At 35.0% G+C, this 824,649-nt stretch overlaps 3 protein-coding genes, 1 long non-coding RNA gene and 1 other non-coding gene across 10 annotated transcripts; 2 read left to right on the top strand and 3 right to left on the bottom strand.

The window, feature by feature from the left end:
* Positions 1–79,068: 79,068 nt before the first annotated feature.
* On the top strand, positions 79,069–79,173 carry LOC127546001 (U6 spliceosomal RNA). Its single transcript, XR_007949875.1, has one exon. It is a non-coding gene; the product is annotated as a U6 spliceosomal RNA (small nuclear RNA).
* Positions 79,174–98,767: 19,594 nt separating this feature from the next.
* On the bottom strand, positions 98,768–108,331 carry OSR2 (odd-skipped related transciption factor 2). Of its 2 annotated transcripts, none has more exons than XM_051970916.1 (4): positions 107,618–108,331; positions 101,586–102,350; positions 100,290–100,389; positions 98,768–99,301 (listed from the first exon to the last, which is right to left on the bottom strand). In XM_051970916.1, the coding sequence occupies exons 2-4, from the start codon at positions 102,236–102,238 to the stop codon at positions 99,227–99,229; spliced, it is 828 nt and encodes a 275-aa protein (XP_051826876.1). In that variant the 5' UTR covers positions 102,239–102,350; positions 107,618–108,331; the 3' UTR covers positions 98,768–99,226. The 2 variants fall into 2 exon arrangements, with proteins under 2 accessions (XP_051826876.1, XP_051826875.1); XM_051970915.1 differs by having other exon boundaries at positions 98,768–99,383; positions 107,618–108,328.
* A 2,974-nt stretch (positions 108,332–111,305) lies between these two features.
* Positions 111,306–113,579, bottom strand: LOC127544327 (uncharacterized). The gene is made up of 2 exons (XR_007949423.1): positions 112,564–113,579; positions 111,306–112,148 (listed from the first exon to the last, which is right to left on the bottom strand). It is a non-coding gene; the product is annotated as an uncharacterized LOC127544327 (long non-coding RNA).
* A 110,216-nt stretch (positions 113,580–223,795) lies between these two features.
* Positions 223,796–763,118, top strand: STK3 (serine/threonine kinase 3). 5 transcript variants are annotated; one of them, XM_051970911.1, is made up of 14 exons: positions 223,800–223,867; positions 225,833–225,970; positions 245,376–245,557; positions 278,137–278,217; positions 290,048–290,176; positions 326,227–326,341; positions 393,437–393,601; positions 394,845–395,012; positions 516,924–517,061; positions 528,936–529,061; positions 573,083–573,133; positions 609,642–609,834; positions 637,673–637,848; positions 761,682–763,118. In XM_051970911.1, exons 3-14 carry the CDS (start codon positions 245,460–245,462, stop codon positions 761,838–761,840), a joined length of 1,599 nt encoding a protein of 532 aa, XP_051826871.1. In that variant the 5' UTR covers positions 223,800–223,867; positions 225,833–225,970; positions 245,376–245,459; the 3' UTR covers positions 761,841–763,118. The 5 variants fall into 5 exon arrangements, with proteins under 5 accessions (XP_051826872.1, XP_051826871.1, XP_051826870.1 ...); XM_051970910.1 differs by lacking the exon at positions 761,682–763,118 and adding an exon at positions 759,201–759,428; XM_051970912.1 differs by lacking the exons at positions 225,833–225,970; positions 761,682–763,118 and adding an exon at positions 759,201–759,428 and having other exon boundaries at positions 223,796–223,867.
* A 29,854-nt stretch (positions 763,119–792,972) lies between these two features.
* On the bottom strand, positions 792,973–800,980 carry KCNS2 (potassium voltage-gated channel modifier subfamily S member 2). Its single transcript, XM_051970909.1, has 2 exons — positions 799,276–800,980; positions 792,973–798,358 (listed from the first exon to the last, which is right to left on the bottom strand). Exon 2 carries the CDS (start codon positions 798,320–798,322, stop codon positions 796,889–796,891), a length of 1,434 nt encoding a protein of 477 aa, XP_051826869.1. The 5' UTR covers positions 798,323–798,358; positions 799,276–800,980; the 3' UTR covers positions 792,973–796,888.
* Positions 800,981–824,649: the final 23,669 nt, after the last annotated feature.

Below are 824,649 nucleotides of genomic sequence, written 5' to 3'. Positions count from 1 at the left end.
ATTATTAAATTACTTTTACCCACAGTGATGCTGTTGCAGCAAGGCAGAGCTGTTAATTTGTCACCAACATTGTCTTGGATAAAGAAGTTTTGAGAAACTTATTATGCCTAATGACAATTTCTTTGTAGCATTTTCTTTGACTTACTTTGTGCTGAAAAACCCTCTCCCAAACTTCAGCCAGCTTTGGACTATCATCTTCCCCATGTCTTCTCTTAACCTCTTATATTTGGTATCCTATGAAGTAAAAAGTTATCTAAGGATAGCATTCTGTCTTCTCAGAAAATAACTTGGACCATATTTTCCACACAGTGGTTTTCTCTTTTAGGCCCAGTTAATTGTGCCCTGATCATCTAGGTGATATGGTGAACAGAAAGCTGGGCCTGGGTCAGAAAGCTTCATCTTCCTGAATTCAAATCTGGTCTCAGACAATTCCTAACTGTAAGATCCTGGGAAAGTCACTTAACTCTAAATTCCTCATTTGTAAAATGAGCTGGAAAAAGAAATGGCAAAAACACTCCTAATATCTTTGCCAAGAAAATCCTATGCAATTTTGGGGAGAGTCAGCTATCACTGAAACAACTGAATAACAACGTCCCTTAATTAATAGCACATGCCTGCTCTGGCCTCCTACGAGGAAGAATATGAGGCTAGGGATCTTTCATTACTTAGGTAACAGCCAACAACTATGAACCCATTCTCCTTGACCATTGGAAAGCTAATGGAACCTCTAGTTTCAGTGCCCCCATGATGCTTTTTCATTTCACCTTCTGTTCACCTCTTTCTCTTCCCCCAACTCCTTCCATTAAGCTGAAAATTTAAGTAGGACATAAAAACTTTGCCCACCTTTCTTCCATAATTGGAATTATTCCTAGAATTTTAGGATATGGACTTCTTCATAGTGCACTCATGAACACACTATTAAGACGTAGGGATAAGGGAATTAAAAGGCAGAGAAGTGTATATGGAGGAAAAAAAATTATTGCCATTGCTCATGAATGGTAATTATTCCTCAGGCTAAGAGTATCAAGATATTCCCTTAGGCTTGCTCATCATTGGTTAGGCTGACAATTACAAATTGCTCCTTGATGGGGAAAGTGGATTGTGGGAATGACTGAGCTGATACAGAAATTAGTGTTATGTACAAGAGAGGAGAGAATAGTGGGAGTCAATGAAAGTCAGTAAAGATATATTTGATTTAAGAATGGGGAGAGAGCGGAATGATTAATTTGAGAAGCATTAAAAATAGAGAAGTGGGAAAGGATTCAGACACTGGAGTCCTAATATTTCTTGATAGGACCTTGATTCAGGGATAGTGGAGAGAGTAAGCAAGGGGACAATAAAGAGATTATCATTCCCAGGTGGTGCTCTGAGCTGAGATTCTATAAATTTCAGAGATTTTTTAGTGTTTCCTCTTGCAGTAGCTAAAGTATTTTGGGAGCAAATGTTGTTTTGTGTGTGTGTGTGTGTTTTAAATATATGCATATATATGTAGGAGCAAATGCTGCTATATTCAGATATAATTTATCTAACTCTAAGGACAGTTAGGTAGAACAGTACATAGAGCACTGGGTTTGGAATGAGAAAAACTCATCTTCCTGAGTTCAAATCTAGCCTCAAACACTTAGCTATGTGACCCTAGGCAAGTCATTTAAACCTGTTAGCCTTAGTTTTTGCATATTTAAAATGAGCTAGAAAAGGAAATGACAAACTGCTCCAGCACCTTTGCCAAGAAAACCAAAGTTAGTTATAACTGAAACAACTGAACAACTACAAAATACCCTGGAGCCTCTGCATAGGAAGAGTGGTCAAAGGAAACACAAATGAACTTGGAGCCTAGATAGTGATTTGAGATAGACTTAAATAGGAGGGGATCTATAACATCAATGTCATTTACTTTATCAATACCAGGAGTTTAATATGTAACTCAAAAGGGTCTTTAAAAACTTCCTAGAGGAAAGATTCTGCTAAATGACAGATAATAGAGGTTTCAGCAAATATAGTAAAGCCAGTTTTTTCTATTTGGTATATAATTGGTATGGTGTGTATGACATTGACATATAAGTGACATGATACTTGTGTGTTATTAGTCTGTAATTACTGGCGTGATACTTGTGTGGTGTTCATGTTTATTTGTGTGGGTTATCGTGACACTGGCATGTAATTGACGGGATGTTTACATGAGGTGAACGTACAATTACTGAGGATTGGCTAGCATTGATGTGATTGACATATTTGTGATATTGGTGATGTTTAATATTGATGTGATGTTTTGTAGTGTTAGCATGAAACTGGTTTTGATGTGTGTTTGGCATGCAATTGGTGAGCTGTTTGTATGGCTTGGGGGGGGCACTGGTATGATGACTGCTGCCATTGTCATGATATTGATGTGATATTGGCACGTAATTGTGTGCTGTTGGGCATGTCTTTTGGTGTGATACTGGTGTGGTGCTGACAAGCAATTAGCTTGAGGTTTTGTGATGTTGATAATTGCATAGTATGAGTATTTCCCATGATGTTTGTGTAACATTGGCATATAATTTACAATATTGATATGGTAGCTAATATTGAGCTGAAGAGTGTAACTGGCATGATATTGGCATGCATGTAACTGGCGTGATATCCATGTGACAGAGCGACAGTGTGGTATTTCTGTGACATTGGAATGATATTGAGTGTGTGTTTGCATTATATTGACATGACGATGACATGATGTGATGATGTGTGATGATAGCATGATATTGTCCAGAAAGCAATAACAGCCCCTGAAGGATTTTGAAAAAGGTGTGTTTGTTAGGCAGTGGTATGGAGGACGGATTGAAGGACCTTGGGTCACACTATGTGAGCATCAGTTAAAACACCTGGGGATGTTTGATCTAGAGAAAGAAAACTCTATGGCAGCTAGATAGCGCAGTGGATAGAGTGCTGGAATGGAGTCTGTACTTTCTAAGGAAAAGTCCAGCTTCAGACACTTACTAGCTATGTGACCCTGGGCAAGCAAGTCACTTAGCCCTATTTGCCTCATTCCTCATCTGTATAATGAACTGGAGGAGGAAATGGCAAACCACTCCTCTCTTTGCTAAGAAAACCCCACACAGGGTCATAAAGAGTCAAACAGGAATAAAAGGACAAAGCAACAATTTGGGACTCTTTTGTAAGGGGGTTGGGGGCAGGGAAAGGTTTAGAGTTTTTCTTTTTGGCCCCTACAACTTTTGGACTGAATTTTTTTTTTTTTTTTTTTTTTTTTTTTTGCTGAGGCAATTGAGGTTAAGTGACTTGCCCAGAGTCATATAGCTAGGAAGTGTGAAGTGTCGGAGGCCACATTTGAACTCAGGTCCTCCTGACTTCAAGGATGGTGCTCTCTATTCACTGAGCTACCTAGCTGCCTCTTGGACTGACATTTTAAAAAAGCAAATTGGGTTTAGGGTCACAAAAAGCTGGCTAATAATAATTTGAGTTCTCCCAAAGTAGGATGAATTGCTTAGAAAGGTAGTACATTTTACCTTGTTAGAGATCTTTTTTTAAAAAATTATATATTATTCTCTACTGAATATGTTGTCCACTGAGCTTCCTTGAAATTTGTATTTTTTTCAAGGCAGGATAAGTTAAATGGATCTAAAAATACCTAGGCCTTGCCCAAAAGAGACTAGTAGTTCCAGTACCAAATGCTCAAATAGTTTTACCCTCAGGGTCTTTATAAATTGATTTGGCCACTGTTTGATAAAATAAAAGTTTTTTCAATAACACTTTCTATACCAAATATGCCTTCTAAAACCTGGAAATGCTACCCTAAGAATTAATACCACTACACCCTAGATAAACCTACACCTTCCTCGGGCAAGAGACTTTAGGAAATTTTAGAACTCTTTGTGAAAGCTTGGGAGATAAATTCTAGTGATTGTTTTGTAGGGTGTGTGTGTGTGTGTGTGTGTGTGTGTGTGTGTGTGTGTGTGTGTGTGTGTGTTTAAAATCTAGATCTGTTTCATCTCCTCTTTTCCCTCCTCTTTCCCAACATCTGACCTGCTGCTTGCCTTTAGACTTTGGGTGAATAGTGTACATTAGATAAAAATGTTTGTTTTCTTATTCAATTCTGGTGTTAATGGGCTCTAGAACAACTCCCTCAGGTCTATTTTTGCCTGAAAGGTCAAGGTTATGATAACCTTACAATCTGAATTGTATAAGAGTATTCATCATTTTGTTGGTTATTTGATGTGAGTGTGAGCCATGCTAACTTTTCTTTCAAGTCTTAGCTGGTTACAAGGTACACAAAATCTTTATAGCTACTTAACAGCTATAATAGCATAATCAAACTTTTACAAAGTCTTACACAATTATATACAATTACAATCATTTTAATCAGCTTCTTTAACATGATGAATTCCAAACAAATAAGATAAGAATAATAATAATTAGCATTTATCTAAGTAGTTTAAGATTTACAAAGAACTTTTCCTATGTTATCTCATTTTATTCTTACAACCCACTACAATATATATTTTCTAATTATAACCATCTTACAGATGAGGAAACTGAGACTGAAAGAGATTAAAGTGACCTACCAATGATTTACCTCAGCTTATGAGTGTCTGAGATAGTACTTGAACTCATATCTTCCTGATTCTAAGTACCACTTAGCTGATTCTAAGTACCACTTAGCTGCCTCTAATATCAACTCATACTTGGGGAGGAGGGGAGGGAGGAAGAAAGGGAGAATTTGCTAACACATTTCATTGAGACTAAAAATATAAATACTCTTCCTTCTCTAGCTTCTAATAAAGTGAATCAAAAAGGAAATTAAATGATACCTTTCTTATTTCCTAAAAGATAGTGTTTATGTATTATATTTATTCTGTACAACCTTTGTATTCTGTAAAAGTTCAATAAATATTCATTACTAATATTGTCACTGAATATTTTTCTGAAAATTTAAACTAATATTATCTTTCAAGTAATGGGTAATGTTTTCCACCAGATTTTCATCAGTATAATATTCTTGTTTTCTCCTCCCTTCCCCAGTAGAAAATAAACTCCTCAAAAGCAGAGACTAGTTTTTGTTTTAGTCTTCATAATCCCAATGTGAACATCATAGCTACTTAATAAATGATTCTTGAACTAAAGTTGAATTAAATGATTAATATTTAGGGTAATAATTTGATGATTGCTAATGTAATCAATGATATTTTGGTGATCTAAAGAGATTCTGATGATTACTTTTTGCTTGTTGTTAAACCTTGCAAAATTTTTCACACTTGTGCCTATACAAATGCCAGCTAGCTGTTATCCTATGGGACACTGTGTGATGTAGTAGATTGAATGGGGGACTGGCTCCTGGGCAGGAACACCTGAATTTAAATCCTGTCCTAGACACTAGCTTCTAAGCCTATTTCCTCATCTGTAAAATGGGGGTAATAATAGCATCGATTTTACAGGATTACTCCAAGGATCAAATAAGGTTATATATGTAAATGCTGGGGGGAGGGAGAAGCAATTGATAAGAGTTAGGGTTCAAGTCCTGCCTGTGATACATATTGTTTATGTGGCCCAGGGAAAATCACCTTAATCATCAGATCTACAGAGAGAAGACTGAAATTGTTGACTAGGAGAGTTTCCTCAATGAGAAAGCCCTATACTGTGGTAATCATAGGTCCAGTCTTTAAAAAAAAAAATTATTTCATTGGTTGTGTCACGTTTGTATTTTTTCTCTTTTAATAAACAGGAAGGAAGAAAGGAAGGAAGGAAAGAAGGAAGAGAAGAAAAATTAGAAAAGGAGGAGGAAAAAGAAAAAAAGGAGGAAGGGAGGGAGAAGCAAAAAAAAGGGAGGAAAAGAGGAGGGAAGAGACAGAAAGAAGGAAGGAATAAAAGTAGGAAAGGAAGGGAAGGAGGAAGAAAAGGAAAGAATGAAAAGAAGCAAGAAAGAATAAGTAAAAGGGGAAGGAAGGAACAAAAATTTAAAAAGATATATATATGCTATATACTTAAATTATCTATTTCTTTAATCTACTTAAATTTTTGTCATGGTAATTATCTAAAATACAGGTTTACCTAGAAAAAAAAAATAGTGGTAAATCAACAGTCTCTGACACCCTTCGAATGTACTTTGTACTTTGTTGGTTTAGTGTCAGTTATTGACAGCTTGAGGTAAAAAGAACACTGACCCTATCAACCACAACAGCTCAAAACTCTATCGTATCCTTAACATAAAAAAGTGCCAAGAATGCTATCAGGGTTTGATGATGGGGGAGGAGATTATGTGAAGAGATGATGTCCTTTAACCAGGAGGAGGTTGGAGGTGAGGCAGTACTGAAGGGAGGGAAGGTTAGCTGTGGAAGGATAATAAAAATTCCAAACAACAATCAATAGCAAAGCTGAAAACTGACTCTTTCGAAGGAAGTTTTGCTTTCCAAATGATGTTCCCAACTTTCATAATCCTTCCATCATTACAAAATTTGATCTTTAAAAGTTAAAAAATCTGATTTCCCTTTTTGTTTTATCTTACCCCAACATAGTAGTTTAAAATGGCTTCTTTACCTTCTTCTAGATTTAATATGACACCTACATTTGTTTTGTTTTATTTTTTTCTCTTAAGACACAAATTCAACTTCAGGAGCAAAATTCCACCTTTCTCTTTCTGCCACACAAGTAGTAAATAATATTGCCCAATAAATTTTAGCATTTTCCCAAATGTATAAGATATAATCCCCCCCCAAAAAAAATATTCATTCTTGTGAGATATAAAAATGTACACTCACACTTCTGAAATCAGCAGCCAATCATTTCACACTTGTGCCAAAGGCAAACAAACATAATTCTCCCTGGCAGACGGACAACATTCCAGGCGGCCACCACATTAATTAACTCACCTCAGTCAGATTCCATTTTGACTTGCACAGCTTGCTGTCAGGAAGCCGAGCAATAAATTGTGAGGTGAAATCCTGAACAAGGTAGGGAAGTACCATCTGGTGTGCTGTGAGAGAAGGTGAGATAGTTGTGTTTAACACTAGTAGCAAAGGCTTGTCCAATTTCTTTTTATTGTTTTCTCCGTTCTCTGATTTGAGAAGACGCTGGTGTGCTATTCCTATTAACAAAGCATCTCACTTCGAGAGTTCACATTTTCATATTGAAGGAAAGGTCCCATGGCAGGTTTCTTTTGTGAATGGTTTCCGGAGTTGATGTTGCCTACATTTCAAAAGAACCAAAACTCAAAACAGCAGTGAATCTAATGTGTGTGAGAGCTCAATAAATTGTAAATAAATGATAATGGGGAACACAGAACTCAAAAAAGTTCACTATTTTATTAAATTCTGCTGTGCTTTAACAGATGAATATTAACTATTTACTAACCCACAGCATATGGGATACAAGAATTAGGGAAGGCAAGAAAATAAGCATTTATATATTGCCTCTTATGTGCCAGGCAATGTGTTAAGCACTTTTTTTACATATGTTATCTCATTTGATCTTCATAACAGTCTGGTGAAGTGAATTCTGTTATTATTCCCCATTTTGCATTTGAGGAAACTGAGGCAAACAGGTTGTGACTTGCTCAAAGTGACACAGCTAATAAGTACCTAAGCCTGGTTTCGAATTCAGAACTCCCGGTCTTCTGCTCTTTCTACTTATGATCAGCTGCCTATATGGGGGAATTCCATTATTAAACCATTTAGAGAGAGGTATAGTTGATAAACTTAATTTATGAAAAAGGAGATCAAACTCCTGGTAGTGACAATTATGACAGTAATAATAACTCTCATTTATAGAGCAGTTTCAAAGTCCTTATTACTCCTATGTGAGATAAATATTATGTTCATTTTACAAATGAGGAAAATGAGTCTCAAATAAAGGACTTGCCTCAGTCACACAGCTGAGTGGAGAAGTCAGGATTCAAACTCTTCTAACTACAATTTCCCTGCTTTTTCCACCACACCCTATTTTCCTGAATAGAAGACTAGCAATATTGGACTATCTCACTCTCAGTCCCCGGTTGGTACTTTTTTCTTAGGTATATGGAAATATCATAGCCTGCCATCTGTGGAATTATGTCCCATAGGTTGGCACCATTAGTGGCCAGATAGGTAGAAAAAGAAGCAGGAGAAGTATTAAGAGCTAGATGCAATTTAGGATTTTGAAATAAAAAAGATCTTCCCTCAAAAAATTTCAAGAATTTGATAGGAAAAGGGATAAAGATGAATACATAAGGAAACAATGCAATGTAAATGTGCTTGGTGGAATATTACAAGATTTAGTTATACTACTTGACGTATTTAGCAATTTAAGATCAAATAGGTGGTACATTGGATAGACTATTTGGCCAGGAGTCAGGAATACTCATCTTCCTGAGGTCAGTTGTGGCCTCAGACATTTACTAACTGTGTGATCCTGGACAAGTCATTTAACTCTGTTTACCTCAGTTTCCTCATCTGTAAAATAAACCGGAGAAGGACCACTCCACTGCCTTTGCCAAGAAAACCCCAAATGGTGTCACAAAGAGTCAGAATCAACAGGACAACAGAGTACCAATTTAAGGTCTGCAAAACACTTTACATGCATTATTTCATTTGAACTTCACAGAAACCCTGCAAGGTATATTTGAGAAGTATTATTAATACCTTTTTCCAGAATAGCAAATGGAAATCTGAGAGATTAAATGACTACTCCATGGCAACTCTCCTAAGTATCAAGGAGTGGATTTCCTATCCAGGTCTTCCTCATTCTATCTAGCAGCTTATCCACTTTGCCACACCTATAGATAACACAAAGTACCATGGGAAACCTTCTTGTAGTTACTATTGTTTAATCATTTCAATCATGTCCTACCCTCCCTGACCGTATTTGAGGTTCTCTGGGCAGAGATACTGGTTTGACACTTATTCTCAGACTCATTTTACCTATGAGAAAATTGAGGCAAACAGGATTAAGTGACTTGCCCCAGGGTCATACAGCTAGTAAGTATCTGAAGCTAAATTTGAACTCAAGAAGATGAATCATTCTGACTCAAGACCTCTATCCACAGTGCAACCCAGATGTCTCCATGGGACCCTTGAGGAGGTGAAGATGACTTCTCTCTAGAATAATGAGGTCATCCTTAATGAAAGTAACACAGGAAAAGTATAGGATTTCCATAAGAATTTTTCCCTACATATAGGAGGAAAGGCATTCTAGACATAAGGAACAGCAGAAACAAAGACAATGGTAGTAAAACTTGTGATATGCTTAAGGAATGACACATAGGTCTGGATGACTACCAAGTAGAGTCACCATGGTATAGTGATTGAAAGCTGGATTTGATATCAGGATGACCTCCCTCTAAAACTTGCTAGTTATGTGACCATCAGAAAGTATCAACCAAAAAAACTCCTCTATTGCCTCAGCTATAAAATGTGTATGTAGGTAAGGGAGGGAGATACTCAGAAAGAGAGACAGACAGACAGAGACACAGAGAGGGGGGAAGGAAAAGAGAGGAAGAAGGAAGAAAGCCAAAGAGGAGATGGAGGAAAGGAGGAAGAGAAGTTGGGAGAAAGGAAGGGGAGTAGAAGAGAGAAACGGGGATTGAGGGGGAGAAAGGGAGAAAAAGAAGAAAGGGAGTTGGAAAAAGGGGAGGAGGAAGAGAGAGAGGGAAAAAGAGAGGGAAAAAGGGAGAAAGCGCAATTGAGAGAGAAATACCTATACTATACACTTCACAGGGTTGTTATAAAATTCAAAAAGATAATTATAGAAAATACTATATAATTTTAAATTATTATAAAGGGGGAGAGGGGGCTGGTAAAAGACAAGACAGAGAAGCTAAGTTTGGACCAGATATTGATGGCCTTTTAAAAGGAGTTTATTATTTTGGGCGCTGCAGATTTTTGAGTAGAGAAGTAGTATGATCAAATATGTATTTTTGGAAAATTGCTCTGGTTGTAGTATATAGCATTCACTGAAGGGAGAAGGGACTGATGGTTGACATACCAGTTAATGAACTATTTTAACAACCTACATAAAAAAAAAAAAAAAAAAAACTAGGGCTCTGAACTAGAGTGTTGGCAAGTGGAAATGGAAAAGAGGATGCATGCAAAAGAAATTTTGAAAATAAAATTGACAAGACTCTTGGCAACTGATTGGATTTGCTGAAGCTTAGGAGAGAGAAGAATCAAAAATGACTTCAAGATTTCTAGTGATAGTGATATCATTAATAAATAGGGAAATTATGAGCAGGGAGAACTGGTTTAGAAAGAATGGGCATGGGTTCAGCTAATAATTCTTCCAGACTTCTCAGGCCTTCACTAAGTTCTTATCTTTCCTGACCTCTCTGGAGCATTTAGCATTGTTGATATTCTTGGATATTTTCTACTTCCCTAGGCTTTTGTGATACTGCTTTTTTCTCAGTTCTCTTCCAAACAGTCTAAGTGGTCTGTCTTTTTTGGATGGTTCACCATTTATTTCATGTCTAGGTGTCCCACATAGAATCTGTCCTGGGCCTCTTCTATTCTTCACTTATGACCCTCTATCTCCCATCTCCCATCTTTGCCCTGGCTATCCCTCTTGCTTGGAATGCACCCCCACCTCATCTCCACCTTTTAGAATCTCATTTCTTTCAAAAAAATGCCATTCCTGATTCCATCCATCCATCCCATTACAAATGTTCTCCCTTCCAAAATATTGCCATGTGCATATATATATATATATAATTTATATATATTTATATAACATATATAATATATTTTTATTACATATTATATATAGTATAATATATTATTATTATTATATATTTTATATATCTATTTATTATCTTCCCCAAATGAATGTAAACTTAACTACTTCACTTTTTATCACCACTGAATATAATACATGGCAAATAACAGGAATTTAATAAGTTCTTGATGATTGAATTCACTGCCTTTTGAATAGAAATATGATGTTACTATCATCAGTATTATTGTTATTATTATAACAGTGTTGCTGTTCAGTCATTTTGGTCATGTCTGATTCTTCATGACTCTACTTGGGATTTTCTTGGCAAAGATAGTTGGAGGAGTTGGTCATTTCCTTCTCCAACTCATTTTACAAATGAGGAAACTGAAGCAAAGTAGAATGACTACCCAGGGTCACGAAACCAGTAAATATGTAAATCTAAGCTATAACTCAAGTCTTCCTGACTCTAGACCCAGTGCTCTATCTACTGAGCCACCTAGCTGCCCCTATTATGTAAGTATTATTTTTCTATTATAATCAGTATAGTAAGCCTTGGAGTCAGGAAGACATGAATTAAAATCTTGTCTCAGATATTAACTGTGTGATCCTCACTAAACCTCTCTCAGTCTTAGTTTCCTTCTCTGTAAAATGGGGATAATAATTGCCTCACAGGATTTGTGTGAGGATCAAATGAGATAGAATACCTAAAGAGCTTTGTAAACCTAGGTGGTGCAGTGGATAGAGCACTGGTGGCTTGGAATGAGGAAGATTCATCCTCATGAGTTAAAATCCAGCCTGTTACTTACTAGTTGCAAACAACTCAACAAACATTAAAAAAAAAAACCCTTAAAATATCATATAAGTACTAACATATATAATAATAAATTTAATCTTTATTATACTATAAAGCAAAGCTTCTTAAACTGTGAGTTGACACCCCATAAGGGATCATGTAATTGAATGTGGGGGGGCATCACAAAATTATGGTTTATTATCAGTAAATGTTTGATTTATAAATGTATCTTATATACCAATGTACCTGGGATCATGCAAAAGAATTTTGGGGTGAAAAGGATCATAAGTGGAAAAAGTTTAAGAAGCCCTGCTATAAAATATAAAATGATAAATTATTGTCATTATTATTAAATACTTTACATGTATCCATTTCTTTAATTATATCCCTTTTGTGATAAACAGCAAACATAAGATAACTGACTCTGGGCAGCCCATAGTTGTGAAGCAGAGCTAAATTTATGGACTTCTACAGAAAACCAGGGTTAAACTGAGTCACAAGTCACTCTCATTTTCAGACTACTATTTCACTTTTCTGAGTGAAATCTTTGTTCTTAATGTCTAAACTTGAAGTAATACAGTATTACTCTGTGGGAACAGTTGCTCAAAAGAACCCTAATTTTCTTGTCCAAAAATAGGTGATCCTCCTAAGAAATTCACACCCACAAGCCAATGATCACTCTGTCGTACAACTGGAATTTATCAAGTACCTATGATATGTCAGGAAGGAGGCAGCTAAATGACTCAATGGATAAATGGAACAAGTTTATTATATTAAAGTCACCGTAAGTTAAGGAAGAGGTGACCCTGAGCAAGTCACAGCCTGTTTGCCTATACTATACAAAAAGTGAAATCACTTTTTGTTCTTAGTGCCTAAATTTGGTAATCCAGTGTTATTCTATTGATCCAGTTGCTAAAAGAGTCCCAATTCTCCTCTTGTCCAAAAATCCACTGGAAAATGAAATAGCAAATTATTCCCAGTATCTTTGCCAAGAAAATCCATAAACAGTATGGGCACTAAATACTGAAAAATCAGACATGATTGAACAATAATAACAACATGTGTCACTTAGCTTGCTGTGTGGTGATGGATACAAGGACAAAATGAAGCAAAAATCTATCCTCAAGCAGCTTATATTCTATAGGCAGAGAAACAGCATTTACAGATCTTTAAATATTTAATGATCATATCCAAATATAAATATTTACATAATTAAAGGTTGGTCTTTCTTGAGTTGAGGAGGAAGCACTATTGCTTGAGGGAATCAGGCAATACCTCACATAGGGGTGCCATTTGTGAGGAGATTTGTAAAAGTTTGGGATTCTGATGGACAGAGGTGAGGAAGGGATGCCTTCTAGGTGTAAGGGGAATATCCTTTGGGAAGGTATGGAGATAAGAGATAGAATGTTGTGTGTGAAGAACATGTTGAGGCACAGAAAAAAAAAAGGCCCTGAATCTTTGTGCAGACTTCTTCCTCCCCTGCAGGTGGTGCTGAGAGACAGGTTCCTTATTTACACATTCCTTTTGTAGATATATTTATTTAGCCATGATGTATGAGGGTGTGAGAAGGTATATCCAGTACGTGGATTACTGTTGCGATAATCTTTTGATTTCTTTCTCCACTATTCCCAAGACCTGAGACACAACAGAATAAAGAAAGCTCATGAAAAGATCTGAGAGGAGAAAATAGCTGAGACAGTGAACTCGGCTGGTCCATGATTTTGATTGCCTTGCAATCCTGTCAAGGAAATGTCTTTTTAAGATGTCAGGGAAAAGGGACCTTAAAAACTTTCATTTTCCTGAAGGAAAGGAAGTCTGAGCAAAATGAACAGTCCTGTGATACTCCCCACCCATCTCTACCACAGGAATTCCAACGGACCTTTAGCACATCTTTCCCGTATTTTCCAACCACAATTGAGGCACAAAGTGTCTATCATCATGCCATTCCTTACTACTGTGGTTGCCATAGTGGTGGACTTGGACTGAGAGTAGTGATGGAGGATATGAGCAAAAGTGTTTATGGCTAAGACATTGGTGATGCTCTGGGCCCAGGTATAGATTCTCTCCTCTAGAAATCCTCCTCTCATCACTTGATAAATATAGAAATGGGGCTTCAACAACAACAGTCGTATGTAGAGATACCATAAATAAATCTCAAGCTTTCAGGAGCACAAACAGCAGCAGTTTGACCCTAGTCTAGCTTTTCCAATCTTTCTATCACAGTTTCTCCTATATAAACCCTTTGTTTTATATTGGAATCTTTGCCGATCCCTTCACACACACCTTCATTCCTCATTGCTAGTCTCTTCCGTTTATGCTAAATATATAATTTTCACGTATATAATTATTTATATACAGTTGGTCTTTCTCCATTACATCCTGAATCCCTTCAGAGCAGGAGCTTTTTTGCTTCTCTTTGTAACCCTAATGTTTTGCACAATGGTTGCACATATTAAGCACTACCCACTGACTCCTTGTATTCCCTATGTTTTCTCTATCTTTAGCTTTGCACTGATCCTGTCCCTTCTATCGCTCTAACTCCTCAAACTTCTAGTCCCATCCCAGTTCATGCTTCCTTCACCTCATCAAGAAGCTTTCACTGAGGACTCTCAGCAAGATAAGATTTCTCCCTCTGCTGAGCTCTGAACAGGTTTCAGCTTACTGCCTCTACTACTCTTGGCATTTATTTGCTCCCTAAAAAATGTTAATTACCTTTTTAGTGTCTTATTCTCCACCCTCAACGAGACTGGAAACTCCTAGGGTCAGGGACTAGATGCTCAATAAATTATCTATCAAATGATGTAGTAAGAGTCACTTTGGGCACTAAGTGTTTGGTGGTGAACTGCAAGCAATCTCCGCACTTTTAACCAACTCTCATGGTGGTCTTGTCAATCTGAAAGGAGGGAGGTTGTTATTGTTTTGTTGATTAATCGTGTCTGACTTCATGACCCTATTCGGAATTTTCTTGGCAAAAATACCGGAGTGGTTTGCCATTTCCTCCTCGATTATTTTACAAATGAAGAAACTGAAGCAGAGTTAAATGTTTTATCCAGGGTCACACAGCTAGTAAGTGACTGAGGTCTGATTTGAATACAGGCCCAGTAGTGACTTCAGACCTTAGCCAATTAGTTAGGAGGGAGGATTGTCTTTTAAAATTTTCATATATAAGCCTTTGAAAATAAAATTGCTTATTATATTCTTTACCTTTTCTCAGAAATTAAAAAAAAATTGAGTAAATGGGATAAAAGGGAGAGTGAAAGAAACTTGTGCAGAACAGATATTGGTGCCTAGAGTGAGAGGTGAGAGAGAAAAGATGGCATAGTGAATTACAAAGTGTAAAACATCTTGTCTGAGAGTCAAGGAGGACCTGGTTCTATACAGAATAAATAGTGTTCAGAGAGAATGGAATTAGATCCAGAAGGAGAAACAAAGGAATAAAATAAGAAATGAACAGGAGGGATAAGGCAGAAATTTTTTTCCCCTGAGGCAATTGGGGTTAAATGACTTGCCTAGGGTCACACAGCTAGGAAACATTAAGTGTCTGAGGTCAAATTTGAACTCAGGTCCTCCTGACTTCAGGGCTGCATCATCTAGCTGCCTCCAAGGTGTTTTTTTTTTTTGTTGTTGTTGTTGTTTTTTTTTTTTAATGGATGTGAGACAGCAGAATTTACCATATGAATTGGAGGAGGAAAGGAATTCATTTCATAGATTGATGTTACTGAATGAAGGGATGATGTAACCCAAATGAAGGTGTAGTAACAGGATTGAGGAGAGAAAACAGCCTTACACAAGTCTGGGATGCAAACAGATGCAACTGTGTTCCTTGTCAGGCAGATGAAATTCAGGTCATGGGAGGAGAAAGGTAGATTAGGAGAGGCTGAGGTGTGGAGACAAAGAGGAGCCTGGTCCTAAATAGAGGGTGTTGAGCATGTCAGTCTAAATATTTGTTTAGGATTTTTTTTTTTTTTGATTCAATGTTTCTGCTTGGTCAAATCCTTGAAGTTTATAGACAGAAGGAACAGGAAAGATGCTCCCTCAGCAACTGTTAAATAGAAAGCAAAGACTATAATATTACTGAAGTAGCTTTATTTATTTTTCTCTTTAAACTTTGTTAAAAGAAGGGGTAATTTAAGACACCGAGCAAATTAACACCAAATAATAAAGAATGCTTATGGTTTTAACCATTTGTCCTGAAGCCAGCGCTGGCTCCTTCATCCTTTCTCTTTCTGTTGTTTGGTATTTTTGTTTGTTTGTTTGTTTTTTAAGTTATACTACTGAAGCAGACAGAAGTGACATCATCCTTGTTACTGCTTCACTTTCAATAATTCATTTAACCTCTGGCCTGAGGTTTCTCTTCTATGTAACAAGGACAATAACAGGAGTTTGATTCTCCTGTAACTTTCTTGAATTTCCATAGCTGGACCAGAAACCTTGAGAAAACAGGTTTTCTTTTTCTCATGAAGATTTTTGGCATTTTATGCCCCCAGCTCTGCCAAGAATGTCTTGAGAACAACCTAACTCTCAGTATTTTATTTGGCATTTCCACTTGCAATTCCAAACAGAACCTGCATGCCCAGAGGTGCACATCACTGCAAACCTAACATGATTAAGGGAAAAAGTTAATCAAATCTTAAATATATTTGATTTGAATTTAGGGTGAAGGCTTAGGTCAGTTTTTATTTGTTTTTAGATAATTTGTATGTTCCTACTGGCGTTTTTTTGTTGTTGTTTTTTTTTTTTTTTGTTCCTACCATTTTTTTTTTCTTAAAAGTCTAAGTTTGTCAGGGCTATCATCTCTATTAACAAAAGAAAATTCACTCTGATTAGCTTCATAATTGACTCCCCTAAACTTTTGGAGGTTACTGAAGAGAGTTTGTCATATTGCCCAGATTCTTGGAGAACCAATGAAGTGATAGAGAAAATACCATATTACAAACTTCATGCTTTATGTTTTAGCTGGGAAAAGAAAGATTTTACACAACAGGGTGATGAAGAACTGGTTAAAATAGAAAGCAGGTGGTGCTGGGAAGGGAATTTTTTATTTTGCTCTGGCAGAAGCTTTATGTGGGGTTAGACCACACTCCTGATTTATCCTGGATTCTCTGACTGCCCATTAATCTCATCTCTGTCTTTCATGTAACAATGACTTCTGGGTAATATTTCTTCCTCCTTCTCTTCACCGCCCAGGTGCCCATCTTCTCTGACCTCTGCATCAGTGGGATCACAGTAGAAGCTGGAAAAGATTCAGCACATATTCTCTTTAGTTCCACATTTTACAAATTGAATTATCTTTATTTACCTGAAGTCTTCCAATGCTGCTTTGACACATCTTCTATTTCTTTCCTCCCTTCTACTCCTAACCCACATACCTAACCTTGTATTTAACAAGACTGCCTGATTTTTGTTTGAAAGCCTGAATAAAGCCCATAAATTGGTGGCAGACAGTCATAGTATTTATAGAGTCAATGCACTTTGCAGATGTTAACTCATTTAGTCAGTACAAAAAGAATATACTTTTTTTAATTGGTATTTAATTTTTAAATGGAGGATCCACTTCCCAATTTTCCAGAGCTTACAACTGGGTCCTAGAAATTCTGGACAAGAATATAAGCAGGATAAAAATCTGAGCACTTAAGAGACAGTGCCAGATTGTGTGTAATAAAATCATAATACAGGTCAAATACCATGTACTATCTCCTCCTTACCCTGAATTGTAGACTCCTTGGAGAACAAGGGTCATATCTTTTTAAGAAGCCCAAGTTACTCCCTGGTAGTAAGTTAGCCACTGATTGTATTGACTCATGCTATTAAAGGACTATTTGGTGTGAGAGGGTAAGTCTGGCTTAATGAAGGCAACAAGGACAATGGTGCCCATTATGTATTAACTGCCTGAACCTTGTATTTTGCTTTTCTTGTATGTATTAGGTAATTCATTAAAACAGATTTGATGATCCTGATGATATCTTACAGACCTACTGTTTTAGGTCTTAGTCTGAATTAGGATTCAACAAACATTTAACTCAATTCAACAATAATCAATATAATAATTAACCAGCTAGTGATCCATTTGAATGATAACTGAAAAGTAATACTGTATTTCCATTTTGTGATGAAAGTAGTAAGAAACACATGCTTTTTATGCTTTCAGGAATAACTAAAGAGATAGGACAAAGACAATTAAACAAAATTAAAATAAAAGAAATGATCTGAGATATTTGGTTTCATGTGCCTAACGTCTGTAAAATCCAGTTCATTAAATGTTCTTTGAATTACTATAAGACATTCCTCACTTTCACCCTTGCTCTTAAAAAAAATTGACAACTGCATATGGGCTCTTCAGAGCCCATCTGGGCCTGATTACTGATTAAATAATTTACTCCCCATCACTATTTTAGAGGAATTCTTCCCCAGAATTAAATGGGGAGTAAAACTCAGCCTTAGGAGAGTAAGTGGGAGTAGATATTTAACATTCATGTGCTCATCTAAAGTGCTTTGAGATTTTATTGTTATCCTCTCAATTTTGTGGGAGGTTAAAAATCCATGTCCCAGAAATGTAAAAAGTTGTTTTAGTGGGAAAAACTTTTTCTCCCACAGTTTCCTTCCTTTTCAAAATCTATGCACAGTCAGTACATTCTAATCTACTCCTTGCCAAAACTTTTTTGGAGAAAGCACTGGGGCGACTAGGGAACAAGACATTGGTCACAGTTTTTTATGTAATTACCAAAGTTTAAGAAATATACTTGAGGTATAGTTCTGATTATTTCTAAAATGATCTATGAGTTTGTAATTTATATACTATTATATACATGTATACATTAGATAAAGAGATAGATGTACATATACATCTATGTGTGTATACATATATACATTTATATACATGTATGTATACAATACATGCCATACCAAGATTGAATTATGTCTATAAAGCAAATGAAATTTCCTTTATACAGGATAATTAAGCAGGGATTATAGGAGCGTAAGATTGGCAGAGTAATAACTTACAACACCTGGGGCAAAATAATTTGGGGGAGTAGAAGAGAGGCTACAAGACAGACCTAGGCCATCATATGTTGTCATCACTACTAATCTCTTGACATGTTGCATGGTACAGGTTCCCAGGAAGACCTGCAATTGATTCATCCCAATTAAATGGGAGATTTTATGATAGAACTGAGATCATGAGGATCTCTATTGTACCAACACCCATTACTGCCACCAGTCCTGGAACACATTCTCTCCTTACCGTAGCCTATTTTAGAATCCCTATCTTCCTTCAAATCTCAGCACATATTTTCTGATTACCCATACCTCTTAGGGCCAGCCTTGAAATTACTTTGCATATAATAACAGACGTATATGCTGTTTCTCCCAATAAAATGTAAGTCCTTTGAGGACAGGAACTATTTCATCTTTATTTTTTATCTCTAGCATCTACCTAGAACATTGCAGGCATTTGATAAATGTTTGGATCGACACTTGGTTGATAAGAATCTGAGACTAGAAGAGGGGACATAATTCCTCCCTTAGAGTGCCAAGGGAAGGGGAAAGAGTATACTTCCTCTACATTTTCTGCCAGCCCTGCAGATTCAATCTTGAATGTGCTGCAGGAAAAAGTAGGGCACCTCTCCCAGATCTGGGTTAATTGGTCCTTTGCTAGTAGGCCAGTGCTAATGGTTCTGGCAGCTGATTTCCGTATCATGGATGTGCAAAAAGGAGAAATATCAAAAAAGCTCTGACCACCAGGCAAATGCCCAGCTGTCCTTTGTAGTAATCCAACCTATCATTCAATCTTGTGGTCTAAAACTACAAGTATATAGGAGAGTACCGAAAGTCTTAGTGCAGTTTTAAGCTTTAACAGCTTAAAATTGTGCTGAGTCTTGTTGGCACATCTTGTATTTGGCTTTAGTTGTCCCTTTGCTCCATCCCACTTCTTGATTGTCTGAAGCTTTTGGACTTTTCCCTTAACTGATCCCTCTTGGCCATAATAGCAACTGCATTATTCTGTGCTGAGAAAAATCTTCAGCACAAGGTGATACAAAGGAATGACAGAGCTGAGCTGCTACTGGATGCTTTTGCTGTCTCCCCCATGCCCTGAAGCAAGTCATCACAGTGGGGTAGGAAAGCCCGGAATAGACTTGGATAGATCACAGAATTCCCTGGACCAATACATGGGAAGCAATTCCCTCTTCGGCAGAAATATATATATGCCCCAAGACAACATTTTACACCTGCTTTCCAGTCTCTCAATAGAAGTGAGAATGGGAGGACTTCTTCCCAATTGTTCAGTTGTTTTTCAGAAGTGTCTGATTCTCCATGTCCCTATTTGGGGGTTTTCTTGGTCATTTTCTTCTCCAGCTCATTTTATGGATGAGGAAACTGAGGTAAGTGAGACTAAGTGACTTGCATAGGGTCACACATCTAATAAGTGACTGAGACCAGATTTGAACTCAAGAAGATGAGTTTTCCTGATTCACGCCCCTCCCCTCCTCCCATCCACTGCTCCACTTAGCTATCCTGCTTTACACACAGAAGAATATAATTGTGTTTCACAGTATATGCGGTTTTCTTTTATCTTTAAAATTTTCCCCAAAGCTAATTTGTCAGAAAACTCTGATAAGGCTAGACCAGGTTATAAACAAAGTGGAGTTTATCTGAAAAACTTGGAATGGGAGAGTCTAGGTAGAGACAAATAACAAACAAAAAATATACTGTAATTCACTTCTGCAAAATTGTGGTGGTAGTGGTTTTAACTAGTTCTTGCTAAACGCGATTCTAATTCAATGGATAACTGCTAACTCTCCATTTTCACATATCCTTAATTTTTCTCCCGAGGCAATTGTGGTTAAGTGACTTGCCCAGAGTCATACAGGTAGGAAGTGTTAAGTGCTTGAGATCAAATTTGAACTCAGGTCCTCCTGACTTCAGGGCTGGTGCTCTATCCACTACCCTAGATTTAGTCTTAAAAGGGAGTAAGGGGGGGTAAAAAAAAGAACAGAATTAATCTAGGCAAATAAATGTTTTAAAGTTGAGGAAATGCTCAACTCAGAAGCCAATGATAAAATTAGTAACTTAGTAGTAAAAGATAAAAAGTATCAGAAGGCAATAAGATTGTTTAAAGAATTCTACCTGTGAAAGTAAAAATGTCCAGAGAAAGAAAATATGGTCACAATTTGAGGGAAGTTTAAAGAAGAAAATATAAGAAAAAAAAACACTAGAGTATAACCTTCACAGTCAGTTTGAACAATCCAGGGATCATGTACCAACGTGTACCAGGGGAACCCTATTTATTGTCAAAGATCATCTTTGGTGATATAGAGCTGAGAGCTGCCATGAAATTCTCCTAGCTGAGCAGCACAATGTAATAATATAACAAAGCAGAAAAGCAGATCAGCGCATATGTTTATCTCACAAACACTTATTAAAAGGTGTACTAGATGCAGTACTATAATGGACAGGGAAACAATGGTAAAGACAAATGGGGTAAGGTCTTCTTCCTAGAGACCCCTCCGGTCTAATGGATAGAGAGTGTTTGTAGAATCTACAAGAAGTACAAAGTGCTAGGAGATAGGATAGAAAATAAATACATTCTTTAAAAGGTTAGGAAACAGGGAGATATCTCTGTAACCCCCAAATCCAGGCTCAATTAGAAGTCTACATTAGCAACAATGTCAAACAGTCTATCAAGTTAAGAAACATTTTATTTCTCAAATCCAGGAAATGATAAAATATAAATCCTCATAAAAGGTCTCCTCTTAGGCAGGTATTTCCTTTTCTTAAAAAATGAGTGTTTGTTTAAATGTTTCACAGATCACAACAAACTAGTTAAATTCCCCCCAAAGACACAATTCCCCTATGGTTGGGGATTGTGTAAAAGAATATAATGAACCTTATATGTTCATAGTTAACCATTTGTTAAAAACAGGGAATAAAGTGTATGCTTTAACTTTAAAATGTTAGTGAACTAATAAGGTGTCGGGGAGTGCTCAGGGAGGATGAGCATCTCTGAAGTGAGGATTTGCTGAGGCCTTCTCAGGGTTGCTCTATATGCCTTTGGAGTCCACCTGTTACCCAATTCTCACCTGTAGTGTGAAGAAACTGTAGCATGTGGGGCAGCTAAATGACAGAGTGGATAGAGTACCTACCCTGGAGTCAGAAGGACCAGAGTTCAAATTTGATCACATTTACTAGTTTTGTGACGCTAGGCAAGTCCCTTAACCCCAAGTGCCTCACAGAAAAAGAAAAAAGACCATGTAGCATGTGCAGTGATCACACACCAGTAAAACCTTCTTGGCAGACAGGCTGAACCAGGTAGAGGGTAATCAGAAGTGAGTTAAGGGGACGTCTACCTCGAGCATGTGAAGACTTCTCCCAGCATGCTGTGGAGTGCTTAGAGCTTAGTCAGACATCTAAGACGCCACTGTATCCCAGGCCATAGCAAGTCTCCCGACTTTTGCTTTGCTGTAAGACTTTGATGAAACTGGAAGAATGAGGCAACTCTACTTTACTTAAATCCAATTCATAAGCAAGTCAAGGCATCATCCCATGATGTCACTGGTCCTCTTTGAAAATGAAGAATAAACAATAATAACAATAAAACAGTATGTAAACACATTTTTTCCTTAAGTTGTTGCAATTAATAAAATTGCAATCCTTATGTGTATATATAGACATATATGCATACACACATATGTATGCATATATATATAAACACACACATATGTTTGGGTCTTACATTCTTTTCATTCTGGCAAGTTCCTTTAGAGGAGTATGTAGGATACTGGGATGTTGCTTTTTTGGCTTCTTTAAGAAAATGAGTTTTTAGAAGTATAAATGTTTTGCTTTCTGGACTTCAAAATATACATGACACCTCCTTCATTGTTGGCTTGAACAGACATTTTTATTGGATTTGTAGGCATTCCAGTGAAATATCACAAATAAAACTTGTAAGAACTGTTCTAATCAGTTACTTATCCATCCAAAACGAACAAATTAATGACCAAAGGAATGAAAGGGAAGTGGTGTTGAATGGGAAATCCAACCAACCAATAAAAAGTAATGACTAAAGAGTTGGAAGCAGAAATGCCTTCCAACTCCTGTAAAAGCATAGCCAAGAAAATTCAAGTTGTTATTGGATTATTATGCACAAACAGTTCCTTAATCATTCACCAAGGCCAACAAAAATTACAAATGTTTGTCTACCCTTCTTCTAACATTTTACCCCCAAACAAAAGCCTCTTAATTAAATCACCAAAACAGGCAGGATGTATTTTTCCTTGTTACTAAATGTGAAATATCAATCTTATTTTCAATATCCCTAGCTTTCATCTTTAAAAGCACAATTTTTTTTTTAACAAGTAAAAGAATTGGAATCCAGTTGAAGGAATGGAATCATTCTAATAGATAGTTAACTTTGTTTTTTTAACCTAGAAACAGCAGCACTAAATAATAGCTTAAAATAAAATACAAAAAAAGTTAGTGTACCTCACTCAACCATAAAGAGAATTTAGGCAAGTAAAATGTAATTGTCTAAATTGGATTTAGCTGTTGAAACTTAGTGTGGCATTGTTATGATGTGATTACAATCTACTTAGCAAAATTTAAAGTAGGATCTCTTTTTGTTAATGAAAAAGCTTTAATGATTAAAATACCTTTATGTTTGTTTTTTTTTTTTAATAATAGACCAATTTCATTTAGTGGATGTAAACTTAAATCTCACCAAAGTAAATGTATAAATACTAAACAATCCAACAAAACTAACTAGAAATATGCACTTGAATGAATGGTCCATAAAACCATCATATTTAATTCAACAAACATTACAGTGCCTGTAAGGCACTCTATTAGATTGATAGAGGTGCAAATTTTTTTTCAATGAGTAATTTACTCTCAAAGAGCTTATATTCTATTTGAGTAGATAATATACTATAAATATATTATGTGTATGTTTATATATACACACAAATATGTTTTCTCTCAAGGAACTTATATTCTACTTACAGAAATGGTGATGTGACAGGTACACAAATAAATATAACAGTAGGTAGACATGAGATTAAATTCTCTAAGAAAATTTCAACTGGAGAATAAGGGAAAAATTCATGGGAGAGGCTGCTCTTGAGCATAGTCACAAAATGATGTACTCAAAATGTATCAGATATATTTTGAGATGATGTGATGTCTGTTTACAGTAGGATATACTGGGGGAGGATCCCTCTATAACAATTTGATCCCCATGACAATGAATCTTCTTAAACACAACCTCTAATCACAGGGACATATGTAGATCAATTAGAAGTTACTATGTCATCTCATCAAGGTTGTATACTTCAGCAGAAAGCTAACATACATACCCAAAGTCAGAGCACATGCTCCATGGACTCATACACAGACACACAGATAGATATGCACATGCATGTACACACAAAAAAATTTAAATGCATTTAGCCTTCTCAAAGGTTTTTCACATCTAGTATTCATTTAATCATTAATTAACCCAATAAATTGTGTTTTGAGATGATTCTCAAGATCAATATATCCAGCCTCAGTCTCTCTTTTGAGCTTCAAAACCACATCATCAATTTAATTGCATTTTAAAATTTCAAACTGGATGTTCTGAAGATACCTCAAACTCAATATATCCATAACAGAATGTATCTGTTCCCCCAAGCCCAGTCCTCTTCAAAACTTTCCTTTTTCTATCTAAGGAACCATTTTCTTGTCTTCTTAAAGCTATTTTGATTCCTTATTCTCCTTCACTCTATATGCCCAATCACTTTTGCCAAATCTTGCCATTTTAAACTCTACAACATTTCTCATATCCAACCAGTTTTCTCTGATTACAAAGCTACCATCTTAGAGCAGGTCCTCTACCTCTTGTTTAGATTATTACAATAGCCTAATTGCTTTTAATGCCTCAAGTCTCTCCAGTCCTTCTTTTGTACTGCTGCCAAAATGATTTGCCTTAAGCACAGATCTGAATATCAACCAGCCAACTCCAATAGTATCCTATTGCTCTAGAACAAAATATAAACTTTTCTGTTTAATATTGAAAACCCTTCACAAACTATCTTCTCACCTTTGTGCATTTCTATCCCTCCTGTATTCCAAAATCCAGCCAAAATGAATTTTATCTCCTGTCTTTGAATTAACCATCCTTCGTTTGAAATGCATCCATTTTTTACCTCTGCCTTTTATAAATCTATTTTCTTTCTTCAAGCCTTAGATCGAGCAGTCCCTTCTATATGAAATCTTTCCTAATTGCTTGTATCCTTCCTCCTAAACTGTCTTATATTTAACAATATTATATGTATTTGCATGTATTCTCTTTATATTTATTTGGCACAGTACTATTTGTCTTCTCTACTAGAATGCAAATTCTTTGCAAGTAGGATTGTTTCATTTTTTACATACAGGTATGTATTTCTGGTACCTATCATAATGCCTGACACAAAGTAGGTGACTAATAAATATTCTTTGAATGATTAACAAATATTTTAAATCATCTATCGTATTCTATGCACTGGGTTAAGCACTGGGACTACAAAAAGAGAAAAGGAATAGTGCCCACTTTCAAAGAGTTTACTAGGAGAGGGAAACCTCATGCACACAAGTAAGAAAATTCAAAAAATTATTGTATATAAAGGAACACAAAATAATTTTATGACAATGCCAATAATTTAGGCAAGGCCTTGAATTGGGAGCTGGCACCAGAGCTATGCTTTGAAAGAATCAAGGGATTCTACAAGGTGGAAACGATGAGACAGTGCATTCCAGACATGGATTATTTGTGCAAAAACAGAGAAAGAAGGTGAAATGTTGTCTACCGGGAATAGCTAGCTAGCCAGTTTAACCTGAATGAAGAGTATTTATAAAAATATGAAAGATCTGTTGGAGCCAGAATGTGGAGGAATTTAAATATCAGGCTGAGTATTTATTTTATCCAAAAGAAAATAGGGGGCCACTAAAGATTGCTAAGTAGAAGAATAGTGTGCTCAAACTAATGCTTTAAGAAGATTGTTTTGGCAATTCTGTGGTGAATGGATTGGAGAGAAAGATTGAGGGCAGACAGATTAATTAGGAGGCTATTGCAGTAATCCAGGTAAGAGGTGATGAGAGCCTGACCTCTTGTGAAGGCTATATGAATGCAGAGAAAGGGATGCATTCTGAAGAGGTAGAGTTAGAATTAGAAAGATTTGGCATCTGAATGGACATGAAGGAAAATAAAAAGAAGAAAGGGCTAAGAATGGCACCAAAGGCATGTATCTGGATATCCTATAGGCATCAGCATGTCCAAAATAAAACTTGTTAGCTTCTTCCCCTTCCCCAATCCACACCTTCTCTGAACTTTGCTATGAATTTTAAGGGCACCACCATCCTTCCAATCATCCAGACTTAGAAACTTAATGCTATACTTGTTTCCCTCATTCTTGCTCACCCCACATATTCAGTTGTTAAATTTAGTTGTTTCTATCTCTAAAGTATCTTTCATATCTATCTGTTTTTCTCTACCCACAGAGTGAACCACCCCCCTCCAGTTTAGGTCCTTGTATTATAAGAGATTTCTAATTGGTCTCCCTATCTCCTTTCTTTTTACTCCAATCCATCTTTCACAAATATTGCCAAAGTGATTTTCCCAAAGAACAAATCTGATCATGTAATTCCTCTATTCAATAAAGTTCAGTGGTTCCTCATTATCATCAGCATTAAAAATAAAGCTCTTTCCCATTTGCCTTAATTATTTTTCCAGTCTTGCTACCCTTTCCCTCCAGAAATACTACCATGCATCTGAGCAAACCAACCTTCTTAATGCTCTTCATACATGGCACTACATCTCCAAACTCCGTGTCTTTTCACTGGCTGCCCCTTCTCATTTCCATACCTTATGATCTCTAACTTCCTCCAACACTCAGCTCAAGGACTACATTCCATATGATGACTTTCCAAATCCCTTCATCCCAATTACTAGTGCCCAACTCCAAACAAAGCAACTTTTATCTATTCTATTTATAGCCTTTGGCTACAGTTTTTAAAAAATGTGCCCATTGCGTTCTACTTTCAAAACTCTCATTGGAACTAGGAGGAAAAATAACTACATCAGAGTTCTAGGAATAACATAATAATCACTCACCACTTTCCACTTGCTCTTCAATATCAATCAACCCATTGACATCAATTAACTTTTTTAAAAGGACATTTAATAAGAAGTTATATCAGGGGCGAAGTTACAAAAACAGCTCTAAAACTGGAGATGTATTCTCCTCATGCATACATAAAGTCCCTAGGAAATTATGGATCATAAGAACATCAACTTAGAGCTAGAAGGGATCTGAGATGTCATCAATCCCAATATCTTCCTTTTTACATATAAGGAAGTTGTGTCTTTTTCTAGGCTCACATAGCTGGTATGATTTTGACATGAGATTTGAACCCAGCTCTTCCTGACTCCACACTGCCGATACATCTGTAAGTGGGTTCAAACCTAAAATATTAAGTAATATTTAGTACTCTCTCTCTTCACACACATGAGTTCCCAGAGAAGAATGGGCTCATACTTAGAGGACAAAGGTATTAAGATACATATCTAGGTAACACATGAGGTTGAGAGATACTTTGAAAATTGTGTCTCTGGGAGTCTTTTTATCCCTCTATGGATTCCACCAAGTTTATATCTGGTGAATAGCGCTGGTGATGGGTGAGTTACTTCCTTGTTGAATTAGATTGGCTTTTTGCAAAATATGGTTCCTCCACTGATGGCTTCATCAGTCCATTGGTGTAATATGTCAAAAAGATCATTTAACTGCTCTTTTCACTGCATTCAACTTCTATAGCTACAGGCTCTGTTTGTCAACCAGATCTCTGATAGCTTTTATGGGTTTCTTGGTCTTTTTTTTTTTTTTTCCCTGAGGCAATTGAGGTTAAGTGAGTTGCCCAGAATCACACAACTAGGAAGTGTTAAGTGTCTGAGACCAGATTTGAACTCAGGTCTTCCTAACTTCAGGGCTGGTGCTCTATCTACTGCACCACATAGCTGCCCTTTTCCTAGGCATTCTTATATCTAGATACTCATTAACCTAAGATCAAGAAAGAATAAATTCCAAAGAAATATGGGCTCCATATGCTGAGCGGGAGCCCCCTCCTGGAAGTTTTAAGCAATCTTCTTCCTGAAAAACCATCAGGCCAGAGGAAGGAACATATAATTTCTAATGTATGGAAGGCAATTCAGCTTAAGCTCAGCATCTCCTGAGTTATCTGATCTTCCAACTTTTCAGGCAATAAGACTTGGTAGAATTTTTGTCATCCAAGCTCCTCAGTCAGTCATGGCCAAAAAATGGCTTATAAAACATTTTACATGCTCTAAGTCACTATTAATCAGAGAAATGCAAATTAAGACAACTCTGAGATACCACTACAGACCTGTCAGATTGCCTAAGATGACAGAACAAGACAATGTTAAAGGAGTAGATGTGGGGAAAACTGGGACACTAATACATTGTTGGTGGATTTGTGAATGGATATAACCATTCTGGAAAACAATTTGGAGCTATGCCCAAAGGACTATTAAACTGTAGTTACCTTTTGATCTCTACTGGGTCTGCATCCTGAAGAAATCATAAAAAAGGGAAAAGGATCCACATGTGCAAAAATGTTTATAGCAGCCCTTTTTGTAGTGACAAGAAACTAGAAACTGAATCCATGAGTTGGGAAATGGATGAATAAATTATGTATGGTATAGGAATGCTTTGAGATATTATTGTTATATAAGAAATGATCAGCAGAATGATTTCAGAAAGACCTAGGGAGACTTACATGAACTGATGCTAAGTAAGTGAGTAGAACCAAAAGAACATTGTAGAAAGCAACAGGATTATGTGATGATAAATTCTGATGAAGTTGGGTATTTTCAATAGTTAGATGATTCTGGCCAATTCCAATAGTGATGAAGAGAGTCATCTCATCCAGGAAGAGAACTGTGGGGACTGAATGCGGATCACAGCATGGTAGTTTTACCTTTTTTGTTGTTTGCTTACTTTTTTCTCTCTTTTTTCCCCTTTTTGATTTGATTTTTCTTGTGCAGCATGATAAATGAGGAAATATGTTTAGAAGAATTTCACACGTTTAACATATATTGGATTACTTACTGTCCAAGGAAGGGGGGAAGGGGAAGGAAGGAAGAAAATTTTGGAACACAAGGTTTTGTAAAAGTGAATGTTAAAAACTATCTTTACATATATTTTGAAAATAAAAAATGATTATTTTAAAAAAATAAATAAAACTAAACACATTACACAAACATGGGATAAGTTTACCAGGAAGGGCAAATTTGAGCTTGCTCTGAAGACTGGGCTCTCATTGCCTTGTCCTTCCATTAAATATATATAGTTGCTATATACCTCAATATGTACATGTTTGTCTTCCCCAGTAGAACATAAGCTTATTAAGGGAAAGGACTATTTCAATTATGTTTTCTTACCTTTGAGGTTTAGCACTCCAAAGATGAGCTTAATACAGTTTTTTTAAAACAATAATTGAATGTTCTCAACAGAAATAGGGAAATTTGGAAGAAAGATGAGTTGAGAGAGCCAGATTGTGAGCGTCCTCCTTGGCATGTTGAAGATTTCTAAGCTGGAAGATGACATGGTCATAACTGTGTGTTAACTCGTCATTTTGATAGCTGTGTGGAGGTTGGATTGGCTAGGCAGGGAGATCAATTTGAAGATGATTTCAATACACTAGGTGAGAGGTGATGAGAACCTGAATTAAAGTACAGGATATGTGGGTGGAGAGAAAAAGACAAATGCAAGAATGTTGTAGAGGCAAGAGCAACAAGACTTGGTGGGAGATATTGCCTGTTATTCCCATACTACAGATGATCAAACTGAGGCATAGATAAATTAAATGACTGGTTCAAAGTTTTAATGCTAACTATTGACATAATTCAATTCTTTCTGACTTCTGGTACCAGGGATTATCTACCAGATCGTATTAGAAAACTAATGACTCTAAATCATTCCAGAGTGTTTAAGAAATAACTTAGATTAGAATTAGTTTTTAAAGCATTTAATGCATGAGTATTATATGTAGAACACTGTAGTAGCCCTGTAGGAATTACACAAGACATAAAAGATCCAAGCGTCCTCAAACAATTAATAAAGGGAAAAACACTATTTAAATAGATCTAGAATAGTCTAGCTGGGATAACTAGGTGGCACAGTACACAGAGCACTAGGCATAAATCAGGAAGATTTATCTTCCTAAACTCAAATTTGCAGACAGATATTTACTAAACTGTGTGACCTTGGGCAATTCACTTAACCCTGTTTGCTTCAGTACCCCATCTCTAAAATGAAATAGAGAAAGAAATGGTAACTATCTCTCCCAACAACTACTTCCCCAAGTTCTCTTCTTTGGAGCTAAACTTATTTGCAATTTTGTAACATTAATTTTCAGTTATTTTATGGTTATTTTTTATTCTATTTACCTTGTAGTAATTCTGTATATTATTTTCTTGTCTTTATGTACTTTACTTTGTATCAGTTCATGTATTTCCAAGCTTTTCTCTATTTATCATATCTACTGTTTCTTATAGCCCAATAATTTCTGATTACATTTATATACCATAGTTTGTTCAGCCATTCTCTAATTGATGGTCATCTACTTTGTTTCCTTTTTTTTTTTTTTTGCTACCATAAAAATGTCGCATTAAATATTTTGCTGTATCTGGAATCTTTTTCTTTGTTAATTAATCAGTCAATAAATATTTTAAGCACCTAATGTTATATGCCAGACACCTTACTAAGAGCTAGGTATACAAAGGTAAAAGAGATTTCTTGTATTCAAGAAATTTACAATCTAATGGAGGAGTCAACATGCAAACAAATATGTACAAATAAACTATATACAGGATGAAGTGGAAATAATCAACAACAAAAAAAAAGCTTTAGATTTAAGGAGAATTAAAACGATTTTGTATAAAAGGTAGAATTTTGTCTGGAATTTAAAGGAAATCAGGGAAAGCCAGGAGGTAAAGATAAGGAAAGAGAACATTTCAAACATGAGGACAGACTGTTAAAATATATGTAGCCTTCTGTGAAGAACAGTCACTGGATGAAAATGCAAAAAAAGCAAAAAAAAAAAAATACTGGAGGTGGGGGAGTATGAAGGGCTTAGAATTCCAGACAATTTTATATTTGATTCTGAAGATGATAGAGAGCAACTAGGGTTTATTAAGTAGGGAAGTGATATAATCAGATCTCTGTACTTTAGAAGGATCACTTTGATAGTTGAGTAGAGGATACTCTAGAGTAAGGAGAGACCACTCCATCAGTGAGGAGATCAGTCATCAGGCTATTTCAATAGTTCAGGCCTGAGGTGATGAAGGCTTGTACCAAGGTGATAGTCATCTCAGAAGAGAGGAAGAAATATATGTGAGAGATACTACAAAAGTAGAAATAACAGCACTTGAAAATTAGATATGGAGGATAAAAAAGACTGAGAAATCTAGGATGATACCTAGATTTCAAACCTAAGTGAGAGAACGGTGTAATTTTTTTCAATTGCCATCTTATAGTATATACCTAACATTGTAATACGTACATCAAAGGTCATGGATATTTTGGATATTTTATTTGTATAATTATAAATTACTTTCCAGAATAGTTGTATGACTTCACAGTTACACCAGTCATGCATTAATGTGCTTGCCTTGCCACAAGCCCTCCAAAACTGACTGTTCTCATCTTTTGTAATCTTCAAGATCTCTTATAACAAGTGTGTTTCAAGTAGATTGTTATTAGTTGTATGCTGAAACCTAATTATACCCATCATACATCTCTCCATTACCCTTTTGGTGACTTATAATTTTTATTTTCCAGATATTATATTGTTCCCCTGATGCTGGGGCAGAGGGGTTGGAGAATGTACAATGTAGTTACTTAAAGTATTTCACTAGTTCTAAAATCTAAAATAACCTACTCTCTTTCTTTTCATGTTTTCACCCAGCTCATTGAGTATCTATCTATAATGTCTTCATGACATAGATATATTGATGAATGAGCTCAATGAGCTGTCCATTCAATGGTATACCTTAGCCTGGACATGAACATTTTCATCCAATTGATTCATTTTATAGAGGACGGTAATGGAAACTAAACTCTGTTAAAAATTATCTGTGAATCTCATTTAGAAGGCTCTGTAATGTTTTGCATCTAATGCAATCAAGACAATGTCATATATAGAGAGAAATATCTGAAGGACCTTATCATATGTATAGGGCATCATTCCCTCTTCCATTTGGATTTGGACTCTATGCTCAACATCTTCTATGATGGTGGCAAACACTTGTGGAGAACATATAACTTCTTGTTTTGCACTTCATGTAATTCTAACAATCAGAAGTTTATTGTAAAGTTATCTTTGTTGTTGCATGTAACAATGATGCTATCATATGGGTGGAAAATAACTTGGTGGAATGAGTTTTTTAAGAGTACATTTTACATGAGCAGAACTAGGAGATCATTATACACTTCAACAACGATATTGTATGAGGACATATTTTGATGGAAGTGGATTTCTTTGACAAAGAGACCTGAGTTTCAATTGATAAATGACGGACAGAAGTAGCTACACCCAAAGAAAGAACACTGGGAAACGAATGTGAACTATCTACATTTTTGTTTTTCTTCCTGGGTTATTTATACCTTCTGAATCCAATTCTCCCTGTGCAACAAGAGAACTGTTCGGTTCTGCAAACATATATTGTATCTAGGATATACTGCAATATATCCAACATATATAGGACTGCTTGCCATCTAGGGGAGGGGGTGGAGGGAGGGAGGGGAAAAATCGGAACAGAAATGAGTGCAAGGGATAATGTTGTAAAAAAATTACCCTGGCATGGATTCTGTCAATATAAAGTAATTATTAAATAAAAATTTAAAATAAAAAAAAGAGTACATTTTACATTAGTGAATCAATAAACACATATATTCCTTATATCTTTGGTCAATTTTATAACTAGAAATGTATTCTGCTATTCAATATTATTTGCAAATGCCTACCTGTTCACTTTCATTAGGATACTTTTGATATACCAGCAGATTATTCTTTTAAATATTTTGTAGAGATGAGAAAGTAGGTGCATGAAACAAAAGTTTTTTTATGTTCTTTTAGGTGCCCTTTTTAGATTTATAGGTGAATAAATCAACTAGCACTTTTAAAATATTGTTTGACTTTCCAGTAACAATTCTGTTTGTAATTTTTCCTATTGCTTAGTATTTTTCTATCCTTTTAGTTATCTTCAAAAACATACACTTGATGTCCTGAAAATTGTGTTGGCCTTAGCATGAGATTCTTGTGTACAATTGGATTGGTCCAAGTTGTCTTCACAACTTTATGGCCATTTATGGCTTTATTTTCCTTGGAGATATGCTGTTGGAGTATAAATATGACAGCTTTATTGTCATTAATGAAGAAAATAGTTTGTTAGTGTAATCTTGATATATCTTTCCCAACTTTTCTCTGTTTGTGAAATTCTTTCACAGTTTCATTTATCATTTCTTTTTGGCAAAATCTGGATTCATTGACACACCAAGATATCTACACACCAATTTTTCCCTTCATTATTTCACCATTATATGAACTGCTAAATCTTATAATTTTCCACCATTGTCCAAGACATTTAGCAAATAAATTTATATTTTAAACTAGTATTGACCTCTGCTTTGATGTCTCTCTATTTGACAAGATCAAATGTTTGCCATTTATGATAGTTTCTATTATTTCTATTCTTTTGCCCCTCTTTAAGGCAATTGCTTTATCATTTATGCAAAATCTGTAAGAAATAGCGATAGAGTGTCAATGTCTTTCCCTTTTCCATTTCCCTGCTTTGTCATCAGTAGCTTTCATGATTATAGTGAGTTGGCGTTAATTGCATACCATATCTTTTTGTCTTTTTTTTTCCTGTCCAATTTGCTGTTGATTTTTGTTTTGGTGCTAACAAATGATGGTATAGCAGATTTAGAAATTTCTTTCATAGTGGTAACCTAGTTTTCCTTCTCTGTTAAAATATAATCAATTTGTTTTGTTATATTCTTCAATGTTTGCTATATCTAGCACCTTCTGACTGTTTTGACTAAAATATTCATGATATATAAGCATGAAGCTTTTATATAACCTACAAGTTTTTGAATTCTTTTGTTTTTTGATCCTAAACTATATTTTTCAACTTTTTTTTCACCATCCTGCTTTACCATTACCTTTGCATTGAAACTGCAAAGTATTAAAATATATATTGATTTCATTTGGAGAACAATGTCAAATTTTTCATAGAATTTTATTACCTTTCATATGTTGACATGTAATCTATAATTATCATTTGCTTATGCTTATAATAAGCAATGAAAGGCAAGACGACCATGTATGTATGAAATTGTGTTTTTCTTGCCTTTAGAAATAAATGAAACCAACAGTTTGGACTCATTTATTTGTTTCTTCAAAGAGAATCTATGATTTCTACTTCTATTTAGTTATAACTTCTTTATATTTCCTGCTTTTATTACAAGAATATCAATATTGATGTGATTCAATTCTTCTAGTGGTATGATGAATCACTGATGAACAGGAAAAGATCTCACATTTAAATTATTTACAGTTAATATTTATAGAATGCCTTAAAAATAGAAGTAGCTCAGTGGATAGATAACTGGACTAGCAGTCAGCAAAACTTGAGTTCAAAGCTGGTCTCAGATATCCATTAGCCACCTGATCCTGGGCAAGTCACTTAATCTCTATCTTTATCCATTGGAGAAGGAAATGACACTCCAATATATTTGCCAAGAAAAGCTCCAAAAGGGTCACAATGAATCAGATGTGACTGAATAATTGAACAATAAACCTAAAAAATGTGATTCTTAGAGTTTTCCTCCCTTTTATTTCTCAACCATTATAACTGAAGAAGCAAGAAAGGAAATCACAAAGGACTAAAAAGAATCATACTTTTTTTTAATTCATAGGTTATAATGAAGAAAGCATTCATCCTCTAGGGACCATCCTACTAGTGATGATACTCTCTATCCTTAGCAAAGATATTTTCCTGACAAATTTTTGCCAATATTGTACTTGAACCCTTACCTGTGTGGTAAAACCTTCTGGTGCTCATCCTCTCCTGGAAGAGCCTTTGAGAATCAAGATTTACCCCTGTATCATAATGAAATATCAGAGTAAGATTTTTGGGGAAGGGAAAAAAACCAAATACACATAAATAAAATTATTTTAGAACAATTATATTCAAATACTATAATGGCTCTATGGTCTCATCAGAGGGAATACTACTGCCAATCATAGAATGAAATCTATGTAGATTTACTCTTGCTGTATGACTTTAATTCATGCCATTCTACATCATGAAGTATCTACCCATTGTTCTGGATGCCTTCCATGATTGCATTTGATGTTGCAAAAGTACTTACAGGCACACAAACTATCAGTTATTACTCAATTTCAACACACACTCAATCCATTTTTACTGCTCATACCATACATTTCTTTGATGGCATCTATCATACAACTTTTCCTTCATAATTCTTTGTTTGCAATATTTTGTAGCCTACTCATACACCAATTATGGACCTGTGTATTACCCTTTGGTTGAGCCTTAATTTCAATTCTTCAAAGACTGCAGTGTACCATGACTCATAATAATACAATAATACTGGAAACATGTTGGCATTAAAAAGATGAATCTTTGTTTCAGAGAGAAGTTCGGGTTCCTTAAAAGAACTCTGGGATTTTTTTTTAAAGACAATCCTCCTAGTCAGTTCTAGGCACAAATCACTATTCTTTTGAGTCTACCAAATAAATAAATACATCTATATATTACATGAATAGTTTTGCATTTTCCCATAAATACATGTATACATATTTCTGAGCTTTATAAGTTGCCTATTCAACTGCATGCTATTGTCCAGATAAAAGATATTTTTCATCCACTTAGTTTTTTCATGTGGATAGTTAGAAAAAATTCTTTAGTGTCACTATGGAACTTATTTAGGAAACTCTGTGGCTTGATGCAATCATAACAATGTCATAGTAAATCTGAGCTGCCTCTCTATCGATGGAAAATTCCTTCTCATCTTGCACTCTGTTCTAGATTTCTTCTATGATAAAAGGGAACACTTTTGGTGAAGAATCATCAAATAAGTTTCTCTCTTTTTTTTTTATATCTTTCAAGGAAACTTATATATGCTATCTGCAACCAGAATGATGGACTAGAGTAGGATTGTGGGAGGAGTCTAATCGCAAAACAAAGAGGTTAGAATTTTTCTCACACTTTCTGGCTCATTGGCCTTTAGGAACAATCTTCTTAAGTAAAACCTGGATATGGCTCATATATAAGATCCTTCCAAGGGGAATTAAGGAATTTTCATTCTAGAAAAATTATTCAATGTATTAAATAATAGTTATCAGGCATAGGATAGCTATTTTTTCTTCCACCACAAAATAATGCTTAAAACATAAAAGACTTATCAACATGCATTGACAAATGCTTATTCATCACTGCTATTATACTTTCTCAGGAGGTAGCTGAACAGGTATTTCATATTCACCTCTGATCTTTATTGTCTGAGGAAATCACTGACCAAAAAAATTATGGACTTTCTGTCAAGGTACGGAATGACTTGGATCTTAGTCTTTTGGCTAGTGGATCCTCCTAGTGGTAGAATTCTTCTTCCTAGAAGTTGTAGAAATCACTTTCTCCAAAAATCAGACTGCGAATCAATAGAATTCACGAAGTAGCTACTAAGGCTGAAAATACCTGAGATTTATAGTCTGTACCTGAGCGCAGAGAGAATGCTACAAAATAGAAGAGGCAATCAAAGACTTAATATCTAGTCTTAGACTTGTCAAAACAAGCACAAATACTTACTGCTGTGTGTGCAGTTGCCATTGCTGCTAGAGGGTGGGGTGAAATTCTCCCTGCCCCTTGCTGGAAATCTAAGAGGAAGTTGGCATTACTTGTTTCCCCACAAAAAAAAAAAAAAAAAAAAAAAGTTGCCTTGAAAGAGAGTGAAAACCTTTTAATCTTACTTGTCACGATTCATAGATAGAGTGGCTTTTCCTATTCTAATAGCCAGCTCTTAAACTCCCCCTACCCTCTGCTATCACCTTCTGGTTAAACAGAAGACTTTGGTTATATATGTTCTTCAGCAAAAGACCAAAGCATACATCTCTCCTTATGGAGTCCTCATGTATTAGCAGTTTCATGGGAACTCCAATTTATATATAATGTATTCCACATATATGACATAGGAGAAAAAACTTATTGGAGGAGAACCTTGAAAATAGCATTTTGCAGATCTAATCATTTTGGAGAGCAATCTAGAATTATGACCAAAGAGTTATAAAACTGTGAATATCCTTTGACCCAGCAATACTACTATTAGGCTATTTCCTAAGGTGATTAAGGAAAAAGGGAAAGAATTTATATGTTCTAAAATATTTATAGAAATTCTCTTTGTGGTGGCAAAGAAGTGGAAGTTGAGGGGGTGCCCATCAACTGAGAAATGGCTAAATATGTCATGGTGTGTATGTAAATGATTGTTATAGAATACTACTGGTTTATAAGAAATAATGAACATGTTGATTTTAGAAAAACATGGAAAGACTTGCATGAAATAATGAAGAGTGAAATGAGCAGAAGAGAATGTTGTATACAGTAATAGCATTATTATTCTAAAAACAAATGTAAATGATTAAGGTAATTTGAGTATTGTAAATACTCAAATCAACTACAAAGGACCCATGAAGAAAGATGTTATCCACATGTAGAGAAAGAACTGATAAAGAGAATTGTATATATAGTATGGTTTTACATATTTATGTCTAATGGTAGCCTTCTCTAGAGCAAAGTGAAGTGGGAGGAAGAAAAAAAAATAAAACAAACAGCAGAGAGCAAAAGAAATTTACAAGGAAGCACAGAAAAGCAGGTTGGCTTTGCAAATGACATGAAGTATTTATTACATAGCTTTTTTTTTTTAAGTAAACAGTGCAAAATTGATATTCATGGCTTTATACTGAATCCTGTTTTTATATTATGTTATATACGTTGAAATGTTCTTTTTGGGGAAAGTTGTATTGAAGTTCAAAATGAATAAAATAATTTAATGATATTTTGTTTTACTGAGTCAAATGCTTTTTCATAGTCAAACAATAAAAACAAAAACATCTTGTATACTTTACCTCTTTCAATCAATTTTGCAAAGCTAAAGATATATTCTACTGTGGAATGTCATTAATGAACTTTTTTTTTCTTTTCTTCCAACTCATTAAGGAAGTTTTCATGTCTTTGTAGATTATTTTCATAAAAGGTATTTCATAGATTCTCACATAGATGGCAAGTAGATATGTAAGTTCGACAATACTTTATTCAAAGAGGAACAGTAGTCTAAATCTATATCCAGTTAGATTATGATCTTAATAATATATTAATCAAATATTTTAATTTATAAACTGAGTTCTAGGTGTTATGATTTAACAACTCTAGAGGCATTTGAGCATTTAACCAAGTGCCCCAGGGATAGCATACAGAAATGTGGGAGAATTGGCCACAGTATTATGCTTTCACCTTTGCCTTGTATTAATGTCACTCAAGATTTCCTTGATCTCAGAACATCCTAGCCCTAGCATCTTCTATTTCCCAGTGTTCTGCCAAGCAAGGAAATGTAACCCTCTTTTAGACTAATGATAACAACTAATGATTATTTTTTTTTTTAGTGTTTTCCTACTTGCTTAGGCAAAGCAGATCCTATGGCAATGATCTCCAAGGAATTACAAAAGTTCTTTTGCTCTATTGAAATTGTGCTGTATTGCTTGAAAAGCTCATCAGGTAAGATTTGCTTAGAAATCCTTTTTATTAAACATATCAGTTTGTTTTATTAAGATATGAAATGAATCAAATTTCTTAAAATATCCTGTTCTCAAAAGCAAGAATTATGTTAGTAAGTCACATAGAAATAGAAATGAGTCAGGGTTTTCAAGATTATTACTAGATCAAAGGTTAAATTCAATTCTCTGTGTTTCATTTCCTCATCTCTAAAATAACCAAATAACCCCAAGGACTCTTCCTACTGTAACATTCTAGGATCATATGATAATAAAATTATAAATAATCACACTCTAAGGAGGTAAAGCAGAAAATTCAGTATTATGTGATTTTTAATGTAATTTTTTCTTTTGCTAAGTATTTATTTTCTCTTCCTCCTATCATACCATCATTGAACAACAACAACTTAAAGCCCTTGTAGAAATATATACAGTCAAACAAAGCAATTCTTCAGTTAGCCATGTTTAAAACTGTATGAATCATTTTGCATTTTGAGTCTATTTCCCTCTGTCAGGAGATGAATATTAAGGCTCATCTTTTTGTCTTCTAAAACTATGGTTTGTTTTGTCATTGATCAGAGTTCTTAAATCTTCCAAGCTATTTTTTTCTTCTTTCATTTCCTCTCCTCTTTCTCCTTTTCTCTCATTTCCTCTCCTAATAATTGTCAAATGTCTGAGGCTGTATTTGAATTCAGGTCCTCCTTATTCTAGGGCACTATGCCACCTAGTTGCTTCACTAATTTTGGGGGTTTTTTTCCCCTTTTTAAAAAAAATTAATGTTATTGTATAAATTGTTCTGTTCTCTTGGATTTGCTCATTTTGCATAGCCCTGCATCAATTCATCTAAGTCTTCCAACTTTTCTCTGAAACCACCCATTTTGTCATTTCTTATGGCACAGTAATATGCCAGTGTATGCATGTGAGTGTGTGTCTATGTGTATGTATGTTTGTGTGTGTGTGTGTGTACCATATGTTTAGTAATTTCTTAACTGAGCAGTACTACCTTAATTTCCAGGGTTTTATTTTTTTCTACAAAGGGAGCTTCTATAAATATTTTTGTACATGAATCTTTTTCTCTTCATTTGATCTCCGTAGGATATAGGCTTGCAAGTGATATAGTCAGGTCACAGATTATACATAGTTTAGTGACTTGTAGAATGATTGTAAATTGCTTTCCAGAATAGTTCAATCAGTTTGTAGAACCAACAGTGCATTGATGTATCTGTATTCCTCCATTCCCTCCAACAATCATCATATTCCCTTTTTTGTCATCTTTGATATGGGTATAAAGTGAACTCATGGAATTATTTTAATTCCCATATTTATAATTATTAGTGATTGGAATACTTTCCAAGTAGGTGTTGATATTCTGATTTTTTTTTCCTTTTGAAAACTGCCTGGTCAAATCTTTTGACCATTTATATTTGGGACAATTTTTTTTCAAGGCTCTTATTTTTATAAATTTGAATCTGTTCTTATATCTCTTAGACATGACACTTGTATCACATAAATTTGATTTAAAAATTTCCTGTTTACCTTTAAATTTTGTCTGCATTGTTTTTATTTATGCAAAAATTTTAAATTTTGTATAATGTCTATTTTATCTTCTGGTGATATTCTCTATCTCTATGTGTGATCACAAACTTCTTCTTTCCATATATCTGAAAAGTAATTTTTCCTTTGTTTTCTCTAATTTGTTTGTGATGTCTACTTTTATGTTTAAGTTATAGAAAGCATCTTTTAAAACTTATCTTATGAAACAATGGGAAATGTTAATCTATTCTTAATTTCTGCCTGTTTTCCAGTTTCCCAGCAATTTTTGTTTATTAGTGAGTCCTTCCTCTAGTAGTTGGGGTTCTTTGTAATTTCTTCACAAATACTTTCGCGATTAGGATAGTACCTTTATATGTAAGTAAAATTATGAAATGTTACTTAAGCAAGCAGGCTTAAAGTCATGTAAATATATTTTGTACAAGAACATAAAATATAATCAAACCTCACAAAAGTCACTAAGTTACATCTAAAATCTCTCCCAAATACACTTACACAAGCACATTCTGAAATAAAAATCATTATACAGCAGCAGAATGATGCTTCTAGATACATTAATGGAGGAGTCAGATTTGATCTCAGAATTGGAAAGAAAATACATACCCATTTTATTTCAGTATACAAATTAACACTGACTATGTACTTTTTTTATTGAATAATACATTGTTATTTTTCAACAATATACTAAAATTTGCTTTACCCTATGTATATATATGTAATTTTTATTGAAGTTTTTTCTAAACATATGCAAGAATAATTTTTCAACATTGACCCTTGAAAAACCCTGTGTTCCAAATTTTTCCTTTTCTCCCACCCCCCATCCTCATATAATCCAATAATATTTTTGATACAACAATATTATACTGCTGTTCAGTCATGTCTGCTGTTCCCCAATCAATCATAATTCTGTGCTGTTTCAGTTGTCTATGAATCTTCATGACTCCATTTATGTTTTTACAAAGATACTGGACTGTCTGGAGTGGTTTGCCATTTCCTTCATGTCATTTTACAAATTCAGGAAGTGAGGTAAATAGGGTTAATTTTAGTGACTTGTCCAAATTTGAGGCCAGATTTGAACTCTTTTTTTTTTTTTCCAGATTTGAACTCTTGAAGAGAAGCCTTCCTGACTCCAGACTCAAACTACATTCACTATGCCATTTGGTTGCTGTTAATATGATATAAATATATTAAAGACAATACTGATAACTAATATTTATAAAGCTCTTCCAGATTTGCAAAACACTTTACATAAATAATCTCATTTGAACCTGAGGTCAACCCTGTTATTATTGTTGTTGTTACTGTTATTATTCCTACCTTACAGATAAAGAAACTGAGGTTCAGAAGTCAATCACTTGCCCCTAGTTATGCAATTAGCAAATGTGAGAGATAAAATTTGAACTCAGATTTCTCTGATTCCTGCATTCTCTCACTTTGTAGGAATGTAGATTGTGTGGAGTATATTAATATGAAATAATGTTGGAGATGTGTGGAGAAATGATACACTTTTAAGTGCAAAGCTGAGGAGATTTCATTTTATTCTAAAGACAAAAGAGAGTCACTGATAGAGTTAAGAATGGAGCATTTTATGCAAATTGAGACAATTTTTAGGTACCACTACAACACCTCTTAGATTGGCTAAGATGACATGAAAAGATAATGACACATGTTGGAGGGGATGTGGGAAAACTGGGACACTAATACATTGTTGGTGGAATTGTGAACTGATCCAACCATTCTGGAGAGCAATTTGGAATTATGCTCAAAAGCTTATCAAACTGTGCATACCCTTTGATCCAGCAGTGTTTCTACTGGGCTTATATCCCAAAGAGATCTTAAAGGAGGGAAAGGGAGCCACATGTGCAAAAATGTTTGCGGCAGCCCTTTTTGTAGTGTCAAGAAACTTGATGCTGAGTGGATGTCCATCAGGTGGGAGAATGGCTGAAGGTTATGGTATATTGATTTATGGAATATTATTGTTTTATAAGAAATGACCAGCAGGATGATTTCAGAAAGCCCTTGAGAGACTTACATGAACTAATGCTTAGTGAAATGAGGAGAACCAGGAGATCATTATACATGGCAATAGCAAGATTATACAATGATCAATTCTGGTAGACATGGCTCTTCTCAACAGTGAAACAATTCAGGCCAGTTCCAATGATCTTATCATGATAAGAGTGATCTACATCCAGAGAGAGGACTGTGAGAACTGAATGTGGATCACATCATAGCATTTTTACTCTTTTTGTTTTGTTTTAGTTGAATTTTATTTTCTTTCTCATTTTTTTTCCTTTTTAATCTGATTTTTCTTGTGTAGCAAGAAAATTATATAAATATATATGCATACATATTTTACATAATTTTTTACCAAGTTTAACATATATTGGATTACTTGCCATCCAAGGGAGGAGATAGGGAGAAGGAGGAGGGAATTGAAACACAAGATTTTGCAAGGGTCAATGGTGAAAAATTATCCTTGCATATCTTTTGAAAAGAAAAAAGCTTCAAAAAAAAATGGTGAGCATTTTGGTTTGGATTATCATAATATGGTCAGATCAAGGCTTTAAGAAAATTATTTTGGCAGCAGACAGAAGGCCAGTTAGTTGGTTCCTAATAATCTTTTCCCATTATCTCTCCATACTGTCTCTTTTAGTCTTTCCAGAAAAACCTCATTGATGCAGTAGAATCTCTGAGACTGGATTAAGGGCAGTCAAATAACCATGACTTCAGAGGAAAAGGTTAAGGTAAGTAAGCTCAAACAAAGAAGGGATTTTCACCAATGGCTCATTATATAGTAAGGGACACACACTGGCAATTTCAGCTCCCTTCTAAGGTAACTGACAAGTCTGAATAAACGCCTCACAGAACAGGTAATCAAGCACCAGCAACGTCCTTCTTTTTAAAAAATGTTATCTCTATTTGGAATCTCCTTTGTTAGAATGTTCACCAGTCAATCATAATTCTGTGCTGTTCCAACCAAATATTTTTACCATTAGTCAATATGACAAAAAGTAAACTAGATGTAAGACCCTTGGCACACTTACGGACTAAGAAGCAGAAGGACTTGAAAGTAATAGATAAGGGGTGGCCTAACAAATGCCCTTCAATCATTCCTGGAGTTTGGCTCCAAATGGCCCTGCTCTGGAAGCTCCTAGGCTCCCTCCCATTATGGTGGATCACTTTCAGAGTAGCTGGGAAGTACAGCTGAAATATTACAAATGTTTACGTTATGAAACACTAAGAAATTTTGCTGCCCCAACAAGAGGTTGAATAGCCAGTCATACCACGCTTTTAGAAGCTGATTCATGCCAGTGAAATATAACTGAGCTTCCTGAAGCTTGTTAGTTCTATTTACTTGTTTGTCATTCTAACTCTTTCAAGATTTTTTTTTAAAACATTAATATTGATTAAAGAAAGGAAAGGGGTCTGTATATGCAAAAATGTTTGTGGTAGCCCTCTTTGTAGTGGCCAGAAACTGGAAAATGAATGGATGTCCATCAATTAGAGAATGGTTGGGTAAATTGTGGTATATGAATGTTATGAAATATTATTGTTCTGTAAGAAATGACCAGCAGGGTGAATACAGAGAGGCTTGGAGAGACTTACATGAACTGATGCTGAATGAAATGAGCAGGACCAGGAGATCATTATATACTGCAACAACAATACTATATGAGGATGTATTTTTTAAAATTACTTTTTATTGATAGAACCCATGCCAGGGTAATTTTTTACAACATTGTCCCTTGCATTCACTTCTGTTCCGATTTTTCCCCTCCCTCCCTCCACCCCCTCCCCCAGATGGCAAGCAGTCCTTTACATGTTAAATATGTCACAGTATAGATACAATATATGTTTGCAGAACCGAACAGTTCTCTTGTTGCGCAGAGAGAATTGGATTCAGAAGGTATAAATAATCCGAGAAGAAAAACAGAAATGCAAACAGTTTATAGTCATTTCCCAGTGTTCTTTCTTTGGGTGTAGCTGCTTCTGTCCATCTTTGATCAATTGAAACTGAATTAGATCTCTTTATCGAAGAGATTCACTTCCATCAGAATATGAGGATGTATTCTGATGGAAGTGGCTGTCTTCAACAATGAGAGGATCCAAATGATCAATAATGTTCCAATTGATCAGTAATGAACAGAACCAGCCACACCCAGCAAAAGAACACTGGGAAATGAGTGAGGACCACAACATAGCATTTATATTCTTTCTGTTATTGTTTGCTTGCATTTTTGTTTTTCTTCCCAGGTTATTTTTACCTTCTCTCTAAATCCTATTTTTCTTGTGTAGCAAGATAACTGTATAAATATGTATACACATATTGTATTTTAACATATTTAACATGTATGGGACTACCTGCCATCTAGGGAAGGGGGTGGAGGGAAGGAGGGGAAAAGTTGGAACAGAAATTTTTGCAAGGTATATGTTTAAAAATTACCCGTGCATATGTTTTGTATATAAAAATCATCTGTTCTTGTGGTCTACTCTTTTTCTTTTTTTCATGTCACAAAAATTTTTATCACAAATTTTTTGAGCTTTTATCTCCAATATTAAAACATCTTTTGATTTATAAATAATATAACACATGGTATTAATAATGATGTACATTACAAACCTTATATAAAAAATAGAAATTAAAAAATGAGAGTTTAGGCATGCTAGTGAATGCCTATAACTCTAACTATCTCAAAGGCTGAACCTGGTAAATTTCTTGAGCTTGGGAATTCTAAGCTTTGGTACTTTGGTATTTGCACTAAGTTTGGCATTAACAACATGGTGATCCCTGGAAGCTTGGGAACATCAGGTTACCTAAGAGGAAAATACTCAGAAATGGAGCAGGTCAAAGGTTGTATGTCAGTAATGGAATCGGGAACTTCTGCTTCCAGCCTGGGTTAGAAGAAGACCCAGGTTTTTTGTTGTTTTATTTTGTTTTGTTTAAAGGATAAGAGAAAGATGAAATAACAGTTGATCTTAGAGTAGATAGGTGCTACTGGAGTTTAGTGAGTAGGGTATTTACATGTTCAATCTGAGCTTAAGGGAAATCATTTTCAAAAGCATGTGGAAGATGAATTGGAAAGGGGAGAAAATGGGGACAAGGAGACCAATGAGGAAACTATTCCAATAATCCAAATGAGAAGGGGTGAAGAAATGAAGTAGTGACCGTATACATATAGAAGAGATGGATATGATTATAGCAATACCCAAAGCATAAGAACCTTCCAAACTGGTAGTATACTATCCTCTACTACCACTGGGTCCTTAGTGATGGTGGTCTTTAATTTAAGGGGACAATTATTAAACATTTTCCCCTAACACACAGTTGATGAAGGCTTTCAGGACATAGGACCTATGTTGCTGAGTCAGTCCATTGATGGACTACTTCAAGCATATTGCTTCACAAGGCAGGATCTTTATAGAGTGTGGTTGCTATAATCAGCAGATTCTCCTATGAATTTCCATTATTGACTCTTCTAACTTTTCAGAGCTTACAGATAATGATCAATATTAATTTTCCCCAAATTGAGAAAGAATAAATATAGAGCTTTATAACTTTCCTTTCTCCTTATCCAAAAAGCTCAAGATAAATTTTGTATGAACATTTTGCATGCACATTCACTTCTACCTTAGTAGCCAATTAAAAGGCTGTTCATCATCAGTCAATAAACCAACAGGAAACAGTATTTTGAATACTCTGAATCATGTACCCATTTTGACCTTATGTTGGTATATACAATATGAGATGTTAATCAATACCTAGTTTGTGCCACACTGTTTTTCACTTTTCCCAGTAATTTGTCAAATAGTGAGTTCTTTTTCCAAAGCTTGGATCTTTTGGTTTATCAAACACTAAATTCCTATAGTCATTTACTGCTATGTATTGTGTGCCTAATCTATTCCATTGATCCACCACTGTATTTTTTAACCAATACCAGCTTCTTTTTATGAATACTGTTTTGTAATATAGTTTGAGCTCTGCAGAGCTGGCCACCTCCACTAACTTTTTTTTTTTTTTGGATCAATTTCCTTGATATTCTTGACTTTTTGTTCTTCTAGATGAATTTTATTATTATTTTATCTATTTCTATAAAATAATTTTGATAGTTTGATTTCTACAGCACTGAATAAGTAGATTAATTTAGGTTAAATTGTCATTTTTATTATATTGGCTTGGCCCATCCAAGATCTATTAATATTTTTTCAATTGTTTGGACCTAACTTTATATCTGTGAAATATATTTTATAATTGTGTTCATATAGCAACTAGGCCAGTAGACTCCAAATATTTTATGTTGTCTGAAGTTGTCGTAAATAGAAATTCCCTTTCTATCTCTTACCACTAAACTTTATTGATAATATATATAAATGCTGAAAATTTGTGTTGGTTTATTTTATATTCTGTAACTTTGCTAAAGTTGTTAATTTTTCAACTAGTATTTTAGTTGAGTCTTTAGGATCTTCTAAGTAAACCATCATATCATATGTAAAGACTGATAGATTTGTTTCTTCATTGACTATAATGAGTCTTTCTTTTCTTTTACTTATTGATATAGCTAGCATATTGAATAATATTGAACACTAGTGGTGATAAATGAATACCCTTGCTTCACTGGCTCTGATGGAAAGACTTCTAGCTTATCCCTATTACAGATAATGTAACATTGTTTTAGATTAATACTACCATTTATTCCTATGCTTTTTGGTTGGTTTGTTTGTTTTTTTTAAAGTAGGAATATTTTGATAAAAGCTTTTTCTGAACCTATTGAGATAACCATATGGTTTTGTTATTGATATGGTTAACTATGCTAATAGTTTTTCTTATATTGAATCAGCCATGCATTCCTGGTTTAAATCTCACCTAATAATAGTTTTTGATGCTTATGACATATTGTTATAATCTCCTTGCTAGCATATTATTTAAAACTTTTAAAAATCAATATTAAGGAAGTTGGTCTATAGTTTTTTCTCTGTTTTTGCTTTTCCTGATTTAAATATTAGCATCATATTTGTGTCATAAAAAGAATTTGATAGGACTCATTCAACTATTTTTCCAAATAGTTCATATAGTATTAAGATTTATTTTTCTTTAGATGTTTGTTAGATATTTTAGAAAGGGAGGGGAAAAGGGAGGAAGGGAGAAAATTTGGAACTCAAGTTTTTTTTTTTAAAGTATTAAAAACTGTCTTTATATATAAATGGAAAAAATAAAATACTATTTTAAAAAAGACACCAGCAAAAACAACAAAATAGATACTTGATGTTTGGGCAGGGAGAGAGAAATGGTAGAATTTGCTTGTGAATGTATCTGACTCTGGGAGTATTTTCTTAGGGAATTCAATGATAGCTTGTTCATTTTCATTTTCTACATTTATATTATTTAAGTACTTTATATCCTTTTCTGTTAATCTAGGCAATTTATATTTTTGTAAATATTCATGCATTTCACTTAGATTGTCAGATTTATTGGCATATAATTGGGCAGAATAGCTTCTAATAATTGCTTTAATTTCCTCTTCATTTCTGGTGAATGAATCTTTTTCATTTTTGAAACTGGAAATTTGTTTTTCTTTCTTTTTAAATCAAATTAATCAATGATTTCTTTCTTTCTTTCTTTTTTTTTTTCCTGAGGCAATTGGGGTTGTGACTTGCCCAGGACACACAGCCAAGAAGTGTTAAATGTCTGAGATCAGATCTGAACTCAGGTCCTCCTGACTTCAGGGCTGGTGCTCTATCCACTATACCAATTAGCTGCCGCAATTTTTTTTTCACATAACCAGCTTCTGATTTTATTTTTTAGCTCAATGAATTTGTTACTTTGAATTTTATTGATTTGTCTTTTCATTTTCAGGATTTCCAATTTAATGTTTAATTGAGGATAACCAATTTGTTCTTTATCTACTTTTTTTTTTTTTTGTATCATCAATTCATTGATTTGCTTTTCCTTTATTTCAGTGATATAAGCATTTAGAGATCGAAATTTTCCTTTAAATAGTGCTTTGGCTGCCATCCATAAATTTTAATATATTGTTTCATTGTCATTTTCTTTAGTGAAATTATTGGATTTTTTAAATGATATGTTCTTTGGCTCACTTATTCTTTAGAATTAGATTATTTAGTTTCCAATTAATTGTCTACATTTCCACAGCATTTTATTATCTGTGATTTTTATTACATTATTATTTTAAAAGGATGCATTAAATATTTCTGCTTTTCTGCATTTTGTTGTGAGATTTTTAATGCCCTATTATGTAATCAATTTTTATGTAGGTGCCATATGCCACTGAGAAAAATATATTCCTTTCCATTTCCCTTCAAATTAATCCAGAGGTCTATCTTGTCTACCTTTTCTAAAATTCTATTTAACTTCTTTCTTGTTTTTTTTTTTTTTCATTAGACTTATCTAATTCGAAAAGGGGAAAATTGAGTTCCCCTTTCCTCCCTTCTCTCCCCACCTCCTCCCCCACATACACTGGTATTGTTTTATTGTCTATTTTCCTCCTGTAACTCATTTAACTTTTCCTTTAAAAATTTAGATGTTATTGTATTTGGTGCATAAACGTTTAGTATTGATATTATTTCATTGTTCTATGTAATTTTTCAGCAAGACATAATATTCTGCGTTTATCTTTTTTTAGTTAGGTCCATTTTTGCTTTTTCTTTATCTGACACCATAATTGCCATCCCTATTTTTGTTTTTGTTTTTTCCTCCAGCTGAAACATACTAGATTCTACTTCAACCTCTTATCTTTATTCTCTGTGTATCTTTCTGATTCAATTGTATTTCTTGTTTAAAATATATATATATAATAAAATTCTTGTAATGATCCATTCTGCTATTCGTTTTTGTTTTATGCATTAGTTCATTCCATTTGCAATCACAATTATAATTACTGTTAATGATTACTGGTATTCAATCTATTTTCCTCTTATTTTTCTTTCTCCTTTCATCCTTCCTCACAAGTATTTTGCTTTTGGCCATTGCCTCCTCCAATCTTCCCTCCCTTCTATTAGTCCTTCTTTTTCTTATTCCTCAACTCCAACTTTTCCATAGTGCCCCTGAAATTCTTAATGATGCCTGTGAGTTCATATTTATCTTTTGGTAAAATCTTAAGATCATTTTACCTATCCTCTGTGCATTTATATATAGTAACAACTAAGGCCATGTGGTTTCTAACTGCCTTCTGGGCCCTCTTCTGCTATTATTCTGCTTTCTGTCTGGTATATGATGGTCTTTGTTTTATTTTGTTTTTGAGTTTTACCCAAGTATTTTTGTCCCTTACCCTCCATTTTCAGCTTAAAGTCCTAGTGATCAGATTGGCAAGTTCTTAGCTAAATATATTCTTCCAGATCCAGGGAGACATACTCTATCCCTAGTCAGGACCCTTTCATTTCAGTATCACAAGCTATATTCCTTTAAAAAAAAAATCCCTTTTTTTTTTTTAACACCATCAGGGTAGACAGCTGTTTCTTTCTTATATTTTCTTTCTTTTCCAAAGTCTCAAATTTCAGTTGGAGGAAAAGATTAAAAACATCACCTGTGGCTCAATTCCAACAGTTCCTTATTCTGAACTGGAGATATTTTCCAGGTGTTTTGGTGGTAGTATCATTCCCACATGATTTTGAAATGGTGGATAGAAGTGAGCAGGTCTAATGAGTCTCAGTGCTCTCCCCATTATATCCTAGAAACACTTTCCACATCAGGAAACTGTCTCTGTGCCCCTTCAGCTGAGAATCACTGATTATTATGACATCTTCTTTCCTCCTAGGTCAATACAGTTTTTCCCCATATCATTTACCATCTTTGGACCTTTATTATTGTTCCTTTGAGCATGGGATGTTATTTCTTTGTGAGAAAGTCCGGATCCAATACTCATACCTACTATATAGTTGCACTGCTTCTTTTCCTATATGCTATGTTTTTATGGTAATTTGTCAACCTGTTGACACAGATTTTTTTTTGTTTTTGTTTTTTTTAAATTTTCCTTCACTCCCTCAGAATATTTTCTTCCTAGAGTATTTCTTAAAGGATTTCTTCCATATTGTATAAAAAATGTTTCATCTTTTCTAATAAAGTGAAATAAAGATATTCCTCTTCTCATTTTGGACAAAATATACAAAAATGAAAGTTATCAGTGGTACAAATTATAATTAAAGGATAAAATGAGACAAATAACCAAAGGAAGTCAGAATAGGGAACTCATCAATATAAATGGAGAAAGTGCAACTCTGTTGAGTGTCTTGGAATTGCTGAAGTTAGCACAGTAATGTGAAACTTGAATAGATATTAGTGTATAATTTGTTACTCTAGTAGATATAAAAGAATGCATTGTACAGCTTTCTGTTTACTCTAAATATAACTTTCCACATGTCACAACTGAGAGTTTTAGCTCTAGATCCAATTGATTTTTACTTAAACTTTAAGATAACTTCTAAAGGCAATCACTTATATGATTCATACTCCAAGTCCTCAACCAAGATAACACTCTATTAAAAGACCATGTATAAGAACACTAATCCAATAATGAAGGCATTAAAACATAAACGCAACATAAACAAGGGGAGTTCAAGCAAAAAAATTATACTTCCCATCCTCACACACATACACATAAATGAGTGAAATCATCTAAATGTCTAGGTGGTGGATGGGATAGAAATCTTTTGGGGACAACTGACAAGGAGGTAGGTAAAACTGTCTGATCATGGCTGAATAGGAAAAGAAAGCTGCCAACAATTCCTCTATCTCTTACCATAATCTCAGTAACCAGTATGGAGCTCTACTATTGTTTGGGGCAGCATATAAAAATCTATTGAAGTCTCTTGTATTACCTCTAGGTTCCCATATTCCTAAGCATTAATGCTCTCTCTTGATTTCATTGACTAAAAAATTATCACCAGTTTTGACAAGATCCTTGATTATGCTTCTGCAAGATGATCTTTGCAATATGATGCCTCTGAAGAGGCAGCAGATCCAGCCACAGATGTAGTGTGGGTTGACAAGCATTGTCAGAAAAATTATTTTATTACCTTATACCAGGAATGGAAGACTTTTTTAATCAGTTGAGTTTTTTTTTTAAAGGGGGAGTAGAGTGAGAGTGGGAGAACAGCACAGCTGTCTAAAGGGAAAGAACAACCTGGCAAAGGCTATTATTGCAAGAGATGAAAGGAAACATGTAAGTGATATCAGATGATGTCTACTCCAGGGATGACTTGATGAATATAGTTTGCAATGTGTGAAGTTTTCTTAATAAGAGGATGAGGAAGTTGTGCTGAAGGAGCCTTACATAATATATTGTTGCCTAAAGAGCATATGGATGGAGAGAGACTAGAGAAATGTACGTATCACTCTTAAATTACTAAATGAAGGTTAAACATAAACAGCTGGTTTCAGGGGACAATGAGAAAGAAAGAACAGTAGACTGTTTTTTTTAGTCTAAAAAAACCTTATCCCTTTTCTTTTTTCTTCTTTCTCACTTGACCAAATTATTAAGCATTCCAAAAATCAAGAAAATCAGCTGTAAAATATTAATTTCATTGAATTTGATAAAATCATTGTTAGTGATCAACTATTTATTTAGCCCCAACTGTATGCTGGCAAGTCACTGTGCTAAGTGCTAAAGGTCTAAAGAAAGGTTAAAACTCCCTGCTTTGAGGAGCTCACATTCTAATGTGATATATCAATAAACCATGTGTATTTAAGATATATAAAAGGAATTTACATAAGGTAATTTCATAGGAAAATAATTGTTATGGAAGAAGGAGACATGGGGAAAGACTGCCTGCTGAAGGTGGGGTTTGAGCTGGGTGTTGAAGGAAGCCAAGAGGCTGAAGTCAGGAGGAAAAGCATTCCGTTCATGGAGGATAGCCATTGAAAAGGCATGAAGTTGGGAGATTGAGAGTTGCACACAAGGAACAGCAAGAAAGCAGATGTTGCTAGATCTTAATGTATGTAGAAGGGAGTAAAGTGTAAAAAGACTAAAAAAATTGGAAGGGACAAGGTTGTGAACAGCTTTAAATATCAAACAGAGCATTTTGTATTTGATCTTGGAGGTTATAGGAAGTCACTGAAATTATTTAATATTCTTCTGGATGTAGTATACAAGCAGTATTGTTTAACCCATGTATCAATTATAATAATGTTTTGGTTTTTTACCATATAAAATTTTTCATTGAAATTATGCCTGGACCTAAGTACTTGCCCAGTCCCTCCCTTCCCAAATTTGGAACTTTGCATTATTAGTTACTAAATTAAAACCCACAATCTATTTATTGGTTCAGAGACATGGAATCCTTTAGGGAATTTGAAAAATGCATACAACTTCCACATTTGCTGGATTTTGCAATTATATATCAGAATTAGCAGAATAGTACCTGCTCACAGTCAATTTACTATTGAGTGTCCCTCTGGGAAGTCTTGTATCCAGTAGAGGCGTGAAATAAATTTCTGTTGATAGATTTATCCCTTCTTTCCTTCTCCAGATGGTAGTACTATCTACCATATATAACTGACTACCATACAAATGAGACAAAAATCTCCTACAGGGTAAGAACAAACCATATCCTATTTTGGGAGTTTTAAGAATACATGAGATAAAAGAATCTTCTTTGTCTTTCCAGATTTTTTCAGTTGTTAGTGGGAGGAGCCCTTCCTAAAATTACTTTGAAAATATTTTGTATGTGCTGATTTATGTATATAGTAGTAGAATGTTGTTTTTGGTCATTTCATAACCCTATTTTGGGTTTTCTAAGCCAAAATAGTGGAGTAGCTTGCTATTTATTTCTCCAGCTCATTTTACAGACAAGGAAACTGAAGCAGAGTTGAATGACTTTCCCAGAGTCACAGAACTGGAAGGTGTCTGAGGACAAATTCAGGAAGATGAATCTTTCTGGTTCCAAGCCCAGTATTCTATCCAATGTGCCACCTTGCTTTCCCTTTCCTAAGATGAAGAACCATCTCACTTTTGTATTTTTGTACTTGTATTACCAGTACCTAGAGCAGTACCTGGAATATAAGAGATGCTTAATAAATGTTTGTGAAATTGAATTAAAAGTTAGAAAACTTTATTAGACATTTTTCCCAATTGCATCGCCAAGAAACTTTGTCCTTGAACAAGCCATTGATCTTTTCTTGTTTCTCTATCTGCAAAATGGTCATAATCCCACCAACTTCAGCTCTTCTAAGAAAAAAATTAGCCACAGTTTTAATTTGCCAAGGTTTTCAATCTTTTACATCAGACTATAAAGTGTACAAATAACACAATTCAGTTTTACTGTGCATACCCTTTGATCCAGCAGTGCTACTACTGGGCTTATATCCCAAAGAAATACTAAAGAAGGGAAAAGGACCTATATGTGCCAAAATGGCAGCCCTGTTTGTGGTGGCTAGAAACTGGAAAATGAATGGATGCCCATCAATTGGGTAAATTGTGGTATATGAATGTTATGGAATATTATTGTTCTGTAAGAAATGACCAGCAGGATGAATACAGAGAGGCTTGGAGAGACTTACATGAATTGATGCTAAGTGAAATGAGCAGAACCAGGAGATCATTATACACTTCAACAACGATACTGTATGAGGATGTATTCTGATGGAAGTAGATTTCTTTGACAAAGAGAGCTAATTCAGTTTCAATTAATCAAGGACGGACAGAAGCAGCTACACCCAAAGAAAGAACACTGGGAAATGAATGTAATCTGCTTGCATTTTTGTTTTTCTTCCCAGGTTATTTTTACCTTCTGAATCCAATTCTTCCTGTGCAACAAGAGGACTGTTGGGTTCTGCACACATATATTGTATCTAGGATATACTGTGACATATTTAACATGTATAGGACTGCCTGCCATCTGGGGGAGGGAGTGGAGGGAGAGAAGGGAAAAATCGGAACAGAAATGAGTGCAAGGGATAATGTTGTAAAAAATTACCCAGGCACATGTACTGCCAATAAAAAGTTATAATAATTAAAAAAAAAGAAAAGAAAAAAGAATTTGGTTTTAGTATAGTTTTTCTCTTTGTTCCATGAAGCTGGAGTTCAAAGTGAGTAGAAAATCTAAAATACATTTGACCCTCTCCTAGATAAATTTTTTTGACTAGGTAAAAGAGGCCATTCTCTGCCTCATTTCTTACCTATCCTTAATCACTGATTGGGGCATTGCTTTTGGGATGTCTTGTATCCAGTAGAGGTGTGAAATAAATTTCTGTTGATAGATTTATTCCTTCTTTCCTTCTACCAAACTGTAGTGCTGTCTACCTATAAACTGAGACCTGTTAAAGACCTGAGTTTTTTTAAAGAGTCCAAGATCTCCCACTGCATCCAGGGCCATCTCCAGTCATCCTGATCTATATCTGGCCACCAAACCCAGATGCCTCTGAGGAGAAAGTGAGGCTGGTTTCTTTGCACAGCCCTGTCTTACTCAAATCTGATTACTTGCATATCATACTATAGCATGATATACCTCCCTGATGTCATGATCCTCTTTGAGAATGAAGAATAATAACCAGAAAATGTAGCATTGAGTGAAATGAGAAGACATTTTGTATATGGAAATATATGTGTGTATACATCTATTTCTATATGTATATATGATGTAGGGATGGGGACAGTTAAGTGGTACAATGGATAAAGTTCTGAGCTAGAATCATGAAGGTCTGAGTTCAAATTCAGCCTCAGACACTTACTAGTTGTGTGACCCTAGGAAAGTCACTTATCCCTATTTGCTTCAGTTCCTCATCTTTACAATCAGCTGGAGAAGGAAACAGTAAGCCACTTCATTAATTTTGCCAAGAAAACCCCCAATGGGGTCATGAAGAATTAGAAACTACTGAAACATGTGAACAGCATAGGTATGTATATGTACACAAACATATATCCAAGTCATAGATATATTTTCTTTTGAACTAAAAATATGAATCTATAAAACCTTCTTGCCATTCTAGGATTATTTCTAACAATTGTAGCAATGTGAGAAAACAAATTTCTCAAGATACTGTTACTTTTCCCAGTCCAACTACTACCCTGTCACCCACTTGCTGCCCCAAGTAGGTGGGATGGGTTTTTGTTAATTAAGCAGTATGCTATTAATTGACTATTAAGCATCAGTACAATCAATTAAGCTAAATAATTATTCAATATAAATTAACTCATTTCAATGAGTTAATAGAACTTTCCAGACATTCTAATTCTCACTCAGGCGTAACTAAGTGGCACAGAGTAGAGAGCTGGGAGTGAAGTCAGGAATACCTGTGTTCAAACATGCCTCAGATTTACTAGTTGTATGAACGTAGGTAAGTCATTTTTAACTTTATTTGCTTGTTTCCTCATCTATAATGAACTGGGGAGGAAACGACAAAACATTCTAGTATCTTTGCCAAAAAAACAAACAATTAAAAACCCAGATGGGGTCCCAACGAATAGGACCCGACTAAAACATCAGAACAATCAAATTTTCTATCAAAGATCTTTATCCATTACTGATAATTGATTTTTTCCCCTTTAATGTGGTTATGGTCACTGTATTCTATGGTTTTTGGCCGTGGCTTTTTTGATGTTAGATTATTTCATAAAAGTCTTTCCATATTTCTCCATAGTTATCTACCTTAATTGAGGCAGCTACATGGTAATTCATCCAGCCTAGAGTCAGGAAGAAATGAGTTCAAATTCCTCTTCAGACATTCATTAGCTCTGTGACCCTGTCCAAATCATTTAGCCCCTGTTTTTTCATTTGTGAAATGGAAATAAAACAGCACCTACCTCTCAGGATTGTTTTGAGGATCAAATAAAGTAGTATTAGCAAAGTGTTTAGAGTAGTATCTGGTGATAATATATATGCTTATGCCCTTCCGCTCTTTCCTCTTTACTGAATCTCATTACATTAATGTGTCAAAAATTATTTATAGGTTGTTTATATTTTTATTCGTTGGTTAAGCACCTTCTTTGTGCAAAACCTGAAGCTTGGTGCCTTTGGTACTGAAAATTATAAATAAAATACTGTCCTCAAGGAGCTTGCAGTAATAATATGTATATTTATATAACAGTTTAAGGTTTGCAAAGGGCTTTTCTCACAAAAAAACCTCTATGGCATGGGTAGTAAAAATGTCATTTTACAGATAAAGAACCTGAAGCTGACACCTATTATCACAGAGCTAATAAGTGGCAAAGACAGTATAAGAATCTGGCTCTGCTCCTTCTTTCCACCATATCATGCTACTTTTCGGTCTAGTAAGGGAGATTAGTCATGTACAAAAATAATACAAGATGATGGACTTGGCTCTTTTCAATAATGAGGTGATTCAAGGCAATTCCAATAGACTTGTGATGGAAAGAGCCATGCAAATACAGAAGGAGAATTATGGAGACTGAATGTGGATCATGGCATAGTATTTTCTCCTTTTTTATTATTGTTGTTTGTTTGCTTGGTTTTTTTCTTTCTTTCTCATTTTTCCTCCTTTTGATCTTATTTTTCTTGTACAGCATGATAAATATAGAAATATGTTTAGAGGAGTTGCATGTGTTTGATCTATATTGTATTGTTTGCTGTTTAGGGGAGAGGTGGAGGGAGTGAGGAAAATTTAGAACACAAGGTTCTACCAGGGGTGAATGTTGAAAATTATCTTTGAATGTATTTTGAACAATAAAAATATTATTATTATTATTAAAACAAAAAATAAAAAATACAAGGTAAAATTTGTTAGGTATACTAAAATAAATATAAACAAAGAGTTAAAGGAACTCAGAGAAAGTAGAGGAAAAGTACTATGATGACAAGGGCACCAGATTTGCCCTCAAAAGGCCTGACTTCAAAATAATTATGCTACTTACTACCCAGTTGCCTTGAGACAAGCATTCAACCTCTCCAGGACCTGTAAGTTGTTTTGTTGTTGTTGTTGTTGTTGTTGTTGTAATGTTTTTTTTGTTTGTTTTATAAAATGAGGAGATAATAAAATTAATTGAAACAATAATTTCAGCAAATGTGTAAACTATAGAATAAATCCACATAAATTATCAGCATTTCTCTGTGTCACCACTAAATCTAGTAAGAAAAAGTAGAAATTATAATTTGATTCAAAGGAACTAGAAAATGTATAAAATATTTAGGAGCCTACTCAAAAAGATATACAGGAATTCTATGAATACAACTAAAAACACCCTTTACAGAAATAAAGACAGACTGAAATAACTGGAGAAATATTAATTGTCCATGATTAGTCCATTCCACAATATTATTGAAATTAATTGACAGTGCTGAATTAATAAAATTTCCTAAGGATTGCTTTAAAATGATAGAAAGGACAATAACAAAATTAATCTGAAGGAACAAAAGGTCAAGAATCTAAAGGGAAATAATAATAATTTTTTTAAAGTAGGTTTGAACATGCCCTAGCAATACCAAATATCAAAGTATTACTTCAAAGCAGTAATCATCAGAACTATTTGACACTGGTTAAAAAAACAATAGAAAGTCAATCAATAGCATTATTTGCTGTTATGCACACAGAAGCAAAATCTAATGCACTATAAACCCAGAGATCTAGTTGTTTCACTAATGACTTACTTTCAACAAAAATTACTGGGAAATCTGGGTGGTCAAGGAAGATCAGCACCCCTAGCAAGAGGGGCTTGTCAAGCCTTTTTCAAGGCAGCTTATCCACTTTGGGGATCCACTTGTCACACAACTTTTACCTGTGGCTCCAAGAAACTGTAGCCTATGCAGTGACCCACATCCTCGTAAAACCATCTTGGAAGATGAACTAAACCAGGTTGAGGATAGCTGAAAGGCTTTAAACTAGTTGGAGTGCTAGGAGATGTCTACCCCAAATATGTAAAGAATTCTCCTAGCAGAATAGACAGATGAGAACAATTTATTCTAACAACCATAAAGGAGATGGAAGCAAACATAGTGGAGCACTTAGAGCTTGGTAAGATATCCAAGATACCAAGGTCATCTATTTATCCAGACCTTTGTCAGTTGTCCTGACTTTTGTCTTGCTACTGGACTTTGATGACTCTGAAAGGAAAAGACTGAAAATTTATGCAACTCCATCTCACTTAAATACAATTCACACTCAAGTCAAAACTCATTTATTCTTCATGTCATTGATGTTCTTTGAACAACAAATAAAGTGGGGAAAGTAAGAAAACAGTCTGGCAGAAATTAGATATGGATAACCATCTTATACCATAAATCAAGAAAAAAATTCCTTTTACAACTATGGAAAAAGGAGGAGTTAATGACCAAATAAAGGATAGAGAGGATTACAAGAATAAATAACCTAAAATTTAAAAGTTAAAAGTATATTTTAAAGTATATACTTCTAATTTATTGCAAATTAAATTGCAAAATTAAATTGATTATTTAATCAATTGGGAGGAAAAACCATGCAGGAAGTTTCCTTCATATATCCAAGATATGAAAAACTATTTCGAATATATAAGAATAAGAACCATTCCCTAAAAGATAGTCAAAGGATAGAGATTGACAGTTCTCAACATAAGAAAATCAATCTGTCAAGTCAAATAAAAAATGCTTGAAGATACTATTAATTAGAGAATTGAAAATTAATATAGCTCTAAAGTTCCACTTCATAAGGTTAGCACCCATAAGTTTGGCAAAGATAACAAAAAAAAAGGAAAATAATAGTTGTTGAAGGGGTTATAAGAAAATAGATCCTTCCCCCCAAAAAAAGAAAAGAAAAGAAACTAATAATTTATAAATAAAAAACAAAAACAAAATCTGAAAATTCATCCAGCTATTCTGAAAAGCAATTTGGAAACTATAGCTCATTCCCCTCCAAATCACTCAATTGCCTATACCCTTTGACTAACTCTACCACTGGGTGGTATACCACCAACAGAAAATAAAGAAGAAATAGATGTACAAAAAAGTTTTTACATATATACAAAAATATTTTAAACTAAATTTTGATTTTTTATTTTTATGTCATAAATATCCTTTTCCCTCTCCTTCCTAGAAAACCATTCTATATAACTACTTAAAAAAAAAAAAGAAAAAATAACACAAATTATCAGTATATTGAGAAAGTCCAAAAATGTATGCAACCTGTTAAAGCATGGTTTTCCCCACACCTGGAATTCTCTTCCTCCTCAGTTCTAACTACTGACCTCCCTGGCTTCCTTAAGTCCCCCCACTTTCCATAGGAAGTCTTCCCTAACACATCTTAATTCTCATTTCATCTCAATCTCATTTCAACAAAGGGGAGCATTAGGAATTGTGCAAAAATATTTATAGCAACAGGGAAAAGAGCTAGCAATAAGACTGTCAAGAAAAATAAAAAAGGATCTTTGAAGTTTTTTTTTTTTTTTTTTTTTTTTTTTAATGGATAAAGAGAACAAAAGGAAAGCCAGAAGGAAACAGAGAGAAGCAGAACAGTTTTGAAAGTTACATGATGAATTTATTAAATAGTTCAAAGGTAAAACAAGTTGAACTAAAAAGCTTATTTTAGTTGACATTTGTTAAGTTCAAATTTTTAAAATCATAAACAAACAAACAAATAAATAAAGGAAGGGTCTCCATTGGTTTACCTTCAAGATCCTTTACCAGCTCTACATCTTATGACTCTATAACTTCCAGCAGGAAAGATCAGAGGAGATTTCCAAGAAGTGTCAGGATTTGATATGAGCCTCAAAAATAGACATTATATTTTTTATAGTAGAAGCAAAAAAAATTATCCTTAGTTAAACAAGTTCAGACTCCTAAAAATCTATTAAGGAAGCATAGGCAGCATCTCGGGAGAATTGGCTATTATCTTATCTAAGGTTCCCTTAAGATAAAGAGTGAATGAAAATCATTTATTAAGCATTTATTATGTGTCTAGCACTAATCTAAGCATTGAGATTCAAAAACAAAATCAAGAGAAGCTTACATTTTAATGGGAGGAAGACAACATATAATAGGGAATGGTTTTTCCCACACTTGGAATTCTCTTCCTCTTCAGTTCTAATTACTGATCTTCCTGGCTTCCTTAAGTCCCAACTAAAATCCCACTTTCCATAGGAAGTCTTCCCTAACACATCTCAATTCCAGTGCTTTCTCTTTTTTAATTACTTTCTATTTATTCTGTATATAGTTGGCTTTGTATATATTTGTTTGCATGTTTTCACCCCCATTCGATTGTAAGACTCCCTTTAGAGCAAGGACTGTTTTTTACCTCTTTTTGTATTTCCAGTGCTTAATACAGTGCCTGGTACGTAGTAGGTGTGCTTAAGAAATGTTTATTGAATTGGATTAGATTGATGTCAGGGAAGGAAATGGAAATCTGCACAATCACCGAGAGTGAATGATACAATAGGGCAGTCCATTCATTGACATCCCCTTTCCAGAGAGACAATGACTGGGTCAATTTGGTCAGTTAAAAAAAAAGTGGAAGATCAGAGAGCTTGTAGACACTGGGTGAATGGCCAATGTGAAGATGAACTACGAAGGTCCCTCCAGAATAGATAATCCAGAGATAATACTGAGGCTTCCGTTTTAAAAGGTTTGATGCAAATTGTGTCTCCCTAGACTTTTAGGGATGAGCTCAGAAACTCTACTCTGACAGAGACCCACCTTTCAGAGCAGTTAAATGGTTTCATTTTGTTGGAAATCTTATTGGGCTAATAACTACACCCTCTATTGAATTGAAGATTAGCTCCAAACCACTCCCACTAGCTTGAACTTAAGTGGTCTCATTCAGTTGGAAATCTAGGCCTGGGGGCATTGAATAGAAGCCCCAGCCTCAGACTTCTTATAAAAAGACAATTTTGAATTCCAAATCTCTGCAGAAGTCCAAAGTAGGAAAATGCTTTGCCAAGGAACCTCTCTTCTTGGCATAGCTGCCTGCCAGGACTCTTGCCTGCTGTGAAGCATTCTCTTCTCAGTGATAACCTTTGTTATTTCTCTGACAGGACCCCTTGCCACTGAGGAGTCCATCTTCCTAGCAAAACTGATTTCTCAGTGTCAATAAAAATCCCTTTTGCCATTTAGACTTTTTGGGTTCATGAATTCTTTCATGTTGGACCTGTGCGGACCAGAGGGGATTTTCACACCTCAATTCTCTACCACTAGAATTGCATCAAATTCAGGATGGAAAAATGATATGGGGAGAACAAATTACATTTTTTTTTGTCTCACAGTAAAGGATTCTTACTACAGAGTCTGTGATTTCAAAGAGTCTCTGAACTTGGATGGGGGAAAATAATATATCTTTATTTTAATGTTTCTCCTAATCTCACACATTTCAAACATTTTGAGAAGAGAGCTAACAATATCATCAGATTGCCAAAGAAATCTAAGATACAAAAGTTAAGAGCTCCTGTGGTGTGGATATTTGCAAAGAGCTCAATGAATTTTTCATATTATACTTCTCATAGTCAATGCTCCTCAGTCTGCATTGCATCCAGTGGAGGAAAAAGGTAGATTGTCCAGTAAACTAAATCAGATAATTTAAAAAGAATTCTGATGAGGAAATTTCAACACAAGCAAGACCAAAGCAAGTACTATTTAAAAAACAAATATAGAAATTTAGACTCCACCTACACCTGTCATTTTATTCACAGCTCTATTCAGCAAAACAGTAGTATGCCCTGCCTTCTAATCCAGTCCTTACCTAGCTAAAACTCCTGGAGAGTGTATTGTATTTGAAAGAATGTCTGTGCTTGACCAGGATATAACACACACCTGCATTTGGAGTTCAGTGCTTTTCAAAGAAAGGGCAGCATTCAGCTGTCAAAAACTTCTAGCCCTGCAGAAACATGTCATACTGATGCTTTGTACTTGAAATCAATTGAGAGGGAATGTCCAATCCAGTGAACATCCAAGGACAAACTTCCTTATCTTTAGCTGATCCAATTCTAAGAAACAATTACTGACTGCCCTGAAATATTGTTGGATCCATGGAAATGGCATCATTGCAGACTTTCTATAGACTAAAGAAAAAGTTTTCTTTAAGATGTAGCTTTGTTGTTTTAAAAATATTTATTCTATAGTATTTTTAGGCAAAATGTTAGCAGAACATAAAATATTTCTTTAAGAAATGAAAATATTCCATATAACACTGTCCATTCTACATTTATAATGAGTTCTGAAGAAATTTCCAAAGTGGCGTATAGTTCTTCTGGAAGAAAAAAAAAAAACCCACCCCAAACCAAAGAATGCCAACCTTTACCACAACCTCAATCTCTGAGGCTGGTGACTGGCGGCTGACAAACCACAGATAGAGTTCAGATCTATCTCACCCCTCAGAACTACAGTCACTGATGCCAAACTCAAAAGATACATTGGCCAGCTGTATGGTGGGTTCAGCCCAACTCAGAGATTTCCCCTGATTTCTGATCAGCATTTTCAGCAGAATCCTCAATGGTATGATTTAGCATTCACTTAAGCATGAAAATACTGTAAATAATACCTTTCATTTTTTGCATGACCCCTTTAGTCCCAGTGGCTCCTGCAGTGATTCATAGGCTACCACAGATTCATAAATTATAGGATGGTTTTCACCCCACTAAGCACAATGAGATAGGCTGATAAAAACTGTCATACAGGCAATATTATCCTGATTATATCCTGGAATCACAGCATGAGTTGGAATCGCTTCATCCTCATTCTGTCACTGAGATGTAGTCTTCACCAAGATGATACAAAGCAGAAGTAGCTCTATGTAGACTCATTTTCATGAGAGAATCTGGATCAAAAGTCCTGAGAATGATGGTGGTATGGAGTGGATTTGGGAGGGGGAAAGGGAGTAAGATGTGGCATAGGATCATTAATAAGAGAAAGTGATAAGTACTTAATACTGAAGATTCAAAATTTCTGCCATTTCCTTCAAACTCAAGGACACACGTTTACAAAAATGTAATTGTTTTATACCATTTATTTGCTACAAGGGAGGGCTTCTTTGAGTGCTGGGTTAATGAATACTGATAGAAATGCAAAAAGGAAGAAAAAAATGAGCATCGGTAAAGGATTAAAAATTCACAGAAGAAAATGAAAAGAAGTTCAGAAGGTGACTTGTGGGACAAATTTGTTATTACTTTATTAGATTTAATTTCCATTTTAAAAAAGCAAACCATATGTAAGAAAAGTCCTTAGTTTCACAAGAAATTCTCTTTTTTCCCTTGTTTTATATATTGAATTGTTCGTTTGTTGGAAACTGCTAAATTTAGAACAAAAAGACTTACTAAGTAGCTTTTATATAGCGTTTTAAGGTTTATGAAGTATCATAATAAAACCGTAAGAATAATAGCTAACATTTATATGGCCCTTACGGTGTGCCAGAGATTATGCTAAGGATTTGATAATTACTATGTCATTTTATCCTCACAACTCTGGGAGATAAATGCTACTATTTTAAGAATGAAGAAACTGAGGCAAATAGATATTAAGTGACTTCTCTAGAGTCACACAGCAAATTAAATGCCTATGGCTAGATTGGAACTTCCTGCCTCCTAGTCCAGTACTCTTATCCACTTGACACTTAGCTGTGTACATCCTACATTCATATAAATGTGAGCTGTTGCTTTTATTGTAGTATTGTGAATGAGTTGGAGAAAAAAATGGCAAACTATTCTAGTATATTTGATGGGGGTGAACCATGAAACTGTCCAAATGATGGGGATGATCTCTAAAACGCTCCTCTGACAGAGACTCACCCTTCAGGGCAGGTAAGTGATTTCATTAAGATTAGCCCAGGACCACTCCCAGTAGCTTGAACTCCCTGTTATTGAGTGGCTTGAAATTCCCAAGCTCATGTAAGCTATCTCAGATGAGAATGGACAAGAATCATGCAGGTTGAGGAGATGGTCCTAAAGTACTCACCTGATGAGGTGATGAACTCTTTGAAATATCATTTTTACCTGAATTCCCTACTAAACACAAAAATATAAAGAAAGTCATATATTAAAAGATTCAAAAATCCCTCTGAGGATTAGAGGCTTTCTACTACATTCAGTTGAAAGGTCAATTTTATGGCATCCACAGATGAAAAGAAATTATTGATCACCTAGATCTAGTAGATAGACAATGTTTGATTGAAAGCCAATTACTAGTTGAGTGACCTTGGGCAAGTCACTTAACCTGTTTGCCTCAGTTTTCTTATCTATAATATCAGATGCAATAACATTTGTAAAGTGCTTGGCATTGTGCTTGATTCAATGAGTTAAATAAACCTTAATTATTGTTACCATCATCATCTAGTCCAACCATCTCTTTTTAACAGATTAGGAAACTGAGGTTCAAAGAAGAGAAGTGACTTGTTTGAGTCATATAGAGAGTAAATAGCAGATCTGAGAGTGGAAGCCTGGTGTTTTGACTCTAAATCTAATGATCTCTCTCTTTCACCACACAGTTTGTCCTACAAAGAACCAAAATTAACTTGAAATCATTGAATGAAGGTAAATAATAGGCAGTTAATTCTTTCCAGTTTGGGTGGGCAGTACTGCTTGTGCACTGTTGGGTTTTTATTTTGTTTTATTTTGTTTTGGTGGAGTGGGGAGTTGTCTTTGTTTTTGTATCCACAAGCACCTTTTTAATCCTTTTAACCAGACCCACATTTTCATCAATATTCTACTCTGGGAAAGAACCTTTTTTCCCCTTTCTTAAAAATGTAAATTCTCTACAATTTGTAGTTTTAGGGAGTTGCAGAGGCATTGAGAGGTTAAGACTGTCTCTGGAACTCATAGACAATATGTGTCAGAGATTAAACTTGAATTTTGAGAGTAACTCCCAGGCCACCTAAATAAGGCTGCCTCTTGTTTTGAGCATAGAGTAAATTTTAGAAATATTTATTGAATCGGATAAGATTAGATGATCCTGAGGGTCCCTTCCAACTCTGAGGCTCTGTGTTTCTCTGGTTAATTTTAGGAAGACCAGAAACCTTTGACTTGGAAGCCTGGTGGGAAACACACTCTCAGATTTGTGTACTGGGAAGCCATCTTGATGAATGAGTGACAGGGAAGAGTGCTTCTGTTTAGTCCTAGTTCTAGGTCCAAGCATTCAACTGTAGGTGGTTTCCTCTAACAACAAAGCCTTGGCTCTTCCCTGTGGGCTAAACAGTCAATAAACATATATTAAGTGCTTACTGTGTGCCTGCACAACAATAGAGCATTAGATTTGGAACCAAGAATATTCATCTTCATGAGTTTAAATCTAGCCTCAGACATTTACTATCTGTGTGATGATGGATAAGTCAATTCCTCATCTGTACAATGAGTTGGAGAAGAAAATGGCAAACTATTCTAGTATATTTGACCGGGGTGAACCATGAAACTGTCCAAATGATGGGGATGATCTCTGAAACTCTCCTCTGACAGAGACTGACCCTTCAGGGCAATTAAGTGGTTTCATTAAGATTACCCCAGGACCACTCCCAGTAGCTTGAACTCCCTGTTATTGAGTGGCTTGAAACTCCCAAGTTAAGTACTTTTTTTTTTCAACTGGAAATCTAGGCCTGGGGGCAATGACAATAGAAGCCCCATTCTCAAATTTCCTATAAAATGACCATTTTGAACTCCAGATCTTTGCAGAAGTCCGAAGTAGGAATTATGCTTTGCCAATGAAGCTCTCTTCTTAGCAAAGCCACCTTCCAGGTCTCCTGAAGAGACCTTCTTCTCAGTGATAACCTTTTGTTATTTCTCTGCCAGGACCTCTTACCACTGAAGAGTCTGTCTTCCTAGCAAAGCTGGATTCTCAGTGCCAATAAACTTCCCTTTTGCCATTCAGACTTTTTGGATTTATGAATTCTTTCACATTGAATCTGTTTCGACTAGAGGGGATTCCCACAACTCTCTGCACTGCCACTAACTGCATCATATTTACCCAGAAGATGACAAAATATGGTCACAAAGAGCTTAAATAAAGTTTTGAGCTTTGATAGCTTAAATCCACAGTGAGATTCTTGGGATAACATATATGTGTATGGACAGGTAAATGCAAGAGATATAGAAAGTGAATAAGTAATTTCTGGAGGGAAATAAGCTGATTTGGAAGAAGACCTACAGGAATCTAATGTAATAACTAAATTCAGGATACATGAATGAGCACTCCCATTCCAATCCAAGTGCCTGAATCAATACTCTAAGTCTGATTCAGCTTTACTTTTCACTTTTGAAAGGAAACTCTCCAAGGGCTTTATTACCCACCAAGGAATGGAGTCTGCCATACTGCCCATTCCAAATACTTTCTTCCCTCCATTCCCTTTTCAGCTTTCTTTTGTGTTTTTTCTTCCCCCATCTTATTTGTATTTCCAGTGCTTGTCACATAGATGCTTAATCAATGTCTATCAATGACTATAAGAGCAAAAGTTGCACCACTTTTGAGCCTATGCTTATCTCTGTAGAATTGATCCTCTCATTTCTTCAGTTTTCCCTTCAGATGAGATTTTCTCCTTCTCTATATAGTAATGTCTGCAGATTGCACACCTAGGAGCTCTGGGAATTGGTCTGAGGAAGATTATTACAGTGGTCTCTTTGTAAACTGTAAAACACTACAAGTATGAAGTACTATTGTTGTTGTTATTATATAAGATCTCAATTTCCCCCTAGCAGCAAATGAGCAATGTAATTCAGGGACTAAATCTTTTTGCATATTCTAAACCTACTCTACTAATAACTTTATGCATTATAAGTTTAATTTATTAGTTTCACTAGTAAATTTGTTGTTCTTCTTGTTGTTTAGGAGTAGTAGTTAAACCCATTTTATGGAGTTAGATTTTTGTTTTGTTTTGTTTTAGGCAGATACTGCAGTAGTTTGTCATTTCCTCTTCAGCTCATTTTTTCAGATAAGGAAATTGAAGCAAACAGGGGTTAAATGACTTGTACTAGGTCACACAGCTAACAAATGCCTGGGTCTGGATTTAAACTCAGATCTGCCTGACTTCATGCCTGATACTCTGTCTACTGCATCATCTAGATGCCCATCACTAGTAAATTACTAGTATTAATTTATCAGTAAATTACTCACTAGTTTAGTTAAGCTAAATCAAATTTAGTAATTTAAATTAGTTTACTTACTAGTTTTAATTTACAATAGCACATACCTGGTAGAGAGTGAGATTAACTCTCAGCTTTGCAGATTATCAGAGGAATTGTAACTCAGATCAACTCTCTTACATCTGGAATAGAGAGAACTTAAAGAACCAGAAGGCTACTCTATCTTCTCTGACCAGTGAAGGCTTTTATACTCATAACTTTCTTATATATTAAAAAAAAAAACAAATGCAGAATTCCTTCTGATTTATATCTCCAACTCCTGATCACATTAGTGTTCTTGTTTCCCAGAGAGTAACTGAATTCTACTTCCTTCAAAGAACTAGGTATAGTCCTAAGAAGCTCTGGTTTCTGATTTCTGTTACTATTTCTCAAGGGCCCTTACCAATGTTTTTCCCATTCGTTCTCTGCTAGTATTCTCATTTAGATTTTTAGCAAAGGCATTTATTTACTAAGATGTTAAAACTTGAACAGTAGTTATAAAAATACTTCTTCCATACTGGAAGAAAGACTATGCTCTTCTCCTTGCATACACAAAGTTCTTGCTAGGAGTAGGCGCAAACTCAAGTATGATGAGAGTGAGGCACATTGTAGAGAAAAATCCATTTATTTCTTCACAGAATCTGTAAGTTTCCCCTTAAGTGGAGCTCTCTGTTGAGCTTCAAAGGTCAGTGCCTCCTTAGAGTCCATAACCATAAAGCTCTCTGGTATAAGGAATCATACTTTTCCAAGCTGTTTCTTCCCTCAGATTAACTATCTCTGTGCCCATCTGTAACTATATTTGTCCTCATTGTGTCTTTCTCTATTCCCAGATGGATGTATTATTTGGTACCGTTTTAGTCAGTCTAGTAAAACAAAACAAAACAAAACACACACACAAGAAAAAACAAAAAACAAAAACCTTCATGATCAATGAGGTTGAAGAACTAAATTCTGGGCTAAATCTGCCCTTGTTCTCTTTGCTACCCTCTATTACAAACACAATTCTGTCTGTATCTACTCAAGGGTGAGTCTTAAGTTGTCTACCACTTGACTGGTCCATAGGTATAACTTGCCTTTTACTGAACTTTTCCCCCCAAAGCGGGAAGTAAGCTTTTTATTAGGCAATCAATTATTTGACTCAAAGAGTCAAGGTTCACATCTTGTAAAGAGATCACCAGGAGAGTACATGCCTAAGATTTCATTCATTCTGACCCATTAAAGGGGGGGTATGTAGAACATCCTTTTCTGGCCAGAAACTTTAAGGGTCTTCCCCCTCAGACTGATATTTTTGTGACAGAAAATTAGGCTATCTTTTGCCTCTGTTTTATCCCTTAGTCATTAAATAGGTGTTGCCTCCAACAAGTTGAGACCCGGCAAAGACCCTCTTTTAGAAAGATCAAGGTCACCTACTGAATTGTGGGCCTCTGCCAGTCATCATGACTTTTGTCTTGCCCCTGGATTTGGATGACTCTAAAGGAAAGAGTAAGGTTGATGACTATATAGCTCTGCTTTATTGAAATCCAGTTCACTCAAAAGTCAAAATATCACCCTTCTAATATCATTGGTGGAGGATGAACAACAGCACAATAGTATTCTATTGTATTCCTACACAGGCACATCTTAATTTAGTTTTATTGCATTTCATTTTTTTGTCCTTCACTGACTGAATATTTGTGGCAACTCTGAGTTGAATAAGTCTCTTGGTACCATTTTTCCAACAATATGTGCTTTTATCATATCTCTTTGTCACATTTTGGTTATTCTTGCAATATTTCAGACTTTTTCATCATTATTATAATTGTTATGGTGATCTATGATTGGTGATCTTTGATGTCACTGTAGTAATTGTTTTAGTATGCTACAAACTTAGCCTTTATTAGATGAAGAACTTAACTGATAAAAATGATGTGTTTTCTGACTCCACCAATTGGCTATTCTGTGTCTCTCTCCCTCTCCTCAGGCCAATTAATATGACCTGTAAATGTTCAAGTGAAAGGAATGATCAATTAGTGGGGTAAACTTTAATGCTGTCTTATCTTAAGAAATTGCTACAGTCTCGTAACCTTCGGCAAACACCATTCTGATCACTTAGCAGTCCTCAAGATCAAGGCAAGGCCCTCCACCAGCAAAAAGATTCCAACTCACTGAAGGCTCAGATGATGAATAGCATATTTTAATAGTATTTTATTTTTCCAAATACATGCAAAGATAGTTTTCAATATTCACCTTTGCAAAACTTTGTGTTCCAATTTTTCTCCCTCTCTCTCACCTTTTCCCCTCCCCAAGACAGCAAGCAAGCTGATACTGCTTAAACATGTACAATTCTTCTAAACATATTTCCATATTTGTCATGCTGCCCAAGAAAAATCAGATCAAAAGGGGAAAAAACATGAGAAAGAAAAAAACCAAGTAAACAAATACCACCAACAATAACCAAAAAGATGATCCACATTCAGTCCCATAGTTCTCTCTCTGGATGCAGATGGCATTTTCCATCCTGTCTACTGAAATTGCCTTGAATCATCTCATTGCTGAAAAGAGCCAAGTCCATTACAATTGATCATCACATAATCTTGCTGTTGCTGTGTACAATGTTCTCTTGGTTCTACTCACTTCACTTAGCATCGGTTTATGTAAATCTCTCCAGGCTTCTCTGAAAACAATCTGTACATCATGAATAACATTCCATTACAGTCATATACCATAATTTATTCATCCATTCCCCAATTGATGGGCATCCATTCAATTGCCAGTATGGATAGCATTTTTTAGTAATAAAATATTTTTTAAATTAGGGTATGTACATTGGATTTTTTTAAAGACATAATATTACTGTGCACTTAATAGAATACAATATAGTGTAAACACAACTTTTATATGCATTGGGAAACCAAAAAATTTGTGTGACTTGTTTTATGGTAATATTTGTTTTATTGCAGTAGTCTGGAACCAAACCCACAATATCACTGAGGTATATCTGTATCTTAATTTGTTTATCCATTATTAAATTGATGGGCAAACCCTTAGTTATTGCCACAAAAAGAACTGTCAAGGAAGGAGAGGGAAGTTGGAGGAGATGGTTTTGTAAGGGTCAATGTTGAAAAATTACCCATGTATATGTTTTGTAAATTAAAAGCTATAATAATTTTAAAAAAGAAAGAAAATTAAAATTTAAAAAAGAACTTCCATAAATTTTTAAATATAAAAAATCTTTTAATTTTTTTCCCTATTCCTCTAGGAGTATAGGCTTAGTGGTAGTAATTAGCTCAACTTTTACAAATGAGAAAGTTAAGGCACAGAACAGTTAAGTGATTTACTCAAAGTTGTACAAGTACAAACAAGAAATAATATGTGCTAGGTACTATGCTGGGTGCTGAGAATATAAAGACAAAGGTGAAACTGTTCCTGCCTTCATGAAACATATTCTTTATTATTATTATTATAGCTTTTTATTTACAAGATATATGCATGGGTAATTTTTCAGCATTGACAATTGTAAAACCTTCTGTTCCAACTTTTCCCTTCCTTCCCCCTACCACCTCCACCAGATGGCAGGTAGACGAATACATGTTAAATATGTTAAATACAATATATGTATACATATCCATGCAGTTATTTTGCTGCACAAGAAAAAATGGACTTAGAAATAAGATAAAATTAACTTAGAAGGAAATCAAAAATGCAAGCAGACAAAAACAGAGGGATTGGAAATGCTATATAGTGGTTCACACTCATTTCCCAGAGTTCTTTCACTGAGTGTAGCTGGTTCTATTCATTATTGAAAAAATGGAACTGATTTGGTTCATCTCATTGTTGAAGAGAGCCACAGCCATCAGAATTGATCATCATATAGTATTGTTGTTGAAGCATATAATGATCTCCTGGTCCTGCTCTTTTCACTCAGCAACAATTTATGTAAGTCTCTCCAGGCCTCTCTGAAATCATCCTGCTGGTCATTTCTTACAGAACAACAATATTCCATAACATTCATATACCATAATTTATTCAGCCATTTTACAATTGATGGGCATCCCCTCAGTTTCCAGTTTCTAGCCACTACAAAAAGGTCTGCCATAAACATTCTTGCACATGTGGGTCTCTTTCCCTTCTTTAAGATCTCTTGGGCATATAAGCCCAGTAGTAATGCTGCTGGATCAAAGAGTATGCACAGTTTGATAACTTTTTGAGCATAGTTCCAGATTGCTCTTCAGAATGGCTGGATGTATTCACAATTCCACCAACAATGTATCAGTGTCCCAGTTTTCCCACATCCCCTCCAACATTCATCATTATCTTTTCCTGTCATCCTAGCCAATCTGAGAGTTGTGTATGAAACATATATCTTCCTAGGAGAAGCAATGAGTGCATACATAAGTGCAGAATCCGTTATTTCTTTCCATTTTAAATACAAGGTTGTTTTTATAAATTTACTTTGTACCCGATAGATTTTAAGCAAATTATTTCACCTCTTTGGAGTTTTGTCATCTGCAAAAATGAAAGTTTTTGACTGGATTGACTCTAAAATCTTGTCTAACTATATTCTACAAGTTATCAGGAGAAAGCAAGGAAAGGAAGGAGAAGAATGGAGTGGTAACCATGTTGTCACTGCATTGAGAAGGTTGGGGATGACCTGAGTATCTGATATTCAAGAAGATACTCAGCAAGACCTAAGTACCTCAGAAAACTATGTTTGGCATCTCCTCCAAATCCAAACAATCATAGATAGCCCCTGGAAATAGAAAGCGTAGGGCAGTATGATATGAAAAGAGAGAGTACACAGTGCTAAGACACCAGAAAGCATTAGTCTTGCAAGTCAACACAGAGAAATGGGAAGGGAGTGTATGTTTTTTGGTTTTGTTTTGTTTTCATTAAGAGAAAACTGTCTAGAGATGAGTCTGATGAAACTGACAGAGGTGATGAAAACTTGACTGTCACAAATTAGGTTTGGAGAAGAAAGAAGGGAAATTTTTTAGAGCCTTTGAAAGAAAAGAAAATAGAGTCTTTCCACAACTAATAGACTTCCCTGGCTCCATTTTTAAAAGGTAATTAATCATTCTTCATAGAAGAAAGAATTCTGGGTTTAGAGATGGGAGTCCTGTATTTGAATCTCAGTCCTGACACTTAGAGCCTGTTTAACCTTGAGTGAATTTTTTTTTCCTGAGGCAATTGGGGTTAAGTGACTTGCCCAGGGTCACAATAGCTAGAAAGTATGAGGTGTCTGAGGCCAGACTTGAATTCAGGTCCTCTGACTTCAGGGGTGGTGTTCTATCCACTGTACTACCCAGCTACCCCTACTTTGGGTGAATTATTTAAACTCTGTAAACCTGTTTTCTTACTCATAAAATTTGATGATTAGGCTAAATGACTCTAGGTTTTCTTTTGACTCTGAATCTATAATTCAAAAATTACTTATTAGGGGTGATACACAAAGGACAAAAAGGAACACAACGCATATACCTAGGAGGTGAGAAGTGGGGGAAAGAGTAGGGAATAGCTCTAAAATGCATAATTTTTTTTCCAAGAGCTTGTTCTTATTGCAGTCCAGCTGCCTTTGCCTTGACAAAAGCTATTTGGTGATCTCCAACTACAACTTACAGAGGTTTTGTGTGTGTGTGTGTGTGTACAATAAAAGGTTCCATCCTCCCTGTCAGAAATGAGTAAAGGGTTATTCTCTTGTTCTTTGACCCATAACTGTCAAAACCAAGTTATCTGTTGCAGATAGGATGAAAACAGTCTTGCAGATTCCACATACAATCTCTTCAAACTTTTTGGAAAGTCACACTCTCAGGAATTACAGGCAATGACCACACCACCTCCTTTCCTATCTTAATCTCTCTTTCTCCAACAATATATTGCCAAAACATGGCTCTGATTTTACATTAGACTAAGCTGGTAAGCTCTGAACCAACCTGTAAAGATGTGCTTTCTTTAAAGCCCTCCACAATCTGATTGCAATCTGTCCAATAAGGATATTACCTTTCTCCTTTTGAATATACTACTACTACTCTACATAGGTTTGTTATATGACCATTATAGACAAATTCTAACCTGGTTCCTGAAGAGGTTGTGTTTATTTTACTCTCCCCACTCTCAATAACCCATCACCCATCCAGAGAAATAAAAAATGAGAAACTAGGGGAGTGATTGTTACACTGCCACATGAGTAAGTAAGACTTAACATGCCAATTTGTCTACTACTCTACATATCCCTTCTTGCCCTCATCTCATCATCATTCCTTTGCTCATTTCATCCTCCATGCTTAGAATAAATTCCCTTTCCTTCCCTCCCTCTCCCCCCCCCCATGTCTATTGAAGTTCTTTCCTCTCATCAAGATTTGTCCACATTCTCCAGGAATCCTTTCTTGGAACTGCTTCCCTCAAGCTCCTAACCCTCTTCACCTGAAAGTGATTTCTCTCTTCTCAGACTTCTCATAGGACTTTAGCTCTCTTTTCCCCCATATTGAATTCTCTCCTACATTGTATTCCTTTTAAAATATATGGTATTTCTTCCTTCACTCTCACCCTTCCAGTTAGACTATAAGCTCCTTAAAGACAAGGACTGTGTTTTTATTTTCACCTTTACATCTATAGTACCTAGTCCTACACGTAATAAGCTCTTTACCAAAATTTGTGGAGTTGAATTTGATTGGTGAACGAGCAGTGTCACAATAATCATGTGATCTTAGACTACAACCTTTCTAAACTTCAATTTCTTCATTTCAAAAATGGGAAAAGTAATATTTCCAATGTCTTCTTCACATGAGCTATTACATGTACTTATAAAATCCTAAATAATAATAAACAATAATAATTTTACATGTATTCACATGTTCACAGAATACTTCCCCTAGAACACTACTATGAAGAAAATAGTACAAGTGCTATTATCCCAGTTTTGCAGATGAGGCAACTGAGTCCCAGAGAGATTAAGTGATTTGCCTTTGTGGTCACACAGTTTGTTAAGTGTCAAGAGTTGACTGGAAACCAAGTCTAACTTCAAGTTAAGCTCTTTGATTTTTACTACTTTTAAACCCTAGCTAAAAGTTAGCCGTCATTACCTCAGGGCAGAATGTTTGTAATACCTTCAAGGCATAGCATTTAGGCAAGTCTTTCCTTTCCATTCACTCTCTTCTCTTTGGTAGCAAAAGAAGGAAAAGAAATAGCCAAGAAACCCCGAGGATTTAAGAAACTCCAAAGAAATCTTCTAATTAGAAGCATCCATACCATCCAGCTTATAGTTCTTTGAAGCTCCAAGTCTTGTCCTGATCTTCTTAATGCATAGGTTTGACTGCGGTTCTTTCAGTGGCTCCCTATTGTCTCTGGATAAATTGCAAACTCCTCAATCCATCTCAGCCTGCTTTACTAGTCATGCTACTACCTTTCTGGTCAGGATAAATTAGATTGAAATACAATATTGTTAACTATCTCCTTCACTTTAGGAGAGAATGCACTGCAGTATAAAAACTACAAGACAACATTGTAACCTCCCCCAAGGTGATTATAAGACTTCTGATGACTGGAGGTGTTTCTTTTATTTTTGTTTTCCTTTTTACATACCCAGTGCTTAGTTCAGGATCTTCCTCATTGTAGGGGCTTGATAGATGCTTGTTAAATTAAATTTAGTTGATATCCTTGATCAATTGTGGGATGGCATAAATTGCTACTGATGAACTGTGGTGATTTTTCTTCTCAGTTTTTTTTTTTTTTTAAAACAGTATCATTGAGTCCTTGAGTTTGCACTAATATAATTGTAGTAACAGTAAGCCAAAGTTAAAGAAATGAAGTTTTCGCCTAAGTAAAGCAAATCTTGATTCAGGTACCTGTTTCTTTTTCTTTTACAAACAAAAAGAAAGTATTTATTAGGAAATGCAATTCTTTTGTTGTTGAGTCCTATCCCTCTCCTTTCCTCGTCCCTCTTCTTTTCCCTCCCTTCCTCCCATCCCCTCTTTTCTCCTCTCCTTTTCCTTCTTTATTCTTTCTTCTCTTTCTCTTCCTCCTTTCTTATCTCTCCTCCTCTTCCCCCAGAAAAGAGGAAAAGAAAGTTATAAATGGATAAACAGGAAGGAGAACAGGGAATTCAGCAGTTCAATTGAACATTGTTGGTGTTCTTCCTTTGGTTCTCATAGAGGACCAATGACATCATCAGGGTGATGCATTGAATATGAGTGGAGCAGAGCTTTGAAAAGGCAAAATTACCGGTCTCACTCTCTTCTAGAATCTTAGAAATCCAATGGCAAGATTGGTGATAGATAACTTAGGATGCTTCAAAGAAGCATACTTTTATTTCAGTGCCTATTGTGTTCAGGGCACCATTCTCGTCCTGTGTGAGAGACACAAAGTTTAGATTGAGAGTCTCTGAACTCCAGGAGGTTATAACAAGAAAATAAGATATCAGCATAGATAATTATGACACTAAAATTTACATTGCAAATAGATAGAGGCGTGTAAAACTGATTGTTAATGTGACAGTTAAGGGAGAGATTGTTACAGACCTGGAGAATTGTGGATTGGAGGTGTGTGGAAGACTGTGAAGAATTCACGAAGTAGATGATTTTTAAATGGGACTTTTAAAGAATTTTAAGGTCGGAACTCAAAGGCAAAGAGAAAAATAAAAGACAGTCTGAACAAAGGGAACAGTTTAAACAATGGCATGGAAGCAGGAAAGCACAGGAGAAATTGGGGACAAAAGTAATAGTTTGAATGTAGCATAGAGTACAAGGAGGGAAAATGATATACAATAAAAGCTAGAAAGGTAGAGGGATGTCAGATTGTAGAAAGTCTTGGATGATAGCCAAAGGAATTTGACCCTTGTTGGATAGGCAGCAGTTAGCCACTGAAGATTTTTGAGGGGAGGAACAATATTACCAGATCTATGGATAAGGAAGATTTGTTTTGACAAGGGTGTGAAGGCTATATTAGAGGGTGGAGCAAGTAGAGGTAGGAAATCTGCTGGGAGCCTATTTCAATAGTGCAGTGGAGTAATCAAATCTGTACTAGGGTGGTGGATGTGAGAATAGAGAAGGAGCAGATGCAAGAGATGTTGCAGAGGCAGAATAAACAAAACTTAACAATTTAGTGGATGGGAGAAAGCAGGCTGAGGGAAAAATAATAGATAACACTAAGATTTCTAACATGGGAGGCTGGATAAATAGTGGTACCACTGACAGATAGAGTGAAGTCAGAGGGAGGAGCAGATTTAAGGAGAAAGATAACAGACTCAGGTTTTGACATGTCAAGGCTGAGATGCTGATGAGACATTTGAATAGTTCTGTCCATGGACAATTGGAGATTCAGGTCTGGAGCTCTGAAAAGAGCAAGATTGAAATGTGGAATCATTAGCAAATTGAGTTAATAACCCTCAGTAAGTATAACCAATTTATTATGTCATACTCCGTTAAGCTCTGGGAGTCCCAATGCAAAAGAGAGGTAGGTAGTCCTTGCTTTCTGGGAGCTTAAATTCTAACAGAGGGAGGGAGACTAACTATAGGTAAGTGACGGCCAAAAAAGGGAATTCTAATCTGGGGAATGAAAGGGATGTTGAACTGATCCATAGAACAACGAATGAACATAGCTTCGCATACAAAAATAGTAGCTTTTATTTGATTACTGTGCTCATAGGGAATATGAATGTCTCGACTGGGAGATGTCAGTGAGGTATGGTTGATAGCTGGGTCCAGCTAGATATTATGAACCCCCCACCAATAAGGACATTATAGCCCTATGGCAGAAGCTTGAGATCTATTTGAGAGCATGCAGAATCTGCAGTGTCAGAGTGGCTTGGCACAAAGATGTTGTGAAGCAAGGGTGATAATGTGGATAAAGATGAGAAAAGATCCAAGGATAAAACTTTGGGAAATACTCATTTTAAGGGATCAGAAAGAGATAAGGAACTAGTAGGGTAAAAAAAGGATGTTTGGTTAAAGAATTAGGAGAGCCAGGAGAATAAGATCTAAAACCAAAGGAAGAAAGAATATCCAGTAGTGTGAACAATTTTTATCAAATACTATAAAAAGATCAAAGATGAGAATTGAAACAAAAGTTGTTAGAAAGACCAATTAACAGATCATTAGTGATTTTTGAGATAGTAGTTCCAGTAAAGCAGTGAGATAGAAGTTAGATTACAAGAGACTGAGGAGAGGTGAAGGCATTTAGTATAGCCATCTGCTTTAAGAAGTTTAGTAGTGACAAATATGGAAATATGTTTAGAAGAATTGTACATGTCTAACTTATATTGGATTGCTTCCTGTTTATGGGAGGGGGTGAGGGAGAAGAAAGGAGAAAATTTGGAACCCAAGATTATGCAAAAGAGAATGTTGAAAACTATCTTTGCATGTATTTGAAAAAAGTTATTAAATAAATTTTAAAAAGAAAAAAGTTTAGCAGTGAAAGAAAAGAGATGAAATAGTTGCTGAATTGGATACAAAGTTGAGAGAAGTTTTCCTCAGGAGCTGAGCATATGTATGAGGAAAGGTCCATTTCAGAAGAAGAGATTGAAGAGAATTGTAACTGACTATATTATTATTCAATCAAAAGCTCAGGAGATAAGAGGGTATTGAATCAAGAGTTCAAGTATAGACATTTAGTAACAATATCTCCTCTTTGGTGAGAGGAAGGAAAAAAGCAGGGAATAAATCTGACAATCCTTTAGAAATGGAGGAGAGGACTTGAAGGCACTTATGCTGAAGGATTTCAGTCTTCTCGGTAAAATTTGATGTGAATTAAGAGTAAATAAGTGTGAGCCCTGTGGGTAAGTGGGTGGGTGGAAGAAGCCAGAAAAGTTTTGGAAATTATAGTGAGAAGTGAGATGAATTGTGAAAAAGAGTAAAGCAGAAAGATGGTCAAGTAATCGAATGGGTCTAGCTGAGGTTATGTACTATGGGAAAGAAACAATTGATGAAGCCAGTGCAGAGAAAGTAAAACAAAAAAATAGATTCCTACAGAAAAAATAAATTTGAACCCAATGATGGCCAAATATGCTACTATCACTGGCCCAAATCTATATCTAGAACTCTATCCTTAGAATTTCAAAGGGATGGAGTAGGTGTCCTTGATGTAGGACCTAATCACCCCATTTCATCTCCTGCTGCCAGATGGGATTCATTCCTTGTCTTAATTGCTGATTCTTCTGGGTGTGCCCCAAAGCTGTTCTATCTTAATGCTTCTAGGGTGTTGTAACTTAGCAATAGAACTGTGAAAGGAGGGAGTGGGTAAGAGAGAACTGAGGTTTAAGGAACCTTCCAACCCCTAGCAATGTACTATGGCCCCTTTGGCAAAACTCCTCCCTGCACTGTAGTTTATCACTTCCATTTATAGATAGGCGGACTTTTGTGTGATCTTCTAAGATTAACCTATAAGCCAACTTGCCCACTCCCTCATTTTTCCAGCTCTTAGCACAGAGTCTGGCACGTAGTAGGAGCTTAATAGATGCTAGTTGACTGATATGGAGAGAAAATACAGAGATAAGGATTCTTTGAATTCTATCTGTGACTGTTACCAGCCTCAGGAATGCAGAGCAGTTGAGCTGTAGGGATGAAAAGGCAGCAGTTGCTGCAAATAGCCCTGACTACAGCACCAATCTCTCTGTGATGTTGGAAAGGCTTGCAAGCAAATATGTAAAATTTGGAAGAAGCAGGATTTCTTTATTCTGATTAAAGGTCAGCCAAAGATATTGCTGTGGCCAAGTTGGATGCCGCTGAAGGAGGGAGGGTATATGCCAGGTAATCACTCTGTGGCAGAGTAGCATAGTTACAGAAGTTTAGTGCTCTTGGGTGTGTGACTGTATTTATGTTCCTGGTATTAAGCATATTCCAGGGGAAATTATGTATGCTGGATTGGGCTGCAAGCTGCCTGAAGGTCTTGGGCACAGATGTCACCAAAATGATTAATCTATATCACAAGGTCAGTATTCTTGAAGTTTCCAAAGCCCTAAAAACCTATTCTTTCAGGGAAGTCTCTATTAGAAATAAACTTTCTCTGAAATACATTATTTATGCATTTCAAAGTAAAGCGATGTTATTTTAAATTATGATGCAAAAGGAGGTAGTATAGAGGTGACCCTGGAATCTTCAAACTAAACTAGTATAATAGGCGCTCTGGCAAATCTGACCAAATGAGAGGACTTTATCTAGAGTCCTAGAAATATTTATATATGTGATCTAAGAACTATCCTTACTAATTTCAGATGGTCCTATCACGTCTGAAAAAGCTTCTACTACTGTTCACTTCGGTAGCACATATACTAAAATAGGAATGATCCAGAGAAGATTGGCATGGCCCCTATGCAAGGATGACATGGAAATTTGTGAAACGTTCCATATTTTTAATGGATCAGAGAAGGAAAATGACGTTTCCTCGTTTACATGAGGAAAATGAGACATTCACATATTGTTGGTGGAATAGTGAACTGATTCTGTAGAGCAATTTGGAATTATGCCCAAAAGCCTATAAAATTTTGCATATCCTTTGACCCCCTCTAAGTATATATCCCTAGAGAGAGATTTTTTTTTTAAAAAAGAAAAGGATCCATGTGTATAAAAATATTTATAGCAGCTCTTTTCTCAGGGCAAAGAGTTGGAAATTGAGGGATGCCCATCAATTGGGAATGGCTGAATACATGATGGTATGTAGTTATGATGGAATACTATTGTCCTATGGGAAATGATGAGCAGGATGCTCTCAGAAAAAGCTGGAAAGTCCTCCATGAACTCATACAAAATGAAATATATTGTGTACAAAGTAATAACAAAGTTGTGAGATGATCAACTGTGGATGACTTTACTATCATCAACAATACAATGATCTAAGACTATTCTGAAGGACTTATGATGAAAAATACTATCCAGAGAAAGAATTGATTATGTCTGAATTCAGATTGAAGCATCCTTTCTAAAACAAACAAACAAACAAACAAAACTTTTTCTTGAGGATTTTTTGGAGGGAATTTATGTTTTCCCCCCCACAATATGGCTTTTATGGAAATGTTTTTTCATTACTTCACATGTACCTGCTATCTCAGGATGGGGGAGGAGGGAGGAGAGAGGAAGGGAGAGAATCTGGAACTCCAAGTTTTAAAAACAGATGTTAAAAATTATTTTACACGTAATTGGGGGGAAAGGGGAATGAAATATCAATGTGCGTAGTAGGGAAAAAAACCAAACCTTCTATTAAATTATAATACCCTTACAGTCTGCACTGGCAGGGAAATGTCCGTGTTAACACAGTGAGAAACTCTTGAACTATTATCTGGGGTAGTAATAGTAATATTTTTTATTTACAGTTATTATTAATTTTTCCAAGTGAAAATTTTTATATTTTATTTTTTCCAAGTTGATGTAAAATCAATTTTTAACATTTGTTTTTAAATTTTAAGTTCCAAATTCTCTCATTTCCTTACTTCTCCTCCCTCTTAGAAAAGGCAAGTAAGTTGATATACATTATCAATGTATTCACATTTATTTTAAGGGACACACCTAAAGTTCTGAAGACCTACATTCAGTGCTTAGCATAGTGCCTGGTACATAGTAGGTGCTTAATAAATGCTTATTGCTGTGATCATAGGTTGGACCTTTGAATTATATGGATATAAGCTCTTTGAGGACAGAGACTATCTCATGGTATCTCAGCACCTAGCACAGTGACTGGCACATAGCAGGTATTCACTAAATACTTACTCCTAAAGACCCATGGAGATCCTCTCAAGACACAGGCACAAGAATAGCAGTTATGGAATTCCCACTTTTGCTTATTCTTTCTTTAGCTGTTTCCTCTAGGTTTTGATATGTTGTCCGATTGTTATAATTCATTTTGATATGCTCATTTTTCATTCAAAATGTTATTTGAACTATTTGTTCTTTAGTTGTATATTATTTAGTCTTCATTTAAATAAATCCCTTCTTCAAATTTATCTTGTTGATTATTATTTCTATTATCTTATCTATAAAGAATGTTTAATATTCCCCCCTCCCTCCCTCCCTCCTTCCTTTTCTTTCTTTCTTTCTTCTTTCTTTTTTTTTTCTTTCTAGCATTACTGTTGGTCAATTTTTATGAAGATAATTGTAAAGGTGCATTTTCCTTATTATTCCCATTCAATAATTTCCAGTGTATCATATCTAATTTTTCTAAAATTTCATTCATCAAAATTCTGTCAAATTTGTCTAGTTTTGAAAGGACTATATTAAAGTCCTGAAAAATTGTTTTACTCTTTAATTCTCTTCATAGTTGTACTATTTGTTCCTTTAAATATGTTGTTCTTAAAGCCTTACTTAAATGGTGTACCATTTAATATATATTTCATATTTTTATATATTTAGTATTGTTATTGTTTTATTGTCTTTAGTATCTGTAGGTACTATGTAGTTTCCTTATTTTCTTTTCTTAAACATGATTATTTTTACTGTTGGATTGTCTAAAATTATTATTACCACCACTACTTTTTAATCTTTGTATTTCTTGTAAACAACATCTTGTTTTTCTGATTTATCCCATTCTTCTCTTTTGCAAGTGAGTCCACCCCATTCACATTCATGGTTATGACTATTGAAATTATATATATATATATGTATATATATATATATATATATATGCTATGTATATCTTTTGAGGGCCCAATCTTGCCATTTTATTTATTTGTTTGTTTGTTTATTCATTCATTAGTTCGTTAGTTCATTCATTAATTTATTTAGGCTAACTTCGTTCTCTGGCTCAAAAATCTTCCTTGACTCTCCTTTGCCCACATGAAACACTTCAAATTTCTTAACTTAGTATTCAAGAACTACAATCTGGCTCTGATATACTTTATCTCACAATACTTCCTTTCACATATCAATATTCTTGCCAAACTAGATTATTCCATTCCATATCTTGTCCTTTGTCAATACCTGAAATGGTCTACCATATATAAATCTTTCTTTTTTATTTATTGAAAATCTTCCATTAGACAGTGAAATGTAATGGAAAAAAGCACATAAAGATGAGAAACTTGGTTGAACTTCTTTTGCCTATCACTTGTACTATCTATTTGACTTTGGGAATCATCGTGCCCAAACTGAACTCAGGAATGAGGTTTTTGTAAAAAAAAAATCATTTGTAAATCATAAACATTATATAAATGTGTATAGAAACATATTATTATAACTCATCCTTCAAATCTTATTTCAAAAGCCAATTCTTTCACAAAACCTCTGATTCAGCTAGGTGACACAGTATTGCGCCTGGAGACAGGAAGACAGGCATTAAAATCTCAATGGTATGACCCTGAGGCAATAAATAAATAAATTCTCCAATTTGAAAAATTATAATTTTTACTGGTTTGATATAATTTTTCTTGTGCAACATAATAATTGTATAAATATGTATGCATGCATTAGATTTAACATATATTTCTACCATGTTTAACATATATTGGACTACTTGTCATTTAGGGGAGGGTATGAGGGAAAGGAAGCCAAATTGGAACACAAGGTTTTGCAAGGGCTAATGTTGAAGAATTGTCTACACTTGTAGACAATTGAAAAATAAAAAGCTTTAATAAAAGAAAAGAAAAGAAATTCAATGACAGAGGACACTACATTTAGTTCTCCACTAATCTAATATATCTTTTCTGTCTTCTATCTCTATACCACCACTCTACTCTCCATCCCACCCACCCCCATCCCTTTTCAAATCACCCTTCCCAATAACAAGGAGTAATGTTAGATGGGAACTGCCAGGAGAATGGAGGGGAAAAAAGAAATCTAGCCTAAGAGCCTTTCCCATTTATAGAGAATTATTTTCTAAGATAATGTCCAACCACTCTTCATCTTTATGAAGAACTTTAGTGAGTGGAACAGTAGCTGTGTAATTCTTTTGGATTGTTTCCATAAGGTTTTAGTTCAAAAGGGAAAATACCATGGTGAAAGCAATGCTTCATTATATCTTTAAATTATGATAAAAACCAAGATTTTAGTAAAGTATTTTCAGGGAAGAATTGAAGATGACATATGGGTTATAAAAATGAATTTTTTTAAACCTCACTGCATTTGATCAAAATTGATATGGGTTATCTAAGGTGTGTCATCAGCATTATTCATTTTTTTATGTTTTAAACATTCAATTTTTAAAAAAAAAATGATTATTTGAAGGACTTAACATGAGAAAACTCAATGGAAAGATGCAGAAAGTGTTCATTTGCCAGGTTAAAGCATATATGGATATAGACAGTGTTCCTATATGAACTCTGACGAAGATCACTCTTTTTTATTTCTTTATTTATTTGTTTATTTTTTTTAATTACACCTATTACATAAGGAAGCTTTGTTCTGTGGGAGCTCAAGGTCCTGGTATGTGACACATGACTTTCTAATCAAGATGAGAACATTGCATGCTGGGACTTGAGGGAGGAGAACTCTGGTTCTCTTTCCATATGAAAGGTGGAGGTGGTTGCAATCACAATCCTTTGTTATTATGCAAAGACTATGATACTTATACTTTGTGGACACAGAACTAGATTCTGTCCATTGATATGGTTGGAGATAGAAGGGATTGGTAGGCAACCAAAACTTCATTTCAACTCAATGAATCCTCCCTGTTACCACACCACTAGATCAGGAAATGGAACCGTCAAAGCTCAGGCTTTTAATTCCTTCTTCAAGGTGTGAGATCAATGATTCATTGGTAGTTCTTGGCAGAACCCCTGGGAATACTGAATTAAAGCCAAACTCAATGGCAAATTACACAAGAGACAAAATCTTCTTGGGGATCTGAGTGAATAAAGAGCAAGGGGGGCATTTTTCTGAGGCTGTCAGATTCCACCACTAAAAAGGAATATTTAATTTAAAGAACTATGACTTCACTTACTTTGTATATGACCTAGTTCTCTGTTGTTTTATAAAGGAGAAAGTTCCTCTCTTCCCCACTTCCATTTTACAGATGGAAAAAAGAGAGGATTGAATCGGTGGAAATTATAGGAGGTCCAAGTTTGGCTCAACATAAGGGATAACTTTCTATCATTTCTATCAGTGCTTTGAAATTCTCTTGGGAAGTAATAGTAGCAATATTAGTAGGAAGTAATAGTAATGGTGGTAGTAGTTATAGTTGTAGTGGTAGTTGCAGTAGTAGTAATAATGGTAGTAGTGCTGGTGTAGATGGTAGTGGTAGTAGTAGTAGAGGTAATAAGGATAATGATGATGATAACTGACATATATACAGTTTTAAGATTTGCAAAGCACTATTCACATATTTTCTCATTTGATCCTCATAACCCCATGGACTAAGTACTATTATTATCACCATTTTACAAATTAAGTACAGAGGTTAAGAGCTTAAATGACTTGCTCAGGGTCACACATCTAAAAAAATGGGAGATGGGATCTGAGCTGCAGTGTTCCTGATTTGATACTAAGTCTAGAAAGCTATGTACTGTGTGACCTTACCTTTTTCTATAATTTTAAGTACTATAGGAAAAACCGTATGACCATTTACTAGGAATGCTCTCAAAGGGACTCTGCATTGGGTTGGGAGATTGAGCTAGATAACTCTGTTCCTTGCAACTCTGCATTTCTGTAATTGTAACAATTAAATGAAGAAGCAATTTGCTCACAGTTAAACTAGTCTGAGGGCAGAGCCAGAAAAAAAAAAAAAAAAACAACCCTAGATCTCCTGGACTGGTAATCAATCCAGTGCTCTATCAACCTTATCAGCTATTCACTCTGGACCTCACCTTCTTCAATACATAACATTCCACGGCTCAGTGGCCCTGAGAAATTGAGAGGGAGGGAGTATTGAGGGGCAGGGGAAAAAAAAAACAACAAACAACAAGCTTATGCTGAAATGAAACCTCTTCAGAAACTAAAACATATTTTGGAGATTCATCTCCCAGAATTACAGCCACATTTTTACTCTAGCTTATTTTTATCAGAAGCAGAAAGCTATCTGTTTCCTTGTGTGGAAAATGCACCAGAACATTTCTCTGTTACATGTCACGGTTTGCTCATCAAGGCTACAAGGCCATGATGACAGGATTTGGTCATGAATCAGTAGAAGCACAACACAGTCTTACATTCCTCTTCCTTAAAGTTTCCCTTAGAGCAGCTACAAAGGAAGAGGTAGGCTTTCTTCTCCTCAATCTGATCAGTTTCCTTTAAAAGTTTTCATCTGCTTCTCATGTTTACCAATGCCAAAACATTATTACATCTAATGTCAAGGAGTACATATAGGACCAATACCTTGCCCTTTTAAATTTATTACTTAGCTTGCCCCAATTTATTTTAGGCACAGATTATTTTCTTTGAGACATCTGGACCCACTTTAATTCATTTGCACCTCTAGTAGGTCTTAATCATGAATTACTTAAATTATAATAAGTTATATTATAAAAAGGCTAGTCAAGATTAAATAATAAGATTCCATATTTAAGGCAGAAGGATCTACCTTGCAAGTAATAATAAACACCTGATACTTGCATACTATATATTTTACACAATACTACATATGCATATATATCTGTATATATACATATATTTATAATGTATCTATATAACTCTCATGTATATGCATATATATATATATATATATATATATATATATATATACATATACATAATGTGTGTATTTGTTATATTTCTCATTTGCTCCCCCAAATCAATTTTGCTTCAGGATGATAAAAATGAAAATAATAATAATGTCATTTATATCAGTTTTAAGGTTTGTAGAGCACTTTACCTCCATTATCACATTTGATCCCTAAAAGAACCCTATGAGATTGACATCTATCTCATTATCCCCATTTTACAAATGGGAAAACTGAAGTGGAGAGAGATTAATTTGACTTGTCCAAGGTCATACAAACAGTAAATGTCAGAATCAAGACTATGAGAAGGAGATTAGAAGCTTGGGAGATAATGGGACCTTGAACAAATTCCCTAGAGCAACAGTCTACTTTTTCCTAAGTTATTTCTTTGACTAAGCTTTCAAGAGTTAGGTTGTGGGAAACAAGAAAAAAATCAGTGGGAGAGTGAGAGAAGCCCAAATACCAAAGGGGTTTGAGACCAGGGTAGATTGTAAAGCATATGAAAGAGCACAAAAGAGAAAAGTCGGTGATTATGTCAGAAGGTAATAAAACAAAATGAGAATTAACTGTTCGAATTTGATGAACATCAAGAGGGGAAGTTCAGGAGATCTGGAAGTGAATGGAGAAGACTGGGAAAATAGCCAAGATCAAATGGATAACAGTAGAGAGCACAGACAAAAGACAGAAGGAACTGCCTTCAAGCAAAAGCAACTGGATGAGGAGGACTATGAAAAAAGCAAGGCCAAATTAAAGTTTGAAGTTTAACTCAAAGAATAACCCACACATATTGCTGGGATATAAAACAAAGGTGAATGGCAGATAAGCCTATTAATGAAAGATTCATGGTAGGTTTCTGCGTTTTATGTTTTGATGCTAATCTTAAGTTGATGATTCACCAGAAAACCACAATGAAAAAAAAATGTACTTATTCAACATATAGAAAAATTAATCTTTTTGAACTCAATGAAAACATTTTCCTGTTCAAAAGGCTCACTTTTTGTCACTTGCAATAGGTAAATTGCTGAGTTCTATAGCTATTTCTGATTTGATATGCAAAATTTTATGTTTTGCAAAACGGTTCCAATGCAAGGTGAGAAAGGAAAGTGAATAAGCATTTAAATGGTTCTATGTACCAGTCACTAAACCCTTTACAAATGTTTCATTTGATTCTCACAACAATTTTGTGAAGTAGGTGCTGTTATTATCCCATTTTATAATTGAGGAAACTGAGTTTAACAACAGTGAGTTGTCCAAAGTCACATAGTTAGTTAGAGATTTAGGCCAAATTTGAACTCAGGTTCTTTGGGCAGTCTCTATATCCATTATACTATTTAGCTGCCTATAGCTACATTTAATGGCATATGATCACTTTGAATTATTTCCATAAGTTGTTTAAATTATGTTAAGAACATAGTTTTAACTATCTGGTGGTTTCTCCCCAGCCTTTCAATTTTATTTCTCATCTTTTTCAAATAAAGCTGCATTTAAATCAAGGTGGGTTTGAGGGACTAAATAAATTAATCCATTCTAGTGTATCATACTTAAATCATAATTGTATAACTGAATGAATATAGCATTTCCTATAGGTAACTAAAATACAATGCGAAATTCCCAACACCACTCTCCACTCTCTACCTCCCAGGATCCCTATTTCATTATAACTCCAAAATTACACATTTTTATTTTTCAACAAGACAACTTTTTTATGCTATCCCCCTCTGAATTAACTTTTTCTTGAGTGTTTCAACATCTTAAAATTGTCATAATCCCTTTTCATTTGTCCCCATAAAATAGATATAGTCTATATTACTATGTTTTACGTTATATTCTGAGCTGATTTTTAAATTCAACATCCTTGGCGATTTCATTGGGATGCCCTAAGCAAGTAAAAAATTGAACTCAACTGATCTTTTTTCCTCCAGTTGACTACATGAAAAAATTGTACCTGTCGCTAGAAATTTATAGGATTTAAGTTCATTCTTCTTGGGTGGATCTTCTAAAGCATCTTGACCCTCCTGAAATGAAGATCTTGATGTAACATCAATTCCTTTGGGTCAAACTCCCAATTTTGGTGTCCTGACTTTCTGTGCTTGATAGGGATGGACACTTTAATGAAATCCAACTGGATGAAATTTCACAGTCCAACTTGATTACTCTTTCCAGGTGTTCTTAATAAGAATAGTGAGTGAAGAAGGAGTTAGAAACCTCCCTCTACATATTAACTAAGGGTGCGAAGAAAGGACTCTACTGGAAGGGTAACAAAAACAAAAACCTTTTAAGTTCCTTCCCCTAATTGTATGATACAGTGATTCCAGGATTAAGGTTGGGGTTGACCAGTTAAGATCTTTTGAGCACTATAACTGAGACTTGTAATTGAGCTTACTTAACTCAGAAGTGAGGACTAATTGCTTCTGTGGCCCTAGATGGCACCAATGCCAAGAGTTATTTTGTTATCCTTCTGTCCAGCATATCATTCTCCAGCCCGAATGGAGCTTTTCTGTCACGATTTGTAACGTTTATTTAAAATTCAGGTTTTCTTTTGTCTTGATGGAACAAAGGAGAAGGAGCCCCTTCAACTGTATAGTATCAAACAGTGGGTCAAAAGCTGAGTTGAGGCTCTGTAATAGTAACATAGATGTCACAGCTCACCTTCTGAATGTAATTGTTAACAAAATCATTTATTTTCCCTCTTCCTCAGATAAAGCTAGATTCCATTTTACTCTATTCTCCTTCACTCTTTCTCTTTCCAGGGATATTGTTCCTTCTCATCTGAACTCAGGAACCACTTCACGGAGCCTTCCCTGATTCCCCCAACTGGAAAGAATTGTTATTTTCTCCAATTTCTTATACTTTGGACCATTCTCTTAATTTATTGTAATCGGAATTAAATTTGTTGTATTATAAATTTTAAACTGTAGGAATTTTAAGGGAGAGAGTGTTTTTGTCTTTTGATCTCAAGTGCCTAGGTCAGTGCCTTGGGCATAAGTGGAGCTTAATAAGTGCTTCTCGCATTCTATTGAATTGAATTCTATTCAAAATTTAACATTTATTTTCAGGCTGTATTTAGGCTAGGGAGATATCTTTGAGTAAAACTTTTCTGAACCATCTGGGAAGGAATATAACCTCCCACTAACCTGCAGTAATGCTAAATTTCAACAGGGCATCCTTTGCACACCTAAATGGGCACATCTGCTTACATCAAACATTTATCAATGTATTTACAACTTTGAAGCTCAAAGGCTTGCTTGACAGGATATCAATGCCCAGGGGCCCCCTCTGCCATAATTTTCAAGGAAAAGAGGGGAGTTGGATTCCAGGAATGTGCAGAAGAGGAACACTCTAAACTGAGAGGGTAGATCTGTGAGAAGGCAATCAAGATTCTCCATTAGATTAGTTAGAAGTTCTGAATTTTGACCGGAGCCCTGTCATTCTTACTCTTGAAGTACCCTTAGGCAGTTTACTTGATCTATGTGTCTCTTTCTTCCCTTATAAAATTAAAATAATATTGACCTCTCAAGTAGGTTATATGGATTGGATAAATCATATTTAGAAAGTGTCTCGGGTGTTCAAAAATACACATTTGTTTGTTTTGAGTGAATTTGTACCTTGCATGTCAGACCATTGTCCCTTTTAAAATGGATTATAAAAAATTCATTGAACTAATTTGCATTTGTGTATGTGGACCTAAATGTAGATTCTAGTCTATAGCTAGGTTCTATGACGTGAATTAAAATGAAATCTCAAGTACATCATTCAAACTCTCAGTTTCCTAATCTAGAAAATGGGGAGGGGGGCGGGGGAGGGGGTGAAGGAGGGCTGGATTAAATGATCAAAAAAATCCCTATCACATTCTACAAGTCTTTGAGCTCATTTACCTAAACTCACAGTGAACTAGATGACAGGATATAAGATAATTCCCTTTTCCTTTTCTGGCTAGGAAAAGAGATGCTGAACTAGTGGGCCATAGGTTCAGAAGATTTAAAGCCCAAAGGAGTCTCTGAGATCCTTTATTCAACCTTCTCAAATGAGGAGATACAGAACAAAAGAATTGAGGATACTTGCCCAAGATCACATGGGTAGGAAGTGGCAGAGTTAGGTTTCAAAATTTAGTCTTCTTTCCATTACCCATATCATTAAATTTCCACTTCTAAGTAGAGAAAGATAGGGGAAGGATAGAGAAATAGCCTATATTTCTTTTTACATGCTAATAAAAATAGAAATAACTTAAGGGTTCCCCAAAAGGCAATCATAAATATGGCAGTTTTGTCATTTCATCATCCTATTGCATCAATATGAGATGTTACAAAAACAGTGCCACATGGTATATATCACCGAGGCATGTGAGAGTGTCCTTCTGTGATCTTATGACTTTGTGAGTCCATCTACTAATGAAGGAACTTTCAAGATTGAGAACTACTGACCTTTAGGTCACGGTGAAAGAATGAAAAATGTACAATTCTTAGTAATAATGTCAATTGAACTACTGTTTTGCAGAGGTCTGTGAAAAGGCAAAATGTTCATTAATTCAGTTAGTATTTGGACATCACACAAAACTTGTAGGATGAGGGACTTATTGTGCATAACCTTGAACAATTCATTTGTTCTTATATCTTGAGGGATCTATTTGGAAAGCTAATTTAAGGAAAACGTTTTTTGGTCTTAGTAAAAACTCAAGTGTCACATTTCAAAGGAATATTTCCTACTTAAACAAATGACAAAAGAATAGTTAAATGAAATAACATTGGCTTTCCTATTCAATGTAATTTCTTTTTCATACATTGATATTTTTGTTCAGGCAAAAAAGAAATGTAGGAGAAAATAGTAGAATTTTATGGGCAAGCTCACTGTGGTTAAAAAAAAAAAAAAAAGACAGGCATGATTGCATTCTATCATGTCAGTGATCCATGCATAATGGGTCACTGAGGGATTTAAGAACTGTATCTTTCAGTTCATGCCAGAGAAGTATATCAATGTGCAATGATGTGAGCTGGGTTATGACACACCTTGAAGCATCTTCCAAATCCTTCGGGCGATCTTCAGACAGATGGTTATGAGACTAAAGGTTGTCAGTTGACAATGATAGCGTCTTGTAAACAATTTCAGTAACAGAATTACTTCCTTATTTTTCTCATCAATTAATCCTTGGGGTCATTAAATACCTTTTTCTTTTCATTTCAGTAATTGTCATGATGGTGAGTGAGAATAGCAGTGAGGGAAAGCTGGAAATACATTGATTTTTATGATGAAAGCAATAATTAACAGACATTCTTCTATAAGTTCCTTAAAATTTCAAATGTCTTTGAACCACAGATGATGGGATAAGACTGAGTAGAACTTACTTCTAAATGCTTAATTCAAATAAATTGAGTTAGTATATCTTTATTTTGTAAAAGATAAGAAAAGCAATATCTAACTTTGGATTTATTAATTAAACCAGATATTATTAAAGGCATAAATGTGATACAAAAGGAAAAAAAAACAACAAAACATATAATTTCTGTATTCTCTGATATATTCATAGAAAAATTAAAAGTTCAATTATAATAGAGATACCCCATATAAGAACTTGTAGTATGATTACATTCTTTTTTGTATGTCATTCTCTAATCTTTATTTTATAAGAAACCTGATTAAATAATTTCAACAATAGGGTACTTCCTACTACTTAACAACATATACCAATAAGCAACAACACAGAACTACTTCTCACAATGAACCAGGACATAATGATAATCCATAAAAATTTTAATAATAATTTTAAACAGATGATACCATAATGAAATTTTATTCTCCAAATTTATGGAATTACAGAACAAAATATAGTCACCTAATTGAAGAAAAAAGATCACATGAGGATAGGATAGAATATATATCATTCCTGTTACTCTGTTGACTATTAGAGTTCTAATGATGCTTCGTGTGAGAATACAAGTTCACATCCAAATACAATTAAACAAAGTTCTATAGAATATTAAATATAAAAGGAAAATCTCAAGACAGCTACTTGTACTTTTGGTCATTTCTGCCTGAACTATATGAAATTATGAGATAAATAAGACAACAACAATACAAATTGGATCAAACAAGAATCAGTCATCTTGATCACAACTAATATGATAAGTTACAGAAGAATTACAAGAGCATAAGGGGAAAAGCCCTCTAGCTTTTCTATAAAACTGGAAGTGGTAGATAATGGTAAGATCCATGTTCATTGACTTAAATGTTTCATAGTGGCATGTGAATTATTATCAATAATTACATTCTTAAAGACAAAATAAAATTGTACACATTTTCTTATTCATATAATCTGAATGTTCTTTTCTCAGAATTCTACTAAGGAGCCATTTGGTGACATACATTTCAAATAACAAACAACAAAGAGATTCTTTTAACCTTTTGATGATTTTCTCATCTTAAATCTTCACATTCTTCTTCTCTTGCTGTCTTAAATTAGTAGATGGTATAGGGTTAAGAGAGAACAAAGGAACAAAGAAAGGAGAATAAAGATCTTTGCAATTAGCAAGAGAAAAATTAAAATGTGGAACAATGGTACTGTTAGAAAGATATACATGGAAGAGATAAAGGAAGGGAAGCAGAGACAGAAGAAAAGTCAATTTCACATGCTTTGAGAATAGTGAGTATAGAGAAGTTGAGGTAAAGTGCTTCAAGAATAGTGAGTATATATAAACTGAGGTAAAGTGTATATAGATTTCTTTTAGTTACACATTGATTGCATGATAGATGATGTATAATGAATGAACAAATGACTAGAAAAATGGCAAAGTCTAAAGACTTATTGAAACACTGAAAGAAGAGAAAAAATAGAATAAAAATAAGAATTGATATGATGAATTTAGAAAAGGATAGGAAAACAGGGCTTGGGGAGGGAGCAAATTTAAATGACCAATAAGGCAGAAAAGGAAAACTAGACAATCAAGGTGAAAATAAAGGACTTATATGCAAAGAAGCAGCAGAAAAGAGAAGAAATAGATTATGAGAAGACTTGATGAAAGAGTAGGAAACAAAAGCATTGAGTAAAGCAAGCAGTAGTATTGGATATTCTGGGGGTAGGGGTGGGGCATGGGGATGGGGGAGTGTGTGTGAAAAGGCATAGGAGAATAAGACTATATAAGCAGACTAAAAGACAAATAATAATGTGATCAATAAGGAAAAAAAGTAGGGGAAAATGAGAAAGTTCCAGATCACCAAAGATGCATCACTCTGATCCTCCCTTCATTATTTCCCATTGTTTCTATATGTAATAAAAAGGAATAAGCAATACTTCTGAAGGGAAGGTTGAGAAACTCTCTAAATCTAAACTAAATTCTCCACCATACCCACCAATTAATTATATAAGTAGAGGTATAAATGATGCAAAGTATGAAATAGTAAAAGCATTATTCATGTTTGGCTTGCATTATATAATTTTCTCCTCTTCTCCAATTTACTTTGTTTTAGCCAATATTAAAACTAGCTTCTATTCCTGGTCAGTAACCCAATTTAAAAAAAAGTTTGTAGATATATATGGCCTATAAAGGGAAGAAGCCAAATGCAATAAGTTTGAGAATTGATTTTATTCCACAACTAGTATCTCCAAAGGAAATTTGAGGGGTTTGCTCTAGCTCTAAGATCAAGATAAAACTACCTATATTCATCAGTTAAGGAAGGAAAAGATCTCCCACTAGTCTATGTTAACATCTATCAAATGAATTACAGAAGGCACTCTTAGTAAGTGCTCTGGATTTTCTCCATGATGAGAGTTTGGCCATTCATCAACTGTAGTGAGGTTTAGGTTAGGAAGTGTTCAACTGGTTGGTTGGTTGTTTCTGTTTTTTCTTGAGTGAAATATGTGCTACTTTTACTTTAGAATTTCTTAAATCATTAGTTCTTTTTAACTCTTCTGAGTGTCAGATTTTGCAAAATACTGCAAATCAACCAATTGGCAAGCAGGAATTAAGTGCTGATTATGTGCCAGACACTGAAAATAAAAAAATATAAAAAATAAAACTATCTAGTTGCATGAAGCTTACATTCTAATGGAAGAAACAAAATACATACATAAATATATACAGACTAAATATGAAAAAGAGCAATTATTAATAAATTTAAGGTAGAGGGAATGAATCAAGAAAGATTTCATGTAGAAAATGGTGTTTGAGTTGCACTTTGAAAGAATAAATCCCATTTGGTCATAATGTACCCTTGTAATTTATTGTAATCTTTTAGTTAGTATTTTTATTTAGGACTTTGCATTTGTATTCATTCATGAACTTGGTCCATAATTTTCTTTGTTCTTACTCTTCTTGGTTTAGATATAAGTATCATATTTGTTAAAAGAAGGGATTACATCCCTTCTTTGTCTATAATTCCAAATATTTTATTTACAATCACTATTTTTCCTATTCTATCATGCTATGGAAATGGTTGTTTTATTTATTAAGATCAGAATAGAATTAATTTAATTTAATTTTTAAAAAAGAAAGAAGAGGAAGATTTTATGAGGTGGAATGGTGAGGAGAGAGTTGCATACTATGGAGGACAGCCAATGAAAAGATACAGAAATGGGAGATTGAAGTGTTCTATTTGAGAAACAGAGAGAGCCATTTTGACTGGCTAATTTTTAATGGAAATGATCGTTGCATTCACAACAAGGAGGGAAAATGACATATTGGACCAAAAAAATGGCCTTGGAATCAGCAAGATGGGGGTTCAAGTTCTTTCTATGGTATACTCTGATAGTATGGCTCTAGACCAACTCTCTTAGACTTTAAACTGGAAAGAAGGTGACATTCTACCTTAGTAAAGGACCTTCTTTTTTAAATTTAGAAGTCTCTACATCAAAGAAATAATAGGTAAAGCCCCAAAAAGGGCCTGAAGGGTCTCATTGACTCATTTTTAAAAAGTAGTATTGAATAAATGCATTAAGGTACATTGAAAAATACATATTAACAGCATTTGTTTCATCAAGAAGGTTTCTGATCTTTTAAAATGACATCATTTGCAATCATATGGAATCTGAATTCACAGGTCAGGAATGTTAACAAACAATGAACATTAGGATGTATATGGAGTATGATTCCCATATATTTGTAGCTGGTATAACACCAAGAGAATTGACTCATGACTTAACTATGGTAGGGGGTATATATAAAATAATTCAGTCACCATAAGTTCAAAACTTGGAGTTAAGTATGACTCTTTCTTTTCCATCATATTCTATCAGCTAATCTTGTTGAATCTCTTACTACAGAAATTTTCACTGTCTTTGCTTTCCATTTATTTAGTTGAAGTCTTCATAAATTCTTCCTGTAAAAACTTCCTAATCAACCTCCTTGCATTCAAATTCTCCCTTCTCCAATAGTCCATGCAGTTTACAAAATAATCTTTCTAAGGCACAGGTACTCAAAAAATTGATAATACAAAACAGATAATTTATATAATTTTAAATTAACTTTTTTTCTGGTATAAATAAAAGCAATGGAGCCAAGAATAGAAGGAATGAAGAAAATTGAGGGAAAAACTTTCATGATCTCTCAAATAAGATGTGATTGGGTTGGAATAGTGCTCCAATATAAGGAATGATGAGCTGATTGATTTAGAAAAAACATAGAAAGATTTGGACTTATGAAGAAAGATGCTATCAATCTTCAGAAAAAAAGAGATGACAAGCAGAAATATCCATAGCACAATTTTTTATATATGTGTATGAGTGTATACATATATATATATTTGCAGATATTTCTCTCTTTGTGTGAATTTAATTGTAGCTTTCTAGAGATGGGAAGTGGAAAGAAAGGGAAAAAATAAAGTAAAAAGTGCCCCGCAGAGAACAAAACAACCTACAAGGAAGCAAAGAAAAGCTGGGTAGCTTTGAAAACAATGTGGAGTATTTATGAAACAAGTTTTCTTGAAATGGAAATTTGTTGTTTTATATTGAATCCTCCCATGTTCTGCTGTGCACATGGCACTATTTTTTTTTATTTTTCTTTCCTCATTTCATGTTTAAGTTTAACATAGACAAGAAATTTTTATTGTTTACCGTTGCCTATAGGATATATATTTTTAAATTTCCCTAGCTAAATGTCAGGGAATTTACTTCTACCTACATTTCCAGCTTTATATCTTATTATTCCCTTTTACTAAGTCTATATTCTAATTAAACAAGGCTACTAGTTGTTCCCTAAAATCTTAGTTTTCATCCTCTGGCTTTCCTGAGTTTGCTTAGAATATTTCCCATGTTTAAGATGCTTCTCAGAATCCTTGTTTTCCTTCAAGGCTTAAGACAAGTGCCACCTGTTCCATGAAATCTTAGATCTCCCTTCTTACCTCCACCAGTTAGTACTCTCTCCCTTCTCAATTTTCCCTGTGAAGCATTTTCTATAGTTACAGATTTCTTACCATGTAGAAAATAAGCTTCTTCAGGGTAAGAATCATTTCAGTTTTGTCTTTGCATCCCTTTGCACCCCACAATGTATAGTATCATGTCTTCCATGTAGTAGACTCTTCATAAATGTTAATTGAATTGAACTGAACTGAACTTTTTTTTTCCTGTTTTGTTGAAGGAAATATAGAGAAAGACCAAAAGCTTTTTTTTTTCTTCATTGAAACAAGAGAACAATAATTTCATTTTCTTAAGATGGAACATTATAGAAAAGGACTTTAGAATACATTTATTTCAAATGCCTTATTCAGCAAAGGAAACTGAGGGCCAGTTTTTTTTTTTTTTTTCTTTTTGTTCCCTTAAGACCAAGGAGATAGTTACTAGAAGAACTGAAACTAGAAATTTGTTTTTTTTATCCCCAATCCAATGTGATTTTTCTCTATAACTTTATGCCTTCCCTGTACTGTATTATGCAAGGGTCTAAGAAAGTATTGTTTTTCCCTGTTCTTGATGACTAGGGAGCAGGAACACTGAAATAATAACAAGAATCTGGGAGGGAGCCATGCTACAAAGATGATGGAATACTAAGGTAAGGTAAGGTAAGACTATGCAGAAGGTATACCAAATATGGGCTCAAATATCAGACAATAACTTTCAAAGTTTTATTTTTAAATACAGTTTTTAGAGAGAATTCCTCAGGGATGCTAGGAGCTTAGGAGACTGAGAATTATGATGGAGAGTGTCTGAGGAATTCAGTCTGTCTCAGGAATATTTAAATAGAATCCTGAGTATTGAATACTCCAGGTCCCCAAGAAAGTATCCCTGGAGGTAGAAAGGCAGAAAAGCTCATGAAAATAGAAATCAGTTTTTGCTAGAAATGCTCATCTTTAAGCTGAGAGTTACAGGACCCTTAACTTTTCTCCCCCAGTTTGCCTTCCCCTTTTACTCCCACTTCCTGTCACTACTGTTGTGCTGAATTAAAAAGAGTTGGTCTGACTAGATATCCTTGAGCTAGGAAAGGATCTTAGGGAATCTGCCTGTAGTTGATAGAGGTCAAGGGACATTCTCTGATAATCTGAACAGTGGAGTTGTGCACACAAGGCCAGAGTCAGGGGTAGGTGGGACAGTGGGCTCTGGACGACAAGTGAAGGGAACTGGAGGGGCAGTTCTTTTCATAGTATTCCTCAACTTTGCTCACTAAAGGGCTGCAGTTTCTACATTCAGAAGGAGAGTGTTCTGAGTGGTCAATGCAGATAAAACCAACTAAACACTTGTTCCATTCCACAAAAAATGGAAACACACACACAAAAAATGGCAAACATAGAAACCGTGTATTTATCTAAATAATGGAGCCTTTTATGTATGCCTCATGCTAGAGTTTGTGTAGCTTGTCTGTGAGTCTATCTACACATTCTGTGGAATGGAAAAAGAATTGATATTCAATAAATCGCATGGTTTTCCTGCAGAAGAAAGGAACAGCTTCAACTGTGTATACTCAAGTCTCACAAAACGAGATAAAGAGTGATCTAGCATTTATCTCACTGTGCATAGTTCTTATTCCAGAGTCTGAGGATAAACAAGGAATACTAAAAGAATGGAAGAAAAAATGGCAATTTCTGTCTCTGAGAAATTTACATCCTAGTTTCTATTCCCTAGTCCCATAAGCTATCATATCCCTTCTCTAAAGGGAGGGAAGGACACACCAAAAGAAAGCACACCATCAGAAAGAAGCAGGGAATATTTTTCCCCCCATCTCATTTCTCAGTTTTAAGGACTACACCAAAATCCAGCTCCTGAGCCCAGAACTCAATCTTTGGTGAATGCCAGGTACTTCTGAGGTTTCTTCTCACAGATGCTAGTCATTTCCCTGTAGTATCCCCATAATATCTTCCTGTCCTTCTAATACTTTCTATCCAAATTTATACCTTGTGTGTTGTCATCATACTAGTATCTCCCCAAGAAACCTAGAAGAAGGAATGAACTACCTAGGAAGGAAATAAGGTGATTTGCCCTTTGGTTTACATGGAGTAACCAGAACTTGCTATATTTTCCCAGTTGCCTAAGAAGAAGCAAGAGCAGCTTGCTACTGCTCCTAGACTCTCTGTCTAATGACTTGGCATCTTGGAAATGTACAATCTTCTTTGTGGAGAGAACCCAAATCTATGTTAGAGAGATTGTGCCCAATTTGGAAGGAGCTGTTAAAAATTTGGCTAAATCCTTTACTTTTTTTCCCCTTTAACCTTCCTCACCTTTCTGGAGGCTGTATATCATTTCTCCCTTCCTTGGCAGTTGATTTGAGGGGAAGGACTTCTTCATTAAAAGCAGAATAAAGTCCCTGGCTACAGTGATAAATGACAGCAAGCGTTCAAAGTCTAGTCTTTTAGAGAAACTGCCCATCAGAGACTTTGACTTTGGGCCAAGGACTTTTGGAAGAGCTGTACTTACCTCCTGTCTTCATATTTTTCTCTTCTTCCTTCCTCCCCACCACCCCCATCTCAAAAACAACAGACTTGCTGGGGAAGGAGAAAAAGTTGGTTCTTGTGGAAAGAGCCCCAGTTGAAAAATATCACCTTGCCTGGGGCCTAGGGACAGGCCCCAGAATTACTGCCTGTCATCATTAACAAGAATAACAATATTACCATGGAAGAAACAACATGCTAGATACAGACAGGACCAAAGTTTGTGTATGTATGTGTCTGTATTTAGAGGGAAGGGAGACTCGGTGCCATTTTCCTTTTAGTATCTTCAGGAAAACAAAAACAAATTCTAATACATTCACATAATTCTCCAAAGCCACAAGACTATATAAAAAGAGAAAATCTGCTTCCAATAGGGGAAGAAGTTAATATCCATCCAAGAAATGGAGAGGCAATGGGTTCATTCTCTTCAGTATGGAAACATTTGGGTTGTGGTCATCACTACCATCACCACCCCTTCACCCCAACCCACAAGGAAAGTGCAAGAGAATTACAAGGCATACTACAGAAGAGTTGGAAAAAAATGTTTTATTTTGAAATACAGTTTTTAAAGATAAATTTGACTTCTATTTTCCTTGTCCAGGTGCATTTGACAAGATACCACCAAAGAAACAAAAAACGAAAAAACCCAAAAACACAACTGCACAAACAAAAACCCCAGAAACAATAAAACAACCCCCCTCACAACATTATGTACAGAGCTCTAAAATGAGCTGTGAATATCTACAAGAGACTAGCATACGCTCTTTGTATAGCTGTGTAATGGCGGTATGTGTGTGTGTTTCTATTATAGTTTGAGTCCGCCAGAAGAGTTATTAAGCTCATAAGCTGCAGGTGCAGCTGCAGGGGGCGAGTTGGGGTCGGTCGGGGACAGTTCGGGCCCGAGGAGGGCCTGGCTGGGGGAGGCAGGCAAGGGTGGGGAGAGGGGGCCAGATGCTTGGCTGCTCTAGAAGTCCTGCCGCGGGGTGTGGGTCAGACTGTGCCTCCGCAGATCACAGTTTCTCCTGAACACTTTGCCGCACTGCTCGCAGTTGTAGGGCTTGATGTCTGTATGGGTGAGAAGGTGAGTTTTCAGATTACTTCTCTGATTAAAGGTTCTTCCACATGTGGGGCATTTGTGTGGAGATTCCTGTTCAGATGTGAAGCAAGCAAAGGATTAATCCTTCACACCACCACTGTGCCCTTCTCTTATCTGCAGTACTAACATTACACAACCACTCACAATACCTTCCCCTCCACCCCACTCCCTTCTCTACCTCCCACCCTCCAGCAACTGAGGTGGGTTAGGGGGAGCCTGCAAAGACAGATCTGCACTACTCAGTGCTCCATCCGGGAACACACACAGGCGACCTCCCGGTACACGCCTGACACAACTGGCAGCGTTGATAACTGTACGGGCACATCCCTGCAAATTCGAATTTATGATTTCTAACTCTTTACATGTCATCGCCGTGTCAAACACAGAAAGAAAAGGGCCAGGGGCTGAAAGGGTGGGTTTGGAGTATTCCTCTCTTCAGGGTAGCAGGCATCTAGCAGGTACTAGATAGCTCAACCACTATTGGTGGTCAGTGCTAGAGGTTTTATAAGGGAAATAGTGAGTGGGAGAGCCAGTGTAGACAGGACTGCTCTGTTGATGCTTTTCCAGAAATTATTGTGCATTGCTTCCCAATCATAAATACCATCCTTAAATTCAAAGTAGAAGGGAGTTTGATGGGAAAGGGATGTGGAGAACGAATACGGCTTTTTAATTTTTTTAAACTGCTGCTAATTAAGAGGACTAAATTATGAATGGGACTTCATTCCCGTAGAAGTCCTACGGCTGTTTCTTAGAACCAGAAATATTTCCAAAATAAAAAGAGGAGGAAGGACAATCATTTTCCCCATTAAAAACTAGTAGAGGAAAAATATAGAACCTCTCCAGTCAAACAGAGAACAAATATGAATTCACAGTTTAAAAGCGGGTCCTTGGCTACTTCTCGGAAAACAGACATTAGAAAACGAAATAAAAGTTTCTTAGATAAGGAAAGGCGCTTACCTGCATGTGTAAAGTTTTGTGAACCGCCAGAGTTCTAGACTGACAAAATCCTTTCCCACATTCCTGACATTTGAAGGGTTTTTCTTTGGAATGGATATACCTGCAAGTTGATATAACAATCAGTTAAATGGCTTGGGTGCACGTTGTCACCTTCCAGAAACATTTATGTCTGAGGACTTAAAGGAGAACTTAAAGGAAATTGGCTTTTCTTTCTGTCTTTGAATTTTTTCTCTCCCTTGTGTAATTCTGTTTATGGTTAACCTCATGTAACAGACTTTCAAACCAGGCACAGCGCCGGCTTATCTACACTTGATCGCCCTCTCTGGTGGGTGCTTTGGAGCGAGATCTCGAAAAAATCGGGAGGAATAAGCAGTTCTCTGGTCTCTATTTTTTTTTTTTTAAACCAGGGAATTAAACTGGCCAAATCAGGATGTAATGCAAGGGCTAAATTAGCGGGGAACAGACTTCAGCAAATCCCTTAACGGGCCGGGAGAAGAGATTTTGCAACCTCCCAGCTGTGATTTTGAGAGAATCCTCATGGAATTCTGATCTCTCTTCTGGAGGACTGTGAGGGTGGGGGGAGAAGGAGGTAGGGGAAAAACCTTGAACCAGGATCAGGCCAGAGTATAGTCTATTGGGAGATATAACAATAATAGTAGTAATGCGGGATCTGATGCAGGGGTGCAGAGGTAACCAGATTTTTCTTTCTCTCTAGCTTCATAACCCGGGAAACAAACAGCGCTGCGACAGCCAGGGAGGTGTTGGGGCCCCGGTATGAAAAAAATTGCCTTCGGAATGGGTGGTGAGTGGGAGGAGTGAGGAATTTAGGGACCCTGGGGCTGGCAAACAGAGATGTCTTGGAAGACCGATTTGAGAGTCTAAGGCAAGGGAAAGGCAACTCCGGGAAAATGAGTCTCAGGCAGCTGAACATAAGAAAAGGTGCCCAAATCCCTCCATCTGATCTTGAAACCTAGACTGAGAAACAAGAGCGCCAAGGAACCTCAGAACACCTGGCTCTCCATACACTGGGATGAGGAACCTGAATTACTTTTTCTCGACAAATAATTTTGTACTTCTTTAGGCAGGAGAGATATAGATTTTGAGGTGGGGAGAGTTATTTGTAATTTCTTCAACCTTCTTTGGCTGGAGGCAAGCATACAGTCACAAGTTCTCCAGCAATAGATCCGGTCTGGCTTGGTGAAGGGGGCTCTTGGATTTCAGGCACTTTCTCTGTTCTTTCTTGGGCCACTTTTCTGTCCACCCCCTAACCTACCAGTATCGAATTAGGAAGCTCACCTGTGATCCCTCAAGTGATCTTGCCTCCGGAAGGCCTTGTGGCAGATATCACAAGTGTAAGGCCTCTCGTCCGTATGGGTCCTCTCGTGAATGAGCAAGTTGTAGGATTTGGTAAAGTGCCTGCCACAGAACTTGCAGATAAACTCTTTTTTCGTTTTGGAAGGCAACCTCCCCCGAGAGGGTTTTCTGTCTGGAGTCAATTTGCTGATGCCTGAGATGGGGCTGCCTAAGCCCGGGCTCAGCTTGGTTAGGTCCATTTTGGGGGGGTCTTCCTGCGTGGCGGCCACGGCTAGGTTGGCAAAGTCAAATCGGGGCCGGTCTTTGTGTAGGGCCGGGAGGACGTGAGCAATGGCCCCCTGTTTGGGGTGGAAGAGGTGGGTAGCGAAGGGCAAGGCCGGGAAGGGGAAGCGGGCGTCCACCAGGCCCTGAGCCGCAGCCATCTCCGTGATGGTGGAACGAGTAATTTCGTGCATGTTGGGGTAGCCCAGCGTCCAGTGGTTCATGTGCATGGTCTGCACTGCGCTGAGCCCGTACAGGCCCTGCAAGTGGTCCACGGCGGCCGGAAAGGTGTTCACAGCCTGGAGGAAGGAGTAGTTGGTGAGCTGCAGCGAGGGGTGGAGAGGGATGGGTGCGGGCAGAGCCTTGCTTCCCATCTTCCGGGCTCGGTGGGTGCAGAGGATTCTGCCCCTTTCTTCCAGGACTGGGAACTCGTGGAGATACTCGGAGGCAAATCCAAAAAAAGGCTGACGCCAAAGCTATAAGACGCTATAAGGGGAGGGAAGGAGAGAAGGAAGAACAGAAAGAACACATGAATGTTCATCCAGACAGGTTTGGGGCTCACGTTGGGCTCAGCGCTGGGATCAGCGCTGGCTCTAGACCTTTCCCTCGGTTCATCGTTCCCCACTAACCTCCCAGGAAGAGATCCCAGGGGAAATGTGCATAACACCGGCTCAATTACTGAGTTCGATTCCCAAACTGATTAATCTAAGAAAAACAAAAACGCCACCAAGGAAATGAGGAAGAGGGTAGTTCGGGCTACTTACTAATCCAGGGAGCCTACAGAAAGGTCGGCCCTAGTGCTGGGAAGCAAAGGAGCACCGGCTCACCGAAAAAAAAAAAAGTCCTTACCCATCCCCTCCACCCCGGCTCCCTTCCACTAGCTAAGATTTGCAAGTCAAAACGATATTTTCCTGTCAACAAAATCTATCAAACTTTCTGAACAAGGGTGCTTGCCTTGTAAGCTCTGCACCCGGATCCATCGGAGCGCGGGGTGGGTAGAATCTCTGCCACCGCGGCTGTCTCTTCTATGGGCCTCTGGATAATCAGGCCAAGCCTAGGATCCAGTAGACTAGGGTCCTGGACCTATAGTACCTTAGGGTTTTCTTCTTCCCTTCCCCTAATCGCACCCATCTCAGTCAATTCCTCGGACCCAAAAGGAGGCCACCACCGATCTCCTGCCAGACCCAGAGAGCAGTGTGTGTGGCGGGTAGAGCGAAGTGTGGCAAATGCAGGAGCAATGAACTCTATAGGTTTTTCGAGTGGGTGGTAGGATCTTTTCTCCTTTCACCCAGGTCAGAGGCTTAGAACATTTCTCTTCTGATCTCGGAGCCTTAATTTTTTCTTCTCTTCACATTAACCCCATTGATCAGGGAGGAGGTGCTGAAGGAAGGAAGAAGGGAAGAAGACACCTCGCCCCAAGTTTCTGAGTTTGGCCCCCAACTTCTCCCCTTCCCCCGCCGCTGCCATCTTCCACTACTCATTTCTCCCTCCCCCACCCCAGATCCCTTCCAGATGGTCGAATAGTAGCGGGGAAGAGAAGAGGATGGAGTAGTCTAAAAGTCTTCCGCCTTCCCCCAGATGGGACAGCCGACCTCCCAGTTTTTCCTAAGCCTTGAGGGATTCCTTCAGCTAACACTTCCTAGTTCTTCGGAAGAAACATCATTCTAAGTGGTTTAGAACTCGACCCTTGGGGAGAGGACTTCTCTCCCCCCCCCTTCCTTTTCTGAGTCTCCACGTCTTTTTTCTGACCCCAACAGAACTAGAGAAGTCTGATCTCGAGGGAGGAAAACTAGAAGATACTTTTAGTTCATTCAAAAGGATGGAGAGTGCTTTGAACAGGTTCTAAGAGAGAAGTTTTAATGTATTTATTTGTTCCAAGCCTGGCAGCTTTAAGACCAGAAGAAGGAAGTGTCTGTCAGCTATCCAGGTATGAAATCTGCAATGATGTAGAGCTCAGAGAATTTTATTTCTCCATTTCTTCTAATTGCCACACTTCCATCTCACCCCACTCGCTTTTTCTTCAGATCTTTTAAAAGGTTAGTGAAAGTCAAATGGCCTTTCAGGCTTTCTAAGGGCATCCCTCAAAGCCTTACTTGCAATTTTTGTGATATATATTCTTCTATACCATTTGTATTCAGCTAGGGTTTTCTAGTTCCTAAGTAAATTGCTAGCCCATGCTAAAATCAGAGATGGGGGAGGGGAAAACAGACAGACAGACAGACAGAGACAGAGACAGAGAGAAAGAAAGAATGTGGTGTTATCAGCAGCTAAGAGATTTTTCTCATAGAAATAGGCCTTTAAAAAAAATCAACTTCCACCCATAGCACTCTCCTCTTTTGAGTTTCTACTCTCCTTAAGAAGCTAGGAGTCTTCTCCCATTCAGTTGCCTTTTCTTCCTCCTTCCTAATGGGGGCCTGGTTTTTCATCCTTCCAATCTGTGAACAGTTACCCTTTGGCATGTATTTGAGTGCAAAGTGTGTAGGGGTGGGGGGAGAGTTAATACATAAAAATAAAAACCCTCTTAGGGGAGGAGGATTTGGCTTCCTCATCTAGGCCCACACTTTCTCTGCCTCCTTTTCCTTCCCTGAGACAGGGATTTATTAATGAACCAGCGTCTGCCTAGTGGTATGTGAGCTGGGAGTGCAGGCAGGGAGTTAATGAGAGGTGTGTGACAGTCAGAGGATTTCACTCAGACCATTCAACCGAAACTATAAACCTCCCTTTTATAATAAACTTTCCCACCACTAATCACTCTCCATTTTTGATCAGGGACAATCCTTGAGCCCACCCCCATAGCTCTAGGAGTATTTCTCCTGCAAACAATCCTGGAAATCTATTCCTTATGGACCCAATGTTCGTTGTTTATTTATTTCTTTGTCTTTGGTCATTTAAAATTTTACACTTCAATCTCCTTAATAACTGAGGATTTCATTGCTTTTAGATTAATTAAAGTGATTTCCTCTCTTTTATTACTGAACCACAGATATTTTATCCAAAGAGAAGGAACAGAAATTGGGTATTTCAGTTTATTTCCTGATTTCTTTTCTTAGAAATAAACACAGGAGGCAAAGTACAACCACCACCATATCCCAGGATTGGGGGCGAAGGGCGAGGAAGGGAAATCCAGGACCTAGGATCTCGTTTCCTAAAGCGTGAAACCAACGTCTGCTTTAAAGGTTAAATGTTAATTCTCTAGTCAAAAAAGCTAAGTGCACAGTTCCTCCCCGCTCTCCTAAAGGCTTAGAACGCAAAAATTCCTGACCGTGTATTACAGTTAAATCTAAAAGTCGCACAGAAGGACCTGCTTTTTTCGAGTGATGTGTGTGCTCTCAACTACATTGAAGAGACGATTTCTCCCTTTACAGGGGAATAAGTCAAATTGGATCCCTGTGGAAAATCTTTTGGAAAACACAAAACAAAACACCTTCCAAAATATCTCCCAACATTGTAAAAAGTGTCCTCCATAAATAGCTGGGGATTTCGGGCTTCCAGTAACCAGCTGAGCTACTGGATATATATGTCAAAAGATATTTTCGTTCAATGCCCAGATCTGAGGGTAGTTTCGTTTTGTCCTGTCTCTTTCACGGCATTTACAACTCCCTGCCTTGGTCAAGAACACCAGCGATCAAAGCCATTTTGAAGTCTCCTCCACCTAGCTCTGGATAAGCTGTTATTTTTTAATTTTACAGTTGAAGTGAAAAATTATGGAAGAGAAAAGAAAAAAAAAAGTCCTGACAAACTTCAGTGGCAAGGGGACCAGCCCTCTCGCACCAGCCTACTTTACAGGAATTTCCAGTTATGTCTAGAAGTTTTTAAAACTTCGTCCTGTGTCTGTCAACAAGTGAAATGTTTACTTATTAATTGAAGTTTCAGTGAAGCTTTCGCAACATTTGAGTAAACCCCTCTCCCCAACCACAACAAACATCTCAACGAAACAAAACAAAGCAAAAATAAAAAATAAAAAAGCTACAGTGACCAGAGGTGATTTGATGAGGAATTTGGTGTACACTAAGATCGATAATCTTAAGAATGATACACATGCAGCCCAATATTCTTCTCTAAAGAATCCGCATTCGACATTGAAATTCAGCCTAACAGGGTTTCCCATAAATCAGATAGCTGTGGTCGAATTGCACCTGATGCGACTTTTTGTTTGAAATTTAAAACAGCTAGAATAGACGCGAAGAAAAAAAAGAATTAGATGAAAGTTTGATTTTTATTTTTAAAGTCGCCTCCTCGCAAGCAGGTGGGAATCACCGCCAGCCACGCTGTAGCTCCCGCTGCCACTCCTAACCGCCTCTACTTCCCGAGGAGTTAATTAAATTAAGATGCTTTCCGCATACTCCGTGTTCTGTTACTCTTTGCTCTCACTCGCTGGCCCTGTTCCTGAGCGAGAAGAGTGACTTTCTTGTTCCTCTTAGGGTGGCAGTTACTTTAGTGGAATGGGGGGTGGGGGTGGGGGGAGAGAAGGAGAAAAAGCAAGCTAACTGCCTGAGATCTTTCGCATGGGGGAAGTGCCAGGAGTCTTCTGTTCTCCAAGAAACAGGTAGGCAGATTCATCCTATCTCGGGTCTTTACATTGACACTCCCCCGGCATTCCCCCTCACCCCACCCCACCCCCCAACCATCATTCTTCTGGAAACCCACTTCATGTCCTTCGACCTGGCGATTTATTGCTTATCCAGACACAACACTCTGGGTTTCTTTCTTCTTTTCCCTCACCCCCACTACGGGCACTGCAGGCATCAAGCACATGGTTGTAGATTTAATCAAGGTTTGCCTAACATCATTATTTCATCCTTAAAACATTCCTAGCCTGAAGTTTAAAAAAAAAAAAAAAAAAAAGAGTGGGTATTCTGAATCAAAATCTCCACTCCGGGCTCTACTAGAGATTCTGGAAGTGTAAAGTGATTTAGGATTTCTAGCCCTGAGGTAAAAAGCATTTGGGGATTTAGAAGAAAGAGAGGGAAATAGTGGAAAATAAAGAGCAGAAAAGAGAGAGAGAAAAGGGAAGGATGAAAGAATAAAGAAGAGGGAGAGTGGGAAACGCATCAGAGAGAATCAGAGAGAAGGAAAGAGAGAGAGAAAAGGATTGGAAAATAGAGGAAGGCGGAAAAAAAAGTGATGGGAGAAATGGCAAGAAGGAGAGAGAAAACAGAAGGGACGGTAAACTTTGAAGAACTCAAGAAAAACTCTTATCCTTGCTCAAGTTACTAGATCAGTTTAAGAAACTACAGTGCTGAGATCTTGGGTACCTCGTGGTTGAGATAAAATGCCCGGAAACAAATTGCAAAAACATTCTTCTCTCTCTCTCTCTCTCTCTCTCTCTCTCTCTCTCTCTCTCTCTCTCTCTCTCTCTCTCTCTCTCTCTCTGTGTGTGTGTGTGTGTGTGTGTGTGTGTTGTGTGTGTGTGTGTGTGTGTGTGTGTGTGTGAGAGAGAGAGAGAGAGAGAGAGAGAGAGAGAGAGAGAGAGAGAGAGAAAGAGAGAGAGAGAGAGAGAAAGCTAGGGATTAGGGAAAGGGGTCTCCTGGGAAGCAGACACGGTCGGGTCACTGAGTATATCTACAATTCATCGATTTTCATTTCTTTTCAAAGGGGTAACACTCCCGGGGCAATACAATGTGTGAAACAATGGCACGCTGGACAGAGAATCGGCATTTTTATTGCCGTCTCTGCCGAATCTCTTTAAGCGAGACTGTACTTTTTGAAAGCGCCGGCTGCAGCCTACTCCCAGAAACTAGAGACTTACTTACCTCGGCAGAAAGGGTCTCCCACAGAAAGGGCCGCCCCTCCTACTGCAAAGTTCTAGCCGCGAGCCGCGCGTATCTTTGCGTTGTCATTAGATCCACAGTGGACTGGCGGAGCAGTCCGTCCGTCAGAAGTTCAACTCAGCAAGCTCTTTCCCAGTTGAGTCCCGGGAGCCTTGGACATGATATAGACGAAGAGGAGCCGTTCCGGGGATGGCGGGTCTAGGAGGATCCTTGTCTTTGGGACTCCCGAAGCGAAAGCGTAAAACAGAAGAAAAAAAAAGTGCTGATTGGCTTTAGTCACTCCGAGATCTCGCTTCAATCACGCTCCTCTTTGGAGCCTCTGAGCCTTCAACTCTTGCGAAGTTGGATGAAGTCTGAGCCTTCCCCTCCCAGGTCCATCACATTTCAGCAGTTAAGTGGCGTAGAACTCGCAGTCCCCGCCCGCTGTCCCACCCAGAGCTGCACACATTCGAATGTTCGCTGCCTGAGCGTTCCGCCCCGCCTACCCCCCGAACGTTCTGGGGTTGTCAAGTTCGGAGTCCGCCTCCAGCTCCTCCTCCTCCTCCTTTTTCTCGCTAATGGTCCGCTCTGTTTACTTGTGTTTGGATAGCAACTGCATCTTAAAGGCACAGGTCTTCTTGACGTTTTCCTTGTTACTTTACCTAAGGTGACTCGGTTAAAAAAAAAACAAATACAACCTTTATTCCCCCCCTACCCCACCCCCGCCATCCTCCTTTTTTTGTGTCATTAACTCCTTTGTAAGAAATTCAATAACTGCTTCCGTACCACACCAATGACCCTACATAGCACTAGAAAGGGCACGGGGCAGTAGTTCCAACGTAGGGCTTAAGTCTGCTTTATTTTCAGTTCTTAACACAGTCAACAGAAGCCTCTTTGGATAGCTATGATATACAGATGGTGGAAATTGATTCTGGTCATTTAAATGATTATAATCAAACCTACTAACAATGATTTTCTCGCCTTCCACTACTCCTCCTCCACCTCCCCAATTTAAAATATAACATAGTACATTAATATTGCCAATTTTATAGACGTCTGCAATTAAATGTTCTGTTTTCGGCTACTGTTTTCCCCCAAACATTACTTTTTCGTGCATGTTTGGTACAGTGGTGATATTGTGGACAGTTCTGTAGTTATGAAATTATGTTTAGAATGTGGCATTAAATTCCCCCCCCCCACACACACACACATTTACAGCTGCACTTCCTACCTTCAGAGGACATTTCTCAATCAGCAGTCAATTGGTCAAAGATATGGGGAATCTACAATCGCCCCCACAAACTACAAAGCATAGTAGTAACCCCATGATTTTGGGAGAAGCACTTAAAAAGTTTTATTTCGTAAACGCCTTCACCTCCCTACCGGGCCGAGCATGGATTTCATTTGTCCGCTGCAGTCGTAACTGAATCGAATTCAAGATGTAATGATAAATTCGAAAAGTTTTTTTCCTTCTCCCCAGAGGTTTTTGGCTCTTTTGGAATAGTTACTGTATATAACTTAGGAGGCTTTGGTGTCGGATTTGATAATGACCAAGCTAGTGACAATGTTTTCGTGCCCTTTTTTTTTTTTTTTTTTTTTTTGGATTGACAGCATCAATGAGACGATAATGGAGCAAAAACTTTGTCTGAAATGACCCTAATGAGGAGAAGATGCTTTTTGGCTGATTCTATTATTCCAGCCAAGAGTTGAATGGTTCCCCCAACTCACCCACCAAAAAAGTTGATTTTAAATGAACTATGCAGAACAACACTGAAAAATAATCTGAATCGTGTTACTGGCCGTGGAAATGCAAGCACGACAGGCAGGAATAGACGCTTGGAAAGGTCAAGGCTCTGGTGGAGGGTCAAGCAAAATCTTTGTTTCCTTTCCAGATTTGTATAAGATAAACTATCTCTTACTTTGGCCAAAGGGGAGAAAAGTTTTCGTTTCTTTTGTAAGGGATAGCAGATCATTTCCCTTTTCCATGTTATATTCGATGTGATAATAAATGATCTTGGAACAGAGAATAGAACTTTTGCTAATTCTCTATTTAGTGCTACATGTAAAAGACGTATTGAATTGCTACCATACATACCATTTCTGCTGAAGCAACTTGGGAGAGGAAGGATGCTTGTAGGCTGAAGGTTTTCGAGAGAAAAAATACTTCCAAATGTTGAGTTAAATAAGATACTTTCTTTTCAGTGCCGTGAGGAGATCATTATGCCTCGCTCCATTTGCCTTTTTTTTTTTTTTTTTTTAAACGGCAACTTCTTTCAGATGCTCTTCCTCTCAATCCCCACTGTCTCTGACCACCGAATGACCGGCAATTATCCATCCCTAAGAAAACGTCTGGATCATCCAGTCATTTCTCTCCGTAGTAAGGTAAATTCAAAGTATTATTTTATATTTTTCTAGGGGTATATGAGTGTCGATGTTTGTTCCTCATGGTGTTTCTCCCACTGTAATGACAGGACTGAGAATCTTCCCAGGAGATAAGCTTTCTTTCCGAAAGAAAACTGAACATTGGATGCCTTATTTAACCGAATTAAACCTTGCCAGAAATTAAGCCCCCTTTCCCCTTCATCTCGCGCTCTCATAATTGATTGCTGCGACCAGAAAGATAGGAGAAAAATCTTCCTCCGAAGTGGGACATAGACGGCCCGGAGTTGTCTGTCCATTCCTTCTTCGGAGACTTTTAGGTGCAGGTGTTTGAGATAAGTCTAGAAGGTGTGGGAAGAACTGAGGAGCGCTCTGGAAAGTGTCTGCTCTTTCCCTTACTTGCCTTTACTGGGGTACCCCTTGAAATATACACTGCAGTTCAATTTTACAATACGAGTTGTTGCTGGAGAGTGATTTGGGGTGCTTAGTGGGGGGGGCACACATACAAGTACGCTCACACACTCCAACATACATACATACACAAGCAGCAGTCAAGTCCATCCAGTGTTCTCCTACCCTACCCCCACCTTACACGTACTCATTCTCATTCAAGGATGTATGGTGCATGGGACTGTCAGCATGGTGCAGAAAAGCATCTGGAACCTGTGGGTGGGTGGCAGGGAGCCCTGGGGATGCAGAAAGAGGGAGGTCTGGCAGGCTCAGATACCCTTAATAGTCCTCTAGTTCAGGCAGCTGAGAACTGAACCCCTTCCCTCCCTCGTTTCCTTTTCACTACTCCTGGTCTTTGGGGAACATCGAAGTGCAAGTCAGCCTGACACTTCCGCCGAGGGGGTTTATCTGCTGTCCTCGCCAGCTTTAGGTTTTCGACACCAAGGACACTTCCAAAGAAATTACGAAAAGGAAAGAAAAAAAAAAGGGGGGGGACGGTTGAGGCTTTAAGCCCTCAAAGCTCCATCAAGGTGAGGGAGGAAGGAAACGGGGAAGGGTAAAGAGGGGAGAGCGGCCTCGGTGCAAGGGACCATATGCAGGCTCCCTTCCCCTGGGGCCCACCCAGATTGCTACTCCTGCAGGTCTAAGCACCGATCGGGTGTCAGGCTGCGGGGCCTCCCCTTCTCACAGTGCAGAAATTGTTTTTTGTCTTGAAAATTACCACCCAAATAAATCATGAAAATTCCACCTGTCTCCAGGGATTCAGGGATTTCTCCCCTTCGCCTCTCAACTTTGGTCCTTTTGTCTCCAGCCTTTTTCCCACCCCAGCTCCGGCTCTGAGTTTTCTTGGAAAACACCATGCTTGTGTTCACGGCTTTATTTTTGAGCTCCAAGTGTGGCCTTGGGGGGCTGCTCTTCACCCCTCCAAACGCCCTCTCCCCCCATTTGGACTAACCCAGTTTGAGGAGACGTACAGTACGAGGAAAGATGAGGGGGTTGGTACACGGAGTGGAAGGCAGCGAAGTTCGGGGTATTAGATTTCAAATAGGGGTACACTGAGGATGAAGTTGGGAGGGAAATTAAGAGCCAATTTATCGGTCAGGGATGGGGAGAAAGAGTAGACACTTGCGTTAGGGTAAAGCGGAATTGTTCGACCCCGAGACTCAGCGGGCGGGCTAGCGGGTGGAAGAGCTGCAGCTCCCCCTGGAGGCCCAGACCCGGCACAGCATGCGGCTTGGCGCTTATTCCTGGCTCTCCGCTCCCGGACGCGAAACCACCAGCAAATGAGCTTCTTTTGGTTTGGCGTCCGCGAGTTCGCGGAGCAGTGTACACAGGCGCTCCGTGTATGCGCGTGTGCAGGGGTGTGCATTTTTGAAATACGGGTATTTTCATCCCCTCTCCCTGCCCTCTTTCCCCTTGCCCATCCCATCCCGGCTAGGTAGGAGCCCAAGGCTCGGATCTCCTTTTGAATGTGTCCCGCTTTTCAAACTCTCTCCGCAGCCGGAGACCCCTTGTCTACAAAGCTCTTGGACTAGCAGGTTTTCCCTTCCTCCACTGATTTCGTGGGCGAAAGAGGAGCCTTCACCTAGACTCTCTGGACGAACCCCAGGTGCCTTCAAACTATTCGAGCTCGTTCAGTGCGGAGCTCGGGAAGCCAAGTGGTAGTCGCAGTCCTGCGGAAGTCCGGCATCAACTGACACCTGCGCTGCAGGAACGAGAAGGTCACATTTAGAAAAGGACCAGACCAGCCCCTCCGCCTCGCAAAGCCCTTTCCTGGTCTCCACTTCAGTTGAGGACACAGCTGCATAAATGCAGGGTTAGCGCGCAGTTGCGGACGCCTAGGAGCCGATACTTAGAGCTAGTGTTCCGGCCTTGAACCGATCCAGGATGAGTACATGGTAAATGGAGACACTAGCTTCGCCTAGGCATTTGAGATAGAGAGTGATGATGGCTGGCTGCCTAAAGATTACTCCCTTTTGAGCTTCAGCTTTTCTTAGTGTTTTCCATCTCCTAGTTTAGGCCCTCATAGGAACAGGAGCTAAAATTCCCATCCCTCCAAACATTCCTCCAACCTCGGCCGCCCCAATCTTCCCTAATTCCTTAAAGAAATTCGTTTTTACCTCTTTCGAGTTCAGATCCATTTCTTCCGTGTTCAGTTTCTCTGGGATGGGTAAAGGGAATGTTTCGAAGATTTCTTACCCCTTCCTTCGCTCATCTCTCTTTTCATCACCTCGGCTTCTTCTTTCCTGCTTTCCTAAACCTCTTAACCCTAATTCTGTCTCTTTCTTATCTAGGAGGCTTCGCTGCAAGGAGCATAGGGAGATGATTGCTTCTGGAAGAACTGGTTGGGGAGTTCCTGGGGAAAAGATTAAGGTGTAAAGACCAGTCGGGGGGCCCTATGTGAGCATTAGCTTCCACGAGACAGTTTCTATCGTGAATTAGTGGGTTCTTTCACTGGAGGGGAAGGAGGGGCTCATCCTATGAAAAATAGGGAGGAGTGAGCCAGGTTTAAATTTTTCGGGGGATACTGAAGCCTGAGAAGCAGTAGAAGTCCAAAGTGACTTAAAAGCAACCTCCAGGTTAAGAACTTCGGCCATTGGGAGCAGCTGGAAATCGGCTGGAGGGAGCGTCCTGGTCAGCACACTCAGGGGCCTCCCTGTTTACTCGTGATAGAACTTCGGGGGGCTTGGCGGTCACCCAGGCCACTGCTTGTGTCCTCTTGGCTTGGGAGTAGCCTCGCGACCCCGGCACTGCGGGTCAGCAACGGTTGCAGCTGCCTGGCAGCGAATGAACGAACGAACGGCCCCCAAGGGTGGAGAGAGGTGACAAGTGGGCTGAGGGTGGGGTGCTGAGCTGAGGAGCAGCTCCTCGGACTTATTTCATCTGCTCTGCTCCCGGCAGCTCGTGTGAGGGTGTGGGGTGCGTGCATACATAGGCAGCAAGCCTCTGTCCTCAGATACACTCAGACACACATCAATACACCAACACACATGTGCACAGTTTGTACACACGTGCCCCCGCGCAAGCCCTGAGGAAAACTTTCTGGCTCTTAATCAAGTTCAAGAGGAGGAGAGCTGCCTCATATGTTCACCAAGAGAGAAACAGCTTCGATTTCATGGTGACTTCCTTCTTTTTCCTTTTTGGAGCCTGATTCTGTGAAGAGAAAAAAGCCCCAGATAGGGGAAAAAAGGAACAAAGACTTCAAGCTAACACAATTGGAAAAAGAAATGAGTGATTCTCCCTCTTTACATTTCCCCAGTAAACCGTGCCAGGAGTGGAGAGATACTTTCCCTATGCACACACACACACACACACACACACACACACACACACACACTCAGCCTTCCCTTAATAACTTTAAAACAATTGCACTAACCAAGATCTCTCAAATGAGGGAGGAAATAGTGCAAGAAAAGTTTTACTCAGCATCCTGTGAGTAAGGTTTTAGATTAGATGGAAGGGGAGGGGGACGGTTTATAAAGAAAAATATATAAATAAGACAATGTCTGCACTAGAAAAACATGTACATTGATAGAACACATAAGACAAAGCAGGACACTGTGCTAAGAGCACAAGCACAGTTCTTGGGGTATGATCACCTCATCATTAGTTCAGTGAGGTGTGTACTGCATACTGTACACATACATACTCCACCATCACAAACACCATCATCACCACTACAGCCTCTTACCTTATTTCCCCACCCCATCCCTTTCCAAACTGTAGTTAAATTTAGGTCTACCAATTCTTGGTGAATCCTCTTAAAAGCCCGTTCATCCTCTGATTTGCTCTTCCTTCCGTATGTGATCCTGGAAGCCTGCCTGAGTGTGAACACCCCCTCTCGCCTCCCAATCTCAAGCCAAATAATGTAACTCGGAGTTCTCCAAATAGGTCCTAGGGATTCTTCCTCTCTCTCTTACTTAATTCTTTTGACTGGCTACTGGTTGCTACTTCAGGTCCATTCGACCCTAATTCAGCTAAACTTCCATTCTGCCCCTCTCCTCCTTTTGCTACCCCCACCCCTTTCAACAACCTTCTTTACTCAACTCCTTTGGTACTGGGAGTGGTATTGGGGAGGGGGGGGGCGATGATGGTGTAAGGAAATGGGGAGGTAGAAGGATTCTCCCTCCGGCTAAAAGAGCGGTGTAAATCTCTCGCCTTCCTTCCCTCACAGTCTCCAGAGCCTCGTCTTGAAGAAACCTTTTGTCAGTTTGGAACAGCGGGATTTTGTTTTAAAATTATTTCAACTCTGGATTTGATTTAGCGAAATTGCCATGTTAGGAACTGATACTTCCCGCCTCTCCTCCTCTCTGTCTCTTCTCTCCTCAGATTCACTCATTTCACCCTAGTCCTATGGCTTTTGAGTTGCTTTATGTGGGCGTGGGAGTGGGTGTCCTTAGTAGGGACTGCCAGACCTTGCTAAACCGGCTTGAAAACGGCAACCTTTGGCTCTTCCGAGTGGAAGCCTCTTCCACTTTCAAGTCTTCAAGACTAGAGGAGTAGCTCGCTAAACTGGAGGTCTTGGGGTCCGTTAAGTAGCCGACCTTGGCTGTGGAGACTGCTGCTGCACTAAGCGGCCTCGGTTATTCCAGACTGGAATCATTGCCTTCGGGGCTCCAGGTGAGAAGTACAAGTTCCACTAATAGCTTCCCGCTCCCCCCAGCCCCCAACTTTAGTCGCTGCTCCCCTTAACCCTGCCCTGCCTTAAGGCTTCATTTCGCATCACGTTTCAATCCTTCAATTCGCATCTGTTGCCTAGAAAATAGGCACGAAAGAAAGTGTCTTCTTTAGCCCAGAGGCTAAAGCACTATCGGGATCTAATCGCTCCCATGAAAGGGATTTCAGCTTCCCTTTTACACGTGTTTTCGTTTAAAATCTTGGATCGAACTGGAAGTTGGAGGTTGGGGATTTGGGGGAAGAAGGTCTCTGGGGAGGAGGACGGAGGAGGTAATGTGTTCCCAATTCCTGTTGGATGTGCTCACCCTAGGGTCATTGGGACAATCGAGCTAGCTGGCTGTGAGGAATATGAAGCGTCTCCAATAGGCCGGCGGTTCTGAATTCCACATAGTAAACCCTTAATAAATGTTTATTCTTGCTAAGACATATTTGACACTGATGAGGAATGAAATGAGCATAACAACGACCACAATAATGTTAAAGGAAAACAAAAAAAGTCAGAACTCATGTCGACGAAATAATCATTATTGACTATGGGACTTTAGAGGTATCCTACTGTTGTAGGATGATATTTATTAAGCATTTACTATGTGCCAGACATATACTGTCGAATATAGCCAATGTATCAGATTTTTTTTTGCTTAACGGTTGTTTGTTATAAGTAAGGATTTTGGGGGCAGAGCTCAGCTACTGGAAAGTGACAACGATGGGTATTTTTTAAAAAGCATCAGCTGAACATTTTGAAATGTTTAATTTATTTGAAATAGAATTAATAATACACTCAATATAAGGAAAACCATTGAAGGTTGAGTGTTGTGCACTCCCCTAAATTCTTCAAAAGATTCATTTATTCTTTACTCAGAAACTTTTATTAAATGCAAAATCTACCATTTACATAGCCATTTAAAGTTTGTAAAGTGCTTTTTCATATGTTGTCTCCTTTGATCCTTATCACAACCCTGTGAGGTAGTTGCTGCTCTTATTCCCAGTTTACAGATGAAGAAACTGAGGATGAGATAGTTAACACAGTTGGGTCAGTTAACACAGCTAACTGGCTAGGACCATATTTGAACTCAGCTCTTCCTGACTCCAAATCCAACATCATATCCACTGCACCACCTATGTGCCTAAGCTTTGGAGGATATACAGTGTTTTAAAAATACCTGAATACTACTTTCATAGAATTAAGTCTAATAGGTGACTACTCTCTGCAAGTCAGCCAAGCTGAAGCTGCAAGGGTACCCTGAGGGAGTGAGTGGACCATCGATCTGTTTCCAGCCAGTACAGTATTTCCAGCCAGAAATTCAATTTTTCAGAAAAGTGAACTTTATTTTCAGAGGACTGTTTTTTTTTTTTTTTAATGGAGATGCTCAACATGTGTAACACCTAACAGACTCTGATTCTTTTTGAATAATGATTATACTTCTGAACAGACTGGCCAGGCCGGTGTAGTGGAATAGACACTGGATAGGGCTTCAAGAAAAGTAGCTTCTGCTCTTCACTACAGTTAACATGTGACTTTGGGCAAGCTGTTTCACTTCCCTGGGGCTTCTTGGGGTGTTGGTCAGAATGATCTCTAAGGTCTCTTCCAGTTCTAGCACTTTATGATCCGTAATTCAAATATTTATCTTTCTAGTACAGATAATTAATTTGACATAGTAAGTAGAATTAAAGTTAGCCTGTGGATTATTTAAAAGATAGACTCTAACATTTAGTGCCACAGTTTTCAGTGGGGAAAAATATACTCCCTGTTCATCTATGAACATTCTACAGAAGATGAATACTCTATCTCTGCACCTAATCCTAATATGTGAGTCTCTAAAAATGTCATTCATTTACTTAACAAATATATATAGATTGCCATATGTATGTGTATAGATATAGATACAGATATATATGTACATGTTGTTCTTGAATCTTGGCAAAAATATTGGAATGGCTTACCATTTCCTTCTCCAGCATATTTTACAGATGTGGGGTTAAGTGACTTGTCCAGGGTCACAAAATTATAAAGTGTCTGTGACCAGATTTGAACTCAGGAAAATCAGTCTGCCTGGTATACCACCTAGCTAAACTAGGTAACTAGTAACTGTTAGTATTATTTTAATATCTTTCGAAGGAAACTCTTGCTTTTGAAAGATATTACTTTCTAGCTTTGTAGGCGATCCAGAGTTCTCATTGTATAAAAAATGGGTACAAAAAGACTCTGAAGCTTGACCTAATGCTTCTAGTATAATTTAACAGATCAGAACAGGAAGATCTGGGCTCAAATGCCTGGTCAGATGCTATCTGTGTGAACCTAACAGATCATTTAATCTTGCTGAACCTCAGTTTCATATGTAAAACTCTCTAATCTTGTAGGCAATCCAGAATTCTCATTGCTATAAAAAATGGGTACAAGAAGACTCTGAAGCTTGACCTAATGCTTCTAATATAATTTAACAGATCAGAACAGGAAGATCTGGGCTCAAATGCCTGGTCAGATGCTATTTGTGTGAACCTAAGCAGATCATTGAATCTTGCTGAACCTCAGTTTCATATGTGAAAAAATGGGAATAAGAGTACCCACCATTTAAGAATCAAATTTAGATAGTACCTTTATACTCCTTTATGAACCTTCAAGCATTATACAAATGTGTTGTTGTATCTTCTCTTCTGCCTTAAAAATTATTTTGCATATTTTTGTAATTACTTATTTTCATATATATACATTTATATTATCTCCTCTTACAAGAATATAAGTTCCTTGAAGGTAGAAGATGTCTCATTTTTGTTTCCCTAATGTCTACAGTACAGTGTCTGTTAAATAGTTGGTATTTAATAGATGTTTGATGAATGTGGGTTAATAATAATACTAAAGAAAACCTAACCTTCTTTAAATTCCAAGTGGATTTGCACTTAATGGCAATTCTTTAGTTATTGAAGTCTCGACTTATTTTTTTTTTTTTAAGAAACAAAGTTTTTTCAAGTAGAGGAGAGAAAAATGGTGTTTGAGCCAGTTCATTTATTGGAAAGTAAATGCCAGAACAGAGCTTACATTTTCACTTTCTGTTTGGAATATGCTACTATCGTAACAACATTTTACATAAATTCTCCTATGAAGCCAAGTGATAATTTGCAGATGAGTCTCATTGCCTGATGACCTGTAGTATTAGTGCCATAATGAGATTATCCCTCACTCAACCCAGTTCTCATTTTTGGCTGTAGGAAGCAAGGGTGGGGTGGAGGGAAAGAGGGAGGGAGAAGAAATAGAAGGGAAGAGGGATGCCCCTTGGAGTTAGGGGGAAAAGACATTTCTCCTGGCATTCTGTCAGAGGAGAAAGAGCCAAGGGAGTGAGTGGAAGATAACAGGATTTAATCAGTCTGAAATAAAGGACCTTAAAGGTCTTTCCTGCTTGGTTTATGACAATTCTTTCTAGAATTTAAGGTCAGAGGATTAGATTCAGGGGCATGCTGGAGTCAGCTCCTACCAGCTCCTCAGAATCCACAAATCCTACAAATCAAGGCTTGATTTATGTTTTGTTGATTCCCAATCTTAAGAAAGTGATAAAGAAAATGTTACTAATGCAGATTAAACCTAACAACCCAACTAATGTTTTTTTGAGATCTGGTTGTTAAATATTCACCAGCATATCCTTGATTAGACTGCATCATTTCACAAAGAATCAGTGATATTGAGGAGACCTCATGGTCTATATTTTCTCTGCACAGAGGAGACCTCTCTCTGTTCTCCTGTTATTGATCTAGCAGATATGTCAAAAGATGGCTCAATTACTTTCAGCCATGTTCCCCATCTTACTGCATTTTTCAGTCATGTCTGACTCTTCATGACCCCATCTTGAGTTTTCTTGGTAGAGATATTGGAGTGCATTGCCAAGGTCACACAGCTAGTCTTAGACTAGTCTCCTTGAACTAAGGAGATGAGTCTTTCTGATTCCAGGCCTGGAATTCTATCCATTGTGCTACCTACCTGATCCTTCTTGTAGCTTACACATACAAATAAACACGCACGTCCCTAAAAAGTGTCTGTTGGGCAAGTTAGACTATTACCATAAAGCAATCTGGGAAAACTACTTAATTTATAGTAAGCATTATATAAGCATTTATAATAAGGTTAATAAGATGGTAGGCTCTGTTCCTTTTGCTCCTTAGAAAAGTTTAAAAAGTGCAGGTAACGGTTCTACAGGACCAACAGAGAAATCTCTGGATGTCTAATGTCCAGGAGTGATCAAGGATACATAATTAAGGGATGTAGTATTATGGCATCTATATATATATATATATTATGTCACTATTGAGCAGACTGTGTAGTTACAATATCCTATTTTCTAATCTTTATTTAGTGGATTCTTGATGTCAAATAGAGTTGGTGAGGAGGGAATTGGGCAGGGAGGAAATTAGGCTCAGTGACAAACTTTTTTCCCCTGAGGCAATTGGGGTTAAGTGACTTGCTCAGGGTCACACAGCCAAGAAGTATTAAAAGTCTGAGGCCAAATTTGAACTCAGTCCTCCCTTCAGGGCTAGTGTACTATGGACTACAGCAACTAGCTGTCCCATGACAAACTTTTAATTATGTGATGGGCCTCATTTGCAACTTTGATAAACTAAATGACTCGTACAAGTATTTATATGGTAGAAGATATACAGTACCCCTCATTTCTCAGACCTCTTCTCTTTTTTTCTCTTCCCCCTTCCTCTCCCTTCTTCTCTTCTCTTCCCACCTTTCCTCTCTTCTCTCCTCCTTTTTTCTACTCTCTTTTTCTCTTTCCTCTTCTTTTCTCTCCTGTCCTTTCCTCTTCTCTTCTATGCTTTCCCTTCCACTTTCTTCTCTTCTTTCTTTTTTCTTTTTTGATGGGGGTTAGGGAGGAGAGGGAAAAGTTGAAGCATTGTTTCCATTGTCATTGTCTGCTGAAAAGTAGGGAACTTGTGTTGTGCATTAGATTTCATTGTACTCAGTAAAAAAAGAAAACTTCTTTCCTCTCCTGTTTTATAAGAATCAGGGAAAGGCATACAATGATCCTGTAATGCAAGGATGTTGTAACAGCCAATTACTCTCCCAAGTGTTTACTTTGGGTGTTACTCTCTCACAAAGATGATGAATGGTGTCCATATGTCAGTTACTCAGTTAATATTCACGAGAGGATTGTAGCTGATGGAGGAAGCTTCAGGGTGGGCAGTGCCTCTACTCACAGGGGTTGAGTTCCTGTAGGTTTTAAGTGGCCCCATTGCAGTTCTCTGTGGGAGTTAAGTATCTCCTGGGGTGGCAGGATTGGGAAGGGCTTGGAACCTGGCTGCTAATAGAAAGGGAACTATTTTTAAAATAAAGGGATAATGGAACCCTTTGCTTCTGGGAAAAATGGGTTCTTCCAGGAAAGCAGTGGGAAATCCTCTCTTCCACCCTCTATTCTCATTTTCCATGAAGTTATCTTCCTTAGTGACTACTGTTTTTGCAGCTTCCTTATATAGTGTCTGAAAAAGGCTAAGGCAGTGTTTTATTATAAAGAGAAAAGTGGGAGTGGAAACATGTTCATGAGAGTCCCCACTTAGGGGTTCTCTTGTATTTACCCTCCCCCAAGCTTAACTAGTTGTCTGCCATACTGCCTTTTCTGATGTTATTGTTCCATAGTTGCATGAGGAGAAGTGGAGGGAAGTAGAAGATACATGGTCAATTTCTTTTCTTTTCTTTTTTTTTTATTCTTTAAATAACTTTTATTGACAGAACCCATGCCAGGGTAATTTTTTTTGCAGCATTATCCCTTGCATTCACTTCTGTTCCGATTTTCCCCCTCCTTCCCTCCACCTCCTCCCCCGGATGGCAAGCAGTCCTTTACATGTTAAATAGGTTACAGTATATCCTAGATACAATATATGTGTGCAGAACTGAACAGTTTTCTTGTTGCACAGGGAGAATTGGATTCAGATATAAATAACCCAGGAAGAAAAACAAAAATGCAAGCAGTTTATATTCATTTCCCAGTGGTTCTTTCTTTGGGTGTAGCTGCTTCTGTCCATCCTTGATCAATTGAAACTGAATTAGCTCTCTTTATCGAAGAGATCCACTTCCATCAGAATACATCCTCAAACAGTATCGTTGTTGAGGTATATAATGATCTCCTGGTTCTGCTCATTTCATTTAGCATCAGTTCATATAAGTCTCTCCAAGCCTCTCTGTATTCATCCTGCTGGTCATTCCTTACAGAACAATAATATTCCATAACATTCATATACCACAATTTACTCGACCATTCTCCAATTGATGGGCATCCATTCATTTTCTAGCTTCTAGCCACTACAAACAGGGCTGCCACAAACATTGGTCAATTTCAATGATATATGAAGAAAAAGGGAAAAGAGAAGGAAAAAAAGAAGGCATGGTTCAATAAAAGATCCTGCACTTATAGGGGAAAGGAATAAGCATATATTAAGTGCCTACTATGTGCTAAGAACTTTATAAATGTTATTTCATTTAATCTTGGGAAGTAAGCATTCTTATGATTTCCATTTTACAATTGAGGCAGAGATTAAATGACTTGTCCAGGACCATATAGCTAGTTAATATCTGAGACTGGATTTGAACTTCCATATTTTTTACTCAAAGTCCAGCTCTCTATTTCCTTCATCATCTAGCTGTGTAGTCTTAGTTGTAAAGAAATATAGTTTCTAAGTTTTTATAGAATGGGTGACCTTGGTAAAGTCATTTTACCTTTATAAGCCTTCATTTCTTTCTTTCTTAATTGGGATTAAGTGACTTACCTGGGATCAAACAGCTAGAACATGTTAAGTGTCTGAGGCCAGATTTGAATTCAGGTCCTCCTGACTTCAGGGCTGGTGCTCTATCCACTATGCCACTTAGCTGCCCCTAAAACCTTCATTTCTTTAACTGTAAAACAGGGATAATAATCCCTACCCTTACTACTCATTATTTTAAGAATCAATGTTTTTTCCAGCATAGGATGTTTCTCCACTTGATCAATATGACAATTCCCCTAGGACTTATTGGAGTGGCATTTGGCGGCAAATTATGGCTAACAAATTCATCATACTGCAGTTAATTTGGTGATGAATCTTTTTAAACTTTACTAGGCCAGTTTCCCAGATGACAAAAATATCAGTTCATTTCAGTGTAGTAGGATGACCAGAGGTGATGTTCTATTGTCATAGCCTTTGAGAACCAGATCACTATAAATTGTCAGGGTAAAAATTCAGTGCAAGAAAATTTAGATTTAGATCTTGAAAAGACCTTGGAACACATCTAATCAAATCCTCCCATTTGACCAATGAGGAAACAGAAGTCCAGAGCAGGGGGGAAATAACTTGGTCAAGGTCTCATGACCATTGGGCTCAGTTGGACTTCTATCTCATGTCTTCTAACTCTAAATCCAGTATTCTTTCTTGCTGTCTACTTGCTATGGCCCCACTTTCCCTTCTTTCATTTTTAAAGTCCCTTGGAAACTTGGACTCTACTGGATCTCTTTACTCTGAGAGGTGAGCTTTGGGCCTCATCTAGCTAGGGTCTTGTCCTGCATGCAACCTCCTGCTACCTATTTATTATGACTTTTTTTTACTAGAACCTTTCCCTCCCTATTCCCTTTTCCTTCATTTTCCACCCCCTCCCCCTTATTTGTTGTCTTTCTTCATCTTAACAAAAGCTCTGTGAATGCAGTACTATCTAGATTGCTTGTATTTATATCTCTAGCACATAGGACAGTGCTTGATACATAAATGCTTAATAAATGTGCTCTCTCTCTCTCTCTCTCTCTCTGGTTTTTCTCTGCTTTTCTGTCTCTGTCTCTCTGTGTATGTCTGAATCTGTCTCTCTTTATCTCTGTATCTCTGTGTCTATCTGTCTTTTCTTTGTCTGTCAGTCTTTCTCTCTCCTTCTCTCTCTCTCTGTCTCTTCCTCTTTCTCTTTCTCTCATCTCTCTCCTTTCCTCCCTCCCTGACATTCTGTCTTATATCTATGTATCTATATTTCTGCCTATGTCTTTAATTCTCTCTTGCACCTTCCTTTGAGTTTGATCAATGGATAGGGCCTGGAACTGAAGTCAGGAAGACCTGAAGTCAAATCTGATGTTAGATAATTACTAGTTATATGACACTGAGCAAGTCCTTCTGAAATGGAGAGTTAGAGTGGAAATATGTTGAAAAGTAGAAAACTGTATGGAAAAAGGTTTCCATTTTGTCTTTACAGATTGATTGTATATTACTTTCTGCTCTCATTCTATATTCTGTCCAAACCAGCTTGATTGCTTATTTGGGAGGGTACCAATGGGAGAGTAAAGGCTACTAGATTTAGAATCAGAGGACAAAAGTTCAAATTCTGATAGCCATTTTCTACCTTTAACTTTAGCGAAGTTACAAGTTTTCTAAACCTAATTTTCTTCATCTGAGGAGGTTGAATATGCTGCCTATCAGACCCCTTTTCAACCTCATTGATGACCATATCAGCTTTGTATGCAACATGCCATTTCCTGCTTCTTTGTCTTTGCAAACAAGAGACTGCTCTCTATTTCTGACAAGTTCTTCCTTTTCATTTCTCACTCTTGGTTTTAGCTCTCTCAGAGCTCTACTCAAATGCTGCTTTCTTCAAAAGGTCTTTTCTAATTCTCCCACATGTTAGTATTCTGGACCCCCCTGCCTTCAAGTTGCTGTGTATTTATTTTGCAAATATCTTGCATTTACTAGCATATATTTTTCCATATGTTGGGTCCACCCAATGGAATGTAAGCTATTTTAAAGGAGAGGGAGTGTCTCACTTTCCTACTATATGCATTTGCATATAGAGCAGTGGACATAGTGCCAGTCATAAAGTGAGCATTGCATAAATGCTTATTGGTTGATTGGTTAATGAATTTCCTAGGAAATCATTAGTAAATTCATCATCATATTTATGTGATTCAATCCCTATGCTCTAGAGGGAGTTTAATTCGTCTCTATTAAGTTAAAGGATATTTTTCTCTCACCTGTATGTCAAATTGAAGTCTCCTTGCTCTAAATCTATGATGCTAGCAGAGTTCTGGCAACATGTCTTCCTCAGGATGTAAAAGCCCATCTTTCCAACTCATTCTCTCCAACTCTCACCAAGGCCAGGTCCCCTAAAGTAGTCCATTGTAGCATGCTACTGAAAAGTGATAACTCATGAGGAGAGTCATTCTTTTCTGGATGACAAAGACACAGACTGTACATTCATACCAACCCAGGCTGGTTCTGCTGCCTAGGAGATCAGGGGCCCATGGTTCCTGTTATAGGTTTGTTTCCTAAAGGAGCTCTTGTATATTCTTCCATGTAACTTAATTCCTTTGGCTCTCCATCCTGTGAAAAATGAAAAGAACATATAGTCCAAACAATTAAAAGGAAACAAACCACACATCATCCAAGTCTTCTCTCCAAATAGTAAATGTGCAGAACTCTTACAGATTTTATACACATCTGTAAGTTATGATTTGTTTATACCAGCTCTTATGATATTTTAAAAAATCAGATATTGTTTTTCAATATGTATACACTATCATTTCCTTTTATCAACCCCCCATAGTTCCTCTTCTCAGAGTACAATTACATGTGTAAATATGAATGTATTCCATCTATATACATCAGTTAAGTTTTGTAGTAAAAATGATCACAGTGCATCAAATGAAATAACATAAATCAAGCACTTTTAAAGGGCTAGTTTATTTTTTTAAATGGACCTGCTTCTTCCCAATGTGCCAACACTTAGGCTCCCAGCATGTGAAATCTTGAAATGTATTTACAGGCAGCCTAACCCAGTCCTTTTATTGGTAAAGGAAAGGGGAGAAATGGAAGTCTAGGGAAGTTAAATGAGTGCAGCCTAGTTAATGACAGAGCTAGATTAGAACTTGTCTCCTAAGTATTTATCCAACACTATCTATTACAGCACACTGCTTGATATAATCATATTAGTTTCAGAATACTGCTTCAGAACAGAACTGCTAATTAAGTGGAAAAAATAGTATCTTACAACTCAAGGGGACCTTCATGGGGGAGGTTGAGTCCTGTCTCTTCCACCCAATGATTCCAATAAACTGGCATCAAGAAGGCCTGTATTCAAATCCAGCTTCAGATACTAGCTGTGGAAGCCTGAGAAAGCTTCTTCCTGCCTCAGTTATCTCAACTGTAAATGGAAACACTTCTTTCCCAGAGTTGTTGTGAAGATCAGATGAGATATTTATAAAATGCTTAGAATATTGGAACACTGAGGTTCAGTCTTTTTCATTCATATCTGACTCTTGGTGATCCTATTTAGGATTTTCTTGGCAAAGATGCAGGAGTGATTTGCTGTTTCCTTCTCCAACTTATTTTACAGATGAGAAAAACTAAGGCAAACAAGGTTAAGTGATTTCCCCAGGATCACATGGCTAGCAAGTATCTGAAGTTAACTTTGAACTCAGGAAGATGAGCCTAGAAGTCTAAACTCTATATCCACATTACCACCTAACTGTCCTATCTGGCATATAGTAAATTCTTAAAAAATTTTGTTCCCTTTCCCCTCTTTACAAAAACTGCCATCATGGCACCAGGATAATTATTACTCATTTCTAACTTTGTAAAAAATTGATTGCTGATTTCTCTTCTCATTTGTGATTTAAATTTTTTATTTTAAAATTCAGTTTTATTTAATTTTCATTTCCTAATTTGGCTGCCCCTAGATAGAACTTCAAACAAAAGAGACACTGAACTTCTACTTTCAGGGTCAGATTAGTTCCTTAGAATGGGATAAAACTTTAAAGAGCAGAACTTTCAGGTGAAATTTCCAGAGGTTGGAATTTAACATTTAAATCCAAATTACAGTAAATTGTTTATCTGAAGTCCATTTAGTCCTTACTATGATCAATACCCATGTGTTCCTCAAATATTTCTCAGCATTGAAATTATAGATATTAATCAATAAACCATCAATTTATCAATAAGAATTTATTATGTGCTTACTCTGTGTCAAGCTCTCTGTGTTAAGTGCTGTAGATACAAAAAAAAAAAAAAAAAATGGCCCAGTCTCTTAAGAAAGTTCCTTAAGGAATTTGCATTCTACTGGGACTTTTGCTCTCTGTTTATGACATATTCCATCATGCCTACTGTCTTCAATTTATTTTTTCTTGTTCTTTTTATCATCCCCCCCCCCAATAAAATCAAATGCAAGATACTAGAAGCAGCATGATATAGCAGAACAGCCTTATCCATCACAACTGTTGCTGTGTCTATCAATTCATTTGCTTTTGTGTTTCTCTCACACTTTCTTAGACAATCAGCAAACATTTATTAAATACCACTAAGTGCCAGGTGCTGTGATTGGTGCTGGCAGTAGGACTACAATAAGTAAAACCTGAAAAAAGTTTGCATTCTCATATTTCTTTTCTTTTCTACCAAAATGTAAGGAAGACTTCCTCTGCCTAATTTTCTCCAGAAGTGGGAAAAAGAATGGGAGAAGTGAAATTTGGTTAGCAACAAAAGCAAAAAAAACTGAAGACCTGATAAAAGCACCTAAAGAATTAACTTTTTTTAATTGTTTTTTTCCCAGTCAATTAGACTCAAACTTTCCCCCCTCCTCTTCTACCTTGCGCCATTCCTGTCAACATTGAGAAAAAAACAAAACCATTGCTGCAAATATGTATAGTCAATCAAAACAAATTTCTATACTACTCAAATCAAAAGAAAAATCTGAGTCTTTCATCTTTCTATAAGGACTTGGATAGCATGTTTCATCATCTGGAATCCTGGCTGATCCTTATGACAATTGAAAATCTTAAGTTTTTCAAAGTTATTTGACTTTATACTATTGTTGTTTTTGTATACCTGTGTTCTTTTGATCCTGCTTACTTCAATCTCAATTAGTTCATAAAAGTCTTTCTAAGTTTCTCAGAAATCATCTTCTTTATTAATAGTATCCCATAGTATTCACTTTTATAACAATTCCCTAATTGATAGGTACTCTTTCTGTTCCAATCCTTTTGTCTCAAAAAGAGCTATCAGGATTTTTACATTCCCAAAGTTTGTTTTTTGTTCAGAACGGATCCCTCTCTATTTAGTTCACTCTTAGCCTTTTTTCCTTTCCTTCCAATATCTGTATTGAGTGAAAAGTATTTCTGTACCCACCTCTATATGTGTGCATTTTTTTTCTTATTTAACCAGTTCAGATGGGAATGAGGTTCAAATGTCTCCTACTCCCCCTTACCTCTTCTTCTTTGTCTGTATAGACTTCTACTTGGACTCTCCAATTACGTGAGATAATTTCCCCTTACCTTTTTTCCCCCATTTCCTTTCCCTCACTGTATTTCTTTCCTCCTTCCTTTCCAGTCATCCTTTAAGATCATCAAGAAATAACAGAACCACTCCCAAGACTTCTGTCTCTCTCCATGACCCCTAATGATGATAGCATTTGAGGGGACAGGACATAATGGATTATTTTCCCATATTAGGGTACGAGTAGTTCATCCTCGTCTAATCTTTTATGATTATTCATATTTATCTTCCTTGATTTCCTGTGTCTGGATGTCCTCTTTCACTAAAAGTCTGTTTTTCTCCTGCTTGGTTGGGCATTATTTTTTGTTGAAAATCCGTATCATTTGCCTTCTGAAATACTATTCCAGGCTCTCCACAACTTTATAGTGGTGGTGGTTAATTTTTATGTGATTCTGACTATGATTTCTTTTTAAAATTCATTTATTCTTTCTTTGTATTTTTTTTCTTTCTGCCCTTTTTATGTGGTTTGTGATTTTTTTTTTCTTCAAACTGGAAGCTCTGGTTTTTGATTATTATGTTTTTTGGAGTTTTCATTTGGGAGTTTCTTTCAGGAGGACTGGTACAGTCTATTTCCATTTTGTTTCCATTTTGTCCATTGGTTCTAAGAGGTCTGTTCAGTTTTTTAAAAAATGATTTCTTGAAATATGATGTCTAAATTTTTTTCTAAAGTTCTACAAGTTCAGAGTGACAGAATTATAGGCTTCTTTTTGTTCTGATATTCTTGCCTTAGTTATTCTTCTACAGGTTTCAAACCAGACTAGAAGTTGCAACTGAGATCCTGTTTTACTTGTAATCTGAGCCACACAGCTACTGATTGCTTCTGAATTTGCTCCTGAGTACATATATAGGGCTTGAGAATATAGACTACCAAAAAAAATTAACTGAGAATATATACTACCTTGGAATACCCTGGAGACACATGTCGTCTCTTTAGTCTGCCTTGGATCTATGATCTACATCTGGATGGTGAACAACAAAGCTGCCAATTGGCCCCTATTCCCAAACTTTGCGTCACTGCCTTCCACTCCCATCGTGGGTCCAGGATCTCCTCTCACGGGAATATTAAAGTTGGATCTGCTTTTAATCTCTGAGTTCTAGAGTGTTCCATACTATAATCACCAAACCCTATTCCAGAGTCCACACACATCTCTATCTCTTTATGTAGACCTGGGCAGAAAAAAAAAAATGATTCATAGTGACTTTTTCTTGGATTTCTCATCAGAATTTATTTTGGTGTGTTTTCTAATCTGTTTAGAATAATGTTTTTTCATCAAAAGATTAGGGAGAACTCAATATACTTCTTCCTGCTACTCCAGCATCTTGGTTCTGCATCTTAAATAGTAAATCTTCAATTGCCCTTATCATATCTTTGTAGAAATAGTGCTGATAATCCTCTGAAAAATGTCTATAGAATTCCCACTGAGGACTGAATAGCTAAGTATACCTTTGTACATAGCTGAGCACTATATTTAACACCTACTAACCATGTTACCCTGTACAAATTATTTAATCCCATTCAGTCTTAGGTTTCACATCTATAAAATGTAGATAATAATGGAACCTACCTCACAGGATTGGTTTAGGGATCAAATTAGATAATATAGGGTCTCCAAAAAGTTTTAGGGTAATTTAAAGTCATACTGTACTAAGACTTTTGTAATATTCTTAATATGTAAAGGATTGTGTTAACCTTAAAATGCCATATAAAAGGTGCTGCTACTACTACTACTACTACTATTATTATTATTTTTATTTAGATAATTTACATTTCCCCCTTGTTTTATTAATAAAATATACGCCAAAAAAGGGAGAAATAGCAATGCACAATTTGCTTTTTCATAAAGGATTATAGATACTATGAACTATGTGCTTGCATCCCTGCTGTCTGTTATTTCCTAGCCTATTATTCTATTTCTTTGATTATTGTTTCATTCAAATATTTGTTCCAATATCCTCTCTTTTGCCAGATTCAGAGATTTCCAGACAAAATCCTGTCCAGGGACCCTTGCTGGCTAGCAGAACCTTCTCTGATCCCTTCCATGCTTTCTCCAAGGACAAAGCCTTGACTTGGCTTTCTTTGAACATCCCTTCTCTCTCTTTAGCAAGGAAAGTCCAAAGGGAAAGGTTGGGAGGCACTCAGAGATCTAATCAACAACAGAAAAATGGATTGAGCAGAAGCCCAGTGGGACCCAAATGTAGGTTAGGAATCTGATCTGGGTGTTAAGAAAGAAAGTACAGACATGTGCCCATCAGTTCCATTCTTCTTGACTAGATTTGTTCCTCTAGGCATTATCTGGCCATATTCTCCCTACCATGAAATTCAAATTCCACTTGGGCAATCTGGCTTTTTCATTCTCTGGCAGTAGGTGAGCATGGAGGCCACTGTCTCAGACAATTAAGCTTTAAAGTTAATTCTCAAGTAAACAAGGCAAATCCACACCCCTTCAGTTAAGGGATTTTTTGGTTTTGGGTTTTTTTTTTTGTTTTTTGTTTTGGCTTTTTGAACTGCAAAGGCCATCCATCAGCTAAAGTGGGCCATCTAGAAACTTGGGTATTGCTTTGTCCTTTTTAAATGGAAAATTTTGTAAAGTCAGAAACAACTGAATCCACATAAGGGTCTTAACCCCACAGTTCCATCTAAATCTCTAAGAAGACAGAGGATCATTGTTCCACTTGTAATCACATAAGTAGTGGTTTCCTTCTGAGCTGGAGTGATAAAGGACTGTAATCTTTTCAATTCAGATGTGCCACAGAAATGCTGGGATTAGTTGGTGAACTATGATATTTAGTAACTTACTCCTGCACTGAGCTAGGAAAGTAAATATCAGAATTGTACAAATTATAATTATAACTGGGGGAAAAAAGGTGAAGTTGCAGCTCAAAGCATGGAGTTCAGTGGCTTAGGAGCCCAGTAAGAATTTCTAGCTGTGACCTCACAAGGTGCTGTCAATAGTCCAAGGTAAGTGGGGTGGTAGAGAAGGAGCCATGTGGTAGTTTCCTTATTCTTTAACCAGAGAGATAAATAGGTATGAGAAACCAGGAATAAGGAAAGCTTAGGGGCATGTGAAAACATGGCCAATTCCCCTAAGCTAAATTTTGTATCAGCCCAAAAGATCGCTTGGCACATATAACAAGTACTCTTAAATATTATTTTATTTTAAATTTATGGAATAAAACAAGCATTTTCATAACATAGCATAATAAAAAAGATGTTTGCATATGAAACTGCAAATCTATTCTGTCTAGCTTGTTATTCTTTTTAAATATAACAAAGTTATCATGTAAATTTTTTCCCTTCTCATCCCTCAGATGGCTACCATTAAACTCAGATAGGTATATATGTAAAATTATTCTACACATACTTCGATCATTTCTTTCTCTGAATACAGATAGAATCTTTCTTCATATGTCCTTTGAAATTAATTTGTGTATTTATAACACTCAAAATAACTTATTCTTTTAAAATTGTTCTTAAAATACTATTGTTACACCAAGTACTTTTAAATAGTGAGCATTATTATAGAAATCTAAGTTGTGCAAAGGGCTTCATTATGTGTTATCTAATTTGATCCTCACAACAACCCTGTGAAGTAGGCACTTGTTATTATCCCCACTTTATCCTTGAAAAGACTAAGACTGAAAGAACTGCATTACTAATAATAGACAAGTATAAGAATTTATATTGTACATAATATAAGACACATTATACTAATATATAATAATTATAAAAACATTTTATAAATATAAAATATAATTATAGCCAGAATAATCCATTACTAAGTATTTGAAGCAGATTTGTATTCGTCTTTCTGAGTCCAACTAGCACAGTTTCCCTAAACCATTTTTTTTGTTGTTGTTGTTGTTAAATTGTTTTCAACTTTTCAGGACCTCTTTTGGAGTTTTTTTGTGCAAAGACCTGCTATTTCCTTCTCCTCATTTTACAGATGAGGAAATTGAGGCAAACAGGGTTAATGACTTGCCCAAAGTCACACAGCCAGTAAATGCTGGAGGCTGGATTTAAACTCAGGTTTTTCTGACTCCAGGCTTGATATTCCATACACTGAGTCACCTAACTGCCCTAAATCAAATTATGCTTGGAAGGAAGTAAAAATATGCTGTCATTTTTTTTATTATTACTCAATGCCTAAATAAGTATTTGTTGCTTTGTTTTATTAGGATTAGTTATCATAATTAGAATATTTATAGCTATATACTATTTTCACTTTTTAATTTGTTTTTTTTTTATTTCTCATGATTTTTTCCTTTTGTTTTGATTCTTCTTTCACAGCAATACTAATATGGAAATATGTTTAAAGTGACTGTGCAGGCATAAACTATATGAATTACTTGTTGTCTTAGGGAGGGGAAAGGCAAAGGAGGGAGGAAAAAAACTTGGAACTCAAAATCTTACAAAAATGAATGTTGAAAACTCATCATTACATATAATTGGAAAAAATACTAGTAAGTACAAAAAAAAGAATATTTATAGCTAGAATGATAATGAATATTAGAGACCATTTAGTCCAGGGGTTCTTAACTTTTTTTTTCTTCATGGATCCTTTTGTTAGTCTAGGGAAGCCTATTATCCCATCCTCAGGAGAATATTTTAAAATGTACAAAATAAAAATAAATTAAAATACAAAGAAAACCAAGTATATTGAAATTCAGTCGTGTGTGTGTGTGTGTGTGTGTGTGTGTGTGTGTGTGTGTGTGTGAAGTTGTGGATCCCCTAGGTAAAGTACTTCAGTCTAATTCAACTCCCTCATATTATGGATGAGAAAATGATCTAAGAGTTCCACAGCCCTGAATCAAAAACTATTCTCCACTATGCAATGCTGTCTTTCTATAGAATTTTAAAGCTATAAAGGAACTTAGACGTAATCATAACACTACTACAGAAGATGATACTGAGGTTCCAGAAAAAGGAGAAATTTGTCTAAAGTTAGATAGATGATTAGTGGAAGAAATGTCACTAGAATTTAGTTTCCTGACTCCCCATATATTTTACACTGTTCAATATCAAACTAGGAATAGTAAAAGGGTACAGTTCAAACTAATTACATTTATGGGGCTACTACTATCTGTCAGGTACTATACTAAGTATTGAGGATACAAAGACAAACATGAAACAGTCCCTCCCCTCAAGGAATTTTATAAGTGATTCACAAATTTTAAAGAACTCTATAAATAAACTAGTCTTTGTTATCATCACCATGATCGGTATTTGCATTCTGTCAAAGGCTGGTGAAGGCAGAAGTGATCCCCAACTCACAGGTCTTTATTATCTCTCTATATAGGCAAAAGCACTTTGAGCAGCATAAAGTTGATGTAAGTCCTAGAATTCGTATTATTTCAATACTTGAAGGATCTTTGATTTCACTGTTATGGCTATTCCCTTTACAAATCCAGGTAGTGATACTGTTGTTCCTGCTGTGTAGTATCAAATTCTTTGTAACACTGTTTAGGATTTTTCTTGGCAGAGATATTGGAGTGGTTTGCCATTTTCTTCTCCAGCTCATTTTTACAAGTGGGGAAACCAAGGCAAACAGGGTTAAGTAACTTGCCTAAGATTATATAGCCAGTAAGTATCTGAGGCAGATTTGTACACAGGAAGATGGATCTTCCCAATTCCCAGCCCATGAGTCTATCCAGTCTGTCCCCTAGCTATCCCCATGAAGACTACTAGTGATGGGCAACTTTCTGAGTCAATCCACCCTATTATTGGATAATTCTACTTTTTAGGGGTTTTTTTCATTTCTGATAGGAAACACCACGAACTTTCTTCCTAGGGCATTTGATATATAGAAATTCTTTCATTAAAAGACATTGGGTAGGGAGGAGTAGTGGGGAGAAGATCTATATAGTAGAAGCTCTTCCTCTGCCTGTGTGTTAAAACTATTCTTTTTTCCTTCCTTTCACCTACCATTGTGGAAGTAAATCCATTTTGTTAGGTTTGCTAATAGCTTGTTGTAAATTTAATACATAGTTGAAAAAATTTATAAAAAAAGTAAAGTTTAATGGTCTAAAGAAGAGAAAAGAAATGATATTACTTTCTTGAGTTGAAGGATTATGGGTATGGAACATAGACTCATTTGATTTTGGGGAGAGATATATTTGGGGGAAAAGATGATATAAAAAGAAAGGATATCAATACAAAATTTTCAGAATGCTAGAAAAGAAAGTTTATTGGCCCATTAATCGAATCTGCTATCACTCTACAATCCCAGTAGAAAACCACTATCAGGATAACAATGATTCATGGTTCATTTTAAGGCAGTAGACAATTTTTGCATTCCAAGACTAAAAAATCTTTATGACAACACTGGTAGACTTAAGGTATGGACATTGTTGAGGAACATAAAAGACAGGAAGAAGAATGTAGAAGGAAGGATGGAAAATCAAGAAAGGGGAAGTTTTTGCCCTTGGAGAATCTCTGTAGAAAACATGGAACTCAAATGCCAATAGGTGACCCACCAAAGGATCTCTATGCCATAGTTTGCCTTGTCCTGCCTTAGTAAAAGATTCAAGAATCAAGAAAATTCTCTTCCACTCATAGTGTGTTCCCTGCCTCTGGATGTTCTTCAAGAGAGTTCTGGTGGCTATTCCATGGATCCATCTCTGATTCAGTTACTTTTAATTTTGATGAAGATCTATAGAAAGATAGATGATAGATGCATAGACCAATAGAGAAAAATAGATGATAAATTTATAGATAGATATATCAACAAAGGTAGATATTTGGCAAGAAAGATAGATGATAGACAGAAAAAGACAGACCAAAAGAGAAAAGTAGATAGAAGAAAGATAGAAAGAAAGACAGCCATCAGACAGATGGACCACCAGATACTAAGCTAAGCAGCTGGGGATTTACATACAAGAAAGTAAGACAATCTATCTTCAAGAAACTTGCCTTCTAAAGGTAAAAAACAACATATAAAGGGGAAGAAGAAAAGCTACTAAGGATTGCCCAGTGACTAATGGTAGCCGAGGCCTGGTTAAAATAAAGCTAAAATGTCACCTATCAGAACTCAGAATCCCAGGGTCAGAGTTCAAGGTTCCCGTGGAAGCAGAATAAGAATCAACACAGAATCAATCCATAAATATTTTTAATCCCTCACTATGTGTCAGACGTTCACTGGAGATACAAATGCAAAAAAAAAAATTCTTGCCTCAAGGAGGTTAGATTTATTCAAGGGACACAACATATTCATGTATAAATTAGAGATAGCTAAGATTGTGCCAAAGAAATGGAGGAAAAGAGTAACTTTGCCCCTTTTTCTAAGAGAAAGCACTGTTCCTGGGTGGGGGGGTTGTTGAATAGGGGTGTTGAGACAATTGGTCTATAGATAATCCAAATTTAAAAAGTATAATATCCATATTTGGGTAGAGGGGATAATCCAAATTAAAATAGTGTAATATCCATTCTTGGGTAGAGGGGATACTGAATTGTTTCCAAATCAGGACTTGCACATTAACAGACATCTGGTGCAGCAACAGGCTAATAAATTACTTTTCTTGTCAGCAAGTAGGTATTTATTTTGCATTTAATGATTCACCTCTCCACCCCCCATTCCTACCCCCCAACAATCCTCAGGAACTTCTAGAAGAGAGATAAAAGCAGCTGCAAATGTGATCTAGGAATAAACAGCAAGCTTGGGCTCACGCAGCAACCCATGTTCCAGCTGCTTTCCACTTAGCTCTTATCAGCATTCTTTGTAATCAAGCACATTCTGAAGTCAAAGGCATCCTTCCAACAGCTCTCATCCTTCTGCATGTCCCTTGAAATATTGCAGAAGTTCTGCTTTGTATCAAAATAGTAGTCACGGTCACCAAGGCTATTAATTTCCTTCTCATCCCCCTTTCTTTCTGCAGGCCCCTCTTTGGCCTCTAGCTTCCCTGTACTGGTTCCCAAGATGACAAATCCCGATAACCATGACATTGGGCCAGGACAGAGTCTGACACAGCAAAGCTGAGCCAAGGTTAGCCATTGATTTATGTGGTGCATTCTCTTCTAGGCGCAAACAGGCCTTTGTGAGCCTCTTACCTTTCATCCTTGCCTCCTCCAAACTAGTTGAATTTCTATCTTATTGTTGCAGCTGCAATTTCCTTGAAATCAGGCTGGAGTTTTCCAGTTGGGGTAACTCCATCTTCTTGAGTTGATTCAAAGATTAAACACTCAGAGTACTTTGGAGATTGCATTCTCAGCAAGTAGTGAGCACCACACAGCCCAAAGAATGGTCATTGAGCCAACAACAATACAAACTGAAGATGTAGAGATTATACTGAAAAAACTTTGAAAAATAGAGATTTCAAAAAGGTTCAACTTTTCAACAGGCAAACTGTGCTGGTCTGCAATGGCTACAATTTAAAAGAGGAGGAGGAGGTGTGAAAGCCAGCATAATTATAGCAGATAGAGAACCCTGGGTTCAAATTCTCCTGACACATACAGACAAGTTACTAAGCTTTTCAGGCAACTCTTTAAGGAAGAGTTTTAAAGTGCTCATCTGTTTTAGTAGAAGGAAGTTCCTATTATAGGAGTTCCCCATCAATTAACAAGTATTTATTACATTCTTATACCAATGAAATCACAAACCTGTACTCCTTCCTTTTTCTTTAGTATCTGGATTTCTCCATGGACATGAGTTCAATTCCCAGCTCTGCCATCTTGGGAATATTATTTAATTTCCTTATGCCTTAGTTTTCTCATACATAAAATTATGCTATAGGATTTCTAGATCTAAGGCTATGCTTCTATGATTCATCACTTATTATATGTACCAATGTACAGATCATGTTACTAGACTATCTTACAAGAACAAACTGTCTTCTATACAAATTACTAATGTCTTAACAAGAATGAAAGTTTCTTCTCAAGTTAGGATTCTTTCTCACACACTCTGATTTCATAATTTTTTTTATCAGAATGAAAAACAATCACTATTACTGAAAATCCTTCTCCCTCCCCACCCTCCAATCAGATTATTTTTGCCTGAGAAGGGATGTATAGTCTGTCTCATTTCAGACAGAGATTTTCTGGAATTTTCTGATGGCAGATCACAAAATTCCAGAGATAGGTACTAAAACTGATGGGCTAAACTGAACTGAAAAAAGTAAGGCATGTTTTTGAGACTCTTCTTATTCATCCAATTTTCTTCTGGTTAGATATCAGAAGTCTGTTTTTTTTAAAATAACTTTTTATTGATAGAACCCATGCCAGGGTAATTTTTTACAGCATTATCCCTTGCATTCACTTCTGTTCTGATTTTTCCCCTCCCTCCCTCTACCCCCTCCCCCAGATGGCAAGCAGTCCTTTACATGTTGAATAGGTTACAGTATATCCTAGATACAATATATGTGTGCAGAACCGAACAGTTCTCTTGTTGCACAGGGAGAATTGGATTCAGAAGGTATAAATAATTCGGGAAGAAAAACAAAAATGCAAGAGTTTATATTCATTTCCCAGTGGTCTTTCTTTGGGTGTAGCTGCTTCTATCCATCTTTGATCAATTAAAGCTCTCTTTATCGAAGAGATACCAGAAGTCTATTAACTGTAACTGTATTTTTCTTAGCTGCAGGGTAAAAGGGACCCAAATTCAATAATCAATTAATAAACCAGTACTTATTAAGAATCTATTTTCCAAGCAATGTGCTAGATGCTAAAGGTACAAATACCAAAGTGAAACAGATCCTCAAGGAGGTTACTTTTCTAGTAGTAGGGCTAATATATGGTTAAGAGATATGTATAAACAGATTATAGGATAACTAGAGTCCTGGTCTTAGAGACAGGAAGCTCTCTCAAGTTCATAAGCTGTCTCAGGTCCTTAATAGTCAGATAATTCACTTGACCTTCCTCAATTTTAGTTTCCTCATTGGTGAAATAAGGATAATTATAGGTTCTCCCTTACCAGGACGATTTGTGTGTGTGTGTGTGTGTGTGTGTGTGTGTGTATGTGTATGTTTGTGTATGTAGTAAGTATCCTCTGACCTTTTTTCTCAGAACCAGGCCTGCTATATCACCTTGTCTGGATTCCAGGGTACTTTGAAGAGTTTGAATGGGCTCTCTTACTACTGCCACTGCTTGACATCCCACCTCCCCCAACTGTCTTCTCTCTATTGCTAGAGTAACTAGCATGTTCAGTTGTATTTAATCACTAAGCATTGACTGGTTTTTTTTACAAAGCAATGTTATTTCAAAGACAGCAATAATAAATATGCAAATATTTTCTCCAGTATCTTTCAGAGTATATCCACTATCTGCATTTCTGGGGTTGTAGATTCAAAACTTAGCTCAGTTCCCTTATAGCATTTGGTTCTACCAAAGTCATGTCCATAGTTAATATGATTGCTAGACAAGCACTCATTCAGCTTTTTCCGGCATGGGTCCAGAAGGTTACTCCTGAAGATTGATTTAATGGGACATTGATCTTGGGCTGGCTGAACATCTGGTCTAGATTCTGACTCCCAAATTCCTATGGCTCTTTCTTTTAACCTTTGAAACTTTCTTCATCCAGAAAAGAAAATAATGGACAAAAAAGCCAAGTAGTCCCTGTTTCTTGGGGGCCATATGGTCGCAGAGAAGGAAGATCCTAAGGCCCTTGTCCTTATAACATAGTTTCTCCCTGAATGTCCTGAGAGAAAAAGTCTTTGAGCTTCCCCAGTTGAATGGAGCAGAGAGGAGGCCAAACTTAAATCTTTTTGAAGATGATGTTCTGGCTATATATCCTACTGACAAAGTCTCTTCCTGATCATACATTTAATCACCTGGAACTAGTTGCACAGTGCCTCCCCATGCATTTCTATTACATGTCAATACAACCATCCCAGGAGCAAGATACCCAGGAAATCGAAAGGAAGGAAACAAACATTTATTAAAAGTCTACAATGTGCCAAGTTCTGTGCTAAGCACTTCACAAATATAAATATTCTAACTGGAGAGTTTGTTAATGAGGCCTAAGCATATCTATTATATATATGTGTGTATGTATTTCAGTATATATGAAGTGCTTTGCAAACCTTCAAGCTCTAATGTTTTATTATTATTGCTTACAAAATGTGGTAAGGTCTTAAAGAAAGGGAAAATTGGGAAAGGCTTCCTGAAGGAGGCTATCCTTGGGTTAAAAGTTGAAGGAAGCCAGAGGATCCAAGAGGTAAAAGTGACAAGAGAGCATTGCAGCCCGAGGGACAGTATAGTAAACTTATAGAGGGAGGTGATGAAAAGTTATATACTATCTCAATCTGGCTGAGACCTAGAGTTTGTGAGGAGGTAGAATGTGTAATGAACTAAGAAAGATAGGCAAAAGTTAGAATGATAAGACCTATAAATGCCAACACAGGAGGAATTTATACTCTCACACATTTTAGGTTTCTATAGCCTTTGTTAAGTGTTCTAAGATGTCACAGGGAGGAAGGACTCTGTCTAATTTTGCCTGTTCCCTTAAGCTAAGAAAATGAATGGGTATACTGTCCACGTTTTAGGAGGCTGTTCCAGAATATTCATACAGTTTTGTAGACTGATTTCAGTTGGATATAAGAAAGTACTTATTTTTAAAAATTATTATAGCTTTTTATTTGCAAAACATATGCATGGGTAATTTTTCAACATTGATCCTTGCAAAACCTTCTGTTCCAACTTTTCCCCTCCTTCCCCCCACCCCCTCGCCTAGATGGCAGGTAGTCCAAAAATACATGTTAAATATGTTAAAGTATATGTTATATGTATACATATTTATACAGTTATAAGAAAGTACTTCTTAAAAAGTTTAAGATATTCCTAAATTGAATGAGTTTCAGATACCTAGTATATTTTCCTTCATTTGAAACCTTCAAATACAGATTGGATGATCAATTCTCACAGATGCTGGAGAGGGAGTTCATATTTCAGAAAGGAGATGAACTAGATAACTTTTGAGATATTACTCACCTCTGAGATTCTATAACATAATGTTCACCAGGTGTAATTCCTTATTATGTAGCAGGTGGTTGGGGAACCACAGGGAAAGAAAAATTGAGTTAGGTAAGTTAGTGGTATAATTAAACCCAGATGCCCAAGGCACAGATGTCTATATTGTCTTGCACTATCTCTTTGTATAAATGAATGGAAAAGCATTTACTAAACTCTTGCTATGTGCCAAGCACTAAGGATATAAATAGAAAAAAAAAATAGGACAATCCTTGCTCTCACTCTGACTGAGACAGGGCTCACATAAATAAGAATTCAAATGTAAGGCAAATGGCAGAGAAAGGGAGTTTGTAAGGCTTTCTTATCAGGCCAGATAATGGTGCCATGATCCTGGAGAACATATAGGAAGAGAAGATGGTAAGACTTGATGGTCCTTCCTCATACTTGATGGAATGCTAATTTCCAGGTTAGCCAGTGTCAACAATCATGTTACTTCCCCATTTGGCCTTATGGAGTCTGGAGACTAGAAGGCAAAGCTCAACTAGAGAGTTGATTCTCCCCAAAGGAGATTGAAAGGAAGGAAAGGGGAAAGGAAACTTAGAGAGATCATTAATTCAACTTTCTCATATTAGAGACTGAAAAAACTGAAGCCCCCCAAAATTGAATGGTCCAAAGTCATTTAACTAATTGGTAACAGGGCATTGATTTAGAACTCAGGACCTTAGATTGAATTGTCCAGTGCTGTTCCTTCTACAGTAATGGTACTCACCAATTCATTCCATTCTATTCCTAATACAGTGTTAAAAGGAGTTAAGATGAATTTCTAAGCAGTGGGAAATGGTCTCTATAACATATAAAGATACAAGTCAGATTATATGGATTACACAGTATATTAGCTTGCATTTAGGAAGACTTTTGATCCAATACAATTTTAGTTACTTGTAGGAGTTATTGTTTTGCCATTTCAGTTATGTCCTCGTCTTCATGACCCCATTTGTTATTTTCTTGGCAAAGAGTGCTTTGTAATTTTTTCTCCATTTCATTTTACAAATGAGGAAGCTGAGATAAACATGATCATATAGCTAGTAAGGGTGTGAGACCAGATTTGAACTCAGGAAGATGACAGAATGCAACTTACTCACTTTACTTAAGTAACCTCTGAGTAAATCATTGCATACTACTGACACAGCAGAGAAAAGGCAAGAAGGGAAAAAGGCATGTGGGAGAGGACTGTGTGGGAGCTACAAGTTGACTGAGTCGGACTCTGATAATCCTGGAAAAAATTTATTATTATTATTTTAATGCACAGGAGTAGCCCTTCCTTAATGGCTTCTTGTGGGTGTTTGTCAGTTATTTTCCTAAGTATGAGGAAAGTTTGAGCTTCCAAAGAGCACTGCATCCTGGCAGAGAAAGAAGTGAGGAGGAGAGATAAGGTAGAATAGCCCTGAATTTGGAGTCTGGAAAAACATAGGTTCAAAGCCCATCACTCAGAGCCTTCTCTCTTCTGTAAAATAAGAGCAATAATACTTAGAACAACTTACCTCATTGGGTTGTAATGAAGATCAAATGATATACTGTAGCCAAGGAGTTTGGCAAACCTGAGTGCTTGGATAAATGTTGGCATATTATTATTATTATTATTAAAGAAATGGGAAGGGTCTGTAAGGGAAGCGTCCCTCAGGTTCCAGTTTTGCCCTGGGCTGGTCCTGTTTGTACTAAATACTGTGTTGGTCCTCTTTACATGTATGTTCATCCTTTAAACCACAGCTGTGGTCAATGGAAACAATGTACCAGAGGAATAGAAGCAGTTCATGTTTATCAACAAGGGAAACCATAAGCTTTTGTTCACAAAATTAATAAACAGAGTCAGGTTTCTCAGTTACTTTAAAGTACTGAGCTAATTGAATCATAAAGCCTTACAGGAAAAATAGAACAAGTAGGCTCACTGAAAGGGTCAGGCTATCTCTGCAAAATTTCCAGGGACAGGAGGCTATTTGTTCTCCATGCTCTGTTGCCATCTGAGATGGGTCAACCTATCCTCAGATCTCTAAGACCTGGACTCTTTCCAGTGCATGAGGATTTTAGGGACTTAAGTCAGTATGTTAACTCTTGTCAAGGTTTTTCAAATAATCTTCCTGAGAACCTTAGACTGGGGAGAGGATTATTGGGCTTCTCTTTATTGGTGAAGAAGTGCATCTTGATACATTTCCCAAATACCGCTGAAACCTTTTAAGTGGAGTTAGACTTTAGGATTTTGGGGAAAATTACAGACCTTCCTAAACTTACTAATGAGTCAATTCAACAAAATTCATTTGTATGTTGGTTGTTTGGAACTGGGAAAGAATTTTTTCCCATAGAAACAGAGCTATAAATAGTAGTTAGGTTCTTAAGCTAGTCCATGAAAATCTTCTAAAAACAATGAAAATAGTCATAATAATAATTATAATTGACATTTATAGAGTGCTCTAAGATTTGATTGTGCTTTACATATATTAATTCGAGTTTCACAACAACCCTGTGAAATAGGTACAATATAATTAAAAGATATTTTATTACTTTATTAATATTAGTATATTGGGGCAGCTAGTGGCACAGTGGACAGTGCATTGGGCTTGGAATCAGGAAGACCCATTTTCATGAGTTCAAATCCAGTCTCAGACACTACCTATGTAATTCTGGACAAGTCACTTAATGCTGTTTGCCTCTGTTTTTTCATCTGTAAAATAAGCTGGAGGAGGAAATGTTGAACCACCTAGTATCTTTGCCAAAAACAACAAAACCAAATCAAACCAAAACCCAAATGGGGTCACAAAAGTCAAATAACTGAAATAAATCGACATCAAAATATTAATATAGCAATAGCCTTCTGATGATTCTACCTTTCTCCAGTCTCTCCCTCTCTAATCCATCTTATATTCAGCCACTAAAGTGATTTTCCTAAAGTTCATTTACAATCACGTCACTCCTACCCGCTCAATAAACTCTAGTGTCTTCCTTTTGCTTCCAAGACCAAAAACAAAATGTTCTGTTTATCATTTAAAGCCCTTCCAGTCTTTTTACACCTTGCTCTCCAGCATGTAAGGACATTGTCTCCTAAATGTTACTCAAACAAGCCATTTCATCTCTCAGCTTGGGGCATTCTTTCTGGCTGTCCTCCATGCCTGGACAAAATCAGACATGACTAGATTAATCAATTTATTAACTAAAACAACAATAACAACAAAGAAGTAGGCAGGGAATAGAGTGAGAATTTGTACTGAACTTCCAATAATAAAAAATATGGCATTAAGGAAAGTGAGGGTTTACCTACTTAAGTTACCTAAGAGGGAGATTTCTCAGGGTAGAAGGGTGAGGATGTATCTCTCTCTGCCTGTCTCTATCTCTGTCTCTTACACTTTACTCTCCCTTCCCCCGTTCTCTGACACATCTCTCTCTCTTTCACCTCTCATACACACATCTCTTTCTTACACCTTTCAATCTCTCTTATTCTCTCTCTTGCACATATCTCTCTCTTACTCTGTCTCTCTCATACATACATACATACACACACACACACACACACAAATTATGAATGATATCTCCTTTCTCTTTTTCTATAGATATATAGATGGGTCTATCTATCTAAATGTGACCTCTATATATCTATAGATATATTTATATATCTATATATCCACATATATTTATATCTATTATATCATATACATTTATATATGTTATAGAGATGTCTTTTATGTAGATATTTTACATAAAATTATTACATATAACAATATAGAATTGATAATACTTTTCTATCCCCAGCTGAGTTATTCTAATCACAGCCAGTAAAGGACAGATAATAGAGGTAATTTAGTGTTAATATGTTACTGGATTATAGCATCTATTCTCTATTATCCTTTCAAAAAGTGTGGGAAAGTTTCTTGGACTGAGTTTTATGTAGAGTTTGGCATTGGTATTAGAGTTGAAGTATGACACTTCCAAAATCCCTGATGGAGACAACATTATCTTAAATTTAAAAAAAAATCTACAAATTTTGCTACTTAAACAAAGTTTCTCTTTTTCCATAAAAAGAAAAAGTAAAAGATTTCATGACTTCAGAAAGCTTGAAAGCTCCTGATTTGGCTCATTATTTGGATAGTCCACTAAATGGCACTTTGGTGACCACAAAGAATTAATGTTTAACAATTCTACAGTATAACTCACTTCAGTAATTGGGAGAAAAAAAGAAAGAGAGACAGGGACAGAGACAGACAGACAGAGACAGAGAAACAGATAGACAGAGACAGATAGACAGACAAAGAGACACAGAGACAGACAGAGACAGAGACACAGAGAGAGACAGACAGACACACAGAGAGAGAGACAGAGAGATGAAGAGAGAGAGAGTGAGAGAAAGAGAGACAGACACAGAGAGAGAGAGAGAGAAAGAGAGAGAGAGAGAGAGAGAGAGAGAGAGAGAGAGAGAGAGAGAGAGAAAGAGAGAGACTGAGAGAGAGAGACAGAGACAGAGAGAAAGACAGAGAGAAGGAGGAAAGGAGAGAAGGGGAAAGGGAGAAGGAGAGGAGGAAAGACAGACAAACAGATAGACAGAGAAGGAGAGGAACAGGGAAAGGGAGAGGGAGAGAAATCTTTTCTCCATTGAATGGGAAAGAGTCCATTAAGAAATATGAATGTTTCATATTTAACATATATTGATCTACCTGCCATTTAGGGGAGGGGGTGGGGAAAGGAGGGGAAAAATTGGAACAAAAGGTTTTGCAACTGTCAATGCTGGAAAATCATCCATGCATATATCTTGTAAATAAAAAGCTATAATAAAAAATATGAATGTTTCAATTTGTTCTTTAGGGCTCAAAGGGCATAAGAGTGTGCAGCCAGAATATCAATTATAGTTGACATGAAAATGGCAAATCAATGAAAAAAATTTAATGAGGAGCAGAGTGTCAAGTTTTTGTTAAATTAATTAATTAAATTTTAATACACATTGCTTTATGAATCATGTTGGGAGAGAAAAATTGGAACAAAAGGGAAAAACCATGGGAAAGAAAAAAAAAACAGAAAAAAAGAAGTAAACATAGCATGTGTTGATTTACATTCAATCTTCATAGTTCTTTTTCTGAATGCAGATGGCATTTTCTGTCCAAAGACTATTAGGATTGCTTTGGATCACTGAACCACTGAAAAGAACCAAGTCTTTTATAGTTGATCATTGCATATTCTTGCTGTTATTGTGTACAATGTATTCCTGGTTCTGTTTGTTTTGCTCAGCATCAGTTCATGTAAATTTTTCCAGGTCTTTCTTAAATCAGCTTATTCATATATATTATAGAACAATAATATTCTGTTTACCTTCATATGCCACAGTTTATTCAGCCATTCCCCATTTTCCAATTCTTTGTTACTAGAAGAGTTGCTACAAACATTTTTGCACATGTGGGTCCTTTTTCCTCCTTAATGATTTCCTTGGGATATAGATCCTGGGATTTCCCTGGGAACAGCAGTAGCACTGCTGGGTCAAAGGGTATGCACAGTTTTATAGCCCTTTGGGCATAGTTTCAAATTGCTCTCCAGAATGGTTGGATCATTTCACAATTCCTCTAACAATGTATTATGTTCCAGTTTTCCCACATCCCCTACAATATTTGTCGTTATTTTTTCCTGTCATCTTAGCCAATCTGAGAGGTGTGAGGTGATACCTCAGAGTTGTTTTAATTGGCATTTCTTTAATCAATAGTGATTTAGAACATTTTTTCTTATGACTATAGGTAGTTTTACTTTTATAATCTGAAAATTGTCTTCACATCCTTTGTCCATTTATCAATTGGGGAATGACTTGTGTTTTTATAGGGGTGTCAGGTTTTAAGCTGTATAGTGGAAAAGGCATTGGACAGGGAAGAATGAGTCCTCAATTGTAAATTTGATTGTCTTGGCTCATTAATTCTTTTTTAGGTTTCTAACAAGGAAAGGACTGAGTACCTACATAAAGTGCCTGGAATACAGTGCTTAATAAATGCTTGTTGACTGACTGACATTCACTTATAATATTTATTTATTGGAGACTCAAAATTGTAGGATATACATACATATTCACATATGAACTCCCTAAAAAGGGGTTCAATGTATATATATTCCCTTAAGTTCTAAATGTTATGACTAATATGGAAATATTTTAAAAAATGATTGTACACATACAACCTCTATCAAATTGTTTACTATCTTGGAGAGGGAGAGAAATAAGGGAAGAAGAAAAAAAGAAAATTTAGAACTCAAAATTTTACAAAAATGAATATTGAAATTTATCTTTACATATAATTGGAAAACTAAAATACTATTGAATAAAAATGTTCTAAATGTTAGAGACTTTAGAATAAACATATAATCTCAAATATTATATATTTACATACACATATATAATATACATATAAGCATCCACATATGTATTGAAGTGCATCTGTAAATTCATTGGTTTAGGTAGGACTATGCTTATAAATGTTTAGCAACTGATTTTGAAGGTGGTAGTTTTTCATAACACACTTTCAAATTTAATCTGAATTATTAACATTTTTTATCACTTTATTAAATCTAGAAAATCAGCAAAACAACATATCAAGTCCAATTTATGGTTTATGGGGTATAAATGCTCATACTGAAAATTTAACAATGTACTTCTAAACCACCCTGCATATTGTCTGTCTAATGAGGAAACAACATACACCAATGCAGTTCAGGAATTATAAATAACAAGTATTCTAACCTCATTCTCCCATAATGAAGTCTGCTATATTTCTCCTTCAGAATTCTAGGGATACTCCTGTGGGATTGGGGTATCTCATCTCTAACCGTCTTTCAGCCTGAAAAGAGAAGCTGGATTCATAGTAGCAGATGAGGCAATAAAAACAGGTGGAATAGTCAGAGTACCATTAATAGGATGTCCTGCACAGCTTGGGTCCTTTCTGAGGCATGCTGGCATGGAGTGGTGGTAGACTTTTCTGGGAAGTCAAACAGTGGAGGAGTGTCTTTCTCCCCTCCATTCTTCCATATGGAGAGTTAACCTAACCCTTATTGTACATTAACATTTTACTGTTCAAATTTTAAGCCAGATTCATTTTAAGATAAAATAATTCCCATTGCTCCCCCAACCCTTTTGCTGAGTATGTCTAATTTGCTAAGTGGGGAAGTGGGAATGGGAGAGGTTTATGTTATCTCATAGAATAAAAAAGTTAGAATTTCTATTTTAGCCTTGGAAGATAAGATAATGTCTGGGAGCTAATTTGATTATCACTTTCATAACCCTCAACTCCCCAAATGGAGAGGATTCCGTTAAAATATGAGACCATTTACTCCTATGACCAAAGAAACTCAGACTTCCTTTGTGATTGTAGCTAAGGGTAGAGAGCACTAGAAGAGCTGGTGGCGTTGAATGGGTCCTGAGACTAAACTATCTTCAGCCATCAAAGGGACAGAAAGGAGGAGTATGTGGTGACTCTGAGGAAAAGCCCCACCCAGAGTTTGCCTCACTTGGCTGAGTTCACCTGTTAGCTATGCCCCTATTTTATTGAGGAAAAAGTGAAGTATACAAAGACAACCACGCTCCACTTTAACATCAACATATATACAAAAATACATGAACACATAAAGACACATATTTGAGTTCCAGAGATCATATATTTTTTCATCTGGGCTCATGATTTCACTGATATAGGGAACTTCTAGTGAGGAAACCTCTCCGGCAGAATGGCAATTTTATCGCAATCTTAAAGATTTGTTTAGAGCAATGAGATATTAAGTGATTTGTTCAAGATCGCCATTATTCATCAAGTATAGAATCGAACCCAGTTCTTTCTATTTATATATCATTTCTCTTATTTTGGGAAAACTATCAATATAAAAAAGTTGGACTTACAGTAAGCAGCAAGTATATTGTCCATGTGTGCTTGGAAAAGTTTGTTTTTTTGTGGTGGATGCTCTTGAATCCATACTATTGGCATCTCTCATTTGGTTCTCAGCTGAAATTACTGTACAGTCAATCTGGATTTTTATCTAACTCTTGGGGCATAGTCAGCTCTGATCAGTCAAGTCTACAGTCCAGATGGTATGAAGGCCAGTGACCACTAGCTGTATTTCTTCACTGGGCTATCTTGGTGCTCAGTTCTTATGATTTTTCAGCTTTTAAAAACACACAACTGGTCTTTTCAAATATATGATTTACCCTTTTGTTATATTTTACCCTAGTTGTTTTTGTTTTGTTGTTTTTAGAGGTGGGGAGGTGGGAAAGCTACAATGAAGACCAGGCTGCTACTAATTCTCAGAGTTCTAGACACAACTCAAGTATGGAAGTATATATTGCAATAGTGGCTGTGAGCCCCCCCAGTGGTATATTTCCCATTCACAAAGATTAGTCACAATGACACCATTAATTCTAGTAAGAGTAATAATAACAATGTTTACTCAATAGAAAGCAAAAGAAGATTGTCATTAAAATGTTAGATTCCCTTGTAAATCTGGGTCACCCCCCCCTCCCCATTAATAATAAGAAAGAGTGGATATATACCTAATAGAATTCTGGCAGTGAAGCAAACGAGTAGGGAAATCCACAACTTTAGCCTGTAGGCCATGATGTCCTTGGTCATTTCATAGAACAGTTGACATCATGAGATGTCCATTAGGCAGGCCCACTCCCTTTTTGGTCCATCCAGTCTCCTGGTTCTCTACTTTTCTTAGGCTGCCGAAGTTGAATTAAGCTCTTTTAGTAACCTCGAGCCAGGGTCTTTGGTTTCCAGCTCGGTTCCTTTGGCTGGAGGTTGAAACAATGTTAAGCTTTAGTAACAAACAGTTCCTTTAAGCTCGAGAACTACAAAGTTTCTCAGATCTGTTTTTCTGGGCTCTGTAGACCTTCCCCCTCTCAAGCTGTAGATGGCACCAAAGAGCAGCACAGACAAGCCCAGCCAGGTCTTCACACAGCAGGAGGATTTTGCTCTCTGCAGTGAACTCCCAGTAGCTATCAAAAGAATTGCAGAGGAGCTTCAAGACTGGTTTGTCCTTAGTCAGCTATCAAACTGTAGATGACAGCAAATATCAATATCGACAAGCCCAGTAACCTTTCCGGTAGTAGGATTCTGCTTTCTCCAATCAGCTCCCAGCAACTACATAGCTCTCCTCAAATCAGTTCCCAGTGGCAACTGCAAAGCCAGTCTGGTTTCAATCACCTCTCTCATAGCTAAAACAGCCAGAGGCAGTGTCTTTTATCTTTGGTTTCTGCCTTGTTCTGTTTTTGTTTTTGTTTTTTTCAAAGAGTAGGGAATGATGTTTATTCTCTGTCATCTTCAAGTGGACTTTTCTTTTTTGGTCACTAATTATCTGTCACCAGGCTTCTGATGTATCCAAAGTATCCTCATGAATTGACCATGTATAAGATAAAAGATTATTATAAGTAGCCCCAAAAGAATTCTTTGATTTGTAATTTCTCAGTTATAATCTTCAAATTCTTGAAAATAATCATATTAAAATAGTAGTTCTTCTCCTTTGAATAGATATTTTCACTCAGCTTCTCACAAGCCGTCTGTACTTCTTTTCAGGCACTATTATTGGCAAGACTAATTTTTTATAAAGTTGCTTTCTCAAGGATCACATATGCTGAGTTTCCCCATTCATTTCTCTGTCCTTAATCTAGCTTCAGAATGCATTACTCAATGGAAATTTTCCCAAGTTACTACTGATCTTTTAACTGATATAGACAATGTTCTTTTCTCAGTTCTTATTTTAATTCCTTATAGTTTTAAACATTGCTGACCACATTTCTACTTGGATATTTTCTCTTCCTTTGGCTTTTGTAAAAATTTCTCCCTTTATTTTTCTTCCAACTAATCTCTTAGTTTTCATTCTCCTTTGCTGGATCATCAATGCATACCTCTCCTCAGGTCTCTGGCTTGAGCCCTCTTCTTTTTGCTTTCTGTTCTCTCTCATTGGGTAATCATGTTTGATTCTCAAATCTATTTATCCCTAAGCCATCTCACTAAACCAGTTTTCTGTTATTATTTGTCTATCTATTACCTACATCTGGAGGTCCCATCAATATCTAAAATTCAATATGTCCAAAACAGAGTTATTTTAAAAAATCATGTTTGAATCCTTGGAGCCATTTGAATCTTGACTCCTTCACCCATAACATACAATTAGTTGCCAAATCTCATTGATTCTACCTTTGCTAGCCTCTTACATCTTTCACTTCCTTATACTCTTATACTTTTACTCATATACTTCTTTTTTTTTTTTTGTGCCATATTGTGAATTTTAATAATGATTTGGACACAAAGGAGGAAAAACCTTTATATAGCTATACAGGCTCTCAGTTCTACTATATGGCAATAAACTGTACATTTTCCAAATAATGTATGTCTATGATTTTACATGATCACTTATATACTTCTCTAGTTTTGGCCTTCTTCATTCCTTACCAGATTAGTCTCTTGTTATGTCTCTCTGCATTTCAAGTTTCCCCTCTCCTATCTATATTCCAAACAGTTAGCAAACTGATGTTCACAAAATACAGAGAATTACTCCTTCGATTCAAAAATTTTCATAAATTCATTATCACCCCTATAGGACATAATACAAAATCCTGAGCCTGATATTTAAGACCCTCCAAAGTCTGGCTTTTACCTGTCTTTCCCATTATTTCATTTTAATCCATGCTTCAATCTAACTACCAAAAATAAGTGATTGCACACTTAATTATGAGGAGATGGGGTTAGTGCTGCCTCTAGCTCCTCTGCCATTGCAGCATTATAGGGAGATGAGATTAGCACTAAGGAGATTCAATTAGTGTACATGTGGATATCCTCTCCTGCAGTATCATCTTCTCCTGCAGGTTGGCTACATAGAATCCAAAAGCCAATCAAGATAAAAACATGCAGTAACTCAGAATGATTCTGCAGAAACTGACTACACACATCTTCAAGGCAGGAGGGATGGAATGACATTCTTGCAATTTGGTTACTCTGGGAAATTTTAATAGAATTAAAGGTATCTGTTTACTCAGGGCAAACCAGCCAACTAAAGTAAAAGGGAGAAATATTCTTTGTATGTAGTAGGTGTTTAATAAATGTTTGTTGGAATACATTTTTAAAAGAGAATCAAAGAATATGCACAGTTTGTTTGCTTTTTGTGCATCGTTCCAAATTGTTCTCCAGAATGGTTAGATTGGTTTACAATTCTACCAATCATACATCAGTGTCCTGATTTTCTCACATTTTCTCTAACATTTAGCAATTTCCTTTTCTGTCATGTTAGCCAACCTGATAAATGTGAGGTAGTATTTCAGAATTGTTTTTATTTGCATTTCTCTGGTCAACAGCAATTGGGGGGGGGAGTATGGGGGAGAAAGGGAGCAGGAAGGAAGCTAGATGATATAGTGGATAGAGCACTAGTCCTGGAGTCAGAGTATTCAAATCCAGCTTCAGACACTTAACACTTATTAGTTATGTGGCCCTGGGCAAGTCACTTAACCCCAATTGCCTCTCAAAAACAAAAACAAAAACAAAACAACAGTGATTTAGAACATTTTCATATGACTACAGGTAGATTTGATTTTTTAATTTGAACACTTCCTGTTCATATCGTTTGACCATTTATCAGACTGACTTGTAGTCTTATAAATTACTCAATTCTCTATATATTTAAGAAATCAGAGACATTTGCTATAAAAATTGTTTCCCAGCTTTCTTCTTTCCTTTTGATCTTCGTTGCATTGGTTTTGTTTGTGCAAAAACTTTATAGTTTATTATAATCAAACATCCATTTTATATCTTGTAATGTTCTTTATCTCATGTTTGGCCATAAATTCTTTTCTTCTCAATAGATCTGAGAGTCCATACTTTCTAATCTTATTTTGTTATGCCACAGTTCTCTTTTATTGTCCTGACTCAGTTTCCCTAATTATCCTGACTCAATCCTGCCTCGGTTTCCCTGCTTCTTAGTTCTGCAAAACCTTCCCTCCCTCTTTATCAGAATACTTGATAAGGATAAAAGATCTTATGTTTTAGAATATCAGAATGCCTCTCCCTATTCCAAGCTATTGCAATGTCAGATACTGTCTTATCAAGATACTTCTCCCCATGTCTGTGGTGCCCCCCCCCCCCGTCCCCCCTCTTCCCCCCCCCCCCCCCGATTATGTCATCCCATCTCCGGTGGCTCATCCCACTCTGTCAGAATCCCGTTCCCGCTTTCAGTACCCTGAGTACCCTCTGCGTCTGAGCCACGTGTATACATGTCATTGAAAACTCTGATTGTTGACTGGATTCTTGGAGATGATAGTCTCATTCAGCCCTGGGACCAAACCATGGATCCACTTTGGTCTCAGCATATCTCTCCATTTAATAAATTATTAAGTACTCTCTAATCTCTATCTTGTTCATTTTCTCCAGCATTACAATTTCACATTATTATTCTCCAAATACCATATACTTCTGCAATTTCAATATATTTTCTATCCCTTGAAAATGTCCTCTGGTACCTTTGCTTAGTCAGTTCCCTCTGCCTAGACTGAAAAAGAAAGAAAGAAAGGGGGGAAGGAAGGAAGAAAGAAGGAAGAAGGAAGGAAGGAAGGAAGGAAGGAAGAAAGAAAGAAAGGAAGGAACATTTATTAAATAGTTACTGTTAGGCATTGTGCTAAGGACTAGTGATACAAATATGGAATTAATACAGTTTCTGCCTCAAAGAAATTATATTATAAAAGGAGGAAACATTACATATAGAGGAAGGATGGCCAGAGAACAATATTTTGATTTGGGAGGTCACAGGGATAATGAGTAGAATAATAAAACAGTTAATTAAGTATTGCATCCTTTCCTTTCCTTCCCTCCTTCCTCCTTCCCTCCCTCTTCCCTCCCTCCTTCCCTTCTTTATATGCTATAGCAAATAGCATAACTGAAATGGTATATATATATACATACACACATGTATTGGATTTGGTTCTCTTTCAGTTATTGCTAGAGAGGTATCATATTTAACTTGTCTATCTATTCTGGTCTGTGATAGGACCAAAATCTACTAGATTTACTCCCTTTGCCTTTCCAAACATGAGTTAGGCCCTAGTGTATTCCTTTTTCCCTCCCTTATTATCCCTCTTTTTAAATCCACAATATGCAACAAAAACACTCCTAAACTCCAAGTATGATGTTCTTTACTCCTTCTGTGATCCTCATAAACAATGAGATTCTGAAGCAGTACTTTTCTTTCCCTATTTGAATGTAACCACTATATTATCATTTAGAATCTTCCAGTGTTTAAATATACTTACCTTTCTAAGTTTTTCTTGTCTTCTATATTTGCATTTTAAAAAATTATGCCTAGCTTTGGTCTTTTCATTAGGAATGTTTGAAAGTCTTTTACTTTCCCTTTAGAAATATACTAAGTTTTACAAGGGAAATTGTTCTTAGTTGTGTGTCTTTCTTCCTCCCTCCTTCCCCTCTCCTTCCCTTTCTTCCTCTCTTCCTCCTTTCCTTCCTTTCCTCCTTTCCTTCTAGTTATAAAATAGCTAGGAAGCTTTCTCTTATGATTTTTAAAAAATGTGGTATCTAATGTTTTTATACAGTCATAGTTTTCAAGAAACCTTATGATTCTTAAATTTTCTTCTCTAGACATATTATCCAAGTCAGTTTTTCTTTTTTTAATACTAGATAGCTTACGTCTTCTTATTTTTCAGTTTTTTGGGTAATATAATAATTTTTGTCACTTAGTCAACTGCATCATTGAACTGTGAAATTCTTGAGAGCATGGACTATCTTTTGACTTAGTACAATTCCTGGCACCTAGTAGGTGCTTTTAAAATATGTATCTCTTGATTATTATTGGGTTTTCAGATCCATTCTATTTTTCAGGGTGTCCATTACTTGAATAACATTTTTCAACTTATGTTTTAGGCTACATTATTCCCCTAATATTTTTTTTCTCAAGAACTCCGGTTTACAGTTCCACATGTTCAGTGATGAAAAGAGCCATCTACATCCAGAGAAAGGACAATGGGCCTCAATATAGCATTTTCACTCTCTTTGTTGTTGTTTGCTTGCATTTTGTTTTCTTTCACAGTTTTTTTTTTTGTCCTTCTTAATCTGATTTTTCTTATTTAGCAAGATAACTGTATAAATATGTATACTTATATTGGATTTAACATATATTTTAATATATTTAATGTATTGAACTACCTGCCAGTAGTGGGAGGTGAAAGGAAGGAGGGGAAAATTTGAAACAGAAGATTTTGCAAGGGTCAATGTTGAAAAATTATCCATGGATATGTTTTATAAATAAAAAGCTTTAGCTAATAAAAAAAAGTAAAATAAAAGTACAATAAAACATGGGCAATATTAATATGTGGTTTTCTAAATAAATATGCAGCCTGAAAAGTTCCTAAAAAAAAAAAAGAACTCCAGTTTAATTTTTTTTAATCTCTTGCTTCATTTCTTCCGGCAACCTTTGGAGTCCTGGTGACTACACCATTATTTTCTCTGAAGCTCTATTTGTACTTATAATAGATTTACTCTCTTCTGGGTTTGTCTCTTGAATATCTTTTGACCTATAGTATTTCTTCATTTTATTCAGAGTTTTCTTCTGCTTACTCAAATATACAATCTTCTATTCATATGTGCATCCTTATTTTGATTAGTATTTTGTTTCCAAGCCAGACCCCATCAATTTCACACTCTAAGATGGAATAGGAAAGCCCACTGTGGTCCTAACTCCTTTGTGATCTGGATAACACAATTACCATAATGCTGGATGGTATTACTGGTCCTAGATTCTAATCTCTTCACCATTCTTAGCTTTTACTTTTGTGTCCTGGTAGCCCAACTTGTGTGCTAGTCTTGGTGCCATATCTGTCTCTTTTCCCCTTGCATATTCATTAATTGGGAGTTAATTCCTTTCTTTGATATGCCCTTGACAGACCTCCATGGGTTGTCAGAAATCATGCAAGTTTCATGTCCCTTAGCATATACACCTCATTGTTAAGTTAGTTTTATTTCCTACTGTGGTTTCCATCAGCACTCTGGCATCAGTACTCTTGGAGTGCCCCAAATGCTCTCCAAAAACAATGGAAGTGGTGATTTAATTACAGCCACAGAACCAGTAGGAGAAGGGGCAAGAATAGGCATGTGTGATGTAGATCAGAAAGTGGCCAGAGTGATGGTATGGTGGTTAGAATGCCCTGTCCCTCTTTTCAATTGTTGAATTCCTACTCATCCATCTCAGACAGCATTTTCTTTTAGAAGCTTTTTTTTCCTTCTGACTTCACATAGTTGGTTTGGAACTCCATATTGCATTTACCATATTATCTAGTCCATAATGGAATAATAGGATTTAGAACTGGAAGAAATCTTTGATAGTGTCCCACACAACCTTTTCATTTTACCAATGAGGTAACTGAAGCCAGAGAAGAGATGTTATAGATGGTGGTGTGTGTATGTGTCTTATGCCTTTACTAGACTAAAAACTATATTGTTGGGGGTTTTTTGCAAGGCAATTGGGGTTAAGTGACTTGTCCAGAAAGGAAGTGTTAAGTGTCTGAAGCAGGATTTGAACTTAAGTCCTCTTGACTCCAGAGCCAGTGTTCTATCTACTGTTCCATCTAACCGTCCCAAGACTCTCTCTTATAGAAACTTAGATGTTTTCTAGTACCTAGTACACAGTAAACACTTAAAAAGTAAAATAATGTCAAACATCTGATAAATATATATTCTGCTAATGAAGTGAAATTGTAACTGCTCTCAGTCCCTGGGAAGGTCTGAGGCAGCCAGCACCTGTCCTTCTTCTACACACAGTTCTTGTCCTTTCTCTCCTTGGTTCGATGCCCTGCTGCTGGTTGTCTGGCTGCTGCCCAGATCATGGATCCCCAAGCTCTCCAGTCTTGCTGAATGGTAACATAGGGATCTGTCAAATGCTGGAAAATCACCCTGGGGAGCTGGAGGTCACTGAAAAGTTGTCAGTGGGCTCAGCAGCACTCCCAAACAACGCCCCGGATGCTTGTGGCAACATAAAAGGCAAACCTTCTAGCTGTGAGTAATGTTCTATTGGCAGACGTTGAAAGCACCCCAAACCCCCAGTGACTGCCTGTGACAGCAGTCAAGGCCAGGTGCTGTCTGACAGGAGGGCAGTGTTGATGCTAAAGGCCAGGGATGTTATTTTGAGGTTTGACTGTTTATGTCTCATTACTGCTTATTTCCATGAGTTTAGAGGTCTAATTCTATCAACCACATCCCCCACTGCCACCCCCATCCCACCATGGACATTAATCTAAAGGCAAAGGAAAGCTTTTTTCTTCTTTGTCAATTTTTGTTCCACGAGATTTGTTTCTTTCTGGAAATACAAAAGTTTACATGGAACTCTCTTAAATGCTGTTGGCTTCATTCTGTGAAGTTACTCTGAAGTATTTCATCTTGCCAAGAACAGAACTGGCTCTGGACAAAATCGTTAAGAAGAAGACGTTTACTTTTAGTGCCCTTCCCCTGCTCTTGGCTTTGGCCCCCATCTAAAGAACCTAGTGCCTTTCCTCATGTTTCTTTCTGGTGCCAAGTCCCCTCCCTCCCTTGCCATCACCTCCATGGACTTGGCAGCAATGGTGCACTGAATCTAGAGGCAAAAGACCAGGCAAATCGTTCATGTCTCTGGTCCTCAGTTTCTTCCTCTGTTAAATGAGAAAAGTTAGATAAGAAATCATTTTAATGTTCTTCCCAGCCCTCCTTTCCCTGGCTGATGTCCCATGTCTTAAATGGTCCATTTCACTGTTTCATGGCTAAAAGGAAGTGAATACCAAAAATAATTAAGAAAATAACAAGAAAACACCAAACTGTCCTTTTTTGAATTTAATTCATCTGGCCCAAATGAATAATGTCCTGGCAATACTGGAAAAAAAACCTTGGAATTTTGAAAAGATTGTGGAAAATGGGAAATTTATTATGGGTAATTATATTAAAGGTAATTAAGAATAAATGTGCTGATTTAAAAAAAAAGGTGCAGGGGAAGCAAAACTATCTCTAGATTGTGGATCAAAGAGTTTGATTTTAAGTCCTAACAAAGTTGAGGTATTACTAAGGGATATTAGTGAAGATTTGGGAAAGTAAGCAGTGATTGTAAAGAGCTAGCATGGCTTCATCAAGAACACATCTTAGTAACTGTTTGGATATGTATACTTATATTGTATTTAATTTATACTTTAACATATTTAACATGTATTGGTCAATCTGCCATCTGGGGAAGGGGGTGGAGGGAAGGAGGGGGAAAAATTGGAACAAAAGGTTTGGCAATTGTCAATGCTGTAAAATTACTCATGCATATAACTTGTAAATAAAAAGCTATTAAAAAAAAAAAAGAACACATTTTACCAGGCTAATATTATTTCCTTTTTGGACACTTGATCAAACTGGTAGATTAGGGGAATGTTTATATGTTTTACTTAGATTTTAGCTGAGCATTGGACAAAGTTAAGGGTAGTGAGGTGGTGCAATGGATAGAGCCTTGGGCCTAGAGTCAAAAAAATCTGAGTTCAAATTCAGCTTCTCACAATTATAAGCAGTAAAATCCTGAGCAAGTCACTTATGTACTATGTAAAATGCAGATAATAATAGCACCCAATAATAATTGGGAGTTTTGAAAGGATAAATGAAATAATAAATGTAAAACACTCAGATTTACACATAGTGAATACTATGTAAAAGTTAAAAAAAAAAAAACCTACCAAAAACTCTTTGGCTATTCTTGGAGCAAAGATGGAGATGTGTGCTAGACATCACTACAGATCTGTGGATTCAGAACTGGTTTTATTGGCTGGATCCAAAGAATTGTCCTAAATAGTTCCATTTTTCAACTATGAAGGGTATTTACAGGATCATGAATTTTGAGCTGGAAAGACCTTAGAAATAATTTAGTTCAACTGGGGAAACTGAAGATTGGAGAGGTTAAATGACTTTCCCAGGATCACACAGCTAGTAAATGCCAGAGTGGTATTCAAAACCAAATCCTTTGATTTGTGGGATTGAAAGACTCATTCCCTCCTCTAGAGTACCCTAGGAATCTGTGTCTATTGCTGGGCTGCTTAATAATTTTATATGAAAACTAGATTAAAGATACACATAGCATATTTATCAAATTTGTATGTAATATGAAGCCGGAGGGAGAACTAACACAATGAATTACAGTCAGGATTTGAAAGATTCTTAGAAGCTTAGAGGTTATAATTAGAGGTCACCTTAATATTTGATGACATTTTATATTGAGAAATCAATCAATCATCGAGTATTTATTAAATGCTTGGTCCATGCCAGACACTACACTGGGATGCAAATACAACACTGAGACTATTCCTGTTCTCAAAGAACATATTCTACTAGAGAAATCCATCACATTTTAGGGAATTGTAGCCAGAGAAGGAAACTTTGAATTAAGTAGTGATGGAAAATTGTGAATACAGACATAAGACAATAGATTATGATACCCTTCCCAGTAAGAATGATAGTATAGAAGGGGAAAGGGGAAGAGAATAAGCATTTATTAAGCACCTATTATGTACTAGGCACTACACTAAATACTTCACAATTGCCAACTCATTTCATCCTCATAACAATACTATGATATAAATATTATTATTATTATTCCAATTCTACAGTTGAGGAAACTGAGGGTGATGTCCTAGTAGATGACAAGATGGGAAGGAGAAATTCCTAGAGATGACTAGAAAACTTTCCACAGAGTGAGCATGACAAATGCAGAAACTAAAGGAAGAAAGGATTATAATGACAGTATAGGAAGCTTTCTGAAGAAAGACTTTGTTGGAACTCGGTTTGTTTTCATTTCTATAATACTTTGGTGGTGTAGTATAATCCACCCATGGAAATGACTCATTGTTCTACCCAAAAAGTGGTTTTTTTGATGGATGATTTTTGAAGAAATTGCTTTTTTTCCACTTGCCTTTCATGTCACCTGCTGATACATTTATTCCCTAACCAGCATATGAGATACAACTGGAAATGTTAACTATTAAATATTTCAGTGGTTCTCAACTTGAGGATGGGGGATCCTAGGGACTTCACATAATTATTGAAGAGGTCATCTGACTGAATAACAGTCATCTTTTTGTTAAGTGATTCATTATAAGAAACAAGCAAACATTCCTTCTGTAGGCTGAATAAGTAATAAGTATTTTTTTTATTATTATCAATAAATAATTCACAGCTCCATTAGCAAATGATTAGCACACCTGTTTTCCAACATCTTTAACAATAATGAATTTTTCTGTCTTTTGTCATCCTTGCCAATTTATGGGCATCCATTTTAAGTTTGAATGTCTGTGATTATCAACCAATTAGAGCATTTTTTCAAATGCTGTGGATAAAATATCCCTTCTTTTGAAAACTTTTCCCACATTCTGGGCAGTATGAACTGCACAGCTTCAGAAACCAGCAGTTCTTAGCAGATTACAGAAAGTATCATCACTGGCTAGGTAGAATCACAGGAGCACAGATTAAGAGCTGGAAGCAAACATGGAGGTCATCTAGTCAATGAACCTTGTTTACTTCTAATACCATGATCAATAAACTATTGTAGAGCAGTGATTCTGTTCTCCTAAAGCCACTGTACATCTTCTTTTAAGACTAGCCAGTCTTAGTAACCACAAGCTACTAAGCCACAGCTTGTAGCCACAAGCATCTAGGGATAGATCATGGGACCCACAATCATGTTTGGTTGGCCAAGAGATGCTCTGTTCACTTTGGTGGAATTCTTTCTTGTCCTGAAGCAGAAATTTGGGTTTAAACCTTTAAAAGGGGTTGGTTTTCCTATAGGTGAAAATGCATTACCCCAACTCTCAAAGATATTTAATTTGGTGTCTGATTGAACAGATAAAGCACAAAGTTTCTTGAACTTTCTGAAATACTTGTTTAAAGGGGCTCCTTACCTGAGAAAAACAGGGCACTATCTCCCAAGGGAGTTGGTTCAGTGAATTTAATCTACATTTCTGGTTAGGATACTAGTGATCCTTCCCTTAAAGATTATGCAATTCCCTTCAAGAGCCTGAGTTTTCATTACCAGTTTTGTGCACAGAATTAGCTTAAATTAGGACAAAAAGAATAGGTTTCTTTCTTCACTTACAGAAACATTTTAATTTCCTTGGATCATTGTGATGGCATATAGGAAGAAGTATAGATCTTCCAATTCAACAAACACCTATTAAGTACTTGTGGTGAGCCAGGTTTTGAGCTGGGTTTTGGGGATACAAAGAGGAAAACCCTAAAACAGTACCTGACCTCAAGGAGACTACACTCTTATTTTTATTAGACTTTTTAGAAAACTTTTGTATTTAAATTATGAATATAATCTTCTTTTGTAGAAAAAATACAATAAAGGTAAATGTTAGGATGAAGAGAAACATTAAACAACTCTACATCTTTTCTCAAAAATAGAAATTTGTTCCCATTTTGATACATTTCTCTTATTTTAGGCTACATTTGAACCTAGAAATTCAGTGAATTCATGGAAAAAACTGACAAAACTGTTGCTTGGGATTTAGACAGTATTGTTGTTGTTTAAGACAGAATGCCCAAGTAAATAAATGTTTTCCCTTTTTTTCTAACAGTGGTATTTATAGGCACATTTATGTCTTGGTCACAATCAACCAGATAAATATTTATTAAGCACCTATTATGTGCCAACCATTACACTAAGTACTAGGGTCACAAAGCAAAAGGTAGCTTTTATCCTTAAGGAGTTCATAGTCGAATAAGGGAAGAAAACAAATAAAAAGAAGATGATAGGGGAGAGAAGGAAGGAAAAAAGTACCCCATTTAAGGATATGCTGAAGACCAGAAGAATGCAGCTAGATGGGGGTTGAGTGGGAAATGGATGCCCTAGGTTTTGTTGTTGTTTAGTCACTTAGTTGCATCTGAGTCTGTAACCACATCTGGGTTTTTCTTGGCAAAGATACTAGACTGGTTTTCCATTTTCTTCTCTAGCTCATTTTATAGATAAGGAAACTGAGATAAACAGGGTTAAGTGACTAGTCCAGAGCAAGACATCTAATAAGTGTCTGGCCAGACTTGAAATCACGTCCTTTTGACTCCAGAGTTGGTCCACTATCTATTGCTCCACTTAGTACCCTCCTTAAATTAAGAATCTAGGGGAAGTTCTTCAATATCTACTTCCATCCTCTCCAATTAGATGGAAGAAGGAACCTCAGGGGTAGGGAGGTTAGAGTTGCAGAAGTAATGTGGCCTTGCAGGATGATGGATTTTTGGAGATTACGATGAAAATTACGTCTTCAGGTCATATACTATGAATGAACAAATGAACTAAGCCCAAAACTGAGCAAGAAGAGATGCATTGTATTTGAAAAACTATGCAACACTTTCATTGTCCCTAAATTGTTCACCTCTATGAGACCATATATCGTTAAAATCCATATTCTCCCAGTAATGTTATATGGCTATGAATTAAGATCATTTAAGAATCCAAATTGTAGGGAAGCAAAGAGTGCCAGAAATACGTTAAAGAGGAAAAAGCTGCCTGAAATACCCGGAGGGATGTATTACACAAATTATAATATGAAAGGTAACATCAAGAACAGCATGATTAGAAAAGGAAGTACATTATATAGGTTATGTAGCAAAGATAAGAGACTGCTGGACAGCTTCAATGTAACACTGACGAACAGAGAGAATCAAAGAAGCCATTTCAGGTCATGTTGATCCTTGAAGACTAATGAAAAAATATAAACAGTTACAATGCAAGATGAAAGGTGATAGGAATGAAAAAGCATGATGTGACATATCATTAGAAGGTAATTCACACAGGTGAGAACACATCAATTAAAGTATAAATGTATTTCATGGATAGATAAGGTTATCCATCATAAGAGAGAGGATCCTGGGATCAGACTAATTCTAAATAACCAAGTGTTTAGGATAATTTACAGGCAATAAAAGATCTCTAAATCGAGTGACCTCCCCCAAATGTCTCCCTTTTCAGCCCCTGAAATCTGAGTAGTCAATTATTCATTTTTTCTAATTGAAAATTATTATTTGTTCTTTCTTTTTGAAGAAAACCAGTGACATCACAGGGTGATATCTTCACTTGCAAATGAATTGGATTTAAATGAGGTAAAACTGATCAAAGTTGTCAGCCTTCTATTCCTCCCTGTAGAAATTGTGGTTGGAGATGTCGCTTTTGTATATCACTCATCAGAGTGTATATGTCTACATGACTGCAACTGGCCCCATTGAAATTTAGTTTTATGCTTATAGCTATGGGGGGATTATGACCAAATAAGGTATAAAGAAATAAGAGAAAGGAGGCACTGAAATGTGAGGAATGAATGATATAAATAGTGGTGTAGACTCATGTGGGGGGTTTAGCCTCTTAGGGTAGCTTGTAAACCATGTGGTACCCAGCCAATGAGGAAACATAGGAAGGAAATACAAATTGAGAATAGGCAATACAACAGCATGTATTTATTTTTAACAGTTGTACCTATTTTTTTTTTACCTCCTCTTTTGCAAGAATGTTAATAAAAATTCTGGCTCACCAACATATGCCTGGAGTTTTTGGCAAGATGTTTCTTTCTTATATTCTCTGAATATCCCACACAACCCATAATAGGAATTAATGTTTAATGAGGTAACCAGTCAGCCAATCACAAGCATCTATTATACTAGGCACTGTGCTAAATGCTGAGGATACAAAGAAAGGCAAAATACCTCAAGGAGTTCAGTCTGATTGAGAATATAATGTTAAAATGAGATGATTCAAACCAGTTCCACTTGCTTAGTGTTGAAGAGAACCATCTACATCCAGAGAGAGGACAGTGAGAACTGAGTGTGGACCACAACATAGCATTCTCACTCTCTCTGTTGTTTTTTGCTTGCATTTTGTTTTCCTTTGCAGCTTTTTAAAATTCCTTCTTGATATGATTTTTCTTGTGCAGCAAGACAACTGAATAAATATGTCTATATATATTGGATTTAACATATTTAATGTATTGAACTACCTGCCATCTAGGGGTGAGGGTGGAGGGAAGGAGGGAAAAATTTAGAACAGAAGGTTTTGCAAGGGTCAATGTTGAAAAATTACCCATTCATATGTTTTGTAAATAAAAAGCTTTAATGAATAAAAAAGTATTTTCTTTAATGTTAAAATAATTATGTACAAGCAAGATAAATACATGTATGCATATATGGGTTACATGTGTGTGTGTGTGTGTGTGTGTGTGTATAATGAATTAGAGATAATAAATGGAAGGCATTAGTATCCAGGGACATGATGGACCAGTTAGATATAGTCACTTGTGGTTAATTCTGCTTAAGAAAAATGTAATTCACACCTGAGAGTCTTGGGTATAGTTATACTTGCAAATTTCCTAATATGAACTGAGCCAGTCTGCTATTCTCAAGGTATGCCAGGGTCATAGAAAAATGAACACACACACACACACACACACACACACACACACATTCTCTCTCTCTCTCTCTCTCTCTCTCTCTCTCTCTCTCTCGTCTATATATTGAGAGGCGGTTTGAAGTAATAGGAACTATTACTAACTTGAATTAGAAAAATGTGGGTTCAATCTCATTTCTAATGAAATTCTAATTTTAAGCTGTGTGAGCATGAGTAAGTCATCTGAACTCTATGAAATTCACTTTCATTTTACTTTTTTTAAGGTGTATTTTTTATTTGTTGTATTTTAATAGCTTTTTATTTTTTAATATATACAAAAATAGTTTTCAACATTCACTCTTGCAAAATCTTGTGTTTTAAATTTTTCTCCCTCCTTCCCTAGATAGCTAATAATTCTATATAGGTTTAACATGTTTAGAAGAACATTTCTACATTTATCATGCTGCACAAGAAAAACCAGATCAAAAAGGAAAAAAAATGAGAAAAAACAAGCAAGCAAACAGCAACAAAGACAAAAATGCTATGTTATGATCCACATTCAGTTCCCATAGTTCTCTCTCTGAAAGCAGATGACTCTCTATCACAAGTCTATCGGAACTGTTCTGAATCACCTCATTGTTGAAATGTCTATCATAGCTGATCATCAAATAATCTTCTTGTTGCTGTATACAATGTTTTCTTGCTTCTATTCACTTTGTTTCATCAGTTTATGTAAGCCTCTTCAGGCTTTTCTGAAATATCCTGCTAATCATTTCTTATAGAACAGTAATATTCCATCACATTCATACACCATAACTTATTAAACTATTTCCCAACTATTGGGCATCCATACAGCTTCCAGTTCCTTGCCAGTACAAAATGGGATGCTACAAACATTTTTTGCATGTGTGGATCCTCCCCTGCACACTTTTAAAAATATCTCTTTGGGATACAAAGAGGGGATTTACTGGGATCTACTGATCAAAGGGCATGTATAGTTTGATAGCCCTTTTGGCATAGTTCCAAATTGCTCTCCACAATGGTTAGATTAGTTCACAACTCCACCATCACTAATGTATTGGTGTCCTATAAACTTACCTCATTCATAAAAGAAATAATATGTTTAGCATCAGAAGGGACCTTAAATTACATCCAATACAGGGTACTTAATCTTTTTTGTGTTATCAACACTGATGGCAGGCTGATGAAGCCTATGGTGTTCTTCTCAGAATAAAGCTTTTAAATTAGAAAAATAAAATACATAGAATTATCAAGAAAACCAATTATATTGAAATGCAGTTATCAACATACACATGTACATGAATACATATGCATACACATACAAAACCAGTTCACAGACCCCAAATTAAGATTCTAGACTAACCTGCTTTATTTTAGTGAAAAGCCCAGAGGTAAAATGATTTATCCAAAATCCTACAAATTCTTCAAATTTTCTGTTATTTTGCACTCTACCATAATTGCTTCCTTTATTTGTCTTTCTGACAATGTTGTTGTGAGATTAAAATGAGAAAATCCATATAAATCCCTTTGCAAAATTTTAAAGTGCTAAATAAATATCAATAATTACCATAATTATATTTACCTCACTCTCTGCCTTTTGACTGTTTTCCTTAGGAACATTATTTGCAAATGTTATTTTACTAAAAATTTTGGAAAACTGAAATTTCAGGTAAGCAGAATGTGAATACTGAAGAACTTCCTATAGAATATTTTATGAATGCAGTGTTTTTGTCTCTATTTTTGAAATCACGGTTGAAAAACTGTTAAGTTTTGTTTATTTTTTTCTATTTATACAACAGTGTCCATTGCCAAAGGCCTTAGGCACATGGGCAACAAACAAGTACTTTGTATATATTCGTGTGTTTATCTATATGTGTAACTATAGATTCATGGGTACACACACATACAAAGTTTTCTGGAAGCATTGTACTCAAAAGAGTGGAGGATTTACTGGCTGAGCCATCCAAATGTGTCTGCAGCCCATCAGACACTTGGTAGTGGGGATCAGACATCTGGGGTTGGGGGAGGCAGGAGAGGGTTTCAGGTTGCTTCTGTGAGCTGAATTGCATGGAGTTAGGCAGCTTTTTGTCCTTCCAATCTTTGGCTGCTGTTGAGTACAGCCCTGCGGGCCATGTTTGAATTATATGCTACTATGTCAAAATTTTCTGAAGTACTTTCATCTCCTGTTTCCTCTTTAAAGATTTTTTTTCTTTTATATACTGAATGAATACTGCCTTATGCTTGTGATCTAAACTTGGAAAGCTAATTTTATATAACTCTATAGTCTGACTTTATTTCAGGTCTGCTGCTTATGTCCCTTTTACTATGCAGAAAGATTAAATTACTATAATGTACCTAGTATAACAATTTAATTCCTAATGCTTGTTAACAGCAACAACAACAATTGGTGGCACAAATGACAATAACGTGTTCTAATAAGCTGGCATAAGTGTATGGGCATATTTTGGAAAAATGAAGGACCCAGAAGTAGACACAACCTCTGCCCACCAGAAACTTATTATCTGAGGATACAAGACAGGGCAGTAAAAATAATATTGGACCTGGCCAGAGATCAGAATTCTGCTATTTGTTACCTGAAGATAATCCCTCTGCTGATCAAATTTGGGTAATTCATCCTGAAGGGAAACACATCTTACATCTGCTGTCTGAGGGCTACTTCCTCTTGATCATTCAAAGTCTACACTTAGCTGTCTCAACTGCTTCTCTCAAAATCTTTCAATTATCTGAGGAAGCCCCTTACTCATTTATGTAGCAGCTGGACTCAGCATTCTTTTAGCCAATCAAGAGTTATGTTCCTCTCTGCTTCCCTCCACTCCTCTGCAAATAGCCCTTGCATACCACCCCAGCAAAGGTCTTCAAGGCAAACTTTCCAACCCATTTGGATGTAAGTGATACGTGTATATGTTGTTTTCCCTTGTAGAATATAAATTATTTGAAGGAAGGGATTCCTAATCTTTGGAACTGTATCTCACATATATTAGGTACTTAATAAATATTTTTTGGACTGATATTCTAGTCAACTTTTCTCATTCTTCACATGAGATAGCTGAGGAGCTAGTGAAGTGACTTAACTAGATCATACAATCAACAAGAATTTACTGTGTTTATTATGTAATAGGCATTGTTTAGGTACTAAGGGATACAAAGAAAAAGCAAAAATAATTTTTGTCTAAAGGAGAGTCATCCATTCAGAGAATCTCCTAAAAGGGATTCTAATGAGGCAGAAAATTTATATGAATTAAAGTACACGAAATAAATATAAAGTCCACAGAAGTTAACTTTAGGAATGATCTTAGACTTCAGGGCTGGTGTTCTATCCACTGCACCACCTAGCTGCCCCATCAAAATATATTTCAAGGATTAATAACTGACTGGTTATGGAGGATGAAATAAAGAGATGTTAAAAATGACTTAGAGATTTTTTAACTTGGGAAACTCTGAAAATAGTACAAAAACAAAAGGGGAAATTGGGATGGGAACCTTGCAGGGAGAAGGCTATGATGATTTCAGTTTTAAATGATCCTGTTCAATAAATATTTGAGCACTAACTAAGCACAGCACTAGGGTAATCACTGAAGGAAGACATAAAGATTTTTGTAACAGATCTTTTTCTTTCCTGGTGGGAAACTGGAAGAATTATTCTTGCCTTTGAAGAAAACCAGCTAGCAGCACATCTTGGGGTAAAACATTACAGAGGGACTCTAGAGCCATAATATTCCAAATTCTATTTCTTTTCCTGGAGTAGACATACTTGTCAAGTCTTCTGCTGGTGGAACATGTTGCAGCATGTTCCTGATTCTTAAGCTCTCCTACCTATCCTGATTAGGCCTGCTCCTGCCAGTTTGGTTCATCCATTTCACAGCTCATTTCACTGTGTGTTCTGAAACACTTGCTCCATCATCAACCAATGCTCTTATAGCCTTAAACTTCAACCAATATTGCTCTGGTTTCTCTTTACTACCTTCCATTCTAGGAAGAGGGAAGTTTTCATATTTAATCATTTTATGTGTTGACTTCCCCAACACTTTCCCAATATTTCAGTAACTTAGTTTTGTTTTGTTTTGTTTTGTTTTCTCTTCCCTACTATCACATATAGGAGTTTTATTAATAACTTGACCTAAGAGTTCTTTAATTTCTTAAATTCTATGGCTCTTTGTCTCTTATTAATCTCATAACATCCTGATCATAGATTAGATTTCAGTATCTTTTGGAAATGTGTCATCTCTAATCTCTGGAATTTTGAAACCCATTCTTAGACACAGTTATCTGTTATTCCTATTCTCCCATTCTTTCTCTCACACTAAATCTACTTTTTGTCTTATTTCAGTTTCTAGTCCCTTGAACTGTCCTTATTTTAAAAAATCATCTCATTCTTTCTGCTTTCACTGGCTATGATCATGTTCAGATGCTTCAATGTTTTCCCTACATAACAATCCTAAATCTCTTGCTCTCCAACCTTTCCTCATTCATCCCTGACCTAGGAATTTTTATCCCTGAGTAGCTTCTAGTCTCCAGTTTCCATAAATTCATAGAAATTCTAAGCATTGATGAAGAACATGACAAAAACCTTTATAAATCTAAAAATCACAGAATTCTGTCTTGCAGATTACCTCAGTGGCCTTAGTGGACCTTAGATTAGTCCAATCTAAACAGGAGAAGAATCCACACTTTATTATACCTGGTGAGTGAGTACTCATTCCACCTTTACTTGAAGACCTCCACTGAGAAGGGATCTACTACTTCCTGAGGCAGTCTATTCCACTTTTGGATAGTGCTAAATATTAAGAATTTCCCTTACAAGCTTAAATTTGCCTCTTCTCACTTTTCACCCTTTGTTCCTAATTCTGCCTTCTGGTACAAAGCAGAAAACATTTAATCCCTCTTTCATGTGAAAGTCTTTCAAATACTTGAAAACAGGTATCATGGAGCTCCTGTGTGTCCTATTCACCAGAAAAATATCCTTTTGGCTGTGCCTTATATGGCATTCTCATCTCCAGGTTCTTTCCCATTCTGGTTGTTTTCTTCTGGATTTCTATAGCTGATCAATTTTCTTTCTATGATATGATGCCTAAGACTGAATCCAATCTACTACATTACCTGAGTTGGGCTCTTCTTGATGCTTGAACAACTTTCTATTCTATTATTATTAACTATTTTTCTTATTTTTTCATATCTTTCTTATCTCTCCCAACCCTGATACAATGGAGAAGATATTCAATTTGTGTTCAAAAGATTTGAGTTCAAATCCTGGCTCTACTATTTAATAAGCTTGCTATTTCTAAAGCATTTGGCAAAAAAATTAAGTCTTCTCAAGCTCAATTTCCTCATCTATAAAATGAGACTGAACTTATTGATCTCTAAGATTCCTTCCTGCTCTAAATCTATTGTAATAAGGGCACTTGCCAGTAAGAGTTTCATCCTCCAAGGATATATAACATATTTTGCTTGCTGCCAATTCTGCAATTGCTGCCTGCTGGCTTAGTGAACTAGCTTACGGGGATTTCCATCTTTTTAATTCAAAGCAAATATAAGTATTTTCTGTCTATTCTTGGTTTGCTTTAAAAAAATCTTTAGGAAAAGAACCCACATGTGCAAAAATGTTTGTAGTAGCCCTTTTTATAGTGTCAAGGAACTGGAAAGTGAGTAGTTGTCGCTCAGTTGGGGAATGGTTGAAAAAGTTATGATATATGAATGCTATGGAACATTATTGTTGTATAAGAAAGAAAGATCAGCAGAATGATTTCAGAAAGACCTGGAGAAACTTACATGAACTGACACTATGTGAAGTGAGCAGAATCAAGAGATCATTGTACACAGCAACAACAAGATTACATGATGATAACTGTGATGGACTTGGCTTTTTTCAACAATGAGGTAATTCAGGCCAATTGCAACAGAGTTGTGATAGAGAGAACCATTTGCATGCAGAGAGAGAACTGTGGAAACTGAGCATGGATCACAATATTAGTATTTTCATCTTTTTTGTTGCTGTCTGCTTTTTTTCTTTCTCATTTTTTTTCCTTTTTGATCTGATGATTCTTCTTGTGTAGCATGATAAATGTGGAATTGCCTATGTTTAATCTATTTTGAATTACTTACTGTCTGGGGAGAGAATGGGGATATAGGAGGGAGAAAAATTTGGAACACAGTTTTGCAAGATGAATGTTAAAAACTATCATTGTGTGTATTTCAAAAATAAAAAGCTATTATATATGTATATATGTATATATAAAACCTTTAATTGACTTCTGAGCAAGAACTAAGTCTGCATTTAAAAGGTTTGAAAAGGTAAAAATCCTTATCTCCCCTGAATCTGAGACAAAAACTGCTATTCCTCTGGGTTTTCAGTACATTTTTCATTTTAGAGAATTGCACATCTCTGAGCTAAATCTGATGAATCAAATTGTAACTTTTTGAGCTTTGAAAGGTTAAAAGAGACATGAAAGGTCTAGTAATGATAGTTGGTAACTGAATCCACTGATAGCAGCAGCAACCAAGTCTAATAAGAAGGAAGCACAAAGGAGCAATTTGCTTGATTGGGTCCATTAGTGAATCAACTCATTGACAGAGATACCAATGACTTGAAAGCAAGGGAGCAACTCATCCATTAGTGTTGCAATAGTTGCAATAGTCAAAAGATCAACTTAATTGGGATTATGCTTTGTTAGTGTTGCTGTTGTTGTTCAGTCCTGTCTGACTCTTCATAAACCTATTTGGGGTTTTCTTGACAAAGATATCAAAGTAGGTTGCTATTCTCTTCTTCAACTCAGTTTGCAGATGAGAAAATTGAGGCAAACAGGATTAACTGATTTATCCAGAGTAACACAGTTAGTATCTGAGGCTGGATTTGAATTTAGGGGGATAAATCTTCCAGCTTCTAAACCCAGTGCTCTATCCACTGCACCACCAGCTATATTTGTAGCAACTACTTTGAGTTTGAGCCTACTCTCCCCAGGAATTGAGGTAGTGGAAGACAACATCCTTTCAGTATGAGAGGTTATTAAACTTCATTCCCTGCTAAACTTTCTCAGTAAATATCCCATTCATTGTAAAAGCTGATTATGTTAATTGGCTAAATAATATTAAAGAGCTATTAAATGATGAGAAATATTGGGGAAATACATAGAATGGGAATTTGTGAGAGAGGGTATTAGAAAATTACCACTGTTTTCTCAGATTTACTTCTATATTCTCAAGAATAGCAGCAGACTTGTTCTGGAAACCTAACTTCTAATAAAAGTATGAGTTGGGAGAAAAAACCCAGATTCTATAAATTTACTATACCATGATGTCATGGTTATACGACCCCAAAGTCTTTCCCCATGCCTCAGATAACCTATCTTCTCACTTTTTAAAGAATATTTTTAAATAATAGTTTTTTATTTTTCAAAATATATATAAAGATAGTCTTCAACATTCACCCTTGCAAAACCTGTATTCCATATTTTTCTCCCTTCCTCCCCACTTCCCCCTTTCTGTGGTGTGGTGTTTTTCTTCTTCAAAACAATAATGGTTCTCTCAGGGAGCAGGTTTCTCGGGGAGGTTTTCTGGAGGCAACCTTAGTATCAGTTCAGATCAATAATTACCTCAAATGCAGCCAGGTGTTAAAAGTTCAGATCTTTTATTGCTTCCTCCAAAATAGCCCAGTTAATTTTTCTTAGAGGGCTCTCTCTCTCCTTGGTTCTAAGAGCTCTTGCAGCTTTGTCCTTTGCTTCTGCCTCTGCTTTCTTCAGCCTCCAGCCAGCACAAAGGTGAATCTGTCTTGCCTCTGAGAGAAGGCTTCTGGCTCCCAATCTCCCAGAGTGCTCTGTGTCTGTCCCAGAGTGCTCCTCTCCAACTCCTGGGAATGTTCCAAAGTAAAACTCTTTTGACTGGCTCCCTGAAGCTCTATTTATGCTCTTTCTCCAAGAGTGCGATTGTGGGATACGAGAGAGTGGGACTATGGGTTTCCTCCCAGAGTGCTCTCTGGTCCTAAGAACTTCTTGCTTATATGAGCTCTCTAAAAGTGTGAACACAAGCATTGTTTCTCAGTTCCACTTAGTACCTTGTTTCTTCTGGCCCATAACATCTCCTTGCAAGATCAAATCAATCATACCGAACCATTCTAAATTAGATAATTATTGTCTCTATCAACTCTAATGACTTAACAGTTTGTAAAGATTCCAATAGTACTCCAATCTATGTTGGAGCACTTCTTCTAAACATATTTCCACATTTATCATGCTGCACAAGAAAAATCAGATCCAAAAAGAAAAAACGAGAGGAAAAAACAAGTAAGCAAACAACAACAAAAAAGGTGAAAATATTATATTGTGTCTATCTTCTCACTTTAAGGAGACTTTAATTGAGAGACTAATAACTGAGAGGTCATTCTTCAGGATTCTCTCATCTTTCCTTCTCCATTCATCAAAATTTCTTAGTACCTTCATCCAATTTCTCTTCCTTTCTTCTGGGTTTAGAAAAAAGAGGTATCTCTGCTTCTCATTAGGGCTAACCTTCTATATGAAGCCTTGACATAATTTTTACCTATACTCACTAGCATAAATGAATGAGTGAATGAATGAAAAAGCATTTATTAAGCCTTTACTGTATTCTAGGCTATGTGCTAGGTGTCAGTGAATAAAATGTTAGACCAGGAGTCAGGAAGGGATAATAATAACAGCACTCACCTTCCAAGGTTGTTGTGAGAATAATATGAAATATTTGAAAAATCTTTTAAATTTAAATTGCTATGTAAATGCTAGCTGTCATATGAAAAGGGAGACATTCCTTGCCAAAGAGAGACATTCTAATGGGGGAGGGCTTCACAAACAGGGGAGTGATGAATAGAGAAGAGAGTTTTGACCTAGAGAATAGCAAAAGTAGAAAGTTTATGTGTAGGGAGGTGAATTGACAATAGTTTTTCAGAAGTAATGGCACTATTTGATTACACTGCCCAGATGGCACAGGTAGACAGATGGTAAGATGGCCTGGGAGGATGGCAGGATGTGATACAATGGGGAAGCATTGGACCAGCTAGATCTCTTGGGCTGTTACCTTATTTGCATTCTGTCATCAACAAACTGAAGCTACACTCCAGGGCTGAATAGGGGAAACCTACACATGGATAGAATAACTTCCCCAGTGACTGGGACTGTGTATTCTAGATATCCAAGGTGCTGAAGTCTAAGTTCTGAAGTTCATGAAATGTGAAGAATGCTCATACAGAGGGGAAGAAGCAAGACATGGACATCAGAAAGATGCAAGATAGAGTTTAAGGATAGATGTAAAGATAAAAAATGGTGTGGAGTCTAGGACCAGCTAACCAATATAGTGGGCTTAGGCAGACCATGTCTTAAGAGTCATTCCTTCTTTCATGGATCTTCAGGTTTTTGCCACCTAGAAATATGCTCACAGAGGATTATAATCCTATACAATTCCTTTCCCTATCTACTGATCTAGCTAGTTCTTTCCATTTTTCCTATCCATTTTGCTAAGCCTATTGAAAAATTTGATTATGCCTGATACTCTCATTTATTAACTATTCTCTTCTTGAATTCTGACTTCTATCCTTTTCTTCAGATCTTCTCTTCCTCTTCCATGATCTCTCTACTACATTTCACATGTTTGACCCTCCTGGACTTTTTCTCCTTCATTGGCTTTATTTAAAGACAATATATTCTTATACTTCTTCCTCCCTGAGGGTCCCCCTCTTTTCCTTTTTCTGTTTCTTCATCTTTTTTCTGACATCATAACATGAGTGTCTTCAAGCTTTGCCATTCTGTTTCTATTTTTATGCTCTCACCCTTCTCAATCTTGTTCACCCCTATAACTTGAGAATACCAGCAACTTTTAAATTTCTATGATTTTTCTTTTGATTAACAGACTCTCCTGCTGCCTTCTGAAATCTCTTCTGTGTATTCTGCAAGCATTTCAAATACAATATGACATTATTTTTCCTTGTAATTTAGAGGTGTTAAATATTCTATGGGCCAGATTTGCCACAAATGTAGCCACCTGAGAATTCAGGTTTGAATGAAATTTAAATAAAGCTAAGAAATATTTAACAAAATAAATAAAAATACAATAGAACATAGATAATATTAATATGTGGTTTGAGTTCGACCTTACTGCTATAAAACTGCTTTTTTCTGACTTACTATTTCCATGGATGGCATTCATTCATTCAGTCTCCCCTATTGGAAACTTTGGAATTATCTTTGATCCTTCTTTATTTCTATTATTCAATCTTTTGTGAAGTTCTAATTTCTACTTTCTTGCATCCCCTCCTCTCCACTACATTTTCTTCATTGCTTCTTGTGTAAAGTGTTGCATAACTTCCTAGCACAGAGTGCATGGCATAGTGCCTGGCACATAATTGGTAGTTAATACCAACTTGTTTTCTCTCTTTCCCTTTCCACTTTTTTTTGCATCTCCCATTCTAATCTGTCCTTCATACCACTACAAGAATTATTCTTATGCACAAATCTAGTCACACATTCTTTTGCTCTATAACTTCTACTCACCTTCTGAATACAATTCCTTTATTTGGGATTCAAATGCTTTCACAGTCTAGCATCCTTTTACTTTACATTCTACCTGTTGAACTGGCTTAATTTATCCCATGAATATGCCTTGTACTCTTCTGTTTCCATTTTTTGTTCACGTTTCTTGTGCATCCTTTAAAGCCTAATTCAAGTGACATCTTCCTCAAGAAGTCTTCCATGATTAATACTAGTGTGTAGTCGGTAAAGATCTTTTCCTTTGGATAGCCCTTTAATATAAATCTTCAATATAATTATAATGCATTGTCATATATTACCATTACCTGTGTCTGTGTCTTATCACTACACTACTATAAGCATCCCCAGGTAGCTAGCAATTGCACTTTATCTAAGTTGTTGGTATGGTCTTTAGAGCCTAGCACACTGCTCTATATACAACTAGCATTTAAAAAATGTTTGTTGAATGAATGAACGAGCACTGTCTCTGAATTCTTGGAACTTACAAAGCTTTTAGTTTCAGATGATTGTGGGAAATATGAATTGATCAGACTAGAATCTTTGTGAGAGATCAGATATGGATTTGGAAACTATTGGCAAAGAGGGAGGGATGTCCTGGAGTGGAGGAAGGACTGTTAAACTTTCAATCTATACATTTCCATCTAAGAAATCCAGCAAATGTTACAAATCAAGGCTGGATTGATTGTTTTGATGATTGTCTAGACTTAATAAAGTGATGGAAAAATGTTAATAATGCAAATTAAACTTAAAAGTGTGTGTTGTGCATTTTTGCCCCCTGGAAAGCTAGTTCTTAAATATTTACCAGCACACTCCTGCATAGAAGTGATAATTGAAGCCATGAGACAATGTTAGTTCATGGAAGTAAGGAGTGTTCTGACAACAGAAGAGAGAGCCAGGATCAAGTCTTGTGTAATACAGTTGGAGACAGAAAGAGAAAGAGGAGCCAGCAAAATTATATTGCAAGACTAGGACAATAAAGTGGTAAAGAATGAAGATTTTATTTATTTTCCCTCCTGTAAAGAAAGTTTGTTTCCATGCCATGGAAAGGATAAAGAAAATGTTAGTTGATAAGATCTTTAGGCTGAGGATCTGATCAGCAGCATTTTAGTCACTCCCTTCAATCTTTAGGATGTCCGTGAAAGTTGAGTCAATTGGACAGAACTAAAATAGTGTGTCTGCATGATAGGTTGTGGCTTGCATATGCAAGTGTCTTAATGTGGTATGGTTTTAGAAATATAATAGCTCTTAGCCACTATGACAGCTTGAGGTAAATTAAAAGGATCTGAATTTTTAAGTTCTGTGACCAATTTGCTCAAGCCACATGAATTTACCTTTCTTTTCCAGCATGGTAGATAGCAACCATAGGGGTAAATACCATCTAAAATTTCAATATATATTTGTCTTCTTTTCCTTTACTTTAACATTTCTCTTTCCCGATGTTACCCTGCTTCTCATACCTTCATAGTATTTATTCCCAACTGAGCCAATCTGACTGCCTTACCAAGACAGTTCTGGACCCTATTCTCTGAAACTATCTTCATTTCTAACACCCACCCAATCAAAACCTGCACTCAGAAAGCTGTTGAACTCCTTAAAGGGAGTTGATAAATCAGTTCTCACTAAGATGAAAAAGAGTGATACCCATTTAATGGGTTATTTACATTTTGTCAAGAAATGTTTTAATTTAGGATTGGAATTTCAGGCTGCAATGAAAATTTAAGAGAGATATTTGAGATGCTTTCATTGCATTTGGCATTTTATTTGGGTTGTAGATAAAAGGAAAAGATTCTTCCCTCTCTGACTGGGAGGCTTTATTTCTTGAGCCTTTCAAAGCCATTAGGGAGAAATCAGATTTAATGTTGCCCATCTTTCACAATCAGTGAAGCTTATTGAAATGTTTGACTGATACAATGGGATCCAGTCCTTCCTTGAGTTCCATTTCTTTCCTTTCTATGTAGGTGGCACACTCTGCCAATTGGAAATCTTTTAATAGCATAGCATACCATTCTGCACTTGCTTATTTTTTCTGCAGTTTATGTTTAAAAGTCTTGGGGGCTAGGGAAATATACTATATGAATGCAGATTTTATCTATTCATATAAACACACACATATACCCATATCTTATATCTATGTCTCTGTTTATATCTATATCTACCTTTCATAAAAAAGGCAAACCAAATAAAAGAGAGAAGAGACATAATAACACTATCATCCTCTGGCCAGAGTACACTAATGTTGAGTTGTACATGAAACATAGGATCTCCAGAAACTATTAAACCTCAATAAATGTTGATTTGTAAGAAATATAGACATAAAATGGTTAGCATGGTATATATAGAATATTATGGATGTAGACTAGAATTTAGTGCCATAAGATTAAAAAAATAAAATAAACAACCAAAGGTACCTATTTTTTTCTTAAATCTCCCCTCCCCCCTCTTCTTTTCCTTTTTCAGGGAATTCTTCTGAAGTGAATGCAATCTCTGTTTCTCTTGGGGGCTGTACTTTCTCTGGCTTGGACAACAGCTGCACCCTGTGGTGATGAATTGCAAAGAGCTGGACAGCACATGTGTTGGTAACTGTACCAGCTTTGAATGATAGTCAGCAGTCATTCGAAAATGGAACCTTTAAGAACTTTAGGGAACATTCTGTTTGATCAGAATTTGGTCAAAACCTCAGCTCAATGCTTAAGAAATGATGGAAAAATAATAATGCAAATTAAATTTAAAAGTGTGTGCTGTGTATTTTTGCCCCCTGGAAAGCTTTACACATGATCATTTGATAAGATGAAAGAACCTGGGTGAAATCATTTGCAAACTAACTTGGGGGCGGAGGGAGAAATTACTAGAGTTAATAACTCAAACTCAAGGCTAAGACCATAAAGCTAGAGGATTCTAGAATTCAAAGACAAAGTAAATGCAGACCTGACTTAAATTGGAAAGACGTTAAAATTTGATACATGCTCTCCAAAATGATATCTTAAAAAAAGTGTTAGGAAATTTAACTTGCCCATGTTGAAACAGCAGTGGTCGTGTTTATAAAGGATTTCCCCTCATTCTCCATTAATTCTACCTACTAGTTTAGGTCCTATTTTAGGAAAAGCCATGGCCATAAAAAGGGTTTTAAAAGGTGGGATATATATATTGGAAAGAAGTGGTTGTAGGAAACAAAGTATTTAAGGCTTACTTTCCCCACAACCAGCCTGAGTAGATAGAATAAATATCAAAGATGTATATGTACAGATTTACAAAGGAGGAAACGAGGCTTTGAGAATGAATCAAGCCAACATGATTTTGCAAGACACCTACGATATATCAACTCTCTAGCTGAGGCAATAATTTTGAAAAATAGTTAAAGCACTACAATCAAGTGAAACAGTAATGGTTCTCAAAGAGCTTATGTTTTTAAAGATATAAAAACTATGTATTGCTACAGGTCTATATAAAATATAGGTCTATATTTGTAGCTATGAAGTAGCTACAAATTAATCATAGAGAAAAAACTTTAGCAGCTCATGGAAGCTAGAAAAGACCTCTTGCAGAGGGTAACCCTTGAAATGAAAGGAAAATGGGGATTTCAAGAGGCAGAGGTAAGGAGAGAGCATCCCAAGAATGTAGAGAAGAGAATCTTCAACTGTGAAGTGTTCTTCACAATGGTAGCACAATGGGGTGTGGAGGAGGAGGGAGAGAGAAAGCAAGTCAGTATTGGACTATAGAGTATGTGAAGGGGAATAATGTATAAAAATATTAGAAAAGCAACAATATGGATCCAGATTGTTTAAAAAAAAACTTAACTTGACAAAGAATTACTTTAGAGGAATTTGTTGAATTTATTGAATAAGGGCTTGACATTGTTAGTCTTGTGTTTTAGGAAAATCACTTTGGTGGCTGGTGAAGGATGTTTGGGAGCAGACAGAAACTGGAGGCAGGGAGATCAATTAGGAAGCTATTGCAGTATCCCAGGCAACAGGTGATAAAGGCTTAAACAAGTTCTATTAGTAGAAAAAGAGGACAAAAACATTGTGGAAATAGAAATTATAATATCTAGAAACTCTTGGATATGTGAGGGTAAATGAAATCTGGATGACATTAAATTGGTCATAATAAGTACTGGAGCTAAGGAAGGAAATAAGCATTTATTAAAGGTCTAAAATGCTATTTGCCTCAGTTTTTCATCTGTAAAAATGGGGATAAACTGAAGAAGAAAATGACAAACTATTCTAGTATTTTTGTCAAGAAAATACCATAGATAAAGTACATGGGGTCATGTAGAATCTGAATGACAGTACAAGAAGTACTAAGTATTGTGCCCAACATATTGTCCTTTATAAATATGAGGTAGGTATTATTATTATCTCCTTTTTACAACTGAGGAAACTGAGAGAAGTTAGATGAATTGCGAGTAAGTGTCTAAGGAAGTGTTTAAGAAATTCTATGGAACTCTTCCATAAAGCAGAGGTAGATAGAAGACTGGATTAAAAGCCAGAATCCCACAATATGTTGTTTACAGGAAACACATTTAAAGCAGGGAGATGCATACAGAGTAAAGGTAAAAGGATGGAGTAGAATCTAATATGCTTCAGGTGAAGTAAAAAAAAAGAAGGGGTAGGCCATTCTGATTTCAGATCAAGCAAAAGTAAAAATTGATCTAATTAAAAGAGATAAGGAAGGAAACTATATTTTGTTAAAAGGTACCATAGATAATGAAACAATATCAATACTAAATACATATGCACCAAGTGGTATAGCATCTAAATTCCTGAAGAAGAAATTAAGAGAGCTGCAAAAAGATATAGACAGCAAAACTATAATAGTGGGAGATCTCAACCTTGCACTCTCAGAACTAGACAAATCTAATCACAAAATAAATAAGAAAGAAATTAAAGAACTAAATAGAATACTAGAAAAGTTAGGTATGATAGATCCTTGGATAAAACTGAATGGAGTACACTTTCTTCTCAACAGTTCATGGAACCTTTACAAAAACTGACCATATATTAGCACATAAAGACCTCAAAATCAAATGCAGAAAGGCAGAAATAGTAAATGCATTCTTTTCAGATCACAATGCAATGAAAACTACATTTAATAAAATGAAAGAGGAAAATAGACCAAAAATAATTGGAAACTAAATAATCTCATCCTAAAGAATGAATGGGTGAAACAGCAAATCATAGACACAATTAACAATTTCATCCAAGAGAATGACAATAATGAAACAACATACCAACATTTGTGGGATGCAGTCAAAGCAATAATAAGGGGAAATTTTATATATCTAGAGGCTTACTTGCATAAAATAGAGAAAGAGAAGATCAATGAATTGGGCTTGCAACTAAAAAAGCTAAAAAAAGAGCAAATTAAAAAACCCAATAAAATACTAAATTTGAAATTCTAAAAAATAAAGGAGAGATTTCTAAAATTGAAAGAAAAAAAAACTATTGAATTAATAACTAAAACTAAGAGTTGGTTTTATGAAAAAACCATAAATAGTAAATAGTAATACTTTGATAAATTTGATTAGAAAAAAGAAAGAAGAAAATCAAATTGTTAGTCTTAAAAATGAAAAGGAAGAACTTTCCACTAATGAAGAGGAAATTAGAGCAATAATTAGGAATTACTTTGCCTACTTTATTCTAATAAATTTGATAACCTAAGTGAAGTGGATGAACACCTAATAAAATATAGATTGCCCAGATTAATAGAAGAGGAAGTAAATTGCTTACATAGTTCCATTTTAGAAAAAGAAATAGAACAAGCTATTAATCAGCTCCCTAAGAAAAAAATGCCCAGGACCAGATGGATTTACATATGAATTTTACCAAACATTTAAAGAACAATTAACCCCAATACTATATAAACTATGTGAAAAAATAGGAAATGACACAGACAGGGTTCTGATATCTAAACCAGGTAGGATGAAAACAGAGAAAGAAAATTATGGACCAATCTCCCTAGTGAATATTGATACAAAAATCTTAAATAAAATATTAGCAAAGAGATTACAAAAAATTACCCCCAGAATAATGTACCATGACCAAGTAGGATTTATACCAGGAATGCAGAGCTGGTTCAATATTAGGAAAACTATTAGCATAATTTACTATATCAATAACCAAATTAACAAAAATCAAATGATCATCTCAATAGATGCAGAAAAAGCATTTGATAAAACCCAATACCTATTCCTATTAAAAACTCTAGATAGAAATAAATGGATTTTTCCTTAAATTAGTCAGTAGCATCTATTTAAAACCGTCAGTAAGCATCATATGTAACAGGGATAAACTGGAACCATTCCCAATAAGGGGTGAAACAAGGTTGCCCACTATCACCATTACTATTCAATATTGTATTAGAAATGCTAGCTTTGGCAATAAGAGATGAAAAAGAGATTAAAGGAATTAGAGTAGGTAATGAGGAAGCCAAATTATCACTCTTTGTATATGATATGATGGTATACTTAGAGAACTCTGGAGATTCTATTAAAAAGCTATTAGAAATAACCCACAACTTTAGAAAAGTTGCGAGATAAAAAATAAATCCACATAAATCATCAGCAATTTTATACATCACTAACCAAATCCAACAGCAAGAGATACAAAGAGAAATTCCATTTAAAATAACTGCCAATAGTAGAAAATATTTGGAAATCTATCTGCCAACAGAAAGTCAGGAACTATATAAGAAAAACTACAAAACACTTTCCACACAAATAAAGTCAGATCTAAACAATTGGAAAAATATTAAGTGCTCTTGGATAGGTTGAGCGAATATAATAAAGATGACAATACTACTTAAACTAATCTATTTATTTAGTGCTATGCCAATCAGACTCCCAAGAAACTATTTTACTGACCTAGAAAAAATAACAAAAAAAATTCAAAAAGTCAAGAATTTCAAGGGAATTAATGAAAAAAAAATTAAATGAAGGTGACCTAGCTGTACAAGATCTAAAACTATATTATAAAGCATTGGTCATTAAAACCATTTGGTACTGGCTAAGAAATAGTCTAGTTGATCAGTGGAATAGGTTAGGTTCACAGGATAAAATAATTAATAAATACAGCAATCTAGTGTTGACAAACCCAAAGACCCCAGCTTTTGGGATAAGAATTCACTATTTAACAAAAACTGCTGCGAAAATTGGAAACTAGTATGACAGAAACTAGGCATTGATCCATACTTAACACTATATACCAAGATAGGGTCAAAATGGGTTCATGAATTAGACATAAAGAATGAGATTATAAATAAATTAGAAGAACATAGGATAGTGTACTTCTCAGCCCTGTGGAGGAGGAAGGAATTTGTGACCAAAGAAGAACTAGAGATCATTATTGATCACAAAATAGAAAATTTTCATTATATTAAGTTAAAAAGGTTTTGTACAAACAAAACTAATGCAGACAAGATTAAAAGGGAAGCAATAAATTGGGAAAACATTTTTACATTCAAAGGTTCTGATAAAGGCCTCATTTCCAAAATATATAGATAATTAACTTAAATTTATAAGAAATCAAGCCATTCTCCAATTGATAAATGGTCAAAGGATATGAACAATTTTCAGATGAAGAAATTGAAACTATTTTTAGTCATATGAAAAGGTGCTCCAAATCATTATTGATCAGAAAAATGCAAATTAAGACAACTCTGAGATACCACTACACAACTCTCAGATTGACTAGGATAACAGGAAAAGATAATGATCAATATTGGAGGGGATATGGGAAAACTGAGACACTGATAACATTGTTGGTGGAATTGTAAACTAATCCAACCATTCTGGAGAGTAATTTGGAACTGTGCTGAAAAAGTTACCAAACTGTGTATATCCTTTGATCCAGCAGTGTTACTACTGGGTTTATATCTCAAAGAGATCTTAAAGAAGGGAAAGGGACCCACATGTGCAAAAATGTTTGTGGCAGCCCTTTTTGTAGTGTCTAGGAACTGGAAATTGAATGGATGCCCATCAATTGGAGAATGGCTGAATAAATTGTGGTATATGAATGTTATGGAATATTATTGTTCTATAAAAAATGACCAGCAGCATGATTTCAGACAGGCTAGGAGAGATTTACATGAATTGATGCTAAGTGAAATGAGCAGAACCAGGAGATCATTATACAAAGCAAGAAGAAGATTATACAATGATCAACTCTGATGCATGTGGCTCTCTTCAACAATGAGATGATTCAAACCAGTTCCAATTGTTCAGTAATGAAGAGAATCAGCTACACCCAGAGAGAGAACTATGGGAACTGAGTGTGGACCACAACATAACATTTCCACTCTTTCTGTTATTGTTTGCTTGCATTTTTGTTTTCCTTTTCAGGTGTTTTTCTTTCTTTCTTTCTAGATCCATTTTTTCTTGTGCAGCAAGATAATTGTATAAATGTATATATATATATATGATTTAACATATACTTTAACATATTTAACATGTATTGGACTAACTGCCATCTAGGGGAGAAGGGTAGGGAGGAAGAGGGGAAAAGTTGAAACACAAGGTTTTGCAAGGGTCAATGTTGAAAAATTATCCATGCATATGTTTTGTAAATCAAAAATAAACAAAATGAAAGAATTGTATAATACTTTTTTAAATAGCAAAGTAATAGTTGGGTAATTTGAGCATTGCTGATGGCTTTTAAACAGCAGAAATTCATTTTGAATATTTTGCAGCAATCCGTTTTCACTTACTACCAAACAGAAAAAGTTTGGAAGTATCAGTTCTTAGTTATAACAAATCAGCCTAAATTTTACAGGAAGCCAAGGGAGGCCAATATAAGGCACAAACATCTGAGATTAAATCTGAAAAGAGGCAATACAAAGAAAAGGGCAAAGTGAGAGACAGAAGATAATAAGAAGACATCATCCAGATGAATCAAAAGTAGGAACCCTTGATTCTCTTCAGTTTTAATTACTAAAAGAAGTAGTGAAATTGGGAAAGAGCAGTGAATCTGGGAATGGTAGACCTGGATACACATCTTCTCTGCTACTGGTTAGCTGGATGACTTTGAATAGGTTATTTTTCCTTTCTGACTCCCCGTCTTCATCCATAAAATTAGGAAGTGTGAATTCAAATACCTTGTTTCTTCAAAATTTAGCTAAGATTCTACCTTCTACATGAAATCTTTTTGACCCTCATCTCTGGACACATCCCCTGCATTTGTGGTTGCTGTTAATGGATCTTGTCATGACCCCAAGGTTTTTGTGGTTGTTATTATTTGCTTTTAAAGTGGAATAGATGGGAAGAAAGAAAAGCTTAGGAGGAGAACACCAATTTAGTTAATGAGGAAATTCTACCAATGCAAATAATCAACTGTTCCAAAATTTAAAGGGTTTAGAGAGTTTTCTGTGGGTGCTGAGGGGTTTAGATACTTGCTCAGGGTCACATAGATAAAAGATGACAGAAACAGGGCTTGAAGTACCTCGGATTCCATTAAGCTGTACTGCCTCTCAGAATTCTAAGTTAATTTACCTACTGAATCTTCCCTTTTTCATGATATACTCTGATTAAAAAGGCCTCCTGTCTGTCTATAATCCAGGCTATTTAAATTACTGATCTTGCTAGGTGATTTAGTTGGTTTGTTAGGCACTAAAATAATTATATGAGGGAAGTTGATCTGGGGAGTCCAGAATAATATTGAGTTTTTAAATTAATTTGATGAGATTATGAATTGTCAAATACTTATGATTGATTGTCGGAGATTGGGAGTGTTTCCAAGATGATTGGTGATTGAGCTACATTCTTTGAGGCATTAAAAGAAGAAATCCTGAGAGTGGACTTCCTCAGCTCTGGGTATAACCTATATGAGCAATCCTAAATTTTAGTGATCCCAAAGGATAGAATTTCAGCAATGGCATCCTGGAGAGAGATTTCCTAGATTGTGCTCTTCTTGGGGAAGGAAAAGGATCAGTAATGTGGTCTTTGCAGTTGCAGGATGAGAGTCATGTTGGGGAGGGGAGTGGTGGTGATATGGAGATATGGAGATGGAAATCTGGACCTTGCAAATCCTCCTTGCTATTGCTATAAGTTGCTTAGGCATTAAGGTAATGGGAAGGAAACTGCTTGTCCAATAACATTCCCTCTTCCCAAATGAGAAAATATTTGTAAAGTGTGTGCACATTTGTCATTGTTATTCAGTTGTTTCAGTCTTGCTTACCTTTGCAAAACCTTGTATTCCAAAATTTTTCCCTTCCTCTCCTCCACCCCCTCCCTTAGACATCAAGTAATCTAATATATGTCAAACATGTTCAGTATTTCCACATTTATCATGCTGTACAAGAAAAATAAGATCAAAAGGGGAAAAAATTAAAAAGAAAATAAAATGCAAGCAAAAAAGTGAAAATACTATGTTGTGGATCACACTCAATTCCACAATCCTCTCTCTGGGTGCAGAAGGCTCTCCTCTTCACAAGACCATTGGAACTGGCCTGAATTATCATTATTGAAAAGAGCCACGTTCATCAGAATTGATCATTGTATAACTTGCTGTTGCTGTGAACAACATTATCTTGGTTCAACTCACTTCACTTAACATCAGTTCCTGTAAGTCTCTCCAGGCCTTTCTGAAATTATCCTACTGATCGTTTCTTATAGAATGATAACATTCATATATCACAATTCATTCAGCCATTCTCCAACTGATAGGCATCCACTCAGTTTCCAGTTTCTAGTCACTACGAAAAGGGCTGCCACAAACATTTTTGCACATAACGGGTCCCTTTCCGTCCTTTAATATCTCTTTGGAATATAAAGCCCAGTAGTAATACTGCTGGATCAAAGGGTATGCACAATTTGATAACTCTTTGGACATAGTTTTAAATTGCTCTCCAGAATAGTTGGATCAGTTCACAGCTCCCCCAACAATGTATCAATAAATGTCCCAGTTTTCCCACATACCCTCCAACATTCATCATTATCTTTTTCTGCCATCTTAGTCAGTCTGAGAGGTATGTAGTGGTACCTCACAGCTGTCTTAATTTGCATTTCTCGGATCAATAATGATTTAAAGCACCTTTCCATATGACTAGAAATGGTTTTAACTTCTTCATCTGAAAATTGTCTGTTCATATCCTTTGACCACTTATCAATTTGAGAATGGCTTGTATTTTTATATATAGATAATCAATTCTCTATTTTACAAATAAGTTCTTTATCAGAAACCTTGGAACAGCTATTAAATAAATACTTACTAAGTGACTAATTTGTCAACATTTGTAAAACAGTATAAAACTGTCACTAAAAACTTGATTTTATTTAAAAATTGAACTTCATTGAAGGTCATTCTGGGAAATGTAGTTTCTTCCCCTCCTTTCCATAAATACTTTAAAAAAGGAGGGCATTCTGGGAACTGTCTTGCTGGAGGGGATCTGAAGTTTTCCAGGGCTCCCTATGTCTTGGCGTGACTGCTGAAAGGGAGCTGTTCATGCTATAGCCAGAAGCAGAGGCTCTGCCTGAACAGCTGAAGGCTGCTGCCGATTGTTGCTTCTGCGTTTTATCTCCATTTGTTTGTTTGTTCTACTTGCTGAGCCCTGGCTTTCAAAGGCTCTTGTTCTCTAATTCGAGACTGACTTTATAATTAAACCTGAAAAGGAGCCATTCCCAGGCAATCAATCCCTTTATGTAATTGTGACAGATTATGCCGTGCTCATGTCCTGTTTGGGTGAATGCTTCTGAGAGCGCCGCCACACTCAGGCTCTGTTTTCAGTTATGTGGGGCTGGTCTTTCTCAGAGTAGGGGCAAAGACAGGCTGAATTCTGCCCCTGGGAACCATGTGTGGATGAGCAGAAGATGCTGGCAAATCACTCTTCTCTTCTCCAGGCAGTAAAATTCCAGGCTGGTTTATGTGGTTAAATCCACCTGGCCCAAGTTTTCCTATCCTGCCTAAAGAAAAGGTTTAACTAGTGGCATAAAGCATATGGTAGTTCCCAAAAGCTCTGCATGAAGATTACATTAAAAATTTTTTTTAATTGTGTTAATATAGAATTCTCCCTTCTGGACTCTATATAATGAATGCCTCAGAAATTCCAGCATATATTGAAAAGTTAACATCAGAAAAGTTTCATTTTAATTAGGAAGTTAATCACTTTGTTTGCAACCTGCTCTAGTCAGAATATTCCCAAGAGTCTGTAGGGTTTATAAACAGAAGGGACCTTAGAGGGAGGTTGAGAGGGAGGGAGAAAAATTTGGAACACAAGGTTTTGAAAGAGTAAATGTTGAAAATTATCTCTGCATGTGTTTTGAAAAATAAAAAGCTATTATTATATTTAAAAAGGGACTTTAGAGATTATGTAGTTGAGCTTTCTTATTTTGTTTATGTTTTTTTAACTTTACAGTATTTTTCCAATATACGTAAAGATAGCTTCCAAAATTCATCTTTGTAATATTTTGAGCTCCAAATTTTTCCTTCCTTCCATTCTATTCCCATCCCTCAAGACAGGAAACAATTTAATATGAACTATACATGTACAATCATATTAAACATATTTTCAAATTGTATTATAAAAGAAGACTCAGAACAAAAGAGAAAAACCAAAATAAAGAAAAAACAACCAAAAAAGTGAAAATACAACGCTTCAATAAGCATTCAGACTCCATAGTTCTTTTTCTATATGTAGTCAGCGTTTTCCATCCTGAATCCCTTGAATTGAATTGGATTATTGCATTTCTGAGAAGAGTTAAATCTATCATAGTTGACCATTTGTTGATTATTTGATCATCTATGTACAATGTTCTCCTGGTTCTGCTTATTTTACTCAGCATCAGTTTATGTAAGTCTCTCCAGTTTTTTCTGAAATCCACCCGCTCATCATTTCTTACACTAAAATGGTATTTCATTATATTCATATATCACAACTTGTTCAACCATTCCCCCATTGGTAGGCATCCCCTCAGTTTCTAATTCTTTGCCACCACTTTTTTTGTGGCAAAAATATATTTTTGTATATGGGCATATTTTCCCCTTTTTTTCTCTCTTTGGAAGATGTATATCTCTCTTTGTATATGGGGATCTCTTTCCCCTTTGATCTTTTTGGGATACAGACTTAGTAGTGGATTGTTGGATCATAAGGTATGCACAGTTTTATAACCCTTTGAGCATAGTTCTGCATTGTTCTCCAGAATGGTTGAATCAGTTCACAAGTCCACCAACAATGCTTAAGTGTTCCAATTTTCCCATATCTTCTCTATCATTTATCATTTTCTGTCATTTTAGCCAATCTGATAGGTGTGAAGTGGCACCTCAGAGTTATTTTAATTTGTATTTCTCTAATAGTGATTTAGAACATTTTTCAAATGACTGTGAGAACTGCTTATTCATATTCTTTGACCATTTTTCAACTGGAGCCCTCTCATTTATAGATGAAGAAAGCAAAACCTATAGAGATGAGATGGCTTGCTCAAACAGTGTAAATATTCAGTCTCAAATAATGGAGTTAACATTTGAAATCAGATTCTCTGACTGTAACCCCAATGCTCTTTCCTTTATGCTGTGCTATGTTAGGGGTCATATTTGGTGACTCACCAATGGAGGAGAAAGCATGAAGGATATTAACAAGGATATTAAAAGGTGTTGATGGAAGAGAATATGTAAAGTCATATTTAGAAAGCCAGTATTTGAACTTGTGACTTGTCCTGACAGCAAAACTGAGGCATTACGTTAGTCTAATAATTAAAACCATACAGAAATGGGATAGACTGCCTCAAAAGATGGTGAGTTCTTTTTCCTCAGAGGTTTTAAAGGAGAAAGGCATGGTGGTCACTAGTTGAATACTCGGATAGTGAGGATTACAATGCTATATAATAATATTATAGTAAAAATTCCTTTGAAACATGGATTGGGCTAGATGGACATTGATGTCTTTTTCAGCTCTGAAATTCTGTGATTACAAATGATTTAAAATCAAATGTAGGAAACAAGGGAAGCTTAAGTAGCTTATATAAATTTTGTTAACATTTTGTCCTTTGGCAAAGGTGAATCACAGCAAAAAAACTGAGATAAAAAACTCATCAACTTTAATATTTATTTAGTACCTACTAGATATACAGAATATAATGATTAAAACTATTTGTTTTAAATGCTTTATGTGGATAAGCCTTATTTCCTATTGAAATAGGCATTATCTCGAAGTTCAACAATTAGTGATGTTTTTTGAACATGAACTTCTGAATTTATGGTTTATTGGGGGCAGTGAAGATTTTTGATATTCTGTTGATATTAAATCATCTGGTAATCATCTTGCCTTGGAGGTCCTATTTTTGTTGAATGTGAATGTTTAGCTAGGAGAAGCTGAGTCTATGATTGGTCCAGCACTCTGAATCACATATTTTTCTTTCACTTTCATCTCCTCTCTCTTTCTTTTCTTTACAATGACATAGTCTATTAAATGCCAATATTTACTGGGAAGGTGCATACATGAAGTTTTATTGTGTTTAGTTAAATGGAAAACAGTGTTGGTGATGAGAAGGTCATGCAAGGCAAAAGTCTTTAATAGTAAGTGCCTCATATTTAACTATATTGGATTACTTGCTGTCTAGGAGAGAGGGATGGGGGAGGGGAAGGAGAAAAATTTGGAATACAAGATTTTGCAAGGGTGAACGTTGAAAACTATCTTTGCATGTATTCTGAAAATAAAAAGCTTTTATAAAAAAATAGTAAGTTTGTGTTTGCTATTTCTGACTTTTCAATGACTCCCTGCTATGTTTGAGAATTTGTGCTTACTCTAGCATTAAAGAATTGCAAACCTGTCTTCTTTTGGCACATTATTGATGAGAATATCCAATTTTTTTTTTTACTTCATCAGAGTTCATCATTATGGAAACATATACATTGATGATGGTGGTATGATGTTTTCCTGAAAGTGACAATTACATTGTAATGAACCTATCCACCATCACTGTGGTTACTCCAGAAAAGTATATATGTAGCTTCAATTTTAATAAGCTGGTCTTTATTTTCCAGTTTTGTTTCACTCAGAGCTGATATTTGGATGTAATACTTGCTGAGTTCCTTTGCAACAAGAACTGTTCATTTCTCAGATCTACTGGATCTCAAGTGTGCAAAAAAAAAATTGTACTTTTTTTGTGTGTTTCAACTGTGGGATGGGATCCCTGCCTGTCTCCATAAACAAGTCAAGGTTGAATGAAGCAGATATTTTTTAGAGTACTTTAGGGCATTCTAACCTTTCCTCATACCACAAAGTGACCCGGTCCCTAAGAAGACTGATCCTTCAGGGATCTGCCCCTTCCAAATGCCAGTGAGAAGATAATCCTATGGCCTAGGCCACCTGTGTTCAGGATTGTGACTGTAGTGGAGCTCCCATTGGATATATACCTGCTGTTTCATCACTTGCTCACTGCCATAGGACTTTGAGATAGGTAAAACAGTAAAAGTGGTATGGATGAAATCTTTTAACTAGTGTAAATTGGATTTAAGCAAGGCAGAGTTGCAGGAAGTTGTCAGCCTCATTCTCTCTTTCAGAATCATCAGAGTCCAGTGGCAAGATAATAGTCAAAACAACTTGCAATGGGCCCGGGAAATTAGACGTCTGACCAAGCTTTAAGCTTCCCAGAGCCCTTGCCTCAGGTGCCTTCGTTGCTTATTGGAACAAATTATTCATACCCACCTATTCCTTTAAGGGAAACCTTTATATGCTTGGGATAGACACCTCCCCTTTCCCCCCCAACTCACCATCAAGTTTGAATTGCTCTATGGTTACTCTGGACCTGGTTTAGCTTATCTGCCAAAACAGTTTATCTGTGGCCATTGCACATGCTACAGCTTCATGGAGCTACATACAAAATTTGGGTAGCAAGTGAACCAAAGGTGAACAAGTAGCCCTCAAAATTTTTTTAAAAGAATGTTAATTTTTGCTTAATTGTAACTGAAAAATGATAAAATAAAAACTAAATGTTAAAAAAAATAGAATAGTCACTGAGGCGGTTGAGATAGCAAATTTATTAAGGGGAAGTAGAAGGATTACCGCAGTCATAGACTACATATTTTAAATTTGCAGAGGTTCCAATCAGTACACTTTTATGATATTTTTTAGTTATGTTCAATAGCATATGAATAGGAACAAAGATGATGGGAGTAATCTAGGACTGGGATTTGACTAGGTATTATTGAGGATAGGACAAAGATAAAGGGAATTGGTGGATCAAGATAATTTAGAAAGGAACTAGTCTACCATGAGGTTGAGATAGGAAAGGGTAGAGAGTGGGTAGAAGGAATGAAGGTCATGACAATGAAAAACAGGGATAGTGGTTATAAGGCTTAGGAGAAAGAAATAAGACAACATTCCACAAGGCTTTTCATTTAGTACATCATATACTGGAATGTTTTGCATCTATGAGATTCATTAGTATGTAACCACCAAGGACTGGAATAGTCTTTAGAACAGAGAGCTTATGGAGAATTGTTGGTCTATTAGAAAAATAAAAATAGAATCTAAACTACATATTTCAGAAAATCATATGAAAAATTCACAGAGCTTTGGAAACAGAGTCAGAGCTCTAATCAGAAGAATTGGCAAGATACCAACAAAAAGAAACTTACTTAGAAATTCAGTTGCCAATTCCAGAGCTTCATGTCTTGCAAACAATCTAAATATCAAAACGCACCAATTTTCCAAGAGGGGATAAAATTATGTATTGATACCAAAATATTTTACCTAGAAAACCCCTAGAATCAGAAAAGAAATAATTGAGATAATTAATAATGGCAATAAAGTAACAGGTTACAAAACAAAGTCACAAAAACCAGTAGCATTTCTATATAGACATTTTTTTAAACTAGGAAAAAATAAAACAGAAAATCTTGTTTGAAGTTATTACAAAATTCATAAAATATTTGGAAGTCAATCTAAAAGCACATTTAATAGATACAAGTCCAAAATGCTTTCAAAAGAAATAATGACAAATAATTGGAGGAATATTCAGCACTTAGGGAAATCCTCCCCATCCCCACCCAGTAAAATAAAAAATGATGATACTATTTAAATTAATTTACAGATTGTATCATACAAATTACATTATCAAAAGCAGAGAAATCATTATAGAACTAGATGAAATAATTAAATATTCATCTAGAGGACAAAAAGTCTACAGTTCCAGGGGAAATGATGAAAAAAAAAATGTAGGAGTAAAAGGGGAACAGCACTTTTTTTTCTTTCTTTTTTTATAGTATTTTATTTTTCCAAATACATTCAGAGATAATTTTCACCATTCACTTTTGCAAAACCTTGTGTTCCAATTTTTTTTCTCCCTCCTTCCCCCTTACTTCTTCCTCTAGACAGCAAATAGGTTAAACATGTGCAATTTTTCAAAACATTTTTCCATATTCATCATGCTGCACAAGTAAAATTGGCTCAAAAGTAAAAAAAAAAAAAAAAGGCAAACAAACTACAGCAACATAAAAGTGAAACCACTATGTTTCAATCCCCCATCAGTCTCCATAGTTTTTTCTCTGGATGTGCATGGTACTTTCTATTGCAAGTCTATTGGAATTGCCCTGAATCACCTCATTGTTGAAAACAGCCAAATCCATCATAGTTCATCATCACATAATCCTATTGTTACAGTGTAGAATGCTCTCTTGATTCTGCTCACTTCTATTAGCCTCATTCCACGTAAATCTTTCCAGGATTTTCTCAAATCAGCCTACTGATAGTTTCTTATGAAACAATAATATTCCATAACATACTTATTCAGTCATTTCTCATCTTATGGGCATCCACTCAATTTCCAGTTCCTTGCCCCTACAAAAAGGGTCTGCTACAAACATTTTTGCACATGAGGGTCTTTTCCCCTTTTTTATGATCTCTTTGGGATATGGACCCAGTAGAGACACTGCTGCATCAAAGAGTATGCACAGTTTGATAGCCCTTTGGAAAAAGAACAGTATTTTCAAATCTCAAATTAAACTTATAAATCAGTAATCATTAAAAATAATTTAAAAGTTGAACAGTCGAACAGTACAAACAATTGAACTCAACAATCCAATATTCAGTGATCCTTAAAACATGAAAGTACTTTTTATATTATCTTATATAGAAGTATAATATTTATCTATTTGACAAGAACTATTAGGGAAAATGAAAAAAAGTCTGGCAGAAAATAAATTAAAGCCAACATTTTATGCTATATAAGACAATCAAATTGAGTGGATATGGATATCCAATCTCACTATTAAAGATCTGACCATAACTGACAACAACAACAAAAATCAGAGAATTAGGTCAGGTACTTTTCACAACTATGAGTAGGGAGAGAATTCGTAAGTAATCAAAGGCTAAAGGGAATAACAAAAGATTGAACTTTGATTATGCAAAGTTGAAAAACTTTTAGCCTCTCAATCCACTTGATGAAAATTACAGGATCTATAAGACAAAGGAATATGAGAATTTTCCTTGTTTGAAGTTCTAGGTTATAAGGATGAATTCCTTTCATAATTGTATTAGCCGATTTGCATATGAAAGGATCTGAACTCAGAACTGACAATGGCTTAGGCAAGACTCAGTTAACTGAACTTGAGAAATTATAGAGAAGATTGTACCAGAGCACAGTAGATTATTGTTGCTTTTGTTATTGTCACTATCATTATCTTCATCATTGTTGTTGTTATAATGTTTTGCTTCTCTTTGGAAAAACATTTTAAAATACCACATGAAAACTATAAAACTAACATATTATAACTTAGTTTCAGTTATAATAATGATATTCCTTTTCAAGATAGACACCTCTCCCCTCATAATTTGAAAATATGTTCCCTTTCCTTGAGAAATGCAATTTTGCAAAGAAAATAAATACTGAGGAAAACATGCCTCAGATCAGATTGAAAAAGTTCTGGTTTGTTTTCTAAGCAGTTTCATTTTCTTAGGTTTGCCATTAATATCTAGGTATTTTAAAAGCACGCTGTCTTGCCTCCAATTTGGGTAGCCAATGCTATGCAAAGTTTGGTCTCACTATAACTCAAATGGTTAATCTGAAGAATCCTTATAATGCATTATAAGGACCATCCTCAGTCTCCTTCACTGCATGTCACAGGCAATAAACTCATTGCCTAAACTATTTAGCTTTCATTTCATTGATTTTATAAAGTTATCTGCCCAGATCCAAGCATAGCATATAGCAATGATTATGTCCTTATGACTTCAATAATATATTGAAATAAACAGGCCATCATTATACATCACAGAGTCACTAAGACCATAAGCTAGAGCAAAGAGATATCTAGAGATCATCCAGAAAGATTTATTTCCTCTGGCGAGGTTAAGGAAATGTGTAACAAGCCAAACAGATAACATTACAAGGCTACATGCTTTAAACCAGATAGGGGAGGATCTGTTGTTCTGGGCTGTAGTTAAGGACACCCAGAAGGAAGATTTTATTTTATTTTGGTAAACATTTAGTTATTTACTCAAGGACATTTTCTCAATTTCAATTCAAATTCAAATGTGCAATTAAGGACACCAGTTGCCTTTTTGGTTTTAAAGCAGGCAGGTTCTCATTGGATCCTCACAATAATCTCATGAGATAAATATTTGGTTTCCCAGGAGATGTGTGATTTTATTGATGTTAAGGAACTTCCAGGGAGGAAACCCCCTTTACCAAAACAAGTATATCTATTCCTACCCTGAAGTTTAGAATCTTAGTTTTGGGGGAATAGTGAAAGATTATGGTACAAGATCACACAGTCAGGAGGTGTCAAAGGAGGCAGACTTAAATACATACTTTGAATTTGGCTCTTTAGAATCTGACCATTTAGTCAATCAATCAATAAGCATTTATTAAGTATCTATCATGTATTAGGCAATGTTCTAAGTACTGGGGATATAAAGAAAGGCAAAAGACAGTTCCTGTCCTATAGAAGCTTACAATTTAAGAGGGGAAACAACAGGACAACAGCTATGTACAAACAAGGTCTATATGGGGTAAGTAGGAAATAATAATCAACAGAATGAAGACACAAGAATTAAAAAGAATTGGAAATGGTTTCCTGTTGAAGGTGGAACTTGAAGGAAGTCAGAGAAGGCAGTAGACAGAGATGAGGAAGAACATTTCAGGCATGAGGAACAGCCAGCAAAAATTGTCTGGAGCCAAGAGGTGGAGGGTCTTCATGGAATGTTGCTGGAGCAAAGACTAGAGATGGAGGTTCATTTAAGGTGTAAGAAGACTGGAAAGATATAGAAGACACTAAATTATAAACCTCTTTGAAAGCCAAACAGAAAAATTAGGGTTAGGGTGTTAAGTTGCTTTTCTTTTGAGATATGAAGTACAGTTATAATTACCATGGTTTACAACAGAGGAAATTGTATTAAATTTGAACATCATTTGTTAAATACCTAGTTATCGTGTACAGTACACTGGGAGTCAGTCATCTCATACCTCAACTCATTTACTTTAGGAGGACATGTACATATTTGTTGTTCAGCTGTTGTCCAACTCTTCATGACCCCATTTTAAGATTTTCTTGGTAGAGATAATGGAATGGTTTACCATTTTTTCTCTAGTTCATTTTATAATTGAGGGACTGAAGCAAACAGGGAGTAAGTGATATGCTCAGGGTCATATAGCTGGTAAGTATCTGAGTCTTCCTGATTTCAGAACCAGCATCCTATCCACTATGCTACATATATATATATATAACTGTAATGCAAACTAGAGCATGTTGTATACATATAAAGTAGGTAAATTAGGTCAACTTGTTCATAGTTACATATTTTCTCAATAGGAACTCAGATGGCAAGTTATTTTTAAGCATCTTTGCAAGATATAGCTTTTTTGACCCTATTCCTCTTTCCTATCTGGGAAATCTATGGTCTTTCAGGCAATGAGTACTTAAGAAGTGATGAATTATGGTGGAATTCTCATTCTTTGACAATTCCCATTCTCCTCCACCACCCAACCTTTTCTCTACTGTTCATGTCTTAGGTTTTGAGTTGGCTTCCTCATTCTTTACTTTGCCTTACTCAGCTGTGCTGGTGCAACTTTATTTTAGTGGCAATTGTTGTGAAATTTTTAAAAAATTACATTTCATTTGGTACTACTACTTCTAAATATCAAGCGAGAGAGAAAGGATGCAGGAAGGGCTGAAGGGCTCAATAATCAGGAACTATACCTTTTGGGGAAGCATCCTGACATGGTAGCTAGAGCCCTAGATCTCCAGTGATGAAGACTTGGGTAGGAATCATTCCTTAATATTTATTAGCTAGGTGACTTTGGGTAAGTCAATTTACTTCTCTGTATCTAGATTTCTCCATCTGTTAAATGTGGGCAATAATAGCACTTACCTCACTGGACTGTTGTCAGGAACAGATGAGATAATGTATGTAAAACACTTTGCAAATTGTAAAGTGCTATATAAAGGTAAGCTGTTGTTATTCTTGGGTCTGCATAGGCTTGGGTAACAAAATGTTAATGATAAAACCCATTGAGTCATCAGTTAAGTTTTGAAGGGCCTTTTATTCATGCCCTGCAAAGCTCAGTCTTTGAAGTCTCTGAGAGGCTCCAAAGGGGTCTGGAGCAATGAGAAACTGGCCCAGAGCCTGAGCCATACATAGGGCGTTTTACTCCAGAGGAAGTGGTGGTAGAATTGTAGGAATATGGCTAATTATCTGTCTGCCCAGGCCACAAGATTTGGATGACAGAGCTGAAATGAAGCCTCTTGGAGGCTTGCACTAGACTCCACCAACCAGGCAGCCAGTATTTCTAAGGAGCTGACTTCAGCTGAAGATATTTTGTTTGGCAGTCAAAAAAAAAAAAAAAAAAAAAAGGATCAATTTTAAAGCTCTGCTTTTACTTGCTGTGTCTAAGATGGTAAAACTCAAAGCCGAAGAGAGCATGGAGAAAGAGGCAGAATGACCTGCTTAACAGAACAGGTCTCTCAGTATCATGAAGATCTGGGTTGAAGTCTTGCCTCTGAAAGCTAGCTATATTAATCTAGGAGAATCATTTAATCTCTGTACTAAACCAAGGCTTCTTAAGCTTTTTCTACTTGGGAGCTCTTTTAACCTGAGAAATTTTTACGCAACCCCATGTATTATAAATATATAAATTAGATATATAAATCAAACATTTACTGATAATAAATCATAATTTTGCAACCTCTTCATTCAATTCCATAACCCCAATATTAGGTCGTGATTCACAGTTTAAGAAGCTTTTTTTCTAAATAATTTTTAAAGATGTTGGCTTATAATGGTAGAAAGATAATTCCTTTGACTAATGAAAGCACAGGGCCAGTCCCTTCTGCCATAGAATAATTGATTAACGTTGTTGTTTGTTCTTCGTCTTCGAAGAAGACTAGTGACATCGTGGAGGGATGTTTTGATTCTCCAGTGAATTGAATTTAAGTGAGGCAGAGTTGCACAAAGTCATTAGCCTCACTTTCTGTTCCAGGGTCATAGAAATTTAATGGCAAGACAAAAGTCAAATGACTCTCAATAGTCCAGGATGTAGTGGATGACCTTGACTAAGTTCTTAGAGTTCCACAGCATCTGCTTAAACTTCCTTCATGACCTGTGGAACAAATTGTTCTCATCCCATCTATTCTTCCAGGAGAAGTTTTCATATACTTAGGATAAATATTTCCCTAATTCGCTGATAGCTTTGGGGCCTGTTAGTTACCCTTAACCTGATTTAACCCATCTGTCAAGACAGATTAGCGGGGTGTACCACTCCACATGTTACAGTTTTTTCTAGCCACAACTGAGTTGGATGAATCACGTGGATTCCAAAGATGGATGGAAAGAGCTGGGCAAGCTCTTATACAAGAGATCCTCTTGAATACCCCAATTACACCCCAAGTAATTAATTAAAAAGTATTTGTTGACTGACTAATGGCATCTACCTCCCAGAGTTGTAAGGATCAAATGAAATGATATATGTAAACTACTTTGCAAACCTTAAAGTGCAAACCTTTAAACTGCTTAAAGTGCTTGCTATGTGAATGTTAACTATTATCAGTTTTTATTATCCTATGATTCTAACATTTCCAGGGAATGTTATATCCCCATATTTACTACTCTATATTTATTACCTTTGGGTACTTGCTCAGCTCACTTTCACTTACAGTACTGGGGAGATAAGTGCTGGGAGCTACCAACCCTAGCAGGGGTTTTCAAAGTTATCCCCCTCACCCAGGGCTATGAAGTTTCTTTATTTAAAGTCCCACAAAACAAAATTTTTGTTTTTACTATAGTCTGGCCCTCCAACAGTCTGAGGAACAGTGAACTGGTCCCTGGCCCTCCAACAATCTGAGGGACAGTGAACTGACCCCCTATTTAAAAAGTTTGAGGACCTGCACAGATAATATAGCATAAGAATCAGAAAGGTAAAATGTTCCTAGGAATTCCTGAACTATGGAAACTTATGTAGACAGTGGTTTTAAGGATATTAAAGCACAAGAAGATGTAAAACCAGTTACAGAGATTTTAATGGCAGAATCCAAATAAAGACCTCAAGGAGCGATTCTAATGGTATGCATTTTAGGCACTGTGTCAGGCTGGTTGGACTTTCTGCCTTTCATCTTAAATCTTTTATATTGGAAGACATCCCACAAATCAAACCATGTAGGCTGAGACTGTAAGCATTAGAAGTAGCCCCTAGTTGCTGTTTGATGATGCTTTTCAGAGAGCTTAGAAGTCTTGGAACAAAGGTTGGGTGACCACTTGTCAAGTACATTGAAGAAAAGTCTCATTGGGCAGTAGTCCTTTACTTACCATCAATCCCCACAACAATGGATAATGGCTAGTGTGAAAAATGGTTCAGATTTATGCAGTTACACTTGATAGTCAAATTTCCTAGACTCCGTATACTGTAAATGTATACAGTATATAGTTAGAAGTTGTCATCCATTTCACTCTACTATTAAAATGGACATATATTCCATATGTATATCCAGTTAATTTGGAAAAGGGACAATAGAGAGTCATTTCAAAGGATTATGGATATGATGAGTTGAAGTTCAAAATGAAATTGCTTTTATTTCCAGTGATGTTCTGCATATTGAAAGTCATAATTTGGGGAGCAAATTAATGCATATCTGTCATACTGGAATAAAAAGCACATGTATGTATGTCCTCATATAGGAAATTCCCTGTAAGAAAATTCCATGTACCAATGCAAATTGCATTTCAGCATAATTTATGATTTTAGAGAGTTACCTGGGGATCCTGAGAGATTAAACAATTTACCTATTTCTTCTGTTGTGTTTTGCTACCAAGAAAGCACAGAAAAAAATTGAAAGGAACATAGCAGGGACCTTCTAGACCATCACAAATGCTGGGAAGGTCAACTGGCCCATTAACCCTACTAACCTGATGATAATAGCTAATATGAATATAACATTTTAAAGTTTACATAATACTTTTCAGGTATTAGTTCATTTGATACTTAAAATTACTCCACGAGGCAAGTGCTATTGTATACCCCTATTTTAGAGATGAGGAAACTGAGAGAAGTTAAATGATTTACCTAAAAAAATAAAGAAATATCTAAGGTAGGAATAGAATCCAAGTCTTCCTGACTCCAAGTCAACCAACACTCTCTATCCACTATGCCACATACGTGCCTAGAATGAACAAGATATTTGTGAGTATGATGAAGAGGAAAGAAAAGCATCCCATTCAGTATGGAACTCAGAAATACACTGAGCGAGGAAAACCATAGATTCATGTCTCTCATCTCATGTTCCCTCTGGATCTTCTTTGAATGAAATGGAATGGAGTTTGGGGCATTATTTAGATTGTTATTCTCTCTTGTCTCTGTTTCTCTCAAGAAATATAGTTTTCTGATAGAAGTCTCATTTCTAAAATATATAGAGAACTGACTCAAATTTATAAGAATACAAGTCATTCCTTAGTTGATAAATGGTCAAAGATTGTGAACAATTTTCAGATGAAGAAATTAAAGCTATTTCTAGTCATTTAAAAATGCTCTAAGTCATTATTGATTAGAAAAAAACTTTGATATACTACTATACAGCTCTCAGATTGAATAAGATGACAGGAAAACATAATGATAAATGTTGAAGGGGATATGGGAAAACTGGGACCCTAATGTGGTTGTGGATTGATCCAACCATTCTGGAGAGCAATCTGGAACTATGCCCAAAGGGCTATAAAACTGTTCATTCTCTTTGATCCAGCAATCTCACTATTGGGTCTGTATCTTAAAGAGATAATAAAAGAGGGGAAAGGAACCCACATGTGCAAAAATGTTTGTAACGATTCTTTTTGTGATGCAAAGAATTGTAAAGTAAGTGGATGCCCATCAGTGGTGGAATAAGTTATGGTATATTAAGGTAATGGAATGTTATTGTTCTATAAGAAATGATGAGCAGGCTGATTTCAGAAACGCCTGGAAAGACCTACAAGAACTGATGTTAAGTGAAGTGAACAGAACCAAGAGAACATTGTACACAGTAATAACAAGATTTTGTGATGATCCACTGTGATGATCAAAATGGATTTGATTCTCTCCAACAATAAAATGATCAAGGCAATTCCAATAGTCTTGGGATTGAAAATGCCAATCACATTCAGAGAAAGAACTAAGGAGACTGAATGTGGATGAAAACCACAGTATTTTCACTTTTTTTGTTTTTTGTTTGTTATCTTTCTTGTGTTTTCCCCCTTTTGGTCTGATTTTTCTTGTATAACCTGTACAACATGAAAAATAAATATGTTTAAAAGGATTACTATATCAGATTGCTCGCTTTTTTGGGAAGGAGGTAAGAAAGGAAGGGGGGAAATTGAAAATACAAAATTTTACAAAAATGAATACTGAAAACTATCTTTACATATATTTGGAAAAACAAAATACTATTAAAAAATATATATATATATAGCTAGTTGAGTTCCAGTAAGTCATCTATTCTAACCCCTACCTGAAAAAATATTTACACTAAGACATACTGACAAATGGTTAATTAGCCTTTGTTTGAAGATATCTAAAGAACCCAGCCTCTCTTCAAGCAGCCTATTCCACTTTTGGACAGATCTACTTGTTAGGAAATTTTTCCTGACAAGTTCAAATTGGCCTACCTAAAATGTTCTCTCTTTGCTCCTGGTTCTGTAGTCTGGAGCTAATTAATACAAGATGGACTTCTGAATGTCTCTTGGGCTGATAAGCATCCAAATAGACCTTGAAAGAGGCTGGATTTCAAGGAAGGAAGGAAATAAGCATTTATGAACACCTTCTATGTGCCAGGAATCATGTTAAGTACATTTGATCTTTGCAATGTGAGAATCAAATGAGATTTTTAATATATATATATATAATTTTTTTTTCTTAAAAGTGTTTAGCACGATGCTTGGTACATAGTGGCTACTAAATAAATACTTATCCCCTCTCTACAACAACCATGTGAAGTAGGAGCTATTCTTATCCATATTTTACAGTTGAAGAAAGTAACTTGCCCAGAGTTATATCACTAGTAAGTATCTGAGTCTGGATGCAAACTCAGCTTTTTCTGACTCCAGGCTTGACATTCTACCCACTGTGACTACTGGCTGTTTTTAAGATTAACTAACTCTTCTCCTTTCCTTTTTAGATCTGCTTGGACACTCACCTTCACTCACCGGGAGGCAGGAACTATCCATAAAGACTAGAAGATAGGCCCCTGTTGCCATGTATGATAAAACTAGACCTATATGACCCTAATAGTGGAGAGGGAGGGCATTTTATGGACATAGCTTAGGCTGAAAATAGCAATACAGGAACTGTCACCATTCCTTTGGACACTGTCTGTCACCTAGACCCTCCCCTAGAACTTTCCAAAGGATCATAGACCTATAGATTTCCTTTTGGATTGACTATCAGATCACACTATTTCCTGCTTCACTTCTGTATTTCTCATATATTGCATTCCAGGCAACTAGTTAGTCTAGGAGCTAGAATATTGGTCTTTTTTATTTAATATTTCTTCCAATTACGTGTAAAAACAATTTTTAACGTTGTTTTTTTTAATTTTTGAGTTCTAAATTCTCTCTTCCCTTTTCCCCTTTCCCTGAAATAAGTAAGCAATTTGATATAGATTACACATGTGTAGTCATGCAAAACATTTTTCCATATTAGTCATGTTATGAGAGAAAACATAGACCAAAAAAAAAAAAAAACCCATGAAAAAAATAAAGTAAAAAATAGTATGCTTTGATCTGCATTCAGACTCCCCAAGTTTTTTGTCTGGAGGTTGGATAACATTTTTCATCATGAATCCTTTAGAATTGTCTTGGATCACTATATTGCTGAGAATAGCTAAGTCATTAAATTTGATCATTGTATAGTATTGCTGTTATAATGCTCCAATTCTGCCTACTTCAGTCTGCATCAGTTCATGTAAGTCTTTTCAGGTTTTTCTGAAAGTATCTTGCTTGTCATTTCTCAAAGCACAATAGTATAGCTGATTTTAGAATCAGGAAGACCCAATTCTGGGCCCTGCTCAGATTTTTAGAAGCTGGATGACCCTGCACAGATCACTTAACCTCCTAAGTCTCAATTTCCTCATCCACCAATCAATAAATAATTATCAAATGATGACTATATGCTAGGTATGGTTTGAGGAGCGGGAGATACAAGTACAAAGATTAAAACAATTCCTATTTAAAAGGAGTTTACATTTTAATCTACAGAATGGGAATGATAATGATAGTATCTACTTCATAAGGCTCAAATAAGACAGTAGATATAAAAAATTTTGCAAATCTTAAGGAACAATATGAATGTTTGCTATTATTATTATTATTAGATTCATGTTTAAACATGTCTCAAGAAATGCATGTCTCAGGAGACTGAAAGTTTCTTCTTGGGGGTGGGGAATCTGTTCTTCATTATCTATTCCCTTTAGTACCTTCCTCAACACATTCACTGAATGAATGAATGAGTCAGTTAGCAAACTGCACCAACTCTATTTTTGTAATGACGCTGAAATTTGCTACTTTCCATTTCCTGCCCTCCTCTTAATCCAGGCCCTCATCATCTCACACCTGCTTTACTACAGCAGTTTCCTGGTTCCAGTCTCCCTTTGCTTCCATCCAACCTAACCCATCAAAAGTTGCCAGGATAGTTTCCTCAAATGTTATTTCTATCCAATCACTTCCTGCTCCAGCTTTTACAGTAGGTTATGTAGAGATTCAAGTACTTCCATAATAACAGAAATAATCCTTTCATGATTATAATGGCTCTGGTTATATGATTTTCATGCATATATAGTGTTTTGAAATTTACAAAATAACTTCCTCATAACACTTCATGAATAAATCAAAAGGTTTATTTTGAAGTTGATATTTAATAAAAATAGAAAGATGATAAGGGAGCACTGAGTTGCCCTTGATGAGTTAAAGTTACTGAGCATACCTGAGTTGAATTACATAACTATTTTATTATATATTTATATATTTTACCTCCCTGGGCCTTAGTTTTCCTGTCTATAAAATGAGGAGATTGGATTTGAAAACCTCTATGTTTCCTTTTAAACCCAGGATTCTATAATGTGTTTGGTGATTTGCTATATAGCTCATCTTTTTGAAGATTGGGGCAAAAGAAAGAAATCCTGCAGGAACAGAAAAGGCAAAATTTGCCCTGGTTTTCAAAAAAGACAAAGGCACATTTTATCATCTGTCCATGTTGTTGTTCATCGTTCATTTTTGAATGACTCCAGAGCTGGTGCTTTATCCACTGTACCACTTAGCTGTCCCATTGGAGAAGTAACTTAAACCTTCAGTTTTCTGAGTTATAAAATGGGGATAACTATAAAACCTAATCCTCAGGGTTTTTGTGAGTATCAAGTGAGCTGATATTTGTAAAGCACTTAACATAATGTGTAGTACCTAGTAGAATTCAATAAATGATTGATCCCTCCCTTCTCTTTTTTCTGTCTCATTTTCCTCATCTCTAATACACAGATAATAACACCTACATTGCAGATTATTGTGAAGACCAAATGAGATAATATTTGTAAGACACTATATAAACCTTAACATGCTACATAAAGATCGTCCATCATCATCATCATCATCAATATCTCTAATGGAATTCTCCAAAGATCTCTGTCCAGTCATTTATTCAATATCTCTTAGATGTATACACCAAACCCTAGTCTCTCTCGTAAGCTCCAATCTTTTATCACCAATTGCCCATTGGACATCTTTATCATAGACATCTCAAACTTGCAAAATATAACCTAATATATCCTAAATCTTTCTTTCTTCCCACCATTCCCTATTTCCATCACCTCAAAAAATTCAAGTCTCCTAGGTTTGAAACTTTGGAGTCATTCCTAACTCTTCCCTTTCACTCTCTCTCTTTGAAATTACTATATATTAGGATGTCAGAATCATAAACCTAAGACTGGAAGAGACCATTGAGTCTAATCCCAATATTTTATAAATGAGAAAATTGGGACTAGGGCAGGAAAAATGACTTATCTGACTGTTAAGAGCTGGTACTCTTTCCATTATTCCACAGTGCTTCCCATTTAGTGTCTAAACTTTGTATTGGGCACTAGGTGATGAAGTGGATAGACACACCAGGTCTCTGAATCAAGAGGGACCTGTGTTCAAATCCGATCTCAGTAAGTGTCTGTGTGAACCTGGGAAAATCACTTCACTCTGTTTGCCTCAGATCCCCCATCTATAAAGAGAACTGGAAAAGGAAAAGCCAAGTTAATTCCAATATCTTTGCCAAGAAAAACCCAAATGGGGTCATGAGAGTTGGATGTGACTGAAACAACTTGACAACAACAAAATTTTGTATTTACTTATTTACGCTTTTGTATTATTTTCCCAGTGGAATGCAGGCTCCTTCTTCTTTTTGTCTTAATACTTCCAGTCTAATACAGTGTTTGGCAAAGAATAGATATTTAATAAGTTATGAGTGAAATGAATTCAATTTTCATAAAATGTCACTCAAGAATCATCAAGTTAATGGGCATTAGTAATTATGAATTCACTTCCAAGGAATTTGGTCTATGGGCAAGGAAATGTTCCCTCTACAAACTGTCCACTGGGCAAATATCTGAAAGCTCACCAGGTTAGCTGTGTTTCAATTTTAAAAAATAAATATACCTGGAGTTCTGAGATTTATTCAATTAAAGTTTTCATTCAGCTATTAATAGAAGCAAGCTTTCAACATTGGCCTCTGTGAGAATGATTTTACTTACTAGATTACTATCTCCATAACATGAGTATTCTCATTTCTGTTTTCTACTTTCCTTAAATCTTTAATATCCATAAAAAGTGATTGAACCTAAACGACATTGTCTGTGACTAGCTTTATTTGTTGGTTCCAATTCCCCCCAAGAGCCCAGCTCTGTTTGGCATTACTCCATCCCCAAATGGGGACCCATGTTAAAGTCTATTTTCCTGGCAAGAAATAATGAGTGTGAGCCTAGACAGAGACATTAAAGAGGCCTCTGAATTTGTACAGCTGAAGAATGTTTGCTATAATCTGAAGCCAGGCTGCATAAAAGCTGGGTGAGTTTCTTTTTTTTTTTTTTTTTTTTTTTTTTTTTTTTCCTTTTTGGCTGGGCTGTGGATTCGCCTGAGGTTAACTCAGTTTCAACTCTGGCAAATGAAGTTGGTGGTTCTTTTGTTTGAATTCTGTTACCAAAATCCCCACAATAAATGATTTTAAGTTCTCTCATGCTTTAACACCCTTAAAACCAATGTCTATATTAGCTTCCAGAGTTAGGGAAGAGAAACTTATGTTGTCAGTGGTTCCAGTTTTTCTACCCAGAACCCCCTCAAGCAGAAGAATATATTTTATTTTTTTAACCAATTTTTTTCTTCTTTCAGTACCCAAGAAAAAGTCTTATTTTTAAAGAATATTTAGTTTGGTGCATTCCTATCTGCTCTTGATTGTCTGGTAACTCCTATAATACTGACCTGTATTTTTTGTGGATTTCAGTAGTGCCTCCCACCCCAACCCCATTTCCTTGAATATTTATTAATGGCTTTTACTCTAAATCTAGTTCTCCACATTTCCCTCATCATTCTTAGGAGTTTGGTTCTATTCTCAGTTAGCTAATGGACTGGAAAGCATCCTAGTGTTCTAATTCATTCCAAGATGTTAATAGCCAATAAAAGGTGGATTTTTTAATATTAATAATAATAACTCCTAAAAACCTTTAACCCAAAAATCCTAATAATAGGATTTTTAGACTGTTATTAGGCAAAATTATGAAGTGGACAGTTTGTGTTCAGTGTTTCACTTTCATTTCAGTATCTTTTCCTGTTTTGGCCAGGTCTTTTTCCATCACCCAAATTGTTGTATATTCTTTGTGGTTGTTTTTAATATGAAACTATGAACTATTACATTGTTTTGAAAATTACATCATATTTGTGATAAGATTAACTCACACCCATCCCTATTGTATACTTTAAACACAGCATGTTCAATAGCTAAAGACAGGATTCTGGAATTATAAAGACCAACATAATGAAAGTTGATGTCCAGCTGTTGGCACTGTAACAACAGAATTTTTTTTTAATGAAAGCTTTTTATTTTCAAAACATATGCATAGATAATTTTTAACATTCACCCTTGAAAACCTTGGGTTCCAAATATTTTTCTCCCTTCTTTCTCCCTACTCCCTTTCTTAGATGGCAAGTAATCTAATATGTTAAACCTGTAACAACAAAAATTATAAGGACAATAGATGATGGGATCTTACAGGTCTTAGGGAAAAACTGTCTGTGACCCAAAGGTTCTACTGGTAAATGTGCTGCATCCTACTGAGATCAGGACCATAAAATATGAGATGGAAAGATGAAACTTTGTGATCCCGCAGTTTCTCTACTGGGTCTGTATCCCAAAGAGATCATAAAAGATCTTTGCCTCATAGGCAAAAATGTTTATAGCAGCCCTTTTTTGCAGTGGCAAGGAACTAGAAATTGAGTAGATGGATGCCCAATTGAAGGACAACAATATATGATTATCAACTGATGGACTTGTTTGTTTGTTTGTTTTGTTTTGTTTTGTTTTGTTTTCAACAATGAAGTGATTCAAGGTAATTCCAATAGATTTGGGATGAAAAATGCTATCCACATCCAGAGAGAAAATTATGGAGACTGAATGTGGATCAAAACATAGTATTTTCACCTTTTAGTTGTTGTTCTTTGCTATTTTTTTTCTTTCTCGTGTTTTTTCCCTTTTGATCTGATTTGTCTTGTGCAGCATAATGAATATGGAAATATGTTTAGAAAAATTGCACATATTTAAGCTATATCAGATTGCCTGCTGTCTTGGAGGGAAGAGAAAAATTTAGAACATAAGGTTTTGCAAAGATGATTGTTGAAAACTATCTTTGTATGTATTTGGAAAAATAAAATACTATTAAAAATTTTTAAAAAGAAAGATGAAGCTTGGTAATGGGTGGTAAGAAAATCCCAGGCTTATCCTAATATGCTCCCTCTCCCCTTCGGGGATTTCCTTTACAGTGGAAGGAGAGGGTTGACAGGCTTTCACCGCCGAGGAATTGGGGAAGTTTGCAAGAGAAGTCTAAACAGCAGCATCCTGATGAGACTTTAGAGTGATTGCTGCTGAGGACATAGATCAATGGAATCAATGAATCCATTCAGCACAGCAGATTCATCAACTTAGAGAGCTCTTGAGGGTTTTACTTTCACAGAGACAGTTGAATCAGACATCTCACATGGACCTCTCTCTTTTTTCCTTTCCTAGGCAACGAACATGGGGATCAGTGTTTACCTGGGCCCATAGAAATGAATTCCTATGCAGTTGGTTCTCAGTGAGCATCTGCAAGGGAAGCAAGGGGTTTGATAAATTGTATTTAAGCATGGGGTGGGGATGGAGTCCCCAAGGACCCTCATCCAATGATCAGTTTACAGCACAGTAATTAGATCCTGCCTTATGGATAGAGCCCTTCCCAAATGGCTTCTGGTTTTAACTTTGCATCTCCTTTCCATATCCCCACCCCAGCAAAGCTAAACTAAATTTAAAATTACCCAAGTGTGGGCAATTGATTAGTAAAAATTTGAGGGGGAGTTTGGAATAGTAGCTGGGGCAAATGCTGCTGTCAGAATGTATGGGTACTCTGAAAATGGAGTAAGGAGACATCTCAGAATAATGCTTCCTCCGATTGAGGTTTAGGCATATTCCAGAAAGTCAGGGTTTATGAAAAGTAATTCTGAGTTAGCCTAAATGGGTGCTGGTAAAACTTTATGGTGAACCTCCATAGGGCAGTAGGGATCTTTGGTCCTACCAAAGCAAAAGGTATTCCCTAAAGCAGGGCTTCTTAAATTTTTTCCACTCATGACCCCTTTTCACCGGAGAAATTTTCACATGACCCTGGGTATATAGTTACATAAAATAGATATACAAGTTAAACATTTATTGATAATAAATCATTTTGTAATTCCTCTCCTCCCCCCCTCCATTCAGTTATAAGACCCCATATGGGACAGAGTTTAAGAAACTGGCCCTAAAGCACTTGTCCCATTTGGATACAAAGGATTGTGGATAGGAGTACAAGGGATTCATTGGCATATGGAGTGAATTTATTTTTTTCCCTTTTTGTCTGTGTTGCAGATTGGGACCTTCAGTGAGTCCTTGGGACACAATAGTTTCTATAGGGGAGGAGTAGTTATAGAGGGCAGAATACTTAAGGAAAGGGTATCATGAGCTCTTTAGAATAATTATGTATAGGGCACTTTTCAGCAACCTTTATCTAAGTTAAGGTAGGTGAGGCCAAATGGAAACTTTTTAAAATTACCGAACTATTAATTAATGCCAGACAATATTGCTTCTTTAGTGATGGTAATGAAAGAACCCAGAATAGCTGATCTTATCAGTTCTCTTTACAACAACCTTGTCTTGCCCATGAGGTTTCTGAAAATTAATAGGAGGCTATGGGAAACTAAATTAAATCATCATTCCTGACAAAACAAATCGTCACTTGACTCATTTCATTCTAATATTGAAGCTGAACTACCAGGAGATGGACCTGTCAGCCCCAGCCTGAAATAAAATTAAATTTAACAAAGTAGTATCTAAATTTTCCTAATTGCTTTTGTCCTCTTATGTACTTGTTTTGCCTGTTTATTTTTAAAGGTTTTTTTTTTTTTTCTTGGAGAGCTTTTCTTTATTTCCCCCAGTCTCTACAACCACTTATTCTTAACCATTCCTCCAAATAGAAGCCTTCTTTTATAATAAGTATAGTCAAGCAAAACAAATAAATTGATTATATTTTTAAAATGTATGCTTCATTCTGTACTTCTAATCCATTACTTTTCTGCCAAGAAATGGAAAGTTTGTTTCATCATCAATTTTCTGAAGTCATGGTCTTGCCACTGCACTAATCAGAATTCCGAAATCTTTCAAAGTTATTTCCCTTTTCCATGATTATGGTCTGGTACATCATTCTCCTGGTTCTGCTCATATCACTGTAATGGACTGAAGCTCAAGTTGATGCACTGAGATCCCAAGCATGTGAGGCTAAATAGTAATTGGACCATACTCTATTAATATATATGCTTAGAGAAAAAATGGCCCCCGCCCACTCTTTGTGCAAGTCTTGATGTGTTGTATAGGAAATGACGATTTTGCGAGTGGAGGCTGAGAGGCAGGGAGGGACTGCTGGCTGGCTTCTTGTAGCATCTGCTCACATTACTAGCACATCCCCCTTAACCTTTGATCCCCCTTTACCTCCAACCCGTCTTCACCTCTACTGAGAATAAAGATTGAAGATTTTCCCTTAACCTGAATTCCTGACTCCTGCTGATTTTAAAATACATGGTCATCACACTTGGCACCCAAGCGTGGGAACCAAGGACCCTACTTTCACTGAAGAAGTTTCCAGTGACCAGGAACTTAAGTGAGTATAATAGACAAACAGAGAACTTATTTTCTTAAAGACTAAACTAGTAACCTTTTTTGGCTGAAATGGGACAGATGCTAGCTAAAGATTCTCCATCCCCCCTGCCCCCCCAATTCCCCACCCCCACCCAGGAGTGGTGCTATAGAAAGCCTGCTTAAGCTGATAGAAGGACAAGGGCTACTTATAACTTGGGAACGGACAGCTAGACTTCTGGGTACATTAAAACGCACCTCCCCTTGGTTCTTAGAGGAAGAGCAAATCTCTCCAGATAATTGGACATTAATTGGGCAACAACCCTCTGCATATATCAACGAAAACGGTCCTCATTCAATTTCCATCGAGGCATTCTATTTATACAATATAATACAATTGGCCTTAAAAAATCGTATAAGTTATAGTAAAAAGAAAAAGAGCTCTAGGAATAGCCAAATGGGGAAGCCTGAGATAAAGAAGGTAGACAATGAATAGATTAATGACCATATCCCCACAGGGCATGGAGACTTAAGTGAGGCTCAAGGGTGGGGTGACTTTCCACTTCAGGAGGCAGCTTTAGCCCTACCTAAGTAGCAGGTAATTGACTCTCCTCTGTCAATTCCATCCTCTGGGATGGAAGGGTGAGGAGTAGTGGGGGGGGGGGGAAGGGCAGTGACAACACCAGCACCGCCCCCCCCAGCATGCAGCCACTCCTATGACTAGATTGCAAAAGGGACTAATTAAAGTCAAGGCAGAAGGGAGAGATGTAATGGAACTTCAACATCACATTTTTTTCCTGTAATTCAACAGTTTAATTCTTCAGGTCAAGAAAGTAGAAAATACGCTCCTTTTAATATAGAAATCCTCAAAAACCTGAAAAAGGTTTGCATTCTTTATGGAGCTACATCAGCTTATGTTAAGATATTATTACAGAATTTGGCTTTTGAAATCTTAACCCCTAATGACTGGAAATCTATAACAAGGGTATGCTTAGAACCTGGACAAAACTACTTGAGGCTTTCTGAATATAGTGAGCTCTGTAGGATACAAGCCCAACAAAATAGTCAGAGTGGAGTTCATACTGCAATCACTTGTGACCTACTAACAGGTGTAGGTTCCTATGTAGATGTTGCAGTACAGATTAATTATTCCATAGCAGCATATGAACAAATTGCTGCTAATGCTATCAAAGCATAGGTTTCTCTCCACAATAAAGGTGACAAGGGTGAGGCCTTCACAAAAATAACACAAGGGCCAAATGAACCCTTTGCTGACTTTGTGGAATGTTTGCACACCGCTATCACAAGAACTAATGGGGAAAATGCAGACATTTTGATAAGGCAACTTGCTAAGGAAAATGCTAATGAGGTTTGCAGAATTATACTAGGACTGCACAAGGATGCTCCTTTAGAGGAGCTCATAAGACGCTGTGCCACAGTGGGCATAAATGCCTTTTATAGCCAGGCTATGATGCAGACTTTCCAAGATTCCAACATGGGAAGACAGGATCCCTTCTGGCAAGGGACTTCCAGAGAGACTCATCAATGCTTTCAGTGTGGTAAAGTAGCGCATCTGAAAGCTTAATGTTGGTATAGAGACAGAATGAGAAAACAGGGTGGGAGAACAAGACCCAATACCCCATGTCCAAAATGCAATAGAGGATTCCATTAGGTCTCAGAATGTAGACAGATTCAGGGAAATGGGATGAGGGGCCCAAGGCAAAAAACACTTGGGGCATGATGGCAGCCAATGGTGCACCCAGAGAGTGCCTAGAAGTCCAGTACCCAGACATGACCAATTAGCCAGGAAGCCATATGATGGGAGAAAGGGATTACACAATCAATCAGCCAGGAAACAACCTAATGGAAGAAAGGGATTACAATTGGGGAGAATAGAGCTGTATGCAGCTGGGACAACTGAGATACCCCCTGGAGAGGTGAAATCTGTTCCACTCCAGCTTCTGGATCCCTTGCCTCCAGGCACAGTAGGCTTAACCATTTCACCTTCTTTTTGTACGTACAAAACAGTGCCCATCCACACACTGATGTGGGAAACTGGGGTATGTGTAGATAATATCCCAGTCAATAATACAGGTAGACAATGTGTGACTTATCACCCAGGAGAAGTAGTAGCATCAGGTTTACTCATACAGAATCCTAATAAGCAATCTGGTGATAGTCACCCAGATTCTGACTCCAAGCCACAAAATCCAGGAATATACTAGACAGCAGCTGTAACAGCTGAGCTACCTATGCTCACGATCTATATAAATGGCCTATCATTAGAAGGATTGGTAGACACAGGTGCAGATCATACAGTCATTAGAGGTGCTAATTGTCCCAATCACTGGCCAAAGATTAAAGCAGACACCTACATGTCTGGTGTAGGAGGATCAATAGCAGCTGAAGTTAGTGCTGCCCTATGAGATGTACTTTTGAAGGCAAAACAGGAGTTTTTACTCCTTTTATAGTTGAAAAAATCCCCATCAATCTGTGGGGAAGAGACATTTTACAGCAATTAGGGTTAAAAATGAGTACTTTGGTTTTTTTAAGCAGGGCTGCTGTTGAAGGCCTGCCAACACTTTCACCTGTTCCTATCCAATGGAAAACTGACACACCAGTGTGGATAGAACAGTGGCCCTTAGGTAGCAATAAAATTCAGGCCTTATTAGATATGGTACAAGAGCAGCTCGACCAAGGACACTTACCACCTTCTCTAAGTCCTTGGAATTCCCCAGTGTTTATTGTAAAAAAGAAATCTGGAAAATGGAGGATGTTGATTGATTTAAGAAAGGTGAATGAACAGATGTAAACTATGGGAACTCTTCAGCCTGGAGGTCTATCTCCTACCCAGTTGCTTAGAGAATGGCCTCTTTGGGTCATAGATATTAAGGATTGTTTCTATTTTATCCCTCTGGATAAGGAGGATATGAAAAGATTTGCCTTTTCAGTGCCCAGCATTAACTTAGCTGAGCCTTATAAAAGATATGAATGGACAGTTTTGCCACAGGGAATGAAAAACAGCCCCACTATGTATCAAATGTATGTTGCTGCTGCTCTTGCTCCTGTGAGAAAAGCATTTCCAAAAGTTATACTATTACATTATATGGATGATATATTGGGATGTGCACCTGAGGAACAAATGTTAGAAGCATGTCTACAAAAGACCATAGAAACACTAAGGAATTACAAATTGTACATAGCTGAAGAGAAAATTCAAAGACATGCTCCTTTTCAATATTTAGAATATGAAGTACACTCTAAGGTGCTTACAGTACAAAAACTGTCCTTAAGAATAGAGAAGCTAAACACCTTAAATGATTTCCAGAAATTGATAGGAGATATCCAATGGATGCAACCAGTGTTAGGCTTGACTACCTATCAATTGCAACCGTTATATGATATTTTAAGGGGAGACAGTGCTTTAAATTCACCACGCCAGCTTACAAAAGAAGCTCAAGAGGCTTTGAGAGAAGTTGAACTAGCTTTATCCAATGTGGTTGAAAGAGTCACTCAAAAACCCTTGGAAATATCAGTTTTTGCTACACAAGAGGCACCCACAGCAGTCCTTCATCAAGGAGACAGTGTGATAGAGTGGGTGAACCTCCCGGCACAACCAGAACAAAGCCTTACTCCTTACCCAGTGCTTGTGCCTAATATTTTATTAAAGACCATTAAGCGAGCAGTACAAGTATCTGGGACAAGACCTGACAAAATATACACCTTTTATACCAATACACAAATTAATGTGTGCTGTGAGATCATCCCAGAGTGGCAAATTTTATTAGCCTTGGCTCCAAATTTTACACATGGGTCTCCATTAAAGATAACCAGACTATTACATAATTGGCATGGATTCTTGAAGAAAAAGTTTCTAAAGTTCCTCTTAAAAGACCAACTATCTTTACAGGTGCATCCAAACATAATATTTGTGCTGTATACTCTCATGACTTAGCTATAAAGAGAGTAGTCAGTCCACTCAGCAGAATGAATTGTATGCAGTCATTCTTGCTCTTACTTATTATCCAGGAGATATAAATATAATATCTGATTCAGCCTATTCAGTAGGTGTGGTACAAAGAATTGCCACAGCTCAAATAAAATTTGCAGCCTCTAATATATATCAGCTAAGTGAAATGAGCAGAACCAGGAGATCATTATACACTTCAACAACGACATTGTATGAGGATGTATTCTGTTGGAAGTGGATTTCTTTGACAAAGAGACCTAACTCAGTTTCAATTGATAAATGATGGACAGAAGCAGCTACACCCAAAGAAAGAACACTGGGAAACAAATGTGAACTATCTGCATTTTTGTTTTTCTTCCCGGGTTATTTATACCTTCTGAATCCAATTCTCCCTGTGCAACAAGAGAACTGTTCGGTTCTGCAAACATATATTGTGTTGGAATCCTTACTAACTGCTAAGTAATTAGAGTTGATCTAATCTTACAAGAAGATGTTTTGGCCAGAACCTGAAACAAGGTACTAAGTAGAACTAATTAAGACAAGGCTTGTGTTCACACCTTTACTCATTGGAGTCCACAAGTATGCTAGCTTCACAAAGTACACTTTCTAACTTCAAGGGAGTTCACACCTCCCTTAAAGTCATTGGGCCAGAGAGCACTATGGGAGAAAACCCATAATCCCATTCTCTCAGAAGAGGCAGGTAAAAAGCCAGCGATGAGGGATCTATGGCAGAATACATTTTTTCCTCTTGGCTGGCTGATCGTGCTGGACTCGAGAGGAACGACTCTGGTGCAGAGAATACTTTTGACGGATTTCAGTGGAGCTACGCCAGAAACCCTCTCTCCGCGGCAAGTTGGTGGCTGGGCTCCCCAGAAGGAGATAAGAGAGACCTTCCATCTCTGTCTTGGTTGGAGGCAGAAGAAAGCAGAGGCAGAGGCTGAAGGACAGAACCTTTGGATTTGGAGACATCCGAAGGGCTCTACGCCTCTAAACCGGCTGTGCTCTGAGAAGAACAAACTCCAACATTTGAACTCTAACAATATTGTATCTAGGATATACTGCAACATATCTAACATATATAGGACTGCTTGGCATCTAGGGGTGGGGATAGAAGGAGGAAGGGGAAAAATCGGAACAGAAGTGAGTGCAAGGGATAATATTGTAAAAAAAATTACCCTGGCATGGATTCTGTCAATATAAAGTTATTATAAAATAAAATAAAATAAAATAAAATATATAATAAAAAAAGAAACTTCAAGAGCAAGTGAGAAAGCATCCAGGTAAGATTTATATTTTGCAAGTTCACTCTCATAGTGGACTTCCAGGTTCTATTTTTGATGGTAATTCAAAGGCAGATAGCCTTTTAACTATCTTGATCAATAATCCTTTATTCCAAGAAGCCCAGGCATCTCATTCTAAATACCATCAGGCTGCTCAAGCTTTATGTTTACAATTTGGAATAACAAGAGAGGAAGTTAGGAGCATAGTAAAAGCCTGTACAGTTTGCCTTCCTTTCCATGCTCCTACACTGCCTCCAGGGAAGAACCTCGTGATTTGAGACCCAATGAAATCTGGCAAATGGATGTTACCCATTATAAATCTTTTGGTCGTCTGTCTTTTATCCACGTTGTGGTAGACATCTTTTCAGGATTCACTTTTGCAATACCAGCAGCAAAAGAGACAGCCCGAGTGGTCACTGAATTCCTCACACAAGCATTTGCCATTATGGGTGTGCCACAAGCAATAAAAACAGACAATGGTCCTGCATACACCTCCAAACATTTTGCACACTTTTGTGCAGAGTATAAGATTTTACACACCACTGGCATACCCTTTAATCCTCAAGGACAGGCTATAATAGTAGAGAGGAGAAACAGAGACATTAAGATGCTCCTCCAAAAACAAAAGAAAGGAGGAGCCACAGGTAACCCTAGAGAACTACTAAATCTAGCACTTTATACTATTAACTTCTTGATTTTTGCAAAGATGCACTGGCTCTGGCAGACAGGTTTTATAACCCACTGGAAGGGCAGTGTCCAGTGCGAGCAGCTCCACTATCTTTAGATAATCGCCAAGTGATGTGGAGAGACCCAGAAAGTGGTGAATGGAAGGGAGCAGATAGGCTAACGTCTTGGGGGAGAGGGTTTGCTTGCATCTCTACAGGTGGAGAAGGAATCAGATAGGTGCCAACAAGCCGTATTCACCTTGTCCATCGCAGAGAAACGGAGCAGACCCTTGAAACGAAGGAGAAGACCCAACAAACATCGGGTGGTTCTGTTGCTGATTGTGCTCACCATTGAAAGAGTGTGGCAATTATGGCATTTGACTCATGGACATCGAAAATTGTTGGACTTCAAAGCCCTCAGGAATCATTGGATTCTCTGAGACATGATAAGATTGTTGTAGGACTTGAAAACCCTCAGGAATCATTGGATTCTCTGAGACATAAGATTGTTGTAGGACTTGAAAACCCTCAGGAATCATTGGATTCTCTGAGACATAAGACTTGAAAGCCTTCAGGAATCATTGGATTTTCTGAGAAATGATAAGACTGTTACAGGACTTCAAAATCTACTGGAATCATTGGATTCCCTAACACATAAAAAGACTTGCAGGACTTCAAAAACTTGGGGGGATCATTGGATTTCCCGACATGTGAAGCAATGGACAATAGATTGGTTTTGGACTATCTCTTGGCTGCTGAAGAAGGCATATGTGTTTGCTGTTTACATACTCTCCTTCTTGGACTTCTGGCAATCTTTTACAACACAATGTTGATTTATATTGTTTGTTATACTGCTACTTGCGTTTACAATTCATGTTTGTTACACCACATCGAACCTGCACTGACTGAGGGGAGGGTCATCACTAATAGCCTCTGCGTTATTGCTATGTGCTTCTGTGATACCTCCCATGCTGATGGGTTTGTGCATAATAAGACCCTTCAGCCCAGAAACCCGCTAGCAACCCCCACTTCCCTTTGGTGCTTTTCATCTCCCTTCCTGAGATGTCAGGGAGGGCGTGATCAGCTCCTTTTTAGTGCTTTCACCTCCCTTCCTGAAAAGTCAGCGGGATCGTGATCACCTCCTTTTCGGTGCTTTCACTTCCTTTCCTGAGAAATCAGGGAGGGTGTGATCACCTCCCCTTGGGGGCTCTCACCTCCCTGAGTCGTCAGGGATGGCATGACCACCTGTGTTCTAAAACAAAAGAAAGCAGGAGATGTAATGGACTAAGGCTCGAGTTGATGCACTGAGGTCCCAAGCACATGAGGCTAAATAGTAATTGGACCATACTCTATTAATATATAAGCTTGGAGAAAGAATGGCCCCCACCCACTCTTTGTGCAAGTCCTGATGTATTGTATAGGAAATGATGATATTGGTGGGTAGAGGCTGAGAGGCAGGGAGGGACTGCTGGCTGGCTTCTTGTAGCAGCTGCTCACATTACTAGCACCACCCTCCTTCACCTCCGATCCCCCTTTACCTCCAATCCTTCTTCACCTCTACTGAGAATAAAGATTGAAGATTTTCCCTTAAGCTGAATTCCTGACTCTGGCTGATTTTAAAATACACCGTCATCACATATCACTCTGCATTAGTTTAGATGATTCTTCTCAAATTTGTCTGTATTCTGCATGTTTCATTTCTCATAGTCCCATCATTTTCCCATTGTTTTCATATATCGTAATTTGATCAGCCTTCTCCAATTGATCAATAGGCATCCGTTCTTTCTAGTTTTTTCCTACAAAAACAAAGTGTTAGTATAAATTTGATGTGTATATGTGTGTGTGTGTGTGTGTGTGTGTGTGTGTGTGTGTGTGTGTCTATAAAGAGAGACCATATATATATATAAACTCTTCTTCCTATGTCTTTAACCTCTTTGGACTACATGCCTAGTAGGAGTATCACTAAGCTAGAGAATATATATAGTATAGTTCTTCACCCTCCTCTTCTCCTGTGTCCAAACCTACCCTATAAGGATATTCATGATGTAAATGAGCGATTGAGCTTAATTGTTAGGTTACTTTGGTTTTCCCCAAATAAATTTACTTGAAAGTGGAAAAAAAGGGAGTTTCTTGATATAATCTGACACAGTTTAGTTGTCTTATTCTGGTGCTTCAATTTGTTCTCAGCTCCCTCTTTTAAAGCAACATAATTTGGGGGGCAGCTAGTTGGTGTAGTGGATAGAGCACTAGCCTTGAAGTTAGGAGGATCTGAGTTTAAATCTGACCTTAGACACTTAATACTTAGCTGTATGACCCTGGGCAAGTCATTTAACCCCAATTGCCTCAACAACAAAAAAAAAAAAAAAGAAAGAAAGAAAGAAAAAAAGCAATATAATTTATGACAGAAAGTAGTTTCTTCCTGCTGCAGATGTCCCACTAGTTTCTTTGTTCACCCAACAGCACTGCCCAGAACACCAGTTCATGGTGTCAATTACCTCTATAGAACTCCTACTTTGGAGTGGGGAAAGTGGTGATTGGGGGAATAAAAATCACTCTTGAGAGTATCACCTAGTAATTTTGGCATCATAATTAACCAGGCAACTTAAGGAAAGACTGAAACAACAAAAAGCTACAAGTGTTATTTAAAAATGAATGCCATCATTCTATAGCCTCAGGGTAAGGAGTAATTTTGTGATGACTTGTGTCTGTCTGAAATGAAATTAGAGGGTATCTTCTATGTAAGGAGATATCATTGTCATAGACATCCTGATATCCTGGATTCTTTTCCTTTGACGTTCTTTTTACTTTGCTCTGATTCTTGACTCTGTTTTGCAATGACTCTTGACTAGAGAAAATATGAATGTTAGTGAGGAACTGTTTAGTGCATTTGTTTTGCTGGATTGCTGGGGTATGGTTTGTCTTAAAGAACATAGGGATTTGGGGGATTAGATACTGTAATACATAAATACATATTGTAATGCAATAAAATGATTATCTTTAGGCCTTGAGACCCCCTGTTAAATGGAAGTCATTGATATAATTCACTCATAGTGATTGTCTGCTTTAGAATAATTTATTTTGATATGAAATCAAAACCATTAGAGACAGCTCAAGGAAGGGACAAAACATCAAGAAGGAAAAGAGTTTTCAAACTTGTGCAGCTAAAGAAATCCTTGAAGGCATCATCAATGTTCCTAGGGCAAGGTGCCTTACCACCAAGAATAGATTGCAATATGATTTTTATAGTTTAAGCTTCCTGCCTTCAGTGTGACACACTCCCTTTATACTATCCCTCCTTTACACACCAGGGATTTTTTCTTATTGAATCTTATTTCCATTTTTTTCTCTGGTAGCTTACTGATCTCTACATACACAAGGGTGATTATCCAGCAGCAGGATCTTTGTAGTGGAGCAGGACAAAACCTGTGAAGATATAATACTCTCCTTTGTTACTGATAAGAATTATATGCTCTTTGGGATGTGTGCAGCAACTATGGGCTTACAAATTGAAAGAGGTAAATACTTCTCTTGTGAAGGGTATAAGCCATAAACTCAGTTTGAACCTGAGGACTTGATAGGGTCACAGAGGGATGCTTGGAAATGGAAGGAGGCCAAGTTGTAGGACTAAGTGCAGCTGGTGGTGTGATTAGGATGTATGATGTGCCCCTTTAAAAATGAACAAAAGTTCGATTCTTCCTCCTTCTCTGTCCCTGACCCTTTGGATAGTTTTTAGATCCATTGTCTTCCAGATTATTTTGCCCATAGACGTTTTCATTTTTTGTAGTAGTAGTAGTAGTAGTAGTAGTAGTAGTAGTAGTAGTAGTAGATTAAAATATAGGGTTAGTTACCCCTTGGAATTTAATGCCAACTTCTATGATTATATTAGGGGTATGCACAAAATTCTGTTACTTAAAGCAAATTACAGAACATAGAATTACAATTTTATCTCTTTTCCTTAAATGTTATCAAAAGTCTTTTGGAAAAACCCCAATTTCTGTCTTTAGTTAGCTAAAGGAAAGAAAGGGACTTTCCATAACTAGAGTAGGAGAATTGAGAAAAATAAGAATATTTGGGGGGACTTAGTGAGTATTGGGGGCAGCAATAGAGAAATTCATAAGAGAAATATCACTCCAGGAGTTTTGGAATGAAAGTCAGGAGTTTAGAATGAAGCAGAGACTAAAAGAAAAAGACTAGATAGGATTGGATCTGGTTGCTCTCCTTTCTACCTAGGGTTAAATGAACATATCTCACCTCATTTTGAATTCCATCTCTAGACTATTTCTCCTTTAAAGTTTATATCTATCTTGTTATTGTTCAGGGAAGAGGCAGATAGAGGGCATGGTTATGTATGATATAACTATGCTTTACTCCAATTTGATTGTGTCCTTAAAAAAACAGATGTGTCCTTTCCCAAGGGATCACAACTTATCTCTTCCAGGTTCTTTCCAAACCACCTTTGTCTTGTCCTTAGTTCACTTCCATAAAACATTAGGGTTCATTATTCAAATTAAGCATATGCAAAGAGCCACTTGTGAGTTGTTTCTATCAAACTGCAATATCTTTCCCTTTCAGAGGCATTAACTTCTTTCTATTAGTCATTTGTATAAGTTAATGTATAAAGCCAGGACTTCAAATTCTGGGTTTTTTTTTTCTGATTAAGTTAAAACATGGGAAAATTAAGCCAAAGAAATGTTCATAGTTGATTAACCTTAATTCTTTTGTTCCAAATAGTGGACACATATGTAGTCCCCTTAGAATACCATAATTCAATTCAATATAATAAGAAAATAAGTGCCTTTTATGTACAGAACAGTGTGCCAGGTTCCGAGAGAGCTACTAAATTTATAGAAAACTTCTTGACCTCAAGGACGTTGTAATTTAGTACAGATATATGCTGCATACATAAATAACCAGAAGAATTTAAGTTCTATGATATCTGGAATTATTTTGGCCTTTCCTGGCATAATTAGGTGTTGAAAAATTTTCTTATATGCTAACATAAGATGTGAATAAATTCTTAATTTATTAGAGAAGATTCTAATAACTCAGTTAGCTATGATTATTATTAGATGAAGGTAGATATCTAAGACACAAGAACCGTCTTGTGATTGGCTAAAAGAATCAGATACATCTTTGGACTTAAGTTCTTGAGTGAGCTCAATCTATCAATGGAGGATTTCAAATTCTGGGATTAGAATCCTCAGCACAAGAATTTGAAGTCCTCTATTTCTAGACTAATTCGCCACTCATCGGACTAACTAATGGGCTGACTGCTATTTTTACAGATAATGTAAAACAGCACTTTTCTCTGTTTTGAAGTATCATATTCCCTGAAATTTGCCTTCTGGTGACTTCTTTCTTGTCAGTTTGTTTTTGGTATATTCTCATTCCCAAAGGAGGAGCAGCCAAAGCTGCTTTCACTCTGGTGGTCATTGCTATTACAGTCTTTCAGTTCTTTCTGCCAGTGGAATCTTTGCTTCTCCTGAACTTTCAAGATTGCATGCACATTTCTATCTTATTTGTCTATAAAGCGAAAAAAACAAATATAAGAGACCAAGGTAGCCACATGTTCCCAGATGCTGCCGAGACTCTTGGGGGGCAGCTCAAAGCAGCGCTATTTCCTTCCAACTGAATAGGAAAGAGATGCAGTAGGTCGCCCTATTTCCCTATTTACTCACAATTCAGGCAAGCAACCCTTGAGTCATTCATCTGTCTTCTTCTTGTAGTTAGCTCCCCTCCAGGTTGGTTAAACTCCATGGATCCATCTGGAGAATCTTCCTACGTGCTTTGATCAAGTATTGTGTGAGCTCCAATAGTTTCATCAATCTCTATTACACATAAGTATACAAGAAAAACAAACAATACAGGGAAATTGTAAATTTGAGGTGTTATCTTCCAAGACTTTAATATGTAACTTTCTTTTGTTCATTTTTCCTCTTTTAACAAACTACCCTAGTATTTAAATTTTTACTAAATCTCATTTCCTTTTTTGTGATATTATTTCTAATTATTAAATTTTTTAATTTTCAAAATATATGTATGGATAATTTTCAACATTCACTCGAACTTTTCCCTCCCTTGCCTCCATTCCCCTCCTTTAGATGGCAAGTAATCCAATATATGTTAAATATGTACAATTCTTCTATGTATATTTCCACAATTGTCTTGTTGCACAAGAAAAATCAGATCAAAAAGGAAAAAAATGAGAAAGAAAACAAAATGCAACAACAAAAAGAGTGAAAATGCTATGTTGTGATCTACACTGAGTTCCCACAGTCTTCTCCCTAGATACAGATGGTTCTCTTCATCACAAAACCATTGGAACTGGCCTCAATCATCCAATTGTTGAAGAGCTACGTCCATTACAACTGATCATTGAGATCAATATTATTAAAAATCCAAAACAGCAAAGAAAAATCTTGATGATCCCCACTTCCTCCCTCTGTTTCATATGATTGGCCCCAGGTTTTCTGATGCAATTTACATGATGAGGGGCATAAAAAAGTCCCAGGACTATAAGTCCCTTGACTTATAGTCAAGACCTTTCAGATTTATTTGGTAGGTGCTTGAGATGATGCAATGATTTATTGATGATTTCTTGACCAGACCTCTTCCCAGATGGAGACAAAGAAAACCACATGCAGAGAAGCAAAGTACCATTGTATCCTTGTTGTATACTTTTGCTATGTTAGGGCAAAATAAATTTCTTGATTAAATAAATGTTCAGTGACTTGTGAGTGCCTGATGATGTCATCCTAACATTGAACTTGAACTTAAAATGGTGCTGGCTGGTGTTAGAACTGGACCTCCAGCAGTGAGTGCCATTGCTACCACTCTAATGCAGGTCCTCATCATATCACAAATGGGTTATTATTTCGGGTTAGTTTCCCTACCATAAGTTTCTCCTCAGTCCAATCCATCCTTTACTTAATTGATTAAAGTGATCTTCCTTAAGTCCAAATTTGATCATGTCACTACCCCTTCTCTCTGACCCTCATCCCTCAATAATCTCCAGTGGTTTCCCATTACCTCCAGCATTAGATAAAAAATCCTCTGTTTTATATTCATATTCCTTCATAAGCTGCCCTGCCCCACCTTCCCCATCTTTCCAGTACTCATGGAGATCCAGTGCTCCTTGCTATTTCTCAAACACACTCTATCTTCAGACTATGGATGTTTTCATTGACATTCTCTATGCCTGACATGTTCTTTCCATCATCTCCATCTCTTGGCTTCCTTCAAATCCCACCTTCTACAGGAAGCCTTTCTTGATCCTCAATTCCAGTTTCTTCACTCTGTTGATTATTTCCAATTTATCCAACATCTAACTTGTTTGTAAGTTATATCTCCCATTAGGTTTTGGATTGTTGGAAGGAAGAGTTGATTTTTGCCTCTCTTTGTATCTTCAATATTGATAGTGTAGGCACATAGTAGGTGCTTAATAATTGTCTATTGATTGAAATATCACAGTCCTTATTCTATTATACACACATTGTTGTTCCCTCTTCCCTGCAAGAACATAAGAGAACATAAGAATATGAGAGCAGGGACTGTTTCATTTACCTATTTCTATTTCCAAGGCCTGGTACATAAGAAACATTTACTGTTTGTTGAATTGAATAGAATACGCTAACTCCTGGCTTTGTGTATTTGATTAGAGGTTCTCTGGTGCCTAGAAGGCACCATCTCTTCATCTCTATCTTTCAGAATACTTTTCTTCCTTCAAAACTCCAGTGACCGCATCTCCATAAAGTCAAACTTTATTCCTTAGCCTTCTCCCAATTGTGTTCTCTCCTATCTATTCCCAGAGTATCCTTAGATTATGATAGCAGTCTTATAATACAATTATACCATCCAGAATACACTAAGGTCTTTAGTACCAGGACCACTTACTTGGTTTTTGTAACTTTGGAACTTAGCACTGTTGTTATTGAATTGTTTCAGTCATGTCCAACTCTTTGTGACCTCATTTGGGGTTTTCTTGGCAAAGATAGTGTAGTTGTTTATCATTTTGTTTTCCAGCTCTTTTTACAAATAATGAAATTGAAGCAAATTGGGTTAAGTGACTTGTCCAGGGTCAAATCTGAACACAGGAAAATGTGTCTTCCAGATTCTAGGCTAGGAACTCTATCCACTACACCATCTAGCTTAGCATATTATATTGCAATAGGTTATCAAGAATGTCACAATCTTCCAGTAGGAACTACATGGGAATTATTTTTAAAGAGATGAAAAATTGTTCAATCAACTATAATACATTTTTCATTGCCAATGTAAATATTTTCCATATTTTTGTTTCCTTTTATCCCTCTTCAATTTGGTCTTTTAGTTAATCCTTGCTCTTCCTTAGTTTTTATAGTTTTTTTTTTTTTAATTTCCCCCCACTTAATTACATTCAATTCGGTTTTTATTAAAGTTCAACTCCTGGTTCCCTTAGCAATTAATTTTAAACTTTAAAAACTTTATTTAGTCTCTATTTCAAGTATAGCTATTATAATGTCATTTCTATATATTATAATTGGGACTAAAACACTCATGATTCCTTTTCTAAAGAACTTCAAATATTAATAATCTTCCAAGAAGGTTGAGTTCATTCTATTATCCATTAGCATACTTAAGCAAACAGTCTGATTAAATAAAGCATTTAATTTTTTTTTTTTACTTGTTTAGAATTCCTTTCACCCCTACCCTCCCTGTTAGAAACTCAGCCCTCTTGATTTCTTAATAGTGTAAATCAATCCTACCTTAAAAGAAGGGGTGGAAGCTTTATTTTGTTCCCAGAGGCATAGTTAGAAATTATGGGCTAAAACTTCAGAAAGTGTTTCTTTATTCTTTGTTAATTACAAAATAAACATATCCTTAGTCTCTTTCAATATAGAATTTTTTTTGATGGGGGGGGGGGAAGAGGAGTAATTTATGGCTGAGAGAGAAAAGGGAAGCAATTAGTTGGGGCTGGCATCCTTGCTTGCCTCTAGTATACTGTCTATCCATTGTCTTTTGCACATTTCTCATACAGATGGGAGGGGGAATAATGGGAGATGAAAGGAGGAAGAGAAAGGGAAATAAAAAGACAGAGAAAAACAGATACAGAGAGACAAACACACATACACATAGAGATTAAGTTAATCCTCAATAATTTGAAACATTGATCTTCAGTTAGAGGATTCCCAAAGGATTTAATTATAATAACTATTCTATATAAATATGTCATAGAAATAGTTGTCTTAGAGAAAACATGCAGTTTTGGTTGGATGGGCATAAGCTTAAAATAGGTAGAAGAATATTGTTAATTTCACAAACCTTGTAAGGGATTTTTATCTGGCAGTTTTACCTAAATTTATCCTCCTTTTTTCTTAAGAGAAAAGTACTGTGATGAACACAATTTGATATTGTTAGTGACTCAATTTGGGGTTTTCTTGGCAAAGATACCGGAATGCTTTGCTGTTTCCTCCACCAGCTCATTTTACAGAGTAGAAAATGGAGACAAACAGGATTAAGTGATTTGCTCAAGGTCACACATCTAGTGAGTGTCTGAGGCCAGATTTGAATTCAAGGGGAGGTGATTTTTCCTTACTCCAGGCCCAGCACCCACCTAGCTAGCCTGGAGTTCCTTAGATGATGATAACAAATACCTGTGTAGGATCAAGTGATTTTCCTATCACTTTCTTCCCTCAATTCTAAAGATTTGTTCTCCCCTCACTTCTACAATTCCTTTTGCTAACATAGCACACAGTCTTAAATTTTCTTTTCTGCCACGCTAACAATACTGTTATAGACTGACTTGAATTGTTGATTGTGAACCAATAGAAATGGGTTGCTAAGGGTGACTATAGAGCTTCCCTCCCTGGAGTTCTTTAAAGCTAAGAGAAACATCTGTCCCTTGGAACAACTTAAGTTGTCACCTGCTCTAAGGTAGGAAAGAGTTAATTATTTCAAAAGGGCCTATAAATCTTATAGATTCTAGATTTTAAAATCAGATGTTCCTTCTAATCATTGTGGGGTCCCATACTTAAAACATTTCTAACTTTCGGATAGCTGTTTGGCAGAAAGTGGGCATAGATCAATACTCACACCTTATAAGGCCAAAATGGGTACATAATTTAAACATAAATGGTAATATCATAAACAAATTAGGGGAGCATGGGAAAATACACCTGTCAGATCTATGGATAAGGAAAGAATTTATGACCAGACAAGAGATATCATGGGAAATAAAATGGATAATTTTAATTACATGAAATTAAAATGTTTTGTACAAACAAAATCAATGTAGCCTAAATTAGAAGAAAAGCAGTAAGCAGGGGTGGGGTGGGCTGGGTGGGAGGGGAATACAGCAAGTTTCTCTGATAGGGTCTCATTTCTCCAACAAAAAGAGAACAGAGCCAAATTTATAAAAACTTTTTAAAAAAGATAAGTCATTTCCCAGTCAATAAATAGCCAAAGGCTATGTACAGGCAGTTTTCAGAAAAAAGAAATCATTGCTGTTGATAATTATGTAAAAATGTTTAAATCACTATTGGTTAAAGAAATGCTGAAGTACTCTGAGGTACTACCTTATACCTACTAGTTTGGCTGATATAATAGAAAAGGAAAATAACAAATGCTGGAGTGGTTGTGGAAATATAGGTACACTAATGAACTGATCTGACCATTCTAGAAGTCAATTTGAAATTATGCGCAAAGGACTATAAAAAACTATGCATATCCTTTGACTCAACAATACTACTACTACTAAATCTGTATCCCAAAGTGATTAAAGAAAAAAGGAAAGACATATATACAAAAATAAATAAATAAATAAAATAAGCAGCTCTTCTTTGTGAGAGAGAGAGAGAGAGAGAGAGAGAGAGAGAGAGAGAGAGAGAGAGAGAGAGAGAGAGAGAGAGAGAGAGAATGTGGTGGCAAAGAATTAAAAACTGAAGGAATATTCAGCACTGGGGAAATGATTGAACAAGTTGTGGTATATGATTGTGATGAAACACTATTATAAAGGAAACAGTTTTTAGAAAAACTTGGAAAGATTTATTTAAACTGATGCAAAGTGAAGTAAGCAGAACTAGGAGAACACTGTACACAGTGAAAGCAATATTGTAATGATGATAATTTATGAAAACTTAGTTACTTCATTTAATACAATGATCCAAAATAATTCTAGAGAGCTCATGAAGAAAAAAAATCCTATTTACATCCCCATAGAGAACTGAGTACAGATTGAAATATGCTTTTTTATTTACTTTATTTTTCTTATTTCCTTTTCTTTTTGCAGCATGGCTACTACAGAAATAGGTTTTGCTTTCCTTTTCAATGGGTGGGGGAGGAACTAGAAGGAGGGAGAGAATTGAGAACTAAAAATTTAAATAATGTTTAAAATAAAGTATACTTATTTTTAAAAAGAAATCATGTTAAAAGCCTATTAGTAAAAAAATATTTCCTGACTTAAAAAAAACAAAAACCCACTAATGTTTGAAGGATTTGCCCGAGCTGAAATTGTCAGGAAAGCCTTCAAGAATCCAGGCTACCCCCACATTATTATAAGTATTAAAATAGAACTTTATCATAATGATCCAATACATCTCTTGTTCAAGTAATAGTAAACTAAATTCTTAGGGACTAGTTAGCATTTTGACTGTAAATTATGGAGGGCTTATTATTATCATTATTATTATTTTTGCCACAATAACACTCAAAGACTAGTAAATTGTATAGAGTTGTAATGAGTCAGTGAAGAGAATAATTTCATCAACACAATAATAGATCCTTGAAGTATCAAACCAAATATTCCTAATGTAAGAAAACAACAAGAGTTTTCCCTGGCCAAAATACAGCACCAAGACCAGAATTTGTCATGGAATTATTAATTCATTCAATCTATCACAGAATCTGACAGTTGCAAAAAACCTCAATGGCCATCTAATCCAATCCACACAGAAAAGGAATCCTCATTATAACATCCCTTACGATGGGTCATCTTGATTCTACTCGAACACCTCCAAGGATGGGGAATCCCGCCTCAAGGTAGGGCATTCCACTTTTGGACCCTTCTAAATATTAGGATGTTTATCTTGACTTCTAGCCTAACTTTATTTCTTCAAAACTCCCACCCCACCCGTTGCTCCTGCTTCTTTCTCTTTCAAATACTATAAAACAGCTACTATGTCCCTAGGGTAAACATTCCAAGTAATTTAAACCAATCCTCTAATTTTTGTAGACATTAATCTGGTTGTCCTCTGGATTCTCTCCCATTTATTAATGCCCTTCTTAAACTTTTGTGCCTAGAATTTAATTCAAGAGTCTAGATGAGGTCTGACCAGGGCATAGTACAGTGGGACTCTCACCTCTTTATTCCTGGAAGTTAGGCTCCTAAGATTGCATAAGTTTTTTTGGCTTCTGTATCATATTATTAATTCATATTTAGCTTTCATCCCACTAAAATGCCCAGAACTTTTTCAGAACAACTTGTGTCTATCCATGACTCCCTCATTTTTTCTTTTAATAATATTTTATTTTTCCAATTCCCTTTTGTAAGATTTTGAGTTCTGAATTTTTTTTTCTCTATCTCTTTTCTCTTTCCTCTTCCCAAGACAGCAAAGAATATGATATAGGTTATACACGTACAATCATTTTAAACATATTTCCATATTAGTCATGTTGTGAAAGAAAAACCAGACAAAACAAAAGGAAGAAATTATGAGAAAGAAAAAGTAAAGAAACAAACAAAAAACAAAACAAAACAAAAAAAGCAAAAAAACCAGGTGAAAAATGGTATACTTCAATCCATATTCAGTCTCCATATTTCTTTCTCTGGATGTGGATGACATTTTCCATCCCAAGCGTGGTTCCCCCATTTTATACAATGTTCTTGTTTTTGTTACTAACAGACATATATAATGAGGTTTAGAATGAAGGCCATGAGATTGGAGGAGAATGAACTAACCTCCTTTTTTTTTAGTTTTTGTCCTGGTTCAAATTAAATTTCTTGGAAGACCCAGAGGATTTGAGAGACTAAGGGAAACCAAGGTACTTTACATCTTTTTAATTTCAATTGGGCTTTCTTCGTCTGAGCCTCCTAGGGGAGTGAATCCATATAAATTAAGTGAGAGTTGTAAGGAATTTCTAATCTTGAATCAGGTAACTCTCTGGGACAAAAGACAATAATTCAAAACCACAAATAGTTCAAAGAAAGGATTTTAATCTTAGCCTGAGGATATTATGGCCTTTTAGATGGATGTGATGGTTTATTGTTTCAGTAAAGACTAAAGGTAAGTCTGTAAAATCAAGTTAAGAAGCTTTTATTTTGTTCCTTTTATTTGCTAAGGGAATAAAAAACCCCAAACAAACAAACAAGCAAAAAACCACCCAGTCCTCAAGAAGCTCACTACCTAATAGGGGAGATAAAAATATCATAATGCCCAGCTTCTTAAATTTCATATGGTATCTCATGACTGAAGGTAAGGGTCATGAAATTATGATTTATTATCAGTAAATATTTGATTTTAAAGCCTATTTTATATAGCTACATACTCGGGGACGCGTAAAAATTTCTCGGATGAAAAGGAACAAGTGGAAAAAGTTTAAGAAGCACCGCCATGATGGAAGGGGAACCAAGATGGTCACAGATCCTGAAGAGATAAAGCCCTAGAAATTGGCAGCTGAAATGTTTGGGAACAACCTAGGGAAAGTACACATCACAGAGCAATACTCACTAGAACACAATTTGATGGCACAGTGATCTGAGTGCTGGGCTTAGAGTCAAGAAGAATGTAGTTCAAATCCAGGCTCCCTTACCAGCTTTGTGACCTTGTGCAAGCTGTTTAACTTATTTCAGTTTCTCCAACCATAAAATGGGAATAATAATACCACCTCCTTCCAAGGATTATTGTGAGGATCCAAAGAGAAAATATTTGTAAAGTACTTTACACAGTGCCTGGTACATAATAGGTACTATATAAATGATGTTGTTGTTATTATTATTAATGATATTACCAAAGGACATCAATAGCCCTGTGATGTTGGAAGTCTGAGGAGGTTTAGCCATATGTGTTCCCTGTCTGTTTCTCTTTGCATCCTGATCACATGGATTCCTAGTATTCATTTCTCCATTCATATTCCTTATCCACAAGTATTCCTATTTTATTCCGTAATCATACATAATTTCAAGGTAGGTGTCTTCTCTCACTAGGGAGAGTGGTTTGGTATCTGAATCCCTTGTATACATGTGGGGAATCTTCTATTGTCACTTTATTCACTGTTTGAATAAATATCTTTGGATGAATGTGTTTGCTGGCTGGCTGATGAAAGAAACTACTACGGAGGGTGTGTGAATTATGGATTTGAATGGGTTCTGATGCACAGAGTGCCTTAAATCTGGGGTAGCTTTTTAGGAAGACTGTACTTCTTGTAACTCCATCCTAATTTCTTATTATTCATCGACAGAGATGTACTTTTCTATTCTCAAATCCCAGTGATGAGCACAGTTTCAATTAAGCATGTTGAAATAATAACAATTAGGGGAAAAAAGGAAACATGTTTTCAGCTCAAAGGAGACTCTGATCAACTCTAAACCTGAAGGAGAATGCCTCTCTTAATGAGTGTGTTCTGATGAAAAGCAGAAGAGACCACAGTAAAGAGTCATCAATTCCCTTCTACATTTTTTTACAATGGATGGTGGGACTCGTGGTTACTTTTATGCCAAAATCAATTTCTCTCCCAATTTCTCTCCCAGTAATAGTGGGAGGAGATCCTTTATCTCATAGTCTTTCCAAACAATAAAGATGTAAATCTAGGGAGAGCAATTAAAGCAGAGACTGGCTGAAGGTTTTAGCTTTGCAACAATGTCTAGAGTTAGATGCACTGACAGTCTTACCCTTATGGGCAGACTGTGGATGGATGCCCACTCTCCAGAGTTAGCAAGAGGAGATTTCTGAGACTTACTAATAGTTGTGTAACTTTGGGCAATTCACTCTCTGAACCTTAGTTTTGTTATCTGTAAAATGAAGTTGTGAGAGATGAGATCTCAAAGAACTCTTTCTGCTTTCCTATGAGGCCTTTTTTTTCATGGGTACTATTAGTCTTTTAAAGATTTCCTAATTTTGTTCAAGTAATCAGACATAAGTACCTTGTGTTTGAGAAATTGGGAAGGACTGTCTTGGGAAGGAAGAGAATCTACTACATTTTGTAGTAGAACTGTGGAATTATGATGAGGTACCTGCATAGGGCATAGGACATTACAATTTAAGTTATGGGCCGAACTATCTCTTGAATACATTTATAAATTCTATAGGTTAAGATCCATTTTGAGCTGGAGGTGGACAGCCTGGTGAGATGTAAAATAGAACTTAAGATACCTTTAGCAGGGCACCTTGTGCCAGTAGAGATGGGCTTGTGCTCTGGCCCTTTGCAAAAGGATATGTTCATTACCACCTGATCTATCCTTCTGTATGGGGGTTAAATTAAAGGGGATAGGTAACTGAAAGGGATGGGCAAGTTGTGAAAAAGCTCTTGCTTTTAAACAGAATGATATGGGGATTCATAGTTTTATTTTTTTTTTTAATTTTAATTTTAATTTTTGCTATTTTGCTTTTCTGCTGAAATATTTTTTAAATTGACATTTAAATACAAAATACAAAATAAAATTATTTTTAAAAAGAAAAAGAAAAATTTTTCCCCTTCTTTTTTTGGGGAGAACATATCTAGGCTAACTTTGCTTTATACTTACAGTAAGGGAGGACGGGAAGAAATACCAGTGAGTGAGAACACAGCAATGGTGATCAATATGTGCTGATAGACTGGCAACAGAGTCTGGTAACTAAGAACTGGGAGCCAACTGGAAATAGCAAGACTCTTAGGGAGATGAAAATATAGTACAAGCCATTGGTCTAGCTTCTAATCTACTCAACTGAACTATTGCCTAGTTCACATTTTCCCATCTTTTGTAGTTGAAATAGTTAATTAAATACTAAAATCTAGATAAATTATATCTATAATACTCCTCTCTTCTACCAGTTTAGTAATCTTGTCAAAAAAGGAAGTAATTTTTGCCTGGTACAACATGTTCTAGATGAAACCATCCTAGATATTTGTGATCTATGCCTCTTATCTTAGTTGTTAACTAACCATTCTTTTAGTAATACATTTTAGAGTTTTTTTCTAAGAATTGAAGTTAAATTCATGGTACTGCAGATCACCATTATGTCCTCCCCAACCCCCACTTCCCCTTAAAAAAAATCTAGACAATGGCCTTCTCTAGGACTTTTCTGATTTTCCAGCATCTTTCTAAGATCTTTGACACTGGCTTGGAAACAATAACTTCCAGTTCCTTTAGTACTCTCTGCCCATCTGGGCTTGGTCCATGAATTCATTCAGGCAGCTGTCTTCCTAACACATTACTTGGTAATATTATCTAATCCATGCTAGCCATTTTTGTTTTGTCTTTCCTAGGACAAAGATAATGTTCTTTGATAGAGAAAATAGCTGAAAAAAAAAATTGAACAGTTCTACCTTCTCTTTAGTAAATACTATCTGTTAACTGTTCTTCAGCTTCTCTTCACACTCTGGTGATTGAAAATTACCAAGTGAAAGACCTTCTATAATCCAAGCTAGGCCTTTTCATGAGAATTAGGGAGTAAGGAGAGAGGGAAGAGACATGTCTCCTCAAGAGGCATCTCCAGTTTGTACTAGAAATCAATGTTCCTGATCATCAAATATATCTCACCTTTCTTTGATCTTTTAGTCTGATGAAGATTGAAATATATATGTATGCACACATACACATGTGTATATGTACATAAAGTTAAAGTTGAGATATAATATATTATCACACAACTAACTACGTCTTCAATATTTCAAGGAGTTTATTAATTAGAGAGATGAGTTGTTCTTCATTTACTTTTCAGACATGTCTGACTCCTTAGGACCCTTACAAACTATGGAGTTTTCTTGGCATAGATACTGAAGTGGTTTGCTATTTCCTTCTCCAGCTCATTTTACAAATGAGGAACTGAGGCAAGTATAGTTAAGTGACTTGCCTATGGTCACTCAGCTAGTAAGTATCTGAGGCCAGATTTGAACTCATGAAGAGAGTTTTCAAGGTCCAGCTCTCTACTTACTAGGCCACTTAGCTTCCAAGGAGATGCAACTATCCATCCATCCATCCATCCATCCATCCAACCAAATATATATTTTGGCTGAGACAATTTGGGTTAAATGACTTGCCCAGGGTCACACAGCTAGGAAGTGTTTAGTGTCTGAAGCCAGATTTGAACTCAGGTCCTCCTGACTTCAGGGCTGATGCTCTATCTACTGCACCATCTAGCTGCCCCTATAAATTATTTATTACATGTACATATGTAATTATAATATAAATAATACATATTATTACACACAACATAATAACTATAATATGTAATAATATCAGAATATTATTATATTGTTTAACATATAATTATATAATGTTTATAATATATAATATAAACAAAAAGGAAGCAAGTATGGAAATAAATAATAGAGATATAAAAAAATGAGCCTTGAGAATTTAAAGGGGGACAAAGAAAGCTTAAAAAAAAAAAGTGACACACACAAGTCTCAGTGAAGTTACAAAGATATTAAATAAGGAGGAACCAGACTTGCAGTTACTATACTAAGGGAAAACTATGTAAGGCTGCTAGTGGAAATAGCTGTCAAGACAAGATCACATGCCTTCTCAGAATGTCCTTGTACTCATGCAAAATTTACAGTATAATCAACCAGTGATAAAATAATGAGGATGGACAATAAATGTGCTAGTGTCACCAGGAAAGAGGAAGAATATGAGATTGGTGATTTATCGATGAGTAGTAAAATCCAGAATAGGGTGAGAAGAAAGGACTAAGAAGAAAGATTGAACAAGGGGCCACGGGCTCAGGCAAAAATACCAGGCAAGAAAAGATCAAGGGTTTAGGTGGAATTTGGATAACTGAGTTAGCAGCCATTCAAGGAATTTAAATAACAGGTATGGAAGCATTTATCCTAGGAAAGGAGCTTGATATTGGGTGTATGGTGGTATAGTTTCTTAGTTATTGATACTGGTAGAGGCTAAGCCCGAATCCCTCAGGATTGCCTGAGCTTGGGAGTTGAGAGCTACAGAGGGTTAGAGCCAACTGGGTGTTCATACTAATTCTGGTACCATATATGCTAAGATTTTGTGATTAGAGAGATAACAGGCTGCCTAAGGATTAATTAAGGACTAACTTAGATTGGTAATGGAACATGTTAAAGATTTTATGTGGATCAACAGCAGGATTGGGCCTATGAGTGACTGTTGGTAGCACTTCCAATCTGAGAAAGGACAGACACTGAAGAAAGGGAGAAAAATAAGAAAGGAAGGAGAAAAAAAAGGAAAGAAAATTAGAAGAAAAGAAAGAGAAGGAAGAAAGAAAAGGAAAGGGAAAAAAAAGAAAAGATCTTGACACTGAGGGAATATCAGCCCATCAGTTTTTATCTGCCCCTTCCCTAAATGTTACTTGACTAGGACTTGGAAATGAAGTGAGAACACCTGGATTCAGAAGGGAAGGGAGAAAAAAGATAATACTGGTAATTTATGGTCAATGGAAACAACACTGTCTTTGGGGTCAAAGGACTTAGATTCATATTCCATCACTGAAACTTATTTCTTGTGTCACCGTGAGCAAGCTGTTTAACCTCTCTGTGTCTCCATTTCCTCTTCTGGAAAATGAAAGGCTAGATTAGAAAGGCTCTATAAAGTCTTTCAGCCTTTCCTATGATCCCTTTAGAAACTAAACAACTTCTTCAGGATATAATGAAAAACCTTAACCTCTTGGGAAACAAAGGCACAAAGAGGAGAGTTCACTTCAAGTGTACTTTTAAAATGATCACATACTATTAAAAATTAGTTTTTAAGCTTTAACTGTGCAATGCTCTGTATAAATAGATTAAAATTTCAAAAGCCAGAAGACCAAGAAATTATTCTCATTTTTCATTGTCTTTATTTAAAATGTGTCTCCTTCCAAAAAAGACTGTGTAAAATGAATCCATTAAATAAATAAAAGAACTGAAATGGAAAATATTTTTGATCACATATTTGATTAAAATATTTATTATGCAAAATACCATTATGTGTATATGGAAAAAGATTTCCTTGAGGAAATATAAATTCCAAGTAAAATGGGATTTATTTTAAAGAGAGAAAGCCACAACTATGTTAATAATCCCTTTTAAGATTCTGAGGATAACAAGCAATCCACAGTAATATCTAGCATAAAAACATAAGGGAACTTAAGCAGAATAACAAAAATAAACTCTAATTAAAAAGCACTACTAATAATGGTTTTTTAAAAAATTGGTTTTTTGAATCTTTAAACATCCAAGAGAAAAGGAGAAGAAAAAACCAAAGGAAATAGGAAAAAATAAGTTAGATAAGTGAAATCATTTTTTGAAGATTATAATAGCCTTTTATTTTTAAAATACATGCAAAGATAGTTTTCAACATTCACTCTTTTTTTTTAATTTTAATTTTATTTTATTTAATAATAACTTTGTATTGACAGAATCCATGCCAGGGTAATTTTTTACAACATTATCCCTTGCACTCGCTTATGTTTCGATTTTTTCCCTCCCTTCCTTCACCCCCCCCCCCCCCCGCCCCCAAAGATGGCAAGCAGTCCTATATACAACATTCACTCTTACAAAACCTTGTGTTCCAAATTTTTTCTCCTTCCTTCCTTCTTCCTTCCCTAGACAGCAAATAATCCAATATAGGTTAAATATGTGCAATCCTTCTAAACATATTTCCACATTTATCATGCTACACAAGAAAAATCAGATCAAAAAGGAAGAAAAATTAGAAAAAAAACAATCAAGCAAGCAACATAACAAAAAAGTTGTGATCCACATTGAGTCTTTATAGTCTTCTCTCTGGATTCAAATGGCTCTCTCCGTCACAAATCTATTGGAATTGTCTTGAATCACCTTATTATTGAAAAGAGTCACATCCATCAGAGCTGATCATCATATAATCTTGTATTTTCTGTATATCATGGTCTTTTGGTTCTACTCATTTCACTCAACATCGGTTCATGTAAGTCTCTCCAGGGCTTTCTGAAACCATTCTGCTGATCGTTTCTTATGAAACAATAATATTCCATAACGTACTTATTCAGCCATTTCCCAACTGATAGGCATCCACTCAATTTCCAGTTCCTTGCCACTACAAAAAGATTTGCTAAAAACTTTTTGCACATGTGGGTCCTTTTCCCTTTTTAATAATATCCTTAAGATACAGACCCCATAGTGAGACTGCTGGATGATAGAATATGCATGGTTTTATAACTCTTTGGATCTAGTTCCAAACTGTTCTCCAAAATGGTTGGATCAGTTCACAACTCCACCAGCAACGTATTAGTGTCCTAGTTTTCTACTCCAACATTTATCATTATCTTTTCCTATCATCTTAGTCAATCTGAGAGGTATATAGTGGTAGCTCAGAGTTGTCTTAATTTGCATTTCTCTAATCAATAGTGATTTAGAGCAGTTTTTCATGGCTTTTATTTGTCTGAAAATTGTTCATATTTGTCAACTATTTATCAATTGGAGAAAGGCTTGTACTCTTATAAATGAGTCAATGTTCCCTATGTTTTAGAAATAAGGCCTTTATCAGAACCCTTGGATGTAAAACTTTTCCCCCAGTTTTTTTTTTTTGTTTTTGTTTTTGTTTTTTTTTTTTGTTTAAGAAATGAGGGCTTATCTGAGAAACTTGCTTCACAATTCTCTTTACAATTATTATTGCTAACTGTATTTCCCCCCATTTATTTAATTCTCTCTCTCCTTTCACTCTGTCCCTCCTCAAAAGTGTTTTGCCATTGACCACTTCTTTCCCCAATATGCCCTCTCTTCCATTCTCCCCACTTACCATATTCCATTCCCTCCTACTTTCCTGCAGGGTAAGATAGATTTCTTTACCTATATCAAGTGTGTATGTTATTTCCTCTTTGAACCAATTCTGACGAGAGTAAGGTTTATTCACTCTCAATCTCCTCCTCCTTTTTCCTCCAATTAAGACTTTTTTCTTGCCTCTTTTTATGGCAGATAATTTATATCATTCCACTTCTCCCTTTTCCTTTCTCCTAGTATGTTCCTCTAATTCCTTGATTTCATTTTTTTTTCTTGGTTATTATCTCTTCACATTCAATTCACACCTATGTCCATTGTGTATATACTCCTTCTAACTGCCACAATAATGAGAAAGTTCTCATGAGTTACAAATATCATCCTCCCATGTAGGAATGTAAACAAATAAACTTATTAAGTCCTTTCTGATATCATGTCCCTGATTACCTGCTTATGTGTCAATTGAGACCTGTATTTGAAAATCAGATTTCCTCTTCAGTTCTAGTCTTTTCATCATGAATGCTTGAAAATCCTCCATTTCATTGAATTTCCACCATTTTCCCTGAAGGATTATACTCATGAACTGCAATTTTCAAGCCAGAAAAGGATCCCTCCACAAATGGGACAACCCAGACAATGAGGGAAGTGGGACACTCGTTGGAAAACATGGATTGGACTACCTATCTCATTTATCCACAAACTTAGACACTAGTCCATTTTTTCAATTCCCTCATGGTATACCTGAAAGGTTATTTCAGCACTCTCTGGAGGAGATGATGAATACTTTTATGAATACTTCGCTCCGTTTTGTGGATATAAACTTGTGCTCATCATGCCTCTTTTTTTTTTTTTTTTTTCTTTATAGTGCATAGCTGGGAATGTGTTCAGTTGCCAAAACAAAAATGAAAATGAGGTTAATAAAAATTCCATGAATTTTTGAAGTTAGGAAAGTTAAATGCAGGAATGTTGAGGATTAACTATATTGTTTATACATCTTGGATTTGTTGTTATTGTTTATTGTTTTTTTTTTTTTTAGTGGTCTCCAATTCTTTTTGATCCCATTTGAGGCTTTCTTGGCAAAGATAATGCAGTGGTTTGCCAACTTTCCTTCTCCAGTTCATTTTACAGGTGAGAAAAATGAGGTAAACGGGTTTAAGTGATCTTCCAAGAGCAACACAGCTAGTAAGTGTCTGAGACCAGATTTGAACTCAGGAAGATGAGTCTTCTTCACCTGTACTTTATTCACTATTCCCCCACCTGCCTCTTCATCTTGGATACCAAACCTTTATCAGTGGAATTTTATAGGATTTCTCCCCTATTTGACTACTTCCTTTCTTCTTCTAGATACTGTCTATGCCCAAGCTTTTCAGTTTTCATGTAAAGTCATTCATTTTATCTTCTGTAATTGTTTTTATCTCTTATTTGGTTAAGAATATATCTTTGTGAGAGTATATGATTTGCTTCTCTTCTAATTTTGCTCTAGTATCATCTTTTGTGGGCCTGCTCTACCCATAGAGGTTGTTGTTAGTCCTTTTTCTAGAAGAGGACCATGACATCAGGGAGATGATGCCATGATATGCAAGTGAGTTGGATTTAAGTGAGGGAGCTCTGTTCAAGGTCATCTGCATCACTTTCCCCTCCAGAGCCATTTGGATCCAGTGGCCAGATACATATCAGGACTACTAGAGATGAGGTCATATATCCATTTAGAATGTATTACAGAATAATCTGTAAGATGTTGATCTAATCCTAATTTTTATTAGATGGCTTTCCAGTTTTTCTAGCAGTTTTTGTCAAATAAGGAGTTTTCTCCTGGTTAATTTTTGATTTCTAATTTATCAAATACTGAGTTAATGAGTTTTATTGTTTTTTATTCTCTTTTGTCTAGTTTGTTTCATTGATCTATTTCTATTTGTAAACCAATACCAGACTTTTTGAAGTTTGCTTTGAAGTTTCGAAGACTGCTGCTTTGTAATAGAATTTGAGATCTAAAAGTTATTTCCCCTTTATTCCTATTTTTTATCATTTCTCTTGGTGTTCTATCTCTTTTGTTTTTCCAAATGAATTTTGTTATTTTATGAAACTCTATAATTGATTGGTATAATTAACATAAATCTTGATAGTATTGTCATTTTTATTATACTAGCATAGTTTTGTCATGAGAACTGAATATTTCTCCAGCTATTTTAATTTGTTTTTTATTTATTTAAGAAGCACTTTGTATACAAATCTTTTGTATTCTTAGGTAGATCAATCCTCAGATATTCTATGCATTTTGTAATTATTTGGAATGGTATTTCCCTTTGTGTTAATGCTTCTTGGGTTATTATTATAAGTGCAATGCTGTTGATTTTTGAGGATTTATTTTGTGGCCTATTTTCAGAAGCTATTAATAGTCTCAATTAGCAACTTTGCTGCTTCCCTAAGTTTTTCAAGTATATGGAAATATCATCAGCAACTGGTTTTATTTTATCTTTACCTATTTTTGTGCCTTCAACTTCTTGCTAGCTTTTTTATCTTGCTAGCTTTTGCAATAATACACCAAATAATAATAGGGAGAATAGATACCCTTGCTTCACTCCCATATTTATTGGAAAAGACTCTAGAGCATTCCCATTGCATATGATGCTTACTTTTGGTTTTTATGATATTAAAAAATATCTCCCTATGTCTATAGTTTAGTTTTTTTTAAAAAAATAAAAATAGTGCTGTCCTTTGATTTCATAGGCTTTTCCTGCTTCTGTTGAGATGATCATACAGTTTTGGATGTTTTGGTTTTCAATATGATTGATTGTATTGATTGCTTTCCTAATGCTGAAGTGGGTATAAATCTTATTTATAATGAATGATTTCTTGGATAAAACATTGTAATCTGCTTAATCAGATTTTGTTTAAAATTCTCAAATAAGTGTTCATTAATTATATTAGCCATTAGTTTTCTTTCTGTGTATTATCTTTTCTTTATTTAGGTATTGATTATATTTGTCTCATAAAAGAATTCTGATAGGCTGTTTTTTTTCTCAAGTTTTGGAAATAATTTGTGAAGTATGTATTGACCCTAATTGACCCTAATAGGAACATCTTAAAGACCGTGGTCTTTAAAGCTGAAAAGAATAAATCACGGGTGGAATTTTTAGTACTACACCCTGGAACTCAGAGAGATATTTGGAGAGTTTAGGGTCTGTAAACTGATTTTTAAAATATTTGAATAATTGTATTAGAGTATAAATAGTTTCCCTTTCAATCTCAGGTGTTTTATTTTATGTATCATTTAAAAATATGATTCTGAGGAGTTCATAGACTTTTAACAAATTGCCAAAGGGGTCTATGCATAAAAAAAATTTAAGAGCCCCTGATCTGGGGCAATTCATAATCTCAGATTAACATGATGAGTAAGAAGAGATCTTGGAGATTAGGGTTGTAAAGTCTCTGAAAGGCCTTTTAATTCAATCCTTTTATTTTACAGATGAATAAATTGAGGCCTAAAGGGGTTAAAGAATTAGCAGTAAAATGTAGAGTTTACATTGGAACCCAGATCCTTAAAATCTGGTCGGTTGTGTTCCTGATTTAGAATTTCCTCAATAATTTCTCCACTATAGGTATCTAGACCCTAGTTACAACCATATAATGACAGGGAACACTATTCCATTTTGAGTTGGTTTTAATGTATGTTTCGGTTTTGGTTTTGTTTTGTTTTTTTCAAATGATTCTTGTATGAGGCAGCTGAAGACTTATAGACTTTTCTCAAGTGCGACCATAATCTCATAGTTTCTGGATTTTAGAGGCCTACTATCTCTTCTATTACCTTCATTTTTTCCCCTTTTTTACATGAATCAATGGCTAGGTTTCTAGGGTTTTATATTAAAGAGTAGATTCTCTATTCATAGATGTTATTTAAGAATATTTGCCTATTTGTGTTAAGTTAAAATTTCCTTAAAGTTGTTGAGTATTGATCTTGGAGTCAAAGGATCTGGGTTCAATCCTGCCTCTGATACTAGTTATGTGATGATGTTGGGCAAATCCTTAACTCTTTAGGCCTCAGGCCTCAGTTTCCTCATGTATAAAATGAAGTTGGATCATACTGAATGATTTCTTTTTTATATGTATTAATATTATTATTATAATAGCTTTTTATTTACAAAACATATGCATGGGTAATTTTTCAACATTGACCCTTGCAAAACCTTTTGTTCCAACTTTCCTCCTCCTTCCCCACCCCCTACCATGTTAAATATGCTAAAGTATATGTTAAATACAATATATGTATACATATTTATACAGTTATCTTACTATACCAAAAAAATCGGATCTAAAAAGAAAGAAAAAACCTGAGAAGGAAAACAAAAATGCAAGTAAATAACAGAAAGAGTGAAAAAGCTATGTGGTGGTCTACACACATTTCCCACAGTCCTCTCTCTCAGAGTAGATGACTCTCTTCATCACTGAACAACTGGAACTGATTTGGTTCATCTCATTGTTGAAGAGAGCCCCGTCTATCTGAGTTGATCATCTTACAGTATCGTAGTTGAAATGTATAATGATCTCCTATTCCTGCTCATGTAGGTCTCTCCTCTCTGCATTCATCCTGCTGGCCATTTCTTATAGAAAAATAACATTCATGTACCATAATTTACTCAGCCATTCTCTAACTGATGGGCATCCATTCAGTTTCCAGTTTCTAGCCACTACAAAGTGGGATGCCACAAACATTCTTGCACATACAGGTCCCTTTCCCTTCTTTAGTATCTCTTTGGGGTATAAGCCCAGTAGAAACACTGCTGGATCAAAGGGTATGCAGTTTGATAACTTTTTGAGCATAGTTTCAAATTGCTCTCCAGAATGGTTGGATGTATTCACAATTCCACCAACAATGCATCAGTGTCCCAGTTTTCCCACATCCCCTCCAACATTCGTCATTATCTTTTCCTGTCATCTTAGCCAATCTAAGAGGTGTGCAGTGGTGTATCAGAGTTATCTTAATTTGCATTTCTCTGATCAATAGTGATTTGGAGCACCTTTTCATATGACTAGAAATAGTTTCAATTTTTTCATCTGAAAATTGTTCATATCTCTTAACCATTATCAATTGGAGAATGGCTTGATTTCTTATCATTTGAGTTAATTTTCTATATATTTTGAAAATAAGACCTTTATCAGAACCTTTGAATGTGAAAATGTTTTCCCAGTTTATTGCTTCCCCTCTAATCTCATCTGTATTAGTTTTGTTTATATAAAAACTTTTTAACTTAATATAATCAAAATTATCTATTTTGATCAAAAATGATCTCTAGTTCTTCTTTGGTTACAAATTCCTTCCTCCTCCACAAGTCTGAGAGGTAAACTATCCTATGTTCTTCTAATTTATTTATAATCTCATTCTTTATATCTAGATCATGAACCCATTTTGACCTTATCTTGATATACAGTGTTAAGTGTAGGTCAATGCCTAGTTTCTGCCACACTAATTTCCAATTTTCCCAGGAGTTTTTGTCAAATAGTGAATTCCTATCCTAAAAGCTTGAGTCCTTGGGTTTGTCAAACACTAGATTGCTATAGTTATTGACTATTTGTCCTGTGAACCTAACCTATTCCACTGATCAACTACTCTTTTTCTTAGCCAGTACCAAATGGTTTTGATGACTGCTGCTTTATAATATAGTTTTAGATCAGGTACAGCTAAGTCACCTTCATTTGACTTTTTTTTTTTTCATTAGTTCCCTTGAAATTCTTGACCTTTTGTTCTTCCAGGTGAATTTTGTTGTTATTTTTTCTAGGTCAGTAAAATAGTTTTTTTGAGGAGTTTGATTGGTATAGCATTAAATAAATAGGTTAGTCAGACTAAATGATTTTTGAGGTTACTTCCAGTTCTAATGCTATGATCCAGTGATCTATATTTCAGTAAGGAATTGCAGAATCTCAAGATTGGAAGGATGGTGGAACTCATTGTTCAAAATCTGTTTGAACCAAAATACCTTCTATATCTTTAACACATGGTCATCTGGTTTCCATCTGAAAACCTCAGGTTTGGAGTATTCTGTTCAGGTATTTGTTGGCATGCACTAACTCTGAAGCTGTGTTGTTGTTAATGTTTATTTATTTATTTATTTATTTACATTGAATTGTAAAGGGCTGAAACTCTTGAGTTGATGTACTGAAATTGGACAATCGAGTACTTAAGGCTAATTACTGATTAGACAATATTCTATTAGCATATGCTTGGAAAATAGCCCTTCCCACTATTTTTTGCTGGCTAGATCTGTTGGTATATACAGGGAATTGTAGGAGGAATTAGAGGGTGGAGGAAGACAAGCCAGAGTGACGTTGGGTGGGAAAGGAAGAGAAAGAAGGTGTGGAGATTCCTGTGTCCATTCCCTTCATTTCTACCCCTAAAGACCAAGAATAAAAACCAAGGACTTCTGCTTATCCTTACTCCAGCAGATTCTAAGGTATCCAGGGTGCTAACTTGGTCTTCATATTGAACCATCTGCCTGCAAATTTCATCCATGGCTCCTAATTCTCCTTTCCAGCCTCAATCAGAATAAATTCAATAATCTTCAAGTTAGCATGAAGGGCAAGGAGAATTCTGCAGTGACCTGCAGAGGGCATGCAATGTTTATGTTTTTGTCAGTACCAAGTAACACCTTCACATGTACAAAGAATGATCTCATCTCATCTCCTAGCTCAAAAGCTGAAAATGCTCCAGGAAGGAATACATCTCTACTCTCCAAGGAAAATGAATTTTTTTTTTTGAAAGGAAGAAGTGCTTTAAAGAGAAAAGAAAGGAAGAAAAAAGATATGAAGAAACAGAAGAAACTTCCAAACTACAATAGGTGGTTGGAGAGAAGAAGAATGGGATACAGAAAAAGAAGGGAATATTTGGAATTAAGTGGTCAATTGGGTCACACAGTGGATTGAATGCTGGCCCTGGAGTCAAGACACTGAGCAAGTCACTTCACCCTGTTTGCCTCAGTTTCCTCCTCTGCAAAATGAAACAGAGAAGGAAATGGCAAACCACTTCTATATTCTGACAAGAAAAATTCAAAAGGGGTCATGGAGAGTCAGATGTGGCTGAAAAATGATCAAACTAAAAAACAAGCAAACAAACATTGGAACTACACAATATTTATGAATCTGTTCTCCTATGAGGAAGTTGAACCATCTCAGAGGAAAGTATCTCCTTCTTTACCTAGAAATGATATCTTCAGTTACCTGTAGATAAGAAGTCATTCAGGAATGACCTGAGGAGGAAGAGACATACAGTGATGATGGATAACTCTCTCTGACTAATAAGGCAACTGTTTGTTGATTCCACAAAAATAATAGAAAAATCTTTCTTCTTTGTAGAACACATATTTGGGTCCTGAAGCAGAGCTTCCTGAGATTTGTCAGGCTTCAACCAGGTTAGACACTACCACAAATCTGGTGATTTTCATGGGAAGCGATGATACTGTTAGCACTTAGAAAACATTGATAAAGATTATGAGGAGAAAGGCAAATTTAGGAAATAAGCTTGTTAAGAAGAAAGGAACTAAGAATAAAAATTGGATTTAATAAGAAATTACCATGATGTCAAAAAGCAAGAAAAATAAAGAAAACAAAAAAAGATGCTTCTATATGCAAAGTTCATCAGTTCTTTCTCTCTATAGGAGAAAAACATTTTTCATCATGAGTCCTTTAGAATTGTCATTGCATCGATCATTGTTTTGATCAGAGCAGCTAAATCTTTCTTAGTTGATCATTATTACAATATTACTTTTATAATGTACAATATTCTCTTGATTCTATTCATTTCATTTTGCAAAAGTTCATATGACTCCAGGTTCTTCTGAAGCTGTCTCTCTTGTCATTTCTTATAGAATAATCATATACCATAACTTGTTCAGTCATTCCCCACTAATGGGTATCCCCTCAATTTCCAGTTCATTGCCACCATTAAAAGAGCTGCTTAAATATTTTTGTATACATAGCTCCTTTTCCTTTGATCTCTTTGGAAGACAGATCTAGTAGTGGTATTACTGAGTCAAAGGGTATGCACAGTTTTGTATGTAACACTTTGTGTATAATTCTAGATTGTTCTCCAGAATGAATGGATCAATTTACAACTTCTTCAAAAGTTCATTAGTATTACCCATTTTCCCACAATAGATCTAGCATTTTTCATTTTTCTTTTCTGTCATGTTAGCCAATCTCATAGGGGTAGTAATAACTCAGAACTTTTAAAATATGTATTTCTCTACTTACTAGTTGTTTAGAGCATTTTTATATGACTTTTGATAGTTTTAATTTCTTCTCCTGAAAACTGCCTTCAATAGAACAATTCTAAATACAAGAGATTTCAAAAACCATATATTGTCATTTTATAAACTATAATTATATCCATACTCAGCCTTTCTCTTTTCAAAATGGAGTTCACCCAAAGAAATCTCTATATTCCAGGCATCATTTTTGTTTTACCTTTTAGACAATTTCCACATTTTCTTAAAGTGACCAAGAGTTATAGCTTCAGAGTTCCTGCATCTTTCCATTCACCTGTTTGAAACCTAGGAGTAGTCCAGGATGCTTCACACTCTCTCACTCCACATATCAAATTAGTTGCTGCTTTTCTACTCTACAATGTCTTTTGAACCCAATTCCTTTTCTTAACTCACAAAGTCACTAACGTAGTTCAAGCCTTCATCATCCCAAGACTACCGTATTGTGATTGCCTTCTAATGGGTCTCTTTACTGCCATTCTCTCCCCTCCAATCCTCATCTTTCACACAGCTGTCAAAACAATATGTTAAAGCACAAGTCTGATCATGGCAGTCCCATATTTCAGAAATTCCACAGGCTCTCTGTAGTCTCTTAAGAACAAATTCAGACTCTTCTGTTTGTTCATCATTTAAACTTCTCCACAATCTGGCTCTAGCCTACCTTTCAGCTCAATAAAATTTAAGCATGTATTCAGCATCTGCTATGTACATTATGCTGAGTACTTGGAACAACAACAAACAAACAAAAAACCCAGTCCCCATAAGAAAAGAAATTTTATTTTATTAGAAAACAATTTGCACATAAAAAATTTAGTCCAGAGTATGTACAAATTAAAGACATAGCACCTTGACATTCATGATAATAGGATACATTATATATAGAAGGAAGCACTTGTGTTGGTTGACCTTAAAGGAACTAGAGATTTTATTCTTACTTATTTTTTCATTTATTTTATTTTGAAAATAGTTATTTTTCATAAAATGTTTTATGCTAACATGTAATGGGTTTGTTACTGTTGTCTTTAAATGAATTAATGAAGAAATATTTTTAAATTATCACTTTTAATTTGTAGCAAAGTAAATATTGATAGCTATTAAACCACACAAACAAAAGCTCTTTGGAGCTTTCAATAATGTTTGGCTTGGCTTTTAAAATTTTGCTATTGGGTCATTATAGTTTGGGAAGACATAAAACCAAACTAAATGTTATACCATCTATAATAAATTACATTACTGAATTCAAACATACTAATCATTATATCTTCTTGGTGTGAAAAGAAATTGGTGATGGAGAATGATATGAGAGAGAAATTTTATAATGAGGTCAAGGCAGCAAAAAAAAAAAAAGGGTTATTCCTCCTTTTCTCATGTTACTCTGTAATCTAAAGTTTAACACAATTGCATATGCAAAACTTGTGGTATGTTCATCGGTATCAATCATATTTATCAACAATTCTTCAGTCAACAAGCACCAAATAGATAATGTGTGCCAGGCACTGTGCTCAAGTGCTTTTTCAATGAGTTCAGTTTCTGGAAGCTAGAGATTTTAAAAGGCAGAAATGAGCACAGGAGGAAATCCATAACAAGGCATGGAGATGGGAGGTGCAAGATGGAATGCTGTGTGTGGAGAACAGGAAGTAGACCATTTGGGCTGGGCTGTGTAAAGCTTTAAAAAGCAAGCTGGAGTTAGATCGTGGTGAGTTTCGAGGTCAAACTGGGGAATTTACATTTTATCCTAGAAGCCAGAGGGAACCATTGGTATTTCCTTTATTATGATACATTACTGTCCTTTTCATGTACCCTAGGCTACAGTTACATTGGCTACTTGCTGTTTCTTGCACACAGCATTCCATGTCCTGTTTCTGTGATTCTGCCCAGTCTGTCCCCAATACCCCACATGTACTGTTTCCACCTCTAATTTTTAGAATTACTAGATATCCACAGATTAGCTTAAGTACCAACCTCTGACCTGAGCTCTTTCCTGATATCTGCAGGTACTAATGACTCACCTATATTATCTAGTTTTTAGATAGTGTGGGATAGTAAGAGAGCTGTCTTTGGATTGGGAAAACCTGGGTTAAATTCTTTTCTCTGATATTCATTATATGACCATGGACAAATCACTTAAGCTTTCAATGCCTGAAAAAATTCACTAAGATTTTAGACTATAAAGTTGTTGATCTGCTTTGGTAGAAGATTCCTCAGTGTGAGTTCTTCACAATGAAAACAGCTCCAGGCGTAAAGAAAATGTTTACTTATATATGTCTATGTTGCTTCCTTCCCTAAAGAATGCAAGATGCTTGCTGAAGGGACTTCGTGGTTTTGGTCTTTTCCCTCCTGGTTTTGCTTCTGACTTTTTGGATTTTGCCACCATGCCTCATCTTAATTTTGACACTGCAACTTCCCTTCGCGCCTGGGGCCTCTTCACCTTGGACAATCCTTGCACCATCCCAGTCTCCCTCTTCCACTGGTAAGTTTCTCTAGGGGCCTCTTTTTTGGGGAGAGACCTTAGCTATTCTTCATTCCCTTCTAGGTTCTGACTCTTCAGATTTCCAAATCATGCTCCTGCAGGGCTTTCTCTCTTTTTCTCTACCCCTGTCTCCCTCTCCCTTTTGTGTGTGGTTCCCTGTCCTTTCCTGCCTTCTTTGAGGGCAGAGACTGTCATTTCCCTTCTATTTATATCTCTAGCTCTTAGCATAGTGCCTGGCATATAGTAAGTGTAACGCCAGAGAAACTGAGGCAAGATAGAGATTAGAGAGTTTTTAACATTTTATTTGAAAGGGAGAGATTTACTGGGACCAAATGGATCCATGGTTTGGTCCCAGGGCTGAATGAGACTATCGTCTCCAAGAATCCAGCAAACAATGTGAGTTCTCAATGATATATATATACACATGGCTCAGATACAGGGGTAGACAGAGGCAGGGTGGAGTCAGAGCACTGAGAGTGGGAACACAGGACTAACAATCTGCTTCTGACAGGGTGGGGGGAGGGATGGGGGACATCTGATAATTGGGATTACATAATGGGGAGAAGCACCCAACATTCTGATGATGTCTAAGATAGAAGGTCTTTCTCTTTATCTGGATCATATGATTAGGAGGAAGGGGTGGTGTTGCAGTATTGACCAGAACAATTAGGAACTGAGGCAGAACAATTTAGGGAAACTGAGTAGGACAATTAGGGAAACTGAGTCAGGACAATAAAAGAGCACTGTGGCACAACATTTCACACTCACTCTCTTCAGAATATTCAAATCATTGAATTACCTTCCTCTTGGTACCTGGAAGAATGAGCACCATAATTTTGACCAACCCTATGTGAAGCAAATAAACCAAAATAAAACTGGAAAAATGCAAGGACTTATGGCAAGGACAAGTCTCTCCCTGATAACCCCAGAGTTTATCAGCAATACAAAGGATCCCTGTTTCAAGCACATCAGGTCCTTTGCAGTTGCACCATCTCAGCCAGAGAATGCAGTTTGAGATGGACAGTTCACTGTGAGTGAAGTGGTCTGCAGTCATTTGTGCATTTAACTCAGCCTCTGCTTATAGAGCAGCAGGGTTCAAGGGCTCAAGGCCCATTAAGAGGGGCACCCCTCTCCAGGGGAGAAGGATGAGGTTTGGAGTAGCTCCACCTGTCCCCACCCAGAGGAACAGACAGGTCTGCTACTAGGATATAGATTTCTGAGCAGATTATGCACAGTTAAACCAGGGCAGGCAACCTTGAACTTTTAGAGGCATGATACAAAACTGCAAGGTCCTTTGAGAATGCTGAAATACTAATTAAGGAACTGGAGTTACAGGAGTAGTGAAACAAATCAGAGAGACTGCCAGTCCCAAGACAAGTATCTGATTTCTGGTTGTTTCCAAAAAAATTATCCCCCAAACTGAGTCTGCCAGGGCAATTCCAACAGAATAAGGGATTTCAGAGTTAAAGCATAACCAGCAAATCATAGTCCAGTAAATTTAAGGACTTTCAATTCAATCTGAACTAGTGAGATAGGGGGTGTGGCAGAAGTGCCTAAGGTAAAGTTCCCATTCTTTCAGGTATTTTGAGAAAAATTCACCAATTTCCCTCAATTTCCTATCTATTTCTCCCTTTTTTGTCATGGAAAGGAATTATCAAATAACTATCCCACATATAAATCCCAAGAGTGAATCAAAATTCTGCTACATAACAGATTAGTAAAGTAGGTTTTCCTAAAAATCCCTCAAACATACAGTAATAGTTCCATCCCAAATCTTAAACACAGTAATACAGTTAAAATTTTAACAATTCATCAACCACTTTCCTACTCCCCCATATCAGTCCATCAGGGGTAAGGAACCTTAAAGCATCATTCAAAACTCTTTTAGGCTGGGCATGGGCACAGACTCTCAGTCCATGCAGGGGATGGGTGTGGTATGGCATGCTGACAATCAAGACTGATCTAGGTCCCAGAAACAAGTCATTATCTGTAATTTGACCAAAATCTAAAATTAAAAAACCCCACAAATCTAAAAAAATAAAGGTTAGAACAATCTGAGATAGAAAGACTTGGTGCACAAGACTGCTGCAAAATGTGAAGAGCAGCAGCTTTTTATAAGAGATGAGTTTGTTTCACAGAAGAGGCAAATGGCTGTCAGCTATAGTCTCAAATAAATACCAGTTAGATCTCATTGTGCTTATTGTTTTCTCACTATTTAGAAACCTTTTAAAACCTGAATATACACAGACACAAATATTCAGTAACAGATAGATGACTAGGGTAAATATTCATTTGCCTAAGTATTTAGGATATAATGATTACACACACAATCAGACTAAAAATAGCAAGGTATGACATAATTGAATTGCATTAACAGTTCTTATTGACCATTGTCTCTGATCAGTCACAGGAGGAAAAAATGCAGGGATATAACTATAACATAACATAAGCAGTTGAAACTCAACTTTCAGTACATACAGGATAAAATAGCTTTAATTCATTTTTACTCCAGTTAATTGTCCCGTTAACTGTCAGAGGATGGAGCTTTAAAACTCCCAAACAGCATTGACTATAAGCCCAAGAAATTTTACTTCCAATAATAAATCTCATTAACCAAAGTTTCAGATAAATCCTAAACAGGTAAACAAACAGTAAGAAATTTGTCCCAGTAAGTTCACATCTTTCATATCTAAGTAGACAATTTCATAAGTGAACATTATATATACAAATAAGTTTGCTTTTAAAACACCCAATACATAGACAAATATCCCAAACTGCATATTGTCCATAACAGAAACATTTTCAAAAGGTCAAAGAAAAAAAATATTATTTTCAGAAGCCCTATAAATGATGGGCATAACCTCAGGATACAATCAATACGATCAAGTAAAACTTATACAGAATCTCCTAATTCCACATAAAAAAATGCAAGAAGTTCTTAAAAATATTAAACTTTTAGAAATAATGCTACCAAAGTATGGTTCATATTTATGACCATATTCCTTAACCAAGGAATCCATTATGTATCAAAAGAAAACAAATATTCAGTCAATTAACTTAAAAGTGGGCCTATCTCTTGAAATCATTTGCCAAAGCCAAACTGGAATAAAATACTTAGTGGAGGGGAGGGAGGAAGGAGAGAATTCCATGGGCCACCCTTCCATATCAGGCTTAACTGGGGGAAGGGGATTTCACATGGCCTTACTTCTCCCCTTCTCCTATTCCATGTGGCATCCGTCCCCACCCCTGAACTGCTAAATCCTATGGACATTTCTGAGTCCTTATTCTAAGTCTCTTTATTAGTACTCTATTTTATATACATTTAGCATTTCGTTATCTGATTTGCTATTGTTTTTGTAGATGGTAAGCTCCTTGGGGTTAGGAGATTTCACTTCCATGTGCCCCAAAATTCTAGTACAAAGCCTGGACAATGTTGTTCAGTCATGTCCAACTCTTAGTGGCCTGGTGGACCATATCAAGCCAAATAATGTCCATGGGATTTTCCCAGAAAAGATAACTGGGGTGATCTGACATATCCTTCTCCAATTGGATTAAGGCAAACTGACCTGTCCAAGATCACATACCTAGTAAATGTCTAAAATCACATTTGAATTCAGATCTTCCTGACTCCAAGCCCAGTACTGTATCTACTGAACCACTTAGCTGCCTTCCTGAAGGTAACAGGCATTTAATAAATATTCATTGATTTAAAAGAGGTAATCAGGTGGTCCTGTACTAGAACCAAATCAGGAAGACCAAACATTGAGTCTTTCCTTAGAAATTTAAAAGCTGTGTGACCATGGGAAGTCACTTCAATCCAGTTTCCTCAACAGTAAAATGAGGGACAATAATAACAGTACCCACTTCACTCTGTAATTGTGAGGATCAAATTAAGATATATAAATCTTAAAGTGCTATATAAATGTTAACTATTATAATTATATTTACATACTTTATTATATAACTGTATATTTATAAAAATATAACATTATTAATTTAACTTCTCTATACCGATTGACTAACCCTTTCTCATACTAAAAAAAAAAAATCTTTTATTTTTTTTTGGCTTTCTTCTGGTTCTATCTTTCCCAATTTTTTATACTGGATGATCATCTATGTTCATCCCCCTGTGCAGCCAATGGATTTTGTCTTGGCTTTTCTTTTTTCTATGTACTGTTTCTGTAACAAATTTCATCTCTGGGCAGATGGCTTCCATATATGCATATTTGGTTCTCAACTCTCTTCTGAACACTAGCTCTGTATTATTAATTGTCTGATGGACATTTCTAATTGGATGTGCCATGGGCATCTCATATTCTGAAGGATGGAACTCATCATTCTCACTAAACCCATCCTTCCTCCTAACTTTCTTTTGCTATTGAAGAATTACTATTTCAGTCACTTAAGATTACAACCTAATAATCATCCTCTATATCACATATGTGACAACTTCCAATGGTTGTTTTGTTGACTTAATCTCTACAATATTTCACTTCTTTCTCTGTGTTCACAGGGACCCTACCTTAATTTGTACCAGTAATTTATTGTCTGGACTACTTTAATAGCTTAATTGGTTTCCTTAATGCCAATCTTTCCCTTCTCCAATCCTTTTTGCCAAACCATCTAAAAGCACAGGTTGATCAAGTCCTTCTGCTACACACAAAGGATCAGTAGTTTGTCTTCAAGATAACATAAACTTCTGAATTTGGTATTTAAGGACCATCTCAAAGTACCTCCATTCTTCCTTTCCAGATTAATTTCTCTTTACTCCTCATTCATACTTTTCTGACTCATTAGCTTACTTGCTATCTCTTTTTCTCATAGGTCTATTCATTGCCCACTTATATGCTTTTGAACAGTCTGTTACCTATATTTATTGTTTTTCTGCCTCCCAAACTTTTTTTGCTTCCCACAAAGTTTAACTCAGATATCATCTTCTACACAGGGGCCTTTCCTGATTCTCTCAGTTGTTAATACTCACCTTCTTAGGAGAGAAGTTTTTTTAGTATATGCTTATATCTATGTTATATCTCTCCAGTTAGATTGCAAGCTCTTTGGGAATTGACTATAGACCTATAAGGCCTAGCATAATGCCTTGAACGTGTGTCAAATTTACTATTGTAGATTTTTACTATGTCCTCTTTGTCTAGTATGAAAGAGAGTGTCACTAAATTGTGGGACTTGTCTCTGACACTCAAAAGACATCTTTGAGGGGATTTTTTTGGGTAGATAGAAGCAGGAGTCTGCTGGTAAATGTTTAACAGTGGGTTCTCTGAGGGGAAAACCATATTTGACACAAATTTGATTTGCATATTCATATTTCTCCATCACTTTCTTAAATCTAGGCAATCAACAAAACAATAAATTAAGCCCTGATTTATAGTATCTGGTTATTTTTAAAGTATAAATGCTCTTACTGAAAATATGACATTCAGTTCTCCTAAGCTATCAAGCTAGGTAGAAGTTAAATTGGTCATCCACTATTTCTTTGGCAGTAGCCATTTATAATAACTGATTATATAATTGGCTAGCTGTTCCACAATTTCACCTTTGAATTCTCCCAGAACTCTTGGGTGACTGAAACTGAATCTCAGTGATTTATTAACATTTAGTTTGTCAAGAAGGTCTAAAATATTCTATGTCCTTAACTGCAATTTGATCTAATTTCTTTAATCCCTTTGTTTCAAAAAGAAAACTTAAAAGAATCTCTTTATAATTTTCTTAAGCAAAGGCTAAAACAAGGAATTCACAAGTAGTTACTCACATTCATATAGTATAAATACTAATTGAATCTTATTGAAAATTGAATTCATATCTCTGTATTAATCTTGTTTTCTGAGTTTACTGAGAAGTATGATTTTTTTTTTTGCCACTTTCCATTTTATTATTCTGTAAGATGTTGGTATGCCAACATTAGATAAGTATGTCCACACATGAGTTGTTTAAATATACAAATTGAAGTTGAAGGCAGTATGGATAAATATTATCTAAGGAATGACTTGCTTCTTCATAGAAGAGAGCCCTGGGTAATAGATACACCACCATTAGCACAGTAGTTGGTGACTAGACAAGCCCCAGGAACACCTTTAGGCTGGGAACTTTTTTCTCCCCCCCCCCCCCCCCCCCCCAGTTTTTGATTAATCAGACTAGAATTATGTCTATATACCTTCCTTAAATTTCTCTAGTTTGGGATATGGCTTTTAGGGATTCAAAATAAAAATGCTCCCCTGATTACTTTTAAGGAGGAAGGTAGCCCTAAGTATATACTTTGTCTTTTATACTGTTGCTTGGCTCCTTCCTACTAAAAGTTGGTCATACGATATACTATCACAAATAGGGAACAGTGTATAAATCCATTTATCTAAGCAAACAGAAATTGGAGATGTTACAGATTATATTACATCAGAAAATACATGTGAAACAGACTTTTTAAAGAAAAGAATAAGATCTTAGTTTACTAGGAGAGAAGCCCAATTTTAGCTCCAGCAAACTCAGAATCAAGAGATATGAGGAGCCAGCTTTTACTACCTGTCTGAAATCTTTCCATAATTTTTACATCTGTTTTTTTTCAGAGTGTCTGGAACTATGGGCATCTTTCCCTTCCCTCCTCACTCCGAAAGAGTTCGATATCAATTCTACCCCTTATGTAGCCATACAGCATTTAGTATTCTCCCTGCTCAAACAGAGCTGCATCTGCTTCCATATTCAGCACCAACACAGCACTATCTCCCCTCCTCCCCCAATCTACTTGGGTCAGAGCCAGGGTAACAACTTTAATATGTAATTTGGATTTGGCATCTTAAAATTCTTTTTAAATATGTAATTTGGATTTGGCATCTTAAAATTCTCTTTGAGTTTTCCTTACATGCATCATAAGATTTAAAAGATAAGAAATTCAACTATTATATGCTATACAAGATAAACTATTCCTAGATTAAATACTTATATGCAAACTGCTGTGTGAAGGCAGAGAAAAAGAAAAAGGGAAACTACTTTTAAAAGTCATATCTTAAAAGGAAAACACCATCTTTTCTCTGTTATGCAGTATGTTTGATCATAGCTTGCCATCTGCCAATAGCTCTGCTTGGAAATAGCACAGAGAACAAAGATTAACTAACACCTGTTGGGGAAAAAATGAAAAACAAACAAAATTATCTTAAATGCTAGCTACTTTATTCAAGAAACAGAATAGCAGTATAAATATTTCTTATTTTTCCCTACAGTCAAACGACGGTAATTTCTGACAGTGGCAAATAAACTACCTATTTTTATAGGTGGGCCCCAAATTACAAGATTCCTTCATATTTGTGTGTGTCTATTTTAAGCTATGGTTGAGCTGGGAATGCTAGTCAGCTGACTGTCAGCATAACTGAAGTACAAGTTTAACCTTAACCCCAAAAGGAACAATTGGAAGCAGATTAACTTCTTACTGTTTACATGCATAAATGAAACTGACTGAACCCTATCTCAGTCTTATACTTTGCTTTAGGTTTCATTTATGCATGAATGTTGTTGTTTTTTACTTGCAGATTGGACAACACTATATTTCCACAGTCTCCATTGTAGAACTACTCTTCCTCTAGCTTTTCCGCAACCAGAGGAAAGTAGAGAGTTGAAGCATTAAAAAAAAAAAAAAATTAGTCATAAACATGCAGACATAAAACAAAAACCCTCTGCTTTTGTTTTAATTGGGGATGGCCCTTTTAAAATTCCCAAACACAATTCCAATGCTTCCAAGAATTCCGAGTATACTAAAGTCAAGGTCCATCTCCAGAAAGAAGTCCATTTGCAAATGGACCTGTCCAAGTACTGATTCAGGGTTTCAAAAATGAATAAAAAATATAAAATCCCACTCTTTCATTCAAAAATAATGAATTTAAAGGGTCATTTTTATTTTAAAAAAGTAAAAATATTTTGAGTTTAAAATGTTCTCTGTCTCTCTCTTCTTTCTAATTCAGTGAGATTGTCTTTTAACTTATTTCCAACTTCAAAAAATGAAATGTCAGGGTCAAAGAATTAATCTACTAGTTAGCTACTGGTAATGGTACTAATGAGAATGATCTTTGTACTTAGTTCGGCTTAGGGGACTTCACTTTCCTTCAGCATGTATTCTACAGATACTTTAATCTAGTTTGGGGTAAGGCCTCTTTGTGATTTCCCATTACCAAGACTAGATCTTCCATTTTTGTGCCTTGGTTCTGGCTATCCCCCATTCCTGGAATATACTTTCCCTTCACTTCTAAGACTTTTCAGTTTCCTTCAAAGCTCAGTTTGTCTTACCTTATTGAGGAAGGCTCTCCTGACCCTCCAGTTGCTATTGCTATTCCTTTGGAAGTTACTACTTATTCCTTGAACCAGTAAATTTTTCAAAGATAGGAGTTCAAAGTTAAGTGGCTTAAAGGGGGAAATATGATTGTGAAGAGAAGTCCTATACCATTCATATAAAGAGTTATGGTATGGCAGATGGTCATCCTGAATAGTCATATGAAAGTATTTTAAATCCAGAAGAAAATAGTTTTAGATTTGTTATTATATTTAAAAAACAAAGTTTTTAGTCTTAGAGCTATTAATTCTAGAAATCTTTCATTCTATTCAATGCCTAGAGCTTTTATTAAGCTCTAGAAATTCTCAAGAATATTTGATGTCTTTTGTTCCATTTCTGAAATGTCTCTATACCAATGAAATCAGGTGTATTCTCCTTATTATAATACAAATCAGGAAACTTAGTTACATTTCCCAAGGTAACTGTAACCTAGTAACATGAATAACAGCTATATATTGAGAGCTTGATATTAAACATTGTAGATACAAAATCACAGAACACATAATAAGGATGAGAAAAGGGCAAATGACTCTTAAATGTAAGAACCATGTGTTTGAGGTTCCTTTTTGTAGTGCCAAGTACTGACATTCTCTTCCAATACTAAATTAATGATTCTCTACAAAGAGAGTTGATGGTTGCTTGATTATTGTCTTAGAGCGACAGGACTCAGTGCTGGAAGGGACCTTAGCTATCAAGTAGTTTAAACTGCCTCATTTGACACATAATGTAACCTAAACCTTGAGAATTTAAATGATTTGCTCAAGATGGTAAATGGTAGAACCATTTGTACTCCAATTAGGTGTTCTTTCTACTGCACCACCATTTTGTAAAGTAGGACAGTAAAAGCAAGCATTTCCAATTACCCATTAAATGCATGAAAAGAGTTTCATCAAACTTGATACCAATCCATGAATTCACACTTAAGGGACAGATCCCCTGGCTGGAGAATATGGGGTGTCCCCAAAGATCATTGTGTTGGACTGCACCAAGACTCCCCTTCCCTTTCCCCTCCCCCTCTCCCCCAAGCTAAGAGTTGAGACCATATAAAATGTAACTTCTTTGAGAATGTGCCTGTACTGTGCCTGTAGCGCCCCATATCCTGGCACTTGGCTCATAAGATGAATAATGAATACTTGATGAACGATCACCAAAGTGGTCTCCAATTGTCTATATCACACCAGCCATGACCCATGCATTTTCCTATCCACCAAAGGGTCTCGTACTCCCCTGATGAAACTCTTACTATAATATAGGCTAATATAAGCCCCTAATAATATTATAGTAATAACTCTAAAGCAGCACATGGAACAGCACATCGAGTATTGTAGGCACTCCGTCTATTACCTAATTTGATCTTCATGACAACCCTGCCAGATAGGTGCCAATATTGTCCCCATCTTGCAGATCGGGAAACTGAGGATGAGTTTAAAAAAAAAAAATTGACTTGCTCAGGATTACACCAAAGGGGCTAAACCATTCTTATTTTCTGGATGGAGAAAATGAGACTGAGTCATTTCTTTTTACGGGACTTGCTTGCTCAGGGTCACCACACAGCTCGTCAGCGACTTAGGCAAGGTTAGAACTCGCCTCTACTAGACTGCCTGTCCCGAGTTACATCCCCAGAGCCTATATGCCCGCCCTCCCACCAGGGGGAAGACCGCAGGGGCGGGGGTGGGGTAGCTACCGCTTGGTCGGGGGCGCGAGAGAGGCCGGGAGCGCCCTGGTGGGGGAGGGCATGGACTGTAGGGAAAAGGGAGCGCGCGGCCCGGCACGTGCTGCTCCCGCGGGTTTCCTGGAGGGCCTCGGCGATCTCTGGGGAGCTCCCCGGCACGCCTTGGGCTGCTCGGGATCGGGGAACTCTGTCTTCCCGGTCCTCGTCCTCCCACCACCAGTGGGGCCGGCCTGGCTGCGTTGGGCGGCGGCGGCGGCGGCGGCGGCGGCGGCGCTCTGCGGCGTCCCAGACCAGAGAGAGGGCGGCCCCGGGGGCGGGGCTGAGGGCGGGGCAGATCGCGGGAGCCGCCTGCGGGGCAGGAGGAGGTGGAGGATCCGCCGCGGAGTGACGGCAAAGTTGGTCCGAGTTTCTCGGAGTTTCCCTGCAGAGGTTCCCTGTAGCCCGGGACGATCGCCGGCCCGGCTTCCCCCTTCCCTCCCCCTGCGCCCCGGGCCATGGAGCAGCCGCCGGCGCCCAAGAGGTGAGGAGCGGCCCGCGTGCCCGGCGCCGCCGGCCCGGGCTAGAAGGCGCGGGCTGGGGCCGGCGCGGGGGAGGGCCGGGGGCAGCTAGGCCCGGCCCGTCGAGCCTGGCCTGAGCTGTGTCAATTCCGGGGTGTGTGTGTGTGTGTCTATGGGGGTGGGGTTACGGGGGCCTGCAGGGGTCTGGAGGTGGTGTGTGTGTGTGTGTGTGTGTGTGTACGTACATGTGTGTATGTGTGACTCAGTTTCCCGTCGGGAAGTCGATCCGCCTCCCCATAAGCAGCATCTCCCCTCCCCCCCTCTCCTTTCTAAAGCAAGAAATGAGCGCACACACCACTCTTGGACTCCCCAATCCAGGATCTGGACCACAGCAGCAGAAGCAAAAAGTTATATAGGGGTGATGGCTTTGGCTATTTGAAAAATCTTTGGCAGCTTCACCTCTTCGTTAGGAAGGTGAGGCTTAAACTGGCTTGTTCGTGCCCAGTTTAAAGAATTAAATATTAATAGAGCCAGACCTCCAAAAGCCCTCCTATGGAAATGCTTCATTGACAGGTGTTCTTGATGAACTCATGGGTACTTCTGGCTCCTAGACAGACCGAATCCAAAATTAGAATCAGGAGGGTTTTTTTTTTTTTTTTTTTGTTTTTTTTGTTTTTTAATCTCTGTCTCCTTCTAGGTTTTGAGTTTTTCTTTGAGCATGTCAAGCCTGTTGCCTGACTACTTTTTATTTGTGATCCAACTCTTGGAATATACACGCTGGTATTTATATTGCAAATATAGCAATGTGTATTGTAAGTGGCTTTGAATTCATATATGATTAAAGTGGATCCACTGGTTATAAGCATCTGTTTCAAAGGAGAGTGAAGAAATTTGCTAGTCAGTGTTAAACTTGTAACTTGCTCTTAATTTTGGGGGAAAGAATATAAAGAATTTAATCTCCCTCACCAAAAGTGGCATTTGGAAGATCAAAGAGTTCATGTTTTTAGATACTTAGAGATCATTCAGATAAAAGGTGTTTTATTCAAGTGCACAGGCTAATTAAAGAAGGTTGAAGTTTTAGGAGCTGTTTTGACTTGTATATATTAGATATGTGAGCCTTGAGGCCTGGAAACCATCTGTTCAGGTAAAAAAAAAAAAAAAGATTCCCAAAAGGGACCTAATATCAGTTCACTTGAAACAGAAGCCATTAGATAGATTTCCTTCTAGCATTTTGAAAAGTACAAGTTTTCTAATTACTTTATAGAGTGGTAAACCAGTTGTAATGCTAACTAGAGAAAGCTGGTTAATATTTTTTTCCCATTTGTAATAAAGAATAAGATAACAATTCCGAAATAATCTGATAAGCTCATCCTGAAAAACTGAATCGGACAATTTTTCTATTTCTGTTTTAGCAGTAAACGCTGCTATCCCAGATAAGAGTAGAATATGTTATCAGAAGTACATAGATGTAAATAGGTAGGGAGAAAGGTGAAGCCTCTGTCCAGTGGAATTTTAGGCTAAATTACAGAAAGAGCCTCAGGAGAAGACAGTTTATAATGAAGAGATGGGGGAATGGAGAGAGTATAAAAGTAATTTTTATGATGGTTTGTACTATTCACAGTAGTCTTTGCATTTGTTTAGCAGCTTTTGTTTTTACTTATCTTGAGGGACAAATTGTCTTGAGAAAAAAATGATAATAAATATTGCCCATTTTCCCCATCATGATATACTTTTTAAAGCTTACATCCATTATCTTATTTGGTTGTTAAATTAGTTTTTTGAGGAAAGGTAGGTAAGTAGCAAAATTTCCATAAAGCTGAATGGGAGATTAATTTATCCAGGATCATGCAGCTAATTAGTGATAGAGATTGGATTAGAACTGGAATCTTTAGATCTTTAATTTTAAAGTTCTGTTAGACCTTGCCAATACTTACTGGATGTAGTGGAGGAAATTCTTGTACATCTATGGATTTTGCTGGCTTATAGGTCTCTTTCCAATTCTTGGATTACATGGTGGCAGATGTATAGGAGTAGACTGTAACTAATAAAAGAACAAATGTACATTCTCTCACATAAATCAGAATAGGAAGAAACAAATGTTTAAAATGAAGAGCAAGTGAGGGGTGATGGAAGGCAGAAAAATGATAGAGCAAGATGTAGTTAATTTGAAGTTGATTTTGGAAGAACAAAATAACTACTTTGAAGGTGAGTGGTAGGAAGGCAACCAAAAATAGATTACAAAAATAATAACAAAAAGTATCAGTGAGTGAAGGAATTATAAGTACTGTGGGAAAAAGTATTAATCCTTAGTTTAAGTGAAATCAGGAGATACTTCAGTCTGTTCCACTGATACAGAGTTTATCCTGAGTCAAAATCTTCATCATCTTGTACTTAACATTTTGGGGATAACATTTTCTGAATTTAATCTGTCTAAAAAGGCCCATATTTCTGAAATTTTTGCATCTTGGTAAGCCCTTACAAAATTTACCCTGTATTGGAATGTAAGGTATGAATAACCAGTGTCCCTTTCTAGCCAGAGTACTGCACCTGAGTAAGACTTTAGTTTTTGCAGCTATTATTATTGAATGATGATGATTTTTTATAGTTAATTAAAGAGCAGTCTGAAGAGAAGTATTGTAGACTAGTTTAATTCTCTTAGTCTGTTTTTTCCTGTATATGTGTGTATATGTGTGTGTGTGTGTGTGTGTGTGTGTGTCCTGTCAGTTAAAATTTTTTAATGATCTACAAAGCACGAGGTGGTGATGCTTGTTATTATTATTATTTTTTTGCAATAAATTAAAATTGATTTCTTTCCCTTGAGCCCATCCTAGTTCAGTCCCAACTTATCCATATCAATATTACTTCAGTAGCTTTCCTGTCAAATGTACCTAACTTGGATTTGGGAAACAGATTCCAACCTTGTTATAGATCTTGTCAGTAATGTGCTTCAGTGAGGCAAATCACTAGTGTTCTTTTGACCACAGTTTCCTCATTTGTAAATTTGAAAGGGTTAGATTACATGTTCTCTAAAGATATTTTCTTGTTCTAACTTCTTCTGCTAATATAGGTCCTACCTTTAAGGAACTTAGATTTTATTGGAGAATACACACACACACACACACACACACACACACACACACACACATATATACACACATATAGTGATGTGCAGGGTGAGGTGAGGAGGGAGAGTGTTAGCAGGAGATATTAGAAAGGCTTCACAGAGGAAGTAGTACCTGAGCTGAATCCTCTTTTTTCAGCTTCCGCACAGATGCCAGGTTATTTGTGCCTTCCCCTATCCTCATTGCTTTTTACTGGCATGAATTCCATTTCTGACTCTACTCTGACATAACTGTGTAACTTCTTGAAATTGCTTTTTGTCTCTATTCTCTTGTATGTGAAGTGAAGTAGATGGAATAGACCATTTTTTGAGTTCCTTTCTAGCTCTAGAATTCTGAGATTTGGAATCTCCTATTACAGACCACAGATACTCTGTCAGTGGTCTTTGAGAATTTTTTCCCACAGGTCTTTGTTAATAAAAAATTTATCACTGTATTGCCAACTGGCAGTGAACCTCATTGAATTTAATTAGCAGGGTTGGTTCTTGGACAGCAAATCTACCTGTACGTCAATCATAGAGTTTGTTCTTGAAGCTTTTGCAGCTTAGTAGGACCTGCCAGAGCTGATGTAGCTTTTGAAAACTCATTCACTTTTGTGGTATTCAAATAGTTTAATAGCTCAGGCTTGAGGTGATGAAAGCCTGCATCAGAGTGGTGGCAATATTAGAGAAGGGGGAATATTTGGGAGATAAAGCAAAGGTGAAACCAACAGGCCTTGGCAATAGTCTAGGTATGAGGGAGACTGAGAAATAGTGAGAAATTTAGGATGACTTCTTGGTTGTGAGCCTAGGAACTGGGAGGATAGTGTTGCCCTCAACAGCAGTAATGAAATTAGGAGGAGGCAGGGGGTTAGCAGAAAAGCTAATGAGTTCAGTTTTGGAAATGCTGAGTTTGGAAATGTCTCCTGAACATCCAATTTGAGATGTGAAATGGAAAAAAGCATTTGGAGATGTGAGATTGGAGATCAGGAGAGAGGTTGGATAGAATAGGAAGATTTAAGATTGATTAGGCATGGAAATGATGATTAAATTCTTGGGAAGGGATGGAGATTACCAAGTGAAGTAGTATAGAGGGAGAAGTATGCCTAGAATAGAATCTTGAGGACCACTTTTAGTTAAAGGGCACAATCTGGATAAGAATCCAGCAATGGTGACAGAGAAGTGGTCAGATAGATTGGAGAAGAACCAGGAGAAAGTGATGTCCTGAAAACTTAGAAAAAAGAGAGTATCAAGAAGGAGGTAGTAATCGACAATGTTAAAGATTGCAGAGGTGTTGAGGAGAATGAGGATTGAAAGTAGATTATTAGATCTGGCATTCAGTTCCAAAAGAAACATTCATCCATTTTTGAAGAAGCAGTTGAGATTAAGTGGTAAATTTAAGAGCCTATTATCATTGAATGTTTTAGGTATCTTTTAAGTAATTTTCCCATTGCTCATTTTAGATATTTACATGACTTACTGGTAAAGATTAAATTATTAAGACTTAAATCAATTTATAAACTAGAGCCATTGGGGAAACAAACAAACAAAAAGCTGGCTAGAGTTATAACGACTTGTATTTTCTAGTATTCTCTATCACTTGTTTGCTTTGCAATTTTAAAGTCATGGTACTTTCTCTTTAGGTCACCAGATTTTACATTTTCTTGTGCATGGAATATTGAGAATCAGGAAACTTAGGCTTTCTGTTTTCTGGTTTGTTTTCAGTCCTTATTTGAATTTAAGTAAATCATTTAAAACCTAATAGCCTCATTTTATTTTTTATTGTGTCCCCTATCTCCTCCACCCCAAATATCACCTTAAAGACTTGTGTTTTACCATCAAATTTGAGGCATAAAAAGAATTATAGGTCATGCCAAAAGCCAGTGTTGCTACTTTTAACTTTGTGTTTGCTGTGGGCCTGGATTACCTAGAAGGAGGCAGAACAAATTTCTTTATTGATAGGGTAGAGTTTATCAAATCAAAATATAATCAGGTTGTATGTCACTTGCCTTCCAAGATAATTTCTGACCCTTAGGGGGCTGGAAGCAACTATGAGATTAGCTTCATCTTTTGCTGCCTCCCTGTTTGGTTTGGTGGTCCTTCTAACCAGCTTGATAGAAAGTCCCATATTAATTTTTTTCCCAATTCACTATTTTTTCTTTTTATTTTGAATTAGCCTTTATATAGTTCATCTTTCATTAAGGGGCCAAAGATAAAATTAGTGATATCACATCTTTGGGAAGAAAAATGTTGAACCTTAAGTGCAATAGTACAGATGATTTGTTTCCCCTGACTACATCCATTTTTGTGTGTTATATGTGCCTATGCTACTGGTAATAGAAATAAAAAGGTCACTATATCCGTACTATGAATATTCAAGGATGTGTTATGTTCAACTTTTCCTAGTTGTATCAAAAGAAAGAGCAGTTTATCTTGTCAGACCACTTTGCAGGAATAGAAGAACAGAGAGTACTTAACAATAATGGTTTTATTAATTAGGGTACATACATCAAAGAGGGAAGGTTTCCGGTAAACTCTGAGGCTATGTGATACCAGATAAATGACTAAAAAGTGAAAGATTAAATTAATCAAATAAATATTTTTGTTATTGAAAGTTTGCAGTTACACAGAAACAGCTTACTCTCCATAGACATTGTTTCTATTCTGTTCAACACACATTTATTATTAAAATTTGGGTAATTGATAATCTTTCATTTCTGTGGATTTGTGAATCTTGGACTGGGAGATTTTCTGTGTTCAAGATTCGATTTTCCATTGCCTACCCTAATTTTTAATCTTTTTTTGGGGGGAGGGAGGAGCTCTGGGGATGGTAGGGTTGGTATTTCAACTTCATATCTATCCACATCATTTATCATCTTCATGCCATTACTGACTTCTTCCTGCCCACTTAGACAAGCATCCTTAACATTGTATTTGACGTCTGGACTCTCATATCATGGTCTTATTGAATTCATGTCTGCAGGAGAAAGTCAGTCCATTCACCTATACAGAATTTACCCTAGGATTCCACCATGATCATGCTTCAGCTTCATATTGAATTTAGCTATTCATTCAGGCCATCTCCAGAGGAAAACTCCTTTCCTTGTTTTTTTCTCCTCTTTATGTCAAGTTTTCCTTTATTAGAATTCAAATTTCTTGAAGGTCTGCACTTTCTCTTTCTGTAGATTAGCACCACAATTAGCATTTAATAAGACATCTCAATAAATTCCTTCTCATTCTGTATGTGATTTTGTATATATTTATTGGCATATTGTCTCTTCCCATGTGATTGTAAGCTCCTTGAGGGGAGGAGCTGGCTTTTGTCTCTATATCTTTAGCACTTAAGAACTGTGCCTCATACTTAGTAAGTACATAATAACTGTTTATTGATGGTTAGAAATGCATTTATATATATAAAATATATATTAGTAATTTATCCATGTTATTTTTGAATTTGAGAAGATGTAAACTGATATAGGTTAAATATGTGTAATCCTTTTTTAACATATTTCTATATTTCTTATGTTGTGCAAGAAAAATAAGACCAAAAAGAAAAAGAAACCCCAGGAGAAAGAAACAGATAAACAAACAAAAAGATGAAAATATTATCCTTTCATCCACGTTGTTTCCATCATTATATGCCTGGGTGACATTAGCATCCTAAGTCTACAAGAATTGTCTTGAATCACTGCATTGCTTAGAAGAGCCAACTCTATCACAATTGATTGTCACATAATCTTGTCATTACCATGTACAGTATTCTTTTGGTTCTACTCACTTCACTTAGCATCAATTCAAAAGTCTTTACAGGATTTTGTGAAATCCACCTGCTCATCATTTCTTACAGAATAATAATAATCCATTACCTTCGTATTCCATAACTTATTCAGCCATTCTTCAACAGATGGGCATCCATTCAATTTCCATTACAAAAAGAGTTGCTACAAACTTTTTTTGCACCTATAGGTCCTTTTCCCTCTGCTATTATCTCTTTGGGATATAGACACAGTAAAAACACTACTAGCTTAAAGGGTATTCAGAGTTTGATAGCCCTTTCGGCATAGTTCCAAATTACTCTTCAGAATGGTTGGATCAGTTCACAACTCCACTAATAATGCATTGGTGTCCTAGTTTTCCTGTATTTCCTCCAACATTAATCATTATCTTTTCCTGTCATCCTAGCCAATTTGAGAGGTGAGATGGTACCTCAGAATTGTCTTAATTTGTGTTTTTGTAATCAATAGTGATACAGAGCATCTTTTCATATGACTAGAAATGGCTTTAATTTTTTCATCTGAAAATTGTTCATATTCTTTGATCATTGATTAATTGAGGAATAACTTGTATTATATATATATGTGTGTGTATATATATATATATATATACACACACATAAATTTTTTTTTCTAGCTTTCTGTTTCTCTTCGAATCATGGCTGCATTGGTTTTGTTTGCATGCACTTTTTTTTTTTTAAAGTATTTTATTTTTGCAACTACAAAGACAGTTTTCAACATTTACTTTTGCAAAATTTTGTGTTGCACATTTTGCACTCTCTCTCCATCTCATTACTCCCCAAGAGAGCAATCAGATATAGGTTAAATATGTGCAATTCTTCTAAACATATACATATTTGTCATGCTGTGCAAGAAAAATCAGATCAAAAGGCAAAAGGGGAAAAAAAAACCATGAGAAAGAAAAAACCAAGCAAACCACCACCAACAAAGGTGAAAATACTATGCTTAGATCCATATTCAGTCTCTATAGTTCTTTCTCTGGATGCCTTTGGCATTTTCCATCCCAAATTTACTGGAATTGTCTCTTGAATCATCACATTGCTGAAAAGAGCCAAGTCTATCACACTTGATCATCACATAATCTTGTTGCTATGTATAATGTTCCTTTGATTCTACTCACTTCACTTAACATCAGTTTATATAATTCTCTCCAGGCTTTTCTGAAATCAGACTGCTCATAATTTCTTATAGAATGATAATATTCCATTACCTTCATATACCATAAATTATTCAGCCATTCTCCAACTGATGGGCATCCACTCAGTTTCCAGTTCCTTGCCACTACAAAAAGGGCTGTTACAAAACATTTTTGCATGTGTCAGTCCTTTTCCCTCTTTTATGATCTCTCTGGGATACAGAGCCAGTAGTGAGACTAGATTGCTGGATCAAAGAGGATGCAGTTTGATAGCCCTTTGGACATAGTTCCAAATTGCTCTCCAGAATTGTTGGATCATTTCACAATTCTACCAAAATGCTTTAGTGTTCCAGTTTTCCCATATCTCTTCCAACATTTATCATTATCATCTTCTTCCATCTTAGCCAATAAGAGAGGTATAGATTGGGGATTTTCATGTCCACAAAACAGTTTATATCACTAATTTGACACCTACAAAATAATTTATAATGACAAACATTGGTAGGAAGTATTTTTTCTTTTTCTCCCTTTTCATTTGTCAGGGATGGTATATTTTTTCTCATTGCAAAATTCTATTTGTAAAGCTTAAGCCCTGTCCTGTAGTGTATCTTACAGCTGTCTTCTGGAAGAAATGATGTGAGAAAGGACAAATGGACATTGTTCTCTGCCTGTTTTCTTAATGCAAAGGGGAATGAAGGGTGATTACTGGATTACAAAACTGTGTGTTTTAAGAATGCTTTTTTTGGGCCTTCCAAGTAAGTTTTTACAAATTTGCCTCTTGGGCCTCTGGTATAAAGGTTTCCAGTTAGTGATCTTTATGTAGTCTCCCAATCTCGAGGAAGGCCAAGTAATAGTGTACCTGAATAAGATGTATTTGCCTAATGAAGAAAGGTCATGACTGTGCAGAAGCTAAAACTATTTTTAGCTTATTTTCTATCATATATGGCTGCAGGTTGATAGGGAAGTTGGTATTAGGGGAAGGTAAGGGCAAGATAAGCTAGTCTCTACCTCTTTCTGCAGGAGAATGGTTTCAAAAATTGCCTGTGAATTTATATAGAAGGAGCAATCAATGAAGTCCTTGGGATTGTATGATTTCTTTATGGAGAACACAACAGAAAGGAAGAGAACTATCTCAAAAATTTTCAACTTGTATTAACTTTTTAGTCCTTTATAATAAACTCTCCCTGTTTCCCACTTCTTTTGCTGTTTTCTTTTAGTACATTTCAAGTTTAGATCAGAGTTTGAGTAGTTAAACATTAACTGAAATTGCTTGTTTCCATTCTCTTAGGAACTTATTTTGGGTAACCTTTAACCCATAAGTGTCCTATCATTCTCTTCCTTCTATTTAAATGTCTCAACTGGCCTACTTTCTGGTTTCTTTAAATTAGAAAGATAGAAAAAAGGAAAGCATCTTGGATAGGTAACACTATTAGTGATAAAATGTTGAGCTATCAGATTTCAGGTTTTTTTTTCTCTCGTTTACCTCTTGCCTGTCTTGTCTTTCATATTTAAAAAAAAAAAAAAACTGATTTAAGAGATCAGGTTCTTTGCGCTAGCATAATTCTAATATATAAAATAAAGAAAAGAGGTATTTTAGATGAAATATTGTAATGGCTTTCTAGAAAGTTCTATATTCAAAAAGTGAATGCTTTGAATATCTGGGAGTTGAATATAGGCTGCAGTTTTCATTTATTTCCTTTGGGAAACAATAGTTAAAAAAAAAAAAGGAACCATAGAAGCAATCTCATACTCCATTTGGTCCAAAGGAAGAGAAATTGGGGGAAAAAGTAATGAAAGACTTTAAGTATGAGGGAAGATGAGAAAAATCCCAGTTTCCTTTCTGTGAAGACATTTTGCCAGGAAATTACAATCTTAGGGAATTTCTGGGCAAAAGGCCCATCCTTAGAAAAAAAGGGTTATGACAGAATGGAAAAGACAAGACTTTCATTATTTCTGAAAAAATCCTTATCTTCAACACAGTGTTTGTTTTCTGAGATGGGCTCTCTGTATATTAACTATACTAATAATTAAATGCATCCGGGAGATTTGGAAATTAATTTATAATTGCAAATTAAGGATAGGGTGGTAAGATTATTTTTCTTTCACCACTTAAAGTCTGAAAGAAGATAAAAATAGCAGAAGTTCAGAGAGTAATAAAATACATGATTGGAGGAGACAGTTTATTTGATGAATTGGATAGAATGTGATATGGAGAAATTTTTCCATTTTTTTTATCTTATTTTCCAAATTTTTATCACTAAGGTGACTAAAATGAGTTAGATATTTAATTTTGTGCTTTTTAAAATTTACTCATTCACCAGTAATCTGTTGGGATAGGTGGCAGGAAGGGCCAGTTTATTGTCACACTTATATTGTCCTGAATTCCTATTTAGAAATCCAAGAATTTTATAGAAATGGAAGGGAATTCATTTTATGAAAAACAACAGCAACAACGGAGGCTTACTTAAAAGGTAAGGAATTTTTCCAAGGTTACTCAGATCTTAAGTAGCAGAGCTAGGATTGGAATGTAAGAATTTAGAATTTCAAATTCAGTATTTAACATGCTTATGCTATTATAAAGCCTTTTTTCTTAATAGGTATGATGGCTACCAAATATCAGTAAGAAAGTTAATTATATGAATTAGGTGGACAGTATTTAATATTGATTAGATTAGTAAGGCACCTATCAAACAAATGAGTATTCTTTCCTGTTTCATCCAAAAAAGCATAATAAATGCTTTAAGAGCCTAGTAAGTATTGGGTTGGACCCTGGAGATATGAAATGGTTCCTTCTCTAAAGTAGGTTATCTTCTATTGGGAAAGATATAGTGTGTATCTATGTTGGTAGCTAATAAGTACATAGAAAATTAAATATAAATATATACAAAGATAATACAAAGTAGTTTTTTTGAGGGAATAGAACCACTACAATAAGGGAAATGGAATATTTCTAGGCTCATTTTAAGAGGTAGCTAGTATTTGCACGGAGCTTTGAAAGAAAAGAATATATGGTAAAAGATAGAGGTGAGGAGGGAGGGCATTTCAAGAACTGAATGACATATGCAAAGGCATAAGATAGAATGTTTTCTGTAAGGAACAAGAAAGGTCAGTTTGGCAAGTGCATGTATTAAAGCTTGCAAAGATTAATTGAAGTCAGATTGTGAAGAACTTTAAATGCCAAACAAGGGAATTTTTATCTTGACTTAGAAGCAAGAAGAGGTCCTCTGAACTCAAGGTCTTTGGAGCTTCTTGAACAGGAGAGTGTCATGGCCAGACCTATGCCTAGGAATATTAATTTGGCAATGCAGAACATATATTGGAGAGGGAGAGACTGTAGGAAGATGTATTGAGAAAGAAGGAAAGAAATAAGTATTTACTGAATATCTATGAAGCAAGGAAATAAGTATTTACTGAATATCTATATGTGTCTGGCATTATGCTTTACAAACTTCATCTCATTTGATCCTTAAGAGAGGTGCTATTATGACTTCCATTTTACAGTTGAGAATACTGAGGCAGACAAAAAAAAGTTCAGTGTCCTGCCCAAAATTACACAGTTAATAAGTGTCTGAGACAGATTTGAACTGAGGTCTTTCTGACACAAGACCTATACCTCCATCCACTATGCTACCTAGATGACTTTTAAGGCAAAAGGATGTTTTATTAATCCTAATGAGAAGTGATGACTTGGATTAGAGTGGGGCCTTGTGAGTGGAGGGAAAAGGGACACTTACAAGAGATGTGGAGGTAGGCATTCCAAGATTTGATACCTGATCAGATGTGAGAAGAGGGAGAGAAATAAGTGGTAGATGATTCTGAGGTTGTGAACCTAAATATTTGGAAAGACTGAGATACTCTTAGCAGAAACATAATTTAGGAAGAGGGGACATTTAGAGCAAAGACTGAGTTTTGGATGTTTTGAGTCTGAGATGCCTATGAGATATATGACAGAAATGTTGAGTAGGTAGGTAATGATGTAGCATTGTAGTACAGCTATTAGGATTAGATATTACAGTTGTCAGTTTAGAGTGTTAACATGGAAGCTGATGAGATCTTTGAGTTAGTAATAGCAGGAAAGAAGGTTATTTGTCTAGTTTCAACATAGCTTCATTTTGATTGTCTTTAGGACTTCTCCTCCTGAAAGTAAGGGTATGGATATAAACTAGGAAAAAGGATTAGTGTTGAGAAATTCTGAATCTATAGAAAAAGAAATCTGTCAAAACTGGGGCTTGCTTTATTACTTCTGGATCTGTTAAATCTGTTTCTTCTTTTTCTTCCTGAAACACCTCTTAACATCTTAAGCCTACACCCACAGAGTGAGGATATGTGTTAGTCTTTGTTTTAGCCCTCATTATCAGCATAGGGTAAAGATTAAGGAACTAAAAAATGCAGATGTGGAAGAGGGCTTAGTCTAGACTGTGTGTTATACATTTCCCTGACATAGTCTATGTTATGGGAAAACTTTGTTAATGATAGTTCTTGCCACCAGAATTTCTGCCTTAATATTTAAGAGAACAAAGTGTCAGAAAACATGATTAAATATCAGTTTTTTTTGTAAGGTACTCTTCTAGGCTCTAGGGATAGAAAGTTGAAACTCTTTGCCATGTGTCATTGTCATGGTGTGTGGAGATTTGTTGGGTGGTTCAAGATTTGTGACTCATATTGCTTTAGAGTCTACTCACATAGCATACAGCAGAACTGGGGATTAAGTGATGATTAAGTTTTGTTCCAGATTGTCTAGTGCTTATTTTTTGGATTATACAAATTGATCTTTTCCTCAAGGTAGGTTTTCCATCTTTAGAGAATGGTGCTTAGTGGTGCATTTTGGGTGTCCCAGGTAAAGATATTAAGGCTTCATTCAGGCTTCAAATGTCTTTTTAGTATTCCTTACATGTCATTGAATTTTTAAAAACAATTATGATATAACTGACCAGTTGCTGCCACCCTAATTATTTCCTAGTTTAATCAGATTAGGAAACACATTTTTATTATCTAGGGCTATAACTCAGAGAGGTTACCACTAGAATTCTTTTTGGAATCATTGCAGGAATAAATTTCTAAGATTACTTGTTCTAAATTTTATTGCAATCACTTTTCTATTACCTAGGATTATAGTGAGTAGAATTTTCATCTTACAGATGTAGAAATTAAAATACAGAGAGACTGTTAAATGTGACTTTCCTAAAGATTATATGGTTATTCAGGAACTAATATTCATCGGACTTTGGCATTTCCTATTCCATATCTCCCTATCAAGGGCCACCTAAATCCTTGGAAGAAAAGGTAGATTTACTTACTTCAGAGAAAATGTAGTGTCATTAAGAGCAGAGCAGACTGTTCAGACAACCTTAGTTCCTTTTTTTTTTCTTGAGAAAATTGTGGAAACACTGCAGATACGGTTTACCTAGATTTTAAAAATTAAGTCTTATTTTGAGATCTGTATTCTCCTCTTCTCACCTTCTTTCCCCAATTGAGAAGAGAAGAAAAACTACTATAAACACACACACACACACACACACACACACACACACACACGTAAAACAGTTGTCCACTAACTTTGATAGGCCAGAGAATATTAGGAGAAAGGCATCCAAAAGGAACTGGGTATTTTAAGTATGGAGAAGAGAAGACTTGGGCCAGATAGGGGAGATGGGACATGATAACTGTCTAAGGGTGTGAAGGACTACTATATGAAAGCAGATTAGATATTTCTGTTTTTCTTCAGAAGACTAGGAGTGCTATGTGAAAGTTGTAAATTGGTCTGCCTTGGGAAGTGGTATGTTATCTTTCAAGTAGAAGTTGGGTGATCACTTTTCAGGTTTGTTGTATGGAGTATTCTTTGGTTAATAAAGATTGGACAGATGATTACTAAGGATTCTTTCAGATCTGAAATTGTGTGATTCTGTGATGCTAATGGCTATGTTACCTTAATTTTTTACTCAGTGAGACTGCCTTAGCAAAGTGAATATTACTTAATAAGATCAGTCAGCAATATTCCTGTGCAGGGCATGAAAGAATACAGAAAGAGGGAGAAAGGAAAAAGAAAACATACATACATACATATATATACACATATGTGTGTGTGTGTATATGTGTATGTGTAGTGTGTACATATATATTTATATATATGTGCAGTGGGAATCAAGAAAGACTATCATCATATTCATCATACTTCCCTTCTAGTTGTGAGTCTCAAAGGACAAAACATATAAATCACTTTAAACTTGAATGTCTATAGAATGTCAGTGATTTAAGATGCAAACAATTTGAATTTTATTTTTAGCACTGTATATATTTCCATAGAAGTCTGTTATCATTCATTTGGTTTGTTAATATATATATTATTGTGCTTATACTTTTATTGGTTGAAAAGATGATGGATTCTTAATGTCCTATGAAAATATAGAAAAATTCATATTCAACATTTTACTCATACTCAACAGTTCTGAAACATATATTGCTAAGTACATTAAGCATTCTATGATTGTACAACATTTTAAGTTAGGTACTCTTTTCATTATTATTTGTATAATTCATATATAATTATAAATCATATAACTTATAATAATAATTTATAATCTTGTTCTCTGTGATCCAGTCAAAATGATCTTCTCTTTGTTATTCATACACTATACCTCTTCATACCTATGTAATAGCCATCCCACATGCCTAGAATTCCCTCCCTCTTTACCTTCATCTTAAGAGAATCACTCTCTTCCTTTAGGATGCATTTTAAGCCCTGTTTTCTGCTTGATGCATTTCCTTATTTCTCTCCCAGCAGTGTCCTTCCTACCAAACTATTTTATACTTAACTGCTTTCTTTGTATTTCTATTTATTAACTTCATATTTATGCTACATCTATGTATAGTTACATATATAAAATGTCTATAAACATATACACATATGCATATACTTCTTTCTCCTGTCCTTATTTCCTCTATTAGAATGTAAACTCACTGCAACTAGGGATTGTTTTGTTCTTTGTACTTGTATTTCAGTGGGTAGCATAATGCCTGGTATATAGTAGATGCTTAATAAATCAGTATTTATTATTTTATTGATTAAGATATCTTTTCTTTTTTTTTTTGTTTGTATGTTTTGTTTTGTTTTATTTTTTATTTTATTTTTTTAAAATTTTAATATCTTTTTATTGATAGAACGCATGCCAGGGTAATTTTTTACAGCATTATCCCTTGCATTCATTTCTGTTCCGATTTTTCCCCTCCCTCCCTCCACCCCTTCCCCCAGATGGCAAGCAGTCCTTTACATGTTGAATAGGTTACAGTATAACCTGGATACAATATATTTGTGCAGAACCGGACAGTTTTCTTGTTGTACAGGGAGAATTGAATTCAGAAGGTATAAATAACCCGGGAAGAAAAACAAAAATGCAAGCAGTTTATATTCATTTCCCAGTCTTCTTTCTCTGGGTGTAGCTGCTTCTGTCCATCTTTGATCAATTAAGGCTCTCTTTATCGAAGAGATCCACTTCCATCAGAATATATAAGATATCTTTTCTAATCACCATTTTGGTTTTGCTGGGGGACATCAAGGGAAAGAAATTGTGAACTTCAGAATGGCTTCTTTGCACAAGGATCACTATTTTAATAATTGCATAAGTTTATGTTGTGTTCCCACATATATTCAGATTTTGATTTCTTTCATTTTCTTGATCCACTTGCATTATATATTACATCTGATGTCAGTGATGACAGAATGAAGGAATTGCTTTATGGGAAGGTAATGAGGATGTAGTAGATGCCCAGTCTTGTAGGTAGCAACTTAATCCTTATATTTTTCAGGTTCTCTGAATTAGATTGCATCTTTGAACTCTGTCTACTCATACCTGAACATACTATTTATTTGCAATTACATGCTTATTATTACTATTCTACCTTTCATTTCATTTTGTGTTCTTTATGTCTTTCCAAACACAATATTAGTTTTCTTTACATGCTGGACAGCTCTCATCATACACCGTATTTTACGTTCAGCTTTAAGCTCCTCTTTTCCCATAATCACTAGCATCAAAGTAATATTTTAATGATATCCAAATGGCTGGAGAATTTGTGAAGAGTTCATAGAAGCAACAGTATAATGTATTATCTACCTCACATGGCTTGCTTTTCAGCTTCTATGTTTCTATGCTTAATCTTGCTAAGATGTGAAATTGTGTAATATAGTCTCAGAAGATTTTTATTTATTGGCATTGTGACATTGTGATTCAGACATTGAAAACTGTATTTTATTGATGACTTTTGAAACTACTGTTTTTGCTGACTTTTTCTTCTGTTTTACAGTCATTTCTGGGAAAAAACAATCCCCGCCTTGCCTTTTATTAGATGACAATTAAGTAAAACTCTCAATATAGCCGACCCATGTATGCAACATTCTATTATACCTGAAAGAGTTTACAAGTAAATATTTTGAAATATGAAAAATTACCTGCACTTATTGGAGAATTTTTGCATTATGTGTCCTAATTTGGTTGACTATTTACTGAACCATGTATAAAATCACCTTATTAACACACTAAAAAGTAAAAATACATACAGATTTGTACATATTTATAAATTGTGAATAGGCAAATAGAATAAATGTTCTTTTTTTTAGAAGGTCAATCACATTTTTTATTAACAGACCAGAAAATCCAAAATAGTAATCCTTTTGCCTCAATTCAGTTGATAAAGCAGCACTTTACTTATTCAACTTGTTGGATAAAGGGAACATTTTGGTTTACACAATTTTCCATTTAATTTAGAGTTAATTATGAAGTGATACAATATTCTTGAAGGCTTTATCACTGTAGAACGAGGTCTGCTGTGTTGCCAAAAAGGCTGAATGCAGGCTAGGGGACAGTTGTTACTAGAGAACTACTCTTCTTTATTGTAACAGAGGTTTATTACAATAAGATTGACCACTGAGTGGTGATTTTGGGGGGACCATGGTGATTAATGAAACATTAAAAAATTTCAAAGGGCTGTGGGTTTTGTGTGACCATTTCTGCTTCTGTGGTGACAGTAGTAGTGGTGGAAAAAGGGAAAGTAAAGATGAAGGCAGTCACTGGGGTGGTGTAGTGGCTAGCGTTTGGGCTTGGGCTCTGGGAAACTTGTGTTCAGATGTGGTCCAAGATATTTACCAATTATGTGACTTTGGTTAAGTTAAGTGACCTCTGCCTTAGTTTCCTTAAATAGAGAATGGAGATAGTAACACCTACCTTCCATCATTCTTGTGAGGATCAAATGAGATACTTTTAAACTGCTTTAACATTGTGCTTGGCACATCATAGGTACATATAAATGTTATTTTTTTTTTTTTCCTTTTCTTTCCTTATGAATCGGTGTTCAGTTCATTTACAAATGTTTATTTTCATTAATTTTAAAATTTATTTTGTCATTATAGATATTTCCCAACAAGTATACATTCAGAACCCCATTAGAGAGTATCTTTCTTAAAAACCAGTATCCAGTTTGTTAACTGAAATAGGGAATGTATCCTTTAACTGGGATAGTCTAACACTAACAGACCAAAAAAAAACACTAAAGAACAGTTGTCAATGTTGACTTTATTTAAATTTTTGTAGTCATTATGTACATAGTATCAAAATTAATTTAACTGTTGGCTCTTTTAATGTGCAATCTTTGACCAGATCAAATGTGTTGACACTTCTAAAAGAAATGAATTGTATCCATATTGACATTCTTGCTTTAAATGAAACCCAAATATAAAGTAGTTGTAGCTGAATAGTCAAGAGTTCCCAGATTCTTCTAGGGAATGCAAATAATGGAATTGATTTCCTTGTGTGGATAAAGCATTAGATTTGATATCAGGAAGTCTGAAATGTCTCCTTTTGTGAACCTAGGCTAATCACTTTTCCTCTCAGCCTCAGTTTCATCTGTAAAATGAAAATAACAGTGGCACATATCTCATGGGATTATTGTGAAGTTCAAATGGCACACCATTTATAAAATGCTTTGTTAACCTTAAAGTATAATAAAAACATTATCTCTTCTTCTTCTTCTTCTTCTTCATACAATTAGAAAAATCATTTTTTAAGGACATTTGGTCATCTCATTGAGCAGTACTCATGATGAGCCTAAGTAAAAATGCAAACATGAAGATCAGGATAGATTGTATGCTAACTCATATTGTAAAGGATGAATAAAGAAATTCTTGATAGAATCTGACAGAGGCCTTCAGATTAAACCAAGATATACCATGAGACTTAGTAACTTCAAAAAAAAAAAAAAAAAGATGGGCTTTTGGAGGTTGGTAAAAAACCTATATTGGAAAAATATTGTTTGAGATCTTGATGTCAAAGTTTTATAGATTACTTAGAAACTTTTTGCTTCATACAGCATGATTACTTTTTTTTTTTTTTTTTTGCTGAGGCAATTGGGGCTAAGTGACTTTGCCCAGCGTCACACAGCTAGGAAATGTTAAGTATCTGAGGTCAGATTTGAACTCAAGTCTTCCTGAGTTCAGGGCTGGTGTTCTATCCATTGTATCACCTAGCTGCTCCCATGATTACTTTTTAAAGAAGAGAATGGAAAAGGATTGAATGTAGCAGTTATGAAACCATATCATCAAAAATGAAATTTGATTGTATCTAGAGAGACAGGAAATGGCTGGTCATAGATGCAATAGCCATTTCAGAATCAACCATTTATCAGAGCAGTTGGATCATAGACTAGTTAGAGCAAATGATACTGTAAATGCCAAGGTAAAAGAAAGAATAAAGATGAGAAGACATTTCATTCAATTACAATAGTTCAAACAAGCTTTTGGTGCTGAATAATAATAATAGCTTTGGGCTAAGGGCATTGACTTTATCATAATCATTTCTTTTTTTTTAATAATAGTTTTTTTATTTTAAAAAAATACATGTAAAGATAGTTTTCAGCATTCACCCTTGCACAACTTTGTGTTCCATATTTTTCTCCCTTTCTCTCTTCTACCGCTCTCCCTTAGATATTAAGTAATCCAATATAGGTTAAACATGTGCATTTCCTTTAAATATATTTTGACATTTATTATGCTGCATAAGAAAAGTAAGATCAAAAAGAAAAAAAAGAGGGGAAAAAAGCAAGCAAACAACAACAAAAAAGGTAAAAACACCATGCTGTAATCCACATTCAGTCCTCAAGGTCCTCTCTCTGGATGTAGATGGCTTTCTCCATCACAAGTCTATTGGAATTGGCCTGAACCATCTCATTGTTGAAAAGAGCCAAGTCCATCACAGTTGATCATCACATAATCCTTTTGTTACTGTGTATAATGTTCTTTTGCTACTACTCACTTCACTTAGCATTAGTTCATACAAATCTCTCCAACATTTTCTGAAATCATCCTGCTGATCATTTCTTATACAATAATAATATTCCATTACATTTATATACTCATGTAGCCATTCCCCAACTGATAGGTATCCACTTAGTTTCCAGTTCCTTGCCACTACAGAAAGGGCTGCTATAAACATTTTTTGCACATGTGGGTCTTTTTCTCTTTTTTATGATTTCTTTGTGATACAGATCCAGTGGAGACACTATTGCATCACAGTTTGATAGCCCTTTGGGCATAGTTCCTTATTGCTCTCCAGAATGGTTGGATCACTTCACAACTCCACCAACGTTTTAGTGTCTTAATCTTCCTACATCTTCTCCATTATTTGTCATTATCTTTTTCTGTCAATTCAATCAATCTGAGAGGTGTGAAATGGTGTCTCAAGAGTTGTCTTATTTTGCATTTTTCTAATCAGTAGTGAACAATCAACTCTTACAGTAGTTGAACCATTGTAAATAAGTTGCCACAATCAAATCAAAATAATTTAGAAATTGTTCCAGCCTGCCAGCCTCAAATTTCCTGGTCAGGTCACTAGTGTAGTAATTTATAAAGTTTGCTCATTTGTAAAACTTTACAGAATATGATAGTGAATAATTATGAGCAGTATTGCTTCATACAGTAGCAAAAGGCAGTGGAGGCAGAAAGATTTATGTGAATACTACTAAATATTATTAGCCAAAAGCATTTATAATGAAACTGGAAAGAAGAACATCAAATATACATAAAAATAAAATCTAAATTTAGCTCTAATTGATCAAAGTGACATGAAGAAGAAGAAAAAGTAGGATAAAACTAGGATGAGTGGCTAGATCAGATCATATCTATAGGAATTGATTCTGGAGGAAACAATTGTAAAATCCTGCAAAGATAGATTTTTAAGATGAAAGAGAAGAAGAAATGAAATGATTGCAAAAAGAATGTGTAGTATTACCCAAAAAGATTATTGGGCAGTAATTTACAAAACCAATACATATGTTTATTTTCTCATCCTTATAAAATCTACAAGGCTGCTCTAATTTATTTCATTTTATGGAAAAACTTTGTTTGGTTTCATATTGTCTTTTATATACTCTAGTGTCTGGCTTCAGACTAGCTTTCTAGCATATTCATATACTAATTCTTCTCCTTTATATGTTGTACATGCTAGACACATTATATTATTCTATCAGTGGTTTGCGTTTTACCCTTTACTTTTGTGGGCCATATTCTCATCCTTTCATCTCTTGATGCTTCATAGCACATTTCTTGTTCTGGTGTCATGATTACTTTCTGTACATGTCTTTCATATCATATTATAAGCTTCTTAAGAAGCACCATCTCTTGTAATTTCTGTATTTCCAACATCTGGTGTAGTGCCTCATATATTATAAATGTATGATCTGGACCTGTGATTTTGCAAGTAGAGGCAATTATTGGTATAGAAACTCATTTGTAATTTACAATCTTGGAAAGCTTTCTGAGAGCTCTGAGAAGCTCAGTGACTTGCTTATGATCATATAGCTAGACCCAGTACCTGAACCCTGGTCTTTTCATTCAAAAGTTGGCCTTTTTTTTATCAACTGTTCCATACTGCTTTTTCTATGTACATAGTAGGTGCTTTATAAATATTTGTTCTTAAGCTCCAACTGTAAATGCTTTCCTTCTCAAATTTTCTTAGAGCACTAGATTTTACTTTGCCTTATATTTGTTTACATTATATCCCCTGTTAGATTAGGGGCATCTTGAGGACAGAGCTGTATTGTCTTCATCTTTGTGACTCCATTCTTAGCACAATGTCTTATACATAAGTAATATTTAATATTTTTGAATTTAATTTTTATTAAAAATAAAATCTAAAATTCATTAGAGTACCTTGACAATTAGGTTCTAGGTCTGAATGTTAGTCATCATTAAGTCCTTAGTCTACTTCTGTTCCTCTATCCCAAGAATCCTAAATGAGGAAGGCAAGATTGGGGAACTAGAGTCTAGAGTCCAGTATCTTCTGTGCCACCATTTCTGGTCTGGTTCTTCCTCAAAGTCTTCCAAAAATCATCCTTTTTGCCCACTCTCCCCAGATCCAAGATAGCTCCTAAAGACTAATAGTTTGGAATTTTAGTTTTTTTAATCCCTTTAGCACCCAAAGATGTGATCTGCTTAAGTATAGCAAGATCCTTCAGATTGTGGGTAGGTAGACAATAACTGAAGACTAATAGAAATGTGAAACATTTTCACGTGGAAATGAAATAGGAACTTCATTGGTGGAGCATATAAGCTAATAGCTGGTTTGTAACTGAATTCTACCTATTGGAAAATCAGGTGAAGGACACGTTTGTGGTTAGTTTTCTTGTAAGTTTTTCTTGAATAGACTAGTAAATCACATATTTTCATAGTCATAGAGTTGCAAAGTTGAAAGACCTCTGAGGTTATCTATTTCATCTCATGCCTGAGTTTGAAATTCTGTTTTTGCTTATGGATATTGATTGTCTGCTTATAACTTAAAAATAATAGATAGAATATTAAAAAAAAAAACACTAAAGAACTTAGAATTTTAAAAAACTAAATTCAGTTTTCTGTCCTTGTTCCCTAACTACAAAGCACTTTAATAGGGTACATATTCTTGTTTTTGGCATTCAAGATTTTTGATTTTTTTAACTCACTAAATTACTTTTCATTTGGAATTAACATATTATAAATTTAAAAAGTGATTTAACATAAAATATTATTTCTTATTTTATTAGCAAGCTAAAAAAGCTGAGTGAAGACAGTTTGACTAAGCAGCCTGAAGAAGTCTTTGATGTCTTAGAGAAGCTTGGTGAGGGGTAAGTACACACAACTGTAAAAATTATTTTCAGGAAAAGAACAAGATGAGTATTGAGAAATAGTCATCCAATATTAATATTTATACAGTTGTACATTGCTTGAATTGAAAATGTATTAAAGTTAAGATATTATGTTAACATCCATGCAAATACAGGATGGGGAATGACTAAATAGGCAAAAGATGGAGGAGGGGGTAAGTATGGTTGGCAGAATGGTGAAGTTAAATTTTACCACAAGTTGAATATGAGTCAGCAATGTCCTGCTGTTATGAAAAATGCCAACCAAAATAATCCTTCCACTATACTCTGTGTTTATAACATCATTAATAAAAATTTTCAAAATACACTTTAAATGGGATGTGGAGAAACTAAAGCAGGATATAATAATAGTAACAAGAATAATTAAAATGGAAAATAGATCTTAAGAGTACAGTTTAAAGAAATTGGTATTGTTTCAGTCTAGAAAAGAGAAACTGAGGTGTGGCTTTGATTGAAGTAAGTGAGATTTTTGTTCTGTTTTAAGTATAGGAATATTGATTTTTCTATGTCTTTGGAAAATGAAATAAATGGAAATTGACAAATCAAAATGACAGAGATTATGATTAGACAATAAAGAAGGATTATTAGGATAATAAAATCCTGGAATGACTCTTGATTGAGCTGTCTTGGATATTCTGAAGGATGAAACATGGAAACAAATGAAACCCCTTTTTGCTATTTGCAGGTTTTTATGCTTGGTGATGTGAAAAAATATAAAGATTATGAGATATTCACTATGATTATTTTTTCCAAATTGCCTCATCCTTTTTCAAACCTCCTACCATTTCCTTCTTTATCCTTTCAGAGGAGAACCTACATTCATTTGACTGAGAAAAAAAATTGTTTACTGAAAGCTTGCTTTTTCTTCTCATCTTCATCCAGTATTACCCAGATGTTTTCTGTCATATCTCCTCCTTCACTCCTGTCTTACATGAAGACATATGTTCCTTCTACTTATCAAGACTACAGGCGCAAGTTCCATCCTATATTATGTAGCAGATTGATTCCTCCATCTTAACTATTTTCTCACCTAACTTCATTCTCTCTGTTTCCTGGCTGTCTATAAACATGCTCATATTACCTTATCATGAAAAAATCTTTTGATCCGTCTTCCCCCACTAATTATTATTCTTTATCTCTTCTCCCTTTTGTATCTAAGCTTGACAAGATCATTTACAATCTCTGCTGCCCCATCTTTTCTTTACTTTCTTTTAAACTCTGTAATTTAGCTTATAACCTCCTCATTCAGTTGAAACTGCTTTTCTAATATTACCTGTGATCTATTAATTACCAAATCTAATGACCTTTTATCATTCCTCATCTTTATCTCCCTACAGCCTTTTACACTGTTGATCACCCTCTTCTCTTTGATATCCTCTTCTCTCTAGGTTTCTAAGACATTTATAGTAATAACAATAATTATTATAGCATTTATGTAGTGTTTTTAAGATTTACAAATGGATTTCTGTAAGTTAATTCATTGAGTACAGTTAAGGACATTGAGACACATATAGGTTAGGTGACTTGCCTAGGTCATGTAGCTAGTGGGTGTTTGATACTGGATTAAGACTCAAATCTTCATCTCATCCTCTTTCCTAACTTCAAGAATTATATCTCTACCCAAATGTTCCATATATATACATTTTAAGTTCAGTTTGTCCAAAATTGAACTCATTATCTTTTCTATCAAATTCTTAATTCTTATGAACTTCCCTGTTGCTGATGACAGTAGCATCGTCATCTAAGCCATCTAGATTCACAGTCTAGGTGTAATACTCGACTTCCCACTCTCTTACTTCACTTTTCCTTGTCCAATTTGTCGCTAAGTCCTATTGAGTTTACCTTCATAACATTTCAAGTCTCTCCCTATTATAGTCTATCATCTGATTAGCGTCAAGTATACGTTCTAAAAGTATAATTTTGACCATGCTATCACCCTATTTGGTGAACTCCTGTGACTCTGTTTGACATTTAAAGTCCTTCACAGCCTAGCCCCTTCCAATCTTTAATGTCCCTTCCCTTATTCATTTCCATGTACTTTTTAAATCATATGACATTGGCCTCCTTATTGTTCCTTACACAAGATGTTTGATCTCCTCCTAACTACATTTTCATTGGCTGTCCTCCATATTTAGATTCTCTCCCTCATCTTGAATTTTAGGCTAAGTCAAGTTTATTTGCTTCATTATTAGATAAAAAGGAACTATTGAAAGGTTTTGAATAAAGGAACAAATTGATTAGAGCATTTTGAAAAGAAGATCAACCTTTTTTTGCAGAAGCTACTTTGGTGTAATAGAAAGAGAGTATTTGACTTGGCATTAGAAGACTAGAGTTCAAGCTATGGCTCTCAGCATTTATTAGCTAAGCTTTGTGAAAGATCTGTCATGAAATAGGGACAATAATATCTATTCTATTGCATTAAATTGAAAGGAAAATACTTTATTGCTAAAAAATGCTAATCACCCTAGTCTTTAGCAAATTGTAATCTTTTTGCTGGGGTAAAGTCTTGCCTCCATGTTGATGTCTTCTGACTGATCAGGGTGGTGGTTGCCGAAGTGAGTGGCTGTGGCAATTTCCTAAAATAAGACAACAGTAAGGTTTGTTCTATCAATTGACTTTTCCTTTCACTTGCATACTTAGAGGACATGGTAGAGCTATTAACTGGTCTAATTTCATTACTGATGTATTAGGGAATAGGGAGGCTCAAGGAGGAGAGGGAGTGGGAGTGGGAACAGCAGTTTGGTGAAGTAGTCAGAACACAAAACATTTATCAATAAAGTTTTTTGTCTTAAATGGGCATGATTTGTTACACCCCAAACCAATTATAGTTATAACATCAAAGATTACTGATCAGAGGCAACCATAACAGATATAACAATAATAGAAAAAGTCTGAAATATTGCAAAAATTATGAAATGTAACACAAAGGCATGATGTGAACACATGCTGTTGGAAAAATGGTGCAGTAAACTTGCTTTACCCAGGGTTGTTACAAAACTTCAATTTGTAAAATATGCATCATCTGTGAAGTGCAGTAAAGCAAAGTGCAATAAAATGAGCTGTACCTGTATTTTTTAACAGGCTTTATAAGTTGTCCACTACAATAAGAAGTATGTATTAAGTCCCTGCCTTCAAAAAGTTTACATTCTAATATCAACTCTGTAAAAGGAAGCTGAAAAGTACTGTAGGAGAAAGCAAGAAAATTACCAGGCTTAGAAGTATAATGGAGGAATCAGATTGTAGCTTGGTAAAAAGCTGGGCACTTTTCTTAAATGGAAGTTCTGGAGCCATTGAAATAGAGGGAGGGGCTAAGGGTGCTCCCGAGTTGTGAATTCCAGGACTGAAGTTATTTTCTAGGATTAAGACTTTGCTGATATATGATGGAAGAGACCTGATTGTATTCTGGAGAGAACTTATCATCTGACTGAGGCTTCCTATTGCCTATAGAGTAAAACCCAAGCTCTTTTGCTATGATTCAATGCTTCTAGAAATGGTACCATTCTACATCTTCATTTTCACCTGCTTTATGTTTTGCCAAACTGATCTACTCTTATTTCCCTGGGCTTGCTTTCTTTTCTTTTCTTTTTCCCCACCTGAGGCAATTGGGGTTAAGTGACTTGCCTAGAATCCACACCTAGGAAGCCTTGTGTCTGAGATCACACATTTGAACTCATGTGGTCCTCCTGACTTCAGGGCTGTGCTACCTAGCTGCCCCAGTCTGTGCTTTCTTGACCCTTCCTTTGCTCAAGCTATTCCTGCGATGCCTTTCTTTCCTTCTTTGCCTATTAGATTTCTTATGATTCTTTTGTTTTTTATGTCATCATTTCTGAATATATCCTCACTCCTCTCCAGCATTTGTAACAAAGACTATATAAAGAGAAAAAAGTACTTTATCGAAAACAAGCAAATATGCACTATTCCATACCTATTGACTTCCAGGTCTGCAAAGAAAGAAGGGAAGTGCATTTTCCCACTTCTCAATTTCATATTGTTGACCAACTTTTCTTTGGATCCTGATTAGCTACTGCCAATAAATAAGCTAGCACAGGATACAGTCAAAAAAAAAAAAAAAACTGCAGGTTTTTTTCCCCCTCAAAAGTGTGACCCTTGATTTATATGTCTGAAAATTCCATAAGTGACATTTGTTTTCTCCTCCAACCTAAGTGAGGCAGAGAGAGTAATAAAGGAGAAGTTGCATTACTTACTGCTGTTTGATCTGAGCAAATAAAGCAATGGGAAAAAACTACTTATTACAACAAAAGAATGTGCTCTTGTTAGCATGGCCATTTACATTAGAGCAAAGAAAATAGTGGGCTGCTAGGTGTTGTGGTATAGAGTTCTAGGCTTAGTCGCTAAGACCCGAGTTCACATTTGACCTGTAGACACTTACTAGCTGTGTGGCAATTCTCTTAATCTCTGTTTGCCTTAACCTAGTAGAAAAGGTAATGGCAAACCATTCCAAATCTGACCAAGAAAACCTCAAATAGGATCACAAAGAATTGAACATGACTGAACTACAACAAAAATAACACTCAGTATGCATTTATCAAGATTACTATGGGCTATATCATCTAAAATAAAGAGAATGGGACAACTTTCTTGAACAATCAAAATCCATTTATTAATAGTGCCTAAAATGTCTAGGCCCTGAGTTAAGCTCTTGGGAATATAAATATAGTTCTTGTCTTCAAGAAGCTTATATTCTAAGCTAAAGAAAAATTAGCCTGAGAAAACTACCCAACTTGGGGATATAATAGAGTAATCAGTCAGAACAGTCAGATGAGAAATGAGTTCTCTTTTGAATCATAAAAGATCAAGAGGAAGGGAAAACTTGAAAAAGAAGTTTGCTTATCTATACAACATAGTAGTGCCATTTAAAAGTGGCAGATACAGGACAAAATAGTTATGCCAACTCTTAACGGATTACTTTTAGTTCTTAAAAATCTTTCAACAAAATTTTTCTTTTCATTTGCATTGTTTTGTCATTATCCATATTATTTTCCTGGTTCTGCTTATTTCATTCTCTATTAATTTATAAGTACTATTTGAATTCTTCCTATTTTTATGGCATAAGACTCCATTATTTTCCATGCAGAGCAGTTGAATTAGTTATTCCCCATTTGAACAAATACTTTGTTTCCAGTTTTTTGTCACTGCAAAAACTGCTGCTATAAATATTTTGGTTTATTTGCCCCTTTTCTTTTTGTCTTTCATCTCCTAGTAGTAGAATCTCTGGGTCAAAGTCTCTCCTTTTATTTAAAAAAAAATTATGAATACAACCATTTCCATAACAAACAATATGATTGTATATGAAAGTGCCAATCTGTTCTGTAAAGCCTGTTCCTCCATGAAATCTCCCCTCATTCCTTCTGTTGGAAACTACTCTGGGTCTCATAGAGCATTTGTATAAATTTTAACTTGCCCTTGGTACTTTAAATGTGAGCTCTTTGGTCAGTGACCAGCTTGTGAACCTACTAATGGAAGAGCTGAATCCTTTTTATCTTTACATTCTTTCTATAAATGAAACCAGTAAAAAGAAGTTAAAACTAAGTGGAAGATTAATTTACAAGTTCTTATTGTAGAGACAAAGGAATTGAAGGAGTTGATTTTATCGTGTGCCCAAAGGCAAAGAAAAATATTATTTTCAGTATTCTGACAAGTAAAGCCCTTCCAGTTTTTTCAGTTTTCTCATACTTTGCCTCCTTCCATGTGCCCCATAATCTAGCTACACTGGCCTTTTAGCTATTTCTCACACACAACATGCTTTTTCATTCACTATTCCCTAAATACCTTTCCTTTCCCCATCTATCTGCTGGTTTCTTTTAACTCAACTCAAATTCTGCCTTCTTTAAGAAGATTTTCCCTTTTGTATTTTAGTGCCTTTCCAGTGAATTTGCTTTCCTTCTATTCTGTATATATCTTGATAATACAACATGCAAACAACTATGTATAGACAAATAGAGTGTGAGTTTCTTTTACTTAAAGACTGTATTTTTGCCTTTTTTTTTGTATTCTCAGCACATTGTACAATGCTGACACATAGTAAACACTTGACAGATATTTGTTGACTGATTTTTACTCATCTCTTATTGAAAAACTCACAATAAATAGGTCTTAAAAAAATAAACCCTCCATGAAAAACAATTGCAGATTGTTGGTTATAAAGAATGAATAGGTACAGAAATACTATGAAAAGCTCAGTAATGTCCCCTAAATTAAATCAGTATAGACTTTGTTGTTTTGTGATTTGAAGGCGAGACTGATAAGAAATAAAATAGAAAAACATGAATTAGGGAAAAGCAATAAGAGACATCAAAATCTATATAATAGATCAGAATCTATTTTGAAGAAGCCTCATGGTTATACCTTGTGAATACTTTCAAGAAAATAATTGATAAATTCATTTGCAGTTTTCATGGACAAGGATGATGGAAGATTGAATAGTATTGTCTTATAAAACAGAGAAGTGGTAGAGAGAAATGTAAAGAAAGTATGGCAAAGATGCAACTAAGGAAAATAATTTTCAAGGCTCTTTAGGATAAATCTGTTATGATGACAACAAGCAAGAAAAAACGAAAAGATCTGCTGAGATTTTTCTAATTGGTCATTTTCATTATCAAGGACATTAGAGGCATCACACTTGTACTTTAATGTAATGTTTGAAAAAAATTCATCAAAAATATTTAAAAATTAAGAGATGAGTAGGAAATTGGTAAGGAAATAAGAAGAATGAAATCAGGAAAAGCAGCTGGATTAGACCAGATATATGAAGAGTAGATATATGATGTAGGTGACTTAATTGTGAGAGTGTAGAGAGGGACTGATCCATAAGTTATCCAAAGGAAGTGAAGTACCAAAGGTTTGAAAAAAATCCTCAGATTTCAATAGTACTAAAATAAGTGATCAAGACAATGTCAACAACCTTTTACTTACATACTTTTCATTTCTATAGAATTTTTATGAGAATCATCTACACATGCATTGAGGATATTAATAGAAAAAAGCAGATTTTCATAAATGATAGGCCACAGGGGACTACTTTACTATCACATAACTGACTGCAAATGGTGAAAAAGGCAAAGTTCCACTGTTTATTGTTGATTATGAAAAATTCTTTGAGTCAGGAGAACAAAATTCTCTCTTAATTTTTTTTTTCTCTAAAAATATATTTCCCATCCCATCAGAATTTTTCAAGATTCTTCGAAAGATAAAAGTAGTAATATATACACATAATTAGCTTTTTCTCTGTCAAAGGTATTTGCTACCATAGAGGATGAGATCTAGTGTAGAGTCCACATCAAAGAGGAATTTCCCATGTATATCAAAGTTCTCTAATTGTTCCTGATTGAGGAAGACCACATTTGAGCTCCTGAACACTGCAGCAACTCATGGAAGATGGTATAGTTGGCAAAGCATTAGACGTGGAGTCTACTCTCGGAAAAAGGAAACAATTTAGAACTTGCTTTGGATATTTAGTAGCTTTGCAGTTGAACTCATTTTCATCTGAAAAGAGGATTGGACTTGACTTCTAAAGTGTCTTTCTGCTCCAAATCTATGAGGCCATGAAGAAATCCATGGCTCTTAAAAATAATTTAACCATCTGTATCCTCTACCAAGTAGATCAAGAGTGTTTGTTACATGCCCACATTATTACATATATTAAAAAGATAACCCATAGTACTTGTTCGTCAATACAAATATCTGGGACAAACAGTATAAAAGAACAATGAATTGGGCTTGGACTTAAATTGGAGGAAGAAGATTGCCAATTTGATTGCCTTAAGGAAATTTTAGAGGTCCTTTGATGATCTCAAAATTTTAAAAGATCCATCCTTTTAATATCACTATATTGTCAGTACTCCAAGTCATGAAATTCTACAAAGGATTAAAAATAAGTATCAGAGAGCAAGAGAAACATGTGGTGGGTTCAAGCAGGTTGCAACATATAATAAATAAAAAAATGAGGAATTTCAAAGAACTATGGTAAAAGATATCATTCAGAAAATGTATGAGCCAAAAGGTATGAATGAAAAAGTACTTATTCAGGGATTCCTATGTAAATCATAAGAAGTTGGATTGCTCACCTGGCAACAATGAGATAACAAAGAGAGCGTCTGAATACCCTACTGCTATCCTTGTAGTTATTAGTCTAAGGCAAAGGTTCCTTGTACATTGGGTGAATGAAACTTCTGAGAGGATGTGGACAAGAGTCATACAGGATGGGTAGTTGTGGATAGATTGTAATCTTCATTCTTGGAGGAAATATTCAAATTGATGAGAATTTGATTCCTTTGAGTAGAATCTTCTCCAGAACTTCTTACAAATTCTGTATACAGAAAGTTTGGTGAGAAAGTTTGTTGAATAAATCTTGCTGAAGTAATTGGTTAGAAGGGTGTGAACTTGACTTTTTATTTGCTTTATTTGAGGAAGTCATTCCCTACATCTATCCAAAACTAGGGATTGGAATAAACAGGGTTTTATCAGATAACTTAGCTAGGTATTAAACATTTAAATTATAAAATTGAGTTCAATCAGTACTTCAATTCAGTAAACATTTATTTTTAAAAATTAAATTTAGAGAGTATTGGCTAAGCTTCTTTTTATTAAAAAACTAGCACTTGAACTTATGTTAAGTTTCTGTTATAATGGGCTTTTAAATTCATCTTTAATTTATGCTCAACTTTCTTCTCAAAGATTTAGGGTTACTTGTTATAGAATTGTTAAATGAGGAAAAAATTGATTTGCCTAATGATTTCATTTGCTAAAGAATCCAAGTAAGGCCACTTGTGATTGAAATACAATGGATAACCAGGGGAAAGCTATAAACATTAAGGATGGAAATAATTGGCAATTTAAAAACAAAAAATAAATGAGTGATAGGAAGAGGGAGTGTCAGCCCAAGGAAAGAGAATAGATATAGTAGAGAAAAGAAGGTATGGTAGTGCCATCTCCGTTGGAATCTTTATTTGGTCTAATAGCATTTTGATGATGTAAATACAGAATAATAAGAAAATAGGAAAACAAAATGTTATGGAGAGAAAATGTTTATTTTTTTTCTCAAAATTAGAAGGAAAAATAGGTGATAGGAAAAATTATGTAAGTAAAACATATTGGTTTTTTAATACCCTGAGTTAAATTCAGGAAATAGGCTTTTTTTTTTTTTTTTAAGACTTCAGAAATAAAAAATTAAAAAAAAATGTTTGTTGATGAAAGGGTAGTTTTTTTTTTTTTTTAGTCTTTTTAAGTTTATAATCACACCAATGACAGATTAAAGTTCTCTTTATTTTATTTGAAATATCTACTAAAAAAATTGGTAAAACTGAATTAAGTGGATATTTCATTTTGTCTTCTGTTTTGTCCTGACAGTTTTAGGACAGTTAGGATAAGTTATCAGTCTGTTCCTTGTTAGCTATCTTCCATTAAATCTATTTAAGTTGTTGTCCTCTAAATGGATATGGCCAAATCATAGCTTTGAGTCTTCAAAAAAAAAAAAAAAAAGAATCTGATAATTCTCTAAAGCATCAATGTCCTACTTATTTGTAAAGGGATGCATGCTTCAATTTAAATGCTTTTTCAGTTTTCTAAATATACTGAGCATTATGGTCCTTGTCTGATTTCACCACTGGGAGGAGATGGGATATACTTACTATCATCTGACCAGAGTATATGCTACCAGGGAAGGGGTAGTTGATTTGGATAAATAATAAAATGGTAGTTTGAAAAGAAAAATCTGCAGACTAACGGAGAACAAAAACTTAAATCTTGATCTTTCATGTATAACAGAACCATCCAACAGCAACTGCTTTGGATATATGTTAATACTGTGTTTGAATTGATTTGGATAAATAATAAAATGGTAGTTTGAAAAGAAAAATCTGCAGACTAACGGAGAACAAAAACTTAAATCTTGATCTTTCATGTATAACAGAACCATCCAACAGCAACTGCTTTGGATATGTGTTTATACTGTGTTTGAATTGAAGAATTGAATTGAATGAGTTTCTTCATGCTTAATAAAATTGTGAGAAAGTGTCATTATTAGCTTTTGCTTATTCAGTTCAGCTTAAATTAAAGCAGTAATACCAAGAATGCATACTTCATAGTCTTATAAATTTTCATTTTTATCAACTTAATTTAATTACTCTTTCAGTGTTTTTTCAAAGCACATTCATCTGCTGAGTTTTTTTAAATGAAAAATTCTAATAAGACAAACTTAAAAATTGAAATTTTATTTTATTTTATTTTATTTTTTTTATAAATTTTATTTTATTTAATAATAACTTCGCATTGACAGAATCCATGCCAGGATAATTTCTACACGACATTATCCCTTGCAATCACTTATGTTTCATTTTTTCCCCTCCCTCCCTCCTTCCCCCCCCCCCCCCCCCCCAGGATGGCAAGCAGTCCTATATATGCTAAACATGTTGCAGTATATCCTAGATACAATACATATTTGCAGAACCGAACAGTTCTCTTGTTGCACAGGGAGAATTGGATTCAGAAGGTAAAAATAACTCGGGAAGAAAATCAAAAATGCAAATAGTTCACATTCATTTCCCAGTATTCCTTCTTTGGGTGTAGCTGTTTCTGTCCATCATTTCTCCAATGAAACTCAGTTAAGTCTCTTTGTCAGAGAAATCCACTTCCATCAGAATACATCCTCATACAATATCGTTGTCGAAGTGTATAATGATCTCCTGGTTCTGCTCATCTCACTTAGCATCAGTCTATGTAGGTCTCTCCAAGCCTCTCTGTATTCATCCTGCTGGTCATTCCTTACAGAGCAATAATATTCCATAACATTCATATACCACAATTTACCCAGCCATTCTCCAATTGATGGGCATCCATTCATTTTCCAGTTTCTGGCCACTACAAACAGGGCTGCTACAAACATTTTGGCACATACAGGTCCCCTTCTCTTTTTTAGTATCTCTTTGGGGTATAAGCCCAATAGAAACACTGCTGGATCAAAGGGTATGCACAGTTTGATAACTTTTTGGGCATAATTCCAGATCGCTCTCCAGAATGGCTGGATTCGTTCACAACTCCACCAACAATGCATCAATGTCCCCGTTTTCCGCATCCCCTCCAACATTCATCATTGTTTTTTCCTGTCATCTTAGCCAATCTGACAGGTGTGTAGTGATATCTCAGAGTTGTCTTAATTTGCATTTCTCTGATCAATAATGATTTGGAACACTCTTTCATGTGAGTGGTAATAGTTTCAATTTCTTCATCTGAAAATTGTCTGTTCATATCCTTTGACCATTTATCAATTGGAGAATGGCTTGATTTTTTATAAATTTGAGTCAGTTCTCTATATATTTTGGAAATGAGGCCTTTATCAGAACCTTTAATTGTAAAGATGTTTTCCCAGTTTGTTACTTCCCTACTAATCTTGTTTGCATTCGTTCTGTTTGTACAAAGGCTTTTTAATTTGATATAATCAAAATTTTCTATTTTGTGATTGGTAATGGTCTCTAGTTCATCTTTGGTCACAAATTTCTTTCTCCTCCACAAGTCTGAGAGATAAACTATCCTATGTTCCTCTAATTTATTTATAATCTCGTTCTTTATGCCTAGGTCATGGACCCATTTTGATCTTATCTTGGTATGTGGTGTTAAGTGTGGGTCCTTGCCTAATTTCTGCCATACTAATTTCCAGTTATCCCAGCAGTTTTTATCAAAAAATGAAATCTTATCCCGAAATTTTATTTTTTGATAAATATAGTTACTACAAAGGAGGAAAAATATAATCTAGAAATTTTTTGTATTTTCTTTTTAGATCTTATGGAAGTGTATTTAAAGCAATACATAAGGAATCTGGTCAAGTGGTGGCAATTAAACAAGTTCCTGTTGAATCAGATCTTCAAGAAATCATCAAAGAAATTTCTATAATGCAGCAATGTGACAGGTATGATTAGAATTAAGTTTATATTTTTTTATTCTCATGATGGACAGCATGCATGTGAATAACTGACATTTGCATTATTGCATGTATGTATTTATCTTGTTAGATTCCTTGCTCTGTGAATTGTTTGGAAATAGGAGTTAAAAAAAGCATCAAAATAAAAAATCAAGAGGGGATAGGTATTTGAAGTTGATTTTAGAACACTTGAGTCTCTTTTAAAAATAGAAATGGCATCTCACATAAGGGTCTTTGGTGATGGAAATTTTTCATTCGTAAGAGGCATGTTTTTTGTTATTTGCTAAGCTCTTTTGTTTTGGGAATATACATTTTACATTAACTTTTATCTATAAGGGAATGAAAACAGAAGACAAATGAAAGAATGGTGTTGCCTTTGATAGAAATAGGAAAGTTTGGAAAAGGATGGGTTTGGGGAAAGGGAAAAGATAATTTGTTCAATTCTAAATATATCAAATTTGAGATCTTTGGTTATCTATTTTGAAATGTCTAATAGCTAGGTGATACTGCTGAAGCTCAGAGGGAGTATTAGTTATATTAAATCCTAGTTTCTCCTCTGAGATTTAATGGAGCTCTGTGAATATCTAAACCCATGCTATCCAATGAAGTCATCAAGAGAAGTAGGCCCCAGAATAGAACTTTGAGAAACATTTCAGAGAACACACACAGAGGTGTGATACTGATGATGAGTTATAAAAAGAAATTGAAAAAGAGGGGTCAGGCAAGCAGAAAGAGAAAGAGCAAAGGAGAGCACAAAATTATGAAAATCCAGAAAGGAGAGTCTATTTAGGAAGAGAGAATGTCATCAGTGTCACATGTAGCAGAGAGATCAGATAGGATGAAGACTGATAACTGACCATTAGATTTGGCAATTAAGATATCACTGGCAATTGGAAAAAACAATTTTAGTTGTTTGATGATAGTAGAAGCCAGATTGTAAAGGATTAAGAAGTAATTAAGAGAGAAGTAGTCTAGGTAATGAGTAGAGGAAATTTTTCCTAGGATTTTGCCAGGAAAGGGAGGAGCGATACGAAGTGATGATTTGAAGGGATGTTAGGGAAAGTTTTTTTTTTTTTTCCTCCTGGATGGGGGAGACTTGGGTAGAAAGAGCCAGTAGAGAAAGAAAAATTGAAGGTTGGGGAGAGAGGAAGGATAATTGAAGACACAGTATACTAGAGAAGATAAGAAAGAAAGGCTGGAATTGAGTGAGTCTATGAAGCCTTGGCAAAGAGAAGTACCACCTTATTATCAAATACTGGGAGAGAACAGGAGAGAGTGAGGGATGTCAAGATGTTTGAGATGAAGAGAAGTGGAAGAGAGGAATTTACTGGAAATTTTTATTTTGGAGAAAATAATGAGGGAAAACTCCTTTTATTTTGTACCCGATTCTGACTGACAAGAAAAAATTTGGTTGTTAAATCAAAAATGGGAGAACTTTTGGAGGAAGTTTTAATTCCATCTTAGAGTTCATGACATAATGATAAAATCTTTGTACCTCTGATTATAGGAAAACTGATTTCAGTGAACTCAGAGAAAGGATAAATAGGAATGTGTAACTTAAAAAGTCAACAGAGGGGGCAACTAGGTGGTGCAGTCGGGGTAGAGCACCAACCCTGAAGTCAGGAGGACCTGAGTTCATATCTGGTCTCGGACATGTGATACCTCCTAGCTGTGTGACCCTGGGCAAGTCACTTAACCCCAATTGCCTCAGGGAAAAAAAAAGTTGTCAACAGAGGAAGTTATCTGGTCAATACCAGGTTACTTTCAAGAACAAAATTTTCATGCCCTAAAGTTAATAATTCCAATGAAGAAAATTCAGGGAAATGGTGTATGGTACTAGTAATGTTTAAAAAGTATTCAGGAGTTATAAGTTAGGACAACTAAAATGAATGCAAAAGATTTGGAAAGTCCTATGTGAATAATGCTAAAAGAAATGCTATATTGAAGCTAGTATTGTAAAAAGTGCTAATTTTGTTTCTTTATCTATTCTTATATCTTCAATTTATTTATCTTGGCTAATTGCAACAGCTAACATTTCTAGAGTAAGGTAATAATATGACAGTGAATATTATCCTTGATCTTACTGTGAAGATGTCTAGCATTTCTCCACTAGAGTAATGGTAAATTATTATTATTATTAAAAAATTATTAGATTGTTATTAATAGTGATCCATAAATGACCATATAGTGACATATGTATGTATGTATGTATGTATGTGTATATATGTGTGTGTATGTGTGTGTGGGTGTGTGTGTGTGTATGTGTGTGTGAATGACTCACACAGATCCAATTATCATCTCTAAGTGATTCCTAGACCTGTAAGTCTCAGAATCTTCTGAGGTTACATCTTGCATTACCAACTGACTATTAGACATTTTAAATTTGATATTTTATAGGCATCTTAAACCCAGCATGGCTAAAATTGAACTCACTTCAAACCTTAATGAATCTTCTTGTTTGTGTTGAAAGCACTATCCCTTCAGAATCATACTAGACTTCTTCTTCATTGTAGTCAGTCCATTCCCCATTTCCAAATTTTATTGATTTTGCCTCCAGAACATCTTTTTGCATTCATCCTGGTCTCAACACCCTTACAATCACTACTCTTTTAGTTCCTCATCATCTGGATTACCGGAATGGCTTCCTAATTGATTTCTCTATCCCAAGTTTTTTTTTTTTTTTTTTTTTTTTGGTTCCAATATGTCTTCCACACAGCTGCCCTAATATTCCCAAAGCACATGATTAAGCATGTATTGCACCTAGTCAGTAAACTGATTCTCTTTTATCTTTAGGATGAAGTACACACTCCTTTATCATTTAAAGTCTTTTATAACTTTGCTTCCCCTTAATTTTCCAGCCTTATTATGCATTATTCTCTTTGCTCTACTCGTCATTGCAGCTAAGTGGTTCTTGCTGTTTCTCATGCATATTCCATCTATCTCTTCTACCTCTTCCTTGGGTCTGGAATGCATTCATTCCTTCCTTTACCTCTTGAAATCCCCAAGCTGTTTTGACCCAGACACTTCCTTTTCATGAAGTCTTTCCTGATATCCCTGATTCTAGTGTCTTCCAACCTTTCCAATTGCATTGTATTTATCCTATTTATAGTTATATGTTTTTATGATATCTTTCCCAATAGAAAGGGTAAGAACTATTCATTTTTTAACTTGATATATTCAGCTCTAGCATAGCATCTGTGGCATAGTAATAGAGAATAAACCTATAATTTCATTGGTATTGGAAACTTTCAGAAAAGAAACTTCTTTTACAATACAGGTTTTTTCCTTTCACTGCAATATTTAGTTTTAAATTTGCTTAGAACATTTAAGAGCTAATTTTTCAGGTTATACAGCCAAAATGAGTCAGGAATGGAAAGGGAACCTTTAATCTAGATCTTCCTTCCCTTTGAAAGCGTGGAATAGATGCCCTTAAAATCTGCAAGTGGAGAGGCACACACATAGGGAATAAAATACATGTGGCCAGCTCATATCTCTGAAGCTGTAGGGTTACAAGGCTGCCGATTTTCATGCACAGTTCCTGCCTTTTATGTCACATTGTAACAGAATAGGTGCTTAATAAATAATTGTTGAATGAGTGAAACTGACTTGACCAGAGTAAGATAGTTATTTTATCTCTCCAGGGAGCCAATAACATTAAAGTACAGTGAAGTGCATAGTAATGTGAAATGTTTGATGACCCTCTGGAAAAAAAGTACATAAAATGCATATTGTTTAAATTATGACATGTAAATAAACAAATGTCTTGTTCAGTTAGACTATATCTCTATTTTGGACAGGGATTGGATATAGTCAGCGCGCATTTATTACATACCTACTCTGTTCCAGATAAGTGTGCTAAATATCAGGATGCAAAAAAAGCAACCGGTCTTTAACCAGAAATTAGAAGAGATTGGATTAGATTGTCTTTGGGAAAGTTTGCAGTGCTTTTAGTGATATCAGACTGCTTGATGTGACAGAAGTTCAGCTTTATAACACATAGTCCCTGGTAATGTTAATTAAATAATAAATTAAGGAAGATGTTATTATAATAATTAAAATTAACTCTATAGGGCAGTGGAAGGATACATTATGGGTACAAGTAAGCTTCAGTGATGCCCTGGGAACTAAAAGTGCCATAAAAAATATTAAGAATATGTGTGACAAGAAAAAGAGGCAGAGTAAGAATAGGAAATGGCATCAGTTGACCAAGTGTTGCATTGGCACCTCAAAAATTTTAAATATGCTGCAAGAATTCCTTTAATTAACTTGTTGCATAGGTCTTCTACAGAAGATTTATAGAAAAAAAATGGATAAGAATTGTGATGACATTTAACTTTTCTTTTAAAAATTTAGATGCTATGGTATTTGATGCATATAGGTTCAATGTTAATATTGCTTAATTGACTATGGTATTTTTTATCAAAATGTAGTTACCCTATTTGTTTCCTTTAATTAAATCTATTTTAGCAACAACTCAGATAAAAATTGCCTTTTGCATCATCTGAAGCATAATAAATTCTACTTGAACCCTTCATTTTAATTCTTTGTGTAGCTCACATTCTTAAATGTGTTTCTTATAAAGAACATTTTGTTGGATTGTGATTTTTAGTCTATTTTGCTTTTTGTTAAAGTAAATCCAGGAACCACACAGAAAAAAAAAACTTTTTATATGAATAAAATCAGATTTAAATGAATGGAGAAATATTAATTGCTCATGGATAGGCAGGGCCAATATAATAAAAATGATAATTTTGCCTAAAATAATTTACATATTCAATGCTATCCCAATTAAATTACAAAAAATTATTTTACTGAATTATTAAAAAAAAAACAATTCATTTGAAGAGCAAAAAGTCAAGAATATCAAAGGAATTCATGAAAAAAATATAAAGGAAAAAAGATTTAGCAGAGCCAGATCTTAAACTATATTAAAATATATAAATTTTATAAACTATCTGGTACTGGGTAAAAAATAGAAGATAGATTAATGGAACATAGTAGACATAATTTATAGCAGCAAATAAATATGGTAAAATTGTATTTGACAACAAAAAGTGTAAAGACTTAAGATTTTAGAATAAGAATTTCTTATTTTGTAAAAAAAAAATTGAGAAAACTGGAAAGCAGTATTGCAGAAATTGGTTATAAACCAATGTCTTATACCATTTACTAAGATAAATTATAAAGAGATCTATTACAAGAAAGTTTGAGGAACATGAATATATTACTCATCAGAATTATGGATAGGCAAACAACTAGGAATAAACAAGAGATAACAGAATGAAGTGTAGAATGGGTAATTTCAGTTACCTTAAAGTAAAATATTTTTGTACAAATAAAACAAATATGATCAAGATCAGAAGGAAAAAAAATTGGAACAAGATTTTACAGAGATGAATGTTGAAAATAAACAGCTTTAATAAAAAAAATTAAATCCTATAATTTTCACAAAGTCATCATGGAAATGGTGAAGTAGAGAAAAGTTAGCTCTTGATTTTCTGAATAGAGCTTGTCAGCCAGGAGACTGAATAATAAGATACCTGCATCTGTAAATAGATAGCTATAGGAAATTTTTGAACATTAACTAAAATATTACATTTCTTCCTATTTGTAGTTTTAATAATATACAGCATCTTTTATTGCATTGATTTGCCTGATCATTAAAAACAAAAGGGAAAAAAAAGTAAGTCCAGAGGAGCAGTGTGGAAATAAGTAATTTGGGGGCAGCTAGGTGGCACAATGGATAGAGCACCACCCTTGAAGTTAGGAAAACCTGAGTTCAAATTTTGCCTAAAATAATTTACATATTCAATGCTATCCCAATTAAATTACAAAAAAATTATTTTACTGAATTATTAAAAAAAAAACAATTCATTTGAAGAGCAAAAAGTAAAGAATATCAAAGGAATTCATGAAAAAAATATAAAGGAAAAAAGATTTAGCAGAGCCAGATCTTAAACTATATTAAAATATATAAATTTTATAAACTATCTGGTACTGGGTAAAAAATAGAAGATAGATTAATGGAACATAGTAGACATAATTTATAGCAGCAAATAAATATGGTAAAATTGTATTTGACAACAAAAAGTGTAAAGACTTAAGATTTTGGAATAAGAATTTCTTATTTTGTAAAAATAAAATTGAGAAAACTGGAAAGCAGTATTGCAGAAATTGGTTATAAACCAATGTCTTATACCATTTACTAAGATAAATTATAAAGAGATCTATTACAAGAAAGTTTGAGGAACATGAATATATTACTCATCAGAATTATGGATAGGCAAACAACTAGGAATAAACAAGAGATAACAGAATGAAGTGTAGAATGGGTAATTTCAGTTACCTTAAAGTAAAATATTTTTGCACAAATAAAACAAATATGATCAAGATCAGAAGGAAAAAAAATTGGAACAAGATTTTACAGAGATGAATGTTGAAAATAAACAGCTTTAATAAAAAAAATTAAATCCTATAATTTTCACAAAGTCATCATGGAAATGATGAAGTAGAGAAAAGTTAGCTCTTGATTTTCTGAATAGAGCTTGTCAGCCAGGAGACTGAATAATAAGATACCTGCATCTGTAAATAGATATCTATAGGAAATTTTTGAACATTAACTAAAATATTACATTTCTTCCTATTTGTAGTTTTAATAATATACAGCATCTTTTATTGCATTGATTTGCCTGATCATTAAAAACAAAAGGGAAAAAAAAGTAAGTCCAGAGGAGCAGTGTGGAAATAAGTAATTTGGGGGCAGCTAGGTGGCACAATGGATAGAGCACCACCCTTGAAGTTAGGAAAACCTGAGTTCAAATCTGGCCTCAGACATTTAACACTTCCTAGCTGTGTTACACCTAGGCAAGTCATTTAACCCCAATTGCCTCAGCAGAAAAAAAAAAAAAAATTGTTTATCTGATAAGTATAAATAATTTGTTTACCTGAGTACTTGAATCACTGGAAATTGATGAATATTTTGAGAAAAATCCAAGTTCAAAAAGTTGATTCCTTTGAATAGAAAATTCCTAATCCTTACCTTAGCTGTGAAAATACTGTGAAAGAATTTTGATTAGGAAAGAATTGTAATTGTCCTTAGAAGAAGCAAAGTTTCCAGGGTTACGTGGTAGCATACATGATAGTTACTGAAATTTGAGGAGATCAAGTTGTTTTAGGTAAAGGAAAAACATTTTAATTATTATCCCTTGCAGTCTGTATTTACAGGTTTTAAAGAACATAGTATTGGTATAACTTTATTTAAGAAAATCCAGTTTAAATAGAATGCATGTTTCTTAAGTCTGAGTTATTCAAGAGCATTACTTTAAAAGTTATTAATTTTCTCCTAGGCAACTGGATTTGGGGTAATTGCACCTGGATTATGTTGTGGGATATAGAATTGTGGACCCACTGGGGAGACTTTTCTTAGAGAGTAAATGATATAGCACTTGATCCAATCAGTTGTGACTTTTCTACGACTATATCAATTAAAATAATTGGCATGACTCTCCTACTAATCAGTAATTATGAACAGCAAATTAAAACCTAATTTTTCTACTTGGCATTATTTATTTCCCATTAGGAGGATGAAATTCTGCTAAGGAATTAAGAACAGAACATTTTTATAAGAAGGTGAATTAATACAAGAATAATTCATTTAAAAGTTGCCATGTTATTCACATAAACCATCAACATTTTTATATGTTACCAACAAAGCCCAGCAAGAAGAGATAGAAAGAGAAATCCTATTTAGAATAACTGTAGATAATATAAAATATTTGAGTCTGTCTGCCAAGACAGAGCCAGGAACTATAGAAACAATTACAAAACATTTTTCACACAAATACAATTAGATCTAAACAGCTGGAAAAATATCAATCACTCTTGGGTAGGCTGAACCAATATAATAGAAATGACAATTCTGTCCAAATTAATGAATTAATTATTCAGTGCCATACCAAACTGCCAAAAAATTTAACTTTTTATAAAGCTAGACAAAATTCATTTGGAAGAACAAAAGGTCAAAAATATCAAGGGGATTAATGGAGAGGTGGGAGTGGAAATGCAATGGAAGGTGGTCTAGTTGTACCAGACATAAAACTAGATTAAAAAGTGGCAGTCATCAATTACCATTTAGTACAGGTTAGGAAAGATCAGTGGAATAGGTTAGCTACACAAAATGGAATAGTCAGTGTTTGAAAAATCCACACTCCAAGTTTATGGGATTAAAAACTTACTATTTGACAAAAATTGTTGGGAAAATTGGAAAATGGTATAGTAGAAACTAGACACTGGCCAACATCTTTTTTTTTTTTTAAATAACTTTTTATTGATAGAACCCATGCCAGGGTAATTTTTTACAGCATTATCCCTTGCATTCATTTCTGTTCCGATTTTTCCCCTCCTTCCCTCCACCCCCTCCCCCAGATGGCAAGCAGTCCTTTACATGTTGAATAGGTTACAGTATATCCTAGAGACAATATATGTGTGCAGAACCGAACAGTTTTCTTGTTGCACAGGGAGAATTGAATTCAGAAGGTATAAATAACCCGGGAAGAAAAACAAAAATGCAAGCAGTTTATATTCATTTCCCAGTGTTCTTTCTTTGGGTGTAGCTGCTTCTGTCCATCTTTGATCAATGGAAACTGAATTAGCTCTCTTTATTGAAGAGATCCACTTCCATCAGAATACATCCTCAAACAGTACCGTTGTTGAGGTATATAATGATCTCCTGGTTCTGCTCATTTCACTTAGCATCAGTTCATGTAAGTTTCGCCAGTCCTCTCTGTATTCATCCTGCTGGTCATTCCTTACAGAACAATAATATTCCATAACGTTCATATACCACAATTTACTCAACCATTCTCCAATTGATGGGCATCCATTCATTTTCCAGCTTCTAGCCACTACAAACAGGGCTGCCACAAACATTTTGGCACATACAGGTCCCTTTCCCTTCTTTAGTATCTTTTTGGGGTATATAAGCCCAGTAGAAACACTGCTGGATCAAAAGGTATGCACAGTTTGATAACTTTTTGAGCATAGTTCCAAATTGCTCTCCAGAATGCTCTCCACAATTCCACCAACAATGTATCATTGTCCCTGTTTTCCCACATCCCCTCCAACATTCCCCATTATCTTTCCCTGTCACTCTAGCCAATCTGACAGGTGTGTGGTGGTATCTCAGAGTTGTCTTAATTTGCATTTCTCTGATAATAATGATTTGGAGACTGACCAACATCTGACACTCTATACCACAATAAGGTCAAAAAGGGTTAATGATTTAGTTATAAAGGGTGATGCTATAAGCAAATTAGTGGAGCATGGGATAGTCTACTTGTCATATCTGTGGAGAAGGGAGGAATTTTTGTCCAAAGAAGAATTAGAGAACATTAAATTAAAAACCAATGTAGCCAAGATTAGAAGGGAAGCAGAAAGCTAAGAAACAATTTTTATAGCCAGTGTTTTGGATAAAAGCCTCATTTCTATACTATATAGAAAACTGAGTCAAATCGATAATACAAGTAATTTCCCAATTGATAGATATATGGTCAAAGGATATGAAAAAAAAATTTCAGATAAAGAAATTAAAGGTGTTTCTAGTTATATGAAAAAACCCCCCAAATCACTATTGATTAGACATATGCAAATTAAGATAACTTTGAGGTATTACTTCACATCTCTCAGATTGGCTAAGATGACAGTAAAAGATAATAATCAATGTTGGAGGGGATGTGGAAAAGCTGGGACACATACACTTGGAGTTTTGAACTGATTCAACCATTTTGGGAGCAATTTGCAACTCGGCCTAAAGGGTTATAAAACTCTGCATATCCTTTGATCCAGCAGTATGACATGTCTGTATCCCAAAGAGATCATAAAAGAGGGGAAAGAACCCACATGTGCAAAAACGTTTGTAGCACTTCTTTTTCTAGTGGCAAGAAACTAGAAATTGAATGGATGCCCATCAGTTGGGGAATAGCTAAATAAATTAGGGTATATGAATGTAATTGAATATTATTGTTCTATAAGAAATGATAACAGGCTGGTTTCAGAAAATACTGGAAAGACTTATATGAACAGATGCAGAGTAAATTAAGTAGAATCAGGAGAACATTATACACAATAACAACAAGGTTATAGGATGATCAACTGTGATGGATTTGACTCTTTTCAACAATGTGGTGATTCAAGGCAGTTCCATTAGACTTGGGACTGGAAAATGCCAATCACATCTGAGGAAGGAACTATGGAGCCTGAATATGGATTGAAGCACAATATTTTCACCTTAATTTTTTTTTTTCTCATGGCTTTTTTTTTTTTTTTTTGGTCTGATTTTTTCTTGCACAATATGACAAATATGGAAATGTTTAAAAGAATTATACATATTTAACCTATATCAGATTGCTTGCTGATATAGCAGTTGGGGGGAAATAAGGAAGAGAGAAAATCTGGAGTATAAAGTCTTAACAAAAATGAATGTTGAATATCTTTACATGTATTTGAAAAAATAAAATACTATAGAGAAAAAAAAAATTGCCAGGTTAACTTAAATTGTAATAAAAGGTTCCAGGAGAGGATATATAATTATGAGTAATTATTTTTAAAACAATTTATATACATAACTTATTTGATATACAACATTTTCAACTTCTAGCCCTACTAAATGTGGATCACTTAAAATCATTTATAAGATGAGCCACAAACCATTCTTCTTTTAAACACATCTAATTGTGCTGTTATTCTTTTTATACAGTTATGATAGTTAACATGACTATTAGAATTATATATTCTTTTCACAAGTCTGTGCATCATTTACCTGATTATCCCCATACCATTGTAATAAATTAAAGGACTTAATACAGGAATATATAACTAGTTACAGACAGGTGGTAAGGCTAGTTCTTTGGAATCTAGAAAGGACTAAAATTCCAGGTCAAATTGCTTATACTTGTATCTCACTATAGTAACTCTGATATAGTTCAGTGTTAACTCAAAAATAATATTTTAGTTTGTTTATACTGAGCATGTAATCTGATTTTAAGAAATTTGCAATAGAAGAAGAATCAGGGACATAATTACACAGTAACTTGATGTCAATTCCAGGCAAAAGTTTTACAAATAGCCAGTTGCGTTGACCCAGGCTTAAAATTACCTAGGTGAGATATTTTCCATTTAAGAGGAAATAGCATGTTAGAGATATTGAGTCAGGAAAATACTACCTCAGCCTATGCCAAGAGGAGTTCTCCCAATCTTTCCCATGAGAATTCTACTTGCAGTTCATAGATGTCAAACTCATAAGATTATTGGCTTAATAGCATTCCTTGATGATTATATTCAGAAAAGTATCAGTTACAGTCTCCTACCTTCTTAAATAATGAGTTCCAAAATCAGTTTCAGCTCTAAATGATCACATATCCTATATAACAAGTATTGTCTCTCACATTGGTAACAGTAAGAGATTCATCATGAAAAAGTACAGTTTATCTTGCTAAAACTAGTACTCATGGTAAGTAGATGTTTTTTCATCCCTATGTTCAACATCACACAAATGATTTTGCTTTAAGATACTTAGTAGCAAATAACAAGACTTGAGATAGAATGTATAAATATAATAACCCCAAATAATATACAGAGAATAATGTATAGGAAACATTGTGTATAGTAAAACAGGTTCAGTTATTAATCATGTTCAAGTGAACATAAACAGATTACTGTTCTCAGAATCCCTTTAAACAATGGGAACAACTTTAAGGTGACTCTTAAGTAGTTTGCATGCATTTCAGGAAGTGTGCTACACACAGATTCTAATCCCAAATTAAATAGCAAACATAAGAAAAATCAGATTTCTCATTAAAATAACACATTAGCTATTAATTTATTACTATTCATTAACATAACTGAACTGAAATTATATACCTTAAAACAAACAAAAAAGGTTCCTGACTAACCTCACAACTTAATAAAATATCTTTGTTTCACAAGCTTCTCTACTTTTGTCTAATTTTGCTTCTATCATTTTGAAAGGATGGACTACTTTAGGAACTGCATCTTATACATACGACAATTTGAAGAATTAATTTAACATTTGCATGGACCATGAAATGACTATAAATTTGGATCAGAAGATCAAGATCTTTCCTACTTACAGTTTATTACAGTAATTCAGATGCCTTAGATGTCTATTATTATTATTATGTCTAATAAGGAATACTACTTTTTTTCTACCCATAATAGAAATTTGCTTTGACAGTTACAAGCAGGGACATGGTTCTAAAGCATCAAAACTAGTCCTCAGTGGCTATACCATTACTGAGGAGCTTAGCATATGGAATCAGGTGGACAGATTTCTTTTATGGGAAAATAAATTAGAGTCTAACTTTAGTCTTCCCAAGGGTAACCTCTACTTTTCCCCAAGGGATAGATATTCATTAATCTTGGGTTTCAGATATCATTTCCATTTTGCTTTTGACTACTGCTGTTTTTCTTAAAGCACTCATTTAAAGTTGATCCAAGGACACAACAAACCTAAAAATGAAACTCAGAAACAATATTCAGGGTCTCACAAAAGCTCTCTCCTCAAACAATAAAATCTTACTAATCACAGTGGGACTGGATACAATTGTTATCTATACCTCAACTTCTTGAATTATAGTTTGTAATCCTGTATGGGATCTTGAAACTGAATATGGGAGTCATAAAATTATGATTTATTATCAGTAAATGTTTGATTTGTATACTTATTCTATACCCAGGATCACATAAAAATTTCTTTGGTGAAAAGGGGTACAAGTGAAAATGTTTAAGAAGCTCTGATCGATATCATTAAATTATTGAAACAAATTGGCTCACAAAATTTATCGGGCCTTCTAAACATTTCACAAAAGATATTTACTTAAACAGGCATACAAAAGATTTTTTTTTACTTAAACATTCCTTTCTAAAAGTATTTTTCTTTCTTAAAAAGAGCTTTAAAATTTATTGGGATGTTAAAAAAATCAGCATCCAGTAAAAAAAAGGAAGTCATTAGAATCTGATGAAGTAAATTAGTTGGAAATCTCTTAAGTTTACAGATATCTCTTATTCAACCTCAAATCAAAAATAAAAAAATGGAATTTATCAAAATTTAGTTGGTATAAAATATCTCTAAGTATCATAAATAAATCCTGAAAGTACTGTAGCAGTTTATTAATTACCACTCTTTTCTAGTCAAAAACTGTTTTTGATGGGGAGGAGATTCAGTTTTTCTGAGTGAAGCAATATCTATATACATATGTATATACACATACATACATATCCAACTAAAGTAGCCTTATAACAATAACAATTTAGCAGGCCTTTAAAAATTTATTCAATATCTTTTTCTTCCTTTTGTCTTCTCCTAAAGTATGAATTCATCCTGGTATAAAATATATCACTAGAAATCAAGAAAATAATTATATTCTGAAATCCCACATAAATAGTGAAGATGTGATAGTTCACTTAAACCACTAGAAAAACAGTATTGCCAATTGCTATAATTTTTTTTTGTTATTTTCAATAACAGTTAATATTAAATAATATTTGCCCTTTATAATCTTGTGATCCTCAACAATGACTCAAAGAGGCCATTATCCCTTTACAGAATAGACACAAGGTAACTTGCTTGGCATCATACAGCTAATTTCTTAATGCCAGGTAACAAATGTTTTATTTTAGGTTCAAATTTACCATAATTGTTGATTAGAAAACATACTGAAAACACATTGGGATCTCCTTCAGGATAGATTTTGGCTTATATCAAATCAAATCCAGATTTATAATCTCTAATGGTAACATTTTAACTTCTAAGACTCAATACTCAACATTTCAAAAGGAAAAAAAAATGCCTCAGTATGTATAATAGGTGTTGACAGTTCCCAGGTCTCATATAACCTTTCTCCCTACTTTGTTGAAGAGCTATATATATTATCAGTCCTCTGCCTCTTTATCTGTTTTTGAGACTCATCATATAAGGGGCTGGCCTAAGTATTCAGCCTTCATTTTCCAGTCTAGTTACATACTTAGAAATTTTTTACAATTTACAAAGATTTTAGGTTACCTTATGCTGGTGTAAAACATAAGATTCTAGGCTGCTTTTGGCTCAGGCAGATAGCGCTAACAGTTTCTTGCAAAGTGTGGCTAATTTTCCCAGGCAGAGAAGCTTTGACAGAAAGAATTAATTAAATGATTCCCAGTTTGAACAGTATCATAGGGGTCCTCAAACTACTGCCCACAGGCCAGATACGGCAGCTGAGGACGATTATCCTCCTCACCCAGGGCTATGAAGTTTCTTTATTTAAAGGCCCACAAAACAAAGTTTTTGTTTTTACTATAGTCCGGCCTTCCAACAGTCTGAGGGACAGTGAACTGATCCTCTATTTAAAAAGTTTGAGGACCCCTGGTAGGGAAACATCTAAGATCCTATATAATAATCACAGATCACAATGACCAGTATCTTTCCCCCCATATTCAATATTTGTGTAGTGATAGATTTAGTATGGGCTTCTTTCAGATTTCTCCTGTTTATTAATCAGCTGTTTATTTGATTTCACTCTTAGACAAAATGGCTAAATACTAATTTTTTTCTTTATAACATGTTTACTTCAGTCTTTTAACAATTAGATCCATAACCTAAAGGAAATTAAAGAGCAATTTTTCCTAACACAATGAATAATCAAATTAATGTTAGGCACTTAAAAAAAATAACATATTAAATCATATAGCTGGACTAACTTAGTTTACAAATAAACTTCTTGAATCATATAGTATAATAATAACAGTAATGATGATGATGATAAAATAACTTCACTTAAAATGAAGCCTCAACTAATTCCATCACATCTAGACCTATTTTCCAAATAATATAATGGAGCACCTTAATTTGTAATTTGAAAAATTTTGCATTATACTTTAATCTTTATTCCAAGCACTTCATATTATGGATTCACTATTTTCAGCTGACCCACTGTCAAAGACTTTAAAAGTGAGGTATATAAGAAATTTTAATTTTACACTCAAGAACACATTGCTCAGTGTTACAAAATTTTTCATTCTAAATCTATCTGCTTTCAGAAAATCAAACTTATCTATACCTGTTTAGTAAGTTTCAACCATCTGGAACAAGAGGGACCTGGAGCATGTGGCCTTTGTCCTCCATTTTTATTCTCAAGCCTGTTAATAGCTTACTTAATGCATTATGCTGCATAAAAATTTTTTTTCCAAGTAAAATGTCATATTCACCCTCCTTTCTATCCTGCTACTCTTCATCTTTTAGAATCTTAATTGTTAACATTTAATATAAAAATCAAGAGAACTGTTATTTCTTTTACATCTTTCAACAATATTATAAAAACAGCTTTTGGGCAGCTACCTGGCTCAGTGGATAGAGCATCAGCCCTGAAGTCAGAAGGACCCGAGTTCAAATCTGTTCTCAGATACTTAACACTTCCTAGCTGTGTGACTCATTTAGCTGGGCAAGTCACTTAAACCCAATTGCCTCAGCCAAAAAAAAAAAAATTTCTAAAAACAGTTTTTACAATGGTAATATACATTTAAAACATAAATTATTGAAATTTAAAGTTATTGCTTTTAAGGCTATGGTAGAAAAGCCCTAAATTTAAGTGTCTTGAAGGAAAAAAAAATACCTTATTTTTGCAGTTTTAAACTGAAGAAAAAACAGTCCCCTAGATTTAATTTAAACAATCTACAAACATTAGCTTTGGAATCTAAACTTGGAAGTGACCAAAAAATTCCCTATTGCCCAAGTGACTTTGAGTGGGTACTTAATTAACCTCATTTGACTTTCAGACTTTGACTTTTATATACTGGGGAAAGTTTCCCCTTCCCTTTCTGTCTTCTGATTTTCTCTTTCAAACTCTAAACACAGATAGCCTGGGAGAGTCTCTGTTTTTTCATTCTCTCCCCTTCACCTTAGTAAATATGTGCCATATTCTAAAGACAGACAAAATAGATAAGATAAAAATATACAGAAACTAAAGTGAAGATGTTAAAAATTACATTCCTAGTCTAGAAACCCTTCTATTCTGCTCAAGGCAATTTTTTTACTTTTTTAGATCTAGGTACCTGAAAAATTGCTCCCCAGGACTAGTAGATTTTATGAGAGCTGGTCCTTTCAGCTGACTTGTTTTCTTTATGAAACTACCTGTAAGAAGCTTATAGTCATTCCTACTTCATATAATAGGGTTGAGGTCCCCAGGCCATGGACCCCAAAATGAACTCTGGACTTCCCAACAACTATTTATTCCTTCCAGAGATCATCTAGGGAAAAACCCAACAAAGCCCTCTCTGCAGTCTTTCCACAATTTTCGGGCATCTCAGTTTACCCTTCCCCCAAGCCTGATTTGACAAGGCTCATAGACCTTACCTAATTCTATTTTCTGTATTGAGTTGATGAGAGCAAATGTTCAGAGAGCTGTTGAAGCATCAAAAACAGATTGATATAGAATGTATAATTTATTTAACTAAATGTTTTTTTTTTTTTTTTTTTTTACTGGCAATTAGATCATAGCTATATTTCCATGTTAGGCCCAAGATACTGAAAGGTTTTTTTGGTATTGAATTTTAATATTCATTATGAACCAGAGTGCAGAGTCTGATTCCTTCATGAAATTGCTGTAACTTGCTGCTCTGTGGACTTTATGCCCTGGTTATATCCCCATACTTCTGTCACAGATTGATTTTAAAAATTGGCTTTTTCCCATCTAAGCCCTCTCCAAAATTTGAGAAATTAGTTAAAAAAAAAAGCATTTGTGGTTTCCTCACAATAGGCACAGGCATATGCTTTATTGTGCTTCACAGATAGTGCATTTTTTTTTTTTTTTGTTTTGTTCTGTTTTTACATATTGAAGTTTTGTGGCAACACTGGGTCAAGCAAGTCTATAGGGGCCATTTTCCCTACATCAAGTGCTTACTTCATCAGTATCTGTCACATTTTGATAATTCTTGCCATATTTCAGACTTGTACATTATTGTTTTATCTGTTATAGTTAACCTATGATTAGTGATCTTTAATTTTATGACTATAATTGTTTTGGGGTGCTACAAACCATGCCATTATAAGACAGTTAGCTTAATTGTTAAATGTTGTGTTCTGATTGCTCCACAAACCTGCTGTTCTCTCTCTCTTCCCTTCCCCGCCCCTTTCTTCTCCCTCCCTGTCTCTCTCCCTTCCCTCTCCCTTTTCCTCCCTTTCTCCTTTCTTTCCTCTCCTCCTCCTTTTCTCCTCCCTTTTCCCTCCCTCTCCCTCTCTTCTCCTCTTCTCCTTATCCCTTCTTTCTCTCTTTCTCCCCCCCTCCTGAGTATTTAAGTGAAATGAAGAATCAATTGATGATTCATTGCTATCTTAAGAAATTGCCACAGCCATTACAACCTTCAGCAACCATCATCTTATCTGTCAGCAACCATCTACATTGAGATAAGATCTTCCACAGCAAAAATATTATGACTTGCTGAAGGCTCAGATGATATTTAGTCTTTCCCTTTTGCAGTAAAATATTTTTAAATTAAAGTATGTACATTTTTTAGACATAATATTATTTCATACTTAATAGACTATGGTATAGTATAATTATAACAAATTTGCTCTGGAAACCAAAAGATTTATGTGACTTGCTTTATTGTGGTGGTCTAAAATTGAACCTGTAATAAATCTAAGTTATGCCTACATATGAGAAAGTCATGTGACAAACATAATGATAATAGTCCAGGTACATTGTATGAATTGAGCTTTGAATACTAGATCAATAAGCATACAAAGGATGAAGGGTACCTTGGCAAGCTAGAAACTCCTTTTTCAAAGTCCGTTTCTCATTTCTCATTGTTCCACAGAAGTGACTTTAGATTCTGTGCCAGTGGAGTGTAAGCCATGGTAGATTGTCCATGCCAGAAAACTTTTGAGTATGATTCCAGCAACAGATGAAACAAGATCATGAGACAAAGAACAGTACAAATTAACTGTTTTTTGTGGCCTGCCGTTTCTGTAGTGATGATTGGCAGAATGGGGAAAAAGGAACAGAGTCAAAACAAGCATTTATTATGACAAAAAAATATTAAGTTTTTACCATGTACCAGACATTCTGCAAAGTAGCAAAGGATATACAGAAAGAAAGACAACCCCTGCCTTCAAGAATCTTATATTCTTTTTTTTTTGGGGGGGAGGGCTTTTTGTTGAGGCAATTGGGGTTAAGTGACTTGCCGAGGTCACTTAGCTAGGAAGTGTTAAGTGTCTGAGGCCAAATTTGAACTCACTGACTTCACTGCGCCACCTAGCTGTCCCAAGAATCTTATATTCTATCATCTGAAGGGGGAGTTACCTACTTGCGGAATAGTGGTGAAGTTTGGAGATTGAAAGATGGCTTCTCTGGGGCGTTCCTCAAAATGGAAATTTCCAGGAAATTCATTGATAGGAGAGAAGGATGAGGTGTGGTAGAAGGAGAAGGAAGTTGAAACAGAAGGACTAAAAATCTGAAGAAGGAAGTTTGGCATGGTCCTGGTGGCCCAATTCAGTGGGGGAAATCATTGGGAGAAGGAGATAGCAGGAACAGAGAAGAGAAGACAATTGACATGTGAACTTATTTTAGAAGAAACAAATTTGTTTTATTTTATATGTATAACTATTTTCAAGCTTTAAAGAAAATAATTTTATTTTCTTGGTTTCCCCCTCTAGTCTGCCATTAGTCTCACCTCTCTTTCCTGAGAGCCATTCTTTATTATAAAGAGTATGAAAAAGGGGAAAGAAAATGAAGAAGGGGGAAAAATAATTCAACATATTAAAAAACTGATGTTTTATGCAGTTGTTAGGAAACCCTACATGTTGCAATGTTGCAATGTCTAATTGCTGTGAGGATTGTCTTGTTTAGTATGGGGGTATTTTTGTGTGTTTTGAAGAGAGTCAAAATAGATAATTATCCTCCCCACCCTGCTTCAAAGGAAACTTTAATTCCTGGTAGGAGGGAAACAGGAAGTTGGGCAAGTAGGTCACCTGCTCTTCTCAAAGAGATGGGGTACTGAGCTACAATTATATCTATCTCCTCCCTTAAATATTATTAGTCTAAGGAATGCAATCAAGTTCAAGCTAACTTCTGATTGCTCTTTAAATATTGAGTGGTGAGGAGGAGGACCCCAAACTTTATATCTAAAGGTTTATCCCTTTCTACCAAATACCACTCGACAATGTACACCCATAGCACTTAGCAGTAGCAAAATAGCAATCAGAGAAAGCATATTTAGGAGAATAAATATCAGACAATACAGAATGAAGGATCTTTCTCATTGGGAGTGAGATAACTCAGTTCAGCCAAAAGATTGTCCTAGATCTTAACTAAGGGGAAGTGATCTGAAGTCTGCAGTATAGTAAGTTGGGAATAGAATACTGCTGATTCCTTCTGTTTTCCCAGAATCTTCCTTCAGTAACTTGAAATGACATTGGTCTCTTTCCTTTTGAAGCTATTATCCAGAAGTGTTTGAAGAAACTCAGTGACTTGAAGATAGCTCAGAGAAATATGAAAGAGTAAAGTTTTGTCTTCTGTCTCTCATCCCTCTTTCTGTCCCTCTGTGATCTCTTTGTCTCTCTGTCTTTGTCTCTGTCTCTCTCTGTCTTTGTCTCTGTCTCTGTCTCTCTGTGTCCCATCTTTGTGTGTCTCTCTGTTTTTCTTTCTGTCTCTCTTTTCTTATTCCCCTTTCCCTCTCTGTATCCCTTTCTAACTCCACCCTTCCTTTCATGCAGGGCAGGTCATTCATCTTCACCAGTGAAAAGAATCCTATGCCAATGTACTGGGATCACAGAGAATGGGGATTTCAGTGTTCCATTTATTCATTTATCTATTTATACCTCTGTTCCTTCAAAAAAGCAAAGGATGCAGTATCTCCTTATATATTTCTTTGGGTCCAATCTTGCTCTCTTTAACTTAGCAACATTTGGTTTACATTTGGCGTATAATTTTCTTTACATTTACATGGAAAGACATTTATATGTTCTAATTGTTGTAACTGTTGTATATATACTTGGTCTTACTTCATCAGTTGATGCAGGGGCATGGAAATACTCCTCTATATTTATCATTTTAGTTGCTTCCCTCCGCTCATTCCATTATCTTCATATGCCACAATTTGATGATTCCCTGGTGGACAGTATTCAGTTCAGTGGTAGTATAAATATTTTGATATGTATGGCTAACAATAGAAATTCTGGTTCAAAAGGTATATGGATATTTTAGTTGAATTATTTGCATAATTCCATATTGCAATCCAGAATAGTTTCTGCCATTTCACAAGTTCAACAGAGCATCAGTGTTTCTGTCTTTCTACTACGCTTCTAACATTGACTGTTTCCATTTTTTGTCATGTTTGCCAATTTGCTAGGTGTGAGGTGAAACCTCAGGAGTTATATTGGTTTGCATTTCTCTTATTAATGGTGATTTGGAATATTTCATGTAGTTGTGATAGTTTGCAATTCATTTTTTATAGCTTTTTATTTACAAGCATGGGTAGTTTTACAGTATTGACAATTGCCAAACTTTTTGTTCCAATTTTTCCCCTCCTTCCTCCCACCCCCTCCCCCAGATGGCAGGTTGACCAATACATGTTAAATATGTTAAAGTATAAATTAAATACAATATTAGTATACATGTCCAAACAATTATTTTGCTTTTCAAAAAAGAATTGGACTTTGAAATAATGTACCATTAGCCTGTGAAGGAAATAAAAAATGCAGGTGGACCAAGATAGAGGGATTGGGAATTCTATGTAGTGGTTCATAGTCATTTCCCAGAGTTCTTTCTTTGGGTGTAGCTGGTTCAATTCATTACTGCTCTATTGGAGCTGATTTGGTTCATCTTATTGTTGAAGAAGACCAGGTCCATCAGAATTGATATTCATATAGTATTGTGTTGAAGCATATAATGATATCCTGGTCTTGCTCATTTCATTCAGTATCAGTTCATGTAAGTCTCTCCAGGCCTTTCTGAAATCATCCTGTTGGTTATTTCTTACAGATCAATAATATTCCATAATATTCATATACCACAATTTATTTAGCCATTCTCCAATTGATGGGCATCCACTCAGTTTCCAGTTTTTGGCCACTACAAAGAAAGCTGCTACAAACATTCTTGCACATACAGGTCTCTTTCCCTTCTTTAAAATCTCTTTGGGATACAAGCCCAATAGAAACACTGCTGGATCAAAGAGTATGCACAGTTTGATAACTTTTTGAGCATAGTTCCAAATTGCTCTCCAGAATGGCTGGATGTGTTCACAATTCCACCAACAATGTATCAGTGTCCCATTTTTCCCACATCCCTTCCAACATTTTTGCAATTCATTTTGAGGACTGCTCATATACTTTGATCATTTCTATGTTGGAGAATAACTTTTAAGAAACTAAGAGTTTTATATATGTATATATACACATATATATGCGTGTGTGTATGTATGTGTGTATGTGTATATATATATATATATATTTTTTTTTTAATTAGTTGCTGGTATTAAAAAGCTTTCTTTAGTGATGCATTGCAGAGTTTTTTTTTTTTTTTAAGTACATTTCAAAAGTGATTTGAGTTCGGACAGTTGAATTTGCATGCCGCTTTTCTGGAATATCTGTAATAGAAAAGTAAGATACATTTATTTTAGTTGAATTAACTTATAATTTATACCCAAGGAGAATGCTTAGCAGTAGATATATTTCTTTGTAATGGTGAAAGTTTTTATTTTCTTCATATACCAACTTTAATGAATGACAGAGTTTTAGTTAAAATTATGGTTGACTTGAAATATCTAGGAGCAGTTTGATATAACAGGGGCATGAAACTTAGAGGAAAAAAGCCAAATCACAAATAATGTAAGATATAATATAATTTTATTTTAGAGTTTATTGTTTTAAGAGAGAAAAAACATTCCACTTACCTAATTTTAAACTCGAAAATAAAGAAAATATCTTCAATTAATAAAAATATATGGCATATTTTTGCCATTTAAGACTAAAGAGGAGGGGAGGAGAAACAGGGAGAAGAAAGATGTAGACAACAATTTATATCCACAGATATATAGTTGGGATGGAAGTTAAGTAGGTTCTGAGGTTACTTATTGTAGATAAACAATTGCTATACCCTGTCATTCACTTGGGCTGTGGGCATGAGTTAGGAAACATATGCTGTTATTGCTCTTTAATTGAAGTCATTAAATATATAGTAGACTGGAACAGTCCTTTCTTCATGTGTCCGCTTTTGTATTTAGATTTCAAAAGTTTAGTTTTGACATAGTTTTATTTTCCCACGAATCATACAGTCATATATTTAGAGCTTACAGGAAAGTAGGTCCAACTTCCTTATGTTGCAGGTGAAAAAAATGAGTTAAATAATTTACTTCAAGTCACATAGGTTATAAGTATGAGAAGTAGGATTCAAGCCTAATTTCTTTGACTCAGAATCCATTGTTCTTTTGTGTTTTCTTGAAGAAAGAATTCACAAAATTTTCTGTGGAAAGTCTCTCCTGGAGAAACTTTTTTTTTGTGTGTGTTGACAGTCAAATTCAAAAAAAGTACTCTATCTTCTTATTTTTGATTTAGATTTTGCTTCCTTATAAATTCGTGCTTGGTTCCTTCTCTCAGCTCAAATAGTTCTCTTACTCCTAAAACACTGATGAATCATTTCATCCCACTGTTCTTCACTTTGCATTATACTTATCTTTGTGCATGTCATACTCATTCCCTGCAAGACTGTTTTATTTTGATTTTTATATTTACAGAGTCCAGCATAGTTCTTTGAACATAAGTGATGATTAATCAATGTTTCCTGAATCAGATTCTTCTGCCTACTTGCCTTATTTCCTGGAAAATTAGAATTTGACTTGTTTGCTCTTTGGACCCCTGTTACTCTTGGATTTTCCTAGGAAACTAAAGAATGAATTAAATTTTAGAAACTTAGTGGAGAATCTTGGATCTCTTTTCCACCTTGTTCTTTTTTTTTTTTAATTTAATTTTTATTTAATAATTACTTTATATTGACACTCGTTTCTGTTCCGATTTTTTTTTCCCTCCCTCCCTCCCTCCGCCCCCTCCCCTAGATGGCAAGCAGTCCTTTATATGTTGGATATGTTGCAGTATATCCTAGATACAATATATGTTTGCAGAACTGAACAGTTCTCTTGTTGCATAGGGAGAATTGGATTCAGAAGGTATAAATAACCTGGGAAGGAAAACAAAAATGCAGATAGTTCACATTCGTTTCCCAGTGTTCTTTCTTTGGGTGTAGCTGCTTTTGTCCGTCATTTATCAATTGAACCTCAGGTCTCTTTGTCAAAGAAATCCACTTCCATCAAAATATGTCCTCATACAATATCGTTGTCGAAGTGTATAATGATCTCCTGGTTCTGCTCATTTCACTTAGCATCAGTTCATGTAAGTCTCGCCAGTCCTCTCTGTATTCATCCTGCTGGTCATTTCTTACAGAACAATAATATTCCATAACATTCATATACCACAATTTACCCAGCCATTCTCCAATTGATGGGCATCCATTCATTTTCCAGTTTCTAGCCACTACAAACAGGGCTGCTACAAACATTTTGGCACATACAGGTCCCTTTCCCTTCTTTAGTATTTCTTTGGGATATAAGCCCAATAGAAACACTGCTGGATCAAAGGGTATGCACAATTTGATAATTTTTTGGGCATAATTCCAGATTGCTCTCCAGAATGGTTGGATTCGTTCACAACTCCACCAACAATGCATTAGTGTCCCAGTTTTCCCGCATCCCCTCCAACATTCATCATTATTTTTTCCTGTCATCTTAGCCAATCTGACAGGTGTGTAGTGGTATCTCAGAGTTGTCTTAATTTGCATTTCTCTGATCAATAATGATTTGGAACACTCTTTCATATGAGTGGAAATAGTTTCAATTTCATCCTCTGAAAATTGTCTGTTCATATCCTTTGACCATTTATCAATTGGAGAATGGCTTGATTTCTTATAAATTTGAGTCAGTTCTCTATATATTTTGGAAATGAGGCCTTTATCAGAACCTTTAACTGTGAAAATGTTTTCCCAGTTTGTTGCTTCCCTTCTAATCTTGTTTGCATTAGTTTTATTTGTACAAAGGCTTTTTAATTTGATGTAATCAAAATTTTCTATTTTGTGATCAGTAATGGTCTCTAGTTCATCTTTGGTCACAAATTTCTTTCTCCTCCACAAGTCTGAGAGATAAACTATTCTATGTTCCTCTAATTTATTTATAATCTCGTTCTTTATGCCTAGGTCATAGACCCATTTTGATCTTATCTTGGTATATGGTGTTAAGTGTGGGTCCATGCCTAATTTCTGCCATACTAATTTCCAATTATCCCAGCAGTTTTTATCAAATAATGAATTCTTTTCCCAGAAGTTAGGGGCTTTGGGTTTGTCAAACACTAGATTGCTATAGTTGACTATTCTGTCTTGTGAACCTAGCCTTTTCCACTGATCCACTAATCTATTTCTTAGCCAATACCAAATGGTTTTGGTGACTGCTGCTTTATAATATAATTTTAGATCAGGTACAGCTAGGCCACCTTCATTTGATTTTTTTTTCATTAATTCCCTTGAGATTCTCGACTTTTTATTGTTCCATATGAATTTTGTTGTTATTTTTTCTAGATCAATAAAATATTTTCTTGGAAGTCTGATTGGTATAGCACTAAATAAATAGATTAGTTTAGGGAGTATTGTCATCTTTATTATGTTCGCTCGGCCGATCCAAGAGCACTTAATATTTTTCCAATTATTTAAGTCTGACTTTATTTGTGTGGAGACTTTTTTTATAATTTTGCTCATATAATTCCTGACTTTCCTTTGGTAGATAGATTCCCAAATATTTTATGGTATCAACAGTTATTCTGAATGGAATTTCTCTTTGTCTCTCTTGCTGTTGGGTTTTGTTGGTGATGTATAAAAATGCTGAGGATTTATGGGGATTTATTTTGTAGCCAGCTACTTTGCTAAAATTATGAATTATTTCCAATAGCTTTTTAGTAGAGTCTCTGGGGTTCTCTAGGTATACCATCATATCATCTGCAAAGAGTGATAGTTTGGTTTCCTCATTGCCTACTCTAATTCCTTTAATATCTTTCTCGACTCTTATTGCCGAGGCTAGTGTTTCTAATACGATATTAAATAATAATGGTGATAGTGGGCAACCTTGCTTCACTCCAGATCTTACTGGAAAGGTTCCAGTTTTTCCCCATTGCATATGATGCTTACTGATGGTTTTAAATATATGCTCCTGACTATTTTAAGGAAAAGTCCATTTATTCCTATGCTCTCAAGTGTTTTTATTAGGAATGGATGTTGGATTTTATCAAATGCTTTTTCTGCATCTATTGAGATGATCATATGGTTTTTGTTTGTTTGGTTATTGATATAGTCAATTATGCTAATAGTTTTCCTAATATTGAACCAGCCCTGCATTCCTGGTATAAATCCTACTTGGTCATAGTGTATTATCCTGGTGACAATTTTCTGTAATCTTTTTGCTAATATTTTATTTAAGATTTTAGCATCAATATTCATTAGGGAGATTGGTCTATAATTTTCTTTCTCTGTTTTCAGCCTACCTGGTTTAGGTATCAGTACCATGTCTGTGTCATAAAAGGAGTTTGGTAGGACTCCTTCAATCCCTATTTTTTCAAATAGTTTATATAACATTGGAATTAATTGTTCTTTAAATGTTTGGTAGAATTCACATGTAAATCCATCTGGTCCTGGGAATTTTTTCTTAGGAATTGATTGATAGTTTGTTCTATTTCTTTTTCTGAGATGGGACTGTTTAGGATATTTACTTCTTCCTCTGTTAGTTTGGGCAAGCTATATTTTTGGAGGTATTTTTCTATTTCATTTAAGTTGTCGAATTTATTGGCATAAAGTTGGGCAAAGTAACTCCTAATTATTGCTCTAATTTCCTCTTCGTTAGTGGTGAGTTCTCCCTTTTCATTTTTAAGACTAACAATTTGATTTTCCTCTTTCCTTTTTTTAATCAGATTTACTAAGGGTTTGTCTATTTTGTTGGTTTTTTCATAGAACCAACTCTTAGTTTTATTAATCAATTCAATAGTTTTTTTACTTTCAATTTTATTGATCTCACCTTTTATTTTTAGAATTTCAAGTTTAGTGTTTGACTGGGGGTTTTTAATTTGTTCCTTTTCTAGCATTTTTAGTTGCAAACCCAATTCATTGACCTTCTCTTTCTCTATTTTATACAAATAGGCCTCTAGAGATATGAGATTTCCCCTTATTACTGCTTTGGCTGCATCCCATACATTTTGGTATGATGTCTCATTATTATTGTTTTCTTGGGTGAAGTTATTAATTATGTCTATGATTTGCTGTTTCACCCAATCATTCTTTAGTATGAGATTATTTAGTTTCCAATTATTTTTTGGTCTACTTCCCCCTGGTTTTTTGTTGAATGTAATTTTCATTGCATCGTGGTCTGAAAAGGATGCATTTACTATTTCTGCCTTACTGCATTTGAGTTTGAGGTTTTTATGTCCTAATATATGGTCAATTTTTGTATAGGTTCCATGAACTGCTGAAAAGAAAGTGTATTCCTTTCTGTCTCCATTACATTTTCTCCAGAGATCTATCATATCTAACTTTTCTAGTATTCTATTTACCTCTTTGACTTCTTTCTTATTTATTTTGTGGTTTGATTTATCTAATTCTGAGAGTGCAAGGTTAAGATCTCCCACTATTATAGTTTTACTGTCTATTTCTTCTTGCAGCTCTCTTAGTTTCTCTTTTAAGAATTTAGATGCTACCCCACTTGGTGCATATATGTTTAATATAGATAGTGCTTCATTATCCATGCTACCCTTTAGCAAGATATAGTGCCCTTCCTTATCTCTTTTAATTAGATCAATTTTTGCTTTAGCTTGATCTGAGATCAGGATGGCTACCCCTGCTTTTTTTACTTCACCTGAAGCATAGTAGATTTTGCTCCAACCTTTTACCTTTAACCTGCATGTATCTCTCCGCTTCAGGTGTGTTTCCTGTAAACAACATATTGTAGGATTCTGGCTTTTAATCCATTCTGCTAACCGCTTCCTCTTTATGGGGGAGTTTACCCCGTTCACGTTTATGGTTAGAATGACCAATTCTGTATTACTTGCCATCTTGTTAACCCCGGTTTATGCTTTTCTCCCTTCTTTCCCCTTTCCCCCCCTTCCCAGTATTAAGCTTGTGAGCACCACTTGCTTCTCACAGCCCTCCCTTTTTAGTATCCCTCCCCCCGCCTTAGAGTTCCTCCCCCTATCTTACCCCTTTCCCTCCCAGTTCCCGTATTCCCTTCCGCTTAGCTTATTCCTTCCCTTTTCACTTTTCCCTTCTCACTTTTCAATGAGGTGGGAGAAGTTTCACCATAGATTGAATATGTCTTAAGATTTTTCACTTAAAGCCAATTCTGAAGGCAGTAAGATACCCACTATATTCATCCCCCTCCATTCTTTCTCTCAGATATAATAGGTTTCCTATGCCTCTTCATGAGATGTACTACCCCCACTTTACCCTTTTTCTGATACAATGTCCTTTCCACATCAATTTCTAGAACAAGGTATACATGTATTCTTTATACATCTATATAGTCAAAATATAGTTCCCAAGATTAATCTTTACCTTTTTAGATTTCTCTTGAGTTCTATATTTGTAGATCAAACTTTTTGTTAAGTTCTGGTTTTTTCATCAGAAATAGATGAAATTCGCTTACTTCGTTGAATGTCCATCTTCTTCCCTGGAAAAAGATGCTCATTCTCGCTGGGTAAGTTATTTTTGGTTGCATACCAAGTTCCTTAGCCTTTCGGAATATCATATTCCAGGCCCTTCGATGTTTTAATGTGGATGCTGCCAGATCCTGGGTGATCCTTATTGTGGCTCCTTGATACTTGAATTGGATTTTTCTAGCTGCTTGCAATATTTTTTCCTTCATCTGAGGGTTCTGGCATTTGGCCACTATATTCCTTGGTGTTTTGATTTTAGGATCCCTTTCAGTGGGTGATCGATGAATCCTTTCAATGTTTATTTTTTCCTCTGTTCCTATGACTTCTGGGCAGTTCTCTTTGATAATTTCCTGGAAAATAGTGTCCAGGCTCTTTTTTTCATCATGTTTTTCTGGAAGTCCAATGATTCTCAGATTGTCTCTCCTGGATCTGTTTTCCAGGTCTGTTGTCTTCCCCAGAAGGTATTTCACATTTTTCTCCATTGTTTGATTTTTTTGGATTTGCTTAACTGATTCTTCTTGTCTCCTCGAGTCATTCAATTCCACTTGTTCAATTCTGATTTTCAGTGAAGTATTTTCTTCACTCACTTTTTAAAAATCTTTTTCTAATTGTCCAATTGAGTTCTTTTGTTCTGTGGAATTTTTTTCCATTTCGCCAATTTTGTTTTTTAGAGAGCTGTTTTCTGTTTCCAGTTCACTAATCCTATTTTTCAAGGATTTTACTTCTTTATCCACTCTCTCTTTAACTTTCTCCAGGCTCTTTTGCCAAGCCTCCCTCTCCTTTTCCCAAGCCTCACTCTGCTTTCCCCATTTTTCTTCTAGCTCCCTTGTGAGAGTCTTTTTAATCACTTCTATGAGGTTCATCTGTGCTGAGGAACAGATGATCTCCTCCTTTGGGGATTCACCTGGGGACTGTCTGTTTTTAGTCTCCTCAGGATTTAGAGTCTGCTCTCTATCTGTATAGAAGCTGTCAAGGGTTAATGTCCTCTTCAGCTTCTTGCTCATTCTGTCTAATAATCAGAGACAAACTACCAAAGAAAAACAGAAAAAACTGGAGTCTTTCTTTGGGGGAGGGGCTGGGTGTGTTATCGATCTTCCTCTACAGACTGCAGGAGGCAGCAATGAGGCACTAGCAGGACTGTGTTGCGCATGCGCTCTGAGATCCCAGAGCGTGCTGAGTCACTGTGGGGAGGCAAGGGGGGGGCAGGTCCCGAGAGACTCCAGCTGTTTGGGGTTGTATTCTTCAGCCCCGGTGTTTTTAGCTTCTCTGCTGGGCTGCTGACTTGCTGCCGGAGCAAAGTATCCAAACCTGTAGTGAAGCTCTCCCCGCAGAGAAGGCTGCGATCACTCCCCACCCCCTCTCCAGTCTGCTCCCGTGCTCTCACTGCCGCTGCCCTCAGCCTGCGCCCGATCTAAAACCGTCCCAGCCCTCCAGTAAAGACAAACCTTTCTCGGCGAATCTCAAGGATGGCTTCTCTTGGTAACTTTTTGTGGGGTTTTTTTCAGTCAAGCATTAATTCAGAGGCTTGTAATGGAATGGATAGTGAGAGAAAGCGTGGAGCTTATACAGCAGTGTGCCTCCTCTCCGCCATCTTAACCGGAAGTCCCCCCACCTTGTTCTAAGGTTATAAATTCCTTTCCCTCTTTCCCTACTTCCTTTTTCATATCAACAAATATTTATTGCCTACTATGTGTAAGAAGGAAGGGGCAGAAAGAAATATTATCACCTAAATTCAAGGAATTTAAAATCTATTTCCAAAAGTAAGATATAAATTTATATACTAGTATAAGAGTTAAAAAACAATTCTATACAACTATTCAATAGCAAGATTTTGTTATGAGAGATCAGTTTTTTGTAATGATTATTGCTTATGATTCTCTGGTGAACCCTTTAATAGCTGTTGTTGCCTTTTTGTTTAGTCATGATGAAGAGGTTTTCTTTGCACCTGTAGTATGAAGACTCAGTATTTTTAGATGCAATTTAAAATTTGACTTTAATCTGCAAAGTTGTTTTATGGTTTGGGTTATAATCATCTCTGAGGCAGTGCCTACCACAGCATTTGAAATCAGACGATCAACTTTTGCTGACAGTTTCAAAGATTTAATCTCAAGGAACTGTGGGTAGACTGTTCTCAAAAGGAAAGTCTTTTGTTTTGGAATGTGCTTCTGTTCTGCTGAGATAATAAAAATCTGTTTATTTTTAGGCCTTTTATATTAGGCCCATATGTTCCAAGCATAGGCTAGCAGAATGACTAACTCTGTCAGTGTACCAAAGTAGAACCTTGATCTGTGGTTTTGCATTTCTTGTACTTGTTTTTGGATATACATGTCTGAGAAATTCTAAAAGGTAATTTTTCTACAGCATGCTTTGTTTTATCCCAAAATTCTTTGGTTTTAAAATAGTTGTTTAAAAAATACATCAAATTTAAATTTAGTTTCATAATAGAGCCCTTTTTTCTTGATATTGAAATTGAATATTAAAAATTCAGTTTCAATTCACAATAAAAAAGAAAATTTAAAAATGCAGTTACATTTTACTTGTAATCAAATTTGGGAAACTACTCACTTTCCTTCATGTTCTTTCAGTGGCAAATAATATGGTGATGTGATATTAATAACATTAATAATTAAATCTTAATGAAACTTTAAGATTTTACAAAATGTTTTACATTTATTACCTCATTTAGTTTACCTGATGTTGCTGTTAGATGAGGAAATAAAAAAGGTTAACATATTTAATCATGGTCAGTACAGCTACAGAGTATCAGACATAGAAATTGCTGGCTCCATGTGTGTTTTCAAAAAAGTGCTGTAAAGGACATTATATATAATATAATATATAATATATTATATATAATATATATATATATATATATATATATATATATATATATATATATATATATATATATAACTTCATTTTTTGTTAGCTGCTTTGCTTAGTTTTAGCTCAAGAAACATTAAGCCTTTCCCCCAAGATAAGTTCATCACCTAAAATCTCATTGTCATATAGGTTGATTAATCTTTGGTACTAATCATCTCCTTAGCACCCTCAGTTGCCTCTCTTTTCTGCTTGGAGGGCTGAACACTAAACTTCTCCCAAAGTCTCCCTTTATAGAGGGTTCATTATGTCCCATGTAACTTAATTTTCCATCACTTGCTCTGCTTGATTTCAAAACTATCCTATGAATATTCATTTTATTATTAAATTGTGCATTATATACATAAAACTTGCAAAAATTATTGCTAAAATTAAAAAATGGAAAATATCTTATTCTTTTTAGTGTTATCAGATTGTGAACAACTAATTACACACAGATATTACTTTAATAATATCTGCTTTTCTTTCTAGAATAGTAAGTTTAAATTTTTATATGGAAAATGTCTTTTGCCATATATTTAGTCAGATTAGCTTTACATATAAAATACATTAATGTTAAACTAAAATTTTTTTTACTTGAACTTTTTAATCGTGGAATTTAGCTGTATGTGAATGTTTGTGTGTTACATAGGAATGAGGAGAGGTCAGAGATTTTCCCATTCATTTCCACCATTTTCTGTTTCCTTACATTCTTAGTTTGTATATTATTTCTTTTTTAATTTGGGGGCATGAGCATAGAGTTAAAGTAAAGAAGTATAAAAGAGCTGTTAAATAGGTAGGAATCAAAGAATGAAAAGCAATTCTAGTGGGCCTTAAGTAAGAGATAGAATTAGTATATAAATATAATATATAAATGGGAGGTGGAATTGCAGATAATGTGTTTCCTTTGCACTAAGGTTGTTCTACAGGTGAGAGAAATTAGAAGGGGAAAAAGAGGATGAAAGAAAATGAATGGGAGTAGATAGTAAATGATTGTGGGATAAAGCAACCAGAGGAAAGATAGTGGGAGAGAGAAAGAAAAATGAATGGCCAACAAATTTTACTCTGAATGAACCTCAAAGATGTTTGTTGTGATTGCTATTTTTATAAGGAAAACTTTTCCAGTTGCCATTTTGTCCTGTTGTTGGACCTGATTAATTAAGAGAATTTTCATTGTAAATTAAAGTACATTAAGACTCTCCTACTAGTTGTTCCCTACCATCTGCTAGTGTCTTTCTTTCTTCACCCACCCTCTATGCTGTAGGAATTTTCCAAGTTCCCATTACTGCCTTCAGGACAAAGTATGCAATAGAAATGAAAGCCACTGTTCTGGTCAACTTTAGGCTGTGTGCCCATGGAATGGCTTTGTTAGGTACTGTGGGCAATCAGTGAGAAGCACTTTTGTGCAGATGCTAAAGATGGTACAAATAATCCAGGATTACTACTTGTTGGAATTTTTTTTTTCCTTTGGCAGGTGGAGTTAAGTGACTTGCCCAGGTCACACAGATAGGAAGTGTTAAGTGTTTGAGACAGGAACTCCTGACTTCAGGGCTAGTGCTCTATCTATTGCACCACCTAGCTGCCCGGGAATTTTTTTTTTTTTTTAAATAAGGAAAGAGTTAGCAGATAAGAGGATAACAGGAATTTAAAAAAGATATTCGACTTTCTCATTTGAAGAAACAAAAAGCAGCTCTTTTGCTTTAATCCATTTGCACATAAGCGCTCAATTAGTCCACCTAAAACATCAGTTTTATTGTGTCCTTTGTTTTATCAAAAACTTTCTGTGACACCCTCTTGCTTAAAATGCTCACATTTTCTCTTTCTATTGATATCCTAATGTTCCTTTAAGGCTAATTTCAAGTATCATCTCCCTTAAAAAGTTTTCCTTCTCTTTACTTCTATTGTACATAAGATACTAAATAAATATTTGCTCAATGAATCAATGACTTTTTAAGGGTGACTGGTATGCAGCTTGAGGGGACTGAGGAAATTTGCTTCATTAAGAACAGAGATTTAGAAGAAAAAGTCAAATCCAAAGGTTGAGTCAGGGTTGTGCTAACCACCCACATTATTTTTCTGGCCTCAGTTCTCTCATTCATCAGATAGGGTTAAAAATACTTGCTCTTCCTACTCCATGAAATTATTGTGAGGATGAAATACGATCATAGAAAGACCACTGGACTGAGTCAGAAGACCTCTGCTACTTACTGTTGAGACTTTGAGCAAGTCTTTACCTTTTAGATGTCAGGTTTCTTCCTTTGTAAATTGAAGAGGATCTAGGATTCCTTATGGAAACAGGTTGAAAATTAAAAAGAAAATATTGCATAGGTATGTTATAATTCCGTATAGCTGTGTAGTATGTTGTGATGGGTAGAAGGCTATTTTTAGAGCCAGGAAGACCTGGATTTACCTTCTTCCTTGGTCATAGACTAGCTATGTGACTCTTGAAAAGTCATTTAAACCTTAGGCAGTTCTCTATGATTAATTGAGGTTATTTTATAGATAGTAGATAGTCGGAGTTCCCACATATAATCATAGATCCTTGAAGTATTTGACATACTTAAATATTGTCTCCTTGGTTGTCCTTTTGTATTGTATAAAGATTCATGGATTCATAAACTGTAGAATTGGAAGAGACTTTAAAGATCATACAATTCAATCATTTCATTTTATAGAAGAGGATATTAACACTCAAAGAAGGAGGCTTGTTTTTCCTAGCCCATTACCACAAGAACTATAATTAAAAATACCTAGTGCATTAGAGAAGTACAAAGTCCAACCCAACAAGTCTTTATTAAGTTCCAAACATATGCAGTACAATGTGCAAGCCACTGGGGATGTTGGGCAAAATGAGAAGAGTCCCTGCCTTTAAGGAGCTTTCTTTTAGTCAGGGACTGGCGGTTACATTATGTGAACAGATAAGTACTTAAAGGGAAGACAGCATGGTACTGTGGAAAGAGTACTGTGGAAAGATCCCTGGTTCTAGAGTCAGAGGATTTGAGTTCAAGTCCTGTCCATAACTTACTACCTTTACAACTTTGGGCAAGTTTGGCAAAAGGAGAATTAACTATTTTGCTGTGTGCCAGAAATTTTGTTAAGCTCTTTCCAAATATGATCTCATTTGATCAGTTTCTTCTGTGAAGAAGAAAACTGATTACGATTTATTTATCTGTAAAATGAGAAAGTTTCTAGATGGCTGTTGCAGTCTCTTCCATCTTTGGATCTGTGATCCTATGATTTTTTTACATAGGAGGAAGAGTCTAACAGGAGATTGGGGAAAAAAGTTTCCTTTAGGAGCTGGTATATGGGTCAGACCTTAAGTAGGCTAGATTCTAAAAGATGGGAAAAGGGAAAAGGGTTAGTTCAGGTCTGGTAGCCAGTCTTCGCAACAGCAAGGAAGTGGGGAATAGAAAGCCAGGTTTACGGGCCAGTGAGGATGAATATATGAAGCCTTAAAAGGAAGGCTGGATCCAAACTGAAAGATTTTAAATGCTAGACTGAAAACAATCAGGAGAAAGATGTATAGATCCAGATTTATATCTGGATATAGAGATGTGAAATTCTTCTGCATAGACATTCTAATTGGATCCATGAGAGCTGGTGAGAATGGAGAAAGAGAAAAGAAGAGAACATAGGACAGAGGCTTGAGGGACATTTGTGGTTAAGGAGTGGGAATGGATGTTGAAGCAGCAAAAGGAAGGATAAGGAGCCATGAGACACGAAGAAGGAGAATCAGAAGAGAGTAGTGACGTGAAATATGTTGAAGAATATCTGAGGAATATGTGCTAGATGACAGTAAAGGAAAAGATAATTTCCTAAAATGGTTAGCAGGAAGAGACAAGAATGACTTTATTTATGAAGGACATGGTATTCCTGTTTAAAACTGGATGGACTTTGTTGGGATATGAGTAGTTTTTCTTCCTTCACTGTGTAATGTAGATACATTTCTTTCTTTTTGAAATAGTATTTTATTTTTCTAGTACATAACAATCATCTTTGTAAAATCTTGTGTTCCAAATTTTTCTCCTTCTCTTGCTCACTTTCTTCCTCCTTAAGATAGCAAACAATCTGATACAGGTTAAATATGTGCAGTTCTTCTAAACATATTGCCATATTTGTCATGCTGTATAAAAATATCAGATCAAATAGGAAAAACACAAGAAAAGAAAAAAAAAAACTAAGCAAACAACAACAGCAAAAAGGTGAAAATACTATGCTTTGATTCAGTCTCCATAGTTCTTTCTCTAGATATGGATGCTACTTTCCATCATTGTGGATGCATTTCGAGGCCTATCCTTGGCTCCCGCTTCCTTTTTTTCTTATTCTTTGCCTAGGATATCTTATTTGCTCTCATAGTTTTGACTATTATTTATATTCATGTGACTGTTAAAGTGTATCTTTTGTCTTTCAGATTGAGTACAGATTAAGCATTTCAACTTGCTTTAACTTGATGACAATCTATTTTCAGTGATGCAGATCAAAATCATTCTATACCATGTTATCCTGTACTACTGGCATTCATGTTCTACCATACAAGTTCTTCAAGATATACACAGTTCACTTAAGTTTTTAGTCCTCAGGGTATTGTCCATCTCTTGCTGAATCTCATCCTTGATGCAAATCTTACCTCTCTCTTTTCTCAGTAGTACATCTTGCTTGCTCCTTTCATAATTGAAGATGATTTGGTTACTTTGGTAACTACTTTTGATAACTGTTGCATGCCTTTCTCTTGCTCTGTGAATTGTTTGTGACTTTAATTCTTTGGAAATTGTTCAATTCCATGAATCTCATTTATAAGATACCACTGGGAGAGAATGCTGGTACTAACACTATGCATAACATATTCAGATGGATTTTTTTCCTAGTTCAGGATTATTGAAAATACTTTAAAATATTGTACATAATTTCCCAGAATGCATTAAAACCCAGAATTTTCAAAGGATAAACCAAGAGATTTTTTTTTTTTTATTGGTAGCAATCCTGAAATAGCATCTTTTTTTATTTGTTGTTATTTCATTGAAACCATATGTTTGTAGAAGGCCTATACTCCAGAGGTAGTGGTTATAAATGTGTCTTTAGGTGCTTTATGTTAAATTATGTTAAAATATTATCTGGAACGCTATTGTCATAATGTGTGTTTGATTAGAAGAATATAGAATTTATATAAATTAAGTCTACATTATCTTGGGAATGACGTAAACAACTGGAAATTTGTTCCTATGGTTTATGAAGTTATTTAATTCCATTCATGGATTAAAGCCTAACTGTGCAGAATTGATATAATTCAGATAATAACATTCACTTGTAACATCATGATGTGTTTAAAATACCATTTATTGGAGAAATCTCTACTTCTGGAATTTATAAACTTTTAATCAACTTTTTTGTTTTTCTTCAGCCCCTATGTTGTAAAGTACTATGGCAGTTACTTTAAGAACACTGACCTTTGGATTGTTATGGAATACTGTGGAGCTGGTTCTGTTTCAGACATAATTCGGTTACGGAATAAGACAGTAAGTAATTTTTCAATGCTATATTTTATTTTGAAATGAATTTCTTAATATGTTTTCTGCAGAGGGATAACATGACATAATGGAAAAAGTGTTGTCTTTGAAGTAAAAAACAAAACAAACTTGTCTCTATGACAATGGACAAATCACTAAACAGCCAGTATTTATGTATCACTTTAAGGTTTACAAGGCATTTTATAAATAGCTCATTTGATTGTCACAAGAAGGTGGGTGCTGGTATTATCCCTATTTTTTAATAGGCAAGTGACTTGCCCAGGATTCATGTTTTCCACAAGATTTGAGTTTGTCTTCCTGCGTCTAAGAACAATGCGCTCTCTACTGCGCCACCTAGTGACTTTGCCTCAGTGCCCTAGGCAAGTGATGGAGAAAGTTCCCTAGTCTAATGAAATCACAGGTCCAGACTTAAAAAAAAAGAATTGTAAAGGATCATTATTGAGATGCTTACTGGGGAAGGAAGTATTTGATGAAAAAGAAACTATTGAATAAGTCAATTAATGAAGGAAAACATAATATAGTAGATAGGATACTGGATATGGAATCAGAAAGACCTCAAATACTCCCTCAGACACTTAGTAACTAAGTGACCCTAAGAAAATAATTAACTTTGCTGTACTTCAGTTTCTTCATCAGTAAAATGAGAGTGTTAGGCTGCATGGCCTCCAACGTCTCTTTTAGTTTTAAATGGATGATCCTGTGATCCTTTGAAGAGCCAAGTATAGGAGATAGAAATATTAGTTGAAACAGATAGTTCTTGCCATCAAGTAGCTTACAGTGTAAGGGAAGAAAACAGAACGTGGGGAAGTAGTAAATAAGGAGGAGAGGTATGGCGCGGGAGGTTATAACGATGGTTATTTGGTTATAGTTATTAGAAAAAGAGGAAAATTGCTGTATTACTGAGTAAGGTGAGAGTGGCAAGGGAAGGTATTAGGAAAATGACCAAGGCAAAGATGAGGACATCAAGTTGTGGTAGGAGGAAAAATTTTAAGAGAATCAGTTTAAACTCTTCTCATCTTATGGAATATTTTCAGCCTAATATATTAATGTAGCATAATGTTGTTTGTGTCTAATTTCCTCATTTATAGCATCTATTCTCTCACCTTTGCATACCAGTGTTACATGGGTTATGATTCCTCTGGAGAAGAAAAAAATCTGTGTAATTAGAAATACACAGTGCTTGTATTTAAAAATGTATGTAATAAACTTGGTTTAGATTTTACTTAATAATTAAATGACAATTTATGTCTGAGAAGTTTGGGAAGAAAGGTAAGTTTATTTTATGTTTGGGATATTCTAAATACTTAGGTCATCCAAGTGAATACTTAAAAAGACTAAAAATGTTTAAAACCACAGTTAATCTAATATGCTTCTGAATTTTCAGAGTCTATTGAAAAGTATATTTTTTGCTAATCATTTCAGGATGTTTGAAAGTAATGTTGGCAGGTTGTAACTTCGTGGATTTATGTGATGCAATTTAGTAAAATGTAATTAACAAAATCTTTTATGGTTGTGTTTTAATCCTAAATAAAAGAACTATTTACAGAATAGCTACTTTAAACTAGAAATGCATCAAGTTAGTTTTGGATATATATGTAGGGAGAGAAGTTATCCTATTTATCTGTGAAATGACTGTAAAGACTAATCAGTGGGATAATTTATAATTCTGTGTAACAGTTATATAATTACTATATGACATTGTTATATATTTTCAGATGTGTTCCAGTAAAATACATTCAGAAAAATGCTTAAATACTTGAGTCAATTTGTGGTTAACCAAAATCATTTTAAAGTTTGATTAGGAAAGTAACTTGAAAGTTTACTGTATTGATTTTTTTTTTCTGTTAGGAAAAATAAAGCAAATAGAATTTTTTTTAAAGGAAGTGAAGCAAGAGTTAAATGTTCCCTGTTTTGACAGAATAGGTTAAGTGATCTGTGATGTTTTAATTATAGATTTTTAAATTTCCATAATTCTTTACCAGAATATATATAAATCACATGACTCTGGCATGATTAGAGGAAAAATGTTTTTATCAAAAACAAGTTAGAAAATGGTTCCAATTCATACTAGAAATGAAACTTTTATAAATTGATGGAAAAAAACCATTTTGCTAAACTTAGATCTTATACTTAATTTAAAATTTATAATGGTGATATTTAAATAAGATTATATGGAATTGGCAAATGTAAGTTTCCTTCACACTCATATTTTTATATCTAATGATACCTTCTATGCCTTAAATGTGGCTTAAGTAGTTTATTATGTCAAAAAATAAAAACTATAAACTTTAAGAGATATTTTTATTTCTTTTGTTTCAGAAATATTTGAAAATTGATAATACTCCAAAAAACTTTTTGTCCCATTTGTCCATAAATAGTAGCATAGTAAAATTGTTTTAAATATAGATATTTTAGAAAGTGTAGTTTATTCATTCAGTAAGCATTTATTAAATACCAGATGAGTGCCAGACTCTGTATGCTAGCTACTGGGGATTTTAATTCAGCATTCAAATGGATTTGTGAGTTCCCTCCAATGATGAAGATAGCAACTCATTGATACCTAACCATCCTGTGGCTTTTTTGTTGATATCCTTCTACAAGTTCATTGTAGAGGGAATGTCTCGAACAAGGGAATGACAGTGGTTTGATTTGTGCTTTAAGAAGATTAGTTTGGCCACATTATGATGAATTGGAGCAGAGGACAGAGACTTGAGGCAAGTAGGGTTATTAGGGGGCTTTTGTGATGGTCTTGGTGGAACATAACGAAGATCTGAACTTACAGGTATCTGACAAACTTTTACAACATTTATTCCATGTCATAATGAAAAAAACAATTACAAGACAGGATATCCAAAAGTTCTTAATGTAGTTTTAAGTTTTCTGGAATATCTTGTATAACAGGATAATACTTTGTCACTAAGGGAAACAGGCTAGCAAACAATATAAATAAAATAAATAGAAAAATATTTACTAAGTGCTTCTCAGATTGGAACACTGTTATTGTTAGATCAGTGTTTTTCTCTGAAAAAATATCACTACTTCAGACTCTTTAAAAAAAAATAAAAGTAATGCACTTATCCATTAAACACACACTTATTAAATGCCTATTCTATCTGAAGTACTGTTATAAGTGCTAATGGAGGCGTAAAGTTTAGATAAGATACACATAGTCTAGAAGATAATAAGGCAAAATCAGATAAGTATAATGCATAGTATTATGAGATAAACACAGTTGTAAAGCAATGTGCTATATGAGGTTTAAAGAAGAAGAGTGTTACCAGCAGAGTACCTGGGAAGGCTTCATGGAAGAAATGATAATTGTACTTTAAAGGATGGATAGAAATTCATAAGCAATAAGGAGAATCAAGGAAGGAATTATGTAAGAAAAGCTATGGAGACAGGAAAGTGCTGGCTATATTTGGGGGCATAGCATAGTCCAGTTTCCCTTTAGGATAGAGGGCAGAGAAAGGAGAATATGAAACAGGATAGGGTGAATCTAGCTTTTAATGCTAGGCAATGATACTTAGACTTAACTTAATATGCAATAAGAAGTCATTGAATATTCTTGAGCCTAGGATTGCCATAGTCAGATCTATACACAGGAGAAATTAGCAATATGAACAATGAAATAGTAGAGAAAGTGGATGCTGGAAGACTTACTACAATAATCTAATTGAGGATTTTAAGGTAAAAATGGTAGAAGTGGGAATAGAGAAGAGGAGATAGATAAGAGGTGCTGTGGAGTTAGAATTGATAGAATTTGGTATTTGACTAGGTATGAAACGTAAGAGAGAAGAGACAAAGATAAACCCAGATATCAAACATGGGAATTTGGATAATGCTATAGATATAATTTCTGAAGTTAGAATGAGGGTGCAGGTTTATCAAGGACCATAATAAGATTGATTTTGGATATATTTATCTTTTTGTTGGTAGAGATATCTTATAGGCAATTGGAAATGCAAGTGTGGAGCTCAGGAAAAAGTTATAAAGGCCAGAGAGATATTTGTGACTCATCTGCTTAAAAGTAGTACTTAAAAATATAAGGGTAGATAAGGTTGCCAAGGAGAGATAATAGAGAAAGGACAAATCCTTAGTTAGGAAGAGAAAAGGACACAGCAGAGGAGGCAAAGAGTGTTTAGAGGAGTAGGAGGAAAAAAATGAGAAGTAGGAGTGAATATTACTTATTAAATATTAAATAGAGCAGAAAGGTTGAGCAGTAAAGAGATCAGAAAAAAAGACCATTGATTCATTGAGTAGGAGGGTCAGTGGTGACTTTTGAGCACTGTTTTAGTATGTAAAAATCAGAGTAACAACATTGATCATTGTGGTCAATTCAGATGAAGTCTTTCAAAATTGCTCATCACAAGAGGTTGGTGAGAGTGTTAGTGAGGAAATGGAAGAATTGGGTATAGAAACTTTTAAAAGACATTTAGAAGTGATGGGGAGGGGAAAGAAAAGGATTAAGAAGGATAAAATCATAAAGGAAACACTTTTTTTAACAGGGAGATTTTAAGCCTACTTTGGGGGCAAATAGAAAGGAGTCAGTGGGGAAGCAATCATCAACAATAACATAATTTATTAAATGTCTACTCTTTATGGAGCCAGCTAGGTGGGGCCTGGGCTTGGTAACATCTGACTTCAAACCTAGATTTAAATATTTACTAGCTGTGTAAACCTGGGTGAGTCACATAAGCTTTGTCTGCCTCAGTTCTTTTAACTATGAGGATCATGGTATTACTTACCTCCCAGGATTTTTGTAAGGATCAAATGGGACAATATTTGCAAAGTGTTTTGTATATAAGTGCTGTATAAATGTTAACTATTATTGTTATTAGCTAGCATCATCAGACACTATTAGGTGCTAGGGATAAAAAGATAAAAGTGAAACAGTACTAAATCTCCAAGAATTTATTAGGGAGGAGAGGTGAAAGGGAAGGTTCTGGTCCATATCTTTATCCCCCCAAAATCCCAGCTCACATTTATATGATATTTTAAGATCTGTTAAGTACTTTATATACTTTATCTCACTTGATAGATTAAAGTACTTGTCTGGCATGTAATAGGTACTTAATAAATGCCAATTGACTCACCGACTTGGGCATGGTAAAGGTGAAAAGTAGTTTTAACATGATTGAGTTTTGAGGAAGGTATAGAGATTGTGGTTGGAGAATCAAGTATCAGATTTCTATATCTTGGACATGCTGTAATTCTGAGAAATAAGGAAGAGAAAGTAGTTGGAGTTGAGAGTGTTGAAGAATTTGTGTGGTCAATTTGTTAGGGGGGTTGTTAACATTAAAAATGAAGTTTTTGAGGATGATGGCAGGAGGTAGAAAGTAGAGAAAGGCTATGTATTGAAGGCATTGAAAGATCAATGGATGACAGTATTGACAATGAAATGGATTATTTGAATTTCATTGTATTATTATTTATTTTTATTAAAGCCTTTTATTTTTAAAACATATGCATAGATTATTTTCTATATTCACCCTTGCAAAACCTTGTGTTTCAAATTTTTTTCCTTCCCTTTTTTTTTTTTTTTTTTAATATATGGGTTATTTCTGTCAGCATACATATACCACATTAAAAATTTCGATGTTTTTGAAAATAGTTTAAAATTTGAATACCCTGAAAAGGTTTTGGAGGCCTTGAGGGTCCCTGCACTACAGTTTTAGAAGAAATAGTATAGAAGCAATGATAGAACAAGGAGTGTTCCTTTTTCTAGCACTGAAGGTCAAGGGGAATGGGAGGAGTAACCTCCAAAGAAAAGGATTGCAAGGAATGTGGCTTCTTCAGGGAAAAGCTAGAATTCATTTAAAATGAGGAGGTTGGAGGAATGTTAATTCAAATGTTTGAAGATGTGAGAGAATTTGTTTAGAATAGAGTGGGTTGCTCCAAAGAGTATAGTTGTGATTTTGGAGCCAGGCTTATTTGGAGTAGTGCTAATCAGAAGAGGATTAAAAGTTTGTTAGGAAGTATAATGGGCATGCAGTTTGCCACTAAATCATTGAAGAAAGATTAACAGGATTGGCAAATCATTTAATGGAATGTAGATTGATATGACAATTTAAATGATAAGGGACTTTGAGATTTAATCTAACTAAATTGAAACACTTGTTAAAATTACTTTTAAAAGTTAACATGTTTAGCATTTATTTTCTCTCCTGATCTCTTCCCAAACTCCTACGGTTTAAAAAAAGAAAAGAAAACCAAAATCTTTGTAACCAATATGCATGGTTAAGCAAAACAAATTCACATATTGGTCATGTTTAAAAATGTATCTCAATCTACAAATTTAGTCCATTACCTCTCTATCAGAATTTGGGTAGTATTCTTTATCATCTATCCTTTGACATTATGGTTGATCATTGTGTTTAGAGGTTTCATGTCTTTCATAATTATTCATTTCTACAGTGTTGATGCTAAAATGTAAATTATTTTTCTGGTTCTGCTCACTTCATTTTGCATCTAAGTCTTCTGATCTTTCTTTTAAATTATCCCTTTTGTCCTTCTTTATGGAACTAAAGTATTTTATTACATTCACATACCATAATTTGTTTAAGTATTTTTCTGCTGAGAATATGTCCTTTGTTTCTAATTCTTTGCTACCACAAAAAAGAAGTGCTGTTGGTATTTTTGTACTTTTAGGCTTTTTTTCTTCTTTGTTTAGTCTCTTTTTGATAAAGGTCTTATTGCAGTATCCCTGGGTCAGAGGTACAGATCTATAACTTATGGAGCTTAGTTCCAAATTACTTTCCTTAATGGTCATACAGTTCATACCTCTACCAACAGTGTATTAATGTGGAGCATTGGTGTTTTGGAATGTTCCAGTGTGAACCAAGTTGTTTTTCTTTCTTAATAGTGACAATAGTATTAATGAGATGATACTAGTGATGGTCAGGCCGAGTAAGATCTTAATGAAATCTTGTCTCAGGGTAATAATCAATCTTCTAGGTCTCTTGGAAAACATTGATGGCATGCTGTAGGAATAGTGGAAAGATTACTTGATTAGAAGTTAAAAGATCCAGGTTCTATTCCTTACTCTGCCACCAACAGGCTTTAAGACTATGACTATTTTACTTAATCCCTTAGAGCCTTATTTCTTTATCTGTAAAATGAGGGGGTAAGACTAGATGATCTCCAACAAAGTCTTTAATGCTAGAATTTTATAATTCTAAGATAAATTTTGAATGAATGGAATGAACATATGAAATAAATAATATTGAATTACATTTTTTCTTGGATGCATAAGAATGATAGAAAGTTGGTTGTTGGTTTTCAAACTTACAAAAATGTCAAAGGAAGTAAAAATTGTTCTTGCACATTATTAGAGAATTCATAACCCTTTTGAAGATGAATGTTGACGTTATGCTGTACATTAATACTGAAAAGCAAGATCTGGATCATTCATTATCATTATCTGGTCAGCAAGTAGAAAACATTGGGTAGCCAGCTATTCTGGAGGCCAGAGATCATAATGCTAGGCATGTGTTGCCTATATTACTTGGACTACTTTATTTGCCAACGAAAAATAAAACTTTTAACTATCCTTGATTTCCTAGGACATCCCCTTTGTTAGGAAGCAGTATTATCTGTCACTTTGCTTTTTTCCAAACTACATTAAAATGAAAGACAGACAGAGTAGTCAATAGAAAATAGTGGGGGGTAAAAAGGTAGACTTGTAGTCACTGGACTTGTGTTTAAAACCCAGCTTTCCTGCTTGCCATCTTGTGACCTTAGACAAATTACTGAATTTCCCATCTTTAAGATGAGATTAGGCTAGATAACTTCTCAAGCCTGTTCCATTTCTAAATCTGTGATCCTGTGTTTACTTCTGTTAATTAAAATAATTTAGTGTTAGAAATTACTTTGCAAAATCTGTCTTCTTCCCTCAAATCAGACAGTTATTGCCACTAAAATTGCCCCAGTAGGAAATATTTTCTAACGTGAAATAGTTAATCTATTACAACTTTTTTCTTGATCTGAATTGTTCTTTGAAGATAAGAACAAATAGTTTTCAAAAGAAGAACTGCAAAGTATTTACAAGCACATGAAATGATGCTCCAAATTTCTACTAGTAAGAGAAATGCAAATCAAAATGGTCCCTAATTTTTATCTCAGAGGCAAAAATGATAAAAACAAATGGTAGTAACCAACTTTGGAGAGGTTGTGGGAAGATAGGCACACTAATACATTGTTAATATAACTGTGAAATGGTCCAACTGTTTTGGAAATCAGTTTGGAATTATGCAAATAAAGTGCTTAAAATTTCCAGACTCTTTGAATGAGAGACTATTATCTGACTTATACCCCAAGAAATTTATCAATAAGAAAAAAAAGTCCTTATATACTCAAATATGTGTAGCAGCATTTTTTGATGATAGCTAAGAATTGGAAACAAAATAAGTTCCATCAATTGGGGAAAGTTTGATGCATGAATGTAATACTACTGTGATATATGAAATGATATGTATGATAAATACATAGAAGCACAAGAAAGATTTATATAAACTGATGCAGAGTGAAGACAACAATATACACAATGACTATAAACAATGGAAATGAAAAGAATTACTACATGCCAAAAAATCAAAAGTAAAAGTAACAGGATTGTAAGTGTCAAGTGGGATTCAAGTAAAGAGATATAAGATTGCAAAGATTTCCTTTTTTGATGCTTTAATCAGTTGTGTTGCTTTGATTTTTTTTCCTCCCTAAAAAAATACTAGTTGTCATATGGGATCGCGATGGGAGAGGGGAAGAGATACTTGCAATATTATAGTAATTGAAGAAACAGAAAATATCCACAAAAACTAATTATTAAAAATATTCTTTGAGACCATAGCTTTTTTCATCCTTTCTTCCTATCTCTGTCAAAATTATATTTATTCTTCAAGTTTCAGTTAAATCGATCAGTCCAATCAGTGCCAGTCAGAATGCTAAGTGTTGGGCATACAAAAAAAGACAAAAAATTATCACCTGTCTTCAAAGAGCTTACATCCTAATGGAGGAGAACAGTGTATAAATGTATGCATATAAACAGTAAACATAGAGTGGTTGTTAGATGACAATCAAGGAAAAATATGTGTCAACAAGGTAAATTGAAGTTTAATTCAGGCATTCTAGAAGCTTTTAGAAACAAATTCACTATCTGCTTTAAGGGTCTCTAATAAAGAAGTGACTTTACACTTACTCTAGCTGCATTAACCATGGAATAAATGAGCATGATTAGGAAAAAGAATGCTCTGTATTGGGCTATCAATCAACATTTATTAAGTGTATCCACTGTGCCAGTGCTGTAAGTATAGAGTCAGAAGGAAAACGTCCTTCTTCTTCTTCTTTTTTTTAATTCTTCAAGAATATAATTTCTAGATTTTTTTACATTTTTTAAAAATAACTTTTTATTGATAGAACTCATGCCAAGGTAATTTTTTATATTATCCCTTGCATTCACTTCTGTTCTGATTTTTCCCCTCCCTGCCTCCACCCCCTCCCCCAGATGGCAAGCAATCCTTTACATGTTGAATAGGTTACAGTATATCCTGGATACAACATACGTGTGCAGAACCGAACAGTTCTCTTGTTGCACAGGGAGAATTGGATTCAGAAGGTATAAATAACCCGGGAAGAAAAACAAAAATGCAAGCAGTTTATATTCATCTCCCAGTGTTCTTTCTTTGGGTGTAGTTGCTTCTGTCCATCTTTGATCAATTAAGGCTCTCTTTATCGAAGAGATCCACTTCCATCAGAATACATCCTCAAACAGTATCATTGTTGAGGTATATAATGATCTCCTGGTTCTGCTCATTTCACTTAGCATCAGTTCATGTAAGTCTCGCCAGTCCTCTCTGTATTCATCCTGATGGTCATTCCTTATAGAACAATAATATTCCATAACGTTCATATACCACAATTTACTCAACCATTCTCCAATTGATGGGCATTTTCCAGCTTCTAGCTACTATAAACAGGGCTGCCACAAACATTTTGGCACATACAGGTCCCTTTCCCTTCTTTAGTATCTCTTTGGGGTGTAAGCCCAGTAGAAACACTTCTGGATTAAAGGATATGCACAGTTTGATAACTTTTTGAGCATAGTTCCAAATTGTTCTCCAGAATGGCTGGATGTGTTCACAATTCCACCAACAATGTATCAGTGTTCCTGGAAAACGTCCTTCTTTTAAAGACCTTAATGTTCTATTGGAGAGGCTAGAGGCACATATAGAACTATATATGAAAATAAATACAAATAATTTTTTTGGAGTGGGACAAATCATGAGCAATTAAGTATTGGGAAAGGCAACACAAGTTCTTCATAGTTTACCTGAATTATATCTGCTTAGGTCCATTTGTGCTCTATGGCAAAACTTCTTAAAAGTAGATATTGTGATTCCATATAGGGCCATGTTACTGAATGTGGAGGTTGTAAAACTATGGTTTATTATCAGTAAATGTTTGATTTGTATACCTGTTTTATATACCTGTATAAATGGGTTGTGGGGAAATTTCTTAGACAAAAAGCAATCATGAGTGGAAAAAGTTTAAGAACTTCTGTTCTACAATTTGGAACTATGTCCAAAGGGCCACAAAATGTGCATATCCTTTGATCCAGCAGTGGTTTTTCTGGGCTTATAGTGGGCAAAGAGATCTTAAAGGAGGGAAAGGGACCCACGTGTGCAAAAATGTTCGTGGCAGCCCTTTTTGTAGTGGCAAGAAACTAGAAACTGAATGCCCATCAATTGGAGAATGGCTGAATAAATTATGGTATATGAATGTTATAGAATGTTATTGTTCATTAAGAAATGATTAGTAGGATGATTTCAGAAAGGCCTGGAGAAACTTACATGAACTGATCCTAAGTGAAATGAGCATAACCAGGGGAGATCATTGTGCACAGCAACAAGATTATACGATGATCAATTCTGATGGATGTGGCTCTTTTCAACAATGAAATGATACAGGCCAGTTCCAATGAGCCTGTAGTGAAGAGAGCCATCCACACCCAGAGAGAGAACTGTGGGAATTGAATGTGGATCACAACAAAGCATTTTCACTCTTTTTGTTGTTGTTTGCTTGCATTTTATTTTCTTTCTCATTTTTCTTCTTGATTTGATTTTCTTGTACCCCAAGATGTTGGTATAAATGTGTATGCATATATTGGATTTAACATATATTTTTACCATTTTTAACATATATTGGATTACTTGACATTTAGGGGAGAGGGTAGGGGAAAGGCAGAAAAAATTGGAATACAGGTTTTACAAGGGTTAATGTTGAAAAATTATCCATGCATATGTTTTGAAAATTAAAAAAAAAAGTTCTAATAAATAAATAAAAGGGGAAAAAAAAGAAATTCTGCCCAATGGTACTATTTTGTTAGATTTTTGCTTCTGAGGTACCATCAAGAACTGGTTTTTTTGGAGTCATAGTTAGTGATGTCATATTCAAATATAGTGACTGAGAAACCTACAAATTAACATTATTTATGGGGTATATTTATTTAAATTGTTAAACATTTCCCAGTAATGATTCTGGTCATATTGGGAGTTTCACAGGCTGAGAGTTTGACAATTTTGCTGTAGGACATGCAAACATGCAACAAATATTGATTGCATTACATAAACAGCAGTTTGAAACTTCTGTTTAAGATAGGATACAACAAGCAATGATGTGCCTAACAAGCTTTTTTGATTTTGTTCTTAATTTATGAAACATATTATGAAACATATGAAAGTTCTTCTGACACTTCATGCATTGATTTGTATTATTATATTTATTTGTATATAAGCCTAATCTACTCTATTATGCTAAAAGTTTTTTTGAAGACAAGAATTTTGTCTTTAATGTATCTGAATCCTCCAGGATGTCTTCTATATGACAATAGGTTCAGTAAATATGATGAATAAACTTTAATATATAAACCTTCATAAGGTATTGCAAAACAAAACAAAACAAAACAAAACAAAACCCAAACAATGAAACAACTCAGTTTTATGCCTGTTCTTTTTTTTTTTTTTTTTTTTTTTTAACAGATTCCTATTCTTAAATATATTATAAAGAAATGTCTGGAGTCTTATGCACAACTTTTAAAAATTACCTGTAAAAAAAAAAAATCCAAGTTTTCAGTCTTATTGCTTCTGTTTTCAATGAGGAAATCTTTATCAGATTTTTTTTTTTTTTTTTTTTGGAAATTTATCCTGGTCAATTATGGATTCCGCTTTTGCATTTTTATAAACAGGTTATCAATAGCTGTTTGGATAAGTACAGATGTCTTTCCTATGATAATTTTAACTTCACAAATATTTGTAACTTAGAGGGAGGTAGAAGCATACCGTTTTGTTTGTGGTAGTATGTATAATTCCAGTATTACATTGTCAATGTGTACATAACTTTTCTGAGTACAGTTTAATGTAAACTCCACATTGCCATTTTTTATAGTTAAAGTTCCCAAATGGCTTCAGTCCACATATGGTCTGTATTTTATTACCAGCAATTCTTTTGAAGTAAGTTTTTGTGCTGATGGGACTTCTTGTTTTAATTTTTTCTGAGTGGAATTTGACATTGGTATATAGAGTAATTTTAATTCTATTTAAAAATAAGTTTCATTTGTGTAACTGTGAGTTAGTTTCTAAAGTTATCTATCCTGAATCCTTGTAACTTTCTTTTCTGATGTCACTTTAATCCCTACCTGAAATTTTAGCTATATCTTAGAGCTTGAAATCAATCTTTTGCTTAAGTTAGTAGCTTAATGAATGACTCACCATTTATGGACATATACAGAATGATATGTTAGATAGAGTGCTGGGTTTGGAGTTGGAAAGACTTGAACTTAAGCCTCATCTCAGAAACTTAGTTCTAGTGTATATGATCTAACTTCTTATTTTCAATTTCCTTTGTGAAATAGGAATGAGAAGATTGTTGTGTGGGTCAAGTATATATGAAATATTTTATAAAACTTAAGGTATTTCATTAATATCAGATTTTATTATCATTCTCATATTTGAAGTTTACATTAAAAAGTCTTGGGATTTTTTATGTCTAATGTTTGTTGGATTATTGTACAAGTATATAAAATGAATATCTTTTGTAATTGCTCAAAAAGTGTTGGAATGTAAGGTCCTTTTCTGTAGCTACATTGGCAGCATCTTTGGAATAACTCCAGTAGCAAACTGTTCCCATATTTCACTGTCCATAATTAGAAAGCTTATCGGTCTACAAGTTGGGAGATACAAATAGCAAAACGGAAACATTTCTTGCCTTCAGTGAACTTACATCCTAAGAGAGATAATGATATATATGTTTGTACATGCACACACAATAGACATATTGTGGTGTTTTTCTTCTTTAAATATAATGGTTCCCTCTGGGAGCAGGTTTCTTGGGGAGGTAGCCCTAGTATCAGTTCAGATCAATAATCACCCCAAATGCAGCCAGCTGATAAAATGCAAATCTTTATTTTCTCCTTCCAAAATAGCCCGGTTAGTTTTTCTTAGAGGCCTATCTTTCTGCTTGGTTCTAAGAGCTCTTGCCGCTAGTCCTATGCCTCTGCTCCCTTCAGCCTCCAGCCAGCACAAAGGTGGAAGATGGAATGAATCTGTCTTGCCTCCGAGAGAGGGCTTCTCTCTGAACTGACTTGACACTCCTCTCTCAATCTTTTCAGCTAAACTCCCAACTGAGCCTCTGTCTGCTTCTGAAATATCATCTCCCAAAAGTTGACTCCTCCCCTCTGAGGGAGGGATTAAGGGAGGTGTGAATTCACAAAGTTACAAAGTTAATTTTTGTGAATCTTCCATACTTGTGAACTCCAATGAGTATGTAAATACTTCTTGCTTATATAAGCTCTCTAAAGGTGTGAACACAAGCATTGTATCAATTACATTGAGTTAACACTAGGATTCCAACAGTCTATATACATAAATATTTAAGCTTGTTCATAATGTATGTGAAATGAATATAATAGTTTTGGGAAGGAGTGTCCTAGTAGCTGGAGGAATTAAGAAAAGTTTGAAATAGAAGGTGATGTTTTAGCTGGATCTTGAAAGAAACCAGAGATTCCAACAGATAGATGTGAGGAAGAGGTAGATTTTAGGCAAGGGTGATAGCCAGTGCAAAGATGGGAGATGAGAGTTGGAGTATCTCTTCTTTGATCTAGGAAGCAGACCAGGGCAGCTTGATTTCAAGGTATCTTCAGGGAAGAAATGCATAAGCAGACTGGAAAGGGCTTTGGTTGTGAAGATATTTCAATGTCAGAGGAATTCATATTTGATTCTAGAAGTAATAGGAATCCACTTTAGGTTTATTGGATAAAAGTTAATGTGTATTTTATGAAGATCACTTTGGTAGTTGTTTGGAGAATGAATTTGAGTAGGAAGAGGTTTGAAGTAGGGAGGTCAGATAAGAAGCTATTACAGTGGTCCAGGCAAGAGATAATCAAGAATAAAACTAGTAAGGTCTGAATTACTCTGAGAGTAGAGAGGAAGGGATATATGTGAGAGATTTTGTAGTGATAAAAATGATAAGATTTAGCAACAATCAGGTATGGAGGTTGAGAGAATGAAAAGTTGAGCATAGCACTGAAATGGGGAATCTGAGAAAGCTTGTGATGTTCTTGCAATAATAGGAAAGTATGGAAGAAAAGTAGAGTTTTGTGGAAAGAAAATGAATTCTGTTGAGTTCATTTCATTTAACGTGGAAATTATAAACAGGAATGTAATAGAATTAGCTTGTGCTGGCTTATTTGTTAAATTTTCAGTGTGAGCATTTACACTTTGGAAATTAGCAAGCACTACAAATTAAGGCTTGATTTATTCTTTTTGTTGATTGTCTAGATTTGATGGAGAAAATATAAACAATGCAGATTAAACTTAAAAGCATGTTATGCTTTCATAGAATTGGTTGTTAAATGCATACATAGTATAACAATATTTGTTAAAAGAGTTAAAAGTTTATAAATCAGTGTTATGTCCAGGCATATTGTCAGCAACAATTTTGTTTGTGATGATGATCTATTTTCTTTTTATTTTTTTATTGCTCATTTATTTACTTCTTCCTTTTTGATAGCTATTTCCCTGGGATTGGATTCTAAAGTCATCTCAGATTCCTTCCATGCTGGTCAATTCACATTTCACTGGCTTCACTCTCTTCCCTAATTAACTTCTTTGGACTCATAATTGCTCCTAGCTAGATGCTAGGCTCTTTCTACAAAGCTCTGCATAGGAGTCCTGCCTAAATTCTCTCCACTCATCAGTTTTGTCTGAGGTCTGGTACATTACAGAGTGATGCCATATTGTTGTTCCAGCTGAGAAAGCTTCAACATTTTGGCTTTTAGAAATACTGGAAAGAGAAGGCATGTACAATTGAGTGGTGTTGTAAGCCTATGGTAGCTTATTTAGTCCTGTTTGAGTAGAGGGAGAAGATACTAAGTGAATTCATTAAAAGTAACATATTGCATAATTTCTTTCTGTTTCCTTGCAAAATTGCATCAATGAATAAATTTGAATTTAAAGATGACCATTGTATAATTTCTGAATAGCAATGATGTGGTCTTATTTGATAAAACTCTCCATTTCTAAAACAAATCTTAATGACCCATCTCTGTTTTATTCTTTATTTATTGTTAGCTTAGTTTCTGTAAGTATAGCTCATGGAGAAACCTTTTGATTTAATTCTTGTATTTTAGGTATTTCATAGACTCTGATTAGTTAAACAGTTTTGGTTACAGTTGTTTAATCCAGTGGCATATAAATTGTTATAAATCTTAACTTTTGCTTTTTGATAATAGTAATAGATAGCATTTATATCATACAGACTATGTGCTACAAATGATATCTCATTTGATCCTTATAATATTAGGAGGTTGATACTACTATACGCATTTTTTACAGTTGAAGAAAAAACAGAAGTTCAGTCACTTGTAAAAGGTCACAGAGCTACTAAGAATCAGAGGCTCTTAAACTCAGTCCTTTCTGATTTCCATTAGTACATCTACTAATCTGTTTAGTTCCTTTTGAAGTGATATCTGTTTTTTCCACAAGTATTTCTTTAAACTCTTTAATCTGTTCAGCAAGTGTTCTAAGAATGTCAGTTTTCTCCTTTATTTTTTAGGGAAAAATATTCATCTTTCTATAGCTGCCTTAGGGCAGTAGGCCTAATATTGTATAGATTTTTGTTAGAATACTTTTAAGATTTGTTATGGTTTATTTTATTGTAGTGACTGTATATTAACACGGTTATTATATAAGTATTGATTGATTTAATTGTATTCTTATTTTTCACCTTGGTTTCAGACTGTTTTTAATTATTTCTTCAGCTACAGTAGAAGAATGTTCAACCTGTGAGCTGTACATATAAGGCCTATGAAATCATTTGGTCTGGCCCTGCCAAGGCCACCATAGATGATAATGAAAGCTAGGTACAACCTCCCTCTATACCTAAATGGTCTTTGGGGGAGGGGAAGGAAAAGGAGGTTCTCCACCTCTCAGTTACGGCCTTCTCCTTGATTAATTTTTGCTTGATGTGTCTTCTTTGAAGATAAGCAAGGTATATGTAGACGTTGTCTTCTTCCACTGATTTATTGTGATCTTCAAATTCAGGCTTGAAGCTTTCCTTGGTATACATTTAAGAATTTTACATTTGTAAAATACAAATGACACCTTAATATCACCAGAGAAGATTCCATAAGAAGGAGTTTAAATGTTTTTCATGGAGTCAAATGGTATGGTAAATGCCTTGTACATCAAATGATCTACCGACATGTTTTGATTTTATTCCTTTAATTTTGAACATATGCTTAATTATTCTTATGAGATTTGATAATAGATTTAAGCCTAGGCAGAATCATAATGTGTATAAATTGTCTCTCTGAAAAATGCTATATTTGATATCAGTTGTTCATGATGTTGTTGTTTAGTGACAATAACTAATTTGAGAGAAAAAGATTTTTTACAGGATTATTTCTAACACTAAGTTCTTTTAACAGATTTAGCACTGAAAAGGGCTTGAATAGTCATTTAGCCTAATCTCATTTTATAGATGGGAAATTTAGTGACTTGTCTAAGATCACAAGATGGTAAGTTGGAAAGCTGGGTTTTAAACAGTACTCTAGCATTCTTGCCATTTCTTGGGTTAAATTTATATATTTGCAGTGCATGAATAAGAGATGGATATGGAATTGAACCCAAAGAATTTGCCATAACCAACAAAGTAGAATAAATGTTACTACATCTTCTGCCACTTTTTCAGTTATATTTAGTTAATAAGTTATTTTTATACCTCTGGGACTTTGTGGTTCATCCTTTTCCCCCTCAGCTTGTATGTTTTCTTGTAGGTTCTTTTTTGTGATTATTAATTTTTTGTTTATAGAACATAATTTGTAGGGAATACTGATGTTCTTATCTTTTGATAATAGATCATGATGCCTTCTGTTAAAAGAAATGGGAATAATTAGATTTAGATAGGAACAATAACTGGTAAAGTCTCTTGCTAGAATTTCCTATTTTTCTGTGATGCTTTTAGCCAGTAATTATATTTTCTTTCATCTCCCATGTAATTTTGCTGTCATTCATTTTATTAACATTATAAAGCTTTGTTATTTATTTGATCCAATTTTCATTTTTAGTGCATCAGATTTTAATTTAACTGGAATTTTTCATATACTTTTATTTTAGTACTTTTCTCTTCCTCTTGGACTCCTATGCTTTTCTAAGTTTCTATACTAGTTTTTGATTATGTTGAATGGTTTATTTTGTTGTTTGTGCTACTTTCACGCCTTATATACCCTTAATATTTTGACTTTAGTTTTGTCACTGATTAGGGAATCTAGAATTTCAGATACTTTTATTTTTTTGATTTGGTTTTGAATTTTTTTAAAAAAATAATTTTTGTTTTAAATATTCATTTTTGTAAGACTTTATGTTCCAAATGTTCCAAATTTTTCTCCCTCCTTCCCTTACCTCCTCCCTTTCCCAAGACAACAAGCAATCTGATATAGATTAAATATGTGCAATCCTTTTAAACATCTTTGCCATGTTGTCCACAAAAATAATCAGAACAAAAGGGGGAAAAAAAACCCAGGAGAAATAAACAAACAAACAAAAAGGTGAAAGTACTGTGCCTTGATCCACATTCAGTTTCCATAGTTCTCTCTTTGGATGCAGATGGCATTTTCTATTCTTGCTGTTACTGTATACAGTGTTCTCCTGGTTCTGCTTACTTTACTCAGCATCAGTTCATGTAGTCTTTTCAGGTTTTTCTGAAATCAGCCAATTCATCACTTCTTATAGAATAGTGATATTCTATTACATTTATATACCATAACTTATTCAGCCATTCTCCAATTGATGAGCATCCACTCAATTTCCATTTCCTTGCCACTACAAAAAAGGGCTGCTACAAACATTTTTGCACATATGGGTGCTTTTCCCTCTTTTATGATCCAGTAATGACACTGCTGGATTAAAGGATCTGTACAGTTGTATAGCCTTTGGGCATAGCTCGAGATTGCTCTCCAGAATGATTGGATAAAAAAAAAAATCTTTTAATTGGGTAAAATGGATTCAAGTTTTCTACTGTGCATAAACATTAAATATTTTAGTTTCTTTCCTCAAGATCTTTAATGTCTCTCTCAAATTTCTTCTGCCATGGCGGTGGTAAATTCTTGTCCTTTATTCTTGATAGCTCCACTTTTCTCCTTATGATTCTCATTATGGCAATGGCCACTACTTATACTTCCAACTATTTGTCATGAAATATTTTTGTACTTTCTATCGTTGTGGGAGAAGACTTTGGTTTCACCATGACTATAGCAGATAACGGCTTTTAAAAAATTATTCTATTTTAAAACCTCTCTACAAACTTTAAAGCACTATAATTGTTGTTATTCAGTCGTATTTGATACTTTGTGACCACATTTGGAGTTTTCTTGGCAAAGATACTGGAGTGGTTTGTCATTTCCTTTTCCTACTCTTTTTACAGATGAAGAAATTGAGGCAAACAGGATGAAGTGGCTGTTCCAGGGTCACATAGCTATTAAATGTTTGAAAAAAGATTGAACTCATGAAAGCCCAGTGTTCTCCAAGCCTGCAGTACCACCTAGTTGCCAACCTGGCTATAACTGTTACTCTACTCCCCATACTCCATGATTTGGAATCTTTCTCTTTTAGTTTCTCTGTTTTCCTTCAATACAGTTCAAATTCCACTTTATGCAGGAGTTACTTCCCATTTCACCCAGCTGTTAATGCCTTCATTTTTCAGATTATTTGCATCTCTCTCTATATATATGTCTTGTGTGATCTAATGATTTATATGGTGCTTCCCTCATTGTAATGTATGCTCCATAAGGAACTGTTCTTCCCTCCCTCCCACCCCCCTTCTTTGTATTCCTAGTGCTTAGCATAGTGCCTGTACTTACTGTTTACTGACTAATTGTTAGTCAGTCATTTTATCAAATTCAAAAAAGCTTTTAGAAATTTCAGTCTGATTGTGCCCATATGCTTTTTAATATCATTTGAGATATTGATGCTATTTTTGCCATATGTTTCATTATTAGGTAGTATTTTATGAATTTACCACAAGTTAGAATTTTCAATGATCTTTGGTTCTTCAGCTTTTCTTTAATTTTTATTGATTCCTTGATTTCATCTCTTATTTCATCTAATCTAGACTTAGGGATGAAGTTACTATTTTTTTTTTTTTAAATGATGGCCATCTGTGCTAATCAGCAGTTGGTTGTAGTGTTTTAGTGTGTTGTAGTGTGACTTGAAGTTGAGGGTACCATTGACAAAAATCAGTTTGAAACTCATGCTTGAAACTGGTGAGGTCTGTTTCCAATTTTATTATGATATGATAATTATGCATGTTGAAAATATTAATTTTCCAGTCCAGTTCATTCATACTTATGGTTTACTTGTTTTAGTTGTCAATGACATTTGCCCTGAAACATTTTTATCAGGTAGGATATTTCTATTTTGTTCCAATATATTTTTCATTTTTGTACCAGCACATAAAGGAATATTACTTGCTGCCCGTCCTTGTCAGGAGGTCATTAAAGTTTTGAGTTGGGTCAGCCCGCAAATTTTATACTTATCTATTTCTTTGAATTTTAGCACTGTTTATATTCTGAACATTTTAGGACCAGTTATATCAGACTGATCCAGTGGCTATACCAGTCAATGATAGAGCCATTATTTCATAGTTCCTACCAAGCACAGCAGCTTTGTAAGTGAGTTCAGAGTTGTTGCGAATGGCACCTTGGCTGGCATTCCCCAGCTTTTTTTTTCAATGCTTTCTTCTTCTTCCTCCATGGTATGGATTGGATTTTTGAAAGTTTGTTATTATCATCAAACCAGCTTTGCTTCTGGCCCTCCCTGATGTGGACCCTAAATCTTGTGCCCTGTGGTTTAATCCCTGATTTTTTTGCCCCAGTTCCACTAAGTAAGTGATTATTTTCAATTTAATGCAACAAACTTAATTGTCTTTATGTGTTCAGTTGTGCTGAGAGGCTAGATGACTCAGTAAATAGAGTGCTGGGCCTGGAGCCATGAAGACCTGCATTCAGATGCAGTGTTAGACATTAACTACGTGATCCTGGGCACTTAGTCTCTGTCTGCCTCATTTTCCTGAACTGTAAAATGGGGAATAACAATAGTAGTTATTTCTCAAGCTTGTTGTGAGGATCAAATAAGATATTTGTAAAGTTTTTTAGGCAGTTAGTTGGCACTTAATAAATGCATATTTCCTCCTTTATGAGCATTGGAAATAGAGTTCTTTTTGTCCATCAGTCTGAGTTCTTGTCAGTTATTCTTGCGAAACTCTTTTGAGTAGGGTTTATTGATAGTAGTAGCATAGTGAATAGAATGCCAGGACTGGAATTAGAAAGACATGTTCAAATCTGGCCTTAGACACTTACTGGTATGACCCTAGTCATGTCGCTTTATCTCTCCTCTATCTCAATTTCTTTATCTGTAAAATGAGAATAATAATAGCACTAGCCTCTTAGAGTTGTTGTGAAGATCAAATGAGATATTTATAAAGTGCTTAGGATATGACCATAATATGGTAAGTGCTATAGAAGAGTTAGCTATTATTATTATTACTGTTGTAATAGTTATTTTCCTCATATCCCAGATTGGGAACCTGAGGCTCAGTAAGATTTGCCAGTATTCACTTGGCTACTAAATGCTGGAGGTAGGATTTAGATCCAAATCTTTTGCTTTGAAGATCTAGCACTTTTAACTATGCTGCACTGCCTTTCACTATATCTATTTAATTTGGCAAATAACATTTGCCAAATTTAAATAAAGAAAAGAAAAATAGAAGTAAAAATGATCCCAATGCTTATATAACTTGATTATTTGGTAGTGTTTTTGGAGAGCTAAAATTGAAGCAAAAGCCATTCTGTTCCATACCTTAAAAACTTTGGCATGCATATCAAACATAAATGTAGAATTTAATTGTAGAATGGGTTTGAACTGTCCTGAAAGCCTTGTCTCTTTCTGTACACAAGTTCCCTGATGTTTAATTCCCTTCTCTTTGGACCTAACCTATTAATTGTCTGCTATGATGATCCTATTTGATGCCCTTCTGTCTTTTAGTAAAATCATATCTTTGCCTTTTGACTGTTTTTAAAAGCCTTCCCTAACACTCTGACTGGCTCTCTTGATAGTACTTTTATCTTCCCTGACTGCCTTGCTCCCTCCTAATCTCGTTGATCGTTGACTATGCTCCAATTTTGAGTTTCTGGGATTTAGGTTTACCTGAAATAAATCCAGGAACCCACATAAAATGTGGTTTGTGGACATAGAATTTTGGTAAGCATACTTAATTGTGGTAAGCCAGTGTAATATTGTAAAAATAATTAATGAAAACCTTCTCTTTAAGCTTATATTTAATTTGATGATGAATACAGGATATGCAAATCCTTCATAAAAGCTCTTCAACCTAGAATCAATGTGTCTTAGCACAGAGAGCCCTGTGTTTGAAGCCTGGTTTCAAGTCCTTTGCTGCTTACAGCCTCTGGGATCTTGGACAAATTTTTGCTGAGGGCTGCTTTTTTCATTTTTAGAATGAAGGATTTGGCTAAATAATTTCTCATATTCCTTCCCACTTTAACTTTGTGATTCTTTTAGAATGGTCCTCTAGCATATGATATCCCCATAGTATTTGGGAATTCATATGATTAGTTTTTATATTTACATTGGTCTACACTTATACATATAACATTTTTAAAAATCAATAATGACCTGGACAAATCAGAATAATTTTATAAACACTTCTTATAGACATTGGCTGATTATATAATTTATATAAATGAGACATTTTACTAACTATGGAAATTCATTTTTTTTTAACAAGATGATACAACACTGTGATTCACTTGAGAGGTGACAATGGGTGTTTTAAGGTGGTGATGATTCTTAAAAGAAAGCACTCTATCAGAAAATTATATAAGCAACAGTTCTTTCTCAGTAACATAAGAGCCTGGGAAGAGAATCTCTTCCTGTTTGAAAATATGCCAACTGTTGTCATGTTGTCTGTACATATTTTTTCTATGACATTCCCTTTCAAATTTTCTAGTTGAGGGAATAAGATTTACTATAATTTAAAATGAACCATTCTAAAAATATCAGAGTTCTAAGTACTTATTCAAGGATACAGGATTGTTAAGTACATAAATGTTATCTTGTGATTTTCTTATATTCATAAAAGGGTAAAATTGAAAACACTAAAGTTTTTGTGTATTGGTGTAAATGTTCACTGAATAGTCTGAGGAATATAAGAAAAGAATTTCTTTGAGGAGAAAGCAATTACACTAAACAAACACATCATTGAGGATATTTTATTGTTGATGATGGATATTTTCAAGTTTATGATTGTGAAACACTTGAAGTAACTATGATTTTTCCCTCCTTTTTTCAATCTTTAAAGCAGATGTTTGATAAATATCGAATGAATTGAACTTTATGAATGCTATCCTAATACAATAGATTGATTGCCTCCACAGAAGCAGGTTATAGAGGTCATTACTTCTCAACATCCCTTAAGTTTCCATTTTTGTTACAACTAATAAACACTTAATAAGATTGAGAGATAAAGTATGTATATTAGTGACTGTATTTTGAATAAGACCTATTTTATCTCTACCATTTTTTCTTTTCCTTAATTTGTTATTTTTGTTTTTCTTAGTTACATGTAAAAGAATCCTTATATTTGTTTTTAAAACTTTGAATTCCACATTCACTCTCTCTTCATCCCAATCCCTCATTAGGAAGGTATATATAAAGTTATGCAAACCATTTTCATAAAAGTCATGTTGCAAAAGAAAATATAGATTCCCTCCCCCCCCCCCCAAAAAAAAAAACCCTCAAGAAAAAAAAAAAGTAAAGAAGAAGGTATGCTTCATTTTGTATTGGGACATTCTTTTCCTTCCATGTTTACTGTATAGAGTCTTCTTACTAGTCTTTTAAAGCCCAATGCTAATGCATCCTTCTCTAAGATGTCTTTTTTGAATGCATTTCCTACTAATTATTGGTTTCTTTCCCCATTACATTTCATATTGTGGTGGGACTTTTTCATTATAAGTCCTTCAGAGTAGTCTTAGATATATTGCTGAAAAGAGAAAGCTGAATTTCCTACATCATTGCTATTACTTTGTATACAATAGATTTCATTTTGCTTGAGTTCATGGAGGACTTTCTAAGAGCAAACTGATCCTCATTTCCCATAGTATAATAATAATCCATCATAATCTCAAACCACCATTTATTCAGCCATTCCCCAATTCATAAGCATCCCCTCAGTTTCTGATTCTTTGTCCTGAGAAAAGAGCTCCTTTTCCTTTTAAAAAAGATCTCTTTTTAGATTCTTGCCTCATAGTGGTATTGTTAGGTCAAAGCATATGTAAGATTTAATAGTACTTTGGGTATAGTTCATATGTTTTATTCATTTTTCAATTAGGGAATGACCCTTTATAATAAAATAAATTTGACTTAGTTCCCTATATATTCATCCCTATCTATCTAAATATCTGTTATTTCCTGTTATATTCACTATAAAACTGTATCTAGACTACCTATAATTAGTTATTTTTTCATCTTTTCCTGTGTCTGCTGATTCATTTGGCTATCTGCTTCAATTCACTAATTTCCAAAACAAATACGAAGTTATGTTGTGATCCTTTGTATTAAATCTGAGTTAGGAACTGAAGATTTGGAGGTACACCTGATTTAACTTCCTCATTGAAAGCGGGAACATAAGAATTTCATAGAACATTAGAGATTGATAGGACTTGAGAACTAACTCATATTTCAAATAGTACTGAGAATCACAGTGGTAGAATGATTGATCAAAATTGCACAGAAAATAAATGGAAGAGCTGGAAGACAGAAGGTTTTAGAAGACATTGACCATCTGTTTTTCCTTGTCTCCTTACAATTATCTGATCTTGCCAATTCCCTCACAGCATCTCTTGCATTTTTATTATTTTTAAAAAATTTTCAAAACATATCCGTGGATAAATCTTCAGTATTAACTCTTGCAAAACCTTGTGTTCTAATTTTTCTCCCCATCCCTCCACCTCCTCCCCTAGATACCAAGTAGTCTAATAGCATTATTTTCTAAAGTTCATACTGCCATCACCCTAATTCAGGCCCTGATTCCTGCTTGATCCTTAATTGTGGTAAGCCAGTATAATATTGTAAAAATAATTAATGTATTGTAATTGCATTTTTATAGAGGTTGCTATTGCTCTTCCCATTTTCCTCTATTTCATCCTTCATGTCACTAATAGAATAAAATTTTTTAAAATTTCATTCCTTTGCTCAAAAACATTCTGCAGCTTCTTCATGTCCTCTTTTGTGTGCAAGACGCTTGGGATTAAGTAACTTGTCCAGGGTCACACAACTCAGAAATGTTAAGCATCTGAGGCCAGATTTGAACTCGGGTCCTCTTAATTCCAGGGCTGGTACTCTATCCATTACACCATTTGGCTGCCCCCTCTTTTTAAGGTTTAATATCCTTTGCTTACATTACAGAGAGCTTTACACTTTGATACTATCCTATCTTTCCAACACTATCTCTTCTTATTTCTTTCTGTGTGCTTGACACTTGAACCAACCTGGATGTTTCTCTCTGAAATGTCATACTTCTGTGCCTTCAGTGTGGTGATTTCCTTGTTTAAAATGTTCTTTTCCTTCCATGTTTACTGTATAGAGTCTTCTTAGTAGTCTTTTAAAGCCCAATGCTAATGCATCCTTCTCTAAGATGTCTTTTTTTGAATGCATCTCCTATTAATTATTGGTTTCTTTCCCCATTACATCTCATATAATATTTTGCCTGGTAACTCCCAAATGAACTTATATTGTGTATTATAATTATTTATGTTGATCTCTTATCCATGTACTTGATTTTAAGCTTTGTGAAGGTAGGAAACTTGTCAATATTTTGTATCTTCTCAGTCCCTTAAAGAAGCATTTTTCAAAGTATAGTCAGTAGAATCTATGAGACTCTTTTTGACATCTGCAAAGTCAAAGCTATTTCATAATTCTAAAATATTATTTGCCTATTAAAATATAGCTATCTTTTCTTACTACATAGCTGTATAAAGCTAAATTTTCTTCATATAATTCAACTAAAACACTATATCACACTATATTGAATAAAGAAACAGAAATAAGAATTCAGCTATCTTCTATTAAGCCACATTTACTTAAATATGTTAGGGATATTTAATAGATTTGCATAAATATGTAAAACATCATTCTTACCAAAATTTTTGTTTGGGAAAATGTAGCTATGTTTAATGTAACATATTAGCTTGTATTGAGTTGATTTTTTAACAAATACAAATTTTTTATAAAAATTTTTTGAAACATATGCAAAGATAATTCTGCCACATTAGCCCTTGCACAAAACCTTGTGTTCCAGTTCCACACTCCCCCCCTCCTCCCACCTCCCTTCCCTAGATGGCAAGTAGTCCAATATATGTTAAACCTGATAGAAATAGATGTTAAATACAATAAATGCATATATTTATGCAATTATTGTGCTGTACAAGAAAAATCAAATCAAACAAGAAAAAAAAAGATGAAGAAAATAAAATTCAAGCAAACAACAACAACAAAAAGTGAGAATGCTATGTTGTGAACCATACTCAGTTCCCACAGCCCTCTCTCTGGGTTGGAACCATTGGAACTGGTCTGAATCATCTCATTGTTGAAGAGAGCCATGTACATCAGTATTGATCATCATATAATATTGCTGTTGCCATGTACAATGATCTCCTGGTTCGGCTCATTTCACTTAGCATCAGTTCATGTAAGTCTCTCCAGGCCTCTCTGAAATCATTCTTCTTATCATTTCTTATAGAACAATAATATTTCATAACATTCATATACCATAACTTATTCAGCCATTCTCCAACTGATGGACATCCATTCAGTTTCCAGTTTCTTGCCACTACAAAAAGGGCTGCCCTGAACATTTTTGCACATGTGGGTCCCTTTCTATCCTTTAAGATCTCTTTGAGATATAAGCCCAGTAGAAACACTGCTGGGTCAAAGAGTATGCACAGTTTAACAACTCTATGGGCATTTAACTAATACAAATTTTAAATTAAAATTTTTTGCTAATTTTTATATTGTTATTTTATATGTATATTATAATATAATAATTTAATTGCTAATACAGCAAATATGGATAATTATAACTCACATAAACAAAATTTCAAGATCCTCAATAATTTTTATTAGTGGAAATGTTAAGTATGTTGGAGTTTGCAGCATAGAGTTATGCTGCAAGAAAAAATGATCTGTGGATTTTTTTGATTAGCATTTTGTTTTCTCTGTTCAGTTGTCTTCTATTATTTCTTACATTTCAGTGATAAGGTTTGTATTCTTCTGTAATCCTTAAAGTATCTCTCAGCTTTCTGTCTTCAAGGTCAATATTTTCTTTTAATAGTATTGCTTTTCTGCTTCTCTTCTTCCAAACTGTCTTCCACTTTCACTACCCACTTGGGTATTAATATACCCAAATAGTTATTCTTTTTTTGTTGTTTCTTTGGTGAGACCTGACAGTGTGAATTCAAAGTTTTTCTGTTTTGCCAGTTATTTTTGCTGTACAAATCCTAAATTGTACTTTCACAACTCTTAATTTTCTTAAACAATTCAAGAACATCTTGTTATGATTCCATCCTCTTCTGGAAATATACAAAGTTCTCTACCTCATCAGGAGTTGATTCATTTTCCTTTGACTTTCAATATTTATTCATAGATGTATGCACTATTTTAATTGATCTGGCAGTGATATTCCCTTTTGTTGTTAAAAACAAATGTTGGTTTATCTGTCTGTGCTCAGGTTCTTTAACTGAGTTTTTGTCTTGCTGAGATCTTTGGTAATTTCAATCTTTTTTTCCCCCTTTATTTTTCCCTAGTGCCCATTTTCTTAGTTCTTCCCTCTGGTGGTTTCCTTGAGGGCTGGATCTCAAAAGCCTTCTCAGCTTTCTCTCATGGTGGGCAATCCATGATCGTTTACCAGGCTTAGTCTCTGTCCCAGGTGACTTTTGTGAAAGAAGAATAAGTTCTAGCTAGATGCTGAGCTTGTTCTCTCAGGATTAGTAGAGTGCCACATGAGTGCTGTCTTTTGTCCCTTTATTCTGCACTTCTCTGGTAAGCTCTCTTGTATCTAAGAGCATGGTGTACTGCTATCAGAGCCAGAGCAAGTTTTTACCCTTTGGATTTCCACAGCATTTGAGGTGAATGTGTAGTTATTTTTCAATTGTGTGGCTTGATTTTTGCAGTTCTGCTGAAGAAACACTTTAGGCAATGGGGGAAGGAAATACCGAGTGCATTAAGGTTTAGAGATTTTTAGCTTTCTTTGTTAGTAATTCACTGGGTTTTCATCTTCTTTAGGCTTTTAGAGTCCTAGGTTATGGATTCAGTTAAAATTGCTTTATCTGTTGCATACTGTTCCTATTTTGAAGAGTTTTGAGAGTTTAGTAGAATCAGATAAATGTTTAGTCATCTTTTTTGTTGGTCACATGACTAAATATATCCTTCAATAATTTTTAAAACTATAATGGATCATTGAGACCAAAAAATCAGAATCATTGCTCTAAAACAAGGCTGGCCCCAAAATAGTGATATTTTAAAAAATGTTACAATTTTAGCAGAAGAGATTTACTTTTCTGGTCAGTGACGTGAAATGAGCTTCTGCCAAGGAATGATGTAGATCTCATGAATACTGACAAACATATTTCTTCAGAGAAGTATCAGTTTGTATCAGGAGATTTTACTTAAAATAAAAGAGAAAAATATATTTAGAACTTAAAATCTGGGTACTAAAGAGAGAAACAATAGAGGAGGTGTACATTAATTCATAGGAGGAAATAACTGAGAAGTCAGGAATACTACCTTATGTTAAGATGAACTTTGCTGTTTAACTATAAAATATTCCTTACCCTTTCATATCCCCCCTTCCCCAAGCTTTTTTTCACCAGGTTAAATGACCCAGTTCCTTCAACCCTTCTTCATATGACGTGATTTCAAGTCTTTTCCCCATCCTCCTCACTCTCTTGGATATGATCCAGCTTGTCATTAACCCTTTTAAAATGTGGTGTCTTGACATGAACAAAGTACTCCAGATGTTGTCTGACTAGCCCAGAGCACCCTGGGACTATTTCTTTCCTATTCTAGATAGTATACTTATCTAAATGCAGTTTAAGATCCAATTACCTTTTTTGGCAGCCACATCACAATGTGGGCTCAGAGATCGGATTTGTTACCAATGAAAAAAATCTGTAGAAATGATGGAAAGAAAAACTCCTTGCTTTTGTAGAGCCATTGAGAGGAAGAAATAATAAGACTTGGTCAGTACATGAAGACATGAGAAGTGTCTTTGAATATGTGAAGGGCTGTTATGCCAAAAAGAAAAAAAAAAGATTTATTCTGTGTGAATCCTAAGGGTAAAGCTGTGGGGATGAAGTTATAGAGAGAGAGATTTTAATTCAGTTTAAGGAAGAATATCTTAACAATTAGAGTTATTTGATAGTCTTTGCCTTTTGAGTTAGTTCCATGCTGCAGTTTTCAAATCGAAGTTAGTTGATCGTTTTTTGGTATTGTTGAGATGATTCATACATGGGAAAGATGATTTTAAGGCTGTTCACTTTTAGATTATGATGTAATTCACTGATCTGTGTGGAGAGAACTTCTCAAGTGGGATTGCTATGTACCCTGATGACTTGCTTTTAATCTGGTTTTATTTTTTCTCCTGACTCTTTCGAATTGGAAAATAATTGTGAGATCATAATGAAGTTTCACAAATTTAGTCTGTATATTTGCAAGGAATTTATGGAAGCTTTGTCTTTTTAATACTTAATCATATAGTTAATCCCTAAGCTTCCTGTTTTGTGCTCCTTAATATCTATTTGCTAGTAATATGTGTATAACAGCTACAGATATTTTTGTAGGAACATTTATGTAATCTTATTTTAGGAGCAATTATTGACTCAGATATCAATTTTATCTTTATAAATTACATGTAATATAAATTTCTGAAAGGTCTCTCCTTTTGAAAATTTGTTGTACTTTAAAAACAATATAGAAATATAACTCATACATAATTTGAGCATCATTTTATTAGCCTCATTACTGCTAATTGACTTTAATTGTAATCCTTTATATTGATTGGTACCATCAGAATTAATCAAGTTAACATAATACCTTGCTTGTAAACTTTTGATAAATATTTGTGGATTTGATTTGTTATGATGTTTTAAGAATTATAACTAGTATTTATATAGCACTTTTAGGTTTGCAAAATGTTTGACCTATGCTATCTCGTTTGATCCTCACAACAGTTGTAGGTACTATTAATCTCATTTGACAGATGAGGAAATTGAGGCACAGAGCTTAAGTGATTTGTTCAGAGCCATCTAGCTAGTAAATATCTGAGGTAAGATTTAAACTCATCTGAGCCCAGTGTATATACCCTTCCATCTATTTGCCTCAGACACATAAAAAGGAACTATGGAGCTGGCATGAATTTTAGTGCTTCTCTAGTCTTCATTTTACAAAGTTTGTAACTGAGGTCAAGTTGCTGGCAAAATGGAAACATCCAACACAGTTCTCTTGACTCCAGTCCAGTGTTTTTTCTCTGAAAGCCCCATGGTAATTATCTTTTTGGTAAAAGTATGCCATTTTTTCTGGTGCTTTGTTTGAAGAATCCTTTGGCATTTGTAAGTTTGGTATATATTTATTATTTCTTTGATATTGTGAGACTTCTTTTGGTATTGGTAGATTCATAACCCTTATTTTGGATACAAGGATTTTCAGAGTCTGTATTTTCTTCTACATTTTTAGACTAATTCACATTTGACTTTGCAATCACTGAGTCACATGTTTCTCCTTTGTGTAATGGATACTGGTTCATACAGATTTTATGACTCCATATATATTGAGTGTTTTTCTGTTGCCTTCTGATCTTTTTTAGAAATCTTTTAATGTGGGAAAAGATTTTAGATGTCGATCCATTGACCATTTTCACAGTATAGTATCGGTTCCCTTTCTTTTCACATCAAGGGATTATAGTTAGTGTGTATATATATCTATATCTATATCTATATATGTATATTTACATATGGTTTAGGCAGTAGAAGCTTTCATTTTAAATCACTGAGTTGAGGGATTTTTGTGATAGATTATTAATCTTATTTTTTTTTTTTTAGCTGGACATGTGCAATCCAGATTTCACAAAACAGAACCTTCTTCTGCCGTCTTTTATACTATGCTGCTTAGATTACTCTGGTCAAGTTTCCTAATGTATGTACTTTCTACTGAGAAGAACATTTGCATTTTTATGGAAGGCTTTCCATAACGTTTTTTAAAATTGTTAGTAAGCTAAAATATTTTCTAATTCTTTTGGTTATGTGGAAGACTATGGCTTATTTTTCTTAAAAAGCATGCAGCTATTTAACTACTAATACCAGTTAATTGTGTTAATTTACTTTTCTTGGAATGTCATATTATAAATAAATGGGAAAACAAGCAATGCAAACCAAAAACACCCACTGTACTTTAGCTATTAAAAAAATTTCAAAAGGATGACTGTTGGATATTTAACCTTTTTATTTGAAAATATAGGAGCAGCACTTGCACATATTTAGCATTTCTTAATCTTAATCTTTGGGTTAGGTTTCCCTAGGTCAGGGATTTACAATTGAGACTTTTGTTAACCATGACATTATATTTCACTCAATTAAAACTACTCTTTTCCAAGTTATCAGAGTTTTCATATTTTAAAAAACTATTTTTAACATTCTTTTTTTAAAATTTTGAGTTCCAAATTATCTCCCTCTCTCCCATCTTTTTCCCCACCACCGAGAAGGCAAAAAGTATATGTTATACATGTGAAATCATGCAAAACATATTTCTGTATTATTTTTATATGTGTACATATTGTGTTTGTATATATAAATATGTATGTATATGTTTACACACACATCTCAAGACAAATAAAGTGAGGAAATTATACTTCAGTTTGCACTCAGAGTTTATCAGTTTCTTTCTGGAGTTAGATGGTATTTTTCTATCCTGAGTCCTTTGGAATTGTCTTGGATCATTGTATTGATCACAGTAGCCAAGTCGTTTATAGTTAAACATCATTACAACACTGCTGCTATAGTGCATAGAGATCTCACTTTACAATTAGGGGTCCTCAAACTTTTTAAATAGGGGGCCAGTTCATTGTCCCTCAAAATGTTGGAGGGCCGGACTATAGTAAAAACAAAAACTTTGTTTTGTGGGACTTTAAATAAACTTCATAGCCCTGAGTGAGGGGGATAAACATCCTCAGCTGCTGCATTTGGCCTGTGGGCCGTAGTTTGAGGACCCCTGCTTTACATCATATTATATAAGTCTTGCATTTTTTTTTTTCTGAAACTACTCTCCTTGTTATTTCCCACAGCACAATAGTTTTCTGGTACAATCATATGCTACAACCTAATAAGCTCTTTCCCAGTTGATGAGTACCCTTTGATTTCTAATTCTTTGCCACTACAAAAAGCTGCTACAAATATTTTTGTACATGGATCTCTTTGGGTTACAGACCTAGTAGTAGTACTGTTGGTCAAAGGATCTTTCCAGTTTTATAGTCCTTTGGACCTGGTTCCAAATTGTTTTCCAGAATGGCTTAATCTGTTCATTTTTCTACCAATAGTTCATCAATGTCTTTTCCCCTCATTCCCTTCAAAAAATGTCATTTCTAATACATGAGAAGTGATACCTCAGAGTTTTGTTTTTCTCTAATTAGTAGGGATTTAGAGCATTTTTTTCACATGACTATGGATAGCTTTGATTTCTTTTTCTGAAAGCTGTTTGTCTGTTGACCATTTATCAATTAGGAAATGGCTCTTATTTTTATAAATTTGACTCAGTACTATATTTAGTATGTATTTGAAAAATGAAGCTGTTAGCAGAGAAACTTGCTGTAAAAATTTTTGATATTACTTGCCCTCTATTTTCATTAAATGTTTATTTCCCCCCTGAAGCATCATATACTTAGTCTTACTGGATACATTATTCTTTATTGTAATCCTCCTTCCTTTGCTTTCTAGAATGTCATATTCTAAATCCTCTCACCAAACATGAAACTTGCTAAATCTTACATGAATACTGACCGTATTTCCCAATGACCAATGGTTCCCCAATATTAGAATTCTTTTCTTTCTACCTACTTGAAATTTTTATTTTTGAATCCCTTTTAGCAGGTGATTGGTGGAATCTTTTAATTTCTATTTTACTCTCTATATTTTCTATATTCTATATTTTCAGGGTAATTTTCTTTGATAATGTCTTGAAAGATGATATCTAGTGTTAAGAACTATACCTAATTGAAGGGACAGGTCAGTTCTCTGAGAGCCTCATATCGTCATCATCTGCTCACATGAAGAGATCCATTCTACAGGGTTGAGTTAGACCTCTAGCAGCCACTGGCAGGTGGCTCCCATATCACAACAATCTAGTCTCTTTGATCATGAGTTTCAGATAGTCTTATAATTCTTAAATTCTTTCTCCTTGACCTATTTTCTAGATCACTTGTTTTGTCATGAGATATTTAACATTTTCTTCTATTTTTTATCATTTTAAAATTTTGTTTTATTGTTTATTTTGTTTCATGGAGTCCTTAACTTCATTTGCTCAATTCTAATTTTTAAGGATTATTTTCTTCAGTGAGCTTTTGTATCTCTTTTTCCATTTGGTCAGTTTTACTAATAAGGAATTCTTTAATGAATTTTTGTACCTTTTCCGTTTAGTCTGTTCTGCTTTTTAATATGTCCTTTCCTTTAGTGAAGTTTTGTCCCTCTTTTACCATTAGGCCATTTCCATTTTTTAAGATGTTATTTTCTTCAGTGTTTTTTTTTTTTTTTTTTGGTGCCTCTTTTACCAGGTTGTAAATTCTCTTTTCATAATTTTATTTTTTTCCAGTTTTTCTTCTACCTCTTATGTCTTCTTCTCTTCCAGGAATTCTTGCTGTACTTATGTATAATTAGCATTTCTCTTTGAGTCTTTGATTGTATATATATTTTTACATCATTATCTTCTTATGAGTTTATGTCTTGGTTTTCCCTGATGCCATATTTATGGTCAAATTTTTTTTGTTTGCTCATTTTCTAGATTATTAGAGACTTTAAGCTTTATATTAAAATTGGGCTTTGGTCACCTTAGATTGGTAAGGCACTGTCCTAAACTTGTCTTTTTTATGCTGCTATTTCAGAGCTAGTTCTAGGGGTCTGCAAGTTTTCAGTGTTCCTAAGGCCATATAATTCAGGGAAAGGTGTGGTTATTGCTCTCCTGGTCTATACTTTATCCTTTACTCAGGAAGGGTCCAGCGCCAGTCAACTATACCTTGTGTCAACAAAGTGTCCTCTCTAATCTTTTTCTGACCAGTTGTGCAACTCCCTTAATAACTCTAGACTGAGAGCTCCTGAAGCTACTGTTGTGGTTGCAATATGTATGGGCTGCAAATAGGCTGCTTCTATTTTACATTTCCTGCTGACCTCCTAAGTTTTTTTAGGCCAGAAAAATATTTAATCCTGACCTTTTGTTGGCTCTGCCTCTCCGAAATTTTTATTTTTAAGGGAATTTTGAGAGAGTTCAGCTAGATTGCTTTAATCTGCCGTTTTGTGAGCAGCAGATTACAGTAAAACCTGGAAAGACTCACATGAAGTGATGCAAAATGAATTGAGCAGAATCAGGAGAACATTGTACACAGTAACAGCAACATTGCAGTGATCAATTGTGACTGATTTAGCTCTTCTCAGCAATACTATGATCTAAGCCAAGTCAAAAAGACTCATGATGGAAAAATGTTATCCACATCCACAGAAGAATTGGGGGAATGTGAATGCAGATTAAAGTATGTTATTTTTGCTTTCTTTATCTTTTCATATTTTTCATTTTTTATGTTTCTTTTTATATAACACGACAAAAATGGAAATGTTTTATATGATTGAATATATATAATCTTTATATTGTTTACCATCTTAGGGAGAAAGAAGGTGAGGGAAGGAGAGGTAAAATTTGGAACTCAAAAATTTTTAAAGTGAATGTAAAAAATTATCTTTACATAAAATTGAAAAAAAATATTTAAAAGAAAAACTAGTCTGCCTTCTTGGCTCTCCCTCTACCCTGTGACTTAATTGACAAATGTGATGATCTTTTCTCACTCCTCATCCTCCTCCACCTTTATACTGTTTTTCACACTGTTAACTATATTTTATATACTTTCTCTTCTCTATTTTTGTAACCCTACCATCTCCTATTTCTCCTACATGTTATGACTCTTCTTTCTCAGTCTTTTTTTTTGCTGACTCATGCCATCTAACTATGGGTGTTCCCCAAGGTTCTGTCCTAAGAGCTTTCCTTTTCTGTCATTATACAGGTATTATCATCAACCCCCTTGAGTTTAACTATCACCTTCATGCAGGTGATTCACATTTCTCTGTGCCTGCCACATAGATGTATATATATATATGCATACATACTATATACACATATACACTTATACATATATGTATATGTATGCATGTTGATTATATGTATATAAGAAACAGAAAAACCAGGGAGACGGAAAGGATGGTTTTACCTTTAACAAAAATAGAGAAGTTTAGAAAGGGGAGAATTTAAAAGGAAAGAGATTTTAAGTTCACTTTAGGTCAGGATGAGCTTGAGTTATCTTCTGAACATCTGGTTTGAAATGTGCAATAGTCAATTAGTAACTCAAAACAGAAGCTTAGGGTAGAGACTTTTGACTGGATAGATATATTTTTCTTTGTCATACACCTATATTTGTGTTCATACATAGTTGACTCATGTGTGTGTGTGTGTGTGTGTGTGTGTATGTGTATGTTTATATCCATCCCCAGTTTCTGCCTTGAACTTCTTCAGTCCTGCATCACCAATTGTCTGTTTCACATTTCAAATAAATAACCTGGGAAGAAAAATAGTTTTTGCAAGCAGTTTATATTCATTTCCCCATGTTCTTTCTTTGGGTGTAGCTGCTTCTGTCCATCCTTGATCAATTGAAACTGAATTAGCTCTCTTTATCGAAGAGATCCACTTCCATCAGAATACATCCTCAAACAGTATCATTGTTGAGATATATAATGATCTCCTGGTTCTGCTCATTTCACTCAGCATCAGTTCATGTAAGTCTCGCCAGCCCTCTCTGTATTCATCCTGTTGGTCATTCCTTACAGAACAATAATATTCCATAACGTTCATATACCACAATTTACTCAACCATTCTCCAATTGATGGGCATCCATTCATTTTCCAGCTTCTAGCCACTACAAACAGGGCTGCCACAAACATTTTGGCACATACAGGTCCCTTTCCCTTCTTTAGTATCTCTTTGGGGTATAAGCCCAGTAGAAACACTGCTGGATCAAAGGGTATGCACAGTTTGATAACTTTTTGAGCATAGTTCCAAATTGCTCTCCAGAATTGCTGGATGTGTTCACAATTCCACCAACAATTTATCAGTGTCCCTGTTTTCCCACATCCCCGCCAACATTCCCCATTATCTTTCCCTGTCATTCTAGCCAATCTGACAGGTGTGTAGTGGTATCTCAGAGTTGTCTTAATTTGCATTTCTCTGATTAATAATGATTTGGAGCATATTTTCTTTCTTTCTTTTTTTTTTTTAAATAATTTTTTATTGATAGAATGCATGCCAGGGTAATTTTTTACAGCATTATCCCTTGCATTCATTTCTGTTCCGATTTTTCCCCTCCCTCCCTCCACCCCTTCCCCCCAGATGGCAAGAGTCCTTTACATGTTGAATGGGTTGCAGTATATCCTAGATACAATATATGTGTGCAGAACCAAACAGTTTTCTTGTTGCACAGGGAGAATTGAATTCAGAAGGTATAAATAACCCGGGAGGAAAAACATAAATGCAGGCAGTTTATATTCATTTCCAGTGTTCTTTCTCTGGGTGTAGCTGCTTCTGTCCATCTTTGATCAATTAAGGCTCTCTTTATCAAAGAGGTCCACTTCCATCAGAATACATCCTCAAACAGTATCATTGTTGAGGTATATAATGATCTCCTGGTTCTGCTCATTTCACTCAGCATCAGTTCATGCAAGTCTCGCCAGTCCTCTCTGTATTCATCCTGCTGGTCATTCCTTACAGAACAATAATATTCCATAACGTTCATATACCACAATTTACTCAACCATTCTCCAATTGATGGACATCCTTTCATTTTCCAGCTTCTAGCCACTACAAACAGGGCTGCCACAAACATTTTGGCACATACAGGTCCCTTTCCTTTCTTTAGTATCTCTTTGGGGTATAAGCCCAGTAGAAACACTGCTGGATCAAAAGGTATGCCCAGCTTGATAACTTTTTGAGCATAGTTCCAAATTGCTCTCCAGAATGGCTGGATGTGTTCACAATTCCACCAGCAATGTATCAGTGTCCCTGTTTTCCCACATCCCCTCCAACATTCCCCATTATCTTTCCCTGCCATTCTAGCCAATCTGACAGGTGTGTAGTGGTATCTCAGAGTTGTCTTAATTTGCATTTCTTTGATTAATAATGATTTGGAGCATATTTTCATATGTCTATAAATAGTTTCAATTTCTTCATCTGAGAATTGTCTGTTCATATCCTTTGACCATTTATCAATTGGAGAATGGTTTGATTTCTTATAGATTAGGGTCAGTTCTCTATATATTTTGGAAATGAGGCCTTTATCAGAACCTTTGATGGTAAAAATGTTTTCCCAGTTTATTGTTTCCCTTCTAATCTTGTTTGCATTTGTTTTGTTTGTACAAAAACTTTTCAATTTGATATAATCAAAATTTTCTATGTTGTGGTCAATAGTGATCTCTAGTTCTTCTTTGGTCATAAATTCTTCCCTCTTCCACAGGTCTGACAGGTAAACTATCCTATGCTCTTCCAATTTATTTATAATCTCATTCTTTATGCCTAGGTCATGAACCCATTTTGACCTTATCTTGGTGTACGGTGTTAAGTGTGGGTCAATGCCTAGTTTCTGCCATACTGATTTCCAATTTTCCCAGCAATTTTTGTCAAATAATGCATTCTTATCCCAGAAACTGGTGTCTTTGGGTTTGTCAAACACTATATTATTAAAGTTATTGGCTGTTTTGTCCTTTGAACCTAACTTATTCCATTGATCAACTAGTCTATTTCTTAGCCAATACCAGATGGTTTTAGTAACTGCTGCTTTATAATATAATTTTAAATCTAGTACAGCTAGGCCACCTTCATTTAATTTTTTTTTCATTAATTCCCTTGAAATTCTTGACCTTTTGTTTTTCCATATGAACTTTGTTGTTATTTTTTCTAATTCATCAAAGTAGTTTTTTGGGAGTCTGATTGGTATAGCGCTAAATAAGTAGATTAATTTAGGTAGTATTGTCATCTTTATTATATTTGCTTGCCCAATCCAAGAGCATTTAATATTTTTCCAGTTGGTTAGATCAGACTTAATTTGTGTGGAAAGTGTTTTGTAGTTTTGCTCATAAAGTTTCTGATTTTCCCTTGGCAGATAGATTCCTAAGTATTTTATACAATCAGTAGTTACTTTAAACGGAATTACTCTTTGTAACTCTAACTGTTGGGTTTTGTTAGTGATATATAAGAATGCTGATGACTTATGTGGGTTTATTTTATATCCTGCAACTTTGCTGAAGGTATAGATTGTTTCTAATAACTTTTTGGTAGAATCTCTGGGGTTTTCTAAGTATACCATCATATCATCAGCAAAGAGTGATAATTTGGTTTCTTCATTGCCTATTCTTATTCCTTTAATCTCTTTCTCAACTCTTATTGCCAAAGCTAGCATTTCTAATACAATATTAAATAGTAACAGTGATAGTGGGCAACCTTGTTTTACTCCTGATCTTATTGGGAATGGTTGCAGTTTGTCCCCATTACATATAATGCTTACTGCTGGTTTTAAATAGATGCTACTGATTATTTTAAGGAAAAGTCCATTTATTCCTATACTCTCAAGAGTTTTTAATAGGAATGGATGTTGGATTTTATCAAATGCTTTTTCTGCATCTATTGAGATGATCATATGGTTTTTGTTAATTTGATTATTAATATGGCCAATTATATTGACAGTTTTCCTAATATTGAACCAGCCCTGCATTCCTGGTATAAATCCTACTTGATCATGATGTATTATCCTGGGGATGATTTTCTGTAGTCTTTTTGCTAATATCTTATTTAAGATTTTAGCATCAATATTCATTAGGGAGATTGGTCTATAATTTTCTTTCTCTGTTTTCAACCTACCTGGTTTAGGTATCAGTACCATGTCTGTGTCATAAAAGGAGTTTGGTAGGACTCCTTCATTCCCTATTTTTTCAAATAGTTTATAAAGCATTGGGGCTAATTGTTCTTTGAATGTTTGGTAGAATTCACATGTAAATCCATCTGGTCCGGGGATTTTTTTTTAGGGAGTTGATTAATAGCTTGTTCTATTTCTTTTTCTGAAATGGGACTATTTAAGCAATTTACTTCCTCCTCTGATAATCTGGGAAGCCTATATTTTTGGAAGTAGTCATCCATTTCACTTAGGTTATCAAATTTATTGGCATAAAGTTGGGCAAAGTAACCCCTTATTATTTCTTTAATTTCCTCTTCATCAGTGGTAAGTTCTCCTTTTTCATCTTTAAGACTGCCAATTTGATTTCCCTCTCTCCTTTTTCTAATCAGATTTACCAAAGGTTTATCAATTTTATTGTTTTTTTCATAAAACCAACTCTTAGTTTTATTTATTAGTTCAATAGTTTTTTTACTTTCTATATTATTAATTTCTCCTTTTAATTTTAGAATTTCAAGTTTAGTAATTGATTGGGGGTTTTTAATTTGGTCTTTTTCTAACTTTTTAAGTTCCAGGCCCAATTCATTGATCTTCTCTTTTTCTATTTTATTCAAGTAAGCCTCTAGGGATATAAATTTTCCCATTATTACTGCTTTGGCTGCATCCCATAAATTTTGATATGATGTCTCATTGTTGTCATTATCTTGAGTGAAATTATTAATTGTGTCTATAATTTGCTGTTTCACCCAATCATTCTTTAAGATGAGATTATTTAGTTTCCAATTACTTTTTGGTTTATTTACACCTAACTTTTTGTTAAATGTAGTTTTTATTGTGTTGTGATCTGAAAAAAAAGCATTTACTATTTCTGCCTTCCTGCATTTAATTTTGAGGTCTTTATGTCCTAATATATGGTCAATTTTTGTGTAGGTTCCATGAACTGCTGAGAAGAAAGTATACTCCTTTTTGTCACCATTCAGTTTTCTCCAGAGATCTATCATACCTAATTTTTCTAATATTCTATTTACCTCTTTAATTTCTTTCTTATTTGTTTTGTGATTTGATTTATCTAAATCTGAGAGTGCAAGATTGAGATCTCCCACTATTATAGTTTTGCTGTCTATTTCTTCTCGCAACTCTCTTAGCTTCTCTTTAAGGAAGTTAGATGCAATACCACTTGGTGCATATATGTTTAATACTGATATTGCTTCATTCTCTATAGTACCCTTAAGCAAGATATAGTTTCCTTCCTTATCTCTTTTAATTAGATCAATCTTTGCTTTTGCTTGATCTGAGATAAGGATGGCTACCCCTGCTTTTTTGACTTCACCTGAAGCATAATAGATTCTGCTCCAGCCTTTTACTTTTAGTCTATATATATCTCCCCGTTTTAAATGTATTTCCTGTAAACAACAGATTGTAGGGTTCTGACTTTTGATCTAGTCTGCTATCCGCCTTCTCTTTATGGGAGAGTTCATCCCATTCACATTTGCGGTTAAAATAACCAATTCTGCATTTCCTGCCATCCTAATATCCCCAGATTATATTTTTCTTTTTCTTGCCCTCCTTCCCTTCTTCCCTATTGATCCCACTAACGTCGCACAGCTCTCCCTCTTTAGTATCCGTCCCTCCTCCCTTGGAATCCCTTCCCCTTTCTTGTACCCTTCCCTTATTACTCTTTTTCCTTCTCCCTTTTCCTCTCCCACTTTTTAATGAAGTGAGAGAAGAATCTGTGTAAAACAAATATGTCAATTGTTTCCTCTTTGAGCCAACTCTGATGAGAGTAGATTCACACAATGTTCCTCCCCCTTTCTAAGTTCCCTCATATATGATAGGTTTCCTCTGCCTCATTGTCGCATGTAGTTTCCCTCTTTTTATCTTCCTTCTTCCCTTTTTCTGGCACTATCCCCTTTCCATTTCTACTTCCCTTTTTTATGTTATATCGGTAAAATCAAATTATACATATGTTTTTTATGTATATTCACAACAGAAATACAGTTCTCAAGAGTTTCTTTTACCTTTTTCTACTTCTCTTGATTCCTGTTGTTGAAGATCAAATTTTTTGTTTAAGTCTGGTTTTTTCCTTAGAAACAGATGGAATTCCTCTATTTCATTAAATATCCATCTTCTTCCGTGGAAAAAAATACTCAGCTTAGCTGGATAGTTTATTCTTGGCTGCATTCCAAGTTCTTTTGCCTTTCGGAATATCTGATTCCAGGCCCTTCGATCCTTTAATGTTGAGGCAGCCAGATCTTGCGTGACCCTTATTGTGGCATCTCGGTATTTGAACTGTTTTTTCCTGGCTGCTTGTAAAATTTTTTCTTTAGTCTGGAAATTCTGAAGTTTGGCCACAATATTCCTTGGAGTCTTTATTTTAGGGTCTTTTTCAGAAGGTGTTCAATGAATTCTTTCAACGCCTATTTTCCCTTCTGGTTCTATTACTTCTGGGCAGTTCTCTTTGATGATTTCCTGTAAAATAGTATCTAGGCTCTTTTTTTCATCATAATTTTCGGGTAGTCCAATGATCCTCAGGTTATCTCTCCTAGATCTATTTTCCAGATCTGTTGTTTTTCCCAGTAAATATTTGACATTTTTTTCCAATCTTTCATTTTTTTGGTTTTGCTTGACTGATTCTTGATGTCTCAATGAAACAGTCATTTCTATTTGTTCAGTTCTAATTTTTAGTGAGTTATTTTCTTCATTAGCTTTTTTTACTTCTTTTTGTATATGTCCAATTGAGTTGTTTTGCTCTATGAAATTTTTTTCCATTTCACTAATTTTTTTTTTTTTAGTGAGTCATTTTCTTTTTCCACTTCGCAAACTCTGTTTTTTACCTTTTCCAATTCACATTTCAGGAAGTTGTTTTCTTTTTCCACTTTATCAAATTTTTCTTTTAATGAGTTATGTGCCTTTTCTGTACTCTTTTGCATAGCTTCTCTTTCCTTTCCCCATTTCTCTTCTAGCTCTCTTCTAAGGTTTTGAATAGTCTCTTCTAGGAGAGCCTTTTGTATTGGAGACCAACAATCGTCTGGAGACTGTCTCTTCAGGGTTGAAAAGCTGTTCTCTTTCTGGGTAGAAACTATCAATCGTTCTTTTGATTTTTTTACTCATTTTGTTAAAGCCTGTAAGGTCTGCCTTCAGAGCCAGGAGGTTACCAGCTTCCTCTGCAGAGCAGTGAAAGGTATATGGACGGGGTAGCTGTCCTGTTGACCGGCTACAAAAAGCAGCGAGGTACTGGAGTGCTCTGGGAAAGAGTTCCCCACCAGAAAGTAACTCAGGCCTGCAGGGCCGGGCTGGGAAAGTGCCTTTCAAAGAACCTCAGCTGTGTGAGATAATGACTGCCCTGGGGCTAGACACTTAGCAGTGAGAGTTTCATTTCCCAAGCCAAACCCTACCCTGAGGCTGTGGGTATTAGCAGCTGAGCAGTGAATGGATTTGCAGGGACAGGAAGTGTCTGCCCAGGGAAGCACAGTCTGCTGGGGAAGTTCTATTGCCCCAGGCTGAGCCCGCCACTCTGCCGATTAGAGACTGCCCAGGCTGTGCCCCACTGTCGTGCAGATTAATAACTGCCCCCGCAAAAGCCTCGAACTGCCGGATGTGGCCACAGGCCTGCGGTAAAGTCTGCCTGAGTCACTTACAGGTTTGAGGGGTTACAGCCAGATCTCATTAGGTTCTGGTGTTTTTTAGAGGACCCTCTGTTTTAGGCTTTAACTTCTCTGCCAGTTTACTGCTTTGTAATCAAGGCAGAGCAGTTAGCCTATAGCAGAGTGGTCCCTGTAACTTCTCTAGCCACAGAGATCACCCCCAGCCCTGGTCTGCTCAGGACGCTAGCCTCTCGCTGCCTGTGCTAGTCTGTTCCTGGCCCCTCAGGACAAACCTTTCCTGGCGAGCTTCCGGATCGGCTGGTAAGTTGTAGTGCTTCTTATCTTCATGAATTTAAGCAGTGAAGAGCTATTTTTGAGGCTGGATTAAATATTTGGTTATGAGGGTAATGAGAGGAGTTTAGAGAGTCGTGTGTGCCTGCTCCGCCATCTTGGCTCCGCCCCCAAGATGGAGCATATTTTCATATGTCTATAAATAGTTTCAATTTCTTCATCTGAGAATTGTCTGTTCATATCCTTTGACCATTTATCAATTGGAGAATGGTTTGATTTCTTATAAATTAGAGTCAATTCTCTATATATTTTGGAAATAAGGCCTTTATCAGAACCTTTGATTGTAAAAATGTTTTCCCAGTTTATCTAACAAAGGGTTTTTAAATAAAACTTGCTTGTATGGCATGTGTGTCATTGCTTGCATGGGGTCAGCCATCTTTTCTATTCCAGGTCTTTGACTTTTAGTAGAATAAGACACAAGGGGTTATTTATTCCCTGCTCTCCTTCTTCATTCCTGAGATGTCTTCTCTCCCCTCCACATCTCTTCCCCACTCCATACCCTAGGCTTTGAAGTGATTCCCTCAGTCACTACTGAAGCTTTTGTCGTCCTCCTTCATAGAATAAAAAATGTAATTCTTCTACAAGGTTGGCAACACCTTTAATCTTGCTCTAATTATTTTAGTTTTGCAAAGGATGTAAACCATACTCCAAAAAGAGTTACATGTGGTTCTTATAATTCAATAACTTCCATGGTTCCATGATCTCAGTGATGTAATTATTTCCTCAAATAGTGGACAACATATAAATACATAGGCTTATATCCAATATGTGCAAAGTAATTTTGGAGAGAAGGCATTAGGAGTGGGAGGGATCAGGCAAAGCTTCATGAAAAATGTGATGTTCAAGTTGAGTCTTGAATCTAGCTAGGTATTCTGAGAGGGGGAGATGATGAGGGAGTACATTTCAAGGATGAGTGCAAGGATTTTTGGAGATGGGAGATAAAATGTCATAGATGAAGAATAAGAAAAGTCAGTTCAACTGGATTACTGTAATATATGAAGGAGAATATGATTAGATTGGGGCCAAGTTGTGAAGATCCTTTTTAAACCAAACAAAAAAGTATATGTTTGATTCTTGGAGTAATTAATTGGGAGCTAATGAAATTTGTTGCGTAAAGGGAAGATAAATGGTCAGATTTCTATTTCCTTAATTCAGGATTCAAATAATAGTCAATGTGCAGTAAATATCTTTATGAATAGATTTCTGTGAAGTTCTAAATAAAAGAAATTGAAAAAAGAGACAAATATTTCTTTTTTTTTTTTTTGCTGAGGCAATTGGGGTTAAGTGACTTGCCCAGGATCACACAGTTAGGCAGTGTTAAATGTCTGAGAACAGATTTAAAGTCAGGTCCTCCTTACTTCAGGGCTGGTGCTCTATCTATGTGTGACATCTAGCTGCCCCAAATATTACTTTTTAAAAGGCCCTTATTTACTGAAAAGCTGGTTTTAAAGTCCAGCCTTTAAAACATACTGCTTTGGTAGAGGGAGCTTCTTTGATCCAGAGTTCCTTGTACTGCTGAAATCTCAAGTTCAGTCCCTGTTCTTACTGTACTTTGTTGGTCAGTGTTTTCAGCTATATATGACTTTTCTTATATAAGTCCATTTGGGATTATTATTATTATTATTGGCAGAGGTACTGGAGTAATTTGCCATTTCCTTCTCCAGCTCATTTTACAGATGAGGAAAGTAAGTGAAATAGAATTGAGTGTCTTGCCCAGGATCACACAACCAGTAAATGGTTGAATCTATATTTGAACTCAGGAAGATTAGTCTTCCTGACTATTTGCCCAGCACTCTATCCATTGCACCATTTAGCTGTAGGTGGGGTCAGCTCTCCTTATTCCAACCTCTATTCTTATAGTATAAATTATTTTTATTAGGGTTAACTATACAGTTTTCTTTTATTGATTTCTTTTGGTCACCCAGCAGCTGGGCACATTTGCATGTATTTATGGTTGACTAGTTATTTTACAACTGAGAGACCTTACAGATAATCCAGTGTATTCTCCTCATTGTGTGAGAATTCTAGAGTGGTTAAAGCAGGAGTTGGATTTGGGTCTGCTTGCTACTACCTCTGTCAGTGTTCTTTCTATTATATTGTGAGTTGGAGTGTGTGTGTGCGTGTGTGTGTGTGTGTGTGTGTGTGTGTGTGTGTAACTCTCTTTGTATTTGACAATTTAAAATGATTGGAGGTTTTTCTTTTTTTAAAATTTTGTTTAATTGGATTTCCTCTTTTAAAAAATAAATTTTTAAATGATCAAGTTTAAAATAATTTTTATACGAATCATTGAAAGTACAAGAGTGATTCAGAAGTTTGAAATGATTTATGTATTATCTAGGTAAATAGAGCAACTTGCTTCAAATACATTAAAATATTAATAGTTGATTGCATCAAATTGGTGTGGTTTATTTAAGCTGATCAAAGATTCATCTATAGAACATTAAATTTTTTAATGTTGTGTGAGTTAGAAGAACTGCAATTGAGCTTATTTTCTCTGACATTTTAAGTAATAAAAACATTAAAGCAGTATATGTATTAAAAAAAAAAACATTTTATACATGTGCCCCTGAGACAAGTTGGTGGGTGTATTTTTATCAAAACCATACATGCAATGACATATTAAATGTATCATATTATTACAGTAATCTTATGACTCTAGAAACAAAAGTAACCAAAAGACCAAATCCTATCAAAACCATCTTTTTGTTTTTGAACAATGAGATCCTTTTTAAATTTGCCAATGCCTTCATACCAATATTGAAACCAGATGTAGACTTCCGTCTTTTAATGTATCATGCTTAGCTACAAGTTTTATTTCCATTCCTGATTGCTGTAGTTTTTCATTCATAGTTCATTCTCCTTTTTACAGATTATTAAATGTGATTCAAATGATTTTTAAAAGAAATTGTCTTCCATGTATAATTGTAGAAATAAAACTGAGCCTATTATAAGGACAAGAGCTTGAACTAAATCTGTAGAGTATGGACATAGTAATTACATTTTTGATTTGAAGGGATTGTTAAGTGCTTTACAAATATCACTAAAAGAGCATTGTGGTTTGAGAAAGAAATTAACAATCTGATTCTTAGATTCTAAATTATATTTAAATTCCTGCTTGGGTCTGTGTAAGTCATATAACTATTGTCTACATTTTCTTTCTTAAAATCATTGTGTTAAAGACAATTATTAATTTAAATTATTAATTTCAGAAGAGATGTGAGGGAAAGCCAATATGAGTACAAAGTCCAAATGGTAGAGGAAAAACTAAATAAAACAAAACTCTAAACAGTACATAACAATCTTGTGTGATAGATACTATTATTATTATTCCCAATTTACTGAACCTGATAGAGACTTTAACTTCCCAAGTTAAGCTACTAATTATTTGAGGTAGGGTTCAAACTCAGGTCTTCTTGACTCTTAAGTCATAGACTACAATTTCTAGTTTCCTATAATTACATTCAAATAGCTAATGATAATATTTTTTAAAGCATTTAAAACAATTCCCTTTTTCTTTTACATATGAGTTGGTAAAAATACATATTTTTTTCAATTTTAAAGTTTTTTTTCATATCACTTGAAACAAAGAAAAACCCATATGACAAGAAAAGGTCAGATTTCCATATTAGACATGTCCAAAAATATATCTCATTCTGCCTATTATTTAATCATCTCTCTGTTAATAGATGGTCATCTTATACACTTTTTGTAATATGTTGCTCTTTTGCTAATATTTTGTTTAAAATTCTTCACATTGTTAGGGATGTTGGTATATGGTTTTATTTCTCTGGTTTGGCTTTCCTTGAATTAGGGATCAAGATTTTGTTTTGTATCATTGAAGAAATTTGGTAGAATATCTTTTATTATTTTTGTAAACAGTTTACAAACAGCAATCCATTTGGTTCAGATTTTTTCTTTTTAAGAAGGGTGGAGGCTGGGTTATTTTAAGGTTTGTTCTATTTCTTTTTCTGAGAGTGAGTTGTTTAACTTAATTTTTATTGTATTAATCTTGGTATTTTATACTTTTGTAAATATTCATGCATTTTACAAATACTATCAAGTTTATTGGTACATAGTTGCACCACATAGTTTCTTTCTTTCTTTCTTTCTTTCTTTTTTTACTTATTAAAGCTTTTTATTTAGAAAATATATGCATGGGTAATTTTTCCAACATTGATCCTTGCAAAACCTTTTTGTTCCAAATTTTCCCTTCCTTCCCTCCACCCCTTCCCCTAACTGGCAGGTAGTCCAATACATGTTAAATATGTTAAAATACATGTTAAATCCAATATGTGTATACATATTCATATAGTTATCTTGCTGTACAAGAAAAATCAGATCAAGAAGTCTTGAAGAAAAAGAAAAACTGAGAAAGAAAACAAAATGCAAGCAAATAATATCAGAGAGAGTGAGAATGCTATGTTGTGTTCTACACTCTGTTCCCATGGTTCTCTCTCTGGGTGTAGATGGCTCTCTTCATCACTGAACAAGTGGAACTGTTTTGAATCATGTCAATGTTGAAGAGAGCCACATCCAGAATTGATCATTGTATAGTCTTGTTGCCGTGTATAGCGATCTCCTGATTTTGCTCATTTCACTTATCAGTTCATGTAGGTCTCTCCAGGCCTCTCTGAAATTATCCTGCTGCTCAATTCTTACAGAACAATAGTATTTGCACATATGGATCCTTTTCCCTCCTTTAAAATCTCTTTGGGATACAAGCCCAGTAGAAGCACTGCTGGATCAAAGGATATGCACAATTTGATAACTTTTTGAACGTAGTTATAAACTGTTCTCCAGAATGGCTGGATCCATGCATAGTTCCAATGACAATGTATCAGTGCCCCAGTTTTTCCATATCCTCTCCAACACTGGTCATTATTGTTTCCTGTCATTCTAGCCAATCTGACAGGTGTGTAATGGTATCTCAGAGTTCTCTTAAATTGCATTTCTCTGATTAATAGTGATTTGGAACACCTTTTCATGTGACTACAAATAGTTTCAATTTCTTCATCTGAAAATTGTCTGTTCATATTCTTTGACCATTTATCAATTGGAGAATGGCTTGAACTATTATAAATTTGAGTCAATTCTCTATATATTTTAGAATTTAGGTCTTTATCAGAACCTTTGGATGTAAAAATGTTTTTCCAGTTTTTTGCTTCCCTTCTAATCTTGTCTGCATTGGTTTTGTTTGTACAAAAACTTTTTAACTTAATATAATCAAAATTATCTATTTTATGATCAATAATGATCTCTAGTTCTTCTTTGGTCACAGATTCCTTCTTCCTCCACAAATCTGAGAGGTAAACTATCCTATGTTTTTCTAATTTGTTTATAATGTCATTCTTTATTGTCTAGATCAGGGGTCTTCAAACTGCAGCTGAGGGTCAGATGCGGCAGCTGAGGTCGATTATCCCCCTCACCCAGGGCTATGAAGTTTCTTTATTTAAAGGCCCACAAAACAAAGTTTTTGTTTTACTATAGTCCCGGCCCTCCGACAGTCTGAGGGACAGTGAACTGGCCCCCTATTTAAAAAGTTTGAGGACCCCTGGTCTAGATCATGAACTTATTTTGACTTGATGTTGGTATACAGTGTTAGGTGTGGGTCTATGCCTACTTTCTGCCATACTAGTTTCCAATTTTCCCAGCAGTTTTTGTCAAATAGTGAATTCTTATCCCAAAAGCTGGTGGACCACATAGTTTTAAATGATAACTTATATATATCTTCTTTATTTCTTAAGAACTCCCCCTTTTTTCATTTTTTGATACCAGTAATTTAGTTTTCTAGCTCCTTCTTTGTAATCAAATTAGTGCTTTATCTCTTTTATTATTTTTAATAAAAGTTCCTAGTTTTAGTAATTATTCTTTTTTTCTTTTTTTTTAATTTTCATTTTTATTAATTTCTGTCTTGATTTTCAGGATTTCTAGTTTGGTGTTCATCAGAATTTAATGTTTTCCTAGTTTTCTTTTTTAATTTGTATTTCTCTCTCTCTCTCTCTCTCTCTCTCTCATTCTCTCACTTTGTCATATAAAAGTATTTAGAGGTAGTCCCATAAAGAGAGCATTAATTATATTCTTCAGATTTTGGGATAAATGTTGTTTTTGTCATTATTTTGCATGAAATTATGTGTAATTTCTATAATTATTATACAAATTTTTTTAGGATTATTATTTGATTCATAATGTTTACTCCCCCTCCCCCCCCAGTGAACATTTATTGAAAGTAATCTTTATTGCACAGCAAAATGTAGTTTTCCATTTATTTCTTTTAAGTAAGTTTATTTTTGCTTTTCCTTTATCTGAGATCTTATTTATGAGTCTCATTTTATTTGTAGTTCAGCTAAGTCAGGATAGATTTTGCTGCAACCCCTTATTTTAACTGTGAATCCTTATTTCAGATAGGCTTCTTATAACAGCATATTGTTGGATAGCACAATATTATTATGCTTTGTTCTTGAATTCTGGTGACTTTATCAAACCTTTTACCTTCAGTTAAAGATTAATAATTGTACATTTCCTTTATGCTGTTTTCTTATATCTTTCCCTTTCTTTTATTCATGCTTTCTCACAGGTTTTTTACTTTTTTTTTTCTTTCTTTTTTAAATCCTTTGTTAATTGCCTCTGAGAATTTTTTTGTTTTGTTTTTAACTACTTCTCTAAATCTATCCTTCCTCTTATGGACTTTCTCCTTTTACTGTGCATTCCTATTTCTCTATTGAGTTGTGTTTCTTTACCAAATTCTACTCTCTTTTTTTGGTGCAAATAAAAGTGAATCCCTTCCTCTATCCCTCAGAACCTTTTTTGTTTCTATAGACTTAAACTTGCGTACAGATGCTTATTTTCAAGATTTTCATTCATTATTTAGAAGACTTGTGGACCTTTTTCTTTTCTGATGAACTGGATCAGAGATTCAGTCTTATCCTTGTTTAACAGTTCTTGCCTTGGTTACTTCGTTGAATTTGTGATCTTGTGATGAAAAATGACCCACTGTGCTTTCTTCTTTGATTTATGATTGCTGTTTGTATGATATTCTTCTAAGTTGTGGGGTCAGAGTAGAAGAGCTGGCTTCCAGATCTCTTCCTATTCTGCCATTCCTATTTTGTCTATACACTTTTTAAAGTAGTTGAAATATTACTGAAGAACATCTTTTAAAATATTATTATTTTACACATTCATCTTATTTTCACATAAATTTCATAAGATAAATGCCAATTCAGCCCCTGTGGAATTTTCTAAGCCTTAATTTTGTTGTTGTTGCAGTTCTTGTTTGACTATATGGTGTCTTCATTCCTTAGGTTGAATGATTAGAGAATTGGGAACTTTAGCTTGGGGAAGAGAAGACTTCTTGTGGTGATGATGGAGGGGAGCAATTTGATAGCCATTTTCAAGCACTTAGAAGAAAGTCTTATGGAAGAAGGATGAAATTTGTCCTGCAGGCTGTCCCTTTACCCTCCTTATTAATTTTTTTTAAGCCAAACTTTTTAAAAGCTGTACACAAATGAACTTGGGAAGTAGAGGGTTTCCTTTATCAGAAGTCTTCAAGCAAATGCTAGATGGCTACTTGTTTTGAGTGTTTTGTAGAGGGTATTCTTTGAGGTAAGAATTGAACTAGAAGGTCCCTGAGTTTCCTTGAAATGATGAAATTAATGATTCAGGAATGCATTGTGCATGACACTTTCTAAAAGTTATTATTATTATTATTTCCATTATATATTTTCAATTCTTAAACTTTCCTCAATGTACTTTATGATTCAGCAATATCTTCCTTTTTGCTACTTTCCCCTTGCACATGCTACTCTATCTCCTAAAATTCCATGTCTTTATCATGGCCATCTCTGTGTCTGGAATATTTTCCCTCCTCATCCCTTCATCACTTGCTTCCTTGATTTTAAGATTCCTTCTGAAATTATCTTTCATTTATATATTCATCTACTGTGTAAATATTTTGTATGGACATAGTTGTTTGTATGTTGTCTCCCACTTTGGTGTGCGACCTTATTATTAGTAGAAATTGTGTTTTTACCTTGTATCCCTAGAACTTAACACAGTTCCTGGAACTTAGTATGCAATTAATAAATACTCTTTGACTATTGTAAACTTTATGTCTCTGTTCACTCTGAACGTATCTTTCTCAATGAAAATACAAATTCAGTTTGATCAGAGCAGTGCTGAGAGGGTGCATGTCTGAAATATATGCCTTTTCTCCCCCTTTACTCTTGTTCTTTTGCCCTTATCATCTTGTCATCTAGCTGGCCCTAAGAAGACTTTTTGCCTATTGGGCTGTCAGGTCACTTTTCCCAGTTTCCCTGGGAGTGGCAATTTCTTTCCTAATTTCTTCTGGAATGCCTAATTTTATTGATGTTGCTTGCTCTCTCCCTGTTTGCCATATGATGAGTTTTGAAGAAGACAGGAGGTGGGTGTAAAAAGGTCTAAAAAGATATCATCTTCATAAGGGATTGATGCCCATTGAACAAGGGCAACTTGTCCGTGACTAAGAGAGAAAACCAACTCTGTGCCAGAGTTCACAATCAGTGAGCCGGGTGTAGTGGCTTTATTGATTCCAAATGTCCAGAACCAGACAGATGTGAAAGCCAATATATTAAGAAAAAAGTCAGTATTTTACTGTAATTAGGATCAAACAAGAGTCTGAAATGCTGGGTCAGCATAGCAAATGGGTATCACCAAGTCTTAAGAGTAATCAAAGTAGGTAAAATCCAGAATTTAGGAATTCTAGTTATGTCAATCTAATTGATCAGGACATGGAAGCAAGGCTTTTTGTAAGGAATTGATCCCTTGTTGGGTTTATTGTAGATAGTATTCCTAATTTGGACAGTATTTAGGTTAGATAGTATTAATGATAATAATAATAGCAGCTAATATTTATGTAATGCTTATTATATTCTAGGCATCATGGTAAGCCCTTTACAGCTACCTTATTTGATCCTCACAACAATCCTGGGAAGTAGGTGCTATTATCCCCAATTTACAAATGAGGAAACTAAGTCAAACAGTGGTTTAAGTGACTTTCCCAAAGTCCCACAGCTAGAAAGTATTTGAGACTAGATTTCAACACATCATCTGACTCCAGACTCAGTTTCTGTCCACTTTTGTCACAAATGCCCTAGATGATCTGTGAGGCCTTTTTCGATATATAAAATTTTATGTGACTTGGCCTCTTTATATTTTAATGGCAAGTCCTAGGTTCATGCGCTCTCCCTCTCTCCCCTTCTCTTTCCCTCTTCCTCTCCTTCTCTCTTCCTCTCTTTCCCTCTTTATCTGAAGTAATTGTAGAGAATCTATGGTTGTAGATATATTCTATTTCTGTTTGAAACTGAAGCAAAAGAATTGGTTTTAGAGCAGTTGCTTATAGATAGACTCATACAGGTGACTGTGTATATAACAAGTTAATATTGAATTTTATTGTTCTGTGTGTTAAAAGTACAACCTTAAGTATAGTGAAGGGAAAACTATTTCTAAGTTGTCATCTTGGCTCTTGGAACTGCACAAACTACTTGCTGATTTTTATTTACTTTCATGTTGTCACATCATATTTTGTTGCTTCTTCCTTCAGATTATCAGATGGATTTGTTGACTCTCTATTTTTCTCAGCAAATCCTTAGTTCAAGCTTTGCATGTTTATCAGATAAACTACTGTTTTCTTTCTTGTTAACTTCTCTTTTTTTTTTTTTTCAGTGTTAACATTATATTTTATTTTTGGACATCTTGTCTTCTAAGCAATTCCTATATCTTCAACTACTATTTCTATTGATACCTTCTTAATCTATATTATCACTTTTTTTAAAATAAAATAACTTTTTATTGATAGAACCCATGCCAGGATAATTTTTTACAGCACTATCCCTTGCATTCACTTCTGTTACGATTTTTCCCCTCCCTTCCTCCACCCCCTCCCCCAGATGGCAAGCAGTCCTTTACATGTTGAATAGGTTACAGTATATCCTAGATACAATATAGGTGTGCAGAACCGAACAGTTTTCTTGTTGCACAGGGAGAATTGATTTCAGAAGGTATAAATAACCCGGGAAGAAAAACAAAAATGCAAGCAGTTTATATTCATTGTTAACTTCTCTTTAGATGGAGCTACTTTGGATATAATGAATAAAAAAATTTAAGTACTTATGTGCTACATTAAATCATTCTATAATTAATACCTCTGTTGTGTTCTTGCTGGAATGACCATTTAAGCTCTGGTAGGGTGGTTCATAGTAGCTCTCTGAGCAGAAAAATCAAAATATCAAATACAAAAAACTAATAGGTCCTCCTCTACCAAATTCTCTGCTTATCTTTCTTTGTATTGCATATGTTTTCCATTTGAATTACACAAACATCATCATTATCCTGTGTACATTCCCTGTGTACAAATTTACAAGTTTTTGCCTCACCATCTCATTTTGGTTTAACCAGTACTTATTAAACCCTTTTTATATACTTAACATTATATTAGGTTTTAGGTAGGGACAGAAGAAACTTAAAATGTGGTGTCTGCAAGGAGATTATAATCTTGTTGAAGAGAGAAGTCATACAAACATAAAATATTTAGTCACTTACTTTTATGTAAATAATATATTAGTCAAGTGCTCTAGGAGAGTCAGCTCTACATAGGTGCTGTGTTTTGCCTTGAGAGCTATGACTTGACCTCAAGAATGTGTGATTAACTAGTTGGAATATGGGACGGTAGAAGAAATTCTATCACTTCTTGGGTGACCACTCATCAGACTTGTCTCCATCACAATCCAGATAGTCTTATCATCCAGGATTGTCTCACCCTTTCTGCTTCCCGTATAGACTCTTAGTCTTCCCCCTTCCCCGTTTTGCCCCTGAAGTTTCTCTTCAGGACAGTTATAACTTAATATTTATTTAGATACCCACCAATAGCAACAGCTTTGTATGTCCCATTGGGAAAATGCTTCTTTTGTATAACCAATTTTGGTCCCCCAAGTAATTTCATGGCTGCAGTAGGTGCCCCTCTTAAGGCAGACTTTGACACCAGAGCAGTGATTTGTGAGTAAGAGCTCTCTTTCACTCTCTTTTCATTTTGAGTGGGACAGAATGAGTCATGCTGTCTGAGCAGAGATGAATAGTTTAGGGCAGGGGTCCTCAAACTTTTAAAATAGGGGGCCAGTTCACTGTCCCTCAGACTATTGGAGGGCTGGACTATAGTAAAAACAAAAACTTTGATTTGTGGGCCTTTAAATAAAGAAACTTCATAGCCCTGGGTGAGGGGGATAAATGCCCTCAGCTGCTGCATCTGGCCACGGGTCGTAGTTTGAGGACCCTGGCAGGGTCTATATATAGATCTTATTAAATTACTTCTCATTACACAATGACCTATCTTGTGAACTCCATTTTTGTCAAGGACATCAATAACCTTTAACTCACTCAGGTTGTTATCTTTGGTGCAATCTTGTTTTTATTCTTAACCATTTACTCTCCCTTGCTCTCATTGAATATATATCATATTGTTTCTCTTTCCATAATTCTTATATTTGATTTCTTTCGATCCCATAATTACAATCCTACTTCAGGCCCTTATCACTTCTTGCCTGAACTATTGAAATAGCCTCCTCTTCCCCTCTAGTCTGTCCTAGAATGATAATTCTAAGTGATATTCCTAAAGTATAGGAATTAGGAACTTTTAAAAACTCCAACTCTAGGAACAAAAATTATTTAATCTTTATTTCATCATTTTAAAATTTCATTGTTTGGGGATAGCTACATGGTACAGTGGAGAGTGCCAGCCCTGAAGTCAGAAGGACCTGAATTCAAATGTGATCTTAAACACTTAATACTTCCTAGCTGTGTGGCCCTGGGCAAATCACTTAACCCAAATACTCCAGCAAAAATAAATAAATTAATGAAAATCAATGTCTGATGTTTGTAATATACATAATTATCAACATAGGAGAACATGTCTATAGCTTTTAAATAAGTAAATATTCACATGTGTGTGACTTTTGGGAAGAAATGGCATTTAAGTGGAGGTTAATAGGAATTCAGTAATTGATGGGGGAAAGCAAATTCATTCTAAGAATAAGGAAAGGCATGAACCATGATATAGAAAACCGGTTATATTCTGGTGATAACATAGAGTATGGTTCCGCTAACATATAGAATATATATGGGAAGAAGTATAAATCATATTTGAAAAGATTCCATAATGAAATAGCATCAGTGGAAAAATTCAGGCCTACTGATACACACTCCTGAAATGCAATTTGGTGATATTTATCCAGATTTTGACTCCCAACAACAGAATCCAGGATTAAGACACTACTCTAAAAATAAAAGAGAGGTAGAGTCACAGATAATCCTAGAAAACTTCTAAATTTAACTTTAAGTATTAAAAATTGTTTTTGATTTTTGATGGAGATGCACTGGCTCCAGCAGAGAGGTTTTATAACCCACAGGAAGGGCAGTGTTCAGTAGGAGCAGCTCCACTATCTTTAGATGATCGCCAGGTGGTGTGGAGAGACCCAGAAAGTGGTGAATGGAGGGGACCAAATAGGTTAATTGCTTGGGGAGAAGGGTTTGCTTGTATTTCAACAGATCCATCCAACAGATGGAGAAGGAACTGATGGGTGCCAATGAGCCTGTCTTCCTTGTTCATTGGAGAGGGATGGAGGTGGGGAAGACCCTCAAGGCATCGAGTGGTTCCATTGCTGACTGTGCCCACCACTGAAGGAGCCTGGCAGTTAATCTTTTGTGTACACATGAACATCAAAAATAATTCTCAATAAGACTGATGCAGGACTTCAAAACCTGCAGGAATCATTGGATTCCCTGAGACATAGGATTGATGCAGTACTTTAAAACCTGCAGGAATCATTGAATTCCCTGACACATGAAATGATGGACAGTTGATTGCTTTTGGACTATTTCTTGGCTGCTGAAGGAGATATTTGTATGGTTGTGAATTGAGTTATTTTTTACACCTTCCTTCTGGGACTCATGGAAATCTTTATAAGTATTTTGTTTATTCATATGTTTGTTATGTTACTACTTGCTTATGTGATATTACAACTTGCCTGTATGATTCCTCACATGGTAATGGATTTAACCACTGGTATATGCTTGTTTCAATTAAAACAAAAGAAAGGGTGAGATATAGAGGGTCACATCTGTAAGTAATGTTTTATAAATATTCATGGAGTCCTTAGGTGAATCTTGGTATAGATGGATAGCCAGATAGTTTATAACTGTTAAAAAGGACATCAGGCTTAAAAGTGATCAAGAAGGCCTGAGAGAAACAATAGTAAACTCCTTCATTCAGTCCAGGACTGCATAAAAAGATAGTCAGAAGGCTGTGGGCACTAGAAAAGTAGTTTTCCTTGAGAAATTGGCCCGAACACAGTTGGAAACAAGCTGGAAACTTGCTAGTTCTTTCAGGAGAGGCATTCCGTAAATATCCGAAAACCTTCATTATTCTGCTTTCAGGTAGGCTGAGATGAATGGTATACTTGGTTGGAGAAGTTTGTTGGGAGTGTTCAGAAATGTCCATTTCTCTGAATATGAATTGAGAAGCCAAAAGATATTTGACTGGGACATCTCTGGGAACCAAAATGCTATAGCACTCTGACCTGAAGTGCTTCAGACATGAAGATTGCAGTACCAGAATAAAAGAGTTCAGGTATTAAAAAATAAGACACAACTAGGATTGCATAAGACTTGGTAGTAAATTCTATTGAGTAGGAAAAAAAATCTTGCATATTATATCCTAAAAGGCAAAAGAGAAAAGCTTACAAACAAGAGTATCCTGTAAAACTGAGTGAGTGTAATCTTTCAGGGAAATAATAGTGGAATAGCAGACTTTCAGGTATCCTTGATAGAGCTAGATAGAATCTTTGAAACACAAACACATCAGGAGAAATAAAGAAAAATAAAGGAAATGGCTAAACAACGTAGAGTGCTTATATACATATTAGATAATAGCTTTTTATTTTCAAAATACGGGTAGAGATTTTTTTCAACATTCATTCTTGCAAACTCTCGCGTTCAAATTTTTCTCCCTCCTTTCTTTCCTCTTCCTCCCCTAGACACTAAGAAATCCAATATACATTAAATATGTATAATTCTTCTATATACATTTCAACATTTATCATACTGCAAAAGAAAAATCAGATCAAAAAGGGAAAAATAAGAAAAACAAGCAAATAACAACAAAAAGTTGAAAAAATTATGTTGTGATCCATATTCAATCCCCATGGTACTCTTGATGGATGCAGATGGCTCTCTCCATCAAAATCCATTGAAATTGGCTTGAATCACTTCATTGTTGAAAAGAGCCAATTCCATCAGAGTTGATTATCAAATAATCCTGTTGTTGCTGTGTACAGTATTCTCTTGGTTCTATTTACTTCACTTAGTATAAGTTCATGTAAGTCTCTACAGGTTTTGCTGAAATCATCCTGCTGATTGTTTCTTATAGAACAATACTATTTCATAACATTCATATACCATAACTTATTCAGCCATTCCTCAACTGCTGAGCATCCACTCAGTTTCCAATTCTTTGCCACTATAAAAAGGGCTATTACAAACAATTTTGTATATGTGGGTCCTTTCCCCCCTTTTTTATGATTTCTTTAGGCTACAAATCTAGTAGAGACAGTGCTGGATCAAAGGGTATAAAGTGCTCATATTTTAATGAAAGATATATCTTTTTAGAATTCTGATATTTTCAAGGGTCATAAAGAGAAGCACATAAGTTAAAGATAGGGTCTAGAGGTAGTTCTGTTTTGATGATCTTAATAGAAGAAAGGGTAGGAGAAAAGTACACTAAAGAAGAAATGAGAAGTTAAAATTTCCTATTCTTAATAATTGGATTGTGGAATATACAAACAGAGAGAAAAGAGTGGGGAGAAAAAGGAATCACATAAAACAGTATTTTTTTTTTTTCTGGATTTACATAATGTATCTTCTTTTTTTTTTTTTTAATTTTTTATTTAATAATTACATTAAATTGACACTCGTTTCTGTTCCGATTTTTTTTCCCCCTCCCTCCCTCCACCCCCTCCCCTAGATGGCAAGCAGTCCTTTATATGTTGGATATGTTGCAGTATATCCTAGATACAATATATGTTTGCAGAACCGAACAGTTCTCTTGTTGCGTAGGGAGAATTGGATTCAGAAGATATAAATAATCCGGGAAGAAAAACAAAAATGCAGATAGTTTACATTCGTTTCCCAGTGTTCTTTCTTTGGGTGTAGCTGCTTTTGTCCGTCATTTATCAATTGAAACTCAGGTCTCTTTGTCAAAGAAATCCACTTCCATCAAAATATGTCCTCATACAATATCGTTGTCGAAGTGTATAATGATCTCCTGGTTCTGCTCATTTCACTTAGCATCAGCTCATGTAAGTCTCGCCAGTCCTCTCTGTATTCATCCTGCTGGTCATTTCTTACAGAACAATAATATTCCATAACATTCATATACCACAATTTACCCAGCCATTCTCCAATTGATGGGCATCCATTCATTTTCCAGTTTCTAGCCACTACAAACAGGGCTGCTACAAACATTTTGGCACATACAGGTCCCTTTCCCTTCTTTAGTATTTCTTTGGGATATAAGCCCAATAGAAACACTGCTGGATCAAAGGGTATGCACAATTTGATAATTTTTTGGGCATAATTCCAGATTGCTCTCCAGAATGGTTGGATTCGTTCACAACTCCACCAACAATGCATTAGTGTCCCAGTTTTCCCGCATCCCCTCCAACATTCATCATTATTTTTTCCTGTCATCTTAGCCAATCTGACAGGTGTGTAGTGGTATCTCAGAGTTGTCTTAATTTGCATTTCTCTGATCAATAATGATTTGGAACAGTCTTTCATATGAGTGGTAATAGTTTCAATCTCATCCTCTGAAAATTGTCTGTTCATATCCTTTGACCATTTATCAATTGGAGAATGGCTTGATTTCTTATAAATTTGAGTCAGTTCTCTATATATTTTGGAAATGAGGCCTTTATCAGAACCTTTAACTGTGAAAATGTTTTCCCAGTTTGTTGCTTCCCTTCTAATCTTGTTTGCATTAGTTTTATTTGTACAAAGGCTTTTTAATTTGATGTAATCGAAATTTTCTATTCTGTGATCAGTAATGGTCTCTAGTTCATCTTTGGTCACAAATTTCTTTCTCCTCCACAAGTCTGAGAGATAAACTATTCTATGTTCCTCTAATTTATTTATAATCTCGTTCTTTATGCCTAGGTCATAGACCCATTTTGATCTTATCTTGGTATATGGTGTTAAGTGTGGGTCCATGCCTAATTTCTGCCATACTAATTTCCAATTATCCCAGCAGTTTTTATCAAATAATGAATTCTTTTCCCAGAAGTTAGGGGCTTTGGGTTTGTCAAACACTAGATTGCTATAATTGACTATTCTGTCTTGTGAGCCTAGCCTTTTCCACTGATCCACTGATCTATTTCTTAGCCAATACCAAATGGTTTTGGTGACTGCTGCTTTATAATATAATTTTAGATCAGGTACAGCTAGGCCACCTTCATTTGATTTTTTTTTTTCATTAATTCCTTGAGATTCTCGACTTTTTATTGTTCCATATGAATTTTGTTGTTATTTTTTCTAGATCAATAAAATATTTTCTTGGAAGTCTGATTGGTATAGCACTAAATAAATAGATTAGTTTAGGGAGTATTGTCATCTTTATTATGTTCGCTCGGCCGATCCAAGAGCACTTAATATTTTTCCAATTATTTAAGTCTGACTTTATTTGTGTGGAGACTTTTTTATAATTTTGCTCATATAATTCCTGACTTTCCTTTGGTAGATAGATTCCCAAATATTTTATGGTATCAACAGTTATTCTGAATGGAATTTCTCTTTGTATCTCTTGCTGTTGGGTTTTGTTGGTGATGTATAAAAATGCTGAGGATTTATGGGGATTTATTTTGTAGCCAGCTACTTTGCTAAAATTATGAATTATTTCCAATAGCTTTTTGGTAGAATCTCTGGGGTTCTCTAGGTATACCATCATATCATCTGCAAAGAGTGATAGTTTGGTTTCCTCATTGCCTACTCTAATTTCTTTTATATCTTTCTCGACTCTTATTGCCGAGGCTAGTGTTTCTAATACGATATTAAATAATAATGGTGATAGTGGGCAACCTTGCTTCACTCCAGATCTTACTGGGAAAGGTTCCAGTTTTTCCCCATTGCATATGATGCTTACTGATGGTTTTAAATATATGCTCCTGACTATTTTAAGAAAAAGTCCATTTATTCCTATGCTCTCAAGTGTTTTTATTAGGAATGGATGTTGGATTTTATCAAATGCTTTTTCTGCATCTATTGAGATGATCATGTGGTTTTTGTTTGTTTGGTTATTGATATAGTCAATTATGCTAATAGTTTTCCTAATATTGAACCAGCCCTGCATTCCTGGTATAAATCCTACTTGGTCATAGTGTATTATCCTGGTGACAATTTTCTGTAATCTTTTTGCTAATATTTTATTTAAGATTTTAGCATCAATATTCATTAGGGAGATTGGTCTATAATTTTCTTTCTCTGTTTTCAGCCTACCTGGTTTAGGTATCAGTACCATGTCTGTGTCATAAAAGGAGTTTGGTAGGACTCCTTCAATCCCTATTTTTTCAAATAGTTTATATAACATTGGAGTTAATTGTTCTTTAAATGTTTGGTAGAATTCACATGTAAATCCATCTGGTCCTGGGGATTTTTTCTTAGGGAGTTGATTGATAGTTTGTTCTATTTCTTTTTCTGAGATGCATAAAACAGTATTTTATGAACTATAAAAAAGGATTGAAAATACAAATATGTGAATGTACATGGAAATATAGAGATACTATATGTAGAGGACAGAACTTTGGAGAGAAGTATACTTGTAACAAGTATACTTAAAACAAGATGTTAACTCAGTGGAATTGATGATTGTTTTCTAGTTCACATATATACTTTGTACTTATCATGGTGATGTATGTTTCTCTAAGTTAATACATAATCAGTATGCTGTAATGATGTAATTATAATAAGGTATATAAGGGCTAAATTTACAAGTTCTCTAGGGTTACCTGTGGCTTCATCAGATTGCTTCTCAGTTGATTGATCATGTCTGAGTACTGAACTTCTAAAGATTCTTTATGGTTCTACATCGTCTTATATTAAGATGATATTAGAGAATTTGGCTTTTGAAGCTTTAACCCCCTAATGATTGGAAATCTATAGCAAGGACATGTTTAGAACCTGGACAAAACTTATTGTGACTTTCTGAATATAATGAACTCTGTAGAATACAAGCCCAATGAAATAGGCAACCTGTAGTTACTATATCAGTCACCTTTGATCAGCTAGCAGATTTAGGTCTTTATACAGACACTTTAGCACAGATTAATTACCCTATAGAAGCATATGAGAAAATTGCTGCTGCTACTATCAAAGCATGGGGCATCCTACCAGAAAGACAGGATAGAGAAGAAACCTTCACAAAAATAGTGCAAAGTCCAAATGAATACTTTACTGATTTTGTGGGACATCTGCAGACAGCTGTCATCCAAATTATTGGTGAAAATGCAGCAACAGGAATAATGATAAAACAACTTGCTAGAGAAAATGCTAATGAGGTTTGTAGAAAAATTATACTAGGACTACAGAAGGATGCTCCTTTAGAGGAGATCATAAGACACTGTGCCACAGTGGGCCCAAATACTTTTTATACTCAGGCTATGATGCAGACTTCTCAAGGTCTGAACATGGGAAAACAGGATCCCTTTTGTCAAGAGACTTCCAGAGAGACTCATCAATGTTTTCAATGTAGTAAAGCTCAAAGTTGGCAGAGAAGACAGGGTAGGAGAACAAGTCCCAAAGCCATGTGTTCAAAATGCAACAGAGGCTTCCATTGGGCATCAGATGTAGATTGACAAAGGGCTGCTGTTGAAGGCCTGCTTGTACTCTTGTTTGTTTCCATTCAATGCAAAGTTGATACTTTTGCCTGTTTCTATTCAATGGAAAACTGATACACCAGTGTGAGTAGAACAGTGGCCCTTAACAAATGAAAAAATTCAGACCTTATTAGATATAGTAGAAGAGCAACTTGATCAAGGACACTTACAACCTTCTCCAAGTCCTTGGTATTCCCTTGTATTTTTGTAAAAAAAAAAAGAAATCTGGAAAATGGAGGATGTTGACTGATTTAAGAAAAGTAAATGAACAGATGAAAACTATGGGAACTCTTCAGCCTGCACTTCCATATCCACTCAAACCTAATAAAGGCCTCTCTGGATTAAGGATTGTTTTTATTCTGTCCCTCTAGGGGACAGAAGGAAGATATGACAAGATTTGCCTTTTCAGTATTCAGTGTTAATTTAGCTGAGCCTTATAAAAGATATGAATGGACGGTTTTGCCACAGGGAATGAAAAATAGCCCTACTATGAGTCAAATACATGCTGCTGCTCTTACTCCAGTAAGAAAAGCATTTCCAAAAGTTATGTTGTTACATTACATGGTTGATATCTTGGGGTGTGCATCTGAGGAGCAAATGTTAGAAGCATGTCTACAAAAGACCATAGAAACACTAAGGAACTACAAATTGCATATGACTCCAGAAAAAATTCAAAGACATATTCTTTTTCAATATTTAGGATATGAACTATACCCTAAGGTGCTTACAGTACAAAAACATTCTTTAAGAACAGAGGAGTTGAATACCTTAAATGACTTTCAGAAATTGATAGGAGATATCCAATGGATGCATCCAGTGTTAGGCTTAACTTCCTATCAATTACAACCATTATATGACATTTTAAGGGGAGACACTGCTTTAAACTCACCAGGCCAGCTTACAAAAGAAGCTTGAGAGACTTTGAGAGAAGTTGAACTGGCATTATCCAATGTGGTTGAAAGTATTATTAAAAAACCCTTGGAAATATCCGTTTTTGCTACAAAAGAGGAACCCATAGCAGTCCTTAACAAAGGATTCTTCATCAAGGTAATCCTAGAGAACTTCTAAATTTAGCCCTTATATACCTTATTGTAATTACATCATTACAGCATACTGATTATGTATCAACTTAGAGAAGCATTACATCACCAAGTATGTATGTGAATTAGAGAACAATCATCTCATCAATTCCACTGAGTTAACACCTTGTTTCAAGTATACTTCTCCAAAGTTCCGCCCGCTACATCTCCCACTTTCTTTTGTTTTAAAACACAGGTGGTCATGCTCTCCCTGACTTCTCAGGAAAAGAGGTGAGAACACCAAAAAAAGGGGGGCGATAAATATCAGTTTTTGTTACAAGAGAAGCACCCACAGCAGTCCTTCATCAAGGACACAGTGTGATAGAGTGGGTGAACTTCCCAGCACAACCAGAACAAAGCCTTACTTCTTACCCAGTGCTTGTGGCTAGAATTCTATTAAAGGCCATTAAGCGAGCAGTACAATTATCTGGGCTAAGACCTGACAAGATATATACCTTTTATGCCAATGTACAAATTATTGTATGCTGTGAAACCATCCCAGAATGGCAAATTTTATTGGCCACAGTTCCAAATTTTACACATGGGTCTCCATTAAAGATAACCCAGCTATTACATAATTGGCAATGGATTTTTGAAGAAAAGATTTCTAAGATTCATCTTAAAGGACCAACTATCTTTACAGATGCTAAACATAACATTTGTGCTGTATACTCTCGTGACTTAACTATAAAGAGAATCGTCAGAACTCCTTTTCAGTCCACTCAGCAGAAAGAATTGTATGCAATCATGCTAGTTCTTACTATCCAGGAGATATAAATATAATATCTGCTTCAGCTTATTCAGTAGATATGGCACAAAGAATTGCTGCAGCCCAAATAAAATTTGTAGTTTCTTATATATATCAGCTCTTTTTTTTTTTTTAAAATAACTTTTTATTGATAAAACCCATGCCAGGGCAATTTTTTGCAGCATTATTCCAGCACTTCTGTTCCGATTTTTCCCCTCCCTCCTTCTACCCCCTCCCCCAGATGGCAAGCAGTCCTTTGCATGTTGAATAGATTATAGTATATCCTAGATACAATATATGTATGTAGAACCGAACAGTTTTCTTGTTGCACAGGGAGAATTGGATTCAGAAGGTATAAATAACCTGGGAAGAAAAACAAAAATGCAAGAAATTTATATTCATTTCCCAGTGTTCTTTCTTTGGGTGTAGCTGCTTCTGTCCATCCTTGATCAATTGAAACTGAATTAGCTCTCTTTAACAAAGAGATCCACTTCCATCAGAATACATCCTCAAACAGTATCGTTGTTGAGGTTCTATATCAGCTCTTTAAGGAACTTCAAGAGCAAGTGAGAAAGCCTCCAGATAAGATTTATATCTTGCATGTCCACTTTCATAGTGCACTTCCAGGTCCTATTTTTTAATGGAAATTCAAAGGCAGATAGCTTTCTAACCATGTTAGCCAGTACTCCTTTATTTCAGACTGCCCAAGAATCTCATTCTAAATATCATCAGGCTGCTCGAGCTTTACATCTGCAATTTGGAATAACAAAAGAGGAAGCTAGGAGCATAGTAAAAGGCTGTTCAGCTTGCCTTCCTTTCCACGTTCCTTTGCTCCTTCCAGGGAAGAACTCTTGTGGTTTGAGACCCAGTGAAATTTGGCAAATGAATGTAACCCATTATAAATCTTTTGGTTGTCTTTTATCCATGTTGTAGTAGACAACTTTTCAGGATTTACTTTTGCAATACCAGCAGCAAAAGAGAAAGCCCGCATGGTCACTGAATTCCTTATATAAGCTTTTGCAATTATAGGTGTGACACAAGCAATAAAAACAAATAATGGACTTGCATATACTTCTAAACATTTTGCACACTTTTGTGCATGGTATAAGATTTTATACACCAATGGCATACCTTTCTTTCTTTCTTTTTTTTTTTTAATTTTATTATTATTTTTATTATAGCTTTTTTATTTATAAGTTATATGCATGGGTAATTTTACAGCATTGACAATCGCCAAACCTTTTGTTCCAATTTTTCCCCTCCTCCCCACCCCCACCCTAGATGGTAGGATGACCAGTTTGTGCTAAATATATTAAAATATAAATTAAATACAAAATAAGTTTACATGTCCAAACCATTATTTTGCTGTACAAAAAGAATCGGACTCTGAAATATTGTACAATTAGCCTGTGAAGGAAGTTAAAAAAAAATATTCAGGAAGGCAAAAATATAAGGATTGGGAATTCAATGTAATGGTTCTTAGTCATCTCCCAGAGTTCTTTCGCTGGGTGTAGCTGGTTCAGTTCGTTACTGCTCCCTTGGAACTGATTTGGTTTATCTCATTGCTGAAGATGGTCAGGTCCATCAGAATTGATCATCATATAGTATTGTTGTTGAAGTATATAATGATCTCCTGGTCCTGCTCATTTCACTCAGCATGAGTTTGTGTAAGTCTCTTCAGGCCTTTCTGAAATCATCCTGTTGGTCATTTCTTACCGAACAATAATATTCCATAATATTCATATACCACAATTTATTCAGCCTTTCTCCAATTGATGGGCAGAATCTACTCAGTGTCCAGTTTCTGGCCACTCCAAAGAGGGCTGCCACAAACATTCTTGCACATACGGCCCCTTTCCCTTCTTTAAGATCTCTTTGGGATAAGCCCAGTAGTAACACTGCTGGATCAAAGGGTATGCACAGTTTGATAATTTTGAGCGTAGTTCCAAATTGGCATACCTTTCAATCCTCAAGGACAGGCAGTAGTAGATAGGAGAAACAGAGACATCAAGACACTCCTCCAAAAACAAAAGAAAGGGGGGAGTCACAGGTAACCCTAGAGAACTTCTAAAACTATATGTAATTATTTCAAAGACCCTGAACAGAATTTCAGGGTAGTTAAATATTATAGATCACTGATGATTCCTGAATTAAAATAGAATGGAATATAATATTTCTCAACTATATTTGGTACCTTTACAAAAATTGACTCAGCTACAACATAAATGGACTAATATAGAAGCATGCTGATCCCTTTGTATAAAACTCAATTCTGTCTAGCTCATCTTTAGTTATGGACTTCTCTGGCCCCACAGCTAACCAAGAAAGCTCCCTAACACTACAAAACAGTAGTCTCCTAGATACTCTTTTCTGGAAGTAAGCTCACCAAGCCTCTCTATGTAATTAGATGGGTAGCAGGTTGGGAAATATTTGCACGTGGAAGATCAACTCTGAGTATCTTCTGAGAACTAGACCTTATTGAATAGTCGTCTTATTATACAGAGGAAAAAAAATTGTTTTGTGGAATTGCAAATAGATAAGTGTTTTAAACTTTATATTCAAACTAGAGCATAAAAATCACCAAACCAAACCTCTAAATTGTTATATACTAATTACATTGCTATCTTTGTAAAATATTAAATATTTTAATTTTTTAATATTGTAGTTAATATTGAATAGTTAATATTAAAATATTAAAACCATTAATGTCTTTCTCCATCATGACCCCTACTCAAAACAGGACTCAGTTTTCTTTCCCTTTCATCTCTATCTACTCCCTAGAGTAACATATAGGAGTTTTCTCAATAATAGATGATGGGGAGCAGGAACAACAGCTTCTGCATGAAATCTTCGTACTTTTTTTCAGGAGCACAGGAACACAGTAATCTGATGATGTCGATTTATTTTTTAAATTTTTTTAAAAAATAAAAACATACTGTTCTGCTTTTCCATTATGCCTTGTTGACTACAGAAAAGGAATATGATAGACAACAAAGGGGATAAAGAAAAATATAAGCTCGTTAAAAGCTATACTTAAGTTGGGAAAAGTTCCATTATGGTATCTTTTGTATATTAGATAATAGGTGAACAGGACACTTAAGGGTAATTTTACAATATGGTATTTATTATGCTTGCTTTTTTGTTGTTGTTGAGGCAATTGGGTTAAGTGATTTGCCAGGGTCACACAGCTAGGAAGTGTTAAGTGTCTGAGGCCAGATTTGTACTCAGGTCCTCCTGAGTACATAACCTAGCTGCCTCTTCTGCTTGCTTTAAAAAAAAAAAAAAAGCAAATTAGCCGTCTTTTTCATGGAAAAGTGTAGAATGAGAAAATTAAGATTAAGAGAACAGTAAAGGAAAAGCAAAGATTTGGGGATAATTTGTTCTCTCCCCCATCCCCCATATTCTTCATGATTAAAAGAAAAGTCAATATAAAGTTCTTTAATAAGAGTTTTTTTTCCTTTGGTATTGTAGTTAATATTATTTTCAACATAAAATATTAAATCATATTTTTATTTGTTTTCAGTTAATTGAAGATGAAATTGCAACTATTCTTAAATCCACCTTGAAAGGACTTGAATATTTGCACTTCATGAGAAAAATACATCGAGATATAAAGGCAGGAAACATTCTGCTCAATACAGAAGGGCATGCAAAATTAGCGGATTTTGGAGTAGCTGGACAATTAACAGTAAGTATAATAGGAACTTTGGAAAAATACATGTTTACACACACTTAATATTTTGTGTTGGGGCATCATATCTCTAGAAATGGTTGAAATAAAACATTTTATACAGACATTATGACAATAACCCATATTTCTATAACTTTTTGAAACATGAAATGTAAGTAGTTATTTTCATTTTACAAACAGACTGTGACTCAAAATGATTAAATAATTAAATCTTGGTCAAGCTGATAGTAAGTATCATAGCTGAATTTTAAACCCAGCTTTCTTGACTGCCAATTCAGTCTTCTTTTTACTATATCACTTGCCCCTTGCTTCATCTGAAAGAGATAAAGTAAGTCTTAGGAAGGACATGATAATTATTTTCAAATATTTAAAAGCTGCCATCTAGAGTTATTAGACTTAATTTTTGGAACACCATTAGGCAGTTTTATTGAAAAGTAGAAGATCTGTGGAGATAGTTTTCAGCTTAATTGAAAAATGATTAAAAAAAATAATTACAGCTCTTTCACCTAAAGTGCAGTAAATTTTTTGTCACTAAAAGTGTTCAGGGGGAGAGAGGCTCTCCTGACCTGTTTTTGTGGCTATTCTAGACATGATTTATGAATTGGATAGGAGATTAGATTAAATTCCCTCAAAATTCACTAACAACTAACTCTGTTAACTCTCTTATTTGCTTTGTTCTTTTTTCTTTCTTTTCCCCCTCATGTTAGTAAAGCTATACTTGGTAGATAGGACATTGTTGTCATTCAGTTGCTTAAATTCTCCAGAAAAGAGCCACATATGACTGTCATTTCCGTAACCTTTGTAATTGTTTTACTATAATCATTTAAAGTTATAATGTAGCAGAACTTCTTTTACAACAATTATATATGTGGAGAAGCCCACTTAAGGTTATCATTAGAAGATACAAAAAGAACTCTGGCTTCAGAGTCAGAATTGTTATTTGGATTTTGCTCTTACTGTTTGTTTGCCCTTGAGCAAATGACTTTACCTCTGTGGGTCTTGGTTTACTTATCTTATATCTACTTATATCTATTTTACTTATAAAATGAGGATTTGGAGGAGATGACCTCAAAAGTCTCCTTTGACTCCTAGTCTTATGTTCTGACATGGTTGTAAAGATCAGTACAATGAATGGTTAACTTCAGACATAAGTTATGGCAGTTAAATAAATGTGCTTGGCTATATATTATTGTGCTTATGCTGTTTAAATTCCGATCATTTTTATATAATGCTCTTATAGGATACAATGGCCAAACGCAATACTGTTATTGGAACTCCATTTTGGATGGCCCCTGAAGTAATACAAGAAATTGGCTATAATTGTGTGGCAGACATCTGGTCCCTTGGTATCACATCAATAGAAATGGCTGAAGGAAAGCCACCTTATGCTGATATACATCCAATGAGGGTAAGATGATTGCTTTCTTGGTAAAATGTTAATGTTATATGTTATAGTTTTGTAATTTGTTTCTAAATAAGTTTCTGAGAAGAAGGAATAAATTACTCTTAATTAGAAGTCTTCTTGGAGGAACAGCTACATAGCTTAGTAGATAAAGCACTGGTCCTGGAATAAGGAGGATCTGGGTTCAAATCTGGCCTCAGATACCTAACATTTATTAGCTGTGTGACCCTGTGCAAATTGCTTAATCCCAATTGCCTTATTGAAAAAAACCCCCCACAAAATCAAGAGAAATCTTTTCGGAAGAAAATAGAAACTACTTTAATAATAATATTGAAGGAAGTATTATTAGTGCCTTTCCTTGGCTATGTTCCTTCACCTCTCATCTGCCCTCCAATTTTAAGGATAGTCAAGGTTAATATGTTGGTTTAATGCTTTCTTGCCTAATTCTTTTATATCTCTCTTATGAAATTGCCACATGAATTAACATACTTCCCTCCTTTTACTTTTATACATTAAAAAAGTGGGGCTTTTCAGAGAATGATAGACATACAATTAAATCAAAATTTTATGGCTTAGTAAGGGACTTTAAAAGATCTTATGCCTAACTCTCTAAATTTTTTTTAATAGCTGAAGAAATTAAGATTGTGAAGTATTCAATATGACATAGCTATTGAGTGACAGTTTGGGGCCAAAATCTAGGTCTTTTGATTTTTCAGCTAAATATTACTTCTTTTACATCATGTGTCTGTCATTCCTTTGATAGATGAATATAAAGATGGAAAAATTATGGAGTCACAAGCATTCATTTTTATAGCCTGAATTTCTCTCATGTTTGTTATTTTAGTTTCCTTTGGTTTCTTAATACTAAAAGTGAATTATGGTAACTGCCATTGAACAGAGGACAAAAAAGTGCTGTGTATTTGGAAGTTTATTTCAAGTTGTAGTATTTTGCCAACCCTTTTGTGGAGCTTCCAGAGCAGTAGTATAGGAGTGCAGTTTCTTTTTTCTTCCCTAAAATTGAAACTTGAAAGGAAAGGACATTCTTACTATAAATAGCCTTTTTTTCAATAACTTTGCAAAATTTTTTTCTTCCTCTTTTCTTGTCTTTTATCTAATGTTTCTAAATTGGGATGACTGTTCTTACTTAGTATGTAGTAGTGATAGAGAAAGTGAGACTCTCAGCAAATGAATAGAAGTTGTTATGAGAAGTGGATCCAGGTCCTTGATGTTCTAATAGATACTTCTAAAGTAAGGTGACAATTTAAAATGAGGAAAAAAGAGGGAAGATGAAAATTCTCAGAATATGAAAAATCTTCATGAAAGATATTTTTAAAAAACTTTCAATTTTTTTCTATTTTTTATTTCTGTGGCTACTGCTTAATAAAAAAATAAGAATTGCTGTCTTTATTCCATAAGACAGTGCATCCTCTTATCTGAGGTTAATTATAGTTTATATGTCCTGTATTTTTAAGTATAAGTGTGACTAAAGCATAAGTATTGAAATATTTCTTTCATGTATTTGGATATCTCAATTTATATTAAGTGAATATATTTATCTTTGTGAGCTTGTTGCCCTCTAGTGGCTCTAGTTGCTTTAAAAAAAAAAAAGGGAGAGAAAATGGGAAGAAGAAAGTCTATTTGGTTGGGGCAGGTTGGCATCAGGTAGGATGGAGTAAAAATAGCTATGGGGGAATAGAACAGAAGAGAGATATTAAAAAAAAAAAAGAAAGAAATGCAGAAAAGACAATGACATGACTAGAACTGACCAAACAAGAAATGGTTTGGTGATGTTAACATTTTTTCATAAGTTAGATTTCATTGGCTGTAACCAATAAAACAGCATAATACAAATCTTTCCAAGCTCTAGAGCAGATGTCTTATTGTAGTCCTTTCATCATTTTATGAGGAATTTCATTTCTCTGAATTACTCAGAACTAATTAAGAAGCTTCCTCCCCTCCCCATCTTGATCATATAAGGGAGAATTATAGTAGAAAAAAGAAAACATAGCACTTTTTAAAATATGGCATAATGATGAAATTGTAGGTGCAGATTCTATCTCTTCCTTCTCCCTTTCTAAATTTAATTGTACTTGAAGTCTTTCCTGTCTGACAATCCCTGCAAGGTATTTTCAAAGACTCAGAATTGGAATGGATTATAGAGACTATCTAGTCCAAGCTTTTTTTCTTGTGGAATGTAGAGAATGGAAGTGACTTCATTGGTATAAGAAGTTCCCTATTATTACTTGTAAGCAAAATCCATTTAGCAGTGTATATTGGTGCTTCTTCTGCACTTTATGCATAGTCTTTGGGAATTTACTGGAGCAGTTAGAGGCTAAGCCATTTGCCCAGGATCACACACCTAATATATATCAGTAGAGCTTAAACTCAGGTCCTCTTAATTCTAAGACCATCTTTTTCTGCTATGCTATAATATACCTTAGGCCCAACAAATTCCTCAATAAAAATCTACAATTTGGATACTTATTCTCCACCTGACAATGAAAAAAATCTTCACGTTGGCATATTTCACTATTGGATAGTTCTGATTGTTAGGAAATCTGCCTCTTTGCAGCATTTATCCATTGCTCTAGTTTTTCTTTCTGGGGACAAGCAGAAGCTGCCAATTAAACAAATATTTATTGAGCATCAACAGTGTATACAATACTGTGCTAGATGCTAGAGACATAAAAATAAAGACAAAATAGTGTCTGCCCTCAAGGAGCTTCTGCTTTATTTGGGGGAAATACAACATGGATACAGACTAATAAATGTAAGAAAATTTGAAGAAAAAGAGCATTAATAATGTAGTAATAGGAAAGACTTTGATTAGTAGATGAACTCCCTTTATGTTAGGGACCTTCTAAGAGTTAGAAGAGAGGAGAGAATGCTTTCCAGACATGGGGAACTTCCTATTGAAAGGCCTGGAGGCAATAATACTAATAAGGATAATAACAACCTCCATTTCTATAACACAAAGTTTGCAAAGCCCTTTGAATATGTTCATAATAGCTAATATTTATATAGGTTTTGAGATTTACAAAGTGTTTTATCCCATTAATTCTCACAGCAAACCTGCGAGAGAAGCTCACATCTTCTCCGTTTTATAGGTGATGAACTGAGATTGAGAGAATTTAAGTGACTTGGCTAAGAATACATAACTAGAAAGTATATAAGGTGGGAGTTAAACTTGGATCATCCTGCCTCCAAGTCCAATATTTTTACCCACTGTACCATTTCAGTGCTCTATCCATTAGGAAAAACTGTCCCATATGGTAGCTAGCCTGTCAAATATGGGAAATGAGCAATAGGCCAGTTTGGCTAGAATGTAGAATGAATGAAGAGAAGAGTAATATGAGGTAAATCTGGAAAGATATGGAAATAAATCTGAAACAGTTGGCTGTAGGTCTAATATTAGATGCTTGGCTGAAGAGTTCCTATTTCATTCTAGAGGAAGTTGCAGGGCACTGAAGATTTTTGAGCAAGGTAGTGATATGATATGGTCAGACTTGCACTTTAATTTGGCAGCTGTGTGAAGGATAGATAGGAGATGAGAGAGTCAAAACAGGGACACTAATGAGTTTATTATAATCATCTATATAAAAGATGATGTGCTTCTCAGAGGTGCATTGGCTGATTGCTGTGTAAGTGAAGAGGAACTGGATAAATCAAGGATTTTTGTGGAGGGAATAATCAATAAGCTTTGGACACTGTTTGGATAAGAATGTAGTGGCAGACAAGGAGAGGTAGGGATTATCAAGAATGAAAATTTCATGAATGAAAAGATCCTTGTGCCTGAGCAGAACAGGGAAGTTTGGAGAAAGAGTGGGTTTAGCAAAGTAATATGAAATTGGAAGCTGGAAATGGAAGTTGGTATACTTCATTTTGGATAGGAGTTTGAGAATAGAATAGTTAAAAAGGTGGGCAGGTAGAAAATTATATTTAGTTATTATAACATTGTCAGAAGGTGGCTTTTGGAAAGATCAGTCATGAGGGGAAAGAGATCTCTCTCTGAGAGAGATAATTTTTCAATTTCAGAGTGAGTCTTGGCACACAACTGACTTGGATGAGAATTGGAGGGGAAAGCCCTTTAGCCACACTTTCCTCCAATCTACATAGCTAGGCCTTGGGTTTTTCTGTTTTGACCATCAGACAGAACTAAGGATCCATCATCCATCCCCCTTCTGTATCTTTTCCCCTCCCCTGTTCATATTTTCTTTAGGAATTGATAATCAAATTAATTTATTATTGCTACTCTAAAAAGTATGTGATTTGTGATTAAGTAGCTCTACTCAGAATACCTGGATGTTACTTTGAGTCTGTCTAAGCAGAAGACATTCCTCTGGTTGCCACTCTTCCTTCCTTCTTAACTATCCATGTCAACTCTTTCCCTCCTTTCTATGCTTTCTCTCATTATATCATATCTTTTCTTGCATTGTGATCTCTTTAAGAGAGATTCTACTGTTCTACTGAACAAATTGCCCTTTCTAAAAGACTTGAATCTTTCTTTTCGAAAGAATTGTCTATATAGGTTATATTTAATTTTATCTTTACATATTTTCCCCAATTAGAATGTAGCTTCTTTGAGAGCAGGAACTATTTCATATATATCTTTATATCCCCTTCATCTAGTACAGTGCCTGGCACATAGTAGATACTTAATAAATGTTTATTGAACTGAGGCCTGCGCTAGCCTGCCTTCCCTGTAGTGAATAATTGCATGTTTTAATTTTTATTCTTTTATTTTGGAGGGCTTTTAAAAGTATCCAGAATCTTTCAATCTAGTTCAACAAGTCCTTGACTGCAATATATATTCAATATTCTAAAATTTTGTACTTAATTAAAATGTGTATGATTTCATATGTATACTTTGTATTTTGAACTTCTCTGTTGTTTCCTTTGAAATAGAATGATAATTCCCTTTAGGGCAGAGAATGCACTTTTTTTTTTTTGGTGCCTTTGTTACCTTTAGCATTTAGCATAGTATCTTAGTACATAATAAAATAATCAGTAAATGATTGTTGAATGAATTTGCTTAAAGATAATTGAAACTAAGAAAACTGATAAGGACATAGCATAAAAGCTGAAAAAAAAAAAAGCCTGTTAAGTTTAGCTTTTGAGATTGTTTGTAACCTTGGAAGAGTAGTTGCAGGTGGAAGGAGTGAGAAGGAAGGTTGTAAGAGTTTGAGAACTTAGTAGGACATGAAAAAATGGAGGCAGTGAGTTTAAATGAGTCTTTCTAGGAGGCTGGTTATGAAAGAGAAAAGAGAGAGAGATTGATTGCTTGAGCCAAGATGCCTATGGCAAACCTTTAGTTACTTGAAATCAGTCAACAGATATCAATCAACAGGGATTTATGAAGTGCCAGGTACTATGCAGTTTGCTGGGGTGGGAGAGAAAGCAAAAATATAGTTGCTATTATCAAGGATTTCCTATTCTAACAAAGCACAAAAAATAAGCAAATAGCTTTGTACAAATAGTAATTTCAGAAGGAAATGATAGGGCCTTTGTTATACATTGTTATATTATACATTCATGTATTAGTATCTTAAGCTATTTTTTAGGCTTATATGACATTATTTCTAATGTTTTCCCCATCCCAGTATTCTTCCCCTGAATTTGCTCCATTTTTGTCATTCTCTTCCTAAAACATATGGTGTCCACAACTGAACAGAATTATCTACCTTTGGAAATCTTTTTGGATCCTAACTTTGTGATCTAAAAACTTTTAATTTTTTCTTCTTTGTGTATTTGATAAACATGCACCTATGTTTTCTTTCAGTAACAATTTTGAATACTACATGTATAAGTATAGATTCATGGGCCAGTTTGTAGACTTCTTTCCAATGTGACATTGACTTATAAATTATTATTTTCTGAGTTTGATCTTCAACCAAGTCTGAATCCACATAACTGTTCTGACTTACTATACATCATCCTAACTTATTCACAAGGATGGCATGAGGGACTTTTTCAAAAACTTTGTTTAAATATATGTATGCTAATATTACAGCATTTCCATGGCTTTACCTGCATAATAACTGTCAAAAAAGGAAGTGAAATTAATCTGTTAAGACCAGCAATTATGGTTCTTACCAATGACCATTTACCTTTCTAACTTTAATAATAATATATTCTAGAACTTTTCTAGGAATCAGTAAGTAGTCATGTATTAAACACTTACTATTAGCTATGTACTATGCTAAGTAGAGTCAGTCTCCCTGGCCTAATATATTATTTTCCCTTTTTGAAAAAGTCAAAGCATTTGCATTTCTCCAATCTTATATCATCTCTTCCGTCTTCATGATTTTTCGCAATAAGAACTCAGCAGTCAACCGTTAATGGTTTCAAGAGCAGCTAGGTGCTTTTTTATTATCTCATTTATTTAAATTTTGTTAGTCCAAAGAGCATTCTTTTTAGATAGAATCAAATATAGTAGTTGATTAGTCCTACCTTCTTTCTGTCATCTATTATTAGTGTGTTACTTACCATGAGAAATAGTTCTGCCTTTTTTTTTTTTTAATATTTTGTTTTCTGCTAATAGCCAATGCCCTCCTTTCCCCCCATTTTGCTTGTCTTTATCATTCATAGCTATTTTCTTAACTTTTTTCTAAACTTTAATATTTTGGTCATTCCTTTAAAATCATGCCATTCTTTTGTATTTGTCCTTAGTTATTTTTCTGCATTTTAAAATTTTCATATTTGTATTTAAAATCTGAGTTCATGAAGTTGATAAATTTGGATAAGAAAAGAATAAAACATTTCCTCTTTATTTTCTAATCTCTACATATAGCATTTCTTTCAATTATTTAATAAGACTAATAGAAATATTTATATAGTACCTACTATGTTACAGGAACTGTGAAGTGCTTTTACAAATATTATTTTTATTGTAATTTCCTGTGGAACTATATCTACATACTAATTTTTCTTTCTCATTGGAATGACTTATATTTTTATCTTCAGAATATTATCTTCAGAAATATTCTATCTCTCTTGGACTGAGTACCTATCTAGATTTTAAAACTTTTTAAAAATCTAGACTTAAAAATTTGAAATTTGCTGTCCCCAAATCTATATTGTGCATTTCTTCTCCTTGCTTATGGATTCTAAGATACAGTGGTTTCATTCTATTTCAGTAAATACTTTGTAACCTTTAACCTTGTGAAAAATAAAAATTTACTCTAATGGGCAAACCTTTGAAAAGCAACAGTCATGTCTTTACTACTGCAGTAAAGTGCTACTGTACTTTACTATAGTAGTTACTGTTTATAGGATGATAATTATTCTGACAATTATTTTCTCAAATGTAGAAAACAATATCAGTTTGCTTGAAGATGTCTAGTTCGAGGGAATCTATTGCTAGACTGGTATTATACATAAAAGATACCACAAACTAAATTACTATTTATAAGCTATCTAAAAATTGTGTGATTCTTGGTAGCTTTTTATTTCTTTTCATCCCAATTTGCCACTTTTTCTGGAGGAGAAGGCTTTCCATAATTGAGGGTTGTTTTGGATTTTTCTTTTTTTTTTTTTTCCAGGGGTTTCTGTAGCCCAAGAATTCATGACTATGTGCCCCCTCCCCTTTGGCAGACTTTTTTTTTTTTTTTGGGGGAGGGGGAACCACATCTATTGCCTTTTCCGGCAGGGAACTGCCAGAGTCTTTGTTTTGCTGGCATAGTCTTTTGGGAACCCAGGATAATCTTCTTGTTATGTTATAGCATCAGAGTTGGATTTGGGGGAGGAAAAGTTTCTAATTAAGTCTATTTAACAAGATGTTAATTTTGATAAATGGGAAGAGACTTTTACATTAATATCTATTTCCTTTAAAAAAAAATCTTTGATGGAAAACCTTATATGCAATCTTGTCATTGTAAATAACAATGGGATGGGATTAGGAAGTAAAAGTATTTCATAATTACTAAAATGAATGGCACCATTGTATACGTTCATAGAGATTGTCAGTTTTAAAATCTTAAAAATATTTGTTTAAAAACCTTCAAAAATATTCCATTAAAATGACATATCATTACCATCATACGCTTTAAAATTTATTTTTTTTATTTAAAGAGATTAGTTTTGAAAATCCTTCCTTCAGAAATAAATTGTAAAATTTCAGAAGAGCATGAACCTATCTATTTTATATAAACATACAACTAACAACAAGGAAACTGCTATTTTAATAAGAGTGATAGGAAAGATACCTTGTGTTGGTATAAGTAGCTATATAATTTCCAACGTGTTTTCATGTGCCAGATCCTCCCAGTATTTTTCCAGGTTGGCCAGGTAAATTATATTTTTGTTTTATGAATGAGTAAAATGTGACTATAAGAGTACTGAGAAATAGATAAGACCCTTGGTAATAAAAGGAATTTTATCCCAAAATCCCATGATTAACAGCAGTTAGGGCCACAGGGGTTTTTAATACAATGTTGGTCTGAACCTCAAGGCTTTTGTGAAACCTGACAGAGATCTATAGTGGAATTTGCAAGAAAATTAGCTTGTGTGGAAATTTTGATAAACTATTACATATTTTTGTTTCCTATATTTATGTATTCTCCCAAATGATGTTACTGACAGAGGCTTAGCTATTTCTGAAGAAAGTTTAAAAGGAAGAAGCTTGCTAGCAATATCTATTGGGTAATCTTAAATAATTTGATATAAAGTTTGCACTTTTAAGGGCCACAAAAGATAAAGAAGAATGAATTATTTAAAGGTAGATTGCAGGGAAACCTCTTGATTGAAAAGGGACAGTTCATGTACTACAGACAGATTGAATATAATTTTTTATTCTTTTTTTGCTTTTGATATGAGAAAAGCAAGCATTTTAATCCACATGTGTGAAATGGAAAGAAAATTGTTTCATTTTAAATGATTGCCAGTGTATAGATGTGATCTTTACATTGGAAGAAACATCCACATCATTAAGATCACAATCCAGTGGGGTACTTCAGTATTTTGGTATCATGGTGGAAACCATCACTAACAAGATTAAATTTGGATTCTCTCTAGGGCTTCTGCTGGCTGTTCCACAAATTTGGGATTATCCTGCACTTCATTACTTTGTCTCTTTTTTTGATTGTCAGAAGCTAATTATCATTTGAATCTTGAGGCTAGGCCTTGTGCAAGCATCTCTAATGCTACCTTTATTTTGATGCTTATACTTTGCCTTATTTTTGGAAATTTTTCATCTTTTCTCCTTGCCTATTCTAAAGACACAATCTTGTGTTCTTAGTACTAAATTCTGGCAATTCTTGGTTTCTTGATTGAAAGAAGTAACAGAAGGGGACAATGGGTGGTTACTACTAATGGTGATTTTTCACTTTAAAATAAATGGTGAAATTTGGGAATCTTGATTTTTAGTGAATTTGAGTGAAATGAACTTAATAAAAAATTAAAAGTAATTCAGTATTAATAGTGTATAGTGTTTAGGTAATGAATTTAATTGTGACCTGTAACATCTATCCTTGCTTACAACCCTGTCTTTTACCCTCCTGGTTAGCATAATGTTTACTTAAATAGAGGCACATATTTTTTTCTGTATTGCCTCAGAGTTTATTCTCTAATTTAGTGGTCAGAAAGAAAACCAGCAAGCATCCTTAATTTTTACCTCTGAGTAGTAGCTATTTACAAGTGGATATAAGATGTAATTTAAAATTTCTGTTGAGATTTTTGACTTAATACAGGGATTAACTATTGATATAAGTTTTTTTTACTATCCATGATAACAAAATTACAAATAGAAAAAAATATATAATTTATTTCAGAAGAAAACATTTTTTGTAGATAGCACCTGTGATTTCAGGTACTAAAACATTAAAAGATTTTAACATTTTTTGAGAAAGATACTATCTTTGGATTTTCAAAATTAATACTGGGCATAAATATTAAAAAAATGAAAATAGACAAGACATACCAAGTTTTTTCCTTTCCTGGAAAAGTTTAATTTGTCCAGCTGTTCCAAAAGACCATATTGATTAGAGATTAATTACCTTTGATTGTGTTGACTTAGTTTTCTATATAGTTTTTTTAAAACATCAATGGAATCATCTTCATTACATCTGGGATCATTTAAATAGTATAATTATGTATAGTTGTACTAGGTAATTAAAGGTAAGGGATAAATTATCAGAAATGACTTTATAAGCATTGCAGTAACTGCTTATAAACCAAAGGTCACAGTTTTAATTTGAAGGCTTGTGAATCTTTTTAATTCTTGTAATCAAATGAATGATATCAAAGGAAAAAGTAATTTAACATAACAATTCTGGATTACACTGAACATATGTTCTTGTTACTAAGTTGCATTATGGTCTTTAAGGGCTTCTATGTAGTTAGTAAATTTTTGTACATTTGATACCTACAGTTTTTCTTAATTTTTATTAGTGAGTTGTTACAGTGGTTAACAAGAAATACACAGATTTAAGTTGCAATAGTTTTCCCAGTGTTATATGATCTAACTTCACAAGGTTCTTGGACATATGTAGATGCTTTTCTATTTTGTTTTAGTTATGACATACAATTGATATAGGCAAGCATGAAAGCTTGGGCAAATTTTCATTGCTTTTTCTGGATCTTGCTCAGGTTCTGTGGTATTTATGTAAAGCACAATTTTGTTACTTGGGAATGCATGTTGAAATTATCATGTGCACTGTTTTGCTGTAGGCCGGTTGGCACTGCCACAAAGGTAATAGGCTGCCAGTAGGCCATTTCCTTGTCGGCTGCATTTACAATTTAATAGAAATATTACATGACTTTTTAAACAAGTGTTTTGGCAGAGAGGAAATGGCAGATTCCATACAAACAAGCATAGCTTCCTGTCCTTCACCGCACTCCAGCTACTCACAAGATTGTGCTCAGTTTCAGTTTCAGAAGGTTAAGAGGGTGGACTGAAAAAGGCAGGTTGAAACATGAATGGCATCAACATTTCTTATAAAATACTTAGTTCTTAAGCCACTAGGTTTTAGTCCTGTGTAGCTGTAGTGAATGGTATTTCATCTACTTCTGTAGTGGGTTGCGTTATGTTGTGGTTGATTTGATACCACAAATGTATCATTTCAGTAAAGTCTGCCTTTGCTTAATTGAAAACGTCCATGCCCACCAGCTAAACCCAAGTAGGCTTGTGGTATTGTTTTATGTAGGAATATGATATTCAGAGTTATCGTACCTTTTTGTCTTTCTTGCCATTTGATTAAGACATCTTATTTGAGCAAGATCATTTTTCCTCAAAAGAGGATTGTCCACCCATTTTCAACTGAGATACAGTGTTTACAAAATGAACCATTTTTAAGTTACAGAATACTTGGGAAAGAAATTTGATAAGTTTTATTAGCAGTAACATAAAGTATTCAAGATATCTATTGTATTATTATAGCCAAACTGAGAAATGGGTTATGACATATTAAATTTGAACTATTACTTCAGTTCTCTTTAAGGTACTTTTCTAGTCTTTGAAAATAAGCTTTTCTTCTAATCTTGTTTTAATAAATCCTAAAGCTTTCTTTAGTTGTCCCTCTTCCAATATTGACTTATTTTAGGAACTTTGGGTATTATCTACAGAAAACTTTGGATCTATAATTAAATGTACTTTTTAGTCTATATTTTTTTCAGATTATAATCAACAGTATGTATGTGAAGTTACTCTTTACCAAGGAAAGAGCATATTTCATGGTTAGATATTTCCTTTTTTTTCTTATTATCTCTGGTGTCTTAGTTCACTTACTTGGAATCTACATTGTTATTCTTCTGTGCTGTGGCAGGAACTGGCATGGGATGTGTTCTTGCAGCTAACACAGCAGTGACTTTTGTTATTTTCCATGTTGTAGTTTGTTGGTAATGGACATATGGACATCATATGTTGCAAAAAGTATTGTATGAAGCCAATTTGAACCTTTTCCATTTGCCTCAAGTCCAATCATGATATTTATTTTTCCATGGCACTTACCCAGATTATCCATACCTTCTGTTCTACTTGTGTCACTGCGACCATTGTTGGCACTTCTAGTTGTCTTCTCTTTTTTACAGTATCTTGTAATTGCCTTCTTTCCTCTTAGGTGTATATAAAGATACATGTTTATAAAGTGCTGTGAGATTTTTAGATAGCAGGCACTCATGTACATAGTAGTATTTTATGTCTTTAGTATGTTTTTGTTTGTATATATACAAAGTTATTCCATTTTGCTAATTGAAGGTAAGAATTCATATGGAAATTACTTTTGTCATTAGTAGAACAGCAACTATAGTTTTGGGCATAATTATTTGGGGGAGGTCATTTTTTTGGCATGATTGGTCAAAGTTTTCTCTACAAATTAAGAGTATGGCTAAAATTACATTCTTTTTTAATATTATTTACATAATTTATGTAAATTACATAAGTTATATGTTAGTAACTTGGTTTCTTCTCTCAAAAAAATCAGATTAGCTATCATTTTATTAGTTTAAAAACTCCCGTTTGGTCTTTCAGTTTTCTTAATCTCTTCTTTGATTTTTAGAATTTCTTTTAGTGTTTAGTGTGAATTTTTGATTTATTACTTTTTACATTTTTAAGAGTTTTATGCCTATTTTGGTGATTTATTCTTTCTTTTGCTGAAGACTGTTTTTTAGTGATATAAATTTTACCTCAATTTGCTTTGGCTTTTGGTTGCACACCAAAAAATTTCACATGCTGTGTTTTTTGTTTTGTTTTGTTTTTTTTTTTTTTTTTTGGATGAAATTATCCATTGTTTCTATGATTTGTTCATCAAACTATTAATTTTATGGGATTAATTTATTTAAAATCCATTGAAGTTTGAATGCTTTCCATAAAATCTCTTTATTTCCTTATATTGTGATATGATTAATAAATACTTGCTTTTCTGAATTATGACATTTTAATGTTCTGGCATATGATTAGTTTTCACAAATATGTCTATACAAAGATGAATACATTATATTTTACTTTCTGTTCCTATTAACTGATCACCAGAGATCTGTCTTAGCTAACTTTTCTAAAGTTTTATTCAGGTACCTAATTCTGATAAACTTCTTTCTCTTTTTTTTTTAAAATTAGATTTTTCTCGCTCTAAAAGAGGTACATTGAAATCCTTAGTTATTACAATTTTGAAATAGTACATACCTTTTAGGGGAAGTTATTAAGTATTGATGTTATTTCATTATATATAATACTTTCAAGCACAATATAATTTTCCTATTTATCTCTTTTAATCAGGAATTTTTTTTTTTTTTTATTGTTGCCTTGTCTAAGGACATGATTGCTGTACTTTTTTTTTTTTTTTAGGTCATTTGAATGATAATGTATTTTCCTTTAGCCATTCATTTTAACTTGGTCGAGTTTTTATGTTTCACATGTGTTTCTAAGCACACATATTGTTGAATTCTATTTTCTTTTTCTTTCTTTCTTTCTTTCTTTCTTTCTTTCTTTCTTTCTTTCTTTCTTTCTTTCTTTCTTTCTTTCTTTCTTTCTTTCTTTCTTTCTTTCTTTCTTTCTTTCTCTGAGGCAATTGGAGTTAAGTGACTTGTCAAGGGTCACACAGTTAGGAAGTGTTGTATCTGAGACCAGATTTGAACTGAGGTCCTCCTGATTTCAGGACTGGTACCCTATCCACTGCACCACCTAACTGCCTCCTGAATTCTATTTTCTAATCCGTTCTGTTATCTTATTTTGTTTTCTGTGAGATTTTGTCTTTAATATGTTTAAAATTATAATGATTTATTTTGTATTTCCTGCTCTCATATCCTCTTATGCATTTTTTTTGTATTTTGATTTTAATAATACAAATAGTGAAAAATGCACTTTAATCTGTACTCAGTTTATCAATTCTCTCTCTCCAGAGATTGATATTATTTTTTTCATCATGAATCTTTTAGAATTGTTGTGCATCATTATGTTGATCAGAATAGCTAAGTCTGTCACAATTGTTTATTGTTATAACATCACTATTATTGAATACAATATTCTCTTGGTTCTGTTCACTCCATTATTTGTCAGTTTATATATGTCTTCCCAAGTTTTTCTAACATCATTCTCTTTATCATTTCTTATAGCATACTCATATTTGATCTCCAATCAGATATTATAACTTGCTTAGGAATTCCTGTATTTATGGGTATCCTTTGAATTTTCAATTCTGTGCTACCACCAAAAAAAAGCAGCCATAAATATTTTTATAATATGAGTCCTTTTCCATTTTCTTTGATCTCTATGCAATATAGATCTGATAGAGGTATGACTAAATTGAAGATTATGCACAGTTTTATAGTTCTTTGGTTAATATTGTTCAGCTGTTTTCAGCTATGTCCAATTCTTTTTAATTCCATTTGGAATTTTATTGGCAAAGATACTGAATCCTTTGCCATTTTATAGATGAGAAAACCAAGGCAATCAGAGTTCAATGACTTGCTCAGGTTCACACAGCTAGTAAATATCTAAGATTAGATTTGAACTCAGGAAGATGAGTCTTTCTGACTCCAGACCTGGCCCTCCATTCATTGCACTATTCTATCCTTTTCTTTGACCATTGTTCCAAATTGTTCTCTGGAATGGTTAGATCAGTTAACAACTTTACCAACAGTGCATTAGTGTACCTGTATTTCCACATCCCTTCCAACATTTGTTATTTTCTTTTCTTTTCTTTTATTTTAGCCAATTTGACAGGTATGAGGTAATAACCTCAGAATTGTTTTAGTTTGCATTTCTCTGATTATTAATGATTTAAAGTTTTTTTTTTTTCCATATGGCTTGATAATTTTGAGTCCTTCTGAAAATTGCCTGTTCATATCCTTTGACCATTTATCAATTGGGGAATGACTCTTATTTTTACAAATTTGGATCATTTTCCTATATATTTGAGAAATGAAACCATTATCAGAGATACTTGAGGATCTTCCCTCCTCTCCTTCCCTTCCAATTTCTTGTTTTCCTTCTAATTTTGGCCACATTGGTTTTGTTTGTGCAAAAACTTTTAATTTCATATAGACAAAATCATCCATTTTATTTTCCATGATCCTCTTTATCTCTTGTTTGATCATAAATTCTTCCCTTATTTATAGATCTTATGGGTAATTTTTTCCACACTTTTCTAATTTGCTTATGTCATCACTCTTTATGTCCAAATTATGAACTCATTTTGACCTTATCTTGGTATACAGGGTAAGATGTTTATCATATTTTTTTTCTGTCAGATTACTTTCCTATTTTCCCAGTAGTTTTGTTGAATAATGAGTTCTTGCCACAAATGCTTGGATTTTTGGGTTTATTAAAAATGAAATTACTATGGTCATGTGCTACTGAGTGTTGTGTAACTTATCTATTACACTGATCCTATTTCTTAACAAGATCTAATTGTTCTGTGATTGCCATTTGTAATATAGTTTAAAATCCAGTACTTCTGGGTCACTTTCTTTTTTTTTTCCCATTGATCCCCTTGACCTTTTGTTCTTCCAGATAAATTTTGTTATTTATTTGTAGCTCTATAAAGTAATGCTTTGGAAGTTTGATTGGTATGGCACTGAATAAGTAAATTAACTTGTTTTAATTTTTCCTATTTTGATATCTTTCTGGTCAAATCATTCACAACCTCAACCTTCCATCCCTTTGGAATCTTTGTGTAGTTGTTAAATTATGTTGTTCTTTTCGGTTTTCCTTTTGGACATTTATTAATCTTTATTTTTTCTATTATCTTCTTTTGTTTACTTACAATGCTAACTTCAGTTTTTAATATCAGAAAACTTTGTTCTAAGGTCAGATTACTTACAGTTTTCTACTATTTGGTGGGCTACTTAGGTTACAATGTGGGCCTAATCCCAATTTCCTTGGTTCCTGACACTTTTTTGTTTGTTTTTTCCTTTTCTATTGTATCTGAGCAGAGAACTAGAAGGCTTTAGTGGCCCTTGTCAAAGATCTGCCGTTGACTATCCCTATTTGGGGAGCTATTGTCACCTTTCAGAGTTCTTCTGGATAGTTTCCCTATTCTTTTATAGTTTTTCCCTATCAGGAATTGTTGACTTTCCCCAGGAAATTCCTTGAATGAGTAACTATTATAATCTTTTTGTTCAATTGAACTCATTCTGGCTTTATTGAGAAGGACCTCTTTTGCAGGCTTTCTTTTGTCCAGGACTTTTGCACACTCCTAGGCTAGATGGAGCTTCCTAATTTCTCCTTTGTATTTATTGACAATTTTTTAACGTGGTGTTCTCTTTCCGTCATTGTTGAAACATACAGGAGTGATTCTTTTGGATCTTTTCATGCTGTAATCTTAGCTAGAACCATCCCTTTGGCCTTTGGAAGCCTATAACATAGTAATTAAAATCTTAATCTTTAATTAAATTGAGTTAAAGTAACATGTCTCAGCAGTAGCAAATCTCCTATTGTATAACAAAACAGTAATCATCAAAGCAATTTGAAATGGTTAGGAAATAAAAGTGGCAGCTTAAGTAAACAATATACACTAGAAAAGGACCACAGTATCTAGTGTTTAATAAATTCAAAGTTCCAAGCTTTTGGGATAAGAACTTACTATTTGACAAAAATTGTGGGAAACTGGAAAGCAATTTGGCAGAAACCAGGTGTAGATCAACATCTCACACCATGTACCAAGTTAAAGTCAGAATGGGTACATGATTTAGACATAAAGAACGATGATATAAGCAAATTAAAGAAGCATGGGGAAAAAAAATCTACCTGTCAGATATATGGAAAAGGGAAAAAATTATGAGCAAACAGGAGAGAGAAGGCATTGTGGGAAGTAAAATGGATATTTTTGATTACATTAAATAAAAAAAAATTCACAAAAAATCAGTGTGGTCAAGATTATAAGAAAATCAGGAAACTGGGGAAAATGTTTCCAGCAAGTTTTTCTAATAAAGACTTGATTTCTCAAATATAGAGAAATGAGTCAAATCTAAATGAAAGTCATTCCCCAATTGACAAATGAAATAAAAAGTCAAATTTCAGAAGAAATCAAAGCTTTCTATATAGTCTATAAATGCCTTAAATCACTATTGATTAGAGAAATGCAAAGTAAAACAATTCTGAAGTATCATCTCACAGCTGTCAGATTGGCTAATATGACATTAAGGGAAAATGACAAATGTTGTAAGGGGTATGGAAAAATTAAGACATTAAGGCACTGTTAATGGAGTTTTGAAGTGATCCAAACCTTCTGCAAAGTAATTTGTAACTTAGCCTAAGGCACTTTAAAATTGAGCATGTCCTTGATCCAGCAATACCACTGTTAGATCTATATCCCAAAGAGAATATTTAAGAAAGAGGAAAAGGACCTACATGTACAAAAATATTTTTGGTAGCTCTTTTTGTGGTGGAAAAAAATTGGAAATTGAGGTGATGTCCGTCAATTATAGAATGGCTGAACAAGTTGTATTATATGATTGTGATGGAATATTATTGTACTATAAGAAATGAGAAGCAGGATGGTTTCAAACAAAGAGGAAGGACTTATATGAACTGATGCTAAGTGAAGTGAACAGAGCCAGTAGAACATTGTACATGATTACATTATACAATGATTAATTGTGAATGACTTAGCTATTTTTATCAAAACAGTGATATAAGACAGTTCTGAAAGACTTATGAAAAATATTTTCTACTTTCAGAGAAAGCACTGAGGGAGTTTGAATGAAGATCAAAGCACACTTTAAACATTTTTTTTGGTCTGTTTTCTTTTGTAATATGACTAATATGGAAATGTATGACTATGTACCGGTATCACACTTCCTGCTTTTTTAATAAGGAAGTGGGAAGGTGGAGAAGAAAGAAGAGAATTTGGAGCTATTTTTAAAAAATGAATATTAAGAGTTGATTTTACATGTAATTGGGAAAAAATGTAAAAAACTTTTTTACCTTAAACTCATGTTCTTTAAGTTTTTTTTCCTATTTCTTTTTTCTCCTCCCTTTCTTCCTCCCTTCCTTCCTCTCTTTTCTTCCTTCCTTCTTTCCTTTCTACTCTCTTTCCTTCCTTCCTTCCTCCTTCCTTCCTTTCTTCTCTTCTTCCTTCCCTCCTTCATTTCTTCCTTTCTTTTCATCTTCCTTCCTTCCTTTCTTCCTTTCTTCCTTCCTTCCTTCTTTCCCTTCTTTCCTTTCTTCTCTCCTTCCCTCCTTGTTTCCTTCCTTCCTTCCTTCTTCCTTTCTTCCCTCCTTCCTTCCTTCCTTCCTTCCTTCCTTCCTTCCTTCCTTCCTTCCTTCCTTCCTTCCTTCCTTCCTTCCTTCCTTCCTTCCTTCCTTCCTTCTTTCCTTTCTTCCTTCTTTCCTTCTTTTTTCTTCCTTCCTTCCTTCCTTCCTTCCTTCTTTCCTTCCTTCCTTCTTTCCTTCCTTCCTTCCTTCCTTCCTTCTTTCCTTCCTTCCTTCTTTCCTTCCTTCCTTCCTTCCTTCCTTCCTTCCTTCCTTCCTTCCTTCCTTCCTTCCTTCTTTCTTCCTTCCTTCTTTCCTTCCTTCCTTCCTTCCTTCCTTCCTTCCTTCCTCCTTCCTTCCTTCCTTCCTTCCTTCCTCCTTCCTTCCTTCCTTCCTTCCTTCCTCCTTCCTTCCTTCCTTCCTTCCTTCCTTCCTTCCTTCCTTCCTTCCTTCCTTCCTTCCTTCCTTCCTTCCTTCTTTCCTTCTTCCTTCTTTCCTTCCTTCTTTCCTTCCTTCCCTTCTTTCCTTCCCTTCCCTTCTTTCCTTCCCTTCCTTCTTTTTCCCTCTTTTTCTTCTTCCTTTCTTTTCTCCCTCTTTCCCATTTCTTCCTTCAAGCAACTGAGACTGGTTATTTAAACATGTGGACAGATAGTCTGTGTTTTTGCTATGAATGAATAGTTCTAAGTTTAAGGTTAATGAATTTGTATCTTTTATTATATTTTAGTTTCAGCTGTTTATGATATCCTGGCTATGAGAAAATGTTGAAAACAGTATGCAAAGAAGCATTGAGCACAGATTAAGGAGATAATCTTTTTCTACCACAAAGGACATGGTGGAATAAGAGACATAGTTTAATATGTAATTTTGCTTTTAGGGAAAACATTTTCAATTTGAATTTGTCTTAGAACACTGACAAGTTTCTAATTCTTTCTCTTTTATCATTAATTTAATTATTTGTGTGACCTTCCTAAATCACTTACTACCTTTGGACCTTCATTTCTTCATCTGCAAAATGAAAAATTTAGATTATGTAAACTTTAAGATCTTTTTGATTCTAAAAGTTTATGATTTTTCTTATAATTATGCATAATTTCAAATGGGACTAAAGTTTTTTCTTAGAAGAGGTCATATCTTCAAGTTATAATCCTTACTACCCTATTTATAATTACAAAATCTCATTAAGTCAAAGATTACTAATTTGGGAAATATCAGCACCTATAGCTAGCCTGAGTTTAGTACATTTTTATTCATGCTGTCAATAGTACTAATTTAATTACTGTACATGTTTAATAGCCTTTAAAGAAACTTAAGAGCTTTAGAAAATTAATTATGTAAAAATAGCTTACTTATTATATCTAATTTATTAAGCAGACTCAATTTGAAAATATTTAGAAGTTGTTTAACAACTGAATACATGTGTTTGACTGATTAAAATTTGTCTTTTAGTCAGGTGGACCTGAGTTCAGGTTTTGCTCTGACACATTTCGATGGTGTGACTATGGATAAATCACTTAACTCACCATCTCACGTAACTCTAAGCTAATTAGTTCCATAACTTACTTGTATTGGCAGAGTACGTTTCCTTGGCCTGAGTTCCTGATATCAATGAAATACAGGTCTGATCTAAAATCCAAAAAGAAGCGGATACAATTTATACTATAGATGATCTTTGTTCTTTTCTTCTCTACAAGTATGCTCAAATTCAGATTATTGTCAGATTATGATAGAAATAAATACTTTAATCAGATATTATCCTTTCTCAATTTTTTATGGTATTATCCAGTCTGGATGGCAATGATTTAAGTGTTAACTTAGAACTTTACAAAATACAAGACAATATGACTATTTAAAAATATTGTCACATCAGTAAATAAAATATGCATATACAATGTAGAAAAGAAAGATCATACATGGTACAATGGATCTCTATTATATTTAGCCAACCTTTTCTTTGAAATAATAAATTTAACTTAAAATTTTCAAAGCTGTCCTCCTTCATATTTACTTCTGACCTTCCTTATGTGCATTTTTAGAAAAGAACTTTAGCAATTCTCTTTTCTTTTCTTCCCTCCTCCCTGGTAACCTGCTTGCTAATCTCCTTTTTTCCTTTACAACTCTTCCCAGCTGAGAAAAAAAAAAGGAAATAGGAAAATAAAATTTTGTAATTAATGTGTATAATCAAGCAAAAAAAAAATTCTCATAATGGTATGTCTCATTCATTTTCTTGAGACCATCAACTTTTTCTCAGGAGGTGTGTAGAACATTTTACAATCTGTCTTCTAGAATCCTGGTTGTTCTTTGCATTGAAAAAAATTAATAAATCATTTATTGTCTGTTTTCTTTTGTAATATTTGAATACTTGACATTTTTCTAGCATCATTGTTATTGCATAAATCATCTCCTGATTTTTCTTAAAAAACTGCATCATTTCATACAGATTTCCCAAAATTTCTTTGAAACATAATATTCCATTATATTCAGTCAGCCATTCCCCAAATGATGGATACTCCCTTTTGTTTGCAGTTCTTTGCTGTAACAAAAAGATCTGCTACAAACATTCTTGTATATATGAGTTCCTGTCCCTTCTCTTTGTACTCTTTGGTTATGTGTATTTCTGCATTAAAGGGTATATACAATTTATTGATTTTTTGGGGGGCACAATTCCAAATTACTTTCCAGAATGGTTAGACCATTACAGCTCCACCAATAGTGCAGTAAGGTGCCTATTGATCTGCTGTGCTTTAAAGAAATATTTGACCATCTTTAGCTATGTAATGGGTGTGACATAGCCCCTTAGAGACTCCTTTTTCCTCTCATTTTCAGTCATTTGGAGTATTTTCTTCTATATAGATACTGATAATTTAATTTTTTTTCTTTGAAAATTGCCTAGTCATATGCTTTGACTATATATCTATTTGGGAATGGCTCTAAGTTTTATATATTTAAACCAGTTCCTTATAGAGCTCAATTCTCAGACATTATCAGAGAAATTACCACAAATTTTTCATCAGTTAACAGCTCCCCTTTCCATTTTTTACTGCATTGGTTTAATTGATAAAATTTTCTAAAAAAGCAATTTTAAAATTACCAAAATTTGGCCATTTTTATCTTCTTTAGTATTTTTTCTTTTTCAGTTTTGAATGTTGACTTTATTAAAAATTCTTTAACAATTTTTTCCTTCATTTTCAACATTTTTATTTAAGGTTCTGAGTTTCTAATTCTAGCCTTTCCCCCTTTTCTCCCCTCCCCACTTCCTAAAATATTAAGCAATCAGATATAAGTTATACGCATGCAGTTATGTAAAACATTTTCATATTAGTGATTTTGTATAAGACTACTGGAATAAAAGAAAAAAAATGAAAGTGAAAAATAGCATGCTTCAGTCTGTATTCAATCAACACCAGTTCTTTCTCTGGAGGTAGATAGTATGCTTCATCATTAGTCCTTTGGGATTGCCTTGGATTATTGTATTGCTGCGAATAGATAAACCATTCATAATTTTTCCTTGAACAATATGCTCTTACAATATACAATGTTCTCCTGGTTCTGTTCACTTCACTATGTTCATTTCATGTAAATGTTTTCAGGTTTTTTGTAAACCATTCTACTTGTCATTTCTTATAGAATAATGATAATCCATTAAATAATATACCACAGCTTGTTTAGCTACCCCTGTTAAAGGGCATCTGCTTGATTTCTAATTCTTGGTCTAGTCTTTTTTAATCCCTTTTTTGATCATGATTTTTTTCCCTCTTCATAGTTATGAAATATATCCTCTTTCTTGATTCCTTGTCAAATGACAGCGATGTCACCATTTATATTTATGTATCCATTTGGTGTCTATTTTGACATATAGCGCGGGATATTCTAAATTAATTTTAGCCAGATTACTTCTTGTTTTCTCAGCAGTTTTTTTTTTTTTGGGGGGGGGTTCTGTTTTGTTTTTTATCAAATAACAAATCATTGCCCCAGTGGTTGAGACTTTGAGGTTTATCATATACCGTATTACTTTGTTCATTTGCTTATCTGGTGTGTTGAATCTGTTCTACTAATTAAGTTTTCTATTTTTTTTCTACTAGTCCCAAATAGTTTTAATGATTATTGCTTTGTAAAATACAAATTGCTGAGATCTTGTACTATTATGTTTCCTTCCTTTTAAAAAAATCTTCCTAGAGATCCTCAATTTTTTTATTTATTTAATCATCCAAAATTTTTTATTTAATTAATTTAATTACTTTAATTAATTAATTTTTTATTTTATTTTATTTATTTTTAAATTATTTCTTGTATATATTTTGTATACAAAATAATAAATTTTAATTAAGGTTTTTTAGCTCTATAAAATGAGTATTTTAAAAAATAACATTCAATATATAATTACAACTAGTGAATATTACAAATTACAAAGAGTTTTTTTTTTTTTTTTTGCATCTCTAGACAGAGTTTTCTATATCAGTAGTTAAAAAAATCAATAGTAAAAAAATAGGGGCCATTAAAGTTTTCAATTTTTGTCATAAATTACTCTTTGCTTTAAATAACTAACTTCTGTTTCAAATATACAGTCTTTCTGTTGACCTCACTTCCTACCCCTGAATAATAATGGGTGAGAAACTAAAAGTAATTAATAGAAAATTATAAAAATAAAATAAAATTATCTCTCCGATATGTCTACCATCAATTAGGATAATATTTGGAAGAGAGGGAACATTTTTCTTTTTTCTTTGTAAATCTTATATGTATATTTTATCAGCTATATTTTTTAAGCATTGGATTTTTGAAAATCTGTTGTTATATTCTGTGAATATAAATATAACTAAAAATATAAACTTGTCTAAAATTTGTATAAAAGTTCTTGGGAATTCAGCCTTTTGTCTAATATTATAAAATATAAAATATTTACAAGTAGAAAAGCAGTATTGTAATGAGGTACATATTTCAGGAACAAGTTTTACTACTTTTTTTAAAATAGTTGTGAATAGTGAAACCTTTTTTTTTTTTTTTTTGGTGTGTTGATAGAAATATTTTGAATTTTGATTCAAGAGACCTTGCTCTGTCATTTATTTGCCTTGTGAACTGAACATTAAGCATTTTATTTCTGTGAGAATTGATTTCTTCATATATAAAATGAGAATATTTTTTACAATTTTTGACAAAACCTTTGGAAAATTATATAGTTTTCAGTAATTCACAATACGTTTGGAAAACTATGTTGTTTAAAATAATCCTAATCCACTTCCTAACAAAGTCATCTTCAAAAAATTATAAACACATAAATGAAAGTAATTATTATTATTTATTCATGATGAAGGAACACAATTGGAGGAAACAATTGCTACTTAAAGTTTACAAAATTTTCATTTTTTAAAAAACTAACTTGTCATTATTCATATAAATATAAGTAGAAATATAGTTTTAATTTTTAAGAAGTAAAGTGATTATGATAAAAAAAATTTTAAACTACTTAATAAAATATAGGATCTATTCTCTGTAGAATTTTTAAATGTTATTTTGTGACAAAAGTTATTTCTACACATGTAGTTGTTTAGCTCTATGAGGAAATGATGGAATTTTTCTGAGGCTTTATATTGTAATTTATATACTTTAAGTATAAGTTTGTATCAGCAAGCAGTCTAACCAGCTGAAAGATTATATCACAATTTGAATAATTAGCCATATCAGAAAACATACAATTAATAATGACCAGATTGTTAGATACTTCCTTCTAGCAGTACAATCATTTAAAAAAGAAAACATTCCAAATGTTTTTTTCATTTAAAATGCCATTTCACCTGCCAAAATACACAAATCTGGTTTTCTTAACCTTGAGCAGTGATCTATGCATTTGCAAGTAGAGGACCTCTTTGCCTGACTGCCTGCTACTTAGTTATTGAGAGAAGTAGAATTGCCCTTTGAGAAGTGAGATATAGTCATGTTGCTTGTACTCATAGCTTGCCTCATTTATAAACGCTTCAGAAAAGTTGCTTAGTAGACCATCCTGTTTAACATAAAATTAACATCAAAAGTTTTTGGTGGTATTTAAGAGGATGGTAGTGTTTTAGAATTTACATAAGTAAATATTTTCAAAATGAAAATTCTACAATACTAAATTCATACAATTGTAAAATGACAGTAATAATAGAAACAAAAATAGAGATAAAGTTTTCTTCCTGCTGCTTCATAATTTTAGTACCTAGGATGCATTTTTGACTTTCAGAAATGAAATTTGTGATAATTGGATTTTTAAAAATTTCTCATTTATCTTATGATTATGTTATAGTTAACATAACTATACCAGGAATGTAATATCCCAAAAAAATTACATGGTTTTCTATTACAACGTATATCATTAAGCATGTTAGAAGGGTCTTTGAGATAAGAACGTATGTGAATCAATTGTCTGTATTTATTGAGCTCCTTTTATAGAAGTCATTGTGCTAGATGTTTGTAGGAAAATATGAGCAATGTTAGTATTTTTCAGGGGTTTATAATCTTGTTGAGGGTTAAAACTGCACATGACTTTATGAATTAATTACTACAAATTATAGTCTTTCAAATTCTTTATGTAAATTGTGAGGTCATATGAAGTTAGATGTAGTTTATTAGTCAAGTCTTCCTGAGGAAAATCAATTTGGGGATATTTTAGGTGGTGAGGGATGTGGATTGGCAATGGTGTCAAAATAACTACAGCATGGCTCCTGTTTTAATATGTTTATAAACTCAGCCTAAAAGAAGTACTGGCATAAAAAAACCAGAGAACATGGAATATGCACAATAAAATCAGTATACAGGTAGATATATGTTTTCACAGTACTGGTGGATGGAGACAAAAATGGCACTCTGATGTAACCAGATAGATGATTGATTTAGAAATGATGATCAATGAAAATTGGATAGGCCTTATAAATAAGAATTACAACTTAATTTTCTAGAAATGATGAATTCAGAATAAAATGACTTAGTAAAAAGAATAGAGTTTATATAGCAAAGTTAATAGCAACTTAATGCCTTTGAATCGCAGGATTCACATCTATAAAAATATATACATATATGTATATAAAATATAATTCTTTTATTACCAACCTCACAGAATAGTTGTAAGGAAAGTATTTTGTAATCCTCAAAGTACTATTTATGTGTAATCCATAATATTATTTATGTCATCATAAAAATCATAGGATGTTAAGGACCATGCCTAGGTAAAAAGGCAAGCCAGTTCTCCTAGAGCCTCCACAGCAGTGAATCATAAATTTGAAGGAGTTGCAAAGCAGCCTTTACAGATGTTCCTTGTGGACTGGGAATGAAAGAAATTGGAGGCAAGAGGGAAGAGGAGGGTAGTCAGACAACGCAACTGCCTCTCAGTGGAGAAGTCAAGAGAACAGCAACTGCCTCTGAGTCTCTTTGTATCATCATCATCCTCTCACTTAAAGAGATCCATTCTACAGGTCTGAGTTAGAACTACAGCAGCCACTGGCAGGTGGCTCCTGTATCACAACAATAGGACAGTTGGGATATGGAGATCAAGTTGTTGTGTTTTTTTTTTTTAACCTCTGAAGAGAATTATAACTAGACTACAATGATTATGATAATGAAGATAAAGAAGAAAAATAATAAAAGGAAGAAAATAATAATAATAATAATAATCATAGCTAAAATTTATATACTATTTGCTATATGCCAGGCACTATTCTAAATACTTTACAATTGTTATTTCACTTGATCCTCACAGTAACTTTAAGAGATGATGCTATCATTACTCCTATTTTATAGATGAGTAATCTGAGGCAAACAGTTGTTCTGCCTTACTCAGGGTCATGCAGCTAATAAGGATCTAAAGCCAAATTTGAATTCAGTAAATGAACCTTCCTGAACCCAAAGCAGACCCTCTATCTAATGTATTGCCTTACTCTCTCCATTTGCTTTCCATTTAACAGCAAGGACAGCTTTTGAGACTCTTCAAAATTATAATTATTCTTTGCTTATTATTTTCACCTCTATCTACTTCCCTATTTTTGTTAATAATAAAAATTCCCTGGGTCCTGGAAAGTAAAGAGAATCCATTCAGAATGGAGACTTATAGCTAGGTCATGAATAATGTAAAATGAATTAATGTGCATGGATAATGCAAAATTCAATTTAATGCAAATTATAAATGATACCAGGTCACATTTAATTCGAATCAAAATTAAGTTATTGTGACATATGAACTAGTTGAGTTTTAACATGCTGCTGTGTCATCAGGCTATACTTGCCTATTGTCATATGTGGATATTATGTCTTGCTTATATAATTAAATTGCCAATAGTTATGTTAAATTTTTTTTTAAAAGGAACCCTTAACAAGTAGACAAAAGAAAGAATATGTCAGAGGGCAACACTGCCAGTGCAGAAAAACTAGAGCCCTGTTATTACATTAGAATGAAAATTTGATGAAAATGAATAGTATAATAATGGTCAAAATAGCTAAAATAAAATGAGATATCAGAATAACTATATCAGTGGTATGGAATATACAATATTCCATATACCATATGCCATAAAATATGCAAGAGAAAGAAAAAGACATTAACAAAAGTTACAAACTTTTTTGTAGTTTTCAAACAATTAGTAGGAATATGAGTTTTAGAGTGATAGAGATTATGGTATTTTAGCTGTATAGGTTTGAGATTGCAATCAAAAACACATTCTTTTTAGAGCAGCCATTTAGACAAAAACTTCTGGTTTAAGGCAATGAAAGAAAATAAAAATGAAATGGATAGTAAAAATACTTTTATTATGGCATTGTTTGATTTGATCATCAAGTTCAATTGCATAATATTAAAATAACTATCAAGGTAGCCAATGCACATGGTGATATGGCAGATGGTGTTTGAAGAAAATAATTGAATAATGTGAATCTATTGATCAGCAAATTTTAATGTAAATAAAACCGGAAAAGAATTATTCTGGAAAAGAATGTCTTCTAATACTTTTCTAAGAAAGAAGACGCTAAACCTGGATGTAAAGTATTTTGATAGGTAATGCAAAAGAGGATTTTAAATTAAAAATCAGTCTTGTTTATTGGTCTTGAATCCTCAAGCTCTGAGAGAATCACTTCTAATTCACTGTCAAATAAGAAAGTATGGGTAACTAAAACTAGCCACAAAGAAACCCAGTATTGAAATTGACAATATTGCATTTAAAGCATTACTGATTTTAGATAATGCCCATATCATCCAACAATATTTGGTTTATTACCTAAGAATATGAACATGAAAATTTACTAAGATATGGATAAAACTCTTTGTGCCTACCATTATATATATCTGAAGATTTAACAAAAGAGAAGACAGTTCGATTTATACTTCTAAAATATTTTAATGACATTTTTTGTCATGTCAGTCAATTGAAATAATTTGCAATCTGTTACTATATTGTTGCTTTGTAATAAAATTAATAAGAAATACTTTCTTTTTGTTTTTCTGTCACATTACATTAATAAATTTTAAAAATTTACTTAAAATTGTTTATTACCTGTTTCTATTGGGCTGAAGCCAGTTACCACATTTTACATATAATTATAACTTCAAATAGTATGAATTTTCAAAATAGGACCACTTCATGGAACTCATTGGGACCTAGCTGTATATTTCTAAAGACTTATTAATATCACCCTTTCCCTTACTTTTTTTTTTTCATTTTCTCTCCTTTCTCATTTTCTTTTCCTTTTTTTTTTTTTTTTTTTTTTGTATGAATAGAATTGGTATCCTTTATTTCTTTTTGAACTTAAGCTTTCTACACATGCCATCAAGGACTTGAGGTTAGAAAAATGAAAAGGACATTCTCTTCCTTCAAGTAGTGTACAGTGGAATAAGTTACCATGGAATGGTTACAGTAGAAAAACATCTTGTATTAAGAGTTAGCAGATTTGTGTTTGAATTCTAGTGCTAGTAAACTATTTATTAGTTATATGTACTTGCTTAAGTCACTTCATCACTGCATTTCTACATTGGTTAAGTGAGAGTTGAACTGAATGGTGGGATGCCTTCTAATTCTAGGTCAATGAATCTATGATAACTTGACTTTCTTGAATCCATTTATATGTAGTAAGTAGTATATCCAGGAATAATGTTGGTCAGTTCGCAAATCTACTAGTTATTCTCAATTTTTCATGAATATTTTGCATTTCTTCTACTATCCTCAGTTTTTGATATATACAGAGTTCCATAATTTTATATTGGTTTTCATATTATTTGAAGCCTTAGCCCATTGTACACCAATACACCAATATACCAAGTATTGGTGCTTATCTTTATTCAGAGACTATATTCAATTATATTTAGAGATTGAGGATGTGTCACAATGGAGTTCTGGATAGAGAATTGGCCTCAGAACCAGGAAGACCTGAATTAAAGTCCTACTTCTGAGTGGCAATGTGACCTTGGCCAAACATTAAATTTCTCAATATTATAGGCAAGTTCAGACTGCAGAAAATGGCCTGACATGTAAGGATAGAGGACATTTATTCATGAATTCCCTATTCTAATGAAATCACAGATCCAATCACCATCTTGATCTCTTATTAATTTCTCCTGTTGAAAAAATTTAGAGTATAGGTTGAGAAGGATAGAATTTCTCTTCTTCCCCAAAGCAATAAGCATTCAACCCATTGTGGCAAATGTTAGAGGAGAAAGCAAATATGAGATGATCAATACAGAACAATTTCGATATGTTTTGGAATTTATTGGTTTTTTGGAAACAGTACATTGCAAAATGTAGGTATTTTGGCTTTCAAAACCATTAGTAATTATTTTCTCTCTTTTATTGTAAAGTACTACAATTCTCTTTATAGTTAGCCTTTGTCAAGAGACTTTGTGACTCAATTCAGTGTATATGCCTACTATACATAAAGCTCAGTGCTAAGTATATAAAAAGACAAATAAAACACTTCCTGCTTTTAAAGTACAACATAAGGGTAAAAAGTGATAGTAAACAAAGGAAGAATCAATACAAAATGCTATAAGGAAATTTGAGTAGGGTGAAATCATGTTCAATTTAGGAAGATCAGGGGAAGCTTTATGTAAGAGACTGTAAGTACCTGAACTGAGTTTTGAAAAAAGAGGAGAATTTAATATGTGGAGATCAAAAGGGGAGTATATTCCAGGCATGTGGGACTGCCATATATGATACTTATAAAGGGAGAATGCTGGATGAAAAAGGGAAATAGGCAGGAGTCTTAAGTACAAATGTAGCAAAGTCTTGGAAATCTGATATATTAAGAATTGGCAATACTCCAAGATTCTGAGATCTTGCCTTCAGTGAAGACAATAAGCATTTATAAAGTGGTTTTTTTTGTTTTTTTTAATGTGAGGCATTGTGCTGATCCCTAGGGGATACAGGTACAAAACTCAAGAAGCTTATACACTAAAGAGAAAAACAATATATAAACAGGTACCTATCTGATATAAACTAAGTAGAAGGAAGGTAACCTTATAGAGCTAAGCATAAGTGGATGAGAAGGGTGGAGAAGAAATTGTGTCAGGCCTCTTGCAGAGTCTTGAAAAACGTCAGGGATGCCAGGAATTGGATGTAAAGACAGACCATTCCAGTTATGGTAGACAGAGTAAAGGCACATTCTTAAAAAAAAAAACAAAAACAAAAACAAAAAAACTTAAAATATTTTTATAGTCCTAGTGCTTTAATCCTAATATCTGTGGTTTAGCTAATGTAGAAAAGATCCCATTAAAAAAAAATTACAGATGTATATTGCATTGAAATAGCTGAGAACCTTTAAAAAGCAAATTAAGAGTTTAAAAGAGCTTTATCAAAGCTTAAGAGTAGGGAAATGCCCTCAAATCCTTTTCCTTTCTAACTCTTATTGGGCTGCTATCCAGTAAGATTGAATAGAATGTTATGCCGTCATCTAAAATTTTATCTTATTGTAGATGTATTGCTGAATTTTTATAAAGCAAATATTTGGATATGTTCCTTTTTATTGGCTTTATAATTTCATTGATATGCTCCCACAGGGCAAAAAAGTTGTCCATCAAAGGTATTTTTCTTTTTAAAATCATGCTTTGAAATGTGAACTTTAACTTTTAGGACTGCTTTGGTTTTTGCCAACATGTCATATACATTTAACTTTTTTATACTACTTGAAAGAATCTAATCAAATAGGTAACCAGTTCCCATTAATTTTTGGATATTCATTAAAGATTTTATAAAAACATAAATATAGAATACATACTTTTCATTTCACAGGATACTTTCACTTGATTTATAGCATTTTGATGTTTAAGGGGTTATATTGATTATCCCATTATTTCAGGCATTTTAATGGAATTTAATAGCTTTGAGAGTCATAAGTTGATGTTTTTTTACACATGAATACAATCAGTGAGATGAATTAACCCTTCTTTCAATAAATACTTTGACTTAATGACTAAATTGTCAACAAAGATTTAGCTGATAACACAGGTGACTAAGGGACAAAAAGATGTTTAAGAATCTATTATCTATTTTGAAGGATATAATATTAACTAAATTTGTTAAAGACCTTCAACAATTGTTGTTTGTTCTTTGTTCTCATAGAGGATTAAAAGGATCCTTGGCAGTGCTGATAGGTAACCAGTCTGGCCTATTTACTAATGTTGTGATTTATTTTTTTTATGTGAAATCTTAATAAAATATATAAGTATACAAAATAAATAAATACTGTGAACAGAAAGTAAATTATGTAAGAGTCCAGACAAGTGCCTATGCATAAGGATTATATGTGTGTATGTGTATATTTATATATACATGTATATATGTGTGTATCTGAATTTCCATATAGATTTTTTTTTTTATGGGGGAGGAAGCAATTGCAAAAAAGCATTACTAAAATTAAAATCTTTAATTTTAAATCTGAGTTTAATTCTTAAGTTTGTCCATTACTATTTTGGTCTTTCTTGAACAGCCTTTCTGGGATAATCAGTGTACCTTTGATAATTAAAGCATATAGATTTGTTAGATAACAGATAGATAAGTGGCAGAATCCTTTTAGTTTGGAACAGAAAGGGTCGATCTCTGTAATATTACTTCTTGTGTTCAAGTTATTGATAATATGTTATAGCCTACTTAGACAATTATGGATCTTTTCCTTGGTCTTTGTTTTTTCAATAATGTGGACTCTTTGGACTTAATGTTTATCACCATTTAATGTTATTATTTGGAATCATTTTGCTATCATTGAAGAGATAGTTAAAACTTCAGATCACAGTGTCAGGATTTTAATATATAGCTCTAAAATGATGATCCACATATGCTAAACTGAAATTTAGGCAGGATTTATGTTTAGCCCCACACTTCAGCTGGGGGTAAAAACGTCTTTCCTGGTCTAAAATGGAAGAAGTTTGACTAGGCAATGATTCATGTGAAAAAGATAAGTAGATTTTAGAGAACTGAAAGTTTAATATCTCTCACTCAATAGTGTGATATAGTAACCTTAGGCCACATTAAAAGAGGAGTATTCAGAGCATGAACTTGTAATGGAATTGCAATTTGTCCTTGTCAGATCTGCTATATTGAATTCAATTATGATTGCCCATTCTTAGGGAGGACATTAACAAGCTGGAAAATATAATATTTGGGGTTCTCAGGATTGCATCATGGAACTAGAGACATTTATCCTGAAGAAGAGAGGACTTAGTGAATGATACTAGAGCCAACTTCAAGTATTTGAATCAATGTCACATGTAAGACATTAGGGGACATATAGGGCAGAGAGGTGGCACAGTGGAAAGAGTTCCAGGCCTGGAGTCAGGAAGACTCTTGAATTCAAATATGGCCTCAGATACTTATTAGCTATGTGACCCTGGGTAAGTCTGTTTGCCTCAGATTTATAATCTGTAAAATAAGTTGGAGAAGGAAATGATGGTTTACTGCAATATCTTGTCAAGAAAACTCCAAATGGGGACACAAAAGACTAGGACATGATTGAACAGTAAAATTAGAATTTTGTGTTTGGTCTTTGAGGGCAGAATTAGAAGAAATAGGCAAGAGGTTGCAAGGAGTCAGATAAAGACTCAATATAATTTTTAAAAAGACCCAAACAAGCAACTTTTAATACAGCTATTCAAAAGCAGAATAAGTAGCCATAGAAAATACTGGATGAACTTGAACACTTGTTTGGGGGTGTTTTGATTGGGATCCTTATGTAGGAACTTAAAAAAAAAAGAAACCCCAAATAAACAAACAAAAAAACTATGTAGATTACTTCCAACTTCCTTTTCAATTAGAAGATTTTATGAAAGCAAGGAGAGCTCCCTCAAGGACTTCAGGATTTAAAAAATAAACTTGAAAACTAAATTATCCAATGAAATTTTACTGTTCCTTAACCATTCTTATAAAAGTGAGCTACTAAGAATTGAAGCTAATTAATTTTTGTAATTTAATTCATAAACTATACATTTATCTTCAACAAAGATACAAAAATATTCAATTCTGTTGAAGAATTGAAGTTGAGAATTACCCAAAGTGTAGTGAAGAGCAGGCTATGCTGTATTGCAAGTGAATTATTCAAGAAACTGGAATAAATGGTGCTATCAGAGAAATGTTTAAATGGGAAAAAAAATGATTGGGCTGCTCATGCATTAAGAGTAAGGGACAATTAATGGATAACCCACCTGGTAGCCACACTATGTGAAGTAGGTCACAGCATATTGAGTATATCTCTATGATGAATTTTTGGAGGATAGGAGAGGAGGAGGAAGGGAAAGAGAGAAAGGGAGAGGGGAGAGGGAGGGACAGGGAGAAAGAAAAGGGAGAGGGGAGGGGAGGGGAGGGAAGGAGGGAGAGAGGGAGGGAAAAAAGGAGTGAGAGGGAGAAGAGAGAGGGAGGAAGAGAGAGAGAGAGAGAGAGAGAGAGAAGAGAGAGAGAGAGAGAGAGAGAGAGAGAGAGAGAGAGAGAGAGAGAGAGAGAGAGAGAGAGGGAGGGAGGGAGGGGAAGGAGAGAGAGTGAGTGTGTATTTGTGCGTGTGTCTCTGTGTAGGTATCTGTATTTCAGTGAATAGAGCCTGGAGTCAAGAGATCTGAGTTAAAATCTAGCCTCTCTCACTTTCTTTCAGGTCTTTCACTTTCACTTGGTCTCTGATACTTTCTACTTGTGACCATAAACAAGTCACATAATCTTTATTTGCCAGTTTCCTCATCTGTAAAAAGAAAGTAATTGCATCTTGCCTTACAGGGTTGTTGTGAGAATCAAATGAGATATTTATAAATGTGCTTATTAGCCTAGGGCCTGACACATAATAGATACTACATAAATATTTATTCCTCCCTTCATTTTCTTTATGACCCCTCTCTCTCTCTCTCTCTCTCTCTCTCTCTCTCTCTCTCTCTCTCTCTCTCTCTCTCTGTCTCTGTCTCTCTCTCTCTCTCTCTCTCTCTCTCTCTCTCTCTCTCTCTCTCTCTCACACACACACACACACACACACACACACACACACAAAGGATGAATAGATATCCAATGTGACCTGCATTGTGGGAAGGAATACCCTATTGATTAGATCAGTGATCCATTGGTTCATTGGTGAAAGATGCAAAAATATTTGTGTGCCTACTAGAATAGGCAAGGATTTGACAGTCTTCATTTGTTTTTAGATCTATTTATGTGAATCAGAAAGAAAGATGCATGTATGTGTAATCAAGTAGCAGAAGCAGTGAATACTTGAAATTTGAAAGCTGGACACAATTGAAATGTAATTGGAATTAAATAGAAAACATTTACTCCATACTTCTAAATGAGGTTTTAATTAAAATAAAATTAGCTCATCTTTTTTTTTTTTTTAAACTTATCCCTGAGTAGGAAATTTGAAACACACTTCAGTTGATGGTTGGCTTTCTCTGACTTTGATTAATCACTTTCAAAGTAAGCAGAGGATCAGTGTAGTAATTTCATAATTACTCGCAAGTGAGTTAACTTGAAACTTTACAGTTATTTTAGCTAAAATAGGTTTTACATTTGTCTGCCTCATATAGTGCTGGATTCAAATACTTATGAGTGCTAATTTGAAAAAAAAATCTACCTGGAGATATTTAAGTTGTAAATAGTTTACATATATATATATATACATATATATATATATATATATTCATTCACACATATATACATACACACAGTCTCACACATGCTTTTAAAATCTTTAAGTATTGTTGAAGACTAGCTGATGAAACTATAATTGTGGTTAAAAATATTCTTTCTCAAAGTTATGATTCCATACTAATAAACCAGCCTGCCTTTCCCAAGAGAAGTGTTAAAAATAAGACTTTGAACTGCTTAAAAAGGATCAAAATGGCAACAAAACTTGATTATTTATGATCAAAATAAAAGAAATGGAGATTAAATACAAGTACAGTTCTAGGTGCCTCTGTAACTTAAAATATCTTATAAATGCCCAAAATGAAATAAGATAAAAATTCTGTAGAATGTACAATCTTTTGATCTACATAATAAAAATCCTACATGGAAATGAACTACATAATTTTTCCAAAAAAATATAGAGAATGTATGATATTCATTTATCAAGTATCATGCAGAATATACTTTTATATAAAGTACATTATAAAGTTCCTTCTCATTGGAGATTTTTTAAGTTGAGACGGGGTGACTTTTTGTCATGGATGTTGGAAAAGAAATTTTATCCCTTAAGTAAGGGGTTATATAAGATTATACCTCTGAGGTCTTTTCTGGCTTTTAAATTCTTGCTTCTATGAAGTACTTAATGTCATGTCACAGTTTTTAGGATTTAAGCTAATATGCCAGAGGCTATTTAAAATTTTTTCACTTTCAATTTATGGAATAAAACAAGCATTTCCTTATAATATTGGATAATAAAGAAGATGATTACACATGAAACTGCAAATCTACTATTTTTTAATTGATATCCAAGCAAGCAAAAAAGAGATAAAAATGCAAGAATGTCCAATTCTGTTTGAGGCATTGAAATTGAGGATCACCCAAAAGAAAATGAAAAGGGTCTTATAAGCTGGCTTTTGATGTAAAATTAAAAAAAAAAATTAGATGGAATGACTTCTCTCTCTCTTTCCTTGTCTCTTGCTTTTAGTAGAAAACTATTTTTAACAATAGTCAGAGAGTACTTGGATTTTTATGTCTTACTGTCTTGATTGCTATAGTTATTTCTTGCTATGACATTTACTAACTGAAAAAACTGTACCTTACATGTCTATTTCAGTTTTTCTTACAAAATCAAGATAGTTGATGACCTTTCTTCCATTTAAAAATATCTATTTGGAAAAATCTTATAAATATATTAGCAGACTTAATACAATATTAAGAAAATGAAATACATTCAGTAGATTTTGGTTAGAGAGAACATTCTTCAATTTTTAATGATAAAAGAAAAAACCACAATGAAATTCACAAGGAATTTAAGCTTTCATTATTATATTCATACTAATTATATTTCTCTTTTGTAATTTTAAATTTGTATAAGAGTAAAAGGAAAGTAAAATTCTTACAGAAAAGTCTTTTTGTATGTGCTCAATTTTTTTACTTTCAATTACCTTTTAATATACTCTCATTCCATTTTTAAAGATATGCTGCATATATAATGCGAGAAATTTATTTTAAAAGGAAGTATTGCCAATCAGTCTAAATTTGTTACACTTAAAATTTGATGGTCTACAGACAATTTATAATCCTTTTCTTGTTATAAAATATTGTCAAATTTGTAGTAGTATCAGTTAGAAAGTTTATGGAAACATTGTTTAAGGTGGTTTAAAATAGAACTAAATCTTTAATTTGAATTTGATGGCACCTGTTTTCATTTTGTTCCCCCGGCAACACCACTGGTACCAAAATTGCCCATAGACCACCCTGGTTTTTGAGAAGAATGAAATCATTCTGGCTTTTACATTTCATCCTTTTACTGACTAAATATTTAAACAGAGTTATAAAACATCTGTCATAGCTTGTGAACTCTCTCTAGAGTAAAAGAGTTTAGGACACACAATTTGAAGTTTTGCATAAAAAAAAATCCTTGACTAATTTTAGTTTGTCTTGTTTACTTATGCTAAAATTTTATTTAAAAGTAGAATAGAAAAATTACCAATGGTGACAAGGAATTAAAAAAAAAAAAAAAAAAAAAACCCTGGGCCTTGAAAACTGTGGTTTGGAACACTTTGGCTTCCCTTAGTTCACTTACTGACAAGTTGAGTTGAAAGTTGACTTTTTCTTTTCTTTTCTTTTTTCTTTCTTTTTTAAAAGGACAGCATGATCTATTTTTTAAGGTCTGAGAAGTCAAGGTTAGTTCCAGATGTGAATTAAAGTTTACACTGTTGGGACTCCTGTGGGAAAAGGGTAGAGCCAATACAAATGTTACCTTCAGATGTGTGCCCTTATTCCTTTCTAAAAGGGTCTGCACATTTTCATTGCCTGCATGTTGGTTACTATATTTGAGAGTCTGAAACATGTTAAAGCATCATGGTTCTATCTATTTTTGGAGTGAGGGTAGTTAAGGATTAGAAGGTGTAGAATAAATATCTGGAATGTATTATGTTCATATCCAGAAACCAAAATAACTCTTCTTTTTAGTATCTCCTAATATGTAAGCTGAGTCAGCCAAGTTAGATTAACAAATATTCTTGTGGTCATTGCTTTCATAAGAAGAGATTTATTGTAGTATTTTCCAAAAGAAAATTCAGATTATGGAATTTTGTTTTATGTTGAAAGATTTGGGGTTGTAGACAGGAAAATCTTTGTCTTTCATTGTATCTAATGCCTTGTGGCATTACTTACGTTTATATAGTTTCTAAGATATTTGTAGAAGGGGTTTCTCAACTAGATTTGAATTGATGAAAGTTTTTTTGGCCAGCAATGAGCACAATTCATTTGAAATCTGTTAAAAGTAATCATTTATTCTTTCCTAAAATTAACTCTTTTTTTTGGTAGGAGATAATTTATATAATTTCCTTATGGAGTAGCATATGGGTTGAGTTTTTCCTAAATAATTTTTTTCTTTTATATGACTTTATTCTTTATGTATTGCAAGATCACAGAAATAAAATCCTAGCATGAATAAGATCTTGTAACTTTTTTCTGAAATTTTCTTTACAGGACAGGTAAATATTTGTATATTTAAATAGTGCATACTCTTAGTACACTTAATTGACTGCTATTAAAGTCTATACAAGGAGTCCCCCACAACAAGGAGATCATACATTTAAGACCTTTCTACCCCCATTTTTTAAAAGAGGAAGTTTTGTTTTTCATATTCCTTCTTCATAGGCTGCTATTCTGGTTTTTAAATTTTATATGTTTGATTTTTTTTCTGGTTATACATGTTCATTCATTTTCTTTAAAAAACACATTTCTTTATGAATTATGTTGGGAGAGAAAAATCAGAACAAAAGGGAAAAATCATGAGAAAAAAAACAGAAGAAAAAGGGGGAACAATTGAACATAGCATGTGTCAATTACATTCATTCTCCATAGAATGATGTAGATGGCATTTTCTGACCAAAGTTTATTGGGAAATTGCCTTGGATCAATGAGAAGAACAAAGCTTTCCATAGTTCATCATCACATAATCTTGTTGTTATTGTGTACAATGTATTCCTGGTTCTGCTTGTTTCACTCAGCATCAGTTCATATGAATCTTTCCAGGCCTTTCTAAAATGAGATTGTTCTTCATTTTTTATAGAACAACAAAATTCCATTACCTTCACATACCATAACTTATTCAGTCATTCTCCAACTGATGGTCATCTACTCAGTTTTCATTCTTTGCTATCATAAAAAGAGCTGCTACAACCATTTTTGCAGTGTAGGTCCTTTTCCCTCCTTAGGATTTCCTTGCGATGTAGACCCAGTAGTGGCACAGCTGAGTCAAAGGGTATGCACAATTTGATAGTTCTTTAGGCATAATTCCAGATTGCTCTTCAAAATAGTTGGATCATTTCACAGCTTCATCAACACTGCATTAGTGTCCTAGTTTTCCCATGTCTCCTCCAACATTTATCATTATCTTTTCCTGTCGTCTTAGCCAATCTGAGAGGTGTGAGGTGGTACCTGAGAGTTGTTTTAATTTGTATTTCTCTAATCAATAGTGATTTAGAATATTTTTTCATATGACTGTAGATGGCTTTAATTTCATCATTTGAAAATTTTCTGTTCATATCCTTTGACCATTTATCAATTGAGGAATGACTTGTGTTTTTTATGAATTTGAGTTCTTTATGTATTTTAGAAATGAGGCCTTACAGAAAACTGATGTAAAATTTTTTACCCCAGCTTTGCACTTTCCTTTTAATCTTGTTTGTGTTGGTTTTGTTTGTGCAGAAACTCTTTAATTTAACATAATCAAAGTTGTCTATTTTATCTCTCTTAATATTCTCTAGTCTTCTTTGGACATAAAATTTCTCCCTTCACCAAAGATTTGATAGGTAAACTATCCCTTGCTCTCCTAATTTGCTTATGGTATCACCCTTTATGCCTAAATCATTCATGTACCCATTTTGACCTTATTTTAGTGAGATGCATTGTCTATGACAAGTTTCTGATATATTAATTTTCAGTTTTCCCAGGAATTTTGTGAAATAGTGAATTCTTATCATGAAGCTGGAGTTTTGTTGTTTATCAAATACTAGATTTGCTATAGTCCTTGATTATTGTGTCATGTGTATCTAACCTATTCCATTTATCCACCACTCTATTTCTTAGCCACTACTAAATGGTTTTGATGACTGCTGTTGTATAATACAGTTTTAGGTCTGGTACTGCTAGCCAATTGTCCTTTGTAATATTTTTTTTTCATTAATTCCCTTGATATTCTTGACCTTTTATTCTTCTAAATGATTTTTGTTATTTTTTTTCTAGTTCTACAAAATACATTTTTGGCAGTTTGATTGGGATGGCACTGAATTCTGACCAATATAGGCAGAATTATCATTTTTATTTATTGTATTAATTTGGCCTATACATAAGTAATTGATATTTTTCCAACATAGGCTAATTTTCTTTGAGGGGCTGTGTGAATCAAGGATGCTTGCTTCTTTCCTCTGTTCTTTTCCTGATGCAACTAGAGGAAATCCTCTATCATTGCCTCTGACTTTGCTACCTCACAGATGTTGGTATCTTTATGAGCTAGTAGATCCTATAGTGAACCTAGTGTAAGAAGTGTTAGTTTTGATTTGTAGATTTGATTTTCATCATCCATTTCTACCTGTTTATATCTTCTTTATATGATAATGTCTTTTTTTGTGAAGCCCTTTCTCATGCCTCTGTAATTTTCTTGCAGAGAAGAAAAAAATTGGGAAAAAGATAAAAAAGGTAATTGTAAATTCTAGATTTCCCCAGTGTTAATAATTGATTATGAATCCATGCTCTCAAGATTGCTGTAGTTTGGTCTGTTACACTAACAATCACTCTTTGAAATTCCCAAGTCAGGAAGTTATTTTTATTTATCTTCCATTATTAATTTTATGTGCCAGTGGTTCATACCCACATTTTTCTCATCTTTTTTCAGTTAAATTGAATGACTTTTCTTGATGGAGAATAAATACTTATATCATGAAAAATAAGAAGGCCTCTTCAAATGTATTTGACTAACTTCTTAAATTAGACCTAAAGTCTAAAAGAGATGAAGGAATTCCCTAAAAGCCTATAATCTGTCTTTCTATTCCCTTTTTATTGGTTTTTTCAGGGAAATTTAAGGTGTGTCTATAAGGGAAAGATAATTAGCATAATCTTAGTTCTATGATATGTAAAGTTATAGAAAGAAGTATATTTACTTAACAGGTGAATGAATATAGTAATAAAAGTAGATTAGATTTTTTCTCCTCATGGATGTCATATCTGTATATGGCAATTTTTCAGATGTGAACGTTTGTAGAATCAGTTTAAAATTCCAAGTAGGGATTGGGGGTGGGTGGGAAAGAGAATTCTGCTACCATTTTTTCATAAGGGGAAAAAAGGCCAGTCGATGAAAAACAGCTTATATCCTGTTACTTTTTTGGAAATTTTGTGATTCCAAATCTTTGTCAGTCTGTTGAAGATTAAGTGATGTCCGAGCCTTTTCTTTTCCAAGCTAAGTAATCTCAGTTCCTTTAACAACTTCTTAATATTTTATTCAAGATTTTCTCTCATATCCTATCGAAGTGGGTAAGTGATAACTGATCCCAGAAAGTAAAGTAAAATTTATTATTCTTACTTCATATATTCAAGAAAATGAAGCATAGACAGACTATTTTTACTTACTTAAGGTCACTTAGGGATTCTAAATCAGAATTGTTAAGATACCTTATCTTTTGATTTGTAGACCTTAGGGTCTCTAGATTTTCATTAGATCACATTCTTTTGAAATCATAGAAATTCAAAATATCAGCTAAGAAAAAATAATAGCCATATATAATTAAGGGTTTACAATAAGCATGAGTTTCAGAGTTTTCATTTTAATAGATACATCTATGAATTTCTAATCCAATTAAAGACTGTAAGAGGAGAAAGGGGTCAGGAAAGGTACCAGTTAATGAAGAGCATTGTAAAAGCTAAAGTATTTCATTATACTGCAAGTAAGTTTAAGGATAGGGACAAAGATTCTGAATCTGTGATTTTAGTTATATAAGGAATTTCTATATGATGAAAATCCCTCCATTAGTAAAGCTGATCTCTTTAATTTAGTTTTAGAGTTTCCTTAACCTGAGAAATTAAATTCCTTGCCAGGATCACTTAACAAGTATGTGTCAGAGGTGAACCTATTTTTTCCTGGCTCCAAGGTCATCTCTTGGTCTCCTCTTTAAGGGGACATAGCTCATAGGTAGACTATTTGACCTCAATTCAATTTGTTAAGTTACAAATTTAAACATATATTCACTTCTAATGTCTTGGAAACCGCAATTGGAGGTAGCTTTATTGCTTTTTTTTTTTTTTTCCTGATGCTTATAAGGGTTTCTGAATTTATTTCATCTTCTGTTGCCATAAGACATTTAGAATGGAGACATAATAGTGAATCCATTAATTCAATTGTGAGCTTTCACATTGATCTGATCAGTTTGATTTAAACTTATCTGTTTTCCCCAAAATGATGATGTCCAACACCATGATGTACAATGTCAAGTTGTTGAGGTCTTTGTTAGGGTCCACTTAAATATGAACATTGAAGCCATCAAAACCTAAAATGTTGCATCTTTTATGTTACGTGCTGGTTTAATATGTTTTAAAAGTCTTTTCTTAATTTTTCTCTTTTCTTTTTTTTGGGGGGGAAGTGACTAATTTTGTTTCAGGCTGGAAGTGCAGTGATCACTTGCTATGCCAGGTCCCCACTATTGATTGGCATAGGAGCTTTGGTCTAATTTGTTTTTGACCTAGGCAAGCTTGCCTGTTTTGGGGGGCTCACCATGTTGCAGCCAGACTTAGTGCAGACACCTGATCCAGCATAATCAATTATAGTTCAGAACTGTGGAATTCAAACAATCAATCCATCATTCTTCCATTTTCTACCCTCACCCCCAGGGCAGGAATTATATATTTGCTCCCATTACACTTGGCATCTCTTGGTTTTTCAAAAAAGGTAAATAAAGTAGCAACTACAAAGTTTTTTTCAGTACTTATCTTTCAAAACATGCTTTGAAACTCTATGTAGAACTCAAAGACCCCAGCTTTTGGGATAAGAATTCACTGTTTGACAAAAACTGCTGGGAAAATTGGAAATTAGTATGACAGAAACCAGGCAGTGACCCACACTTAACACCGTACACCAAGATAAGGTCAAAATGGGTTCATGACCTAGGCATAAAGAATGAGATTATACATAAACTAGAAGAATATAGGATAATTTACTTCTCAGACCTATGGAAGAGGAAGGAATTTATGACCAAAGAAGAACTAGAGATAATTATTGATCACAGAATAGAAAATTTTGATTATATCAAATTGAAAAGTTTTTGTACAAACAAAACTAATGCAGATAAGATTAGAGGGGAAGCGATAAACTGGGAAAACATTTTTATATTCAGAGGTTCTGATAAAGGCCTCATTTCCAAAATATGTAGAGAATTGACTCTAATTTATAAGAAATCAAGCCATTCTTCAATTGATAAATGGTCAAAAGATATGAACAGACAATTTTCAGATGAAGAAATTGAAACTATTTCTAGTCATATGAAATGATGCTCCAAGTCATTATTAATCAGAGAAATGCAAATTAAGACCACTCTGAGATATCACTACACACTTGTCAGATTGGCTAGAATGACAGGGAAAGATAATGCGGAATGTTGGAGGGGATGTGGGAAAACTGGAACACTGATACATTGTTGGTGAAATTGTGAACACATCCAGTCATTCTGGAGAGCAATTTGGAATTATGCTCAAAAAGTTATCAAACTCTGCATACCCTTTGATTCAACAGTGTTACTACTGGACTTATATCCCAAAGAGATCTTTAAAGAAGGGAAAGGGACGTGTATGTGCAAGAATATTTGTGGCAGCCCTGTTTGTAGTGGCCAGACACTGGAAACTGAGTGGATGCTCATCAGTTGGAGAATGGCTGAATAAATTGTGGTATATTAGTGTTATGGAATATTTTTGTTATGTAAGAAATGACCAGCAGGATGATTTCAGAAAGGCCTGGAGAGACTTACATGAATTGATGCTGAGTGAAATGAGCTGGGCCAGGAGATCATTATATACTTCAACAACAATACTATATGATGATCAATTCTGATGGACATGGCCCTTTTCAACAATGAGATGAACCAAATCAGTTCCAGTAGAGCAGTAATGAATTGAACCAGCTTAACCCAGCAAAAGAACTCTGGGAAATGAGTTTGAATCACAACATAGAATTTCTAATCCCTCTATTTTTATCCACCTGCATTTTTGATTTCCTTCACAGGTAAATTGTATATTATTTCAAAATCCAATTCTTTTTGTACACCAAAATGATTGTATGGACATGTATACATATATTTTATTTAACTTATGGTTTAACATATTTAACACGTATTGGTCAACTTGCCATCTGGGGGAGGTGTAGGGGGAAGTAGGAGAAAAATTGGAACAAAAGGTTTTGCAATTGTCAATGCTGAAAAATTACCCTTGCATATATCTTGTAAATAAAAAGCTATTAAAAAAAGAAATTAATTTTAGTATTAAAAAAAAAAAACAAACCTCTATGTAGCTTTTAGGATTAAAATTTGAAGATGGCAAACCACGCCCCCTGCCCCCAAACAAATAGTTTGGCTTTTGAGAGGAGCCTCATTTTTCATAAGTCATTTGTAAGTCTTTGTAAGTAACCTTTATCTTACTGCCTAGCTAATTTCTGTATTGAAGAAGTTATTTTTGTGAAAATTAGATTATATATTTGCATGCTTCCAGTCAGTTGATAGGCTGTCACACTTTTGAATAATAAAGAAGATTAAGTAGAGAAGATAGTAGATAAAGAATTAAAAAATTAAAAAAAATAAGTAGAAGTAGTATGATTCACTCATTTTTTTCAGTTCTGCTAGAGTATAATTTAGGATACTAGATAAGAATTTGTAGTCAAGGTGGGTTCATGTATTAATTCTACTGTTTTTTACTTATATAACCTGGAGTTTATAACTTTACCTCTTTCAGCATTAGTTTCCTAACCTGTAAAATGGAATAGTTAGATATAGTTAATTTTAGAGATTTCTTTCTTCTCTAAAACCTGTTCTTCCCTTCTACTGTGAATAAATCCTAGGGATTTGAAATAAAATATTTTTATCAAATGAGCAATTATTCTCAGTAATAGAATCATAGAGAAGAATATCAGAGATGGAAAGAATCTTAGGAATATGTAGTAAATAAGTAAAAGGGATGCTTAGAGAGGATCTCAAGAACTCATTTTGGTGTATAGAGCTCAGTTCTCTTGATTGTCAGAACAATGCTTTTGCCGTATGCGTCTCAATTCATGTATATGGACATAGCATGTATATATGTAATATTATTTTATTGTTAAAACAAATCTATATCAGAAAGAGAACAAGAATGCTGTCTATAGAGAGGAGCTTGTATTTATTGATAAAGCTACTGACAACTGTTGAATCTGTAATTTTTATTTACTAATATGGAGATTATCTTTGTAATGTGGCTTGTGATGCTTAAGTGAATAATAATTACATCATTCTCCTAGAATTTGACTCAAAATTTGGGGATCAGCAGCCACTGTCTACCTGTATGCGTTCAGATTCCTATTCCAGTTTGAGTAGTAGTGTATAAAGGGACATTTTAATTTTTTATAATGATTTGAAAAATCCTAGCTTATCTAACTTTCATATTGATTACAAAATAACAGTTTACATTATGATTCATATGTGAAGTCTTTGGTTAGAAATACATATTTGCTTTGTAAAATTAATGTGACCTGACAATATCTTGAATTTTGTTTTAAACAAAACTTTAATATGTTTTAAATTATCTTAGTTAGATACACAAATCACTTTATGTTATGGAATGTAAGTAAAAATTCTCTCATGACAAATTTTTTTCAGTCTTGAAGTTATATTAAAAACAGTACTTCTTGGAATATTTCTCATGAAATAGGTCTTGAAATATTTCTCAATAAATATTTAATATTTAGTTAATTGAATATAAGTACGTCCTTGGGAGTAGGATTCTGGAACCATTCTTTGCATAGTCTCTTTTAATTGATAGACCTATATTTTTATTTTTATCAAATGATGCCTTATTAAGGAATAGTTTTGAATCTGAGGGCAGAATCTTCAGTTGCCTGATGTACTTCTTTATCTGATTGCCCTGTTGGTAATTCATACCCACGATGAGTTCAGATCTGGTTGTGAATGTAGATGTTAGTGAAGTTGAGAGACTAATTAAGGAATAAGGATGATTAGTAGTTAAAAGTTAATGTGATTGTAATAAAAACTGGAAATTGTGATTGAAGAATGGAATTTAAAAGTTCTAGATCTTGACAGACATGTACTTCTGAGAGATGGTAAAGATAATGGTGTAACCATAATGCATTGAAGGGTAAAAAAAAGGTGTTAAAGATATGGAAGAATTATATGATCAGCTTTTTAGAAGGGCTTTCTACATGAATAGTGACTTTCCTGAGATTAATGAGGGGAAAGGACAACCATTAGTAACATGCTGATGTCACTGTGAGACAGGGAAGTAACCTGGAAGTCAGTAGTTGATACTAAGAAAAATGGGGAGAGGGTTGTGTAACTCAAGAGTTTAACTGGGGAAATGTTACTGAAATATTGATAGAAAAATGGGCTGAGAGTTTTGTAGTTGAACAGACATTTTATATATCCTTCCTACTGTTGTGTATTGGAGTGGTATAATGAGGAATGTCCCATGATGATGGGAATTAAAAGACATGGAATATACTCAGGAGAAAACCAGATTTAATTTAAAAACTTGGACTGGAAGCAATGTTGTTTGACAAAATTTGAGAATATTGGAGAGTTTGCTCAGAATAAAATGGAAACTTTATTGATTTGGTAGAATGCTATAGGAGAAGGTGAACTGAGATAGAGTGGGCCTGATGATGAATAGCACTTATAGTATAGGAATGAGGTTTCAGGGGGAAATAGCATAGATTAACAGCTTTTAAGGAAAACAATGAGATGTCTGAATTTGGGAAGGTATGTTATTGTGATAGAATTCAAATATTAGAAAATTTGTAGAGTTAATATGCACCATTGTTTGAAATAGAAATTAAAATGTTATTTCAAAATGTGCCTACATGAGATTTTACCCCTAGACTATTTTCAAATTCTTTGTGGTGTTTTTAGGACTTAGGATTTTTGGTTAGAGAGAACAATGATGGGTAGACCTCAATGAAATCTCGGTATCCAGGATCACTCTCCGGTAATGATAAGAATGGTGTTTTCAAGCCTATAGATCAATGAAGGAAGGGAATGTGGGGTAGTAGAAAGAGCACTGAACTGAAAATTGGGAAATTCAGATTCTATTCCTATTACCACTTACCATTTCTGATACTTTGAGCTTATTATTTGGTCTATTGGATCTCATTTGACCATCTGCAAAATGTTCTATGTGATTTATAAGAGGGCACACTTCCAGTGCTAAAATTCTGTGATTTTAAGGTAAATATTAAATGGTCAAGTTAAACATAATGTGTTATAAAATGTATAAAATAGATAGAATATGGATTTGTAGTAAAAATGATTCTGATATTTTCCCCCTGAATATTGTCTGTTTTCCCAAATTTCTCATTTCCTTTTATGGTACTACCATCTTTCCACTCCTATAGGCTTCAAGTCTGTTTGAGACATCTTTATTTTTATTCTTAATCCTCCTGCTACATTATTTATCTGGTGGTCAGTTACTAGACAGTTAAGTTCTTACTATGTTATTGATGATACAAAAAAGGCAATCAAAGAGTTTATAACCTTATGAGAAAGACAATATGAAAAAAAACTAGGTACAAACAAATGGTATACATGTTAAATAGGAGCTAGACAAGTGAGAGAACAATAAAGGGAAGACTGTCTCCTTATAAAAGATGGGTTCTTTAACTGGGCCTTGAAGGGAGTCAGGGAAATCAGGGGAGAAATTCCAGGAATGGTGGATGGTCATTTAAAATTACTGGAGTTCTTGTTTAAGGAATAATAGGGAGGCCAGTGTCACTGGATTAGAGTACGTTAGTGACAATAAGAAGTAAAGGTAGAAAAGTAGTAAAGGTGGAAAGGTAGATGTAGGAGGCTTTAAGTATCAAACAAGATTTTGTATTTGATCTTAGAGGCCTTAGGGAGCCACTAGAGTGTATTGACTAGGAAAGTGACACGGTCAGACTTGTGCTTTAGGAAAGTCACTTTGATAGCTGAATGGAAGATAGATTTGTTTTAATTGCATTTCTTTAATCTATAGTTATTTAGAGTATATTTATATGATTATAAATAGCTTTAATTTCTTTATCTGAAAACTGCCTCTTAATATCTTTTGACTATCAATTGTGTAATGTCTTGTAGTCTTATAAATTTGACTTAGTTCTCTATATATTTGAGAAATGATTCTTTACCAGAAACACTTGTTTCTCATTTTTCTGCCTTCTTTCTAATCTTGATTGTGTTGGTTTTGTTTGTGTAAAAACTTTTAAATTTAATTTAATGTTGTCAGCATTATCCATGTTGCATTTTATAATGCTCCCTACCTCTTTGCTTATAAATACTTCTCTTCTCCATAGAGCTGAAAGGTAAGCTATTCTTTGCTCTCCTTATTTTCTTATGGTATCACCCTTTATATCTAAATAATGTACCCATTTTTACCTTATGTTAGTATGTAGTGTGAGATACTGGTCTATGACTACTTTCTACCATACTTTTTTCTAGTTTTCCCAGTAGTTTTTATTAAATAGTGAATTCTTATCCCAGAAACTGGAGTCTTGGGTTTATCAAAAGGTAGATTACTTTACTGTCATGCCTTGTGTACTTAATCTATTCTACCGATCCACCAATCTTATTTCTTAGCCAATACCAAATAATTTTGATGATTGCTGCTTTATAATATAGTTTTAGACCTGGTAAGGCTAGGCCATCTTTCTTTGCATTTTTTTTCCTATCAATTCTCTTGATATCCTTGAGCTTTTGTTTTTCCAGATGAATTTTGTTGTTATTTTTTCTAGCTCTGTAAAATAATTTTTGGCAGTTTAATTGGTATGCCACTATGCCACTGAATAAGTAAATTAATTTAGGTAGAATTGTCGTTTTTATTATGTTAACTTAGTCTACACATGAGCAATTAACATTTTTTAATTGTTTAGATCTGACTTTATTTGTACAAAAACTGTTTTGTAATTGTGTTCATATAATTCCTAGCTTTGTCTTAGCAAGTAGATTCCCAACTATTTTATATTGTCTGCAGTTATTTTAAATAGAATTTCTCTCTTTATTTTTGCTTACTGAGCTCAATCTTCTTATAGTGTTATTTTAATCATGTTGCCACCCTGTTTAATACCTTTAAATTGACTTTAACTGCCTGCAGAATAAAGTTCAAACATCTTAGCCTGGCATTCAGGTATTCTATAATATCCTTTGACTATCAATTGTGTAATGCCTTGCAGTCTTATAAATTTTACTCAGTTCTCTATTTATTTGAGAAATGAAGTCTTTATACTTGTTTGCCATTTTTCTACTTTTCTTCTAATCTTGGTTGTGTTGGTTTTGTTTGTGCAAAACTTTTTGATTTAATTTTTAATTTAATGTATTCTTGCTTTTCTTTGTTTCTCACTATTTCTTAACACAGACTCTGCTGTATCCAAAGTAGTATTTTTGTTATCCTTGGAATATATGTCTCACATATACCTGATTCTGTGCTTTTGTTCTTCTAGTTCCTTCATCTTGAATGCCTTTTCATACATTACTCAGAATCCAGATCAAATGCTGTCACTTCATGAATCTTTCTATGTCTTCTGAGGATTTGTTCCTCTAGGAACTCATGTGACACACTGTCTTACAAATGTCTCAAATTTTTATTTGTAACATTCTTATCTACCCTTCTATATTGTAAATATGAGGTCCTATATTAAACTTGATTGTTTTATCTGTGAGAGTACTGCTTTCATAGGAGCCCTGTACACTGTGGGATGTTAATGGGACCTCAGAATTAGAATCACATACTCAGATATAAGTCTGTGTAGATTAGCTTGGGATCAGTACTTTTCATTCCTCCCTGATAACTTAGACAGCTTTGGACCTAAAACTAAATCCCTGCCTTTCCCATACAACTACACACAGTCCAGTAGACCTATCGTAGAGTCATGTATTACTGAGGATATAAAGAATTGTATGTTGTTATTGTCAATTTACGTGTTATTTTCCTGTCTCTGTTTGCTTCAACTTTGTATTCATTCCTGTTAGCCTTTTCATACTTCCCTGCATGCTTTCTTGTGGTTTCTTTTTTATAGCACAATCATATTCCATTATGATCAAACTTTAGTTAGCCATTTGCCAGCCCATGAATATTTACTTTGTTTCCAGTTCTTTGCAAATACAAAATGTACCATCATAAATATTAAAATGTATACACACTCATTATGTTTGTGTATGGTGTTCTATTCATTCAAGATAAAGTTATGAAATGAAAGGGAGAAAAAAAGTTTTGTGTAAGAGAAGAGATTAATATTAGTTGTCAAAAGATGTTTATATTAATTTCCAAAATGATGTAAGATATTGTCTTTGCTATGGATTTAACAGGAGTAGAAGTAAGAAAAGAACTTTTAAGAAATATACTACTAATAGATGTGTGTGAAGAGACAGCATTCAAATGAAATTTGGAAGGTTTTGGAGTGAATAAATATTTGTTGTATAAAATATACTCAGATCTATGAATGATAAAGAATTATGTCTGATGCATATGGGAAAATTTTAATATTATAAAGAATTAGAGAAAGATAATTTATTTAAAAACTAGATAAATGAGTGCAAAGGAAATTTAAAGGCACCAAAGAGAGAAATGGCCATTTTGAGATCTTTAAGACTGAAAGTATGATGGGGTAGGTACCTCATTCATCTGCATTTACTTGAGTAAAAAGTACAAGTCATACATAGCTCAGCTACATTCTAGCCAGGTGAACCTGTTTTCACAATTACAAAATGTCAATAAAAGTTATTATATTACCCCCTCACAAGATAAGCAGAATGTTTTGTAAAGCATTATATAAATGTGAGCATTTATTATTTTGAGCTGTGATTAATGTCTTCTAAATGAAACAAGAACACTCTTCCTTTTTAATTCCCCTGTATCCTAACCCTATAAAACCTTCAACTTAACTCACCTCTTTGAAAACTTTCTTTTCAATGAACACTTATTCTCTCTGAATGTCTATTGTATTTATTGTCTAAATACATACACCTTATTATTTCCAACTTTAATATTTTTGGTCACACTTTTAAAAAATCTGTAATGTCCTTTTAGTCAGTTTTTTTTCATTGAAATTATTTTTATTGTCAGAAAATTAGAGCATCTTATCTTCTTTAAGGCAACTTCCTCTTCGAATTTTAAGCCAAGGCATCCTACTTATTTTTTCTCTGAATTCTATGAATTCAGATGTGTTAAAATCTAGGATGCATTTTTGGACTGTACCTAGCTTACTTCTTTATCATAAACTCTAAGATAGAAGGATTACTTTATTTTGGGGTTCCTATCATTTCTACTTTAGCATAGTCCTTCCTTATTGAGTCTGAACCAGGATGAAAATAGCTATGCTCTATTTTAACTTGGAAGAACTGATGTCTAGATAATTGATGTCGCTGCTATATTGACTACTATATTGTGTTTCAGTGCCAAGTTTGTGATTTAAAAAAAAAGAATCAAATTTCATTCATTTAATCCTTTTATTTGAGTGGATTGAAGTTTAACCTTACCAGAATATTCCCTTTCTCGTAGTTATTCATTCTCTCCCAAATGCTCTCTAGGTTTCTCTAGTTTGTAGAGTTCTTTATGTGCATAGATCTTTAGTTAACTTAAATAGTATTTTGCATATATAAGCCTGAAAATGTGTATTCTTTGCAATTAACCAAAAAGTAGGTTATAAAATTTTGGATTTGAAAGGAAGGAAAGAAGGAAGGAAGAAAGGAAGAAAGAAAGAAAGAAAAAAAAAGAAAGAAAAGAAAGGCAAGAGAGGAGGAGGGAGGGAGGGAAGAAAGAGGAAAAGAGGGAAGGAGAAATGGAGGGATAGAGGGAAGTAAGAAGAAAAGAAAGAAAATAAGGGGGAGAGAGGGAGAAAGAAAATAGATTAATCTTACATGACTTACTGGCTTTTTGTAATAATCACTGTTTCCAAGGAAATTGTTTACTAACGAACTCTTTAATGATCTGTTCATTTGTTATAAAACTATTTGCTTCTTTACTTTTGATTTATTTATTAGTTAGTGACTATTAGAGTCTGTGTAAAATTGATTTTATTACTTGGGGGTTCTACTGAGGTAAAGCTAACAGTGGAATTGGTTCATAGAGTGGATTCTCTGAGGACTGTTGATAAGGGAAAGCTTTTTCTTCAGCAGTGTCTCAGATTATTAAAATAACCATACTCTTAACATTTTTAAGTGATAAAGCAGAAATACAAGTAATCTCTTTAAATACAAGTAAAATCTCTAAAGAAAAATAAAACTCCTAAAATAAGAAGTTTTCTTCTACATCTCCAATCCAAATTTAGAGGTGACACAAAATAGGGATAGCTAATATGATAGATTACAAAGTCAAGAGCCAGAAAAATCTTTTCAGGTAGAGTGTCAAGCTGAATCTAATAAGATGAAACTCAATAGAAATAAATGAGACTCTTATGTTTGTACAGAACTCAGCCTGGGAAGTGCAAAGTGAAAAATACTTTGGGAATTTTAGTGAAATGAAAGCTCTTTGATCAAGTCAGTCAGTGAGCATTTATTAAGTACATGCTAAGTTCTAAGAGTTAGAACTATGAAGAAAAATTAAAAACAGTCCTTCACCTCCAGGAGCTTAGATTCTAATAGGGAAAATGTATACACACACACATATATATTCATGCATGTATTACACACATATACACATCATATATATTTATATCAAGATATACGCAATATAGATACAAGGCAGCATTAGAAAAGAAGACAATCAAGAAAGGCCTCTTTTGGAAAGTGGCAATTGAATTAAGTCTCGAAGGAACCTAAAGATAGCAAAGAGCAGAGGTGAGAAGGGAGAATAAATATTCATGTCCACATTTTGACTTTCCTAAATATGTAGCATCCTATATTTTGTATGGTAGTTAATTAGGTTAAACTTCACCTTCTGCAGGAAATTTTCCCTAATCACCTCCATTGCTAGTTCCTTCCCTCTAAGATTATGTTTCATTTATATATCTTGTTTGTAGTTATTTGCATGCTGTATTCTCCATTGGAGAATGTGAGCTCCTTGAAAACAAGGACTATTTCTCTTCCCCCTCCTTTTTTGATTATTGCCTAACATGTAGTAAGCATTTAGTGCTTGTTGATTTATGTTTTTCTTATCCCAGTTAGTACATTGTGAGTTCCTTAATATAAGATTGCACAGTTGTTTTGTATTGTTTTGTTTGAGTCTTGTACATTTTGTATACAATAGGTGTTTACTGTTCCTAGAATAAAATTGATCTCAAGATAGACATCTTTATTGAGCATGATTGCAAATTTGAAAATTCTCTCATTAAATAAATTATATCCTAAGTAGGTAAAACTTAATTCATTTTTGAAAGTTTATCAGGATTAGTGTCTAAAAGAAACTCATTTACTATTTTAATATGTCCCTTAGCATTATATTTCCCTCCTATTTGGACTTAATATCACCTTATATATAAATGTCGCTCAAAGGAGGAAAAAACTATCTATGGTTAACTGTCATTATTTGAAAGTGGAGTGGTTATTTGAAACGTGTAATCACACAGTTCTTTTAAATTTTTATCATATTACCAAAATGTCATCAGAAACAGATGTCAGCAGCATGGTTTCGTTAGAATTATTGAACTTTTCTTTCACTTTCATAACAAATTAAGAATTGCTCATTGATGCATCTGATAAAAGTTATAACGTCACAAGCCTTCAGGCAAAGTTTTAGGGTGTTATAATTTAAACCATCACAGAGCATAAATCAGATATTTTGGGAAATCAATTTTTTATTCTCATTTATATTGATCATCTTATAATATCTTATTTTCAGTGTGGGTTAGTGGAAATGGTATACTGACTTTGGAATAAGAAAATCTGACTTCAAATTGAGGCCCTGTTCCTTATTAAATGTTTGAATTTAGGCAAATCATTTAACTTTTTTTTTTTTTACATCAATGCATCATTTTTATAGTGAGGGACTTGTCCAGAATCACCCATTTATTAAGTATATAATACAGAATCTGAACTTAAATCTTCCAGACATTAAATGCATATTCTGTCTGCTGCACTACCTAGTTACTTCTCATTTATAGAGGACAAACAAAAAAAGAAGTTAGATTTAGATAGAAATGTAATGATGACATTCTGAATAATGAATGCATTAAAGAATAAATTGTAGAAAAATGAATCACTGAAAGAGAAAAATAATGAGATTATTTACCACATTATGGGATGCAATGAAACAGTTCTCAGAGGGAAAAAAAATAATATCTCTGAGAGCTTTAACAAAATAGGAAGAAAAATTATAAATGAACTGAATATTTAATTAAAAATTAGATCATCTATGAATAAACAAAGCCAAAATAAGCAAAGTAAGAGGAAGTTGTGTAAATTAGAAGACAGATATGTAAGCAATCAAAAAGACTTAATAGAAATAAGAAACAAAACTAAAAGCTTAGATAAGAAACAGAGTTATTAGAACTCATTATACAAAGTATGTGGCACCTGAATTAAGTATTTAAAAGAAATGGAGCTATCACTATAAAAATATGATACCCAAATTAATAGAACTTTACATAGCAACCTTGCATTATTCAATTTCAGACAAAAGAATTTACTCAGGTATAAACGTCATCAAAGAAAAAACTTAGCTTCAGATGGATTTACAAGTCAATCTTATCTAGTTTCTAAAGAAAAAAAATACCTTATGAAATACCTTATACTATTCAAATTGTTCCTAGAAATTGAAAAAGGGGGGGGGATCCATAGAACACTTTCTTGTCAGGTAAATATAGTTAATACATAAATCAGGAAAGGACAAAGCAAAAAAAGAAAATTTAATAATGAATTGTTTTGTTTAAAATTTTTAATGAATTCCTGGTTAAAAAAAAAGACTGTAGTAATATGTTCAAAATATTTTTCACTGTGATCAGATTAGATTTATATGTAAAGGATGAAAAGATGGTTCAGAATTAAAAAATATGATTAACATAGTCATTAAAAACAAAGATATAGTTACATCTCATAATTGTATCAATAGTTTTAGGAAAATCCTTTGGCATAATACAGCCCTCTTTTATTCTAAAACTTAGGCAACATGATAAAAATATTTTAAAAAAATGCTACCATTATCTCCAATAGGTTAATACTTCTTTTCACTGTTGTTACTCAACAGGTCTAGAAATCCTATTGATTTCCTTAAAATTAGAAAATGAAAGATAAGAACATAGACAGAGATGAGATAAAACTGCTTCTCTTCCTTGGTGACTTTTTGATTTATACAGAAAATTTAACAGAATCAGTATAGAAAATAATTGAGAGAATTAATAATTTTTGCAAAGAAACAGCACAATAAACAGACAAAAATTAATAGCATTTACGTATTATAATAACAAAATCCAGAGGATATAATAGAAAGGGGTATCCTAATCAAACTGGCTACAAAAGATATAAAATGTCTATATAAAATTGATCAAAACATACTCTAGACCTGTACAAATATGATTCCTAAATACTCTTTAAAGAAATAAAGAATGACTTAAATAACTGGAATGATTTTCAGTACATATGCCTGGACCATGTCACTATATAATAAATGTTGATACTACTTAACTTTTATTTTTAGTTCTTTACTAGCAAAATATCAAAAAATAATTTATAGAGCTGGAAAAAAATGACAAACTTCAGTTGTAGGAACAAAATAAGATCTACATTTTCAAAAAAAAAAAAAAAAGAAATAATGGAAAAAGTAGGAACAAAAGAGTAGAGTAGACCTTCCAGACTTCAACTAATATTATGGCATAATAATCGTCAAAACCTATAGATAGTACTAGTTAAAATGTAGAAAAATAGATCAGTGGCATACCTATATAAAGATGCATGAGAAAAAGCTGAACTTAATAACCTGATACTTCATAAAGAAAAAAAGCACATATATTTCTTGTGGAAGAGCTCCATTTAGGACATAAACTATTAGAAAACTGGAAAGGAGTTTGTCAGAAATTTTATTTAGGTCAACATCTGACAACATGTCACAATAAACTCAAAATGTAATGTGAATATAAAGGGACACAGCTTTGATTATAGTTTTGTTAGGGGGAGAATTCTTAAGAAGAGAAGGGATAGAGACAGTCGCAAAAGAGAAAGTAAATAATTTTGCTTGCATAAAACTGAAAAGCTTTTTGTCCATACAAAATTAACCATCTAGGATAACAAGAAAATTATCGATAGCATTAACTACTTTTTAAGAACATAAATATATAAGATCAGCAATTATCTTCAAAAAATGAGATTAATTGGCTTAACTATTTTTTCTAGTTCTACATTAAATATATCTTTTTTTGTTTTGTTTTATTCTTGTCAGGAGGTAAGTCTGTCTACTTTTTTTTGATAGCTTTGGGAAAATTTGTATTAATTTAAAATTATGGCATTCTAACAAATACCAGAGTGGGTATCTAGTCTTTTCCCTGTCATTGATTATTCTGATCGCTTGCCAAGATTTGGATGATGATACATTATGTTCTCCCTTTTGTATCTTTTGATCCCCTTCTCTCATGCAATTTTAGTTTCTTTTCATAGATTCCTTCCTCTTTGTCTACAGACAGGCTTAGCTTTTCTCAATTCTAAAAAAGCCTTTACTTGACTCTTCTACTCCCTTCAGGTATCATTTCATTAATTTCTTCTTCCTGTTATGAAATGCTTTTGTATAGAAAATGATAGAGAAAATCAATTTGTAGACATTTTTTTACTTTACTTTATATATCTTGTATAATGTACAAGACACCTTTTTCATTAAGATGTAATCTTCTTTAGGGCAGGGAATGTCCTTGTCTTTTATTTATATGTTCTCAATTAGTAAACATTAAGTGCTTTCTATGTGGCAGGCACTGAACTAAATGCTGGTGATACAAAAAGAGGCAAAAGATAGTATTCTCTCTCAAGAATCTTAACAATCTAACTGGGGAGATAGCAAGCAAATATATATGAAGCAAGCTATATAAGGAAAAATAGGAAATAATTAGCAGAGGGAAAACACTAGAATTAAGAGGGAACTAGGAAGACTTCCAGTAGAAGGGATTTTAGTTGTCATTTAACAGAAGCTAGGTTGATAAAAAATTAGAGTGGAGGAAGAAGAATGTTCTGGTTATGGGAGATAAAGAAGATATCTGGAGCTTGAAGATGGAGTATTTTGTTTGCTGAGTAGTCGGGGGGGGGGTCACTATCAAAGAGTATATGTTTGGGGAGGAAGGTTTATTAAGACTGGAAAGGTAAGAGAGGAAAATGAAAGGCTTTGAAGCCAACCAGAGCATTTTGTATTTTCTTCAGGAGCTATAGGAACCTACTAGGTTATTTTTGAGTAAGGGGGTGATATAATTGGGGTTGCATTTTGAGAAGATCACTTTAGTGGCTTAATGCAAAATGGATTGGAATGGAGAGCAATTTGATGCAAACAGACCCAGCAGCAAACTATTTTAATTGGCTAGTTGTGAGGTGATGAAGTGATGAGTACCTGTATTAAAGTGGTAGCAGCGTCAGAGGCGACAAGGGGTTTATTTTGAGCGATATTGGAAATATGAAATTGACAGGCCTTGGTAACAGATTGAATATAGTATCATAATGAGAGATAGTGAGGAATCAAGGATTATACCTAAATGACAAGCTTGAGGAATTTGAAGGATGGTCTATCCCTTTGCAATAATAGGGAGGTACAAATTGGGGAGGGTTTATGGGGAGATTTTATATAATCTGACTTTAAAGATGTCTCTTGGATATGAAAGTTTGAGATGTCTGAAAGGCAATTGGAGATACAAGATTGGAGATAAGCAGAGAGTTTGGGGAAGGATACATACATTTGAGAATCATCAGCTTAGAGATAATAAATAAATCTGTGAGAGCTAACCTAGTATAGAGGGATAAAAAAGAGGGCCCAGGATAGAACTCTGAGGGACATCTATAGTTAGAAGATTATATTCTGGATATGTGTTTTGGAACAGTATCCAGCAATGGAAATGGAAAGACAGCAATCATATAGGTAGGAAGAAAACCAGGAAATCATATTTCTCAAAAACCCAGACAGAAGAGAGCATCAGGTGTCTTTGTTTGAACTTTGCTCTGTACCAAGTGTTACTTCTTTTTATCCATCCTACCAACTAACTGCTTTATACTCCTGCTATAAAGACATTCAGACTGTTGTCTTAATAAAACTTTCTGATCTCCCTTTTGGTAATGACATTTTCTTTGCAGACCAAAAGAAATCTTTCCCTCCATCTTTTATGTACTTAACAATACTATTTTACAACATCATTTTACATTTATAAAGGTGCTGTATCCCCCTTATGTAGATTGTTAAGTTCCATAAGGCTAGAGACTTCATTTAACCTAAATTTCCTATCATCCTCAGTGCTTACCAGTATTCTGCATACAGCTAGAAATAATTATAACTCATGTTTTTATAGTACTTTAAGGGTTTACAAAGTCCTTTCCCAACAACTGTGTTAGTTCTTAAAAGTATTATTTTCCCCATTTTACTGTTGAGGAAATTGTGTCTCCCATAAATAATTTACTTAAAATCCTACTACTAGTAAATGTTGACTTGAACATTATTAATAAACATGAATTTAATTAAGTTCTTTCATTGGCATAAAGCCGACATTATCTTTATCAACTACCAAGAAATGGTTTCTTGTATGTTCTGTTTGAATTGCCAGAATTCTAAACTTTGTTGATATGCTTCATGTAAGTGAAATTTTTTCTTAAATGGTTCCTGAGATTGATTTAAGTCTTGTGTATATTTATTTTCCATCATAAAAAATGTAATTAGGAGAAATAGTTTCATCTCCAAATATATTGCCATTCTAAATTTTATCCAGAAATTGAAAAGCACTCACATAGTTGATAAACTATTTCAACAAGTGTCAAAAGACAGACTTTTTTGCCACTGAATCCTCAGTGGATTATGAATTATTATTGATGGCTTCTAAGGATGTTGACAGATCCTTGACATAGTAGTAAATCTTATTTAGGATTTAAATTCTTGGACAAAGAAGTTTTCCTTGACACACTAAACTTTGTAGATTAAGACCCCACTGGGAACATGGTTGTCAAAACGAAGATGTTTTGCACTCACCAACTTGTTGGCCTTGTTACTGTAAAATGACTCTTATCTTTCTGTATCTAACCACAAAGGAAATTTAGCAAAGTCCCTGAAGATTTTTAAAAGTTTAATGAAAGGTTTCAAGATGAAGTTATTCATTTTTCCAGAATTTTTTTTTAAGGATTTCTCATAAATTTTTCCCAATGTAGCTGTGAACTCCTTTCAGTCACTCTGAAATGTTGACAAGAATTTGTAGTCTGTTCCTCCAACTGCAGCTTTCGCTCCTCTCCTGTCCTCTCCTGTCCTGTACTCTCCATTTCTTCATTCCCTCTGTTTTTAGCATTCTGTCTCCCTTTAAGTTTTCAATATAAATACTTTTTTGTGTTCATGTTAGTTTTCTTCACTAAAATATAAGTTGAGGGTAGAGATTATTTTATTTTTGGTTTTCAGAAATTTATCTATATTTTAGCTATTTGTTTGATTTGAGAGACATAGATCTATTGGATCTTCTGAATAGTTTCAGAGGACAAGACAGTATGTTGTATGTGATATTCTTCTCTAAAATGTAATCTTCTCTTGTTGGAGGCAGCCTTAGTTTCAGTTCAGTAATCACCCCAAATGCAGCCAGGTATTAAAGTGCAAATCCTTTATTGTCTCTTTCCAAGTCTTGTCTCCTTTCAAGCGGCCCAATTAGCTTTCTTAGAGACCTTCTGTAGTCTTGGTTCCGAGAGCTTGAGCTCTGACTTCTGAGTCTCCTTGATTGAATCCTGGTTGAGTCTCCTAGCTTATATATGCTCTCTTAAAGGTGTGAATCTTGTGGAATTATAGTAAGTACTAAGTACATGTACTGAACTAGAGAACTGTTAAGCACTATGCGAAATTAGATAACTGTTGTCTCTATCAATTCCACTGACTTAGCACCTTGTTTCAAGTTCTAGGAAAGGAAATTAGACAAATTATGCACATAGGAGGTAGAGGACTAGACTGTGATGAATATGGAACATCATATACATATTAAACTATAATAAGGGTGTAGTATTACATACATATTAGACTACAATAAGGGTGTAGCATCACATGTCATATTAGAATAATTCACTCATTTTTAGTCAAAGGAAACTATGATGGTCTGACAGGTCCATTTGGTTCTGTCCTTTTTGCTTTATAGAGTTTATATCAAATTGAAAGTTACAAATGTAATCATGATCACTCTGAACCTTCAGTTAAGAGAATTCCTAACATTTAGGCAGAGGTTTGGCTCTTTGACTTAAGTTATATTTATATTTATCTCTAGCTAAGTAACCCTTGCCTTCTTTGTGATTGAAACAAAATTTAGGTTGCCAGAAATGTTTGGGTAATGAAACATTAGAATACATTATAGTTTCAATTAGTAGATAGAGTGGGAAAGAGCAGTCCTTTTAATGGAATTTCTTTCACTTCTTGAAAAGATGGGTGTACAACTATTGGCATTCGTCTGAAATTCTTGTAGGGCCTGTAGCAACCTTTTATCTCTCCCTTCTCTGTTTCAAAGGGTCATCTTCAGTTTTTATCTGACTATTGGACCCAGATGGCTTTGGAGAATAAAGTGCGGCTGTAGACCTTTCTTTCTTTTATGGATACAAAAAGCAGTAACATGATACCAGTTCTCAAGCTCCCTTCCATTCTCCCTCCTTTCCTCCCTTTTTTTCTTCCTCCTTCCTTCTCTCTCTCCCTCCCTCCGTCCTTTCCTCTTTCCCTCTCTCCTTCCCTCTCTCATTCTGTTCCTTCTCCCTCCCTCCCTCTCTTCCTTCTTTCCTTCCTTCCTTCCCTCCCCCCTTTTCTTTCCTTCCTTTCTTCATCACTTAAATCTATTTCTCATCATTTAAATCTATTTCACTAGTGATAACAACATCTATAGATCCTTTTTGTTGTTATTTTTTGTTTGTTTGTTTAGCCAACAAATATATATAGTCTCCTATATTCAGTGCTTTGTGTTAACTCCTTTTTAAAAAACTGATAAATAAAACTTATTTTTCTGAATTATTCTTTATTTTCAATAATTCCATTCTTTTATTTATTTTTCTTCCAAGTTACAAGACTTGATCTTCTTTTACTCTCTTTCATCATCTCATATATTGATCTTTCACCAGGTTTTATCATTTTAAAATTCAATTTCTGAAATAGATTTTCTCTTTTGCTTAGCAACCATCCCAATCTAATTTAATTCAAAGAAACATTAAGTGCTAAGGGCATTGCATTGTGAAATAATAAATAGATCTTGTCATTAAGAAACTTATATTTTAATTGACACAATTAGACATAAGAATAAGGACAAATAATTCTTTCAAAGCAGGTTAATGGATAAATTCAAGGGAGAGGTCCAAAGTATCATGAGAAATTTGAGATAGAAAGATCCTGGGCAAAGTTGAATTGAGGCATATCCTAAGTCCTTCCTTGGTAGCATCCCAGCATGGGAGTAGCTCCTGAACCTAACCTCAGGAAAGACTCATGATAGAGACTATAGTGAGAATTTCTGGACTATTGTGGCAACAGAAAGCATCAAGGCAGAGCTCAAAAGTGGAGCAGAGATATTATTTTCTGAAGGAGGGTACACATCTAGACTATTATACTGAGGACTAGGTAGACTTTGCCTATGCCATTCACTTATAGAGTCTAGAATCTATTAAAGGACTGCTATGTGTCATAATGTATTGTGTTAGGATTCAATAACAAGAAAAAGAAAATAGTTCTTTCAAGGAGGTCATGGGTTTAATTATGGGAAATAATATAAAATAACCGAACAAAACAAGATTTATATAGGATAAATTGGGGTTAGTCTGTGGGGAAAAACATTAAGATTAAGTAGGAATGGGACAATATTGTTAAATTAGTAAGATGTTAAATTAAGCTTCTTGTAGAAACTTAACTGAAAACTTGAAGGAAGCCAGGGAAGCTAGCAGGTGGAAACAAGGTGGAGTGAGAGTTCCAGGGATGAGGGACAGTGACTGAAAATATATAGTGAGGAGACCAATATCACTTGATCACAGATTATGTGAAAGGGAGTCAGGTGTAAGAGAACTAGAAAGGTAGGAAGGGGAGCCAGGTTATGAAAGACTTTAAAAGGTAAACAATTTCATATTTTATCCTGGAGGTGGCAGGGAGGTACTGAAATTAACTGAATAGAGGCGTAACATGGTTAGACCCATGTTTTAGGAAGACCTCATTTTGACATTTGAATGGAAAATAGACTATACTGGGGAAATATTTCAGGTAGAGAGTCCAACTCAGGTAGGGAGTCCTAACAGAGATGTTACAAAGGTAGAAATGACAGTACTTGACTATTGATTGTACATGGGGAGGTGAGAGAGAGTGAGAGTTTGAGGATGATGTCTACACCGTAAGCTTGTGTTATTGGAAGGATGGTCATATACTGAAAAGTAATAGGGAAGTCAAGAAGACAGATGCGGGAATATTGGTTTAGTTATGGACACATTACATTTAAAATGTCTACACACATCCATTTTGAGATGTCTAATAAATAGTTGGAGATGGAAAATTCAAGAGTCAGAAGAGAATTAAGGATTGGCAAGTGGGTCTGTGAATCATCTGCATAAAAATGACACTTGAAACCATGGGAACTAATGAGGTCATTAAACAAAATGGTATATGGAAAAGAGAGCCAGTGAAAGATCTTAGCTATGTACTTTTGCCTGTTGTGACCTGAAGTTCCGCCAAAAGGGAGAGAAACAGCAGTCAGATAGGGAAGAGAAGAGATCATAGCCTTTCTGAGGCACAAATCCATAAACTAAATACTGAAGTTGCCAGAGGAACAACCCCCCCAAAACTCCAAATACCTTGAGGAAATAATTTTCTTGGTAGAAAGTAAAAGATGATTTATTTTGATGAGGAAAATTAAGATGCTTTTAGTGTAATAAAACAAATGTTTATTTTTTTTTTTGTATTTTAGTTTTTTATTTTCAACATACATACATAGCTTTCAACATTCACCCTTGCAAAACCTTATGTTCCAAATTTTTTCCCTCCCTTTTCCCCACTCCTTCTCTTAGACGGCAAGTAAGCCAATATATGTGAAACATGTTTACTTCTTCTATACATATTGACATAATTATTATGCTGCACAGGAAAATTAGATAAAAAAGGAAAAAAGTGAGAAAGAAAACAAAAATCAAGCAAACATAACAAAAAAGATGAAAATACTATATTGTTATCTACACTCAGTGCCCACAATTCTCTGCCTGGATGCAGATGGCTCTATCACAAGGCCATTGAAAAGAACCAAATCCATCAGAATTGATCCTCACATAATCTTATTGTTGCTGTGTACATTGTTCTCTTGGTTCTACTCACTTCACTTAGCATCAGTTCATGTAAGTCTCTCTAGACCTTTCTGAAATCATCCTGCTGATCATTTCTTATGGAACAATAATATTCCATAATATTTATATACTATGACTTATACAGCCATTCTCCAACTGATGGGCATTCATTCAGTTTCCAATTCCTTGACACTATAAAAAGGACTGCTGCAAACATTTTTGTAGCAAATGTTTATTGTGTCATCCATGTGCAAGATATCATGAAAGTAAATTATGGTTTTTTGTTTTTTTTTTTTTTTTGCTGAGGCAATTGGAGTTAAGTAACTGGCCCAGGGTCACACAGCCAGGAAGTATTAAATGTCTGAGGCCGGATTTGAACTCAGGTCCTGTTGGAATCCTTACAAACTGCTAACTAATTAGAGTTGATCTAATCTTACAAGAAGATGTTTTGGGCAGAACCTGAAACAAGGTACTAAGTAGGACTAATTAATACAAGGCTTGTGTTTACACCTTTACTCACTCATGGAAAACAAAGTAAATCAAAGCTTCAATGTTATTATAGGCATTTAAAAATAAGACTAATAGAATATCAATAAGAGAAGAAAAGGACTAGTAGAATTTTATCCAAAGGAACTAATCTAGGATAAGTAACTTATTCAAGTGGTAGACTAGCACTAGTATCTAGACTCTTCATCGACTGTTTTTCTATTATTCCACATTGCCTCTCCATAAGAAACATGCTTTTTTTCATAATTTACTTTCACAGGTAGCTAGGAGGTACAGTGGATAGAGTACCAGCCCTGAAGTGAGAAGGACCTTGAAGCTCTTGAGAGCTTCAAGGGAGGTGTGAACTCATAAAGGTACAAAGTTTACTTTGTGAAGCTGGCATACTTGTGAACTCCAATGAGTAAAGGTGTAAACACAAGCCTTGTATTAATTAGTCCTACTTAGTACCTTGTTTCAGGTTCTGCCCAAAACATCTTCTTGTAAGATTAGATCAACTCTAATTAGTTAGCAGTTTGTAAGGATTCCAACAAGGTCCTTCTCACTTCAGGGCTGGTACTCTATCCACTGTACCTCCTAGCTACCTGTGAAAGTAAATTATGAAAAAAAGCATGTTTCTTATGGAGAGGCAATGTGGAATAATAGAAAAACAGTCGATGAAGAGTCTAGATACTAGTGCTAGTCTACCACTTGAATAAGTTACTTATCCTAGATTAGTTCCTTTGGATAAAATTCTACTAGTCCTTTTCTTCTCTTATTGATATTCTATTAGTCTTATTTTTAAATGCCTATAATAACATTGAAGCTTTGATTTACTTTGTTTTCCATGAGTTAGTAAATTTATTACAGAACTCAGATCCTTTTATATGAAAACTCCTTTAGTTAATTCATCTGTCTAAATCTTCTCCATCCCCAACAGACCTCTACTTGTTCCTTCCATCCCTGCTAAATGCCCTTGTTCATATTTCTTACTTTTCTCTCTCTCTCTCTCTCTTTTTTTTTTTAAATAGCTTTTTATTTACAAGATATATGCATTGGTAATTTTTCAGCATTGACAATTGCAAAACCCTTTGTTCCAATTTTTCCCTTTCTTCTCCCCAACCCCTCCCTCAGATGGCAGGCTGAACAATATATGTTAAATATGTTAAAACATAAGTTAAATACAACATATGTATACATGTCCATACAGTTATTTTGCTGTACAAAAAGAATCGGACTTTGAAATAGTGTACAATTAACCTGTGAAGGGAATCAAAAATGCAGGTGGACAAAAATAGAGGGATTGGGAATTCTATGTAGTGGTTCATAGTCATTTCCCAGAGTTCTTTCTCTGGGTTAAGCTGGTTCAATTAATTACTGCTCTACTGGAACTTATTTGGTTCATCTCATTGTTGAAGAGGGATACATCTATTGTATTGTATGATGATACGATTGATCATCATATCGTATTGTTGAAGTATATAATGATCTCCTGGCCCTGCTCATTTCACTCAGCATCAGTTTATGTAAGTCTCTCCAGGCCTTTCTGAAATCATCCTGCTGGTCATTTCTTACAGAATAATAATATTCCTTAATATTCATAAAACACAATTTACCCAACCATTCTCCAATTAATGGGCATCCATTCAGTTTCCAGTTTTTGGCCACTACGAAGAGGGCTGCCACAACCATTCTTGCACATACAGGTCCTTTTCCCTTCTTTAAACTCTCTTTGGGATATAAGCCCAGTAGAAACACTGCTGGATCAAAGGGTATGCACAGTTTGATAACTTTTTGCGCATAGCTCCAAATTGCTCTTCAGAATGGTTGGATGTATTCACAACTCCACCAACAATGTATCAGTGTCCCAGTTTTCCCGCATCCCCTCCAACATTCCACATTATCTTTCCCTGTCCCTAGCCAATCTTGACAGGTGTGTAGTGATAGCTCAGAGTTGTCTTAATTTGCATTTCTCTGATTAATAATGCTCCAAGTCATTATGGCTTTTCATATGGCTAGAAATAGTTTCAATGTCTTCGTCTGAGAATTATCTGTTCATATCCTTTGACCATTTATCAATTGGAGAATGGCTTGGAGAATGACTTGGTTTCTTATAAATTAGAGTCAATTCTCTGTATATTTTGGAAATGAGGCCTTTATCAGAACCTTTGACTATAAAAATGTTCTCCCAGTTTATTGCTTCCCTTCTAATCTTGTCTGCATTAGTTTTGTTTGTTCAAAAACTTTTCAATTTGATATAATCAAAATGTTCCATTTTGTGATCAATAATGATCTCTAGTTCTTCTTTGATCATAAATTCCTCCCTCTTCCACAGGTCTGAGAGGTAAAGTATCCTATGTTGTTCTAATTTATTTATAATTTCATTCTTTATGCCTAGGTCATGAACCCATTTTGACCTTATCTTGGTGTACGGTGTCAAGTGTGGGTCAATGCCTAGTTTCTGCCATATATATTTCTTACCCTTTATGACAACTCCATGAGAAGGTCATTTATAATAAGGGCCTCCACTTCCTCTCCTTTCACTTTCTTCTGCATGCTCTATAATTCTGATTTCTAAACTTGTCATTTAATAGAAACTGCTTTTTCCAGTTACCAGTGATCTCTTAAGGGCTAAATCCATTGGCCTTCTCTCCTCTTCCTTCTCGTGTTGGCACCTTCTATCATTTCTTTTCTTCTTGAAGCTCCCTCTTCCCTTAGAAATCCTCTTTTTCCTGGTTCTCCTCTTACCTCTTCTGAGGGCTCCTCAGATCTTTGTCTATGCTGCCCTAGGTTAATTGTGTATGTCCCACAGGGCTCTCTTTTGACTCCTCTTTTATTTTTTTTCCTTTTATATTGTTTAACTTGATGATCTGATTAATTCCCATAAAATTATTTATCATTTCTGTGCTCATGAATCTCAAATCTGCTTATTGATACTTAACCTCTCTGCCTATCTCCACTTTCTTATCTCCTACTACCTGTTAGAAATCTTGAATTTTAATATCCCATAGCTATATTAACCTCACTTTATCAAAAACTGAGCATATTATCTTTCCCCTAGAACAGTTTTTCCTTATAAACTTCCTTGTTAATGTCTAGGTTATTACCATACTTTCAGTATCTCAGAAAATCAGCCCAGTTGTCTTCCTCAATTCTGCTTTTTTTTCCCATATTTTATCTGATGCCAAGGCTAGTCATCCTTCCTCTTTCTTTCTTCTGACACTGCCATCTCCCTGGTACAGGCTCTCATCTCCTCATGCTAAGATTATTGCAATAGCCTGCTGCTTGTTCTGCCCATCACTCACTCTCTCTACTCCAGCCCATCCTTCACATAGCCCTAAAAAGTATTTTTCTAAAGCTCAAGTTCAGCTATTATACTCAAAAAGCTCCAGGAATTCTTTATTTCCTCCAGAATAAAAAATAAAGTCCTCTTTTTGCTGTTCAAAGCCCTTTATAAAGTTGTTCCCTTTTTACATCTTTCCAGTCTTTTTATCCCTTATACACATATATACTCTCTATTCCATTGACACTGACCTCCTTGCTATTCCTCAAACAAGATACTCCATTTTTTGACTCCAGGTATTTTCAGTGGCTGTCCTCCTTGTTTGGAATGCTTTCCCTCCTCGCCTCTATTCATGACATCCCCAGCTTCTTTCAAGTCCTGCTTAAAATCCCACCTTCTAACGAACCTTTATTTTTACTCTATTCTGATTCTAATCTTTTTCCTCTGTTGATATTTCCCCCATTTATCTTGTATGTAGCTTATTTATATGTGTCTATTTACATATTGTTTCTCCCATTAGATCATGAACTCTTTGAGGGCAGGGGCTGTCTTTTGACTTTCTTAGTGTTCTCAGCACTTAGCACATATAGTAAGTACTATGGCACATAGTACATGAGCTATTATATGCTCATTGACTAGCACAGACTTCTTAATTTAAGCAATAAAATTTATAGTTTCATAGTTCCCTTGATTCTTCAAGTTAATCAAAAAATCTGAGGTATTTATCAAAACATAAATGTGACAAAAATTAGAAATATGAATTTGAGAAACTTTAGATTACATACAATAAAATAATTCTATTATTCAATCCTGCTAACTTTGTATGTGTATGTATGTATATGTGCACTCTTATTTGTGTCAGGAGAATTATATGTAATGGAGTCTCATACATGTTTCTAGCTTCTAATATCAAATCCATATTTATGTAATTTTCATATTTTTATAGAAAAAACAAATTGGTTCCAGATCACTATAAACTTTCAAAGTTATATCTTAACTATAACTCTGCTATAATTTGGCCTACAAAAAATACAGATGAATATATGCCCAAAGCAAAAACAAATAAAAAAGAACTTTTGTCTTTTGCAATCCATTTTATGTGACTCAAAAATATTCAGGTAGATGGTACATTCAATTTCCAATTTATCAAGAGAAAATAAATTTAATTTGCATTCTTTTTGAAAGTAAAGAAACTAAATTATTCCAAATCAAGATGATTTTCTCACCTATGTATTCTGGTCTTAAAAAATCCTGGAAATTGGAGCAGCGAGGTGGTACAGTGGACAGATTTACCAGCCTCTCTAATGTAGGACCTTCTACAGATTAAAATGAAGAAAACACATAAAATTATAAATATCTGGATCTGCAAATGAAAGGTAAAATATGCTACTGCTTATTATTATTATTTTTTTAATCCAAACCACAGCTGTATTTAGAGATTTTTAACTTAGGATGTCCAGAAACAGATTTCAAGGAGTCTGAGGAGGGAAATAAATTACATCTTTTTTTTTCTGTATAATTCCTTTCCCTTATTATCTTTAGCATTTTATTTTATGTGCTTAAAAACATTCTGAGAAAGGGTATGTGGCCTTTACCAGCCTGTCAAAGGCAAGCAAATTATTTCAGTATAGCTGTGGTTTGGGGGGAAGACGTAGTATATTTTGCCTTCCTTTTTCAGGCCCAGATATTTATAATTTTATGTGTTTTCTTCATTTTAATCTGTAGAAGGTCCTACTTTAGAGAGAGGACAATAAAGTATCTCAATTTGACATTGAGATAATTTGTTTTTATGGGGAAGGATCATCACTTTGTATGTTTTAGCATTTTGGTTTTATATATTTATGCTGTATTTTTCCACCTATAAGCCTAAGTATTGTGGTACACAATAACTTTTCTAATGTATATTGACAGATTTGATAAAACCTGTTTTTTCTTTTTATTATTTATGTGAGAATTTTATAAATTTCCTTTTCATAAATATATCCCTTTATATAAGAACAACAATCCTTTTACTGATAAATTAAATATAAGATTTTTTTTCCAGATTCTTATTGCTATTTCTAGTTAGCATGTGTTTTTTAATCTATTTAGCCAATAATTTTCTGATAAATATTTTTGCATAATAGCTTTTTTTAAAAAACCTTTCCTAGTGTTATTCCTTATAAACTTTTCAGCCCTTCTGGCTGTTAAATTCTAGGCCCTTTGGCATCTGGTACCATCTTATTTATTCAATTTCCTTTCTTATTTTTCTAAAATCCTTTTCTAAAGTCTACCTACTCTGCACAATCCCTACTACGCTTTTCCTTTTCTATCTATTTTACTTGTATCCTTTTTTCTCCACTTATCTAAAAGAGCCTTTGCTCTTTATTTCTGCTTAGACAAATGCTTCTTAGTCTTTCAAAACTCTCAGTTTCTATCTTCTCTATGTATCTTTTCTCACTTATTTCATCCCCATGTTAAATCTTTTCTATTTTTAAAGTCTTAGAGCATTTGTGTTTGCTGCAATATAAAATTTGGCACTTCTAGGACAAAACTTAGTAATTAATTTTTTTCCTGGCAAATCTAGTTTCTTCTTCAGATGTGTTAATTACTTCTGTATCTTTCACAGAACCTAATAGAGCACAAGACAGTGTATATTCAAATATTTTTGAACTATATATTGAACTGTAAATATTTAAATAAAGCATATAACTATATCTCCTGGCTATGGAGTTGAAAATTCACCTCTTTTTCAACAATATTTATTCTTTTAGTTTAAGGGACTCATCATGTTTAGTGTAAATCCTGGGGCTTTGAGAATGATATTTTTCAGATAGTTGTTTATCTCATGTTTCAAGGATTGATAAAATGAATACTCTATCCAGATTAGTGTGAGGATAAAAAGAATTGAAAGAAATGATAATATAATAAGTGCCATACCATTGAGCATTTACTTCAGCATCCTCTGTCTGTTAGTGATAACAGTATACTGTGTATGGAATAATATGTTTGCAGAAACTTAGAGATATACCCTAGAATCACCTCTAGCTTTTCTTAACTAGTTAGTTATTTATTGAGTCTGTGCAGAGCCGGATAGTTACTACTACAGTTAATACAAAGATGAAGTAGATGCCGTACTTGACTTCAAGGGGTTATAATGAAGTTGGGAGATGGATATATATATGTATGTATATATGTTAATATAATAATAATAATTATTATTCAAGGTATGTATGATACATAAATGATGTAAATAATGTTTTAAGGATTCAGATGTGATTATGATGACCTGAGATTGTCAAGGAAGTCTTAATGGGAGAGGGTGGATTTTGTGATGAATCTTGAAGAGTGGGTGAGTCAAAATAAGAAGTGACTATAGAAAGCTTTTAAGGTTGGAGGGAGAAGTGCTTTATTAATAAGGAAATAGGAATGTATGAGGCATGTTCCAGGGAAAAGTCAATAAGAAGTCCATAGACCTTACCAGACTGCCAGAGGGGTCAGTGAAACAAACACACAAACAAAACAAAACAAAACAAAAGGCTAAGTAACCTGCTTTAGAAGTAATTTGCCATGCTTAAAAGAGACAAATCATTATTTTGAAACTATTCATTCTAGTTGTTCAGCCTAGCTTTTGTGAGTTTATAGATTTATATTATGCTTACTTTAATTTTTTGTCTTGTCATCCTAAAGAGCTCAAATTCTGCTGTGAACTCATTGTGTTATTTGGCCAACTCACTTTTCTTTTAACAGATTTCAGTTTCTTTTATCCTTCTACAGTGGAAACTCATTGCAGCTTATTGGTACAGTAGTAGATAGAGTGGTAGACCTGGAGTCATAAAGACCTGAATTGAAATCTAGAGTCTTACTACCTCTGTAACTCTGAACAAGTTACTTAACCTCTTTTTGCCTCTGTTTCATTATCTGTTAAGTGGTCATGATGATAATAACACTTAACTCTGAGGATCAAATGGGATATCTGTAAATTATTTTGTAAACTTTAAAAGGTAATATAAATTTTAGTTATTAAGAAGAAAACTTAATGTCACATACTTCCCTCATTGCATATTAATGAGAGAATATTATCCTGTAGAAACTTAAATAAAAAATAAACATTTTAGAAGCATCTGTGTCATAAGGGATAAAACAAAATGGCCCCCAGCTCTTTTTGACTTTAGCATTTTGGAATATTTACTAACAAAAGACTCTTAGAATTCTAATCTATAAAAGAAAGATCTGAATGATTTCCTTCTATGAGTATCTAAAATTAAGTCATTCAGTCATTTCTTGATTACTTACAATGATATGAATTTCAATCCTTATGAGGCAATCTGTTCAATTTTTAAAAAATTTTTATTTTTTTTATTTTTATTTTTTAAAAAAATAATTCTTATTGTGTAAATTTTATTCCATATGTAGACCTCTGCTCAAAGGTTAACTTCTCTAGTGGACCCAGTTCTTCCCTTTGCTGCCCAGGCAGCATCTTAGATATTCATTAAAATCAGCAATTCAAAGGAATAAACTGTTGGAACATTTTCATTGAAATGTGGATTTCAAATTATATTTCCTTAAAATATGTATTTTAATGGTGATTCAATGATGAACCTTATTATGAGAAATTTTGTTACTATAGTTAAAAATAGTTATTTCAGAGTTCTTCTTCCCCTGTTCCTGCTTTTTTTTTTTTTTTTTCCTTGCCTTCCCTACTTCCTTGACCCTTTCATGATGAGTTCTTTCTAAGGAAAATCCCTGTCTAGTGATAGAGAGATTGTGGGAAAGGCTGAGATTCTGGAATACTCAAATGATTTCCTTTGCCTACCAGTCATGGGAATATGAACCATCTCCCAACCAAACTTGAACCTTGGCCATTAATATGAAGTCTGTACCTTAGATACTGGCATTGATTTCTCTTCTGCCTCCTGTTCTGTGTTCAAATTAACTTTGTTAAAAAAAATACTCAGATTTTTATCTAGATATCATTGTATTCTATTTCAGTGAACTTTGAATTAGTGTATGGAAAGAATTAATGCAGACAGAAAAATTACAACAACATTTTAATGACAAATTAGAGAGGGAACACATTCCATTTGAATTGCAGGTCGTTCTTTTAATAACAAGTTAGTGAAAATCTCTTGTTTTACTTGATAAGAATTCGCTTCTGAAGTTGACTAAGTGCTTTCTAGTCTATTTTGTTTAAGAAATGATTTGATTGATAATGCCACCTGTGCAGTAGTTTAAAGTGTACATACACTACTTCAGAACCTCCCTGCTTCCTTAGGATACAGATCATTTAATAGTATGTAAGTGATTTAACAATGATGCAATTAGAGTTCCAAAAATAAATGATTTCCATTTTCATTTACTGTATTTCTTATTCATAAACACTTCTTTCAGGAATTTTACTTTGGGCAAGACGTTAGGAAGTTTATAATTGTTGTTATTGTGTTTTAATTATTAGTCTAGACTAAACAATTAGTGACTATTTTTGTAGTGCCCGGATATCTGTATGTCTTGATATACTTAAAAATCATCATTCTTGTTTCTTCTTAGATTTCATATATTTTCCACCTTGAGTTTTAAAAACTAGCCTAATCATAAAATTATATATATATATATATATTCATTCTAAGGTATGGTTCTTTTATAATTTAATGTGGTTTAGAAATTTTTTCTAAATATAAATTGCTGAATGTAATTTTAAAAATAACAATAACCCAAACACTGATTCGTTACCTAAAGAAAATGGCTATATCGTCTTTTGATGATTGGATGTTGATAAAAGTATTGTTTCTTTAATTATGGTTATTTTTTCACTATGAACCCAGTAAAACTTATTGTAGGCTTAATTACATGGTAGTTCAGGTTGATTTAAGAGTACAAATGTTATTGTAGAAACTGTAGTGGCTTAGATCATTATTATTTTTAATGTTCACTAAATCACCAGTATTGGGTTTTTGTTTTTGTTTTTTTGTCCTGCAGTAAGTTCAAATCAATAGATTTCAGAAGGTTAGTTAGCTACTAGGGAAATTTAAGAAAAAAATAGAGATTTCATTTTAGTAGCTTCAGATGTGTTTGAGTTGAATAAGAGATAAATCAGTAATCCATAGAGGTTCTGTCTTTACCTATCATCAGAAAAAAGGCATTTAAATTGGAATTTTCAAATGTGAGAAACCTAAAAGGAATGCAGCAGTACTAGTTGTTAACTTCAGCCTTATGGTTGGTGTTAGCCAAAATGAAGTTCAGGCAATGATGTCCTGTAGCCACTGTATGACCTACCCAAAGGCAATCAGTTCTCTCCCTCTCTTTCTCTCTCTCTTTTTTAAACTAATTGGCCCATGTTTAGTTTACTAAATGTCATCTGGACTCAGTAAAAAGCAAGTGACCTGCATTGAATTAGTATAATTGTAATACAAACAGAACATCACATAGTTTTGGTCTTATACAGGAAAGGAGAAAGTTGGAAAGATTTTTCTGTTTGATAAATAGAAACTGAAGATATGGGGATACAGACCTGGTTCATACTTCATTTTACCTTTTATGTCTTAAAAAAACTCAGTACTTGGATTTCTAGGTATTTTCCTCTTGTAAAAAACTTAGAAATATATTATAAAAGAAGCTTCTTTATCTTACAAATGAGGTATACTAAATCATAGTTCTAATTCCTCTTTAATCATAAGAAAATTTTCAATGTCCAAAACGGAAGTACTTTTCGGCACTACTAAAGTTGTCAGGAACTTGGCATATTATTTTACCTTTATCATGACTAATTTTGCAAGGACATTTTTTAAAAGGCCATTATATTAGTTTTGGATGGTTTATATTTATTACATTCTGTTTCAGAGAGGTAATAACTATGTTTGCCAAGAGAACAAAGAGTATAAAGAATTTAAGTGTCAGTTCCAATAATATGTTTGAATTCAAACCCTAGGACTTTGATCTTGTAATTAGATCATCCGATTTGATTTTGAAAGAGCATTGTTTTAAAATGGAGATTTTATTTGCCATTGTGTATGTAAGTCATACTTTCTTCAATTTATATCCTCCTTATTAGGTCATTTAAAGTGCAGTAACTACATTTATTATCAGGAAATGATTTGGACTACTACTTAACAGAATCTAGTAACTAAACTTGAAACTAGTTTAAATCCTGTAAGTGACTGCTAGGATAAAGTTCCTCAAATAAAATTTTTTACTGTGTTGTTCCTACTGAAGAATTTGAAGCAGGCAACTATAATGTGTTTTTTTTTTTTTTGGTTTTTGTTTTTATTTTTTATTTTTTAAATTGAGTCTCCCTGTCTTGCCTAGTCTGAAAGTTCAAGGCCATTCATGGGTTCATTCTCTACATTGATTAATATAGAAACTTTAATCTGTTCTGTTTTTTCTGACCTAAGCCTCTTCACCCTTTTTTAGAACCTCTTGCTGGAGGCCCTCTTCTCCTTAGGTAATTGATATTATATTGATATTGGTAATTGTTATAGACATTGTTGGTTTTAACTCTACTGCAACTCTGAACTCCCAAAGTCAAATAGTCCACTAGAAGCAGGTATTAAGAGACTTTTGCTGCCATGTTTCACACTGTTACCTGTTTTATCTAATTTCAGCTTCTTAGCCATGGAATTGAATGCCTAAAGTCATTCTTTGGATAGAGTCAAAGATTCAAGATCAGAAATGGATATGATGATCAGTAGAAATGAAAGTAAACAAAATTCATTATTATATGCTCTAATGCTATATCTTAGAACCATGGGACCTATCCATCTGATATATAGCAGAAAACTATATATATGTTGTGTCCTCCATTAGAATTTGAGTTCTTGGAGAACAAAAGCTGACTTTCTTTTGTATTTGTATGCTCTACGCTAAGCATAGTACTTTGTTTTTAATTTATTATAAATGCTTTTAATTTATTCATTCTCATAGTTATCCAGTGTGATACTTCAGTATTCTGCGATGGTGTTGTGGCTTTGGGCAAGGCAGTTTCTCATGTAATTCTTTTAATGGCTTGTTCATTCTTATTTTTATGATTAAACTTAGCAAAGAAAGAAAAAACATAAAGGCAAGTAACGAGATTTATCCTAGGTCATATAATTCAGTAATAGAACTTAAATCTCAAATTTCTTAACTCTTAAGACCAGTTCTCTTTCTACTAAGTCACATACTTTTGGCATACATGTTTGTTAGTTGATTATGATAAATGTATACTAATTATGAAGACAGTGGAGAATAAACTTCAACCTTAATTTGAAGTAAGCTCTTTGGAGTTCAAGATTATTTTGTTTGTGTCCTTTTTAGTGTATTACTCAATGTAGTTAATTCATTCCTCAAAAGCACAATGTTACCAGGGACACTGGAAATAAATGTAATAAATAGGCATTGAGTCTAATAACACAGAAGTGATTCATGATTTTGTGACGGACATTAGTGATGATGTAATAATGATCTTATTTCATACTTGAGTTACTGGGTCCAAATTGTGCTTTGCACATTAACCTCTGACTTTATCACTCACTTGAGATTATTCTCTATAAAAAAATGACCACTGACTTATTAATTGCCAATTGGATAGTATTTTTTCATACTTCATTCTTCTACACTTATCTGCAGAATTTGATGTGGCTGACTATACTCTTTTCCTGAATACACCCGTTTCTCTGGGTTTTCATTATATTTCTCTCTCTTGCTTCTCCTCCCTATCTGTTCCTTTTCAGTCTCTTTTACTGATTCATTATTCAGATTATTTCTTAGGACCTTATGCCTTCTCTGTCTACACAGTCTCTTATTGCTAGCCTCATCACTTCCCATGGATTTATTTATAATCTCTGTGTTATTGACTCCTTTGCCATTTATCCGTCCCCAGTCTATCCCTAGAGTTAAATCCATATTACCATTAATTGATAAAAAGGACCTTCCATACAGAAATTCAAAGGGGCTAAACTTGATGTTTTCCCAAGGTAATGTGGACTCTAAGAAGCCCTAATGGGGGAGTGTCAGCCAATTCTCTTGAGTCTCTAAGCACAGGTTAGTAAGGACTCCCTAGAGGGTGATTCATTTTCTCCACTTTCCCAGAAGCTTGAGAATACCTGTCAGAGTAGAGGTGGTAAGTGATTTGGCTACATTTTGGATTACTTGAAAAGTGAAGGCCGGGCCATTGTGGCTCTGCAAGGAGCTAAGTAGGCCAATGTACCACAGAATAACCTGCCTTTCTTTCCTTTGAGACGTCTTGGGCTTTTTCAGTCCTGCAGGGAAAAGTTTCTACCTAAATAGTAAAGGTGTCAACAAAAACCAAAAGTAACTTGAAACCTCTGTAAGGGGGCATATGTGTAAAGTCTCTTTTCCAATCTTCCCCTGGGTATGTGTCCCTTCTCTGAACAGGCTTCAAGAGAGGGGGAGGTTTAACAGCTCCTTCAGGCTTTACTTGGGCACAAACTGGGTAGGCCTGGCAGACCTGCCTGATCATTTCTCCCAGTTTGTTACCAGTAAAATCCTTTGCTGTCAAAAGCCCCCTTTCTTTCCATATAGCCCCAGGAGCATGCAAAATATGAAAAGCATATTTGGAGTCAGTATTGATGTCCAGTTTTATTCCTTTCCTCAATTCCAAAGCTCTGGTTAGGTCAATGAGTTCAGTTTTCTGGACAGAAATCCCAGGAGGCAGTGGCTTAGCTTCTAGGGTACCATTGAGGGTCACCACAGAATAACCTGCCTTTCTTTCCTCATTTTCAAGAAAATTCGACCCATCTATAAACCATTCACCATCTGGGTTGTCAAGAGGAATGTCTCTTAGGCCTACTGGAATAGACAGAATCTAAAGCTTCCTCACAGTTATGAGTGATGTCTCCTGATTGCGTATTGTCAGGGAGCAGGGTGGGAAGGCTAAGAGGACAGGGAGATACATCCAGAGAATCAAGTTGAGGGGTGTCTAGTAGGAGAACCTGATATCTAGTAAGCCTCCTACTCATGAGCCACTGATGCCCTTTGGCTTCTAAAATGCTCTGGTGACCTAGGGTGAGTTTTGAGGCTTCTTCAATCAAAAGGGTTGTAGCAACTACTGCTCTAAGGCAAGAGAGCCATTCTAGGGAAACTGAGTTCAGTTTCTTTGCGAAGTAGGCAACCTGTCCGGGGTCCCGTCCAAGAGCCTGAGTTAAGACCCTCAGGGCCTGACCTTACCTTTTATCTACATACAGAGTGAAGGGCTTTTCTAAATTAGGTAGAGCCAGGGCAGGGACAGAAGTCAGTTTGGCTTTTAGAGTCTTAAAAACATTGTCCTGATTGGGGCCCCATTCTAGGGGAAGATTTTCAGAGCTTTGAATGGCGGTTAGATTATGGCCCACATATTTGACAGACCGGCAGGCAATGTGGGCTTTGGCTAAGGGGACCCTGTAGCAGTTCCTAGAAGCCAGAAAATTAAGAGTTTTTATGGCTGCATCTAAGGAAGCCTCTCTGGTCTCAAATCTTTAGCCAGTGCTAAAAGTTTGTATTTAAGAAATTTCTCAATCTTGATTAAGGCTGGAATGGCTTGCCCAGAGATTCCTTGGTCCCAGATAGAGGAATCTATTTTCTCCCAGATTTCAGAAGGAATATGGGAGGGCTTTGAGAACAGCACCAAAAAACCCCTGGAGGTCTGAGAAGAGAAAATTGGGTCCCCAGTTTCACCATTAAGTCATTCCCCAATAAGGGAGTAGGGTAGGAGGGAATAATAAGAAACGAGTTTTTAAATAACAGGTCACTAAACTAGCAGGACAGAGAAAAAGTCTCCAAACAATTCTTGTTTCCCTTCAAAATCCCTATTTTATGGGGAAGGGGCAGGTGAGACCAGAATGCCAGAGCAAGATGGAAAGAAAAACCCCCATATCAAAAAGAAATTCACTGGTCTTACCAGCCACATCCAGGTGTTGGGCTGTTGTGGTGGAGCAAGGGAGAGCTTGACCAAGCCCCAAAATCCAACTGGAGGGCAGGACATTTGTGTATGGGGTCAGCTTGTCTTGTGTAGGTAGTCTCTTGGCCAATGCCCCTCCTGGTTGCACTCAGGGTAAGGACTGGAGAGTTTCCTCTGAGGACAGTTTCTGGCCCAATGTCTCTGTCATGACACCTGAACATGAACTCCTATAGTTCCCGGATATGGCAGCAGTCAAAATTTGGACATGTTTTCCATTTCTTGCTTTAACTCTGTGGTCTTTTTCCTCTTCTGCAGTTTGTTCCCTATTATCAAAGACTCCAAAAGCTATTTCTAACAGCTAAGTCAGGGAAGTTTGAAGGCCCAAAGCTGGATTCTTCAGCTTCCTCCATGTATCTGGTGCAGATTATTTAATATTAACATCTCCCCAGAAGAGACCAAATTGGAGGGCATTGGCCTTAGACCCCTCAATAAACTTGGTGGGATCCTTACAGTAAAAAACTAAGGTTTTTCCTTAGTCTGGGAAAAATTTGACATTGAAAAAGGTACCTGTACCCTGAGTGTTTCACCCTGAGAGTCTGCTGCTTCTCTCAGGGGGCAGAGGTTATAAGGGGTGGCTGAATAAGGATCTTGAGAAGAAAAAAAAGGGTCCCACTCCTTATATTAGTGGGGTTGAGGAGTGGGGGTGGGGAAGTCTCAGGATCTGATTCTGGAGGTGAGGGGACAGAGTTAAAGAAATATTGTCGGACATAAGGTCCTGTCTTTAGTAAGGGGGTGTTTTTGGGAGGGAGTCACAAACCTTCTGATAAGGACTGCCTAAGGGTGCAAAGGAAGGATCCTGTCACCCTAAAGGAATGGAAAGGAAGGAGTTATTTAAAAGGTTAGTATCTAATTTTGATTTCCCTCTAGTTAATTTTAGCAGCAACCTGCAGTGCTGTTTTAATTTAAATTTTTTAATTTTGAGATCTTTTAAGCCAAATTTGTCTCTATTTAAAAGGCAGCCTAAGGGAGCATCCTTAGCAATAGAGACAGAGATAGATTATCTCTCTCTCTCTCTCTCTTTTTTTTTTTTTGGCCACAAGTCTTATGATTTTCCCAGAGTCTATAGTACCCTGTCCTCTCAGGCGTCTTTAGAGAGGGAGAGGTGACAGAAGTTCCTTAATTAAGGGAACTTCTGCTAAAAACGCAAGAATTCCAAGTCTAGACATTCCCAGTCAAGGAATTTTGCTGAGCATGAAAGCTCTCAACAACCCTAATTTTCCTGGGTATTTGGGTGTGCCAGCTATAGAATAGACATCAGTAAGAGAAGGCTTACTTTGGCCAAAATTTCAGGGATCCTCATAGCAGGCTACCAAATGTTGAGAAATGAAGGAGTGCCAGTGCCGCAGGTTCTTATGAAAGAATTTGCAGTCCCTAATGCAGGCAACCTTTGTGGCAAAAAATGGGTTTATTACATTGAGAAGAAACAACTTCCAAGTGGGCTAAATCCTGTTAGGATTTTTAGCAAAGGTTTGGGGTTCAGCCTTTGAATATATTGGGATATTATGGTCTGAAGCTAGGGATCTCCAAATGAGTTTGAGGGATCAGTTCAATGAAGGGTGGTGATTATGCCCCAGGCCAAGATCTCCAATTGAATTGTAGATGGAGCTCACTATCTGGGAGTTTCCCCTAGGAACAGTAGGGTGGAACCCCTCACAGAGGCCAGGAGGGGTTGAGATTTTAGGGTTTCTCTAACCCATGAAAATAGCCTCCTCACAAAGATTAAGGGGACACAGTTTACAGCAGGATGATATGGAAAATAATTGCATAAATTAAGAAGGTTTGAATGATCTACCAGTTGAAGGAATATAACTCATACTAATTAAATTATAGATCCACTGAGAACCTTAATTGGACCCTTAGGACAGTCTTTTTTATTTATTTCATATAAATGTTCTGACAATTTCATTCATTCACTATTTAATTAGTTTATTCACCACTGTGTTCCAAGCCTATGTAGCTCTTGGGGACACAAAGAAGAAAGTAAAACTGTCTGAGACAGAGAAGTTTAATTTCTTTATTGGGTTAACACGAAATAAGGTATGTGGTGGGGAGGGGAGGTCCTAGAGCATTGGTTAGAAATTACCCTTGGATGGACCTTGTGTTGGAGGTAGCCCAAGGCTTTTTGAGCTGGGGTTTGAAGGAAGCTCGAAATTTTATTAAGTAAATATAAAAAGGTAATTCATTCTAGGTTCGTGGAATAGCTTGTACAAAGGCACTGAAACAGGAAATGTATTGTTACATATTGGGAACAGCAAGTGAACCAAATTGTCTGGGAAGTAGAGTTGATAAAAGGAAATAGTTTTCAGTAAACCTAGATAGGTAGTTTGGGACTAGACTGAAGTATATTAAGTGACAGATGAGTTTCTATTTTATCCTAGAAATAATCAAGAGCCATTAGAGCTTCCAAAATGGGATCTATGTTTTAGGAATATCAATTTGGCAACTATGTAGAGAGAATGTATTTGAGAAGGCAGAGACATGAAGCATTAGGTCCAATTAGTAGAGTTTTTATAATGCCGGGGAATCACATTTTATATAAGAATTAAATGATTCAGCACTTAAGTCAAAATTCTCTTCTTTTTGTAGTCCCTAAAATTGCCCAGAAAGTGTTTTATCCTAAGAGAGTATGATTCAGATTCTTTAATAAGGAGAGATGGGAACCATAAGATTTCTACTGAAATGATTCTGATGAAATTATTGGGAGTTAGGGAAAGATGCTTTCATTTTTCTTTTCTCTTCCTTTTCCAATTCCCTTCTTCCTGTCTCTCTCCTCCCCCTTCCAATACAAAGGGAGAATGAACCTTCCCTTGGAAAGTATGTGCTTATGAGCTTATTCTCTGGGGAGAAGGTGTAAGTCTCTATGGTTTGTAGTCATATCCAGAGTAGGTCTTCTGTATGAATAGCTTCTGGCATGTTGGAACAAAGTAGATAAGGAAATTTTGCTAATTGATAAGCTGGACTTGTAACTTAGAGATAAAGATTATAATATAAATGCATAAATATGCTATGGTAGGGACAAGCATATAATTTCCCCAAAATCCATTATAGTTAGTTTTCCTCAGGATTGGGACAGATTGCTAATTCATGTGCTTTCTTAAGGTGGGTGAAAGATACACTAGAATCATTGTCAATAAGGGAAGTTGTTCATAGTAGCAGGGGCTCTAAATGACTGAAGGAACATCTCCAGTCTCAAACTCACTCTGGAGCATATGCTTATTGAAAAAAAAAATGCCTACACTACTTTCATGACTCTACCTTCTCTCTTGAATTTGAGATATTTATTGAATTTCACCGGCTCTTTAAGAGGAATATTGAAGAACAATAGAAGTTCAGTAGATTCTTGGGAATTTCCATGGTTTGGGTTGGAATGTAACCACCCCCCAAGAAATTTGTGTTCAAGTGTCTGATGGATTGACATGTTGAGGAGGGATTAGATTTGTTTGATTTGGCCCCAGAGGGCAGAAACATGAGGTATAAGTTGCAGGTCCAAAGAAGCTAATTTAGGCTTGATATCAAGAAAAGTGTACCAATGATTTGCACTGTGCAGAATTTAAATAGCTTCCACTTTTTTCATAGATCTTCAAGTAGGGACTGAACAACCACTTGTTAGGTATGCTTTGGTGAGAATTCCTTTGTTGGTGAGTCAAACTATATGACTGCTAAGGTCCTTTCAGATTCTCCAGTTCTGATTCTGTGAGAGTCATATATGTAGAGATGATTATTGAAGCCATGGCAGCTGCTGATATCACAAGGGACAGATTGTTGTATAAATCTCACTTTGACAATATTGACAAGTAGTTATCCACAGTCTCTGCTTTAAGGCAGTTTTGGACAGCTGTAATTGTTAGGAAGTTCTTTCTCATATTGAGTTGTTTCATTTATTAGTACTAACTTTTCTCTCTGAATTCACACTTAGTAAGTATAATCTCTTCTGCAAGATAATGTGTAAATATTAAAGGATGATCATGTTGCTGAGTGAAATGAGCAGGACTAGGAGATCATATACTTCAACAACAATACTATATGATTGTTGGAATCCTTACTAACTGCTAACTAATTAGAGTTGATCTAATCTTACAAGAAGATTTTGGCCAGAACCTGAAACAAGGTACTAAGTAGAACTAATTAATACAAGGCTTGTGTTCACACCTTTACTCATTGGAGTCCACAAGTATGATAGCTTCACAAAGTACACTTTCTAACTTCAAGGGAGTCCACACCTCCCTTAAAGCTCGTTGGGCCAGAGAGCACTATGGGAGAAAACCCATAATCCCATTCTCTCAGAAGAGTCAGATAAAAGGCCAGCGATGAGGGATCTATGGCAGAATACATTTTTTCCTCTTGGCTGGCTGGTGGCAGACGAAGAGTTTACAGAGGAAGAAGCTACGAGTGGAGAGTTCAGTGGACAACCAAATTCATCTTCATCTCACACCACTGTAGTTGGTGGCTGGGCTCCCCAGAAGGAGATAAGAGAGACCTTCCATCTTTGTGTTGGTTGGAGGCTGAAGAAAGCAGAGGCAGAGGCTGAAGGACAGAACCTTTGGATTTGGAGATATTCGGAGGGCTCTAAGCCTCTAAACCGGCTGTGTTTTGAGAAGAATAAGAACTCCAGCATTTGAACTCATAACATATGATGATCAATTCTGATGGACCTGGCCATCTACAGCAATGAGATGAACCAAATCATTTCCAATGGAGCAGGAATGAATTGAACCAGCTACACCCAGCGAAAGAACTCTAGGAGATTACTAAGAACCATTACATAGAATTCCCAATCCCTATAGTTTTGTCTGCCTGCATTTTTTGATTTCCTTCACAGGCTAATTGTACACTGTTTCAGAGCCTGACTTTTTTTGTACAGCAAAATAATGGTTTGGACATGTATCCTTATTTTGTATTTAATTTCTACTTTAACATATTTAACATGTATTGCCATCTAGGGGTGGGGGTGGGGGAAAGGAGGGGGAAAATTGGAACAAAAGGTTTGGCTATTGTCAATGCTGTAAAATTACCCATGCATATAATTTGTAAATAAAAAGCTATTTAAAAAAAAAAAAGAATGATCATGTTTTCCCCCCATATCTTCATTATTTCTCAGTTCCTTCAGCCATTTCTCAAATTGGATGATTTCAATTCTCTTTATTTATGGTATTGAAATGCTATACTCTTGATTGAGTGTAGCTTGTCTGTGTGTCTCCTAAAATTAGTAAATAATTGCAATACTTTATATTTGTGTGAAACAGAAGTATTTGTGTGAAAAATACTTTATATTTGATGTGACCAGGGTAACCTATCAGTGAACATTGATCATATACTTTATCTGTTAATAAAACCTAAGGAAATATGTTGTCACAAAATAGGATGCTATATTGTGACATGTTGATTAACTTGGCTTCTCAGAGGGTATACTTTGTAAGGTATAAGTTCTGTCTTAACATGGCTTTGTAAGTTGGAAGACTTAAGATATAGAATTGTTATGGACTATTTGTTGTCCAAGGCTCAGTGGGTTATCCGAAGAGAGTAACTTTTTAAACCAAAGTAATTCTCAAAGACCATCTACTAAGTTATAAAAGAATTGTAGTATTTACATTAGGGAAGGTGATACTGACATCAATGAAATCATAGATTCTTAAAATATTTAAAATAATTAAAACAAATTTTTCAAAGGGAAAGAAACTAGGATCTGGTGTTCAAGTTGGTCATTGACAGACCTGGGACATCTTGGAAGCAAAGCAAAAGAGTTTGTATCTCAGTTGGTAGTGGGATTGGGGAGGGGTAAAATCTATATTGTGAGATTCTGAAAGACCGTATAGATTTACAAGAAGTTAAGATTTTCATCCTTTGTAAATTGAGGAATTTAGTTGATATCTCAAACATCTAACTCTATATCCTAGGGTTCCATATTTATAATCAGTAATTATATAGAACTATAAAATTTGCAAGGGCAGTACATCTATTATTTCACATGATCCTTACAACTACACTTTGTAAATATTATTTCTTTTTATAAATGAGGGAACTATAACTCAGGGATTTTAAAGGAAGTTACATAACCAGCAAGTGTTAGAATCAGAATTGATTTCATTTTTGCAACATATTTTGAATATATTCCTTTTGCTCCTCTGATAGTAGATGCTTAAACTTTAACCCTAACCCTAGAAACCTTTCCATCTGAATTCTAGAACCTCTCCTCTATTGTACTTCTTCTTTACCCCATATGTAGTTTGTACATAATTCTTTGCATATTCTTTCCTTTATTTGATTATGAATTTCTCAAGGAAGAGGACAATCTTTTACTTCTCTTTGTGTCCCTAGTGCTTAGCAAAGGACCTGTCATATAGTAGGTGCACAATAAACCCTTAAGGAAGGCTTGGAGGAAAGGGTTAAAACTGACTAAGGCCTTTTTTTTGAGGTAATAAAATATGGATAACTGGAGAAAACTCATTTTGATAAGTTTGTGGCTATTTGTTTTTTAAAGTACTTGATCAGAGCCTTATTTTGGAAAACTATCTAAGTTCAATATCTAATTGAAAATATGCACTATTTTTCAAGTAACTTTTGTAAAGACATTTTGAGTAAGTATAATGATCAGTTTGAAGAAGTTATGCTTGTGTCTGATCAGGTAAAGTCAGGTCTGTTAGTTTTGGATATAATTTGAAGCTTTCTTAATGCTAAAAAATGATACTTTTTACAGACTTAAAAGGGGAAATGTTTAAAGCAGTTTTTAGGGCAAAGTTCCATAACAGTAATAGACAGATGAATAACAAGACCATATCTGATATTTTAAAAAATGTTAACAAAAGTTTAAAAATGGGCTGAGAAAAATCAGCCTTTCAGCCTCAACTCCAGACTCAACTCCAGACTCATCTCAGTCCTGATTGTTCCTAAAGTTAACTGCAGAGATAAGAATGATTGGTCAAGTGAAAATGAGAATATTTTCACTTAGTTTGCAGAAGCTTGAAGAGAGGATATTACTTTTTTGAGCCATTTTTTTTTTCATTCTCTAAATGCTTGAGTCCATACTATTTCTTTTTGAATCAAGTATGACTTGGTAGATAAATCATGGGGAGCACCTGTGTACTCCAAGACCATTTAAGTGAAATGTTCACTTAATGTTCAAATAACATAGTTAATAAGTATTAAAAACTGGGTTTAACTCCAAGTCTTTCTGACTCCAAATTTAGTAGCACTCTATTTATTAGCCTTCTTGCCTCAATGCAGAGTGACGGGAGGAATAAAATACAAGTATGAGATTGTTTTCTCTCTCAAGAAAATGATTGATTTCATAATATTCTTGTTCTGGCCAATACTTTTAAAAATCAATTTCGTATTCTTACCACAATATCTTTTACTCTTAGTCAATCTTAGTTTTATGAAAAAAATATAAATATCTTAGTGCACAAATTTTATATTTCTATTCTAATAATGAACTCTGATGAGTAGAGTATGGCATATATCCAACAGAATCTGTTCAATATTTTCCTTTGGGTTAAATCTCAGTTGGGGAAGATGAGGTAACTTTAATGTGGAAGCCAGATTGTTCTTTAGTTCTTTTCTCCAAAGACTTTCCGAATTCTGAATTCTCTTTGTATTCTGGAATTGGAATTGCATTTAATATAGAGGTTTGCCAATGATAGTAATTCTTGGCAAGGAAATCTTGTTTCCTGTGCTTAATTATAAAGCTTTTTATTATAAACTTTTGTATATGCACTATGAAAGTTCTCATTACTCTTTTAAGGTAAATACATTTACCTCTTAATAGCTGATCTGAAATTTTTTTGTGTTTGACAGGTTTATCAGAAACTGAAATATTTTTATCAATCCAATTTAAGACCAATTTATATTTTTGTATTCCTTTAAGGAATTATCTCAGTGTTATTTTTGTAGTTGATCTCAACTAAATATTTAGAAAAATAAAATTTTTGAGATGGAAAGGAACTTAAGTATAGTATGGAACAGTTATCTTATTTTACAGATGAGGCCCAGAGAAGTAAGCTATTTTTTCAAGGTCATACTTATTAAATGAATAAATATAGCTACTATAGATTATAGACTAACATATCTGATTATTGATAATCAGTAACAACAGCTGACATTTACAAATTATTTTCAAAGTACCTACATTGTTTCATTTGACCCTCACAGCAATCTGAGGAGGATAGCACTAATTCCTTGATGGGGGAGGAAGATAAATTGGGTAAACTGAAACTCAGAAATTGTCATTTGCCCTCATTCATACAAACAGTAAATGCTCTAGGTGGGATTTGAATCCCATTTTTTTTTTTAGTTTCTAAGTCCAGCACTTTTTTTTTTTTTAACCACAGTATATTTTTAATAGGTGAATAATTGTAATTAAGCAATTCAAAGAATATTTAATGTTTCTCTTCAAAAAATCATGAATAAATATCAACAGATGTGAGATATTGTAACATATTTTTCACCCATGTTTGTAGAAACCTATTCGTTTTCTTTGCTAACTTTCTTACTTAAACCTGCTTTTATAACTAGTAGTTATATTATTCAAAATTTTTCAGGATTCTAGGGTTATCCCTGTTGTGGGGGAACATACTACTCTTACCACTCCAAAGTTAGAACTCCCATAGATATATTTATATTTATACACACCACTCACCAGTTACAATAATGGCACTTTTAGATGTTAAGCATGATTTCTTTAGCAACAAGACAGAAGAATTAATAGTATAAGAATGCATATTAAAACAAGTGCATAAATAATATCCATGCATAAGTAATAAGCAATCTATGCATAAACATCCTTCACTCTTCAAAGAAGAGTAGGCAAAAGAGAAATCAGCCCGTGGGGCACAGAAGGAAGGAAATTCTGATGCCTAGCATGACTTACAACTTTGGAACTGTAGATATTAGTTATCTTCCCTTTTTCTCAGAAGCGGCCTATAAAAACTCCTTGAAGAATGTAGCTACTATGTTGATATTAGGTTCCTCCACTGCTACTCTGAGTTCATCTGTGTTGTCCTTTACTGGACACCTATGATGCTCAGACAAATTCGTTTATCCATTGTTTGACTATTTTCATTCTCTGCTTCCACAGTCTTTTATCTTTTCAGCCAGATGAAAGCTTCCTAAAGTATAGGTCAGAACCTCATATGGGGCCGTGTATCTTAATGTAGGGGGTAGTGAAAAATTTGGCAACAGAAAAGATATCAGATAGTTCTCTAAGATTTAATTCTTTATGTAAAAATAAGCAAGTATAATCCATCTCATTAGTATGTATATTTGCTTTTATCTTTAATAAATGGTAAAATTATTATATATGCCAAAGAATTGTTTTAAAATAAATTTCTTTATGATTTATTATAAGTAAATGTTTGATTTACATACCTATTTTATAGACCTAAATACCCGGAGTTCCATAAAAATTTCTTGGGTGGAAAGGGAAAAAAGTTTAAGAAGCCCTGAACTAGATGACTTTATCACCAGCAACTGTAGTATCCATCACTTTCACTTCTAGCTTATCAACTGTAGTTCTGGATGCTGTTTTTTCATGCCTTTCATCTTTTGGATTTAAATCCTGAATCTTGTGAATGATTCTACCTTAGCCTTGTGGGTTAGGAATCAAATTTGTGTTTCTGTCTATCTTGGCACATTGAAAACTCAATGACTTTATATCACACAACCTCGAGTTGTTGTCTCTGAGTTTCTTTTGGTATTCTGTACATATTAACATCAACAGACCTCAAAGGGGATAGTATCTTATATCACAGTAAAATTTCCTTTGTATTCATGTTGTTGTTGTTTAGTCTTTTTATTTGTGTTTTACTTTATCTGACCATGTAAACTGTTGGAATCCTTACTAACTGCTAACTAATTAGAATTGATCTAATCTTACATGAAGATTTTGGCCAGAACCTGAAACAAGGTACTAAGTAGAACTAATTAATACAAGGCTTGTGTTCACACCTTTACTCATTGGAGTCCACAAGTATGCTAGCTTCACAAAGTACACTTTCTAACTTCAAGGGGGTCCACACCTCCCTTAAAGCTCGTTGGGCCAGAGAGCACTATGGGAGAAAACCCATAATCCCATTCTCTCAGAAGAGTCAGATAAAAGGCCAGCGATGAGGGATCTATGGCAGAATACATTTTTTCCACTTGGCTGGCTGGTGGCGGACGAAGAGCTTTCAGAGGATAAAGCTACGAGTGAGAGTTCAGTGGACAACCAGATTCATCTTCATCTCACATCACTGTAGTTGGTGGCTGGGCTCCCCAGAAGGAGACAAGAAAGACATTCCATCTCTGTGTTGGTTGGAGGCTGAAGAAAGCAAAGGCAGAGGCTGAAGGACAGAACCTTTGGATTTGGAGATATTTGGAGGGCTCTAAGCCTCTAAGCCCTGTGTTTTGAGAAGAACAAGAACTCCAACATTTGAACTCATAACATTTGGCGCCCAAGCGTGGGAACCAAGGACCCTACTTTCACTGAAGAAGTCTCCAGTGACCAGGAACTGAGTGAGTACAACCTTTTTTGCCTGAAATGGGACAGATCCTAGGTAAAGATTCTCCATCCCCCACCCCAACCCCACAAACCCCAGCCCCACCCAGGAGTGGTGCTATAGAAAGCCTGCTTAAGCTGATAGAAGATCAAGGGCTACTTGTAACTTGGGGACAGGCAGCTAGACTTCTTGCTACATTAAAACGCATCTCCCCTTGGTTCTTAGAGGAAGAGCAAATCTCTCTAAAAAACTGGGCATTGGTTGGTCAACAGATCTCTGCATATAACAATGAAAACGGTCCTGTTCAGTTTCCATTGAAGTATTCTACTTATACAATACGATACAGATGGCCTTAAAATACCGTACTTGTTCTAGGAGAAAAGGAAAAAACTCTAGGGATAGCCAAAGCGGGAAGCCTGAGATAAAGGAGGAAGACAAAGAACAGATTAATGGCCATATCCCCACAGGGCAGGGAGACTTAAGTGAGGCTCAAGGGCGGGGTGAATCTGAGGCAGCCTCAGCCCCACCTGAGGAGCAGGTAATTGACTCTCTTCCATCAACTCCACCCTCCGGGATGGAGGGAAGAGGGGTAGTGGGGGGGGGGCAGTGACAGCACCAGCACCTCCCCCCAATATCCAGCACCTCCCCCCCAGCATCCAGCACCTCCCCCCCAGCATCCAGCTGCTCCTATGAGTAGATTGCAAAAGGGACTAATTAAGGCCAGAGAAGAAGGGAAAAATGTATCAGAATTTCAACACCACATTTTTCCTGTAATTCAACAGTTTAATTCTTCAGGTCAAGAAAGTAGAAGATACTCACCTTTTGATATAGAAATCCTCAAAGACCTGAAAAAAGCTTGCACTCTTTATGGGGCTACATCAGCTTATGTTAAGATGCTATTACAAAATTTGTCTTTTGAAATCTTGACCCCTAATGACTGGAAATCGATAGCAAAAATATGCCTAGAACCTGGACAGAACTACTTGTGGCTTTCTGAATATAGTGAGCTCTGTAGGATACAAGCCCAACAAAATAGTCAAAGTGGAGTTCATACTGCAATCACCTGTGACCTACTAACAGGTACAGGTCCTTATGCAGATGTCGCAGCACAAATTAGTTATTCTGTAGCAGCATATCAGCAAATTGCTGATAATGCTATCAAAGCGTGGGCTTCTCTTCACAATGAAGACGACAAGGGGGGAGCCTTCACAAAAGTAACACAAGGGCCAAATGAACCCTTTGCTGACTTTGTGGGATGTTTGCAGACAGCTATCATAAGAACAAATGGAGAAAATGCAATAACAGACATTTTGATAAGGCAACTTGCTAAGGAAAATGCTAATGAGGTTTGCAGAAGAATTATACTAGGACTGCGCAAGGATGCTCCTTTAGAGGAGCTCATAAGACGCTGTGCCACAATGGGCACAGGTGCCTTTTATAGCCAGGCTATGATGCAGACTTCCCAAAATCCAAACATGAGAAGACAGAGTCCCTCTTGGCAAGGGACTTCCAGTGAGACTCGTAGATGCTTTCAGTGTGGAAAAGTAGGACATCTGAAAGCTCAATGTTGGTATAGAGATAGAATGGGAAAACAAGGTGGGAGAACAAGACCCCAAACCCCATGTCCAAAATGCAACAGAGGCTTCCATTGGGCCTCAGAATGCAGACAGATTCAGGGAAACGAGATGAGGGGCCCAGCCCCAGAGCCCAAGGCAAAAAACACTTGGGGCATGATGGCAGCCAATGGTGCACCCAGAGAGTGCCTAGAAGTCCAGTACCCAGACATGACCAATCAGCCAGAAAGCCATATGATGGGAGAAGGGGATTACACAGTCACCAGCCAGGAAGCAACCTGATGGCAGAAGGGAATTACAATTGGGGAGAATAGTGCTGTATGCAACTGGGCCAACTGAGATACCCCCTGGAGAGGTGAAATCTGTTCCTCTCCAGCCTATGGATCCTCTACCTCCAGGCACAGTAGGCTTGACCATTTCACCTCCTTGTATGTACAAAACAGTGTCCATCCACACACTGGTGTGGGAAACTGGGGAATGTGTAGATAATATCCCAGTCACTAATACAGGTAGACAATGTGTGACTTATCACCCAGGAGATGTAGTAGCATCAGGTTTACTCATACAGAATCCTGATAAGCAGCCTCGTGATAGGCATCCAGGTTCTGACTCCAGACCACAAAAACCAGGAATATACTGGACAGCAGCAGTAACGGCTGACCGACCTATGCTCACTATCTATATAAATGGCCTACCATTGGAAGGATTGGTAGACACAGGTGCGGATCGTACAGTTATTAGAGGTGCCAATTGGCCCAGTCACTGGCCAAAGATTAAAGCAGATACCTATATGTCTGGAGTAGGAGGATCAATAGCAGCTGAAGTTAGTGCTGCCCCTATAAGATGGACTTTTGAAGGCAAAACAGGAGTTTTTACTCCTTTTATAGTTGAAAAAATCCCCATCAATCTGTGGGGAAGAGATGTTTTACAACAATTGGGGTTAAAAATGAGTACTTCGGTTTTTTAAGCAGGGCTGCTGTTGAAGGCCTGCCAACACTTTCACCTGTTCCTATCCAATGGAAAACTGATACACCAGTGTGGATAGAACAGTGGCCCTTAAGTAGCGATAAAATTCAGGCCTTATTAGATATAGTACAGGAGCAGCTTGAACAAGGGCATTTACAACCTTCTCTAAGTCCTTGGAATTCACCAGTGTTCGTTGTAAAAAAGAAATCGGGAAAATGGAGGATGCTCACTGATTTAAGAAAAGTGAACGAACAGATGGAAACTATGGGAACTCTTCAGCCTGGACTTCCATCTCCTACTCAGCTTCCTAGAGAATGGCCTCTTTGGGTTATAGACATCAAGGATTGTTTCTATTCCATTCCTCTGGATAAGGAGGATATGAAGAGATTTGCCTTTTCAGTGCCCAGCGTTAACTTAGCTGAGCCTTATAAAAGATATGAATGGACGGTTTTGCCACAGGGAATGAAGAACAGCCCCACTATGTGTCAAATGTATGTTGCTGCTGCTCTTGCTCCAATAAGAAAAGCATTTCCAAAAGTTATGTTATTACATTATATGGATGATATATTGGGATGTGCACCTGAGGAACAAATGCTAGAAGCTTGTTTACAAAAAACCATAGAAACACTAAGATACTACAAACTTCATATCGCTACAGAAAAAATTCAAAGGCATGCTCCTTTTCAATATTTAGGATATGAAATATATTCTAAGGCACTTACACTACAAAAACTGTCTTTAAGAACAGAGAGGTTGAACACCTTAAATGATTTCCAAAAATTAATAGGAGATATCCAATGGATGCGTCCAGTATTAGGTTTAACTACCAATCAATCGCAACCCCTATATGACATTTTAAGGGGAGATACTGCTTTAAATTCACCACGCCGGCTTACAAAAGAAGCTCAAGAGACCTTGAGAGAAATTGAACTGGCTTTATCCAATGTAGTTGAGAGAGTAACTCAAAAACCCTTGGAAATATCAGTTTTTGCTATGAAAGAAGCACCCACAGCAGTCCTTCATCAAGGAGACAGTGTGATAGAGTGGGTGAACCTCCCAGCACAACCAGAACAAAACCTTACGCCTTACCCAGTGCTTGTGGCTAGGATTCTCTTAAAGGACATTAAGCGAGCAGTACAATTATCTGGGACAAGACCTGACAAGATATACACCTTTTATACAAATGCGCAAATTAGTGTATGCTGTGAAACGATCCCAGAGTGGCAAATTTTATTGGCCATGGCTCCAAATTTTGCACATGGATCTCCATTAAAGATAACCAGACTACTGCATAATTGGCAATGGATTTTTGAGGAGAAGGTTTCTAAGGTTCCTCTTGAAGGACCAACTATTTTTACAGATGCAGCCAAACAAAATATTTGTGCTGTATACTCTCATGATTTAACTGTAAAAAGAGTAGTCAGAACTCCTTTTCAGTCCACTCAGCAGAACGAATTATATGCGATCATGCTAGCTCTCACTTATTACCCAGGCAACATAAATATAATATCTGATTCAGCCTATTCAGTAGGTGTGGTACAAAGAATTGCCACAGCCCAAATAAAATTTGCAGCTTCTAATATATATTAGCTCTTTAAGGAACTTCAAGAGCAAGTGAGAAAGCATCCAGGAAAGATTTATATCCTGCATGTCCACTCACATAGTGGACTTCCAGGTCCTATTTTTGATGGAAATTCCAAGGCAGATAGCCTTTTAACTATGTTGGCCAGTATGCCTTTATTTCAGGAGGCCCAGGAATCCCATTCTAAATACAATCAGGCTGCTCGAGTTTTGCGTTTACAGTTTGGGATTACAAAAGAAGAAGCCAGGAGCATAGTAAAAAGCTGTACAGCTTGCCTTCCCTTCCACGCTCCTACACTGCCTCCAGGGAAGAACCCTCGTGGTTTGAGACCCAATGAAATCTGGCAAATGGATGTGACCCATTATAAATCTTTTGGTCGTCTGTCTTTTATCCACGTTGTGGTAGACACCTTTTCAGGATTCACTTTTGCCATACTAGCAGCAAAAGAGACAGCCCGAGTGGTCACTGAATTCCTCATTCAAGCATTCGCAATTATGGGTGTGCCACAAGAAATAAAAACAGATAATGGACCGGCATATACCTCCAAACATTTTGAACACTTTTGTGCACAGTATAAGATTTTACACACTACTGGCATACCCTTTAATCCTCAAGGTCAAGCAATAGTAGAAAGAAGAAACAGGGACATTAAGACACTCCTCCAAAAACAAAAGAAAGGGGGAGCCACGGGTAACCCTAGAGAACTTCTAAATTTAGTTCTCTATACCATTAATTTTTTAATCTTTGATAAAGATGCACTGGCTCCAGCAGACAGGTTTTATAACCCACCAGAAGAGCAGTGTCCAGTGCGAGCAGCTCCACTATCTTTAGATAATCGCCAGGTGATGTGGAGAGATCCAGAAAGTGGTGAATGGAAGGGACCAGGTAGGCTAACTGCTTGGGGGAGAGGATTTGCTTGCATCTCTACATGTGGAGAAGGAATCAGATGGGTGCCGATGAGCCGCATTCGCCTTGTCCATCGCAGAGAGATGGAGCAGACCCTTGAAACAAAGGAGAAGACCCAAGAAATATCGGGTGGTTCTGTTGCTGATTGTGCTCACCATTGAAAGAGCATAGCTGACAAGGAGACTGTTAAAAAGACTTTTAAAATCTTCAGGGATCATTGGATTTCCTAACATAAGATGAAACTGTTTTAGTTCTTGAAAAACCAGCGAGAATCATTGGATTCCTTAAGATGAAAAATTGTTGATGAGACTTTTGCAGTACTTCAGGGCTTACAGGAACTATTGGATTCCTGGCACATGAACTAATGGACAATGGATTCCTTATGGACTATTTCTAGGACTTATGGACATGTGTAAATTTTCAGGTTGATTCATGTTGTTACATTACTACTAGCCTGTGTTATATTGCTATGTGCTTATGTAAATTATGTATAATGCCTCCCATATTGATGGATTTATGTATACCATGTATATCTGTTACAAAGTTCTGGCCCCTATTGATGGATTTATGTGTACCCCTTCAGAAACCCACTAATCTGATTAGATTTCCTATTTCCTTTGGTGTTTTCATCTAACAAAAGAAAGGGGGAGATGTTGGAATCCTTACTAACTCCTAACTAATTAGAGTTGATCTAATCTTACAAGAAGATTTTGGCCAGAACCTGAAACAAGGTACTAAGTAGAACTAATTAATACAAGGCTTGTGTTCACACCTTTACTCATTGGAGTCCACAAGTATGCTAGCTTCACAAAGTACACTTTCTAACTTCAAGGGGGTCCACACCTCCCTTAAAGCTCGTTGGGCCAGAGAGCACTATGGGAGAAAACCCATAATCCCATTCTCTCAGAAGAGTCAGATAAAAGGCCAGTGATGAGGGATCTATGGCAGAATACATTATTTCCTCTTGGCTGGCTGGTCGCAGAAGACAGTTTAGCTGGACTCGAGAGGAGCGACTCTGGTGGCAGACAAAGGGTTTTCAGAGGATAAAGCTACGAGTGGAGAGTTCAGTGGACAACCAGATTCATCTTCATCTCACACCATTGTAGTTGGTGGCTGAGCTCCCCAGAAGGAGTCAAGAGAGACATTCCATCTCTGTGTTGGTTGGAGGCAGAAGAAAGCAGAGGCAGAGGCTGAAGGACAGAACCTTTGGATTTGGAGACATCCGAAGGGCTCTGAGCCTCTAAATCGGCTGTGCTTTGAGAAGAACAAGAACTCCAACATTTAAACTCATAACAGTAAACTCAACTTTTTGTGATACAATTGGTTTTTTCTTGCAAAGATACAGGAGTGGCATGTCATTTCCTTCTTGTTCATTTTAAAGATGAGGAAACTGAAGCAAATAGAGTTAAATGATTTGCCCAGCTAATAAATGTCTGAAACTAGATTTAAATTCTGTTCTTTATGATTTCAGGTCATGTATTCAATCTACTGTGCCACCTACCTGCCCTTTTATATTAATGTCTACATTTTTTAAAAAAAGATTTTTTTATGGGAACATTTACATGTCATCCTAATCATATAGGCAATGGAATTATTCAAACTCTTATTTTACAATCCCTATAATACTCAGATTCTCACAGTAGAGTTTTAATTATTTACTCTTTTATTATTAACAGGGGTACAAGATCTGGAGTTACCATGAGTTATCTTACCATGAATTACTTAAATTTAATGCAGGTTTGATAGGAAGAAATAATATTCTATCATAAATGCACATAATGGTTTATTGAGCCATTCCTCAATTGATGAGCATCTCCTCAATTTCCAATTTTTTTTAGTTCTGAGAAAAGAGTTGCTATGAATATATTTTGTACATATAGGTCATTTTTTTTGTATCTCTTTTGATATTAATACCAAGTAGTATTGCTGTTAGATCAAAGGATATGCATGAATTTATAGCTCTTTGGGCGCAGATCATATCTTTTGATGATTTATCAGTTGGGGCATGGCTCTTATTTTTTGTAAGTTTGACTCAGTTCCCACTATACAAATGAGAGGCCGTATCAAAAAAACTTGTTTTGAAACTCTTTTTACAATTACTTTTAACTCTATTTCCCTCCATTTATTCTCTCTCTCCCAATATGCCCTCTCTGTTATCACCTTCCCCTCCTTCCCATATCCAATTCCTTTCTCATTTTCCTGCAGGGTAAGATATATTTATATATTTCTACTGAGAATGCATATTATTTCCTCTTTGAGTCAATTCTGATGAGAGTAAGCTTCATTCTCTCCTCCTCTCCTTCCCCTCTTCCCTCCATTGTAAAAGCTTTTTGTTGCCTCTTTTTTTTTTTTTTTAATGGCAGATAATTTACACCATTCTACTTGAACCTTTCCATTTCCTCCAGTATATTCCTCTCTCACCTCTTAATTTCATCATTTTAAAAAAAAAATTCTCCCTTCACATTCAACTTACACCTGTGTCCTCTATCTACATACTCCTTCCAACTGCCATAATAATGAGAAAGTTTTAATGAGTTACAAGTGTCATCCTCCCATGTAGAAATGTCAACAGATAAATCTTATTAAGTGTCATATGATATCCCTTTCCTGATTAGTTCCTTATTTTTCTCCAGAGCCCTGTATTTGAAAATCAGATTTTTCATTCAGCTCTGGCCTTTTCATCACAAATGTTTGAAAATCCTCTGTTTCATTGAATTACCACCTTTTTCTTTGAAGGATTAATACTCAGATTTCCTAGCCCCATTTTTCCTTGGAATATCATATACCATATCATATTGGAATTAAGCCTCTCCAGTCTTTTAATGTAGAAGCTGCTAAATCTTGTGTTATCTTAAGTGTGACTCCACTGTTACTTGAATTGTTTCTTTCTGGATGCTTGCAATATTTGTTCTTGATCTGAGAGTTCCAGAATTTGGTTGTAATATTTCCTGGGAGCTTTTATTTTGGGATCTTTTTCAAGAGGTGATCTCTGTTCCCTGGCAGCTAGGGAAGGGAATGGGGGAAAAGAGAGGAAAATTTTCAACAAAAGGTTATACAAAGGTCAATGTTGGAAAAATTACCCATGCATATACTTTGTAAATAAAAAGCTTAAATTTAAAAAAAGAGGTGTGTTAAGTTCAGGCTAGTTCCCTGGAGGCCTCAGGATCAGCCTGAGTCAGGATAAGTAAAAGTCCTTGGTCTTTAGGAGGAGAAATGAAAGAAGCAGGTAAACTGCCACAGGTTCACCAAAGATGTATCGTGGTCTTGAGTCCACAATCACCACCTCTCCTTCTCCTCCTGTCACAAAGTCAGACTCTGATCTCTCTCATCCCATTCTATAATCCTTGCCTACGATTATCTTAACACCAAACATTGAGCCAGTATCAACTGGGAGAAGAGCCTTTATCCAAACATATGCTAATAGAATCATTGTCTCATATCAAATATGTAATTAGCCTTAAGCACTTGGTTGTCTGATTCAAGCACACCTTTTTTTTTAAATTTTTATTTTATTTTTTTATTTTTTTTTAATTTTTATTTAATAATTACTTTATATTGACACTCGTTTCTGTTCCAATTTTTTTTCCCTCCCTCCCTCCACCCCCTCCCCTAGATGGCAAGCAGTCCTTTATATGTTGGATATGTTGCAGTATATCCTAGATACAATATATGTTTGCAGAACCGAACAGTTCACTTGTTGCATAGGGAGAATTGGATTCAGAAGGTATAAATAACCCGGGAAGAAAAACAAAAATGCAGATAGTTCACATTTGTTTCCCAGTGTTCTTTCTTTGGGTGTAGCTGCTTTTGTCCGTCATTTATCAATTGAAACTCAGATCTCTTTGTCAAAGAAATCCCCTTCCATCAAAATATGTCCTCATACAATATCATTGTCGAAGTGTATAATGATCTCCTGGTTCTGCTCATTTCACTTAGCATCAGTTCATGTAAGTCTCGCCAGTCTTCTCTGTATTCATCCTGCTGGTCATTTCTTACAGAACAATAATATTCCATAACATTCATATACCATAATTTACCCAGCCATTCTCCAATTGATGGGCATCCATTCATTTTCCAGTTTCTAGCCACTACAAACAGGGCTGCTACAAACATTTTGGCACATACAGGTCCCTTTCCCTTCTTTAGTATTTCTTTGGGATATAAGCCCAATAGAAACACTGCTGGATCAAAGGGTATGCACCTTTTAAGAGTTTGAACCCTTTATATCACCCACTTTCTTTTGTTTTAGAACACAGGTGGTCATGCCTTCCTTGACTTCTCAGGAAGGGAGATGAAAAACACCAAAGGGAAGTGGGGAGCCAAGCCAGATATTGCTACCGGGTTTCTGGGCTAAAGGGTCTTACTAGAAACACACATACAAACCCATCAGTATGGGAGGTATTACACAAGCACATAGCAATAATGCACAGGCTATTAGTGATGACTCTCCCCACCCCTGGTGCAGGCTCATTGTAGTGTGACAAACATGAATTGTACATGCAAATAATGATATAACAAACGATATGAATCAACATGGTGTTGTAAAAGATTTCCAGATGTCCTAGAAGGAGGGTATGTAAACAGTAGTCACACATATGCCTTTTTCAGCAGCCAAACAATAGTCTAAAACCAATCTATTGTCCATTGCTTCACGTGTCAGGGAATCCAATGATTCCTGCAAATTTTGAGGTCCTGCAATAGTTTCATCATGAATCAGAGAATCCAATGATTCCTGAGGGTTTTGAAATCCTACAACAATCTTTTTATGTCTCAGGGATTCCAGTGATTCCTGAGGGTTTTGAAGTCCAACAATTTTTGATGTCCATGAGTCAAACGCCATAACTGCCATGCTCTTTTAGTGGTGGGCACAGTCAGCAACAGAGCCAACCGATGTTTCTTGGGTCTTCTCCTTCATTTCAAGGGTCTGCTCCATCTCTCTGAGATGGACAAAGTGAATACGGCTCGTGGGCACCCATCTGATCCCTTCTCTACCTGTGGAAATACAAGCAAATCCTCTCCCACATGCAGTTAACCTATCTGATCCCCTCCATTCACCACTTTCTGGGTCTCTCCACGTCACCTAGTGATTATTTAAAGATAGTGGAGCCGCTCGCACTGGACACTGCCCTTCTGGTGGGTTATAAAATCTGTCTGCTGGAGCTAGTGCATCTTTGTTAAAAATCAAGAAGTTAATAGTATAAAAAGATAAATTTAGAAGTTCTCTAGGGTTACCTGTGGCTCCCCCTTTCTTTTGCTTTTGGAGGAGCGTCTTAATGTCTCTGTTTTTCTTCTCAACTATTGCCTGTCCTTAAGGATTGAAAGGTATGCCAGTGGTGTGTAAAATCTTATACCGTGCATAAAAGTGTGCAAAATGTTTAGAAATATATGCAGGTCCATTGTCTGTTTTTATTGCTTCTGGCACACACTCATAATTGCAAATGCTTGTATAAGGAATTCATTGACCACTCAGGCTGTCTCTTTTGTTGCTGGTATTGCAAAAGTGAATCCTGAAAAGGTGTCTACCACAACGTGGATAAAAGACAGACGATCAAAAGATTTATAATGGGTCACATCCATTTGCTAAATTTCATTGGATTTCAAACCACAAGAGTTCTTCCCTGGAGGGAGTGTAGGAGTATGGAGAGGAAGGCAAGCTGTACAGGCTGCTTCTAACTTCCTCTTTTGTTATCCCAAATTGCAAACATAAAGCTTGTATAACATGATGATATTTAGAATGAGATTCTTGAGCTTCCTGAAATAAAGGAGTATTGGCCAACATAGTTAGAAGGCTGTCTGCCTTTGAATTACCTTCAAAAATAGGACCTGGAGGTCACTATGAAAGTGGACATGCAAGATATAAATCTTACCTGGATATTTTCTTTCTTGCTTTTAAAGTTCCTTAAAGAACTGATATATATTAGAGGCTACAAATTTTATTTGGGCTGTGGCAATTCTTTGTACCACACCTACTGAATAGGCCGAGTCAGATATTATATTTATATCTCCTGGATAATAAGTAAGAGTTAGAATGATTGCATACAATTCATTCTGCTGAGTGGACTGAAAAGGAGTTCTGACTACTCTATAGTTAAGTCGCAGGAGTATATAGCGCAAATATTATGTTTGGATGCATCTGTAAAGATAGTAGGTTCTTTAAGAGGAACTTTAGAAACCTTTTCTTCAAGAATCCATTGCCAATTATGTAATAGTCGGGTTATCTTTAATGGAGACACGTGTGTAAAATTTGGAGCCTTGGCCAGTAAAATTTGCCACTCTGGGATGGTTTCACAGCATGCATTAATTTGTATATTGGTATTAAAGATGTATATCTTGTCAGGTCTTAGCCCAGATAATTGTGTTGCTCGCTTAATGTAAGTCTTTAATAAAATTCTAGCCACAAAGCTATAGGTAAGGAGTAAGGCTTTGTTCTGGTTGTGCCGAGAGGTTCATCCACTCTATCCCACTGTCTCCTTGATGAAGGACTGCTGTGGGTGCCTCTTTTGTAACAAAAACTGATATTTCCAAGGGTTTTTAAGTGACTCTTTGAACCACATTGGATAAAGCCAGTTCAACTTCTCTCAAAGCCTCTTGAGCTTCTTTTGTAAGCTGCCATGGTGAGTTTAAAGCATTGTCTCCCCTTAAAATGTCATATAATGGTTGCAATTGATAAGTAGTCAAGCCTGACACTGGATGCATCCATTGGATATCTCCTTTCAATTTCTGAAAGTCATTTAAGGTGTTTAACTTCTTTGTTCTTAATGAAAGTTTTTGTATTGTAAGCACCTTAGGGTATAGTTCATATCCTCAATATTGAAAAGGAGCATGTCTTTGAATTTTTTCTGGAGCTATATGCAATTTGTAGTTTCTTAGTGTTTCTTTTGCAGACATGCTTCTAACATTTGTTCCTCAGGTGCACATCCCAATATATCATCCATGTAATGTATTACACTACTTTTGGAAATGCTTTTCTTATTGGAGTAAGAGAAGCAGTAACATATATTTGACACATAGTAGGGATGTTTTTCATTCCCTGTGGCAAAACTGTCCATTCACATCTTTTATAAGGTTCAGCTAAGTTAATGCTGGGCACTGAAAAGACAAATCTTTTCATATCCTCCTTATCTAGAGGGATAGAATAGAAACAGTCCTTAATGTTTATAACTCATTATAGTTATAATGAGGCAGTTGAGTAGAAGATGAAAGTCCAGACTGAAGAGTTCCCATAGTTTCCATTTGTTCTTTTACTTTTCTCAAATCAGTCAACATGCTCTATTTTCTACATTTTTTTTTTTTTTAAACAAATACAGGGGAATTCCAAGGACTCAATTGTAAGTGTCCTTGGTCAAATTGCTCTTGTACTATATCTAATAAGACCTGAATTTTATCGCTACCTGATGGCCACTGTTCTATCCACACTGGTGTATCAGTTTTCCACAGAATAGGAATAGGTGAGAGTGTTGGCAGGCCTTCAACAACAGCCTTGCCTAAAAAACCGAAGTACTCATTTGTAACCCTAATTGCTGTAAAATGTCTCTTCCCCACAGATTGATGGGGATTTTTTTAAGTATAAAAGGATTAAAAACTCTTGTTTCATCTTCAAATATCCATCTCATAGCGGCAGCACTAACTTCAGCTGCTATTGATCCTCCTACGCCAGACATGTGTCTGCTTTAATCTTTGGCCAGTGACTGGGCCAGTTGGCACCTTTAATGACTGTACAATCTGCACCTGTGTCTACTAATCCTTTTAATGGTATGCCATTTATATAGATCATGAGCATAGGTCGGTCAGCTGTAACTGCTGCAGTCCATAATATTCCTGGATTCTGTTGCTTGGAGTCAGAATCTGGGCAACTATCACCAGATTGCCTATTAGGATTCTGTATGAGTAAACCTGATGCTACTACTTCTCCTGGGTTATAAGTCACACATTGTCTACCTGTATTAGTGAGTGGGATATTATCTACACATTCCCCAGTTTCCCACACCAGTGTGTGGATGGACACTGTTTTGTACGTACAAAAAGAAGGTGAAATGGTCAAGCCTACTGTGCCTGGAGGCAAGGGATCCATAAGCTGGAGAGGAACAGATTTCACCTCTCCAGGGGGTATTTCAGTTGTCCCAGCTGCATACAGCTCTATTCTCCCCAATTGTAATCCCTTTCTCCCATTAGGTTGTTTCCTGGCTGATTGATTGTGTAATCCCTTTCTCCCATCATATGGCTTCCTGGCTAATTGGTCATGTCTGGGTACTGGACTTTTAGGCACTCTCTGGGTGTACCATTGGCTGCCATCATCCCCCAAGTGTTTTTTGCCTTGGGCCCCTCATCCCATTTCCCTGAATCTATCTACATTGTGAGGCCCAATGGAAGCCTCTGTTGCATTTTGGACAGGGGTATTGGGTCTTGTTCTCCTACCCTGTTTTCTCATTCTGTCTCTATACCAATATTCAGCTTTCAGATGCCCTACTTTACCACACTGAAAGCATTGATGAGTCTCTCTGGAAGTTCCTTGCCAGGAGGGATTCTGTCTTCCCATGTTGGAATCTTGGGAAGTCTGTATCATAACCTGGTTGTAAAAGTCATTTATGCCCACTGTGGCACAGCGTCTTATGATTTCTAAAGGAGCATCCTTGTGTAGTCCTAGTATAATTCTTTTACAAACCCCATTAGCATTTTCCTTAGCAAGTTGCCTTATCATAATTTCTGCTGATACATTTTCACCAGTAGTTCATATAACAGCTGTCTGCAAATGTCCCACAAAATCAGCAAAGGATTCATTTGGCCCTTGTGCAATTTTCCTGAAGGCTTCTTCTCTGTCCTGTTTTACCTGGGTTAAAACCTCATGCTTTGATAGCAACAGAAGCAATTTGGTCATATGCTGCTATGGGGTAATTAATCTATTGAAGTATCTGCATAAGAACCTACACCTGTTAGTTGGTCACAGGTGATTGGAGTATGAACTCCACTTTGACTATTTCAGTGGGCTTGTATCCTACAGAGCTCACTATATTCAGAAAGCCACAACAAGTTTTGTCCAGGTCCTAAGCATATCCTTGCTATAGATTTCCAGTCCCTAGAGATTGAAATTTCAAAGCCAAATTCTATAATAACATCTTAACATAAGATGATGTAATAACCCCAAAGAGTGCAAGCCTTTTTCAGGTCTTTGATGATTTCTAGATCAAAAGGAGCATATCTTCTACTTTCTTGATCTGAAGAGTTAAGCTGTTCAATAACAGGATACATTTCTATTCTCAAATCAACTGTATTCTGCCCTTCCTCTGTGGCTTTAAGTAGCGCCTTTTGTAATTGAATCATAGGAGGGGGTGATTGCTGGTGGGGAGGTGCTGGTGATATCATTGCCCTTCCCACTCCTCCTCCTCTCTTCACTCAGGAAAGTGAAGTTGATGGGGGAAGGTCAATAACCTGCTCTGTTGTTGCTGGAGTTGAACCTGGGATGTGAGAGTGACAATCACATTCTTTAAGTTCCCCATGCCCTCCATCGAGATTTCCATTATCCTCCCCCTTCTCTTCCTCTTTATCTTCACACTTCCTCATTTGGCTGTTCTTAAAACTTTTGTTTTTTCTATAACTTGAGGAATTCTTTAAGGCCAATTGTATTAAGTTGTATATATAGAATGTTTCCTTAGAAATTGAATAAGGACCTTTATCATTGTAATATTCACGTAGTTGATCTTCTAGTTTCCAATTATCTGCCTCTATTTCTTCTTCCTTGAAGAACCAAGAGGACGTACATTCTAATGTATCCAAGAGTCCATCTATCTGCTCCCAAGTTACAATCAAACCCTGTCTCTTTATCAGTCTGAGTATCCTCCCTATAGATCTCTCTTGGGGTGAGGTTGGGGGTGGGGGAGAATCTTTTCCTAGCATCTGCCCCATTTCAACTAGAAAATGAGAGTTACTAGTTTATCTGTTAACAAAGTAGGTTCCCTTTTTGTTTATTAAAATACCCACCTAATTTCCTGGTCACAGGGACTTGCTCAGTAAAATTAGGTTCCTTGGTTCACGTTGGCTGCCAAAATGTTAAGCCCAGGCTAGCTCCTTGGAGGCTTCAGGATCAGCCAGAGTCAGGAAAAGTAAATGTCCTTGGTCTTTAGGAGGAGAAGTGAGAGAAGCAGGTAAACTGCCACAGGTTCGCCAAAGATGTGTCCTGGATTCTCAAGTCCACAGTCACTACCTTCTCTCCTTCTCCTCATGCTGCAAAGTGACTCTGGTTTGTCTTACCCCACCCTCTAATTCTTGCCTATTATTATCTTAATATCAAACATTGAGCCAGCATCAATTGTGAGAAGAGCCATTTATCCAAACATATGCTAATAGAATCATTGTCGAATATTGAATAAGTGATTAGCCTTAAGTGCTCAGTTGTTTGATTCAAGCACACCTTTTTCAGAATATCAGCCTTTTATAGAGGTGATCTGTGGATTCTTTTAATTTCTACTTTACCAGCTGGTTTTAGAATATCAGGATAGTTTTACTTAGTAATTTCTTGAAAGATGATATCCAGGCTCTTTTTTTTGATCAAATAAAAAATGATCATTTCACAACTTCACCAACAATGCATTAGTGTCCTAGTTTTTCCACATCCCCTCCAACATTTATCACTTTCTTTTCCTGTTATCTTAGACAATCCGAGAGGTATGAGGTGGTACCTCAGAATTGTTTTAATTTGCATTTCTCAATAATCAATAGTGATCCAAAGTATTTTTTCATATAACTATAAATGACTAATTTCTCATCTGAAAATTGTCCGTTCATATCTTTTGATCACTTATCAATTGGGAAATGACTTGTGTTCTTATGAATTTGACACAGTTCTTTATATATTTTAGAAATAAGATCTTTATCAGAAACATTGGCTATAAAGATTTTTCCCTTCTAATCTTGTTTCTGTTGATTTTGCTTGTGCAAAACATTTTTAATTAATGTAATCAGATGTCAATTTTGTAATCAAAGTTGTCTATTTTGCCTTTCATAATGTTCTGTAGTTCTTCTTTAGTCATAAATTCTTCCCTTCTCCAAAGATCAGATGGGTAAATTATCCTTGGCTCTCCTAATTTGTTTATGGTATTATTCTTTATGTCCAAATCATGTATCCATTTTGGGCTTATTTTGGTATGGGATATGAGATGTAGGTCTGTGTCAAGTTTCTGACATAATATTTTCCAGTTTTCCCAGAAATTTTTGTCATTAATGAGTTCTTATCCCAGAAGCCGGAGTTTGGGGGTTTATCTACTATAGGCCTTGATTATTATGTTTTGTGTATCTAATCTACCAGTCTATTTCTTAGCCATTACCAAATGGTTTTGATGACTGATGCTTTGTAATATAGGTTTAGGTTTGGTACTGCTAAGCCTCCCTTTCCTTTGTTTTTTTTTTTTTTTTTTTTTTTTTTTTCATTAATTCCCTTGATAGTCTTGATCTTTTGGTCTTCTAGATGAATTTTGTTATTATTGTTTCTGGTTCTATAAAAATTATTTTGGCATTTTGATTGGTATGAAACTGAACCAGTAGTCCAATTTAGGCAGAATTGTCATTTTTTTTTATATTAGCTCGGTCTACCCATGAGCAGTTAATATTTTTCCAATTGTTTACATATGACTTCATTTTGTGAGAAGTGTTTTGTAATTGTGCTCATATGGTTCTTGAGTTTGTCTTGGCAGGTAGACCTCCCAATACTTTATTTTGTCTACAGTTATTTTCAATGGAATTTCTCTTTCAGTCTTTTGCTGATGGACTTTGTTGGTAATACATAGAAAAGCTAATAATTTCTGTGAGTTTATTTTATTTCCTGCAACTTTGCTAAAGTTGTGAACTGTTTTAAATAGGTTTTTAGATGATTTTCTAAGGTTCTCTAAGACTATCATAATATTTTATACAGCTATTTTTGAAGATCCTTCTTGGAACCTGACCCTCTTTTCTTCCCTAGAGCTATTAGGAGTGTCCCTGCCCAACAGTAGCTGTAAGACCTTGTATGCTAAAGCCACATTGTTCTACTTTGCTGATGTTCTGACTAGTGCTGTGAAGTGGCCTGTGCTGGACTGCACACCACCTATTGCCACAAACCCTTTACTGACCTTCTGAGTATTCTGGGGTTAGAGGTCCAGAAACCTCCAATATTGCTGCTGATTCAGAGGTCCTGCCTTGCCAAGGCTGGGGCCTGGGATACATTGATATTGCCTGCTTTGGGATTGCACCCTGGCTCTTGGCTCCACAGACCTTTTCTGCTGACCCTTTCAAGCTTTCTAGTGTCTCTGAGTTAAGAGGTCTGGAAGCCAACAGGACTGCTGCTGATTCAGAGGTCTGGCTGGGGCTGAATCCAGGACTGAGGCTGGGGCTGGACTATCACCCTGGTGCCATCTGCTGACCTTCCAAGTTGCCTATGGATGGAAAATGTTCTAGTCCATCTTTTGGCTATTTCAATATTCTAAAATTTGTCTAGAGTCATTATCCAAAGGAATTTGGAGCTGTTTAGAAGAGAAGCTGCGTGAGCTCCTGCCTTACTGCCTTTACTTTGCTATTTTGGCTTCACCTCCCATGTTATTCTTTTTTAAGGATTTCATCAAAGATGCTTTAGTGGTATATGGATTATTCTTTGACATTTTATATAGATGAGATAGTAGTCATTTGAATTAGTAGTAACTGATTTTTTTTCTCAGTTGCCTTTTAATAGGATTAGGAACTGCATCTATGATTTCACAAAATGTAGGAAACTCCCAGATGAGGAAACTCCACAAATGAAGGTTTAGTATTCTTGTATATTGCAGTCTTATTTGCCTACAGAACTGGTCAGTTCAAATGACTTACCCAGTGTCACACAACCAGAACATATCAAAGGAACCACTTGCTTGCACTCCGTTCTTTCTGATTTCAAGTCCTCTTCTTTGCTTATTATGTTTACTACCACTTAAAGTAAAATGAAGATATGAAATGTTTTCACATCTTTTCTTTTTCCTTCACAGTTATATCTTGCTGTGGAACTCCTTTGTGTGAATTTGGGCTAGCATAATTCCTTTTTACATTTTTTTTCCTTCAGAGAAGGATATATGTGTGATGGCTCTGCTATTAAAGATTTTAAAAAATTCATTATAAAAATATAGCAGATCTTTTCCCTTCTTGATTTACTTTTGGTATTCTTTCCAGTTTTTAAAAATGTCTTCAGAAAGCCTTTTCCTAGTTGGATCTTTCATTAAACTTTTTTAAAAACACAGAGCATATACATACCAGGTATTTAATACATGTTGAATCAAATTAAAGTATGTAATTTATAAAGTATTTAAAGCACTGATGTTGCTGCGTTATGTTTTTATTCATATCTGCACATATTTAACATTTTTAAAAATGTCACCATCTGTGTCAGCCTGGTGGAAACAGCATATCCTTTTTCTCCTGTCATCTCCTTTCTCCTGGGGCTTTTCAGTCCCCATGAATAATGGGATGCTTGTGCCAGAGGGATGGTTCTTCCCCTGGTTCCCCTTTCCAACTCCACCAAAGTGGTGGAGGAAGAGTCAGAAGGTAACTTAGAGGTCATCTAGGCCCATAACCACCTAAAACATGGATCTTTCCTATAGCGCTCTGTTAAATAATCATCTTGCTCCTGCTTAAAAATCTTTAGTGATGAGGATTTCTCTGAGCCCTAAGACATCTTTGCTTTTTTTTTTGGAAAGGTAACAATTTAAAGAAAACTTTCCTTTATCAAGCTAAAATCTAATTCTCTAATTTCTACTTCTTATTTTTATTTTTTTCCTTTTGTCAGGCATTTGGGGGTAGATGACTTGCCCAGAGTCACATAGCTAGAAATGTTATGTGTCTAAAGCCAGCTTTGACCTCAAGTTCTCCTGATTCCAGGACTGGTGCTCTATCCACTGTGCCATCTTGCTTCCCCAACCTTTTCTATTTTCTACCTATTGAATTCATTGTGGCACTTTACCCTCTAATGCCAAGCAGAACAATTATAATCTTTCTTTCACAGGAAAATTCATTTATCATCTGAAGGTAGTGAACAAATACATTCTTAGTTACTGTAAATTTTTGATAAATTTGATAAATTTGATAAATTCAAAATTTTTGCTGATGTGATATAACCAGGAATAGTGTTCTCATGAATATTTTATAATATTCACTGGTATTATTGTGAATTTCTTTCACCAGATATTCTTTTGCAAGAGGCAGCTAGTCAAAGCTTGATATTTTTTAAGTTGTTGATCACTCTTGATTATTTTACTATATTAATACCATGGATAAGTTACAATAAGTTTCATGTATGCATAACAATATCCATAAAAGTCTTTTCTATTCACAATCACATTGTTTCCATTTTTAGAAAAATTTTGATATTTAACAAATTGCTGTCATAAAAGTACAATAACATTTTAGTTGTTGGCGTGGCTCTTTTATTATGGGAAGTTGTTTTGTTTTTTGCCATTTGAAGTCCTGATAATTTTTTTTTATTACTTATAGAGGTTTTTATTTTGCTTTTTTTCCTTATACATTCTATAGCTTATTATTTTTCCAAAATTATTTTGAAAAATTATATTGTTAAAACAAATAATTTTAATTACATGAATTTGAAAAGTTTTTGCAGGAACAGAATTAATACATCTAGAATAAAAAGAAAGTAGTTAACTGGGAACAATTCTTTGTGTTGAAAGTGTAGTTGACAAGATGCATAGAAAATGAATAGAAATATATGATTATAATTCATTCCCTGATTGATAAATTGCCAAAAGTTAATTACAAAAACAATTCAAAGGAAAGATTACTCTTTATTAGCAACCATGTGAAAGATTGTTACAAAGCACTAATAAGAGAAATACAAATCTAAATAATTATAAAGTCAAAATTGTCAATAATTTCAAGATATGAGAATAGGAGGAGTTATAAAATATTATTTGTGGAAATGTAAGTTTAAAAAGTATATAAAAAGCATATGGGACAGTGATTAAACAAGTTGTGGTTCATTATTTATAGAATATTATTGAGCTATGAGGAAACATGAGTATGATCAGCATGGAAGTATTGAAAGATTTAAACTGATTCAAGATGAAGTAATCAGAATTAGTTTTAAAAGGATTAAATTCAAACCCTAATAGAAGATTTCTGTATCAGTCTCCTCTAAAGAAATATACATACATAATATAGTCTGAAATTTTAATTATGGCTAGCAGTTTAAAATATTTATAACTTTTACAGTAATTTTTTATATAAAAAGCATAACAAAATTATCTTGATCTTGTGGATATAGGTATTTCTTTTAAAAATACAGATCATCTTGTTATCCATTCTTGCCTTACCATCCTATACTAAACAAGTCCACTATTTGCAACATCAGATGAGGGATAGATATGAAAAGTAATAGGATGTTAGAAATGATAGCATTTGATAAGTGATTTGTATATCAGAAATGAGGAAAAGGATGAATCAAAGATGACTTTTTTGAGGTCAGATACCAGATATGTGATTGTGGGCAAGTAACTTAACCCTGAATGCCTCAGTTTCCTCATCTGTCAAATGAGCTGGAGAAGGAAATGGCAAACCACTCCAGTGTTATTGCTAAGAAAACCCAATTGGAATCATAAAGAGTCAGACATGACTGAAACTATTGAACAACATCAACAAAGGCTTAAAGTCTATGATTTCATTTCCAGGAAGTTCAAGCAGTACATTTAGAATTTGACATTATTTTGCATATAATTGATAATTGGAGCCCAAGGAATACCACAATAGAAGAAGCTATAAGGCATGAAGAAGAACTAAGATGGTAGAGCAGTCATGAAGGGAGAAGAGTGAGGAAATTTTGGCTATATCTTGCTCAGTTGCAGCACTGCATAGCATTTTCCAGGATATTTCTAACTTTGCTAGATCCACTCAGGCCATTACCTCTACTCTCACAACAGAAAGCTGTATTCTACCTGGAACCTTCCTACATTTTGACAGCTTACTATTGATCTTATTTTGCTTGACTGTAGGTCTCCAAGCACTCCCTTGATATCTCCAGTAATACCACTTGCACATTTATTAGCCTTGAAGAGAATACTTTCAAAAGAATCAGTTTATAGGGAATTAAGGGTTGAGTTTGTATGAAAGTAAAATTTTTGGAATATAGTCATATGTTTGTAAAACTTTAACAGTGAATGGACGGAGAGCAAGAGCTTGAAAGCTATGGTAGGGCCAAAGGAAAACTTTTTAGTTTTGTTTTCTTTTTTTAAGAAAAAATTAATGTTATGTTTTATTCGTTAGGGTAAACTTAAGCCTGTTTATAGGTAATAGGAATAGAGAAGAAAATAGAGTGGAAAAACTGAAGATGAAAAGATGATTAGGGGAATGATTTATGTAACAAAGTACTAGTGAAAATTAGATGATTTGCATAAAGGGAGAGATCATAGACCTAGACCTGGAAGAGACCTCATAGGTCATTTTATTCACCTTCCACATTTTACAGATGAGGAAACTGAGGCTTAGAGAGATTAAATCACTGACTCTCCCATTATCAGATAGAATGGATTGAAGGGATTTGAACCTACTTTTTTCTGATTTTGAAACCAGAACTCTTTCCACGGTACCCAGATGCTTCCTGATATCCCTCCCAGTTTATGTAATGCACAGTGGCCAAGTTCTGTAGTAACATTACATGAATATAGAAAAACTATAATTTTGTCATTGTGAATGAATTTTTGGTGTGGTAATTAATTGTGCATTAGTTGTTAAAGCCTATGAATAAATGAATGAATAAAAAATAATTTATTAAGTTCTTCCTAAACGTTAAATTCTCTGCTAATGTCAAATAAAAAGAGAGAGTCTTAGACAGAAACGGGTCACACAATTAGTAAATGTTACAGTAGAGTGTTGAACACAGGTCTTTATGTCCAGTCCTTTATTGACTATGCTGGATAACCATTACAGTAATATTAATATGGAACAGAGCGTAAATGCTAAGTTTTGTCCTCAAAATGTTAGTGCAGTTTTGTTATTAAATCTTTGGGGACATCCTATATTGTGAACTAAGTGAGCCTTTGTGGATTGGTTTGAAAACCTGACATTATTTCTGTGGAAAAATATTTTCTTAGTTCCCAACATAAGACTTAAAAACACTTTTGGGTAAAACCCATTGGTAAAATATAGGGTACTTTTTGTACAATGCTAGATCACATTGTTCTTATCATTGGAAATAATTAAAAATAACCAGTTGTCTTTGAACTTAAGATAAACACATACTGGAATAAAATTCATAGTAGTCTATTTATGTCTTTTTATGCTTCTGAAAGTCTGATTTCCTATGTTATATTGGATCAAGTGAAATAGTTGTAAAATAGTTGGTACAGTGCCTGACACGTAGGAAGTGCAGGAACAAATCCCCCCACTTTCAAACCCCTTCTTTGGTATTACTCTACTCCATAAAAGTGACATATTAAAAGCATAGTAGCTTCTTTAGTCTCTTAGGTGTTTTCTGGATTTCATAGGTGTTTCTGAATTCTTAGTCTTGGAAGTTATTGTTAAGTTGAGAGATAGTCTAAATGGGACTAGGGAATATTTTTATTCAGAACTATAAACAACTTCTTTTTTTGATTGTCAGGTTATGATGAGGGAAGCCTAATCAAAGGTTTAAGATAGTTAAGCAATACAGAGTAGAGAAATAAAATGAGAAGCTTATCTTTCTCAGTAATAGTATTCTTCAATCAGAATGACCTTTGAGATAAGATAAAGTTATATGACTGTTTGTTCATGTTATTCTTTAAAAAATCTTAAGTTAGAAGATTTGTCTAAGCTTTTGATTCTTTTATTTGCCAAGGTACCTTCCATTTAACCTTTTACTTATTATTGGTCTTATTAAAGGAAAAGGCCTTTCTACCTTACAAGCATTCCTATGAATACTTGTGATGGTTGTGGGGAAACCTTTTGCAAAATTTTGCTTTTGATTAAAATTCCAACATCTTTGCTAGTTATCCCATTTCTATATATCTTCTGATAATAAAATTTATTATAGGAGCATTTTTCCCAATTTAGTTAAAAATTTATTGGATGCCTATAAGCCACTCAAATGCCCTAGTCATATTTTAAAATTTTTTGAATTTTTACTAATGTAGTTTCTAAAAGTAAATCTCTTATTCAGTTTGTCTAATAGTATATTACTTCTTACCTGAGCTTTTTAAAAAGACATTATTTATTTCTTATAGTCATTATTTACTGAGAAATAAATGATTTGAAATAATGTTTTGTGGTTAGTTTTAAGTGAAAATAAAAGGCAAATAAGCTTTCTTGGAACACGTTTTAATGTTGCAGCATGATGACTCTTATCACAATTTATTTGTATTACATACTGTGGAGTTAAATGTTTATATTGAGGATGGACATTTTAGACTCACTTTATAGTAATACCATGTCAACAACAGTTAAGAGTTAGTCTTTTTATACTGGGGTTTCTAATAGCTACTGGAGAGGTAAGCCTGATATATTAAGATTATGTGTAGATAAGGTTGTAGTTAGGCAGCTCAAAGTTCAGAGAAGATCATTAGCTTGAAAGACAGAAATAACAGAGTTTCTTATCCATCAATATATAACAGAAGTTCAGGTGAACAGTTCACTTTCCAGCTATTAAAGGCAATCCTAGGAGCTTAGAGTTAGTAGTATCATTGTTGTTTATCCTTTGTCTTGAAGAGGACAGTGACATCAGGGAGGTGATATCATGACTTGTAATTGAGTTGGATTTAAGTGAGACAGGGCTGTGCAAATTCATCTGAGTCCACAGGCAAAATATAGATCAGGAGGACTGGAGAGGGACAGAAATGCAGTGGAAGATCTTGGCCTTTTAAAGCTTAGGCTTTTCCTTAGTCTTATTTGTCTGTGGCAATTCCCATTTAGTGATTAAGGCTAGGTAAAAAATGAGGCAAAGAATGATATCTTTTACCTAGTCAAAGGCCAAACCAAAACTAAACAAAAAAACAAAAACAAAATGGGAGGGGAAGACCTTCAGGTCTGGTTCAAAACAGAATACAGTAACTTTGAGCCATCAGAACCCAAATATTGACTCAGTGAGGCTTGGGTGGGACTTATTGGCTAATTATTGAAGTGCCAGAGTGATTTGGCTTTAAGGCATAGTCCTTAAAAAAGGAATCTAACCCTAAGATATCTGTGAGATTTCAGGGAACAACATTTATATTTTTTTGGACAGAGCACCTACAGATAAGAATATGTGTGTGAGAGAGGGAAAATAGGGAAACAAGGAGGGAGAGAAAAAGAAAAAGGTGAAAAAAAGGAAGGAGGAAGAGAGGAAGGGAGGGAAGAGCTGCATTGCCCAACTGTAACTGGCTAGTAGGGCCCCTCATACTACTCAAAAATTTTTTCTCCTTCCTTCTTGAAGAGAACTGTGAACCATGCCATCATGAATATGATATCATGATTTGCAAGTGATACGTGATTTGCAGGGTATTTTTGTGTCATTTGTCATGGTAGCTTTTCACTACTCATCTCTGTTATTTATTAACTAGCATTAAGTTTTTACTATGTCTTAGCTCTGGAAATACAGATTGAAAAACAATTAATCTAAACACCCCCAAAATTTAATTTAAATGAAGGGATATACAAAGTTTATGTGAAATACACTAAGGTAATTTCTTAGAAGTAGGGGTAAGGAACCCTTAACTAATAGATGGATCAAGATAGAATTCTTGTAAGAGATTACATTGGAACAGAGAGGAAGGACAGTGAGATTTTTCTCATTGAGAGGAAAAAAGACAGAAAGCATTCCAGGCACTGAGTATAAAAAGTGGAACAATTGGGATAGAACATAAAGTATATAAAGGAAAAGTAATGTACAGTTAGCAAGATTGTAAAAGGCTTTAAAAGCCAACTAGAGACATTTGTATTTTGTCCTGGAAGCATTTAGAAGCCACTGAAACGTCTTAGCAAGGTTAGACTCTTGTTTTAACAATGTCAGTTTTGCATCTGTGTGAAAGATAGTTTGGAAAGGGAAAAGACAAAAAAAAGGATTCCAATTAGGAAGTTACTGCATTAGTTGAGTTATGTGTGAACAAAGTCAGAACTAAAGTATTGTTTGTGTATGGAGGTCTAAAGGAACAATTGTGAAGATAGATTCTACCTGTTGAGTTAGAATCAGTAAGACTTGGCAATGGATTTGATTTGAGGGATATATCAATGTAATTCTTTTGTTAAAAACTTGAGTGACTGGAAGATGGAAATAACAACAGGAATAGAAATGTTAGAAGAAGTGGTTTTATTTTCTAAATAAGAGTGGTAAAATCTTGATTGTGTTCCAGTTTTAGACATTTTGTATATATAATTGTTGTTTGGATATTAAGATAGATATAGAGCATCCAACTGGAGATGTCAAGTAAGCAAATATGAGCCTGGAATTCAGAAGTGAGACTATGGCTGAATATATAGATTAGGCTATCATTTGCATAAACATGATAGTTGAGCTTATGGGAGTTGGTGAGAGTATTAAGAAAAAAAAATAGAGAGGAGGAAAACTAAAGAAACAAGACAGAACTCTAAGGTGTGTTCACACAAAGTGAGTAGGCATGGTTGATGATCCAGCAAAGGAGACAAGTAGAACCAGGAAAGAAACTCAAGGAAAGGAGAGAATGTATGGGAGGAGGGTTGGGCAAGTGTCAGATGCTGCAGAAAGGTTGAGAATGAGGAGGACTGGGAAAGGCCCCTTCTATTGGGGATTTCTCCTCATCATCTGGCAATTACATTGGAACTGTTTGCACTGGACACTGCCCTGTTAGTTTAAAAGGCCTGTATTCTCCCCAACTATAATCCTGATTGCTTTTCTGTTAGTTGATGACATCAGAGTCCTGAACTTCTAAAGACTCTCTGGGTGTAACCTCAGCTGCCATCATGCCCCATCTGTCTTTTGATTGATACCTTAGAGCTTGGCCCTGCCTTTCATTCCTCTGGGTCATTCTCCATTCAGAGGCCCAGTGAAAGCCTCGGTTACATTTTGGACATGGGGTTTTGGACAGGGTTTCACCCTGTCTTCTCATTCTATCTCCATATCTACAATGAGTTCTCAAATGCCCAACTTTTCCATACTGAAAACATCGACGAGTTTCTCTAGAATTCCTTTGCCAAGAGGGACCCTGTCTTCCCATCTTCATCATAGTTTTTAAGCATTTGTGCCTACTGTGGCACAGCGCCTTATGATCTCCTCTAAAGGAGCATCTTTGTCTAGCCCCCATATAGTTCTTTTGCAAACCTCATTGGCATTTTCCTTAGCCAGATGTCTGGTCATTATTTCTATGGCAGCATGGTTCTTATTACAGCTGTTTGCAAACATCCCACAAAATCCACAAAAGATTCATTGGGACCTTGCTCTATTTTTGTGAAGGGTTCCTCTCAATCTTTTTGTCCTGGAAGGGAACCCCAAGCTTTTATTGCAGCCTTAGAAATTTTCTCATACACTGGTATGGGATAATAAATCTGTTCTGAATTCTCTCCATACTGACCTTTACCAGGTAGGTGGTCAAAAGTAATTTGTCCAATAGCTCCTGTTTGCCTATTGCATTGGGCTTGAATCCTACATAATTCATGATACTCCGAAAGCCACAACAAATTTTGTCCAGGTTCTAGACATGTCCTAGATATGAATTTCCAATCATTTGGGGTTAAGATTTCATAAGACAAATTATCTATTAACAGCTTAACATAAGAGGATGTAGCCCCATAAAGAGTGCAACCCTTTTTCAAATCTTTAATTTTTTTCCAAATTAAAAGGAGTATATTTTCTCTCTTTTTGACCTGAAAAGTCAAGCTTTTCAATCACAGGATATGCATTTATAAAATCAGATATGTCTTCTCCTTCATTTTTTGCCTTAATTAATGCTTTTTTCTAATGTTGTCATATTCTGCTTTACAGGAGAAGCTGACTGTGTTTCTGCCTCTCTCCCTCCCCCTTCTTCTTCCACCCATGAAGGGTTAATTGAGGGGGGAGGGTCATGAGATGTGGAATCATCTAATTCCTCCTGCTGTGAAGTATCACACTCAGAATTGTACTTAACTCCATTCTTATCTGATTGTTCCTGCTTTTCACCTAGTTTAGTTGGCACCTCTCCCTGCTGCTGTTTCTTCTTTTTCCTTATTTTAATACTTATAAAATTTCTTAAAGCCAGTTGTATTAAATTATATGTATTAAGTATGTCTTTGGAAATTGAGTTAGGTCCATTTTTATTATAGAATTGACAAAGATCCTCTTCTACTAATTTCCATTCATCTAGATCCAATTCCTTTTCTATAGAGAAATAAGGACATATGTTCTTTACAATTTCTAAAAGTTCAGTGATCTGCTCCAAAATTATAATCAAATCTTGGCTTTCCATAATCTTGACAATGCTCTCCAGACATTTTCCTTGAACAGAAACAGAAGGCTGTTTTCTAAACATCTGTCCCATCTTAGCTGAAATTCTATTTTAACTCTTTTAACAAAATTTCTTTGTTGTACTCACCCTAATTTTCTGGGTTGGGGAGACTTTTCTACTGGATCAGGATTAGGCAACCCCTAAGAATCAGAAGGCGATGGAACTCAGCTTCTTAACTGGGGGAAAAACTGTGAAAATGAGTACAAACCAGAGAGTCCACGGGACAGTTAGGAGAAAGACAAGGAAAACTGACTTCCAAAGAGGATTTTAAAAATCCAAGAGGGCAAAAAGGATGCTCTGAAGAAGGCAAGCCATACAAATGCCTTGATGTGCTCATGTAAATTATGTATAATGCCTCCCATATTGATGGATTTATGTATACCATGTATATCTGTTACAAAGTTCTGGCCCATATTGATGGATTTATGTGTACCCCCTCAGAAACCCCCTATGTTTTAAAACAAAAGAAAGGGGGAGATGTTGGAATCCTTACTAACTGCTAACTAATTAGAGTTGATCTAATCTTACAAGAAGATGTTTTGGCCAGAACCTGAAACAAGGTACTAAGTAGAACTAATTAAGACAAGGCTTGTGTTCACACCTTTACTCATTGGAGTCCACAAGTATGCTAGCTTCACAAAGTACACTTTCTAACTTCAAGGGAGTTCACACCTCCCTTAAAGCTCATTGGGCCAGAGAGCACTATGGGAGAAAACCCATAATCCCATTCTCTCAGAAGAGGCAGGTAAAAAGCCAGCGATGAGGGATCTATGGCAGAATACATTTTTTCCTCTTGGCTGGCTGATCGCGCTGGACTCGAGAGGAACGACTCTGGTGCAGAGAACACTTTGCCGGATTTTAGTGGAGCTACGCCAGAAGCCCTCTCTCCGCGGCAAGTTGGTGGCTGGGCTCCCCAGAAGGAGATAAGAGAGACCTTCCATCTCTGTCTTGGTTGGAGGCAGAAGAAAGCAGAGGCAGAGGCTGAAGGACAGAACCTTTGGATTTGGAGACATCCGAAGGGCTCCAAGCCTCTAAACCGGCTTTGCCTTGAGAAGAACAGGAACTCCAACATTTGAACTCATAATAAGTTTCAGTTGGCGGTCACACCTGATCACACATCAGAGAATACATATAGGAGAAAAACCCTATAAATGTCTTGAATGTGGAAAAAGTTTCAGTTGGCGGTCATACCTCAACACCCACCTGAGAATCCATACAGGAGAGAAGCTCTATAAGTGTCTAGAATGTGGAAAGAGCTTCAGTGATGGAGCTGGCCTACCCGTGCACCGGAGAATCCACACAGGAGAGAAGCCCTACCAGTGTGAGGTGTGTGGCAAGAGCTTCATGCTCAGCCCCAGTCTGGTTGTGCACCAGCGGATCCACACAGGGGAGAAGTCCTACAGGTGTGGAAAAAGCTTCAACAGCAGCTCACATTTCAGTGCCCACTGGCGGACCCACACGGGTGAGAAAGCCTCACGAGTGCCCCAAGTGTGGGAAGAGCTTCAGTAAGGGTGCTGCCCTCCACAAACACCAGAGAGTGCACATGAGGGAAAAGCTTTCACTGCAGCCCAGGATCAACTCTACATCAGTAAACCTGTGGGGGAAGAGTTCTGTAAATGTACTAGGTTTGGGGAGAGCTCCCAACAGGGATGACTGCTTCTGATCTGCCCTGGTTTTGTTCAGGAAGAGTACTGAGCTCTGATGGAGTAGGAAGAGCACTGGGTTCAAATTCCAGTTCTGCCATAACTAATTATGTGATCGTAGGCTGATCATTTCCTCCCTTGGGGCCTATACATCTATAAATGTCAGAGTTGGATAATAAGGCCCTTTCATTCCCAATACCCAGTGATTGTAACTTGGTTTTTCTTTTCATTTTGGAAGAGATTCTTGCGTCAGAAGCTAGACTCACCAGTTAGGGATTTAAAATTGGGAATATCTAGGTCCCCTTCCCAGCTGTGCCTTTACCTCACTGCATGCAGTTCACCCTTCCCATGTGCCTCAATTTTACCATTGACAAAATGGAGAAAGAGTAATCCTGATCTTCCCAAACAACATGGTCCAATAGCTTCATGATCCCTTTTTGGGCTATTCTGCCTTATACTGATCTATTACTTAGTGACTTTAAATTTCTTATTTTCAGTAATAACAATTATATTTGCTTATGTGCATTTTAAAGCTTTTTAAGTGCATTTAAAAAGCATTTTAAATGCTTTATGTCCATTGCTCATTTGATCATTATAACTGTGAGGTAGATAATATAGACTTAGAAAGTTTATGTGATTTAACTAAGCTATTTAAATGTAAGACTTTTTTACTCCAAATCTAGAATTCTTTCTGCTCTATCACAGATGTCTAATGTATCATTTACTTGGCTTTTTAATATTTTATAAAATTATTGATTCAATCAGTGTGGATAATATGAATGTCCTTTAGAGTTTCTGTAGTAAAATAATAATAACTAATAACACTTGTTTTTATTATTGTTTGGTAGCCAACCTTCTGGTAGTGAATCTTCCCATACTTAACTATATTGCTCATCAGAGAACAGACACATAACCTTAATTGGGCAATACTATTTTGCTTTTGCTAAAGCTTGTAATCCTGATGACAAAGCTACTCTTCAGAACCCAAGTTTTCCCCTACATTATGGTAAAGTTTTGGAGTTAGATTTTAGTGAAGGGTTATGAGCACTTAATTATTCTCTAATTCTTTTGAGTGCTTTGATTGTTACCTGCCTAAATGAAAGATTTCTTAGCTGCAGTTGTAGCTATATTTAAAGCAATTTTTTCATAATCTTCTCTCCTCCCCATAAAATACAACAAAGCACAAAGATGTTTAATAAGTATTTCTTACATGATTTATATGCAAGTTTGTTTTAATAAGATTGTTTTTTAGGATACTTTTGTTATTTTTACTAAATTTAGTTAGATAAAGTTCCTGTGTGTGAGGACTAGACTATATTCTGAAAGAAGATGGGTTTTGTTCATGAGAAAGTTTTGTTATTCCTTAGTATCACAAATGTTACATTTGCATTCATTTTCTTTTAAAGAAAAAAAAAGGTTATTTTGGCAGCTAGTTGCTTCTGATGTTATAGTGTAATGCTATGAATCCATCCATTCAAAAAATGATCATGATAATGTATTAACTTTCATTTCCTCTATTATCTTTTAACTTAGAATGATATTTCACTAAATGATCTTCTTAAGTCAAATGTGAGTATTTTTAATACTAAATGTTTATTAAGTTGAATTTAATAAATTCCTTTCCTAACAATTTACATAGATGAATGTAATCCATGTTCTAATTATATAATCTTGATTTTTCCTGCCGGCCCTTTGTGTTACTGGAATAATTGTCTCTGCCTTGCTTTAAGAATTTAAATTTTAACTAGAAAATTTGCCTTTTATCTGGAAGTAGATGAAGAACTAGGGAAAAGCTATCATTCTTACCTTTTCTGATCTTTAAGATTCTATTTAACATTTGTAGGCTTGTATAGTCTCCTGAAATGACTGAAAAGACGGAGGGTACTATCATTCTGCATATCAAATGATGGTGCTAAAGTGTTGCCTCATGTTGGTTTTTGTTTTTATTTTTCCTGAGGAATGGTCAATTATTAAGGTTGATCCCCCAAGTGGAACGCAATGTGATGTAGTAGAAAGAGCAATGAATTTGGAAACTCAAGGTCTAGGAGTGTATCTTGGGTTCTATCACTGTACTAGGTGTGTGACTTTTGATAAATTATTTTATTTTTCTGGGCCTTGGTTTGCTCTTCTAATAAATGTGGGAAAGATTTTTAATATAATGAGAGAAAGGCAAATCAGTAAGCATTTATTGAGCTTGCTAAATGCTGGGGGTACACAGAAAGCATTCATAATCTGAAAAGAACTATATAAATGGAAGCTATTATTGTAGAATATATTGAAGAAAAAATTCAGAAATATAATTGAAAAAATTTCCCAAATTTTCAAAGCACAATGTTTGGGGATGATCTTATGTGTATATTATAATATCCATGATAGTTCACTCTATTTACTAATTTCCTTTTATATTTTTCTATACATAATCTTAAAGTTTTTTTTTAAATTTTGGGTGATTTATTTATCTTCTTTAACTATAGAATATGTAGTTTTGGCCTAATATTCTTATATTTTATCAGTATGAAACTTGGCTCACAAATTCATTTACATTAAATTTGTCTATAATCTATACATGCTTACTGAAACTCTGTTGTATGTTCTCAGGCAATTTTTAAGTTCCCTTAAGTATTGTTTTTCTTAAGTTTATTATTTATTGATTTTTCTTTTCCTGTTGTTTGAAATATACTTCTGTCATTTGTATGAAGGGAGTAAAGGATATGAAGAACTTGGTAAAGGGCAAGGGAGTAAAGAAGCAGGCAGCTTCACCCCATGCTAGGAAGTTGTTAAACATTTCTAGTCTAGCTGCTGTAGGAAGAGGTCAAGCAATGTTCAGTCCTGAGTTACTCAACCAAGTCTATAAGAAGCCTTTGTTTGCATTCCACCTGACTGGAATGTGTATGTATACAACCATATAGATTCAAAAACATCTCTCCTGCCCTTCCAATCACCCAGACCTACTTATGAACACTGAGTTAGATGTCATGTCATCAAGTAAAATCTGAAAGCCTAGTTTATGTATTACAAGCAATTGACCCCTTATATGTTTAAAAACACTATCTATAAAGAAAGGGTTTCTTAGGTTAAATTATTAGAATAAAGAAAATTCCAAGATGGTATATAAATACTACCAAGAGAAAAGACTTTTCAAAGTATTAATTCTTCTAGAATTCCCAATTTACGTATATCATTTAATAAATTGATTACTGATTATTCTTAACTATTCATTATAAGTTATCTTTAGATTTCTACTACATAGCTGATGTTCCTTAATTATAATGTATGTTCAGATTGTTGTATCACTAGTGAACCTCACTTTAAATGAAAATTTCAACTTATAAAGCATAAAGAATTCTTCTTTTACAAATTGTATAAGCTTTCTTCATGCCTTTAAAGCCTGACTTTCATTTATAAAACTGTTAACCAAAATTATTTTAGCAGTACATCTCTTATATGAAGCAAATTATGCAATTATCTTCAACTTCAAGCTTGTAATCACAGATTGTAATATATAAGAAACATATATGTACTCTATGTCTTCAAACTTGTGTCTTCAGAAGAGAGGAATTGTTTTCTATTAAAGAATACTAACTAGGGGGCAGCTAGGTGGCATAGTGGATAGAGCACCTAGCCCTGAAGTCAGGAGGACTTAACTTTAAATCTGGCTTTAGACACTTAACACTTCCTAGCTGCGTGATCCTGGCCAAGTCACATAACTCCAATTGCCTCAGCAAAAAAAAAGAAAAAAAGAATTTTAACTAGCTATCAACCCAGAAAAGTGAATACAATATTAGAATTCTGAAGATAAAAGGGACATAAGAGATATTCCTTCATTTTGCTGAAAAGGAAAATGAGATCCATAAATGTTGTATGTGTACAACTAGATGGATTCCTAGTAATTGATTCTTTACATTCACTATGCTGTCTCTAGAAAAAAACCATTGGGAAAAATGTAAAAAATTAAATGTGAAGTTACTGATTTGACAGTTACTCCTAATTCTTAAAAAAATTTTATTAAAAATTATTACTGGAATTTAATCTGAGAACCAGAATGATTACAAAAATGCTTTCTTCTTCCCTTTGTTTCATTCAATTAATATTTTTGTACATTTTCTTCCATTATTCCAAGGAGTGTTTGTATATGCATGTGTGTTAAAAGTATTAAAGTTGTATAATTTGTTAAAATGCTAATTATAATTTTAAATATAGTAGTAATAGACATGTATTATATATCTACTATAGCAACACTATCTTAGGTTCTAGCGGAGAGACAAAAGTTAGATAGATTTTTAGCTACCATGGAGGTATAGGGAGTAATAGAGATATGTCACAGATAAAGATCATCACAATATACAATATTTCTTGATATGTATATTAGATATTACATAACAAAGCTCTACATTAGATGCAAAGGGGTATTTCTATGTAGTCAAGAGGTACAATCCAGTGAAATCTTAGTAGGAAAAAACCCCACAGCATTTAATTTGTATTTTAAAGGGTAGAAATTCAATGAGGAAGAAAAGAAAGGCTATTTCAGTGACAGACAATAAAGAAAGCATATGAAAAACCAAGAGAGAAAGTATAGATTTTGTTTTGGGTTAAATAGCAGCTCAGTTTGGCAAGATAATAGATGTGAAGGGGAATGATATAAATGATTGGAAGAATATAAGTACCAGTCCAAAAAGTACTTAAGGAAGTCCCGATTTTGAGCAGAAGAATAACACAGATTTATGCTTAAGAGAGATTATTCTTGTTGCATTGGGACAGCTGTAATTAGAGAAGGAGTAGAAACATCAAAGATCATCTATTCCATATCAAAATATAAATGAATTGAAAATATTTTCTGATCAAGTTTTATTTTTGAATTGTAGCAGTAATACCTTATTCATTTGGAATGTTTATGATCATTGAGGAAAATTAGGCTGTTTCTGGTCTTTTGGACTTCTATGCTTGTACCTAAGTGATACTTACATATAATTAAGAGGTGGGAAGTATATCTGGTTTCAGAAGCAACAGAATTTAAGAGGAATATGTTTAACTAGGAAATGTCCTTTGTTTGTTAAGAGGGTCAGAAATGAAAAATCTTCTCTGGAGACTGATCAATAGTAATAGATAAAATAAAGAATGATGTGCTCAGTGAGGTGCAATTTAAATAGAGGAAATTTAATGGGAAGTGGCTACATTGGTAGCAGATGGACTTGCTTCCTGAATTTATATCTTGCTGGAAATCTTAGACCAGTTAAAATTTGTTATTTAGATTTAGAGTCTGATAACCAGTGTGGATAAGGAGAATTGTTTGACTGTGTTCTTATGATTTTTGCAGACTTTTTTTTTCACCTGTTGATTTGGGATTTTTTTTTAACTAGGCTATTTTTATGATTCCCACAAATCCACCACCAACATTCCGAAAACCAGAACTTTGGTCTGATGAGTTCACTGATTTTGTCAAGAAGTGCTTAGTGAAGAGTCCTGAACAGAGAGCCACAGCAACACAGCTCTTGCAGGTCAGTACATATGTTGTTCAGTGAGGTCGCTTTTTTCCTACCCCTCAATTTCCTGGCTGTCAGCCATGGTGGCTGTGAGTTTCATAATTCAGGAAACTTTAGTAGCACTTAAACCTCTGAAGATGTACAGATTATGACAGCTATTCTCTCTTGAATCTTTTTTTTTTGATTTTCTATCTTTTGCCATGATCTTTTTTAACCCCAATTTCCTTGATATTCTAATTTTTATCATTAAAAAAAAGTTAGTTTCCTACTTTAATGCTATTTTAAAATAAAATTTTCAAAGGATTCTATGTTCAAAAACTTAACTCTTGTGCTTTATCCACATACTATTTACTTTGCTAACATTTTCCTTCTAGTATACTTTTAGTCATTTGGTTTGTATAGAGAAGAGATTGAACTCTTTGAAAAGAATGAAAAGACACAAAAATGAAGTCTAAGATTACTAAAGAGGAATCAGTATTGTTATCAGTAATAAACTTTGCTCCTACAATAATAAGAATTTTTTGCTGAAAAGTACTTGAATTTTACCATCCTTAGTCACATGAGATCTTTCTATATATTTATTTATTTTTTATTCTGAGACATGTGTCAAGAGCCATTGAATATATAATAGATGTACCCCATTAAAACAAAAATAAAGAAAACCAAAAATTAACCTAGGTTAATAAACTCAATTTTAAAATGTATGGACTCTTTAAAAACTTTCTAGACTGTTATATAAACTTTCTTAAAAGTCTTCTCATTTCTAATACCCATTCTTTCAGTCTGTCTCTGAAATCAGAGTAATTTTGTTGTTTAATCTATCTTTGAAATCAGAATACATTTTCATATATACTGATTTGATCCTGTCACTCTTCTTCTCAGAAACCTTTAGTGGTTTCTGCTTCCTATTTCCTACCAAGTTCATACTTCTTTGCTTGGATTTCAGATCTTCCCATGGTCATATGGGACCCAACATTCAAATCTTATTTCACATTACTCTTTTCCACTTGCATTCCAGTCAGAATGGACTACTTTGTCTTTTCAGTATGTCCTGTGCTTTTGTAATCCACAATGAGGACCATAACAATCTACTGCCTATGATTGCAGACAGAATCCTGGGAATTCCAGATCATGGGCTTAAACTACCTTTCCAGAATGCCGTTCTCTATTGTTTTATGTTTACATCCTTTTTTAAAATTCTACCATACCCTTCAACTGTGTTCACTGTAATCATACTCATTGTTAATAAATATAATAAAGCACCCTTTATATAAGACTTTAACTTCTCTCTGGAAATTGCTTTGCATATATCTCATATTTAGTTTTTCATATACATTGTTTCCTCCAACAGAATGTAAGCTTCTTGATGGTATGGATTGTTGAGTTTTTGTCTTCATATCCTCATTGCCTAGCACAAGTAATTCTCTGCCTGAAATAATCTAAAGTTAAAAATTGTTCTTTGTCCTATGTTAACTCTCTTCTTTGTTCACAAAAGACCATGGCAGCAAAAAGGACAGAAATTGTTAAAAATCACAAGGAAGCATTAATATAACTCTGCAAGATAATCTGTCTCTCCAGAGTTGAAAGATGTTCTCCTTGAAGAAAACTACATCAGAATTGGTATTTATATTACATATGAAATCATATGACTTAAAGAAGTTGCAGTTGAATAGAAGAGTAGTTCACAGGTCATTCTTGTACAGAAAATTAATCAGTTGATAGAATTGGCTTCATTCTTAGAGATTACATGATATAGGGAGAAGAGTCTTGATAAAAGGATTAGACCACTTGAATTTAAATCTTAGGTTTATTACTTATTGGCCATATAATATAAGATAAATCATTTGGTTTTTCTTAGCTACACGGTCATCTACAAAATGGGGACATTAAATTTTATACTACCTAACTCACAGTACTATGCTGTTATATACAAAGTGAGTTCTTACTAAGTATTATTTTATCCCTCTGCTTATTGTGACTAGCTCTGTGAATCCTTTCCAGACTCCTTTTGACATTATTGTTCTCTTGTATTTATTTATTTGTGTATATAAGTACACAGCTGTGTAAAAGCTCCATGAGAACTGGTGTCATTTTGGTTTTGCTTATGCACAGAATATCAAAGAAAGGAATAATATAGTAAATTTGAGATTGTTGTCTTGTTTGAGCTAAACTTTTTCAATTATTTAAAGCTCCCTTAAAGCCCTTTTAAAAGGAGTTAATTTTTATGCTTTATTTCTTTTGTCCAAGAAAAAATGATTTTTACCTTCTTTCCATTTATTTTTAAGGCTTATTGAGTAATGTCAAACTTTTATGATATATGCAAAAAATATAAATTGTACTGATTTCATATTTGTAACAATTAAGAATGCAAAAAAAAATAGGTTTGATTTAAAAGTTCTGATAAAGGCCTCATTTCCAAAATATATAGAGAATTGATTCTAATTTATAAGAAATCAAACCATTCTCCAATTGATAAATGGTCAAAGGATATGAATAGACATTTCTCGGACGAAGAAATTGAAACTATTTATAGGCATATGAAAATATGCTCCAAATCATTATTAATCAGAGAAATGCAAATTAAGACAACTCTGAGATACCACTACCCACCTGTCAGATTGGCCAGAATGACAGGGAAAGATAATGTGGAATGTGGGAGGGGATGTGGGAAAACAGGGATACTGATATATTGTTGGTGGAATTGTGAACACATCCAGCCATTCTGGAGAGCAATTTGGAACTATGCTCAAAAAGTTATCAAACTGTGCATAACTTTTGATCCAGCAGTGTTTCTACTGGGCTTATACCCCAAAGAGTTACTAAAGAAGGGAAAGGGACCTGTATGTGCCAAAATGTTTGTGGCAGCCCTGTTTGTAGTGGCTAGAAGCTGGAAAATGAAAGGATGCCCATCAATTGGAGAATAGTTGAGTAAATTGTGGTATATGAACGTTATGGAATATTATTGTTCTGTAAGGAATGACCAGCAGGATGAATACAGAGAGGACTGGCGAGAATTACATGAACTGAAGCTAAGTGAAATGAGCAGAACCAGGAGATCATTATATACCTCAACAATGATACTGTTTGAGGATGTATTCTGATGGAAGTGGATCTCTTCGGTAAAGAAAGCTAATTCAGTTTCAATTGATCAAGGATAGACAGAAGTAGCTACACCCAAAGAAAGAACATGGGGAAATGAATATAAACTGCTTGCATTTTTGTTTTTCTTCCCGGGTTATTTATACCTTCTGAATCCAATTCTCCCTGTGCTACAAGAGAACTGTTCGGTTCTGCACACATATATTGTATCTAGTATATACTGTAACTTATTCAACATGTAAAGGACTGCTTGCCATCTGGGGGAGGGGGTGGAGGGAGGGAGGGGAAAAATCGGAACAGAAGTGAGTGCAAGGAATAATGCTGTAAAAAATTACCCTGGCATGGGTTCTATCAATAAAAAGTTGTTTAAAAAAAATAGGTTTGCAAAGTTTGAAATAGTTGAGCCATATCTTTAAACCATACTAACTTTTTTGGGAAAGATCCATTAATATAAAATTATTGATAGTTTGATTCCATTTCCATCCCTTTTAATTCAAGTAGTTGATCTAAGTATCCCCCCACTTTCATTTCTTTTTTTTTTCTTTTGCTGAGGCAATTGGGGTTAAGTGATTTGCCCAGGGTCACACAGCCAGAATGTTAAGTGTCTGAGGCTAGATTTGAACTCAGGTCCTACTGACTTCAGGACTAATACTCTATCCACTGCATCAACTATCTCTCTCTCCCCTTCTCTCCCCCCACATGCATACACACACTTTTTTTTTTTCTTTTTTATTATAGCTTTTAATTGACAGAACATATGCATGGGTAATTTTCCAACATTGACCCTTGCAAACATTTCTGATCCAACTTTTCTCTTCCTTTCCTCTACCCCCTCCACTAAATGGCAGGTAGTCTCATACATGTTAAACATATTAAAGTATATCTTAAATACAATATATGTGTACATATTAGAAAGGTAAAAAATAACCTGGAAAGAAAAACAAAAATGCAAGCAAACAACAACAGAAAGAGTGTAAATGCTTTGTTGTATTCCACACTCATTTCCCAGTGTTCTTAAGCTGAGTGCAGTTCATCACTGATCAATATGAATTGGATTGGATCCTCTCATTGCTGAAGCTAACCACTTCCTTCAGAATTGATCCTCATATAGTATTGTTGAAGTGTATAATGATCTCCTGGTTCTGTTCATTTCACTTAGCTTCGGTTCATGTAAATCTCTCCAAGCCTCTGTATTCATCCTGCTGGTCATTCTTACAGAACAATAATATTCCATAACATTCACATACCATAATTTACTCAGCCATTTTCCAGTTGATGGGCATTTCTTGCCACTACAAAAAGGGTTGCCACAAACATTTTTGCACTTACAGGTCTCTTTCCCTTCTTTAACATCTCTTTGGGATATAAGCCCAGTAGTAACACTTCTGGATCAAAGGGTATACACAATAGTTCCAAATTGCTCTCTAGAGTTATTGGATCCATTTACAACTCCACTAACAATGCATCAGTGTTCCAGTTTCCCTCCAACATTCGTCATTATCTTTTCCTGTCATCCATTTCCATCCAGCCAATCTGACAGCTGTGTTGTGGTATCTCCGGGTTGTCTTAATTTTCATTTCTCTGATCAATAATGATTTGGAACACATTTTCACATGAGGAGAAATAGTTTGGATTTCATCATCTGAAATTTGTCTGTTCATATCCTTTGAGTATGTATCAATTGGAGAATGGCTTGATTTCTTATAAATTCTCTATATATTTTAGAAATGAGGCCTTTATCAGAACCTTTAGCTGTAAAAATGTTTTCCCAGTTTGCTTCCCTTCTAATCTTGTCTGTATTAGTTTTATTTATACAAAAGCTTTTTAACTTGATATAATCAAAATTTTCTATTTTGTGATCAATAATGATTTCTAGTTCTTCTTTGGTCATAAATTCCTTCTTCTTCCACAAGTCTAAGAGGTAAACTATCCCATGTTCTTCTAATTTATTTATAATCTCATTCTTTATGCCTAAATCATGAACCCATTTTGATCTTATGTTGGTGTATGATGTTAAGTGTGGGTCCAGGTCTAGTTTCTGCCATACTAATTTCCAATTTTCCCAGCAGTTTTTGTCAAAGTTGGGGTTTTGGGGTTTGTTAAATACTAGATTGCTATAGTTATTGACTATTTTGTCCTGTGAACCTAACCTATTCCACTGATCAACTAGTCTATTTCTTAGCCAATACCAAATGGTTTTGGTGATTGCTGCTTTATAACATAGTTTTAGATCAGATACAGCTAGGCCACCTTCATTTTTTTTTTTTTCACGAGTTCCCTTGAAATTCTTGACCTTTTGTTCTTCCAGATGAATTTTGTTGTCATATTTTTCTAGGTCATTAGTTTCTTGGGAGTCTGATTGGTATATCACTAAATAAATAGATTAGTTTAGGTCATATTGTCATCTTTATTATATTCCCTTAGCCTGTCCAAAAGCACTTAATATTTTTCCATTTGTTTAGATCTGACTTTATTTGTATGGAAAGTGTTTTGTAGTTTTCATATAATTCTTGACTTTCCTTTGGCAGATAGATTCCCAAATATTTTATGCTTTTGACAGTTATTTTGAATGGAATTTCTGTTTGTATCTCTTGCTGTTGGTATTTTGTATCCTGCAACTTTGCTAAAGTTGTGGATTATTTCTAATAGCTTTTTAGTAGAATCTCTGGGGTTCTCTAAGTATACTATCATATCATATGCAAAGAGTGATAATTTGGTTTCCTCATTACCTACTCTAATTCCTTTAATCTCTTTTTCATCTTTTATTGCCGAAGCTAGTATTTCTAATACATTATTATTATTTTTTTTTAAATAACTTTTTATTGACAGAACCCATGCCAGGGTAATTTTTTACATTATCCCTTGCACTCACTTCTTTTCCGATTTTTCCCCTCCCTTCCTTCACCCCCTCACCCAGATGGCAAGCAGTCCTATACATATTAAATAGGTTACAGGATATCCTAAATATAATATATGTGTGCAGAACCGAACAGTTCTCTTGTTGCACAGGGAGAATTGGATTCAGAAGGTATAAATAACCCGGGAAGAAAAACAAAAATGCAAGCAGTTTATATTCATTTCCCCATGTTCTTTCTTTGGGTGTAGCTGCTTCTGTCCATCCTTGATCAATTGAAACTGAATTAGCTTTCTTTATCGAAGAGATCCACTTCCATCAGAATACATCCTCAAACAGTACCATTGTTGAGGTATATAATGATCTCCTGGTTCTGCTCATTTCACTTAGCATCAGTTCATGTAAGTCTCACCAATCCTCTCTGTATTCATCCTGCTGGTCATTCCTTACAGAACAATAATATTCCATAACATTCATATACCACAATTTACTCACCATTCTCCAATTGATGGACATCCATTCATTTTCCAGCTTCTAGCCACTACAAACAGGGCTGCCACAAACATTTTTGCACCTACAAGACCCTTTCCCTTCTTTAAATCTCTTTGGGGTATAAGCCCAGTAGATCTGCTGGATCAAAGGGTATGCACAGTTTGATAACTTTTTGAGCATAGTTCCAAATTGCTCTCCAGAGTGGCTGGATGTGTTCACAATTCCACAAACAATGTATCAGTATCCCTGTTTTCCCACATCCCCTCCAACATTCCGCATACAATACATTATTAAATAATAGTGGTGATAGTGGGCAACCTTGTTTCACTTCCGATTTTATTGGGAATGGTTACAGGTTATCACCATTACATATGATACTTACTAATGGTTTTAAATAGATGCTACTGACTATTTTAAGTAAAAGTCCATTTATTCCTATACTCTCTAGTGTTTTTAATAGGAATGGGTCTTGGATTTTATCAAATGCTTTTTCTGAATCTATTGAAATGATCATATGGACACACACTCTTTCTTAATTTAATTTCTTTTACTTTGTGCACTACACAAAGTCTTACTCCAATGTTTAATCCAGGAATCATTAAGGTGACCCTGGATTTTTAGTCTCTTACATAATGAAGTATAAATGACAAGGAAAACAAAAAGGACTGATGATAATAGCAATATAAGTGGGTACCCAAAAGAAATCTAGGTTGAAGGCAACATAGTTTTAAATATATTTTAGGATTGAGTCTCCATATATCTCAATAGTGAAAATACTTAATATCAAGAAGTAATACAGACAATATTTCTGCTGATTGAGGATGTCAAAAATTACTACATATACATATTTATTATGTGATATCTATAAAGTCTTTTTAAAGTTTTTTCATAGAAATATTTGCTTCTGAATGTATATTCATAAATATATAAATTTACTCCCCTAATATTTGAGAGTCATAACTCTTCTCCTTCTATGTACCATCTCAGCCTCTAGGGAGGGAAAAAAAATCGTACCCTAGCTCTGTTATATAGCACAATCCCACTTCTAAGCCCGAAACTTCCCTTGGCCTCTCATTCCAGGTACCCTGACTTCCATGTTAGACTGACTAACGGCATCATCTTGTGTGGCTCCACAGTTATCATGATTTTAACTAGTGGTGCTGTGTGGATCACTTCTGCCCACTGAATAACATTTTTTTCTGATTATAAATTTCCTGAATGATATTTTTTATGATACTTCTTTTATTTATCACCATTGGTAATATGCTTCAGCCTACTTATGTCTACTATGTACTCCTCTATTGTCTAATGGGCCACTTGCAATTTTGTTGCTTTGGAGATTGCGGTATTATGTGGATGCAAATCATTATCCAAAAAATTTGATACTGAAAAGGGGAGTGTTGATGTTAAACAGTCAGTCACTTGAGCAACTTCTGCAGTAAGAAGGAGGCTTGTAAGCATAGTACAAGGAAAGAAGTAAAAGGGTCAAAAGAAAGCAGGCAAAGTACTCTAGGTAAATTTGAGAAGGGAATGATATCACTGACAACTCAAGGAATCAAGTAAGGCTTAAGTAACTACTTTGTTTCCACACTGACATTTTCAGGCTAATAAAATTTAACTTAATTTAGGTTGTATTTTATATAAGAGCATCTTACTAGGATTAAGCCAAAAATATGGACAGATTCATTAATTGCAGCTCGTGCATTGTATTAGGAGTTGTATAAGTAATATCGATAAATGTATGTGTTGCTAGTTAAGTTTTTTCTGGCAAAAATATGTTTGCAGATTTTTTTTTTCTTAAGCCCCAAACTAATATGATGCTACTCTAATGTGAAATTTCTCTTTATTTTTAAAACATTTTATTATGAAGATATGTGCTGATGTTACTATTTACATTTTGCATTTGAGGCATTTTATTAATTGATATTAACTATTGGAATGATACACAGGCTTTTGTCTTCCCATTTTTTCTTAATTTCAGAAACATTTATATCCAGAATGCAGAAATCTTTTGCTTTAAGAACATGAACTTTTATGGTTAAGAGCTTTTTTTGTTTAATATTTGAAACCCTTCATAAGCTGATCCCAGACTTATCTTCTCAGGGTTATTCTTTCTCCTCACTCATTTCAGCCATTATTATTCTGTGTATATAGTGTTCCATCACTTGTCCTCCATACCTATAATGTACTTCCTCCTCAACTTTATCTTTTGAAACCCCAAACTCCCATTGACTGTTAGCTAAAGTGTCAGATCCTTTAGGAAACCTTTTCTTACCCTTCCTTTCCATCCTCTCCCCCATTATATCTGTAGATGATAAGCTCTTTAAGGGCAAAAATTGACATTTGTATTTGTCCTTTGCTCCTAATACATGGACATTTAATAAATGCTATGTTATACTTGTTATAATATAACTTCTTTAAAAAAAGTTTTCTTTTTCCTTAAGAAAAATTCACTCCAGGTTCCTTTTAAATAGATTTCTTCAGTGCATTTAGGCTTATTTGACTTATGAAAATTCAATTTATGTAGTCATTTTACATTTTGTAAGATGTATTCTAGAATTTGTTTCAGTAGATTTACCCAATTTGCTGTAATTAACAAATCAATCAGCAAATATTCATTAAATTCATGGAATTGATTAAAAAACATCTTTTTCTGGCCTTTACACTTTTCTAAATAGACTAAATACAAAAAATGATAATGTTTATCATTAGTCATATAACAAAGAGCATCATGTAACACTAAAATTTCACATAGTCTTCTTTCCTTAATCACCTTCTGTGTATTCAGAGACTTTAGTGTTAAAGATCTTTTTAGCAGCTTAATTACATTCATCTGTACCCAATTTCAGATATACATTCACCAGTATAGAAAACTCAGATTTTAATGATTTCTTAGTTAACTACCTGACTTTAAACCTTGTAATTTCACTCTGTATTTATCACTTATCCTGTCGCCTTCCTTTATACACCATCTACTCTTTGTTTTCATTCTAAGCTTCAATCTATTGATTTACTTTATTCTACCAGTCCATCTTCCCACCTGTTTTTACTTGCTTCCTAAACTTTTCTTGATTACAGAGCTTAATGCTTTTAATGTTTCGTTAAGTACTACTTTAAACTATGCCATTCTAATATTGCTAAAATGTTTGTATAAAGAAACTTCTTTTAGATGGGATTTTTAAACAGTTTTGGAGAGAAAATTATGTATTGATATAATTTTGGGGACTTGCACTTTTTTGTGTGGAGTGATATCCTACTTTTGTGAGAACAGTTTAATATTATAAATAGGCAGAGAAATTTTTCACTTATTAAAAATTATTTGTTAATTAATTTTTTTACACTCCATTTTATTAACCTCACTTTTAATTTAGGATTTATTTATTTTGGGGGGACTATGCAATTGGGGTTAAGTGACTTGCCCCCAAGTCACATAGCTAGAGAGTGTTAAGTGTCCCAAATCAAATTTGAACTTGGGTTCTCCTTACTTGAGGGCTGGTACTCTTATCTATTGTGTCATCTAGCTGCCCCTGACTTCTTAAAAATTGGAGAAAACTGAGTATGAATAAACTTAATTTTAAGGGCACCAAAGAGAATGGCTACCATATTGAGAACTCAAGAGTTGCAAAACCTGATGGTGTATCAATTAATTTGCTTGTAATTGATTTATGAGTAATAAAGATAAGATAAAAATGACAAATCATATAAATATTTGGAGACTGTGATATGATTTAAAAACGACTTAATTTGATGGGAGAAATTTGGGGAGAAGTGACTTTTTAGATGAAAGATGAATCATAGAGTTACCACTCTCATCTGAGATACCACTTCATACCTCTCAAATTGGCTAAAATGATAAGAAAAGATAATGATAAATGCAGAGAGAATAGGAGAAAACTGTGATACGAATGCATTGTTAATGGAAATGAAATGATACAATGCATTGTGAAGAGCAATTTGGATCTGTGCCCAAAGGTCTGTAAAACTGTGCATACCCTTTGATCCTGCAGTCTCACTAAGGACCCACATGTGCTTTTGTTTTGTTTGTTTGTTTGTTTTTCTTTCTTATGGTTTTTCTCTTTTGGTTTGATTTTTCTTGCACAATATGACAGAAACAGAAATATGTTTAAAAAGATGGCACATTTCACTTATATCAGATTGTTTGCTGTTTTGGGGAGGGAAGAGGAATAGAAGGGAGAGAGAAAATTTTGGAACACAGTATTACAAAATGTTGAAAAACTACTTCACATCTATTTAGAAAAATAAAATACTATTGAGAAAAAAGAAAGGAAGGAATTTATATTCTATTGAAAGTGTAAACTAGATGACATTTACCTTAAAATCTTTGATTTCATAATCCTATGACTAATGAGACTGTTATGTAGAAAATGTAGCCCCTCTGCATTATTCTACCATTTTTCTGAAAAGGCATTACCAACACCTTTTTCTCAGCCCTTATCTATCATGACAATATCCTGTGGAATATGTCCTTTCAGCATTTATATTCTTTTCTATACCTTTTGAAAATGTTTTTGAGAAGATTTTAATATTGTTATAATTCTTTAAGCAGTATGTTAAAAGAATTTTGCTGATATAATTAATAAATGCTTCTTCTCTGTGTAAGCATGGAAATAAAATTTCAAAGCTAAATTATTCACCTTCCCTTCCTCCAAAACACTACTGCTTTTCCACATAACCATAGAACTATATGTTCTTTCTCAGTGGATTTTTACTGTTCTTTAGAGACATAGGAGTTAGCACGTCTTAATTACCATACAGCCAGTTTAGGGGAGTTTTAGCATGGAAAGGTACACACACAACATATATCCTGTATATGTGCACGATGAAGAGAAATAAAATAGTTTCACGTAGTTTTGAAATGAGGACTGTACTTGTTTGCTATAAGAAATAGTTGTTCTTTTTCGACTGTTTCACATTTCACTTGTGGAAATGATTATATTACTCAAGACATATTAAAACACAAATCTGCTGAAAAAGGCAACAAAAATGGTTGCTCTTCTTTTGACTACTAATTTGTGCTGTCAGCTTGTTAAGATTAATTAAATACTGTAACTGAATATTAGAATAGGTTTATTTTTATATGTCATACAATCACTACTATGTTTTATTTACTATCTAATGCCCACTTCCTTTGTACAATTATACCCTTAAGTATAATGCAATTGTTAGTTACATGGTTGCATTTTCCTATATTTTGATGTTTTTTTTTTAAAATACACAAAAGCAAAATTTTAGTTCCAGAGCAACTGAAAGATTATCTGTTCTGTTACCTAAGCTTTTAATTATTTTATTACAAAAAAATACTAAAAAATGTTTACAATTGAGGCATATGATCCTGATTTACATTCACATGTTGTTTTTAATATCTGTTAGATGGAATTAAGAAAAATCTGTTGTATTTATGCTGTATAATTTTACCTTCCTAGCATCCTTTTATCAAGAATGCCAAACAAGTATCAATTCTAAGAGACCTGATCACAGAAGCTATGGACATAAAGGCCAAAAGACACGAAGAACAGCAACGAGAACTAGAAGAGGAGGAAGAAAATTCGGTTCGTAATTATCCATTATTTTCCCCAAAATGGTGGTTTTATTAAATATGGCCCCTTACTATTCAAAATATGATTCAATTTGCCAAAACTGATCTAAGCAGAATTTTTCTCGAGTTGCTCAAGACAATTGCCAAATTGTCTTGTTACTGCATCCAAATTGTTACTGGACATGTTTTATGCTAGTGTCAACTTTAAAAAGACTGATATGTACATATATTTATGTTACTATTATATAAGCTCATGATTGATTAGTTGAATTAAGAATTAAATCTCATACACTATCATAATTACTTTCAGTACTATAATTTAGCACTATTCCATAGCTACAGTATCATAGATTATATCAAAAATTATTAGTGATGCCTGAAGATCACACTGTCCTCAGAGGGAGAAATATGGCTTTATAATATAACTTTCAGTAATTGAGACTGTATCACTGAACTGGATTATTTGTGCCTTTTATTTGTTTATTTCCATTTTTAATTTCATTAATCACTCATTGATCAGTTTTAGTTCATCTATATTGTTTAATCCATTCATTCATGTCTGACTTTTTGTTATCCCATTTAGGATTTTCTTGAGAAAGGTCCTGGACCCTTTGTCATTTCCTTCTCCAGCTCATTTTACAGATGAGGAAACTGAGGCAAAAAGGGTTAAGTGATTTGCTTAGGGTCAGACAGTTATTAAGTGTCTGAGGTGGGATTTGAACTCTGGTCTTCCTGACTCTAGGCCTGACACTCTTTCTACTACTGTATAGTAGAAATTATTTAATACAGAGATTTGTTCTATTTTGGCCCATGTAATTTTGATTGCCCACCCTGTGCAACAGTCTTAGAGTACTTATATCTATTTTTAATACTTGCTTTGTCAAAGTCCCGGGGTTCAAGATGGCAGAGTTAAACCAGAAAGCTGCCTAAAGATCTTCTGAACAGAGTTTGAATGACACCATTCTCCAATTCAAGATATATTAGAAAGACTTCAAGTAAAATCAGTCTCACAGGGTGAGAGGGGTGTTCAGCCCAGTTTGGACAGTGTCTGGGAAAGCCAGCGAGAGGATCTAAATCACAGCAGATCAGCAATTGAGACCCTCGATCCTGGTTATAGCAGTGGGGCAGCCTCCAGTCCCAGCACAAAAGGCAAATTGCTAGGTCAGGAAACCAGTCTGTTGCCTGGAGAGTAAGACACCAGACACAAGGAGCTCCTGTGCTCAAAGCCAGGGCTCAGCTACACAAGAAACTGGGATAACTCCTTTATCCCAGGAGCAGAGCTCAATCTTAAAAGTCACAAAATAGAAAAAAAGAAAGAAATAAATAAAATAAGCAAGAAATGGGGAAAAAAAAAAAAAAAAAACTTTTAACTATAGAAAGCCACTACCATGACAGGGAAAACACTAACATCAACTTAGAAGACAAAATGTCCACATCGGAAATCTCAAAGGGTGATATGAATTGCTCTCAAGCCCAAACACACTTCTTGGAAATGCTCATAAAAGGATTTTAAAAGGTAAATGAGAGAGGTAGAAGAAAAATTTTTAAAGGCAAATAAGAGAGGTAAAAGAAAAGGAAAAGAAAGAAGATGATGTATGCAGGAGAAAGTCAACAGCTTGGAAAAGGAAGAATAAAAATTGATTGAAGAAAACTATTCCTTAAAAAACACAGGTGGCCAAATGCAAAAAAAAAAAAAAAAAAACCGCAGATGAAGAAAACAGCACCTTGAAAAATAAAGCTAATCAAATGGAAAAAGATATTAAAAGCTAACTGAAGAAAATTACATATCAAAAATTGGAATTGAGCAAATGGAAGCTAATGACTCTCTGAGACATCAAGAATCGGTCAAACAAAATTAAATGAATGGCAAAGTGGAAGAAAATATAAAATACCCCATTGGAAAAACAAAATGGCCTGGAAAATAGATCCAGGAGAGACAGTTTAAAAATTATTGGTCTACCTGAAGTTCATGTAAAAAAAAAAAAAACAAAAAAAACAAAAAGAGCCTGAATAGCATTTTTCAAGAGATCATCAAGGAAAACTTTCCTGATATACTAGAACCAAAGGGCAAAAGTCATTGAATGGATCCATTGATCACCTCAGGAAAGAAATCCCAAGGGAATACCCAAGAAACATTTTTTCAAAACCCCAAATCTGTATTCTGAAGGAAAAAATACTGCAAGCTACTAGGGGAGTGGGAGGAAAGCAATTAAGGTATTGAGGAGTTATAGTCAGGATTACCTGGGATCTAGCAGCTTCTATAATAAAGCTCAGAGGCCTGGAATACATTCCAAAAGGCAAAGAACTTGGATTACAGCCAAGAATCACCTACCCAGTGAGACTGAGTATCATCTTTCAGGGGAGGAAATATTCAATGAGTTTTAAGAGACTTTCAAATCACTTTTTATTTTAAAAGACCAAAACTAAATAGAAAATTTGTTCTTCAAATATAGGATTCCTGAGAAGCATAGAAAGGTGAACAAGAAAGGGAAAAAAAAATACCCCCATATTATTTAAAAGTTAAACTGTTTAAATCCCTAGATGGAAAACAATACTTGTAAATCTTGAGAACTGTATCTTTTATTAGTGCATAAATGGAATATGTGTGTATGTGTGTGTGTGTGTGTGTGTGTGTGTGTGTGTGTGTATATATATATATATATATATGTATCAAGAAGTTGATTTTGATGTTATGACATTTAAAAAAATAACATTGAGGGGTAGAAAAAGGATTTTCCTAGGAGAAGAGAAAAGGGGAGGTAAAAGGAGGTAAATTAAGTCACATGAAGAGGCACAAAAGACAGTAGAGGGAAAGAAGGGGAAAGGATGAGCATTATCTGCAGCTTGATCTTATCCTTTTGGGCTCAAAGAGGGAATAAGATGTTCACTCATTTGAATATGGAAATTTATCTTTACTCTATAAGGAAGGAGTAGAAAGGAAAAAGAAAAGAGAGAGAGAGGTTAGATAGAAAAGAGAGCATGGATTGTGTAGAAAGAGAACAGAAGTGTATAGAGGGGAGAAAATAGAATGGAAGGAAAAACAGAGCTGGTAATCATAACTGAGAATGTGAATGGGATGAATTCTCCCATAAAATGGAAGCAGATAGCTTTATGGATAAATATTTTGTTTATAAGAAACATTTGAAACAAAGATATACATACAGAGTAATGGTAAAAAGCTGAAGCAGAATTTATTATTATACAGTTGAAGCAAAAAGAAAAATAACAATTTTGATCTCAGATAAAACAAAAGCAAAAATAGATCTAATTAAAAGAGATAAAGAAGTAAACTACATCTAATAAAAGGATACCATAGTGTATGTGCATCAAGAGGTATAGCATCCAGATTCTTAGAGAAGTTATGCCACTTTCTGGCAGAAATAGACAGCTAAACTATATTAGTAGGGGACCTCAACCTCACCCTCTCAAATCTAACCATGAAATAAATAAGAAAAAAACTAGAGAGATTAATAAAATCTTAGAAAACTTAAAGATGATAGACCTCTGGAGAAAACTGAATAAAGATAGAAAAATATATGCCTCTTTCTCAGCAGTACTTGGCACCTACACAAAAACCAATTCTTAGTTTTATTAACTAATTCAATAATTTTCTTACTTTCAATTTTATTAATCTCTCAAAAACTGACCATGTACAGTATAAGGCATAAAAATCTCACAATCAAATGCAGAAAAGCAGAAATACTAAATGCTTTCTTTTCAAATCACAATTCAATAAAAAATACATTCAATAAAGGGCCAGGAAAAGATAGGCTAAAAACCAAATATAAATTAAATAATCTAATTCTAAAGAATCAGTGGGTCAAATAGCAAATCTTAGAAACAATAATTTCATCCAAGAGAAGGAAAATAATGAGACAACATACCAAAATCTATGGGAAGAAGCCAAAGCCTTCAATTAAATATTAAATTAGAAATTCTGAAACTCAAATGAGAGATTAATAAAATTGAAAGTAAGAAAATTATTCAATTAGTTAATAAAACCAAGAATTGGTTTTATGAGAAAACTAACAAAATACTTAAATCTTTTGTTAATTTGATTAGGAAAGGAAAAAAAGCTCTAATTACCAGCATAAAAAAAAATGAAAAGAGCAAATTTATCACCAATGAAGAAAAATTTAAAGCAGTAATTAAGAGCTATTTTACCCAATTGTATGCCACCAACTTGACAATCAACTTGAAATGAATGGATATTTACAAAAGTATAAATTGCCCAAATTAACAGATGAGGAAATCAAATATTTAACCCTAACTTGGGGGGGGGGGGGGGACATTGAACAAGCCATCAGTGAACTTAAAAAAAAAATCCTCTAGGACCAGATGGATTTATAAGTGAATTCTACCTAACATTTAAAGAACAACTAATTCCAATACTATGTAAACTGTTTGGAAAAATAAAGTAGGAGTTCTGCCAAAATCCTTTTATGACACAAATATGGTGCTGATACTTAAAGCAGGAAGAGCCAAAATAGAGAGAAAATTACAGACCAATCTCCCTAAGGAATGTTGGTGCAAAAATTTTTAAGTATTACACTATGACCAAGTAGGATTTATATCAGGAATTCAGGGCAGGTTCAATTGAAAGAAAATTATTGACATAATTGACCATATCAATAACCAGACAATAGAAATCATAAAATTATCCCAATAATTGCAGAAAAAACAAAATACAGCATCCATTCCTATTAAAAACACTAGACAGCAGTTTACTTTAATGGAGTTTACCTTAAAATGATAAGCATCATCTTTCTAAATCTTCAAAAAGTATTATTTGTAATGGGGAGAAGTTAGCTGTATTCTCAGTAAGATCAGGGTTGAAACAAGGATGCCCATTATGACCACCTTATTCAAGATTGTACTAGTAATCTTGGTTTAGCAGTAAGAAAATTAAAATAAATTAAAAGAATGAAGTAAGCAATGAGGAGACAAAACTATCTCTATAGTTTTGCAGATGATATGATGGTATATTTAGAGAATCTTAGAGAATTATCTAAAAATCTATTTGAAACAATGAACAGTTTTAGCAAAGTTTCAGCATAGAAACTAAATCCACATCATCAACATTTCTATATGTTACTAACGAAGCCTAGTAGCAAGTAATATAAGAGAAGTTCCATTAATCCCAATAAACTTTGGATGGAAAATGCCAATTGCATCCAGAGAGAGAATTTTGGAGACTGAATGTAAATCAATACATGCTATATTCACTTTTTTTTTTTCCTACTTTTTTTCCTCTCGTGATTTTCCCCTTTTATTCTGATATTTCTCTCCCAACATGATTCATAAGGAAATATGTTAAAAAATGAATGTTTATGTTTAAACAAAAAATGTTTTTGCATGTTACTGGGAAAAATAGAAATTAAAAAAAAAAGAAAAAATTACTTGCATTGATTAGCAGTAATTGAGCTTTAAGAGTATTAAATGTAGTCTCAGGAGACTAGAATTCAAATTACACATTGGATATTAACTGGGTAGTGATAGACAAATATTTGACCCCTCAGTTTCATCATTTATAAAATGGAAAAAATAGTATTTGTACTATCTGTTTCATAGGATATTATAAACCTTTAAGTATAAATGTGAATTACTATAATGATTATCAATAATATAAATATTAGAGATTCTGGCTGTCTTTTATATGTTGTGTTATGATCAGATAGTGATGAATTTTTAGGTCTGTATTAACAAGATTAAATTCAGAATGAATTGATGCTATATCATATGCTTGGGTTTTAGAAGTTGATTTCACAAGTACAATTTGGAATAATGTGGTTGGACAAAAATATACCTGAAAAAGATGTGGGAGTTTTTAATAAACTCTCTCAGATTTGCTAGGATTCAGCAATATGATGTTGCATTAAGAAACTATTGTGATATTGGACTGTAGTAAGAGCAGCATAGCTTCCAGAAATAAGGAGATGATAATCATGCTAACTGTGTCATGATCAAACCACATTTGGAGTATTATATTTGGTTTTATGCACTGTATTTCATTATTATTTTTTATTATAGCTTTTTATTTACAAAACATATGCATGGGTAATTTTTCAACATTGATCCTTGCAAAACCTTCTGTTCCAACTTTTCCCCTCTGGAACCCATCCCCTCCCCTAGATGGCAGGTAGTCCAATACAGGTTAAATATATTAAAGTATATGTTAAATACAACATATGTATACATATTTATACAATTGTCTTGCTGCACAAGAAAAATCGGATTTAGAAAGAAGGTAGAAAAACCTGAGAAGGAAAGCAAAAATGCAAGTAAACAATAATAGAAAGTGGAAATGCTATGTTGTGGTCCATATTCAATTCCCACAGTTCTCTCTCTGGATGTAGTTGGTTCTCTTCATTTCTGAACAATTGGAACTGGTTTGAATCATCTCATTATTGAAGAGATCAATGATTGTTGAAATGTATAATGATATCCTGGTTCTGCTCATTTTACTTAGCATCATTTCATGTAAATCTCTCTAGGCCTCTCTAAAATCATCCTGCTGACTATTTCTTACAGGAAAATAATATTCCATAACATTCATATACCACAGTTTATTCAGCCATTCTCCAATTGATGGGCATCCATTCAATTTCCAGTTTCTAGCCACTATAAAAAGGGCTGCCACAAACATTTTTGCACATACAGGATCTTTTCCCTTCTTTAAGATGTCTTTTGGGATATAAGCCCAATAGTAACACTGCTAGATCAAAGGGTATGCACTGTTTGATAATTTTTTGAGCCTCGTTCCAAATTGCTCTCCAGAATGGTTAGATCCATTCGTAATTCCACCAATAACGTATAGTGTCCCAGTTTTCCCACATTCCCTCCAACATTCATCATCTTTTCCTGTCATTTTAGCCAATCTGAAAGGTGTGTAGTGGTATCTCAGAGTTGTCTTAATTTGCATTTCTCTGATCAATAATGATTTGGAGCACCTTTTCATATGACTAAAAATAGTTTCAATTTCTTTATCTGAAAATTGTTCGTATCCTTTGACCATTTATCAGTTGGAGAATGGCTTGATTTCTTATAAATTTTAGTTTTCTATATATTTTGGAAATGAGGCCTTTATCAGAACCTTTGACTGTAAAAACTGTTTTCCCAGTTTATTGCTTTCCTTTTAATCTTGTCTGCATTAAATTTGTTTGTACAAAAACTTTTTAACTTAATATAATCAAAATTTTCTTATTTTGTGATCAGTAATGGTCTCTAGTTTTCCTTTGGTCACAAATTCCTTCCTCTTCCACAGGTCTGAGAGGTATACTATCCTATGTTCTTTTAATTTATTTATAATCTCATTCTTTATGCCTAGATCAATTTGACCTTATCTTGGTGTATGGTGTTAAGTATGGGTCAATGCCTAATTTCCATTTTTCCCAGCAGTTTTCATCAAATAGTGAATTCTCATCCCAAAAGCTAGGAATAGAATGTTGATAAACTGCATAGTATTCAGAGAAGAATTACTAGGATACTGAAGGGCCTTGAGTATGTTATACAAGGATAGTATGAAGAATTTGAGGGTATTTAACTTAGAGAAGAAAATACTCAAAAGAGATAGGAGAGCTATTTTAAAGGACTCAAACTTTTCATTTTCCAGATAGATTAGATTTATTCCATTTATATTGAAGAGTTGAAACCAGAAGTGTAGAAGTTGCAAAGAGGCACACATAGGATTGGTTTAATGAACAACTTTCTAACAACTATAATTATCCTAAATATAACGAACTGCCTTGCTTGCAAAGTGACAAATTTATGCCTCATTGAAAATGTTCAAGCAAGGCTGGATGATTGTTTGTTGGTTTTGTTATAACGAATATTTTATAAGAAAACTTCCATGTAGACTCTTTGTAAAGTATCTTACTTGATAAAAAGCTTCAGCCAGATTACATTTTATGCCTTACCTGTTAAGGCATTTTCTCTGTGGCAACATGTATTAATGACAGCATATTAATCATGGTACTCTGTTATTTCAAAATGCTTTTTTGTGATCAACAAAGAACTTTTATATTCTCTTTAACTTTTTATCAGTTCTGTAATTATGAAGATGAGGTCAGCTATAGAAAACAATTTGTTCTTTTTTCATACTTTCATCAAGGGTATTCTATATATTCTATATATGTATCATTCTAAATCTATAGTTCATTGTAAAATATAAAGATGAGAAATTGGATGTTTGAAGCAGTAATTTTTTATGATTTCTCAATCCTAGAATCTCAGATTTTGAAGGAACCTCCTAGGAATTTTAGTCAAATTAGTTTCTTAAAAAAAGATCTCTACGATGTAACACATGGCAATCTATTGTTTCCTTAAAGACCCTTAGTATTGGTAGATGCCTTTTCAATGTAGGGCAGTACATTCTTCTTATGGACAACTTTAATTATTAGGAAGCTCTTCCTTGTATCTAGCCCAAATTTCCTGCTTTGCAATTTCCTCTGATTGTTACTACTTTTGTCTTCTGGGACTAAGAAGATACAAGTAGGGGAGAGAAGAAACTAAATTTACTCTAGGTTGGAACCATATTATTATAGGCCTGCAATATCAGGGCCAGAAATTTAACTTTTATGTCTCAAGAAATTTGGAGTCACTGAAGATCCAGGAGTAGTGGAAGGATCTGATAATGGCATTGCATCAGGCAATTTTCTAGAAGTGTAAAATGAATTTGAGATGGCAGTTAATTGAATAATGGGAACATTGATTCAATTTAATTTTGAAGGTAGAAAAATCCTTTGGGAAGTTGTTATAATACTCAAGATGAAGAGACATGAAGCTTTGAACTAGGGTTAGTGAATGAAAGGAATTAGGTATGAGAAAAAATTAATAGGTGTAATCAACAAAATTTTAGCAGCTAATAGGACTTAGGGAATGATGGATAAGGAGAGAGATGCGGAGTAAAGCTAAAAGTAAAAGGCTAGAGTAGAATATATTATGCTTCAGTTGAAGTAGAAAAAGCAGGTATAGCAATTCTAATCTTAGACAAAATAAAAGCAAAAATCTAATTAAAAGAGATAAGGAAGGAAGTCATATGTTTTTAAAAAGTACCATAGACAATAAAGTAATATCAATACTAAACATATTTGGACCAAGTGGGTACAGCATCCAAATTCTTAGAGAATAAGTTATCAGTTACACAAAGTTATAATGGGGAATCTCATCTCCCCCTTCTCCCCCCCCCCCCCCAGAATTAGATAAATCTAACCACAGAATTAACAAGAAAGAAGTTTTGGATAAAATTGAATGATGATACAAAGGAATATATCTTTTTCTCAGTGGTACATGGCACTGACACAAAATTAACTATGAATTAGGGCATTAAAAACCTCAATCAAATATAGCAAGATGGAATTAGTAAATGCATCATTTTCAGATCATGATGAAATAAAAATTACATGAAATAAAGGGGTAGGGAAAGATAGACTAAAATCTGATTGAGAAGAAAACAATTTAGTCCTAAAGAATGAGTGGATTGATAGAGAAATGCAAATTAAGACAACTCTGAGATAGCACTACACACCCTGTCAGATTGGCTAGAATGACAGGAAAAGATAATGTGGAATGTTGGAGGAGATGTGGGAAAACTGGGACATTGATAAATTGTTGGTGAAATTGTGAACACATCCAGCCATTCTGGAGAGCAATTTGGAGATATGCTCAAAAGGTTATCAAACTGTGCATATCCTTTGATCCAGCAGTGTTACTATTGGACTTATATCCCAAAGAGATTTTAAAGAAAGGAAAGGGACCTGTATGTGCAAGAATGTTTGTGGCAGCCCTCTTTGTAGTGGCCAGAAACTGTAAACTGAGTGGGTGTCCCTCACTTGGAGAATGGCTGAGTAAATTGTTGTATATGAATGTTATGGAATATTATTGTTCTGCAAGAAATGACCAGCAGGATGATTTTAGAGAGGCCTGGAGAGACTTACATGAACTGATGCTGAGTGAAATGAGCAGGACCAGGAGATCATTATATACTTCAACAACAATACAATATGATGATCAATTCTGATGGACGTGGCCCTCTTCAACAATGAGATGAAACAAATCAGTTCCAATTGAATAGTAATGAATTGAACCAGCTACACCCAGCGAAAGAACTCTGGGAGATGACTATGAACCACTACATAGAATTCCCAATCCCTCTATTTTATGTCCACCTGCATTTTTGATTTCCTTCACAGGTTAATTGTACACTATTTCAAAGTCTGATTCTTCTTATGCAGCAAAATAACTGTATGGACATGTATACATATATTGCATTTAACATATACTTTAACATATTTAACATGTATTGGTCTACCTGCCATCTGGGGCAGGGGGTGGAGGGAAGGAGGGGAAAAATTGAAACAAAAGGTTTTTCAACTGTCAATGCTGAAAAATTACCCATGCATATATCTTGTAAATAAAAAGATGTATATATATAAAAGAATGAGTGGATTGAAAAACAAATCAAAGAAATAATCAATAATTTCATCTAAGAAAGAACAATATCAAAACTCATGAGATGCAGCCAAAGCAGTTCTTAAAGGGAATTTTATATCCCTGAATAATTACATGATAGATAAGTAGATAATAAGAGGTCATGCAACTAAAAGAACTAGAAAAAGAACAAATTAAAAAAAACCCAATTAAATACGAGATTAGAAAATCTGAAAATCAAAGGAGAGATTAATAAAGTTGAAAATAAGAAAACTATTGAAATAAATAAAACGTAAGAGTTGGTTTTATGAAAAAACCAACAAAATAGATCAACCTTTAGTTAATTTGATTAAAACAAGGAAAGAAGAAAAACAAATTACTAGCATCAAAAATGAAAAGTGTTAATTTATCACAGTGAAGAAGAAATTTAAAAATTAGGAGCTATTTTGCCGAACTATATGCCAACAAACTTGACAATCTAATTGAAATGGATGAATATTTCAAAAATATAAGTTGCCTAGATTATTAGAAGAGTAAATAAAATGCTTAACCCTATTTTTATTATTACTATAGCTTTTTATTTACAAGATATATGCATGATTTAAAAAAAAACAACTAACAGAAATCATATGATTATCCCCACTTTTCTTCAATATTGTACTAGTGTAATGCTTGAGAAACTGAGGTAGGAGAGAGATTAGAGAGTTTTTAATATTTTATTAACTGGAGAGCATAATTAACTGGACAGGATTCTTGTCTCAAAAGTATCCAGTGATGAATGGAAGAATCCCAAATCCTTAAATACCTTTTACAGAAAAAGAAGGGGACAGAAGTGGGAAACTTCTCAGACCCATTTAGTTCTGTCAGGATAGGAGATAGGCTATAAATTCTTACTAAAAGCCAGAGTCAGGCTGTCTGAATAAACAGAAGTAAAGATGTCAATGAGGTATCCGGGATAGTCTTATCTTTTGGAATATTTTAGAGGAATAGTATAAATTCTTGAGAACAGAATGAACTAGGAGTCAGGAAGTCTGATCTTTCCCTTAAGTCTTACACTGACAATTTATAGCCTTAGAGCAAATGTTCCTTAGTCTTAATGGACCAGAGGGAGGTTTTACAACTAAGGGGATGAGGCAGAACAGTTAAGGAAACTGAGATAGAACAATTCAGGGAAACTCAGTCAGGACTAGTGCAGAGAAACTAGTACAGGGAAACTGAGTCAGGACAGTTAAAGAGAACTGTGGCACAACACTAGAAATGTTAGCTTTAGCAATAAGAGAAGAAAAAGAAATTGAAGGAATTGGAGTAGGCAATGAGGAAATAAAAATATTACTCTTTGCAGATGATATGATGGTGTACTTAAAGAATCAACTAAAAAATTACTCAAAACAATAACTTTAGCAAAGCTGCAGTATAAACCCACATAAATCATCTTCATATGTATATATTATCAACAAGCCCAGCAGCAAGGGATAAAAAGAGAAATTCCCCTTAAGATAACTGTAGATAAAATAAAATATTTGGGTGTCTGCCTGTCAAGACAAACCAGGAATTATATGAACACAGTTACCAAACACTTTCCTCATAAATAAAGATTGAGCTAAACAATTGGAAAAATATCAATTCCTTATATGGCTAGGCTATATAATAAAAATGATAATTTTACCTAAATTCATGTTTTTTCAGTGCCATACCAATCAAATTGCCTAAAAAAATTTTATAGAAGTAGAAAATAAATAACAAAATTCATTTGGGAGAAAAAAAGGTCAAGAATATCAAGGGAATTATTACTTGGGGGAGGGAAGGAGTAGGAGATGGGGAAAGGAAAGAGGAAATGCAAAGTCTTCTATAATGATAGAAATAGTCTATTGCCAGGCCTATACTCTACCAGGGGTCCTCAAACTTTTTAAATAGGGGGACAGTTCACTGTCCCTCAGACTGGTGGAGGGCCGGACTATAGTAAAAACAAAAACTTTGTTTTGTGGACCTTTAAATAAAGAAACTTCATAGCCCTGGGTGAGGGGGATAAACATCCTCAGCTGCTGCATCTGGCCCACGGGCCATAGTTTGAGGACCTCTGCGGCTAAGCCTCTTCAGTTTGGTTCCTACCAAACTTTATTTCATACTGACGGGGAAGCCCCGAAACTCTCTCTTTCTCTCTCAGACTTTGGAGGGGGGATGTTAAGCTCTCCCCAAGAAACCCACCCCAGGGAATCAAGATAAAGTGGTTTTCATTCTGTTATCTGGGTGGGACTGGTTAGCCCAGAGACACTCATTCAGTTCCTCGATTTTCAATTCTCATTCCAGCTCAAACTACACCCAGACCCCATCAAGAGCTGTCCCCAGCTTCTAGCCTAGGTTTCAAAGAGCCAAGTTGGGGCTCACTTCTTTCAGAAGGCCTAAAGTAGCTTGCTCAACAGCAACCCTCTGCCCACTGAAATGATATTCTCTTTCAGCATTTCTTTTTTTTTTTTATCTTTCTCACCTATTTCCCTTACAAGACTTTATTCACTTTCTCTGCTACAGGATTTCTCTGCTAGAAACTCTCTCTGCCAGGACTCCTCCACTAGAATCTTTACTTCTCTGTTGGGAACTTGCCACCAAGGAATTCAGTCTTTCTAGGGAAGACTGACTTCCCAATGCCAATAATAAACTTCTTTTCCCAGTCTAGCTTTTTGGGTTCATAAATTCCTTTATGAAGGAACTCTGTGCTGACCAAAGGGGTTCCCACAACTCCCTGCCCTGCACCAAACTCATTATTTGGCTTCCTGACCTTTAGGAACCTAAACCTCTTCAATACCATTCTTCTTCATTCTTCTTGTGTTTGGCCAAATTGGACCACTAATCTTTCTCTAAAAATTTTACACTTATCTCCTTCCTCCATGCCTCTTCCAAAGCCTATCCAATGCCCAGAATATACTCTAAATCTTTTAGAATCTTGTTCTTCCTTCAGGGCTCAATTTAAGTGCCCCTTCTCTATGAAGCCTTCCAGGAATATCCTGTTGTAATTGCTTTAGTCCTCCTATATTTTCTGTATGCCTTTTCTGTGTCCTTATTGTGCCTTTTGTATAAATTGGTTCCTTAATAGAATATAATATTCTTCAGGGAAGGGATTTGTTGTCGTTGTTTTCCTACTCCCAATACCTTATACATTGAAGGAACATGATAATTGTTTGTTGAATTGTTTTGAATGACCAAAGATTGTATCCTGCTGATATTAAATCTTTAAGAACCTGTATTCCATGGAAGCATTAAAATAGGACATTGTAATGTAAGAAATATGTTGGCTAGATGTATTGCAGGCAAGGAGAGGAAAGCTGAGCTGAAAATAAACATTTCAACCTTTTTTTTTTTTTTTTTTGGATCCTACCATAGAATAATAATCCCTATGTCAGTCTCTACCTCTCGCTTTCTAAAAACTCAAAAACTATTAAACTCCCCTCCCCAAACTCCATATCTTAAGACCTAAAAAATTAAGTAAGGATTACATTTACTCCAGAGAATTACCTTTAGTTTAGACTATCTTGGAATCATCTTGTTTTCTCTCTGGATCCTACAATGTGAGAATGAGATTTTAGGAACATATTCAGTTTAACAAAATTTCATGACAGCAAAACAATTTGTACATACCTTGTGATGAGGTCCTGTGTCACTAGTTGGAGTTGACAGAAAGAACCTGAAGTACTGATAAAATTAGTCCCTGAGGCAAGAAGGGAAGGTCATTGTTGGGTCACTGATGGAAATCAGTTCAATTTTATAATTCTATTCTTTGTGAAAGTTGTGAGTAGCCCCACCTTGCTGTGTCCTGCCAGAAAGCCAAGTTATGTCAAATTTCAGATTAAATTTTCCCTCTTAATCACGTTCATTTCTCATGCCATCTTTGCTAAATCCCTTTTGGGTCAGTCCATCTTGGTATTAAACACTCTAAAAGTGTCTTTCCTTTCATTCCCACCTCACCTCATCTTTTTCCTTATAGTTAACTAAAGCTTTTAAGATGCTAAGCTCTTCTATGGATTTAGCCTGCCAATTTAGGTCATATTCCAAACTCATGGGGTTTCTCCTGGTTAATTGTGAGTTCCACTAGGAAATTTGTCTTTTCCATTGTTAATTATTAAACTCCTTTCCTTGTTCCCTTTCCTTGCTATGTGCTCTCACAAGTCTATTTCATATTTACCACTTCTGATATCTATTGTATCTCTTCATTTTGTCTTTAACCTCTTCTCCTAAGTAAATCTATCTTTTGCTAAAGAGAATGGCCATTGTGAATTCATCACATGACCAAATCCCAACATTTGGTGCCTACATCAATTTCATCATTTGGTGCTGTATCCCATACACATCATCTGGAACAAGGAATTGCTGCCCTAAACCCATCCCTTGGAGTTTGTTGTGATTTGATTTTACCTTTATTTAATGATGACTTTTCAGCTCAGAAAATATTGTATCAAAAGAGCTTCAAAGGTTCATATATTTATAATTAGAAAGGACTTTAGAGATGAACAAGTTCAGCCACATTCATTCTGCATATGAGCAAACTGAGGTCCTGACACGTCACACAAGGTAGAAAGCAAGTACAGAGCCAGGGAGACCTAGGGACTCTGACTCCATATTCTTTATATCACAACACTTAGGCAGATGCATAATGTGTTCCTTTAATTTCCTTACAGATATCCTTACAGATATAAAATAGAATATTTCATTGGGAAAAAATATGTTCTAGTGCTTTTGGTGGGTAGAGATGGGGGAGATACTAAAGCAAAGACACTAAAGTCTATTGGAAAATTTTCTTGTAGAACTTAAAAAAAAGTACCAACAATTAACAACGAATTAACCATTCATTGCTTTTACATAATCCAAACAATTTTCAACACAGTTTACCTTAACATGTGTAAAAAGCATGTTAATATAATCTACTTTTGTTGGCCTACTACCTAGCACTTCTGGCCAATAATTCTTGTTAATTGTTAAAATAACAAGGAACATGTGTTGCTTAAAAAAATTATTCTTTACTTATCACAATATTTTACCTTAGTGTTGGTAACTGAGGTTAAAGTAGGAGAATATTAGAGCAATAGGAAGATTTCTTATTTTGAACAAATAATAAAGCCTTTTGCAGAAGAAAGATAAGAAGGTATTGGAATAAGCTCCAGGAAGGTCATGAATAAGAGATTAGTCTAGGGCAGAAAAAGTAATTTTGAACAACATGCTGTGAAAAGAACAATCTTAATTTGGTTCAGCAAACATTAAACACCCTAAAGTGAATAAAATATGGTGCTAGATATAGGGGATATAAAGACAAAAATAAAACACTTCCTGCTTTCAAGAAACTAGACCTCTACATGGACCAACAAATAGGAGATATAGCATATATATAGATAAATAAATTCCAAGCAATTTAAAAGTGGCAAGTGTACTAAAAACTTGGTGATGGGCAAGGTGAAGATCATGAAACACCTCAGGATAGGGGAATAGATAAGAATAGTACCTGAGCTAAGCCTGAAAAAGCTTGGGATTCTAAGGGGCAGAGAAGTGTTTTGCAGGTATGGAGAGCCTTATTTAGTCACAAGGATGAGGAATAGCATACTCAGTTTGGGCAAAAATTAACTTGCCAATTTATCTGGAAAATAGTTACCAAAGGTAAGAAAGATTAAAAAAAGAAAAAGAAGTAAGAAAGAATGGAGGGCTTTAAATGCCAGATGAAAGAGTTTGTATTTAGTTGCTAGAGTCTGTTGTGTCCTGCTTTCTAAAACCCTTAAGTTGGGGTGATAAAATGAACCATGCTTTCTAGAGCCCCCATGCTGGGGTGATTAAAATATACTGTCTTAGTAGAGAAGTGATGAGGTGGGACTCCTGAGGATGGTAGAAAAGTGGAGTCCATTTATTCCCAATTCTAACCCCTTTTTATACCCTCATACCCTTATATAAGCAAAACAACACTAGGCATGTATTAAATATATACTGTGCACGTGGGACCACATAAACAACTTGCTAATATATGTAGTTTGCCACCTGGTATCACTGTGTTGGTTGTCATGGCTCTCTAACTTGTCAGGAAGGCCAAGAGCCCTTAGGGTAGATGGGAGCCCAACTAGACATTATTAGTAGATTCCCTCTGGGTGGAAGGGTCTTATACCTCACCCAGAGTTCCCCTACTGTCTGTAGCTCTCTACAAGAGTCAATAGGGAACTAACAGATTTTGAAATAGGAGGCTTATATAGTGAGATCTGTGTTTTAATAATTTTAATAATAATATCTATATAATAGCTGTGTGGAAGATGGGTTAAAGAAGGAAGGATTCTAAAACAGACATTAGTTAGAAAGCTAATGTAATAGGTTAAATTGGGGGTATCTCGGGTTTTATTCAGAGTAATGAGATGTGAAGTTAGAATCAAAAACACTTAGTAATTAATTGGATGCAAAATATGGGGATGAATGAAGACTTGAGAGTGACTACAAGGTTATAAATATGAATAAGGATGGTTGTGTCTTCCACAGAAAAAAATAGGAAAGCTTGAGAGATGCCTAAATTTAGAGGAAAATATGAGTTCCATTTGAGTTTGAGTTATCACTGTCAATCTAAATCTATTTGGAGATGTTGAATAAGAGTTGGCAATGGAGTACCGGAGTCTAGGGGGATATATAAGGTTGAAAGTATTGATCTGGAAGTTATCCACATAGTAATAGTAAATTCATGAAATCTATGGAATCCCTACATGAAAGAAGGCAGAAAAAAAAAGAAGAGTACCTAGGACCGAATTTGGAGGGACACTCATGCTTAATAGGTGAGAGATGGAAAATGATTTCTTAGAGGAAGCTTATAGGGAGCTGTTAGTACAGATGCCTATAGAATGAGTGGGAATATAGTTATAGGATCCTGGAAGTAGAACTTTAAGGGACCTCAGAGATTTTAGTTTAGTTCCATTTAGTTCCACTCTTTCATTTTATATATGAGAAAACTGATGCTCAGAGAGGAAAAGTGATTTGCCTGAAGTCATACCGTAATAATAAGGAAAAAATGGTCGACAGTGTCAAAAGTTGCAGAGACATTAACTAGAATAAGAACCAAGAGATTTTGATTGTAGTAGTAGTGGAGATGTTTCAATTAAGTAATAGGTTTGGAAGCTAGATTGTAAGGGAGAAAAAACTGAAAAACATCTTAATAAATTGTAATGTTCAGACTAGCTTTCTGGAGATCTTCTGGAAGAGCCTTGGTCTCAGCAGGATAGACACCATAAGAATGGACAAGAATAGAGTCCAAAGTCTTTATTGTCTCTTACACAGTATGTGTCTGTCATAGTCTGACCCAGTCTCCTCTACCAGTCTACCAATCTGACTTCTGTCTGACTTCCTGTCCCCAGTTCTTATATACCCTATTACAATTACATCATTATAGCATACTGAACATGTGTGAACTAGAGAACTATTACATCACCATGCTAAGTACTAAGAATATGTAAATTAGATGACCATTGTCTCATCAATTCTTCTGAGTTAACACCTTGTTTCAAGTATACTTCTCCAGAGTTCTGGCTCTCTACAATAAATCAATCAAAAACCATGTTTAATTGTCTTCTGTGTGGTAGGGATGATCTCTATGGAATGCTATATATACTGTCATATATGGTTGCTTCATTTTGCTTCATCTTGATTAACTGTTTGTTCCAAAGGAGGGATTGGGGTGTACAGGGTGGGATATATTGGTAAATTAATAAAATTAAAAATTTTTCCAAAAAAAATTTAATGAGAAAAAAATTAGAGAAATAGTAGGAAATGAATACAGAAAATGAGTATAGAAAACCTTTTCTAGCTATTAAGCTATGAAAGGAAGTAATGTTGGAATCCTTACTAACTGCTAAGTAATTAGAGTTGATCTAATCTTACAAGGAGTTGTTTTGGCCAGAACCTGAAACAAGGTACTAAGTAGAACTAATCAAGACAAGGCTTGTGTTCCCACCTTTACTCAAGGGAGTCCACACCTTAAAGCTCTTTGGGCCAGAGAGCACTATGGGAGAAAACCCATAATCCCATTCTCTCAGAAGAGGCATATAAAAGGCCAGCGATGAGGGATCTATGGCAGAATACATTTTTTCCTCTTGGCTGGCTGATCGCGCTGGACTCGAGAGGAACGACTCTGTTGCAGAGAACACTTTGACGGATTTCAGTGGAGCTACGCCAGAAGCCCTCTCTCCGCGGCAAGTTGGTGGCTGGGCTCCCCAGAAGGAGATAAGAGAGACCTTCCATCTCTGTCTTGGTTGGAGGCAGAAGAAAGCAGAGGCAGAGGCTGAAGGACAGAACCTTTGGATTTGGAGACATCCGAAGGGCTCCAAGCCTCTAAACCGGCTGTGCTTTGAGAAGAACAAACTCCAACATTTGAACTCTAACATTTGGCGCCCAAGCGTGGGAACCAAGGACCCTACTTTCACTGAAGAAGTCTCCAGTGACCAGGAACTGAGTGAGTACAACCTTTTTTGGCTGAAATGGGACAGATCCTAGGTAAAGATTCTCCATCCCCCACCCCAACCCCCCCAACCCCAGACCCACCCAGGAGTGGTGCTATAGAAAGCCTGCTTAAGCTGATAGAAGATCAAGGGCTACTTGTAACTTGGGGACAGACAGCTAGACTTCTGGCTACATTAAAACGCACCTCCCCTTGGTTCTTAGAGGAAAAGCAAATCTCTCTAAAAAACTGGGCATTGGTTGGTCAACAGATCTCTGCATATAACAATGAAAACGGTCCTGTTCAATTTCCATTGCAGTGTTCTATTTATACAATACAATACAGATGGCCTTAAAATACCGGGATAGCCAAAGGGGGAAGCCTGAGATAAAGGAGGAAGACAAAGAACAGATTAATGGCCATATCCCCACAGGGCAGGGAGACTTAAGTGAGGCTCAAGGGTGGGGTGAATCTGAGGCAGCCTCAGCCCCACCTGAGGAGCAGGTAATTGACTCTCCTTCATCAACTCCACCCTCCGGGATGGAGGGAGGAGGGGTAGTGGGGGGGCAGTGACAGCACAAGCACCTCCCCCCTAGTATCCAGCACCTCCCCCCCAGCATCCAGCACCTCCCCCCCGGCATCCAGCACCTCCCCCCCAGCATCCAGCTGCTCCTTTGACTAGATTGCAAAAGGGACTAATTAAGGCCAGAGAAGAAGGGAAAAATGTATCAGAATTCCAACACCACATTTTTCCTGTTATTCAACAGTTTAATTCTTCAGGTCAAGAAAGTAGAAGATACTCACCCTTTGATATAGAAATCCTCAAAGACCTGAAAAAAGCTTGCACTCTTTATGGGGCTACATCAGCTTATGTTAAGATGCTATTACAAAATTTGTCTTTTGAAATCTTGACCCCTAATGACTGGAAATCGATAGCAAAAATATGCCTAGAACCTGGACAGAACTATTTGTGGCTTTCTGAATATAGTGAGCTCTGTAGGATACAAGCCCAACAAAATAGTCAAAGTGGAGTTCATACGGCAATCACCTGTGACCTACTAACAGGTACAGGTCCTTATGCAGATGTCGCAGCACAAATTGGTTATTCTGTAGCAGCATATCAGCAAATTGCTGATAATGCTATCAAAGCGTGGGCTTCTCTTCACAATAAAGACAACAAGGGGGGGGGGCCTTCAGAAAAATAACACAAGGGCCAAATGAACCCTTCGCTGACTTTGTGGGACGCTTGCAGACAGCTATCATAAGAACAAATGGAGAAAATGCAATAACAGACATCTTGATAAGGCAACTTGCTAAGGAAAATGCTAATGAGGTTTGCAGAAGAATTATACTAGGACTGCGCAAGGATGCTCCTTTAGAGGAACTCATAAGACGCTGTGCCACAGTGGGCACAGGTGCCTTTTATAGCCAGGCTATGATGCAGACTTCCCAAAATCCAAACATGAGAAGACAGAATCCCTCTTGGCAAGGGACTTCCAGAGAGACTCATAGATGCTTTCAGTGTGGAAAAGTAGGGCATCTGAAAGCTCAATGTTGGTATAGAGATAGAATGGGAAGACAAGGTGGGAGAACAAGACCCCAAACCCCATGTCCAAAATGCAACAGAGGCTTCCATTGGGCCTCAGAATGCAGACAGATTCAGGGAAACGGGATGAGGGGCCCAGCCCCAGGGCCCAAGGCAAAAAACACTTGGGGCATGATGGCAGCCAATGGTGCACCCAGAGAGTGCCTAGAAGTCCAGTACCCAGACATGACCAATCAGCCAGAAAGCCATATGATGGGAGAAGGGGATTACACAGTCAGCCAGCCAAGAGGAAAAAAATGTATTCTGGAATGGCTGTCTCGCCTTATATGTGAACCTTCTGAGAGAATGGGATTATGGGTTTTCTCCCATAGTGCTTTCTGGCCCAAAGAGCTTTAAGGTGTGGACTCCCTTGAGTAAAGGTGGGAACACAAGCCTTGTCTTGATTAGTTCTACTTAGTACCTTGTTTCAGGTTCTGGCCAAAACAACTTCTTGTAAGATTAGATCAACTCTAATTACTTAGCAGTTAGTAAGGATTCCAACAAAGTAATGTCATAGATTCAAAGCTGGAAAGGGCTTTAATTTCCATCTAGTTCTTATACTGCATTTTCCAGAAGAGCATACTAAGTCTCAAAGCAGTTAAGTGTTTTATACTGGCTTCAATAGGTGTTAATAGTCAAAGGTAGAATTTAAATGTAAGTTCTTTAAAGTCATTTCTGTTTCCATTGTACTGTGGTACTTAGAGGACAGTAGTTTGAGAGGATAACAAGGTCAAGTGAAGCTTTTTAAGGAAAGATAGGGGTATGTTTATTAGGAACAAAAAAGGAGCCTCTGAATAAAGGGAGTTTGAATTTAAGAGAAAAAGGAGAATGTATGATGGGGCAAGCTTGTAAACTTAATGGGATGAAGGATATAAAGGGATGGATAGGAAGGAACAGGAGCACAATTAGAAGAATTGACCTTGGAAAGGAAATGGGTCACCTTTTCCTCAAAGACTATATAACAAAGATGGAGATAATAAGATACGAGATAACAAGATGGAGGTGATAATGAAAAAGGATTTTGATTGTTTGATATTAGAGGAAAGGGAACTAATAATAGTTTCTTTCTAGTTTCTTAGTTGTGAAGTATATGGCAATGTGTGGCTTGAGGAAAAAAAATCTAGTATAGAAGAGACACTTTTAAGATTATTATATAGAATCTGTTAGCAAAGATTGAAAGAATTTCTGTAAAGGAGTTAGGATCTACTTGAGATTAAATAACCTAACTTTGTGGAACAGAGTGAAGACAGCAGAATCAGAAGATCATCACTTATACAGTAACAGTAATGTCGTATTAATGATTAATTGTAAAAAAAAAAAAAATGATCACAATGTAAAAATGGTAATACATTGAAAAAATTATTTAAAAAAAAATTATCAATACAGTGATCCAAGACTGTTCCACAGGATGTGTGATGAAAAATGCTATCTCCAGAGAGAGAGAACTGATGAATTCTAAGTCCAAGTTGAAGCATAATTTTTTTTTCATTTTATGTTTCTTGCTTTTGCAACAGGCTAATAGTTTTGCATTATTTCACATGTATAATTGGTATAATATTGCTTGCTCATATTGAGGGGGAATGGGAGAGAGGCAAAAATTTGACATTCAAAAAAAAATTTAAATGGTAAATGTACTATTAAAAACAATAACAACAACAACTAAATTTGTAGCAAACTCAATTGTCATAGTTATGTGAGTTATGTGATTTTTCCCAAAGTGTTCAATGACTGTTTTATATGAGTATAGATGCAAAAGGTACATAATGGTAGTAACACAGAGTTGGATGAATAATAAAACAAGAGACAGCATAATAGAAAGTAAAAATTAGCATATATTCAGCTAATCTACAATATTGTCAAGATTGTCAGTAATAGAAAGTGATGCTAGAGCAAGGATGATGGACTTAGAGATCAGCACTAACAGGGTAGATGGACTGAAAAAGTCCATAGAAGTAACACTAAAGGACGGATCAGGGTGTACAGAGGAAATATGCTGGTAAATTAATAAAATTAAAAATTTTACAAATGATGGTAAAAATTATAGTTCCCTCTGATAGATTGAAATAGTATGTGGTATGAGATGTAAGTCATGGTATAGAGGTTGGGAAGGGGGGGACCCCAAAAGTTTGGGGTCCCAGACTGGCATCACAAGATGTCTCAAAAGAATTTGCCCGCTTGAATCCATCTTCTAGTCAAGGGGCAAAATTTATTGAAAGTAATTTAACTCCATTACAAAAGTGGGCTGGAATTTTAAGGGAATTCAGGAGAGAAACAGAAGCAAGAGGACACATTTATCCAGCTTTTAGCATTGATATGCTAGTTCTATGGCACATAAGTAGGAAGGAATTTGGTTCTGACCAGATTATTACTATTGTCTCAGGATTTTCCTCTGTGGGATTATTCTGAGGCCAGAAGCTATCAGACAGTCAGCAATGAATTGAGGAGTGGTTTTATTAAAAATCAGGCACATTATTCTTAGATTGGAAGTATGGGAAGTCCTTGAGGCAGATTCAAAAACTGGAAGATTTAGAGTTTTTTGACTTATTGTTAGAACAGAAGCCCCCCAAGGTCACAAAATTTTATTATGTCAATGGTAGTTGAAAAGATTGATGAATAGGAAGTTCCTGACATATCTATCTATACGGTGAAATCTCTGAAAATGAGGGCAAAAATTAGCATGATTTTGTGATGCCAAATATTTAAAACAAAAGTGATTTATCATATATTTTGGAACTAAGAATATATATATTTTTTATTTAAGCTTTTTATTTTCAAAACATATGCTTAGACAGTTTTTCATCATTGACCCTTGTAAAACCTTGTGTTCCATTTTTTCTCCTCTTTCCTCTCCCACCCCTTCTCCAGACGACAAGTAATCTAATATGTTAAACATGGTAAAAATATATGTTAGATCCAATATATGCATGCATATTTATACAATTATCTTGCCGCAGAAGAAAAATCAGATCAAAAAAAAAAGAGAGAGAGAAACAAAATAACATGCAAACAAACAAAAAGAGTGAAAATGCTATATTGTGATCCACACTCAGTTCCCACAGTCCTTTCTCTGGGTGTAGATGGTTCTCATCGTGACAAAATGATTGGAACTAACCTGTATCATCTCCTTGTTGAAAAGACCCACTGAAAGAGCCCAGACAATAAAATTCAGGACAGTCAAGGTGTTCGTAATTTAGAAATCATTTATTGTTTATTTACCGGCCAGGACAGACTCTTAGTAGAGTTCCACCCCGAACCCAAATAGAGACAGGCTTATAAGCAATTATTATTCTGCCTTGCAGTTACAACAGTGACTCGACTTCTTGCTCGAGAAGGGGGAGCTTACACGATGAGTGACATTGTTAAGCAAGCATTCTGTCTGAACATAACACTTCCCTTAATTTATTTTAAGCAACATTTTCCTATAAGCCTGAGGCCCCTTGACCCAGGAATGAGAGGGCCAGTCTTTTGTCCATTTCACTCCCCCCTTTTTATGTTCATAGTTGTGATTCATCTGAGGCCAACAGGGAATATGTACACAGGAAGCTATGAGGAGGAGAAGAAGGAACAAGAGGACTGGACCTGCAATTAGAGTGACTAATACCAGGACATTGAAGCCTTACAACTGGCCTCCCAGTCATCCAACTGCTTACGCAAGGAGGCGAGCGATTCCCTAATGACCCCCAACCGACTTGACAACCTCCACTAGAAAGTCCACTGATTTTTCCTAAATGGCTGATGAGACTTTCTAGAATCTGCATCAACCTGAGAGCTAAGAAGGACAATATAGGGTCAGAGAAACTGAGGCAAGATAGAGATCACAGAGTTCCCAGCAGTCTATTAATTGAAGAGTTTGATTGACTGGACAGGACTCTATTCTCAAATTATCCAGTGGTGACTGTGAGTTAAACCAAGGCAGGGGTGGAGTCAGAACATTGAGAGTGGGAACAGCAATCTGGTTTTGACAGCATGGTGGGAGACACTGGACATTCTGATAGGAGCCAGGACGTCTGAACTCCCCCTTATCTTGAATCTCACTTTAACAATTTATAACCTTAAAGCAAGTGGCCCTCAGTCTTCAATGAACCAGAGAGGGGTTTTGCAAGTAAGGGGATTGAGGCAGAATCCTCAGTTAAGGAAACTGAGGCAGAACAATTTAGAGGACTGTGGCACAACATTCCACACTCTTTCTCTTCTGAATCCTATGTGAAGCAAATAAACCAAAATAAAACTTAAAAAAAAAAATGCAAGGACAAGTCTCCCTGATAACCCCAGAGTTAACAGCAGTACAAAGGCTCCCTGTTGCAAGCATGTTAGGTCCTTTGCAGTTGGAGCACCATCTCAGCCAGAGAATCTAGTTTGAGATGGACAGTTCACTATGAGTTAGGTGGTCTGCAGTCATTTGTGCACTTAACTCAGTCTCTGCTTATAGAACAGCAGGGCTTAAGGCCCATTCAGAGGAGCAACCCTCTCCATGGGAGAAGGGTGAGGCTTAGAGTAGCTTCACCTGTCCCCGCCCAGAGGAACAGACAAGACTGCAGAAAGTATCCCAAGAACTGAGTCCGCCACGGCAATTCTGACAGAATAAGAGGTTCTTATTCTTTCAGGTATTTTAAGAAAAAATACAAGCTTCCCCAATGCTCTCTCTCTTTCTCCCTCTTTTTTTTTCTCATGGAAAGGAATTATCAAATGACCATTCCACATATAAATCCCAAGAGTGAATCAAAATCCCTATACATAACAGACTAATGCAGTAGCATTTCCTAAAAATCCCTCAAACATAACAGCAATAGTTTACTTAGTTTTAATAACTCCCATCCAAAATCTCAAACACACAGTAACAGATGACCCAGTCCAGGTTTAACAGTCAGTCATCAACTATTCCCATAGTCCCCCATATCAGTCCATCAGGTGTAAAGGTGACAAAGCTTCTCAGTCAAAACTGCATCTTGGTGAAGATGGTTGGTAGCTCTCGGTACATGCAGAAGGGAGGGTGTGCCATGCTGACAATCAAAGCTGATCAAGTTCCCAGAAGCAAGTCAGTATTCATGATTTGATACAAATCTAACAAATAAAGGTTAGAACAGTCTGAGATAAAAAGACTGGTCCACAAGACTGCTGCAAAATGTGAAGAGCCAGCCGCTTCCTATGTGAAGAGATGACTGCTTTACAGGACAGGCACCAGCTGTAGTCTCAAGTCTTAAGAGCAGTTAGGTCTCACAGACCACTGTTAATTGTTCTCTTATCATTTAGAAACCTTAAAAAAACAAAACACAAATAGCCAATAACAGACAGATGACCTGGCTAAATACTTATTTGCCTAAGCATTTAGAATACAATGATTACATATAATCAGACTGAAAACAGCAAGGCATGACATAATTGAATTGCATTAACAATTCTATTGACCATTGCTCTGACCATAGAGATCAGTTATGGGAGGAAAAATTGCAAGAACTTAACGATAGCATAACATAAGCAGTCAAAACTCAACCTTCAGCACATACAGGATAAAATAGCTTTAATCCAGTTTTATTCCAATAAATTGTTCTACTGACTGTCAGAGAGTGGAGCTTTAAAACTCCCATAAAGTATCAACTAATTAACTATAAGCCCAAGAAATTTTACCTCCAATAACAGATTCCATTAATCAAATTTCTAGTAAATCCTAAACACATATTTACCATAACCTCATAGTGATAACAGTAAGAAATTTGTCCCAATAAGTTCACAACTTAAACAATTATCCAAGTAGATGTTTCATAAGTGAACATTATACATACAAATCAGTTTGCTTTTAAAATATGCAACACATAGGAAAATATCCCAAATTGCATATTATCCATAACAGAAACATTTTCAAAAGGACAAAGAAAAACTATTATTTTCAGAGGCCCTTTAAATAACTTCAGGATGACCCAATACAATCAATTTAAAACTTATACATAATGTCCAAATACCACATAAGAGAATCTGAAAGATTCTTTAAACTTTTAGAAATAATTCTACCAAAGTATGGATCACATTTATGACTATATTCCTCAAACAAGAAAACCATTATGTATCAAGAAACAAATATTCACTCAATTAACCTAAACATGTCCCTTTAAATCAGTTTGCTGCATTTCAGTAACTTGATTTAAAAAAAAAAAAAAAAACAGCTAGAACACACTTAGGGGGATAAGGGGAGAAGAGGATTCCATGTGACCACTCTTCCCCAACTTCTGCATTCCTGGACAAAAATTTCCTCAGATTCCCCACTCAGTTTCTTACATGGAAATCCTTCTCAAGATGTAGCCCATCAGTTTCTTCCCAAGTCTACCAGACCAGAGTCCCAACTTTCTCCTTCTTTCATGCTACATACTTAAACAATCTCCAACAACTTTCCTAACTAGATGCTCCACTGCTAAAGTAGCAGGAAACAGTGAGGAGGGGGGTGAGTTGAATCTTTATCTTTGAAAACAAAGGACCCTCTTCCAGTTTCTCTCTCCCCCACTTCTTCTTCCTGCTGCCAAAAAGCTTTCTCTTACTTCCTAAAATCATGCAAACCTTTAATTGTTCCTACAAACCAATCCTTCATAAATCACCTGCATTCTCCTTTCCAGTTCTCTTCAAAACTTTTAAGATTCACAATATAGTGAATAGCTAGATAATTCTATAAAACACAACTTAAATATTAACATTTAAACTGAATCAAATCAAACTTTTTTTCTGCCTGAGTGTTTGTCTGACCACAGTTAGCATCTCTCTTATCTGTCCAGGCAGAGCTTGAATTGTATTGCTTTTTAACTAAATCAAACTGCTTTTTTTTTTTTCTTTTTTCTTTAGTAATAAAAGGTATCAACATTTAAACAAATTCCAAGATCTTATCCTCAGAATTGTGGTGATCTTCTTCCCAAATGCAGCCAGGTGATAAAAGTTCAGATCTTTTATTATCTCCAATATAGCCCAGTTAGCTTAGAGGTCTATCTCTCTGCTTGGTTCCAAGAGCTCTTGCAGTTTTGTCCTTTGCTTCTGCCTCTGCTTTCTTCAGCCTTCAATCCAGCTCCACTCTTCATATAACTCTGCTGAAATCTCGACTCGTAGCTTCTTCCTCTGAAAACTCTTCTTCTGCCACCAGCCAGCCAAGTGGAAAATATTCTGGAATAGATCTCTCTTCACTGGCCTTATATCTGACCCTTATATGGGTTTTCTCCCATAGTGTTCTCTGGCCCTAAGAGCTTTAAGGGAAGTGTGAATTCTTTGTAACAAAGTTACAAGGTTTACTTTGTGAATCTGGCATACTTGTGAACTCCGGTGAGTAAAGGTGTAAACACAAGCATTATACTAATTAGGTCTATTTAGTACCTTGTTTCAGGTTCTGGCCCAAAACATCTTCTTGTAAGATCAGATCAACTCTAATTAGTTAGCAGTTTGTAAAGATTCCAACAAGAATAAACAGATCTAGCATGCAAAGGCAATAGCAAAATTATTTCTCATAATTTTCAGAATCATCCCAAAGTTCCTAATCAATTTTTTTTCTTCCTGAGTTTCAATCAGATAAGATTTTATTGCCCTCTACTCTAGCAGGCTCGGAAAACTGCTTTAAGGGAAAAACTTTCCTGTCAGTTTAAAATGACCAAGTTCCATTTACTTACAAATTAGTATAACAGGTTAAAAAGTTTAAAATCACAAGCAAATTTTCAAATAACTAATTCTCAAATTTCTTAATCATTGTTCTTAAAACTTAACAGAGCTCTTAAATTAACAAAACAGATAGACAAATCACACAGAACACAGAACTAGAAGAGTGCCCCCCAAAGGTGCTCAGAATCAGATCAGCCCAGATGTGTCCAGATTTAGACATCCAGGACCATCACACAATGTCCTGTGGAGGTCGGCAAGGGGGCTTTAGTGCTGCGTCCAGCTTATCCCACTTGTTACAGATACAGGAGTACTCACCAGACCAGACAGGTGGTTTCAGGATAGTTAAGCAGCTGCAGGGCCTCCTCAAAATCTTATTAACCAGAACTGGCTTTTAGGATGCTCTGTGCCAATTTTGAACTGAATTCAAAAATTTGAGTCTCACTCACCTGTTCCACAGAAAGAGATTTCTGGAAACTGGGGCCAAGGGTGGCCACCCCCTAGGATCCATAACCTCTTTCGCCCTCCAGGGAGAGGGACTGGCCGTCAGACTGAGCCAAAGGCTTATCTTGGTGGGACCTCCAAACAAAATAGCCCAGACAATAAAATTCAGGACAGCCAAGGTGTTTGCAATTTAGAAATCATTTATTGTTTATTAATCGGCCGTGATGGACTCTCAGTAGAGATCAGCCTCGAACCCAAGTAGAGACAAGCTTATAAGCAATTCTTGTATTGCCTTGTGGTTACAACAGTGACTCAATTTCTCGCTCAAGAAGGGAAATGCTGGGGAGTTTACAGGATGTCTGACATTGTTAAGCAAGCATTCTGTCTGAACATAACACTTCCCTTAATTTATTTTAAGCAACATTTTCCTATAAGCCTGAGGCCCCTTGACCCAAGGATGAGGGGGCCAGTCTTTTGTCCATTTTACCACTTTTATCCATCAGAATTGATCATCATATAATCTTGTTGATGTGTACAATGATCTCCTGGTTCTACTCATTTCACTTAGCATCAGTTCATGTAAGTCTCTCGAGATTGTTTCTTATAGAACAATAATATACCATAATGTTCATATGCCATAACTTATTCAGCCATGTTTCAACTGATGAGTGTCCACTCAATTTCCATAAGAATATTTTTAACTGGCTCATTTCAGTCAAAGAAAATAATTATCTATGCAAGATACTTTTGCTTTTCAGAGATATTGGACTATGGTGATAGTATATATGATTAAATTCATTTATATTTAGGTGCTGTTGTTAGATATGAGACAATCAGTAGAAAATTGTTATATTAATCATTTTGTCCACTCTCCCCCCACCCCCAAAGGCTTATGAAAAAGTATTTATTTTCACATAAGAACCTATTAGTTATTAGTTTATTGCCATAACTCTCTTAGTCAAGAGTCATTGTCTTCTTTTTTGATAAACTTTTGGTTCTACTGATTTTTTCCCTTTTTGCTACTCATTAGTATCTTCTTGAAAAGGTGACTGTAGAAAAGAAAAATGAAAACAGTTATAGAACAACGATGCATTACAATTCTTTTTTGTGTATGAAGTTCTCTACTTATAGAGTTTATTTAGGAAAATGAATAAAAATTGACTTATCCAAGTGAGAGAAATTTGAAGTTTCCTTTTCAGCTACCTTCCTTCATGACTTGGGTATTTGTGTCATGACCATTACAAATTCCTAACCCCTCAAGGGAATTCCTTAAGTCCTCTATTGCTATTACATTTTTCTTCCCTTGCCTTCATTTTCCATAGGACTTAGGCCTAAAATTGCACTACCACTCAGAACTACCTAGCTTTCAATACTTTGGATTATGAATTTCTCCTCCTTAGTCATAATTTTCTTTGTCTTCATTTGGCTCATTAATTAATCCTCCCAAATCTACTTTTCCATATAAATTAGGTTCTAAAATTCCTTGATCCTTCTCTCTTTTCCTAATCATTACCTCTCTTCTGATTTTATTTCCCACTCATCTATCTTGATGCCATGGTTGGTAATTTTTCTTTTTTACATTTCAGTCCATTGTTAACTTTTCCTGCTGTTCCCAAATTACCATTTTCTATCACTGGATAATCTCTACTATTCCTATGCTTACTCCCAAGTACTGGAACATTGTTGTAGATAGCAAACTATTCTATTAGATCTATAATTGATTTATACTATCTGACCTCAACGGTCTGTACTATCTGACCTTCAATGTTGCATGGCATTCCTTTTATTCATGTCTTATGACTCTCCCTAATCATTGATAATAGTATTCCCCTCATTCCTCAGGCCCTCCCACCCCCAAGTCCAAAAAGAATTTGCTTTACTGAGAAAATTCTAATTAACCACCATGAACTCCCACATCTTATTTCCAGGATATCTCAAAGTCTCTGTTTTTTTTCAAATATCTACTTTTCTTTTCCCCTGGTGTCTCAGGATGAGATATTCTCTCCTTGATAAAACTAATTCTTGTACCTTTTCTATCTTGTCCCATTTCTTCTTTTTCCCCATTCAATTATCATTAAAGTTTCTGCCTTCTTTTTCTTTTCTTTTTTCCAATTTTTAAAATAAATTTTTATTTAACATTTTGAGTTTCAAGTTCTATCTATCCTCCCTTTTTCCCCTCCTCCCTCTGAGATCGTAAGCTATCAGATATATATGTGCACTTATTAGTCCATATTAGTCATTGTACAAAATGTACAAAGATTCAAATTAAAAAAAAGAAATTAAGTTAAAAAAGCATTCTTCAGTCTTTATTCAATCAATATCATTTCTTTCTCTGGCGGCAGATAGTATGCTTTATTTTTGTTACTGTCTTGAATCATATTGCTGAGCTAATTCATTTACAATTCTTCATAGAACAATACTTCTTTTGCTCTATACAATTTTCTTCTGGTTCTGTTCAGTATACATTAGTTGATGTAAGTCTTTCCAGGTTTTTATGAATCATCCTGATGGTCTTTCTTATAGTGCAGTAATATTGCATTACAATCAGATAATACAGGTTATTTAGCTATTTCCCTATTGATGAACATTCCTTTGATTTCCAATTGTTAGCCACCACAAAAAGAACTGCCATAAATATTTTTGTACAAATATATCCTTTTCCCTTTTGGGGATATGTTTGGAATTTATATCAATATATCATTAATATTACTGAATCAAGAATATACCAAGTTTTGTAACCCTTTGGGCATAATTTCAAATTGCCTTCCAGAATGGCAGGCTAAGTTCATAATTCCATCAACAACGCATTAATGTCCCAATTTTCCTACATCCCCTCCAAAATCCATCATTTTCCTTTTTTTTTTTTATATTAGCCAATCTGATAGGTGAGAGGTTGGTGTCTCAGAGTTGTTTTAATTTTCATTTCTCTGATTAATAGTGATTTGGAGCAATTTTTCATAAAACTGTAGATAGTTTTGATTAACTGCCTGTTCATAACTTTTAATTTATTTATAATTTATATTTATAAATTGGGGAATGACTTGTATTTTTATAAATTTGACTCAGTTCTCTATATATTCAAAAAGTGAGACCTTTATATATTTGTTACTAAGATACTTGTTACAGATTCCTCTCTCCCACCCCAAGTTTTCTGCTTTCCTTATATTTTTGATTGTATTGATTTGTTTGTATAAAAACTTAAAAAAAATATAATCAAAATTACATTCTATAAATTCCTCCCTTATTGTAAATCTGACAAACTGTTCCAACAGATAAAACTCTTAATTTGGTTATGGTATCATCTTTATTTGCAAATAATGTGCCCATTTTTACCTTATCTTGGTAAATAGTATTAGATGTTGGTACCATCCTTTTTTCCAATTTTACCAGAAGATTTTTGTCAAATAATGAGTTTTTGTTCCCAAAACTTTGATTTTTTGGGTTAATCATATACTAGATTATTATGGTCATTTCCTATAATATAATTTGTACCTAATCTATTGCAATGATCCACCACTTGATTTCTTAGTAACACATTATTTTGATAAGTACTACTTTATATGACAATAAGAAAAGAAAAAGAAATTAAAGGAATTAGAATAGGTAATGAGGAAACCAAATTATTACTCTTTGCAGATGATATGATAGTATATTTAGAGAACCCAAGAAAATCAACTAAAAAACTATTAGAAATAATTCACAACTTAAGCAAAGTTCCAGGATACACAATATAGTCACATAAATCATCAGCATTTATATATATTACCAACAACGTCCAACAGCAAGAAATACAAAGAGAAATTCCATTTAAAATAATTGTCAATAATATAAAATATTTGGGAGTCTACTGCCAAGGCAAAGTCAGGAACTATATGAACACAACTTCAAAACACTTTCCACACAAAGTCGGATCTAATCAATTGAAAAAATATCAAGTGTACATGGGTAGGCTGATTGACAATACAACCTATATTAATCTACTTATTCAGTGCCATACCAATCAAACTCCCAAGAAATTATTTTACAGATAGAGAAAATATAATAACATAGTTCATCTGGAAGAACAAAAGGTCAAGAATTTCAAGAGAATTAATGAAAAAAAAATGCAAATAAAGGTGACCTAGCTATGCCAGGTCTAAAACTATATTGCAAAGCAGCAGTCATCAAAACCATTTGGTACTGGCTAAGAAACAGAGTAGTGGATCAGTGGAATAGGTTAGGTTCACAGGACAAAATAGTCAATGTAGTAATCTAGTGTCTGACATATCCCAAACCCTCAGCTTTTGGGATAAGAACTCACTATTTGACAAAAATTGCTGGGAAAATTGGAAACTAATATGGCAGAAACTAGGCATTGACCTACATCTAGCACCCTATACCAAGATAAGGCCAAAATGGGTTCATGATTTAGAAATAGTGATATTATAAGCAAATTAGAAAAACCAAATATAATTTACCTTTCAGATCTGTGGAGAAGGAAGGAATTTTTGGCCAAAGAAGAACTAAAAATCATTATTGAACAAAAAATAAATAATTTTTATTATATTAAATTAAAAGGGTTTTGTACAAACAAAACTAATGCAGACAAGATTAGAAGAGAAGCATTAAACTGGGAAAACAGTTTTACATTCAAAGTTCTGATAAAGGCCTCATTTATAAAATATATAGAGAATTGACTCAAATTTATAAGAATTCAAGCCATTCTCCAATTGATAAATGGTCAAAGTATATGACCAATCTTCAGATGACAAAAGTAAAATCATTTCTAGTCATATGAAAAGGTGCTCTAAATCACTATTGATCAGAGAAATGAAAATTAAAAAATTTTGAGGTACCACTGCATGAGTGTGCATCACAACATAGCTTTTTCACTCTTTTTATTGTTTGCATGTATTTTATTTTTTTCTTATTTTTTTTCCTTTTTGATTTGATTTTTCTTTTGCAGCAAGATAATTATATAAATATGTATGCATATTGGATTTAACATATATATATATATATATTTACCATGTTTAACATATATTGGATTACTTGCCATCTTGGGGGGGAGGGAGTGGGAGAAAGGAGGAGAAAAATTGGAACACAAGATTTTGCAAAGGTTAATGTTGAAATATTATCTATGCATATCTTTTGAAAATTGAAAAACTTTAATAAAAAAGATTACTGCTTTATAGTTCAATTTGAGATTTGATATTGCTAACTACCTCCTTTCATATTTTTCATTGATTCCATTGATATCTTTAACCTTTCATTTTTTCAGATGAATTTTATTATTTTTTTCTAATTCTATAAAATATATATTTGATAGTTTAGTATGACATTGAATAAATATATTAATCTAGGTGAAATTGTCATTTTTATTATATTGGCTCCACCTATCCATGAGCAATTTTTAAGGAATTATTTTTTTTCAGTGAACTTTTGTACTTCCTTTTTCTTGGCCAATGCTAATTTTTTTAGGGATTTACTTTCCTTGATATATTATTGTATATATTTTCCCATGCTATTGATTCTTTTTTTCACGATTCTCCTGTATAAATCTTATTTGTTTTTCTTTTATTTTTAAAGCTTTTTATTTTCAAAACATATGCATAGTTTTCAACATTCACCCTTGCAAAACTTGGTGTTCCAAATTTTTCTTCCTTTTTTTCCTTCACCCCTTCCCCTAAACAATAAATAATCCAATATGTTAAACATGCACAATTCTTCTATACATATTTCCACAATTCTCAGAATGTACAAGAAAAATCAGATCAAAAAGGAAAAAGAAATGAGAAAACAAAATGAAAGAAAACAACAATAAAAACAGTGAAGATGTTATGTTGTGATCCATACTCAGTCCCCACAGTTCTCTCTCTGGATACAGATGGCTCTCTTCACCACAGGATTATTGAAACTGATCTGAATCATCTCATTATTGAGGAGAGTTACATTCATCAGAACTGATTATCGTATAATCTTGCTGTTGCCCAATGTACAATGTACATTGATTTCCTGGTTCTGCTCATTTTACTAAGCATCAGTTCATGTAATTCTCTCCAGGCCTCTCTGAAATCATCCTGCTGATCGTTTCTTATAGAACAATAATATTCTATAACATTAATATGCCATAACTTATTCAACCATTCTCCAACTGATGGGCCTCCATTCAGTTTCCAGTTTTTTTGCCACTACAAAAAGACCTGCCACAAACATTTTTGCACATGTGGGTCCTTTTCCCTTCTTTAATGATCTCTTTGGAGTACAGACCAAGTAGAGACATTGCTGGATCAAAGAGTATGCACAGTTTGACAGTGCTTTGGGCATTAGTTCCATATTGCTCTCTAGAATGGTTGAATCGCTTCGCATCACCAACAATTTATTAGTGTCCCATTTTTCCCACATCCCCCCAACATTTGTCATTGTCTTTTCCTGTCATATTAGTTGATCTGAGAGGTGTGTAGTGGTGCCTCAGAGTTGTCTTAATTTTCATTTCTCTGATCAATAGTGATTTAGAGCACCTTTTCATATGACTAGAAATGATTTTAATTTCTTCATCTGAAAATTGTTCATATCTTTTGACCATGTATCAATTGGAGAATGGCTTGAATTCTTTTAAATTTGAGTCATTTTTCTATATATTTTAGATATGGGGTCTTTATCACAAATTTTGGATGTAAAAATTTTTTTTCCCAGTTTTCTGCTTCCTTGGAAGCATAGCTAAGATATTGATGCAGTTTGAATGTTCTCAATTCCTGGTGGTCAAGAGATTAGTGGCAATAAGAGAGTTGTTAAATATCCCCTTTAAATCAACCGCAGATTTAGAGTGAAAGAATTCACTTATTCCCGAATCATTAGTTGCAAAATGAAAGTTTATTGTTATATAGAAAGCAGTTTGCCAAGGGACTGACTTCTATAGTGGTAAAGACCTATTAAGAAAATGGAGTTTTGGTGCTGAGAATACTTTCTCAGTGGGCAGAAGGGTCCTGTCAACTGAGCAAGCTACCTAGGGCCATCTGCAAAGAGGTTAGTTGAGGGAAACTGTTATATTGGGTATCTTGGTGGGGGCTGGAAAAACCTGAGCTGATCAGACAGGGATTCCTCAATTGAATGAGAATTTAGAATTTCTATGGGAGTTGATTTGCCCCTGAATAGTATTGCTTTTCTTATTCTGGGAGGGTGCGTCTTCTCTAGACTCCTTGGAGCATGGGAGATCCTGATCTCTGAGATCAGAAAAGGAGACACAATCTCTAAGAATGAAAATCTTAAACAGAAAACAACTTCAGTAAAGAGATGGAGCAGTTTCCCTCCCTCTTCAGTGTCACTTCCTGTAGGAGGAGATTTTTTTTTTCAAATTTCTATTTTGAAAATACATTACAATGTACCTTTATATACTTATATGTGTACTTGAAATATCTTTTTCCACCCTTTCTCACTTTTCCAGTAAAATGAAGTATCTTGAGTTAAGAAATTTTTTTTAAAAAATTTTTATATCTAGTTGTTTACACAAACTAGGTTTTTATTCTATATTTATTGAATTGAATCAAATTTCTGTCTGCATGTCAGAAACTCCTAATTCTTAAGGCTCTCATCAACAGAAGCCAGATTGCTTCAGGAAAAAAAGAATTGGAATAGAAATGTATTTTCATGATTCTTTTATATAATCTTTAGTCCCCAGAGAGGAATTGCTGCTTCTGAAGAGAATTTAAGTTATGTTTAGTTGTTGGTTTTGTAAACTGAAACAATAAGAAAAGAATTAAAAGTACTTGGCAGAATCATACTTAGAACTTTCTTAACAGATGCTTCTCTTTAGTTTGTCTTCTCAGCCAGTAGCTTCCATCTTAAGATAGTTCTGTCATTTGTTGGCCTGAATGTAAAAAGTCTGCCTACAACTATTTGCAAGAGTGATAGAATATATAGGACAAACTTACAGTTACAGAGTTATAGAAATTTAGAGCTTGTCTAAAGTTTTCACATTGCGCAGGAAAAAAAAAAAGTTTGTCTTGTTAAAACCATAGCCCCAACCTCCCAGAAAAACTGGATTTGGGAAACTAGATTTGAAAAAGACCCTTGTCTTCTTCTCTGTCAGAACCCTCCTGCATAAGAATAGCAATGAAAATTTCATGCTAGACTGATGTCTCCTTGCCCTTTCTTTGATGTATCCCCTTAACAAACAGTTGCAAAAATATCAGATAGGAAGCAGGCTATACTGTTTTCTGGTCTCTGTTGAACCCTATAAAAAGCCTGATGTCCTTTTGTTCAGGGCCACACATTTTGGGTCAACTTAAATTCTCCAATTAAACATTAATATTTCTCAACTTGTCTCGATACTTTGGCACAACAGTCTCATTCTACATTTTTGAATCTTTGTTTTCTCTAACAGGAGATCTGGATCATGTTTTGGTCATCTTCTGCTAGATACTGCTTCCTCATTGTGTTTTTGTGATACCTTTTCCTTTTCTTTTTCTACCTAGCTGATTACTTCTTTTCAGTTTCTAATTATCCATATCATTCCCCTTACATTTATGTGTGTCCCCAAAATTTTGTCCTTTGCACTGGAAAGTATTCTCTTCTTACTTCTGCCCCATAGAGTTTGCTCAAGTAATGCCTTCTGCATTAAGCTTTTCTTGATCTCCCCAACTGCTAATGCCTTTGTATTTAACTACTTTGTATATATTAACTTTATATTTATGCTACATATATATTTGTATATATGTGTACATGTAAATATGTATGTATATATGTTATATTTATACACATATTTTATATGTGTATGTTGACTGCCTCTTTTAAATATAAGCTCCTTGTGAGTTGGGATTGAGCAAATGTTGTATTTGTCTATTCTGCTCCTAGCACAGTACCTAGAGCACATAGAAGATACTTAAATGATTGGAAATTGGTTGATTAATTTTTGTGTTTTTGTATTTTGGATTCTTCCCTAAAACCATCTTTTAGGATCTTCTTGTGGTGTGGAGGTGACCTTGACTAGTAATATAGCAAGATGAATTCTCTGACAGGTACTACCAAGGTTGAAAGATTTTGAGTATAGAATTGGGGATGGACTGTATCTATATCATCAAGTTGTTCACAGGACTGTGATTTTTTTTTTTTTATTAAAACTTTTTATTTACAAAATAGATGCACGGATAATTTTTCAACACTGATTCTTACATAGCCTTGTATTCCAAATTTTCCCCTCCTTCCCTCCACCCTCTCCCCTAGATGTCAAGTAATCCAATATACGTTATACATGTTAAAATATATGTTAAATCCAACATATGTTAACATATTTGTACAATTATCTTGCTGCACAAGAAAAATCAGATCAAAAAGGAAAGAAAATAAGTAGGTTAACAAAATGCAAGCAAACAGCAACAAAAAGAGTGATAATGTTATGTTGTGATCCACACTCAGTTCCCACAGTCCTATTTCTGGATATAGATGGCTCTCTTCATCATGAGATCATTGAAACTGGCCTCAATCATCTCATTGTTGGAAAGAGCCACTCTGCATCAGAATTGATCGTCATATAATATTGTTGTTGCTGTGTACAGTGATCTCCTGGTTCTGCTCATTTCACTCAGCAAAAGTTCATGTAAGTCTCTTCAGGCCTCTCTGAAATCCTCCTGCTGGTCATTTCTTATAGAACAATAATATTCCATAATATTTGTGTACCATAACTTATTCAGCCATTCTCCAACTGATGGGCATCCACTCAGTTTCCAGTTTCTTGCCACTACAAAAAGGGCTGCCACAAACATTTTTGCACATGTGGGTCCCTTTCCCTCCTCTAATCTCTCTGTGGGATATAAGCCCAGTAGAAACACTGTTGGATTAAAGAGTATGTGCAGTTTGATAATTTTTTGAGCATAGTTCCAAATTGCTCTCCAGAATGGCTGGATCCACTCACAGTTCCACCAACAGTGTATTAGTGAACTGGTTTTCCCACATCCCCTCCAACATTCATCATTATCTTTTCCTATCATCTTAGCCAGTTTGAGGTGTGTGTAATGGTACCTCAGAGTTATCTTAATTTGCATTTCTCTGATCAATAGTGATTTAGAGCACCTTTTCATATGACTAGAAATAGTTTTAGTTTCTTCATCTGAAAATTGGCCATATCCTTTGAATAGGAGCATGATTTTCACACCCAGAGCAATCCATAGATCTTCCATGGAGGTACTAAGAAATATTCCGGAAGAGAGAGTATCCAGCCAAATAAAATTGTAGAGTATTGTAATATAATATTGAGGGCAATAAATCTGAGGACTAAAATATGTAATCCTTGATCAAAGATTGGACACTAGGATTGTCATAGTTTCAAGAATAATGGGTATAGTTGAATAAATTAAAAAAAAATAAAAGAAAACTTAGAGTTGAAATATAATACAGAAGTCTTTTGGGAAAATTTTTGCCTGCATCGGACTTACATTTAATATAATCATCCATATTTCATTTAATGTCCTCCAGTGATAGTCTTTTGCATACAGCCCTATGGCTGAGTCCTTAATTGTTGGTTTTTGTCATACTCAATGCAAAGAAAACACTTTTAAAAAAAACTTTTTTTCCTTCATCCCTGAAAAAAAAAGGTAAAAGGTCTTCTTCACTTTGATAGGGGAAGTCATTTACTCTAATATATGTTCCCATATTTATTTTAAGGCCTTGGGAGCAATGTTCTTTGGCTGTGTTTTTGAATCCTATTTTTAGCTTGACCCTTGCTGGTCCTGAGCCAGTAGTTGGGCCAACATGAAACAGAGCCAGATGGAATTAGACCACTGACATATTCCATAAGTTTAGATGATCAGATAATATATATCAGATTTTTTAATTTTAAAATTTCATAGCTACAGTCCTGTTTATTGAATTGTTGTAACCGAAGGGATGCCTGCATTTAGCAAACATTTGATTATATTCTCTAAATTCTATATGATGATTTTTCATATCATATACCTTGTTTTGAGTAAAAAAATTGATAGACCTATATGTTATATTAATCCAGATTCATAGATTTACTTTTTTTTTGAGTTTAGCTTACTGTAGGTAGAGTTAATAATTTAAAATCAATTTACTTTCCTGTCAATTGTAAATAGGACTTTAAAAAATGAAATGGTATGTGATGATTATTTTAAAATATGTCCAGGATTTTTTTTTTCTTTCTGGGTCATGTATAACAAATATTTAAAAATCTGTTTTTGAAGAGAACTATGGAACATTATTAGAAATAGTATACTCTGAATTGATTTTTATACATATTACAGGAATAGCTTATCTGATGAAAATGCATTTTGACAAACTGACATGTTTTGATAGGTGCTGAGGTAATTGTACAGATTTTTTAAATTAAGCAAGAATTTCAAACAGAATATTCTATAGGAGGTTAATCCTAATATAAAAGTTTAGGATTAAGTATTACTAACAATGACCAACATCTTCTTTTGACATTTTTTGACATGTGATATGAACTTGGTTCTGAGATTGAGCAGTTCTAAATGAAAGGAACATAATTTTATGGTAGTCTATGGGAATTATGCCCAAATATTCCATTCATTGGGCTAATAAAGTAATAAATATATTTTACTTTATTTTGACTTTAAATGGCTGATTTATGAAAAATTAATTCATTTTTAGGGGACAAATTAGCAGTTGTCTTTCTTGAGTGCTATTTTAAAATAATACCATTTTTTCATCATTAGAGAGAATATTTAGGTTCTCACATAAGTTTGATGCAATGCCCCAAATGAATGAAAATTATTATTCATGCACTTCATGAGCTTAAAATTTATAGAATGACTTTCTAGGATTTCCTAATTTTAAAACCATTTAAGCTTTGAAACAATTAAACTTTTACTCATTAAATACAACAAAATAAAAAATATGGTCCCTACTCTCAAGAGGTTCACAATATAATGTAAGAAACAACATATAATCAGCTATGTATAAATAAACTATATAAATGACAAAGTTAAAATAATCAACAGAAGAAATAAATTAGAATTAAGAGAATTCAAGAAAGCCTTTTTGAAAAAAGTGAGATTTTAGCTAAGCCTTGAAGATAAAGAAAAGAGATGAAGAAAGAAATTATTATAATCATGGTGGATACAGAGTTGGGAGATGGTGTGTCCTGAGGGAGGAACAGCAAGGATGTCATGACATCATAGAGTATATGGAGAGGGTGTAAGGAATAAATAAGATTGGAAAGATTTTTTTTTTTATCTTTTTAGCATTCATTTAAAAAAAAATTTTGAATTCCAGATTCTCTCCCACCTTCTTCCCTTCCCTCATTCATCAAGAAGGTAAGGAATATTTTAATTATCCATGCAAAATAATGCAAAGCATCTTTCTATATCAGCCATGTGGCAAACAAAATCAAAACCAATAATAGCAATAAAAGAATTATCTGCAGTAGAGATGTTATTATTGAATAACAGATCTTTTGTATATCATTTTACAGTTTATAAAATGCTTTCTTCTCAACAACCTTGCAAGATAGATAGCGTGTGTGTGTGTGTGTGTGTGTGTGTGTGTGTGTGTGTGTGTATCTCCCTATTTTTTAGATAAGAATATTGAGTTTCAAAGATATTTTGACTTTGCTATCCTAATTCTCCTATTGGTGAGTTCTTCTTGGATCCTTTATGTTGTGTAAGGCCCCAGACTGATCTATCTTCCTTCTCTTGGTTCCATTCCTTACTTTTCTAGACTTCAAAATCATGCTTTCTTTACTGCTGGCTTATCTTGAAACTTCCCTCAAATTCTTGGGACCTCTTTGCTCTGGAACAGACTACACCCTTGTGGCTTGCTTTTCCTGGAATGTATCTCTTACAGGGCTCTTTTCACTTTTCCCATTAATGTGTTCGTTCTGCAGCCTCCCTTTTATGGAACATTCCAGTTTGTTGAGGGATCAGTTTAGTCAGTTTTTTTGTTTTTGTTTTTGTTTTGTTTTGGTTTTTTTTTTTTTTTTGCTTAATTCCAGATTGTTTTCCAAAGTAGTGACATCATTTCACAGTTCCACCAACAATGTGTTAGTATGCCTCTCATTCTATAAACCCTTCAACATAGACTATCACTATTTTTTATCATGTTTGCCAATTTGCTGAGTATAAGATAAAGTAAAACCTCAGGGTTGTTTTTATTTTTATTTCTCTTATTAATGATTCGGAGCATTTTTTTTATATGGTTGTAAATACTTTTCAGTTTTTTTTGAGAACTTTAATATCCTTTGAACCACTGTGTGTGTGTGTGTGTGTGTGTGTCCGAATACATATTTACTAATTGTTTGAATGTCTTGGATATGAAATCCTTCTCAAAGAAATTTGATACGAAGATTTCCCATTTGACTACTTCTTTCCCTTCATAATGCACTAATTGAATTTCTAGATGCACTAATTTTGTCAGTACAGAAACTTTTAGTTTCATGTAATCAAAATTATCTAATTTATCATTTGTAATCACTACAAAATTACTACTATAATCTCTGTCTTGCTTAAGAATACATCCCTTACCCATAGCTGGGAGAAAAGTGAAGATAATGTTTCTCTTCTAATTTTTCTAATATTCTAATCATTAATATTAAGCTTTTTATATCAATTTAATGGCATATGGTTTAAAATACTGGTATAAGCCTAACTTCTACCAGACTATTTTCCAGTTTCCCCAGAAGTTTTTATCAAATACATTTTTTTCTTGATAACTTTATGCTTAACAATTTTTCAAGCACGGGGAGAGTGAGTTCCATTATTTTCTGATTCTATCTCATCTAGTCTGCTTATTTTTTATTGTTAAGCAAGATGAAATATTTTTGATGATTACTCCTGTATATAGTTTGAGTGCTATTTCCCTTTTATTTTTACTTCATTTCCTTCAATATTCTAGATTTTTTAATTTTTCTCAAATGAATTGTATTATTTCATCAAATTTCATAAAGCATCTTCTTGGTAATTTCATTGATATAGAATTCAAAGTGTAAATAAACTTTGGAAGCATTATCATTTTTATTATATTGACATGGACTAGCTATTACTATTGGATATTTCTCCAGCTATTTAAATTAGTTTTTGTTTCTTTAAGGAGCAGTTAGTATTTGAATCTATTTAAGTCTTTGATATGCTTTGATAGGTTGAACTCTGGATATTTTATATATTTTGTAATTAGGTGGAATAGGATTTCCTGTGCTATTATTACTGTTTTGGTTTTATTAATACATAGAACTGTTGATTTTTAAGGAATGATAGTCTTAAAAAACACATACATTTTTAGCCTTTGCTTTTGCTGCAGCTACTAATTGATTCAGTATTTTTGTTGATTCCCTAGGATTTTCTAAGTATGTCATCATCTCCTTAGCAGATAGGGATAGTTTTGTTTCTTCCACCTATCTTTTTTCCTTTAATTTCTTTCTCTTTTCTTTTTCCTTTCATTGGATTTCAAGAACTATATCCAATCGGGGAAAAGAGTGGGCATCCTTACTTTATTCCTGAATTTATTGGGAAATTTTCTAGTACATTGCCCTTGCATATGATCCTTACTTTTGTTTTGAAATAGATGCTTTTTTGTGATATTAACAAAGCCCATCTATATTTGCACTTTGTAGCATTTTTAGTATAAAAGAGTGCTCTTCTTTGTCAAAAGCTTTTTCTGCATCTATTGATATGATTACGAGGTTTTGGATATTTTAGTTTTTTATGATTAATTATAATGATTATTTTTCTAATATCCATCCGTCTTTGCATATATGGGATAAATCTCATGAAATCATAATAAATGATTTCTTGTATAAATCTTTTGTAGTCTGTTGGATAGGATTTTGTTTAAAATTTTTGAGGCAATCAGTGTTCATTAATGATATTGACTGGTAGTTTTCTTCTGCATTTTAACCTTTCCTATTTTGGTATTGATACTATACTTGTCTCATAAAAAAGATTCTGGTAGGGTTCTTTCTTGCTCAGTTTTTTTTTTTTTTTTTTTTTTTTTGAGAATAATATGTAAAATAGTGTAACTAATTGTTCCTTAAAATTTTGATAGAAGTTTTCTGTGTATCCATCAGGATCACTTTCTTCTCTTTTGGTAATTTCTTTATATCTAAATCTGAATTTTGTTTCCTTTTCTGATATTGGATTATTCAAGATTTTTATCTTGCCTTCTGATAGTTTTTTTAATTTATTTTAAGATAATCTTTTACTTGCTTTGTATTCTCAGTTTTGTTAGCATGTAACTATATATGTGTTCTGATTTAAAAAAATTTTTTTTCCTTCTGGTTCTGTTGTGATTTCACCATGCTCATTTCCTTTTTTTAATTGATCTGGTTTCCTGTCCTCTTTTAAAAATCAGATTAGCCAAAGATTATCAATTTTATCTTTTCAAAGAATCATCTTTTAGTTTTATTTATTGTTTCTATGAGGTTTTTTGGGTTCTAATTTATCAGTTTCTCATCTAATTTTTTGTTTGTGCTTATTTTATTTTTGTTTATTTGTTGGCTTTCTTATTTTTAAAAATTCATATTCAGTTCATTAATCCTTTTTTTTTCTATTTTGTTAATGTATGTCTATAGAGATATGATCTTTCCCCTGAGGACTGCTTTAGCTGCATTCCAGAAATTTTGGTATGTTTTTTCATCATTGTCATTTTCATTCACATAATTATAATGTCTTTGATTTGTTCCTTGACCTACTTATTAGTTAAGATTTCATGATTAATTCTCTATTTGTGTCTATTCCTTTTGTTTGTGGTACCTGAGCTTGTGACTTTTTATTGTATTATGGTATGTAAATGATATATTAACTATTTCTGCAATTTTACTTATGCTTCTAATATTTCTGTGCCCTAATAATATATTTTCAGTTTTTATAAAAATTCTACATACTGCTGATAAATATGTGAGTCTTTTGCAGTCATATTTAGATCTAGGTTAAATCTATTTTCCCTTTTGTTTATCTTTCTGTTAGATATATTCAAAATAGATATTGAAGTCTCTTGTTGCTATTGTGCAATCTGTATTCTTGTGGCTCAGGTAGTATTTTCTTTATGAATTTCAGTATTAAGGCATATGGGATGTATAAATTCATTCTTGATACTGGTTTGTAGTCTGATTCCTTTCACAATATATGTTTTTCTTGTTTGTTGTCTTTTTATTTGGGGGATTTTTTTTTTCTGCTTTATTATGAGAGGTATGTTTTATTTTCCTCCATTTGTCTGTATTAGGTTTTTTTCAAGTTACGATTTTTCTTCTTTTTTTGTTGTAATCAGTACTGTGTTCCTTCATTTATTTTGGCTTTATGATTTTTATTTATTTTAATGATTTTTAAAGAGACCTTATTGCTAGTTGCTCTCTTCCTTTCATCCTCATTTTTCTTCCAATTATCTTTTTCTCTTTGGGATTTTCCTCATTAATTCTTTGTTCTTTCCTACTTTTTTCTGTATATTTAATTCTTTCCTTCATTTTTTTTTTCATCTCAGTCAAGTAGATTTTCCTTTCTCTTCATTTAATCTTGTTCATTAGTTTTTAATTTTTTTTGTGTGTGTTCCCTTCCAGAGAAGATTTTTCTCTATTATCTTCTCTTTCTGTTTACTTTATATCCTCATTGTCTGATATACGATCCCTATAATTATCTCTCTTCTCTTCTCTGACTTCCTCAAGGAGCCATAATTTCAAAGATATCCATTTTGGACTTTCTTATGGAATATTTTGCCATTGCCTTTTAGAATGTACCCCAAGAGTTCCCTTTTTCCACTGCCCAGAACAATTCCTGCAGGTAACAAAAAATCAGTGCCTCATTTTAGGACTTGGCCACCCTTACTAGCTTTCTCATTATGTAGCCTAATACTGATTTATACCTTCCTTTGATTACCTTCTCTTTTCCATTTGCCTTAAAATTTTGTTTCAGCGTACATGTCCTCCCCCTCTCGCAGATGCTAGATGCCTCTTTAATATGCAGCTTCCTCCCTCCCAAGGTGGGATAAATGTTCAATAATTGTATTCCCCAGACTACAAGGTTCCCATCTCCTTTCACAGAATATCTCTTTTCACTCATAGTACACTTCGTCAGTGGGAACCATTCCCTTCTACTAAAGCAAGGTCTCCCCTCCCTTCCTTTCCATTTACAGTTCTTCTCCTCACCTCCTCATCCACTTTACTGTAGGTTCTTCTCTTTCTGAGACCACCAGGGGTGTTCTTACTTTCATTCAAATCTGTGTTTTCACCTGTGCATATCACATACTTCTCTGCTATCTTATTACTTCTCCTCTCCTTCCCCTCTTCTTTCACTCTCCTATTTTATAATGTAGTTCCATAAAAAAGTTTATTTAGCAGGAGATAGGGTATCACCAGATTCTTTCCATAGTGCTCTAGGCCTGCCTTCTCATTATTATTTCTACCTGACTTTTGCTTTCACCCTTGTTTCTTTGTGTACATTTAGAAAGATGTCTGTTAGTTTCACTATTGTTGATTCCTCTATTGCTGTTACTATCCTTGGATTCGATATTTGTTCACCTCACTTTGGCTTTTTATTCATTTACTTATTTTCTTTCTTAAAATATTTTAATAACATTCTTTTCTTTTTAAAATTTAACTTTTAATTCTCTCCCTCCCACCACTCCCCCACTCATTGAGAAGGCAAACAATATGATATCAGATATTTATGTGAAATCTTGCAAAATGTATTTCCATATTAGCCATGTCACACACAAAAGCAAAAAAAAAAAAAAAAAGATAATTGTACTTGAGTTTGAACTCAGAGTTATCAGTACACTTTCTGGAAGTAGATATTATTTTTCATTATGAGTCCTTTGAAATTGTCTTATATCATTGTTTACATTGTATACATTAATAGTTGATCATCATTGAAATATTGCTGTTACTATGCTCAGGGGTCACCTGATTCTTCTTGTTTAATTTTGCTTCAGTTCATTTAGGTGTTGCCGCATTTTACTGAAGCCATATTCATCATAATTTCCTAAAGCTAATTAATACTCCATCACATAGGGAAGCTGGTTGGTACAGTAGTTAGTGTAGTTGGTACAGTAGTTACTGCTGGGCCTGAAGTTCTGAAGATTTCCCTAAATTCAAATCCAAGCTCAGATGCTTATTAGTTCTGGGAACTTGGGGCAGATTCCTTAAACCTCTTTCCTTTGTTTTTCTCATCTGTAAAATTAAATGGAGAAGGAAATGGCAAATCACTTCAGTATCTCTTCAGTGAAAACCCCAATGAGGTCACAAAAGAGTTAGACAACAACTCCAAAACAATACTATCACAATCATATTTACAATTTGTTCAACCATTCTTCAGTTGAGGAGATCCTTTCAAATTTCCAATTTTTTGTCGCCACAAAAATTATCTATTTATTTTCAAAGTTTTTGAGTTTTCTTCTTGAAATCTTTGGTAATTTTGGTAATTTTCCTTTTATTACCCCCTATTGCTCATTTTCTGACTTTCTTTTTTCCCCTCTCATAGAGGTTTTCTTCGGGACTAAACCTCAAAGCATCTCAGCCTCTTCCCACAATGGGTAGTTCATGATATACTTGCCAAGGTCTCTTCCCCAGGAGATTTTTGGATGGATAGAATTGTTCCCAACTAAATGCTTAGTATTTCTTCAGATTTAGTGGAGTGCCACAGAGACCTTACTCACACTGTGACCTGTCCCTATATCCTGTCCTTTTCCCTCTGCTCTTTTGGTTCCTCACTTCTTTATCCTGGCACTGATTGTTTAAAGGTCTGCCAATGCTGCTGCTTTTGTATTGATTTTTTTTAGTTTGAATCTTGGGGAAGCAAGGGGAATGAGATACAATATTAAGATTTGTTTATAGCCCAAACCCACATCTTGCCCATTTCCTTCTGTTTCTGGCTCTCCTGCAGAGATCTTTCCTAACACAGAATGCTAACCACCAAGACACTGGCTCTTTGGCTTCAAAGAACTTCTTTAATCTAGAGTAGGGCTTAACCTTTTTCCACTCACTACCCCTTTTCACTTGAGAAATTTTTACATGATCCCTTCTTGAATCTGAGATGAGGTATTCCTGGAAATATTTGTACATGTGCTGTGCAAAGTGCTCATGTTGTGTGTTCAGAACCAAGGTTACAGTGAAGTCGTGGAATATAATACAGGCAAGCACTGCTGGAAATACCTTGGATTCATTGTTTGATTTTGAATTAATTCATTACTTTCAGAAATCTTTTTCTGTTGCCCAAATTTTTATGACCTCATGACCTTGTGACCCACAGTTTAGAGCGCTTTGGTCTAGAGCACCACAAAGGAGCATTGGCTCACAGTCCTGACCCAAGCCATCTCTGAAAATCCAGAGCTGGGATCCCCACAATGCTATAGCGAGAATAGAGAAGAGCATGGCATTGGATTTAGTTTGAGACCATATGAATCTGCTAATGTGTCTTTAATGTTGGTAACTTTTGACATCAGAGAGAATTGCTTAATGAGCTCCATGTAGAAGTTAGTTCATTGACTTGGTTTTTTTCCATATTTGTTTTTAATCTGAATTCTGAATGTTCACAGTGACATCTGAATTTTTCTTTTCTTTTCTTTATTTTTTTTTTGGGAAGAGGGAGGGGAATATGCTTTGAGTGGATCAGTAGAAATATCTAGTTCTCTATCTTGTTTATCATGTTGACCTAGAAATTGAGTACCCCATTTTAAGGATATGTAGGAAAGGGATTTCCAATCTAGACATTTATTATTAACCAACCAAGTATACAAAGACACAGTGAAAAAGAGCCTTTTCCCTCACAGAATTTATCACTCAATCCTTAACAAATGCATTTGCCATAATAATGGAAAATATTAATTTTTTCCCCCTTCTGGTTAGAATTTTGTTGCATTTTCATTTAGTCTTTAAAGATTCCTAGCTAGTAATTGCTAAAAATACTGGGAATACAAAACCAAAGGAAAATAGTCCTTGTCCTCCCAGAGCTTATATTGTACATTTGCAATAGTCCACTCAGAATCTTAATTTATTTTTAAAAATAAAACTTTGTTAGATTTGTATAAATCTGAAAGAGGCACTTATTATCTAGGTCTTAATTCAATTAACTTTTCCTTTTAGTACTTAAATATTATCTAGTTCAATACACGTGTATTTAATTTTTATATTGTTTCATTTTCTGTGGTGCTTTTAAGCATAATATAATTTCCCTGGGCAACTAGGTGATGTAGTACATCTGAAGTGAGGAATATTTGAGTACAAACTTAGCCTAGGCAAGTTACTTAACCCTAAACTTAGGGACACATTGGAAAAAGAAATGACAAACCACTCCAGTATCTTTGCTAAGGAAATCCTATGGATAATGTCTTTGGAATCATTTGTAGGGTGTTTCGCAACTGTATGATTGAACAGAAACAAAAAATAATTTCCCTTCCTGTTTATCTTTTAATTTTTTCCTTGTCCAACATGATGCTTATCATTCCTGCTTGTTTTAGATTCGGTTGAGAAATCAATTCTATTCCAATCCATCCTTTTTAGGAATGAATCTTTGTTTTCTGTTTCTTATATGCAGCAAATTAAGGTGTTTTCTTTCTAATTTGTTTTTCCATATTCTGTTTTATTTATTAGCTAATAAATAATATTAACTAATAATTGATCTTATCAATATTTAGGATTATATTTGAGGTTGTCTTATTCTCTATCAGATCCTGTTATTTCCTTTTTCTTTGGAAATAGGAAATAAAGCATTTTAAGTACCTATAGTCTCCTTTCTTACCTCTTTTTTCCATATACCCTTATATAATCCATTCACACACTCCTCTATTTTGTTACAGTACATTGTTCTTTTTTTATATGCTTCTACTACTATAATCTCTTCTTTTTTAAAAAAATAAAACTCTTCTTTTTTTATCTCTTTTAGATAGAGTTCCATTCATTGGAGCTGGATAAACACTTGTGAATTAGGATATTTGGTTGAATTATTCTGGTTTGGGATTGGGACTTAGAGTTAGCAACAGATGTTAAAATGGTTGGTAAAGGGTCTTGATTGGAGACCTTCATACATATTGATAGTCCCAGGAGCTTTCTATCTTTGTAGTTACTGTAGATATTGCCAATTGGAAACCAGATAGAAGAAGAAAAAACAATAACAATCATCATTATTAAAATAAATCAGCATTTGTATGTCTCTTTAATATTTCTAAAGCATTTCACAAAAATGATCATATTTTATCCTCACAATAAGCCTGCAGTGTAGGTCTTTTATTCCCCCTCTTACAGAAGAGGTTTTTGAGCCTGAGAGAGGTTAAGTGACTTGCTCAGGATCACATAGCTGCTAAGTTTCTGATGTGGAGTTTGAATTCAATTTTTACGGACTTTAGTACCACTCTCTATCCACTATAGTTCAGTTGAAAATAGAGTGGAGAGTTTGGGAGAGGCAGCATGAGATCATAGAAGTTCATAGAAATTCTCTGTTAGTAAACTAGATCATTGTACATGGCAACAGCAATATTATACAATGATCAATTCTTATGTATGTGGCTCTCTTCAACAATGAGGTGATTCAGGCTAGTTGCAATGGTCTTGTGAAGACAGTCATCTATACCTAGAGAGAAGATGGTGGGAACTGAGTGTTGTTCACAACATAACATTTTCACTCTTTTTGTTGTTTGCTTGCATTTTATTTTCTTCATTTTCTTTACTGGTTTGATTTGATTTTTCTTGTACAGCAAAATAATTGGATAAATATATTTGCATATATTGGATTTAACGTATTTCTACTATGTTTAACATATATTGGACTACTTACTATGTAGGGGAGGGGGTGGGAGAAGAGGGGGGAACTAGAACACAAAGTTTTACAAGGGCTAAGTTACAAAATTATCTATGCATATGTTTTGAAAAATAAAAAAGCTTTAATAAAAATTCTCAGCTACAAATAACGTTAATGATAATAACTAACATTTATATATAACATGTGAAGGTTTGCACAGCTCATTGCATTCATTAATTTACTTGATCCTCATAACAACTCTGAGAGACAGGTGCTGTTTTACACCATTTTCACAGTAAAGTAACTAAGGCAACAGAAAGGTTGTGACTTGCCCACAGTCGTATACTAGAAAGAGTCTGAGGAAGGATTTGAAACCTAGTCTTCTAAGTCATAGGCGCTATACGTTGTGCTGCAAAGTCAGTTATCCTATGGACATTTCTTTCTTCTGTTATTTTTGTGACTTTATGTCTGCCTGTTTTGAGGTAGTAAAAAGGAACCACACTTATATGCAATGTATTAGTTGGTCCTCTTGCAAACAATTTTATTAGTTTTAATTTGGGACAAGCTATGTATATTAACTTTTGATCCTGCCATTCTCACTAGTTTTGAAACATCTGAGATTCTGTTTCATGTTGATTTAGAAAAAAAAATAACATTGAGGACTAAATTTGCACTTACAGGTAAAAATGTACAAAATGCTTTATACACTAGTTGTCCTTTAAATTTGTGAAAATAATAAAAAATTATTAGTAAGATCAAGATTGTCCAATACTTTGCTACAGTTGTGGAATTGTGTTTGTCTGAAAACTTTTAGGAAAAAAAGGTAATGATTATTTATTTAGTATCTACCATTGATCAGGCACTATATTAAGCACTTAACAAATATAATCTTATTTGATTCTCACTACAACCCTATCAGGTCGAATATTTGTGGTTCCCATTTTACAGTTGAAGAAATTGAGACAGAGTTTATTAAGTGACCTGCCAAGAACTACATAGCATCTGAGGCAAAATGTGAATTCAGTCCTAGTGCTCTGTCCTTGGTGCCACCAAGTTGCCTAGTTAGAGATATAAGGAAAATTACCTTCAAGAATTTCAATATTCATGCAATAGGTCACTCTGCCTGCCTATCAAACACTATTATGTATATCTTTATTTCTGTAATATAACTTCTGTAAGAAACAGTAGCCAAGTGGATGAATGGTTTTTGGGTATACTTTGAAAATGTACTTATTTTAAAATACCCAATAGTTTATTCACTTTTTTGTGCTTTAGTATTTCTTGATATCTTTTCATTTTATATGATCTATTTCCAAATGCATCCATATCCTCCTTCCTTACCCAGGGAACCATCTTATGCATCCATATCCTCCTTCCTTACCCAGGGAACCATCTCATGATGTAAAGGATAAAAAAGAGAGAATGAAAAGGTAGTTAAAGTATCTAGCACATGAACTTGAGTCTGACAAGATGTGTAGTGTTCTGTATCTATATTCCTATCTCTGCAAAGAGGAAAGAGAAGTATATTTTCTCCTCTTTCTTGATGTCCATATTTGGTTGATAACTTTATAGCATTCAGGATCTTTTCATTTTGTTGTGCTTTCCTATGCATGCATTTAGTCATTAGTTCATAGAAACTTTTCAATTCTTTTCTGTATTCTTTAGATTCATTTTTTTATGGTATAATAATATATTACACTTGTGTACCATCATTAAGTCATCAAACCATCATTAACAGTTTCCTAATTGATGGCTAGTTCTTTGCTGTTACATAAAGGATTGTTTTAAATAATTTGAGATATTATGACCTTTGACCTTCCTGAGATGTATACCTAGCCATGGTATCGCTTGTCAAAGGATAGAGGGGCTATTTTAACTCTTTCTTAGTATGACACCATATTACTTTCCAAAATGGTTAAATCACTTCATGATTTCAACAAATTATGTCCCAATGTGACTTATTTTCTCCAGCCTTTATTCCATTTTAAATCATCATCAAATATTCAAATTGTCTTATTCCTGCTTACTTTGTTACTAAAACTAGAATAATATGTGGAAGTATTCATTGTATTCACTCACATATATTATTCAGGAAAACTCATTGACTATAATATTCAAAAGGAGATCTTTTTACATAAAATTCACTAATTCATTTTAATTGAAATTTATCAAATATGAACTATAAAATATAAAATTACAAACAACAAAAAGACCTAAAATTAGTTTTCAGTAAAATGAAGAACACGTAGTTTTATGGATAGGTTTTTGTTAAAAACTCTAATGTATATTGTTTATGCTTCATGTTTGTCATTAATAGGATCCAAATATGGAATTAAAAATTAATGAAGAGTTGTGAATTGTATATATTTCTTTAGCACTACAGTAGCCAAGCAGATGGTAAATGATTTACCCTCTAATATTATTCCCTACCCTTCTCTCCTATTGGAAAAAGGGGAGTGATATAGTCAGACATGTTCATTAGGAAAAATACTTTATTAGTTCTGTGGAGGATGGATTGGAGAAGGGAGAAATATAAGCAGAAAATTCAGGAAGCTGTTGCAGTGATCCAATTAAGAAATGATGAGAAAGCCTGAACTAGAGCTGTGGTTGTGAGTGAAAGGGATGGATGTAAAGGCTGTAGTAAAGAAAGATAGGCAGATCAAGATTTGACAGCTGCTTAAATATTTGGGGTGAGTGAAAATGAGGAGCCTAGAATGATAGTGAGGTTTCAAACTTGCCTGATGGGGAAGCATAATGATGTCATTAACAGAAATAGGAAAGTTTGGGAGAGGAGAATTTTTAGAGGAACAAATAACTTCAGTTTTTAATATGTTGAGTTCATGGTGCTTAGGGTGCATCCATTTGGAAATATATCATAACCTTTGATGGTGTGGACTTGGGACTCAGGAGAAAGATTCTGAGAAGTATTTATACAGAGGTAATTGAGCCAGTGATGCTAGCAAAATCACTGAATGAGACACCAAAGAGAGAAGAAGAAAAGGAGGTAGTTGTGTTGTAGCAGAAAGAATGCTTAGGTTTTGAGTCTTAGGACCTTACATTCTTAATCTTCTGCTAATTATCTGTGAGAATGTGGCTGATGTTGTTTACCTTTTTGAATTTCAACTTTTTCAACAGTAAAGTCAGGATAACAACACTTGTATCACTTCATGGTGATGTTGAGAAGATCAAATAACATTTTGTTAAAACACTTAAAAATTTTAAAAGTTTTTATTATACTCTTTGTTATTGTTACACAAAGTTTCTTAATAGACATTGTAGGGGATAAAGGACTTTAAAATATGTTCTGCAGATGAGAGTTTATTTTAGGTCATAAAAAGATGGTGAAATGTGTGTGTATAGGGTTATTGTAGCTTAAATTATTCAATTCTTTTTTGAATTAGTAATGATGACTGGTATGTTTCTGAAAGTTGTATATGGCTATTAGTAAATGTCAAGAGAATTATGAAACATATATATTCACAATTTTGTAGTGGAATTTATTCTAGTTTTCTGTCTTTGGTGCCACCTTGTGGTTTTTCTAATGAACTTACTATAGCCAAAAAGTTTTATGGTGCTTGTAAAATATTTTATTCTCTTTGTTAATATCTTTATCTTTGTAAATTCTTTGAGATACTCTTGATTGTAAAAGAAAAGAAATTAATGGTTAAGACTGTTTCTTCTTCTGTGCAAAGAGGATGTAAAATAATCTGTTATTTGGAAAAACTTTTACTGTAATGCCATGAACTTGTTCAGCCTTACATCATGGATTCTCTGAAGTATTGCCCATAGCTAGCCCTTGTCACACTTTTAGGTTTGATTCATTGATGAACAAATCGTTCATGACTATTTTTCTGATTCTGAAAGTTTTGATGCATTTTTAAAACATGTGTATGAAACTGCAAAAGTTTTAATCCAAGGGGCGGCTAGATGGTACAGTGGATAGAGCCCCAGCCCTGAAGTCAGGAGAACCTGAGTTCAAATCTGGTCTCAGACACTTAACACATCTTAGCTGTGTGACCCTGGGCAAGTCACTTAACCTCAATTGCCTCAGCCAAAAAAAAAAAAATTATAATCCAAGACTGAAGTTTGTATTTGTTTGTTAAAGGGAAGTAGGGTAAAATCAGCAGTAAAATGGAAGTACCATCTACTTACTGAAACAGGACAAAAATTCATTCATTTTACAAATTTCTAGGTACTTTTAGGCCTTAGTAAAAAATTCAGCTGGTGACCTATTGGTGTATATTTGTTTCTTTATCAATCTATCCTAAAAGCAAGCAGCTGGTCCTCTGATCATTTGAAGTAATTTATTTCTAATACTATCTAATCTGCTTTGTTAAAATATTTGAATAGAACATGATACTCAGGAGGTCAAGATTTCCCATTTGATTCTTCTGACCATGAATACAGCCTTAAATTAAAAAAGGAAAACAAATCAACCTCAGGTTCAGCCTTCTTATTTATATATACAGTCATTGAGAAGAAAGAAGATATAATTAAAACTTGTAGAATTACCACAATTACTCTTATCAGTAAAGGGAAAACAAATTGAAGTATTTGAAAAATTAAAAATATGCTGTAGTTATTTATTGTGCAGGAAAAACTATGCCATTCTACTATAATGAGCCATAGAGTTGTATCATACTAATCTATTACTATCTCCCATAATATTAATCAGCATTTATTAAGCACTTGCTCTGTACTAGTTACTGTATTAAGCTTTGGAGATTCAGAGACAGTTTTTGTCCCTAAGGAGGGGTAATATGTTTAAGTATATTAAAAAAATATATAAGATGATTTTGGGGGAAAAGCACTATCTACCAAATGGATTAGAAAAGACTTTACCAAAAAAAAAAAAAAAATGGTGTTTGAATTGAGCCATGCAGGAAACTGATATTTTGAGAAATTGAGGTAATAAAGAAGAGAATTTCTGGCCTGTGCAAAAAACAGATTTGGGAAATGAAAAACCACAAGTAAATGGTAAGAAGGTCAGTTTGGTTGGATTGTAATATGTGAAAAGGGGATTAATGTCTAATAAGGTAGACTAAATAGCAAATAGAAGAGTTTATAGTTGATGAAAGTAATAGGAAATCAATTGGTTTTATTGAGTAAGGGAGAAATGAGGTCAAATTTGCTCTTTAAGAAAATCAGTTTGATAGCTGTGTGAAGAATAGATTGAAATGGGAAGAGATGAGATAACCTGACCAATTGAAAAGCCTGATGAGAGGTTAAGAGGGTGTAATCTGGGGAGTGGTCCAGTTGAGTGGTAAGAAAGGGACAGGTATGAGAAATATTAGAGAGGGAGAAGCAATAAGATGTGTGTGATGAATGAGAATGAGGAAATTAGGATAGTCTCTACATATCCAACCGGTCACTGAAAAACAGCCCACTTGTTGCCATTGCCTCTTCCTTCTGCTCTTATATGGCTCTTATATACCACCTCTTGTGGTAGAGGAACAAAAGCCATAATATCAGTTATAGATGAGTGATAGAAGGCAGGTATAAATATAAACAGTGCTGTACTCAAAATCATATTCTTTTACAAATTTCTCATCATTGTTAATTGTATGATATTCTCTTCATTTTGTAAGCTTGGGCTTTTATCTAATTTGTCTTTCTTTTTTCCTCACTTTTCCCCCCCAACACCCCTCTCCAGTTTAATCAGTCACCAAGTACTGCTGTGTCTTCTTTCTCCATGGTGTTTTTCAGATTATGCTCTTCTCTGTTTCCATAGTAACTGATATTGTCCAGGTCCTCATCACCTCACATCTGGATTGCTACAACAGCTTCCTGGCTGGTCTTTTGTCTGAGTTTCTCTCCATTCCAGCCTCCCTCCTAGTCCAGTTCATACTGCACACAGCTATGAAGATAGACCTCAGATACTGTTTTCTTTACATCAACTCTCCCAATTTCTTTCTCCAACTCAAGAACAGGGGCCTAGTAGCTGTCCAGTGCCTAGTAGATCCAATCTAAACTTTCTTCACTGTGATTTCAGATGTTTCATAAACTGTGCCCTATTCCATACTAATTCAAACATTTCTCTAAACAGGATGTACATGATTTTATGACATTTTTCTCCTTCTGAAGAATTTTCCTGCTTCCTCTGTTATGATTTATATATCTTTAAAGATCCAATTAAAACTTGTTTTTAGGGGCCTGGACTTGTGGTTTCATCTATATAGGGAGTGGGGGGTGGTGAGAAACCTCTTTCTGCCAATGCAGATCAGTAACTGCTATGTAACTCATTAGAAATTATATCGAGGAACTGACAAGTTATGTGATTTGTCCACAATCCCTTAGCTAGTAAATACAGTACAGTACACCCTTGAATCCAACTCATCTTGACTTTGAGGCCTTCCTCAGACTACTCTGCTATGCTGTATTGTACCATAACCTCAGTTAAAACCTTCCTTAATGACTCTAATTCCTTAATTTGAATTACTTCAACAGTTATGCCCAATTTAAATTACATTCTCATATACTTGTTTGTGTTCTTTAATTATCTCAGTTGTATTTTTTGTTTCCTTGACTAAATTATGAGCTCCCCAAGGACAGGGACTGTGATCTCTACATTTTTATTATAACACTTGCAGCTTCTCCTACTGTCCTGTGAAACCTTTAGGTGTCTAGTATTATTTGATATTGATCTAATGATGCTAATAATAGAGTATATTGATAGTAATTATGATCACAATGAAGAAGATGACTTCATTTAATTCTCATAAGAACTTGTGAAGTCAGCAGTATAAATATTGTGAGATACATTTTATAAATGAGAATTAAAGAAGTTAAAATGAAAATGTTCAGTATCACATAGTTAATATATAATTAAGTGGGGCTCTGAATCTTGTGCATATCCAACATCATCGTGTTGTCATTGTAACTGGATCTATATACACAGTGTCTCATTCACAAGAGATCTTCACTGATACATGTTTTTTTTTTTTAATTTAAATTTTATTTTATTTAATAATAACTTTGTATTGACAGAATCCATGCCAGTATAATTTTTTACAACATTATCCCTTGCACTCGCTTATATTTCGATTTTTCCCCTCCCTCCTTCCACCCCCCCCCCCAAGATGGCAAGCAGTCCTATATCTGTTAAATATGTTGCAGTATATCCTAGATACAATACATATTTGCAGAACCGAACAGTTCTCCTGTTGCACAGGGAGAATTGGATTCAGAAGGTAAAAATAACTCGGGAAGAAAATAAAAAATGCAAATAGTTCACATTCGTTTCCCAGTGTTCCTTCTTTGGGTGTAACTGTTTCTGTCCATCATTTATCCATTGAAACTCAGTTAGGTCTCTTAGTCATAGAAATCAACTTCCATCAGAATACATCCTCATACAATATCGTTGTCGAAGTGTATAATGATCTCCTGGTTCTGCTCATCTCACTCAGCAACTGATACATGTTTAAATACAGATAGATAGCCATACAAAGGTATACCTTGTACAGTAAATAGATATCTGTACTGAGAGTATTATACACAAAACAATTCATAGCTATTTACAACTATACTTTAATGTATAAAGGCATATACAGAGATGTTTATACACATATTGAAAGAAAGCTTGGAGAGTTAGGCAAGTGTTCATGACTTGCTCAGCAGTAGGTATGAGAAAGTAGAATCTGGGAAGGAAAAATGAATACTATGTGTATGTTAAAGATGGATTGAGCAGGAATAGAAAATCTTTTCAAAGCTTTCTCAGGATATCCCTTCAAACTCTTTTCAGTACTTACCTTTTTTTTCTTTTAAAATGTCTTTTAAAATTCATTATTTTTATTGATTTTTTTGATATTCCATTGAATTTAGAATAAATGTTTTGCCCCTGCCTTTAACAGTGAGCCTTTCCTAGTAAGAAAGATTAAATTTTTAAAAAGAAGAAAAAAAAAGCAATTAATTGAAATCAACCATCACAGTGACTACATTTGATAGAATGGAAGTATTACATAGTTTGCAGTGAAGGGAAGTAGGTTTTCTTTGATCTTTTACAGAGGCAGATCTGGTCATTAAGACTGAAAACTTTAGTTTTATTGTACTTCATATATTTTTTCCCTTTACAAATGACAAAAAATATTGTTGGGTATCATAAAAGCTTTCTAACTGTATCTCCACTGTGATATGTGTTAGTTTGAATTTATTGAAAATCAGCCAAAGCCTATTTTAATGGTCAAAAGTCTTTTAGAGAATAAGTTTTGAAAATATAAAGAAACTTAATGCAAAGGATACTCTGATTGTCTTTCAAATTGCTACAATCTCAATCTGACTTAAGAAAGGGATAGGATTTCCTAATAATGTTTTCAAATATTTTTATTCCGTGTGGATTTTATGATTCATAAGCTGGATTATCATCAGTTCTCTGTTTTGCATTCCTGGCACATTACTACTACTTATTGAAAATGCTATTGTATCCCTTACTGGAATTAGTTGTCTTTTACAGTGGTGAAGCATCTGCTTAGCAGATCTCTTTCTATAAAGTATCAACATGTTTTCTTCTTTTGAGAAGGAAAAAAAAAAAGAATGGATGGTCTATATACAAATAAGGCATGGCTTTGAATAAAATATTACAAGATTCCATAACTTAGATGACAAAAGTATCAACATGTCAAATTAAGATCAGAATTTAATTCTGAAATAACAATTTCAAAGTTATTGGCTTAAATATAAAGTATGCTAGAGAAAACACTTCATAACTGAACTCAAAAAATTCACATTTATACCATGTTAAGTTTTCTAAGAGTTTTCCTCCTTAACAGTTTTTTTTAAAGATAGTGACAATATCTTTAATTGTAATGGAGGTAAACTTGAATCCTTTCCAATAAAATCAGGATTGAAACAAGGATGAATATTGTCAGTACTTCTATCTGATATTATACTGAATATACTAGAAAAGAAATGTAGGGAAAATTCTTGGGTAAAGAATTATACTTATTACTTTTTTGCAGTAAAGAAGATGGTTTATTTAAAGAACCATAAAGAGTTAACTAAACATTAATTGAATTGACAAGTTAAACTATATAAAATGAAATCCACACAAATCATCAGAATTGCTATGCTATTCTATAAAAATCCAGTAGGAAAAGATAAGAGAAATTTAAAATGACTACAGAATGTACAAAATACTTGAGAATTCACCTACCAAGATCCACAAAAGAATTATATAAATGCACCATTCTACTACTGTTTACAGAAATACAAATCTAAATAATTTCAAAAGTATTAATTTATTATGAGTAGAATGAGTCAATATAATAAAAATGAACGTGCTACTTAATTTACTTATTTACTGCCATGCAAATCAAAATACCAAAAGATAGAGTAATAAAATAATAATGAAACTCGTTTCAACAAAAAAAGGTCAAGAATCTCAAGGGAAATAATGAAAGAAAGTAGAAATAAAACAGATCCAGCAGTACTAGAACTCAAACTAAACTACAAAACAGTAATTCTCAAACTAGTTTGGCACTAGTTAAAAAAATATGTCAGTCAATGGAACGAAATAGGCACATAATCAAGATAAGCTGATCTAGATATAAAAGATAACACCATAAACAAATTAAAATAACATGGAAAAATTTGTGTGATTTATGAATAGAATAGTTTGACAAAATAAAGTTAGATAAAAATGGATAATTTTAATTACATAAATTTAAAAAGTTTTTATACTAAGAAATCCAATAAAGCTAACATTTTAAAAAATGAAATAACTGGTGAAAAAAAAAACTTTGTATAGTAAGTTTCTCTGATAAAAGGCTCATTTCTAAGATATATTATAAACTGAATCGAGTTTATAAGGCAAAGAACCACTTTTCACTTGACAAATAATCTGAGAACACGAATGGGAAGTTCTCAGGATAATTGGGGATAAACTCAGATTTTCTCTTGAAATATGAAAAAAAAATGTTTTAAGACAAGTCACTGCCAAAAATTGAAGTGCAAATTAAAGAAATTCCAAGATTCTATCTCATACCCATTAGATTGATAAAAACTCCAAAAAAGAAAAATGACAAATAGGAGGGACTGTAGAAAAATAGCAGTGTTGGATCGACTCCCACAAGAAACTAAAGATTACATATGTATATTTGTAACATATCTTTTTTTCTGATGGCAAAAAGTGGCTGAATAAATTGAATATAATAGATACTATTATTTTGTAAGAAATGAGGAAATAGTTTCAAAGAGAACATAAAAATTGATGGAGAGTGAAGCAGACCTAGAATACTTTATAAGGTCAAAATTACATAAATGAAGGATTTTCAATTTATACAGTAACAACACATTGTAAAGACAGATACTTTTGACAGCTGTGTGATCTTTATAATAACTATCTGTGATTTTAGAGGACAGATGATGAAATATATTATCTATCTACCTTCTGACAGAGAGGTGAAAGATTTAGGGTACAGGATGAATCATATATATTTTGGTATGCAGCCAATGAAGGAAATTGTTTTGTTTGACTATGAATATTTGTTATGAGGAATTTGTTTTTCTTTTCTTCCTTTTTTTCATGGAGTGAGAGAACTGGAGAAAGATAAAAAGATAGGCTAATTTTAAGAAATTGGAGAGGATGGTATTATTGTGGAATGTTGCATGCAATGTCAGATAAGGTTGCTGTATTGTTGATTTTAATTAATTGCTTTACATTGTTACAAGAAATCACTCATGAAATTGCTTAAAATGTAGACACAAAATACTAATAAAAGTATAGCCCACAATAAAATAAAAGTTACATTGAGCTAGCATTAAAGGGACCTATATTCTAATACTGGCTCTGTCATTAGTTTAAAAATTGCTTTATGCCTTGTTTTAAATGATCTTTGATAAAACATTCTATTTCAGTGAAATGGAAATAATAAAAGTAGACTTCTTTGTTTCTTAAGAAATATGAGAATAAAATTAGATTTTGTGTTAAATTGCTTTAAATGAGCAAAAGTTACAAAAATGGAAGGCATAACATTTTAAAGCTACTAATCAACATATATCTTTTGAATTCCTAATTTGCACCATGAGGTTACCAAAGGATGTACTGCATGATTCCTGTTTTCACAGACTTGGAGCATAATCAAGCATATCAATAGATATGTATTTATATGTGTATATATGTATATACACATAAAACAGTGGTTAGTAAAAAAAATACAAAGAAGTATGTATTTGTAATGTAATTATGCTAAATACCAAATATTACAGAACATACTGTAAATGTACTAGTTTAGAGAGAAGAAAAGTCCTTGCAAAGTGTACAGTTTCATATAATAGACACTCAATAAATATTTGTTGAATTGAATTAAAATTTCATAGATCAGAAATGTATACTTCAGCTGGGTCCTAAAGGATAGGCAAAATTTGAATAGGATGAAATAACAGGCAGCAGAGATTCAGAATGGAGTTCAGGGTTGGGGAGAGGAGAAGGGGTGGTGTAAATATAGATACTTCATAATCAAAGGTAAAGGCAAGTGAATGTAGAAAAAGATAAGTAAGGAATGTCAGAAATAGTACGATTGTTCTGATTTTGTAGTAATAGGGTGAAATGTTTCTTGTGAAACTTTTTGTAATTAAGTAGAATTATTTAGGTGATTTAGGGGACAATAGGAATTTCTTAAAGAACAGTGCAGTGCAATGCCATAGAAAATTCACTAGATTTGGAGAATTTGAAATTCAAATTCTTCCTCTGACACATACTATCTATAGAAGCTTTGAGTTCTTGGGCATGTTTTCTCCTCTCTATACTGAAGGAATTGAACTCCGTGTCCTCTTACAGCTCAAGATCTATGAGCCTATGTTCCTGAAATTAGCTTTAGAATATTGTATTTATAATGTTTTGAAGGGAATTGTGAAATCTGGGAGACCAGTTCAGTAGCTGTTATGGTAATCTGGATATGAAATGAGGGGGCACTGTAGTAGAGGTGGCATTGGGAATAAAGAGGTAACTAGATATAGGAATGAATGTCAAGTTTTTGAGTCAGACCTGACGAATGGTAATGTCATTGGCAAAGAACAAACTTGATTTTTGGATAAGATCATAACTCGCTTTTAAACAAACTGAGTTTAAGATAAAAGTAAAACATTTAAATGTACCAGTATACTAAGCAATTAAAGGTATATGCCTAGAGCCCAGATGTGAGGGCTTGATTGAAAATGGGAATTTGGGGCCAGTTTTTTTTTTTTTAAATATATAACCACATGTCTTATTATATACTTGCAATGATTTTTCTTGTGGGGAAGGTGGTAACTGATCATTCTAAATCACCATAAATAATATAGGATTAATCACATACATTTTAAAATCTCTCACCTCAATGAGCTTACATTCTATTTGTTGACAATATGTACATATATAAGTAATATATAAAAATAAATTCAAGTTAGTTTTGGAAGGATTTGTACTTCTAGCCAGAAGCAATAGAGGCTTCATGTAGAAAGTAGAACTTGAGTTGAATCTTGAAAGATATCAGAGACTCCAAGAAGCTGAGGTGAAGAGGGAGGACTTTCTAGGCTTATCAGTACTAGTGCTAGGCAGGGAGACAAATAAGTGTATGTCACTTTTATAGAACAATGAGGTAGGATTGCATCTTGTAATCAGTAGTTTAGAAAAATCACTAGGCCTAGTTTGTGAAGATATATAAATGCCAAACAGAGCATTTTTATAATTTTTATCCTAGACATCATAGAAATTCCCTAGAGTTTATTGATAGTTCAAACCTTCATTTTTAGGAAAATCACTTTTGTATCTTTTTGGAGGATGGAATAGGATCAAGAAAAACTCTGAGTTAGAAAGGCCAAATAGGAGGTTATAATAATAGTTTGAACAAGAGTGGCTAAGGGCCTGCACAATACCAGTGGCCATGTGAGTACTTTTTAGTGATGCTTGTGGGTATAGAAGTTTTGTCAACTTATTAGATATATAGGATGAATGAAAATGAGAAGTCAAAAATGCCAGCAATATTTCACATCTAGGAGACTGGAAGAGTGATAGTATCCTTAACAGAAATAAGAAAAGTCTGGAAGAAGGACAAGTATTGAGGAAAAGATAAGTTTGTTTGAAGTGATTTCAATTCAAAATGTCTACTATGTGCTTGAACAGGAACTCAAGAGAGAAGAAATAGGATTCATTATATAAATCTTTAAGGCATACATAGAAACATAAGTAATTATTATAAACTTTTTTAAAGGAAGTTTTAAATGAGAGAGTGACTATAGGTCACTAGTTATCAGGAACCTAGTAAGAGTTATTTTTTTAAGGGAATATTTAGTCATGTTGAAATGACCAATAGAAACAAAAAAGGATTACTTTGCTACAGTGATAGTTTAGTTGAGATTACAGAGTACAAATTTGTAGTAGACTCAGTCAATCCGGTTGCAGGTCTTCCTCTAGATCCACTCAACAGGTTGTAGGAGTTAGATAGTGGAAGTAATATAGGACTGAGTATTGGCAAGAAATAAATGACAATAGAACAGAGTATGAAGGATTTGAAAATAAAAGATACTGGAGTTAGTTGAATAAGAGATCAAGATTAATTGAAGGTCACTTTGAGAATGAAGAGTAGATTTGGGGAGAAATAAGGCATAGAGATAGAATGATTATAATGAATAAAGAAATTTCAGAATTTTTTATCATAAGTACTTATGTGTGATAATAAGATGAAAGGGCTGACAATCTTTGTGAGTGGTTAATGTGGAATGGAAAAATAGCTCTTGATAATTGAACAAATTGAAGGAATGAAAGATTATTTGAAGAATCATCAACATTTAAGTTGGAATTTTTTAGTATGCTTATAGAACTTGAGGAGAAGAGAGGGATATTGTGATCCTGGCACTGAAATTATTGAGAAAAAAAAGGCAAATAACAGTGGTTGGAAGGGCTGCAGAAATACACATATTATTGTACTTTTGATGAAACTATTAATTGGTTTCGTCATTCTGGGATGAAAAATTAGAACTGCGTATACTCTTTGACTTAGTAATCATGTTTGCTACTCGTGCTTTTTAAATTTTTTTTTAACTTTAGCTGAATTATAATAGAATCCACTCCAACCTTTTACCTTCCTCCAAGTATAATACCTCTGAGGTAAGTAGAGACTGGATTAATTTTAAAATGGAGAATTTAATTGTTAAGGGATAGGTCAATTATCTGAGAGCCTCCACAGTTGTGAATCATAACATCTGAAGGAGTTGCAGGGAGCCTTTGCTGACAAAGGTATTGCAGCGTGGTGTTCTTTTCTCTTCTTTAAAATAATAAGAAGAATGATTCTTTCTGGGAGCAAGCAGATTTCTCGGGGAGGTTTTCCTGGAGGCAGCCTTAGTTGCATTTGAAAGTAATAATCACCCAAAATACAGCCAGCTGGTAAAAATTCAGATCTTTTATTGTCTCCAATATAGTCCATTTAGCTTAGAGGCCTATGTCTCTGCTTGGTTCCAAGAGCTCTTGCAGATTGACCTTTGCTTCTGCCTCTGCTTTCTTCAGCCACCAGCCAGCCAAGTGGAAAATAGAATGAATCTCTCTTGCTTCCGAGAGAGGGCTTTGTGAGCTTCTGTATCTCCCAGAGTGCTCCTGGCTCTCAATCCAATTCAGCTGAACTCTCTTAATTGGGCCTCTGCTTTCTTCTTATATATCAGAGAGTGGGATTATGGGTTTTCTCCCATGGTGCTCTCTGGCCCTACGAGCTTCAAGGGAGATGTGAATTCAGATATCTTATACTAAACCCTGAAATCTCCCAAACATGTGAACTCCAATGAGTAAAGGTGTGAACACAAGCATTGTATCAATTAGTTCTACTTAGTACCTTGTTTCTTCTGGCCCATAATATCTCCTTGTAAGATCAGATCAATCATACTAAACCATGCTAAATTAGATAATTATTGTCTCTATCAACTCTAATGACTTAACAGTTTGTAAAGATTCCAACATTGCAGACTAGGAATGAGATAAATTGGAGGCAGAGGGAAGAGGAGAGAGGTCAGACAATGCAATGGTCTCTCAGTCAGAGAGGTCAGAGAATAGCAATTGCCTTTCAGTCTCCTTATATCATCTTCTCACAAGAGGAGATCCATTCTGGATTGGATCTCCAGCAGCCACTGTCAGGTGGCTCCCGTATATTCCAACATTTAATAATAATAATAGCTGACTGAGGGGATTCTCATCCAAAACATTCAGTCCAGAGGAACTTAGGTCCAGAGTTTATATAGGATTATAACTAGCAAAGCAAGCAAGTAATAACAGAAGCAAAAAGAATGCAGTTAAGGAATTTCCTTATAATCATCAGGCAGCTGTTATACCAAAAAAAAAAAAAAAAAATGATATTCACAGCCTAAAGCAATAACAGGATGCATACAATGGTGGGAATTAGCTTGGGATGTATACAGTGGTGGGGATGGGCTTAAGGGGACCTTTTAGAGTCAGTTTTTTCAGAGAACAATAACTGATCTTATCTATAGAAGCACCTCACAGGTGTGATGCCCAAGTATGCAGAAGAACAGAAATAGGCAAGGTCACTCTATGGTCATGCTAGTCACTTTGATTTAGTGTATGAAGCAGCTAAGTCTAGGTTCTCATGAGAAACTTAAGGGGTCCTTTTTGGTTCTACACGAGTGTGTCTCTCTGCTTCAAATGTGTTTCTCATATACAACATATTATAGGATTCTGGTTTCTAATCTATTTTGCTCTCTTCTTCTGCTTTATGAGTGACTTCATTCACATTTATGATGGCTAATTATATATTTATCACCAAATTGCTTCCCCTTCCCTCTTTTATTCTTCTCTCTTCTTTTACCTTGTTTGTCTTCAAAAGTATTTTGCCTCTGAACATCTCCCCAATCATCTCTGACTTCTGTCAATTCCTTACTTCTGCTATCCCTCTCCTACTACTTCTCTGTAGGGTAAGATAGATTTCTGTAACTAATTAAGGATATATATTATTTCCTCTTTCAGCCAATTCCAATGAGAATAAGGTTCAAGCTTTGCCTGTTATCCTTCTCCCTCCACTGTAAAAACTTTTTCACTTCTTTTGTGTAAGATGATTTATCCATTCTTTCTTTCAGCATATCCTTCTTTCTCACCCCTTAATTTTTTAACATATAAAATCCAAACATAGTCAACTCACACCTTTGCTCTCTATGTAAACTTTTTCTAACTGCCCTAGTAAAATTAAAGTTCTTAGGAGTTATAAGTATCATTTTCCCATGTAGGAATTTAAGCAATTTAACCTTATCTAATCCCTTATGATTTCTCTTTCCTGTTTACCTTTTTATGCTTTGAAAGTCAGATTTTCTATTCAGCTCTGGGCTTTTCACTAGGAATATTTAAAAGTTCTCAGTTCAATTAAATACTCATTTTTTTTCCCCGAGGATAGTACTCAGTTTTGCTGGAGAGGTGATTCTTGATTATAATCCTTGCTCTTTTGCCCCCTGAGTTATAATATTCTAAAAAACCTCTGATCCTTTATTGTAGAAGTTACTAAATCCTGGGTTATTCTGGTTGTGGCTCTCCCCCTTTCTTTTGTTTTAAAACATAGGGGGTTTCTGAGGGGGTACACATAAATCCATCAATATGGGCCAGAACTTTGTAACAGATATACATGGTATACATAAATCCATTAATATGGGAGGCATTATACATAATTTACATGAGCACATAGCAATATAACACAGGCTAGTAGTAATGTAACAAATAACAAGAATCATTCTGAAAATTTACACATGTCCATAAGTCCTAGAAACAGTCCAATAGGATTCCATTGTCCATTAGTTCATGTGCCAGGAATCTAATAATTCTTGTGAGCACAATCAGCAACAGAACCACCCGATATTTCTTGAGTCTTCTCCTTTGTTTCAAGGGTCTGCTCCATCTTTCTGCGATGGACAAGGCGAATGTGGCTCGTAGGCACCCATCTGATTCCTTCTCCACCTGTAGAGATGCAAGCAAATCCTCTCCCCCAAGCAGTTAGCCTATCTGGTCCCTTCCATTCACCACTTTCTGGGTCTCTCCACATCACCTGGCAATTATCTAAAGATAGTGGAGCTGCTCACACTGGACACTGCTCTTCTGGTGGGTTATAAAACCTGTCTGCTGGAGCCAGTGCATCTTTATCAAAGATTAAAAAATTAATGGTATAGAGAACTAAATTTAGAAGTTCTCTAGGGTTACCCGTGGCTTCCCCTTTCTTTTGTTTTTGGAGGAGTGTCTTAATGTCTCTGTTTCTTCTTTCTACTATTGCTTGACCTTGAGGATTGAAGGGTATGCCAGTAGTGTGTAGAATCTTATACTGTGCACAAAAGTGTTCAAAATGTTTGGAGGTATATGCCGGTCCATTATCTGTTTTTATTTCTTGTGGCACACCCATAATTGCGAATGCTTGAATGAGGAATTCAGTGACCACTCGGGCTGTCTCTTTTGCTGCTGGTATGGCAAAAGTGAATCCTGAAAAGCTGTCTACCACAACGTGGATAAAAGACAGACGACCAAAAGATTTATAATGGGTCACATCCATTTGCCAGATTTCATTGGGTCTCAAACCACGAGGGTTCTTCCCTGGAGGCAGTGTAGGAGCGTGGAAGGGAAGGCAAGCTGTACAGCTTTTTACTATGCTCCTAGCTTCTTCTTTTGTAATCCCAAACTGTAAACGCAAAACTCGAGCAGCCTGATGGTATTTAGAATGGGATTCCTGGGCCTCCTGAAATAAAGGCATACTGGCCAACATAGTTAAAAGGCTATCTGCCTTTGAATTTCCATCAAAAATAGGACCTGGAAGTCCACTATGTGAATGGACATGCAGGATATAAATCTTTCCTGGATGCTTTCTCACTTGCTCTTGAAGTTCCTTAAAGAGCTGATATATATTAGAAGCTGCAAATTTTATTTGGGCTGTGGCAATTCTTTGTACCACACCTACTGAATAGGCTGAATCAGATATTATATTTATGTCGCCTGGGTAATAAGTGAGAGCTAGCATGATCGCATATAATTTGTTCTGCTGAGTGGACTGAAAAGGAGTTCTGACTACTCTTTTTACGGTTAGATCATGAGAGTATACAGCACAAATATTTTGTTTGGCTGCGTCTGTAAAAATGGTTGGTCCTTCAAGAGGAACCTTAGAAACTTTCTCCTCAAAAATCCATTGCCAATTATGCAGTAGTCTGGTTATCTTTAATGGAGATCCATGTGCAAAATTTGGAGCCATGGCCAATAAAATCTGCCACTCTGGGATGGTTTCACAGCATACATTAATTTGTGCATTTGTATAGAAGGTATATATCTTGTCAGGTCTTGTCCCAGATAATTGTACTGCTTGCTTAATGGCCTTTAATAGAATTCTAGCCACAAGCACTGGGTAAGGCGTAAGGCTTTGTTCTGGTTGTGCTGGGAGGTTCACCCACTCTATCACACTGTCTCCTTGATGAAGGACTGCTGTGGGTGCTTCTTTCGTAGCAAAAACTGATATTTCCAAGGGTTTTTGAGTTACTCTCTCAACTACATTGGATAAAGCCAGTTCAACTTCTCTCAAGGTCTCTTGAGCTTCTTTTGTAAGCCGGCGTGGTGAATTTAAAGCAGTGTCTCCCCTTAAAATGTCATATAGGGGTTGCAATTGATTGGTAGTTAAACCTAATACTGGACGCATCCATTGGATATCTCCTATTAATTTTTGGAAATCATTTAAGGTGTTCAACCTCTCTGTTCTTAAAGACAGTTTTTGTAGTGTAAGTGCCTTAGGATATATTTCATATCCTAAATATTGAAAAGGAGCATGCCTTTGAATTTTTTCTGTAGCGATATGAAGTTTGTAGTATCTTAGTGTTTCTATGGTTTTTTGTAGACATGCTTCCAGCATTTGTTCCTCAGGTGCACATCCCAATATATCATCCATATAATGTAATAGCATAACTTTTGGAAATGCTTTTCTTATTGGAGCAAGAGCAGCAGCAACATACATTTGACACATAGTGGGGCTGTTCTTCATTCCCTGTGGCAAAACCGTCCATTCATATCTTTTATAAGGCTCAGCTAAATTGACACTGGGCACCGAAAAGGCAAATCTCTTCATATCCTCCTTATCCAGAGGAATGGAATAGAAACAATCCTTGATGTCTATAACCCAAAGAGGCCATTCTCTAGGAAGCTGAGTAGGAGATGGAAGTCCAGGCTGAAGAGTTCCCATAGTTTCCATCTGTTCGTTCACTTTTCTTAAATCAGTGAGCATCCTCCATTTTCCCGATTTCTTTTTTACAACGAACACTGGTGAATTCCAAGGACTTAGAGAAGGTTGTAAATGCCCTTGTTCAAGCTGCTCCTGTACTATATCTAATAAGGCCTGAGTTTTATTGCTACTTAAGGGCCACTGTTCTAGCCACACTGGTGTATCAGTTTTCCATTGGATAGGAATAGGTGAGAGTGTTGGCAGGCCTTCAACAGCAGCCCTGCTTAAAAAACCGAAGTACTCATTTTTAACCCCAATTGTTGTAAAACGTCTCTTCCCCACAGATTGATGGGGATTTTTTCAAGTATAAAAGGAGTAAAAACTCCTGTTTTGCCTTCAAAAGTCCATCTCATAGGGGCAGCACTAACTTCAGCTGCTATTGATCCTCCTACTCCAGACATATAGGTATCTGCTTTAATCTTTGGCCAGTGACTGGGCCAACTGGCACCTCTAATAACTGTACGATCCACACCTGTGTCTACCAATCCTTCCAATGGTAGGCCATTTATATAGATAGTGAGCATAGGTCGGTCAGCCGTTAATGCTGCTGTCCAGTATATTCCTGGTTTTTGTGGTCTGGAGTCAGAACCTGGATGCCTATCACGAGGCTGCTTATCAGGATTCTGTATGAGTAAACCTGATGCTACTACATCTCCTGGGTGATAAGTCACACATTGTCTAGCTGTATTAGTGACTGGGATATTATCTACACATTCCCCAGTTTCCCACATCAGTGTGTGGATAGACACTGTTTTGTACATACAAGGAGGTGAAATGGTCAAGCCTACTGTGCCTGGAGGTAGGGGATCCATAGGCTGGAGAGGAACAGATTTCACCTCTCCAGGGGGTATCTCAGTTGTTCCAGCTGCATACAGCTCTATTCTCCCCAATTGTAATTCCCTTCTGCCATCAGGTTGCTTCCTGGCTGGTTGACTGTGTAATCCCCTTCTCCCATCATATGGCTTTCTGGCTGATTGGTCATGTCTGGGTACTGGACTTCTAGGCACTCTCTGGGTGCACCATTGGCTGCCATCATGCCCCAAGTGTTTTTTGCCTTGGGCCCTAGGGCTGGGCCCCTCATCCCGTTTCCCTGAATCTGTCTGCATTCTGAGGCCCAATGGAAGCCTCTGTTGCATTTTGGACATGGGGTTTGGGGTCTTGTTCTCCCACCTTGTTTTCCCATTCTACCTCTATACCAACATTGAGCTTTCAGATGTCCTACTTTTCCACACTGAAAGCATCTGCGAATCTCTCTGGAAGTCCCTTGCCAAGAGGGACTCTGTCTTCTCATGTTTGGATTTTGGGAAGTCTGCATCATAGCCTGGCTATAAAAGGCACCTGTGCCCACTGTGGCACAGCATCTTATGAGCTCCTCTAAAGGAGCATCCTTGCGCAGTCCTAGTATAATTCTTCTGCAAACCTCATTAGCATTTTCCTTAGCAAGTTGCCTTATCAAAATGTCTGTTATTGCATTTTCTCCATTTGTTCTTATGATAGCTGTCTGCAAACGTCCCACAAAGTCAGCGAAGGGTTCATTTGGCCCTTGTGTTATTTTTCTGAAGGCCCCCCCCTTGTCGTCTTTATTGTGAAGAGAAGCCCACGCTTTGATAGCATTATCAGCAATTTGCTGATATGCTGCTACAGAATAACCAATTTGTGCTGCGACATCTGCATAAGGACCTGTACCTGTTAGTAGGTCACAGGTGATTGCCGTATGAACTCCACTTTGACTATTTTGTTGGGCTTGTATCCTACAGAGCTCACTATATTCAGAAAGCCACAAGTAGTTTTGTCCAGGTTCTAGGCATATTTTTGCTATCGATTTCCAGTCATTAGGGGTCAAGATTTCAAAAGACAAATTTTGTAATAGCATCTTAACATAAGCTGATGTAGCCCCATAAAGAGTGCAAGCTTTTTTCAGGTCTTTGAGGATTTCTATATCAAAAGGTGAGTATCTTCTACTTTCTTGACCTGAAGAATTAAACTGTTGAATTACAGGAAAAATGTGGTGTTGAAGTTCTGATACATTTTTCCCTTCTTCTCTGGCCTTAATTAGTCCCTTTTGCAATCTACTCATAGGAGGAGGTGCTGGATGCTGGGGGGGAGGTGCTGGATACTGGGGGGGAGGTGCTGGTGCTGTCACTGCCCCCCCCACTACCCCTCCTCCCTTCATCCCAGAGTGTGGAGTTGATGGAGGAGAGCCAATTACCTGCTCCTTAGGTGGGGCTGAAGCTGCCTCAGATTCACCCCACCCTTGAGCCTCACTTAAGTCTCCCTGCCCTGTGGGGATATGGCCATTAATCTGTTCTTTGTCTTCCTCCTTTATCTCAGGCTTCCCCCTTTGGCTATTCCTAGAGTTTTTTCTTTTTCTCCTAGAACAAGTACGGTATTTTAAGGCCATCTGTATCGTATTGTATAAAAAGAATACTTCAATGGAAACTGAAGGAGGACCGTTTTCATTGTAATATGCGGAGAGCTGTTGACCAACCAATGCCCAGTTTTTTAGAGAGATTTTCTCTTCCTCTAAGAGCCAAGGGGAGGTGCATTTTAATGTAGCCAGAAGTCTAGCTGCCTGTCCCCAAGTTACAAGTAGCCCTTGATCTTCTATCAGCTTAAGCAGGCTTTCTATAGCACCACTCCTGGGTGGGTCTGGGGTTGGGGGGGTTGGGGTGGGGGATGGAGAATCTTTACCTAGGATCTGTCCCATTTCAGCCAAAAAAGGTTGTACTCACTCAGTTCCTGGTCACTGGAGACTTCTTCAGTGAAAGTAGGGTCCTTGGTTCCCACGCTTGGGCGCCAAATGTTAGAGTTCAAATGTTGAAGTTTGTTCTTCTCAAAGCACAACTGGTTTAGAGGCTTGGAGCCCTTCGGATGTCTCCAAATCCAAAGGTTCTGTCCTTCAGCCTCTGCCTCTGCTTTCTTCTGCCTCCAACCAAGACAGAGATGGAAGGTCTCTCTTATCTCCTTCTGGGGAGCCCAGCCACCAACTTGCCGCGGAGAGAGGGCTTCTGGTGTAGCTCCACTGAAATCCGTCAAAATGTTCTCTGCAGCAGAGTCGTTCCTCTCGAGTCCAGCGCGATCAGCCAGCCAAGAGGAAAAAATGTATTCTGCCATAGATCCCTCATCGCTGGCCTTTTATCTGCCTCTTCTGAGAGAATGGGATTATGGGTTTTCTCCCATAGTGCTCTCTGGCCCAATGAGCTTTAAGGGAGGTGTAGAAAGTGTACTTTGTGAAGCTAGCATACTTGTGGACTCCAGTGAGTAAAGGTGTGAACACAAGCCTTGTCTTAATTAGTTCTACTTAGTACCTTGTTTCAGGTTCTGGCCAAAACAACTTCTTGTAAGATTAGATCAACTCTAATTACTTAGCAGTTAGTAAGGATTCCAACAGTGGCTCTATGGTATTTGACGTGTTTCTTTCTAGTAGTATATTCTCCTTGATCTGGGAACTTTGGAATTTGGCTATCATTCCTTGGAGTTTTCATTTTGCGATCTCTTTCACACCTGATTGCTGGATTCTTTCAATTTCTATTTTTAACCTCTGGTTATAAGATGTTAAGGTAGTTTTCTTTGATTATGTCTATGATGTCTAGACTCTTCTTCTAATCATGGCTTTCAGGTAGTCCAGTGACTCTTAAGTGATCTCTTTTGGGTCTCTTTTTGAGATATCTTTTTTTTTTCAGTGAGATATTTCACATTTTTTCTATTTTTTCATTATTTTGATTATGGAGTTATTCACTTTCACTTACCCAGTTGTAATTTTTAAGGAATTATTTTCTTTATTGAGCTTTTGTACCTCATTTCTGTTTGGCCAATTCTACCCTTTTTTTTTTTTTTTTTTGAGTTTTTTTTTTTTCCTTCATTGAATTTTTGTACATTAAAATTTTTTTTTTTCATTTGATCATTTTTTGCTTTTAAAGGAATTTTATTTAGTGGCTTTTGTGCAGCTTTTACCATTTGGCCTATTCTGTTTTTCAAGGTATTTTTCCGGCATCTCCTTTACTAAGCTATTGACTCTTTTTTCATGTTTTTGTAGTAGTACTTTAATTTCCTCCCCAATTTCCTTCAGTTTCTCTTATTTGATTTTTAAAATCCTTTTTGAAATCCTCCAGGAATTCTTCTTGGTCCCAAGACCTATTCACATTTTTTTTTTTTTTTTGAGGTTTTGCTTGTAGCTGCTTTGATTCCATTGACTTGTTTTAAATTTGTGTAATTTTGCTATCACTCTGATAACTTTCCCAGCATATTTCATCTCTTTTAATTTTGTTAAATTTTTACTCTGCTTAGGGTGGAATGAGGGGGAATAGGGTGGGGAGAAATATTATCCCAAGCTTTCGGCCTTTCTGGCTGTTGCTCTCAGAGCTAGTTCTGAGGATTTGTAAGTTTTCAGTTCTTTTAAGGTGGTGTGATATAAGGAGAGATGTGGTCACTGCTGTGAGTCATCACAAGCATTCATTTATGCTCTGGAATTCTGATCAGGATTCCCATTTCTGTTAGTGTTTGTGATTGTTGTGTCCTGCTTTCCAGAGTCCCCAAGATGGGATGACAAAACGTACTGTGCTTTCTAGAGCCCCCATGCCGGGGTGATTAAAATATACCATCTTGGTGAAGAAGTGATGAGGTGGGTCTCCTGAGGATGGTAGAAATATGGAGTCCATTTGTTCCTAGGTCTTTCACCCTTATATACCTTCATCCCTTATGTAACCAAAACAACATTGGACATACGCTAAGTGAATACTTCATATACGGGACCATATAAACAACTTGCTATTGTATGTAATTTGCCACCTGGTATCCCCTGCTTCTATTACAACACAGGTTGTCATCACCCCCTGACTTCTCAGGAAGGCAGAGAGCCTTTAGGGGACATAGGGAGCCAAATCAGACATTGTTACCAGGTTCCCTCTAGGCTGAAGGGTCTTATACCTCACCCAGAGTTCCCTCACTGTCTGTGATCCTCTATATCTGTGTGTGTGTGTGTGTGTGTGTGTGTGTGTGTGTGTGTGTTTTAATTGAAACAGGTATATATCCGTGGTTAAATCCATCACCATGAGAGGAATCACACAGGCAAGTTGTAATATCATACAAGCAAGTAGTAATATAACAAACAATATGAAAACAAAATACTCTAAAGATTTCCATGAGTCCCAGAAGGAATGTGTAGAAAATAATTATCAATTCACAACCACACATATGCCTCTCTTCAGCAGCCAGGAGACAGTCCAAAGCCAGTCTATTGTCCATCACTTTATGTGTCAGGGAATCCAATGATTCCTGCAGATTTTGACGTCCTGCATCAGCCTCATTGACAGTTATTTTTGATATTCATGAATTAATTGCCATACACATAGGGTTAACTGCCAAGCCCTTTTAGTGGTGGACGTAGTCAGAGATGGAACCATCTGATGTTTCTTAGGTCTTCTCCTTTGTTTCAAGGATTTTCTCTTTTTCCATGATGGATAACCTGGCGATTACCTAAAGATAAAGAGCTGCTTGCACTGGTTACTGCCCTTCCAGTGGGTTATGAAACCTGTCTGCAGGAACCAGTACATCTCCATCAAAAATAAAAAAATTAATGGTATAGAGGGCTAAGTTTAGGAGTTTTCTAGGGTTACCTGTGGCTTCCCCTCTCTTTTGTCTTTGGAGGAGCATCTTGATGTCTCTGTTTCTCCTCTCTACTATTGCCTGTCCTCAAGTATTGAAACATATGCCAGTGGTGTGACGTCTGATACTGTACACAAAAGTGTGCAAAATGTTTAGAAGTATATGCAGGTCCATTATCTGTTTTTATTGCTTGTGGCACACCCATAATTGCAAATGCTTCTTTTTTTTTTATAATAACTTTTTATTAACAGAACCCATGCCAGGGTAATTTTTTTTTACAACATTATCCCTTGCACTTGCTTCTGTTCCGATTTTTCCCTCCCTCCCTCCACCTCCTCCCCTAGATGGCAAGCAGTCCTATACATGTTAAATCTGTATTGCAAATGCTTCTGTAAAGAATTCAGTGACCACTCACGCTGTCCCTTTTGATGCTGGTATTACAAAAGTGAATCCTGAAAAGGTGTCTACCACAACATGGATAAAAAACAGATGAACAAAAGATTTATAATGGATCACATCCATTTGCTGATTTCATTGGGTCTCAAACCACAGGGATTCTTCCTGGAGGGAGAGTAGGAGCATGGAAAGGAAGGCAAGCTGTACAGGCTTTTACTATCCTTCTAGCTTCCTCTTTTGTTATTCCAAATTGCAGACATAAAGCTTGTGCAGCATGATGATATTTAGAATAAGATTCTTGGGCAGCCTGAAATAAAGGAGTATTGGCCAACATAGTTAGAAGGCTATCCGCCTTTGAATTTCCACAAAAAACAAGACCTGCAAGTTTTGTATGAGAGTAGACATGCAAGATATAAATAAATCTTACCTGGATGCTTTCTCACTTGCTCTTGAAGTTCCTTAAAGAGCTGATCTATATTAGAAGTTACAAATTTTTTTTGGGCTGTGGCAATTCTTTGTACCATACCTACTGAATAGGTTGAGTCAGATATTATGTTTACATCTCCTGGATAATAAGTAAAAGCTAGCATAATTACATACAATTCATTCTCTTGAGTGGACTGAAAGGAAGTTCTGACTACTTTTTTTATAGCTTGATCAGTAGAATATACAGCACAAATGTTATGTTTGGATGCATCTGTAAAGATGAACCTTAAGAGGAACCTTAGAAATCTTTTCCTCAGAAATCCATAGCCAATTATGTAATAGCCAGGTTATCTTTAAGGGAGACCCATGTATAAAATTTGGAGCTGTGGCCAATAAAATTGGCCACTCTGGGATGGTTTCACTGCATACATTAATTTGTTCAATGGTTTAAAACATGTATATCTTGCCAGGTCTTATCCCAGATAATTGTATTACTTGCTTAATGGCCTTTAACAAGATTCTAGTCACAAAGACTGGGTAAGGAATAAGGCTTTGGTCTGGTTATGTTTGGAGATACTTGATGTAGGTGCCTCTTTTGTAGCAAAAACTGATATTTCTAAGGGTTTTTAAGTGACTCTTTCAACCACATTGGATAAAGCCAGTTCAATGTCTTTAAAAGCCTCTTGAGCTGCTTTTGTAAGCTGGCATGGTGAGTCTAAAGCAGTGTCTCCCCTTAAAATGTCATACAATGGTTGTAATTGATAGGTAGTTAAGCCTAACACTTGTAGAGGGCTGAAACTCTTGAGTCGATGCACTGAGGTCAGGACTGCTGAGCACTTGAGGCTAACTACAGATTGGACAGTATGTTTGGAAATATGCTTATGCATATGGAAATATGGGCATATGCTTGGAAAATGGCCCTTCCCACTATCTTGTGCTGGCTCGATGATTGGTGTATATAGAGGATTGTAGAAGGGACTAGGGGGTGGAGTAAGACTAATCAGGGTCACTTTGGCAGTAGATGAGAAAAAAGGAGGTTGTGGAGATCCTGCTTCCATCCCTTTCACTTCTACTCCTAAAGACCAAGGATAAAGACTAAGGACTTTTGCTTATCCTGACTCCGGCTGATTCTGGGGTGTCTGGGGTGCTAGAGTGGTCATCACAAGCACTGAATGCATCCATTGGATATCTCCTATCCTAAATATGAAATATATCCTAAATATTGAAAAGGAGCATATCTTTGAATTTTTTCTGGAGTTATAGGCAATTTGTAGTTCCTTAGTGTTTCTATGGTGTTTTGTAGACATGCCTCTAGCATTTGCTCCTCAAGTGTATACCCCAAGATATCATTCCTGTAATGTAACAACATAACTTATAGGAGTAAGATCAGCTGCCACATACAGTTGACACATAGTAGGGCTATTTTTCATCCCCTGTGACAAAACTGTCCAATCGAATCTTTTATAAAGCTCAGCTAAATGAATGCTGGGCACTGAAAAGGCATATCTTTTCATATCTTCCATATCCAGAGGGACAAAATAGAAACAATCCTTAATGTCTATAACCCAAAGAGGCCATTCCCTAAGCAATTGAGTAGGAGATGGAAACTCAGGCTGATGAGCTCCCATTGTCTTCATCTGTTCATTTACTTTTCTCAAATCAATCAACATTCTCCATTTTCCAGATTTCTTTTTTTTACAACAAATACAACAATGTTGTAAGTATCCTTGGTCAAGTTGCTCCTGTACTATATCTAATAAGGCCTGGATTTTTTTCACAGGTTAAGAGCCACTGTTCCACCCACACTGGGTGTTTTCCATTGAATGGGAACAGGTGAGAGTGTAGGCAGGCCTTCAACAGCATCCCTGCTTAAAAAGCTGAAGTGCTTAATTGTAATCCTAATTGTTGTAAGATGTCTCTTCCCCATAGATTGATGGTGATTTTTTTTTAACTACATAAGGAATAAAAACTCCTGTGTTATTTTCAAATTTCCATCTCAAAGGGGTAGCACTAAATTCAGCTGCTATTGATCCTCCTATGACAGACATATTGGTGTTTGCTGTAATCTTTGGCCAATGACTGGGCCAGCTGGCCCCTCTAATGTCTGTACAATCTGCATCTGTGTCTACCAACCCTTTCAAAGGTATATCATTTACATAGATAGTGAGCACAGAATGGTCAGCTATAACAGCTGCAGTCCAGAATGTTCCTGGTTCTGTTGTTGCGAGTCAAAATCCAGATAAATATCACCAAATTGCATTTCAGGAGTATGTATCAGGAGGCCTGATGCTACTACTTATTCTGAGTGATAGATCACATATTATCTACCTGTACTAGTGACTGGGATATTAGCTACACATTCCCCAGTTTCCCAAATCAGTGTATGGATAGACAGTTTTATAAACATTCTCAGGAGGTGAAATGGTCAAGCCAACTGTGTGTGGAAGCAAGGGATCTATAGGTTGGAAAGGTTCAGGTTTCAACTCTCCAGGGGATATCTCAGTAGTCCCTGCTGCATACAACTCTATTCTTCCTAATTGCAATCCTCTTCCCCCATCAGGTTGCTTCTCGGCTGACTGATCATGTTGGGGTACTGAACTTTTAAAGACTCTCTGGGCGTAATAGCAGTTGCCATCATGCTCTCCCACTATTTTCCACAACTCTGGCTCTAATTTTTCTTCCTTAGAGAGCCAAGGAGACATGCATTCTAATATACTTAAGAACCCAGTGATCTGTTTCTGAGTTACCAACTTGCTTCTCTATTAACCTAACTATGCATGCTTCATACTTCCCTGGGGGCAGGCTCTTTTCTTCGTATTTACCCCATTTCAGCTGAGAAAAAAAAGTGACTAGATTAGCCCTTACCATCTCCCTTGCCTATTTTTATACTTTATATATTTTATATTTATATACTATTTTTATACTTTTTTCTTGGGTCAAGGAACTTTTCCTCTGAACTCGGCCAATTGCGTCAGTCATATATTCTGCTTTCTAGAGCCCCCAAGTTGGGGTGACAAAACATACCGTGCTTTCTAGAGCTCCCACTCTGGGGTGAAAAAAAACATTCTTCTTAGTGGAGAAGTGATAAGGCAGGACTTCTGAGGATAGTGGAAATTTGGAGTCCACTTATTCCCAGTTCTTTCCCCTTTTTATACCCTAATATCCTTATGCAACCAAAATAACACTGGACATGTGCTAAATATATACTGCGGTACCACATAAACAACTTGCTATTATATGTAATTTGCCACCTGGTATCACTCTTTGTCTCCTGGTATCACTCTGTTTCAATTACATCACAGGCTGTCACTGCTCCCTGACTTCTCAGGAAGGCCCTAAGGGCTCTTAGAGTTCTCCAACTGTCTGTGACTCTCTATATGTGATCTGGAAACCAGTATAGGCAATGCAACAGAGTTCTTCTTCCATTGTTATCAGAGGGTTTCTTAAAGTTCCTTTCTGACCAGTTCAACTTCTTTATTGTTTTTGGGCTGAAAGCTTTGGTAGCCACTACTGCTATGATTGAGTCAATCCCAAGTCTGTTGCAAGTTTACAGAGTTGTGGTCTATAGTAGACTTCATTCCTTCACATCTCAGTGAGCTTGATCTTTCCTTCTGGCCTTCTAAGGTGTTTTGGACTGGAAAATTGTTTCAGTCTCATCTTTTGTTGGATCTGCTGCTTCAAAATTGGTTTTGAGGTGCTATTTTAAAGTTGTTTGGAAGGGAATTTTGGTGAGGTCACGTAAGTCCCTGCCTTTACCATCTTGGCTACGTGCCTACCCCCAAATTCTTCTCATAGCTTTTGTGAAATGCCAAATAAAAGAAATTAAATAAAATGTTTTTAAAAAGAGAGAGAAAGGAAGATCAGTAGTTTTCTGTGCTTTGGTTGATAATAGCCACTAGGACTTGAATAAAGTATATATTTTGAATAAATCAGACCTCAAGCAATAACTGGGTGATGACAATAGAATGAAACTCTCAGATTTCATTAGGAACAAGGAGTGTTTTAACTTTATTTTCAGTATGGATGAATGAGGAGCTTTGGAAGAAGGTACAGCAAAAGCTAAACAACGAAAGCCTGAAATTGAATGTCATCTAAAAGGTGCCAGACTTTAAAACCAGAAGATGAAAAGAACATGGAAGAAATCTGAAAGGAAAGGAAACTCATTAATTATAGAGCAAAAGTTTCAAAGGCCATAGTGAAAATGGTAGACAGATATAGCATGGAACATAGTGGGAGGTGATGTTGTCAGATTGGGGAAGCTAGCCTTGAAGTAGTTGGAGATGAAAGAGTAGCAAGAGAAGTTTCACCAAATAATATTCTTTGATTATATTAAAAATTAATTGAGCTTTCAATTTCAGAGCATGAAGAGGCCTCAGAGGTCAATAGTCAAGATTATTGATCTACATTTTGCAATCTTTTCTCTTCCTCCCCCTTTTTATCATTTTGTATTTCTGTATCCATTTGAAAAATACTCAATATTCATTTATTATATACTTTCTGCATTTCAAGCAGTATGCTCAGTCTGGAGACATATATATAAAAATGAGACAACCCTTGCCCTAAAGTTGCTCTCATTTTCATATGAATCACTGTTAAGTATCCCATATAAAAATCTTCCAATTAATCTTAGTAAAAATTATGTTTATCACTCAACTTATTTTTATCTTTTTAATAATATTACACTGTCACTAAACACAAAATCCGTAACTCTTAGAAATTACATCCTTATCAGAGTTCTGAATATAGATATTAAGTTTTGATTTTCAGTGTTCATTTGCAGGATGAAGATGAGTTGGATTCCCATACCATGGTGAAGACTGGTTCAGACAGTGTGGGCACTATGAGAGCTGTCAGCACAATGAGTGAAGGGGCTCAGACCATGATTGAACACAATACCACCACATTAGAATCGGATTTGGGAACCATGGTCATAAACAGCGAAGATGAAGAAGAAATAGATGGAACTATGAAAAGTATGTCCTTTTCTCCCTTTGAATGTTATTTTCTACCCCACAGAACATTTTCTTCTAGAAATTATCATCTTAATTGAGTATCATGTAATTTTAGGAAAAGATGTACAAAAAAATTGTTCTTTGTGATACAAAGCAAACACAAGAACCAAGCGTGATATAAAGTTAGACACAATTTAATGTGACACAGTATGAAAAATCAGGAAAAGGACAGGAAACTTTAATTTTCCTTCCTGTTCTATTTCTTATCAAGAGCAACTGAACTAAAAAGGAGAAAATCAATGTTTAGTGTTGAGAATACTCTAAGAGAAAATAGTAAATGTTATATTTGATTTCCTTTAAAAGTCAAGAATATAGTATATAAAATTTTGCGAAATAAAGAGAAAGGAAACTGAAGCAGCTAGACAAAGGTAACAGCAACAGAGGGAAGGACATACACACAAGAAATAAAAGTCAAGTGACAATAAAAACACTTTTTGTGAAATAATGGCTCCATTTTATTTCTGATTCTTGTTCTTAAATTAGCTCTTTGGCATTTTTTGCTAGCACAGACATAAACAGTGATGTACTTCTCCTTTTAAAAATGCTAAATAAAAAAAACTCAAGTAAATTAACTTTAGTGACTTAGAGTTTCTTTAAATATGCTTTAAGTATATAACATTCTTATCCCCAAACCAAACCTATTTTTTGTGTGCAAAATATTAAGTTTTTTTATTTGAGTAATAGAATATGCAGTACTATATTCTGTCTACATGGATTTTGGAAAGATTTTTACTACATCTGATAAAAGCTTAGTTGCAAAGAAAGGTCAAGTTTGCAATTCAATTAAAATGAAATATCATAAGTCACATTTTTGAGGAGCAAAAATTCTGATATAAATTACTTCATAAAATATAATGAATTGCCATCTAATTTCTCCATTTTAACCATAGAATATATAGTACTGCTATGTCTGGAGTTCTATGAGAGGGAAGAAGAGAAGGGGAGAGGATTGACAGAGAGAGAGAGAGAGAGAGAGAGAGAGAGAGAGAGAGAGAGAGAGAGAGAGACAGACACTAGAACTACAAAACTTTTTTTTTTTAAACTACCTGTCTGCAAGAGAACAATCAACTCAACATTTTTATGGAATTTTCTGTCTGTTTCTGTCTCACTCTCTCTCTCTCTCTCTCACACACACACACACACACACACACACACACACACACACACACAAATGCACACACACAGACCACACACATCCAGCCCCACCCTTCCTTCTGATGTCTCTACATAGCCTTTGTCTCAGCCTTTCTACTAAGAAATAGATACTAACTCCTGGGCCACTCTTTGGAGTTGTTTTCTTCAGTCAATTCTTTGCTTCTCTTTCCAAGCTTTTGACTTTTTATTCTCCAAGTTTTCATAACTCTATTGCATAGCTCTCATTTCTTTTCCCCATTTTTCTTCTTTTTCTTATTGATTTTTAAAATCCTTTTTGAGCTCTTCCAACTTTTCAAGCTTGAGGGCAGTTCCTGTCCTCCTTTGAGGTTTCAGATGTTGGCATTTTGCCATTGCTGTAGTCATCTGGGTTTGTGTTTTGATCTTCCTTGTCACCATAGTAGTTTTCTATGATCAGAGCTATTTTTGCTAGTTTGTTCAATTTTAAAAATTGAGCTCTGCACCTAGGGCACAGGGGAGATTGTTCCAGACTTCTTTTGAAGGGAGACAGGGATCTCTTACTGACTTTGTGTTCCCACTGGGTTGGGTTGACCTGGCATGGGCCTTCCTGTTATGCCAGTGGAATTAAGGGCTTGACATTAGCTTTCTGTGCTTTGGTTAGTGTTCTCACAACTGGCCTGTTGAGCCACTGGCCTAGGAAAAGGGCAATGCTGCTCTTTGCCTTAGAGCTTTCCACTAGATTCCCCACATAATGCCTGCGCTAGGCCACATCCCCTCCCCTGCCCAAATGAGACAGACCTTTCCTGATGTCCTTCCAACATATTTTAAGCTGAAAATTTGTTTCACTCTGAATGTTTGTGGCTTCTGTCATTCCAAAATCCATTCAGAGACTTGATCTAGCATTGATTCCTAAGGAAACTGGGGAGAGCTCAAATAATGTCCTGGCTTCTTTCTGATATCTTCAACTCTTTAAACACTTTGGCTTCACCATCTTTTGACTAAAGGCTATACCTAGTCATTGGCCTACTTTTAAGGTACTTAAGGGACAAATTTTTTGGATACTCGTCACTATTCTTCTATTTATTAAAGGACATATCATTGTTCTTTGGTTTTTATTTACTGCCTTCCATGAACTGGCAATCTTAACTGATTTTCTACTTCTGTTATCATTTGAGCTACTTGTTCTTCTGATCAGCAAGAAACTTTGTATGACTCACCTTGACTCAGGAATTTAACCTTTATTAATGCAGAATACCTCATAATAGTATTGAGTAAAATTCAGAAAGATGGAAGAGAGTACTGGCTGAGAAGTAATTATGAACCTAGAAGAGGAAGATCACAGAGTCACAGATTTTTAGATTTGGAAGTCATCTCAATAGCCATCTAGTGTAACCCATACATGAAAGGAATTCCTAATATTAACATATCCAGCAAGCAGTTGTTTAGACTGAGCTTGAATTGAGTGGCCCTACTACTATTTGAAGTGGCCCATTTCACTTTTGAACAGGCCTCTGATTGGTAGAATATTTTTTGTAATATCAGAAACCTAAAGTTGTCTCTTTACAACTACCCATTGTTCCTGTTTTGTCCCTGGCTAAATAGAACAAATCGAATCCTTCCTTCTTATAATAGCCTTTCAGATGCCTAAAGATGACTGTCATATCTTTTCTTAATATTATTTTCTCCAAGTTAAACATACTTAGTTCTTTCAACTTTTTCTCATATGAAATGAACTCAAGGTCTTTTATCTTCCTAGTTGCCTCTTGGGCACAATCCAGGTAATCAGTATCATTCTTAATTCCACATATCTGGGACTGAATACAATACTGTAAATGAAGTCTGACAAAAAAAGAGAGGACTTAACACTTTCAATGTCCAGAAGGCTATGCAACCAAAGATTAGTTTTTTGGCTGCTACAATACTTTGTTGATGCATGTTCAATCCACTAAAATTCCTTACATTTTTTTTTTTTTTTAAGAATAACTGTTGTCCTGAATTTTTTACTTGTAAAGTTGGGGGGGGAGGGTTTGTACCCTAGTATAAGACTTTACATTTATCCCTATTGAATTTCATCTTGATAGATTTAAGCAAATGATTTAGCCTAGCCTGTCAAGATCCTTTTGGATCCTGATTCTGTCATCTATATGTTCACCATTCCTCCTGGATTTGTATCATCTTCAAATTTGATAAATATACATTTTATGATTTAATCCAAATCATTGATCAAAATGTTAAATAGTACAGGACTATGCACAGATCTGGAGGTACACTCACTAATCTTTGAGCCCTGCCACTTAAAACCAATCAGTTCTGAATTTTTCTTGTTTTACCATACAATCTATTTTTAAAAAATCATTTCTACAAAGAGTGTATGTTATATTCCATCGAAACTTTGCCAAAATCTAGGTAAGCTCTATCTATAATATTTATTAATCCTGTGGAAAAAAAGAAGTGTGGCTAGGAAGTCATACCCTGTGCTTAATGAAATCATTCTGGCTTTTTGTAATTTTCTATAGCTAGATGTTTTCCAATTTTTTAAAAGCATCCATTCTACAATTTTCCCATAAATTCAAGTCTGGTTTATGAACCTATAATTTTTAAGACATAGTTTTCTTCCCTCATATGAAAATAGGAAAATTTGTTCCTCTCTAATTTTATATCCTCTCTCCTATTTTCCATGATACTTCAAATAGTAGTAAAGCAGCAAAAAGTATGAAACTCTATATGTACTTTTTTTTCTCTCCCAGTGTAACTCCCCTGAGGCTGTTTCTCATTGGATATCTGTCAAGTATGTGGATAATACCCCTGCTCTTATTTACCATTTCTTGAAAGAACACTCAAGAGAGGGTGGAAGGTTCTAATCAATTCTTTTTTATCCATTCATGTTCTCTCTGTTCCCTCTCAGTTTCCTGCAAAATAATATACCTTAAAATATTTCTACTAAGGGTTTTCTTTTTGTCAGAGGCACCAAATCAGTTATTGCCAATACAAAAAAAAAAAAAAAAAGCCAACAACAAAACTCTCAATTAGTCTAGGACTACTTTTTTCCTCTCTTTTCTCCAAGGGTTTTTTGTTTGCAAATATTGGACAATTCTGATATGTTTCTACATTACTCTAAAAATAGTATATATAAATATGTAGCTTTAGATAACCGTGCTCATAAGCCAAGAAAAGAATTCTGAAATTAATTCATGATGTGACAAATTGTCTATTCTGTCTTCCTATGTAATTCTGTGTAGCATGGAAAATTCTAAAGCAGAACAATGAATTCCCTTAAACCAAAACTGAGCTCATTGCAGTTTGTTTGAACGGGAACTGAAGAAGGAACATTTATATTGAACATATTTTATGGTTAATAACGATACAGGAGTGAGTACAAAATAATCAGTATGTTGCAGAAATGATACTAGGTTTAGAGTGTGAGATCATAGATAAAATTACATTGTGGTTAGGCCTTATGAAAAGCATCAGACTAGAGCCAAGATATATTACTTATTGTTTTGGATTACATTATAATGGCTAGCAATGCACAGGCAATTGGCTTTTGGAGAGGCAAAAGTAGATTTAAGATAGGTGAAAAATTCCTGACAAAAATATTTTCAAAGCAACAATATATTTTTATATATATGCATTCAATATATATATATTTGTTATATATATATTCATATACGATACATATTTTCATAGTATTATTCTGTCATATAGAGGGAAACATTATATAATTGGGAATACTTGGAATTGGATAAGTAGCTAAAGGCAGAGATAATGGCAAAGTACCCAGATATAGTACCCAAAGCAATTTTTATTTGAAATACACTGCTGCTAAATGTTATGGAAGTAATACTGTATAATCTTCTGAATAACATAAGGCCTAAAAAGTTATAAATTTGGTGATTGCACTAGTTGACTTTGCAGGTCCTCCCAACCCTTAAATTTATGACCTTGATTAGCTCACCAAAAAAAAAAAAAAAAAAGTCTGTTCACACACGCGTACACACATGCCCATACATATATACAAATGTATATAAGCATATACATATGTTTATGTATAAATACATACACACATAAATATATATTGTTTGAAAAATGGCTGAACCAGTTGTGGTATGTATGTGAATCAAACTAAGTTTTCTTAATGCCAGCCTAACACTATTCACTGCTTCACTCAGTTGCCCTTATAATCATTTACTTTGAGGCTAATCATTTCTAACTGAATGTATTATTTTTTCAAAAGTTTTCTCTTCATTTGGCCATTTTATAATAAATGTTACTGTCTAAAAATTACTTGAATGTTTGTTCTTAAAAGTCAGAATGGCTTAATAGTTAGAAAATTGACCCAGGATTTAAGCTTGTATAAAAGTCAGATCAACAAAGTGATCAATAAAAATTGCAATTCAGAAGAATGCATTGTCTTACTGAGATAGGGAAGTTCAGTGAGGGGAATTCTAAATAGAGGTTACATATAAAGGGGAGAAATTTGGTAAATAGGTGGAACAACATTCACAAGTTATTTATTGCAGGGTGACAGTCTTTCCTAGAAAAAACACAGAATGAGTTTAGGCCTCTTCTAGCCCAAAGAGGTAGGCTATGCCCCAAGCCAGGGTCACTTTAGAGTTATTGGAATAGCCAAAGAGAAGGGTTATAGACGTGTCCTTGGAGCTACCTCCGTTCATGTGTAAGGATAGTTAGAAACTGTTGGTCACAGCAGAGATTGCCAAGACTTTCCTGTGGGATATATGATTAGAAATTGTTAATCAGAATAAGCTCAGGGTTTGACAAGAGCAAGGGAAATCTAAATTCAAGCCCTTCTTTACCACAGCCTGACTTTACAAACTGGACAAGTCTCTTAACCTCACAATTTTCTGTGCAACTCTTTTAAAACTGTAAACTGCAGAAAAGGTGCCAACCTAAATTGGTAAAGTTTCCATAATTCTTCCCATCTGTCAATGAAAAGACAGGTACAGATCCTGTTCCTATGCCTATTTTATTGTAGTGTAAGTTCACTTAATGATTTAGAAGAAGGAAACATGTTTGCATTTTAGTTTCTGAAGAATTTGCCCCAGAAATAGATATGTGGTGTTAATAGGTTTGTGGCATCTCAAGAGGGAAAATTGACCAGGTCAGATTTAGAGTCAGAATCAATCAACATTTAGTGTGAAGCAAATACTGTGTTAAGCTCAAGGGATATAAAGAAAGTCATAACTTAGTCCCAGCCCTTAGGGGCTTCATAGTTTAATTAGGAGGACAGCACTTAAAAAGAAGCTGAAAAAAGGGGGAAGGGCACAATGAAATCATACAACCTGATGGGAAATGATCTGACCAAGTGTGAGTTTCCAAGTGGATTTCATCTTACAGAATGAATTTCTAGAAATGATGAAGTCTAGAAAATTCCAGGTGCAGTTGATATTTTATCACTACTGCTATTACTTATGATCAAGATTAGCCCTAGGCAAAATTAGGAAATCGAAGAAGTTTGTTTTGGGGTTTTTTCTCTGTATGCCATTTTTCTCCCTTAATGAAGCTCTTTCTTCCCTTGCTCCTGCTTTAGCATTCTCATTCCTTCCAAATAGTTTCTCTCAGGAAAAAGCTGATAATGATTTACAGTGACTAGTAAGGCTTAAAGCCTCAAAGCTTTGCATGCTTGTAGAATGACAAAGCCAAAGGAATCAACCTAGTGCCAAAATTTTAGATGTCATTAAGCCAGTAGACAGGGGAGAGAAGTAGAGGATCCTTCCCAGTGAAAAGAAATCATATAATTCTTTCTTTGGTTCATTCAGTGATTTTCTTATATGAAAGAATAGCATCTCATAGGAACTACTTTAAACCACCTGCTTCCTACTTAGAGTGTGATAACAAACTGCTGATTCTTACAAATTAGCAAAAAAGGAAGATGGCCTAGCTTCTGATTTTGAGTAACTTTTAGGGGGATACTAGAGATCTGAGATATATTACATGTGCACATTTGTTTGATCACAGGATTCTTCATTGGCCTATACTACAAATGAATGAGCAAATGAATAAATGAAAACAAAAATATATGTGTGTGTGTGTGTGTGTGTGTATTCCTTACTATGTGCTACTATGGCTACAAATAAAAGAAGCATCTGCTTTCATGAAGCTCTCATTAATTGAAGGAAACAATATATAAAAGAAAGTTTGACCACAGGAAAAATGGAAAGGAAGTCCTAAACATGCTGCAGTGGGGGTTAGATGACAAGGCCCAGAAATCTTCATATCACAAGAGTAAATAAAGATCATGTTCCTGGGCAACCATAGTTTATAGAGTCAGGACAGGTGGTAATGTAAATTAAATGTTCCTCATTCATTAACAGCAATGCATTTGTTGATTTTGTATGAGCAGTTATAGTAATGGAGTGAAGAGAAAATACAAAAGTGTAAGCAAGGGGTAATGCTCTTATTGATACCTGTCCTTCCCAGATGGAATTTAGGACAGGAAGGGAAAGAGTAAGGAGCAAGATGGGTAAGGCAGCTCTTGGTGGCCATGGATTTTCTCACCATCTGGCTTTCCCAGATGGCTTCTTTATTGTCTTTAAACAATCCCAAGAAAGTGTTTTTACAACCTAACTTGGAAACTTATAAATATATTTAAAACTGGAAAGTCTTCCTTTTATATGCCATTCATATTCCTTGTGTTACATCCTCAGGGATAGAGACTAGCTAGACAATATTTTCTTGTTAGCTCTTTAGGGCCAGAAATATGTTGTGTTTATCTTTGTTTCCTCAAGGCCTTTTCTACTATCTTATATATCATGTATGCTTAATTAATATTTCTTGAATTAAAAGATCTTTATGTATATTCGAAGGCAAATTTTAAATTGCCTTTTCAACCATTTCCAATTTAAATAATTTCAATTTCCTTGATTTTTATACAGGTTTTATTTTCAGATCTTTAATCTTCTCTATGGACGTTCTTTGGACTTTGTCCAAGTTGCCTATATCCTTCATTAGTTTAGAATATATTCTGTGGATTTAAGGAGAAAAATCTCGATTCTTATATGCATCTACTCTCTAGCTTTTTGGTAACAACTTAAGGGAAAAGTTCTAAGACCATTAATCAGGTGGAACATCCATATCATGAAGAATTTTGAAAAAATAGTTAATATGGTTGAAAGTATTATAATAGTTATATCAGTGCATTATGGATATTTAAACATCTATCATTTATGCTTGGAACTTAAATATTCCTCAAATAAGTTTTTTTTTTTTTAAATTCTTTCAACAGAGTTAAATTTTCATGATTTGTCATCTGTTTTGAAATACAATGCAAATTAGAAATGCTAATTGGTAGTGTTTGATGAGTTAGAATTTAGAGGCTATTGTGTTCCACATAATTAATTTTATCTGACTCTATGTAGGAAGTCAGTTTCAAGGGAGGGAAAAATATTTTTTCTCCAAAATTTCAAAGACCAAAAAAACAGATTGGTTGAGGAAATAACTGATAAGGAATTTCCTTAGAAATTCTCTTGAGTTTTATTTATCTACAAAGAGTAGAAAAACAGCAAAGACAGAGAAGCTTTATTAAATTTTACCATTAAATTTGTTCAAAAATATTTTTTTAAAAATTTCAGGGTCATAATTCAGTTGCTTCTAAAGAAATATATGAAGTTCATGTCCTTTTTTCTTTGTGTGTATATATATATATATATATATATGTCATAGCAAACACAGTACTCTATGACAGTGCGATTTCTTTCTATCTTGAGATTTCCTTCTTCTCTTTGTTTTTGAAATGAGTAGTAAGCCTTTAGGGGAAAAATGGAAGTGTAATTCAACAAATTATTTTCTTATAATTTGCTTGTATGAACAATATCATAAAAGATTTTATTAAAAGAGGAACATAGTGCTTGTCTGAAACAGGTTACAGGGGTTTCTTATTTTATAATTAAAATTTTCATACTAATTATAACTTTCATAGCTAAAATGATATGTCAACCTCTCTTAATCCCTTTTAAATGAACAAATATATCTTCTGCTTGAATAATATGGTTTTAGAATTTGTTTATTTTCTTTTTTTAGAACACATATATTACACACCATTAGTAAGTTTTATATTTTTAAAGTGTAGGTTTTCAAATTTGAATGCTAAGATTAATGGAAAATGTATAAATAAGAATAGAATGGTAAATAAGTATTTTATAATAAAGCCAGAAATAAATTACAAATATAGATGTGTAAATAAAAAAAGTGAGAATATTTGCCCTTTGTAATTCAAGTTCATTTTATAGTGTTCCCTTCATTTCCATAAAAGTGCAAAAAGTTCAGTATTTCAATATTTTTAAGATATTGTTACTGATTTTGCTGAAGCATAAAGACCATTTTTTTTGTTTTTGGTGTTTGATGTGGTTATATGTAATATAGTACATAATTATGTCTTTAAAAAAAAAGTCGAAGGCTTAAGTTCAGTGCTAGCTTCCTTAATAGATTAGTAGATTAAGTGTAAATGTGTTTTTATTTCACTCAAGTGACCATATATTAAATAAAAATTGTGTAGACATAAAGAATGCTAATCCCTAATGTTTTTCTCTGGGGGTGGGGGAGAACAAAAACTTTCCTTTTTTTTTTTTTTTTTCCCAAATGTCATTGACTTTCTTAATTGAAAATGTTTAATTTTTTCTTTCTTAATTGAAAATCTCTGATTCCAGCTTCATTGAACATTGCTAACTTTTGTGCCAAATGTGACATAGCTCAGATTTTAGATTTTTTTTTCTACAGAACCATTACATTTTAAAGTTATATGATAAAACTTATTACTTAAAACAATAAGGAAGTAAATTTTCATAGACTTTGAGTTAGAAATGATCTCAAATGACATTAAGTGCAACTGTACAGCAATCCCAGCTATACTATCTCTAACTTTGCCTTGCATGTAATAGTGTTCATTGACTGAAAAGAACAAGACGTCATCTAGATTAAAGGTTTAGTGAAGGGTAAGGAACACATTATATCTTAAGAAACTCTTCTTCTACTTTTGGATCATTCTCACTGTTAGAGAATTGTGAGGAGAACTTTGTCATTTCTCTATTCAAAAAAGCTTATGCACCTCATAATAGCCTGAAAAATAAAATTTAAAGTCCTCTTTTTGGTATTTAATGCTCTTTATTATTTAATTCCAACTTGTCTTTTCTGGGTGACACTCTTTATCTTTTTTTTTAATACCATGTATTCCAGTCAAATTGGCCTGCTTGTTTTCAGTTACATGCAGTTTCCATTTCTAGTTCTGTTTTTGTATAAACTCTTTCATGTGTCTGGAATGAATTTCTTCACCTTAATTTCCTAGAGTACCTTGATTCTTTTAGTTTCAGCTCTGACTCTTATAGTAGACCTATGCTGATCCTTCTAATATTTGTTAATGGCTCTTTCTTGCTCCTGAATTTGCATGCTATATGTTTTATATTTATTTGTTTTCATTTATGTTCTTTCCCTCAAATAAAATGTAAGTATCTTTACAAAAGTTATTGTTTCTTTGGTTTTTCTATCCTCAGAACTTAGCATAGTGCCTGGTAGCAGGTTTTCAATAAATACTTGTTGAATAAGTGAATAAATGAATTGTTGAATGTGACTTAAAGTATCCATAATATTAGAAAGATTATGGAGAAATGAATTTCCCCTTCTTCATTTCAAAAAGCATGTACTATTCAGTAACTTTTTTCACATAATTCCAAGTTGTTTTCTAGAATGGTTGTATCTATTCATAGGTCTACTAATTACCTGCCTATTTTTTCACAGCTTCTCCAGCATTTGAAATGGCATAACATTTGTAAAACATTTTGAAATATGTAAAGCACTATATAAATGCTAGTTGTTATTGTTATTTCTATTATTATTTATCATTTTCCTTTTTTTAAATTGTTATTACCAATCTGATGGGTATAAGGTGGAACCAACCTCAGAATTACTTTAATTTGTATTTCTCCAATTAATAATAATTTCGAGCATTTATCATGCAATTATAATCTTCTCTTGATAAGTCTACTCATAGCTTTATTGTTTATCAATTTAAGTATAGTTCTTATTTTTATAAATTTGAATTTTTGTTTAAATGCTTTGGAAAAGAGATATTTATTAAAGAATTTTTTTTCCAAAGATTCTCCACCCACCCCCCAATAATTGTTTCCCTTTTAATCTTAAGTTTATTGGACTTGTTTGTGTAAAAACTTTAATTATATGTAATGACAATTATCCATTTTTCTCTTCTGTGGCCCACTGTATCCCTTGTTTGCTTATGAACTTTTCTTGTATTCATAGATCTGATAAACAACTCTTCCCAGTTTTCTCTTATGTGTTATGATATGACCATTTATACCTAAGGAATATATTTATTTATAGCTTATTTTACTATAAGGCATAAGGTGTTGATCTAAATATAATTTCTTTCTTCCATACTGCCATACCTGATTTACTCAACTTTTTTTTTTTTTTTTTTTGATCAAAAGGACTTATCCTAGCAGTTTGATTCTTTGAGCTTATTGATCACTAGGTAACAAGATTAATTTCCTGGCAGAATGGATACAGTGTTAGTCCTGGAGTCAGGAAGACGAGTTCAAATCTAACCTAAACTTTTATTAACTTTCTGATTCTGGCAATTCACCTAATCTCTGTTTGCCTCAATATCTTAATCTATAAAATGAGTATAATAGTCACATTTACTTCCCAAGTTTGTTGTGAGGAAAAAATAAAGTAATATTTGTAAAATACTTGGTGAATTAAAGCACTATATAAATATTTTTGCCTAATAAATTCTACTGATTGATCTATTTTTTTTTTTAACTAGTACCAAATTGTTTTGGGAATTATGATGAAGTTTAATACTGTGGAATTTCAGATCTGGTCTTGGTAGGCTTCCATCCTAACTTTAAAAGTAAATTATTATTCTCCCTGAAATTCTTGACCTTTTTTGATTCTATATGAATTTATATAAAGGAGAAGAGCACATGGACCAGTGAGTCGGACTTCAGTTCCTACTAAAATTCTAGAAAGATTATTAAAACAGATTATGGTTAATGAACATTTCAGAAAAGAAATGTTGATTACAACAAGCCATCATGAATATATCATGTTTTCTTAACTTTATACCCTTTTTTATTAACCGATTATAAACGGAGAGATCAAAGGAATGCCATATATAGCTGTAGTTTACCTTGATTTTAAGAAAATGCTTGATTTTTAAGAAAATGCTATCCTTATGGGAAAAAATATGGGCTAGACCATACAATTGTGTTGATTTGAAACTAGTTAAATTGCTAGCAGTCCTCAGTGGGAGGGAGGAAGGGAGAAAATAGAATGAAGGAAATCTTTCAACTGGGTTTTAAAATTTTCCTTCACAAATGCAAGATAAAAGAGGGATAGTTTGTCTGGTAGATATTTGGGGTTGTGTTGAACTACAGTCTCAATATGAGTGATCAGTATAATATAGCAGACTGCATTAAGAGAGACATAGCTTCCAGGAATAAGGAAATGATGGTCCTATCATTTCAGTTAGTACTTTACCCTGGACATAGCACATTTGGAGCATTGTGTTCTATTTATCACAGTTTAAGAAGAACATCAATAATATATCCAGAGGACGGCAGCTGGAATGATGAAGGACTTAGAATTCATTAGAACTAGAGGCAAGAATTAGAAGAATCATTGAATGGAAGTTGCAAAATGGAATATTTATGCTTAATGTCAGGAGAATCTTTCTTTTTTTTTTAATATTTTTTGAATTTTATTTTATTTAATAATAACTTTATATTGACAGAATCCATGCCAGGGTAATTTTTTACAACATTATTCCTTGCACTCGCTTATGTTTCAATTTTTCCCCTCCCTTTCTCCCTCCCTCGACCCCCTCCCCAAGATGGCAAGCAGTCCTATATATGTTAGATATGTTGCAGTATATCCTAGATACAGTATATGTTTGCAGAACCGAACAGTTCTCTTGTTGCACAGGGAGAATTGGATTCAGAAGGTAAAAATAACTCGGGAAGAAAATCAAAAATGAAAATAGTTCATATTCGTTTCCCAGTGTTCTTTCTTTGGGTATAGCTGTTTCTGTCCATCATTTTCCATTGAAACTAAGTTAGGTCTCTTTGTCAAAGAAATCCACTTCCATCAGAATACATCCTCATACAATATCGTTGTCGAAGTATATAATGATCTCCTGCTTCTGCTCATTTCACTTAGCATCAGTTCATGTAGGTCTCTCCAAGCCTCTCTGTATTCATCCTGCTGGTCATTCCTTACAGAGCAATAATATTCCATAACATTCATATACACAATTTACCCAGCCATTCTCCAATTGATGGACATCCATTCATTTTCCAGTTTCTAGCCACTACAAACAGGGCTGCCACAAACATTTTGGCACATACAGGTCCCTTTCCCTTTTTTAGTATCTCTTTGGGGTATAAGCCCAATAGTAACACTGCTGTATCAAAGGGTATGCACATTTTGATAACTTTTTGGGCATAATTCCAGATTGCTCTCCAGAATGGTTGGGTTCGTTCACAACTCCACCAACAATGCATAAGTGTCCCAGTTTTCCTGCATCCCCTCCAACATTCATCATTATTTTTTCCTGTCATCTTAGCCAGTCTGACAGGTGTGTAGTGGTATCTCAGAGTTGTCTTAATTTTCATTTCTCTGATCAATAGTGATTTGGAACACTCTTTCATATGAGTGGTAATAGTTTCAATTTCATCATTTGAAAATTGTCTGTTCATATCCTTTGACCATTTATCAATTGGAGAATGGCTTGGTTTTTTATAAATTAGGGTCAGTTCTCTATATATTTTGGAAATGAGGCCTTTATCAGAACCTTTAACTGTAAAGATGTTTTCCCAGTTTGTTGCTTCCCTACTAATCTTGTTTGCATCCGTTCTGTTTGTACAAAGGCTTTTTAATTTGATATAATCAAAATTTTCTATTTTGTGATCAGTAATGGTCTCTAGTTCATCTTTGGTCACAAATTTCTTTCTCCTCCACAAATATGAGAGATAAACTATCCTATGTTCCTCTAATTTATTTATAATCTTGTTCTTTATGCCTAGGTCATGGACCCATTTTGATCTTATCTTGGTATATAGTGTTAAGTGTGGGTCCTTGCCTAATTTCTGCCATAATAATTTCCAGTTATCCCAGCAGTTTTTATCAAATAATGAATTCTTATCCCAAAAGTTAGAATCTTTGGGTTTGTTAAACACTAGATTGCTATAGTTGACTATTCTGTCTTGTGAACCTAACCTTTTCCACTGATCAACTAATCTATTTCTTAGCCAATACCAAATGGTTTTGGTGACTGCTGCTTTATAATATAATTTTAGATCAGGTACAGCTAGACCACCTTCATTTGATTTTTTTTTCATTAATTCCCTTGAGATTCTCGACTTTTTATTGTTCCATATGAATTTTGTTATTTTTTCTAGATCATTAAAATATTTTCTTGGAAGTCTGATTGGTATAGCACTAAATAAATAGATTAGTTTAGGGAGTATTGTCATCATTATTATATTCGCTCGGCCTATCCAAGAGCACTTAATATTTTTCCAATTATTTAAGTCTGACTTTATTTGTGTGGAAACTTTTTTGTAATTTTGCTCAAATAATTCCTGACTTTCCTTTGGTAGATAGATTCCCAAATATTTTATGCATCAACAGTTATTTTGAATGGAATTTCTCTTTGTATCTCTTGTTCTTGGATTTTGTTGGTGGTATATAAAAATGCTGAGGATTTATGGGGATTTATTTTGTATCCTGCTACTTTGCTAACATTATGAATTATTTCTAATAGCTTTTTAGTAGAATCTCTGGGGTTCTCTAGGTATACCATCATATCATCTGCAAAGAGTGATAGTTTGGTTTCCTCATTGCCTACTCTAATTCCTTTAATCTCTTTCGACTCCTGTTGGTAAGGCTAGTGTTTCTAATACAATATTGAATAATAATGGTGATAGTGGGCAACCTTGCTTCACTCCAGATCTTACTGGGAAAGGTTCCAGTTTTTCCCCATTGCATATGATGCTTACTGAAGGTTTTAAATATATGCTCCTGACTATTTTAAGGAAAAGTCCTTTTATTCTTATGCTCTCAAGTGTTTTTATTAGGAATGGCTGTTGGATTTTATCAAATGCTTTTTCTGCATCTATTGAGATGATCATATGGTTTTTGTTTGTTTGGTTATTGATATAGTCAATTATGCTAATAGTTTTCCTAATATAGAACCAGCCCTGCATTCCTGGTATAAATCCTACTTGGTCATAGTGTATTATCCTGGGGATGATTCTCTGTAATTTTTTTGCTAATATTTTATTTAAGATTTTAGCATCAATATTCATTAGGGAGATTGGTCTATAATTTTCTTTCTCTGTTTTCAGCCTACCTGGTTTAGGTATCAGTACCATGTCTGTGTCATAAAAGGAGTTTGGTAGGATTCCTTCAATCCCTATTTTTTCAAATAGTTTATTTAGCATTGGAGTTAATTGATCTTTAAATGTTTGATAAAATTCACATGTAAATCCATCTGGTCCTGGGGATTTTTTCTTAGGGAGTTGATTGATAGTTTGTTCTATTTCTTTTTCTGAGATGGGATGTTTAGGATATTTACTTCTTCCTCTGTTAGTTTAGGCAAGCTATATTTTTGGAGGTATTCTTCTATTTCATTTAAATTATCGAATTTATTGGCATAAAGTTGGGCAAAGTAACTCCTAATTATTGCTCTAATTTCCTCTTCGTTAGTGGTGAGTTCTCCCTTTTCATTTTTAAGACTATCAATTTGATTTTCTTCTTTCCTTTTTTAAATCAGATTTACTAAGAGTTTGTCTATTTTGTTGGCTTTTCATAGAACCAACTCTTAGTTTTATTAATTAATTCAATAGTTTTTTCAACTATTGAAAATAGTTTCAATTTTATTGATCTCTCCTTTTATTTTTAGAATTTCAAGTTTAGTGTTTGACTGGGGGTTTTTAATTTGTCCCTTTTTTTAGCATTTTTAGTTGCAAGCCCAATTCATTGACCTTCTCTTTCTCGATTTTATACAAATAGGCCTCTAGAGATATGAGATTTCCCCTTATTACCGCTTTGGCTGCATCCCATACATTTTGGTATGATGTCTCATTATTATCATTTTCTTGGGTGAAGTTATTAATTATGTCTATAATTTGCTGTTTCACCCAATCATTCTTTAGTATGAGATTATTTAGTTTCCAATTATTTTTTGGTCTACTTTCCCCTGGCTTTTTGTTGAATGTAATTTTCAATGCTTCGTGGTCTGAAAAGGATGCATTTACTATTTCTGCCTTACTGCGTTTGAGTTTGAGGTTTTTATGTCCTAATATATGGTCAATTTTTGTATAAGTTCCATGAACTGCTAGAAAGAAGGTGTACTCCTTTCTGTCCCCATTACATTTTCTCCAGAGATCTATCATATCTAATTTTTCTAGTATTCTATTTATCTCTTTGACTTCTTTCTTATTTACTTTGTGGTTTGATTTATCTAATTCTGAGAGTGCAAGGTTGAGATCTCCCACTATTATAGTTTTGCTGTCTATTTCTTCTTGCAGCTCTCTTAATTTCTCTTTTAAGAATTTAGATGCTACACCACTTGGTGCATATATGTTTAATATAGATACTGCTTCATTATTCATTCTACCATTTAGCAAGATATAGTGCCCTTCCTTATCTCTTTTGATTAGATCAATTTTTGCTTTAGCTTGATCTGAGATCAGGATGGCTACCCCTGCTTTTTTGACTTCACCTGAAGCATAGTAGATTTTGCTCCAACCTTTTACCTTTATCCTGCATGTATCTCCCCGCTTCAGGTGTGTTTCCTATAAACAACATATTGTAGGATTCTGGCTTTTAATCCATTCTGCTAACTGCTTCCTCTTTATGGAGGAGTTTACCCCGTTCACATTTATGGTTAAAATGACCAATTCTGTATTACTTGCCATCTTGTTAACCCCGGTTTATGCTTTTCTCCCTTCTTACCCCCTTTCCGTCCTTCCCAGTATTAAGCTTGTGAGCACCACTTGCTTCTCACAGCCCTCCCTTTATAGTATCCCTCCCCCCCTCCTTAGAGTTCCTCCCCCTATCTTACCCCTTTCCCTCCCAGTTACTGTATTCCCTTCCACTTAGCTTATTCCTTCCCTTTTCACTTTTTCCTTCTCACTTTTCAATGAGGTGGGAGAAGTTTCACCATAGATTGAATATGTCTAAAATTTTTCTCTTAAAGCCAATTCTGAAAGCAGTAAAATACTCACTATATTCATCCCCTCCATTCTTTCTCTCAGATATAATAGGTTTCCTTTGCCTCTTCATGAGATATAGTACCCCCACTTTCCCCTTTTTCTGGTACAATGTCCTTTCCACATCTAGTCTCTAGAACAAGGTATACATGTATTCTTTATACATCTTTATAGCCGAAATATAGTTCCCAAGATTAATCTTTACCTTTTTAGATTTCTCTTGAGTTCTGTATTTGTAGATCAGACTTTTTGTTAAGTTCTGGCTTTTTCATCAAAAATAGGTGAAATTCGCTTACTTCGTTGAATGTCCATCTTCTTCCCTGGAAAAAGATGCTCATTCTAGCTGGGTAAGTTATTTTTGGTTGCATACCAAGTTCCTTAGCCTTTCGGAATATCATATTCCAGGCCCTTCGATCCTTTAATGTGGATGCTGCCAGATCCTGGGTGATTCTTATTGTGGCTCCTCGATACTTGAATTGGGTTTTTCTAGCCGCTTGCAGTATTTTTTCCTTCGTCTGAGGGTTCTGGCATTTGGCCACTATATTCCTTGGTGTTTTGATTTTAGGATCTCTTTCAGTAGGGGATCGATGAATTCTTTCAATGTCTGTTTTACCCTCTGTTTCTATGACTTCTGGGCAGTTCTCTTTGATAATTTCCTGGAAAATAGTGTCCAGGCTCTTTTTTTTCATCATGCTTTTCTGGGTGTCCAATGATTCTCAGATTGTCTTTCCTGGATCTGTTTTCCAGGTCTGTTGTCTTCCCCAGAAGGTATTTCACATTCTTTTCCATTGTTTGATTTTTTTGGATTTGCTTGACTGATTCTTCTTGTCTCCTCGAGGCATTCAATTCACTTTGTTCGACCCTGATTTTCAGTGAAGTATTTTCTTCACTCACTTTTTAAAAATCTTTTTCTAATTGTCCAATTGAGTTCTTTTGTTCTATGGAATTTTTTTCCATTTCGCCAATTTTGTTTTCCAGTTCACCAATCCTATTTTTCAAGGATTTTACTTCTTTATCCACTCTCTCTTTAACTTTCTCCAGGCTCTTTTGCCAAGCCTCCCTCTCCTTTTCCCATTTTTCTTCTAGCTCCCTTGTGAGAGCCTTTTTAATTTCCTCCATGAGATTCATCTGTGCTGAGGACTCGATGATCTCCTCCTTTGGGGATTCACCTGGAGACTGTCTGTTTTTAGTCTCCTCAGGATTTAGAGTCTGCTCTCTATTTGTATAGAAGCTGTCAAGGGTTAAAGTCCTCTTCAGTTTCTTGCTCATTCTGTCTAATAATCAAAGACAAACTAGCAAAGAAACAGAAGAAAAAAACCCTTGAATGGAGTCTGCTTTCTTTGGGGGAGGGGCTGGGTGGTGTTACCGAGCTTCCACTACAGACTGCGGGGCAGCAGTGAGGCACTAGCCCGACTGTGCTGTGCCTGCGCTCTGAGATCCCAGAGCGTGCTGAGTCACTGTGGGAGGGGGGGTGGGGTGGCCAGGTCCTGAGAGACTCCAGCTATTTGGGGTTGTATTCTTCGCCCCGGTGTTTTTAGCTTCTCTGCTGGGCTGCTGACTCGCTGCGCGGGCAAAGCATCCAATCCTGTAGCAAAGCTCTCCCCGCAAAGACTGCTGCGATCACGCCCCACCCCCTCTCCAGTCTGCTCAGCTCTGAGCTGCCTTCCCTGCTCTCGCTGCCGCTGCCTGTCTGCCCGCAGTCTGCTTCCGATCCAAAACCGTCCCCGCCCTCGATCAAAAACAGACCTTTCCTGACGAGTCTCAAGGATGGCTTCTCTTGGTAACTTATTGTAGGTTTTTTTTCAGATGAGCATTAATTCAGAGGCATGAAATGAAATGGATTGTGAGAGAAAAACGTGGAGGTTACACAGCTGTGTGCCTCCTCTCCACCATCTTGGCCGGAAGTGAAAATCCAGGAAAATCTTTCTAATAATTATAACTATTCAGAAGTGAAAAGTGGGGATGGGACAGCCTCCTACAGTTTGTCTGAGTTTGAAGGCAGAACAAAATGTTCCCTTTTCCCTTTACCTGTATCCCTACCGGGCAATACTTTCTAAGTAGGTAATTTCCCTTAACTATCCCTACCTATCACCTGTGTAACAATGCACATTGACCATGTACAATATTTCTTATGGTTCAAGAAAACCTTAAAGACTCAGGCCCATTAAACAAAAGTATAATTGGATGCTTAAGGAAGTATAAAATTCTTTCTCACTAAGAGTCTTTAAGAAGAGTGTGGGTAATGATATATTAAATGTGTTGCACCAAGAATTCTTTTTTTCAGTTTGCTTTGAACTTGATAGCTATTAAGGTCCTTTCCAACTCTAAAATTCTATATGAACCTATGCAAACTAGTTTTAGAGAATAGCTGATTCCCCTTTAGGAAAAGACCCATCTAGTTTGAGAAAGAAGACATCATATTCAAGTAATACAAGTACAATGTAAAATATAAATATGAAAAGAACCGCAAATAATTGACTTTGCCTAGTAATACTCCTCTTTCTTTGAGATCAAACTTATGGCAAGCTTAGCCATTCAAAATATGGCTCTATACTGCAAGCAAACAAAAAGTACTTGCCTAGAGACAATTTTGTTTATTGTAGAGCAGTTGCTTTAATGTTTTTCCCCTATTTTATATGACATCAGACTCACTCATAGAAAGCTTAGAACTTTACTCAGAGACCTAGAACAGTATAATTAAGACCTTAACCAAGTATATAAAATAAACAGATGCTTATCAGAAATGATAATCAGCAGGGAAGACAAAAGTATTATAGAAATTTGTTGGAAGAGCTAGAAAATTATAGTGATCTGGTGCTACATAATGTAGATCCAAATACTTTTAATAATCTCTGAGGACATTACTCTATTAGCATCTGAAAGGTTCCTTTGTCCCTGATAGGGCTTTCAGGAGAGCTATCATAGGTGAAAGTGGACTCTCTTAGTTTCCTCATTCTTTGAAAACCATAGCCTTTGATGTAGTTCCTTTTTTCTCTACTCAGCTAAAGAACACAATTAATTAAATCCTTGCCCCAAATCTAGAATACATACTTATATAAACACACATCATACACATAAGTCATATATGAAAAAGTACACACATAGGGAGTATATAATATTTCTCTACTTCATTCTTCACAAATATATCTTAACACAGAAGTTGCAATTATTGACCCTAGTGGTCTCTTACTTTGCATGTACTCTGAGGGACAAGATGATAAAGTATTATAAAGTACCATAGGATTACACAATAAAATACTTTAAAAAATCACTGATCAGAAGATCTGTGTTAGAATCAGAAGAAAATCTGAAAGGACTCATCTTTTCTACCTAAATCTTAGGTATTTAAGATACAACTTATACTTGAATAATAATACAACTGATATCTGAACATGAATTCCCGAATTGCTATAAATATCTCACTAATGGGGAACCTACTATCTCCCGAATTTGCTCATTCTATTTTTGGACAGCTCTTATTGTTGGAAGTTTTTCTTTATATCAGGGAAATTAACCTCTGAAGCTTCTACTCATTGTTTTTAATTTGGTTCATTAAGTCAGAACTAAGACCAGTTAAGTGTAAACCCTTTCTCCACATCTTTTAAATACTTGAAAATGATCTTTTTTTATCCCCATCTTTATTGTATATCACATATCACTCAAATGTTTTCCTATGATATCCCTCCCTTCATCCTTTTCTCACAATACAACTGATATCTTCTTGCTAAGGCAAAGCCTTCTACAGGCTCAACCAACCCATTCCATCTTGTCTTCTCTAGAATACTCCTCCTGTCATCTCCATTCTTTCACTTATTTTTAATTTCTTCTTTTCAGTTGGCTGCTTCCCTGTTGCCTACAAATTCATCCATCTCCTATCTATTTTTAAAATAAAATAAAAAACTAAAACCTTAGTTGATATCTAACATCCCATCTTTCTTCCTACTCAAAACTAATCTCTTCAAGAAGGTCTTCTATAATTAATGTCTTTTCTAATCTATCTATCAATTAGCATTTATTAAATGGCAAATAGATGTGTGCTAAATATAGCGGGGGAAAGATCCTATCACCAGGGAGTGGTGATAGGGAAAAAGCCTGTAAACAACTATGTCAAAACACTATATATATGAATGAGAAACGGGATAGTCTTGGAAGGGAGGATTCTTTAATTCTCTACAGTTTAGCTTTTGGCCCCATCATTCAACTGAAACTGCTGTCTCCAATTAATAGTGATTTTTTAAATTGCCAAATATAATGGCCTTTTCTCAATCCTCATTGTTTCTGATCCATAGTTTTTGACATTATCACCTTCTTCTTCTTGATAACTTTTTGTCTTTAGATTTTCTTGTAACTTCTCTTTCTTATTGTCCTACCTCTCTAGCTGCTCCTCTCTATCTCCTTTCAAATCATTGTTCAGATCACACCCACTAACTGTAGGTTTTCCTCAAAGCTTTATACTAGGTTTTCTTTTCTCTCTTTATACTGTTTTCCTTGATAATCTCATTATATGCCATAAATTCATTTATCACCTCTACTAAATGATTCTCAGTACTAGTTATCCAGTCCCAATTCCTTCTGATCTTCAGTAAACATCTTTTAATTGCTTATTGGACATTTCCAATTGGATGTGCTATAGACATTTTAAAATAAAAATATCCCAAACTGAACTAAATATCACTCTTCATTTTCCCATCTTTTGCCCCTACCTCCAATCTTCCCCTCTTCTCAATTTCTATTATGGCTGAGGATACCACCATCCTCCTAGTTACCCAGGCTTAAAATCTAGGTATTATTCTTAACCCTGAACTCCAATACATTGCCATTTCAATTCTTTTATAACTTTTATAACATTTCTTTTAAGTTCCCTTTTCTTTATTGACTAATATCTACACACCCAAGGTGCAGGCCCTCTTTACTTCACACCTAAACAATAGTAAATAGTTTTCAAGTTTATCTCCCTGCATCAAATTTCTCCTCACTGCATTCCATCCTCCATTCAGCTGTCAGAGTGCTCTTTCTAAAATTCAGGTCTGAGTATATCAGGCCTGAGGTGGTGCTCTACTCTCTCCAGGAGAAAATCTAAAACCCTATTTGCATTTAAAACCCTTCATAATCAATCTTTTCCTATTCTCCCAAGTTTCTTATACCTGATTATCCTCTATATATTCTGCAATGCAGTGACATTGGTGTCCTTGATTTTCTTTGCAAAATAGCAACAGAAACACAAACAATACTGCATCTCATGACTTATATGCATGTTTATTGACTGTCTTTCATTCCTGGAATTCTTTTCCTCCTCACTTTCTCTACCTGACTTCCCTGATTTCCTTTAAGTCTTTCTTAAAATCCAGCTTCTTCAAGAAATTTTCTCCAGTTCTCCTTCATGCTAGTGCTTTCCCTCTGAGATGATCAATTATCTCCAATTGATTCTGTGTATAATTTGTCTATAGTTATGTGTTGTGTCCTGCTTTCTAGAACCCCCATCCCAGGGTGATTAAAATATTGTGCCCTGCTTTCTAGAGCCCCCAAGTTGGGGCAACAAAACATGCTGTGCTTTCTAGAGCCCCTGCACTGGGGTGATTAAAATATACCATCCTAGTAGAGGAGTGATGAGACAAGACTCTTGAGGATGGTGGAAATATGGAGTCCATTTATTCCCAGTTCTTTCCCCCTTATATAACTAAAAACAACACTGGGCATGCCCTAAGTATATACTGCACATGTGGAACTACATAAACAACTTGCTATTCTATGTAGTTTGCCATCTGGTATCAGACTGTTTCAATCATAACACAGGTTGTCACCTCCCCATGACTTCTCAGGAAGGCTGAGAGCCCTTAGGGGAGATGGGAAGCCAAACCAGATATTGTCAGCAGGTTCCCTCTGGGCTGAAGGGTCTTACACCTCACCCAGAGTTCCCCCACTGTCTGTAGTCCTCTACATATCTCCCTTTCTTTTGTTTTAATGGAAGCAGGAATGTAATAGTGGTTATTAAATCCATCATCATGGGAGGAATCACACAGGCAAGTTGTAATATCATATAAGCAAGTAGTAACATAACAAATAATATGAATAAACAAAATACTATTAAAAATTTCTATGAGTCCCAGAAGGAAGGTGTAAAAAATAACTATCTTCACAACCACACATACACCTCCCTTCAGCAGCCAATAGATAATCCAAAGCCAGTCTATTATCTGTTACTTCATTTATCAGGGAATCCAATGATCCCTAAAGGTTTTAAAGTCCTGCATCAGTCTCATTAACAATTATTTTTGATGTTCATGAGTTAATTGCCATACACATAGGGTTAACTGCCAAGCTCTTTCAGTAGTGGACACAGTCAGCAATGAAACAACTCAATATTTTTTGGATCTTGTCTTTTTCTGTCTCTCTGTGATGGACAAGGCGGATATGGCTCATTGGCACCCATTGAGTTCATTCTTCATCTGTTGAGATACAAGCAAACCCTCTCCCCCAAGCAGTTAACCTATCTTGTCCCTTCCATTCACCACTTTCTGGGTCTCTCCACATCACCTGGTGATTATCTAAAGATATTGGAGTTGCTTGCAATGGACACTGCCCTTCTGGTAGGTTATGAAATCTGTCTTCCCGGAGCCAGTGCATCTCCATCAAAAAAAATAAAATAAAATAATATATAAGTTTAGAAGGTCTCTAGGATTACCTGTGGCCCCCCTTCTCTTTTGTTTTTTGGAGGTGCATCTTGATGTCTCTGTTTCTCATCTCTACTATTTCCTGTCCTTGAGGATTAAAAGGTATGCCAGTGGTGTGTGAAATCTGATACAGTCCACAAAAATGTGCAAAATGTTGAGAAGTATATGCAGGTCCATTATCTGTTTTTATTGCTTGTGGCACACCTATGACTGCAAAGGCCTGTGTAAGGAATTCAATGACCACTTGGGCTGTTTCTTATGCTGCTCTTATTGCAAAAGTAAATGCTGAAAAGGTGTCCATAGATTTTCCAGATTTCTTTTTTTTTTCAACAAATACAAGGGAATTCCAAGGACTTAAAGAAGGTTGTAGATGTCCTTGGTCAAGTTGCTTCTGTACTATATCTAATAAGGCCTGATTTTTTTCACTGGTTAAGGGCCACTGCTCCACCCACACTGGATTGAATGGGAACAGGTGAGAGTGCTGGCAGGCTTTCCACAGCAGCCCTACCTAAAAAGCCAAAGTGCTTAATTGTAATCCTAGTTGTGAGATGTCTCTTCCTCATTGATTGATGGGGATTTTTTTAATTACAAAAAGAGTAAAAACTCCTGTTTTATCTTCAAATTTCCATCTCAAAGGGGTAGCAGTAAGTTCAACTGCTATTGATCCTTCCATGCCAGACATATGGGTGTTTGCTGTAATCTTTAGCCAGTGACTGGGATATTAGCTACACATTCCCCAGTTTCCCAAATCAGTGTACACACAGTTTTGTGAGCTCTCTCAGGAGGTGAAATGGTCAAGCCTACTCTGTGTGTAGGCTAGGGGTCTATAGGTCGGACAGGGACAGGTTTCAGCTTTTCAGGGATGTCTCAATAGCCCAGGGGCACACAGCTCTATTCTCCCTAATTGTAATCCCCTTCCCCCACCTACTTGCTTAGACTCTCTGGATGTAATAGCAGTTGCCACCATGCCCCAAGTGTTTTTTGCCTGGGGCTCTGGCACCCAGCCCCACCTTTTGAAATGGGCACATAGTGGCTGGGCAAAACTGCTGCATGGGTGGTACTAATGATGTCATTGCCCTTCCCACTCTTCCTCCTTCCCCCACCCAAGAAGGCAGAGTTGAGGAAGGAGGGTCAGGAGATGGGGGATACTCTAAGGGCACATGCTCAGGTGTAGGCAGAATTGAAAATGAGCTTTAAAGGTGAAAAGCAAGCTCATAGTATTTAAGGTACTTACTTTCTTTTCTGCCAATAGGCCTGTGGTACTTAAGACTTAACTCTCTTTTGGCCCAACTGACCATGCCCTGCAAACCTCCTAAAGCAATAATAAGCATTATAAATCAGTGAAATACTAAATAAAGAAGTTTTTCATTTTATTATTTTTTATTTTATTCATTATTTATTTTATTTTATTTTGTTTTATAATCTATTCTATTTATTTATTATGTGATTTATTTTATTTATTATTCCTTAGGTCTGTTCCATGTGCTGTACCCTCTACAGCTACAGGCACCAACCCTCTGCCTGTTTTTCTCCTCATACTTCCTTGTCTGGCTAACCAAGTTAAAATCTTTCCATTTTTAAAAAAAATTTTGTGGGATTCCTTAATCCATTGTATTCAGTTAGTTGTTCTCCCACTTACTTCCATATCTCTGGCTCCAAACTCTCCTTACAAAGCCACAGAGAGGTTCATTCCAGCATCTGAGAACCAAATAAGTTAACCAACAAACATTGCTTTTCTTTTAACCTAACTAAGCATGCTTCATACTTCTTTCGGAGGCTCTTTTCTTAGTATTTGCCTCATTTAGGTTGAAAAACCAAAGTGACCAAATTATTCCTTACCAGTTCTTCCCACTTTCCTGTTTTTATACTTACCCTATACTGGGTCACGGAGACTTCTCCATTGAACTCGGTAGGTTTGTCAAGCTGATGTGTATAGAATCTCACCTAGAGTCCCACATTGTTGTGTCAAATGTTGCCACATGTTGTGTCCTGCTTTCTAGAGCCACCACATTGGTTACCAAAATGTACCATTGCTTTCTAGAACTCTCATGCTGAGGTGATTAAAATATACTGTCTTAGTGGAGAAGTAATGAGGTGAGACTCCTGAGGATGGTGGAAATATGGAGTCCATTTATTCCAAGTTCTTTCCCCCTTTTATACCCTCATACCCTTATATAACCAAAACAACACTGGGCATGTGCTAAGTATATATGTGCAAGTGGGACTACATAAACAACTTGCTATTGTATGTAGTTTGCCACCTGGTATCACTCTGCTTCAATCTCAACATAGGTTGTTGCAGCCCCCAGACTTTTCAGGAAGGCCAAGAGCCGTTAGGGGAGATGGGGAGTGGAACCAGGCATTGTTAGCAGGTTCCCTCTAGGTCTTATACCTCATCCAGAGCTCCCTCACCATCTGTGGCCTTCTACAGTTATGAGCACATTGTCTCTTTCTTTCCTCTCCCCATTAGATTATAAGCTCCTTAAGGTTAGGGACTGTTTTTTCCTTTCTTTCCTTCTCCATCTTTTAGCCTGGTCTTTGGCCACCTTGTTGGAGAGAGTACCATGTGTTATCTTTTAACCAGCAATGCACAGATTACATACATTGAAGATTATATGTCTTGTTTCTACAGTTCAGCTGCCCTGCCATTCAGCTAGATTGTCGGCCATTTTCATTATGGCTGTTCATTTCTTAAAGTTGGTAGTTATTGATTTCTAACAAGAAATCCGCATATTGGGTTTTATGTACCTTTGAAAATCTATTGGTTTGTATTGTTGACTATCACAAAATTATACTTTTGTCTTTTAAATTAGAATTTAAATGATTATTTTATTGCCGTTATGATCACTCCCCCCCCCCCCCTTCTCTAAGGAGTTTGATTAAATTAAATTATCTTTGTTCTTTATTTGCTTATCATTATCTGGTCCATCTAACTCAGTTACATTGAACTTGAGATTTTGAAGGTATTCAGAACTTTTAGGAAATTCTGATTCTATGTGACATTTTGAAACTAACATGCTTGGTAAAAATACATATATTTTAAATGTTGGAAAAGTTGCCCAAAATATGTAATTTATATCAGTTTTTTCCCCCGCTGAGGCAATTGAGGTTAAGTGACTTGCCCAGGGTCACACTGCTAGGAAGTGTTGTGTCTGGAGACCAGATCTGAACTCAGGTCCTCCTGACTTTTGGGCTGGTGCTCTATCCACTGTGCCACTTAGCTGCACAATATCAGTTTTTTATATTCAGTTTTGTGTTGACTCATTTCTAAAGTATTCAAAACAGTTTTCTAATTTTAAAAAATGGTAAAAAAAAGAGAGAGAGAGAGAGAGAAAGAGAGAGAGAGAGAGAGAGAGAGAGAGAGAGAGAGAGAGAATACTTCTTACCCTCTGAAATATTTTCACAATTTAAAATGTCATGTATTTTTTAAACTCTGTAACACTAATTACTTAGGTGTTTTTTCTCTGTTAAATTGATTAGAGGGGCTGTTTATTTATGAATAACTCAAATTTATTTCATAATTTAGAAATTAATATTTCTGCACAAGTAAGTCAAATATTAGATCTGCACTTGCAAGCTAAACTATGAGATGATTTCATAATAATCATGTATCTCAGCCTCATTTTCTCAACAGTAAAATAGGAATAATTATACTTGAATTACCTATTTCACAGTGCTATTACAAGTAAAAATGTTTCATAAAGCAAAAAATACAATATGAATATATTTTAACACTAATATTTAAGTTTTTCCTGTTTTCTTTGAACTAAGGAAATGCAACTTCGTCACAAGTACATCGACCATCTTTTATGGATTATTTTGATAAACAAGATTTCAAAAATAAGAGTCATGAAAACTGTAATCAGAACATGCATGAACCATTCCCAATGTCAAAAAATGTTTTTCCTGACAACTGGAAAGTTCCTCAAGATGGAGACTTCGATTTTGTAAGTACATTTTTGTTTCATTGATAACTTTAGTTCCTTTTTCTTTTTATAGTCATTAACAAATGTCTATGTGTATATACAAATCTTTGTATAAATAATTTGTGTTTTAATATGAAATATTTATGTACATTTACATTTAGGAAGTCATAAATACAAAAATAGAGATAAATAACATAAGATGAGAACTCCATTTGAAATGAAAGTAGTGTCTAGGTATATTCATATGAACTCTGTTCAAATTCATATCATTCTTTACATGTAATCAAGCCCAGTGCAATGTTAACATTAACCAGGAATATTTAAAAATATAAGTAGTAAAAAAAAAAAGGTAGTAAACATTAATAAATGCTTTTTATTTGTTTGAAAATCCAAGATTTCTGACTTGTCAGAAAGTTCTTGAAAGATATATTTTTAAGTTTGCCTCATTGAGTTTGAAAACTCAGTAATAATTCTCACTTGAATGAGCATTTTTTTCTATATCCCCTCAAAACAAATACTTCTAATTCTTTTTAGTGGCCCTAAAAAGCTTTATATTTTTGCAGCAATTTAGCCATTTGCAGATTAACATACTTATAAATTATTTTATATATGTAATATATACATATTTTATATACATAAAAGTGCAGTTAGTATATGGGTGCAAACTCTTGTATAGATTTATATCCTGTAAATATAAATCCTCTATTTATATATATAAAATCTAAACAGTAATTGGTCTGAAATAGCTCTGAGGCACATATGATATCTAAATTTAATAAGTTGACAATTAAACAGCTGTCAAAGTTAATGTGGTAAATTTAGATTACATTAAAGAAAGCCTAATATCCAGAAAGTGGGAAATGCTAGACCTGCCCTAGTTTACATTTGTGAGACTACATATTAAGAATGAAATGTCACATTTTAGGAGGGATAAGGACAAAGTAAAGCAGGATGATGAAATTTAAGGACAGTTTGCCTACAAAGATCAATTGAAGAAGCTAGATAGAGATGCCTTGCCTGGAGAACAAAAAACATTAAATTTGTCCTTCTAACTAAAAAGCAAATCAAAAAACATTTATTTAGTGTTTACTATATCCATGCCCACTGCTAAGAATCATGGATACAAAAAAAGAAAAATCAGTTCTTGATCTTAAGGAGTTCCCAGTTTTATTAGACTGGGTGAAGGACAAAGATTCATGTGCAAACAAGATATATACAGCATACATTGGAAATAATTTCAGAGGGAAAGCACTAGCATGAAGGAGTATTGGAAAAAAATTAGAAACTGGTATTTCAGCTAAGACATGAAAGAAGGCAGGGAAACCAGGAGGGGTAAGTAAGGAAGAAAAGAATGCCAGTCATGGAGATGCAGTGGTGGTTGTTCCTTTTTTTTTTTTTTTTGTGGAAAAAATAGCAAGGAAGCTAAAGTCACCAGATTTTAGAATATATGGAGGAAGAGAGTAAGATGTTAGGAGCCCAGAGGGGTAGGAAAGGGCCAGATTATTATGAAGGGCTAACATAGAGTTTTAAATTTGATTCTGGAGACAATTGGGCACCATTGAAATTTCTCACATGGTCAGATTTGAGTTTTTAAGAAGATCACGTTGACAGCTGAGTAGAAGATAGTATGAAGTGGAGAAAAACATGACATAAGAAAACGAATCAAAAGTGGACATTTCAAAGAGATAGATGGTGATTCAGTCAATGCAAAGGAAGATTTCCTAGTGATTAGAGATGTTCAGAAGCGGAATAAGCTACCTCCAGATTTATCAGCTTCCCCATCATTGTAGATTAAGAAGAAACTAGCTATTTAAGAGTAGATACTTGTCCTGGTATAGATGACCTTTTGAGGGTTTTTTTTTTTTTTTTTCCAGTTCTGAGATTCTGTATTTCCTCTTAAGTTCTTGAGTTAAACATCCAAATGTTAGATGTATTCAGTCAAATCATAGTTTCATTTTGTTTTTAAATGTTTATTTTGTTTATTTTTTATTGTCTGTTCATTGGAAATATTCTCTTTCAGTTTTTCAAAGTTTGGTTTCATTTTGGTTATTTTCTAGATTGGATCAGATTAGTAGTTTTGTCAGTGTAGGGAGATTATCGACCAATACAGATGGATAACTGCTCTCAATTTATAGTCTCAAGAGAATGGAACTGATAGAAGAGCACTAAGAGGCTCAGGAATTCACCTGGAGTCACACAGCCACTGTGTCAGAGATGAGACTTAAACCCAAGGCTATCTGAGTTTAAGGATATCTCTCTTTTCATAACATCCTACCTCTCTGGTGACTTTTAAAAATTTATGTTTTGAAAGTGTCATATATGTTCTTCTGGTTCTTTTATATTAATTAGTTACACCACTAACTATTAATCATAAACATTTACTAAACACAATCCCAAACAAAAATAATTAAAACATAACACTTAGCTTAGGGCATATTTTCCCGTCAAATGCATGCAGGGTTCACCGGGGAAAGGAGGCATACATTTAAAAAAATACTTATCAATGAGGCATATGGATGGGTCATTCATCTGCCTGGGGCAGTTGGTTTCCATCAGAAACAGTGTATACTATGAAATACTTACGGGCAGAGTGGCTCTTTTGGGCCTCTGCTCTCCGGCCTGGCAGAGTCCATTCTTTTCTAGTGGTTGCTATCAGATTCCTTGTCTTCTGGGTTTCTCAAACATCATTAAGTTTCTTCACCAAATACAGATCCTCTATGGCTGAAATAGCACAGCTATCCTGGAGCCCCAAATCCTTTGTAGGTTTTGCAGGAAAAAGAAAACAGTAAGGGAAGGGTAGAAACTGTCTCCTCCAAGCAGCTCTTCCAGGAAGCAAATAGCAGTCCTAACTAAGGTCTTCCTTTGACTCTGCCCAGACCTACTTGGAAGTCCAGTTTCGACAAATATAAGATGGGTTGCCTGAGGCACTGAGAGTTCATGAAGTTTCCTTCTCCCCTTCACATGGTCAGTATGTTATCAGAAGAGGAACTCAGGCCAATGTCTTAGAATATCTACCTTGTATTCTTGCTGTCTCTCAATATATTTTTTATATTGTAAATTGAGAATTAAACTCATGTGAGAAAACCTAAGAATCAAAGAAGAGAATTATGGAGAGTACTGGATAAAAATAGCGAGAAAAGTAATATTATAATTGAAAAATATATAAACTTCTGGACAAAAAGAGGAAATAGATGAAGAGTTTGAAGATTTGGGGATATGTTCTACATTGGAACAATCATGTTATCAACCAACATCTTTTCTCAGGTCTTAAAGAGCATTGGTATCTGGTAGCATCCAGTGGCATAACACAGCATTAGATTCATCCTATTATGTATTATTTTTCATCACAATTTCAATTTCAGTTCTGTCTTCCCATGGTGACCCAGGAGGCACTCACATGCCTAGTTCCATGAAAATTTCAATCATCCAAAATATACTCTGTCTGCTAAAAGATCAGTGTGTGACGATATATTAATTTGTCTTCATGTTAATTTCCTCCTTCAAAGGTAGAAGATTCAACAAAGGAAAATAATACTTTATGTCTGTTTTTAATCAACAAAAAGGACCTGATTGCTAACTTTAAAAATGATCTTAGCATTTGTGAAAGTCGAGAAGAGAAACTAATGTAACTTTCATTCTTGTTTTGAGGAGAGACAGTTTTACAAAGTTCAGAGAAAGGATTGATGTGATCACATGGACTAAAATTCTATAAGACATGTTAAGTAAGGATGAAAAAGATGATTTTAAGGTTTTAATTATGGAAACATAAAAAGAAAATTCCATTAAATTACAAAAAAAGAGAATTATCTAAAGAAATTTGTGTGAATGCATAGGAAGATCACCAACTGACTTAAATAGGCAAAACACACTTATAGAAGATGAAAGAACAAGTAGGTATTAGGTGAGAAATATAAAAATGTGGCATGATCCTATAAGAGCAGTATCAGCAGTGATAATGCTAAATAGGGTTGAAATTGGTGAGGAAATTTAAGGATAACAGATCAGAGTTGTTTAAGCCATAGAGGTGAAAAAGAGGGGGGATTGAAGAAAGGAAAACTACTTTTTTTTTTGTGGAGAGAACAATAATTTGATAAGAAAGCAGAATTGAATATCTCTATCCTTAATTTGCTTTTGTTTTTTGTTTTTTTTTTCTGATAAGAAAATTCTTCTTAGAAAGGAAAGGACAGAACAAAAATGGCTAGTTGTTGTTGATGTCCATGGTCAAGTCAACAAATATTTATTAATTGTTGGACTCTTTATTAAGCTCCAGAAATACAAAATCACCCAAAATGAAAGTCTCTTCCCTCAAGAAGTTTACAATCAAATAGGAAAAGAAACACCCAAAAGGGAGTTGAAAAGGGGAAGGGAAGGGGAGAAGTTGCCACCCTGGACTTGGTGCCAATGTCTAGAAAGGAATAGTAGATAAGAAAATCTCTTGCAGGTACCAAGCTTACCTTTGATGAGTTCAGTGTACCATGCTCAAATGGACTACTGTTTACTGGTAAAAGAAATTAGCAGATACAGTTGCTGAGTAATTTTCATTGATCTTTGAAAGGTTATGAAGAACTAGAAATCAATTTTGAAAATCATTTATTAAATTCTTTAGGGCAGGGGTCCTCAAACTAAGCCCACAGGCCAGATGCGGCAGCTGAGGAGATTATCCTCCTCAGCCAGGGCTATGAAGTTTCTTTATTTAAAGGCCCACAGAACAAAGTTTTTGTTTTTACTATAGTCTGGCCTTCCAACAGTCTGAGGGACAGTGAACTGGCCCCCTATTTAAAAAGTTTGAGGACCCCTGCCTAGGGTTATTTGTGGATAAATAGGATTGAGATTGTTTTTATCATGCTAAGAAAGAAAACTGACTGTGGTTGACTCTTAAATAGTGTACTATTATGACTGTCCTTTATCTCTTGACAATTCCTTTTCTCTCTTCTTTGCTTATTCCTTTTCCATTTGAAAATGGAAAATGGAAAATTTTACCTTAAACCCAACATATCTGAAAGCAAACTCACCAGCTTCAAAGAAAATTGATCTTCTTGCTGATTTTCCAATTTCTATTATTGTGTGAGTATGAATCCCTGAAATTATCACTAACACTCTCTCTCTCTTTTTCTGTCTCTCTGTCTCTCTGTCTCTCTGTCTCTTTCTTCTCTCTCTCTCTCTCTCTCTCTCTCTCTCTCTCTCTCTCTCTCTGTCTCTCTCTCCTTCTCTCCCTCTCTTTTTCTCCTATCATCTTTCCCTTCCTTCCCCCTCCCTTACATACAACACACACACACTCTCTCTGTAACAAATATGTCTGTTTTCTTTGACTATTAAAATCATTCAACTCCTTAGCATTTCATACCTGTATGCCTTCACTACCCGTTTTATCTAGTCTTCCATCTTTAATACCTTATCTCTTCAATACATCTTGTGATTGACCACCTTAAAGCAGGAGAGGGAAAAAAAAAAACCCAAACAGCATTAAATACTTAGGGTTGTGGCTTGCTATGTTGAGTATGGCAGGAAGTTGAAAAATTGAAGGTCTCCTGCAGGAATATCGCTAAAATAGTTGGCTAAATAGTTTTTGTGGCCAAAATTGGTTAGGAAAGCAAGTGAAAGCAGCTGTGAGGACTGATGAAGTGGGAGAATGGGAAGAAGGGAGTATTTAAGGACATTAGTTCATTTTAAGATGGGGGAAATTGAATAGAATTTAGGGGGAAAAGTGGAAAGATAAGAAAGGATCATTGGGAGTTTCGAGCTTTATTTGTTGGAGAAAAAATTTACTTAGCAATCATGAAGGTTGCCTGAAATTAAGTAAAAGATTCATTGGAATTGAGGTTATAGAGAAATTGTTAATCCAGGATTTTGGAAAGGTAATTAATGTTGCTGTTGAAGTTGCTGAAGATAGGAAATAGGGAAAATTGTGAGATCACTGCTAAGTCACCAAGAAAGATAAGTGTTGCCCTGAAGGCTAGTAAACAAATAGTACTTATAATGAGAAGACTCACTCATCTTTGTAAGGAGCATCCTGTGCTCTCTATTCAGCTTCTGAGGGGACATTTATTTTTCTCCCTTTTCAATTTTCTGATAGCACTTTGCTTGTGTGCCTCATTTCCACTTATCTCTCCCCATTTTACTATTATTTGTGTACTTGTCATTATCCTGTTGATTTTAATCTCCTTGGAAGCAGGGATTATCTTTTTGCTTTCTTTATATTGCCAGCACTTAAACAATACCTTGCTCAGAGATGCTTAAGAAATTTGTTGAATTAAAGGAGTAGGAGCAGTCAGGGAAACAATTGTTTCCCTTGGAAAGGGTTTCAGAAGAAGTAGAAATTAAAGGAACAGGTTTTAAGTGAATCCAGAAAGAATTATCTGTAGAAGAAACAAACGTTTCTTTGCTTTTTAATAGTAGACTAGGAGAATCAAATAATCACATATTTATTCACAACGTGTGTGCTATTGCTTTAGATTTGGTTCCTAGAAGTTACTATTTATCAGGTAAAAATCTTTATCACAAATTTATCCAGAATATGAAATGGGAAAGAAAATAAACTCAACTAGTTTCTCCTTTCTCAGCCTCAATCATTCCTGTCCCAGTTATATCTACTATCATCTCTATTCTCTTTTGCCTCCATTCTGTTGGGATTTAGTGTATTGGGGAGAAAGGAGAAAAGAGAATAGGAAGAAAGAGAAAGAAAAGAAATGGGAAAGATAAGGTGCTGTGATAGAGAAGTTTTCATTTACTTGAGTTAGAGAATGGGATGAAAACCACAAACATAAAAAAATGGCTTTCCTTTGATTCTATCTTTTGTAAGCATTGACCTTATTTTACACTCAAATCCTTATTCTTAATAACACTTTTTTTTTTTTAAAGAAAAGGTTCCTATGTTTTGAGTTAGTTTGAAAATAGAATTTGTCTTTTTAGTACTTTTTTTTCTTTGCCTCTGAATCTGAGAAGCATGATTTTCCTTATGTTGATTGCTTGTAATCTTTTTACCAGAATAGTTACATATAGATTAGAGTCAACTTGAATTGACAAGTGAAACCTTATTCCTTATAGTTTTATACTTCAGAATCCATTTTGAGCATAATGCCTTAAATGATTTAATCAGAATGGGAAAAATCATTAAAGAAGGTGACAGTTATAGTGGTCCCTACCCAGTGCAGAAGTAAAAATTCTTAATTTGGACAACCCTTGATAATGACAACAGGAAATGAGTTTTTTCATTTCAACATATATAAAATGGAGATATACTATCCAACATATGTGGCTTATAGAAGTATGGAATAATGCAAGTTGGTATATATCTATCATCTTTGTAGGCAACAGGAGATGTTTAGCTCTAGAAAGAGATTACTTTTATAAATGGACAGAAATGGGCCTATATTTATGTGCCAGCAAAACTTGCCAAAAAGAAAACCTAGAACTTTCTTTGTCTTCTTTCTGGGCATGAAAGGACTGAGCCCCTTCTTGGAGGTAGGTAGCTTTCAAGAATGAAAAATGAAAGCAAACACTTCATTGTCTTTTCTAGCAGTTAAAGCAGATCCCCAAGCACAAAACACATCCAGTATTTCTTTGGCACCTGCTGAACAGATGTCTGGAAAAGGAGGCATTCATCATTATGAGATTCTACCCAAAAATTTGTATATTTTCTCAATCTTTAACATTTGCCTTTTATTTTTGCTGTGAACTGTTCCATGTTAAAAGCATTGTGAAAAACTTCTTTTTCTTTGTTCTATAAAAAGACAAATGGCTCTGCTCTCGATATAATAAGATGATAAATGAGTCTAATCACTAATTCTACCACATTATTAGGTATTATAAAAAGTAGTTGATAAATTTATTTTGGACTAATTGAATCAATTGCTTTTAATTGATGATATTTGTAAAAAAAAAGTTTATTTAGATTATATCTGTGAAGATACATTTTGAAAGTAAAAATGTAAAAGGCAAATTTGTTTATTATAGCACTATTGCAATATTTCAGTTTTTAGTAGGATTATTTCCAAACAGTTTTGGTATCCAGATTGTTTAGTGTTAAATAGAGAAGATGTAGATCATATTTTGTTGTCACTATAGTATTATATTTAAGTAGATACATTTTCAAAAACTTAAAGGTTCTGGAATAAGAACAGAATTTTAAAGAACCATCTGTTAATCCACCATCAGTTAGTTTCAAGTCAAAATTTTTTTTGATTTATAATTGTTATGAGGTAATGACAAAAGGAATGAGTAAATCTACCTTTTTTTCCTTAAGCCCAAATCTTTATCAGTAGCATTTAAAAAAACAGATTAGAATCTAAAGAGACAAGTTTTTTGCTTTGTTGACGTGAACATTTGATAGAATTATAAGGTCAAATTATCTATATTATCAGCTTTATTGTATTTATAATTATTTATATGGCCTATATTTTTGTCCCCTTATGATTCTAAAGGGGAAGATACAGTTCTATAAAGGGAATTAGCCCCTCCCTATAGGAGGAGCAGGGAGATCTTTCATTCTTGAATCTTATTTCTTGTAGACCCTTATTAGTTTCATCAGACTTACATCTAGTTGTGGGGTTGAAGAATCAGTGTAATTTTAGAGGTTTTTTCTCCCAAGAAATTCACTTCTGCTCTTAATAATTTTGTAGATAGTAGGAAACTGTAAAATAGAGAAATTTATGTCTTTTGCTTTATCACTATAGATTATTATGATTTCTTCTCCACATTCCTCATAGGACATTGGGCAACCAGGCGGTATAGTGGCTGTAGTCAGGAAAACCTGAGTTGAAATCCTACCTCATTAACTTTCTTCTTGTAAAGAAAAATTTCTTAGCTATTAAAGGTGTTCAGAAATGGGATTTTTGGGGGACAATTCACTCAATATCTTCTAATCAATCCATAAACATTTATTATATGTCACACATTATGCTAAACACTCAAAAAGAGGCAAAAGATAGTTCCTGCCATCATGGAGCTTACAGTCTAATGGAGGAGACAAGATGCAAACAATATATACAAAGCAAGCAACAGGAAATAACTTTTAAAAGGAGAGCAATGGAATTAAGGAGGGTTAGAAAAGGCTTCCTGTAGAATGTGGAATTTAAGCTGAGACTTAAAAGGATTTAGGAAAATCAGTAATCAGAGCAAAAGAGTGTTCCAGGCAAAGAGAATAGACAACCAGAAAAACTGTCTGGAGCCAAGAGATGGAGGGTTTTGTTTGCAGAATAGCCAGGCGGCTAGGGTGACTGAATAGAAGACTGTACTGGGCAATAAAATGTAAGACTAAAAAGGTAGGAAAGAGCATAGTTATGAAGGGCTTTGAATGCCAACATAGTATTTTTGTATTTTCTCCTGGAGGTAAAAGAAAGTGTGTGTCATGATCAGACCTGTGTCTTAGGAAAATCACTTACTGAATAGAAGACTGTACTGGGCAATAAAATGTAAGACTAAAAAGGTAGGAAAGAGCATAGTTATGAAGGGCTTTGAATGCCAACATAGTATTTTTGTATTTTCTCCTGGAGGTAAAAGAAAGTGTGTGTCATGATCAGACCTGTGTCTTAGGAAAATCACTTTAGTGGTTAAATGGAGAATTGATTGGAGATGGGAGAGATTTGAGGAAGGCAGCTCATCAAGGCATGAGGTGATAAGGGCCTATAGTAGGGTGATAGCTGTATCTGAGGAGAGCAAAGACTCTGATTCAGTTTCTTAGTCTGTAAACTGAAAAAAAAATTAGCATCTACCTCCTGGGGTTGTTATGAAGATCAAATAAAATAATATTTTAAAATTCTTTTCAAACCTTAAAACACATATAAAAACTAGCTTTAAAAGCTTTAGCAAAAGCATCTGGAGGTAGTGATCAGAACAGGTACAGCACTAAACATCATAATGACCTGATACAATTAAGGTAACACTGAATAGTCAGTTAAACAGACACAAGAGAGACAGACTGACAGATGGAGAAGAGGAGAGACAGAGAGACAGAGGGGGGGAAGGAGGGAGGGAGACAGAGGAAGAGACAGAGAGAGACACACACACAGAGAATATGAATAAATTGATGTTTATTAATTCTAAATCTAGCAATCTTGCTACTTCTGTCTCATAGCAAAGTTCTTGCTTTAGTTTCTAAGAAGAAAATTGGCTGAAGATTTTCCCATGTAGGAGCTGTAGAGGTCCTATAACAAGAAACTGTTCATTCTCTTCTGTCCACAGCTGTGTGGACTTGAGAGGAAGTATTTTAGTAAAGGGAAGCATATGAGCATGTTGCGCTGGCTTGGTTTTGCATTAATAGAATGATTATTATTAAGTATTTCCAGATGCTTGTAGCAAAAATTTTAAAGAAGTACATATATTTCAATTTCTTTCTTTTGGGTGAGAGTAAAAGGAAGGATACCTCAGATCTACCAGTGGCAACTCTAAATTTTAGTTTGTTGTAATCACAGATGTACATATAACATGAATTTGAATATACCTAGCATATTTCCTTATAATCCAGTAGTAAATTAAAATGAACAAAAATCTAACATTCTGAAATAGTTGCATGCAGGATTCTTGACTGTTTCAATCTTCTGCCAGCTTATAAAATTTGTGCTGGCTATGGAAGATCCCAGATGGTGTGGCATGAATACATTTGTGTGATATGCATGTTGATATGTATGTCTGTGGCCACAATGCATTTTAATGAGAAGACTATCTATCTTGCATTAAGAGAAATAAAACTGTGACAGTTCTTATTTTTGAGTTTTAATAATTTCCTCTTAAACTCTCATGAAAGTTTTTGGTTTTTGTTTTTTACCCCAAATGGTCATATTATACATCTAGAAATTATATTTTATATGGATAATACTTAACGAGTTCCTGTGTTATTGACCTGGCTATAAGCTGATTTTGTTCTCAGAAACTACTAAGACATTTTTCTTTTTCCTGAACAAATTCTAGATATGCCAGTTTGGGGCATCCTTCCCCCTTCCCCAAACCATATGTGCTTTTGAAAGCAGGTGTTCATTCAGTCAGTCACATTCTACTTTTTGTGACCTTGTGGGCCATAGCATGTAGTTGCTATCTGTGAGGTTTTCTTGGCAGAAACACTGGATTGAGTTTCTCATTTCCTTCTTCAGTAGATTAAGATCAACAAAGGCTTAGTGACTTCTCAGGTTCATACAAGCTAGCAAGTTTCTGATGCTGAATTTGAACTCAGGTGTTCCTGACTCCAGGCCCAGTATACTATCCTTTGAGTCAGGAATAGAATCATATAAAATCTTAGAATGGATAAATACAGCTTAATAATGGTGCTTTGACATCATCTATCAATCCAGCACTTGTGTTTTACACAGATCATTACATATTGTAGTTGGCATTTAATATATGGTTGATGGTTCAATGAATAAATGAATTTAATATTGCTAGTTATAGTCCTATTATTAATTGTTAGGTGTAAAACCATTTCTTTACCTACTATATGTAGGTAAAGAAATCTATCTACTGTGATTAAACTGAGTAGAACACAAGGTATAATTACTTATTACTTTGTAATTTTAGTTCTGGGGCCCATATTTTAGGCGACACATTGATCAGAGATCATAAAAGAGACTAATCAGGATAGTGGGGAACTTCTAGCTCATGCCAACTGAGGAAAAGTAAAATTAACCAGACTTGGGAACATTATACCCATCTTCAAAAAAGTACCATGGATTGTGGTTGCAAAAATATTATCTTTTGGCTTCTCATTACCTATAGGGATGCGGTATCTGCAGAAGCATTTGCCAGGCTACATCTTCACAAGGTTGCTTCTCAGAAGAATGTCTGTGGGTACTGAAATGGAAGTATTACTATTCTCTACACTCTTGGTTTCAGTATTCACCAGGGTTGGAGAGGAGATAGTAGTCAGTGTGGTGGTGGCAGTTTGACTTGTCTGGCACATTCTGCTGCCTCTCATTTCTCTCTCTCTCAGGAATGCACCCCTGCTTCAGTGAGAATAGCTTGCATACTCTGTGAGTGAAAGTTGGATGAGAATGACTAACTAACCTTTTCTCCAAAGCAATTGTTTCCCCAGATCATGAGCATATGGGAAATAAGAAATATTCACAAAAAATTATGAGACAAGACAAACTGAAAACAAAGAAAGTGCCCACAATGTTTTCAGAAATGGAGAATAAATCACTTTCTTCTGAAGGAATCAGGAAAGTTTATGGAGATGATAACTCAGTTGGAACTTGAAAAAATCGAAGCCAGAGATAAGACTAATATAGGCAATAGAGTGCAATTTGTCTAGTACACAAGATGTATTAAGGGGAAATAATACAAAAATGTCATGAATATGAAGGCTTATGGACATGGAATGTCACTATTCTATTGGAATATTTTATTTTGTTGGTAAATTTTGTGGAGCTACTTTTTTCTCTTAAGTTTTTTTTTTTTTTTACAAGGTTGGATTATAGGGCTGAAGACAGAATTATTCAGAAATGAATATGATCTAAAAGTAAAAGATATTAATAAATATTAGATACAGTTTAAAAATTTTTTGAGTGGCTCTTTGACCTCTTTTTACAATTACATTGATCTCCTTAATCACCTTTTCTTCCTCAGAATTAATAACTAAAGTAATTTTGTTCTTGAATATCTTTGAACCTTTTCATATTGATATTCTTTGAGAATCCATCCTACTCTGCTTTTTCTGAAGGCTTTGAGATTCATTTTCAGTCTCCTCAAGAAGAGACTACATATGAAATCTAGTATTGACCTTTATTTAAGAGTCATAATAATAAGAAATACTGTTCTTATTGTCCTTTAAAGTATACAATGTGTTCCTTACAACACTGTTGTAGGGTGGTTCATAGAACTATTATCCTCCCTATATGGATGAGGAAACAAAGAGTCACAACGAAGATTTGAATAATTACATTTATATAAAATTGAAGGATTTTTAAGGTGCTTTTCTCTAACCATTATTATTTTCATCATTTTACAATTGAGGAAACTGATGTTCATTGAGGCTAACTGACTTGCCCATGGTCTCACTGTAGGCAAATGGCAAAACCATTACTCAAACTCAGACCTTCCAACTCTTAAATCTTTCCACTACAATAGTTTACTTATCAGTAGTCACAAACTCTTATGTAGTATGATCAATAGGTTTTCAGTAATCATTTTCTCCAACTAATTATCCTCTTTTATCAGAATTACATCTAGAATTTCTTTGTTTCCTTATCTTCTGAAAGATAAAATCAAATTGCAAAAATTCTTTGATAAGGTATCAAAAGGTACATGAAACTTTTTTGATAAGGAGGAGGGAATAATCAGGAGGGACAATGAATACTTTAAAAATTCATTTCTCAGATTATTATGTAATAATTGTGAAACTCTTTCTGTGCATGTGTTTGTCTAGATAGGTATACAGTTACATTTATTTACTCAAGAGAAGTTACAAATAGGCACAAAAATACAGAAAATTCAAATAACCCAAAAATATTTTTCAGACATTTTTAGTGAACCAGAGTAGCTATAATTTTAGAATTTACTATTAGCAAAATTGTATAGCTCCCCTTTGGGGAAATATATTCCATTGATATTGGTGAATGTCATAGTTGTGTATATGAACCTATAGAAGAACCAGTGAATAATAGAGCATTATATGTGTAGGTACTAATGAAATATACATATATACACACACACTTAAATTTCTATAAATACATATCTAATAGTTCAGTGTAAAGATCTCCAAAATGTACTTTAACAGCAGAACTCTACAGACTTAAAGTAGTAAGATAAAAAGGTAAAGAACCTTATATGGGTCTGACTAAAATGGGATATTTAGCATCTACACAACCAAATTGTTATAAAACATCAATAATGTTATAATATTAGCATTGGACAATTATCATAAGCAGTCATATAGTTCTACATTTACCTTTCGCTCACACACAGTAAACATGCATTTGATTCTCTCCTGTTCCTCCCATCTTTTCTCCTTTCCTTATTCTTCCATTTCCCTCATTTTGGCAACATTTGCCTTTACTAAATCTTGATCCTTGAGTCAACTACTTCGATGATTCATTATCATAAAACCCAAAAAAGCCTACTTAGACTTTCACTGTTCCAGTTAATACTCAGTTTCAGTAAATACTCATTTGATTTCTCAGACTTTGTTTCCTAGTTATTGAATGTTACTGGAGAAAGTTTCTAAATCAAGCTGCGTCTCTGTCTATAAATATATTCTGTATTGCCTCAACTAAACCCTCACATATGCTTGTCAGTTCTTTCTTCTTTAGTGATTGATTGAGTCTTTATCTCATTTCCCACAGTGAGTGTTCCAAATTTTTCTTCTCTCCAAAAGCATCCAATTCCTCTCTGACTCCCTAGTCATAGCAGATGGCCTCACTGCCTACTCACCTAAGAAAATCCAGACTATCCATGGTGACTTCCCTTAACTTCCTGCCTCCACACATCAAAATATCTCTCTTCTTGTTCTGTATTTCCTATTTTAGTAGAAGGACTAAATCTAGGTCCTCAACGCAATATAGACACTACTACCTCCTCTAAGACCTTGTTTCCATTAGTCAGTCTGTATCTTGTATACATCTTCACTCTTCATTAATTCTTTCTCCACATGACTTCAAGTATGGTCAGATCTTCCCTGTCTTTTACCCTTTACTTTATCATCTACCTACTTGCCATCTAATTTTACTTATTAAATATCTTCTAATTCGTATAGGCTATCTTCTATTTTCTTGTCATCTACTATAGATAATTTACTCCTTGAAATTTAATTTCTACTTCAACTAATCTATAAAAAACTATTCTCTCAAGGAGCATTAATGACCTTAAACAAAATTCAAAATTTCTTTTATGTTTTAATATTTTTATTTTCTCCAGGTAAATGTAAAACAGTTTTTAAAATTTGTTTTTAAAATTTTGACTTCCAGATTCTCCCTCTTCCTTCCTACTCTTATCCCCACTGAGGAAGCCTGTGTAAAATTGTGCAAAACATTTCCATAAAAGTCATGTTGCAAAAGAAAACACAGATACACATACATACACGTACCACTCTTCAAAAAAAAAGTTTTAAAAACTTTTTTTTTTGCTCGAGTTTGTGTTCAGATACAAACTGTTCTTTCTCTGGATATGTACAGCAGTTTTCCTCATAAGTCCTTCAAAATAGTGTTGAATCATTGTATTACTGAGAATAACAAGTTGATCATCCCATGCTATGACTATATACACAATACATTTCAATTTGAATGCATGGAAAACTGTCTTATTCTGATATTTTTTATAGAACAATAATATTCCTTCATAATCACAGAGTATAGTTTATTCAACCATTCCTCAATCGATGGACATCCCCTCAATTTCCAACTCTTTACCCTGAGAAAAGAATTTATCTCTTTCTCTGTCTCTCTGTCTTTATATATACGTACATATACATATACATATACATATATATGTTCTTTTAAAAAATATCTTTTGGGATTCATACATTGTAATGGTATTGTTAAGTCAAAGAATATGTATGATTGAATAATCTTTTGGGCATAGATCATATATCATCATTTATCATTTGGGGAATGACTCTTATTGTTTTTTATAAATTTTACTCATTTCCCTATACTTTTGAGAAATGAGGCCATTGTCAGAGCAACTTGCTTCAAAATCTTTTCATAATTTCTATTGCTGTTTATTCTATTCTCTGTCCCTGTCCCTCTCAAATATTTTGCTACTGACCATTCCCTTCCACATTGTACCTTCTTTTCTATCAGCTTCTCCCTTTTCATATTCCCTTCCTCTTCTACTTTCTTGCAGAGTAAGAAAGATTTCTATACCAGTATTGAGTGTGTATGTTATTTCCTCTTTGAGCCAATTCCGATGAGATTAAAGTTTATTCATTCTCTCTTCTCTTCCCCTCTATTGTTAAAGCTATTTCTTGCATCTTTTATGGCAGATAATTAACAACATTCTATCTCTCCCTTTACCTTTCTCCCAGTATATTTCTCTCTCACCTCTTGATTTTTTTTATATTATCCCTTCATATATTCAATAATGCTTGAAAAATCCTCTATTTCATTGAATATCCACCTTTTCCCCAGAAAGATTATGCTCAATTTTGGTGGGTAGGTGATTCTTGGTTGTAATCTTAGCCCCATTGCTCTCCAGAATATCATATTCCAAGCTTTTTTATCCTTAATGTACAAGCTACTAAATCTTGTGTTATCCTATCTGTGACTCCACTACACTTGAATTATTTCTTTCTGGATGCTTGCAATATTTTCTCCTTGATCAGGCAGTTCTAGAATTTGACTATAATATTTCTGGGAATTCTCATCCTGAGAGCTCTTTCAGAAAGTGATTGGTGCATTCTTTCAAGTTCTATTTTACCTTCTGGTTCTAGAATATCAGGAGAGTTTTCCTTAATAATTCTTGAAAAATGATGTCTAGCTCTTTTTTTTTTTTTTTTTTGGATTGTGGTTTTCAGATAGAGCAATATATATGTGTATATATATATATTTTTTTGATAAGGCAATTGGGGTTAAATGACTTGCCCAGGGTCACACAGTTAGGAAGTATTAAGTATCTGAAGCCAGATTTGAACTCATGTCCTCTTTACTTCAGGGCTGGTGTTCTATCCACTACACCAACTGGCTGCCCCTTGATAATTTTTAAATTATCACCCCTGGATCTTTTTTCCAGGTCAGTTGTTTTTCCAATGAGATATTTCACATTTCTCTTCTCTTTTCTCATTGTTTTGCTTTTGGTTTTTTGCATCTTGATTTCTCATAACATCATTAGCTTCCATTTGCTCAGTTCTAATTTTTAAGGAATTCTTTTCTTCAGAGAGATTTTGTACTTTCTTCCCCATTTGGGCAATTTTGATTTTTAAGGTATTCTTTTCATTAGCTTTTGCATTTACTTTTGTATCACTGTTATTTCTCTTCCCAATTTTTCCTCTATCTTTCTTAACTTGATTTTCAAAATCCCATTTGAATTTTTCTATGTCCTGAGACCAATTCTTATTTTTCTTGGAGGCTTTGGGTGTAGGAGCTTTGGCTGTTATCATCTGCTGAGTATGTATTTTGGCTGTCCTTGTCACCATAGTAGCTTTCTATGATCAGAATCCTTTTCTGTTGTTCATTTTCCCAATCTATTACTTGGCTTTTAACTCTTTGTTGAAATAGGATTGTTTCCAAGTTGAAGGGTGCAATGTCCCAAACTTAAGATGTTTTCTGCAGCTGTTTTTAGAGTCTTCTAGGGACATGGACTGTAAGCCAGCACTGTTACCCATATCTGAGCATGGGTAAAGCAACAAGGTCCTGCCATAGTGTCAGCAAAAAGGTTCCCTGAAAGCTCCCCCGATCAACTGTTCTGGCTATCCTTCCCAACCTATGTGCTGAGATGTTCAGAAATGCCATCACTTTCATGGTTGCTGCTGTGCTGTTGATTCAGCAGCTCCCAAAGCCTGATCCTGGGCTGGGACTCCCTTTACAACTTAGCACTTCAAACCTTTCTTGCTGAGTTGTCCTTGACTTCTGTGGGTTGAGAGGCCAGGAGAATGCTGCCATTGCTGCCAATTTATAGTTCCCATGGCCTGTTCTTGGCTTCTTGGGGCCAGAATAGTGCTGGCAAGACCTGCACTGAGATTACTCTACAGACCTAGTCAGATGCCACAGACCCCTCCTGCTGACCTTCCAAGGCCTTCAACTTGAAAATTGTTCCATTCCAACTTTTTATGGGTTCTGATGCTCAGCAATTTTTTTTAAGTCATTATTTAAAGTCAGTATTGGAGGGTTTTGGAGGAGAACTCAGGTGAGTCTCTGTCTTTACTCTGCCACCTTGGGTTCACCTCCATTTTTTTTTTTTTTGTTGTTTGTTTTGTTTTGTTTTGTTTTGGTATTTTAATAGTCTTTACTCACTTCAGAAGTAGCACTGTTGGTCATCCCTTTTCCTTTACAATCTTTTCTTGACTTTTCTTTTCTGAATCTCCTTGTACTTTTCAAAGTGTGCCTGCTGACTCCTTGGCTCTTATTCTTTTTGATCCCTTCTATTTATCCTTTAAAGTTCAATTCAAATGCCAATATCTTCATGAAAACTTCTCTGACCCATCTTGTTGGTAAAAATCTTCCCACTTTTGGATCTCTTCGATAAAGAGAGCTAATTCAGTTTCAATTGATCAAAGATGGACAGAAGCAGCTACACCCAAAGAAAGAACATGGGGAAATGAATATAAACTGCTTGCATTTTTGTTTTTCTTCCCGGGTTATTTATACCTTCTGAATCCAATTCTCCCTGTGCAACAAGAAAACTGTTTGGTTCTGCACACATATATTGTATCTAGGTTAAATTGTAACTTATTTAACATGTAAAGGACTGCTTGCCATCTGGGGGAGGGAGTGGAGGGAGGGAGGGGAAAAATCGGAACAGAAGTGAGTGCAAGGGATAATGCTATAAAAAATTACCCTGGCATGGGTTCTGTCAATAAAAAGTTATTTTTAAAAAAAATCTTCCCACTTTTAATTCACTTTTTCCCCCTATCCCTTTTCAATGCAACTGTCATTTAAAGTTATATCTTATAATTTTCTCTGTTTTTATGTTATCCCCTTATTAGACCCTAATGTCCAAAATGTCAGGAATGTTTTTAATTTTTTTTAATTTTTTAATTTTTTATTTTATTAATTGTTAGAGAGAACTCTTTGGTGAGACAATGATCTTCATTAATGTCTCTGGTGACTGTTTCAAAGGCATTTTTTTAGAGAACTGACAGTTCACTGAAAACTTGATTTGCCCAGGGTTAATATAAACAAGAAATGTCAGAGATGAGACTTAACCAGGATTTCATAATTTCAAGACCAGCCCTTTATTTTATTGCACCCTTTTGTCTCTATATCATTGAGCTAAAAATTTTTTAAATCACTCTCTATCAGTAATATATACCTGTGTGCATATGGTACATATATAGATATATATGGGTGTGTATATGGTACACACACACACACACACACACACACACACACGGTACAGTAGAAAGAATTTTAACTATTGAGCCAAACAGAAATGGATTCAAGCCCTAATAGCCACAAAATGTCTATGTGATCAAGAAAGTGCTGGTCTGCATTAATAGAGGAAGTTTCCTTACCAATTCATTCCTTATGCCAGTAAAATCACAGATCCAGTATCTTTCAAATTATGCACATGTACCACTATATTGATAATTATATTTTTTATTAATTCTACATAAAATAGAAATTAAAATAAATGAGGCAAATACAAAATAAAATATTGATATAACATTAATTCTTCTTTTGTGAACTTTATATTTATTGAACTTATATGAAATAATATTTTATTTATTAATAATATTCTTTGCAGTCCTTTATTTGAAAACTATTTGTTTATAAAACACTTAGTCATTGAGGGAATGACTCTAATTATCACTTATTTCTCTTTGTTTTATATATATCCTTATTAATGATATTTGATATGAAGATTCCCTCTTCCCCCCGTTTATTTGACTATTTCCCTTCATGTACTAGTTGCATTGATTTGATCTATTCAAGAGTTTTTCAATTTCATGGATTTAAAATAACTTATTTTATCTTTTGTGACAGATTTTATCCTTTGATTAAGAATTCTTCCACTCAAGGGAGTTTGGGGAAGGGAGAGAAAAAAATTGGAATAAACGGTTTTGCAAGGATGAGTGTTGAAAATTATCCATACATATATTTTTGAAAATAAAAAGCTTTAATAATTTTTTTTTTAAAAAGGTAGGATTTGAGTTGTCTTGCAGGAAGCCAAGAGAGTTACAGTGAGGAGGAGGAAGATGCTAGACAAGAGTATCAGACATTGAAAAAGAGATAATCAGCTATGATAGGTAGCTCTTCTCAGCAATGTGATAATCCAGGACAATTCCAATAGACTTGGGATGGAATGACCTCTGCATCCAGAGAGAGAGAGCTATGGAGACTGAATGTGGATCAAGTATTTTCTTTATAATGGTTTTTTTCCCCTTTTCATCTGATTTTTCTTTTATAATATGACAAATATGGAAATATACTTAGAATGATTATGCATAAAAAAGAATTTTTCTCTTCTACCTGATACTGAATTGTAGATGGTATCAAATTTATTTCTGTTCTAATTTTTTTGTATTATGTAACCTTTAATAATCATGCCTTGCATCCATTTTGAGTTTCTTTTTTGTGATATAACATAGGAAGAATAAATAGTTATGAAGTTCCTACTGTGTGCCATGCACTAGACTAAGTGCTTTTTATATAAATATTATCTCATTTCATCCTTACAACAACCCTGGGAGATAGGTGCTATTATCATCTGCATTTTACAGTTGAGGAAACTAAAGCAAGTAGAGTTTAAGTGATTTTGTCAGTTAAGTCTAGTGTTTACCAATTACTTTTCAATTATTTTTTAAAAATATTTTTATCAGTTAATAAAGCACTCATTTTCTGTCCCCAACCTTCTTCATCATTAAAAAAAAAAAAAGAAAAGAAAAAGAAAACTCCTAACAATTGTACAGTCAAGCAAAACAAATTACCCTCTTGTTCATGTTCAAAAATTAAATGTTGCATTCTGACTCTGGGTTCATCAGGTTTAACATTCTTCATTATTGTTGGTTATTGCGTTTAATAAATTTTGAAAGCCTTTGCAAATTGTTTTTCTTTATAGTGATATTGTGTATAAATTGTTCTTCCAGTTTATTCACTTCATTTTGCTCTAGTCCATAAAAGCTTTCTCAGGTTTTGTAGAGGACCATAGACATTGGGAATTCTGAGAAAAATATACTTGCAGCAAAGATACTTACAGCAGGGTGTTAACTCAGTGTGATTGATGAGATGATTGTTCTCTAGTTTATATTTACTTATGATGATGTAATCGTTATCTAGTTCACACATACTTAATGTGCTGTAGTGATGTAATCATACTGAGGTATTTAAGGGCTGAGAGAACCTGAAATAGAGACATTCTATCTTTGACCATCCCCCTGGTGGCTCTCCTGCATATTTCACTCCTCCACTAAGACCAAGGCTGGTCCGGAGATCCTCCAGAGAGCTAGCCTAGACATCATTACAGATTTCTTCTGAAATCATTCCTTTCCTTATTTCTTATAGCACAATAGTCATAGTTTACATTTATATGCCATGGTTTAAGATATTCTCTAATTGAGGGGCACTCCCTTACTCTCCAGATCTTTGTCACTACAGAGAAAGCCATTATCCATAGTTTTGTACATTGGTTTTTTTTTTTTTTGTTTGTTTGTTTGTTTTTTTTTCTTCTTTTTCTTGATATCTTTGGACATAGTTTCAAAATTTTTTTTTTTTTCTGGAATGTCTAGAGCAATTCACAGCTCACCAACAGTTCATTAACATGTCTTTTTCCTTCAACCCTTCCAACATTTATTATTATTATTATTATTTTTTGTTAAGTTGTCTGTCTCATAGGAATGAGGTAGAACTTCGGAGTTTCTTTGATTTTCAGTTTTCTAGTTGTTGACCATTTAAACATTTTTTCATTAGCTACTGATAATTTAGATTGCTTGCTTTTGTAATATTAAAGCAATATTAAAAAGTATTGCTGAAATAATTTACTTTCTCAGGTTTAGCAAATACTGTTCTCTTGAGATCAGTTGTTTGTAATTTTTCCACATCAAATTTGTACCACTTATCTACTATTCTATTTTTTAAACTATCAAATAGTTATAATAATTTACTAAAATAAAATTATATAAATGAGAATATAATTTTAAATAGCATAATAAATTATAATATAATTCAAGGTTTAAAAGTGTAATGGGCTGAGGCTTGAGTTGATGCACTGAGGTCCCAAAGGAAGGGGAGGAGATGGCTCAGTGGGTAGAGTACCAGCCCTGAAGTCAGGAGGACCTGAGTTCAAATCCAGCCTCAGACACTTAACAATTCCTGGTTGTGTGATCATGGGCAAGTCACTTAACCCCAACTGCCTCAGCAAAAAAGCAAAAAGAAGAAGAGAAACAAACAGAAAGGTCATTGCAATGGCTATGCAAAAAGTCTCTCTTTCCCCTCCTTTTCCACTCCCTTGCCTCCACCCACCAAATTTGTCATTTCCTATACAACACATCAGGACTTGCACAAAGAGTGGGTGGGGGCCATTCTTTCTCCTAGCTTATATATTAATAGAGTATGGTCCAATTACTATTTAGCCTCATGTGCTTGGGACCTCAGTGCATCAAATCAAGCCTCAGCCCATTACATCAAAGTGCTATGCTCCTTTCATTCCTACTTTTATAGACTATTATACTATAATCTGTATTTTTATCATCACTAAAAATAAAATTTATTTTGTGTATTCTATAATTATACATAATTTGTGTTCAGAAAATGTTATATTCTTTCATTCCTACTTCTTTCCCATTATTATTTCCCTTAAGATTTTAAGTCTTTTATTTTTCCAAATGACAAAATAGATAATAAATAAATGCTTGTTAAATTGAGTTGAATGTAACCTAAGATTTTGTTCTCAATTCTCTTCTCTATTCATTTCATGCTTTCTTTCTCTTGGTAATATCGATTCTTTGGCTACAACTTCCTTCCTTACCCAGATGACTTTATATTTTGCTAATTGGACCTCTTTCTCAAAGTACAGACACAAATTTTAAACTTGTTATTAAAAGTTTTAATTTGAATATCTTCAGCACCTTAAACTCAGATCCTTCAAAAGAACTTCTCTCAAAATAGAAAGCATTTATTAAGAATCTAGCATGTGCTGGCATTGATACAGAGTCCTAGAAAAGGAACAATATTGTTATCTGTTGGAATCCTTACTAACTGCTAAGTAATTAGAGTTGATCTAATCTTACAAGAAGATGTTTTGGCCAGAACTTGAAACAAGGTACTAAGTAGAACTAATTAAGACAAGGCTTGTGTTCACACCTTTACTCATTGGAGTCCACAAGTATGCTAGCTTCACAAAGTACACTTTCTAACTTCAAGAGAGTTCACACCTCCCTTAAAGTCATTGGGCCAGAGAGCACTATGGGAGAAAACCCATAATCCCATTCTCTCAGAAGAGGCAGATAAAAAGCCAGCGATGAGGGATCTATGGCAGAATACACTTTTTCCTCTTGGCTGGCTGATCGCGCTGGACTCGAGAGGAACGACTCTGGTGCAGAGAACACTTTTGACGGATTCCAGGGGAGCTACGCCAGAAGCCCTCTCTCCGCGGCAAGTTGGTGGCTGGACGCCAGAAGCCCTCTCTCCGCGGCAAGTTGGTGGCTGGGCTCCCCAGAGGGAGATAAGAGAGACCTTCCATCTCTGTCTTGGTTGGAGGCAGAAGAAAACAGAGGCAGAGGCTGAAGGACAGAACCTTTGGATTTGGAGACATCCGAAGGGCTCCAAGCCTCTAAACCGGCTGCACTCTGAGAAGAACAAACTCCAACATTTGAACTCTTAACATTTGGCGCCCAACGTGGGGCTGACAAGACCCCCTCAGTGGATTTCAGTGGAAAAGCTCCAATCCTGATTCAAGTGGAAAAGCCTCTGATCCTGATCCAGTGGAAAAGACTCTTCAACCCAGAAATTAGGGTGAGTGCAATAAAGAAATTTTGCTAAAAGAGTTAAAGTAGAATTTCATCTAAGATGGGACAGATATTTAGAAAACAGCCTTCTGTTTCTGTTCAAGGAAAATGTTTAGAGAGCATTGTCAGAATTATGGAAAGCCAAGGTTTAATTATAAGTTTACAGCAAATCACTGAACTTTTATAAACTGTAAAGGACCTATGTCCTTGTTTCTCTCTTGATAAGGAATTAGATCTAAATGAATGGAAATTGGTTGGAGAGGATCTTTGTCAATTCTATGATAAAAATGGGCCTAACTCAATAATTAATACATATAATGTAATACAATTGGCTATAAGAAGTTATTTAAGTGATAGAATGATGAAAAGGAAAGTACAGGAGGAAGAATTGCCAACTTTACTAGGTGAAAAGGAGGACAAATCAGATGAGAATGGAGTTAATTACAATTCTGAGTATGATACTTCACAGCAGGAGGAATTAGGTGATTCCACATCTCATGACCCTCCCCTTGCAATTAACCCTTCATGGGTGGAACAAGGGGGAGGGAGAGAGACAGAAATGCAGTCAGCTTCTCCTGTAAAGCAGAATTTGACAAGATTAGAAAAAGCATTAATTAAAGCAAAAAATGAAGGAGAAGATATATCTGATTTTATAAATGCATATCCTGTGATTGAAGAGCTCAACTCCTCAGGTCAAAAAGAGAGAAAATACACTCCTTTTAATTTGGGAAAAATTAAAGATTTGAAAAAGGGTTGCACTCTTTATGGGGCTACATCATCTTATGTGAAGATGTTACTAGATAATTTGTCTTATGAAATCCTAACCCCGAATGACTGGAAATCCATAGTGAAAACTTGTCTAGAACCGGGACAAAATTTATTGTGGCTTTCGGAGTTTCATGAATTATGTAGGATTCAAGCCCAACGCAATAGACAAACAGGAGCTATTGTACAAGTTGCTTTTGACCAACTAGCTGGTGAAGGTCAGTATGCAGAGAATTCAGAACAAATTTATTATCCCATAACAGTGTATGAGCAAATTTCTAAGGCTGCAATAAAAGCTTGGAATTCTCTCCCTGGACAGAAAGATGGAAATAATGCTTTCACAAAAATAGAGCAAGGTCCCAATGAACCTTTTGCAGATTTTGTGGGACGTTTACAAACAGCTGTAATAAGAACCATTGGAGACAATGCAGCAACAGAAATAATGACTAGACATTTGGCTAAGGAAAATGCCAATGAAATTTGCAAGAGAATTATATGGGGGCTAGACAAAAATGCTCCTTTAGAAGAAATCATTAGACGCTGTGCCACAGTGGGCACAAATGCTTATTATGCCCAGACTATGATGAACATGGAAAGACAAGGTCCTTCTTGGCAGAGGAATTCTAGAGAAACTAGTCGATGTTTTCAGTGCGGAAAAATTGGACATTTGAGAGCTCATTGTAGATATGGAGATAGAGTGAGAAGACAGGGTGAGAGAAAACCCAAAACTCCATGTCCAAAATGTAACTGAGGCTTTCACTGGGCCTCTAAATGTATATTGACCCAGAGGAAGGAGAGGCAAGGCCCAGCTCCAAAGTATCAATCAAAGGACAGGTGGGGCATGATAGCAGCTGAGGTTACACCCAGAGAGACTTTAGAAATTCAGGACTCTGATGTCATCAACCAACAGAAAAGCAATCAGGATTACAGTTGGGAAGAATACAGGCCTTTTAAGACAACAAGACAATATCCAATGCAAACGACTCCAATGTAATTACCAGATGATGAGGAGAAATCCCAAATTTGGTAAATAAGAAGGGAATTAGATTAACTGCTTGGGGAAGAGGATCTGCTTATATTTCCACAGATGAAGAAAGAATCAGATGGCTGACAATGAGACTGTCAAAAGGACTCTTAAAATCTTCAGAAATCATTGGATTTCCTAACACAAGATGAAACTATTTCTGTTCCTGAAAAACCAGCAAGAATCATTGGGTTCCCTGAGATGAAAAATTGTTGATGAGACTTTTTGCAGTACTTCAGAGCTTACAGGAATTATTAGATTCCTGGCACATGAACTAATGGACAATGGATTGCTTATGGACTATTTCTAGGACTTATGGACATGTGTAAATTTTCAGGTTGATTCATGTTGTTACATTACTACTAGCCTGTGTTATATTGCTATGTGCTTATGTAAATTATGTATAATGCCTCCCATATTGATGGATTTATGTATACCATGTATATCTGTTACAAAGTTCTGGCCCATATTGATGGATTTATGTGTACCCCCTCAGAAACCCCCTATGTTTTAAAACAAAAGAAAGGGGGAGATGTTGGAATCCTTACTAACTGCTAACTAATTAGAGTTGATCTAATCTTACAAGAAGATGTTTTGGCCAGAACCTGAAACAAGGTACTAAGTAGAACTAATCAATACAAGGCTTGTGTTCACACCTTTACTCATTGGAGTTCAATGAGTTCACACCTCCCTTGAAGCTCTTTGGGCCAGAGAGCAGTGTGGGAGAAAACCCATAATCCCTCTCTCTGGAAGAGCATAAATAGGCCAATGGGCCAGTCGAAGAAGTTCTTCAGAGAGGAAGACGCTACAAGTCGAGATTTCACCGGAATGACATGAAGACTGGAGCTGGCTGGAGGCTGAAGAAAGCAGAGGCAGAGGCTGAAGGACCAGACCTTTGGATTTAAAGACATTTGGAAAGAGCTCTTGGAACCAAGCAGAGAGATAGGCCTCTAAGCTAACCGGGTTATATTGGAGATAATAAAAGATCTGAACTTTTATCACCTGGCTGCGTTTTGAGAAGAAAAAGATCACCACAGATATCAACAAAATGTATATAGAATACAAAATAATGTCAGGAGGATGTCATTTGCAACTAATAGGCAGGAGGGCTTTGTAGTCGTAAAGGATTTGTGTAGAAAGTAGGCTTCATATGAGCTTTGAATAAAGCTATTAAGAAGTGAATATACATTGGGTAAACACATTTAATATATGAGGGATAACCTTTGTAAAATTGTTGAGATGGGGGAAAGAATGTTATATGTGAAAAACAAGAAGGCTAGCTTTGTATCATTCATAACAAATTTTAAAAGGAAGGTATGTACCTATTTCTGTTAATTTTATCACCCGATCATTTATGCTTACTACTTTGATATTATCGTTGATTCTTCCTTTTCCCTTATCTAATTAGATATCCAAATTATGATTTAATCATTACTTTAACTCTACTATTACAGTAGTATACTTATTTCCCAAGCATTATTTTTTGTCTCGTTTAGGTTCATCCTTTATACTTGTGTCAGATAAAATTTTTGTGTATAGATATCATGTCATCCTTTTGTTCAAAAATCAATAATTTGTGACTGTTGCCCATTAAGTTCAGACTCTGTCACTTGGCATTCAAGATTTTTTACAATCTAGCATCTCCCTAACTTTCCAATCTTATCTTCTGTTGCTATATTGCTACACAGTAATCATTTGATTAGAGATTTAGAGCTGGAGGGAGCCTTAAGGGTCATATAGTAAAACCTCTTATTTTAGAAAAGAGGAAGATAATTAAGATCCAGAGTAATAGACCAGGGTCACTGAAATCAGAGCCTGCATTTGAAGAAGGACATCTGACTTTAAATATATTTTGCTTTCTACTGTAGCATGTTGCTACTTACTTATCATTTATGAAGTATTATCCTGATTTCATGGCATCGCTCATTCTTTTGCTGTACTGTTTTGTTGATCCATTTCTACCTTGGAAGTGCCATATTCATGTCCAATTCCTTTATATTTTCTTTCAGTTTATTAAAATGATATATTTGTTTTTACATTACAAACTTTTATAGTTTGCTTCTGATTAGTAAAATAACTTTTTAAAATAGAAGTAATTAATAATATAAATGATTTTGTCTAAAATGTCTAGTGACTGATCCTTGCAAAGTTATAGATTTTTTTGCTTCCTCCAGTCTTACAACACATTTTGCATCTCTTTTATGGTCACATTATGTTCAAATCCCACACAAAGGAAGGCCACTCCTGGAGCTGTTTTATCTTGTCAGCATTACCATGGCTTTCCCTACCCCCAAATCAGTAAGGACTCTGTAGATAAGGGACCCATCTTTCCCCAGAGCAGGTGCTCTGGAGATAGTCTGTCTTACTAGTAACCTTTGGGATGGCAGCACCCTCATTTTCCTTTATTAGCATGTCTTTCTTCCTTTATTCCCATCATTTAATTGCTGACATAGATAATGCACATATAAGTTTGTTTTCTACTAGGACCCTCTCTAAGGCCTCCCTAACTCTCTAGATTCCACTCTTACTCTCCCTCTCCTTCTTGGCCTCTGACTTTTAAATGGCATCTTCATTCATAACTGGCAGCTAATCATCTTGATTAGCCAGTATGTCCTTTTATGAAATTAAGGATGACTTGTGACTATGATAAGACTTTGTGAATTTTTCACTTTCTGAACCACACTCTCAGAATCTGGTGCTTCATCACTAACAATTTTGGCACTTTTGCTATATAAATAAAGCCAGGAAAAAAAAAAATAAGAAGATGAGTAGTTAGAAGGTGCCACAGATTTTCCTTGGAGCAGAAAATAAAGGAATTGATAGAGTATAATTTATTGTGAAATTTGACTTTTGAGGACTTAAGGAAACTAAAAATCGTAAGAATAAATCAGACTAGGCTGAAAACTCCCATCTTCTAACCCTATATTCAATGTTCTTTCCATTATACTGTTGTCATCCTTATTAACCAACAATCAATCACCTAATAGTTTTGGCACTACATGACAATAGCTACTTGTTGCTTGGTGAACATGCATTTCAATAAAGATTTAATCTTTTTTACATGAAAAAAGGTTTTAATGTAAATAAAAGTAAATACTGAATTACTGCATATTGAGTTTGAAGTTGTTTAGCAAGTATGAATTAGCAGTTGTCTCTCTAAATTCCATTTATTTATTTAATCTGAATGATTTTTTTTTGTTTTGATTAAGGCTTCCAGGACATTTCACAGTCTCTATTTATTACAGATGTTCATAAGACTAACAAGACCAGAATATATTTCTCTTGCTTTTTAGTGCTATTTAGTGTTCCAGTCTTAACATTTTCCAGCTCAGTATAACATATAATAAGCAACAAAACCTTCTGTGTTTTTATTCATTTAACAAATATTTAGCACCTACTGCATACCTTTTCACTTTCATATAAATGATTGAATATGTAAAGTTTAATCATGTAAAACTGTAAATCTTTCATTTATCTTTTGTCTACTTGCTGTTTTCTTGGGTTTAAATGCTGCCAGTGAAAAACGATATAGATGAGTCATAAAATCTTAACTTCAAACTGAATTGAACAAGATGACATTTAATCATAGGAATGGATGTAAATTCTTAATCCTGAGTTCAAAAAATCAGCTTCAGAATTACAAGGTGAGAAAAATGTGATTGACTACTCAATATTTTGCCTGGAAAAAAAACCCAGGGCTTATTGTGGACTCAAAATTCATTATATAAACAGTGTGCGATCTACTCCAATGTCAGTAAGTTGCTTTAAGACTATAGTTAGGCCCAGGAAGTAATAGGTCTCCTGTACTCTCCTGTATCATATCAGGAGTATTTTGTTTAGTTCTGGGAACCGCATTTTAGGAAATGTGTTGTTGCACATGCATTACACTTGTTGCACTTGAGTGCCCAGGATAGTAAAAGAGTCTTGAAGTGCTGCCTCAGGAGCCAGGACTTCTTGAAACTGTATAGCCATTGAGCGAATATATCATAATGGTGCTTCCTATGGGATATGTATTTGACTATATAGGTACCAAGCTCCCTAAAATTCTATGATTTTGTGTAAAGGATTAGGGATATTTAGGGCCCTCCCCCCAAAAAAGAGAAAATTTAGTTGGAACATGATAATTGTCTTTAAATGTTGGAAAGGCTATGATATAAAAGGGAGTTTAGATTTGTTCTTTTTGGCAGGATTAGGAGCAATAGGTAGACATTGCAAAGAGATTTATAACCATTCAAGAAAAGTTACTTTGGAAAGTAGTGGATTCTTCCCCACCGGAGGTCTTCAAGAAAGAGTAGTACTATTACTTGTCAAGTATAATGTAGAGGAAAATATTATTCACAGATGTTGAAGATAGTTCTCAAAGTCCCTTCCATCTTTGTGATTCTAAAATTCTGTTATTTTAGAAAGTATCTTTAAATGTAGTCATTAAGGCAGCCTTACAAATAGTTGTAATTGATCTCTAGAAAATTATACAAGTTCTATAACATCTATTAAAAAGAGTGAAGTTGCTGAAAAAATAAATTGACCTATTCAAATTTTGTACTAAGAACAAAAATGCATTATGAAATTAGGAGAAAAGGAAAATGAAAGTTGTTCTGTCTTGATTTAGATAGAAGTTGGATTTGTATTATTAAATTGAAATTGAATTGTTAAAGCATAAATAGCATTACAAGAAAATAGCATCTTATGTCTCTGCTAAGCCTATATTTCTTCATCAAAATATATCTTGTGTTAGTATAATGAATACTGAGACAAGCCTTATATTTTTTTTAGTTTCTGTTCCATGTTATATGCCATGATCAGAGCACATCATTTGATAGAAATCTATATTTTATAGAAATCTAATTCACACTCAGTTTCCTCTGATAATTTTTCTTTTGAATTTATTTTATATCATCTTTTTAACAAGCTAACAAAATCCTATCATCAGATTTTATAATATTTTGAATTATAAAATATTTTCACTAAAGATTGAATGATTTTAATGAATAAAAGAAATTTTCTGGGGAAAAGGAAAGGAATAAACATTTATTAAAGGCCTGTTGTGTATACCAAAACACTATGTCAAACACTTCACAAATATCACCTCATTTCATCCAATAAATAAAATATTAGAATTCTGGTATGTGTTGTGCTAGACTAAAGGTCAGCATTTTTGCTGTTGACCTCTAGGTAAGAATATGTATCTACTTCTTTCATAGTTTCAAATGAGATTAATTTGAGCTTGTGGTATAAAATTGTTTTCATTAATTATAACATTTGTTATGTTTTACTCCTAAATCTGTGCTTTAATTTGTGCTTAATTTTATGCTTTGTAATTTCAAAAGTATTCATGACAAAAGTATTCATCACTTTGAAGGAAAGGGTTGCTCTTTGAAAAGAACTATTTATTTGGCTATGTCTGTTAATGTAGTCTATATTGTCAACAAGCAATGAGATCCAAGATAAAGCAGATGAAAATATGTAAATTTGCTCTAACAGTTATCCATCTATAATAATTTTATCATTACTTATTAATTCAAAATACAGAAAATATATCTATATCTATATCTATCTATCTATCTATCTATCTATATAATTCCTATGAACACATCTAAGAAATGGAACATTTCCAGAGAAGACCACAATCTTACACATATAGCTACTTAACTATGTTGCTGCATGAGGATGAGCTATCACTATTATTCATAAACTATTGAATGGAACAGGTCCTCACGAAATGCTTCAGATAATAATAAGTGAACAATTTTAACTACAATAAACAAAGGAAATACTATGATACTGTGTAATATATTATTTGAAGAGAGGACTCTTAGTAAAGGACAGGTTCAACCATTTATCTCCTGAGGTGCCTTCCAACTCTGAGAAATTTTGCATATAAATTATTAGAGGGCAGGAAGCATTTTTTTTTTTTTTTACCTTTTTTATATAGTCCTTACCATAAGACCAGGTCTTCAAGCACAATAGAGCATTTCTTCCACAGTTTGACTTATATCTTTCCCAGAAAAAATGTAACATTGCTAAAGAATGAACAAAAAAGCCAGTTCCTTGAGCTTCTCAGAAAACAATGATATTAGTTTTCCCTTAGAGCATCCAGATGGGCAGTGCTAGTACCAAAAAACTGGATTCTTTATTTCTTGCCTGTTTTAACCTTATCTCCAAGTGGGAACTTCAGCTCAGAGAACCTCATAAGAATTATGCTTGTATGTGTTTGGAAGCTGAGGAGAATATGGAACATAGAGAAGGATTAAAATGGAAAAGAAAATAGGGGGAAAAGATTCTCATTTTTATTTTCTTCTTTATTCTTTCCCAAGACAGTAACAATCTTTTTATGTTGCCACTTGAACATTCTAACAAGACTTTTGGTTTTCTGACTTCTGAAAAGATGCGTACATTTTTCTCAATTTTTCAACAGGATTAAACTTGGTCATCATTCAGCATTTAATTTCATTCTTTTGTTCTTTCTCTTTACACAGGTGTCCCAAAAGACCTGTTTTCATTTTATTATTATACATTAGCTTGAATAAGTACACAATATCATAGATCCAGAGCTAGAAGGGAACTCAATTGACCGTATAGCCGAACCCTCTTATTTTACCAAAAAGGAAACTGAGGTCCATGGAAACTAATTAACTTGCTCTTGATCATAATAAGTATTAGAGGCAGGATTATTAGAGGCAGGATTGAAGCTCAGTTTTGCTGACTCCAAAGCCAGTACTCTTTCTATTATATCATGTCATTCCATGGTTCATTGGATTCTACATAATTATCCTTTCTTAGAATATAGTAACATTCAGTTATTTTCATATACCCTAATTTGTTTAGATAATCCACAATAGACATATAATTTACTTCCAGTTCTTTGCTACCTAAAAAGGAAAAGCCTATTTTAATATGTATGGTTTCTTTCTTTTCAATCAACAAATATAGTCTTTGAATTCCTTGGTTATATATTTAAGAATAGAATTCTTAATTATTCTGTCAACTTCCCTGTGACATATAGTAAATAAAGCCCATGTAAATTCATGGAATTCTTTAACATATGCAAAGTCATGTAAGTTGTACTGCTATTAATTATCGTGAAACAAGAAGGAAACTTTTTTTTATAAAAATATTACATCTATATTTAGTCTTGCTTTGTATTCTATTTTCATATGTCCCTTGGTTTGAATTTTCTGTCATTTATTACTCAGTTCACTGTTTGCATATACTTATAAACAATTTATAAATTATTAATCACCATAAGAATAAATTGTCACTTTTTGAAGTTTTATATATTCTAGAATTCTGCATTTTTTGTGTGTAGTATGAACTTTATCTTTACCTTTAAAAAGTTTTAGTTCTATTAAAATCTAAGAGGATTTGCATTAATAATAAGATAACCCACAGAGTTTTTAAAAGTATACACAGATGTTTGATAATGTAGTAAATCTGTTTCTATAAAGGCATATGATCACATTGGGAAAATTGCTATTGCATGTCTTGGCAGTTTGTTAAGAACTGAAAACTTTTAAACCAACTGGTGTTTTGATAGATTAAGTTCAAGGTCACCTTTTGTTTAAATGATGTTTTGTTTTCAGTAATTAGACCATACTAGGTGAATTAAGTATATAATTAAAAACAGAAGGTTTGGCTAATTCAGAGTAAATGAGTACAAAATACAAGGTCATTATCCAACTCTAGTGAGACTCCAGATGAATAGTGCACATGGAATTATTTATGAAATATTTTGCATGGTCAAGAGCTCCTTTAGGTTGCTGTCCATGGCTTTTAAATTAAACTATTCACAGACTTTTTAAAAATGTACTTATAATATAGAATTGTGATTCTATATTCAATGTTGTATTTGACTAGAGAACCAAAAGAGTTTTGCATATAAGCTTACCAGTTAATAACTGAGTGCCTCACTGTCTCCATGTTATATCTTTGCTTAACTTAGTCAAATTTCTAAATTCTAACTGGTAAGTCATAAATTTCTTTCATTGTAAGTTTTATATACCCTGGAGTTTAATAAGAAGAATTTCTTATTTATTTTGAATTTTGGAAGTTTTATTTGATATTTTTGCATTCCCACTATCCCAGTTATTCTTTTCTTAGCTCCCCAGTTGAAAGTCATTCCTTGCTGAATTGGTGAGTACCCAATATACTGAGCTATGTCCAACTGACATAGCTGCAACAATCTTCTAAGACACAGCTTTCTCTTGGGCTACACAAGTCTTCTGTATAAACTCTTCAATGGCTTAAATTCAGAATTTTGAATAATTTACCTTTGTTAACAACTGGGTTATTGTAATGTTCTAGTTTGGTTTTCTGGAGGTCTTGGAGCAGCCTTCTTTTCAGTAGAGTAATCACTGCAAGAATATCTAGGTGTTAAAGTCCAAAAGTCTATTGTCTATTGTCTCCTTCACCTGGTGCTCAGCTAGCTTTCTCATGGCCTTCAGAGGGGACTTGGTTTCAGTGGAGAAAATGCAGGAGGACAGGCCAGCCACCACAAAGCTGATGAAGATGGAAATGAATCTGTCTCTCCTTGGCCCCGAGAGCTTGAGCTCCCACCTCCAGTCCTTGTTTTTCTCTGCCCTCACTCTGGTTGAGGCTCCCAGTTTATATGCTCTACACTGAGTATAAACCAATCATGATATCACTAGGGAACCATTATTTGTTGTAAGATTAAATCAATCATACTGAACTAGAGAACTATTAATTACCATGCTAAACTAGATAATCACTGTATCATCAGTTCTATTGACTTAACACCTTGTAAGAATCCTTGTTTCAGAGTTCTGGCCCCTAATAGGTTATCACATTTTGTTCCAACTAGATATGTAATTAATAGATTTTGCTTCTGTGAAACCAAGGAAAGAGATGTGATGGCCATGGTGGTGAAGAAGGAATTTCTTCTTATTGTCTGTAGAATGGATCTGAGGTTTTTTTGTTGTTGTTGTTAATATTCATTTTTGTGGTCAAAATCTCCAAAGAGGAAATCTATATCTCTAACACTGTGTTCAAAGACAGAGATTTTCAAGTAGATAAAATCATTTGGGAGTCTCTGTGCTATAAACCTTTCTTTGTTAGGTAACAAAATTGGACTGAAAATTTTCTTGAGGAATAACATGTTGTTGGGCTTATTAAACTGGGAAGATAGTGTAACATATTGCCACTAGCTAATTTAGGTATGCAAGAAAATGTACTTTAATTTCTTAGATAAGTAATTAATCAAGCAAATGGTTTTGGACACATCACAGTCCCTGTAGGCTTCTGTAAAAGCCTAATAAACTGTAAAACATTAATAATGATTCCCTTGACCCACTAACCCACCTATATCTTATGAAAATAACAAAAGGATGAACCAGCAAATGTCACATTTTCAGCTCCTCAAAGTAAGTTACTACATAAATAATTGTTATAAAAACAAATCTTCATAATTTAGGAATGAACTAAATTCCCCCATAGTATACTAATTACCTGAGAAAAAGTTTTTAAAACTTCATAACCATATAAAGTCTTTATTTTGATCTTTGTAGTACTTTCACAGAGCTAATATAATGCCTAAGTTACTCCCACAATTTATAAATTTATAGAACTCAATAACTGCAGATTTTTAAATGTGGTTTACAACTTAGAACTTTTTTATAGCTTGTTTTCATTCATTGTTTCATTTTTATTGATAAGGTAAAAATACTATTGATAGACAGATAATAGAAATAATATTATTTGTTCAAATGATAAATCCTCTAATCACCTTTTTGGTATCATGGAAATTCTTACTGTAGAAGACCATGTCTAGACTAACTTAGATTACATTGAACTGAATAAAATGCTTATGAATAACCAGAAGCTAATGTCATATCATACTTTACTGCTATTTTCCACCTTTTCTATGCCACTTTTCATTTGCATTATTACTTCTCACTCTTTCTTTCATTCTCTTGGCTTCACCTTCTTTGGAAAACTTTACTTTTATTCTTGTAGGATTATCCCTTATCAGAAGCATATCTTATAAGTATTCATTAAGCCTTCCTTACCTCCCTCTATCATAGACTATTATAATTTAGCCTTTCAGGAAGTCTTTTGCTTTTTTTTTTTTTTTTTTTTTTTTTAATAACTCTTTTAGCTCAGAACTTGTAGTTCTGACTTCGAAGGTCTGGTGTTTCATCTATGTTAATTAAAATGTTCTGTCACACTATGACATAATCAAAAATATTTGCTCCTTTTTTTCTGTTTCCACAATCAAATCCCTAGCAATTTAACTTTATCTTCAAACAATTTTCTGTCTTTCATGAGCTAAATCACTTTTCTTGAAATTTTTTTCAATTCCCCAATGACAAGGAATCCATTTATTATTGAGTGAAATTATATCTTATTTCAGCTCTAGATTCTTTTCTTTAATTCTTTCCCATTTATCTCATTCCTGCTGTTCATCACTCCCACTTTTATTTGTGATTTTCATTATTACATTTCAAAAATTCACCAATTTTTATTAGTACAAATTGCTTTGTACTTTCTAAAACAGAAGCATTATTGAAATTTAATAAGTAAATGATCAGTCAAGTTCACTAAATTCATGATTTAGTAATAGAACTTTGAATAGAACTAGAGTTTTTTGTTGTCTAGTTTTTTGTTTTAGTAAATAATTTACATTCTTTAAAATTTTAAAATTTGTATTTTAGAAATCTTATTTCAAGCATACATATGAATTCCATACAGTCTAGCTGAGCCCTTAATTTTGCTTGAGTATTAAAAATAGTCTGTATGTATATGAGTAATAGCTAGCTATGCTTAAAAGAACATCTATAATAGGTTTTCTTTTTATGGCATTTAATTTGTATAGGAGTATCATCATATATTTCTCTTCTTTTTTTAAATTTATGAATGAATTATTTAGCATATAACTCCCCCATGTTTTCAGAAGTTATTAAATTTCTTTAAAATATTTGCACAGTTTTCATGTCACACATCATTTACTTATTAACAGTGATACTTAACTGGTGTATCAGAATAATGGTGTGAATATTGTTTACCAAGATTTTAGCAAAGCATATAATGAAATTTCTCTTTCTGTCCTTATGAACAAAATAACATGTAGATATAAGTTCTGGAAGGCAGAAACTGTCTAGATTTCATCTTTGTATACCAAATACCCAGTATATAGTTGGCCAGACTGACCCACTACCTGGAATTTTTTTCTTTCTGAACTCTACTTTTTTGAACCCCTATTTCTCTTCAAAGCCTTACGCATATTCTAGTTCCTTCACAAATTCTTTTCTGATTAATTTGCAGTATTTACTTATCTTTGTTTGTGTTATATCCCCCAGGAGCATGTAAGCTTTTTGAGGATGGGGGAAGGGTGTTGTAAGATGTAAGAAGGGAGTTAATCATTCCATCCCCAATGCTTGTAAAGTACTTGGTATATAGTACTCAATAAGTGCTTATTGACTGATTGATTGTTAAATTGAATTGCAAATGGTTATGGCCTAGACAATAATATAGTTACTTGAATTAGGAATTAGTTGAACAAATATATTATTTATTAATGGATCATTATCAACTTGGAAGTGCTTTAGTGAAGTGCCCCAGAGGTCTATATTGTTTTCTGTGCTGATTAACATTTTTACCAATGACAATGGATAAAGACAAAAATGCTTTATAAAATTTGCAGTTGACGGAAACTTAGGAGGCATAGCTAGCATGCTACATAACAGACAGAAAATGTAAAAGATCTAGCCAGCCTGAAATGTTGGGACAAATCTAAAAAGATGAAATTTCATAAGGATGAGTCTAAAGTCTTACAGCACTTAATATAAGTATGTTGAATTAAACATATGATAAAGGAAGCTAGGCTAGACAACATTTTATCTGAAAACAATCTGGGGACTTCAGTGGACTAAGCTCAATGAATAACAAGTGTGATATAGCAGACCAAAAAAGTTAACAATCGCTAGTCCATGTTACAAGAACTCCTTGTAAAAAAGATGGTGCTAGTCTCATTGAATAATGTCCTGCTTTGAAGACAAGTGGCATATTATGTTTAGAAAAGCCAAATTATCCGGAGGAAGATGACAAGATGACAAGTGAAGAGCACGAGCACTGAAACCACTTCTGTAAATTGACTGAAGAAATGAAGAGTAACCACTTGAACTTTTAGGGAAACTTCTAACCAAGTTTACCAACATACAAATTTATTGAACATGATGTCTATTATTTGAGAATACTGAGAACTGAGAATTCTCAAAAATATTTCTGGGACTAGAGAAGGCAGAGGGAAAGAGTCAGAGCCAGAAAGGAACAGACAGACACACACAAAAAGAAACACAGACACAGACAAAGACAGAGTTATAACAGAAATGGTTATCTCTCTGAGATTACTTTAAGAATAAGAACATTCATATTTATTCTTCACTGGTAGGGAACTTTTCTATTAGGAGAAATTGACAAGTTGATGTTAATTCAATGTTACATACAAGTAAAAAGTTTTGTTTTAATTGAGTAGTTTACAGTAACAACTTAAAAACAGTAAGTATTCTAGATAATAACATTTATTCTTTAACATATGTTAACATATGAATAAAAAAATTATTATGGCCACCCACTCTTCTTTGCCATAAGGACTGGGAGAATTGAGTCAGGAAACACCTTGGAGCTCTGATCACCTTTACATACCATTGTGCCATAAAATCCAGGTGATCCTTGCTAGGATAATTTCCCTTCCATTTGCCTTGACCTTCTTATCTTAACCCTTATCCTATCAGGATTAAATTATGATCATTTCCTGGAATTATGGCGTGTTTGCCCACACATGTCCTTGTCCCCCCTTATCTGCCTTTGTTTCCCCTAAAGATTGTATACTCGGGTTATATATTCTTTTTGCAAACCTTAGTTAGTGAAAACCCTATATAAGTTCCCTGCCTCAGTTCCTTGGGGCCAGAATAATTTGGACACGAGTCCCATCTGGTTGACTAGCCTAAACTTAACACATTAAAAGATTAAAAAACCAATCTTTGTCTTGCCTCAGTTTCTCTGGCATTATACATAAACCTGTAACTGCTAAATATTTATCACCACATCCCAACCTCCCAAAAAGAAATAAGATCACAAACTTCATTTTTACAATAAACCTAATAAAAATGATTTATGAACAGCTATACATAATACACCTCCATTTTGTTGCATGACTAATTTTTTTTTTTTTGAGGAATAGGAAGTGAAGTCTTAAAATCTTCGAAAAAAAGCATACTATAGGAAAAAAGAGAAATACAGCAATAGAGATAAAGGACGCAAAAGTGAAATGCAGAATTGGTTCCTGCAGGAAAAACCAGAGAAATATAGAAAGAGGAGAACAAAATGATGAGTATGCTGAAGGAGACAGACAGAAAATGGCCAGAATTCTTTGTTTGCCTTTCCTAATCCCAATCACCATTGCCCCTTCCACTGATGCCCACTAACCAGAATTCTCTTCCTATTTCAATTTTGGATTCAGAATAGGTAGAATCACAGGTTCACACAATCTTTAAGGCTAAGAGAAATCTTATTCAAGTCCTTTAGTGTATAAATGAGAAAACTGAGTTTGAGTGACATGCCCCTGTTCACACAGATGGTTCCTTTCTAACTAGTGACAGAATGTCTCCCCTTGGTATATTAGAGGTTTTGTTTCCATACAAAATGATTTCTTAATGTCAGTATGAAAAAATTATCAAGAAGTTTTTTCAATCCTAGAAAAGACTAATTATTTTATAGATATGGGTAGTATCTTTTACTATTGCAGCTTACAGTCTTAGAAGACAATCATGAATTGCTGTGGTTTAAAGAAAATCCTTATTATCTGTTTATGACTATATTTATCAGTTATTTTATGGCTTTTCTTTTCTGAAGGCATTTGCTTAATTCAGTATAATACTGTGTTGGGAACTGGGATAAGTTCCCTTGAACTTAACAGATCCTTGGATGAAATAACATTTCTCACCAGCTCATATTGAAATAGCCATTTTAACTTCACTTAAATAGTTCAACAATCATTTTTGAGTGTCTGCCAGGTGCTAGGCACTGTGGGAGGCTGAACTAGGAATAAAACACAATTTCTTTTTTTTTTTTGTTAGCTTTCTGCCATAATTTTATTTTATTAAAAGTTTTTATTTACAAAACATATACATGGGTAAATTTTCAACATTGTCCCTTGCAAAACCTATTGTTCCAAATTTTCTCCTCCTTCCCCCCCACTCTTTCCCCTAGCTGGCAGGTAGTCTAATTCATGTTAAATATGTTAAAATATATGTTAAATCCAATATATTTATACATATTTATACAGTTGTCTTGCTGCACAAGAAAAATCAGATCAAGCAGCAAGAAAAAATACTGAGAAAGAAAACAAAATGCAAGCAAACAACAACAGAGAGTGAGAATGCTATGTTGTAGTTCACACTCAGTTCCCACAGTTCTCTCTCTGGATGTAGATGGTTCTCTTCATCATTGAACAAGTGGAACTGGTTTGAATCATCTCATTGTTGAAGAGAGGCAGATCCATCAGAATTGATCATCGTGTATAGTCTTCTTGTTGCTGTGTATAGTGATCTCCTGGTTCTGCTTATTTCACTCAGCATCATTTCATGTAAGTCTCTCCAGGCCTTTCTGAAATCATCCTGCTGTTCATTTCTTACAGAACAAAAATATTCCATAGCATTCATATACCATAATTTATTCAGCCATTCTCCAATTGATGGGCATCCACTCAGTTTCCAGTTTCTGGTCATTACAAAGAGGGCTGCCACAAACATTCTTGCACATACAGGTATCTTTCCCTTCTTTAAAATCTTTTTGGGATATAAGCCCAGTAGAAACACTGTTGGGTCAAAGGGTGTGGTGTTCTTCTTTAATATAATATAATGGTTCTCTGGGAGCAGGTTTCTTGGGGAGGTTCTCTGGAGGCAGCCTTAGGTTCCGTTCAGAGTAATAATCACCTCAAATGAAGCCAGGGATTTAAGTACAGTCTTTTATTGTCTCTTCCAAAATAACCTGGTTAATTTTCTTAAAGGCCTATCTCTCTGCTTGGTTCCAAGAGCTCTTGCAGCTTCTCTGCCAGCTTCTGCCTCCAGCTCAACTCCGATGCCTGGCTTCTCAATGTCCAACTGACGGTCCCCTCTCAATCTTTTCAACCGAACTCTCCTGACTGAGCTCAGCTGTTTTTATGCTCTTTTAGAGGTGTAAACTTAAAGGTTGACTCCTCCTCTGAAAGTGGGATTATGGGAGGTGTGAATTTGGATATCTCATACTGAACCCTGAAATCTCCCAAATGTGTGAACTAATGTGTCAGCTAATGTGTGACCTCTCAAAGCTGTTAATTTAAACATTGTTTCTATCAATTCCATTAAGTTATCACCTTGTTTCAAATTCTGGCTCATAACAAAAGGGTATGTACAGTTTGATAACTTTTTGAGCATAGTTCCAAATTGCTCTCCAGAATGATTGTATTCATTGACAGTTCCACCAACAATGGTATCCCATTTTTCCCACATCCTCTCGCAACGTTCATCATTATCTTTCCTATCATTGTAGCCAATCTGACAAGTGTGTAGTGGTATCTCAGAATTGTTTTAATTTGCATTAGTGATTTGGAGCACCTTTTCATATGGCTACAAATAGTTTCAATTTCTTCATCTGAAAATTATCTATTCATATTCTTTGACCATTTATCAATTGGAGAATGGCTTGAACTATTATAAATTTGAGTCAGTTTTCTATATATTTTGGAAATGAAGCCTTTATCAGATCCTTTGGATGTAAACATGTTTTCCCAGTTTTTTGCTTCCCTTCTAATCTTGTCTGCATTAGTTTTGTTTGTACAAAAACTTTTTAACTTAATGTAATCAAAATTATCTATTTTATGATCAATATTGATTTCTAGTTCTTCTTTGGTCACAAATTCCTTCCTCCTCCACAGATCTGAAAGGTAATTTATCCTATATTCTTCTAATTTCTGTATAATCTCTTTCTTTATGTCTAGATCATGAATCCATATTGACCTAATCTTGGTGTACTATGTTAGATGTTGGTCTGTGCCTACTTTCTGCAATACTAGCTTCCAATTTTTCCAGCAGTTTTTGTCAAATAGTGAATTCTTATCCCAAAAGCTGGGGCCTTTGGGTTTGTCAAATACTAGATTGTTACAGTCATTAGCTGTTTTGTTTTGTGAACCTAACCTATTCCACTGATAACTTCTCTATTTCTTAGACAGACCAAATCATTTTGATGACCACTGCTTTATAATATAGTTTTAGATCTGGTACAGCTAGGCCAACTTCATTTGCTTTTTTCTTCATTAATTCCTTTGAAATTCTTGCCCTTTTGTTTTTCCAGATGAATTTTTTGGTTATTTTTTCTAGGTCAGTAAATAATTTCTTGGGAGTTTGATTGGTGGTATAGCATTAAATAAGTACATTAGTTTAGGAAGTGTTGTCATCTTTATTATATTCACTTGATCTATCCACGAGCACTTGATATTTTTCCAATTGCTTAGATCTGAGTTTATTTGTGTGAAAAGTATTTTGTAGTTTTGCTTTTATAGTTCCTGACTTTCCCTTGGCAGATAAAATTTTACATTACCAACAGTTATTACAAATGGAATTTCTCTTTGTATTTCTTGCTATTGGAGTTTGTTAGTGCTGTATAAGAATGCTGATGATTTATGTGGATTTAGTTTATATCTTGCAACTTTGCTGAAGTTGTGGATTATTTCTAATAGCTTTTTAGTTGATTCTCTGGAGTTCTCTAAGTATACTATCATATCATTTGCAAAGGGTGATAATGTGGTTTCCCTTATTACCTAAGGAACTCTTTTTCTTCTCTTATTGGCAAAGATAGCACTTTTAATACAATATTAAATAGTAGTTGTGAGAGTGGACAACCTAATGGTTTATTCCCATTACATATGATGCTTGATGGTGGTTTTAAATAGATGCTACTAACTATTTTAAGGAAAAGTCCATTTATTCCTGTACTCTCTAGTGTTTTATTAGGAGTGAGTATTGGATTTATCAAATGCTTTTTCTGCATCTATTGAGATAATCATATGTTTTTTGTTAATTTGGTTATTCATATAGTCAGTTATGCTGATAGTTTTCCTAATATTGAACTAGCCCTGCATTCCTGGTATAAATCCTACTTTGTCATAATGTATTATCTGGGGATTATTTTCTGTAATCTTTTTGCTAATATTTTATTTAAAATTTTTGCATTAATATTCATTTGGGAGATTGGTCCAAAATTTTCTTTCTCTGTTTTCAACCTACCTAGTTTAGGTATCAGTACCATGTCTGTGGCATAAAAGGAATTTGGTAGGACTCCTTCATTCCCTATTTTAGGAAATAGTTTATATAGCATTGGAGTTAATTGTTCTTTAACTGTTTGGTAGAATTCACATGTAAATCCATCTGGCCCTGGAGATTTTTTCTTAGGGAGTTGGTTAATAGCTTGTTCTATTTCTTTTTCTAAAATGGGACTGTTTAGTCTATTTACTTCTTCCTCTGTTAATCTGGGCTAGCTATATTTTTGAAGGTGGTATTCCATTTCATTTAACTTGTTGAATTTATTGGCATAAAGTTGGGCAAAGTAACTCCTAATTATTGCTCTAATTTCCTCTTCGTTAGTGGCGAGTTCTCCCATTTCATTTTTAAGACTTAACAATTTGATTTTCCTCTTTTCTTTTTTAAATCAGATTTACTAAGGGTTTGTCTGTTTTGTTGTTTTTTTTCATAGAATCAACTCTTAGTTTTATTAATTAATTCAATAGTTTTTTTTTTTTTTACTTTCAATTTTATTGATCTCTCCATTTATTTTTAAAATTTTAAGTTTGGTATTTGAATGCAGGTTTTTAATTTGTTATTTTCTAGCTTTTTTAATTGCATGCCCAATTTATTGATCTTCTCTTTCTTTTTTTATGCAAGTAAGCATCTAGAGATATAAAACAGATATAAAATTTCCCCTTCTACCACTTTGGCTAAATCCCATAAATTTTGGTATGTTGTCTCATTATTGTCATTCTCTTGGATGAAATTATTGATTGTGTCTATGATTTGCTGTTTCACCCATTAATTCTTTAGGATGACATTATTTAGTTTCCAATTTCTTTTTGGTCTATTTTCCACTGGCCCTTTATTGAATGTAATTTTTATGGCATCATGATCTGAAAAAAAATACATTTATTGTTTCTGCCTTTCCGCATTTGATTTTGAGGTCTTTATGTCCTAATATATGTTCAATTTTTGCAGAGGTTCCATGAACTGCAAAGAAGAAAGTATACTCCTTTCTGTCTCCATTCAGTTTTCTCCAAAGATCAATCATATCTCATTTTTTTTAGTATTCTATTTACCTCTTTAATTTCTTTCTTATTTATTTTGTGGTTTGATTTATCAGGTTCTGAAAGAGCAAGGTTGAGATCTCCCACTATTACAGTTTTGCTGTCTATTTCTTCTTGCAGCTCTCTTTTTTTTTAGGAATTTAAATGCTTTACCACTTGGTGCATATATATTTATTTTATTTTTATTTATTTTTCTTTTCTTTTTTTTTTTTAAATAGCTTTTTATTTACAAGTTATATGTATGGGTAATTTTACAGCATTGACAATTGCCAAACCTTTTGTTCCAATTTTTTCCCCTCCTTCCCCCCACTCCCTCCCCTAGATGGCAGGATGACCAGTAGATGTTAATATTAAAGTATAAATTAGATACACAATAAGTATACATGACCAAGCCATTATTTTGCTGTACAAAAAGAATCGGACTTTGAAATATTGTACAATTAGCCTGTGAAGGAAATCCAAAATGCGGGCAGGCAAAAATATAGGGATTGTCTGACCTCTCTCCTCTTCCCTCTGCCTCCAATTTTTATTTCATTCTCAATCCCCAACACCTGTGTCAGCAGAGGTTGCCTTGCAACTCCTTCAAATGTTATGATCCACAGCTGTAGAAGCTCTTAGAGAATTGACCTGACTTCCTGCCAAGTTGGTGGAGAGAAAGCACACATCTGCTTAGGCTCCGCGTTTTCTCTCAGAATGTGATGCATGACAAGCCTCAGAATTAATGCTTGACTGAAAAAAAAAAACATAAATAATTACCAAGACAAGACATCCTTGAAATTCACCAGGAAAGGTCTGTTTTTGCTCAAGGGAGGGAACAGTTTTAGATCTGGCGCAGGCTGAGGGCAGGCAGCGGCAGCAAGAGTGCGGCAGGCAGCTCACAGCCGAACAGACTGGAGTGGGGTGGGGTGTGATCTCAGCCGTCTCTGCAGGGAGAGCTTTGCTACAGGATTGGATAGTTTGCCCTGGCAGCAAGCCAGTAGCTCAGCAGAGAAGCTAAAAACACCGGGGGTGAAGAATACAACCCCAAACAGCTGGAGTCTCTTGGGACCTGGCCACCCCTTCCCTACAGTGTCTCAGCACGTTCTTGGAGTCTCAGAGCGCAGGCACAGTACAGTCCTGCTAGTGCCTCACTGCTGCCCCTTTCCCTCCCCCCTCCCCCCAAGTCTGTAGAGGAAGCTCAGTAATATCACCCAGCTCAAAAAAAAAAAAGCCGATTCCATTTGTTTTTTTTTTTTTCTTTGCTAGTTTGTCTTTTATTCTTTTCTGACAAAATGAGCAAAAAATTTAAATGGACCTTAACCATTGATAGCTAATACAGAAAGAGAGCAGATTTTAAACTCTGAAAAAACTAAAAACAGACTGTCTCCAGGTGAATCCCCAAAGGAGGATATCATTTGGTCCTCAACCCAGATGACTCTCATAGAAGAAATTTAAAAAGCTCTCACAAGAGAGCTAGAAGAAAAATGGGAAAAGGAAAGGGAGGTTTGGCAAGAGAGTTGGAGAAGTCATCCCACTTATTTAAATATAGAGTGGATAAAGAAATCAATCCTTGAAAAATAGAATTAGTGAACTAGAAACAGAAAATAGCTCTCTAAAAAATAAAATTGGCGAAATGGAAAAAAATTCCATAGAACAAAACAACTCACTTAAAAACTCAACTGGTCAATTAGAAAAAGATATAAAAAAAAGTGAGTGAAGAAAATACTTCATTGAAAATCAGAATCAAACAAATGGAATTGAATGACTTGAGGAGACACCAAGAATCAGTCAAACAAAACCAAAAAACAAAAACAAACCAAAAAAAAAAAAATATATGAAACAATGGGAAAAAATGTCAAATACCTTCTTGGGAAAACAACAGACCTGGAAAATAGATCTAGGAGATACAATCTGAGAATTATTGGACTCCTGGAAAAAATATGATGAAAAAAAAAGAGCCTGGACACCATTTTCCAGGAAATTATCAAAGAGAACTGCTCAGAAGTCATAGAAACAGAGAGTAAAATAGTCATTGAAAGAATTCATCAATTAGCTACTGAAAGGGATCCTAAAATCAAAATACCAAGAAATATAGTGGCCAAATGCCAGAACTATCAGATGAAGGAAAAAATATTGCAAGCTGCTAGAAAAACCCAATTCAAATATAGAGGAGCCACAATAAGGATTACCCAGGATCTAGCAATGTCCACATTAAAGGATCGAAGGGCCTGGAAAATGATATTCCAAAAGGCAAAGGAACTTGGTATGCAACCAAAAATACTTACCCAGCCAGAATGAGCATCTTTTTCCAGGGAAGAAGATGGACATTCAACGAAATAATTGAATTTCATCTATTTTTGATGAAAAAAAATCAGAACTTAACAAAAAGTTTGATCTACAAATATAGAACTCAAGAAAAACCTAAAAAGGTAAAAAGAAATCTTGAGAACTATATTTCTGCTATAAAGATATATAAAGAACACATGTATACTTTGTTCTAGAAATTAGAGGTGGAAAGGAAATTGTACCAGAAAAAGTGTAAAGTGGGGGTACTACATCTCACAAAGAGGCAAAGAAAACCTATTATATCTGAGAGAAAAAATGGAGGGGGTGTGAATATAGTGTATATCTTACTGCCATCAGAATTGGTTTTAAGAGAAAATTTTTAGACTTATTCAATTTATGGTGAAACTTCTCCCACCTCATTGAAAAGTGGGAAGGAAAAAGTGAAAAGGAAAGGAATAAGCTAAGTGGAAGGGAATACAGAAATTGTGAGGAAAAGGAGTAAGATAGGGGGAGGAACTCTAAGGCAGGAGGAGGGATACTAAAAAGGGAAGGCTGTGAGAAGCAAGTGGTGCTCACAAGTTTAATACCAGGGAGGAGTATCAGGGGGAAGGAAGGAAGAAAAGCATAAATAGGGATTAACAAGATGGCAAGTAATACAGAATTGGTAATTTTAACCACAAATGTGAATGGGGTAAACTCCCCCATAAAGAGGAAGCAGTTAGCAGAATGGATTAAAAGGCAGAATCCTACAATATTTTGTTTACAGGAAACACACCTGAAGCAAGGAGATACATACAGAGTAAAGGTAAAAGGTTGGAAAAGAATCTACTATGCTTCAGGTGAAATCAAAAAAGCAGGGATAGCTATCCTCATCTCAGATAAAGCAAAAGAAAAACTGATCTAATTAAAAGAAATAAGGAAGGACACTATACCTTGCTAAAGGGTAGCATAGATAATGAAGCAATATCAATATTAAACATATATGCACCAAGTGGTGTAGCATCTAAATTCTTAAAAGAGAAATTAAGAGAGCTGCAAGAAGAAATAGATAGCAAAACTATAATAGTGGGAGATCTCAACATTGCACTCTCAGAATTAGATAAATCAAACCACAAAATAAATAAGAAGTCAAAGAGATAAATAGAATGCTAGAAAAGTTAGATATGATAGATCTTTGGAGAAAACTAAATGGAGACAGAAAGGAGCACACTTTCTTTTCCGCAGTTCATGGAACCTATTCAAAAATTGACCATATATTAGGACATAAAAACCTCAAACTCAAATGCAGTAAGGCAGAAATAGTAAATGCATCCTTTTCAGATCATGATGCAATGAAAATTACATTCAACAAAAAGCCAGGGGAAAATAGACCAAAAAATCCAAAAAATAATTGGAAACTAAATAATCTCATACTAAAGAATGATTGGGTAAAACAGCAAATCATAGACATAATTAAATTGAATGTTGGAGAGGATCCTGGAAAACTGGAACACTGATGCATTGCTGGTGGAGTTGTGAAAAATAAGAGAATTAGGATATGAAGAGCTTTGAATGCTCTTTGAGCATTTTGTATATACCCCGCAAGGAAATAGGGAGCCACTGGAATTTATCAACAAATAATCTCCCCCACTAAAAAGAACTACCATTTTTACAGTCTTTGAATGTTTTCAAAATGCTTTCCTAACAATAATCCTATGATATAGGTAGCAAAATATTATCTGGGGGCAGCTAGGTGGTGCAGTGGATAGAGTACCAGCCCTGAAATCAGAAGGACCTGAGTTCAAATCTGGTCTTAGAGACTTAACATTTTATAGCTGTGTGACCCTGGGCAAGTCATTTAACCCCAATTGCCTCAGGAGAAAAAAAAAGTATTTTTATCCCCATTTTGTAGATCAGGAACCTCAAGTTTAGCAAGATTATGTGACTTAGCCAAGCAGCTAATAAATATTAAGGTAAGGATCAGAGTCTTGTAATCTTCCAACTCCAAAATAAATCATACATCAAAAGCAAGGCCTAGGTCTTAGCCTGGGGGCTCCATTGATATCCATGTAAAATCAAGACATCTATATGAGGATTTGCATAACATTGTTTTGATCCCTCATGGAAGAGTAGAAGAAAATCTCGAAAAGTGTCACACAGTATACAGTGACATGGATGAGTCCTGACTTGCTTCATTGGAGAGAATCCCCACCTTGAAAGATCTGTAATTTAATTGAAATATTGGAGACAATATTTTGTTTCCCTCAAAAGGCAAAAGATTATAGAATGGGAGATGAGGGAATGGAGCCAAGATGACAGAGTTGGAAGCTGCTCGAGTTCTCCCAGTTTCCCTGGAAAACCACATGAAACCAAGTGTCTGCATAGTTTGATGGAATGAAACGCCTCTACAATTCAAGATAGACTGGAAAATCTTCAAGAAAGGTCATTCTCACTGGAGTGAAAAGGGTGTTTAGCCCAGATTAGATAGATTCTGGGAAAGCTGGTGAGAGAGTCTTAATCATAATCAACAACTAAGACCATGCTCCTGGCTTAGTAACAGAGCAGACCAGTGAAGCAGTCCCCACTCCCAGTTCAGAAGGCAAACTCTGGGAAATCAAGCTTATCCTGAACAGAGTAGGCAAAGCTACCCCCTCAAAAACAAGGGGCCCCTATGCTCAAAGCCTTAAAGCTCAAGGCTCAGAGCTGCACAGTAAGCTTGGGACGGCATCCCCTTTATGCCAGGAGCAGAGCTTCACCTTAAAATTTGAAAAAAAAAAAAAAAAGAAAAGGAAAATGAGCAAAGAACAGAAAAGAACCTTGACCATAGAAACCTTCTATGATGACAGGACAGACCAGAACACAAAAACTCAGATAAGGACAGAGTGTCCATAGAGGAAATCTTAGGGAGATGAATTGATCTCAAGCCCAAAGAGGCTTCTTGGGAATGCTCATATAAGACTTCAAAAGGCAAGTAAGAGAGATAAAAGAAAAAAATGAGAAAGGAAATGAGAGATATGCATAAGAGTCAACAGTTTAGGAAAGGAAGGAAAAAAATTGTCTGAAGAAAACAATTTTTTAAAAAATAGAATAAACCAAATGGAAAAAGAGATACAAAAGCTAACTGAAGAAAATTACACATTAAAAACTAGAATAGAGCAAATAGAAGCTAATGACTTTGTGAGACAATAAAAATCAGTCAAACAAACTAAAATGAATGAAAAAAAATAGAAGAAAATGTGAAACACCTCTTTGGCATAGCAGCCAACCTGGAAAATAGGTCCAGAAGAGACAGTTTAAAAATTGTTGGCCTACATGAAGGTCATAACCAAAAAACAACCCTGGACAACATTTTCTAAGAAGTCATTTAGGAAAATTGCCCCAATATTTTAGAAACAGAGGGAAATACTCATTGAAAGAATCCATTGATAACCTCTGGAAAGAGATCTCCCCCAAACCCCCCAAGGAAAAGCCCAAGGAATATTGTTGCAAAACTCCAAAACTATAATTTCAAGGAAAAAATGTCTGGCAGCTTGCCAGACAAAAACAATTCAGATATCAAGGAGTAACAGTTAAGATTACCCAGGATTACAATAAAGAATCTGAGGAACTAGGGATACCATATTTAAGAAGGCAAAGAACCTAGGGTTTCTAGGATAAACCAAAATTAATTACTCAGAGTCAGGATCAGCTTTCAGAGGAGGTGATGGAGCTTCAATGAAGTAAGAGACTTTCTATCATTTCTATTGAGAAAGACAGAGCTAAACAGGAAATTTAATCTACAAACATAGGACTCAAGGGAACCATAAAATAGTAAACAGAAAAATATATATTTAAACATTAAACTGTTTATATCCCTAGATAGGAAAACAGTATCTGTAACTCTTGTGAACTGTATCTGGTCACTGGGGCAGACAGAGTAGGGTGGGATTGTTAATAGTCCCTGATGTAATGACATCAAAGGAAAAAACATTAAGGGGTGGAAGAAGGTCTGTACTATAAAAAAAGAAAAGGGGAGATATAATGGGACAACTACTACATGAAGAGATACAAAATATCAATTTCAATAGAGGGAAAGAAAGGAGGGGGATAAACATTGTCTGAAGCTTAATCTCAAAAGTTTTGGCTTTAAGAGGGAATAGTTTAATCATTCAGTTGGGTATAGAAATTTATATAACTATATAAAGAAGTAGGAGGAGAAAAAGGAAAAGAAAAGGGAAGGACAAGATAGAAGGGAGGGCAGAAACACTAGGGAAAAAGGTAAGAGAAGGGAGAAGGGTTGATAGATAAGGTAGTAGGTAGAGTGGGTTAAAAAAAAAAAAAACACTAGTAAGAGAAGGTGGGAGGGGTGACTCCAGGAGATAAGGTAATGGGTGGAGTGGGTTAAAAAAAAAAATCCACGAGTAATAGAAAAGAGGGGTGAAAGAAGATAATGTCATGGGTGGAGTGGGTAAAAAAAAAAATGACTAAGAACAGGGTAGAACGAGAAAACAAAAGTATATACAAGGGGAAAATAGGATGGAGGGAAATACACAGCTGGTAACCAGAACTGTTAATGTAATGAACTCTCCCATAAAATAAGTCAGTAGCAGAATGAATTAAAAAAACAGAATTCTATGATATATTGTTTACAAGAAACACATTTTACACATAGAGACACATACAGAATAAAGGTAAAAAGATTGGAACAGAATTTATTGTGTTTCAGCTGAAGTAAAAAAATCAGAGGTAGCAAATGTGATCTCAAGTAAAACAAAAGTAAAAATAGATCTTATTGAAAGAGATAAAGAGGGAAGGTATATCTTGATAAAGGGTACCATGAATAATGAAGTAATAACAATACTAAATATGTATACATCAAGTGGTAGAGCAAGATTTTAAGCCAGTTACAGGAAGAAATAGACAGCTAAACTATTCTAGTGGGGGATCTCACCCTTCCCCTTGGAGAATCAGACATATCTAACTACAAAATAAACAAGAAAGAAACTAAGGAAGTTAATAGGATCCTAGAAAACCTCTGGAGAAAATTGAGTAGGGACAGAAAGGAATACATCTTTTTCTCGGCAATACATGGCACAAAATTGACTATGTATTAGGGCATAAAAATATCACAATCAAATTCAGAAAGGCAGAAATAGCAAATGCTTCTTTTTCAGACCACAATTCAATAAAAATATATTCAATAAAGGGCTAAGGAAAGATAGACTAAAAACCAATTGAAAAATAAATAATCTAATTCTAAAGAATGAGTGGTCAAACAACAAATCACAGAAACAATCCACAATTTCATCCAAGAAAATGACAATAATGAGACAACATACCAAAACCTATGGGATGCAGCCAAAATGGTTCTAAGGGGAAATTTTATATCTCTAAATAGCTACATGAATAAAATAGAGAAAGAGGAGATCAATGTAATGCATACAACTAAAAAAGCTAGAAAAAGAAGAAATTAAAAATCTCCAATTAATTATCAAATTAGAAATTCTGAAACTCAAAGGAGAGATTAATAAAATAGAAACTAAAAAACTATTGAATTAATAAATAAAACTAAGAGTTGATTTTATGAAAAATAAATAGATAAACCTTTGGTTACTTTGATCAGAAAAAGGAAAGGAAAAAAAACCCTAAATCACTAGCATAAAAAAAATAAAAAGTATGAATTTACCACCAATAAAAAACAAATCAAAGCAAAAATTAAGAGCTATTTTGCCCAATTGCAAGGCAGCAAGTCTGATAGTCTAACTGAAATGGATGGATATTTACAAAAATATAAATTTCCCAGTTTAACAGAAGAGGAAATAAAATACTCAAATAGATGAAAATTTTAGAAAAAGAAATTGAACAAGTGATTAACTCCCCCCCACAAAAAAAAAAAAAAAATTCCAGGGCCAGATGGATTTACAAGTGAATTCTACCAAACATTTAAAGAACAATTAATTCCAATACTATGTAAACTATTTGGAAAAATAGGTAAAGTAGGATCACTGCCAAATTCTTTTTATGACACAAATATGGCACTGATACTAAACCAGGAAGGGCCAAAAACAGAGAAAGAAAATTACAGACCAATTTCCTTAATGAATATCAGTGCAAAAATTTTAAATAAAATATTAGCAAAGATATTATACTAACTTATCAGGAGGATAATATACTATGACCAAGTGGGATTTATACCTTGAATGCAGGGCTGGTTCAGTATCAGGAAGTTTATTACCATAATCAACCATATCAATAACAAAACGAACAGAAATCATATGATCATCTCAATAATTGCAAAAAAAGCTTTTGACAAATACAGCACCCATTCGTATCAAAAACTTGAGAGAGCATAGAGATAAAGGGAGTTTTCCTTAAAATAATAAGCAGTATCTATCTAAAACCTATAACAAGCATTATTTGTAATGCAGAAAAGCTGGATGCATTCTCAATAAAATCAGAAGTGAACAAGAATGTCCATTATCATAACTATTATTCAATATTGTACTAGAAATGTTGGCTTTAGCAAGAATAAAAGAAAAAGAAATTTAAAGGCATTAGAATGGGTATTGAGGAAATAAAACTATCATTCTTTGCAGATGATATGATGATATATTTAAAGTATCCTAGAAAATCATTCAGAAACCTATTGGAAACAAGTGACAGCTTTAGCAAAGTTGCAGGATATAAACCAAACCCATACAAATCATCAGCATTTTTATATATTATTGATAAAACCCATTAAGAAATAGAAAGAGAAATTCCATTTAAAATTACTTTAGACAAATTAAAGTACTTGGGGATCTACCAGCCAAGACAAACCCAAGACCTATATGAACACAATTACAGAACACTTCTCACACAAATAAAATCAGATAAACAATTGGAAAAATATCAGTCGTTCATGGCTAGGCTGAGTTAATATTATCAAAATGATAGTTCTGTAAATTGGTCTATTTATTCAGTGCCATACTAATTACTCAAACTGCCAAAACATTATTTTATGGAACTAGAAAACATAATGACAAAATTCATCTGAATGAACAAAAGGTCAAGAATGTCAAGGAAATTAATGAAAAAAAAAATACAAAGGATAGTGGCTTAGTAGTACCAAACCTTAAAACTGTATTTTAAAGCATCAGTAATTAAAACCATTTGGTACTGGCTAAGAAATAAGAGTAGTGGATCAGTGGAATAAATGAGATACATACCACACAACAATCAAGGACTACAGCAATCCAGTGTTTGGTAAATACTCAATCCTCTAGCATCTGGAATAAGATCTTAGTATTTGACAAAAATTGCTGGGAAAACTGGAAAATAATATATTAGAAACTTCATATACTCCTACATCTCACACCACATACCAATATAAGATCAAAATGGATACATGATTTGTTATAAAGGAAAATGCGATTAACAAATTAGGAGAACAAGGGATAATTTACTTATCAGGATTTTGGAGAAGGGAAGAATTTATGACCAAAAAAGAACTAGAGAACATGATGAAAGGCAAAATGGAAAACTTTGATTACATTTTAAATTAAAAAGAATTTGCACAAACAAAATCAACAGAAACAAGATTAAAAGGGAAATACAAAGCTAGAAAAAAATTTTACAGACAGTATTTCTGATGAAGATATCATTTCTAAAATATATAAATATAAATTTATAAGAATACAAGTCATTCACCAATTGATAAATGGTCAAAGGATATGAACAAAGAATTTTCAGATAAAATAAAGTCACTATAGTTATATGAAAAAATGTTCTAAATCACTATTGATTAGAGAAATGAAAAGTAAAACAACTCTGAAGTACTGTCTCACATCTCTCAAATTGGCTTAGATGACAGGAAAAGATAATGATAAATATTGGAGGGGATGTGGGAAAACTGGGACAATAATGCATTATTGGTGGAATTATGAAATGATCCAACCATTCTGGAAAGCAATCTGGAACTATGCCCAAAGGGCTATCAAATTGTCCATACCCTTTGACCCAGCAGTACCATTACTGGGTCTGTATCCCAAGGAAATTCAAAAGGAGGGAAAAGGATCCACATGTGCAAAAATGTTTGTAGCAGCTCTTTTTGTGGTAGCATAGAACTGGAAAAGGAGTGGATACCTATCAATTAGGGAATGACTGAACAAACTGTGTTACATCAAAGTAATGGAATATTATTGTTCTTTAAAAAATGATGAACCAGCTGATTATAGAAAGACCTGGAAATATTTACACGAACTGATGCTGAGCAAAAGAATCAGAAAAGAAATATATTGTACACAATAACAGCAAGAATGTGTGATGATCAACTATGAAAGGTTTGGTTCTTCTCAGTAGTTCAGTGATCCAAAGCAGTCCCAATAGACTTTGAGAGAAAAACGCGGAGGTTACACAGCTGTGTGCCTCCTCTCCGCCATCTTGGCCGGAAGTCAGTCCCAATAGACTTTGGACAGAAAATGCCATCTGCATTCAGAAAAAGAATTAAGGAGACTGAATGTAAATCAACACATGCTATGTTCACTTCTTTTTTCTGTTATTTTTTTTCTCTCTCTAATGGTTTTTCCCTTTTGCTCTGATTTTTCTCTCCCCACATGATTCATAAAATAATGTGTATTAAAAAGAAAAAAAAAACTTGCTACAATAAAAAAAAAAGATTGTGGAATGGAGTGGGGGATTGTAGAGTTCAAGATCTTGGATATAGAATAGTTCCAAGTGAGTTGATATCAGAATTATAATCTCTTGTCTAAGAGGCTAAAATGGCCTAGAGATGGAAACCAGTAGAGTTACAGAGGGCAAGGATAAGTGAGGCAATTGTATTAGAAAATTGATTAACTTGGATATGGAAGTTTCTGAGGTTGATAATGAGAGGTAGGATGGAGAGGAAAATTGTAAGCTAGGTAAGCAAAGATGTGACGGGCTAAAAGTCACTAAATGATGTGGAAGATGTATGTATAAACATGTCATGGTCCTCACCACATGAGAGATTGAATAGTGATAACAGAAAAATGATCTGATAGCCAGTAATAAGGTCTGATTTCTCCTCTTTTGGTCTATGTAGGAAGGGGAAATTCCATTGTGAAGTGGCAAAAGACATTAGAGAAAACTTTTCATTTAACTTAAGAAAGTTGAAGGAGTGATAAAAGATTATACTTTCTTGTATCTCACTCTTGTAGAAGGACTGTTTAGCTCCTATCTGCATTAGACAAATAATTCTAAACAACAAAAGTGTTTATATTTGGTATTTTTTTTTTGTTGTTGTTGCTTGAAGTTAAATTATAAATTGTTCAGACAGCATCCACATTAACAGTAGCCACATCCACTCTTTTCTACCTACTAAAATTTACAAAATAGCCACTTGGAATTCATTATATCCCTTTATTTGGAATTGCTATTTTGACATTATGTCATACTTTGACATTATATATAAATTTGATATGGCTGCCTTTCAAGTATTGTTTCCTAAGATGTTACTTTAAATTTCTCTTTGTTTTTCTCAGACTCTTCATCTCCTTGTGTTCCATTTTCTTTCTTTCTCTCTCCTTGTGTCTTTTTGTCTCACTGCCTTTTTTCTTCAATAGATGTTTATATTGTTATAGATTGTTATGGGCCAGAACTTGAAACAAGGTGCTAAGTTAGTGGAATTGATAGAGACAATAATCATCTAATTTAGCATGGTGTTTAACAGTTCTCTCGTTCAGTACATGTACTTAGTATTTAATATAGTTCTACAAGATTCACATCTTTGATAAGAGAGCATATAAGCTTGGACAAACTCAGCCAGAATCAGAACTAGGAAAGACAGAGACCATGGTGGTCCTCCTGCCTCCCCCACAGAAACAAGACACATTCAGGAGGACCTCAAGAAGCTGCAGAGGCAGAGAACACAAAGGACTGGTGGCAGGAGCTCAAGCTGTCAGAAGCAAAGAGATAGGCCTCTAAGAAAACTAAGGGACCCCAGGAAAGGAGACAAGACTTTGAAAGAGATAATAAAGGATTTGGACTTTAACTCCTGGCTGCACTTGTGGTGATTACTGAACTGAAAGGAAGGCTGCTCCCAGAGACCTCCAGGAAACTGAACAGAAAACATTACAATAGATATTATGTTAATATTTACTAATAACTAATAAAATGATCTGAGGTTTTAAAGCAGTAAAAAAGGCAGTCATTCATTCAGTCAATAAGCATTTACTAAGTGTTTACTATGTGATATCTATTGTAATAAAAGCTACACAGAAAAGCAAAAGTTTCTGCTTAAGGAGCTTCCCAAAATAATGGGGCAGTCAAGATTAAAATAACTATGTATAAAAAAGGTTGTAAACAAGATAAATAAGAGATAATCAGTGGAGGGTAGGTACTAGCATGAACTGTCAAGTTGGCACAAAACACACTTGTGCCTGAATTCTTCAGGTGTAATTATCACTATTTCTCCTTTTATTTTTCACAAAAATGATACATTGTCTTTAGTAGTAATTTACTATAAAATGTTTTAATAATAAATGTTAATCTATTTTTGCTTTAAGATTAGAATGTTTCTGTTGTTTTGTCTTTTTCTCCTTATTTCCTTTGTATTGTTGTAAAAAAAATGTATTATGGATTTTCCTTGGGGCATTAATAAGATTTCCATGAGAAAATATCAGTCCTAGTTATAATTTTGTGAGGACTAAAGAAAGACCCTCTTCGTTGAGACTGGAGCAAAGATTAGATAGATATAGGATATAATGTTAGTGCAAATAAAAGCAGAGCACAAAAAAATGACTTTTGAATTTAGCTGAAGCTTTAAGAATAATGATTAAATGTTATATACCTTTGCTATTCCAAGTTGAGAATTTAAATCACTGACATTTTCTGCATGTCAAAGTCTGCCAGACTAAAGGGTGTATCTTTTTTCTTTTATAATTTTGTTTTTATTCTAAACTTAAAACACCAAATAAAATTTGCATTTTCACATGAAAGAATAGAAAAATAATTATATATGAATATAAAGCTTTATTATGTACCTGTTTTTCTTTTAATATATATATATTTACCAAGTACCTTTCAAAGTTGTCTTGCTTCTTTAGAGTTCCTTATGGCCTTCTTTATACTTCCAGGTATCAAAAAAAGATTCAATTACCTGTTCACTTTAAAATATTTTTTTTCAATTGCCAACATCATCATTATCCCTTCTCCCCTTTACCTCCTTGACTTGCCCTCCTATCCATCTCATCTCACAATGAAGCAGAAATTTAATTTTAAAAAAATAGAACTCATAATAAACATGTATAGTAAAGCAAACAAATTCCATCATTTTCTGTGATTAAATGTGTGTGTGTGTGTGTGTGTGTGTGTGTGTGTGTGTGTAATTCTGCACTTCCCTATTAGGAATTGTGCTTTATCATTGCATTGATCAAAGTTCTGAAATCTATCAAGGTTTTTTTTTTTTTCTTTTACAGTATTGTTATTTAATAATTTATTTCCCTGGTTTGGCTCCCTTTACTCTGCATTAGTTCATAAAAATCTTCTTTAGGTTTCTCTGAAAACCATCCCTTTTGTCATTTCTTGCAGCGCACCAATAAGCCATTACATTCATGATTTATTCAGTCATTTCAAAATGGATGATTTCTAATTCTTTGTCACTACAGAAAGTGCAGCTATAAATCTTTTCATTTAAAAAAATCATTAGGTCATAGCTCTGTAATAGATATTTGGGTCAAAGGGTATGCAGAGGTTAGTGACTTTTAGGGCATATTTTCAAATTGTTTTTCAAAATGGCTGGATCAATTCCCAATCAATTAAAGTCAGATTCAGTAAACATTTTTTAAAGCCTAACATGTGTCAGACACTGTAGTAAGTGCTGGAGATGGAAGGAAATGCATAAGATAGTCCCTACCAATAAGGAGCTCAAAGTCTAATTAAGAAAAGAATACATAAAAAGAAGCTGAAAAGTGAAGGAGGTTGGGAATGGAGCAAAAGGTTACCTTGTAGAAGACCTGATGACGTCCTACAGAAAGGGATGGAAGTAATCTGGGGAGGTATGAATTACAAAATTGATTTCACTTTGTAGAATGAAGTTCCTAGAAATCACTAAACTCAAGAACATCCAGATGGGAAATGATGAGGAGCTCCTGTCCACATACACACTGTCAATTTTTACCCAGAGTTCAGTCTAAGAAATAGTTTGGTTGTATGCATGCTTGTGTCCCTTTTAAGTATGCAGATGTGCATGAAAAGCTACAGTTAGGATAGGATTGAGCTCAGGGTAGGTTTAGGCAGCAGGGATTATAAAGATGAAAATTGCAGATGGATAGGACATTGGTAATTGCATATTGGCTTAATAGTTGGTCCCTTGTGCTGGATTCTTTTTCAGAAATTGGGTAGTCACTGAGTTGAGCAGTTCTTAGAGATTACAAGACACCCTCTGAATATAGGGAAATGTGTTGGAGTGGAAAATCCCCAGGGGCACTTAATTCATTTGGGGAATCTACTGGAGCCAGGCTTGAGTCTATTCTGTAGCTGCTAGCAAAGCAGAGAAAATTCCTGATACAGCAAGCAAACACTGCAAAGGATCTCAGTTATGTCCAGTTTAAAGGATGCTCAGTTTGGCTCATTCTCATTTGGCTCAGTTTGGCCTTCTCTTCTGTAAAGGAGATAGAGAAAATCAAAGTGATTAGTAAAGTCATTAATCATTCTTTTTTTATAAATGCTTATACACAGGAAGGAAGAGCCCCAAGGGCAAAGGGTTCTGAGTTTCTAAATTGATTTTATTTTGTGGAATGAGGAGTTTCTAGAGCTCATGAAGACCAGGAGATATTCATGACAAGTACAAACTGATGTGCATGTTTTTGCCCCTTCAGCAATTATCATTTGCTTTTTTGTCAGTTTTGCCAGTTCTCATGGGAGTAAAGTGGTACCTAAATAGTTTTAATTTAGATTTCACAAATTATTAAGGATTTAGACAGTTTTTTTTTTTTTGATGTGGCTTTTAATAACTTGGATTTCAATGTTATGAACTTTCTGTTCATATTCTTTAATCATAAACTTGTTGGGGAATGACTCTTGTTATGTAATTGAATCAACTTTATGGATAGAAAAGATAAAAATAAATGAGATAAGATAAATGTTTTTTAAAGCACTGAGAATACAAATGCAAACAAAAAAAGATCCCTCTTACCTTTAAGGAATCTACAATGCCAGAGATGGAGGAAGGGAGGAAGACATTACATAAAAGGGCCAAAAAGACAGTGGATTAGAGTGTGAGGAAGATACTGACATTTCAGGAAGATTTCAGGCAAGGTGGAATGGTGATCTAGGGGCTTGATTGTCTGTGAAGAGTGTAAAAAGAGCAATATACTTAAATATGAAACCTTAAAAAAAGAAAGGAAGGGAGAAAAAGTAAAAAAAAAGGAAGAGAGAGAAAAAGAAAGAAGGAAAGAGAGAGAAAAATAGAGGACAAAAACATTGTACCTAAGATTTTCCTCATTTAACTGTTTACTTCCTAATTTAACTATGTATTTTGTTTATACAAAAAGACTTTAATATTCTGTAATCAAAATAGTATATTTCATCTTCTGTGATCCTCTCTAGCCCTTCTTTGTCATGAACTCAATCTTTTTTTAAAAAATAGGTATTAAGTTACCTTTTGCTAGGCATTGTTCTAAACCCTTAGGATAAAAAGGGAAAAAATGATTTTTGCCTTCAAGGAACTTACACTTTAATATAGGAGGTGGGGAGGGAGAGGAGATAACTAGGTATATTTATATTTATATATATGTGTGTATATATACATAATATATAGGCATATAACATGTTTATATGTAGATGTAGATATGTCTATATCTACACATATATGTATGCATATAGAGAGTAGAGAAGAGATAATTTAAGGGTAGATGGTGCTGATTTGGGGTGTTGCAGTGGGAAGGATGAAATCTAGACAGGAGCTAGAAAGAAGCAGGTATAAAAAGACATGTAGAGAGAAAGCATTGTAGGTACAACTTCTTCTATCCCTAATTGGGAAGAGATAGTTCCTTCCTTGCTTTTTCTAAAGTTGTTTTATCTTTTGACCTTTTACATCAAAATCATGTTATCCATAATTTGAAGCTTATCTTAGTATATGTTAAGGTGTAGGTCTAAATCTAATTTTTTCCAGGTTGTTTTCTAATTTTCCCAGAAGTATTTTCAAATAGTGAGTTATCTCAGTAGCTGCTATCTTGACATCATCATTATCATCAAATATTGTTATTATGTTCATTGGTTTCTATGTGTTGCATATTTTTTTGTTTTATTGACCAACTTTTCTATGTCTTGACAAGTACCAAATAATTTTGATGATTACTTGTTTTCATAGCATAATTTGAGATCCTATTATATTCCTAACTTCCCACTCTTTTATTTTCCTTAAGATCCTTGATTTTTTACAACTTCAGAAGAATTTCATTTTTATTTTGCTTGTTCTACAAAATAATTTTTGTATGATTTGTGTGACACTGACCAAATAAATTAATTTAGCGAGTATTGCCATTTTTATCATATTGGCACAACCTAATATAGGAAATAATGTTTCTCCAATTATTTTTATAAACACTTCATAAAAGTGTATTTGGTCCTGTGTATGTATTAGTAGGTGAACTTTTATATATTCAAAATGTCTATCATTATTTTGAATGGAGAAGCTCTTTCTCATATTGCTTGGTTTTGTTGGTAATATAGTAAAATATTTTGTTGGTAATATAGAGATTATTTTGTTGAGTTTGTTTTGTATCTTTCAGCTGTGCTGAAATTATTGTTTCAACTAATTATTGGCTAATATTTTTGGATTCTAGAGCTTGACTATTATATTTAATACATAAAACAATTGTTTTGTGTCCTTTTTAACCTATGCTTATTGCTTCAATTTCTTTTGTGATTATCAAACTTTCTAAATTAGTATTTAGTTAGAGTTTTTACATTCCTTGCTTTTCTGGTGGTGGTGATTGTTATTTTTTGATTATGTGCCTAATTAATTGATCTGTTCTTTTTCTCTTTTGTGGATGAAAAGACTAACATTAGATATAAATTTTCCCCTCAAGATTACATCACTGCAAGTTTTGCTATGTTGTCTTGTTGCTGTCTCGTTGTTATTTTCTTTGATGCAATTTTCTATTGTTTTTGGATTAAATTAGTCTTAAGTTAATTTTTAATTTTCTATTAAATCTTTTAATTCTATTAAATTTACTCATCTTCTATTAAATATTTATTTTATTACAATTTTACTGCACTGTTGTCAGTAAAGGGAATGTTTAATATTTCTGCTTTTTCACATTTGCTTGTGAGCTTTTATGATGACACATGATCAGCTTTATGAAATTTTATTCCCAATTGAGGTTCCCAATCTTTTATGTTCCCATTATAATTTTTAGAGAGATGTACTGTCTGAGTTTTCTGAAGTTCTATTTAGATCCTTAACTTCTCAATTATATTTTGATTAGAAACAGGTCTGAAAAGGATCCCCTAAAATGAGGGTATGAGTTGGGGAGGAGAGAAAGACTGTGAGTCAGGCACTGAAACTGGGAAAGGAAAGAGAATGTCTAGAGTGAATAGCATTTAGCAAACTCTGAATTGGGTGCTTAGATATGGACTGAGTAAATTGCAAAGGAGAAGTTACTGAGTAAGTATGGTAGAGAGAAAGCCTAAGAGTGCAAAGAGTGAGGTTTATGTGAGGCTTCTATTCTTTTTTTTTTTTTGACATAACTTTTTTTTAAATTAATATTTTATTTTTCCCTAGTTACATTTAAAAACATTTTTAAACATTGATTTTAAAATTTTTGAGTTCCAAATTCTCTCCCTTCTTTCCTCCCCATACTCCCTAATTGAGAAGGCAAGTGATTCAATATAGGTTATATATGTATAGTCATGTAAAATATTTCCATAATAGTCACAGTGTGAAAGAAAACAGACCAAAAAAGAAGAAACAAAAAAACCTCAAGAAAACTAAAGTGTTTTGTTTTGTTTTTTTTAAAATATGCTTCAATCTATATTCGGACACCATCAGTTCTTTCTCTGAAGTTGAGTAGCATTTTTTATCATAATAAGTCTTTCAGACTTGTCTTGGATCATTGTATTGCTGAGAATAACTAAGTTATTCACAGCTGATCATTTTTTACAATATTACAGTGTTCTTTGCACTGGACAGGATAGAGAAACATGGAGATGTTTTCCTTTTTTCTTTTAGTCATTGTTGTTTCTGGTGCATTTGTAGAGATTTACTGGTATTTTTGAGGAGGATGTGACCTTTAGGTTCTGATATATCACCATCTTTCATTCTAGAAATATAATTTTATAACTGACAAGTCATTTTTGAATCAAAAAGGTCTGTGCCTTAATAGGAAGGAAGGAAAAAAAGGAAAAAAAAAGGAAAGAAAGGAAGGGAGGAAGGGAAGGAAGAAGGGGAGGGAAGGAAGAAAAAAGGAAGGGAAGGAATGAGGTTAGTGTGGCCTGAGTCATCATCTAGCCTGCAGTTCCAGACAGAGATTGATATCTTCCTGAATAAAAGTCATATAACACTGTTTTGACTGATACCAAAGATATCTTTTAAAATACAGTAATTTCTTATCATTAAGTGACCTTAATTTATTTTCATTTTATCTAGGCTCTTTGTTTTCAGGATATTATTCCATACCCCTAGACCCTTCAGACCACTTGTTACGGGTTGTGTTAAACTTCAAACTCTCCCATGGTTAAATTGATTTATAAAACTGTATTATGCCGTTCTATCTGGTGGATGTATTAAATTAGCATATCATTCCATTGATAGTTAAAGGATACTCTCTACCTCTTTACTACTATTACTGTCACCCATCCTTCTTGCCTCTAACCTATCTCTTCTTCTTTGCTTTTATGGTTTTCTCCACTACCTACCTTTATCTTCCCTTTCTTTACCCATTCATCTGCCTTGAGAGATTTGGCTGACTGTTTGCCTTTTATATAAATTTTAAACTCTAAGCAATAATTCTTGCCCTGTTGGAAAATTTTCAAGAGCATTATTTCCTGTGCCATTGTGATTTTTCCATTCCTTTTGTCAAAAATTGGATAAATTGTACTATTTTATGAACCATTTTGTCAGTTTTTAAATTATGCAAATCATTTTTCATTTCTTGTAAAATATAGCAATTCCAGGAATACATAGTTTCAAATCATTTTGTCCACATAGTTCTATTCTCTGGGGAAGAACAAAAGCCAGTTTGTGCTTAGTATAGTGTACAGGAATTGAAGGAAGAAAACTCTTATCTAAGTATTCTTAAGTTAAACTGATACTTACTTAAATAACTGCCAGTTTGTTTTATGTAACCACCATAATGGCATGAGCTTTGCAGATAGGCGTGTTTAGTAAATTATTTTTTGATTCATAATGTTTTAATGTAAAGTACTTGAAAAATAACAAAGTTTAGCTTTTTGTCTTGTTTTTGTTTTTAGTACTGTCAGGTTTATATAAGAATGGTAAACTTTTTCACAAGATGCATACATTGAAACAAGCACCAGTTTTGAAGTCTTAGATTAAATCCTGGCTCTTTGTGTGTTACCTTGAGCAAGTGATTAGTTAGGTAGCTCAATAGGTGGCTGGATGGATAGAAAAATACATACAGTATGTATGTATGTATGTACATATGTGCACATACTCACATAGAATTGGAAAAAGGAAAAAGTACAGAGAGCAGAAGTATTTTATATTCATTATATAGCACAGGAATGGGGTAAGCAAGGAAAATCATTATTTTAATTTCTCCAGAACATTTTTAGTCAGTTACTAGTTAGTTCTCCAAAGAGATGAGCAGAATTAATGTTGAAGCATTTATATACTCTTCAGTAATTTCAACTTTTTTTGTGGACTAGCATTATTATTAAATGTCAAGCTTTAGAAAGAGCTTAGCAGAATTTCATTATAACATATAAAAACTTATTAATAACATTGTTACTGGTCATTCATTTTATAGTCTATAAATGCATACTCCCTTTTGTTGTTTACTTGTTTCAGTCGTATCCAATTCTTCATGATCCCATTTGCAGTTTTCTTGACTAAAATACTGAGATGACTTGCCATTTCCTTCTCCAGCTCATTTGATAGATGAGGAAACTGAGACAAACAGAGTTAAGTGACTTGCCTACGGCCACACAACTAATTAGTGTTTAAGGCAAGATTTGAAGTCAGATCTTATTAACTCCAAACCCATCACTCTTTTCTCTATACTTACTAGCTACTTGTCCTGTACATGCTCCTTAGTATTCCAAAATACAACCCTAAATACCCATCTTTCCTTGCACAGCAGCATGACAAAGAAGCACTCTATGTATTTTTTGCTGGGTCATTCTCCATATCATACTCTAACTTTTAGATTTTGGGCCTAGGGTCTCTTTTCTTCCTCTGTACTTAATTACCTGGTAATTTTCATCAGGTCTCATTCTAATTATCATTTCTGTATTCTCAAATAAACCTATCCTACTCTACCCTAAGCTCTCTACTGACCTCTGATCTAATATCTCCAATTGCCTTTCAGATATCTTGAACTGGTTGTCTCATACTCACTATGTCCAAACTGTAGTTCTCAATTCTAATGCTCTCCTCTGCTGATTATCTCCTATTTTAATCTATTTAGTCAACTGTTTCAATGGAAGGACAAATCTTTTATTTTAATAAATATTTATTAAGTACCTGCTATTTGTGGTAGATCTGAAGATATTATAAAAAGATAAATAACATAAAATAGAACTTGATAAGTTTAAGAAAATGAAAACAAGGTGAAATTTGAAGAATAGGTTGAGGAAAACTTTTTGGAGGAGATAGATGCTGATGGGGAGAGATGGGCATCATTAAGAGGAAGACAAGAAAGGAAAAGAGTAACATAAAGGCTATTGTATAAAAGGAACTGCACAAATAGAAACAGAAGATGAATAAAATTATGCTGAATAGACTTGTTTCATTGGAATAGAGAAGTATGGGGTGGAGGGAGAGATAAGCATGAATTAAGATTGAAAGGGTCAACTTCTATAGCCAATTTAGGTAAAAATATTAATTTGTATATAGGAATTGAAGAGATGAAGGCAGTATATTCAGATCTGTCATTTACTATATATGGAACTTGGAGCAAGTCAATTCATCTCTCTAGCTTCTAGTTTTCTAATCTGTTAAAAGAGTGGTATTGAACTTGATGAAGATCCCTTTTGAAATGTTACCATGCAAGTTATCTCTCACCTTTACCAAGAGCCTTGGGAATAGCTGTTAACTCTCAGAGCACCATCCTGCTTCCAGTTGAGCCTCTGAAGGAGCCATTGAGAGGAAAGTATTGTGGAAAGGGGTCTAGCATGGTGGTGGAATGGTGAACACATCCAGCCATTCTGTAGAAAAATCTGGAACTATGCTCAAAAAGTTATCAAACTGTGCATACCTCTTTGATCCAGTAGTGTTTCTCCTGGGCTTATACCCCAAAGAGATACTAAAGAAGGGAAAGGGACTTGTATGTGCCAAAATGTTGGTGGCAGCCCTGTTTGTAGTGGCTAGAAGCTGGAAAATGAATGGATGCCCATCAATTGGAGAATGGTTGAGTAAATTGTGGTATATGAATGTTATGGAATATTATTGTTCCGTAAGAAATGACCAGCAGGATGAATACAGAGAGGCTTGGAGAGACTTACATGAACTGATGCTAAGTGAAATGAGCAGAACCAGGAGATCATTATATACCTCAACAATGATACTGTTTGAGGATGTATTCTGATGGAAGTGGATCTCTTCGATAAAGAGAGCTAATTCAGTTTCAATTGATCAAGGATGGACAGAAGCAGCTATACCCAAAGAAAGAACACTGGGAAATGAATATAAACTGCTTGCATTTTTGTTTTTCTTCCCGGGTTATTTATATCTTCTGAATCCAACTCTTCCTGTGCAACAAGAGAACTGTTTGGTTCTGCACACATATATTATATCTAGGATATACTGTAACCTATTTAACATGTATAGGACTGCTTGCCATCTGGGGGAGGAGGTAGAGGCAGGAAGGAGAAAAATCGGAACAGAAATGAGTGCAAGGAATAATGTTGTAAAAAATTACCCTGGCATGGGTTCTGTCAATAAAAAGTTAATAAAAAAAAAAAACCTCAAAAAAAAAAAAAGAAAGAAAGAAAGAAAGAGGTCTGGCTTCTTCATCACCACCAGCAACACCTGCTGACCAGCTGTCATCTGCAGATCAGATCTTATGTCAGCAACCTGCAAACCACTGCTTCTGCTTTCAGCCTCAGCCTTTACTGTCATCATCGGAGGAAACAGTTACTATGGAGGAAAGTTCGCCCCCTTCCCCCCAACTACTACCTACCATACATGATAAGTAAGGCATCCTCACTAAGGCAGCAAGTTATCATGAGGCAAGGAACACCAGACAGATGAAACTGGGACCACCAGCTTGACTATCTTCCCTTAGCTTTATGGAGATAGCCCAGAACCCTAAACCCAAGAACCCTTGTAGGGGCAATGCATCTAGTTCAGAGTCTTTAGCCATCACTCTTGGAGTGATCCCCTGTAGAGATGCAACCTAGCAATAGCTCCTAAACCACATCTATCGAAAAACAAGAAAAAAAAAATTGTCACCAAAGTCTAGTGGTTTGATATGAGAAGCTAATACAACTGACACTGAAAATCATATATTGAGGAAAGTTTGTTAAAGACGAATCTTAAGGAATTGTCTTAAAGTTTCTGGCCATAAGTGGGTCCCATTCCGCTTCAGGAAGAGGGAGCCCTGTGCACAGAAGAGAAGATTTATACTTGCCAGTTTGGCACAGTCTCTCCCTTCAGAGAAGAGATGGGTCATTTCCTTCCAGGTTATAATCTTTTTGATTGCCCACTGTATGTTTTCCCCTAAATATGTATAAGCATGTCCTCCCTTCTTTGTCATATATCCTATGTTCAAAAATGTCAGAAAACTCATCCTATGGGGTGTGTTCTTTAATATTCAATTAGCTTATTAAGCAGGTATAATAGCAGTTTGGTCAAGTCCGATCATTGACCCCAACTAGTTTGGGCTGATGAGTTATTATCTTGTTTGTAGTTTTCTCAAAACCACAAGACTCTTTCTGGTTGACTGAGTCTACCTGTGCCTTCCTAGCTTCCCAATTCCCTATTTGTTCAAGGCTTCTGAGAGATAGAAACTTAATTGTTTTGTAGAAAGGTAACCTCCCTTTAATTTCTCACATTCTGAAAACCCATTGGTTAGTGATACTTATCTTACATTACTTTGAAGCTTGCAACATTCTATGGAAACCTAACTTTTCAATATTTCTCACAATATGATTTTAATCAGTGGAAATAATGTTAAAGAAGGGTATTTTTATCATCTGCTTTGCCACAAAATCCTCTGGACTATGGAACCTTTTCATCTGACTTCTTGCTAAAACTTTCTGTGTGAGCTATCTTATTAGAATTTGTGCTTCTTGAGAGCAGAGAGTACTTAATAAATACATTATTCATTCATTTACTATGTAACAGAATTGACTTTGAAATATCTGTCAACAGAATTTGGAAGTTGGAATGGAACCTCAATGGCCTCTTGATCCAATTCATGTCTGAAAAGCAATTCTTTCTACAACATACCAGATAAATGGAACTCTAGCCTTTGCTTGAAGCTTCCAATGACAAGGAATAAACCAAACCCATTTTTCTAGACCAATCCACTGTAATGCTGGAGAAACTGAGGCAGGACAGAGATTAGGTTTTTAATATTTTAATAGTGAAGAATTTGGACTAACCACAGCTAGCTGGCTGGATAGGACTTATCTCAAAGCATCCAGCAACCAGCAAGTAATTCCAGAGACTTTTATAGGGCTCCAGCTATCAGGGAAATAAAGGCAAATGAGGCAGAGTGGAAATTCCAGAAAAGAACCATAATTTTTTAATTCTGACAGGTTTGGGGTCAAGAAGATGATTGAGCAGGAGACAGGAAGTCTGAGACCAAGAGATATCCAAGCATTTGCGATAAGCCATCCAGAGTTTTGTGACTCTTTGGAATGTGAGAGTAGCCAGAGCTTCGAGGCCCCAATTCTCTCAATTCCAGTGGGGCAAGAAAGGGGGGTGGCCACCAGGGAAACTCAGGCAGAATTCAGGGAAACTGAGGTATCACATCATCACATTTTTGGAGAACTCTTATTCAGGATTTCAGTCCTTTCCCCCACTCCTCACAGACCCCTTTGGCAATCTGGTGAAGTCTATGGACCCTTTTCAGAATAATATATTTAAATGCATAAAACAAAATGCATTGTATTTCATTGAATAACAATTATAATGAAATAAAGTTACCAGAATCTTTTAAAACTATATTTGCAGAACCTAGTTTAAGAACTTCTGCTCTAATATTTAAATCAAACCTAAATTTATCTTTTTGCATCTTCTACTTACTCCTAGTTCTGCCTTAGGGCAAAATAGTAACAACTTTAATCTCTAATTTATTCACTTGACTGCCCTTCAGATACTTAAAGATCTATTGTATTTAACTCTTGCCTTTACTTTTTTAGATAAAACATAATTCTTATATGATTTGAACTTGAGATCCTTCATCAACTTGAATGCCCTTTTCTGGATTTTCTCTAGCATTATATAAAGTTCATAAAATTAGTTTTATACATATCAGAGAAGGATCTTGAATACTTGAATCATTGGTAGATTCATACGTTTTGTTAATAGGATAAAACATATCCAGAGCATTTTTTAGGACTTAGTCATTACTCACTATGACAGAGTATTACCTCATCTGGATGCAGTTTGAGTACCATTTTGATAAAAAGGAAAACAAGTAATGTTGTAATGAATAAGATTCCTCTAAAGATTACCATTATAAATCTCCATATGAATATTATATTAGATTCCATAATAATTTGTGGTATTAGCTCACCTCATGAAAATGTGCTCCAAATTTCAGTAATGAGGCTTAATGCAAATAAAAAATGTGTTTCCTTTTTCTTTGTCATATATATGACCAAGGTTTTTCTATGGTTTAAAATGAATTCCCTCCTATAACGGAAAGTTATGAAAGCTAAAATCAAATTTAAACATACAGAACTTATAAATCATGATGGTGTCTAAGTTGAGCATCAAAGAAAGCACTTTCTACCACTCTCTCCATTGAGGCCAACTGAATGGATGTAGGTTTTTAAAATTAATTCTTTGCTGGATAAGTGGGTTCCCCACTGACCCCATGAAGTGACTTCTCTGTAGCTTGGCTAATTATTATGAAGCTTTTAAACTTCTATTATCATTTAGTTTAGGGGTCCTCAAACTATGGCCCGTGGGCCAGATGCAGCAGCTGAGGATGTTTATTCCCCTCACCCAGGGCTATGGAGTTTCTTTATTTAAAGGCCCACAAAACAAAGTTTTTGTTTTTACTATAGTCCAGCCCTCCAACAGTCTGAGGGACAGTGAACTGGCCCCCTATTTTAAAAGTTTGAGGATTCTTGGTTTAGACTCTTAATAAAAAAATCAGTCACTTCTGCTGAGCCCAAACTCAAATAAAAGAACTGATAACAGGGAATCTACTATATTCAATTAAAATGTCCTTTATCAACTCCCCACACTCACCTTTCTAACTTTTGTAAGCTAGGAAAATGATTTATGGTACTCTTATAGTAACATTATACCAGAGGTATTATTGCATCATTGCAATAAAGTATGAAACTGCAAAGGCTTGCTCTGGATTACTTAAACTACTTCCTAAGGTTTTTCAAATTATACAGATGCCAAAGATATTAGTCATCAATTTCCTGCTGCTTTTGGCAGTTTTGTATATTTACTGTCCTAAAACCATTTGATTTTATTGATTTTGAAATTTCTGATTACTTTCTAAAGGTTTTTCGTTTTTTCCTCTCTAAATTTACTTTGGGCAAAGAAAAAAAAATCCACACCAGAATACATTGGCCTATTTTTGTGCCAAGACTTTCAGGGAAATATTTTATATGATTAATTCTGTGTGGTTAATCTAGTGTAAAAAATCAATTTTATCCATTTTATTTTATAAGAGCATGACCATTTTGTGTAGACTATTTAAAGAGTCTTTGACTTTCATAATCTAAATTTAAATGTTCATTGTTATACTTATTTTTTGTAATTATGTAAGCTGAATGATAAGTTATATTTCTATGTGGGCTAAAGCATATTTCATTAGCAAATCTGTATCATTTCTTAATAGAGTGGTATCCTGTCCTTGCCCTGGGCAAATTTAGAATTATGGTAGTCTGAATAAATTTAGAATCTCTGGACTTAATTCCATAAAATATATAGGTCATGACTCAGTCTATTTGTAATAGTTCTGGATTTCGTTAATTACCTTCCTCCTTATTGAAAGGGAGAATTTGGATTCCTCCTTATCCAAAGAATATTATATTATTAAAGATTATCATCTTGTGTGTTAATACAAAGAGATTTGGGTTGCAAAGTATAGGACTTTGATCTAGATACATTATATCTGCTTCTTACAACCTATGGCGTCGCCTCATCTTTTAGGCCTTAATTTTCTCATGTGCAAAATGAGGTGGTTGGACTAAAAGATCTCTAAGGCTACTTCCAGTTCAAAGACCTATGAGACTTTGATTCTTTCTCTTTTCCTCACACTTTTTTTTTTTTTTTTTTTTTTTTTTTTTGGTCTTAGAATTAGCAGAAAAACAATGAAAAAGAGTAAATCTACATAGGAATTTCTTTTCTGTTCATCTCAAAGAGCTCCAAACTATGAGACTAGCTCTTACCAAATGAATAAGTTACTCTGAGAGCATGCTAATTAGCCCTTTGGACCATGGAAAATAGCCATTCTGATGTCTTCATGGTCCTTCATTAATTGTTAGAATTATTGTACATGATTTCCACACAGGGAATCATTTACACACTACAGAGCTCTGGCTCCCTGTCTCATAAAGTCCTCCAAGATTGTTGAGAGGTATCTAACAGTTTGGGCCCTTCCTATTTGACATATGGGAAGAATTAAATACAAAGCAGTTAAAACTCTTATATAGTCACTGAGGGAGTGCTGAGTCAGGGCCTGACCCTGAGGGAGCACTAGTTGAAGACTTAACTCTAGGATTTGGGGAGGGGAATCAGGAAAGAAATCCTTCTATTGCCCTCTGTACTGTTTATGCCAATCCTATTCTTATTTATGAACTCTGTTACATTGTTTTACTAATGATTTTGCCCTATCATTCTGTTTTTATAAGATTTGTATAAATATTCAACCATGTCTTTTTCCTATATAAAGTTCAGTAAAGCTTTGAAAAAAGTAATGAAAAATGATTGAAGGATTCTATGTTATTTTCCTGGAGACTTAGTTTTGACTTATGTAGCTTCTAAAATTCAAAATTTATTTTTAGTTAGGGAGAAATTAATATATTAAAGGTGTTTAGCTGGTAGGTAGAAATGCTAGGTTATTCAGCTTGCATGACTTGTTTGTCAAATAAAATTCCAGCTGCAGAATATTTTTTCTTAAAGGTCTTTGGAAAGGTGAATGTTAAAGATGAAATGATATCTCACATTTACATTTATTATACAATACAATAGTGGAACAGATAGGGAAAAAATCCCTGACTGAATTCCTTCATAATTTTAAGGCAGTTTTTGATTCCACTTTAAGGAAATTGTAACGAAAAGTATAGAACCAGCATCAGATAAATAACTGTTGTATTTTCAACATTTTATGTTATAATGCCAGAGAAACTGAGGCAAGATAGAAATCAGAAACTTTTTAATGTTTTATTTGACAGAGAGAGATTTATTGGGATCCATACAAATGGATCCATGATTTGGTCCCAGAGCTGAATGAGACTATCGTCTCCAAGAATCCAACCACCAATGTGAGTTCTCAATGATATATATACATTCATACATATGCAGGTGGCTCAGCTACAGTGGTAGACCGAGGCAGGGGTGGAGTCAAAGCATAGAGAACAGGAACAGGACTATCAATCTGGTGCTGACAGGGAGAAGAGAGCACAAAGAAGAAAAGTGGAAAGTAAAAGAACAAGGAAAGTGGCACTGGAAATAAAACTGTTTCTGAGCTCTCCTCCACCTCTACATCCTGCTATGCCTAGTGTCCAGTCCCTTGTGCTCTGGCTGTTACACAAATAGCACAGTGGCATAATAGAGAGAAAGCTCCTGACAGACTGACTGACATACCCATGTCTCCGGGCAAGCCACAAAACCTCTTCCAAGCTTCTAAGTTTTAGACAATGTACAAATCATTGGCAGAAGAAATCTCCTCCAGAAAGGCCCAGTCTTACCCCACCATATAATAATAAACAGCAGCCATAAATAACTCCTACTTATATAGCATTTACAATGTGCCAGGAACTTTACAATTATTATCCACTTTGATTCTCAAAAAATCCATAAGAAATATGTGGTATTATTATCATCTCTACTTTACAAATGAGGAAACTGAGGTAAAAAGAAATTAGTTGCCCAAGGTCACACAATTACTAATTGTCTGAAGATGCATTTGAATTTAAGTCTTCCAGATGCTAGACCTAGAATTCTCTTCCACTTTACCACCTATTAGCTGACATGCACACTATTAAGTCATTGATTTTGTTGTAAGTTTTATATAATTACAACACCAAATTTTGTCTTCGGTCACTGAAATATGAGTGCATTTTTTAAATGAGAGTGAATATTATTAACTTATGGAATCAGCTTAATTTTTCCATTATCTTATAGTAGTGAAAATGAAATCTAAATAATTTACCTGTATCTGATGTACATCTTAGTTATAACAGCTATATAAATGGTTTACTATGGAGCATCAAAGTGACTTACAGGGAAAAGAGAAAACATATTCCTCATACACTTGCTTATTAATCATTATCCTTTGGGCTTTTTGACTTTTTAATTTTAGCTCTAACCATTTACATTGATACTTTCATATTAATTGGCTAAAAAAAAATTTATACCAGAAAATATAGTTCAGGACTGTAAATTTCATCAGTATTGATGCTTTCTATCAGTGAAGATTATAGTTTATTCACATTTTCTCATTTTGCACAATCCATGCTCTCTCATAAATGCATCATAGAGAATCTACACAACTCATCGGAACATTTCATCCAGGGTTTTTTGAATGCCATTGAAATACTGGTTATGTCCATTAGTTAGTTATCTTCCTCTTTTTCCTACATAGTCAGCCTGTTTTTCTTTTTTGAGGGCATTGTTTTGTTTTTTAATATATTTTTATTAATGTATTTTTGGGTATTTTTAATAGCTTTTTATTTTTTCCAATACAAGCAAAGATAGTTTTTAAACATTCACCTTTGCAAAACCTTCTGTTCCAAGTTTTTCTACATCTCCTATTTATCTCTTTTCTCCTATTTATCCCCCTCCCCTAGACAGCTCCCCTGACAATCCAATATAGTTAAATGTAATGTCTGTCCAGACTAGCTCTCTGGAGGACCTTGGGATCAGTCCAAGTCCTTGGTCTTAGTGGAGGAGTGAAGGAGGCAGGAGAGCCACCACGTAGCTGGTCAAAGATGGAGTCTGGAATCTGGAGTCTGGAATCTTCTCTTGTATCTGTGGCTGAGAGAGCCTTCTGTGTCTGAGACTCTCTTAAATACCTCAGTATGATTATATCACTACAACACACTGAGCACCTGCAACCATTACATCTCCATAGAGAACCATTATCTCACATTAAGTGGGTGCTTAACTGTAAGCACCATGCTGACCTAGATTAAAGTACACCTTTTCAGAGTTCTGTTCCTCTACAATTAAACATGTGCAATTCTTCTAAATGTATTTATATATTCATTCTGCTGCACAAAAAAAAAAATCAGATTAAAAGAGAAAAAAGAAACCACAAAAAGGAAAAAAAAAAACTAACAACAGCAAAAGTTGAAAATTCTATATTTTGAGCCACATTCAGTTTTCATAGTTCTCTTTTTGATATGGGAATGGTTCTTTTCATCACATCTATTGGAATTGCCTTAACTCATCCCATTGTTGAAAAGAGCCAAGTTTATCTTTATGTAATTTCAAGGGTAGTTTTTAAAATTTTACTTTTACATTTTTATATGGTTTACATTGCTTGATACATAAGTATTGCTTATTACATTAAGAGCATCATAGTTGAAATAGTATTTACAAGGTTTTGAAATACTGGGAGAACTGAGGCAAGTAAACACTGACAATTTTAAAAATGGAGAGTCTAATAAGCTAGTTGACCAATGGTATTATTATCTAAAGCATTCAGTGCAGAGGAACTGAGGCACGGACTTTATATAGGATTGTAACTAGCAAAGCAAAAAAGAGCTCAATTAGCTAATTTCCTTATTTGTCATTAGGCAGCTGTTATGCAAGAAAAAATGCTTTTCACAGTCTAAAGCAACATCAGGATGCTACAGTGGTGGGAATGGGTTTAAGGGGATCTTCCAGGGTCAATATTTTTGGAGAAAATAACTGATCTTATTTGTAGAAGCACCTCAGGGGTATGATACCCAAGTAAGCAGAAGAACAGAAATAGGCAAGGTCACTCTATAGGCATGCTTGTCACTTTGATCAAGTTCTCATGAGAAACTTATGAAGTCTTTTTTGGTTCAACAATCTCACCATGTATATAAACTTTTTTAATATCAAAAAAATGAAAAAGTTCAATTTTCCTTCAGGACTATTAAATTTGACTAAACTTAACAATTCTGACTACAGTATAAATACTCACTCATAATGTTGCTGGTTACGGAATAACTAACTGGTTATTCATTCTGGTACTGAGTTCCTCAACTCATTCCCAGAGTAATGAGTTCTCCAATAATAGTGTGCCAGACTTCTTGCTTGCTTGGAATTCTGAAAACACTTTCTAAGAATTAGCCAGTCTTCTAAATAAAGCTAGCAAAGGAACCATTGAAGATTTCAGTGCAAAAGCCTCAAACAATTTATAGCAAACTTGAAAAAAATTAAAGGACTCTTACTAGTTTCCTATATCAGAGAAAAGTCATTTTTCTCTGCCATGCTTCTCTCTTCTGCTCAGATTCTTAAAGAGAGACAGACAGAGAGACAGAGACAGAGAGAAGGCACAGAAAGACAAGAGACAGAGACAGAGAGAATGAACACTGTTCTAACATTAGGGTTGTTCCAAAAGAAAAAGAAATGGGTGAAACATAAATTTTAATTTTTAAAAATGCACAAATAAGAACAGAGGAATGACTAGAAACACAGATAAGCAACCTAGTCTTGAAGTTTACATATTTAATTTGTCATATAATTAAAAGGAGCAGCAAGCTTTGCATAATGGAGATTCCTAGCTTTTTATGTTTGTTATATTATGTAGAACTATTTCTCCTACATAGAAATAGTTATTTTATTCAGTATGTTCAAGTTCCAGATTTTAAAAAATTTAATGTGTTCTTTTACATTTTCCTTTTTGTCCCATTACCCTTCCTTAGTATCTTTTTTCTTGTGACATATGTATTATACAGTATTATTACTCTACGCTTATTGGTTGATGACATTAATTCTTATTACTTTGCTTTTATATTTTTTTCTTTGTAGTAAATCTCTTTTTTTTCTTGTTGTTTAGTTATTTCAGTCACATCCAAACTCTGTGATCTCATTTTTCTTTGCAAAGATATTGGAATGGTTTGCCATTTCCTTCTTCAGCTCATTTTACAGATAAGGAAACTGAGGCAAACAGGGTTAATTGACTTGCCTAAGGTCACACAGCTAGTAAGTGTCTTAGGGCAGATTTGAACTCAGGAAGAAGAATCTAACTAGTAAATGACTCTTAAAATTCTAGGTTGCAAAGAAAGTGTTGGGTCATATTCATCTAAAAACCCAGGGAAGAAGTTCGATTGGGAAAATGTATAAAGTATTCTTTGAATTTAGATTGTGTAAGTTACATTAAATTCATAGAATCTTATAATTATAAAGGATATTTGTTTTTGTCATTTGTTTCCATCTCCTTTACCCCATTTGGAGTTTTCTTAGCAGCAAGACTGGAGTGGTTTGCCATTTCCTTCAACAACTCATTATACAGATGAATAGACTCGGATAAACTTGCTCAGGGTCATATAGCTAGTAAGTATATAAAGCCAGATTTGAACTCAGGAGGATAAAATTTCCTATCTCCAGGCGCAGTATTCTATGCATTGCATCACTGTATAGGTTGTTAAATAGGTGAAACACTTTATAAATTATAAATACTATATAAAGATGAGCTATTGTTATGATTGTGTATAATAGAAAGAAAAGGAAAAGGTTGGTCCTGTCTAGCATTAAATCCTATGTTGTAAGCCTGCCTATCTGAAGAATAAATCTTCTTTACTTTGTTCCTTAGTAGTCAACCTGACTTTACTTGAAAACCTAGGTATAGAAAATATGAAGGTATTAGCTTTATTTACTTCTAATAGTCTATTCCAGTTTTAGATAGCTCTAATTGTTAAGAATTTTTTGTTCTTATTGAACTGAAATCTGTCTCCCTGTATTTTCCATTCATAAATCTGAGGTCCCTTCAGAGAAATGGGAATGAAAGAGACCTAGTAGTATCAGATATCAAACTATTATTACAAAGCAGTAAATTTTTTTAAAAAATTAGTACTAATTTAAAAATAGGTTAACAGGAACAAATAAGCTACATAACATGAAGAAGTAAATAAATTTAATACCTTCGTATTCACTACAAAGATAGCAGTTACTGGGATAAAAACTCACTTCCTTCTGGTGAAATTTGACAGCAGTATGGAAGAAATTAGATTTGGACTCAAGAGTGGAGCCAAAATGGTAGAAAAAAGCCAAGAAGTTGCTTGAACTCTCCCTAGTTTCCCTCAGAAATAACACTAAATCAAGCTCAAAACAGATTCTGGAGTGATAGAATCTGCAAAAAGACAGAGTGAAACAATTTTCCAGCTTAAGATATCTTGGAAGGACTTTAGGAATGGTCTGTCTTAGGCAAAAGGGAAGTGGAATGGCATAGCACAGGCACTGTGTGGAGAAACTAGCAGGAGGTTCTTAACCACAGCAAAAAATCATTATGAGAGACCCAAGGGGGTCTTTGGTCCATTGAACAAAGACCCCCTTGGGTCTCTCATAATGATTTTTTGAAACCACCAGCCCCAACACAGAATGCAAATTGTGAGTCCCTGAACTCCTGTACAACAGGCTTGACTAGGCCAGACCAACCCAGCAAAGTGGGAAAACTTTCAGCATTCACAGCCCTAGCATAGAAAGCCAGTAATGAGGCCCCTAAGTCTGCAAAAGAAGCTTGGGACAGTCTACCCTGTGTGCTACGAGCAGAGCTCAGATTTTAAGAATGAGCAAAAGACTAAAAAAGAGCCCTAGTCATAGAAAGGTACTGTGGTGACAGGGAAGATCAGAACACAAACCCAGAAAAGATCAGAAATGGCACAATTCTTACATATGAAGCTTCAAAGGGGAATATGAATTGATCTCAAAAGGTTTACTTGGAACAGCTTAAAAAGTGAGAGAGGTAGAAGAAAAATTGAGAGAAAGAAAATGAGAGCTATGCAGGAGAATTATGGGAAAAAAAAATCAATAGCTGCAAAAAATATCAAAGCCTGGGAAAGGAAGCACACAAATTTACTGAAGGAAATGATTCCTTAAAAAAGAATAAGCAAAGTGGAAAAGAGAAAAAAAAATTGAAGAAAACAACTTTAAAAGTAAAATTGTTCAAATGGAAGAGGGAGTAAAAAAGCTAACTGAAGAAAATAATTCAATAAAAATTAGAATTGAACAAGTGGAAGCCAAAGACTCAATGAAACACCAAGAATCAGTTAAAGTCAAGAAATGAAAAAATAGAAGAAAATGTAAAATACTTCTTTGGAAAAACAACTGACCTGGAAAGCAGATCCAGGGAAGATAATTTAAGAATTATTGGATTACCTGAAAGTCATATCAAAAACAGAGCCTGGACAATAATTTTCAAGAAATTATCAATGAAAAATGCCCCACTTTCTTAAAAATGAAGGGTAAAATAGCCATTGAAATAATCTAAAAAAGACCCCAAAATTAAAATTCCAAGGAATAGCTAAATTCCAGAATTATCACATGAACAAGAAAATAACTGCAATCAGCCAAAAAGCCAGAAAAGAGCCAGTCAAGATTACCTAGGTCTTGGCAGCTTTGATGTTAAAGAATTGGCGAGCCTGGAATATGATATTCTGGAAGCAAAGGAGCTTGGATTTACAACCAACAATTAACTACCCAGCAAAACTGAACATAAATTTTCAGGGGAAAATGATGGAAATTTAGTGAAATAGAGTTTTCAATCAAAACTTGATCTTCAAATACAAGACTTAAGAAAAGCATAAAAAGTTAAACAAGATAGATTAGGACCTATACCTTAAAAAAAGATAAACTTCAAATGACTACGTCACTGCAATATGAAAAGTCACATCATAAAAAGATTAAGAGAAACACTGAAAAAAATACCTATCCAATCTATGATTAGGAGAAAAGTTCATGACAAAACAAGGAATAGCAAGGATCACAAAAAAAAAAAAATAGCTATCTTTGATAACATAAAATTAAGATGTGTTTGCACAAAAAGTGAAAAGGACCTATTTGTAAAGAAATATTTATAGCAACTCTTTTGCGGTGGTTAAGATTTGAAAAATCAAAGGGATGCCTATCAATTTGGGAATGTCTAAACAAGCTATGATATATGATTGTAATGGACTGTTGCTGTGCAATAAGAAATGACAAGTAAAAAGATTTTAGAAAGACCTGAAAGACTTATATGAACTGATGAATAGTGAAGTGAACAGAACCAGGAAAACATTATACATTGTAACAGCAATACTGTTCACTGAAGAACTGTGAATGACTTAGCTATTTCAGTAATACAGTAATCTAACACAGTTCCCAAGGACTAATAATGGAGAATATTTGTCTCTGGAGAAAGAACTGATATTGATTAAATACAGGCTGAAGCATGCTATTTTCACTTTCATTCACTTTTTTTCCTTTTATTAGAATCTTGTACAAGATGATTAATATGTAAATGTTTTATATAATTGCACGTGTATATACTTTATTGATTGCTTATTGTCTCAGGGAGGGAAGAGGGGAGGGAAGGAAGGAAAGAAAGATAGAATTTGGAACTCAAAACTTTAAGTAAATATATTTTTAAAAAACATTTTAATCAAATCTAATAAAGCAAAACTTAAAAGGGAAACAACTAGGAAAAATATCTTTGCATCAAGTTTCTCTGACAAAGATCTCGATATTCCAAGGTGTTTAGGGAATTGATTCATAGTTATGAGGAGGGAAATCATTCCTAATTAAAAATGGTGAAAGCTTGGACTTTCTAGTGAAATATAAGGCAGGGGGACTTAGGGTGTAAGGATAGTTCACCAGATATGTGCACGATACCCAAAATTACATAGAACTGGGAAAAGTGGATCTTATGTCCTTCACAATGATATGCAGTCTCAACCAAAGGATCTTTAATTATTATCAAGATGATAGCAAAACAGAAACATTTATATAATGCTTTATAAACATTACATAATTGATTTTCCCAATAACAATAGCAGGTAGGTGCTATTGTCTTCCACAGTTCACAGTTTAAAAAATTAAGGTAAGCAAGGGTTAAGTGATTTGCTCAGGATCACACAGTTTTCAAAGTTTCTAAGGCGAGATTTGAACTCAGATTTTTCTGACTCAAAATCCAGTATTTTATCAATGCACCATTTAGCTACTTAAGAAGTACTATGTTGGCAAATGAATTGTTTAATATTCGTTTCAACCAATCTGGTTTTGTCCAAAGAGATTCTTTTTCAAGTCTTGAATGTTTAATATAAAAGAATTGTTTTGAGTAAGGTTCCTTTTATTCTAATTATGCTACATAACATGAAATCCTTTAAGATTTCTTTTGCAATATAAAATCACTCTTGCCATAAGTATTTCCATCTTTCCTTGATAAGTGTGTACTCACTATTCTGCCCTTGAGGCAACTAGATGGCATAGTGGATACTGGGCTTGGATTCAGGAAGACTAGGCATAATAACAGTATCTATCTCCTGAGGTTGTCATGAGCATGAAATAAGATGATAGTTGTAAAATGCTTGTGCAGTGCCTGGCACAAAAGAGGAACTATATAAATGCTTATCCCTTCCCTGTTCCCTGCTCTGAAGCCCCTTTTTAATCAAACATTCGTTCTTAAGAATTTGTGCTGTCCTAGTGTCTGGCCAAGACAGAATCCTGGCTCAAAATTAGCTTGCTTAAACTGAATCCAGATGAGCCAAAGTGTCACTAATAGACAGAGAAAAGAATTCTAAAAAATGTCTGGAACTGCAACAGCTTTTAGAACATAGAGGTATGCCTATGCTTCTTACTGCTTCAGTATTATACAATTCCGTTTTTAAAAATATGTATTGAGTGGCTACTATTGTGCAGTGCACCATGCTGTATAATATAAGGCATATAAAGACAAGTGAAAATTAAATTCCTCAAAAATTTTATAATCTCGTATTTTTTTAAAGTCAAATCTATTAATTTCTCATTGAGAATATTCCAACAAAATAGTTTGGAAATATGTCCAACAAAACAGTTAGGCTTAAACTATATGTACCTCTTAATTTAGCAATACCCCTACTAAGTCTATACTCGGTGAATACAGTGAGAAATTAAAAGGGGAAAGTACACATATGTACAAAAATGTTTATTTATTTTTTTATTTTTGTGTTAGCAAAATTGGAAATTGAATGGGTATCCACTAATTGGGGAATAGCTGAACAAAATTGTGCAATATAATTGTGATGATATTATAAGCTATAACAGTGATTTCAGAAAAAAACATTTTAAGACATGTATGAACCAATAGAAATTGAAGGTTATTATATACAGTGACAATAATATTGTAATGATGATCAACTGTGAAAGACTTGGCTATTTTGATCAACACAATGATCTAAGACAATTCCAAAGGACTCAAGATTTTTTATTAAAAACATGCTATCTACTTCTGGAAAGAGAACTAATGAATTCTGAGTGTAAAATGAAGTATAATTTTCTGTTTTTTGTGATATGAAAATGTTCGGCATAATTTCACATATATAATTAATATATTGTTTGCCCTCTCATTAGGTGGAAGAGGGGGTAGGAAGGAGAAGAGAATCTGGAACTTGAAATTTAAAAAGAAAAGAATTTAAAATATATTTTTTTAAATCATCACTATGCATGTAAGCAATTTTTGGTGAGTTGGCTGGAATTGTCCAAGGTCACTAAGCAAGTATATGCCAGAGGTGAGAACTGAATGTGTATCTTCTTGACCCTAAAACTGGCTCTTTAGCTATCCATTCTTTATTGTGTGTTGCTACAGTTGCAGTTTTATAAGAGGGATAACAATGAATTACTGTATTCAATTATTTTTCCTCTTTGTAGTCTTAATATGTTAGAAGTATTATTTATTACCTTTAGTTGGCTTCAGGACTGAACTTCTCTTTTCCTCATGATTTAAGGGAGAAATAACTATATAGTACATAGTTCTAAGTTCTCAAAATATTTATTTTTGAGTAATACTTGCTTATTATTCAAATATTTGTTTCAGACATTTAGACATTTTTTAGCTTCCTGCTTATTTGAAATGAACTACCCATTTCACAGAAATGTTGTGAGAAAATTACCTTTTACACTGTAAATGTGAGCAATTATTATTAGTAATGATAATATTAAAAACAAGTTCTTCTAAAAATCCATTTATTGGCATGTCTCCAAATTGTAATTTTATCTGTAATGAAAAAGTGTCGGTGACAATATATTTTTTTTTTCTGAGCTGTTAAACTTCTTGTGTTGAATTCAATAACTTAAAAAAAAAAATCCTAATCAGCCTCAGTAGTAAAAGACACAATTACTATTAATCTGTGTAAATTTTTTTTTTTACAAATACTTCTTTAGGAAGGTTAACAGAATAAGAAAGTTTTCAGCTTTAATTTGTGATACTGAAGCCACTTGCCAGTGGCTGCTGCAGGTCTAACTTAGACCTGTAGAATGGATCTCCTCTTGTGAAAGGATGATGATGATACAAGGAGACTGAGAGGCAGTTGCATTCTCTGAGCTTTCTCCTCTTCTCTTTTGCTTCCAATTTATTTCATTCCCAGTCCACAAGGAACATCTGTGTTAGTAAAGGCTGCTTTGCAACTCCTTCAAGTGTTATGATCACAGCTGTGGAGGTTCTAGGAAAATTGACCTGCCCCTTCACTTAGGTGTGGTCCTTAACATTAACTTACATAAATCTTGGATTCGTTAAGGCAGAGATGTCAATTTCAATAAAATAAAACTGTACCATTACCAGATTAAAATAATGGAAAATTTTTAACCAAAAAAATATAAAAAACACCATAGATAATGTTAATATATGGTTTTTCTCAAATATTATGTGTTCTACAGGGAAACTTTATAGCTAATTTAGTGCCCCCCATTTTTATTTGAGTTGGACATCACTATCCAATAATAGCATGAAAATTTGCTGAGTTTTTCTCTCATCTAATAAATAGATTACAATATTTACCATTTATTTTCCTCAGGTAGCCATAATTGATAGCCATAACTTTTTTTGCTAATGTTAATTACACTGGCTTTTAGCTAGTGACATATTAGAAATACGTTTCAAAATATGTAACTTTTTTTTTTTCTGAGACATTTGGGATTAAATGACCTGCCCAGGGTTGCACAACTAGTAAGTAATATGCCTGAGATCAGATTTGAACTCGGGCCCTCCTGATTTCAGAGCTGGTACTCTTCTATCCACTGTGCCATCTAGCAATCCCATGTAGCTCATATTTTAATTAAATCTGATATTTGCTTATGATCAAAATGACATCTCTGATAACCTCTTCTGAAATAAGTAGGGATCTATATTACATGTTTTATAATTCATAGGAGTTATAAAAACAATTGTTAAAAGTACTTTACGTAATAAAAATATTATGGAAATGCTAATGAGTGTGTTATATGTCATCATTTGGCCTCGCCTCCTAATTTTTCAAAACATTTTGCACTTTGGAGTGCTATACTTGTTTTTATCATGTTTCTTTGATGTTAAAAAAGTTAATATTTGTATTCCTATTTGTATAGATATTTTTTGATACCCATGGCAATCAGAGTGATTGTAAGATGTACATTTCCAGGTTATAATCTTATTCTAAATTGAATCATTATATTATGAATTAAAACAGAAACATAATGCAAATTATACATATATGAATATTAATACAAAATAATATAAATAATATAAAACAAGAAACATAGATATAACTGATGATCTTTAATTTATATTTAATTTAATTTAATGAATATAAATATCAGTTTTTTCAATTATAGTTATAGTCACCTAAAATATGTTAAGATTTAAGGGGATCTTGTAAAATTATATATGTTGAGCCAGATGTTACCATATTCTAAATCTATAAGCTTCGAATATGAAAAAATTTCCCTTGAATTTCAAATTCAACATTATATAGTGAACAGTATTTTACTGCAATCTCTTCAAATCCTTTACCTGCTATCTGATAACTCTGTGTCCATGAAAAAGTCCCTTAAATTTTCTGATCCTCAGTTTTTCCTCTGGGAAGAATAATATGTGTATTACCTCCCAGCATTATTATGAGGCTTAAATGAGTTAATGTGGTATATAGAGAGCTTTGAAATTTTTAAAGATCCATAAATTATCAATTTTTGTTATTGAGGCTAAGTATTTTTCTCTTAGTGAATGGTAAAGCAGTAAAGATTTGGAAAATAATTAAGGTAATAAAGATTATCTTAACTGGTATGAAAGAATTTTCAGTTTTTGATACCATAAGACTTTTCTACTCTCTATGGAAACTAAACAGTAAATATTCTAATCTAGAGTCTATGCTGTTTTGTTTAGATCATAGTTTTAAGGAACTATCCTTTTCTTTAATTTGAAAAAATTATTGTTCAGTTGTTTCAGTTGCTTTTGATTCTATGTTGTCCCTTTTGGTGTTTCCTTGGCAACGATGCTTAAGTAGGTTGCTATTTCCTTTTCCAACTCATTTTACAAATAAAGAAAATGAGGCAAGTTGGGCTAAGTGATTACTTTGGGATTCACACACTCTAGTAGTGTCTAGTGCTGGATTTGAACTCAGGTCTTCCTGACTCAGATTCAGATATTCTGTCTTCTGTTGTCCCTAGAAAAATATATTATGGCATAAATCTGTTTTATGCAGTGAAGTTTAAATCTTCCTATAGGTAAGTTAGTGGCTAGACTATAAGTCTTCTTTTCCTTTTTAGAATGTATTTCATAAAGCTTTATTGAGCTTTAGGTGAAAAGCCCAGTGTTAAGTGCTATTGGGGAATAACATAAGAAATGTTATAAGTTGAAAGGAAGGAGCCAGTCCTTTTTGGCAGAGGTTAGAGAAGAAGAAAAGGAAAAGAAGGATAAAGCTTCCCAGAGTGGATGGTTAGTGTAAGCACAGAGGCAGCCTGAAGTGTTTTTGATGAATAGCAAGTGGTCCACTTTGGCCATATTTGAGAGACATGGTAGAAAAGCAGTCTAATTGGGGGTGAAGCATAAGGAAAAAATACAGGTGACAAAAATGACTCAGGTTTTGAAGCTATGTGATTGAGTGAATGGTATTACTGTCTTATAGAAATTAGGTAAACAGAAAGGAGGACCAGATTCTGGGGAGAAAATAGTTCATAGAATCTTCAAATCAAAGATTTGGTGCTATAAGTAAATTTAGTCATCTAGTTTAGTCCCTCTTTTATAGATTAACAGGGGTTCAAATAGGTTAGGTGAACAGAGGCCCTCTGACTCCAAATGCATTGCTCTGCTCTGCCTTTTCAGGTTTTATTCACATTACATATGAACTACCTGCAAGACATTTAGCATTCAAGCAGGTAGTTCAAAATACTGTTCTGGAACTAGAGAGATCAGGGGTACAGACACATAGGTGTGAGAGTAGCATTTGGTTTTTTTTTCCCTCTGATTTGATTCAATAAACATTAAGTACCTACTTAATATTAGAGAAGTACTAGAGAAAGCATAGAGGGGAAAAGATAACAAGATGTTATTCTTGTTCTGAATGAGCTTACATTCTAATATGGATGAATGACATAGCCAAAAGTACAAAACAAAAACAAATCAAAGTAGAACATGATATATAAACTAGATGATCTCTAATCTTTGTTCTAAGTTATAAATCTGTGTTCTAAGAGCATTAAAAGTACAAATAAGTCATACAAACAAGTTGAGAGTGAATAAAGTGGATTAAGATTTAGAATCAGGAATTCCGGATTTGGTATTATACATCCTAAATTGCTGTCTCTGATCTTTGGGAACATGAACTAGTTTCCTAAGCTGTAAAATAGGGATAATAATATCTCTAGTACCTATTTAGCATTATTATTGTAAAAATTTCCAGTAAGATCATTTATCTAAAGCAATTAATTCATATTCTTTAATGCAAAATGACATTTCCAGGAAAGAGAGAGCAATTCTGACTGCGGGATTAAGAAAAGTTCCATGGAAGAGAAGACATTGAGCTATAGTCCTCATAAGAATTATAGTTAAAGCTTTCATAGGAATAAGATCCCTGAGGGAAAACAAGATGGTCAAGAATAGAATCTTAGGGAACTCCTGCTTTTAGGAAATACGAAGAACTACAAGGAATCTAAGTAAGAGTGGTTGAAGAGAGCTAAGAATTGCTTATTATCATGGAAGTCAGAGGAGGAAAAAATTGACATAAGGAAAGATTGGTCACTGGTGTAAGATGGCTATACAGATGTCCACGAAGATGAAGACTGAGGAGGAATTGAATTAGGTCAGGGAAGTGTCGTTGTTGACCTTGGAGAGAGTAATTGGCAGTAGAATGTAAGGATGGAAGTTTGATTGCAGGGGTTTGAGGAGCGGGTGGGCAATGATAAAGTAGAAGAAAGTATATATAGATATTTCCCAGTAAAAAGAAAACATTTTAGTCACTGTACTAAAAAAAATTTCTGGTGCCTTGGATTGTGTCCCTTTTGAGTCAGTACAGTGCTACAGGTGGCTAGATTTTTGATTTTGACAAATAAATTGTTAGCCAATAAATATTTAAGTACCTTCTATGTTGCAAGGTGTGGAGTATGAAAGAAAGGCAGAAGACAGTCCCTATCCTCAAGAAGCATAAATGTGGGAGACAACATGCAAACCATTATGTACATTCAAACTTTATACAGAATAAGTAGGAAATAATTAACAGAGGAAAAGCACTAGAATGAAGAGATATTTTGATATGAGTATTGCCTTTTCCATATACACATCACAATCCTTCCACATTTTGTTATCCTGTGCAATTCGTATCCATATTTTTCCATTAAAATTATTTGAAAGGGCAGTCTCTGCTATTACAATGTAAAAAGAAAAACCTGCAGTGACAAATTCAAGCCACCAGAGGGCATCATGTAGTTAACTAGTTCTTCCTTAAAGCTCTCCCCCTGGAATGGAGAAAGTGGTACTGGATGTGCCACTAGTCTTGACTTTGACAACCAGAACCTAAATTTGTTAGGAATTAAGAAACTACCCTAATATTCTTGATTGTTTAACTTCCAAGAAAGGGCTGAATTTCTGTGTCCTTTTCTCCCTAAGCTCCAAAGACAAAAAGATCTTAGGAACTGAAGGAATTTGCCACGTCCTTAACCCTACTCTTTACTGAAGCCAGTGTCCTATCTGTGGATAGCCTTTGAGTTCCCTGATGTTAGGCAGAAACGGTTCCATGTTTCCACTTTTCTTCCTTGCCATTTTCTTTTATATTTAAAAAAATGCATATTCACTTAGACTATTAATTAACTAGCATGCTTTAATTTCATTGTTGTACAGTTTTGCTGCTGCTATTTTCTCTCAGATAGTTTATTTGTTAGTTTAATTAAATTCTTATTCAGATGCAATAAATTTCACAGAGTGGTCACTACAATTCAATAGAACTGAAAATTATGGGGACATACAGCTTAATGGGGACAGTTTTTAAGATAAAGTAGTTCAATTAAGTTACATTTTAAGCTTTAAAATGTACAAAATATTTCTCCCCAACTTATCTTGAAGACTAATTGTTCCCAAAGTTTCTTCTACCATGCTGTCTTTTTTCTTTTTTTTTTTAAATTGTGGTAAAAATTTCATCACCTAGTTCTGAATCTTACAGAAAAATCATGGAAGGGCCAGGAGAAGACATTTGGTGGTTGAAGACTACTATTGTAGTGAAAACTCTGGCATTTCCACACAACAACCCAGGAAGAGAACAGAAAACAAAGCCTGATTCTTTTAAGTTAAAGTACTTCCTTTGGAAGTAGGAAAACAAGCATTCTTTAATCACCTGCCCTATGCCAGACTATATTAGGTACTTTACAAATAATTTCTCCATTTAATCCTTTTCATTTTGATCCCTTCAAGGGAGGTGTTAAATATCTTTGGAAAATATGTTAAATTTCTCTCTTTATTTCAGCATTCAGACTGGCAGTCTGGCCAGTCCTTATCTGTTTCAGAACTTACTCTCTGCCAGATGTTTATTCCTCCTCCATAGGTTTACAAATTGCTTTACTTTTTGCAGCGGGTCAGTACTGCCTTTTAAGATTCAAGTGTTAAAATAGAATATTTTTAATACTATCTTGACAAAGATTCCTAATGTCATGGTCCTCATCAAAAACAAAGGACAACAGCCTCTATGTGCAGGAATAGGAACTGCCTCACTGGAGAACCAAATGGAACTGGCCAGTTAGTTAAGCAAGATAGTTTGTTTCTTTCCTTTCTTTTCCTTTTCCTCTCCTCTCATTTCCTCTACACTACTCTCCTCCCCTCTCCTCTTCTTTTCTTTCTTGTCCTTTACTTTTTTTCTTTCCTTTCCCTTCTCTCTGTCCACTTAGGGTATCATACTCTTATCTGCAGGTGCTCTGTCCAAAGCAATGTAAATTTTTGTAGCTGGAACCTTACAAGATAACTTGGAGTTTATAGATTAGAACCATGCCTTAAATCTAAATATCTCTGGTTCTCATTGATCGATTGACCTATCATTCTCTGCCTCATTTCTTACCTAACCATAATCATTGATTGGGCATTGCCAGAACTATTAAAGGCCTTGACTTAAGAAGCCCAAGGGCTCCCACTGCATCCAGGGCCACCTCCAGTCATCCAGATCTATATTTTGCCACTGGACGCAGGTGACTCAGGAGGAGAAAGTGATGCTGGTGACTGTATTTCTAGTCTACAACCTTAATTCCAATTCACTTGTATGTCATGGTATCACTTCCCTAATGTCATGGTTGTCTTCAAGAATAAAAGACAAAGAACAGCAACAAAGATACGCCAGGGAACTAGGGAATCCTCTACAACTTTTAACTTACAGAGAAATTAATGATTGACAGAATTGGCTACTAGCAAGTATACTAGCTGAATATTCAGTTTTCCATCTTTCATCTAGATAGTATGGATTAACACATATCAGAATCCAGTGAAAAATATATGGCCTCTGATAAATGAAATATTGAGTGGCAAATGATTCTTCCACTGTAGATACTAATGGGCAGTGATTCTACAACAGTATGCCACTGTACTCTGGCCATTCCAATTTAGTGGGAGCTTTTAATGAAAGCTTAAGGGCATTTTGTAGATGAAGGAACTTGTTTTGAATATATGGGGCTATCTGCTTTAGGCTTGCTTGGATTAATTAAGAGAAGTGCAAAAAGTTGACTTAATAAGTTGTTAGCCCAAAGACTGAAAAGGCTAGAATTGATATTAAGAAAAGAAAACTAAAAAAATTTCATTAGAATGAAAAAAATGTTTTCTGGATGCATAAGTGCACCCAGAAATGTTTTCAAGGTTACCTGTAGCATTTTGTCATGTTTGAATTGGTTTAAAGATAATTCTCTAGATGCAGTTCTTTCCAAACTTAAGTGTAGCCTTTTTAGTATCGCAGCTCTACTCTGATGGTAATAAGCAAATGGAAATTTCCTGCTGGTTCAGTTAAATTTTTTGAGAGGTTCTGGTATCTGGCTTTACTCAGAAAACTTAGTTTTTTGGATCTTTTGTGCAGGATTTGGAATATCATAGTTATTATGGAGTACTAACACTAGACCATTCCAAAATGATTCTCTAAGGGTTAAGGTATTTTTAGAATAATACATTAGCTTCCAAACTATACATACATGGCATATTTCAGTCACTTGCTAACAGTATCTTACATAAGATGCCTGCAGAGCATATTATATGTGACAGCCACATTGCTTGTTCCATGAAACATAAACCAATAGTATGTCTTTCATTTTGTCAGTTATTAAAAAATGTATTTTTCCTTTGATTCTTACATAAATAGGCTATTTTAGACAGATGAAATTTCATACTAAAGAATAAATATGTAAAGATTTCATAGTAAGTACTTCATATTCATATATATTATTTCAACAAGAGCTCAAATAACTGATCCCCCGGTTTATACTACTGACCAGAAAAGTCAAGAAAAAATCCCCTAAAAACCAACAACAACAAAAAAAACAAAAAAATCTCTCTTCTTTTGGCTGTTCAATAGAAACTAACTGGGATCAGGAGTCCATAGAAATTTCTGTCCTCCATTGTTACATCTGGATACCTTAACTACTCAAAAAGTTTGAATCTGGTTAAAGAGCAAATAGAACCTGTGGATTTGAAAGCCTGGCTATATTCATTGAGCACAGAAGCAGATAAGAATTTGAGTATTTAGGTATTAGAATGCTAGCCCATTTAAAATTAATAATTCTGTGAATGATTGCTTTCTATGTTTTTTACATCAGTTGTTTATTCTTCATAAAGTAATTGACTATTGAAATACTGAAATTGATTTTTTGAGATGAAATTTGAAGCTATCAATTCTCTTTTTAGGAAACATTTCTTTATTATAGCCCATCAGTAAAATTTATAATGGACATTATTGGCCTTACTCAAAACTAGACTTCTTAGCATTCATTGTTTCCCCTGAATTTTGAGTTCCAAATTCTCTCCCTTCTCACATCTCCATCCTGTTGAGATAGCAGGCAATATGTTAGTTATGCTTGTGAAGAAGTAAAACATATTTCCATATTAGCCATGTTGCAGAAAAAATAATAAAGACGTAAGAAACATGAAGAGAAAAAAAAGTGTACATCAATCTGTAATTAAGTTCATCAGTTCTCTCTCTCTCTGTAGATAGATAGCAATTTTTATCATGGGTTCTTTGTAATTGTCCTAGATCATTGTATTAATCAGAATAGCTAAGTCTTTGACGATTGTTCACCATTACAATGTTGTTTGTTTTTTTAGTTTTCTCCAGGTCTTACTTCAATTTGCATTAGTTCTTATGTCTCCCCCAAAACCAGACTTCTTAATGTTCAAAAATACATTAGTTAAAAAAAAATCAGAATTACTAATTGCAATTTACCATTTAAATATCTGATTAGCTAAGTGCCTTTCCAGCTCCAAGTAAATCTGTCATCCTATTATCCTTATTTAAGGGTTAAATTAGAAGGACCTAAGTTCCTAAGTCAGGATACATTTTTTTGATGGAACTTTAAGGTCAACAGCTGATTAACTTCTATATAACTTGCATTTCTTTGAAAAAAATTAGTCATTCTATTCAGGTTAGGTAAATATGTTATTTTTTTCATAGCACATCATCTCTTTTCTTAAAACTTTTCATGAATTCTTAACTCAATTTGTTGTATATTTTAGTAGCTGAACAGTGCTAAAAATACTAGCCATTTAAACTCCCAAATCATACTATTTAAAATTAGCAAGCATGTTAAAATATTTCCTTTTTGATAAAACGCACTTTCTAATCCTCCTCTAGTATATCAGGCTGAAGAACTTTGTTCAGAATTGATTCCTTTTAAATATAGACTAGGTTTGATGTTATATGTTGTTTTTGCTATTTTCAATAATGCCTTGAATGGATATATTTTTAAATATTCAAGAAGTTGTGATTCTTTCCATATTATTTTGAAATGGCTGCATTTTGGGTGCCCCCAAACTCAAATTTAGAATAATTCTCTGTATCTCTATGCATTGCTTCACTGTTTAGAAATACTCTATTTTTAAAAGAACAAGTTAACTGTTATAGCCTTACTTTCATGATTTATGTTTTTCAGCTGACCACTAATTGTTTTCTTTTATAACTATTTTCTGAGTAGATTTGGCATAGTAAATTATAACATTTTAATGATGTGAAGACAGGCATAATTTAATCTCTGTCTAAAGATGTCTTAAGATGTCACTGGTGTAAAAATTTGTTTAAATAATTGTGCTGTTTTTTGGTAAGACAAATGTTTTCCCACAGCATTTCACTCCTAGCATGTGTGTCTGCTATGGGGATAAAATTGAATGTTTATTATCAGTTGAATGTCCTTGAAGAAGACATTTTCTAAGAAAAGGATAAGAAGATATCGAGATAAATGTATCATTAGACATAGAAAATAAACTTAAAATGAAGCAGTGCATAATACTTAAAATTTTAAAAAGATTAACTATACTTGAAGTATATCCTAAGTGTCCTGCTTTGCTTTATGTGAAGTTCTGCTCTCCACCCTCTCATCCATTTAATTTCTTGTTTTTCTTTTAGAGTTAATGGGATATATATAAATTTAAAAGAAATCCTTTTAATTTCACAGGGTATATTATAAAGTAAGGAATACACAGTGGCAAACAAAATACAAAATGATTTCTTTTTCAGAGAGCATTATGGTTTGCTTAGACAACCCAAAAGAAACAACAGATATTATTTAAGATAATTAATAGCTTTAGCAAAATAATGAAATACAAAATAAATCCATAAAACTAATCAAAACTTTTACAAAAATTAATAAGAATAACCACAAAATTATAAAACATGTGGGAATCACTCTGCCAAACATACTCACTGATTATATAAATACAATCACAACATTCTCTTTTTAGAAAGATAGATAGATAGTTGGACGGATGTGAAACTCATTACTCATATTTGGGTTCTACCCATATAGTAAAAATTATGCCACTAAAATTAATCTACAAACTTAGTGCTATGCTAATCAAATTAACAGTCTTTGGAAAATTGTATTTGGAAGGCTCTGTAGTTTTGCAGGACTTCATGATATCAGTATAATATCATTTACAAACTATCTGTTTATAGGACCTCTCCCTCTAGAGAGAATTCTAAACTCAACTGTGAGCACAGGTTAAAACTCTTGAAGGATTTAGTGTGCCTAGTGAAGAAGTGTTAAGTAATAGTTGGAGCTGATGGAAAAGTTGCATATGAAAAGATACAATCTTGAAAAAAAGGTTTAAAAAAAGTCAGGCATAGCCCCAATCAAGGTTATAGTTTATTTCTCATGTGCATTGCCTTGCTCCATTAAATCAAGGACAACTTAGTTGGCTTTTAAAAGATTTAGAAGTCCGAGAGATGAGATTTCTTTTATAACGATATGTCAGGCCAAAGAATTGTGTTCCCTTGCCAGTATCTGCCAACTTTTATTTCAGCGACATTAAAAAAAAAAAAAAAAAAAAAAGCTTCTATAGAATATCTGGTAGTATTGCTATTTGATTTTGTTTTTATCATTTTTTTTATGGAGAAGATTTCCCCCACCATCAACTGTTAAGGAAAATTCTCTGAGAGCCTCTACAGCTGTGTATTATAACATCTGAAGGAGCTGCAGGGCAGCCTTTGCTGACGTGGGTGTTGCGGACTGGGAATGAGATAAATTGGAGGCAGAGGGAAGAGGAGGGAGGTCAGAGAATGCAACGGCCTCTCAGAGAGGTCAGAGAACAGCAACTGCCTCTCGGTCTCCTTATATCATCCTCTCAGAAGAGGAGATCCATTCTGGGTTGGATCTCCAATAGCCACTGTCAGGTGGCTCCTGGGTATTCCAACAGCTCTCCTGTGTATTCCAACAATCAACACACTTTACTCTCAGGAAATAGGACTGTCCTTTTGTACCTAGTTCCTGGTTTCTGTTAAATGTGTTCTGCTATCATGAACTGTTCAGCTTCTTATTTATTCTTCAGCACCCTTGCAGTGGTTATGCATGTGATATATTACTTCTATTTAAAGAGGTAGTGGGATGCCATTTCCAGTAAAGGATGAGCCATTCTGTTGCTTTTATTCTATAGTTTTTATTTACATTCATGATGAAGATAATGAAGTTTATTGGTAAGGGGAGTAGTTGTGAAAAGTTGAGGCAGGTAATAGAGATGATTAGATATTAATGTGTTAGTAAGGTATTAACCTTTCAACTCCACCCAACTCCCTTTAATGAAGTATAAAGTTCCCCTGATAGAATTAAGGTGGCAGCCTGCCATCAGCTGGCAGAAGATTAGTCCCGTAGTGGATCACATTTAAAAGCTAATTTGTTTCCTTATAAGCTAGATGAAATCTGGGAGCAGTTTTGTGGAGTGTGATTCCTAATCCTATACTAGCTGGAAGTAGGAGAGCAGGAGGGAAATCTCAGTTGGCATCACAGTAGAGCTGTTCCTCCATTTGGAGACATTGCTCAGGAGGAAGCTTGACTCAAGATTCACACATATAACACCAGAAGCATTCTAGAAGACATCTGTATCCATAGTCACACTCTCTGATGCTGGATGTACCTTCACTTCTGTTTTGTGATGCATTGGGCTGGAAGGAAGAACTTAAGATAGATGGAATCTGGTCTGCCAGATGCAGACTGTGTGAGATGTGTGCTTGACCTGCTTTCCCAAATTAATTAATCAGAGACATCTTCAGGTACAAAGAGCTAATGTGATACACACACACACACACACACACACACACACACATATATATATAATATATATATATATATATATATATATTTTAAAATATATTTGTATTATAATCTTTTGTTTGCATATGATTTAAATTTTCCCCTATATCCGTCTCTCTTCTCTCCTCGAAGAGCCATTCTATATAACAGTATTTTTAAAGACTAAAAGAAAAAGAAAGAAAGGAAGGGGAACTAATTCACAAAACCTCAAAGTATATTCGGTGTTCCACTCCTATGATCTTTCCAATTGTGCAAAAAAGGGGAAGTATCTTCTCATGTCTCCTTTGAGACTATGCTTGTTCTTCTTTTATATATATATATATATTTTTTTTTATTTTATTTTATAATAACTTTATATTGACAGAATCCATGCCAGGGCAATTTTTTTACAACATTATCCCTTGCCCTCACTTCTATTCCGATTTTTCCCCTCCCTCCCTCCACCCTCTCCCCTAGATGGCATGCAGTCCTATATATGTTAGATATGTTGCAGTATATGGCTATGCTTGTTCTTTATAATTTTATAATACTAGCTTTTGATTGTTTTATAGTGGTTCTTTCCTTTCACATTCTTGTCTTAATTGTATAAATTATTTCCTTAGCTTAGCTTCATTTAGCATCAGTTCATGTACATCTTTTCATGCTTCTCTTACTCATCAAATTTATTGTTTCTCACAGCACACTAAACAAACACAATTTGTTTAGCTCTTCCCCAACCAGTAGAAATCTTTCTTTTTAGCTCTTTACTACAACATATATACACATACCAATATAAATATAAATATCTTATATATATATCTTTATATATTTTATTTATATTTATTATATGTATGCATATATATGCATATTTACATATATTTGCATATATATAATACACACATTTTTATCTTCTTTTATTCTTCTTATCAGTGATGTCTTTGTAGTAGAATTTTTGTAATAGAATGGTAAATGGATTTGGACCTAAATTAGGTAGTGTATTGTTGGTGGAATTGTGACTAATTATAATGTAACTAAAATATGTAACATAAAATAAAACTTCCTATAGCCCCCTGAACATTAACTATTCCTGTCTTATATAATTATTACTTATTTGTAGGATATGTGGTAAAATTTAAGCATTTATTAATGATTTGGATCATTCTTTCATGTTCTTGTTAATAGTTTGCCATTCTTCTTTTGAATACTATTCATAGTGGTTCTTTCCTTTCACATTCTTGTCTTAATTGTATAAATTGTTTCCTTAGCTTAGCTTCATTTAGCATCAGTTCATGTACATCTTTTCATGCTTCTCTTACTCATCAAATTTATTGTTTCTCACAGCACACTAAACAAACACAATTTGTTTAGCTCTTCCCCAACCAGTAGAAATCTTTCTTTTTAGCTCTTTACTACAACATATATACACATACCAATATAAATATAAATATCTTATATATATCTTTATATATTTTATTTACATTTATTATATGTATGCATATATATGCATATTTACATATATTTGCATATATATAATACACACATTTTTATCTTCTTTTATTCTTCTTATCAGTGATGTCTTTGTAGTAGAATTTTTGTAATAGAATGGTAAATGGATTTGGACCTAAATTAGGTAGTGTATTGTTGGTGGAATTGTGACTAATTATAATGTAACTAAAATATGTAACATAAAATAAAACTTCCAATAGCCCCCTGAACATTAACTATTCCTGTCTTATATAATTATTACTTATTTGTAGGATATGTGGTAAAATTTAAGCATTTATTAATGATTTGGATCATTCTTTCATGTTCTTGTTAATAGTTTGCCATTCTTCTTTTGAATACTGTTCATATCCTTTGAACACTTAATTATTGGAGAATGGCTTTTGATTAGTGGTTTCTATATTTCAGATGACTAGAACCCTTCTCTGAGAAATTTGATGCAAAGATTTTTTTTCCTATTTCCTCACCTTCCTAAATGTTTGATTTTGTTTGTGCAGCTTTTCAATTTCATATAATCAAATCATTTATTTTTATCTTTTGTGATTGCCTTTGTCCTTTGGTAAGAATGCAGCTCTTATCCATAGTAATGAAAGATATGTGATCTACTGCTTTTCTAATGAAATACTTTTTAAAAATAATCACCCAAAAATTTCTTCAAGATCTTTAAATTAACCTTTAATAGCCTCAGTGTTCTCATCTTCAGAATGCAGATAATAATAGCACCTACTTCGTAGAGTTGTTGTAAGGATCAAATGATATGATATATGTAAAGCACTTTGTAATTTTAAAGCACTATATAAAAACTAGCTATTGTTACTGTTTATCTGTGTCTTAATCTTATACTTCATTTACATTTGTAGATATGACAGTATACCTTCTACCACTGTCTTTTAACTACTCTCTCATATAAAGAAATGACCCTTCTCTTTATTTAGGCAACCCCTCTACATGTACAAGTGAGTCCATCCCACACCCATCTTTTCTACCAGACTGGCCTTGCTATCATCCACACTTTCTCTAATTCCTCCCTCTCTACTGGCTGCTTTCCTACTGCCTACACATATGCCCATAACCTTCCCATCCTCAAAAAAATCCTCGTTTGATCCATCGACCTAGAGGGACATCTATGACAGGTGTCTCTACTTCCTTTTCTCTCACTTTCTTGACTATAATCTGACCTAATTTCATCATTTGACCAGAACTTCTCTCTTCAAAGTTACAAATGCTCTCTTAATTGCCTAATCTAATGATCTCTTCTTTCTTTGTTTTCAAGACATTATCTTCTCCTAGTTCTCTCATTTATATGATTACTTATCCATCTCCTTTGCTAAAATTCCATCCAAGTAACAATTTCTAATATAGAAGTCCCATAAGATTCTTGCCTGGGCTCTCTTCTCTTATTCTCTATACCAGTGGTTCTGAAAATGTGGTCCAGAGAATCCTAAGGATCTCCAAAAACTTTTCAGATGGTCTACAAATTTAAAAAAATAGTTTTTATCTCTAATATAGCAAATACCTATAAATATAACTCACACAAACAAGAACCCTTTGGATAGATCCTCAATAATTTTTTACTGGTATAAGAACAAAAGTTTGAGAGCCAGTGCTTTATACCAAAGCTTCTTAAATTTTGATCACAACCCCATAGGAGTTGAAAAACTGAATGTGAGGGTCAGGAAAAATTTGGCAAGAGTAAAAGATTTTTGAACACAGTGACCAAAAATTAATCCAAAATCAACTGCATAGTGAATCTGAGCTGTCTTTGGCAGTACTTGTCTGTGTTGTATTGTACTGCTTCACTGCAGCCTTGGTTTTGAACACATAACATGAGCACTTTGCATGATGCATGCGTGAATGCTGCCAGAAACACCTCAGTTCAGAAATGGAGTCTTGTAAAAATTTCTTGAGTGAAAAGGTGTCCCAGATGGGAAAAGTTTAAGAAGCCCTGCTCTATACCATTTCACTTGGTAATCTCACTGGCCCTCATGGATTCGGTTATCGCTATGCTAATCAGATCTATTTATCCAGTTCTCATCTCTGTTGACCTCCACTCTCATATCTCAACAACTCCAGTTTTCTATTGGACAGACATCTTAAGCTCAACATCTTAAACTTAAGTTTCCAAAATTGAACTCATTGTTTTCCTCTCCAAACTTTCCCTTTTTTCTGATTTCTGTTACTAAACAAAATCCTGCCATCTTCCCAGTCACAACCTAGGTGTCATTCTCAAATATTAACTCTCCCCAGCACTCCCATATCCTGTCTATTGCCAAGGCCTACTGACTTTATCTTCATAATATGTCTCTTATAGATCCCCTTTTGTCCTTTGATACTGCCACAATCAGCGTAGAGTCCTTCATCACTTTATGTCTATGATATTTTATTAATCTTCTGATTGTATTCATTCCAGTCTACTTTCCATTCATCTGTGAAAGTGATCTTCCTAAGCTGTATATCTAACCATGTGATTCCCTGTCTCAGTAAAATCCAATGGCTCTTTGTAAAGAAATCAAAGCTTCTGTTTAATGTTCGAAACCCTTCATAACTTGGAACCTTTTTACATTTCTAATTTCATTGTATCTTATACCTTCCCCATGTATTCTACAATTCAGCAATATTGGCGCCTAGCTTTTCCTAAAACAAAATATTCTTATTTCTTGGCTCTGGGCATCCTACATGTCTGGAATGCTCTCCCTCCTCTCTTCCTTTTGACTTCTCTCAAGAACTCCAGATAAAATCCCATCTTCTATAGGAAACATTTCCTAAACCTCCTGAATTTCCCTCTATTGATTATTTCCAGTTAATCATGGATATGGCATATCTGTAACTAGTTATTTACATGTTGTCTTTCACTTTTAGACTGTGAGTTTCTTGAGAACATGGACTGTGTTTTGCCTTTCTTTTTATCCTTGTCCCTTAGCACAAAATATTTTATGTTTATTAACTAACCAGTCTGAAAAATCTGCTCAAATTTGAGCAAATAATAGTCATAAATAAGATATATGTCTTAGGGATGACTAGAATTATAGTACTTCTGTACTTTCAAACCCCAAAATATTGTAAATTATCATCCTTAGAAGGTATCTAAGTTGTCATATAGTCCAGTTCCCTCATTTTGTGATTGAGGAAATAGCTAGACCCAGCAGAAATGAGATTTGAACCCAGGACTCCTACATTCTAGTCCAGCAGGCTTTTCCATATACCATGATATACATAAAAATTTTAATTATTGCCTATGATGAAATAGTTTCTTTGTTCTTGGTCTAGAATAGTCTAGACCTACTTAATTATAGACGTACTTAATAACTAGATGGAATGGGGCATGAAATTTCTTCCCTGTTATTCCACCAGAGTCCTACTCCAGTGTCTCCCCATGGTAAGGACGTGATCCAGCATTCTCAAAATATTGCCAATGGAGTACTCGATCATATCTTATCAAGTTGGAGAGTCTTCAGGTACAATTATAGCAGTAGATAAATTGGCAATTGAAGACTTGTTTAGTGAAGTTCAGTAGCTAGTGGGCCTACTTACTAGGTATAGAATCTTCTGACCACAACTCATGCAGCCATCTCCTTAGGCATAAAGAGTGGAGTGGAAGACATAATGACACTAATGAAATGAAAGCTCCTTGAAACAACAATCAGTATCATACAGTAACTCATATTAACCTCTGTGGAAGTATATGTGCTTTGTAGCCAAAAATGGCATGGCTTCCCAAGTTAAACTTTGAGTTGATAACTCCAGTAAATTATATTGAACCAAACATGTTCTTTTTCTTAAATCTCAGCAACTCACACTCACAAAAATAAAAAAGGGAGGCCCAAGTATAGTAACATGGATAGCGAGCCAGCTTAGGAGTCAAAATGATTTGTTTTCAAGGCCTGCCTCTGACATAGGTAGGCTATAAATCTGAACACGAAATTTAACACAGTCAATTCTTTAATTTTAAGTTGAAGAATAGTTGCCTATTGGTAGAGAGCATTTCCTCTCTAGGAATTCTTTATAATAATTAAGGTATAGGTCCATGCTCTTTTCCTCTCCCACCCCAACTTCAGTCCAAAGATAAGAAGGTAGTATATACATATAATAACACTTTACTAACCCATACATTATTTATGTGGCAACCTCAGCTTACTAAAATTAACATTAAAAACAAGAGAGTTAATATTCAGGATAAGCAAGGAAATAGTAAGAAAAGAGAACTAAAAGGCCTCAATAAATTAATCTATCCCAAATGAACTATTGACTATTCTAGATTATTTAAAGAGTTGGCAAGTAGGATTTTAGAGAATGAAATGGGTTCAACAGAGTCGGAGAGAAGTAAATTTTGTCCTACTTTTCAAAAAGTATGCATAGAGAGACGGGGAAGGTGGGTAGGTTAGGAATGAGAATAGGGCTGTCAGTCTACAGACCAATGAACTTGAATTCAATTCCTAGCAAAATTCTATAGCATATCTGCCTGCCTCAAGGGTCTTCTAGTCATCTTGACTTATGTCTTGCCCCTGAACTTTAGTGACTCTAAAAGAAAAAGTGAGGATGTTGACTTTGCTCAGCTCTGCCTCACTTAAATCTAATTAATGTACAAGTCAAGACATTGCCCTTATGACATCATTGGTCATCTTTTAGAATAAAGAATGAGCTCCAACAATAGCAAAATCTTTCTAAAAAGTTACTCTGTTCATGTCACATACACACCTCTCAATAAAATCAAGTGGCTTCTGTTATCATGCCCCCTTTACCTCACTTTTCAGCTTTCTTTTGTGTATTGCCCATTAAATTAGAAGTTTCTTGATAGCAGGGACTGTCTTTCTTTTTCTTATTTGTTATCTCCAGCACTTAATAGTGTCTGACACATAAGTCGATGTTTGAAAGATGGTTGTTGTATCATAAGAACACAGAGTTACAAATAGTAGGCACTATACAATTCAATCCCATCATTTCACAGCTGAGAAAATTGAGACTCAGTAAAGCCAGTGACTTGTTCCAGGTCACACTGGTAAACAGAGCTAGCTTTCAAACCTAGATACTCTTATTTTCAGATGGGCTTTTGAGTTACTTGCTAGTAATGATTTCCCAAGAAGAACTGAGGAGCCTGGAGTTAATGCAGCTCTTTTACTCCTCAGAGCATTAAAACAATAGGCTTGATGAAAATGATGTCTCATTGAAACTGAAAAGCATGAAAGAAACAAGCTATTGTGGAGGGACATGAGGTTAAAATTCCTTCATCCTGCCCATGTCCAAGAAGCTTTTTTAGCTTTAGGTTTCTCCAGAGTGAAGTAATGTTCTATAAGAAGGTGAATCAGCTTACATTTCCAAGTTAAATGCAGGATAACCAGCAACTCCAAATAGGCAATGCAACAGGTCTGGGCAAAACCAAGGAGTCATAGAATTGCTTGCAAGAACAATCAGTTCCTTTAAGATTATTAGCCTCTGTTTTGTAAGGCACATCTTCAGAGAATTCTGATATCTATCCAGTTCTTTCCCTGTTTTTAATAGAAAAACTTTCATTTTCTCCAAAGGTTTATGCAGTGTTTCTATTGCTTTAGTGAAGATTAACTGGAATAATGCCCTTACCCATATTTATTTCATTCAGTGATAGTGCTATAAAGAACTACTAAATGAATTAGCATTCAAATATCCTGTGCTATCTGACTTCAAGTAACTTTTTTACATAGTTTTTTCTAGTTTTAAAATACAAGCTTTATTGTATTGTGAGACACTTTTCAACAAAGTATGCTTCAATTAAAGATTAGGTATATTTCTAAAAATGCACTGTCAAACAAATTCCTGTAAGTTTGATCTTATTTTTCTAATTGATTTACATTGCAACATTAGAGTATACTATTAGGGCAAGAGTGTGGGGTGGGAAATTGACCTTAAGTTAGGGAAAACCAAACTTCAGAATGCAATAAACCCATTAAAATCATACATTATGTGGGAAAATCTTATTTTTATATAAAATGTAGTCAAAGTAAATAATATAATACAAATAGCATCCAAATATTTTGATATTTTGCCCTCAAAATCTATTTCTAGCTGAATTTTGTTTTCCTGTGTGCTTTTATAAGAAGAAACCTGAAAAAAAATTCAGAGGCAGGGATAATAAAATTTCTCTTATTCCAGTTGTATACCTAGAGTTGCATTTGTCCATGTACAAGCCCAGTGAAGTATTGTATATTCAGCTAAATTTGGAGATGATCATCACCAGATTGACCTCATAATGATCAATTTTTCATAATAAGCAAGTTCCAAAGATACTGAAACATAGAAAAATTGCAATCTATGTTGGTGGAGAAATTACCCACACTAAAGGTTGTGAAGTTTGCTGCATTGTTATTTCAATGGACAATATCTGGATTTCAATTCAATAAAAATTTACTGAGTACTTTCTGTATACAAAACAATGAAGTATTTGAGAACACCAAACTTAACACAATCCTTGCCCTTCGGGAAGCTTACAGTTTAAGATAAGGGATAAAACATATAGACAAATTAGCATCCTATAAAGTAGAATGTAATAAACACAGGTGCTCCAAGAAATTTGAGGAGAAAAAGATCACTTTTAGCTGGAAAAATCAGAGAAAACTTAACAGAGAAAGTGGTACCTGAGGTAGCTTGTTTTTTTTTTTAAACAATATTAAAACTTTTTATTTTCAAAACATGCATACTTATTTTTCAACATTCACTCTTGTAAAACCTTCTGTTCCAAATTTTTTTCTTCCTCCATTCCCTCCCCTAGACAGCAAGTAATCCAATATATGTTAAACATGTGCAATTCTTCTATACATATTTCCACAATTATCATGCTGCACAAGAAAAATCAAACAAAAAGGGAAAAAACAAGAAAGAAGACAAAATGAAAGCAAACAGAAACAAAAAAAAAAGTGAAAATACTATGTTGTGATCTATCCACAATCAGTCCCCACAGTCCTCCCTCTGGTTGCAGATGGTTCTCTCAATCACAAAACTGATGGAACTGGCCTGAATTACCTCGCTGTTGAAAAGAGCCTTGTCCATCAGAAATGATCATCATATATTCCTGTTGTTGCTGTGTACAATTTTCTCTTGGTTGGTAGCTTGTCCTTAATGAAAAAATATTTCATTTGTCATCATTATTTGATATTAAAGGACCATTCAGATCTGAGAAGTACTTTTGAAAATGCTTTCCTTGGCCAAACCTAAAATTTGCTTGAAAACATCTAAAAAAATCACAGAGTGATATGTTAGACAAAATAAAATTTATCTCCTAACAAGCATTTATTTTGCATCTACTATGTGCCAGACACATAGTAGCATTTAATAAAAACATTATCTCATTCGATTGCCATAACCACCCTGAGAGTTAACGGGTTATTGTATATAGCAATAAAGAGAAGATTTTGAGGGCTTCCTAAACTTCACACCAGTAGAAAATTCAAAAATTTTCAGCTCTTTTAAAGGATTTAACAATCATTTTGAAAAAGAAACACACTTTTAAAAGGATAAATTTGATAAACTGGAATAGGAGGAGGTAGTTATTTGTATGATAAGGAAACTTGAAACTAAGGCAAGACTACAAATATTATTATGTGTTCACTATGATAAGAGCTAGTGATATGCATACAACAACAAAAAGAAAACAATCCCAGCTCTCAAGGATCCTGTATTTGCAAGGGGAAAAGACAACTCAAAATGAAGATGAAAAGCAGGGGGTGAGAGGTAGTGTGGAAGAAGATATCTGCCAGATGGAATCATAGTGTCCGAGTCCAGAAAGTTAGAAACACAGCTGGGAGATGAAAGATAACTGGCCTGGCTCTCCCCTCAAAATGGAGAGTTCAGGAGAATATCAATAGGAGAAAGGAGCCAATGTATCAGAGGGCCATTCCAGGATGTAAAGATGACAGAAGTGAAAGAATGATCTAGAGTAAGGAAGCCCTAGACTCTGGGGCATCTAAAGTATGCTATCAAACTCTGGAAAGTCAGAGGCAAAGCTGAGAGGGCAATAAAGGATAGTTTACTTGTGACCCTCCTCAAAATGGAGACTCCAAGGAAGAACCAGGAAAAGGGAGGGGGCCCAGCATGGAGGAAAGTTGTTTCCAGGATAGAAGGTGACAGGGCTGATCTGGATGATGAGCAAACTTGAAATTATGCTTTATGAGAATCACTTGAAGGAATTGAGAATGTTTAACAGGGGAAGAAAAAATCTGATGAGAATACAATCACTGTTCAAGAATATAAGCACCTGACATATAGAAAAGGGAAGACTCACTCATTAAGCAGATCCAGGACAATGAGGAAAGTAGAGTTAGAAGTTAGTCAAAAGATTTTCTTAAGCAATTACTACATGTTAGAAACTGTGCTAAGTTCAGAGAATATAAACAAAAGCAGAAGCAATCTCTGCCCTCAAGAAAATCTACATTTTAATGGAGATATTTAAATTTACTAGGTTACATACAAGATATAAATAGAATAGATGAAAGGGTACCTGAGGGTGGAAATCATTAGCAGACTGGGGGACCAGGATAGACCTCCTGTAGATGGTGGGATCCTTGAGCTGAGTCTTGAAGGGAAGACAGTTTTATCAAGAGAAAGAAGTAAGGTGGCTGAGCATTTCAGATGTGGGGAATAATCTGTGCAAAGACACAGAGATGAGACATGGAATATCATCCATGTATTCTTTTATAACTGTAAGTCAGGAAATTATTTAGGGGTTAAGGTGGTAAAATTCCTTTTACTCTTTTTTTTTTAATTGCATTTGTACATGTACAAATCTGGTGATGATGTATATCCAGCCAAATTTGCAGAGACTCATCACCATATTGGCCACACAGATTAATTTTTCATAAGCATGCAAGTTATAATGAAAGTTTTACAAGTAAGCTAATATTGCTTGATTCACAAAGTTTGCAGGAAAAGCAAAGTATAACAAGCCTAGAAAAGGTGAAAGAATCTAGATTGTGAGAGGTTTTTAAATGCCACAGTTTATATTTGATCTTGAAGGTAATTGGGAGCCATTAGAGTTCATTTAGGAGGGATCAGACCAATACTTTAGAAAAATCATCTTGGTAGCTGAGTGGAGCATATATTGGAATAGGAAGATACTTGAGGCATGGAGATCTAAGGACTACTGAAGTAGTCTAAATATGAGATGAATGACAAGGTTCTCATTAGGCATAAGGCTGTGTGAGTGGTGAGAAGGGTATATGTGAGAAATGTTGAGCAGGTAGAATCATCAAGACTTAATAGCAATTTGGATTTGTGAAGTGAAATGAGTGTGAGTAAGGAGTAAAAGTGTCATCATGGTTGTGATTTTTCAAGGGGAAAGACAACCCAAAATGAGATGAAAAGCAGGGGGCGAGAGGTAGTGTGGAAGAAAATATCTGCCAGATGGAATCATAGTGTCCAAGTCTAGAAAGTTAGAAACACAGCTGGGAGATTAAGGATAGCTAGCCTGGCTCTCCCCTCAAAATGGAGGGTTCAGAACATCAGTAGGAGAAGGGAGCCAATGTAGCAGAGTCCTATATTGGAAGGAGATCAGTACATATAACACTTAATGGGAAATTGAGGAAATAAAAGATTTCAGGGGGAAAGGTAGTAAGTTTTGTTTTAGAAATGAGTTTTAAAATCGTATGGGATTTCCAATGTACAGTGTCCAAAAGATAGATAATTATACAGAACTGGAACTCAAGAGACTAGAGCTGGATGTATAGATCTAGTAATTGTCTGCATAGAAATGATAACTGAACTGATAAGAGCTGATGAGGTAGAGATGCACATCAACTGGGGAATAACTGGATAAGTTGTACTATATAGTTGTGAAGAACTTAGTGGTCTTAGAAAAATATGGATAAAATAATAAAGAGCAAAATAAGCAAAACAGAGAATACTGTAAATTATAGCAATATTGTTTTAAAAACAATTTGGAGTAACTAAGTTATTGACTTATAGATATTCAAATTAATTACAAAGGACTTATGAAGAAAGACATCAGCATTCAGAGAAAGAGCTGATAGACTATGTACAGAATTTATGTATGTATTTATAGATTTAACATATGCATGTACATATTTGTGTCTAATGATAGTATTTTTGGGAGGGAGAGAAGAAAAAGAGGGGGAAAGAGTTATGTGATAGCTTCGGTGTTTATTTGGAAAAACTAACATTATATACATGGTAGATTTGCAGTTTCATGTGTGATAATCTTTTTTTTTCCTATTCTGTATTTTTCCATGTATTGTGGAAATGTTTATTTTGTTTAAGTTCAGAATAAAATAAAGTACTCCATTTAACAAAAAGATAGTATGTGGGGAGAAGAGATGGAATCCCAGATAATGGGAGGAACACCCATAGTTGGTGAGCATTACATAGAAGAACATCCAGACAAAGATTGAGATTGAGTGGCCAGGATAACCAGAATGAGAGCTGTTCTCATAAATATAAAGAGGAAAGAATATTCAGGAAATGCTGATCAACAAACAGTGTTAATGTTACAGAGAGGTCAAGGGTGAGGATTGAGAAAGTAACATTGGATTGGGCAATTTAGAGATTATTTATAACTTTGCAGAAGGTGATTCCAGTTGAATAATATCACAAGAAAAATACAGAGTATTTAGAAAATAAGGGGAGAAAAAGAAGTAGGGGTGCCAAGTATAAATTGGCTCTCTTAAGGAATACATCCCGGAAGATGAGAAATTTAGAATACTGATTTAAGTTCCTTATAAAATAAAACTTCCAAAAGTAACATAGGCTGCCTCCAATAGAGTGTGAGTTACCCATTTAGAGTCCTTTAAATAGTATAACCATTTCATAAAGGAGATGTAAGAATTCTTGCTAAATTATATTTAACTAGACTGGGGTCACTTTTGTCAAAATTCTATTGGGCTTTTCTTGTATTTGTGGAGAAAGGAAGAAGAAAGAGAACTCCTTTTTTGTTATCTTATGAACCAATCAGTGATTTGATTTTGTGCTTCTAGGACTTTTAGTTCATTTCCTGTTTTCCCTATAAATAAAATAAGTATAAAATGAGAAGCGTTTTATATATCTAAACTATAGCCTGTTCAAAAAAAAAAAAAATGAAAGATTGGGCTACAATGAGACTTAAGGGGAGAGAATCACTTGAGGCTACAAAAAAAAAAAAAATGGCCGAATAATCTGAGGTATGCACTAGTAAAATCTTACAAAATGCTATAGGCAATTCAACATCACAAATATAAGAGAAAATTGTTGTTAGCCATTCTGTTGATAGAATGTTCATATTGTAAGAATTACTAGCAGATGGGAAAATAGATGACTCAGAATACAGTATTAGCAATCCATATTTTTTTAATCACGAACCACTAATAAGGTCTGTAGCATCTGGGAGATTCATTTAAACAGTTGCTAGGAAGAAATTGTTTTCCCAGTAAACACAGCAAACCCTGTACAGGCTTTTCTTGATTGAATATATTTAACTATAACATTGTTATGTTAGTATTAATATTTAAGACCATTAATTTTCCTTGTCTTGATGTCTCATCATCTATTTAATAGGCTGAATGACTATACTGGCATTTAGTATGGTTCTGTTAAATCCTGAAATTGTGTTAACATGTAGGCATTTTAACACCTGTTTTATCTTTTTCTAGAATTTGAAAAGCTGAAGTCTTTAAATAGCTCCTAATAAAACAGAACTACTTTTGATAAAGAGATAACATCTGTTTTCCTTTTGCATAGATTATCTCATTGATATCTTACAGCATTCTTACAGGATTGATTTTACTGGTATTTTTATCTCTACTTTATGAATAAGGAAACTAGACTCAGAAAAGTTATAAGACCTTAAATTCATATCTTGTGACTTCCAAGTCCTATACGCCATCCTTTCTACCATGCTATGGCAAGACATATGACTTTATAGCCAAGAAGACTGAGTTTCAAGTACTATCTCTGACCCATCCTAGCTTTGTGCCAGGGTCATTTAATTTTGTGTGCTAATCAACTCCTTAGATCATAGATTGCAGAGAAGTGCCAACCTTCATTGGTATGAAGAATTGAATCCTTGTACAAGTAAAATCATAGGTACATTCTCTATCCCGATCCTCATTTTCCCCAAATGTCCTTAAGACTGAGTTATGTGAGTAATTGCTTCTTGACATTTGAATAAATAGTGTAAGTTATTACTGTAGATTTTGATATTTTTACCTTAAATAAAGTTGTAATATAATTGAACAACTGTGTTTTGTTCTATAAATTGCTTTGGTTTTATTTTACATTTCAAAATAATATGGATATAAAAGACATTTTAAAAATATCTTTGAAGATGGCTTAATCTAATTTAGAAGCTTTTAAAAACATTTTCTCACAAAAATGGAATTTTGGGGTTAGCATTTTATAGGATGTTCTCAATTGTTCACTTGTTTCAATCATGTCCAACCCTTCATCATGACCCCATTTGGGGTTTTCTTGGGAAAGATACTCAACTGATTTGCCATTCTCTTCTTAAATTTTTTTTTTTTTAACAGATGGAGAAATTGAGACAAATAGATTTAAGTGATTTGCCCAAAGTCATAGTGCTAATCTTAGGCTGGATTTGAAATTAGGTCTTCTAGATTTTAGGCCTGGTTCTCTATCCACAGTGCCACTTAACTATTCTCAGTTGCATAGATTTTTAAAGTTAAAAATATCAATCTACCCACCTACATTTGTGACTTTTATAAAGAATATACATACAAGCGATATTAGAGAAATTATAGAATTCTCTTGCCCCTTGAGTTTAATGTGAAAATCAATGCTGTCATTAGCAAAACAAGATGCTTATTCCAGCTGTCATTCATTTTACCACATTGCACCAATTTTCATAAAAAATTTTGGCTCCTGTTGGAAATTGGCCTTTACTTCCCTGTGTCTAATACATGAATAATATATCTACTATTAAAAGGAGTTTAAGCTTGGGTTTTTTTTTTTTTTATCTGTTTCTTGTTCCCAGTGATTTTTATTTAAACCCTATGTAAGAGCTGGCACTTCTTAGACTATCTACTGGCCTGAAGCTTAGGAGAAATTTTGTACTCTTCTGTTTTGATTCCCGAGTTTCCACTGTTTATCCATTTTAAAAAGCCACCTCTATAAAAATGCCATTTGTAGGTTATTCAGTCTCCTGTGGCCTTAGGCTGAGGGCTAAAAGTTGCTTTCTTCTCCTCCTCAGATTGGTAGTCCCTGGGAATTTCTCAGCAGACTAAATGTCAGATTATTTGAATGAACTACATTTTGAACTCTTAATCATCAGTGTTAGATGAATAATATGGAATTCTTTAACTTCAAAACTTTTTATATTTTTATACAGAATCAAGTATCCAAAGTGACTTCCCATTAAACCATTAGCAATTTGAGATTATTGAGATAATAAGTTTGTCAGAGAGGTAGCTTAGTGTGTAAAGAGATTAGAGCTTCAGGGTCAGAGGATTTGGGTTCATATCCTAACACTGTTATTTTTGATCTGGGTATCTACCTATGTGCCTATATACTGTCCTGATAGTATCTTGTGTGACTTTTTGACTTAAGTTTTTTTCATTTGTAAAATTAGGGAGTTAGATTAAGTTATCTCTTAGTTCTATTCCTACTCTAGGTCTATGATTCTATGATCCATTGGTAGAAATAATAGTAATAAAAATAATAGCCAACAATTATATAGCAATACTTTGAGGTTTACAAAATGCTTTACATATATTATCTCATTTAATCTTCACAACTCAGGGATGGAAATGCTAAAATAATTTATTTCCAATTTCCCAGGCAATATATTTCTTACCTTTTGAAACTATCCCAGAAAACGTTTGCTTTCTGCTTCAAGGAATCTATATTAAACAAAGTTATTTTAAGTTTAGACTCTAGCAAACAGAGAATGAGATATCTAAAGGCACTGGTCAATGAACAGATCTTAATCTTTTTACTCAACCAGAAAGAAAAAAAAATGATATAGTAGAAAGGTGGCCTGGAAGTCAGAAAATTTGGGGTGTTATCTCACAAGCTTTGACATTACCTTTGTTCAGTCAGGTCACTGACCAGCTCTGTCAATGGCTAGAATACTGGATTTTCAGTCAGGAAGACGTGAGACATCAGACACTTACTCAGTCACTTAACCTCTACTTGTCTCAACTATAAAATGGGGATAATAACAGTATTTACCTAAAGGGAATAATAATAGCATCTACCTCCCAGAGTTGTAGTGAGAAATAAATGAGATAATAATTATAAAGAACTTAGCACAGTGTCTGGCACTAATTAAGTGCTATATAAATGGTAGCTATTATCATTTCAACTCTATGATCTTCTGTTTCCTTATTGCTATAAGGAACCTCGTCCAAGTATTTCTAAGTTCCCTTTCAATTCTATGATCTTTGTCATTATTTACTTTTAAAAAGTAGCTATGCTACTTTATAATCACATCTTGTAAGTTATTCCCTGAGATAAGGAAAGTTGTTTTGATATCTGCTATAACCCTTTCAGGTCAATAAAATGCCATTTAGTTAACTGTCTTGTCAGTGAATGGTAATTTATGCCCAGGAAATAATACCATTTTGAAATTTGTTCAACAAACGTCAAATTATTGAGTGAAAATTAGAGTATAGTCAGTAGTACTACATGTTTCTTTCACATAATCTCAGAGCTGGAGAGGTCTTCAATGGCCATCTAATCCCTTTCTTTTTTTCTTTTTTTCTTTTTCTTTTATTTTTTATTATAGCTTTTTATATACAACATATATCCATGGGTAATTTTTCAGTATTGACCCTTGCAAAACCTTCTGTTCAAACTTTTCCCCCTCCTTCCCTCCACCTCCTCCCCTAGATGGCAGGTAGTCCCATACATGTTAAATACGTTAAAGTATATGTTAAATGCAATATATGTATACATATTTATACAGTTATCTTGTTGCACAGGAAAGATTGGATTTAGAAAGAAGGTAAAAAATAACCTGAGAAGAAAAAGACAAAACTGCAAGCAAACAGTAATAGAAAGAGTGGAAATGTTATGTCGTGGTTCATATTAATTTCCCAATGTCCTTTCTCTGTTTGTAGCTAGTCTGTTTGTTACAGAACAATTAGAACTGATTTGGATCCTCTCATTGTTGAAGAGGGCCACGTCCATCAGAATTGATCATCATGTAGTATTGTTGTTGAAGTGTATAATGATCTCCTTGGTCTGCTCATTTCACTTAGCATCAGTTCATGTAGGTCTCTCCAAGCCTTTCTGTATTCATCCTGTTGGTCATTTCTTACAGAACAACAATATTCCATAACATTCATATGCCACAATTTATTCAGCCATTCTCCAATTGATGGGCATCCATTCATTTTCCAGTTTCTAGCTACTACAAAAAGGGCTGCCACAAACATTTTTGCACATGTAGATCCCTTTCCCTCCTTTAAGATCTCTCTGGCATATAAACCCAGTAGTAACACTGTTGGATCAAAGGATATGCACAGTTTGATAACTTTTGGGGCATAATTTCAGATTGCTCTCCAGAATCGTTGGATCATTTCACAACTCCACCAACAATGCATTAGTTTTTTCCATATTCCCTCCAACACTTACATTATCTTTTCCTGTCATCTTAAGTCAATTTGAGTGGTGTGAGGTAGTATCTCAAAACTATTTTAATTTTCATTTCTTTAATCAATAATGATCTAGAACATTTTTTCATATAATTGTAGATGGCTTTAATTTCTCATTTGCAAATTGGCTGTTCATATCCTTTGATCATTTATCAATTGGGGAATGACTTTATTCTTATAAATTTGACACAGTTCTTTATATATATTCTTTATATGTCTTTATCAGAAATATTGGCTATAAAGATTTTTCCAGCTTTTTTACTTCCTTTTGAATCTTGTTTCTGTTGATTTTGTTTGTGTAAAAGCTTTTTAATGTAATCAAAGTTGTCCATTTTACCTTTCATACTGTTCTTTAGTTCTTCTTTGGTCATAAATTCCTCCCTTCTCCAAATATCTGATAGATAAATTATCCCTTGTTCTCCTAATTTGTTTATGGTATCATTCTTTATGCACAAATTATGTATTCATTATTCTGGTATGGGATGTAAGATGTAGGTCTATGCTGAATTTCTGACATATTATTTTCTAGTTTTCCCAGCAATTTTTGTCAAATACTGAGTTTTTATTTCAGAAACTGGAGTTGGGGGTTTTATCAAATACTAGATTGCCATAGGCCTTGATTGTTGTGTTGTGTGTATCTAATCTATTCCACTGATCCACCACTCTATTTCATAGACAGTACCAAATGGTTTTGATGATTGCTGCTTTATAATATAGATTTAGGTTTAGTACTAAGCCACCATCTTTTGTATTTTTTTTCATTAATACCCTTGATATTCTTGACCTTTTTTTGTTCTGCCAGATTAATTTTGTTATTATTTTTTCTATTTGTATAAAATAACGTTTTGGCAGTTTGGTATGGCATTGAAAAAGTAGACCAATTTAAACAGAATTGTCATTTTTATTATTTTAGTTTGGCCTAGTCTTGAAAATTGATATTTTTCCAATTGTTTAGATATGACTTTATTTGTATGAGAAGTGTTATGTAATTGTGTTCATATAGTTCTTGGTTTTGTCTTGGCTGGTAGATTCCTAAATATTGTATTTTGTTTAAAGTAATTTTTAAGGTTTTTTTTTTAATTATAAAAGCTTTTTATTTACAAATCATATGCATGGGTAATTTTTCAACATTCACCCTTGCAAAACCTTCTGTTACAGATTTTCCCATATTTTTCCCCCAATCCCACCCCTAGATGATAGGTAATCCATTACATATATTAAATATGTTAAAATATATGTTAAATCCAATATATGTATACATATTTATAGTTATCTTGCTATACAAAAAAAAATTGGATCAAAAAGGAAAAAAAAAATCTGAGAAAGAAAACAAAATGGAAACAAACAACAGAAAAAGTGAAAATGCTATGTTTTGCTCATACTGGAGTTCCCACAGTCCTTTCTCTGGGTGTATATGGCTCTCTTCATCACTGAACAATTGAAACTGGTTTGAATCATCTCATTGTTGAAGAGAGTCATGTCCATCAGAATTGATTATTATATAGTCATGTTGTTGCTGTGTATAATGATCTCCTGGTTCTGCTCATTTCCCTCAGCATCAATTCATGTAAGTTTCTCCAAGCCTTTCTGTATTTATCCTGTTGGTCATTTCTTACAAAACAATAATATTCCATAACATTCTTATGCCACAATTTATTCAGCCATTCTATCATTGATGGGCATCCATTCAATTTCCAGTTTCTGGCCACTACAAAAAGGGCAGCCACAAACATTTTTACACATGTGGGTCCCTTTCCCCTCCTTTAAGATCTCTCTGGCATATAAACCCAGTAGTAACACTGCTGGATCAAGGGGTATGCACAGTTTGATAACTTTTTGGGCATAATTCCAAATTGCTCTCCAGAATGGTTGCATCCGTTCACAACTCCACCAACAATGCATCAGTATCCCAGTTTTCCCACATCCTCTCTAACATTCACCATTATCTTTTCCTATCATCTTAGCCAGTCTGACAGGTGTGTCGTGGTATCTCAGAGTTGTCTTAATTTGCATTTTTCTGATCAATGGTGATTTAGAGCACCTTTTCATATGACTAGACATAGTTTCAATTTCTTCATCTGAAAATTGTCTGTTCATATCTTTTGACCATTTATCAATTGGAGAATGACTTGAATTCTTATAAATTTGAATTAATGCTCTATGTTTTAGACATGTGGCTTTTATCAGAACTTTTGAATGTAAAAATGTTTTCCCAGTTTATTGCTTCCCTTTTAATCTTGTCTGCATCAGTTTTGTTTGTCCAAAAACCTTTTAACTTAATATAGTCAAAATTATCTATTTTGTGATCAGTAATGATCTCTAGTTCTTCTTTGGTCACAAATTCTTTCCTCCTCCACAGATCTGAGAGGTAAGCTATCCTATGTTCTTCTAATTTATTTATAATATCATTCTTTATGTCTACATCATGAACCCATTTTGACCTTATCTTGTGTCTACAGTAATTTTAAATGGAATTTCTCTTTCTATTTCTTGATGGATTTCATCAGTAATATATAGAAATGCTAATGATTTGTATGGGTTTGTTTTATATACTGCAACTTTGCTAAAGCTGTGAATAGTTTCCAGTAAGTTTTTGGATGATTTTCTAGGATTCTCTAAGTATATCATTTGCAAAGAATAATAGTTTTTATTTCCTCATTGCCTATTCTAATTCCTTTAATTTCTTTGCCTTTTCTTTTGGCTAAAATTAATCTTTCTAGTGCAGTATTGATTAATAGTGATGGTAGTGGTCATCCTTGTTTCACCCTAATCTTATTGAGAATGTATTCATCTTCTCTCCATTACAAATAATGCTTGCTGTAGATTTTAGATAGATGCTGCTTATTATTTTAAGAAAAGCTCCCTTTATCTCTATGCACTCTAGTGTTTTTAATAGGAATGGGTGCTGTATTTTGTCAAAAGCTTTTTCTGCATCTATTGAGATAATCATATGATTTCTGTTGATTTTGTTAATGATGTGGTTGGTTATGAAAATGGTTTTCCTGATACTGAACCAGCTCTGAATTCATAGTGTAAATCCCAATTGATCATAGTGGATTATCCCACTGATAAGTTGCTGTAATCTCTTTGCTAATATTTTATTTAAGTTTTTTGCATCAATATTCATTAGGGAAATTGGCCTGTAATTTTCTTTCTCTGTTTTGGCCCTTCCTGGTTTAGGTATCAGAGTCATATTTGTGTCATAGAAGGAATTTGACAGTACTCCTACTTTACCTATTTTTCCAAATAATTCACATAGTATTGGAATTAATTGTTTGTTTGAGTTCAAATGTTGGAGTTTGTTCTTCTCAAAGCACAGCCGGTTTAGAGGCTTGGAGCCCTTCGGATGTCTCCAAATCCAAAGGTTCTGTCCTTCAGCCTCTGCCTCTGCTTTCTTCTGCCTCCAACCAAGACAGAGATGGAAGGTCTCTCTTATCTCCTTCTGGGGAGCCCAGCCACCAACTTGCCGCGGAGAGAGGGCTTCTGGCGTAGCTCCACTGAAATCCGTCAAAGTGTTCTCTGCACCAGAGTCGTTCCTCTCGAGTCCAACGTGATCAGCCAGCCAAGAGGAAAAAATGTTTTTATTTCTTGTGGCACACCCATAATTGCGAATGCTTGAATGAGGAATTCAGTGACCACTCGGGCTCTCTCTTTTGCTGCTGGTATGGCAAAAGTGAATCCTGAAAAGGTGTCTACTACAACGTGGATAAAAGACAGACGACCAAAAGATTTATAATGGGTCACATCCATTTGCCAGATTTCATTGGGTCTCAAACCACGAGGGTTCTTCCCTGGAGGCAGTGTAGGAGCGTGGAAGGGAAGGCAAGCTGTACAGCTTTTTACTATGCTCCTAGCTTCTTCTCTTGTAATCCCAAACTGTAAACGCAAAGCTCGAGCAGCCTGATGGTATTTAGAATGGGATTCCTGGGCCTCCTGAAATAAAGGCGTACTGGCCAACATAGTTAAAAGGCTATCTGCCTTTGAATTTCCATCAAAAATAGGACCTGGAAGTCCACTATGTGAGTGGACATGCAGGATATAAATCTTTTCTGGATGCTTTCTCACTTGCTCTTGAAGTTCCTTAAAGAGCTGATATATATTAGAAGCTGCAAATTTTATTTGGGCTGTGGCAATTCTTTGTACCACACCTACTGAATAGGCTGAATCAGATATTATATTTATGTCGCCTGGGTAATAAGTGAGAGCTAGCATGATCGCATATAGTTCGTTCTGCTGAGTGGACTGAAAAGGAGTTCTGACTACTCTTTTTACGGTTAGATCATGAGAGTATACAGCACAAATATTTTGTTTGGCTGCGTCTGTAAAGATGGTTGGTCCTTCAAGAGGAACCTTAGAAACCTTCTCTTCAAAAATCCATTGCCAATTATGCAGTAGTCTGGTTATCTTTAATGGAGATCCATGTGTAAAATTTGGAGCCATGGCCAATAAAATCTGCCACTCTGGGATGGTTTCACAGCATACATTAATTTGTGCATTTGTATAGAAGGTATATATCTTGTCAGGTCTTGTCCCAGATAATTGTACTGCTTGCTTAATGGCCTTTAATAGAATTCTAGCCACAAGCACTGGGTAAGGCGTAAGGCTTTGTTCTGGTTGTGCTGGGAGGTTCACCCACTCTATCACACTGTCTCCTTGATGAAGGACTGCTGTGGGTGCTTCTTTCGTAGCAAAAACTGATATTTCCAAGGGTTTTTGAGTTACTCTCTCAACTACATTGGATAAAGCCAGTTCAACTTCTCTCAAGGTCTCTTGAGCTTCTTTTGTAAGCCGGCGTGGTGAATTTAAAGCAGTGTCTCCCCTTAAAATGTCATATAGGGGTTGCAATTGATTGGTAGTTAAACCTAATACTGGACGCATCCATTGGATATCTCCTATTAATTTTTGGAAATCATTTAAGGTGTTCAACCTCTCTGTTCTTAAAGACAGTTTTTGTAGTGTAAGTGCCTTAGGATATATTTCATATCCTAAATATTGAAAAGGAGCATGCCTTTGAATTTTTTCTGTAGCGATATGAAGTTTGTAGCATCTTAGTGTTTCTATGGTTTTTTGTAGACATGCTTCCAGCATTTGTTCCTCAGGTGCACATCCCAATATATCATCCATATAATGTAATAGCATAACTTTTGGAAATGCTTTTCTTATTGGAGCAAGAGCAGCAGCAACATACATTTGACACATAGTGGGGCTGTTCTTCATTCCCTGTGGCAAAACCGTCCATTCATATCTTTTATAAGGCTCAGCTAAATTGACACTGGGCACCGAAAAGGCAAATCTCTTCATATCCTTCTTATCCAGAGGAATGGAATAGAAACAATCCTTGATGTCTATAACCCAAAGAGGCTATTCTCTAGGAAGCTGAGTAGGAGATGGAAGTCCAGGCTGAAGAGTTCCCATCTGTTCGTTCACTTTTCTTAAATCAGTGAGCATCCTCCATTTTCCCGATTTCTTTTTTACAACGAACACTGGTGAATTCCAAGGACTTAGAGAAGGTTGTAAATGCCCTTGTTCAAGCTGCTCCTGTACTATATCTAATAAGGCCTGAGTTTTATTGCTACTTAAGGGCCACTGTTCTATCCACACTGGTGTATCAGTTTTCCATTGGATAGGAATAGGTGAAAGTGTTGGCAGGCCTTCAACAGCAGCCCTGCTTAAAAAACCGAAGTACTCATTTTTAACCCCAATTGTTGTAAAACGTCTCTTCCCCACAGATTGATGGGGATTTTTTCAAGTATAAAAGGAGTAAAAACTCCTGTTTTGCCTTCAAAAGTCCATCTCATAGGGGCAGCACTAACTTCAGCTGCTATTGATCCTCCTACTCCAGACATATAGGTATCTGCTTTAATCTTTGGCCAGTGACTGGGCCAACTGGCACCTCTAATAACTGTACGATCCACACCTGTGTCTACCAATCCTTCCAATGGTAGGCCATTTATATAGATAGTGAGCATAGGTCGGTCAGCCGTTAATGCTGCTGTCCAGTATATTCCTGGTTTTTGTGGTCTGGAGTCAGAACCTGGATGCCTATCACGAGGCTGCTTATCAGGATTCTGTATGAGTAAACCTGATGCTACTACGTCTCCTGGGTGATAAGTCACACATTGTCTAGCTGTATTAGTGACTGGGATATTATCTACACATTCCCCAGTTTCCCACACCAGTGTGTGGATAGACACTGTTTTGTACATACAAGGAGGTGAAATGGTCAAGCCTACTGTGCCTGGAGGTAGGGGATCCATAGGCTGGAGAGGAACAGATTTCACCTCTCCAGGGGGTATCTCAGTTGTTCCAGCTGCATACAGCTCTATTCTCCCCAATTGTAATTCCCTTCTGCCATCAGGTTGCTTCCTGGCTGGTGACTGTGTAATCCCCTTCTCCCATCATATGGCTTTCTGGCTGATTGGTCATGTCTGGGTACTGGACTTCTAGGCACTCTCTGGGTGCACCATTGGCTGCCATCATGCCCCAAGTGTTTTTTGCCTTGGGCTCTGGGGCTGGGCCCCTCATCTCGTTTCCCTGAATCTGTCTGCATTCTGAGGCCCAATGGAAGCCTCTGTTGCATTTTGGACATGGGGTTTGGGGTCTTGTTCTCCCACCTTGTTTTCCCATTCTATCTCTATACCAACATTGAGCTTTCAGATGTCCTACTTTTCCACACTGAAAGCATCTACGAGTCTCACTGGAAGTCCCTTGCCAAGAGGGACTCTGTCTTCTCATGTTTGGATTTTGGGAAGTCTGCATCATAGCCTGGCTATAAAAGGCACCTGTGCCCACTGTGGCACAGCATCTTATGAGCTCCTCTAAAGGAGCATCCTTGCGCAGTCCTAGTATAATTCTTCTGCAAACCTCATTAGCATTTTCCTTAGCAAGTTGCCTTATCAAAATGTCTGTTATTGCATTTTCTCCATTTGTTCTTATGATAGCTGTCTGCAAACGTCCCACAAAGTCAGCGAAGGGTTCATTTGGCCCTTGTGTTATTTTTGTGAAGGCCCCCCCCCCTTGTTGTCTTTATTGTGAAGAGAAGCCCACGCTTTGATAGCATTATCAGCAATTTGCTGATATGCTGCTACAGAATAACCAATTTGTGCTGCGACATCTGCATAAGGACCTGTACCTGTTAGTAGGTCACAGGTGATTGCAGTATGAACTCCACTTTGACTATTTTGTTGGGCTTGTATCCTACAGAGCTCACTATATTCAGAAAGCCACAAGTAGTTCTGTCCAGGTTCTAGGCATATTTTTGCTATCGATTTCCAGTCATTAGGGGTCAAGATTTCAAAAGACAAATTTTGTAATAGCATCTTAACATAAGCTGATGTAGCCCCATAAAGAGTGCAAGCTTTTTTCAGGTCTTTGAGGATTTCTATATCAAAAGGTGAGTATCTTCTACTTTCTTGACCTGAAGAATTAAACTGTTGAATAACAGGAAAAATGTGGTGTTGAAATTCTGATACATTTCTCCCTTCCTCTTTGGCCTTAATTAGTCCCTTTTGCAATCTAGTCATAGGAGCAGCTGGATGCTGGGGGGGAGGTGCTGGTGCTGTCACTGCCCCCCCCCCCACTACCTCTCCTCCCTCCATCCCAGAGGGTGGAGTTGATGGAGGAGAGTCAATTACCTGCTCTTCAGGTGGGGCTGAAGCTGCCTCAGATTCACCACACCCTTGAGCCTCACTTAAGTCTCCCTGCCCTGTGGGGATATGGCCATTAATCTGTTCTTTGTCTTCTTCCTTTATCTCAGGCTTCCCCCTTTGGCTATTCCTAGAGTTTTTTCTTTTTCTCCTAGAACAAGTACGGTATTTTAAGGCCATCTGTATCGTATTGTATAAAAAGAATACTTCAATGGAAACTGAAGGAGGACCATTTTCATTGTAATATGCGGAGAGCTGTTGACCAACCAATGCCCAGTTTTTTGGAGAGATTTTCTCTTCCTCTAAGAGCCAAGGGGAGGTGCATTTTAATGTAGCCAGAAGTCTAGCTGCCTGTCCCCAAGTTACAAGTAGCCCTTGATCTTCTATCAGCTTAAGCAGGCTTTCTATAGCACCACTCCTGGGTGGGGCTGGGGTTGGGGGGTTTGGGGTGGGGGATGGAGAATCTTTACCTAGGATCTGTCCCATTTCAGCCAAAAAAGGTTGTACTCACTCAGTTCCTGGTCACTGGAGACTTCTTCAGTGAAAGTAGGGTCCTTGGTTCCCACGCTTGGGCGCCAAATGTTTGAGTTCAAATGTTGGAGTTTGTTCTTCTCAAAGCACAGCCGGTTTAGAGGCTTGGAGCCCTTCGGATGTCTCCAAATCCAAAGGTTCTGTCCTTCAGCCTCTGCCTCTGCTTTCTTCTGCCTCCAACCAAGACAGAGATGGAAGGTCTCTCTTATCTCCTTCTGGGGAGCCCAGCCACCAACTTGCCGCAGAGAGAGGGCTTCTGGCGTAGCTCCACTGAAATCCGTCAAAGTGTTCTCTGCACCAGAGTCGTTCCTCTCGAGTCCAGCGCGATCAGCCAGCCAAGAGGAAAAAATGTATTCTGCCATAGATCCCTCATCGCTGGCCTTTTATATGCCTCTTCTGAGAGAATGGGATTATGGGTTTTCTCCCATAGTGCTCTCTGGCCCAATGACTTTAAGGGAGGTGTGAACTCCCTTGAAGTTAGAAAGTGTACTTTGTGAAGCTAGCATACTTGTGGACTCCAATGAGTAAAGGTGTGAACACAAGCCTTGTCTTAATTAGTTCTACTTAGTACCTTGTTTCAGGTTCTGGCCAAAACATCTTCTTGTAAGATTAGATGAACTCTAATTACTTAGCAGTTAGTAAGGATTCCAACAATTGTTCTTTACATATTTGGTAGAATTCACTTGTAGATCCATCTGGTCCTATAGATTTTTTCTTAGGAAGTTCATTAATCACTTGTTCGATTTCTTTTTCTAAAATGGGGCGGTTTAAGTATTTTATTTCCTCTCCTGTTAAACTGGACAATTTATATTTTTAAATTTATAAATTAAAAATTTAAATTTATAAATATTTTAAATTTATCATTTATATTTTTGTAAATATCCATTCATTTGGACAAATTAGCTTGTAATTTTTGCTTTAGTTTGTTTTTTATTGGTGGTAAATTCACCCTTTCATCTTTGATGCTGGTGATTTGCTTTTTTTTCCTTTTCTTTTTCTAATCAAATTAACCAAAGTTTTATCTGTTTTGTAGGTTTTTTCCATAAAACCAACTCTTAGTTTTATTTATTAGTTTAATAGTTTTCTTAGCTTCTATTTTATTAATCTCTCCTTTGAGTTTCAAAATTTCTAATTTGGTATTTAATTGAAGATTTTTAATTTGTTCTTTTTCTAACTTTTTTAGTTGCATGCCTTACATTGATTTCCTCTTTTTCTATTTTATTCATGTAGCTATTTAGAGATAAAATTTCCCCTTAAACCTGTTTTGGCTGCATATCATAGGTTTTGATATGTTGTCTCATTGTCATTTTCCTGGATGAAATTGTGGATTTTTTTTCTGTAATTTGTTATTTGACCCACTCATTCTTTAGAATTAGATTATTTATTTTCCAATTGGGTTTTAGTCTTTTTTTCCCTGGTCCTTTATTGAATATAATGCTTTATTGAATTGTGGTCTGAAAAGGATGCATTTGCCATTTATGCTTTTCTGCATTTGATTGTGATGTTTTTATGCCCTAATACATGGTCAGTTTTTGTGTAGATACCATGTACTGCTGAAAAAAAGATGTATTCCTTTCTGTCTCTACTCAGTTTTCTCCAGAAGTCTATGCTATTTAGGTTTTCTAGGATCCTATTAGCCTACCCAATTTCTTTCTTGTCTATTTTGTAGTTAGATATATCTGATTCTGAGAAGGAAAGGTTGAGGTCCCTTACTAGAATAGTTTTGCTATTTATTCCTGTAACTGGTTTAAAATATTCTCTAGGAATTTGCCTGCTCTACCACTTAGTGTATACACATTTACTATTGTTACTACTTCATTATTTACAATACCCTTCCTGTGCAGCTCTGAGTCTTGGCTTTGAGCACAGGGACCCCTTGTGTTTGCAAGGGGTAGCTTTGCCTGCCCCTTTTTAGCCTGATTTCCCAGTTTGCCCCAGAATCTAAAGTGAGCTGAACACCCTTTCATCCCAGTGAGACTGACCTTTCTTTAAGTTTTTTCATCTATCTTGAGCTGGAGAGGGGTTCCATTCTGTCAGACTCTGTTCAGAGACTAGGTTTCATGTGATTTTTGAGGGAAACTGGGAGAACTGTTTCCTAACTTGACTCTACCATCTTGGCTCTACCCCCTGAAATCTCCAGCAATCATTTTTCTTCTAAGACTTCTCTTCTTCTGACTGAACACCTTTAGTTTCTTCAACAGATCCTAACATATAATTGTCTCTATTTCCCCTGGTTACCTTTTGATGTACATACCTTTTTGGGTTGTCAGTGTCCCTTTTAAAATATGATACTATTCTCTATTAAATTCCTAGTGCCTGCCTAATTTCTTACAATTATTACCAGGAGAAAACAGAAAAAATTTCATTTGACTGAAGTCTTATATTTGTTGAATATAGTTTGGTTATATTTACAAGACCAATTTTTCATATAATGAAACTTTTGATTAGACTTTAAACAATATTTAAAATATTTTGAAATAAACATTTTACTGTTATACTTGTGTTAAAGCTTTGGCATGCATTAGAGATAATGTTCTAAATATTTTTATTTTTTTCTATCTCTAGTTGAAAAATCTAAGTTTAGAAGAATTACAAATGAGGTTAAAGGCACTGGACCCAATGATGGAAAGAGAAATTGAAGAGCTTCGTCAAAGTTATAATGCAAAAAGACAACCAATTCTGGATGCAATGGATGCAAAGAAACGAAGACAGCAAAACTTTTGAGTTTACTATCTTCTCAGACAGCATGTGTAGTTAGTCTAGTTGTCAGTAAACCTTTAATAGTTGAAGGAATCATAGTGTTATGATTATTTCTGTTATTTTTAATCTATGAGATTTGTGCTTCACATCTCAACAATGTTGAAATTCTGAAGGAGCCCCCATTCTGAAGTTACAAGAGGGGGTTAAATTTACCAGTGCAAGCACAGTAATTTTATTTTTGAACAATGAAAGCAACAGAAATTTTCATTATTATTTTTCTAAAAGCCCATCAGTTATATCATATCACTACTAAATCTTTGTTGTACAATTAAAATTATACTCATGGGAACTTAAAGACCCAAAGCTATTGTTCATTTGTGCAACGTTGCCCAGCTTTATGTTACAATATTTCTTATTCCCATCTATTAGCCTATTTATTATATATCCCCTCAGGTAAACTTATTTATTTATATCATTTTGCCTTTTTTTTTTTTTTTCAAAGAGAAGATTGGATGTTTTGGTGAAGGCAGAGTTTGGACAGCAGCGATAAATTACTACTAAATTACTCCACAATAAAACAGGAAGATAAGTGATAATATCATTTGAAAGTCAGGATAGTACTTGTTTCCCAAGAATTTTTCAACTTAAAGGAAACAGTAATACCTGCAGTACCCAAGGCCAGCTTCTTTTTAACAAAGAAAAAAATATGTTTGTAGCCACTGAGTTTTTGTGTTTTTTTATTTGCTTGAATTTTTTTTTTTTTTTTACTTATTTTGATGTTTGGTACAAATAGAACGTTGTATTTGGGTCAGTTAAAGCTATAAAGGACATGAATTTCAAAGCCAAAGAAATCAATGAATATTTTGGTTTTTTTTAAAATCTTCATCGAAAAAGTTGATAAAAATAAATAAAACATAGTACTTAGAACTGCAAACACTGTAATAGGTGTGTTCTGACTATTCATTCTGGATATTATACTTGCGTTAATTCATTTTAAGATCTTATTCAACATTTTTTTGCTGTCCCATGTGAATTGTACTCCATTAGATAACACATGTCTTTTCCTCATGATTTGCTTACTAGACATGTCTCCCCTAACTTTTATGTGTGTGGTAATTTTTTTATACAAAGTTCAGATAGCTTTAAATTTATCCTTATTAATAATTTCATTTTGCTAATTTCCAAAAGCACTCAGTATTGTCAAGATTTTTTTAAAATACTGATTCTATGATCATTCTATCATCTGTAACTGGGATACCCCACTCTCTAGGTTTGTGTCATCCAGAAACTTGTTTACTTTCCCAAGTTGTTGGTTAAGATGTTGAATATAAAAGCCCCAATGACGAAGCCTAATAACCTTTTGCTAGCAATCTTCCTGGCTGATATAAGTATATTCATGAACACTCTTTGGATCTAATCTGTCCTCTTATTTGAAAGACACCTAACTAACATGACCTAGTATAAGTAGGGCTCCATAGCTTATTTCAGTGACAAATGAAAAGAGGTTGTCAGTGACCTGGCTTGAAGCTACTTGCATTCTATTAGTGACACTGACCTTGTCAAAAAATAAATGAGGCTAGTCTGACATGATTTATTCTTAATGAAATTATGTTGTCAGGTAGTTACTTCTTTTTTTTTTTCAACTTAGATTCTTGTAATTACATATCTTAAGAATTCCCTATCACTGTCCTTTGGTTCCATATCACTCACCTTTGGTTTGCAAAAAGCACATTCATTCCCTTTCTGATGGTTGGAATTATATTTACCTGTCAGCAATTCATCCCTAGTACCTCAGTTATCCTTACACGCAGGCACGCGCGTGTGTGTGCACACACACACACACACACACACACACTCACTTAGGTAGAGTGTTTTATTTTTTGGTTTTCAAATCCATGTTGATCATTTTTCTTCTGTACTTTGTATTTTGAAGAGCATTGCCATTGATGGAAAAATAGGAATTAAGTAATTTCACCTTTTAAAGAAAGGAATTACTCAACTTCTAAAGGTAGGAGATTGAACTATGTATTTGCTCTGTCCAGGACACAGCCTCAATTTTTTGGTGGTGTTTTTATTTTCTTATTAAATTCCTAGTGCCTGCCTAATTTCTTACAATTATTACCAGGAGAAAACAGAAAAAATTTCATTTGACTGAAGTCTTATATTTGTTGAATATAGTTTGGTTATATTTACAAGACCAATTTTTCATATAATGAAACTTTTGATTAGACTTTAAACAATATTTAAAATATTTTGAAATAAACATTTTACTGTTATACTTGTGTTAAAGCTTTGGCATGCATTAGAGATAATGTTCTAAATATTTTTATTTTTTTCTATCTCTAGTTGAAAAATCTAAGTTTAGAAGAATTACAAATGAGGTTAAAGGCACTGGACCCAATGATGGAAAGAGAAATTGAAGAGCTTCGTCAAAGTTATAATGCAAAAAGACAACCAATTCTGGATGCAATGGATGCAAAGAAACGAAGACAGCAAAACTTTTGAGTTTACTATCTTCTCAGACAGCATGTGTAGTTAGTCTAGTTGTCAGTAAACCTTTAATAGTTGAAGGAATCATAGTGTTATGATTATTTCTGTTATTTTTAATCTATGAGATTTGTGCTTCACATCTCAACAATGTTGAAATTCTGAAGGAGCCCCCATTCTGAAGTTACAAGAGGGGGTTAAATTTACCAGTGCAAGCACAGTAATTTTATTTTTGAACAATGAAAGCAACAGAAATTTTCATTATTATTTTTCTAAAAGCCCATCAGTTATATCATATCACTACTAAATCTTTGTTGTACAATTAAAATTATACTCATGGGAACTTAAAGACCCAAAGCTATTGTTCATTTGTGCAACGTTGCCCAGCTTTATGTTACAATATTTCTTATTCCCATCTATTAGCCTATTTATTATATATCCCCTCAGGTAAACTTATTTATTTATATCATTTTGCCTTTTTTTTTTTTTTTTTCAAAGAGAAGATTGGATGTTTTGGTAAAGGCAGAGTTTGGACAGCAGCGATAAATTACTACTAAATTACTCCACAATAAAACAGGAAGATAAGTGATAATATCATTTGAAAGTCAGGATAGTACTTGTTTCCCAAGAATTTTTCAACTTAAAGGAAACAGTAATACCTGCAGTACCCAAGGCCAGCTTCTTTTTAACAAAGAAAAAAATATGTTTGTAGCCACTGAGTTTTTGTGTTTTTTTATTTGCTTGAATTTTTTTTTTTTTTTTTACTTATTTTGATGTTTGGTACAAATAGAACGTTGTATTTGGGTCAGTTAAAGCTATAAAGGACATGAATTTCAAAGCCAAAGAAATCAATGAATAGTTTGTATAAAGGTTAGTATAAGGTAGATTCTAAAAAGAAAATTAAAACTAATCATACCTATATGTTAATATTGTTCCATTTGTATATTTGGAAACAGAAGTGTGTCACATTACAGAAAGCTCATCACATTAGTTTCTGTGAAAATGTGGTCCATTGTCTAAGGACATTTTGTTTTTGTTATTCATTATCTTTTGGGAATTAGTGATAACACAACAGAAATACAATTTATACTCTCCTATGCATACCCTGGAGACTGCAAAAATATTAAAACAGTCAAGCAGAAATTCAGTTCTTTGCAGAATGAACATTTGTGCAATTGAATTGGGACCAATTGTTTTCTTAAACAGTTTATGGCCATCTCAACGGTAATTGTTCTTATGTTTCAGTTCTGTCATATAAATCATAAAGACAAATAAATTTTACTGTACTGGTTAAAACACTCATTCTCTGCATCTTTTTCAAACTTTTTCTTTTTAATTTGTGATATAAATAAGTTGTATATATTAATATACAAAGTAGGAAAGGTTAGTTAGCTTTAAGAGACTTCAAAAATATACTCTTCTATAAAATGAAATTAGCTTTGAATTTACTGCCACAACATTTTTGGTTATTTCAGTATTGCAGATTTAGAACTGGAAGGAAGCTTAGAAGTTATCCAGTCCATCACCCTGAATATAAGATAAGGTAATGAATATAGGTTCATTGAGATGAAAAGACTTGCCCAATATCACAAAGGTGGGATTCAAACCTCAATTGTATCATACTTTCTACAGTTTGTTCCAAATATATCTTTATTTTTTTTTTATTAATTGGGACTATTAGAGGAGCTGAATAGTTCATTCAGGAGAATTAATTTCACTATTCTGCTGAGAGTTTTTTTTTTTTTTTTCCCACTATGTTGAACAATTACTGAATCTACTGGATTAAGGTCAATTTAAAACTTGAAAGGACCTTAAAAACCATCTTTCTAATCTCTTCATTTATAAATAAGAAAATAGGAGTTTAGAGATTTGCCCAAGATCAGACAGTAAGTCACAAACCAGGATAATTCAGCAATTCAGTATAATAAGCATTTTTAATGGTTCTTCCTTCTCCAAAGCCATATTCTTTTTTCATTGACCTTCATTGCCTCTATTGTTAGCCTGGGTAAAATGAGCTAGAGAAGGAAAGACAAACTACTCCAATGTTTTTGCCAAGAAAATACTAAATGGGGTCATGAGGAGTTGGACATGACTGAAAAACAATTCAACAATACAACATCATCATCAGAGGCTCATAGGTTTATAGTTGAAGAGGACATTACAGATAATCTAATGGGACCCTTTGTTTTACAGGTGAGAAAACCACAGCTTAGTAAAGAAATGATTTAGCCATGTTACATATGAAGGTAACCAAGTTGGGAGTTAGATCTAGGTCTTATAACACCAAATCTAAAACTTCTTCCAATATACCATCTCTTCAACCTCCAACATCATACCTTTTGGTCTATCCCTTTCTCCACTGTAACAAAAGAACACTTAATAAAAAGACAATCCTTAACTTCTGAACTCCTCAATGTTAAAGTTTGTGATACTATTCTGATAGGGCCATATCTTTCTTTTATTACTTGTCCTTCCTTCTCTATTGCCTGCCACACTTCCATCTTCTGCACATTAAAAAGCAAGTCATTGATCGATGCATTCCCTAAACATTTACATTAACTTCCTAGATAATTATGATGTTTATCCTTTATATTTCTCCTTTTTTCTTTTTCATTCAGGGTTTTTTGTCATTACATTATAGAATTTTATCCTTTTGAACTTTCTATCTCTTTTGTTCTCATTTCCCACTTCTGTAGACTTTTATCCTTTCTTTGAACCCTCTGAAATCCCCTCTTGCAAATTTTAGGATGTATATCAAACTATATCTAACTTTCCTCATCTTTTCTGTCAGAGATATTAAGACTAGTCAATTTTCTTCAGTGTCCTCATCATTCCTGCTTCAGTTATCCATTCTTCCATGTTTGTCAGAATTAGGTTCATAATGATGGTTCCCTACATTGTTGCCTCCATCTTTGGCAGGCAGAAATTGTTAAGGCAGGTTGAGCTACTTCGCTGAGAGAAAGAAGGAAAGTTTCTTATCACTATTATGTCCTAACTCCATACCGTGTTTATAATTTCCCTCAGCTTCTCATCTGTTTTCTTCTTTTGTACAGGTAGTCTATTATGTATTCACACACACACACACACACATACACACACACACACATACACACACACACACACACATACACACAGCTTCTCTCTGTTACTATTGACCCAAGTGTTCTCTATCATGATATATTTTATTGATATATAATGCTACTCTGACTCTACCTTTTAGCTATTCTCTTTATTAGAGATGGCTAGGAATGGATAGAATGGTAATCCAAGAATAAGGAAGACTGATGTTCAAATCTTCCTTCAGATACTTAATAGCTATGTGACTGGGAAAATCACTTAACCTCTCTCAGCCTCAATTTTGTCAATTGTAGAATGGAGATAATAATATTAATAGTACCTACCTCTCAGAGTTTTTATGAGGATTAGAGGAAATAATATTTGTAAAGTGTTTTTGTAAAATCTTTTGTAAAAAAAAATAGCACTACATAAATACTATTATTATTACTTTAAATAGGATATATTTCAGCAAAGCCAAAATAATTTCATCAAGAAACTGCCTTTAAATATCCAATAAGAATAATTGCATTGTATCCTTACATAAATTAGATAAATTTGGTACTCTCTTGCATATATCTTTCAAAACTTGGGAGGGAGAAAGGGTAATAATTAAAGGCTTGGTTATCAAATGTTCCATACACCCTCTTGGATAGCCCTTGGCAAAAAAAAAAATCTTCCTTTTCCAAAAGGAAGAAATTAAAAAACTACAAAAGATGGTTTCAACCACTTTTATTTAATCATGATACTCAGAGAATGAAATCAGATTAATGTAATGTTCTGTTCAAAAAGGACCAAGGGTAAAGCCAATTTTTTTTTTTTTGTTATTTCAACTCTTGTTTAAGATCTTTCTAAAATGTATTAGACCAATTTTCTAGCATAATAAATACAATATGTTGAACATAATTGAAATTTTGTGAATCAGGATTTCACAATACCAAAAGGTTATCATTGATATAAAAATATATTATTGATTTAGAATCATAGATCTTTACCCCAAAGGAACTTCAGTGTCCTTTAAGTCCAATCCCCTCACTTTACAGGATGAAGGAACTGAGACCCAGGAAGATTGGGACTTGCCAAAGTCACATATGTTATAAATGTTACAGACAGGATTTGAATCCAGCATCTCTGAGTCCAAAGACAGTGTCCCTTCCAATGTACCACGTATATGTGAGCACAAAAAGTATAAAAGTTTGAGTAGACTCTGTATTGATCCCAGGGCATGCCCTAAAATTTACTTTTTGCCCTAAATTCCTTAGATCATTTCTTTCCATGTCTTTTGTCTTTCCAGAAAATGAAGTGCAGAAAAAAATAAGTCAGGAGAGAAAAGAAAGTTTATGTTGTCTTTGATTTTGATAAATAAGGTGGTTATATCCACAAATATACCAGCATGTATAAAATAAATATTTTAGTACATATTGCTTTTCTATCTAAAATATGAAACAGCAAATTTAGTCCAATGAAAAAGGAAATATTTTAGATAGGTTTCATATAAGAAATGCCTTAATGTTTTCTTTCCTCTTGCTCATTTACTGAATCACATCACCCAAATTTATAATCACATTCCCTGAACTGAAAGACATACACCTTCTCTAACAAAAATCATATAATACTTAAAGATGCTTTTAAACTTGGAATCACGGGAAATCCAGTAGAATTACTGACACATTCACATTCAGTAGGAGTTCTATTTTCATTTCCATCTTATGTGTTAATGATTAATGAATAAAATAAATCTGGTGAATACTAATGACTCCATTTCTCAATAAAACATTTTTCATTTGTAATTGCTGTTACATTGCTATTTTTAACATATGGTAAATTATGTTATCACTTATTAATTCTAAGTATTTTACCAAAAACTACTCAAGATGCTTTCTCATAAACCTAGACACAAAAATGGAGACAACTTCATTTCTCCATCTTGTTTGAAATTAACAGTCAAACAGTTTAGGACAAACGTGTCAGGTATGTAGCTCATGGGCTGTGTGTAGCCCACAACTCTCCTGAATGTAACTCAAACAAGATTAAAATTGTAATTAAGTAATATTTAACAAAATAAATTTAAATATAGATATGTATACATAAACTCATATATAGATATGTATTGTTCATCCATAAATACACATATACACATATATATGTGTATGTATATATATAAATGTATGTTTTTTTTTAAGTCAATATGCAGCCCAGAGAGATCCTTACATATAATTAATTAACACTACTAGTTTAGGGAACCTCAGGTGAGAATGGAAGTCATTATGTATGAAGGCCATGCTGAATATGTCAGTTCATCTCTCTTAAAAGGAGATCCCTCTAAACTTGACTCATATTTGGGAGGTGACCATAGTTTTGTACTTAAGCCTGCATTTTCTGAAGAGGTCTTTTCTTAAAACATGTACAGAAGTAATTTAATGCCTAAACTTTCTTGCTAAATAATATACAAATCTTTGTATTCTCCTTAATTTAAAAATATTCAAGATCTATTTTTTATGATAAAGACCTGAATCAAAAATAGCTTTAGAAATAAAATAGGCAGCATGGCAAAATGCATAGAGTGGATTTAAGAGGAGCTGAGTTCAATTCTTAGATTTGACTTTCTCCAGACCATGGTGTACATATTTCCTAAGAGAGAGAACAGACCATATTATTCCACTGCTCAAAAATCTTCAGTGTCTCCTTACCATCTCTAGAAAAAAGCTCAAACTCTTTACCCTAGAATTTATGACTCACCTTATTCCAGCTCTGAGCTATTTTTTCCAGGAACACATCAAAAATTCTCCCATTCAAAGACTGTGTTTTAACACAGCTTGTGGCTTTAGCCAGCTTGGCTACTTGGAGTTCCCCAAAACAGACATGCTATTTTACACTTCCATTAATTCATACAAATAGCTATTCTAGAATATATTCCCTTATTGTCTTCATTTTAAAAATTCCATATCTTCATTCAAGATTTAAATCAGCTGCCATTTCATCTTTGATCTGATTTCATCTATTTGTTGTTAATATGTTTTTTCCTCAGATATTCTTAGAACATTTTGCCTGATCTCTGCTTCCCCCCTCATGCCTATTTTATTTTATCTTCATCTTTACATATATATATATATACATACATATATATAATTATCCCCAAAATACTCCTTGAATAATTTATTTCTTGATTTTGCAGGCTATCTAGTACAATTCCTTATCTATGATAGGTAGGGGGTGAATTAATATTTGTCAGATTGCAGTTAGGAGGCAAATTTCAGCCCAGTATTAGAAAGAACCTCTTAACAAGTAGATGTCTCCAAAAATAGAATGGATTGCTATGTCATACCAATGATAATATGGCAAGTTTTCATTCAGAGAATAGTCACTAGTTAGGGATGTTATAGGAAAGGATGCTATAGGTAGGGGGTTGAAATTACTTAATTCTTTCCTCTACTTGTTATTCTTTGGTAATTAAATATTTAAGAAGGCACATCAATTCTTGGGGAGCTGAAGCAGCATTAAAGCATATTAATATAAAAAATTAACAAAAGGTAATAATCTAGTATTGAATACTAAGCAGGTGCATCCATGAAATGGTTCCTTGGTGTTATTAAGTTAATATTCCTAATAGCTCAATCACTTTATTTTTTAAGTCTTCACAATTCTCCAAAATAGTGCAAGTGTGAACATTTCCATTTTACAAGTGTGAAATTCAGAAAGATGGAATGATTTGTCCAAGATACAATAGGTCTTCTGACTCTTAAATCTTCTACTCTCTGATCATTTTCACACACCAGAAATGTGGACTCTACTCTTTCATCTCCAAACCCTCCAAGAAGCTTTCAATTTATATTTCCTGTGTCCAAGTTTCCATGACACTTTTCAGCCATCTCCCCACCAAGCTCCAAGAATTGCTGTCTTCCTTCCTCTTTTTGCTCTTCTTCTTCCCTTTCATTTTTATAGTATCCCTTTATGTATTGTATTCCCTGGTTAGAATGTAAATTCCTTGAAGGTGGAGATTCTTCCTTGCTTTTGAACCCTTAGTACTTAACTCAGTGCCCAACACAGAATAAGTGCTTAATAAATGTTTTCTCTATCAAAATCTGAGGATCTTTCCAAGATATTTTTCTCTACTAACAACAAAGTGACTTAGGCACTAGGAAGAACTAGTTTATTGAAAGAAAATGTTTTCCTCCCTAGGTGTAGTTAAGCGCATGACCATGCTTAACATGTTCATTTCCTCTCCAAGATTCATTTCTAAGAAGAAAAAATAGAAAATAAGTTCAACTGAAATGAGAAAATAGAATCCTAACTTCTTTGATTGAAGACCAAATCTTTCCTATAAACTATAAGGAATCTGGTGAGGGAGTCTCTGACCGAAAATTGAAAGTTTGTGGTAACCCAATGTTGAGGAAGTCTATTGATACCATTTTTCCAATAGCATGTGCTCACTCATGTCTCTGTCACATTTTGGTAATTCCTGCAATATTTCAAACTTTTTCATTATAAATTTATCATGGTGACCTGTGATCTTTGATAATATAAGCATAATTGTTCTGGGGCATCACAACCATATATATGATGGTGAACTTATATAAGATAGTGAAATAATCAATAAATTGTGGATGTTCTAATTGTTCCACTGGATCAGCTGTTCTCCCATTTCTCTCCCTCTCCTCTAAACTCCCTATTCCCTGGAATGCAACAATAGTTGAAGAATATTACATAAACTTAGTTGACAAAGTAGCAGCAGGTTTGAGAGGACTGACCTCAATTTTGGAAAAAAGTTCTATTGTGGGTAAAATGCTATGTAATAGAGTTTCATGCTACAGGGAAATCTTTCATGAAAGGAGGAGTCAACTGATACAACAAACTTCATTCTTGTTTTATTTTAAGAAATTGTCACAATTACCTCATTGTTATGGGCAAGAACTCTGAAACAAGGATTCTTACAAGGTGTTGTCAGTGGAATTGATAGAGACAATAATCATCTAATTTAACATGGTGCTTTAACAGTTTTCTAGTTCAGTATGTGTACTTAGTATTTAATATAGTTCTACAAGACTCACACCTATGATAATGTAATTAGAGCATATAAGCTGGGAGCCTCAGCCAGAGTCAGATCCAGTGAAGATAAACGCACTGGAGACAGAAGCTCAAGCCCTCGGACTCAGAGATTCATTTCCATCTTCATCAACCTCATGGTGGCTGGCCTGTCCTCCTGCTCTCCCCATTGAGACCAACACCGGTCTGAAAGGCTCTAAGAAAGCTAGCTCTGGCCCCAGGTAAGGTAGATTGTGAAGGAGAAAATAAAGACTTTGGACTTCAACATCTGACTATTCTTGTGGTGATTACTGAACTGAAATGAAGGCTGCTCCAAGACCTCCAGAAAACCAAACTAAGAACATTATTTTACCTCAATACCATCAACCACCAAGGCAAGACCCTCCATTAACAAAAGAATTATGTCTTGCTGAAAGTTCAGAAGAGACTAAATTTTTTTAAGCAATAAAGTACTTTAAATTAAGATGTATACATTTTAGGCATAATAAATACTATTGCATAATACTCAACATATCATATCAAAGTATGAACCCAATTTTTATATGCACTGAGAAACCAAAAAGTTCATGTGACTTGCTTTATTGCAATATTTGTTTTATTGAGGTGGTCTAGAACCAAATCTGCATTATCTCCAAATTATATAATCATTGAGACAGAAAGTCCCATCATCCAAATATATCTGCAACACAGCACCAGAGGTAGCTATTTTATTCTGATTCTATTAACTTACTGTTAATGGCCCATGGGAATTAAATCTTTTGAAAAGTTCAGTTAAGCTTTTAGATTTTGAGGGTATGTTAATTTCTTTAACAAATACATAGTAATTTTGAGTATAAGTTTAATTTGGCACATTAACACAGAATCAATAAGTCTAGACATAATACAATAGAAAATACAATTTTAAACAGATTCTTAATATTAAGTCATTCTTCATTAAGTCTCCCAAGTGCTAATGTTAGCAATTGCTGCCTTTTTTATATATCCTTCATATAATCAAGATATGATCTTCAAGACAATCATCCAAAGCAAAAAAAAAAAATCCCTTCTATAATAACAATTTTGGACTTGACAAGAAGATAAAAAAAAATTCTTGTCAGAAAGGATTTTGTTCATTTCAATGCCCAAACAAGCAGAAGCAGTTTCATTTTCTGTGCTCTCCATTTTCTCCCTTGGTAAAGTCAAAGAAATAAAGATAAAGATAATTAGTGTTTTTTTGTTTCCAATTTTTACCCTGTAATTTGTGGAGTTTTGAATTTTAATTTTTTTTCCTCATGCTCTATAATATGGATTCTAGATTGAGCCTTCCCTCACCACCACTACCAAAATAAATAAATAAATGAGCTCCCAAGTGCCTTATTTATTTCTCTAACAAGCCAATACTATTAACTTCTGATCTTCTGTTTCCCAAGTCTATGAAAAGAAAGGTTTGTATTGAATTTGCATAAATAGGTTGGGTTTGAGGGGAGGGGTATGGAAAGTGGAGAGGGAAGGAGAAATCATGTAAGTATGTCTTAAGAAAACATTTAAATTCAATTTCTCAAATCCCAGAATCACTAAGTACATAAGACTTTGTCTTTTTTTTTTCTTTGCCTTGATATCTTCTGCTAAGTTTTAGTTTTAATTGATGTTCTTGGCAAAGTCAAAGTTTAAAACTTTATATGATCTGTTGTATCTACTGGACAAAGAAAGAAACTACCCTCTACTCATACTCCACCTTCAACATCTAGATATTATGTCATTGTCCTCTTCTGAACCAAAACTGATGTCCTAAAGCCTCAAGAAACTCTCGTGGAACTGAACAATTGATTGTGTAATATATGAACCACAAAGACCACCAACTATGAAAAAATGTTAATTAAAATGCTGTCTTTGAATATACTTAGCCAAGATTCTTCACCATTGCTTCTGTAATGTAGTACACATGATAATATATTTTCATTTCTAAAAAATGAATGATGTCCTTTTTATTAGCATTATCATCATCATCATCATCATTATTATCATTTGGGGGGAGTGGTCCCAAATCTATGATTTCACTCCCAGTGAAGAAACTTTATCCATCAATAGATTAGTGACTATTTTGTAATTTATAGTAGCATAATGCCCAGTGTCTAGCATTATACCTTGCACTTAGGAGAAACTTAATAAATATTTGTAGATGATCCAAGACAACTCCAAAGAGCTATGATGGAAAATACTATCCACATCCAGAGAAAGAACTGATGGAGTCAGAATAGAGATAGAAGCATACTATTTTCACTTTTTAAATTTTTTTCATTTTTTTTGGTCTGTTTATTCTTTTACAACATGATCATATAGAAATATATTGCACATATATATTATATGTTATATTGAACATATATATATATATCAAGTTGTTTACCATTTTGGAGAGGGGGAAGAGGGAAATTTGGAACTCAGTTTTTTAAATGAATGTTAAAATTTGTCTTTCCATATAATCAGAAAAAATAAAATACTGTTTAAAATTATTAAGTAAATGCTTATAGAATTGAATTAGATGTAAAAGAAGTTTAATCATCTTGTCAGATACAAAGAAAAAAGAAAAGATGACTTTGGAGATGAATTGTGCTGGGAGCTTGAAATCCTGTCTTCATGTCTTAGCTCTGCCTCTAGCATGTACCTTGGGGCAAGATTTGGCCTCTTTGGATGTTGGTTTTCTCAATCTTTAAAATAAAGTTAGGCTAGTTGATTCTTAAGGTTCTTTCCAGTTCCCTTTATTCAGGGAGTAAAGCCATTAACTGGTATAATAATATTTTTATCTGACTTGGATAAAGGCTATTATAGATGATGGTATGCTTCTCAAATTTGCAGATGATAAAAATCTGGCAGAGAAGGCTGACACATTGGATGACCAAGATCCAAAAAGATCTCAACAGACTAGAATCTAATTGAGCCGAATCCAGTAAGATGAAATTTAATAAGTGTAAAACCTTATAAATCTTGAAAAATAAATTTTAATGTGGGAAGCATAACTAGACAGCAGTTCATCAAAAAGACATATTGCAATTTTAGTGACCTGATCACAATTTTAGTGAACTAAAAGGTCACTTTGAGTCTACAATGTACTATTACAACCAAAAACCCTAAAAGGATTATAAACTGTATTAAGAGGGGTATGTTGTCTAGAGAGAGGAAGATGAAAGTCTTTTTTAATAAGGATAAATAATTGTGTTCATTGTCAGGATAGCAGTACTATTGACCCCTTGTTTTGGTCCATTTTATTGTCTAAGGGATAATGAAAACCACTCAGGGCTGAAATGTTTCCCAGTGCACCATTTCTACCAAGTGGGATTACATTTCAAGTAATTTCTCTGTCTTGTTGCCCTCTAGGGCCTACTACTGAGCCATAAAGGAAATCTTGATAGAGACCAAAGCATCCATTAGAGAGGTGTTCTTTTTTTTTTTTTTTTTTTAAGATTGGGTTTCCCTACCTCTTGTAGGCTGGAACCACAGGGATTACCCAGGGGCTCAATCCCACTATATTAACCTGTCCTGGTTTGCCTTACCTTAGAGGGTTTAAGGACTCCTCACTTTCAGGGTCTTGCCATACTGAAGCCACATAGAGTGCAGACATCCAACTGGCCTAATTCATGCAACTCCTCAGAATTCCTAAGTTTAAGAAACCCACCAGTCTCAGCCTCTGCAGGAACTGGTATTGCAGGTATGTACCACCATTATTTATTATTATATTATAGATATAATGTATTATATTATTATAGAGACATTCCTAATTTTACTAAAGGGGCATCAATTTTTTTCCTTAGATAGATTTCAGTTAGACTTGATGATTTCTAAGGTTTTTTCCAGCCCTCAACCCTGTGGTCTTATTTTAGCCAACAATTGTATGATCTGATTTTCAATCTGGTCTTCAGTTTCTCTTCACAGAATCCTTAAACCTTCAGAATACTGACTTTATCCAGATGACTATCTTTGTTTTCAAGTTTAAAGCTTTTAAGTTAGTTTTTAATTTTTAATAAGGAGTTTTCTTTTAGAAAATAGATTTGAATAAAATTATAGGCAGACTTTTGCCCATGGTAGATTTAGTAATAAAAGCTATCTCACAGCTCTGTGTATCATCCCATGTTCAGCAACTATAAGCTTATGCAGTCATATATCTCAACAATTTAGATTATTTTAATTAAATGAGATTGAGAGAGCCCTGTGGCCATTAAGCACTATGTAATATAAGTGAGGTATTATTATTATTGTTGCAAATAACAGTATTGCTATAATTGCGTGCTTTTAACCTAATAACAGTGAAAGAAAAGCTGAAAAGATTTTCGGTTTTCATGTGGAAAAATTAGTAATTTATCATTAACAAGGTTAAAGCAATAAATGTTTATGGTACCAGCTTGGGTATTTATTAGTGTTATAAAATGGTTATTTATATGTAGACCTAGAGTTTATTGTATACAAAAACCAAATGTTAATGAAAAAATACCATATGTACTTCCTGAAAACTGAAATTAAGATCTCACTACAACCTAAAGAAATGTCAAAAGGAATAATAAAACTCCCCAATTTGTAATATGCCCAAATTGTAAAATGTAGAGTTTTTTTTTGCAATAAAGCAATGTATACATTATTTCCTTTGGTTGATGCCTTTTTTTTTTCTTAGACCATAGACATTGCCCCAATATCTTACATCCTTTTCCCCACAATGAATCTTATCTTGTAACTAGAGAAAAATAATTAAGTAAAATGATCAACCTGGTAACACAACAACTCTGGAGAAAGAGCAGAGAAGGGTATTTCATAGAATCTCAGAGGTCGTTTGGTCCCAATCTAGTCCTGAAGAAAAACCTACTCAATAACATATCTGAAAAATGATCACCCAAACTTTGCGTGACAGATTATATCTTTTGGCTATCATTGTGTTTTGTTGATTCAAATTGTAATTCTGCTGTCCAGCCATAAATGAAAACAATTTGGCTAGGTTTTTTTGAAGGCCTCAAAATATTGAAGAAAATAATGAGAAAAATTTGGCTAAGTTTTTTTTGAAGGCCCCAAAATACTGAAGAAAATAACTGCTTAAATATCAGAAATGGCCACATGATAAGAAATACAAAAATAAAAGATTAATTAAAAAAACTTAAAAATTAGAATTTTTATCAAGTAAAAGCTAATGATTCTATGGGATATTAAAAAATAATAAAGTCAATAGAATGAAAAAAAGAAGGAAATATGAAATATCTCAGAAGAAAAACAACTGGCATGGAAAATAGATCAGGGAGAAATAATTTAAGAATTACTGGATTATCCAAAAGCCATGATCAAAAAAAAAAAAAAAAAAGAACCTAGACATATATCAAGAAATTATAAAGAAAAACTCTCCAAATATTTTAAAACCAGAGGATAAAGTGGAATTTGAAAGAGTTCAGGGATAATCTAAAAGAGATCTCAAAATGAAAACTCCCAGGAATATATGTCCCAACTTCATAGCTTCCAGATCAAGGAGAAAATACTAGAAGCAGTTAGAAATAAAAAATTCAGAACGTATCAGAATTAGTTTTTTTTCCCTTTTTCACTATAGATTTGAGAATAGGAAAAAGAAAAAAAGATATAATTGGCTCAACTATAGGTTTAGATTTGGAAGCTTAGAAACTTGCTTGATAGATAATCATAGAGATCTAGAATAGAAAAATAGTGGGATTTAGAGAACTACAAGTTCAATAAGAGTCAGAAATATGATATGAGAAACAGCCAAAAAAAATTTTAAAAGCCAATTTGATCTTGGACTAAGAGAGGCACAGCTTCCAGGAATAAGGATGTGATAATTCGACTCCACTCTTGCCTGGTCAAACCACATTTGTAATACAGCAGCTAACTGAAACAGTGGAAAGAGTATTGGTCTGGGAGTCAGTAAGTATCATCTTCCTGAATTTAAATTTGGCCTCAAACACTTATTATCTGTGTGACCCTGGGCAAGTCATTTAACCTTGTTTGCCTCAGTTTCCTCATCTGTAAAATGAGTTGGAGAAAAAAGGCAAACCAACCCCATATTTTTGTTTTTAAAAATCCCAGATCGAGTCAGAGAGTCAGAACTGCAACAATTGAACAACAACCATAATTGGTTTGAGTCACCATTTAGGAATGAGTTGGATCAACTAAGGGATGTCTAGAGAAGAACCAGAAAGATAAAAGAGTTGCAAATCCATGATACATGAAGATCAGTTGAGAAAACTGAAGGAGATATGTTCAAGTATTGGAAAATCCATCATGTGGGAAAGGAATAAGATTTGTTCAGCTCCAGAAATCAGAACTAGAAACAATTGGTAGAAATGGCAAAGAGTAAAATGTAAGGAAGAACCTTCTAAGGATTGGAACTCTCCATAGTGAAAGGGATACTGCAGTGGCTAGTTTGGATATCTTCAAGAATAGGATGTCTAACAAATTACCAAGCACATTTCAGTGGGGATTCCTTGGTAGAAATGGATGTGTCCTCTGAATTCCCTTTCATTTTTAGAGTTATGACATCACTTTAGCTAAAAATGATATGTAGTAAGCATCGGTAAAAATATTACTGGTTTTTAAGTCAGAGGACCTGTGTTCAAATTCCATCCTTAACACAACCTATATGGCTATGGGAAGTAATCTATTTAATGTCTGAAGACCTCAGTTTCCTCATCTCTAAAATAAAGGGATTCCACCAGCCAGCCTCCCAAACTCTATTCAATTCTGAATGTATAATAAAGTAACATATGACTTAGGGCTAAAGTAAAGAATATTTTTGTAAGAACAATGGATTTATTGTGTCACTCCAGAAAAAGTAAAATAGTGACTTAAATCAATTTTGTTATTTACTAAGTAAAAATGTCTTATAGCCAGAGAGGGGATAAATTTTAAATGAAGCTTTTCATAGGATAGTTAAAATAAAGGTGAAGATTAAGGAATATCAAGGTAAATATTCTCAATTAAGATTCTGGTCTCAGCCATATGGCCACAAGTCAGGTCATAGCACAGTCTATGAAGAATTTTAGAATGAGTATCATGCAGAAGATAAAAGAGAAGAGCATGGTGAGTATAAGCAGGCTGCAACAAGTGCAAAAAAAGGAATTAGAAGGAGAACTAGAGTAAAAAATATCACCAAAATGTATGAACAAACATTATGGTGGTATATATCTATAATCTCTGATGAGGTAGAGACTGGTGCATCACTTGAAGTCAGCAGTTCTGAGTTATAGTAGGCTAAGCCAGTGGATATTCACACTGTCTAGCACAAGATAGTGAGCCCTAGGATGGGAAGGACAGAGCCCCAGACAAAAAACAGAACAGGTTAAAGTTCCTGAATTGATCAATAATCAGTAATAGGATCATGTCCATGAGATCCTTGCACTTCAAGGCTGGGTGACATAAGAATATATAGACTCTCTCGGTCTAGGTCTCTGTCTCTGTCTCTGTCTCTGTCTCTGTCTCGGTCTCTGTCTCTGTCCTTCTTTCTCTCTCTCTCTCTCTCTCTCTCTCTCTTTCTCTCTGTTTCTCTGCCTCTGTCTCTCTGTTTCTATCTCTGTCTCTCTCTCTCTGTCTTTGTCTCTGTCTGTCTCTCTGTCTCTCTGTCTCTGTCTCTGTCTGTCTCTTTCTCTCTCTCTCTCTCTCTCTCTCTCTCTCTCTCCCCCCCCCCTCTCTGTATGTGTGTGTGTGTCTGTCTGTCTCTGTTTCTGTCTCTCTGTTTCTGTCTGTGTCTCTCTGTCTGTCTTTGTTTCTCTCTCTCTCTGTCTTTGTCTTTGTCTCTCTGTCTCTGTCTCTGTCCTTGTCTCTGTCTCTGTCTCTCTGTCTTTGTCTCTGTCTCTATGTCTCTGTCTGTCTCTTTCTCTCTGTGTCTCTGTCTCTCTGTCTCTGTCTCTGTCTCTGTCCTTGTCTCTGTCTCTGTCTCTCTGTCTCTGTCTGTCTCTTTCTCTCTGTTTCTCTGTCTCTGTCTCTCTGTTTCTGTCTCTGTCTCTCTCTGTCTCTGTCTCTCTCTGTCTCTGTTTCTCTGTTTCTGTCTCTGTCTCTCTCTGTTTCTGTCTCTGTCTCTCTCTCTCTGTTTTTGTCTCTGTCCCTGTCTCTGTCTCTCTGTCTCTACCTGTCTCTTTCTCTCTGTTTCTCTGTCTCTGTCTCTCTGTCTCTGTCTCTGTCTCTCTGTTTCTGTCTGTGTCTCTCTGTCTGTCTTTATCTCTCTCTCTCTCTTTCTCTCTGTCTCTGTCTCTCTTTCTCTCTGTTTCTGTCTCTGTCTTTCTCTTTGTCTGTCCTTGTCTCTGTCTCTGTCTCTCTCTCTGTCTCTCTCTCTCTCTCTCTTTTTTTCCCCTCTCTCTCTGTCTCTGCATCTCTGTCTCTCTTTGTCTCTGTGTGTGTGTCTCTCTCTCCCTCTTTCTTCCCCTTCCCTCTCTCTGTCTCCCTCCCTCTCTCTGTTTCTTCCTCCCCCCCCACTCTTTCTCTCTCTTGCTCTCTCTGTTTATATACATATATATACACACATATACTTATTTGTATACCCATATATGCATATATACAAATATATATGTGTGTAAATACTGTATATACGTACATACACACATATGTAAAAAGAAGGACTAAGCCATAGGACAAGGATAAGGGATGACCACAGCCAGTCATGTGCGGCACTGATATCCTTGCAAAGTCATGCTAAAGTGAAGAAGGCCTCTCCATGAGTGGCTTCCATGTTTTCAGCCTATTGAAAGACACAGACAAGAATCCAAGCCAGACAGGCATGGATGGGCTACAGTCTGCACCACGGGAAGGAATAGTAATATCACTGAAATCAGAATGGGCAGCAATGTGTGCAAGGAAGTGAGGAACTAGCAGACTGTCACACAGCGGAATTTGTCATGTACCCAAGAGAGTTTTCACTCTATTGGGGATGGCAGTCATGCAATTGGAAAATGCTCGTTGTAATCATAACTGGATCAGGCTCAGAAATAGAAATTTAACAATAGTAATAGATTTTGGATTTTAAATTGTTAAGGATACAGTTATTTGATAGGAGCGACATCATGAGAAGATAACTACAGAAGGGCTAAATATCATCCAAGCTACCTTTTTAATACTAAGGTCATTATAATCCTGAGATACATGCCTTTGTTTATTTTAAGCGAATAAGAAGGAAGAGATTGACCCCTTGAGGCCCTTCTCTGAGTCTTACTCATACCTGGGCATCTTGAACCATCACTATCCATCACCAGAGTGTTGTTGAGACACAATTGATTCTTTGAGACCCCATTTTCTCAGCAAAAATACTGAAATGATTTTCTATTTTCTTCTCCAGTTCATTTACAGATAAGGAAACTGAGACAACAGGATTAAGTGACTTGCTTAAGGTCTCACATCTAGGAAGTATCTGAGGCAAGATTTGAACTCGTGAAAATGAGTGTTCCTAGATTAAGGCCTGACTCTATCCACTGAACCCCCTAGCCATCATCGGAGGCACTCCATTATTGACTCATTTTCCCCTGCTTATCTCTATCTCTGTTCAGACCACTTCTCTGTCTCCTAACAGTCCTACTTTAACCTAGAAGACATTAGCAGGTTGCTGATATTTGAACAATGATATGTGTATATATATATATATATATAGTTAAATTTAACACATCTTTCCTAACTTACTTCATCTTTTCGCCTGAGGGGTGAAATATTTTTTGAGTCCTCTATATGGGCAGCTTAGGTGATACAGCGAAAGGAAGACTCATTTTCCTGAGCTCAAAGATTACCTCAGACACCTCCTGGCTAGTGACCCAGAGCAAGTCACATAACTTTGTCTGCCTCAGTTTCCTCATTTATAAAATGAGCTGGAGAAGGAAATAAACCACCACTAAAAACAAAACAAACAAAAAACTCCAAATGAGGTCATGAAGAGTCGAACACAATTGAAAAGCAGCTGAACTAAAAGGAATTGAGTCAGATCGAGAAGACTTCATGAAGGAGATAGCATTTGAGCTGATTTTTGAAGGGTGAGCAGTATTTCAAAAGGCAGAGATGAGGAGAAAGGGGCTATTCCAAATATAAAGAAACAATCCACAAAAAAAAAAAAAAAACAGAAAAAGAAGATACATTCAGGAAATGATGTATACTCCTATTTACCTGAACCATATAGTATATAAAGGGGAATAGTTTGAGATAAAATTGGAAAGGTAGGTTGGAGCTCGACTGTGGAAAGTCTTATACGACAAACTAAAGAATTTAAACATGATTAGATAGACAATGGGGAGCCACTGGAAGCTTTTGAGTTTTCCAGTGCAATCTAGGAAACATTTGTTAAGTTCTTCTATGTGGAGAGTATTATACTCAAGGCTGGGAACAAGGAGCTCTCTCTACCCATGCAGGACAACACATTCACTGCAATATATACTCTTAGAAAGTCAGCTAAAACACTGAGGGGATTGGATATGACTTAGGACCCAAGGTAAACTAGTCGGTATGTGTCAGAGGCAAGACCTGAATTAAGGTCTTCTTGGCTCCAAGGCAGATTTTCTATCCACCACATTATCCTGACTCTGGGGCTACAAAAACCAAGTCATAAACAACCCGTGCCTTCAAGGAGCAATGAAGTGAAATGTTCAGACCTATGCATTAGGAAGGTTGCTTTAGCAGCAGCATGATGGATTTATTAGAAAAGGGAAATGAAAGGGAATGAGGAAAGAGGTCAGGAGATTATTGCAAGAATCCAGGACTTGTTAGAATTTTTTTGGGAGATAAATTCATGACTTCCTTGGGCCCCTCAGGAGCAAATAAACTGACGCTGAGGATAACACTGGCACGTAGCTCCACTGGCATTCTGAATTCTCTTAATCATTCCAGTTTAGATTTTCACTAAATGCATCAGTCTGCAAGAAATGCTTGGGTTAGCCACCCATGCTACAGGCATATTTCACAGTAAAGAATTACCCACTGGTGTGTTATTTGGCAGAAACCCCTAAGTGGATAGCTGCTTCACATTAAGTGATGTGCCCATAATTGGGCCAAAGTGGCACACCTTATATCAAGAGCTCTCTTTGATGAAGAGGATGCATCTGAAAGTTTGCGATGAGAGGGATCTTTTGCATTGAGATTTCTCATTACTGATTCATGTCAGGATAGAAATGTGATAGTTGGGTTTTTTTAATGTTACTCAAATACAATAATAGCTCATAATTATTTATCACTTTAAGATTTTCAAAGTGCTTTCTTCATAACAAGCATTGTTAGTCATGTCTAACTTTTCATGATTTCATTTGTTTTTGTGGTTATTTTTTGACAAAGATATTAGAGTGATTTGTCATTTTTTCCCTCTAACTGAGGCATCCAGGGTTAAATGATTTTCTTTACATAGCTAGTGAGCTAGATAGTTCAAGCATTATCCCCATTTTACAGATGGGTAAAGCTAAGCTCTGTGTCCAAAGTCCTTACTCCAGGTCTTATGTTCTTTCCATGCTGCTGTGCTGGTTCTCACTGCCTGGTTCATGCATTAGTCATCTCTCAACAGGAGTGAGCATTGGCAAGCCCTCTCAATTTCCTCCACTATCAATCTAGAGTTCATTCAGAAAGCTGTGTTATATTAGAGCCGTTTCTTCTCATATCGCTTGGTGGGATTGTTTGACTTGCTATGTAGTATTTCTCTTTGGGGATTTGCTAGGGTTATCAAGATAATAAAATAAAAATAATAAAAAAATAAGTGCCACTCTATGGCATACCTCCCTCACCGCTGGCACAATCTCTGAGTAGTCCTACCGTTCCTACCAAGCCCTGCCTCAGAAGTCGGAGGATCTGGTTTCAAAACCTGCCTCTGACATTTACTACCCGCGTTATCCTAGGCAAGACGCACTCTCTCTGGGACCCAGTTTTCTCAACTATAAAAAAGAACTAAATGGTTCCTGAGGTCTCTGGGACTCTAGAGCCATAATCTCACAAACTACTAAAGAGGGAAGAAAATTTCGCCATTGACATCTGGGCAATGATTCCAAGGAGGTACCAGTGGGTTCTACAAGTAGTCTAGGGTTATTCTAGGCAGGTAGGTGGCAGAGAAATATATATTACTTGCTTTTAAATGCATAATAAATTTATTGTGTCCATTTTTTTTCTTTTTATCCCCTTCTCTCCCCTTGTTTTAGCTGATCATTCTAAGCTCAAGCAAACTTTTTATGCTGAGCCTCAGTCTGTTCCAAGTACTTAGTACCAAGCACTTTTATAGAGTATTTTTTTGTGCTATTTTCAGCCTTGGATGCGGAGTCAGGAAGATCTGATTTTAAATCCAGCCTCAAAGACATATTAGCTGTGTGATCCTGGGCAAGTCACTTAACTTCAGTCTACCTTAGTTTCCTCTTCTATAAAAGGAGAGTATCTGTCTCACAGGATTGTTGTGAAGATCAAATGAAATAATATTTGTAAAGGTCATAGTACAATTCCTACTTCTTAATAACCACTTAATTAAAGCTTATTTCCTTCTTTCTACTTATAATTACCCCATTAACCCCTTTTCATGACAAAAGCAAAGGGATTCACATTCTCCTGGGAGCCCTATACCAAATATACATTCTCTGGATTTACTTTTATTATTGCATCTGTGTCAAAATGCTTGTGGAAAGAGGAAAATGCCCCATGAAAGTTACTCTGTCTACACTCCTCTGGGGTTGGTGTTGTATTTTGTTATTGTTTAGTCATTTCAGTCCTATCTAGTGTTCAAACCTATTAGGGTAAATAGGTCCCCTGTAAATGTTGATTTGATTTTATCTTTTTCAATTTTTCAATTTAATTTTTAATTTATGGAATAAACTAAGCATTTTCATAATAGTACAATAAAAAAGAGATGATTGCACACAAAACTGCAAATATATAATGTATAACTTGCTATTCCTTTTAAATATGAAGTTATTGTATCATTTTTTTCCCTTTTTCCCCCTTCTCTCCTCTGTTTGACCATTCTAAGCTCAAGCATACTTTTTATGCTGAGCCTCAGTCTATTCCAAGTACCTGGTACCAAGCACTTTTATAGAGTATTTGTATGTGACATCTTCAATTGTCATGATTCAAGCCATCCTAGGCTTTCTGCTATTAGCATAAATACATATTTAGCATCATGGTTCCTCCTTCAGTGTGTATGTTGGAAGAGAGTTTTTTGATTTATTTCTCAGTGGGATAGTGCTTTAAAAAGATGGAAAGAGCCACTGAACAGCCATGATCTCACGTTTTAAAGTTGGATAATCACATATTCTAAATACTGTGCCTTTATATTATACTTCCCTTCTGAGTCTGTCAAATACTTGGCAAACAGCTGAGCTCCACAACCCCCGTGGAATCTGCGTTATTGTTCCCAGATTACCCAGGACAGAGTTTGGCCTGACATAGGAATATATGTGACTTACTACGGGCCACGTTGTGAGTCACTGGCAGAAAAGAACCCAGAGGGACATGGCAGTAGCTCTATGGTTCCCAAGGGGCGATTCCTTCCAGAAGCAGCCCTGAAACCACAGATCAGACAACAGCAGGGGGAGGAGAGATAGCTTTGGGGTTCATCAAAGCAGGCAATGAGGAAACCCAAAGAACTCCGGTGGCTCAGTGTAGCCTGTGTTTTCCATCACCTCTCCCTTCCTGTCTCTCCCCATAGAAAGAAAGGCAGAGAGTGAATCCTAGTTCATGGCCTTTGGGTAATTGGCTCTGAACACATCCGATTACAATTCAACCCTTCACCTTACACAGGCCTGGCAGCCCTAGCAGCCCGCTGGGATTGAAGAAAAAAATCGATAGTTTGATGGATCCTAAGTGACTCATGCCAACTTGACTGTTAGAAAATGGCTTGATGGTTGTCTGGCTGTTCACACTTCTGTTCTTTTCATAGTAGGTCTGAAAATAGCTCAGAACTCTTTAAATGTCTGGAAATGTAAGCAATGGAGAAAGTTTTATAATGGGGATGGGGATAGGAAATGCCCTGAAAAAAAAATCTGTCTTCTCAATCTCCCCTCAGAAGGCAAGCACGATCTGAAATCAAATTAATCAACCTGGTTAAAACAAGGGCCAGATATGCAAGAATTAGTCAGTAGTTGGCCATGCAAAGTAGTTATTCTTTGAGAACAATCACATAGTCAAGTTATTATCCCTAACTTAAGTAGCCATTTCCCCTCCCCAATATTTAAACAATTTATTACTTGTTTCCCCCAAATAATCTTATCCTAAATTGACAGCGGGAGTCAGGGATATGTCCCATCCATTTTCTTTTCCTCTCAAAGGGGTTCCTTTTCATACCTACCTTTTATGACAGGTATACCTGGATTTGTTGATATGAATTAACAAAAGGTGTTATCTAAGGCAAAAGGCAGAGAGGAAAAGGAAAGACAAAAAGATAAATCTTGGCAGAATTTCAGCCTTTGGAGAGGAGGGATTATTTTATTCTGTATTTGTATCACTAATAGCTACCAAAGTGCCTGGCATATGGTAGGTGATTAAGAATAAATGGTTTTTCTTGGATTGATTAATCTGACAGTAGGGTTGCAGGATGAGTTAGAGGAAAAGTGAAGATGGGAGCTGAGTAGCCAACTATTGTAATGAATTCATAAACTTAGAACTGTCAGAAACTTTAGAGGTCGCAGGACTGATCAAGAACTAATCCAGCCCTTCATTTGATAGATGAGGTAATGAGGTCATATCACAGTAAGATATAAGGGCTTGGCACATAGTAGGCATGTAATTCCTCTTTATTGATTGACTGATTATACAATTGTGGCAACCTGGCAAGGACTGGCCTAAGAGAGATGAAAAGTCTCGTCCGAAGTCACACAAGTAGTTAAGTGCCAGAGCCTCAGACTTTAAATCCAAGAATTCTTCCACTACACTATTCTGTCTTGGAACAATCCAAGCATGAGGGGATAAGTTCCTGAATAATAATAATTCACATTTGCATGGTGCTTTAAAACTTACAAAGTAGTTTACTCAGAACATCTCTGTGAGGCATTTCCTACATAACTGTGTTTGTTTATATAAATATATACATGCACATGTGTGTACATATACAAGTACATTTATGCATGTGTGCACACATATATTTGTGTATATACATATACTATGTGTATACTTATATATATGAATACATGCATATCTATATACATATATCTACATATATATATTCTTCTTACCTCATGGGGCTTTTCTGACAAAATACTGTGTAAATTTTAAAACACTAAGCAAATGTGAATTATTATTATTAAGATATTGTCACATATACATGTTTATCTGTATGTATATGTGAATACACATGGATGGATGGGATGGATACATGTATTTACATCTCTGTGATCTATTTTTTTGTCTTTTCTTGACAGAGATATTGGAGTAGTTTGCCATTTCCTTCTGTAGCTCATCTTACAGATGAGGAGACTGAGGCAAACAGGGTTAAGTGGCTTGCTTAGATCATACAGCTAGTGTCTGAAGTTGGATTTGAATTCAGGTCTTCTTGACTCTAGGCTTGGAAGTCTATCTGCTGTAACACTTAGTTGCCCTTACATTTATACATATATATATACATATAGTACTATATAGTGAAATATGTACAAAGATATATGTGTGTTATATGTATGTATTCATATATGTGTTTGTACCCATATATATTCTCTATATATTATATATGCATAATATGTGTATACCCAATATACAGATGAAGAAAAGATTAACTGCCCATAGTCACATAGGTGTAAATGATACAGCAGGGGCCTGAACCCAAATCTCCTCTCTCTTTGTCTAGTGCCTTTTACAATGTCCCAAACTGCCGCCTAAACTAGGTAATAGATGTGGAAAAGGATGTGTGTAAGGACATGAAAAAAGAATGCTTAAGACTTTACTAGATAGAGAGATAGAATGATTGAGTGGCTAAATGAGGGACCTAAGGGGTGTGAAGATTCTGAATAATTAGGAAGATTATGGTTGATATATTAACAGAACTAGAGAAAACAAGAGGAAGAGCCAATCAAGGAGTGGAAATGATAAATTTTGTTTTAAATATATTGAGTTTGAAGTACCAGTGGGACATTCAGGTATATATGTCCATTAAGGACAAATCTAGATGCAGAGAGACAGAAAGAGACAAAAATGGATAAAAAAGAGAGAAAAAGGAGGAATAGAGGAAGAAATGCAGAAAGAGACCAAGAGAGAGATGGAGAGGAGAGATGGAAGGACAGAGAGACAAAGACAGCAAGATAGAGTCACAAATAAAGAGAGCAGAAACAGAGGATCAGAGACAGAGACAAAATCAGAGATAGAGACTGAGATACAGAGACAGAGAGACAGACAGACTGACAGAGAGGGAAAGAGGGAGAGAGACAGAGAGACAGAGACACAAAGAGAGAGAGAGACAGAGACACAGAAAGAGAGAGAGAGAGACAGAGACAGAGACAGAGACAGAGAGAGACAGAAAGAAACAGAGAGAGAGAGAGAGAGGAGAGAGAGAGAGAGAGAGAGAGAGAGAGAGAGAAAGAGAGGAGAAATGGAAGGAAAAGGAGAGGCAGAGACAGGGAAACAGAGACAGAGGGAGAAATGGAGAGGAGAGATGGGGAAAGACAGAGAGAGAGAGACAGAGATGGAGAGGAGAGATGAAAGTAAAGAGAGAAACAGAGAGATGGAGAGATGGAGGAGAGATGGAAGGAAAGAGAGAAATAGAGACATAAAGAGATACAGCAACAGAGAGACAGAGCAAAACAGAGACAGAGAGAGAAAGACAAAGAGATGGAGAAGAGAGAGGCAGCGAAAGACAGAGACAGCAAGAGAAATGGAGAAGAGAGATGGGGAAAGAGAGACAGAGGGGGACAAAGAGATGGAGAGAAGAGATGGAAGGAAAGAGAGCAACAGAGAGGCAGAGACAGAGACAGAAAGAGACAAAGAGAGAGACAGAGACACACACACACACAGAGAAAGATTCAGAGACACACACAGAGAGTGGAGATATAGATTAGGGAGTCTTCTGCAGAGAAGTGACAGCTGAAGCTGTGGGAGGAGAATATATTTCTGAGGAAAAGTGGTACAAAGAACAGAGATCTGAGGACAGAACATTGGGGAACATCCATATTTAGAGGGTGGGAGGAAGATGAGGAGAAAGCACAAGATGCAAAGTCATCAGAGAGGTCGAAGGGAATGTACTGAGTCACAGAAGTTGAGAAAGCAGTCTTGGCAACAGTGCCAAAGGAAGTCAAGGATGAGGTCTGAGAAAATTCCATTGAATTGAATAGCAGCCATTCTTGTAGTTCTTTAAAGTTTACAACATCCTATACATATCTCATTGAATTTCAACAAGTCTGTGAGGTAGGTACTACTTTATTTTCAGTAACTATTAAATGTTAATGGCATATGAGGCCCTCGACTTCAGTGATGGGGTATACAGAAAAGCACACACAGACATTATTATGCCTAACTGAGAGTCAGAAATGGACTTGTCCATGGTTACATTGCTAGAAAGTTTAAGAGGCTGAATTTGAATCCTGGTCTTCTTGACTCCAAGTTCAATACTATATTTACTTCAGATTTCTTCAGTTTAGCTAGCTTTTAGCTGCTAGAATAAGTCAGTGGGGTGACACAATGAATAGTCTTTCAGGTCTGTAGTTAGAAAGACTCATCTTTCTAAATTCAAATCTGACCTCAGACATTTAGTAGCTGTGGGACTCTGGGCAAGTCATTTAACCCTGTTTGGCTCAGTTTCCTCATCTGTATAATGAACTGAAGAAAGAAATGGCAAACCACTCCAGTATCTTTGCCAAGAAAATCCCAAATAGAGTCATAAAGTATTGGACATAACTAAAACCTGAATGAATTAAGTGCTGGCCTGAAACAGAGTGATGTAAGTAGAACACACCATTTATTTAAACACCTACTATGTGAAAGCCATTGTACTGTGTATAAAATACAAGGATAAAGACATAACATGGTTTATACCTTCAAGAAGCTTACAATTTAATAGGGATAAAGAGCATACAATCAGATAAGCAGGAGATAATGTAAAATGTGATAGGCTAAGAAGTAAATAAGTTCACTGGGGATATTTAAGGAGGGAATGATCCACAATCAACTGGAGGCAGAGGGAGGTGATGGTAAAATTAAGCAATCAAGAAATGATAAGGCACTTAATAAACTCTTAGTATATGTCAAAAACTCAACTGGTGCCATGCACATTTCATATAGGAATTTCACACAGACATTTATTGACTACTATGGGCCAGGGGCTTTACAAATATTATCTCCTTTGATCCTTCAGTAAATCAAGATTTGAACTCAAGACCTCTAACTTTCAGCCTATTTCCCCTGGCAGCAAACTACCTCTCAAAGAAGATGAATTTCATGTAGGAGGAGTCCTTAACAGAAGAAAAAGATTTCACCAGATGGAAATGCAGAAGAGGCAATTTCAGGTAGGAGGAATGGCATGAATGCATGGAAGTGCATTTCTGGAATGAAATGCAGGAATACCCAGTAACCAATCCAGTTTGGTTGGAGCTTGGCATGGAGTGAATTAGTGCCATGATTGTGAGATTAGGCTAAAAGGACAGATTGTCAGTAGATTGTGGAGAAACGTGGCAACGAGGAAGTGGAGGCAGTGGGGTAAGCTATACATTCTAGGAATTTGGCAGCAAAAAATAAAAGAGAGAAATAAAATTTTAGCAAAATATAAGTAGACAATAAAGATAAGATTGAAGCTGTTAAAACAGGAATGTATAAATTAATTGTACTCACAGCTGGTCTAGAATTTGAAGAGACAAGATACAGATGCAACTGTGTAGAGATATCCTATAAGCAAGTTGGTCTGTGGACTATAAGATCACTCACTGGTAACCTTGAAAAATGTTTTATTGATTTTCATATAACAAACACAAAAGAACTTAGTTGCAAGATCAAAAAGAACCCATCAAGCCCAGAGGAATTAGGTAGGACCCTCCTTTTCTTCATTGCTCCTTGGACAAGATTCAATTTTTTCTTCTCCTTCTCCTTCTCCTCCTTCCTTCTCCTTCTCCTTTCTCCTCCTCCTCCTTTTTTCTTCTTCTCCTCCTCCTCCTTTCTTCTTCTTCTTCTTCTTCTTCTTCTTCTTCTTCCTTCTTCTTCTTCTTTCTTTTGTTCCTTTCTTCTTCTTCCTATTCTTTCTCTTCCTCTTTTTCTCCTCTACCTCCTTCTTTTCCTCTTCCCATTGACAATGAGGAATAATAGCCGTGAATACCATTGAAGTGACAACACATCAAAAGTTCACTAAATAACACACAGACTTGGCTTTTAAAAAGAGACAGGGACACAAGAGAAGACGAACACACATATTCAGAAAGAGACCCAGACTCAGAGATATTGATCAATGCCCAAATCTAGACTGAGACCTGCACATCCATGAGACGCAAAGATCTTGAATCAGGTGAACAAGTGGGAGGACATAGAGGAAAAGTATTTGAAGCCTTGAAGAGAGAAGTTGGGAGAAAAGGCAGGAAAACCCAGCTGAGTAGAGCCTGGAGAGAAAACCACAGACTATCATATGCTTGGCCCCCAACAACTCAAGCCAATTCCATAACTCATGTAGACTGCATGGATCCAGAGGGGAAGATGCTTCCCCCTCCCAGAGAAAGGAATTGTCCAGAAAGCAAAGGAGACTTCTCCACCCAAAATCAAGATTTTTTACTTAACAACTTGATATGAAGGACTTTTTAGAACCAAGGCAAGTCTCTCAGCCTAGAAATTGCTGAATAGTTGTGGATTTGTATTAAGAAAAAGTGTTTCTTACACTGATAAAATCATAATTCTAGACAAAAGAAAATAAAACCCATTCTCTATCTGGTGTCTCTATAATGTCCATAGAGACCTGAAAATGTGTAGAGGGATTTGAGGACATTTGAGAGATGTGAACCAAATTCTAATGATCCCAAGGGAGACTCTAGATGTTGATTAATAGAAGCCATAGATATTATTATTGAAAGAGGCCCCCAAGAAGAATTTGCATCAGGGGCTGGGACCCAGAATCACATGGATTACAAATGCTGTTAGATACTTAGTCTTTTGCTCCCTAATTTAGGTCTACTCACTTCCCTCTTTCCTAGCTTCCCCCTCTACCTTTTTATTTCCTTCCTTCCTTCTCTATTTGACATCTTCTTCTATGTCCTTTAACTTATCTTGGCAGGAGGTGTGGACAAGATGGTTCCATACACTTTCTTGCTCTTCTTAACCATTTCTTCCCTTTTTCATGTGGCAAAGTCAAAACCTTTGCCATTTTGAAGTATACTTTCTTTGTTCTTCATGTCCCTTCCCCTCACTGACAGTCAATAAGCATTTATTAAATTCCTATTACATCCTAGGAACTGTGCTAAGCATATTCCCACTGCCCCTTCCTCTCAGCATTTTGGTAAATGCCAGAATTATGTATTTCATGATAGACCCTAAGTAGCCGCATGACTACAGACTATAGAAGTGAAGAATCTGTGGGACAATCTAGATTTGGGCAGGAATGCTAGTAAGGAGGGATTTGGTGGATGGATATCTTACAGGTGTCTTTACACAGCTGGAAATGTAATATTCTTAAAGCCTGGATCTGGCCATATTACTCTCCTGTTCCAAGGTCTATTATCCCTTGGATCATATACAAACTCTCTTGGCAGTTCTAGTCCTTCACATTTTAGCTTCATATACCCTTCAGATTTAGGGCACATCATTCATCTTCATCTGCTGTACCATCCAGACAAAATTAGCCTGTGCACATCACTTAATTTTCCATTTCTATGCTTGTCCCCATGCCCTAGAATGTTCTTCCTCATTACTACCTTTCTGGAGAATCCCTACTTTCCTTCAAAGATCAGCTCAGAAGCCACTAACCACTAGAAATTTTCCCTTATACCAGCTTTTCTCAGTGACCACTAGCCAGAATTACCATCTCTTTACTTGGCATATACTTTGTACTTACTTTTATGCATATATTTGTTAATATGTATATTTGTATTGTTTTCCCCAGTAATATCTTGAGGGCAGGGACCATTTCCTTGTTTTCTTTGTATCCCTAACATTCGTGCTTGCCCAATGCTTGGTACATCAGAGACAAAAAAGAAATGCTTCTTAATTAAATTTTCCAATCTCCAGTATGACCACATATATACAGTTATGTGATAGATCTGGTGGTAATGTCTTTGGCATGGGTTAAAACTCTTCTTAACCAATGGATATCTAAGATTTAGGAGGAGTACTTTCAAGAATACATTTGAAATTCTTTCCAAAAGAGAATGTTTTGATGACATTTTTTGCTGCTTTGTTTTTTAGTCCAAGATGCAAGACATTCTGGCCCCAAAATATTTCTGAACAACTATTTATATATTTGTTAGGATGAGAAGATAGATAGAGAACACAGAGAATGTACAGATAACAGTTTAAAATGCAAGAATCTCCTTAAACTAAAACAGAGTACTTCTGTTTGCTTCAGTGCCATCTGCTTGGAATCAGGAAGACTCAGGTCAAACTCAGCCTTAGATACTAATTGTGTGACCCTTCATAAGTCATTCACCCCTCTCTCTTAACTTCAGTTTCTTTATATGTAATATCGGGATAATAACATCTACTTCTCAGGTTATGGTGAGAATGAAATGAGATAATATGTAAAGCACTTTACAAGACTTAAAGCATTGTATAGATGCTTAGAAAATAATTACTTGGGTTTCAGTTATGAATACCAAGGATTACTGGTAATTCTATTTAGGGAAGAAAGAAATGAGGATATAGGTTCTCCAGTTCAGTGATTCTCCATTTGAATTAAACTATGGTAGTTCAAAAGGCCATCTATCTATCTCTAGGTAAAAGGGAGAGTGATTCCTCATACCAACCCCCAATGACCCATAATAACCTTATGAAAATACAGGGAGGGTGTGTGTGTGTGTGTGTGTGGTGTGTGTGTGTGTGTGTGTGTAGGGGTAGAGATGTGCTGCCAAGTTTCTAAAAAGGAAGAAAATATAAATTGGGAAGGAGTTAATCTCAAAACTGCACCCAGAGAGAATTTGATTTTACTTTAAATCATTAGACTAGTTTTCCAAAGGAAGGACAGTAACAGGACAGTGAAATGTAGGCAATTTTTCAATCAATAAATATTTATTAAGTACGTATTATATGCCAGGTGCTAAGTATGTGCTGAGTTATTAAATATCATATTCAGTTCTGTCTGACATGTTTGATCCAAAAGTATGTTAAGCTCCTGAAGAGTTGGGACTATATCATTTTTACTTTGGATTTCCAATGTCAAGCACTATACCTGGCACATAGTTTCTTAAATATATTTTTGTTGAGTTGAAGCAGATACATGAATGTATGGATCTCCAGGGCACTCTCTTCTTAAAGAAAATGTGGAAGGGAACAGGGTCAATATAAAATCATATTGCTCTTTTTTCCCTTAAAAAAATTGTTCTGCAGTCTCTCCCTCTTCAATCCTTTCCCCTCTCCCCCTCACAAGATTAAAATGGAAACTTATCAACCTTCAAACCTGCGTAGTCGCTGCTACCCAACTAAGCTGAGTTAATGTATTTAATGAGTTAATTTGCTATCCAGGAGGGATGTTAGTACAGAGGAGAAAGGGAGTTCATTAACATCATGTGATACCCTGCAGTTTAAAGTCTCAGCAGAGAAGTCTAAGGGAACATTCAGTGAGGAAGTAGTGAGTTTTGTGGGAGAGAACTCCTTCAAGGAGAATCTACTGCTTTGGAAGCTAAACAAAGGTACTGACCCCAAGGAATTTTACTTCTATGATTCCATTTCTGACCCTATCCTGACAATTTTACTAAAAAAAAAAAGAATTTAATCTCATAAACATTTGCTACTCTGGGAAGATTTCAAAAATTGTTTACTCCACATATATTTTTGAAATTATAGCCTTCTTTGATCAAGAATTCTGGTTCAGAACATTGTATTTCCTTCTGTTATTTGCCACTCTATGCAATTGGGAAAAAAACTTAAAGACAATTAAATAATTTTCTCTCTAATCTGCATACTGTTCAAGACTGAATTCCTAAGCATGTAAGTGTTATTGCTCATTATGGAGTCCAAGCATGAGGATTAAAGTGTAGCAATCAGACATAATAGTTCATTTGAAGTCTCAGTAAATGCTTGCACAGTAGTGTGTTAATGAGTGTTAAAACTGACATCATAAATACAACGTTCTCAATTTTTAAAATTACAACTCTGTAACAGGTCATGCTGATAAAACACACAAGAAATACAAGTTGAGCCTTTAAAATACATAACAAACAGCCGGCACAGATATTCACTAACCCAAAGTACATACAAATAATTTTTAAATGAGAAGAGAATTAGCAGGTGGTTAAATTATTTGAATAATAAGACAAGTAGAAATAAATCCAAGTATTAATTACCAATTATCACCTTCTGGGTTTCAAACCGTTTATAGTTAGGCATTACAAAATGCCTCTGTCTTGTGGCAAACCCATGAAACTTGGGGATGTTATTATTAGGTTTTGTTTTTGTTGATTTTTTAAAAGAAAAACTCAAATTTGAAACCATTTAATCCATGTCAACCAAATAATTTGCTCAGGCAGAATAGTGACATTTCGACAACTTAAAACTTTCTAAGCCACCATATGTACTGTGTAATAAAAAAAAGGGCCCCTTTGTTTCCTCCAAAATAAGCTCCAAGTAGTTTAAAGGTTTGTCATAGCAAAGAAAATCTTTCTTTGCCCCAAAACATCTACCAAACAACAGTCTTGTGAACTGAGCTCTTCCTCTAGATGAATTATTTTAAATGGGAATTAAAAACCAGGTTTGTAGGTCAGATTGGCAGGGCTGATGCCTAAAGCTAGCACTCTATAAAAATGAAACAGAAAATAGTCCTCATGAAGTTTTTCCTTTGTAGTCTGAAATGTAATCAAGTTTTGTAACAAGAGGAGATGATTTCTACTTAAAATATTATTTTATAGATGAATTTGGAAGCCCAAGTCTGAACTAGATGTTGACATTATGATTTGATGGTGCCATTTCAGAGAGGAAGAACAATTTTTCCCTGGGTCCCAGATTAATTTAAGTTATTTGTCATTCTTTAAAATGAAATCTGTTTTTGAAGCCACATAGGTTTGTCTTCCTTCCTTCTGGACATGCTGCTTTGAGACTTACTTTGGGTTATTAGAAAGCATTATTAAACTTGTTCTTTTAGATTTACTACTGATTCTGGAAGGAACAAAGTCCTTTTCTACATGAATAAATATGAGAGGTTAAAAACAATTTCTAAAAGCACTTTGGGATATCCCTCAGGTGAAAGGCACCATATAAATGCAAATTGTTTCCACAATGAATTGTGAACCTTTCAGCTTTTTTATTTAAAATGGATACAACTGTCAGAAACACCTTATCGTTTATAATGAAATAGTGTTTGGAAAAAAATATTCTATCTAGAGCAACTGAGTACTGTCCTGCCTCCCTGCAGATAAGCCTATAATAAGGAATTAATACCCAATATGGAACCCCATAAAATTGGTTTTAGCAAGTGAAAACATTCTTGGGCACACGTGGTACATCAGCTACCATCACCTACCTTTCAACCACTCTAGAGGTGATTTTGTAAACTGTTGACTTTTTATCTCTGCAAATACTGGCTAGAGTCAGATATTTTGACTGCAAACATCTATGAAATAGCACTAAACTTCTCAATCTGTTATCTCTGTCTTTTCAGGTTTTCATAGTGTGTGTGTGTAAGAGGAAAGAGAAAACAGGAAGAGGAGTAGAACAAAATCAGGGAGAAAGAGAGATAGAGAGAGACAGAGAAACAATGAGACAGAGAGATAGAGAGACAGCAAAAGAGAGGCAGAGATATTGTCCATTAGCTATTGGGAGGTGACCTACTATGAATCTCCGTCCAGATGAGTGAAGTTGAACCTACATCTACAATCAGAAGTGCATATGCATTTAGAAAATCACTCAAGCCAAAATTCCCTTAGTAAAAAACAGTAACTCAGCCCATAGACATCTTGTGAATCTTTTCAGATACTAACGGTTCCTCACAGCAGTCCTATGAGGTTAATATGGACCCCATCTATTAAGTGAGGAAATCAAGTCATACAAACTTCAGTAATTTAGGTAAAAGTCACATAAAAATAAAGGATCTGAGCCTGGCTAACTCCATGCTTATGTCACTTGACACAATCTTTACAAGACATACAATAGAAGTCAATTTGGAAACAATCACACAACATATACTATGACAGATACAGAGCAGTTATACAAAGTGACTCAGTATTCCATCCACATTTTTACGTGATAGCCCAGGGCTCCTGTAATCAGGGAGCAAAGAGCAGAAAGGAGTTTCTGAGAACCACAGGAAGTAGGATATATGTACCCCTTTAACCTTTTTTCAATAGGCTTAAAAGTTTCAAGGTACTTTATGCAGCATTAAACTTTTTAAAAGTTTGTAATTAGTTGTAATATTTTATAATTCTATTTCCTTTTCAATTTTCCCACTTCTTTCCCTTCCCCATTTTTAACCCTACCTTGTTCCCAGAACAAAGACAGTTAATTCAATATATAAATATAGATATAGATACATATAATATTTCCCTGCAGCCTACTCCATGCATATATCATCTGTATTCTGAGTACATGCTTATGTTCCATGAGTTCCCCATTGCAAAGAGGGAAGCCCCTTACTAGGTAATTATAGTATCATATAAAAATTATGAATCCTAGAAGCAAAATCTTGCTTTGAAATAAGCATGCGCTCATTTTTAATGAAATTTCAGAGGAGAATACTGAAAGATAGTTTCCAAGCTACTGTCTTTCATATCAAATATGAAATATTTACTTTTATAAGATATTAAAATAAACCCCTTAGGAATTAGAAGAGGCAGAATAACCAAATCCACACTCTTAAAAAAGACAAATAAAAAAATTGCTAATTCCTATGACCCAGCAATATTTGGTAAAATTGTTTAGAACATGGAATATAGTCTGAAAAAAAATCTTTTCATTCTTGGTCTATGCATACTGGGCCCAAGACAGGATCCGCATTGGAAAGACTCTTAGGAAAACAGGATGCCTTCTTCATGATTGTGACTCTCAATAAAGAATAAGAAATTCAAGTTGAAAGAAATCCTAGAGATTATCCCATTCAACCCATTCCTGTAACAGAAATCCCTCTACGTCATTCCTAACAAGTGGATATCCAGCTTCTACTTTCAATCATCCAGAAATGAGAAACTCACTACTTTTTTTTTTTCACATCAAAAAACCCAGAGAGCCTCATAAGGATCAGATCTGTCCCTGATTTTAGACTAACAGTAATTTCCCGATGCTTTTGCTCTTGAAGTAGGATCAGTTAGACACTGTGTATGTGTAAACTGAGTAAATTAGATTTCCAGGGAGGTAATATTTGCATAAATAACAGTAGTATGATATGCACCCATGCAAAGTCACAGAACTAAAATTTAAGTTTTAAGAAAACAGAAAGTTGCATTGGTGATATGTGCTTAATTTCACATTTTCTGTTTTGAGCATTGACGTAAATTGAGAAATGAATGCATGACTGAAATTTTTTTTCACATTCTTGTAAGTTGAAATCTGAGTTTTTCATTGCTGACTTCACAAGTGTTCCCACTGGAGAGACACACTTTTTATCCAATCCTCACATGATAACATGAAAACAAAAGTGCAAACTGACAGCATTGTACCAGGAACACCAGGATTGGGTACATGATGGACGATTTGTATAGAAAAACTGGCATTCAGGATACTCATCAGGCACAAAGTTTAGCATTTTTCTCAGTGCAAAGTTGATATAGTGTTAGTCACCCCACCCCATAGCAAGGATTCTATATGCTGTAGAAGCAATAGTGGGGGTACACTGGTCAGGCATCTCCTTCCATTTAGAATGGTAAGGTACTGAAAGGGAAAGACTTTATCTTCTCCTCTCTTTGTAACCCTATGGAGCCTGGAGCCTTGCCAGCAGCACAAAAGGAGCTCAACCATCAGTATGGTCTTGACTATTATGATGGAGCCTGACCTTCAGGCTAATGTAGGGAATCATTTAAGCTTAGTTCACTTGGTGAGCTTCTGCTCATGTTGGTAAGACTTGCCATCAGTGACTTAACTTTGTGGGCATAGTAGTCCCGTAGATTGACTGAAGGAACCTCCTTCATTCCATCTCCAAAATCGCAGCTGCGCATGGCACTTTCAAGTTGCTTTTGTCGCCTATAAAAATGTGAAAATTTATTGAAGATCAAAGTTATTGGCAGCACCACCACAAGAATGCCAGCAAGGATACAAGCTGAAGCAGTCAGCTTCCCAGCTGTGGTCCCTGGAACAACATCACCATAGCCCACAGTTGTCATGCTCACAGTTGCCCACCACCAGCAGGCAGGGATTGTGGCTAGACCCTCATTTTCTTCTTTCTCAATGGTGTAGGCCACTACAGAGAATATTGATATGCCCACTGAGAGATAGAGTAAGAGGAGCCCTACTTCTTTGTAGCTATATTTCAAGGTGGCCCCTAGAGACCGAAGGCCAGTGGAATGTCTGGCCAATTTGAGGATGCGGAAAATCCTCATGAGCCTGAGGACTTGAGCCACCCTGCCTAAGTTGGCCAAGGTGGGAGAACTCTCCACCACCAAGTTGACCACCAGGGTGATGTAGAATGGAATGATGGACATGAGATCAATCAAATTTAGTGCATTCTTAAAAAATTTGAAGAACTCTGGGGCCACAGCAAATCTGGCCACTAACTCAAAAGTGAACCAAGCAATCCCAAAGTGTTCCACAATTTCAAACCTGGGGTCTTCCTCCGGGTTGCCTTGGCTATCCGGGATCAGAAAGTCAGGAAGGCTGTTGAGGCACATGGTGACAATGGAGCCTAATACCACCATGATGGAAAGAATGCTGAATACCCTACTCAGAATTGAATAGCCAGGGTTATCTAGGGCCAACCATAGCTGTCTCCGGAGATTACCCAAGGGCTGTCCATCAAACTTAGATGCATCATTGTAGAAGGCCAAAATCTCATCAAAGGAGGAGGTGGTACTCTCCTGGTCACTCTGCTCATCCCACTTCTCTTGGTCGGGCTCCATCTTCCTTCCATGATAGCTGTAGCTGCAGCAGGAGTCGATGAAGAACTCGTTGATCCCCCAGTACTCTATCTCTTGGCTGAAGGAAAAAACGCAGAGCTCTCCCATCACGTGTAGTTTGCCTGTGTTATAGAAGTGCAGGACGTAGGGGAAGAGCTCCGGGTTCCTGTCAAAGTAGAACTCGTTCTGCGCGTCGTCATAGTCATCACACAACTCCAGGATGGACTCCTTGGAGCGGCAGTGTAGGAGGCGGCCCAGCCGGGTCTCTGGAAAGCGCAACAGCGTGTGAGAGCGCAGCTTTTTCTTGAAACCCCCAACATTGACGCTGATCTCGCAATCCTCAAAGTTGGCTTCGGATAAATCCGACAGGCTCTGGCCCGTCATCTTGGGGAGACCCGGGACACTGGCGGGGAGCTACACCTAGAATTTGAGTGAACAGGGAGGAGGCGATGAGCGGCGGTGGGAAAGGGCCACGCGTGACTAGCGTTGGGATTTCCCTCTTCTCTCCTCTCCCTCCACCCACCCCCGAAATGCAAGATTACAGGATCACTCCGTGCATTCTAACGTAAAGGTTCCTGGGGATGGACCAGGTTTTTGTTAGTTGGGTGATATTTTTTCGGGGTTAGTTGGGGGCGGTGGGGGGAAGGGAGAGATTGACCTTCTTGTAGATGTGAGAGGTGGACCCATCCCTTGGTTCAGTGCCCATTCGGAGCATTTCTGTGGGGTGGGGCAATGACTAACACCGTATCCCACCTCTTGTCCCTCAGGTCCCCTCACTCCGTTGACACTGGCGTTTTCCTCCTCACATTGGAGAGCTCAACGAGCTATCCTTGCACCTCTGATTCTGGCAGTCGCATTGGAGATAAATGTAAGCTGAAATAGAATCTCCGTAGGCGTGTAGATGCCCCTCGCTCCCCCAACCCACCCAATCCAGCTCACACCCTGGGAACTGGACGTCTTGATTAAGAGAAACAAGGTTTCTGGATGGATATGTAGGAGGCTTTGGAGCAAAAAAAAAATACTATCTTTTCAAATAATAAGAGATATGGTTATTTAATACCCATCACTACTTTCCCTGACTATAGTGTTTCACCTCGCCAGAGCTTCTTCATGGGTAGCTGGAGAGTCGTGTGGGTGCGTGTGTGTGTCCCTCCTGTTACCTCCCTTAGTTCTCCATCCTTCTAGTCAACTAATCAGGAACCGGTTCTACCCTGGCCCTCTTTCCATTCCTGGCTCGGCGCCCCAGAACCTCGTGCACTGCGCGCTGAGCTCCCTGAATTTTTTCAGCTCTCCCCCTGGCAAAGCCGATTCTCAGAGAAGAGGGAATCAGCTCTTACCTGCAGTCTCAGGAATCGGTTGGAGATCCAAGTGCGAAACTTCCCAGACCACCTTCTTAGCATTGCTGCTCCTGCTGTTGCTGATGCTGTCCACTGGATGTTCGTGTGTGTCTGTGTGCGCGTGTCTGTGTGTGTGTGTGTGTGTGTGTGTGTGTGTGTGTGTGTGTGTGTATCTAGCAGGAAGATCCAGAGCGATGTCTCCTGCTTGTCTTTCAGGCTTGGGTGATCAAAGAACTGCCAGCTGATCGTGTCCAGGGGTGACAGGTTGCCCCTTGGCCTTGGCTGTTGGGAAATCACCCCCGACCCCAGACCCACTTCCCTCTCTCCCCGCAGCAAGAGCCGCTCCCTCTGTGGAGGCTGGAGCTGCCCGCTCAGTCAGTCAGTCTCTGTGGGTGTGGGCTGCAGCGGGAGATTAGAAGATCCTTTCTCCCGGGGCTGGAGGAATCTGAGGGCCAGGCCTGGCTAGGCGGGTAGTGCTGAAGGGACAGCTCCTGGATCCCCACAGACCCTTCCAGCAGCCTCCTCCGCCGTTGTTGCTGCTGCGGCAGCCGCAGCTACAGCCGCGGTTCCTGCACTCAGCCTGGGCGTCATGGCGACCACCGCCTATACCCCCACTTCAGCGCTCAACTGACTCTCTTCCCCAAAGGAGTCCGCTCCAGTCTACCGTGAACCCCACAGGTGCCTCAGCCCACTTCCCTTTGCCGTGGCCCCTCCCATCAAACCTTTTCCCTGAATCATGGATAGCCCCAGGTGGCCTTATTTTCCGCGGTCTTGTGGGGAGCCAGATAGCCTTTTCTCTTTCCCAAAAGGCAGGACTGAAGATGTAGGGACATAGAGATCAGGTTAGGAGTACGTGTGTGGCAGAGGGGGTGGGGACTGCAATTTGAGAAAAATTCTTATTCCCTGGTTGTGCCAGAGGCGGACAGCTGAGGAGTTCAAGGTGTCAAACCTTTTTCCCGCCTGAAGAAAGTTTCTGGAGGCTTCCCAGGCAGCATGGATGAAAAGGAACAGAAAGGAGCCAAGAGCGGGAAGCGGTAGCCCCCCTAACTTTTCGAAGTATTGATGGTTAGAACTGGAAGCTTTATGTATGTGTATTGTCTCCAACATGGAGTTCTTTCTCTGCAAAATATGGGAACTGTGTTTACATGCATTTGCTATTTGTAGAAGTTGTATTGTGTAGGTATAGAGTAGGAGCTATGTTCTGTGAATGCTGCATCTGATTGTTCTGAGTGCATGTGTATATGCAGTGTGGAAGCTATATTATACATATAGGAGTAGTACGTGTGTGCAGTAAGAGAACTGTGTGTGTAACATGTATGTGTGTGTGTATAAGGTGGTTACTATATATATACATGGAAGATGTATGAATATTTACTCTATGTACACAAAAGAAATTTGTGTTTATAAATAAGGGTGCTTTGTGAGTGAGTGTAGTGTAGCAGTTGTATATTTGTTACATTAGTAAAGGCTGTTCTCAAGCCTACAATTTTTCCTTGTCACTTCTTGAAGCTTTTCTAACTCCTTTGGTTGGTAACAACTTTTACCTTCAGATTTCTTGTAGCACCACTTTATTTTCAAACCATCTAATCAAGCTATATTTTGTATATAGTAGCTACTTGTGAGGGCTACCCCCTTGTGAGGGGATCTCTATTCCCTAATTCTTTAAGGGCAGGGACTGATGTTTTTATTATGTTTTGTTCCAGCATTTAAAACAGCCCATTACATACATTAAACGATACATAATGTTTATTGTATGGTATTATAATTGTATGTGCAATGAATTATGCTAAGTGTACAGTATAGGACACACACACACGCACACGCGCACACACACATGTGTGTGCGCGTGTGCGTGTGTGTGTGTATGTGTGCGTGTGTGTATGATTCCTGAGGTTCAGAGAGATTGAGTAATCTTCAAAGTCACACAGATTTCTTTGTCTGTAAAATGAAGGGTGGAGTATATCAGTGCTGTCAAACTCAAAATAGAAACAGTTCCCTATAGGTTATATATCATCTTAGAAAGCCACAAGTTAACATTATCTATGTTGCATTATCTTTAATCTGGTTCTAGAATCAGCAAGTTTGTGAGACCTTTGGACTAGATGACCACTAATTTCCCATTAAGATCTAAAAGAATAAATTGGGTGATCCTAGTTCCATTCATATGTCTATTGGTCATAGTCTATTCTCAAGGAAAATACTTACTGAGCCCTGATGGCTCTATTCAGAAGTCTTGTTTTTCCAGTGATCTTCATCTTCAAGATGGTAGGTACAGTGAGTTGGGAATTGACCTGGGGAACTGACTTCCAGTTCCTATTTTCTCTTATTCATATTGCCTATTTCTCCCCTTTCTCCTTCTCTAGCTCCACCTGCATGGTAGGGAAATGATGACAGCAGTCATTTCAGCTTGACAAGCAGTAATCAACAAATGGATTTACTTCTTTCTATCAAAAAGCATTGAAAAAAGCACAGACCTACAAAGCAACTGCATAGACTGTGCTGAGTTCTGCACATATCCACTGCAGCTGCAAATTGAAACTCAGCCTTTCTCTCCATGTGCATAGCACACAATGCAGGCTGTTGGCTCTGCATTGATCTTTTCAGCCTCACCCACCCACTTGGATGGAAATCACCATCAGTTGCATTATCTTTAAACATGAGACACAGCTTTGGTGCAGAATCTGTATCCACAAAATTGACCTTCACTATGTGTCACCCTTTCCCCAGGAATAGAATTGGTCATCTCAGACATCTGCCTACTGTATGTTTCTGTCAGGAACACCTTGAATCTCTATTCTTGTAGGTGCTGTTCCTTTTTATGTATGTGCATCAGCAGGTTGTTAACACCCATCTAATATTTATCTTCATGATTTTCATGCTCAGAGTGTGTGAAAAGATGAGAGGGCATATACTATCCCTTATCTAGTTTTTAATACATGTCATTTCCCCAGAGAGCTTTAGATATGTGTATGTGTTTTTTTCCAAATTCTGGTACATATTCTGGTACAAGTATATCTGATCTATAAATGTTTTTTTTTTTTTTTAGCATCATATAAATTCGGTGTGTGTGTGTGTGTGTGTGTGTGTGTGTGTGTGCATCCTCTGTATTCTTTATTGCTATTCTTTGGCTTTAATTTTTTCTCTTTTTTATCTCTTGTATTTTGGTTGCATTTACTTTCTTTTTCCCTTTTGGTCTGTGTGTGTCTGCTAAATATGTCACACACCCCCAATCGGTTTTCTTTGTCTATGTCTTTTCCTTAATATTTTTCTCTCCTATGCATGTCATATCTATGACAGACTTCCTGGTGTGTGTCTGCTGAGTATCTAACAGCCCCTGACTATGTGTGTATTCTGTTCTTTGTGTTAGCTCTTCCCTTTATGCATATCTATTAACTATATTGCTGTCTCTTTCTCCACTGTTATATCACTCCCACCCCCTGCTTTGTGCAGCTCTCTGCTTCATTTTATATTTGTGTCTCCCTGCTGTGTGTCACCCTCATTTCTCTGCTTATTGTGTGTCCTATGTGGTAGGCTGTCTCTGTTTTTCCTTCTCTCTCTCTCTCAGCATAAGCCTCATCTTTCTCTGTGTGGCTCATGGCTTTCTATCCACTCGGTTTTTATATATGCATGTGTGTTTGTGTTTCTGCTCTCACTTTCCCTTCTTCCTTTAATTTAGTCTTACTTCAAGTTCCTCTCTCTGGATTTAAATTTTTTTAATGCCATTTCTTTTTTGTTAGATGTTTTCAAGGTCCCTGGATTTCTTAACTCTGCTTATTTGTTTGCCTCCTCCCAGTCTGGTTTTTGTTCTTTCTCACTCTCATTTTTGCCTTGTGTCTGCAACAGGATTTCCCACCTTACGTCACCTCTGATATAACTTCTCTCTCTCTCTCTCTCTCTCTCTCTCTCTCTCTCTCTCTCTCTCTCTCTCTCTCTCTCTCTCTCTCTCTCTCTCTCTCGGAATACATTTTGGCTTTTGCCTTTCTCTTTGTTTTTCATAACTCCATACCCATACATTCTGCCACTGGGGTACTGCTGGGATTGTTGCTGTCCACCTCCATTTGATCCTATCAGTGAACAACTGGGGCATTCTGTTCTCCCTATTTCATTTTCTTTCTCTGCCCTCTACTCCCACTAACCCCAGATTGCCACACTCTTGTTTCCAACCTGCTTGCACTTCCAACCTGCCCCCTTCCATGCCTGGCAGAGAGAGCCTCATATGAACTTAGGAGCTGAGCTGTGTTACTCATACCAGACAGCCATGATACGTGGCTGGGTCGCTGCCAGGTTACTTGAGCTGTCTCTTTTTGATCTTCCTTATAAGGATGGAGGAGCAAAATTCCTGACCTTCCCTATACAGGTGGAATTGATTGTGAATCTTCAGGCCCAGTGGGAAAGAGGTTATTTCAGCACATCATTTATTTATTGAAAAGGACAAGGAAGAAGCACTGTGTTCCTGACAGCTGTGTTTGTATAGGGTTAAGTGTATGTGACAGGCAGAGTCACTTGTTTATTTCCCAATAACTACAGCCAGAAGAGAAATGGAAATGCCTTACTCCTTCCTCCCCCCCCCCAGAGGAAATCTGTTTTTGTTTTTTGTTTATTTACAGGTCTATACCCTATTCTTAAAATACAGTGCCCTTCTATGAGAGCAGAATCTCAACTGTGTTGCTGTGCAGAGATAGTCTGAGGCAATAATACAGTCCAGTATATGTGTTCATATTAGGGAATGGTGAGAAGAAGGGAAGGCACTGAGGGAAACTGAAGGTATCCAGGCTTATAGGGGTTAATGAACCCCAGGCATGGCTTACAGCCTAAATCCCTTGCACCTGGGTGTCTATTATTTCTTTTCCATTCCTGCCAGATCACTGATCTCTCTGCTGCATCCCACACATCTTGGGCTCGCTTCTTCAGTGATAGGCGAGGGGGTTGCATTGGCGGGAGTGGCAGCTGAGCAGACTGGATCTGCCTGACCTACATTTCCCCACTGCAGGAACGAGCTCAAAGCTTTACTGCTCCTTCCAGGTATCCTAAGGCATGTGGGCCTATGACACAAGGCAGACTGGCCACTGGCTTCCCTTACCCAGGATATCCACTGACCTTCCTTCCTCTTATTTTCCTCTGTTATAGACCATTTATTTTCCTTTGTCTATGATTGAAACTGGTTCCTCAGTCTTCACTGTCCAGGATCATTAGTCACCTTTTCACCTCGATCCATCCTCCATTTATTTCTTTCCCTCAAGACAGAGGGACAGGAAAAAGTTTTGATCCTGAAGGAAACTACTTACCTAATTTAAGTTAGAACTTGAAATATTCAGCTCTTTTGAAACCCCTAGGAATGGATCATTTCTTGTTCATCATTGTATCCTACTCTGTACCTATTGAAGTAGATACTAGATGGGTGTTATTGTCTGATGAGGGAAAAAACAGGAGAAATTCCCTTGTTCAGAAAGGAGTTCAAAAAGATTATCATAATAACTGAACTTGATAAATGATTTTAAGGTTTTAGAATGCTTTATGTAACCAGCCTCATTTGGGACTCCTAACAAACCTATGGGGTACATGGTATTATTCCCATTTTATAGGTGAAGAAACTGAGGTCTACAGATCTCAATTAATATAATTAGTATCCTTCTCTTATTAAATATCTGAGGCAGAGTTCAAAACTAGGTTTCCCTCCATCTTCTACCATTTTCTCTCCCATGCGCTGATATTTACTGATACTTGCCTTTTCCTTGAACACACCATTTCTTTGGTTTCCCTTTCTAGTACTAGCTAGACTCAATGATTTCCTCTGGATCATTGTTCTTGAGAATATAACGTGTTTCTCATTACCACACACAGACTCTCTCTTCTGCCACTCACTCACTACCTTTCCTCCTTTGACATAAATGCAGTCCAAATCCAGGATATCATTCTTCCTTTCCCAATGAATTCAATATCTGACTTAGTGTTTTACTCCATCTCAATTGCTGCCTTCATTCCAAGGAATTTCAACATATATATTGGTGATTCCTCAAATCATCAAGTTCCTCAATCTATTTAGTCCTCATGATCTATTCTTCTACGTCACTACAACCATACTGAGACATGGTGCAGTGGGTAAACCTCTAAACTTAGATTCCAGAACATTTAAATTCAAATTTTGCTTCTGACCCTAGATAAGGGTCACTTAAATTTGGTCTGCCTCAGTTTCTTTATTTGTAAGATAGGCATTCTAGTTAGCCCGGTTTCTGTGGTTTGGCGGCTAGTTAGCTGGGTTAGAGTGGCTTAGCACTCTAGATCTCTTGTTTTCCATGGCGTGGCTTTCTAAATATCCTTGTTTCCGAGGGTTGATGTGCTAGTTAACCCAATTTCTATGTCTTGGTGTGCTAGTTAGTCTAGTTTCTGTGGCTTGGTATGCTAGTTAGCCCGGTTTCTGTGACTTGGTGCTCTAGATCTTTTGTTTTCTGTGGCGTGGCTTTCTATGTAGCCTGGTTTCTGTGGCTTGGCATTCCAGTTAACCCATAAATAGCCTGATTTCTGTGGCGTGGCTTTCTAGATAGCTCATTTTCCATGCCTTGGCGTGCTAGAAATCCAATTTCTATGCCTTAGTGTTCTAGTTAGCCCATAGATAATCTGGTTTCCATGGAGTCGCTTCCTAGATAGCACAATTTCTGTGGCTTGGATTTCTGTGGTGTGGATTTATAGTTAGCCAGGTTTCCATAGCATGGCATGTTAGTTAGCCCATAGATAGCCTGGTTTCGGTGGCTTGGCATGCTAGTTAGCCCAGTTTCTATGGCTTGGTGTACTAATTAGCCTGATTTCTGTGGCTTGGAGTTCTCATTACCTAATCAAAATAATCTTGCAGCTACCTCCAAAGGTAGTTATGGGGATGAAATTAGACAATATTATTAAAGTATTTTGTAATTCACAAAGTACTATATAAATTCTAGCTATTATTATCATACTCTTCATCTTACTATCACTCAATAAGTATTCTACTTTTATGTTCAAGAACTCTGGATTTCTTTTATATGAATATTATTTTTGCCTCCCATATCTCCTTTATCTCCCTGTGCTCTACTCCTTCAAAATGTAACCTCCGTAGGAGATTTAATCCCTCCCTTTGTCAGTATTATCACATGACATTGGTCCTACACTGGCTGGGCTCTCCTTTCTTCCCAATCTCACACAATTCTATTTTCTTCTCTACTATTCTCCAATGCCTTGTTCCTTTGTCCTACCTCCAGTTATGTCTTGCCAACCCCAATCCTTGATTATTCTTCCCGCCTGCCTCTTCCACTTCTATTCATGTGCTGCTGAATAGACCTGGAAAAAATCACAAATCAAGCAAACCATATTTATACATTTAGACTAGTTAATCTCAATTGGGCCCTCACTAGAGTAGCAAGGCAATCCTACTGTTCCTCTTTAATCGATTCCATATCCCAATCACCAACAATAGCTTTTCCAAATCTTATTTTTCTTTCCTCAAGAATCCCATGATTGCCTTCTCCTCACTGAAAAAAATTAGATCATTTGTTGAGAAGTTTGTTGACCTTCTCTCACAGCCCTCTGATGTTACCTTCCACTATTTTCTTCATTGCAGTTTCTGAAGATGCCGGTTTCCAAGGTTAAACTTTCTACCTCAACTTTTGATTTCATCCCTTTCTGTCTTCTTTAGTAGGTTGCCTGTACTATCACCCCCACTGTCTATCTAATCTTCAATCTCTCCCTAGATACTAGTCATTTTCTTTTTGCCTACATATATGTCTCTACCACCTTTAGAAAACCCTAACACTCATTGGATTCTTCTATGCTGTTAACCTTTTGCACTATCGCTTTCCTCCTTAGCTAAACTCCTCAGAAAAACTTTCAGTTTCATTTCTTTCTACTCTTTCTTTGTAATCTGGCTACTGACCTCTTCATTCAATAGAAAAAGTCACCCCTGAATGCACAAATCTAATGTCTTTTTCTCAATCCTCATTCTTCTTGACCTCTTGACAGTGTTGGCCATCTTCTCCTCCTGCATACTTTCTCCCCTTTGGGTTTTTGTGATAACAATCTTGGTTTCCTTCCTATCTGTTGAGCAAATTTTTTCCTGTGGGCTTCCTCTAAGACTTGCTCTTTGACCCTATTCTTTTTTCTCTCTAGATTTTTCATGCTATTCTCATCAGCTCCTATGAGTTTAATTATCATTATTATGAAAATGATTCCCAGATATATTTATCTAGCTCTAATCTATCTCTGGAGCTTCATTCCTGTATCACAAATATTTTGAACCATATGCTCCATAGAAATTCATATCTAACATGGCCAAAACAGAACTCATTGCCTTTACACACACACACACACACACACACACACACACACACACACATACATACACACACACACACACATCACCACCACCACCACCACCTCCTCCAAATCCATCCCCTCTTTAAACTTCTCTATTATATCCTTTCACCTGAACTATTGGAATAGCCTTCTAATCAGCTTCCTGGCCTCAAGTCTCTTCCCATTTCAATCAGGTTTTGATGACTGAAAATCAATGTAAATAGCAATTATTTTCTTTTCAGGCGGGAAACTTCAATAGTCTTCCTTTCCCAGATTGATATTTTTGTGATGATAAATTAGGTCCTCTTTTGTCTCAATTCTTATCTAGTCATTAGTTTTTGAAAAGGCATTGCCTCTATCAAACTGAAGCCTGGGAAATGACCTTGATTTAATAGGCCAAGGTTATCTATTGCATCTCTTGCCTTTTTCTTGTCACTTGACTTCAATGATTGGAAGCAAGAGTAAGGCTGAGGACTTTGCCTCATTTCAATCTAATTCATCACCACCAACAACAATAGCCTAGATGTGATTATGTCACTGCTCTGTTCAGCAAACTCTATTGGTTTCATATGCCTAGAGTGAGATATAACCTCTTTTGGCATCTAAAGCTCTTCACAACCCTTCCTATCTTTCCAACCTTTTAACAGATTACTTTCTTTCATCCGTATTGGATGATTTGCTATTCCTCACATAGGAGGTTCCAACTCTATTATACAGGCTCTTGTACAAGGTATTTCTCATACTTAGAAAATTCTTTCTTCTAACTCCCAGCTCTTGGAATTCTTGGCTTCCTTTAAGGCTCAGCTGTAGAGTCATGAAACTTCTCTTTCTCTCATTTCTAGAGCCTATCTTTCTGAGATCACTGCACCTCTCTTCTATATTTATCTTGCATTGCCAAGTTTATTTCTGTTTTCTTCCCCATTAGAATATAAGTTCCTCGAGGGCAGAGATTGTTATTTTTCCCCCCTATTTCTCTACAGCAAAAGTACTTATAACAGTGCCTGCCTATTACATAGCAAGCATTTAGTAAATGCTTTTTAATTGATTAGTTGATTGTTGAGTTCAAGTAGTAGTGTCAGAATCTAATTATTAGAAGGAATCATGAGCTGCTTCACCTCTCTTGGCCTCAGTTTTCTCATCTGTAAAATGAAAAGACTGGGTGAGATAATGTCCTCTCCAACTCTAAATGTTATCTTATCTCATTAAAAAAAAGCCATCTGCAATTGTTGTTTTCACTTCCTCACCTCCCACTCACTCCTCAGCCCCTTGTAATCTGGATTCTGACATCACCACTCAACAGAAACTGCTCTTTCCAAGGTTACCAACCACTTCTCAATAACTAAATCAAATGGCATTTTCTTGGTTCTCATCATTCATGACCACTCTCTAGTATTTAATACTATTGGCCACCCCTTCTCCCTGAAAACTCTCTCCTCCCTGAGTTTCATGATGCCATTCTTTTCTGATTCTCCTTCCTATATGCCATTTCCTTCTGTCTTCTTTGCTAGAAAATCAATCCCATACCTCTTCTCTGTCTACTTTCATCATTTCTTCCTATCTCTCTCTTCTCTTTATTTTTACTGTCTCTGATCTATGTTCATTGGTCACCTACATGTGGATGACTCCCACATCTATATACTCAGCTATGGTCTCTCTCCTCAATTCCAGTCCAGTTGACTGCTGGGCATCTCTTCCCCTGGAAGTCCCTCTGCCCTCTCAAGCAGTAGATGCAAATCAGAGCTCATCTTCCTGCAAAACTCACCCCTTTTTCTGTTAAGGGGACTATCTTAATTAGAATATGAAGTCAAAGGAAATTAAGTCAGGTCTCCAGTGACTTACAGAAATTCACTGTAAGTTTTAAATCAGCTTTTGGGAACACAAAAATGGTAACAAACAGTTATTATGTAGATTTGATTATTGTGTAGAATACCCAGAAAAGCAGATTGTGTATCTGCAAGACAGACCCAGATTCAGAACTTAGTGTCATCCTCAACTCTCCTTCCTTCTCTCTCTCCTCCTCCTCCTCCTCTCCCTACCTCTCCATTCATTCAATTGGCCACTGTCTCATTCTACCTACATAGTATCTGTTCCTTTGTCTCCACTTCCATGACCTCCATCTGAGTTCAGGTCCTTAGCACCTCTTACTGGGACCGTTGCAATAACTTCCTATCCAATATCCCTTCTTCAATCTTTCCCTTTTCCAATCCATAGGAGAGGCGATGTATTGGATTGGAAAGCATGATGGAACTGGACTCCAGGGACCTGGATTCTGATTCTTGCTTTGTCACTTACTCTTTGTGTAATCTTAGGCAAGTCACTTATGTGCTGTTTGTATCAGTTTTCCCAACTGCAAAATGGAGATGATAATAATAGCACCAATCTCACAGGATTGTGGAGAGGATGAAATGAAATAAGAACTCATTTTACAGATGAGGAAATTGAGGCAAATAGAGATAAGTGACTTACTCAGGGTCACACAGTTAATGTCTGAGGCCATATTTGAACTCAGAAAGATGAGTCTTCTTGATTCCAGGTCCCACACTCTATTCTCTGAGCCACTTAGCTGCCGTATCACTCTACTTTTTAATTGATTAATTGATTGCTGAGTTCAAGTAGTATTCCCTCTATTACACCATAGTGCCAAAATCTAATTATTAGAAGGAATCATGAGCTGCTTCAGCTCTCTTGGCCTCATCTGTAAAATAATAATAATAATAATAATAATAATAATAATAATAATTGATATATTGTGGATCTCCAGGCAAGATGATAATAATAATAATAATAATAGATAAACTTTTATCTGGCCTTTTAAATTTGTAAAGCACTTGTGACTACAAGTATTTATGAAGTTCTTCCATTATACCATAAACTGGGACAATTCCTATACTTTTAAGTTTTTTTTAACTCTAAGAATACAATTGTAAACACATTGGCTACCCTCAAGAAGCTTACATTCTAATGGGAAAAGACAACATATGAAAAGGAACTGAAAGAGGGAAGTACCTGTGCTTATGGGATTGATTTCTGGAAGGGTCATCAGCAAGGCCAGGAAGGAGATGAAGAATGACCAATTTGGGATTTTCCACAAAATGGAGGTCTTAGAAGGAACTTACCAGTAAAAGAAGGAAGCTAGTATGGCAAAGAAATATTCTAGTTGAGCAGCCTCCAGGAGCTGACAGAAGTTCCAGGGAAAAAAAAGTAGCTGTGGCATGGTGGCAAAATCTTGAGAGATAAAAGTAGAGCCAGAAGAGGGAATTCTACATGTATTGACTCATTTGTTTTGTTGTGAGGACAAAAACGCTATGTAATATTATTAAATCAAATGACATATTTGATCCTAATATTAAACCCATTTTGCTGATGAGAATACTGAGACCAGGAGAAGATAAGTTAATTGCTGCAAGTTACAAGAATATTTAAGGCAGAATCTTAAGTCAGATTTTCCTGACTAGGAGACTAGTGCTTACTCAATTACATCTTCTAACTGCTTAGATAATCTATCTATCTATCTAAGCAGATAATCCATCTCCCATTAAGAATGTAGAAGTCCTAAATTAGGACAGGGAAAGTTATGTTGTTTTTCTCTATTAGAGTGTAAATTCCTTGAAGGTAGGAATTGTCTTCCTTAGTTTTTTAATAGTGCTTTAATTTTTTAAAAATAATTTTATTTTCCCCATGTAAAAAACAATTTTCAACATTTGTTTTTAAAATTGAATTTCAAATCTATTCTGCCCTCCCCTCATTGAGAAGACAAACAATTTGATATAATTTATACATGTATAGTCATGTAAAACATGTTTCCATATTAGAGATGTTGTGAGAGAAAACATCAACCAAATAAGACATCAACCCAAGAAAAATAAAGTTTAAAAAGTATGTTTCAATAAGTATTCAGACTCTATCAGCTTTTTCTCTTGGGATGTAAAGTGTTTTTCACCATAAAATCCTTCAGAGTTGTTTTGAATCATTGTATTGCTGAGAATAATTAAGTTACTCATAGTTGATCATCTTATAATATAGTTCTTGCTGTGTATAATATTCTCCTGGTTACATTTATTTCTCTTTACATCAGTTCATGTAATTCCAAAGTTTTCCGAGAGCATCTAGCTCATTTTTTTCTTTTTAAAAATAAATTTTATTTGAAAAAGCAGAGTAAGAAAAAAAGAAAACAGAAAGAAAAGGAGTACAGAGCAAAATAAAGCAAAACAAAAGAGAACATTGTCATATGTCTAGCAGAACATCAGGGAGAATTCAAAATACATAATAACAAGTTACCATTTTGATAAAGAATACATATTGGGAGAAGAAATTATATTCATGAATGTCCATTTTTTCTTTTCTTCCTTATATATTGTTCTTTGATTCTCCACTGGGCCTTAATTTACTTTATCCCCACCCTTTCCTTTCTACCCCACCCCCAAGAAAGCTACAGTTAAGAATATATATCTATATCTATATATATGTGTGTGTGTCCATATGTAGATAACATATACACACATATCTTACATACACACACATATATTTCCTATCACTGTTGTCTCTTAAATTCTGCTCCATAAATTTGCCCTGTTATTACTTAATCTTTCCCTTGTTTTCTTCCCTCACTCTTTGCTTCCCCATCCACCCATCCCTTCCTGCTTATTTTTAATAGATTTTGGAGGATGCTATTCCTTTCATGGAATATATGTAGTGTTGCCTATTAAACCTATTCCTCATGTGAAGAGATTTCAGAACTATGAGCCTTCCTTCCCAATCTAATGCCTTTGTGACTATTCTTCCTCTGCACCTCATTTGTGTAACATAATTAATATTTTTACCTTAACCCTGCCAATCTTCTTTTTTGAGCTACCCTACTGTTGATGTGAATCTTTAATATACATTTCCCATGTAAAAAAATACATTTCCCATATATTTAAACATATTGACTCATATATTAAATTTTCGGTTAAGTTCAGGTTTGGTTGATAGAAAGTCCTAAAAAATCTACAAGATCATTGAATGTATACTTTTTCTCACTCAAAATTATAGATAATTTTTCTGATTATGACATTTTTGGTCACAGGTCTAATTCTTTTGATTGTTGGTAGATATGACTCCAGGACCTGTGATCTTTGATTGTAACTGCTGACAAGTCTTGTACAATTTTAATTGTAGCTCCAATATTTTTGAAATTTTTTTCTTGTTTCTTGCAAAATTTTCTCTTTGATCTGAGGTTTTTGAAATTTGGCAATAATATTCTGGTGCATTTTGCATAAAGGATCTCTTTGAGGTGATGATTGGTGGATTTTTTCTATTTCTACTTTCCGCTCATGTTATATCACTCCAGGATAATTTTCTTGCATTATTTCCTGCATTATTGTTTTGGTCACAACTTTCTGACAGTATAAATATTTTCATATTTTTTCTTCTTGATCTGTTCTTTAGATCTGTCTTTTTCTTATGCTTCACACTCTGTTCTATTTTCTGATTCTTTATAATTTGTTTTTGTTATTTCTTGGTCTTTCATAACTTCACTGGCTTTCCCTTAACCAATTCTAATTTTCAAAGAATTATTTTCATCTTTGAGACTCTTTTTTTCTTTTGGTTAACTTTTCCCCACAATCTTCTTATTTTTCTTGGATGGTTTTTATTTTTTATTCTTTTAGCTTTTCCTCAATGTCTTTCACTTGATTTCCCCCCCCCCCCCCCCCGAGGCAAGGTCCCACATTTAAGAAGTGTTAAGTGTCTGAGATCAAATTTGAACTCAGGTCTTCCTGACTTCAGGCCGCTGCTCTATCCACTGCTCCACCTAACTGCCCCTTTAATTTGATTTTTAAATTCTTCCTCTGAAGATGAAGAGGTCTTCATTGTTCTCATAGTACATTTCAATGTTGCAGTTCATTTTTATTTGAATAAGAGGTATTAAAGTAAGAGATGGTGCCTCAGCTTTCCTTCAGTTCTCTTCTGACTAGGAATCTTAAGCCCAAAACTCCACCATCCTATAAATGCCTATGCCAGCAGCATCCCTACCCTGCTGCTTCTGTACTTACAGGGTGCTTATGGATTCCTTCTCAGCCAGGATCATCACAACAGTTCAACTGGGCCAGGAATTCCCAATCAGTTTAGGTTCCCTCAGTCTTCCTGAACTCAGAGCTCAACTAGGCAAACAGTCCGGGGTGTGTGGTTCCTGCATAGGTTCCAGTCATGCCTAGCTAGCTCAACAGGTCCTCACTTGATGTTTCTGTGGAGCTAGCCTGGAGTTGTTTGCACTTCAGACTGCTTAATCCCCAAGCCTTGGGACTTTCTTCTGATCTTCTCAGTTGTATTGGGAGGATCTCTGTTCTGTCCAAAATCTTCTTGATTTTTCATCAATCTTGTTTGCCCTTAGGTGCAAACCTGTTCTATTTGTGGAGGAAATTGGGACAGCTTGAAATTTAACAACCTACTCCACCACCTTCCCTAAATCCTCCCTCACTCATCTTTTTTTATAGCACAATAGCATTCCATCATAATCATATACCACAAATTGTTCAGCCATTCTGTAATAGGCATCCTCTCAATTTCCAATTCTTGGTCCCCAGAAAAGAGCTATTCTAAATATTTGAGCATAGTTCCAAATTACTCTGTATAATGGTTGAATTAGTTCATAACTGCACCAACAGTGTATTAGTGTCTCATCTTCTCCAAAACTTGTCATCTTTATTGACCACTTGGGCAATATATATAGCCAAGCTAATATATGTGAAATAATTACTCAGAATTGTTTTAATTTGCCTCTCTCCGATCAATAGTTATTTAGAGCACCTTTTCATATGGCCCTAGATAGCTTTTTTCCTAATTTTATTTTAAAAAAATTTTTACTTAATAGTTTTTTGTTTTTTCCCATTTACTTGTAAAAATAGCTTTCAACATTCACTTTTATAAGATTTTGAACTCCAAATTTTTTCTCCCTTCCTTGCTTCCCAAGACAGCAAGTAATGTGATATAAATTATACATGTGCAATCATATTTAACATATTTCTATATTAATCACGCCATGAAAGAAAAATCAGAACAAAAGGGAGAAAACCACTAGAAAGAAAAAAACAATGAAAAATGAAAACAGTATGCTTCAATCTGCAATCAGATTCTAGCATAGTTCTTTCACTGGATGTGGATAGCATTTTTCATCACAAGTCTTTTGAAATTGTCTTATTATTGTATTATTGAGAAAAACTCAACAATAAGTCTATGTCCCAGATTAATTTATTTATTTAGAATTTGTTTTGACTAATTGAAAGAGGAGATTCTTTGTCCCAATTGCTACCTAGACTTAATCATCAGTCAAACTGAGTCCTGTTGAAGACCTTAGCTTAAAAAGACCAAGGTCCCCCACTACATCGAGCACCATCTCCAGTTGTCCTGATTTACATCTGACCACTGGACTCAGATGGCTCTGGAGGAGAAAGTGAGGCAAGTGATTTTGCACAGATTTCCATCACTTAAATCCAATTCACTTACATGTCATGACATCACTTCCCTGATGTCATGTCATCTTTAAGAACAAAGGAAAAACAATAACAACAGTCAAAGATGATCATAGCACAATGTTTCTATTACTGTATAGTGTTCCCCTGATTCTGCTTACTTCACTCAGCATAAATTCATGCTAGTGTTTTCAAAGTTTTTCTGATGTCCATTTGCTCATCATTTCTTATAGCACAATACTATTGTTACATTCATATACAACAATTTTTTTCTTTTTTTTTAAATTTTTATTTAATAATTACTTTATATTGACAGAATCCATGCCAGGGTAATTTTTTTACAACATTATCCCTTGTACTCGTTTCTGTTCCGATTTTTCCCCTCCCTCCCTCCACCCCCTCGCCTAGATGGCAAGCAGTCCTATATATGTTGGATATGTTGCAGTATATCCTAGATACAATATATGTTTGCAGAACCGAACAGTTCTCTTGTTGCACAGGGAGAATTGGATTCAGAAGGTATAAATAACCCGGGAAGAAAAACAAAAATGCAGATAGTTCACATTCGTTTCCCAGTGTTCTTTCTTTGGGTGTAGCTGCTTCTGTCCGTCATTTATCAATTGAAACTCAGATCTCTTTGTCAAAGAAATCCACTTCCATCAAAATATGTCCTCATACAATATCGTTGTCGAAGTGTATAATGATCTCCTGGTTCTGCTCATTTCACTTAGCATCAGTTCATATAAGTCTTGCCAGTCCTCTCTGTATTCATCCTGTTGGTCATTTCTTACAGAACAATAATATTCCATACCATTCATATACCACAATTTACCCAGCCATTCTCCAATTGATGGGCATCCATTCATTTTCCAGTTTCTATACAACAATTTTTTCAGCAAACTGATGGGCATCCCTTCAATTTCCAATTCTTTGCCACCACAAAAAGAACTGCTATAAATATTTTTAAGTATGAGTCCTTTTCCATTTTTAATGATCTTTTTGGGATATAGACCTAGTCGTGGTGTTGCTGAATCAAAGGAAATGCACAGTTTAATAGCCCTTTGTGCATAGTTCCATATTGCTCTCCAGAATGTTTGGATCAATTTACAAGCCCACCAACAATACATTAATGTTCTGATTTTCCCACATGTTCTCCAACATTTTTCTGTCATATTAGCCAATCTGATAGGTGGTACCTTTTAACTTGCATTTCTCTAATTAACAGTGATTTAGATTAATTTTTCATATGATTATATATAGATTTAATTTTTTTGTCTAAAAACTTCCTGTTCATATCCTCTGACTGTTTATTAATTGGGGAATGACTTGTGTTCTTATAAATTTGACTCTATTCTCATAAACAGCTTTGATGACTTCATCTGAAAACTAACTATTCATATTTTTGATCATTTGTAAATGGGGAATGATTCTTTTATATATATATATAAATTTAATCCATTTCCCCATATATTTGAATGATGAAACCTTTATCAGAGAAACTTGCTTTAAAATTTTTTCACAGCTATGATAGCTAGCTGTATTTCCTTCTTGTCTATTCTCTTTCTGCTTTCACCCTGAACCTCCTCAAAAAAATTTGTTACTTAATGCTGCCTCTCCCAATCCACCTTGCCTTCTATGAGTACCCCTCCTTCTCTGATACCCTTCCCCTCTTATTTTTCTGTAGAGTAAGATAGATTTCTATCCCCATTGAAAGTGTATGTTATTTTTTTAAGTGTGTTATTTCCTTGAGTCAAATTCAATGAGAGAAAGGTTCAAATATTTTCCATCACTTTTTATTCTTCCTCTACTGTGAAAATTCTTTCTTGCCTCTTTTATGTGAGATCATTTACCTTCTTCTACTTCTCCCTTTCCCTTTCTCCCAGAGGATTCCCTTTCTCACTTCTTAACTTTATTTTTTTGAGATAGCATCCCATTGTATCAATTCACTCCTGTGCCTTCTGTCTATATACATTCATTCTAACTACTAATAATAAGACAGTTGTTGTGAATTACTATAAATATCATCTTTCCATGTAGAAATGTAGAGTTTAACCTTGTTAGCCCTTCTGATTTACCTTTTTTGTTTATCTTTTATGCTTCTCTTGAGTCTTGTATTAGTAAATCAAATTTTCTATTTAGCTTTAGTCTTTTAATCAGTAATGCTTGAAAGTTCTTTATTTCATTGAATATCCTTTTTTTCTATTGAAAAAGTATACATTTTGCTGGGGAGGTTTGTCCTGCATATTCCAAATCCTCCAGAATTTTTATGTGGAAGCTTCTAAATCTTTTGTTATCTTGATTGGGACTCCACAGTACTTGAATTTTTTTTTTTTTTTGGCCATTTGCAATACTCTCTCCTTAACTTATAAACTCTGGAATTTGGCTATAATATTCCTGAGAGTTTTCAGTTTGAGATCTCTTTCAGGATGTGATTGGTGTATTATTTCAATTTCTTCTTTACTTTTTTTTTATCATGGCTTTCAAGAAGTCCAATAATTTTAAAATCATCTCTCTAGGATCTATTTTCTAGTTGTTTTTTTAATGAGAGATTTCACATTGTCTTCTATTTTTTTCATTTGGCCAATTCTGCTTTGCAAGGCAATGTTCTCCCTATTGGATTTTTGTACTTTTTTTTTTTTTATCATTTGGCCTATTCTTTTTTTTAAAAGGCATTATTTTCTTCAGGATTTTCTGTGCCTCCTTTAACAAACTGTTAACTCTTTTTTCATGATTTTTTTTCATCACTCTCATTTTTTTTCCATTTTTTTCTACATCTATCACTTGATTTTAAAATCTTTTAAATCTCTTCCATGATTTGAAACCAATTCTATTTTCCTCTGAGACTTTGGATGTAGGAGTTTTGACTTTGTTGTTTTCTTCTAAATGTGTGTTTTGATATTCCTTGTTACCATAGTAACTTTCTTAGTCAGAATTTTTTCTGTTGTTTGCTCATTTTTCAGCCTACATCTTGATTTCTTACTGTTTATTAAAGTGGGGCTTTGCTTCCAGGTAAAGAGCACACCACCCCAAGCTTCAAGGGTTTTGTGCAGCTGTTTTCAGAGATACTTTTAGAGACCTGTAAGTTTTCAGTTATTCCAAGGTGGTATGATGCAAGGAGAGGTATGTTTACTGCTCTTCTGGGGAGTGCTCTGTTCTGTGAGTGACTACAAGCATTCTTTTAAATCCTGGAATTATGATAAGGGTCCCCACTCCACTGGAATCAGGCTCTGGTATGCTGTGTTCCTCTTTGCTCTGGGATTGTCTCTCAGGAGTTCAAAACAGATCTGAATATGGGCAAAGCAACAGAGTCTTGCTCCCAGTGCCAGCAAAGAACCTCCTGAATTCAGCTTCTGACCAGTTTTTTTAATCCCCTTACCATCAGTAGGTTGAGAATTCTGAAAGCAGAAGTTGCTACTGCTGAGTCAATCACTCACAAAGCTTACTCTTGGTTTGCCAGGACCAGAGCTGATCTGCACTAGACTGTGCTCCACTCTTACCTTAGTGCAGCAGACCTTTCCTGGTGGTCTTCTAAGTTGATTTGAATTCGAAAATTGTTTCACCCCATTCTTTTTGGATTCTGCCCCTCCAGATTTTGTTTTAGAGCATTATTTGAAGGTTTTTTGAGGGATTTGAGGGAAGAGCTCTGGGGAGCACCTGTCTTTTCTCCACCATCTTCATTCTGGCTTATCTTCCTTCCTTAAATTCATATGACCAGTTAGCTTAATGTCTGGCATATAATAAACAATAAAGCCTTACCTACCTATCTGCTTATCTATATTATTGCTCAGTTGTTTTCAGTTGGGTCTAACTTTTTATGACCCATCTAAGATTTTCCTGGCAAAGATACTAGAATGGTATGCCATTTCCTTCATTTCATAGATGAGAAAACTGAAGAAAACAGGATTAAGTGACTTGCCTAGAGTCAGAAAGCTAGTAAATGTCTAGGGCCAGATTTGAATTCAGTCCTCCTGACTCTAGGTCCATTGCTTTATCCACTGTGCCATTTAGCATTTATTGAGATATCTATTTACCTATTTATCAACAATCTGCTGCTAGCTAGGCATTCTGTGTGGATGTGGCTTTAAAGGTCATATCACAAGTAACAACTCTCTTTGTACCAGTACTGGTGCCAGGCTGGGTACACTTAAAACTATCCCTTTGCTGCTGAGCCTTTATTTGCTCCTTTGCTTTGTGGATTTGGATTAATTTATAAATGTGCTTGGAAAGAACCTTCTTTGTCCTTAGTCTGTCTCCCCCATAAGGTTTTCCTGCAGGCCCAAATCTTTAAAGGTTTTGAGGCAGGATGTGCAGGAATAAGCCTGTCAGAGATGCCACAGAAGAAAGAGAAGAGAGGCGGGGTGTTCCCCACAAGTGAGAAAACTCCAATTCACGCTCTTCCCCCAAGCCAAGAACATGACGCTAATTTTTCATTCCTCTGCTTCAATAGGACCCAGGCATCTCAAGCTAAACATAGGAATCGAGGAATGTAAATAATGATGCGTTTTTCTTAATTTAGAGAAGTTTCAATTAAATCTTGCTAAAATGAAAAAAAAAGCCCAGCTATTTTTACCAGAGTAGGGAACTACTTGATTAGGCAAGACAAGGAGGTGGGAGGAGGAGAATGCCAGGGATAGAAATGCCACCTACCATGGTTTGTCCAACTGGCCAACAGTACAGAATTAGCCTTTTGTATTATCTCTCCTGACAGGGAATATAAACCCTCCCAAACGGGATGTTTCCTTCCTTTGTTTTCCATCATCCTCTTTAAAGGAACAATTCTAGCCAACTGGAAGAAAAGCCAGACTGACTTTCTAAAAAGTTTAACTTAACAACACATAGGCAATACTCATAGAATATTGGGAGAGAATAATTAGAACTCTTAGAGGTCTGGTCATGTCAATCATCCAAAATTTTCAGTGGTTTCCAAATAGTCATCCCCCAAACTCAAGTTTGCCTGATATTTAATACCTTCTACCAAGTCTTATCTCCTTTTACTCCATTCAGAGTTGGAAGGGACCATAGTGGATCATCTAGTTTAGTCACCTCATTTTTTATAGATGAGGAAATGGAAGCCCATTTAGAGAAGTTGTCTAAGGTAACACAGGTAGTATGACCCCGACTCAGGAGTGGCCCTATCAGCCTTTCTCACAGCCAACCAAATTCTTTGTCAACCTCAAGGATATACTTTGTCCTTTCTGCCTCTACTCTTTTGCTAGAGTTGTTCTCTTCTGCCTGGAATAATTTCCCTCTTCTGCTTTGCTTCTTAAATTTTCTTCTCCTTTAAATGTCACATTTTTCAGGAGATCTTTTCTTAAGGGTCTTAAAGGCCTTTCCCTCCTCAAATTCCATGCAACATCTTGTTTGGCATTGCATTAAGACACTTGTCATGGATTATTTTGTATTATGGTTAGTTACAAATTCTATTCCATTATTAAATCACAAGCTCTCTGAGGAGCAGAGGAAATTCTGGTTCTTTGAATGGCTATTTTTTTTTCTGTATTTTGCATCTTTATTTGTATTTGCATGGGAAAAAACTGAATTTTATTTTTAAATGTGCTATAAATTAGTCTTGTTGCCAAATCACTGAGTTGGAAGATCATCTAGCCTAAAGGTTCTTAATCTTCTTTTGCATCATGTGCCCCTTTTGTTGTCTGATGAAACCTATTGATCTTTTTTAGAATAATGCTTTTAAATGCATAAACACAACACAAAATTCAGTTGTCTACATATCATCCATTTTTCTATCTATATGAATCTATCCATTCATCCATCTACCTATGTATCTAACTATCCATCTTTGTTTCTATCATCCATTCAACCCATTTATCTATGTATCTATCCATCTATGTAACTATCTATCTAGCCATCTATGTAACTATGTATCTACCAACCATCTATCTATCAGTATATATGTATGTATATGTATATATTTAAAAACCCAATTTATGGGCTCTAGGTTAAGATATCTTGGCCAAGTTTAACCCATTGATGAGCAAGAGCCCTATCCTCACTACAATAACCCTGACATGTGGTCATCCAACTTCTACTAAAAGACCTATTTTCTGAGGCAGCACATTCCATTTAAGATGGTCCTAAATATTAGACAGTGTTCCTTATATTGAGCCTAAATAACTTTCTTTGAAATCCCATCCATATCACTCCCAATTCTGCCCTTTGAAGACACTAAACAAAGCAAATATCCACCTCCATATAGATAGTCAAATGGATCTATTCTATCCTATGCTGCCTCTTCCCTAACCCAACTTCAGACTGTACTCTGCCCCAATTGACTTACGAAGACTTTTGCTACATTTATGTTATTTTTCTTTATTGTGCTAGTATTATCTGTGGCTGATAGCACTTAACAACATTGCCTAGCACATAAAAGGCACTTAATAAAAGTTTCTTGACTGACTGTTGGCTTATAATTCCTATATGTATCAACTCAAAGTCTCACAAAGCATAGTCAAATAAAAAACTTGCACTTTTTCAATCATCAAGTTTTTGCTAAAGTTATAGTTAGTGGCATATTGTATGAGGTATGTCTAAGTTCAAAGGCTCTAGACCAGAACTGAAAGGGACTTCAGAGTTCATCTAGTTCAGTCCTCTTTTAACAGATGAGGAAATTGAGTCTTGGGCTCTCATACAGTCTCAAGAGGCAGGATTTGAACTCAGATCCTCTGACTATAGAGTTAGGGTGCTTTCTACTATACCTATTGGAGTCTGGTCCATGGGACTGTCTTTGTTAATTAATTGCCCAGACAGAACCTAAACAAACAAAAGTGTTAAAAATTTTCCCCTTGGAAGGATATGTATTTATCTAAATGCTTTTATCTGGTTATTGTTTCAGTCACTTTTCAGTTGTATCTAACCCCATTTGGGTTTCTTAGCAAAATTGTTGAAATGCTTGCCATTTCCTTCTTCTGATCATTTTGCATATGAGAAAACTGAGACAAATGGGATTAAGTGATTTGCTCAGGGTCACACAGCTAAGTAAGTATCTGAGACTCAGAAACTTGAGTCTTTTTGACTCCAAGCCCAGCCCTCCATTCATTTGCCCAATGATATTGCCATAGCTCAATGTATTTCTGGATATCTTTTTCTGGAACACTTTAGAGAATTCTCCCTGCTGACAGGTAAAAACTAACTATTGTTATTATTACAAGAACCGCCCACATTTGCATGTATAAATTCCAATTTATTTGTGAAATATTAGTTTCCTTACTTTATATTCATTCTTTATGCAGTATATATTAGCCAATGCTCACTCTCACAGTGCCCAGTACAGTTACTATAATAGATCAATACTTTGCTACTACTTAACTTAGTGGATAAGAACAGTGGACTTAGAGCAGGAAGAGCTAACTTTGAATCTTGCCTCAGAAATTCACCAGCTGTGTAACTTTTGGCAAGTGACTTCTCTCAATCTCAATTTTTTCATCTGTAAAATGGGAATAATTTTCCCTCCCTCTTTCTCATTGTTATATATGCCAAATGAAAAAAAAAAAAGCAAAGTTTTTTGCATAGTTAAAGAGCTACATAATAACAATCATCATCATTATTAACAGCAAGCATTGACTAAGCATCTACTATGTGATCTGACACTTAGGCTATAGTCTACATTGTGGCTCCCTTTTAAGAAATTACTAAGGACCTGAAAAAATCCATTTGTCCCTGAACAGAAATTTTTATAACATGCCCAACAAGTGTTCAATCAGTCTCTATTTTTCTCATTGGATTGAAAAGGTTCATTAATGGGATATTGCCTGAGGCAGCCCTTCTCATTTGGGGCAGTTCTCATTGTTAGGAAGATTTCCCTTCTCAATTCAATATCTTTACTGAGATTCTTAGGTCCTGCCTTGATGTCTTTGTCCCTCTCCAAGTAAATGTAATCATATTCCATTAGGTATCCATTCTTACCCTCTTCTCACATATCAACCCCAAATAAAAGGAGATGGTAGCTTTGTAGGTTCTCGGGTGATGGGGGGAAGTTGCCACCCTGCCTGGAAAGCCCCATCAATCTTTTAGATGTAGCCACGGTGGGGCAGGAGATTGGAAGTAATGGGTGGGAGTCTGCTTTTTAAGGAGAGAGAGGTGATGGTCTCTGGAGGTGGATTAGAGCTTTGGTGCAGGGCTGGGGAGAGCCAATAAAAGAGGTCATGAAGAATATATTGGTTTCAAGAAAAGAGAAAGAAAAAGTTGTACCCCTAGCCTTGGTTGCTGCCAACATTTGAAGGTGGTGTGGGGTGAAGGGGGTGGAGGAAAACACTTGTACTTATTCATAGACTCCAAGCGGAAACAGGCTGAGCCTTCTCAGGAATTATCTGCCATTCCATTTATGGTAGGCTTTCCCCTGTTTTTAGTTTTATAGGATTTGAATCAGAGATTCTCTGTTAAAAATGCTTTAAACTCACTTTAGCATGCTGGTTTAAAATGTTAGTAACCACCAAAATATTGTATTATCTTTGTATCAGTGTTTTTCTTCTAACACTCTAGATTAAAACTGATATGGGAAACATAGAAACAGAAAATAAATAAGAATAATCTAATAAACTTGTAACCAAAACAGTATCTGATTGTGGAGGCCCCAGAGGGCCAAATTCGGCACAGTATTTCACTCCCAGACTTGTCAAGCTGTCTGTTTTGCGGAAAGGGGCCATTTAAAGGGTTTGGGAACTCACTACATTTATTACAATTTAAGCTCAACCTTGACCTCTTGGCTCTTTAGTGAGAAAGAACCAGAGGAACCCCAAGGGGCAAATGAGAATGAATATGGCTTCTGACCTCATCAGTCAACTGAAACTGCTCTCTCCAAAATTGCCAATAATCTCTTAATTGTTAAAACTAATGGTCTTTTCCCAGTCCTCATCTGTCTTGAACTTTCTACAGCCTTTGACATTGTCAATCGCCTTCCTCCTATTAATTCCCTCTTTTCTCAGTTTTCTTGATACCACTCTTTCTTGGTCCTTCTCCTACCTGCAAAACTACTCTTTCTCAGCCTGAATTTTCAACTACATTCTGTCTTCTAACTTTCTTAGTCTAACTTTCTAGTCTAATTTTGTCTTCTCTTCTCCCTCTACACTCTTTCACTTATTGATCTCATTAGTTCCCATGAATTCAATTATTAGCTGTAGAGGATGATTCTTAGCTCTATTTATCCAGCTTTAACCTCTCAGTTGATCCCCAATCTCAAATCTCTGATTATCTATTAATCATCTTAAACTGGATATACAGCAGACAACTTATTCTATCTCATCCTCATATCCTATCAATTGTCAAATCCTGTCATTTCTATCTTCCTAACATTTCTCATATACAACCCTTTCTCTTCTCTGTGATAGTGCACTTTCTCCTGATGTGTGCTCTTGAGAACAAGAAGTTTCAGTCAAACTTTCTTCACATCACCAGGATAATTTGCCAAACCAGAACAGAAATCAAATTCCATGGAACAAGGGTGATATAGTAGAATATTTATCCCAAATATATTTTGCTTTTATTTGTATGTTGTCTCCTCCACTAGATTGTAAATCCTTGAGGGCAAGGACCATCATTTGCCTCTTTTTTGTAATCCCAGAGTTTAGCACAGTGCCTGACACATAGTAGGCAC

The sequence above is a fragment of the Antechinus flavipes genome, chromosome 1, assembly GCF_016432865.1.
Source record: "Antechinus flavipes isolate AdamAnt ecotype Samford, QLD, Australia chromosome 1, AdamAnt_v2, whole genome shotgun sequence".
Lineage (NCBI taxonomy): Eukaryota > Metazoa > Chordata > Mammalia > Dasyuromorphia > Dasyuridae > Antechinus > Antechinus flavipes.
Note: the sequence above shows the minus strand (reverse complement) of the source record. Positions and strands in the feature narration are given on the sequence as shown.

Coding starts and splice junctions, on each gene's coding strand:
- STK3 (XM_051970911.1), top strand. CDS start 245,460: ATGCCTCATCTTAATTTTGACACTGCAACTTCCCTTCGCGCCTGGGGC. Junction 278,218..290,047: donor TTAGAGAAGCTTGGTGAGGG/GTAAGTACACAC, acceptor TTTTCTTTTTAG/ATCTTATGGAAGTGTATTTA. Junction 395,013..516,923: donor CTGATATACATCCAATGAGG/GTAAGATGATTG, acceptor TTTTTTAACTAG/GCTATTTTTATGATTCCCAC.
- OSR2 (XM_051970915.1), bottom strand. CDS start 102,238: ATGGGAAGCAAGGCTCTGCCCGCACCCATCCCTCTCCACCCCTCGCTG. Junction 100,390..101,585: donor GATCACTTGAGGGATCACAG/GTGAGCTTCCTA, acceptor ATCAACTTGCAG/GTATATCCATTCCAAAGAAA. Junction 99,384..100,289: donor ACAAAACTTTACACATGCAG/GTAAGCGCCTTT, acceptor ACATCTGAACAG/GAATCTCCACACAAATGCCC.
- KCNS2 (XM_051970909.1), bottom strand. CDS start 798,322: ATGACGGGCCAGAGCCTGTCGGATTTATCCGAAGCCAACTTTGAGGAT.